Source organism: Podarcis liolepis (genome assembly GCF_965112155.1).
Source record: "Podarcis liolepis genome assembly, chromosome: 1".
Taxonomy (NCBI): domain Eukaryota; kingdom Metazoa; phylum Chordata; class Lepidosauria; order Squamata; family Lacertidae; genus Podarcis; species Podarcis liolepis.
The window spans coordinates 60,171,868-61,298,625 of record NC_139554.1 but is presented as its reverse complement, the minus strand read 5'-3'; the positions used below and the strand labels follow the sequence as shown (position 1 = coordinate 61,298,625).

Genomic DNA, 1,126,758 nt, shown 5'->3' with positions numbered 1-1,126,758 from the left:
TTTCCTAAAAAGATCATTGGGTGAGAGGCGCATCCCACTGAAGTCAGTGGCAAAGTTCCCACTGATTTGAAAACACAATAAAGTGTTGTGGCTGGTTTGCTGTAGCATTAACTTTCATGGGCATTTTCCCCCTTTCCCAGGCATTTGATGAAGTTCAAACCACGTTAATCCACTTACACATTAATTCCACATACACTTTCTCTCTGCTGGCTAAAGACATGTTGGTGTGTGAAGTGGGATGTCCACGTGAAACCCTCCCGCTAATTAACATGGTACAATCTCCTGGATAAGAGTCAATTAAATGAACAGCAAAAAGATTTGCACAAAGCACAGAGCAAAGGGGGGGGGGAGAGATCTGTGGCCCTCCAGATGCGGTTAGACTACAACACTCATCAATGCTGGCTTGTGGTGATGGGAATTGGAGTATATCAATACAGTAGTACCTTGGGTTGCATATGCTTCAGGTTACATATGCTTCAGGTTACAGACTCTGCTAACCCAGAAATAGTACCTCGGGTTAAGAACTTTGCTTCAGGATGAGAACACAAATCGTGCTCTGGTGGCGTGGCAGCAGCAGAAGGCCCCATTAGTTAAAGTGGTGCTTCAGGTTAAAAACAGTTTCAGGTTAAAAATGGACCTCTGGAACGAATTAAGTACATAACCAGAGGTACCACTGTATCTGGAGGACCACAGGCTCCTCATGTGTGTCCTAGCCTTCTTGAGTCAGGCTTGTTTTTGTCCTGCTCTGCCATTCTCACCAGCACTCAAAATCAACAGGCTAAGACCATCACTTCACCTTTCTTCATGGTAGGGCTGCATCTGTAGGTCTCATGCATCTCTGACTCCTAAGGAAGTGCCTTATATGCAGAGAACTGCATCACTTGACTGAATCCCCAGACCAAGACCGGGTTCACACAGAGCATCTGGTTGGTCACTGTGGGAACAGGATGCTGGACTACAGGTCTGCTCCAGCCTATGACTGTCCGGTACCTAAAACTATCCAGTCCAAAATACTGTCAATATATACTTGTGGACTGACAACTGACAGTTTTGTGACATGGTCAGTTCCTGGCAGAGCTGTCTTAAGCATATGCAGCGCAGGGTGCAAAGATCCGTCAAGCACCCCCCCCCCCCAGGTTGCCCAGTCCCAAGCACACAGGAGGGTGGAGCCGGCTGCCCACCTCAGTGTCTCACTGGCTCAGTCGCCCCCGAACTCACAGCGCAGAGCCACCCACAGCAGAAGAGCACAGAGCAGCGCTCCAACTGATGGGCTGGCTCTTCCCCGGACTCAACTCTTTGGCCCCGGACTCTTGGCCTGGCGCCCCTGAGAGCCCGGCGCCTGGGTGTTCCACACCCCTAGCGCCTGTGGGTAAGACAGCCATGGTTCCTGGGCTCCAAATGCTCCAATGTGTAGCTCTTATGCAAATACTTGTAGTTACAATGGACTAATCTCAATGCCTTTGCCTTAACCGGCTGCTTGCTTGAGACATACATTTGCCTTTGGAACAGATGCATCTATGCAACATCCCAGGGCCTTTCCAAGCACATTTTAAACAATGTTGTCCTTCAGAGCATTCTTTTATTTGCACTGGTCCTCTCTAGCACCAGTACAGCCGTAACCAGTCTTCATATACTGTAATGGAAGCTGAGATAGCCTTGCTGCAGAGGGAATTGCCTCGTGGTGATGGGATTTTAAAATACTGGAAATGTTGAGCACATCTTTTAAACACAATGTGATGGACATGCTCTCTGGAACAGAGCCTACAAATTGGCACTGCTGTTATGAAAGAGACCTTTGCATGGCACAACTATATCTCATATGGATTGCAGAGCAGAGTGCCAATGTAACCCAACAATTTCTGATTATACAAGTCCCAACATTACGCAGATCTTCTTTCATAAACAATAGTTTGGTTAGTAAAATGACAGTGTTCTTCCACATTTGGCTCTACTCACTTTTCTTGTGCATGGGTTATATTGCAATTAGTGGAACTGCCCCAGACTTGATGGGCTATAAAGTTGCTGCCATTTAAATAAGGAGCTTGGTGCTCAGTAGGCAGAAAATTTGGGGGCACTTCGGTGGCAGCTGTGGTAGGATATTGCAGGAATAATGACTTTAAAAATTGTGACTTATTATGCAAATAGTGACTCTGCATACAAATTCTTCCATACACTCTAGAAAGGGTGCATGGAGCATATGCAATCATTACAGCATTTCATCTCTTTAACCAGGCAGAGGGCCTTCTCGGTAGTGCCGCCCACCCTGTGGAACCCCTTCCCATCAAATGTCGAGGAAATAAACAACCATCTGACTTTTGGAAGACATCTGAAGTTTTAGGGAAGTTCTTAATGTTTAATGTTTCATCATGTTTTTAATGTTCTGTTGGGAGCCGCCCAGAGTGGCTGGGGAAACCCAGCCAGATGGGTGTGGTATAAATCATCATCATTATCATCATCATCATCATCATCATAGGATTTGTAAACCACTTTCCAACAAATGCTTCCAAAGCATTTGTACAACAGAAATGCCAAAAGTCAACATATATAGCAAAAATGAAATGTACATAACGATTTAAAATACAGGTCTTAAAAGCATAAAATTGCAAAATTACACACAGAGTACAATATAAAGTGGCCAAGCTACTGTTCAGAGAAAGCCCTCTTTACAATATATGTTTTCAATAACTGCCTAAAAACGAAAGGTGTTAGGTGCTTGTCTAAGTTCCATCGGAAGCTGATTCCATACAGCTGCAATTCCAAGAGCATGGCACCAAGCATGCAATTCCAAGTTCAAAATGAACACTTGCCTGTTGAGCACACTTCAGTTTTGGGTGTGAATTGTCCTGTTAATGTTGTAAGTGTAATACTGCACTCTTTGAGGCTTGATCTGCAAACCAGTTTAACCCTAGTCCAGCCAGCAACCCCAGTCTACCTGGCTGCATCACAGCATAGGCCAATACCTTACTATACCTTACTATAAATTCCTATGAAAAGAAATGGTGTTTGAGCTATTCACTTATAGTAGCCATACCTGGTTGATACATAATCTTTCTATAACCTTGTATATTCCTCTTTTGTATCCTGACTCTTAGATTGTAATATATTAATATATTTTAGCAGGAACTCTTTGGACAGCACGTAGTATTTTAAACGTTTTATAATAAGCTATAACTTCCAGCCTTAAGACCATTTTGCTTCTTTAGAGCTGTGTGTCTTCTGCAGCTGATTGGCTTGGCTCCAACGTTTTTACTATCAAATATTCAATGCAAAAAAACATACAACAAACTGCTTTAAACATAGAGGATGTGTTCAGATGTTATGAGGTTGAGTCTAGCCTCTCCACCAGGCTCACATACTCCCTGCTCCTTTCACAAGGCTGTGAGGAGGAGATTAGAACCTCCTGTTTCTATTTAAGAATAAGCAGAGTTCAGCACATCCTCCAAACCCAGAAGTGTACATAATTAATATTAACTAAGGAAAGTGAACATGAATCAGCTTCATGAACTATGGTTTTAAGTTGTCCTGTTTCCAATAACCATAGTTAGGATTAACCATAGTTTGATTTGTGCTTAAACAACACAAGGCAAACTGTAATTAAGCAAAAATCAGAAAAGGCTTCTGAATCGCTTACAGCCTCACCAGATGAGGAAGGGGAAGTATGTGAGCCTGGAGGGAGGTTAGGCTTTTTGTCATAACATTAAACTATGGTTTAGCATTACATCCAAACCACTGTTTTCAGTTAAGAATCGAATACGTGGCTAGATCACAGAATTAATCCATTTTATTTTTAATACATCAGCAACTAAAACCATCTTCTATAACATAAAACAATGGCTGCCCCTAACAAAATCCACCTAATTAGTTTTTTGCAATGGCCCCAATGCATGCAAACAGATTTGAAGTAACCCAGACAGATTGCAGACCCCACCTCCTCTGTTTAATTGTCTCCTTTTTGCTGCACAAGAAGTTTGTTCCTTGCAAGAGATCAGCTTCAGATGATAAACTCCAGCTGTTTTGCACTACAACTCCCATCAGCCCCAGTCAACACAGGAGTTGTAGAGGGCTGATGGGAGTTATAATCCAAAACGTCTGGAGGGCACCACGTTGGCAAAGGCTGCATAAATAAAATAGAGATGGCTTTTTCTACCATACTTCTTCCCTGACGCCTGAAGCCAGATTGATTGAAGCCATTCCTCCAAAATCCACATACAAATAAACCGACAGCTGCCTTGGGGACAGAAACATGGATTGTACCACCTTAGCAGAACTGGAGGAAATTGCTTTTTGTAATAGTTGGAGAAGAACTTAGTCCATCCACTGGCACCAGCCATACTCCTCCTTGCTATCTATATATTGCTGGCAAATGGTCTTTTAAACTTGATTCTGTGCACTTTGAAGTACACAGGATCAAGAAAATCCAAAATTTTCCAGAAAATGCATGACTTCATACTTTGCTCAAGAAAAAGCCTGCATTTGGAATGAATCTCTGAACTTATTCCAGATTCCAGGCTATAAACTAGCCAGTTATGTATATGTGTATTTAACTGTAGAGCACGTTTAAAAAAAGTTGGAAAGGTTGTGCAGCCACATACACACTCCCCCTTAAAATGGTGGATAATGCGTGCCTTAAACAATGGTCCAAGACATATGGCTGGGAGGAGAACATGCCAAATTGTCTATATTTAGTTAGTCTGTACTTTTTTTCTCTCTTGCATGTGATACATTTACTGAGCTTTTATTCTTGCTTTTGCTAGCAGCCATCAAATGCTAATGCATTCTGCAAAATATAGCTTAACAAAGGCTAGTAAATCTGCACAACTCAGAGCAAACCCCATAGAAGAAGTCCTGGTTAGACCCGACTGCCAAACATACAGCTGAAATCTACATTATAAGCTACAAATAATGGAGGGATTTGCACTTCAAACAAAGTTTGCGCCTTTTCTGTTTCTTGTGATTGAATTTTGTCTCCAAGTTTGGCGACTCTTCAAAGGACAGCTTTTAATAAGGTTTGCAGAGGAAATATAAAAAATGTTATTTAAGATGCTAACGTCTTGCCTTACGTTTTCAGGGTCCCTCATGATCAACCCCAACATTTTAAAATTTAAGAATGGGAGAGTTATTGTTACTGAGTTGGTCCTAGAGAGCAACTGATAATACATTGGCCTAGCCTCTAAAAAAGGTAAAGGTAAAGGACCACTGACAGTTAAGTCCAGCCACAGACGGCTCTGGGGTTGCGGCGCTCATCTCTCTTTACAGGCTGAGGGAGCTGGTGTTTGTCCGCAGTTTTTCCCAGTCATGTGGCCAGCATGACTAAGCCACTTCTGGCACAACGGAACACCGAAAGCAGAGCAGCACACGGAAACGCTGTTTACCTTCCCGCTGGAGCAGTACCTATTTATCTACTTGCACTGGCATGCTTTCGAACTGCTAGGTTGGCAGGAGCTGGGACTGAGCAACAGGAACTCACCCCATCGCAGGGATTCGAACCGCCAACCTTCTGATCGGCAAGCCCAAGAGGCTCAGTGGTTTAGACCACAGCGCTACCCGCGTCCCATGGCCTAGCCTCTACCGCACTACAATTCAAGTCCTTTTTTTTTTAAGGCAGAGATTTTTTCTTTCGTTGAAGAGTGTATACTTCCCTGAATTAAGAGACCCTGCAGACAGCAGAACACTGTTCTCAGAGTGGCCAACCAGAATCCACCGGGAAGCTCATAAACAGGACCAGAATGCAACAGCACTCTTCCCCTCCTGCAGCTTCCAGCAGCTGGTATTCAGAAGCACACTTCCTCAGTAGGGGTAGAGCACAGCTCAGGGTTAGTAGCCAGTGATACTAAAAAGAGGTTTGTTATAATGCCAATTGAACATTGTTACGTTCAATAGGGAGCACAAGAAGTACAATTCTCCAATGGGAAGCTGGCTAGCGATGCCTCATTTGTGGCTAGTTCTGCCTTATTTCAGTCCCTTATTTGAAAAGGGAGGGAGCCAGTATAGGTTGAAGCAGTTTATACATCTGTACTTTGGGGGGGTCAGCTGTGCTCATCCATGTGCCTGATATCCTAAAGAAAACCAATATGGATGTACTCCCTAGTGCCACTGGATTGCAGCTTTTCTCTGTCTAGCAGTTCCGTCTTCAACTTTTGTGCCAATGGACCTGTTTACCCATTTAATGAGATGTGAGATGTGATGCCCCCTTGATGTTGTGGACTACAACTCCCAAAAGCCCCAGGCAGGGTGGTCAATAGTCAGAGGTTATGGAAGTTGTAGTCCAAAACATCTAGAGCAGCACCATATTGGCTATCCATGGCTAGACTAGCAATGGTCTAAACCCATAGGATTGCAAGGCTCAGGTTTGAAGAAAACTCTGCTTTTCCACATGAATATTCTGAGGCAACTGGGAAGCCAAAAGAGCAGCTGAGACATTGGAATGGAAAGAGGCTCAAGACTGTCCTTGGATCAGGGCTATTCATGCCTTGTGTGCCCAGGTGCAGAGCAGCCACAGGCAGGGAGGGGGCTGTATATAATATAATAACAATGAGATACAGGACAGTGGTATTGGGACTACCACAACTGTATGGACTACCAATGTCAGCAGGTTTTGGCATAGGCATTGAGTGTGTATCCTGAAATCAAGCAGTCCATCTGCTAGTTGTTGATTGGTGGGGTTGGCCAAGGTTAAGGGGCACGCTATGATGTGTTTCATATCTGGGCTATCCCCAAGTTCACCATTTGGGGTGCTATGGCCCATCAGCCTCCAATCTGGGTGTCTGGACATGAAGCACCTGTCACAGCAGCTGGCCTATAGTTGAACCAATGCAAAATTTAAACCTTCTCACTCACTAAAATTGGGAAGGATGCCATCATAAATCCAAGAGAACAATGTAGGGTTAGCTACAACTCCTATTTTCCATTTTGTGTTGTTGTTGTTTTGCAACTGAATTAATTACTTTTTCCACTTCCCATTAATAAAAGCCTTCCTTGTCTTGTATTTTTCTAAATTTTGCTGCTTATGAGTGATGCATGGAAGTTCTAAGAAGGCATGGGATGCAGAGAAGAGAAAAGAGCTGGAATGAAAGTTGTGGAAATCAAACAAAGGGGCTGTCAGAAAAAGCTCCTATAATATCTCACCCTTACATATAGCAAACCTGCAACAGTGGTACCTCTGCATAGTTTATGATGTTGTACTGATCTGACTGACATTGGATTCCTTTCCAAGAATCTATTTGTTGAATCGGTTGAGTCTGGGCATTGTGTTGTTTTATTTTCATTTATTTTTACTTTATTAGCTCCCATTACAGAGTAAAAAACAACAGCAAAGCACCGTACTCCTACAACCATGTTGACATTCATTTAAACAGTACTTTAAAACAAACAGAAAGCAGAACAGTCATAAAACAGCACAGAATAAAGAAGAAAATATTGTTCTCATGCCAAAAGCAGATGGAAAAAGAAATACTTGCAGCTGGCTACGAAGGGCCTGCAGCAAGGAAGAGTCCAGGTAGATGAGCCTTCAGATGTTTAGGACTACAACTCCCATCAGCCCCAGGCAACATGGTAGTTGTAGCTCAAAATGTCTGGAGGACATGGAGATGCTAAGGTAGATATTTCTAGGAAGGGGGCTGAGGGGGTAGGTACCACCACTGAGAAGGCTCTAACTTATATTCCTGATAATCTAACCAGCAGAGGCTGGTCTGTTAGGTTAAATGGGGCACTGCCCAAGCAACTTCAATCTGCCCCCAGCCAGCCTCCATCTGCCTGCCTTCTTGCAACCTCTTCAAGAAATGGCTCCACCAATCACTGGCTCTGGCTTCACCAGCTGTTGGTCTCCATGTCTTCCACTCTTCTGGTCCCAAGGGACACCAGCCAGCACTGAATTGCATCTGTGTTCTAACATAAGGTCAATGTAATCATTTCTCTTGAACTATCTAGAGAAATGATCACATGATTTATGACAGCCTATGCTACACTTTCTTTCTTTCTTTTTTTTTAAAAAAAGACAGCTCTTTTGCCAACCTTCAATCCCTTTTCATGTGTTCTCCCCTCACAACATGGGAACAGGCACACTGACCAATCTATCATTCTTCTGTGGATTACTGGCATGATGTATATGAAGTGCTTCGAAAACCTGAAATATCCTGCACATAAACAGTAAGTGTGATTCTGTTTCACAATCACATTGTTGCATTATCTAAGACTCAGAGCAACTGCTTTTCTAAGAAAGCAATAAACTACTCCTTTAAAAGCACATGAGAAAGGATACAAAAAAAGAAAGCCTGAAAACGTTACCATTCCAGAAGAATGCAATTTTTAAAAACTTGTAGAAAGCAAAGTAAAGCCCAGTCAGCTTGCCCATCTGCACTTCCTTTATCTATAATCCCACATTTCTGCTTTTTATGTTACTATACAGTCTCTTCCTTGCAGGATACAAATCTAAGTTTCTCATAAACTCATTAATATTTTTGTTTCAGTTTCCTTCCCCAGTAACGTGTTCCAAATGTTTGCTAGCTCTTGTGTGAAATTGACCTTGTATTTGCAGCATTCTAAAGTATTTTTTAAAATGACAAATCTGCTTCTAATGAAGTCAGTGAAAAAAAAGTATTAATTTCAATAGGAGATAGCATCAGGTTCTAATTTTAGATTGTTTCCTTTTGTTTTTGAGCCTTTCACGTGTGTGAGCCAACTTTTTGACCCCATTCCAAATATGGATCCCATTTCCATTACCAGATGAAGTCATCGTCCATTTAAACATTGCAGAGCCTAAAGAGTGCTGGCAGGTCCACCTTCCTCTGGTCCTAAGCCTCTCCTGAAGACTTTGGTGGCAAGTCCAGCCATCTGTAGTCTCAAAGAGAAATTCCAACCCTTGAAAAAGAGCAGGTCAAGTTTCATATCTACGACCAAATATTACTCCACCAATGGCAATGCACCTCTGAGATGCATTTGCAACATCAAGACCCACTAGGTCCTTGCTTTGTCTATATGGACTGAGCAATCACATCTCCCTTATCCCAAATAAGAGGAAACTCAGCAGGTGTATATATTACTTTCAGAGTGAATTCACTACCCGCGATGTATTGAGAAGCTGAATAAATTGGGGCCATCAAAGCTTCCCCACCTTTCACCCACTTGAGTGATCATAGAATCTTAGAGTAGGAAGGGACCCAATGGTCATCTAGTCCAACCCCTTGAAGTGCAGGAATCTAAGCTAAAGCATCCATGACAGATGACCATCCAACTTCTGCTTAAAAACCTCCAAGGAAGCAGAGAACTAGCATTCAGTGTGCTGCAACATCACTGAATTGATGAGCCCAATTCATCTGGTGAGCTCTGCTTCACAATAAAAATAGGGATCAGGAAATTCACCATGGGAATGCCGGTCCTCATGTTGAAGTAAGTTATTGACCAACATCTTTGTGCCTCTCTGAAAGTAGCCAAATCAATATTGGGTTCTGCCAAGAACTCCATTGGATACCATCTCGCAAGATTTGAAAGCTTATTCGAACAGTCCTCCTGGTATTATGCCGCTTGAAAGATGTGCATAATTGCATATTCAAATACTCTTCATATCAAAATACCCCAAGTGGGAAAATCTGAATGTGGAAAGGTAGCACCTCAGTACTGTCATCTCTTTGATATTTTAGCTTTCCATTTCCATGTGTGTGTATTTTTTCATTTTTACATGGAAACCCACACAGACCTGGAAGGACTGGACCAAAATTTCTGATCATTTAGATGTGCTATTACGAATACTGAACAGATTACAACAGCAGCAGCAGAATGAACTGGCCCTGAGACATTTCAGTGAAGCTGCACAGCTGTTATTGAGGATGACTGCAAAGCATCTTCGGTTTCTCTCTCTTTCCTTTCTGGTAAATGAGATTGTTTTTCTATGCATTTAGGACCTGCACTTCAAGCACGTTTTCCTAATTTGCTGTTGGCTGAGATTTTGCTGCTTATTGCTCTTAATCATATTCTGATTTACAAACAATGGGCATGCTGCTTACCCAATGTACATTAATAACACATGCTGCTGAATATAGCAGGTTCAAATTTCAAGCCAGCTCTAAAAGCAGATGTCCAGAGAAGCCAATAATGAAGACAAACGGAAAGCAAGCTACTCATTTAACTCTTGAATGTGATAGGCAGAGTTGAGAATGAGAAGCCATGCTCTCCCATTAGGAATCCTTTAACTGAAACTATTACTTGCTTTTAAGCTATCGAGAATTCAGACACTGGGTCTTCAAATCTGTGATACAAAAAGGAGGAGGAGGAGGAGGAGGAGGAGAAGAAGAAGAAGAAGAAGAAGAAGAAGAAGAAGAAGAGAGGAAAAGGTCTACAATTGCAATTGCAATTCTGGTTCTAAACGCAGCATAAGGGGTCTCTGTAGTATAGTCTATTTTTTAGTATAGTGTATTTTATAGTATAGTATATTTTAGTATAGTATAGTGTTTTTTAAAATGGTCTGAGTCTTGGGGGTATATGAAGCTGTCACATTGCTGAGGCTAAGCAGGGCTTGGTCTGGTCAATGCCTGGATGGGCAGCTACCCGAGAACCCCATGTGGGCTTCCTTCAGTAGTAAAAGTACAATTTTAAAAATGATAAGGATTAGAATCGGGTGTCTTGGGAAGGAGAAATATTTGAAAAGGGAATGTTTCTGGATCATCTCCGGTATTGCTTACTGTAAAGGCAGAAAGAAAATGACTTGTGTCACACACACTTTTTCCTATTAAAACCCAATTTAATACCAATTTCTCCAGGCTTCAAGTCCGAGCATACATTTTTTCTGGAATGCTAAGATTTAGGATCCGTTTTTAAATTCAGCAGAATCAAGCGTCATTACTTTTCATGAGCTATTCTGCTTCAGTTTGCAGATGAGGTTGTTGCAGTTTTTAATATCAGCTCTGACCTATTGTATCATAGTACATGAAATACCCCTTCATGGATCACTGCCTTGTCATGGCAAAGGGACTTGAATAACTTCAAGAAGCCATGAGCTATGCCATGCAGGGCCACCCAAGATGGACAGGTCATAGCTGAGAATTTAGACTAAATGTGATCCACCTGGAGAAGGAACAGGCAAACCACTCCAGTACAGTATTTTGTCAAGAAAACTCCATGGACATAAAAAAGGAGAAGCTCTGAGAAGAAAGTGAGAGTTTCCAAGGCATGCTCTGGTTCATGGGGCCACGGAGAATCGAACATGACTAAAAAGACTAAACAACAACAACATGGAATAATTGTATTTATTTGGTCATTTGAGTACTTCAAGAAAAGAATTATGGAGAGGTCCATAACACTTCGTGTTTGCTGTATTACAAATATAAACACTATGTTTTTATGGTAATGAACAAAGAAATGCTATTCAGAAGTCTGATTCGCTGCGGACAAACACCTGGTATTGCCTTCTGCTTCACATATCTGCAAAGAGGCAAATTAATGAACTGCCCCTTGCTATGATAGGAGGACGTAACCTGCAAAGGGCACATTACATTACAGTCAACAATCCTACCTGCCATTGAGCTCACCTTTGGAGAGTGTTCAGAGGCACAGGGAAAGTGTTCAGTGGCCTTGGGAAGGCGTTTGGAGTTTTGACTATACACGATTTTGGCTTTATGCACTATCCCTGGAACATAACCCCCATGTAAGTTGAAAGTACAGTCATACTTTGGTTTTTGAACAGCTTAGTTCATGAACAGCTTGGAACTTGAACCCGGAAGTTGTTCCAGTTTGCAAACTTTGCCTCGGAGGCCGAACATCAGGCGCTGCTTCCGCGACTTCCGATTGGCTGCAGGACACTCCTGCAGCCAATCGAAAGCCGTGCCTTGGTTTCTGAATGTTTCGGAAGTCGAACGGACTTCAGGAATGCATTCTGTTCTAAAACCAGCCCCCAGCCCCCAGCTCTAGACATGACAGGGGCAGACCCAATCACTGCCCTCCCATGCAATTTTGGCTAAGAATCTCTCTATGCCTATGCCAATCCCAGTATCTGTATTGCTATATTGATTCAAACAGTCTATTCTGTTTCCAAAACTTTCAGGTTTAGAATGATCAAATACACCATTAGATTTTGCAGGAACCTTTCAGCTTCCCTTGAACAGATGAATGTTTTTTTTTTCTTCTTTAAATTGTGCATTAGCTTGATCCTACCATTTGGATGATTTTGCACAGAGCACTCTTCTTGATGTGTGAGGATTTGTGCACATAATACTCTTTTTATGGTTAATGAGATTAACATACAAGCCCTGCCACCAAATTCAGAGTATTCACTTAAGTCATGAAACACACGCCAACTCAAATGATTTCAACCATCCCTTGCTCTGTACATTTGCCCCATAGTGAATGGATGTTAATATGGAAAGTTGAATTCCCCAGCAAACAAGAACCAATGTGCTCCGTAGCAGAGGCTGAAAAACTGATGTATATATTCTGTGGTTTCCATTTCCTTGGCTTTATTGTTTTTATGTAAATTCTCCCAGGACATTTCAGGTTATATGTCTGGAAAGCTTAGCTATCCAGCAGAGGAAAGACTGAGAGAATAATGAGAAATGTGCTGGAAGAATGCACATAAAAAGCTTTGGAGAAATGAAAATGGAAACAACAGACACTTAGAAACTTATTGCAGATTAATAAAGAAAAAAAACCCTGTCTCTTTGTGTCTGTGGGTGGGGTGTGTGAGAGCGCATAAGCACATACACATAACTACAGATTCTATAAGGTAGCTGTGAAGTATCAGGACATTTAGCCTGAAAGAAACTCAAAAGGTATGAGCAGACACAGAAGAAAATCCAAGCAGCTTGTGCCATAAGAATCTTCAGATGCTCCCATCTCCCCCAGGCTAGTAAGAAGTCTAGGGGCAATTCTGCAGCATTTAGCTTCCTTTATAAGAAAGAATGTGGCCACTAGTGGTATCTTTGTAGTGTTCATTTTATGCACAAATACACTAGTGGAAGCAAGCAGACACTTTTAGCTGGCAGCAAAACCACTGATCCTGATTGTACATTAGAGTTCCAAACCAACAGTGTGGATCCCCATAGACCAATCAGGAATCAACTGGGCAAGTTAAATGCACAGCTCTAAACTCTGCTGTCTTTCACTTCCAGTTTCAAACTATCTGTAAATTGCCCCTTGGAGTGGGAGGTGGAGGAGACTGTTCAGTCATTAGTTGCCAATGAATGAACTTCAAACTATCTTCCCCGAAATTTTCTGGCAATAACCAAGCAATCAGCTTTCTGCTGAAGTCACAGTTGCCCTGCACAAAATTTTATACATGTAAAAACACCACACTTTCTAGTGTAAAAATATCACTTTAATACCAAGTCAAACCTCTCCTGTGTAGGAAAAAAGCCTTTTGTCTCACACATTAAAAAAAGGAGTTAAGAACTCCACTCCAAGCCTCTAATCTACAATTTTGTTTCAAGACCATTCTGAATGAATTAATGTTTGGCTGATGGATCAGAACACACTTGTTTACTTTTCCTTATTTCAAATCTACTGAAAAAAAGTGATCACTGGCTCTGAAGCATGCCTTATGTTGCTTATACTAAATGACACTGGAATATACTGAACACCGTGGGACTTGGGCTGTGTAAAAGGTAAAGGGACCCCTGACCATTAAGTCCAGTCGTGGACAACTCTGGGGTTGCTGCGCTCATCTTGCTGTACTGGCTGAGGGAGCCGGCGGTTGTCTGTAGACACCTTCCGGATCATGTGGCCAGCATGACTAAGCCGCTTCTGGTGAACCAGAGCAGCGCACGGAAACACTGTTTACCTTCCTGCCGGAGCAGTACCTATTTATCTACTTGCACTTTGACATGCTTTCGAACTGCTAGGTTGGCAGGTACACGTTGCCAACTTAAAACACAGCTAGGCATTCTTTTTCTCAATTTGGATCAAAGCTGGTTTGGGGGATAACTCATCATTCGGGGAATAAATGTATTCCATAAGAAATGGCAGGATATATTTGGGTTGTGGCTATTGTTGTGTGTTGCATCACTTCCCAAAGCAGATGCACAGTAAATGGAAGTGTGTGCACAGCCCTACTTCCAAGTAAATATTATAGACTCATCTACACATGTTCTTCTGTTTAGTACTTAGAGGGTATGCCAAAAGCAATCCTAAACTGAAAAAGCAGCCGTCTGCACAGCAACAGGGTATATAGATGAAGCGATTCCTTCTTGTTTTCTTAATACAAATATTGTACTGGTCTAGGAGAGGAGAGGTGGAGTTGGGGCTGCTTCATACGTACATATCAAAAGCAGAACAGAGGTCACTTTCCTATCATTTTGCCTAAGTTACGTTGGAATGTTTCAAAACTAGAAAAGGTGGGCAGGGCTGATCACAAGGGTCTCTTGCAGCCTAGTTGTTGCCTGGCTGGGAGAACAATAAATGAGTGAAAATGTGCCGTGTGTCTCGCCATATGGTTTCTGCTTCCAAATATTACCATGGCTGTGTGGGAAGAAGCCACAGTTTCCATGCCACTGCACTCATTTATAAAGAGCCTGTCAGACAAGTTTAAATTCTGGGTGGATTCTGTTGGCTTATGAACACAAGTGATGAGATATATATATGTCCAAAAATAATGTGAATATTTTGTTTGAAACCCGAGTTTAACATAAAGCAGAACTCAAGCAAAATAATGAAGCTATGAAGTTGTGCACAGCAGTCTTCTGCTGTTATAGTTCACTGGAATACTGGAGTGTTTCCTTTTTATAGCTTGGAATTGGTTTTTTGAGGCCTCTAATCCAATGACTCCCTTGAGGGACACACATTATCTAACAAAAGAGTACTTTCCCCTTTATTGATCAAATTTCACACATTTGGCAGGCATTCAAGCAGTTGTGAAGGCAGCACAAACATTTTAAATGGCTGGGTTTTCTCATATTAAACCAGACGTTAGGAGAAAAGGGACAGGATCCCCTTTTCAAATTTCTTGCAGAGGATTCTGTACATCAGGGGTGATGAAACTGTGACCAGAGATAATGGGAGCTGGAGTACAACAACATCTGGAGGGCCAGAAGTTCCCCATGACTATATGTCATTCAGCACAAAACTACACATGTAGTTTGTTGTTTACACTTGAATATTCTCTATGTGTGTTTTGAAAGGAAGGTCAGAATCAACAATGAAACTACAGGGAAGCTGGGGGGGGGAGCTTTTTCATAACTGAAATCAGGAGTGGGTTCATTTCAGAGACTGTAATAGGTCAAAAAAGGATCTGGTGAGTTTGAAGCATTGGCTAGCAAATCTAAAGAGCAGCCTTCACAGTCAGCAGAGCCCTCCAAATGTTTTGGACTACAACTTCCACTTGATGCAGTACCATTAAAACTGGGTTTCAGTTGCACTTTAATAGATGCATCTCATACTAAATTTAAAAAGAGGTGCCGTAAAATGCCCAATTGTTTCACTGCCACAGGGATGGGGAACCTGTGGCCCTCCACATGGGCATAGCCAGGCTTCATGTTAGGGAAGGCAGAACCTCACTTAGTTGCATTTTTTATTTATTTACTTGATTGGGGGGCAGCTGCCTCCCCACCGCTACACCCATGGCCCTCCAGATCTTCCTGGATTGCAACTCGCACCAACACTCTGTTCAATTTTTTTAATGTGTTTTATTTATTGTTCATGACTACTCTTGTAATTACTGTATGTCAATCTTCATGTTGTAAGCCACATAAAATGATGCTAAACCACTGCTGTCCATCTCGATAAAGATGTGGCTACATGGAGCACACATGATAAACAGTGTATACCACTGAACTGACATTTTTAGGGGAAAGTGGAGGGGGGTGAACTTTGTGAAAGGTTGACATTGAGTATGTGCCACACACAGACTTGTTCAGAGGACCATTCGTAAGGCTTGCTGGTGAATAATGTAAGGGCTAATCTGAACGAGTGGCTCTTTGATCCTTATTATTATTATTATTATTATTATTATTATTATTATTATTAAAATCTAACAGCAGGTCGCCCACAGTCAGTAGCTGTCTCCTCCGCAATTTGGGGTTAGTTTTCAAGTGCACTATTCGAGGATGCAGGGACTGTTTTCTGAGCCAGGTAGACAAGCCAAGAACTCAACAGTAGTTCAAACGGGGCTCAGACAGCAGGTCCTTCTACATGGTTCCAGTAGTAGATAGGTAGCCGTGTTGGTCTGCCATAGTCAAAATAAAAAAATTCCTTCCAGTAGCACCTTAAAGACCAACTAAGTTAGTTCTTGGTATGAGCTTTCGTGTGCATGCACACTTCTTCAGATACACTGAAACAGAAGTTGCCAGATCCTTCTATATAGTGAGAAGGTGGGGAGGGGTGTTACTCAGAAGGGTGGTGGGAATGGGAGATAGGCAGATAGCTGGGAGAGCCTCTTGACGACTCTTAACGACTGTAATAGGTCTTACAGGAAAAGGCAAGGGGTGGGAAGGTGAGAAAAGGTTTAGTTATGTATAGTGAGATAAGAATCCAATGTCTTTGTTAAGCCCAGGTCTTTTCATGGTTTTAAGTTTGGTAATGAGTTGTAATTCAGCAGCTTCTCTTTCCAGTCTATTTCTGAAATTCCTTTGTAGTAAAACAGCTACTTTGAGATCTTGTATAGAATGTCCTGAGAAACATGTACAGAAATGTACAGAGAAACCAGTAGGAGAACACTTCAATCTCCCAGGACATTCTATACAAGATCTCAAAGTAGCTGTTTTACTACAAAGGAATTTCAGAAATAGACTGGAAAGAGAAGCTGCTGAATTACAACTCATTACCAAACTTAAAACCATGAAAAGACCTGGGCTTAACAAAGACATTGGATTCTTATCTCACTATACATAACTAAACCTTTTCTCACCTTCCCACCCCTTGCCTTTTCCTGTAAGACCTATTACAGTCGTTAAGAGTCGTCAAGAGGCTCTCCCAGCTATCTGCCTATCTCCCATTCCCACCACCCTTCTGAGTAACACCCCTCCCCACCTTCTCACTATATAGAAGGATCTGGCAACTTCTGTTTCAGTGTATCTGAAGAAGTGTGCATGCACACGAAAGCTCATACCAAGAACTAACTTAGTTGGTCTTTAAGGTGCTACTGGAAGGAATTTTTTTATTTTATTCCTTCTACATGGATTCTGTAGGGACAGAGGACATTTACTGGAACGAGGCTCAAATAATCTATCTCTTGCACAACAACCCTCTAGCTTTGTGCCGTCCTGGAACATCTGGTCTCCGCCACCGTCCTCAAAAAAAGAAAAAAAGACGGAATTGTCCTGTGATCAAAAGTTACAGAGCAGAGAAAGAGGCGTGGCAAACCTTTCAGCCCGCCTGCTTTAAACAGAAAGAGTGGCGTTTCCAACGCCCAATAGCAATCGAGGGAAGAGTTGCCCTCTGATTGGCTAGCCTCACGAACGTAAAGGCGGGCCTCTCCACCGTTCAAACCGGCGGCGCCAAGGAAAGAAGGCGAGAGGAGCTGCTGTTTCCCCTGCTGGGCCCGTCGTCATGGAGACGCTCCTCTCCCAAGCCGAGCTGCTGCCCAGCCTCTTGGCGGCGTCGCGCTCGGGCCTGGTGCGAGGCTGGGACGCGGCGGCCGTGCGCCGGGCCCTGAGCTGGGGCCGCTTCTTCCAGGGGCTGCACGCCCGCCTCCCGCCCGAGCGGGGCATCTGGGCCTCTGTGGAGCGGCGCCTGCGCAGCCGGGGAGCGCCGCTCGGCCTCGGCCACTTGAAGCGCTGCCCGGAGCTGCTGGGCCTGGCGCTGCTGGAGAACCGCGCGCTGCCCTACGACGCCTGCCGCGCCCTCCTGCGCGCCCTGCTGCACGGCGAGGACGGGGAGCGCCGCGCCCACCGCCTGGCGAGGCGAAAGGCGGCCGCCCAGCTCCTCCTCCTCCTCCCTTCGGCGCCTCCTTCTTCTCCTCCTCCTCACGAGGCCCCTCCGGTCAGAGCCCAGGGGCAGCTGCTGCTGGCGCGGCTGCGGGAGGAAGGCGGCGAGGAGGGCGCCCTCCTGGAGCAGCTGCCCCGCGGCCCCGCGCTGCACAGGGCCGTGGCGGCGGCGCTGCTGGAGCCCGGCGGCGAAGCGGAAGCCAGGGCGGCGCTGCTCCCTTGGCTGCTGCAGCAGCAACAACAACAGCCTCGCCTGGCCGCCTTCTTCCGCCTTCTGCCGGCCTCGTGGGCGGCCTCGCTTTGCAGCCGCCACCCTGAGCTGCGCGCCCCTTACTTGAGCCTCTTGGCGGCCTGGGGGAGCCGGCTCCGTTACGACCCGCTGCGCGGGGAGTGGGGGGCCGGCGGCCTAGAAGAAGGCGCGGCGCCTTGGCAGGAGGTGAGGGAGCGTGTCGGCTGCCTCTGCCGAGGGCCGGAGCCTCTACGCAGCGCGGTGCTGGCGCAGCTCAGAGACTTGAAAGCCCAGGATGGGGGCTTTGAAGTACGAGGCCTGAGTGTTTGGACTGATCTCCTGCTGGACGTGCAGGCGTCTGCTTGGAAGGAAAAGCTCCTCGCGCGAAGCCTTCCCCCATCAGCCAAATCAGTTGAAAACCTAGAATGAAAAACAAACACTGTACCTAAAGGAAAGATGACTTTGTATTGATTCTCCATTCAGAACTACTCACTTAAGATCAAGTGGCCTCGAGGTTCCCAGTGTCTTAACACTTTTTTTGTTTTGTTTTCCAGCAGAGGATTGCTTCATGTAAAGGAATGTATTCCTATGTATTCTCAGTTTTAGGTTTTCACTCCCAAGTGTAACAGTGCAATTAAATCACATAGAATAGATCCTCCCTCATGTGCTTTGTCATCTTCAGCCCTTCATTATAGAGTAAAAAGAAAGTTGTTCTATAAGAGTATAAAAAACAAATGCTAGTTGCACCTTACATGCTCAGAAGTGCATGTTGAAAATCACATTATTATGGATGCAATGCTAGTGATTTATGTATGTGTAAATGTTATTAGGAGGAACCAAAGTAATGCAAGAGAGAGTGCAAGCATTTGAGTTCTGCAGAACACTGTTTTGACACTTAGGTTCTTGTCAAACTGAAATGTTCTTAATGGGCCAACATGGCTTCCTGTCCTTTTTGTATGTCTCTGTAATGTGTAGGTGAGACTGCTATGTCTACCAAAAGATTAGAACAAAGATTTGCATCCTGAATTCTGGAGCAGTCACAAATTGTTACAAAATTACCCAGCACTAGACTTCTTTAAAAGCTCACACAAGTAGTACTCTACATGTTGATACAATGTGGACATTGCTATGTAGGCTCTGCTATTGAGCTAAACATAGGGAGGAATATTTACCTGAGGTAGTTGTATTTCCCAGTCAGTTATCAGCAACTTAATCAGTATTCATGACTTAACTGACTCATATTTTGGTTGTCAGCAGTGATATAGGTGAAGAACCTCTTGTAAAACATACTGTGGCAGTGTGAAGTGTGTCTCCTGTCAATGCTCTTCTACAAATACAAAACACTGATTTGTTTTGACATATTGTATTGGATAGGTCCACTTAAGAGATTTCCTCTTACGTCCATAGAGTAGCCACATGTGGGCCCATAGTCTTTTTCACTGTTTTGTTTTTGTTTTGTTTTTTTGGTGACCATAGCCAATTGAGACCAGAACTTCAACATTCAGTAAAGTAAAAATGGGGCTATTGCTACCACATATGTGTGTTCATGTGCATGATTTGCATGATTATTGCCTATATTTAAGTGGTCTTTGTGTAGAAATCGTTATGATCCTTGATTTTCCTTGTATTGTTGATGGCCTGCAGTTGCAATCTTGGAAAATATCCCTGCTTGTTAGGCTGGTCAGGAAGTCTTTCTGCTTGCTTGGTTCTAGTTGCCTGAAATTATAAATACTTGTTCCTAATTATGTCTTTATTATAATACAACTTTGAACTTCCATGTAATAATCTGACTTCTATGGATAGGTCCAGTGCAGTGGTCTCAAACTGATATATGCATTAATTAACACAGCGGAGACTGGTCACATCACTTCAGGTTTTCAAGCTCTATATTAACATTTGCCATGTACATCCAAAATTTGTGGGTGGTATTTGACTCATTTTTACTCAATAGACCCATTGAAATTTGTGAATGTGACTATGTTAGGGTAGGGTTATTAATTTCAAGGGATCTACTCTAAGTAAAATCAGTAGAATACCACCCTGTGTATATAATAGATATTAAGCCAATGCTATTTGAATTGTACTCTCTGTGTGAGGAAAGATGGGTAGAAATTAAAAAAACCTGTATTTTTGAGCTACAAAACAAGGAACCATCTAAGTACAATAAATTATTAGTGTAGAACTGGTTCCAATCAATTTCTTATGTATAGTGGCAAAAGTGCAGAAGTTCTCAAAGCAGAATGTAACCATTTTGTGTCTACTTATCCCCAATGATTTGTTGCCTTTGTTGTATTTGTGCCAATAGAAGGAATACATATGTGTTAACTTGGAATAGACAGAAGTTGACTTTTTTGAATCCAAGTAATGAGATTAGAAATAAATGATGTAAGCCTTATACTATAGTGACATATCTTTTTCCACTATCAGAACATGCCTGGCAGAAGTCTTGGGCTGCCATTGCCTCTTGGGCACTCCACAGAAATACTTTCTTGTTCTTGGGAAACCATATTTTGTTTCAGTGTCCTAGCCAACAAACTACTCTGTCTTGCAGATAAAAAAAGGCTTATCATAGTCACACTTTCATAATCAAATTGTACTCATTAGGGTTTACTTATGAGTAAATATGCATGTTGCTCTGTGGTTCACTGATGCATATCAGTGCTTTACTTTTTGAAAATGTTCCATTATAGCTGCTGTTTCACATTGGATCTATTCAGCATCCCTAAGCATGTTTACATCAAAAGAGAAGAAGTTTCGCTGAGTTCAGTGGGACACAGTCCCCTGGTATAAGTTTGCAGCTTTGGTGCTTTATCAATCTATTGGAGATTTGGTTACAGTTGTGGCAATTTCAGGTATGGCCAGTTTGCTTTCTTTGGCATAAATCCTAGATTTAAAGCTACTCTGATCATTTCATTTAGTGCCGTGTGTGTGTGTGTGTGTGTGTGTGTGTGTGTGTGAGAGAGAGAGAGAGAGAGAGAGATGCTGAGCTTGTAAAGAAGTCTCACTGCAGTTGTAACACTATGGAAAGGTTACGTAGCTATCAACCCACAGAGCTATGAGTTCAATACGGTTGCTAATGTGTTGGCTTCAAAAAAGCACTAATTAAGTATGATGTTATTAAAAATAGTTTTCTAGCCTTGAGTGCAGAATATTAGAGCATTAGCAATGCAATTCTATTCATTGGGTTTACTCCCAGGTAAGTGTAGCCTAAGCCTTTTTATTCTGCCATTTCAGAAGCCATAACATGATCCCTTAAAGAATTATTCTGAAGAACAGGAACCTGCCTCATACCTAATCGGACCGTTGGTCCCTCTAGGTCAGTATTGTATTGTCTACACCAGGAGTCAGGAATCTTTTGCAGCCCAAGGGCTGCATTTCCCTCTACACAACTCTGAGGGACACATGCCAGTGCTGGATGGGGCCAGAGACAAGAGTGGTTAGTTTCTTCACATGCAGTAGGTTAGTTTCTTCACATGTACTCTCTATCCAGGCAAGCAATAGGCATTATTGGAGTTTGATAACATATTCCAGCCACATCAAAACACTTGGCATGCAAAGCAGGGCCCAGAAGGGGTGTAAACTGGGAAGAATTCCAAGGGCCAGTTAGGCAATCCTGGTCTGCACTGGTAGCAGCTCTCCAGGGTTTCAAGTAGGAGACTTTACCAGCTGTGTCTAGAGATGCTGGGGATTGAACCAGGGACCTTCAGATTGCAAAGCAGATGCTCTTACCATGAAGCTACAGCCATTCCAGCTAAATAATTCCATCACTTATTTCTAGCAAAGTGGTATGTTTGGGTTGTGTGTAAAATGCACACATGCATAAATTTTATAGGTTAGTAAATTCATTAATTTCTTATTAATGTAAATGGTTTAGGTTGGAACAATTGATTTCTCTTGGGCTTTAATTGGATATGATCAATCGTGAATCACAAGTGAAACAACAAGGTCATTCATCAGCTGCTTAATGTTGTAATGGGCTATGCTTGCCCTTTCAGCTGAGAAAAGATGGAGAGCCCTAAGGGAATGAGATTTAAATTATCGTGCTGCTGACAATTAAATGTGTGTACTGCTGTCTCTTACAGCCTCATTAGTCTTAATACTGGGGTGAAAGCTGCTGAGTTCAGAACGGGTCCATAATATGTTATGAGAGCTTTGTAATTTTATTCTACGTTTTTAGAATTTGAATCTCCCTTATGCTTATCATGTAACAACTACAGGGAAGATAAAAAGCAAATCTATGATGCACCAAAACAACTGGTGTAAACTGATGGTTTGGGCTGGCTTACTTTTATGGCACCATATCTACTTTGAACCTTGCATGTATGTGCTTTAAACCTACAAACAGAACAGTGAAGAAGTGACATCTCACTATCCTATCCATATTAGAGATAAGAATATATCCATACCAAAGCAAGACTGTTGGGCTGTTTCCACTACAGGACAGAGCAGACAGAATCACATACATTCCTTCTCTGCAGCCATAGATGCAAGCACGTATTATTTCCATTGGTAGGAAAGTTCCTCTTTACCAGATCATTTCTCCCCCTTTGGGGCAAGAATCAGATTCCTGGCAGGGCTAAAGTCTACATACCTCAGAAGCCTCTCCTTTTCTCCACACCTCCCACATTCTGCTTGTGTTTCCTGATGAATCTCTCCCCTGGACTATCATCATAGTTTCAGTTGGCCAAACCATCATGAAGGAAGCTGCTTTGCACATGGCATGGGACATGCGATTTATTTCTAACTAAAGTGCCTAAAATCTAGACTCTGTACAAAAATAGAATGCAATGGAATCTCTCTTAGCAAGCATACAATCTTAAATAAAACCAGACACAGGAGGGTGCAGAAAGCAAAAAGGAATGAAGGAGAACAGGTTGCCAATATGACCACATTAAAACCGCAAAAATAACATTGAGATGTTAACAAACAGCATTCCTTTAGGGAAGTGGCTGGACTGCTGTGTTTTAGGTGTAGGTAAGAGAATCAAGTATGTTCAGCAATGGAACTTAATCCATGACCGTAGTATGAGAGACTGTGACTTGGCCAGTCTACTTCACAGGGTTGTGATGATAAGTGGTTATTGTGGGTCTGCCACCCTCAGTTTGGAGGAAGGGAGAGGTACAAATCTGACAAATAAATGTAGTGCGCTGCAACAGGACAAACCTTTCTACTGCTAGATGGTGTAGAACTTTGTTTTCGCTTCCATATCCTTGTGAACAACTAAAGTGCCCATTTCATTTCAAAATATCTCTGAGGAACCTAAGGATGTTCCAGTGTAACTAGAGAGAGAGAGAGAGAGAGCTGAGGACATTCTCTTGCACATCAAGTGCAAGCAGTGGGAACATGGTATCCATGTGAGAGAACCATTCTGGGTTGCTTATTTTCCAAGTCTGATATGACATACCAATTTGGGAAAATATTTAGTGGATTATTCTAGTGGTATGCAAATAGGGATTCGCAAAGTGTGGTCTGTGGACCACAAGTGGGGCATGTTTTTCATTCAGGTAGTCCACAATGAGAGTTTTGTAGAGGAGCTATGTGCAGGTGAAGGATGGGGAGCACAGCAACTGTTCCATCATTCTTGGATCCAGCAGAATGCCTGGAAGGTGGGTGGAAAAAACTGGAAGTGGCAGAGAGAGGCGGCTCATGCATCCTCAGAGGAATAAAATCACAGCTGGCCGCATAACACTGGAAGGTCTCAAGCAGGAGAAAAAGGCTGACAAGACACTTAAAGAAGAGGAGAAAGTCAATACATACTTAAGCATCTTGCACAGTGCAGGGCAATAGCTAAACAGGCAGAAAATCATCATGTGGTCCACCAAGTCCCTCAGCAATTTTCATGTGGTCAGTTGGGGGGGATCACTGATGTAGAGGATTTCTTTAGCTTATCATTTCTTAAGCTATTCAATGCTATTGTTGGCATCCACCTGTCCCAAGAGACAATAGAATGTTCCTCCAGGGATGAAAGTCAAACCACTGCATTAGCTGCACTGAAATGACCTCCCTGGAGTGCAAGCCTGAGCAGTGTGTATGGAGGTCATGGTAAAGGTAAAGGACCCCTGGATGGTTAAGTCCAGTCAAAGGCGGCTGTGGAGTGGCAGTGTTCATCTCGCTTTTCAGGCCAAGTGAGCCGGCGTTTGTCTACAGACAGTTTTCCGGGTCATGTGGCCAGCATGACTAAACCACTTCTGGCGTAACGGAACACCGTGACGGAAGCCAGAGCTCACGGAAATGCCATTTACCTTCCCTCCGCAGAGGTACCTATTTATCTACTTGCACTGGTGTGCTTTCGAACTGCTAGGTTGGCAGGTGCTGGGACAGAGCAAAGGGAGCTCACCCCATTGTGCAGATTCGAACCACCAACCTTCTGATCAGCAAGCCCAAGAGGCTCAGTGGTTTAGACCACTGCGCCACCTGCTCCCCTGGAGGTGCCACCCACTCCCCAACAACAAGACCCCCCTCTCTGCCTCGCTGATGTGCTCCAAAGGAAAGCAGAGCAATACATTTGGTACCAGCTTGGCTACAGGAGTTGCCAGAAGGAGACGTACAAGGCACCATCCAAGTGTGTTAGGGACTCCACTCTGGATTCGTGTAGGGTTTACTCCCGAGCCTTTTCTTCCCCCCAACGATACCCAACAGGGCAGTGCTATTAACTATTTTAAAATGTTATTGCTTCTTCAAGCCATTGTAGTTTTATGAGGATAGGGGGTAAAGTGAATAACTAAACTTCAATGCAAGACTGCAGCAGCAGCATTTTTATTAAGAACGTAAGAAAATCCCTGCTGGCTCAGGCCAGAGCTCCATCTAGTCCAGCACCCTGTTCTCACTGTGGGCAAGCAGATGCCTGTGCGAAGCCAGCAAGCCAAACCTGACCTCTCCCTGCTTGTGATTCCCAGGAGCTGGTATTTATTCTCTGAGGCTGCAGTCTTAGATCAGTTTTCCTGGGACTAAGGCCCATTTAACTCCATGGGGTTTATTTCTAAGTACCCATGTACAGAACTGCACTGTAATTTGATCATAATCTGGTTGCTGGATTTAAGAGAGGCGGCGTTTCTCCATACTGTGACAGGTATGTGTTAACCTTCTCCCAGAATAAGAACTGATGGCATGGCTTACATCATTAGGAGAATAATGTGACAGGCACCAAGCACACATTGTTGGAATGATGAGATAGGTTTAGGTGTAGGAATGGCTAATTTGCTGGAAGTGCATGAGACATCTTGCAAGTCAGCATAGATAGGGATGCGTCTGGATTTACTATAATAGCCAAAGCAAATGGCAAGCGTGCCCCTTTTATTAATTGCAAGAGACGAACACACTGGATCCTGTGCATGACACCAGCAAATTGGTCCCAGTAGTATCTGTTATTTTACTCTGTCATTATAGCCTCTAGCAAAGACACTATATTTGAGCAGTGTATGGTATCTGCAACCTATTAAGGATGCTGTTCCCTTATTTTATAGTTTAGTTCCATGAATACACTTCTCCAGCAGAAGATCATTTACCGCTGAAACTTTGGAACACAGAATTTTTAAAGTGCAATTACTTTTGGTTTATGAGCCAGCTGTTGTGGGGTGGGGGAAGGGAAAAGATTAGGTTGTTTTTGTTTTTCGGTATACATTAACCCTGCAGTTCATCCTATACGACTTGCTCTTTCAGCACCAAGAGGAATTGAATTTAGATTTACAATGTGTAATCTATTAATATATGTGCAGGGCATAATCTCCTAATGCTCGCATATATTTTTAGTTGTGTATGATGGTTTTAAGAATCTTGACTTTAATGGTAGCAAAGTGTAGTATTAAACCCTTTATTTATGTGAGGCCATGCAATTTATATTTAGGGTTCCCCCCACTCCCCAATCTTTCTTTGCTATGATGGATTGATGTGAATTGCACGCAAAGCCGCAAGGCCTTTATTTAAAATATTTTAATTTAATATCTAAGTGAACCGTGTGCCATGGAATATGAATGCTTTAGTTTAAGGATGATGTGAATCATGAAAAATTACAACCCACTCTATTTATACATATGTAAGTTTAAAAGATACTAAAGTCTCAAAACTATATTTGCTCAGGCCCCAGATGCAGTTAACCATGCAGTATAGCAATATAAATTATGCCTTAGAACCGTAGCTCAGTGGTAGAGCATATGCTTTCCATCTCTGGGTAGCGTTGGGAGAGTCCTACTGGAAACTCTGGAGAATCGCAGCTTGTCAGTGATAACGCTTAGCCAGATGGACTAAATGGCCTGATTCTGTATCAGGTAACAATCTGTGTTCCATTGCTTATGTTGATTCTATGGCATAGTTATTCCTATACATTTTAACCAAATCCTATGTTGATACCATTGCATCATTGTAACTGTACCACTTGTGTATTGCCAGAAGCCATATGGGAACTTTCCTCCAATCAGTAACTTATTTCCAAACAATGATGTGGGACTGCTTGTTTCATAATATTCTGCACCCAACTCAAATTTCCACAGTAGAAGTTGAACGTTTGAAACTTGTATGCATTAAGTGACTGCTTACGATAATTTTTAGGGGTGTGCATCGGCTCTGTGAATACCTCCAAGAATGAAGCAAAGCTTTTTTCACTGCCACCACTGCTATGCAGTAGGCGCAGATATGTTGGGTCTGTGTTTGGGCATATTCATCCTGAGAGATGTTTCGTTGGAGCATTGGAGAGGACACCTGGGAGAGATCCTGTCAAGAGCATAAATAGGAGTATTGACCGTGTCAGGTGAATAATCCCCTAGGGTATTCAAGAATCCATGAGATTCCCTAAATCTCCGAGGGCAGGCCAGCTAAATAGTCCCTCATCCCTGCAGTGGGGTGCCACTATTGTCAAACAAACCTTATCAGGCACTGGTTTATTCTTGACAACAATGGAGTACTGCCTTCACACCCTGTTACAAGAACCAGATCAAAGTTGGGCCTTTGAAACAGCTCCATGGTTGTTATGGAGACACAGGGAGATGTGTCATTGCAAATTGCTTGACCATTTCATTGTGGGGATCCTGGTTACATTTGCCTCTGAGGAATTCTGAGTATAAATGTTGGAGAAGTTCTAGTGTGCACTTCTGGAATTATCTCATCTTTGATCACTATGAGAGGTCCATTCTTTTTTGTTTCCAAGTCTTTTCCTCGTCAACTTAGTCCATTACTTGGGAACAAATGCATCTGGTAGCAAGGTCCATGAGCTTTCTGCTTGAAAGTTAGAGATTTCTCATGTGGAGAAAGCTCTGGAAATTTGGTTTACCCTCAGAAGCAAAATGTCCCCTGTCATCCCACTGATCTGAAAGACAACATTTGGTTTGGACTAGGTGACCCTGAGGGTCCCTTCCAACTCTACAGTTCGTTGATTCTATAAAGCATTTTGTTCAGCATTAGCCTAGAAACAACTGCTCAGATTATCACAGGCCCTGAAGATGCTGTTTCTCAGATGTTTACTTCTAAAGGACGGATGGGCAAACTGTGGCCTTCCACAGTTGAACTACAACTTCCATTAATCCTTGGCAGCATTGCCAATAGTCGAGGTAGTGAGAGTTGTGGTTCAGCATTATCCTCCTCTTAAGGCATATTTCTTGGTCATTATCAATTTAGAAACACGCCCTGAAACCTTGTTTCTGTGGTTAATTCCAGGGGTAACTGTGGAATCATTCAGTTATATCTCTTTGATCTTACTAGATCATGATTTCCTACGCATTAAGTGTTGGTGATTTTACTGTGAATCTTGCAGAATTTGTACAACAAAGTGTTCCTGTACTTCACAGTAGAATTCCCAAAAGCTAGCAATCTCTTGATAATTCAGATGGGAAAACTCCAGCCTGTGGGCAGATGCAGTCCTTGAAGATTCCCACCTTGAGATCTGGCAGGATTCTTCCTGGGAAAAAAGAGTGGGAACACAACATGCTTTACAAAGCTGAAAACTCACCCTGTATCTCAAGTGTTGTTTGTTACCTTGAGCCCCATAATTTCATCCAGTGTTGAATATGAAATGATGGCAGCTTATAACTATTAAAAAGGGGTGGGGAATAGATACCTTATATGTATGTATACATCATTAAAATTACGGGGGAATATGCACAGACCTGTAAATCTCGCCTCAGCCAGGCCCCTATTCTTCTGGCTCCGTTTTGTTGAAAAGTAATTAACTTTACATCACGGCAGTAGAAAATAGTAGCTTTTCAGCTACAATGAAATGTTTAAATCAGAAAGATTTATGAGGCCCTGGGAATTAGTGGCACATTATGGCGCTGAACTGAAAGGGTGACCTGCCCTGAAGGAATATAGAGAAGTAATAATGTTCTGGTCTCATCTGTCAAAGAAGTGTAGCAGACATTTCATATATATATATATATATATATATATATATATATATATATATATATATATATATATATATATATATATATATCTCCTTTATTTAAATTTTCAGAATAGAACAACATATGAATAGCAAAAGATATGCAGTGTGTGATGCTGTTGGCAATATGATACAGCCCTGTTGATGTCATATTACATTTCTGCCTTGTTTTGTGAGTTGCCTGTTACTGTTCCAGATTGGAGAACACAGGAAAAACAGTCTTTGGAAATCTCTACACAGTTCAGATTCCATGGCTTTCCTGTTATTGTTTGACTTATTTATATATACTATGGATACCTACTTGTTGTTAATGTGTCTGCATGTCCTCCCCTGCCTCCTGCCTTCAGTATCCAAAAATTTAGAGCAAGTTTCTCCAATAAGGGCATTTGCCACTACAGTATTTAGCATATCACTGAACTACCGTAGTTTTGCTCCTGTTAAATCCTGCCAAAAGTGACCCGCTTGCAGCCACCAACATATGTCCTCTCAAGATTTTCTGTAGAAAGATCAACAGTGCCTGCTGCAGTGCTTTAACAATATTTTTGCCACCCATATTAAGATAGCTGACAAGGATCACTTTTTACATCTATAGATATTTTGTAGGTCAACAGATCCGAAGTGTAAATCTTCCAGTGTATCTTGAGGCTGCCAAATACTAATAGTGCTCGTCTTCCTGTTGTCATCTTCTGATGGCAGACTTTGTCCAATATCGTTCCTTTTGATCATGATGAAGTTATGAAATGAGCTAGCTGACCAGCCTATCTTAGTAAAGTAAAGCAGTATCATGCGCAGGACTATTTAATGACTGCACTGTTACACATTTCCTGCTATATTTTATTAACTTAAAGGTGCTGCACTTTCTAGTTTGTAAGGTTATGATTCTCAGATTTGTTTTGTTACACTGCATTTGATATTGGTTTTGTAATATAATTATAAACAGATTAGATTTTTTATCTGTCTATTGGTTTTCAGTGCTTTTATTGCTTTTTCTTTACTCCCACTGTGTCACTATTTGAGACAAGTAACAGAATTCCCTCCTCTAGTGTTCCTATGTAGTTTTGTACGCCATCTTGAAAGGGTGTGTGCATGTATGTAATACTTAGGGAGAGGATGAGTGTCTCCAAAAGCCCCCAGGGGTCCCATATACAATCAGTACCAATCATCCCAAATAGATGGCACAACATTGAGAATTGTATCCAGTTAATCAGAGTAGGCCTACTGAAATCAATGAACCAAAGTGAAACATACCAGTAATTCCAATGGGTCTACTCTGAGTAGGATTATCTTTGGATATAACAATTATTTTACTATTACGTATTTAGTGCCAAATTGTTAGAGATTTTGTTTAATCCCTAACAAAATACCACCCATAATCCTTTCCTATCTGTCAAGAGTGTGTGCATATCTTGAGGGAGGCAATTTTTATATTCCTTTTTAAAAAGAAAAATCTTTGGCCTGTTTCACTTGTGCACTCAGCAATTAAGACATTTTCTTTTTGTGGTTATTTGACCATGTATTCCATAGTTGATTACCTTCTGATTAAAAAGCTTAAATTTGGCCTTTGATACATCTGAACAGTTTCAAAGACATGATGATTATGGATTTCAGTGGCAGAGAAAATTACTTTATCATAATGTCTGGAGCTTGAAACTGAGGAAATGTAATTACTTGTGGGAGCTTTAGGGATAACACAGCTTCAACTACCTACAAAACTGCTCACATGCTGTCCTCTGGAGAGAGGGGTTCAGGGAATTGTATATTCTCACAACTCCAGATGGCATAATTTTCCTCTTAAATTGCAGTTTTGTGGATTTGAGGTTTGCTTATGGCTTTCATAACATGGGCGATAATAGCATAAAAGCACTCTTTTCTGGTTGTGTTTACACACACGCACACACACAAATAATGATTGACCATAAGCAACTTGGAGGACCCAGGAGTCACAGTGTTCAGTTCTCCATGTCATCTGTTGGGGGAGCCAGAGAACCCCCCCCCCCAACGCCATGTAATGGCTTAGAGAAATAGGGCAGATCCACACCATACATTTAAATGTGGCTCCCCCACAAAAAATCCTGGGAACTGTAGTTTGCTAAGGATCTTGGAAATTGTAGCTCTGTGAGGGGAAACGTGCTTCAAATGTGCACGGGATGTGCTTTAAATGTATGGTGCCCATACAGTGGGACAAGTCATACAATGTAGCATGACATTTCCTTACCCCATTACCTTTCTTTAACTTGGATTTGTCCTTCATTAGAAGACTACTATGTATTAGAGACCTGTTTTGAATTGGTTTGTTCTTTGACTTGCATAGGCATACTCTTCCCCACACGCTTCCAATTCTTGTTTGAGCATGTTGAATAATGGAATACTTGGATTAGGCCAAGCTACAGAAAATGTTAAGCCTGAAAACCATTTCCAGATTGCTTGATTCCAAGCAATATTCAAGGTAGCACTTTATCTGAAATATAATGAAGGACAATTCTATTCATACTTGATGACTGATTGGAGGTTTGCAATAGTAATACCTTTTCAGCTAGAGAACAAAGAGCCTATCTGTTGAAGGATTTCTTCTCATAAAGAGTTGCATTTTTGAGAGTTTGTATAATATCACCCTCCTAATTGAGTATCATAAACCTGTATGAAGGTTGCTCTTTGCTATCAAGTTCCAAAAGCTTTCATAATCTTGTGCCCCTCTAGCATTTTGCTTACAAGGTCCCCCTAGGCAGAAAATTAAATGTGGGATGCACTCTCTTGTATAACGAAGGTTCTGAACTGCAACTTCTTACACTTAATTTATACAGTACATAGAACTGAAATACCTTCTCACTGTGTCTGCAGTTTTGTATAATGTTACTTTTAAATTCATAATCCATGCTTTGAATATTTGAGACCAATGCTATGCAGTGCTATACTAAACACAGCCATTGTGATTAATGTATACACTAAAACTAAAACAAATCTCTCTATTCTGTACTAAAAAAGAAAAAGTCAAGTTATTTGTATTTTCTTTGTTGGAAGCTGTCTTGTAAAGGTTTAATCTTAAAGGCATCCTCAGAATATGTTAAATAAACAAATAATGCCTTCAAGGTATCACAAATATAATTCTTGTTATATGTGCCCTAATGTCCCATATCCTCAAACAATCAGCAATCCTGGGTTAGCACTATGGGATTGGGTTTCCTTTGAGTGGGAAAGTGATGCATTGAAACATATGGGATCTTTGGAGGGGAGACAAAGGGTTAACGCCCCCCTGCCAGGGTTGCGTTACGGCACCTGCATGTGCTCTTCCCTTTATGCCAATGTCATGGAACTCATATTTATGATACATTTCCTTAATAAATAAAGCAAAACAGGTGCTACAAACCAGTACTTTGATAGTGTGGTTTTATTACTGCTTCGATAATACCAAAAATGTTAGCAAGAAGATGAGCTCCTTTATCTTTATGGAACCGTGAAAGTGATATCGACTGATTTCAAACTGCTGGGAAGAATATATTACCTTGGTCCTCAAAGCAGCTAACTTTTTTATTTCACCAAAGAGACAGCATATGAAAAAATTCTTAAGAAATCTCCAGCCATTAAAAACAACAACCTAACTTGTATATATTGAACTATTACCGTGTCATGTCTGTAAATCATGAGGATGTTATAGCACGTGTGCATTATATTAGCTCATATGTTATCATATTGCTCCCTTCCTTGCTTGTATTTAGGATTATGGGGCCCCTTGCCATCATACTTCAGCAGTGTGGGAGCCCCTTCCCTGTGGTGATCGAATGCCATTGCAATAAGCATCTCTGCATGGGTAGAGCAAATCACACCAGTCCTTCCTTGAAGCTTCATACTCGCCTCTTTTTATATAACAACATGTGGAAATGTAAAGTGTCCTTTGGCAGAGATAAACTTGCAAAGGCTTGCAGGTGGAATTCCTTCCTATTACAGCCTACCAAAGGATTCAGAATTTGCCACTCTAGATGTTTCCATCATTTATAACCTGTGTGTTCAGGTTTTGCTGTAGGTAAGGTCCAGAATGAGATTATGCATTAATCCTGGGAATTTATTCATTTAGACTGGCTTCCCAAAAGTCTCAAAGAGATTTAGAACACATTAAAACATCAAATAAAATAATCTAGAATAAAACAAGACTGTGTTTTAATTTGTGTAAACTGCCTTGAGTCCCAGTCTGGGAAAAAGGCAGTAAGTAAGTAAGTAAGTAAGTAAGTAAAATTTAACACATTTATTTATCATTTGGCAGAATGTAGGCCAAGTAGCGGGATCAAAACAGCATTTAAAATATTCATGGTTGTTTTCCAAGCACACTTTCATGGAACCAAGTTCTGTTGAACTGCATGGGACTTCCTTCTGATTGCAAATATTCCATAAACATTGCACTCAAAGAGGTTCACAACAAAGGCATGATCAAACAAAAGTACATCACTGTCCGTGGCACAGTTCAAAGCAGTTTTGTAATAAAAATGCAGAATCAAATTATATCAATGTATTAAGAAGTCAGAATTCAAAATGAATCAGGGCAGTGGTATGGCAACAGCAGTGTGAAAGCTTTTAAAGAGCTGCAGAGAAAGGTGGGACCAGCGTTACCCTCTAGCCTAACTTTTAAGCGGAAGGTGGCAAAGCACTCTGATTATGATGGTCTCTCTACAGAAGGTGACAATGCTCTGAAGTTCATCCTCATTTGTTGTGGAGTCTCAAGGGGAGTTCTGAGACAGGGCATACTAATGCAGATTGTCTCTGTAATGCAATAAAGCACAGAATGCTGAAATGGAAGAATCACAAAAGGCCAATCAATGCTTAGCAATTCCCTGGAAACCTCCATCATGAATTCCAAATCTAGAGGGTGCTTCACAAATATTGCTGTCTTTAATGGAAACCATAAAAGCTACTTACAGATGATACTGTATGAGAGACATGCTTTCAAAGATCTTCATATATCAGCCATCTATTTTCACTTCTTTGATGCTTAAAGCACAGTTGTACAGCTGTTGCTTACTTAAAGAACAGCCCAGATAGGAACAATGGAAGATTTTTCTATACATGCAATTTCTTTGTAAAGAATTCATTCCCTTTCCAGGTGCACAGACAATAGATGTTGCCAATGAATCATATGAAAAAAAGCAGTGTGCAGGGAACTGATCCTGAACATTGTGCAATGAAAGGGAGAAAAAACTGAGATGGAAAAATTGAGAGCATTCCTGTGTTCTTGCTTTTTGACATTGCCTTTTGAAGAGCATCATGTAGAAGGGCAGGGAATATTAGCAATCAGAACACTGCAAGGGCCTTTTCTAAAGGGTAGTCTCTAGGTCCAAGGCACTGGAGACCAATTCTGAGAGTAATAATAATATTTTTTAAAATTTATACCCTGCCCCTCCTGGTTTAAAAACTGGGCTCAGGATGGCTAATAAAACATTGATTAAAATGTGACTTTAAAACAGCATAGAATACAACATAAAATGCAGCATCAATATCAATAAAATTCAAAAATTCAGGGGTTATTATTAGGAGGAAAAAACCAAAAAAACCCAGTCAGTAGACATCGAACGATCACCAGGACTAACTGGCCAAGTTGGTCCTACAAGGGCCAGCAAGGAGACCAGGAAGAATTTAAATGTGGGGTCCCAGAAAGGGTTTCTTCGTAGAAGAGGGAAGGGAAAAGGGAATAGAGGATCAGGCTAATTCAAATTGAAGGCCAGGCGGAACAGAGTCTGAGGAAAATATGCCAGGCTAATGCTAGTGGATATCAAAAGGACTTCTCATAAGACTGCAAACTTTAGTTGGCTTGGAATAAAACATGCTTTGCATGTATGAAGTCCTGGGTTCAGTCCCTGATAATTTAACCCTTAATAGATCTTGATAAGAAAGCTTAGCAAGGCCTTCCCACATGAGACTTCAGAAATATGCTGTCACCTCTGGCTAGTAATGGACAGTGGATCTTGCCATGGGCTTAGGTGAAGGGATGGATGAAGGCCACAATTAGCATCTGGATGCTGAAGCAAGACTTTAAAGCAGGGATGGAGAGATGCTGACCATCCCATGTGTTCTTTGAGGACTACTTCTCTCATCATCCCTGACCATTTGCCAATCTAATGGGAGTAAGAGACCAACACACTTCAGGAAGACCATGGGTTCTTCATCTCTGTTTGAAGGTCCTGGTTCTAGCAGGGAAAAGTGACCATGTGAGCTCCACTTCAAACTGCAAAATGCCTTTGGCTAGCATAGACTCTTTGCCAGAAGGATTCCCTCTTAAAGAATTGCCCCAAGACAAATTAGATTTCTCCCGTGCCCCTATAATTGTTTTATTTGTAACGTAGGCTGCAGATCAATGTAAAGGTTAAGGGGAGGAGAGGAGAGAAGCCAATAATGTTCTGTACAAAAGCAACTTCTTAGTTCCTGGTGTCCTTAAGGAAGAAAGAGAAAAGAAATTCAAAGTACAGCATTATTATAATAAAAATGATGATGACCAATGAGAAGAATATGAAAAACTGGTGAAAAGAAGCTCTCAGTTCCAAAAGGCACATGGATTCCCTTTGCAATTGGAAAACACATCAGTTAAATATTGAACAAAATATAATAAAGGATTAGAAGCCTTCCGAATAGTAATAATAATGGGTACTAAATTGCAAATGTGTTTGTACTTCGTTTCTCATGTCAAATAACCTTTTTCATATATGCAAGAATGGAAGATATTCAAACATAATATTTGCTTTTCTTTCCTCCTGCCCTCCCACCCTGAAAAAAATTAAAATCTTGTTGGCATAATTGACAATGAAGTCAGAACAGAAGTTATTTCTAGTGTGTAGCTTAACCAAAATAAATGAAGTCATGTATCCTGTTGAAAGGTAAGTGGTTTGCTCCTTTTAAGGCTCCTGAAGTGCCTGCATCCTGCAAACAGAGGTATTTCCCTCTCCCTCTGTTGGGATTTTTCTAGCCTTGCTGCAGAATGGACTAATCTTGGATCTGCTCTATTGCGATCCCTTAGGACCACCTGTCAACTGAAAAAGTGAGTTGGGGGAGGGGTACATGACATATGCATTTTCCCAAAGTGACCTTTACTTAGTGGACAAATACCTGCTATGCCACTGAGCAACTGCTATGAGAGGGCTCTGATTGTTCTTTTCCCTTCATCCTATTAAAAGGTGGCTTAACTTTTGAAGCTTTGGTCCCTTGAGTTTTCACTGTCAAACTGAAGTGATGTTTACTCTGAGCACAATGCCCCACTCCCTAGCCCATTAAAAAAAGAAAAAAATTACCAACATGGGAATCAGGGGCCCACACCAGCAATTTGCATTGTGGGGGGTGGGGGGGGGGAGAGCTCCCATTCACTTCACTTGCAATTTGCAGGCATGGGTGGCCCAATCTCAGTTGGGACCTATGGTATTCCCCCTATGCTAAGGTCCTGACCTAGGCTAGCCCTATTCACTATTTTTTAGGGGGAAGAAATTATTTTTTATTACTAACTTTTTATTATTACTATTATTACTACTATTATTATAAATTTTATTTATGCTTTTCAGGTTTAGACATTTCACCAATTTTACATTAATCTGAACATTTCAAACCTTGACTTCCACCCCCCTCTTTCTGCAGTTCCTTAACTTTATTTTTAATATCTTCTGTATATCCAAATTAACTTAATTTGCTCATTTATCCATCTACTTTAAATATATACTGTTATAAAGCTGCAGGTTATTACAATAATCCTGCCAATGTTCTTATCTGTTTACAATTTATCTGTAAATATTCAATAAACCATTTCCATTCTTTATAAATGTTTGTTGTTGTTGTTATTTGTTAACCACATAGAAGTTCTATTTACAACAACATGTTACATAGATTTTGTTAAGTTAATAATAGTAAAAATAAATAAATAAAGAAATGCCACATGTAGTTTGGCCTTGTGGCTAATCTATCCAGAGATGTTGGGTTCAATTCTTAGTGTGTAATGTTTGGATAACCATCATTCATTCTGCCCTACTGATATATTTGTTTGGGACATACACATACATGCCTGATATAACGCTTGGCGTACTACGTCCTGTATCACCCCACTACAGTGTGCAATGGTCCCTTTAAGGTACTGTTTTTAGAGGGCTAAAGGATACATCAACTACTGGAGAAAATGAAGATGTCAACAGGTGATGTTTGTGGATTTTGTTAAGGGTCCCCTGCAGTTTCTCCACATAATTTGTCTACCACGCCTTACGGACATACCCACAAGAACAGGTACATCTGAAGAAAACAGATGGATTGGCCGCAAAGCTTGGGGTAGTCCCTTAGAGGCACATGCCAAAAGAACACTCAGTCCTCACATCATTACGTAGAAACAAAATGTTGCCGTTATGTTCACTACTTCAGTGTAGCTTTGTTTTTCATGACTGTAACAAAGGTGGGGGGAGTGTTTTGCATTGTCTGAAATGTAAAATGACCACTCCACACCCTCCGCAGCCCTTTCAGGAAATCCTGACTAAGACTGGTATCCACCACCTTAACAGTTTTCTCTCGTTTAACTGGAAATTATACAGTTTGCAGTACAATGTTGTGCTAAGTTGGGAACCTATGCAGTGGTCTTTTTCTTTTTCCTCTAGGGGCCAGTTTTCCTAGCCTCAGCCTTAGCTGGCTTTAAGCTTGTCAAAAAAGAAAGAGAGAGAGAGAGAGAGAGAGAGAGAGAGAGAGAGAGAGAGGTTATTAAAAATGTTCCTGCCTTTCAGTAACTGGGCTTGCTAGGCACAACAGTGCAATACTATAGGGACCCTTTCCCCTATTTAGTCATGTCATTTGGCACATTGCCTATAGCTAAGAATGAGATACCATCTGTTATGTGTTCAGAATGGTAGTCTAGCGAATTTCAGCTCCTTGCTTTTTACAGCCTAAAACAAAAATGGATTATACCACCTTGTTCAACATTCACATTCATTTGTTTCTCTCTGTTAATCCTCATTTAAATGGTTTATCATTTTACTTAATTTTTACAATCATTTAGAAGATCATTTAGAATGGCAGAGGGCTGAGGTGCTTATGGTGACTGGGCTATTCTAATCCTTGTTGAATTCCCTTGATATTTTGTTTCATTGCCTGTTGAATAAAAAGCCAACCCCCCCCCCCAAAAAAAAACCAGGGAAGGGGAAGGGAGGGGGGAATCCCCTGAAATGAGTGACAGGGTGCTAATGTGCAATAGTTATGGATACAGTGAGACTACCAGACCGCTTTCAATTTCAGATTTTAATAATTTTTACATTAGACAAAATCGGCATATTAATTTGCTACAAAAGATTGTAATATAATAAAATGCACTCCGAGCAGTCAGAAAACTCTTGGCCAATTCCTTAAAGACTTGAAATGGATATTGTGTGTGTAATATAATTGCTTCATAACGATGTGCTCAGAGATGGGTTGTGCCACAGCGAGAGGGTCTGAATTTCGTTCCCCCAGGGCTTTTCATAAACCAGATGAAAACTACTCTTAACAATCCTATGCATGTCTATTTTGAAGCAAGACCCCTTGAATTGAATGTGATTTATTTCCATGTAAGTGTGTATAGGATTATGCACATAGTATGTTCAAAGGTGTGTGAGAGCATTTGCATTTTGTGCATGTAGCAGCTCTCCCCCTGGAACCCCCTTATACCCTCCCCTTTTCTTCCTCTTCCAACCATGGAGATGTTCAGAGGTATTCTAACTACATTCAGTTAAACACGGCTAGAATTGAAGCACTGGGTCTTATCTTTAAAGCCATCAGTGATTTAGGACCTGGATATCTGAAGGCCCTGCTTGTATGTTACGGCCATCTGAAGAGATCCTGTTAAGACTATAAGATGAACCTTGCACAATCAGACTGATGTCCAGCATTCTCTTCTCACAACAACCAACCAGGCACGAGTGCAATTGGCCTTTCCCACTTGTGATCCACAACAACTGGCATGCAGAGGTACCGTATTTTATGCTCTATAAGATGAACCAGACAATAAGACGCACCTAGTTTTTGGAGGAGGAAAACAATACAAAAATATTCTGAATCCCAGAAGCCAGAACAGCAAGAGGGATCTCGCTTCTGGGATAGCCTCTTGCTGTTCTGGCTTCTGGGAAAGCCGCCGAAGCCTCTCCCGGGCAGTGGGATGAAGGCTCCCCCTGCCCGGAAGAGGCTGCGCACGGCTAAGCTGCCCTCTGTCCCTTCCCACAAAAGCCAACCAAGAGCCGCACGCTCTTTAAAGGGAGCGTGGCTCTTGCGGGCTTTTCTACGAGGTGGGAGAAGCCCTATCAGCATGCCTGTCAGCATTCGCTCCATAAGATGCATGCACATTTTCCCTTACTTTTTAGGAGGGAAAAAGTGTGTCTTATAGAGCCAAAAATACGGTATATTGCCTCTAACACTAGAGTTAGAACATAGCTGCCATGGCAGGTAGTCAATGATAGCCTTGTTCTCTATACATTGGTCTTATCCCTGTTTAAAACCACCCACTATCCCTTGTGGTAGTGAATGCCATAGTTTAACACTGAGGTCCAGCTCTGAGGGCCTTTTGGCGGTTTCCTCACTGAGAGGTGAGGTTATAGGGAACCAGGCAGAGGGTCTTCTCAGTAGTGACACCCACCCTGTGGAACACTCTCCCGTCAGATGTCAAGGAAATAAATAACTAACTGACTTTTAGAAGACATCTGAAGGCAGCCCTGTTTAGGGAAGTTTTTAATGTTTGATGTTGTTTTTTTATGTTGTGTTTTTAATGTTCTGTTGGGAGCCGCCCAGAGTGGCTGGGAAGACCCAGCCAGATAGGCGGGGTATAAATAAATAATCATCTTCATCATCATCATGTTCTGTGTGAAGAAGGAACTCCTTTTGTGTGTCCCAACATTCGGATTCATTGGCTGACCCTGAGTTCTAACCTTATGAGAAAGGGAGAAAAACTCAATATTCACTTTCTCCACACTATGCCTATATGCACTTTGTGTTCCTGCAGAAGATAGGGACCTCACACAGCACAGGCCTTTTCATCTGCAGCACATGGACTGTGGAACTCTTTCCTGCAGGAAAACTAGCTATCTACCACATTGGACACATTTAAGCACTGGGTGAAAATGACATGCAGTTTATGGTATTGCTTGCTGATCTTTTTAAGCTGTTATCTTGTTGGTTTTGCTGTTGGATTGGTTGTGCTGTTTAGTGTTTTGAATATCAGGTTGTCGTTTTAATTGGTTTGGTTTTTGCTATTGATTGTAAGCCACCTTGAATATCCTTTCTGGGTAGAAAATATGGGATATAGGTATTATAAATCAATAATACAGATAATAAATTCTCATTTCTAACATGAAATGCACACTTTATAATTATCTATCTATCCATTGCAAAATATGTAAAGAAAGAACAAGCAATATTTAATTTCTATTAAGTGATTCATATGGTAGAATTCTCATAATGGTAGATTCTAATATAAATAAGTTCCATTAGTATAGTTCCACACTGAAGTATCCCTAGAGCTAAACCATCAGCCTGACCTTCTTATCTGAATGCTAGTTTTTCTGAGAACAACAATGCAAAATCACATATTAGTACTAATTTGGCACTGTCTTTTCCTGTCACAATTGTTTTTACAGCCAGCTCTTTGTTGCCCTTCCAACAGATGCAGTGGGATTTTATAGCAAATGTCTTTTCTGGCTTTCTCTATATCTTTTCCTTTTTTTCCCCTTTCAAAAATCCCTGGATGTTTAGATAAGCTTGACAGTAGCTCATAGGCACTCTGTATATTTGCTTTTATTTTGCTTTCCCTTTCTGATTGTCATTCTTTTCAGAACAATGGGTGTGTATGGGCCTCCTCTCATGCAGGTGCATTTATGTTACATTCTGCAAGCATAGTTACATGCTTCTAGCTGCTACTTTACCTGATAGAAATTGCATTGGCACACAAAGGCAAATCTTTGCAAATGAAAGGTAGTTTTAAGGGAGACCATTCAGTATCAAAACTTGCATGAGCATTATGGGGAATGGAAAGATCCAAATCATTTACTTGTAATGCTGAGTTGTGACTAACCATTGATTTAACTAAACACTTTGAACTATCAGCCTCAAGAACTAAGGGACTGGAAATCTAGATCCCAATTTGATGCTGTGTCTGTATTCTAGCAGTTACTGTTCAATGACTGTTTGCTTATACATTTCTGTTTTCTTTGTATGCACTAACAGAGCACCAATTTGTCAATCAGTATTTTAAGCCACCCTTCCCAGTTCCACTTTTCTAGAAAATTCATTGTAAAATCATTGGGTTTAAATGCAGCTTTGAAACAGCTCATAATTTCTACCACTAGAGAGCACTACAATATTAAAAGCTTCTTTGCCTTTTGTGAACATTTTCTTATTTCCTTATTGAAAACAGAATTGATTGGCTTTATAATTCTGCCCCTAATAAGATTCTAAAATATATAATTGGGATTATCTTGAAGGGTAAAACACCATTCAAAAGATGAAGAGAGTCCCTCTCTCCACTGACTCACACACTTAATTTAATATTCTCCCTGCAGCATTTCCCACTTTTCCATTTAAAAGTGTGTGTTTTTTCTGAGGCATTAGAAACTGCTGCAGCAAACATCAAATGAAGCCCCAGCTGTGCACACCATAAATCACCGCATGCACAAAACCTTGACTTGCACCCTAAAGATTAGGAAGATAAGCATACCTAAAATTTACCGGTAAATATGATCCAGACAGCTTATGAGAACAGTATTTGGTTCCGTTAAGATCTTCAGAAGGCATCATAGCAGACAGAATACCATGACATGCACATTTCCATGTATTCACCTATGCACACTCACAGAATTCTTACTGAACCAATACCGTTCAAGTGTACCATTCTTGGTACAGTGCTATAAAAAGGTAAAGGTACCCCTGACAGTTAGGTCCAGTCGTGGATGACTCCGGGGTTATGTCGCTCATCTCGCTTTACTGAACAAAGCAGTTGGCGTACAGCTTCTGGTTCATGTGGCCAGCATGACTAAGCTGCTTCTGGCGAACCAGAGTAGCGCATGGAAATGCCGTTTACCTTCCCATCGAAGCGGTACCTATTTATCTATTTTCACTTTGACGTGCTTTCGAACTGCTAGGTGGGCAGGAGCTGGGACCGGGCAATGGGAGCTCACCCCATCATGGGGATTCGAACCGCCAACCTTCTGATTGGCAAGCCCTAGGGCTCTGTGGTTTAGACCACAGCGCCACCCGCATCTGTGTTATAACCACTTGTAAAACAGACAAGGGAACTGAATCCCAATAACATACAAACTTTAATTCAAATGGGCTAAATCAGATGGATAAATAGATATTAAAAACAGTTTCTAACATAATTCCCTCCACATCAGAAATGATTGTTGTGGGCACTGATTCAGTTCTAGTGATGTGTAAGTTGTCTCAAATTGTAGCTAGTGATCCAGGATGCCATGGGAATGTCCATGAGCATTGATTATAACAGCTAGTCATCCATCATGAATCCCATCAGCATCCACATCCAAAACACATATCTAGGCAGTTCAATGAGTGCCAGATTAGCACTTCTTTGCTGGATCTTCATGGCAAAACAATAACATGGACCAGATGATTTCAAGCAAGGTAACTAGAAGGCCAAAGCGCTGATGCTGCGAAAAGTAGACTCAATATAATATATGATATTACTAAAAGCGTCTTTTTTATTCTTTCTAGTGCAAGATCAGTGATTTCTTTCTCTCTTTTTTTAATAGTGTTCATACAGTATCGTGGGAGCCTGAACTAAGAAAAGGAATTGCTTTTGGTGCTCCTAATCATATTATTCAAGTCCCCTGCCCAAATCCAATATGTCTCTTGGCTGTGTCTTAATGGTTCACATCTGTGGCAATAAATATCAAATGCATGGAGAAAAATAGTGAAGGAAACTCCATTGTGATAATGAGATTACTCTGGAAATAAAGCGCTGGATTACTGAAATCTAATTTGGAAGTGATAAAGTGCATACGATTGCCAAGTAATTATTTCTGCGGAGTCCTTTTCCATGAGGAAAAGGTCTGTGATTAGACATTACACTATGTTAATGTCACTGGAGCTTGACCTTGGTGCGAATGGGCAGAATATTTTGTGGCAAATAACAAATCAGCATTCAATGCCGTATTAAGACTCAGGGATCTACCCGTGACTGTTGGTTGCTATTTAAATGCGATGTCCCAAAAGTGGGACAGCATATGAACAATCATATATATGCATTTTTGAGACATCCATTCCCCCAGTTACAGACATCATACAGTCTTTAGGATTCAAGATGGCACCATCAACACCATTACTTTTAGTGATGCTTTCATCCAGTCAGAAAAACCATGATGCCAAAATCAGGAAATACAATGGAAATGAGGCCACCAGCAAACTAGCTGCACAGAAGTATCAAGGAGGGAAGTTATTTTCACTGGGTCTACTGGACATGGGGAAAATATTAAACTCCTCCATCCTTGTGTTGTGATTCTGATCCCCGTGCACTTATTTTTAAAATAAGACACATTAAATACACACACATACCCTTAATGTATAGTCTAGTTTTGCCCTCATCTGGATAACAGACTGAACTATGTGAGGGGCATACAAAATTCCCAAGTACTTTTATACTGATTTCTCATATACTGGTAAGCCTGAACTGTAGCAAAAAAACTTGTCTCAGCCTTCCATTTCTCTCATTCTAGCAATCTATCTTTCAAAAAAAGAATTTATTTAATTTTTTTGCTTCTAAAACATTCACCATTTTAAATTAGAGGTTGTACAGTTGATTTAAGCCATATAATAATAATTTAGCTAATATCTGAATTTTAATAGTGCCTAGACAATACAATCAAAACATTCTGTGTTTGGGGTAAGCAGTCGCTGCCCCAAGAACCACACACCTGTTAAGCTGTAGTATTTGGCATAATGGCTGCTACATCTCATTGATATTAATGGAATTATGCTGGCATAAATCCAAGTACTCTGACGTCTGTTTTATGAATTGCTGTAAGAATTTTAAATGCATTAGAAATTAAAGCCAGTAAATCTCTATGTGTCAGTAGACTGAACATTTGATCTATGAAATCAAGATGGCAAATGCAACATGAGCTCTGGTGAACCAGGCCTAGAAGTTTATATTACATTTATTTTATTTTATTTTAAATTGGATCCTTCTATCCAGCTTTTGTAATATTAATTACTATGCATAAAATCATATGACAAAAACTGAAATCTAACATTGATAAGAACATAAATATCAACAAAGCATAGAATTGTAGGATTGGAAGGGACCATGTCCAGTCCAACCCCTTGCAATGCAGGAATCTTTTGCCCAACTTGGGGTTCAAACCCATAACCCTGAGATTATGAGTCCAATGTTCTACAAAGCAGAGTAGCAGCCTAATAAGGAAGCAGTCACTTGGCAGTCACTGTTCATTCCTCACCTGAAACAAAGCCATTTTGAGCTTCGTGGTAGGAAGAACCCACCACCTCCTTACTTGGCATTCTAGATCAACGGAAGTTTCTTAACAGTTCTTCAAGTGCAGCCCCATATACAGCACATAAATGTAATCCAAAAGAAATGAAATAAAAATGTGACTGCCTAAACAAAATAGATGCACCTTACCTAGTTTTAAGTATTAAAAAAACACAAACACTAACCCCACTTTTTTTAGGTGCTTTTGGCTGCAATCCCATATGTTCTTACCTAGCAGAAAGTCACACCAAATTCACTGAGGTTTACTTCCGAGTGTAAGTTTGTAGGATTGCATAATTAATACTATTTCAGATGCGATCCTATAATGTTTCTTGGGAGCAATTTTGAATTGAAATCAGCAAGTCTTACTTTTGAATAAGCACATACCAAATTAGTCTGTTATGGTATTATTACAGGGCACTCTAAATGCAAAGCACTATGGCACTGAGTTGGTTGCCATATTTAAAAAAGTGAAAATCTGGGCTTTCAACTGCAGTATCCCACCTATGTTTTATGGTGGAAAGTCAGTCTACAAAACTGATTTAGTTTTTTTTTAATGCTACCATTTGCTTTTAAATGAAAGAAGTAGATGACCTTATTATTCTGTATGTTCAAAATTTGTAACAACCCTTTTTCAGTGTGATCTGTATGTCCATGACATCAGCATAAGTGGCTATTGCTAGTTGGGTTCAGCTGAAGAACCTCTCTGTGAAGTAAGCCCCATTGAGATGAAGAGACCTTGCTTCCAATAAATGTGTCTATGGTCAAGGTGTCAGTGCCATAAAAACTAAAGGGACAAGCTAGGGAGACTCATGCTATTATCTTATACATGCTTACCTGAGAATAAGCCTTATTTTACTTAATGGGACCTACCTTTAGGTAGGTATGCACAGGACTGTGCTGTAAAAATACTTTCACAAAAACTATATGCTTGTCAGAATATTAGGTAGCTCTGGGACTTGGCAGTGAGGCTTGGACTGGGGTCTCTGCTTGGAACCAGTTCAATGTCCAGTGAAGCTAGTCCTGGGCAGAAATTTGTTTTCATGCCTACCTAATTCTTCCTGAACGGAAGACATAAAGCTTTGGGGCTGAATTATGCTTTGAAAACCCATGCTCCCTATTCTCCAAACATGGGGGGAGGATGGAGAATCATGATCATCGTAACATTATTAAGCTGTGCACAGTTAAACTATGAAACTCACTCCCAGAGGAGGCAGTGATGACCACCATCTTAGATGGCTTTAAAAGTGGATTAGACAAATCCACAGAGGAGTCGGCCTAGCTATGTTCTGCTTCCACAGTCGGAAGCAGCAATGCTTCTGCATTCTAGTTGCTGGAAACCACAAGAGGCTGAACCCTCTCATTCCTGTTGGCTCTAGGATTCAGCCAACTGAGACCGGATTCAAAATTAAGCCCAGAGGCTAATGAGGAATCTTATTAATTTAAGAAAACGTTGTGAAGTATCCAGAGGGGGAGAGCTGTTTGTGGCATTTGTGGGCCAGAGCTTTTGGTGATTCTTGTGACCCAAGTTGGAGGGATGTGGGGTGGGTTTATTATTGTCCCAGGCTTTTGAACTCGGTATTTCTCTCTCTTAAAAAACGTCAGATGCAGAACGTCTATTTCTGCGTCTTGGCTGTAAGGATTTATTAATGCTTTTACAGATTTCAATCTGCCAGCCGCAGATACATATGAAAGATTTTCTCAAGGCAGTTATGAGACTCTAATGGGTTAAATTAACCAGGCAGTATAAATGTAAGCTGAACATATGGTCCAGGCCCTTGGAGGGTTTTGGAGAAATGTCTGGTAAAACAAGTAAAGCGGATCCTTGGAGAACACGGTGTCAGTGTGAAAATGCCCCCTCCCCTCCCCACTTGTTTTTTTTTTTTTTACCACCGAGAAAAGATCAGGTTGTCCACCATAATTTCACCTGTCTGCCTGTTCACAATGATACAGGAGGATAAATTCTGCTTAAGAGAGACAAAGAGGAGGAGAAGTGCAAAGCCTACTGGGGATACTGGCATGAGGCAGAGGAAGGTGAGAAGCCTTGCACAGCTCTCTAACTCAAATGGAAACAAAAGAAAATGTGAGGTGAAGCAAAAGGGAGGGGGACACAGTTCCCGTGAGCATCCTTTTTTCCTTCTCTTTGTCCTTAATTGTAACACTTCAGACCTAATGAGTTCAGTAAATGAGATATATTGAGTTCCTTAAATGAAATGCCCCACCACTGTAAGACTTGTCAGACTGAAATCCTTTCTGGGAGTTTTGTACTTTAAAAAAAAAATAGCCAAGGAAGCAGGTCTTTTTTTTAAAATGCCACTTGGAAAAAAAGAATCGTGAAATGCAAGTATATGTTTAGAAAAGCAAGGAGTTCCAAAGCTTTAGGAAGGCTCAGGTGGCCTGCTGAAATCCTAACCTCACTTACCTGGGAGCAGGGATGAGAGAAAAAATTGATTCATTTCTAATTTACAGCAGAATTTGTCAAATTTCAGAAACAATATGGAAACCAAAACACAACTGTGCTTTGAGATTTGCACATATCCAAAATTTAAGATGCAGTTCTCCAACCAAAGAATGTTTACAAAATGCATATATTAGGGGGAAATGTGCAGAACAATTAATATATTAGTGAAAATAACATACAGAAATACATTATATTCAGAGAAATTGCTTTCAAAAAAATACGTACAATAGTCAAAACTGCATACAAAAATGTGTTTAGCATTCTAGAGAATTTTCATGAAGATTCTTTTTTTTTTTACAAAAATCACAAAATGCTGCAAGCTAATGTGGTTTGATTATATCTGATATTTCTTCAGCATTTATTCTTATATGTTTGCAGGGAGGTTATATGACAATGAGCATTTATCCTGCCTGTGGGTAGATTTGTTGTTCCCAGGTGGTTGTTTTTCAGTTACAAGAACCAATTGCTGAAGGACCAAGTGTATTGCAGCAGAAGAGTGCTATTTAATTAGCTAATTACAAACATGGATGGGGGGAACTATGCTTTTATACCAGAGTATAACATGGTAAGAAAATACACTATTATAAAATATGGCAATAAAATGACCCCAAATACATCATTGTGAAAACAGTTACACCAGCCTTTGCCAAATTGATTCCCTCCAGATGTTTTGAACTACAACTCCCATCAGCTCCAGATTCCACAGTATAGACTGAATTGCATTGGGGGGGGGAATGTGGTGGCTCATAGCTAATCCCTTTGACAAGTCTTACAGTTTTGACAAGAGCATGCATCAATATGGGAAGCATTCTTAATACTCCAAAGGGACATTGAGAAACAGCCAGCATCTGACTTGGAGGAGAGAAATGTCATCCTTGAGACTCCTTATTTAGGGCTTGGAAACTACAGATCAGGTGTGTTAATGGGATAATAACGCTGGCTTAACATCTCTCATGCCAAGTGTTTGTGTCTGCCCAGTAAAGAATACAACTGCACAGAAAAATTATGAGTGTGAATGCATATTGGAATATCTACAGAGAGGGGCTTACCTCTCCTAGGTTTTCTTAAATCAAATATATAAAAAGGAAAAAAGGGGGGAATCTATTTTCAATACTAAACCAACAAAAAAAAATCATTTTCAATGGGAAAAAACCCCTATCTTCATATCTTCTCATATTGTGAAATCAGTTACACGTGGTTTTTGATTTGTAGACAATAAAACACTTAAATACCTCATTGCTTTCAAATAAAGTTCTTTAACTGGCTGTTGGAAAACACCCAGAGACAAATAGGCTGTAAAATGCACTGGACTCAACCACTTTATTTCTAGTGTCAAGTCATGCTGTTCCATTCATGCTTTAGATTAGAAGCAATCAGTGACCATGAACCCCTCAGGCTGAGTCCTGCTCTCTTGCAGGGATTAGGAATCTGAGACCTGTCAGCCAAATCAAGCCATCACCCCATTCTCCACCTCGACCATAGAGATATATTTTATGAGCATCTCTAGCCCAAGGGCAGCTGGACATAGCCCTCCAGGCATCTGTCTAACTTCCACCTCTGGATAATCCAAGGTGGGCTGGATTCCCACCCCACAGCAAAACCAAAGTAAGTTTCCTGAAATGGCATGATCGTTCCAGAGAAAATTATTAAGGTTTCCTGCTGCTCAAGCCTTAGTTCGTCAGGGCTGTATGAGGGCTCTGGTACTGCGGCAATACATCATGATAACACAAACCCAACAAGGATGTAAAAGAATATTCAGAATAAGAGGGTATGGAGTTTGGGGTGTGTGCATGTGCACACACAGGAGTCTTGGTGTCACCAAGCACATTCGAAATGGAAAAAGACCAGCAATTGAGACCCTGCTGAGGTAAGAGTCACATTTTTCCTAGGTAAAAAATATACTGCTAGGAAAGAATCACTGGAATAGAAGGGAGACCTTCATACATGGACTTCATGAGGCATTTGTTCTGAAAAAACAAAACAGGATCCTTTAAAATAAAACAATTAGTTCAATAAGTGGGCCTTTATTTTATGCACTATAACTGATAATCGAAAAAATGCTTCAATTCTTCTATCTTTTTTAAAATAAAAAATTTAACATGATTGAGCATTTAGGTCATAAGGGAGCATGGGAAATGTTAATAGTTGATAAGCAATAGACGAGTACAAATGAGATAAATGTTATTTTCAGATCAGAGTGTGTTTTCAATGAGACCTCTAAATTGCCTCCTTAGACGTGCCCAGTGCTTTACAATTTCTGGCTCTAAGCCACTTGCATGCAGTCAATTCATATGTTAACATGCAGGCTTATGCATTCTTATTTTTCTCTAATGGGGTTTCATAGTATATTCTGATTTGTTGATGTTTACAGAGAATTAAAAAAAAATTGATTGGTTACTTCCCTTCCCAGCAATTCTGCACTTTGATTGGCCCTTGGCTGGTGGCTAAGCAACCAAGCTGAGAGTCTCTGGAACAAGTGGCAGCCCTCAGAACAGCAGGGCCTGCGAGGAAAGAGGCTCTGGGATCAATTAAAATGCCATGCTTTTCCAGGCTGGTTTCCAGAGCATCTGTACATGATTCCACATAAATTTAGGGAATTAAAGATCAGACAAAGGTAAACAGTTCTGTGCTATGGTTAGCATGGAATTAAAATGAAGGGATGAAATATGACAAGGCTATTCAGCCTGGGGCCAGACTTACACCATTTGTTTGAATTTTTAATTTTACATCCAATTTCTCTATTATTTTAAATACAGTCATGAGCTGTTTTTAAAAATCTTAAGTGAGCAGGGATAGATTGAACCTGACTTTTTTTTTTTTTAAGAGACTTTTCCAATACAGCCAAACTGGAGAACATGAAAATGTGGGAGGTTTTCAAATGCAGTAGATGCACATTATTGAAATAAAAGCTAAATATATTTTACAAATATTTTTTCCAGTCATGACAAGAGGGGGATATATAGATATATATAGAGAGAGATCATTGAGGTTACAGCATTTTGGCTCACATCTTCCTATACGAAAAGCCTATTTGTAGTTTTGCTCAGTTCTAATTCATAATAGTTGTACAACACAAAAAAATGCAATGAAATAAACTGCACTCCTTCCCACTTGAGAGAGTAAAGAACCTGCCTGTCCTCTCTTCTGTCTGTTATACTTAATGAGCAAAATGTTGATTATTATGATGAGCAGCAAAAGGGAGAGACTTGACTTTGCAAAGTTCTGGTCACCTACACTATGATACAGCTCTGCTGTAGGGGGCTGTTTATCGCTGTGGCTGAAAAGACATGCATTTTGCACAAAAGGATTCACTGAATCCTGCGTAAGATGATTCTGTGAGTGGAATATGCGCCACCAAGCAATAGATGGCATGACAAAGGTATCCCCAAAGTTTACTTCTCCATTTTACTTCCCCACCCCCAGTAAAGAGAGAAGAAATAGTGGAATATAGGTCAGAGAGAGACATTGAATCCGAATTTAATACAGTAACACAGATGCCCATCTTGTGTACAGAGCATCTCTTGCACATTAGTTCCCTGGAACAGAGCACTCATATTGTGTCATATCTTGGCTGAAGGCAGTTTTTATACCATATGCCAACTTTCTAAGCATTAGGATGCTTGTAAAAGTTGGTTTTATCTGGCCAGTTATAGAGTGTGTGCTTTGTGGGAGGGTATATACTGACTACCCTTTGAGCAATTGCATCTAATTTCAGAAGGTCAAGATTTGCACGCATAACCAGACATATCTTTCTTTTGGATCCTATTTGCCAATTAGATTATCAAATCTATCACAGCAAATATAGTGATATTAAAATAGACCTAACTAATCAGTTGTCATATGGCTGTGAGGTGCCTGGTTTGTTTTTAAAAAGAAAAAATCCTGTGAAGAATGAACCACAATATTCATTGCACTGCAGCATAAGGATGATGCTATATCATTACATAAATGTTCTAAGCCTTGTAACACAACCAATCTCAATGGCTTCCAGAGCAACCTGCTCCATGGACAATTTTGTGTATGTTGTAGAGCAGTTATTGAGGTATGAACAAAGAACTCTCATTTCAGGTTTCTGGTTCAAGCCCAGGTTTTCTTAACAGTTCCAGTCTACTACAGCCTCCGTAGACTGAAGTCCCAACAAACGTTATCACTCTGCAAGGCATTTAAGGTTTATCAAATAAATGTATGAACCTGAGCCATCATAGTTGTCTCGTTTGTTTTACTGGTAGGATTTTTTTTAGTGGAAAGAAATAAAAAGACAAATGATATATAATTGCTGACATTCAAAATATCAAGCTGGTGTAAGGAATGTGCAGTCCTCTACATGTTTTTTTCCCCAGACCACAACTCCCATCATCCCTAACCATGGGCCACGATGACTAGGCCTGGTGGAAGTTGCAATCCAGCAACATCTGGAAGACCATATGTTCCCCTTCCATGCTACAAAGTGATATCACTGAGGCTTCTTGTATCTGAGAGACTGGGGACTCAGCTATGCAGCTGCAAATAAAACATTTTAAGTGTGTTTTAAGTGCAATATACAATGTGACACTAGATGGTGATAGCGAGCCTAATGGAAAATTCAATGTCTTTTTAAAAATGCTTTTTTTAAAAGGCATTTTCAGAACTTTTTTTATATGTGTGTAGATTCCACCTGTGTGTTTACACTATTTGGGAAAGGACCCCGCTCAGTTGTAGAACATCTGCCTTCATACAGAAAATACCATGTTCAATCCCAAACACACAGGTGGTAGGGTTTGGAAGGAACCCAGTCTGAAACCCTGGAGGGCTCTGTCATTCACTTTTTAAAATATTGAGATAGATGGACCAATGGTACAAATCACCATCCTATGTTTCTATGCTTGAAGTGTTTACACACACACACACACACACACACACACACACACACACACACACTTCATCCATGCTCTGGTGACCTTCCATTTTGACTACTACAATGCACGGTCTATGGGATTGCCTTGAAGATAATCCAGAGGTGTGAAATGTGGCTACTAGGCTGGTAAGTGGGGCAGCCTGATGAAAACATCTGTCACTGGTCCTGAAAATGTACTGGCTGTCAGTGAGCTACCAGCTGGAATAAAAGGTGTTGGCGCTAATATTTAAAGGCCTCAGTAGCTTGGTACTCAAGTTCCTAAACAAGTGCTTTACTGATTATCAACCATCTGAGACTATGACAGGCAGGTGAAGCCTTGTTGGTGCTTCTGGTTATCAGGGGCTGCCCAGCTGGTACTTACCTGTGACAAGGTCTTTTCACTGCGAGTTCCATGTTTGTGGAGTGCCCTTTCTATTGAGGTGCATCTGTCTCCCACATTATTGACTCTCAGGATAAATTTAAAAACATTCCTCATTATCCAGGCAACCCTGAAACCAGTAGATGAGATAGTAGTTAACTGTTTTTAACATGTTTTAAAACTGATTTGGATTTTTTAAGTGTTAAATCTGCTGCTGCCCTGTTTAGTGTTAAATCTGCTGCCCTGGGCTCCCTCAGGAAGAAGGCTGTGATATAAATTGGATAAATGAATAAATAGTGATTTGTTTGTTTGTTTTCAAAATTTAAACAAAAATCTTGCAAGTTGGTCTTGGTAAGCATTTTTATAAGCACACTGTTGGCATCAAGATTTTAAGGATCTGTCTGCTACTTAATCTATAAGAAGCTGCAGACTCAGGTGACTGGCTTCTTAATAACAAGCATTTAGATAATCATACTTCTTGTGTTAGTACTTCTCATAAATTTGGGACTGTTCACACCTGAATACAGCAGCTTTGGCATTCAAATGAAATAGTAATTATCACACGCAGCACATAAACTAACTCTGGAAAATGTAGAAGAAATGAAGCAATTATCATGGAAGTGCAACTGCTCTTTCCTCTGTCAAAGGATGACTTCATTTTGGAAAGCAGTATTATGCCTTGGGCCACATTCAACCAATTCTTGTTGCTGCTTAATAAGCTCAACTCTGACCTCAAGAATGGATTTAATTATACATAGAAAGCACAGCCTTCTCTTTTGTATTGTATTCTCCTTTCATATTTTTGAAGGCACTGTGGAGACCGTAGGAACAAAAACAAAAAATATGAAGAAGGGTTCTGTATAAATTATATTCAAGCATTGTTGCCAAAAGTAAATGTAACCAAAATTCCAACCCAAAACTGAGAATTATCTTACCTGGCCAAGGGGCTGAATTATTGTCTGAGACGTATGTCTTTGAATAAGGTCATCTCTGCCAAGCTAGGGTCACAGTTGGTGTATCAGCTTAAAATGACAAAAAGTGCTTCACACCACTGAGATTATATGGGCCTTCAGTGACAAAACTGGATCTGTAAGCACACCTAAACTGTGGAGCTGATCTTCTAAGGCCAGTGAAACTCCATTAGAACAGACTGAGCACCACTCATCTCAGTAGATGAACCATCCACTAAGAGAACCACTATCTTCTCTAGACTGAGTCTCAGTTTATTAACCCTCATCCAGGGAAAACTTTTACCCAGATGTTGCATTCCCAACCACTGAGACTAACCATTATTGATAGACCAGTCCTACATTAATTTGTAATTAGGTATGGGTGAGTTGCATCTGTTCCAGTTCAGCAATAAAACTGTCCTGAGGTCATTAACTCATGTTTGTGACCGTGTCAGCTTTAGGAAACCCTGAGTATCACCATCTCAGCTGCCTATGGGGAAACTGAGGGAGATCTTCATAGGGTGGCAATGACCCTTTGAGTCTGATAGACTATAATGTGAAACCCAGAGAGACTAATTACTGGTTTCTCCATGGGATACATTTAGGGCAACCAAATTAACATACTGTTATGAATAAAAGAGGATTATAATGTTTTGTCCAAGGCTTTTCACTCAATAAATCAATGCTTCAGACAGATCAGGATCTCTGCAGAGCCTTGTCTGCTTAAAGGGGCCTATTCGACATCTCATACTGGAGACAAACTGCAGTCATGAAACACAAAGTCCATTGCTTATGGAGAAACTCAACAAGGAGTATGTTTATTCATGTATGAAACCCCCAAGTCTCTACATTTACCATATGATAATGGTTAAGAATTGACAAGGCTAGATTTTTTCATTGAACATTTCACATACTGCAGTGAAAAACTCCAGATTCAGTTCAATGAAATAGATTGTGCAAATCATACAGATTTGTATACCATTACATATTGTGTATTACATTCACAGTATCCTATGGAGAGGTATGTGCAGAGGGTTGTATCCAACAAAGCTGTTCAGTTTGTGCAAAGACTTCCACTGGTACAAGAGAATTGCCCCTCTCGCTCCTCCTCTGCCACAAATCTGTTATTTGGGGATGAGGGAAACCACATAACACTTGGGGGGCATAGCAGGGTGAAGGTGCACAATTTGCATTGCATAAGTAGACATCTTTGAGTAAACAGGATGGCTTGGGATGCAACTCCAAATATTTTGGTAAGCAGAGGAACAGGAAAAGAGAAAAGGCTATATGGAACATTGCATAGCTATGTGGGGGCAGATGGCAAGGAGGTGGAAGCCACAAGGAAGAAGTACAAGGTGTACGAAGAGCTTTGATCATTGTCAAGACTCTGAAGACCCCTGCAGGTGAAAAGGTCACCAGACATCATTGCATGGGGAGGGGAAAGAGAACAATCTGGCCCACCAGCCAAACCCAGTTCCTCACCCTTGCAAGTGTGGGTATTATTCAGATTCAGTAGAGGAGTGCCTGTAGAAAATACTTGGGAAAGCAACAGAGACAAGCCCAGAGCTTTCCCCAAAATGGAGTTTTATTAAGAAAGTATAACAAGATGGCCATGTTAAGTGCAAAGCTTTCCCAAATAATGGAGAAGGAGAGATGGAGGGTGAGCAAACAACACATCTGACTTACTCCCTAAAAGCAGGAGCTGTGGTTACATGTCACTATCAAAAACATCAATCCTGGTGTTCATAAATACTGGAGACTCCTTTCATGGAGAATTGCCATAGACACACTAGAAAAACTCATGACATGAGCAAGGTGGGCCTCAGTCACTGCACAGCAAGCTATCACAGATCATTAGCACTTTCAACTTTAGGCAAACAAGGCAAAATGGGAACCAAACTGAGAGGTGGTAAAAATTAGGTAGTGACTCACCACATGATGATTGATGCTAGCCACCAGTAAGGTGTGAATTAACTATGAAAACTTTTTATGCTCTGTGCACATGACATGCAATATTCTTATCACCCTGACCTTTATTATATATCTGAGCTGTGCAGAAGGATGTATTTATGACATTATATTGCCACTCAGTATTTCCTTTAATTATTCACCTGGAATACTTTAACAGAAACTGTCAGGCTGGAGTTCTAGCTCTCCTAACTGAAATTCAGAGAAGCACTGCTCTTGTTACTGAACACAGCAGCCTTCTGCAGCAATGCACCAGATGTGGGCCAACCTACGCTACCTGAACTTCTTTTTTTAATTAAATAATATATATTAAGTGCTAGCCTTCAGTCATATTCCTGGGATGATTTACAACAGGGGTTGGGAACAAGAGCCAGCTGGCTTGCTAGATCCTCAGCAATCCACCATGGGCCACATTGACCTTACATCATTTGACACTGCCATGACATCAGGTGACTCAGCTTCAAAGGAAAGAATCGGGAGCACTCCCCATTCTTCCTTTCCTCCTTTGTAGGCACAGCTTGAGTTCAAGTTCCTGGTTCTTCCTTTGCACCATGTTGGTACTTACTGAATTTTGCACCTTTTTCTGTCACTATACGGAAAATCCTGAAGGAGAGGGAGGGAGGGGGAGGGAGGTCTACGCCTGGTGTTAAAAAGACCATGAGGTAGGCACCAGGTAATCCTCTCTCAGGAGTGTTCCACAACTGAGGTGCCACCACTGAGCTGGCCCATCCTCTGATATCCATATACCTCACTTCATTTATTGGGGCATCCATAGCAGGCCTCTCGTTGAGGATCTTAACGTATGGGTTGGTACACGTGGAGAAAGGCAGTGCTTCATCATTCATTGGTATGAGCCCAAAAGGCACCACCAGCTTTTCAAATAGAGCAGTAGAAAGGCATAACTCTGCCTCCCTCAGAGTTAAGAGCCGCTGTGAGAGCAGCAACCAGGCCCCACTCTCTGCCATCTCTCATTTCCTATTTTTAACAATTCCAAGCTTTCAATAAGAAGCCCTTTACAAAAAAATTGTTGGCCATCACATTAAATATATGCGGCAATAAGTGTCTTTGCTAGCTCTTTTATATTCAATAAAAAGGGGAAATGAAAAAAACATTAATAGCTATGTCTAGGTGCTAGGAATAAATATGGGGTTTTTTCCACTTCTAGTATCTACAAAGGAAAGTGATTGTTTGTCTCTGAGTCCTGGTACAGCTGATTGTTTGAAGCTTGGCATCCTTTTTAAAATTGTTGCTTCTGCAGACATCTGATGGCAACGCAGCACCATCTGTCCCACCCCCTGAAAGGCTTTGGATTTGTAATCATCGCACCTTCCAGTAATGCTCCACAAGCAAAGCAGAAACATGCTAACAAGATGAGTAATCTCTGCAAGTTGCATGGATGCCCTGGCCTACACTGTATGCTCTGGAGAGAGAAACAGGTAGTTCTTCCACTGAGTCATGGATGGCTAATTAATCCTGCAGGGATTTCAAAAGCAGATTCTGAAACACTGGGATGAAAACACACACACACCCCTTGATAGCTAAATCTGCAGGAGGATTTTGAGAGCACACATAGGAAAGGAAGAGCCACTGACTTTGCAGAAGCGCATATGCAGTATTTTCATATTTCATTACTCATAGTTGCGGTACCAAGTCACAGTGCCACCCTCCCCTATGCAGCGAGTACTCAAACAGCCAACCATCTGGGTTAAAAATGGCCATAGCTTTACTGATTACAGGTGTAGGTGAAATTTTGGCTCAGGACTTGGGTGTACAGTGATACTATCCATTTGACTCCCGAAACCGTTCAAAAAACAAGGCACGGCTTCCAATCGGCTGCAGGAGCTTCCTGCACTCAAGTGGAAGCCATGTTGGACGTTTGGCTTCCGAAATACATTTTTAAAAGGGGAACACTTAGTCCTGGGTTTTCTGGGAGCCAAAACATATGAGAACCAAGGCATGACTGTATATCCATTTCAGTCTCCTGCCGGAGGGCTGAAACCACTTCAGGGTTGTGCCAAGGATTATGACTGGAAGGTATATGGCCTGTCTGCCCCACACTTCTGGACAGAGACTTTCACCAGGATTCCTCTAACAGGGTACCCTGATCACGCAGCTGGTTTAGGACAGGGTGATGCAGGCTAGGATTCTGCCCAATGCCTTAACTGCCAAAAGTTGTGGCAATTTGCTATGGGGCAGGCAAAAACCTCCAGACCGGCCAGTTCGTCTACATACAAATTCCTTCTCAGCTCCGAATACGGCAACCATTAGCAACCATAGCAAGGTCAGGACGCACAAAGAATGAAAACTGAATAAATGGAGTAAATCTAGGGAATAAAGAGAGGTTAAAGCAGCAACCTGAAAGAAAAATTATGATAAGAATGCATAATACAGGATAGACCTAAAAAGGTAACAAACAATTAATAAAGGGAGGGTGAGTGGGAAGGTTTGCTCTTCAGCTGACTGTGATACAGAGGGCAGGTACAGCCAACTTTTCTGCATTGCTAGCGGACACAGCCCACAGCCAATGGCCAGCCAGCCGGCAAGGGACTGCCTATCTGGCGGAGCCTCTTATTGGCCCATTTTAAGCTGGATTTTGGCATGGCATCCCCGCTCCTTGATTCTGCCAGCCAGGGAATTAATTCCCCTAAGTGCCGACAAGACACATAGGTCCTAGTTGCTGAGGTTGGTGGACAGAGGTGAGGTCCGCAACCGCTGCCCACCTGAGAAGGGGTGAGCGGCCATTCTTGCAAACTAGCAGAGTACCTGTCTCCAAAGAAAAAGGTAAAACTGATGACAAATGATGCTCATCTTCTTCTAGAAGCCCTTTCTAAACCCAGGGTCTGTGAGTATTCCAAAAAAGCTTTCAAGAAGCACACTAGAGTTTTGTCAACACGCAGCACTGTGACTAATGAAGCATTCAGTACTATAAGAGGCCACTTTCTCATTTGAGTTAGATCACTTGTATGATTTCCTCCAATTTTTGGAGGGGAAATAGCTCAGTTTAATCGGAGCCAATCTGAATTGAGTATAGAGGAGTCTGTCTACCCACTACTTTCAAATATTGTTCTAATGTCCTTCAATCTGTTCTTTTCGCTCAGTGAGAGCCCCTTGTTCGGCTTTGGTTATTTTAAATTTTTACAAGAGGACCCAATTTTAGTGCTTTTCTCTGAAAAGCTTTTCAGAGACCCTTTGCCCTTGAGATCGATGATGCCTTTGCTCCAAAGGGGCAGGTGTGCTTGTAGTTTCTTCTCTAGCTACCAGAAGCATCCACGCTTATGAAATATCCTTTGTATTGATGTACGTATGTTGATTTCTTCCATCTAGTGCTTTCTTTCCCATTGTCCCTTGAGCTACTTTGTAATAATACTGTGTTCTGTGGTTTTACATTCACCTGGAATGAGGCTACCAAGAGCATAATGGTGTCATTCACAGGTGGGATTCTGCTTTAGTTCTTGAGAACAAACTGTTTTGTGGCTTCATTTCCCGCAATTGCAGCAAACCATTCCTTTTTCTTTGCAGAATTTTACTATATGTCTTATTCCCAAACTTGAAAAACATCTGTCTAGCTTCTTCATAGTTTCCTTTCAACACATTTACCTACAATTTTATGTGTTTGGGGAAAATTGAATTTAGCTAGCCAGGAGAGGTATCTAAAGACGTTCGGAGGATTACTTTCCAGGGGTTACACATACTTTAGTGACTAAGTAATAGTTCCCAAATTGGCTTCTTCTATTGACTAAAACTTAATCTCCAGATTTGCCTGTATAAGGACTACTCCATTTCTCTTTACTGCTGTTCTCTGTCTCACAAGGACCAGTCAGATCTGAGATAAGTGCTGGCTTTTATATTTTCAAAAGAACAGAGAAGCAGCCATTCTTCTTCCTTTGCATAATAGTCCTTGATGCAACCCAATTCTAATCTGCTAGGTGCAAAACACATTTCAGGCTGCATCAAGGACAACTGGGCAAAGAAAGAAGAAATGCTTTTCCACAATTCTTTTGAAAATAAAAAAAGCCAGACTATAACCCAGGCATAGGCAAACTTGGCCCTCCAGATGTTTTGGGGCTACAATTCCCATCATCCCTGACCACTGGTCCTGTTAGCTAGGTATGATGGGAGTTGTAGTCCCAAAACATCTGGAGGGACGAGTTTGCCTATGCCTGCTCTAAGCTGACTGAATCTGAGTACACTTCCAGCATTCTAGCCCAAGTCTCTTGCATACTTCAGACATCTAGGCTTCCTTGTCATGACTGGTTCTTTCAGTTCTCTTCAGCCACAACACTCACATTATTTTGCTAGGTATACACTCTGTGTAACATTGTAGATGACCATAATAAAGGTATTATCCTACTATGGTTCTTGGATCATTTATTTCTGAAAAAGTTAAAGCACAACTATCACCTACCTTGTGGTTAGGATCACCACAGAATGCCTTGATTTAGATTATCCTTCCCAGTTTCATCAATCATAGTTTATGACTTGGGTCACCTACATAGCACCTGTGGGCACTGTGACACCCACAAACATTGCTGCTGGACCCTTTCAAGGCACCCTGCTCCTTCAAATTTTTAATAATAGATTAGATTTTCATTTTGGGTTTTTGCTTGAGGGAGTTAGGACATTTCACATCTTGATTTCGAGAATCACCAGTTTTTGTTTTGCAAAATGGGTTTGTTGAGTTTTTGGGGAACACCCCCCCCCAAATAAAGTTTTTTAGCTTTGGGGGGATTTTTAAAGCATTTTTAAAGCCCGATTCCCGGATGTGTCTGGGGAAACCCAGACATTTGGCAGCCCTGTATGTGTATTAATGGGGGGGGGGGACAATGCACACCATCTTGAGATCTTTGTAGAAAAGATGGCATATAAATGCAATAAATAAATAGTAAATAAGTGTTGCCACCGTCTTCCAGCATCTTTGGAGTCACCTATCTTTATAGCAGGTGTGGGTAACCTTTGGCCCTCCAGATGCTCCTGAATCACAACTCCCATCATCCCTCTGCCAGGGCTGATGGGAGTTGCAGTTCAACAGTATCCTGAGGGCCAAAAAGTTCCTCACATCGGCTTTATCATATTTAAGTCAATGTTTCCATTTTCTTCTGAACAACACTAGGCAATCCTGCGTTCAGCTGCTGGCTCACTGCCTTTATTTGCCAAATACATTATTCATTGCAAATTACTTTTTCCAATTCTCTCTGTAATCAGCACGACACATATAAAGGAAAGGAAATTTATTAAACAGCAGCTGCAGGTCTGAGGGAAGGTTGTGTCAGGATGAAGAAAAATGGAACCTTGGGTCCCCTCCCTAGCAGTTCCTCATCCAGTCAGTGCAGGGAATCTAACAGGTAGCACACACAGCAATCCCAGGGGTGAAAACAGAGTTATGGATGTTAGTCATAAATTTCTGTTATTGCTGAAGGCAAGAGATATTTCACAAGAGTCATCTTTGTGGGGATTATGCGAGATGACTTGTGGGCTGGATGTGACCCCAGTAAAGCCGCATTCCTAACAAGAACAAATTTTTTACAGCTCTGGTGAAATGAAGCTGGAGCCTGGCTATTAATCATATTCTCATCTCCAGTCACTCCCAGCAGTCAGATATGCTGCTGATTCTCTAGAGAAGATGCCTTTCACCGAAGTAAAGATCCTGACGCAAAACCAACTCTTTCATAATGACTTTGTTTTGAAAACACACAGAACTCTCCAGAGACCTGTTGCTCTCACCCTTGACCCAGCCAATTTCCCAGTGTTCTTTGGAACATACATGCCAAAATATATCACAAATCTGCAAAGGTTTCAAGCGGCATTTACCACAGAATGAGGCAACTGACTCTACTACTGTGCTGAGTGATCAAGAACTGGGCCCTGCACGGCCCCTTGAATAGCAATGAGCAAATTATGACTGTTATGTACGCTTCTCATGCACGACGGGCTGGTGGAAACTAATGAAAATATTTTTCAGCACAATCTGTCATAGGACTCTGGCAAATATTCCCCAAGACCTTCTCTCAAGGATCCCAGGCACCTATGTAAAGCACTCCTTCACACTCCTGCCATTCAGCATCCTAGTTGATGACCAGAAGCAAGATCTGGAACTGAACCTCTGCATAAAATGAGGGATTACTGTTGTTTGTTTGTTCTTTGTTCAATATTATATTATGAATTGTTCTCTAAAATTATGTTCATACGCCAAAATGTTTTGGGGCTTTTTTTTGGAATTTGGTAGCTTTTTAAAAACACCTCAGTAAATTAATGAATGAAGAGGTGGAATTGAGATTATGAGAGTTCCAGAGAAATGTGGTGAAATAATACAGTACTTGATAAAGCAAATGTAGGTCATGGGGGAGTTGTGTGGCCATGCAGGATATAGAAATTTGGAGCATGTTTATCTCATTGATTTTAGCCCCAGATTATTGACTGTGTGCTTTTGTTACTTATCGTGGATATTGTAATAATGTTAATCAGCAAAGAAGACCAGCCCCACAAAGGTTATACCCACTGAACAAACAGCTCAGCAACATGATTCATCCAACAGAGAAAATCCAAGGTCAGGGATGAAGGTTGTTCATGTTATGAATGGAACTTAAATGCATCTGACAATTGTTTCCTTAAAACATTGGCTCTGATACCTAGAATTTCAGACAAGCATCAGTGATCTGTCTTTTTAAAAAAGCATTTACTTGTTCTGCTCATATTTTAAACAATACTTTATCGTCTTTCAGATACACTCAGGTTTGCAAGACAGTATTGGATAAAAGCAATAATATTTTAAGTGGACACACACATACACACACACTCATTTTGTTCGCTATGCAGTCTATTTCTATTACTGCTAAGGTGACCTCCCTCTCCGAAAAATGTGGCTACCCCACCTAATAGGAAAAATCTGGCTGCAGAGCTGGTTCTGGGGAGGGAAAATAGCACAAATGCCCGCAAGTGATTGGGAATGATGATTTAGGATCCAAACAATGGATGTGAAACCCCATTCCTTGTAAATCTGCCGTATCTTCACATTGGTACAAAGCCCATTCACATATGGTGCATTCCATATAACTCAAAGCATAAATACTTGTTTGAGTTTATTACTAGAGTTTATTGTTTGGTTATCTGATTTCATAGGCTTTCCCCATGATGGGTAGCAGGTACCTGTTGCTGAGTTTGCACCCCCAAACATGTGATTAGCAGTGTGGGTTGAGAGAGTGGATAATTCATCCGCAATTGAGACCTACCCCGCGATCCTTGATAAGAGTGGTGTTTGTTGGTGGGTTATTGATGAGCCAGGGACACGGGTGGCCTAGGGCTTGCCGATCAGAAGGTCAGCGGTTCGAATCCCCGCAACGGGGTGAGCTCCTGTTATTCAGTCCCTGCTCCTGCCAACCTAGCAGTTTGAAAGCACGTCAAAGTGCAAGTAGATAAATAGGCACCGCTCCAGTGGGAAGGTAAATGGCGTTTCCTTGCACTGCTCTGGTTCACCAGAAGCGGCTTTGTCATGCTGGCCAAATGACCCGGAAGCTGTCTGCGGACAAAATGCCGGCTCCCTCAGCCAGTAAAGCGAGATGAGCGCCGCAACCCCAGAGTTGTCCGTGACTGGACTTAACGGTGAGGGGTCCCTTTACCTTTACTTTATTGATGAGTCATAACCCTGTGGATTCACTGACATAAGGGTTTGCTTCACCTGACACAACAACTCTACTCTCTTGTTCAGTGTTTCTTGTTCACGCAATCAATTGTTGAGCGGCTACAGGAGGACCATTTGAGTGGGTGCAGTCAATTGATTCAGGTACTAGATAGTGCTGTTGTAGAATTGAGAACTCAGATGAGAACCAGCATGTTGAATAAAGAAACATTCCTTCTTGAAAATGTACTGGGTGGAATGTAGTTAATCTCTGAACCAGAAGACAGCGTGTTTATATTCTGCTACAACAGAACTTACAGTCACTCGACCCAACAAGAACTCAATTAAGTAACTGCAGTTCTGTATCTACAGCTTACTCCAGTGTTTACCAGGTGATAGAGTATATGGTGGAAGGTTTAAAACTGGACAAGCCCTAGTCTAATACAGAGTGTACCTTTAGTTATTATCTGCAAATAAACCTTAGTAATGAGGTTTTTAGATCTATTGGTTGAGCGCTGATAATAAATTCTCTGCAGAATTGACTTCAACCTATTAAGCAAGCTGGCTCCTGCCATCGTAGTTGTTAATTTGACAGGACTGTGTCACATTAAGTAGAACAAACATGTTTTCACCCAGTCAGCCATCCAGAACAGACATGGCTGTTACTCTAACAACTGGATATTGATTGGAATCATTCACCCTTCCTGACCCAGGGCTGGTCTATGAAAGCAGAACCAAGGATGATTAAGAAATGGGCATGTGTTTTCTGCACATGTGCGCAGAGTGGATGTTGTCCATCAATCTCCAGCCATTTGACTACCTGTCATGTTAATACTTTGAGCACTGAATCTGTCACTCACTTCCCAAAGGGGCAGGGAAGCCTCATTTATCCTGAATTATTTATTTATTGCAAATATCTATGTACCCATCTGGCCAGACAATGCTTGTGAAGGTTCACTGCCCTACAGATCCAATAAACAGCTTACAATCGGCAGCTGTAATAAAATTTCAGTGTGATTGCTAGCATGGTCCCAACAGGAAGCTCTAATCAACCTATTAGAATGTATGAGAGATGCATTTCTCAAGTTAATCTGAGAGGGGTGGGTGGAAACCAGCTGGTAGTGGGAATACATTTGTACAAGAAAAAGAAAATATATTCCCCTCCTTTTTTAAAAACAAGTGAAAATAAAGGCTGTGGTTTGAAAATTTTGGATTCTGCACTGATGGAAATATTCATGTTGCAGTGGAAACAATCTCATAAGATATGAAAAAAGAAAGAAAATCCTGTTCCACCGAAATAATACTTGTTTTCTTTTCACTGAACCCAGACTGTCATTTCTATCATATACACTATTACAGAATTTGACACACCATATACTAAGGGGTACATTATACACCGTTCTACAGAAACCCCAGCTTTGTTGCTGAATCATGTTCAGCCAGGTATCCCAGCCAATTCTGACTTTCTGACTGCCATGCAAGCATGAAAAAGCCCAGAGTATGATCTGAAGGCACATGAAGCTACTACTTTGCTAAAGCTAAGCTGGTCTAAACCTGGTCAGTGCCTGGATAAGTGATCATTTGGGAAGCACATGGATGTTGCCTTGGGTTCCAAGATGGATGAAAGAAAGGCAGGATACAAATGTAGGAATTATTTGTATGTGTTATTGTTGTCTCTCCTGGAAGACTGGGGGAAAGCCCTTGCTAAGTACAATGCGCTTGCGTCATGTACATATGTCTAGGAGAGGAATATTTAGAACTGTTTTGTTTACTTGCTTATCTTACTCTTATCTTACTCCCTTATACTGATATTAAAACAAATCTGGGTTTTGCGGTTGGCTGGGTCTTTTGCCTATTTCACATGCCTAGTTTGTTGGTTCTGGACACAGGCAAAGAAGGAATTCATAGATTACGTCATCGCTGGTGGTGACCAGAAGCGCTTGCTGAGAATATCATTGTCTCAGGTGAATTTATAAAATAATCCAGTCATGGGTTTCTTCCTCATATAGACTTATGTGTTTTTAAAGAAGAAGAAGCACTCCAGACAGCTCCATCTCACAGGAAAGGATGGAATAGCCTTTATGACAATGGGAATTCTAAGAGCTTGATTTATTTTAAGTCAACCTGACGTGCTATATTTTTCTATACCTATACCTATATCTATATCATGAAATGAAATAAAGGCTCTTTAGCTGCATGCTGCCTATGGAGAAATAAAATAAAATAGAAAGAGGCCAACTCCAACTGGAGAATAATTTCAAATAATTTTTTACCTACGTTTCCAAGCCAGCCCTAGCCCTAGGCAGTGAGGCATTGGAGAAGACAGCAATGTGTCATGGGGCCTGCCTAGGAGCAGTGCCAGATTTACATATAAGCTAAACAAGCTATAGCTTAGGGCCCCACTCTCTTGGGGCCCCCCAAAAAATTTAAAGGGTAAAAAAACTGGATGTACATTTCCAAATATAAGATAAAAAACAAATAAAACAAAACCTACATACAGCCAGTGGCGTAGCGTGGGGGGTGCAGGGGGGCCGGCCGCACCGGGCGCAACATCTGGGGGTTAGGGTTAGGGGGCGCAAATCCACGGGTTAGGGGGCACAAATTACTTGCCTTGCCCCGGGTGCTGACAACCCACGCTACGCCACTGCATACAGCAACAGTGTTTTGTGTTGTGTAGGCTCCTATGATGTAAGTAATGGGCCCCACCTGCTAGCCTGCTCCCTAAAATAACACTGGTTTGCTCATTTCTATACATAGGGTGCCAACATTCTGCATGGACTGGTTGGATGGCAACATGTGCAAATGTCTTTAGATACCTATTAGGTCCATAAATTACCATATAGCATATATTCAACACACAAAAGCAGTGACAATTTGTTGTTGACAAAGGACAGCTGGACATATAAAGGGCCTCATTACTTTCAGTAGCTTAGGGCCTCATCAGACCTAAATCCGGCCCTGACTAGGAGTGAAGGACACTGCCCATTGCCAATGTTGCAGTAAAGTTTAACCACTGCTCTAATCTTTTCCTCACTCATAAAGAATGTGGGGGCGTTATCTTGCCTCAAGCTGCAAAATGTATTGGGCCAGCGAGCCCTGTGTAAGGTCCTTGATACTGGCCAGAGAACAGAGCATCTTACATCACACAGTTGTTTTATCAGAATTTGCCCATCCCTCACTGTGTCTTCCAGTTATGCAGTCAGTCAGCTTCAGAATGGAGATTTTGCAGTGGGGAGTCTCTCAAGATATACATGTGGGTGTTCTGATGAAAAGTGACTTTGGCATCACGGGGCTACAATGGAATTAAGGATTCATGAGAACGCAGCAGAGGGAGAGAGGGAGGAACCTGACAGAATGCAGAATTAGTCACAAGGGAAATATAGGCAATGTTGTGAATTTAAAATAAGCAATGCCTTGCCTTCTGATGTTGCTGAGCTATAAATATCCCCACCTAGGAAAAATAAGGATTCCTGTTGAAAAGAAAGATCAGAGCAGAAGGCCAGTGCTAAGATATATATATATATACAGCTATTATGCATGTAAATGAAGGCAGCCTCCTAAAATGCTGAGCCACTTCAATTACCGATGTTTTTTTCATTTGCTGTAATTCCGATTGGAGTTAGAATTGCAGTCGCCATGCCACGAGGCCGTAGGTTCATCCAGAAAAGCTCCAGCATTTATGCAGCTGCTCATTTGTGGATTTTAATATTTTACTTGGATGAGGGTCTCAAAATAGTCATTACCGTTTTTCAGTATAATAAATTTTCACATTAACATGGTTCAGCAGAAAGCACAGCCTGAAGAAAGGCAAAGGGCTTGTCAATGGAGCTTTGATACGTTTTTGCAAGCAAAATAGACCAAATCATTAGCCTATGTTCTGTAACTGATCACAAGGCAATCATGCCAGTGGGTGGGAATGTAGGCAACCTCCCAGGAAATATATGATATAAATAAAATGCTGGAAGTATAAACTTCTTTTTTATATAAACAGCTGGAAATACTTTATTTTAAATCTGATGAAACTGGGTGGGTGGGGTTTTGATAAATCAATCCAATAAACTGGTTCAACAAAGCCAGCACTGCTATGTTGTTCTTCAAATCGATTAATAATTATATTTTATTTATTCATAAAAATATTCAGAATTATATTTTGCATACCACCAACTGCAAGTCCTAAAAACTGAACTACTTAAAGACACCTGAGCTGTCCAAGTCAGGCCTGATACAGGGACTGTATGATCTGCCAAGGGCAATGGAAAGTCCAGTATACATGCCCTTCTAGTCCATCTTTTACAATGTCCATGAGAATAGCTAAGGTGTACAGCATCTTGTACATTACATAACTCAAACTGGCCTTCACAAAGCAGGAAATTTCCCAGCAGGAAATTACCTTAGGAGCCATTTGTTTTCTGACAGAAAGGCCATTTTCTGTTGGTAAAATGTCTGGAATTTTCTTTAGCATCCATCATTCATAGTCACCCAACCATTTTACATAGGAAATGAAGCATTAGTTAACTCTCATTACAGCTGGTGAAAGTAATTCTCCTCCAGTGTTTTACTCCCCGCCCCCCGAGTTACATAGCAAGGCATGAAAGAAATTAAAGTCCAATCCAAAGTCTCTCTTGCCTTCCTAGAATCGTTTTAGTTTCTTTGCCGCGCTGAATTTAACTGGATATAATCACCCCAGCAGAGGGAACCCATTGAACCTGACCAGCAAGCCATTTCTACTGATTGCTGCCAGGCCTGGTCAATCCTAGACTGAGTGGCATTTTTGCATTCACTCACATGGTATTGGTCCATAATGGCAACATTATCCCATTGTGTGTGAGGCCTGCTTGCAGGCAGAAATGAAGTTATTTCTCTGAAATGGTGCCAGAAATCCCAAACTATAGGCTCTGTGTGGAGCATTAAAGGTCATCAAGGGAGTAGCAGATGAAACTCCACACACACACACACACACGCCATATTACAGCATGCCAATCATCCCTGACTGCCTGGGGCTGATGGGAGTTGGAATCCTATAACATCTTGAGGGCCACAGGTCCCCCACCTCTGGGCTTCCAGTTCTTATTCTGACTCTCAGAAGTGTTTGTTGGGTGATTTTGTGCTGTCTTTCCCCCCTGGTAATAATAAGTTCATTTGCTCAGTGATTTATTTGTGAGAACCCATTCAACCATTGCATGTGCCTATGAATCCTTGACCCTAGTGATTGTCCCCCTTCCTTATCTTACACAACTTCTTCTATGTCAGGTCTAATTCCTGTGCAACCACTGTAGTACCCCCAAGGAAAGCAGTTCTAAACAACACTCGCATGGCCTGATTTAATGAAAACAAATTATAGAACTGAAAGCTGGCTCAAGCAGTCTGTCTTTGACTCATCTTCCTTAGCCCAATTAAGTCAAAGTCAGGCAGAGAATTACCAGCAAAGTGAATGGCATCTGATTAAAGGGGAACAAATTCAAAAAAAGGAAAGAAATCGTTTTTCCTTCTGTATCATGTCACGCCTTCTTATTTTTTTCACATTTTGCTAATTCAATTTTACCAAGCTGCAAAACCACAATTTATGCTGATTCTCTGTTTTCTTCTTTGGCCTGCATCCTTCCAGGAAGGCCAGTCTAACCTTGTGAAACCTTCACAACCAAAAAGAGATTCTATGGTAATCCATAGCTGAAATTAAGTCCTGCAGGCACAAAAATAAACTCTCTTGGGCTGCAATCCTATGCTCATTTGCCTGGGAGTAAGTTCCATTCAATTCAGTCAGGCTTAACTCTGTAGAAACCTCTATAGGATTGCACTACCTTTATTTTGCCTAGTTTTTTCCAGATTTCTCACTCCCTTTGGAACAAAATTCCAGACCAATTGCTCATGCAGGAATGAAACTCAGAATTAAAGTTCTGTCCCCACTGATGCAGCCATACAGATGACTAAGACAGTGAAGCAAGAAACCAACTAGGAGATTTGAAGGCAACTTGGATCAAATTGTCGAATAGTGAAGGTTAAGAATATGACTCACTACTGGGATAGTGTTTTTATTGCAAAACTTAATTATCTAGTGCAGTGCTTCTAAAGCTATCTGATGTGGGGGACTGGAAATGACACACACACACACACACACACACACACACACGTGCCAGGAACTAGTTTCATATTTGGTCCCTGAAGCATCCCATCCTGGCTTGGCTTTGCTGGAGTCTCTGTGAACTGGTAGCTGATGGCACCAGTCTGCAGACCAACCTAGTCCAAATGGTGGCACAGTCTGACCTTGTGCACTGATTCAGAACAACTGGAAATTTTGTTTATAGGTACATTGTACTCTCCCTGACCTATCCCTACAGCTCCTAATGTTCAGCTTCAATGTTTATACTGGTGCAAGGATGGGACCCTCAATCCTGAGTTCTTGTACAACACTCTTAAAGATCAGAGGTTCCTTAGAAGTCTGAATATACACTTGTACCCAAATTAAACTACACCTGGAATTCTAATGAAAGCCAGTGTGGTGTATTGGTTAGAGTGTCAAATTACGAGTGGGGAAACTCAAATTCAAATCCCCACTCAGTGATGAAATTCACTGCACAAGTCTCTTATCTCCTACCTTGCAGAGTTCTTAGGATGATAATATGGAGGTCGGGAGAGATAACTTTGAGCTCTTTAGAGGAAAGGTAGGATAGAAATGTCATAAACAAACAAATGAATAGATAATGCAGCTCAGTTTGATGTGATATCAGCTTGGAAAATGTTCCAATTCTGAGAAATCCTGAATACTATTGACATTTTGTTCTGGGAGAAATCATGACCTGTTCTATCTCAAGGCTTAACACAGCTCTCCTTATCACTGCAGGAAGGAAGCAACAAATGAATTAGTTGGTAACTTGATTGTTCAATGTGCTATCTCCCCAGCTACCCGCTATACCCTCAGAAAATGTGATGAAATATATGTTTATCAGTACAAGGCACAAAATGTTCCTGCTTACTCTGCACCATTCTCACAAAACTGTGTAATAAACCAGGAGAATAATGGACTCCAGAAGGTTCCAAAGTTGGTTTATGCATGAGAAATCTGCACAAAATCCCTGCATAAAACAAGCATTCTTCATGCTCAGTTGGGTGGTGTACTGGGAACGCCGTGTGCTCCTGTGCAGAGGTGCTGCAAGTTAGTAAGATTGCCCTGTAGGAATTAGGTTCTGAATTGGGGCTATCTGTATAAACAGATAAATCTAATTGCATTATTTATTTTATTTTCCCACCCAAACAAATTCATATTTTTAGATAGCTTCCATGGGCCGCATAAACTGGAAGACGCATAGTGTGCAAGATAAACAACAGAACATTTGTGAACCTCAAAGACAAAATGTAAAAAAGATTGAGAGAGACTTGAGACATATACCATCAGAAATGATTTGCTCAACAGCTAATGTCTCCTTCAAACATTAGCAGCGTTTTTGTTGTCGTTGTCATTGTCATTGTTGTTTTGGGGAAGATAGCATTTCCTCCAAACATTTTTTTCCCCTGTACTTGCATATGGCACAACATGATATATCCTCCTAATTAGTTCCCTGATTTCCCCATATGCTTAAGCAAAATGTGCTTTTCTTTATTGATGAGGAAATAAAACTAAAATGCCATTGAAAGACAAGAGCAAAAGGGAAAGGACTTGCGGTATTATACATTATTAACATAGCCTGTGTAAACAACACTGATTTTTATAGATGCTAGTCAGTATTGCCTTTCAGAAAGTAAATTTTTCTGTTTACTCAGAACCTGTGGGCACATAAATTAACCTGTCAGTCTTCAGCTGTAACATGTGCTGATTCTTTTATTCTGTTTGTTATGTTATGTAACTTCACATCTACCCTGATGGGATCTAGGATAAATCACAACTTGATTGTGGCTCAGGGCTCTTGGTGCTGTGGTGGATAGCTGAAGGAAAAGGTCAAGGCAATCGGCAGCAATTGAGAGAAAGTCGGATTCCATTTTGGGGGTCATTAGGAACGGAATTGAAAATAAAGCTGCCAATATCATAATGCCTTCTTACAAATCTGTGGTGCAGTCACACTTGGAAAACTGTGTACAGTTCTGGTCATTGTATCTCAGCAGTGCAGGAAAGATGCCCCAAAAAAGGAATCAAAATGAGCAAGGGCCTGGAGCAATTCCCTGATGAGGACAGGTTACAAAGTTTGGAGTTTGTTTGTAGTCAAGGAAAAAGGTGAGTTTGTGGAGGGCATGGCAAAGGTATATAAACATGCAGGATGTGAAAAAAGTGGATAGGGAAATGTTGTTGGCATTGCCCAGCAGAATGGATGGGGGAGGACATAATCTGGTACTGCACAATACTGTACTGCCTCTTTAAGAGCTGGAAGGCATATATTCCTTTTGGAACCTGACTATCAGAGCTGAAACTTTTTGATTGATATCTTGCTAATGAGTCCTGCTGTTTGACCATCATTTTGGCCCATTACTAATTCACAAACCTTTCCCATTTACAATGTTGTCAGTATTGAACCCTGTGTAAGCGCATTTCAGAATGTTCCCATATTTAGCTCTTGATGACTAGTCCCGGCTAAGCAATAAATCAACGAAGAGCGTACGCGACTGTGATGAAATTACCACCACCAAGGCCGGTGTAGACATAAGAAACACCGTCGGCTGAATGGCTCTAGTCCAGCCTTCTCAAATCTGTTGCCCTCCAGATGTTTTGAACCAGCACTCCAATCATCCCAGACCATTGCCCATGCCAAAACATCCCTAGGACCCTCCTGACATATTTTTTTTAATTGCTGCATTTAAGAAAATAATTTAAGGTTAGAAATACCAGCCTTCAGAACATTAAATTATGGTGAATTTTAGAGATCTTAAGAAGATTACTGTAGTTGTAGCCATACTGAGTCTTCAAAAGATTTTATGGAGTTAAACAGTATAGCCTGAAAGCATTTATGAAGTTGCACAAACTTTGAATGTACATTTTATTCTCTGAGTAGGGTTCCATTATATATATATTTACTAAAATCTATTGTTTGTTTGTTATGAAGATTCTGTGTGTCAAGCCTGCCTGGAAGCCCCACACTGACTGTAACACAGAAGCCCTTTCTCCTAATCCAAGAAGTATGGGTGCTGATCGTATCTACAATGGTCCACCATGGGCTATACCTACCTTGTCGTAAAGTTCAGAGCCCTGCAGCCTATAACCCTCACCATATTCCCATCTAGAGAGTGACAGATGATGGAGACAACAGCAAACAGGCCTGGCTTCAGTTCCTGGGCTTGCATGGCCATTCTGGGGCTCACCAGAGCTGATGTTCATCACTGCAACATTCCCTTTTCTTCTTTTTAAAAACATTTTATAGTTAGCAGGTGGGCAAATGCAGGATTGCAGATGCTTGTTTTATTGTGTGGTTTTTTTACTTTAAAATGTATAATATTTTATTATCTGGTAAATGTGCTTAGCATTGGGGCATCAGAGGCAAGCCTCATTTTATCCCATGTCGTCATGATGATGAAGCTATAGTTCAAGTGAGTTTTAAACAACTGCACATGCTCATTGTATTTCATATTCAGATCATAGAATCATAGAATAGAATCATAGAGTTGGAATAGACCACAAGGGCCATCGAGTCCAACCCCCTGCCAAGCAGCAAACACCATCAGAGCACTCCTGACATATGGTTGTCAAGCCTCTGCTTAAAGACCTCCAAAGTAGGAGACTCCACCACACTCCTTGGCAGCAATTTCCACTGTCGAACAGCTCTTACTGTCAGGAAGTTCTTCCTAATGTTTAGGTGGAATCTTCTTTCTTGTAGTTTGGATCCATTGCTCCGTGTCCGCTTCTCTGGAGCGGCAGAAAACAACCTTTCTCCCTCCTCTATATGATATCCTTTTATATATTTGAACATGGCTATCATATCACCCCTTAACCTCCATTTCTCCAGGCTAAACATGCCCAGCTCCCTTAGCCGTTCCTCATAAGGCATCATTTCCAGGCCTTTGACCATTTTGGTTGCCCTCCTCTGGACACGTTCCAGTTTGTCAGTGTCCTTCTTGAACTGTGGTGCCCAGAACTGGACACAGTACTCCAGGTGAGGTCTGACCAGAGCAGAATACAGATGGGGTTGGGAAACTTTTTGCTTGGCTTGGGGGGTTGGCTGTACTAAAATAACAGGAATGTGGAAGCAGCTGTAAAACCTGGAATGGCAAGGGGATGCACAGAGAAGTGTTAACTGTCGCTTCACAACTGAAGAAATACACATTACTATCTTAAGGGGGGGTGGGGTTGTAAGACCATTGTAAGCCCAGATTCTAAAATTGCCTAACAGTGCCACTGACTGAGTAGCAAGAGAAAAACAGATTGCACATGCTTACCAATAGTCTCTTGTACTGTTATTTGATTTCTGTGTTCCAAAACTGAGCCCAGCTGCTCAGAAGGATCCTGGAGGTTGGTGAACACTGGCTGTTTTTCTAAGGGTCAGATAGGTGTCTGGATGCATTTGTAACCATGGAAGCTATCAACAGTTGCATATGTTTCACCGGTTTTCATAAAGAGGACACAAAGATGCAAGGAATGGATGTTTGTCAAAATAAGAACGATTAGCAGACCAACCTACACATTCTCAAACTTAATCCATTCCAGAAGTCTGTGCCAAAACCAAAGCGTTCCAAAACCAAAGTACACTTTTCCATAGAAAGTAATGCAAAAAGGATTATAACACGCACCCAACCATAACATGCACGTAGTTTTTAGAAGAGGAAAACAAGAAAAAAAATATTCTAAACGAAGCAGTGGATGTATGATTTTTGTGGTTCATGCTGTGGCCACAGACATGCGATCTGACAGTGCGTTTGGAGTAGCCCAATGCAAAAATCCTGAGGATCCACGTGGATCCATGCTTTGTAACCACATTTTTGCACCACTGCGACCCCAGGCAACAGTGGGTGCATGCTTTTTTTTTGGTGCAAGATGTGGCCATGGACATGCTATGTGATCTGATGGTGAACTTGGGGTGACCCAGTGCAAAACTCCTGAGGATCCATGTGGATCCGTGCTTTGTAACCACGTTTTAAGTGGGGAGGGAAGGAAAAGCACTCAAGGGACAAGGAGCATGCGTGGGGTGTGTGGAGAAGGATGCTGCTAATAATGCAGAAGAGGGGTTTAAGGGGAGAAGTCTCCTCTCCCACTTTGCTCCTTTAAAGCAAGCAGGCTCTGCTTTTCTCCCTCCTCCCCGCTCCTCCCCGGCTTAGCGAGCTGAAAAACTTTGCTGCTATGTAGCGAGCTGAGTGGGGAGGAGAGAGGGACAGAGAGCCTGCTTGCTTTAAAGGAGCCAACCGGACAGGAGCCGCTTACACTCGTGTAAGCGGCTCCTCTCCTCTCCCGCTTTGCTCTTTTAAAGAAGCAGGCACTTTGTCCCTCTCTCCTCCCCACTCAGCGGCTCTTCTCCCGCTTTGCTGTTTCAAAGCGAGCCACGGAGGAGGGAAGGAAGGGGAACCATGGATCCTCTGCTCACGACTGCAGCAGATCCCCCCGCCATCCGTAGGCATTCCCTCCATAACACGCACAGACATTTCCCCTTACTTTCTAGGAGGAAAAAAGTGAGTGTTGTGGTGCAAAAAATACGGTAATCCATTCCAGACTTTTAAAAACAACCCCTAAAACAGCAATTTAACATGAATTGTACTATCTAACAAGACCATTGATCCATAAAATGAAAGCAATAATCAATGTACTGTACTATAAAATAAATAAAACAGTATTGTAGATGATAAAAGTTAAAATTAAAAAATTTTCTTACCTGCACTGATGGTAGTCATTGTTTGGATGGGGGGCTTTTCTCCATTTCCTTTATCACACAATCAATCAATCAATCAATCAATCAGTAGCAGAACTGGGATCCACACAGTCACAAAAACAAATTAACTGAAAAAGCCTCAAAACAAAAAACGCAAAATAAATAGCAAAAACAAAGCACCAAATATAAGCTCCAAATATCATGTTAGAACACTGCAATTGGAAATGGAAGGCTTGAATTACAATGGGGGGTGTGTGTGCAAATTAGCAGTGCAGCAGGAAACACAGGGGGACAGAAAATGGAGCACGCTCGGCTTCCAAAAATGGTTCAAAAACCGGAGCACCTACTTCCAGTTCTGTAGAGTTTGGGTTCCAAGTTGTTCATGAACTAAGCTGTTCGAAAACCAAGGTACCACTGTACTTTAAAAGTAAGTCCCACTGAGTTCAAGGGAGTTTACTTCAGATGAATGGGTACAACAACATTGCAGTCTTATACTTTTAAAAATAAAAACTAGATTCTGAAATAACCTGATATTTTGAACCTTTGCATACATGCATAGAGATGCATGCACACATGTGTGTATACTTGTGAGGTATACATGTTTTGTCTAAATACGGCAAGCGGTCAGGACCTGCATATGAATAGAACCAAAACACGCCTTTCAAAACAGGGGGTACACTACTGAATAGGTAGATGCCAGATATGATTAAAGACTCATTAGCATCTAGAAAATGTTAGACTCACTCCTTTTCAAAGGCTTAGAGTTTTGTGAAACCTGTAAATGAGTTAAAGGTCTAGGGAGCTGGCAGAGCCTAGATGAGAAGAGGCTTTTTAATTATAATCATAATAGCAGCAGCAGCAATCCTACTATAAAATTAAATTTGGAACTGTGGACTAAAGGCATAGCAGGGTTATACTGCGTGTTATCATAAATATACCTTTGTTTAGCTTGGAGCTGTTTCTGTAGAGACTGATTGAAGCATCCATTGAGCTCAGTCATGAAGCCTACAAGGATGGAATATAAATTATAAATTGAGTGATGCTCTTGAAAAAAATAATCAATAAGGACGCAGGCAGAGAAATCTAACATGTTGCCTTTTTGTGCAAACTATGAATTTCATTCATATTGGCTATATCAAAATAACTTACAAACCATACAAACAGGGACTAGTTTTGGTGGTTCAAAACAGTGTGTTTTTGATGTATTATTCTTTCTTAGAATAAGGTTGCTGGCCATAAGTATATCATTTCTTTTCTTTCTTTCTTCCTTAAAAAAAAAAGGTTCATTGGGAAGCATTTCCTGACCTTATTTTTTGTGTGTCTCCAACAAATGGAATTGAGATTTCCAAAGTTCCACTCTCCCTCTTTAAAATAAAATAAAATAAATGATGAACTGTAATTAAAATATAAATTATTTAAAGCCCGTCTGCCGGCATAAAACCTGGCAGGCAATTCAATTCAGGGCGTACTCCAGGGACTTTGGGTGGAAAGCGGTGGAAGCAAGAATTTTATGAAACCTGAAAACAAGCTTGAGGGCTCAGAAGTTGGTGGTGCCTGGATGAGAAGAGGCAATTTTCAGCTTAATGATCTGTGCAGGGAATCATGTTACACAGCTGTGTGTTTCTCTTATGGGTTAGAGGTGAACCCACTGCTTCTGATAGAGAGCTGCAGACAGTCAGGAGTCACCTAGCTACTGTTCCATTTCCATGCATACAAATAGTTGTTGTTGGTTTGGTTAAAGACTAAAAGGAGAATTCCCTGGATACCTAGATCAAGGTTTGGGGCAAGCACTCTTTGCTGAGAGAGCCCCAGTAGAGATCTAAAATCACAAAACATGCAGCAAAGTAAAGCACTGGAAATGTAGCCTGTGGAAGCTTTGAAATATCCCCTTCTAAGTTCTTTCCAAACTTTCCTACTTCCATTAGCACAGAAAGCCACCACACATTCGGTAAGTTAAAAATGGTTTACTTACAAACCCTTCAAAGATCAGATTCAGGTGCTTTTCCATAAAGCAGCAAGAAAAGACAGGCAATACAACTTAGTTTCAAAAAGTGGTAATGTTTCTAAATTATTTGCATAGAAACACAAAGATGGCTTGCTAAAGCCATGCAGTGTAGCCTTAGAGCAAGCAGCCCAGACATCCTTCTTGCTAGGTTCACATGGTGGAAGAAAAAGAACAAAGGGTTTGGTAACCCTTACTGCCTTAGCTAGGAGTATGACAGCTGACTTTATGGTCAGGACAGCTGACTTTATGGTCTTAACCCTTTCATGTATTAATTAGAGTTAAGCATGTTGGTTATATGCGGTTAGTTATTTCACACAGTTGTTTCTTGCGGGTTGTGGAATAGAGCCCTGCAAGCATTCTGTGAAAGAGTGAGAATAGTGGGGAGGATTCCTAGGTACTCTTTTATTCTCCTACTGCCAAGGAGAGGGAGAGAGCAGGACCAAAGCTTAAGGGGAGGACAGTTTACCCACACTCAAAAAACATCCAGGGGTGCCTGGCTTAAGCTGCAAGCCAATTACCATGACAGGGAAAATGGCGTCAAATTGCAAACCACGCTTGAGAATATTTATGTAAAGTTATTTAGATGATAACTTTCTGTAAGTAAACGTACTGCTGCAGGCAGGAGCAGAGAGTGTTAAAAAAGTATAGAGAGAACAAGAAGATCCCCACTGGATCAGACCAATGTTATCCTTACCCCATAATCCCACTATACCTCTGGTGAGCTGTGAATGTTGTGGGTGCATCTGTCCCACCACAGTGACAGCAAATGTGGAAGTTGTCCCACCAAATCTTCCTGAAGAATGGAGGTTCTAGCTTAGGTAAAGGTAAGGTAAAGGACCCCTGGATGGTTAAGTTGACTATGGGATGTGGCGCTCATCTTGCTTTCATGCCGAGGGAGCCAGCATTTGTCCACAGACAGCTTTCTGGGTCATGTGGCCAGCATGACTAAACTGCTTCTGGCACAACGGGACACTGTGATGGAAATCAGAGTGCATGGAAACACCATTTACCTTCCTGCCACAGTGGTACCTATTTATCTACTTGCACTGGCGTGCTTTCGAACTTCTAGGTTGGCAGGAGCAGGGACAGAGCAAAGGGAGCTCACCCCATCACACGGATTTGAACTGCTGACCTTCTGATCGGCAAGCCCAAGAGGCTCAGTGGTTTAGACCACAGTGCCACCTGCTTAGCAGTTTCTCAATGGCATGGAGTGCCTTTTATCAGCCCAGCTATTAGCCCAGCTGCCATCCTTTCTGGACAGGGATGGCCTAGCTTTACTTGTCTATGCTCTGGTAACCTCCAGGTTCAACTGTTGCAATGTTTTGTACATGCAGCTGCCTTTGAAGATGGTTTGGAAGTTACAGCTAGTAGCTGAGGTGGCTGGGGTACTGTTTCAAAACAAAAAATTATAATTTTGTTTTGTCAGCACACTTCTTTTTATAACTAACAAGTTTCTAAACCCATTTGGAGGCTGAAAAATCTGGCTGTAGAACTGATAATTATTTTAGGACCTCAGGGAATTTGTGTGCACTGTAATTAAAGCTGTTTTCTGTTTTTAATTAATGACTATTCCTGGATAAATGGTAATATTAATAATAAGTGATATATATTAAACAAACCCAATAAAACCCACTCTTGCATTAATTATGCTGTAAATTTCCGTTGAAAACCAATGTTAGGTATAATTTAACTTGCCCAGCACAGTTTTGCCTTAAAACACAACAGACAAATGAGATAATGAGATTTAAAATATTTTCATGTTCACATATATTTATTGGAAAATGCAGTTAAATATATGAGTGTCACCTGATGTACTATGAAGCAGCCCTTAATTCTAAGAACTGGTTTTCTGACCCCACGCTCATCCATGAAACCTCTAAAACAGGCTTCCTCAAACTTGGCTCTCCAGATGTTTTGAGACTACAATTCCCATCACCCCTGACCAGTGACCACTGATCCTGCTAGCTAGGGATCATGGGAGTTGTAGGCCAAAAACAGCTGGAGGGCCAAGTTTGAGGAAGCTTGCTCTAAAACCTACCTCCACAGTATGGATGTCGCTGGAAACCGCATGAGCAGCAAGTGCTGTTGTCCTTATGGGCTTTCCGTAGATATCTATTTGGCCACTGTGAGAAAAGGATGATGGGCTAGATAAGCCATTGGCCTGATCCGACCAGCTCTTCTTATGTTCTTAAATGTTTATGTAAGGGTAAAGGGGACCCCTGACCATTAGGTCCAGTCGTGACCGACTCTAGGGTTGTGGCGCTCATCTTGCTTTACTGGCTGAGGGAGCCGGCATACAGCTTCCAGGTCATGGGGCCAGCATGACTAAGCTGCTTCTGCCAAACCAGAGCTGCGCACGGAAACGCCGTTTACCTTCCCGCTGGAGCGGTACCTATTTATCTACTTGTACTTTGACATGCTTTCAAACTGCTAGGTTGGCAGGAGCAGGGACCAAGCAACAGGAGCTCACCCCGTCTAAGGGATTCGAACCGCTGACTTTCTTATCGGCAAGCCCAAGGCTCAGTGGTTTAACCCACAGTGCCACCCGTGTCCCTAAATGTTTATGTATTAGATGCTAATTGCTGGGTGCCACCCACATGTGCAGAGTGCATTTTCCTCTCAATAGGTAACTACTATTCTATCCTGTTAGATTTGAGGGAAAGGTTTCTTGTAAATTTATATTCATATGTTATATGAGTGCATATGACTGAAGCCCAAGACAGTCACAGAAGAATGAACATCACCATTTGGCATTTTATAAATTAATGGATAGCTCTTGCTATCTTATTCCAGACAAATTGTAAACAAAGAGGTTGGTGTTCAGAAATTCTATCAAGTATTTAAGGGAAGATAAGGGAACGCAGACTGATCCGACAGCATCCGTGTTCCTACAAGAACTTTTCAGCAGTTCTTGTAGCTTCAGTTGCATCTACAGAGGAAGTGCCTAAAAAATGCATTTTATTCTGTACGCAGAGGACAATGACAAGAAGACTTTTGAAATATGTGCTGTGTTACTTGTCTACACCTAGCTTAATCGTAACCCTGCCTTGTTCTCATGACAGCATAGATTCTGTCCCAGGAGCTCAACTAAAGTTTGCGGCAGTTGTTTCAGCCAGCCTATCATGCACAAGCATTTTCTTCTTCTATTGCACATTTTTTTCTTCTATTGCACCTTTCCCCACTCTTAGCCATTTCAGCTCAAATGTTTGGCTATGGGGCACGTGCTAGCTGATTTACAGTGTGGGACTGGAATGCCACTAGGATATCTGATCTTTAAATATAAGATGGAAACATAACTATGGAAATTGTGATTTCCTGTGGCAGGTCTTTTTGGCTCGTTCCAGCAGACTTTTCAGAGGTGAAGGAAAGGAAAGGAGCAAATTCTCGGGGGAATACTGCTGGTGGTTTGGTACACCATAGCTATTTTTCCAGCTTGTCAATTAAGTTTGATGTTAGGCAGTTCTTTAGGAGGCATTTTTGGGAGGATAAATAATACCTCTGTGTGGCCCAAGCCAGAGCACGATGGCAAGTAACAGAAACTGCTAAGATGGCAGCAATAGAAGAACTTGAATAACCTGAGAGAAAAGAGCCCAGAAGAGAAACTGCTTGCTCTCACTCCCTCTTTCTCCTTGATTTGATTTTGTTTTGATTTTGTTTTGTTTTGTTTTTGCCTTTTTTCAAGACTGAGAGTTCTTTGGGGGGGGGGGGAATCCTGTAAGTAGCTTATGGAAGAAAGAAGTAAAATTTCAGTGTACTACAGAACAAAATGCTTTTTTAAAATGACATTCCAAAGCAAATCATTGATGTATTCTTGTTCAAATAAACAAATCTCTTTGTTGCCTGCTGACTTTTTATTATATTTAACAATTATATCTTACGATTTATGTAATACAGTTGCTATTGTATTTGATATGATAAATTATATTTAGTTATCTGTTGCATTGATACCTACCCAAGGAGAATTTCAAAAGGGCATATGAAGAACCCTGCTGAATTAGGCCAGAGCTCATCTAGCCCTGCCTTCTGTTTCCAAAAAAGATACAGCGGTACCTCTGGTTAAGTACTTAATTCGTTCCGGACGTCTGTACTTAACCTGAAACTGTTCTTAACCTGAAGCACCACTTTAGCTAATGGGGCCTCCTGCTGCTGGCGCACCGCTGGAGCACGATTTCTGTTCTCATCCTGAAGCAAAGTTCTTAACCTGAAGCACTATTTCTGGGCTAGTGGAGTATGTAACCTGAAGCATATGTAACCTGAAGCATATGTAACCCGAGGTACCACTAGGAGACCTACCAGCTGGGCCATCCTTTTGTATACCCCATCAACTGGCCTTCAGACACATACTGCAACACATTTCAAAGAAGCCAAATCACAAGCGCCACATTTCTTATATACGATTGGGTGCGGTAATTCTTGCAGGAATGATTATCGCAATGATCACATTTATTATTTGTTTTGGCTAATAATTGTGATAGTCGTGCTAATCACTCCTGCAGTCATGTTGCTTTTAGTATTATAATGTACAGTGGTACCTTGATTCTCAAACTTTATTCATTTCGAAAGTCCGTTCCAAAACCAAAGCGTTCCAAAACCAAAGTGCACTTTCCCATAGAAAGTAATACAAAAAGGATTAATCCGTTCCAGACTTTTAAAAACAACCCCTAAAACAGCAATTTAACATGAATTATACTATCTGACGAGACCATTGATCCATAAAATGAAAGCAATAATCGATGTACTGTACTATAAAATAAATAAGACCGTATTGTAGATGATAAAAATTTAAATTACTGTTTTTTTCTTACCTGCACTGATGATAGTCATTGTTTGGATGGGAGGCTTTTCCAGCCACACAATCAATCAATCAGTAGCTGAACTGGGTTCCACATAGTCACAAAAACAAATTAACTAAAAAAAGCCACAAAAACAAAAATGCAAAATAAATAGCAAAAACATAAGCGCCAAATGCAGTGGTATACCTTTGTTATCAAACTTAATCCATTCCGGAAGTCCATTTGACTTCCGAAATGTTCGAAAACCAAGGCGCAGCTTCTGATTGGTGCAGGCGCCCTGGAAACAATAGCCAACAGTCACATTGGATGTGCGGCTTCCGAAAAATGTTCGAAAACCAGAACACTTACTTCTGGGTTTTCGGTGTTTGGGAACCAAGGCGTTTGAGAACCAAAGTACCACTGTATACATTGTTGTCTGCTTATAACAAAGGAGGCATCAAATTGTAGAACATTCCAATCATTCAACTGTTGTCTTTACCAAGCCTTTCCTAAAGGGACATGGAAATGTTGCGGTTGGAACTACCAATACATGTGTTAAGATCACTGACCTGTGTGCACATGTGCACAGGTTGTACATGCATTGAATGTCATGAACAGCCCTTACATCATTTTATTTAATGAAAAGGAGGAGGACATTTGGATAAAGGTCATAGTGTTTAGGTAGAGGTGTACCCGCCTGCATCTATTCTCCAATTAAATCACTCCTGAAGATCCTATTCTCTACAGAAGGGACAACTTACAAACTTAAGTTTTTAACTCCACGGGTAGTGAGATCTGGTGGGGATGGTTTGGGAAAGGATTGCAGAGGTTTAGACTCTTCTCTCCTTTTTTGTTGGAATTATGGGGAAAGTATGATTCATTGAATTATTGGTAGAAACTCTTCATCTGCTCCTCCTCCAGAAATAATTTCACAATTTCTGCAAAAAAGCCCTGAGGCCCTAACATTATATCTCTCTCGACATTATATCTCTCTAACAGAGTCAGCCATAATTGGGCTTGGGCTTGGGTTGTTGTTGTTTTAATTGCATGTTGAAAAGTTCAGACTTCACACATCTAAACTCTAGAACAAAGTGCTAAGAAAACATAGCTGACAGTACATGTTAGTGATAAACTCCTATCCTGTACTGTGCCATAAGCAGGAACGCAATTTATGGAGAAGGGATGTCATTTCTGATATTCCACAGGAACACCTGAGGAGAAAGACATATTGCTATCATGAAGTATAACCACAAAACATAATGGGTGATATCCATTGTCAGCCATACTCAGAGTGGATCCATTTAAATCAATTGACTTAAGCTCATTGATTTTAATGTGTCTGCTCGGAGTATACTTTACTTGGGTATCACTCAACAAATGCTTTAAAACAGGATAGCCAACATGGTGCCCTCCAGCTGTTTTGAATTACAAATCTCATCAGCCAATGGCCAATGGTCAAAGATGATGGGAATTGTTTTCCACAACATCTGGACTACATCACATTGGCTCCTCGAAAACACTGGTGTTTGTAATGAGAGTAGACCTGTGAACTTTCCTACACAGCCATCCATATTTCTAATCTATTTGATTCATCACTGAAACTGATGCAATCTTGTAAAGGAGGATATAGAGGTAAACCTCAAGATTAGTTTGTGCTATAAGTTTTTGTTTATTTTTTTTCCTATTGCTGGCTGTATCAGATTTGAGAAAGAAAAACTTTGAAAGAAATAATCGCCGCAGCAGGTTCTCAATGGCAGGAGAAGAAATGAAAAATAATGGCATTGTCTCTAATGTGCAGAGAATGCAGATGATGCTACCAAATTTCCTCTGGACCACCCATTGCTATTAATTGTGTTGTGGGGGGAACGGGACGTCAGATCAGCCCAACAAGCTCAGTGATAATCTTTAAAAAAATGACTCTCAAGGTTGGACTCCCAAGTCCCATCAATCCTAGGCAGCATATTCTGTAGTCAGGGATAATGGGAGCTGAAATCCAAAAGTATCTGGAGGATTACAAGTTCCCCATCCCTGCCCTACATATTTGGAGTAGGGAGGGGAAATCCAACTTGTATGAAAAACCAAATGCTGGGAAAGGGGCAGATTGGCTAGAATTTATGCACAGTTTAAGTCTTGTATTTCCTTGGTGAAGAATGATGGGGTAAGTGAAAGAGTGAACCTAACTATCTCCATTATTCATCCTATACCATGATTAAGGAATTGCCATGGTAACAACTTGTATGCATCAGTCCTCATAGTGACTAAGCCAGCAACAGCCACCTGCACAAGTTACAGTTCCCCTTGAATTTTATTATCCTAAATTGAAATCTCTTTCCTTCTCCTAAAAATGAAATCATATGCTTGTTTGTTTTAATGTGCCCTCCCCCTACCAAGCTGTTTTCCCATTGAGATATCTGAAGTAACCATGCAAGGGCAAACAAACAAACAAGAAACCCTACAATCATTCTTACCCAGGGGTCAGCAAACTTTTCCAACAGGGGGTCCCTCAGGACTTGTGGGGGGCTGGACTATATTTTTTTGGGGGGGAAACATGAACGAATTCCTATGCTCCACAAATAACCCAGAGATGCATTTTAAATAAAAACACACATTCTACTCATGTAAAAACATGCTGATTCCTGGACTGTCCACGGGCTGGATTGAGAAGGCGATTGGGCTGGATCTGGCCCCTGGGCCTTAGTTTGCCTACCCATGTTGCTACCCTTCAGTAACTAGTGAACTTTTTAGAAGGAGATAGTTATAAAGCTTATTTCTCCTGGGAAAGAAACTCACTCTTTCTCTCCCACCGCACCCCACGACCAGATGTTTGAAAAAATCACTTCCAAATTCAGAGTGTTTCTCCTTTGTACTAAACCCTTTTGCAGTGCTGTACTTTTAAAATGGCTGCTGAAACAATATACTATCCTTAGAGGGGAAACTGGCCTTCTCCATTGGGTTTTTAAAATAATGAAATTATACTTCATTCAGAAATACCTCTGTAAACTTGGAAAAGGGAAATTAAACTTTTCCTTTAGGATTACTCTGTCCATGATTCTTTCTAATTATATGATACAGTGAAAGGGTATGTGTGTGTGTGTGGAGAACTGCAGAAGTGATATCCAGGGATCAGCAGTGAACTTTGATCCCACTGAAATCCTTCTCAGAATTGCCAAAGGCTTTAATGAGATCTGGATTTCAAATTAACATGGTCAGGCCATAATATAACCCTTCAGAGGCCTCCTATGTAATTTGGATACTTCACCCCAGGAACCTGCTGCATCAGGAGGCTCGATATCATCTCATTTGTGGGTGATTATTTTGATACTTCAAGGAAAATGTGCCATTCATTCAAAGGACATAAAGTCTGGCAGCAAGCTCTAAGAGGTATAGTGAAGTGCCTCCAAAATATTTTGTTCCAGTTCAATGTAGAAAATAGAACCACAGCTCAACTTCATGTTCCCTCCAGAGAATATAAAAATGAACTAGAAAAAAGACATTGTGTCCATAATAAAATTCACAATGTCTGACGGTTCAGGGGGGGGGGGCATACGTACATGTACATGTTTGGTTTACTAATGCATACCCTCCAAAATTTCTCCAATGAAAATAGGGTGCCGCACCACCACCCATTGAGTCTCCACAAAGAATAACCAGTCAAGACATGTTTGAGGTGAAATAAGACCACAACTTTATTGATTATAGATGTAGAGGTTGACATAGGCATTGGGTATAACCATTGACCTCCAGCCCACCTGATGGAATGATTTCTGGCAGGGTCAACCTGGAAGCAGGGGAGTCCTATGACATACATCAAATAGGAACACCCCTGTGGGATTGCCGCCTTGAGGAGTGCTATGGCCATAGTTCCTGCCTGGGCTTTGGACAGAAGCAACACCTCCTGGATCTCTTTAATGGGATACCATTCTCTTTGGAAGGGCAAGTGGAGGTTACAACCTCTTCTCCAACCAAACCTAAGGCTTACCCATTGCCTAAACCATCAAAAGTTGTGACGATTGCTATGTGGTAGGCAAACCAACAGGCAAGAGCCAGCTGACCTGGAGGGAAATACAGTGACAAACAATGTCCATTGCAAGGTCAAGAACAAAGCAAGCCTAACACATAGGGAGGGAAGGAGGGAGATCTGGCGACAAACTGAATGTTCAGCCACTGGCACAGGGCAGGGTCTCTCAACTCATAGGCATGCCTGTGGGGAGCTGCAGAAATGAAATTATGGGGAACCTAGTTGCACAGGTGGAACTCTGCATGAGATTCTCTGGATACAAGCCAATGTCTTGAACTGCAATCTAGGGCAAACATTTCAGTCAAACTTTAAATCAATTCATACATAGATAGATAAATAAATAAATAAATATGCAGAGGATTGTATCAGCATTGCTGTCCAACCAGCTCAGTAACTAAATATACCTGAATTTAATGACTGCTGAGAGATACATGCTAAAAATGCTACGTAAACCATTACTTTTTGTTTGAATGGTCTAGCATTACCCAGCTGGAAGGGATTTTGAGAGGGGAAGGATAATATAGCAGTGAAAAGGCAATTCACAGATTATTTTAATGTTCCAGTACCAGAATGAGGACACTGACTTGCATTTTTTTAATGTAGTCTTTTCCTTAGCACTGAAGCATTTTTCTGCCCGCCTGACTAATCCATAAGACTACAATAGCTTCCAGCTCACAGACAGAGTCTGGCGTCAATTGTTACATAAGGGCTCAATTAACTGAATTTTGTGGAGCTGGTGCTAATAGGAAATTAGTGATAACAACGGCAGTGTCTGCATCTATCATTGGCAAAGAAGGCTTTCCCACAACCATTTGGTGTCATACATTTAATGTTTGCCATTTCCCTGACCAGTATATTTCAGCTGATATAGAATCATAGAACTGTAGAGCTGGAAGGTATCCTGAGGGTCATCTAATCTATCCCCTTGCAATACAGGAATCTCAACTAGATCATCCATGACAGATGTCCATCCAGCCTCTGCTTAAAAACCTCCAAGGAAGGAGAGCCCACCACCTTCCGAGGGAGACTGCTCCACTGTTGAACAGCTCTTACCACCAGAAAGTTCTCCCTGGTGTTTAGTTGGAATCTCCTTTCTTTGTAACTCAAAACCATCTGTGCACATGCTTATTTCCTCCTGCACTTTCAGATAAGAGGATTTTGGACTTGATATCCCACCTTTCACTCCCCTTAAGGAGTCTCAAAGCGGATCACAATCTCCTTTTCCTTCCTCCCCCACAACAAACACTCTGTGAGGTAAGTGAGGCTGAGAGACTTCAGAGAAGTGTGACTCACCCAAGGTCACCCAGCAGCTGCAAGTGGAGGAGCGGGGAATCCAACCCGGTTCACCAGATTACGAGTCATGTCAGTCAGAAAAACATTATGGGAAATCTGTTTTGGACACTATATAATACAGGACAAAATTTGCGCTAGAATAGGGAATTAGGGCATTGCTTGATGCTGCCAAACGCTGATTACTTTCTGTGTGTAGTTATTGGCTCAGTGGTAGCAGGGGGGAAGTTAGAGGTGATGCAATTCTATTTTCAAGAGGAAAAGCACACACAAGCTATTAAAATTTTAACAGACAATAACATTATGAACGTTTTATTATTGTTGTTGTTCTTATTTTGCCACCATTGTGTTAATCCTTGAGCCAGCCTCAGCCAGCCCTTGAGTCATCTCCTTGGGGATGTATGAGATCCCTGGCCGGCAAGAGTTTTTCTATTCTCTTGAGTGAAGAAGCAGATCCACCCACTACATAGCAGCAGGCGGCATGGTGGTGCTGCGCTGCTCACCTGACCTGACCTCCTTTTTGTTTTGCTGCTATATATCAGGGTGGCGACAGGCATGGAGCAAGTGAGGTCAGCATGATGCCACTGCATTCGAAACATTCTCTTATATTATTTAGTGACAGCCTTTCCCAGAACCCTAATCTGACTGTCCCTGGGTTTTGGGATTTATTCTTGAAGAGTCTGGAGTGGGGGAAACAATCAAAACGTCTGGAGAAGGAATGATGCTAAAGCAGCTGCCCCAGGAGAGGAGGCCTTCTGAAACACTACTTATTAATAAAATCTGGGACCTAAGAAGATGTAGGAATGTGAAGCAATGAACCTGAAGTAAAGCCTTACTTGCAGAAGCTCACTAGATGTCTGCTAGCACCTTATTCAACCTCTTAAGCATGACATGCATTGAAGATACAAAACATGCCTCCTTTGATAACACCCCTTCCCCTTTGTTACAGTGCAGCAGTTTGCAGTGGTACCTCGGGTTACATACAGTTCAGGTTACGTACGCTTCAAGTTACATATGCCGCTAACCCAGAAATATTACCTCAGGTTAAGAACTTTGCTTCAGGATGAGAACAGAAATCATGCTTTAGTGGCGCTGCGGCAGCGGGAGGCCCCATTAGCTAAAGTGGTGCTTCAGGTTAAGAACAGTTTCAGGTTAAGAACGGACCTCTGGAATGAATTACGTACTTAACCTGAGGTACCACTGTATATCAAATCTTCTTAAGCCTAGTTAAAACACTTTCCTGGGCCAATGACTATATTCCTATGGCAACGTAGGGAAGACACCTCCATCTATCATGCTGATAAATGAACATATGATGTGGACGTTCCACATAGAGGCTAGAACCAGGCATTTCTACTGCTTCCTCTTCTGAGGGTGGTTTACATATACAGTGGTACCTCTGTTCGACAGTGGAATTTGCTGCCAAGGAGTGTGGTGGAGTCTCCTTCTTTGGAGGTCTTTAAGCAGAGGCTTGACAACCATATGTCAGGAGTGCTCTGATGGTGTTCCCTGCTTGGCAGGGGGTTGGACTCGATGGTCCTTGTGGTCTCTTCCAACTCTATGATTCTATGATTCTATGAAATGCTTCGGGTTACGAATTCCGCTAACCCGGAAGTAGCTGCTCCTGGTTGCAAACCTTGCCCCAGGATGTGAATGGAAATTGCGTGCTGGAGGTGCATGCGCCGTGGGAGACCCCTTTAGCAAAAGCGCACCTCAGGATGAGAACAGTTTCAGCTTAAGAACGGATCTCCAGAACAAATTAAGTTCGTAACCAGAGGTACCACTGTGTGTCTATGCAGCCTACACCTTTGCTGTTCTCAAAGACACTCAGTTGTTTGATTATAGTGGTACCTCGGGTTAAGTACTTAATTCGTTCCGGAGGTGCGTACTTAACCTGAAACTGTTCTTAACCTTAAGCACCACTTTAGCTAATGGGGCCTCCTGCTGCCGCCGCACTGCTACTGCACGATTTCTGTTCTCATCCTGAAGCAAAGTTCTTAACCTGAAGGACTATTTCTGGGTTAGTGGAGTCTGTAACCTGAAGTGTATGTAACCCGAGGTACCACTGTACTTAGAAGTGTAGCCAGTCCATAAAAGCAACAATCCTATGGGTCAACCAATTGCTTTCTGATATTTTCATAAGGCAACAGGATGAAAGAAATGGCACACACCAACATCCCCAAGGATTAAATAACTATAGCAGAACCCCAAAGACAGCTCTCAGTGTTGCAGCTAAGCTACTGCACACAAGGGAATGTCTCATCAAGGGGAATAATAATATGGATGTATTATAGTCACAATTGATACTATATCAAATTAAAATAATTGTACGTTTTGTGCATTGCCACAAGAACTCTCCATTCACATAATCATGCCAGCGGGGGGGGGGGGGGGATACACTGACAATCACTATTACATTTGATTGCCTTTTCTGGGTACACACTATCTAATTGCTTTTTTCCCCCTTTTCCTTTTTACTATTGCTTATGTAATCAGGAAGGAGAGAAGAGAATTGCAAAACCTTGCAAGCTCATATATATGTGAATTGTTATGGATGCTGGGCTGAGATCCTTATTATGAGCCCAATAAATCACAAAATCAAAGAATATGTAAACAAGATTTTTTATTAAAAAAAACCTTCAATAAAATATGTCAATAGCAGGCAGAAAATGCTTCTACTTTCATTGCCTACAAAAAAAAATTAAAGGGCTGCTGTTTTTCAAAAGATGAGCTGCAAATATATTCCAATCACTCACCCCTAGTGGGAATCAATAATTCATCCATCTGCATCTTCTTGCACTTTGCTGACAGTCCCTGACTAAATTAATGGCTGCACATGACAGAATGACTCCAGCAGAGTCCCACAGGAGAGAGACTGCATTGCTGCACAAATGGCAAGCTGCTGGTGGCTCAGGTGCTACTGGTCACAGGAAAGGAGAAAATTCATACTTAGCATAAGCAAAAGTGTTGAGGAGTACTCTTATAGTTTCTAATACTGCAGAGTCAGGCATCTAGTTCAGTATTTGGTCCATTTAGCTCAGTATTGTCTATGCTGACTGATAGTAATTAAGGATTTAGGGTGCTGTATTACCAAAAATTACCAAAGTCTGCCCCTGCTGGTGGCAGCTAGGGATTGAACCCAGGTCCTTTGGGTGCCTAATATTCAGGATTTCACTTAGACCATGGACTAGCCCTGGTACCTAAAGTTAGTCCTGTAAATAAGGGCACTCATTGCATTAGACCCATGACAAAGGTGCACTGACTTCTATATCAGTGGTATAATGTTACGCATATTTTGCATTTCCACTACAGTGGTACCTCGGGTTACAGACGCTTCAGGTTACAGATGCTTCATTTTACAGACTCTGATAACCCAGAAATAATACCTCGGGTTAAGAACTTTGCTTCAAGATGAGAACAGAAATCGTGCAGTGGCAGCGGGAGGCCCCATTAGCTAAAGTGGTACCTCAGGTTAAGAACTGTTTCAGGTTAAGAACAGACCTCCAGAATGAATTAAGTTCTTAACCCGAGGTACCACTGTACTTATGTCCCTAAAAAAAAAGATAATATAGATCCTTGACAGCATTGTATTCCATCTCTTCAGCATTCTTTGAAGAATAAGCAACTCATAACAAGGCTCAAAGGATTTTGTTCTAAATAAAGAGCAGTGTAATTAAATTAGCTAGTGAAAGACACAGAATCTGACAGAAGAAAGCTGTATCTAACATGTGCATGAACAAACTTACTGTCTAGACAAAGAAGCAGATTCTGAGAGGTTTTTTGGTGTCTTTTTTTAAAGGGTGGGTTTTTTAATTCAGAGAGAGAGAGAAGAGAAGAAGAAGAAACTCTTCATTTTAAATTTTAATTTCCATCTCTGTGGGATATGATTGATCTCTGAAAATGATTGTGTGTGTAAGGCTATTGATTCAAGGTCAGATTTCAAGATTATCAGTGTGGCTTGAAGTTGTAGACTGGATTTCACTCTGATTTTTAAGAGCTCAGCTTTATTACGAAGACTAGCCTGCATCTCTGGAAACGTAAGGAGGAGGCAGTGTTTTCCAAATTTTAGTTTGACACCCTCTAGTAAATTGTAGCTGCTTTACAGAAGTAGGTTCCTACATCTGTGGTGGTGGAGATAATACATAAAAGGTTCTCCTTTGAGCAATGGCACATCATCAGCGTATCCTGCCTCGGTCTGGTCCCGGCTCTAGAGTTGAGGGCTAGATCTCCAGGGCAGGGGGCTTGCCAGACGCTAGTGGGTTAAGGTAGCAGTCAGATATTAGGGCAATTCAGTGTGGGTCAGTGTTAAAGAATGTCCTCACCAAAAAGGGAAATGGAAAAACTTGGCAAAGTGGCTTAGGCATGTCGTTTCCTGTGCAGGAGCTAAAGACCAGGTACTCATGAAGAATTCACTATACAGTTAACTCACAATACAATGGTATACATGTCTATTCAGAAGTAAGTCCTTTTGTGTTTAATAAGGCAGCCTACACTTTGGTTTAGGGTTGGCATTAGAGGAAAAACAGAGATCTTGTGCCTTCAAGAAGCTTAATGGCAGGGAGAAATTCATCAGGTGAAGACTTTTCTAGTTTAGAAACACACCATGTGTACACCATGACTGTGCCATCTAATTTTGTGTTATGCCATGCCCTGCCCCCATGTCAGCCATTTTGTGACTGGCACTAGGAACACGGTCTCAAAACTCAAAATGTGCCCACTGGCCCAAAAAGGTTGGCAATCCCTGTCACCAGGGAAACTTTAGCTGTCAGTTAAGTAGTTCTGGGGCAAGGGAGAAAGAAACTTTAAAAAAACAAACGTTTGGGGGTGATATGAACTCAGCTTGATGGTTATAGGATAGTTCTTGCCAGAGCAGAACTCTGACATGCCTTACAGGGGCCTGCAGTGAAACATATATTGGTGCAGTTCCGAGATGTGATTTTGAGTTATCAAAAATATCCTGATACATAGTAAACAAAACTAAGGTACAATACTAAGCATCTGCTCTTGAGCAGTTAATAGTAGTTATATTACTGGATTTTTTATTTTTATTTTCATCTCTCTCTGGGGCTAACCCAATAAGGAACAAAACCATTTTTATCTCTCCATGGCAGTGACTTGAAATGTCAATTTGCTCTTTTCATTCTTGCAGCTTTCAGCTGTGACATTTCTCCCACGACCAGCATTTCCTCCCATTCTTTATTTCCCGCTGAAAGAGAATTCCGATGCACAGATATTCTTTTGTGACTATTATTCAACTGTTATCATAAAAAAGATTTTCCCCCTTGGAATTTGCTGTATTTTTACAATTCATAACTCGGAGTTCTTGAAAATGCACCAGAGATTCTTGGAGCCCATCATAGGTTTTTGGAGCTGCTGGGTTCATTAGTAAACTCTGTGCTTTATCACAATTGTTTTTGTGATAAGTCTCCACAGAACCAAAACAATGACCATCTCCATTTTTAACGCTCTCACTGGAAAGCAACATGAGAATGTAAGAGCCCTCCTAGATCAGATCATAGGTCCATCTAATCCAGACCTGTTTCCTTACAGAGGCCTACCAGAAGCCTGTGGAAACCTAGAAACAGGATAGCAATAGGTCTCTGCCAGTTATACTTCCAGATAACTGGTACTGAGAAGCATATTATCTCTGAAACCTGAATCTGAATATGTAAATGTAATAGTAGGCACATTATCCTTCTGATACTCTTATATTTCTTGCATTATGTTAACCAATGAGAGAAGGAACTTGCTGCTGTGGAAAATACAATTGTTTGAATCCATGAATGGAAAAGAAAGGACTAGGGTCCACATAAGAGTCCTGCTGGAAGATTTATTTTCCTTGCCCCCTGATACCCCCTGAGCTAACTCTCACACTTTTCCAGAGGGTTCTCCAACCTTCCAGAGCAGCTTTGCAGGGAGCTGCAGGGGCAAGGAAGCCCTGGCCCAAAAAAATAAAAATAAAAGCCTCTCCACTGGCAGAAATATCCTATTCTGAAGCTCTGCTCAGGTGAATTCTGGATCCCAACCATTAATTGCTGACACTTAGAAATGGAAGAAGGTGGTATATATAAAGAATGGAGAATGTCCAGAAGGGACGTTTGGCTTGGATCGCATGCTGTGCAGTTTTGCCTAAAGAAGTCCATGTGAGAGAAGATGTTGCTGTATCTGGCTGATCCAATCTCTGCCATAACCCTGCTATACCTTCAGGATTGATTTAGGAGTTGCTCTAGTGTCCAAATGGGACGTGGGTGGCGCTGTGGGTTAAACCACTGAGCCTTGGGCTTGCTGATAAGAAAGTCAGCGGTTCAAATCCCTTAGACGGGGTGAGCTCCTGTTGCTCGGTCCCTGCTCCTGCCAACTTAGCAGCTCGAAAGCACAAAGTGCAAGTAGATAAATAGGTACCGCTCCAGCGGGAAGGTAAATGGTGTTTCCGTGCACTGTTCTGGTTCACCAGAAGCAGCTTAGTCATGCTGGCCACATGACCCAGAAGCTGTACGCCAGCTCCCTCGGCCAATAAAGTGAGATGAGTGCCACAACCCTAGAGTCATCTGTGACTGGACCTAAGGGTTAGGGGTTCTTTTACCTTTACCTAGGGTCCAATAGCTGTGGGCCAGTGATATAATGGCAAACCTCGAGCATCCAGGCTGTTCATGTGTGCAGTCAATGCTCATTGCAAAGAGGTAAGAGAAGCTGGTCCATACAAGTCATGCCAGAAGAAATCACACAGGTGCTTCTTTTATATATAAAAGGATAAATAGAGCATTTATTAACACTTTTTGCAGCAACAAAAGTGACACAGTCCACATCTTTTCACAGCAAAAGCTATGGCCACATTTTACATCACTTTGAGGCACAAAGCAAAATATATAATTGGTATTTCCCCCCCTCCGGATCAAAGTATGGTTCACTTTATTTTATTCTTGTTTAATAATAATAATAAAAAGAAGAAGAAGAACAATCCTCAAGTTGTATATTGCAGTAGCAGGGCCTTAAAATACTAGCACAATACAAGGAGCAGATCAAAAAACCCAGAATGGCTTTTTTAAACATACAATGATAGTTGTTTCATTGGAGTTGGGAAATGGATACTTGTAAGAGCAGTAAGTGGTCTGGCATTCTAATGTAGTCCATTGTTGATTGGTCTGGCCTTTTATTTAGTTATTTATTTATTATCCCAACTGTCTGAAGGACCTACAAGCTCAGCAGTCACAGTAACAAAGAGATTAAAAGAGCATGCACTTCATAGTGCATGGCACTTATTGCTTGGTACACTTACATTACAAATCTTGCGAATAACGCTTTAAAAAATAATAATGCAAGGCCCTGATCTGGAACTCTGTGTTCATGAAGCACATACAGAGCTCCCGCTTTCTCAGGTTTCCCTATTCACTTCAGCAAGGTCAGATCCCTTGGGCACAAAAAGATGCACATGCTCTGAATTGCCCCTCTGGAAAGCCTGTGGGAGTTCAATGTGCTCACTGAAGCTCCTGAATTGCACAAGGCTCTCCTATCAAGGCAAAGACCTGTAGCCCGCAGTCCACTGAAGCCAGTGGCAAACCTTCCATTGATTGCAATGGATCTGAATTGCACTTGAGCATTGCAAAAGTAGAAGTTACACTCTTCCTAAGCCCAACCCCAGTTCCACTTTTAACTCACCACGAAGATTGTTGCTCATATTCAGGGTCCATTATAGTTCTATTTATTTGAAAGGCAAATACATTTTTTCTTAAAATTCAGAAATCTTTAAAATAGTACTATTTTCTATAATTATACAGCATCTTCAATAAACTATGACTTTATTTATATAATTGTGGCACAGCATCTGAAAATATGAAAAACTATCCAGGATTAAACAAATAGCTAATTTCTTCTCCCTTTCTTGCATTTATTTCAAAAGAGGCTTCAAAAGAAATACATCCGATTTGTTCTAGGGCTACTTGTCTGTGGTACATTTTTTCTTTGGATCTGTTTGGGTTATGCTCTCTCTTTCTAATGAGCCTGCAGACAATGAGTACGCCAAATACTCCTTTGCCTTGCTTCAGTTATTTAACATTCTGCACAGTAGACTACATGTGACTTTATACTGGCTGGTACATGTAAGGAAGAACATGACACATACAAAGACTGCATGAGTCTGTAAAGAAGAGAAATAAAACATTTGTGCCTAAACATTCAGTAAAAACAATTCCTTTATCACAGAGTAGCCTGCAGCATATTAATCACAATAAATATACATTATATAGTAGATTGTTCTACAAAGTCCCAATTCACTTCTCTCGAAAGGGAACTGGATTGGAGCTTTATTGTATAATCTAAAACAGAAGCCTTATTCTCTAAGAAATCCATGTCTTAGACCAACCATACATTTCCTACATCGTACCAAGTAAACATGTGGTTAAATTCACACAATCAATTTTATGATCTCTTTCAAGACAGTGTAACAAATATGTAAGTGCATTTTTAAAAAATCAAGTAGTTTTGGCTTTCTAAACAGAAGAGTTGATGTACCGACTTGGTTGGTAGTTGTGCTTTAATCCTTAGCTATGAGCTTAACACTCATTTTACTGCAAGTACCTAGTTTCCTTTGTAGTTTTGACCAGATAACCCTTAAAACTCTAGTGAATGGAGACACCCAAATGGAACTGATGAGATGTCACAAACTCATACAGATTGCACTTAAATGGGTTTTTGTTTTTTCATTTTACAGTAAGACCTTCTTGCCTGATATGTGTTTACATTATACCACATTTTGTGTGTGTGCAAACAATCACAATGAATAAATCACGAACACTACAAAATATATCCAACATAGGTCTGTTATGAATAATCTTCTCTTTCCTTATAGCTATATGAGTCTTGTGCTTCTTCTTGTACAAATTCTTCTTTCTTCTCCCAACCATTTGGCCAGCCACCATTGACCTGGGCCAATTGGGTCGTAGCACCGTAAGATTTAGTGGTACCGTAATTTACATAATTCTGAGTAATGTCTCCCGTTTCTTCATCAAGTTCATCTTCATGAATGAAGCCACATTTTTCTTCACTTGTTTGTTCTGGGTCTGCCCATGGTTGTTTCTCTCCTGAAGCAAATATGCCATAGAAAATGACTCCCCCGTAGTGCACCAAAGCAGCAATAAGGAAGACATACTGCCACTCCTCGCGTGTCTGTGAGGAAGAAGATTGGAGTGTCAGAATAGCTGTGTGTGGCTCTTCTGGTCCTGAATTAGTCTTTATTGAAATCATGGGTGGTTGATACAAATCCTGCAGCAAATGGGGCTCATCTTTGGCCCTCCAGATGTTGCTGGAGGCTTATGAGAGGTTGCAGTCCTACAACATCTGGAGGGTCACAGGTCAGCTACTACTGCCCTATGGAGTGGCTTCAGTTGCATAGGTAGTTAAAGCAGCATATGCATGGTATGTAGAGAATATCTGCTGTATACTGCTCTGCTTACAACTCATGAACATCTGAAGCCATATTATACTGTGAGATTCCTGAGTCTGGCTGCCAATTGCTTTCCAAAATCTCAAGGATTCAGCCATGCCCAGACCTGGAACCTGAGGAACAGCAGGGGAAGAGCAGCAGATCTCCATAGTGTCAGCAACCCAAGACACCAAAGGATCCAGAGATTGGGACATGCCAGATACTCTACAACTGAGCCTCAGCCCTTCACCATATACAATCCCAATGATAAGGAACCTGCAGCCCTCCAGATGTTATTGGACGCCATCTCCCATCAGTCCCAGCCACCATAGCCAATAGTCACTGGTGATGGGAACTGGAGTCCAACAACATGTGGAGGACCCCAGGGTGGTGAAGGCAGTTGTAGGAGCATCAATTTATGTAATCATGTCCCACGTGCTCCCAACAGGATTGTGAATCTACAGCCCATTGCATGCTCCTGTAACACTAGATTCAATCTTCCTAAAATATGAGACTTTCACAGAAGGTACAGCACACAGTTTGGGTGAGTTTTCACTTTCAGCTATGTTGTGAAAAGTGTAGCCAATCAATGTTACACTGTTTCCCATGATTTTTCCAGGATCGGCTCACTTTACCATTGTGAGGTGAGGAAACTACTATGAATTGACTTTTTGGTGCAACAGAATGACAATATAGTCTCATGAGACTGTTCTTTCTTTCCTCAATGGTTCAGGCAGAGTTAACAAAAACTATTTTGGAAACTTACTTTGTTCTTTGTCATTGCTCCAACAATTATAGGACACACCATGCCAGACAATGTCCCGACTCCATTTGAAATCCCCATTAAGATACTGGCATATCTTGGTGCGATATCTAAGTGGTTAACATTGAATCCTGTAAAATAAAGGCCAAAGGGGGGGGGGGGAAACCCTCATCAACAGAGAAGACTGCACTGAATAAGGTTTTGCTTATATTTATCCATTATTGAAAACCTTACCATATTCACAGGAAACCTTGCAATTTACATAATGATTTTAGATCCCATTTTTGTTCAATGTTATTTAATGTATTCTTCTGGGAGAGAAGTTCACTTACCAGATATAGCAAATCCACTGAAGCCCACAGCAAGCACTAAGAAGGAAATGGCCACACCTTTACTATGCGAATAACCAACTACCAAGAGAAGAGTTGCTTCCATTCCAAAACCTTGGGAAATTAAAAGAAAAAGTCATTGATGCTACACATTGTACTGAGCAATCTAGGAAGTAGGCTGGTGGACAGACAGCATTTCAGTGTGCTTCTCCTTAACTGTAAGCTTTAAGCTGGAATGTTTCCATATTCTACTACTATGAAACATTTGACAAAGATCTACTTAGTTCTTTTTAGCTGATGGTAGTCTCTGGGAGCTTGTAAACAGGGGGTTTGTGAGAGCATTTAGCAGGGGAATTTACAAATAATAAATCATCCTTAAGAGATAAACAGTTATACGACCTTCTGTAGATATCTAACATCAGCCCTGTAATGGGAATCTTTTAACGTCTGACGTTTTGTTGTGTTTTTCTTCTATTCTTCTCAGGGTGTACTTAGGACCGAGAGACATAGACTGTGAGAAAGCTGCTGCAGTGACCTACAGCACCTGGTTGTCTTCCTGCCTGGTTCACTGTAGCTTCACTTCTCGCAGTGAGGGAACTGCCAGAGGGCCCTCGGCGCTGGACCTCAGTGTCAGGGCTGAACAATGGGAGTGGAGATGCTCCTTCAGGTATACTGGACCGAGGCCGTTTAGGGCCTTAAAGGTCAACACCAACACTTTGAAATGTACTGGGAGCCAATGTAGGTCTTTCAGGACCAGTGTTATATGGTCCTCTGCACTTAGGAAGTGTGAGAACTGCCTCATGTGCTTCATGAAGGGGAGTGCACATGTCTGTTCTGTTACATGATCATACATGAATCAGCACATTATAAACATTTTAATCATGTAGCTTTATCAAAGTAACTACAATGAAAGCTTTAGTGTGGCTGTGAAAGTGCTGCCAACTGGGTATTATTCACTATACTGTGCTCAAAGCCTTTTAATAAGGTGTAATGACTTACCTCCACAGTTCATTATCTTCCTGACAGTAGTGGTTGAAAGAATTTGTCTGCTTCTCAGAAAGTCTGCAATTTGTCCCCCAATAGGCACGATAATAGTCATCACTAAATGTGGCACAGCGGATAACATCCCCACCTAAGGTTAGAATAACAAGCAGAGTTCTAATCAAATGTATTGATTGGGCATTATGTGGGAGGAAAAAATCAGCAGCATTTCTCTGTAAGCACAAGAAAACTTTTAAAGAGAATATCTCTTTGAAGAAGAATGTCACCAGCATGGGGTGTGGGGGGAGGCATTTGGGTTTCTGAGTCAAGGAGTTAAATCTGCAAACAGCCCATAAATAACTTTTATTTCCTGCTGTAAATATCTTAATGACAGTGAATATAGGGAATATATTAGCCTCTTTGAGCTTCCTATAGCAGCTAAAGTTGGGAACTAGAATTCACCCGTTCTGAATTTTGCTACCACCAGAACTGTGTACTTAACTTTTGTTAAGATCTTACTCAGTCCTTTCATGAGCACCTGAAGATCAGTTAACATGAACATTCCAACATGTAGTGATTGCAGCATAAATCTGAGTTTGTGCTGATTTCTGCAATCATGCCTAACCAAACTGCTACCAGCTGAATTCAGCCAGAGTTCAATATCTGAGATACTGCCATGAGAAAAGACGGAACAATGTGAAATGGTGGTGTTGGGTTTCTTGAAAAGGAGGCTTGGATGAAGGCAAATGGAGGGGGGAGCTCTCTGCAGCTAGTTTCACCCCTTCCCCATTTTACAATGTAAGTTTGCAAAAGAGGGAAAAGTAAAACCAGCTGCAGGAAGGCTAGAACATCAGGAAGCCCAGATACAGACATTTGGATTTGGCCAGATCTTTGTGAGTTTTCAGAGAACTCTTGGGGAAAGCCCAAGCTTTCCGAAGAATTCTCAGGAGGAGGGTAAATATTTGGGTCCGTTCCAAGTTGAGATGCAGCTGGTCCATCCATCTGTAACACAGGTGTGAATGGAAAAGCAGCCCTTTCTGAGTGCTGAAACAATGTGTCTGATGTTGAGAGAATGTGGCTCTGTTCTTGGGTTTAAATTGGATTTGTCAGCATTCATGGACATTTCCTGTGTAACTAACAGGATGATATCCAGACGCTTAAAATGCTGAATTAATACAAGTACAAGACAGTCTGTTGACAGAGTTGTTGGAATGCTAGAATTCCATCTCTGGAATGCAAAATAGATATCTCAATGCAGTATTATTTTTATTGTTGATATCCACCTCTTCCATGCAGTTTTCTTTCCATCACCGGGGAAGATGTCAATGGAAGATGAGAAACAGATCACCCTTACCAGAAGGAAGATGTGAGTATAGCATGTAGACAGGCAGATACTGAAGGCTCTATGCTCCTATTTCTTCTAGATGTGGAATGCACTAGAACTCAAACTGTGCTATACTACAGCAACAGCAACTATTTTTTATTTATCTTCTAATTTTTGTCTATTAATAAACAAAATATAAAGAGCATAAAGAAATACTGTTGCATCAGACTGAAAGCAGCATAAGGTAGGACATGTTACTGAACTTGTGATTCTAGAACATTAGAAAAAAATACGCCCCCCCCCCTTTCCCGGAAATAGCAATTGTTTTGATAAGGGTTTTCTAGAGGTCATAATATGAGCATTTGCCTCTTTAACAGATTCTAAGCATTTAATCCTTCCTATAATGAATGTGATATGCATATTGTGCTGCTATCTTCACGAGTTTATTCATGGTAGGTGCATACCGTATTGGCCTGAATATAAGCTGCACCTGAATATAAGCCGCACCTTTAAAATTGGAGGGGGCAAAGGAAAAAAAAGGGAAAAAAATACCTGAATATAAGCCGCTCCATTCCTCACTGCTCCTGGCTGCATATTGGGAGGTGGGGGGGGGGTGCATGCTGCATTGCCAACAGCCTTTCCCCTTCATCGCTATCTCCCTTCCCAGTCTTGGGGGAGAGGACAGGGACTATGTGCAGGGCAGGCACTGCTTTGCCATGCTCCTGGCACTGTTTGCCCTGCGCTCCTGGCTGCATACCGTAAGGTCATGAATATAAGTCGCACTTAAAGTTTTCACAGTTGGAATTTGCGGGGAAAGTGAGGCTTATATTCAGGCCAATACAGTATGTGAAGGTGAAATTGGAGTTATTTGCTCGTTGCTTTGAACAATTAAAAGAACGTGGCGTTTTGCTCAACAGATCATCTTAAGGCATTTCTAACCATTTCTCGTCTTTGGGGCACACACATAGGCAGCACTGAGAATCTTATATTTTAAGCTAAATTAGGAAAACACATATTCAGAGTTACGAGGGGCTATCTTTGGGGGTGGGGATAAGGAACATTTTTGTTCTGCAAAGCAGCATTTAGGCTGTTTGATCTCCATTCATTCTGGTACCACTTTGAAAGGTGTTCCATAGACTCCACTGAAGCTGGGTAAGAAAGTGTCTCCCTGTTAATTCACAAACAACTTCCACCTTCACCAGGCAGCTGGGAGCTGGAAACACCCCTGTATGAAGTTATACAACCAATCAATAATAATACCATACCTTGCTTATTTCAAATCCAAACACCTCTTCAAAGTAAGCAGGCTGACTAATGAGCAGTAGGTAAAAAGTCCAGCTTCTACAGAAGTTTGCAACAATGATTGCATAGACAGGCATAGAAGTAAAAAATTTTCTCCATGGAGTCTTGAATTTCTGGGGGGGAAAGCAGGGTATTTTCATGGATGTAATCTCACATTTCGAGTCTGCTAACTGGTCTGACTATGCACACACGCACATTTATGTTGCTACACAGTACTTGCTCATGTAAAAACAAGCAGGAAGTCCATACATATTTGGAAGATTAGCAGAGATTAGCAGCAGGAACACAGAGTCATGCATAAATGCTTAAAATCCATATCTCAAATATGTTCAAAAATCCTTGTTCTTTTTTATTTCACTTGTTGTGATAATAAAATAGCATTCTGGATTGCAGAGTTTTATTATTACTGCACTGACATTCCTCTCTCACACTGAGCAGTGTGGGATTCCCAAATACCATGTTTAATTCCACCCCTTTCAACGTGAAAATGGACTAAGAAAATGGGCATCACTCCAGAGCTGCATCTGTGTGTGTTGGCTACAACAGTCCTTTAAAATTCAACACCAGCCTAAGCTAGAAGCACATTATCTCCGAATGTCAGGGTAGAAACATACATGATAGCAGAGCCCTTACTTCCATTGCTCCTAAAAGATTGGCACTCTCTCCAATACTCTCTTCTATGTATCTGCGCTCTTCATCTGTAATTGTGGGATGCGTTGCAGGGCTCTCGTATGAGACCAAAAGCCAAAACATGTACCAGACCATGCCAAAACTACCTGCATAACATATAAAGGGAAAAAAATGAATGTAAATAATAGCATTCTGAACAATATCACCCAAGCAGCAAAAATGTACCTGCCTGCAATTTGGCAGTCTATTTAGCTCTATATCTTTATGTATATATTTATATATTTGAGTTCTGGCTCCTTAATAAGATTGACAACATAATTAGGTTCTCTTGGAAGAGTCACAAAAGATGTTTCTATAATTGTCCACAGGAGCATGCAGGGCCCAGCAGATTCACAATCCTGCTTGGATCATGTGAGAGCATCATTGCATAAACTGATTCGCTTCTGCCTGACTCTGATAGTCTGAAAAGGCCTGCCTAGAGGCCCTCCATCCCATCCCTACAGGCAGCTGGGCTGTGAATGGGGAGATGAGAGTATCTAGGTAGGCCATGGTAGATTCTACAGAAACGCATGTTCTGAAAGACACTGTAACATTTTGCTGTCCTCGTTCTATTTGGCTACGAAAGAAGCATTCCCTTTATTGTAACCTTAAAGGGTTTTACTATACTAAAAATATTCACCCCGTCTCTGCAGAGTTGTGGCACTCTGTCTGACACAATCACACAGTTTTGTGCTAATTTCTCCTCAGAGCAAGATTCAAACAGGTGCACTTGGCATCTTCTTCCAGTGACAACTCCCAGACAACATGTTGGGGTTTTATTCTGTGCCATTGAAGAGGTGGTATGCAAAATGAGCAGTGTTAATTAGTGCAGTGTGAATAGCCTACATTTCCCCCTATTATTAACTGCAGTGTACATTTAGATTTTTTTTTTAATGTTTTAAAAAAGAATTAAAATAGAGCTATGAAGCATATTGACTGCTGTCTCCAAAACCCATCTACAGAGCGACCATTTTCTTTGGATATTGAAGCAAGGCAACTCAGTTGTTAAGTTTGTAAACATTTTTGGAAGCCCCTCATTTTAAAGCTACTCTGCAGATTTTCACCAAACCAATAAAGCCGTCTCGTGGAATATCAGCCTGCCTCTGAATAACAACTGCTACAGCAAGAGAAGAGTTATTTCCCTCATGTCCTGCTTCTGCGCCTTATTTCTAGAGGCGTCTCCCATACCTTCTCATGTGTGAAGCAGAAACCAGCAGCTGCTTCAGATGTCTTGTAAAGACTTATCTTTCTGGCCAGCCTTTCCCTGATCCATAAGACTGGAGCCTGTTTTATGTGTCTGAATTCTTGTTTTATTTGTTTGTATATGCTTTTATATTACCTTCTGCATTTCTGTTTAAATGACATTGTTTGTTTTCTGTATTGTACATCACTTTAATATTTTTTTAAAATATTAAATAGCTTATTAAGGTAAAGGTAAAGGGCCCCTGACAGTTAAGTCCAGTCGCAGACGACTCTGAGATTGCGGCACTCATCTCGCTTTACAGGCCGAGGGAGCCGGCGTTTGTCCGCAGACAGTTTTTCCGGGTCATGTGGCCAGCATGACTAAGCTGCTTCTGGCGCAACGGAACACGAGCAGCGCACAGAAACGCTGTTTACCTTCCTGCCTATTTATCTACTTGCACTTTTTGGCGTGCTTTCGATCTACTAGGTTGGCAGGAGCTGGGACCAAGCAACAGGAGCTCACCGCATCACAGGGATTCGAACCACCGACCTTCTGATCGGCAGTCCGAAGAGGCTCAGTGGTTTAGACCACACCACAGCGCCACCCGAGTCCCTGATAAATGGCTTATAAATGCTTTTAAATAAATAGAATGCATGTAGGCCTTGGGCCTGATCTTGCACTACGCTTCTTAGGTTCTTATGTTTTCAGCCTTGTAGGTGTGACTGTCTTGTGCAAATCTGCACAGCTTTGTGCCATTTCAAATAATTCCATGGCACAAGCCAATTTCGCACATATTTCTAAGGAGCAATTCCACACCTTCTGCCCCGGCCTCATTTCCACCCTAAGAGCTGCACAGCAGGCAAAAATTCAACTGTGGGAAATGGTGTCTAATTCATTTGTACCTGTATGCAACTGTTAAAGATATGGGGGTGGAGGAGTGAAAATGCTAGGAGAAATAATACTGAAATTGTGCAGCTAATCTGTTGAAAACCTGCTTTGCAGAGACAATAAAAAGGACATTCCAAAAAGGACCTTTTCCGTATTCCACTCAGTCACTAACTGAGACCTTTCTACACTGCCCACTGTAATTAAATCAATTCAATATAGCTTTATTTTAGCTGACAATCTAGTTCATGGACTTTAATTCAGTTTCTCCACTTTTGCACTGAGGTAAGTGCAATGTGACTGAGTCACAGCTCTCATTTAAGGCCTAATTTGGCAGTTTGAAGATTTCTGCTGCTCTGGGAATTATAAAGCATCTTCATGTGACCTATTTTTGCTCTGCTCAAAATAACATTTTGAATTCTATTCCCTTAAAATCCTCTCAGAGCATTCCCACCCCCACTTTTTTTCAACATAGCTGCATGCAGACCAAGATTATAGATGGAGGAAGGGAGCCATATTCTGAACGAAATTCCATATTCAGTGGTCCTAAAGCTTTCTGTTCTTACATATCCACAGAAATAATGGCTTTCATTCCCCCCAAATTCAGAATGCTTTGCGTGTCACAGGATAATGGCATACTGAGTTGTTTCAAAGGGCTCAAGCATTTCATATCTCCACCAAAATTTGGCCAGATATATGCTGTGATGGTGTTTCTACTTCATTAAGGAACTAAATCCAACGTCTGGGTATGATGTTGAATGGCTTCAGTAACTAAAGGGATATTTTACCAACTCTGTCTGATCCAATGACCATGGACCAGTATTCGCCATATTCGGAATAATTTGGCTCATTAATGTCAATGAGTCTATGTTGAGAAGAATTTAATTGGCTACCACCAACTGAAGAGATGGGATTTTACAATCTCCTTCTTGTAACTATAATGCTTGCATAGTATATACTGTAGAGCATTCCAAAGATACAGGTACTGTAGTTGAGACAGTGGCTGCCCATTTTAACTTTGATGGAGAAAACTGGGAACATATAATAGCAATCCTGCATAAATGACACATCAGGAACAGTTTTAAGATGTTGATTTGAACCTTTACAGCAGGCATGTCCAAAGTCCATGTCAAGGGCCTAATCTGGCCCGCTGGTCAATTTAATCCAGCCCCTGTGGCAGTATATGTCCTGGGGTAAAATCCTAACAACTGCAATCCTAAAGAAAGCTCAACAACTTTGGGCAGCCCTCATGCATGTTCACTTCATCAAATCCGACCCCCTTTGAAAAAAGTTTGGGCACCCCTGCTTTACAGCATTACATAACCAGACGACCTTAGGAAGCATCTCTCTCTTGCCCAACAATCACTGAGATCAGCAATGAAAGACCTATGGACTGTAAGGGTGAGCCCAAGGCATTTTCTATACTTGCATGGGGGTTGGTGTGTGTGCATGTGTATATCATGGAACTTTGAAGTGTCAGGCATAGCCCTACTGGCTTTAGCCCAAACGTAGCAGAGTTTTCCTGCACAGCGAAGAAGCTAGTTGCGGTGGTAATGACTAGTCAGCTAGACTCAGAATAACTATTTACAGGATTTATTAAAAGGAAAAAATAAAACCAGCAGAGTTTCTGCATACAAATAAAAGCAAAATAAATCCTCTCTTTCTCTCTCTCAAAACCATACACAGCACTTCTAACTCCTAACACACCTCACACCAAACTGTGCTAGCAATCCCTAGATAACAGAGTTGAGTGCTGGTCGTTAACCAATCAGAGTGAGTAGTTTCTAGGTCAAGCAGACCTGGGCTTTCTGCCAAGAGTAAATTGACACCAGCTTGAGTTAATTGGTGAAGCTAGAATCTGCAAGTTTCCCACGAGAACCAATTAACAGAAACTGAACACCCCCTCACAGATTCTGCTGAACAATTAACACCAAATACACCTATGTAGGAGATTATTTTTCCAGCAAACCTAAACCCTTGCACATTCGCTTGTTCTTTATCTTTGCCAATGGTTTAGTTAACACATCTGCTACATTTTCTTCACTTGATACATAAGTACAGGTGATTACATTGTCTTGTACACAGCAACGTACATTTTGGTATTTTACAGAGATATGTTTGGAACGCGATTTGAAACCCTCTGTTTTACTTAAGGTTATACAAGCTTGATTATCAATGTAAACTTGTACTGGTTCTCCACAATTTACATTTAAATCTGCCAACAAATGCTTGAAATAAATCACCTCGTTGCACAATTCACTCAATGCGGCGTACTCTGATTCCGTTGATGACACACTTACAACGTCTTGCTTGCGTGACCGCCAGCTGATTAAAGCTCCACCGACCATTATGACTAGTCCTGTGACAGATTTTCTATCTGGCAAATTTCCCCAGTCACTATCACAGTAGCAACTCAACATTTCATCCTCTGAAGAATTTAATTGTAACATATAGCCAATTGTCTGTTTGAGATACCTCAGAACTTGTTTTACCCCTTTCCAGGCATTTAGTGTGGGTTTTGAGACCAATCTACTTAATATGCCTACTGCATAGCTAATATCAGGTCTGGACCACTGTGCTAGATACAATAAACTTCCAATTACAGAATGATATACATCAGGATGTTCAAATTCAGGACTCTCATCTATATGAAGTGTTTTTATGAAACCTGGATCCATAGGCACCGCTGCCCCTTTGCAATCCTGCATCCTGTATGTAGTCAGTAGTTGTTTAACTTTGTTCTGCTGACTAATTAGGCAGCTGCCATCTTGGGCCCAGCACACTTCCAACCCTAGATATGTCCTAACCGGGCCTAAGTCCTTCACTTTGAACTTACTGGACAATTGCTTGGCAAACCTTTTAGTTTGTTTATCTGTTTTGCAGGCATACAATACATCATCTACATAAATCAGACAAAACTCTTGATCACTGCCTGTACCACGTACATAAACACAATTGTCAGCTGTACTCTGCTTGAAACCAAATGACACTAAGGCCTCATGGAAACATTTGTTCCAAGATCTTGCAGCCTGTTTAAGACCATATAAAGCTTTGTTTAATTTCAACACTCTATTGGAACCTGTCTCATAACCAGGCGGTTCGGCTAGATACAGGTCTTCTGATATTGATGCATGTAAATATGCAGTCTGGATATCAAAATGGTTTAACAGGAGTTTTCTCTTTGCTCCAAGTGTTAAAATCAGCCTTACACTGTCCCCCTTAGCAGTAGGGGAAAAAGTCTCATCATAATCTTTTCCAGGCCTCTGAGAGTATCCTTGAGCCACTAAACGAGCTTTGTATTTGTACTCTCCTGTCACCAGAGGTTTAAGTTTGTACACCCACCTGCAGCCTACAATCTTTGCCCCCTCAGGCGCTGCTACTGGTGTAAAAACCTTGTGCTCATTTAGAGAGGACATCTCTTCCTCCATTGCCTGTTTCCAGCGCTCTGCCTCCTCCTTTGGTAACTTTAACACCTCCTGAAAACTCTTGGGCTCTGCAATTACACTAAACACATTTGCAGTATCTGGAGAAAAACGCACCGGAGGCACTCCTTTGTTTTGTCTTTTAGATCTTCTGGGAGAAAATTTTTCTTCTGACCCACTTTCCTCCTCAGAACTACGACCTCTCTTTTGTTGCTTAGCAACTGGTCTCTGGCTAACTCCACTTTCTTGAGATCTCTTATCTGAACTTTCCTCCCCCTCAGACTCTGATTCTCTGTGTCTACCTTCAGAGTCAAGGAGCTCCTGGGAAGGTTCAAACCAAACCTCAGTATTGGCATGTAGTCTCTCCCAGCCACTATGTTCACAAAAACTGGCATTCCTGGAGATCACAATGCCATTTGTCCCTTCAGCAAAGCGGAAACCTTTTCCCAGCTCCTGGTAACCCACAAACACTAGCTGTTTGGTCTTAGGATCTCCCTTCTTTCTCATTTGTTTTGGAATTAATACCCAGGCTTTTGATCCAAACACATGCAAGTGGTCAATTTTAGGTTTTTTCTGAAACAATTTAAAGTACGGGGTTGTACCTATTGTTTGATGAAAGAGCCTATTTTGGAGATAACACGCGGTGAGCATGCTCTCCCCCCAATAAGACATGGGCAAATCAGCATCATCAAGCATGGCAAACATCATACCTTGTAAAGATCTATTTTTTCGCTCTGCAACGCCATTCTCCTCTGGGGAAAAAGCGTTCGTTTTTCTATGCCCAATGCCACGCTTTTGTAACCAATCTCTAAAGGCATTTGACATAAATTCGCCACCTCTGTCCGTCTGAATCCTCTTGAGTTTAATGGACAGAAATCTTTCCACAGATGCCACCCAGCCTTTAAACTTAGTGAACACGTCACCCTTATTCTTCATGGGAAAAACCCAAGAATAACGCGTGGCGTCATCCACAATTGTTAGTGAAAAGCGCGATCCACCCCTGCTTACAGCAAATGGACCAATTACGTCCATGTGAACCAGCTGTAGCGGTGACTCACTAACTCTGTCACTTCTGGGGTAAGAGACTCTGTGGGTTTTAACCTTTTTACAAACATTACAATCAAGGTACTTGTTACAACTCTTTAAATTACCCCCATCAGCCAATTCAGACATTTTTAGTACACTTTTCCAGCAAGCATGCCCCATTTTCCTATGCAATAAGTGCACACAGTTGTCATGTATAGCTTTGTTATTCACTGCAGGCTGAGATTTACTGACTACTGCTGCAACTTGAGATCCTGCTTTAAGCCAAAACAAGCCTCCCTCTGACTTAGCAGTGCCTAAAATCTCACCAGCCTTCTTAATAATGCAACTGTCTCCTTCAAAATACACTTTAAACCCAGCTTTTAGCAAACAATCTACAGACATCAGATTGCTCCTTAATGACGGCACACAAAATACATTTTGCAGGCATTCACGCAGACAAGGAACAAAAACTGCACCCCCCGAAATCACTTCGGAAGTACTTCCGTCTGCTAGAGCCACCTGGCTGCGCTGTGCTGAGTTCTTGGAAACAAACAATTCATCTGAATTTACGATGTGGCGAGACGCTCCTGAATCGACCACCCAGACAGCTTGTTTCTCATCAGCAATCTTGACCTCGCCGGTCACCAGCTGAGCCGACTGTTTTCGTTTGAAGAATTTCTTTTTACGCTGCTGCTGCTGCTGCTGCTGCTGATCTCGTCTCTGCTCCTGCACCGGCAACTGAGACTTGACCAACTCCGGACATTGTCGTTTTAGATGCACTGAAGACCCACATCGGAAACAACGCCTAACAGCAAACGCTGACTCCTCACCAGTACGCTGCTTTTGCTTCACCTCTGGCACGGCATGAGAACTCCTTCCAAACCGCCCGCCAGTAGAAGTCTCTGCAGCCAACGACCTTTCTTGCCTCTTCTGCCATTCTTCAATCAAACGCCCAGTAACGTAACTGACTGATAAATCATGCTCCTGTATGCCTTCTAGAGACAAAACTAAATTATCCCAGCTTTCCGGGAGAGAACTCAAAATAATAGCCACCTTCTCCTGCTGGTCTAATGCACAGTCTCTTTCCTGTAGCGCAGCAAACTTTAACTGTAAACTGTGTAGGTGTTCTTGCATTGTAACCCCAGGCTGTAACATTGCCTTGTACAATGCCTTGCGAATGAACAGCTTGGAAACCGCTGTCTCACGCACATGGAGTTCTTTAAGTGCTTGCCACACACCTCTAGCTGTCTTGATTCCCCTCACATACGGCAACTGGGAATCTTCCAGCCCCAAGACAATTGTGGCCCTTGCTCTTTGGTCTTTATCGAGGTCTTCATCATCAGGCTTCGTAGGAAACTTACTCACCACTTGCCAGAGACGATCCCTCTGCAGCACTGCCTGCATGCGTTCCGACCACAGCAAGTAATTGGAGTCATTCAGACGCTCAAAAGCCATCTGACCTGGTTGTGAGGCCATCTTGAGAGCGATGTCCCTGGAACCCGGAACCAGCTACTCACGACCACCGAGAGAGAAAACAGGAACCACAGCACCCAGCACTCACACGCTGCAGCTGTTGTCCTTGTGTCCACTGCGTCACCAGCTCACCACAGTCAGGAACCAGCCAGTGTCCATCTGCTGCACCAACAGGAACAACAACTTCTGGAACTACTGGAACCAACACCGTTGATGCTGACACCACCGCAACTCAGGCTGGCAGCACAATGCCCATAACCTCATGGAACTTTGAAGTGTCAGGCATAGCCCTACTGGCTTTAGCCCAAACGTAGCAGAGTTTTCCTGCACAGCGAAGAAGCTAGTTGCGGTGGTAATGACTAGTCAGCTAGACTCAGAATAACTATTTACAGGATTTATTAAAAGGAAAAAATAAAACCAGCAGAGTTTCTGCATACAAATAAAAGCAAAATAAATCCTCTCTTTCTCTCTCTCAAAACCATACACAGCACTTCTAACTCCTAACACACCTCACACCAAACTGTGCTAGCAATCCCTAGATAACAGAGTTGAGTGCTGGTCGTTAACCAATCAGAGTGAGTAGTTTCTAGGTCAAGCAGACCTGGGCTTTCTGCCAAGAGTAAATTGACACCAGCTTGAGTTAATTGGTGAAGCTAGAATCTGCAAGTTTCCCACGAGAACCAATTAACAGAAACTGAACAGTATAACCCTCCCTTACTTAACTCTACACAACCATTAGGGCAGGGATGGAAAACCTGTGGCTCTCTAGATGTTGTTGTGCTCCAACTCCTGCCAACCGCAGCCTCTGTAATCAACAGTTTAGGGTTGACGGGAGTTGCAGTCCAGGAAGTTCTGGAGTCACAGGTTCCCTATCTCTGCACTAGCACATTCCAGAATATCTTCCCTTTGGGTGGCAGTTTTGATATATCTGCTCTTTCAAAGTTGTTTTATTATTCTGTTGAATATTAGCATCTATATCTTTTAATTATCATGTTTTGTTGGGTTTTAAGTAGCATATTGTAAAGTGGCATAGAAAGCAAGGTGAACAGAGAATATCATACCATACACATAGAACACAGAAGACCATCCAGTATATTGCACTAAAATCCCAGCCAATGGCATTGCAATTACTGCACCTGCATAAGAACCTGGAAAAGAAGACAGCAATTAACAAAATGGAAATGCTTACTGAGGGGACAGGTCAGAAATGAATATTCATAAGAAGCCATGTTTCTGTCTGTCAAATGTTCAGTTTCTACAAGTTCAAAGTAGAAAGACATCTTTGTTTATGCAGGCTTCTGAAGAAAAGCTTCCATTGATGTTTTCTGGACAAAATGATCAAGTGAAGTAGACCAAATGGACAACATTACCATTTTTATTTGGCCAACATCATCACATGGCTAGTTCATCCCACAATACTAAAATAATGAAACAGTCAACTTCCACAATTATTTTTGAGTCTTATTTTTGATCCATTTGGCTTTTTTGAGGGGGAGGTGTCATATATCAGATGTGATAAAATGGACACCTAAACACATTAGCCACGAATCAGATGCTTGATTCAGTGCCAATTTAAATGCCTTAAAAATACTCCTTTCCGGTGCACCTGTCATTTGTTATGTGAATACTGAGGAATTCCAAATGATTGTTTCACCATCTCAGTGTTTCATTCAGGTTGACAAAGAAATCCAGTTGTACTGTGTGAATCAAAGCTGCAACACTCAGAGTTACATTCTTAAATTCCTAATTTTTGTTCACAGACTGAGAGGTGTGAGCTTGCTATTCCAAACTCTTACATAGGTGGAAGAAAATCCAATGGCAGTCAATAGGCGTGAACCTTGTTGATGAATGGGGGGGGGGAGAGAAATATCAGTTTATTTCAGAGAATGCTGGAGAAAGGAGAGGGGGAACACATTTGAGAAATTAAGGTGCTACTTACCACAGAAAGAAGTAGTTGCTAGTCTACTTCTCTCTAAAGGAGGTGCCCATTTGCTCCATATCCCATGGCAAGCTGGATAAGTGACGCCCTGTGGAATAGATGATCTAGTTTATGATACCTGCTTCAGCATAATATAATTTGAGTAGTACCAGGAGTAATCAGTTACATGGAGCAAATCTGAGTTGTGAATATTCATAGGTCACTGAGGAGCTGGCAGATTTATGACTATCTGTGACAAGTAATACTGGAAATGCAATACTCATTTTCAGTGAAACATCTACATATATTGTGCCTGATCCGATGTTTTCTAAGTTTGATTCATTCATTTATTTTAGTGGGGCAGAAATTAAACACCATAGCACCCTATGGCTGTGTATGTTTTGGTGGCATTTTTCATTTTAAGGTAAAGAGACCCCTGACCGTTAGGTCCAGTCGTGGCTGACTCTGGGGTTGCGGCGCTCATCTCGCTTTATTGACCCAGGGAACCGGCGTACAGCTTCCAGGTCATGTGGCCAGCATGACTAATCCACTTCTGGTGAACCAGAGCAGCGCACGGAAACGCCGTTTACCTTCCCACTGGAGCGGTACCTATTTATCTACTTGCACTTTGGTGTGCCTTCGAACTGCTAGGTTCGCAGGAGCAGGGACCGAGCAATGGGAGCTTGCCCCGTTGCGGGGATCTGAATCGCCGATCTTCTGATCAGCAAGTCCTAGACTCTGTGGTTTAACCCACAGCGCCACCAGTGTCCCCTTTTTTTTTCTTTTCATTTTACCCGCTTTTAATTAGTCATATGTCTGATCAGACTCAGGGGTGAATTGGCTGATAAGCTAATGCATTCAGATCCAACTGTTAGTCATTTAAAACACATGCTGCGGATGGTGAAGAAGGTCCATTGAAGCTAATGGGGCACTGCCCTGTCAGCTTCTGTCTGCCCCCAGGCAGTCCCACCTGCCAGCCTTCTTTCAACCATTCTAGGGGCTGGCATTGCATGCCAGCTTCCTCCTCCATAAACTCAGTGTTGCACTTGTGGAACTCAGCAAGGAGAAGGCAAGCAGCAATTTGGATGCAAAGCTGAAGGATACAGAGGTACCAGCTAAGGAGCTGGACCAGATTCAGGGCTCTGAGCCTGCTGCTGGAGTTCAAGAGACGACTGGGCCAGCAGATGACTGACAGCCCACAAAACCTGGGCCTATAGAGCCACAGCCAGGACCCTTATTGCCATTGTCCTTTGAGCCACCTAATGCTTCCCATAGTATCTCAGTGACCCAGGGAGCACACCAGGCAGGAGGTCAAGGAACACAGGAAGATCCGTGTCTTTTAAGAATCTAAGCTTCCCACAAGGGGGTGGAGCCTGAGTGAAGTGACCTGGGGGCAGAGGCTTATAAAGGCTTAATGTACTATCAGCCTCTGCTTTCTTTGGGAGCTGCCCTTCAAGAAAAAATATTGGGGGCACAGTGTTAGAGACACTGTTGAAGGGTTCTTAAAAATAAAAAATCAGGGGGTAGGCAGAGATGAGGTTTTAGGAAAGATTGCAAGTGAGGTGTAATAACACAACAGTTGGTAAGTGGTGGTGATCAGGTTTTTCCTCTGGCCTTGTGACACCATTAATTTCCAAGGAGGAGGAGAATCTCCGTTGGAGGGAGTTGCTCATTTGGAGCTATCCATGGTACTTCAGCTCATGCTCTGCCTCACTGGATCCAACACCAAGGTGCTTGTGTCACCTGCCTATACAGTGGTACCTCTGGTTACAAACTTAATTCGTTCCGGAGGTCCATTCTTAACCTGAAACTGTTCTTAACCTGAGGTACCACTTTAGCTAATGGGGCCTCCTCCTGCTGCTGCTGCCGCGCCACTGCTGTGCGATTTCTGTTCTCATCCTGAAGCAAAGTTTTTAACCCGAGGTACTATTTCTGGGTTAGCGGAGTCTGTAACCTGAAGCGTCTGTAACCCAAAGTGTTTGTAACTTGAGATGTTTGTAACATCTAATCCTGTGGGCTGTTTCTTTCTCCCCACTTTCCTCATGCCTAGCTTACATTTCTTCTCTGCTCTATCCTGACATTATCTTCTCTTCTGCTCAGCTCTTTCATAGCTTCAGAATGAATTTCCTTCAAAGCATTCACATGCAGCCATTGTGCCTACTCCTCCAGGAGCCCCTGTAGGTCATTCATGTTGGAGCAAAGAAATATGTCATGTCAAGGTTACATCATGAGGATCAATCTTTCTCCTATTCGAGTTGGCCATGGTGGTAGAGAAGCACACGTTAAAGAGTTTGTATTTCTTATCCATACCTCTACAAGACCTTGCAAGATTCTGACAAAGATAACACATCCATAGTGCACTCGAGCTGCGGACGGTATTAGCATATTGAGAGTGGACGTCAATAGGATAGCTGCACCAAAAACCCTGTAAAAGAAGAGGAAGGCAATGGAATGGTGCTGTTTAAACCTATGCCAAGAATTCAAACACACTGATCTATCTTTTTATATTTAAGCTTTCTGTGAAACATATGTGCTGACTTAGATATCTGTGTTATTCATTCCATGCATGCCAAAATATCTATTTTAGTAGAGGAATATTGTGATTTCATAAAGGGTTATTTTAAATGCACTCCACATACAGGATCCATCTCTTTGGGGAAATATTTTCCCAGTACTTTTTCACAATCAATCCACATTTCCCAGAGTGGGAAGAAGTTTCGGGTTCAGTGTAACAAGGTGTAGTGTCCTTTGCATGAGAGTGCACTGGTGTTGTATGGTGCTTTGCAACACCTTTTAAACAAAATATACAAGCGCAGGCTAATCAAAACAAGCAGGCTCCTAAAAACAGGGATGCAGATTCTCCAAGAGAGATTCTCTGCAACCAACTGCCTTCAGCCAGTTCACATCTCTCTCCAATTTCAAAGAGCAAAACTTTATTATTTTCTGAAACACACTGCAGAACACTCGTTTGACTTCAACCTTGGCAGGTTGATTGCCTATTCAGGAAAATGTCTCCTGACTATTCGCTCCCATTAATGGAATGTCAACCAACCATTATGGCATTACAAAGCAATCAACTAAACAAAAGATGGTCACTTTCAATCACAATGCTAGTACTGGACTTTGCATAAAATCATTCAAAATACACCATCAATGACATCACTTGAGGAAGGTCAGTAGGTGAATATGAAAACTGTCCCAACTAAAATGTATTGTGTTTAATTTATGTTAAGCACTATAAAAGTGCTGCTTCTTCTTTGATGTTGGATATTAATGCAAGTAATCACTTGATGTTGCATTCATTGAGTAGTAAAGAATGCATGTGTGAACGCACACTTAAAGGAATGGGTAGAGAAAACTAATGTCAACACTGACCATACAGGGAGCTCCATGAACAGTGTTGATTTTGAACTACAATGACATATGTCCAAAACCAATTTCCTACTAAGAACCAAGAACTTACTGCATTACCTTGAACAGGTCATCTACTTCTCCTAGCTGCTGTTAAGGATAAATGAAATAAGGAAAGTGTGTTGCCTTGAACAGGAAATGGGAGTTGCATGGTGATCATCAACAAAACAGTCAGGAAAATGTGGGTTGTCTTTAATTCATTACAAACAAAGCAGGAAATAGGGCCATATTGCAAAGCATAGAGCACACTTCCAGTACATGCTTTCTATGCATCTGTTTATAAAAAGAGAGAGAAATTCTGGAACTGGAAACAGGATTGATTTTGTTTGAAAAGACAGAAAAATGACTTAAGGCAGCTGTGCAGGAAAAGGTCACTTGGTCCACAGAGGATGCTCCACTGAGATAGGTCTCCACTTCACTCTCTTATTATTAATACATCCCACCAAACCTCTTTCTGTATAAACAATCTCTCTCTCTCTTGAGAAAGAAAAAGCCTGAGTGTGTGACCGAGTACATATACCTATGTTTGACAGCTTTTCTTCACCAGTTTCCTGTATTTCCTCCCTCCCTAGATTAACTATACTAGTTTGAATTCAGTGTTTACTTTAACATACAGTTTGTATTTCCTAGATGATGAACTCTATTAAACGTATGAGTGGCTCATTTCCTAGTATTTTATTTTAATCCATTCACTCCAGTGCATTTAACGTACATGAAAATCTGCCCTTTCATATGAAAGTACCAAGATCCCAATGAAGCCAAGTAGTTAAATATATACGATAAGGGTATATTTCCTATTTTGGTTAAAAAAAAAAAACATTTTAAGAAACTGTCATCTATATGCCATGTTTCTTTTTTGTGGTCACTTTTGTATCGTACTTCATTGTCCTTTCTATTGTACTTCTGTAGTCTCCCTTTTGATTATTTTACCATAGGTTTCACATATTCTTTCATTGCTAGAGTTGTTATATTTTATATGAATAAATGTATCTTGCTCTATATCTGGTGAGAACCAAATTACACAGTGAATTGGAATGATTCGGGGTCTTTCCACCCCTCACATGTGATGTCAATAACCCATCCCAGAGTCAGATTAGGGACCCTACATAGCTTTGTGTTGCTATGCTGTTTCTGTTCCTTCTGTACCATACGGATAGATAGATATATCTCTGTCCATGGGCTTTGCAAAAAATGAGGTTGTCCAAAATGTTGCCTGCAGAGCAATGAAGAGCTGGAGGTGGGTGATGGCTTTTGTTGTTAAAACACAGCAGCAGAGGGTTAAAATTAATTCAATGTAGCTCTGCTTTAACAGCAGCAACAACAACAAAACCACAGCCCTTCAGAACTCCACAGGCAGCCTAACTCTGTGACAACCAAAATGAAAAGGCGGGTGTGAAGCTACAAAGTTTTTTAAAAATACAAATACCCCAAAAACAAATACCCCATTCGGCCACCTGCTAATTCTTGTATGGTAAGAAACAAAAAAACCTGCCCCTACCATAAAGGATTACAGAAGAAAGTGGATCCCTTTTATTTCCCTCACAAAAAGCCCCTTGACCTACTTGTTGGCAATTTGGCATACTTAATTCACTACAGTAGGATTTTCCTGTGCCTGTGAATTTCACCCACTTTGGCAAAAAGGGGGAAAGTTGTTTACATTCTTCATTATGGTGAATGGGAAACACAAGGCTTTGGTTTATACCAAGTGGCTAAGGACCTGAAACACAGATCAACACAGAGAGAACACTAAATGGCTAGAAACAGATCAGATTTTTTTTTAATGCACATGTACAGATGCAAGGCAAATCTTGGGGCATGTGCACACTCCTAGCATGAAATACCATTAGGATCTACCTGACTTGCTGCCTGATTTTACAAATACTATACTGCAAAAACCCAGCAGCTCATAAGACTAGACCTTCAGGGATTTAGTGTTGCACGAGTAAACAGCTGGTTTTGTTTATCCAAAGTTCAGATTATTTCTGATTTCAGAAATTTGGATAATCATTATTCAAACATATCTGTTTTCCTTTGGATTTCTTAGGCTAGCATATCTGGCCTGAATGCTCCTACTTGAGCCTCACTATTTTCCTCGCCTATCTTTGTGCTTTTTCTGTTTCAGGAGCCATTTTCTTTACTGAATTAAAGCAGAAATCAGAGTGTTTCATTTTCTATTATTTTCTGTCCCTTTAATGGCACAGCCTATATTTCTATTTATGCAACCTTGTACTGCAACGTACAAGGAATTTCATCCAAAATCTCACAATGGTATTTCTAAAGCTGACATCAAAATAAGAAGAAAGCTAATGTCTGAAGAATAAGGATAAAAGAAAGCTGAACAACAAATGCTAGGTTTGACCTCTGCTGTAATAAGGCTAAGCCTTCTAGGTGACCTTTTCATATTCACTGGCACTCACTGCTCCCATCTGTATTGTATAACATTTGCATTGATACATCTCCTTAAATTGCTAGAATATCTGGAACTGAGGTGTCTAAATTTGCAAACTTTATATTATCACAGGGACTTTTTAACAAATGCCTTAAATGCAACATTGCTCTTAATTTATTGATATAAAATATCTTATAATGCCTTTACTTAAAAGCACTAGGGTATGTGCAGTAATAACACTGAAATTCCAAGACAGCAATGAAACAGCAATGTACACTGTGTATAAAGCAGCAACATATACAAGCTAGGGCAATTGTAAAGTTAAAACAAATTCAAACCCAACAGATACAGCCTGCCAGCAAAGGCAGTTTAAGCAAGTGCTTTTATTTTTCCCTATCAAAAATAGCTCCACTTTCCAGAGTCACTCTGGTTATTTGGGTTCCATTCTGTACTGCAACATTTATACCACAGTCATTTCATGGCTTGCTACCCTTTTCACCTTTTCAGACACCATTAAACAGTAGCACTTGCTTTAATATGAGTCTAGCAGCACAGTCCTATCTCAGAAGTCCTACAGTCCTACAGTGGGGTTTAATCCCAGAAAAGCATGAGTCTTAATGCAGTCTTAATGCAGGTGATGGGAGGGGGAAACCAGAAGTATGTCTGCAATATCCAAAAAAGAATCATTTAAGGACATTAAAGCACATTGTGTGGTTATCTGTCAGCAGATGGAGCAATTGCTTCACTAAATTCTACTTTCAGGAAAGTATTTCCTTACCCAAAGTAAATCACATTTTTAACTGGACTGTCAGTTAAATATAAATGTTACTTTCAACTCCCTACACCACGTTCACTCCTCCTTCCATTATGAGATAATATATAGTAATACAGCACTGACACTGAAACAGTCCTAGCAAACATTTAACATTTTTTTAGGGGAAAAGGATTGCTTTTATTGTCAGAAAAGCCTTTGTGCTGTCCCAGTTCCTTTGTTTTACATCCATCCTTCTTCCAGAAATGCTTGTACCCTACCATAGCTGTCAACTTTTCCCTTTTCTTGCGAGGAATCCTATTCGGAATAAGGGAATTTCCCTTAAAAAGGGGAAAACGTTGACAGCTATGTACACTACACTTTGTCTACAGAGGGCCAAACTACGCTTGACATTAGTCATGTCATTTGCCCAGGATTTCTCTTTGCAGAAATAGCCAGCAGGATTTGAGCCAATCTAGGTCAAGGCCCTGGTGGGGAGCTACAAATGCTTTAGCCCTTTTGCCTGTGCTATGGTCCCAATCCAAACATCCCTGAGGTCCTTAAGCCTTTAATTTGTGGGTGGGAGGAACTGCTGTTGAAGCTCTTTGGGGGGATAAGCTCAGAAGTCCACTGGAAGCACTACTTTTGGGGATTCCTTTAGAAGCCTCCCCCTCTTAACCACATAGTGCCTGTCTCCTGTTCCTCACTTGCTGGTTCTCTCCAGATCCCATGAGCAGGCATAGTGTGATTTGTGTCTGGGGCCCCTACAGCACCATGGTATGCATATTTACTGAGAAGTAAATCCAGCTTTGCAATGGAGCTTCCTCTCAGGAAGGTGTGCTTAGGATTAGAACCCCAGTTTCAAGTTCCTGCTCAGCTATCAACCCCTGCAGAATTACGACACAGCCCCAGTTCACAGCTTTACATTTCCATCTGTAACAGGCGAACATGATCCAGCTGAAAAATGACTGTGAAATGCTAAATGCTAAGAGTGCTACACTACTATTGATTTTGATAATGTTTTGTCATTTTTAGCATTTCTGATGCTTTAAAGGACTTCTTAGACCAAGGGTAGGCAAATTAAGGCCCGGGGGCTGGATCCGGCCCAATCGCCTTCTAAATCCAGCCCGCGGACAGTCTGGGAATCAGCGTGTTTTTACATGAGTAGAATGTGTGCTTTTATTTAAAATGCATCTCTGTGTTATTTGTAAGGCATAGGAATTTGTTCATATTTTTTATCAAAATATAGTCCGGCCCACCACATGGTCAGAGGAATGGTGCATCAGCCCACGGCTAAAAAAGGTTGCTGACCCCTGTTTTAGACTGTTTACTTCCCATCCAAATTTGTCTTGACAGTGGCAGACTTTGGGGTCTCAAATTTCAGCAGTGCCCTGTGCAACACCAAAATTTTGCACCCCCACCTCTCATCTTCCATTCTACATCATAGTTTCAGTGCCCCCCAGGCTCCGCATCCAAGTGCAACTGATTTATATCACACTCCTGTAAATCCACTTCTGGTCTTGGTTAGAAATTGTTTTGTTGTTGGCTTTTACACTACAGTGAGCTTCTTTGAAAATGTTTTCTAGAAAGGAGATATGGGAATGTTTTAAATAAACAAAGGTTACTGTTACTACTAATTTTGCCCTATAAAGCACCATGCAGTGTCAGGATGCTATATAAATCATTTGCAGTAACACTGCTCCTATTAAATGGCCCTCGGTGTCAGGAGTCCCTTCCAAACCACTAGGCTGTCACGTTTAAACCTGGCTAAATGTCATGTTTGCGCCCAGACCTGACGGTCAGAACAGGACTCATAGGCTTCGATGCAGCATGGTCCTTCCATGATCAGAAGGACCTTTGATTCAATAGGAACTCCACCTGATTGGAGGAATGGGAAACTATGCCTGCCAATCCCCGCCCCTTCTCCCTACCCATTCCAGCACCATCTCTCACACTGTTTCATAGGTCCTGCAACCCTCAGAGCAGATTTTCTGAGGGACAAGAAAAGGGGTAAGGAGAAAGTTGATGAAGATGATTGGATGATTGGACACCTCTCCCTTCCATCACTGTGAGCAGAGCTCCACTCAGGTGATCTGATCCAGACTGTGTCTACCTTGCCCCATGAAGTACAGTTGCTCCCCTTTGCTTTCTGTTTTTCACCAGCTGATAAACATTTTTTTTTGCTCTAGCCAGTTTTTATTTTATGAGACAAGCATTGCATTTATGATTTAGTTTTAACAGCTGACCCTGTCTCTTTTATGGCCTGTTTTATGAGAATATTTTAAAATAAAAGATAGTGGATTCGCATTAGAATTCTTGAATAAACAACATTTAAAAATTTTAAAAAATGCAGTATACTGCGCTGAAGGCTGACAGATCCATTGGATTCACAGTTTTCCTTGTCACATTAAACCAGTGATGAGACAGGCTATTTCTATTCATTTAAAAATATATACTCCTTTCTACATGACAAGGGGGTGGAGGCATCTGTGTGTGTTTCTCTAACTAAATCCTATTTTAAGCCTTTCATGAAGGATTAATATGGATAAACTGATTCTCTGCCACCACCTCTAATCTAATAAAAGCTTGGATGCATTATTAATTTTTGCCACACATCTGAGACCCACTTTTTTTTTGTCAAGCAAATCCCCCAGCCGCCCCCTCCCCAAATCCCTCAGTGCATCATTAAGTTGTGAACACGGCTTCATCACCTATGACAGAAAAATGGAAGACCCTCGAGCCATATGGCAGAGGGAGAGATCACTCGATGTTTCATTAGCCCCCTCTGTGGGGAAACCGATGTAAAAAGGCACGGCAGGGTGGTGGGAGATCAGAACCTTTCAATGAGGCTTCTGCAGCACCGGCTGATCTGCGTGGAAAACAAAGAAGCCCATGCTGGTGTCTGGGATCGTCTCCCAAGTCAAATATGTGAAGTACTGACTTCAACAAGATGTCAAGCTGGCACACTACACCCCAGGCAAGCACAGGCAAGCCAGGTGCTACATAAGCTGGTTTTTATTCCCCTTTGCCTTCTTCACACAACACATAAATTATGGGATTTGGGCAGGAATTCTGCAACGCAGAGGGTTGGACTAGATGGCTGTCAGAGTCCCTTCCCCTCCATAATTCTATGATCCTATGAATTTGCATCCCCAAGATGTCTTGATGGCCACCAATTTTGATAGCTTTAAAAGTGAATTGGACAAACTCATAGAAGATTAGGCTATCTCCCATCTCCCCTATCAGAGATAGTGTGCCTCTAAACCGCAGCTGCTAAGAATCACAAGTGGAGGAAGCGCTGTTGCACTTAGCTCCTGCTTCCCATAGGCATAGCAAACCATTGTGAGAAGAGGATGCTTGGTGAAGCAGGGCTGTTCTTGTCCCCTAAAGACATCTGCAGCAACCATGCAGCAACAGAGTAATAACTTGACATAAATTAGGTCAACAGTAAGTCTAGAATCACATATTATCCTCCAATGTGTGATTTTTTGGTTGTGATTGCTGCTGGTAAGGGAAGGTTTAAACTTCTCTCCTCTCTCTCCCTACATGCCTGGTCCATGATGGAACCCCTCAGCACCACCACATAGGACTGGATTATTAAAACCTCATGGCAGAGCTGTAAGCCGCACAATTAATTTTCATGCATATGGGGTTGGCTCATGAGTGACTTTTCAGGAAATGGGTTGCAATCCAGTGGAGACTTCCCCTGGATGAAGGGAGGGAGGCAACTTTTGTATATTCCCCTTGGAGTTCCCTGTTCCCATGGGTGGGGGCAGGAGGGGCAAACTCTTACACACACACACACACACACACACACACACACACACACACACAGAAACAAGGAGCTTGCCCCCTCCATTGCTGGACTCCTTGTCAATAAGATATAGTGTTATTTTTCTTTCAGAGATCTGAGCATGTGGAACACAACAAAGCCACCTAGAAATATACTTTGCCTCTACTGTGCCCACCCCCATTTTGCCCCAGTGTCACCACTGACTGTTCCCATTCTGTCTTAGAAGGTCTTGGACAGTCCCCATTCCTGCAAAGCAGATTTTCAGAGGCACAGTCTAGTATAAGCAGGTTCTTACTAGACTTATCTATGGGTGACCTACACTCAAACCTTGTGTCAGAACATAGCCATGAGTTTCATTCTTGCAGGCAAAGAGAATTATGGGCAGGGAAAGCATCATTATTACAGTTCTGTAAAGATGAGTATGCCTGACAACATCTCTTTTTAATGAGGTGTTAATTTCACAATGAGTACATGAAATCACAGGATCTTATGGGACGTCTCTAATGCTTGCATTGCTGAAAGTGTGTGGTGGAACTAATTAGAATGCCATTATTTTTCTAGGTTAATATCTAACAGTGGACAATTAATTCACAAAACTCTAGCTTTCGTTCTTGTTCTCCTAGCACACAGACATGTGTGTAGCAATTCATGCCTCCTTCGCCCATTTAAAAAGAAAAACCTTCCTGCATTTCACATTCTATCAACACACATCAAAACATGTTCATATACCCAGTCAGCTGCAAAAGCTTTACGGGATCCATTACTTTATCATAAGAAAGGTGTGAAGTAGAAGAAATCCCCTCAGGGCAAAATCATTATAGATACCATCGTATTGCTAGGGGAAAGGGTAACAACGTTCAGATTTTTGGGCATTGAATTACAAGAGGATCTGTCCTGGAGTGTCAACACAAGGGGGCTTGTGAAGAAGGCGCAGCAGAGACTGTACTTTTTGAGAATACTAAGGAAAAACCATCTTCCGCAGAAACTGCTGCTTGCCTTCTATCACTGTGCCATTGAGAGCGTGCTCACTTATGGCTTATGTGTGTGGTACGGAAGCTGTACTGCCCAGGACAGGATGGGGTTGTGCAGGGTTGTTAAGGCAGCAGAGAGCATTGTTGGCTGCCCACTCTCCACCTTAGAGCAGATTTATGCCACAAGGTGCCATAGGAAGGCACTGGACATAGTAAAAGATCCATCGCATCCTGGTCACTGTCTCTTCGAGCTCTTGCCGTCGGGACGGAGATACAGGTCGATGAAGACAAGAACGAGTCGTCTTAAGAACAGCTTCTTCTCCAGAGCGATCTCGGCCCTGAATGGGAAGCCTGGACTTTGAAAGTCATCTAATCTTCCTTGCTGTATTTAATTAGTGTTTTTATAGTTGTTTTGATTTTGTGTGGAGTGCCCTACCTGGGTGGATGGAGCAGCCAAGTAATTTCGTTGTCCCCGAGAGGGGGCAATGACAATAAAGATATTATTATTATTATTATTATTATTATTATTATTATTATTATTATTATTATGGAAAGGCTTCCCCATTAAACAGACTTAGGCTGATGCACAACATACAAACTGTTGCAGTTTGTAGAGACAGATAAGAGGCAGGAGGTGGGGGAGGAGTTTCAGAAACAACAGTGATGCTCTTGTCAGTGCCAGTGTTATTTTGCCACTGCTGCTTAAAAAAAACAACCCAAGAGGGGTCCAAGGGAGCCAGTGGAAAGCAAGGAAGAACCAGGCTTCAAGCAAAGATTCCAAACAACAGAGAAAGAAGCTGAAGTCAGTTTAGTGGACTTCACTATAAAAGAATCTGTTAACTACTACACTAGAATTACAAAAGCAAGCTGCACCTAGTATGTGGACTAGTTTAAAACAAAATGAGACATTACAGAAATTGTTTGGTTAACAACAAGTATATGTTGTATTATTATAGACGCTGATATTTTAATAATCTGGCTCTTTGTATTTAAACTTTATCCCACCTTTTTTCAAAGGAGTGAAGGTGGCATAGCATTGCTCCTCAATGCATGTTATTCTCACAACCATTATATAAAGGAAGTTTATGGTGGTATCGATAGTGATTGGCCAGCGTCACTCAGTGATTTTCATGACAGCAAAGACTAATATGGACCTGATTCTCCTCAGTTCTAATCTACCATTTTAACTACCATACCAGTATGTTTGCTGATATTTCTATGTTTTTTAATTTGAATGTAATGCATTTTTAATTTGTGTGTGTGTGTATGCAACCTCTGTGCCACTCTCATGCTGCCTCTGAGGTTCCCAAAGCAGATTTCCAGAAGCACAGTGGGAGGGGGCACAGAAAAAAAGGTAATCCATCTGCTTTCAGCCAATGGGAGAATCCCCTGAGTAGCATTCCACTCGGAATGTACAACACAGTTTGAATATACATGGTCCTTTTTGCGTGTCTTGGAATACAACAAATCAGCACTGTAAGAATCAAAAGAACGATGCTCAAGATAGTAACAGCAGAAGCATAGTAGTAACAGTCCAACGACCCATACTTTTAATTGTTCCATGGTGGTGAAGCATTCTTGTCTTCCAATTACACACATGTGACTATTCTATTTTAACTGGGAGTCAAGTTTTAATTGGACTCATTATCACCTGCTGGACTGGAAAAATAAATTAAATTCTCTTGAATTCTGCTGTCACAAATCTAAGCTCAAGGAGAATAGCTCAAGGGCACTTGTTTACTGTGTGACCATGATCACTCTGAATTACAGAATCTCACTTCCCATAGAGAATCTGGTTAATCTGTTTGTGTTTTATCTCCAGACAACCACTTTGTTTAATACAGTTGCTTTGTCAGACAGCTTGCAGTAAATAATCCAGCAGAACTAGATAGCATGAAGATTTGTTTATGGCCCACTACAGTCTGTGGAATCAAACAAGAGGGTCCTGTGAATAATGCTATCTGAGCCTCAAGTCTGAACATCTAAGACACACTAATACATATGATCAACATTTATGGAACTTTATTTTCCTGGAGATTAACCAGAGAACTATTCTTCTGGACACGTTTCAGAACCAGTGCAAGCTCTTCCTGTTTGAGATTAAGTGGGTGTAGGGATACTTAAATGTGTGTTATTTTTCTTTTGGCTGTTTCAATACACAGAGTACACAGTTTCAAGTTACCGCATCTAGAAAAAGCAGCGATCTATCTTGAAGACTTTTATGGCAGTCCGGTGTGTGTCATGGACAGAGATTTATTTATTTATTTATTTTTGTCAATTTACTTGTGTTTCCCCAGTGAGAGAAAAAGAGGCAGAATACGTATTATGTTTTCCAAGAAGATGTGGGACCACATCCATCCAGTGCTACACCAGCTGCACTGGCTCCCAGTGGAGTACAGGTCAAGTTTAAGGTGCTGGTTCTAACCTTGAAAGCCCTCTACGACCTGGGACCCTTGTACTTACTGGACAGCCTCTCCTGCTATACCCCATGTCTGGTGGAACGCTCTCCCACAAGAGACCAGGGCCCTGTGGGACTTGACATCTTTCCGCAGGGCCTGCAAGACGGAGCCTTTGGTTGGGGCCCAGTCTGACCCCCCTCCTCTTAAAAGACCCTGCATATAAGTGGCCTCTCTAACTCTTCTCACTGGCTCATACAAATAGCTGAGCTTGGTGAGTACTTAAGGTTCCCAACCCCTATAGTTATAATTTGTGGGTAGCCATCTGATCTTATTTTGATTTTAATCCAATTTTAAGCTGTATTTCAGCCGATTGCTGAACTTTATGTTTTAATGTATTATATATTTTGATGTTAGCCACCCTGAGCCCGGCTCTGGCCGGGGAGGGCAGGATATAAATAAAATTGTTGTTGTTGTTGTTGTTGTTGCTTCATCATGGTGAATGGTTGCCTTTTGCTGCCATTTACCATGATGAACTGGGGCCATCACATTGTGTGTTCTGGTATTCTCCACCATGACCACTGGGAACATAGAGAAGAAGTTGGAGAGTCCCAGTATGATGGCTCCAGTTCACTTGATGAACAGTACACCCAACTATTATTGTATGAATGGCATCAGTCTCCATGAAAAGGTGGTTATTTTTAGCAGCAAATGGTCTGGTCTGCTTCTTCTTATGTGTACATCACCCAGTTGATTCAACGTGCCCTTCCTTTATGTGCACATCTAAATCCTCATGTGCACATTTTCCAGTTGCATCACTGCTTTTATACCTTAAAATGTCAAGTTATGGCTATCAGAGTCAAAGACAATAATAGACCCAGAATAAGGCGAAGTTCCTATTACAATAACTATGGAGTTTCTGTGGGCTAAAATCAGCATGAGAAATGAATTTGGCTTTCCTGAGCCTTATATGATGAACTTACATATTTTTCAATACATCTGTCCCACCGCCAGCTAATTATTTCCTTTGTGAGTACGCTGATGATGTTGATATAAATCTAAAGTTACTAGGACCAAACACCAGCTATAATAGCAAGAACATACGAACAGTCTCAGCAAGACTGAAAAAGAATTTTGGATAAGAAATATGAAGACACAACTGTTCTGTTCCTGTCTGGTACAATGGCTGTGTGGGACAACTCATGCAATCAGAATTAATTCTTACAAGCAGTGAATGATTAATTTCTTTTTTAAAAAAAATACTACAAATACCCCATTGTTTAAATAATTCATATATTTAGCAAAAAAAAAAAAAAACCCTAACAAACCAATATGCCGATTTGAAATATCACATCATCAAACAAGCCCATTACAATTATATTTCTCAGATAAATTATTAACTCTGTGATGATGTGAAATGACATCTTTTGGGCTTTCAAAGGAAAGTAAGTTAGCTCAATTAAGACTCCAAAATGAAGATCAAATGGAGTGCTGGAACTGTACTATAGAGGGTCACCTGCTCACACAAGAGGTCCTGCTAATGCACAGGCTCCTTAGACACTGGCCACTTTAAGAGGAGCAACTATAATAGTGACATTCAAGACTGCTCCTTAAAAGCAAATGAGATGCTTCAATTGCCATTAGCTGCCTTTAAAGAAAATGTATAATTTGACTGAGTAATTGCAGATATGTGATACTAATGAACCTACATGTTAATGTTCCTATCAGTTATTTGTGGTAATCTGAGGAAGATGGTGTGAATAAAACTCAGACCTAAGATGGCAGAGTCACTTTGGTCCTTCAGAAATACTGGATGCTATCTGTGGTTGGCAGGGAGTGGAGTATGATATCATTCCAGAAACCCCAAGTAGTCTTGTTTGTTTGTTTGTTTGTTTGTTTGTTTGTTTGTTTGTTTGTCTGAAGTAAATCTCAGAAATGAATGTATGGATAACAATTGTTCTGAAGGGTCAAAAGCATATTTTTGTTTTTAGATTATTCACAATGTGCATGTCACTCTACAGGTACCATTTAAATTAGGCATCTCCTCTGATATGACAAGGGGTGCCTCTCTTAAACTGGTACCAGCTGGGCTCCCCCACCCCCTTTTGCATATTTGTATTTTTAAAATCATTATTTTTTATATAAAAAACCTCCTGTCTAATTCAGAGCATGCTGTTAATAGATCAAAATGTTTTGATCAGTCATTCTGATGATCTATTTAAAGTTACCATACCAATATTTTTATTATAAAAAACTGGTCCCTATCCAAAGAAATTCAAGAGTAGCAGAAGACTACTGGTCTGTTCAAGCTCATTACATACTAGGAAGTGGGTAGAACATCATGTTTCCAGAGTCTAAAGAAGGAGCAGACTACAGTAGTCTAATGCACAGATGAAGTGTTGAATTTAGATTTGGACTGTCAAAATCAGTTCAAATGCCATTCAGCCCCAAAACTCTCTGGGTGGGCTCTTCGATAAATCACTGCCTTGGCATCATGGTGTTGTGGGGAAAGGGTGAGATTCAAGTGCAGTGAAAGAAGGAAAAGTAGGTCTTGGTATGTTGCCTTTTTCTCGGCTAGATCAGTTAATGGTCCTGAACTCATGTTCATATGAGTTTTGCTGGCAAATCTGTTACAGTAGTGAATAATTGCCCATAAAAGCTATAGAAAAGTCCTATGCAATGGATTTCTTAATATTTAATCAATGGAAAGTTGATCCCAGGCTTCTAAATTTTCATTGAGAATTTCCCTGAAAGGAAAGGAGTGACTGTGCTAAATTAAACCCTCATGACTCCACAGCGGACACCTTTTTGTTCCTATTGTCTGCCCTTAGAGCATTCATGGTGATGTCATAATTATGTTCTTCCAATGGCAGATCTCTATACACCTCATGAGAGAAGAGATGCCTCTGGAATGAATAGACTAATGAAACTCTGTTCCATTTTTAGATGCTACACAGGGAGATGTTGTTTTGTTCAAGCCAAGTGCTGTGCAAAAGTCTTATCTTCCACACCTGATCATCTATTTTCTGTGTTTAGGGAATTTACTGAACTGTCTTGTGGTCAAAAGACGGAATAAAAATTTTAAGATAAGTAAATACATTTAGTACCAGTCAGCATTATGCAGATTTTTTATTTCCAAATAATAAGATGCATTGACTTTAACAGCCTATGGTTCCAAACACAGTATTTAGGATGAGAAGGTTACATCTTTAATATTGTACTTGGAAATATTACTATATGAAAACAATGGATCTTATTTCCATTAAAAGTGTTTAAGGTTGGAAATCACTGGGTGTAAGGTAAAGTACTGTATGAAAGTTGAATTCCATTTGAACTGGAAGATTAGGGACATTTTGTGTCTTCAGCAGCTCAAGCATTCTGCAATCTCATACTCTAGTCTGGAACACATATAGTTAGAAGTAGTGGAACAGAATAGTAATACAGTGGTACCTCGGGTTAAGTACTTAATTCGTTCCAGAGGTCTGTTCTTAACCTGAAGCTGTTCTTAACCTGAAGCACCACTTTAGCTAATGGGGCCTCCTGCTGCCTCCACGCCGCTGAAGAACGATTTATGTTCTCATCCTGAAACAAAGTTCTTAACCTGAAGCATATGTAACCTGGGTTAGCGGAGTCTGTAACCTGAAGCGTATGTAACCTGAAGTGTATGTAACCTGAGGTGCCACTGTATAGTGGAACAGAAACTTACTTCTTGAAAGTTTAGGAACTTATTTCCAGGTAAAATGTTTAATTCATTACAGAATTACAAATGCATTGTAACTAATCCAGAATTCTAACCAGATTTGGAAATTCTGCCAGTTAATAACCTGCTATGGATTTTCATTGTTTATTTCATATTCATATTATGTTCATATTATGTTGTGGGTTCTATCTAGGTTCATAGGATTCTCAGCTCCTAGAAATTTCTCCAAAGGCTTCAATATGTACATCATGGCAGCATGATTGTTCATAGTAAGAATTTCATCATCTACAACAGGCATAGGCAAACTCCGGCCCTCCAGATGTTTGGGACTACAATTCCCATCATCCCTGACCACTGGTCCTGTTAATTTGGGATGATGGGAACTGTAGTCCCAAACATCTGGAGGGCCAGAGTTTGCCTATGCCTGATCTACATATCACACAATGGAAACAGGAAGAATGGACAATCGCTTTATCTGAGAAACTAAGAGAGTGCATGCCCTGAATGATGCAACTGATACAGGCAATTTTACTGAAGTATGACATCCCTTTATAAAGTATTCACATGGACACTCTGATGACTGGCACCCGCCAGCTATGCATACAGATCTATGGGAAATGTCTTCTGATCTGGGGGAGGGGGGGAAACCAATTGTTTTGATAATGATATGCCCATACTTATATCCTGTTTCATGAAAATTTAAAAAATTTAAAATATGAAATGGCAGTGACAAATATGCCCTGGGGGAGGGGCATTCCTGAGTCAGAGTGCTATGACAAAAACAAAAGCATGTACATCATGGATTAGCAGCTCCCTGCACTCCAGTGTTGGAGCACATTTTTTGTATACCTGGCATATCAAGGTACAGCTGAGAAGTTCCCTGTCTGAAACCCTGGAGAGCCACCACTGCTCAAGTTACATGGGCCAGTGGTCTAAATCATTATAAGGCAACATCCTATGTTTCTATGGTAGAGTCATCTGAAGGAGTAGAGTGAAGTTCCAACCATAAACTTTAGGCCAAATCCTGAATAATGTCTCTGAATAGTCTTGTGCATTTTCTGTGTAATTAGAATTATCCTAGGGATGGGAACCACGGTTCTAGTGCAGTTGCAGCCAATGGAAGCTTGGAAGCTATGATGTGGAGCCTAGAACTAGCTCCAGAAGGCCCACCACTAGGGAAAACTTTCAGAAGCCAGTTAGCTCTTCCACAACCTGTTCAACAGATAATCTAGTTGAGACTGGACAGAAAATCTACTGAAATGTGTGCCCTGAATTTAGATAGACAAACCGTTTCCATAGAACTTCCATAGTCCATTCTCCCATCCAGGTAAGACACCCAAAACTTATGACACCATTGTTCTCAAAAGTCACCTACAAAGTTTTAGCCACCCACAACATTTCTACAATTTCATAATTATAGAAATAATAATTACTGTTATAATTCACTGTTGGAGGCAATATGCTTCTGGAAACCAGTTGCTGGGAACTGCAGGAGGGAAGCACACTGTTGCACTCAGGTGCTACTTGTGGGCTTCCCATAGGCATCTGGGTGGCCACTATAAGAACAGGATGGTGGACTAGATGGGGCCAGGGGCGTCTTACCCATAGAGGCTAGTGGCATGGGGCGCCAGGGCGCCAAGTTCTGGAGGGCGCCAGGGAAGAGGCGGAGGCTGGACGTGGTGCCTCCCAGCATCAGCTTGCTGCCCTTGCCTGCCTCCACCATGCCGCGCCGAAGCAGCCAGCTGAGCCTCTATCTCTTCCCCGCCAGAGGAGCCGTCCTCCAGCCGCTGCCCACCTCCTCCAGCCCCACCAGCAGCACCGTCCTTCCTAAAAAATTCTGGGAAACTGGGGGGGGGGGGTGCTGGAGAAAGCTTTGCACCACACACAGGATATGCTCAAGACAGCCCTGGATGGGCCTTGGCTGATCCAGCAGGTGTCTTCTTATACTCTGATGTTTCTGCATGCCAATCTTCTCTCTCTCTCTTTTCAGTCAAATAGGTGCATGCACCTGAAAATGGAGTCTGCGGATGCATGACATTTATATAAATATAAAGGTCATTGTCATCAATCTGGGCAGCTCTGAGCAATTTTTTTAAAAATTAAAACACCACTATGTTGTCAGCATTGAAAGGATGAAGTGTATTTATTAAAGTATGTATGTATTATTATCTTTGGTCATTTTAGTTCAGTCATGATAAAAAGATCTGCTGCACAAGACACATCCATGTATTTGATTACATATCCATGTAATTTTCCTTGCTAGAGCTGATTCGTAAGAGTACTTTTAGTACCGTGCGGTGTGCATGACAACAGCTTGTTAATGGTGTCGTTGATTTAAATTGGTGTAATTGATTTTATTAATTAATCTCAGATTAATGTTGGGGTTTTTAATCAGGTTTTAATTAGAGCTGTCCCTCGCAATAAAGTGTTCATCCTTTGCAATGGGAGGGGGGGGCAATTTATTTGTATTTCTAGCTTTTTTATTTATAGAGTTTTTCAGTTTTGATCATGGATTTCAGATTGTTTGTTTTCAGGTTTTTTCCCCTTCAAACTGACCCTGTTAGAGTCTTCTGAAACCCTGAAAGCATCACCTGTATTCTATACCTACCCTTTTAATCAGTTCATTTATTGATTACACTGTTAAAAAACAACAATCAAGAAAGTTAATCACCTTAGAAATCGCTGAATGACGAATTGACTGTTTGACGGTTCTGCTGATGTGAGTTAACTGGATCTGAGAAAACACTGGATTAAAATATTGCACTCTTTACAAACGTTCCCCGTGTAGTATAACTTGTGAAGGGATCGCGCCCTGCTCCTAATTAACAGCACGACACCATTCATTCACTCTCCGTTCATCGCACGTCTTGAAACTAGGCATAAGGGGTAAAGCGGGCTGCACGCAACTGTGATGGATTTGACTGGACAGAAAATGAAAAGTCAATGGTGGGGGGGAGGACGGCACCAGGGAAGACTGGCGACGTCGTCGGCTCCTTTAAAGGCTCGGCTAATAAGATAAAAGTGCAATCGTTATTTCCTCTTTAACTCGAGACTAAATGGACTTGGTAAGAAGACCTCTCTGATGGGCACCTGAATGTGTGTTAACTGGGGCTTTCATTCCCCCTTTGTATTGGGGAAATGCATGGCATTATACGAAAATGGCTACAATTACGGTTTAGTAAATAATCCCTGATTGCTGATGCGGAGACCAGCGAGCCTGGCGCTTCCTGGCCAGAAACAAATAGCCACATATCCTCCGCAGTCTGAAATCATGCCGCCCTCTCCCTATCTCCCCAAAGAGACTGTCTGCCTGCCTCGCTCCTCTCGCCCAGCGGAAACCCCTTGTAATGTGATGGAGCCATTCTACAGTATTGCACCGTGGAGCGCGCAGACCAGTCGGGAAAGCGCAGCCCTGCCTCCTCATTCTTCCAAGTTTCCAGATTTACCCATAATCATGGGCGTAGCCGGGGAGGAGGCAGGGGGGCAACTGCCCCCTAGGTCAAGTAAAACAATAGAAATACTTAACTAACTGACCAATCAATGCCGTTCTGTCCCCCCTAACCAAAGTCCTGCTCCTCCTAGCAAAAATCCTGGCTATGCCCATGCCCATAAGGCTCACCGTAAAAACAACAACTCAGTGCCCTTTTCTGCCGCAAGGGTAGCTAACGCGATGCCCTCCCCTGCAGCTCTCTCATCCCTGAACATTGCTTGTGCTAGCGGCGCTGATAAATGGTTGTAGGTCAAAGATTCGCAACCGCACCATGTTGACTGTCTTTGCAATATTGCTGGCTTTGGACAGCTACCCCGAGATTACATAGGTACCATCTCGCAGCGAAGATTGTGGGTGCCCGCAACAAAGGGCTTCAACTTTGCCCATTGACTTTGAGGGGCTCCAGCCCCCACAAATATATTATTGTGGGTACCGAAGCACCCACAGATCCCTAGAGATGGCTCCAGTGCGAGATTACACTTATTCCAGTAATGTGGAACACAATCGCCCCAGTCCTTTTCCCCAGCTCCATCCAAGTGAATGGAGAAGAAATAGTCGGTCACTCATATGGAGGAGATAACCATTCACTCCTATGGAAGAAATGGCCATGCACTGGTATGGGGAAACTGTCCGTTTATTCATATGGAGGAACCATCCATTCATTCGTTTGGATGAAATGTCCACTCACTCGTATTGTCTCAACTGTGGATTGTGGTTGGTGGTGGAACACGCAATGACTTCCCCAATATGGGCGGAGCCCGGCTGGTAGGTCTGGAAGGAGACACTAGCCCAGCTGCTCCAAAGCAGGATGTCCCAGTCGCCACGCCACCCATATTTGCCTATAGAAGAAAATTTCATTGTTGTAAAGCCAAATCCAGGCCTATGAACAGAATATGAGCCACCTAAGGAAACCTCGGGCCCTCCGTCCAGAAGAGACAAATGAGAGTACTGTAAATAAAAACTCCCAGCTTTCGTATGTATGTATGTATGTATGTATGTATGTATGTATTACAAGGCTCCCTCCCGCCCCGAAATATAACTGGACTTTTTATCCAAAACGGTTGATAGAATGCCTATTGCATTGATTTAGAACCTAGCAGATGATCTGATTTCAATGCGCCTTTAAGCATACAGGTTTGATTTATAATATCGGCCACGGTCGGTTCTATGGAGAATTGCCCTTGTTTTGGCATCTAAACCTACAGTACACGCTCACAGATTGACTGTCGTGAGTCGCCATTTCCCCGGTTTCCATCTTGTCGCTGTCTGCCTTTACGCATTCCGAATTAGTTACGTGCCATTCCTCTCCCTCCACATCTACCAGTTCGTACAACTATAATCTCAAAACTATAAATTCGGAGAGAATTAGGGCTAAAGAAGAACTCGCACGACTTCGGGGAGGCTCAAGTAGCAATCCAGGAGCTGGTTAGAGGGAAAGTGGATTAGGTCTTACTGCTGTCTTTCCAAACCTGTATATTCCTGTTAATCTGGATTGGGAGTCCTATGCACGTCTACTCAGAAGAAAGGTCCACCGAGTACAACGGAGCTTACTCCCAGGTAAGTGGGTATAAGAGTCCAGCCTTAAATCAGCGCAGATTCTAGATCAGGTGGTGCTTTCCCATCCGACGTAAAATTCAGTTTAATAGAGTCGCATTGAGGATGTTTAGGGAAAGCAAGCTTTCCTGCAGGACTTTTCCCTGCGTCCGATTCCACCCCCACCCGCTTTCCCTTTGGAAATTCAATCTACAGCTAGGTTACCCCGTTTCCCATTTGTGCAGATAAAGACCCGGGGTAGTTTGAAGCGCTCCGATGGGGGTTGGTAGCGGTGGAGATTAAATCCCTGATTCCTTTTTTACTCAAGCCAAACAACTGGTGGAAATTTTGCCCAGGGCAAGAAATGACGGTCGGGTTGTCGTCCCAGAGAGCTAGGCAAGTGAGATGCGCGCGCGTGTGTGTGAACACAGTTACTTTGATTCATGACTGCGGACTAGGAGAGGGAGGGGTTTTGTAATAGCACAAACATTCCCCATTCAGAGCTGCAAGCGCGGGATCGGAGCAGTCGGCGTGGGTGGAAAGGCGATCGATTCGGGGGGCGATCAGCACTTCTGCATTGGCTGATGGATTGGTCTAAAGGGCCTCTACGCGCGGAGACTTTGTTCTTTGGAACATCCAGTCCCTGCCCGGGGCCGGCTGCTTCCGGGTTGGAGAGAACGCGGCGCTAGGACCCCCCTTGCTCCTCCCAGAGAGGATGGCTCTGAATGCCTCCTGCGCCCGGGAATCCTCCGAGGATCTAATTAACAGGTAGAATCGCCCCCCGGGTGCCTGAAACCTCCTTGGCAGGCGCCATAGAAACGGAACCTTAAGACCCCGCGCCATCTGCACTCCCCTTTCATTGTGCAAAGCTCTCTTGGAAAGCACTTTCTCTCCTGCTTCGTGCAGCGGGCGCCTCATTCAGCTCCCCTTCGGCTGCCCATTAATAAGGACTCCCACCTTTCATCTGAGGGATACGCAGAGTCTTTTTGTTTAAATAAATAAATAAAAGGGGGGGATAATTAAAAATAACGCACTCGACTCCCCATCGACGGCTTCCCAAAAAGCTCTGCGGGTTATATATAACCTGAGCGATTCAAATGGATTTGTCTCTACTTGAAGCAGACGGTATGAACAGAGAGCCCAGCCAGACCGCATGAAATAGTTTCGAACCGTCGAGCAAGCAAGCGAACAAGTATACTGCGTTTCAGTGATGTGCAAAAAACAAAAAACAACAACAGGGCTTTCATATATGAATAATATCTTAATGCCTGAATAATAAGATCTGGAAACAACGCCAGGAACAAGACATATCATAAAGTGTAACATTAAAACCAATAATAACAATGTAAAAACAGGAGATTCGTGTTTTGCTAACACGAACCCGTGGGTTTCGGTCGGACGAAAATGTGTACAATTATTAATCTGCTAACTGAATAGTAAGTACTACTAGTAGAGTATGATTATTATAATCAATAATCAATTTAGTTAAGCTGAAGCATTTAACTGAAAGTCAGTGTTGTGTTTTTTATTACTTCAGCTATCAAAATACTTCGTTTCAACTGGGCTTGGAAGGGAGCATGGACTCCCCGCCCCCTTTTTTGGTTGTCATTGTTATGAGCAGCCTTAGGCGCTGTATGTTGAAACTGAAAGACGCGACATGAACCGAAATGATCGTTAATAAACCATGACTGTTTAAAGAATAATCTCAGATTTCGGGTCAAAATGGCAGTGATTTCAGCTAGAACAGAGTCACACACCCAGCAAAACAGCGTTTAGGCTGTAATCCCATAGCCAGGCATGGCCAAACTTGCCCCTCCAGATGTTTAGGGACTACAATTCCCATCATCCCTGACCACTGGTCCTGTTAGCTAGGGATGATTGGAGTTGTAGTCCCAAAACATCTGGAGGGCCAAGTTTAGCCATGCCTGCCATAGACCCTTCTTTGGGAGCAAGTCTCATGGGACTTAGTTGCACAGAACCGGTGGTGGGTTTTATTCCGGACTGAACTGAAATGTATTCATTTGGAAACTTGCGGCAAAAGACCAGAAATCCTTGGTAGAGAGAGCGAGAGACTCTGCCAGGGATGGTGTGTCCAGTAGTGCCCTCAAAGCAGGACTTTGGAGCAGAAATGCCAGAAGCTACACAGAATCCCATCTAAAGATGGGCTGGAGGAAAGGCGTAAAAGCAGAGTCCTGACTGTATGTACCACTGGAGGTGCCCTGCCTTGTCTCCTAAGCGTGAGAGAATCCCCCTTCTGTTCAGTTCGTCTAACACAAAAACAGTCTGTCGCTCCACCAACAAAGATTGGCTGCAAAGCCAAACTATTCTGGCCTCTGAGTCTGCGCCCACGTACTGGCGGATGGGGAGCACCACTCCGCACTGCGCTGCTACGCTTTGCACCATAGCGGGGTGGGGGTTGAGCTCCGCAGTGTGGCTCATCGAAGTTTCCCCCAGACAGGAGGCTGTTTCTTTCCAACAGCCCATGCAGGAAAAGAAGCAGCCCTGAGCCAACAACAGGTCCCCGCGGCTCTCTGCCTCTTCCCTTGTCAGCAGAAACACCAACCATAGAATAACCCAACACCATGCGGAGCAGACGGCTCGCTCTTTGTTTACTTACTTCGCACGTGGAAGAGGGGAGAGATCGGGTTGCCATTACCTGTTAGCTGCCAGCCTGGATGAAATATATCCCCCGGGGATCTGCGTGATTATATAGCCCCAGAAAAAAGAACCGTGGATCATGCCAACCGTCTCCGGATCCCAGTTAAACTTCGCTTTCTTCCGAAAGCGACCAAGCCAAGGAAAGGAAAGACAGAGGGAAGAAAAGAAGATGCGTTGTAAGCAGTCATTTAGAAAGGACAGGTCGGTGCTAAGCCAAGGTCCACGGAGGGTACCTGCAGCTGTCAGCCACAGAATATGAATGTGGTTTCCCTTGATGCTGCTAAATTCAACAATTAGCCCAAACAAACACATTGGGGTTTTTAAAGGATGGGGATTGCTAACGTCTCTGTAACCTATATATTCTTAATTGCTTTTCATTATTATTAGTAGTATTTATATTATTGTACTAGGAGGATACTGTACTCTGGGACGTCTTGATTCCAGGTTAGCATATTGGGGAGTAGAGGGGGTCGAATATATTTGAAAAGGGTTACAAGTGGATTGATGAATCTCCTGGGCGATCGCCAGGTTCAAATCAAACATAATGTTCAAAAGCTTCCGAACACAACAGTGTTTGAAACGGATCCGTCCAGCAATTTATTTCACTGTATAAATAAGATACCTTTGCCACTTGGTTACTTTGTGTTAGTCTGTTTTTTCCCCTGGGAGAAATGGTTGGGGACGGGGGTGGGGCGTTATTTTGTGAACCATTTCACGTTCTCGATTACTATGTGGTGATTTGTTTGTTTTTCTATTGGACACAAACACCTTGCTATTTTTCTCACCAAAGAAAACGATTATTAAGGAGAAAATCTTGCTGAAGCGACGTACATTTATCCGCCTATAAACTAAGCTTCACCTTCCCTCCGAATTAGGGGTTTGATACAGATTTGCTTCGCTTTCTTCATATTCTTAATAAAGATTCCCTCCCTCGCTTTTTAAAAACCAAGACGGACCTGATTTGACAATCGCGATGTAAAAAACGATTGATGGACCGTCATCTCCTTAATTCCGAAGTTTCCAGAGAGCCAGGGGGGAAACAAACCTCTTTCGTCCTTTTTGGCCGCTTGGTGTAATCATCATTATTTATTAACCATATAAGTATGTTTAAGGGTCTAAAATAGCAGTTGTCCAGAGGGGCCACCTCTGCCCTGTTCCCTATCGATTTTGGCAAGTGCGGAGCGCAGACGCTGCCATGTAACGGCTGAAGTCTGATCTTGGGACCAGCTCTGGATTTGAACTGAAGAAGCGAAAGCAGGAAGCGGAGCATCATGATCCGACTCGGGGTGGGGTACGGGCTCCTGGACTCCTTTCACCCCCATTCGCAGCTGAATAATTTAGGATTTTCAATCGACTGCGGTTGTGGTCCTCCTGGCCACACCTAATTGGAAGTAAGTTCAATTGAACTCAATGGGACCTGCTTCCAGGTGCGCCTTGGGCTGCGAGTTCCTTGCAGCTGGTCGTCGTCTAAAATATAATTGTGTATAAGAAAGTGGGGGAGCTACATTTTTTTATTTATGGGTGGGGTACCCTAGGTTCAAAGCCCCACTCAGCCAGGAAGCTCATGGGATGATCTCGGGCCAACTACGTTCTTTCTCGACCTCGTAGGGTTGTGAATATAAAATGCTTGGGGAGCGAACCATGTAAGCCGTTCCGAGCTCCAGGGAAAGAAAGCAGTAGGAAAAGCCAACAGGTGCACCAAATTCTCATACCAACGACAACAAAACTGAGTCTGGTTTTAAACGGGGGAAGAAAAAAGAAACAGGAAATGAGGCGGGTGAATGAATTGGAACGAGAGAAAGAGGAGGAAAAAATGGATCAAAACCAAATGAATGGATTCATCTCTCCTTGCAATGTTTTTTTCAGTTCTGCTTAAAGAACCTTTCCCTAAACATTGAAGTCAGACGATGACATACAGGCCACCTCTCTTAGAGTCTAGCCCATGTTCTTAAAATGGACGCCTGAAGGGCGTTTGGGAGTCGTGATGGTGCAGGTGGAAGAGGAGAACTGTCTCAACGTCTCTCTCTCTCACCTCTTTGATGACTTTCCCTCCTCGGTGTATAGTGCTGTTATTGACCATGTCCACGATGGCTACTCCCAGGTTACAGCGGATCCCAAAAGAGATGCAGAAGCCCAGTCCGCTCATGATGGCGATGATGTATCTCCGCGGGAGCCCGAAGCAGGTGCAGTCGCACAGGGGCGCCTTCTTCTCGGGCTGCTCCAAGGGTTTCCCATCTTCTGTCAGCTCGATGGTGTCGCCGGTCTTCTGCTTCTTCTCGAGGACTCTGCCCAAACCAAAGAGGACATGATCTCAGTCAAGGGATTCCAATCCAGTGGCGTAGCGTGGGGGTGCAGGGGGGGCCGGCCGCACCGGGCGCAACATCTGGGGGTTAGGGTTAGGGGGCGCAAATTACTTGCCTTGCCCCCGGTGCTGACAACCCATGCTAGGCCACTGCTCCAATCCCCTGGCCTCGTTTATCTTCGGGTTTTATTTTTGCCCGGGGTGGGTGGCAGAGGTTAAAGCAAGGGCAGGTAGATTCAGGGCTTAGTCTGAACCAGGAGTGTGCCTTAAAAATCAATTTAGCGAGTGCTAAACCTCGCTGGGGATATGTAGAAACACAGTGTACTGCTTTCCACTTAGCCAGATCCTTGGTCCGCCTAGTTCAGGAAGTACTGTCTACCCTCAGGGAGAGTGACTTTCCAGCGCTTCAGGCCCAAGAATGAACCAGGGCCCTTCTGTTGCAGATGAGATCTGCCCTACATTAAAGTTTGGAAAGGGCAAGCGGGCTTCGGCACACATTTATTTCCCTCACCACTGACAAATATCCCGCCACAACACCCGAGAGGTTGGCAGGCGTGATTTAGGAAACGTTTCCATCTCCTGCGTGGGTTTCACAAAGCAATTCAATGAGGCGCCCCTGCCAGGCTTCTTGATTCCTTCCCCCTCCTGGTGTATGGGAGGCGTTCGACTGCGGAGACGCCATGTTGGGCTACTTTGCAACCAGAAACATATCCTGGAAAGGGGGGCCCGAAACCCACGTCTGCTTGCCTTTTAGAGAGAGGGCTTTAACTCTCTTATAAAGCAGGGGTTGGGGGTTGGAGTGTGCAAGCCCATGAGGCCCGGTGAGGCCTATTGAGAAGGGAAAGGGCGTCTTTTTTCTTTCTTTCAGAGGCGACGGCCAGTTGTCTGGTTTTTCTGCCAGCACTCAAAATGGCCGCCTGGCGCTTTTTCAGTCAGCCGGGCCTGCACTCCAGCTACATCCCAAGGCGGCCGCGAATGAAGGCCTTCCTTGTCGGGCAGCCCGCGCTTGGAGGCTTAAAAGACACCGAGGAACGTGTCATGGGCGCAGCGGCTCCCTCGGTGTGGAAAACTGAGCGCTCCCAAGCAAGGCTTCCCTGCTTTTGAGGACCTCAGAGGGTCGGTGGGTGGGAATAAGCAGGCAGTGCATTGGCGAGGCGAGCGCCCTTTCTCTCACTGCTGTTATGGCAAATGGGGAGGGATCTGAATGGCCACCCCAACGTTCCTTAGCAATATTGAATTCCCATTGATTCCAGGCACGCTGCTGTTTCTCACCCTTCCAGTTGCGCGCCTGCCTTAATTTCCCTTAGTTTTTCCATCGGGGGAAACGTTTTCCTTTCACAAAAGGAAGGCTTGGAAATGGGATCGAAATATTCCGTTTGTCTTTCGGTTTGCAAATCCGATCTTCCATTGCAGGGATTTCCACCCCACCCCCCGTACTACTTTTAGAAATTTCGGACAGGAGTGCAGCAGTGACCTTCACTCCTTCGAGATCTAGGTCAGTAAAGACAGATTGGTTAAGATCTAGGAACAGGACCGGCTGATTTTAGGATCAAAAGTGTTTTTCTCTACATCACGGGGATCCGAGCTGGATCCTGTGCCAGTTGAGCGAATTAACAGCGCAGTCCTATACATGCCCACCCAGAAGTAAATCTTATTGAGTTCAATGGGGATTACTCAGAAGTACGTGGGTATGGGGTTTAATTTTATTCACATATTCCTTTATTGGCTAGTTTGAGGAGAGGGATGCAAGTTGTTTTTCCCGTTAGAATCAACGATTGTCTACTATCTATTATTTTGCCTGGATGAGGGGAGATTGGGATTGGGTTTTGGATGGTATGATATGGTCTATTTTACTATGCTCTGTGTGTACACATACTATGCATATATCGAGTTTCAAGGAATTCAGTCCTTGACCTTAATTGCATAACACAATATAATATAACATCAAATAACCGATCCTAATCTCATCCAGGCAATATCAGAAATAACACGTAATAGCTGATGTTTACATTGCCTCCTCATACAATCATACAAATATTCCTTCCCAACACTTATTATTGTATGCCTAGAAAAGAAAGAAAAAGGAAAAAAGACTTGTAGAAACAGAACGGTAAAGAGGCAATTCTAAGACCAAGAGGAGAAAACTAGATCCTGTTTTTCCCGCGAAGCCTAATGCGAAATTAAGCATTCCTAGAGTTAATTCGACATTTTAATACAATATTTGTTTTTAAAAACCATGAAAAAATGCACAGTTTGTATATCTCTTTATTCTCGAAGACGGCTTTGTAAAATTATTTAAGACTATAGCGGGAGTATTAGATTGTCATACAAATCAGCATTTTGCTTTTATTATGTTTCGTTGCTGTCCTCTTCCTCTCTAGTAAAAATAAGGCGATATTTACGTGGATGGGCATGACAGCAAATACGTGGGATGGTGTGTGTGTGTGTGTGTGTGTGTGTGTGTTTGGGGTTGTACAGCCAGCTCTTAAAATAAAATTACTGCATACCTTTTGGCTTATAAAATAGTACAGCCCTCGTTTTCTAGATGTTACCCTAAAGTAGCCTAATATTCTCCAATAAAACAATGCTTCGATTGCCGCAATGGTGGCTTTACTCAACCAAAGGTGACCTTCCTATTCAGGTATTAACCTGCCACTCTGAATGTGCATAAGGGGAAATAGTAATTATTATTTTTTAAGATTAATAAATTAATCAATTTGGCATTATCTTTTCATTCTCAAATGCTATTATTTTAACTACCAATTAGTTTCGTTTTGGTTTTGGTTTAATTAAGAGGGAGGCTGCAGTATTTTCACGAACCATTGATATCGAATTCAGATGTATTTTTGTAACTAAGGTTTGCTGCGGTACTTTTTCAAACAGTTTCTTTTGTAGTAGATTTCTGTGTAAGGATAAAGGGGTGGTTCGGTAGGAGGACACACGTTTCCCTCAGTGTATCTTTCCTATGGTCTACCTTTTATGTGTGTTCCAGAAAGAAGACATTAGATTATCAATTATTTATGCATCTCCATGTTTTTCTTCGTCTGAAGGGCGAATACACTGGGGAATGGGGAATCCAAATCGAAAACCCTGCTAATTCTTCCTTGGGGGGAGGGGGAAAACTTTCTTATAAATAAATTGTAAACTAAAACCCAAATACAGTGCAAAGGTGTGTGTCCCCCCCCATAAAAGAAAGCATTTTCTACATTGCTCATTGTGAGGTTCTAAATACACAGAACAAAATGAATAAATTAGCCAACACTGGTATGATTTTTCTGACTTTGTTTCTAAGATAATGTCTGGAAACAAATATATTGAAACCACTGGTGCTTGCTTCCCAAATAGAAGGGTGTTAAATGCTTAAATATCAAAACCATTTGGATACCATTTTGTTGAAGTAAAAGCCCAAGCTAGCAAAACCCAAAGAGCACAAAAATACCCACATTTGGCCAGAGCTGTATGTGAAATTATCCTCGTATCAGAAGTGAAGTCAGGAGCCACAGTTTAAGAAGCTCCACAATGGTAAATATGCTTACCCACCAAAGACAATCCCGTCCCTTACCTGTAGAGTTGACCCAGCGATTTCCCAGCTAAATTTTTCAGCCCCTCCTTGCCAGGGGTCAGGATCCTTTGTTTTACGGACTCCATTCCTGCAAAGGTTTTAACTGGCGTTCACTTGGTTGGCTAGGGCACCCTTATAAACAGTGATGATGGCTCATATTGGTTCCATGTCTAACTTTTCTCCATAAAATGGCTATTGGTGTGCATCCAAATAAAGAGGGGTGTGTGTGTGTGTGTGTGTGTGTGTGTGTGAGAGAGAGAGAGAGAGAGAGAGAGAGAGAGAGAGAGAGAGAGAGAGAGATTCTCTGTATGCGTGTATGTGTGTAACTGTGGGCGAGGAGGAAAGGAGTAGAGCCAGCGCCAGAAAGAGGAGACGATTGAGTGTCTACATACAGCCCACAGATTTCTGAATAGAACAGAAGTTGTGAGACACAACTAGAAGGTCTTCCTGGAGGTGAAGGATCCACTAGCAAAAGGTGCAGGAGGAGCCATGGCGAGTTTGAAAAAAGAGAACCGCCTGGATTCAAAGTCCAATTTGTAAGTAAAATCCTGGATTGGTGCTGATTAGTTTACTGCATTTGGGATAGGTAGAGGTAGTGAGTCGTCAGACGATGTAGACTTCAGAAGAGGATGAATACAAACCTTCCCAGTGCCTACTTCATGCCAATTTGGGTGAATCCCTGATGATTGTGTTACAAACTCTGGCACTGGTGTGCAACACATCAACCAGTTGCTCCAGTGCTGGAAAGAGTGGTCTAAAGCAGAGTTGCAGGGGTCACACCTTCAGACGTAGTTGGCAATTCTTCGCCACCTTCCTTCACTGCCGCGCCTCCCAGAGAGATTTCAGCACCATGGATAGCGCACAAGGAACAGAGCGTGCTCCGAAATGTTTTCAGCACCACGGAGAGAGCAATCGGAAGCTTTCCTCCACCATCAATGTTCCAGGGGAATTGGGCGGGCTCATTACAATGAAGTCAATGAAGAGCGGATGCCATGGAAACCAAAGAGGAGCCGAGTCAAGGTCTCTCCGTCTCCAGGTTTTCCAGAGAGCAGTGTACTTCTCAAAGAAAACGGGGGTTTACGAGACGCTGACAATTAACTTTCGGATTCCCATGTTTGACTCCCTTTCCTGACGCATTGACTGACCCAGTTGCGCAGTACAAGCACTAGAGCACATTTCAGCAGCTTTTGCTGCAGTATAGCAAAATAAACTGAACACTTCCTCCCTAAAAAGACACCATTTTAAGCAGTGATCTGCAAACAAAGCAGCAAATCATCTGAGATTTAGTGAAAGCTATAATAAATAGAGGAGTAAGGCCACCTCTCAGATTGTATAATTAGGAAACCATTGAATCTTTATTTTATGGGCATAATATTTTATGACATTTCTTTACTATGGACTGGTTGTCGATAGTATCTATCTTTGATGTGTGTGTGTTTCCTTAATATGTATAGATAGTTCATTTTAATATTTTATCTATTCTTCCTAAACAATAGGCCCAAACTGCCATGCTCAGATTTGGCTTCTCCTGATCAAAATATAGTCCAATAATTTATATTATGGTAGAAATCTCTTATCCTGGTGAGATGTCAGGAATGTGAAAGGGACAGAATATCTGACTATGCAGGGGCTTCTCATACTCCAGTAGTGACTCCGACAAGTTTCATATTATTGAAAAGCACTATTCAGTTCTTATTTATTTTGATGGCAATAGTATAGTTTTATGAAAGGCAAAACATCTACCTATAAATGTGCACATTTTGAATTTGAACCTTGATCATTTGATTCATAAAAAATATATGGTACCAACACACTTAATTACTTGATAAAAATGTGTCCCTGTTCCTGTGCTCTAAATACACTGATGTTGCTGTGATTAAAATGTTTTTACTAAGGATGCCCTCTGGTGGAAGGACAATGGTGTTCGACAAGACTTCCATTAATTACTCCTGTGGTGTTCAGTTTCACTGGCCATTCATAATCAGTTCCTCCTGCTTTGTAAAATGCTGCATTAATATGTGAGCAGAAAATATGTCTAATAAAATTATGATATTTTACATATTACCATTTCTAAGTAAAAGGTTTTGTTTGTCTTTATTTTTTTCCAGACTTGTGTATGTTACCTTGATTCATGTCACTTCAGAGTTTATTTTAGGAAAATAAATTTCTTGGTGCTGAAAGGGAAAGTGCACAATTTTGTAGCTTTTATCTAAATTCTAATGCTATCACCAGATTAAATAAATCTGTATTTTTAATTAGATGATTATTACTTTTCTAATCTGCATGCATGTGTGCATTAATAGAACAACTGTTCTAAATAAAAATACACAAACACATCACAATAGCCAAAGTTATAGAAGATACATTCTCCTTTGAGTGACAGAGAGCTGAAAATGCCTCTTCTAAGTAGCTTTTGTCATCTGCAGTTTTTTGGGTCACAGTCATATAGCCAGAAATCCTCTGGCCTTCAATAATCTAAAGCAGTGGTTCCCAATTAGCTAATTACTGAGGACCTCATATTTTTCAAAAGCTAAGCCACAGACCCCCTACATTTGAACATTTTGATAAATCAGAATTTACCCATGCAGAGCATTTTTTGGGGGGAAATGTGTGATGGTCCCTAATAAGCAAAGGATTATAGGTATACTAAAAAAATACCATAAAATTTGTGATATTACCACAAATTGCCTATCCCCAGACAGTAGGAAAAGGTTGTCTCCATTGGTCCACTACAACTAAATAATAAAAAACCCACAACTGTATCCCTAACCTGCAAGTGTTCTATATGAAGAAGGCTATTTATCTGAGGCTATTTATTTAAACATGCTATTCCTTACTTGTAATCTAAGATGGTAAAGGGACCCCTGACTGTTAGGTCCAGTTGCAAACGATTCATCTCGCCTTATTGGCCAAGGGAGCTGGCGTACAGCTTCTGGGTCATGTGGCCAGCATGACTAAGCCACTTCTGGTGAACCAGAGCAGCACATGGAAACGCCATTTACCTTCCCACTGGAGCAGTACCTATTTATCTACTTGCACTTTGATGTGCTTTCCAACTGCTAGGTTGGCAGGAGCAGGGACTGAGCAACAGGAGCTCACCCCACTGCAGGGATTCAAACCGTGACCTTCTGATCGGCAAGCCCAAGAAGGCTCAGTGGTTTAGACCACAGCACTACCCACGTCCCTAATCTAAGATGGTACATTTTAGCAAAACTTTGCAGCATATGATTCTGCTAACTGAGGGATCGTGCACCTTCAAAGGCATAGGTGAAGGCTTGCTAAAGTATTGGCGAAGACTGAGTAGAAAGCAGGTGGAATTTTCTAATGGTGGTAATAGTAGTAGTAGTAGTAGTAGTAGTAGTAGTAGTAGTAATTTATTATCCTGTGCCCAAGTTTCTTTGCTGGCTTGAATACAGTACTTATTTGGACTGAGGTTTCTATTCTTGCTGGTTACCCAATAGGAACAACCAACTTTTGTATTTATTAGGATTCTGCTGTACATCTGTTTCCTCCAACCCCAAAATGTAGCTAAATAGCTTCTCACAGAAAAGAAGAAAAGAAAATCCACACAGACTGCCTTTTGCACTAAATAAGCCTGGGTGATGTATTGATACTTTGCCCAGGACAAGTATGAGGGGCAGACTGCGATGGCAGCCTCACTCTGCAGTATATTGCACTTGACTCCTTCCGGCTGGCGTTGGTAGCAGAGAGACTCAGGAGCAGTGGTTTCACCAGTGATATACTGCAGAGTGAAGTCACCATCCCACTCTGCCTTCTTACTGGCGCAGAGGGAGAAACAAGTTGCATTGGTGAGGCCCTGATACAGATTTTTCCTTCCTCTGCTTCATTAAACTGCTCCACTGAGGAGCACACAGCTGTCTGTGATCGGGTTGGGGCTCTGTTAAAGTGCTCCCGCACCCCCTCTCAGCTATAGGGAGCCCTGATGCTTCTCCTGCTCAAGGGGGGTGGCGGCAGGACACACAGAAGTAACCCTCCATTTTGCCTTTCTGAGATTTACTCCCAGCAGGTTCTGTCCTCCTGCCACTGTGGTGTGCAATGGACTAAGGAATCAGTGTAGGGATACACCTCCCCTGTGGCATGTCCAACATACAACCCATTCTTGGCTGCTTCAGTGCCAGGATTTGGTCAGTGAATCCTTTCAGCTGGCAGAGCCTTCCACAAGCATCCCAAGACATCTCATTGTTCCATCAAAGCTCACTGTCCACTGGCAAAGCAACAACAGCACCACTTTCAATGATGACTCAGCTGGAGGATTTCAGGGATAGGAATGCATGCTAATAGTTTTATCAAAAAATATTTAATTTTTAAAAATTTGCTGCTCAAAAGGTATTCATTTGAGTGATTAAAAAGATTCTTAATGCATTACTCTAACTGGTTGATTGACTAAACATTATTGTTCCAACACAGGGGTAGCCAACCTGGTGCCCTCCATATATTGTTGAGCTCCAGCTCCCATCATTCCTGACCATTGGCCATGGTGGCCAAGGATGATGGGAACTGGAGTTCAACACCATGTACCTAACAAATGTGAACAATATCTTGCAAGCATTACTATTTTATTTCTGTGCAGTACACCATCAGTGTGCATGCTGCTTTGCAGAGTCCAGGTAGCTTACAATCTAACTTTAGATGGGAGGGGAAGAGAAAAGAGTATGTTATTTGAATATCTTTCATATTCATTCATAAACAAATAGCACAACCAGAAAACATTTAATTGTCTTTACTAGCCTTGGTTGTGTGATTGTAGCAGCTAGGACAGTCAAATTAAGTAGCTGAATTACTCATTACTTTATCTCCTGTTATATTGTGGTGTGCCAGGAACAGAAAGAAACAACTTGGCCACCTACTGGCAACATAATTGAAACATCTATGACACTGAATTTGCCCCATTAGGAAAACAGATATGGGTTTTATACATTGTTACGTTAACAAGAATACCTTCACCCAATTCGGGAAAAGTAGCTGAAGACCAAGTAAAACAGAGTTAATAAAGAAAATGTGGGAACAAAGAGAAATTATTAGAGTTTACAGCACTCACAAGGACTCCACAAAAATATAAAGTAATTCTGAAAAGCTGGAAATCTTTAATGCAATATATAAAAGGGAATGATCATATATGCTATAAAATAAACAGTTGTAATAGATTTCTTTGGCTGCAGTCTATACCCTGGGATTAAGCTCCACTGAACTTATGTGACTTAATAGTAGATATGTATGGGATGTTTGCAGTAGATCAATTAATACTTCAGGTTTTATATTCCATCCCTGTTTTTTGATGCATTAAGATAATGTACAATATTGTAGCTAAACTCTATTGTACATTTTGCATTTTCACGAGAAAAGGTATATGATGCTTTCATAAACTGGTTATGTCTTTACATCGTATGGTGCCATTTTCCAGGGATACAGATTTAGTGGAAGAAGAACCTGATTGGTCTTTGCTGCAGCTGCAGCTTTGGATAAGGCCATCGTGCAATAACAAATCACGATGTTTTCAGGCATTGGCTGGAAGCAGACAAATCTGCCTGAGCAGCAGCCAACAGGACTGCAGTTACCAAGAAAGCCCCCCCCCCCTTACTGCATTCTGATATGACAATGGAGAGCCAAGCATGATGCTGAAAAGCACTGCAGCTTGTCTTATGGGTGGCATCACTTTTCAGCTGAATGCTCTGCCTATCCATGATGGATTCTGACTGCAGGATCATTGAGGCAAAATATCCATTCCTAGCAAGAGTGTGGATTTCATGTACTATGAGATGTCTGGGAGTGTGTATGCTTACTTCTTTGAAGTCCCACTGCTTTGGGGATTTCTGAATGAGGGCATTTCTATGACTTTAGGAATAAACTCTGGAAGCAATTATTGGTCAGGAAGAAATTTTTGTCTAGGTTAGGATGGTGAATGGCTGTGTTTTAGCATGATCACTGGTTCTGTTAGCAGCCCAATATATGGAAATTGATATTCTTTCTCTCTCTCTCTCTCTCTCTCTCTCTCTCTCTCTCTCTCTCTGTGTGTGTGTGTGTGTGTGTGAGGAAAGTTTCACTTACTCAAATTCTCAATGCCCTTAAAAGAAAAAGAGTGATTAGAAAAAAGAGAAAGGGGGAGGGAGAAGTTGCAACGCTACATAGACATGTCACAGCCTGACAGACAGTGGGACATTTCTGCAGGATAAATGAGCACTACCTTTCCAATGGACTCAGTCATGAATGCTTCTCATCCCCCACCTTGCTGACCTTATGTGGCTGGCTGGGGAAAGGGGTCTTTCATGGATATGATCGCACCTCAGTCATTTCTCAGGTTTTCTCCACTGCCCTATAGAGGTAAATTCAGAAGAAGCTGGGGGCTTATGAGGCCTCTTCAGGAGGCCTTTGTAATTAGTTTTATATAGGAGCAGCGTTTATCTTCAGGTTCCCAAGCAGAGCCATCTTGGCCTAATGAGCTTGAGAGTTGTGATCTGAGCCTCGTCCTGAGATTTGACAGTAGGTTGCTACACATAAATTAAGCAGGGGGTGAAGATAACTGATGGGGAACGGTTTTGTTTCTTTGTCCATCTGTATCGTACTTGTACTGCAAGCTCCTTTCCTGGCTCAGTTATCTGCCCTTAGTCATGCATTTCAACAGGCTGCTAATACACTGAGCTGGAATGCAGGCTCCTACAACAGACCATTGGCCACCCTTGCTATATGCCGGTAATGAGATCCTTATGCTTGAATATCTTCAGATTCCAGGTATATTGTTTAAGCTGAGTGAGTTAGCTTAATCAATATTATATTATATTATATTATAATAGAATGACAACAAATGACTGCTAATTCCTGAACAATAGATAAAAATTAAAAAATTGCTTTGCCTGCAAGCTTATGATGTCTGCAAATGAAAACTCTCCATAAATCTAGAATTTCTCAGGACACACCACCCCTGCCATGTCAGACACTCCCAAACTTAAAATAACTCCGGAATTTATATGGGGGAAATAGGTCATAATGAAGTATAACTGATAATCACTCAGAAAGCATTTTTCTGTTCTGTTCTTTGTCTTTAACCTTAGTATTACATCAAGCAGAAGTATTTTGATTAATCTTCTCCCTAAAGAATGAATTCATTTAATCCATCTTTCCCCACCCCTTTTGTGTATTTTTTGTGTGAACCCTTAAATGGGTCAGCACTAGTGCACATTTTTCTCTAGCAAAAGGGATTGATATTGTATATGAAGGAACAGAAATGATCCAGTGCTATTTTGTCTCCACAAGAGATAAAGTAACAAGAACTAACAATTTTAAAAGGACTGGACAGAGCCTTTGCAAGATAATGGCTATGGCTGCTGCTTTGTAATATAGCTACCTAGAGCATTTCTTTTATCTCCCCAAGGAGAACCTTTGAACAACACATTGTTAAATGTGGGCAGAGGAAAGATTTCACTTTATTTTAGGTCATCACTAATGAGTGTGCCAGTAGCCATGCATTGTGCAACAGCACACGAGATCAGGGTGTTCAGTTTTTGCTAGTCCTCAGCTGTGGTACAGCAGATACCTGGTTTTGAAACAGGTTGAAGGCTGACATTTTTCATTGGCATCCTTTAGTTTCTTCTAATACTATGCTTCTTCTCTGGATTCTTCCAATATCATAGTTCTTCCCACCTTTTCTTTGATCTTAGAAGAAACAGAAGAACCCCAATGAAACCAAACCACGCATCTAAATCTGAGAAGATACTTTATCAGATGCTATTACACCAAAGTGCAACATAAATCTACTCATCCTATATTTCTTTTTATACCAGTATGCTCTGCTTACGAGATGGGGGGGGGGATAATATTGTGTCTGCTAGATTCATTTAGATGGCTAGTTCAGAGAGCCACTCCCTTTGTGACCATCTGTGTTATTGTCCAATGGCATTTTAAAGAGGGAACACATGGTGACTAATTCATCTGACTTGTATGTAATGTGGCAAGTATTATCAGGTTTTTGTGATAAAAAGCGGTCACTGGGTATGGAATAAGAGGAGAAAACAGGTGATTTCTTTCTCTGGGTGTGGAACTTCTTCCATATTGAGGTGATGGGAGGAAGGCAATGTATGTTTATGAGAATGTAAGTCTTTGGAGCATTCTCCTGCTTAACATTTCCACCCATCAGATCCACTTTTTTTGTTCTGCTTCCATACACTGATTTTCACAGCATTGCAGTCTACTTCCTGCTTGTGGAGTATTTATGACAACAATTATTAATAGCCTTTTGCACTTTGCTGGTCACATTGTCAATGCATGTCATAAATCATATGCTCTTACCTTCACATCAGCTCCCAAGCCTTGAGTCCCAGGAGACCAAACACGATTACTCACCTTTTCTTGCCATGCTAACTTTTGCTCAGCTGGTTCTTCCTGTTCCTATAAATCAGCCACTTGTTATCCAAAGATCAACTTCTCCCCCTCCCCTTTTTTGGTATTTTTCCCCAGCTGATCCTGGCATGACTAAAAGATACCTAGTGGAATTTAACTCCCCCTCATTCAGGTTTAAAAGAACTGTACTGCGTGCCCTGACCTCTGCATCTGTAGTGACACATGCAGTCACTATGCATGTCTGCCAACAGATATACATGCTTTTGTTTGGTCTGCAAATGGAGGAAGCATTGCCTTTGTCTAAACTGCTCTGAGAAAATATTGAGAAGTAGGCTTTACCAGCCTTCTCCAACCTGGTGCCCTCCATATGTTTTGGACTACAACTCCCATCAGAATTGTTCTGGCTGATGCTGATGGAAACTCTAGTCCAAAACAGCTGGATCTGCATGATTGTGTAACAGTTCATGCTCAAAATCTAGCAAATGTTAGTAAATGTTTATAATCTCAGACACATTTGGCAAGAGTAACTTTACTCTCTGGGGAAGGAGTGAGTGATTTATACAATTGCCGGGCTTAACTGCAAATACCTCCATAAGTTTGAACGCTCTTCTAGAAGTAGTGGTTATTTTACTAACAAATCTATACATGAGTCAGTCCTTTGATTTCAACGGGACATGACTGTTATTGGTAGATGTATTTAGGCTTTTGGGCCTCATTCTTGGAAGAGTGACTGAAAATGAGCAGGGAATGGTACAAAACCAGTGAGTCAACTCTACAGCAGATATGTATGCATAATATTTCTAGATCACGCATAATTAAAAGAAATCCCAGGGTGAGGTACTTAATACAACAGCAAAACATAACAAAGAATTAAAAGTGATATAAAAAATCCAATATTATAGTACAACCCATCGACAAATGCAATAAACCAAAACATCAATGAGAGCAAGCTATTGCCCTCCATAAGTAAGTTAACCAAATGCCTGCATGAACAGATGTGGTGTGTTTTGGAAGAATTTACTTCTTTATAAGTTGTCCATGAGGATTTTATCAGCTATGGGCCAGAAACAGCCCAGAGCAAGTTTGTAGTAGTCAGTGAAGGCCTGTAGTATTGACAAGTGAAAACAATCTAGTTCCTTGACCATAACAAGTGAGCTTTAGTTTAGCACAGAATTGGCACCTTTAAGAACATTGTTTCGAATGAGTATCAGCATAACTAAACTCTGTATTGTATTGCGGCATTTGATACATTGGTCTCAATTACTGTAGCAGGTTTCAGTTGAAAGGAAAGCGTTGAGATCTAGGACATACACAATGCTTTTAAAACAACTGTAGTGGTTGCTGGGTCCCTTGCACACAAAGATCCATAGACATAGCTAGAGTAATTTTTGGAAAGATGGTATGGCTTACTTGAAAATTAAATGGCTGAAGTATATGCAAAAGACACAGTCCAAACTTTGCTCCTTACTAGCAGGACTTCACAGAGTGGAGGGACCACTGCCACATCTGTAGCCCCTGGAAGGGAGGGAGACAAAGATTGCTGTACCAGCCTGGAACTGGCACAGCAACCAGGTCCCATGCTGCTGCATCATGAGTGTGAAACTGCTTTGGGATATGAGACTTGGCTTAGCTTCACTTTATCCCCATCTCCAGAATGCCCTTCTGAGGGCCTTCCAGGGCACTCCCAGACGTCCAGGCATTTGGCAGCCAGCAGGATGACAGCTTAGCTGGGCAAGCTAGGCAGAGGGACAGCTCTGCTCATCCAAACCCTCCCTGCTTCCAGCGTTGTGCAATGGACTTGTTCTGTAAAAATGGATAGGATAGGCACTGGACCATCTTTGCAGTGAGTGCTGAGAAAATAGCTGCCATGTGGCCTCTCATGAGCTTCTCCCCACCCCACACCTCACCAGAAGACCCTGCTTCTGGCATGTTGTAACCTGTTCTGAAGGGAAAGGAGGAAATCTGGTTGATAAGGAATGTTTGTCCACACTCTCCCTCCCAGCGGCTCCCCCCTGGGTGTGTGTCAGTGTTTCGACAATTTATTTTAAATGCACAATTAGCCTTTTGACACACTAGTTCAAGCGCAGGGGCTCGCTGCACAACTGTATTAAAATGTAAATCGTAAAACAATTGCGTTTTTTAAAAGAGTGGTAAGACTTTTTTAAAAAAAGAATTTAAATGCAGCAGCAGTAGAGAGAGCTAAAAATAATTTAACCCAGAACCCCAAGAAGCCTGTGGAATAAAAAGGCCTTAGCAACTCTTCTGAAAATCTGGAAAGAACAAGCCCTGGCAGGTGGGATGGGGTCACTGAACCTGTTGAGAAGGGTTTCGTTCTTGCTTGTTTGAGACCTAGTAGCACAGAATAGTCTTCCCTCTTGATAACAAAGAGATTATTTTTGGTCAGCGATACATAAAGGTGCCCCCCCACCCCACCCCCGTGCCTGCCTGGCTTCATTCCTACTGCACCTTTAGAAATGAGGATACAAAACAGAGAATGGGTGACTTCTCAGCCCTTATGCAGGATGACCTTGTAAAAATCACTAAGCAGCACATAGACAGAATGGTTCTGCAGCAGAAGTCTTTCATCCTACAATCCATGTCTTCAACTCTTTGGCCATTGGGTCAGATTATATTTAGGGAAGGTAGCAGGGGCTCATTACTCCTGTTCAGTGTTTCAAACCACATATTATTCTTAACAAACTTACAAGAAGAGGTTGTTAGGACTATAGAAAATCCTCATTTAGGAAGGGCAGAGGTTGCCCTCTTCAGTTGCTTCTCAGGGTCATCTAAGTACTAGGTGTGCATACCAAAGGCACTGCTCTGCATTGCTTAAGCCAAGGATGGAGAACCTGTGGTCCTTTGGAGGTTGTTGGACTTTCAACTCCTATCAGCTGCCTCTGCCAGCAAGGGCAATGATCAGGGATGGTGGAGTCCTTGTCCAACAGTGTCTGGAAAGCAACATGGTGGCTGTTCCTCCTCTATATCTCTCCCCCCCCCCCAATTTAATTGTGAATAAGGTATGAAACCTCATGGGAAACTTTGCCCCATCATTCCTCCTAACACTACTTCACTGAAATCTCCTTGCTTCCACTTGTCTAATTCTGCATAGTTCATTAATTTTGTCTGCCTTTCTTCTTTCGTCGGTAATTCTTCTTGTTTCCATTTCTGTGCTAACAGTACAATTGCTGCTGTTGTTGCATATAAAAACAGTTTTTTGTCCTGTCTGTTAATATCATCACTTACAATACCAAGTAAAAATGCTTCTGGTTTTTTAAAAAATGTATATTTCAACATTTTTTTCATCTCATTATATATCATTTCCCAGAAGCTTTTTACCTTTTTACATTCCCACCACATATGGTAAAAGGTTCCTTCTTTTTCTTTACATTTCCAACATTTATTATTTCTCTTATACATTTTAGCTAACTTCACTGGTGTAATATACCATCTACACATCATTTTCATCACATTTTCTTTCAGGGCATTACATGCTGTAAATTTTATTCCTTCTTTCCACAATCTCTCCCAATCTTCTAACTGTATATTATATCCAAAATCTTTGGCCCAATGTATCATAACCAACTTTATTTCTTCATCTTTCAAATGCCATTCCAAAGTAGTTTATACATTTCAGACAATATTTTACAGTCATTGTTTCTAAGACTTAAAAGAAAATGGATTTGATGATAAAATTAGAAAGCTATTTCACACTCATAGCTTCTAATGGGGATAACCACCATGGTGTTTTACATTCTAATAGGTTTTTATACCTATCCCATGTTTCAAATAGAGATCTTTGGAATATATGCTTACCAAATCCTTTATGGACTTTTGATTTATTATACCATAAATATGTGTGCCAACCAAATCTATTATCATAACCCTCCAAATCCAACAACTCTGTATCTTCTAACAACATCCATTCCTTTAACCAACAGAGGCATGCCGCTTCATAATACAACTTCAAGTCTGGCAGGGCGAAGCCCCCTCTTTCTTTAACATCTGTTAACAACTTATATTGAATTCTTGGTTTCTTCCCCTGCCAGATATATCTTGAAATTGTCTTCTGCCGTTTCTTGAAAATTGCTGCCCCCTTGATTATTGGAATTGATTGAAATAAAAATAACATCTTTGGTAGCACATTCATTTTATTCACAGAAATCCTTCCCCAAAATGACAATTTCATCCTCTCCCATACTTCCAGATCTCTTTTAATTCCATTCCACACCAGTGTATAATTATTTTGAAATAAGTCTTTATTCTTTGATGTCAACCATATTCCTAAATATTTGACTTTTTAAACAACTTCTATACCGAACTGTTGCTGCAACATATCTACCAAATCTTGTTTCATATTTTTGACTAACATTTTAGTCTTCTTTTTATTCATTTTAAAACCTGCTACTTGCCCAAATTGTTCTATCTCCTCAATAACCTCTTTGGCACTGGTTAGCAGTTCCTCTAATGTTAATACCAAGTCTTCTGCAAAGGCTTAAGACTGAGCAACATCTAATTACATTCACCAAGCTGCATTAGTTGTTCCTGTAATGAGGGGGTATAAAATGGATTGCACCACCCATAATGAAACATAGTATATGTGCTGTCTTCATAACGTATTGCAGGTTACCTTAGAGCACCTTGAATTTTCTAAACTTTAAGCAGAAATTTGATCAAGGCAGGTGATTCCTTTTCTAAGTAAATGGAGAAGTCTTTGAAGGTGAGGGGGGGAGTGTCATGTGAGCACTGGAGCTCTCTTGCCTGAAAATAATTGGTGGGGCAGAACTAGCGGTTTGTCCAAAAATTATCGAATTCTCCATCCATTAACTTGCATCCAAAAATTATCAAATGGGAAAGATAATTTCAGTGAGATTCTCATGGGTGGATGGTAGGCTTTCTGATGCACTTACCTTACATGTGAGGTGGCCAAAGGGTGTTTAGCCAACAGTCCCCCACCCTCTTATTTCTCTACTCCCAATTAGACTTTGTGAACCCAGCCACCAGGTCATTTTAGGAAATTAACAGTAGATTATTTCTCTATCACCAGCACAGGTATTGAATTTTTAGCTGTACAGTACAGAAATAATTAAAGCTACCACCAGTTTTGAATAATAAATGCTTTGCGGTGTTTATACTGAAAAAATGAGCTTTGGAACTGACTAGATTTCCAATTTACTTTGAGTGCTCAGGATTTTGATATGCAGGTCCTTACTGATGGAGAGAGTTTTAGATTTTTGTTGCTACTTTTATTGCTAACTATCATGCACACACTCAGAGCAATTGATGGTCACTCAGTCGCTCATTGCAAGTGATTTGTTTCAGTCAAGGAGACCCTTGTTTTGGAGAAGATCTATATGGGATAAACACATGCCACTTGCTGTCGATTCCTCCAGCGTTTGATGATACAGAAGGAGGATGCTAATTTGCAGATCTCCTCTCGAAAGTCTCCCCCGGCCAGGAAACAGAAGAGAGGGTTGACGCAGGTGTTCAGGCTGCAGATAGCCATCTCCACAAGGAACAAGGTGTCGGCATGCTGAATAGACTGGGTGGCAGAAGGCCGTACAGCTCTCAGTAAGATGCAAGTGTTTCGTGAGACGTGGTAGGGGAAGTAGAGAAGAGCAAAAACGACCAAGGCTGAATACATGAGCTTGGTGAGTTTCTCCCTTTTCTGAAAGCGCTGGAGGCCAGTATCTTGGAGTTTCCTAACGCTGCTGCAATAGCAGTAACAAATAGCAGTGAAAGGAAGTAAGCACCCTGCAACTGAGCAGCTCACAGACAGGGGGAGGGTTATATAGGTAGAGCTGGAAAATACATAGAGGGAGCAAATTGTTTTGTTGTTTGGGCATGCCTGGGTGCCTGCAACATAAACAACTGGCAGGCTAACCAGTCCTGTAACTGTCCAGATGGAAGAAGAAATCAGCAGGGAGTGTTGTTTGTTTAATACCCACAGGGACTTCAGAGGGTGGACAATGGCCAAGTACCTGTCCATGCCCAGGCAGGTGACAAAATGGATGCTGCAGTAATAGCACAGGTGATAGGCAGTCCGTATAATCTTGCAGAAGCTCTCTCCAAAGGTCCAGTGCAGCTGGTTTAGGTGATAGTAGATCAGGAAGGGAAGGGTTAAGATCCACATGATATCAGCAAACACCAAGTTGCAGAGGAAAACTGTGCTCCTGTTCCAGCGCTTCATGCGGAAAGCAAGGATCCAAATGATGGGGACGTTGAGCAGCAATCCCACAACCAGGATAAAAATGAAGGTTCCAGGGATTAGAGTCCTTTGGATGGTGTCTAAGAGGGTGTCAGTACTTCCACAAAAGTCTGCTTCTGGTTTCTGCCAAAAGTAAACATGGGGAAAATGACTCCCATTTTGCTCAGAAGAATCTCTCAGTATTGTAAGAGGAAAATGGCTACAGTCCTAACTACCTTACTAGGGACTTAAAAACATTTAAGCAAGCACTGTATTAGGCACTCATTTTCATCAGTTGTTGAATGTACTACCAGTTGCCAATCTGCATGTGTGAATGAATTTTCACAGATCAAAATTTCATATTACTTATTTCCAGAGGGGTAGCTGTGCTAAGTCTCTCACAGCAAAAGCAACCAAGAATCTTGTGGCACCTTAAAAATTAACAAATCTACTACAGCTTTGGTGGACTTAAGATGCAGCTGACAGTCTTGAGTCCATGAAAGTTTATGCTACAACAATTATGCTAATCTTTCAGATGCCACAAGATTCTTTGTCATATTACTCAGTAAGTCACATTTAAAAAATAATAATTCAGTGATGTTTACACATCCAGCTACCAGTTATCAAGTGTTGAGTAATCAAGAGTAATGAAGCGATGTACATGCAAGTAAGCGTAAATTGCCTAATGTCTAGGAAATTGAATGTGAAGCTGGAAGATCAAGGAGATCCAGTGTGTGAAATAAGCAGCATCAATCCACAGCATGGAAAACAGTACGAAAAATGACAGTGTTTATAAATTTCTCATCACTGATAGTTCTCCCTGGGCTAGAAATTATGATCAAACATAGTTATAATCAATAACGTAAGTCTCAGAAATCTCTGTTATTCTAAGAACTACAACACCAAGTCCAGCAAAACAACAACACTAAAAATAGTCCTACCTGGCTAGATGTCTGTTCCATAATCCTTACATGTATTATGCTGATTTCATAATGCTCTCTGTGCAGTTAATTATTCATTTACCAGAATGATTGGCCAACTTCCTGAAATGACAGATGTGCAAGGGATGTTGCTGCTGTTATAGCTCTATGCCTGGGTAGGAGTAGACGAGAGACAGGAGGGGAGTATTTGATTATGCGGTGTGCAAATTTAAAGCTGTTTTGCTTTCCCAAAGGTAGCGAATCTCATATATTGGGGAGTCAGGACTTCTCTGGATTTCTTCAGCTTCTTGACTGATGCAGAAAAAATATCAAAGGACGAAAGAAGTGGTGGGAAGGGAGCATTTTAAAACAATAAACCAGTTGCACATTCTGGTTCTCCTTTTAAATACTTATATGGTTGGCTACTTTCTCATATATTACTGTAGCCAATACTGTCTTTTATTTTTTTTATTTTTATTAGCGCTTTTGAAAGAACAGATATATTTAGCATAATAATATAGGAGTCCATTATGTGTTATTTATGTTTGGAATGGGGCTTTAAAAAAAAATCATGATTTATTTATTTATTCATTTCATTTATCTCCTGCCTTCCAAGGAGCTCCAATACATGGTTCCCCTGTTTTTCATCATCACAACTCTGGGAGGTAGGTCAGTCTGAGAGATAATGACTGGCTCAAGGTTATTCAGTTAATTTCATGGCTGAGCAGGGATTTGAACCTGAGTCTTTCAAGTCTTAGTCCAAAATTTGAATCGCTACATCCACTGACTCCTGGATTCCATCTCTTCATCACCGTCTTGGTATTGTAAGGTAAAAGTAAAGGGACCCCGATCATTAGGTCCAGTCGTGGCCGACTCTGGGGTTGCGGCACTCACCTCACTTTATTGGCCGAGGGAGCCGGTGTACAGCTTCCGGGTCATGTGGCCAGCATGACTAAGCCGCTTCTGGAGAACCAGAGCAGCGCATGGAAACACTGTTTACCTTCCCGCTGGAGCGGTACCTATTTATCTACTTGCACTTTGACGTGCTTTCGAACTGCTAGGTTGGCAGGAGCAGGGACCGAGCAACGGGAGCTCACCCCATCGTGGGGATTTGAACCACCGACCTTACGATCGGCAAGCCCTAGGCTCTCTGGTTTAACCCACAGTGCCACCCATGTCCCTCTTGGTATTGTACTGTACCATAATTGTACTGAACCCAGAATGGAGCTATGCAGAGAGGCAAGACAGCAGCTTTGTTTTCAGAGGCTTTCGCAGAGTTTATGAGACCAAGTAAATGGCGTTCAACCTGGGATATAGGTGAGGACCAAACCAACGTCGTGTCTCTTTGCTGTGATTGAGGAACAGAGGCAGGATTTTCCTGGCTCTAATAGTGTTCCTGTGTGGGTACCATAGAAAGTTGCCATTCACTTCAATGGAGACAAAGTCCCTGCTGTTATACAGGTACAACCTGAGCTGCCCCCAACAGAAGTCCCATTGAAAGTGAAATACACAGACTGCAAAGAGAGATACTGTGGTCTCCCAAAGACATCTTCAGCACATAGTCCCATTCTCTCTCTCTCAGTCGCTATACTGACTTCCACTAGTTACTGAAGATTCAAGTTCCTGTGTCTGATTAATTCTTCCCTTGCTGACATGGAACACTGCTGGCCTGAATGTCACAAGATGTCAGCGGCATCCCATTGCTGACAGAGGGGGAGAGCTTGGAGAGACAGGAGGAGGTAATTAGGCAGGAATGTAGAACGAGGAGCCAAGTTGCAGTAGATGCCTGAGTTCTGAGAACTAGGGGAAGGAAGGGGGGAGCTCCAGGGAGAAGACACAGACTGACAGTTGAAGCTTGGACTCAGAGGGAGGGCCACCGGAAATAGCCTATCCCAAGACGCGTAGGCTCGCAAGAATTAACGAGAGGCGTGAACCGGAAAGGAAGTGTAAGTGGGGCTTTGAAAGTGGGAAGAGGAAGGGGCAGGACTCAGACTCGGCAACAGCTAATTTGGAAGCAGACGCTGAGAGACTGAGCTCCAAAGTGATTTGTGTGTTTTGAGCAATAAACCCGAGATAATTGCTGCCGGAGTTGTCTCGCTTCTGTGGGAGAGACCCAACCATTACACAAGAACTACATCACTTTTGGTTTGCTTGCCCTCGTCCCGTTTTTTCACATTGCCCACGAACATATCTCGTCATAGTGGCGTCACAGGGGGACCAGCGTGCGCTAATGGTTTTTGCAAAAGGGGAACTTGTGTAAGGCGGAACACCGAGACCAAAAGTGGGTGTTTTGTTTGAAAAGCATGACGGCTTTTAATAATTTCCAAGTGATGTTGGCAGACTAGGTTGTGTCCACATAGGATAACAAATCTGCTGTTTTACTCATGAACGGGCAACAACAAAACATGTGCCTCTGAAAGAATATATTGTGCAGTGATGGAAAGCACACAGTACCAGTTTCCTTGTTCTATTGAAAGTTCCAACAAGTGGGGTGTTTTGATTTGTTTTAATTCAGTTGCATGTTGCATGACAGCTGCCTGCCTACACAGCTGAACTAAATGAGGTGAAAGGAATTAGTGATTTCCACCACTCCGCCACATGCATGTTCATTTCATGGAAATTTGTGATACACAGTTATCCATGCCATGCTTGACACAGTGCGGTAAATAATAAAAAATCCTCTTGCCTTATGGGTTGCTTAGGATAAATGCCTTTGTGCCTGTGCATGATGCAACCAAAAATTATAACTCTGTATTGAGTCCTCTCCCCCACTCCCTCAATCAATGGTGCTGGTAAGTAATGGGACTTAATAGTCCTATAGCCCCGTGTGTGTGTGTGTGTGTGTGTGTGTAATTTTTATTAAATCTTTTATTTTACAATTTAAAATATTCATTAAACAACCTTAAAATGTCAGTGACTTCCCTTCTTCTCCTTCCATGGTTATGTTTGCATATCATAAATCCCTGCATATTTTACATAAACTAAACCCATTCCGTACTCCATGAATACGTATATCAAAACTTGTTTACACTGTAGAATTTATCTCAAAGCTGCAAACATTTTCAAGTGTAGAGTTTGCTCCCATATATTCAAGAAACATTTCCCAATCTTCTTTAAACGTATGTTCTTCTTGTTCTCTTATTCTATATGTTAGGTCAGCAAGCTGCACATATTCCATCAGTTTAAACTGCCATTTTTCTTTAGTTGGGACCTCGCTCGTTTTCCATTTTGGGGCTAACAAAACATGGGCCACAGTACAGTGGTACCTCGGGTTACATCTGCTTCAGTTTACATACGCTTCAGGTTACAGACTCCACTAACCCAGAAATAGCCTTTTTTTGACACATTGGAATTTCTATCTGAATTATCCTCAACAAAAAGGCAAGTACTTTTCAACATTTTTTTCAATTCATTATAAATTATTTCTCAATACTCTTTTACCCTTTTACCGGCCCACCACATATGAAAGAACATACCCTCAACCTCATTGCATCTCCAACACTTATCTGATTCAGTCTTATACATCTTAGCAAGTCTAAACGTAAAGGGACCCCATACCATTAGGTCCAGTCGCAGACGACTCGGGGGTTACGGCGCTGATCTCGCTTTATTGGCCGAGGGAGCCGGCGTACAGCTTCCGGGTCATGTGGCCAGCATGACTAAGCCGCTTCTGGCGAACCTTAGAGTTAAATACCATCTGTAAATCATTTTCAAATAATTCTCCTTCAAAGAATAACATGCTGTAAACTTCAGATTGTTCAGTTCCCTTCCCCCCTTTAAATAATGATGTGCATTACTTCATTCACTTCAAAATGTGGTAGGACAGCCTTGCTCATTTTCCTGAGAGGAGCCCTGGCCATCTGCCCCAAAGTCCTGCCCTGACACACACAAAAAGAAACGCCTTCTTCACACAGCATGTAAACTATGGAATTTTCTCCAACAAGTAGTGATGGCAAACAGCTTGGAGGGCTTCAAAATAAGTGTAGACAAATTCATGGAGGATAAGGCTATCAATGGTCATGTTCTATCTCCCCTATCAGAGGCCGCATGATTTTGAGTGCCAGTTGCTAGGACTCACAACCGGGGACTGTTTTTCAGAGCTCAGGTCCTGCTTGCAGGCTTCTCAGAAGCCATCTCATTGGCCATTGTGAGAAAAGATGCAATTTTCATACTTTATCCACTATGTCACCTTCTTACTTGTCTTAACCCGATGGTGCTGACTCCATTTAGAGTCAGATGCCATATCTTCCACTACAATTTTATTTCGACCACTATACCTATAGTTATGGCCTTCATCAAAGGCTTCTGAGCTCGGTGATATTAAGAAATTGGCATTCAAGATCCCCATAGCTCGGAGTTCCTGAAGCTTTCTGAAGGCCAAACTGTCAATGTCCCCCCCCCCCCCGAAATCTAGGCATGTGGAGCTACAAATCAACTAAGACCAGCAAGGTGGAGGGTAAAGGTAAAGGGACCCCTGACCATTAGGTCCAGTCGTGACCAACTCTGGGGTTGCGGTGCTTATCTTGCTTTACTGGCCGAAGGAGCCGGCGTACAGCTTCTGGGTCATGTGGCCAGCATGACTAAGCCGCTTCTGGAGAGCCAGAGCAGCGCATGGAAACGCTGTTTACCTTCCCGCCGGAGCGGTACCTATTGATCTACTTGCACTTTGACATGCTTTCGAACTGCTAGGTTGGCAGGAGCAGGGACCGAGCAATGGGAGCTCACCCTGTCATGGGGATTCGAACCGCCGACCTTCTGATCGGCAAGTCCTAGGCTCTGTGGTTTAACCCACAGCGCCACTTGCATCCCTAAGGTGGAGGGTGGGGGGTTACAAATCAACTAAGAGCAGTAACTTTCCCCTTGGGCTACCTTCCCAATCAAAATTGCTCCTCCAAACGTTCTCCTGCCTATTGACCAAATAATACATTTGTCAGTGCCAGTTCTAAATTTTGGGGATCCTTGGGTAAATGGTCTCAGGGGGCTCATCCCCTCCTCCTCCTCCTCATTGTTGCCACTGTCTATTCACTTTTTTTTTGCTCCATCACATCAGAGAGAAAGAGAGATGGGGGACAAGGTCTGCAGTGAACAGGTAAGAACTGCAAGGAGGAACAGCAGCACAGCCAGGAGGCTCCATGGATTTTAGGCATAGGTCAGCAGCACAAACAGCAAATCACTTGAGGACAGTGAAGTAAAATCTTTATTCAAGGAAACAAACCACAGTTCTGCTTCTTTCTCAGCTATGTGAAGACTATGGACATGGTCCCATGAACCAAACCACATGTGATGCTCTTAATGCTTTAAAAAAATCAGCCACTTTGGAAAAATAAAACCATTTGGAAAAATAAAAATAAAACAGTGGGGCCACAAGGTAGCTTGTGTTCCCATGAGAATTTCAAGCTGAAAATCACCTTTCCCTGGCTGCTATTGGCTTCAAATCTGCTTGCTGCAGTAAACTGCAGATTTGAGGGCAAAGAGCAGCATATGCTCAGGTTTTATCTTTCACATCTGGAAATAAATCCATCTGTTGCTTCCAGTGGGCTTGGTCCTGGAAAAAATAGCTGAATATTATTAAGCAGATTTTTAAAAATGCGAAGGACATATCCCAAGATACCCCCCCCCCCGCCGCTGTAAACACACACCTGCCCATTTTTATAACACTGAAAGGTTTACATAGCACAGGAATACTATGTTCATTGTTCTTATTCTCTGATCTTCTTAGCTAATGCTATACACAGAGAGTCTGCAATGCAGATAGCAACACTTGAAACCAACACTGGGTAGCTAAAGCACTACAGTGTTTATTGATCTTTTCCCTAATGGGCCAATATCAAATGTTTATTCAAAGGCTACTGATAAAAGCCTAAAACGGTGGAAACACAGCACAGGGCTATCTCTTGTTCATCATGTTTTCCTTGTTAATGCTGCCCTAATGGGGTACTCTTAATTCATTTCCAACAGAACTGCGTAAAAACAGTCAGTTCTTATTTAAAGACTATCCTCCCAGAACATTCTCCCTGCTTGGTGTAGCTCAGCACAGCAGAGTGATTCATCGGCAAAGGCTAATGCAACGAGAGCTAAGTGGGATTTTTTTTTTTTTTTAGAAAAAAATCTTCTTTTGAGGATGTTCAACCCAAGACTCTGTTGCCAATAGCAAAGGGTATATGGCTGTACTCTATCCATTTAGAAAAGGCCATAATGGCAGAGTTCTAGGGATCTCACAATATTACAGTGGTGCTTCAGGTTACAGACTCCGCTAACCCAGAAATAGTACCTTGGGTTAAGAACTTTGCTTCAGGATGAGAACAGAAATTGCATGGCAGCGGCGCGGCGGCAGCAGAAGGCCCCATTAGCTAAAGTGGTACCTGAGGTTAAGAACAGTTTCAGGTTAAGAATGGACCTCTGGAACAAATGGTAAGTTCTTAAGCCAATGTACCACTGTACTGCTAGGTACTCAAAATAAGCCAGACATACCCAACTATTTAGTGAAGAAATGCTTGTTAATTTTTATAAGAGACAGTATGCTTGCTTTGAAAAAAGGTGCGATACTTCTAGAGACATGAACCAGAGAAGTGCTTCTTGGAATTTTACTCATTGCACCGAGATTAAGTAGCAACAAGAGATCCTTCAGGGACCTGATGCTGTTTTTTCTTAGACAGACTTCCATCTGTCTGTCACCCTCTTTCTCATGTACACACATAACCAGCAGCACTCATGTGTGGAAGTAGTAAGCACTGGAGGTGTGCAGGAACTCATGCTGAGATTTTAATAATAGGGTTTTATTTTACCCAAACTCTCCAGCGTCAGTATTTTGGGGGAGGAATGTTTAAGGAAATCAATAGTCTTTGTTTCAAGTGCTTCTTGCTTTTTCTCAAGTTCTGTCTTGGAGGACCAGGAACATTATTAAAGGTGTGGTGGTGGTGCAGTTAGGTTTGCTGCAGCTGTGTAAAGCAAATACATTCAGAGCAGCATTCCTGAGCACTCAGAGGGCGTGTGCCGAGGGACAGTGGCCAATAGAGCTTTCTAGAGTTAAGAATCCTTTGTGGGCAACTGTGAAGTCCCTTGAAGAAAAACACCATATAAGACTTCATGAACTCCCCTGTGGTGGCAAGACAATTCAAATGCTTCCTGCTTTTGTCCTAGGGAAAGTCATCACCATTCTTTATCATGGATGAGGTAAGTTGTGACAGACAGCCTCTGGGATTCCGGAAAAGAACAGTGGGAGTGAACAGGTAACAAGCATTAAGATACCTATGATCTTGTTTTGTTTTCTAATTCTTATTTGTGGAATCTGCCAGTATACAGTGATAAAGTTTATGACAGAAATGAAACCAGGAAATGAAAATGTGAAAATTCCTGATTATGGACATTCTACAATGAACCTTGCTTGTAAAGGGAATAAAATGAAATACAACATAGAGATAATCTGGTCCAGGAATTGCGTATTAAAGAATAAAAACAGAATCAACCTCTGCACCATATAAAAATTCAGTGTTTTGCTGTAAATGCAATTTGCAGTTCTCGTTAAGCACCACATACTTAATCTCTTTCACTAATTGAAGGACCATTACTTTAATTCATCTAATATTGATTCAACATCTTTTAAACTACATCAACTTCACCTACAGGTCCTGTATAAGTCTTTGATCAAATTTCATTAGCATTTATTTAAAGTAACATCCATGTTGTGCAATTCATTTAGATCATTTCTTATATTCCTTGAATCATGGGGAAATGGAAGGCTTAAAAAAAAAGCTTGCCTTGATGATCTTAACAATAAATTGAAATCCACACAGGCCTAACAGTACTTTCTTTGTAGGTTTTCAGCCCTTAAAGTGCTACATTGTTGATTTTTGTTCTTTTTCTGATGCATATAGATTCTGAAATACTAGCACAGCACCTGCCATTTCTCAAAGGTACTACAGGTAAGCTGCAAGTGGCAATTTTTCCCTTCCAGCTCACTCTGCCTTTTATTCCAGATACAGGGCTGTCATTCAGTTATGGTTCCTCAGTAGAACAGAGTGGCCTTTCTCCATTTTCCTTCTCTCTGGCATTAACTGATTTCCCCGGCTCTTTAAATGGAAGCTGATGCTGGAGAGAACAATGAAAGAAAACCACCCGAGTACACTGTGATGCAGTAACCCTGTGCTACCACAAGTAGAAATAAGGCAATTTGCTGTTATGAAGGTGAACTGCAGAGGCCACAATGCCTGTATCATAGGGCAAGGTTTGGGATGGAAGGGAAATCTCTGGGCATGGTGCCCATAGTAGGTTTTGGGAAAGGAGTTGAAGGAAACTTATTTCCTACATGGTGCTGTAAATATATTAATTGGCATAAAATATAGAGACGTCAATTGTCAGCCTTTATACAGCTTTGGTTCCTGTATAGGACATATTTCTTTCCTTTGATGAAGACAAGTTTTCCCCATTTCTGGACTGGTGTGGAATTCAGTTTCATCTACCCTTTGAGACAAGGCATTGAAGTGCCTAACTTCCATCTCCCAATATTCCAACCCCCACAGCAGTAACAATGGTCTTGCATGCAACACAGCTGATAGGGTAAACTGCACAGAACTATGGATGTAAACAAAACCTTTTATTAACAGTCAACTTTTCACAGAATCAGTTGAATACATGTAACAATGTATTTACAAAACAAGCAACACACTATTTGCAGACACCTTTTAAATGCCATCATCAGTTAGCTGATTTTTTTTAAGATCCCAGTATTGCACATATCAGCTTGATGATCAACCATCTAACCATAGATATCAGTTTATGAGACACAATTTGAATAAGCTTAGACTACCAGGCAAACATCCCAGATCCCCAAATTTAGCATAAAATTGGCAACATCAACAAATTGCACTGAAAGCCCAATAAAAACCATCTAGTAAATGTTCACTTAGAAACTTAAAGCAGACTAATTCTCTGTAATAAGCAAAGTAGGGAGTGGGGGGGGGGGTGTCAACCACCAGCACTGAAAATCCTCTCATTACGAACAATAAGAGTGAAAGGATATGGTACTCTTCATTTCACCCAATTTTGACATTATGGGAGGCATGCTGATATGCCTTTTGCACTACCAGAGCCTTGATGGGTTAAAAAATGGAGTTAGATCTCTGCTCTGCTAAGTTAAGGTTGGTATGTATTATAGCGCAACTGACTGTTTGATTCAATGTTTGCAGGTATGTCTGTTTGGAATGGGACCATTGTCCACAAAAGGGTACTGCATTAAGCAGAACACTCTCTACATAGTTGTGGTTAGAGATTTGGGACTGTACTGCGTAAGACAAACATGAAGCAAGTTTAATACCAATTACTTGTTTAGGAGTGTGGGAGAATTGAATCTCAAATTCTTCACCTTTCTAGCCTCCTCCTGAAAGCACCAACTATTCAGAGGATGCAGGCAGGCAGATGCTTTTACTTTCAAGCTTGAATTCAACCCACTGATGTGCATATCTGGAGTGGGGCTTAAGGCTGCAATTCTGTATGTGTTTCTTAAAAGAGAGATTTTTTTTTAATTGAAATCAAAGGGACTTACTTCTGAGTACAGAACTGCACAGCACAGAATCGGGAAAGAAACTTGAATGTTTGTTGTCACAAGAAAATTTAAAGCAATTTTTGATATCACAACTTCTACTTTAAAAGCATAAATAAAAGTTTGTAGCCCTTAAAGGCATCACAGGACATTTATATACCATGATTCAGTATGCATAAACCAACAATTTACAAATATAATCATTGGATTCATCCACCAGTATACACAAGACGGCATATAATCCATATGCAACAGAAGACTAGCGCTCACACAATGATAAGACAGGGATACGGAAAGGTTAAAAAAAATTACACAGGTAAACAGATGCACAATACATGATGCACAATTCAAAAACTCTAAGACAGGAGTGTTATGCACAATTCAGAAACTCAGATGGGGTAGTGCTAGACCACTTACAGTTCTCTGTCAGAAGCAAGGGCATATAGGCAAACATGCACAACACCATTCCTTAGTAAGTGTTGTTACAAGGCACAAGGGTCCAGTGCTTGCATATGAATTAACTGAAAATATAACACCACAGCAGTACTTGGTAACTTGGCTCTTTCAGTGGACCAGTATAAAAATATCTTTCTAGAAAAGGTTGCTAGAAAGCAAAAAGCACTGCTGCCACCCAGACCACAACTGATATAATTCTCTTTGAGTGAGAGCTCAGTTTGTACAAGTTTAACAAACTGTGACTCAAAATGTATCATGCATGGGCACTTAAAGCTGCAGTCCTTTGCATATTTTTAAGAATAAGTCCCACTGAGCAAAATGAGGTTTCCTTACAGATTGAGCTAAGCACAAAGAGGTTCTTTCTACATATTTTTGCCTAGAAGTCATAGCCTACAAATTAAAATGTCTGGAATTTATTCCAACAATACTAAAACAATACTCGGAATTGGTTAAAAGGGAATTGCATATAAATACAGAACAGAGGATGTCATCCCAATGTTCCAGATTTACAAATAAAACCTTCCATGGGTACAGTTGCCCACCAGGGGCTTAAAATATCTTGTGTTTTTGCTCCCTGCCAGGGACTACAAAATCATAGACTCAATGCAGTTGTAAAGATGGCTGGTCGCCTGTGTACCAGAAGTTGCCAGAAGTTCTGTTCTGTTGATATCCTTGCACTTTCAGGGCTTGCCCCACAGCCTCCTCAAAAGACAGGTCAGAGTTACATAAGTAAACATGCCACTTCTTAAAAATTTAACCCCTCTCATTGCTCTGGCTGCAATAATTATGGGTAGAGTGCATAATAACAGCAGACAAAGCTGTTTGTGTAATCTTCATCTCAACTGGACTTGACAAAACGCAACCCAAGGTACTGTGCAACTACAGCCACTTATTTCATTTACATCTGTGCCAAGTCACTCTGCAGCTCAGTGGTCATTTTTTAAAAAAAAAAAAATGATTCTACACAATTTAAAATAACTAGTATGGCAAGCTAAAAAAACCACACATTTAATTTGTTAATACATTTAAGTTTGACACGGATGGCATTTTTTGTCAAGCAGAACTGTGATTTGTTGGACTTGATTTGCACTGTTTGCTGCCTGTTTTACAACCACTGCAGTTCATTATACACTAACACAAACATATTTTAAATATGAATCTATCGTAAATCCTCCATTTATATTTACAAGAACACTTATAAATAAGCAGCAGAGTGTTTATGCTCAAACGATGAGAAAGTGTTTTTGGCTAAATATGTAGATTTTTTTGGTGACTGCAATGTATCTTTGGCATATCTAATATACACTATATAATATTATTTGTCTTAACTGTACATCATTTCGGGGGGGGGGGGTTACAGTATCTTAGCAGACTGAGCACATCACAAATAGAAAGAAAGAAAATGTAAGTCAGACCGTTTCAAGATGTCAGAAAGGTTTTGATTCAAAATTTGAGGAGGATTCTAAATTCAGTCTGGTGCTGAATACTTTTTGTCACACCACTCTGCAAACTCTCTTCAAAACCCCATAGGTTATGCACAGACCCCTATAATATATGAACAAAGCAGAGAATGGGCAGTAGGGCAATGGTGACCGAAACCCTGTCTCTGAGCATGGAAACCTTTGAAATTAGGTTCAATAAATAGAAATTGGGCTAACAACTTACATTCTACAGACAGCACCCTTGGCACCTTGTTTTTTCCTGCAGACCTCTCTGCTGGAACAGCCCATTAAATATGGGGTGTGCATAGGCTCTAAGATTTGCTTTGTATCTGTACATTTTAAAAACTTACAATCTGCTTCTAAGTCATTCTGTGCTCTGTTTGCTTCAATCTGGTTTGTTTTCCCCCCGGTTCAGAGCTGCTCTGTATAAAATGAAGCTGTGTGCTCCTGATTTACTATAATGGGGAATCTAAAGTGAATCTAAAAACCTTCCTCCCACCTTTGACCAAAATGGATGAAATTTACACGCCCAGGAGCTCCATCAGAGAGATTAAATCTGCCAAATTGCAGACAAAGAGGTCCAGGGACTTTTATTGTGGGAGAATTAAAGGACTTCACTTTCCTCCATAATGCTCTACTGGATAAGCACAGGGAAATGGGAGTTTGTCTCTTTCTTACCATAAAACAATTAAGTGATAGCCAAGTGGTGCATATTCTTAGCTGAACATTATTTTAACATTTGCAGCTTCACAACAGCCTTTCTTTCTGGCTGAGCAAAGAAGACAATTGAGGAGCAAAGTGGCTGCAAGTTCCTCTCTAGGGGTCTGCATAGTTTTGGCTTACTGTGTTATGCAAACCATGCTATTATAAATGCAAACATTGAATTATACAGCACAGAAAAGCAAAGAAACAGAGCAACAGAACCCCAGGAGAGGGCCCTATCTGATTTGGGGGAAGTTACTGATATCATGTGTCAATGTAAAAAAGGAGGAAACCCCCAAACCCTGCAATTCTCATTGTTCTATTCCTGGAGCCAGTGCACACCCCTAGTATCTGCATAACCTTCTTGTTTGTTACCCAATATCTGTATAAGTTTCTTATTTGCTATAAGCACCATTCTTTTCTTGTTTCGTTTTTTCGAGACAGATACTATGAATCTAATCTGGGTATTTTGCACATTAATCTAGCTCTTTTCTTTGCCAAGGATATGAGTACTGTTCCTTCATTGATTGGGATCTTTTACCATAGTGTTTCAAAGTAGATAATTTGCTCTTTTGCCATAAGAAATTAAACCGAAGCACACAAATATATAAAACAGCATAATCTTTAGCTCACATGCTAGACACAGCCTGGGATATTTGTTCCAATACTTAACAGTCAAGAATAAGCTTCAAAGTGCAAGTACTTTATGTCCAACATGCTTCATGTTTAGTGAATTCAGAATTCAGCAAATGTTTGTTTCTCAAGGTTCGTATTGCATTGAGCAAAACACCTTGGAAGTTTGCAAAACTTGCTCCTGACCAGCTACTAATGCACAAGACTGAGTTTGAAAGCTGATACTTTCATAATACCCGTGAATTCACTGATAAGATACATTATGCTACATAACTTACACTACTAGCATTTTCACATCTTTTTTTCCTTCACAAGTGCATGTAAATAAGGCACTATGCAGTGTGGGGCAAACTCGGGTATAAAAATGTAGCAAAACTTCAAAAATACTTGTAAGAACTTAAAATTATATAACAAAACACTGCCTGTAACACCTTCTAGCTAAGTCTACATGCACAGTTTACACTAAATAAACTTTATAAATTTGCAAAATTGTCTCAAGACAAAAAAAAAGGAACCGTTTCTCTTCTTAGCAACATTTAAAAAAACCATTATTTCTAAGCATTGTGGATTTGGCTACATTAATGTACATAACCTTTCATTCATTAAATATTATGAATAGATATTCTGTACAAACACAGAGATCTAGTATTAAGGCATATTCACAACAAATGGCTTTGTTTACAATTTATCCCTGTAGATAATTTACTCAGGGGTTTTGAAAAATATGAAATCATTTTTTTAAAATTTCAGAAATAATGACTTCAGATCCCAAATAATACTACTACAATCACAGGTAAAACTCCAGATTACCTCAGTGGATCTGGTCTTGATAAAGTATATTTCCAATTCAATATCATACTAATTTTAGGAAGAATCTGGTCATCTTTCTAACTCTCACTAATCATGTAGGAATAGAAAATTATTTTATTTTATTTTAGGAACTCTGAGGTATAATTCCTTAAACTTCCCTTACTATTTTGGAGAAAATATGGCTGATGAAAATTATTAAGCATAGAAATTACTTATGAAAAAGTAACTGTGGGTTTTAATTTTTGTTAGGTCACTATAGTTACTGAACTGTTAAATCTACAAATATGTTATCTGTGCCTTAAAAATAACCTACAAAACAACCCACCTCAAAAGGTACTGAAAGGTACAGGTTTGTGCGGCAGAAATGCACACGTGATATGTGAAAGATTTTCCAAGTAATGTTCCAAAGTAATGCATGATCAAGGCCAATGTGTAAAAAGTACATACTTTTGAATAGCCAGTGCTACCTATCAGACAAATACAGATTAGTACTTCTCTAAGTAAGGCATCCAATTTAGTTTTTTGTTTGTCTGATGTTAGCATCTTACAGTAAAGGCTCCCCAAACATTTGTGTACATGCTGCACTAAGCCCCTTCTGCCTTAACAAGGTTAACTATGACTAGCATATTGGCAGTTCAGATCCCAGTTTCCCCAACTCTGAGAACAGGCAAACAAAAATAGGATTGAACTATAGAGCCATAGGTTGGAAGGGGCCTTGAAGCTTGGTTAGTCCTACCAAGATGATGCATGAAATCCACAGCCACAGCATCCCCACCGGAGTCTGTGGAGTGCTTTAATATCACTTGAAGAGCATGATGAAAAGATACAGAATTCCGTTTAGGCTCTAGCATCATCAGTTGACAGTGCAACAACTGAAGGACAACACACCAAACTCCTGGCCTTATCAACTAATAATGATACTAGTTAAATATAGGCTGGGTGAGGGAGGAACTTCCTGAGCTTCATTCAGGATGCCATTGCCACACTTACCAAGAACTCTGACTGCAAATGTGGAACATTATGAACTTTTCGCTATAACACACTTAAGACAATTCTAGTAATGAGAAACATACAGTCTTTGAAAGGCAAGGCATTTCAGCAGTGTCACGAGCAGATTCATTTTTCAAGGTTCCACAGCAGCAAAGGTACGTAGCTTGTTGATTGGCCAACAGGAAATCCATGTTGATTCTCTCCACTTGCTTCAGTAAAATTGTTAGAACCAAAAGAGACGCTTTCACGCATATTGAACTGCTCATCTCAGATTGGACAACCAATTTTCACAGGCTGGAATTTCACAGTCAGCTGTTCCTCAGGTTACATGACTTCTGATAACTCCACTCTCCCTTCGGTGGCAATGACTTCCTTTTCCATGCTGGCGGTGGTCCTGTTTTCACACAGCTTCTGCTTGAGTTTATTGAGTTCATACTCATGCAAGATTTTCTGAGTTAAGTATTTCTCACGCTTTATTTTGGCTTTCACTTCAGCCGGGACATCAGGAATCATCCAAGCCACAAAGAATTTGACAATGAAAACAACATGCTGCAAGGCAGGGGAACAATGCAAAAATAGGAGGATGTATGCAAAGAACTATGGAGGCAAGGTATTTCATCAAACAGTTGTTATTCCCTGTCCTAAACATTTGCAATGCAGACTTTCTAGGCTTGAGCTCTGAGAAAGATGGTTTTGCAAAGTGATGATATCTTCCTATACCAGGATTCCTCAACCTTGGCCCTCCAGATGTTTTGAGACTACAATTCCCATCATCCCTGACCACTGGTCCTGCTAGCTAGGGATCATGGGAGTTGTAGACCAAAAACATCTGGAGGGCCGAGGTTGAGGAAGCCTGTCCTACACCTTAAAGTTGTGGCTACAAAGAGGGGGGGGGTTTGGAGGGGGATCAACAATAGCATGCACACTAATTTCATCAGCTTGGGATGCATTTAGATAAATAGCACAAACTTTTGGGAGGCAAAACAACAGAGGGTTGTTTGCAGTAAAGCTTGCAAAATTCTGCAATTCTTTTATAATCTGCATATATGCAAATTGTATTCGATTCTGGATTTCTGTTTGCAACTTGTAAATCCTTTGTGTTTTGTTGTTACCTTTCTTTTAAAGCTACAATTCCATGAATCACAACAAGATAATTTTGTACCCTCATCAAAACTGCAGTAACTCTACACTGACACTCTACACTGAATCAATTACAAGAGGCAAGGGAACAACTTACCTCCATAATAATGATAAAAGCCATCTTGGCAGCCAGGATGTGCCAGAACTGCATTGTGTGTGCATATTTCCTCTCATGGTCTGGTGGATATCGATAGTCCCTGTACCTGTTGAATACAAACATGTAAAGGTGAAGGGCCACATTCAAAGGCAGACAGATTACAAGCTCAGTGGCATTTACATTCAAATACACCTGTCACTTAAGAAGCCTTTTGATCCTGATCTTAATGTTTTGCTTTATTTATTTCTTTTCAGGACATGGCTCTTGAAACTGGTTCAGTGTCCCTCGTTTGCTCTTTCATAGCAAAAGCAAACTGTAGAGCACATGCTAGCAGAGCTTTCAGCTATCATAAGGTGATGTTTGGGCTAGGTGGATCATGGAAGAGCATAAATCAGGGAACAGAAACGTAAAACAAGACGTGATGTAGGAAAGTTGTTCAAACAAAGCACTAAAGCTTAAATGGTACATACAGAAGCCTTGGGCTTTAAGGGGAACATGTCCTTCACTTCTACTGTAGATTTCCATGGCTCATTTATAGCCAACAGAAACAGTGCTCTTCACATGCAACTCACACAAATGAATAGCACAGATATAAAGAGAGCTGCGTGTATAGCCCCACCCCTGAGGCAATGTGAGTCCTCCTGGTCCCCCTTGAGCAACACCTTCCATTGACAAAAAAGGCTCCCTCTTCCAGAAGGTATCTGTAAGCACACTAGGGGCCAGGAGGAATTACATGAGCTCCAGGGTAAAGCTAAATGTGTGGTCTTTTACAGCCATGATGCCCCTTTGCATGAGAAACATGCAAAGAAGGCTAATGCTAGAAATGATTCTGTAGGCACCTTGTTGTGAAAAACCATGTGGAATCTTGTGTGTTATAGTAGCCCCATTCCAAGAGATGCACTCAACAGGGAATAGGGTTATCAGGAATGTCATAGGGGTAGCACTGGTTAAAAACAAAATGTTGAATCCATTCCTAGCCAATTACATATGAGTCTTCTTTTAAAGGAGACTGTAAAAAGTCTCCATGTGATACAACTCCCCTTTCTCCAAACTCTGATATATGCATTTTAGGTCACCTCTCCAGGTGAGACAATCACAGAGCTACTACTGAAAACTGTAGTTCTGTGTTGTGGGCCCCCTCTTCCCCTAGTGACATGTTAGAGAAGCAGGTGACATTACATCATTTATTTATTTATAATAAAAAAATTCCTTCCAGTAGCACCTTAAAGACCAACTAAGTTAGTTCTTGGTATGAGCTTTCGTGTGCATGCACACGAAAGCTCATACCAAGAACTAACTTAGTTGGTCTTTAAGGTGCTACTGGAAGGAATTTTTTTATTTTGACTATGGCAGACCAACACGGCTACCTATCTGTAACTTATTTATTTATTTTAGCTTTTCCTGACCCGCATAACATGTTACTGAGAAAGGTGGCAGGGGGGTTGCCAATATGGGGTTGCAGAGACACCATGATCAGCATCACATCTACTTCTAGAGTGAAATTACTTTAAATTTAAAAGTGAGAATAAGGCAATGAAAGGTTGTAGTCTTTACACTTCCTTACTTCTGTCCTTTGGGCTACATTTGTTCTTTTTTTCCTACTACCGTACTGGTAATATTGCCACAATTACATCTTGCCTTCAAGATGACATCAAATTACATTCCCTAAAACTCCTATAATAAAGCAAATGTCTTATTCTGATGGCTAAAGGGCCCCCTCATTTCATCTTATAGAAGGCAACAGTAAGGAGAAGAATTTAATGATCAAGACCAATATAACTGATTTATTACACAAATCTACTGCAAAAAACACACACAAACAGACACGTAAAAGGGGTTAATTGCAACTAACCTGCAAGTGGAAAAGTTTTCTGGGTTTATGTCAGGCCTGTTTTTATCAGGAAAATCTGAGGTTTGAAATATGGAGAGGCTGTCATTAATGTATCCAGACATGGGTGAAGAAGGATCCATAGAGTAGGCATAATAATATACCAATCGAGGGATCATATCAGATGTGAAGGCAACAATAAATGCCTGCAGGAAAGAAGTTGGATTGTATGTTAAATGTTTCATTCACAGGAAATGCAAAGGAATGAACAATGTATCTACCTTTGAATACTAATCCACGCACAGATACGAAGGTCACCAGCTGACCTTAAGCCACTCTTTCTCAGCCTAAGCTACTTCACAAGAATGTTGTGAGGATATCAGAGAAGAAGAAAAACCAGGTATGCCACTTCGAGCTCCATTGAAACAGGGATTGAAAAGTGTCTATTTATTGATATATGTAAAAACATAAGAACAATGGTGATTTATCAGATGAAAACCCTACCTAGTCCAGCAACCCATTTCCCACAGTGGTCTATCAGATGGCTATGTGAAGGCCACAAGTAAGACAAGAGCACTTGCCTGTTCCTATTCCACAGCAACTAGCATTCAGAGCCTCTGATGCTGAAGAAAACCTGGATGTACAACTGGTAAACTTAACTGGAACCATTATTGATCTGCCAGTGCTCTATGATCCTCTGCCAAGGCTCTCTTCCATGTACCTCTTCCATCTGGAGTATGACAATACCTTCAGAGGAGAGGGCTTTCTTGGCAGTGGTTATAAAGCATCCTTCCCAAAGAGGAAGGTGCAATCATTTAAATGCCAGGCAATAGCACATTTTAATTGATTTAATTGAGCAATCATTTAATAGTTCATTTTAAAGCTTTCATCTGCTGCTTTTATCTTTGTTTTTGTATTTCATTACATTGATCTTTTATGTTTAGTGCTGCCCTGAAATCTAACCTGACAAAGCATGGTCCACAATGAAGGCACCACTATGGATGCTTTGCCATTCACACTTCTGCGAAGGTCAGGACGAAAACCAACAATTTATTCCACTAATTTTAATGAAACTAACTTTAGCTGAATTGGGGTCCTGTGCTTTACATTTTATAATTTCCCTTAGAAAAAAAGTGATTATGTTGAAGTGCACCAATTAGCACCTTCTTAGAGCTTCGGTTCCCAGGATCCCTGAAGTAAGACATGAGCTTTAAAACAATGTGTACTACCATACACCTTCCAATCGGCTTAAAATTTTTTACGTACACCCAAGCCTCAGCAGAATGCAGGACCAGCTGTATGGACTCTAATACAATAGCAATTCAAAGAGGCACAAAACAAGGATGCCCACTGTCTCCCTTCCTATTAATCTTGGCTCTGGAACCTCTAGCAAACCGAATCCAAGCAGCCACAGACATCAAGGGAGTGGAAATAAAAGACAGAACCTATAAATTAGGGCACTTTGCAGAAGACCTGATGGTCACAACACCAGACCCCATAAACACAGCAACCACCCTAACCAAAGAACTCAACACATTTGCAATGGTGTCGGGCCAACAATTAAACATTGCAAAATCTGAGGCCATGTGTTTCAACATCCCCCTCATATCCAAAAAGAATTCCCCCTAATCTCTCTCACCACCAAGGAAATATAACAGGCGAATAGAAAGCGAACCCACACAAGTGACACTGACACAAAACCCCACACATACACTGAGTACAAGAATAGAAGCATTACCAAACCACTCTACTCACTGTCCCCCTCTTTTCTTCCCAACCTAATACTGCATGCAACACTAATGTCTCACAACAAATGAAACGGAGCTGTAGAAAACACAACTTGAAAAAAGAGACAATGCACATATTTTTGTAAACTAAGAAATCATTCATATATCTCACACTACTTACATTTGTGACAACAGACAAGATAGCCATCCCATTCAGAATTTCTTGCCAGACTCCTATGCTATGGGCTTTGGCTGCCACCGGCCTTCTAAACTGCGTTGTAAGCTTCCAAGAATCAACTCGAATTTCCAGGATATTGTTCATCAGAGCAAGTAGTGGAGCCAAAGGAAAAGAGGCCACAAATAAGGTGATAAATCCAAACTGGATAACTACATGAAAAGGAGAGAGAAAAATAAAGGAAAACATCTGAATGAAACCTTAGAGAATTTACATTTGAATTAATTGTGAATAGTAAACATACATATCAGAATATTTGTGTGCAGCTGTGGATGCAAGTACATGGTATGAATCAAAACAAAGGTAGCAAGTATTCCTGGGGGGGGGGAGTAAGCCTGTTTTTACATTTAAGGACTTAATTCAGAAAAAATGGCAGTTCTTTATTAAGAAAAATAATACAGAGACTGAAGATGAAGAGATCAATTCCAGAATAAGACTGAAAATCTTTTCCCTGAAGAAGAAAATACCCTAACACAGAAAAGGAAATTCTATCTCTTCCTTCAAGTCTTTCACTCAAAGGCAGGGAGTCAACAACCTTCCAGATGTTGCTGGACTACAGCTCCCATCATACTTGACCATAGGCCACACTGACTGGGGTTTATGGGAGCTGGAGTCCAACAACATCTGGAAGAGCACATGTTCCCCACTCCTTAGTTCTCATGACCCACCATAGTCTGCAGTCAAACTTAAGCATGCATGATCAAAGCAATGGCATACTCTTTCTCTCCGCCTCCACTTTCTTCCCTTTTCTTGGTTGATTTCCCTTGACTGAATTTTAGATTGTAAGCTCCTCAGGGCAGGGTCTCTGTAAGCACCATGCATACTGTTGGCATGGTAATCATGCTAAATGATAAACCAAGAGCTTGGGTGACTTTAGCTTTGTTCCATCCCTGGCCTAAAAGCCTTCATGGCAGTAGTGGCTGGTGTGGCAGCCATCAATGCTCTCCCAGCTTCCAAACACAGCATGTTGCTGGCACTTACAGGACAGAAAGATGCTAGGACCATGGTGCTATGAGCGGACCCAATCCACTGCTGTTGCCATTATGTGCCTGCACAGTGCCTAGTTTGGTGCCGGGAGGACAGTGGTGCCCCACCTAAGCCACCACACTGGCCGCTACTGCTTCACTGAGACTTTATTTCCTTGCAAGTCACTGCCTCTCCATGGCTGTCAAAGTGAGCATGGGTGGGAGAGAAGGGCGTTTTACGAGGTAATAAAATTATAAATGGGGAAGAAGGGGCTACGATTTGACAAGCTGCCCAGTGAGAATAGGGTAGGGTCTAAAAACAGAATAATAGAATGCATATTTGCCTTTACACTATAATATTCTCTGCCCCCCAGCTTTAAATTTTCATTTGGTAATACAGGTGTATTACCACTTATGCAGGGGTTACGTTCTGGGCACCATGCACATAAGTGAAATTGCATAAAGCGGGAAGCACCTGTTGCGTTTGCAAAGTAAAGGAAGGATTGAACTCTGATTAATAAGAATACACACAGAGGCTTGAACCAGCACGACTCTGGGAAGGGTGCGTATAATCGTGCCTCTCTGTGTCTGTCCGAGTCTGCAGCCCCCTGGCCCAGGTAGTTTTATTCACAAAAGAGCTTTTTACAGAGTGTTCGTAAGAACCAATCAGATTTCTTCTGAACAAACCCACGTGGGGACAAGTTAAACTACAAAAACTAATTAAGCACAAATATTTCTGGGGTAAACAAAGAACATTACTACAAAGAAGAGCATCTGGCAACCCCAGAGGTAATAAACAAGCAATACATATGATAAGAAGGATGGCCAGGAAGACAGTGACCATTATCCCCTTCATGTGAGATCTGTTTCCTGGCCCTAAGATTAACATCCTAAGATTAATATACATCAAAGAAACTTGCCCACTATTTTTATGGCCCAGGATGCCTGCCTGGCGAAGCAACTGCTGTGTACGTGACTTATGAAGAGAGAGAAATGGGCAGCAGAGGGAAAAGGTCATGAATGTAGAATCTTATGGGATTTAATCAGAAATTATCGTCAATATATCAAACCCAGTCAACACAATGTCTTCATCGTGGACACGATGGCTTGATGTATATTCTATAATTCCTCATGGTAATCCCATCTGACCCCTACAAGCACCCTCTAGAAAGCCTTGAAATGCTCATTTTTTCATGCTCTCCAGCTCCCTCTCATGCTCTCTCTCAATACAACTCTCTCTTTAACTAGTGTAGAAGCTCTGGGGCCAGCTGGAGGCTGGAAGATGCGTGGGGAGGCTCAGCAGCCTAAACAAAACCCAGCTGTGTCTCAAGTCTCTTTGGGACTTCCTCCACCCTCACTGATGACCTCTTTGGGCTCTGTGGGGGTCTCCTCATGAGCTATGAGGACTCTCTCCCGCCATTTCCTGGTATGATTCTATTTAGAACATGCGAAAGTGGGGAGATGCCTGTATGGTCCACAACAAATAAAAAAAATATTTCGCTCTATGGTGCTTTCAGATAAAGAGCAAACCCAAAACATACTTTATTCATTACCGCAATGAATACCAACTCAAATCAGCATGTGTGCTTTTAGTTTCTTAAAGGCTAGCACACAAAACACAATGTAGCAGCCATAACAGCACTATTTTAGAACAGATTTTCTTGCTAGCTACCATATGCCATCTGTTGGCTGCTCTGTGAAATCACAACAGCTGTTGGCTTCTTATTTTCTGCTCTCGGTAGTCATGCTCTGTTTATGTGGTAGCACATTGTGACAGCAGAAAGTTCATGTCTTTCACTGTACAGCATGGGTCAAACTGCTCTGTTCAGATAAGGCAGGGGTATAAGCCACATGAAGTCTGTGCTGAATGCTCACTAAAAGCAACATAATGATTGTTGTGAGGCACAGCACTGCAGCAAAATTTTAGAATTTTTTTAAAATGGATATTCCCCATTTTGTACCTAAGAAGTTGATTCACATAGCCTTTCAGTCAAGAGACATGAGCTGAGGAATATGTATTAGCTCCATTCAATTGCACGGAAGAAAAGCAGCTGTCAGAAACTTAAAAAGCTCTATACAGAGGTATTTTATAACCATTCCTTGTGCTTACCCATTTCCAGGTACTCATAGAATAGGCCCAAGGCTCCAAAGTTCTGCAGATCATGGTCCTGCTCCCATCGACTGTATAAATTCTCAGGACTGCTACTGGCTTTCCGACGGCCCCACCAATTCCGGATCCAGCTGTGGGTATGGATAACAGAAAACACAGGATGGGGCAGGTTGCATAAAAGGTACAGCATTGAAGTCAGAATCATGTCCCATATGGTATAACACCAAAAGTGTTTTTCAAGTATCTCTCCCATAAAGAAGACTATACAGGGCGGAAAAAGTCCAGATTACAGGGCCACTGTAGTCCTATTTGGGTGTTCTAAATCACACAACACACACACAATGCATCTCTGCCTGATGCCCCATCCCCAGTCAAATCACCTACCACCATCACCCCTACTGTTCGCACACTGGGGTGAAAGTCTGAAAAGAGGAGCTTGGCTCTTTGTGTGTACAACAGTGCCATGATTTGCAACCCTGATCTCACAGTGCTCCAAATCAAAGAAAGACCATGTGTGTGCAGACCAGGCTTCTCTCTTCAGACACTCCCTCCTATAGCACTGATTCTGGTGCCTAGGAATGCTCCCTCTTTTCCAGTTCCATAACCATTGCCTACATTTTAAATAATTTTATCTCATCCTGCAGTAAGAAGTTTCTACAACCAAAATTAATATCGTTATGCCTTTATGCGCTTACTGCGTTCACTGTTGAGACGCATAACGCAACCTATTCCTCTCTCTTAAAAATGAAACTTACTCAACATGAAGGCATCACTTACGGTACAATAGCCTCTTGGATGTTGCCCCATATCTGTTTGCCAGCCATGATAATGGTAAGCTGTGTTGTCAGCTCTATCAGGCATCCTGCAGGATCACACTAATGAAACAAGGGTGGGGAGAGGAAGAAGCAACACGTAATTGGTCTTTCCCTTGGAAACCACAGTGTTAAAGTGGAAGACAGGAACTTTTTACTAAGCAGTAAAAAAAGAAAGCAAAAAGAAAGAAAGCAAAACCACATGGGTTTAACCCTAAAACTGCTTACCTACAGAGCAACTGTTCTTGATTATGCCGAGAAATTAAACTGACTACAGCATTCACTATACTCCTCAACCTTACCCCCAAGTTGACACCAAAAGCCAACAGAAAGTTTCTGCCAGAAAAAGAGAACAGCAGGACCAAAAAAGAAGCTTTCCAGTGCTGGGCTTGTCATCTTTTGTTTTAGGAAAACTAAGGCAATGAGAATTGGTTAGAGAACTGGGTCAAGGGTGAGAGGTTGAATTATGTGTATACCAAGTATTGATGTAAAGCACCTATTTTTAATATTAAAAAGCCAGCAGCCAAACATCTGACTGGCTGTTTCAAATCAACAGGCGACCCCTCGTTTCTGTTCCTGGGATGTGCAGCTTTTTTTCTGTGCCCAGCCTCCCAATTTTACTTCTGTCAGGTTCCTCATTCTTGCCTTCTCTTCTTGCCCACAATCCTCTGGACAGCTCAACCCAGGGAAGTAACCTGTTCCAACCTTCATTTTCTAAAGTTCCATGGATTCTCTAGGGCAGCAATCCTTCTTCTCAAGTTCTTGGCTCCTGCCTTCTTCTGCCCTCCCTCCCATGGTCTCTCTGACTTCTCTGTCCCTTTCTAAGATCTGAACACCTCAACTAATGGCAGCCAGAGACTCAGAGGAAGGGAGCTAGGCTGACTTGCTTCCTTTGCCTCAGACCCGGTTAGCTGTACAGAGGATTCTTACGCAGAGAAGGTATATCCCACTATTTACCTAAGGTCATCTTCTGAGGAAGCCCCCTGAAAATTTACCCATCACATTTTGTAGGGGCAATTTCACTGATAGGGAACAACAGATTTCAGCCTATCAAACCCAGAAGCTCTTTCTACTACCCCACCCTGTCATTAGAGTAGCTTAGTCTGTCGGTGGCACTGTCAGCACCATCACAAAATCCCTTAATACTATATAAATTTATGATTTGGGAAGAAAGGGAGAGGCAAAGCCTTAATGCCAGAGTGAGACACGACTATTGTTCTCAGAGAGCCAGTCTGTTTCAGCAGTTTACTCTTGAGTTATATAATGCAAGGACCTTTGTTTGCAGATAGCACATTCCAAAACATACACTGAGAAACACATAGACAGGCATCTTCTGCTGCATCTTATGTACATTTGTGACATTTTCCTGGCTTTTTATTCAGAATATTGTGTTGTTTTATTGGCTTGTCTTTACAAAAATGAGGATGGTTAGCAATTACTTCCTCAATTCACTGAAAAATGACCCCATACCTCTTCATTTCTCCAGCGATCAAACATGTATGTGTAGTGACCCGGGTACCCCACAAATTTCCCTTTGAAGAAAGCCACGTAGAAACATGAAGAATAATAGTTGACAAACTGAAACAGGAACATCTTCATGGTGAGTCTGTTCTCATATTCAAGGTGGGTTCTTGGGATCTCTACAAGGTCAACAAAATAAACAAGGGGTGTTTTTTTCTGCACCATGCACAGCAAACAAGGCTACAGCAAACACTGACAATTTTGAATTTGGCTGAAGCACTGCAGAGCTATTAGGTATGAAAAAGAACAGGGTTTCCAAAATAATACTGCAAGACCATTCACTGCATTTTTATGCCAGCAGAGGGCAGCAGCTATAGAACAGTGAGTCAAGTCTATAGCCTCTCTATGAAAGTGGCAGGACTACTGCAGAATTATTCCTACAGGTGAACAATTAAATTCTTCCAAATTTAAAACACATTATATAATTATTATTTCCACTGTGGAAAAATGAATGCAGATTAAAACATTGCCATTTGCCAGCTATAATTGGGGACCATCATCTTAGCTCAGGAAGCACTTATTTTAGGATTATTCTAAATGCTTCATTATCCCATTATTTACTGAAAAATTTATCTGAACAACAAACATCACTCTAGTGTGGTAGTTAATGACACAAATGGAATTCGTGGTCGAAATCTTAATTGTAAGGTTTGCAAATTGTAATAAATGCTCACATAAGCAGCCTACTCATATGAAAAATGTAAAATCTGGAGAGGTGCGTCAAGAAAAATGTCAGTTGTGGATGGTATATTATTATGGAAGGGGAGAAACGCTCTTCCATGAGTTCCCTACAGTGATGTTACACTCCTAATAAGTAGTTATTAGCATGGTCAAGCCAGCTGCAATAGTGTACAAGCTCTTCCTCATAAAATCACAGAGCTAGGATGCAGCTGTGGATAATCTAGGAACAAAGCTACATGATACAGAGGGAGGTCTCAAAAACAGTTTCCCAGGAATGCTAGCCAACTTGGCCAGATGGAAAAATTGTATAAATATTCAGCATTTCCACCACAGGGACAGAAACATATCACTGACAGTTCTGTCTTTATGCAACATACCTACCCATATCTGTGATCCAGATGGCTATCCTCTCATACAAGAAATTCAGTATCATAATGATGACAAAATTCAGGCATGAAGCAGTGACCGATGTTGCCAGTTGTGGTGTCAGGATACCTTGAATAGGCTGCAAGGTTTGTGCATTCTCCATGATGCTGGCAAAAGCAGCATAGACGGCAAGGCGGTAAACTATCACAGCTATCATACTAGCTATGATCAAAAAGATCTGAGAGAAACCACAGAGGTTTAAGAACAATGGCATCATATCAGAAACAGCCTTTAATGTTTTATACTATATAGCAAGCATGGGGAATCCATGGCCCTCCAGCTGTTGATGGACTCCAAGTCCCATCAGCCCTAGCCAGAATGTCCAATGGAAATGATGGGAGTTGTAGTTCAGCAACATCTGGAGGACCACCAGTTCCCTAACTGTACCATATAGGACTCTAAGGGCCAAACTACACATTGAGAATAATAGTGTAGTATGGCCCCATCGGGACTGTATCACTTCAGACTGCAAGAGGGAGGATGTGTGTCTATGTGAAGGCTGATCTGATGTTCATCCAATGTATTCTTCTTGCAAGTAAAACCCAAGTACATCAGGGTGAGAGCCAAGCCAGACCCTATCCACCTGATGCACTGTTATTTTTGTGTCTTTCAGTTGATATTTGCTACCAACAGTTGTGTGTAATGGATGCAATGCTGTGATAGTTCTGCATCTACCTCCAGGGTCAGTTTCAGAAAGCTGAAGTGGGGAGCTTCTGCTCAACCACCATGGCACTTGTGTCGTAGAGTCCTACATGGCTCTGTTTTATGCCCCCATGCTCTTTCTCAAACTGCTCGGTAAGGTAATCTAACCTAGATCTATTTCTCTATGTCATGTGAGTCAAGTGAGGCTCAGCCAATGCCTGGATTTGGAAATGGACAGATGAGGGTCAAGACTGAAGCTGAATCCTGACAAGACAGAAGGACTGTGAGCAGGTGATTCTTGGGTCTGAGAGACAGGTGTTCAGTGTGTTCTGGATGGCACTGCACTCCCCCTAAAATAGCACACATGGAACTTGAGTGTACTCCTTGATTTAACATTGCCACCTGATGCCTTAGCGGCTTTGTCTTTTAACATTTTTGCCTGGTTCTCCAGCTGCATCTGTTCCTGGCCAGAACCTCTGGTAATATCCTGGATGGATTAGACACATTATACATGGGGCAACCCCTCAGTGTTATACACAGGGCTGCCCTTTAAGACTATATAGAAGCTTCAATTAGTGAAGAACTCAGCTGACACAATTTTAACTGGCTCAGCCAAGTTGATTCACAGTACTCTGATTCAGAAAGAATTGTCTCGGCTACATGGTCACAACTGGGACCAGTATTCAAGATGGTGATATGTACTTGTAAAGTCTGAAATGGTTTGGGTCCTTTTCTGTAGTGGTACTCCAACTCTGGAACACCCTCTTCAATGCTGGTAATATTTCTGGTGCCTCTTGTATTTGGCCAAGCATTTCAAAGGGCTATGTTTGCTTTTGCTTTTCGTAGCTTTTCCTGCCTATTTGTTTTCAAGGTTGGTTGTTTTTAATTGTGTTTGTGTTTCATATAAGTAATTGTTTATGCTTATTGTACATTGCCCTGGAAACCACTAGATGAAGGGAAATTTAGAAATAAGTAGAATAAATGTAATCATGTCTTCAGTCTAAAGTGGTATAGTCCCAACAGAGCAGTAATATTGTCTTTTTCTGCTTAGCTTGTCTGTTAGTACACCAAGCAAAATCATGCAAAGCACACTAGTGGCATGCTGTTTCAAAATCCACCAATATCATGTTACAATTTCATTGCATAGATATGGTAGCATTATAGACATTTGTGTTTATAACACATTATCCACATACTAAATATCTCTCAATTTTTTCTGTATTGAAATAGAGAAAGTTGAATTGATTCAGACGTAAATGATGCAATCCAGAACCCAATTTCTTCTGAGTGTTTTGGTCAATAATAAATGACTACAGGTTATAGGGAAATTTTATAATCAAGCATTTGAACAATTCAAAATAGGGCAAAATTCCCTTGGTCTACAGATAACTACAGAGACTGATTATCTAGATCTGGTTTCAAGCCTAGTTATGGAACAGAGGCTCTGTGCAAGGAACTGTGCAAGGACAGTGTGTCCCTGTTGGCTCTGCTAGACATCTTGACAGCTTTCAGTCCATCAAACATGGTATTCCTCTGGGCCACCTTGCAGGGAGGTACTATTTTACAATGGCTCTGCTCCTTCCTGGAGGGACTCCTGTTTGACACCTTGGACATTGGCCTGCAGAGTCCCTCAGTGTTCTCTTCTGTCCCTTGTGCTATTTAACATTTACATGAAACCACTAAGAAAGGTTGTCTGGAGTTTTGGGGTTCATTGTCACCAGTATGCTGATGACCCAGCTCTATTTCTCCTTTCCACCAAAATCCAAGAAAGCAGTCTCAGATGCAAACCAGCGTGTGTCATCTGTAATGGACTGGATGAGGGCGAACAAATTGGAACTTAATCTAGACAAGACAGAAGCGCTCTTGGTCAGTCAGAAGGCAGAACACGGAATAGGGATTCAGCCTGTGCTTGATGAGGTAACACTTCCTACGAAGACACAGTTTGGATGTGCTCCTGGACTCCAGACTGAGCATGAATGCCCAGGTTTCCACAGTGGCCAGGAGTGCATTTGCACTGTGCCAACTGCACCCATTCTTGAGATATCTCAAATGGCCACAGTGACACATGCCTTAGTTACCTCCTGTTTGGATTACTGTAAAGCGCTCTAGATGGGGCTGCCTTTGAAAAGTGCTTAGAAACATCAACTGGCTCAAAGAGATATGATCAGATTATTGACCAGAGATTATAGGGAGCATAACCCTTTAGGGAGCAGTGGAACAGCTCCACTGTCTAACAGTCTGTTTCTAGGCACAATTCAAAGTGGTGGTTATGACCTTTAGACGCTACATGGCTTAGGTCCAAGCTACCTGAAATAATGTATTCCCTCATACAAACCTGCTCAGGTTTTGAAATCTTCAGGAAAGGTCCTTCTCTTGGTCATGCCACACTCATATGCACGGTTGGTGGGGACACAGTAAAGGGCCTTCTCAGTAGCTGCTCCCAGACTCTAAAACTCCCTCCCAGGAGAAGCTAGACTGGCTCCCTGCTTGTTCTTCCTTCATCAGATGGTAAAAACTGTCTTGTTCCAACAGGCTTTTGGGAACTGCTTTGAATGATAGGGCTGGTGACATACCATTTTTACTGTAACTATTTGCTTGTTGTAAACATATTTAATACGCATATATGGTTCAATTCTATCAGTGTTTAATTGTTTTTTAATTATTGTTTTTCTATGTTTTTAGTGATTCTTGTTTTTATCTGCATGCTGCCCTGAATCCCATCAGGAGAACAGGTGGGGTATAAATAAATAATAACAACAACACAGTCAGTGGCATCTCATAGATGTCATCTTAAAAATAGGTTCCATTGAATTCAACAGAGGTTATTCCCAGGTATCTGGGTATAAAACTGTAACCTAAGTCACTATATTCATCATCATGAATAATGGACACCTAAATAAAGTCAAATGGATTGATTTGGCAGAAGAGAGAGTTATGGATTGTATGCTATACGATTCAGTGTGTACTTTGCATGACACTAAGAAAGCAGAATGTTAGTTACAACCCCTTGTAGCCAGAAGCACAGAGAGAAAGATACCGACAGCAAAAGCATTAAGGCATGTTAAAATTCAAGCTTAAAAAGTGATGCGTTGCTTGTTATGCATTACAGTGATGATTCAAAAGGATGCTCACCCAGAACAACACTGTCGTTCCCGAGATGCAGAATCGTATAGCCTGGCTAGTTAAAGGCAAGTAAGGCTCCAACTCCTGAAACAGTCAAGCAAGCACAGCACATTTCACCTCCGCAGACATATTCTTACACTGAACACTGCAGAAAGCAACCTCAACCACTGTGAGAAAGCAAACACACCCCAAGAAAATAGTTTTTACACTCCCAAGGAATGCATGATGTAGCACATTTCATCTTATGGGAGAAAGACAGAAATGGAGGAGTCCATATGTAGATGAGAAGCCAGTCATCCAGAGCTTTTAAGACTTTGCCAAATTTACAAGATGGCCAGAAGGCCATTTTTGTTTTCCTTCTCTGTGATCTTCTGAACAGAAGGGAGTGAATGCAGTTCAGTTTCCAATATGCCCAAATTACATGACAGGGAAAAAATATGTATGTTTGGACTGGAGTAGCTATTGCTGTTAAGTGTTGTCCTCCATTCTCTCAGGTCTTTTCATTGCTTTCCCACTTGAAGAAATGGCTCTTTCATTAGTTGCCACTCTAAGCTGCTGAGTTCACGCAGCCCTGTCTTACCCAAAACAAAATTCCAAAGTACAACAAGCTCAGTTTCCCATAGTCATGTATGCTCTTCCTCTTAACCAATTCTAATTCCTAGAATACCAGACCAGACAATTTAAAAAGCAGTAATTAAAGAACGGAAAATATTTCACTGTACCACCATCACCTGATACTAGTGCAACTCATGTCTGCAGCTATCTAACCAGGAAGCATCCAATTAACCAGAGTTTCTCATTTCATCCAAGCCAGGAAACTAGGGTCACCACCATCAGTTTAAATGCAATGAGAAACTATGGTTAATTGGAGACTTCCTGGCTTGATGGTTGCACAACACAAAGGGAAGAAGGGAAGCAATGTATAACAAAGGTAAATGGTTATGTCCAGGCCTTAAGGCTAAGGCCTATGCTGCTGTAAGCCCTTTGCTGCCTCTCACCTGTGAAAGCCAGAAGGAGGAGAGCAAATAGGTGGAGGGGATGACAACAGAGAACTGAGCACATTTCAAACCTGGCATCACCTCTGGAGATGTCTGAGCTCAGTTCAAAATTGGCTTAAGATGTCCTCCAGAAAAGTGTTGTTCAACCGCACACACTCCTCCCCCATTTTGAAGTTCAGTACCATCATAAGTAATAATATCCATGAGAGCAGATCATAACCCACTGTGACCCAGCTTAATGCTTTAAGATTGATTACAATGTTGCTAGACCTGTGGGTTAATAAAGAGGGCACAATTCTGATATAAGTCTATGGAAGTGCAAAACGACCAGTGACCAGCAAAAGTCTCAAATTAGTGTAAGTAACAATGAAATGTAGTTGTACAGTTGAAGAATATCAGTGTTCTTTTCAATCTGCAGATATAATCTTTAGAGCCTCAGGTCCTTCACATTTTCATTGTCTAATGTCACACAGCAAGAACATTCAACTATAATTTGGTTAACCATTGATTTCTTTCATATCTGGACTGCTGACAGGATGTTTACAAATTTCTGTAACCTAAAACCTTGACAAATAGATAATAGATCATTTAAAGGAGAGGGAACAAGGTTTTAGCTTTCTTTTAAAAAACTGTAACTAGGAATTAAAGCAAGTGACTTCTAATGATCAAACGCATATTTAAGAATGTCAACACATTTAGACTTCTCATTCTTCATGAGCTTCATGTACAAAAGCAAATATCTAAGCTAGGATAGATAATAATATGTAATATAAATCAGGATTGCTCTAACTTGAAGCTGCACTCAGAAGATACCTTCATTTTGTCCCAAAACATTTTGCCAATCCATTGTAAAGATACTGCAAAATCATCAACTTGCTGATTCTAACTGATATGTTTTATTTCCCTTGCTTTAATTTTTTTTTTTTTACTTTCTATTTTCCTGCAGTTGAGCAGCTTTGACGGAAAGGCAGGATAGAATTTAACAAATAAATAGATACATTAATATTACTTACATCCAATGTAATCACATTAACACCAGAGAATTGTTCCTTAAAGCCCCAGAGTTCCATCATAAGGATCAGGCTTAGTGAAACAGACATTTACTGCATCTGAAGTAGAATTGCAGCCATTTTGTCTGTTATTTTTCCCCTTTGATTTAGCTGCCCAGAAACTCACGGCATGCAGACAAAAGCTTATCAGCAATTCAAACACTCAGAAGAAGCACATGCTGTAGGGCCCTAGGACTGTGTTGCTCCAGAATGCAGGTGTGAAAACTGCATATTTTAATGCCTCCACATCAAAAACTACCTATACTTAGAGACCTACTGTTTCAGGGAAAAGGCTAGGTAGAAGCTTTCCATGTTCAGCATTTTTGGGGGTATGGGATAGCATTCAAACATGCAACTGTTAAGCTGCATTCTGAACCAATATAGTCTCAAGGAGAGCAACATAAGCTTTTTTCCTCAATGGCTGAACCAATTCCTAGAGAAGAACAAATCAGTTAAATTTGCCCTCTTGAGCTCCTGCCTTTCCTTACTGGAATGATATATCTTCTTCTTCTTTGGCGATCACTTGTAGCCGAGTAAGATTGTCTTCCACAAACACGGTTTTAACAATGAGTCCGTAAGTGACTGTGGATAACAGCATTTGGAGAAAGCCTGATTCTTTTAAAATCCATTTTATATCTGTCATTGGATCCCAGATATTAACCCTAAGCACCGGCAGTTGATTTGTCACCTTGTTCTGAAACATTTACAGAATTATAACTTTCTGGATCCTGTCAGAACAACATGCTTGTGTAATGTTCTGGCATAATTCCTTCATAAGCACTTAAGAGATGGCATAAAAGGTAAAGGGACCCCTGACCATTAGGTCCGGTCGTGGCCGACTGTGGGGTTGCGGCACTCATCTTGCTTTACTGGCCTAGGGAGCCAGCGTGCAGCTTCCAGGTCATGTGGCCAGCATGACTAAGCCACTTCTGGTGAACCAGAGCAGCGCACGGAAACGTCTTTTACCTTCCCGCTGTAGCGGTACCTATTTATCTACTTGCACTTTGACGTGCTTTCGAGTTCACCCTGTCGCGGGGATTCGAACCGCCGACCTTCTGATCGGCAAGCCCTAGGCTCAGTGATTTAGACCACAGAGCCGCCCGCGTCCCACAAGAGATGGCTTACTTGGTCTTAAATACGCAATGGATAACTGGATCTTATGTATCCCCCAACCTCCATGTGATTTTTGTCTTCTAATGCTCAGGTTACCTGCGTTACTGGATTCTTCCTCTTTTGAGTACATTTTGCTTCATACTCTGGCCTCAGTTGGAGTTGTTGCTGTTCCTCCTCAAAATCAACTAGATCCCATTCATATTCAAGTCGAGCTTGCCGACGCTTCCAGAACTCCAAGAAAAGTGTGACTGCAATGAATAGAGTATGGTGCAAACAAAAATAAGAATAAGAAATGTCTAGTAGCAACTGAGCAAAACCAACATTCCCAGATGATACTTTCACTATTACAGTGGTGCCTCGCAAGACGAAATTAATCCGTTCCGCGAGTCTCTTCGTCTTGCGTTTTTTTCGTCTTGCGAAGCACGACTTTTAGCGGCTTAGCGGCTATTAGCGGCTTAGTGGCTATTAATGGCTTAGCGGCTATTAACGGCTTAGCGGCTTTAAGAACTAGGAAACAAACTCACAAGAACTCGCAAGACGTTTCATCTTGCGAAGCAAGCCCATAGGGAAATTCGTCTTGACTAAAAAAACGGAAAACTCTTTTGTCTTGCGTGTTTTTCGTCTTGTGAGGCATTCGTCTTGCGAGGTACCACTGTATCTTTGTGATGGATTTGATGTCTATACAGTACATCAGTTACATAAAAAACTACTGCAGATTCCCTGGAGAAGCCATTTCTCATTTTGATGGAATTTCTGGAGCTGTGACAAAGTTAGTCAGATTCATTACTGTCTGCATATTTTTGCACATTGAGGGTTGTACCACTCCATGGGATTTGGTGTGCTTAAGAATATGGAAACGCTGTTCAGTTCCATTGAAACCAATAGGACCCAAGTTATCTAAAACATGCTTAACTTTCTCTGGATCAAACCCAGTGAATTATTGCACATTTACATATATCATTACAGAATGATATTTATAGCATTCATACTATACTTACAGAGGTTGAGATCTAGAGTTGCTCATCCAAGGATAAAAGCAACTCCAATCCAGCAAAGGTAATATCTGCCAATTCCCCCCCCCCCCTTTCCCCTGCAATTCCCTCATGTCACCTCCCACATAGTTCAGAGCTGAACACTTGGGGGGGGGGCATGTGGCGCTGTGGTCTAAACTACTGAGCCTCTTGGGCTTGCTGACTGGAAGGTCAGCAGTTTGAATCTGCATCACGGGGTGAGCTCCCATTGCTCTGTCCCAGCTTCTGCCAACCTAGCAGTTTGAAAGAATACCGGTGCAAGCAGATAAATAGGTACCACTACAGATGGAAAGTTTTCCATTGTGTCAAAAGTGGTTTAGTCATGTTGGCCACATGACCCAGAATGCTGTAGACAAATGCCGGCTCCCTCGGCCTGAAGCAAGATGAGCGCCACACCCCATAGTCACCTTTGACTAGACTTAACCATCCAGGGATCATGTACCTTTACCTTTTACTTTAAGTTTACAGAGGGATTCATGAGTCGTGAGCTCTCCCTCTTTCCCTTTCTACCAGTAGGAGCATCCCATGAGTGAACATTCACTCACAGGACCAAGTCATAGTCTTGTTGTCAAAAGTGCCATTGACTTGCATGCACTAGGAGACAAAGCTAAAGCTGACCCACATGGCTTGAGTGTTATTTAAGTAGCACTAACAAATATACTCACCCCAGATCCCCATAAAGATTGCAAAAAAGAGGGTCGCCACATTATCAAACAAATGGGAGTACTGGGGAAAAAACACAAATTAATAATTTGAATGAAAACAACCATGGAAAAGCTATTTTTTAAAAACAAAAATTGCAGCAATGACTACAGACCTCTGAAGACTCACACGTGGAGTTCAATCTCCAGTAATCACATTTTTGATCACATAGTGGGCACATGATAATCTTTCCCCCAATTTCGGAGTCACATATTTCTTGGCTGAAGGGGACAGATAAAAGTATTTAATTAAGCAATAGACAGATAAATTGTGTTTTTGTGCAGATGCTGATATTTGACTTTGCAAAAGGAATATAGCGAACCCGTTCCCTCTCTTTCAGTGCGCAATATTCAGAAGGCCATACTCACAATAATGCAGTGGCACATAGTTCTACATCTGGATCATACGTTTAAGCTAATGTTTCTGTACAGTGGCTCACAGGATCAGTGCACACAATGTTACAGAAGGCAAGGGGACTCAAGCTTTTCAAAGAAAAAATTGAACCACAACAATTAGCAGTGAAGTGGACAGGACAGCTGTCATCAGTCAACTCGTCATGATTCAATCTAACCAACACGACCATGTTAATTACTCTTACCTACTCATATTTTCATTCATTGTGAATGCACCATACAGGAAACAGATTAATCCAACGATAGCGGCAAAGAACAGCATCTCAGTGTAGAACCCCAGCCAGGCAAAGTAGATTCCAATCCTCTCCCCATAATACTTCCTGCGGGAAAGTAACGTGGAATGGAAAGTAAGGGAATGCAAGAAACAATAATCATCTTAAAAAGGGGGAGGAAAGGAGAGAAAAGCTTGGAAGACTAATTGCAAATAAAGATAAAGATAAAGGAATGCTACTGAGTTGATTGTAAAACAATTCTCAGAATTTCTTGTTCTTATTTGTGCCCTAATTACATGGATAGCTAAAATAAAAAAATTCCTTCCAGTAGCACCTTAACTTAGTTGGTCTTTAAGGTGCTACTGGAAGGAATTTTTTTATTTTGACTATGGCAGACCAACACGGCTACCTACCTGTAAATGGATAGCTAGTTTTTGCTCATGTGTTGCCCCAGCAACCAGATATGATTCTCTCTCCCCTTTTAAAGCTGCTTTAGACCCTGGCATGAAGCCACGGAAGTGATGATATGAACACGGCCAGTGACAGCACCTTTAACATCCACAGAAAGTTGTTTAGCATAATTGGCCAAACAGCCAGTTGGGAATATGCATATAGAAGCTGAACACCAGAGAAAAGGAATCTAACAGTTCAAAGTACATCCTTTTACAGCTATACATTGACATTGTACCCTCACCTAAAACAAACCTAAAACAAACTGAAGCATTTGGGGGGTGGGGAGAGTTACTTGGAAAACAAATCTGATTCTAGCATAGGAGGACACTCACTGCAACCAGAAAAGAGGGCTTTACGGTGTGATGTAAAGAGAAACAATATTGACACCTGTACTGGAATGGGTCAAAAATCTCATGCAAAACATTTTTCATTCTTTCTGCTTTTGAACGTTCCAGTGATGATCTTGGTACATACAGGTCTCCCAGCTATCTAGCTATATATCTTCATTTCCATTATTAGAAATTATATCCCGTTGGAAACCCTCCCAAAGGAGCCCGAGGCAGCAAACAACAAGGCACTAAAATAACACAGTAGGTTAAAATATATATATATGAAAACAACTAAAAACCATTATATGTTTCAAGGTTGTTGGGAACCATTTCTTTCAGCCATTAAATGCCTGGTTGAGCAGAAACATTTTAAGATTCCTCTAGAGTGTTGACAACGAGGGAGACAACACACCCCACCAGGGAGGAAAGTCCACAAATGGAGAATGGCCAGTGAGAAGGTCCTGCCATGGGTCAGCAACAACAGGGCAGCGTGAAGGGGCACCACCACCAACAGGGTCTCCCCTGTGAATTGTAGTGCCTGAGATAGTGGGCCTTGGGAAAGGTGTTCTTTTAGGCACATGCCCCCCAAGCCATTTAGGGCATAGCTGTCAACTTTTCCCTTTTCTTGCGAGGAATCCTATTCAGAATAAGGGAATTTCTCTTTAGAAAAGGGAAACGTTGACAGCTATGATTTAGGGCACTGGTACTAATACCTTGAATTGGGCCAAAGAGCTCACTGGCAGCCAGTGCAGCACTTTCAGGATTGACGGCACATGGTCCTATCAGGATGCCCCTCAACAATCTAGCATTCTGCGTTAGCTGCAGCTGCCTGGCCACTTTCAAGGTCAGTCCCATGTAGAGCACACTGCAGCAGTCCAAGCAGGAGGTCATTAGATTGTGGACCACTAAGGCCATTTTACAATTTTTGAGGTTTCCTTGAACTATGGAATAATCTACAAATTAAAGTAGGTATATATTGCAAGGCAATGCAAAAGCTGGCGCTTCCATTAAGAGAAGCGTACCCAATTGCTCACCTGATAAGATCCAAGGGCTGTTCTTTGAAAAAACGAGGAAACCTTGCCCATTCTCTGTAGAGGGTGTACCTTTCATTTTCACACTTTGGGTCATTCGCCCTCTTCCAGTACTGGCACTGTGTCAGCGTAGACAATGAAATAAAGCAGACATAAAAACAGATCAGTAAACGGCAGCATGTGTTCTGCAACACTGGTTCCCTCTAAATATGTACCAGGATAATATATGTAGAAATTGGTATAATCTATGTATATGACAGGCTGAGGGCGGGTGGCAACAAATAGCTATTTATAGTATTAAGACCAACAACATGGGCATTCCTTAAGAACAAGCACACTTAATCTGAAACTTGGGGACTCTATCTCTGCCAGGTCTAAATAATACATACTTTAAAACTTAACTGACTGTGGGGCAACAACAAGCAGGAGTGGATGGTAGGGAACTAACTACGCTGGCACCCCTGTGGCTTACCAGGAAGGAGAAGGGAAGGAGCAGTGCAACAAAGAAACTGGAATTGTGCAGATGTACTCCTCCAGCGTTTCCGTGTGCTGCACTGGCTCGCCAGATGCGGCTTTGTCACGCTGGCCACGTGACCCGGAAGTGTCTCCGGACAGCGCTGGCCCTCAGCCTCTTGAGTGAGATGGGCGCACAACCCCAGAGTCTGTCAAGACTGGCCCGTACGGGCAGGGGTACCTTTACCTTTTACTCCTCCGGCCAGCGTGTCATCAGAGCGCAGACCTTCCTGCTGCCTGCCTTCCCTAGGAAGTTGCAGTGATTCTAGTGCCAGGTACACATTGTGCTTACTCTCCCAGCAATTAAGCCCCTAATTATTTTTCAAATTCTCAAACTATTTAGGTATAGAGGTTCAGGAGTCTTGCAATATAATATGCAAGCCCAACTTTCAATTCTGTTGTGTGAATATATAGAGTGCTGATCAACTTGTATTCAGGAAACCCTATATCCCATCTTGATCACTGAGATCATCAGGAGCCAAGCCCATCTTACAGAGGCCCAACTGGCCTCTACCAGATGCCAGGCTGGTAGCAAGCAGTGAAAACAGTCTTCTAGCAAAGTCTTGTCCTTGCTTTTGATTCTGATGTTTCACTTGAAGGAATCTCTACCTTGTTATGCAGGCAGGTCCATGCAACTGCTTAATTTTTTTTGAGCAATTAGGAATTAAAACGACCGTTTTGTACTATTTTATATTACATTGCATATATTGTTGCATTGTATATATTGCTGTCCTTGTTATATCACATGAACCGGCACTGTGCAAGTATTTTTATGAATACATAAAAGGCCACAATTTCCTAACATAGTTTCTAAAAACAATTATGTGCCCCATTCATATATAAACTGCTAAAAAGAAAATCCAAAAATGGGCTCCAGTGAAGCACTTGTTGTATGCCACCAGAGGGCGCTTTGACACTAAACTTTAACCCTGCAATAACCATCCCAGTTTGACAGCACAGTTGTAATTAACCTTCTTCCCCTCCTCGCTCTTTCCCCGGGGCTTGCACAGGTGTTATGTTACGTTATGTTATGTTGTAAGCAGTTTCCCATAGCAGTAGTCACAATTACAGTGAATCACACATATTATGTCTTCCCTAGGAGGTGTTACTTAAAAACAGATAAAGTGAGGTTTGGAAAACAGGGAAGTACTCTGAAATGAATGAATGAATGACAAAAAAAAAAATACCTACATCATGAAGAGGATAAGCAGCAGTGTAGGTGCCATTATTTAAGAGCCGTTTGATTCCAAACTTCTTTTTCCCTTCTTCTGTTCCATATGGACACCTTGTTAAAATATAGAAAACCTAAGAGGGAGAGAGAAACCAACCCCGCAGTTTAAAATGACTATACTATGATTATCAGGTAATCTAATTTTCCTTCACAACTGTTCTTCACCGCAGTGCGTAAATACAAAACATTTTCCACACTCAAAAAATAGATATGTTAGTCAAATAAAATTACATTTGACCTTTACACTAATTTATTAACCCATTACCTTTACAGACTAAAATACTTCAATATAAGGTTCCAGAACGTTGAATTGCACCTCATGTGTGCTGATGTGTCGGAAGTACTCACAATTCTGTTCCTGACAGACGGGGAGAAAAATGTATTCTCGTCTTCAATGAGGTAGAGTTCCTGCCGTTCTTTGCTGAATGGGGCTGTGAAGTAATCTGGTTCTGGGTGCATCACAATTTCAGGCAGTCTAAATGGCCAAGATATCCAATCCAAAGGGTTTTCCGTAGTACAAGGGATATCATTTTCTTTGATGGGCATTTTTATGCTCAGCACTTCAGCATATGTGATCAGAACTTCCCATGGCGCATGAATCTTCACGAAGTAAGTTTTGCCATTGTCAGATTCCTACAAAGGAAATGATACGGTTTGAGGTTAAAACAGGCAATACTTTCATATTGATACATCTATAAAGAAGCTTCACATTAAATACAGATATCATCTATGGGAGCTAGGGCCACTGCATCCACATGGTAAGCAAAAACAAGAATACTTTGGGTGGTACTGAACTCCTGTGACCTGCCAGTGCAAAGATTTCCACATGGGTAATAAGACTTTCTCTCCTTTTTTGCACCCTCCACTATGAGCATCCTATGCCCTCACTAAATCTGCTCCAGAAGGTGAGGGAACCCCTGGAACAGATTTTTTTGGAGGGTGCAGAGTGAAGAGAAAGGGAGAACATTTCATTACCCTTCGAGAAATCATTCCTCTGATGAAATGAGAGACTTAGTGCTACATTGGACACTAGCATAAATATTTATCTAGCCTTTACCACCATTTTTAATCCACCATTACAAGTGTTTCTGGGCGATATACATTTCTTAAAAAACAAAACACCATAAAATATAAACATGCAAAATAAACCTTTAAAATATTTTTTAAACTTCAGACCAGAAACAAGCTCTAAAAGGCATATTTTGAACATAATGAGAAAGTACAGTTTAGAAAGCATGTGCTTCTATTCTATGTCAAGCCACTCTGTTTGCTATTCACTTCATTACTCTTCTAGGTATTTGATAGTATTTCTTTTGGACTATGATGTATAAAATGTTAAGTTACATTTAAATCTCGCTGAAACCAATAGTGCTAACTTGTTCTATTAATCCCAGTGGGAGTCAATCATGACTAATCATCTACAGGCAAAATGGGAGGATAATCAAGACCAAGAGAAGTTAGTTGTGCTCATCAGAAGTGGTCCGTATTCTGTCTCCATACAAAACCTTTATTTAGACCACATGCCTGAAGATTTTCTGCATGTACAACTTAATGCTCTTCTAGCCCTTCTTTTTCCTTTATTGTGGGCCTTTAACAAACCTCCCACTGATGATAGCCGAAGGATTACAGCTTATCAACAAGATCTACAAAGAGGCTCTATTTCAATGGGGCGACCCTTCTCATCTCCCCGTACCCCCGCACAACAAAGGATAATGGGCCCAAACAAACGCTAGGCACACCTGGAATCAGAAGATCTCATAATCAGAGCAATTGCCATACTTTGAGTTAAGAAAGTGACATTCCTCGGCCTTGAAACTACTTGCTGAGACTTCTCCTATAGAAGCATTGTTGTTGCAGCTGGACTGTGCAGTCTCCTGATCCCAGGTATGTCTTGGGCTTGCCAGGCAGAGGGGCACGGATATCACTGTAGCACCTCTCCATGTTGTTAGGCACTGCAGGGTTTTGGATGACACCTAAAGTTCACAGAACCTCTCCAGGAATGGAATGCATCACTATTATTTTCTGATCAGCATCTAGCATGCTGTTAACAAACAAATCTTAAACATGCTGCTGGCAGGGAGGTGAAAGATGCCACAATTCATTAGACATTCTATTTCCTTGTAATTTCCAAGCAGAGTTCTTCATCCCCCATCTAGTTTAAGCATATGTTCAAGAAGTAAGAAGGCATAATAATGCTTCGTTACCTTCTTGTCTTCAGTTTCTAGTTCCAGGCCAGCCTTCTCTAGATTGTTCTCAAATTCTCGTCTCCGTTCCTGAAGGAAAACAAAAAGCTCTTTACTTCTTATTAAAATAGTAGGTGCATTTAAATCGATAAATACCTGTTATGTGTCAAAGAAATGTTCTCAAGGGCAGCCCAATACAAAGCACAGTGCAATAGTCTAAAAATGATATTACCATTCTCTTGGTGACAGTAACCACATCTTGGGTGAAAAAGAAGAGAGATCATAGCCAGGAGCAGAAAAGGCATATCATTTAAAGTGATTTTTTTCTAGCTAGATGAAAATGTCCCTGCCTTAGGTGACCATTTTGCATTGTTTTCAGTTTTATAGTAGGACTATAAATCACACCAACACGTGTAAAAAGCAGTAACTAAACAAACAAAAATAATATTTATCAGCACCTATTTAGAATGACTTGACAGACTTAACAGACTTCCTGTTTTATATTGTAGACCCATCCCAAGTTCACCCTCAGGGTAACAGTTGAAGGCAGACTTCAATTTCCCATGATACATTTTATGAAGATAAAAAATAGGCACCAAAGTCCAGTGATTAAAGTTAATGATTCTGAAAGAAGTTTAATATAATGAACAGATAATACATGTTATCTAAAAGAAAAGTTGTGCTATCAATGTAAAAAGAAGTTCACTTTCAGATAACAGTGCTGTTTGTTCCTAACCTTCAAACAGTCAGCAAAGTGATAACATGTTTACAGTGCATGTATTATAATTCAGGGGTTCTCATGCAAGGCTTTCGTTTTGTTACAACTCTTTGGAGGGCATCATCAGTAGTCTCCCTTTCACATCTCTCAGATGTCCTACATTGTAAAGAATAAAAAATATCTGAAGAAGTGTGCATGCACACGAAAGCTCATACCAAGAACTAACTTAGTTGGTCTTTAAGGTGCTACTGGAAGGATTTTTTTTATTTTGACTATGGCAAACCAACACGGCTACCTATCTGTAATTGTAAAGAATGTTTTGCATTTGCATTTGTGATTACTGCCTACAAGATGGCACAGTCCACATGGGGGGGGGGGGGAGACAAACAGAACAGGGCCTTTTATTTTAGGCAAATGATTACTACCATTTTGGTTCTTTAGTAAAATCAACAAGACTAGCACCAGGAAAATCTACTAGGTGGACAAACAATAAGTGAAAATGATATGTGCAACAGTGGATAAATTCCCAATAAATGCCAAATAAATATGCTTAGGCATGCACTAGGGCGTGTTGGCATGCAGCATTGAACCAACTCTTTCTATTAGACAGCATTTCAGCTCCTCATTGATACATTTTAAGGGTCTGCTGAAAATGGAAGTGATTTTTAAAAGTTTTCGTTGTATGAAAAATTAAGTGCTCCACTAGCATATGTCTGCAAAACAAAGCAAGCATACAGACTTCCAGACTGTGCAGCTCTCAGATGTTTTCCCAAGAATGCTTCTATTCTTAGCCCACAGAACATTGCCAAGTCACTGTGCTGTAGAAAGAGCAATGCATGAGATTTCCTAGCAGTTACTGTGCAGTATGACACTGCATGCATTTTCCCCCCCAATCCTTAACAAAGTATCAAGCCCAAATCCATTATAACAGAAAAATAAAATAAAAATCCATGGTTAGAGTTCACTGCTTAAACGGGAGATGTTGCTAAATAAACCTTTACATCTGACAACGCCTTCAGCTTTGCTGGTCCCAAAGACATATAATTGGACTGAATGTATTCAGGCAGTGGGCAGATTTTAAAACTAATATCTCTAGTTTTAGCCTGGTGGAACGCTCTTCCTCATGAGACCAGGGCCCTGCAGAATCTGATTTCTTTCTGCAGGGCCTGTAAGACAGAGTTGTTCCGCCTGGCCTTTGGCTTGGAGCTAATTCTCTTTCTTTTTTCTTTTCCTTCTCCTCCTGCGAGGAGGCTACATTTTAATATTTTAATGTTTCAATATTTTAATGTTGTATTTTAATTTTGTTTTTAAGTTGTAATCATTTCAACTTGTTTTTATTATTGCTTGTAAGCCGCTCTGAGCCTGGCCTTGGCTGGGGAGGGCGGGGTATAAATAAAAATTATTATTATTAATTATTATTATTATTATTATTATTATTATTATTATTATTATTATTAAGATTAGTCAACCTTCTAGTTTATTTCCATAGAGTAACCCTCACAGATATTCCAGATGATCTTCAGTCTGAGAGTTTTTAATGCAGCAAAAAGAAAATCACTTGCTACAGTTCCATGGTTTGGGCTTTTTAAACCAACAAGAAGTCAAGCTGGGGTCGACACAAACTGGGACAGGAAAGCAGTCTCTCCATAATTTTTTCTTTGAGGACTAGTCTGCTATCAGCAATGGCCTTGATGCTGTACTAAACTCTCAATTCTTCAGAAAGGAAGGCCTCACACAGTCTCAAAAGGAAAGGAACACAATAAACAACTCCCCAAGGAAAAAGACAGTGAAACTTGAGCAGTGTGGCAAAAGCCCAGTCTTGCTGTCTGAATGCAACTGAAAGATTTAACTATGGATCTGCAAACTATCTTGGGTGCATAGGCCTCATGTACAAATGGTTCCTACCAGTGGCGTAGCGTGGGGGGTGCCATGGGTGCCGGCCGCACCGGGCGCAACATCTGGGGGGGGGGCGCGCTCGCTGCCTCCGGAGTCGCCGAAGAGCCTCGGGCGCAGGCTGTAGCGGAGCCGCATGTCTCGCGGAACCGCCGAGCTGTGCGCGCGTCCGGGCTGAAGGCGCCCGGCAGGCAGCGGCTCTCAGCGCTCGCAGCGGAGGACGCGCCAGGCAGCCCCTCTTCACAGCCCCGCCTCCGCCGGTGCTGCTGCAGCTGCTGGGCAGTTGCATTTTCCTCGCCTCTCTGCCCCCCTCCTCCTCCGGGCAAGCGGCGTCGTTTGGGCGGCAGCGCCAGCGGCAACTCGCGGGTTGGGGGGGGCGCAAATTACTTGCCTTGCCCCGGGTTAGGGGGCGCAAATTACTTGCGTTGCCCCGGGTGCTGAGAACTCACGCTACGCCGCTGGTTCCTACCAGAGGTGAGACCACAGGATGATCTCTTTTCTAAGGGTCACATACAGAATATGTGTATGTTATCTATGTATTTTTTTAAACCGAGTAATCCTGTGCAGTAAAGATTCTAATTAGCAAACTTAAGGATAACATGCCATGTATTATCTCATCTCTTTACATTGCATTCTGAAAGCCATGGAACAATTGAGATGCAAAAATAATATGGTACATATGTAGTGCTTTAAAAAAACACCTATAATAGAACAGTTATCATCAAAATGCACAAGAACAGAAATATGACAGTGCTCAGTCTGTGGCATTAGTGATATGCTACACTGGATAAGGGCATCCAAATTACTCACAGTCTAATCTTCAAACTGCCATCAGAAAACATCCAGAACAAGTCAATATAAAAAAGCAAAGGCAATCTAAAAAGCCAAAAACTTTCTAGTGCTGCATATTACAATGAGACTTAAGGTCATGTAAGCAAACTCCAGGAAACTGCCAAATGATTCAGTGAATGATCCAGTTATTCAGTCACTGGGGCCTGCAAGTCTTCTGCATTATTGCCTAAGACCATACAGACTTGTATGTTTAGCAACAGATATTAGTCACATTGTGGGATTCATACATTGCTCACCTGATTCTACATAAGCCAGGGTTATAGCCAACTCAGTTTAAACTCACTGAAATTAATGGACAAGACTAATTTAGGCCCATTAATTTCAATAATTAGAACGTAGTTGGATATAATCCCCTGGTCTCCAAGGGACAATAATATTATCAGTACAGGATGGTAGCTGGGATCTCTGAAGTACTGTTGTCCCAAGAAAATCATGTAGGGTTACACCACCAGAAAAGAAACCCTGACCAGGAAACCAATTTAGTGTACAATCCCCTCTATTCATTGCCAAGTGATTGATTAGCAGCAGGCAAAGCTGTCTCTGCTTTCTCTGTAGTGCAGAGGTAGCCAGTGTTGTCCCCTATAGATGTTGCTGATAACTGCATGGCCAAGGGTCAGGGATGATAGAAACTGTAGTCTAAGCATCTGGAGAGCTCCACATTGGCTATCCCTGCTGTTGTGTATAACAGCTATATATGGAACAAGATGTGGTACAAAGTACCGAGGACAAAGTTCCCACCCCATCTTAGAAGATAAGATTATTTCTATGCTTTTGTGGATAAGGAAATCTAAATTGCTTACAGCCTGGTTCTCAAACTACTCTGGCAGCATTGCGAGTCACTAGATGGGTAAACAAAAAACGTTTGCTGAAATGCTGTTGCTTATGATTAGTGTACTGGACCCCTGAAAATATATAGTATCTTATGTAAGCTATGCAACAACATATGTTTCCAATACATTTGGAAATAAATTGTTTTGATTATAAAGGCAAGTCACATTGAGATGGAGGTCTATTTAATTTTTTCCTAACAGAGTTTCAGGGCTCCATGACCTTGTGTTTTCTTGCAAAAAGTCAGTGTCTAAGCATACATTCCTCTCCTACATTGAGAGAGGAATCCAACATTGCAGTGAGGCAATCCTTCTGTCAAGTCAAGCATTTTGGCTTGCCAAACAAAACAATTCTCCCTCTTCTACCCACACATGCTGTTTCAGTGTTTCTCCCAAAATCCCCCAGAACCAATTTCAGGGGGCACACGGAAATGGGAGTAGATGTCCTTGCACAGAGCTTCTGCTGATAGGATTCATCAGTTGAATCCCTCCCAGAGACTTTTCTACCAGCAAGGGAATGAGGGATAGACCAAGAACACTACAGCGTTCCCATTTGTGCAATGAAGGACCAGTTGGCTAATTTCATACAATTAAGGGAAGCACATGTGCTTGATATGACTGCAATCTCCAACATCAGGAGGAACTGCAAACAATCTTAATCTTGAGTCATTCCCTATGTCTGTTGTTGTTTCACTGAATATTTGAAGGGCAACACAAACTATGATTCTATGAACTGTCCAATTACACAAAATAGTGCTCAGACCTGCAGTCAAAATGGTGCTATCGTCATCAGAGAAATGAAGCTGCTGCTCCCCACCCTTCCTTTTAGGATAACCACACAATTGCTGCAGCTCAACTGGCACTACTCAGCACATCTATACTTTAAAAGCTATATTATGATTATTTAGAAGATATATACAGGCATTAACAGAACTTTACATGGATAATATTAAACGTATAGAGCAGAATCATTAACAGTGAAGAATGCAACACTTAGAATGGCATCCTGACACTTCTGAAGAAGTAGATGCCAACTTAGAACAGAAATTCAGACAGAACTACAGTGGTGCCTCGCAAGACGAAATTAATTCGTTCCGCAAGTTTCTTCTTCTTGCGAGTTTTTTGTCTTGCGATGCACGGTTTCCCATAGGAATGCATTGAAAATCAATTAATGCGTTCCTAGGGAAACCGACTTCAGACCAGGTCCGGGGACAGTCTGTCCCCCGACCTCTTCTGAAGGCTGGGGGGGGGGACAAGGGCTTTTCTTCCCACCCCCAGCATTTTAAAAAAACCCGGGACAGCGGAGGACTTCTCCGCTGTCCGGGCAATCTTAAAATGCTGGCGGGCGGCATTTTAAAATCGCCCCGGGACAGCAGAGGACTTCTCCGCTATCCGGGGCGATTTAAAAGCCCCTGGGAAGGCAGGCAGGGGGGACAAAGACTTTTGCCCCTCGCCAGCCTTCAGAAGGTGTTCCCGCCCCCCGCCCCGCTTTGGAGCACCGTTCCGAAGCGGGGCGGTGGGGGATGGTGTTCCCACCCCCCCGCCCCGCTTCGGAGCATCGTTCCAAAGCCGGGCGGTGGGGGAAGGTGTTCCCACCCCCCCGCCCCGCTTCGGAGCACCGTTCCGAAGCGGGGCGGTGGGGGAAGGTGTTCCCGCCCCCCGCCCCGCTTCGGAGCACCGGGAGACGCGATCTCCCCGCAGCCCCTTGCTTCAAAAGAGGTCCGGGGGCAGCGCGGGAGGACTTGTCCGCTGTCCGGGGCGATTTAAAAGCCCCTGGGAAGGCAGGCAGGGGGGACAAAGACTTTTGCCCCCCGCCAGCCTTCAGAAGAGGTCCTGGACCTCTTCTGAAGGCTGGCGGGGGCGAAAGTCTTTGCTCCCCCCGCCTGCCTTCAAAAGCTGTCCGGCCAAGGCTTCGCGGACCTCTGCCGGCATGCCGAAGCCTGCGCGCGCTGACATTAGCGCGCCCAGGCTTCGCGGAGCGCTCCGCCAGCAGCGGCAGCGCTGCCGCTGCTGGCGGAGACTTGCCCGCATGCCGAAGCCTGCGCGCGCTCACATTAGCACGCCCAGGCTTCACGGAGCGCTCCGCCAGCAGCGGCAGCGCTGCCGCTGCTGGCGGAGACTTGCCGGCATGCCTCTCCTGCCTTCAAAAGCCGTCCGGGATAGCGGGAAGCGCTTCCCTGCTATCCCGGACTGCTTTTAAAATGCTGGCGCTGGGGAGCAAAGCCTTTCGGCCCCCGCCAGCCTTCCTGGACCTCTTCTGAAGGCCGGGGGGGGGGGAAGGCTTTGCTCCCCACCGCTAGCATTTAAAAGAGGTCCCCGGAGATTTCCCTATGGGCTTTCGTCTTGCGAAGCAAGCCCATAGGGAAATTCGTTTTGCGAAGCACCTCCAAAACGGAAAACCCTTTCGTCTAGCGGGTTTTCCGTCTTGCGAGGCGTTCGTCTTGCGGGGTACCACTGTACATCATGCCTCAGTAAATTGCTTGGAGCTGGTATTTTCTGGTCATACAAGAGGCAAAAACAGGAAGCAACCATTTGTTTCCTAAGTTGCTCCATCAGAAAATGTCATAAAAGAAACTTACCACTTTTTTTTCTCCTTCTATTTTTGGATCATCTACATATGCAAGTACGAAGTCTATTCGCCGGACACCATCCCTGAAGAAAACAGAGTCCTTGCTTTGATGTCGTTTATCAATCTATATAGAATATAATGTACACTATTAATATTTGTGGCTGCTTATAAACATGGCAGAAAACCGCACATCTTCCAGTTTGTTTCAAGCACTCAGTCTCCTATTTCCAAAAGAAGTATGAGATTTATGAAATAACTTGAGGGAAATGCTTCATAATTTATGGATGTAATGTGTGTGGGGGGGGGCACACGCGCACGCGCACACACACACACACACACACACACTCTTCCCCTTTACATTTCCTCGCATTTGCCCTCTTCTATTAATCACTAATTTCCAGACAGTCACTCACACTACTGACCCCTCTCCATGCATGAACAAGTTCACACACTCCCATACATCACAGATGTTTTCAAGTCACACATTTGACTGAATGAAATATATGAAAACGAACATCTGAAGCCCATTGCACATAAATGTTATTCACCTGCCATACATCAGACGTGTTAAATGCAACATACAATGACAAAAGACAACAATCTTTAAATTCTTTTTACATTTTGTCTAAATGTCTGCTTTTAGAAGCAACTGCAAACACTGAAAAGGTTATTTTAGTCCTAGCATAATTTTGTACTGTAAAATAATAACACTCTGCTGTTAAAACAACACACTTGCAATATGTGAAAGCAGGAAGCACAGCAGTGGTTCTGAAAGTAAAGAAAATCTGTCATTGTTTTTTAAATAAATATTTAAGAAGGCAACAGACGCTTAGCAACAAAATCTAGTTGACTTTGGATTCTGCAGTAACAAATGTGGGAACAAATTTGGTACATAAGTAATGTTATAGAGGTACTTGCTTCCATAAAGACTCCATAAATCTGGGAGCAGTGTCTTTTTCAGCTAGTTTTAATTTTATTTTATGCACTTAGACGATTACTATTAATCACATAGCTGTAAAGTAAGTTTCCTTCTGATTTGCTTCATAATTGGCTTGACTATTCTGAATTTCATTAGTGAAGTCTCAGGGCTTACCCATGAATTCTCCAACAAAACTTGGAAAGACCAAGTCAAGGAAAACTCCCTGTCAGTAGCCTTCTATTGCCAACCCTCCAGTACTGTGTCTCCCTACCCTTCTCAAATTTACTGTGCAAGGAAATAGTGAGGGGAAACAGTTTGCGAGAAATTGGTGATTATATACCCTGGACAGCAGTGGGTGCCTTAAGCTAGAGGCTTCCTTTACTGCAAGGCCTTCTTAAAGCTATCTCATTACCAGAGTAAATTTGAGATTTTTTTTGCACCATGTCAAGTCCCTTATGAGTTAGGCTAAACTTCAGTAGGGACCTTGGATGGCATTGCAGGCAGGCAAAAAAATATTTTTATTTAACCAGACATTGGCCTTCTGAGTCATTCTTCTGGGCTGCTCTGTGTTTTAAACTGAATTATGTTTTTAACTGGCTTCCGCTGTTTGGATTTCTTATCTGATTTTACTGTACTATTGTTTATGGTGTGTGCAGTCAAGCCAATTGATTTTGTGGACTTTAGTGCTATCTGCCTTTGTAATTTTTTTATGGATAGGTGGAGAACAAATGCAACAAACAATAAAATCCTAAGTTTACCTTTCTGAATTCCACTAGACTTGGTGCCATCAGCAGTAGCAGCAGCAACCGTATATAGAAATTTAGGCTATATGCAATGCCAAATGCTTTGCAGCACTGGTTTTATTCATTCTCACAATTATGCAAGGTAGCTCTTCATTTTCATTCTACTACGAAGCCCATATTATTTATTCATTCTGCTAGCTGAATTTTGGGTGTGTGTGAGAGACAGAGTTTCAAGTGTCATTTGCACCTTTTCATAATTTTGCTACAATGTCATATGTTGCTTTTATCACACTGTTGAACTGACTCTTAATTGTGCTTTTTGTTCCATTTTATCTTATGGGATATCCCTGAGCACTTTATTTCTGTGCGGAAAGCAGACTCATAAATCACAGCAGCTGCTATGCAAATGTTCATCTAATGCATGGTGGTTGGGTGTTTGAAGGAAATTTGGTCCAATACAGCAATTGCAGTTTCTCCCAACATATGCACGCAAAACAGAGCTTAATTTAATCTACAATTAGGTTTGTATTCAGTACCTTGCAGTTGATACTCAGTACCTTGCAATGATTAGAATGAGTCTCTAGTAATATCAAGTTCACCCTAATACAAAGTTTTTCAGTGCTGAAGAAACCCCATCAGAAATTAAATATCATATAATGTCCAATTGTCAAATAATTGGATAAGGTTTGCAGTCAGGTAGGCAGAGCTTTGATGCTATCATCAAATTTAACATGAAATTATGTTAGGGTGGCTGTGGGTTTGTTTTGTTTTAAGAAACAAGCTAAAAATCGCTGATCATTATTGGGGGGTTTTCTGGTCTAAATTCTGTTCTTGTTTATATTATGCAAACAACTATTCTTTATTTAAAGACTATTGAGGCTACAAATTTAATTCCCAATTAACCAGAGACATCACATAGTGAAGCTTGTTATCACTGAAGCCATCCAAGCTATTAGCAGTATCAGCTCTCTATGGTTTACCCTGAGACGTTGCTTCAGGAACAGATTGTATCTCCTTCCAGCCTTCTGGAACAACCAACAGGGAATTAGCATGTCACCACACTATTTTTTAAAAAACCTAAATCTACAATTGCGTAAAGTCAGGAACAAGGCTCATTTTTCCAGATCAGAAAGTTATGGCTGCAGTAATAAAACCTGCCATTATAAAGAATACTTATTTCAAAGACAATATATGCTTACATAGACCTTAAGTTCTAATATGTATATCATACATTCAAGATATCATTTTTGGAGATCTGGTTCTTAAATTCTCCATGGCACATTCACAAAAAGAAAACAATGTGCTCCAAGAGACACCCATGGACATATACAGACTGAGCATTTTGCATTCATTTCCTGTTATCGCAAGAGCTGGAAGTTTACAATCAAGGTAATTTGATGCCAGGAAGCTATAGCTATACCTGCAGACACCCCAAGTTGCATTTATGTGTCCACACTGAAATATATGTGATGAAAGGGAATTGAACTTGCCCATCGTATGACTAGTCTGTCCACATACGTAAAAAAGAAAAAAAAGGTAAAGGACCCCTGGATGGTTAAGTCCAGTCAAAGGCAACTATGGGGTTGTGGTGCTCACCTCGCTTTCAGGCCGAGGGAGCAGGTGTTTGTCCACAGACAGCTTTCCAGGTCATGTGGCCAGCATGACTAAACCACTTCTGGTGCAATGGGACACCATGATGAGTGCCAGTGTGCATGAAACACCATTTACCTTCCTGCCACAGCAGTATCTATTTATCTACTTGCACTGGTATACTTTCAAACTGCTAGCTTGGCAGAAGCTGGGACAGAGCAACGGGTATTCACCCCGTCGTGGGGACTTGAACTGCTGACCTTCTGATTGGCAAGCCCAAGAGGCTCAGTGGTTTAGACCATAGTGCCACCCGCGTCCCTTTCTGTCCACATAGCAGTAAAGGAAAACTTTCAGAGCTATGTAGTGGGCACTGCAGTTATTGCTATCAGAAGTATTTTTCGAAGGAAAAGGAGGCATTCCATGCAGGGGCGAGAGTTTTCTCTGAGGCAGTTTCCCATGCTTCTAGTTACATGCTCCAAAGCAAAATTGGAAGAATGGATATGCCCTCCAGTTCACAAAGCTAAGAACAGATAAAAGCCTCACATTTTATTTCTGTCCTGAGGCTTTTACCACAATATGATTAAAACCAGTTTCAGTGCCCTCTTATTTAAAAAGTCAAAGCAAGATCCAAGTTGTCTGTACCCTAACAGCTAAGTAGGTTGTGTACAAGCTTTTAGCACTTCATTCCCTAAAGGTAGCTGCTAACTCCAAAACAAATAAGAGGTCAGCCACCAGTAACATAGCTAAGAAAAGCAATTTTTGGTTACGGCCTCCACCACCAAATTATATTAACAGAAGAGTTCTTGGTGTTTCTTTTTTTAATAATACTTGCTTATACATTTATTATATCAGATGAATACTGTAAGAATTATTTGCTGCATATGCCACTGGCTCCCAAACCCTTTTCCCTGTGGACAACTTAAAAATTGCTGAAGTCTTGGCAGATCATTTATTGATTTTTTTGCCTGTTGTAGCAATTGTGATGCACTGTGCTAGATGCTGGATGATTTTTAATTGCTTTTTTATTGCTTCATTTATTTCTTATCATGTATTTTATTGCATTACAGTTTGCATGCCATAAATTTCAAATTGTAATGCAATAAAATACATAAAAAAGAAGCAATAAAATACAATTAAAAATAAATATGAGTGTTTGATGCAGACATGCTGTGGATCACCTGGATAAAAGCTCATGGAGTACTAGGGTCCACAGACCACAGTTTGGCAATCTGCACATGTACAGTACAACAAATCACTTTAAAAATAAAATCAGTGCACAAAAATGAGATGATGTTTATGATGCATATGCACTGTATTGTAAGATAACCAAGATATCACCAAAGTCTGCTAACATGATTCTGGGATGGAAGTGTGAGCCATCAACTGACCAGAAATACCAAGGAAGAATATATGGTCATAAAAAGCAGTAAAAAGTCGCGGAGATATTTTTTCAAATCTTCAAATTCGCAACACACGGTGTTGGAGTTATATTTCACAATTACAAACTTTATATTGCTTAATTGTACAAAATATTATATAACATATTAATTAAAACCTGTGCTTTTTTAAAAAAACAAAGTTTAGGGGTACTCTCATTTTCCTACACATATTGAAACACTGCCCCTCAATGAGGCCAAACTTAGATTCACAAAATGTTTAGGGGTATGCGTACCCCAGCGTCCCCCTAGGGAAAAAAGCACTGATTAAAACCATACCAAAAGACAAACATTCATGGAAGTTATTAGGTAAGAAAAAAATCTAAAATAGGCCTACTTCACTTAAGCACGTCAAATAAATAAATGTAAATCCAGAGTTATAACTTTCTCTTGGCTCAGAATAAGAGGAACAGTACAGTAAATAATGATAAAGATTTATCAATAGGGCACCACAAACCAGATAGATAAATAAATGGAAAAGTAACACCAGTATTAGTAACACCAATGTACAATGATAGTAAGAAGTCAGCGGCCACCTCATATAATTTCGTCCATGAAGCTGAAAGGCAGACTGCCTCAACTCCATTCAAAATTCATTGGATAAAAAGCAAGATACCATGTTAAGAATGTTAACAGATACCATTTTTATCCTGCTTTCACTAGCTGCATGTTGTTACAGTAATTAATAAAGCAAAGCATTACACTTTCTTGGACTTCATTTTTCAAACTGATCCATTAGGGATGCCCCACTGCCCAACATTTATGCTTGCTTCAGTACAAGACAAGGGGGTGTTGAAAGTCCATTTATTCAGAAGGGGCATGCAGACTCCCACTGACAGATGAATGAGCAAGGTGGTAGAAAATAAACCCAAAGTCCTGTTAAAACAGCAGAAAAGATCCAAACACATAATAGCAACTCATTCCACAGCAAACCCAAGAAATTAAAAAAAAAACAACTTTCCAGTTTTCAGCACTGTGTGGAAATTTTATGCAGATTTGTCACTTCATATTTGGTGTACACTCTGTCCTTGATACCACTGTCCATTTTAATGATTAAAACGAATGCCAGCAAAATGAGAACACTAGGCAATTACAGAGACAATAATTGCTTTATTTTTGGATGGACAGAGCCTCCATATCTAAAGGTTAATCGCTTATTCTAAAGTGTCATTCCAGGAACAGACATTACCCTTACTTCTGAAATCTTCATACTGTAACTCAAAGGAAGAAAATCAAGGGTCAGCATTGCATTTGCAGAATGGCTTTTCTTCTAGTAGAGGTGTCTACTAATATAAGAGAAAGGGGGGGGGGTCATTGTTGAAGATTTCTCATGCAGTCTCCCATTTTACCTTCCACACTGTTCTGGAGAGTCTATTGCACTCATTGTTGAAGGGATATCCAAAATATCTTAAGAAAACTGGAAAATATTTTTTTTGCTGTTGTTGCATTTTGACATACAGTAAGAGACAACACTATTCATGCAGGGATGCATAACCACTGCCACTGATTGCTGCTTACCCCTTGAAGATCAGAGATGAGTAATGTAGTCTCAGTGGTACTTAGGCCCTGCCAGTGGCATCATGAGAAAAATATAATGGGATTAGTGTTGATGCAAAAGCTGCAGGGTGCTTAAAACAAAAAACCAAAAAACCCAGCAGTAACCATGAAGCCTTGCAGGGTTTGTATGTGTTTTTAAAGCTGCAGTGAGTAATTTCCAGTTTAATTCTCAAGGAAACAATAGACTGCCATAGCCACCTGTCAGCTTTATTTCCTGTGAGGAAATAAAGTGAGGAAACTTAAACCACAGTAATTTATGTTTTACATGGTTATTATCTTCCTGTTTGCAAACAGGAATAAAAGTTTCTATCTAATAATATTTGGTTATTCTGCTGTAAAAAAATAAAAATAGAAAAAGGCTATGGTTTTGATAAGAGTTTTATACCACATTTGGAAATGATGGGGAAAGGAAGATTTCTTTACATTTTTATCATAATAAATTTCCTGTCGGTCACTAAAAGCTTTTGGAAATTTCTATAATCTAGCGGTCTCTTGAATACAATCAAATTTACTATGTAAATTAGAAGTTTGCTGTATACCTCAAGAAGTGAGTAAATTTGGTATGAAAAATGATCTAACATTTTATGTAATAACAAACAAATGCTTAGGACAAGGTTTTCCAACAGTGATCTCAAAATATGAGTTTAAACTGGCAGTCGAGCAGGGTGTATTAGTGGTGATGCATGAAGATATGTAAAGACAAATGTTTGATGCATTAGTTTCAAATACAGGCAGGGAATATGAAACAAGATGTGCAAATTTTTCTAGGTTAATTTCAGTCCAGTGCATATGAGTGCATGAGTAAGTTATAGTATTAGACAATAAAAGCCAGATGGTGATATTCATCCACAAATTAAACTGGATTCAAGTTTGTCACCGAGCATCTAGCACAAAAATTCAAAGAAGTGATCACCTTTGTATTTAAATTAGATAAAGATGTACAACAGAATATATTGGGCAGTAACTGTTGCAGCAAGCAAAGTGGATAAGGTATTTATTATGTGAAAGTATGGCAGCCAAGCAGAACTAATTTTAGGCTAACATTCATCACAATAAATATTACTCAAAATGCATACTCATAAAACATTTTGGTAATGGCTTATCCATAACTCATCTTGTATACTATGCATTGCATGTAAATTATTGTAAAGAAATCAGAATTTAAAATGCTGAAAAAACTCACTTGAAGTTGCAAATATCTGCCCTTTTATTATTAAGCTACCATATTTATCATAAATATGTGTAGCCTCGATGCAGCTACTGAATTTACATTTGCTTTGCAACCAGAAGCCAAAAAATACAATTTTAGTATCAGATTTACACACAGGCTTTACCCAATAAAGCAAAATACATTTGCCTTGAAATATAATTGCAAAAGTGAGCAGAATCATATTGCCCTCCCCATTCCTCTACAGTGTGTCTTGAACTTGCACCTCATTTTCCAGCTCTATGCCATTGGGCAATATTGCTGTCAATATGTGGCTATTATGGTTAAAAATAAACAGTACCCATGCACAGTTTATGGTACAAAGGGAAATAAACTTCTATGTGCAGGGATACATACACTGGCCTCTTCGTGCTTGTTCTATGGTGGTTCACACACTGGAAGATGCTGCGACATCATTATATCTGGCAGGCTTGTATTTTGTGAGAGAACAGAGATTGACTCCTCCTACATCTGGTTAACATGGGGACATCTCTGCAACCTCAACCTCAAATCCATACCATTGCCTCACTCCACTGCTATGGACAATGGGGTGTGGCGGTTGCTGTTACTCTATTTTGGAGCAGAGTGTTTTTCTGGGATGGTGAGTCTAGAATATGGCAGATGTTGTACCAGTGTAGTGAAAGCACAGCTCTTCTCCTGGTGTATGGGAATAAAGGATTGTTCTTTCCACATAGTACCGGTATATGCCCTCAAATACTACCACGTGTTTAAACTCATTAAACTTATGATAGGTATGCGATTCGCAACCTGAACAATTTCACTAAAGTAATGAAGAGAATATATATTTACAAGAGCAAGTACATGCAGTATCCAAAGTATACAACAAGTGGGCTACCAATATCAAATCAAGACTTTCTAATACAGTGGTACCTCGCAAGACGAATGCCTCGCAAGACGAAAAATGCGCAAGACGAAAGAGTTTTCCGTTTTTTGAGTCGTTCCGCAAGACGAATTTCCCTATGGGCTTGCTTCGCAAGATGAAACATCTTGCGAGTTCTTGCGAGTTTGTTTCCTTTTGCTTAAAGCCGCTAAGCCGTTAATAGCTGCTAAGCCGCTAAACCTCTAATAGCCGCACTTCGCAAGACGAAAAAACCGCAAGACGAAGAGACTCGCGGAACGGATTAATTTCGTCTTGCGAGGCACCACTGTAATCAGCCTAAAGTAATAAATAAATAAATACAGCGCTAAATATATATAAAATAAATACAGTTTAAGTTGGGTTGTTAAAAAAACACTTTACATTAAAATATAGGAAGCTGCCTTGAACTAGATTAGACTATTTGTCCAGCTATGCAAAGAAATGGCTAGCATTAACTACAATGAGAACTGTGAATTAATACTTTTACTATTATATCACATGGGAATACAAACAAAAGGCATAGATGGCTTTCTCATATCAAAATCACATAACATTATTTGATTTCATGTAGCATTCATCAGCTTAATCATTTAACCAATTCACACATGTAACTAGGCTTCTATATGCAGTGTCCTAGATTAGGGGGCACTTGCACAAATCTGCTGCGCAATGGAATTTAGGGTGGACAAACTTTCCTGGCTCCATTTTGCTTGTCTTCTGTAGACTGGCAAGGCCCTGCATTCCACTCTTTTTGTCTTCCGCTTTCCCCTGAGAATTCTATAATTGATTCCTTAGAAGCCAATTTCTAAATATTAAGGTGTATGCCTTCCCTGAGAGATTAATGGTAATCTAATGAGGTTTTGACTTACCCACAGCATTACTTCCCTTTCAGTATCAAAAATCACATTTTATAAAACGAACTGTGCCCACAGTTAAACCTTACCTCAGAGTTGCAAGGCAGTTCTGAATCTGTGTTTGATAAATTTTCAAATAAAGGTCCATTACTTTCTTCACCTAAAGAATACAGGAATAAAATTCATATTTACCTCAAATGTATGCTTCCCTAAAAAAATAACAATTCATGTTTGAAGTTAAAAAAAAATATTTAGAGCCCAATCTTATATATGTTTACTCAGAGCTAAGGCTTTCTGAGTTTAATGAGGCTTACTCTTTCTGTTCACATGTACTAACCAATAGGTGCCCTTGGCAGTCACATAACAACACAGACAATTCTGGCAGTGTAGCCATGCTTGCAATTCTGGGATACTGATTTCATATTTTAGTAGCTACATCCTGAGAGGCCACGATCATCCACAATAAGTAGAGCATCATGTACAGCAAAGGGAGGACAAGCGTGTTTTGCATCATAGGAAGCTGCCTTCTACTGAGTTATTGGTCAGCTAGCTGATTTGTGATGGCTCTCCACCCCTGCCTGGAGATGCCAGGGACCTTTCACACATAAAGCATGTGTTCTGCTAAAGTTACAGCCCTTCCTCACATCTGCGCAAACATACTGAATTGAGGCAAAAGTTAGGACAAAGGTAGGAGAGTGGGGGAGAGGGCGGGGGAAGGTGGGCGAGGAAGGGCTTGGCCTCCTCCATCCCTTCAAGATGGGGGGAGCTCAGCCCCATCCCAAAATACATTGGGGGGGCTGCAGGCACCTCAGCCCTATAAAGTTGGCACCTATGTGTACCAGCAACTCTGTTCAACACTCCACATAATCCACGAAGGTTTATGCCATAATAAATGGGTCAGTCTTTGAGATGCCACAATATTTTTTTTTGCTGTTTTTGCTGCAACAGACTAACATGTCAATCATCTCTAAATACATTGTTGTGCTTGTTTTGTAACCATTTCCTGAAAATGCAACTGGCCTTTCATTGTTAACGATTCAATGAAGAATCCTTTTTTTTGTGCTTCTCCAAGCAATGGGATCTTGTCTTTTGTACACTGAAAGAAGTATGAACCTTCAAGCAAAGATTATCCTGTATTCTGGCCACACTTGTACCCTACATAAAGTTTGTACATCTGAATCATTACATGAAGAAAAGCCACAGAACAACATGCATCCTAATAACTAACAGCAATGCAGGAATTCACATGAAGAACTTTCTTGTAAATGGGCTTTTCTCTGTTCACACTTTGTCCTGAGCTCAATAAAAGCTGTTTATTTTACCTGCAAGCATACAATGTCTAACAAATGGTTTTTAATGATACCAGCTGATGCCCTGATATCAGATTATATAATTTGCATGAGGTAAATAATCTTTCAAAAGTGATAATATGCATGAGAATATTTTATATCCTTATACCTTGCTGCTGTTCATTTAACTGTTTGCCAGCGAGAAAGAAAACAATTGAAACATCTATGTCTAGTATTCAATGAACTTCTTGCATACCAGTATGAAACACTGACCACAATTTACCTATTTCATATGGTCATGAAAGCTTTAAAATATGCATCAAGACCCCCACCTACTAGGAGTTTCCTGCTCAGTTTAACGAAGAAATTCTATTTCTACTGAAATCAATGGAGAAACTCAGACCTGTTCTTTGGAACTTCCTCCTTTTGCAAAACTGGTTGTTTTCCATGGCTTCAAAATTTCCATAAATTTTACATAAAGAAGAGCTTTATGTGCACAGTGGAGAGTCCAACAGCTTTGGATCATAGACCATTCATTTATGAGCCCAAATTATTTCACCATAATCCACCCCCCAAGTGTGCTTAGAATGGCAGCTTTGAATTTTTTTATTCCACTATGTTAAGCTTGTATTCATGAATCTAGTAGTATATGTAAATTGAAAGTTGTATGTTGAACATGCAATGTTATTTGCATACCTTGTTGAGTCATTGTGTAAACTGCCTTTGAAGTACCATCACATGGAACTGATTCTAATTCTCACATGCAACCTACACTTGATGCTTCCGTCACCAACTACCAAATATGCATGTGTGAACTCATGCTTAGGCTTTTGTCTTAAGCCCATTTATATGGAAGGCAATTCTGTGAAGTCAGTCTGTGAAACACTAAAAAAATATTAAATTTGGCTAAAGAAGAAACTTAATATCTTCTTGACTTACATCTCATTAGATAGAAAGGAGGGGGAAACTCAATTAAATTTCCTTTGAAATGTGTCTGAAACATATTGAGGTACTCTCTCAAGCACTCTCTCTAGCACATACTCACTTTATTTAATAAACTTTACATTTCACTTGGCTATAGTGAAACCGCTATATGGTTTACAAGAAATATTGTAATTATCAACAAAAACAGTTTATATTAAACATGTCAACATGTCTGGATAGGCTTGCCTGAACAAAAATGCTTTAAGCAGGCACTGAAACGTGTACAGCAAAGGTGCCTATGCAATGTCAAAACGCAAGGAACAGACATAGCACAAAGGAATTGAGTTTCCATTGTGCAATATCTGTTGCAGAACAAATCCTTAAAGAAATTATTTGTGTTCCTAAAGCAGAATGAAATCTACTTTCTGGCAAAGGAATTAAAACTGCCTGGAGAGAACACATAATAAATCTGATTCAAACCAGCTCTACCAAGAGACTTGTATCATTCTGTTGCTCTGAACATGTTGTTCTGTACCTACAGACCTCCCTGCCTTTGAGTGTAATGAACACTCTAAACTGGACGAATCTGAGTACAGTGGTACCTTGGTTGTCAAATGGCTTGGCTCCTGAACAAATCAGCTCGCGAACCCTGCAAACCTGGAAGTGAGTGTACCGGTTTGCGAACGTTTTTTGGAAGCCAAATGTCTTGATGCGACTTCTGCAGCTTCCAATTGAGTGCAGGAAGCACTCAAACTTGTTTGCTGAGCCACATTTGAACCCAACTTTGGTTTGGTTTGTACTTTGGTTCCCCTTGTTAGTGACAAAGACTTGCATAATTAAAGTCTTTCCTCAGGCCAAAACATGAGGTGAGAGGCTTTCAAATAGATCATCCCAGCAGAAGTTCTGTCATGTGGATATGGTTTAAGTGCCCTCTGTTTCTCCAATTTCTGATTTAGTCACTGTATCTCTTTGCTTGATATTTGTTCCTGTTCCTCATTTGGTTTTCAACATCCTGATTCAGAGCAAATCTCTTAATATCCTCTCCTAGTTCAACATACTGTGTGGAATCTTGTGCACACAGAAGCACTGCTGAAGCAACAGAAGTATCCACTAATGCAAGAAGAGGGGAGGTGATTTTTGCTGATGCCTCTTCTTCTGCACAATTTAAATTTTTGTGTGTTTCAAAATTCTTGATATATGCAAGCTACTTTAAAATAAACAAAATGGTGGTATATAACACCAGCGAAATTAGCTAAAATGTATAAAACAGTTAATAAATGCTAGAAATGTAAAGAAAAAGAGGGTACCTTTTAGCATAAGTGGTGAGAATGCAAGAAAGTGAAGGACTTCTAGGAAATGATTTATAATGAGATTAAAAAATGTTGAAATACACATTTGTTAAAAAACCAGAAGCCCTTCTGTTGGGTATGGTGGATACAGAAATTCATAAGAATGATTAAAAAAAATGTTTTTATGTGATAACTGCAGCAAGGATACTATTAGCCCAAAGATAGAAACAAGAAGAAATACCAACTAAAGAAGAGTAGCAAGAGAGATGGCGAGACTAACAGGGGAAATTCAGGACCAGACTTTCCTAAAGGAATGGAATAAGTTTTTGATATATTTGGAAAGCAATTGTAATCAATTGACATCACTTGTAGGGTTAAAAGAAGTTTTGTAAGGAGTGATTTATAAATTATTGTGAAAAGAATTAAGAATAGATGTACTGGAAATTTGAGTTTATAGCAATAATTATAGTAACAAATTGCATAATTAGAAAGGCTTTAGAAAACCATCAGTCGAGGTTGAAGGAAGTCTTAGGCTGTGATAGCCCAAAACTTTGAAATGATGTTTAAAAGGATGTTATGCTGTGTAAAAACCAATAAAAAAATTAAACAAAACAAAATAAAATAAACAAAATGAATTTGAAAATTCTATCTGAGATAATCTTGGGGACTAAGCGGAATAAAAATGAGATAATGAGTTACTGTATCTAATGCAATACAGTTTTGAAACTTTCAAAAGTGTAAATCCATAGATCCTTGTAGCAAATGTTTAATCTTTCACTCATATTATAGTTTCGGGTTACACTCAAAATAAAGTAAGAGCTGGCTACTGGCTGCTGGCTTTACTGTGGCCTTGCAAAGGTCTTTTTCTTCTTCTAAGTATCCATTTTCAGTTTGTAATTGTCAGCAGAATACATGTCAGGCTTGCTCCAAAGATGCTAAGTCTGGTCTTTCACATATCCTAACTTATAGTTAAGAAGAAGTTTTTGAATAGCAAACCACATTTCACTGTGTAATTTCAAAGTAAAGCTATGGAAAAATTAGAGGCCCAAAGAAGTTAAATTTAGGAGAGCTGCTTTTTAGCATGTGCCCCACCAAGCGTTTTCATGCCGCAGGGGCATTTGCCATCTCGCCACATTCTTGGTCGTTCTAAAAATCCCTAGGTATCACAAGAATCCTGTTGAGAGAAGCTATATCATCACTTGGAATGTCAAGCTATAAAACTGGACCACACCTAAAGTATTGTGGCTTCTGGAGAGTGTGTTCTCTGCAACTATTTTATCAGCAATAGATAACAAGAAGAAAATACTGACCCCATCAAGAATTTCAGATAACAAAATAAGCATGTGATTTCTTTAAATATCAAGCTTCTTTGTGCTCATGAGGTGAAATGGGGTGGGGAGAGGTGATATTCACAGATTCCCACTTTGCTATGTACTGCTTTTCTTTGCACAACCTACCACTTTGTTGCAAAGGTCCATCACACTTCTTTAGCAGATTGGCTCGGTACATAGGGCTTCAGAGGGAAAAAGAATTACCAAAAACCATTCCTCCTCTTTACACTAATGGAAGTATCCATTAGTGATGCGGGTGGCACTGTGGGTTAAACCACAGAGACTAGGACTTGCCGATCAGAAGGTCAGCAGTTCGAATCCCCACGACGGGGTGAGCTCCCGTTGCTTGGTCCCTGCTCCTGCCAACCTAGCAGCTCGAAAGCACAAAGTGCAAGTAGATAAATAGGTATCACTCCAGTGGGAAGGTAAACAGCGTTTCCGTGTGCTGCTCTGGTTCGCCAGAAGCAGCTTAGTCATGCTGGCCACATGACCCAGAAGCTGTCTGCGGACAAACGCCGGCTCCCTCGGCCAATAAAGCGAGATGAGCGCCGCAACCCCAGAGTCGGTCACGACTGGACCTAATGGTCAGGGGTCCCTTTACCTTTAAGTATCCATTGGATCAAAAAGCTTTTTGCAAGTGGAGTGATACAATCCATAAAATGGCAACCTGAGACTAGTGGGAATTAATTTATTCAACTGTATCTGTTTTCAGCCAGTAACTCTAAATATGTATAAGAAAGCCAAAGAAGCTAGTATTTCAAAGGCTGCAAAGTGTAAGAATATACACAAATTCCAGACCAGACAGCCAGACTGTCCCTTTCAGATTTCAGTGAAAGTTTAAGTCCTCAAAGTGTAAAGGAAGGTTCAATCCAATATTTATTGTAGTAGCATCTCTTGCAACTATGTCTTCACCACCTTGCATTATGTCTTTGCATTAGTTACTTTAATTATTATAGATCACAAATATTTCATATACAGTAAAAAAGTAATACTGAATTGTTTATTATTTTAAGTGTGCTTTACAGCCTTGACCTTGTTTCCCCTTATAGCAACTCTGCAGCATGCACCACTTATAGCAAAATATTGATTGAAAATATAAAAGCACTTTAATTCCTTGCCATTTGCAAGTGAATTGTGAGAGCAGGTCTTGCTATAGTTTCCAAGATCATGAATGACATCAGTTTGTAAAATAATGGCTAGCACTCTATGATATAAACCAATTCAAATCTCCCCTCTACTATAAATTCACTAGCAGGCCTTGCACAAGGTTTTATCTCTCAAATTCAGTCCCTAATCACAAATATGGTTACAGTATTTCTGACCTAAACTACAGGATAGTTGTAAAAGTTAGTGAGATAATGTATATGAAGTGCTATGATTATGCTGAAGTAGTGTATAATGACAATTGTATTGTTGAATACTGTGTACAGTAGGGTATACTTACAAATGTTAAATACATCTGGTGTTGACATCTATTGTCATCAGAGTGATATGTTCTTCATATACAGCCTATGTCTAAGTGACAAATGTATTTAAACAATGTCTGTCACAATGTTTAAGCAGCTGTTATAGTATCAATGAAAGTGGAACAGCCAAAAAAATTGACAAATGACCTCTCTTTTCAAACTCCGCAGTTAATATTCTTGTTTCAAAACTGAGAGTTTGTTTTTGTTTTTATGTTCTGTAACAAATGATGACAAAACAGGGTAGGAATAGTCCCTTCTTTTGGGACAATTTAAAAGCCGTGTGCAATAGCTAATCAGATCCCTAACTGGGTCATTCCTTCGTCTTGGTCACTTGATAGGAAAGTTGTTAACTGTTTCTTTATTTGACATCTTCAACATGTACATGTGGAGATTTGTGGCTATGAGCTAGAGACATCATATGCATAAAAAAACAAGGTCATCCTTGTTTAGTCATCATCCCAAGAGAACGTTAATTATTTCACGAGAGATGCTCAACAAACTGAAAATACATTTTCCTAAGTACTGGTCTGGGAATACACATACTATCCTATCTCTCAGTGTTGTTAGGAGGAGTATTGAGGGGTTAGCTACACGTTACAGGCAAACAATCCTGACACCCCAACACCCTTGAGAACTCTCTTCGTCTAATCAGACCCGGCTCCAGATTTTTTCAGTGTGTGAGATATGAATACCATATGAATATGTTGCTCCAAGGAGAGCTGTAAAATGACTTCAAGTCATGAGGAGGGACTGACCTGCTCCGCATTATTTTAATAAAGGCTTTAAAAACTTTGGCTTTTGATTCCATGCTATCCCAAGGGACTTTGATGATTTTTTACCCGTTTGTTAAGTTTATAGTGGTACAGTCAAACCTTGGTTGTTGAACAGTTCCATTTTTGAACATTTCGGCTCCTGAATGCTGAAAACCCGGAAGTACCGTATTTTTCGCTCTATAACACGCACCCGGCCATAACACGCACGTAGCTTTTAGAGGAGGAAAATCCATAGGCATGCCACCCGTAGGCATTCCTTCCATAACAAGCACAGACATTTCCCCTTACTTTTTAGGAGGAAAAAAAGTGAGTGTTATGGTGCAAAAAATACGGTAAATGCTCTGGTTTTCGAACATTTTTCAGAAGCCAAACGTCCAACACGACTTCCGCTTGAGTGCAATAAGCTCTTGCAACCAATCAGAAGCCATGCCTTGGCTGTCGAACATTTTGGAAGCCGCATTACATTCAACAAGTGAGGTTTGACTGTATGTTTATTGTTGATTTTTGGATTAGAATTTTATTCTTTACATTATAGCTGATTTGAACATTTTTAAAAATATGGTTCAACTATTGGTCTAGGACTGGGGGGACCAAGGTTCAAACACACACACACAGCCATGGCCCTTTCTTAAAAAAGAAAAGAAAAAACTAGAGAAGTAATTGGAATGCATCTTACTCTTTTCTGCTTGCCATTTCTCTATTCCAAATACAGTGGTACCTTGGGTTAAGAACTTAATTCATTCCGGAGGTCCGTTCTTAACCTGAAACTGTTCTTAACCTGAAGCACCACTTTAGCTAATGGGGCCTCCCACTGTTGCTGCTGAGTGATTTCTGTTCTCATCCTGAAGCAAATTTTTTAACCAGAGGTACTATTTCTGGGTTAGCAGAGTCTGTAACCTGAAGCGTCTGTAACCCAAGGTACCACTGTAGTGAACAACAGTTTCCCCCATTAAAACAAGCTATTTCTGAAGTAGAAGGAAAGCATCCATCTATTTCTGAGGTAGAAGGAAAGCATCCATCAATGCTTCCTTTCTGCCCCTACATATGGCTACAGGGCTGTTATATGCATTAGTATATAAATAACAGTTAGCCCCAGAGATACTATCAGTGCTTCCAGATGTGGACAATCAGCAGCACCCAATCATTCCTGGTCTACTTAAAGCTGCAAATGAAATAGCAACTCTGTTTCCAGACTTATGGAATCCAAGAAATATTCTGCATCCATGTGGGTAGTTCCCCTTTCCCCAGTCCCAAATTTCTGGGAATGTTACATGGACCACAGTGCAGGTGAAAAGTCAAATGCTCCCGCCCCATTTGCTGCACTCGCAATAAGTATATGCCTTCTGCTGCAATTTGGGGCTGGGTAAAAGAAATAGATATTGTCAGGGGTTCAGGAGCAGAGGCAAGGGCAAGGGAGGAAACAGAGAGCGAAGGGGAGGAGGCAGAAGAAAAGATGAGTGATGACGACGACCCGAGATCTCCGAGTCTTTCCAGTGAATCAGAGGATTCACAGAAAGGAGCACCAGTGGCCAGGGCAAGGGGGGAGTCTGGGGGGGCACCCCAGGAAGATAGAGCCAGAGGGGACTCAGAGGAGAGCAGTTGGAAATCGGGACCAGCGTCACCGCCAGAGAACAGGGAAGAGGAAGGGAGCCAGGGGGCAAGCGCTGGCAGCTCACAACAGGAGGGAGGGCACGAGTCAGGAGTGGCCACACCTCCATCGGGGAGCGAAGAGACGGTTAGATGGAAGGTGGAAGGTTGGGCGCGCGCGCCAAGTTCAAATGCACAGGAAGGCGGCGCAGTAGGCAGCCCGGAAAGGGAGCCAGGTCCTAAAGCCCGGCGCAAGGAGACAGGAGGGTCCGGGGGGTCAGCGTCAGAAGAATCCCGGAGGGAGGAGACCCCGGGGGGCAGAGGGACCCAGAGGAGAGCAGTCAGGCGGAAAAGGTGGAGCAGGGCGAGGATATTAAGTTGGTGTACAAGGGGCGGAGATTCAGACGGAGCTTCGCCGATCTAGCTACTAGACGTAGAGTTGCACACAGCAGCTTGAGAATGGAAACTGTAACTCAATAAAGAATGACCGCTGGCTAGCGTGATCCTCTGTGAGCTAGGATCTTGAAGCAACTCTGACAGATATGAAGGCAATATTATTTGGAAAGGGGATGGTGAAAACGATAGAAATGATTGTTAGAAAAGAGACGAAGCATATGAAAGGAAATGGCTACAGCAAGCTATGAAAGACCACAGCTGGCTCCAACAGTTGCACCATAAACCATCTATCCCTAGGGAAATTCAATACAGTGTTAAAGGAGGCATAATTTCTGAACATGGGGGGAGGGAAGGAAGCTAAGCAGGGGAAATATAGGAGCAGGGCATTTTGTTGACAATACCAAGCTAATGCTCTGTAAAAATGAATGAAAACAGTTGACTATTTCACAGTAAAAGCCCAGTGTGGAAACAGTTTATATGTGAAACACTCTGAACTTGTACAAAAATAAAATCTATAAAACATTAGTAATTATGGCTATGGCTTATGCCTACCTTCCATTCTTTGCCTCCTTTCCCCCTCTGCACTCCTAGCCTGCTCTCTCTCTCCTGCATGCATGTCAGCTGATCAGTGAAAATTTGAAGCCTTTGAAGCTGAGGCCACACCCTCCTCTTTACAGGCTACTTTCAGAGAGTCAGGCTGATTCTATTCCCCCCTCCCACAGCCAATGACTCAGTGTTCCATGGCTATTGGAGATGCTCTGTCCTCACTGGGTTTGAGGGTGGGAGGAATAGTTTCTCCTTGTGGTCTATCTATATCTATAGCTATATGGAGGGGGGGAGGAGAATTGTACTTCTGCATCTCTTTAGATTCCCCCAAGTATGCTTGTGAGATGAGAGTGCTTTTTTATTATTGCTTAAGGGTTGGAGCTCATCCAAAAATATTGCTTCAATATTGCTCAACTAGAGCACAGCTAGAGCCTTCATAGCTCACAATATTATCATGGATAATTTCAAATATAGGTATGTCACAATTGCAACTGAAATTGTAATTATTCTGGCTCATCTGCAAGAACATTAGTTGCCAATACAGGTATGTCATAATTGCAACTGAAATTGTAATTATTCTGGCTCATCTGCAAGAACATTAGTTTGATAAACAATAAACCAGAAACATGGACTTCTGGATTACCATGGAATGGCAGTGGATGGTGAGCTGTTTTCTCCATGAATGGGGAGCTTGTCAGGAGAGCCTTGGGGGAAGCACGAAGATGGCGTGCACCCCCCAAATAAACCCCATAAGGCATGAGAATTAGTAATTGATTGGTTGCAATATCACCAAATTAATGAAGTGTTTAAGATGGATAAAAACAAAACCTCCCAGTTCGAAAGGGAACTGTTAGAAAATAAAACTAAGTTAATTTCTAAAATGTATAAACTTTTATTAGATTGGCAAACAAAAGATGGAACAGGTCAAATTGGTTATGATTCACTAGGTGAAGGATTTTGGTTATAATATTGAATTAGTAGCATGGGAGAGATTATGGACAATAGGATTAAAATTGACAGCCTGTTTGAAAGAAAACTATATGAAAATGATGTATCGTTGGTACTTAACTCCTAGTAAATTAGCTAAAATGTATAAATCAAAGTCTAAAACCTGCTGGAAATGTAAAGAGAAAGAGGGCACATTTTATCACATGTGGTGGTCATGTAAGATGATAATAGACTTCTGGGAAATGATAAACAACGAATTGAAAAAAATGCTAAAAATAAGGTTTGTTTAAAAAAACCCAGAAGCTCTTCTTTTAGGTATTTTAGGTCCAAGGATCCTGAAGGACCACACAAAATTATTCATACATGCAACCATGGCTGCATGGATGATGTTAGACCAGAGATGGAAAGAAGGCACAACTCTGACCAAGGAAGGGTGGCAGATAAAACTGATGAATTATGCCAAGATGGCAAAACACAGGAAGAATTAGAAACCAGGAAGAACCTGACTTTAATAAAGAATGGGGGAAGTTTATTATTTATTTTTTAAAAATACTGTAAACAATTATCTCATTGGTAGGATTGACAGAAAACTTGTAGTAAAAATTCGAACTATGGAGTGATAAAGGATTTATAAAAATAGAGCTACAGAAGAGATGCAGAGGGGGAAATTATTATATGAAGATCCATGAAGGTGGGGAGGTACCGTATTTTTTGCTCTATAAGACTCACTTTTTCCCTCCTAAAAAGTAAGGGGAAGTGTGTGTGCATCTTATGGAGTGAATGCAGGCTGTGCAGCTATCACAGAAGCCAGAACAGCAGGAGGGGTTGCTACTTTCACTGCACAGCGATCCTTCTTGCTGTTCTGGCTTCTGAGGTTCAGAATATTTCTTTTCTTGTTTTCCTCCTCCAAAAACTAGGTGCGTCTTGTGGTCTGGTGCGTCTTATAGAGCGAAAAATACAGTAAGTCAAAGGGGATTTTATGTTTGTAGGGTTTTTTTAGTCTGTTTGTAAAATTGAAAATGCAAAAAATAAAATTTTAAGCTGCTGAATAAAATGAAGAAGAAACCAGAAACTTGAGAACCGTATGAAGGAGACAAAACAAAACTAAGAGCTGACAGAGTTAAAGAATTTCTGGACAAATGCATGTTTCCAAACTTGCATTTGGCAAGAAAACAATTATACAGATAAATATAAATAGTGTTTGGGATGGTTACACTAGTTTAGAACAAAATCACTCAGATTATTTGTCTGTCCTCACCATGTCCCTGTACTAGCTTTCAAAACAGCAGGCAAAGAGCACGACTACCAAGTTTTTGATCTAATATCTGCACTAATCCTAAAATCATCTGTACCATAAGGCTGAGATGTCCCTGACTCAGTTTCATTCACTGCAACTGAAAACCTTGCCCAAAAGGCTTAACAGTGAATGTGCAGTTCTACTTGATGTGAGTCAGCACCACAGCAAGGCTATATTTGGTCAGAACTAGCAACAAAAGTTTCCCTCCCCTTTCCCTGTAGGAAGTTGCTACTTTAGAACTAATGATTTTACATCAATATTGTGTCCATGAACTAAAGACCTCATTCTCAAATTTGTATGGGTAGGGTAAAACAGACTTCAATATATATAATGCCAGTGCCTTAAATATGTCCCCGTTTTCACAAAACTAATCCAGATGCAAATACATTTCTTTCAGACTAGAATACTGACAGACTGACTCAGTTTTAAAACTCAGTATTTTTCTACAGCAGAACAAACATGTATTTTGAATAACATGGAAGCAGTACTGTTTATTTGAAGGAATAGTAGTCAGTGGAAACTTGTCTGTTCCAGGTTCCTGTTCCCCCCCCCCCCTTTTCATGATGCCCACTGGATGATGACATCATAATAATATATAGGGTTGGCTGACATGGTACCAAATTGGAAATTTCATGTGCCAAATCCACATCAAAGAACAGGCATTGAGAGACCTTACCCCTTTTGTGCTATTGTTGGACTCTCCCCAAAATGACAGAACAGGGTTGAGTGTGTCTAGACTGTACAGCATGCTAATCTTAATAGATACAGATATAGCTGATGGTCTAAGGCAGATGTGGGAAACTGACAAATTACTATCAGTAGAGATGACTGGACCTCAACATGGGGGAAATTTGTTCTGAAATCTGCCTTGGCCTCAACAGAAGAGGTAGCACTTAAAACATTGTAAAAATGCCATCTCACACCTATACATTTGGCTCATATTACTTCCTGACATTCTGCTGAAGAGGCTGCAGAGCATTATGCTTGAATCAACATATTATGGGGTGTGTGGAGGGGGGGGTGAGAATGGTTCGATTCTGTGAGGAAGTATTTGTTGAAATAAAAGCAGTTATTGGACAAAACACATTGAAATGTCCAGAGCTAATCCTGCTCAATTTTTTGCTATGGGAGACAACATTAACTTACATTTCCAACCCCTAATAAGTCATCTTTTACTAGCAGCCAGGCTGATAATAAAAAGATACTGGAAAAAATCAGATGGTGCTTCTTTGACAAACTGGTACAATAAAGTACGATAAAAAGCACTAATGGAAAAAGTGACTAATAAAATAAAAATGTTACAAGGTTCAAAGCATAAAGATTCTTTTGCAACTGATTGGTACAAATTTATTATGTATACAGCTAAAAATGAAAACAGAGGACGCCCTTCATGTTATAAGACTTTTTGGTTAGAAGAGCTGTATGTTGCCTTTGATGCAAATAAATGGGACAGGAAGTGATAGCAACACGCAGTGTTACAAACTCAGATATATAATCTAGGTGCCAAGTGGCTCCTTAAACCAAGGTTACAGTCACGAAAATGGAATGTCTAATTGCCATTTTTGGGTAAAAGAGCTCTAAAATCTTATTTTTCAAATGATGGATTGACTATGTGGCTAGTTAAGAACTTTGAGAACTTGAAGAAAAGTCACTTGATCCAGGTCCAGTCCATGAATATATTGGCCTTTTCCGACCACCTTTTTTTTCTTAAAGGTGACTGAACCTGTGTAGGCTGCACAGAAAAAGCATTTTGGTTCCAGAAATTCATTCCGATTTGTGCATTTGAAATATAGCTGATAGAATTCTACAGGATGGGGTATTATTATGTGAAAACAAGCCAGATCCAATGATTCCCAGGCATGCACCTCCAGATGGTGGAGATGTCAGGCACCATCCTGGCACTCAGGCATCTTCACTTGGTTGCAAGTGGTCAAAAACCAGGTGCAAAGTGAGCCTGGCATCTGGCTAATTTCAAACACTGCTTTCACAATGCAGAACCATGAGACCTATTTTGTGATTGTTTATCCTGGCCCTTCAATGGTCTCTGCTCGGAATATGACTCCTGTGGAACTTTTATAGCCACATTTCTGGGCCTTGAAGGAATCAGAAAGCTATTGAAGTATAGCCATATCTCCTAGCCTTAAAGAGATATAAGAAGCAGGTAAAACAGCATTCCAGGGCATCTTTGGAGGCAAGGAAAGAGGCAATGGATGAATAAGTTAGGGAAGGGGGTGACTTTGGACCTAGGAAGTTGACAGTAGAATGAAAGCTAGAAGTAGGGGAAGAGTAGATAGGGAGTAGAGGCATCATTTGCTCACTTTGCTGAAAACCTCCTTGAGGCCCTTATTACTTTGCTCTTTTCAATTGCTTTCAGGCTCATACTATATCAGTTTTTAAGGTATGTGGTTGAGGTCTGCCTTTCCAGGCTTTTCCTGGAAATTAGCATAGTCAACTGAAGTGTTCCACTAGCACAAAGACACATGACTTAGAATTTGAACCCCTTTGCCTTCTCCTCTCCCCATGCATCCTGTGCGTGCCCCATAAATCTGTTCTAGAAGATTGTGGGAGCCCCCAGAAAAAAATAGGGGTTGCACAGGGAGTGAATAAGCTCCATTGCACAACTAAAAGTAATTGCTCTAGTGAAACTGTTTAATTGAATACCACACATGGTCTCAGTTTCCACAAGAGTGCCTTTTCTGCTTCATTCTTTCACTACCTAACAGAGGGGAACTTATACTTCTGTGCAGTGCATGACTGAGAGAACACACCTGCATGTAAGTGATTATGTGTATGTGCAAGTGTTGTGTGTAAGTGTACACGACAGAAAAATCACACATGAAGTATGCTGGCAATTACAAAAGACAGGATGTCAGAGCTGCTAGAACTCTGACTTCAGTTTTATTCAAAGATGACACCTATCCCAAACACAGTCTGGGATGCCATGGAATGCTTTAAAAAACTTTCAAGTCAACGGCCAGTGAGACAGAAAGTTCAGTGTGTTAGTGATTGGAATGGAACCAGTGAACATCAGTACATTTCTAGCTTGCATTATACTTTAATAATGGGTTCCTTTAATGATTAAGTAATGATGGAGGAAAGATGCTAGGCAAAAATTGATGCAATGGATTTTTTTCCTGGCTTAGTAACTGCTTTGGGAATGGCATCAACTATGCACTTTGTAAATATTCACTTTAGCTTAGTCATAGCAGTAACTTCATCTCAGACACTTACGAGAAAAATACTCCAATTTGGAAGTCATTATGAAAGTGCTTAGTAAGTCTATTTTAGGCAGTATTTAATTTACAAAATAATGTTTTCCAGCATGATGATAACACCACACTCTGACCTTCACATTATGTTGGTTCACTTGATCTATCTTATAAAAGGGAATGAAAACTAAGTATCTTGAAAGAAGGGATGATGCGTTCCCTCCCCCAACCCTAGATTTTACTGTCATTTTTTAAGTTGACTAGTAGTATACACATACACACACCAGAACTTCACACATACAAAAATACATTATTCACTTCTCTACTGCTATGACCCGGTTGCCATAGCTACCACCAAACAACAACAAAACAACACGGCTTTCCACTTCCACACTCAGTTTTTCTCCTTCCTCACCCCAGCCAATTTCGTTATTTCCATATTTTAGCCTAGCCTACAGAATGACCTGCCAGGCATACTATCCTATTCTCTTCTTTGTCACCACTCTGGGATAACGAAGATGGTACCTGCAGCAGCATTGTTCTTTGTTGCTTTGCTGAATGATGCCACCCTCCATTGTCACTGCAACCCAGCCAGGCAAGCATATGAGGATTGGGGGAGGCTGAAGCCAAGGAAGGAACAGGTGGCAGCAACCAGTCCAGAGCTCAACAGCAAAGCACTAAAGAAGTACCTGCAGGAGGTGCTATTATTTTCATTTCCCTCCTGAAGCCACCAGAGTTGTTTGGGGAGGAGGCAAAGGTGCCCTCTAGCCTTGAGAAGGACCTGCATCCATTCCCCAGTGCCATGTCTAGCTTAGCTATACAGTGGTGCCTCGCAAGACGAAAAGAATCCGTTCTGTGATTCTCTTCGTCTAGCGGTTTTTTCGTCTTGCGAAGCAAGCCCATTGACGGATTAGTGGATTAGCGCTATTAGCGCCTTATCTGCTGATCGGATCAGCTGATAAGCGGCTTAGCGGCTTAGAAAAAGGGGGGAGGGGGAAAAAACCAGCAGGAACTCGCAAGACATTGTCATCTTGCGAAGCAAGCCCATAGGAAATTCGTTTTGCGAAGCACCTCCAAAACAGAAAACTCTTTCGTCTAGCGAGTTTTCCGTCTTGCGAGGCATTCGTCTTGCGGGGCACCACTGTAGTATCCATTCCATTTCACCTCGAGGTGAAAGTCCTGAAAGTATCAGTTCAAAGGCAGTGACATAATTTTCAATTTGCATTTAATGGAGGCAAGAACTACCAGGCAAATAATCATAGCATCTGGTAGAGTGGGAGCTGAGCTTCCTCTCCAATACTGGCATCACTGCAGCTTACCGGGGCAGGGCTGGGTGGTATCAAGGTTGGGCTGCGACAGACTCCATCAGTGGCCACAAACACCCAATGTCATCACTATCCTGCCCTGTCCAACCAAGCACTGGTGTCAGGAGGGTGTCTCCAAGCTATACCATACCAGTCACTACTGGGAGTAGTTTTACAGCATGTAGAAGGCGAGTAACATCCAGACCCCTACTTTCTAACTTGTGTTTAAAACTTTTGTAGTAAAAAGGCCCAAAGCTTAGTATCGGTGAAAGACAATTTGCTCATATGTCCTCTATTGTTGCACCACTGGGAAACCAACTCCTGCCTTCATCTATAGCTTCGTAATGAAGCAGGTTTCTTTCTCATGCTGGGTCAACCATGTCAAAGGTGCTTTTAGGGTCATGTATGAAAATGTTTTTTGCCTCTATTTCTTCTCCTTTACAGGTCTACTTTTCACAGGTTATGTGCTGTGTTTAACAAAGGTGGCCTTGTGAGAACCAAATCATGTTTTGAAGAGGCTCTCAATTTCACAGAGCTGAGCCGTTTCTTTTAAATTACAATGCAATGCTCAAAACGCTGCAGGAAAATAAGTTCATTTGCAAAGCTAACAAATAGTATAATCCACATTAGGGCAATACCTGTGTTAGGCTAACCCCAATGCCAAAACCAGTGTGCAAACTTTCAACTCAAAAGCTTGCACACTATTTAGGGATATTTTGGCTGGCATGCTCAAAGTATTGCCTTAAGATAGGCTGTTATTTTTTCCTTATGGGCCACCTTTATTTTATTTTTGTTTAGAACAGAGATCACCAAACTAGGTGGCCCTAAGGTATTTTTGCAAAATCACTAGTTCTTGCATTTTGCAGGGGGAGATATTTTATTTTATTTTTGCAATGGTAGGCACTTCCTTCACTCATGAAGGGCCTTTTCTGAATGTGTGTGTGAGGGTTCTCAACTATGCTCTCTGTATGACTGAGAGACATACACTTGGGCAGACAGAGTGGGAAATGTGTGTGAGAGAGATAGTTAGTTATGCATGTCTGTCTGTGGTCTATATGTATGTGCTGTGTGTGTGGCCAGCTTGTATATTTTTCCTGGTACAGGGGCATGCTCCCTGTTCTTAGCGTGAGTGTGTTCAGTGGGTGGGTGTGATCTGCACAATCAGGGCCAGCAGGACATATATGACTACCCACAGCAAGAATGGAGGGAAGGGAGCAGCTATTATTTTGTGTTATGCCATGCTCCCTATGGCAACCACTTTAAGAATGGCACCCATAAAGGTAAAGGTAAAGGGACCCCTGACCATTAGGTCCAGTCGTGACCGACTCTGGGGTTGCGCCGTTGATCTGGCTTTATTTGCCAAGGGAGCCAGCGTACAGCTTCCGGGTCATGTAGCTAGCATGACTAAGCCGCTTCTGGAGAACCAAAGCAGTGCACAGAAATGAATGGCACCCACAGAACTTTGAAATGTGTCTGCTGGTCCAAAAAGGTTAGCAGCTTCTGGTGAAATAATAGCAGCTTTCAGAAAATGATATGAAGGCCTTGGCATGGGCTGGTCAGACGTTCCACCTTTTTTTTTTTTTTTTTAAGAAGGGGAAAGTTCAATCATGGCCATCAGCCTTAGCTTCATTATCTCTGATGCACCCTGGTGAATTGGCAGTTGGAACAGCCTTGGGAGCCCCATGATCTCAACAAGGCCTCACTCTCTCACCTTTCCGCAACGGTGCCACATGGAAAACACCGCACCTTCCCATGTTTCTGGTCAAAGCTTTGGGTGACATAGGCTTATAATGCGGCCGTCCTACGATCTGCTGAAGGAAGAACCCTCCCGTAGAAATCTACTGGCGACAGAGCCCTTCGGTTTGGTTCAACCCCTGGGAACGGCTTGAAGAGGCCTCTGGAGCCGGAGTGAACTGTGGAGCCGCTTCCCTCTGAGGAAAGGGGGGAGCCGCCCTCCCTCCTTGCACGGCCGCCTGGGAATTCCGCTAGCCTCGCTCCTTCTCGCCCACCCGAGGCGCGCCTTTTTCTCCGGGCTCACCCTTCCTCCCCACACCGCAGGTGCCCACATGGAAAAAGTGAGCCTGAGGCGACGCATTTCAGCCAAACACCGGGCGGCGGAATGAATAGCCGCGGCCAGCCCCGCCCGCCAAGAACCAGGCCGGGATCCTCCACCTCCCAGCTGCACCCGGCCCGGTTTTGTCGGTCTCTGGGTGGGGGGTGGGGAGAAGCTGCGCCTTCAGCACCGGACAGGGAGCGCGAGCGGGGCAAGGGAAGCCCCGGGATTCCCAGGCATTGGCCCAAGCGCCGCCTCAGGAGCCGGAGTGGAGAAAGGGAAGTTTCCCCCCGGCAAACTGGCGAGCGACCAAGACCCCCCCCCGCGCGCGCCCCGCTTCCCTCCCGGTGGCTTTACTCACCGTCATTGGCCAGACCCATCTCGATGAGGGTCTCATCCTTCTTGCCCACTCGGTTCATGGCTGCTCGGGAGAGGCGGGCGCGCAGGCTAGCCAAGCAGCCTTGCCCGCTAGAGAGAGCCAGTGTGTGGGAAGAAGGGGGGGGGGGGGAGGCGGGCGGGCAGAGCGCGAGCGCGAGCGCGCCGCCCCCAGCCTTTCCTCTCTCGCGCGCTCTCTCCACCCTCGCCCGCCCACCGCTTATCTCTTCGCCCTGGAATCCCAGAGGGGCAGCGGACGACCTAATTAGTGTTCGCCGGCAGAGCTCAAGGAACGGGTGGGAGGGAGGGCGCGCGCGGAGATGGGGGGGGGAGGTTAAATTGCTTCAAGGGGAGGTGCCTCGTGCGGCCCTGGAAGCTGAGCAGGGGAGGAAAGGGAGGGGGCGAGAACGCGTGAGTCGGGGTCTGCGCGCGCTGCCAAGGTTCGGACTCGGGTTACTCCTGCGGATTGCGTCATGGGGGAGGGGGGGAGGCGCCGAGGCTTTGCTCCTTGCGCTCTCTCACTCTCTCGAGCTCCACACCCTTTTCCTGTTGAGTCTTTCGGCGCTGATGCTGCTGGCTGTTCTCTTCTCTCTCTCTGAGCAAGCTCACACCCACGTGCTGCATTAGGAGAGAGGCATTCTCAAGAGTATAGTCACCCGTCCTCCACCCCCTCCTCTTTCACAAAGGCGAATATTTTTCACTTCCACTTGAGTGTTATTATATTTTTATTTTTACGGCCATCTTCAAATATCTCAAAGGCCAGATGGAGCAAGCTTGTTTTCTCCTGCTCCGGGGGGTAGGACCCAAACCAATGGATGCAAGTTACAAGAAAGGAGATTCCAACTAAACACCAGGAATAACTTTGTGGCAGTAGGAGCAGTTTGGCAGTGGAAGGGACTCCCAGGAGAGGTGCTGGAGTCTTCTTCCCTGGAGGGTTTTAGGCAGAGGTTGGAGGACCATAATAATTTAATAATAATAATAGTAATAATAGTTGTACTTTGCCCATCTGGCTGGGTTTCCCCAACCACCAACCATCTGTCATGGATGGTTCCTGCATTGCAGGGGATTAGACTAGATACCCCTTGGGGTCCCTTTGTTGTTGTTGTTTAGTCATTTAGTCGTGTCTGACTCTTTGTGACCCCATGGACCAGAGCACACTAGTCTTCCACTGCCTCCCACAGTTTGGTCAGACTCATGTTTGTAGCTTCGAGAACACTGTCCAACCATCTCGTCCTCTGTCGTCCCCTTCTCCTTGTGCCCTCCATCTTTCCCAACATCAGGGTCTTTTCCAGGGAGTCTTCTCTTCTCATGAGGTGACCAAAGTATTGGAGCCTCAGCTTCAGGATCTGTCCTTCCAGTGAGCACTCAGGGCTGATTTCCTTAAGAATGGATGCGCTTGATCTTCTTGCAGTCCATGGGACTCTCAAGAGTCTCCTCCAGCACCATAATTCAAAAGCACCAATTCTTCGGCGATCAGCCTTCTTTACAATTCTGGGGTCCCTTACAATTCTGTTATCCTGTTACCAACACCACAAACAGGAGGCTGTCAACTTCAAAGGAGTGGAGAGGGAGGGAGAAGAAAGTCACCATAAGAGCATAAAAGCCCTGCTGGATCAGGCCCAAGGCCATCTTGTCCAGCATCCTCTTCTCACAGTGGCCAATCAGATGCCTGTGGGAAACCAAGCTGGAAATGAACACAAAAGCCCTCTTCTCTCCCATGGTTTCCAGCAACTGGTATTCAGAGGCATGATGCCCCTGATTCAGTTTTCTCACACCAGTCAGCTAGAATATGTGAGGACCATGTGTGCCATCCTGGGAAAGGATAAGAAAAAGAAAAAGAAAGGATCTGCATCTCCTTTCCCCCCTCTTTACAGTCCCCCTCCCCTCAGAATTTGCCTCCACCCTGAAGCTGCATTTCCATCACTGGTTCAACACTTTTATAAGTTTTATGGGGATACAATTACGGTATATAGCAAGCTAGTTCCGTAATAAAAGTTTTGGATGCGTTTAACAAGAGAGCCAGAATAATTTGTGCATGGTTTCAAACAATAAAATGATCTAATCAGGAATAAGAAGGGGAGAGGAAGTACTATCACAGTAATTTCTTAAGTCGAATAAATTCCAGTGAAGTCCACTTGACATATAGTAAATTTCTATTAATGTCTTCCCCACATTGGTCTCTACAGCAGACACTGCAACCGTCCAACAGTTTGACCTCACCCCCAAATGTACACTCCTCCATCGTCTCCCAAGACAGACAGATGCCAACAATTGTTATGTATGTATGATTGGCCTTGATATTATCAGCACATGTATGCAGCAGCAACACATGTGTATGTTGGATTGTCACAAGTAGTCTACAAAATGATTTATAATATATTAAATCACCTATAAAATTACTCTCTTGTTCACATACCTGTTCCATTTTATAGGACCACCTCTCTCCATATGAACCTATCTGGACCCTGAAATCATCCTCTGAGGCCCTTCTTTGTGTATCTCCTCCATTAGAGGTTTGGAGGCTGGCAACTTGAGAATGGGCCTTTTCTTCTGTGTCTCCCCATTTGTGGAATGCTCTCCCTAGGGAAGTTTATCTGATGCCTTCATTATACATCTTTAGGTGCCAGGCAAAAATGTTCCTCTTCACCCAGGCCTTGGGCTGATTGACATCCAATGCCCTTTCAAATGTGTTGTGGGAGGGTGAATTATTGGTTTATTTTTGTCTATATTTTCATTATGTATTGTATGTGTGGTTTTTTATATTGTGCTTTTATGTTGTGAACCATCCTGAGATCTATGGATGAAGAGCAGTATATTAATTTACCATATTTTTCGCTCTATAAGACGCACCAGACCACAAGACGCACCTAGTTTTTGGAGGAGAAAAACAAGAAAAAATATATTCTGAATCTCAGAAGCCAGAACAGCAAGAGAGATCGCTGCGTAGTGAAAGCAGCAATCCCTCTTGCTGTTCTGGCTTCTGGGATAGCTGCGCAGCCTGCATTGGCTCCATAAGACGCACACACATTTCCCCTTACTTTTTAGGAGGGAAAAAGTGAGTCTTATAGAGCAAAAAATACGGTAATTAATAACAACAACAACAACTTTCTTGGGCTCCATGATCAGTGCAGATGGTGACAGCAGTCACGAAATTAAGATACCTGCTTCTTGAGAGAAAAGCAATGACAAACCTAGACAGCATCTTAAAAAGCAAAGACATCACCTTGCCGACAAAGGTCCATATAGTTAAAGCGATGGTTTTCCCAGTAGTGATGTATGGAAGTGAGAGTTGGACCATAAAGAAGGCTGACCGCCGAAGAATTGATGCTTTTGAATTATGGTGCTAGAGGAGACTCTTGAGAGTCCCATGGACTGCAAGAAGATCAAACCTATCCATTCTTAAGGAAATCAGCCCTGAGTGCTCACTGGAAGGACAGATCGTGAGGCTGAGGCTCCAATACTTTGGCCACCTCACGAGAAGAGAAGACTCCCTGGAAAAGACCCTGATGTTGGGAAAGATTGAGGGCACAAGGAGAAGGGGATGACAGAAGACGAGGTGGCTGGACAGTGTTCTCGAATCTACGAACATGAGTTTGACCAAACTGTGGAAGGCAGTGGAAGACAGGAGTGCCTGGCGTGCTCTGGTCCACAGCGTCACGAAGAGTCAGACACGACTAAACGACTAAACAACAGCAATCTATATTTATGAGTTTCTAGTATTGTAAGCCACCCAGAGTGGCTGGGGAAACCCAGCCAGATGGGTATGGTACAAATAACATCATCATCATATTAATTATTACTAGAATATATTGCTTGCATATATTTTTATATGTAACTTGCAACTGATGTGCATAAAGCACATTCAGCCTTATGTGCGTGGCAAAAAAAAGTGGGGGTGGAAAGGGGGTGGACATCCAAGAAAAAAGACTTTGGCAAATCCCACTTGCCATTGAACCATGTTTGTTTTGACTATATATGGTTTTGGTTCTATGCGCCACCCCTGGAATGTAACCCTTGCATAAGTTGAGAGTTGCCTGTATACTAGTGCACTTGGTATTCCCTTGGCAAGCAAAGGGTTTAAAGGTCTGAGGATCAGCTGATATGATTTATAAGTGAATAGGCCTGGTTGTGACAGGTCTTGTTTATGTTTCCTAGATAGGTATCAAATATAGTTACTTGAAACAAAAAGAAAAGTGAGGCAACAGGCAGGCACACAAGGTTGCTTGTCAGCTTCAGTTCAAAAGAGGCTGAAATACGTCTGGACTCTCAAAATGTTACCCATTACCAAGTGAAGTAATAAAACACTGTGGACCATTATATGTGCTGTACAAGTGTGAAAGATCATTTATAACTCTGGAACCGTCTGTTAGAGTTATGAGAAAATTGTGTAGCCTTTTTCTTAGTACTGGTTCCAACGAGCACATAAGAGCACATGACAACTTCAGGAAAAGCTCAGAGAAGATAAAGATCAAGTCACTTGGCTGATCTTCTGAGACAAAAATTTCCCCACATTGTGGCTGATTCTTTCTTAGAATAAAATGTTGAATGTCTACAGCCAAGGCATTTCAGTTTAATTAGTGCCAGTAGAATTTTTTTAACAGCCTATTGCTCGTGAACTTTGTTCATGATTAGTGTGTAATATATAGTAGTGTGCAATATATACAATCCCTGCAACGGGGTGAGCTCCCGTTGCTCGGTCCCTGCTCCTGCCAACCTAGCAGTTCGAAAGCACGTCAAAGTGTAAGTAGATAAATAGGTACCGCTCCGGCGGAAAGGTAAACGGTGTTTCTATGCACTGGTCTGGGTCGCCAGAAGCAGCTTAGTCATGCTGGCCACATGACCCAGAAGCTGTACGCCGGCTCCCTCAGCCAATAAAGCGAGATGAGCGCCACAACCCTAGAGTCGGCCACGACCGGACCTTTACTTTACATGCCTTCCCAGATCAAACTGAGGTCTGCCTAGCGACCATCACTGTGTTTCTAGTAGAATCCAACCAGATGCATCTATCAACCTCACAAGCAGCATACAGTAGCAATGTCTGTTATCCTTTTGTGCCCCTCTTCCAGTGCTCTAGTCTAGAGTTACTGAACACACACACACACACACACACACACACACACACACATCATTAAACTCATTATGGCTAGCCTTCCCTTCATCTAATTCCTTCTTATAAGGTATGATCATCACACCAAAAGTCATAACATTGTATGAAAATTCATAAGAACATATAACACAAATGATGCCTCATATCAGGAAAGCAACCAAGCAACACCATTTGGATTTAAAACTTGGCATAAAGGCAGGATAAAGGGTACCAACTCAATTTTACCTTCATATAAAACAAAATGCTCTGGAATATCCATGCCCCACCCCCAGATGCATCTTTTCCAGCTGCCTGAGCTGCTGATTGAGCATTTTTATTACCGATTGTGACAGTGATGCGGAAGGGAAGCAATGGATACATATGAAGAACTGGTAAAATGTATCACTAAGCCTAACACTGGTGTGGCATTATGCGAGTCTCTGAAAAATACAGACTCTTACTTTCCTCATTATCTAGTATATAACTTGAAATGAATGACCTTGAAAAGGCAGGTACTGTTTTTGCTGGGTTGCCAGCTGAGACCTGCTAAGAATGTTGCACATCTCCATTAGCAGTGCTAGCAAGGATAGGCAGGGACTGGCATTGGCTGAAGTCCCTCTGCACTGCAAAGGTAAGTGATAAGTAGATATCCAAGTCCTACAGCCCAGTCAGAGTTGCAACAAGTTAATTTTGATTGTATTGAGTGTTCCGGCTATTTCCCATGAATCTTTAACATGCAGCTATCCACTTACAACCAATATACGGTATCTGAATCTATTTTTGAAGGTTCTGTATGCTATGGGGGGTGGAAAGTAGTTGGACTTGCTGGTAGACCTCCAGGTGAATTATAATAGATCAGGGGTCAGCAAGGTTTATCAGCCATGGGCTGGATCACTCCCATAGAGATCATCCATGGGCCGGACCAGTGCAGTGCGACACTGGAAATCACTCATGTCCGCAGAGCTGGAATTTGCTTCTGTGCATGCCCAGACACCAAAAATCGTATCTGCGCAGAAGCGATTTTCAGCGTCTGGACATGCACAGACACGATTTCTGGTATCTGCACGTGTGCAGACGTGATTTCCAGCACTGCTTGACAAGTCCCCGCGCCACGCTGCGCCGGTCTAGCACAGCGCATGGGGGACTCACCAAGTGGACAGCTCAGTTCGAAGGTGGCTCGGGGGCCAGTAAAATGGTCTTTGTGGGCCACATCTGGCCCATGGACCGCATGTTGTCGACCCCTGTAATAGATTGTCAATAATTTCTTTTTTATTATTAAAGAATTCTTGTTTTACAGAAGTATGTGTAATGTCTCTCATATTTTTTCCATGTAACATTTTTACAAATCCGTTTCAATTGTTGAGACATTAGGGAAAGGAAAAAAAGGGGGTGGAGGGGGGAAGATGGGTGGTTGTGGGGTCGGGTGGTGATGTTTCTATTATGCTTAATGTATGTAGGGTTTGGTGTCAGCGTTGCTTGTGCTGTTCATTTGTGTTCCTTTGGTGGTGAGAGAGGTTGGGGTTGGCCTAGGGTGTGGTTGTTTGTTTGTGATTGGCTGTGGTGATCTTTGTTTTCGTGTGTGATTGTCAATAATTTTTTATTCCCCCAAACAGCAACAGCAAGAAAAATGGCAAGGGTCTCCTTATCTCTTAGGGTGTGTTCACAGTCAATTTTTAGTTTTTGTTTATTGGGGTGTGGTGCATATCACAGCTGTTTCCCTCCTGGCTGTTCACATCAGCATAGCTTCAATAGGGTCAGATTTGTTTCTGTTTGCATAGACAACAAAGAGGCATTGCCGGAGGGATGATGTCTACCATATGCAAAGGTGCTCACGCCTTGGCTAGAGGCAAATTAGGAATGGCTAAAAGCTTCCAGTAGTTGAAATATTATCTTGGATTATACTGAATGACACCAATAAAGGGGTTCCAGTTACAGATAGGTAGCCGTGTTGGTCTGCCATAGTCAAAATAAAAAAATTCCTTCCAGTAGCACCTTAAAGACCAACTAAGTTAGTTCTTGGTATGAGCTTTCGTGTGCATGCACACTTCTTCAGATACCGAAGAAGTGTGCATGCACACGAAAGCTCATACCAAGAACTAACTTAGTTGGTCTTTAAGGTGCTACTGGAAGGAATTTTTTTATTTTGACCAATAAAGGGGGTCTGACACAAAATGATGCCTGTGATTTTGAATCTATTCTGGGTGTTAAATATATGTGTGTGTGTTTTGTTGATAGAGGGTCTAATTAGAATGTTAGGACTTCACAAAAAGCAAGACAAGAATGCCAGTGGCTGTATCTTATTGACTAATTACAGACCACTTGTGACTCCACCCAATATGTTGTGCAAGGAAGCTGAACAGTTACTCTGCAGAAATCTAGAATCCAAAGAATGTCTGGTATATTTTTCTAGCCAAGTGGGTTACTGAGACGTTTGTGGTTTACTGACATATATGATTAGACTGTCCTAATTTCAGAGTGGCTCAGGATACAACCCCAAGGAAGCTGTAGAGAGCTACAGGTGTGTGTGTGTGTGTGTGTGTGTGTGCGCGCGCGCACCCACCCACCCGGGGATGCCAATTTGAATAAAATATTGTGTGGGCCCAGGTAACCGATCACATGATGCAGTGCACACACACCATTTGAATGGGGGCCTGGTCCCCTCAAATATTTTACTTCGTTGCTCCTATGCACCTACCCATGCATGCACAGCAATGTTTTCAAAAGATTGCCCCCACCCATTCAGTTAAGGCCAACTAAGCAGAGAGCAACAGTGAGTCTCCTTCTATAATAAATATCTATTTTTTGTTCAGCATTTTGCATTTATTTTTTGAATTGGGGAATTGGGAGGGGAAGAGTGGGTGGTGTCTGTATGTATTGCAACAAACTCTGCAATGATAGTTTCCCTGCATTTGCTCGTTAAAACCTGCAGCTGCTGCTCCTGGGTAGGGCAGGACAGGTAAGATAGATCTCAGACATGTACAATTCCAGTGTTTCCCCCCAAAGTATTTTCAGAAAAAGGTGTGCAGATCTGCTTCCAACAAGCTAGATATATCCAAAATGCAAAGGAATGGAGTCAAATGCTGCCACAATTATTATTTTTTCCTTTATCTTTATTGACTTTGTCAGTGAACAGAATAATGATGATAATGATAGTGATGACGACGACGATGATAATTAACTTGCCTTTTGGCTTACAGATAAAAAGAAGAATTTCTAAAAGCATAGAAAAAACAATCATTAAAAAAATGAAACATTAATTGAATTAAAATCATATACATAAATCTGTTTAAAACATACCACTAATTACAATAAAAACAGCATGGCACCTGAACTTTCATTAAAAGCAGTCAGTTCCCAAAAGCATGTTAGAACAACGTCTTCACCTGCTGGTAGGAGGACAAGACTGAGAGAACCAGTCTAGCTTCTCCAGGGAGGCAGCCAAGGCTTAGAGTCAGTAAAAAGATTTACATGCTCTCCAATATCTTCTCTGATTAGAATTTACAGGGTTTTTTTGATGCATGGTGCCCTCTCCTGGGCAAAATGGATACTTTAAGCATTTATATTTTACTTCGGTTTGTTGCTGTGCGCTGATTTGCAATAAATTCATGGATAGATCAGATGGAAGTTAAGGCTTTTGTTTAGATTTATACCCCTGCAGGCTTTACACCCTGAGGTCACCCTGTAGAGCTCAGGGCTGATAACCACTGTTTTTTATTCAGCTTCACAGAATTTGGTCACAAAACCCATTTTCACATGAAAAATTGATGCTGGGGAGCAATTTGTTCAGTGCCAAGGAAGACTCTACAGCTAAGACTATGCTGGAGCTGGAATTTTAACACAAGGTTTCCTGTGGATTTATTGAGTGGTCTCTGCTATCAATTGTCAACCAAATCAAACCTTAGTTGTTTAATTATTTGTTCCGAAGATGAAGCAAAAGTGACTATTGACTGCATCAACATTGTGTTTGTTTTATAAACACGATATAAAAGTGTAGAAATAGTATTTCTGCCCCAAAAGGAGGTGACCTGAAAAAGCCCCTCTCTGTGTATCCATGTAGGCAGCAAGTGTGTGAAAAGTGCATTCTCAGAAAAAAGTGGATTATAACCATTCCAGCAGAAAGTGCTTGTTGTTTTCTGCTAGCTAACACATGAGTATTTAAGCTTAGATCACCTGAGAAGTCTTGAATTGCAAATTCACCATCTTGGAAGCATGGTGGCTGGTGTTCTTTGTTCTCAGACTCTGTGAGAGCAAGGATGTACATGATACTCTCCAGGTAAACTGCCTAAGGCAGGATGTAGGCTGGAATACAGGCCCTGGGGAGAGACAGACCTCTGCTTCGAGGTCTGTTGGAATTATTTCAGATTTTGTAAGATGTTGAGCCTATGCCTTGGACTGCCATATATCTTATGCAACTGTTTGGATGTATCAGCTGATGTTCATGTTCTGTTTTAAAGAAAATTTTGCAAGTAAAGTTTTGAATAATATCTAATGGGTCTGGACAATGCTTCATTTCCAAAGGGAGTCAGTTTTTACGCATCCAGTCACTTCAAACTGTGCGACATTAATGTCTGCAATAATGTGTACTGCACCCCCAAAAGGCGCTTGTTTCCAACACCAAATGCATATTATCAGTGTTTAAATGACCTTCATTTCATCTCGCTTTATGTGAACATGACCCATATTGGCCCTGTATCTGACTGCTTACTTTGAGCAACATGCCTCTCCAATTTATGATAGTTAAAGAGTGGAGTAGTAGTATGACAGCAAGTTCTTTTACACTAAGAACTAAAACTAAGGGGCAATGTTGCCAACACTTATTTTCTGACAGCCATACAGTAAAAGCCGTGATCTCCTCCTAAATTGCTGGAATAATTTGGAAGCGGGGAAAAGTGGTTGGGTCACATAAAATAGTGCATGTCACAAAACAGACAGCAGGGTGACATATGACCTCTAATTATTTAGTTTACAAGGAAGTCCAAATAGCTCAGACTGAAATGCTGTAAATGAATAGGACTGCAGACTAAATAAATGTATCGACATCTCAGTCACCACTGAAATAAATGATTTTTTCTTGTTCACCATTCATTAAGTTTCAGATTAATTTAAAAACAGCACATATGAATTTAGAGAGCTGCATATTAATTAACAGCCTCGCTAATTGTATGGATTAAAACTGAGTTAACAGCTCAGTGTTATGCATTTGTTAACTCAGTTAATGACCTTGATATGTTCTTTTCTAATTCATTTGGGTGGGAAGGTTGAAGATAACTAGCCAGCTGGATGCACTGAATGTTAATTTTGGACTGTTAGTTGTACAATCCTTCTGCTTTTCTTGTAACCCAAACAACAAATATAGCCAGAATCCAAGAAAGGACATGGCAGATGTTTATGGAATTATCCATGATGTGGGAAAAGTGGATAGACAGAACTCACTGTCTCATAATTCTAGAACCCAGAATCATCCAACAAAAGCTGAATCTTGGGAGATTTGGGACAGATAAAAGGAGCTATTGCTTCACACAGCACATAGTTTGCCAGCCACTAGCTTGAACTACTTTAAAAGGTTAACATACACATTCAGAAGGGGATAAGAGGATAAAGCTTTCATAGTTACGAGCAACAATGGCTATATACAACCTCCATGATCAGAAGTGCACACATCTGAATACCAGTTGTTGGGGAACAACAGCAGAGAAGTGTTAGCCTGGTTGGCCACTGTGGGTAGCAGGATACTAGAGTAGACACTTGGGGTGTGCATCGTGTTTGGACAGATTCCAGATCCCAAGCTGAGATGTGATTGGGACATGTCCAAAGTGAAGGAGGATCTGTACAAGGCTGCATGGGTGTAATCAGAGACTCATGAATTGCATCCTGATTCCTTAGTGATCCAGAGAAAAAAGAAAAGAAAAGAAAGAAAAAACTAAGCCTGTAAACTTATTGTAGAAAGAAGGTGCCAAGTCGGGGGATGGAGAGAAGCTTTACAAAAACGAAACTTAAGTGTCTATCATAAATAATGGAGCAAGATCAAGAGGGATGAGAGGGAGCTCCTTCTTGATTGACAGTCTAGTACGTCTAGTATATTCAGTCTAGTATGCCTGCAAATTTAATCCACTTCTGCTAAAATAAAAGTGTTGTAGCTGTTTTTTGATCACCCAATATTGAAAAGAAGTGGTAATGAGAGGAAAATAGTTGTAGATGTTTCCTTTTAAAAAAGAACCCCACAAAAAAAGGTGTCCAGCACAAAAGTCCTATTTGCCTGTAATCTGGTGTGCTTTATCCACCCTGGAGGGGCTAGTATGCCTGTAAATATCACCCATTTCTGTCAGAAAGGGGAAAAAAGTTATAGTAATTTGTAAAATTTCCCAATAGTGAAATGGAGGGAGGAGAGAAAGAAAAGCAAAGACCCTGAGCCAAATCAGACAGCCCAAAGAGCACCATAGACTGTGGCAGGCTGTTTCTCAGAGCACTGAATCATGATCCAAACCTAATCTTGTGATCAACACTAGATAGGCTTTTGGCCCAGTCCAGCAAAATTCTGCTTATCTGCTTTTGCTCTCAAGCCATCACCTTTGTAATACCTTCATTAGAATCAACCCAAGTGCCACGAAGTTGTGAGCAAACTTTTGAGTTCTCCAGAAATCTTCATCAAGCACGATATTGAACAAAACAGATGGCTAAAGGAGAGGGGAAGAGAAAGTGGGAAATTACCATATTGGCCTGAATATAAGCCTCACTTTTCTTCCAAATTCTGAATGTGAAAAGTTAAAGTGCTGCTTTAATTTGCAACCTTACAAAAATGGGCTTCTGTGCTATTGCTACTGTAACAGACGTATGGTAAAATGGAACTGGTGTGCAGTGGCGAAGCTGCATGCTCTGGCACTGGGGGCGGAGAGCAGACGGGGGCGTGGTGCACGTCCCGGGAGTGTGGCGCGCATCCTGGGGGCATAACATGTCGCCCATGGGGGCATGGTGTGCATTCCGGGGGCGTGGTACGCTGCCCACGGGGGCATGATGCCCAGCATGGTGGGGGGTGCGCGGCACATTCCATGATGGTACCCCCTCCCCGATGGTGCCAGGGGCAGTACACTCCCCCACCCTGACCCTCATTCATCTGTTAGTGCGGGTGTGAGTGCCTGCAGAATTTTAAGGGAGCAGCTTATATTTGGGTATTGTCTCTTCCCCCCTTGAATTTTAAAGGTGCAGCTTATATTTGGGTGCGGCTCATATTCGGGCCAATACAGTATGTGGGCTTTGGATTCTGCCCCCCCCCCCTTATGTACCTATACTGCTGTCTTCTATGTTTGTGTGTAAAATGTAGCCACGTTTTTGACTATTTCTGCTCTAGTGAGATTCTGTGAACCACCTTGAGACCTTCAGGTATAGGGCGGTATATAAATTCAATAAATAATAATCAGAATACATTTGGGCCAGTTATTTTGCAGTGGGCATTTCTGTGGTTCCCAAACCAAAAATTGAACCAGGCAGGAAGCACACTTTTCCATTCCACAAATAATGGAACATTCACTTCCTATGAGAACTCACGTCTGAGACCATTGAGCAGGCAGAAGAGCAAGTTGTCACCAAGTGCTCTGCCGTGCGATGCTACAGAATTTCATCCATTCATTCATTAAACACTGTAATGTTGGTGAATGAAAGAGATAGGCAGCAAATCTTTCACGAAAGGCATCTTGCAAACAAGCGGGAGAGAAGGGCACCCTTTATGATACAAAACAAATCGAACCAGCATGTTCAGAGACCTACCTGCAGATGACTGAGCCTTTTCAATTGGGCAGCTGTATTAAAGAAACCTTTACTCATTACATGGGTATCAAAAAGCATGAAGCATTCTGAAATCAAGGAGCTAGTGCCTAAGTTCAAGTTTATTGAAAGAATGATTGATCGCTTGCAGAGCGGCTAGAAATTACATGGTGCAGCTCTTACTGCAAACAGCTCTCTTACTTGCGCTTTTATTCCTTAGCTAAAAGATGTTGTGAAATGCTAGTTACAGGAAATTGATCCCCTTCTATTCTGAAACACAAATATCCTACACTTAAGACTACTTTACTATTCAGTACAATGCAGGATTTTCTAAATTTTCTTTTGTTGTTGTTGTTGGTGATTACTCTATATTTGGTTGTGGTGATGATTACTCTATATTTACAAGAGATGTATTATTTCCGACCTAAAATATATATACTTTTGTGCATTCATACAGTCTGCCATACCATTTTTCAGCCTGGGTAAGAACAGACTCCAAAGGGACCGGGTTATAACATTCATAATTGGGCTGAAATAATTCCAGAGAAAGATTTGTAATAATCAATATTTCCTGTACACCAAAACAAACCCTTCTTGTTGTAAGCCAGCAGACTTGACTAGGTGTTAATTCTTAACTTGCTTTCAAAGACAGCAGGTGTAGCATGGTTTATGTATTACTAATATATATTATATTTAATGGGCACTCTCTTCCAGTGTATTTGTATCAAAGATGACATCTTAAACCAAAAAAATCCAAAAACAAATAAAATAGTAATATAAACAATAAAACAAAGGCAGGTGGAACAGATAATATTAGGACTGATGGTTCATCACATAAAAATACTCAGTCCAGCTGGTTAAATGCCTACTGGAATAAGGTTTCATAATCAGCAAGTGTCATGGAAAAAACAGGACATCCCATTTTTTTCTTGTGAGAGGACAGTGGCCGTTTTGGGTGCTGTGATGTAATTCACTTTTGTGCACTGAGCTCCCCCTGAAAAAAACATTATTGTGCTTTATTTCACAGTGCCCCAAAATGCATGTTTTTGGGCACAGTGCCTGGGAAAGCACCTTTTACAGGCGGGCACTACAGTGTGAAATCACACGAAATCACAGCACCCAAAATGTCCTCTTGTGGCAGGCAGTGAAAACTAATAAAAGAAGAAGGTTACAAAAATACCCCCAAATCTGTGTGCAACAACAAATAAGGAAGGGGGCATACTGGTATGGGAGGAAATGGTTCCTTAGAGATATTGGACTCAAGCTAGTTAGGGCTCTAAAGCAGGGTTGGGGAACTTCTGGCCCATGGGCCAAACTTGGCCTGACAGGCTTTCTTAGTTGGTCTGTGAGGCTGTTTTGAGCAAGCCATGTCCACCTGTCCTACACCTGATGTGCTGGTCCCGTGGGCTAACCAAGAGGCGAGGTCCGAGTCCAGTCTGAGGTCGAGTCCAGTCTGAGTATGGAGGCCGTCTGTAAAAGTTGAAGCTGGATGCAGGGCAGGTAGCCGGGTGAGGTCAGGAGCTCCGGCAGGACAGGGTTCAGGCAGGAACTGACAACCAACGAAGTTGCTCCCACAACTTGGGACTGAGGCTGGCTGGCTTTTATCTGCCCTGAGGTACAGGGTGGCCCCGATCCTCAGGTGACTTGCCTCTCCTGGCCTGGAAGCGAGCACTTCTCCTGCGGGAACTTAGTTCCCTCCGCCTCTCTGCCCTTAGCCTCTTCAGCTCAGGAGAAGCTGGAGGGTTACCGGACCCAGAGGCAACCTCAGCTTCCTCTGACGGGGCTGAGAGTGGAGCACCTGCAGGCAATGGGTCTTCCACCCCCTCAGGAGCCAGAGCAGACTCAGCTGGTGCCTGCACCTGAGGATCCAGCACAGGTGAGGACCCTTCAGGCTCATGCCCCAGGCCCGACTCAGCTGGTTCTGGAGGCGGGGAATCCTGTGCAGGCTGGGATTCCTCAGGTTCAGCACCCGAATCCGAATCTTAGGCCATCACACCTGATATCATATAGATCAGGGTAGGGCTTGACCTAATAGCTGGGCTTGACTGAAGCTGCTTTGTGCATCTCCCAGAGTGACCTACAACTAGGGGTACAAAGTGGGGACACAGAACTAAGTAGGATCGCTCTGCCCTCACATCAGCTGATGCACAAGGACAGTGATCATTCTGATTTAGGGTTCAGGGAGCTATCTAGCATGTCCAAACTTAGAGGTAAGTTTTGGAGAGGGGGCAATTCTGTTTACTGCTGGGCTCAGGAGGATCCTGACTCCTTGTTCATCTCAGCTGCCTTTGGCTCAGACCTAACAATGGCACCCCAGAAAAAAATTAGAATAATAAAAAATGGTGCTTCCAAGGGCCATCTCACCCAACCAACCCAGGATGATGAATGCTGCTGAGATGCTCAGCAGAATTAATATGGACATTCTCCTTATCCAATTGCTAGTGTAGGCCATTCACCATAATGACCAAAGAAAACATCCCAGTTTCCAAAACAGGCCTGGAATGGGTCTAGTTAATCCATTTCATTCATGACCCACTCCCCCAAGTAGAGTTGGTGTGCTTCAGCATCTTGTCAGAATGAAACATTTGAGATTGGTTGGAAATTATCTAGTGGGCTCCAGAGTGGGTTTTTATAATAGTAATAAAAAGTAGAGGAGGAACCCGCAATGCACAAACACTAAAACTGCACTGCACTCCTGTAATTTGGGCTTAATAAGGGCATAAAAAGCATTAATGATAACATACAACATAAGAAATAGAACAGTTATACATGCTGTGCCATGGAGTGGAGATTAAGAGAATGTATCTGAATGTGAGCAGAGAAGGGAGTGTGGCTTGCAGGTCATATTGTTGTTGTGGGGTTGCCGAATATGCATTAACATATATGGCCTCAATGACCATAAGTGCTTTGAGCAGGCTATTGCAAGAGATGAGGAAAGGAAGATATTCAATGCAATAACCTGTAACACGAGATCCAATCTGCTGTGAAAGGCATCTTCCTTCAATTTGTCTCCATTCATTGATCTTGCAGCATGCACCTGAGCCTTATTCCCCAAAGACAATCATTTTCCATGCAAGAACTCAATTTACTCATCTTATATTCTGACATTTCCAGAAAATCATAGTATTTCATTTCTCTGGAAGGGAAATGCGTTCAGCATGCAAATTAGACCACAGTAAATGTCGGGAAAGTTTTAAAAGAGAGAAGCCAAGATGGTGAATGATTTGCAAAGTATAACATACAAGGACAGGCTGACAAAATCTTGATCCAGTCTGGGTTCGTACCTGGTTTTGGGACAAAACTGGCTATGGTTGCCCTAATGGAGGACCTTTTCTGGAAGAGAGACAGAGGAAATGGCACCTGTTTAATTCTCTTGGACCTTTATTGACTGATCTTCCTGAACCATCACGATGAGTTGAGGGTTGGGGCACCATTTTACTGGGTTCACTCCTATTCACATGGTCAGTTGCATTGCATGCCTGTGCTTTGAGCGCACTGATAACAGTGTGGAATGGGCCTTCTTGTTTATAGCAACTGCGGTCTAGAACACCCTCACCTCAGTTATTCATGAGGCAACTGGGTGAAAGCCAAATCGATTTTATCTGTAAATGTGCCTTGATGCTTTCTGAAGTCCTTCTATAAAACAGTTTGTTCTTGAGATGTGAAATGCAAGCTGCCCAACATGTTAATAATAAAGATACAGCTCAACATAACAAAAGAGCAATAAATATAATACCTGGGGAAACTTTTTTTTTTAAAAAAAGAAAACTGGCTAATAGAGAAATAATAATTTTGTCATTCTTGCTGGGTAGTTTTGTGGGGGAAATCTGATTTTTCTACTGGGAAAGCTGTGTGATGCTTGTAAACAGGCCTGTGAAATATGTCTGTTCTACTGTGATATACCAACAACTTACTGTATCTTCTCTCTCTCTCTCTCTCTCTCTCTCTCATTTCTTTTTACCAGCCTGAGCTTTATGGTTATAATAATACCCTTACAAAAAGCGATGTAAAAGATCTGAAAGTACCAATCAACTGTCCTATTCATACATGACTATGTATGAATAGAATATATGCATTTACCTGAACAGATGTGCTGACTCCATAATTTACCCAGTTTATTCTGGTCCACAAAAGTAACCGGAATTAGTAGCAATAGCAGAGCTCAGTAACAAGAAGAGAGAAATTTATTGCACATATTTACCCATTGAGAACAGGTCTGGAGTAAATTATACAGTTTCGTTTTAGCAGTCATATAATTTTTACACCACTATTCAAGTCCAATTGCTCGTTCTTGTTGTTGCTCTATTCTTGGTTGACATGTTATTCTCATTATTTCCTCTGTTCACACAGAGTGAGTGAAGGTCTGCATCAGGAACAAGGAGGGAATAAATACCTACATAAGGACAAGGGTGGGAGGAGACCAGCAGCGCCTCCTATTTGCCAACAGGCCAATGTAGAGGCAGCATTGGAGAGGAAGGGCTGCTGAGGAGAAGTCACATTTGGCCTCGAAGAAGTGTGCCGCTGCAGGTGATGCATTTCTTGAAGCCTGAATCTGCTGCCCCTGTGGATCCTGCCACCTGAGGCAGTTGCCTCACCTTGCTTCATGGGAGGGCCGACCCTGCATGCAGACATTGCACACTTGAACTTTATATGTTTTCATTTTAGAATGTGAAAGTCATTCTGCCATATTTGAGACAGAGCTCTAAAACGTGAGTTGTATCAAGGACATCCTGTTCCCCGTAGTAGTTCTTCAGATAACACCCAAGTTCTGAAATGCACTTTGTAGTCATGTTATATTTAATAGGTGCTCTCCCCCTTATCAGCACAGCAGAAATAAATGTGGCTGGTAAAACATACATCTCTGCTTAGTCTCTGAGAGATTAAAGTGATGTAGCATTCTGTGGGCCAAACATTAATTTATTGGGGTTTAACTTCAGGCCAGAATAAAATATTGTATTGTGCCAGGAGTCAGGTTTGCTTCTGCCTTGCTTTGATTCTTACATTTGCCCAAAACCTTTATTCATTCAGTTCTGCTACCAATTGTGGTTTTCATTGGTGGATCAGGCCATACCAAGATAATCTGGGACATAAACAAGGTTTAATTTGAGCCTGTGTTCATCTGGGCTGAGCTCTGCAATTTCCCTATGAACATATGCATAATGATACTTTTCTCACCACTTAAATACCACAAACATCTATGAATTGGGTGGATTTCCCTGATCAGAGTTTATTAGGAAATCTTGAATTTAGCATATAGCTTTTTAGAAATTAAGCGCATAACACCATTCTGCACATCAAGTTAGTGAGTAAACTACCAGAGAAAACTGTTGTTGAACAAATTGTATTCGTTCCAGTTTGGCTTCTACAACAAATGTCACCTGACAAAACATCACTAGGCAACCTCCACTTAAGTGGCAACCTCCGCTTAACTGTAAAACCTGAGAGGTTTTCTACTGGAAACCCTCCCCTCCCCCCACCCCCATCTCCCCCCCACACACACTTCTAATTGTTTCCTAATTGACACGGGTGGCACTGTGGGTTAAACCACAGAGCCTAGGACTTGCTGATCAGAAGGTCGGCGGTTCAAATCCCCTTGATGGGGTCAGCTCCCATTGTTCGGTCCCTGCTCCTGTCAACCTAGCAGTTCGAAAGCACATCAAAGTGCAAGTAGATAAATAGGTACCACTCTGGTGGGAAGGTAAACAGCATTTCCGTGCGCTGCTCTGGTTTGCCAGAAGCGGCTTAGTCATGCTGGCCACATACCCAGAAGCTGTACGCCGGCTCCCTCAGCCAGTAAAGCGAGATGAGCGCCGCAACCCAGAGTTGTCCACAACTGGACCTAATGGTCTGGGGTCCCTTTACCTTTATGTTCAACATTACAGGTAGTTCTGGTATAGGAAGCAATAAATACATGGATGCTTTAAAATAATTGATAGATAGGAACTATATGCAGCAGAGCCTATGCACAGACTGAATATCTCAAGGACCGCCTCTCCTAATATGAACTGACCCAGACCTTGTGATCATATCTGAGGACCTGCTTTGTGTGCCTCCTCTGCAAGAGGTCCAGAAAGTAGCAATATGAGAACAAGCCTTTTTTGTGGCACTCCCCGCTTACAGAATGCTCTTCCCAGGGAGTCTCAGCTGTCGCATTTGTTAAATATCTTTAGGCGCCAGTCAAAAACATTCCCCTTCTCCTAGGCCTGTGACTAATTAGTAAACAATCTATGATGTTTTAAATCAGGGTTTCCCAAATCCCCATCATCCCTGACCACTAGTCCTGCTAGCTAGGGATGATGGGAGTTGTAGTCCAAAAACAGCTGAAGACCCAAGTTTGGGAAACCCTGTTTTAAACTGTGTGTGGGTTAGTGCTTTTGTTTGTTATTATGGTATGTATTTTTGTGTTTTTATGTTGTGAACTGTCCTGTGATATTTGGACGAAGAGTGGTATAGAACTGTAATATAATAATAATAATGTGCATCTTAGTTTATCCAATATATAATATAGATTCCATCCAAAGAATCAACAGTCTGGCAACCAAACAAGCAAATCCACATAAAATATATTAATAATTCATACAGCATTAAACATATTCCTAAAAGTGATAATGAAGGCCAAGCAGAAGACAAACCTATTCTCCAAATGCCTGTCAGCAACCTCATAATCTGAAAGTGTTCAGCCCCATAGGAGATAATATGCTGCAAATAGGGTCTTACCACTGAAAAGGCCTTGCTGCTTATAGATTCCAAATTCAGCTCTTCCAAGGAAGGCACCTGGACAAGAACCCCACCAGAAGATCTCCGTTCCCCAGGAGATTCATAGGAGGAGGGCTCTGTCTAAGGCGCCTGGTCCATAGCTGTGCAAAGGTGTAAGATTCAACAGCAGCATCTTGAACCTGGTCTGAAAACAAACTGATGGCCAACAAACTGATAGTTCTCTTAATACCACCATACTGACCATTACATAGCCACATCTTGAAGTTTCAGAACTTTAATGCACTTCAGTTATATTCCCATGTATAATTACACAGAACTAATATTCATCTGTCCCTGATCTATGAATCTAATAATCCCCAAATGTTTTTAAAAGGCTTATTCTTTCTATGAGCCAAGTGTCATTGGCCACTTATGCACAGCTTTAATAGCACAATATATTAGGGGAAATGCTCACTTGGAGCCAGCAGGGGGCGCTCACAGATTGGTTTGCTTATTTGGTAAAAGAGGAGCTAATCCCAGTTCTGGAAAAAAACTCAAAACGCTATTCATCCCCTCGAAACTGTGGCCAGAATATTGGAGCAACTTTGAAGGAGGAAGGAATCTTAACATTCCTCTCCTGTCTCCCTCCATCACTTCGTCATTCTTTGCTCTATGGTGAAGTATAAGGTTTATTTGCTGATATATTGTAAATCATAAATCTGATAATAATCACAGGGTCAATAGCTACATTTCTGATTTTAGGCTCAAGTGTCTACACAGACTTTTACCCCTGTCATACTCTGCCATCATCTCTCTTGTGCCGACTGTGAAGAGCAATTGCCACACCAGTTCTGTCATCCCCTCCAAATCCTTGGCTCTTTCTAAAGACAGGCTCTTTTGTCTTCCTGATCGGAAACCCCTATGTGAGCCTTGATATCCGTGAAAGAATTTTGGAACGGGAGGAGGGCGATGGCTCCATTTGCTCAGTGGCTTCGTCTCACTGTGGAAGTGTGTCATTGTCTGACACCAGATTGACTTTGCATCGTATCGCCCTTAGGCAGTAATTCTCTCTTTACTGCCAGTGATGGAAGGCACTTTGCCTGTACAGGCTCTTTATGATTTTATTATTGGATGTTTACTTTATGGCTTTCTAGGAAGTTCAAATCTCTTTTGTCTAAACGAAAAGAGGGGGAAGCAAGCTTGGCTGGCAGAGCTTAGGAGAAGGAAACCAGCCATCTCAGCAGCCAGAGGCCTCCAAACTTTTTGGGTTTCTCTCTCTCTCTCTCTCTCTCTCTCTCTCTCTCTCTTACACACACACACACACACACACACACACACACACACACTGCAACCAAGCATGGGCATAGCCAGATTTTTGTTGGGGAGGGGCAGACCTTTGGTTGGGGGGCAGGACTTTTGTTAGGGGTGGGGCAGAACCTCACTTTGCTATGTATTTTTATTTTTTTTGATTTAGGAGAGGGGGGCAGCTGCTGTCAGGAATTCAGCCTACACTCGAGTAGGACCCTGGCAGAGACACATGCCTGACTGGCATGTTCCCTCCCTCCTGGTCGATCGTTCAGGAGGTTCATAAGCTTTCTTCTGCCCGAACATCACAGTGACTGATGCCAACCGACACTGGCACACTTAGGTATCCGCAGAGTCTTCGCAGCTCATGCGTGACAGACCTCAGCAACTCAGCATTTTGGCTAATCTACTTTATTTACATATAAACACACACGGAGCACTGCAACATGGCTCCCTCTCTCTCTAGCATCAGACAGCAAAGAGAAAGAAGAACAAAGGACAATAGTCCCACTTCACGGAACACAGTAACACAAACATCCTGTCTCCGTCACTTCCCACTCTGTGGAGTCAAAACATATACCATCATGTGAAAGACAACAATCCCATGACTGCAATCATAGATCAGGAATTCTAACCGCTGCCTCTCCCTGCTCCCCCTTTGGCTATGCCCATGCAACCAAGCACACATCACAAACTATTTTATTCGCTTTCAAGCTTAATTTCAGTGGGGAGAGGACCCTGTAGGTGCCAGAACTGATGTGTGTGTCCCAGTGGATGCACCTTGGTGGCGCTTCAGCAATAGGAAGTTTGTAATAACTGATAACCAGGCCAGTTGAAGGTGCAGCATACTGTCTGTATGACATAAGTCTTCATTCAGGAAGTGGAAGAATGCCTCGATTGGGAGTGAGAGATGCTGCTTGTATGAGCATAGCTACATTTGTAAATGCCCACTTTTGGCTGATCCCACTTTCAGAAGAGAAGGCATGACTACAGGTAGAAAAAAATTAACAACTAAGTGTGCCCTGTGATGTATGCAGGCAGGCCCCCTAAGCAACAAAGCCTGCCAGCTAGTGTTGTAAAACCTTGGGAATGTCTCCTTGGTCTTGGCACATGTGTTCTCTCTGTGCATTTGCTTTCTCTCACATACACACACTGCGACAAAAGGAGGGGGGAAACAGAGGGGAGTGGGGGAAAGCAAAAGAGAGAAAAGAGAAAGAACAAGAACAAGGAGAAAGACAGAAAATCACAAAGAATGTCAGAAAAACACACAGAGAGAACCAAAGGGGGGACAAGAGAGAAAAAGAGGAAGGAAGGAAGGAAGGAAGGAAGGAAGGAAGGAAGGAAGGAAGGAAGGAAGGAAGGCCAACACAGGAATGGTGTTTAGGGGGACAGGAGAGAGAAACCCAGCCATGGAAGGGAGGAAAGAAAGGGGGGAAAAACAAGGCTCAGGGATGGTGGAGGAGGGAAGGAGAGAGAGAGAGAGAAGCTAGGGAGACTGTCTTCTTTGCCTTTGCTCTGTTTCTCTGCACTTCTCTACTCAACACAGGAAGCAGAAGGAAAGAAGTCACTTGTCCTGTGCTTTTGCTCCTTTTATTACAGAACCTCCATCCAGTGCCAATGATGCAGTACAAAAGCAAATCAGAAAACTATAAGAAAGGGGGAGGAATAAAAAATAAAAGCCATGCAAACTTCGGGAGAGAGGACAAGTGGAGACTCTCATGTGGGCGCAATGAAACACTTCCAGGGTGCCATGGCACCCCTAGGACTGCAATGATGAACAGTGCCCTATGCCAGCCACTAAAGTAGTTTTGAACCTCAGCTTGTATAGTTAGAGCTGTATGACACTTTTACATTACCTTCCACTTCTACTCCCTTACAAAAGGGAAATAGCAGAAGGGTCCATCTCATCCACTTGACCTCTGTGTCAATACAGTGATTTCTTATGTAGTTATTCCTGATTTACATGGGCATAAATGGAAGAAGAACTCAGCCAAATATTTCTAATCGAGGTCAGCTTGGAGCAATAGCCTACTGTAGATCAATATGCACTGGATATTCTGAAATGTGGCTAGCTTGCTTTGCAGATAGTATGATAGAGTGACCCTCATTTGGGGGGAAGGGATGGAGGTGTTAGAAGGTAGCTCCAAACAAAGTGTATTTTCCAATCTGTTAATATGCAGATTTCCAACCACATTTATGGCCTTGTGGATATCTTTTCTTGGTATGTGCCGCTCGTAATGAGTCAGGTGAAGTGTTATTAATGGCAAAAGATTACTCTGTAAAGTTTATGGTAGCAGTCCTGCTGATACAAGCAAATACCTTCCATTATATTAATGTCCCATTTAAATAACACATTGCCAACAGCTGAGTTTATGTATAATTTCACCATATGTGAGAGGAGGAGCGGGTGGGATTTATAGTTCAGCAGTCAACACACTGTTAATAAAAGGTCATCTGGCGTTTAAGGCTCACAACTCAATGCTGGCCCCCTTTATAAGTGATGTTTATCAATTTCCTTTCAGTGCAGTAATGAAGTCAGAAATTACATGGGCTGGAGGCTGAATGCTCTGGGGGATAACGGAGAAGGAAAAATTAAAGTGAATTAAAGTGAGGAAACCTTTCTAGACATCGAGCAGAATGCTGTATGCCAGCGTGACATTTCATCCCGCCCGGGCTGCCGAAATTTATCAGCCAAGCAGATGAGCTGCTTCTGCTGAAAAGCACAGGTGCAGAACTAGTCAAATTCCCTTCCAAGCAGGTCACCTCATCACAATCTGTTTGACAAAATACCTAATCAAGGCTGCTGATTTCCCACGATCCCAGAAAAATGGAAAAAACCACACAGAGAGAAATTGGTTGTCAGGACTTTGCATACTGTGTGGAGGCGCAAAGCAGAAATCACCTGTACTGCAGTCTTTGTTCTGAGATTTCTGTTGAGTGCAGATTTCCTTTCCCATCCCAGCCTTTGTGCAGGAAGCAGTCTGGGCTGAGGAGTGAGGGAACAGCATTTGGGGCTGTTGCGTTTAGAGAAAATCGAGTAAGAGGAGACACGTTTGCCGTGTATAAACTCATGCATGGAACGGAGAAAATGAACACAGAAAAGTTTTTCTCTGTCTTTCATAACACTCTGACTTGTGGACAACCAATGACACTGAATGGTGGAGGATTCAAGACAAACAAAAGCACTTCTTCACAGAGTGCGTAAACTATAGCATTTTGTCCCACAGGAGGCAGTGATAGCCACCAATTTGACTGGCTTTAGCTGGTGATTAGATAAATTCATGGCCTTAAAGGCTATCAATGGCTACTGGTCATGATGGCTACATTCTGCTTCCATGGTCAGGGGAAGTATGCTGCTGAATACCAGTTGCTGGAAACTACAGGAAAGGAAAGGGCTCTTATCAAATCCTGCTTGCTTGTTTCCCATAGGAAACTGGTTGACCACTGTGCAAAGAGGATACTGGATTAGATGGGTCATTGCCCTGACCCAGCAGGCTCTTCTTATGTTCTCAAGAGGTGACAGGGAGAAATATCAAGCCAGTGTTTAAATTTCCATAACCAGGATGAATATATAGCATTGTCGGCCAATTGGTGACAAAGAAGGATAGAACTTTTTTCATGTACGCTACAACAGCAGCAAGAATACTCATCGCAAAGTATTGGAAGACACAAGACTTACCCACTCTGGAAGAATGGCAGATGAAAGTGATGGACTATATGACATTGGCCGAGATGACAGGCAGAATCCGTGACCAACGAAAAGAGACGGTGGAAGAAGAATGGAGAAAATTTAAAAGTTACCTTAAGGACTACTACAAACTTAATGAATGCTAAAATGTTGTGGTTTCCAGAAACAAAGGGGTACAGGGATATAAGGTTAGAATATAAAAGAGGACTAAGATGACAGAGATTTGAAAGCAACAATTGGGAGTTGCTAGTTGAAGTATGGACATTGGGATGCAGAGAGGGGGGGTATGGGGAAGTCCAAGAAAAGAGGTTTATGAAAATATGTTTGAAACTATACGTGTATGTTTGTCATTTTTAGTGTTTGTTTGTCTTTTTAAAATTTTGTAAAACCAATAAAAATTTTATATATATAAAAAAATGAATATATAGCAGTTTTAAAGACAAGGCCAATAATTTTCCCGATGTTGTGTGAGAACTCCGGCTTTCCTTGTGATGGAGGGCATTAAAAAAATAATCATTCACCCAATAGATTTATGATCTTCTTTGGACCTCACTCAAATCAGCTCTGAGCAGAAAGATATTCTTCTATTCTAAAGGATCACTCTTCCTTTCAGTTTGATGAAGAAACTAGATGCCAACCCATTGGCTACAGGTGTTTTGTTTCTAGACTATCCAACTCCAGTGGTGGCATTTCTTTTAAGTGGGACATTGCCCCACCAACCTCAGCCTGTCCACTTGATGGATTCCAACAGTTTTTATGCCCTCTCCTATGAAGTGAAAGGCAGCATATTCCCAAATTCTGATGAGTGTTTCCCCCACCCCAAGGCTGGAGAGGGATTTCCAACAATCAAAGAGCACTGATGTTGTTTTGCTTTGTTATAGCAATCAAGATGGCCCAACTAACAATGTCAAGTATTCCCCACAATGCTTCATATGTTAGGTAGATGCTCATAACAGGTGCTGGAAACACCACTGGCTTTCTAAATACAGCCAGTGGTGCATTTCTGCCTACAGTTAAAATTAGTTAAAGTAATTCTGGGGGGGACGGGACACTTTTTGCAATAGATTGATCATCTATAGAAGGAAATGGCCACTGTGGAAGACTGAAGACTGAACTAGATGGTCCTTTGATCTGATCCAGCAGGTCTCATCTTAGGTTCTGTTGGGAAATTTCCAGTACTGTACAGGAAAATGTTCCACATGGACCACAAGGTTTCAAGTACAGACTGACTGGAAAACAAAATGTCAGCAGGAGCTCAGATTGCCTAAGGAAGCTACCACACTTACTATAAATGTCTCTGCTCTGGAAAAGAAAGTGTTGTTAAAAAAAATAAAAATAAAAATTCCTTCCAGTAGCACCTTAAAGACCAACTAAGTTAGTTCTTGGTATGAGCTTTCGTGTGCATGCACACTTCTTCAGATACACTGAAACAGAAGTTGCCAGATCCTTCTGTATAGTGAGAAGGTGGGGAGGGGTATTACTCAGAAGGGTGGTGGGAATGGGTGATTGGCAAATAGCTGAGATGAGCCTGTAGACGACTCTTAACGACTGCAATAGGTCTTACAGGAAAAGGCAAGGGGTGAGAAGGTGAAAAATGGCAAAGTCATGTATAATGAGATAAGAATCCAATGTCTCTGTTCAGACCAGGTCTCTCCATGGTTTTAAGTTTGGTAATGAGTTGCAATTCAGCAGCTTCTCTTTCCAGTCTATTTCTGAAATTCCTTTGTAGTAAAACAGCTACTTTGAGATCTTGTATAGAATGTCCTGGGAGATTGAAGTGTTCTCCTACTGGTTTCTCTGTTTTGTGATTCTTGATGTCTGATTTATGTCCGTTTATTCTTTGGCGTAAGGTTTGGCCTGTTTGTCCAATATAGAGAGCTGAAGGACACTGTTGGCATTTGATGGCATACACAATGTTAGATGATGAGCAATTAAATAGTCCCGAGATGGTATGTGTGATGTTGTTGGGGCCAGTAATGGTGTTGTCCGGGTGTATGTGGCAGCAAAGTTGGCATCTGGGTTTATTGCAGGCTCTGGTGCCAGTGTCCGTGTTAAGTCTGGTTGTAGTATTATTGTGGGTTAGGAGTTGTTTAAGATTGGGTGGCTGTCTGTAGGCAATGAAAGGTCTTCCTCCCAGAGCTTGAGAAAGAGAACTGTCATTGTCCAGGAGAGGTGAACGGCACACTGAAACACACATCTGTCTGGGAGTAAGTCCAGTTGAACACAATTGGATTTGTTTCTGAGAAAACATGTATAGGTTTGCACTGAATATAATCCCAAACCAATTCCAGTATTCTCATCAACACTACTCTGGAAACAAAAGAGCTTAAAAGGCTGTATTTGCTCCAAAAACACAATCAAAATCACAACAAATGAAGACAATAATGTCAGTTTTATTTTTCTCATGCTAATATTCTCCATGTGCAGCAGCCTGATACATAGTATTATTCTAGTTTGGATAACTATTGAGCTGACCACAAACTAACACATTATTGCCTAAATCCTGACTGAATTCAACTTTGGTTTACCTTCCTCTAAATCCCAGGTATTGCCAGATAATGTCAAATAACTAAAACTGAGCATTAAATGTGAAACAAAGTGTTATCAGTGCATAGCTGGCACCCTACTCTAAATCCCTATGCATTCATAGCCCCTAGCCTCATGAACTGATTGGCATATGGAAGAAGACATTTTACAATTCCAGAGAAGTGATGGGCAAGAATAACTATCTTCCTTTCAATTCTGCCTTCTAGAATGAGCAGAACAATGCAAAAACAATAATGTCAATGTCTGTGAGGTCCATTTGTCATGTTGCCAACACTATGCAATCAGAGTATTAAAAGTTACTTGACTATCTAATAAAATCAATGAGGGACAATTTCCTCTGTCAGTGACCAGGTACAGACCATCAAGCAAAGAAAAGAGTCAAGCCATTGTATCGAATGTAGGATGGAATAACACACTAAGCAAACACAGTTGTTGTTTTAATTCTCATTTATACTGTTGATGTCTTTCTCTGCCACTTCTTGTATTATTGGAAGAAACAAATAAAACTGTGTTTGACTTTGCTATCTAATCCACTCTTCAAGATACCTTTATTATGTCCCTCTTCATCAGCTTGCCTTCAAACTCTCAATCATTTCAATGTGTCTTCTTTGTGAAAGCCATGTTTTTAATAACTTGTCCTGCCCATCATGAAGTCTCTATTTTCATGGATTCTTCCCTGTTAGCTGAAGTGGGTCAAACACTGTTGATCAGGCATATCTCAATTATTCCTGTACTAGCTTTCCTCCTGAAGGCATTGTTTCAATTTAACTAAACACAGAGATATGCATACTTTTCCAAATAGGAATTTCTCTGACAGCAAACTGAATGAAGACTGAACAAAAGGATATTGGTTATTATATGAATTCTACAAAAATAGAAATTTCTGTTCCTGTAGTACAGACATTACCATAGCTGGCTAACTTCTGTAAATAATGTCTCATGAAAGTGGCTTATTCATGTGAACAGTGTAACACCTAAAAGGGGGCTGCATGGAATAGTATAACAACTATTTTTGTGATTAGAAACTACAAAATATGCTCCCCCTCCCAAAAAAAAAGACATGGAGTTGTTAAATAGTTATGATCTTCTATGTATCCCCAGTTCAGGCATTAATCTATATGTGAAAAAAAGAAGTGGAAAGTCTTTTGAAAGGTGATTTGAGCATCAACATTTTCAGCACAAACTTGTTGGACAACTCCCAAGTAGCAAGATGAAAATCTGAAGCCACAGCATTGTCCAGTCTCCACATAAGCACACCCAGTAATGTAATTTTGTTATGTATATTTCTTTTAAATTCTGTTGATTTTAGCCATGCTTTTGAAAAAATGTATTATGTACACTTTTTATTATGATTAAGTGATATGTAAATTTTGTTTTTAAAATAATATGTAATATTGTATTTGCATGCAGGGGAAGTCCCTAACTCAGCAAGTTGGAGACTCATTGGCTACCCTCACCTGGTTTAGCCAGCCAGTCAAAGCCATTTGTGGAGTGTGGCAGCTGTCACATGCTGAGAACTTCTAGGAGGCACAGGTGAAAGCTCCAGCAGTTTGAGCAGATGAGACCAATAGTTGGTCCAATGGTCAAGAAGGCAATTTCTGCACAAGCTGTAGAGGGAAATGAGGGGTAGATGGGTCTCATCAACCTGGGAAGCAGGTTCCTTCATCTAGGAGAAGGAAAACTCTGGTCCTAAACCTCCACTGCCTTATGGGATATCTTTCAGAGAAGAAAAGGCTAAGAAGTAAACTGCACAAATCCAGAGTGGAGTCCCTAAAATGATGCCTTTTACACCTCTTTCCAGAAACTCCTGCAGCCAAGCTGGCGTGAAACATTTTGCTCTGCTTTCCTTTGGACCACATCAAGGAGGTCTTGTCATCTGGCAGCCCAGGATCTCCATACACACTGCCCAGGATTGCATCCTGAGGAGATCACTTTGGTGCTGCTAACACAGCGGTTTGACTTCACCCTCAGAGACACACTACATTGCCTCTTGAGACAGACAGATGCCAACAACAACATAATGTTAGATCAGGGCTGCTGGGCATCAACCTGTCTGAGATTTTTCCAAAGAACTATTGTATATCCTATGAGACTTCCAGTTTCCATTTTTAAAAAAGAAGTTATATACTTCAAGTTTGTAGAAATGTATTTTTAAAGGAGTCTTGTTTTTGGAGAAATTATGTTTTTATTTACTCAACTTTGACAAAAACTTGTTAAAACCTTCCAGCTGCATGACAGGATGTTTATAGTAGAGGCTAGATGAAGAGGTTCTGGAAAAATTAGACGGGACAGATTGGTAATCCCTTTAAAGACACATAGCCCTTGCTAAAAGCCTCATTTGAAGGGCATAGAAGGCATGATTTCACCTCAGCAGATATCCTTAGTGGCCATGGAAAAACTAAAAACCACAAAGCAGTTAACTATCATTCAGGATTCATAGGATCTGCTTGTAGAGGGCTTGGTGGCAATCACAGGAACATTGGAAGATGATATAGATAGATAGATAAACTTTATTCGCGTTAGCCAACGGCCATAGCAACATAAAACAAGCAATATATACAGTTAAAAAGACAACAGTGGGTAAAAAGGGTAATCAAATGACCAAGATTATCGTTCAGATAGTTTGGAAGATGCTTTATACCCTGAAATGATTGGCCAGGTGGGGTAGAGCCACAACACTAGTTCCACAACAAATGTCACTATTTCTTACTGGGAGGGAAGGAGAAAGCAGAAAGGCAGTGGGAAGGATGATGATGAAGACAATGGTGATGGTGTAAATTATTTTCATTTATTACCTGACCTTCACCCTAAGGTCCCAGGGCGCTTTACAACAATCTAAAAATACAGTTTAGAACAGTTAAGAAACTTAGAATTAAAAACACAATCACAAAAAATAGTGTGCGACCTAGAAATATACATCTCAACAATGAATCCATTGTTATGGTTATGGAAGTTGCTTGCTACAGCACCTGAGAAAGGTAAGATGGAGTACCCATGCTATACTACAACCATTTGGAGATAGCATTTGGAGTCTGGGGTGTAGCATTAACATCCATTGTTTGCACCAATTGTGCCAGAGAACTCAGAATTCCATTGTTATAGTCTTGAATGGCTATAGTTGCAAAGCACCCTGGAATAGCTAGGCTATGCTTTCTTCAGATGATAGAACATACCGGTATCTTGTGTGAAAATTGTAGGCAGTTTCCAGCTATGCAGCTATACAGTTATGTTAGTGCAAATATTTCTGGCTGCACAATGGAAATTCCCCTCCTCTCTTCTTCATGCAGGACCCCTAAATCTGTTCAGGGTTCTCCCCCCCCCAAAAAAAAAATCTTCTGGAGCAGATTTAAGAAGGCTGTTGGGGAGATTTTGTTGTGCAAATGAAGATCTTTGAGCTCATGGAACTAATTTGTTGGATACCACCCTGCATTTTCTCAGATTTAATATTTATTACATTTAACATTTATCCTATTTATTCAAATTAGGGCTTTCTTTAGTAATCAGCTTCTTTGGACAAAGGCCCTGAAGATATGAGCTACTGAAAATAATATTTCAGGAATATTATTACAAGATTCCATACCGTCATGAATTCTTGGAGAAGAATGGAAGCCCTGCTCCAGGTGTATCCCCCCCCCCCCGACTCTGCACCTTGAAAATTAAATTGTACAAAGGAAAGAGCAAGGCTTTCTCAGTAATTTGCCCAGTTTTGTAGAATTTCTATCCAATAGTTCATCAGTGTTCTTCACTTTGAAGGGAACATTACGTGGGTCCACCAAGTGCTGAACTTGGTGCCACAATTGGTTCAGGGTTCCTGGAGGTTCCAGGAGCATTGTTGAATGACAGAGTGTGGAATTGGTTTCAGTTGCTGCAGCCTGAGAGTGTAAACAAGATTCTTGCAGTGGTGAGGCTGACTACCTACCCTCTTGATCCCTGCCCATAATAGTTGATAAAGCCTAGTGGGAGGGGGGGTTTGACTAGATGGGTCGAGGGAGTGGTGAATGCATCACAGGGGAAGGGAGTTAAGTCCGCCCTTGTTGGACTTGGGGCTGATGAAAGCTGTAGTTCAACAGCATCTGTAGGGCTACAGGTTTCCCATACTTGTTCTGATGTTTACAGTTTACTTCAGTTAGTTACATTGCATGGAGTTCTTTATAAATGGTCCTTGTGGGATGCCTTGAGCAACTTTGGTGGGGTATAAATGGGTTCTGTTAAATAAACAAATGAATAAACACAGAAGCTTGTAGTACCAAGGGGATAGTAATGGAGCCCATTAGCGTACCCGCCTTGCCTCTATATACTACACCACTTCCTCCTCCTCTTTGAAAGATCAATTTATTACCTCTCTGCTTCTCTGATAGCTCCTTCTCACAGATTATTTCTGATTATCCGTGTGTGTTCTTGATTGTCATCCGTAGCTTCCCTCCCTCAAGCTAAGAAAAAAGACAGTTGCTTTATCCTATCAAATGTTACACACTCCTGTCTTGTCTCAGAGTATAAAACAACTATCTGTTTTTGGAAGCTTCTCCACAGATTCATCTTCTATCACATCCCACACTTTTCTCTAAAGTTTAAGGTCTGTGCTGCTCCCATTCATATGTCGGCAATGGGATGCCCAACGAGACAGTCCATGGCCTTGCTTCCTGTGATTATTCTCTTAGATTTCTCAGTCACAAAAATACCCATGTTGTCTGCATCATATAGTCCCATGCTAATTAAAGCTGTGACTTTTAAGCTGCAGGAAAAAGTTTTTCTTTTCCAAGCTTGTGTTTGGCACTGTCCATTTCACTCTCAATTACTTAGGTCTGCACATTGCATTACTACTTCTGAATGAGAAAATCGGAGGAAAAGAACAATGAACAAATTTAGTAAAGAATTCCTGTTCAGCCGTGTGTGTGTGTTTGCTGCAAACAGAAGAAGAAGAAGCAGCAGAAGAAGAATCCATTTTCATTTCAAATCCCCTTTCCATTTCGAGATCGAAAAGATGAAATATTGAATATGGCATTTGGATAACCCTGACAGTAATCAATGCATCCTCCTTTTCTAAGAAGACCTTTTAAAAGCCACCTTCATGGCACGACAATGGCTAATGTTTATTGCCCCCTACAGAATTTTAGTCAAGAATTTATTTAACTTATTGGCCACTAAAGCAGGACAATGGATAATTGCTGCTTTTCTGGCCCTGAACATACTTATTTAATGAGGCACTTAGAGAGATCCATAAACATTAATCATAAGGATGACATATATTTTGCGTCTGCCTATTGAAGCTGTACTCTTATACCTATTTACTTGGGGATAAGCCATATGAAACTCAATGGGGTGTACCTCTGAGTAGACATGTACTGTATATGTGGTAGGGCTGTCTAGGCAGCTACAGCTTTTAGCCCTATTTGCCTAGTTGCTGGCGATGGGTAGCTTTCAACAAATGACTGTGCAAAATAGCCTGCATAAGGGTTTCTTTCTCATCTGTCCTCTGCCTTCCATGCCCCAGCTGGTGATTCCACATGTTGCCATCATCTCGCCACTTTTCACTTAATGGTGTCATTCTAGGGTTAAGGTTCAGACTCAAGAAGCAAAGATGCCGGTCCCACTCTCTCATGTCTACTGCCATTAGGCTCCTCCGTGTATGGTATTAGGCAAATCCATTATCTCCTTGTGCTTTTATCTATATAATGACACCCTGCCTACTTAGCTAGCCTTCATTAGCCATTCCTCAGAGGAGGAAGAAATATTGTATGGCTGGTGAGAACAACATACAGCCTGGAGGCTGAATAGTGAATACAGTCTCTGGAATGGATTTCTGCAGCCTGTCTCCCCATCTGGCAAAAGCAACGTAATGTGGAGTGATCACAGTCCATCAATACCACTGCCAGATGGGGTAACAAGTCACGGGGAAACCCCCAGAGGCCAGAAAAATCAATGGATGTTTCCACTCTTAAGAGCGCTTTGCCTTAGTTACAGACCCCCTCCCCAAAAGTTTTATTTCTTGATTTCAGGCATTATTTTTCTCTCTAAGATGACCCTTGCACCATTTAAGTGTTTGGGGGCTTTTCTCCACAGGCTTTTCTGAAGGGCTCAGAAATAATAATATCATTTTTGGGGTGTGGGTGTGTATTTTATTCATTTAATTAATTTGCAGCTTGTAGGTACTGCCCAATAACTTTACATTCTCTAGGTGGCAAATGATATAGCAAGGGGAGGTATTTGAATGTGGTCATTTTTGCCCTAGCTTAAATGTAAACTGAAGACACCCTTTATCCCAGTTACCAGCCACAGGCTGTACTCCAATGCCCTGAGACCCATTGACTTCTTATCAAATTCACTTTTGAGTACACATGAATAGAATTGTACTGTTAGCCTCTATGCTGTATCAGCTCTTTATATACCATATTGTCTAACCCAGGGCAGGGGTGAGAGTCAAACTAAAGTAGACAGAATAAAGGTGATTTTTTGAAAAATGCCCGTCAATACATACACATAAGCACTCTTCACTGAAATGTGTTTCTTTATTTATTTGTTTGCTTCAGTTATGAATTGCTTCCCATAATGCATCCCAAAGTGATTTTAACCATAAATCAATCAACAATACAAACAGATATTAAAAACACAATTTCAAGTCCAATAAAGATAAGACAGACTGGGATAAAAATCTCAGTTGAAAAGAATTGTTGGAAAATGAAGGTTTTCAACAGGTGTTGAAAAGATAATACAAGATGCTTGGCTGGTGTGTAACTGGAGTGTTGTTCCAAGGTGGTTCTGCTGGCATCAGCTGGAGTCTTAACTGGAGTTGAAAGAATCATATTTGAGAAAGCTGGATGGAGAGCGACACTTTTTCACATGCATGAATCCAATCATTCCATAAGGACCTAATTACTACAGCTGTGCACTGGAGCTATTCAAAGCCCAGAAGCTGAACCAAATCTGTCAATTTGGGGCCATCAGGGCTTTGGCCAGATGGGGTTGATGCAGCACTGGATCACCTCAGGTAAAAAGGAGGGGAACAAGGAGAGGCAGGCCGCAATCTCGGCCAAGAGCAGAACAGGGCTATTTGCAAAATGGCTTTCAAACAACCCTGCACTGTGTTTTGACTGCACATGCCTGTTCCCAGCAGGGGAACACACAGTCATGGCTACACTGAGAAAGATGGAACCCTCAGTGGAAGATTCCATCTTGCTGACCACAGGGAATGTGCTGGCGGAGCAGCACCCAGCAGGGTGGAACTCTCCACTCCCCTGCTGGTGAGCAGGAAGTTCAGTCCTGTTCTCCGTAGCTGCAAGGAGGAAAGGAGATGCAGTGTATCCTTCTTCCCCTGCCTCAAGTAGTGGCTGGTACCACTGAAACTTGCAGGGCAAAAGGCCAGCAAAAGGTGGAACCAGGGCCAATGAGTGGCAGAGGCACCCCATGACTGGTTGTAAGTAAGAAAGAAATATACAACCCTAATTAAACACCAGGCCCAGCTCCCAAATCAATTCAGGGCCCAATCCAGGTCGGAGCTGATCCAAATTACAGGTTGTGCCCAGGATTGGATTGGATTGGATTGGTGTGTGTGTGTGTGTGTGCAGCCCTTCTATTTACATGTGATCCTCTTTGTCTTGCTTGCAGTTGCAATGTTGTTTTTTCTTTCCTTCATTAGAACTGCATGGGTTTTTTTTATTGGGACTCCAGCATGCAAGGAGAAGCCATTTCCCCCTGCCACAGTTTCAGTGTAAACCACTGCTTTTCCCTGCCCCCTGGTGCTTAGGAGAAAAGACCCTATTGGCATTCCATATATGCAACCTATTGAGCTGGAAGCGTTCTAACCATTCTTTCCCTACAGATTACACTGGGCAACAATTTTTTACTTTTTGAATGTTGTCTAGATTTCTACAACTGATTTAGGGTATTTTTGCACTGCTGAATCAGGAAATGGCATCCGTTTCTCTCCATCAGGTCAGGTTTACTGTAAACTGAATGGTGGGCATTGATAAAGGTAAGTACACATAAATTGCATGTTGCTTCACCATTTTTCAAACTTCAGGGCTTGAACTTCCATTTCTTGGAACTCCTGGAATGCTCAGTGGCAGGGAGGTCTCTCTTCAGAGTCCAACAGTAGTCAGCCATCATGACTGCGTCCCAGCGACCCTGATACCTGGTCTCCATCTCTTTCATGTCCTGATGGAATCTCTCCCCCTGCTCATCACTCATTGAACCCAGGTTCTCAGGAAACCGGTCCATATGTGAAAATAGGTAGTGCATCTTGACGCTCATGTTGCAGCCCAGGTTTCTGAAAGCAGTCAGCATGTTGTTGACAAGTTCTGCGTAGTTTCTGGCCTTATTGTTGCCAAGAAAGTTCTTCACTACCAGAACAAATGCCTTCCACGCTTCCAGTTCCACTTCGTTCATTGGTTTCCGAACTCTGGATCTCTGATGAGCTGATGGATCTGAGGACCGTCAAAGATGCCAGTTTTCAACTTCTCCATGGTCAATCTTGGAAAAGCCTGGCACAGGTAAGTGAAGCAGTCACCATCCTTGTCCAGAGCCTTGGTGAACTGCTTGATTAAGCCGAGCTTGATGTGCAGCGGTGGGAAGAGTATTCTGTCTCTGTCCACCAGAGGGTCGTTGATGACATTCCTTTCTTTGCAAGGCACCAATTCCTCCTGCACAGGCCAGTCCTTCTTCGTGTAATGCTGAGCACGGTCCCTACTATCCCACATGCACAGAAAACATGGGTACTTGGTGAAGCCAGACTGTTGTCCACCAATTTATGGAAGATTTCGAGGTTTTATGACTTCAAACTGATCCCTTTTCGACATAATCACCCAGAACTATCGGACCTGAATACTTCTTGTCATTAAAATAATCATTTCCAATCAAAACAATTATTCAACATGGCATTTTAGCCCCACCAACTTCTTCTAAAATGCTCCACACAAGCGTACATGTGAACAAAAATGTAAAAAAATGACATGTGGCCATAGCTCAAAAACTTGACCTGATTGAGCAAAATCAATGTGATTTTTGGATTCAGCGCAACAGATTCGTCCTAAATCAACTGAAAAAACGCAGACAACAAATTTGTTGTTTACTAGTGTTATCAATCTATCACCAGGCAAAATGAGCAATTTAATAAAGCACACGAGTTTATGCCCACCATTGTCAGAGCTTTTGGAATAGTCCAGTTGATTTGAACTTCTCACATCTCTGAATTGTCTACTGCAGCATTAAACGCTGACTGCTTAATGAACTCCTATATTTACTTCTCACCCTATCTGAAAACAGTCTTTAACATTCACCTCTCCTTTGGGCGAGAGAAGCTTGCATTTGCAGGTGAAGAACTGAAGCAAAAATATGAAGCTCTAGATAGAGAATTTGCCCTTTAAAAGCCTATACTTGATTTGGCAAGGAAAGCTCAAGGGGAGTATGGAATGGAATTTCAATCACCCATGTTCCACATCAGATCACCTGATTGTTTTGACCCACAGGATGTTGTCTGAAGTAAAACCAAGATGATCTAAAGTCTACACAAAATATTTTGCATTCTACCTGAATCCATCATTTCCTAACTTCAGCTTGCTTCCAACCAATGTCCCGGCCAAACTCATCTCTAGATGTGGCTGTTTTTAATCAATTAATAGATGTTGACCATGTTTCAAAGTTTTCTGGCAAGAACAAAAATGGCTACAAAAGCTTGGTTTGTTTTAACATAATGAAAACAGAGATCTATAAGTCACCCAATTGTCCAGCAGATCCAAAACTTCCTCTGTTTATCACCAGCCCTTTCAAAGAGACACAAACCTGCCAACATAGGTTTTGTTATTGTGTAAATGTGACCTTAGGGTTGTAGATTCCTTTGGCAGCTGCCATTCCTCCATAATGGAACAAAGTTGGCCTGCTCCTCTGCCCTGACATTTAGCCACCTAGAAAAAAAGACTTGGAGCACCATTGCATGTTAATAAAAACGAGGATGTAGAGCCTGTCTTCTATATTAAAGCCTGGTATTAATCAGCAAACAACCATTGCAGACTTTTGTCTTCAGCAGAATACTTCCTTTCCCTGCATCTGAAGGGCTTCTGCTGGAAGTGGGCTGTGAAAATTTCTCAAGTGAAGTCAGAACTGCTTTTTCTTTATGGCCTCTACACAAGCTCCTTTTCTAGGCATATGTGTTCTGAGTTTTTGAATTGTGGATGACCTTTTTGTGTAGGGCCCACAAGTACTTTCCCCTGCTTGTCCCCAGTGCAAAACAAGCAGAGACCTGTATTATATCAGCTCAAGAATTCAATTTCTTGCTGTCAAGTGTAATAGATGCACTAAACTCCGAAGTGAGCTATTCTCCGAACATAGGTACTCTGTTCTGTAAACATAAACATATGTGCTTCCCTTGTGCCTAGAGATTCAATCTACACAAGTATCTCCTTTCAAAGGAAACAGGGTCATGGCTATCAGGTCTAAAGCTCCATTAACCACTGCACTTCCTGGGTGTCTTATTTAAGTTGGCTTTCACCACCTGATGTCAGTCAAGTGCCATCAATGATACTCACCTTTGGCTTGGGCCTTTGGCGCTTCTTATTGAGGTCAAGTGGCTTTGGTTCGTACATGTTTTGAATGAAATATATAGATAGATAGATCCAGTTTGTTTGTGAGTGAGTCTGCCTGCTGTTTGTGAGTGAGTTTGCCTTCTGCTCCTGCACCGCTTCACTGGGTGAAGGAGGGACTATTGGATAGCTGGCAGAAAGGGAGAAAGCTCTCATCTCAAAGAAAGGCCTCCCATCCTGGAACTGCAGGTTTGAACCCTGTCATTACTTTATCAGACCCTTTAGACCAATTCTGTCCCTCTGCTCACACCCGTCTGAACACCTAGAGATGGGTTCTCTCAAAGTATTATGGATGGAAAGAGAAAAGAAAAGAAAAGCAGGGCAGGAATACAGAAAATACAGCAGATGGGGAAAGCTAGAATGGAGGGAGCATAAGAAATGAGTTGTGGAGGAAGCAAGTGCCAAGTGAAGGTAATCTAGTATAGGAAAGGAAAAAGGGAAAGAAATCTAAGTAAAGGCTTGAAGGAAGGGCCAGATCAGTCCAGGGGCAAGTGAAGGAAGGATGGAGGAGGCAGGACTGGAGGATGATAGAATTGCTATCAATATTTTATTGGGCCAACTGGCTATACCTGGTAAGCAGTATTGGGATCTGAAATGGAAGCTGAAGTGAAGGACCAGGACAGGTGTTGATCATCATGTGAGCTGTGCACAGGTGGGCTGAAGCGAGCTGCTGCCATTCCTGTGGAGCCTCCTTTTATTGAGACAAATATGCAAGCCAGGCAGATACATTTTGGGCTGCGACCTTTACACATCTTCCGTCCCGAGATCATGGGGTGGTGCAAAGCTATTTTGGCACCTGTTTCCACAGTGTCATTTTCCTCTTGCACAGTGTATGACGAAGGAGACAAAAGGTCTCAGGGACAAAAGGTTACAGACAGGACACCGCTGACTGCTGAGACTGCAAAAGGTCAGACACAGGGGACGATGTTCTAGACAGCTTGTGGCTTGTCTGAGGGGGGGTTTTCCCTGCACCCCAGGGTCACGCGTGCAGGCAGACTGTGGCTGCCTGCTGGTGGGGAAGTGTGCTCCCTCCGGACCCCACTCCCCACTCCGCGATATCCCGACAGGAAGCAAATCACAGATTTGACTTAGCCTCATCCATAATTTCCTGGATTCTGCCAGGATGGTAACCTAACCTGCCAAATTCTGCTTTAGTCCCACCCCGGATCTAATCAAGAGTGCCCTGACTTTACCTATGAGCCATCAGGTTCTGAGTTAGGTCTACTAGCCTCCATTTTATGCTTTGAGGTTTCTTCCTGGGAGGGGGACATATTTTTGAAATACTCCAGTCCAGGCTGGGGCCAATATGAAGCAAAGCTGGGTGGGAACAGGACAGATATGTTGGGCCAACCACAGGCATGGGGAACCTGTGGCCCACACGCTCACCAGGGGATCAAATTTAGCCCATGACGCCAATCAGTCAGCTGGCATCAGTGGGTTTAGCTGCACTTGCGTGTAACCAAAGCAACAGGATTTAATCACCCATTCGCCATTGATGAGGAAGCAGTTGAATCCTGCTCGCATCCTCCAGAGAACAGGACTGAAGTCTCTGCTCACCAGAGTTTCATTCTGCTGAGTGCTGCTTTGGCATTGCATTCCTTGTGGGGAACTTACTGGCAAAATAGTACCCCTACAGAGAGCAGGAGGGAACCCTCCACTCATATGATGAACAGAGAGTTTAGGGCTGCTGGGTGCTGCTTCAGCAATGCATTTCCTGCAGGGAATGTGTCAAGGAAGCAGACTTCCACCCATCCATATGGGTCAACTTTGAGACTACCCATCATATGAGAGACAGGTGGTTGGACCAAGCCACCTGTCAAAATTGGCACACATGGTGCAGAGAGAAGGTTCCCCACACCTGGCCTAGCACTACCATATTCTCTTCAGCCCTTGCCTCACTTTATGGCCACATTTCCAAGTACATTCTCATAATTTTTCAGGACACCTCAGTAGCAATAAGAAGAAAAAATCTCTGTCTGCTGTAGCAAGAGATAGCAGTATCTCAGGAAATAAGACTTTACACAGATTTATTGGAACCAATAAGCTAAAATATACCTTAAATAAGCAGATAATATCAGTTTCATTGACCATGGTGGGTGATTTGTTTCTTTACTTTTATTACTAAGCACAGCCTCTGTCTCAGCTGTAATTTAGTTTCTACAATTAATACTGTCCTTATAGTTAAAGCATTTTATTTCTTTTTTTCTAGATTCTAAACACTTTATAAATAAAAGTGTACAGGAGGGGGAGACACCATTGTTTTATGTCCATCTCTGTGGAAACAAAGAGTGCAAGTCCTATGTTGTGAGAAATAAACCACCCCATTTCCTACCAATGGGTAAGGAACAAAACCAGGGCAAATGTGTGGTGAAAGTAAATCTTAAGGTAGCTTCATTAATTTTAATATTTATCCATGGCATTTATATGCCACTGGTCAGGCAGACCTTACAAAGTAGTTTACATGATACGATTGGAACACTATGCACCAGTAACAATAAAACAAAACAAGATAAAACAGGGGAAATAAAACTTTTTTTAAAGACTGTTTTTGCTTCTCCCTCCCATAAGGGCAAGATGCTTGCTCAGGATCTCCTGTGGGTGACGGTTAGAAAAGGGAGGAGCCACTACTGAGAGCTAGATAGCGATAGCACAACAAGATGCTTCTCTTTCTTCTCTCCTTGTCTCCAGGCAGGGTGGTTTTTCAGAAGACCCTGTGGTGGCAGTTAGTGAATGGTTTCTTAAGATTACTACCCTTTGAAAAATCCAGACAGGATGTTGTGACCACTGTGGTCACACACACCCCTGACCCCTGCTCTGTTTTTGTCCCTGCAGTGTTGTTAAAACACCCAGAGCAGGCTCAGAGACTCTGGCAGGAAATTTCTGAGGCTGGGCTGAGTTAGCTGCTTTAGCAGTCAGAGATTACAGTACATACTCTGGCAGAGTTGTCAGTGCACTAGATTTCTGGGCTGCCCAAGCCCCTGTGATCCTTGGCTGACGATGACTTCGCTCTGCTAGAAGACAGATATTTCGTTGCAGGGCAAAGTATTTATCAGCTGGCAATTGTTCCTCAGTTCAGATTGCCATTTGAGCCAGAGAAGAAGTCAGGAGCTTTTCAAGCTCCCATCTGCTTTGAATCAGGCTTTTGTGAGTCTCAAATGTTCTCCTCAGAGCCATCCTGAGAGGTCTCTAATGACAGGGACTAGGTGAGAAAGCACTGGATTGGAGTGGATAGGGTTCAAGGTTTGAATCTCCTATGCAGGGAACTCAAAATACAGAGTTATCTTCAAGATTTTGGAACCCCTTAGGCAAGAGACCACATGTGTCCCCCTGTTGAAGGGTGAGATCCCACAAACTCTGAGATTGTCTCAGGAATCACTTTACATCAGACAGAAGCTTTCCTCCAGAATTCACCTGGTCATCTGTCTTCATTCCCCTACAGTGCTTTGATGCCCTTTATTGACTTCTGGCCCTTGGTCTCACCTTGAATATTTTTTTTAAAAAAATCTTCAGGTACATAAGATGTAGACTTGTCTCTGTTTCTTACCATTGGTATTATTATCATGTCAGCATTCTTATGTCCATTTTTCATAGCTTTTCTACAAAAATGGTTTCACACTAGAAATAACTGCTCATCTTCTCTCTAAGTTAACTACCAAAATAGAAACTGCATGTTACTTCTTATCAGTGTGGTATATATAGTAATATCCCCCTTAAGTGTTCAGCCCCATCTGTTTCCTTTTTAGCTGCCTGGTTAGAGGGAAAGGTATGAGAGTTAAATACGTTTACATTTTTTTTTTCTAGCATAGCTCTCACAATGGCAACAGTTCATCTCCTAATCCAGATGGCAGATAGGTTCAGATGGTGATAGCAGAACAACTTGGTTTTCTTTTGATTATTGGACTGCAGGGTGTTTGTCCAAACTCCAGAGGTTAATGTGACCTGACCCTGAAAGTCAGTGAAAGGACTTCCATTGACTTTGACAGGATTTGACTCAACAAGGTCTAATATTTCTGCCAGGGAATATGCTGTGCAAGCAATCAGGTAGGCATAAAACTATGGGTTTATACTTATTGATCTTGAGTCCTGAGATACTGGAAGGCCGGTAATCAATACAAGGCTATACGCCGGTCACATAATATTTTTCCAATATCTTCCAACATTCATCTGATTAATTTTGTCACAGGTGTAGCCTTGGCTCATTTATTAAAAGTGTTCTCAAAGCTGATGTAAATTAGCATGATAACAAAGAGAGTGGCTGCCTGAGCGAAGGCAAAATTGTACAACAAACGCAGGCAGTTTATAGATGTCTGAAAAAATGTACATAGCTAATGTATACAGCAGCCCCTAAACTACAAGGGACAAACCAATCTGATAAGTAGTTCCACTAAAACCAATAGGTCGTCCCTTTGCAAGTTTGCCAGAAATGATTTCTACTGTATCCAGTGGGAATTAAGTACCATGCAGAGTTAGATGTGTCTAAGCAGTGCTCAAAGTATAGGGGGCCAAGGGGGCAAAGGGGGGCATATTATTTTATTCATTAGATTTTTATATTGCCATTTATCACAATATCTCAGGGCGGTTCGTAGGATAAAATACAAGGTAAAAAGACAAGTAAATAGTTGAAACGAAAACAACAATACAATAGATAGTTAGCTAGTTTTTTTTAAGAAACCTAAAGGCCATGATTTGGCTAAAACTAGAGGGAGCCACAAATTGGAATTTATGGATTGCATAAAGGATCACCCTATTTCCACTATCCACAAATACTTCTCTCTCTCTCTCTCTCTCTCTCTCTCTCTCTCTCTCTCACACACACACACACACACACACACACACACACTTGAGAAATGGTTGGGGAAATATCACAGTGGATACCCTGAAAGCACCTCTCAGCAAATGAAACTGACCTGTAGAAAATGTAACTTGAAAAAAGAGACATTGCACATACCTTTGTAAACCAAGAAATTTTAATAAAAAATACATTTAAAAAGGTGTCCTAGGCTTGATGCAGACATTGGATTTTGCAGCATTAAAACGTATCCCTTAAAAAAAAAAGAAACTATCCCTAACTTTAATTAGGAATGACATACTAGCTGAACCTTAGCTTGCTAAGCAAAGTCAAACAGCCGCCACTGCATTTTTGGCTAGGAATCAGGTGCTCAATGCCTGCGCCTGATGCCCAGACATAGCTGTTTGGCTACTTACACTCATGTCCATCTGTTGAAATGGCAAGGTGCCTTCACAGAAGTCACTTGGACTCATGCCTTCAGGGCAGAGAAACCAGTCATTGACAGACAGCCTGTGTTACAATGCCTACATCATATCTTCTGGAGGTGCATCTCCTTTGAGCCTTTCCTATAGATCTGTTAATTGCAGACATCCTAAGGCCTTGTTACAGCTGATGGGAATGGCGAGCCAAGGGAGGAAAATATGTGAACTGTGCAGGAGGGCATTTCTGAGTTGCCAGCGAGACAGGTTGCGCTTGCAATAGGTGCAGGAAAACTCAGCTGTACTACCTGGAGTGGCAAAATAAAAATATGCAATGTACAACCATGGCCTTTTGGTTTGTTAGGAAGAAAATGAGACAGAAAGAGCACATTTACAAAATGGGTAGAATAATAGACCAACACTGTGTACTACATTTCCTTGCCCCTTGATGCATGAAATTCACATGAAAATAGTGAATCTGTGTAGAACAACTAAATGACTCAGGTCTCCAATACCTGAATTACTGTCTTGTTACCTACAGGTACCATCTCAGGTGCCGTCTCAATCTACAGAGGGTGCCCTCTTAGTTTTTCCTTTGCCCTCAGAGGCTCAGGGTGATGGCAGCCCAGGAAAGGGCATTCTCTGCAACAACCAGCATTCTTGACCTTGTCTTGTCTGCAGACCCTAGAAGAGGGTGTTAAAGCAATGGGTAATAGGATACAGAATGGCAAAGGGTGTTTTGTTTTTGGATCTATGCCAGGGCATTGGTGCACATTTGGTAAATGGGCTATCTACCTTGCACTGTGTCTTCACAAGGAAGAGGGATGAAGAGAAAAGTAGTGAAGCTCCCAAGGAATACCAGAAATCCCACATGTCTCCAGACAGTGTGGTGTAGTGGTTAAGAGCAGTAGACTCGTAATCTGGGGAACCGGGTTCGTGTCTCCGCTCCTCCACATGCAGCTGCTGGGTGACCTTGGGCCAGTCACACTTCTCTGAAGTCTCTCAGCCCTACTCACCTCACAGAGTGTTTGTTGTGGGGGAGGAAGGGAAAGGGGAATGTTAGCCGCTTTGAGACTCCTTCGGGTAGTGATAAAGCGGGATATCAAATCCAAACTCCTCCTCCTCCTCCTCCTCCTGTTCTTCTTCTCTTCTCCAATTTCTTTCTTCTTTTTTATTACAGTAAGAAGTGGCTTGCCTTGATTCAGATCACCATGGGAGCACTGGCAGGCCACGTGCATGTTTGCAGAGAAACAGTGCTTAAGGATCTACAATTAGGACAATTGCATAGTGGTTCCCCAGGGAACTCTGCCTGGTGCCTTCATTATACACCTTTAGGCGCCAGACAAAACTGTTCCTTTTTAACCAGGCCTTTGGTTGACCAGATCAACATCCTATACCATTTCAAAATGCGGCTTTTGGGGGGGGGTGTTATTGGGTTATTGTTTTAATTTTGATTTTATATATTGCAATCTTTTCTGTGAACTGCCCTGAGACCTCTGGGTATAGGGCGGTATATAAATTCAATAAATAAAATAAAATTTAAAAATCTGCGTGCAGCAATGGATGAGCTGCTGGGTATATTCTGTGTCTCTTCTTCAGCATTTACCACACTTGGCTGCATATCCTTTGGAGCACATATAGATTGCATTTGCTGACTCCGGTCAGCTAAGTTATTGGATCAGAGTATGAGCTCAGTTTGTTTTAGATTTTGAGATGTAAACATTTGCATGACAGCTATTCATTATGGTCAGGGTTTCCTTTTTTGCCTAGGATCAATAGAATGTCTCCTTGTATTCTCAAAGGATGTTCTATACCCTGTAGTGGCTGTTATATTTTTACTTATATGGTCTTTTCACAAGGGCAGAACCAGTGTAAATGCGTTTTAAAGTACAATATAGAAAAGAACTAAAACCGTTCGTTTGCCTCTGTCTATGACAATGGTCTCAGGAAGAAAATTTTGCCCCACACCCAGAATTTATTTTGTGGATTAAAGGGAACAGCCAAAATGTACCATGAACATCTGGTAAGTAATTATGTGGAGCAAAAGTGGTGTAATAAAATAAGCAGAAGGGTCATTGCTGCCCTTCAAGTCACTTCTAAAAATGACTATCTTTTATGCAGTATAGTATGCAGAATTTAAGAGCAAGAATTAAGCGCTATATACTGACCCCAAGAAACCTCAGAAAAGTCTTCATTTCAACTAGAGTTTGTTCTGTGATGACCTCTGCTACCATTTGACTACGTAAAATTACCTCATATTAGAAAAGGAAGTCAAGTTGATCCACTCTCAGATGGCCTTTGAATTTTTATCTCTTAGGCCTTGATCTCTGTTATTGGGACTGAAGCCATTATCAGGCGTGGCTGACTCCAGAGGCCAGACAAAGTTCTCAGCTCAGGTTGTCGCCTGCAGAATTTCTCTTCCATTCACCACAGCCCAAAGTAGACTCTGCCGATGTACACCTTACGCTTTACTCCAGCTCCATTGCATTCCCCTTGCTGGAGTACACAAGGTGTTAGCCATAATCCTTACAAATCCTGTACCTTGGTTTTCGAGCAGCTTAGTTCCTGAACGTTTTGGCCCCCGAATGTCGCAACCCCAGAAGTGACTGTTCTGGTTTGCGAACTATTTTTAGAAGCCGAACGTTCGACTGGAGCTTCCTGCAGCCAATCAGAAGCCACAATTTGGTTTTTGAAAGTTTTGGAAGTTGAAAGGACTTGTTGAACGGATTCCATTTGACTTCCACAGTACAACTGTAGTTTCTTGAGAAATACTGCTGCTAGATGGGTTTCCCCTCAAACCAGCTCCCATCCAATTTGAAAAAGTAGGTGTTAAAGTGATGTGCATACATTTTAGACGTCTGTTATCTATGAGCACATGCAGCAGGGGATACGACCTCATTGCATTTTAAGCCGCTAATGTGAACATATCCTCTCTGACACCACTCAACTCTCTCTTTTGACCTTTCTGTTTGTTGTGAATGTATTTCTATGTCAGGAACAGTGATTCTAAATGATGTTTGGGTTGGTGAAAATAGAATACAACAGTGGTAGTTGCTCCATATCAATTAACAAACATAGGAACCCGCCTTATCAGCACTTTGGTCCAACCCAGTACTGATTGGCAGCTGCTCCCCAGGGTCTCTGACAGAGATCTCTCCCAATCCTACTACCCCAAATGATTTTAACTAGAAACAAATTAACCAGATTGAATTTGGGGGTCTCCTGATAAAAGGCACATTACTTGCATTGAATTGTAGCACTTCTATAATCTTCATGTGTCTAATCCCAGATGTCCTACTCAGCAAAACTAATATCAGAAAGATGCAACTGGTATTGATTAGCTTGCAAATGATTTGGGTTGTGAATGCTGATGTGCTTAAGGTGAGCACAAACTGATTGTAATATTAGCTCACTGACTTTGCAATAGAAAAAGCCACAGCGAATCCTGAATACTTGCACCTAAAACTAGTCATATAACCAAAACACAAACTTTACATTTTTCGCTGTTGTTTTTTCCTGTTACCTGAGGGACGGGGGCACCAAATCTCCTATCCCAGAAGCTCAGTTCCAGTTCTGAATACCAAGTCTCAGGAATGAAGAAATAAGAAAAAAAGGGGGGAGGGATTTGAGCACACCGAGAAAAATAATATTCAAAGACCATGGTTTTCTAGGTGTGGTTTGGGTTTTCATGAGTTACCTGTAACTTTCCACATGTGATGATGATGATTTTATTATTTATATGCTTCCCATCTGACTGGGTCACCCCAGCCACTCTGGGCAGCTTCCAGCAAAATATAAAAACATAATAAAACATCAAAAATTTAAAATTTCCCAGAACAGGACTGTTTGGATGTATCATTTACTGTTTTTTCGTTAAAAAGTTCTTCAATTTTGAATTTAACTTGTGGGCCTTGGGCATGTTTTTATTCAAAAAGGACTCAATTTTTATGCATCCAGTTGCTTCAAACTCCACGGTTTTAATATCTGCAGTGAGCCCCACATAGAGTGCATTGCAGTAGCCCAAGCGGGAGATAACCAGAGCATGTACCACTTTGGTGAGACAGTGCACAGGCAGGAATCCCATGATTCCTGACTATTGGCCATGCTTGCTGGGGCTGATGGGAGTTTGAGTCCAAGAACATCTGGAAGTCGCAGATGCCCCCCCCCACCCTAGTGCATTTGATTGTATGAAATTTTGGAAATAAAGAATTAACAATTAGCCCCCAGGCAGTCTTGAGTCCCCAGCACCTCTTTCCTTTTTTTTTCTTTTGTGAACTATTCACTGCTGAACCATAACTTCGAGCTATTCCAAACAATAAGTTTCTGGCATGTAATGTACTAACTGTATGTTTATTAAAGTACTGTTTCTGAATGTTTTTAGGTTAAAGAAGCAACGGAACGGCTTTTAAAAGAAAAAAGAAAAATACCCTCCTCACTCCTGCCAAGTAATCTTGAGTTCTCAAACCCTGCTGATGTTATGCTTCTTTCCTTCAGACATTTTTTAATTCCAGTTTTACTGTACAAAACTCTGAGGCATTAATTCTCAAGCTAATCTTTCTCCTTAGAAAATTCCCCGCCATTAAAAAGAATAGCTAATCACCATAAACACTGCTTAGACTCTCTCATGTTTCCCAGACTCTTTCAATAATTAATGAGTTTGCATTAACACTTTAAAAAAATATACGATATCAGAGCAATTTGTTTGGCTGAAGATCTGAACTTCAAAGAGTCTGTCAGTCTTATTATTCACTAGGGACCAAAGCGCACATTGGCCCAGTTGCTACAGCTGCCCCAATCTCCTTGGAGAAAGGGTGAGATTCATGTAATAAATAAAATACCAATATTTTTGCATGTCATCGCTCAGCTCATATTGCAGCAGGTTGCAGAGGAATTCAAAATTGATATTTTCTATGGGAAGCAAGTTAGAAGGCCTGTTTGCCACAATTTGGCTGCAAAGAGAAGCAGGGGAAAGCAATTGTCATACGTAGAATGGCCTTGCACCCTTAGTTGGGCAAAGTGTTCCAGAAGTCATCCTGAATTGCTCAGGTGTGCATAGTAGAATCTTGAAAGGAAAAGGAAATCTCCATGTGGGGTTGAGAGAGGGTTTGTTAACATTTTCCTGATAGAAAAATCAAACTTGGGGTCGGAGGGTGGAAAGAGACGTTCAGCTTGAATATTGCAATTCCAGGAATTCAGAAACCTTCTGTGAAAATTCTAGATGCTATTCTGATATGCTTTCAAGGAGTCCACTGCACTTTTGAATATTCTTCTGGGAGCTGCCCAGAGTGGCTGGGGAAACACAGCCAGATGGGTGGGGTATAAATAAAATGGGTCAGGGTTCAGTCTGACTCATTTTTTTTCTTTGTATAAGAACAAGCACAAAGGTGGTTTCTCAGCCCACTCACAGGTCCTTATAATATTAGTGGGAACCGTTGGTCCTGGCGAGTATTAACCACTTTCAGTTTTAACCTGAGGATTGTCATTTGTCCAGTTTTAACTTTAACTTTAATTTATTTGAATTAATTTTGGGATGCATTTTAATCGATTGATTGATTGCTTTAGCCCCTCTTAGCCTGGCTCTGGCCGGGGAGGGTGGGGTACAAATAAAAATCATTTATTATTATTATTCACTCTGTAACCTGCTGTGATTACAGCAGTGCAGACTATGTACATTTGTTGCCATCTACATTTTCACAGAGTTTTAACTCTCTCCTCTGAAACCATCTCTGCTCAAGACATATTTCGCCTCTTTCTTACCCTGCATGTTCTGCACGCTGCCATGCAGCGCACCTGTGAACAGAAACAGGTTGTGTGTGTTGGATCCAGAACCTTGGATTGAAACAAACCACTCACACAAAGGGGAGGGAAGTGCAACCAGAATTAAATGAAATGCAAGTAAGCTGATGGATTCTATAAAACATGCTGCCTAGGTTAAGGAAACTGCATCAATTTTGTATATTGCCACCTAATTAATTGTACTTTTATTCTGCTCATTGCTCAGTTTTCTATAAATTGTATGGAAAGCTTCTGCTCTAAATTTTTGACCTTGGATATTTGAACAAAATCAGCAGGATGTGTACCAAGGACAATGTATTTTCACTGATTTTGGTAGCCCAGAAAATTGAATATCCTGATCACGTACGGACAGGGATCCTCTTGCGGACAATAGTGCTGAAAGACAATAGTGCTGCCATGGTTGAAGACAGAAATGCTTCTGAATACCAGTTGCTGGAAACATCTGGAGGGTAAAGGGCTCTTGTGCTCAGATCCTGCATGTGGGTTTCCCACAGGCATCTGATTGGCCACTGTGAAAACAAGAGGCTGGATGGGCCATTGGCCAGATCCAGCAGGCTCTTCTTAGGTGCAGAGTTAGGACAGAGCAAACACTTGTGACACAATGTTGGGGGTGGGGAGCACAGGCACATTCCTGATACGGAAAGTGCTCTACATATAAGTAGTGCATGAACAGAGCTAGGGTGACAATAAAATATGGTTTTCAAGCTTGAGGAATCCTAGCGTCCGGCTTTGAATAAACAAAGGTGCCTGATTTTCAAGAGTGTTACATACCAGAAAACCTGGCGTGCCTGAAAACCTGGCAATTATAGGGAAAAATGAAGGGAGGAAGTAGTAATGTGAGCTGTCTCCTGATTTGGCAAAGCACAGGTCAGCTGGCTGTTCATATAGACTCTCTCTGAAGACTTTAGCACTGCAATCAATGCAGTATTTTTCATTTATTTACTTTCTGCTGACACATATCGGGAAAAGTGCAATGCAGTCCATGACAAGCAGGAAGCCTGTCTTTTCAACCCACTCTCGGAGTGCATTTTACGGAACTCTTCCACCATCACAGGGTGCTCTCAGCAAATCATTCTTTGACAGGAAGCACTAGATAGTGAGATACCATCTTAGGTCTTCTGCCTTCTGTGAATTCTTCCTTTCAGAAGGCCTTGGAGGTCAGGATTGTGGCTGTAAAGGGAAATGGCAGAAGGCATTGTTGCAACACCAGACTACCTTATGTGTCCTGTCATGATCTGCATGGTCATGAGAAACTGAAATGTTGTGTTTCAAAATAGTAAGTGAGTTGTCACACATGTGAAATATAAACAACACAGAGTTTCATAGGCCCTGTAGAACCTTAAGCATCTGACCTGAATTCTGCCGAAACCACAACAAGCTTCTAGTCCTGTAGATGACAGCTTAAAACCATTGATAAATAAAGATGACCATCTACCAAGTGATAATTAACTACCGTGTGCATGTAACCACCCGGTAAGCCTTATGGTACCGCCATGTGGTCAGGAGAACATTTGCTTATGTTTCTGCACCTGTTCCGAAATAAGGGGAGCAAAGGGAATGTAAAATTCTCATCTGTATTTGTCTGGATGGTGTGGACAACTGGCTTACCAAGTGATCACTCCAAACACTGAGATTAATCTCGGTGTTGGAAAAAGTAGCACAAGAAGCAGCTCATAGTGCTTTAAACTTTTGATTGCTTATATGAGCAACAATATATGAATCCATGGCTTTTGGCTGCTGTATTACCCACTGCAGTAGTAAACTGCATATAATTTGATCACATTGGAACTTCCTCTTTTAATTTGCACATGGCTAGATAGTTTTCTTCCCCCTCTTTTGCAGCTCCCTTTGAATTTTATATCCTTTTAATGAGGAGCTAAAATGGGTGCAGTCTTTGTGAGCTTCTGCCAGATGTTGTTTAATAATTTCATCCCAGTCAATCCTTTTGGAGACTCGATGGTGGGAATTGCACTTGGCTGTCTGCTGTAGCATCTCTTTAAAATGGAACCATTTTCTTAGCTCCTCTTCTGCATGCACTGAAGAAAATCATCCTTAAATGCTCCTGTTTCCTTCTGATCCTGTAGTCTCCAAGTGTGGCCATACAACAACGGTTCCTCTATAGAAAATGGTTGTAATACTCATATAACTTTTTTTGGGTGTTGTGGCTTTATTATAGAAATAATGCCTCTGAGTATGAGCAGAGGGGTTCTCTTTCATCACTGCAGGTGACATTGGGAGGAATTCAGCATTGCACTAAGGTGATCATTCTGTCAGGGTGAGCATTTCTGCTTGTCCAACAGAATTATCCTCCCTCTTCTATCCATAGAATTCTCTGGACCCCACAAACCAATTTGGGAGTGGGCACATAGGGGGAGGAGAGGGGAAAGTCACATTACATAAGTGGAAGTCTTTGTGCACTCACGGAACTCATTAGTTGAATCCCTCCTAAAGTTTCTCACGTATTCTGGCTCAGGGCAATGTAAACCAGGAGGAGGAAGGGTTACATCATTTTTTTCACCAGACCCACACTTCAGGTTGGTTATGCTGAGAATGGGTTATTGGTACTGAGTCACCCAGTGAATATTGGAGCAAGGATTCTTCTAACCCAGTTCTATCCAGTCCAAGTCCAACTCTCTAGCCATTACTCTACAACAGTGGTGGATAACCTGTGGGCCTCTGGATGTTAACTGAAAGATATAGAGACTCCAGAGAGATGGGAGAAAAATTCAGAGGCAAGCAGGCATGTATTTGTTTTTTTAAGAAGCTGGTCTCAGGAGCTATCAACATGAATGCTATTCAAGCAATCTATTTCTCCATGTGCAAGGCAACAGAAAGCTAGCAGCCTTGACAAACTGCTTCTTGCATAACTGAACATGATCACACTCACTCTTTTTCATTCAGAGAAATCTAATAAACACCAGGAGACAAATCCCAGGCCAACAGTTCAGCTGTCCAGTTGATTGACTGGGTTGCATCCTATCTGTCCACTAAGGGCAACGGCGTGAAGGGAAGGGATTGAAGATCAAAGGCAATTTTGTGAACCTTCCAGGTTCCTGGGGCTGAGAAAGAACCAGGAACAATGAAGCTGCCTGTAAAAGGAAAGAAGTCCTGTCATGTCGTTTCAGCTTGCAATGGAAAAACAAAACAATTGTTAGTGCAGTGAGTGACATAGTACTCTTTAATTGCATTTTCCCTTTGTCGTTAGAGTGAGAGAAAGCCCCATAGTTCATAACAGATTATGCTCCCCTGGCCATAGATATGGCAATCATGTTGTTGCCGTAATGTAATGCCAGGCCCTTTATAACCTTCTATAACACAAAGAAGGGGTTCTATTTGAGGGACAAGTTACAAGAAATCCTGCCTCTGCTTAGCTCCCCAGACATGTGAAGCTATTGTTCATGGTGCACTAGGCCCAACCAGAATGAGCTTATTTCTGTACTTTTGGCGTATTTATTACTCTAGTTTGCTTATTAAACAGGGATCAACATGGAAAAGTTCTGTCCCACAAATGCTTCCCTTTTGGGAACCTGAGTCTCTTCACTTTGTTCTCTCACCCAACCATCCTTCCATTCTAGGAAGTTTTGAATCAAGCTACTACCTAAACAGATTAAAATAAACTCAGCTTTTGGAAGGGATCCCAAGGGTCATCGAGTCCAACCTCCTCTAATGCAAGAATCATAGCTGTCAACTTTTCCCTTTTCTTGCGAGGAATCCTATTCAGAATAAGGGAATTTCCCTTTAAAAAAGGGAAACGTTGACAGCTATGGCAAGAATTCCAGCTAAAGAATCAGTGACAGATGGCCATTCAATTCATTGTCTTGTTGTGAACCACCCTGAGACCTTTGTGTATAGGGCAGTATATAAGTTGAATGAATGAATGAATGAATGAATGAATGAATAAATAAATAAATAATAACCTCCAATGAAGGACAACACCACCTTTCAAGGTAGCACATTCCATTGTCAAACAGTTCCTACTGTCAGAAAGTTTTTCCTAACATACAGTTGGAATCTCTTTTCTTGCAATTTGAATCCATTGATCTAGGTCCTAACCTCTGGAACAGGAGAAAACAGGCTTGCTCTGTCTTCCACGTGACAGCTCTTCAGATACTTGGAGGGGTTTCCTTTGTCAAGCAACCTTTCCCAACTTCAAACCCTAAAGACACCAGAAGTAGACCCACTGAAATCAGAAGGATTTAAAGTAGTTTGGATCTAACTTAATCTCCTTCCTTCCTTTTACCTTCTTTCCAATAAAAAGAAAGGATGGCTAATATTAAAAGCTGTTGGAAACACTATTGCAGCATCTGTCAAAGTCATTGGTGACAAAGCTGGGTATTGAATTTAGCCACTTGCATTTCTAATTTCAGTCCGGTAGAGGGCAATTGTGCTCAGAACAGCAGTGAAAAAGCATCTCCTCTGCAGCTTTGAATACTGATTAGTGATGCCTGTTGAAAGAAAGCAGTCAAAAGTTTGGCCTTGATATTTGATCCTGAATCACTGATCTAGTACACCACACAATGTGTCTATAGTTTAACGATATAATGCATTTTCAGGTGGAAAATAAAGCTGCACTTCTGCCTGGAAATTAGAGGTGCTTCTTCTTCTTCTTTGGCGATCACTCATAGCCGAGTAAGATTGTCTTCCATAAACACGGTTTTAACAATGAGTCTGTAAGTGACTGTGGAGGCCAATTCTGGACCCACACATCCTTCCACAGTGGGGATATTGATTCCTGGGTGGGAGTTGATCACAGTATGGATTTGCCAAGCGTGCCTTCCTCTTAGCACGTTTGAGCATCTAGCACACCTTACAGCCCATGGGAATGCTAAATTAAATGCAGAACGCAACCCAGGCTTCTTCATCTCATCTACATAGCACATGTGATAGTTTACATTATGTAATTTTTTTGTCTCTTTTGAGGACTAAGCAAGAAAATAGCAATGAATAAATACTCTGTTCTTCTTAATCTTAACATTGGTTCTACCATTATGACAGTAGCATCACACACACACACACACACACACACACACACACAATGTTTCCATGTAATCAGGTCAGACATGGCTGCTATAACTTAAGGAATTGGCATCTGACCTTTATTGGTTGACTTGAACCATTAATCTTCCTGGGCTCCTGGCTCCAGGACTGACACAGAGGCTTACCATGTGATTTATTGTTTTTTATTTATCACATTGTCCCCTGCTCTTCCTCCAAGCAGCTGAGAGCAGCATACAAGGTGTTCCCCCAATTTTTATCTTTACCCTGTGGGTCAAGCTGAGAGGTAGTGACTAGCTCAAGGTTACCCAAGAAGAACCAGATCGGGGGGGGGGGAAATAGCCTATGTAATCTAGCATTTGCTACAGTGGCCAAACAGGTAGGAATATAGGAAGCTGCCTTATAATGAGTCATACCACTGCCCATCTAGCTCACTATTATCTATACTGACTGGGGAAGGGTAGTACTTCTGGTGGGGGGACACATCGTGTTTCTTCTGGTGTAGTTTGGCCACCTTTGTCCCCACTCAGCTCTCACTTGAGGCTCCTAGAAGCTGTAAAATGGGACAGCATCCACACCCTGGGAATGGCTTCCCCTGGCTGGCTAAACCAGGTGAGGGTAGCTGCATGTGAAGACGGGCTCTGGCGCGTTTAGCAGATGAGACCAATAGTGAGCCCAACGGTCAAGAAGCCAATTTTTTTTGCCTTGTCAGGTAGGGAAGGTAGCCCATCTAGGAGAAGGAAAACTCTGAATCTAAACCTCCTCTGCCCTGAGGGATATCTTTGGGAGAAGAAAAGTCTGGGTAGTAAACCCTACACAAATCCAGTGGAGTCCCTAAGATGGCTGGATGGCACCTTGTACTCCTTCTTCTGGCAACTCCTGAAGCCAAGTTGGTGCCAGGTGTAGAGCTCTGCTTTCCTTTGGACCACATCAACAAGGCTGAGGTAGGGGTCTTGTCGTCTGGCCAGCTCAGGACCTCCATACACACTGCCCAGGTTTGCGCCCCAGGGAGGTCACTTTGCTGCTGCCTAACACTGTGGTTTAGCTTCATTCCTGGAGGCGCACTCTATTGTCTCTCAAGACAGATGGATGCCAACAACAACAACAACAACAACAACAACAACAACAACAACAACAAGACCACTGAGCTCATAAGAGGAAAGCCTATGAGAAATCTGCATGCAAGACAGGAAGGCTATAGCTCTTTCCTGCTGTGGTTCCCCATCAGCTGGTATTTCTGTGGTATAGTGCCTCTGATGCTGGAAGTCGCACATAGAAATAATGGGTAGCCTATGAGAAATCTGCATGCAAGACAGGAAGGCTATAGCTCTTTCCTGCTGTGGTTCCCCATCAGCTGGTATTTCTGTGGTATAGTGCCTCTGATGCTGGAAGTCGCACATAGAAATAATGGGTAGTATCCATTGACAGAAAAATTCATGCAGGATAAGTGAATGCCACAGTTTACTTAGGTACTGGGAGATAAAGTATTTTCTTTGTCCCGAATCTCCTACAATTCAGCTTCACTGGGTGACCCCCTGCTTGGGGCTCTGGGTATATTCATTTTTCAGGTTGAGGCCACACAAAAAACAAGATGGACTATCCAAACTTTACCCTGGTTTGGCAGTTCCAAACTAAAGGCACCATGTGTTTAAAGTTTCCCAGCACACATTTAAAGCACATTACTCCCCCCTACTAAAAATCCTGAGAATTCTACTTAGTTAAGGGTGCTGGGAAAACTACAGTTCCCAGGATTCTTGGGAGGAAGTCTTGTGCTTTAAATGTGTGTTGGGTGTGCTTTAAGTGGCCAAAGTAATGAATAGAGAAAACCAAGCTGACCTCCAGGGACACAGGACAGCAAGTCCCTTGTTCTATTTTCATAATCACTTGAAACAGATTAAAATAATTGGGAGTAAACATTAACAAGCTTGTAATGTTTAAATACCCTTTTCTCGCCCTACTTTCATCAAGAAAAGCACCATCTTTTACATCTTCTAAGTTAATCTGAAGCTGCCAGTGTTACCACAAAACTGTAATTGCTTTTACCTGTCAATATATTTGGGCGGTGCGTGTGTTTGTTTTCCTGGAGATCCCAGTTGCTGATTTTGGATTTCCAAAGAAACAAAGCAAGGTACTTATCTACAAATTCTCTAAAGGATGCAGAGGTGACTGCAAGAGTACAAAACTCTCCTTCTGTGTCCAGCATGCCAATATGCTGAAAATCTGTGGAATAGTTTTTTTGGGGCTGTTTCCACCCACCCACCCACCCCAGTAAACCCCTAGTAAAATTCCAAAGTTATGCATTCTGGCACTCAAGAGTATCATGCTGCCAGTGTACTTAATTACTCAGTCAGCTACTGCAGAGCTCCTGTAAGTGATAGGTCACTTTGCCGTTTTAGCAACTGGTAGCCTGCATATAGAGCAGCCAGCAAAACGGCTTTGGATTTTGTAGACACATTAGAAATCATTATTTTACCCTCCCAACGACCCTGGGCCATGGTCAGCCAAATAAAACCTTGCTGCCTTCAGTGAAATGCAGAAGCAGCTTTGGCTCAATACAATGCAGAAGCCACAGTGGAGTGGAGATTCCATTAATACACATACAGACCCCAAAGTCTGTGATCTCTCATATCCACCCTGCAGAGTGTCCTCACATCAGATGTCAAAGAAATAAACAACTATCTGACATTTAGAAGACATCTGAAGGCAGCCCTGTTTAGGGAAGTTTTTAATGACTGGTGTTTTAATGTATTACTGTATTTACCGTATTTTTCGCCCTATAGGACACACTTTTTCCCCTCCAAAAATGAAGGGGAAATGTGTGTGCGTCCTATGAGGCGAATGCAGGCTTTCACTGAAGCCTGGAGAGCGAGAGGGGTCAGTGCGCACCAACCCCTCTCACTCTCCAGGCTTCAGGAGAGCCCCAGCGCCAGCCCCACAAGGTCGGGGGACAGAGGGATGCGGAACGCCACCATCCAGCTGTCTCCCGAAGTGGTTTGGAGGCTGACGGCGGGGAGACCCCGCCGCCAGCCCCGCAAGCTCCAGGGACAGTGGGGAGGCACAGCGCGTCTCCCCGCTGTCCCCGGACCTGATCTTAAGGCGGGCGGCAGGGAGAAGAGCGCTTCTCCCCACTGCCTGCCCCACAAGCGCCTGGGGGGGGGAAAATAATTTTTCCCCCTTTATTTCCCCCCAAAAAAACTTGATGTGTCCTATGGGCCGGTGCGTTCTATGGGGCGAAAAATATGGTATCTTTTGTTGGAAGCTGCCCAGAGTGGCTGGGGAAACCCAGCCAGATAGGCAGGGTAGAAATAATAAATCATCATCACCATCCCAAACCCCTCTGCACAGCTTTCTTGGATTGCGTACACTCAATGCCATTTTTGTCAATCCAAAATCGTTTATTCTCTACCAACTCAACATGCTGCTTTCAGTCTAGATTGCTGTCCGCAAAGGTGGGAGTGCTTACTTGATACATTTGAAAAGCCTCCTTTTGATTAGGTTATGCTTCTTCTCTGCACATGTCCCAAGTTAAGGATGAAGGAAGCAGCAATTGCAATGTCAGTGGGCAGGCGTGTGGATACACCACCGGTGCCAGCACCCCCTGCACATGTTTTCAAAGGGACACACTACAACCTAATGAAGAATCAGTGCAGTCCCTGATTTGTAATCATAACACGCATCTAATACTAGTTGCATGTAGCTAAGACATACATCCAAGATTCCTGGAATTTCACTCCAGATTGGGAGTTATGTTTTTATCTGAAACTAAAATGCCATGTTGTTGGAAGAACCAGGATAATGCAGTAAGCTTTAACTAGAGGGCTGGGGGAGTTAAGGTGGATCAGTGTAGGATTCAGCAATAATTGGAGACAAGGGTGGTGCTGTGGTCCAAATCACTGAGCCTCTTGGGCTTGCCAATCAGAAGGTTGGTGGTTCGAATCCCTGTGACGGGGTGAGCTCCCGTTGCTCTGTCCCAGGTCCTGCCAACCTAGCAGTTCAAAAGAACGCCAATGCAAGTAGATAAATAGGTACCACTGTGGTGGGAAGGTAAACGGCATTTCTGTGCGCTTTGGTTTCCGTCACAGTGCTCCATTGCACCAGAAGCAGTTTAGTCATGCTGGCCACATGACCTGGAAAGCTGTCTGTGGACAAACAGCGGCTCCCTTGGCTTGAAAGCAAGATGAGCGATGCAACCCCATAGTTGCCTTTGACTGGACTTAACCATCAAGGGGTCCTTTACCTTTTCAGCAATAATTAATAGTTAAAGATTCTGATCTTGCATGTTGTTCTTCTGAGTAAAGTTTAATAGTTGCTTACTCATATTCTACTTTATACATAGTATACATTGCATACATTGTTCCTTATTCCTCCCTTCCCTGGGATTCATTCCTATATTTCTGCTGCTGATTTCTTTTTGATGCAACCCTGCTTATATCTTTTCTAAACTGAAATGCATTCACTGGTCTTCTGCTGGTGTGTTTAAAATATTTGCCCTCTTGAATCCTGTCTGGTAACTACCCTCTTGCCCATTGGGACAATTTAAGAACCTCCTTTTTCACAAGAAGCCATCAACAGCAGTGGCAGTAGCAGGGGCCCCAGCCACTGATTTAGGCTAGATGTCATTTTGCCACTGGCTGGATGTGGTCATATTCCAAGGATTCATTACCCATGTCCCAGAGTGTCTGTTATTTCCTCAACCCTCCGAGGTATCCTTCCCCCAACCTGGAGTCCTCCAAATGTTCTGGATCACAACTCCCATCAGCTCCTGGGGCTGAAGTGATAAAACCACAGGCGGGCACCAGGTTGGGGAACGATGCTCTGAAGATCAAGAAGGTGTTTCAGATATTTTACAACTTCTGGATGTGCAGATTACAATGGTTCAAAGCCTTAATGATTGAATATAAATGAAATGTGTGGGTGTTTAATGGTGCCAAAGTAACATTATAAATAAATATTCAAGTAGCAGCAAAAGAAATAATTGTGAATTAAATAAACAAGAATTATCAAGTTAACCATGAAGGCTATTGACAGACTTAATCTTAACAAAGAGACTAACAGTTCCTGCTAGACTAAAGATTTAGAATAAATTCCTATTCCTTATAAATAAGTTCCTTATACATTTCATATCAACCTGTCCAAGGTTGCTATAGTTACCAGATGTGTAGCTGCTGATGTTTCTCCAGGGTGGTCATTCCATTAATTGGTTCAGAAGTTAATCTTACTTTGAATTTGAAGTTCTCCTAACAAGCCCAAACCAGGCTTGTAGATTTGATTGATTGTCTCCTATAGCTGCTTCGGTAACCATGACAACCTTTATCCAAACTGGAGAGTAAAGGCTGTTTCCCCCAGTCTGTGGATGCCCATCCTTATATTGGCCATTGACGTCTTTAGCATTACTTGTCTTTTCTGCCACATGCCTGCCATTAAAAGGAGGAAGAGGTTTTGCCTTAAGCTCACATAAGATGTGGGGAAATCAGCTGTTGATCTTTAGCCATCAGCGCATCTGAAACTGCTTCACTGTTGTGCGAGAGCTGGACAAAGAATTATAATGCCACATTAGCTTTGCTTTGGCGTCCATTTCGGAAGGCCTGCCTCTACCCCTCGCAGCAAGAGCAAGGCAGTCAGGGAGAATGAATGGCTATTCCATAGGGGATCGAAGTTAGTGTCTCAGTCAACAGTTGCACTGCTGCTCCTTGCTCTGTGGCTGTTCAGCAGCCCATAGTACTGCATGATTTAAGGAGTCTGCCAGACTCTCCTGACTTCCTGCCTTGCTTGAATTAGATCTATGCTCAGCAGGCCTGAGCTACACAAGAGGAAGGGGGAAATCACTGGGCAAGGTCCCCAGCACCTGTGCAAAGAGCAGAATTGCCTTAAGGCACCTTTAGATGCCATATATTATTTACTGAATATTTATCCTGATTTGTTTGCACAAAACATAGATGATGTCTGTTGTTCTTTGACTGGGCATTCTGATTTGTTTATACAATTTCCCATCAGCTGATTCTTATTCCACACTTCCGAGTGCATTTCCCCATCACACAAAAAATCCAGTTTATTTACTTATTAATTTTTTTAAAAAAGTGGGTTTGTTGTGCCAGAGAACTTTAATGCACTGTAATTGTGGAAACCTACATATGCTGGTATATAATTAGATCCAATTGTGTATTGGAGGTTAGGGGAGGGGTGCTATCCCTGCTGCGGGACACATTTTACTGCTTCTAGGGTAGTTTGTCCACCTCTGATCCCCACCCTGCACAGAGTTCTTGCCTGTAGCTCCTAGAAACTGTCGGTATGCAGCAGCGGCCACAGCCCAGGAATGGCTTCGACTGTCTGGTTAAACCCAGTGAGGATAGACAATGGGTCTCAGACCCTCAGTGAGTTAATGACTTCCCCCTGCATGTGAAGACAGGCTCCAGTAGATTGAGTGAAAGAGACCAATAGTGGGTCCAACGTTCAAGAAGGCAGTTTTTGCTTGTGGTGTAGAGAGCTGTTAGGGGCAGATGGGGCTCATCAACCTGGAAAGGTAGCCCATCTAGGAAAAGGAAAACTCTGATCCTATACCTCTGCTGACCTACAGGATATCTTTGGGAGAAGAAAATGCTTTGGAGTGGAGCAGTGTGTATGGAAGTCCTGGCCTGCCCAACTGACAAGACCTCCCTCTTGGCCTTGCTGATGTGGTCCAAAGGAAAGCAGAGCAATACAGTTGGCACCAGCTTGGCTGCAGGCATTGCCAGAAGGAATCATAGAACCATAGAATCATAGAGTTGGAATAGACCACAAGGGCCATCGAGTCCAACCCCCTGCCAAGCAGGAAACACCACCAGAGCATATGTCAGGAGTGGAGGTCTTGTCAGTTGGGCAGGCCAGGACTTCCATACACACTGCTTGTGCCCCAGGGAGGTCACTTTGGTGCAGGGATTTGCCTTCACCTCCAGAGCTGCACTCCATTGTCTCTCGAGACAGATGGATGCCAACAACTGAATCCTTCCTACAAATTAGTGACAGTCTCTTCTGTGTAATTCACAGAATGAGGCTTGCTGATATTAGTACACCAGCCTCAGTACACTAGCTCATGTAATAGGAATGTTAGTGGCACATGGGGAAACCAAAGATGAAGTGAGAGAGCTCAGCTAGACTTTGTTTCATTCTAGTATCCAATTTCCCTTTCTGACATTTAACAACCTGACAGAGCTTACCCAATGTCATAAACACGGTTTCCTACAGGAGCCTTGAGACGCTCTCATAGTTTGGCACCTTAGCAGCTATTAGCAAGGCACTTAAAAAGTCAATATGTCTGTACACAAGGAAAATAAGCTCTGCTTCTTACATTTCACACTCGTGTCTAAAAATCTGGATGCTCTGTAATGTGAAAATGGTCGTGCAGGTGTTTTTTATACAGTGCAACTGGAAGCCAATTCTGGCAACCAGACATCTGGCAAAACAAAGTTGCTTGTTTAACCCTTCACATGTTGCATGCACAAGTGTGACTCCGTATCTGAGAAGCAGCCCTTGGGTGATTGGCACTCTGTCACAGATGCAGCCATGCACTCCATTTGACCTGCATTACAAACGCAAGCAGACAGGATCCATTGTTGTATGAAAAATAGCACAGATGGACAGAGACCTTTTAAGCCCATTTTCTCAGGCATTTGAAGCTTCGCCATTTGATTCCTCCTCCCTAGCTATCACTCAAGCTCCATGTTTCTATTACAGATGCCTTAAAAGAAACCTCCTTTTTCACTTTCTCGTTTGCGCCCCTGCATCACGTCAATCTCCACACAGTTCAAAGATTAGTATTTATTAGCAAACTGCTGCTTTTGTGTCAGCAGGGAACGTGTACACAAGTTCGCTGGTAATTGTGACTTTATGTATGCCTTTGGTGACATAGTAAAGTGAATTAAACAAGGATAAAAAGGACAAGACGTTTACACAGGATACACAAGAAAGCAGTTTCTATATTAGCCTCTTTTTTGGAAGCCAGCCTTCCCAGAAACCCCTTGTGAATCAGAATTAGGACAGAGTAACTCGCATTTATATTGCAACTCTCATTCATTCCAATCTATGGGCCATATGGTTTTCAAGCGTGTGTGTGTTTGCATTCCCAGTTCCAGTGCCACCCTCCACTAGACAGTGGCTAAGTGAGATGTGATAGAACAAGCTCAAGCAGACAACAATCAGGATTGAAAATGGCCACAACTTTATTGATTACAGATGTAGGTGGAATTTTGGCTCAGCCATTGCATGTATATCCTCCTGCCAGACTGGAACTGCTTCAGGGTCTTGCCAAGGATTATGGCCTCCCCAAGAAGGCCAATCTACAATGTTCCCTGACTGGGCAAGGCAGCCACCAATGCCTAGCCAGCCAGCAAGGCACTGCCCAACTGGTGGGGCCTCTGATTGGGCCATTTGAAGCTAGCTTTCTGGCAGGAGTCTTGCCCTCTGATCCTGCTGGTTGAGGGAATTCCCAAAAGGCTGGCAAACACATGTGATCTAGCTGCTAGGGATGGTGGTGGAGAGTGAGAGGCTGCAATCGCTGCCCACCTGGAAAAGTCATGGCTATAATCATCCTGGTTCTTTCCTAGTTGTGATTAGAATAGGTAAAAAAGGTAAAGGACCTCTGGGCGGTTAAGTCCAGTCAAAGGTAACTATGGGATTGCAGTGCTCATCTCCCTTTCAGGCCTAGGGAGCTGGTGTTTGTCCACAGACAGCTTTCTGGGTCATGTGGCTAGCATGACTAAACCACTACTGGCACAACGGAACACTGTGATGGAAGCCAGAGTGCATGAAAATGCTGTTTACTTTCCCACCACAGCGATATCTATTTATCTACTTGCACTGGTGTGTCTTCGAACTGCTAGGTTGGCAGGAGCTGGGACAGAGCAACGGGAATTCACACCTTTGCGGGCATTCTGATCAGCAAGCCCAAGAGGCTCAGTGGTTTAGACCGCAGTGCCACCCGCGTCCCCTAGGATTAGAATACCACACCCATGACAAAGGGGTGGTTTTCATTTGTGCTTCGTTGTTCAGCTTGTTCAGCTTTATTTCCATTACCTCCTCCCCTCCCATGGCTCAGCTGTTTTCTTATTTCTGGCCTCCTTTGCAGTATAAAATCATACATTTCCTTTTTCCTTTTTGTGCTGCGTTGTTATTGCCTGTTGGCTTTGCTTTAATTGGATATGAGAAAACAACATAGGTGCAGCAAGAAGTTCACAGAGATAGGAGATTAGATTTACCTGTTTTCATGGGAATAATATTTTACTCTTTTATTTCCTCCCTTCCACTATAATCACCAATATCTCTCATTTTTTCTCTTTCACCTTCCCCCCTCCATCTTGTTTACATTCCTTTTCTTTTATTTAATTTTTAGAACAGTTTGCCCTTATTGTCATAGAGCATGCTATTAGAAAACTCAGGGAAAGAAAGTAGGAAGCTACAGGTTAGGCTAATTGGCAGCACCTGCATGGCAGGATGCTATGAATTACAAAACAACATCTCACTCTGAAGGATACAGAGCTGTGAATTGAGGAGCTACAAAAATGAGGAATGTTTTCTGACATTTTTCAATTCTCAGAAACTGGCTTAAAAGGAAAGAGCACTTAGAGAAGAAGTTTGAGGTACTTTCTGATTTCACACGAGGCAAGATCAAGTTTTCCTTTCTTGAAAGAAGGTTCTGAAAAAACATTTAGTGAGTAAAGAGAATGGCCAAACTTTAAGCCTGTCCTATTGAACTGACTGCGCTGGATTATGGAGAAAGCTAGAGAGTTCCAGAAAGACATCTACTTCTGCTTCATTGACTATGCAAAAGCCTTTGACTGTGTCAACCAGAGCAACCTATGGCAAGTTCTTAAAGAAATGGGAGTGCCTGATCACCTCATCTGTCTCCTGAGAAATCTCTATGTGGGACAAGAAGCTACAGTTAGAACTGGATATGGAACAACTGATTGGTTCAAAATTGCGAAAGGAGTATGGCAAGGCTGTATATTGTCTCCCTGCTTATTTAACTTATATGCAGAATTCATCATGTGAAAGGCTGGGCTGGATGAATCCCAAGCCGGAATTAAGATCGCTGGAAGAAATATCAACAACCTCAGATATGCAGATGACACAACCTTGATGGCAGAAAGTGAGGAGGAATTAAAGAACCTTTTAATGAGGGTGAAAGGGGAGAGTGCAAAATATGGTCTGAAGTTCAACATCAAAAAAACGAAGATCATGGCCACTGGTCCCATCACCTGCTGGCAAATAGAAGGGGAAGAAATGGAGGCAGTGAGAGATTTTACTTTATTGGGCTCCATGATCACTGCAGATGGTGACAGCAGTCACGAAATTAAAAGATGCCTGCTCCTTGGGAGAAAGGCGATGGCAAACCTAGACAGCATCTTAAAAAGCAGACATCACCTTGCCAACAAAGGTCCGTTTGGTTAAAGCCATGGTTTTCCCAGTAGTGATGTAGGGAAGTGAGAGCTGGACCATAAATTCTTCGCCGAAGAATTGATGCTTTTGAATTATGGTGCTGGAGGAGACTCTTGAGAGTCCCATGGACTGCAAGAAGATCAAACCTATCCATTCTTAAGGAAATCAGCCCTGAGTGCTCACTGGAAGGACAGATCGTGAAGCCGAGGCTCCAATACTTTGGCCACCTCATGAGAAGAGAAGACTCCCTGGAAAAGACCCTGATGTTGGAAAAGAATGAGGGCACAAGGAGAAGGGGACGACAGAGGATGGGATGGTTGGACAGTGTTCTCGAAGCTACAAAGATGAGTCTGACCAAACTGTGGGAGGCAGTGGAAGACAGGAGTGCCTGGCATGCTCTGGTCCATGGGGTCACGAAGAGTCGGACACGACTAAATGACTAAACAACAACAATTGAACTGAAAGGGGTTTTTCTCTCCCTTTCTCTTCCTTATTTTGAAAAAAGCCAAACCACTGCTAATTTGTATTTCTATTAGTTTCATCAGAAACCTTCTCTTGCTTTTTTCTTGATTATCAATAGGTTTTGTCAGGAAAGACATAAAGCTATTATCTATTATTATTTTCAGATTCTCTCATTCAATTATAATCTGTTGACACACTGGCAAGAATTCTTCATTGGAAACTGCTGTATTATAGTTCTCATAGTCAATAAAATGTTAAAATTCACTCGTGGAGTGTGCCCACATTACAAATTAAGTAGCATGGTAGTAAACCCCATTGAATTCAATGGGGCTTTTGAGCAGACATGTATAGGATTGCACTGCTAAACCAGTTTCAAACTAGTTTAGCCAGCATGTCTTGTAGAATCTCCAGGATCTGTAGTTTCCTGTAAACCTTCAACAGAGGAAAATCTAGACTCTCACGAAACTGCTATTCTCAAAATTCTTGGTAGAAAGCAGGCCAGATTTAAACAAGTTTAAAATTGTAATGTAGGTGCATGTATGCTATCAAACTATTTTCTGGAACAACATTTTAAACAAATCACTCTCTCTTTTCCTGAACAATACTCTGCTTTTTCAGCTTATGTTCACTGTCTCCTTAGAACTATGCATCTGTTTTCATCAATCATTTGAATTGCATGGCCTGTCAGTGATCTCTTGACATTCATTAATACCTGACATCATGCACCATGATGTCAGGTGCATACCCGTCCATTAGCTACATGGTATTGGATTGTCTGAACAACATGATCTTATCAATGGAAGTCATTCCAACCCGTGGAATGAGAAGACCCTTTATAGAAAATAACTTTGAATTATTTTTATTTGGAAGACAGGCATGGAGTTAACCAAGGAAAACATTCTGCATGCTCAAAAATTCAGCATATGCAAAATGAAAAAGAAAGGTCACCAAATTCTAACCTTTCCACATATTAGAATAATGTGGCTAGAATCATTCTAGTCCCCAAAGCCGATGCACTTTTGTTTAATTTACTCTTCTTATGGTATCTTTTCAACCAGTATATAAAATGTGCCTTTACTGATTTTTACCTTATGTGATCTACATCTCACAAAGAATATAAAGACAAATATATGAAAATATGAGTTAGTTTTGCTCTCATTGATTCAGTCTTATGACCTCTTGTCTCTGCCTTTTTCATCCTGTCCTCTTTAGCTTGCTATTTTCTATCACCTCAGTGTTTGCAAGTCAGGGACAAGCAAGACTGCCCAGTTGAATTCAAGAGAAATAACAATGGATCAAATAAGGAGTTTAAGGCTGCAATCCTAACCCCATTTAGCTAGGAGTATGATGTTCCACTGAACTCAGTAGAACTTACTTTTGAGTAGACATTATTAAGATTGCACGGCTAATTCAGAACAATCATTTTTTGGTTGGTTGTGCCCATAACAGTGACTGAAGATGAGATGATGGAAGGGGGGGGAGGAGTAAATGAGGTTAATAATGAAACTATCCCAAGAACAGTGGGATCAAAGGAGGAAAGCTCAAATATAATGTAAGTTCAAGAGTCTTATTTGTAGAACTTAAGAGATCATTATTATTTGGAAATACTGGCAAAAAAAGAGAACTTATAGAAGCAAAGTAGGGGCAGAGAATTTCAAAGGGAAGGAAATCAGTATTATTCCTAGGTCTAAAGTCCACTATTAAAAAGTGTTGATCAGAAATTCTTTCAAAGTGAGATCACCGAGAGAGAACTGTTTTTCAAAATAAGCTAATAAAGGAAAATATGGAATATAAGCCCCCTGCATGCTAATTAGATATAAAGACCTGTTAAAACAAGATTTTGAGTCACATACCAGAGACTGACAGATTGATAAGATGAAGATGGACAATCAGAATTTTGAAATTGGAACCAACAAGCAAGAGAGCAGAACATAAATAAAAGGCATTTCCTCTAGAACCAGAACACGGGGAGTCCCTGGAAATTAATTAAATTTAATTTGGAATATATAATTGGTGATAGTGTATATGATTTGATATGATTTGATTTGTTAATAATTGAAATATTTTTATTGGAAATTGAATAAAACTTATTTATAAAAAAAGAAATTCTTTCAAAATTAGTGTTTACCCGCAAGGCTGTGAAAATTTATTTATTTACTATTTCAGCGGCTAGCCTTTCTTTCATGAAATGAGTATCAGGATGAACTACAATATAAAACACAACAAAAATAAAATAAAATCACACATCATTTAATTGAGAGAGAAAAATTACAACCACTATTAAAACCACACATTTTTAACAACAAAGTTGGTAGATAATTAAAGAATTAAGTTTGCAACTGGTCCCAGTTACATCCATGAGTCCACCAAAAATTCCCAATCAAATATGTGTGCAAGTTGGATCTCAGAGGGGAGGGTATTCTGCCACCACAGAAACAGCTTTATCCCATGTTCCTGCACAGTGTACTTTGATGGATTGCATGTATATATCACATGTTTCTCCAAGGAACTCAAGGTGTCATATATGGTTCTCCACTTCCACATATAATTCCCACAACAACCCTATGAAGTAGGTTAGGCTGAGAGGCAGTGACTGGCCCAAGGATGGCTCCACAGAGAGCACATTACAACCACTCAGCTGAGAGGTTACCAGAACAGGGATTACAGTGACAATGACATCTCTGTCCAGGAACAGCCATGGCTGGTGAACCAACAGGAACTAGGAAGAGGTGCCTAGGTGCATAGGAGACTTTAGTGCCTATTGAGGTAGGAATATACTAATTGCTCTTCATCTTGTCCTTTGGGACAGCTTAGAAAAACCGGCTGAGTAAAATTCTTGACATGCTCCTTAAAATCATTAGAAAGCTTTTGAAATATCTTTCTCCTTGTTACCATTGTGTTTTTTCTGTGTTATGTGCTCATATCACATTCTGTGTCATATTAATATTCTCTTTGATTTTTTTCTTTTGAGAGGTTCTTTTTTTATATACATAAATGCCTCCTACCAAGCACTTTTTATGCTGGACCCAAAACAAAAGTTAAATAAGTAGGACTCTCTTCAAGAGAGAGTTCTAATTGCCTAGTTGGTCCGAAAAAATCTGCAACCTTTTTTCACGGAGGAATCATTCCATTCCCTTGCCTTGTTCATGTTGGTTGCCCTTGATCATTGATGGAAGTTGTAGTTCAACAACATCTGGAGAGCCAAAGGTTGCCCACACCTGCTATGGGTGAATGAACCTTCCAGATGAACTACAGGGTATGAAAGTTTCTCCTGAAGGAGTGAGGGAAAATGTGATATGATGCTGCTTGAAAATAAACCTAGCATATTTACTTATCGGGACGCGGGTGGAGCTGTGGGTTAAACCACAGAGCCTAGGACTTGCCGATCAGAAGGTCGACGGTTTGGATCCCCGCGACGGGGTGTGTTCCCATTGCTCAGTCCCTGTTCCTGCCAACCTAGCAGTTTGAAAGCACACAAGTGCAAGTAGATAAAGAGGTAGCACTCCGGCGGGAAGGTAAACAGTGTTTCCATTTGCTGCTCTGGTTTGCCGGAAGCGGCTTAGTCATGCAGGCCACATGACCCAGAAGCTGTACGCCGGCTCCCTTGGCCAATAAAGCGAGATGAGCGCCGCAACCCCTGAGTCAGTCACGACTGGACCTAATGGTCAGGGGTCCCTTTACCTTTTTATTTACTCATAGTGAATGAGTTCTCTGAGTACCAATTCTTAGGTAGCTCAAGCAACACCATCCATGGACAAGAGAAAGGTATCAATAGATCTGGATGATACGCCCTTCCCCCAGTTTTTCAAAAGTACTCCCCTAAAATGAAAATAAACGTGGTGGGGAGGAATGCATAAGCAAAAGGGAGGGAAGTGCTGAGTATCTGGGAATGGGAAACAGTGGATGGAGGTGTGAGAGGGCATGGAATGTAGTATCGTGAAAGAAAACATGGCTAACTAGCTGAATAGGAGCACTTCATGCAGCAACACTCCATTGCAAGTCTTACTTGTAAAAAAGGTCAAACGAATCTTGTGCATGCAGACATACAGTGATTCCAAATGGACAGAGGAATAGCCTACTCTTGCAGTTGCAGGAATATCATCCCCAGCAGAGGACAGTGAGGAGGCATTAGCCCTGATTGGAGGTAGAAAGAATGTGCTTCTGGCAGCAGACACACTTTACGTGATGCACTTGATGCACTTTCTCCTCCTCAAAGAATTCTGGGCACTGCAGTTTGTTAAGGGTAGCTGGGAATTGTAACTTTGTGAGGCAAAAACTACAGTGCCCGGAAGTCTTTGAGGGGGGCAAATGTGCTTTGAATGTGCTTTAAAAATATTGTCCCTAAGCTGTTGTGTCATTTTGGGGTGGGAGCTGAGCCTATGGGCCCCTCCAAAGTGGCCTGGGGGAAAGGGAAGAGAAGAAATTTTGCTTAGACACAGCTTCCCACAATTACTTTGGTAGAGATCCCAGTGCTAGTTACAGCAGCAGAATATGCAGTTGTAACAACAAATAGATCCATTCCAAATGGAATGAAGCTGTATATGTTCAGCTAAAGAGGTGGGTCCCACAAAACAAATTATCTTAACTGCCAAAGACCTTGAAGTCACCAGGGGTTCATTGCTACTGTAAATTTTCTGGGGTTTCCAAGCTTGTGGGTTGAAGTACAGAAATGTAGCATTCAACTTCAATGGAAGGCAACTATTGAGAATGGAGGGCATTAGAGACATGAAGACAATATTCTCACATTGCCCTGCTACACCCAGCCTCGTGGCCCTTAATTCTTGAAGCTGTAAAATGCATAAAATGAAGGACTTTGCTTGTAGGTAGCTGTGGAGGTAGGTGCTTATAGCAAACATCTGTGGGTCCTGACCGCTTTAATATTTGAGAACACAACACAGTTTTGCACCAGCTCTGCTGATGATTAAGAACCTTTGAAAGGGATAGAGCAGCAGAGCAGTGCAAAAATCATTTTGTAATTATAGAACTTTCCTGTAACTTTGAAGTTTGATTATCTGCACAGTTTGCTGGTTTGCACCATTTGCTAATTTGCACAGTCTGCTTATTTGTGCAATTTGCTTATTCATATTGATTTGCATGTCATAATTTTAACCTGTTGAGTATGTGCGGTTCTTGTGGAGATGTGCTGGTTCCAGCTCTCCAGCAGCTCTGTGACACCGATGGCCTGAGTCTGAGATTGGATGAAGATTATCATGCCATCCCAGAGAAATTTGAGTGTGTCACATGGGACAGGCCTTTTAAAAACCACCACCAATTTCATTACAGTCCAAAGAAGATAATGGCATCATGGAATCCACAGAATTCGGTTCCAGAGAGCATTCCAGGCGATCTTATCACTTGTCACTTGAACTGAGTTTATTTGAACCCATTTATCATTTTCATTAGAATCATTGTAATGAGAAAGGAACACTGGTCCATTTTTTAATCTTGCCAGCATGTAATATACAGCCTGGATGTAAGAAAGCAGCAGCAGACACTATCAAACTCATTTTCATTTTGCTTTGCTTGCAGCAATCTTCAAATATAGGGGACATAGAGGGTAAATGAAGATGCAGAAGGGGGACTGTGTCAGAACACTTCCGGGTGGAAATGTAAGCATCTTTCTGAACTGTAATGTGTTTCAGGAATCCCAAGGAGATCATGTTCAAAAACCCAAGGCTGGATGGTCTTACAATATGTCCCTATCTGTATGTAAGTTTGTGTGTGTGTGTGTGTATTGATCAAGCTAAAAATCTGCAACTGCTTTGAGGTCTTCTTGGCTCATTACACTTTCTCACAGTGTGGTTCTGGCTGAATGTGCCAGAGATTCTAGTGAATGCAATTCCCTCTTTGCGCACACACAGAGAAGTTCTATTACCAAAGAGGGATTGTAAGCCTCTGGATTTTGATCAATGTACTTACAAAACTGAGTTAGAAGAGAATAGCAAGAGATAAGACATAAAACTCTTACTGTCGTTTCCCTCATCTTTTACTTGTGATTTCAAGTCTTCATCTCCAGCACTATTTTTTTTCAAGGAGAAAATTGACAGTACGTAGTGTGAAGCTTCATATACTACCAAGAATCGTTTTCCTCTTGCCCTTTTGCCCCTTCTCTTTTACTTTCTTGAAATTTCTCTCTGCATTATCCCAGGCTCTGACTATGCTCAGGGTTCTCTTTCCTCCATTTCCAATTCCACAACCTGACATTATCAACATGAAGTTGCTTTGTTCTGAGTCAAACCACTGCTACACCTCACCCTGCTGCTGCTGTCTCAAGCTGACTGGCTGCATCTTTAATATATCCTCTAATTCAAGGATGGGGGCCTAGATTCAGCGCACCAGGCCTTTTAGATCAGCTTGTGGGCCTCCTCAGCAACTGTCCAAATGGGACACCATCTTCTGGGAGTGCCGCTTCAAGTTGTAACTGGTGGGTGAAGGTGGGTGAAGCACCACAATGATAATAAGAGCCATGCTGAATCAGGCCAAAGGCCTATCTAGTCCAGCATCCTGTTCTAGAGTGGCCAACCAGAAGCCCATAAACAGGACCTGAGTGCAACGGCCCAGTCCCATCCTGCAATTCCCAACAACTGGTATTCAGAGTCATACTGCTTCCGACAATTGCTCCCTTCAGGGCTTGCAATGTTATGCTAACGTTCCCTTCCAGCTGCCACTCAGAGTGGTGGCTCTCACCTTTCCCATTGGGAAAGGTTAGAGGGGAGGGGAGCCAGCTATATCAAGACTCCGCATTTCACGGCCCCTAGAGCCCCTAGAGCCCCTAGAGTTACAAATAGCTCCCTTCCCCCTCACTTTTCGCATGTGGAAATACAGAAAAGGAAACCATATAATTGCATTGTACGAACAGGAGTATTTTTCTGTACTCCTATCAGAAATGCCATGCCAACAAAAATGTCTTAGATTTGCACTTTCCTTTATGTGGCCATATTTTATTTGTGGCTTATAGGCATCTTGCGATCAACCGGGATCGACAGTTCCCTTTCTTTTTCTATGATTCCCTACAGATAAGTCCAAGCAGCTACTGAAGTGCTCATTATTGATTCCCGAGTGTATGACCTTATAGTCACAACTATTGAACGGAATCCCATTTCTGTAACTCATGAGGTTCATCCTGTAATTTTTTGATGCTTATCTCTTCTGACAAAGCCTCCCAATCTGTAGTCATCAGCAAACACAGAAGAAAATGGGTCTCAGAATGACCTCTAAGGAACTCTTAGGTTTTGCTTCTCTGACTTGGTTTTTCAGCCCTTTTTGTTTTCTTATATGATTGTTTTCTTATTAGTAATTCCATTTTTAGACCACTTTCCACCAATGTTCTCAGAGCCATATACAAAGAATACAGTAAAATGCAACATGAAATATTCAATAAAGTTATCCAGGCATCACAATGAATAGGAACAGGACAGTCTCCAGGTGGTGCCTCTAATGAAGGGGTTGCCAACATGGTGCCCATGAGTTCCATTGTGCCCTCAAGCACATCCCCTCAAAAATCTACAGTGCATAAGGTAGTGATTGTTCTCCCTGCTCAGTTCCATGGAAGTGAATGAGAAAGTATGGACACACTGAAACTTCATTAGCATATGGCTGTCTCTGTGCTCACAAGGGATTGTTTGAAGAAATCAGTCTAAAGCAGACTTTCCTTCCATAATTTAACAGTAGAAAGCAGTACAAGGCAGTAGCAACCACATCACGAATTTTAAAAGGGTCCTTGAAACAAAACAAAACAAAAAAACCAGGTAAAAGCTTAATGGTGAAAAGTTTTGACCATTTTGCATGTATGTTTTGCTGTGGTTAGTGTCTCAGGAAATGCTCACATATGTGTTTGTGTCCACAAGCCAGAAATTCTCTTGGTGCCATGGTAACAATCTCTTCTCCTTACTGTATATAAGCATGGAAGTCTTGGTAACACTCCCTCCCCACACCTTGTGAAATAATTTTATCTCTTTCATAGCTACCCATCTTTAGGTGGTCCCCCCACACCTCCCTCCCTGATTCTTGACACCTCTGTTTTCTTTATGTGTCACATAGGCCCACATAGCTGGTAAGTGTTAGTGTTGGTGGAGTGGGAGAAGAAACAAACGCATGAAGACTCTGTGGAATGTAGGATTTGTTTGTACAGAAGGCTCACAGGCAAAATAACTTAATGCTTCTTCAGATAATCACTGTCAGTGTTTGAAAAGGCATTTGCACAAAGCTTCAACGGGGGATAAAAAATCTGATTAGAATGTAGACTAAAACCTAGATAGGTGCTATCTGATACCAACGTTATATTGCTCATCGGGTGTAAATTATGGTTTGTGCGTATTATTTTCTCCATCGATAGAAAACTGCTGCATAAAGGGCAATTCTAAAACGGAGAAAATAAGAAATTACCAGTTGCCAAAACTGAAGCTCTATTTAGATGGGTCCCCTACTTCCCTCCATTATCAATTTTCCCATATTGGGTAGGTCTGAAGTGAGACTGTAAATTCATTTTGCTGAATCTCTGCAATCTGGGCCCCTGATCATGCAATGTTCCTGATAATAGGAAGGACTTTACATGCATTCAGCTGAACATGTTTACAACCCCCCTTCAAATCAGTGTGCTCAATGTGAGGATGTCAAGGGTGGAGGCAGCAGAGCCAATGCTCTCCCCCTCCCCACCCTTCCGAAAATAGAATTAGGAATGAATAGGTATTGTGCACTCCCAACAGATGCAACTGGCAATGCCCTGGGTGCAACAAGCCTGCTTAGTGATTTTACCACTGAAGTGAATATTTTCACTTCTTTTATGACTGATCAGGTCACACACGTTTCCATTTGTTCAAAGTCAAACAGTAGGTTGCACACATGAAAAATCTGGTGGCATTTAATTTGCTTCCATGCTTCTGCTTCCCTTTCTTTAAAGGTTCCAGACTACATTGACATGGTAGTCTTAGAAATTTAGTGGAGATATAATAATTTATCATGCAGAGTCTGAAGGGCTCAGAGAACTAGACCTTTTGAATGAGCCTTTTAATGTTTCCATGACTGCACCTCACTTCTGCTTCTGAACCTATCCATCATTTTTATTTTAGACTATAAAGTTTGAAGGCAAAGACTTTTGTTAATTAGCACTCATCATCTCTTTACAGAAGACACTTGAGTAGTGATGGGAGAAATCTGCCCATTTCAGTTTGGAATGGGCTGGTTCTTTCCAAACTTTTTTGGAGAATTCATAGACAGAACTCAGCTTCTTCCCCCCACTCCTAATTATTTCAATGCTTGGAAAGACCAGCTTCAAGAGCTCCTTCACTGGCATTCATTCTTTTGTCTGCCAGTTATTTTCTCTGTTAAATTTCCACACTATAAACACTATAAATTTCCCACAATAAACACTTGTCTAGTCTCACAATTCCCTGTGAAGAAGAATTGATTGCTAAACCATTTTCGGGGGGAATGGGGTCTCCTAAAAACTCTCAGCAAACTCAAGAAGTTATAGCTCTCATAATTATTTGAGGGAAGCCACGACTGTTTGAAGTGACACCAGAGAACTTTAAATGTATGGTCTGAATGTGGTCATAGCGTGGAATTTTTGGATGTAATGGCAGGCAGGGTGAGAGGTACGTAAAACGTTTTGTTACTTTAATAAGGACATACTTGCTATATTGATGGATACACTCAATTTGTACCCCACTTTACCACCAAATGGTGCTCAACTATGAGAATGAAATTATTTAAGATCTTCATTTTTGAGGACAATGGGTCGTCACAAACATTAAGTTAAAGAAACAAGAGCAAATGAGTGTATGTTAATCCGTCTCACTCAAGGAGCTGGTCTGCAAGGCAAACTAGAGGAGTCATATATTCTCAAGGGACCCTTCAGCAGCAAAAGGAGTGCTAGATAAAGGATAATATTTCTTCAAATCCTTCACATTCCTGCCAGCTCTTTTGAAGGCACATAATGCAGAGATTAGCCTACATATAGAGACAAAGCCAGTGGGAACTAGAACAAGAAAGAACTTGGGTACTGAAAACTAAGTCTGAATAATGAAGGCCACATTGCTTTATTTTGCTGTGGAGTCCAGTGTGGTGCCTCTTTTGATGAATTAATCTGTTTCAGAAGGACACTTTCTTGGCATGTCTTCAGCACAGTTTTCCTTTTTTAGTGAACGCTTGAGCTATACAGTGTACCTAAACTCAGAAATAGGGCATCATTGCAGACCCTCTGTGTGGGAGGAAGATAGGTCAGACAGACTGGTCAGAAAATAGCAGTGTAGTTAAGAAATCGGTGAAATATTGCTGATTTGTATAAAATAAATCTGTTCCATATTCTGTTCCATAAGCGTTGGGTGCTTAGTGTAAAGTCCAGCCCCTCATTAAAGCAGAACACTGTTAGATTAAAATGTTTTTGTTCTGTTGTGGGGGGTTGCACATAGACAAAGTCCAGCATTGCACTTTGGGAGACCTACAAATCAATCAAATATCAGAGAGTGGGAAGAATGACTGTAGTTTAGAAAAAAGAAAATTAACCACAGGTCCCTATTTTTAAGCACAGTCTTCCATTGATAAGATAGCAGGGTGAAATCCAATTGTGTCAGCCCCCACCAGAACATGCACTGTTTGCAGAATGGACTCATCTCTCCCTGCGACCCCCTACATGCCCTCAAAATCTGCTTTAGGGGTTTGCCAGGGTGAGGACTGCTTGCATGAAGGCGTTATCTTATTTCTCCTCATAATGATCATGGGAGATTGATGAGGTTGATAGCAACTCACTGGTGCTAGTGTATTATTATTATTATTATTATTATTATTATTATTATTATTATTAATTATTATTCTTATTTATGATTCACTTTTCACCAGGCATTCTATAACCTGAGTGCTTCATGGCTGAGTAAAGACTTGAGCAGAGATTTCCTCAGCGTCCAACTTTCTGCCCGCCACATCATATTTGCTGTGTGGACAATTGCCGTGTACGAATGGAGAGCAAAACGTGCACCAACTGCAAGACAGAAGTTCCCTGCTGTATTCAACTTCTTCTGGTAAAGCTCTGCAATATATAAATCTATGGAAAGCTATGGAAGAGTAGAGATTTGCCACCACGCTGTGAAGATTTTATGTGATAATCCCACCTGCCGCTCTCTGGCAACACTTAGCATGGCCCACCTGTGTGGACACCAAAGATAAACATTTTTGAAAACATTTATAAAATGCAGATGCCTTGAGGCACGAGGGAGCTGGATATTGGTAAATCTGACTCCCTGTCTTACTCATGCATTTAAATTAACCTTTATTAGGCTACTGCATGGAACTTGAGCATATTTGCTGCCTAAACACCTGGCTGATTTGTGAGCAACCATCAGACCTAGAAAAGCAAACCTCAACAGAAAGCCTGCAGTTTAAGTGACAGAAGCAGGCACAAAATAAGTAGAAGTTTTCTTGAGAACTAAACTGAGCATTTGGCTTTTGGGCTGGCAAGGAGCACTGCATGGATATAAGGCCATAGACAATTCTCATTATCCTATAGACCTGATCATAAAGTAGCTTAGGGCCAGTTCACACAAAGCTTTATCTTCTGCATGCCATCAGTCATGGCTATGTCCCCAAATGGACCCTGGAGGCTTCGGGGATGTTGGGCTAGATGGCCATTGGTCTGCTCCAACAGGCTGTTCCTGTGTTCTTATGACCTGAGTGTAGTGGTATGGCTGCTACATGCTTCCCTCTTCTTTAAAGGAAAAGAATCATCCGAAGTGGACAACCATTATCTGAATGGTAGAGTAGACCTTTCCTTCCACAACTGACCAGTGATTTTCATTATCACATAGGAAAATCACTGCCACAACAATAGACATCAGTGCTGGCTCTGAATTAGCTGAGCACAATTCACATATCTATTTTTCCAAGGATTCATGGGTGCATGAATCGTAGAAGCGGGGCCAGATGGGTCACATGGAGAATGAAGAAGAGAACATAATGTGTGCAATCTGCCCAACATAAAATGACAAAATCTCAAGCACAAGAAAGACTCGGAGTGGAATGAAATGCATCCCTTGTTTTGTTCATCAGGTAACTTCTAGAAAGGGCTATCCTTACCATAAGTGATGACTTTTGCACAACCTGCAGTAGGGTTGCGATTCGGGTTGTCGGAGAACACCTGCAAATTCACATTTATGGATTCTTATTATTTATTACATTTGTTAGTTGCTTTTTACAACAAAACCCAACAAGATAAAGTACAAGCGATAAAAACACTTAAAGCTAGATCCTTTAGAACAATGTGTAAAAAAAAAAATGGCCAGCCATGTTTTCTGCAAAGCTAAAAATACTCTATTATGCCTTACAGGAAAGGTTTGATAGAATTTATTATGTTTGCTCTCTAGTACCATTCTCAATGCAGAACATTCAAAAATGCATTTCCTGGTTTGTTCTTGACCTCATGAGTGAGTCAAATGCATTGAAATTTAGCAAACACTGCAGGCTCAATCATAGAAATGGCAGTGGGTCCACTGAAAATAGTCTGAGCCTGATGCTCCTTTGAACTTAGCATTATTTCAGTAAAATACCTCAATCTGCATTATCCAGTGTATCCAAGGTACCTCTTTGGCCTGAAAGCATGTGCATGATGATTTATAGGAAGGTTCAATAAAAGCTATTACATTATCAACATTGTGCATGCTTTTTCTCCTGGGAAATGCATAATGACATTTATTGCCATGAGACATTTAAAGTGCTTCAGTGTATGATCTATTGTGCTCAGATGCAACATTTTTATTACTTAAATGCAGAAAACCTTGTAATAATAGTTGAGAACTTAACTATTTCTTTGACATTGTATTTTACCAAATACTGCTGCCAGTTCAGTAGCTGTTATACAACGTGTAACACAAGAATATGTTAGTTATGAAATAATTTGAAGCAGCAGTGATGGCAGCAATATGGAGCGAAGGCAAGAAAATGACACAGATAAGTGTGACTAAACTTCAAGGAGGGGGGAGAATTCAATGGAGCAGCATTTTCAGTGTTAGCATCATATTCCATGGCAGTGTTCTGTTTGATAACACTTCCTTCTAGAGATGGCGGGGGAATTCAGCTTGCATTTTAATGTGAACTTACATAATTCACACTTCCCAAAACATTACGTGGGCTAAACGCAGCTATCCTTCAAAATTCCCACTTCTCCAAATATCATGACTCAGTTCTCCATCCAAAATATGTGTATGAAAATGTGTTGGTTAGAAGAAAGTGTGAATAAAAAGACAAACTGAACTGAATATTGGTGAAAATAACATTTTAAAAAGCATTGCAATGGGAGAAAATACTTGTCAACCAGTATATTGTGCAAAACCTATTTATTAAAAGAAATGTGCACTAAAATGCTGATGAATTTTTCAGAGGAAAGTTTGCAAACTGAACTGAATTTAAGATTGGAAAAGTGAGAAACCACTCCATTTATGATGCTGAAATCTGTCCCTGGAAAAAAAGTGAACCAGGAGTTGGGAATCTCCTGCCTGGGAGTCAGTTTGTGATTCAAGTTGGCCCATGAGGCCATTTCCCTCAAACCATGCCCACCTGTTACTGGGCCACATCATCTGATGGGTGGGTTTGGCTCCTGAATGTTGCTTTGACAGCATGCTCCCTGTGAAGAATGTGCTGGCAAAGCAGACCACTTCAGAAGCTGTGGTTGTGCCTCCCCCACCAGCTGGTGAGCGGAGGGCTCAGTCCTGCTGAGTACAATTTTGTCATCATGTTTCCTGGTGGAGCAAAGCCTGGCAGCCAGCAGGATTGATGAGGAGAGAGTGCAATCCTTCTGGCGTCTGCTTCACTAGTATGTTCCTCTCCCCGCTCATGGGGGGAAGGTGGGCAGGATAACCCGCAGGCAGAACCAGGAGGAAGAGGAAGTCGCTGCTGCTTTCCATAGCAGGGTCTCCATAGCTGCTGTGTGAAGTGGCAGCAGGGCAGTGGCTTCTCTTCCTTTCCTCCTGCTCCAAGTGCCACCTCTCTCTAGGCAGCCTCAGCAAATAGCATTTCTTCTCTCTTTGCTTATTTATTTATTTATTTATTTATTTATTTATTTATTTATTTATTTATTTATACCCCACCCTCCCCAGGGCCAGGCTCAGGGTGGCTAACACCGAATATAAATTACAATAAAACGTAATAGAAAACAACAGCCAAACAGTTAATTAATATATGGCTTAAAATAAAGCTTAAAACACAGCCTCATTTTAGTAGTAGCCCATAAATCAAGACCATAAAGGGAGGAAACATCAGATATTCTCCCGAGCCAGCTATCCATGCTGGTCCTACATGGGCCAGCAAAAAAGCCAAGGAGAAATTTATATACCAAATCCCATATAAGAGCAGGAAACTTATTCACCGAGTGCCCGGAGAGCAGCAAGCCTATAGGAGAGCAGTAAGCTACTGCCCCATTGCTACTGCTACTTTACACAGCAGCAACGGCAATGCAACCCCGCCGTGTAAAGGATTGAATAATAAAATCATAAATTCAGCAGCGGGGCAGCAGCTTTCTCTTACGCCTTGCCACCTCCTCCTCCTCCCTTGCTTAACCATTCCCTCACTCGCTTGCCTTCCTTCTGCCTCCACCCACCCACCCATTCCACTTCATGTTTCAAATGCAAGGAATATTAAAGGGCCTTCTATCCTGAGAAGATTTTATCAGATTTTATCCTGAGTAGAATATTTCCAGTTTGGTGTAAACTCAGGCCCACAACTTCCGATTGAGCTCATGTGCATTACACTGCAGCGGCTGGACTTTTGGAGTTTTGCTCTGTTACAGTTTCCGCTGGCATTTGCTAAAATTGTTCCTATGCCAAGGTTTTATTTGGCCCAATATATTTTTATACTTCCCATTGTTGAGCTTGCATTTGCATTTTAACTTATCCTCTGTCCTGTGCCAAGGGTATTTAGTGTGGTATCCAACTCTGCCGCCAGATCCTACTCCTGCTCAATGCTTTGAAGCATATGGCCATTAAAGATATATTTCCTAGTCTTGCTCTAATCCCGAGGCTCATTACCTTGCACTTCTCTGCGCTGAATTGCTTCATCTGCCCATGCTCCAAGTCAATGCAAGTCATTCCAAATTTGATTGCCTTCCTGCTTTGTATTGACTTCTCCTACCATATTCTCAGCAGTCAATTTAATCTCCTTTATTTCCATTTGTAAAGATAACCATTTTGAGGCAAACACTGTTTTCCTAAGCTCCTCAATAGCCATCTTCGCTCCATTCATTCCCAGCGACTAGACCTTTTCAGGTGGTTGTCCCACTTTATTAGTGTTGGTGGCAAGGAAAGATACATGTAAAAAGAGAATTTCCTGAATGCCAAGGTCCAGGTTTGGAGCAAGTACTCTTTAGTGAGAGAATGCTAGCAGGGATTTAAAATCACAAAACATGTAGCAAAGTAAAGCATGGAAATATAGGCTGTTAGACCTTTAAAATACAGTATGTGTCCTTCTAAATCCCTTCCAAAATAGTTCCCTCTTCCCTCAGCACAGGAAAAGATTACACATTTGGTAAGTTAAAAAGGGTTTACATACAAACTCTCCCAAGGTCAGGTTCATGTGCTTTTCCATACAGCAGTTGGAAAACACAGGCAGTGCTACTTGGCTTCATTACAGGGGTAAATGTTCTTAAATTGTTGATATAGGAACACAAGAATGGCTTGTAAATGTCATGCGGTCTGAGCTTGGAGCAACCAACTCAGATTCTCTTCACTCACTGAGCTTCTCTAGTCGTCTGAAGGGGAACTACAGGCTCGATGGCCTTCCTCCTAAGGTGAGGGAGAGTGACCTAAGCCTGGCAGGACAGCTTACTCTATGGCATTAAGCTCTTTATGCATTAATTAGACTTAAGCATGCTGGTTATATGAGGTTGGTTATCCCACAATTAGCTCACGTCCAATCAGTCTCTTGTTTATCTCTTGTTACTATGGTTAGTCTATGTGTTCTCCTCTCTTACTGCTCTGTGTATTTCTTTTCAGTCATGCTGTATTAGCTTTTGTTCAGCAGAATCTTATCATTTGCCCCATGCAGCTTTTACTTAATTAAATCATATTTTTCTTAAGTGTTCACTGAATGCCATCACACTTAATGTCCTCAAAATGATCACTGCAGAAAATGAAGTGTGCATGCAGGATATGTATTTGATCTCCTAAATAAACTCATCAATGAAATGAGTTAGAGAGAAACAGTAAGTGACGATTCAATACATGCAGTCTTCTTATGTGATCCATTAGCAGAGGCTTTCTCATAATTTATTTAAGAAGTTTAGGGTGTGACATGAAGCAATTAAAAACGTGATCTAATCTATACAAATCTAAGTAAAGTGCTATGTTCCGTAAGATCCCTGACAAGCATTTAATTTTGACATACACTTCAGTCAGCCCTCTTTCTATTGATATTCTCACAGACGTCAAGGGAATGAGAACTGCACCACGAGTGACCCTCATAAATCCTATTTAACAGGGTGGGGTACTTCCATCCTACATGCAAAATGCAGCCCCCCAGGCTTCCTCATCTGACCCTCTAGAGTTTAGACTCTCCCCAGATCACACCAATCTGTATCACACATTTGTAACCACAACAGTCCTGATGATATCTCAGTTATTCAGTTGGGGAATTGAAGCAGAAAGTGTAACTTACACTGCATGGAGCCAACTGAGTAGTTTATGGCACAGTAGTGACTTAAATACCTATGTCTCAAGGTCAGACTGAACCTTCTGTCTGCATAACTACGATGGAGCTCTGGCTAACAACCATCAAGAAGAGACCTTTTCCTCAGTTCTTTTGAACACAGCCGGCTTTCAGGCAGCTGCCTTGTACATGCCGGCATAGCAAACTGTTTGGTAATGGAACAGAAATTGCTGCATTTCATGCTAACCCCAGCAGGATTTTACCATGTACAGTCATACCTCGGGTTACAGACGTTTTGGGTTGTGTGATTTCAGGATGCTCACTGCGCTGAACCCAGAAGTACTGGAACTGGTTACTTCCAGGTTTCGGCACTTGCACATGTGCAGAAGAGCCAAATCGCAACCTGTGTGTTCGTACACGTGGCGCTGCAGGTTGCGAACGTGCTTCCTGCACGGATCACGTTTGCAACCCGAGCGTCCACTGTAGTATCATTGTGTGTTTTCTAAACTAAAACACAGATGTGTGCCGAAGTCAAATTAGCATCCTGGTCCTCAGCCTCTGGCATGGAAGTCAGCTCCATGGGAATGAATGGGACTGAACAGTGCAATCCGAGCCATGTCTGCTCAGAAGGAAGACCCGCTGAGTTTAATGGGTCTTCCTCCCGGGTAAGCGTGCAGGTTTTTGTAGGATCAGGAGGGTACGAAAACCTACTTTGTGAAGTTGAGAGATTGTGCATTGTGAGATTACAAAGTGTGGCCCCCTTGAACTTTTAATCCTCAGATTCAATGGCCAAGCAATCTGAGACATAGGAGATCTGAGATTGAATCACCCAACAGTTATTTCAGTGTTTAAAAGCAGCTGCAGCCTCATATTGGGTTGGGGTTTCACCACTGAGGGAAAGAGGAGTTAAACCATTTCCCTTGCATGCTTTTCCAGTAAAAATTCCTCGTCTCTCCTGTGACACAAACACTCCTTGTAGGGGAGGAGAAAAGACAAGGGCAGTGCAGACACCTCCAAAAGCAGGACTATTAGTCACCCTCCACGGGCTGTTTTTATGTTTCGAAAAAGACACCAGGAGATCTGATCAGGACACTCAGCAGCTATGCTTTTGCAGTGAAACTTATACAGATTTGGGGTAGCACTTTAAATCTCTCAGATGAAAATCCCCAGCTACTTCTCACGCTGCCATCCCTCTGGATAGAGGGAGATGAGACACAGGAACCCATTTTCTTTCAACAGCCATGAGTAAGCTATGAGAGGGGCAATGACACCGTGCATTAAAAAAATAAAGGCCAGTGACATCTTGGCTGCAATATTGAGAGGAAACATGTATGATATCACTTGCATTTAGAAATACAAAAGATAAATAAATTTATTCATGAGAGTCCGCTCGTGACTGTTTATCCCTGTAAATAGCATTTTCTGGAAGTAGCAGTAAGTTCACTATTCATTTAGAGTCAGCAATTGCTTTCATAGCTATACACATAACTGGAGTGCACTCAGCATAATGCAATACGTATTAAATGCACTTTTAAAGGATTGGCCTGATGATAAGTTGCATAATATTAAAATAGGCTCCCTCAGAACACTTTACATCACACTTGGCTAAAACGAGGTACCATGCAGAATGTATAACGAGGATTGTGAATGGTTTTTAATGTAGAATGAGACACAACAACTGGAGAACCCAGGGTCAAATCCATATGGCAATCCATCCATATGACCACACAGAGAAGCAGCCTTCCACATGCACAGCCTATGCAGATGCACATCTGGAGAGACACTCCATTTGCCTTATGAAGGTTGTCTGCACCCAGACTAGTGATGGGCCCAGATGTAGCCCCATTATGATGTCAAGGCAGAAAGGCTGCTCCTGGCAACTTGGATGCAGTGGCATTTGGCATACTTCAAGAGTATGAGGCCACCCAGCACAGAAGAACTGCCAGCTGCAGGGTCAAAGCCATAACACTGGTATTTCTGTCTGTCTTGTTTGGACTGAATTTCAGTTTGTTTTCTTTCATCCAGTTGCTGTTTAGTCAAAAGCTTCTACCAGGTAGAAGCAGAACCACTGAAAAGTAGTGCCTCCAGCTCCCCATTTACCCAGGTGATTGAGAAAAATGTCTTGGATAATGGCATCAAAAGCCACTCAGAGATCAAGAAGAATCCGCAGGGTCACACTCCCTCCACCATTTCTCAGTGTAGGCCATCCACAACAGTCCTCAATACATGGGACTGTTGTTTGGGATGGAGTGGAGAGAGATTACACTTCCCAGCAGTTTCTCCACTATACAAGCGGCACCTTAAGAGAAGACAACTGGATTTAGATCCCACATGGCAAATGAATTGCTATATATTTATCACATCAAATATATGTCTACCTAAGTAAGAAACAGCCATCTGACACACTCCTATTCCACCACGGACAGTGGGCTAATCGAGAAGTACGACAGATCCAGATTAGTCCCTCAAGCATTTTGTGAACACAAGCCTCACTGAAATGAACGGGGGTTGTGCCAGCAAACCTGTTTTGAGAACGAGGCAATCTTTTTGGCTTAGCTCTTTAGGAAAGCTTGGGTCTTTCTTGGCACATTTATGCCTGTTTGTTCCATCCTGAGGCCACTGCATCCAGGCCAAGATTATCCCATGGCCTGGAAACTGGCGAATAGCCGTTCTGCTTTGGAACATGATCAAAGGCCTTCCAAGCTTCCCTTCATTTTCTTTCTTCTCTCACTGAAAAACAAAACTTAGATCAAAACTTAGCAAGCAATAGCCTTTTCACTTAAGACATACAGATGCCAGCTTCCTATACACAGTCTAGGCAGGTAGGGTCCGTTCCCCCTGTGGCCAGGAAGCCATATAGTTTCTGTCAGCTACATGGACCAACATCAAACAAGTCTAGTCTGAAGTGATATGTGGGGAATCGGCTCTCTCCATTCCCCAAATGAGAACAGTTTGGACATGCCCTTATCAAATCCTATCAGCAATCATTTGTGAAGAGGGAAAAATGGTTCCAGGTAAAATGCAACTCCAAAGATTGCTCTAAGGATGGCAAGAAAGAAAACTTAAGTACACGGTGACTTTCATTGGTGCCAAGGGAATGCAGAGACATGGACATATTTCTTTTCCTTTAACAGCTTTTTTTTAAAGCCAGATGCCTACTGGCAGCGACCAGCTGACAGAGCTTATCAGCTTGCAGACCAGAGATAGGACAAGCAGTAACAATATCCACAACGATACATCTGCAGAATCTGTCAAACGCTGTTTCTTGATTTGGAGAGACTATCTGTAAATGGCTCTTTGTACGACCAATATTTTTAAAATCCTGGCATGCTAATATCCTGCTCCTTTTCTCAGATGCACTTAAAACTAACCTTGGTTCACATTCAGCCCCCAGCCTACCGACTGACTGCAAGAAAGTTTCCTCCAATATGACTCATGGTTTGAATTTTTGCTTGATATTTGTGGCTGAATGCATTCTAAAGCTGGCCAGTTATGCTGTGTAGGGGTTGCCAACCCTTTGGGGCTTGTGGGTACATTTGCAAAACAGATAAACTGTTGTGGGCATCACACACTCCCCTGAAGCCAAACACACGTCACAACCTATTCTGTTATCTACAACAGAATGATGCTTTCAAGCAGAACTTTCAAGCACTGAGGAGAGGGTGAAGGAACCCTTGTGGGCATCAGGGAAGTCCTCTGTGGATGCATGTGACCCATGGGTACCATATTGCCAACCTCAATATATATATGAAAGCTCCTTTTTAGCAGTGCACTTAATGTTTAACAAGGGAATTCTTAAACTGAGGTCCCCCTTGAGCAACCCCTGATGACACTGCCCCTCATCTGATCTAAGGCTGAAACTTAACACCCCCAAGTGACAGGCAGGCAGACCTTTTTCAGAATCTCCAGGCAAAAGTAGCTTGTCATGCAGGGTTGAGAAAATCTGGTTCTGCTTTGATTCCTTCTTCTGCCCACGAGCCCTGTCCTCGTGTTCAACTGTGCAGCTAGCTAACATAAGCCTCAACAAAGCAGGGTAAAATAAATCATGACTGTCTCCTGACTGGTGCTGGAGTTTGGAATATTTCCTTCCTAAAAGCTGCTTAACATTCTAGTGTGTGAATGGATCTAGCACTTTGGAAAAGCTTTAATTAGCTGCACCTGGTTCCTTTTCTGAGCTGTTGTCTGTTCTGTCCCTGTGAGCCTCCACTTGTTTATTTTCAGGACCTTTATCCCTTCACCTGTTTGCTTCGGCATATGTTCTGTCTTGAAGGTTGCCTTTTGATGGCTTGCCATGGACTGTTTCCCTTGTAAACCAGAGTTCTTCTTTTCTCTTACGCCCGTGAGTCTCATCCTGATCCTGCCAAGGACTGCTGGGTCTGGACCAGGCTCACAGCCGAGTTGACTAACTTCTTACAATGTAATCCCATGGCAGGAGGCCCGATTCTACTGACTTCTGAAGATACACAGAGTGTTCCCATTTCATTTATGAATCACTTCCCATGAAACATCTAGAAGTGGTTAAAAACATCAACAATAAAAACATAAAAAACCCACCAAAAACTGTTTCAGATCCAATACAGAGGCGAGGATAAAAACAGCAAGGTGGAGTCTAATGTCCATTAATTCGAGAGGTGGTCAACCTGCAGCTTTTGAGGTTCACATGAGGTCAGCATTCTGGCAAGTATGAAGTGTCCCTCCTATGAGAAAGAAAGAGAGGGAGGGAGGTATGGTCTAACCTACCTTCTGCTCTGGCTCTGCCCATTGTTGGCTTCCATTTCCCCTTTCCTATCGCCACCACATGGCCCCCCTGAGAGATAAGCCTCAGGGGACTGCAGCTCTCAACAGAACAAAGGTTCCCACTCTGGCTTTATTCAACTGTGTGATCAGCTCACACACCCTTTGATAAAGTGAATAGCATTGCTCGTATTTTAGGAGGGAAGGAGCCATTGAGTTCAATCGCTGCTGAGCTCTTAATACTTCAGAGGTCCTTTGCTACCTTCTTTTTTTTATTCCACCTGCTGTTTTTTCTTTTTAATTCAGAAAACCCACCATTTTCCAGTTCTGTGAATCTGTATTTAAGTCATCACTCCATCATTGTCAATTTTCTTTTACAAGATCCTGCTTCACAAAGCACTGCAGCAGAAGCACTATGATTTCCGGAAAGCAAAGGTTGATGTGCGTTACTGAACAAAAGTAAGCTGCCCTATGTGCTTTGAACTATACGGAATATAAAAAGGCAGTTAAGGAACAACTGATTTCGTGTTAAGCCTTGAGGATGTAACTGATTCACCAGCCGAATCTCCTGTGGTGTATCTCCTAGGGCATTTCCTCTAGGAAAGTTGACCTTGCTGCTTACTCTTCCCCTAATGAAGAGTCCACAGTCTTATTGCTAGGAAGGGGCATTGCAAAATTCAGCTTTCCACTAGGTGGCAAAGACAGGCAATGATTTGGTTACACTTCCCTAGGGATACACAAATCTGTCAGTTTTTATTTCTTTCAATTTCTCATTTTCCCCATTTTAAGCATGGTTTCCCACATTTCCTCATCGGTTTGCATTTTTTAAAAGGCCTCATGAAAATTTACCAGCATTTTAATGCATATTTCTCCGAATACATACATTTTTCAATGCAATTTTTCTAATATACACAGTTTTAACCAGCATTCCCCCTAACACATTGCAGTTTTATATGATGTTTTCATTAAATGTTCATTTTTTTATGCACACTTTCCGTAACACGTACATTTTTGGCTGGAGAATTGCACTGCAAAATTTGGAGAGGCATGAAGTTCGAAAGATAGTTGTATTTCTGTTAAAGATAGCAGACTGTTTTGGGAAGCATGAATTAGGTTTCCATTAAAATACGAACCAAACCAAATTTCTTTCTCATCTCCCTACCACCACCCAGCAAGGTGTGGAAGTGCAAAGCTATAGAAGGCACTCTACAAAATTCAGTGCTATTCTGCAGGAACAAATATAACTTTTTACTTTAGATCACAACAGATTTGAAAGTCTCGAGATCGCAGAATGACGGAGAGAAAGACAGAGCAACACAGATTATGAAAATTCAAAGCAATGCTTCACAGATAACCAGATGTCTACTAGTTAAATATCAGCAACCCTGATTGTGCCAATAATGTTGTACTGTCAGGCGTGGCCATTAAAGAGGAGTGGTGGTGATACTGTATGATGATGCAGCCCTATATCCACAGGTCACAGGGCAGTTCACAACATAAAAACACAAAATACATAATAAAAACAAGAACAACTCATCTCCACCCTGAGCCTCTTCCTGCCCCCCAAACTTCCTTCCAAACTCAAAACCCCCGAAGGCTCCTGCCTCTCGCCACATGGGCTCCCCACCAATGCTAAGAGGCAAGCTACCCCCAAGTCATCCCCACCCCAAAATGGGGGCCTCGACTTATGTCGCACCCCCCACCAAGCTTCCCCCCCTCAGGCAAGCTGACCCAATCTCCACACACACACACCTGGCCAGGACCCCCACTCTCTCCTTGACTATGTCGTGTGACCCATTGGGCTCAACACCACCTTTCCATGGGGGGATTTAGGTGAGAACTCAGCCACAAACCTGCGTCACGTCACACACACCTTCGTGCACATCTGGCTTCCCACCAGCCACATCACTGTGCTTACCATGAGAGAGAGGGTTGACGTGGCATTCTGAAGGTGCAGCAGTGGAGCCAATCTGCACCATGCCTCACTCTTTGCCACCTCACTCTTCCCCCTCTCCCTCCCAGGTAGCATAGTTAGGGTTGCCATGTGTCCGGAAAATCCCAAACCTGTCCTATTTTTGGGGTCCTACATCCCCATCCTCTTCCCCTTCTTTCTTGGAGCCCAAAGTTTGTGAGTAGCGGTGGGGCTGAGAGTGCTAGAGGTGGCAGCAGCAGGGTCTCCTGATGAGAGACCCAGGTGGAATTTGGGAGTCATAGTGCCACTGTAGCTGCCAGAGCCTGCCAAGCACCTGAAGCTGCCCCTCTGCCGCCCCTCTGCCACAGCCGCCTCTTCTCTTTTCTGGTGATTTCCCCCCAAAGGCCCAATGATTTTTGTTGAACCGCCAATCATCCGGATTTTAACTTCATGAAATATGGCCACCCTAGATGACTGACAGGAAAACATGTGCATGGTGTTCCCCTACCGCTCTGGCCCTGTGTACTGATGATTAAAGTTATAGACATTTTAGGGAGATGTGTTGTGTTCTGATGCATTGCAGTCAACATTAAAAGCCCTTTTGTATTATTGAGTTTAAATGACTGGGGCGGTATTCAACTAACCAGCCCCATCAGCAGAAGCCCTGTGCAAGGTGACAGAGATTTCCTCCTCTTCTCCACCCTCGCATGCTGCTGCGACCCCAAAAATGGTTTCTTGGGGGATTGGGAAAACTTATAGAACGGTGCACAGGGGGGGGAGAGGGGGAACATTCCATCTGGAAAGCTGAAATGTTTGCTCAGGCAGACTGATTGTAAGAGCGCCATGTTGTATTCTGCCCAAAGTAACTATCTGATTGACCACCATCCAGAAATACTTCTAGGACCCCAATAACCCACTCTTTCATCTAGAATTCTCTAAAACTCTTGTGGCCTGGAAGGTTCTATCTAAAATACAAACATACTGGCTCTGCCAGAATGGAAGGCTGTAATAGCTACAAGTCACACAGCGTGCAAGAATAAAGCAAAAGAAAGTTCATCAGAATGCAAAGTGTGTTGCTGGATGGTGTCATAGCTACCCCTGTCCACCTTGGAAAGCAATGGCGGTGGCTGGAAAATAGGGTTAACTGCTGCAGTGGAGCTGGCCTTTGCATACCTGCAAAAACTTATACACTTGTTGAAGCCCCTTTCCACAAACAGAGAGCTGTCGCTGCACGAGACAGGTGATATACTTGGAAGTAAGTTGCATTGCTTTCAGTGGAATGGTCTTCAAATTAGTTATGCTTCAGTTTGCATCCTTCATCTGACAGAAAGGAATTGTGGAGCATGCCATGGCATGCCACAATTTTATCCAAAAGTCAAGAAATGCCTCAGTTTCTTTGAAGAGCAGTGTTATTTTCCCACCCTAGGATCATTTGATACCAGAGGAGAAAGCTCTGCTATCTTTACTCATGAGTAACAGGAAGCAGTCCTTTAAATGGCCTCGGAACAAATTGCAGAGCAAGATAACTTAGAAAGAAATAGTTTAACAACAAGCTTTGTAAGTTAAGTGACTTTGTACTTGATATGCCCATACACATATATAAATCTGTCAGTTTGATAGCAGTGTAATTAATTTAATTTGAATAGCAATATTTTCACGGCACAGAAATCTGATTTAAACCAAAGCTTTCAAAGACAAGAGAGAGGCTAGTTTTTAATTAAACCAACAGTTTATCGGCATACCCACTGCTCCTAGTGAGGGAGACGGGAAATATTTTTTCATACGGAAGAAATACAGGAGATAACTATGATTCTCTTCAGAAAAGTAACTATATTTTTAATGAATTTTGCTGGACTTAGATAAAATGTGCACACACCAGTGTCTAATTTCTGAAATGAATGTTGCACTGCAAGGTCCGCAGGGCTATCTGGCCCACCAAATCCTTACCCCATGTAACTCACATCTGGCAAAGAAGTAGTTGCATATTGCTCAGTCCATCTGTTCAGGACTGTTCCACATTACGGCACAACAACTCACCTCCTAGAGTTTGCTGTTGACTCTACTTTCAACAGAGAACTGCAGCCAATTCAGGGGCCCAAAGAAGCATGCCTGTATGAGGCACATCTGTCCAAAGACCTGTCCATTTAAATTACATATTCAGGCACTGAATAATGTGCACATTTTCAAACAGTTATACCTTCCATTCTTTTCCATTCTGAACCTGACACTGAAAACTAATCCCAGGAAAAAGTCATGGTGAGCCCTAGCAAAATAAACACACAATCACACTTGAATTTTACAGTATACAGTATTTCATTCTCATGTTATATATGTACATGTTTCTGTGGGCAATGGCATAAAAAAGAAAAAAAGAAGCACAACTTGTCTCTTATATTCTGCAGGCAGATATGTCAGATTAAGCAAAGTATGGCATTTAAGAAAACATTATACCTGTATATTTGTCCTCTCAATGCAGCCAGTTTGAGCTATATGCACTGAGGGAGAATCAGTATGGAAGCCTATATTACCTTTCATGAAAATATCATTTTTCTGAGTATAAACACACTTTAAGAATGACATTTTATACTCCGCTAGACCTGCAGTGATGAAGCATAACTGCATTACACATGATACCAAGCTGTTTCAGAATTCTTATACCAACGAGTGGCATGCAACAATAGTTACAAATCTTCAGAACTGTCACTGCTATCTAACACTGAACAACAAGGGGTAGGGTGAATGTTCCCTTTGGAAAGTAAATCCTAAACTCCTTGCTCTTTAATATTTCTAGAGCAGGAAAGCCTCCCCAGCAGTTGGACAGCCTAGAGGTTTATTCAGGCTGCGGTGGCAGCCTATGAAAGCACTTTTTTTTTGTTATATAGAAAGTGAGTTTCTAGTACAGAAAACCCCACTCTCCCCCAATCCACAATACTTTCATGAGTGAATAGCAGCATCTGGGGGTGAGAAGATTTTCACCAGGATCGTGACTTAGGAGGAACAGATTAAGAACTTCTCCCTGTGTGCTGTAGTCAGAATTCTGATATGCTTCTTGAAAACTCCTTTTTAAAGAGGAAAACACACACACACACACACACACACACACGGTATGCATTTAACATTGTGTGCAGTTGGGTCCTAGGTGTCAGTGCTATCAATTCTGCAGCTTTTTACCAGCAGGGGGACTTTAACTTCAAGATTTTCCATTTCCTGGTGGTTTTCTTTTTCAACACAACTATATAGTCTGAAATGCCCAATGACAGGGCCGGCCCGCCCCATGAGAGCCCGCCCCATGAGACAGGCTGAAGCAGCTACTTTGAGTAGCTGAATCCAGCAAGGCAGTGTTCCTACAGGCACTCCACCAACCCCTGCCGCTGGGGTTGCCTGTCAGCAGCTTCTTCTGGCAACAAGAATTCCACAAGATGTCACCAGAAAGCACAGATACTCAACCCTGGTAAGCAAGGCTTTGGTGAGGAGTGAGGAGAGGGGGGAATGGCACCTACCTCTTTCACCTCAGGAAGTAAGTCACCTCTAGCGCTAAACAATGTGTGCATGGTTTCTCCCTTGGATTCTAACTTGGTTTCAATGTGTACATCAGAAGGAATAAATTTGCTTTCTGAAATGATGCAACAGCTGTGTCATGCCCTTCTGCAGGGAATAAGGTTCATACCATCACTGTTTAAATGTTGACATCAGGCCAAGGTCCACCTGTTTGCCTAGGCTTTTATCAATTCTACTGCATTTCTGGGCTTCTGTTATATATGATGCTTCATAGCTGAACTTAAAATGAGGTGAATTATAGATTGTTGTGATATTTTACTGGTTTTAAGTTTGCACTGTTGTTTAACTTTGAAATAACACAATGAAGGGTGGGATAGAAGAAATAAATAATAAATTGCTCCTTTCGATCACCATAAAGAAGTCAAAGGGGAAGTTGTGATGCTGCAATATTCAGCCAACCTACAATTCACTGTGCAGGGAGAGATTTACTGGCGGTGATTACTATATGTAGGACCTCATCTATTGGTTTGTCAAGAATTCTGCTCATATTGATCCAGAGCACATTCCAGCGTATAGTTAGCAGAGTAGAAAAAGACTCAGCACATTGCAGGATTCCCCAAAAATAGACCAGAGGCAATTAATATTTCATCCAGCAGAGTTTTACTGCTACTGAAGGAAAATGAGCATAAAAGTTGCAAATCCAATACATTCAGGACTGGCACTTTCCATAAGAAAATCCAGTTGCAGCAGACTTAACTTAAACTTACAGTAACTTACAATAGGACTAAAACCTTAACACTAAGCATACTATGTACAGAACACCACACCAGGAGGAAAAAGAGACAGAAAATGAAACTCAGGCTCCTTCTGGCCTATTATTATAGTCAGCATGACCTTGAGTGAAAGAGATAACAGAACCAGTTTAAACCATCTGTTCAGTTTCTCTGAAGGAATAACCCAAACATCAGAAATTTTATGCCTGTTTCTAGGCAGAATTGAAACTTATGTGTCAGCTAGAAACTTCCAGCTTGCACCAACTTGTATCACACACAGAAGCTTCCAGAACCCTCTTGAATCAATTAGAATAGGAAAGATCTTTACACATCAGATCAATATTTCCTGTTCTAAGAAAATGCAAACTGACATTGTTGACCAGATACAGGGGTGGTTTATGTACTGAACTTAGAAATGCCTCAATATGGAAGAGGAGTATATTTGTTGAGTTTAGTTTTATTTCGCGCTGTTTCATCAAAGTATGCCTCATCCAGGAAATGTCCAACCTGCAACATCATTAACATCATGCTACTAAAATAATAGGGAAGGTCAATGCCCAGTAAAGGCTGGTCCATTAGGGTGAATAGGGCAACGCCCCATCAAGTCTGAGTCTACCGTCAGCCAGGCCCTTCCTGCTTCTCATTGTCTGGCATCAGCTACTAGTGGTCTCCCTGCTTTCTGCCCCAATGGCCCAATGGTCACCCATCACCACTGACTCAATGTACTCAGCGGAAGTGTACATTCTTCCCATGCGGAAGATCACAGCTGCTGTCACCTGTTGAAAGGATAAGGTAGCAGATGATGGGGAAATTCTGCAACCTGGAAAACCACATTCAGTCAGTGTACAGGCAATACCGGGCTAGATGGAGAAATAATGTGTTCTGCTCTAAAGCAGCTTATTCTGTTCTTGGTCCTGGCTCATTCTGGCTGATATCAATGGCAATTTCCTCATATCAAGCTCTGAGGGAGTTTGTTAATGCTGTGAAAAGCATACGATTTCTTATCAGTGTTGTTCCTTTATTATCTCCTTCCATTGGACAAAAGGTTATATTGCAACCACCATCTTAATGGAGAGATTCTGAACTGAGATGGAGCTGGATAAAACTGCAGGAAACCAGTTTGGTAAATCGCTTTCCTTCTCTCCACCTTTGTTTCCCCTCCAACTTTCACCTCAATTCTCTAATTAGATTGCTGGGTGCGTTTGGGTTTGTTTGTTTTTTGTAAATACGTTATCAGCTGTGTTTGCCTAGCTCTTCCTCTAGCAAAGTCTTGATTACTAGAGTTGGCAATAGACTTCAGTTTTACAGCTCTGGCTCTCAAAGGTTCGGATTCCCCAATGAGGCACAGAGAAATGAAGGCAGGCAGAGGCAGAAAATAAATGCAGGAAGTGGAGGGAGGCTACATCTGGCTTTGCAAACATAGTGCCTACAGATGCCATGGTGCCTAGAGGTGTCTGCCAAAGCACCCACCAAGCTCCCCTGCACCGTTCAAGATTCAAAGTCTAAGCTGCTCCAGTTTATTGTACCTGACACCTTCACTGACACATTTTTGACATCAGGTGTAAACTTTATCACTCCCCCCTGCAACTTTTGATGGACTATGATGATGTTTTTGCTGCTAATGGGCTGCCCAAGCTTTCTGTAGCTGTTATGATGACGGAGACATTGTATCGTGTATTTATTAGTTGCATGTGCTTTGTATGTATTAATTTTATAACATATTTTAATTTTTCTCAAGTTTTAAGATATGATGTAAGAAGCAATTAATAAGTCAAATATATAGTAGTAGTGGTGGTAACACGAATAATAATGAAATAAAAATTTTAAAATAGTCACTTTTTTTTGCCCACTTTTGCCTCTGGCTTTGGCCTTTTGGTGCCACCCACTACTAGCAGACAGCTCCCAGAAAGCTGCCCAAAGGCTGAAAAGGCTCTTCACCACTGGCTTAGCATTACGTCATCATCATCATCATCATTACTGAATTTAAGAAGAAGAAAAAGGAAAACATGATAAACATGAAATAAAAATTAAAGAAGAAAAATGGAGAAGAGAAAGTGTGTGTGTGTGTGTGTGTATTTGTCTTCTTAAATTATAATAATAATAATAATAATAGACCACCACCAGTTCACATTGCAGATACAGTGACCAACAATGAATAGACTTTTAATTAAGCAAATGTGTTAATATAGACCTTGGCTGAGCATTCGATCTGATTGAGGCCAATGTATCAAGGAGGGAGTGGGATTGTTCCCAGTGGGTTTTCCCTGACCCTAATGCATTGCTCAAGACTGGCTTTGTAGAAGAGCACACCAGTGCATGGAGATCAGGCTGGGATCTGTCACTACAAAGCCACTTTCCTGCTTTCCCCACACATTGATTCATCTGCCCTGTTTGCGTTCCATCCTTTCAGCTTCCCAGTTTTCTTCATGAACAGAGTGCTTGAAAGCAGAATCATACACCCCTGGTTGTTGTTTTTTCCTTGAGGAAAAAAATGGTTGCAAAAGGACCTGATAACCTATATAGTATATAGGGTTCTATTTTTTTATAATTGCTTTCCAGTCGCTAAGTGCGCTGCAATTTGAGCAGCTAAGAAGCAACTCGTAAAAGCTCTCATTTAAAAATCTACCACATCATAATGAACATTGCAAGATCCTCTGCAGCCACTTGGTATAATGGAAAGGACCATAACATTAGCATATAAAACATAGCTGCACAGCATAAAAACATTTAAGATGAATTTGTGTTACTGAATGAGGCTGGTATTATTATAGATTACTAAATAAATAGCCTACTATTAATTACTTAGAGGGTGACTAATTTATTTAGTCTGAAATGCTGTGATTGTTACCAAGCAATGGATGAATGCCAGCTTGTAGGGTTATTATTACTTACAGTCCTTGAAAACTCAATACCTAGAGGAGAACGAGTCCTTATGTAAATCGACTCCTTTCGTGGTGTCATATAACAACAATGGCATTAGATGGATGTTAACATGCTACCTCATAATGGCTCTACAGGAAGTTAATTCAAACGGAAAATTCTTCATCATTATTGTTCTCCTGCTTCTAGGAGATCCATGCCTGATGGGAGAGCAAAATTAAATCCATCAGGCACACAATGGCGAAATTCACTTCACTACATTGTTCTCATAATGACTTTTCACATGAAAAAAATCCATAGCGTGGGCAGAGTGTTTTTATCTAGTGAACTCCGCAGACCCCAGAGCAGAGGGGCCCAGCCATTAGCCTTAAACATAATTGCTCCCATCCAAAAAGGATGATTAGCATTTGAAAAGCAGACAGATACATCTAAGAAATCAGAGAAACATTTGACACACACAGTCTGTAAGTAGCTGGCACTGATCAGGGAGTGGGAGAGCCAAAACTTTAGATGGACTAGCCCTACAACCCCTTTGATTACCGTCCTATTCAAGGAGTTCATTGAGCTCAGGGGAAGTATCTGCTCTGTAGTCCCAAGCACTCTGAAACAATGTTATGAAAGTATTTTAATTACTTTTTTTATTGCTACTTCTCATCTGTATCCCACCCTTTCTTCAAGGAGCCCAGAGTAACATACCATATTTTTTGCTCTATAAGACTCACTTTTTCCCTCCTAAAAAGTAAGGGGGAATGTGTGTGCGTCTTATGGAGCGAATGTAGGCTGCGCAGCTATCCCAGAAGCCAGAACAGCAAGAGGGATTGCTGCTTTCACTGCGCAGCGATCCCTCTTGCTGTTCTGGCTTCTGAGATTCAGAATATATTTTTTCTTGTTTTCCTCCTCCAAAAACTAGGCGCGTCTTGTGGTCTGGTGCGTCTTATAGAGCGAAAAATATGGTACATAGGGTTGCCTTAACTGTATCTTCACATCAGTCCTGTGACTTCTGGTTGGCTCAGGGTGACCCTTTGAATGCCATGCCTGTGCAGGGACTTGAAACCAAGGGCAGATCCACGCAATGCATTTAAAGCCCATCCAAGTACATGAATGAGGAAACCCTGACAAAAGATCAGTGGCAAGAGAAATCGATGAACTATGCAGGACTGGGTAAACTGGCATACAAACTGCGAGACAAGGACAACTGTGACTTCAAAGAAGAATGGGAACTTTTTACAAATTACTTAAAAAGACAACAAAATGAACTGGACTCCTTGGCAGGTTTTGAATAAACATACACAAATTTATTGATGGTTAGTATAGTAGACAGATAATATAAGGATTTATACAATTTTACAGTATGCAGAGAATAATATGTCTTGAGATCTCAGAGAGATGAGCTGAGGGAAGTCTTGGGGGGAGGGAGGGTTCGATGCAGAGGTGGGGGGGAAAGGGGGAAAATAATGAATATGATATGATTTGATATTTTGTTATGTTGAAAATGTTAATAAAAAAACTTTGAAAGAAAGAAAGAAAGAAAGAAAGAAAGAAAGAAAGAAAGAAAGAAAGAAAGAAAGAAAGAACATGTCTTCCCCCAAATAATTATGGGGACTATAGTTTAAGAGAGCTAGGGACTGTAGCTGTAGGAAGGGAAACTGCAGGATTCTTTGCTTTAAATGTTCACTGGATATACTTTGAATATATGTTGTGGAGCTGCCCCAAGTGTATCTACTGACCCCATGCACACGATAGTGAACACACCCATCTTTCTTGGGTATGCATAGTTCTATGCCGGGCTCCGACAAAGTCCATCTTGTTGTTAGTAAGGGCTGCAACTCTCTCTAAAAAGTCTTTGGAGGAAATTCATTCTAATGTACACTGCGTCTGAAAAAAGCATTAACCTCCCAGATGCTGGAGTGAATTCACAGGCAGGGAATGTAATCCATTATGTTCCTATAAGTTTTATCAAGCATGTCCATCTGGCCACTGCAGGTAGCTGGCTGTTGTTGGATCTGCCCCAGTCCTGATAGTCATATCATTGGATCACCTTGCTCAGCATTGCCGACTTCTTGTGCTGAGCACACGCACCCAAGGAGGACAAACGGACAAAGGCATACACTTACAGCAGTTCCTAAGGTGCACAGAATATACAGACACACACGTGCTTCTGGTAACTACATAGGTGTCATTCACTTTCCCAGGCTTGTTCCCTGGCTGAACAATTGGAGCAACAGTGGGAACAAGTTCCTGCGCTGCTGACTTAAGTTTCCTTATTGGATGGAGCGAGCACAAGCAACTGGCAACTTTTCCTACACTGTGCTTGCCTCTTCAAGACCCTCCTGGTCCTAGGAGATAGTTGGGCAGGAGATTGTGGAGATTTGACTGGCCCATCCCTCACCGGAACAGCCTCTTTCTCTGCTTCCAACACATCCTGTGCCCACTCCCCTAACTGCTTGGAGTGTTTACATGAAATTTAGTCATTACCATAGTTCATTTTTAACCAGCATTCAGCGTTCAGTCAGTCAAAAGTACAGTCTTTGCTGGGTCTTGAATTGTCAGCAATCGATACTTTATCCAAAATTCACATATCCGATTCTGGGCCTGGTTACATGTTAAATTGCTTTCATTTCAACAGAACTCAAACTCGTAAAATCAGATTTTCAGTAAGCTGGGGCTTGTGCCCAATTTGGAGGGGGGGAGGGAATGTTTCTGAGAAATGGAAACATCTGTGCTTTCTGAAACACCACAAAAAAAAATCTGACAAAAGAACAGCTTGCTTCAGGCCATGTTGAGCTGAAGTGATCAGAAATGATAAAGAATTCTTAAATCTCTAACAACGAAACCTTCTACATGTTGACTCAAATAAATTCTCATTGATTTCATTTGCCCTTAGTCCAGATAAATGGGGCTGCAATTTAAAACTCTGAATCCATAAAGAAAATACTCACATATATTTGAGTACAGCAGGGCAGACAGAAAGCATTTTGCTATCTTGGGGTTACATCAGGTCTTATCAAACCTTAATCGAGAGAGAAGTGTCAGCTTTAATACATTCATACAGATGAAAAGTCAGCAAGTGCATCATTTGGGTCTTCTTAATTTTTCAAAGCAATCATGTTAATATTAATTTCTGAGCAATCACTGTCTTTTTGACAATGTTATTTATCCTTTATAAACTGATGTCAGAGTGCATCTTTTGTATATTAATGGATGACAAGCAATGAACTATTTCCAGGATATTTAGCAGGATATTAAACCTAAATGAAGAAGAACAACTTAATCATCAAAGAATCACTTCATGCTTTTAATTTTTTGGCTTTTGCCTTCTTTGTCAGAAATACTAACAATGTATGAATCTGATATTCCATGAAAGGGGGGGGGGTTAGTGCATGCTATTGATCTGTATGATACTTGTAAATGATAAATAAACAGGTGTTGTTGTTTTTAAAAGAAATGCTAACACAATCAGTATGAGTTTGATTAATATTTTAGGACACATTGCCTTTGAAACATGCCATACAAAGCTTGCAAGAGTTTAGATTACACATGCAAATGGAGGATGGAAATGAAAATGTCACAGTAGCCCACAGTAGAGTCACTTGGAGTGTTTTTACCTTGACAAGTTGGACAATGGATTGTCCAAGATGGAGCTGGCCATTTTATTTAAATGATGTTTATAGTAGTGTAGTCCCTTAACACTGATTGGCTGAATTAGTTATTGGTGGCATGGGATGTTGCTCAAAGAACTAAATTGTTTGTAGTTCAGATTCTGTGGGGGAAGGAAAGTTGCCAGTTGACAACAGAATTAAAACCTTACACAGAGAGAGAGGTTGATGACTGAGAAACAGTCTCACACACAAAAAAGGAAACTTGCATACGGAAACTTACACCCAGGACCTACTTAGTTGGTCTCTAAGGTGCTTCTGGACATTTTTTTTATTTTATTTTGATGGCGTCAGACCAACACGGCTACCTACCTGAAACAAAGAAAAGGAAGTTAAGGAAGAGGGAGGCCTCTCTTCATCCTTGGTTTCAGGCACAGAGTGCACCAGAGTAATCCTCGAGATTAAACTTGTCAATACGTTTACACTGCAGGGAAAATTCTTGTATAAAACCATGTATAAGCACGATAATTTGTACAATTGATTATTTACACAGATCCCTCTTAAGGAAGGGAATATGCATGAGTTCTGCAGGGTTGCCAACTGGTAATTTTCTTCCCCTCCCAAATGGTTTTTCATCCTTTGCCAAGGAAGTGGGTATGATGGCAATATCCATTGCTCTGCAATACCATTTCCTCTTGATGTGGCAGTTTCTTTCTGTTCAGCAGAGCTTCTGAAGGAAGCCACAAAGGAAATATAGATGGCTCAGCACTACATGGAGCAGTGAGCAAAATGGAACCACCTGGTGCCATATAACATATACAAGGGCTAAACAACTTAAGCATGCTGAGAGTAGAAATGCTGTGGGTACTTTTTGTACCATTAGTTTCAAGCTTTAATTATGAGACAACTAGAGACTTCTTTGATCCCTTATGAAGGGACTTTGGAATGAAATCTGGAATATATTTTGGCTGATACAATCAAGTTAATAACAGAGTAGTGCCCAGCTACCTCTTCTCAAACATCTCACAATATACTCTGCTGCACTGCCCCACCACACTGGCTACTCCTGGTGGTTTAGTAGGCAAACCCTAGTTTAATAGCAATGTTTAATAGCAATGCCATATGACTGACCAAAACAGAAAAGCTCCAACCTTGGCAAAATAGTGAATTCATGCATTACTACTGCCATTAGAGTAGTTTTTACGACATCAGGCTATGTGTGGAAAACACACAGAATGTATGTTTCCCATTTCTTGGATCCCTGTTGTAGTTTGCTCAAGAGGGGTAGCCACATTACAGCAAAAATGATAAAGAATCCATTGGCACTATAAAGGCGAACAGATTTATTGTGGCATAAGCTTTAGCGAGCCAAAAGACACTACGTCAGACACATGAAATGTTATCCTCAGTTGGCAGATATTGCACACGCACAGTTGCCTGGGTGCCCCAGGACTCTTGTATTTTGAAGTCTGTATCATCATTTGTCCAACTGTAATGCTTATTAATATAGCTGGTTAAGAGAAATGTGACAAAAAGGAAACATTATTTGTAACAAAAGAGGTTTCAAAGATACTAAAAAGTTTAGGACTTTGCGAGAGCAAGTTGACAGTTCTCAAAATGGTGCTGCAAATTCTTGCCCAGAGTTGGTGAAATTATTGTTTACTTGCATCTTCACCGCTATTTCTTGTTCTGTTAATTTAAGATTGGGGAATTAATTGCTAGGGGGGAAATTATAAACAATTTTAAGCCAGAAATAGGACTGAAAGGTCCATCTGTAAATTCTTGTAACATATTTTTGGTTAACAATTATTCTTGGTCTATCAAGCACCAGAGGTCAATAATTATATAATGCAATTGTTTTAATCAGACTAATTCCCTCTAGTTTGCAAAGTTGGCCTATATAAAATCGTCTAACACTGGGCAACATTGACCTAATGAACTCTGTCAGCAGAATCCCTGAACAAAGGCTTCCACTTACACAATGGGGCTTCCCCCCCTTCTCCCACAGCACACCTTCTGAAATTTACTGAGGGTGGAGGTCTGGAGAACTCCCTAACAGTGCCCGGAGGGGAGGAGTTTGTTCCAACTGACAAGGCAGTATATGCTTGTGCAGACAGAACATCTGTACTGGTGTGATGTTGAATCCCACCCATTGTTTCTGGAGGATGCTCAGATCGGATTAATCTCCTATTGTGACGCTGTGGGGGATCCATGAAGAGAAAATACATATTTACATGCTCTTCTAGTACAAACTTGGAATACAAAGAGTAAGGTGCATTCATGCCTGGTCTTCTAGATTGTAGTAAGAAATACAAGGGGTCATAGGGTTCCTTACTTCAGATTTCAATAATGCTGTCCCTTGGGTGGGCTAAGTCATGAGGAGTGATGGTCAAGGTCAGCAGAAAGCAAATCTAGGTAGACAAGTAAGAGATGTAGGATAGAACCTTGTTTTCAGTAAAGGAGTCTGATGTAAATAATGGGTGGAGCCTGATAGTGCATGTAGGGCCAACAGCAGGCCAACCATGAGGTTTTACCAGTTTTTTATTATTATCCCAAACCAACTGTTTTTGCCAGAAAGTAGATTTTAGTGTTTGGACCAATAAAATCATGGATGTTTGGAAACCCAGGGAGAAGTTGGAGGAAGCAATTTCTTAGTTGCATTGGACCTGAGTTAGGATATGATATGAATGACTACTTTTCATAGAATGAGGCATGAAATTGGTTCTTCATGGAAGTGTAGACTTCAAGGGACCTGAAAATTACCTAGATTGGCTTCCTACAGTTAAACATGTGTTCACATACCTTACAGAGACATCCTGATGACAGAAGAAGACTTACGATTTTTATCCATTATGTGCTTAATTATAATGGACTGCTACAACAAGTCATGACTAGGGAGGCTGATTAACTTTATATGGGCTTTTAAATGTGTTTGTGGGAGGGGTTATTGGTTGGTTTTTGTTTTTGTTTTAATATGTATTTTGCGTTCTTGTTTTTTATTTTTATATTGTGACCTGCCATGTGATCTTCAGATGTTGGGTGACATACCAATTAAAAAAATAAAAATAACACCCCACTTTTTGAGGTTAAAAGCATTCACAAACTGACTTACAAAACTGCAAAGCATATCATTTTAAAAAATCAATAGAAAACAACACTCTTAGTCTTTTTTCAGTTCTTTCTAAGATTTTAGTACATGAACCAAAATATCAGTAAAGTGTAGGAGATGGGGGATCCTGGCCAAACCAAAACAAATTGGATGAATTATCTCTGAGATTTCTTGAAGGAATTTACCACAGTCTTGTCTGAATGGAGAATGTGGTCTCCGTAGATAATACCACAGTTCTTATCTTTCATGATGATGTAACCATTGGGTGGTATTCTACTGAATAGTCCCATCAGCACAAGGGTTTCTGCTAGCGCAAAGGGACTTTCCTCCTCTTCTCCTCCTGTACATGCCCCCCCCCCCGGTGCTCTGGCGGGTTGGGGAAAACTCCAGAACAGATTTAGGGGGCACATGGGGGAGGAGAGGAGGGTAACATTCCACAGAACCGATAGTTATCCAGTATGTGGACCAGGAGTTCAGTGACGTTCTCTGTGGAGAGTACCACAACACACAGTCAGAACTTGGTGGTCCTCTTTTGGCCATACTTGGACTCAAAGCAGATGCAGCCAGAGTTGGAGGGAAAGGTTCTGTGAGAGGCATGAATGCTGATGGACATGGCTTAAACTTTTATGTGTTCGACAATGTGTTGTTGTTGTTGTTGTTTAGTCGTTTAGTCGTGTCCGACTCTTCATGACCCCATGGACCAGAGCACGCCAGGCACTTCTGTCTTCCACTGCCTCCCGCAGTTTGGTCAAACTCATGCTGGTAGCTTCGAAGACACTATCCAACCATCCGACAATGTATTATGTAGTGTCAAAGAGACACCTTAGCTTTTAATGCATGTTACCGCAAAAAGCTCATATTTTAGCCTCTCAAACACAGGGCTAATCTGAGCAGGAAAGGGTGTAATATTCTTTATTAGGAGCAGTAAACCCCAACTGGTTCTATCAGTAATTGTGATTGCTCACTGCCAAGTGATACTGACATGGGATGGCCAGAAGGGCTATGTGTCACGTTAAATAATTCAATGCTTTACATGTTTAATCTTTTATTTGCCCAGAAGCATGTAGACATATACATAACAATGCAACGATGTAAGGGTCACACAACCTTAAGGAAGTAGACAAAAAACATCAGTCCAGCAAAGAAACCTCAAACAATTTCTCCCCAGTCTCCCAAACTGCCCTCCTTCCCTTCCCTTGTGGGCATGCTCTCACACCCAATATTGTATCAAAGATGCAGAAATCTAAGGGATGCCAACTGAAGTTTAGCTGCTGAGGAAGAATGGCAGGAGTTGTTCATGTCCTGCTTATGGACTTGCCAGAGGCATCTGTTTGGCCACCGTAAGGAATATCCACACAGTTAAACACTGTTTACTGTGTTTACTGATACCCCGATTTCCCAATCGATACTGTGAAAGGGTTAGAAAAAGGGCAGGTAGAACTGTAACTCTTTCTTTAAATATGAAGAATCAACTGCATTCACTTGTTCCATATTCACTGGGGTTTCAATTTTTTTTTAAAAAAAAAAATCAGCATATTTTGTGGTCTCCCATTAGCATATATGTATCTGGTTGCTGAAATTGGGGTGAAATTGGGGTCAATGCACATTTTAAAGCATAAACTCCTTTAATATAATTTTGGTGAGACTGAATAGAATAAAAGCAGGAGGAAAGAAGTCCTTCTCATTGTTACAAGGATAATATGAGATAATGAAGAGTTTAATAGAATATGTATTTTAACACTCTTTTATAACACTTAGGTGCCCTTTAGACTTACTTGGAGATACGTGAGAGCTGCTTATTCACGAGCTGCTTCTGCATGGGTTGGCTGCAGGACTCAACCATGCAGGTGGCCATATGTATCATTCTTATAATATTGACAATAGACTGATTCCATGGGAAAGACCTACCGGCATGATTTGCCATTTAAGCAAATATCCATGGGTGAATAGAATCATAGAACTGAATAGCTCACACATGGCTGGGGAAATGTCTAAATAATGCTTTTGTTTGTGTGTAAAATGAAACTATTATTTGATAATGACTTATATATAGGAAAAAATACTGAACAAAAGAAGAGTCAGAATTGCTTAGTGACTCCCCCAGCTGGAACCATAATGCGGCTATGCTGCTCATATCCCACTAAATTCCTGACAAGGTGTTGTAAGATCACAGTTGTGATATCATTTTCCTTTGTTGGTATTTTGGATGGGAAGAAAATAGAACAGTCCAGTATTTTTAAGAAGCAGAAATAGTCAGATGTGAAGCAACAAGGGGCTTCAGTTATATCCGCATATCTGACTCACGCCTGATCACTCACATATTATAAAGAATCACATCTCACCTCTCTATACCCCAGGCATGTTCTTGCTGGATGCATGGAGAAATAAGGATATGAAGGTCATTGTTTGCTTCATATGCTATCTTGGCCAATTGTCCAGTTCTTCAGCAATTCTTGGAGAGCTTCCAATAATTCTTGGAGATCCAGTCGCCTAATGGCAAATTCAGGTTGCGCAATTATAGTTGACTGGGAGGTCTTGCATAACAAACCCTCTTTCCCGTAGGATCAGACTTTTTGCAATATTGAAAGTGATGGGAAAATGCACTAGAAAGTGGAGGATAAAACTTGCTTTGGGTCAATGTCATCTAACCTCCCTCCAAACAAATCAAAAGAATGCTCATTAAATTGCCAACATCATCTATTCTCCCTGCAAACAAATCAGGATGAATGCTCAGTAAACAGGTCATCTGAAAGTGCCCTTAGTGTCTCTGCAGAGTAGGAGAAATGACACAATGAATCTCTCAGTGGTCATGAGTCCAGGCATAAAGTGGTCCAAGCAATGCAGATAGCTTCCTATAACTCCATGAAAGTCAAATCACACAGTTTGTTGCCATAGATCCTGCCAAATAATTCTGCACCATATTTAGAGAGGATAGAAATGTCCCGCTGAAGTCATTACAGTTGCAGTACTGTAGTATGCACAGTATTGGAGAGGTGCCTATTATAACTTAGAGTTGTAGTAAAGTTACATAACATTATTGTCACCAAATTAATGCAGGTTCCATGGTGAAGCTGGGAGGGTAATAGGTGCACAGTCCTTCCTCTGCTTTTCCCATTGGTGGTATTCTTGCTCCCGTCTTATCAAATCACCAGGATGGGATGCATAGAAAGGATTAGCCAAAGCAACAGATGAGAGCATGATGATGTTAGTTCTGGACCAAGCTGTAGGCATGCCAAACTGGAATGGTTTATAAGCTGCAGATGTGCCAAATCTCATTGGTACATGTCTATAGAAAAAAAATTACACTAGTTTTAAAACACACACACACACACACACACACATTCATGAAGTTTCTGAGCTGCCACAGAAAGTAGACTCCACCAACAAAGGTTGTACCATAAACATATATTCCTTTCTCTATTATCTAATTTAACCAAATAATGTTCTGCTCTCTCTTTTTGAGATTATCTAAAAACGTGTATGCCATCCCAATACACAATCCCTGCTGGAGAAAAAAAATGCATAGATGCCCCACATTTAGTTTTGGCTCCTGTCCTGGACAGCATTTAGGCTTTCCAAGAGTGTGTTGTGCTATGTGTATTTTATGAGGCTGGCTGCATGTCAAATTGTAAGACTACAGCTGCATAACTAAAAAGCAGATAATGACGCTGAATCTCCAGCCTTCACCTAAGCAAATCCTCTTTATATGTCCCATTGAAAACTAACATTAAACTAGGCATTGTGAAGTGCTCTGCTCATAAGGAATGCTTTAGACGAGCTTAACAGTGAATGCAGATTATCTCCTCAAGCAGATTCAAGCCCAGCATTCCTCCCACCTTCCTAACAGAGTTCATAATTTATGCTTTTGACTTAACTCGTGTTGCAGTTTCTATTCCTTCTAGTGTGTCACTACTACTAGTAGAGAGAGCCAGCGATGTGTAGTGGACAGCATGTTGGGACAAAAACTCTGCTAAGCCATTATGCTCACCTGGTATTCTCTCTTGGCCCAGCCTATATCACAGCAATATTGTGGAGATAAAAAGAAAAATCCCTGAGTATTTTAGAAGAAATGTGGGCAATATTTTTCCGAACAGAAAACAGATGATATATAGATAGATGATAGATAGATGACAGATAGATAAGATAGATAAGATAGATAAGACTGTAATGTTTGTCTATCAAAATCCTTTCTATTCAAAAATCCAAACATAGGTTTTCTGCATAGTAATCATGACTACAATCAAAGAACTTGAAAACTTGTTAAGCTGTACTTTTCCATTACAGTGCAGGCCCAGAAAAGTAGTTAGCAAAATAAGTATGTGGATGTATAAGATAAGCACAGGCACATATCACTTTATTGGCTCATCCAGATGAATATTCGTACTGCCCAGATTCTAATCTTAAAGTGTACTGGTATATGTGTGATTGTATCATGCTGATTATCATTTTTATGCTTTTGTGAGCAAAAATGACCACCTTTGGCATAATCTTCACTTGTTTTATTAGTCTGAAGATGGTGAAGAAGCCCAAATCTTCTACAAATTGGATAGATAAAAGTGGAAGTATTAAATGGCTCAGATCTTTCATGAATATATATTTCCTTTGCTGGCACATGCAAACTGTTGAAATGGTTCCAGCATAGATTACTTGCCTTGCTAATTTCTAATTTTGTGCCTGTTGTTCCCAGTGCTGCTTGCTGCTGCTTCATATCTTTAATAGTGTCTTTTTCTATGTACCAATTCTGTTTCAGAGTCAAATGTTCTGGCATGACCAGGGCAATTGAGTATTCAAAACTGTGGCTCCCATGCTTGGCAACTTGGTCTTAGTGTAAACACTGGTAATGAGAATTTCCCCCTGCCATTTAATAATCATTCATTTTCTCAAGCTGCCCAGATGAAAGTAGCTCAATTTCTTAACATGCCAATTGTGTTCTTCTAACTTGACAGGAACGAATAAAGAAAGTCAGTGTCAAACTTTAATATTTTCCAAAGAAAGGTATCTCCTCATCTCATCGGAACAGAGGAAGCTGCCTTACACCAGGTAAGACTATTTTGTCCATCTAGCCACATTTTCTCTGGCATATGTCTTCCCCATCCCTGCCTACCTGATTGTTAAACGGGATATGTGAGAGGTATATCCTGGGACCTTCTTCATGCAAATTATGTGTTCTACAACTGATCTATAGTTTTTCATGTTGAGATGCTAACGAAGCCTGCAAAACCTGCACTAGATTTGTTTGGTGAATTTGGGTTTTCATTATTGACTGATATATGAGTTTGTGGATTTATCTACCATTAAAAGAAGCTGGTTTCAGAAGAACATCTAAGGAAGACAAATCTTTCTGCACCTGGTTGTTATCAGACCTGTTGTTTTGTCATGCTAATGATTTGATCCAAATATGGACATGTTGCTGTTAAGAGTGAACTATAATTATATGTTCTCCTGAAAGTTAAATATAATTGCCTGCAAATAAGAGTTTGTGAACGCATTTATTTCTATTTAATCATTATTCCCACATCAATATCTGTCCAGTCCTAGCGAGGCTGAGTCCATAACTAGGTTGGGAGAAAGATAAGAAATGTCATCTGGGTGATGGGGAGAAAAGGAAACAAACAGTCAGACAGAGACCAAACCAAACTCCAGACCCAAGAGAACAAGCACAGTCCAATATTAGATGTTCAGAACCTTGGACAAGTCAAAAAGAGCTGAAACATTATTCTAACAACTGTGACCTTATATATGCTAAGGCTAGACTGGCCCTCACAATCTGTGCCCTCTTGCAGAAGAGGGGTGAGCCAGCTTCTGGTCTACAGCCTAGCACTCCTGGACATCTCTGATTCTTACTAGACACACTGCCTACATTGGTGAGCAGGTCTTTGAGTGCATGAGTCTAAATGATAAACAATGGACCCTTTGTGAACCCTAGCTTGATTGCTGCCTTCTCTAGGGGTTCTCTGGCTTGGGAGTGAGATTGATGATTGTTGTTGTCCTCAGACTCGGTGTCAGAGCCCAGCTATTATGTCTGTTAGGCAACATTGCAGTATTTGCAAAAAAGAAAAGGAAAAAAGCATTCAGAAGCATAACAGAAAACAAATATCATTGCTTAGATTTCCCACTCAAAGTTTGCCAAAATTGAAATCTTAAGTGAATGTAGGAATTGTATCCCAGGAATTTCAAAACAAAACAAAAAAGCTTCAAACAGGACTCACAATTTTTTCAAAGATAACTGTGATGGTAGCAGTTTTCACATAGTTGCACTGACTAACTCCAAAAGTCATATGGAGGTCTTTAGAAACATCCTCTTCCCTTAGCCCACTGTAGCTCACTGTAGCCCTCAGCCCATCAAGCAGTTGCGTTACCACAGAACTAAATTGTTTAGGCAGCCAACCCAAGCAAAACATTTCCAAGGGCCATTTATATGGACAGTCTCAGAAGCGCCTAAGAGATCAACAAACAGCATGCCAATATTACTGTTCTGTTCTCTGTGCTTCTTTTGTAATTCACTGTGCTAAATTTTTTTAAAAAAACAATCCCAAACCCTCACCTGTGATTCCTCCCTAAAAACATATGTAAAACTTTCTTAGCAACATTGTCAAACAGTGGCCAAGCATAATTCTGTCATGAGTTTTTCTAGATATAGCTGATATGCAGATACATACAATCCTGTTTTGTACATAATAGTGACATTTTTATTCTCTGGAGGTATCTTTTTAAAGCCCACATATATTGGAAAAGTCCAGACAAAAAACACCATCCTTTCCCATGAGTAATGTTACAGGTAGTCTTAAGCTACCATAAGGCAGAATACTCCAACAGAACACACCATTTTCTATTATTCATTACTAACTTCTCTCAGATCAAGATTCATGAATGCCCAAAGTATCACGGTGCATGTACAAATAGAAGGGAAGATGCCTGCCCTGAGTGATTTAAGGATTAAAATTAGCATTTTCCAGAACTGTTCAGCCACACACACACATTATGTTTTTCCCCAGGCCCAAACTTGGAAAAATGTTGGAAACCACCTTCAAAAGATGCTTTCGCATTTCGTGGCTGCAGCATGTACCTGATAGATTTAAAACTACAGCTGCCGTGGGCTGACATGATCATATGCTCTCATTGTCTCTTAGGGCTTCTTCCTAGCATACATGATATAAGCAATATGGTGGCTGATTCCATATGGCAAGGGCTTCAACCAGAGCCAATAATATTCATAAATGGATCAACACAGGGATGTTCTGCTCTCATGAAAAGTCCCTAGACAAGTGCTATATCTTCCTGGGCAATACTAGAACTGGTATGGATACTTACTTTCCATACAATTCAGTTATTACTATGGAGAGCTGCTTAAAACGGATTGTGGCCGCATGTGAAGCAGCTTTGGGCAGCAACCACTATGTTGCCAAAGACAGTTGGTGCTGCTGAATGTTGCCTGGTCACATCCAGGTGTCTGGATTCTTCTATATGATAGACAGGGAAGGATACAAATAATGTACCTAGTGTAAAGAAAGTGGTAGCTGCTGAAGAATGGCACTCCTGTGAATGCCACAGCAAATGGTCTAACACTGCAATCCTATGCACATCTGCTCAGAAGAAAGTCCCATTGGGTTCCCAGGCAAGTGGGCATAGGATTGCAGGATAAGCGATTCAGCTGAAAACTGGAATTGCTCGTGCTAAAATTATTTTTATTTAGATCAGAGCCTCCCTCCTGCCTGCTGGCTCTCTTTCACACATTCTGTGTGCTTCCTGCTAGCACATCCAAGGGGATGTTAATGTATCTTTAATATGCCAGATGTAGGGTTGCCAGATAGATGTAGCATATTGAAGCCACAGGAGAAGAACTGCAAGCTTTGTTAATAAGAGAAAACACTCTCCCTGCGATCTGCTGCATGTCTAGGCTTCGTGGAAGTAGGTTATGAAATCTTCCCCCTGACACACTGACAAAGCAATATTGCAGCATGTGCCTTTCCTTTCCAAGCATTCCACTGCTTCCAAGGCTCCTGAGTTCAGCTTGAATGTCATTTCCTACCATGGCAGCAATATTGCTCTCCGTGGTGACTTCAGATTCATTTTTGCCACATAGTGAACAAATGGCAGCGGAAGGATCATCCTCATATTATCGCTGTCGCTTTCAAGTTGCCGTTTCAAATGGAGGAACTAAACTGACAATCCAGTTCTAGTGAGTAGCAAGAAGCAGCAACATCTGCCTTTTTGATCTGCCACTTGCCAATGTGCTGCACCATGTATGAGTTCTTGCTGTTGTTGTTTGCCATAAAAACTCTGAACCGTGTAGAACGTGGAGATCCAATGTACTGTTTCGGCTGATGTTTTAAATTTGAAGCTTTTGGTTTACAGCTCGAGTATTTTCCTCTCTCTTTTAGGATTCATTGCAGCAGTGTTTTTCATAAACACTTTTTCTTTAGCAACCTACAGCGCATGTATATTGAACGGAGCAGTATTGAACAATTTCTAATAGCATTTACGTCATGAAATATATGTGGCATAGGGCATTATTGTGTGCTGTGCAGGCTGCACTGAACAATTTGCTGGCAAATGCACAGATAGATATGGTCGGATACGGCTCCCGTGACTCCCGCTGTGTCCTTAACACCCTCGTTTTTATTTTTATTTTGTATGGGATTTGAGAGACAGAAAAACTTCGAAAGAGGAAATGGAAGTGACTAAGGTAGTAAATGAACTCGTGCTGGGCACAGTTTGACCAGTTTGATGTGCTTTCTGTCATTTTGTATAGTATTCCCAGTCTAATCCACAGAAGGGTTAAGCTTCTAGCTGATTTCTTATCCCTTTGACTTGAAGTGAACTTGAATCTAAGCACTCAAGTAGTTTGTGAATGGACTGATGATCTAGTAATCTCTCTCTCTCTCTCCCTCTCTCCCTGACCTGCTCTTATAGAATCATAGAATCATAGAGTTGGAAGAGACCACAAGGGCCATCGAGTCCAACCCCCTGCCAAGCAGGAAACACCATCAGAGCACTCCTGACATATGGTTGTCAAGCCTCTGCTTAAAGACCTCCAAAGAAAGAGACTCCACCACACTCCTTGGCAGCAAATTCAAAAGCATCAATTCTTTGGCAATCAGCCTTCTTTATGGTCTAGCTCTCACTTCCATACATCACTACTGGGAAAACCATATTAACCACATTACTTATTGTTAATTTATTTTCTTCACCAAATCACTCCCACCGGTGCGAGTTCATTGCAAGACATGTAGAACTGCAACCAAAAGGAAGGTGGAAAGCTCAAAATGTATTGTACATAAGGAAGGCTTAAGGGGATGAGGAAGACTGAGGAAGCTAAGAGACTCACCTCATTCACACAGGATTCAGTAGTGGTGCATGTGGTGAGGAAGAGCTCCCCACCTGGCACTAGTGTCATTCCTATTTACCTGCACAACACTGCAGTGACAAGGTCAGTGAAACTCACTGCCACCCCTCCCCGGTCCTGTCCAGGTAAGCAGAAGCAACATTCATGCTTGGGTGGTGGCTTCAATCCTCCTCACAGACCCCTGCTTGTAGGATTTTGTCCTGGGTATAAAAAACCAGGAATCCAGTGTAAATAAATAAACGTCATACTCAGTGCTATTTTTCTAGAAAAAGAGGTGCCAGAACTCACCATGAATGCCTACCTCATTCTCTTAGAAGGGCAATGGCACCCACCTGAGAGGTGCAGGAACTGGGTTCCGGCGAGTTCCGGCTGAAAAATGTCCTGGTCATACCTTCCTTCTCCCATTATAGGAAAACTCTTGGAAAGTTGATCAAATGGGGGGGACGGGACTTGTACAGGCTGAAACTTTGATCTTCCCCTGTAGGAGAACTGTGCAGTTAATGAAAGAAAAGCTGCAGTTTTCTAGGGAAGTCAACAGCAAAGTAGTCAAATGTAGCTGGAGTGCCTTGTGTTTGTATTTGCATGTCATTAAAGCTGAATTAAGATTGCCGGAAGAAATATCAACAACCTCAGATATGCAGATGACACAACCTTGATGGCAGAAAGTGAGGAGGAATTAAAGAACCTTTTATTGAGGGTGAAAGAGGAGAGCGCAAAATATGGTCTGAAGCTCAACATCAAAAAAACGAAGATCATGGCCACTGGTCCCATCACCTCCTGGCAAATAGAAGGGGAAGAAATGGAGGCAGTGAGAGATTTTACTTTCTTGGGCTCCATGATCACTGCAGAATTTGACAGCAGCCACGAAATTAAAAGACGCCTACTTCTTGGGAGAAAAGCAATGACAAATCTAGACAGCATCTTAAAAAGTAGAGACATCACCTTGCCAACAAAGGTCCGTATAGTAAAAGCTATGGTTTCCCCAGTAGTGATGTATGGAAGTGAGAGCTGGACCATAAAGAAGGCTGATTGCCGAAGAATTGATGCTTTTCAATTATGGTGCTGGAGGAGACTCTTGAGAGTCCCATGGACTGCAAGAAAATCAAACCTATCCATTCTTAAGGAAATCAGCCCTGAGTGCTTACTGGAAGAACAGATCGTGAAGCTGAGGCTCCAATACTTTGGCCACCCATGAGAAGAGAAGACTCCCTGGAAAAGACCCTGATGTTGGGAAAGATGGAGGGCACAAGGAGAAGGGGAGGACAGAGGATGAGATGGTCGGACAGTGTTCTCGAAGCTACAAACATGAGTCTGACCAAACTGTGGGAGGCAGTGGAAGACAGGAGTGCCTGGCGTGCTCTGGTCCATGGGGTCACAAAGAGTTGGACACGACTAAATGACTAAACAACAACAACAAAGCAGAACACTCTACATTAGTGTAGATCAGGGGTTCTCAAGCTATGTTCTGTAATCTTTCTTCAGGTGGTCTGTGGATTTGTGATTGAAGACAAGAGATGACATATCCTTCACTTTAAATATTCATATCGATTTTTTAATTGTATTTTTATTGCTTCTTTTATTGTATAAGAAATAAACAACCCAATAAAAATACAATTAAAAACCATTCAGCATTTAGTGCAGTGCAGTGTAATTGCTACAGCAGAGAGAAAAATCATTATGTGGTCTGCCATGACCCTTAGCAATTTTCAAGTGGACCATGGGGGGGAAATGTTGGGAACTACATAGATGACAGATGATAGGTAGGTAGGTACGTAGGTAGATAGACAAATAGATAGATATAGATCTGATATTTATTTAGCAATCATAAGCCCCCCTTGTGAAACCAATTCTTCACTTGCCATATGGGCCTTAGAACAGGGAGCATCTGCATCCCTTCTCCTTCCAGGAGCCTAGGCCTAGACTTGTAGCTATGACCAGGTTCCTCATTAAGGCTGACTGATTTTACAGTTGTAGATAGGTAGCCGTGTTGGTCTGCCATAGTCAAAATAAAAAAAATCCTTCCAGTAGCACCTTAAAGACCAACTAAGTTAGTTCTTGGTATGAGCTTTCGTGTGCATGCACACTTCTTCAGATAAGTGTATCTTAGTTGGTCTTTAAGGTGCTACTGGAAGGATTTTTTTTATTTTGATTTTACAGTGTGGCTTTCTTTCTTATTTAGCATGCCCCATGAGGCAGCACCCAAAGAGCATTTCATCATGGTTCACCTCTTTTGATATGTGCTCGCATGCAGATTAGTTCTTTCCCCCTGGGTACATCCCTGAAATATTATGGTTTAGTTACATCTGGAAGTAGGCTAAACACAGCCTGCATGTACCTGCTGGCTCACCACCTGTCTACATTGTATATTTGTAAAGAAACAGCTACTGCAACAGACGCCCTAAATCTCCAGCTCTTTCTTGTGTCAAAGGAAATTGGCTCTACTAAAGGATGCACTGGAATGTCCCACCATTGTGGAAAGCGAGCGAAGTGAAACTGTATGATATGCTCATCAGTGATAGACGGAGGAGAAGATGTGCTTTTTCAGTGGTCTTCCATCAAAAATATATTCAGATTTCGTCATGCATGACTTTGCCGTGCATTAACTGTACTTAGGTAACAAACATAACAAACATACAAACAGAACATTTTATTTAATGATGTTGACAGAGTAACTAACAGTGGAACACATACAATGAGCAACATACATGAGTATTTCTACTTCGTTTCAAGTCATGCTTTGCTGCTTGGTAAAAAATAATTTGGGGAAGTGTTAAAAATTAAACAGCAATATAGGCAGATGGCTAAAGGCAGAGGAATTGCTACTATCATCAAAGTTACTTGTGTGTTATGATACGAGTAAGGGGCTATATCAGATAATATTGTCCTTAGTGGTAATACAGAGAGACATTGCAATCATGGATCATTGCATTCTTGGGAGAAACAGTTAACCAAAGTTCCAGTCAAGAAGTCAAAGATGTAAAAATCTACTTAGAACATTCTTTTGTCTAAAGGCAAATTAACTTTCTCTCCTGCACATAACAGTCAATCACTTCATGACCTTTCTTTACAGATTCATAATGCCCTGAGACTGCAGTAGTCAGAATCAGCAATTAACTTTAAATGATAAATAATTGCATTAGTGAGGAAAAGATGATGAGTTATGAGATATATTTAGTAAACCATACAGAACTGCACATTGCATATATTTATGATTTAACCCACTCTTCTACTGCTAAACAATGTCATCCAGCTTTTCTAAAATTTGGGACACTAATTTCATTCAGTCCCCATAACAGCCTCTTGTGGTTTTTGTTTTCTACCCTCATCCCACAGCACATGTACTAACAGCTCTACTTATGAGTTTTGTGTGCTTTATAGAATATCAAATGTAGCTGCCCAGGAGAGAGATCCTAAAACTGGAGGAAGATGACCTTCTACCACCTGAAATCTGTATTTTCAGTTTTTAATAGCTTTAGCAGAGCAATTCAAAATCCCCTTACACTGAGTCTGCTCAGTTTTGCAGGCTGAACCCACCGCCCAAAAAAACATGCATTGAAAACCGTAAAACGGAGTAGGGCTAAACAAGCCTAGGATCCACTCTGGAACAGCATCCAGCCCAATCTGAAATCAATTATTGTGACATTCTAAAACTGGTACAAGGCTCAAGACCAATCTTCTTACCCACCCAGCCCACATACACAGCTGCCATGAGTGAGCCACCCAGAGAATTTACATTATATTGCAGCAATATAAATTCAGTACATACATAAATGAAATAATAAACATGGGATTCAGCATGGAGGAGCTACATGCCTTCCAACCACTTCTTCTTCATTGGTGATCACTCGTGTTCCATGAACACGGTCTTAGCAGTGAGTCTGTAAGTGACTGTGGAGGCCAATTCTGGATCCACATGTCCTTCCACAGTAGGGACATAGGTTTCCACATGGGAGTTGATCACAGTGAGGGTTTGACAAACGTGCACGTTTCTCCCTTTCATCCTGAGTTTGAGCGTCTTCAAGGGCCAATCCCTACACAATTCTACCCAATTAACTTGTTGTGACATTCTGCTTAGTGCAGCACCATAAATTAATCTCCAGTTTGGAGAATATAATGCCTACCATATTTTTCTTTACTTCCACTCTCTGTCTCACGCAGAATATATGGGGGTCCTAATTAGTACTGAAAACAGAGTGGCATAACTACAAGTTTGTATATCCCCCCCCAAAAAGGGGGAAACAGCAATTGTTGAGTTGTTGTTTGTTGTAGTCTTGGGGGCACCTAGGTTTTATTCCAGGCCTTCTCTGCTATGACACCCCAGATGTAGAATTCCTTTTTTTTTTATAATAGTTTTTTTTATTGCTTTTTTTCCAAGGTCAGAATACATCATCAATAAGACAACAAAAGCGATTTTACAGAAAAAAGAAGAAATTATAAAGAAAAAATTCACTTTTTCAAGTCTATTTTCATAGTCAACTGGACTTCCCCACGTCTTCCATCCCCTGTTTTCTTCACAATAAAAATAAACAGCAAATTGATACCTTATTTTATGTGTTTTTGTACTTTCATTTAGTTATATAATCTATAATTTATACTTTTCAAAATTTTAATTTTCATCATTTACAAATCTCAATACCGAAGTATGTTTTTTCCCGAAAACTTAGCAAATTCTCAACATTCATATAACTTATAATGTTTTTGTAGATAGTCCTTAAATTTTTTCCAATCCTCTTCCACAGATGTAGAATTCCCTCTCTACAGGAATTTGGTTATGCCCTACCTGAATTACTTTTAGTTGTCAGCTCAAGACAAACCTGCTTTTTCAGGCCAATGGTATTTGAGGCAGAGCAGAGGTGCATGCTCAGCAACAGCTAATGAGTCACAGCAGCTTTTACATTCAGGTGACAGGAAAGGCGAGACTAGCTGGGGAAGGGAGTTCAGAACTGTGTGGAAGCAATGGAGTTGTCCCAATGGGCTGTCATGACCACCCGCCAAGTTTTCAAGGCGAGGCGGGGCAAGCTTCCCCCACAAGACTCCTGTGTCTTGGGAGACTGTTGGGGGGGGGGTGGGTCTATTTCCAGGGACAGGAGTGCCCTCAGGTCCCTAGTAACCAGGCTGTGCTCTCCCTTTCTGACTCTGGTTTCTTCACTCCAGCAGTTGGTTGAGGCACTCCTCAGATTCTACTGCTTCTCCACCAGGAGCAAAGAGCAGTCATGTTCTGGGAGAAGAAAGTACCCCTCTCCTTCAGCTTCTGTTCCCCTAGCTCAACTCCCATGTCATTCTCCTGTTCCCCCTCTTCATCTGTCTCAGCTTGCTTCTCCACGCATGAGCCTGGTGATGCCTCAGGATTCATGACTACCTTTGGCTGAAGGGTGAAATATAAGTATAATGAATCATCACTATCACTTACTTAAATGTTCAGTACATCTCTTGGACACTGTCTTTACACTTACAAACAGCAGACTTTGGGGCTTCTTCATCATACCCAGCTTTTTCTGTTCCCTACACGCACCCCTTCTCTGAAGAAGGGTTCTGGGGGAGTGAAAAGCTTGCTCAATACTTTGTGACATTTTAGTTTGTCTTATTACTCAGCTGTGGCTTCTGAATATTTTCTAATGGACCACAGCTAACTATGGTTGGGTTGGGGTTATTTTTGGTAATCCATGGATTATATTGCTTCTTGTGACCTAGAGTTGTTGCAAAGCTACCATGCAAGATCTGATTGTATGTTGGCTGAGGGAATATGTACAGAACAGCCGTCCGGAAACATACTGTAAGTCTTCTTTTAGCATTAGGATGACCTTCACAGTTATGCAGATTGCTTCACAGTTATGTAGACTCTAAAAGTGCATGACAGAAATTACCGCAAAACCCCCTTTTTCACTGTTGGGGAGGGGGCTTTCTGTGTCCTTCTCCTTCCACCCCAACTCAAAGTGTGTTGCTTTCCTAACTGCAGTTTAGACTGTCTAATTTTAATATACAACACTGGAAGAAAAAGTTATTTTTATATTGCTTAGTTTGTGATTTATCTTGTCTTTTTGTATTGATTTATGTGGCTGCTCTTGTGCCAATGGCTTATGCAATTAAGAATTCTAATCTGATCCCTATTTTTTGCCCTTCTCATTCTCTAGGTGCTCCATTAGGAGACCAACTCTATCTGTGCAGTGATTCATCTACATATTGAAATGTTCAAACAGGAATGCTGTGATGTTGTTGAAAGATGGTACCTGGAAGGGTCTTGTCAATCATGATGTCCAGCTGGCAATCACAAAGCATAAGCTTAGTGAGCACAAACCTTGTGAGGAATGCCCGTCCATGGGAGATTTTGGGGAGTGGTGGCTTTCCAGGGTGCAATGTATACTGGATAGCACATGACCCACTTCTGTCAAAATGCAACTGTGACTGCTCCAATTCTGGACCACCTTGTTCAGTCCATTGTTTCTTTGTAGACTAATTTTCCTCCTGATCAAGGCAGGTAGGTTTTGTTTCTGAGATGTCTTGTGGCAGTACCTCCTGCCTCCTAGAAAGAGCAAGAGAGTGCTTCTTTTTTTCAGCACATAGTTAAGACAACTTACATAAAATTGAGATTTTTTAATTTTTTGTCTCTGGAGAAAAAGGCATGGAGAGAGCAAGTGGCAATAATTAGATGGTAGCAGTAATTAACTATTGGTGTTTGCTGATGAATGAAGGGGAGGGGCTGAACTGCTGAACTTGTTCTTTAAGTGCAATCAGGGTTGCAGGATGAAAACTATCTGGGTCTTGTCCCAATAGAATAGTGCCCTAACTCTAATTTCCAAGGGCTACCAATGAAGTTTGCCATTTATGAGGCTTATTTGAAATAGTATGTGGCTGCTATCCTTCTGAATATGAAAATCCAAGTGATGAAAATAAAAGCTAACACATTCAGAAGTGTTCAATGACAGTCTGTTTCACACATGGTGTAATTAACCTATTGATCTCATTGCCACAGGGTAAGGCTAAAGTCAAACCTAATTATGTTTTTACTATTTAAAGTTTTTAGTTTTTTCAAAGGATTATGCTGAATATGTAAGGTCAGTTGTAGTTACCCAAAATTATCTAGAACATTATCCCATCTACAGTGCCCCCCCAACTCTAAGCTCCTAGGTGTTTGCAATGGAGCTCTGTCTTAGATAGGTTATGGATTTGATCCAATATAGCAACTCTATTTGGTCTTTTCCCCCTCTTCCAAGCAGAGTACTAATTTTGCTTTCATATCATCTGCTGATGTGGTAGAGAACTATTAATTTTACATCCTGAGAACCAAATTACATAAATGATCGACCTTAAATAAAGAACCTGGAATTAGTCAAGTGCAGTAACTGTGAAATGCAAAGCTTTTGTTTTTAAATTAAATTACAGTTCTGTTAGTTTGATATCTACCCATACATTAGTTTATACTTCTATTTTTTTCCGAAAAAAATTGATGGCTAATTTTACCCAGCAGTACAACCTTTAGTCTAATATTTTCAAATGGCACAAATCACTGGTGGGTGGTGGGTCGGATCCTCAACTCTACCATTCCCAATGCACCTGTTTGGCAAGTGGGTGGACCTAACCATGCAGTGTGCACGAAGCCCTGACAATCAGCCAGCAATTGGGACTTCAAAGTTCATGCACAGCTCTCTGCAGGAACCAACAATCAGCTGGTTGTTAGGGCTTGCAAAGAGCCACACAGGATGCACAGGACTTTGCTGATGCAGCTACTGGCAGTGCATGCAACCCTATTTTTGGCCCAGCTGTGTCTTTGCCTGCCCACTCTTAATGTCATATATTATGTCAAGTACATGTTGGGGGGAATGGCTTAGCCAAAATAGCCTTGTAGGCCAGCTGGGGAGGCCTGGAAGGCCAAATTAGGCTTTTGGACTGGAGGTTCCCCAACAGTGCATTATTTGGACAGCAAAGCATTGAAAGGCAATCATTCCTTTAACACCTATATTTCAGCTATGCTGCTGAAGATATTGCCTCTTCCATGAGTAATAACCAAAGTGATCTATTGGGCCCATTTGGAAATTTCAGATGTAGACAAAAATTAGTAAATGATATGCTTTGTTTTCTAGTCAAATTCTACTGTAGTTGATTCTGATCTGGAGCCACCACCGGAAAATTTTGAAGCAGTACTTTAAATTGAGCCTGAAAACAACTAGGCAGCCGGTTAAGTTTCTGTAAGAATGCAGTGATGTGGTTAGAATTCTGGCCAACATCCTGGAGCTACTTTATGAATCATTTTTCAAGGCAGCCCTACCCAGAGAAGTGCAGGTATATCAAAGATAATGTCGATGTAGCTCATGGTCCACGATGGCTGTTGCTCATTTCGAAGTACCTAAAGATAAAATAAGGTATTGTTCAAGCAGCAGCTTCTTTTGCTCTTAGTTTTTGATTGTGCAGCCCACAAATAGATGTGAGGGAAGTATACTGGGAGAAAAGCAAGAGTTTCCCTTCATAGGGAACCCCCAAGGTCCAATGATTCTTCATTCCTGAGATAAACATTATTCTAACACCCACCACTATATGGCTACCACTGTGTCCTGTCATTCTCTCCAATAGCTTCTGAATTGTCCTGTGTGTCTCACAGTCTTTGTTAACAACACTAAGTGGAGACCTTGCTTCAGCTCGGCCATCAGCCCCATGCTTCTGAAGCAGGAATATCTGTTCCCTAGTTTCAGAAGTGCTTTTAAAGTTCTGACCGACCATCGCTTGCACCATCATTCAATCTTGCTGAGCATGGCTTTCTTGTAATATTCTCTCTCAGTCAATGATTGAAACATTGCAGCAGATGATAGGAAACATATTGCTCAGCAGTTAAATTCCCTTTATAGGTAGCTGTGATAAGAACACAATAGCAAAATAGTATTGTCTCCTGTGCTGAATGTGGCTTTCTATAACTTTCTTTGCTTTTAAGAGAGGAGAATACTTGTAGGCTGAAATTCCGTGATTTGGCTGTTGAGTGTTTTAAGTTTGATTGGAGTCATGGATTATATAATATGATTATGATTATGATTATGTTGTTGATGTTGATGTTGATGTTGATGTTGATGTTGATGTTGATGATATGATCACAGTCCATCCATTCCTGGGCACACATAGAAAGGGATTCTTACACAGGATATAGTAGAGTCCTTCCCCATTTTGCCAAACTTGAATTGTGCCAAATGCACCATGATGTGTTCTTTTCCCATAACTATGTTGCGTACACACAATCTATCCCCCAAAGAATCCTAGGAACTGTAGTTTACCCCCTCACAGAGCTAGTGTCCCAAGCATGTTTAGCAAACTACAGTTCCCAGAATTTATTGTGGGGAAGTTGTGTGCTTTTAACGTATGGTGTGTTACACAACTATGGATTTCACATGTACCAGATACAGGTTGGCAGGGAAGGAGGAAGGGGAGCAAAGGTCTCCATCATGTCCAATGATAATCCTTACCCAGCTCTTTGGGATGCATAAATGGGAGATTATGGGTTGCATTGTATACATAACCAGCCTCCCATATTTGCTTTTAGTTTCAAAGACAATTCTGAAGTATGCCAGAAGCAATGCATTCTGTGAGCATATTGCACATTTCTTTGGGGCTGAACCCCTGAAGAAATATTTTCACAGGTTTTATGCTGTCCTTGGGTCTGTTGCAATCTCAACTGCCGAAGCTGCATAATGCACATTGATTTCTGTTTGATATTCCAAGAGGGAGAAAGCTGTTTAATCATTTGCCTTCTGACTTGTTAATAAAGAATCTGTCTCATTTAATAAGTTTATCTGAGATAAAACTACAGTCTTTGCCACAATATGACATCCCCTTTTCTGTGTTTCTCTAAGGTAATAAATGATGCTGGGAATGAAACAATGCCATTGCAATTTCATATCCATACAGCCTCTCAAAAGCCTCTGTAGTTTGCAGAGCTGTTTAACGGCTAGCAGAGAGCTACTTAATTCACTTGCTGTATGAATTTAAGCTGAAACAAGAAAGGTATACAATGGCCCCACATGTCAGAATGGCAGGCAGCACTACTCCCCACAAGAAAACCTTTTGCTACCGTGCGGAATGACACGCCCGCACATAAAAGGCAAACATCTTTTCCATCACCAGTAATTTTCCACCCCATCCCACCTCATTAGTATTCTGTACCTCCAAAACCACAGAGCAGAACAGCCATTTGTAAGCAAAGGGCCTTTTGTATTGTGCTGGGAACAACAGCAAATTTAAATAGATAGTATGATGTTTATATAACGGAAAGCCTCTAATTTCATTAGATAATTCCAAAAACATAAATAAATAGAAAAACTGCCTGAGAAAGTCTGTGATGCAAGGTAATCTGGTGGGTTAAGTTAGTTACGGAGGGGGGTGGAGGGGGGTTGAAGGCAAAGATTACTTTCTTTGGGTCAAATTAGATGGGTACATAAATAGGTAAAAGGTAAAAAGGTAAAGGAGGGTGGATGGTTAAGTCCAGTCAAAGGTGACTATGGGGTGTACCACTCATCTCGTTTCAGGGAGAGGGAGCTAGCATTTGTCCACAAACAGCTTTCCGGGTCCTGTGGCCAGCATGACTAAACAGCTTCTGGCACAACGGAACACTGTGATGGAAACCAGAGCGCATGGAAACACCGTTTACCTTCCCGCCACAGCAGTACCTATTATCTACTTGCACTAGTGTACTTTTAAACTGCTAGATTGGCAGGAGCTGGTTCAGAGCAGCGGGAGCTCACCCCATCGTGCAGATTCGAACTACTGACCTTCCGATAGGCAAGCCCAAGAGGCTCAGTGTTTTAGACCACAATGCCACCCGCCTCCCCTTACATAAATACAGAGCAGGCAGCTACATAGCTTGTTTTTCCTCAGCTTACTAGGGGGGCAGTGAGCCCTATTCTCACTGTGAAGGCAGCATATAAGAAGGGGAGATTACATCTTCACTCTGCTCTTGAAACAGTAATGGAGATCAATCTCCCATTCTGGGGTTGGCAACTTTGGAATCCAGCAGGGCTTACGTCTGAGGAGGGGCGTATGTAGTGTTAGGGGAGGGGTAGTACGTCTGTGGGAGACATGTCATGTTCCTTCTGGGGTAGTTTATCCACCTTTGGTCCCCACCCTGCACTCAGCTGTCACCTGTGGCTCCTAGAAGCTGTCAGCATGTGACAGCAGCTACACACCTGTAACAGCTTTGACTAGCCAGCTAAACCAGGTTAGGATAGCCATTGGGTCTCAAACCCTCATGCAAAGACAGGCTCTGGCAGAAAGAGAGAATGAGACACAGCAGTTTGACATCACCCCTAGATGTGTACTCCATTGTCTCTTGAGACAGACGGATGCCAACAACTAGTACTACTACTATCTCTGAGTAATATACAACTTTGGCATGAACCCACACTAGAATTTGTGGCAGCAGTTTGTAGGGACAGAAAAGTTTGTTTTGCTGGGCAGGTTGGTTCAACAAGTGTTTTCTTTTTCCCTGCCAGCAAATGGTTAACAAACAACAGCTTATGATTGGCCGGGGTTCCAGGAGAGACAGTTATTAGGTTGGGATAAAGGTTGGGAGAATAGGTTGGGTGATAAGTAGGGAAATAGGGAGGGAGAGGAGAGAGAACTGGTTCTGGGTAGAAACATCCACTCTGAGGAATATATCACAAGCTGGAGAAAGGAGTCTCTGAGCTTAGTGCAAAGGACAGTGTGTGGTGTTCTGTAAGAGTTATAGGCCAGGAATTAACTGGGAGGCTGAGCCAGGAGAAGTAGAAGCTGTGAGGATACAATCTACTTAGGACTCATTCCAGTCAGGAAGGGAGAGATTCTTCTACAAAAAGAGAAGACTCCCAAACCAGTTAAGAGGGGTGTCGTGATCCCTTGGGTCTGTTACTTGGAGTACCCCAGGAGTAGGGTTGTCAAAGGCGTGTGTAACTGACAGAAAATACCACCTTGTTGAAGAACCAAAGTATTAAGTGGCAACAGCTGTGAACATCTGAGAAAGAACTGAAGTGAAATAACATTAGAATCTGAAGTATCCTATGTTTTACCCACTTTGTGTCATAAACTTCCTATGTTTAATAAAAAAATTCTTGTTTGTTTGATCAAATTCTGCCTGAGACTCCAAATTATTAAGTTTCCCCTCACACAAGTCCCCCACAAAATAATCTGGGGTAGTTTGTAGGAATTCAGGTAACTGGTGTTCTGTGAGGTGGGTGCACTATATTTAACTGAGGGCGGGCCCTACAGAGCCAGGGATGAAAGTGCCGTTGCACCGTCACACAGTTCTTAACCAAAGTAAAATGCTTAGGGTACAATCCTGAGCCAAGATCCACCAGGCTGAGCAGCTTAGGGTATAGAAGTTATCTGGCTGAGATAACTGGTTCCCAACTTAGCCGTGCACATGTCTCCAACCCTGATGCAACATGAGCTCAGAAAAAGGGGCATTCTAGAGGATCTTAAGCTGTATCCTAAACCCATTCAGCTCATTCACTTGACCTTCCAATCATGGTTAAGTTCTGCTGCCAAAAAGGGTGTGTGTGTAATTCAGTTCCTAAGATTAGCTAGTGAGTTAGTGCCTGAGGCGAAATATGAATCCTGGACTTACTAGTTCAGTTCAATTAAGATGATTTGCAGCTAAAACAAATATCTGGTGCTGAATTGAAGCTATTCTCAGATACAAAGCATCTGAGAAGGACGTAGATCACAGAGTTATGTTTTATTTGCTCACAAGGGAATTAGTGGCTCATTCAGTAGAGCGTGAGACTCTTAACCTCAGGGTTGTGCGTTCAAGCCCCACATTGGGCAAAAGTTTCCTGTATTTCATGCCGTTGGACTAGATGACCCTCTTGGTCCTTTCCAACTCTATGATTTTATGCTTTGGAATAGGTACAAATTAGGGTGTTGTTCAGTCAGGAGATGACAGCTGCCTACAACTTCTAATCTTGCCATTTCCTTGACTGCTGAGCATTCTCTGGCGTACAACAATAATCTGAAATCCTAGCAACTCACAGCATGCCTCCTAATAACTCCCTGAAGGTCCCGTATGCTCTGCTGCTTTGCACATGGCATGAATGTATAACTGGTGTGATCGAAACTTTTTTCTTTCTTTTTTGATGTCTCATGGGGAGTAAATTTTGACTGCAAATTTCCTGCCAGAGACAAAGTGTTTGCTCAGAAATGTCCGTGCACATTTCATATTTATGGCTTAGGTAAGATGCTATCTGACGTCCAGGAAACGTATTTGTGTTTCTCAGCAGGATATTTATAACACAGTATGCCTGATGTTGAAGAAAATTGTCAGATATATGTGTAGAAGTTTATGAAGGAGACCAATTAAAGGAGCATGAGGCTCCAAAGTATGTCTGAGGAGCAGATCACAAAGATGGGAATTAGCAGGAGAATAGAAGACAAAACCAAAGGTCAGAATAACATAGCTAGACAAGAAATATGGGAGAGTTTTAAAAGACCAGATAAGCAAAATTCTCCATTTGATGAGAACTTCAACTTACAACTTGCTGTCACCACAGCAGATGAAGAGCAACTGCACCAAGATCAATGGCATTTCATCTTAAGTCAGACAGGTCAGAGTCAGAGTCATACTGCTTTGCAATTTGTGGAGTCTGAAAATCAGGAAAACAAAGTGAAGCCTCCAAAGCTATAGTCATTGGGGAAAATTTCAGAAATGTAAACTGAACAAACTTCTGGGGAGGATCATGGTGGACTGACCATCTTCTAACGGAGATAATCACATGGTGATTGATGTTAGCCAAGGCAATCCTGGCTATCAAAATTCACTCTGGAGATAAGAGTGAATGGGGCTTTAACCTCTAACACTCTGAAAAAGCCACTACCTAAGTTGAAGGACTGAGAAGCTGCCAGCTCCTGGGAACCCAGACGAGGGTGGGTGACTTAAGAGCAAGGAACCAACATTTTGCCTAACAACCATGTAAGAGCCCTAATTGGAAAACAGGGCCTGCAAGCTTCCCTTTCTCTAATTACCTCTAACTATCCCTGAAACAGATATAATTTATGACTTCAAGAGGTTTTTCCTGCCTGCCGGTGGAAATTTACAACTGGTGTGTGAGCTACTTTCTGATTTTGAGAAGAGTCCATTGTAAAAGGCTAAAGGCAATTTCTTTTCTCTTTATGTTTTTGTTTCCATCTTGATTAGTTTCTTTTATCTTACTGTATTACCAAAAAAAAAAAAACCCATTTAATAAAATCTTATTTTAAAAAAATGTAAACTGAACATGTAATTAATAGCTCCTTCTCCATCTGTATTATTCTGCACCTTCTTTGGGTTTCACTTAGTGTACTGAAATCCTCAGTCTGTTTTGGAGTGATTTCTGGATATGTACAGTGTATGTGCTGTGGGGAAACAGGATCATAATTTCGATTAACTTCTCTGTGTACGGAGGCTATGTACCATGGCTTGTTTCTCCAAAGTGGTTTGTTTACCAGCTGTCCATGCCTTTGTAGTTTTAAGACCTGCTGGGATGGGGTGGTCAAACAAGCCATGGTAAAAGAAGGGTTCTGGCTTCACATGTAACACCAAGCCAAAGTATGTAAGCCAGAAACAAACAATGGCTTCAGATCCCAGTTTGCTGGCAGCAAATAAACCATAGTTGCGCTGCTAGTCAGGATTCACAAATCTCTAAACCATGTGTCAGGGAACTGACATCGGAGCTAGAGGCGGAGGGAAGGCTCTCAAATGATGCTGGAGAAGGGCCCAGCAGGGAGAGAGGCAGCTCCGCAGATGGGGAAGCAAATCAGCGCAACACCAGGGATATAGAGGGGCTGATGGGGGAATCGGCGAGAGGGCTCCAGGACTCTTCACCGGACACCAGCGGGGAGAGCACGGGTCCTCCGCTACCCATGCCCACCCTGCGCAGAAGACTTCCGCGCAGAGAGAGTAGGAGGAGACTGGGTGTCAAACAACTTTTATGTTGGAAAAGATTTAAGAAACACCCACTGACGGATTCTGCTAGCGACTGAGGCAGCCACGAAGTGAAGGGCTGTCCAGACTGAAAGGTTTAGCAAGGCAACAAAGCCTGGAGAGGCGGCAACTTACGCACGAGCAACCCATACACATTACACCATGGCTTAATAAACCATAGTTTAGCATTATGCAGAAACCAAGACAAAATCAGAGCTGTATAAAGAAAAAGAAAAAGAAATCACAATTTTTATTTCTTTCTCAATGAGTCACTGGGCAAAATGGTGTATTCCAGGGACATCTCTCTTTTCATATTCTAAAAAGTATAATTATTTTTATTGCTATTATTATTATTACTTACCGGGTATTTGCATTTTTTTAATATAAATAATATTTATTACTTTTATAGATTACAAAGAAAGATAAAAAAGTAAGAAAAGAAAAACAGCAGAGAAAAAAAAGAAAAAGAAAGAGAAAGAAAAAAACACACAATACAATGCAATATATAAACAATACAAAACACAACCTAAACTCAAAACTAAACTCATTAAGCTAAACTAAACAAACCCCACTCCCAAAACAAAAACAATTTGAAAACATACATCATTTCTTTTCCATACTCTATCATTCATTCCCTTGTTTCCTTGACCTCCTCACACCTCCCTTTTTGTGTTCCACTTCTATTAATTGTTTCAGCAAATCCTTTCCATCTTTCTCCATTTTCTGTGATATTGTAAATAACGTATTATTTTAACCTTATTTTCCATTAAAACTAAATTACTTATATATACTTAACTCCTTATAACATTTCTGTTAAGCCCATAAAAAATAAAAAAAATAAAAAATCATTCTACCATTTTTCTATCACTCATTAGTTTTACCATAAGTCTATATATAAACATTAAATTTTCCAATCTTCTTCCACCATCTCCTCTCCCAGGTTTCGGATTCTGCCAGTCCTTTCCATCAATTCCATATAGTCCATCAACCTGGTGATCTAATGTCCGAGGCTCTTAACTCTTTTCCAAGTCCCTTCTGCGGGTCTTCTTCCTTTTCTTTAATGCTAAAGAGCCAATCTCGGGGAAATTCCAACCTGTCAATCCTTTCCTTCCTTCTGAACAAATCAGCTGAATTTCCATAGTTAAGACTACAGTCCATAAAGTATTTCCGGGTATATTTCAAAATTCCTCCAATTCCAAAGGCCCCCAAAACTTCAATCTCCTCCAGGCCCGAGTCCATGTCCCAAAAGTCAGTTAACCCCTGCATAGAGGACTCTTTCCAACTTTCCTTCTTTAATCCAAACCGGGATCCATTCCTCAGAGTCTGGCTTTTTCTAAATTCAATCATAGAAGGCCTCAACTTATAGTCTCCAATTTGCTTCTGTAAATCCACAGATCTCACTTGTGTTATTTTATGTTCAACAACAGCTGCATTCTCCTTCTCCTCCTTCTCCTCCACCATTTGTCCTGCCAAAATGGGTTCCTGTACCAAGTCCTGAATTATTTCTGTGTTAGTATTCGCTTTTTGACTCAAGTTGGTCACTTTCTGTTCCAAATTATCAACTTTGAGAGTCATATCATCCATCTTCTTGTGAAGCTGTCCCAGCGAACAGCTTATCTTACATAGAACAGTCACAATGGCCTCTCCTATCAACCTTTTTAAAAAGTCCAAGGTCGCTCTCTGGTTCCCAAACTCCTTTTCTGCAGCTGGAAATCCCCAGTTACAGTCCTGTTACAGTTTCAAAAGCTCCCTCTAGAGGGAAACAGTTTTCACTTGTATCAGTTCTTTCAAGCACAATTTCAAACATTAAAGATAAAATTTCAGTTACTTTCCCTCTTTTTTTTTTAAACGCAGAAAGGGACAATGGAAACAGTATCTTACTCTTGTTTAGCTAGCTGTCAAATCCGTTCTGTCAAAAGCACTCTCTCCAAACGTCATCTGGCAGCCCGTTCCCAGGTTCAGAGCAGTGGTAATTTGCTTTTTTCACTCTCTCCTGCAGGCTCACTAGATCCAAAATTTTCCCCTCTTCTCCTGCTTCCAAAGGGGGTTTTGTATCTTTAAACCGGTGGAAATTTGATTCTTTTCCAAAAGCTTTCAAAGGCTTTACTTATAACGTCTCTGCTTCAGTCTATTTACAAAAACGGGAGGCGGACTTCCTGTTTATAACCTTCCCGTTTCAGTGCCAAATTGAAGTATTTAAGAATCCAATTTTCCATTTTACTCACAAGTAGTTGTTTAAAGTCCAATTGTCCACAGGAAAAAGTCAGCGCTCTCCGGCAACAGCAATGCGGCTTCACTTCGTGAAAGAAGCAGTCGATTCAAAGCACCGCACCACTCACCCCACATTGCTCCGGATCCCCAAAACAGGGTTTCCCCGTGAGTAGGGGAGGCACAAAGGTGCCAGCCAAATCCCACATCCACAGGCTTCTCCCGCCTGTGGTTTTTGATGGGTCTCCGCCTCGCCGTGGCGGTTCAGACCCTGTTTTTCACGGAGCGGGTTCCTCCCGAGGAAATCTGCCATTGCCAGAGGCGCCAACCCAGAAGTGACGGGGTATTTGCATTCTTGCACTGAAGTGCCTCTAAGTGATTTAAGCAGTGAAAATAAAATAACGAAGACATTAAAATAAGAGAGAACCAGTAACAACCCCCACCCAATAAAATACGCATCCAACTATATATTTAAAAGGTACAAGGTCCCACTTAAAGGATGAGCACCATAAAGGCCACTGGGTAAATAAAAAACACCAGCCTGGGTAAATAAGTAAATTTTTGCCTGGCACCCCAAAGCAGACAGCATTGGTTTACGGTGGAACCTTGGTTTTCAATTATCTCGGAAGTTGAATATTTCAGCTTTCGAACACTGAAAACCCAGAAGTAACTGCTTCGATTCTCGAATGATTTTCAGAAGCTGAACATGCCATGCGGCTTCCGTTTTGAGTTTCCCTATTGTATTGAAGCTTCCATATTGAGTTTTTGGTTTTCAAACATTTCGGAAGTCAAACGGTCTTCCAGAACGGATTACATTCGAAAACCAAGGCTCCACTGTACTAGTTTACGGCCACCATTGAAAAGCCTTCACACTCCCAGATTTTCAATTCTTTAAGGGAAGCACCAAAACAAGGGACAGACATCCCAAAAACGTAGGGTGTGTGTGTGTTTTGGAGGTTGTTGTCTGGTGTGGTTGTGTGTGGTGTTTGATTTATAGCAAAGCAACACAAAAATATCATTCACAGTTGACCAATAATATAGGTTGCAATCTTAATGCTATTTACTCTGGATGAATCCCTACTGAATTAAATAGGTTTTACTTCTGAGTAGACCTGGTTAGGATTATGCTGTAAATCTGTGCTGCACTCTTGAGACTCAACTTCTGAGTAAAAATGCTTAAGATTGCAATGTAAAATTGTTGTCTCCGGAATTATTAGATGTTTGTAAAACCTGACATGAGCCAATCCCCATTAAACATCTGTCTGCTCCTGGATCATGCTGTTGGCTATCCAAAGCTGTTCACGGGCAGAGCAGTTTTCCATTGCTATTCTTTCCATGCCGTCCTCTTGACACTAGCCACGCAGGAATGCTGTAGATTTGCAAAAATCCAAATAATGAAAAGCTTTTCCTTAAACTGATTCTGACCCTGCTGTGTCAAGACTTGATTTCAGTTAAGTGATTCTTCAGGCTTCCTGAGCACAACTCAGGCGTAACAGGCATCCAAACAAAAACAAGGACTAAAAAGCGGCATTTCTCCTGCCATTTGGGCACTTCATCTCTCAGGTTCAGATCCATGGAAAACAACTTGACACGGTTGTTATCAGCAGACCTTCTGCAATAAAACAATTTGTATTTTGAAGGTTACAGCTCACAGGTTCCTGCTGTCAGTTCTGTAGATGGATGATGAAAGTGTTCCAGAAAAGCTATCAATGTATTAAATCTTGAACCAAAAATAAGTTAGTGTGGCGGAATAGAGGCAGCCTTCTCTGCATAGGAACCTCCTTCAGTGTTAATAAGGCTCTGTTGCAAGTGGTACAAAATAGGTGTCATCCTCATTTCATAATGACTTGCCACCTTCCTTGTCCTTTGCTGTTGCCTTCAGGCAACTGCTACTCAAAGGTTGGATACTAGAAGACTAAGCCCTAAGGAATGGCTGGGTTTGGCAGGGAAAACCTAAAGGCTCTGTGTGTGGGCCTAGAGCTAGGAAGGACTAACTGGAATGTGTCCTTATCTGAGAAGGGAAATAATGTTATGAGTTTGTGGGCGTCAGACCACTATAATCTCTAGATCAGGCTAATGTTAGAATTTAGTAAAAGCTTGAGTGTTAAAACTGGGTGCCAAACCAGGAGGCATGAAGTTATGTGCTAGACACCTCAAATCCCCTGGAATCAGCAAGTTTTAAAAGCTAATTAAGCTAGGCTAGCCTCCTGTGTTGTGGTAATAGGCCACTAAGACTCGGTGTGAAATGGCAAATGGTTGGGACCACTCTCCCTCAATAGATAAAGCCAGAGTTTAGAATAGGAGAGTTAGGGGTAATGTGACAGAGCAACAAAGTGGCAGAGCAGGAAGACTGGTGGTTGTTTGAATTCAAGGCTGTAGCTGTGGTAAAAGCAAGACCCTCTAGTGGTGATTATACTGCGAACTCCTCCATAGGCTCAGGTTGTATATATGTGTAAATGAACCATATAGCATGAAGACCCCACAGTCTCCACTGTGCCTCATTCTCAAAAGGAGACCCTGGTTAAGCTGTCTGGAATCCCTGAAATCTTGCACCACTCGGATATCGGGGTGACATGCAACAATACATATGCAACCCAGGGCTTCCACTATCAGGGGACAGGAAAATACTGGACACAATACATGAAATATACAGTGGTACCTCGGGTTACATACGCTTCAGGTTACATACACTTCAGGTTACAGACTCCACTAACCCAGAAATAGTACCTCAGGTTAAGAACTTTGCTTCAGGATGAGAACAGAAATCGTGCTCCGGCAACACGGCAGCAGCAGGAGGCAACATTAGCTAAAGTGGTGCTTCAGGTTACGAACAGTTTCAGGTTAAGAACGTACCTCCAGAATGAATTAAGTACTTAACCCAAGGTACCACTGTATACATGAAGAGGCATCATGCAAATAAAGGCTGTGTGGTTCACAAAAAGAGAGCGAAGCCTAGAAGAGAGAAATGGAGGCAAAGACTCAAAAGGCCTCAGTCCACTTTTAACCTTGTCAGAGCAAGTGTATGGGCCTCACTGCTGCCCCCCTCAGCTTACTGGAAGGAAATGCATTTTTCACATACAGTGTACAGCTGAATCATAAACTGGGAATTAAAATAAGACTGCAATTCAAAATTTACTCTATATGCTCTTACCTGCAAGTGAACACAATTAAACTCAGTAGGGCTTACTAGACATGCCCTTGATTGCACTATTAGGCAGCCAGGAATGTCCGTGTCAATTTAGCTCAATGCATGCAGTGCATTACAGAAAGCTGGATGACAAAGAGGCTTAGGGTGACTGTAATTTCAGCTAGTCCACAAAAGCTTATGCCATAACAAATGTGTTTCTCTTTAGCTATAAAGTAGTTAACATCTGCTTTCTAAGCTGCATTAACAACACTCTGATATAGGACAAATAGCATGAGCAAACCTCCAGTGTGGTCTTTGTCTTTAATATGACTCACTTTTCAATTCACAAATTAATTCTGCTTATATCAATTCTTCTTGTTCGCTGCTGTAACCTGGTCAGATCAAGTGATACCATATCGCAATTTACCAGAAACAAAGACAAGACAAAATGAAAAAGCCAATTCAAGGCCAGCTTTTCAAGTTCTTTCAGAATACCAATTATTTTTAAGGGTACTAAAAAAACCACAGAGTTTACTAGTCTTTTTGTTTTTTAAAAAATCCAAATCTTGCAGTGCTTACCCAAATAAAGTACTATGGGCATGACTTCATCACGTGCAATCATTGCACGAATTTCATTTACTGGGGTTTAAGGCAAAATAATATTATTCTATGAATAATATCCGTTGTATTTGACCAGCTTTACAGCTGAACAATATTAGCTGAATAATTTATTCATTGAGTGGTGCTGTATATTTCTTAACAGCAAGCTATTGCTTATTCATCATAAAAATGTACATTCTTAATAACTCAGTGCCCCCAAAATATATATCATGATTAAACATAAAATATGTATTAGTGTCAGACAATAGATTTCAGACATTGGGTGGATTTTCTAGAGGCCCAGGGTGACTATGGGGGAATATTTAGCATTAAAATGAATAATGAGTAATTCCTGTAAATAATCTCTGTATTGAAATACCTAAACAACAATCATGCTGTATATAATGTTTTACAATGCAGATCCTATTGCTTCTGTTGAGGTCTTTACCCATTTACACCATTAGCATAATAACACAATGGGCCACAGAGAAGCATGTGCATTTCTATCACACAAAGGGTGAATAAAACATAAGAAAATGGTGCCAGTCAGACAACAAGAAATAGGCCAATGAGGAAATGTTCAAAAAGTTTGGGAGAAAATGTTTCCCCTCATCCATCGTCCTTTCTGGTGAGTGGATTTGCTGATGAATTTAACTCTTGGCAATACAACCATGGCTTAGCTTATAAGAACCTAAGAAGAGCCTGCTGGATCAAGCCAGCATCCTGTTCTCACAGTGGCCAACCAGATGCCTGTGAGAAACTCACAAGCAGGACCCAAGCACAAGGACACTTTCCCCTCCTGCAGTTTCCAGCAAAGGGCATTCAGAAACATGGAGGCAGAGCACAGCCATCATAGCTAGTAGCCATTGCTAGCCTTCTCCATGAATTTGTCTAATCCAAGTTGGTGGCTATCACTGTCTCTTGTGGGAGCAAGTGCCACAGTTTAACTATGCTCTGGATGAAGACTTGATTTCATTTAACAAACAAGTGCAGGCACTTACCTGGAAAGTAATTCATGGGATTCTTCCCCTTCAAATCAAAGGGGGAACCACAGGTAAATGGGACTCCATGTAGTGTGTTCACCTGAAGTGATACTGCATGTTCAAGGTGGAGAGGGGAGTGCCCACTACTTATCTGCCAGATAAGTCTAACTGCTATCTAAGTATATGAACTGAGTTTATGTCTTGTATGTGTAAGTATGTATTGAGCCATGCTCACTTAAAAGCTAGTCGTACAGGAGAACTTGCAATGATGCGTAAGTGTCATACTTTGAATGCGTAAGTGTCAGACTGCTGCCAGAGACTCTTGGCTGGTTACCCAAGAACGTACAAAGACAAGGAAATGTTTCTTACCGTCCACTTTCTATTCAGTATTTACAGAGAGAGGCTATAGAACCCAGCATCTTGGATAATGGTGTTGTCCCTAGTGAATCTCTCCCACTTCCTCATTCGTCATTCACATCATCTCTCCTATGGGTGCTGCTACATGCCCCCTGTCTTTGAGCAATTTGCTCTCCTACCTTCAACGCTCACCGGGTTCTGGGAGGGGGGGGTCTGGAGTGCTTTCTAAAGACACTGTGTCCATCTGCTGTCGCCCCCCTGGTGCTTCCTCTTCCTCCTCATCTCCCATTATTTCCCAACTTTTCCCCTCATCTGATTCTGAGTTGTGACCTCCCTCAAAGGCCTGCTGTAAATCTAAACTGTCTTCCTCTTCCTCCTCCCTGGTCAAGCTGGGGAGGGAGCCTCCTCCCTTCCTCTTCTGCCCAGTTTCTGACAATAAGGACTCATGTTTGATCTCTGGCCTCTCCAGTTAAAAGAGTTCAACAGAAAAGACTGTGCAGTGTAGTGCTTAATGTGCAGGGAGACTAATAGATCTGGATCAAATCCCTGCCTATCCATGAAGCTCTCTGAGAAACCTTGGGCCAATTACCTCTAATCTACCTCACAGGGTTCTTGTGAAGATAAAAGGTGGGTGAAGAGTGCTGTATGCTGCCTTGAGCTCATGTGGAGATATAAATGTAATAAATAAAGAAGATTGGGGGGGGGGGAATAAAGAAGGCTGTGAAGAACACCTGTGTGTTCACTCTGATCCAGTAATTCCTTCTACATCCAAGAACTTGCATGGATCTCTATCTCTAGATTGGAACAAATGAGACTATGCTGTCTTGAATGGAAGTTTTGGGGTTAGCTGAGTTCTGGATCAGGTTGATAAGGTCATTAAGTTCAACTGGTGTTATTTCAATGCAGTTTCACTTAAATAAATTTACAACAGAAAGAAGAGCATTCTTATAAAGGCACCTGATAAAATAAGAAAGATATTGTTTGCTTGTCAACTGTATGCTTCATTATGCGAAATCATTATTCTGCTCTCACTTGGTTAAACCTGACAGCTGTGAATGTTATACTCTATAAGAGTAAATCAATTTAAAAATACAACATTTGGACCAAATTCACTTCTCAGTTGTAAATTCTGCTATTGACTGCCTTAGACTTTTGGTGAATTTACTTCAAATTCTGAACATGTGCAAACTTGGAAAACACTGAGTGCACTCATTTTTTCTGGCATAATGAAAGCAACATAGAAATATTAGCTAAAAGCCCTCTTGAGTAATATGCTGGCTTGTTGCACTGGCAATGGTAGACAATCATTCTTCACCTCAAGGCCAACAGTTCAAAATCCATCGTAGCATGATCGGAAATGAACACTGATACCATCTGTTGACTGTAATATTTTGAATATGAGTATATATCACAGTCCAATTCCCAGTGTGCAGGTGGCTGTAATAGAGAAAGCAATTACAGCTTCAATGGGTTAATTGTTACCTCCATTACTCCCTAATTAAGGAAAGCTACCTAAGAATCTATGGGATAAAAAAAGTCATGTGTTCATGCAGGTGGACTTCTAGTGATTCCATATATTGGCAAGAGTGACAGTGTTCTATACTTGAAATAATGGATTGTAACAATGCTGTACTTTGACCATGAGAAAACTCCTGAGAAGATTTGGCAATACTAAGTAATTGGGATTTAGGAAAGTGTTGTTATGGTTTGTTTTTCAATTGCTGACATCCATCGAAGCTGAATGTTTTGAGATTTGGTACAGATGAAAGAAAGTATGTTCTTAAAGCACCTGCTGAATCTCTATTGGCAGAGATTTCCCAAATAATAGGCTGATGACGCAAAAGGCTTGGTTTCTTGTTGTTGTCCAATGAGCCTCAGCAACACAAGGAACAATGATAGTCTCAGTGATCAAGCTGGTATATAAGGGTTGATCCTGGACCTAAGAGGCACCTAAGTTGTTTAGGGCTTTGTAAGTTAGGACATCTGTCTCCTGAGAAATCTCTATGTGGGACAAGAAGCTACAGTTAGAACTGGATATGGAACAACTGATTGGTTCAAAATTGGGAAAAGAGTACGACAAGGCTGTATATTGTCTCCCTGCTTATTTAACGTATATGCAGAATTCATCCGAAAGGCTGGGCTGGATGAATCCCAAGCCAGAATTAAGATTGCCGGAAGTAATATCAACAACCTCAGATATGCAGATGACACAATCTTGACAGCAGAAAGTGAGGAGTAATTAAAGAACCTTTTAATAAGGGTGAAAGAGGAGAGCGCAAAATATGGTCTGAAGCTCAACATAAAAACCCCCCAAAGATCATGGCCACTGGGCCCATCACCTCCTGGCAAATAGAAGGGGAAGAAATAGAGGCAGTGAGAGATTTTACTTTCTTGAGCTCCATGATCATTGCAGATGGTGACTACAGTCACGAAATTAAAAGACGCCTGCTTCTTGGGGGAAAAGCAATGACAAACCTAGACAGCATCTTAAAAAGCAGAGACATCACCTTGCCAACAAAGGTCCGTATAGTTAAAGCTATAGTGATGTATGGAAGTGAGAGCTGGACCATAAAGAAGGCTGATTGCTGAAGAATTGATGCTTTTGAATTATGGTGCTAGAGGAGACTCTTGAGAGTCCCATGGACTGTAAGAAGATCAAACCTAACCATTCTTAAGGAAATCAGCCCTGAGTGCTCACTGGAAGGACAGATCGTGAAGCTGAGGCTCCAATACTTTGGCCACCTCATGAGAAGAGAAGACTTCCTGGAAAAGACGCCGATGTTGGAAAAGAATGAGGGCACAAGGAGAAGGGGACGACAGAGGACGAGATGGTTGGACAGTGTTCTTGAAGCTACAAACATGAGTTTAACCAAGCTGCGGGAGGCAGTGGAAGACAGGAGTGCCTGGAGTGCTCTGGTCCATGGGGTCACAAAGAGTTGGACATGACTAAACAATAAAATTAGGAGAAGGACCTTGAACAGGACTTGATACCACATTGAAGGAACTAAAACTCACCAGTATGAACCAAATCTGCTCCGCAGCCTGGAATCCAGGTCCAAAGCTGTGAAAAATAAACATTCTTGCATTCAGATAAAGAGAGCTAAAGGTTGGAGTGGCTTATACTTGTATCCCATGCTGGAACCTAGTTCAGAGGCACATCCAAAAGTAGATATTGTCCATCAATGATACTGCTTTCAAATGCATGTACATTCCAATGTATTGAGAAGCCAATCCACATTCTAGCACAATTAGTCACATGTAACTGTGTGACTAGAGCTGAACTGGAGCAGTTATCCAGTCCACAATCCCATTCAGAATCATAGACTATTTCCTCACTATGCTTCAGTCTTTATTTATTATATCTTCCTTATCTTGCATTCTCACAGAATTCATACTGATAATAAACTGTGTTTATTACAATTAAACTTGGCCCTGTTATCCACAGGGGCAAAACGGATTCTGTGATTTCCTCCCCTTTTTGATTTTTACATTCCTGCAGGAATTTTTAGAAATAATTGCTGAACAATAAAGACCAGTGTTAAATCTAAGGCGCACCGAATGCAAAACAGTAATTGCATAGGTGATGTATCCACAGAGACAGCAATGATATATTGTATTGTCTGCTTTGACATAAAACACACACTATAAAGGGCTTGCAAAATGGCCTGGAATATGCAAGTTCATGAGCGGGAGGAAATGAAGCATAACTATAGACGCGAAAGAGGATATCAAAAATATCTCTAGCGAAAAACAGCAACAACAAACAGTAATTGCATATATTAGTTATACCTAAAAGTCAGGAGCATGATAAATAGTACTTGTGGAGCATTTACTCCAGAGTGCTATTCTAAATGAATGTCTGAACTTAGTATATTGCTTTTAAGGGCGAAGGGGGAAGGATAATATTGATGCAGTGCGCCTGCCTCTAAGGACAAATATGCAAAGTCAATGTGGCAGTTCTACTAATATTGGCCGATCTTCCTTTAAGACTAACAAAAATCATTTTTCTAGTTAGCAAGATCAGTTTCCGTGTCCCACCAGGACATGGTGATCTGGTTAGAATCATTCCATGGCTAGAACATTCTCCTCTTCTGTTAATTGGGTCACCTAGCAAAATAATGGCCTAGGTTCCTTAAGGGTAGGTTTACACCAGGGCTAGGATTCTATGGCTCTCCAGATCCCAAACTAAAGTTCCCACCTTCCCATGGGCAATGCTGATGGCGGGGGCTGCTGGGACATCAATGGCATCCATTTTCTAAATTAATTGCTGGAGACATGTGCTGTTGTTTCGATGGCAACTGGAGCCCCCTGTGCCCCAGACATGCAGCAAGCCACACAATTAATGTAATGTGTCATAGAGTAGGAGAAGGTGTAGATATGCCAGAAATCCCACCTGCATTTTTCAAAAGGAGATAGCTTTCTTTATTTCTTTCTCTTAATATCTTATATCTGCAACTACACCCTGAAGGGGACACGGTTCGCAGCTACCGGTAAAAGCAGGATGGGTCCAGGCATAACTGGATAAATAGCTTTCTCTCTATGAATTTCAACACATGTGCAGTTGAGAGACTCCACAGTGCCTGCAGTTAGCAGTATTGATTTCTAGAGCATTTGTAATTTCCAAGTTTTTCTTTTTTCCTGGCAGTGCCTAATTGCTCCGAAGCCAGAGGAGAATTTCATTGGAGTTGGGTTTTTGACTTACCTGTCGAACTTAACTGCTAAAGTTATGTAAATGAGATGCTGGCATGGCATTTCCCACCCCACCCCCAAAAAAACCTGTCCATCAAACATGAAAACTAGTGAACATGACAATCACTTTTGGGGGTCATTCCTTCCCTTGTATCTGTGTCAGCTATTGGTACTGAACCCACAATGAGGAAGTTTGCAGTGACATATAAGATGGACATTCTACTGTTCAAAGTGACTAAAGGTACAGTTCTGTCCATGCTTATCTTCTGTGCCTATGGAATATAATGACACTTGGCATATAAAAGATTGCAGGCTGAGTCATACACCCATGGTTTGTTTCATCAGCAGTAAGTCTGGTTCTTTGGCAGGGGAGGGGTAGTGCTGTGAGTTTTTGGGTACCAGACCCCTATAATTTCTTTATCAAGCTAGTGTTAGAATTTAATTAAGGCTTGGAGTGTTAAAATTAGGCCAGATCTCTGTGCATTAAGGTGTGTGCTAGACACGTCTAATCTCCTAGAATCAGCAAGTTTTTAAAAGCTAATTAAGCTAGGCTAGCCTCCTGTGTTGAGGTGATAGCCTCGGTGATGGGCCATTTAGAGAACAAAGCATTCAACCATGGAGACAGGGCATAGCCATCTAGCAATTGTGCTCTGGAAAAGCCAAGGCTTCCAGATCCTAATTTCCTCATTCTTGGGATGTTTCTAATTATCGAGGGATCCTGCTGTGCACTATGAAAGGAAGGCCACTTTGGTGTGCCGAGTTTTAATGTGACAAGATGCGTCATCGCTTTGCATGTTTACTCACTCCAGCTACTGACAGCACAGCTTGGCTCCCATTTCTCCCTGCTGCTAAAGTTGCAGAGGTCCACTCTCTGCACAGAATCGGAGAATTAGATCCTTTCTGCAGTCCTTGCAGTGGCTTCTGCTGTGTGGGCTGGAGAAGTTGTGACTTTGGAAGGGCATGAGACGTGGTCTTCCAGCCCTTCAGTAAGCATACAGAAGATTGAGTGTACAATTTAGCAAAGTTATATCCATTTAGTGTGGGAGCTCAAACAACTTCCAATCACAGGAAGAACATCCAGGTTTTGCTGGGTGGGGGCAGATAAAATTCCACTAGAATGTTCATGAAAATACTTGCCAAGTTGAGGGAACCAAATGTTTTAAAAACCCTGCACATAACGGTTTGTGTCAGTGCTGACATATAAAATTGATCTATTTATTTTTTGCATATGCGACATCCTTCTCCTGGGAAAACTGATCTTATCTTAACATGACATTTCAAACAAAACAAAACAAACAAGCATCTATAGGGGAGTACAATACAAAAATTTACACATGGGCTGACCTGCTGTTCAGGTAAGCTTTCCAAAACAAATCACTCTAATACCATAAGATGCAGATCTTTTGATATGCATCAAAATCTGCAAACTCCTTCAAAATGACACAGTCTACACTTTTCAGGCAGGAGATATTGCAGATAAGAGGCAGAAGTTCATTGCAGTACATGAAATCACTCCCCCAGAGCAAAAAGCATACTTCTCTCCAGGTTCTGTGGCACTCCAGATGTTGTTGAACTACAAGGCCTATAATTCCCAGTCATTTGCAATACAGGCTGAAGCTGATAAGAGCTGGAGTCCAGCAACATCTGGATGGCCACAGATCCCCCCAATGCAACTCTAAGATGTAAATCACCAGTTTTCATTTATAAGCAAGATACATGCCCCTGTTGCCATTTAGAGATGGCACGTGAGAACTGCAACAAAATGTAATACGCCATGATGTTGCTCAAGATTTAAGTAATTCCTATCCCCATCTGAAGCAGTTGGCATTTTGGGCTACTAAACACGCATGTCCCAAACTGGATTGTTTGGGGGGGGTCCCCCTAAATATTTAATATTTTGTAAACATAGCAGTCCCCCTCCAAGTTAGCTGAGTGGTACAGATTTGGCACTCACAATATGAGCACTGGAAATGAGGTATGATAGGAAGTCAGGGTAGATTGTACCAGTGGATGACTATAAATGTCTGCTTAGGGCTGTGCTACAGATTCTGTGCAACAGACAGCCATTTTATTTTATTTTATTTTGCAAAATATTCAACAGAAAATACTTCATAAAACACTTCTCCTGTTCTAAAATATTTGCAAGTAGCAACTAAAATGTTTCTATGAAAAGGTGGAGAGGGTTTGAATGTATAAAGTTCCCATTAACAGTATATCTATACACAGATCAAGTCCTCCCTAGTCCTGGCATATTTATTTTATTTTAATAAAAAACAGCCACTGTGTGTAATAATTCAGAGAGAGCAAACACCTCTTGATGACTCCCTGGGTCCTGCTTATCAGCTTTTTCAACATGATGAGCTGCATCGTTAAAATCTATAGACACCAGCCATTGCTACCTTAAGCAGCGGGGGAGTTCCTGCCATGTGACTGTTTTCCACACCTCTCAGTCACAGCCTGAGGTCATGCGGGATCATTCAGGTCCTCTGGTTGGGTCAAGACGACATGGGGTTGGGGGGTAAACTCCCATCGCTTGCGGGGGCGCAATTAGTGCCAGCACCTTGTGTAACCCTCGATGCTTCCCTATCTATGGAGATGCAGGTTACAGCTACAGCAAAGGCGGCATTTCCCCATCTCCGCCGTGTTAAGCAGTTGGTTCCTTATCTTTCTCACCCTGATCTAGCCACTGTGATCCATGTGATGGTCACCTCCAGGCTTGATTACTATAATTGGCTCTACGTGGGGCTGCCCATGAAGCTGACCCAGAAACTCCAGCAGGTGCAGAATGCCGTGGCGAGACTACTTTTGGGGACCACATCCAACCAGTGCTATATCAGTTGTACTGGCTCCCGGTGGAATGCAGGGTCAGCTTTAAGGTGCTGGTTCTAACCTTTAAAGCCCTATTTGATCTGGGACCCTTGTACCTAAGGGACTGCCACTTCTGGTATGCCCCATGGAGGACTTTACGGTCCGCAAACAATAACATCTTGGAGGTACCAGGCCTCAAGAAGGTTAGACTGATCTCAAGCAGAACCAGGGCCTTTTTGGCCCTGGCCCCAGTCTGGTGGAACGCTTTGTCGCAAGAGACCAGGGCCCTGCAGGATTTGACATCTTTCCGCAGGGCCTGCAAGATGGAGCTGTTCCGCCAGGCCCTTGGTTGGGGCTCTGTCTGACCCCTCTCCTTTTGCAAGACCCTGCATATAAGTGGCCACTCTAACTCTTCTCACCGGCTCATACAAATAGCTGAGCCAGTTGAGTACTTAAGTTTCCAAACCCCTTTAGTTATAGTTATAATATAGTTATAAAGGTAGCCATCTGATCTTATTTTGATTTTAATCCAATTTTAAGCTGTATTTCAGCCGATTGCTGAATTTTATGTCTTAATGTATTATATATATATTTTGATGTTAGCCGCTCTGAGCCTGGTTCTGGCCGGGGAGGGTGGGATATAAATAATTTGTTCTCAGCCTTTTGGGGGGTCATGGACCACTTTGAGAATCTGATGGGAGCTATGGACACATCCCCAGAAAAATACACATAAACACATACACACAAAATCTTGCATACCATTTATTTCATTTCATTGCTAGGGGAGGGGAGGACATTTTTTGTGCCCAGTTCACAGACTTCCATGGACCCCAGGACCAGTAGACTGCCATCCTGCGATAGCTTTCTCCACAGTGGCACTGACCCTCTGGAATACCCTCTCCTGTATCACCCAGGAAGCACCAACTGTGGCATGTTTGAAACACTCTTTTAAAACTTACTTGTTTATTCAAGCTTTCCTTGATTATTTGAAAGGGTTTTTATTTTCCCTGATTGCACTGCTGAATGTTATAATTTAGTATTTTACTGCATTTTGATATTGTGTATCTCTCATGTGGGTTTTTGTTTTAGCTTTCTGTTTTTATGATTGTATTCCTTCTTGTAAACCAATTAGATATTTTTATGTTAAGCCATATAGAAGGTGTATAAATAGAGATTGATCGATGGGTAGTGGTTCTCCAGGATCTCATGCCCTGGTCCTTTTAACTTAGGATTCCAAGGATCAAACCAGAGACCTTCTGCATTCAGCCTGTGCCCTGCTGATGAGCTATGCTCTTCCCATGACATCAATAGAGCACAGATTCACACAACCATTTCCCATCCAGTTCTGAAGACCTCTACAGTTCAGAAAAACCACTCTCTACTTAAACAGCCCACCATCCAACTAAAGGGCTTAAGAAACCTGGGCACATGCCCTGACAAGAAGTCTGCAACCCAAAGCCCCATTAATGCCCTGGACAATGAAAGTCTCTCTCTCTCTCTCTCTCTCTCTCTCTCTCTCTCGTATATGTAATTACATTTAGAGCTTTTTTTTCAGCCAGAACTCACCAGAACTCAGTTCTGACACCTCTTAGGTGAGCAACGTTGCCATTATAAGATAACAAGGGAGGTGTTCATGGTGAGTTTCAGCACCTCTTTTTCTAGAAAATTAATGTATTTTAATATTTTGTTGGAAGCCGCCCAGAGTGGCTGGGGAAGCCCAGTCAGATGGGCGGGGTATAAATAATAATAAATAATAAATAAACAACAACAACAACAACAACAACACTGCTTATATCACTATAATACAATATATCAGGAGAAGACAATGTGGTCCCTTCTAGATGCTGGGTGGATTCTAACTCCCACCAGTCTCAGAGAACATGGCCAGAGTCACTTATGTGAATGGTACTCCATTCTGTTTTGTGCCCAGTCCTTTGGGGTCCTGTATCTGCTGCAGGTGTGCCTACACAAATTGTACTTTAACCCCTATGGCCTCACTTAATCACAGATACAGAGAGCGACTTTTCAAAGTAGAAGCTGTTTTAAAAAAGAAGCCTGTGCAGATCGAATCTTTCCTCCGGTTTCTCCCTATGAAATATTGATGGTTCACATCTCACAATGACGTTACGGTGATGAGGTTTTGTAACACTAAATAGTGTTATTCCAAATGGTTGTCGATATTATGGAAAGCAGAATTTGGCCTGTCGAATTTGCTTTCCTGGGTAGATGTAAGTAAGACACCAATGTGGATCTATAGCAGCTAACTATTTTCAGCACGTCCAATGAATCAATGCAGGGTGAAATCGTTCATATAGTACATGTCTTCTTGCCCTGAGCTTCCTTTTCTTACAATAGCTGAGCCTGCTGGAATGTTTTGGCAATTTGGATTTTTAAAATTTATTTTACATTTGCTAATCTTGTCCAACAGGTCCGGCCCACTGATGAGGCAGGGTGAGGCAGCCGCCTCAAGCAGTGGAAGCCCAGGAGGCAGAGCCTGCCTCACCACTGCAAGCAGTGGAGAAGAAGGAGCAGCAGCAGTTTCTAGTGCGATCCTGCAAAAACCTTGCAAGATCTCACTGAGTGCATGAGATCTACATTTTTCACACTGCCTCCATTCCTCTTTAAGTAAGAGTTTTTGAAACTTTGCTTTAAAAAAAATAATTACAAAACAAGAACCTGGTTGTGTACATTTAAAGCATGTCCCCAAGGATACTGGGAACTGTATTTTGTTAAGGGTGCTTGGAATTGTAGCTCTGTGAGGGGTAACTACTGTTCTCAGAATCTTTTGGAGTGAGGATGTGGTTTACCTGTATGATGTACACAGCACCTGTCCACCAAGGGTAACTGCATGTTTTTTCTGTTGCTATATATGCATTTCCCACCTCCAGCATTATCCCTCTGACATCCAAAGAAGCTGAGACAAGCCTTGAAGTGGAAGGATAGCGTCTGGCATAGAGAGAGTGAGAACCTTTTACAAAGTTTGTTTACAGAGTCATGCAGTCTACTGTTGGAAAGGACAAACATAATTTCTTAAAGAGGAAGGAGGAAATAAAGGCAGAACAAAAATATATCACTAGTAAGCTCTAAGAATAACAGAGGTAATAATGCAACCAACAGGAATCTCACTTTAACATCTTTGCAACAAGGGGATGAAATGGCCACACTTTGGGGGATTGCAATGCATTATTTACCAGTATCCTGGATTAGCACAATGAAATAAAGAGCTAATGTGAACCATAATAGGAGTTCTTCTGGGGCAATATCATCCAGCTAGTTGTATTACTATAGCCTTCAGGCAGCACTTCTTCACTTCTTAAGTTTTAGCTGACTCCATCTAACTCTACATTCTCCCACTTCCACTACTAAATTTTATCACTCCAATCCCTCAGTAGCATCCTGACAAGTGTAGTAGCCAGCCTTGCCCACAGTGGCTGAACTGACCTGTGCTATGAGCAGCCACAGCTGCCAAAACTCAACAGCATAAACTGAGTTGACTACAGAGGAAGATCGGGTAGGACTTTTCCCACCTAGCCCAGGGTACAACCTTTTCCAAGACACAGGAAGAAGGTACAGTGTGAAGAGTTCTATCTTGGGTGTTGGCCAGCCAGAGCCAAGCACCAGTAATCAACCGCAGCAGCTGCCACTCTTGCCCATATGAGACTTGAAGCTGGGAACTCAGGAAGAAGGAATGGAGGTCCTTCCCTCCCTGTTGTGAAAGGGATGGTGGATTGACCTGAAGTTTCCTCCATTTGAGATAGGACTTTGCTCATTGAAGTGGCAGAGGCTTCACTCAATGCTTAAAGCCAGCAAGTCTTCACCACTAAGGCTTTCTGATGGAACCCCAATAGGTCCTGCTTCCTTATACCACCCGGGTGGCATGGTTCTTCCAGATGCAGTCCTACTCCATGGATCACACCTTCAGTCCCTGGCACACTGCTGTGTTGACAGTCAAAGACAGATGGTGAACCTCCTAGTACCGACCAATTCATATGCTTGATGCTGTCTGTCCTTGAAGAAGAATGTGAAGCCTGAATACAAGCAGTCCATAATAGTTCTCTTGTTGTTGTTTAGTCGTTTAGTCGTGTCCGACTCTTCGTGACCCCATGGACCAGAGCACGCCATGCACTTCTGTCTTCCACTGCCTCCCACAGTTTGGTCAAACTCATGCTGGTAGCTTTGAAAACACTATCCAACCATCTCATCCTCTGTTGTCCCCTTCTCCTTGTGCCCTCCATCTTTCCCAGCATCAGGGTCTTTTCCAGGGAGTCTTCTCTTCTCATGAGGTGGCCAAAGTACTGGAGCCTCAGCTTCACGATCTGTCCTTCCAGTGAGCACTCAGGGCTGATTTCCTTAAGAATGGAGAGGTTTGATCTTCTTGCAGTCCATGGGACTCTCAAGAGTCTCCTCCAGCACCATAATTCAAAAATAGTAGTTCTCTAGAGGAGGTCAAATCCTAAGACCGTAAAGCTTTTAGTCCTATGTGAGTGATAAGCAAAATATCATCAAAGACTTCCTTGTATAATTTGGTAGAGCCTCTTTCATCAACAGTATTCAACTTTGAAAGAGCTTCTTTTTTTATAGCACAAGACAAATACGTAACTTATGGCCTGGTTTGCACAAACTTGAACTAACAGCATACTGGTGCTCAATCATGCCCACTTCATTTTCTCCCTTTCCAGAGCCAAGAAACAAATCATGGTTTTGTATTATAAGCAAATAAACAGTCAGTTTGTTTCTCTCTTTCTCAAAAAAGAAAAAAGCCAGGAGCGCAAGCCAAGGTTTGTTTTTGGCTTACCAGCCATGGTTTGTTTGAGACAAACCACGAGTCCTGGGCTACATGTAACATTAAGCCAGAGGGTAAGGCAGAGTAGGCAAGGCTGAATATTTCCAGCTGTGACTTAATATTACATGTGAAAGCAGCCACCTTACACTCTTTTGCCCAATAATAATAATAAATTTTATTTATACCCCACCCTCCCTGGCCAGAGCTGGGCTCAGGGTGGCTAACACCAGTAAAATTACAGTAAGAACATAATAGGGAGGGGGAAAACCAATTTAAAATACAGGTTAAAATGCAATTTAAAATGCAGTCTCATTTTAAAAGTAGCCCATAGATCAAAACCATAAGCGGAGGGAAACATAACAGACCATTTTCTGTTTTTATGGGTCACTAGAAACTGCAGCAAAGATAGCTTTTAATACACAATTCAAATGGGAGCAAATCGGGTTAGCACAGCAACTGGCCAATGTGGGGAAGCTTAAAGTTACCCACCACAAACATTTTGCTAAGTTTCCAGCAGTGACCCAGCAACTTTCTTTCATACTTTCTTTTAAATACTCTTTTATTGTGCACCCTAAGAGTTTGCCGGTTGAACTACATGAGCACTGTATTCACAGAGCTCTGCAGACGGATCAGCTATTAGGAAAGTTCAGTGGTTGCATTTTATCATGAGACCTAGCAATGGCTTCTTTGTGGTAGTTAGCTTAAGAAGATGCTCACCAGGGGATCCTTATGTTCTTGCTCACAGACTTTAGAGGAAAGCTATCTGCTATCTGTGCCCAAAAAATCCAGCAGCTTTGCTAAGTGTGAGTAGAATATTGAAGCAGCTCAGGTTATTTTCCATAGTTATATTTCCACATTGCTGTGTACTATTGCCAGGATGCATACCCATTATTGAGATTATTTTCAATTTTTAGGTCACTAGCTTTGCTCTCTTGATCCTGCCAATTTGCTAAAAATATTATATTTTGTCTTGCTTTTGTAAACCATCCTGGAAGTATTGCTGAATGAATAAACAAGGCTGTAATCCTATACCCTCTTACTTGGAGGTGAGCATCACTGAACTTGCATATATATCTACTCTGACTTATTTATGGACAGACTTGTTTTATATATATATTTTATTAAATTTTCTGTTTTACAATTTCAATTACTCATTTTACATCGTTAAAATGACTTCCCTTCTCTTTCCATGGTTCATTTTACATATCTTAAATCCCTCCATATTTTACAAACACTATAACAATCAGTATTCCATTAGTGCATCCATCAAAACTTATTTACACTGTTGAATTTCTCTTAACGCTGCCAGTGTTTTCATCTATACACAATTATTTTCCGTATATTCAATAAATGTTTTCCAATCTTCTTTAAACGTATGTTCTTCTTGTTAAGTTATTCTATATGTTAAGTCTGCAAGTTGTGCATATTCTGTCAACTTAAGTTGCCATTCTTTGGTTGGGACCTTGCTTGTTTTCCATTTTTGGGCTAACAAAACATGTGCTGCAGTTGGTGCATACATAAATAACCCTTTCTGACACCTGGAGATTTCATTCTGAATTATCCCCAACAGAAAGGACTCAGGGGGGGGGGTTGGGGGGGAGTACTTTTAAACATTTTTTTCAATTCATTATTAATCATTTCCCAATACTCTTTTACCCTTTTACATGTCCACCACATGTAACGTTCCCTCTGTCTCTTTACACCTCCACCACTTATCTGATTCTGTCTTGTTCATCTTAGCAAGCCTACTCGGATTTAAATACCATCTTTGAATCATTTTCAGGTAGTTCTCCTTCAAAGAATAACGTGCTGTAAATTTCAAGTCACTTTCCCAGAGTTTTCCCCAGAGGTTAAAGTCTATTTTGTGTCCTATATCTATTGCTCAGTGTGTCACTGAGGCTTTAACAAGCTCGTCTTTTGTTTCCCATTCTAATAACAAAACATACATTTTAGACAAAAGTTTATCTTATTTCTGGACAGACTTGTTATACAGTTGTATACAATGCATATAAATCCTGGATCTCTCAGAAACTAGCAGCAAGTTCCTTGCACACAACTGTTAAACCAATGCATTAAGAGCTAGTGTGGGACAGTGGTCAGAGTATGGGGCTAGGACCTGGAAGACCAGGGTTCAAATCCCTGCTCAGTCCTGAAACTCAGTTGGACGAGTCCGTTTCTCAACCTAACAGAGTTGTTGTGGGGAATGAAAAGGGGCAGAAGAGAGCCATGTACCACATTGGAGAAAAAGTGTGCTGTGACTGCAATAAATAAAGCAAAGCAACAAAACCTAAAATAGCAGTCAGTTCAACAGGACTCACTCCTTGTAACTGTGTTTAGGATTTGCAGTCTGCACTTTGCTATATAGAAGAAGTATCTGGCATGTTGCACAAACGCCACCTGCATTTCAGGAATGTCCCCATGCTGTGTTGGACTTCACCTTGGATGGAGTATTTTTACTCCATTGGCTGCTGAAAACAGATGATGGTTGTGGAAAATGACAAAGCTGTTTCCTTCAGCACACAGCAGCAGAAGAAACTCAGGGCAGAGCTTTCCGGAGTAGTTGGAAAGGGAGGTCAAAGCTTAGGATATTCTAAGCAAAACTGAGAGGGGGAAAACAAATTCTGCAGAAAGTAGGAGCAAAACTTGAGATGTGTGTAAAAGACATCATCTGTTGTTGTATTGCCACCAGACCTTTAACACCTCTCCTTTTCTTTTGGATAAAATCATAAAAAGAGTGTGCAGGCAGCAATGCTTTACTGCCAACTAAGATAACAAAAGCCAATCAGAAAGAAGTGATAGGGAAACATTTAATCTTGCCTGCTGAAAAATAACACCCTGCTCTTAACAGAAAAACAAATTGGCATAAAAATAATTCATGTCAACGTTACCTGCTCTTGAGGCACTCAGACAAGTAAAAATTCACAAGCCTGTTTTCAAACTTTTCTCCATAATAGAAATTTCCTTGGGATTTTTTAAAACAAAACAAAAAAAAATCTGCCACCCTAACAATTTTTATCTTAAGCTCTGAATGCTTTTCAAAACTCCTCAAACAACATGACTTGTGAAATGTGACATTTTAAAACCCAGACCCTCTATGCTCCTTCCAACGTGTGGGTAGTTAAGAAATCAGACAATGTGCTATGTCTCTCAGCCTGTTGTGAAGCTGTCAAAAACAAAACAAAACAGACTACTTCACATAGAAGAGGGCTGGGATGCAATCCTGATCTCTGTTTGCAGGAAAGGTTTTGGGGCTTTGCATGCGGAAAAGCAAGGGCAGTAGATGTTATGCTGGTTTGCCCTTCTTCCTACTGTGACACAGGGTAAAAATCTTAGGGACATAGGTACAAGTATCTAAGAAAATGGAATGTGTGGAAGCAGGAACACTCATAGCAACAGGTGCTAGGGAACAGTTGCTAGGGAGGAGAATTCAGTTAGGGAAAAGATGGTTGGAAGAGGAGATGGGGGGACGCAAGTACCTGACAAAAAGGAAAAGAGTTTTGTCTTTCTGAAGTGGGTGTCCAACCAGCCTTACAGCTGATAGTACTGGCTCTGAAACCCCCCGATCACAGAAAATTTTAAGGTTTTAGTGCAAGAGAATTCTATAGTTGTGAGAGAACGCTTAACACATCTCCCCATGGCTTTTTATTGTCTAAGCATGTTGAAGATGGATTAATGTAATTAAGAGGGTATTCTCCATAAATCAAAGAGGACACAGCAGGATATGGATAAGGAGGTGGTCTTCTAAGCACTGATGATACTGTAAATGGGACAAAACAGAAAATAAATGTATATATATATTTACCTCCAGCAGGATCCAAGCATTAGAAAATGGTGACTTTCTCCCTGAATTGAGTCATTTTCCAATTTTTTAATGAGTATTTTCAAATTGGTTTCATAAGAAATACTATTAAAACCATATTATCAATGGTGCATCCTTATCATTTCTCCTCAAATTGAACACGGCTTCACATAAATATTCATGGGGGGAAAGGCTTTCATTTGCACATTCTAAATCCTTGCTGGATGGTCTAGCGCTCAGCTCCCAGCACTGTTCAATGTCAAGGGCAATGCATCTTTCTCTGAGCAAAACCTTCACGTTCCACTAAAAATATGTAGCTGTCACCTTTTCATTTTTCAAATAAATAAAATGAAGTTTTGGGTGTGTGCTGTTTGTGTGTGTACACACTCTCTCTCTCTCTCTCTCTCTCACACACACACACACACACACACACACACACTAGCAGAAGCCACTACCTCTTTCTCAAATTTTTGAGATGTAGTTCTCAGACATTCTAGTTTTTAAATCAGCCTTGCAAATTTATCCATCTTAGTTTCTAGCCCATGATATTTCTAACTAGTCTACTTGCCTATATACATTAATTTAAGGCACACTGATAGCCTGAAAACAATATTTCATTATTTAACTCAGTCTAAACGTTAGTGCTTCCATTTACATACTTTATGGTCTGAGAAATTTCTTCCATAAAACCATTCTATCCCCTGCCTCCCAAGGGCTTCCTAATAAACCATGGAATTCCCTCTGCAGAAAAGCACACAAGACACATTTCAAGCACATTTGAAGCACATGTCCTCCTTCAGAGAATTCTGGGATGTGTAGTTTACCCTTCACAGAATTACAATTCTCAGCAACCCCTATCAAGCCACAGTGCCCAGAATTCTTTGAGGGGGAAGAATGGGCTTTAAATGGGCTTTAGGGGTACAGTGTGTACATATCCAATTTACTCTATGCTTTAATATATATCTCTGGATCACTGCTTCCCTAAATGTCAATCAAAGTGGTGGCTATTTTCATTACAGTGGTACCTCGAGTTACATACGCTTCAGGTTACATACACTTCAGGTTACAGACTCCGCTAACCCAGAAATACTACCTCGGGTTAAGAACTTTGCTTCAGGATGAGAACAGAAATTGTGCTCCAGCAACGCAGCGTCAGCAGGAGGCCCCATTAGCTAAAGTGGTGCTTCAGGTTAAGAACAGTTTCAGGTTAAGTACGGACCTCCGGAAAGAATTAAGTACTTAACCCGAGGTACCACTGTAACTAAAAACACTGAAAGGTGTGGCTGGGCTTATTTATCGCAAAACAAATGGGCAGGAGAGTGCCTACACAGTTTGTCTCCTATCTTTGAATCTACAAGGACTAGAGATTAGTTGTTTCTTAAAAGGAAGATTGAGGATTTGGGCCAGCAGCAGGGACCCTACCCAGCGAGGGCCCTGGATCAATGGCTCCAACCATTATAATCTGGCTTTCAGCAAGAGCCCTTTAAACAATGGAGAATGGCGTAGGAGAAAAGATCACCGACAGGAGTGTACCAAGCTCTAAGAGTAGAGAAAGAACCATTCTCTGTTTGTATGTCTGTTATAAACATTTTTGTATAGTTCTCTGCTTCTGCCCCAGATGCAGCACCCATTACTTCTGGTCTGATTAAGCGGAACTGCTTAATTGGGGAGGAGGGTGGCAGAATGGACTGTTACAGCACTGAGGCACTCCTTGTATATTAGAACGTGTTGTTGCCTTGTGTATATTTTGTTCACATTTATTAACGTCTATGAAATTAAGCACTACCCTCCATATCCTTGAACATATTTGCTAGATCTCAAGTTATCTGCACATCCACACAATGTAGAACTATAAATAAGAAAGGCAAAACAGTTTCAGAAGCTAAAATATATTAGGCAAAGTGACACATCTGTTATGCTGATTGACACTTCATTATCTAAATGCCTAACATCCTTTTTGCTTTTCAATAATGAGTTGTCAGTGTGCTAAGCCAATTACATTTTAAATGTTGCCATAGTTATTGAAAGGACAAGGAAAACTTTCTTTGCCTTTTCTCGCAGCCGAATTGGTGTTCACATCTCAGCAAAATATATTGCACTCCGAGGGATATGCACTAGCAAACAAGAGCAATGCCTAGAAACCGTTCACGTCTCTCGGACAAAGGAAAGATAAATAACGTTTTCAGAATCAAGTTAGCACATGCTACCATGCTGAGTACAAAGTAATTCTTCAAATGGAATTACTTTGCCTAACCTTGTACTATAGAAGCAGACCATTTGTTTATCTTAGGTGCCTGGCCTTGTATGCAGGCTGTGTCTGGTTCAAGCCCAGTTCATTGGGGCTAATAATTGATTTGAAAGCTCACAGGAAAGGTGGAGGGAATTACAATTTGGATTATATTCAACAGCAAAAGAAAAAGAAATCAAAAAGTCTCTAATGGTTGTGCTAAGAAGTAAGATTTAGACCATTTAAATGCCAAAAAATCTAGCAAAGGCAAACTCGTACTTGACATTGCATTTCTATCCTAACCTAACGCTTCACTTGGTGATTAAGTAAGGTTGGTTTTTTTTGTTCCACTGAACCGCTTTGTGTTTTTGAAGGGTCAGTTACTAATGACACAAGTGCACACTAGAAGAAAATGTTGCCAGGAGATGCAAGCTATTAAGTGAGGGATATTATCCTGGGCAGGAGCTGTCAATCAAGAAGACATTTCCCTCCTTTCTTGTGATATTTGCATCTCTTCCCAGTGCCAGATTTAGGGTGGCATGAACAGTTCCTCTGCACAGGGTGCCGAGTCGAGGGGGTACAAAATTGAGAATATCCATAACTGAGAAGATCCATTTGGGAGGTGCCAAATTTTGGCCTCGCACAAAGCGCTATATTGTGAAAGATGACCAAAGTCTGCCACTGTTTGTCACACCATAAACGAAAGTCTGGCCCACATTCTTTAGCCTTCCATCTAGCTCAATAGGGGCCTTCATCACATATTAGTGATGTGAAGGGGACACCATGTAATGGAGGAGGGTCTATGCTTCTTTCCCTAGTGTTGGGCATGCTGTTGGTCTATGGTTGCTGACAGTGAGCTCATCTGCAGGAAGGAGCCTTTGCATGAGAAGGTGAAGGTTCCATGCAATCAGAACACTCAATCACTCCTAGTAATCCCATGATGCCTCATTCACAAGAATAACATGTGAAGCGATGGGAAAGTTGCTCCTTTATTGACAGGACCAGCCTATTTAAATCAAAGTTTGTCTTCTTAGCTCAGTTGGTGAGAGCGTGGTGCTGATAACACCAAGGTTGCAGGTTTGATCCCCATATGGGACAACTTGTGGGAGGTTGGGCTAGATGATCATCAGGGTCCCTTTCAACTGTACAATTATTTTATTCTTTTTAAAACAACAACAACAAACAAACGCCAAAGCAAGAATGTCATTGAAAGAAATGGGAACTGTTTTTGCAGTGCAATTTACAAGCGCAGGAGTGGGATAGATTTAGATTGGAATCACAGCAGGGGACAAAGGGCTAAAGCCCATCTAAAGCCACATTAGGGTATCAATCCAAATCTCACCCTATGCTGGCATTGTGTGGATTGTGGGGAAAACCACACTCAAAGATAGAACCACATCATTAAGGAAGGTCTTATGTAATTTGTCTCTTATTCAGTCTTACATCAGCTTCTCCTATTCCGTGAAAAGATCTGGAGAGGGGAGTTACAGTACCTAACCAGAAAAAAATGCCCCCAGAAATGATACAAGTCTAACAGCCCTACTAATCAAAATTAGCTTCAGTTAATCTGCCAGTTAAAGCTAGCAAGTTTAAGGACACTACTCATTGACCAGAAACAAGAGCCTTTTGTTGCCGTTGTAGGAGAAAAGTAGATGGGCTAACAATTCATACCAAATAACTAAGGTTTGGTGAGGACCCAATACAGAATCATTGGTTCAAGCAGTTAGTCACAGAAGCAGATGTGAATATTAACCTGGAAAAGGGTGGGCAAGAATAGAAACAGAAAGTCAAACAATTTGACAAAGTGTAAGAGGAACCATTGCTTAGCTTGTCCAAAGCAGGCAGTGAACCCAGTTAAAGACTATCACCAAAGGGGAGATAGAATTGAGAGACTCAGTAGGATAGAGACACCCCAAATTTGATTGCAGATAGAAAAGAGGGTATAAGCTATGATCTGAGTCATGAAGAAAGAACTATAGGGTAAATAAGTAAGTGCAGGAGGAAGATCTGGACCTTTGAGTCAGATGAGTTGTTGAGGCAAGCGGAGGGCACCTCTGCTTGCAAGTTAAGAGAACATTGGGCAAAGGAACTTAGTGTGTAGCTTCGCAGGCCCAAGCACAAGCAGCACATTGCCCAGCGGTGGGGGCCCCACCCCCCAAGTATTGGGATGAGAAAGGCCACAACTTTATTGAATACAGATGTAAACCAGTTTTGGCAAAGGCATTGGATATGTATCCATTATTAACCAGCTCACCTGCTGGTGAGCCTAAATGTTAAAGATCCAGACACAATGCCTTAACCATCCTTTGATGGTTCACCACCCAATTGATCACATCTGCAACCAATCCCTAAGGCCCTTTACCACATCCTGGAGCCAGAATTTGTTATCCAAATCACTGTGGGGAAACGTCTCTCTCTCTCTCTCTCTCTCTCTCTCTCTCTCTCTCTCTCTGTGTGTGTGTGTGTGTGTTGTAGCTATAGCTTTAAAAAAAAAACCTTCAAAAACATTTGAACTTTTCCGATCTATCACTGCTCAGTTCAGAGGGTGGGAAGACTACAATGGACTATAGGTAGCTATGGAAAAAAATATCAGTTTTGGTTTTTCTCTAGGAAAGCATAGGCATAATATTACATTTTAGTTTCTAATCATTTTCCTAAATCAACCCTCAAAAACTCAGTCTGGCTTTAAGTATTCAGAAGATGTTGCTGCACAGCCATTTGGGGTTGCAGGATGACATTCAGAGCGTGTTATTGTCATGAAGGGTTGCAACCTGCCCAGCTTTCAATTGACCCGACTGGTTCCCAGTGTTAAGACAACTGGCAGATGTGCATATGCAAATTAACCACCACAGGCAAATATGCCCTGACCTTTTCCTTCCCTCTGGAATATGTGAAAACATTGCAATTTTATTTTTACATGGAATCATAGAATCACAGAATGGTAGAGTTGGAAGGGTCCCCAAGAGTAATCTAGTCCAATGCCATGTAATGCAGCAATCTCAGCTAAAGCATCCATGACAGATACCCACCCAGTCCACCCTCTGCTTAAAAATCTGCAATGAAGGGGAGTCCACCACCTTCTGAAGGAGTAGCAGTAGCTCTCAATGATATAAGTCTGATTTCTATGAAAATAAGAGCTGGTATGCTTCATTGAGAAGGTCAGAAGCTTATTACATAAAGATGTTTCTTTGGTGTGCTTTTCTTTGAGGGGGTTGTTTGTTCAGTTCACAAAGGGTTTGGTAGGCATGGTTTGCTCATAGCATGTGGTCTTAAATCAACACACAGTCTAGATATGGGCCAAGTTATAATTGTGTCCATGCTCCGGAGAAATTTCTCATAATGGCAGTTGAAAGGACAGAAAGATGAATTGGCGCTGCAGGTTTTGGTATTCAAATGCATCCTTTCTGTGCAGAAGTAACTAAATAACCACAGCCCCCTAAGGAGCGTTCAGTCCACTGACAGACTCTGCTAATAAAGGAGAACGCAAGGCTCAAATGTGCAAAGTTTCTCTATTGCAGAAAAGCCGCCACATCTCCTGCTACAGGAAAGCAGTCACATCAAACATGACACAGCTTACTTTCACAAATGCCACCTGAAATTGCAGGATCTGAAAAACACAGACCGCTTTTCATCTAAGCTTCTCACAATATCACAGAGCTCTGCACTTAAGGTTTATTCTGTGCCTGTTAAACAGCCTCTCTCCCTCTCCCCCCCCCCCCCACCCTCACCTCCTTTTACAAAATAAACTCACGTTACTTATTCATTGCATAGAAGCCCCTAGATGAAGTCTCTGAAGATAAAGCTCCTGTGGTGAGTTTGCTTTATTGTCCCAATGCTCAGATTGTACTAGAGATACGTGCATTCATTTTGGGACAAATGGAAAAACAAACCAGATGTGCTCCATTTGGTTTAATCTTTGTTTGTCCTGCGCTGATTGCTGAGGGGGGATGAATGGACACAAATGTCCATTTCATCAGGTGTGGGGAGCTTCTCTAGAAGTGGAAGTACAGTGGTATCTCAGGTTAAGAACTTCATTCGTTCCGGAGGTCCGTTCTTAACCTGAAACTGTTCTTAACCTGAGGTACCACTTTAGCTAATGGGGCCTCCCACAGCTACCGCACAATTTCTGTTCTCATTCTGAAGCAAAGTTCTTAACCCGAGGTACTATTTCTGGGTTAGTGGAGTCTGTAACCTGAAGTGTCTGTAACCTGAAGCGCCTGTAACCCGAGGTATCACTGTAGCTATATTTGGCTTCTTTTTACTTCTCTCTTTGCTTTACTATGTTTTGTTGCTATATCTGACAGCACAATGGAGGCTCATTCTACAGCTTCTCCTGGCAGCCACCATTTTGTTTTTCCTACAATGTCTGAGATCAGGCATGACCAAACCTGGCCCTCCAGTTGTTTTGGGATTACAACTCCCATCATCCCTAGCTAACAGGACTGGTGGTCAGGGGTGATGGGAATTGTAGTCCCAAAACAGCTGGAGGGCCAAGTTTCGCCATGCCTCCTTCAGATGATGCATTGTTTCGTGGTCTGCCAGGAAAAATATAATGCCCACTAGTGGAGGAGCTATCATTTCAGTAGTAGCCACCATATTGTTTTCCCCACAATACCATGGAATGAAGAGACCTGCAGGACCTTGTCGGAAAAAGTAAATATGGGCTGCCTGGATCGATTAGAAAAGCCAACTCCTCCACTTCTACTACCATGGCCAGCTGCAAAAAACAAAACAAAACAAAAAACAAAAAAAGCGAAAGGAGCAGGGTGGGGAGTATGCTAGCAAATGCCTGCCAAAATTAATTGAATGTTGCCTAATGAGATTAGAATTTCAGTAACCTAAATTTAACAGTAACTCCCTCCCTTCAGTTCTCACACATTCCTAAACTGTAACATTTTGACAGTGGAAAAACAGAGTTCTCCCAGGCTACAGCAACTATTTTCAATGCCTTATCATACACAGCTCAGATCACAAGCGCCATTATACACCATTCATTAATCATCTGCGATTTATTTATTTACTTGAAATATTCATATACAGCCTTTCTGCCTGACAACAGGGCTCCAAGACAGCTGACAGTAAGTGAAAATGAATTCCTAGGAACACATAATATGATTATTTTACAAGGCTTTGGTGTCTTATGAGGGCTCTGAGGGGATGGTAATGGAAAATGTCCACTCCTCAGGTCTTAGATATTGCTGCTGCTCTGTCTGTTTACTCCACATTCTTATACAAGTCATTGATTAATTATATGATTAAATCTAAATAATGTATATGCTGCCAACTTTGCAATAGAGGGGTCTTTCTAAGATAGTGAGCTTACAATTTACAAGCGCTCGTTCTACAAGGCCGCCTGTAATATTGTCTTCCATTGCTTCCACAGACAGGGAAAACCTTTTTATTTAAACAGGCATTTGGACTAGTGGCTGTTTTCTTTTGTTCTGCTGCTCTATAGTTCTAATTTGATTATGTTTTTTCAACTGGCCGTCTTTTCTTTTTTATCTGCTTTTATCACTATGTGTGTGATATTAATTACTTGTTTGTGGATTGCTTGGTTTTATAATTGAGTTCATTGTTGTTTGTTTGCCACCTTCATAATTTTTAATGGAAAGATGGGGTAATAATGTTTGTACTTTTTATTTTAGAAATATATTATTGGGATACATTTTATTGTGTAGTTCATATTTTTATGGTCATGATCACTCCAGGCTCCCATGAAAGGAAGGGTAATATAGAAATAAAATGAAATAATAAAACAATTATATTTCTATAACCAAAATAACTGGGGGGGAAATAGGCAACTGTGCCTCTAATTCAGTAGGGTCCATCAGTAAAGACTAATTAACAAAATGTTAAGTTGATTAATCTACTGGCTAAAAGTTGCAGGCTTTCTCACTTTTCTTAAACATTCTCCCGGCCTTGCATCCCACACATAACTGCTGTTCTCTCCCAACTGATAAATCACTTCAGATACTTTTACTAGATACAGTGGTACCGCGGATCACATACGCTTCAAGTTACATACGCTTCAGGTTACAGACTCCACTAACCCAGAAATAGTACCTTGGGTTAAGAACTTTGCTTCAGGATGAGAACAGAAATCGTGCTCCGGCGGCGCGGCAGCAGCGGGAGGCCCCATTAGCTAAAGTGGTGCTTCAGGTTAAGAACAGTTTCAGGTTAAGAACGGACCTCCGGAACGAATTAAGTACTTAACCCGAGGTACCACTGTATTTTTAATCTTCTTCCCAGAGTACCTGTCCTTCCCTTTGACTGACTAACAGAACAGACTAAGGGGCAGATCCACACTGTACATTTAAAAAATATTCAAAACTATTTAAAGCAAATTACTTTATTCAAAGATTCATAGGAACTATAGTTTTCTGCTCAAAGAGCTAGCCTTTCTAGCACCCTTAACAAACTAGAATTCCCAGGATTTGGGGAAGGGAGTCATGTGTGTTAAATGTGCTTTAAATGTATACTGTAGATCTGCCCTAATAGACACTTATGTGCTGAATAGAAGGCTTATCTTCCATTATGTAAACATGAGATACTACAGCATCAACACTGGAGAATGTTGGAAAAATGCCCAGGAAGGGTGCTACCTTCCCAAGACACTGAGGCGTCTCTCCGGTAGTCACTCTCTGGATGGAAACTGCCCTGAGTCGAGAGAGACCGGTAATAAGCGACCCCTCCATCCTTAGAGGAGCACACTCGACTTCTGGTATCCCATCACAGAAGAAAGAGACAGTCAGTAGTCAGTCTACTCACTACTTTATTTACAGACTGTATGTGGAGCTCTCATCCTACATGTCTGCTCTCCTGAGCAGCTAGCACAGAAGTACGAATCGACACTTACTTCACTCAGAAGTGAAAGTAACTCTCCAGTTACTGAAAACAAGCAGAGACTTCCTGTCTCACGCTCCCAGACATCATTTGATGTCAACAACCATTGTGCTGCTTCTCGCAGCTGGTGAGATATAAAAATCCCAACAGAGAGATCCACTGAGGTGGGTGGGGCAGACTTCCTTGCCATTATATGTCAGGTGCCATTTTGAATCAAGATGGCAGATCAAAACATGACTTCAATGTCACTTCACCCATTTTTGGGCATAGGTTTGGTCTCCTCTTGAGAGAGCCCCAAACTTGGCAAGAAGGTTCCTGATGTGGATCAGGAAACTTCATTGTCATTTGGACACTGGGATCCATTTTAAATCAAGATGGTGGTCCGAAATATCACCTGAGCATGACTTCACCCATTTTTTACATAGCCATCTCTCACAATACCATTGCCAAACTCTGCATGAGCATCCCTGAGGTGGGTTGGCACTCTCTGTCAACGTTTAGCTGCCAGTCACTATTTTGAATCAAGATGATGGACTAAAATGTGATTTTGGCATGATTTTACCTGCTTTTTGGCATGACAGGTCCCAACTCACAAATTGCACTATCCATTTAAAAATCACACTTTTTGTGTGTTTCTAAAAATTACCAGGCAGTGCCAGACACTCCGTGTTGGTTGTTCACAGAGTATAGAAGCTGGGCATAAGCCGGGAAACATTAGAGTAGGAAGCAAAATGGTTAAGAATACCACTCTCCTTTCCCTCATTTTCTCTGGTCTATTTAGCAACTAGTTAGCTATAAGTTGCTAAAATTACACAGAGTGCATCTTATTCACCAAATTAACACAATTAATTTGCATAATATGCAAATTTTCTTGGCCTGAGCTGGGAGTTTTACATATGGCAACCTGCTTAGAAAGCATTCATAACTGTGTGTGGATTATGCATGCATGTTCTTAGCTAATGAAAATATCAGATGGCGTGCCCCAGGAAACAATAGCAACCCTATACATCAAAACCTGTTCGTTTTCATACGATTCATGGTGTTAAGTGTAAATTCTTGGAATAAATGTACCAGCAATGTATACACCGATGAAATTTTTGTTTTTAAAAAAGGAGAAATCAGTCTTAATATCCTATTGCATCCTACTGCAAGTAATGAATCCTTATGTATATGCATATACAGTGGTACCTTGGGTTACAGACGCTTCAGGTTACAGACGCTTCAGGTTACAGACTCTGCTAAGCCAGAAATAGTACCTCGGGTTAAGAACTTTGCTTCAGGATGAGAACAGAAATCGCGTGGTGGTAGCGCGGCGGCAGCGGGAGGCTCCATTAGCTAAAGTGGTACCTCAGGTTAAGAACAGTTTCAGGTTAAGAACAGACCTCCAGAGCGAATTAAGTTCTTAACCTGAAGTACCAGTGTACTGTAGAATACCATACCCAAATACCAGGATGCAGTGTGTGCCTCACAGATTAGGTTTCTGAATTGAGGTCTCAAGACAACAAAACTTACTCAGCAGATCCTTATATCGCTTGTGTCATATCTGCATACGAGTCAATTGGAGCAGCAAGGTTAAGCTTCAGTATAATTATTGCACAAATGCAGCCATTATTCAAACGAAAGAATGCAAAACAAAGTCACAGCAAGGGGGAAACTAGCCAATAAGTGCTGCATCAGACATCTTCTCTTTTTTACCTGCATAGAGATAATCCTGTGTATCATGTCTTGTGTGTATAATGTGTACAGTGTCTTGTGTGTGTATCTGTGCATGTTACATACCCTGCAACTGCTCTTTTTAGTCAACTACACGGCTCATAAAAAAGTGCGAGATCACAGTGCTAAAAAATGCACATGTATAAATTTTATGGGATAAATAAGAAATACGTAAGAAGGGGGTGGTGCGACAACTGAGAAGGCCCTCTCCCTGGTTCCCTGTGACCTCTAAGGGAAGGAAGGAAGGATGCTGTTTGTAGTTTCCTGGGAATTGTACCCCCACCCCCACCCAGTCCACTGCAATACCACAAAGCCAGGTAAGGGAACTTGTGTAACAGCACTAAGAATAAAGCTGTACAAGATATGGAGAGCTAATTTCAAAACCTGCTGGAAGTGAGGTTGTCCTTGGTTTAACTCAATAGAAATTGGCGAGGAGTGGAGCAGCACAGCTTTACCTCTTGATAACCTGTGTTGTTTTGCAGTGGTCTGTCCTTTGAGTATGATTCCATTAACTTTGAAGTGACTTTGATAGCAAGACTCTTTAATGCAAAGGGAATCCAAACTTGCTCAGTTTATGAGAACTGATGAGCAATGAGCCAGAGGTGATATGAAAGTAGGCAAACATTTAGCTGCTCTTAATTACTATTTATAGTTCTTCTGGCAGTAGCTATCTTCTCACTTTATAAATGACTTGCATAATTGCATTAAGCAGGGTTGCACATAACACTTGTTGGTCAATTACTTCTTAAATTATGTATGTTTACTAGATTAGAAAACATTATTTTTTCCTTTCACATGTAAGCCTCCAGTTCTAAATATACACTTAATGTATCCACAATAGTGTTGGCCATTTGTACTTAGAGACAGTATGTGGATGGGTGTTTTGCTAGCAGGGTAAGCTCTTGTATATAAACACCTGCCTTTATTTCTCCAGGTATGAAAGAGGTTTTAACTCAAATACGGACAAATCGATGGGTGCCTCATTCCGGCCTCCAAATTGTCTGTGAGACAAATGTGTTCGCTCCACCAGGGCAAGAAATCTGCATATTAATTAAAAGAGTAACAATACCAAATGATGCTGCGAAGTTAATGTTGTCCTGGGGCTTAATTGTCAGAAAGTTTAGAAGTTAACTCTAATAAAGTCAAATCATTTGTGATGTTATTAGAATTAACTTTTGAACTTCCTTACAAGAATGTTGAATCATTTCGGTTATGTGTACGCTAATATTCGCAAATCACATGCACATACACGTTGTAGCTCAGTGACTGAGCTGGTTAAACAGGAAGCAATGGAGTCCAAGGATTGGTGATGCAGCCAGTGGAGATGAGTCCATTAGGGCTAATGGGTCACTGCTGTAGCAGCCTCACCCTGTCCCCAGCCAGCCCCCACTTGCTTGGCCTTTCATTTACAACTTATCCAGGCAGTGGCATAGGCTGTTATCTTCCTGCTCCTCCTTAGTCTCAATGTTGCACTTGTACAAATCAGCAGGGAGGACAATGCAAACAAAACTAGAATTGGCTCTGTCTGTCATTGGCTCTTGCTCCACCTACTTTTGATATCCACCTGCCTTACGTTCTACTGGCCTGCCTCCACCCCTAGGGAAGAAATGGCAGGAGCTGTCCTCTGGGGTCTCCTGGCCTCTGTAATTCAGAGCACCCCTCCCCATACAACAGCCTTTGATTCCCACTTCAACCACCCAGTTAGCTTGATTTGCCCCCCCCCCCGCCCTGTTCCTGATGTAAACTTCACTCCCCCCTTCTTTCCTGGCTGGGGTGTGTGTGCCATTTTGTGGTTCACCTCAGGAGCCAAAATATCTTGGGTCAGCCCTGCCTGTTGGGCAGAAGCTACGAAATTTTTCTGCACACGTGACCACATTCAGATGGGTGAACTAGTGTGTTCACTGAGTGGATGCTATCTGCATACCTGGTTATACATTATTGCTATCAGAGGTGCCATCTTCACAAGTTGATTGAAGGGGTCCATCCTGACGTTGCACACGCCTCTTCATGCAGCATTGTGAGGAGCCAGGGGGCAGAGGAGCTGAACACCCTCCGAGCGCCCAGTCCCTTAAAAAAAACAAAAAAAAATGGGGGTGGCGGAACTGTCTCAGCCCCTAGGAGAGTATGCTATAATTTCCAAAATCGTGATAGATCTTTGAAGGATAAACTCAGCAATCACTTGTAGACTAATGTCACTATGGCAGAGTGTACAAACACAAAAGAGAGAGTTGCCAAATTGTACAAAACCCACATAGTACATAAAAACACATGAGAAGTATACAAATATTATACAATTTGTGATACAGAATCACTTTACAGCCCCTCAAATCGCTAAATAGATTAAAAATACAAATGTCCTCGTGAAGAAGTATCTAAGAATGGATTGCAGATACATTGTTGTATTGTAGATTGCAGATACATTGTTGGACTCCCAACTTCTGGACTTCCATAATCTCTAATCATTGGCCACTCTGACTGGGACAGGTGGGAATTGGAGTCTAATGGCGCCTGGAGAGCACCAAATTGGCTATCCCTGAACTAGATCAAGGTGGGCAGAATGTTCTACAGTATCTCTTCCCCACCAATCCTACCATTTTATCTATTGTATCTTGTTCTAAACTTGGGGCCTGCCCTTTTTCACCGCAAACCAATCTCAGCCTCTAAGCACTTCCAAGAAGGGAAGAATACTGAGACAAATTGCCTGCCTTCCTGCTTGGACATCATTCCTGAGATTTTTTTGGGACTGGGGGAATATAGTTGTCTCCCTCACAAACCTGCAGTTATTTTCAGTTAGGGATGAAGCACATTGCTCCAAGGGAGGTCCATTAGCTCGAACAATTTATTCTTTTAGACATCTGGCAAAGCCTCAACTGTTGCAAAAGGCTTTTAATTGATTGTTCTCTTGACGTTTGCCTCCATGATTGATGTTTTATTTGATGTTGTTTGATGTTGTTGTACTTTTATATTGTATTTTTACTTATTGCATGATGTGTTCTTATGTAAGATCCCTTTATTGCACTCTGGGAAAGAAAAATGGGATATAAGCACCTAGGAAACAGCTTCCTACCAGTGTGATACAGGCAGTGGCTTTCTCTCTGTCTCTCTCCCTCTCTCCCTCCACACACACTGATTTATATCATACACTTGCATGCACACACAGAAAGACTTGTGTATTTCCATTGTTTGTTGTTGTGGAGGTGGGGGATGACTAACAAAATCAATCTTCCTGGCAAACTAGGAATATCCCCTCATGGACTCAAGTTTAGGATATTCCACCATTCTTCAGCAGAGTTTCTTTTTCTTTGAGAAAAATAAGTGGCTCATGTAAATGTGAACTAAGCTTCAATAATGAAGAAAAGGGTAACAAAATAACATGATGAGAGAAACTAAATACAACAACATGAGGCAAGTCTGAGGCAAGAAAACAAGGAGAGGCAGGAGAGGGGCTGATTCCGGAGCAAAACACACAAGCCCCGCCCAGCAGATAACAAGCACTCTACTATTCAAATTAGGCCCCAGTGTTTTTCTTACACGTGTGATATAAATTGGTATTACTGTTGGGGGTGTGGTTTGTCTGTCAAAAGACATTCAAGAAGGCTGGAACACCATAAACCAAGAGTGAAGGGCAAATTTTGCCACCACTGCAGGAGTGTCTTCCAGGACACCGTATTCAGTCTTGTGAGGAAAAATACTGGGTACACTGTTCTTTCTCCTTTATTTCTTTGAGGCACTACTGCTCTTGCCATTGGTGACCCTAACTGAGAAACAAGCCCATCCCTTCATTTGTATAGCACCATCCTATGGTTTCTTGGTCACACCCATATGTGATGAATAGTCACAGATTAAGACAGAATGTTGAGAGGTGGGAGAAAAAAGAGACATCCCAAACTCCAGGGAATGCAGCAAAGCTTCAGAAATGCATTGTGGAACTATAGCTATGGATACAGGGACAGATCTGTGGCAAAAAGTGGCAAAAATTAATTTTACATATCATACAATGTTTTTAAAGAGAGTTATGATTTTATATCACATTTATAATAAATGGATAGAAAAGGCTTGGAATAAAACTGGAAACAGATTAGGCTGTCTTCATCCTCCCGGCAAAGGGAGGCCTGCCATATCAATTGTCTACTTTAGTTCCCTAATCCTGTCTCAAACACCTTCTTTGCAGCCCTTCAATCACATCTCAGACACACATGGACTTTTTGCCACCTAATTCATTCGCCAATCTATCAACATTCGGGCTACTATATGATTCCTCTGAGCATCATCCAGCACTACCTGTTCTCTCTCACAATGTTGGGCACACTGGATGCATCAGCACAGATTCTGACAACTGGTCAAAGCTATATTCACAGTAAGCTATATTTGAAATCTTCTACATTGTATTTCTTTCTCTTCTTTTGTATTCTGTCTCCTTTATTCTGCTGGGAGAACAGAGTCCATTAATTCAGAGATCATAGACAAGAGAATGCTGCTTCTTTTCATATTCATTCTAATGTTAATACACAGGAGGCTGTATAATTCCATAGGAAAAAATTCTACAGTATCTTATAATTTATCCTTTGTCTGTTTCACTTGTCTTAATGTTCTTTGACAACAAGAGCCCAAATATTTTTAATTAGCAGTATCAGCCTTTCTAGTTTTTTATTATTTTTGCTTAACTTTATTTAAATTCTTAAAGCTCTATTATAATTCTCCAGCCAATTTTATTCCACAGTAATTGCAAAAGTTTGATGTGCAGCCAAGAGGTGTGGACACTGGTGACATTACTGAGAGCTGTGGATTAGAATTTTGCAGTGTGTCACACAAATATGGTGGCCTTAAACACAGAAAACTACAGATATTCAATGTGGAATCTGGACCAGAGGCAGAATTTGACTTCCCAATGAATCCAGCTACCATTATGAACCAAACACATCACTACACCTTGTCTGAGGATCTGCGTCAGTTGGCAACCAGATGAAATCAGTGAGATTGATTTCAACTTCCCTAGTATCACAGGTCAGCAGTGTCTGGGATCCTAACAGAGGAGTAAGTAGCAGCACTGACTATAGCCCCTGATATATGTGATATATTTGTGCTGTGACTCAGACATCAAATCTGTTAATAACATGTTGGGTGAGCAAACTGTAGCTATCTCTTTGAATAATGTTGCTCCTCATACTTTGTGTTGCTGATTTTTTTATTTCCATCATGTTGTATTTCAAGGGTGGGAAAAATTTACAGACTGAGGGCTACATTCCATTCTGGGAAAACTTTTGGGTGGGAGGGTGGGATTAAACTACTGTACTTTACTGTACTTAGTATTGGAAGCATTAGAATTGCAACAGCAGGGACCATTTAAGGGGTTGGTTTTGTTATTGGTCTGAATGACAGCAGTCTCTACTTAGCTGGAGGTTTTAGTCAGTGGGGGATATCAGCCATTTGGGAAAATGGTTGAGATTTAACAGCAGAGTTGGGTGGGGGGAGTCTGAAGGAGTTTTTCGACTCTGCAGCCTTATATATGTCTACTCAACATATTGTTCTTGTTCAGGTTACCTCAGTAAAGTAGGATCAGATCCTTTTTTCTTCTGAACTCCATCTGCTGTATCCCAGTCATTCTGCTAATGCAAAGGATACCATTTTCCCTTGGGAACAAATTAGCATGACTGTGTTTTCAACTTGACAGTCCTCTGTTTGAAGGGATCCTCTATTTGAAGGCCTGCTCGGTCCAAGCCTGGATGAAAAATAAGTAATCTTAAGAGGGGAAAGCAGGAGCCTTCAAGCTGTCCATCAGCAACTTGGTCCTCAACGTCAGCCTGAACAGAGATATTCAGGTCAGCTGGTCACAATCTTCACACTGTCATAAGCGGTGCTGTATTTCTATTGAAGATAGCAATTATTTCTAAATTTGCACCTATACAAATAAATTAGCACATGCAATTTTCTGCAAATCTGTATTTTGTGTTGCATTTCTTCTTCTTCTTTTGCAATGTGTAAGTGCTTACCCTGGAACAAATCAGTTTTGTGAGTTTACCAGCTCCAGTGACCAGTAGGTCTTGAGGCTAATCTGATCTGCATACTGCCTTACTCCTTAATGGTTGCCACAACAGATGTTCCAGGTTAGGTCTCTATTTGCCCTCTTCCAGCGTAAAAATCACACAGAGCACTTCCTATGAAACAAGATGAACAGCCTAGAAAGAAAGACAGGTCTTTAACGCATTTCTGCTTACGCCAGAGCAGAGACAGGAATACCTGACCCAGACAAGCCACTTCCAAAAGGAAGAAGAGAACAGAGGCTGGAGGTCTTGCAGTGAGGAGTGTTTTGAGGTGAGGCGAGAGTGGGGAGGTTACAAATGACAGCCAGCAGGAATTAGAGTGCCGTCATTCCATCTCCTAAAAAGCATTAGTGGACAATGATGCCTGTCTCTGTGGAGATGAGACATGCATTTCAGAGAGTGAGAGCATAAGAAAGAAAGCCAAGAGATCTCTTGTCTTGTCTGAGGTGCAAAGGGAATCTTTCCCCTGAAAATGCTTGGCAAGAGGTGACTGTGGAGGCCAATATCATTCTCTTTCAGATGAGGGCCTTTGTGTAAGGACACGTTGGCCATTTTTGCTCTCTTCTTTAGGTGGACAGCATCAGTGTGAGGGTGCATAGGCCAAATGTTCTTCTGGCAAGCAGCATCAGAAAGAAGGTGTGAAGCAGTGATCCTTTTCTAACCCCGCCCCCACCCCCACTTTACAACTCCAGTTTAACCCATGGAACCTCCACAAATAGCAAAGTCTCCCCTGCTTCACAAGTTTACTCTCTACAACAGAGCTTTCCAAACTTTTCATATTGGTGACACACTTTTTAGGCATGCATCATTTTGCGACACAGTGATTCAGTTTTACTAGCAAACCAGAGGTAAAACTAACCCATTTCCAGCCCCAGGAGGAGCACAGGGAGCATTCATATGACACATATACAAACTGCAGCTGACACACTAACAAGTTACGATACATAGTTTGGAAAGCTCTGCTTGAAGAGTGCCAGGAGTAGCAGTGAAGGGTGGAACTAGTGTGTATCCCTGCTGCTCCCTCCCTCATGTATCAGTGAGCTCTTTTAATAATGCTTGAAAAGGGATAAGATTAATTGACAATGTCTCAATTTGGAAAACAAATCTGAAAGCTAAGATTTAATTCCCTCCTGGAAACTTAATTATATCTGTCAGAATGGCAAAGTCAGGTAGAGAAGACTGGTAATTTCACTAAATGTGGCTAAAACTTATACCCATAGCTACATGCAGTTGAGTCCAGCTTGTATTCAACAGTTCACATTTCTTGCACATTCCAGAAGCAAGAAAATGTTGATGTAGCAAAATGATGTAGCCACAGATCATCTCATATTATTCCCTAGATTCTGGTATATGACGTTTCATAACCGTGGCAGTATCATGCCAACAAATATACTGAACCTAACAATTCATTAGTAGGGTATGAATCTCTGCCCAAATAGTGCCTGGTTATTGACCCAAATATGAAAGAAAGGCCTCCCTGGTGAAACAGATTGTAAGATGCAAATATAGCATCAGGCTTGTGTATAGTTTTGTGAGGTGTTTTTTTCTGGGGGTGGGGTAGGCTGTATGCTTGAGCCCCTTCTAATTTCTGGATCCAGCAAGGATTCAATGGTCAGAACAGCCAGGCCAGCTTCTTGGTGAATTAATGGCCCCAAAGTAACAAAGGAATAAGTATCTAAGTATCAAGAGATAAAAGGAACAACCGGCAAGTTTGGCCTTGGAGATCAAAACGAAGCAGGGCAAAGGCTAGTAGAGTTCTGTCAAGAGAACAAGCTGGTCATCACAAACACGCTTTTCCAACAACACAAGAGATGACTCAACACATGGACATCACCAGAAGGGCAACATCGAAATCAGATTGATTATATTCTCTGCAGCCAAAGTTGGAGAAGCTCTATACAGTCAGCAAAAACAAGACCTGGAGCTGACTGCGGCTCAGATCATCAGCTTCTTATAGCAAAATTCAAGCTTAAACTGAAGAAAGTAGGAAAAACCACTGGGCCGGTAAGATACAATCTAAACCAAATCCCTTATGAATACACAGTGGAAGTGAGGAGCAGGTTTAAGGATTTAGATTTGCTGGACAGAGTGCCTGAAGAACTATGGGTGGAGGCTCACAACATTATACAGGAGGCAGGAACTAAAACCATCCCAATGAAAAAGAAATGCAAGAAAGCAAAGTGGCTGTCCAACGAGGCCTTACAAATAGCAGGGGAGAGAAGGCAAGCAAAATGCGAGGGAGATAGTGAAAGATACAGGAAATTGAATGCAGATTTCCAAAGAATAGCAAGGAGAGACAAGAAGGCCTTCTTAAACGAGCAATGCAAAGAAATAGAGGAAAACAACAGAATGGGAAGAACCAGAGATCTGTTCAAGAAAATCGAAATATGAAAGGAACATTTCGTACAAAGATTACCATAATAAAGGACAAAAGTGGTAAGGACCTAACAGAAGCAGAAGACATCAAGAAGAGGTGGCAAGAATACACAGAGGAATTATACCAGAAAGATATGGATGTCTCGTACACCCCAGGTAGTGTAGTTGCTGACCTTGAGCCAGACATCCTGGAGAGTGAAGTCAAATGGGCCTTAGAAAGCACTGCAAATAACAAGGCCAGTGGAAGTGATGGTATTCCAGCTGAACTATTTAAAATTTTAAAAGATGATGCTGTTAAGGTGCTACACTCAATATGCCAGCAAGTTTGGAAAACTCAGCAGTGGCCAGAGGATTGGAGAAGATCAGTCTACATCCCAATCCCAAAGAAGGGCAGTGCCAAAGAATGCTCCAACTACCGCACAATTTCACTCATTTCACACGCTAGCAAGGTTATGCTTAAAATTCTACAAGGAAGGCTCAAGCAGTATGTGGACCGAGAACTCCCAGAAGTGCAAGCTGGATTTAGAAGAGGCAGAGGAACCAGAGACCAAATTGCAAACATGCGCTGGATTATGGAGAAAGCTAGAGAGTTCCAGAAAGACATCTACTTCTGCTTCATTGACTATGCAAAATGGCAAGAAATGGGAGTGCCTGATCACCTCATCTGTCTCCTGAGAAATATCTATGTGGGACAAGAAGCTACAGTTAGAACTGGATATGGAACAACTGATTGGTTCAAAATTGGGAAAGGAGTACGACAAGGCTGTATATTGTCTCCCTGCTTATTTAATTTACTGGTATATGCAGAATTCATCATGCGAAAGGCTGGGCTGGATGAATCCGAAGCCGGAATTAAGATTGCCAGAAGAAATATCAACAACCTCAGATATGCAGATGACACAACCTTGATGGCAGAAAGTGAGGAGGAATTAAAGAACCTTTTATTGAGGGTGAAAGGGGAGAGCGCAAAATATGGTCTGAAGCTCAACATCAAAAAAACAAAGATCATGGCCACTGGTCCCATCACCTCCTGGCAAATACAAGGGGAAGAAATGGAGGCAGTAAGAGATTTTACTTTCTTGGGCTCCATGATCACTGCAGATGGTGACAGCAGTCACGAAATTAAAAGACGCCTGCTTCTTGGGAGAAAAGCAATGACAAACCTAGACAGCATCTTAAAAAGTAGAGACATCACCTTGCCAACAAAGGTCCGTATAGTAAAAGCTATGGTTTTCCCAGTAGTGATGTATGGAAGTGAGAGCTGGACCATAAAGAAGGCTGATCATTGAAGAATTGATGCTTTTGAATTATGGTGCTGGAGGAGACTCTTGAGAGTCCCATGGACCGCAAGAAGATCAAACGTATCCATTCTTAAGGAAATCAGCCCTGAGTGCTCACTGGAAGCACAGATTGTGAAGCTGAGGCTCCAATACTTTGGCCACCTCATGAGAAGAGAAGACTCCCTGGAAAAGACCCTGATGTTGGGAAAGATGGAGGGCACAAGGAGAAGGGGACGACAGAGGATGAGATGGTTGGATGGTATTCTTGAAGCTTCCAGCATGAGTTTGATCAAACTGCGGGAGGCAGTGAAGGACAGAAGTGCCTGGCGTGCTCTGGTCCATGGGGTCACGAAGAGTCGGACACGACTAAACAACAACAACAAAGTAACAAAGGAAGTAGCTTTGTGCCAGAGGGAAAATAGGTGGAACCCCTCCTTCACCTGGCTGATGGTAAGAAGGACAAGGGCAAAGGTGTGAGAGAGAGGTGGGCTACAAGCAGCCTGTAAGCAGAAGCTGGAGAGGGAGAGACATGCTTGATTTCTGCTTGAACCCAAGGCTGTGACTGGCAGAAGCAAGACCTTCTTGAGGTGTTAATGTTGCAAGTCCCTCTCTCATAGGCTCATGTTGTATATATGTGTAAATAAACTATATATAATAAAGATACCATAGTCTCTACTGTCCAAGGAGACTGAACCCTGGGTAAACACTCCAAAAAGATAAACATTATTTAAATTCACGTGCCCTATTTAAATTTACTTGCCCACAAGGTCGCTAAATATCCTACCTGATTTCACAGGGGCCAAATGTTTCCACACTGAAAGGGGGACAGGATGTTCAGCACAACTTTATTAAAAGTCTTGAAATAAATCCATAACATCAACTCAGCTATTCATGTTAGCCATATGTGACCCAAAAGAAGATGAGAACCAACTTTGGTAAAACTTTGCACACAACTCCAATCTCTGAGTGTGAGATTTATCTCTCTTTTAACATCCCTACCCCCTGCAAATCCTAAAACATTCTTGACAGTGATTTGGTTACTCTTGACTGCACTGTGTTTCTTGAACAGAATACCTCTTCAAATTATTTTGCATTATGATGTAATATTGTTTGGGGGTGGAGACAGCATCCTCATTGCCAAGAATAAATTTAAATTGATAGATTAAAAAAATCATTTGTTTTAAAAGTTACTAATAAAAGCTATCAAGAAGTTTCAAAGAAAAGGAGAAAACCTAAACGGTGGAGGGAAGCAAACAATCACTACAGTATCATCCCATACAGGTGTGTGTCATATTAAATGAACAATAACAATTAACATACAAATTACAGTGGTACCTCAGGTTACAGACACCTCAGGTTACAGACGCTTCAGGTTACAGACTCTGCTAACCCAGAAAAAGTACCTCAGGTTAAGAACTTTGCTTCAGGATGAGAATAGAAATTGTGCAGCGGCGGTGCAGTGGCAGCGTGAGGCCCCATGAGCTAAAGTGGTACCTCAGGTTAAGAACAGTTTCAGGTTAAGAACGGACCACCCAAACAAATTAAGTTCTTAACTCGAGGTACCACTGTATATCTACTCTTCATATCATCTATAAAAGGATGACATAAATCATGAAAGGTTTGGTTACACTTACTGCACACAAATTAATATATTTGGACATTTCTGCTGTAAGCCATATTTTAGTTAACCAATTTTAATAATGAAACACTACTCTTCTCCCCGTTAGTGGGGACATGTATAATGATCCTGGCAACGAGCCAGTTGACCAGCAGTAGGAAGACTACCATCAGTTCAAGATAGTTTTATTTACAGAAACAAACAAACAGAGTGGAGCTTCGCACTCCCTGTCAGCAATGATAGATGCTCTAGTCTGAATCCTCTAGTCTGACCCTGCCCCCAACAGGAACTATGGAAGAACCTCGTCTTTCTACCCCTCCTCTCCCACTCTTCTTTGAGCCTTTCCCATTGCTGGAACTGAGGACCGAGAACCTGGATTGGCCCTTCCCCACTGTCAGTGGACAGAGTTTCTGAGCCTATCTTATCTGTTTGCAGCCCGGCTTCACCTTGGCCACCTTCCAACTCTCCCTCTTCATCTGAGCTAGCAGTGTCTGGCCTGGAAAGGAGGGGCTGTGGACTGTCAGCTCTGAAACGTAACACTTCTCCCTCACCTGCAGAGGCAGCCTCTTGCTCACTTACCGAGGTTGCCTCCGCTGCCAGGTCCTGGGGGCCCACATTCCTGACAACATGTTTACCTAATGGTAATAAATTCCAGCCTAGCCCTTGGTGTTCCCTATGCACAGTCCCCTCGACCCATCACAACAGTATAATGAATGGGTTCAGAAGTTCTTCAAACTGTCACTATGTCGTCACTATTCAGTCGCATAGCAGACACTTAGGTTTGTGCAATTAATGTGGATTTTAAAATGTGCAACAGATCCACATATATTTTTTAAAGGATACTTTTGTGGCGAGATAATTGATGGAGAAATGTACTAAAAGGTTTAAGATGGATGGAAATACATACAACTGCACAAACAAATAAAGGTGGATGCTCATTGTAGTATGACCTCCTCACAAACCAAACAGAATGAGTGCTTAGTAAAAAGTGGGCATTGTATAACCACTGCATAAGCTTTATGCAAGCAAATTAGAATTAATATTCAGTCAACAGGTCATGTGGAAGAACCCTGAGTGCCCACTAATTATTATTATTATTATTATTATTATTATTATTATTATTATTATTATTAAATTAAATGTGTATACCGCCATATACCCACAGGTCTTAGGACAGTTCACACAAAAAAACCTGACCTTTTGCCAAAAACAAAGTTATCTGGAGACACATTGTCCATTAACCTGCTTCACCAGTATTTCTTGTGTCTCCTGTTCTCTGTGTGCCAAAGAAGCCCAGAGGTACACTATGGCTCTTCTAGAGTCACCCCAATTTTTTTTACCAGAGTTGAATAATGTTTCAAGTCATTAATGAATTCTAGAGGCGATGAAAGAGCCAATGATCTCTTCTGCTATTTCACACAGAGGAATAAAAAATAGATTAACTGTCTACATAGCACTGCCTGCTGATAATAGCTAGACAGGTGGAAAGCTGGGAGAACTGCAGGAGATAGGCTTATTTGTCTCCATTAAGAAATATAAAATACTCTTTTTAGATACTGTGCACACAGGTGCTGATGAGGAAATATGCTGCTGTCAACTGCTGCAGTTCCATCATCCATATTCCCTCCCATGTAACAGTAGTTTCAGCCGAGTGTTATGCCTTCCATGAAGGTTTCACAGTCATCCATGATAAGGACTGGGCTATGATCAGTGCTGGCACTGAAATATATAATGACCTGCTCTATGAGTTTGTGAAGTTTGTGAAAACATGAGTTTGTGAAACATGTAACTGATGTAATGTGTCTGGCCCACATATATTAGGTTTTGTGGATAAGTGAAAGAAAGTGCAATGCCAGGGGGTGGAAGAAAGCCAAAAACAGCAACTCACCTATGACAACGAAGGACATGATTTACAAATCTCTGACATCAGCACAAATTATCTGAAAATATGGTTATGCCAGGAGAATGAAATAAATGCCATCCCTCATGTAAATGGTCCTTTCCCATACAGAAGAAAGAGGCTCCTATTTTTGCAATCTAGGATCCCCCTGAATAAAGGACAACCCTGTTGACATCACATGATGCACCTATCTGTGGGAAAGAAGAATTTCCCAGGACGTTCACAGGCTGTGAAGAGTGTAATTTGAAACCTTCCATTTGCACATGTTCAGGAAGTTTGTCAGACTTGCTATAAGAACTGAACTGAAAGGACGTGTTTTTCTCTAGTGTTGTAATGTCAGAAATAAACATAATGTAAATAGATTTCTGACTTATTTTCTTTCCCCTGCGGAAGCAGGAGGGAGGGGTTGTGCATTTTACCCACGCTTGGGAAAATGTCGCCTATCAAAATCTCCCTGGTCTGTCTGGATATCAGCCAGAGGAGGTTACCGGTAAGCAAGCTCCGAGGACAGTGAGAGGGGCCAGCCTCTATGGAGGGGGCTTGCGAACCAACAAACCCTGGCCTCTACCTCCTCACCCTGTTATGACTATTCACTTAAGAAAAGAGAAGGCCTTGCAGCCACTTATAAGTAAGTACAGTTACACTTAGCCAGTCTTTTATCAGCCCAGGCCTGAGGTCTTGCGTTGCCTCTGTCATGTTAAAATCTTATATTTCAAGCAATGCAAAACAGATTCACGAAAGGATGAAACCTGAGAAAACCTATTCCAATAAAAACTCCTAGCTGGATATAAGTTATTGAAATGCAAACAGTTAATCAAATAAATTCTTTCCCAAGAATTATTTGTTCAGCTGTGTTCATTACAGAGACAATTCCACAGCAGAATGAAAGTTATCTGCTGTATTTTTTATTTCATTTCATTCTTTCATCTCCTGGTTTATTCGCAGGCCACAGGCATTATTCCTGTTTATCAGCATCTCATCTCTCTAGCTTCTTTTCATTTTCCTTTAAAAAAAGAAGAAGAAATATCTCCATTAGCTATAGAATTATCTTCTTGTTAGGGCAGATGCTTACAAAACTGGGAAGAACAGCTGGCTTCCCAGTCTAGTTTTGCTTCCCAAGCTTTCATGTGGCTCTCAAAATAACACAGTAGCTGAAATGATGTCTAATGTTGTACTTAGAATAATAAAATTATAGTGTTGGAAAGGACATCAAGTGTCATCCAGTCTAACACCGTGCAATGCAGGAATCTCAACTAAAGCATCCATTACAGAGGGCCATCTAACCTCTGCTTAAAAATTTCCAAGGAAGGAGAGTCCACCACCTCCTGAGGGAGTCCATTGAACACTGTTGAATAGCTCTTACCAGCAGAAATTTCTTCCTGATCTTTAGTTGGAATTTCTTTTCTTGCAACTTGAAGCCATTGGTTCGGGTCCTAGCCTCTGGAACAGGAGAAAACAAGCTTGTTACATCTTCCAAGTGGCAATCCTTTAGATATTTGAAGATGGCTATCGTAGCTCTTCTCAGTCTCTTCTTTGAATTCTCAGCTCTTCTCAGTCTCCTCTTGGATGAATTTGTTCATCCAAGTTGTTTATAGAGATGATGAACAACTGGTCCAAGGGAGAACCCTGTAGCAACCCACTTGCCCCTTTTTCCCAGGATGTTGAGGAACCATTACTGAGCCCTCTTTGGGTTCAGTTAGTCAACCAGCTACAAATCTACCTAACAGTTGCCTTGTTCAGGCTTCCTGTTTCCAGGCCATATGATGGCGGAGGCTCTCTACATTGGAGAGAGGTGCAGGCGGCAGAGAGGTGAGCAAATGGGGCTCAAATTGGTCTCTGAAACCTCCTGGCAGTACAGGAGGACTAAGGGGCCCACTGATGCCTTGATGCTCCCTTTCTGAGCAGATTGCAGCGGGGGTGGGTGGGAGGGAAGTGCTGAGTGCTAAGTCCACCGCCATGACGCAAGCCCCCTGGGTCTGCCGTCGAAAGCAGGGGATGACCCTTGTAATTTTTGAACTCAATTGGCATTAAGGGCCCTTGCCAGAGAAGATGCTTGACATCGGAACTGCGGACTAAACAGCTGTAAAGGATTGATATTTGAGATTGGAAGTGGAAAATGGAGAGGGGAGCTTCTTTGTTATATTTTGTATTTTGAAGTCTCTTGGGTAATTTGTCAACCGTCTCCTGAAATAATGATTATTGAAATAATGATTAATGACTACAAGTGAGAATCTGAATCTGTGTATGGAATGCTTAAAGAACAGAAGAGGGGGTGAGCCATTCCATTTTGATTGGAGGATGTTTGAGAACTTGGGTCTATCCCCCTGAAAAGTCTGTGGAAATTTGGATCTGGAAAATTTGAGATAAACTCTTGTTATTCTCGATAAGGCCATTGGCTAGAGTAAAATCTTGGTGTGGTGGCGCAAAGAGAATAGACTGTGAACAACATGGAGAGATTCGGCAAGTCGCAAGTAAGAGGCGGTCCCTTGAGAAGGATGCTGGAAGAAAGCAGGAAGGGAAGGCGGTCCCAAACTGTGGGATGGTACTAAGAGAAATACCTTCCCCCCTCTGCACTGATGAGATTTAAAGGAGATGAGAATGGAGAGATCTTGGAACTTGTTGAGAACAAAGGCAAGGACTGTCTTTTTGGACAACAATGGACTTCTTGGAGTATTATGGGATGGAAGTGCCCAGCTTAGCAGGAGGAGGGGCAGAGTTAACATTGAGATACCAGCTATGCCCTGAACAACAACCATAATAGCACTGCAGGCACCCAGAAGGAATGCTGCTGAAGGTCATCTTTGGAAATGGAGATGTTTGATATAAATGGCAGAGGATAAGGCCAATGAAGATTATATATGAAGGTTATATATCAAAACTGTCATATACAGAATGAAAGGAAAAGAAGTATTATATTCTCATTTGAAGTTTTACAAAAGTATGTAAATGCTTTAAATAATGTTTCAGCACGAATGAAAATGGCTAAGAATACAACTGACAATTAGGGAATAATTTTGGGTAATGGATTGTAACTGGAGACCATGTAAAATACTTAATGCGGTAATATTAGAAAGTAAGGTCATGTCAACAATGGTGAGTGGGAAGTCATTTAATTAAAATTGTATTAATTCGGTATTGATTTGTAATAATCTGTGAAGATTGGGCTGAAATTTGGAAAATCAATTAAAAAAAAATTGGCAAAAAAGTTACCTCGTCCAGCCCACATTTTACCACCTCCTCAAGAATATCATGGGTGACTTTGTCAAAAGCCTTACTGAAATCAAGATGCAGTACATCCACAGTATTTCCGATCCACCAAAAGAAAGAAAGAAATGAGATTATTCTGGTGTGACTTGTTTTTGTGAAACCCATGCTGGGTCTTAGTAATCACAGCATTATTTTCTAAGTGCTCAAAGACCAAGACCAACCATTTAATTCTCTGTTCTAAGAACTTCTTTTTTCCCTCTTCTGAAGATGGGGACAACATTTGCCCGCCTCCAGTCTGCAGGGACTTCATCTGTTCTCCAAAAATTATGAAAGATTATAGACAGAGGTTCTGAGATTACATACACAACTCCTTTAGCACCCATAAGTGCAGCTCATCAGGCCCTGGAGATTTGAATTCAAATAGGTGTTCCCTTACCACCTCTTTTCCTATCTTGGGCTGCAGCTGCCTCCTTACACCATTTATTGTGTTATCATCAGGTTGGGCACTGCTTTTCTTTTGAGTGAAGATAGAAGCAAAGTAGGTGTTAAGCGGCTGCACCTTCTCTCTGTCACCTAATAGCATTAACCATCTTCTCCATGTAGAAGACCCTACCACTTGCTTGTTCTTCTTCTTGCTTCAAACCTAGCCAAAGAAACCTTTTATTATTATTTTTAACGTCTCTTGCAAGCCTTAGCTCATTCTGAGCTTTAGTCCACCTGACATTCACCCTGCCAACAATTGTTGGCTACTCATGTATACACCTCCTTTACGATTCCCCCTTTCTTCCATTTCTTATACATGTACTACATAAATCTCAGCTCATCTGCAAGCTCCTTATGCAGCCACACTGGTTTCCTTAGATGCCTCCCCCTTTTTTTCTTGTTGGAATTGTCTGCATTTGTGTCCCCAATACAACACAGAGCAAGTTTACTCAGCAACCCACACCATGTTGCTTGTTGCTATATGCACAATCACTGAGAGTTATTTCTTATGATGAAAAGATTGAGAGACACAAATTAGTGCTGGATCTCCCTAGCCTAAAGTAAGATTAGTTGGATCAACATCTCCCTACCTGCCAAATCCTAGATGAACACAGCTATCCATAATTCCATTTCCCAGCATTAAAGCATCAGCTCCCCATGGAGGGCTCAAGTCAACACACAACTTTCTTCTTATAAATAAAAGTAAATATTCAGTCACTAGAGAATTAGAGAATAACTCACAGGGAGACAAATATCCCATTCGGTTCCTTTGAATAGGCAGTAAAAAAGAAAGCATAATATTTTGTTGAGTCCTTAATCTAGTAATATTGTCACTTAGGTACCACTTTTGCAACAAGGTTAGGAGTGCGTATAATAAGAAAATGGCCACCAATATTGCATTGACTCCATTCTAGACATATGTGAATGCAAACACACAAGATCAATGCAAATATATTGAAATATGATGAAATAGGTTTTAAAAATGGTTGTCTTGGAATCTAAAAGAAGAAGCCGGGGGGGGGAGGGGAATGGGAAGGAACAGAAGCGTTGTGCACCAAGATGAAATGAAAATGGTCATGCTCAGGCATAATCTGGACAGTGGTGCAAAATGGCCACGTGACACATTTACAGAGTTTATTCCTGTTGTGGAGATTTTAATTGTACTTGTGGATATTAAAATAGTACTTTTGACAGAGGAGATTCTAGCGTGTACTGTGTGGAGTGGGCAGCAGTTTCTTTTTTTCAAGATTACAACTTCTGTGCTGACTCATTACTGTGTAGCCTGGTGAGTAGTCGACATAGGCGCTGACTCCATGGGGCCTGAGGGGGCCCGAGCCCCCTCAAAAATTCAATTGGGGGGACGGAGCCCCCCCCAATAATTTAAGAAAATTATTAGTGCGCGAACCTTCGTGTAAAATCTGGCGGGCCAGCGCTGCGGCCGCGGCGACATCAAAAGGACTGGAGAGTCCCGAGGAGATTGCACGGCGGGGGAGAGAGAGAGGGAGAGAGAGGCAGGAGGTGCACTCGCTCGCCGCGCGCACGCACATGCAAATACAAACACACCGAGGGAGAGGGGAAAGTGTTTTGCAGGAGGAGCTGCTGCCGCCGCCACCGCTGCTGCCAGGACGCGCCAGAGGAGCCGCCGGGTGGGAGGGGGAATCCGAACGGAACAACAACAAGAGAGAGAGAGAGAGAGAGAGAGAGAGAGAGAGAGAGAGAGAGAGAAGCAGCAGCGTCTCTGAATGGGCTGGATATTCCTCCTCAGGCGGCGCTGGCTCTGTGGCTCCCGGGGCCTGGGCAGCAGCAAGCAAAGGAGCCGCCGACCGAACAGCAGCAGCAGCCGCCTGCCTGCCTGCCTGCCTGCCTGCCTGCCTGCCTGCCTGCCTTCTATACCAAGGTCCAGGTTCTTACCCGGTCTACCTGGAAGAAGGCAGGCAGGCAGGCAGGCATGGGACGTCCACGCACCCTGGCCTGCTGCCTTCCTGCCTGCCTGCAGCCGCCTGGCGCTTCTATACGAAGGTACAGGTTCTTACCCGGTCTACCTGGAAGCAGGCAGGCAGGCAGGGGACGGCCATGCTGCCTGCCTGCCTGCCTGCCGCCCGCCTGTTGCTTCTATACAAAGGGCCAGGTTCCTACCCGGTCTACCTGGAGGGAGGCGGGCAGGCACGGGGGTCCTGCTCAAGCAAGGAACCGACGCCTACCCGGCCAACCCGCTGCCTTGAGGCAGGAGCAGCAGCTGCGCGGGGTCTCGCGTTCTCTCAGAGGCTCGTGCTGCTTCTCGCGTTCTCCCTCCCCCAGGACCCCGGTATGGGCCCCCCCAATATTTTTTATAAGTCGGCGCCCCTGGTAGTCGATAGCCATAGTTAGAAGTTAGCATGTTGAACTAGGAGTAGAGAGATGTGGGTTCAAATACCCACTCAGCCATGAAACCTGCTAGATGGCCTTGGGCCAGTCACAATCTCTCAGTCTAACCCACTTTACTGAGTTCTGGCAGGAAGAAGAGCCATGGACATCTCTCCTTCAAGGAAGGGTGGGGTATACATATTGTTGCACACCACCCCAATCTCTGAGCAGTGTGAAATTCCAGGGATTCCAGGCACTTACTCAGGGTTCACTTTCCTTGGAATGAGGGCCAGCAGAGATTGTGATGCCTTTATAATAAATGGTTTATTTACACATATATACAATCTGAGCCTACGGTGGAAGGGCTGACAGCATTAACACACCAAGAGGGTCTTGTTTCTCCATAGTCACAGCCTTGGATTCCAGTAGAAATGGCCCTAACTCTGTGGCTTCAGCCTGCTTCTTGACCAGCTCTCACACACTCAACTGTCCAGGCCTTTGTATTTCTCACTACCAGGCAGGTGAGGGAGGGGGCCCATCCATTTGCCCTCTGGCACAGAGCAGCTTCCTTTGTTGGACTAACAACCAAATTTAGGACCCTCAACTCACCAATAATCTTGCCTGGCTAGTTCACCAATAGAATCCTCCTGGCATCCAGAACACCTGCTGGGTCCAGGACCCCAGGAATTAGAAGGGACTCAGGCATCATACAGGCTAACCCCTCCCTTCAACCTCACAACAATGTGGACCACTTTGTGAACTTTTCTGATGAAAAACAGTATATAACTACTAGAAATAAAAAAGAAATAAAAATCGTAATAGTTAGTGAACAATAGAAGTAAAAAAAAGTTATATTCAGTAAAGATGGGGGTGGCCTTACCCAAGAATAAATCACATGGAACAGAGGCTAGTGTTTTTTGTCCATTTTCACTGAAGTTCATGAAAATCATTCCAGTTAGTCCTTGAAATCAAATTAAGTTCAGTGCCACATCCAGACGCTGCTGGGAATTGGATGCTTTCATCTTAATCCCTTTCCTAATACTTCTACCTCCCGCCTGAGTTAGGAAGACTGTTGACACCAATCCAAATTTCACCTGCAGTAGAATTCTGGTGGTTTTCTCTGTTGTTCGAGCAACGTATAGGCAGCTGATATTTTCCTTCCATGTTATTCCCACCCTTAGGGAATGTAAGTGTTCACAAGGCTGACAAGTATACTACAACTGAGATAGCCAAAGTGTCTTTTTTATTTATTTCCTCCCCTTCATTCAATTCCTCTCCTTGCCTGTGGAAAAAAGAGTTAGAAAGCCAGCAGAATTTAGTGAACACTGTTAAGTCAAGGACTGTCAAGAGCATCTTGATAGACAGATGAGCTGTCGCTTGCATTGGGAGTTCAACTCAGAGCAAAAGATATCAGTATTTGGCCATAACAGAACCTTGAGAGATCTCCTTGGAACTTGTATAGTAAGTTATTTCCCTCAAATGTGCTTCTTCACATGTATTGTGCAAACTTGTGGGATCTTCCCTGATATCTTACTGACACTTTTCAGAATGTACACATCTGTAAAACTCCATCACACTATCACCCCTTTCTCCCCTGAATAACCTTTTCTAATCTATTGAATTTCAGTGAATTTCCTACTTAAGACACCGATGATTCCATACATATAGGAGTTTGGCTGATAAATCTTTCTGATATCAGTGGAGGAATATTAGCAGTCTGTGTGCTACATAAGGGAAGAAGCAATATTTCTTCACATACTAAAGAGTTTTATAGCAGTTGAATGGGCAATACTGTATTTTAAAAAGCTCAACCCATTTCCTGTTAAGAATTATCTTATTCTTTTCTGGAGGCATATTGATGAAATGGAAATAAATAAAGAATAAATAAAATAATAAATCTGCCAGAAATAATGTTCCCTTTCGGCCCATCTTTCCCACTACATTTACATATTAAAGCATGCCCTGGACAGATATTAATATTAATCACTGTAATGGGTTTGACAAATATACCTCCTACAGCCACATATTGTTGAATACCCAACACTACTGAAGAGTAGCACAGCTTTGCTGAAGTAGATTTTCTTCAGAAGACCAAAAATTGGGATGCTGTGAATCTTTTTCATTGCTATTATTATTTAAGCATCTATATTGGTTGAGAAGAACTGGCGAAATAAACAAAAAGCAAGCCAGGTTGTTTCCAAGAGAGCCAGGCAGGGTCTCCAGGTTCCAGGAAGGACAGAGCTTGAAGGGAACTTCCAGTCTGTTTACAGCTAATCTCATGGTCTATTAAGACGAGAGCCTAAACGTTTTGCTGCCCTGGGAGAAATATTAAGATGCCACGTCCACACTGAAATCCACAGCTCTTGATTTTGGCAATGAATTATTGACTCTTGTTGGTTTCCTTTCCTGCTTCATTCTCCCAGCCTACTTGTCTGTGGACTGTGGCTTGCCATCTCTGTCCAGTTTCCCAGTGAGTCGTAGAGCTAAGGTTGGATGGGACTATTTACACACTCAGGACCATGTAAACACTGCAAAAGATGTAGGTGTCATGTGCAAAAATGTTATGTCTAGCTTTACATCTGCAAAGTGCCTGTTTCGCAGAGAACTATAGCAGATGCAAAGGGTTCTTGTCCAGCTAAAGCTGCAAAAACAGATGGAGTCTTTGTTTCAGTGTTGTTAATTGACTTGTCCCTAGGAGTCTGGGTCTCACTTATACAGTGGTACCTCAGGATGCGAACGGGATCTGTTCCGGAGCCCTGTTCGCATCCCGAACGGAATGCAAGACGCGATAGCGCGTCTGCGCGTGTTGCGTTTCGTTGCTTCTGCGTATGATGTCATTTTGAGCGTCTGCGCATACGCGAGTGGCGAAACCCGGAAGTAATGCACTCCGTTACTTCCAGGTTGCCGCGGAGCGCAACCCGAACTCGCTGAACCTGAAGCACATTCAACCCAAGGTATGACTGTATTGAAGAAGCAACTTGTTTATCTGAGTCTCTCTGGGACCAGAAAGAGAATACAGTGGTACCTCAGGTTAAGTACTTAATTCGTTCCGGAGGTCCGTTCTTAACCTGAAACTGTTCTTAACCTGAAGCACCACTTTAGCTAATGGGGCCTCCTGCTGCTGCTGTGCCGCCGCAGCGCAATTTCTGTTCTCATCCTGAAGCAAAGTTCTTAACCTGAAGCACTATTTCTGGGTTAGCAGAGTCTGTAACCTGAAGCGTATGTAACCTGAAGTGTATGTAACCTGAGGTACCACTGTAGTTCTTTGAAAACTGGACTGCATTGCTAGCTGTTTAAGAGCAGTGTGTAGATTTGTATTTTCAGTGCTTTAGTAACAAGTTTAAAGTCAATTTGCAGTGAAACTTTGGAACTCTTTCTTGTGGCGGAGAGCTTACCAATTCATACTCTGCACAAGGTCGCTCCCCCCCCCCCTTTCAGGTTCGGTGGCCTGAAATCCCAAGAGGAATGAGCTCAGGCCTGAGTGAGGAAGAGGAGATAGTCTCCCCCTTCACCACCACCACCCAGTCTCAAGGCACATCTCTTGCCTCAGATACATGTTAAATGTAATTATGCCCTTGTACTTGCTGGTTATGAGAAGCAGTGTGTGTGTGTGTGTGTGTGTGTGTGTGTGTGTGTGTGTGTGTGTGGTAGCCCCCCTTGTCCCCCCAGCCTGCTTCAGCCAGAGCCCCTACCTCTTGGGACTTCAGGCTACTGGTATTGAAGTGAGGGGAAGGGAGATGTTTAAAGCAGCTGACAGAGCTGAAGTGGCTGATAATCTGGTTTGTGATGGGGAGAATGCTGCATTCTGTTAACTATAACTCTGTCAAACAGAGGCTGCATGAGGATCCCTAACAGCAGGTAGGCAGTGGAAGGTAGGAAGTGCTGACATCTGAGATTGAATTCTGGGATCAATTTTGCAAAGGCATAGCAACCTATTCTTAGCGAATGCTGAGATGGTGGCTCTTAGTGAGCTTGTGGGACTCACTGAGGACAGCAGAGGACAAATTACACACCTGTGTTTCCTTCCTAGTCGCTATACCAAAACCTTTATACCGTAAACACTGCACTTGCAAAACACTTCCGCCCCACAACCCTCTCCTGTTCTCATCCAAAGCTCTCCGTTGAAAAATGTTGAACTGAAACAATTATAGTTCATTTTCTTGATTATGGATGTTATTTAAAAGTGAATAGGCACCAATTAGAAACCACATGCACATGCATCCATCTGCCACCCACCACCACCAAACGAAACATTTTTGGGGATTTCTTAAGAAAAAAAATAGTTTGGATTTAAAATGAACCCCATAATCACATAAGAGGGGCCCTGCTGGGTGGACCAAGAAACCATCTAATCCAGGATTCTGCTTCTGAGAAGCTTACATGCAGGATATAATGTTTTAGACATTCACTCCGTATTTTCCTAGAAGTTCTAATATAGTATCATAAATTTTATAAAGGACCCAAGCTCTCTCTCACGCAAACCTGAACTGGTTGGGCGGCCAATTTAAGAGGTTGCTTGCTTGGTTCAGCATGATGAACTTTAACTAGTGTAGTTATCTCCTCATTGGACTACAGCTGCCTTCACCTCTGACCATTAGCCATGCTGGCTGTGTCTGAAGGAAGTTAGAACACAGCAGTATCTGGAGGGCACCATGTTTGTTACCCTACCTAAACAGTTATTGTAATAAAGCCATACTCCGGTTATATCACTTTCCTGCATTTTCCTACATCCCTGAAGAATCTTTCAAAGGGCATAGACAATATATCAGCTGTGTTGCTTTCCCTCAGCATCTGACAGCTGGAGGTGTACTGCATCCCAGTATGGGGGTTCCATTTAGCTATTATGGTTAAAACTCAATGATAGGCCTACCCTCCATGAATAAATTATGGAGGACCTATTCTCCTTAATCTTCCATGAAAATGAACTTTGCACAGATTTTTCCCCCCAGACTTGCTTCCTGATTGAATTTTGCTGTACCTGGTTTATTAGATTTTGACCTAGAGAGAACAGCAATACTCTACTCAGTAAGCAAATTTCCAGATAATTCTGTCTGATAAATATTCTAATAGGCTGGACAGTGGCATAACAAAATGAAAAATACAACAGTGTTCCTTGCTGGTGCGCGAGCTATTTTGCTGGCTATGCAAGGTTGGAAGCAAGAATAAATAAAATGCACATAATTACTGACAGGCAAATCTAAGAGAAATAGGATTTGTTTCTGAGATCACTGTGCATAGGTTACAACTAAACTGCTGGCCTTTGCAGGAAAAAAATTGCCTGCAGATGAAAATATTAATTTTGGGAGCTCTTAATATGCTATAAGAGCCCATGCAGCAATCTTCTAGGTCAATTGTGTATTAGAATTCACTGGCTGATGCTCCAGAGTAATGTACCAACATTTCCCAGTAAAGCAAACAAGATTTCTTCATCAAGATGGTAGTGAAGCTGAAGTCTTGCTAGTTTGTCTGCAGCCAGCATTAATACACTCTGCTCTCTTTGTGGACTGCTGATGAATAAATCAACAAATATAAGCCAGCCTCAATTTACTCTGAATGTCATCGTGTTTTTTGGTTCGATCGTAAAGGACAGTGCATCAAGACACCGCCCTCTTTCAAACAGGAAAATTAATTGCATCGTACATTAATATAACTGCAGTACGGAACATTACAACTAACCATAATAAGCTGAGTTTTGCATAGCTTTGTGCAGAAAGGTGGTTAGCTCATAACATAAGCGTACTGTCAAGAAAATAAATTGCTTTTCTCACTTTTGGTCGCGGAGTGAAGCTACTGCAACAATTTAGCCAAAACGAGGCCCTTAATTATAGCACCTGTGCAGTGTAAAGGGACTAATGTTGACAAAAGCCTTGGCAGATTGCAACAGAAATTCAATAGAACGAAAAGTTTAATCACCAGTGAAATGTGAATGAAATAGATTCCACACATGATGGACCTGTCACAGGCAAAAGGTTATTAACGATTGTTAGAGCGGGTGCTTGTCCTTGTGTTCTTACTAAACCAATGACAAATAGATCTGAGGGAAACACCCACCAGCCCCGGAGAATACAAAGCAAGTGTGACTGAATAGCTTAGTCCTGCTCCCGACACCAGCAGAAGTAGCAGTCCAAAATCTGTAGGAAACAGATGATATCTTATTAGCATACAATGCAGCAAGTAACTTTTATGTTGGCCCCTTTGTACTGAAGCACAATAAACAAACAGTTTTCTTCCCCTTTGATTTGCCCTGTTGACAAGAGAAGACCATAAGGCTGCTTCCAATCCAGGGACCACATAATGCTTGCCCATCGCGTTGGTTGAAGCTGAGCATCCACAGTCCCTTCAGTGCCTGAATTTGGATTCGGAGTCTGTGTGAGTTTTCTAAGTGGTCCTAGTCTCCAATCACGAGGCTCCTGATTCAAGACTACAGAACAGGCTCTTTCAACATTTGCCATACTCTGCTCATCCAGGAAAAACTTAGACAAGCTGTTTTATTATGGAATGTATTCCTCGGGGGCAGTTTTGCACTTCCATTTAACTTACCTTCTTCCTTGCTTTCTGTATCCTTTTATCCTAACTTAGGTGTACATGGCCCCAGTATTATCAGACTGCTGGCCAATATTTCCTTCCAGAGCACAAAGCCCAATGTGGATGTCGTCCTTTTTTCTATGGATACATGAAGAATGTGTTCAATTTTTCATTCACCCCCACAAAAGAAAAAAATCCCCGCAGCCAGATAATAAGATTGGAAAGTTACATGGCAAAACAGTAAATCTTAGTAGCATTTTGAACCTTTGAGCTAAAGTTTCAACCAGTGTTATAAATTCTCAGCATATTACAGCGTTAAAAGGATTGGAGTATTGTTAAAACGCTATAGCTGAGAGTTTGGACTGGGGCTTCAGAATTATAATTTAAGTTTTATGCCATTAATTACAATCACTGGCAGCACAGTCCATGAACCAGTTAAGCCGGAATGATTATATCTAAGCTGCTTGCCTTCATATCATCTTACTTTTAATTGACTTCCATAGGGCTAAATTGGATTAGATCCAAGTACTCTAGATTAACTGGTCTGCAGAATAGACTGGCACTGACCTTAATTAATGGTGAAGAGCCCGAGTTGTATTTCAGTAGTTTCTGGAGTCCTGTTTCAAATTCACAGACCTACATCCGAAGCTGATGGAATTCTACTAGTTTTAAGGGACTGAAGATCAGGGTGTCAGTTACCCTGCTCATTGAGGTGGCACCAGCATGAATTGGTTGAGCGACTAGTAGAATAGACACGTGTTACCTGCCATAGGGCCCACACTCTTCTTGGGAGTGTAGTAAGTTTTAAACTGTTTTTAACATTATGTTTAAATGTTGCAACCCACCCTGGGATCTTAGAGTGATGGGTGGGTAATAAATTATTTGGTTGTAAGCAGGGCCGTCTTTAGCATATGCGCCACCAGGGTACAACGATCCACCCAGCGCCTCCAAATTTAGTTTAGCCACCCCCAAATTTTTTTTGGGGGGGCGCGAACTCAAAGTTGTTGAGCTTTTTTGGGGGGGGGGGAATCACTCTCACCTATAACTGAAATTGGCACCCGGGTAAAGTACTGCTTATAATAAAGACAGCCCTGGTTGTAAGTCATTTTGGGTTGCCTTGGGTAAGATAAAGTGACTGACAAATTTAATGAAGAGTTGTGCATTCAGACCCAAAAACCTCCCCCCCCCCCAAATAAATTCACCCTTGACTCAAATTTTGGTTTTGGTTTTTGGCAGAATTTAGGCCAGAACTTTATTGATTACAGAAAGTCATAGGCTCTGGTTCGACTAGCTCCCTGCCATGCAGGTAGCGCTGACCCAGGGTTCCAGTATAGGTCAGCCAAGGGTGAACACCTGGCTAAGGCTATCTCCACCACCCAAATGTTCCCCTGGACTCAGGCATGGGCACAACCCCCTCTCAGGGGTTGACCAAACCATCAAGTCCCTGGATTCCTTTAATGGAATACCCTTCACATAGGGGCGGCAAGAGCGTTCTCCCATCCCTATCACCTAAACCAGACTCTATCCGCAACCTTACAAGTTGTGACGATTTGCTACGCAACAGGTAAAACCCAAATGGCACCAGCCAATCAGCCAAGTAGGGAAATTCCTGCCGTGCCCCTGTCTCAACGACAGACGACACACAATGGCATAGCAAGGTCAAGTGCACAAACTCTAAAAGTAGGGAGAAGTGGGCGGGTGTTCTGAATGCATGTGCTGAAAGAGGAAGCTCTGAGTCACGTGCATGGGCATAAATAGGTTTGGACTGCGTCCTATTGGCCAGATTGCACCCAGCTACGAGAGACCTACCAACCAGGTGTTGTGGCTGACCAATCGTACCTACCCACAACACAGGGTGTCGGTTTCCAGGTCTCACCACAATACGCGCCCTCTTTAAAGGAGGACCCGATTAACAATAAATTATTATGATAATATTTAAGAATACAACATGACTAATAATGACTGTGATATAATATCAACCACATAATAGTTATAATCAGTTTTCTTGGGGGATACTCAAATGTGTTTTTTTCAAATGTTAAAAGTGTGGCGCTTACTGTAACAGCTTCATGGTTTTTCCTGAAAAAGTACTGCTTATAATAAAGCCAATTTCCATTTGCTTGGCTCAAACACTAATGTTAGAAGCAGCAACTTGTTCAGCAAGCCACATTATAGTTAAAGAGCACCTGAAACTTGAACCTGAATTGCCTCTAACATTTTACAAACACTGAGCTGACCTTTGAACTTTGCAGAGTAGCCTGGCATTTGGGAGGAGGAAATTATGTTGGAAAGGTCCACAGGACTCCTGCTTTTGTTGCTGATTTAGGACTGCTTTGCTTTCCTGCCAATGGAGCCTTCCCATCTTCACAACATTGGGCTGGGCGAACCAGCACTCAACCAAAGGTCGCAAACCAAAAGCAGGAACAAATGAAACAAAGTGCAAGTAATAAGTTTAACTGGAAAATGTTTAGGACTCCTAGGACTCTTTATGCAGTTAGAGCTAACTGGGATACTGTTCACTGTGGATGAGATAATATCAGCATTGCAGCAAATAAGCCAATCACTGAATCCATATAATTATATTTACACAATCATTCCACTCATTCCATTTTTTTAAAAAGAGATGTTCTTTTCTATATAATGTACATTCATATTACAGTTGTGTGAGGGTAATTATAACTGATCTCACAGCTTTCCTGGCGCTTTTCTCTGGCCTATCCTTTCATCTTTTTGTTGTTCTTTAGTCTTTTTGTTGTGTGTCCGCCCCCAGCCCCAAATTAAGTAGAGCTGGCTGTGTGGAACGTGGTAAAATTATCACCACAGCTTTTCTTTAATGGTTGGTATCTGTTCCATGGACCTCATTCCAAAGACTCACCTTTTCTGAACTCCACAATAGATCACAGCTGTTTTACACTGGCAGTTTCTTATTAACATCCAATTTAAGAAAGATCCACACATGGAGAGCTCATCTTTTCCTTTATGGCATAATTAGACATAAACTGCTTAGTGCTGAGAAGAGCCTACATCTTCCCCATCCAGATAGGACTGCTTTTTTCTCTTTCTCATACTGAAGAGAAAAGCTGAATCTCCAAATGTTGTCACTACCTAGTAAAGGGAAGGGGAGGAAATGGGATCCGGCAGATGATGATGTGTTGACAGCGATACTACAAAGTCAGTCTGGATATAAAGCTTTATCCTATCAATTGAAGCTTTCTCTTTATCAATAGAATTTCATTTTCCAACTCCTTACTGTTCCGATGGTAAAGAGAGAAGAAACGATAAGTAGTGGTAGACTATAGGGGAACAAATTTGCAATAAAACACACACACACAGAGGTTGATCGCACAATGATAGTAATGACTAGATGGTTATGTGATGCATTTTTCAAATGCCTTTTAAACAGGGTTCCATGGCAATGAGAGTTCTCATTGCTTCATGTCGATTCATTGGGAAGGAGTATTTTGCATCAGAACCATTCACACAACACATTTGCACATGTATCCTGTTGCTGGAACCATCACAGATACCCTGTGTCTGAAAAAGCAAGGTAAATGGAGTGCAAAAATATGAAACAGAGGGAGGGCAATCTGTGAAAGAAAGGGCTTTGTACTCAAAGGAGTTAATTGTGTGTGCTTCTGTATTTAATTATTTAAAGTTAACCCTGCCCTTGAACAACAACAACAACAAAAACCTCCCAGAGTGGCTTGCACAGGTAAGCAGTAATGCAATCCGCACCCTTAGGCTTGCAATCTAAAATGCATGATGCAAGAAGAAGTGAGAAGATGGGGAAGGAGGAGGCACAAAGCAAGCTTAGGTATCACTTCTGACAAGTCCACTCACCCTCTCAATGCGGTGGCTTCGCAGGATGGTGGCACCTCCTCCAGAGGCCCCTAGATGAGGGCTCAGGTTTGGAATCCAACTTGGACAGGCAGTGCGGGCGTAAGCCTCTGCTGCCTATCAGGAGCTGGATCCAAGCTTGCTTGCTGGATTGGCCAAAGGGGGGCAGTCTTGGATGCTGGGCTGAGCCAGGGGGTGGAGCTGATTGAGCAGGAGGACTTCCCTCAGGTCTTCTCCCGGGCCTTTAAACAGCCCGTACCCGGAGCCTGCGCCTGGGTTTCCCCCCTCATCAAATCCCCCCATGCACCCACCCAACAGGTTTGCTGTTCCTTGACCTTGCTATGGCTTGCTATAATTGCTATGGCTTGCTCTGATTGGCAGGAATTTGTCCACCAGGCAAATTGACTCTGGCCTGGTGGTTTTGCCTACCTCATGGCAATAATCAAAAGTGGCTTTGGGGATTGGGGCAATCCTAGTTCCGGATGGAGGGGAGCCTGTAGTTACTGTCTGCTGCTCCAAATGCTGAGGTATCCCGTTAAAGGGATCCGTGGGAGGGGGAGCTGCCAGGGGGCCAGGGCCAATGGGGCTCCCCCAGACGGCGATCCCTGCTGGGGTCACCCTATATGAAGAAAGTCTTAGGAACCCAAGGAACCCAAGTCAACTGACTCACCTATGGCATCACTTTTGGCAGGCGAGCCGGAAGTATTCGATTGTCCCATGCCCAAGACAAACCTCTTTCATCTGTATTCAATTGTGGCCTGTTTTGATCCAAATCAATCTATGTTGTCCTTCAATTATTCTGGGGGGTTGGGGATGGAGGTGCGCGATGCCTGGGCCTTCAATGACCACCTGAGTTAGAAAGCAATGATGTAATGGCTACCACCAGCTGACAGTGGCTGGCATCTCAGGAGAGGCAATAGAATAGCCCTGCTAGTCTCTGTCTACTCTGTAGCTGGAATGGCTGGTGTTAGGTAAGAGTTGGGAAGACTGCATCCAGGCATGGAAACATATACTGGTGACCAAATTTCCTTTTAGGCAACCTGCCGGGGGTCCAAGTTAGTGGTGGTTGGGGCCAGAGGCAAATGTGAGTGAATCAATAAATGTGAATTTCACCTTTGTACAGTAGGCTAGTTTCTTAACATTCACATGGCCCTCTCTGTACTCTACCCTGACAAGCAAGAAGCAATGACACATTCCACCCAGGTAAAAGCATTCAGAGACGATGCTAAGCAGGGCTGCGAAAGGGTGTGGCTCATGTGTGTGTGTGTGACTTGGAGAATCCTGAGGATCAGACAGAGGGTTGGAGGGCTGCCTTTGTCCCTGGGGCCTGAGGGTCCCCACCCATTAATTAGTGCAAAAACACTCATCTCTGCCCCGCATTTTGATCATTGAGGGCCTGGGCTTCAGCTGAAGGGGTTGTGGATATCTCTGATCTGGAGAAAGAAGGAACCATGCAGTTTTAAATGTCTTGTACAGTGGTACCTCGGGTTACATACACTTCAGGTTACAGACTCCGCTAACCCAGAAATATTACCTCAGGTTAAGAACTTTGCTTCAGGATGAGAACAGAAATCATGCTCTGGCAGCACGGCAGCAATGGGAGGCCTCATAGGCTAAAGTGGTGCCTCAGGTTAAGAACAGTTTCAGGTTAAGAACGGAACTCCGGAACGAATTAAGTACTTAACCCGAGGTACCACTGTACTAGCAATTGAATGTCTCGTTTCACCACATGTTACTCAAGCACTGGTTCAAACTCTGCATTGGTGTTGGTCTGGGTAAAGTCGAGATTATTAGAGAACTGAGGTTGTATCTGGGTTGAATGTTTGCAGATTCCTAGGATAAGATTCCCGTACTTTTCTCTAGGAGATGGGGCAGAACTTCACTCTTTTAATCAGCAGGTTCTATAGCTTGCATTAGCCAAAGGACTTGCAGGAGATATTCAGCAGTTTTCTCATTAAATAACAGACATCCAAATCTTTGTCTACAGAAGACCCAGTATCTTTCTTCCTTATTTATCAGATCTCTTGGATCAATGCACTGTGTTTCAGAGCCTTTGTCGGGGAAGACAGAGTCTGATATTCAGCAAAGTGCAAAGACACGCAAGCCTTGTGTCATGCCAGGATCCAACAAAGGATTCTGCTCCAATTCATATGAGGACTCTTATTCTCCAATTGTCCTCTTCTACAAGAGGAGAGATCTTCAAATGAATACTGAAAGCATCATTACACTGTTCACTGTCATGATCTGAGCTGTATAAGGTGGTTAGAGAAGTGGCCTTGTACCAGCACAAATGTGATCTTTTCCATGCACTAGGGAAGACAGAACCGCCCCCTGAAGTAGACCAAGTAACTTGAGAATCAATCAAACTGGGCATTGCATGAATTTAAAGTAGGAAGATAAGGGGCACTGCAAGGCATAGACATAGGAAAAAAAGGTAGCAGTACTGTGTGCAAGATCAAGACTGTCAAGGGTTTTAAAGCATAGGAAGCAGCAGGGCAAGGGTAGGGGAACGGAAACAACATCCTTTGCACCCTCTCTGCAGGCAGAGCACCCTTCAGAGGCAGTCTTGTCACTAGTTATGCGCTCTGCATGTGCTCAGGAGTGCTGCTGCCTTGAGGCGGTCGCAAAAAAACCTGGCACCTTCCCTTGGTGGGCCTCTCACCCCCATGTTGATGGCCAAGGACCAGCACTGGCTCCTAGCACAGATCTCCACAAGGGGCCAGGCACACTCCCACAGCAGAATATCTTGGAAGAGAACATGGCAGGCTATCTGGAATCCTCCACACTGAAACATTTCGACACAGGTCTCACTTGCCCCTATGATTGCCCATCCTCTCTTTAATGGAAACATCTTGAAGAGCAGATCCCAATGTGTCTGTCAGTCTTTTTCTTCATTGCTGCTAATTCTGTCCTGCAGGCACAAACTTGTACAAGAAGGCACTTAACTGTGTTAATTAAAGATGCCAACCAAGCACGATGCTTAAAAATGATGCTGCCAATGGGATGCTCTCCTTTAAAGAGAGAGATTGATTTAAGGCCCTCAGCCAACTGCTCTTTAAATCTCATTGCCACTAGCTATTGAGTTACAAAAAAACCAGAAGAATCAAGTCTCCTTTGACATATCTGGACTGTAGCCATGCAGTGGAACCAGATGGAGACACTGACAGTTACTCTTCATTTTGGGGGAAGGAAATGAATTGTTTCAATTAGACATGGCTTCTTGTTGTTTTTCTTTTGTTAATGTGCTCCAACACCCCTCAACCTTCCCATCTGCCTTTAGATGCCAAGTCAAAATATTATTATTTCAATGTGCTTTTGACTTGGGTGAACCTGGCTATTGTGGTTGTTTGCGTGGGGGTGGTTTTGCTCCTGCTGAATTGTGCAAAAATTTGCCAATTGGGGTTTAATTTATAAATGCTGATCAACCTTGTTTTTTTAAAAGCACATTTATGTCTGACTAATTGCCGTGAGGATCCTATACAAAGCAGAGCAAATATGTTTTAATTACCATATAAATAAAATCTTAATAATGATCAGTATGCCTTTTCCTATCCCCACGTTTTGCCCATAAGTGAAAACCGAAAGACTCACAAAGTTCAACTGGCAGGATTGCCACTGTTCCCTCTGCTTTATTCACATTGTGCTCCTGCTCTGCAGTGCTACCCTGGCCATGTTTTCTGAGAAGTAAACCCCACTGTGCTCAGTGGGGCTTACTCGCTAGTAAGTGCACTTAGAATTGCAGCCTGAAAATATTATCATCATCTCAAGCGGACCTAGAGCATCTGATTCCCTACTTGCTTTTAATACCAAGGAAGTTGTATTAATAGGATTCCGTGGGAGGACATTTTAGGCTTTCCTCACTTGCACCGGGGAAGCTGATTTATTGAATTTCCTGCAATTGTGTATTTGGTTGATTTTTCCAAACCATTCAGAGGAGTTTGATCAATGGGTGGTCTAGAAATGGCAGTGATGATGTTGATTGTAGGAGAAAAGGCCTAAAGTAGGCAATCTCTTCCCTGAGCACATGCCTTTGAATTCAGGATTCTTACAGCACCACATTAGACTGTCAAGATTTAGCTACTTAATCTAAAGGGGCTGACATTCACTGGGGTTGTTAACACGGCAGCCTTATCTTGAGACAGCACTCGGCTTCTCTAAGGTTATACCAGGGCATTCTCATTCTCCTGCACACAGCCTATTCCAGCCTGTGCTTTAAAATTAAAAAAAAAAACTAGCATTTAAAGTATACGAAAAGTAGCCATTACTCAAGTCAAACATTCTTAACTCCAAATGGGGCAGAAAAGGAAATGATTCCCTTAGAGGAAGCATATGCAAATGAAATGCACGAACAGCTGCTGGGATTTCTCTTTGCACGTCAAGGGATGTCAGTGCTGTGCCATTAATGGGAATGAAACTGGTATGCCCCCTACCTCCACAAGGATGCCTAATAATAGAGATTCACCGTGTTAAAACAAAGAGTACTGTAGTTTGTTTGGGATGGACTGGACTGTTCCTTCCGATTCAGAGGCTTTCCAGAGCTAGTTTCTGTGGCAACAGAAAGCCAACGCCACAGCAAGATTAAAAATACGCTCATGCATGAAACATCAGTTCTAGTCATCTCTAATTCTGTTATGTAGTCGTGCAGGCTGATAATACAGCGGCAAGAAGTCGAGTGTCCCCACTCTTATGAATCCTTCAGCAAAGGGCATATCTAGAGCACAGCTTTAGAAAGGTTTAATGGCCTTTTCATAAACCCTGGGAATTGTAGTTCTGTTAAGGCTAACAATGTAATTCTGTCATTCTAACCATGAATTCTCCTAGCCGAACTGCCGCATTCTTTTTTCAAAGCCATGTCAGTTAAGCTGGTGGAAAACCGGAATGTATGCATATATTTGATTTATATCCACATCTATCCTATGGCTCAGAGTGGCTTACATCAGTTCCACTTCTCCCCCCACGAATAGTTCTGTCCCCCACAGGCTCACAATCTAAGGCAATCAAAATATTTGAGAGACAAGAGACAAATGAAATAAAAACGACAGTGTAGACATAAAATCTATTCTTCAAAAAAGAAAGGAAAAACAGTTACCGATCCAAATAATAAGTAACCAATCCAAAAAATGTTCTTCATTCTTCTTTCTTTCTTTCTTTCTTTCTTTCTTTCTTTCTTTCTTTCTTTCTTTCTTTCTTTTTTGAGGCAGCCACCCGTCAGATGTTTTGTTTGTACAAGAGGAGCTACAAAGTTGGAAGAGTGTAATGGCTATGGTCTGCCTTTACAGTCGGAGGGAGTGCTGTTTCGCAATACCAGTTGCTGGAAGCCACAGGAGAGGAGAATGCTCTTGTGCTTGAATCTTGCTTGCGGGTTTCCCAGAGGCATCTAGCTGGCCACTGTGGGAACAGGGATGCTGAACTAGGCTGAGCCAGCAGGCTCTTCTTAACATTCTTACAGGTTTGCTGTCTCTGAAGCAATGCGCAGGAAGTAGGTAGATTTTCACTTCCGGAAGAGAAAGAAGAGTCATGCTGGATCAGGGTAAAGGCCTATCTGCTGCTTGCTAAAGAGATAAGTTTAATGCACATAACCTGTTGTGCTTGAATATATTGTGTTTAAAATGCTATAATGGGAAGCCTACTGCAAAAAACTGGGTTTTCCATTGAGGGTGGGGTAAGCAACCTCATGACTAGTCTCATGACTTGTCACAGGTTAATCATAAGACACAAGATGTAACCTGGGAATCTGCGTATTTACCTGTAGGCTGCTTGCAACACACAGAAGCCGAGGAAGGCAAGCAGGCAGGTGCAGTTAGTGTTAATTGTGTTTTGGTGAAGATGCTCACTTTGGGAGCAGAGTGAAGCGTTTACAGGACTGAGACATGCCACTGACACATTTATGGTGATTTCGAGGCAGACTTATACTGGACCACCTGCTCTCTGTGCCGTTGCATGACTTGTTTCACGATGCTTCCTCAGTGTGGTGCTTCCCTTTTCACTGTCAGCATGCCAAGAATCACTCACATCATAGCTGCCTACTGTCCCCAACTTCTTTTCAACCCCATCAAAAGCACAAATCACCCTGAATGAACATTAAAAGTCCCACCTGGAGAGGCCCATGGGGCCAACGTGCTTACGGGAGGCCTGCAAGTAGATTCCAAGCAACTGTTATTCAGAGGCATGCTGCCTCCAACAGGGGAGGTAGTCCAGGTCCTGAATGGTTCTTTTCCAGTAGCAGCAGTGATTGTGTAAATTAAAGAAGGAATATACATGATAAAAGTCTACCATGTAGAGCTTTGAAATACCACATTATGCCTTTAAATACGCATTCACATGGGTTTTTTTATTACCAGCCGGGAGGCATACAAGCCAGAAGACATGATGCTCTTTAAAGGACAACAAAATGCATACACGAGGAGACGGGGGTGGGGAGTGAAAAATCAGTAATTTGCTCAATGGTGCTGCAAATGAAGCATTTCTTCTTCACTCTGCCAACTTCCATTTGTTTACCAGAATCTAATTTGTAGAGTTATCGACAGTACCAAATAATAGTGGTGTTGTTCTATTAAGCGGAGGAGACTATAGTCCATTTCAGTGCCGCTGTATGATTTGTATGTAGTGCTGTTGGCTGTTGCACAGTCTATTATGAACAGTAACGGGCATTAACACCAATTGCCATACAGACATATACTATTAACTTTTAAATAATAAAGCAGTGGTGTTAAGCAAGCAGCTTGGGTGTATTTGTCCCCACAATGAAACAGATAGATTGTTCGTCTTTGGCTCGCAGAGGCAGTGAAAAGTATTTCATTACAGAGACAAGGCACCTTCCATATTAAACACATCCCTTCCTCCCAAGCTGCATTGGGTTAGGTTACCTGTTCAGGTTAGGCTACTGTATCTAATCACTCTACATAGGCAGTCCTTGAAGAATCTTCAGAAACTAAAGGTGATGCAGATTGCCACTGCCTATCTGTTATTAGTTATCGGTAAGGACACTTAAACCCGTTCTTATAAACCTCATTGGTTACCGCTTTGTTTCTGAGCCCATGTTGTTTGCTCAGAGATAAGTGCAAACACTTTAATTCCACTGGATATTTGATCAGTAGTGGTTTTCACAATTAGATGTATCTTTAAGGTTTCATGGTACAGCCAGAAGCCCTTGGGTCAATGAAACCACTTCGCTGGATACCTCCCATGTCATTTTTACTTGTGTTTTTAAAATTTCTTTCTAACTGCCTTGTGTAGTTTTATGTTGGCAGATGGCCTATAAATAGTGTAAGTAATTCTAAATATTTTTTCAGAACAGCTAAAAATATCATCTTATACAAATCCTTAAACCCAACTAAAAAAACCACCCCAAAACTATGTAATGACTTTTAACCAGCAGAACAGCAGATAGCCTTAAAAGCAGAGCCAAGCAAGATTAAAACAATATCTAAAGGGATTGGGTTTGGCTGGCAGAAGCAGGATAAAAATAGGCAAACCCCTCTAGAGAAGGAATACCAAGAGACAGAGCAACTCCGCTGAAAGGCCCTTTGTCAGTTTACCACTTGTCCCACTTCCAATTCAGAAGGCCTGTAGAAGGGCACCTGAAGGTTTCAACATCCAAGCAGGATTGTCATTGGGGTCTTACGCCCTAAAGGGCTTTAAAGACAATGCACCACTGAAACCCCATGCACATGTTCCCTCCATGCATGATCTGGGAACAGAAAGCAGGATCATGCTCACAGACCCACCACACAACTAATGTCCACGCATTATCAGGATGCCTGAAATGGTGTATGCAGTGGGAGTGCAGCCCTGCTTCTCCCTCCATGTGTAGATTTAGAGGGGAAACCCTGAAAAGGACTTGAGTGTTAACCCTATGTAATTCTCTCACATTCATAGTTCAGTAATAGATAAGGCTGCAAAGCAACAATGAGCAAGCAAGCTTATGCTTTATTCTCTCTTTTTAGTTCTGGGACTTCTGCCCTTGATGGCCCCTGATCCAGCAGTTGGCAAGGTAGTGGAAACAAGAAACCCCTTCCCTCCATTGGCTAAGCACAGCCAACTCATAGGTCTTTCAAGAGTTGGCAACTGGTATGGAAGCAGGGCTCACTGGAAGGACAGATCCTGAAGCTGAGGCTCCAATACTTTGGCCACCTCATGAGAAGAGAAGACTCCCTGGAAAAGACCCTGATGTTGGGAAAGATTGAGGGCAGAAGGAGAAGGGGACGACAGAGGACGAGATGGTTGGACAGTGTTCTCAAAGCTACCAGCATGAGTTTGACCAAACTGCAGGAGGCAGTAGAAGACAGGAGTGTCTGGCGTGCTCTGGTTCATGGGGTCACGAAGAGTTGGACATGACTAAACGACTAAACAACAACAACAACATGGAAGCAGGGTGACATCCTCTGTGGTGGAGTGGAACCAGAGTGGGCCTAGGGCCCAAACTATGAGGCAGATGATGGTCTCTATGCCCTAGATTCAGAGTTGGCAGGTATCAAAAAGAGCAAGCGGTAGGCACCAAATACAGGGAAAGAAGGGACAGTCTCCAGGTGCACAGGAATATGTTTATTGATCCCAACAATTTTCAGATATCCCTTTTTAGAGACACTGTTGGGTGCACCAAGTTTAGACTTGGCTTGCAAAAACTACTGCAAATGGGTCTTGCAACAGAGTTGTAGGCCCAAGCCTCAAGTTGATTGTACCTAAATGTGCCCCAGAAGACAATAATTCAAATGCACTGGGCTCAGTAGACGTATTTCCATACCCTGAAAGAGAAGACCCTAACTGAATTGAGTCTGACAGATTCAGATGGCCAGTACCAAAACAACAGTGATTTGCTATCTTTAAATAAGAAGTCTTCAGACAAAAATCTGGCTGCTTAAGTATGATTTTTAATTACATAAGAATTTGTTCATAGAAAATCCCCTTATTTACACATTTGTATGCAACACACATCTCCTTGCTGGTTTTCCAATTAATGTTAAGCATTCAGAACTGGACTGTTTGACCAGTCTGTATCTTCCAATTAAGATTAAGCATTCAGAACTGGACTATTTCATTAACATGTATTACTGTTTCCATGTGTTGGTTGGGGTGATTTCTGGACCATTAGTGGCTCTATGGATGAGAGCAATGGTATTACAAGAATAGAGTCCTGGGTCATTTCACTGCAGCCACTGCTTTAAATAATCCACTGAGCTCCTTCGAGAAATGCCTCTGCATGTGATTTAAGGAAGATAGGGTTTTTTTGCTATTAGCCTTTTAAATTCTCTCAGCGCCTTGAGGTTACTACTGTTAAGATTATACGAGAAACCAAAATAATGTGAAACCTGGTAACAACACTCACGCATACACACACTTTGGGGAAATGCTGAGGAGATAGGACAGGGGGAAGGGTAGAAAGCATCTGCAGGAGAAAGCGAGCTCAGAGGAAATATGGGTCACCCAAGAGGAAGGGCAGAGCACGCTTGTACATCTGTCACTTTAGTAGCCGGGTTCCCCATGAACTTTTATTGAGATCCGATTAGCTCCACAGGGAGCATCCAAATGGGAAAGCATTAGAAGTGACTGAACTTGTGATAAATCCTTTTCTCACCCAAGCATTAGTCAGTTTATTCAGCACCCCTTGAAGTATATTAGGGTATATACTGATCTAATAAAAAAAAGTGATGATGAGGTTTTTAATACTGAGTGCTACTTTCAGAATTATAGATAAAATGGATCATTTAGCGTTGACTTTTATAATTCCCAGGGGTAACTAACAGAAATTTTCAATTTGAGGCTGGCATTATATGAACTGAATGGTTTTTAAGGGACTATCGATACTACAAAACAGAACAAGATGGGAGTCATAGCAGGCCAAATTTAGAAATTTAGCAGGTTTCGAAAACTGCTTAGAATAATAAAGCCTCTATCGCTTCACAGGGATTTTAAACTTTGTGTTTATGGCATCAAAGAGACGGCTGCTTTGATTTGTCTGGATTTATAAAGTTTGGTTCAGTTTCCTTTTTAGGATCTAAATGCTATGCTGACATTTATGCAGCCTAAAATTTTGTTTGCTTTTTTTAACAGCTGCGTCACACTGCAGGCTTGACTTTAGCCTGTGATAAATTAAGACACTGGAATCCTTTTTACATATACCATATCTCACCTCTTGTATACCTGCACCCTTGTCCCTAAATGCGGAACTTTACATCTTGCTGACTTCCTCTGGCATATACATTGCCACATTGCTCCATGGGGATCATAGTTCAGCCACTGCATATTGGTTGCTGCATACGTGTTGTAGCCCAGTCACAGAATCATAGAATCATAGAATCATAGAGTTGGAAGAGACCACAAGGGCCATCAAGTCCAACCCCCTGCCAAGCAGGAAACACCATCAGAGCACTCCTGACATATGGTTGTCAAGCCTCTGCTTAAAGATCTCCAAAGAAGGAGACTCCACCACACTCCTTGGCAGCAAATTCCACTGTCGAACAGCTCTTACTGTCAGGAAGTTCTTCCTAATGTTTAGGTGGAATCTTCTTTCAGTCTATCTATTGCAATGCCACTATGAGTTTCTTTGTGATCAGCTAAATGTTTGCTTCATGGCAGCTGTTCTAATCAATTCAAGTGAACTGAGGAAGATATCACAGTCAGTAGAGCATGAGACTCTTAATCTCAGGTGGTGGCGTGTTGAGCCCAACATTGGTCACATTGCATCACAGGGGTTGGGCTAGATGACCCTCATGGTTCCTTCTAGCTCTACATTTCTAAGAATAAAAAGTTGTAGCAATTAATTATATTCAGTCCTCAGCTTGTGGTTGAATACTCAAGCCCATGTCCTTTTCCTTAAAATGAGAAGCATTCCGTCCCTATGAAATGAAACCTTGCTTTCTCTTTGCCATGGCTGGTCATTCAGCCATAGCAGGGTGTGCACTTCTCAAGGCTGCAGGCCACTAGCTGCTACTGCTTCTTTTCAGTAGAAGTTTCACCACATAAGTGGTGGCTGGGAGATTTACATTTTCCACACTTGATCACAGGATATGCACATTTCCTCCCGAAGGACTCAAGTAGCCCAAAGGGTGGACTCCCCTACCCACCTCTCTTGGAGTAACTGATCGAAAAACCAGCAAGATGAGATCAGCCTTCTCCAACCCAGTGTCGGATGTTGCTGCACTCCAACTCTCATCAGCTTCAGCGATTATGGGAGCTGTAATCCAACAATATCTTGAGGGCCACATTGGGGCAGACTGGGGTGGGTTTTTGTAGTTGCAGAAACCCTTGGATGCAACCAATGGGAGGATAATAATAGCAACATATCCCCACCTCATTGTTCAGGTGTTAAATAGGGTTTTGTTTGATTGTGAAGTAATTTTATCAGGAGCCACTTTAAGGCAGCAGTGCACCCAAATGTGGCTTCAGACAAGGACAGCTAATGAAATAGAGCATCTTGAAGGGAGCTGAGTAAGTGCTACCCAGAGCAGTAGAACTTTCCAGGGTCTCAAAATGCTACCCAGATGCTAAAGTGATACCCAAAATGCTAAAGTGCTACCCAGAGCAGTAGAACTTTCCAGAGTCTCAAAATGTGCAGGACCCTCCATGAGTACAGAAGGCTCCATTGCTGCCATTTATCACCCAGGAACACATGGAGGGTGATGGGAATGGAGGAAGAGCTTGGGCACTCATGCACACTCTCCCATCCTCACTTGTTCAGAATGCCCACACATAGCTCTATAGTGCCCTTTATTTACACCAGATAGATGTGTATACAGAACCTAACAGGTAACACAGTAGGTTTGGCGTAGGTTGCTATTCCCAGACTTACTGTTTATAGAGTTTATATCTTGTAGGAAGAGAGATGGCTTCACAACAACACATTGTAATGTTATAAGCTTGACAGCGCAGTCTTTTCATTTGTATAAGGCTTTGAAAATATAATTTAGCTTCTATTTGGGAAGCACATCAGTGTGGAGTTATCTAAATCCTGTTGATGGCTGTGAGATGGCTGCAGAGTAAACTGTTTGAGGATACAGCCCAGCTGTTTAAACCAAACAGCAATGTAATTGAAATCCTAACCATTGTGTACATTTTCATGCATCTCCTATTCATCTGACTCCTTTAGTTTTCTCCTTTTCCTCTTTATTTTGCTTCCCTGCTTTATGGTACATCTGCTCCCATTCACTTTGCTTGTTTACTTATTGCCTCACCTTCCAGGATACAATCTAGCCTGATTTCATAGACTCAGAGACTCACAGAATTATAGATTTGAATGTATTTCTATCAATTTGTCACCTGGATGTACTACATTGCCCTGACATCCTCCTTTTATTTGGGCCCATTACAACTATATTGACTTCAGGACGGTGCATGGATTGCTCACATACCCTGCTAATATTTTCATGAGTATGACTAGCAAAGGCAGCTTTTCTATCGCTTGTTCATATTCCTGCTATTTAACTTGATCCTTATCAAAGGTTTTATTCCAAAATTCACTGCATGGCCTAAACATAGATCAGGTTATGGGAGAAGGTAGATGGATGAATTTAAAGACATTGCTAGGGTAGAGACTAAAACAGTCACTGACTTTTGGTCACCCCTGTTACATGGAGTGCATCTTCCCTCATCATCCCAACAGTGTATTTAAATGCATCCTTCTACTTTATCCCATGTGAATGTATGGCTAACATATCAACAACTGAATTCTTGCCAAGGTGGATTGGAGATGTGGTTTAGCCTAAATACATGACCATTCCCCCTTAGACAGCTGATAACCTAGATCTCTCTTTTTAATGCCACCCATCGGGAAATCAAGTCTCAATAATAAGATTATAGATTTTCAGCTTTTTAGACTTGGGGATGGGTGGCTGGGTTCCTATGTTTGACAATAGGCCCCAAAAAATTTAATTTAGACCACCCTTTTATACCCCTGCTCAAAACTGTTGTAGGATCTACTCCTTTTCCCTACTTCAATCCTGTTAATGACACGTCAACAACACAACTTTGATATAAAGAATACAAATGGAATCTGCTCTTAGCAGGGCTTACTGCTGGCCTGCTTATCTCTGCTCTTCTCGAGAATACTGAAAGTTGTATGGAGCTCAACAGGCTATTCCAGCTCCCTGAAACCATTTTCCATCTTCCTTTTCCAAATGACACTCGGTGGGCACCACTATGTGGCTACTGAGCATGCTCAACCTTCATTGGGGTATAAGGTAAAGACCCCTGGGTGGTTAAGTCCAGCCAAAGGTGACTATGGGGTGCGGCGTTCATCACGCTTTCAGGCTGAGGGAGCCAGTGTTTGTCCATAGACAGCTTTCTGGGTCATGTGCCCAGCATGACTAAACCGCTTCTGGCTCAACGGAACACTGTGAGGTAAACCAGAGTACACGGAAATGCCGTTTACCATCCCACCACCTATTTATCTACTTGCACTGGCATGCTTTCGAACTGCTAGGTTGGCAGGAACTGGAACAGAGCAACGGGAGCTCACCCCATCAAGGGGATTTGAACCGCTGACCTTCCAATTGGCAAGCCCAAGAGGCTCAGTGGTTTAGACCACAGCGCCACTCACATCCCACTCATTGGGGTATGGGGGGGGAGGTTGCCCCCTGAGATTTGGACAACCCTTGGGTTCTGCCAAGCATGCCAATACTCCATTTTGTTTCTCAGTTGCTTTATTTTGGCACTCATTGCTCAAATTTGCTATGGGAGAGAGGGAAGAGTAACCTTTAATTTTAAAAAAGAAAATAGGCATGTCTGGTTGTTAATGGCAGGTCAGAGACTAAGAATTATGCTAATTTGAAAACATAATTAGATATTCTTAATTGGTTCTTTACTTATATTTGATTATGCAAAACACTTCTACACACACACACACACACACACACACACACACACACACAGCATTCGATTGAGCATTTGCCTTATATCTGTACCTAATCCAAAGCAGAGGGAGCTTAGCTAAATCAGTCTGCTCTCATCAATATCTTAGTTTGGCACTTTTGTGCAACAACAGCTTTGACAGTAGCTATAGACGCACATACATACACCCCATTAAAAATGCAGTGCGGAATAGTCTGAAATATTATTACACCTTTCAATAAGCCTTCAGAAAATTAACAAAAAGGTGTGTGAAAATATATGCAATCACATTAATGAGGTGAATATTGCATTCCGTTTAAATAACTTTGACAAGCACAGTTTCTAAACCAATGGATTGTTGTGGATTCCTTAGAGTCCCAAGATGTCAGGATGCTGTCAGCTGCTCCTGGCTGGTTGCCCAGGAACATATAAAGACAAGGAAAAGTTTATTACAGTCCTTTTTTATTTCAAACTTTACAGAGAGATGCTATAGAACCCAGCCCTTTGGATACAGTGGTACCTCGGGATGCGAACGGGATCCATTCGGGAGCCCTGTTCACATCATGAGCAGAATGCAACCTGCGTCTGCGGGTCATGATCCGCCATGTCTTTGTATGCACGTGACATCTTTCTGAGCGTCTGCGCATTCACGAGCGGCAAGACCCGGAAGTAACCCATTCTGTTACTTCCGGGTCGCCGCAGGACGCAACCCAAAAAAATTCAACCTGAAGCAAATGTAACAAGAAATATGGCTGTAATGGTATTGTCCTGAGTGAATCTCTACCCCACACCCCAGTCTCTCCCACTGCTTTATTCTCCATCATCATCACCTCCTCTACGGGGGCCGCTAAGTGCCCTCTGTCTTTGAGCTCTTTGCTCCCCTACTTTTAAGGCTCGCTGGGTTCTGGGAGATAGAGGGTCTGGAAAGCTTTCTAGTGACAACGTGTCAGCTGGGTGCTGTTCTGGCTCTCCCATAATTTCCCAGCTTTCCCCCTCATCTGCCTCTGAGGTGCTACCTCCCACAAACCCCTGTTGTAAATCTATACTGTCTTCCTTTCCCTCCTACCTGGAAAGGTCAGGATGGGGAGGCAGTCTCCACCGTTCCTCCTCCTCTGCCCAGTCCCTGACACAAGAAATCAAAATATCCCAAAGTGTCAAGGAATTACTTGTTTCCTACTCCCCCTTTTCAAAGTGGCTCTCCCCCTCCAAGACTTCATTTAAGGTTTTAAGTACTAAGTTCCCAGCTAGTTAGCTAGTTGGTTCATTTGACATACTATGAGAAATGTTGGAGTATATTGTATTATTTATTTTAAGAAAGAAAAACAACAATCTAGGAGTACCTTAAAAATAAATATATTATTGCATAAGCGTTCATGGAACATGCTGACATTTAAAATCTGATAACATGTGTACTTTGTAGTTCTGTTCCTGAAAGAGTTCTATTATACTAAAAAAGATTGAGTAGGTGGTATATTAGAATTCAATATAGTGTTGTTAGCCACTATTGATTAACCTCATCCTCTATCTAAAACGTGGAACTCACAGAATGGCTGTAATGTCCACTCTACTCTTTAATATGGGAATGGTAACAATATTCTACATTACAGGGCTATTGTAATCCACCCTCTCTCGATCTCACACCCACCAACAATGTATGGATACTAACAGTGGACTGCTTTATAATTACTCATGTGCAAATTTACACAAATATAACCCACCAGAAAGGGACATTGAGCCTCTTGGGCTTGCCAATCAGAAGGTCAGCGGTTCGAATCCTTGTGACGGGGTGAGCTCCCGTTGCTCGGTCCCAGCTCCTGCTAACCTAGCAGTTTGAAAGCACACCCAAAAATGCAAGTAGATAAATAGGTACCGACGTTTCCGTGCGCTGCTCTGGTTTTGCCAGAAGTGCCTTAGTCATGCTGGCCACATGACCCGGAAAAACTGTCTGCGGACAAACACCGGCTCCTTCGGCCAGTAAAGCGAGATAAGTGACGCAACCCGAGTCGTCCGCAACTGGACTTAACTGTCAGGGGTCCTCTACCTTTTTTTAACCCACCAGAGTAATCAACTAAAACTTTCTGAGTAATTGTAGACTTGTTTTCCATAAACCTGCGACTGCTGTAAAATGTGAATTCATTAGGGAGAGAATATGAGAGAGCTTTCTTCTTTCCTGAAAACATGTTCAAAATTTTATGACATGAGCAGCTACAACATTCATTTTAATGATGTCACTGAGACTTGTAGTGCCAGGTTGGGGAATATGAGTCTCAGGTCTTCTAATGCTCACCTCAAATGTGATGCAAGTATTACAACCTCTGGATTCTTTTACAGATTTGATACATATCTGAACCAGAGAAGAATCCCCCTTCTGACCTATCCATTTCCCAAATCCACTTCTGTCCTTCTATCCACTGATTTTTCAATCCCACTTTCCTTGTTTACAAGGCTAGTGCTCCTATAAGCAAGTGGGGAGAGGGAGGGAAATAATGGAAGTTTTCTCCTGAGTCCAAGCATGATGGAGGGAAAGGTAACACTTTTCTTGAGCCTTTAGATACATGGGGCCTCAGCACGGGTTGAAAAGCCATCACCATGAGGAAAACGTTGAGACTAAACTTCACATTATTTTCCTGTTTCTATATGAGAAGTCTATATATCTTGTAAGATTTTGTTAGATTTGCTGGAGCTAAATGGAAGCAATGTTAGACTAGAGACTGATCTTGTGAGGAAATCTAGGACTTGTAATTTGAAAGTCAGAGGGACATGACCCTCTTTGGGTCATCACCCTTCAAGATACGCCTATCTATAAATGCAAATCAGGCAGCCTTAAATGCAAGGAGCTAAAACAAAGAGATCTACAGATGCTAAAGGGCCCCAATCAGTTTTCCAGTTTTTCAAAACAGACAAGACTGTGTGGGAAGGGGAAGGGAGTGTATGTTACAAGTGTATAGCAGGCCCAGAGAAATTATGCTTGGAAAGGTTTTTTTTGTTTTGGTTTTTAAGGAAATATCTTGACACTTGTCTGTCATGGATTACTGTAGGGAAAGGCATATCCAATATCTGATACCAACTGTCTCATTAGAAGCAAATGAAGTGTCTTCAACTCATATGTTCAAAATCATTATAATCTGAAAGGCAGTTGTTTGGCTGCTAAATTCCTTCTCTTGCTATGAAAATCCAGCTCATTAAAAATTAAGCACATTGCTATTTCTGTTTGGGAGAAAGTGTTTTTATTACATTCCCAAGCCTACTGCAATAGTCACTTAAATGTAATCACCTTTTACTTTGTAAGGTTGGGGAAATCACAGCTTTTCCCCCTGTATTATCCACGCAAGTTAACCTGAATGACTTATATAGTTTTAATTGTGCACAAGAGATACTTAACCAAGCCCTTATGCTTTTGAGTTTTATTCTTACAGGGCTCTCTAAAGTGATAGCCTCATCTTTTAGGGAGGAAAAGTAGCGAAACTGCACACTGAGGATTTAAACATTGACTTTTCACCTAATTTGTCCTCGTTAAGCAGCCCAAATTCTAAATGCAAATCAACTCCCCTTTAATAACGGTGACACTCCTGACAAACCTGGGCTTTGCCCCTAGCCTAGTGGTAGAGGATGACTTGTGCATGAAGATGCAGAAGGTCCAGTCCTGGAGATTTTAAGTGATGTGAGAAAGCTCTGCCACAGATCCTGGAAAGCCACTACCATTCAGTATAGACAATGATGGGTTAGATGGACAAATCACCTGACCTCGTATACGGCAACTTCCTAAGCATTCATTCATAAGAAGATGAGAAGAGCCTACTGGAGCAGCCCAATGGTCCATCATCTTCTTCTGCTATTGGCCACCCAGATGCCTTTGAGAAGGCCACAAGCAAGACCTGAATCCATACTGCTTTTGACAGTGGAGATAGAAGATAGCCATTGTGGCCAGTAGCCATTGAGTCCTATGCCATCTTTGCTCCATTCATTCTTGGGAAGATCAAAATAATTTCATTTTATATATGGACCTGGATCTGGTATCTGGTAAACTTTGTGTTCCGGGGGGGGGGGGCATTTTTAGACCACTAGGTATTGCAGCTGCCTTCAGGTACAAAGCCCTGAAACAGAAGATCCATTCTCCTTATTTCATCACCATTTTCACTGTGAGTGTGTAGTGTGTATGTTGGCATGCCATTTTTCAAGTCTTCTCACTTTGCAGTGTCAAAAAACATCTATGTGAAGGTGATTATAAACAGAAAGAATCTAACAACGCTTGAGCAGAAGGAACTCCCACTGAACTGAATGAAGCTGACTCCCAGATAAGTGTGTTTAGAGGAGGTGATTACTTTGTGGCCCTCCAGATGTTGTTGCACTCTAACTCCCATGAGCCCCAGCTAGCATGACAAATGGTTAGGAATTATGGGAGATAATCTGGTTAAAAACAACTCATTCTTCCAATTATTTATTTTTCATTAGCTTATTTCCCGGACCTCCTCACGTATTTTGTATTTTTGTATTTTTGTATTTTTACTTTGTAATACTTTGGAAATCTTAATAAATATCTTATTTTTTTAAAAAAGGAATTATGGGAGATAATCTGGAGGGTCACAGGTTAGCCACCCCTGGTGTTTAGAATGCCAGTCTGCAGGAACAGCTCTCCTATGTAGGGTTCTGTGGATGAATCCCACTTAGGAGGATCACTAATTGATGTATCCTCTGCATTTACCTGAATCCTTGTTATCGATCACAAATCTTATTTTCCCCCAAAAGCATTTTGATTTCCCAAATTGAGAACTATGTTGATCAGGTTTCCAAATGTAAAAGTGAGTGGCATGCTTAAATACTTTTCTCGGGAATGCATTGTATTAAATCGCTAGAGTAGCTTGAATCTTTTCTGAGTTTAATGCAATGTAGGAAGTCAATGATTAAAGTCATATATTGTTTCTGTGATTACTCTCAAGTCAAACCCTCCGATACGATTCCACGTGATACAGCACAGGTGAGGGGAGTTTACTATACAGTGGTACCTCGGGTTACATAAACTTCAGGTTACATACGCTTCAAGTTACAGACTTCACTAACCCAGAAATAGTGCTTCAGGTTAAGAACTTTGCTTCAGGATGAGAACAGAAATTGTGCTCCGGCGGCGCGGCAGCAGCAGGAGGCCCCATTAGCTAAAGTGGTGCTTCAGGTTAAGAACTGTTTCAGGTTAAGTACAGACCTCCGGAACAAATTAAGTACTTAACCTGAGGTACCACTGTACAGTAGACCTGAAACTTTGTCCAATTTACTTCTGCGATCACAGTCTTGCATGCTTTGCCAAATGAATGAATGAATCAAAGGAAGACAGGAGAGCCAGAGAGGTAACACTGGAAGGGGTTTTGCAAGATCTCAAAAGAGTTTCCAGAGCATAGCTGTCAACTTTTCCCTTTTCTTGCGAGGAATCCTATTCAGAATAAGAGAATTTCCCTTTAAAAAAGGGAAACGTTGACAGCTATGTTCCAGAGCCATGGGAAGCAAGGTGGAGGGCTTTAAAAGTTCTTTCAGTGACAGAAAAACCTGATGCAGAAATAATTTTTAAGCCCTCCGCCTCACTTACCAGCCTCTAGGAAGGTTGCAGGGGGACTCTGGAAGTTCCTTTGAGGCTTCAAAGATCTCTCCTGCTAAGTGCATCTGGTTGCGCAGGGGGTGAAGGGTGGTTTCAGGGCTCTTCCTGATTTTTCACGTTTTTGCCTTTGCACACAGACCCCTGGAACATAACCCCGACTTACGTTTTGGGTCTACTGGAATTTAAATTGCATTTCCTGGTCTGGAGTAGTCCCATTCACATTAATAGCAGTTTTACAAGAAATTGTATAGTTTATGGACAGCAGCATACACTATACAGACTAGACTTCAGACATCATAACTCATGATTACACTTGAAAGAGAAATTCAATATAGCTGTACTTTCCAGTACATGTACAAATGTGGGTAATCCCACAAAATTTAATTGGTTTTCCTGCAGGTTTAAACCAACCCCATTTGTATATTTCTTAATGGATCTTGTCCTATAAAACCATGTATTGCTTTGAATGTTTTAGAAATGCTTGCATCTTGGCATTTGTCCCCTTTATTAACTCTCTAGTAAGGGAGAGATAGGAAAAAGAAAGAGGGGATAAAATTAATTAAACACAGTAATTTGTTTCGCAAAGCACTGAAGTGATTGAAGAAAGTTAAAATTGTTTTTAGAAGCAAAAGGGAGGAAACCCATTTTAGAAGCCGGTGGAGGGACATATTATCACATAATTGGTTTTACTAAAATAAATCACATAATTGATTTCCCTAAACTAAATCAAAGTATGAGAAATCTTAAAATGGGATTATTTTAAAGAATTGGGTTTTTTTTAAGGCTTATGAAGAAACACTGAAGAAAGAAACACAAGCTTTTCTGCCTAGTTCTCTTTTTAAAAAAAGAAAAGTACATTCAGCTTCTCTGAGCACCTGACTTGAAACACTCCAACTACATCTGATAAAATCAAAGCGGTAAAAATGATTTGCTGGAGCTTATATGGAGATGTTAGGCTCTTCTCATTTACAAACTCTTCTCAGATGTGGTACTTCAAACTCAACTTTCCACATTTGATTTGGTGTGCTGACATCAAATGTAGAAACAGAAGGCTTCTGGTTTATATATAAGGTCCTATTATACCTCTTAGGCCACTGTCAGTAAACAAGAGGAATGAATGATCTATCGCTGCACAACAGACTAAAAATGTAAAAAGGTAAAGGACCCCGGTGCTCATCTCACTTTCAGGCCGAGGAAGCCGGCGTTTGTCCACAGACAGCTTTCTGGGTCATGTGGCCAGCATGACTAAACCACTATTGGCACAATGGAACACTGTGACGGAAGCCAGAGAACACAGAAACACTGTTTATCTTCCCGCCACAGCAGTACCTATTTATCTACTTGCACTAGTATGCTTTTTAACTGCTAGGTTGCCAGGAGCTGGGACAGAGCAGCGGGAGCTCACTCCGTAGCATGGATTTGAACCACCAACCTTCTGATCAGCAAGCCCAAGAAGCTCAGTGGTTTAGACCACAGCACCATCCATATATACCATGATTGGTATATACAGACCATATAAGGGAGCAGGAGAGGGAGCTAGAGTCCCCTATAAGATTGGCTGTGTGGTCACACACACACACACACACACACACGATGACAAGTCCAAAATGCCATTGCTGAAGTTGAGAATAATTGGTGAAGAAAGGAGAGGTGTGCAGTGCTTTTCCCAGGACCCAGTAACCAACTGCACCTCACCTTTTGCTATGCCTTGGCTGGGAAAGACAGCTTTGCTGTGAAGGGAGGAGCCAAGCAGAACTGAGGTGAGTTTGGTGGAGAAAGAGAGGGAGGGGGATAGAGTTGTTGTTTTGTTAAAATTTGTATAGCACCATTCATCCTAAGATCTCAGTGCACTTCACAGCAAAATACAAAAGTATTACCTGGAGAGAGAGAGAGAGAGAGAGAGAGAGAGAGAGTCACCTATTCAGATATCCTGACAAAACTTCAGACAGGAAACTAGTCAGAGTGAAGAGGCTAAGCCCTAAGAAGCCCAGTGGCAAGCACAGAGTTGTTTTTAAATCCAACCTCCTAAACGTGGCCTCTCACCTGTTAAAATATTCAGTAGTCATTAAGTGCCTTCAATTCTTACCCAAATTTCTGTCCAGATGTTAGAGTTTCGAATAACCCAGTTATTTGTTTCTGAAGTGGAACTGATGCTTCATAAGTCCCCAACTAAAAAAAATAAAAATAATGATAATCTGAATCTTGCACACAGTGGTGTGCGCACACAGTTTGTTGGCTCTTTTAGTTCTGGACTACATAAGCAATCGGTCTTGATGTGCTTGCAGTGTTTGGCAGCTTCAGTCTTATTTTTGCCTGCTGTTTTACTAATGCTCAGGACTATTAGTGAACATCAATAAAATGCAGCACAAAAAAGAAGCTTGATGCAACCACCCATACATAAAATCACATCAAAGTGGATTTTTGGCAGCATTTTTATTGGCCAGTTATGCACTGCTAAACAGAGAGCACACATTACCCAAAAAGAGAACACGGTTGGTAATCTATATGTATGCATGCATTTTGAGAAATATTTTTTATAATTCAAATAGAAATACAATACAACTCTCCATAGCAGGAAGCAAGTTTATGAGCAGGTGGGCTTGTGTGCCTGCCTGCTCAGTCTGCTGTCTAGGTGCTCACTGTGGGTAGGCAGCTTCAAGATTCCTAATCTCCCTTTTTCATGATTCTTTAAAGTAGCCTTGGAATGGACAGGCCTTCAGATAGAAGATGCCTGAAAACAGAGGACTGTACTCAGCTCCGGCAGTGCTTCAAATAAAGGACTATCATCTGTATTTGGGACATGTGCCAACTCTATACATGTGTCTCAATAACAAGAAAGGCAGTGAGCCTGCTCTACATGCATACGCTCCCCACATGATCTTGAATCCTGATCATGCCAGGGTTTTAAAACTGGCCTCCACCAACTCTCCATTTTCTCTCCCTCACCTAATCCTAACATGGCAGGGCTACTATGCTGCCTGCATGCTCCTTTTCATAATGAAAAGCTTCCTGAGAGTGGAGTGGTGAGTTTCAGCTGCAGAAATGCTTTCCAAGCCCAGTTAATAATAGCCCTATGAAGGCAGTCTTTAGCATGGAAATAAAGAGACTTTTTAAAAAAAACCTCGCTAGGTATTGGCAAGAACCACCCAAGAGGCGGCAAGAAACGTTGGAAGTATACTTAAAATACTAGCATGCTACCAGTCTTTTAATCACAGGTTTGCTTCTTCAATGGCCCTCAAAATGCCTCAAACCTCCTAATTACCATAAATATTTACTAACTGGATAATCATCTGTAAATTAATATCCTCTTTACATAGTGTAATTAAAAATCCGAATCAATAAAAATGCAATTGTGGGTGGTTATTTTATTGCTTTAAAAGGCAGCTTAATTGCAAATGAATGAAAGCAGTAATTTTAATGCATTTAATATCATTGCAAACCTCCCATTAATTTCTGTGGAACACCGAAAAAGCCTGATCAAACAGCTATATCTATAGAATTTTTCTCAACAAGAGTTCAAGGCATTGATATTAACTTGGTGGTAACAATAGTGGTGAACAGTAACAGACCTCACTGTGTAGCTATATAATCTGAGGTTTCTATAAAAGCAGTGGTACATTAGCAGACCTCACTATGTAGCTGTTTAATCCAAGGTTTATATAAAAGTAAATAAAATTATTTTCATTTGGCTCAGTTTTTAAAAGGAGAAAAAGGGCTTAAAAAAAAAGAACAGAAAAAGAAATTTGTTCGTGTTAGGCAGATCCCTTTGTATTGCTGTGCTCTCTTCAAGGAGTGAGAAGCTTCAGGGATGCAGCACTTACCCGAATTCAGTTTCCTTTGAAGGAGGTCACTGGTTTTATAAGATAGTGCTTTGCAGCATTTGGGTTTATTTACAAATGTCCAAGTTGAGCACAGGTGGAGCCTCAGCTTAGCTGTAAATGACAACCAAATCTACTGTACCACATCAGATTTTAGGAAACAGGCAACCAGCATTCCAAAACACTATTGGGTTACAGAGCTCCAAAACTCAGCGGAGGTGGATCTAAGGCAGTGTGGCCGCACAGGGCACCAAGCAAAAAGGGGGCACACCGAAGGGAAAAGAGGAGGCACTGCCAAGGGGAGGAGAGAGGAGCGGTGAACAGACAGCCCTCCTGCTTGCCCCTGGGCTCTCCTTTGGAAAATCTTATTTCTTTGGGACCTTTGAATAGCAGATTGCACAGAGTGAGGTTGAGCATTCTGCAGCCCCACACAATGACTTCTGGGCTGAGAGGTTCCTGCCTCAGCTTGCTAGACATCAGGGCTTCCAGCCTTCACCCAGTAGGGCAGCACCTCAGTTCCTTCCTTTAGACTGTCACCTCCCGATTAGGGGGAAAGGCACTTCAGATTAGAGGCAGCTTAAGGCTCCCCAGATATTCCCTGTGTGGGAAAAAGACCTCACAAACAAAATCTAAAGGGCCAATGAACCACTGCCTTCTCTAGACAAAGCCTGACTTGGTTAATTCCAAGGAGTGTTTCACATACAACATGAACGTGTGTCTGTGTGTGTGTGATCCTGCTCCCCATAAGAACAACCCAAAAACTAAAGCTATGTGATTTGGTTTACAAAGCCAGCACCCTCATCCCTTTGACTAGATTTATTTTTATTTTAATAAATTATCTCCTTAGATGTCATACATGAGAACAGTAAGGCAGGTTTGGAGACTGGAAGCCAAAGGTTTGTGCTTGAATTATTTTTTTTTTTGTGTGTGTGTGTGTGTGAATGGTGGTTTTGTTTTGTTTTTGTTTTGTTTTTTGAGAAAAGGGGAAAGGAAAAAAAGTGGGGAGTTCTGAAGCTTTGACTATTGCTTTCTGCTTGAGAAGGATAGAAAGGAAGGAAGGAGGGAATCCAGAGAGATCCCTCTGATTGACTTCAAGGCAGGAGAAGGCAGGGAGAGCAAGACAGTGCAGCTCTGTCTTCCTCAGCCAAGCTCGCTCTTTCTCAGCCTTAAAGTAGCAAACCTGCTCTTTACATGCTTGTTCCGCCATTGCCGGGGGGGGGGGTTGTCCTCACACAGGATACTATATTGCCTGAACTCAACTATGAGTCTCTCCCAAAAACAGTCTGCTCCCCTTTCCAGCCACTCACACAGTCCCAGGTTACACCAGCAGTCAGAGGCGCCAGCTTGAATAAAATATGGGGAAGAGGCAGGTAAGCCCCTGTCTGCATAATCAATCACAAGATGTGGCACACCCACACTATTTGAATGGGAAGTGCCCATCAATTTTGGCAATGGACCCAGCCCCCTCCACACTGGGCTCCAAAGAGCCCTGGGAGTTTCTTTTCCCCTCTATATCCTACCCCTTTACCCACTCATATCACCCTTCAACCCCTTTACCCACTCATATCATCCTTCAACTTGTCTCATCACTTTTATGCAGCCAGTCTGTAACCATATCTTCCCGTCATTCTTTTTCTGAATTGATACCATTCATTTTCCATTTTCTTTTTCTCCGTAGACACCCTCCCATTTTTTTCAGATTTCACCAAAATATGTAATTGCTTGTTGCTGTTTCTCTCCACGACAGTCTCTCTCTCAATCTGTTTCTCTGAACTGTGCTGATCTCACTATCCATCCTTCTGCCCTGGCACATTCTTGGGATGAATTCGCGACTCCTTTGTTCCCCAGATCCAATCTGTTTCCAAAATCTGTTATTTATTTTCTCTTTCATAGTACATCTTCTTTGTCTATTGATATTTTTTTCTTATTTCCCCCCTTCTTGTTATTCGTCATCTCAGTTACTACAATATTCCTTTTAGTGATTCATCTACCTCTCCCTTTCAGCCATTTATCTCTTGTTCTGAATGCTTTCACTCAGCTAGTTATTTCTGCTGGCAACCTTTTCTTCCCTTTTTTCTTTACCTGGGTACAGGCAACCATTTCTGTAAGCTACTGGTTTCCCTATAAGTGCTACCATGATACACATTCTGACCCAGCAGTAGTAGCCTAGAGGAACCTCAGCAGAAATGGCATAACTTTGCATAATGTGGCATCCAAATCTGTATCCAGTGCTAACCTGCCAGAAACTGCACTGAGTCTGCTCCCCCACAAAAATGGAGGGGGCTGACAGAAACCCAGGACTGACTTCCAAAAATTTCATTTTCCCCTTAGAAATTTCATAGCATAAGTATTTGTTTTTTGGGGGTAGGTGGGCAAGGGGCTTTCACCATTGCCAAGGTGCTGATTTTCCTCTCATGTGTTGGAAGCTGCTGAGCATTAGTGCTGCTTTAACTGCAGCAGGGCACCTGAAGATGTTCTCCTCACCTAGCTGTGGGCATCATCACCCATGATCACATTCTGGCATAGAATTTATGGATAGCCAATGGCCTTTGATGGTAAACAATTCAATCAAAACCAAGGATATTAATAGCCTTTAAAGTATTCAGAGCATGCATTTTCATGTGGCAAAGTGCATGATCTAGCCCAAGTTAAGCCTTTTTAATAGGGAAGTTCTGAACGTGTCTTAACTCTCATACTGAAATCAATGGGACTGAAGAATGCTTGGCTTTGGCTGAATCATGCCCAGTTAGTTTCTGAATACTTTAGACCGTTGGAGGCTTGAAACCAATAATAAGAAATGAAGTGCTGTGTTTTTGTGGATGGGCTATAAAATGCTTTTGCTGAAGCACCTGGAACTAACCTCTTATTAAAGGCTGAAATTCTAAGAGAACTTACTTGGAAGTGAGTGCCACTGCTAGCAGTATGACATACCTTCAATTAAACAAATGGATAGAAATGGAGCCAAGCCTGCTGTGGTATTTTGGATCTGCTTTCAGGATGCAGCACATCCCTTTTACTCTGTGCTTTTTTTATTGCAAGAGAGAAACTGACATTTGAATGGATGTTACTTTCTTCCCATTTCCCCCTGTATAGACAGTGGGAAGTGAAATTGTGCTTTCCCACTAGAAACATGGGCATAACATTTCATGAAAAGTTCAAGACACATAAGCCTAGTGGCACTGTTGATTTCACAAATATATGAATCATGCCCATTGGATAATGGCCGCATCAACCCTGCTCATATGTTATGTTATGCCCATGCATGGCTGGTATGCAGGATGGCATAGAGCAAGTACATCCTGGCCAAGTGGTTTGTTTGATCTCAGTGCTAGAAACAGTCTTCATTCTTATGGGTCATAGAATCATAGAATCATAGAATCATAGAGTTGGAAGAGACCACAAGGGCCATCGAGTCCAACCCCCTGCCAAGCAGGAAACACCATCAGAGCACTCCTGACATATGGTTGTCAAGCCTCTGCTTAAAGACCTCCAAAGAAGGAGACTCCACCACACTCCTTGGCAGCAAATTCCACTGTCGAACAGCTCTTACTGTCAGGAAGTTCTTCCTAATGTTTAGGTGGAATCTAAGTTCTTCTTCTTCCTTTCATGGTTCTAATAATGGCTTTATATAACTATAATGCTATATATAGTTACAGTTGCATAACAATGAAAGGTTTAAATGTCTTGCACAACAATTAATTTGAGTATATGTAATATTTCTCCACACTGACTCAACATATGCTATGAAGATCTGGTTACACTTGCATAAGCTTTTTTTGGTTACATAAGCTTTTCTAAGTCATCTCAACTCAGAAATAGAACTTGATGGGAAGGTGGAGGGAGAGAAGCAGATGCTGGAACTAATTTTGTAGTGGTCAAGGGGTAGGCAGAGGCATGCTTCTGGAATGTTTTCTGTCAAATGCACTATCCAGCGCAAAGGGGCACCCAGTGAGATTCTTGTTATGTTGTTTGTGGAGCCCATGAAGAAGGAGAAGAAGGCTTGATAGAATCCCACTCCTTTCTTGGGAGATGGGGTGAAGATGCACAACCCTGAAGATATTGATCAATCGATAGGTGCCCTCACTCCACACTGGACTTTCTTATGGAGATGCAGTTGGGAGTTAAGGACTTTGGAGGACATTGGTGGGAAGCACTCTTGGCCAGTTGCACCTTGATAGTACAGGGTAAAGTTCTGACTATTTTACAAGGGCCTAACACCAAGTCAGACCATCTAATATGGTCAGAACCACAACCATTTCCATTGTGCAGAATTAAATAATGCACAGTCGGTGTTCATGTCACACCTGCAGCAAATTTTGTTACTCCAGTTATTGAGCTTCTCAAAAGCATCTTGAAAGCTAGCTTAGGTTTAGACAGAGTTAGGATAAGGCAGGCTAGTTGGGATAATGAGAATGTGTCAAAAAGGTCAGGCTCTGAAGGAAATAAATATCATAAGCAGTCATGGTGTGATAGCGTACAATTAGGAAACTTACCTATTCATTTCTCATAGCTACTGGAAAACAAAGTGATGAGAGGAGAGGCAGGCAAAGACACTGCAAGCAGCACCTCTGGCTTTGAGAAATCTCAACAGATTCAGTAAGAAAGTATATCGCTTACATAAGACATATAAACTCTCAACATGTGGACAGGGGCAAAAGTGTGCACGCAGCATCCTCAGATGCCTCACGCCCCGTATCCCTGACCATCCTCATGTTGCAAGGGCTGCAAAAGGTTTCCACTTGCATTCATTTGAATTCTTTGTCAGGCTCCCCAGCTGCAAGGAGCGTTCTACTTGCACTCAAGCAAGCCCAAGTAGAATGCCTCTGCAGATTTTCCTCACTCAGTGTGGGGATGGTTGGGGACCAAGCGCATTGAGGAATGTGCTCAGAGACATTGGGGATGAGGGTTGCCTGTATGCCTTTCCGCATACCACCACCATTATTCATAGATGCAGAGTTCACCTGTTCAGACAAATGCCTCAACATGACTAAAGGAGATGGTGATTAAAAAAGTTGTATGACTTCTTCAGAGAAGCTCTGCAGACATGTTAATAGTTTTTGTTGCCAATGAAGTCACAACAGTCAGCAATCAAGCTTCCTGATGCTGAGACTAAAGTTATCATCTCACCTGCTACTGGAAGTGTGTGACAGCATCATCAGTTTCTTTCAAGGCAGCACGGTGGCTCAAAGAGGAGTTTATGAACCTTTATCAATCAACATCTGCCACTCAGCCAACTGCATTGCGACCACTTTTTTCCAGTAGTTCTGACGTTGGAACCTAGTTAGGAACAGGTGTGTTCCTAATGCATATCCTGCTAAAACAAGCACATTTCTGTGGATGGCTGGCAGGGGACAAACAGCAAGTGGGTCTTCAAGGCTGAGTCTCTCCTTGGCTTCACCCAGCACTTTTGATGCCTCTTTCAATGTACTGTTGAAAGCAATTAGGATATCATTGATTTCAATTGTCACAATTACATTAGGGTTTTGCAAGGGTTTGTCAAAGTGCTGGCAAAACTCTCAAGCTATTGTAAGCATTCAAAGGACACTCTTCAAACCCCTATTCATTTTGGAGCCTGTAATTGAGATATTAATCCATTCCTCATGCCATAGCATTAGAGAGGAACATGTATTTGAAGCTATGGGTGCTTTTGTTGAGCATCCTGCAATGAAGAAGGAAGACATTTGTTTAATTAAGGAGATACACAAGAAATGCATGGTGTGGTTGTCTAGAATCTATAAATGCAGTTTTGAAGGTACAATGTACACATATAATTTAGCTTTTGTAACATTTTGGTGATAGACTGATGAAGAATGGAAGCAACCAAAGAAGAGGTAACATTATTTTGAAGAAATTGGAAACAGCTGTACAGGAAATGTCCAATGGAAAGAACATGTGCTGCAGCATTTGTTCTATATAACGAAATTCTAAAAGTTTCCAAGTTAACTTTAACATAAAACCCTAAAAAGAAAATATATCAGTAAAAGAGGAGAAAGTGCTTCTGAACTTGCTGGACACACTTATGTAAATATTAGGGTGTGCATCAGATTCAGATGAGTCCAGAATCAAAATGGCATGTTGGACAGATCCATGCTTAAAATAAAAAAAATCCTTCCAGTAGCATCTTAAAGACCAACTAAGTTAGTTCTTGGTATGAGCTTTCGTGTGCATGCACACTTCTTCAGATACACTGAAACAGAAGTTGCCAGATCCTTCTATATAGTGAGAAGGTGGGGAGGGGTATTACTCAGAAGGGTGGTGAGAATGGGTGATTGGCAGATAGCTGAGATGAGCCTGTTACCTATCCGTAACTAGATCCATGCTTGTTTGAGCCAAAGCAGGCTCTTTCCAAAACACCCCAAACTGCAGCAAAAACCCCAAAGTAGGCACTTTGAAGAGTTGGATTAAAAATAACCCTGAAAACATGAAACATTCCTCTCCTTGTCTGCCATATAAATAAAACACCAAGGTGGGGACAGAAAGGATAGTTCTCTTGTGACAGACAGGTCTGGCTTCCAATGAGAGGGAATAATTACAAGAGAACACTCACAGTGTTCTCAGGAAGGGATAATAAAGCAATGCATTACCTTGTTCCTGCCTGTTCTGCATTCTTGGCCAGTTCTGCTAGTGGTAGTTGTTTGTTCAAGCCCTACTGCCTCTGGGACACATGCCTACACATCCACTCAAGTCAAATCATCATTGCACTTACTTTCTGTGACTTTGGTGTCAATTGAACAGAGCACAAGCCTGAAGGTGTTTTTTTCATTCATCATAATTCCATGGCTCCTGACCTCATCCTTCCGAATTTTACCAGACTACTTGCAAAATTTGAAGCCTAGGGGGACCTCTATGATGTATGTTTTATGCCATTTTCAGAATAAAACCATTGCCCAAAAACCACAGGAAGGAAAGGACATTTTAATGCTTCCCCAAAACCCTTTAACGGTGCCTAGCACACACACAAAAACTCCTGTGTCTATTTGTCTGCAATTTGACTATTTTCTTACCTAGGGGTATACCACTTTGGTGTATGCAGTTTTCATTACAAATTGCCCATAAACCATAGACGAGATTAAGCAAATCTTTTGTAACTAACTCAAAACTTTAAAGCATGTCATTTCAGGAAAACCACCACAACTGTCCTTCTGAAATTCAGTAGAATTGTTTGTATTTGGACGTATGAGGCTTTATCCATGCAGGACTTCAGTGACTGCAATGTCTTCCCAATTCTGTCAAAAAAAGAAGCTGTATCTGATTTTTAAAAAATATGTTACTTTATTTCCCTGTGATAGTGATTGGGGAATGTATGAAGTTTTGTTTTTCTGAATGAGTATCCAGATTTGGACCCAAAGCCCTCAAAGTGCTTCCAACATAATTGTGCTTTTTTCCCTGAAGCTCCAAATCAGAGTCTAAACTGAATCTTCCATTGCTGGTGCAAGACATTTTGCTGCTTGAAGCAGAGAAGCAAATGTTCCCCCTTTCCATTCACAATAGGCAGCAACTGAGGCTAACAAAGTTACAATAGTAATTAACATCGCAATCCAAACTATAGGAAGTCAGCCCAATTTAGGCTAACATGGCGCTGTGGTCTAAACCACAGAGCCTAGGGCTTGCCGATCGGAAGGTCAGCAGTTCGAATCCCTGCGACGGGGTGAGCTCCCGTTGCTTGATCCCAGCTCCTGCCTACCTAGCAGTTCGAAAGCACATCAAGTGCAAGTAGATAAATAGGTACCGCTCCGGCGGGAAGGTAAACGGCATTTCCATGCGCTGCTCTGATTTGCCAGAAGCAGCTTAGTCATGCTGGCCACATAACCCAGAAGCTCTCTGCGGACAAACACTGACTCCCTCGACCTATAGAGAGAGATGAGCGCCGCAACCCCAGAGTCATCCGCGACTGGACCTAATGGTCAGGGATACCTTTAACTTTTTAATTTACACTTGCATAAATTATCCCTATTCCAAACTCTGTTCAGGAGCCTCTGGAAGGAGCTACTGCCAGCTGAGTATGGGCCTGAGTTTTGAGGATTGGTCCCTAGGTGATCTTCTTCTTTGGAGATCACTCATAGCCGAGTAAGATTGGCTTCCATAAACACAGTTTTAACAATGAGTCCATAAGTGACTGTGGAGGCCAATTCTGGACCCACACATCCTTCCACAGTGGGGGCATTGGTTTCCGGGCAGGAGTTTGATCATGGTGTGGATTTGCCAAGCGTGCCTTCCTCCTAGCATGTTTCTCCCTTGCATCCTGAGTTTGAGTGTCCTCAAACCCATGACACCTTTGGTAAAGACTATTTTCCAACTGGAGCGCTCGCAGGCCAGTGTTTCCCAGTTGTCAGTGTTTATACTATATTTTTTAAGATTTGCCTTGAGACAGTCTTTAAACCTCTTTTGTTGACCACCAGCATTACGCTTTCCATTTTTAAGTTCGGAATAGAGTAGTTGCTTTGGAAGACGATCATCAGGCATCCGCACAACATGACCAGTCCAACGAAGTTGATGTTGAAGAATCATTGCTTCAACACTGGTGATCTTACTGCCAGCTGAGTATGGGCCAGAGTTTTGAGGGTTGATGCCTAGGTGATTTAACAAGATGAACAGGGTTTGGAGTCCTTACCCTGCCATACTTCTTTTAGGGATTTACATCAGATGAGTGGGAGATTTATGCTAGCATATCTCCAGTTTGGCTAGGGTGAGGGACTTAATCAGTGTGAAAACTCAACATCTGCATCCAAACTGTCTCATCCCAGTGGATATTGGCTTTGGATTGCACTTTTAAGAAGCCCTTTCAAGACACCAAAAATTAGCTTTCTGAGGCAGCTGCCACACTTTGCATAATGATAGGTCCAGCCCTATTCGTGTGAGTAATGTGGCAATGCCTGAATGGGGCCTTCTGTTTCTATCACATTGAATTGTCTCCTCTTTCCCGCACTCCCAGTAATATATATTACAGTGTTTTCCATGGTGAACATCCATCTGAAATCTGATTGTGAACACTTCTGAAAATTGACATAGCTCTTCAGTGAAATGAGTTCTTTATTCAAACAATGAGTGAGTCTTTGGGAATCAGTCTGAAAAGTCCAGCTATATATTCTCCTGACAATATCTTTTAGCAATTCTCCATGAAGTGAAAATGAAAGATGGTTAGTTGATCATATCTATTCAAATTCAGTTAGTAAATGGTATGTGCTAGAAGTACAACCTGTCAAAAATATATCGTGTATAGGCAGCTCTGAATATGAATATGGAAGGCAAAGATGTGTGTGCCTGCTGCAAGAGAAAACATGTATAAAGTCATCTCCAATGCTTCTAGCAAAGGTTTAGAGTTCACCATCATGCTACTGAAAGTGGGGCTGTGGGCTTTAGATGTTGAAAATGCACTATTAAACTTAATTCTGTTACCAAAAAAACCAATATCCCATTTTCCTAATATTAATAATATAGTAGCTTTATCATAATGGGAGGTTTAACTTCTCCTGGACTGACAGGAAATCTGACGGGATCCTCCTCCCACATAGTCTTCAAATTGTATTGTAATGGCCTTGGGGATTATTGCAGTTCTCCTGAGGGATTGTGCATGATGTACAGCTTCAATAGGATCAATGAGATGAAGTCCTCTATAAAAAGCAAGCACTGCCATTCTAAGGGGTTAGATATTACTCTGAGTTTTAAACAGAGAAGCAGCAGGTAGGGGGAACACAACTCCAAATTGCCCCTCCCAAGGCTGCTTTTCCTACACAGCCATTAGGGCTTCGTTACAAATGTTTATATGTAATGTGTGGTTCCTGCATCTCCTTCCCCTTTGGGCATACAGACTTAAAGTGGTTTAACTATCGTCTCTTTCTTGAGAACCCAGGGGGGGTGTAGCTTTACGAGAGAGATTAGGGATCTGCAGAGTAAATATACTCTTAAATTAATAATGTTACACAAGTCAACAATATATGTTATATAACAGCTTTTTACAGAATTCCCTGTGCCAAACATTACTTGGGAAAATATTTACTTGGATATTTTTAAAATCAATTAGCACCCAAAGATGATTCATCCTCAGAATTTAGTTGAAGGGTAATATATTAAAGCCCATAATTAAGTATATGAAGCATAGTTATTTCTGAGAGTTGTAGAAAGTTTTCTGCAGGATTAGCTGTTTCATGCACCTAGATCACAAATATTTGGGTTTGGTGAAATATATGTCTAGGAAGGTGCAATTTAATCCCTCAGAAATAATCCCCACTATGTTCAATGGAACTTGTTCCGAGGGTAACTCTGTATAAAAAGGCAAAGGACCCCTGACATTTAAGTCCAGTCGTGGACGACTCTGGGGTTGCAGCACTCATCTCGCTTTACAGGCTGAGGGAGCTGGTGTTTGTCTGCAGACAGTTTTTCCGGCTCATGTGGCCAGCATGACTAAGCCTCTTCTGGCATAACCAGAGCAGTGCGCGGAAACGGCGTTTACCTTCCCACCGGAGCAGCACCTACGATATTTATCTACTTGCACTTTTTGGCATGCTTTCGAACTGCTATAGAAGTCCTAAAATACAAAATTTAACAGCAGGGACTATCCTGATAAAGTGACCTGCATGTTCTCAACACATATAAACTTCAGGAGAATCGTGCATTTTTTATGCTCAGCCCAAATAAGATCAATGAAGTAATGTTCCTCAGAGGTAAGTGCCATGGATCTTTCACAGAAGGATATGCATGACTCTGAAGCAAAATCAGGAATGAAAAATGTAACAATTAATTATGACCCTACTTTTAAAAAGTGGGAAGGAGACCTGAGTGCAGAAATAATCTGGTAAAACTGCTGGTTGAAAGACTAAAGAAACTTAAGGTTTATTACTCCTGGCAAACAAAGCCACTCAAGTACAGGCTTACTTCAGGTAAGCCACTGATCAGTTAGTGTTAGGGTATAAAATGCTGCCTTTCTGTCTATTGCTTGCCCCATTGTAACTCATTGCAAATGTTGTTGCTTTACTCCCAAATGTATGAATAGCTGGAAACTTTGTTGTTGACAAGGTTGGAATCCCCTGAAAGCCTTTCAAGCATTTACCAAGCATTTCACATGGAATTAATTAGGCTTTTCTTACATTCCCTTTCCAGTGATCATGGCTGGTTTGGCTCCACATTTGAATTGGTTCCTCACACCCTCAATGGCACTGACTTGCTTACTACTGCAAATTTAAATCCCCCAAGAAAGCTTAATTGCCTCTAATGAGTATCAAGGGATACACTGGTTGGTGATATCTCCTTTGACATGTTCCTTCACAGATGCCTGGGTTAACTTGAAAAACATTTGATATGTGGCAAATCTGTTGACTGCTTCAGTCTCTCTCAATTCCCAAACTTCTACAAAGCCTTTTGAAATTACTTGCTATCTCTCAGAAGCAATATGTGCTACAGATTTGAAGGTTACCATTCTAATGGAGGACAGGGGGTGGGCAGGTATGGAGGACTCCCTGGTCCTGGTCTTGAATGGGGCAACTGTGCCCCTGAAAGACCAGGGGCGCAGCCTGGGGGTCATTTGGACTCACAGCAATCCATGGAGGTGCAGGTCAATTCTGTGCCCAGGGCAGCTGTCTACCAGCTCTATCTGGTACTCAGGCTGAGACCCTACATGCCCACAGACTGTCTTGCCAGAGTGGTTCATGCACTAGTTATCTCCCGCTTGGACTACTGCAATGCAATCTATGTGAGGCTACCTTTGAAGGTGACCCGGAAGCTACAATTAACCCAAAATGCGGCAGCTAGACTTATGACTGGGAGTGGCCGCCGAGACCACATAACACTGGGACTGAAAGACCTACATTGGCTCCCAGTACATTTCTGAGCACAATTCAAAGTGTTAGTGCTGACCTTTAAGGCCCTAAATGGCCTCAGCCCAGTATACCCGAAGGAGCGTCTCCACCCCCATTGTTCAGCCTGGATACTGAGGTCCAGCTTTGAGGGCTTTCTGGAGGTTCCCTCACTGCTAGAAGTGAGGTTCAGGGAACCAGGCAGAGGGCCTTCTTGGTAGCGGTGGTTGCCCTGTGGAACACTGTCCCATCAGATGTCAGCTAGTTGTTTATTTCTTTGACATTTAGAAGACATCTGAAGGTGACTCTGTTTAGGGAAGCTTTTAATGTTTGATGTTTTATAGTGTTTTTAATATTCTATTAGGAGCAGCCCAGAGTGGCTGGAGAAACACAGCCAGATGGGCGGGGTATAAATAATAAATTGTTGTTGTTGTTTGTTAGTTCTCTCAGGCACATACCTGTTGCTATTAAATAAATAAATAAGATGCTGTTGGTAACACTATAGCACCCTAGAGACTGGGAAAGGGAAAGGGAAACCACCAGTTGTCAAGGCTGAGTCATGGGAAGCAATCTGAGGTGAGGCAGGACAGAAAGTCAGGAATCGACACCAAAGAGAAAACCAGGACCAAAGGACAAATCAGGAGGCAGGTGTGAAGAACAAATAAGAAGCCAGGCCTGGCAGTTAACCAAAAGACACAGGAAAAAGATACAGGGTTCCATTAGGCCTGGGATGAGAACCATCCTGAGGATCACATTATCCCATAATGGGGCCATATGCCAGCAGTGGGTGGAATCAGTGATAACAAGTGGATGGAACAACAGAAGTGACTATTAATCTTTGTCCAGTAAGCTATCATCCAGCCACGCAAATATAGAGGTTTCCTTCTAGATATACATGCCCCACTTCACCCCATCCTCTCTCTGAACCAAATGGCAATGGTGCCCACCTGAGAAGTGCTGGAGCGGATGCAAATAAGACTACAGACCAATTCAGGTAGTTGCCTGAATTTGCATAGATTCAAAGTAGGGATGGGCCAGGTGAGTGCTTTCAAGTCTCATGCCCAGCATACCCAAGCACTGGGGCCTCTTTCAGACCTTGTTGGGTTTAGTGAGAATGTCTGCATAGAGTTTCTAAGTGCATTCCCTCTGGGTTAAACATGCAAAGGTCTAAAAAGGAGTCTACACACCCGGGGACATTGGGACAGAGTTTGTGGGTGCTCTTCTGCATTGTATCCACTTTAAGCCTATGCACAGTGCTTTTTTCTGGGGGGACACATACCCCTAAACATTTTGTGAATTTTAAGTTTGGCCTCATTGAGGGGCAGTATTTCAATATGAGTAGGAAAATGAGAATTCCCCTAAACGTTTTCTTAGGAAAAAAAGCACTGCCTGTGCATATTCAAACCCCAGAATGGGGCTTATGGCATGCATCAAACATTGATTAGTACAACATGGTCATTGGTCCAATCCAGTTAGTTGTGGGTGACTTTGTGGATTGGAACCATTGCATAAGAGTGGAAATAATTATTGCATCAAGTGCTGCCATCATATACCCGCTTGATTGGGGAGAAATTCAATTCAGTTTAGGACTTTCTTCTGAGCATACATAAAATTAGGCTGAAGTTACTTATTGTAAATGCTTTTTCATCTAGCCACATTTAAAAGCATACAATCCTTTAAAGAGAGGCTGTTTACTCCAAAATGGACTGGGGTTTTGATTACTCAGTTAGATTAATACATTTTCTGTGGACTTTAGAGTCTCTTTTGCACCATAATACCTGTAGGTCAACAGAGTAAATTATGCTGGCTTGAGGTTATAAGAAGCTAATAAATTTGCAACTGATGCTCAGTTCATTATGCTCTTACCCTGTCTGTCATTATCAGGTCAAAAATTTTGAACATGGAGGTAGAGGAGAAATTAGACATTCCACCAAAATGAACCTCTATTCTAGAGTTTTTCCCATTAATAAATCTGTCATATATCAAAAGGCAGTCTTTCCCAACTAAGAGCAAAACAGATGGCAAAAAGTGACGCTGTTGCTAAATTAAACAAGTTGCTTTCTGGTTAAAATGTCCTGAACATCTCTAAACCAAACTTTTCCAAATGCTAAAATAATAAGTATCTGGGTCAGGTTTTTTGCATATCCAGGAGAGTGTCAGTACTTTCAACTGAATAATTCAGTTGCCTTGTAGCAGTGGTTCTTGGTGGAGTTTTTGTGCTTTTTTAAAGTTACAGCATAACAAAATGGAAGTTCTTGAAGTTCTAAACAGCCTAAAATCCCTTTAACTTTAACTGATAATTGTAGTTTCCCATAAATCTCTTGAAATTCCACATAATGTTGATATATTAGCTCACTTAAGAAAGCATTTTTAGCAGCTGATTGCTTATATAATCTTTCTGGCAATTTTCTACATTTTACTTGCCCTGATTTTGTGGCAAGGAAAGATTTTTTACTTTAATTTGGGCCATTAATTTCCCTAAGTCATTTGGACAGTGAGGTACTTAGCCAGCCTCCTACACACTTGGAATGAGATACTATTTCTAAAGCACTTCAGCTGAGTGCTTATTCTAAGGTTTAAGACTTTCATTAGGAATAGACTAGACTATCCGTGAAAGATTTATACTCTATGAATAGGGGTGTAATGTAACCAGAAATAGAGGCTCTATCTTCATATAAAAGATTGGGCTTTCCAAAAACCATGCTTGAAAGGATTAAAGCTTTCTACACCATCCACCTTCTCTTATTTTTTTAATATCACCATTAGCGATGAATTAAAAGTAATTATCTGCTAATCACCATACGAGTCAGGTCAGATGTTCCATTCCAAATCTATGATTGCTATAAAAGCCAATGTGAGCAAAGGGAATATTCTTTGGCCATGCATGGGGTGGAAGATGTGATTGGCGACCTCTCAGAATGCTGTGCCTTTTAGATTTTTGCTTGCCTTTGGGGCTTTGCAGCTGATGAGCAAAGTAGGAAGATTTATACTGTTTTTTTTCCTCCCTGAGCTCAAGCCGTTTGGTTCGGAAACTGTTTTAGCAATTTGTTGATACAGACAGAATCTTAACTAGACTCTTTGAGGTACTGATTAAGCAAAGCCCATCTCTCTGAATTACTGTGCAGTTAATAAATAGGTGAACAAGGACCCTGTTATCTGTGCCACTTTCTTGTCAATGCTCACTAATGTTAGGCATGGAAATAGAAATGCAATCAAAACAGCAGAGGGCAAAACCAAAAAATATAAAACCTGGATCCCAGTTCATTGCAATGGGCAGAGGTGGGGGTTCTTCCAAAAGAGTTTAATTCAAAATAATAGCTGTGCACTTTTGGTAGGAACCCTCATCCATGTAAGTGATTGCATATATATCTCTATATCTGTACAGATATGTGAAATAATTTAGTATCACTTTCATATTCTGATCATTGATACTATGTTGCCAAGTAATATAAGTAGCTCAGATCATATCAAATTGTGCCAGTTATTCTAAAATCCACAGCATCCTCCAATCAATTAATTCTCTGTGTTAGCCAACATATCTTGATGAAACTATGTGCAGAAAACCCAGCTCTCCAATTTATTTGAACATGGGGTGGTCTTTTAATTTACAGCTATCCCCTTGAGCTATTAGGATAGGCAAGGTGGAACTGTAATGAAAGTTTCTTTATTGAGTGCTCTAGGTACATATGAATACACAAAAGTTTGGTCACATGGTTTATGGCTGGGGAGCAGAGCAGAAATCCAGTGTCTCTGCTGCAACACAATTATTTTTTACTCTTTCAAAATGACACAGAAACTGACTACTCTTTGAGGTCTGCTGGGGATACACAAATTCCATGTCCCATCAGAGTCTACCAGTGTGTTGGTACATGGGCAATCTTGCCCCTTTCCCTTTCTCTCCTGATAAGAAGTGACACATGATTGACCACAGCTCAGGTGAGTACCACTGCCCTGCCTTGCCATCCACAACTGTAGGATGTGAACCTGGTTCTTCAGGGAGAACACAACCCATCCAAATCAAGTTTCAGTTGTTTCATCCATCTGTCTAATTGGGGTGTCTTAATTTTTGGAACCTAGTGAAGCCCATATTGTTTAGATAGGCTTTTGATTTGAGGCTAATTTTCCTGCTTCCCTGGGTAGTTGGTTTTAATATGGTTCTCTTATGGGTTGTGCCAAGATGAGATATCTGTGCTATTATGTTTGTTTATCTTTTATATTGAATTTTTAATTTAATTGTGCAGTGCTTTGGGGGCCTTGTTGGCTGAAAAGTGGTCTGTAAATTTTGTGTGTGTGTGTGTGTGTGTGTGTGTGTGTGTGTGTGTGTTTGTACAGACACACACATACACACACACACAGCCTGCTGGAAGATAATTTCTATCTCGCCTTTTTCTTTTCCTCAAAAGAAAACATCTCTTGCACATGCCACACTCTGAATGACACTATTCAGAGTTCTAGTTACAGGTAGGTAGCCGTGTTGGTCTGCTGTAGTCAAAACAAAATTAAAAAATTCCTTCCAGTAGGACGTTAGAGTCCAACTAAGTTTGTTATTGGTATGAGCTTTTGTGTGCATGCACACTTCTTCAGATAGCAGCATGCACACGAAAGCTCATACCAATAACAAACTTAGTTGGTCTCTAACGTCCTACTGGAAGGAATTTTTTAATTTTTAATTTTTTTTCCGACTATTCAGAGTGTTCTTAAAATTGAATCTCACAGTTTCACCTATCTATCTATCTCTCTGTGGCTGTGTCACCATTCACTTATTTTTCTCTGCTGAATTATGGTCATAATGCTTCAGCCTGACTGAACTTGCAACATAGGAAGCTGCCTTCAAGCAAGTCAAGACCATTGCACCATCTAACTCAGTATTCTCTACCTGGAGAAGGCAGGGCTTGAACATGGCACCTTTTGCATGCAGAATGTGTGCTCTACTACTGAGTTATGGCTCTTTTCCTCAGATGTATAGTTGCATTAGCTGAATGCTTAGTTATTGTTTTTTCTTATTAGGCACTAGATCTTATTGTATCCATATAAGAATTATGAAAAGGAAGTCAGTGCAAGCACCAGGCTCACTCCATGAGAACTTTGGTTTTGTAAAGCAAAATAGAAAGAGGCAATATACAAAGAAATATAAAATGGGCTAAATGGGCTTTTGAAGCATTCCAGTAAAATGCATAAACATCCCCAAATATGCACCCCATCATCCCTGTCCTACCCGTTTTCTCCAAGCAAAACCTGACTTTCTGTGGGGAACTACAAGGCACAGGAAAGGGTTTTACTTAGGGAGAAATGTTGCTCTGTACAGATTGTCGTCTCCTAATGGAACATGCATAGGAACATAGTCTTAAACTAAGTCATACCACTGTCCCATCTTCCCCAATATGCTCAATGCCAATTGGTAGCAGCTCTTTAGGGATTCAGACAGAAGTCTCCCCAACCCAACATGGAGTCACCAGGGACTGAACCTGGACCTTTTTGCATGCAATGCAATGCAATGCAATGCAATGCAATGCACATGCTCTAGCACTGAGCTATTGCCCTTTTCCTAATGGAGAGTATGGGACTTGTAGTTCTTTCCAGGTAGAAAATGACATTCCATTGTTTCTTGCAACCAAGATTGCTTTGTCTTAGAAATTACATGAAGGTGGGGGTACGTAGCTGCAAGGTTGAATAGCACCAGGGGCAGGCTGAAAATCCAATTTTCAAGGAGGTCCATCTTGAAAGGCTCTGTACTTGACTCAAAATAGAGTCAGATATGCATTTCAAGTCCCCACCCCCCATGAAGTATCATGCAATGTCTAGTCAGTGTTATCATCCCCATATTGAGTAAATGGTTTTAAGGTAAGTCTTGTCCTGATAATGAAGGGATAAAGCAGCATATTGAATTCATGACAGAAACAAGTGTTGAACTGAGGCCTTCCTCCTTCATAGCTCAGCTTCCCAGTCACTATCCTAGATCACCAAGTTTTTGCTTGATGACAGATGTGTGACACACTAAAAATATTGTGTTTGAATTACAACTGGGTGGGTGAAAAGTTTAGTCTGCAGTGATTAATCTATGGCGGCTGCTTCAGTCATGCTTGTACACAAGATCAGCAGGCTGGATCCGAAGAACCATGAACAGAAGGTAAATAACTGCTGGCACCATCCTACAAGTTGTTTCACATGTGTAATTATGGCCAGCGCTATAATACATAGATTCTGTGGCAGTGCTGCTTGAACAAAGGGTTGTGCATGCTCTTGTTCAATCATTTACAGAAGCAGTAGAACTTTTCTGGATTTTGTTTCCCCCTTTTTCATGCTCTTCTGCTCTACTGTACACAATTTACTCTACTGAGAACCAGTGTGGTGTAGTGGTTAAGAGCGGTAGAATCGTAATCTGGTGAACCGGGTTTGTGTCTCCACTCCTCCACATGCAGCTGCTGGGTGACCATGGGCTAGTCACACTTCTTTGAAGTCTCTCAGCCTCACTCACCTCACAGAGTGTTTGTTGTGGGGGAGGAAGGGAAAGGAGAATGTTAGCTGCTTTGAGACTCCTTAGGGTAGTGATAAAGCAGGATATCAAATCCAAACTCTTCTTCTTCTCTTCTACTGTGAATTTCCAGTGTAGTTGTTTTGTGATCTTGTGCATACAGAAAGACGCCTGAGAATGATGCTCAGTGAGTGCTCATTTGAACCAGTGAGGATGAGTGGCCTGGTGAGCTGCTGTTGGGAAAAGAAGAAGAAGAAGAAGATCTCAGGAGGCCACTGAGAGGTGGCATAAACTAGATTTTTTATCATCCAAAGCCACCCTCTCTCAAGGAGATAGTAACTTATAGCCAAGTCATTAATGCTATTTCCTCACCCAATTGTACCAAATGAAGCTTAACACGAGACCAGAGAGTTGCCCAGAATATTGGCCTCCTTTTTAAAATGCCTGTATAATGCTGTATTCAGCCTCGGCAACACTTCATTAACTTTTATTTCCTTATTGATCTATAAAATATGGAGGTTTGTGTTTGGCTTTAAACCTTTAATGTACAATTTCAGGGACAGTGACTCCTAACTTTGTAGCAGAACTATCTGTAACCATGCAGATAGATATACAGAAACTGAAAGGGGTTAATAAAATTTATATGTTTATGCTCTGAAGAGCATAACTCCTTGTGTCCATGAATATTTACTAGATAGATAAAGGAACTTTGATCTAAATCAGCCTCCCCATTTTCTTAATGTGTTTTGCTGAGACCACAGTGTTTTACCATCCCCAAAATTGGATTTTGCTGGCCAGGAAACCAATGGTACACATAAAGTATTTCCCAGCACTGGAATAATATCACATAACTTTGACAAATTAGGCTTGTGGAGAAAGTTCTAACAGAAAGTACAGAAGGCCATGCCAAATGGCAATATCATAAAAAACAGAATGAAATGGGGGGGGGGGGACACCAAACCCTCCTCCTTTGTAATTTCCTTACATAATGGCCACTTGTGTTTGGAAACACTTCAGTTTTGCCTTGTTGGCCACATTTGGATCTTTTATTAGAAGGATTTGTGGTCATATTCCAAAAGACTCTAGTTTGATCTATCCCTTCTCATGCCATGCCTAGATGGGTCTTTGGCCTGATCCAACAGGACTGCTCTTGGGTCCTGCTGTACTTTTGTAATTTTGATTTTTCTTCTCAAAAATACAATGGAATTCCATTAACCGTGCAACTAAAAGAAAAAGGCAGCAAAGCCTGACAGTTTTTTTAAAAGGGTTATCTAATATGGATAAAAAGCAAAAACAATCATTACAGGGATGAAACTCAGGTAATTATGCAAGTAATTAATACAATTACCCATCCCACAAGGTGCCCCAAATGCCCCTGTTCCGTGGTTATTGCACTTGTCTTTGTCTCTGAAATAGCAAACAGTACTTATAATTAAGACACTTGATTTACTGAATCAAAACTTATAATAATTCCCAGTTCTGCAATCCTTAGTCAGGTGATTTGTTAACACAACAACAAGAAAGCTCCATAATATCCTTGCAAGCCCCAGTATGTAAAAGACAAAATTTGAAACAGATATGGCAGACATTTAGAGTAGAAAGGCAATAGAGAATAAAGAAATCTACAAGAACAAATGAAAGATTCTAGTTTTGAGTATCAGGACTATAAATGCAATGACAATAAATATAAATGACTAAGAAATCCATTTTCTTCTTGGTTGGTTTTCTCCCAGAGCACAGCAGAGGCACAAAGGTACTCAGTACCAATCACATTCACTCAGAGACGCGGTGCGGGTTCATGGCTTGTGAATACAGCATGGAGTTTATAAATCAGGCTTCTAGTCTGATCCCCATCTATTCATGCTTTACAAACAAATTCTGAAATCAAATGCCTGCTCTAAATTGCATCTTTAGGACTGCCGCCCTTTGAAATGACATGAGTTTTGTCAACAGAAATAAAATGGCTGATCTGTTGGATTGATATGCCTGTTCATGCTTAACTTCAAAGAGCCATCATCTTTTTGGCTCATCTTTATGAAAATTATCAGCCCAGCTTTTGTATGAGATGGCCTTTGAGTGAAGGGCAGCATATAAATTCTCTGTGTGTGAGAGTGAGAGAATGTAAAGATTCTGCATGTGTAAACCATTTCAAGTAGAAGACTAGCTCTCTGCCAGTAATGTAAATTTATACACCAACACATCCAAACCTTGAGGAGATCACGTAACATTTTACACTCACTTGTAGCATCAGACATACCTATAAATATGTATTTATTTACTTATTTATTAAAATGATTTTAATTTCACCTTTCATTTCAAAGACATACCACAGCTGGCAGGGGTCAGAAAACTTTTTCAGCAGAGGGCCGGTCCACCGTCCCTCAGACCTTGTGGGGGGCCGGACTATATTTTGAAGGGGGGGGAGAACGAATTCCTATGCCCCACAAATAACCCAGAGATGCATTTTAAATAAAAGCACACATTCTACTCATGTGAAAACTGTCAGGAGCGCAGCCTACACTCGAGTAGGACCCTAGCAGAGACACATGCCCAACTGGCATGTTCTCTCCCTCCTGGTCTTTCTTCTGGGAGCTTCAAAAGCTTTCTTCAGCCCGGACATCACAGCGACTGATGCCAACCGACACCGGCACACTTAGGGATCCACAGAGTCTTCACAACTTGTGTGACAGACCTCAGCAACTCAGCATTTTGGCTAATCTATTTTTATTTACATATAAACACACATGGAGCACTGCAACATGGCTCCCTCTCTCTCTAGCATCAGACAGCAAAGAGAAAAATGAAACAAAGGACAATAGTCCCACTTCAGGAAACACAGTAACACAAACATCCTGTTTCCGTCACTTCCCACTCTGTGGAGTCAAAACATATAAAGTCATGTGATAGCCAAAAATCCCATGACTGCAATCATGGAGCAGTAATTCTAACAAAAACACCAGGCAGGCCCCACAAATAACCCAGAGATGCATTTTAAATAAAAGGGCACGTTCTACTCATGTAAAAACATACTGATTCTCGGACCACCCGCGGGCCAGATTTAGAAGGCGATTGGGCCGGATCCAGCCCCCAGGCCTTCGTTTGCCTACCCATGCCATAGCGGTTTACAGAAACAGTAGAACAGCAGCATATAAGAATAAAGTTGAACTAAAACATCAGTGTCAATTACAGGAGCCAGAGTTGCAAGGAGGAGCTTGGGTAATGTTTTAAATTACTGGCAGAAACTTAAAGCTTTACTTTTAGTGTTCTGCAGCAGGATGAAACTTTCAGTTGTTTTCAAATACAATCCCATGGAAAGATCCTTAATTATACTTACAGTTTGAGCTCTATAGGATATATGTTTTAAGAATTGCATACAGCTGGGAATTTCAAGTGGTGCTTTCACCCATCTCAGAGATGGGAGGAGAAAACACAACTGGCCAAACACACTCACCCTGCAATAAATCCATTTTGTGGATTTAAATCTAGTGATCTTTAAAAAATATATATTAATTACATTATCAGTATTAAAATTAAAATGCATCAAGAACAGCTGGAATCATATGCCTGCCTTCTGGGGAACTCATGGAAGTTTTTCCTTAGTCAATATGTAAAAAAAATGAGCTGCACAATTATTTCATAACATTAAAGCTATAAGGATCATCAACAGCAGCAGGGCTTATTTCTGATTAGAAATTCATTGGATTGCATTGTAAATGTTATAAAAAGCTTGTATTGACTTCTTGGCTCTTTCGCATTATTTGAGATCCTGCCACCCACTAGCACCACAAAATATCTTGCTTTAAGTGTGTTTTCACAAGCCTGGGATCAAAAATACTGCATGGGGTCAAGCTTTCCTATTTGTGAAGAAATGGGTAATAAAATTGTTGGAAAAGGAAAGGATAAAGTCAAAGCAGGCTGAGGTTTGTGTTGTGGGAGGTTGAAGAAGAGTGAGATTAGAAAGGGCACAAAGAGAAAAGGAGGCTTAAAATAATGGAGACTTTCACCCTGATCCAACCGTGCCAAAGCTGCTCATGTAGCCCTTTAAATGAAAATTATATGGATCAAGGGTTTGGTGGAGAATCAGAAAGACACAATAAAGTCTCCTTTTTCCCCTTATGAACAGCTGAGCTGTAGGACTGTACAGTAGTTTCCTTTAAAGAGTTGTGAATATATAACCCTAGCTGTTGAATCAGGTTAGAAAATCATATGTAGGACAGAGCCACTCATTTAGGCGGAACTCAAGGTGTGCATAGATAAAAAGCTGCTCTTACATTATTATGACGTTAATCAAAGTGGCTGGCTGTTAATGTCTTTATTTCTGGATGTCTGCAGTTCCAAGAACCATGACTTTGTTGATTCATCCATCAATTTTCCCTCAGTTATTTATGTGATCCAGGTTAACATAAGTGAGGGTCAACAAAAGTGAAATTACCACGAGGCTTAGGCTGGCAAAAATAAAAGGAAAAATAATTACAATATTACAATATTTTACAATATTACAATATTTTAAATACTGCTGTATTCATTAGTTATCCGTGCATCTTTTTAACGTGCACCTAACAAAGCATGCACAGCTGCTCACACAAGAAAATGAGCAGGCATTTTCAATTTTCGAATGGTCCCATTAAATATTTTGCAAGAGTTGTACATTAAACAGAAGAAGATATTATTGAACAGCAAGTAAGGCATCTCACTCTTTTACCACCTCGGAGAAAGTGTAATTAAAGTTTATTCATTTTTCCCATGTGTTATTTGTGAGCTAATTGAATTTTTACTAATCGTAACTTTAATTCAAATAAACATTAAGTGAACCGTTTCATTTCTAAATCTTAAGAGAACTCGGAAACTTGGGGCACAATCTGTCTCCTAGATTGCTTTATGAGAGGGTCAGGCATGCCAAAAGTATTTCTCGTGGTGGGGAAGCAAAGGGAAGAGATACAGAGCTCTCTGAAGCCCTTCTTCTAAGTGTGTGGAAGAACAAGCAGGAAAGAAATATTCTTTATTTGATTTGATTAGCTAAAGGAATTCTTAGTGCAAAAACAACAACCCCTAGCGCTGTGCTGCAAATTTATTCTGTGCTCCCCACCCCACTGCAACCATTCTCCATCAATTAATGAAAAAAGGAATTGCGTTCAGAAATTATCAAAGTGGACAGAACATTTCCATGAAATTTTTATGGGTGAGATGCCGGGATTTTGTCATTCCAAGGAGTGTTTCTGAGTGGCCTTTCTTTCATTTGACAAATCATCACACCAAGTGGTCTGCACTCTGCAGCATTCCTGGCTACCCACACTTCAATTAGAGCCCAAGGAAAGGCAACAGAAGAGCGTCTTTAAAATGCACGTTTAGCCATGCTTTCCTCGACTCATACTCTCAATTTTTAATTCTCTGTTTTGCACTCTGCTCGGTTTTAGTTATGAGATGTAGTTTTGTTCTATTTGCATCCTGTTTTTCCAGAAAAGTGTATGGGGTGTTAGGGAAGGGCTAGTACTTCTGCTGGGGGACATGTCAAACCCTCAGTGAGTTAGAGACTCCCCCTTCATGCAAGGACAGGCTCTGGCGGATTGAGCAGACAAGACCAATAGTGGATCCAGTGGTCAAGAAGGCGGTTTCTGCTCATGCTGTGGGGGGAAATGAGGGGCAGATGGGGCTCATCAACCTGTGAAGGCAGCTCAGCTAGGAGAAGTAAACTCTGATCCTAAACTTTGCCTTGTGGGATATCTTTGGGGAAGAAAAGGCTACGGAGTAAAGCTTATACAAATCAAAAGTGGAGTCTCTAAGACAGTTGGATGGCGCCTTATATGCCTCCTTCTGGCAACTCCTGCATCCAAGCTGGTACCAAATGAATTGCTCTGCCTTCCTTTGGACCACACCAGCAGGGCCAAGAGGGTGATTTTGTCATCTGGGCAGCCCATGACCTCCATACACACTGCCCAGGCTTTCACCCCAGGGAGGTCACTTCAGTGCTGATAATGCAGTAGTGTGACTTTGCCCCCAGGAGGCACACTCCATTGTCTCTTGAGACAGATGGAGGACAACATTATATTATTAAGATTTAATTTCTTATAATTTCTAATTTAATACTTGCATTGAAAGCAGCACATTCCACACACAAAATCAGCATGCCAAACATTGTCACTGTTCAAAGCCCTTTTGCTCCTCTGACTCAGGGGTAGCCAGCATGGACCTCTCCAGATATTGTTGGACTCCAACTCCCATCAGCCCCAATGGCAAGGGATAACAGGAATATGAGTTGAAGGACATATGGACAGCAATACACTAGATGCCCCTGCTCTAGCTACTGACTCTTCTTTGTGCTATTTCTTCTTCTTTGCTCTCACTTTGCTCAGACCAGTCCTTTGACCAACGCAGCTGTTCAGTTTGATTGGCCATCGTGACCCACATGGTTTTGTTTATGAACATCTGCAGGATTATGCCATGAGTTGTAGTGACATGACATCACCAATATGAGCAGCTAGTTGCCAGCATCATTAGGATTAAACAGCAGTGTGAGCAAATGTTGTGAGGACAAAGGTAGAGAAAGAGAATGTGGTAGGCAGAGGAACAGTCTTGACAGAGCAGGAATGGAACAAGTACTGTATTGGAACAAATACTGAAAACTGCCAACATTGAGGGGTGAAAAAGACTACTAAATGAAGTATGTTGCTTTGCTGTAATTCTGCTTTAAAGTCTCGCATATTTAACTAGGAGTTAAGCAATTTTGAAGTGCTCCCATTGAACTCAATGGGACACAAGTGCTTAATTTTGGCTGTATCCTGTTGGTGTTCTAGAATCAATCCCCCATTCTCTGTTTTCAAACAATTAAATTGCTAATTGCACTGATTATTAGCACCATGGTGGCTAATGCTCTTCAACACCTTTCTGCTTTTTCATTATCATCCCCTCAACAAACACCTGATAACAGAGAATCACTGCACTTCTAGACATAAAAAGTGAATGGATGGAAAACTCTTGACTTCTGTAGCTTGCTTATTTCCACGGCACTTTCCAAAATTACCCACTTTGAATCCATTACAAGTATGGCATCAACAGAATCTGAATGCAAGCAACCGTTATTCCTTGGCAGTAGGGTTGCCTCAACAATCTTAAGTGGACAGTTATTGACTTCCTGTCTAAATGGGTTATTTCATACAGTAGTTACCAGGCTCATCTCTTTATTCTCCCCATAGGAATAACAGAAGGCACCTGCTCGACTTGATAAGAACCAAATTATGCAGAAGAGGGAACTATTTTTTTTATAGGAACACTAGTATAAAAGGGGGGCAAGTATAAAATATTTAAAATGTGCTCTTTTGTGTGTGCCTGTATATATAATACCTCTTCTATATTTAATCAAAGTGTTTTTCCATTTCCCTGGGCTATAAACCAGGAAATCATCAAATCTTACAGGAATCCACGTTAGCTCATGATAGCTTGTGAGTTTTTATGTACCTCAGCTCCCAAGATGTACATGAAAGTCTGCAAGTATGAAGCCTAATTTGCCCAGATTTTCCTTACCTACAATAGATTCATACACAGATACATACACAGTACCTTTGTCATATCTGTCTGCTAAGGTGGCTGGTAACTGGACAGTGGCTACTAATGGTATTACTGGTATTATTGTTGTTGTTTCTTTCTTTCATTCAATTTATATACTGCCCTTTATCCAAAGTTCTCAGGATGGTGTACAACATTAGAAACATAATTTACATAGCATAATAATAAAAGACAATAAAGCAATAACCATGGGGGGGATCTTATTAAATGCAGGTGGAACACTGTGGCCCACCAAATGTTCCTGGTCTACAATTCCCATCATCCCTGGCCTTTGCAATCTTTTTGACTAGCACAAACTATTATGACCTCCACATGGAACTGCTGTCAATTGGAAGGATGTTGGCAGGTTACACTGAAGGGAACTTAAATACGGACCCATCTTCCAGAATTTGCTTGTTTTCCAAGTCTCCCCCCACAGTCTCATGGCAGACTTCACAGAGATCTTGATTACAGTAGATTAGAGTATGTTTTCGTAGGCTATATTTATGGGGGTGACAATGTATTTCATCTCCTTCATGGTGGCATGTATGCTCTTATGGGTGAATAATGCAAAGATGGTCAAGATGTTTGTAACAGCCTTGTCCATTATATATTGCAAAAGAAAAAGATATCTAATACACAGGAAATGCATAGCATAACTGCATTGCAAAATTCAGATATGTGCAATTTCCCAAGAAAATCTGTTTTGTTTCAGAAAGTACAAATTTGATAGACTTACCTTTAAACGGGAACTGATTTGGATTTCCCCCCCATCCCTATTTCAGGCAGATGGGTTTCAACACTAAGAACCTTAAAGTTTAAAACCGATAGTCTAAAATGTTGAGGTGAAATGGATTCACTTACTCTGTAATGCTTTTTAGGGAAGGCACTTTGTAAGAAAGTGTAATACATCATAGATGCGCCCTTAGGTAAGTAACCTGCAAAATATTAGAGGGGTAGATATTAGAGGGGTAGAATGAAAGATAATCTGAGGCTTTTCTTCTTGTTTTCTACTCAATTGAAGCATTGTGATTGGAAGTAAAAAGTACAGCTGTCATTCAAAATGCTACCTGCTCCATAATTAAAAGGTTATAGAGATGGAAAGTCCAAGACTGTCTCTGTGGGATTTCTCAGCTTCAAAGTTGCCTTCCACACTATATTCTGTTCTGCTCTTTGTTTCTCTGAATTTCTCTGTGCTATTTTAGTCTGATCACAGTTGTATTCTGCCTCAGAAGAGAAAAGCTATCTTCCGTCTGATGTGGATGACCCATCAAGTTTTCCTCTGAGATGGCACTGGAGCTTTGGGAGCAACACAGTTCAGTTCAGGTTGCCACAGATGACATCTACTTTGCCTCAGAAGACCATTTGAATAACTCTGAAGCTGCCCATTATCAATATGGTTACTGTATCAAGAGATCTCTTGATGCAAAACCTAATTGAGCTGTATTCAAAGTGGCACTAAACAGCTCTTTGCATGTGTGAAACAGTTTCTGTTGGAATTGGGGACAGATTTGGGGATAGCACTGGTCATACATTGGGGAAGCAAGGCGGAGTCCCATTGCTTTCCTGAGGAAAGCGGAAGTCCTTTTGCTCACTCTGTTGAAAACCACCCATAGTGGCTAAACAGATCTAACCCTATAGCAGAGATCTTCATGAGAGAGGTTATGTTGAAACTATATTGGAAAAGAAATGAGAAGGAAGTTAAGGTTACCTTTTTTCAAATGTTTCAAAATCTAACTTCCAGTTTTATGCTTGCTCAATACAGCTGCCACATATATAAGCACACTATTTTAAAAATGGATGATTATGATTAATAATAATTTATGAATCACCTTTTGCATATACAGTGGTACCTCGCAAGACGAATGCCTCGCAAGATGGAAAACTCGCAAAAGAAAGGGTTTTTGTTTTTTTGAGTTGCTTCGCAAGACAATTCTCCCTATGGGCTTGCTTCGCAAGACGGAAACGTCTTGCAAGTTTGTTTCCTTTTTCTTAAAACCGTTAATACAGTTGTGACTTGACTTCGAGGAGCAACTCATAGCATGCGGTGTGGTAGCCTTTTTTGAGGTTTTTGAAGACTTTGGTGATTTTTGAAGCTTTTCCAAAACTTTTCCGACACCGTGCTTCGCAAGACGAAAAAAACCGCAAGACGAAAAAACTCGCAGAACGAATTAATTTCGTCTTGCGAGGCACCACTGTATGTCACAGGGCAATTTACAGCCATATCATAAAAACAGTGAAAATAGTTTAAAAACAGTTATAAAACAACGGAACATAGGCTAAAAATACTACAAAATGAATGCCTAAGGTGCAGACCTTTTCATCCAGCTGGGAATGCTTTCCAAAACAAAATTCACTGCAAGTGAATGTGGAGCAGGCTTCTGTTGTTTGGGGGATTTTAAGGATAAAATTGACAACAGAACACAGTGACCTACTGGATATATAATGGATAAGGCAGTCTCTCTGGTCCTGAAATGTATAGGGCCTTCTGTCTCACACATATATGCCAACATGAATATGCTTCAATTAATAGAGATAATGATATTTTAAAGTACCAGTAGAATTTTTGCTGTAGTTGATGATATAGGACTTCATACTTTGGATTTGAGAACCGGGTGAAATCTACATGGGGGGATTCCTGACCTGTATATGGTGTCCGGGAGGACTGCAGTACCAAAATGCCTTAATTTGTGGGCTAGGGATTTAAACAGGGGTCTGAACAGCGCACGAAAAACAAAACAAAAAAAATCTGTCAATTATCCTATTAATGTTAGAGCTAGCCTTAATATTCAGAGTTCAGAAGGCAGATGAGTGAATTTCACAGACTGTAGTAACATCTCTTGCAAGCCCGGCAATGAAAATCAGGCTCTTTCATATCAATCTGTTCTCCTAGAAATGGAACTAATTTGATTGTTATTTTTATATACTTTTGTTGAAAGGAGATGAAGGCTTTTAATCATATATGGTAAAAACTCATTAGCGCTGATGCCGTCTGCCTTTAGCCCTTCTGCTGGAAAGAAGGCTCTACTCACTGGCTCTCACACCTGTAAGAGTATTTTCTAACTCGTCATTTTCTTCTCTAATTACTTCTTGATTGTGGGGTAAACTCTGAGCTGCTGGTGGAAAGGAAATCATTGTCTTTTTATCCTCTCTGTGGGGAATTGATTCCACTTGTTTACTGATGTGTATGGCAGACTGAATGAAATGATTCCTAATTAGCATATATGAAATAATCATTGGTCTATCTGGAGTCATAATTAATGCATTAGAAGAAATTTACCGAATGTCAAGGAGAAAGACATTAGCATAAATGAGCTTATTTTAGATAGGCTGTGATGGAGAGAATACTTTTCAGCAAGAATGTTTACTAAAATTAAGCAATAACAACATATCAATTTACTAAGAGCCATTACCACGCATGATTGGAAACATTAACTTTTGAAGCTGATCTCCATTTCCTCCTCTTCGCCACTGTGCTTCGTCTAAGCATCTTCATGACATTTGAAAACAGTTAATATACATCCATCACAGTGTGGGGGCAGGGGAGGGCTAAGGCAGGGAGTACCTTGTCAATGTAACTATTTCTTTAAACCTTTTTATTTCACATATTCACAGATGTGTGGAAAAGGGTTGGGGGAGCGCAGAGCTCTGCGAGATAAATCTGAGCTTCAATTGTTTAAACTACTTCCTCCTGCTAGAAGTATGACACACCGAAGAGCAAAATAGTGTAATTATCCACCCACAAATTAATGTGAGTAAATCATGTTAATTTCAGCGATGTTGCTGTTTGTTAGGTAAAGTGACAAGCCGTGATTACACATTCTGAATGTTATCTCTTTCCGATGAGTCACTTATCTGCAGATCTGAACTTCGGTCTGAAAATGAGCTGATATCATGAAACTAGATGCTCATTTTGAGATAAAGTTTTGAAACTAGCTTTTGTGTTCTACGACTAATAAATCAGAATCCCAAGTGACTATACAGTGCTGAAATAGACCACACTTCAAGCATCATATCTATCTCGCTATCGACATATGCACATGCACACACACAAACGGGGTTGGATCAAAAGGTTTCATTTTCTCCTGTTAAAAGAGCTTCTTCTGAGGGAAGGAATGTTCTGTTCCTTGGAAGAAGATGCCTTCCTTTGGAGCTTCTGGATTCAACCTGATAACTATTTGATGAGCAAATTAGGTGGCTGTTAGGTGGTTTTGTAGCTGGTTGACTGACTGAACCGCAAGAGTGCTCACTAATGGTCCTCATCATCCTGGGAAAAAGGGACAAGTGGAGTGTCTCTTGCTCAAAATCTTTATAAATGTCTTGGATGAAGGAATTGAGGGGATGCTAATCAAACTTGAAGGTGACATAAAACTGAGAGCGGTAGCTAATGCCACAGAAGACAGAATTGAGATTCAAGATGACCTTAACAGATTGGAGAACTGGGCTAAAACTACCAAAATGAATTTCAGTAGGGACGAAGAAGAAGAAGAAGAGTTTGGATTTGATATCCCGCCTTTCACTCCCTTTAAGGAGTCTCAAAGCGGCTAACATTCTCCTTTCCCTTCCTCCCCCACAACAAACACTCTGTGAGGTGAGTGGGGCTGAGAGACTTCACAGAAGTGTGACTGGCCCAAGGTCACCCAGCAGCTGCATGTGGAGGAGCGGGGAATCGAACCCGGTTTCCCAGATTACGAGACTACTGCTCTTAACCACTACACCACACTGGCTCTCACAAATGTAAGGTTCTGCACTTGGGCAGGAAAAACCAGCTGCACACATATAAGATGGGGGACAGTTGGCTTGTCAGTTGTAGATGTGAAAATGATCTAGGGGTTGTAGTAGACACCCAGCTTAACGTGAGTCCACAGTGTGATGCAGCAGCAAAAAAAAGCTCCAGAGATACTATAGCCAAATATTTAAAGGTCTGTCACATGGAAGATGTAGCAAGCTTGTTTTTCCCTGCCCTGGAGGGTAGGACCCAAACCAATTGATTCAAGTTACAAGAAAGTAGATTTTGACTAAACATCAGGAAGAACGTTCTGATGGTACTGTTCAATAGTGGAACAGGCTCCCTTGGGAGGTTGTGGACACACCTTCCTTGGAGGTCTTCAAGCAGGGGTTGGATAGCCATCTATCATGGATACTTTAGTTGAGAATCCTGCATTGAAGGGGGTTTTACTAGATTACCTTAGAAGTCCCTTCCAATTCTATGATTCTATACTCTAATTTTTTTCTGTCTTACTTTGGCTCAAAAACACTCAAGTTTTGCTTCAGAAAATAGAAGCTATCTACATTTCCCTCCAAGGTCTTCAGGAGAAATATGTTCAGTCCAGGACACAGCAGATGACATCTGCTTCACCTTGAAAGAGCACTGAATCTATACAAAACTGCCCAGGATTGATACATAATTAATCTGGTGTTTAAAGTGGAGAGATCTCTTGATACACAAACTAATTAAGCTGAACTAATACTGTTTAAATAATCTAACCATATAATAAAGTTGCTCATAACAGTGATTATGTTGAAACTATATTGGAAAAATATTTGGGCAGGAGTAGAGGATGCCTATTTTCAACTGTTTGTACACCTAAGTTCCAGTTTGATGTGTGCTCATTTTAACCGCATACTTTTTTTTAAAGCTAGGGAAAAGCTTTCCCTAGAAAGTTGCAACATCCATTGTGTGAAAGCAATAAAAGCATAATCATCCTCATCCTCATCTTAATCTTTATCATGTCTCCTACCTTAACTTGTACACCATGTAAGAATATAAGGTAAAGGTAAAGGGACCCCTGACCATTAGGTCCCATCGTGACCGACTCTGGGGTTGCGGAGCTCATCACGCTTTATTGGCTGAGGGAGCTGGCGTACAGCTTCCGGGTCATGTGGCCAGCATGACTAAGCCGCTTCTGGCAAACCAGAGCAGCACACGGAAATGCCGTTTACCTTCCCGCCAGAATACCTTACCTATTTATCTACTTGCACTTTGACGTGCTTTCGAACTGCTAGGTTGGCAGGAGCAGGGACCGAGCAACGGGAGCTCACCCCGTTGCGGGGATTCGAACCGCTGACCTTCTGATCAGCAAGTCCTAGGCTCTGTGGTTCAAGCCACAGTGCCACCAGCGTCCCTGTAAGAACATAAGAATAGCCTATTGAATCAGGCCAGTGGCCCACCTAGACCAGCATCCTATTTTCACAGTGTACAACCATATGTCTGTGGGAAGCCCATAACAGGACATGGCTGCAGTAGCATTTTCTGAACTTGTGACCCCATTGGCATTATACATTTAAAGCTGTATCAGACTACTTTATACAGTTAGATCTTCCCCCACAAGAATCCTGTATACTGTCATTTGTTAAATGTGCTGAGCATTGTTAGGAGACCCCTCCTCTTCTCCCAGAGTTACAATTCCCAGAGTTCCCTGGAAAAAGGATTGATTATTAAACCAAACAAAGAAAAATTCCAGTTTAGGTGCCCAACAAACAGCCGCTGACACTTCCTTGGTGCAGAGCTATACCACTACTGCCATATAAGATATAATTCATAATAGGCGTCATGAAAGAATATTTTAAATGGTCTCAGATACGCGCAACAGAATTTCCTTTTGGAAGATAAAACTGCAAATAGGAAATGACAAGAAATACAGTGCACGTGGGGGGAGGCTTTTATAGTACTTTTTATTATTATTTCTGTGTTGGATGTTATTCTGGAGGGTCTTTCTCCTGCTTCATTTTAAACTGTTAAATTAGAGTAGTTTATTCATATTGTTTCATACAGTGCTTCATGGATTGATCTTTTTAAACGATTCTTTTACTTATTGACATTATGATGATTTGTAATGATTCTTATTATTTTTAGAAATCATTATTGCTCTTCATTTGATGTTTTACAAGCTGCTTTGGGTGCAAAGTTGTGGGAGAGTGGTATAGAACTTAGGATGACCTAATCATGAACATGATTAGGAAGGACCAGTTGGTTAAAGGTGTACAGGTCGGAGCGAAATATTATAAACTGAAAGCATTTGCAGATGACCTAGTACTTACTTTGCAAGAGCCTGAATCTAGTACAAAAAGAGTTTTAGAGTTAATTCAAGACTTTGATCAGGTTGCAGGATTTAAGCTGAATAAATCAAAAACGAAAGTATTGGGGGAAAATCTAACATCATTGGAAAAAGAGAGGTTTCAGAATGAGACAGGGTTAACTGTGGTTAAGAAAGTGAAATATTTGGGTGTTAATATGACTTCAAGAAATTTGAATTTGTTTAAAGATAATTATGAGAAATGTTGGAATGAAGTCAAAAAAGACTTAGAAATTTGGTCAAATATGAAGCTTTCCTTGTTGGGTCGAATAGCAGTTATAAAGATGAATGTGTTGCCTAGAATGTTGTTTCTGTTTCAAACTTTGCAAATATTGGACAAGATGGATTGTTTCAAGAAGTGGCAGAAAGATATTGCTAAATTTGTCTGGCAGGGAAAAAAGCCAAGAATAAAATTCAAGATACTAACTGATATAAAAGAAAGGGGCGGATTTGCCCTGCCAGACTTAAAACTTTACTATGAATCAGCAGCTTTTTGCTGGTTGAAAGAATGGCTGCTTCTTGAGAACACTGACATTTTGGATCTGGAAGGGTACAACAATATGTTTGGGTGGCATGCATATCTTTGGTACGACAAGGTCAAAGCTCATAAAGGGTTTAAAAACCACATTGTCAGGAAAGCACTGTATAATGTTTGGACTAGATACAAAGATTTGTTGGAAAGTAAAACTCCAAGGTGGTTGTCACCAGAGGAGGCAAAGGCCATTAAAAAACTTAATATGGAGGCCAAATGGCCAAGATATGGAGAAATTTTGGAACAAGAAGGGGATAGATGGAAACTGCAAAGTTTCGGAAAAACTAAAAGGGAAAGTGAGAGACTGGTTTCATTATTGTCAAATAATGGAAGTGTTTAAAACAGACAGAAAAATTGGCTTCCAGGTGGAAAAATCAAAATTAGAGACTGATTTGTTAGAATCCAGCACTAAGAATTTGTCAAGAATGTATAGCTTGCTGTTGGAATGGAATACACAAGATGAAGTGGTTAAGTCTGCAATGATTAAGTGGGCACAGGATATTGGTCATAATATTTTGTTCGCTGACTGGGAAAGGTTGTGGACCACAGGTATGAAATTCACGGCATGTAATGCCTTAAGAGAGAATATTATGAAAATGATATACAGGTGGTACATGACCCCAGTCAAGCTTGCAAAAATTTATCACTTGCCCGATAATAAATGTTGGAAATGTAAAGAAATTGAAGGAACATTCTTTCACCTTTGGTGGACGTGCCCAAAGATCAAGGCTTTCTGGGAAACGATCTATAATGAATTGAAAAAGGTACTTAGGTACACTTTCCCTAAGAAACCAGAGGCCTTCCTCCTGGGCATTGTCGGCCAATTGGTGTTAAAGAAGGACAGAACATTTTTCATGTATGCCACAACAGCAGCAAGAATACTCATCGCAAAGTACTGGAAGACGCAAGAATTACCCACCGTGGAAGAATGGCAACTGAAGGTGATAGACTATATGGGACTGGCGGAAATGACGAGCAGAATCCGTGACCAGGGAAGAGATACGGCGCAGGAAGACTGGAAGAAATTTAAAGAGTATTTAAAGAAATATTGTAAAATTAATGAAGGTTAGAAAAATGCTGGATTGGTTATTAAGGGGTTAAAAGCGGCAAGAGATAATTAGAAGAAAATAATTTTTTTAAAAAAAACTAATTTAAAAGTAGGGTAAGGATTTGCTGACAATTGAATTTGAAATTGGAATACAGAAAGGGAAGGTATGAGGAAGTCGTGAAAGTAAGCTAAAAGAAAGTAAAAATTGGAGTTATACGTGGGTTTTTGTGTGTGTGTGTGTGTGTTTGTTAGTATGTTATTGTTATGGTGTTGTTATTGTATTGTGGTGATTTGTTAAAACTTCAATAAAAATTTAATTTAAAAAAAAAAAGAACTTAGGATGACCATGCAGTATCATCTGTTGTAAGCTATCCTGGAGGATCTTCAGATCGAAAGGCAGGCTATAAATATTTAAAGCAAAATAGGCAAATACTAATAAAATTACATGTAAAGCTGAGTAGACATTTCAGTTCAGCCATATTTTTCATGTTATTTCTGCAATGAATCCCCATTAAGGGTGGATAAATACATGTACTAAAATGCTGCTGCTATTGTTCCTGCTATTAAACAGTACTAGTTATTTCTGCACAAGCCTCATCTATAGCCCAGTAGTCACATAAATGTCTCCCATACATTTTTATAGGATTTGGATCAAGTTTATCATTGTGCTCTTTGTAATAAGCTGTGCAAATCACATTTTGCAGTATATGAAGCAAAGCATTTTACTAGCTAAGTTTGAACTAATAATTGTTTAGTCAGTCAAAACGCCATTTGTGATTATTCCATAACTGTACAGGATCAATGGTAGCATAAAATGAAAAGATATATTGATTTACAAGTTCTCTTATTTTATGGTTCTTTATAGCTTTAAAAAACCCCTTTTTAAAAAAAAAGCTAAAATATGGCATTTTATGTTGACTAGGTAATCACACTGAGTGTGATTTATACACTGTTATGTCCTATTTGCTGTTTTGTCTTCCAAAATGGCATTGTGTTGTGTATATTTGAGACCATTAATGTAAGCTTTCATTACACCTACTACTACTGCCATATGAAATATAATTTGTAATATCATTCTGAACCAAGGGAGTGTCAGAAACTGCTGGTCTGTAACACAAAACTGGGAATTTTTGTTGTTTGGGTGTTGCTGCTCCATATGGTTTCAGTCTCTGTATAGGCCAGAAGTCACCAACTTTCTTGAGTCTGCTAGGGACAAAATGACTACCACCTCTAAAAGAGCAGGAAAAGAGAGAGGTTCATAAAATGATGTGAGCATGTCTTCCATTGACTCCCATCAGTGGGGAAAACGTACCTACATCAGCCACCACTGCACTCACAGAAACAAGCTATTTTTACCTCCCCTGTCATGAATGAGCCAGTTCCCAGGGAAGGGTTGCTGCTAACTGAAGAAAGCAGCCAAGAACAGAGAGGGTTAACTGCCATTCAGAATGAGCATCAACTAGTGCCAACTCACCCGCCCCTTGGAATGCCGACTGATAAGGGAATGGTGGAGAGCAAGCTAGAACGCAGTCAAATGAGAGCCAGTGTGGTGTAGTGGTTAAGAGCGGTAGATTCGTAATCTGGGGAACCGGGTTCGCGTCTCCACTCCTCCACATGCAGCTGCTGGGTGACCTTGGGCCAGTCATACTTCTCTGAAGTCTCTCATCCTCACTCTCCTCACAGAGTGTTTGTTGTGGAGGAGGAAGGGAAAGAAGAATGTTAGCCGCTTTGAGACTCCTTCGGGTAGTGATAAAGCGGGATATCAAATCCAAACTCTTCTTCCAAAGCTCGCCGGAAGCACAAACAGGTGGGAAAGAGTTAAGAGATAGCCTCTCAGAGAATGGGGAAGAGGCGGGAGCTGACCCACTCAGTCCGAGGTCTCGATGAATGGGAGGGCTGCAAGATAGGAAGCAAAACAAAAGGCGTATGAAGCGAAAGTTCAGTTGCTCCTGGTCATGCCGGAAGCAGTCTTCAGAAGGGTCATATTGATTGATGAGAGTGGAGGCTGTGTAAAAGCCGTCCGGAGCTACCTCTTTGTTTCACAATAAATCATCCTTTTTAATTAACTACGCTCACTGTGTTATCAAGCCAGGGACTGGACTCCTGAAACCCCCTCTGTTGAGAACAGAACTGAACATAGGCATGTTTAAGGGGCCATGTTCAACGTAGGACCGAGAGAGCCAGTGCAAACTGGAACTGAGCAAGAAGAGGAGATACCCATAACTGCTCACAGTATTCCAAGTGTGGCTGCACCACATATTTATATGAAGGTTCTCTAATGAATGACAGAGACTTCAGCATTTTAACCAACTCTGTTATTGTCTAATGATGACAACAGAACAGTCCTAATAAACTCACTAACTCATACCATCTTTGCATTTCAGTCATTCCGTTCTAGGCTCACTTTCCATTCCACACACTCTATAAAACCTTGCCTATACAGTGGTACCTCGGGTTAAGAACTTAATTTGTTTCGGAGGTCCGTTCTTAACCTGAAACTGTTCTTAACCTGAGGTACCACTTTAGCTAAGGGGGCCTCCCGCTGCCGCCGCACAATTTCTTTTCTCATCCGGAAGCAAAGTTCTTAACCCGAAGTACTGTTTTTGGGTTAGCAGAGTCTGTAACCCGAAGCATTTGTAACCTGAGGTACCACTGCAGTGCATAAGCTACTGTGGTCTGTTCATGATCACATTTCACTACAGGCATTTTATTTTTGATCCATTTCTTAATGATCCCCAACATAGAGTTCCACTTTTTCACAGCTTCTAAAAATGTAATACAATAAAATGTGATACAAATGTAAAAAAAAAAAAAAGCAAGTGAAGCTTTTCCTGCTATTTTATTGGAAAGAACTTCCTTGCCAAGTTAATCTGAAGATTTCTGCACATTCAGCTGCTGTTATAGGCAGAAGCGGGGCCATTAAAAATATGGGAACTTGGGCAGTTTTTGTGGGTCCAAACCCAAGATTTGTTATATTTAATTGACCCCCAAATGTGTGTATTGTGGCTATATTTTCTTTGGAAGGAGCTGCTGTATAAACAAAGTGTCCCTGTCTACAAGTCACCTATTCTGGGCTTCTGTCCTCCTGTGTCTGGATGTAATTTTCATGGAGCGTGAAGTAAATTCTAAGTAAATGTGTTTAGAATTGAGTACCCATTTGTGGAAAGTGCCCTGAATGCCAGGGGTGCTATTTTAGATGAAAACAATTACCGTATTTTTCGCCCCATAAGACGCACTTTTTCCCCTCCAAAAATGAAGGGGAAATGTGCCTGCGTCTTATGGGGCGAATGCAGGCTTTCGCTGAAGCCTGGAGAGCGAGGGGGGTCGGTGCGTACCGACCCCTCTCGCTCTCCAGGCTTCAGGAAGCTCTGCGCAACCCTCGGGAGACCGGCTCGAGGGTTGCGCAGAGCTGCCTGCAATCCCGGGACCAGCGCAGCTCTGCGCGGCCACCGGGAGCCGGGGGAGAAGCTCCGCCCCGCTCCCGGTGGCCGCGCAGAGCTGCCTGCGGTCCTGGGACCAGCGCAGCTCTGCGCTGCCATCCGGAGCGGAGCGCTAAACTCCGCCCCGCTCCCGGTGGCCGGGCAGAGCTGCGTGCGGTCCTGGGACCAGCGCAGCTCTGCCCGGCCACCGGGAGCCGGGGGAGAAGCTCCGCCCCACTCCCGGTGGCCGCGCAGAGCTGCGTGCGGTCCTGGGACCAGCGCAGCTCTGCCCGGCCACCGGGAGCCGGGGGAGAAGCTCCGCCCCACTCCCGGTGGCCGCGCAGAGCTGCCTGCCGTCGCGGGACCAGCGCAGCTCTGCCCGGCCACCGGGAGCCGGGGGAGAAGCTCCGCCCCGCTCCCGGTGGCCGCGCAGAGCTGCCTGCCGTCGCGGGACCAGCGCAGCTCTGCCCGGCCACCGGGAGCCGGGGGAGAAGCTCCGCCCCACTCCCGGTGGCCGCGCAGAGCTGCGTGCGGTCCTGGGACCAGCGCAGCTCTGCCCGGCCACCGGGAGCCGGGGGAGAAGCTCCGCCCCGCTCCCGGTGGCCCTGCAGAGCTGCGTGCGGTCCTGGGACCAGCGCAGCTCTGCCCGGCCACCGGGAGCCGGGGGAGAAGCTCCGCCCCGCTCCCGGTGGCCCTGCAGAGCTGCGTGCGGTCCTGGGACCAGCGCAGCTCTGCCCGGCCACCGGGAGCCGGGGGCGAAGCTCCGCCCCGCTCCCGGTGGCCCTGCAGAGCTGCGTGCGGTCCTGGGACCAGCGCAGCTCTGCGCCGCCATCCCGAGCGGGGCGCTAAGTCCCGCCCCGCTCGGGATGGCGGCACAGAGCTGCCTGCCGTCGCGGGACTGCAGGCAGGTCTACGCCGCCATCCCGAGCGGGGCGCTAAGTCCCGCCCCGCTCGGGATGGCGGCACAGAGCTGCCTGCCGTCGCGGGACGGCAGGCAGGTCTACGCCGCCATCCCGAGCGGGGCGCTAAGTCCCGCCCCGCTCGGGATGGCGGCACAGAGCTGCCTGCCGTCGCGGGACGGCAGGCAGGTCTACGCCGCCATCCCGAGCGGGGCGCTAAGTCCCGCCCCGCTCGGGATGGCGGCATAGAGCTGCCCTCCCCATCGCCAGCCCCACAAGCTCGGGGGACAGCGGGGAGGCAGAGCGTGCCTTCCCACTGTTCCCCGACCTGGTTCTTCCAGCCCCGCACCTGGGGGGGGGAATAAAAAATTTTTTCTTTATTTCCCCCCCAAAAAACTAGGTGCGTCTTATGGGCCGGAGCGTCTTATGGGGCGCAAAATACGGTAAGCATTTATCCAAGTGTTTATAATTGTTTGACTGGCTCAGTTCATTGGCAGGACAGGAACAAACAGCCAAGAAACTTTGCACCTTTTTAAGAGTCGTTTGCATTTGCTTGAATAAAGAGCTTATTTTAGCCTTTCCTGCTACTTTCTTATTGCCTTTATAGATAATATATTTTGCAATAGTTTTCCCCCTGACATTTTCTAATCAGGTTGCCTGCCTTTATACAGAGGAAACAATGGCTAAGAAATCAGCTCCTAGCCTATTTCTATTTGTTCCTGTCCGAGGAGATCTTTATGGGGGCATCAGCAAAGGTGATATTTCCAGAAATATATGCAAACTGCTGTAAGTGCTGCTACCCTGTTCTTCACTGACATTTTGGCCCAGTGATAAATGCTGTAGCAAAATAAGGCCATTCCGAAAAGGTCAACGGCAGAGAACCGATTAACGTGGCAGCTGCTTATGGAGGCATGTTAGTGTGATGGAATATACTATTTGCTTCATTTTTCTTTGGGGCTTCCATGCCATTAAATAAGTAGAAGGGGAGGGGAAAGAGAGGGAAGCCACTGTAGTTGTCTGCTTGAATATGTAACTTGGCAATAGCAGAAAAAGGAAAGATCTAACAAGGTTGATGGAAGCTCAAATGGCCTTCAAAAACAGGTCGTTCCATTCACTAGCTTAGGCTGATATGCCTTCTAGCCTTTCTTGGATAGGGATTGCTTGGCTACAGTGATCCATTAATTTATTTTGTTATTATTAAATTTATATCTCACTTTTCCTCCCAAAGGAGCCGATGTCATGGCTGCCTCAAGACTGAATTATTGCAGTGCTATTTACCTGTGGCTGTTCTTCTACTTGGTTCAGAAGCTGCCTAGTTCCAGTGCATTCATTTCAATGTACACTATTGCAATGTATTCTATTTGTACTAGGATCTGAAAACCACATACACTCTAGATTCTGCAAGGCTGGGTCAAGGGCAGGAAGAGCCACAGTTCAATGGTTCTACTCCTGGTTTGCATGGAAAAGGGCCCAGGCACAACCCCCAACATTTCCCCAATGGGGTTGAGAAAGACTTCTCTGAAACCCTGGGGATTTGCTGTCATTAAGAGCAGAAAGTTCTGTGCTAGCTGAACCAATGGTATGACGTAGTATGAGAAATCTCCCTATGGAGAAGGGATGTCACCTACAGGCATCACAGGGGCACTTCCATCAATCACATTTTAAACCAGCCCTCAGGCTCAGAGAGTAAGATGAATAAGTACATGAGCCGTACTGTGGATCAGGTGATATGGTGTTTGTTTGTTTGTTTGTTTGTTTGTTTGTTTGTTTGTTTGTTTGTTAATGAAATAGCACAACTCCTTTTCAGTTTTTGGTAGGCACACCCCAGAAACTTTTAAATACTTCCATGGAGCGTCTTGGTTTTAGAGGGGGGGAATCATTTAACTTAATGGCTGTGGAACATGCAAATAACTTAATAACTAGAGGTTTATATAGCAGTGCTATTTACACAGGCTAATTAGATGGGAGACACATGGTAGATTCAGATAATCAGCCATTTCTGAGATGCGAGGTTCACATAATGTAGGTAATATTTTATAACATTTACATTTTTCAAATACATCATTTAGCATTTAGACTTGTTCATTTTCCTAACACATGGCTTTCATGCACGGATGGCTCTGGCAAATTTCTTTACATATTCATACTGTTTTAATTTTTCCCCTTTGCTGACTTAGGAAGACCAGGTGTGCAGAAGTATCTTTGGAAGAAGAAAATTCTCATCTTTTAAAAAGCATTTCCATTTCGAAGTCAATGTTAAATATGCAAATTTAGGCAATAATGACATTAACAAACATCTTAACATCTTTTTAGAAGGCTGAAGTTTGACATGTAAAGATCTTCCAATCAGAGAGAAGAATCACAGAGAATATTTTCAACTCTCCGGCCGGCGTTCTCAGTCTCTACTTTTTGTATTTGAGTATTGATAGTTGGTTACAAAATACCGCAGGCCCACTGGGGTTCTGTCCATCCACTTGTGGAAGAATCTTTAGCTCAGCAGAAGCTTCCATAAGCCAAACAAAGCATGGGGGAGGTGCTCTTTGTAAATTCTCCCTTCCTTCTGCACTCCTCTGTGCTACCTGCCACACTCTTCCAAATCTTTAGAGCAAATCTAGGGGGCTGCATGGGAAAGGGAGAACCAGTGAAAATTGGTTCCACCCTTTCCCACCAACTGAAGCTTCCACTAATTCAAAGAGCTTCAGTGGTGGGTACAATGGGACCCAACCCATTGGGCCAAGCCATGTAGAGTTACGTATCTCCTCAAGGACTTCACATAGCTCTTCTGTTACTGTTCATGCAGGGCCATCCTACCATTAAGTAGAGTGAAGCAGCCATTGCAGGTGGCCGATGCTGGGGGGTGGGAATGGCAGCAGCATCAGTCTCCTGGCCATTCCTTCCGAGTCACCTGAGCATTCCCTCTGTTGGAGGACAGAGCAGTGTGGCCAGCAATGTGCTCCTTAATAGCCGACTGCCCTCAGGTGTGACAGAGGATGCTGCCCCGGATGCTGCTGAAATAAGATTCAGCTGCCAGTCTGGTTGACTTCTTTATATGGAATGGAGTGAAGGTGCCATTTTTTCCTTTGCCTCAGGCATCAAAATGTCTTGTGCTGGCCCTGTATGCAACCAAAGAGATAAAACCTAAAATGGCTTCTTATGTTTTGCTGGCAAAGAAAGCACAATTATGTTGTTTCGTGTGCCATTTTGTTGTCATTTATATGCTGCAAGAAATAAGGAAGCCACTTGTCTTTTCTATGCAGACAGCAAGTATAGCATATTTTCTATGCTGGAGCCCCCTATAACCTATAATAAAGGCCCAAATCTCGATAAAGCCTTACAAACCTAGACAGAACCTGGCACTGTTAAATACTTAGGAAGGTGGTTCATCCAACCCTGGAAACAGCAGGTATCTATGTACATTTGTGATCATTTGAGACAATTAAATATTGATTGTGTCCTTATACAGTATATACACATGTTGATATTTCTTCTGGCCTCCCTTTGAACCTCATTTTCCTTATGAGATTTTTCATTTGCTGTATAATTGCAACTGAGGAATTATAATGCCTTTTTGCAATGTAATTCATAAAGTCACTTACGGCCTTGCATAATTAAAATGGCCATATTGCACAGCTCACTGCACTTTGAAATGCATACTTTCGCTAAGAAAGTGTGTTTCATACAAGGCCCTAACAATGTGTGAAATGCTAGATACTTCGACAAACAAAATTATTCCAACATAAACTTTTACAATAATACTCAGAAGGTGGATGCAGAGTTAGCTAAAGATGTTTTGCTGGATAATGCAGAAAATTCAAATACCTGTTGCAGGAGAAGATAAATGAATAAAATAGCTGGTAGTTTGCTGCCTTTGCATGATACCCTGCAAAATATGCCACCTGAATCAGGTCTCACTGCTGTACCTTGCCTAATAGTAGGGCTCGGCCTGAAAACATCACTTCCATTCCCGGCATGGAACAATGTAGATAGATTAGGGAGCTTGGTGTAACATGCCTGTTGTAGGCCTAACCTTTACAGAGCTGAATAAATATTTGCCTGCAGAATAACTAATCAACTCTTTTGTTTTTAGAAGCTATACAGCTTTTGATTTTGAGTAAGCCAGTAAATCTACAGGATAAAGATAACAAAAAACAAAAACTTTCAACTCTTCTAACAACTGCTTTCACCTCTGTAAGGAGGCCTGCCTAACAGATCCATCACTGCCAAAGCACTTCTTCATTTGATTAATGATATGAAAAAAAAGAATCTATAGTCAATTTAGTTTTCCCCAAGCCAGTGAGATGCCTTGTGCAGTCTAATCTTAGCCATGCTTACCTGGAAGCAAGTCCCAATGGATTTACGTAATGGGGTTTACTCCCAGAAAGGTATTCACAGGCTTGCAGCCTAACAGAGCACTCTGACAAGGGAAGAAGAGATATACTGGCAAAGCAACAGCTGCGCCTTGTGCCCTGCCATTTTGTTGTGGGCAGGGTGGGAGGGCAGCTTTCTCTTTTACCTTCCATTGACTACATTCCGATAGAGCACTATGATGCACAACCTATGCTTGCTTGTTTGTCAGAGAAAGTCATACCACGCCCTTTAATAAAATCCCTCATGCAGCTTATGTGATTTTAAAAGACACTAATATTTATTGTGGGGGAAAGACTTAAACAGTAAAATCACTAAGACCTGAGAACCAGAATATATTCTGTTTAGAATGGAATTTTTATTTATGCACCTGGTTCCGCTAGCAAGAACCAGCAGAAGGACTGCCACTCATGCAATAGGGCTTTCATCTACCCACACCCATATTTGCCCCCCCCCAACATACACTCTAAAGGAGAACCCCCAGAACAGCATATGAGTGGTGGAAAGGGCCGCTATTTCACAAGACAGCCAGAAATCCTTTCACCGACAGAATAATCTCCTTAGTACTACATTAAATTCCATCCTAAGTCTACGACCATTCAAAAGAAACAATGGTGATGTAATGCATGAAGAATTAATATTCTCGCCAGTTCTGTTTGAAAACAGAACCTTTGAGAAGCGAAACACGCAATGGTGTTAGTGTGCTGACTTTGACAAAGTTTTACTCTCTTTCAGATCTCCTGCTCTTTGCCATTTCCTTTAATTGAGGAAGACTCCAGCGTTCCAGATGAGGCTGTTGTAATCCTCATTTCCCAGGTGAGCCAATGGAAACTCAAGAAGATCAAGCTGTGTTTCAGCGAGCTGGTGTGATATTTATTCCCATTTCTCACTCCTCGCTCTTAATGCGCGCACACCGGCTCTGTTCATCGCTGCCATTCCCACAAAGATGCTGTCCTGCCGCTTCATAATTCATTATGAGGAGTGTGTGTAAAATGCACGCTGACACATAACAGTTCTCCATAGTCTAATACCACCGCAGGGCTGCTTGTGAGCCAACCCACCCAGGACCGATCTACAGTGAGCTCCAGATTGAGAAATCAAATCCCAGGCTGATGTCTGTGTTGCCTTTCTGGCGTTTGCAACCAGCTGCATTAGCATTTCCTAAAATACAGAGAGCAGTTGTGCTTTTGGAAGCTGCCCCAACAGGGACTCTCTGTTACTTCTCTCCTGTTTCTCAGTTTCCCAATAATATCTTGAGAAAAGATGTAGGGGAAACATTTATTGATTTATATATTTTTGTAAAAAATAGTTAGCAATTCTTGCCAGAAAATAAAACAAGGATGGGGAATCTATGGCCCTCCAGATGTTTTCCACTACAATTCCAATCAGCCCCAAAACACCTGGAGGCCACTAGGCTGGGGAAAGCATCTGATATCAATTGCATCTGATAGTGTGATGCCGAGTTTACAGACAAAACAGTGCAGCCAGCCCAAGACAATTTGCTGCCCAAGGAGAAGGGCAAGATTACGCTCGTTCTCCCATTTCATGTACTGAAACTGATAGAACTGGTGGTTGGTGCTAGTTCATGGGTACAAGACAAGCTGCACGCAGGGGCGAAGGAAGGGGAACTGGCACTCGGTGCGGGGTGTTGGGGGGCAGGACATGCGTGCGCACCGTATGTAGTGCGCATGCGCATGCGCAGCACAGTAAGTAGCACTGCCGTGCATGCGCTGCTGGGCAGTTTTCTGACAGTTCTGCTTGAGTGCTGCGCGGACGGTGGCAGAGGATTCTCTGCATGCGGCTGCAATGGAGCAATGGCAGTGGTTCATGCCAACACACCCAGGAGGGGCAGGGCGAGCCCCTGGTGGGGTGCCTTCTTGTCACCCCCATCAGAGATGGCACCCGGGGCGGACTGTCCCCCACCCCCTTCCTCTGCCACCGGCTGCACAGCCCCACAGCTCAGTGCTTCCAAACCTCATCACAACCCACCAGTATCTACTAATGGTAGGGGCAGCACTGCCTTTTCCAGATATGTGCCTTTTCTAATTATCCTGTTTCTAAATTATTCACATTGATTCAGTAAACTAGAAATAGAAAACTAGGAGGAAGTGGCGTCAATAAAAATGCCACCATTGTTCACAAGGAATTCAACCCATCCTCTTTTGTTCACAATAATTTGTGGCTCAAAGGTTTTTTTATTATCTTGACTGTATTTTCTTTTCATATTCATGAACACCTCCTAGCTGTAAGCCATAGCAAATGAGTCTACTGCTTAAAAATATATATCTTGCTTTGCTTTTCTATTTCTATTTTTATTTATTTCACCCACCCACCCATTTATTTCTGTAAGTCTTTCCCTATGAAGAAAGCTACCTTCTTATCAAGAGCATTCTGAAATCTTGTTCTGTAAATGGGCAAAATATTTTGCTGGCAAATCCCAGAAAAACTTATCCACCTCTTTCTCTTTCTCTTTCTCTTTCTCTTTCTCTTTCTCTCCTTCTCCATCCACCCTTTTTGATATTTTGCTAGGTGAAGCCAGCTCACAGCAATGTTCTCTGCAAGTAGGGGTACTGTGAGGTGCCCTAAAAGAAACATGTCAATTGTATAGTGAAAGGGACGTTAGCCTGGAACAACGTTGTTGACATGAAGTATTGCATTAAACATGAAACAAAGGTAAGTATCCTGAAATTTTGTCTGATATGAAAGCACTCTTGGGGGGAAATGAATAGCCAGACAGGGGTTCTTTCACAGAGGTCAATGCCTTGCAGAATTCACAGCTTTGGGTGTGCACTTGATCATTACAAATATTAGATTTTTCAAAAAGAATTCCTTGAATATACTATTAATATATGGGGAAGTACTTTAATCTATAGGAAAGTACCTTCAGGGGCTAGAGGCTCAAAGTCTGGGAACAGAATGCTGCATTGTTGTACATTGCTTTGGCTACTTTAAGGGACTGAATGGGCAAGTGGTCTTACCAGCAGGATACATTTTCATGTATTATGTGATCACTGGCAACGGATTGCTCTGCACAGGGGAAACATATCTTTTGGAGGCACTATTCACTCTTAATCCTGATTAAAGACAGCTGGAGTTTCAGCAGTTTAGTATCTGTGAACATCAGCCCCATACTGTACAGCCTCATTTTGGAGATAAATTAAGATGAGCAAAAATAGAGAAAAAATATATATTCAAATTAGGATTACTGCAGATGACAATGGATAATGCCCTGGGGTACAGGCTCAATATCATTTGTATCTCGGGCTCATTTAAATGTATGCAAAATTTATGTCGTATGAATGTCCGTATTAAGATTTTATAGCATACATTTTGTATGTCATTATTTCTTGGCATATTAAAAAGACTTATGGCTGCTAATGTTGCTTTTGCTTGTAACATAAAGCTGGTGAGAGCACTGAAGTGCATGGATACCAGTATCATAGCCATCTCTTTGTTGCATGTGTAAGACTTTCAAAGGCATCATGATGAAATGAACTTTTAGAAGTTTTTTATTATGTTAATTCTCTCTGTCCCACCACCTCCTCTGTCTAACCACTGCTTGCCCTATAACCCCTTTGGTCACTTTCAGCAAAGTCTGGACTCATTATTAGCATCATTCATCATCGGTTTGTTTGTATGCTGCTAATTTTTAACACACACACAAACAGAGAGAGAGAGAGAGAGAGAGAGAGAGAGAGAGAGAGAGAGAGATACCCTGCTTTGTGCAACTCCAAATCTTGTCTACCATGTTGCAGACTTTTAATAAGTTTCTTGGGGTTGTATCCAACTAAGTCCTATTCAGAGCAAACCCATTCAAATTACTGGATCTAAGTTAGCAATTTCTATTAATTTCAATAGGCCTTCTCTGAAGAGATCAAACACTGGATACAATGCTTAGCATGTAAAGGTGAAATTAGGCATTGTGCTCTTCCAGTTCTTCCATCTGCACAAACTTGCCAGACGGAACAACCCCCCTGCTTCCCCTGTGTGCTGTTCTGGGGACTTGCCACACACACACACACACACACACACACACACACCATTTGGAGGGGTACAAAAGGAGGAGTCAAGGAAAAGCCCGGTTGCCCAAGCAGAAGTTCTTATGCATGGTATCTACTTACAGGGCTCATTAGGTGAATCCAGCCCCCAACCCCCCATTATTTTCATTATTTTCTTGCAATGAAGGCTAATTTGCCATTTTTCCATCCAGGAAGGAGTTGGCAAGGAAGTTGCAGCATTATTATACTGTGAATAGCAAAGGAAGGCACGGGGTTCTTCTCTTGACGCCCTGGGCAAGCTAGCAGTCAGAGGAAAAGATGGGGCAGTTTGGTTCAGTATTTGGGAGTATCCCCACACATTGTGTGATGCCGGAGAGCAGGGCAGAATAAACCTTCATATCCTTGAACCAGCCCTTTATCAATGCAGGGGGAGAGCCTCCCAAATGTGCATTTTTCGTTTATGTGAAGAGCCAATGCATGTTCAAGAAGCAGCCCCAATACAGGCATACCATCAACACATGGATAGAATTGCAGAGGGGCCAACAGGGGACGAATGGTGGGTAGAGTTGCACAGCCCACAATGACAGTTATGTGTGACTGAATAATAATAATAATAACAATAACAATAATAATAATTTATGATTTATACCCCTGAATAGGGCTTTTTAGAGTTAGGCGGAAGGGCAGCATGGCGCCCATGTCAGCAAGATATGAGAAAGAGTTGTTACTGTTCTTTTTACTCAATGTAGGCACTGCAGAGAGTGGTATAGGAACACTGACAAATATTTAGAGATAAGAAAGTATACAAAATGAGAAATGATAGCCGATGGTGGCTCCAATGCAGGAATAAATAAGAATTTCCACAAGCTGCTGAGTCTAAGAAGATGTCTAGGTCTGGAGTATCTGTTAAAGTAGAAAAGGCCTCTCCCTTTCCTACACTAAAGATAAGAAAAATTATCTCCCCTTTCTGCTGTTTCTTCCATTTGTCCATAACTTAGATGAGCTAGTTAAAAATAAAAGTCATAGAAAAGAAGTTTGGGGAAAGAATAGCAACCATGAATTCCGGGATGCTACCAAATGGAACCTATTTGGTTTATTTTTAGGCATTTCTGAAATGAATAAATAAATAAACATATATATTTTGACATCATCAGCACTTTATACCAGATCAGATCATTGTAAGAATGAGTTACCTGGTCCCCATGACGCTGCAAGTCAAACTATCACTTGCCAAGCCCACACTGCCGCATTGAGCTAAACCAAGGTTCGGCTTAGTGTGTCATCTCAATCTGGGCTTATGGTTAAGCTCTCTGCTACCTAACCATGACCAATCTAGGAGCTGCTAGCTTTGCATGGCCCAGGTGGCTTGGTTGGTTTGGCATGCAAAGCTAGGCCAATGGAAAATATAACATGATAATTTAATTTGGAAACAAAGAATGAGATCCAACTTTGAGGGCCACTGCCTTTTGTTTTAGTGAGAGGGTTGCAGGCAACAACTTATGTTTGTGCAACAGGACTCCCCCCCCCTTTTCCATTCTATGCACCCCTAAACCTGTTCTAGGGAATTGCCCCAACACCCTGGAACAGATGTGGGGGTGGTGTGGGGCACGCATGAGAAAGGGGAGAGGCCTGCTGCACCGTTATCCCACTGGGGCAATTATTCTGCTGAAAACCACCCAAAGTTTTTAAAGGCATAGGTTTAGTTTAATAAGAGGCCCATAACAAGTTATGCATTTAAATGATAATGACACAAATGTGCAGCTGTTGAGGATATAAAGCACATTTTCAAAGCTTTTATTTTGGAGTCAATATTTCCAGAACATTTCCAGATCTATTTTGAGTCTCATTTTTGTATCTTCTACAACTGACTGTCAATACACATCCTATAGATGTCTGCTCAAAAGTAAGCCCAACTGAGTTTGATGGGATTCATTTCCCAGAAAGTGGGTATAAAATTGAAGTCTAAATCTCTCTTGCACTGTATGTTTTCCTTTGAGAATGTAAACCGCTCACCACATTTCATCACAGCTGGTAAAAACTAGGTCATTAATATTTCTAATCGGAGCTGAATCCTGGAAGGGAAATACTTTTAAAACGCAGAGTCCATCTTGCTTAGCAGTATTATTTTAAACATCCCTAAACTGTATTGACAACATGTTGCAATACAGAACATTGCACCCACAGTTATTCCTTCATTCTGGTGCTGCTTGCGTTAAAGTGTAAATTGCGCTGTTTGTTCTTTCCCCAAAAGAATGAGTGATCAACACTGTAAATGACATGCAGTAATTATCTTTGATTAGCAACTATGCTAACTTTAAGGAAATAAAGTAGATGTTGATTACCAATCACTAATGTAGTGCTTTCATGAACATCCATAATTCCACTCATGAATATACATTAATCTTATGCATGAGCTGTTATCTTTATCTGGAAATGAAAGGCACTAACAATTTCATTTTATTTTTCAACAGGAACATTTTTTTTAATGGGGAGGCGGGTAAAAATGGGTATTACCTAAAATTTCAATGGCTCATTGCTCATACTTCACCTGAAACTGTACCTGTGCTCTTTATCTACTAAAAAAAAATGCAGCACTTTATTAAGCTGGCTGATAAGCATGAATAATTGCTCACACGTGAGCTGTGTAGCGTCAAAGAAGGTACTTGTGGCAAATTGGAGAAAAAGGGAATTTCTGCTTTCCATCATGCCCTTTTCGCCGAAGAAGCTGCTGCGCTTTTTCTTCAACATTACTCATGCGAGGAGCCCTCTGCGCTTATCAGCCAGCTCTTACGAGAACAAGTTCTAAAGCAGGAAAAGGCAACAAAGCAAAAACCCATAGGTATTTTTTCATTTAAAACTTTCCTCCCTCACTTTTCTTTATAGATTAATTTCAGGCAGCTTACGGAATGAGTAAAACACATCCCAAAAATAAAAACAAGAACAACATCCAAAAATTGCTTTAAAATGGTATTGTAAGTTCAGAGCAGATTAAAATGAGTTGGGAGCTTGGGAAACATCTTCAGATGAACAGTGCAGTCCTATGCATATTTACTTGAAAATAAGTATTGTGTTCAATGGAGCTTACTCCCAGGTAAATGTGCATAGGTTTGCAGCCTAACCACATTAAAAGTTTGATGGAATAAAAAAATCGTAGCTTAAAAGAGAGGAAGTCAACTGCAACTCTCAACAGAGAGAGTTCTGTAACCTGAGCACCAGAACAGAAAAGATACTGTCTCTCATTCAAACTAACCATGCTTCTCAATGTGGTAGAACATATTGCAGGGCTCCAACATGGTGGGTAGAAACAATCATATGGCAGAAGAAAGTGCTTCAGGCAGGATCAATGAGGATGCTTACCAAATGGGGAATCCCATAATAAAAATGGTTTCCTATCTGTTTACAAGACCAACCAAGGTCATTGCCAAAAGTCTTCAGCACAGATACACAAGTACACATGCCAATATTGCTTCAGTAAATCCACACTTCCAAGGCAAAGGCTCTCTTCAAAGCAAGCATCTAAAGAAAAGAAAAAGCACATCCAGGAGAGGGATGGTCAACAACTCATCTCTTGAGAGTTTAGGTTCTAGGGTGTAATGCTTTTTCATAGTTCCTTCATTTTTGGAGTCATCCTTCAAACAACTTTAGTTAGTCGACACCTGTGCATTGAAACTCCCATTGCATAGCAGACAAGCACTATCTTACTTCCTTTTTGGTACTTATTGAAGACCTCTCTCTTCCAACAAATATTTTAAGTGGAATGTTTTATCCCAGTCCTTATCTGTGTTGGCCTAGAAATTGTATTTCTCTGTGTTTTTATTGCTGGTGTTTTTATTGTGAAATTGCTTTGGGATGTTTCATGGGAAGTGATTCATAAATGAAATGAATTAAAATAAATAAATCTTCATGGTCTATTCCCTTTATTCTCATTTGATTGTCATTTATCCCCTCTGGGAAAAGACTTATTATGTATTGATGTGATCATAGCCTTTGTGCAGAATTTTACCAAGGCAAATGGCACATGCACTGGGGGGGGGGGCCAGCTTAAATGCAAACTTGATGTGATTAAACAAACAGTTGTAGCATTATTATTTTTTGTGGTGTTTTGCCAATGTGCCAGAGTGTGGTAGCACAATACTGCTACATCTGTGGTCACATCATCATTGTTGCAAAGGAAATGAAAGCTGAGACAAACAAGCTCCAATTGTGGAATTAATTTTAGACATTGTTTCAGTTAAACAGAAATTTAGAACGAGAACAGCAGGAACAAGGGTGGAGCAAACCAGAGGAACAGTAAAAGAATGAATGGAAGGAAAGCCTTTCATGTGCACCTTGTTCTTATTTAGGCCAGCCTATGCTGTTTATTTGTTGCATCACCAGACAAGGATCTGGAAGTGCTGCCAGTAGACAAATGATATTTCAGTCAGACACATAATACCAGGCTTCACCTCATTCAGCCTGTCGGTCATACTCCAATATGGAAGGAGGCAGAGAATTCTGAGAGAGAACTCAAGAGACTGAAACCCAAAATGTGGCTATGAAAATAAAAGGCCACTCAAAATAAGAAGCTGAGCTGCCAGTAGAACAGTGCGGTGTAAGTGTTTGAAAGGTGAAAGGAGACGACTGATTGCTCCCAAACTAACTTCACCTTAGCGAGCCAGTGGAAGTCTGTACTTTTACAGTACATGTACAACTGCTTGCCTTCAGAAGCAACTGGCAGGATGGGGTGGCATTGCCTCCCTGGTATCATAAGCAGAGGTTGCTGCCGGTAACTGAGAGGGTGAGAAGGAGATAGTGGAGCAGTTGGCATGGTGCCAACAGAGCAGCAGAGACAATCTTTTGCTCCCAATGCTGTACCTGTACCCCACCTCTTTACCTCTGCTTCCCTTCCACTCAGTTATCAGCACCAATGGATTATGAGCCTGCTTAGCCATGCTTTTTTCAGTTTTCAATGTAAGACTTGTAGCCTTCTCCTCCGTTAAGCCATTCTTGACAATTTTTCATTTGGTTTTACTGATGGTTGCTTCTACCCACACCCTAGCTTCAGGGGTGGTGGGCTCACCGTGTCTGGGCTTGCAACAACTTGGATATTCTAAAACTCTTCTATGAAAAGCATTTTCCTAATGCTCTTGAAATTTGTCTCTGGAAACAAATAAATTCAGAAATAATAGAAGTAGCCTTCCAGTGAACCAGAAATCTGAGACTTGCAGTTACAGGAGAAAACAGAAATTGGAGCATGTTGATTATGGAGATATGATGGATTCAATTTTATATGCAGCAACATATTAAAAATATTCAAATTACACAAGAGTGAAGCATACTATAAACCCAGCCAAGGAGATGAAATATTCTGGTTGCTGCAGCAGCATTTTGTAGACAGTAGTATTGTATCCATTTATTGCATTTTTATGTCCCTATCTGAAGACCTATATTCCACAATGGGATGGATCTCATACTGTGAGATCTAATGCAAATCTCAACCAGAAGTGTACAGGTCATACATATATTACATGGCTCAGCTTAAGTTTTTCAATGTCATTAAATCAATGTATTGTCCATCCTAGTGTGTTTGAAAGAATGTACAGAACCAGCTGTGATGCCATCTCCAGTTATTCTAGGGGATGTGGCATGTTTCTATCCTACCCCATCCCAGAAGTTATGTGTTGATATTCATGGACAAGAAAGCAAATGTGGTATCAGTAGCAAATACAAAATACTTATTCTTTGCTTGCTGGTCATTTAGAAAAAAGCTATAACAGCTGGGTCCCCCAAAGCTCTGTGAAAGCATAATTTATGACCCTCAAAGTGGCAAGAAGCTGTTGGAACAATCTCAGCCATGAGTAATATCAACATAGTGCAAGGACCATGAATAACTGCAAAGGGGAAGCAGGAGTTGGCCTATAAATTGTAGATTTTGATAGAAAACCAAACTTGTTCAAACGCAGTCCAGAGAATATGGCTGTGGAGGGTAACTGGAATGGCTATGGAGATCTCATGGGCAGTGGTGCTCTGGAGCATCTTGGAGTCACAAGGATGGAGAGAAATTCATTTGGTTTGCATTTTAATGAGAACCTAATATGCACTTTCTGAACCAGTAAGGCAAACTGAAATATAGCTATGCCTTTAAAATTTCTTCAAATACTTCTTCAAATTTTGCAGTGCAGTGCTCCAAGCAAAAATGTATACCAAATTCCATAATTCAGAAGAAAGTGCACACTAAAATTCATGTATTAATGAAAAATGTGTATATTGGGCAAAGTGCATACAAAAGCACTTGCATTTGTAGTGTATCTGAATCCCAGATTTGGGAATGGGTTGAAACATATACTCAATTACTACTAAATTTATGTACTGTAGCTCATTGCCCCTAGTCTGAGTCTGAACAGATGTGTTTCCTGTATTGAGAAAAAAATACAAAAATGTGTATACAAGGAAAAATTAGCAGTAAAATACTGATGGATTTCCTTGAGTATTTTAAAAAATAAATCAGAAACTGATGTGGAGAACTGAATTTAAGATTGGAAAAAAATAAGAAACAGAGAAAAACCAAAACTGACAAATTTGCCCATCCCAACATGGAAATATGATGGCTTACCTGTAAATAAGTCAGTGGGAATTACTTCTGTGTAAACAGGCATAGGATTGGGCTGCAAATCATGCAACTAACAGTGTGTGAAGCTGCTGTTCAAAGAAGTCAGCCTTGAGAAGGCTTGGATTATTTCCCCTCCTTGATTGAAGAAAGCTCAGTAATCACAAATTCTGTACTCTGCAGTATTACACTTCAACCATTATTGCTAGTCTCTGTTGTCCATAAGAACTGTTGAGAATGCAGCTTGCCCCTACTTCAGAGCTATTCAATTTGTGCCATTCCCAGCTCCCCCTGAATTGTATAATAGTGTAAGATGAAAGCAAGACTTCACTGCTCTCACTTGGTTCCACAGCCTCTCCTTGGCCTTTTGTATTCCTCCTAGATTCCCTCTTGGGCTACCATTCCATGCCAGGGACTGAAGCAAGTAAAATGTCAATTTCATTGAGTTCAGCTAATTTTCACTATAAATTACCACACACCACATACGCTGTCAGACTTTCATTAGGCGCACAGCCAGCCTGAACAAAGCCCTTAACCTTTTGAAGATTTTTTTGGAGCCTAGCAAAGACTACTTCCAATTTCTTCTTTTCACATAGATATTGATATCCTAATCTTGACACATATCCTGAGACCAGCCAGTAAAATGTAGCTGAATCTTTGCAAGGGAGAAAAATAGCAACTGTGGTTTGCATCTGAAGATGTGTCCACTATCTGTAATATCAGTTTATTGAAATTTCTACAGTTTTAACAATAAGCTGTGATTGTGGCATGGACCCTAAGTTTGGGGCTGTTAACCATTTTCAGAGAAGAGCAACTTGACCCCCATTAGAAAGAATTAACCACTTTTCTTCTTTTGGCAGCATGCATACTAATACTACAGAACTGGAAATTCGGATGGCTTTATTGAAATTTGGAATCCACTTATAAAATATTCCATTGATAATCTTAAAGAATTACATCCACTGGACTCACAAACTGGACTTCAGCAAAACTTTATAGGCTGATCTGTCCTGGAGAAGGGAGGGGATATGGCAGGAGACTGTGCCACACATTGCATGTCTCACGCACATGTGGCAGACAGCAGAAGAGCCAGTAATGTTTTAGCATGAAACAAAGCTAGATTTATTTTGTTTTGTTTTGTTTTGTTTTATTGACAGCCACCCAATAACACTGTTCTCCAGGTGACCTGCAGCACAAAATGATAAAATACAATTAAAACCACAATATCATAAAATAACAATTTCCAAAATAAACACAGCAATAAAACCTTGCAGCACAGGGAAGAATAAAAGCCAATAAATAAAAATGAAAAGCAAAACCCACTGGATTGTTTTTTGTTGGTTAGTTGGTTGAAGGCCTGGATAAATGAGCATGTATTCACCTGCTGGTACCAATAGGACCATAAAATATCAGGTGGGAGGGCATTCCACAACTAGATTGGTTAACACCTGACACACTGAAAGCTTCAACTTGAATGTGATGCCCAGAAACCAGAGTCCTACTTATTTAGCACATTTGGTATGCCACTATTCCTTTAGGAATCTTGGGGCAGATGATCCTATTTTATTTTCACACCCACTTGTCAGGTGGTTTAGGCTGAGAGATCATGCCTGGCCAATGGTCACCCACTGAACTTTATTGCTAAGTTAATCAATGTCCAAGTAAGTTATGCTACCCATTCAGGTACACTGGCTTCAGTGGCAGCTCTGATCCATTGACAAAGTTCCCACACCAGTGGAATTCCCCATTAAGTTGAGTGGAGGGGGAGATCCAGACGTGGTTGGGTGGAAGATTTCAGTGCTATATTGCTGTATGCACTTTGAATAATAAGAAAAAAGCTTCCTTGCTGCATTTGATCAAAAGCACGCTTACTGTATCTGACTGGCAGAATTCAATACACTAACATGACATTTATGAATCAATCTCATGCACCAAACAAAAAAAAGTGTAATTCATTAATGGAAAATCAATTTGCATGGCTGCTTAGAAAACGAATTCCTATATTAATTCTGTCGGGTAATTGTATGCAAAAGGAGCATCTGCCTCAAGGAGATGCCTCTATTCTGTATGTTGTAGAAAGGGGTAGCCTAGCAGAATCCCACCCCCTTGGTGAACGTCACAGAAGATCACTGGCCTGAAAGCGGGTCATGATTGAGGGAGGCCTGGAAAGATGATCTGCTGTGGCTGGCAGAAAAAAAAGGCCAGTATAGCTTCATGCCCAGCTACCTTATTCTGGCTGCCACCTACCTGTCAAACCCCACCCTCCTTTCAGTGAATTAAATTTGTGTGTGTGTGTTCACGAGTGTTACTATGGACCAAAGTATGCTGCAACTTGGTTGGGGCAGGAAAGTTTCTCCCCCGCCCCCAGAGCACACAACTGGACTTGGTGGCCTGGTTTTCCCCTTCCTCATTCAGATTTCTGAATTTTACTGCTCTGTCTGTGCCATCATAGTTGGAAAGTCTGGCACCAGACAGGGAACATAAGACGGGGTAAGGCTAGAGAAAGTTGAGAGAGGCACAGAACAAATTCTTTGAGGGACCACCTTGAGAAGTCTCCAGGCTTCCAGCCCATAAATCAAACCCAATGCGTTATGCATTATTGTATGTTTCTCTCCATTCAGCTTCCCTTGGTTTTTATCTGTCAGACAGCCTGGATATGGTTTACTGAGGCGTATAGACTGGCAAGCACCAGTCTAGGAAATGGTTGAAGTAGCTTATTCAATAAAGTTGTGGCCGGCTTTCATCCCAGATCAGTGTGTTGCTCTCTGCTACCCTGACTTACATCACACAGTAGGCACTGAGAGAAAATGACCTATATATTAAAAAAGATATATTAACATCAGATCCTTGAAATAAGAAAGTACGTTTTTCTTTTAAGGCTAGATGGGGAATTTTCACCAGACTATAAAGGAAGAAAAATAGGCAGCTGACTAGATACACAACCCTGTTAAATTATTTAGGTAATAGAATCTAAGCTAATTTCAGTGGAAATTCAGTGGGACTTACTTCTTCATAATTAACTAGCATAGGTTCCTTTTCATGTTTCCAGATATGTGAGAGCCATTCTTTCATGAGCTGATCCTATGTGGCTGGAATTTGAATCTGAATGAGGGCTGGTCACAACCAGCATCTTCCTCCTCCTAGGAGGGTGCTGATACATAGGATCTACCCCAGCAGCTGGCCCTCTCCATATGGTTGCATCATTCAGACACCACCCTTAACCACAGACAAGCCACTCACAGAACAGCAGCTCCTTTGCAACTGGAGAACATCTAAAGTGAATCTCAGGGAAAGGAGAAAGAGCCAGAAGTCATCACAACCATCCCTTTGTTGCTCTGAGGTAAGTATGAGGAAACAGGAAATGGAGTTCTGCCTCAAAGTAAAAACAGAATGGCCAGTATTACACATGAGTGGCTGGGGAAACCCAGCCAGTTGGGTGGGGTATAAATAGTAAATTGTTGTTGTTGTTGTTGTTGTTGTTGTTGTTGTTGTTGTTGTTGTTATCATTATCATTATCATTGTGTGAGTACTGAACTACAGTCTTGTTGCTTAGGGAGGTCTCTGGTGGAATAAATATCTCAGTTGGATGGAGGGATATACTAGTTTGTGGAATTTCTTTATCAGGGTAGCATACTGGCGTTTGGTCTGCCTTCTTTGAAATACTTAGTTGATGAACTCTAGATGACTCTGTGTTAAAACACATAAATAAATAAGCAGCACTCTTCTCCACACATTTCTCTGCGCTTCTGCTTTAACCGGTTAGCACTGCAGCTACACAAGTGATCTATGTTATAGTCATAGTTTTCTTATTTTCCCGTGAATAACCTTAACCAACTTTTCAAAATGCATCTGCATTTCATAATTGTAAGCAAAAATATGCACACACAAACATAACTTTGATAGGATAAGATAAAGCAATATATGAATGCAATTTTAAAAAATTGGCTTCTGTTTGGGGGGGGTTTAGGCCTTAAAATAGCTTTCTTTTTTGCTAAGAGGCTTTCATTTTAGCACATAATGTATTTTAGTCTATAATTTACAAAATGCAATTAGTATATAACTGACTTAAAAATCAGAGGGAGAGAAGAAATAGCTGGCAAGAGTATGAAACTGCAGTAAATCTGATGTGTGTGTGTGTGTGTGTGTGTGTGTGTACCACAAAGATTGGGTAATAGAATGGCCAAAAGAATAAGTGGGAAACTTTAATGATAATCTGTGATTCAGTACACAAAGAAAAGTGCTCTAGATTCACTACTGTCTCTCATCTAACAGTACAAACCTATATGCAATTCAGTGGAATTTATTCCTAGGTGTTACAAATTCCCAGCCTAAAAGTGCATCCCTATGCCTGCTTAGTCAGAAGTAAGTTCAATTGTTTCTAATGGAGCTTACTGTCTTGTAAAGTTGCGGCCTAAATGTATTTTGTGCTACCGTTAGCGCTCCATTGCAAATTGTAGATTCACTGAATGACACCCTCATGCCTTAACCCAGCACTCTAGAATTAGAGATGAAGAAGAAATCCAATTCAGCTCACATTTAAAGGGAAAAGCATCTAATTCACACTTTCCCAAACAAGATGTGCACTGAAATGTAGCCATCCTTTGAAATTCACATTTTGCAGTGCCATTCTCCAGTAATGTATACAAAAGTGCATATATAAAGTGTGAATAAAAATGCATGTATTGGGGAAAATAATATACAGAATTACATTCTGTTTCTAAAATGTAATTTGTTTTAAACTGCTTTTAATGTTGTATTTTACATTGGCTAGACTAAGGCAGTCTGGTTTCTGCTAGTTTGAGGAACCTTTGGCTCTCCGGATGTTGGCTAAAAGTTCATCACACCTATAGAAAGGGCTAGGACTGTTCTAGTCTAGTCATAGACTCTGGCCACTAAATTTATATTCTACTCTGATAATGTTAACAAATACAGTGGTACCTCGGGTTTAGAACTTAATTCGTTCTGGAGGTCCGTTCTTAACCTGAAACTGTTCTTAACCTGAGGTACCACTTTAGCTAATGGGGCCTCCCGCTGCCACACGATTTCTGTTCTCATCCTGAAGCAAAGTTCTTAACCCGAGGTACTATAAACACAGCCTGCACTTATTATGCAAGGATACTTACTTCTGTGCCCGGCATCAGCATATAGTGGTACCATGGTTCTCGAACTTAATCCATTCCAGGAGTCTGTTCGACTTCCAAAACTGTTCAAAAACCAAGGTGTGGCTTCCGATTGGCTGCAGGAGCTTCCTGCACTCAATTAGAAGCCGCAGAAGCCGCAATACATCTGCGTAGCCAGCCATTGTCCTCCTATTCTATTGTCCAAGTCTATTACCTTTATACCTGAGGACCAGAAAGAAGATTTCGGGACATTGTCCAAAAGCCCAGGTTGCAGAAAGCACTTAGACAAGCAGAAATGTGCTAAAAGCATTCCTCTGCTGCTGCCCTTTATGGGTCATAGTCTTTGATCCCTCTGTGTTATAACTTTCAATAAATAGTGACTTTTTAATTATCACTATCCATTGTGGAAAGCAGGAAGACAAATGAGTGTATAGTTGTGGAGGTCATCTTATCCATTTCCGAATGGTATTCTCCTCCTGAGAAAGTGTCAGCAGCTTAACAAAGGCATATACATTTCATCAGGTTAAGAAATGTATCCAATGGCAATTGAAGAGTGCATTGAAGAAGACTAAAAGCTACAGTTGCTTACGCGGGATTAAGATGAAGGTTCAGTTTATACCAGGGCTGTGCATGCCCCCATCCTATCTAATTTGGGGCCTGTTTTGGCTATCCTGAATGGACCTGATCTGCGCCTGTTTTATCCAGGGCTAACCTGCATCTAGACCCCAAATCACTGGCCTTACATGGCGTTTAATTGGGGCTTTTAAAATGTTTTAACCCTAATTAAACCTGTAGCTGGGAGGCTGGGGCTGCATGTTTAACAGATTTGATCAGGGTTTTTTACATGTGACTGTGGGAGGGCAAGAAGAAGATGTAGGCAGGTTTGCTCCTCCTTTCCCCTCTCTTTGCTCACCCAACCACAACCACCCCTTTTCATAGCCCCAGATTGCTCTAAATGGGCCTAACCTGACGCAGAGTGATCTGAGGCTGCCTTATTTGAGCTTGAGATCTGGGAGTTGACCAAAATGGTTCCACAGCCTTAGTTAATCCATCATTCAGGGGTGTGTGTGTGGGTGTTTTAATGGTTTTCCGGAAACTGCACTTGTTGGATTCTTACCCATAGTGAAATTATCATGTGTGAATGCAACCATGCCAACAATTCAGACCTTTTTTTAGTCCAATCTGAACCTCAGCTATAAGAAGCGCTATCCAGTATATGCAAACTGTTAATTGGTAAATGAATGGGAGGTACTGAAAGTTTTAGGTGTGCACTGGAGGTCCATATAGACAGTTTAAACTGGGATTGAATTTGGGTGAAATCCCCTCTGGAATTCAAGAGTTGACCCTAAAATTGCTCCTCCAGTGGCAATGGAAAGCAGGAAGCCTCTCACATATTAATCGACTCTGTTAAAGACACAAGTTTAATATTCACAGGTTGTGGAAACATGTCAGAATATTCCCCGTTTGTGAAACTAACACACACAAATGCATTGTTTTAGGGGAAATGCCTTCACAAAAAATGTGCATATTAAGAAAAACTGCATACAAACATGTGTACATTAAGAGGAAGTCACAGGAAATGCTGCTGGGTTTTCATGTACACTTTTTAAAAATACTGATGTGGAAAAGAGAGAAAGTAAAATAAAATGAGATAAACTAAAATAAGAAGATTTCCCCATCCCTAATTCACTCAACCTATATAGTGCCTGCATGTTTTAGAAGCAATTAGCACTTGTGAAGTTCTCCCAACGCATTCTGTGATCATAGCAATCTTGATGTCTGCTTAGCTGTCAAGTTGCTGCTTTGATTTAGAGTGTCTTTTCAGGAGGAATCATTTTCTGGAAAGATTTTTTTCCCCCTTCCTCATTTGTAACAAGGCTTGGAGTTTCACAGCCATCAGACAACATTATTTCAGCAGGGCCATAAGAAGCTGGCATTCAAGCAGTCTGATAGATAGCTACATAGAATCCGACAGGACCTCAACAGCCAAGTCAATAATTAATTTTCCCTGTCCAAGATTTTAATTGTTTGCTGTATCAAAGAGTCAGGGGTCATCTAGAGAGCATGTTTTAAATACCCATCAAAAACACAAGAACAAGAGTAATAAAATCTAATTTTCATGCTGAGTTTATTACTCTTTTCTATTTTATACTCTAATATGGTAATAGGGGTTAAGCAAGTTACATAGTTTCATATCTCTGGTGCCAAACTAATAAACTACTTTTCTTTAAATGACGCTGTGAACATTTTTACTTTGATCTTCATTTATTGAAAGGTTAACCCCGAGACTGTGATTGATTAATCTAAAATGGGGAATTTACGTCCCTCTTCATTCCCATTCCCAGGCTGCTGGTCTCTTTGCAACTGCTGCTTTTAACCTTTAAAACCCTAAATATCTTAAACCCAGGTATGGCTACCTCCTCCCATATAAACCTGCCTGATTAATAAGGTCATCTTCTGAAGCCATTCTGAGTGCCCTCACTGCAATGAGTCATATGGTGACTAAGGATATAGCCTTTTTCATTGTGGTGCTTCACTTTCAGAGTGCTTTCCTGCTACTGAGTCTTAAGAGCCAAGACTTTATTTTTATTCACCCAGGCCTTTTAGGTGTGCGTGTGTATTAGTCTTTTAAATTAAAAAAATGGTTTTGATGCTGCACTAAAAGCATGCAGTAAAAAATTCCCTATTGGATGTTTGCCCCATGTATTCAGTGCATGGAAGCAGTGAATTGGCTGTGCATGCTGTCATTGCCCACAATGTTGCCACTCCAACTGGACCCACCCCCTTTAGACTGTTAAGGAAAGTGGCAAAAATGTTAATTATCCATGAGTTGACAGAAATTGCCTCTCCCTCCCCCACCCCATGTAGCTGCAGGCTGAGTACTACTGGATAGACAAAGGCTCAAGTTACAGCTGTCATTAGGAGAATTTGTTTATGATGTGGAGACTGTTGGAACCATCCTGAGAAAATGTGAAAGACGTTGTCTGAGGGAAGTTGGACAGCTTGCAAGACTTCTGAACTCTGAAAATTGCAGAATGTTGTTAGCAATTTCCCCCTAGTGCCTAAAGGCATATAATGATGGCACCATGGTGGATAGCCAAGGGACGCCAGGCCTTTCTCGCAATGGTGCCTCAACTGTGGAACTCCCCTCCTAGGGGGAGATCTGCAAGGCTTTCAGTGCTAAGGTGGGCACTTAAACATTGTTTTACAGTGGTACCTCGGGTTAAGTACTTAATTCGTTCCGGAGGTCCGTACTTAACCTGAAACTGTTCTTAACCTGAAGCACCACTTTAGCTAATGGGGCCTCCTGCTGCCGCCGCGCTGCCGGAGCCCGATTTCTGTTCTCATCCTGAAGCAAAGTTCTTAACCTGAAGCACTATTTCTGGGTTAGCGGAGTCTGTAACCTGAAGCGTATGTAACCCGAGGTACCACTGTAGCTGTATTTTGACAGTTGATTCATTGGATCTTATTGATGCTGCTTTTGAACCAGTTTTCATTATAGCTTTATCACGTTTTAATTGTTGGATTGTCTTGATTTTGTTGTTGTTGTTCTCTTGTGTTTTGCAATATTAGCCACAACTGATTGGATAATTGGAATGGACTCTTGAGCCAATCCACCAAATGCAGCTTTCCAGACTCTTACCTGCTGTTGGGACTCTCCAAAGGCCATAACTCCTCCCGAGGCCACACCCATCTTCCCAGGCCACACCCTTCAGTGTTCCTGTTCTTTGTCCTTGTTGATTGATTTTGCCTGGCTGGAACATGTCCTCGGAGTGTCATAATGCCTCTTGCTTGCCTGGATGAATACTATACGTACTTACATGCAGAAAGCTCTGTGTGGCTGTAAAGTAGCCTGCTGTGCAAAGGTAAGAATCACATCTGTTGCTACACCCACTTTTTGCCTCTGCCGTACGTCCCCCGGCATGTGGCTCCTGGAAGCCTGACCATGAGGAAATGCAGCCCTTGTGTTTAAAGGGTTCTTCAGTCCTATAAATAATAGAAAAGTGGGGTGTACATCTTTCTAAATTAACCAGACACATCTCTTGGACTATCCCTTTGCACATCCTTTTGCTTATTTTCAAACATGCCCATTCCATCCATTATTTACACTCTTCCATGGTTTACTGTAGCCAAGAATAATCTGGCAAGGATGCTAAAAGAATACAGTGGTACCTCGGGTTACATACGCTTCAGGTTACAGACTCCGCTAACCCAGAAATAGTACCTCAGGTTAAGAACTTAGCTTCAGGATGAGAACAGAAATCGTGCACCAGCGGTACGGCAGCAGCAGAAAGCCCCATTAGCTAAAGTGGTGCTTCAGGTTAAGAACAGTTTCAGGTTAAGAACGGACCTCCAGAACGAATTAAGTACTTAACCTGAGGTACCACTGTATTTCTGTATTTTCCAAAGTTCAACTGCTCAGCTATATTCGGCTTCTCTGTTTTTTTGTAGAGGTTTGACAAATCATTTGTGTTCTGCAGGCTTTATGCTATTCTAGGCCTTTACAAAAGGAACCACCACGGTGTGTGCATGAAGAAATGGGTGAGATTTGCATCTTCTAGTTGCGGCTAATTTCGGTCTTTCTAAAATGCTTTTGCATCCCAGGAAGAAATTTGTGACACGGACATCCCAAAGATTATCATCCTTGCTTAATAATATTTGAATGCCATCTTTCCAGAGTAAACCGTGCTCAAGGTAGCTCACAGCACCAAAGAGTGTAAATTCAATGATGTGCTCTTCCAGTCACTCCATCTGTGCAAGCATTGAAGCCTTGCCAAATGGAAATATCCCTTCTCGCCTCCCACTGCACTCTGGGGGTTCTGCCAACCTACTCTCTGAGCCAATTTCAGGGGGCACCAGGGGGAGAGAGTGGGGGAGCCCAATTGCATAAGCAGATATTTCTGTCCAGGACTTCCACAGATGGGGCTGGATAGATGAATCCCACCCACAAACTTTACATAATTCACTAAGGGGACTTCCAGATGGCCTGTTTATTGCGAATTCATCCTGATTTGTCTGCAGGGTGATTAGATGACGTTAGTTAATTAATGAGCATCCATTCTGATTTGCTTCCAAGGAGGTTAGATGATGCTGTATCACAACAAATGTTATCCACACTTTGCTGTGCATTTCCCCCATCAATTTCCTTATCACTGAAGTCTGATCTTTCAAGGAAGCAGGTTTGTTGCAGAAAACCTTCCAATTAACTATAATTGTGCAACTGCAGTTTGCCAGTATGTGGTTGAATCCCACCCAAAAATCCTGACACCCTGTAAGCACTCTTAACAGTTATATTACGCAACAAAATGTAGATAGGCATAAACAATAGTTAAATGGCACTGTCTCATATTAATAAACATACACTAGAAATAATAAATCTGCTCAGAATCCATAGTAATGTCTAACAAAAAAATAATAATACAATAACATGGTCCAGATAACAATATTTTAAAAATCCATCTCCAAAAAAGTCTCCTACTTTGGAGGTCTTTAAGCAGAGGCTTGACAACCATATGTCAGGAGTGCTCTGATGGTGTTTCCTGCTTGGCAGGGGGTTGGACTCGATGGTCCTTGTGGTCTCTTCCAACTCTATGATTCTATGATTCTATGATTCTATGAAAACTAAATTTTGACCCCAGCAACAAGCCCTAAACAAGCCCTCCATCCTGATGGTCTCTAGGAATCCTGAGCAGTAGAAGCAGCACCTGTAGCTGATGTTATCAGGTTCCTACTCCCAGGCCAGGTGGAAATAGACTGGACAAAGCCAAGAGAGGGTCTTGCAGGACTCGCAGCAAAATGGATATTGCTACAACAGAACAAGCTCCACCAATATGTTTGAACCATTGCCCAGATGGGCCAGCTGCTATAGGTGAAAGAGGCAGTTGAGATTTACCGTTTTAATTTAATCCTTTCCCTGGCATCCCTTCCAGGACTGGCAGCAGTGTCCAGACTTTTTCTTTGCAATGTGAATCTGGGCTGACCACTGCAAATGACTACATAATGGAGCTGCAAACCACTTCCCAGCCATTATAGGCATATGTGTTCTGGTCATAGCCATATTGGGCTGAAATGAAATGTTCTTCTCCTCTTGCAGAGGAGTTTGTTTCCCACTCCAAAGGAGCATAACATAACTTGTGGAGCAGAAAGAAGAGGAAAAAAGAGAGCAGTAATGTATTCTCTTAGTCCAGCTCCGGACCGTTTTGAGAAAATCAAAGCTGGCAAGAATTTGGCGACGGACAAATTTCTTTTGTTGAAATGTTGTCAGGCAGCCAGAGAGCATCACTTAGCTGACAAATTAGGAATGGAATATTGACAACCAAGTAAATGAAATGGCTGTGCACCTTAACCTTAGATTCTTCAATGCCTCTATTTAGTGACCACAATGGGCTAGAAATGGATGCTGCCCTGCTTTGTGCAGAAAGCTAAGGGAAAGCAATGACTTCATTATGAGAGCTACTCCTGAGACTTCAAGAGGGGCTGAAATAGCCAGTCTAATGATTCATGGGAACTTCTGGCTCAGATGCAGCAGCTTCTTGGCATATCGGCTGTGTTCTTATTGCACCTGCATGTTCAAATGAAGTCTCCAAGGGAAGCTGGGCCTTAAAAACATATGAGATTTATCTTTACCTCTCAGGTAGGTGCAATGGGCATTATTCATTTTACATTCTTTAGGGCAATTTCATACCATTAGAGCCAGTCGGGAAAATATATCACAATACACCTATGGGGCATTTCTTTATTAGGAGCATATTTCTCAGGAGCGGGTTTTGTAATTTACTAGAGATGCAAGCACAGAAAGGAGACTAAAGCACAGATGGAAGCAAGCCTGGTGCTGTCACAGAAAGCGATAATAAAGAACGTATTTCAAACACACAGGGAGCGGCATCCTTCCTCTTACATACAATGGTGACATCCAGGACTTTTGGTGAGAAGAGCGTTTAACTTACACCCTCTCTTCAGACAACCGTGTGGCGCTCTTCATGAACCAAAACAATCATGTGGTGCTCTATGAAAGAAGGGAAAGACATTTGGTGGCATTGTGAATGGGGTCTGCTGCCGCCTGTAATGCAAAGGACGGACAGATGGTGATAATGTAGCCGATTGCGATGGGTCTGGTGGAATAATAAACAGGCTTGCCAAGCCATTCTTCAGAAGAAAGGGTTATGTGGTTTGTTGAAATGAATCGAAAAGTAGATTTCTATTCCTTGGCAGGAATAGTTGTAGTCATAAACAAGGCTGTTGTGCTGGCTTTATGGGGTTCAGCCATGTAGCAGCCTTCCACAGTAGTTCTCTTTACAGCTATTAGTGCTATAAATACTGGCAAGGTGACTTAACAATAACATCTTCAGATTTCTGGTACGGCATCCAAGCATGTAATGATTTTTCCTGAAACACAGCAACAACCATACATTCTATCTCTAGACCAGAACCACAGCCAGCTAGCCTCACTAAGGTGAAACTGCCATAGTTTTTGTTATTTACCCCAACAATAAAAAAAACCTTACATAACCTTCACTCCAAGGCCAAGTGCCCATACTCATTCAAGTGTCTTGCATTTTTAGGGCCATGGGCAGAAGCTTTCATATAATGAACACCTGCTTTGAATAAATAATGCCCTTTACGCTGCAAGTCTAAGACATGGCAGAGATGAAGACAACGACAACAACAACAACAACAGCAACAACAACAAACTTAAGGCATGGGGATTTAGCTGCCTTATCCAATGTCTTGAGTGCCAGTGTGATGTAGTGGTTAATCTGGTGAACTGAGTTCGCGTCCCCGCTCCTCCACATGCAGCTGCTGGGTGACCTTGGGCCAGTCACACTTCTCTGAAGTCTCTCAGCCTCACTTACTTCACAGAGTGTTTGTTGTGGGGGAGGAAAGGAAAGGAGAATGTTAGCCGCTTTGAGACTCCTTCGGGTAGTGATAAAGCAGGATATCAAATCCAAACTCTTCTTCTCTTGCGTTGAAAAAAATGGAAGGGAAATTCATGGAACAGATTTAACCCAGCTTGTGAGCCAGTTTCAACTTTCCTCCAGTTTAGAGGCATTTCTTATCAATTGTATAAGAAGAGGAACCTACTGGATCAGGCCAGCGGCCCATCTTTTGCAACATCCTGTTCTCACAGTGACCAGCCTGATGCCCATGGGAAGCCTCATAAGCACAATAGCACTCTGCCCACCTGTGATTGCCAGCAGCTGGCATTCAGAGGCATAGAGTTGCGGCCTGGCACCGTGTCATGTGGAAGCAGATCACATATCTGTTTTCAGACTGAGTGCCACTATGCGGTTAAAATGGCCTTACCCACACACACATGGAAGTTATCTGTAGACTTGTGGGAACTGGAAGGCCTGAAGAACTAAAACAAAACAAAACCCCAACCTTTGTGGGGGGAAGCCCTCTAAGGCAGAGTTGGCTAACCTGTGGCCCTCCACAACCAGTCCACCTTAGTCAACAGGACCAATGGTCAGGGATAGTGACAGAGATTAGCCCCCTCCTCCTGCGGTTGGACGTCAGAGCACTATCACCTTGCAAGAGGGCAGAAACTAATGACATGCACACAGAAAAGTTGAAGTTCTTGCTATTAAAAAGTGAATGTCATGAACAGAGAACTGCATTGCAAAATTCTGTGAAGTGGGAATTAGAAAGGATTGCTGTGTTTCACTTATCATATGGTTTCATAAAGTGTGAATTATGTAGGTTCACCTTTAAATGTGAACAGAATCAAATTTCTCCCCCATCTCTAAGCAGAGGCAGAACCTGTTGATGGGCCCTTTCCCATGGATTCCCCCACCATATGCTAGGTATAATCATTTGCAGGAAAAACTGTTAAAATCCACGGGACCTACTTCCAGAGTTCTCTCCTGGCTCTAGTCTACTTTTTATTCAGTTCAGCTAATTAAGAGCATGCCTGTTAGACAAATAGGCAGAGGAATCAGAACCTAAGGAAAGAGGGTGGTTGTATTGCAGAGCCTGTGAAAATGGCCATTTTGAGGAGATGTTTCATTCTCACAAGAAATATAGCATATAATGACTACATTGTATAGTGAGTGTAGACTGCAGTCTGCAAAAGCTCGTGCCACAATAAACCTGCTAGTGTTTTAAGGTGCTACGGCAGTTGTTTTTGTTTCTGATCCAAAGACTGACACTGCTACTCTTGTAGGAACTATACGTTATATTAGCAGTAGAAACAGAAGTGGTGACAAACAGAAACTGACATAACAACAGGCTGAACTGCAAGGAGACTATGCACAGAAATACCTCTAAATAAACATAGCATATGTCTTCTCACTGCCGCAAGCATTTGAATGTGTTGTGTTCCACTAACTGTTGTTTTTTTTTAAAGTCTTGATTCTCCCTGCTCCATTTGCAGCAAAGACTGTTATGCTTAGCCTGAACACACACACATGAAAACTGCAGTCAGCAATCACCATCTTTAAAATGGTAGGTCTTTTCTTTCCAAACAGGAGGAAATGCTTTTGTTTGTATGCCACCTTTCCACAGTTCAAACCATGCTCAAGGTGGCTTACAAAGCATGTTCTCCTTCATGGAGAGCACGTGTTGTGGTGGGGCCTAGCAAGACATCCCTGTTGCTGGGCGGGTAAGTGTAGATGGCCACGTTTGCGACTGGGCTCCTCTGTGTTGTTGGGGTGATTTTAATGTTGCTGTTTCTGATTGACAGCCTAGTAGCTTTATATTCCCTGCACACAGTGTTGAACTTCCTCTTTTCGCTGCGCTAATCGGATCACCCGCCCAGCCTCCCTAAGTTAGGGCTTGTGCGTTTGACCTTGCTATGCCTGTCATGGAGTCATCTGCTTTTGGGGCAGGGGCCTGGTAGGAATTTTGTCCATTTGGCTGATTGGCTGCTGGTATTTGGCTTTTGCCTACTGTGTAGCAAATCGTCACAACTTGTAAGATTGCAGTTAGGCATTGGTTTTATGAATTAGTTGGTGGAGGGGCATGGATTGGCTGTGCCAATGCTGCTGCTGCAAGGGTATTCTGTTAAAGGAATCCAGGGGCTCGCCATGCTTTTGTCCTAACCCCTGTCAAGGGGCTAGGGCCATGCAAGAGCCCCTGGGAGCATTTGGGGAGAGGTGAGGGCCTGGCACCCAGCTCCATTTTTCTCCCCCAAAGGTTTTCCCTTTCTGACTTTCACAGGCTTGTGGATGTCAGTCTGTCCCTGGGCAGGGACAGATAGCCGCAACCAATGCCTAAGCAACCACTCACATTTTTTTGTATTTTAATAAAGTTGTGGCCAAAATTATGCCACAAACCTTAAACAAAAAATTCTGCGTGAATGTATTTATTTTGGGGTGGCTTGGGGACCTTGACACACGACATGAAAAAATCCCTAACTACAACATAACAAAAGTAACCATAAACAATAAATGAAAGATTAAAAATAGAGAACCAAACTGAGCAATTTCCACATAAATCGCAAGATACAAAAAAAAAACTAACAGCAACAATCCTCCCAAACAACCCCTCCCTGCAACAACCTCAATCATCTAACAATGAAAATGTGTGCTTTTACCTTCAGAACTATGGTTTGGACTCATATGCAAAATTATGTTGGGGGAATGCCATAGCTCAGCAGTAGAGCAATTGCTTTGTTTACAGAAGGTCCCAGGTTCAATCTCTGGTTATCTCCAGGTAGAGCACGGAGACTCCAGCCTGATGGCCTGGAAAGCCCCTGCTAGTCTGTATAGACATTACTGAGCTAGATGGACCAATTGTCTGACTCAGTACAGTGTACCTCAGGTTAAGTACTTAATTCGTTCCGGAGGTCCGTACTTAACCTGAAACTGTTCTTAACCTGAAGCACCACTTTAGCTAATGGGGCCTCCCGTCGCCGCCGCGCCGCCGGAGCACGATTTCTGTTCTCATCCTGAAGCAAAGTTCTTAACCCGAGGTAATATTTCTGGGTTAGTGGAGTCTGTAACCTGAAGCGTATGTAACCTGAGGTACCACTGTATAAGGCAGCTTCCTATAGTCCTACGCAGATTTAATTCATTGATTAATCAGTCACTTGACTAATTAATTGGCTCACATTTAGCAAAACTTGCCTACTCAACTCAACCCTTTGAAGATTTTTTATTTTTTTATTTACTATACTTCTTTGCCTCATAATAATCAAAGTTGTCTGGGCAATTTAACTATAGAGCCGTAGCTAAAGGGGTTGGGCTTTGGTCTCATTCCCCATGCTCTTTTAAAGTTAAAAGTAAAAAAAAACCACCCCGTTTTATGGCCTGACCAGGGACTATATGTTTAGTAAATGCTTGCTCTCCTCTTCACAAGGCAAGCTAGTGATTTCAGTGTTGAAATCAATGGGTTTATCAATCTGGGTTTGGCATTGCAGATGCTTCCAGTGCATGCTATCAGACAAGCAGGCACTTTGAAAGTACTTTGCTGTCAAATTCGAAACCTTAAACCACTTTGCAGTACTGTAATGTACTTTAAAATCAGTACATCAATTCGCTTTGGAAGCAGCAAACGCCACCCGGCACAATCCTTCAAGAAAAAATATTAATGGCCATGGCATATATAACATGGTTTTCTTATTGAGAGCACCCTCAACAAGGAGCTGCAGCCAATCATGGCTCCCTGATGTACGTTCCTGTCTTTGCAATATTTGGTTGCATTCAAATTTTATATTTAGAAAAACAAAAATATGTATGATGACCCTTGGGGTTGTGACTATATATAACAGATTGTTTAAAGAAATGAAATTAGTAATAAGAGATAGATTTCTTTCTTGCCCTGTGCTTAGATCCAGACAGTCAAAGGTATTAGACCCATTGAAGTGAGCTAGCTGAATAAAAGTCCAATTGATTTCCAATCTGGATTGAGCCAAATATATCTGCCTTCAAGTATAGACAATGAAAATCCATGTCATTCATCCTAAGTTGCTGCAGCTTGAGTTCTGCAAGAGCTTTAATTTTGTGCTACTGAATTTAGTGCAGGTGTGATTAGGCTTCCAGTATCCATTCAGTTTTTTACACCTACCTATTTAGGGAGAGGAAGATTGAAGCCCTTCCAGTATGGACCCCCAAAGGTCCCTTGAAGCATGCATTTTAATTGCCCACATCTTGGCTTATATAGCTGTAAATGTTATTAGTATCATACAATTATGTGCATCTGTCAGCTCCAGGAGCTGAAATTCAATATTCCACATCTCCAAATGCTTGTTATATTAGTCTCGAGCACACAGTCTCTCATTTCCCGAGCACTTAAAATACAAAATCGCTCAAAAAGCAGAAAACAAGTGCATTAATGTTCAACATTTTTGGTGTGTGGTATTTCCCCCCAAAGAGGTTTTATAACCTATCCTGTCTAAATGGGCTTACAACAGGTAACAACCTTCTGAAACCAAGGTCAGTACTACAGCAAACTAGGAAATGAATACAAAACAATACATTTAAATGGAAATGGTTCCAGTCCACAGATATACACATTCCTACCCAGTTATCAGTACAGGCAGTTTTGACAGCACCAATTACCTCTGTGGAATGTGAGGGTTCTGAACTGGGTCTCTTTTCACACACACAAAAATGTGGCCAACACTGTAAAAGCTAAGGACTCCAGAAGGACCTAACTCAACATGGCAATTCAAGCCCATGGGCACAACACCTTTTTATGTTTGCCTGACCAAGTCCAGAAACAGGGTGGAAGGCCACCACCATTGCAGGATCACAAAGCATATTGAAAAGCACACATGCATCCTTCTATGTCCATTTGTCTTGAGTAATGTGATTACATCTGTTACTGTGCTTTTCATCTAAACTGCTGCTGGATGAAGGTTTGGGGTTCGACAAGCAAAGTCCTGAGTCAACCACATGTTATTTCAACTCTTGCTCCTTGTGGTTTCTAAGAGGAACTGATCAAGCGGGTTCTGGAGGTGTTAATGCCTGTGAGAGGCTGTCATCGTGTCAGCTGCCTTAAAAGAGCCAGGGCACCCCACACAGGGCCATAGGGGGAGGGTGGAAGAGGAAATAGCTTAAATGTGGAATCTGAATTGCGGTGTAGTTCCGTAATGGCAGCTCCCAAATTAATTTTCCTCTTCGAAAGGCAACTGCAGGGGATAGGGTGTTAATCATTTGCTTTGATACCTAATTCCTCAACTTAAATCCCCACCCTAACAGTTAGCACTGCCCATGGAGTGAGAATTATGGTGCTGGAGGAGACTCTTGAGAGTCCCATGGACTGCAAGAAGATCAAACCCATCCATTCTTAAGGAAATCAGCCCTGAGTGCTCACTGGAAGGACAGATCCTGAAGCTGAGGCTCCAATACTTTGGCCACCTCATGAGAAGAGAAGACTCACTGGAAAAGACCCTGGTGTTGGGAAAGATTGAGGGCACAAGGAGAAGGGGACGACAGAGGACGAGATGGTTGGACAGCGTTCTTGAAGCTACCAACATGAGTTTGACCAAACTGCAGGAGGCAGTGGAAGACAGGAGTGCCTGGCGTGCTCTGGTCCATGGGGTCACGAAGAGTGACTAAACAACAACAACATGGAGTGAGAAGTATGCAGGCATAATTTTATGTCTGTATGTTTTCCCCTCTTTGGCTAATAGCAGCTCCAGATTAGGGAGATTTGGATCAAGGCGGTTGTACACAGAGAATTGGACTCTCTACTGTCTCCAAAGCTCATATCCAAATCAGGCGTGTCACTGCCACCCATTACATTTTGAATAAGAAAAGTGTGTTGGGAATTCAGTGGCAGAATTCCAGTGAAATGCATAGGCTGGTCCACCAGGATAATTTTTAGTGAAGCACTTCGAGGTGCAAGTTTCCATGTGATTTCTTACAGAGAAAACCAATTAAACTCTGTATTACTACCACAGGAATTTCTGACTGCCTGTGGAAGTAGGAGGCACTTAACAATGTGCCTTCAAACAACTTAGGCAGAAACTGACCATATTCATCGTTTGGCATTTGTATGAATTTTTTCTGTTATCAAACATAAAACGGGTTAATTCAGCCATGCTTCTTGTCAATTTGGACGTTTAAAATATGTATTTTTACTGTTTTATTGTTTATTATCTATATGGCTTCTTGTACATCCCTTTGACATTTTTGGCTATACATTTTGTAAATAAATTTTAAGCTATTAGCCACTAGATTTCTGCTGTTTCCAAAGGTCCTCCCAAGGCTCTGAGTAAAAATAAAAAATAAATGATAGAAAGACATTACGAATAAAATATCAAACCTGTGATAAAGGTAAATGAAATTTAGAACACATTAAAATACAATAAATATTAAAACATAAACCTTCAGAAACAGCTGAAAGAAGCTGCTATTTAATCATAGAAAATGCATTCCTCTTTGCTGGTAAAGGAAATATCTACCTATTAAAATATCAAGATGAAAGTATTAATATTAACCTTGGTCCTGTTCTGCTTGTTATGAATATTACCCATATCAGAAGTGGGAAGCCCTGTGCCTGCAATCTGGATGCAGCACTCAGCTTTGCTCAGTACAGCTCTTAATGCCCCTTAGCATCCTCCATACCTTGCATTTGATCAAGCAGTGCTGCTATTATGAGAATCAGCAGAAAATACACTGGCCACCAGTCATGGGCATGCAGACTTGCAGATCTCAAATGAATAAGATGGATCAATGGGGTATAGGTTTGTGTGAATGAATGGGTAGTGTGTGAGAGAGGGGGGGAGGGGGAGAGAGAAGGGTTGTTCCTGCCCATTTTGGCACCACACACATTTGGCTTTGGCTCCTCTCATTGCCAACCACTTACTCTTGAGAGAATGTCACCATTGAAAAAACTTGTTCACCTTTGAACTGAATGATCAAAACTGATCATCTTTCTGGTATGCTTCTTCTCATTCATTCCCATGAGACATTTGACAACCATATGTCAGGAGTGCTCTGATGGTGTTTCCTGCTTGGCATGGGGTTGGACTCGATGGCCCTTGTGGTCTCTTCCAACTCTATGATTCTATGATTTAAGGAAGAATTTTGGAGCAGGGAGGATATTTCAGTTGTAGAATCTATTTAATCCTCCTCATAAAACCCATGGAATCTCCTTTACTGTATTTCAAAAGAAGAGCCGTGCTAGATCGGGTCAAATTTGGCCTACTTTATTATGCTGCTTTCCACAGTGTCCAATCCAATGGGATATTCATAAACAAGGCTTGAAGTCACTAGCCTTCTCCTGCTTCTCACAGCAAGTGGAATACAGCTTCTAATTCTGGAAGAAGCAATATGGCTCCCATGATAAACCTATCCTCCATTAACTTGTCTTATGATCCCTTTTGGAAAAAAAGTCATTTACTATAATAGCCATCACCCTGTGTTTGGGTAGCATTCACCATGAATTAATGATGTTTTGTTTTGTTTGGGTATGTCATAAATCTCCTAACAACAAATAGGCCTTCCAGTGAAACTAATTGTGTGGGATAAAACCATATCTCAATCCACATTCCCATGCCATGCATCATTTTATAAACCGCTATCATTTATCTCCTTAGCCATCATTTTCCCAAATAAAAAAAAAAAGTCCCATACCCTTCACTGTGTCCATTTGCTGTGGTTATGTAAAGTTCTCTCTTCTGCGCTCCTAATAATCGACAACAGATCCTCCTTGCAGTTATACTTGAAAACTCATTAAGATAAATTTAGTCTGAATTCCGTTTCAGAGGACTGATTAGTTTGCTCACCCAGTCGTGCACTGAAGTCTCCTGCAAGAAGCAGTGTTGCCATAGGGTAAGTACCTAGGAGCATTTCAACAGCATTTGTTAATTGGTCCCACAGCTGCATATGATTAAAAGGTGATATAACATGCGATTGTGTGTATGTTTGTGTTGGTGGTGATGGGAGGGATATAAAGGTTCTTTAGGCTAATGAATCTGTTGTTAATACAAACTCTTTATTTCCTCAGTTGCTAGCCCAAATAGAAATGTTTTCCTGCTGCTTGAGACCATGGCCTGGTTCGGATGATCATTTGAAGCTACATTAACCTTTAAGAACCCACGAACAAGCGTTGGAACCAATACTTCCTCCCTTCTTCTGCTTTGGCTTCAGCATGAACATCCTGGCAAAAAGCTGATCCTAGGAAGCCTGGCTCAGTTTCTGTTAACAAACCAAGAAACTTAGCCAGAATGTGATCATGGCTTATTTTCCTAATGTGACAGCCAACATTAAGCCTGAGTATCCCAGTTTGGACTTGAGGAGGAACTCTGGCGTAGTACAAGCCAGGATCATTGTGCTCAAGACTGGCATGTAAATGGAGAAGGGGGAGAGAAGGGAAGGGAATGAACACACGGTAGCAGAGAGAGATGAAAGCTTCATAAATCATGGTTTATGAAACCTCCAACATTAATCCTAACTGAGCCATTACTTTCCACTGTTTTTTATCATTTTATTTAAGGGTCACCTATATGCATTATGTAATGTGGGTCTTATTTATAGCAAAAAGTGTGATCATGGTGTTGCATTTCAGCACTCGAGGGTCTTTCTGTGCAAAATAGCTTTTAGCACAATACATGTATGATGGTTAGGGAAGGGCAAATCTAAGTTTCTTTCAGTTTCTCTGAAAACACCATAGTATTTTGTTACTATAATGATGCAGTTCTTTCCCCAAGTAGCTTGGACGCTAGAAGCTGTGAGGTGGAATATGGTTGTTCATACATATTGAATAGCGCTTACAGTCACTATTCACACAATCCCTTTCCCCTAACCCCCATTGCATTTTTCTTTTACAACATTCAACTATTCTTCTATTTCAGCAAGCCTACCCTAATATATGTTAGTAACCTATACAGTACTTGCTTTTAAATTGTTGTTGGTTTTATCTGTGTTATAATTATTTTATGTATATCTGCTTTTAATTGTTTTGTTGGTTAGTGCTTAAAGAGCTCTTTGATTAAGCAGTTCACAAATCTTTCTAAGCAAAATAAAATGTTATTTTTTTGCAGGCAAGCACAAACCATAGTTTGCCTGTTTGGATGAAGCAACATACAATGGCCTGCCACAGACAAGGAATTGTTTATTTCATAAAATATGCTTGTTGTTGTTTAGTTGTTTAGTCGTGTCCGACTCTTCGTGACCCCATGGACCAGAGCACGCCAGGCACCTCTGTCTTCCACTGCCTCCCGCAGTTTAGTCAAACTCATGCTGGTAGCTTCGAGAACACTATCCAACCATCTCGTCCTCTGTCGTCCCCTTCTCCTTGTCTTTCCCAACATCAGGGTCTTTTCCAGGGAGTCTTCTCTACTCATGAGGTGGCCAAAGTATTGGAGTCTCAGCTTCAGAATCTGTCCTTCCAGTGAGCATTCAGGGATGATTTCCTTCAGAATGGATAGGTTTGATCTTCTTGCAGTCCATGGGACTCTCAAGAGCTTACTTACTACTTAATACTAATTATAAAAAAGCAATATTTCAAAGCAGTTTACCAAAAAATAAAATAAAAACAGAACAATAAAATTATAAATGAAAAGGATTAAAACAGTTATCTAAAACTTTCAGAGAATACTTAAATGTTGCACAACTTGGTGCAAGACCAAGTTTGTGGGGGGGATATGAAATTGATCGTTCAAGTTGAGCCACCTGATGTAATCGTGGCATCATGTGATGGGCCAATGGGCAGGCACCCTTGTGCAAATGGCCCATGGCAGTGGAGGAAGTTTATGCCATATCTTTTTGTCATAATTTCCACAAATTTTAAAAGCAGAAATACATGGTTTGGTTCCCCCCTACCCCTTTTAAAAGATATATATGTCTGTACGGTTTCCCTTTCCAATGTTTCTAAACTAGTTTTCCCTTTGGTGTTCAAAAAGTTTGCTCAGGTGTTCAATCTCTAGTCTCAGCTGTGGCCACAGTGCTTCCATTACTCTGGCAAACACCCATTCTAATTATCCTTAACACCTTTTCTAAGTATAAATATAGAACACAGCTCCAAATTCATAAGAGGATAATTATTACCACTGAATCATCATCACCTTTATCTTTTTTAAAAAATCTCAAGTACTGACTTAAGTGTGAATATTAAAATGTTTGTATATCACCTTAAAAATAACAGGCCACCTTCACTTCAGAAGAATGAATGCTTCTTTTTGGCTCGTGCTGTTCATATATTAGAGAAATACTGTTACATGTGGTTAATTTATCTTCCTAAGTGTCATTTGCTGGTTATAGTATAGAAATATTGCTATTAAATCTAACACTGGCTTTTTTGATGCAGAGGACAAAAATGGCAAGCCATAAAAACTGCCTGGTTGCATCTTCCTTCCTTCCTTCCTTCCTTCCTTCCTTCCTTCCTTCCTTCCTTCCTTCCTTCCTCCCTCCCTCCCTCCCTCTTTCTTGCAATGGAGGTGATGCTTCCTCTTATGAATGCAGTTTAACCTTTTTCTCAGATACAAAACTGCAAGAGTAAATCACACTGGAATACATTTGAGCTTCAAAACCTTAGGGTCTCCCAAAATCTAATCCTGTAACTGTAATATAGTGTTGGAAACAAATGCCCAATTCACACATGATGATTGCAAGATGAAAGATGCATCCATGTAGTCTATATATAAATGCAACACCTTTATACCAGGATCGCAGGGGATGAGGGGGTGGTGTGGCTGCTTTTATAGGTTGTTATTGTGGTTCATCTTTGCAGAACTCAGAACACCTACGAAGAGCCCTGATGGATCAAGTTCAGCATCCTATTCTGACAGCGGCCTACCAGATGCCTGTGGAAAGCCTGAAAGCAGGGCATGAATGCAACAGCACTCTGCCCACCAGTGAGTCCCAACAACTGGTGTTTCTGGGTACTTCTATTGGTAAAACTAAGAGGAGCAGGTAGGCGAAGCATGGCTGGGTAGAGATGAGATAAGGTGTGATAGGAACGGCTTGCCAGAATGAGTTAGACTTGTATTATCACCATGTATTCTTTTTGGAAGCACCAGTCACTCTTGGGCATTTCTTCCTAGGGCAAATGTGCAGAAGGGGAAGGTGTGAGCCGTTCATACTTTGTTTTCTCCCCTCAATACTGCCCTAACAGCTCAGTTTCATAAAACAGTAGCAGTAGCCAAAACAGTGATTTGCACCAGTGTAGCAACCACTTTAAGGTCTGTTTCTCAGCTCTTTCTGCCAGGAAACCCTAGCTAAACTTCTTTTATACTTTTGAGATCTTGCCCAGCGTTACATTGGCTCTTCTGCATGCCTTGGTGTCCACAGGCACAGCTTCTTTTAACAGCCCCACTGCTGGCAACTTGGCTGATGTCTGATGTAGGCGTACAGGAGCTCAAGTACATAGAGGTCTACTGCTTTGAGCAGAGGCTAAGACCCTTAAGGTCTATAGAGAACAGAAGTCCAGTCCTCAGATATCAACAATAAAGAAAAGAAGCCGTATAAACACCAGTGAAGCTGCTTAAAGTCTCCCAAGTTCTCTGTTACTTAAGGAGTCGCACTCTTAATAGTGTTGTGTCTGAGGAAGAGCATCCCACAATTTATGAGAACAAAAATACAATAAAAATGGAAATTGAATAAAAATAAGATTGCATCTTTTAAATAAATGAAATCCTGTATTCCTCCTCCTCTGTCTTTTGCTCAGGAGCCATTGTAAGGCTAGAGGAAGGCTGGTCCATTCAATTATTCATAGCTACACAGCAGAGCAAGCAATTATTGCCTTTGGTTATAAGGATGGGGCTGGCACTGAACAATGGAACCAGATGCCTCTATGCAAAACTGGCAAAATGTTAATATGTAGACCTAATTACATCTCCCCATTGTATTGAAACTGACAGCCTAGGAGGACATTATTGCAGGTTAAAATAAAATGTAATGAATCATGATCTCCCCAAAATGTGTATGTAGCTCACATTTATCTGTCCTATCATTTAATCTTCCTTTCATTGCATCAAGGTTCAATCAAGACCCATTTAAAGGAATCTTCCATTTACTGAGGCCCCCACCAGGCTGTACAGATTATGTTCTCTTTCACAGAACTCCATAATCTTAAAAAGACTAATGATTTGGCAAGATGAAAAGAAACAAGGAAGTGTCTGAAAATTGCCAGACATTCTACCTTGGAGATAAGTAGAAGGAGAAAAACACAGCAATATATGCCAACTTCTCTGCCTACATAGTAGGAAAACAAAGAAATTAGATCCCTTTAGTCTTTCAAGAACTCCAAAATGTCTCATGTAGTCACACTAGATATTCATAAGAGATTTGCATTCATTCGTGTCTTAGAAATGATTCTCTTCCATATCTGTCTCTCTAGACACTATGATTCCTCCTCATTCCTGCTTCGGTTATCTTGTTGGAGTACACTGTGACATCCCTTTTCATTTAAAAATGCAAAACACTGAATTAATGAATGAGATGAAGGCTTAATTTTGTGGAATGCACCTGTCTTGTCTTAATGTCAAGCTTCCTTCCAAGATACAATCAAGGCGGGTAAAACTGTAGGTGCCTGTGCACCTAGATACTGGCAGAAGAAATCCTTGTCAGGTAACATGACTTTGCATACCCACGTCACTTGGGTGCATATGACCACATCTATGGCTGTCCGGGGTCTTAGCCAGGGGTCTCCCTCTGGCATACATCACCTTCTCCATGGCCCTTAAAAACCCTAAGATATCCCATGCATTGAAGCAGGATCCTTCTGCATGCAAAACACATGCAACATTACTGAGCTATGTCTCCTCTACAAATCATACACTGGTGATTACTGTTTCATAAATGACCACCAATGGATCTTATTAGGAAAAAAATAATAATCTTTGAGTTTTTCCGCAACAGATTTGGTAGCAAATATAATAGGAATGATCACAGGGCAGAATTTACTGACTGAATGCCTTTCACCAGTTTAAATACCAGCATGAAGTTGCAAATAATCTCAGGTTTAAACTGCACATGGCGCAAATCACATCATTTGCCCTGAAATGCAGGGGATTTTTTTCTTGCAAAAACAACCAGTGCAGAGAGTAGGTGAGGAGGGATGACAGTGTTGAATGGGCCCCTGGTATGATGGTCATGGAGGTCCTATACTATAATAAGGGATGGGAGAGAAATTTGATTCACTTCAATTTAAAGGCAAACCTATGCAATTTTCACATCCTGAAACCATACAGGAATTTGAAACACAACCACCCTCTGAACGACGCATTTCTCCAAATATTGTAATGGAGTTCTTTGGTCAAGTAATGTTTACAAAAATGTGTATACTAGTGTGCACATATTAAGAAAATAGCATACAAAAATGAGTATCAGAGGAAATTGCTTAGTATTTTATTGAATACTAATCTGAATTCCACAGAATTCATAAAAATTGATAGAAACAATAAAAATACAATTAAAAATCAATATCAATATTTAATGTAATAGGCGTGCCACCTCCCCTCTTCAGCAACAAATCCACAGACATGCCACAGACCATCTGAATGAAGCTCCTACTGAATGAAGTTCAGTAACCTTCACAATTTCTTCAGGTGTTATGAGACCTTCCACGGATGAGGTACCTCCAGGGTCCAGATCAGAATGGCTCCCGATATCGGCAGCCCCTAGCTGCACCAACTCTGGAAGAAAAATCCTGCACTTGAGGGCAAATGGCAATGCCATTAGGTTAATTTTTGCCAGACCTTTTTGTATTATGATTTCCGAGTCAACGTTCAACAGAGTCTGTCACCAGCTGTGGAAGACAACTGTCAAGACAGCCAGAGCCTCTCAGGATAAAACTGAAAATCTCAAAGTACTTTGTCAAAAGATAAAGTCACAGCAAACTTTTCATTATGACATCAAGGGAAAACTGAAGAGGAAGGAACACAATGATAAAATGGGTTGTGTGGGTTGAGAGAACACCTAAGAAGGAAGATTGGCAGCAGGGAGGGGGAAGCAGAATGTTGGCAGGTTTTAGAGCAAGATGAGAAAGAGAAAGCTGGGGAAAATCATTTTTACAAGCAGTAAATGTATTTACAATGATGGGAGATGGCAGTAAAAGGAATGTACTATATACTATGTAATCAAGACAGTATTCCTAGGAAGCATTAATTCACAGCTCCTATTGTTAAAATATGCAGATTGGCTGCAGGTATTATTTATTTTATTTCAGACAAGCAGCAATACCCATAAAAAATTATTGTGATTGATTTGACTTTGTAACTTATTCAAATGTAAGAGAGCGTCTTAACCCCTTCTCTGAAGTATGTTAGGCTTTGGAAGTATTAGCTTGCTGCCACACACCCACACCCCACCATAAGCCAGTTAGGAGTTAACCACCAAGGGGTTAACTCGTTCTTCTCTTCATTGTTACACACTTTCCAGATCCTTGGATTTTGTACAGCATCATTGTGTGGTTCCCATCAAAACCTGCAAGCATTTTTTGCTGAATGAAACATTTTAATGGTTAGCACACCTGATGTATCATGTGCTGACAGACTGTCCTCAGCAGAAAGGAAGATTTAGTTGGTTGTTATTTGGCAGAGGGAAGGGGCCAGAAAAGTGGGCAGGGTCTGGGAGGCCTGGGAGGCAGATGGGGAGGCTGTGGGGGCTGCATCTAGCCTCAGACTGGAGTCCTTCCATCCTTGGTGAATAGCACTTTGAACTGTGCCTGGAAAATGAGAAACAACAACAGCTTCTTCTTCACTGTCCCCCTCTTCCTCACCCATCTCACTGATGATAAGGGTAGGTTACATCTCTTTGCCCCCCCCTTCACTGACACATCACAAAGTCAGGTGGGTGAGCAGATGGTGCTGGAAGAAGCAACAGCAGTTGTCTTTTCTGGGGGTCTGAAAGTGGCAAGCCAGCCCTGCCAAAGCAGGCAAGCCGGACTTTCGGAAGCTATGCATGGTGAATAACAAAATATGAATGGAGATAGGTTGTGCTAGATAATGATTCACAAGTTCTACACTGCCAAACCTCTTTGAGAACTCTTCCTACAAAACCTGCCCTGCACATTCAGATATACACCTTACCTGGGAAATGCATCAGATTTCATGTTGGCTGTGAAAATTCAGTGCTAATTAACGAGATGTACAACCTAGCAAATGTGGTAAAGGTTATACCACAGGCCTATTTTTGAATCTGCTCTTCCCGCTTTCTCAGTCCATTTCCAGACATTTCAATTACTATCATAATGGACACCCAAAGCCTGCCCACTGCTATTAATGCTTGTTATTCGTGACATAGAAAGCTTAGATATTCCTGTGGAAGAGGTATGTGGCACTAATTCACAGCCGAGAGACCATCAAGAGCACTAGACATGCTATTACATCAAATCCCTTTTTAAAAAGATGATTTTATCAATCATCAAGAACCAGTGGGGGAAAAATTCCTTTCAGTAACTTTGGATAGGAATCTCTCAAAAGAAACGGTGCCCCTTCAGGTTAATAACATATATATCTCCAAGTATATTATATTTGCTCACTCAACTCTAAAAGAAATAGAAATGAGCTACTAATAACTCCCTCATTTCCCTTGATTTTTTTTCTCCCTCTCTCCTCGTTTCCACACACATTCAGACATATCTGCAAGGATCTTTTGAGCTGTGTCTCCTTGTTTTTCTGTTCTGCACCAAGGTTAAAAGCATTTTATGCCGTCCCAAGACTGAAAACGAAGTGGCAAGGCAGGTTGCGGAGTTTGCAATAGGGCTGGATGAGCAGTTCTGATAATGGCTGGTCTATCCGACCAAATAATCGTTTTGATAATGATCGTCACCTTGAAGGATTTTTATACGGTACAGAATTGAAAGGATGGGGGAAATTCAAAAGAAATTTCCTTTAAATGCATGGCTTTCATGGCTGAGAGCTGCCAACACATAGCCAAATGCAAATGCATGTTTGCTAAAACAAAGAGACAATCAAATAGGCTTCATTATTTAGGATTAGTCCTTCATAATTATTATTTTAAACATTGCTTTCCTAAATCCCCAGTGAAGAGCTGTGTAGAAATAACTGCACAGACAAACTGTTTGCATTATCCAAAACCTAACTGTATTGATTACACAAAACCTAAGGAGACGGGCAATATATTGAGTGGAATGAATGACCTTTTCAGTCCATAACTAACTGTCTCTTTAAATGTAGACATTCATTGAGATGCTCTAGCACGCAGACGGAGGTGTGGTAAACCAGGAAAAGTAAAAGGGAGCAGGGATGTAATTTGGAAAAAGATTTCAAAACTGCAACATTCACTCTAGTGTACACTTTATCACTTCAGGTGCTACACACACCTGTCTGTTAAGGCATACCCTCCAACACCTCGGTGACAAAATCCAGGACACAATCTTTCAGGACACCATCTTCCTGTTATTTTCTTATGAGAGAATGGTGGCCATGATTTTGGTCATGATCTCATGCGATCTCATGCTGCTATCCCCTGCCCACCCAAGGTGCATTTGGGGGCACGGGCAAGCTCATGGCTTCCCAAAAACATTTTTTTTCTGGGGAGAAATTGTGGCATGAAATCACACGAAACTATGGCATCCAAAATGGTTGCTGTTCTCTCATGAGAAAAAAACGGGATGTCCCTGTTTTTGGGGGGACACTTGTGGGGTATGTTAAGGTTGAAGAGGCAGCTGCTAGTTCTCTTCTGACCCCTACAAACCACCCCTTTCTTCATTCTGCAGGCCTATTCACCATGAGCACTGTGTAGATACCCTCACCCATCAGCCCATCACACAATGCATCACAATTTTGTTGGTGGGACCTAGCAGGTGCCACCTCCATTTGTCAGGGTCTTAATCCTGAGATTGCTGCTCTGGTTGCAATTTACCTTCCTTTCTACTTCAGTAATGGGACATACTTAATACTTTTGTGAGCCCAGCAAAAATAAGTATGTACTATTTCCCTAGCTGTCATGGAAAACTCTCTCATCTTTCCTTGCATCAGACCATGCCATGGTGTTAATCCTACCACAAAACCAGGAATAAAAGGTTGCTGCAGACTAGAACTTTCCTTTGCATTTCTCTGTTTGCTCTGAAAAGGCAGAGGCATTTCAAGTGAAAAGGGCTTCTGCCTTCATAGATCTCTGCAATTTGTAAAGCACTTGGGCAACCACAGAGCTACAAGCCCAACATTATTTTGTTATCTTTGTAGGAATTTGAGCTTTTGCTGAAAATTGTTGTCCTGTCTCTCAGTGTCAAGCACTCTGTACTTTGGAAACAAATTATAAATTGTTCCTGTGCCTTTCACACCGAGGAAGTAATATCATCAGTGTTTAAGATAAGACTGCCAAGAATCCTCCTGGATTATTTTTCATTTTCCTTCAAAATCTCTTGTCAGTGCAAAGTGAGTGGTCTCAAGGCATGCTGCTGAGATGCCATTTCCCAACAGAGAGAAAGGAAAGGAGAAGGCGAAAGGAGAATTGCATTTCAGTCCCCGTGACCTTGTTGTGCTGATAGATGTCTCCAAACTGAGAGAAGTATGGCCTTTGGTTTTGCTTGATGGTTCAACCAAGACTGACAACCCTTATTCCTCTCTGTCAGACATTTCACAGCCCTCTGGTAGTATAAGAACTTTGTCCTCTGCCAGTAATGCCACACTGGGTCCTTTCATTTTCCTGCTGTTTCCACCTCCCCCAGTTCAAAATTCCTTCTGGAAATATAAATAGATATGTGTCCTTTGGCAAAGTGTGCACCACATACATTATCTTCAGTGACAATGTGTTGAATGTGATTGTCTCAGACAATTGCAAAAGCACAACCAATCTGTTAATTAAATTTCAATGACTCATCAATCAATAGTCTCCAGGAGGCACCCAGTTATAACCCTTAATATGCACTGAAATTACTTTATGCTCATTCAAGGCAGTTGTCACTATAATTCAAAGTCAAAGTCTATTTTTAACAATCTTGCTGCTTGGCCATCATTAGATATCAAACATAAGTAGTGAAAAGCTAGCGGCATGGAAATGGCGAGTTGTTGGAGGCAGCGCATAGTTAAACTATGGCATTCACTCCCCCAGGAGATAGTGATGGGCCACCAACTTGCATGGCTTTAAAAAAGGATTAGACAAATTCATGGAGGAGAGTGCTGTCAATGTCTACTAGCCACGATGGCCATTGCTCTACCCAGAACCCACCCATGTGGCAAGGTGAGGCGATTTTACTAAGTGACATTGCTCTGCCCACTTTTGCCTCTAGTTGCACTAACTTGCAGCAGAAGGAGGCCCTCTGGCTTAGAAGGATACAAGCTCCCAACTTATTAGACAGCATTAGATCAACACTTCTAGTTAGCTGCAACAGCGTGTCAGCTTCTGGCCAAAATTTACTCATCTGAGACATCTCATAAATTGGATATTCAATTATAAAATTTTGCTCCCATTTCTATCCTCTTCCAAATTAGGAGTAGGCTATATGCCAAGACCCTTCTAACCCTGGGATCCAGAAAGTGTTAAAATATAAACCAGGTTAGCTTTCTGAAGAGGTGATCGCCTGGGTGATGGGCCATTAAGGGGTACAAAGGAAGTGGATCTGTGTGAGACAGCAAATGACTGGTAGTTAGAAAAAGACAAAGGCATGAGCGGAGAGTTCAGTGATGTGAGCTAGAAGCAAAGAAGCAAAAAGGCAAAGATTCAGAGCAATGTTTGATTTTGGTTTGAATCGTATGGGAAAAACAAGATTCTTTGAGGTTGTTAATGCTGTGAAGCCCTCCATCATTGATTCAGGTTGTAGATATGTGTAAATAAACCATATATCATTTTTTTAAAAAACCAGCAGTCTTCGCTGTGCCTTATTCCAAAAGGAATCACGAACCCTGGGTAAGCGCCTGGAACCCTTGGAATCTTATACCGCTTGGAGATTGGGACGGTGTGCAACAAACATGAGCACATAAATCTGTTTAATTCAAATGCGTATATGTTTGCTTTTCCCACTCTGCTTCAACGTATCTGTAAGCCTACATGGCAGGTTCCAGCTTTGACAGGGTGGTAGTGGTTTTGGGGTAGCAGCAACTCTTGAAACAGCACATAGCACAGGTGAGCCACTTTTTCACAATAACTCTGCTCAACACAACATCTGGTGAACTTAAACAGCGGCTGGGTCCAGTGATTGGAGTGCCAGGAAAGGGGTGGCAATGGGATGTGTGTGGCCCGTCCATTAGCAGTGGGCCCGACCATGATATTGGGACTCTACCACCTGCCCAAGGATACTGACTGTTGACGCCAACTGCTGATATGGATTCACATGTCTGTGTAGTCTACTTGATTGAGCTCTTGATTGAGACAGTGTAGGCAAAAACAAAACTACTGGAATCATATGCCTTTCTATTCAGAAAGAAGCCCTGTTTCATTCACTCTCAAATATGTGCTTATAGGATTGCTATCTATATCAGTCAAGCATTTCATATCTTAAGTTGAGCAAACAGATATTCCGTTTGGATGCTGTCATTTGGGGGTGGGGAGGAATGGAGGAAATGTTCTCAGAATGCTTTTAATTATCAACTCCCAGAAGACAACATAAAACTGAACGCTGCAGAAAAACAGAGCATTTATAATTCAAGTGCAAATAATAATGTTGCTTGAGGGGCAAAACAAAATAACTTGAAAGTTATTAACGTCTGGAGCAATGTCTTTGATTAGATGCTTAGAATGGTAATGAGAAGTCACCTGCAAAGTAAATGAAAAATGAAATACTACTTTAAATAAGACCTGCTTTCAAATTGGAGCCAGGAGGAATATTATGGGATTTATTGGAGTTTTACCAAATGCACTCCCGCTTAACTGTGGGCTGAATCAAATTGCAGCCTTTAGCAGTATTTACCTAAGAGATGTTCATCATCTTCATTTATTGAATGAACACAGGCCGTAGATATCCTTTTCCATGTAGCATAAATTTTCCAAATTAAGTAAAATTCATAGCACACTGCTAAGTATCAGAAGAGGGTTGCACATATAATGGCTCAGTCCAAATGATGATGTTGGTGGGTGGTTCACTTGCCCAGGTTAGTGAGGTTTCACACATGCTAGGCAGTATTCTGCTCCCCTTGAAGGACCAGGTTTGCAGCTTGGTGGCACGCCCAGATCCATCTTTGTCACTGGGAGCCTAGGTTGCCTCTGTGCCACAGAACACCTTTTCTCAGATCACAGCAGCTGTGACCTTATCTGTACAGGGACAGCCTGGCTTCAGTTAACAATGACAACACAGGTAGATTGTTCAGAATATGTGCGTTCTGATGACGCTTTCTTTTGGTATGCACATTTCACAATTTATTGTTCCCCGGAGGTAACTTTAACATTCAGCTTTCCCTCAGTCCCTCATTTCTGTTGATAATAACCATTAATATTTATTGACCTCATGCTGCGCAGTAAGCTATTTCTAATTGTCTTACAGAGAAAAATTATTATCCTAGACCAAGTGTTTTGGACAGAGCCAAGATTTAAAAACTTATGGCTTCTCTTTCCTAGGTTTCAATAACGTCCTGCACAGTAATGCTGAGCATATTATGATGATGTTTGCTTTTAATGCAATTATGCCATTGACCAGGACAAAATAACCCTGTGCTGATCATTACCTCCTGGCCAGGGGGGTGGGGGTGAGTGGCGGCAGCTGCTAAGTAAGCAAATACTGTTTCTGAAATCTTCTGCAAAGACTGTAAAGGGTTTTCCACTCCTTTTCCCTAGGCTGCATCCAATGCCGTCCTTCCGCTCATGAAGGGCTCTTTGATTCAGTGCAGGCTTCTGTCAGTGGGAGAGGGAGGGAGGGAATTTTAGTGGGTTCTCCATCCCCCAGCAGCCTCTCCCTCTCCAAAATCTTCTCTGGGTGCTAGGGGAAGGGTTGTTTAGAAAAGGATGGGAGGTGGTACTGGACTACTGTGGGAGGAGTAATTGGCAACCCCCCCCCCCTGAAGTCTTCATTGGTTCAAAAAGCCTTCCATCGGCATGAGGGATATTTGGTGCACAATCCACTGTATTAAGCTTGATTTGGCAGTTGTGTAGGTGGAAGATTTCACATTGACTTCAGAGAGGCCTTTCTGCAGTCATTTAATGGAGGACTTCTAAACACTGAAGGGCAATCATGTATTGTCTTGCAGACTATCCCATCAGATCAGCTAGAATATAAGTCTACAAAAGCATGTTGTTGTTTAACAGTATTGAATAATGTTCTTGACACAGGAAGCTGCCTTATACGGAATCAGATCACTGGTCTATCTACCTCAATATTATCTATTGTGACTGGAAGCTTCTCTAAGGTTTCAGGAAGAGGTCTTTTCTGGCCCTACCTAGAGATGCTGGGGACTGAACTTGGGACCTTCTACAGACAAAGCTGAACCTCTCTCGCTGAGCTACAGTCCTTCCTATTTTAATATAGGAATCATTTATGAAAGAGAAACTTCTCTGGTGAGGTGAGACAAAAATTGTTTGGAAACATAATCTTTTTGCTAGTTTTACCTTTCAATGGGCTCCCCCAATCCCAAATGTAAAGCCATTGTCTAGGTTTTCTTCTAAAATATTCACAGTCTTTTTTTATGCCTTGCTAAGCTAAATTAGTATAATAAATTTCCCGTGTATTATGTCTGCTATTTCCCCTCATATCTTGATGACAGTACTTCATTTCCCTTTTTTGTCAATTTAATAGTTCCCTGATATATCCCAACCTTTTGTTTCGGTTTTTCGTTTTCGTGCCCCTTTCCCATTGCTATATAATTTTTAGCTAGACACATCTAGTGAGATTCACCTCTGGGATTATCACACAATTTGTGACATGCTTTCAGTGATCCTGAAGAAAGGCCCACATTCTTTTTAGTGAGAAAAGATAGAGCAGAGCGGAAGACAATTTCTATGCACCCTCCCTAGTCTCTTTGCAGGCAATAATAGAAGTCACTTCAACAAGATACTATTTTGCTTGCTCTATTTCTTTTCCCCTCTGTATGAGCTGCGAGTCCTTTAATGCATGCTTGAGATCCTCCTGTAGCTTTGCGGTGGGGTGAGGGTGGCTATTCTTCTGATTTCGCTAGTCCATTTTATCATGCACATCTCACTTTCATCCCATCCTTTTATTCAGATTCATCACTCAATATGAAGGAAATATGAAAAATAGATTTTATAGAATGCAGGCTTCTGTGCACTAATAAAATTAAGCATCTGATCCCCTGACCATATAACAATTAAATCTCTCTCCTCCACCACCGCCTATCCCTCGCTAATTCCCACCTTCCACCAACCTGCCATGGATAACAAATTGAAGGGGGGGGGGAAATCTATTAATGTTTCCCTTTCAAAACTGAAGTGTTCCTAATAAGAGAATCTAGCTGTTGCTGCTAATTCCCACCTTCTGCAAATTTGCAAGGGACAGTGGCTTGAAAAAGGATTAATGTTCCCTTTTCAAAACTAGTTGTAAGAAGAGAATTGATTTGGATGTTGTTCAGTGTAGGCTACTACTTTCATCCAAATGTTGAATCATGCTACATCAGTCTCTAAATTCACTATTAATGAGCTGAGCTTTCTCTATGGCAATGTGATTTATGTATTATTCAGATGTGTACTCTGTCTTTACAATAAAATATTAAGAACCCCATAAAACAAGCACATAAAAATCAGCTGAAAACTGCAAATCGATAACATGTTTTATATATATATATATATACATATATATATATATATATATATATATATATATATATCAGTGAAACAGATCGACAGAAATTTGAAAGCCTGAGGAAACAAAAATGCCTATTTCGCTTTTCCAGAAAGACACCAGAGAAGGCACCCGGTGAGCATCTCTGAGGAGAGTATGTTGAAGTTAGGATGTTACCACTGAAAAAGTCCTTTTCTCCTCCAGCTGTATCTCAAATTTATTTATTGTGTTGATATCCCAGCTTTCCTCCAAGGAGCTCAAAATAGTGTACATGGTTCTCTTTCTCCTCATTTTATCCTCACAACAAGTAGGTTAAAATGAAAGACTGTTACTAGCCCAAGGTTCTATGGTTAAGCAGAGATTTGAACCCTGATCTCCTAGGTCCAACACTCTACCACTACACCAGGTAAAGGAACCTGGAAATGACATCTGACTGAGTGCCAAAGAAATTACTAGAACAGCATAGTTGTAACTAACTCAAATTTCATTGCTTTCATTAGAACCTACAAATGAATACCTTCAGTATAATGGTTGTCGGAAATCAAGCCTTTATCAGGAGAAACTGGCAGCTCTCCCAGGCACCCGGCTTGGTCTCCTGTTGACCTCCCTGTCTGCTTTCCCGGCAGGATCCAGGCAGAGGTCGCGATAGGCGATCCTTCTCAGCGTGAGAAGAACACACCGCACTTTCCTGCCCCCCCCCCCCCGGGCAGGGGAAAGACATAGACAGAAACGTATTTACATGCCTTTATTTCTGTCCAGTAGTCGAGAGAGAACAAACACTTCCTGTCCAGCTCATATTACACTCTGAGCTAATTCCGGTGCCCTCTGCACTGTGAATTGACTGTCCCTCTGTTTCCCACGGAACAGTCCCAACATTCCCATTATGTTTTGTTTTCAAGCTACCAGCAGCTCGCGGCTGCATTGCTTCAATATCGTAACAGTAAGCACTCTTCCTTTTCAATCTCTCTCTCACACAGTCCAGGAACCAATGTTATTGAATAGACATCTTGTGAAAAATGGGATCTTCCAAACCTGCAATTACAGCACAAGCAAAACACGAACCTGGAATATTTCCCTATGGTCACCCCCACACCATCAATATTTTGCAGGAGGGAGCAAATTAATTACTGTAAAGTGTAGATTTACACAATTAAAATAAAGTGCTCTCGTGGAACAAATACACCAACTTTTTGCAGTTAGGAAAGTGATAAGGAAATGCACTAAAAAGTGTGGGATGACAATTGATTGATGGGAAGTTGTATAATCTCCCTGCAAACAAATCAAGTTGAATGCTCAATAGGGAGCAGATATCATATTATTCTATTACCTCCATGCAAGTTTTGCACAAGCAAATCAGGATAAATGATTAATAAACACATCATCTAGAGCAGGGGTGCCCAAACTTTTTCCAAAGAGGGCCAGATTTGATGAAGTGAACATGCATGTGGGCCGACCAAAGTTGTTGAGCTTTTATTAGGATTGAAGTTGTTGAGCCTTTTTTAGGATTTTACCCCATGACATGTACTGCCACGGGGGCCGGATTAAATCGACCAGCAGTCTGGATTAGGCCCCTGAAATGGACTTTGGACATGCCTGATCTAGAGGATCCCCTTTTTTGGCGTATGTAGCGTATTAAATGTGGAAACGTTGTTAACATAGAAGTTGGGAATCTAGTGTCATTGGAACCAAATGCTCTATTACATTTGTTATCATATACGTATACAGTGGTACCTCGGGTTACATACGCTTCAGGTTACAGACTCCACTAACCCAGAAATAGTGCTTCAGGTTAAGAATTTTGCTTCAGGATAAGAACAGAAATCGTGCTCTGGCGGTACAGCAGCAGCAGAAGGCCCCATTAGCTAAAGTGGTGCTTCAGGTTAAGAACAGTTTCAGGTTAAGAACGGACCTCCGGAACGAATTAAGTACTTAACCCGAGGTATACGTTTATGGAAGTCACACCTAGAAAAGCCTTGTCAAAACAGGAGCTCTTTATGCACACATGAAGCTCCATTGATTGCAAGAGTTTTCCCAATTGTTTCCCTGGAGGGCCAGTTCCGCTCAGAGCTGCTCTTTCCACTGAAATGAATGGGAAAGCCTTCTGGGATCATACTGATACTCCATATATACATCAGAGTTAATGTGGGGCTCTGGACTGGGGTTTTGTTTCTTAAAGATACTTGATTTGTGCTGAGATTTGTAACAAATTTATTTAAGAACAGTCCTATTAATGTTAACTAGGTTTTGTGCCTTATAGTCTTTGGTAGCAAAGCAAATTACATGACTGCTTGAAGCTACAGTTTATTGTATAAAATGTGAGTATGTATGCAAAAATGCAAATCAAGCTTCATTGCTTTTTATAATTCATTCCAATGATTGTTCTGTCACTCACTGAAAATTAGCCTAGCAATTGCAACCATTAATGTTCTTTTAATACAAAGGAAATGTGTAGTTGAATGTTCTAATAATAGTAAGCATCAATTGTATAGACTGATTGCCTTAATAAAGATATTCTTTATTATACCTTTGGCACCCCTGGGACCTCTTATAATTAAATCTGATTTTACTCTCTTACCAATGTAAGCACGACTGGAGGTGTTATAATTAGTTCCAATTATTCTTCCTAAAAATGTACTCTGTTTTGAATGATACTGCAGCTTTCTCATAAAAAGGCAGATCTTGTTGCTATTACTCTTTTTAACTGTACACATACCCTATAATCTGTTGACACCTATGTGCCATCAAATGGCCTGAGGCAACAAAGTAATTTACTGTATATGGAACGCAGGATTTAACAGCAACTTTAACACAACAACACAACATCGGAAGCTATGCATCCTGTCAACAGCCTATTCCTTCTTTATCAACAGAATTAAGAAGTTCTCAAAGTGTTAACATTTCAGAGCTATTTTTAATTGTGGGACAAACAATCATATAGAAGCCAACTCTTTATTTGTTTTGGGAATGAACTATTCACCTATAGGCATAACTGTGAGGGGGGTCAGTATCGGTCTTGATGGTAGTGGTTGTTGGTAGATGGTAGTTGACCAGTAGTGGTCAACATGGCAGGGTAGCACTGCTCACCTGACTTCTGGTTTGCTGAGTTGCTGCTGCTTACCAGGTGATAGAGGGGAGAACTGGTGGTGAGTTTGGTGCAGTGCAAATGCACCAGCAGGCACACCAGATCAGATCAGCTGTTGCATTTGCACTGTGCTGACCTTGCTGCCTCACTACCCCTCAACTCCTAGTAAGTAGGAGTAGTATGACTGAGCAGAATTCAGGTGAGTACTGCTGCCCTGCTAGGTTGACCACCCAATGACATCATCTACTACTGGATGGAACTTTCTGACCAATATTCCCCTTTCTGTTTGACACATGCAGTGGGGCTGGGGGCATGCACTCACAACATGCTATCCATTACTTTCCACAGGGGTATAACACATACCTAATAATCAACAACAACAAACAATAGTTGTTGTTGATATATATATATATACACACACAGTGGTACGTCGGGCTAAGAACTTAATTCGTTCTGGAGGTCCGTTCTTAACCTGAAACTGTTCTTAACCTGAGGTAGCACTTTAGCTAATGGGGCCTCCTGCTACTGCCATGCTGCCGCCGCACGACTTCTGTTCTCATCCTGAAGCAAAGTTCTTAACCCGAGGTACTATTTCTGGGTTAGCGGAGTCTGTAACCTGAAGCATCTGTAACCTGAAGCGTCTGTTACCCGAGGTACCACTGTAAAGGTAAGGATACCCATGACCGTTAGGTATAGTTGCGGATGACTCTGGGGTTGTGCACTCATCTCGCTCTATAGGCCAAGGGAGCGGGCGTTTGTCCGCAGACAGCTTCCAGGTCATGTGGCCAGCATGACTAAGCCACTTCAGCACACGGAATCGCCATTTACCTTCCCACCGGAGCGGTACCTATTTATCTATTTGCACTTTGACTTGCTTTTGAACTGCTAGGTGGGCAGGAGCTGGGACCGAGCAACGGGAGCTCACCCCATCGTGGGGATTCTAACCAGCAACCTTCTGATCGGCAAGCCCTAGGCTCTGTGGTTTAGACTCACAGCGCCACCCGCATATATATATATATGCACCCACAGGCCCTCTCATCCAGCTATGGGCCTCTCATTCCCCAGGGCTCCACACACAGAACCTTAATAATTCAAGTTAAAAAACAAAACACAACTTCCGTCAAAAGAGTTATGGCTCAGGCTGTCTGAAGGACCATATTCTCCCTTACGAATCTGCCCGGGCTCTGAGATTGTCGAGGAAGGCCCTTCTCTCCATCCATCCACCCTCACAGGTACATATGATGGAAACTTGTGAGGAGACCTTCATGGTGGCTGTTCCCAGAGTTTGGAACTCCCTTCCTAGAGAGGCCAGATCCAAGTGCAGAGTCCAACTCCATGCTGGCAAGAGCCATTGCAAAGTTTGTTGCATACCCACCCAGACACTGGCTGGAAACTTAACAAACAAGCAAACAAACACCAGGCAAAATACTTGTTCCAAAGTAAATTGGTTTGTAATTTTTTGTTGGTGGTGGTGTTGGTGTTGGATGCAACCACTTGGAGGGAGATCTCTCCTGTTTATCAGAAAGATTTGTGTTCAAAATAGAAAGCTTTCTGTTCTAGGTCACTGAAAATAACCCTCTGCTGTAAATCAGTAATTAGCCATATAGTTAAAATACTATTTTCTCCTTTGTGCGCTAAGGATGATTTCTTACCCTGTTCTCTTTATCTGTTTATATTAAGTGCAGCTGCTTCATTATTGATGTAAAGAAGCAATTCAGAATTGTATGATTAATTTTAATGTAGATCTTTCTTATCTGAATAATTGATGGGACATGATCATAGACATTCTGAGTCAGTAGCTGTTACTCCTCTTGTCTCTTCTTATCTTTGTATTTGTACTTATTGCTTAATCCCAGAGGGAAATGTGCATTTTGTTGGGAAATATTTTTAATTCCCTAGCCTCCTGTCATTTTAATTCAGGCTTTATCCGGGCATAAGACTCCACTTTGTTCTATGGAATCTAGAAATCCACCCTGCTTTACATACCGGAAAAGGCACTTGATCTTGCACCAAACACCCAACACCTTCAGGCTTACAGAAGGTATGCATTAAAAATGTAGCAAGCAAGGCATTTTTCATGCTATTATAAAACAAAATCACCCCTTGGTAAGAAGGGGGGAATCCTGACTGAGGACCCAGAACTATCTAGCTTGGCTGTTGGGAAAAATAATTTTGCTGCCTTCCAGTAAGCACTGAATTCAGCAAACAATTGCACCTGTAATGTCTGCCAATGTTGGCATACAGCTAGCTCTCTCTCCTATTCACACGCACACATCTCATTAATCGTAAGAGTGGCAGCAGTGCATTGCACAGCTGGATCGGTTACTTCTAGTATTGAGAAAGGGGAGCCATAGATGCAGAAGGATATTTGTGTGTGCTGTAATGTGAGCATGCAGCTCTAAACTAGGAGGCAAATTTAGAAAGCAATGCACCACTTATGGCATGCATAGGATTGGGCCTAGAGATCCACAGGGTCATGCACAGGGATAGCCTTCTGTCCTACCCCATCACATTGCACCATAATAGGAAGCCAAAACATGCATTGCTAAAGATCTGTTGTTCTGATGTAGATAATGTCCTCCATTCTTGAATCAGTGGCTTGCAGAAGGTTCTGTAAGTATTTCAGTACATAACATATTTCGCTGTTTTCTTGCTTAACGCAAAGGAATCTGCCTTGTTGGCTGCGATGAGGCTCTTTTGTGAATTATTAGGGGTTTCGTACTTCCTTCTCGGTCTCCCTGGAAACGGATCATCAATTGTTGATCAGTCACAAGAAAACACCGTTTCCAAAATCGAGAGCTTCGTGTGATACATGGGGTCCAGGAGGCCTTCCCATTCACTTTACTGGAAAGAGCAGCTCTGTACAGAACTGACCCCAATTCTCTGGAGTATTGGGAAATCCCTTGCAATCACCCATGTGTGCACAGGAATCCCTGTTCGGACAAGGCTCCTCCCCCAGGTGTGAACGAGCCCTGCCACACTAATTTGAATAAATGTAGTGGGATATTGGTTCAAATTAAGTTAATGGCAAGATCTCTTCCTTTCTCTTTCTCAGGGTGTGTCTGAGAACAAGAGTTCAGTCCCTGTGGAATCTCTTAGCTTGACCTTTCCACTAATCTACTGGAAGTTCTGGCGATGCTGCTAAAGTTTACCTGAGTCTGGCTCAAAAATGTGGTTTTTAACAGGGCAACTCCCCAACTATTCACAGGCTTGGATCAAAATAGCAGCAGGCCTTGGGGAGACGTCCCAGGAGCCAGCACCATAGAACCCCTGCTTTGTAGCATATGAAGATGGCCAAGGGCGATGGAGAAGATGAGGTGTGGAAATGGCCGCTTACCGTCTTCCCAGTGAGCAGTGGTTGCAGCCTGATGCGGCGCCTCCATTCTCGTCCACACATGCCGCACCATTTTTGCTGATTTTCCCATCCTTTTCAGCCGCCGCGGAGGCTCACATTGTTTTAAATGTAAAGAACAATCTTTATCCATACCAGCCAATGAAGTGGAGATGTGTAGCTCAATGGTAGAGCATTTGCTTTGCATGCAGAAGGTTCCAGATTTAATCCCTGGCACCTCCAGGTAGGGCTGGGAGAGACTCTCTTACTGAAACAGCAGAGAGCCACTGTCAGTCAGTGAAGAGAATACTGAGCTAGACGGACCAATGGTCTGAGTCGATATATGTAAGGCAGTTTCCTATGTTGGCCAGCATTAGGGAGGCCTTTTTAGGATAGTATATGCATACATCAGGAGCATAAATGCCAGAAACCACTGACTTACTGGGTTGCCAAAGTTAGCTGTGGTGCTTCTGCTTTATTAGAGTTGCCAACTTACTGGAACCATGTCTAAATAGTACAAGATATATGTTTAATCTTGACACCCACACTAACAGCTCAATTTTTTACAAGTGCAGAATGATTATTATGGGGCACCTGTAAGAGTGCCAGTTTCACAGATCAAAGTAGTCAGATGTGCACTTATGGGATAAGGTATTTCTCGCATGTAAACTGGTCCCAAGCTGTCAACAACTTCAGATACCAATGGTAACACCTCAACCATTGCCTGATAACAATTTGGCAACCAGTGCATATCTCTGAGCAGAGGTGTTATATGTTGACAGGGACTCATACCTGTCAGCGGTCATGCTGTAGCATTCTGTACTAACTGCAGTTTGTGGGTCAAATGTAAGGGAAGCCACACAAAGAATGAATAGCGGTAGTCCAACTTTGAAGTCACCAGTGCCTGAGCTACTGCGGTCAAGCTCTACATAAATCAACTGGTCATGGTGGTGTGTCCAGTTTGCTTGATCATATACTCTGTAGGAATCAAAGTATGCAACAAGAGGGGAAAGTATTAAAGAGCTGCTGCCATTTACATGATAAGAGTTTGTGTGTGTGTGTGTGTGTGTGTGTGTGTGTGTGTGTGTGTTTCTTTTTAAAGTATTATTAAATTAGCCATGCTTTTATGTTTGAGGGCATTTCTCCCCTCTCAGAAGCCACTTTTTAATCTGATGTAAATCCAATTAAGTCTTAACATTCTGAAATGAAAGACCCACTCTTTGAATTTATGTATAACTGATTTAAAGCAACTGCCAACTTCATGCTAAGCAAATAAACTATTAAAGGGAATGTGTGAAATTAGACGCAAATCAGAGACAGATTGGTTTTGTTTTTATTTCAATAAATTAATAATATAAGGCTGAGGTAAAGCATGGATTTTGTTTCAAAACTAGAAAGTTAAGATTTAATTAATCAACCTTTTTTTTTTTTTTAAAAAAGTCCCCATTCATGTGGAAAACAGAGTTTAATTCCCTAGGGGCCTTACATACCCTCCAACATTTCTCTGATGAAAATAGGGATGTCCCATTCCATAATGATAATTTTATTATTTATACCTCACATATCTTACTGGGTTGCCCCAGCCACTCTCAGCAGTTTCCAACATATATAAAACCATAACAAAACATTAAATATTGTTAAAAACCTTCCCTATACAGGATTTCCTTCAGATGGCTCGGGGGTCAGATAACTCCATACCTTCTATCATTTCTCCAATAAAAATAGGGACATCCTAAGGAAAAGTGGGACATTCTGGGATCAAATCAGAAACCAGGACGGCTTCTCTACATCAGGGATGTCCCTCGAAAGCAGGGACACTTGGGGGGTCTGACCCTACTCTTTCTGTCCTTGCACTTGGAATAAAAAGTGGTGAGGATTTGTTTAGCATATTTCAGACACACAATCATGGAATCATAAGGCCATAAAGTATATAACAGAATCCTATCCAAGCTTCTGGTTCCAGTCCTGATGCCCGAGCACAATTTCTCTGGAGCTGATACAAAACTTCTACTGTGGCCTCCCTTCTCCCTGTGCCCCATAAAAGACACTGCCTGCTTTGGAAAATTGGAAGAGTGATTGGTGCCTTTCAGCTTCTTGGTTTCAGCTCTCCCCCCCCCCCCCCCGCCCGGCTGCCTGATTTGTACTTATAGTGGACACAACAGTATGATATGCACGCATATTCTTTAGGCGTGCAACAAATGCCATTTAAAAACTGCTCCATATCCTGGGATACAGTGTCAGATCTTGCAGGCACTCACAAGGCCCAAGGCCTGACTCATTTATTGACATAAATGACATATCTAACACACATCTACTCCAGTCGCATATTGACCATCAATTTGCTCACCATCAACTTCATGGTACATTTGTTGCAGTTTAGAAAAGAAGAAAAGGAAAGGAAAAACTCAGAGATCTGCTCCTGTTTGCTGAGGGGTGTACTAGTATTAAAAAAGAAATGGAAAGTAATCATGCCTCTAATCCTAGGGCCCCATCCACTATAAGCCTCTCTCAATCCAACACATTTTGCTGTTGCAAACCCTGAAGACATGAGAACCTATTGGCCTGATTTCTCAGACTCTGATTTATAGTCTGAACTGAACCACAGCTAGATCAAAAGACCATAAAGAATAATATAACTCTTACTGAACGCCTCCCGGGTATGTCTTTGAAAGGACAAAAAGTGTAGAAGTGAATATAATATTATTTTTAAGTTTGTGGTGAACAGTACGAACACTTTTAAAAATCCAGTGTCCATTAAACCACCTAGTGCAAATGACGATGCTATAGAACTGTAAAGGACCTGTAGTACAAACTGACACAAAACAGATGGTGCGTTGTGGTACTGCTTTTTGGCAGTTGCCCAAAGCAGGCCTCTTGGGGTTGAAGGCTGCTTAAGTAGTCTGGCTGGTTGATGGCTTCGCCTTCTCTGTTTAGCTGCAGATACAAGCCTATTAGGACCAAACTAGCCGTGATACAGCTGAGCCACCTTTCCCCTTCCTCTGAACTAAAAGCAACTGAACTGGTCCCAAATTTGGCACAAAGGCTAACCTTTCCTCTCCTGAACTTGTTCACCTCCTGAAGATACAGGATGGAGGATTAGGAGCCAACTGGTGAGGACAAACCAGTAACAGATGGAATTGTGTCCTTGGAGGAGCAGGGCACTGTGGATGCTGATTCCCTGAAGCCACCAGAAGAAGGCCCTGTGAAAGAGGCATTGGCTACATCTTCATGAAAGCCATTATACAATCATCCTAAAACTATTTTTAGAATTAGACATTAAACAACATACCTATATATCTTAAGAAGCATGCAGATATACAGTTTAAAGTGAAACACTCATTTTCTAGAAGAGAAGTCTGAAAAATGCAGACACATCAAGAAAGCCGAACAGCTTTTCAGAGTCTGATTGCCTACTAAACAAATTAGAAGTGTTTGTGTGCGTTTAATAATAATAATAATAATTATTATTATTATTATTATTATTATTATTATTATTATTATTTATACCCCGCCCATCTGGCTGAGTTTCCCCAGCCACTCTGGGCGGCTCCCAATCAGTGTTAAAAACAGTACAGCGTTACATATTAAAAACTTCCCTGAACAGGGCTGCCTTAAGATGTCTTCTGAATGTCAGGTAATTATTTATCTCTTTGACATCTGATCATGTATTTTCAACATAGACTAGGAGGCTGTCCTTGGATGTAGACATGACATTGTTTTTAGGGAACATGCACTAGTTGCCCTAGCATTCCTAAAGAGTTTTATTTGGGCAAACTGAGATCAGCTGACTATGCATCTTGGCTACAGATGCCGTGGCTGTTTCTTTGTAGGAGCTCAGGGGTTGTTTACACATGAAGCTGCAGAAATACTGAAGACTGAAAGGTGTCTTTGATTGGCACACAACCCCATCCTCAAATAAGTGTTTGTGCAAACCTGTCTGTTTTGAGAAGTTGATGTTTCTTTCCCCCATGCCTCTACTTCCATTTTAAAAATGCATCCAGAATAGGATTTTAGGAATGCTTGGTGCAAGTTACTTAAATTAGTCTCAGGGAACCAGCATCAGTTTTGTGAAGAGGAAAAGAAGTACTTCCTTGACTCCTCGTAACTCAGAGGGTAGCTGTTAAGCCACATTCTTTTTTTTCCAAATATGTACATATGTATGGATGCCTATTTTAAGCAATTCTGCACCCCACCACTCCCTAGGAAAGACAATCCCTGGGGTTCCTTCCAACTCTACAATTCTGTGGTTCTATGGAAATGCTTTCAAAAGGGGATTTATTAGAGAGGTGAAGCCTTAAAGGGCAGCTAGGGAAAAAAGTGATCTCTCCCTGTTTCCCTTTTATCTCCTCTGCTGCTGCTGCTGTTTGTTTCAGTTCTTCATCTTGCCCTAGCGCTGCCTGTGAATGCTAATCAGGACCTTTTCCAAGCCTCAGGCAGCCATTTCCAGGTAATTGGTCCAGATACCCGAAACCTGACCCACTCGTTTATACACCAAAGAGGTTTGGTAATCCATGGCTATTTTAAGAATGCCTGTGGCCAACCCAGCCCACGACTAATCTGTATGCTTAAGAAAGAGTAAATTACAATAATCACAACCGTATCATGTTTTTATGATAGAGTATCATAGTGATTTTATAACTACAAAGCAGATAATAGCGATGGAGCTTTTAAAATCCTTACCATAAAATGCTTTCCATTAGAACAGCTACATGTCTCTAGTCTGGGCACCGACAGTTAATAGGTAAAAGCGTGTTTACTTATTGGCTGCTCGTCTTTCCTGGAAGTCTGAGGGTTGCTTCAGCTAGGCAAGTTCTTTACCAGGCCCCACTTGTATTGCTCTTGGATATGCGAGTGCAATGTGTGAGACAGGTGATGTACGCGGGTCAACAGTAACTTTTATGGTTGTGGTTACTCAGTTCACATTGTAATACTGGAGGGGGGGACAGGAGATGTGGTGGTGGGGACTACCTTCAGGGTCTGTGTAATGCCCCTTGGTCTTGGCTGATATGGGTGGTGGTGGTGGTAAAAGTTGCCAGGCACAACTTTTGTTAGGTAGTCTGCAGGAAAAAGTCAGTGGGTGATTTCTGATTCTGAATGGCTAAGAAACTCTGGGAATGCATGGACAGGAGGGTGGGCATGCCTTCCCCACCCACTCTCATCCAGTGGCGTAGCGTGGGTTGTCAGCACCCGGGGGTGAGTGTATGCTGAGGATGGCCATGCCAGCCCAAGCCCTCACCACCTACCAAGCAGTGGCAGCCTAAGCCAGTGACGAGTGAGGCAAACCAAGGGGAAGAAGAAAGAGGATCAAAGCCGCCCTGTGAGGAGGGCGGACCTGAGTGCAGTGGTGCCCCGTTGCAAAGGAGGAGGCAGCTACCAAAGCCTCTCACCTCTGCTCGGTGGGCAACGGCTGCAGCATCCTCCCCTGCCCTTCCAGCCAGCCCAGGGGCAGGGAACATGTGGATGTTCCTTCGCAGGCTACGAGGAGGAGGTGCCAGCGCCGCCCTAGCCCTGAAGGTGTGGCTGAGGTGTGGCTTGGCTCCTCATGGCTCCAGCCATGATAAGAGAGCTTGTTGTGGGGGCACCTGGTTGCACATCCTTGCACCCCTTCAAAAATCTGCACCTAGGGCCAAGGCCCCCCTAGCCCTCCCCACGCTACACTCCTGCTCTCATCTAAACCTGGTGTGATCTAGGTTTGTGTGCATGTGAAAGAGAAGAAAGGGGAACCTACAACTGCCACCATCCCTGACTATAGGCTACACTTCTTGGTCTGATGGGAGCTGGGAGTGCAATAACATCTAGGAGGTCACAAGTTTGCCACCCCTGGTTTAAGATGTACTGTAGATCTGCCTCAATCTATGTTCTATTTACATATATGAAAATGTACTAAAATATTATAAACACTCTGAACTCCTTCCAATCCAAACCTAGGTAAACCCCTGCAATGTTTCAGCACTTCAAGCTCATATAGGCCCTTTCCATCTAGGAAATATGCATATGTAAACCCTTAGGTGGCAGGTAAATTGGCATGCACTCTGCAAATATCTAGAGCAAATTATCAATCCTGCCTTCCTCCAACCAGTTCGTTAATTAAACAACAACAATCTGCTGCATCCCCCAGTTTGCTACTGCTGTCAGGCTGGAATGTCCTGCTCTGGCTGAAGGCAAGCCAGAAAGTAAAGACAGAGAGAAGCAGCCTGAATTTCTGAGCAACAGGAAATCAAGGAAGCAGGGTGTGGGGAGATGGAAACAAGGGCAGCACCTTGGTATCATAAGAAAAGGTAGAAGTGAGACCTTTTGATCAGGTGGTGTTTAATCAGAACTGGGTTAATTTCTACCACCTGGTCTATCTGCTCTAAAAAAGCGACTACCCAACACACAGACAGATTTGCTTTGCAGGTTTCATCCAGATGCACACACCTTTCAGCCATTAGTAATCAAAAGCACCCTTTCCTTCCCAGCCTAGTTGAATACTGTTAGTACTGAAGGACAAACTGCATCCTGCCACGTCCAAAACAGAATGAAGCCCCGCCCCCTGGTTTTTAAGACCACCCCATGGATGGTACTGGAGCAATTAACCCAATGTGTGTGGGGGGGGGGGCGGTTCGAGATCTGGGAAGCTTACAGAGATAAAGTGGCAGTTTTGCATTTAACACCAGCATTTAGCACTAGCTCAGGGTATTGAGAGCTGCTTGATTAGAGGGTGGGGTGGGGGCAATTGGCAAGTGCCTCCTTCAGCTTCCCCCCTATCTAGTTGGTATGATCCTTTCCCTCGAAAAGAGAACTTCGGGACCTCTTTCTGCAGTTCAAGCGAAGCAAGAAAAATGGCGTCGTGCATCTTTTCCTTGAGGTAATAGCGTGGTTATTTTCCTTCTGTGCGTAAGAATGAGGTGTGCGCTTAGGAAGAAAACCCAGTCTTTGGAATGGCTCAGAATACGAGTTGTGGGATAGGAAGCTTCCTTTTCAAACCTAAAATCTGGGAGGAACTCATAAAACGGCCTTAGCCAAGCTGCTTGCCTCCCGCTTTCAGTTTCCTCTGTGGAAAATGAGGACAGTTACTCAGTCGTGTCTTAATAGGATTCCTGTAGAGTTGACAGGACCCAGGAGTGGGTCACAACAGGAACACTGTCATGCAAATATATGGTAAATGGTTAAGAAATGGGTCCCCAAATTCATGTTTGGGTTAAAAGTGGGTCCTGGGGTCTGAAAAGGGACATACTACAAAGCCAGTAGTAATTATTCCGAGTTGCTCAGGTCTTAACATGCTTTCAGGTGGAGCCACACCCTTGTCCTGGTATTGCCTTTATGGTGGTGCTTTGAATACAGTACCTGATTGATAATGGGATCCTCCTATCCCTCTTTGTTCTTCACATGGTGCTAGTCCCTTTTAAGTGTGATTTACTGTATGTTCTTTTTATAAGAATTTAAAGTCTCAAATATATAAATTAAATGTTAATAAATTTACAAGGCAAACACATACATAAGTATCATCTTCTTTGGCGATCACTCATAGCCAAGTAAGATTGTCTTCCACTAACACAGTTTTAACAATGAGTCCAAAAGTGACTGTGGAGGCCAATTCTGGATCCAGACATCCTTCCACAGTGGGGACATTGGTTTCCGGGTGGGAGTTGATCACGGTGTGCATTTGCCAAGTGTGCCTTTCTCTTAGTACGTTTCTCCCTTGTGTCCTGAGTTCGAGTGTCTTCAAAACCCATGACACCTTTGGTAAAGGCTGTCCTCCAACTGGAGCGCTCGCAGGCCAGTGTTTCCCAGTTGTCAGTGTTTATACTACATTTTTAAAGATTTGCCTTGAGACAGTCTTTAAACCTCTTTTGTTGACCACCAGCATTACGCTTTCCATTTTTAAGTTCGGAATAGAGTAGTTGCTTTGGAAGACGATCATCAGGCATTCACACAACAAAGTTGATGTTGAAGAATCATTGCTTCAACACTGGTGATCCTTACTTCTTTCTAGTACACTGATATTAGTTCACCTGTCATCCTAAGTGATGTGTAAAATTTTCGGAGACACTGTTAATGGAATATTTCGAGGAGTTGGAGATGGCGTTTATAAGTGGTTCATGTTTCACAAGCATATAGTAAGGCTGGTATTACAGTAGCTTTGTAAACAAGCATTTTGGTTTCCTTGCGAATGTCCTGGTCCTCAAACATTCTGCACTTCAATCGGGAGAAAGCCACACTTGCAGAGCTCAGGCGATGCTGGATTTTGGCATCAATGTTGGCCCTTGTGGAAAGAAAACTGCCTAGGTAGAAGTGATCAACATTTTCCAACGTTACATCATTGAGTTGGATTTGTGGCGCTGCAGAGGGGTTATTTTGTACTTGTTGGTGCAGCACTTTGGTTTTTTGGATGTTGAGTGATAGGCAAAGCTTTTCGTAAGCTTCGGCAAAGATATTTAGGATGGTTTGGAGGTCATCCTCTGAGCATGCACACACTATGTTGTCATCAGGATACTGAAGCTCTTTGACGGAAGTTACGGTAACCTTACTCTTTGCTTTCAGCCTGCTCAGATTGAAGAGCTTTCCATCTGTTTAATGTATGATTTCTACTTCGCTGGGGAGTTTCCCTTCGACAAAGTGTAGTATCATGGCAATGAAAATAATGAATAGAGTTGGGTCTGAAACAGTGTAGGAAAGCAGTCCTGAAGCCATTTTGACTTTCCCTGTGACTTCAAGTGTTCCTCTGCAGTGAGGGAGGCAAATGAGGAAAGCCTCCCCATGGTCTCTTTGCTCACAAATCCTGTCTTAAGGGTGTATCTGCGTATGAATAGAGTGAGCCTGTGACCTGGATTCAGGAACTAAAGTATTCACCATCACAAAAGAGTAGCCGGACTGCCCAGGTAATGCAATCAGAGACCATTATCAAGCAATCAGTGACCATGATCAGGTATCCTGGCTTTAGGATTCTGCTGTAGACCGCCCCTTCTGTGATGTCTGTATGATGTATTGGGGGGTGGCCTTAAGCTTACAGGATGGCAATTTCAAAAAGTATAAAAGGGCTTGCACACCATTGTTCGGAGTTCCTCCTCCCTCCCGCATGTGGTGAGTGAGGACCCTGTTGCAACAGTTTAATAAAGATCAGGCTTACTAGCTGCTTTGCTTCTCAATATTCTCTGGTAGGCCTCTGTTATTTTCTCCTACCGATAGGGAACCCACTTTAGGACTCTATACAGGCTCTTCGATACCCTATAAGGGGGAAAAAGAGCAGATTTTGTTTACAACTATGCTGTTTGGCTCGTGTGTGATGTTAGCTTGCTAGTTGTGCACCTGTCCAACCTATCCATCACTGATGCTGTGGAGCACTGTATCTTGTGGGAATGTGCCGTATTAAATTATAAAACCAGCACGAAAAGCTTAATCCAGTAAAATAGGTTGTCAGATTTTTATAGGACTTCCCTTCCTTCGTTTTGTTGTTATGACTGGGATCCAAACTGATTAATAAATAGGAGTTTTGCCATTTTATTTCAACGGCATGATTGCACCTTTAAGCATTTTCTGTTAAGCAAACTGATATTTTTTAAAAAATTGATATTTTCCCACCAACCATCCTCTACTGAGTATTAGTAATAGTTTATTCTTTATTTAATAATACACAATTTACAGCTGTTTGCTTTCATTTATTAATAGCCCTTTCCACTGAACAGGATTAAGAGAAATAATTATTTTTACACACCATAGGGTCCCTGTCAAGTATTAGGTGGATGTCATTAACGTCTCAACAATTGGGAGTCAGAACTGCAAGCATCCAAGTAGGTATATAAAGCTAACAGCGTTCAAAGTTTTCTTCATCTTTCAAAAACAGTTTTGCTAGCCCACAAACTTTTGTCCATATAAAGCTGGGATTAAAAGATAAAGAGTCAGTGGAATAATGCAAGACCTACGCTAATATGTGTTAGCTCAATATGAGTTAGCAGTACAAAGGAGAAATACAGAGAAAAGTAGCATGTACAGAAGACGCAGGCTTCAGTGATTCAGCATTGCTTGGAAGATTCTGTATGCCATGAATATATGCAATTTTCTACTACCAATTAAAAATACTCTCATTGAGTTTTTGCAGATAATTATTGTAGGAATATAATAGGCTGAGGGGTAGGGGATATAGAACCGATCCAACGTTTCAGCTAAAATTTGGAACATTTCAAGTTCTTGAATAGTTGAGAAATTTCCCTTTTCTGCTGAAGAACCTTCTGCAAACTGGTCAAGTAACTGAATGGGGTAGAGAATTTCAGCCACAACTGTAGATCTGTAGATCTGGTTTTAATATTATTGGGTTTTGTTTGACTGTTTTTGAAGAAGGCAATTGGCCTGGGCCCTAATTTTTTCAGTCCTCCTTTTCATAGCTCATCATCCATCAGCATGTATTAACAATAGAGCTTAATTCAACAGTAAGTGACTGGAAATGTCTTGTCCAGATTTAACCTTTAGAAATATTCAGTGAAATGCCCCCCTGTGTTTTTCTGCCTATGATAGCAGGGCAGATTTGGGGATGTAATTTTCATTTGGGAAAGAACAAGTAACTGAAGTCCAAAATAATACACGTTAAAACTAATTGCCTGTGATGTATAAGAAGGACTGCACTCTGCATTCTGTTGCTTAGGGCAAAACAGTACATCAATCTGGATTGGGGCATTGTGCCACTTTCCTGCTGCCATTTGCCCCCAAGGGTACAGCTTGTAGTAAACATAGCCTTCAGAGGAAAATACTGGTGGTGGGATCTTTGGTATGGAGCCTCAGTCCAGATTGGGACCACATTCCAGAATAGGGTCTCTATGGCTGCTTTTCCTAAAAATTATTATTTATTAACTTTCTCTTTATTAAATTATTATTTATTGCATTTCATCAGATGATCACAGGGCAGTTTACAATATAAACACACACACACAAAAGTAGATAACAAGCAAACACATACACCCACCCCGTCCCATGGTCAGCCAAATATGTTTTAAAAGATTCATAACTAATGTAATGTGTAGTTTGGCTGAAGGAGAGATGGGGAATACGATGTTCACTTTACACTATTCAGGATGATGATAATAATAATGCATAACAGGTGCAACAGTGATGCTGATCTTCTACTTCAGTGGAATAGTGTTCAAAATATTCAGTGACAGTTTGTGGAATAGCAGGTGAATGAAGCAGAAAATGAAGCAACAGGTTTTCCCAATTCTTACCAAAAATGGTGGAGATTGTGAAACCGAGTAGTTAGCTCTACTAAGCACAATGGGGCTTATGTCTGGCTAAATATGTATACAACAGCACTGAATGGTTTTGTAATGAACATCTATTTTTACCATAAAATTCTATGCATCTATTGTGGGATTTTGGATATATTGTATATATATGCGGGAGAACATGTCTTGATTCTTCCTCCTAGAGTGAGATGGCTTAATAAGGAAAATAATAGAAGGATTTGTATTTAAAAAATAAATAACACGTAAGGAGGTAGTTGAAAACACTTCTGATGCATTTATAAAAGTAAGTTGTACTAAAATAAATCCCAGTACATTTAAAAAAAACACATTTCATACTTTAAAAAGCTACTTTTAAGATGGGAATTAAGCATTTTAATTGCACAGGGATTTATCAAAGCATTATCAGTACAAAAGAAATTCTTTTTCTCGTGCATTAGTTGCATACTAATTAACACAGTTTGATCTTCTCTAGATGAGCATGTTCTGAATTATTACAAATGGGAGAAAAGCGGTCTGTATACACAATATTATTTTATAGCATTTATTAAGAAATTGGAGTTTTTAATTGCTCCTTCAGATGTCTCAGAAACAGATGAAAAAGGACTCTAGCAATAAACACACTTCATGAGGTTGCATGTACTATTTCCCACAATATTATTGAAGTTAGGTGTGTTACACGCTATCAGTTTCAATTAAGTCATGCTTTCCACTTCTAAAGATTCAACCTCAGAGAACTTTACCTGGGGAAAAGCCCAGTGGGGCTTACTTATGTGAACTAACTAAAGTAAAGACCTCTTGAATTGAGGTGTTATTCAGAAAGGCCTTGACCCTGGGAAGGTGTATGTGTGTAATCTATCATCTCAAACACACAGTTTGCCATATGTGTAGTTCATGTGGCTGCCAACAGATCTGTGAACTGCTGTGTGACAAGAGACCACTTCAAGTAAGTTCATCCACGCAAATATATACCTATCATGAGAGCCACAGCAATTCCTACATAGTTTAATGACCGCTGTATGCTGTGCGCATATAAAGAAAAAACCTTCAAACATTCTGGACTGTAAGCCACAGCTATTTAAATACTCATAAAATTCTTTTTTAAAAAAAATCCCTGCTCTGTTATTACCCAATCAGTAAGTATATTATAGTTTAATCATTTGTATGAGCTCTGACTAATATATGAGCAAGGTGCATGTAACTATGCCTTTCTCTTAGTCAAGTTCCATCAGAAAAATGCACCATTTTAAACTAGTTAATAAATTATGCAATAATTATAAGCAAATAGAAAGCTGGGGGAGGCGGGTTTCTCCTGAACGCTTAGCATCAAAAGATTCAACCCTCACCCCCCCCCCATTTTTTTGCTTTTTCAAATACAAATTTTCTATAGTCTCCCGAGTCCATTCAGCACCACATTAAAGCTTCGAAAATGTGTGCACTACTAGGAACAAACCATTAACCTCAAGGAATCATAGGTCACAGCATGAATGGCAATCACCGGCATACTATGAGTTCCTAGCACTGAGAGTCAATGGTTTAATTAAACAAGATTTGCATGCTGCATGTAGATCACACACTGTGAAACACCTTGAGGCCAAGGCTGTCAGTATAATGTTTCATGGGACTGTGCTTAGCCTTCTGGCTGTTAGCGATGGCCATGGGAAAACAAAAGGTGCTGGCTCAGAGCAGAGAGTCGATTCAAACAGGAACAGCAGCACACAACACGCAGACAATCCTCTCGAGGTTTGATTGTGTATTTTGAAAGGAACTTAACATACTGAAGTAGTCAGGAGAACATGCCCTATAACAATTTTGAATTGTCGCTGAACTGAGGCGCAGCTCATGCACACAACCGCAGTGCTTAATTTCCTCCAAACAATACACCTCAGGATTGCACTTCGGTGACTGACTAGTGCTGGAAGGATACCCATGTCAGCACAGGATTGCAAGGATTTCTACAATTGTACCTTCCCTTTTGGGAAACAATGAGAACAGGGCGATCACTGCAACTTCATCTAGTCAAAAAGGTCTATCTTCAGGTAAAAATATGTCAGTTCAGCACCATAGGTGGTATTATTTTCAAGACCAATGTGTCAACCATTGCCATCTAGGTCCAGTGGTTGCTGGCTTTTATGCAGATTAAGAAGCTGTCCACAATAAGCCATTATTATAGAAACAGATGGGTAGTATGGCCTTGATATTCTCGCCTTCATTTAATAGATGACTTTGCTAAAACTTGTCTTTTGCCCCAATTCAGCAAAAGATTTATCTGTGTTGCTTATGCACACGGCTTCCTCTCTGTGTGCTTCAGGATTAGGAGATGAACAATTTTTGAAATTTATCTTAGTCCATAGTTCTGCATGTGTAGCGGTAGGCTGTGTGCAACTGGTATTCAACTTCTGAAGATTCCCCAGTGATACCTGTTAGGATTCTTGCCCCGTGTTTGCAGTCATGGGATTGTTATCTGTCACATGACAGTGTATGTTTTCATTCCACAGTGTGGGAAGTGACAGAGACAGGATGTTTTGTGTTACTGTGTTCCGTAATGTAGGATTATTGTCCTTTGTTCTTTCTCTTTGCTGACTGAAGAGAAAGAGGAAGGAGCTAAGTCAGAATGCTTCAAGTGTATTATATGTAAATAAAGTGGATTAGCCAAGATGCTGTGCTATTGGGTCTGTTACATGAACCGCCAATACTCTGCAGGTTCCTAAGTCTGCTGATGCTTCTTGGTATTGGTCGCTGTGATGTTTGGATTGGAGAAAGCTTTTGAAGCTCCCGAATGAACAACCAGGAGGGAGAGAACATGCCAGTCAGCCTACAGAGTAAAGAGTGGAGTGGGATGGATGACCTTTTTTGACTTGATGGCCACATTGAGAGTCAGGTCTCTGAGGGTTAGATGGTTGGACACAAGCACACTCTCAGAGTACATAGACACTTAGTGGGGGGGGGGGAGAGATTTATACAGATAGGCAGATGCGTAGACATTGCCACATGTAGTCAAGAAGGTGCATGCACACACCTTCAGCAGAGGAAGATATACAGGCCAGCAGATACACACATTAAGCCAGGTGGGGAGACACACACACACACACACACACACACACACACACACATTCAAGGACTTTTCCATCACCCTCTCCTTACTTACAGACATAGGGGGAAGGGGCGATCTGCTATTGCGCTTCATGTAGTTTTGCACCAATGCCTGATGAAGAAATACAATCTCCAAGCAGGGTTTTCATGACCTGGCTAAATGCTTTGTGTGCATTCTGTTAGCTTTATACTTCGGCTGCGCTTGAGAATAATAGCCAACATTAGCAGATGGCTGCCAAGAGCATCTGCAACGAAGAAGACTAAGTAGAACTTTTGGGGTTTCTAACAAGTCCCAGTTGACAGAAAAGTGTGCACAAGCACCTGAGGGCACATGGGGAAGCCAAATGAAGGTAACAGAATACTTAAATAGGCTTTGGCGTCTTTTTCTTTTTAGAGGAGAGATCATTGGAGATGTGGCATTTTGTAACATTTGGGTTTATTTATAAATATGGGAAGAGAACATAGGTGGAGGCAAACAACATAAGCACTCCTTCAAGCAGCAGGTCCCCTGCCCTGGGTCAGGTCCCCAGAAAGAGGCTTCTGCATCCAAGTAGGTGACTTCAGCTCACAAGCCCTCTCTTTTTCCTTCCTTCTCCCTGCCTACTTCTGTTTCTGATTCCAAAAAATATGTCTATTTTTCCTACGTACAATTCTTTGGTTAGGGTGTGTATGTTGAGGGTGGATGAGTCATCTTCTCTGGGATCAGATGGATTTCTCTGTTCCATGAATAGGGAACCTGTAGCCCCCCCCCCCCAATTCCCATCATCCTTCACTATTGGCTATGCTGGCTGGGGCCGATCGGCGTCGGGGTCTCACAACACCTGGAGAGCCACAGGTCTCCCCATCCCTGCTCTTACTTGGAATATTCCACAAAGCCTCCCATTTTATAGGATTTAGCTTCCTTAAGGAGCCATTACAAAGCTATAGGCATTCTTTTGCTTGACAAAGGATGTAAACAGGCTGGTTTTCATAATGATATGCTCTGAGCTTTGTCAATTCTATCAGCAGGACTGGCTCCTGTTGATCCCAGGATCTCAGTTTGCTGTTGCTTGTCCCTCCCTTCTGTTGCTGGTTTCTCCTGTCTACTCATAAGAAATGCCAACATCAGGCTTTTTCAAACTCAGCCCTCCAGATGTTTTTTGCCTACAACTCCCATGATCCCTAGCTAGCAGGACCAGTGGTCAGAGATGATGGGAATTGTGTTGGTTTCTGCTTCCTTCACTGTGCAGCGAAGTGCTTGTCACAAGACAATGTTTACATTCCACAGTCAGAGTACTGTTGGGTTTTCCCACGGGAATGGGAGGCTGGATGTGACGTACACTGGTTTCCTGTTTTTCACTGTTCTCTCGGTGTTCTTCGGTCCGAGGAGAAGGACGGTTGCTTCTCTGCTCCCGCAGAGGCAAGATGCATGTTTGTAATTTCTCAACTTTGAACTGAAAATAAAGCAACATTAAGCATGTGGCACGTACTGCTCATCATTCTGTTGTGCACAGGACTCTGCAATTACAACATATTTTAGTCTCAAAACATCTGGAGGGCCGACGTTGGGGAAGCCTGGCCAACATCGTCTAAGGAATTTTGGGTCTTGTGGCACTTGAGAAAGCCTTCTTGCACAAGCTCTCTCTCTTTCTCCTAACAACTGTTTTTCAGAATATTGCTTTTTTGGCTGCAGCAGGTTTCACAAAATCTTATTAGACATGGATACCCTATATAGATAAAGGGAAATAAGTTAGCATAAACAGCCACGAGCATTATTTACAATTTAGACTCCGTTTTTCTTCTTCATGGTAGTGCTTGTAATTCAGGCTGTGGAAATAAAAGTGAGTCCATTTCTCCCATTTATTTAAAGCAAAACTCAACAAACCTGCTGCACCTGGGACTGGGTGTGGAGAGTACAGCTGAATGGGACACAGCTGTGGGCATCCACCTTGGGATTGCCCTTAAAAAACAAGCCTAGAGACAGCAGACTAGAAAGATGGCTGCTGTTTCCCGGAACTCTTCTCATTGTGAGATGTTTGCAGGTGAGCTGAGAGTTTGTTTGGACCCTGAGTGAGATCCCAGAGAATAAGAGGAAGGATGTGTCAGAAGGAAATTGAATTGATACTGATTTTTATATATAAGTAACTTTGCACTAATGCAACTTCCCTTCCATATCCTCTCCCTTGTGCACTCCATAAATTTGCATTGAACCCCCAGAACATTTTTAGGGGGCGTGCAGGGAGATGAGAGGGGAAGTTAGTTCCATTGTTTACCCCTAAGTGCTGAACTGTTCAGTTGGATGCCCTTTTGTAAGCCAAGGTTACCCCCTGCTTCCATCCTTGACCCACAAATTGTGATGGGTGCTGCAATTGATGACATCTCAGAGTGTTTACCCAGTTACTTGATCCCAGGAGGGAAGTGTGGTGATGAGAGATTAGTAAGCACTATTATGCATAAGGCTGTCTGGACTGTTTCAGTTTGCATCAGGTTTTTGTACAGACGTGTTCTTTCAGGCAGTGTTTGTTCCCCTCTTCAAATGTAGCCCAGTTTCATTCTAAACTACTTTGCTGACAGGAAAAATGACTGAAATTAAATGAAATGACTTGTGAAGACTCTGCAACAAAGGAAACACTTGTTCGTCATGAGGCATATCTAGTGCATAAATCATAGAGAAATGTCATCCTGAAAGCCTGTATTCTTTCTGAAAAGCTTCATTACAATGAAGACAATATACAAAGCAGAAGCAAAGAAAAGCTGCTAAATAACAGGTAATAGTAATAAAATCTCAATAAAATCCCATTATCCAGATGCTGATTATCTGAGGGTGCAATCCACTGAAGAAACCCCAAGTGTTAAGGAAATTAAAGGAAGTACACATAACAGCTTAATTTGCATGGAAGTGGCTATGGTGATTGGCTTGGTTGGTTGTGGCATTTGGAATATTTTAGCTGGCTGGGCTGATGCTCACTAATAATGGTCTCGTAATACAGATTTTTGCTATTCAGAATAATCATTTTTATTACGACTTAAGTCACCCTTACCCTGACCTTCGCACTCTCTTCGTAATTAATAATGAGACATATATTGAGCTAATGCCCACTTTTGCATTTGCAAGGCCAGCATTCACCATACTGGGCTAGTGAGGCTCATAGCTGCTGTTTGATTATGCTCGGAACATTTTTTATCTGTGCTTTGGGCAAGTCCACATATGGGCAGCATCTCAAGTTAGCCTCACTCCTAAATAAGATTTGTGGTCCCTCTTTGCATCCAGCTTGTCTCCAAGGCTGGATGAGGAAGGGCCTTTGCTCTGGAGGATCCCTGCCCCCCCATTTCCTTCCTCTCTTGGAAACCATCTCATTTGCTTCATTTAACCTTTTGTGGGCCAACGAGCAAGCTCTCACTGAGAATCCAAGGGCTGCAATCCTATACATCCACATCTGTGGAAATAGTTGGGTGGGGGTACCTACCTTTCAGTAAGCAGGAATGAGTTTGTGCATTCACAGCAGGTTCCAATTAATGTAATAATTACACCGGGCAGCCAGAAGTTGATGCAACACTGCAGAAGTGAGATGAAAAGAATTGAGAAGCCAGGGAATGCAGGAAGCATTGATGGCTAGGGGTATGTAATTAGGTAAGGGAATGCAAAATGCAAGTGTGTATTTCAGGCATAGGTAAACTTGACCCTCCAGATGTTTTGGGACAATAACTCCCATCACCCTGGGAGTTGTAGTCCCAAAACATCTGGAGGGCCAAGTTTGCCTATGCCTGGTGTATTTGGTAAGCATCTAACTGTAAATTAGGGTTTGATCTCTTTGAATTTTCCCAGGATCAGGGAAATCTAATTTGACTGTAAAATCAACTGTGAGGTGGATGCTTCATGAGGGAAACATGTGGATGACACCTCGAACTGGCCTCAAATATGCAGTAAATACACAATAGAACTTGGTGTGGATGAGCAATTGGTCTCATAGCCCTTTTGTTCCTCAAAGCTGCAATGTAGTTTAGTCTTAGCATCCCTAGTGCATGTGTTGTTGCTGTTGCTGTTGCTGTTGCTGTTGCTGTTGCTGTTGCTGTTGCTGTTGCTGTTGCTGTTGCTGTTGCTGTTGTTGTTTTAAGTATTTTTTTATCCCTCAGAAAGGTAAGAACTAAAATTAAAACCATGGAATAGCCTGGTGCATGTGTTTGCCTCTCCAATCATAATCCAAGGCCTGCCCCTGTAATTTCTACCATGAGCCCATGGTGTCACGGATTTATGCTGCACTTCCATGGGGAAGTGTAGAAGCTGAGGATGTGCACTGCTGGAACAATACCACCATCATATGCAATTGCACAGTGTCTCAGTAGCTTATGGAGGGTAATAATTGTCTGGACTGACTCAGGTCAGATAGAACAGAAGCAATTCCCACCACCCAAGAGCCAGAAGAGGAGGTAGGCTGCAAAAACTCCAGAACACATCAGTGGAGGACAAAGCTCCTCTGACAAGAGCTCAAAACAGTCTGGCTCATTAAAGCCACCCTTTGCAGTGTCAGGAGTTCTGCATTCTATGATGCACTGAACGGCAAGTTCATTGATGATGATGGGCATTAAATTCTACCTCCTCAGAAGTTGTTAGACTAGCCTTCCCATCATCGCTGACCACTGACTATGCTGGGTATGGCTAATGGGAGTGGTAGTCCCCATAAATGCTGTCCGCAGCTTTTCACCAGACACTGCAAAGCTGCGAATGACCACAAAGGAGGCAGAATCTACCAGTTTCTAATCCCTCTGAAGGACAATTGGCGGTTCTTTTTAGCCATAAGGATTAGCTGTCAGGAGCTTAAAGGAAGCCAATTCACTTCTTACTCCCCCCCCCCTTTCTGTTTTTTCTTTTCCAACTGATACTCATCGTTCCGTAGCTCCTGGAGACTGCTGAGCATGGGGATATTTTTCTATTGAACTTGGCTCCTTATACCTCCCTTGTGTATGTAGAAACTAACATCGTATTTGGTGGCGATTTGTTTTGCTTCCAACTTGATAGGTGCTCAATCATTGTGAGTTTGCAGTTATTATGTAATAAGTGAGACATACAACAACAACAACAACAACATGCTACAAATAATCAGAGGGTGCTTTAAAAGTTCTAGTTTAGGATTGCCCAACATGGTTGTCAGGAGAACTCCAATCATGGGTCTTTGAGAATTATGTAACCACTTTCAAATTTCTGCAGTAGCATAGAATCATAGAATTGTAGAGTTGGAAGGGACCACAAGGGTCATCTAGTCCAACCCCCTGCAATGCAGGGATCTTTTTGCCCAGTGTGGGGCTTGAACCCAGAACTTGAGATTAAGAGTCTTATGCTCTACTCACAGTGCCATCACACAGTATGTTAACTTTATGTGTACATTACAAGCTGGAAGAGAGATGTGTTTATAGTGCCGCCTCCCAATATCAAATCCTCTTTCTTTAACAACTCCATGTTGTGTACAAAAAGCCCATAGCAAAATGGTGCATGTGTGTAGAAGCTCCTGCTCACATATAGGGTTCGTGTGTGATGGTCCTGCAGGACTCCTATACAAGGGCAGGAGTTTGCATATTGGGCTTTGCATATAGACACCCATGTGCAGCTGCTAAAGAAGATCTGATGGGGGCAGAGCGAAAAGCATGGCTCCAGCTCTGGTTTGGACATGGTTATGCCACAGACACAAGCAACATATACAGAGGGCTTGTGTCTTTCAAATTTCCACAGGGCTTGTCTTAGCGTTTTAAAAGATGACATCTGTATGGTATAGAACAGGCACGTCCAACTCCCAAGAGATTGCGATCTACTCCCAGTATAAAAAAACTTGCAGTGATCTACCCAAGGTGGCAACTAACTGGGGGGAGATTTGCCCAGAGTTGTTGAGCTTTTTTGGGAGGAGAGGCAAGAGGTGTTGAGCTTTTTGGGGGAAGCAAAGATAGAGGACCTGCTTTTCCATGATCACTTTCTCTCATCCCGCGATCTACCTGGGGCATCCCGGCAATCTACCGGTAGATCACAATCTACCCGTTGGACATCCCTGGTATAGAATGTTGAATAGGACTAGGGAGAATCAGCTTCTAATGCCCACTTAGCCACAAAAGTTACTGGGTAAACCTGCGCTAGTCAGGGATTTTTTTTTCCAGGAGGAACTCACCCAAACTCAGTTCCAGCACCTCTCAGGTGGGTGCCATTGCCATTCTAGCAGGAAAAAGGGAGGCGTTCATGGTGAGTTCTGGCTCCAGTCATTCTTAGCCTGGCCCACCTCCCAGCACTTTTCTGAAAAATTAGGAAGACAACATGCACTTCCCTGAGCTCCTTTCAGGAAAAGCAAGATAAAAATGTAAACAATATAAAAAGAAAAATCTGGGAGCAATAATTTAATCAGTGCCTTGTACAGTAGGGGAGAATTTTGATTCAGATCACAGCCATCCTTCACATTCTGAATTGTGCAAGGGAGTTCTTCAAACAATACTACAAAAACACATATTAGTGGAAACTGCACATTAAAATTAATAGTGAAAACAACATACAAAAACTCATTATATTAGGGGAAATTGCTAGAAACAATGTCTTACATTACTCAAGCTGCATAAAAATGTGTTTATTAGAAGAAATTTGCATTAAAATGCTGGAGATTTTTTTGAGACGATTTTAAAAAAACACGCAAATTGCTGCGGAAGTGTGGAGAACTAAATTTACGATTGGAAAAATGAGAAACAGAGAACCTTATATCCCTAACATGGACTCACAGAAGGACTTTTGATCTGGTTGAAGTGTCTGCTAACAGAAGGAAAGGGGAGGCAATTTTTGCTTTCAGTCCTACTTCCTATGCACCACCCTCCAAATATGTCCAGATTATTGGACCCGCCAGAAGGGGATGGCAGGTCGTGCGAGGAATTGTAGGGGAAGAGTGAATTGGCAAAGAAAGCCACCTCCTGGATCAAAATTCCTTTCTTGCGTAGTGGCACCAATTGGATTCCATCTAATAGCTATATTTTAACCAGAATCTGTAAGGCCACAGTTCCCATAATTAAGCATTCTTGAATAATAATAGCAGCCATTCTGAGTTTGTTTATAACAAACTAGATAATCTCCCGCAAAACAATAGCATGCAGACACAAATTGGAGAACAAGAGGGCATTGTCTATGCTGTGCAACTGGAGGATTAGAATTCTCAAGCTTTTGATTTGGAGTTTATGGGAAAAGCTCGAATTTTAAACACCAGCAACAATGTTTCTGTGCTTTGCTGGCATTCTCTGAATGCAGTTTGTGTACTGCTTCAAGATACTCAGATGGCTGTATATTTTGCTTTCCCTGCGAGCAGCCAATTTGCAAGAAAGGGTCTAATATAAAAATTGCTATTTACTCTGAAGCAAGTGGTACAGTACATTATCACTTGACACTGATGTTGTTAGGAGGATAGCAAATCAATAATCAGTTCTCATTCAGTGACTTCGTAAACCATCAGCTTCCATCATTGTGAAGCTTGTTTCCATTTCTGCACAACCCTTATTGCCAGGCTTGCAACTGATTATTTTACAACAGACAGGACTGATAGATGATCGAATGTATTTTTAATTACCTTTCTTGAAAATAAAACCAAGTGGTGAAAGGATTGAAACTTTGGACACTAACAGATGCATCGCAAATTTTTATAACTAAAGAAAAGTCGCCAGAAGTGATAGTTTCTCAACTTTGTAGAACAAGACAAGGATTTAGAATTCAGTAGCTGTGATCTTGGTTGCTATTACCAAATGGCCTAGATGTGTGTATGTGCACTGAGATCCTTGGCATGTAAACTCTTCCATTCATCTCAATGGAGGGAGATGGCTTGAATGCAAGTGGAGAAAAACTCTAGGCCAGGGGTAGTCAACCTTTTTATACCTACCGCCCACTAATGCTGCTTTCTTAATGGTAAAATTTCCTTACCGTGAACCAGTGCTTGATGGAAGGAGGATTCAGCTTGTGCCGTTGAACCCCCTACCGCCCACCTAGAATCCTGAAACGCCCACTAGTGGGCGCTAGGGACCAGGTTGACAACTCCTGCTCTAGACCAGGCATAGGCAGACTGCGGCCCGCCAGATGTTTGGGACTACAATTCTCATTATCCCTGACCACTGGTCCTGTTAGCTAGGGATGATGGGAATTGTAGTCCCAAACATCTGGAGGGCTGGAGTTGGCCTATGCCTGCTCTAGACAAATGCAAACACACACTAGTGAGAGCTTATTATTGAGCCTACTTAGAAGGCATACCTTGCTGCCTTCATGCATTCTCACTATGCCACACAGCAGAGCTTTTCCATGTAGTGAGCGGCCTCTTGCAGTCTACCCTGAAGGAGGTAGTAGTTTGCTGTGACTTGTTTACAAAGCATTTTGAGGATAAAATCACTTCCATCTTGATTCTGTTATTATAGCAGATTAATCTCATGGGGTGTCCTGAGCACTGTCTAGTCCTGTTGTGTTGGATGATTTTCATTTGGTAAGGCTCAAAGATCTGGACAAGGTGCTTGGATCGGACAGGGTGACCACTGGTTCTCTGGACCCTTGCCCCTCTTGGCTGATAAAATCTCTCAAGGAGGGGACAGCTGGCTGGGCCAGGGAGGTGATTAATGCCTCCCTACAAGAGGGGGTGGTCCCTGCCTGCTTGAAGGAGGCAGTGGTAAAGTCACTCCTTAAGAAACCCTACCTGGATTTGGAAAATCTAAGTGATTAATGGGCGGTTGCCAACCTCCCTTTCTTGGGCAAGGTTTTTGAGTTGGCAGTTGCAGACTGGATGCAGGCACTCTTGGAGGAAGCTGATTCTTGATCTATTTCAGACAGAGGTTAGGTCACCCTGTTTGATGACCTCTGTTGGAAGAGAGACAGGAAAAATGTGTCCCTGTCAGTTTTCCTTGACCTCTCAGTGGCTTTTGATACCATTGACAAGGCATCCTTCTGGATGTCTGTGTTAGAGGTGGGCAGCACCACTTTGTAGTGGTTCTGGTCCTACTTGGACGGTCATTTTCAGAGGATGCTGCTTGCGGAGTGCTGTTCAGCCCCGTGGAGCTTTCAGAGTCTATTCCTCGGGGTTCACTTTTATCTCCCATTCTGTTTAACATCTGTATGAAACCACCGAGTGGGGTTATCCGGAGGTTTGGAATACGTTGCCAGCAATATGCTGATGACACACAGCTCTCCTTTACATCTGCAGGTCAGGCAGTGAATGGGCTGGACTGTTGTCTTGCCTCGGTAATGGACTGGAAGAGAAGCAACAAAGTGAAGCTCAATCCAAATAAGACTGAGGCACTGTTACTAGGTGGTTCCCTAGACCAGATGAATGAGGGGTTGTCTGCTTTTGATGAGGTTACACTGCCTCTGAAGGAGCAGGTATGTAGCTGGATCCATTGCTGTTGCTTGAGGCTCAGGTGGTCTGGGTGGTGCAGAGTGCCTTCCTTCAGCTTTGGACCCTGATCCTTCATCATCTGAGGCTCTTCATCATGTACCCACTTCACAAGAGGTCTGGAGAGCGGCATTTTCTGCAGTGGCTCCCTATTTGGGGAATGCTCTCCTCAGAGATGCTTGCCTGGCACCATCATTATATATCCCTGTAGGTGCCAGGCAAAAACCTATCTTTATAGTCAGGCCTTTGGCTTTAATCTATCTCTGGCCTTTTAGAAGTGGGCGGGATGGTTTTAAGATACAGTCGTACCTTGGTTGTCGAACGCCCTGGAACTCGTATGTTTTGACTCCTGAATGCCACAAACCTGGAAGTGAGTGTTCCGGTTTGTGAACGTTCTTTTGGAACCTGAATGTCCGATAGGGCTTCAGCGGCTTCTAATTAGCTGCAGGACCTTCCTGCAGCCAATCAGAAACTGTGATTAGGTTTTCGAACGTTTTAGAAATTGAACGGACTTCCGGAATGGATTCCGTTCAAATTACAAGGTACGACTGTATTTCTTTTTCCTCTTGGTTTTAATTATCTTGTTGGCTGCTTTGGGTTGCCCTGTGGAAGATAAGTAAAGGTAAAGGGACCCTGACCGTTAAGTCCAGTTGCGGACGACTCTGGGGTTGTGGCTCTCATCTTGCTTTACTGGCCGAGGGAGCCGGCGTTTGTCCACAGACAGCTTCTGCGTCATGTGGCCAGCTTGACTAAGCTGCTTCTGGCGAACCAGAGCAGCGCACAGAAATGCTGTTTCCTTTCCCGCTGGAGCGGTACCTATGTACAGTGGTACTTCTGGTTACATACTTAATTTGTTCTGGAGGTCCGTTCTTAACCTGAAACTGTTCTTAACCTGAAGCACCACTTTAGCTAATGCCCCCCCCCCGTTGCCGCACTGCCACCATGCGATTTCTATTCTCATCCTGAAGCAAAGTTCTTAACCCGAGGTACTATTTCTGGGTTAGCGGTGTCTGTAACCTCAAGCGTCTGTAACCTGAAGCGCCTGTAACCCGAGGTACCACTGTATCTACTTGCACTTTGACGTGCTTTCAAACTGCTCGGTTGGCAGGAGCAGGGACCGAGCAACAGGAGCTCACTCAGTCGAACCGCTGACCTTCTGATCGGCAAGCCCTAGGCTCTGTGGGCAAGATAAAGCAGCTAACAAATTCAGTAAATAAAATAATAGTCTACAGTGAAAACCCATTTTGCAAACACAGCTTGCTCAATAGCTGCTCCTTTTGCTGCAGAGGAACAAGATAATCAAGGAAGATTCATGTCAGCAGTAGTTCTGAACATGGATTCACTTGTGGCGCATTAGTATGACAGCTGCTTATACTATATTTTCATTATTTTTTATTAAATTTTATATTAAAAGGCAGCTGCTCATACCTTTGGTTAGGTATTGTGTAGCTGGCACACAGGAGATAATCCTGGGAGAAAGGCAGTAATTGTTTTCTTAGTGTTCACGCATGTTTGGATAGTGGGGGCTGAACACGTTGAAACATTATTCTTCATCCCTGACATTAGATCCACCACCTAGATATGCTTTTGGCTTTCTGCCATTTGTAAACTGGGACTTGCAATGGCCTATCAGATGCTGGTGTCAGGAGAAACAAAATAAACCCTGTTCTGCATCCAAAAAGCATTAAGAATTGCTGCAGCCCAGGCCTCCATTGACTTTATCAAACAAATGATTTATTGCTAGCTAATTTATTTTTAGAACCTGCTGTGATTTTTTTATTGCATTATCTATACAATTCTTAAGTGGAGAGATGCTTTCGTGGACAGCTCTAGTTTGCAGGAAAATGGCATTACCTCTAAAGCTGCTAAATGGTTGGTTTGGGGTCTTCAGCAATCATTGGTGAAAGGAGAGAGAATGGAGGTTTGAAAGCAGGTTGATTTCGCTCTGCATGCGACTGTGTGCATTTCACATTGAACAATAGCTTGTCCATGCTAAAGATTTTCAGCTAGTGGCAGTCATGCTGACTCCTTGTTCTATTTTTCTAACACAGCTGCCCATTATTAGCTCTTCCCAGCGGGTCACTCAGTATGTGTATCTTAAGTAAACCTGGATGAAAAATTGGCCAGAAAAGTAATTTAATCCCCAAATAATAAGTTTAGGGCTCCATAAAAATTAATGTTGAAAATGCCTTTTTTATGTCCTCAAATTAAATGTTTTCTTGGAGACTTTCTAACTTTTCCTTCCCTTTATTCTGAAATATTTATCTATTTCCATGTTTTTATTTTTCCATGCTTATATTTTATTTTCCATGTTTGTTATTATCTTTTATTTTTAGAAAAGAGACCAAAATGATGTAAGAATTTTGTTTTAGATGTGGCATGAAAATTATAACTTTGAATCTGATTAACTTTTTAATTTTAAGCCCTTTACCAACTGAATGGTAATTCCTGGGCCCTGTTCTCCCACTGCTTTGCCCCACGGAAAACTGCTCTTTAGCGCTCAGTCAAAGCAAGTGGCAATTCAGGTTTCCCCTGAAATCCAATTTGTTCTGACCTCTTGCTAAAGAGAAGGTTTTCCCTTGGAAAGGATCAGGGCAAGGAGAAAATCTCTCTGACTTGTGCCTAGAATGCATGGGTCAATTTGTTCCCCCAACAGATATCACAGCTGGAGAGAGACCTGTTGGAATGCAATGTAAAAGTACTGTCTAAAATGTATAAAATATTGGAATGGGAGAGAAAAGATGAGCAAGTAAAATCTCAATGATACATTGGGCAATAGATATTGGTCATAATATAGACATGAAAGCATGGGAACAATTGGGGAATAAGGATATAAATTTTACAGCATGTTATGGTCTAAGAGAAAATTATATGAAAATGATATATCGATGTTATCTAACACCAAGTAAATTGGCAAAAATATAAATTAAATAAGTGTTTTCCATTTTTCTGCTCAGTAATAAGTGAGCATTGCATGCTTACTAAGCATGCTCAGTCCTCATGGACTCTTTTGAAGTTTCCCCTAAATACATTCTGTAGCTGTTGTTGTTTATTAAATTTCTATACTGCCCTTCATCCAAAGGATCACAAAGTAGTCTGTAAAAAAAAATAGTAATGAACAAAAGCAATACCCTCACAGTTTAAAAGACCACCGATTGTTCAGTTAGCCATTGGCCTGGGAGATGAGGAATGTGTTTGCCTGGCGCCTTGTTCAAACTCTGGGGTTCCTTCAGTCTTGCTTATTCCTCCTCGTCGTGTGTGTCTGTAGTGCTGTTTTGACTACGTAGGAATCAATACTCAGAATGTTTGTTATAGGTGTATTGTAAATATAATAGTACTTTATATTAGGTACAAAAGAGTACATAAAGAGTTCTGGAATTGCTTTTCTGTTTTAGAGTAGAAGGGTGGTCACCTGACTCAAATTACATTGAAAGTATAGCTTCATTTGTAATCTGATATTACCAGTACCTTATAAAATTATAGGAATATGGAATTTATTTTTATCAATGTACTTTTACTTCTGCATTATTAATTTTTAATAATATTTATTTTCAGGAATAACTCATTAGTAAGAAAAGAATAACCTGTCATCATGACTACAATAGTAAACTCACTATAGGAATTTTGAATAAACATGCATAAGATTGAACTGAATGGTGAATTGAAAGTGATAGAGCAGGACTTAGTTGCAGCTAATCTAAATTCCATTGGTTTGACCTGTAATTCTGTTGTGTGGTTCTTAGCTGTGGTCCGATTAACAAGGTGTTGCAAAGAGAGGGGAGGGAAACACATTCCATGTAGAATCTCTGTATCATAGCAGTGATTAAGACCAGATTATAGCCCTCAGTTGAATACCAATAAGTAGGAATGTGTGGGGTTTTTTTCCCTGAATAGTAACCAATATGCTATTATACAAAAACTGTGACGGTATGGCAGGTTCGCTGAAGAGAATTGTGCTGTAAGCAGATTCTTGCACTAACTCAGATGACTAGACAATAGCATAATACATTGTGCTTCCCTGCACTTGATGTGAACCAGGCATACATATTCATACCAATGTTGGCATGCACAGCAAAAGGAATTTGCATATGTAGCTCCAGAAAGTGAAGAAAAAAGAAAATCTGTCTTCTTTTCTCACCACCACAATAATACAAATAGGAGCAACATTAAAATGGATGTGTCTGATTGCTAGAGTCTGGTGAATTGAAAAACCGGCTTTCCTTACCAGAATTGCAAATGACTGCATTATTTGAAAGAGGATTTTGCTTGTGTTTTTGAATGTTACAGTTAAAAATGTTCCCCCCACCCATAGTTTCAGTTCTTCTTCACTGCTTTTCTGGGAGTAATGAGGCCACAGAATGTTCTGTGTTCTAATGGCTTGTGGAGTCTCTTAAAGTCTTATTTATATGCAAGTATAAGTGAGGAAATGATGACCCAACATATGCAACCATCTGAAAACTCTTTAGGTAACCTTTGTGAAATTTCCTGGTTGAAACAGTGAAGTTCTTTCCAAGCAGGTATCCATAAGATAAAGACATAGCATGGAATGTTAATGTTCAGATGAAGACATGAAAAGGAAAGTTAACAAAAACCTCTGTGGAATAACCAGCCTCCTATAACCAGCATGCTTAAGTCTAATTATAGAGCAAGCTGTCCTGCCGGGCTTAGCTCACCTTGGGAGGAACTGGCCATTCCATGGTAGGCAGCTGTTGTGACCTGCCATGGTGTCTCCAGATACCCCATGGAGCCTCGCCATTTTGTGTCACTTGATCTATCTGAGAAGCTCAACATGTGAGGAACTCTGATCTGGTTGCTGCAGCTCAGACCATATGGCTCTTGCAAGCCACTCTTGAGCTCCTATACCAATAATTTAAGAACTTTCACCAGTGTAACTATGCCAAGTTTTAATATGCAGCTTTTTTTGAATGCTGTATGGAAAAGCACATGAATCTGTGCTTTGAAGAATTTGTAAGTTAGCCAATTTTACCTTGCCAAACATGTGCTCTCTTTCTATGATAAGGGAAGTGGGGAGCATTGGAAGCAACTTAAAATGGGATATTTTAAAGGTCTCTCAACCTATATTCCCATGCTTTGCTTTGCTACATGTTTTGTGTTTTTTAAATCTTTGCTGGGGTTCCCTTACCCAAAGAGTTCTTGCCCCAAACTTGGATCTTGGCATCCCATCCAGGAATTCTCCTTTAGATATCTATTCTTTTTCCATGCCACTGACAAAGTCAACTTTTTGATAGAAGTTTGATTCAGATTTTCTCCATTGTGGCTGTTCCAGGTCAAGGCTCTGAGGAGTGGGGAACTTTGGACTTCTATAGCCCTGTGTTGCACCTAGTAGGCTGACACATAGTACTTACAAAAGCCCTCTTGCTATCAGTACTAGGGGACAACACATTACAAAGGGATAAACATGGCTAACGTATGAATTAGTGTGGTAACACCTCCGCTTTGGACCTCCGTTCTGGGTCCCAGACAACCGCCTTCTATTAGCTTTTCAGTGCCTTCTAAAGATGTTCAGTTTCAATTAGCCTTCCAGATCAATATCACATCTGTTATCAGTCCTGGATATGAACTTATTTTAAGCATGTGTTCTAGTTTTAAACTATTTCTATATTTATAGTTTTTTTCAAAATGGCTTTGAAATGCAAGTGTTTTTAACTGCCATTATATATGTAACATTATAAATATCATTACACTGTAAAAAAAATCATCAAGATGCCTCGTGGGAACTGATTCATAAATGAAATGATTGGTATAGGTCTTGGGTGCTGGCGTTTGTGGGTGAAAGTCACCCATAATTCTGATAATTAATCAAGGTTTTATTAAACGGCACCAAACCTGGAAATTCCTGGGTTTAGCTTATGCTAACAAGTCATGCTACCCTGGCAGGGCTAGGTGAGTGTAAGCCATTGGGCAATGGCCCATCAAGGAAACCATCAAGAGACAGCGAACACTGCCAGACAAGAAGGGGAGGGACTCCTCCGGCAGCTGTGTGTTGGTGGGCAGAGACCCAAAGGATTTGGGATTTCAGGGTGGATGACGTAAGCGAACAGGAAGTCATTTTGCAATCTGCTTGGCAAGCAGAGAATGGGGGTGGCCAGAACATGTTGTGGCTGGGAGAAACTGCATCAAAGAGACAGAGTGGATGGCTTTTTGCTGTTCTTTGATTCTAATGGTGTGCTTATGGAGGAGGACAGACCCTCTTGGGGTGTTGATGCTGTGAGCCCCTCCATCATAGTCTCAGTTTGTATATATGTGTAAATAAACCGTATATCATAAAGACACCAGAGTCTCTACTGTGCCTCGTTATCCCAAAAAGGAACACAGGCCCTAATGAGCATGCCTGCAACCCCTGGAATCTCACACAATTCGTGGATATTGGGGTGGCGTATAATATTCTGATATTTATTAAGGCAAGCCTGTTGATACAGCTCCTCTTTGATTACCAAAACCCCCACAAAGCTCTTCTTCTAGGATGTTGTCAGACACTTGTATGATTGTTTTAAGATATCTGCTAGTTGGTTATGAGCACTGCTGAAACTGGTAACAGGCCATAATAAAAACTGAGAAATGAGGCCACAGCTCAGAATTCTCAACAATGGATCAAAGGATTTCTAAAATGGAGCACTGATGTAATCACTGATTTAGAACTGTTCTGTTTAAGATGAATCTCGTACAACATTTAAATTACAGTCAGATGTATCTTCCTTCGCCAAAAAGGAGCTATATTTTATTCTTGTCAAAGTTGATCTCTGCCCTAGTCCAGCAATGTGGAAAAAGCTGGTTTCACAAATGTATCCTAACTTTGCATCAAAGTTATGCAGTATGCATGGTTCCTAGTTCTGTCCAGCAACCAGGGCTTTAAGTGCATAGCCAGAGTCAGAAAATTGGCAATTATAGCTGTGTGGGGAGGGTGAATTTAGTCTCTTCTTTTTGAACGCTGCAAGTGATAGAGGTATCATACACTTTGATGTTGCATCTCATATGCTAAGATGAAGAGTAGTGCTCCTTTAGCAGACCTTTACTCTCCATTTAATCCTCCCTCCTTTTATCCGTTCTCCTGATCAGCAGTATTATATGAGCATGGTCCATGCATATTTGCAGGTAAATCAAGCTGTGTGTCATTTGATATACATTTATGTACAATAATATTTAAATACATCACAAACTTGTTTACCTAGATTTCTGAAACTGCTTTCTGTTGAAGTTGTTTATAATAAACTTTCCAGATGGCTTTATCAATCATTTCTTGAGAATGACTTTTGCTTAAGTTTCATAGTCCCCCAAGTAATTATTTGTCTCAGAAATCAAAATATTTTAGCTCACTTTCTTCCTATACTCAAAACAAAACTTGGCAGTTTAATCAGCAATAAACCCTGGAGAAATGCAATCATAGGTTCCCCCCCCCCCCTGTTCTTGAAAAAAAATATTTTTGACTACTTTCACTTAAAAGTGCTTTTATCCCAGCAATGGCTCAGTTTACTTCAGGAGACTTGCTCCTCATTTTTGTGTTAATGAACTGCTAATCACATATCTTATTAAACTTGACTCACTCATTGATGCACCTGGTTCTCCCACAGCTCTCTGCTTGTGGCACATTACGATTTAGGCTGATCAAGGCAGCAATCTTTGGTTGTATGTGCTAATCTAGGCATGCCCAACTGGGGGCCAGATGTGGCTTGCAAAGCAAATTTTTATGGTTCCTAGAGGTTCTATCAAAATTTAATCGAAGAGTGGTAAATGCTTTACTTTCACTTTAACTCCTAAACATATTTTTTCCTTGGGCATTGCAAGAGATACAGATATTATTCTACACTTAAATGTTACATCCCTTGCAGCTCATTTATTTATCACATTTATATTACACAAATACTATACCAGTTGTATTGGTTTATGGTCCATTTCTGGGCTCAGTTGAAAATTTTAATGCCTTTTCCTCTCTAGGACCGGAATGCTTGAAAGGCAGCTTGTCTCCCTATCTTATGGGTGGCTAACCCTTTTCAGCCCGAAGATCACGTTGCCTGGTTAAAAACCCGTTGGGTGCTGTGTGGCAACAGTGGGCGAGGTCAAAATGAATACACACAAGAGTCACAAGATGCCAGTCAGGTGCCTAAAGAAAAGCTATGCTATTCACCTTCAGAATATACTAAGCTCAGTCTTTGCTGATTCAGGATCGTATACAGTGGTGCCTCGCAAGACGAAATTAATCCGTTCCGCGAGTCTCTTCGTCTAGCGGTTTTTTCGTCTTGCGAAGCAACCCTAGTAGCGGCTTAGCGGATTAGCAGTTTAGCGGCTATTAAAGGCTTAGCGGCTATTAAAGAATTAGCGGATTAGCGGCTAAAAGGCTATTAGCGGCTTAGAAAAAGGGGCTGGAGCGGAAAAAAATCGGAACACTTGCAAGACGTTTTCGTCTTGCAAAGCAAGCCCATAGGGAAAATCGTCTTGCGAAGCAGCTCAAAAACGGAAAACCCTTTCGTCTAGCGGGTTTTCCATCTTGCGAGGCATTCGTCTTGCGGGGCACCACTGTACTCAAAAAACCCTGCTCCATAAACTCCCATAGTAGCCATTGTTAGACTTTCCAAATGAGACTATGTTGTGACCAACACACGCTGATCATGTGCACATCCTGAGCCTATTTATCCACTACCATATCTTTTTGGGAGAGATGAGATTGCTGGCAGGTGGACCAGGCATTGCTGACATCCCTCCTTGCCAAAAATCCTTTCCCTCTTCTTCTTTGCGTGGTCAGGTAACAAGAAGTGCTCTGATCTACTCCAGTTTTTCCTAAATGATGCTGGTGCTGATCTGAGCCTGAGCTCCTGTTTCCAGAGTGGTTGGCAAAGAAGAGTTCCCACTGGTTTTCTGTTTCGTTTTTCAGTACTGCAGCTGATGCAACCAGTGAAAATAAATTGAATTGGGCTGGCAGTCTGTGAGGATATGTTTGGTGGGCTAGATCAGGCCTGTGGACCAGTGGTTCACCATCTCTGGTGTGTGCCCCTACTAAGGGGGGGGGGGGGAGACCAGGGAGATGGTAATCTCTATAGTGGCTCCCCAGTTATAGAATGTACTCCCTGGAGAGGTCTGTCTGGAACTATTTTACTGCTGTTTGGTTGCCAGGCAAAGATCTTTGTATTTTCCCACAAGCGCTCTCTGCCTCCAAATTGGAAATATCCAAGGAAATGTCAATAGTCATTCTGAGTGGAACAAGCTTGTTTTCTCCTGCTCTGGAGGGTAGGACTTGAACCAATGGCTTCAAGTTACAAGAAAGGAGATTCAAACTGAACATACAGAAAAAACTTTCTGATAGTGAGAACTGTTTAGCATTGGGACAGTCTCCCTCAGGAGGTTGTGGACTCTCCTTCATTGGAGCTATTTAAGCAGAGGTTGGATGGCCATCTGTCGTGGATTCCTTAGCAGAGATTCCTGTGTTGTAGGGGGTTGGGCTAGATGGCCCTCGGAGTCCCTTCCAACTCTACAATTCTATGAGTAGTCCTAGCAAATACTTTCATAAGGGCCAGTGCTCTCTGCTCTGATGAGTTGCAGAGTTGGTAAAGAGGGAGAAAGAGGGGAATGGAGGAAAAAACTTCCCTTTTTTGTAGCATTACTAATTTTAGTAATTGATTGATTTTTTAAAAATTGGCTTCTTCGATGTTTTGTTTTTTCTTATCGTTTGGATTTTCAGCATTTGTATTTATTTATTTTTTAGTTTCTCATGTAAAACTGCAATAGCATTTTTTTTAATGAACTGTTTTTTAAAATCTGTAATAAAATTAATAAAATAATAAAATAAAATAGCACAGGTGAGATTAGCAATCTATTCTAAATTTCTGTCTTGCTCAACCTGAGAAAGGGGGACATACGTGTGTTTTGATAAGCCTGCTTAAGCATACAGCCTAAAAAATCAGATTTTAGCTAGATGCGTCAGGTAGTCTAGAAGGCGGCAGGGTATGAATAGAACAAATGAGTGATGATGAGCTACATCCAATATTATAGCCGTACTATAGCAAATTGACAGTTCCAGAGCTGCAGAGAGACCCTTGAAAATGCTTGCCTGTAATGCCTTGTTTGTTTGCATATATTTGGTCATCAAGGCAAACTTAAGATGTTGCTCAGAACACTTTCATGCAGGGCAAATTCTTATATGGAAGAGAGCCACATGGGGAAGTCTTATATACAACACACCCTGTGAGAAATGCAACATGTTAAATTTTAGTTACAGATAGGTAGCCGTGTTGGTCTGCCATAGTCAAAATAAAAAATTCCTTCCAGTAGCACCTTAAAGACCAACTAAGTTAGTTCTTGGTATGAGCTTTCGTGTGCATGCACACGAAAGCTCATACCAAGAACTAACTTAGTTGGTCTTTAAGGTGCTACTGGAAGGAATTTTTTATGTTAAATTTTGTTTTGTTTACATGTACAATGCCCATGTGTGTATGTATTATGTTACACTGTAAACACACCCTTCACCCACAGAACTGATTTCTATGTAGGAAAATCAGCTTTCATGAAGCAGCCGTTCATATCTGATTTTAGAAATTAGAGTGGGACGTAGAGATTGATGTAGTCTCAAGGCTTAACAGCCTCAGTCACTAAGGACATCTGTGGCAAAATTAGAAACCTTAAATTGTATCCAGAAGGTTAACGGAAGCCCAAAGTGCTGGAGCTCTTTCATAATATATTCTTGGCAAGAGTAAAGAAGGCACATTTTCTTGTACAGACTCTGCCACCCCCGTCCTATTTTTCAGGGGGGAGGCAGTTTTGTGGCACTTCCTACCATTTAGTTTTTGGCCCTTGAAAGTTCAGAAAGCCAAAGATACAGGTTCCTCAAAGGATTTCTTCGAACAGTAAGTGCCTTGTTCATTTTAAACACAATTTTACATTAGAGGCAACATCTGTGTAGTCCTGTATTCTGCAAAGTATAGTCTATCAGATCTCTGAGTGACAGAGATGCTTCACTAGAAAGACCCCCCCCCCCTTTTAAGAGACCCTTTGAATACTAGCAGTGTTCTCTTCTCTGTTATGGTTCATTGGAAATCATTGTACTTTATGCTCTTCTTTTATCCAGTGAGCTTCTTGGCATGGAAGAAAAGGGTGACAATCCAGATTTGTAGCTGGAGCATCTAGACAGGTAAGTCTGAGGTTCTTTCCTTGTTTCAACAGCCCTTTAAATTATGCCCACTATGAAAGAAATGAAACTATTTTTGTATCAGAGTGAAAAAACAGTTAGTGAAGAAACTGTTCTGACCAATGTACAGTAAAGTGAGTGGTCCAGCTACAATGATAGATTCAATAGAGCTCCAATTATGTATTTTCCTATTCCACCCCACCCCCACCATCACTTGCCAATGTTTCAAATACAGCTAATGATCTTTTCAACATTTTCTGGCTTCAGCATTCCCTGAGCACAATCACATACTCCTAATAACAAATTGCCTCAGTAGCATTCCAACTCATAAAAGGCATGCAAATTATTGTTTGAATCTCCTAATTAATTATGACATATAAATTCTGCAATTTCTCACACTTCTCCTAGAGGTTGAAATTTAAGTCTTTCAGTGTAGCTCACCCTTCCTTTCATTATACTTGACATTTTACCTGTTGCTTTAGGAAATAACTCAATCGGACCTACAAAAAAGCAACTAATTTATTTTCTATGAAAAAATCATAATAGGATTGGGAAGTTAATGCAAATTAAGTTACATGTGTTAACTATTTACACATTTGTTTGTTCTATTTAAAACATTTTTAGGCTGCTTGTCTAAATGCCCCTCGAAAGCAGCTTACAGCCAAAAACATTTAAAGGTACAAAGAATATTACAAAATTTTACAACTCAGCAACAGTCCACATAAGTAATTTTTTTAACAGAGCTGGAAAAAAGCAATTCAACCAGATTATCACTCAGCTAATAAACATCACAAACTAAAAACGCCTTCATAGAAATTTGGCACACGTCAAATGGAAGGCAATTCTGTAACAGTCTTTCATGCGTGAAGTTTAGAAATGTACTAATATTTGCTAATTGGAAATATTGGTCACGTTTCATTAGTTCTTGATGTAAGTTAGTTCCTTATTTGAACACGTGATGCTGGTGTTTGAAAGCTTGGGTGTTCATGTGTTGCTGGGCCAGGTCTTAACTTCCTGCATTTATTTACAAGATGCCTAACAACTTGGGCCTGGGACCCCTTATATCCTTGTCTAGTCATTGAGCTTGAGTCTGTTGGGGGTCACCCATGGTTTATATGTGTGGCTTTTAACGATTGAAATTTGTTTGTTCAGTGTCGTGGACCCAAGCCTGTGGAACACCCTCTCGAGAAATCTTCAGGTTGTAGTGAATAGGTCAGTGAAAATGTAGATCCCAGTGTAGTGTGAAAAGGATAATTCCATGTCAAATATTAGGAAAATGATAAAAAATAATAATTTGAGAAGATTATTATGCCTTTATACAAGTCACACTTGGGATACTATGTACAGTTCTTGTTGCACTGTACTAGAAAACTGGAAACTGCAGAAAAGAGCAACCAAAATGATGTGGGTGAGTAGAATGGCTCCCCTATGAGAGAAGGTTAGAATATTTGAGGCTATTTAAATTATTGGAAAAGGATTTGATAAGATGAACACAAAGGTTTGCATTGTATGGAGAATGTGGACAGAGATGCACTTTTCTCGCTCTCTTGTAATACTCGAACCCAAAATCATCCGGTGAAGCTTGAAAGGTGGGAGATTAAGAGCAAAGGAAGTAGTCATTCACACAGAGCCCATGTTAAACCACGGAATTCGCTTTCATAAGATGTACTGAAGGCTGTCAATTTAGATGGCTTTCATGGAGGGTAAGGCTATACGCTACCTCTAAGATCAAAGACAGCATGGCTTGAATGTGAGCTGCTGGGGGGAGATTACTGTTGCATTCAGGTCCTGCTTGTGGACTTCCCATTGGCATCTGCCTGGTCTATGGGGGATCCAGCAGGATTCTTCTGTCTTTGTCTGTTCATCATCATGAAATGGTACACCAGGTGTGCCCTTTTTGATGCTGGACTGCTACAGCTTGTTCAGTCTAGGACTGCATTTGAAAAAGTATTTAGAAGCTTCACATGACATAGAATGCAGTGGTGATAATTTTAAACTGGAATCCACTACCTACAAATAAGACCATAGTGGAGGTATTGTCCTTTAATTATTATGATTATTTATTGTTTTACCAATTACATTTCTATCCCACCCTATCAGGATGATGTGCTTTGTAAACACACACACCTTTCATTCTCACAATAGCTGTATGAGAGAGAGAGTGAGCGGCCAAAGTTCACCTACAGGCATTGTGGCTGAGTAAGAGTTTTGCCTTAGCTCTTGGTTAGCTTTCAAAAAGTCAAGAAATCAGTGCAAGGGGGTTAAGCTGCTGAAAATCCAAAGGTCAGAAGAGATTAATAAGTAGTCAGGAGCAAGCAATGAATAAAAATGGAAAATGTCCAAGTATAAACAAACTGTCTTCTTGTTAGAAGAACAGTACATACATCTCTGAAGGGATGTTTGCAGAAAATCTGTGTTTTCAGATGTGAAAGACAGATTGGTGAACATACTGTGAGATGCATTTGCATTGGTAGAGATTCATAGCAATTAGGCAATGGGGAAGTCATTAGCATTAATTGAGTAATCTGGGAATTGTCAAAATTTATTGTATGTGTGAATGTGGTTGAATCATGAAAGAGAAGTACCACCATTCTTTCAAAATTGTACTTTCCCTCCTTATTTGCATGAGAGGCTTGAGCATTATATACACTTACACTTCTAATCAAGCTTAGAGAGAGAGGGAGAGAGAGAGAGAGAGAGAGAAGAGCAACTAAAATGTTTAAGGGGCTGGAGAAACTCTCCCATGGGAAAAAGCAACTGAGGCTTTTGGTTTAGGAAAAGAGTGAAGGTGGCATCTGAGAGTGCGGTTTCAATTCATGTGTGGTGTGGAGTAGCGGACAGAGAAAACTACCCACTTTTCTCATAGTACCAGGACTTAGGGGCATCCAAAGAACATGAATTGTTAGAAAATTCAGGACAGACAAATAGGAAGTGGGTCTCCATAAAACGCAGTTTAAATATGGAACTCTCTCCTACAAGCTGTAGTGATGGTCTTTAAAAAGTTAGACAAGATAAGGCTAGTAATGGCTGTGCGCTGCCTCTGACATCTGAGGAAGTATGCCCCAGAATGCTCCTTGTGTAGAAACACAGGTAGGGGGGAGAAGTGCTTGTGGGTTTTCCATAGGCTTCTGGCCACCATAAGAATGGATGCTGGGCTAGAAGGGCCTGATCCAGCATCCCTCTCTTCATATTATTAACATGTTTGCAATGCATGCACAGTTTCAAAGAAAAAAAGGCTGAGGCCAGGAAATCTGTACATAGGAGTTTATTTAGATGCCACAAGTTTTAAATCACTCCCTTTTACATCCCAAACCACTGCATCATCTCCTTCAGTTGAATTACCATTGGGGTTTACAACATGATTTACAAAATGGATTAATGATGCGATTTACAAATGTCCTTTGTGGATCCTATAAAACACAACTTTATAATACCATCATTAAAACAATGAAAATCAACACATAACGGATGCTAAAAAGGGGGCAACTGATAGAAAGAAAGACAGACTCTGCTGGCATGGAGTCCCATACAAATAGGGTCTTCTTTGTTGTCTTCAGGGTTGAGGAATCCTTTTTGCATAAAGGAATTCTCGGACATTAGAGGAAAACGAAAGCAGGGCCTGCACCATTAACCAGTAGACCCACCTGTGTACCAGAACAACTGGCCTGAAGGGTTTATTTTTATGTTGGATGCTAAAAATATACTGTGATAGAGCATGAATGTGTTGTCATATTCATTTTTAAAAATCCATTCCTATAATAGGCTTCAAAAAGTTCACATGACTGCAGACCTTCCATACTGTTCTGTAATACGCCTTTAGTAGAATGCTCTGTGCACAATATAACACAGAACAATGTCCACTATTCTTTCATTGCAGATACTCTACCATGGCTTTTAGAAATCAGTTTTACAGTTCCTGATTAAAACAGTTGTTCCACAAATGTAATGTGTACTTGCTAAGCTTACCACCAGACTCTGGTTCTGGCCAAGCAGTTAGATATAAACAGTAAAAATGAAGAGTATCTCACACAGCAAAAGCAGAATGAGAACAAGAAGCACTTTAAAAACACGGTGACCTCGGTTCTAAGTTCTAGGGGTGCAGGAGTGTTTGCATGTCCCTTCCCCCTCTGTTTAGCAGGTGTAGTGAAAAGCAAACAAGGTTGGTTTTTGTTTTTGGTAGATCAATAAACAAGCAAACATATCCTGTTGTTGCACTCATAGATTCAAATATCAAGGTTGACATTGTATGCAACTAGCCTATCTGGAAAGGGGGGGGGGGTTAACCTTCCCAATTCCCACTCAGCAGTCTGGTGTACCTGCTATGCTGTGGGAGGCAATCTGTGCATGGGAACTAGTTGGATAGGACTGAATCTATTGAAGTTTTAAGCTGAGACAGATTTTGCTTTAGCGCTATCGACATCTTAGCCTTGCAAAATCAAAGCAGCTACCTATCATTCAAACTTAACCTTTGTGCACATTTCAAAGTTTTAATTACAATTCTGCTTAAGTTTAGGATTTTAAACAGCGTTTACAGATGGCTAACTTAATAAATTAGATCTTTTTTGAATGTCAGATGTGGGAAATGGGGACAAGGTTGTTTGGTGAATATATTACATTTAATGAAAACTGGAACGTGGAGTGGTCCACCTTTCTTCCAAGGCTAGCATACTGCCAAGGTGATGTATGCTGAAATTATAGTTAAATGCAGTGACATTTACACTGTTCCTTGTAAGTACAAGTACAAGTACAAATAGAGATGAACTTGTTCGTTATGGCATACATAATGGAGGATGGCAGACTTTATTATGCTAAAGCAACTACATGGGGGAGAGATTATAAACATATACCAGTTTAACAGATATCAAAATCTCACCCATTCACTTAAAATCTAGAAGTAAAAAGCCCTTTGATTGCTTTATTGAATGCTGCACAACCCTAACTGAATTACACCCACATCCAATATTTGTTGTTTGACTTGCAAACTACAACATTCTGCTAAGCCTAATGTTGATAAATGCCATGGTGTTCTGGAGCACTACTGATGAAAACTGCGTCATCCTCTCTTTCCCCCTCCACACAGGAATTTTGCTGTTAGCTCTTTTATCTGCAAAAAAAATATGCTTTTTTGCCACTTCATTAAACTTGTGACATTATCCCTTTTTATATATTTGTGTGTTTCTTTCATAAAGATAGGCTGAGGTTTGATTACTTCCAGCCTGTACAAGTCAAATGTACCTTGGAATGTTTTACAATGTTTGACAGCTATGAAATATAAGTACTATGCAATTTGACTGTACATACATACATATTTTCATAAATACATCCGAACAGGGACCTCAGAACTAAATAGGCAATAGTATGGGACGAAACCACAACAGGCAGCCTTATTTTGTAGGACCTTGATCTAACCTAAAATAAAATGGGAGTTTCCGTAATGTTGGTTTTGTACACAAAGTAAACAAATCAATACATTGTATTTTACCGATGAAATAATTTCAATGCATTTGCAAATGATTTGACAGGAAACGGGTGTAATTTACAACACTCAAAACTTTTAAACAACCATTGATTTATATGTATTGTACTGTAAAAGTCACCCGAGAGAAGCCTAGCAAGGTTGAGCATGTAGTGGTAGGTCCCAAAGGCAACTCCCAAATATCTTCCTCAGACGGAGACTTTGGTAATTGTCTATTGTATAAAACTCCCATCTCTTACAACTGCATTCATTTTGCAAGTGGGAAGTTGCATCCGTTTGCCTCGCGAAAAGAGTAGTCCCAGCTTTATACTTCAGTTATTGTGAAGACATTCTAAATCCACAGAGCAACACACATTTCCATTCTGTGAGGAAAAAGAAAACAAAGCAGCCGTTCATATCTGATTTTAGAAATTAGAGTGGGACGTAGAGATTGATGTAGTCTCAAGGCTTAACAGCCTCAGTCACTAAGGACATCTGTGGCAAAATTAGAAACCTTAAATTGTATCCAGAAGGTTAACGGAAGCCCAAAGTGCTGGAGCTCTTTCATAATATATTCTTGGCAAGAGTAAAGAAGGCACATTTTCTTGTACAGACTCTGCCACCCCCGTCCTATTTTTCAGGGGGGAGGCAGTTTTGTGGCACTTCCTACCATTTAGTTTTTGGCCCTTGAAAGTTCAGAAAGCCAAAGATACAGGTTCCTCAAAGGATTTCTTCGAACAGTAAGTGCCTTGTTCATTTTAAACACAATTTTACATTAGAGGCAACATCTGTGTAGTCCTGTATTCTGCAAAGTATAGTCTATCAGATCTCTGAGTGACAGAGATGCTTCACTAGAAAGACCCCCCCCCCCTTTTAAGAGACCCTTTGAATACTAGCAGTGTTCTCTTCTCTGTTATGGTTCATTGGAAATCATTGTACTTTATGCTCTTCTTTTATCCAGTGAGCTTCTTGGCATGGAAGAAAAGGGTGACAATCCAGATTTGTAGCTGGAGCATCTAGACAGGTAAGTCTGAGGTTCTTTCCTTGTTTCAACAGCCCTTTAAATTATGCCCACTATGAAAGAAATGAAACTATTTTTGTATCAGAGTGAAAAAACAGTTAGTGAAGAAACTGTTCTGACCAATGTACAGTAAAGTGAGTGGTCCAGCTACAATGATAGATTCAATAGAGCTCCAATTATGTATTTTCCTATTCCACCCCACCCCCACCATCACTTGCCAATGTTTCAAATACAGCTAATGATCTTTTCAACATTTTCTGGCTTCAGCATTCCCTGAGCACAATCACATACTCCTAATAACAAATTGCCTCAGTAGCATTCCAACTCATAAAAGGCATGCAAATTATTGTTTGAATCTCCTAATTAATTATGACATATAAATTCTGCAATTTCTCACACTTCTCCTAGAGGTTGAAATTTAAGTCTTTCAGTGTAGCTCACCCTTCCTTTCATTATACTTGACATTTTACCTGTTGCTTTAGGAAATAACTCAATCGGACCTACAAAAAAGCAACTAATTTATTTTCTATGAAAAAATCATAATAGGATTGGGAAGTTAATGCAAATTAAGTTACATGTGTTAACTATTTACACATTTGTTTGTTCTATTTAAAACATTTTTAGGCTGCTTGTCTAAATGCCCCTCGAAAGCAGCTTACAGCCAAAAACATTTAAAGGTACAAAGAATATTACAAAATTTTACAACTCAGCAACAGTCCACATAAGTAATTTTTTTAACAGAGCTGGAAAAAAGCAATTCAACCAGATTATCACTCAGCTAATAAACATCACAAACTAAAAACGCCTTCATAGAAATTTGGCACACGTCAAATGGAAGGCAATTCTGTAACAGTCTTTCATGCGTGAAGTTTAGAAATGTACTAATATTTGCTAATTGGAAATATTGGTCACGTTTCATTAGTTCTTGATGTAAGTTAGTTCCTTATTTGAACACGTGATGCTGGTGTTTGAAAGCTTGGGTGTTCATGTGTTGCTGGGCCAGGTCTTAACTTCCTGCATTTATTTACAAGATGCCTAACAACTTGGGCCTGGGACCCCTTATATCCTTGTCTAGTCATTGAGCTTGAGTCTGTTGGGGGTCACCCATGGTTTATATGTGTGGCTTTTAACGATTGAAATTTGTTTGTTCAGTGTCGTGGACCCAAGCCTGTGGAACACCCTCTCGAGAAATCTTCAGGTTGTAGTGAATAGGTCAGTGAAAATGTAGATCCCAGTGTAGTGTGAAAAGGATAATTCCATGTCAAATATTAGGAAAATGATAAAAAATAATAATTTGAGAAGATTATTATGCCTTTATACAAGTCACACTTGGGATACTATGTACAGTTCTTGTTGCACTGTACTAGAAAACTGGAAACTGCAGAAAAGAGCAACCAAAATGATGTGGGTGAGTAGAATGGCTCCCCTATGAGAGAAGGTTAGAATATTTGAGGCTATTTAAATTATTGGAAAAGGATTTGATAAGATGAACACAAAGGTTTGCATTGTATGGAGAATGTGGACAGAGATGCACTTTTCTCGCTCTCTTGTAATACTCGAACCCAAAATCATCCGGTGAAGCTTGAAAGGTGGGAGATTAAGAGCAAAGGAAGTAGTCATTCACACAGAGCCCATGTTAAACCACGGAATTCGCTTTCATAAGATGTACTGAAGGCTGTCAATTTAGATGGCTTTCATGGAGGGTAAGGCTATACGCTACCTCTAAGATCAAAGACAGCATGGCTTGAATGTGAGCTGCTGGGGGGAGATTACTGTTGCATTCAGGTCCTGCTTGTGGACTTCCCATTGGCATCTGCCTGGTCTATGGGGGATCCAGCAGGATTCTTCTGTCTTTGTCTGTTCATCATCATGAAATGGTACACCAGGTGTGCCCTTTTTGATGCTGGACTGCTACAGCTTGTTCAGTCTAGGACTGCATTTGAAAAAGTATTTAGAAGCTTCACATGACATAGAATGCAGTGGTGATAATTTTAAACTGGAATCCACTACCTACAAATAAGACCATAGTGGAGGTATTGTCCTTTAATTATTATGATTATTTATTGTTTTACCAATTACATTTCTATCCCACCCTATCAGGATGATGTGCTTTGTAAACACACACACCTTTCATTCTCACAATAGCTGTATGAGAGAGAGAGTGAGCGGCCAAAGTTCACCTACAGGCATTGTGGCTGAGTAAGAGTTTTGCCTTAGCTCTTGGTTAGCTTTCAAAAAGTCAAGAAATCAGTGCAAGGGGGTTAAGCTGCTGAAAATCCAAAGGTCAGAAGAGATTAATAAGTAGTCAGGAGCAAGCAATGAATAAAAATGGAAAATGTCCAAGTATAAACAAACTGTCTTCTTGTTAGAAGAACAGTACATACATCTCTGAAGGGATGTTTGCAGAAAATCTGTGTTTTCAGATGTGAAAGACAGATTGGTGAACATACTGTGAGATGCATTTGCATTGGTAGAGATTCATAGCAATTAGGCAATGGGGAAGTCATTAGCATTAATTGAGTAATCTGGGAATTGTCAAAATTTATTGTATGTGTGAATGTGGTTGAATCATGAAAGAGAAGTACCACCATTCTTTCAAAATTGTACTTTCCCTCCTTATTTGCATGAGAGGCTTGAGCATTATATACACTTACACTTCTAATCAAGCTTAGAGAGAGAGGGAGAGAGAGAGAGAGAGAGAGAAGAGCAACTAAAATGTTTAAGGGGCTGGAGAAACTCCCATGGGAAAAAGCAACTGAGGCTTTTGGTTTAGGAAAAGAGTGAAGGTGGCATCTGAGAGTGCGGTTTCAATTCATGTGTGGTGTGGAGTAGCGGACAGAGAAAACTACCCACTTTTCTCATAGTACCAGGACTTAGGGGCATCCAAAGAACATGAATTGTTAGAAAATTCAGGACAGACAAATAGGAAGTGGGTCTCCATAAAACGCAGTTTAAATATGGAACTCTCTCCTACAAGCTGTAGTGATGGTCTTTAAAAAGTTAGACAAGATAAGGCTAGTAATGGCTGTGCGCTGCCTCTGACATCTGAGGAAGTATGCCCCAGAATGCTCCTTGTGTAGAAACACAGGTAGGGGGGAGAAGTGCTTGTGGGTTTTCCATAGGCTTCTGGCCACCATAAGAATGGATGCTGGGCTAGAAGGGCCTGATCCAGCATCCCTCTCTTCATATTATTAACATGTTTGCAATGCATGCACAGTTTCAAAGAAAAAAAGGCTGAGGCCAGGAAATCTGTACATAGGAGTTTATTTAGATGCCACAAGTTTTAAATCACTCCCTTTTACATCCCAAACCACTGCATCATCTCCTTCAGTTGAATTACCATTGGGGTTTACAACATGATTTACAAAATGGATTAATGATGCGATTTACAAATGTCCTTTGTGGATCCTATAAAACACAACTTTATAATACCATCATTAAAACAATGAAAATCAACACATAACGGATGCTAAAAAGGGGGCAACTGATAGAAAGAAAGACAGACTCTGCTGGCATGGAGTCCCATACAAATAGGGTCTTCTTTGTTGTCTTCAGGGTTGAGGAATCCTTTTTGCATAAAGGAATTCTCGGACATTAGAGGAAAACGAAAGCAGGGCCTGCACCATTAACCAGTAGACCCACCTGTGTACCAGAACAACTGGCCTGAAGGGTTTATTTTTATGTTGGATGCTAAAAATATACTGTGATAGAGCATGAATGTGTTGTCATATTCATTTTTAAAAATCCATTCCTATAATAGGCTTCAAAAAGTTCACATGACTGCAGACCTTCCATACTGTTCTGTAATACGCCTTTAGTAGAATGCTCTGTGCACAATATAACACAGAACAATGTCCACTATTCTTTCATTGCAGATACTCTACCATGGCTTTTAGAAATCAGTTTTACAGTTCCTGATTAAAACAGTTGTTCCACAAATGTAATGTGTACTTGCTAAGCTTACCACCAGACTCTGGTTCTGGCCAAGCAGTTAGATATAAACAGTAAAAATGAAGAGTATCTCACACAGCAAAAGCAGAATGAGAACAAGAAGCACTTTAAAAACACGGTGACCTCGGTTCTAAGTTCTAGGGGTGCAGGAGTGTTTGCATGTCCCTTCCCCCTCTGTTTAGCAGGTGTAGTGAAAAGCAAACAAGGTTGGTTTTTGTTTTTGGTAGATCAATAAACAAGCAAACATATCCTGTTGTTGCACTCATAGATTCAAATATCAAGGTTGACATTGTATGCAACTAGCCTATCTGGAAAGGGGGGGGGGTTAACCTTCCCAATTCCCACTCAGCAGTCTGGTGTACCTGCTATGCTGTGGGAGGCAATCTGTGCATGGGAACTAGTTGGATAGGACTGAATCTATTGAAGTTTTAAGCTGAGACAGATTTTGCTTTAGCGCTATCGACATCTTAGCCTTGCAAAATCAAAGCAGCTACCTATCATTCAAACTTAACCTTTGTGCACATTTCAAAGTTTTAATTACAATTCTGCTTAAGTTTAGGATTTTAAACAGCGTTTACAGATGGCTAACTTAATAAATTAGATCTTTTTTGAATGTCAGATGTGGGAAATGGGGACAAGGTTGTTTGGTGAATATATTACATTTAATGAAAACTGGAACGTGGAGTGGTCCACCTTTCTTCCAAGGCTAGCATACTGCCAAGGTGATGTATGCTGAAATTATAGTTAAATGCAGTGACATTTACACTGTTCCTTGTAAGTACAAGTACAAGTACAAATAGAGATGAACTTGTTCGTTATGGCATACATAATGGAGGATGGCAGACTTTATTATGCTAAAGCAACTACATGGGGGAGAGATTATAAACATATACCAGTTTAACAGATATCAAAATCTCACCCATTCACTTAAAATCTAGAAGTAAAAAGCCCTTTGATTGCTTTATTGAATGCTGCACAACCCTAACTGAATTACACCCACATCCAATATTTGTTGTTTGACTTGCAAACTACAACATTCTGCTAAGCCTAATGTTGATAAATGCCATGGTGTTCTGGAGCACTACTGATGAAAACTGCGTCATCCTCTCTTTCCCCCTCCACACAGGAATTTTGCTGTTAGCTCTTTTATCTGCAAAAAAAATATGCTTTTTTGCCACTTCATTAAACTTGTGACATTATCCCTTTTTATATATTTGTGTGTTTCTTTCATAAAGATAGGCTGAGGTTTGATTACTTCCAGCCTGTACAAGTCAAATGTACCTTGGAATGTTTTACAATGTTTGACAGCTATGAAATATAAGTACTATGCAATTTGACTGTACATACATACATATTTTCATAAATACATCCGAACAGGGACCTCAGAACTAAATAGGCAATAGTATGGGACGAAACCACAACAGGCAGCCTTATTTTGTAGGACCTTGATCTAACCTAAAATAAAATGGGAGTTTCCGTAATGTTGGTTTTGTACACAAAGTAAACAAATCAATACATTGTATTTTACCGATGAAATAATTTCAATGCATTTGCAAATGATTTGACAGGAAACGGGTGTAATTTACAACACTCAAAACTTTTAAACAACCATTGATTTATATGTATTGTACTGTAAAAGTCACCCGAGAGAAGCCTAGCAAGGTTGAGCATGTAGTGGTAGGTCCCAAAGGCAACTCCCAAATATCTTCCTCAGACGGAGACTTTGGTAATTGTCTATTGTATAAAACTCCCATCTCTTACAACTGCATTCATTTTGCAAGTGGGAAGTTGCATCCGTTTGCCTCGCGAAAAGAGTAGTCCCAGCTTTATACTTCAGTTATTGTGAAGACATTCTAAATCCACAGAGCAACACACATTTCCATTCTGTGAGGAAAAAGAAAACAAAGAAAATAAGATGCATTAATGCTATTAGCACAACCAGTGAATATGGCTACTATTATGACGGGCTCTAAAAACGTAGACTCAGGAAATGAGCATTTTGCAATTCAGTCCCCCAAAGATGAGACAACCAAGACTTTTTTTTATTGTCAACAGTCCTGCTTTGTGCGCTTACCAGGGACTAGTGCTTCAGTAATATAGTGGAGGGATGGCAGAACTCCTCCATCACATAGATGGGGTTGCACTCTCTCTGTAGGAACAGCTGTGCAGTTTGAGGGGTGCAACACCATCTCTGTTGCTGGAGTCTCAGGTGATCTCTGGGTCGAGGAGGACCTATTATTAGCTTGTGCGGGTATGTTAGCTACGCCCTTTCCTGGACAGAGATCACTTAGTCGCTGTGATTCATGTGTTGATAACCTCACGATTGGACTACTGCAGTGTGCTCTACGTAGGACTTTCCTTGAGATTGGGCTAGAAGCTGCAGCTAGTGCAGAATGCTATGGCCATATTACACCTGAGTTGAGGGAACTGCAGTGGCTGCCAATCAGCGGCCATGCATTCAAGGTCTTCTTGTTAACATACAACTTGGGACTAGGTTACCTGAAAGACCACCTGCCCCTGTCTAGACCTGAAAGTTACTCAGATCATCTCAGGAAATTCTACCTGTGGCACTGTATCCTGCACCATAGGGTATGTTTTTCTATGTCTGTTTCAGTGGCTTTTAGGGGGTTTTGTGCTTGTTCTTGATTTAATGATGCATGTTTTAGACGATACACCACTAAGATTTTTAAAAAACATTAACCAGTTTATAAATGCTGCTCAATAAATAGATCACGTGTCTCTTGGCTCTCATATACAAAATCTATTTCCACAAAGGTTCTGTTCACATTACCCTTCAAAAAAAGGAGGGCGGGGAGAACAGATCATATGAAGTGAACTTCTGCACAAGCAGCCATTTTCACAGAGCTGCTTCACTTTAACTGGAGGCTATTTGCATGATGGGAAGACCTATGCCATTCTATAGACTAGCCCATGATAATGTATAAAGTTGACTGTTCTAAGGAGTGTGGGTGATTTACTTTGATGCCCAAAAATGTTGATTCAGATTCTGTTGGTTAGATGGCAACAATTCTGTTGGTTAGATGGCAGCTATACAGAATCTTCCTATACTTCTTCCTCCAACTCTCTTCTTTGCTCAGAGATAGTTTGCAGTATTTTCTTGGCATGAGTACTAATATTACTTTTCTTTGAAACATAGATATATTTCCTGAGAGATGATTCTTTCTCACATGTGCAGCCTCTTAGCTGTTCTCTGATGGAAAATGGGAATTATTTTCTCAGGCTAAATGGTCAGTTCCAAAAAGGCTTGTTTGCTTACTTCCAACTAGTTAGATTCATTCTACTAAACATATTCTTAGGCACATTCTTGTGAAATTGAATTACCACACTGAAAGCTTAGCAAACCAAAAGTTTGGCATTCTAACATAGGAATACTGAAGTGGTTTAAAGAGAAGCAGGTAACTCCCCACCCCCCACCCCCTTAAGAATCAGTGCAGTTTTAACCTTGTCTATTCAGCTGTAAGTGCTACCAAATGCCATGGGGTAAGTGGGGTTAGGCTTGCAGCCTAGGACACTTGCCCCTTTAGTTACTACTGATTGGGATAGCCTCTTGTGCAGACTGAACCATTTGGACCAGTGGGATTATATATATCCGGAGTTTTGAATTATGGGATGATCTTGTTTGGTACTTCTTGTGGTGAGGTACAGTCACAAAAATTTTCAGGAATCATTGACTAAGAGCTACAACTATAGCTGGAATTCACAAGCTACAGATTCTCAATGACTTAACTGATGTGTACATTTGGTTTGCAATCATGGAGTTACTTATATCTGCTCATCATGTTGAGTTTGATTTTATTAAGCTTGTACAGGTAACTTGGGACAGTATGTTCTGTTAAGAAGGAACTAACAAAGATGCCTCTTCAAGTGTCTGATATACAGAGCAGCTTCCTGCCTGCTTTCACCAGGTGCATGGAACTCTTAATCCACATGGCAAACAGAGCAAATCCAATACCATACTAATCCTATCTTTGCTGCCATATGATTTGAGTCTGTGACATCTGAACCTCAGAGATACACAAATGGAAGCAACTATGTTCCCCTGCCACAGCTCAGCGCAGTGCCTCGGGGAAAGAGCCCCAAGGGCAAGAAAGCAAATCAAATGAATTAAAGCTGAAATACTCCAGCCATGGCTTATTGCTGCACTGTGCATGAGAAAATGGCGAAGAATACCCTGTTACAGTATTTTATACAGCATTTCATAAAACAGCATTTGGTACTTTCAGTGATCTAGAAAGGATCAAAGGAAAGCAATTCCGTCCAGGAAGATGGTGTAAAAAGAACAAGAAATCATTATTTGATTAACATGCATTGCTCAAGTGCTGCATGTTAGTCACTGTAAAAAGTTACTATTTTGGTACACTTTCATTTTCTCCTCATTTTAAATAAAAAGCATAACCTTGGGTGATAACGGATGCTAATTGCACTAAGTGCATTACAGTATTTCTGAAAGCTAAGTGGATGAAGTGATAAATATGATTTCTCAAAAGGATGTCATTCTGGTATCAGTTACATTCACAGTGAAATCTTCTTGCCCTAAACTATAATGGCTTTAGAAAGTTGCATATAGGACAATGCCACAAAACTGTGATAGACAGCACAATTTTTTATGAGGCCTGGAGCTCTTGCATGCCACTGACGTTCATCTTTTGGAGGAGTGGAGGGCTTCTTTAAGTGGCCAAGGACTTTCCAGGTTTTATGTGCCAACAGACGATGAGTCAGGGAGGTTTTCTGTATCTTGGGAAGCACTGCTAGAATGAATAGAGTGTTGGGCTAGAACCTGGGAGATCAGATATTACTCAACCATGAAGGTCATTGTGTGACCTTACGCCACAGCCTAACCTATTTCATAGTGCTGTGTGAATAAAATGGGGAGAAGGAAGACCATGTATGCCACTTTAAGGTCTATGGAAGAAAGTTGAAATATAAATAAATAATATAAATAAATGTGGCAAGACACCCCACACACCCTCAAAAAAGTATCCTGGACCACCTCTAATAGTGAATTCAGAGTAATTCTAGATTCTGTTGGCAGTGATTATGACTATAGTGACAATTCTGAAACCCCACAACTTCAAATGGGCCATTTCTGCACTAATCTAAAATGTGTGGCTTGAGGGTTGTCCTCTCCATTGTTTAATATTCCATTTTTATTCATTCCACCATGAATAGTGAATTATACTCCAGAAAGTTTATAAAACCAAGCTACAAAATAGGATTTGTGTTTCTCTTGATTTTCCTGCTTTAGAGAATAAATATATATTTCTACCCTTTACCTTCAATTTTTGCCCATCTCTGTAAGGAAATAGAGCAAGAAGCAAAAGGGATTCAAAATGAATGCAACATAAATATATTGCACCCTGCAATTGGTATTACTGTAACTGCCTTGCTAACAGGCAGGTTATTTTTGAAAATACATATTTATAAATGTCTAAAATGTTTACTAGTTATTAACATCACTATTCTACATGCATATTAAGAATACCTGCAGGGCTTTAAGAGAGACTATTTTAAAGTTGTAGAAGAAGCCTACTGAATATTTCTGGCCCTATCTCCCTGGATAATCATCACACAATTACCATTACACAAATTGCATAATTTTTGTTACTGCATTCTCATTCTTCCGTTGCAGCTCACTGCTGTCAGTGGCAGCTAAAAGCAACCTTCCTGGGTAAAGAGTCTGACTCCTACACACAAATTCTGTGTACCGCCCTCCCTTCCTCCATCTTTTACTATCAAATACCTTGCATTTGCAAGTTGTACAAGGAGACCCGAGCATTGTCCATACGGAGCCACTAAGTCGTGCTATTCCATAGCCATCTTGACAAGTTTTTCTGATATCGTAGGTTATGTTATCAGCCAAACAAGGATCACTGACACAACGAGGGCAACATTCGCCTTCTGATATTGCTGTGAAGTCACAGGTGAGAGTGGGGCATGCAAGTGGCCAGCAATCTACTTCACCTTCCTGTGAAAACAGAGAAAGACCCACAGTAAGTTACGTCAGACTATGAAACAAAACACCAATAGCAACTACTTCTTTGATCAACTTTTACTGAGTCATTACTTAAAACTGGGATGGAATAGGACTCCCCCTATTCCATTGTTGCCCATAATAGCAGAGGCTGGTGAGAGTTTGGGTACCTCAGTCTCTCGAAGGGTACAAGTTCTCCATTCTTGACTAAAATTCACTTACAAAATAGGCATATTCTGATCTGGCAGTAGTCTAAACAGTGCAGTGCTGCTGGGCACCACATTTACAGCAGATTAAGGACCATGCACACATCTCTGATGGATAAATGCAGACCTCCAACCAGGAATGTGGATACGCCATGCTGCTGTACAGTCGTACCTTGGAAGTCAAATGGAATCCGTTCCGGAAGTCCGTTTGACTTCCAAAACCAAAGTGTTTGACTTCCAAATCACAGCTTCTGGTTGGCTGCAGGAAGCTCCTGCAGCCAATCAGAAGCCAAGGAAGCCCAGTTGGACGTTCGCGTTCCAAAAGAACATTCGCAAACTGAAACAATCACTTCTGGGTTTGTGGCATTTGGGAGCCAAAACGTCCGAGTTCCAGGGCATTTGACAACCAAGGTACGACTGTATATGAAACTCATTTACTGAACTGGGTGATGTGATAATATAGAGCTTCTGAATGAAAAGCCACAAATGGTTGAATTCTGAAGCACATTTTTGTTTTGATTCCATAGCCCTGTTATGCAGATGTGCATCTTCATCACCAATTGCTTGCTGGTTTCCCACAGGCATCTGGTTGGCCACTGATGCTGGCCAAGTTGGGCCATAGGCCTGATCCAGCAGGCTCTTCTTATGTTCTTTAAGCAATTTACGAGGCTATGTAAACTACTCATTTTAACAAAAGGAAACCATGAAGCATATTACCGTATTTTTCGCTCTATAACACGCACCTGACCATAACACGCACATCGTTTTTAGAGGAGGAAAACAAGGGAAAAAATATTCTGAATGAAACAGTGGACGTATCATTTTTGTGCTTCATGCTGTGGCCACAGACATGTGATCTGATGGTGAATTTGGGGTGACCCAATGCAAAAATCCTGAGAATCCCTGTGGATCCATGCTTTGTAACCATGTTTTTGCACCATTGCAGCCCCAGGCAACAGTGGGTGCGTGATTTTTTTGGGGGGGCAGGCTGTAGCCATGGACATGCTATGTGCTCTGATGGTGAATTTTGGCTGACCCAATGCAAAGATCCTGAGGATCCATGTGGATCCATGCTTTGTAACCACGTTTTTGCACCATTGCAGCCCCAGGCAACAATGGGTGTGTGATTTTGGGGGGGCAGGCTGTAGCCATGGACATGCTGTGTGCTCTGATGGTGAATTTGGGGTGACCCAATGCAAAGATCCTGAGGATCCATGTGGATCCATGCTTTGTAACCACATTTTAAGTGGGGAGGGAAGGAAAAACACAGAAGGCTAAGAATGCAGGAGAGGGCTATAACGTGAGGAAAGGAAGGCAAAAGTTTCCCCCCACCCACCCACACAAGCCAGCCAGCGTGCGCTCTCTCTCTCTCTCTCTCTCTCTCTCTCTCTCTCTCCCTCTCCCTCTCCCTCTCCCTCTCCCTCTCCCTCTCCCTCCCACCAGCATGACAGAAGAAAGCATTTTAACTGCATTAAGAACTATTTAGCAGCGAAACCTAAGCTTTGCCATCCCTTAAGAGGTACAGACACTGTAATCTTCCAGATCGCATGAATTTACAGGCAAAACACTGTTTAAGGATTTCATCCTTTTAAATGGAAGAAAGCATATTTGAATGCTGTGTGTCTCCAAAAACAAAAAGCAGGAAGTCAAATCAGAATTTTAAGCCGAACCTGTAATCTCTCTTCCCTTCACAAACATTGTTCCCTCCGGAGCAGGGAGAGGAATTAGAAAGACGCTCTGCTCTCCTCTCTTCTTGCCTGGAGGGGAGGGGCTTTCCCTGCTCTTTGTTCCGTTTGAGCAAACACAGCAACGAAACAGAGCAGGGTGGGCAGTAAGACCCTGAGGCAGAATGCAGGAAAGCAACAGCTTCCTCTCTCACGGAGCTCCCTTCTCCCTGAAGCGCGGTTTGATTTTTGCCTCATTTTTCGGCTCCAGGGACCGCACATTCGCTGCATAACACGCACAGACATTTCCCCTTCCTTTTTAGGAGAAAAAATCTGCGTGTTATAGAGCGAAAAATACGGTATCACATCAGTACTGCAGTACTGCCACTGGCTATTTACAGTATTAAGGCTAAATGCTATGTAGTAGTTTACAGACACTAAGAGATAATGACACAGTAGTTAACTCATCCAGAAATCATATGATAACTGACACCTCAGGATACAATGATAAATAATTCATTGCATTACTCTGCAGCATTTGCAACCAAAAATGCCATGAAATTCAGATTAGACAAAGTCACTGGTGAGAAAGGTAAGGTGATTCAACCTATTCTGGATGGGGTTGCACTCCTCTTGGAGGAACAGGAACATTCCTTATTATTATTTCAGAAGTCTTTTAAAGTCGAACACCTAGTTTTATTACTGCCAGTTTAAACATGTAGCATATTGTGCATTTGCTACTGTTAGGATTTTGTTTTGCTTTTAAGTGTTAGATTATATGTTCTTTGTCCAAAAGAAGTCCAGGAGCTTTCTTTTGAGTAAGCAAGCATGGAATCACACTGTCAAGTTCTCACAACATGAGAACAGTAGTAATGCATCCTATGGTATCAGGATCTGATAAACTGTATTAGGCAACATACACACTATACCGTTAAAGCACTTTGCCCCTCTCAAAGAATTATAGGCACTGTAGTTTGTTAAAAGGTTGCTCTGTGAAGGGTAAACTATAGTTCCTAGAATTCTTTGGAGAAAAAAAATGTGCTTTGCCGGTGACGTCCACTGGAAGTTTTAACATTCTTTAGTTATTTATGCTGTGCATCACCAGTTGTTTTTGAAGCTCTGAAATCTTTAGTGAATTGCTGTGTGGCACTGAAAAGCCCTGTTCTTTGGACCCTAGTGATTCCCCCCCCCCCCCATTTCCAAGCATTATATTACTACTACAACAACAACAACAAAGCATGTATATAGTTCTTTACAGAGTTGTTATAGTATTTTAATTTTTTTTTATTGATTTTCTTTTCTCACGACAAATATACAATATCATTACTAAACATTCATTTTTCAACTCCCCCCTCCCTGTTCACTTCCCTCAGCTTCTATTTCTGGTTTATTACATTAAATGATCCATTCTATCTTATCACGTTGTTATATTTCTTGTTCTCTGTGAGTTGCAAAATTGTAAATGTTTATTTAAATCCTGCCAGTGAGCCCATTTTTTGTTGTTGTTTCTGCAGATATATTGTAAAAGGTTCCAATATCATAATAGTGATTTTGATATTACATAGTATTAGTAATCTTTACAGTTGCTTTGGGTAGTATTATTTCCATATTACATGACAAAGACTGCAGAGGGGATGAGTTGCCAAAAGTAACAGAACGAATTAACAGCAGAGGCAAGATTTCCTGTAGTGATTTCCTTGTTCACAGTCAGGCTCTTAGCTGCTGCACTACACAGATTTTGACAGAGAAGCCCCATTTTCTGGCCTTAATTTCTAAATACTGATAATGACATATTGGGAGAATCTCCATCCCTCTGTTGACACAGGGATTCCACATGGCATCGCTAATGGATAGCCATCCAGTCTCTCCTTAAATGCCTCTAATGAAGAAGCGTCCACCAACTAAAAATGTTGAATTCAGTTGTTCCCCCAAACAAATATTTGGAGTACCTGGTTGAGGCTTTTCAGCTCAGCCTAAGAATGTGCATGAGCAGCACACATTTGCATGTATATATGTTTGTGCAATCATCCCTAGGAAGCCCCAGCTGGATCAGGGCACAGTAACTGAACTAGACAGCAAAGCCCTCTCACAGTTTTCAATTTAGAAATACAGCTATCTGTTTCCTCAGTAAAACCTGCTATTACCTCCAAACTTGTTTCAGCAGCAATAGGCATTTTCTTTTTAAAACCGCCAGGCTTTCCTGGACAATTTGGTATGCAAATGTTTCCCCTAGGCTAAAGTAAAATACAGCTCTGCTTCTTAGAGTCTTAACATGTATGTATTCTGTAAGGTGAAGAGATCAATCCTTTGTGTGCATAAATCTTGATGGTCTTTAATTCATGATGACCCCTCTAACCTCTACCTTTGGTGAAATGTTCAGAATAATACGTTGCAGAGGAAGAGACACAAAATAAAGCTGATGGAAGCTTTAAATTTTTTCCTCATGCCCAGACCAAAATGGTGAACATCGTAATGCCTTTGAAGATGCTGCATTTATGTTGAAGAAGTAAGTCAAATAAGCACCTTTTAAAAACTTGCTACTTCAGATCATGTTATGCATCTTAGAATATATGTACAGTGGTACCTTTGTTCTCGAACGTGTCTGTTGATAATAATAATAATAATAATAATAATAATAATAAATTTTATTTATATCCCGCCCTCCCCAGCCGAAGCCGGGCTCAGGGCGGCTAACAACAATAAAACAGTATAAAAGTATAACATAAGCAACACTCTAAAATCATTCATTGTAAAATTAATTAATTCAGGCCACTGGCAACCATTGGGCCAGAGCTCCGCGAAGATTGCCGAGGGAGGGAGTCAGGCTGTGCCCTGGCCAAAGGCCTGGCGGAACAACTCTGTCTTGCAGGCCCTGCGGAAAGATGTCAAGTCCCGCAGGGCCCTGGTCTCTTGTGACAGAGTGTTCCACCAGATCGGAGCCACAGCCGAAAAAGCCCTGGCTCTAGTTGAGGCCAGCCTAACTTCTCTGTGGCCTGGGACCTTCAAGATGTTTTTATTTGAAGACCGTAAGTTTCTCTGTGGGGCATAGATGAATGTGATGAATGTTTCAGAACCCAAATGCTGAAAACCCAGAAGTAAATGCTTCTGCTGCGTGTTTCTGAACTGAATTTGCAGACAGCCCTTTGCACCTCGGTTTTCGAATGTTTTGGAACTCAAATAGGCCTCCGGAACAGATTACATTTGAGAACCGAGGTACCGCTGTATAGAGCTTTCCGTACTGTATTTTGTGTCATGAGAAGAGAAGAAGGTTAACAGTATGCATTTTTTATTTTTCAATATGGCGTGTCCATCAATCTTTTACTACTCTTGCATCTCTTAAGAAAAATATTTTATTGCCTTACATACCAGACAGCGGCACTGTTGACAGCTGTATGTCCAATTGTCTCCACTTCGGTACAGCTTGTGCCCACTCTGATCTAAACATTGACTGGTGACTCTGGTATCACATTCTGGGCAGCAGAAGAAATCAACACTGGGATTCTGACAATCACACGTAGTTCGTCGACAGAATATTTTGCCATCCTGTCAAGAAACAATAATCATTAGTATTAAGTGTTTCTAAATAACGGATAGATCAAATTGGGCAGTGCCTAGCAATGCGTGTTAGCAATTTGCATTTTATAGTGTTACTCATTATACTGTACAGTTCACAAATACAAGTGATTGGGAAGTTCAATGGTCACATTTCAGAAACTCATACCATTCTCATTGTTCTATAACAGGCAAGAGGTGATGCAGTATTATTAAAAAAAATTCTTCTATAGCAATTCTCATAGTTCTGCTTGTGAATGAGGTTACACAGACTCTTGCATAAATGGAAGAATTCCTGTGGATTTAGTTTCACTTTTGCCTTCCAAATGTGATGGAGCACCTTTGGAAACAATCCCAAATTTAGTGTTTGAATGTATTGCAATGCTATTTATTCAAAGAAGCAAGAATATTTGTTCATAAACATTCATGTACTTTTCGTTACTTCCAACTGATTCATTAGCAGTAAACACCCAAGTAAGAATTCATATTGGACCCAGTGCCACGTGGACTTAAGAGTGAAAACTGGCAAGGATTCTGATGGCAACTGTTCTATGATGGCACCAACTGTTGGGTGAAATGCAGTGTATGTGGCTCCACTTACAGACGACATTGCATCCATTGCTGGAATGGGGAGGAAGCAATATCAGCAACTCTTCTTCCCACCCCTCCGTCCCCTAAATATACTCCAGCAGACCTCTCAGCTGTAAACTGCCTCTCTCTACTTTCTATTGATGGATGACTTTCACCAGCAGAGTGACACCCATTGAATATCCAGATTCACCTTGATCATAGTTCTGGGTTGCCTTAAATAAATACTATGAGTATTCTCACAGACTTCAAAGACAAGATTATTTCTATTCCAAGGAGCAGCCAAAAACGTATCAAAAAGCACCTATTTTCTACATTTTTGGTGCTTTCTAGCCAATATTGGGGTTTCTGTTTTATCCTGCTTAGTTTAGCATATTGTAAATGTTTTCAAACTGAGGTTTGGATACTCTTTCCACTTATACAAGAAATATGCTCTCAAATTTCATCTTTGGAAGCTATGTGTGAATGGAAAAGTTCTCAACTTTACCACTTTAAACCATTGCCCTTGCAAATAGTTTCTTGGGTGCATTCTGAATGAATAAACGTTTCTATTAGTCACATAATGAGTATCATGAAGCAACAATTTTCTTCACAAATTTTTGAATAACCATGTAATTGTAGAGATAATATCTTCAATAATTTTGTGGCTGAACAGGTGGCACCATTAATTTAACAAAAATGCATTACACTGCAAAACCAGGCCTGTCAGAGGAATTTAATACAGCAAGTTAATGGAGGAACCTATCATCCTTTCACCTTCAGTTATATCTAGTTATGTTGTTGTTGGGTTTTTTACAGCTTGACTTACAGTCCAACAGAGGAAGTAGTAGGAGACTATGTCACCATATCTAACAACTCAGCACAATTTCACATTCCTTTCTCGCTGAAATCAGGATGTAAAAGTGCTTCACTCTAGATTGGCTCATGCTCTCAGACTCATTTTTGAAAAACTTTTTATTTATACCTCTCGGAAATAAAGCTTTAATACCACAACTGCTAAATATTTACTCCTTGCATAGGATCCTGCACATTTCAGTGGCTACAGATTAAATTACAATCCTTGTGATAACTAGAGCATCAATATTGTTTTAAAATGTAAAAAAAGAAGTATGCGTTGGCTTGATGGAAAAGGGAAAATGAGTTTATTCAAATTGTGAGGATGATAATTATAGGAATTATTGTGCTGGAAACTCTACCTGTTATTATAGGTGAATAAATAATTTCAATGCTTTTACATGCATAGCATTGAACTGAAATCTAGAATACTAATGAATTGTTTCAAATTAGGTAGTGGGTTCTTCGTTTGCTGAACGGTTAATTCAAGCAAAACAAAAAAAACCTACCCCCACCCAACTGCTTTTAAGAACAGGGTTTTCAGCCCAACTACTCATAGGTAATACTATCTCTCGAAGTTGTGCTTCCTACAGTAGGGTGAAGAAAAGAGACAGCTAGACCCGAGAAGTAGCTGGCACAGCAGCTGCTGAAACTCACTGTGCTTCTGAACTTCTGAAGAGAAAACCATTATCTCCAGGTGAGAATACAGTAACTTTGCAGTTCAAATGTGAAAATGTACATCAGTTATCAGTGGCATAGTAAATGTCAAGCTACGTTGTCAAACAGCTACTTCACCCTGAGCTCAAACGTTGCCCATGTTTCAAAGAGCAAGAATGCTGGTTTTCAGGTATGAAAGAAGCTTATCACCCAGTGCTTTTTTTTTCCCCTAGGGGTACTCAAGCGTATGCAGTACAGGCACCTTTTCTTTTAGAAGAAAAGCACTGCTTACACCAGTGCAGATAAACAAATTGAAGCAATCAGGAACCATTTCATAAAAGGTTGCAACTGGTTTTATTAATAAGAAAAGTATTTCTAGCCTTCATAGCTGTGGAACCCTGGAATATTAGAGGCAGCCTAGCAAAGATTTAGTGCCTAGTGAAAATTCAGGGGCACATCCAGACATCTGAGAAAGGGGTGCTTCCAGTTCTCATCAATCAAATTTCTGTCCACATTTTGGAGTTTGGAATAGCCTTGTTTTGTTTCAAAAGTGGAATTAGAATTAGGAATTTTGCATTATTTCTTTAAAAACAAAAATAAAACAGCAACCCTGAGTTCTATGCAGAACAATGTGCCTGAACATTACAGTGTGTCTCCCCACACAAAAACAAATCAAGCAAACAAACAAAAAGCCACTTTCAAGATGCTTATAGTTAGCCAAAGGCTAGTTCCTTTCATGTCTCGCAGTGGGTGGTTGTTATTATTATTATTATTTAAGTGTTTCACTTCATGTTTTATTTGCATCTGTTTCATTTTGGTATTCATTTTTCTCTGGGCATTTTCCCTTTTTAAAAAGACATTTTTGCTACCACCTGTGAGGGCAATGCAGCAGAGTTCAGCATCACTCAAGTTTTGCAATGGTTCATTAGTGATACGGAAATTAAATTATTCAAATTAAATATGTAGTGCAACCTAGTCCATATACTTGATGTAACTGGTATTTGGACTTAATTAGAATTTCATATTTTTCCAACACAGTTTTCAGTATCATTGGAATTATTATGCCTCTCGTAGTATTCTATGTTTTTTGTATACAGACCTGTTCACTCTGCACTCTACAGAGAGCAATTTGACCCCAATATTTCAGTGTCACAAATATGTAGCCTTTTCCGCTGCACAAAGTCTCTTGTTGCTTTGGAGTGTCAAATATCCATCTCTTAAAATAACCTCAGCAATTTCTAAATAATTCTTCCACTATGTGCACAGACTGAACAAGTGGGAAATCTAGTCTCTTTTCATCTGATAAAATAAGGAAAAGCGAGCCGCAGTGACCAACATCACTATGACCACTACCAAACACCACTACACCTGTACTTCAACTAATTACACCAAGAGAATTTACAAAAAGAATGTCATTTGAGCCCAGTGACAAGAAAGCAGCTAATACTTTGGAATAATCAGAGGTTTAGATAAAGGAAAAACTGGTGGTGAATTTGTGTAACAAGTTATTTTAAAAGTTAGATGAATAATAGAATTGTAGAATTGGAATGGACCCCAAGGGACATCTAGTCCAACCCCCTATAATGCAGGAATCTCAACCAAAGCATCCATGACAGGTGGCTATCTAATCTCTGCTTAAAAACCTCCAAGGGAGGAGAGTCCAGAACTTTCCAAAGGAGACTATTTTTCTAGTTTAAAATCATGGAGCTATAGTTTACCCTCACAGAGATACCACCCCAGCACTCTTAACAAACTACAGATCCCAGGATCCTTTCCAAAACTAAATTTCTATGAATTATAAGCACAGGTTCAAGGAATCAATTAAAATCACAAGTGCACTTCCATTCATTACTAGTAGGGTGGGTTTATATCAATAAATGAGACCTGTTAAGTATTGCTTGTATGCTCATGCCCAAGTCTGGAAAGGGGGACTCTTAATGGTGAACTTAACTACTTCCTCCTCAAGTGATTAAAACCCAAGCTTGAAGAGCAATTAAATTTAAACCCAGATCAGAATTGGTTTCTCAGTTCCATTGTCAGGATCACTGCCACTAGAGTGGATCACCTTCTTCTCAATTAACTGGTGGTGGATCACAGTGGAGAGTTGTTGCTGGTGAGGCCCCCCTTCCTTTCTCCCTAGCATGATGAGCATTAAACAGTAACATTCCAGGTGCCAAGGACCCTTGGAAATGTGGTTACCCATGGTGCCCAAGTCTTTGGAGATGGTGCTGAAGTTCCCCTGAGTCAGGCTTGGAAAAGAACTCTGGAGCTCATTAAGCCTGCCGCAGAAAATCCAAGCAGAAGAACTGCTTGCTCACTTTACACCTACTGAATAAAACGGAGCTCTGTTTCTTCTTTACATCCAGTAAAGAGTGCTGAAGCCACTGTAGGGGCAAAGAACAAATGTGAGGGAGAAGCCAAGAGCCCCATGAGGCATGGGATCCTCATTACCACTTTTGTATTTTGTCCCTGCAGGGTCTTTCATCACTCCCATATGGAATAATGGCTCAATTTATTTATACAGGGGCAGGCAGAAGACACTGTAGAAGAAGATGTAATGCTGAAAGATGACTCACAGAGTTGGCTTCTTCCCCAACCTCGCTGGTGCACCTTGATTCTTGCCCAATTCAATATAATGCAAGCTACTATGTCTAATGAGGCCATAATAAAGAGGTGCAAGCATGATAAATTGTGGTGGTAGAAGGAATACAACCTCTCATATTTCCACCCTTGAATTGACTTGGAAAGCTTTTCCTGGTTTTGCAGGGGGAGGGGAGAACCTCAAATATTTTCCAAGTGAATCCAAAGCAAATTTTCCACAGTTCACCCATCTCAAGTTCATGGTGTAGACATTGTGCTCCATAATCTAGGATATGTATTTTCCAGGATGCTTAACAGACATATGAAGGCCTCGGGTGCCTGAAGAATGATAAATCCCAGAATCCCTGGCACATGATGCACTGCATTAAAGACATCAAGAGGGAGAGAGGAAGAAACAGAGGCCTCAAGAGAGGACCTCCCATTACCACAACTGCTTGGTATGTTGAAAAAGACAGACAAGGTATTACGGGGGAGGTTCACAGGTAGGAGTGTGAGGGAATGTTTAGACTCTTGTTCTGCTGCTTGTCATGGGGCCAGAATTTGCAACTGGGTTCGGAAAATAAACACATGGTACGTTTCCAAATATTCAGAGTGGAATCCAGTTTGCCTGTTATATTAAAGGAAGAGTTTTTGATGCAGTGGATACCACCGCTAACAGAAGGAAGGGAATTTTGGCTGATTCCTTCTTTGCCCCCTTCAGCCATCTTGGCCCTCTGAAAATCTGCTCCTGAGGGCTGGGGAACACCCCAGAACTGCCCAGAGGGTGATATGGGAGGCTACAAAACGAAGGAAGAATCTGAAGATTACCTTTCCTTCTTTCCATCAGCAGACCAAAGACTCTTCTGCAAATGGAAGGGGCTCCTTCTATTTGCATATAGTTATATTTGCACCAGTTATTTTTTTTATACAAAGGTAAGACATACAGTGGCCAAGCAATTTGGTTTGTTGAGCTCCACTTTGAATCAAGCAGATGAAAATATGTACATCACTATTTAAATCATGTTTTCACCCACACACTGTCTATCTTGGGAATCTCTTTTCAGCGAACACTAGCTTCCATACTAGTAAGTCAGTAAAGCTGCTTTATTTGTGGGGAGGGGGGGACAGAAAGAAAACAGGATTAAGACAACACAGCTCTGCCAATGCTATTATAATTCACATAAGGCTTGAGGGATGTACTCTGAGAAAGCAGAGAAAATCTACTTCAGGCTACTTTGGGTAATGAATGCACTCAACTAATTAAGCTGTTAGAATTTTAATGTTTTAGCAAATTCTGCCCTCATTCATAGGAACAAAAACCAGTATGTTTAGAGAGGATTAGATGAAATATTATGTCTGGTGGATTGCTGCAGTAATCCCTTCCTCACTTATCTGTGAAATATTATTATTATTTAAAAAGGTGTCTTCACATGGTCCAAACCTGGGCACATTATGCCAGAATTGGATATCATTGGCCATGGGGTGGACGATCTAATTCCACATTCACATATGAAGCAGTGTTGGGACAATTAGGATTTTGTTAGCTATTTCAGCGAGCTAAGAGTACATTCAACAGAACATTTTATGGAAAGAGGTTTTATTTTATGTGAAAGATACCAGACTCTGTTTCAATTAAGGCACTGTAGAAAAATTCATACATAATTTACTAGAGTCAATTGTTAGAGAATATTAAAATAACTTTTAATAAATAGTCCTGACTAACTAGCAATAAACTGTATTAAGACCCATAAACAGTATATGCTGGCCTTGCATAGTCATATTATACCTTCACTAGGACTTGGAATGCTCAGAAAAGTTGAAATACTCCCACCAAATGATGATATTGTAGCTCTTTATGGTGGTATTATCCCTATTTTGTTCCTCAAAAGATATTCTCAAGAACTTCTTCCTGACTGTGAAGCAGTCCTTCTGGAGATGTGCACACAAGTTGAGGTAATTTTAATATGTTTTAGTATTTTGACTGTTGTATGTTTTAAAGTATGGTTGTGATTTCTTCTTGATTTTACTGTTTTTTCTTTTGTAAACCACTTTGAAGTTTTCAAGTGGTGTATAAATTTTATGAAATAAATAAGTTTACTGAGCCATTTTTGCCACCAGCAGTTCCTTTTGCAAGAATGCAAGGTTCCTCCTAAATTTTCAGGTAATCCTTTTGGAAAGAGGAAAAGTAGTCTTATAAAACCATATTTTGCATGCATGATTGCATCATAAATATTCTTAAAATGTTGCTTGAGGATGGGGTCCTATTATCCCCAGTGCTCCAAACTGCAGTACAACAGGAGAGTAGTGGAGATTGCTTCTGTTGTAAATATTTCTGATACAAATATTCCAAGTAAATTTCATATTTCACAAATTCACCACATTTGACATTTATAGAGTCTCAAACATAATTCTCTATGAGTGCTAATGTAGCGCAATTATGAACTATGAAATTCCCAGTCCAAATTCCATCTCTACAACAAGCTCACTGAGTGATTTTTGTGATTATAATAATAATAATAACCCTTACAGGGTTTTATGGATTCCTGCAACAATGCCCTGAATGCTAAATGCTGTGTGTGTTGCTGCCACCATACAAACCTCTGGTGGTGAGGCCACTTTTGTTTGAAAGGTATGAGTGAGGGCTATCTATCATACAGGGAAAGGTTTCCCTTAAATGTAATTTTTAGCATCCAGCAGTGTTCATCTTTTCAGTTACCTACAACTGTCCCAGGACACTGAAGTTTCTTCTCACAGTTTCATAAATAGAAGAGTTGTATAGACCAGGAAGTTTACTTGTTGTTTTCTCATACCAGTTTTGCGTGGATGCAAACCTACTTGCTAGAGTGAATTTGCTTTTTTTTTTTTAAAGGAACCAAGAAAAGATTAATTCAGATTACAACTCTCCAGGGGGAGCCCAGGTGATTTTGGAAGAATTCAGCCTGCCGTCTGACATGGATTTAATTCTTTTAAAATGGGTTTCTTATTTTTAAAAATACTCAAGGAAAAGAAGAAATTGGATTATTAAAAGAGTAAAAAAAACCAAACAGGAACTTACCTTACAAGAGCAAACAGAACACCTGTCTTTCTTTAGTGTCCATACCTGGCCATTCCGTTTCAAGCCTCCTTCATGTGTGCAGTCACCAGTGCAGGATGGTCCAGATGGACAGAGGCAATCAAATCCTCCTGCCAGGTTTACACAGGCGGAGTCATTCCAGCAAGTGTGAGTCCTCAAGGCACATTCATCAATATCTGCACAATACAGAAGAGTTTATTGGGCTTCAGCAAGTTGTGTGAGCCATAGTTCTTTGGGAACATCAAGTAGTTACTTAAGACTGGATTTGTAGGCCTGCTTTGCTAGGAGGATATATACTTTCTACACCCACACTCTTAAAATGATTTCTTTAAAAAGGTTATTTCTCAAGTTGAATCATAACCAAGTAAAAGAAATAAGAAACAACTTTTAGAAACTTCTGTTCTTGCATTATTATAACTCTTCCTAGATGCTTAATGGTTAAGAGATTATGTTGCTTCTCGAGGGCATAAAACAATGATTTAAAAAAAAAAAAAAACAGAAGGGGACCAGTAGTTGTCTTTTTAAAAAAACATACTGAGTAGGAGTAAATTGCTCCTAAGTAGCAGGCTATTCTTGGATTTGTACAGGAAAAGGAAGTAGTAAGGACATAAGTAAGCTTTTGCATGAGCAAATACACTTCCACGCTAACAGCAGTCATAGGGTTTTCCCATGTTAGAAGCAGGGCATGAAAAAATAAAAGCCAGACATACACTCTGGAGGAAAGGGAAAGTGCCATGAATAAACCTTTAGGCAATTTGGCCTTAAGTGTTTTGGTTTTTTTTTTAAAAAAAAAAATTAAGGGTTATATTATTTTATCACAAATAATCTAATTTCAGAGACTTCTTTCCTCCAATACTGTACTGCTGACACAAGGAAACCACTCACATGAGCAATTAAATATGCCTACTTGGTCTCTTATGTGTTTTACTCCAATGCTATACTGTTCATATGTAAGAGACACAGCTAAGATAATATATGAACCAGTTACTATTACAGATGAAATAAAACACCTGTCTTTAGCAGAAATAAGACAGTCCTCTCAAGCTGAAATTTAGGGTAGTAGCAATAAAAGTGAAACAGAAAATCCACCTCATATTTCTTGGTTAGAAGACGCACTTATTCTAACCCCAAAGGAATCCAGAGCAAAACGTATTTCTAATGTCTCTCTATTCTGGGCTTGTATTCAAGTGGCACGGACAAATTAGTGTGGATCTAATTACAGAGCATTAGCAAAGTAGCACTTGCTCTCTAGACAAGAGTCACTCACAATAATAATTCTACAACAACAGCCCTGTTTACAACTTTCACAGCTAGTGTGCTTTGCAGGCCAATTGAGGAAATGAGCAGAGATGATCTTGTCTCTTTATATGATGAGAAGAATTCGTGAAGTTGAAAAGATTCAGTTCAGGGATCATCCAGTCATTCACACACACATATTTTAGCTGAGGAAGTGCAAACTACACCAACAATGGAGAAGCAAAATAATAAGATACAACAATATATTTAACTGAACGCTGCATAGAAGACAGAATTGTGACCCTACCTGTAAGGTTAAAAAAAGAGCCTTTGAGGATGGGGGATTCAGAAGCTCAACAATATCACTTACACTGTGTCCTTTTTTAGCTCACAATTTGTTTTGTCTTAGATTGCAGGCATATCGTCCCTGAGACCCTAGGACCCATCAGATCTCCCCAAGGGAAGGAGGAGAGAAAAGTCCACCTTTGGAGAGGAAGGTGTTGAAGGTTGTGGAAAGGTTCCTGCAGAAGGTTCCTTTCCAACACTGAACAGTGAAAAGGAGGTGCTCACAAGGGGTGTTCTAGGCAAGGTTGCAGATCTGTCCTAAGCTGGCATAATTTATTCCACTCCCATTAAATTCTTTGTGAGGGAAACGTTTCTCAAAAACAAAGAAACCCCCAGAAACAAAAAAAAATAGCAACAGCCACTTAGAACAGGAAAATAGGAAAGCACCACCCCACCTTCTGCCCTATCTGGAAGGACACAGGAAAAGGGAGTTAGTCCCCCTTTGTTCCCCTCTGCCTACCCTTTTGGATTGTCCTATTTGTTTCACTGGTGCTCAATGAGCAGCTCAAAAGTTTGCATGTAGACATTTCAGCAGCAAACAAAAATTACTGGTTCATTTCCTCTTAGAGATGTGGCAATGTTAATTAAATACCGCAGAAAAGCAGCAAAACATATGAGCCCCATTTGCACAATTCTATTTTTAGCTACAATGCTAATGACACAATTAGACTTCCTATTCTGTTATATATATATATATATATATATATATATATATATATATATATATATGAATGATATGATATGATATGAAAAATGATCTTACCATATATTAGCATAGCAAAAGATTTTCTTTCAGCTGTGATTTAAAAGATTACATGCAGTATGGAATGTGCAATTTACAACACAAGTGGCAAGCAGCGATTCTATCGTCCATTAGAATGTTGTTGAATTGTGCACTCCGGGCATCAATAATAGGGTTAAATCTACTCCTTCACTGCAAGCTCCTTAAGTGCTTCTCCCTTAATTATGTTTCATGTCCCTCCCCGCCCCTGGAAAAGAAAAAGAGCCACAAGGGAAGGTCTATTTCTGGTTGGGAAAAGGGTTAAAAAAAGCCTCTCTGTGTCTAGTTTTCTATTTAAACGCAACCTTCCCCAGGCTGCACACACATATACCGGTACATCACAATGCTCTGCTTAATGTGTAGTTGAGTCTCAGTTTACAATAATGTTCCATTAGACACTTCTCCTTCCCTAGAAGACCTCTCTTGCAATGATCATTTTGCTGCTTCATTCTACCAAAATAAATAACCATAATGTGGCCATCTTCAAGGACTATTAATGTGCACATTATTTATTAGTTTTTTTCTTGATTTTCCATATAATAAGGAATGCAACTTTAAAGGAGCACTTGGCCTGGTACCTTCAAACCAAATACCATGTACTGTGTTCCAGCTGCAAGAGAATCATGAAAAGGAAAGCTATATACTTGTAATAAAACTAAGGCCATGAATAAATTGATAGAGAAGTAATTGTTTCAATGGGAAAATACAAACTAGTTACCTTAACTTTCTTCGCATTGTTTCTCTTTTCAGTAGGCTTTCACTTACACCTCTGGTTAAAAATGTCACTACAGCCATGCTTGGGTGTTTTTGCATGGAAAAAATGCAAAATAATGTTTTCCTTTGCTGTGTTAAGGTTTCATTCTACACCATGCGTAACATATGAATCTGGGCTAAAGAATAGATTAGAGGCATAGATTTTACAGTTCAAAACTAAAAGAATTTCACAGATGAGCATGGGGCCATATTGCCTACGAAGTTCCATGTAATTGCTTTACTTGCAACACAGACTCTAATTCTACTTCCGTGCAATTTAACAGATTTATGAGAAGCCAGATGTTGGCAATTATGGAAACCAACATTATTCATATTCTCAGTACAACAGACCTGTTTGCACTGCAAAACCCAACGTAATCTATTATACATATAACCAAAGGAGAAGAGGCATCCTATTTACATACCCCCAAATACTTCATGCTGAGAGCTCATAAACAGCACTGCCAAAAGCAGCAAACCTTGCCAATGAACAAATAATAAAGCAAAAAGCCCAACACCTTGTCATAACTCCATTTAGGAGCCTAATGCAAATTATAGTTTATTATGTTCTTGTGTTTGTTATTTAATATCAGCCAGTAATCAAAATATCAGGCTCAAAAAAGTGGCATCCATTCCAAGTTCAACTTGGAACACAATTAAGACTACTAAACAAGGCAAATGTTTTAAACCTATACATGAAGCATTTTTAGTGCTTCATGACACAATTTAAGGAGCTAGTTTTGAAGCAGAAAGTCCAAAATGAACTGGGTCTGGTCTACATGAGGATTTTCTTGCCTACAAGCCTTCTCTTCTTTCCTTACAGTCTCACCCTTCCATTGTAGTCCTTAAATGGGGCCCTGCTTTTAATCCTTCTCAATTCAGAAACATTAACATGGTAAGGATCCCCAACACCACCACAAAGCTTGGTCATTTACCCCATAATGCAAGTTAAGTAATGCATTTCCCTAGCTCGTGACAGGAGCCAGTAACCAGAGGCAAGCAGAGCCTTTGCCTAGCTTGCCTTACTGCTGAAGTGGAAATGAAGGTTTTAAAATATGCTCAAATGCATCAGAATCATAGGAACTGTAGTTGACCCTAATCTCCTCCTCTTCAAACTGGTGGAGTGATTGCATTTGTGAGCCATTTAAACTACTTGTGATTCCCAGAAACTGGCGTTCAGAGATATATTAGATGGGCCTAAGTACTATCAGGGAGGGAGAAAAGCTTGTTCTTTTCTTCTTTATCTACCCCTGCATAACCCTATACACATCTATCAAGTCCCTCCACTTTGCCTTTTCCCTAAACTAAAAAGCCTCAAATGTAACCTTTCCCCAAAGGAGAGTTGCTCCACACCACTGATCATTTTGGTTGCCCTTTCTGAATGCTTTCCAGCTCTTAACCCTCTTTAGGTTATGAGGCTAGAACTGTACACAATAGTCGAAGTACGATTACACCATAGATTTGCAGAATGACGTGAAATATAGGCCGTTCTATTTTCAGTTAAGGGACACAGGTGGCTCTGTGGGTTAAACCACAGAGCCTAGGACTTGCCGATCAGAAGGTCGGCAGTTCGAATCCCTGCAACGGGGTGAGCGCCCGTTGCTCGGTCCCAGCTCCTGCCAACCTAGCAGTTCAAAAGCACATCAAAGTGCAAGTAGATAAATAGGTACTGCTCCAGCGGGAAGGTAAATGGCATTTCCGTGCACTGTTCTGGTTCACCAGAAGCGGCTTAGTCATGCTGGCCACATGACCCGGAAGCTGTCTGCAGACAAACACCGGCTCCCTCGGCCAATAAAGTGAGATGAGCGCCGCAACCCCAGAGTCGGTCACGACTGGACCTAATGGTCAGGGGTCTCTTTACTTTTGCCTATTTTCAGTTGCTCTTTTTTCTTGGGTGTTCTGGTTCCCACCCCAAACACCACAACCGAGGCGCCTAACGTGTGAAAGGGAAGAAAGCTTTATTCAAGGCTAACAATGGTACAGGTCAGGCTACAGGGGCAGATCAACAAAGGCACACCTAGACAATTCAAGAACAGCATCAGGACAGTGCCAGATTTCAGGTGGATTCCCTGCACAGGGGGTACAAAATAACAACACCACCTGTATTGATACGGGTTCCTACTCAAAGTTAGGGCCCAGTCAGGCAGGTGATTGAGTTGCTGCAACTATGATACCGTGCACTTGAGAGCATGCACAGAATGGAAGGCAAGAGAGAGGAGGGCATGAAAATAAATATTTAGGGGGCACAACGAAATATGTCCTCGGGACACCATATTACCAAAGTCTGGCCCTGATCAGGAGTCAAAGACTGGATGGAAGCTGCAAAGATGTCTCAACAAATGGCCATGCCCCACCCACCAGCTTTTAACAAGAGGCTTCTCTAAGGGGTGCCAACCAGTTCTCAGTGATGGAGGTTTTATTTGGGGGGGGGGTTGTTGCTGCATTTTGATTACATTTTATCATATGCTTCCTTAAATCTCTGAAAATCATACTTTTAATTTTTTAAAAATAGTTTTTTTTAATATAAAAACTCTGCTACGTTTATTTTTACTTACTGCATTTATCGGAGAACCAGAACAAACAGAAAGAGCCATGCCTTACTCAGTTGCATAAAAAAACCAGGCTCTGAAAAAGGGAGAGGCCTTATGAAAGATTGTATTACTTGGAGGTAAGTATTATTGTGTTTGTTGGGGCTTCTTCCCAATGAAGTGCACATAGTCTGTGCGGTACCAAAATGGCTTTAGAACAGAGAGAGACTCATTTAAACTGAAAAATTCTTCCATTTTTCAGATTGTAAACGAGGAGTAAGAAAAGCACATAATGTTAATTGCACTTGTAATTAGGAAAAATTGATATAAACTTATCTTAGGTAAACTGAATATTTTTCTTCCTCTTCTTGGCATGAATCTTAAATCAATTTATTCATGAGAAGAGCTCTACTGAAATCACCTGAACAAGCAAAGTGTGTTCAGCATCACAATGGATAATTTCTACTGACATGTAGCTTGATTAAAGATTGTGTCCAGGACTTGGTGTCCAAGACATGGATGAAAAGTAATGAAATACTTCTGATTTTGATGTAATTTGCATCTCTATTCAGACAGTTTCTTGCTTGTCAAAAATGCAAATATCCTCATGAAAACTGAAATGCACAAAATTCAGCTCAGCTCCAGTTTAGATTACTGACAACACAATCCTATGCATGTCTACCAAGATGAAAGTTCTCTTTAGTTCAATGAGACATACCGGTACACCCATGTTAGTTTCTGAATGGCTGAAGGATTAATCACATGGAAGAGATGCGAGGGCTTGGGTATTTCTAAATAGTCCTGGAAAACCCATGTGTGATTCAGTCATTCAAATGTAAGCAGAGTGGTTCGGGATCCAGCCATAAGAAACCAGCAATCATATACTGGTATGTGCAGAAATGGGCAACAAGCCTTCACTGAGTTACTGCTCATTGGGGTTGGTAGTGGGTTCAGGCACTTCGCTGGCCCCAATCTGGCCAGCTACCCCTCACATGCTCCTACTGCTCAGAATCTATCTCTACCCTGTGCATTTGAGAATGTAGTCATAATGGATCGAAGTAAAGTTGTTGCAGAATTTCACATATCTGCCAGGGATGAGAGGACATAAGATATTCCAAGTTATATATATATATATATATATATACACACACACACACACACACACACACACACACACACACACACACACCACTTTTAAATGCTTAAAATAGCTGTTTAAAACTATTTACTGGTAATCTTACTGTTTTACTGTAAGCTACTGTGAGGTTGTAGTTGTTTTTACAGCCAAGTGGTGTATGAATTTTATGAGGTAAAATAAATAAACCCAATAAAAATTCAAAACATCCTGGTGTTGTAAGAACTATCATTTCCAGCATCTGTTTAAGAATACGTATTTTTCATTTGTCCTAAACTGTTCCACTGTAGCATAGTTTGTTACCTTCATCATCCAGTCATTAGAAAGCAGCAATCATATATGTGCAAAATGGATAACAAGCCTTCACTCAGTTACATCACCATCATCAAAACTATTTCTTTTAAATCTAAATAATATGCCTTTCCATCTAAACCCAATCTACCAATCTCTCTTCCCATTATTCTGTCTTCTAAACCTCTGCAACTGTCTCAGTTTTCAACTCTTATCAGCAACTGGTCCCTCCCCTCCCCAAGATCCCCAAAGTAGTTCCTCAATCTATGGCATAACCAAAAATATATGCTTATAATAAACATGTAGTTTTGTAATATATTCAGTACCTATTACACAGTTGATATTGCCACAATACCATTCAAAAATCTGACCAATAGTGGGCAGAAGTAGTGGACAATAGGCAGGAAGATCTTCAGTTTGGTCTTTCTCATATCTTCTGAATACTTTGTTTTTAACTGATTTCTACTGAGAATTTTAGTATTTTATTATATATTTTTTAAACATCTTAAGAGGGTTTTTTCAATTAAGAGGTATATAAAATATGTTAAATGACTGCTGCAGAAGTGCAAATTATATGGAGTGCCAGGCAGTTTCCCCTATAACACCGTAGGTGGCATCAGTTGCAAGAGAGAATTCCCTTCTTAGATTTCATGACTATATATTGATAAATTGATTATATCAAGATTATGCCAAGGAATGACATCTGCAGACTTGATTGTCAATGAATTTGTTATTTATTGTGTAAACAGTATGTTATATTTAAAATTCTTTTTTTGGCAGATTCATGATCACTCATGAAAGAAATAGCTCTCAAACTAGCCTGATTTCTCAAGTAGAAATACTACATTTTGATGCGAAGATTTAACGATATCAACTATATGAAATCCAGCAAAGCTGCACGATAAATATGACCCTTGCATTTCTTTTCTGGGAATACAATATGTACATCCATCTGTAGAAAACTATTCTGATTCATTTACCTTAACATTTCTAGCTTCTTTTAGACAGACTGGACATTTGCTCTTAGTATTTGATGGGAAAGTACCAGTTGCTATTTTTTATTGCTATTTATTTGGTGTTATTACTGTATTATTTCATTTTGTTTATATATTTTTAAGAGATGCAGCCACGTCAACTTCAATGCAAAGAAAAAGCAGTAGGCAAGCAGAGGAAACAGGGAGGTAGGCAAGTCATAGAATCAAACGTTTTGAAAGGTACCTCAAGGGTCTTCTAGTCCAACACTCTTGCAATGCAGGAATCTTAACTAAAACATCCATGGCAGATGGCCATCCAACCTCTGCTAAAAAACCTCCAATGAAGGAGAGCAAGTGCCCACTGAGTGATGGGCTCAGATGAACAGCCAGGAAGGGCCAGGACAGCTCCCAGCAGCTGTACTGCTCAGCTGCTACTGTGCACCTGCCCCTGAGGCTGCTGTTTTGGCTTCAGCCGTGTCAGAGGCTATGGAGGAAGAAGCGTCAGCAAAGTAGGACTGTGGCTGGGAGCTGCCTCAGCAGGGAAGGGGCCTCCTTCATTGACCACCACTCCTTTTAATTCTCCTCTCCATAGCCACTGATGACAGTAACACAGAGCTCTTGGGACCGGGGTGAGCTGTGAAGGGATTGGAACTGACCCCAGGGTGTAGAGTTTGGAGGGTAGGAGAGCTGTGAAGGGGTGGTGTGTTTGGCAATTTATAAAGAGAGGGGTTTGGAACTTGGGTTGATGGGTAGGCAAGCAATGTAAGCCAGGGCAGGAGCCCCTGGTTATTTTACAATATTTATATGCTGCCTTTCCAGTGAATTGTTTGAGTTGTGCATGACTGCGCAATGTGGTATGTATTGCATTTCACAGAGTTTGGTAAATAAACGAAACTGAGTGGGAAGAGGAGTGAGAGGTGGGTAGCAAGGGATGGATGCTAACAGAGTTGGCTTGTAGTTGGGGCTACAAAGATTAAGCTGTGTTCATGTGCACATCCTTGTGCATTGCAAGTCAGGGGTGTAGAAACTGGTCACCCAGATGTTGATGGACTACAACTCCTATCATCTCTTACCATTGGTAAGAAGTTGATAGACGTCCGAGCCCAAATCCTATTTACACGTTTTTGTTTATACTGTATCATTTTGTAAAACTGACTCATTAAAATGCCAGAAGCAGAACACAGTTTTTCAGAGGTGCCACTTTCTCCCCTCCCCTTTGCTTAATTACTTCTCTGAGTAATTTACCTCTGTGCTTCATTATAATTGCAGCAGAAGGCAGAGAAACAATGAAAGCAACTACTGCAAGTTCATTTACTTTGTTTCCCCGACACTTAAAATGTTCCTGTGGCACCAAACTTCATCAAGAGTAATTCTGCATTTAGTGGGCATCTATTTTTGCAGGACTTTTCACACATAACACAGTTCTAAGAGTTATCCTGTCAGGGTGAGAAAACATGATAACTGTCACAAAGAAGAAGAAATAACTACAAGAGTGCTAATTTCAACTTCAATGGTACATTAAGCCATTACAATATAATCAGATATAACAAATGTATGCTAGGCTTGCAACCAACATATGCACAAGTTGAAGCTATAAACATTGCTTTGACAAATCATTCTTCACAGGCAACTTGCCATTTAACATGCAATTTATTTCCTAGTTTTTAAAATGAAAGCTAGTAGCACATCTAAAAAGAAATAGCGTGGTTTTAGTGAGACCGTGAAACATGTACTATGTTAACTTTTAATACTGTTGAACTTTAGAATATCCAAAGCCATAAGATAATTTTTGAAATATGGTTAGTACACTGTTTCTTTCAAGCTGTTTTTTTTTTAAAGAACAGAACTGTATTTTTAAAGAATTGGATGCATTTTTATGAGTTCCCTTCTCTGTTTACTTACAGTTGATATTTTGCAGTGCATTAAAGATAAAAAATTTAAAAAAGAAAAAGATTCCAATCAGAAAGCTAGCAAAATGTGTTTGGATTTTGCCACCTCAGATTGTTAATACATAGAATACAGAATATAAATAGTATAAAGTAGCACATACACACAATGCAATGGAAAACCATTGAGATTGTTTACCTTGTACCTTATAAAGTCTGGCAAATTGGTCACTTGTACTTTATGGCCAATCAAGCTGAGGCATCCACCATTATGAAGGGAAAGGAAGATAATGCTGGCCAGTTTCTCCTTCTGATGCAGCCCCTCCCCCAATTCTGTGTGAGAGGATTGTGGAACTTAAATGGGTCAGGATGGCAATACCTCAAGGGCCACCTCTCCCCTGATAAACTAACCTGGACCTTGCAATCAGCATCTGAGGCCCTCCTTCATGTGTCCCCCTCCCCCAAAAGGTGCCAACATGAGAACGGGCCTTTTCTGCAGTGGCTCCCTATTTGTGGAATGCCTTCCCCAGGGAGGCTTGCCTGTCACCATCATTATATATCTTTAGCCACCAGGCAAAATCTTTCCTTTATATCCAGGTCTTTGGCCTTTAATGATCTCTGGCCTTTCAGAAGTAGTTTGGATGTTTTTAATGTATTTCGCTTTCCTCTTGGTTTAATTGTACTTTTATGTGGGTTTATTGTCTGTTTGGTTGTAAGTTGCTTTGGGTTGCCCTGGACAAGATAAAGCAACTGACAAATTTAATGACAACAACAACTATAACTACTACAACAACCACAACTTTCCAGAACATCATGGATAGAGGCAAAGTGTGCAGGGGGACAGGTGGGATCTGTGCTAGACTTACTCTCATGCACACAGTGCAAAACTGCTCTGTTGAATTGCAGGGTGAGAGGTGTTTGCTCCTGATTTCTTTGGATGCTGGCAAGGAACAGAGTGGGAATACTTGCTACCCATTCTTATCACTCTTAAAGAGTTGTATGTCTTCATTCCAAACACATATGCATAGAGCTGCATAGAGTTGGCACTAAATCCAAAGGTTGGAGTCATCATATAATTACCAACACTTACAAAAATACAATCCCCCAGGGCTGGGGATTGTGGGTGGCACTAGCTTAGTCCAGGAGCAGACCCTAGCTAAGCTAAAACATAACCAATAGGCCAGGTAAGGGGGGATCATGCCCCCTTCCTAGTAAAATTAAACTAAAATACCCAGGTCATTTTCCTCCTGGTTAATTAGCAATCCTGAATCATTAAATCACATATTGTATTAGAGTTCTTTTATAAAGTAGGGTCTGAAATATGAAAACCTCAGCTGCTGCGCTGCATCAATGATGCCACTGATCATTGATAAAACATAAGATGTTTTTATACTTTTGGGAGCACAACCAAGTGGTTCTATTGGTGCAGATCAAGTTACTGTTTTCTGTCATACTGTTCAAATTGAATTGCAGTAAACTACTAATCCGGATAAAGGCTTGATATGCAACTCATTATGATTTTGCTCCACAATGTATTCCTCATGTATGATTATGAAGTACTCTGGAGCCTCTGTGGAACCCTCCAAGCACCTGAATGCTAACATCCCATTCATTTTTATGAGCCTTCAATCAGCTGATAATTTTCAGAATTGTAAAGTTATATATGATTAGACAAGATCTGTTCACTGTATTCATATTTTACTTCTATAGTTATTTCTGAAGCCAGTGGAACTATTACAAGCAATCAGTGAGCAATCCCTTTAGTCACATTTAAAAAGAAATTGACTGAAGTACTTTTAAAACATTACAATCTGCTTCAGTATTACATAGCTGCAACTGTTTCTAAAAATTAAAGCCTGTTGGAGACCAGTTTATATAGAAAGTAAAAACTGGTCTAATCTTTTGGCACCAGACTGCAACAGCAGATGGCTCAGCAATGCTATTTAATTAAAATAACCCCATTAATTTCATATTCCATTTACATCTTACACCTGGACAACAGTGTCTAACCTTGTGAACTTCCACATCGGTTGGCAGGTCAAAATGAGGGCAGTGGGGTTTGAAAAATAATAAAACAACAATAAAATGTTGCTGTGTGTGTTGTTCCTGTTCAGAGTTCCAGCCACCCAAACATGATCTCTTCCAGAATTTTCAACTATTTTCCTCCTCCCACTCAGTTTTTCAGATAGCAGTCCATGACCACTTAGCATGTTCAGTACTCACTGGACTCTTTTTGGCTTCCTCTGTTAGGTTTTTGTTCCCCCTTTACAAAAATGTACTTATACAAAACTTGGACCTTCCTGAAGCCTGCCAAGACTTCCCTGTTCATAGGAATGGCACCATTTTGACTACATATGAACCAGCATTCAGAGAAAGAATTGTTTTTAGTATATCAGGAATGGCTATTTTATAAGCCTGAGAGCTGCAATCCTTCCCAGCATACTACAGGGAGAGTAGCCAAAAGAAATAGACATGCTTATCCGATGGCCTTGTGCACAAATCACACAAATGAAGTACACATTGCACACACACATCAGATCACATGATTGCACATCCGCCCACACACACGACACATAGAGCCCCTATGGATGCAGCAGAATACCACAGAAAACAGCACAAACTTTGCTGGAAAGGGAGGTAGAAGACAGATGGAAAGAGATGTGATTTTCCTCCTCATCAGTGCGTTCTATAGGAGGGGTAATGATTTTCCTTCACATCTATCAGTGTTGTGATAGAGAGGAAAATCACCTTCCTGTCAGGATGCATCAGATCCCATCAGGGCACTCCCATCTCCTAACAATTGTGGCAGGAACAAGAGAAGAGATGTGTCATTCACCACCAGCAGTAAAATGGGCTGAGGACTAGTGGGCTGGAAGAAAGGCTTGTAGGGCTAGGCTGGGGGTTTGCCACCCATATGATATTGAAAAGTACCCTTTTCACATATGAACCAAAGCTCAATAGGAACATATTCTACATATTGTGAAGGATATTAAGGCTTGTCTGGAGCATTTTTTAAAAAAGATAAAAAGTACCCACTCTAATGACTACATTGTCCTAGATATATCCGCATAAAGGTCTTCTGCTTTCAGTAGTTCGAGGGCACCCTGAGGTGGAAAACTTACTTTTTTATATATACAATTCTTACCCCACCTTTTCTCCCTTAGGAGCCAAAGGTGGCTTACAATGATAAAACAGATTAATATTCAAATACCATTCTAATGTTTAAAAAATTTTAAGAGCGGCAAAACAACTAAACAGACCACAGGGTGCATAACACTAGCTCTTCTGCAAATCATCATCTAAGGGCCTGAATGAGCAAATAAATCATCAATTTAAATTTAAGCAATCCAACCATGGGTGCATTTTCAATGTTCCTAGATGAGAGTTCCACAAGAAGAAGAAGAGGAGGCATTTGGACTTGATATCCTGCCTTTCACTCCCCTTAAGGACTCTCAAAGCGGCTGACAATCTTCCTTCCTCCTCCACAACAAACACTCTGAGGTAAGTGAGGCTGAGAGACTTCAGAAAAAAGTGACTAGCCCAAGGTCACCCAGCAGCTGCATGTGGAAGAGCGGGGACATGTACTCGGTTCACCAGATTACGAGTCCACTGCTCTTAACCACTATACCACGCTGGCTTCCACAAGTGGGAAGCCACCACAGGAAAAGATCTCCCTCAGGTCCACACTCTCCTCACCTCAGCCAAAGGTGTAACTATGATTTGATTGTCTGTTGCACAGCGTAGAACCCTGGGTGATTGGTACTGGGGGAAGATGCTGTACTTGGGTCCCAAACTGTTTAGGGCTAGACCCAGAATTGAAACCAGTACCATACTGGCAGACACTGCAAGGTGATCCCTCCCTCTTAGTGCATAAGAATTCTTTCACAATATCACTTTACCGTGATAAACAACAATAATAAGGGGGTGAAATCACTGGTGCCAACTTTAGCACCACAGAAATGAATGAAACAAGTTGTTCCTGAGTCTGCATATATGTATATTAAATCTGTGACTGCTATTTTTGAACAGTAGTAGTTTTTTGGTTTTTTTTAGTAATCCTGATAAGGGTAGAAGTAATGGTGGATCCATTATAAACTCCAAACCCTTAGGGTCCTTATTGGGTTATTTCCATTACTGTGATTTGCAACATAATAACCTGGCAAAATTTGAAACATCCAATAATGACTTTAAGTATGAATGACTTTCATGTGGAGTATTATCTATTAAAGCCATGAAATACTGTGAAATTCATCGTTTTTGACATAATCATGCCTGTGAAATCCACTGCTGAGGATTTATTGGGCATACATTGCCTCATAGCAACCATCACGTCAAGCCAGAAAACTACACAAAAAAATTAGTGGTGTTGGTTACTAAGCCTTCTAAAATCCTATTTTAACATGCCAGTTGTAGCCCTTTTCTTTGCATTTGAGAGAATCCCGCACTGCATTCCTACCAATATTTTTAAAAGTACAGTGACTGACTGATAGTGACTGATAGTGGCACTCCAAAGTTTCAGACAGGACGCCTTTCCAGCCATATCTGGACATATTTTTACATGTTCTGACAGGAGCAAAGCTGATTTCTGGTTTTGTTTTTCCTCATAGCAACCACAGACTGTTAACACTCAATTTACCTGAATCCACTTAAAGCCTCAATGTATACACCATGTACAGTACACAGCAGACATCTCGCCTTAACCAAGATCTTTCTGCATCTCTCTCAAAGCAGGAGCCAAAAAGGAAACGCCCGCTACACAAACAAGTGGGGGCAGCTCAGTGACACTTGAGGTTCCCAAATGAAACTGGCAATGAAAGACGAAGAAGCAACGCAAACACTGGGCTGGAACCTAGGTTTCGACACAGAACAGACCCTCCCCATCAGCTTTTAAGAGCGTGCAAACAAGAATCCAAAGTAGGTTACTGCTTCTCTCTTTCCCTGGCCAGGTGATGGAGGGAGCAAGGGATGTAAAGGTGGAGAAATATTTGAGGTTTTTTGAGGGTGCGGGGGAGGAAAGGCTTGTGGTGGGAAATTCGGGACTGCATGGCAAAGTGAGAAGCCATGATGGCTTAAGGGTTTTTGTGAAGGTCCCGGCATTTTTGTGGCAATTGGAGACTATTTATCCAGCCTCTTACCCTAGAAACGGCCTAGAGGAAAACAACACCCTCCTCCAGAGAAAAAGACAAACAATAATACACACAAAACCATGCCCAATAAAAGAGGGTGAGAACTCACCTTCATTGAACCCTGAATACAACCCCTCCCCCAAGCAAAACAACCTTATAGACTCCCCTCTCCAGCACCATAGGCAGGCTGGTTTGGGGCATGTCCTGAGCAGCTACTATCACAGTCTGGTTCACGGGCGATCGAAGTCCCGGCAGGGGACATCAGGACCAGGGGCAAGATGGCGGGGTGGGAGCAGGAACGGGGGTCCAGAAGCCAGGAGTCAAGAAGCCAAGAGTCCGAAAGCAAGGAGTCAAGAAGCCAAGGTTCAAGGATCAGGAAGCAAGAAGCCAAACACAGCAAGGCAGGAAGCGTGTTGCTGTGGCAAAGAGCTGAAGGGAAATGCTGACCTTATATCCCTTCCCAGCTCTTGCCACCAGGTGCTGTGAGTTACCAATCGGCCTCACCTGTGAGGCTGTGCGTTGCCTCTTCAGAACAAACTTAGGAAGACCCCAGTCCTGCAAAGTCCTATTGGTCACAGGGCCTGGCTCCTACACGCACACCTGACAGCTACAGCCACTCAGGCAGATTGCTGACAGCCTCAGCAGGGCCTAACCCAGTTGTAAATACCTGCTGGAAACAACAAGCTCTTAGAGAAAGCATTCTTCTACAAGAGGGCAGAGAAGCGGTTGTTAGTCAATACCTCTCCCTTTGAGCCAGCTGCCTCGCCCCTTTTTACCTCCTTTTGCTGTTTAAATGACTTTGCTAACAGTCCTGAGCAAAACCTAACAAGAATGTTGTTCTTCCTCCATTACCTCCTCGGTCTTCACAAAGACAGGTGGCACATAGCCCTGTCAGCATTTGCCTGCTTGGTGTGCAAATGTGCTGTGAACAAAAAGTTCAGGAAATAACTTACATGCAGGGAGGTTAAGAAAAATCAAGCTCAGCCACAGATAAATATAAGAACCACACAACAACACACATGGAATCCAATCACCTTCCTGTATACAGCACAGCTACCCACTATATCCCCACCTCTCTCTCTCTCTCTCTCTCTCTCTCTCTCTCTCTCTCTCACACACACACACACACACACACACACACCACATATTACACAATCTATCTCACTCACACATTATCAGCACACATGATTGACAACCTCACAACTCAGTTATAACAACATGCTCTATGTGGTGCTGTCCTTGGGCTTGCTCTGAAAGCTCCAGCTGATGCAAAATGCTGTGGCAAGACTGTTGAGGGAGACAGGCTCTGGCCACCACATAACCTTAAAACTTATATCCATATGCTCCCACACCACACCATATGCTCCCCCACACAAGGCTTTTAACAGCTTGGGTCTAGAACACATTAAAGACCGCCCAGTTCCTTATATCCCTGCCTGATTACTGACGTCCTTGGGAGGGGGGAGCCACGGTCACCAGTCCCCCGTGGCTCTGATGCATGGCTCATATCCACCAGTATTGTGGGCCCAACTTTGTGGAACTCCCTTCCAGGTGAGATCAGACACAGTTGGACATCCAGAGCCTAGTGAAGAGCTTTTTATTTCAGCAGGCGTCATTTCTGTTCTTATAGTTAGTTTTCAGCCAATTTTGCCTCTATTGCATTGGGTCCGCCTACTGTACACCACTTAGGAACAACTGTAATGGAGTAATATAGAAATAGCTTAAATAAATAAAACTCATACTGCATATACAACATGTGTCGTCGTCGTCCCCCAATTCTCTCTCCAATATGCACAGAAGAAATGCAGATACTAACTGGAGTAGTGAACCTTTTCCAAACTCTTCATAATTAAATTTGAGCTATTGGCACCAGCAGCCAACTCTGTTCTGTTGTTCGCTGACCTCTAACACTAGCAGACACCTAAACTTCTGTAAACAAGCCCAGCCTTAGGAGCCTGGCGGGCGGGGGGGGGGTTGCCTCTCTCTGCGTCCATCACTGCCCATTAGTTCAACACACCTATCTGCTTCTGGCTGGGCCTCATTTTTGTTCCATATCCACACAAGCACCCATTTTTCTTAATTATTTTTTCCTCACAAAGGCAACAGAAGAATCAAGTGTTCTCTGTTAACTGAAAGAAAAGGTAACTGTGCTTTTGGTCACTTTACGATAAACTACACAAAACGTGTTGAGAGTTAACAAATAATGGTAAAATTAAACAAAATTCCAAATGTGGTCAATGGAGGGAGGGGGGAATGCTGACTTACAATGTGTCGCAAAATCATTGTGCAGGAAATGTTAAAAGATTTGTAAGTTAATGCTTTACATCCTATAGATTTTGCAGCATAAAGAAACATAGATAGGGCCTGTTTTGTCTTAAGTGACCTACCGAGTATAGCTAAGGGAGGCAAATCACCAATATGACCTCTAAATGCACATTTTCTGTATTACATTCAGAGATTTGATGGTTCATCTCTCTTGTAATAATATTTAAATTATATTACACAGAACAGTGCTGAGCTTAAACAAATGGTTGGTTACATCCTAAGTTTAGCGTTAAATGTTGTCTTTGGACATGATAGGCTGTTCCTAGTAGTAAGGATATGATACCATGCAGAACAATAACATAACTTCTCTGCTGTTCTTTGCTTACCAACACAGGACTCCCCGGAAAGTGAATAGGTTCCATTGTCATGGAAACCGCTTCTGCATTCACAGTGGTACCACCCTGGGAGGTTAACACAACGTGAATGGTTGTGACATTCAATGATGCCCTCTGCACACTCATCAATATCTGCCTCAGAGAAAAACACAAGCCAGCCAGGATATTAATTTCCTTTGACAACAACATTTGCGATACTTAAACACACACACTCTTCTAGAGATAAACAAATATAATACATATTTTAATGAATGGGTGGGCAATCTATCAGCAGCACACTGGAATTTTACCATTCCTTACCCTAAGTTCACTCTCTGCAATCCTGAGGACTAAACATTTACATTCTTTAAAACAAATGCAGGGAAGTTCCAGAGGGTTTTAATCAAGACCCCCCACCCCAAGCTTTGGTGACAGCTAGTTGCCAATCTCTTTTAACACAGCAGAAAAAGAAACACCTTGTTTTAAACTCTTTAATCCCCTTATCTACATATATTGTTAATTACTATAAGGATTTGGAAGTGCAATTAAACGTTTAAGTAGGAATTTTTTTTAAAAAAAATCAACTAGAAAACTGCTCCTTAGTTTTGTGTAGAAACAGTTGGTTCATAGGTTGAATAATTAGATTACATATATACCAAAACGGAAAGCTATGATTATGGTAATGATTGAAAAGAATGTGCAAACTCTGTGAATTTAAAGTCAGACCTTTGTTAGAATATGCAGATTTGCAGGGGGGAAGTTAATTGCTGCTTATCTCCCCACCCCACCCCCTCAATGAAAAAGGGGACCTTCTGAGCGTGTGTGCATGTGTTTTGTTTTCTCCCACCAGTTTTTCCTGGGTTCAGCCATTTAAGTCTCTTCTGCAATTCTCATGCTGCAAAATGGAACTATTAGACTGAACCGAGGAATTTAAACAGATTGATGGGGAGAGCTTCCTGTATCACACGCGAGATCTTCAGGAGAGACAGTCCTCTCCAAGGGTGGTCTGGCACCTTCCCACCTCCTTTTTTTTTTTAGTTCCAACTGACAAAGCATGCCTGGGATCATGGGAGAGTCGCAAAGTCCCTTGGTCCCTGGCCCCTTGGTCTCTTTATAGATTTGGCCATGCAAAAGTGCCATTTGGAGGTTTTAATGCTCAGTAGTTGAGATAGCGTGAAGCTAGGAATTCTTGTCTGGCTCAGATTTTACTTCGTCTATGAGGTACCGGTAAATATTATGAGACCCTGAATTGAGTCTGGAGAATGATAGGTATCACTTTGAATTTCTGCACCTAAATGGAAAAAGGGGGCAGTGGAGAGAGAGAAAAAGAGAAGCAGGAGGCATCATTAGGGAAAGCGCGCCTCGGTTTAAGAACGGTTTTGGTTTAAAAATGGACTTCTGGAACGGATTAAGTTCTTAAACCAAGGTGCCACTGTACTAGCAAGCACTAATACAACATTCACCCAATCAGTATACGATCACCTTCCTTTCACATTCTCTACCATCAACAGGTAATCATTCCATCATCTCAGATCTGACAGTGCTCATTCATTCAGCAGGTTTTGTGTTTGCTGGGTCCATAAAATGTAAATACAAAATGTTAATCGTCCCTTATCAACTTCAACCCTGGCATTAAAGCTAATGAAGTTCTAACAAAGATGCCAGGCTAAGAGCAACCTTGGATTTTCAAAGGAAGTGGCAAGAGGGGATAGTGAAGTGACTCCCTCTTCCTACAGTTCCAAATCTCACCCAGAGGGAGGAAATGCACATCTTCCAACATAAAGAACGCAATAATCAGAACCAAAACCTATCAAATAGCATACAAAATCATGAAAAATCCATTTAACAGTAAAATGCAAAAAAGCCCTGCTATTTTTAATATTTTATTTTGTAAACTATTTAGAGATGTGATAAAGCAGCATAAAATATCTTAAATAAGAAAAAATGAATTACAAATTTAGATGTGATGGGATCCTGTAGGATCCAAAAATGCATTTATGTGTCCTCTTCTTCCTGCTTGGTGTCTAAAGGATTCCCCCAAACTCTGGCAAACATGCACAAAAAGGGAATTCTATAGTTGTCTGTTAGCTGCACATCTCTAAATACTTTCAACATAGACATGAGCCACATTTTAATGGTTGAAAATATCAGATTTCCTGCTTTCTTGATAACTCATGTTTCTACTCTGCCTTATAGCTTGTAATTTCAAAAACATTGTATCAGGACAAGTTAGAGAATATGACAAAAGAGGCAAATATATTTTAACAGCAGGTATGTGAGCAGCTGTAGATGCAATGAAGCAAATAAGAGCATACTTTTTATTTTTAAATTGGCAAGTCAGATCTCCCAAAGTACTCCAATAAACATGTGTTGCCTTTACAAAGGTTCCCACCCTCCAGTTCTTCTGCAATGTGGTGCTGATACAGAGCTCATAATCTATAATAAACTTGGCAGATTATTATTGCACCTGGAAGATAGTCTCCTCTGAGATTTTATGCTGTATGTTTTGGAAGGCAATGTTTAAAATTATCAAATTAATTTTATGTTAACCTTCAAGTAATTAAGAGGCTGTAAAATTTTTGAGGCTGTTCACAGGGAAAAATGGCTGAATCTTCTGTTTAGATAGAACTATTACAAAATCCTCACTTGGATGATTTGCAGGATCACTGCAGGGGGTATCACCAATAATAAATTAGTGTCTTTCATTAAAAAAAAGAGCTGTTTTCATTCACTGGGAATTACTTCTATCCAAAGAGGCAAGATTAAGAGCAATCTGAAAATAAATTCCTTCTCTTCAGATTAAGTACCGGTTTACACATGGCCGGGGCATGTGATTTTGTTCATATGTTGCTTTATCCACAGACCACAGGAATGAGTCTTGGATTCAAGGACCTTTAGTTGCAACAGAAACTAGAGCTTATTGGTGCAATCTGTGCAGCAGCACCACAGTTCTCATTGCAGGCTCATATGCAACAGCAGTGAGCACACAAGATAAAGACTCCAGATGAATGACATTTGGTCCGTTTTTAGCTTGTGGTGGTGGTGGTGGTGGGGATTGAGCTCTGTTGTCAGGGACCGGTGTGGTGTGTGGTGGAGGCAGAGGACCAGGGGAGTGAACCAGGAGAGAAGACCAGTGATATATGGGTGTAACACCACCCAAAATGCAGGAGCCAGGGGAGGAGGGAGATTCAAGGTAGTCAAAGGTGGAGGAAGGTGTGCAGAATGTGGCAGAAGAAGAAGGGATGATTCAGGTGAGGGACGGTTCAGTAGTTTCCCCACCTTCCCGCACTCCAATGTTTCCTAGAACCAGAAGGGACTTGAAAAGGAAAGAGCAGCAGCAACTTCTGTGCAGGAGAAGTCTCAAGTTTCAGGCACACAACCCATCAGAGGAGGGTATATAAACTGGAGGAGGGGAGGGGCTGCAACTGCGATAGGGCCCAGACCTGTGGACAGCTGCCTAGAGACTGGAAGCATATGAGTGTGTATCTGGAGCACGGTGGAAGTTGCTGTGTTTCTCTTGCCAATAAAGAGTTAACTATCAGATGTGTGTCTTCCTTATCTGGGATGGGCCATGACATCTGTTGATGGGTTAATTGAACTGGTTGTTATGTGTTTGCTATGGATTTTTACTACTGCTAGATGGGATTTTATTGTTGCTAGGTGGGTTTCATTATTTTATTTGTTCAGGGTCAAACTTTGATTTATATTCTCATTGTTTTGTATGTCACCTAGACACCCACTCTGAAGCTCACTGCACAAATAAATTAATTGTTAGGATAGCTGTAAACCTCAGAAAAGAGGGCTTGTAATATTATAAATGGAAACAGATTTCAGGTAAGGTTGATGATGGCACCCACATTCCATTTAATACAACCCCTGTTCAACTATAACATTAATATGTGAGTGAAGAACAGGAGAAAAGGAGCAGAAATCATATACCATGTCAGCATTTTTTCAGCAGGAACTTGCTGGAACTCAGTTCTGGCACCTCTCAGGTGGGTGCCATTGTCATTATAAGAGAACAAAGGAGGTGTTCATGGTGAGTTCCAGCACCTCTTTTTCTAGAGAAATAGCCCTGACAGTGTTCATTGCCGAAACCTGTTTTAAACTGTGCTATTGTCTGTTTTACATCACTTCATCTCAATGTGTACAAGTTGCAAAAATCAAACAAGTGTCAGAATGCTTTATAAATCCTAGTTCTATGGGAATTTCATTGTGCATTGACAAGAAAAAGAATTGTGGGTAGGGCAATAATTAAAAATGTGCACTTTAAAAACACCTTGCATGATTTCTAAATATTAGGTGAGCTTTTAAGGAGTTTGTTTGTAGACTTCAGTGCTGCCATGGGTGCTGCTGTGTGCTTGCCTTTGGATAATCTTGTAACGTTACCTTTTATAGCACCAGTAGGGCCAAGATATATCTGGATCACCAGCTCTAAGTCTTATTATTTATTTCTGTATATTTATTTCTGCTTTGCAGATTAGCCACCAGCTTCATTCAGATCACATTTATATTACAAAATGCCCTAATAAAAGGAAAACCCTTCTGTTATTTAGCGCCAATTCATTGTTATTTTTAATCTTGCCATAGTAACAAAATGTAAAAATGGTCACTTGGTATTCACTCTAGAATAGTCCAATATGATAATTTGACATAGCAAGCAAGCAGCCACACTGTAATCTCATGATTTATCATTTTGCCTTATGATATATTTAGCCTGGTGATGCTTTCAATTCTGCTCTTGCAGCCTCTACTGCTGCTCTTCCTGTTAGCTGGAGAAGTTAATTTCAGCTTACGAATGCAGCACAAAGCTAGCTGCCCATTACTATGGTTTGTGTGGCTTAAAATATTAAGCCTTCTCCAAGACAGTTTTCCTAGAAGTGGAATTTATCATGATCTATTCATGTGCTGCCGCTGATAGAACAAGTTAAATCCTATTGAGTAAGTCCAGCTGCAGACCATTTACACACAAACTCCCCTTTTTCTTTCTTCCTTTTGTATTATAATTCCCTAGCATTCTGATGTAAAGATTGCTTCCATGGATCAGTCTCCATCTGACCTCTCTAAATTCAATTTTCATTTTTTCATTTGCAAAAATCAATAGAATTTTCCTGCAGTTCACTCTTGTGGCCCAGTAACATTGAAAATATATTTGATTTAGATTTATGGAGATAGATGTTAACTGCTTGGTAGATTGCTCCCACAACATTTAAAACATGAGGAACTCTGGGTCCTTGTTAACTTCTCTGAATTATGGAGAAAAGGGTCAAACAGTGCAATGTTATGTAAATTATTTTAGGAAAGTGAAGTATAGGACTGGATTACTTTTAAAGTAGATCACTGTCACATGTCAGAATTGCAACATTATCTATCTGATGAAAGAGCTGAGGTTAGAATTGAAAACTTAATATCTATTTGGAAGATACAAGAAGGGTTGTTAATGTACCCTTCATGTCAAACTCCAGCACTTACACAAAAGCTAAAGGGGGGAGGATCAATGAAAAGGGCCTCAAGCTAGGCATATTTTCATTCTGACTAAACCAAATACAGACAATATGTCACTGCTGAGCTGACACATAGTGGAGGGTGATATGAATGGATTCCTTGCTTCATCAAACACTGGATAAGAGTGATTCAAAGAACACAATAATAATAATCCTCTACAAACTGGAATGAGCAACACAGTGATTATTTATGAATAATACTTTTGATACTTGTACATACCACTTTCAGTATTCAAAGCACAACACATACAGCATTACTGTATCCATTACAACAACTTTGTAATGTAGATTCATATAATAACCACGATTTTCTCTTTTGATTGGTCCAAAATACTACTGTTGAACTGAATCATGACTAGATGAAAGGAACATATCTTGCCAGTCCTAGCTTGACTGGCTGCCATTTTTTTCTATGCACAAACCAAAATGTTGGTGCTTACCTTTAAACCTGCATATGGATTGAGAGACAAATACATGAAAGATGGCCTTTGCCCACATGGAGGTGCCTGCATGGCAGGGTTAGCTGAATAAATGGTTCTGTCAGTTGTGACACCTTACCTATGGAACACTGTTTTCTTAATGTCTTCTGGGTGCCAAACGAAATCTTTCTATTTATCCAGGCCAAACTAAATGATATGTGAAATGCATGATCATACATGGACTGCAGTACATGAGAAAAATATCAATTAACCATTCTTTCTAGCTGCAGTAATGATGAAAATCACAGCATTGGGAGAAAGGTTTGCCACTTCACTGCACAACAAAAACCCCATCCTGATCATCCATCCCATCGGCAACTTAAAGTGTGCAAATGAAAGAAGAAAGAATTTTACGTGAAATGTTGTCATTTAAGTCTGGCCCTTAAATATTACTTGAACTGATCCATAATCCAATCAATCAATCAATCAATCAATCAATCTAATCTCTGCTGTGGGTTAAACCACAGAGCCTAGGACTTGCCAATCAGAAGGTTGGCGGTTCGAATCCCCACAACGGGGTGAGCTCCCGTTGCTTGGTCCCTGCTCCTGCCAACCTAGCAGTTTGAAAGCACGTCAAAGTGCAAGTAGATAAATAGGTACCGCTCCAGCGGGAAGGTAAACTGTGTTTCTGTGCGCTGCTCTGGTTCACCAGAAGTGGCTTAGTCATGGCTGGCCACATGACCCAGAAGCTGTACGCCGGCTCCCTCAGCCAATAAAGTGAGATGAGCGCCGCAACCCCAGAGTAGGTCATGACTGGATGTAATGGTCAGGGGTCCCTTTACCTTTACCTTTACTTGTACTTCCAGTTTACTTGGTAACCCCCCTCCCCGGGAAAAGCTAATGTTTGAATAGCAGCTGGTTAAGGAACAACATTGAGCAGATGCCATGATTTGATTTTATCTGGACTGTGTGTTGATATGGCAGCTAGCTGCAGTGGAAGGCTCCTGGACTGATTCGGCAGAAACACCAGTTTGTGAAGAGAGGATGTGAATTTACAAAGGGGAATCTTGGACTACAGATTTGGACTATAAAGAAGAAGAGTAAGACATAAAATCCACACAGAAACATTTTATTTGGACTTAAACTCACTTGCAGAATGAACGCAGAGGCTGTTGGAAATAATGAAGTATTAACATCAGAATGTATTAAGGGAATTATTGTAATATTTTGAAATGCAGTAGAACTATGAGATGATTAGGATTCCCTCCGATCTCAAAGCATGGGAAGTCAACTAAAAAATAATAATTTATAATTAGGCATAACATTGGGATTTGTTTGATTATTGGATAATTTGTATAATTTGGAATATATAGTTTGGTTTGATTGGAAAATTTTAATAAATATTATTTTTAAAATTCAATCAATCCACTTAATATGCTTTCAATGCTCTGCTGTTTTAAAATGTTTTCAACAGTTGATTATATTGTTTTGTTTTGATTGTTTCATATTTCTGTCAACAGAGTGGTACTGAAGGATAGGATTTAAATATTCTAAAGATTAAAAAGATTGAAAGTGTTGCAGACAGGATGCAGCGGCTGAATGGAAGTAGCTTGCCTAAGATCACACGGTAAGTTCATAGCACTACCTGAGTTGTGGTGCGGTCTCTTACAGAGAAATGCAGGCTCTGCCTATTATGAGCATCCCAAACAGCAGGCAGTAGCCACCAACCGGTGGCATCCTCACCAATGGTAGCCAGCAAAAATTCCTCAAAATGAAGTGTTGGATCCTGTGCCAACCGTGTGGCTGACATTTGACAGCAAAGGACCTGATCCAGGCCTCTCTGCTGCTTCAGCCTGGGAGAAGTTAGGGGGTTGGACTGGATGAACCTTGGGGACCTTTTGAAATCTACAATTCTATGAAGAAGTATTTCCCCCTGTTCCTGTCTTCTAGCTTGGCTGGTGTGAATGGTGGGGCTGTGCAACTGCCACTCTATCAAGCCCCACGGCTGCTGGCCAAGGGCTTGGATTGACGCCTTTGCCACAATGCTCATTGACATCAGTTTACTTCAGAGGCCCTTTTCTACTCACGTGGGCTCCACAAACATTTTCCACGTTTCTAAATCACATATGGGGCCTACATTAGTAGAACAGCTTTTTCATTTGATATCTCTCTGACTCATGAATGGCAACAGAGATGGCAATGTGGGATAGGAATGGAGCTAGTGCACTCATTATGCCACAGCCACCCCATCACACAAGGTATTTAGCATGCCTGAAAACAGGGCTCATTTGCTGTATTAAGTTTTGGATTTGATATCCCACCTTTCACTCCCTTTAAAGCGGCTAACATTCTCCTTTCTCTTCCTCCCCCACAACAAACACTCTGTGAGGTGAGTGGGGCTGAGAGACTTCAGAGAAGTGTGAGTAGCCCAAGGTCACCCAGCAGCTGCATGTGGAGAGCGGAGACGCGAACCCGGTTCCCCAGATTACGAGACTACCGCTCTTAACCACTACACCACACTGGCTCTCAACACAGAATTCATCTCTAGTCCTTTACTGTTCCCCATGATTCCTGTTCAGGTGCTTTATGAATAAGGCAGCTATTCACAGATTCTATTGCATGTTAAATACTTTTTCTATCATGAACATAGCTTTGCTAACAGGTTGAACAACGTCACCCTGTAGTGACTTTTTAAGTACTTTTTTAGTCAAGTGCAATATTGTTTTGTTTTGTTACGAAATAGGAGAAGAACTGAATTTTGAGGAGGCTGCATCAAGATGCCAACCCTGTCCTTTGAGAACAGGCCCATTCTGCTAAAAAAAAAACCCAAGCACTTTAGCAGTTTGCATTATTTATAAAGTTATTTATGCAGGCATGATAGGACAATTTGCCTCAAAAAATAAAACATGATGGTTTCAGAACCTAGTAAAAAACAAAGAATTAAAACAAGTCATTCTTTTAAAATGCTTCATCATCTTCCTGCCACACTAAATATACTGAAGGAATGTTCTGTTAGGTTGTATAATACCAAGAAAATATAAAGTTTTAATGAGACAGAAGTGGGTTTTTCAAAATCACAGCCTTTGTTCATAAAAATCTTAAAGAGGGTTGCTGCTTGCATTAAAATAAATCGTATGTCATTTCTCTCTGGCTTTCGGTTGAATAATTAATTAAATCATAGGACCAGCAGTAGCAGGTGATCAGATCCCAGCCAGGCTAGGATTCTACAAACATCAGCTCCAGAATAATGTAACCAAACTGAATAGAGGAGAAGGGAAAACTCAATCACATAGAAATGCTTTGGCTGCTAATATGCAAAGAATGGAATGGCTCTGATTATTTGGCTCAATAGCTTTCCAAAGACTTATTAGAATACCTCAAGCCATTACCAAGAGACAACACTAATATTTCCTAACATTTCACAAATAAAAAAAGAGGCACTCTTGTGCGCTTAAGGTGCTTCCTTCCTGCGCTGCTCCTTTTGCCAGGCCAACTCTTTGTCCTCCTTGATAGTGGCCTGAGGTGGAAAGAGGAAGGGCTAAGGGTTTAGTAGGGTTGGCAAGGGGTAGAGGGTTTGGTTCTTAAGGAAATCAGCCCTGAGTGCTCACTGGAAGGACAGATCGTGAAGCTGAGGCTCCAATACTTTGGCCACCTCATGAGAAGAGAAGACTCCCTGGAAAAGACCCTGATGTTAGGAAAGATTGAGGGCACAAGGAGAAGGGGACGGCAGAGGACGAGATGGTTGGATAGTGTTCTCGAAGCTACCAGCATGAGTTTGACCAAACTGCAGGAGGCAGTGGAAGACAGGAGTGCCTGGCATGCTCTGGTCCATGGGGTCACGAAGAGTCGGACACGACTAAACGACTAAACAACACCAACAACAAGAGGGTTTGGTGAGGTGAGGTAGGGAGTCACTGAAGGGGATAAGCAGGTTTGGCAAGATTAGCGAAGGATTGGAGTTTTGGGTAAGGTGTATGTGGGGGTTTGACAGGGTCAATGAGTTAAGCAAGCAGGGACGCAGCCCCTAGTATTTAAATATTAATTTAAGTCGTTCTCATATTTGATGGCCACCAGGACACATTCTGCATTCCTTAATGGACCTTTAAAGATTATGCTAAATTAAACAGTAACTTCAGGATACAAAAAAGCTTCACCCTGATTTTGCTATCCAGTTCCTAAGGTTGCTAAAGCTTCCAGTTTATCCCCCCTGCATTTTGCTATGCATGCTGATATAGAAACAGTGGATATTGGCAGATATCCCACATACATAATAAAGAATCCTAACACTCTCCGTATTAAGTTTCTCTATTTTTTAAAAAATGAAACATTTCTTGCTCTTTAAAGAGCTGAAATTAAAGAACAAAGGGACAGATATATATTTTTGACAAAGGCAAGCAGGCTGGCACTGAAGAATTAAGGGAAAGTTTGTCAAGAAGGAAACTAACTGTTTTAGAAACAGAACAATCTCCTTAAGTGGGACATGGCAGGCATCCAAAATCTTAACAACTCCAGGTTACAAAAACATGACTATTATATATGTTTGGACCAACGTTGGGGTCCACATTCAATTTCTTATTCAATAATCTGCTGCCCCCAAAGTTACAAAAATGTATGTGTGGTTGTTCAACTCTTATCCCCCTTCCCCACTTCCCTTCCTTCCTTTCCTTTTTTCTTTTTAAATAGAGTCAAGCCCCAACCCATTTCATTAAACCATTCTGAGTTGGTCGACTTTGAACAGAAAGCAATTCTCCCAATTGGGTGCTGCTTCAGACATCAATAATTCCAATTAAGCCAATACAGAGATATGACTACATCCTTTTGCTAAGCAATTTTAAAAAGACACAACTGAAATAAATGGAAAATCCTGCAAGAGAAGCTAAGGGACTTGTCAAGTTTTATTATTAATAATAATAAAGCTTTTCAAATATATGACACGTGTTCAAAGAAATGTACTTTAGTTATAATAGATTGTTGTGAAAGAAGTAAAAAGATACAGCTATATTTTATTTATCTTGTTGTTAAGCCTCCTCTTGTTGTTGTTCAGTTTAACAAACCCTTAATATTCCTGCTTCGTTGAAACTGAGGCCTGATTCCTATATAAATGGACACCACAATTTCTTACGGCTTCATGCATGAACACACTATTACTTTCAGCACACCCTGTAAATATTTCTATTAAAAAGGCTGTGTCTGGGGCGATGGGTCACCTCTGATTTTTTATTTATTTTGTGATGTCTATGTCACATATACTAGTCATAACTTGATCTCATAGTTTCTGAGCAATGAAGTAATGAACAAATGTGTATCATTATATACATACCCTCAGGAATGAATTAAAAGTGAGGAGGGAACAAAGTTCTCTTTAAGGAGCCTACACCTATGAATGATTTGTACTGTGAATTTTACCGGAGTGTGAACATCCATTTCCTGAACATTTTTGTCTGTCATAGAAAGGATTAATACACCCTCTCCACAAAGTAGATATGCTAGCAAGAATTCACTGAAAGTATTTTGTGCAATATTCTCCTTTTGAAAAACAGACTTGGGAGTAAGGCACACCTTCTTGAATGTCATCCACAGAACTTTCTAATGCTGTTTGCTTGTTGCTTCCTATGTAAATGCAGCCAATGTTTGTTCACATCTCCTTCTCTTACCTGCAAGCAACACCCCTCTAATCAAAATTAGCATTGTGTCCTATGATTTATTTGTGTCCTATAATTTACTTGAGCAAACATCTACAAAGTGATAAGAACCCAAAGCATATGCCAGTTTGGGACACTGCTTGTTTTTGTTCGCTTGTTTGTTTTTACTTAAAAAATTATTTTAATACTGCTTTTTGGTCCCAAAATTGTTTACCCAGAAGATGGAAACAAACAAACAAAATAAAAAATCAAAGCCTTTTAAAAAATTAATAAAAAGAACAGTGTGTGATAGGGATGGCTAGAGACCGTCCCACTGTATTTTTCTGTATTTTTCACCTGCTTAGAGACTCCAGTCAACAGGGCCTGTTGGTAGAGGATGGCTGTGAAGGGACAACACAAGCAGCTTCCCCTCCCTGTGCAGCGACCTGATAAAGCAGATAGGAAATAGCTAGGATGAAATGTAGCTTTGGGGCTTGAGGCTTTAGAACTTCTTATAACACGTGAGGGAGCAGGAGCAAAAGACAAGCAGGGAGAAAATGCTTGGAGAAGGTTGCAATGGTTGGCTGGCAAAAGGGAGGGGAACAAAACTACAGCAGGGGCAGTGGATTTTGTTTCACCACCTGAGATGAAATGGGATGTACTGCCATGCCGCTGAAGCATCCCTTACCTAGGTTGCGCAGCAGTGCCTGCAAAGCTCTTGAGAGATTTTAGGAGATTTCCCTGTTTGTCTAAACACTAGCAGCGAAGGGCTGAGCTTCATCTGCCTTGGGAGTAAATTCCACAACCAGGGTGTTTCCACAGAAAAGACTCTGTGTTTTTCTCCAACCAACCAAGCAAACCTTTCTTGGTGGAGAGATTTAACAGTCCTCTAAATTTGATCTCAACCTACATGCATTTTCTCCCTGCTTGTCTTTGTCTGCAGGTAGGTTACCTAGCAAGGAGTGCATTGTAAGCTGCTGATCATATTTCAGTTATTAGTTCCAAGCTTTCATGTTTCTGAAAGGTTCAGTGCAGCAGCAGATGATGTGTTGGGGCTGCGCTGCTCACCTGACCTCCTTCCTGTTGTGTCACTGCTGTATACCAAGATGGAGAGGGAAAGGGCTAAGGCAAGGGCACTATAGTGCAAATGTACAGGAAGGAACAGTGGATTGCCTCCACCAGCACTTTTGCATCACATTGACCTCACCACTGCCTCATCCTTCCTTGTCATTACCCTACAGCTAGATGGAGGTCAGGTGAGTGGCAAAGCCCAAGACACTGCCCATTGCTGGTTTGATGGCCACATTTCAAAGTACACACACACACTCCAATAACAGTGAGTTGCTGGATTAGATTAGATGCAGTACCATTTTTCTATCTGCCTGATAGAATTATATAAACTTAGGACTGCTAAAGTTTGGTTCCAGCCCCAAAAGTTCTTCAACCAAAACATTTTGGAAACTGAAAAAACAACAACAATCTAGCACTTGAAGTACAATCACTTGGCAATAAATACAAACACACATCTTAATTATATAGATAGCTCTAATGCCACTGATCCATGGCTGCTGGGAGAAGGTCACAGACATTAAGATTTTGCCTTCAACTAAGTATAAATCAGTGATGTCTTCCTGTAATTTAATAACCAATCCACAATTCCCCTTAGTCTGCAGTACGCTCTGTGTAATTGGTGGCTAAGAAGCTGATGCATCACTGTAGGGTTAAGGGGTTGAGCAAATATGGGAGAATACTAGTTTATTTCTACTTATATTGTAGCTATGCTGAAATGAATAGAGAACTGAATCCTGATAGAATTAATGCTACAAGTGTTTTCTCAATGAAGGAACTGCTAAGCTTACACTGCATTACCTTTTGGGTTTTGTCTTGACTCTATGCTTAAACCAGGGAGTCTCTCCCTCCCTCCCTCTCTGTTGAATACTTTTGTATTTAACTGCAGCATAAATAATTACACTGATGTATGCTACTAAAGGACCAGTCCACTGGTGCGGCTGAAAGCCTAGCAACTTTTGGTGCTGCCTCCTTGAAATTTCCCTCTCCATGTAATCATGAGAATTGGTGCTCATCACTTTCCTGGTTAGTGTCTGATGTGGATCCTCACTCTCCACCTCCTTCTCGGCCAGCCAGACCCACATGGTTGCTGGCAAATGCCCCTCAGCTGTAGCAACCATGGGGGCACTACCTCCCAGCCAGTAAGCCAGGTTCAAATGTACAAATTAGGGCCCAGGTCTCGCAGAATTCTTTTGCTGGCTGGCCGGACATTGGTCACAGCCATGACCAGCAGGATTTTGCTGATTTCCTTCTTCCTTCCAGTGTGTTTTCCTTTTGTGTTACATCTTTTTAGATTGTAAGCAATTTCAAGTTATTTGTAAACTTCTCTGGAGCCCTTTTTGTTGGAAGACAGGAACAATTAAAAAATCCCCAAATAAGTAAGACATATCCTTAGACTCAAGCATGTTGTCAGTTGAGACATGTCTTTCTATTCATTCTTTCCTGTCGTTTCTAAAATACTGCTTATCCCTATTTTGTCTTGCCTCATTCACTCACTTTCCATTGTTATCCAGGAAACTATTCATTTGCCAACACACAGAAATTTTAATCAAATGTTTGCAGGAATTGTCAGGTTTTATTTTGAAGTATTTATATACGACCCTTCATAATATTGGTCAGGGCTACATATCTATACAGGTAACTTTTTCTGTCTACATGTTGAGAAGCCTGAATATTCCTAACCCTGCTGTGCCACTGAAGGGGGAAGGGGGGGGGGAGAGCGGCTGACAATGAAGATTCTGCTCAGCAGCCTCTTCCAGCTACCCTTAAGCTTTCCTATGGACCATGAAGCTCTTCTTTCTTTTGTATGGTGTGCTTGAGTATGCTGCTTCAGTTGACTCCCCTTGATTGATTTTGTCTGGGTGGTTGCCTAGTCCCTGGCCACCGCTGGTGTTTTAAAGGCCTGTTTCACGCTTCCTTTGTTTTCCCTTCAGCTTGTTACACTATAGATGCTGAGTTCATATGGGAGGCACAGATGAGCACTTTGGAGTCACCATGTTGTGAGCTTGTCAGCTGATGGGCTTCCATTGTGCTGGCAGCAATAATAATCTTAATGCTCTGCATCCGATATGATGAAGGCTTCTGCAGTGCTTATGTGAGGTTATTTGCCCAGAAAAGCTGAAGATGAATGAGGAGAGATCATCTTGAGGGAGGCATTGTTTGGCTGACTTACATGCAAGTAAGCTACTGGGGCTGTTTTAGCCTCTTTAATGTGCCAGTGGGAGATATTGGATCAAGAGAGCAGTAGGAAAGATATGAACAAGTCTGCCTCTAACAATGCTTTAAGGGAGATATATTTCACAATAAGCCTTTGCTTGGTTTTTATTGCTCATTTACCCATTTTTATACTTTCCTGTTCTCATTCTCTCTCTTCCCCCTTCAATATTCTACTGTTCCAAATGTAGATGCTAGTAAAAAATAAAATAGAGTGGTTTATACACACAGGAAAGGAGTATTTCTGTGGAACTAATTTCTTATATTTCAGGGTTTTAATATGTCTTTCTCTTAAGAATCAAATTCAAAGATCAATGTATGGTAAGCTCCAAAGCTTGTAGCAAACAAGCTGCATTCTTTAGGGTATATGCTCACGGGCATCTACGCTTTATTCCAATGCCTTGTTAAAAATGATTCCTTTGCAAATCTTGCCAGTCAGTAATAAATAATAAGGAACTAATAACATATTTATAAAGAAAAAAAAAAAAGTAAAAGCAAGGGTAGAATGCCACTGCCCACTTATTGCAATGTCAAACCATGGGGCTTATGTCTATGTTTATCTGAGTGAGCTGCACTGCGCTATTAAGCTTCTGGGCTTAATTCAGTGCTTCTTAGTTAAAACACCCCTGGTCCAACAAGAAGCAGGGGTTTTCCAATCTTGGTCTTGAATTATGTCCCTACCTGCAGCTAGATGGTTTTAAAAAAATGGTTAGGGCTGACCAAAACTATGTTTCATCTGGCAATAAAATAAAACAAAAATAGAGTGTCAAAAAGCAATACCCCTTCCCAATGATTTTTCAACCTCTTTGCAAATATATTTGTCTATTCATTTACATTGCCCCCCACTCCCATTTTCAATTGCCTTCACAATGGTATCATGTGATTCATTATCATTTTAGATTACACATGTGATTAATCCAGGAAAGAGAATGTAGCTATCCAAGGATACAAGATTCTGATATTCAGGGGGAAAGCAACACAATGTGAATGTTTATACTAAGTGTTGTCTACGAAAACCAATGTTAAATACATGAATTCACTGAATGTGTCTTTCCCCCACCTTTACAAAGAATAGCAGCAAGGTGCCCTGATCAGTTTTTGAATGATTGATGTCAATGTTACCTTCTCTCCCAGTGGGAACAGCAGCTTGGGGAGTGGTGATCACTGACACCATGACAAGGGGAAAATAGTTAACAAAACTTTCCTGCAATCCTGATCCAGGATGTTAAGTGCATCCACTTATTTTATGCAGCATCCAGTTTGGCCCCCCATTATTAATCCTTATCATCTTCTGAATAGGAAGCATTATTATAAGGTAATAGGTCTTGTGCTGATCAAGGTTCTGCCCATCTGCCCATCTTTAAGGTATGTTTGCAAAATTCAAAACACTTTCTCAAACACTTCTTCCCTTTTAATATTCTAGTATGTATGTAATGGTTTCAACATTTTATTTAAAGCAAAAGAAAGTATGTTGCAAAGTTATTCAGTTTTATATATCCAGTGGCTCTGTAAACCCATCATCACTGAGAAGTTTCTGGCAACTTGATCTAATATTGGAAAATTAAACAATATATTAGAATGACAAGGGGGAAAATACTCCTTTTCATTTCTGAAGGCTAAAATAACATCTTGAGTGAAAATGTAATTGCCTAAAAGAGAAGTTTCCCTGGGTTTACTAATCTTACCCTTGAAATACTGGTACAGATGAAGGCAGAAGGGGAAAATAGATGGGTGGGTTTTTTCCCCTTTCAAATTATTAATGAGGATGCTTCTAGCTGCTTCTAGAGCCAACTTTGGGGTGGGTGGGTGGGTGGGTGCAGAAGTAAAGAAGCCCCATTGCACAAGGGGCAGATCCTCTGCACCCCTAGTTTGAATTCAAGATAACAACTCAAAGTAAGCATCAGGAGTGCACTGCTAATCCTTTTGCATTTTAATAGCAGCTTGAAGAATCCCAGATCTGATGCAATATATGTTCACAGGCAAGGGAAAGGTGGGCATGGTTTGCCCAAAATGGCCTTACAGAATGATTTCATCCCCACTATCTCATTTTCAGAATACAGTGGTACCGCGGGTTAAGTATTTAATTCGTTCCGGAGGTCCGTAATTAACCTGAAACTGTTCTTAACCTGAAGCACCACTTTAGCTAATGGGGCCTCCCGCTGCTGCCGCACCACCAGAGCACGATTTCTGTTCTCATCCTGAAGCAAAATTCTTAACCTGAAGCACTATTTCTGGGTTAGCGGAGTCTGTAACCTGAAGCGTATGTAACCTGAAGCATATGTAACCTGAGGTACCACTGTATATATTTGCCTGAGGCAGAAGAATAAGCAACTGTATAAAGAAATCAACCACCACCACCACCACCAAAGATATACAACCACCACCACCACCACAAAAGATATGCTATCCCATCAATACTGTCTTTGTGGGGCAATGTGATGTGACGCCCTTTGGATCTCTGTGAATAGTGTAGTATGGACTCATACTATGGGGTAGGAAATGCCTAATCTTATTCTAACCTTAAGGAAATTATATTGTTTCTGCGAAGTATACTAAACGTGCAATACCTTTGTGAAGCTGTTCTTTTCACATGCAGCGTGTGCAAAAGCCATAAGGAGGCTAGCATTTCTGTTAATTTGGTTTTGAAATCAGTGTGGTAATCTGTTTCGTGGCTTTTTGTTTCCTTCTTTACAGTTTAAGGGAAGTGAATATAAGAGAAGCAGTGCAGTATGCATAATTGGCTTACTGCTACAATGGAGGCCATACCCCTGACACCGAGAACAATTGCTAGCTGTGCTGGTTGATGGTTTTAAATTGAAAACAGTGTTTATCATTTCCAGGAAGAGCGCAACTATTTCTATGTGCAGTTAACAACTTGGAACCCATTTATTGCCTTCTTTATAATTTAAATTTGCTACTATTTTATTAATTAAATTTAGGGAGTTTTTTTTTATTTCTCTGCGAGTTCAAAGTGCTGTAAAAACAATAACCTGCCATGCTCATGGAACAAGATTACAGATTCTGACTATGCTACCAGTCACTTAAAAATACTAAAGGGGATTATTCCTCACCAAATACATGTGCTGGGTATAGTATTGTTAGTACAAAATTTGAAACTTCAGGTGAATCAAGGTCAATAAAACTGTGACACATGATAAAATAGTCCTGTTTCTTTATTTCAGTCATTGGCAATAACATTTATTAAAATATTTATAATACAGTACAAAGGCAGCAGAATTATCAGCAATATATGTTCAACTAACAGTGCAAGACTATGCACATCTACTCAGAAGCAGTTCTTTTTTCCAAGAAAAACAGGTGCTGGAACTCACTATGAAGTTGTTACAGTAAGTTGCCAGGCGCCTCTGGGAAGCCCTGAACAGATGCAGGTGCCCTTGGTTCTGACACAGGTCAGTTAAATGCGCCTGCACCTCCCTTGTATAGGCCTGGCTGGAAAGCTTAAAGCATGCCACTGCTATACAGGTGACGGATTGAAGAAAAGGAAATATGGATTGGCCCCACCCCATAGCTTGACCAATAGCAGCTAAGAGCAGCTAGGAGCTCAGTGGAGTCATAGATCGAAAAAAGTGTAGACTCACACATGCTGACCAGCTTCCATTTTGACTTGAAATGTTCATTTTGGGCTTCTCAGAAGTATGTAAAGGCAAAAAGTAGGCGAAAGGAGCACTGGCCTACAATGGAAACCACCTGAGAGGTGCCAGAACTGTGCTCAAAAGTAAGTCCCTGTGAATTCCATTGTCATTACTCCTAGGTAAGTCTGTATGTACAATTGATGTGAGCTATAGTCCTCATTGGCCTCCCCTGCTTTAATACAATCAGAATTCCTCCGAACTATTTCTCATAGGCATTTTTTTAGAGTTAAAATTACAGCATGAAGTATTTACTGTGTTCAGTGTTTCAAAGGTTAGCTACATCAGGTGTAGACATTAGGATTCTGAGGTATTATTTCGAAAGCACATAATCCTCTCCTCCATTTTTTAAAAAGTTTGTGTGCCTTGCCTTTCTGATCAACTCAGTGAAGACGTTATATTTTGAACATTTGAATATAAGTAACTTTGCACTTGTAAGTAATTTTAAAAGATAACTTATTTTATGGGGAGCTGCACTGCCATGGAGAAAGGGCTGTAGATCAGTGGTACTCCCTTGCATGCAGAATATCCTAAGTTCAATCCCTGACATCTCCAGGTAGGGCTGGCAGAGACTTCCATCTGAAACCTTGGAGAGCTATTGCCAGGAAGCTAGCTGGACCAATGGTCTGACTTGATATAAGGCAGCTTCCTATGTTCCACCACATTTATTGTTGTTGTTTAGTTGTTTAGTCATGTTACCATGGACCAGAGCATGCCAGGCCCTCCTATCTTTCACTGCCTCCCGCAGTTTGGTCAAACTCATGCTGGTAGCTTCGAGAACACTGTCCAACCATCTCATCCTCTGTCGCCCCCTTCTCCTTGTGCCCTCCATCTTTCCCAACATCACGGTCTTTTCCAGGGAGTCTTCTCTTCTCATGAGGTGGCCAAAGTATTGGAGCCTCAGCTTCAGGATCTGTCCTTCCAGTGAGCACTCAGGGCTGATTTCCTTAAGAATGGATAGGTTTGATCTTCTTGCAGTCCATGGGACTCTCAAGAGTCTCCTCCAGCACCATAATTCAAAAGCATCAATATTTTGGCGATCAGCCTTCTTTATAGTCCAGCTCTCACTTCCTCCACCACATTAGCAATGGCAAAATATTAAAAGTAAAGGAAGTGGGGAAGAGGAATGGAGGCAGATGAGGTACGTGAACAGAGGCCCAAAGCTGCTAATTGCCTTATATTTCCTATATTTTTTTATGTACACTGAAGCCCTTTCATATATTTTTATTGTAGTTCACATGATTAACAGTGCATCCCCTGCCATGCTCTACACACCAACTACACATTGGGAGAAAGTGGGCCATGGGGTAGCCTACCCTATGAGTTATCTGCTCCCGCCAGGATCCCAAACCCTATATAATCATGGTTCCAGATCACAAGGAGAGCCTAGCCTGTTGCAGACATTCCAGAGCATGGCTCGCATGAGATGCGGAGGTGGGGCCAGCTGTCACAACCAGTTAACAGCTCTTCACAGGACTTTTAGACAGATGGGAGGGAGTGCCTGGAGGCAGCTTGAATCTGTGCAACAAATGGCGGGGGATCAACCATTCTTCTTTACTCGTAGTGGAGCCCTCATCTCTCCCTGTCATCTGGCCATCTGATTCTAGACATATTGAGTACACAAGGGACGCAAAAAATAATTATAAAGAATCTTTTGAGCTAAAGTGGAAGATTATTTCGTGAGTATGGAAAAAAGAACCTAAATTAATCATTTACTGCCCTCTTTTCTGCTAAATTGGAAGCTAATTAGAATCTAGCCTTATAAATAATTATTTTACCTATATTTGTATGCAGCAGCTGTTATATATGATCTTGACATCTGTGTACACTCATTCAAGAGGGGATATTCTTTATATACTATAAGAGAAAAGGATCGCATAAGTAGGCAGTGATTATAGGCCAATTATACATCTCTTGATTATAGTAAATCGGGTTTTGCCATATTTTAGTTACTTTATTCAGCTACCAGCATTCTCTCGATAAGAATGAAGATTGAGTACTATAATGACAAAAGAGCTCATGTAATTTTAAGCCAAGATTACACTGAATTTCAAATGATAAGTGAATGACAAGGAAACATTTCCCATATTATTGACAACCTCAAACACTCAGATGTGTTTGGGATCAGGCTCTTGAATAGTTTCTATGGGAAGAAAGTAATGCTGAGAGCTATTTCCAGACAGGGAAAACACAAATCTGTTCCATAACATCTTCCAGATTATTAAAAAGTGTCTGTGAAATCTTCCTAAATACTCTGCGGATCTGCTGGTAGAGTATAAAAGATTCTATTATTTGTTGTAAAGAGATTGGAGGTTCTGAGGCAAGTCTCAAATAAAGAGGGGCAGCAAGCAAAAAAAAAGCTTGGGAAATCTAAGTTCCTTAAGGATAGTTTTGTACCAAAATTGCTAAAGCAAAATAGCTTACGTTTCCTCAAAAAAGAATGCCTAGACATTAATGACATACCTTGATAAGAGAAATGGTTATGGAAGATGAAGCAAAATGACTTTTCTCTGAACATTCATTTCCGTTTAATAAATGGTCAGGCAATCCATTTTCTTTTTATTTATCTTTGAAGGCAAACACACTATAGGTTCAATTTCCAAATAAGGGCTTCTCACCAGGAGGAACAAATCATTGATTTGAATGTTTAGCTAGACAGTTAGATATACTGCATGACCAAGGAACTGCCAAAATGCCAGTTGGAATTTTGACAAGAAAGCTTTTGACATGCTATTGAAGTCTCTATCTTTTGAAAACCACTTCTTCACAATGTGTGCTTAGCTGCTCATGCACAAAGGAACAACAGACAAAAATTCATTCAGCAAACTTAGTGCCATAGCCTGACTAGAAGTCAGGTAATTATGATTGTTTTGTGCATCTCCAGCTTCACTTTTCAGGAGAAATTTAGTTCATTCAAGAGAAACTTAGTTCATGTGCAAGGCTATTTTCCAGCACAGCAGTGTGTTGTTTCTGTTGCATTATGATGACACTAGTACTTCTAAGTGACTATGGCCCTATGTTTTGTTAATCACTATTTATGCTTCTCACATGCCTTCTTGATGCATGTGTCATTCGGGGACAACAACAATTCAATTCAACCTTTTGAGTGAAATGCATTCACATTCTTCTAGTGTAGGTACAAGATCTTCTAGACACATCACTGTCAATATTTTTTAAAATGTGTTGTCAGGGAAACAGAGGCATTTATTCAGGACCTTGCAGTAAGTATAGAAGATTCTTGCTTTCAGCTAATTTATTTCAAGATATGTACGTATATATAAAAAAATTCCTTCCAGTAGCACCTTAAAGACCAACTAAGTTAGTTCTTGGTATGAGCTTTCGTGTGCATGCACACTTCTTCGTATACACTGAAACAGAAGTTGCCAGATCCTTCTATATAGTGAGAAGGTGGGGAGGGGTGTTACTGAGAAGGGTGGTGGGAATGGGAGATAGGCAGATAGCTGAGAGAGCCTCTTGACGACTCTTAACGACTGTAATAGGTCTTACAGGAAAAGGCAAGGGGTGGGAAGGTGAGAAATGGTTTAGTTATGTATAGTGAGATAAGAATCCAATGTCTTTGTTCAGCCCAGGTCTTTTCATGGTTTTAAGTTTGGTAATGAGTTGTAATTCAGCAGCTTCTCTTTCCAGTCTATTTCTGAAATTCCTTTGTAGTAAAACAGCTACTTTGAGATCTTGTATAGAATGTCCTGGGAGATTGAAGTGTTCTCCTACTGGTTTCTCTGTTCTGTGATTCTTGATGTCAGATTTATGTCCGTTTATTCTTTGGCGTAAGGTTTGGCCTGTTTGTCCAATATAGAGAGCTGAAGGACACTGTTGGCATTTGATGGCATACACAATGTTAGACGATGAGCAATTAAATAGTCCCGAGATGGTATGTGTGATGTTGTTGGGGCCAGTAATGGTGTTGTCCGGGTGTATGTGGCAGCAAAGTTGGCATCTGGGTTTATTGCAGGCTCTGGTGCCAGTGTCTGTGTTAAGTCTGGTTGTAGTATTATTGTGGGTTAGGAGTTGTTTAAGATTGGGTGGTTGTCTGTAAGCAATGAAAGGTCTTCCTCCCAGAGCTTGAGAAAGAGAACTGTCATTGTCCAGGAGAGGTTGTAGATCTCTGATGATGCGTTGTACTGTTTTAACTTGGGAGCTGTATGTGATGACTAGAGGTGTTCTGTTATTTTCTTTTTTGGGTCTGTCTTGCAGCAAGTTCTCTCTGGGTATCAGTCTGGCTCTGTTGATCTGTTGTCTAACTTCATCTGCTGGGTATTTTAGTTCTGAGAAGGTTTGCTGTAGATCCCTTAGGTGAGAGTCTCTGTCTGTAGAATTGGAACAGATGCGGCTGTAACGTAGTGCCTGGCTATATACAATGGACTGTTTGGTATGTTTGGGATGGTAGCTAGAGGCATGTAGATATGTTTGTCGGTCAGTTGGTTTGCGGTATAAGGTGGTGTCTATGCGCCCATCCTGTATTTTTATAGTAGTGTCCAAAAAATGTATTTCTTGCATAGATTGATTCATTGTAAGGTTGATTGTGGGGTGAAAATCATTAAATTTCTGGTGAAAGGTGTCCAGGGTCTGTTGACCATGTGTCCAGATGATAAAAATATCGTCAATGTATCGCAGGTACAAGAGAGGTTTGAGTGGGTAGGAGTTCAGGAAACGTTGTTCTAAATCTGCCATGAAGATGTTGGCATACTGTGGGGCCATGCGGGTGCCCATTGCTGTGCCGCTGATCTGAAGAAACAGGTCATCACCGAATTTGAAGTTGTTGTGGGTAAGGACAAATTGGCAGAGTTTGGTGGCAAGGTCCGCTGTGGTTTTATCTGATATGGTGTTCCTTATGGCTTGTAAACCATCGTTGTGTGGGATGTTGGTATACAGAGATTCCACATCCATAGTAGCTAGTATAGTATTGTTGGGAAGATTATTTAAAGATTGTATTTTCCTCAGAAAATCTGTGGTGTCACGTACATAGCTGGGAGCATTGATGGCATATGGTTTCAGAACAGAGTCCATATAACCGGAGACACCCACTGTAACAGTGCCAATACCTGAAATGATGGGGCGTCCTGGATTTCCTGGTTTGTGTATTTTGGGTAGAAGATAGAAAGTTCCTGGTCGAGGTTCTGTTGGTGTGTTGGTGAGGATCTGTTCTTGGATGTGTGGGGGTAGCTCCTTAACAATCTTGTTTAGTTCTTTCTTGTATTCTTGTATTCTTGTGTGGGGTCTACTACGTATATATAGTTAAATATATAGGTGTTCCTCAAAAAAAAAAAAAAAAAACCAATAGAAACAACTAGCCTGTTTAACTTAGCATCAGAACAGGTAGCATAATATTCTATCCCATGATGTTTTGTCATGAAGAACCTCACAAATATCAGGGTTTTCCTATTTAATTTTGGGGTGGGGGCATGTGCATTATGTTGCTGGAGGAGGGCATTTAAAAAGCCCAGGATTGGGGGGGGGGGCTTAAAAAGGCAATCACAACCCAAAAGGGAAAAGGGCCCATGATTGTCAAGTATTGCACACACACATACAGCTCCTCCTAAATAACTGTGGTATGCACTTTCAAAACTAAATTAGAAAAAGAAAAATGATGCCCACAGTAGTACCCAAAATACTACCCAAAATTTGTTGTCTTAGGTGAGCAACTGCCTCATTTGATCTCAGTGATGTGCAAACAGTCTGGGCCCCTGAAAATCAATATGATCCTTCATTACTTCTTGCCAAATTCTCAAAATGTCTCAGGAGAGTTTAGAGAATGCAAAAGAAAATCTCAAAGGGATCAACTGTTGGAATACCCCCCTCACCTAGTTCCACTTTACCCTCTGCTAAGGAAAAGTACTCACCTTGGGAAAGTGAGTAGCAGGTGGTAAAGCACAACCTTGCAGACACCTCCTCCTTCCAAAATGAAATCCTGGCTGCACCTTTTTCCATTGGGAATAATGGGTCTGAACTACAAACCCCAGAAAATAAAACTGGCCAGGAATCATGGGGTGTGGTCCCTGACAGCAGAAAACACCCCCAGCATAACATCTTGAGCTTGTTCTATTTTCTTTGAAGACCTATGCCACCTGCTATCCTACACCCTCCCTTAAAGTTAGGGTTTTGTTTTGATGAAAGAGTGTGGCAGTGCAACAGTTGGCCACAGGTAAGGAGGATGGAAGCAAAACTGAGGTTGGCGGTCTATTTGTAGCAGGCTGTGTCTGCCTCAATTACTCTACTAGTCTAAAAATGTCAGGAACAATAAAACTGCAGCATGTAAGGCCTGAAGTCTGAAAAGTGCTCCATATTTTAACAAACCTTTAAACATTTGTAGTCCCAGATACTACATAATATTAACATTACAGGACACAAGTGTCACCTTCCTTATTTTTCATTTTACAAATCAATATACTTACTTACAGGACTCTACTGTATTCTGTTAAATGCCTTCCTTAGACTAGAATCTATGATATTTAAACAAAATTTAGAGCATATCAAATCAGAGAAATTCACTGCTAAAATCTAAGACTGTAGGTCTGTCAGTTCAATGACAGAGGTTTTAATTTTCTATGTATATTGCAATAGAGTTACAACTAAATCATTCCCTAAGCTAGTAAGTAGACATCATGATTTGAGGACTGCAGACTTTACTGATTTTGATCCCATGTGTCATGGAGAAAATCAACACCAGCTCTATAAAACTAGGCAGTAATAACAAATTATGCTTTCTACCTTGGAAACCACAATGAATTTAACATTTCTATCAGGTTCGCTATTTATTTTTTCAACCAAATATTGTGACCTTCCATTAAAAATTTAGCTTTCAAGGTCACCTATGAGCTCCATGTTACAACACAACCATAAACAAGAATAAAAGAGCAAACAAATCAATTAACAGCAGATATATCAATAAAACAACTTGAGTCAACTAATATCAGTTACTGTTAAAGGCTTGGGCAAACAAAATGGATGCAGTCTGGCATCTAGAATATAGAAAAGTGAATCTTCCACAAATAAGGATGGCAACACATAGAAGGTCCTCTCCCCTGTAGCCACCTGCCTAAGCTTCAAGAGTGGAGGCATCCAGAAAAAGGTTTCAGAAGATTGTTTTAATTTTATATGAGAAATTATATTGTATATACATTGGTCCTAAGACAATAGCTGCTGTAGCACTTCTTAACCCTTAAATTCGGGGATGGAAGCAAGATTTTTTTGAAAAAGATCACACAAGATACATTTCAATAACATACAAAAAGTGAATATGAGATTCTATTAAAATAAGCATCTAAAACTTAAAAAGAATCAGGTCAGCATTGATCTCGCTAGAATTGTTTTGTTCAGATTTAGATATCCTAGTTCAAAAAGTATTCCAAATCTGAAAGGATTCAGAAAGCAATTATGAATATAGTAAGTGATGGAAGACAAAACATGCTCAATGCCAAGAAAAGTGTGAGAGAGAGGAAGGGACATCAGAGGCTATATATTAAGAACAATAATTTTTCATTCTTATGAGTAATAGAACAAGAAACCATTGTTTCAATGTTAAGACGATAGGATAAAGTGCCTTCCTAATTACAACAGTAGTTCACAGTAGAATCAGAAGCCTAGGAATGCTAATAGGAGGTGAATAAGTTTCCAGCTGCCAAACTGGATAGCTCTTTCAGCATACAGACCTCAATGACCTGTACTGTTTAGGAAAGGCTTGGCTGCTTTTCTTTGCAATTCACTTTATAATCACGTTAGATGGCTCCCACATCAGTTACTGTCTACATCTACTTGAGTGAAAGACAGATTTTTCCAGACTGGATAGCAATGTTCCTGAGCCTTCAAAGTGTATGATTATCCAGTGCATGTGGAGTTACTTCCCAGCTAATATGTCAACTTTAAAATTTGACTCTCCCTCCTGTTTGCTCTTGTTTGCCAGATGCTATCAGCCTCTTGGGAATGACTAGAAAACTTTTAGTAATAGTAATTGCTATTTGCACTGGCAAATAGTAATCTTGCAAAGACTGAGCAGGACAAATACAAAATTAATTAATTAATTACATAAGGATGAAGTAGGCCCAGTTCATTCTTCTGATACATGGCAAGATGGCAAGGTGTCCCAGATTTAATTATCATTCACTTTGGTGTCAGGATAACAATGGCCAGGATGGGAATTCATCATTTAGACGCAGTGGGAGAATTACAATGCTGCTGTGCCACTTCAACTCCCTGCACCCTAAAAAAAAAATCTGTTCTAGAGGACTGGTGGGCCCTCCAGGACACTGTGGTAGATAGCTTGGGGGATGCAGAGGAAAGGGGGAACTGGCAAAAATTGGGGGCCCTTCTCTCATGTTGGGAAATGTGCCTCTGAGGGATCAAACGTCATTGCAAATATATTAGATTAAACCCAGGATGATTTACATCATACACTGGAAATGTGCCATGGATTAGGATGCTGTGATGTGACATGCTGCAACATCAGGTATGTCACACAATTTCCCCTGTGAGAGTGTGTTGGCCCCCCATGAGAACTGATATTTGGGTTATTTCTGCACGTAGCACCATCATCCAGGGACAGGTAAATCAATTCTATTTTTAAAGGAGGTATTGGAAGATGGCCTGATCCTTCTACCTCACCCCTCACCCCTAATCGATTTCCTGTTTAAAGCAAGCAAACAAAACCCCCTGAACATGTTATCTACCCACAAAATCATTGGTAGTGTGAATTTGAATGAGTGAAGATGTGACATCTTTCTGCATTGCATCCTCGGAATCTATCTCCAGATGATGGCCACCTCAAGGATTCTCTCAGATATCCCTTCAAGGAATACGACATTTAAGCATGCAATGATTAAAGTCTCTTGTTAGCATTATGTAGTAGTGAGGAAGCTACACTAAAGTGGAAATAGAAAGACTGGCCTTTGTTCCTCTACTGTAATGTGTTGCTAACCTGAGACCTGGATCCAGTCCCCACCCCTGCAAATTTGCAGTTTGAAAAGTGGAATGACCTCTCCTTCAGAACAGGCAGCCATCCTGAAGTAGAAAATGCCCACTTGGAACCTTTTATAAACAGAAATTCATGAACATTTCCTATTTTATTCAGGCACCTAGTGTTAATAATGTGGCAGCCTAAGATTAAATCCAAGTAATGAATTTCATATATTTAAGTCAAAGCTCGTGTGGAAATACAACACTGTTCCCATTTTTAAAGTAAACATATAATAGTAGGAAGCTGGTACGCACACATTTTTAAGAGTCACAGCAACTAACATGAATTCTCTGTATAGAATATATATTCCACTTTATAAATGTTTCTCAGGACAATAGATTTCTCTGCTGCTGTTGTTTTTGGTCTTGACTGTCATATGGGAATATTTAATCATTTGCAAATTGGATATAGTTCTTTTCTCCCACTGCTAACACCCATTATCCTAAACTATAAACTGTGTCAAATCAGCTATGAAAGGCAGTCATGATTCCTTCAAGATTATGAAAGACTAATAACTCATATACCCCATAAATATGAATACATTATTGAGGGGTTTTTTTCCCAACACAAAGGAAGATAATCATTGCCTTTCAACTGTGATGCATTTTACTAGAAAAGTACTTATGTGAAATAACTGAGCATTTGCATGAATTAAGGTCAAATCCTACCCCCCAACTACTCAAAGAAAAGGCTCTTTGACTACCATTTTGCTTAAAGGGTATATTTAGTGGTTCTTTGAATATTATAGCAGTTACAAATGGCTTTAATTTCATATCCTTCAATTTAAGGGCAAGCACAAACAAAAGGAGGATATAAAGGTGATCTGTCTGGCTTTGTTCTACATAGTGGCTTTAGGTTTTAGCTAAATATAAGGTGCTGTTAACTAATGCAGAATAGAAAACATGACATTGTGAAAATGTATGGGGCTATAATTTATTTTTCAGCAGTTATTTAGCTCCCACAAATGTTGCATGTCTATTATATAAGGATCAAGCAGTACAGCAGCATACTGGGTTTCACCCATATTTTTAGGGCAGAAAGTGGTTGCCTGATGCTTGACAGCTGACAGATTACATAACACCAATGCAATGCAATGCAATGACTGCCTCCATGCTTCTAAGCCCAATTCAAAGTGCTAGCATTCACCTATAAGGCTCTTTACAAGTCAGAGGGTGATGAGCAGGGAGAGGGCCTTTTTAAATTGTGGCTCCCCATCTGTCTCTCTCCAGCGAGGTTTCCCTGATGCTTTTGCTGACATCTTTTTGGTGCTCGGTTAAAACTTACTTCCCCTCCTCTACTTTTGATGAACTAAGATGATGTTGTTTTGCTATTAGTATGCTGCCAAAGCTTCCTGTGGCTGTTATGGTGTGGATTTTGTGTGCATTACCATATAAATACATACCATAATTAAAAACAAAAGCAATACCCCACCCCACAGTTTAAAAGGCCACAGATAAAGATAAGTAGCGAAGATGTGTAACAAATATAAAGACCAACAGACACAGATATCTATCTATCTTATGTTTATGTTTTGCAAGTTGCTTGGATAGTAAGTCGAATAAATATTCATAATTTTATTTATCAAGAATTATATATCAATTAAAATATATCTAAGCAGTTTACATGAAATATCACAAACTATTCGTTAAAAATAGCAATAGAAATAGACTTTCAAAACAGTATATAAATTTATCCACAGATAAAAGCAACAGTTTTAAAAACATATGCAATCAAATTACCTCTCTGGCTAGGCTTGTCTAAAACACTATTTTAACAGGTGTTGAGAACAGTACAATGAAGTTGCTTCCCTAATATTAATATGCAGGGAGTTCAAGAGCACAGGAGGTGTCACACTAAAAGGTAAGATTTCTTGCAAAATGAACATTACATGGCACTTTGTAGATCAAAGTAGTCTAGTGGGCACATATGGTGTAAGGCAAGACTTCAAGTAAACTGGCCCCAAGTTGTTGAAGGCTTTATATACTAGTAGTAACATCTTGAATTTGGCCCAGTAACCTACTGGCAAACGGTGCAGATCTTTGAGCCAAAGTGTAATAAACAACAGTGTCTCACTCCTCTCAGGAATCATGCCGCACTGCACTGCAGCATTTTGCACTAATAGTGGTTTCCAGAATAAGCACAAGGGAAGACCCAAGACAGAGTGCATTACAGTAATCCAATCTTGATGCTACCAATGCCTGAACTACAGGGCTAAGCTACCTTAGTTCAGGAACAGCCACAGTTGTCATGCAAGCCAAAGTTAATGGAAGGTGCTCCAAGCTACTGGAGCCACCTGGGCCTCCAGTGACAAAAAAAATGTTTTGTAATTATAGCCAATTATATCTGTGTGCATAAACACAAAGCTAGGTTTTCCATAAATATTCATTCCATTCAGGTATTTGTTTTCCAGCCTTTTCATCTCCACTTTTTTCATGCTCTGGCATGTCTTAGACTACGTAAGTGTTCATCAAGCTAAATGCAGCTTTAACTTTTGACTTCTGCCACCACCCCACCATGCTGCCCACTATTGCCTCAGTCTCCTCTTCATGCATTAACACTTCCACGCTACTCAAGAAGGGAGCAGGGATATGCGGAGAACAATGCCACTATCTGTGGCAATGGATCATTTGTGCACACAGTTGTATGCACAAAGGCTCCATTTCTAGACAGCTGCACAGGTACCAATGAGCTATTTGCACACACACCAAGGCAGGGTTCCTTGGTGCATCTTGCAAAGGAGCATTTTTACCTGAAGAGGGCTCATGTGTTACAGACCAAAACTAGCAACTTAAATCGCACGTCAAGATAGAAGCCAGTGAAGCCCTGGAAACAATATGCTGTTCACGTGAAAGTTGTGCCAATAGTTTGAACTGCAATCTAGATTAAACTGTGCTCACGTAAGTACAGCAGGTTTGCTGGGTAACTTCATTTATTTAAGAACAAAGCTATAGATGCTACGAACTCACTTTGTAGTAAATCTCTTTTTTCTTCAAAATATTTCACTGTATCTTTATTTTGCTGCCTTTTGGAGTGCGAACTGTAGTTCGCATAGAAACAGTTGTTACAGCTTTGTGCACAGTGAATAGCTTGTGTGAAGACTCCCAGAACTATTATCACCCTTGGATGACACATTCTTTAACATCATCGAAATGGGCTTTGGACCTGGGGCACAATCTTCCCTTGAAAGAAGAAAAATATATCACTGAATTTTTTTTTTTTGGAATCCAAACTGTGTTAAATATTTTCCTTTGTACAACCTGTCCTTGGATCATAGCCTATATAAAGAAGGACAGTTATGAATAAAAAAGCACCCCTTATATATAATGCTGACTACCTACAGAGGGAAATATGAGGAAGGAAAAATGTTTTTTGTTTTGTTTTAGTGGCACAAACTGTCCCTTTTCTTTCATCAGTTCTCCATAACATGCTCTGAAGACAGATTGAGATATCTCAGTGGCTGACCTCAGGGAGGCTGGAAAACAGACAATAATCTTGTTTTCAGCTGGAGATCAAAACAGTCTTTGAAGAAATGAACTCCAAGCTTTATTTTCTTACTGGAGAAATGCAGTTGTTACCCAGTATGTCAGAACAGCAAAATATCTATGCAAGATCAAAAGAATGGATACCTCACACACCACTGAGTATCAACTGTATACCGGAAGCCCACAACGTATGCGGGGATTACATTCTGGGGATCACGCCTAAAGCCAAAATCATGTATAGTCAAAACAAATTGGTTCAATTGTCCTTTTTTCTGGATGTCCACCCCCTTCTTCTTCTTTTTTTTTTTTGCTGAACGCAAAATACTTTACACATATACTAGTTAGTAAGCCTTATTGAACACCGCAAGACTAACTTCTGAGCAAGTGTGCATAGCATTGTGTTGTTAGCATCATTTGGTCACACAACATTAGGAGAAAGTTGCATAACATACTCCTCCTCAAGATGTAAACAAACACTCAATGGATTTTATGAAGCATCAAATTGTAAATAGAGTGGCACCTCAGGTTAAGAACTTAATTTGTTCTGGAGGTCTGTTCTTAACCTGAAACTGTTCTTAACCTGAAGCACCACTTTAGCTAATGGGGCCTCCTCCTGCTGCTGCTGCCGCGCCGCCACCGTGTGATTTCTGTTCTCATCCTGAGGCAAATTTCTAAACCCGAGGTACTATTTCTGGGTTAGCGGACTCTGTAACCTGAAGCGTCTGTAACCTGAAGCGTCAGTAACCAGAGGTACCACTGTATATAGTAGTGTTATATCCAAGTAGAAACTCAAGAACTGAGTTGTGCACCGAACTGTCTGGGCATCGTAAACTATCCTAACCATGCAGTTTGTTCTCCTGTTTAGACTTCCAAACTTAAAAATCAGTGTCTTTTTTTTTCTTTCTTTCTTTTTTGGCCAACCAATTTACAAAACTGCCACTAAGGACTCATAAAGTGCTTATTATTGGTCATAAAAATAAAAAGTCTAAAACAATCCAAAGAAAATTATAAAGGGACTCTGAAACAAATTATAAAACACACAAGCAAAGAAGAAGCAGCAACATTCACACATGTTTAGGATTTCTACTTAAGACCCTAAGAAAGAGATAAACCAAAAGGAAAGCTTAAGACTAACATGGCAGCAGTTGTCAGCATGTGTTGTATTATTTGTGGCATAGAATTGTTCACCCCTCAATCCTGTTCACAAAAAAACGTCAACAAAATAGTCACATATATTTATCATGGAACTCAGTTTCAAAATTACAAATAAATCATTCATTCACTCACTGTATTTCTCTAGTAGTAGAGATTTCATTGGCACAAGATATGCACTTTTCTAATTATCAGCTTCTAAGTCAGGTTACTTTTAAGTTTATTGCCTCTACCACATAGGTACTGCTTAACCATTAGCTTTTTATAAGATAGAAAGATACATTAGATCAGTTTTATTCAACATTCTCAGATCCATAACACATTCTCAACAGTACCTGCAACATGGGACCCCCTTTTAGTTTCAATTTATTTCTATTTTATTTTTCCATTTACATTCCTAGTCTACCTCATCCCCATGTCCGTTACAGTACAATAAGAAGATACAAAGCACACTTGTAAGCATTTGTAATAGGATACTTTCAGAATACAAGTGAGGTAACCTTGATACTTAATTAAAGTCAGAAAGCGATGTATCAGTCATTTAAGACATCGCCACTTATCATTCTGATATAGTTGTAAGAATATGTCTGAGCACAAGTGCATGATTGACTAGAGCCAGCTAGGCAATAAATAATACTAGAGATTCTGACACTGATAAGGCTATCACACAGTCATGATTTTAGCTTAAAACACAAGGCTGTAGAACAAAGGAGACAAAAATTAAAAAGGTAAAATTGCCTGTAATGTATTATCTCCTCTGGACCATATTAAGCTGTCTATGACAAAAGGTGATAGCAGAAGAAACATAATTATATTAATCACTGGGTTGCTACATACTGAGCTTTTGACACTGGAAGAAAGGAAAATGACATTTGTGTGAACAGTTTTTGTCAATATAGAATCACTGAACTGTACAGTTGGAAGAGACCACGAGGGTCATGTAGTCCAATCCCCTGCAATGAAAGAATCTCTTGCAGCCCAATGTGGGGCTCAAACCCACAATCCTGAAACAATTTAACATCACATTTTACTTTCAAATGCTACTTAGAAACAATGCTAACTTGTGTTGTACCAAATTGTGAACAATTTCCCCAAATTCTTAATCCCCACAACATTTTGGTTACATTTTTAGGCTTCATTTTCCTTTATAAGGTGACTGAAAATATAATAATAATAATAATAATAATAATAATAATAATAATAAAATTATACCCCGCCCCATCTGGCTGGGTTTTCCCAGCCACTCTGGGCAGCTTCCAACAAAATATTAAAATACAATCTGTCAAACATTAAAAGCTTCCCTAAACAAGATTATTGTTCTTGGCTTTTAAAGAAACAAAGCATTTTCATACCACTACCCCTCCCCCCCCCCCCACATGCACACACACACTGGTTGGAATGCTTCCTGGGATACGTGTGGAAGGACTTCATCATGAGCAGCTTCCACAGGCATTCCAAGAAGTGTACCAGCAAGACTTCCCATGGAGCTGCAGACAGTGGTGCAAGGATTTCTGTTTCCTTGTTTTCTAATCTAAAAGGTCCCTGCAAGTCAGATATATTACTTTGAAGGAGGAAGAGAAAAAGAGACAGGACAATCTTACGCAAGTTATGTTCAATGACTCTTAGTCTCAAGTAAGTGTGCAGAGGATTGAATTATTACTCTTGCAACCATATTCTGTACCAACTGGGTTGGGTTTCAGAGTTACAAAGTTACAAAATTATTTACTATTCATTTCTGTCAACCAGAAACAGTGGTGTCTTCAGGAGGGGTCTTTGTGACATAATGAACAGAAAGGCCCTCAAAATGCAGCAGAACTGACTCACCCCATTTTGAGGTGAAGTATACACATGACCACCTCAAAGAGAGAACTGGATGTAATATCATTACAGTTGGTATCTTAAATAGCCTAACTGTGCCATTGGGTTGGCTTTTTTTTTTTAAAAAAAAAATGCACTTTACTTTGGAAATGTCAATAGTTTCAGAATATGGCTGTCAGAGTTCAGCCTTATACCAGGAGGCAATATCATAGTATGGCACTCAGATACTAGCTTCCCTGGTACAAATTTGCTGTCAGGTTTAATTCAAGCTGCTTGTTTTGACCTTTGAATGGACTGGGTCCAGAGTAGCTTAAGAATCGTCTTGTCCCTCACTTCTGAGAGAATTGTTTTATTTCATGAGGCAAACAAATCCTGGAGGGGATGGAAGGAAATTGGGAACTTCTGTCATATGTGATGGGAGTGCTCCCATGTGTAGGTTTACTTGGAGATGAAAGGAAATACCACAAACACTGTCTCAAACTGTAAATCATAATTCATTACTTTCCCAATGAACAAAATAATTTGCTTCATAAGAACTTAACTGTATTTCTCCTGCTGACAACTTGCATATAGAAACGAAGCATGGCTAACACCACAAAATGTGGCAACTGGAGCTATCTAGTCAGTTAACAAAGCAGTTTTGGGAGGGATGTCATGACTACTGAACCGGACTCGGCGATCATCACCTGAGGCCCTTCTTCATGTGCCTCCTCCATGGGAGGTCCAGAGGGTGGCAACATGAGAACAGGCCTTTTCTGCAGTGGCTCCCCATTTGTGGAATGTTGTCCCCAGGAAGGCTCGCCTGACGCCTTCATTACATACCTTTAGGTGCCAGACTAAATGTTTCTCTTCAACCAGGTGTTTGGCTGATTAACATTCTATGGCTTTGTTTGTGGGAAGTGGGGGTTATTGGTTTGTTTCTGCTTTTGTTTTATTATGTATCTTGTGTTCTTATTTTGTTTCTTTCTGTGAACCGCCCTGCGATCTTCAGGTGAAGGGTGGTATACTACTACTACTACTACCACCACTACCACTACCACCACTACTACTATTAACATAGTGACACCTAGCTTCACTTCATACTCAATGTGAACATGGACTCATGGAAAGAAGATCCATCCAAGTCCTACAGAATTTGAAAGCAGAGGTCAGCATTGTGCATGTGGGTGGGTGGTGGTGTATGTTTGTAATATCTGATAGACATTTTAAGGATTATGTGTGCTATACAGCGTATTGGCCTGAATATAAACTGCACTTTTTTTTCCAGATTCCAACCGTGAAAAGTGTGGCTTAAATTTGCGACCTTACAAAGACTGGCTTTTACGATATCACTGCTGAAACAGACATATGGTAAAACGGAATGGGTGTGAGTGCCTGTGGAATTTATATTCGGGTATTCCCCCCCCCCCGAATTTTAAAGGTGTGACTTATTTGCGGGTGCGGCTTGTATTTTGCTTGTTAGTGTTTTATGTTATTGTTTACTGGAAAGCAATAAAAATAGTGCAGGTGGTGTGTGTGTGTGTGTTTTTTAACTGCTTATAGATGGAAACCAAATGTGGTTTTGCAAGACAGGGCACCTGATTTTTGCCAACCTCCCTATGCTATGCAGCCCCCCCGATGCCCCTTAAAGCATCTCTTGAGGTTTGGAGAACCTTCTGGAACAGTATGGAACAGTATGGAATGTGGCACAGATGTCTGCCTCAAGCTAGCAAAAGCACCTCTCTTGCATAAAGTCACCTTTAGATACAATCCATTTGCTGTAATCCTGGATGAGAGACCACAAACAATAGTGGGGTAGAACTTTTGGTATATATCAGTAAACATTATTACGGTTCTACAATGTTACATGCACTACTAAAATTTCTATCATAATCATATTAAATAGTAAAAATTTATTTCCACTGAAATCAATGGTATGTTGTTCCAAGTAAATGTACCCTATTTAGGATTGGTGTGACAACGCTTCAGAATTCATTGCAACTACCTTCCCATTATAGCACTGTAAGTGGATTCAGAATAAGAACCAATCATTCACCAGTGACTGAAATGCAGCCACCTCTGGGGTGAAATTGTTTCTATCATTCTGTGCCAGCAGCAGTGTACAACACTTTAAGAGGAAAAGTGAATACTGAAATTGTGAGAGAAGGCACACAAAGTAATTACCAAAGCTGGAATTGGATCTAAGTTCTATTGGATCTTTAATGACCACAAGTGTTCAGGGCCTCCATTTTATGTCTCATTCAAAAGATGGATGAGTATCATTCCCAAAGTGCACAAAGGCTAGGTTGGCAGTGTACAAAGAAGAGCTCTTCAATACGATCAAATAAGAAAGGGAATTTCACTCTTTCACATGAAAGCCCCTACAAGATATATTTAATACATATTTCATGCTGTAAGAAAAAAATAATTCACTATTGAAGACTATTTAAGATGTTGCACTTCTTAAATAGTAAAGAACTCATGATATTTGACTGCACAGGTTACTAAATTAGATAGTCCATTTCCAAAGAAGAAATGATTGCTGTGCTTAAGTGAGCTCTCTGTTCAGGCGAAGATCAAGGTCTGGAGAGATTTTGTAACAATATAAAAAAAAATCTCAAAAATCTCTTTGATGCTCACTTCCTTGTGGTAAGGAAGTTTGTTACATTTAAGTGATATCAAAAAACGAAGTGGCTAGAAGAAGAATCAGTCTAGATAAATTCAACTTCTTTTACTCTTACTGCATTAGAAAATAGCAAATTAATATTTGATGTTTCCTAGTTTATGAGACAAATGGTTTATTGAATACAATTGTCTCATGATTTCAACACTTTGATAGTGCCTAATTTGTACTTGTCAAGATAAGGATATATATATATTTATGGAGCTTAGATATATGAGTATGTCCAGATTTTATATGAAAGATTTGTTATTCCTTTTTGTGCATCTCACAACCTTATGAAGCTGAAGAACTTTAATGCCTAATTATCCTATATGGACATAGAAAACTTCAAAATTAGTTAACTGTCACAGAACTAACTCTACATATCTCACTGTTACAGACATCATTATCATTATGATAGACAGAAGTATACTATTAAGCAAAATGTTGACTGTGAGCCTACAGATACTAACATGCTTTCAAATGCTATGTTTCGCAAAACACCAAGGCAGAAGTAGTTTTTAAAAAGTCAGTGCCAGAACTACTAGCATTTTTAGAGCTAAACCAAACCAACAAACAAAAAGAAAGAAAAGTCTGTTTTTTTCACCACAGTTTTAAATCCCTCAAACAGTGTCCTCCCCTTCTAAGCATAAAATGTTTGTTTCCCAGTGCTGCTTGATTAGCTGAAATGAAACTGTCACAGCAAAACTGGGGCACAATTAGAAGTGGAAGTCCAGTTGCTCCCATCCAGAAACAGTGAGAGAAAATGACTGGCTTTGCCTTCACTGATGTCATCATGCAGCTAAAGATAATTAGATATAAACTGTCATTACATTAAGACTTTTGTGGTCCCTGATTGGCTCCGGGGTAACGTGATAAAGAAAAGAGAAAAATTTTGGTTGCAAATAGGGGGTGGGGGGAGGGAACAAAAAAATTAATGGTAGGACGTGTCCCCTATGCCTTGGCCCAGAACCTCTTCAACCCCTCAAAAACATGTTTTTCGGTCCTAAAATTGTTCATAGTGAAACACTACAGAGCATCATAAGGAACTAGATGTCTCAGTTAAAAAGCAGCTAGGTAAAATTTGCAATCAGGGCCAGCCCAAGACATTTTGGCACCTGGGGTGAACCACAAATGGGATCCCTCCCTGGCTTGAGAAGAAAGAGATCTGCTCCAGGAACAAGGAAGATATACATCGAGAACAAGATGGGAGGAGACCAACAGTTACTCTTACTCATTAAGAGGCCACTGTGGAGGCATGGTGGGGATAGCTTCCAAAGAGGGGTCAGAGCTAGCCTCCACGGAGCACGCCACAGCCATCACTTCTACCATGGCAGTGGCAGTGAGCAAGGCAATCATTGAAGACTGGATCTGCTGTCCCTGTGGATCCTGCTGCCTGAAGCAGTCACCTTACCTTGTTTCATGGGTGGGCCAACCCTCAGCAATCTTGCCTCAGCTGCTGTATACAAAGGCAAGTCCACAGCTGCACTGTAATGTTTAATTAAATCGGATCTAAATTGCAAAGGCCACCATTAGTAGTAAAGTCTTCTTAGCAATATGCTACATTATGCATTTGCACAATTGACTTAAAGCTCCAATATCATCTTCACTTTGTGTTCTGCACATGCCATCAACATAAATCCTGAGCATTCGACAATCACTAAATCTGCATTGAGCCTAATATCATCACTTCTGTGGGGGGTGGCTAATGAATTACTGATCATTCTTACTAGAAAATAAAACTACTTGCATTTTGGTAATGGTTTTTAACTGTCACAAGCTTGTCTTACACATTTCTAGATGCTAAAACAGATTTAGACTATTACAAGTTGAGCCAGTAGAAAATGTTCTGTTCTTGCAGATAATGTATAAAAAATTGTCCTGTCCCACCGCAAAGGACATATCTGAATGCAGCATAATGAACAAGAGGTCAGTGAAAACAAATTGTTTCACTATAGGTATTTGTCCATTCACTATGCATTTCTGTAGGATAATAGATGCCTGGGTGCATTCCAGCCATGGATGAGAATACAGTTAACATCATTTTATTCTCTTTGGATAATTCTACAGCATGAAGAGTATGCCACTATGGGTTAAAGTGTAAAGTTTCATCTATTTTTAGTTCATATTAAGCCGACAGATTTCACCTGAGATGCACTGTAAAAAGAGTTCATAGTGGATATAAAATGTGCCCAATTTAAGCCATCTTCTTTAATCACATAAGCCAATATAGCCATCTGAACAACAGAAAGAAGGGAACATAAAAGAAAAGAAAAGAAAGTAAAAGGACTGTAAGCCAAAGCTCCAGTTCGCCCCTTGGAATTGCTCACCAGAAGTGTTGTAATGAAAAAATTAGTATGCATTTGAGCCTGGTTATCAGTCAGGCCCACCTGGTTTCTTTTCTGTGGTCTTTTTGGTAAAGTGACCTTTTTATTATTTCTTCAGGCTTTTTAAATATATTTAATTTGAGATATCTAATTTTTTTATTTTTTCTGCAGTTAGAAAACAAAGGGTTTAGCTTGTATTTTCATGGTTTTAGTTTTGCATTTTAATTCTATTATATGTTAATATTGCATCTTACTCCCTGTTCTTTAAGCTGTCCAGAGAATGTGTATTGATAGGTGGCTATATAAATATGGTAAAGAAATAGAAGTTGGGCACATGCTAAAGGTATGCATTCCCACAATTAAATCTACAAGTAAACTATGTTGATCAACTAGCAGTCTTTCAAATGATATAGCACATTTTCTAGCATATATTAAATGCAAACCGGTCCTTTTATAGCATAATCCAGTAGCATCAGACAAAGGATGTGGAATAAATAACTAAAACAGTCCCAATTTTCTCTCTTTCAATAATTTAATTGCATAGTTCATATAAGGAGATTATCACTTTTCTGTAGCCCAGGTACTCCTTAAAGATAACCATCTATTTCAGGGGGTGGGGATCTGTTTCCCACCCAGAGATATTGCAATTGTTGCTATTATCTCCACAGAGTTTTCTTCATTTCTACCCTATCTTTGAAGATATCCATGTAGTATGTGCAAAGTATCTCTAAGCAACTTCTGTGCAGGTATGTAAAAACAAATAAATGCTGAAAGAGGAATAATCAAAGCTCTCAAGTAAGCAGCAGCGGTTCCCTCTGTAGATAGGTCATCTGGGATTGAGGGGAGGCAGTTGGCCTCTGAAGCCTCCCCTCTTGTAGATTTCCTTTTCTGCTGGGGGGGGGGAGGTGGGGAAAGGGAGGCAGCGGGAGAGAGAGAAGCAGAGCCACATTCTGTCAGCTGTCTGCTGGGAAGCACCACCCTGAAGGACTTCAGTAGCCCCTTGGAGACCCACCATAGGCAACACATCATCTCTAGGGAGGGACTCCTCTTAGAATAAGAGTCTATTACTTTCTTTCGAATGGCCTCATGATAAGGTTCAAGTGAGAGGGCGTGTTTGGCTTGGCTTGTGGTTTTGTTTTCTTTTGAATATGTTCATTATTTTGTGCTTTTAACTAAAACCATTGTTTTATGTTTTAACTACAGGCATTTGGATTATGCATTCTGTGTTTTTATATCGTAATTTTCTCCTGTGAACCGTCCTGAGACCTGCAGGTATAGGGCGGTATATATATATATATATATAAAATAAATAATTTAGTAGTAGTAGTTGTTGTTGTTATACTAATTCTAATGAGAACAATTCCATGTCATATATATTTTCAGCATCTTGCTTGACTTATGAGAGAGGAGGCCTCGTTTTTTAAAATGTTAATTTTTCTGTGTGACCTATGGGCGTTTACTGTGGGTGTTCATCTGTTTTGGAAAGCTGCCTGTGGGAGTAGGTTTATTAAGGTATTAAGCATTTTAATAAATAAGTCTATCAACCAGACACTGCTATGAGGCACTGGACTGGTGCTCAGTTGCATGTTTATTATTTGGTTTAAGGACCTTGTGATTACTGATAGCTTATACTGCATCTATTTAAAGGGTCGTTATTACTTATGAAATATTTTGTTCATAGTATTGAAATGCTTTGGTAGGTTGTATTTTGTAGTAGTCTGTTATTCCTGGTATAATTTAATGGCTTATTGCTATTCTGCTATTGCGAACTGCAATACATTTATGGAAAAACAACAGACAAGTACACCTGATGAGGATGATGACTATGTGTTTATCCCTTGCTCTCCAGCATCTGGACAAGCCCTTCTACTGTAGAGAATCTCAAAAGCAGTTTCACTATTGTTGCTTGCAGCCTTTGAAAACACTTCTCTACATTGTGCACAATTATCCAAGCTTACTCTCTGACAAGCATGCACGAGAGTTTGCACATCCAAGTTCCTGCATTTTTCCTCTCATCAGCACATGAAAACATTTGTGCATCTATCAGCTGATCATTCCTCCCCCCCCCCCCCTCTCACCGATTGAATTTCTGTCAGCCAGAATTGGACATAAGAAGCTTCTGGCCATCTATAATATTTGCCCACATTCATGCAACTACAATATATACATATATATATATTTGAAATCCAACCCGGCAGAATATTTTGCTATTAGACATGGGGAAGTTTTCAAAGTATGCTACATAAACCATGTCCTGATAGAAGCACTCAGTTATAGACTAACCAATAAAAATAAATATCAACAAATAAATCTGTATATTGATTGGAAAAGAAAAGCAGCATTTTATGAGCCAGGATAAGTCACTGATAAGAATTTGGAATGTTACCTTTTTCACAATGATTTCCCGTGAATCCAGAAGGGCAGGCACACTTATTAGGGGCTACACATGTCCCACCATATCTGCACCCTTCCTCACAGAATGCTGGAAAAAAACAACAACCAGTGATTACATATGCAGACTTTTTCTCTTTTTATGCACTTGTGAAACAATAAACGAAGAAAAACAGAATTCCTTATGGCAAAATAGCCCAAGTCCAATCTGCTGCAAGCCAGCCAGCAAAACGTTACTGCTACAAGGGAGAAAACTGAAAGCCTCAAGGCAAATTGACAACAAAATTTTAATGATTATCTGGCATGGACGCTTAAAGAATAATACATACCATTTTGGAGCAGCACTAAACCCAAAGCGATATCTGCCTTTGGGTGCTCTTAGTAACCTTTAGAGGATGTGGTGAAGAGCAAAGGAATTCCATGTTTCATTTTGATGATTTAAGAGTCAGCTACAAGTGTGATATTTAATCTTCTATGTAGTAATTCACTAGCAGAAATGTTCAATGGAATAATGTATTCATGGACCACAATCCAGAGAGCTGTGAGATTAACGCCATACAGGTTTTTTGACATCTACTTTGAAAATGTGGGAGACTTTCAGAAATTGGTTGCAGTATTGCATAGGATGGGACTGTCTGGAGAGGGGGAAAGAAAAGAGCCCCCCACTGGAAACCTCACAGAGTATTTTTCAATGAACACTACAAAACTGTGGTTCATGCTGTGGAACACTGTGTGTGAACATTATATTTTTGACCTTCTAAACAAAATTATGCTTGGGCTTTTTTATTTAAAAAAACCTCTATAATATATTTGTGGAACACTAAACCAATTAACAAATTATAGTTGACACATGACAGAGTACTGAGGCAGGAAGGAGAAGTGAACAGGATATAGAGAAAATGTAAAAGAAATTAGCTTTTGAATACATTCCTTACATTGTTTGTGCAACTAGTGCAAATAAATTTATGCCTGATTCCAATGTTATGCAGTTACTTCTCCATGGCTAAATTCCACATAGCTCTGGTAAAATTTGAGTAATGAAACCACACGGGATGGGTGGATCACAAAATGTCCAGATAAGTAATCCCACAATTTCATTATTCAAAGGTTATTTGATCAACAGGGATTTAGCCATGAGAAAGTGGCAACTACATTGACAAGAAACATTGGGCCATAGTCATGTATCCTATTATACTACAAAGAAGAGAACAGTTAAGTCTATGGATTTGTATGCAAAACTGCCCCCTTTCCCCATGGATGCCACTGGAGATCTTGTAAATGATTTTGGTTGAGGCACCCAGAGTATTGAACCCTCATAAGGAATATAAATCAAAGTCCTATGCACAGTGGTTCTCAAGGCAAACAGAAGATAAACCACAGTTAATATTTAAAGTGTAGCTTCTGCCTCAGAGTTAACAGCAGAGCCACCAAGCCATATTGTAAGACGCAGTCACAGATGGAGTGTTGCTAAAGAAAAGCTTCTACTGGTCTGACAAGGGATATAGAGACATGAAACAGAATAGGTGCTTCAGATTTACTGTGTGATATACCACAACCAAGAGGGCACAACTGAAGGAGTGGGTTTCTGTGTAGTAAGTTCAGTGGCGTAGCGTGGGGGGTGCAAGGGGGGCAAGCCGCACCGGGCGCAACATCTGGGGGGGCGTGCTCGCTGCCTCCGGAGTCGCCGAAGAGCCTCGGGCGCAGGCTGTAGCAGAGCCGACGAGCTGTGCGCGCGTCCGGGCTGAAGGCGCCCGGCAGGCAGCGGCTCTCAGTGCTTGCCGCGTAGGACGCACCAGGCAGCCCCTCCTCACAGCCCCGCCTCCGCCGCTGCTGCTGCAGCTGCTGGACCATTGCATTTTTCTTGCCTCTCTGCCCCCCTCCTCCTCCGGGCAAGTGGCGTCGTTTGGGCGGCAGCGCCAGCGGCAACTCGCAGGTTAGGGGTTAGGGGGGGCGCAAATTACGTGCCTTGCCCCGGGTTAGGGGGCGCAAATTACTTGCGTTGCCCCGGGTGCTGACAACTCACGCTACGCCGCTGAGTAAGTTTAAAAACTGACTCAACCCCCCTTTTTTGTTCTTTCAAAAGAGAGCACTTTTAAATGCGTAAAACTTGAACTGTTGAGCAAAACCATAATAAGGACACAACTGCATAAACAGTTCTCTCCTTTATCAGTCACGGCAAGGGATGGCCTTGACTCTCCAGGGGAACAAAGGAAACACGTCAGAACTTTCTCTTATGTGCTGACCACAAAATATGCGCAAGACCAATGTCCGGGGAAAACGCCAAAAGCGTGTTCCCAGAGATTATGACGTCTTCCCAGATAAGAGGAGGAAGAGGAATATCCTTTTATGGTCAGAAGTACAGGAAGGAAGATCCTTTTATGCTTGAGAGTACCAGAGCAGGAACATATGTGATGTCAACCTGCGTATACAAGTTGACGTGGCTGAGGAAGGGGGAGAGGATGTCTGGAGGATATAAATACTGCATGAAACTTGTCATTTCTTTGGACTTGCTGGGGACTAATCACACAAGTGCCTTCTGCTATCCGGAGAGCAGAATAAACTCTTTCTTTGAACCAACTCGGTGTCATTTTGACTTCCTTCCTCCTGTCCCGGAGCAACACAGACCCAATCGGTGAACTCCAATAAGGCTACACAACCAGAAGGGCACAATATTGGCCATTAGGATTTTAATTATTATGTGTAACTGCTCAATGGTGAACAGAGCAAATGAGAGTACCAGCTCCTCTTTCAGTTAAGATTGCTTAACTGGTCCATGCTGTTCCAATGCTATACATCATGGGTCTCTTTGTGGACCACTATACAGAATAAAGAATAAAAATGACAGTTAACTGAATAAGAAACCTTAATTTGAGATGAAATTCTATACTTTAAATATATCACAAACAACAAAACTATTAAATGATGGTTATCCTGCTTGCTGACCCACATAAAAAGACAATGCATGGATCAGTTGGCATGGCAACAGGTAGAGTTAAAGCTACAACAGTTAATGAAACAGCACAAGGCAGCCATCTTCCACTTACGCAACATGATCATTTTGACAGCAACCAAAGCCAGAGTAGTCATGACAGCCAGCTATATAACTTTTCATAACATTACACCCAAGCTCAGTGTAGTTTTGTAGATAAATTACAACTGGCTAAGCTAAAATAGAAGAATGCCATTTTCTAAAGATAGTCATCTTTTTGATGCTTCAGACATACTATAGGAAGTCAGGATAGCAAGGCCACGCACACCTGAGATGCCTTTAAGAAGACTGTATCTGGACTCTGAAAGTGCTCTCAGGCTTTTTAGGTTTTTCTAATGTGGAACTAGTACTTTAGTCTTCTCTGTTTAGTTTTTCTAATGCTTTGGTGTGTACTAGTGTTTTTAATAAGTTGAGTGATAGCCAGATACTTCGTACTTGAAGCACTGAAACTTCTGGCTTTTGCATAGGTGGAATGGAGCTTACTGTGCTGATAAGAGTCAAATCGGCTGCTCCACTTCCCTCTGCCTCTGACCCTACCCACCACTGACATGCAGCCCCTAAGAGGGGGGAGGTTCCCCTACAGAGGAATATGGCCCTTGAGTTGAAAAAGGTCTCCCCAACAGTTTTATGGTATGCCCCTCCCTGGTTATCAGTTCAGATGAAGGTTGGTCTAGAAAGATCTTTAATAATAAGCAAGCACACAAATCACATTTGTCAAGTCTGCAGTGATTATGATGATGCATCCCTAGTTGTTGTCGTTGGCTACAGACAACCTGTGAAATCACAAAAGTATGTGGCAGCTGAGTGGATATAAAGGTGGGCCTTTCTTCTTCCCCAATAGAACACAACAGGTGGCAACTGCTACGATATTCAGCATTGCCCATTCTCCTTCCACTTGGAGGAGACGGATTGACAGATGGATGAAGGCGATCAGATCTTTTCTTTTTTCTTTTTTTGAACAAGCAAGAATGCATTCTGACACCTTGAAGAGTAACAAACTGTATAATGGCACGAGAGTTGTTGCTGCTGCTGCTGCATGTAGATAGTGAAGCCAGAAGGAAATTACGGTAAATGCATAGAGTACTGACTGGCAATTGCATCATTAACACCAACTGTTCACAAGAGCAGTTCACAGCAAGCTTAGTTTGCTTAGAACTTTTGCCAGAGGTGCTAAGGCAACTTGTCTTAGGTCAGAATGGTCCAGTATAATGAAGAGTAGAAGAGAAAGTTTCCGTATACTGAAACCTAAATTATATTACAGAATAACTCCCACCCTCCCCACACCGACAGCTAATTCCGATCAAATTATTCCTTTCTAGGGAAAATGAAATTGCTTAGTACTTGACAAAATTCAAGTTGAAACAATGAAATCTTTATTAGCCTCAGAGATATCACTAAGTAGAAATGATATTGAATTAACATTAAAATGCAATACTGTATGGAGGGAATTAGTATTCCCAGCACAAGAGCTGTTGAGAGCAACTGCTATGTACAAAGAAGGAAAGAGAAATGAATTGTCGGTCTTTTCATCAAATCATGATGAACTTATCTCTGGCATATATTTCAAGATAACAGTACATCTCAAGTGTCAGGTGTCATTTAATGTGTGTGGTAAGCACATGGCATACATATAGTGTTATATTTAATGCTGTATTTCCTGTCAGAAGGCTTTTTGATATAGCAAGTAGATGGTTATACGAATTGAAGAGGAGGGGGTTGTTTTATCTGATCCTGCTTTCCCTCCATATCTGTGCCCCTCCAAATCTGCTCCAGGGAGTAAGGAAAGAGTTGTGCAGAAGAAAGGGCAAACTTGCAAAAAATAGCCTCCCTTCCCCTTCCATTCACATTCCACTGGATCAAAGAGCCACCCACAAACAAAGTAACAGTATTGGATACAACACATCATGAAATAGAGCAGATGTGAATCTGGGGTTAGGGAAATAAGAGTTCCCTATACGTAGAAATCTTTTTTGCTGTTCTTTTATCTAAGTGTGATGCAATTTCCTGTGATCCTGTAAAATAAGAAAGACACCTTTGAGGGTGTGACTGCTATAAGATACTGTAAATTCAATGCGATACTGGGTTGTTGTTTTATTGAATGGGTTACAGTGCTTGGGATTATGCAGCATGATAACTTCATGAAGCCATGGCATTGTATTGACCGTGCATTTTAACCCTTTGCAATAACTGAATGTGAAATATATGCTCCTACAAAACAGTGGTTCTGGCTAAAAAAATATACCTTTATATAATCTTTGTAATGTTTTCATTCGGGTTAGCTATTTTGTCCACACAGAAACCACCTTCTGCCAGCACTGAAAGGGTGAGGTGGGGAATAGAAATCAGCTCACTCAATACACAGTTAATTGAGAAAAAACATGTTTGTATCAACTGAAGCTCTAAGTCTCTAATGCAATAGCCTATCTTTGTGCTTACACTTCTTAATAAGTCTCATAGCTGTTTGCGTCAAAAGACGTCTGCTGTGTTTCAAACCCTTCAATAACACAGTTTTCTTAGGGAACAACATAATACTTCAGAACAACACAGAGGATTTTCAGTCCCTCATAGCAGGTTCCTGGTAATCTGAGAAGGCTAAACTAAACTTGATAAATCCCTATAGAGTCGTGTACTGCTAATATGCCTCCATTAATACATTTTATCCTTGTGCCTGTTTACAGGTAGAAATGCTTTGTTAGAATAGTGCTTACTGAATCTGCAATAAATCACTTTATTGAGTAAATTAAATGTGAACATTAGTAAAATAAAATCCCCAGGAAATCTGAATATGCCAATGCTGTAACACCATAATCTTCAAAATGATTTCCACATAATTTTATCCATGAAGAACAGAATCACCACCACTATTTTCAATGTGGATTAACCAATGATAAACAAAATGCAATTTTACAGCCATATTTCATCCTTCCCCGTTCTTTCAAACATCTTTCAAGAGTTGAGTGTGAAATGTTGTTTCTTCCTCTGCCTCCTGGCTCCTTGGTACAGACCGTAAAGGTATCATGACTGAAATTGCTCAGGATATTGCTCCTGTTTGGATGACCAGGCAATGGAATATAAGTGGGATGAGGTGGTCATTTAGATAACATATAAAGCCCTCAACAACTTTTGACTAAGTTAATGCCACCATTGGCTTCATGGTATATTCCTGAGCGTAGGGTGAGAAAACAAGCTGAAAGATGGCTTGGGCGCTAATGGAGGAAATTTCTGGTCAAATGCAACTGAACACTGGTGAATGCTCATCATTGAGCCTACCTAGTGGCAGTGAAGGCAGCGAAGAAGGCATACGTGCTGCTTCCATTGCAGCCTATGTCGTCCAGTAGAGCTTTTCTGGGTAGTGCCAGGCCTCTTACAGTTGGGCCCAAAGGAAGTGATGGAATTGTGTTCTCCTCCCCTTCAGAACCTTCTCAAAATCATATAAGATACAGTAGACGATAAAGATCAATAAAATACATTTCATTGAATTAACTGTTTCACACCTGAGATTCCAGACTGTATACATCTATATTCGTCAAGGGATTAGATAAATTACCTAATAACAACCTATATTGCCACATTTTACTTATGGCTAGTGTAACACCATGCCCCTATCTCTTTAAAACTATTTGCCCATCCTTACTTGTGCAGTGAAGTTAAACCATAAACAGAAGTCTCTTCATTTTCATCTTTCAGCTCTTTTGGAGCCAACAAACATATTCTGTCAGAGGCTTCTGACAGGAATTATTTCAAGTAGACTGACTTTTCTCTCCTCCCCCTTCTCCAGATGTCACAATGAAGAAAGCACAAGTAGCAGTCAGCGAACTATGCTTCATTTAAAAAAGGCTTTTAGATATATATACACACTTCACAAAGCCACTGACCTGTTCAATTTGGCAGAACACTGAGCTGCAAGCAGGCCATAATTATATTTGGTTGTGCTAAAGGCTTTTCTACCTGTACTTATGTTTATAGATTTATTTTATATATAGGAAGGGTGGAGACATTGAACCACACACCATTAGCAGAAATGTGCCTTGTTTTTTTCAAAATGTACCAATATATGTCCTGAGGACTCTCTTTAGAGATCTAGCTGACTGCACAGAAGCTGCAGGTAAGGGCTGTGTCTGTAATCCCACTGCTTTAAGTTTCCACAGTGCACCATGTTCTTCCCCTGAACAGGTAAACATTATCAAATAAAACAAAGGAACATGAATTTCTCCACTGAGTGCAATTCTGTAAGAAATTAATCTGTTAACCTAGCCCTCTAGATGGCTAGCAAAAAATATTATTAAATAAAACAGAACTCCTATCAAGTTGTACAATAAAATATCAAGTACAAAGCTGGTTATGTTTTAATATGTGTGCAACTCTTATCTGAGAAGTTCTAAATTCTTCCTCGATATAATGGGAAAGGTAACTGCTAAATTAATATTGTTGCTGATCAGATTTCATTTGTATCTACATATACCGTAATCCTTGACAAGCAAAAAGAAGGCAAGGCTATACATTCAACCCTGAAATGTCACTTCAACAGACCACTAATGTAGCTGTCCACTGGAGGTGGAGTTGGTTCCTCCATCTTGAACTGCCACTACTGCAAAGGTCCCTTTGCAGCATTTCAGAAGAAAAGATGCAACTGAGTAAAAAGAAAGTGGCACTTGTATCCCAGGCAACCAGAAAAGGAAGAATTGTGTCTGTAGAAATAGTATAGTATATGATTTCCTGAAGCTTACTCGCGTCTCTCACCCCCAGGTCCATGAAGGTTTGGAGCTAACTCACCCAAATTACTGCCAGAAACAACATGGAAATGGCACAACTATACACCATAATGAGCAGAAATGATTTAGTTTGGGTGTTCCCAAGGACTGCGTTTAATCTGACAGATAATTAAATTAACTCAAGTTCATTATTTGACAAGCACACCTTAAAACCATTCAGATTTAATAGGAGATTGATGGTAAGAACATAAAGAAGCACAGGTGGATCAGGCCAGTGACCCATCTAGTCCAACAACCTGTTCTCATGTTGGCCAATCAGTTGCCCATGAGAAGCCCACCAACTGAGTTGGTTTCTGAGCCTAAAATCTGAGCTGAAATTACTCACATCACTACAAGTTACAGTAGAGGGTGAATATATCTTCTGCAACCTCTGCGCACATTCACATAAAGCGCAGAATTGAGTATTAAAGTTAGCAATACCCACCAATCCAACGCCAGGATCTTAGTCTCTTGCAATTATGTGTTTGTTTCTCACTGTAGAGCTGTGTCTAATGCACAGTGAGGACATCTACAGAATGCTTTCAAACCACATGTGTGGCAAATGATGTTTTTCCAAACACAAGAAACATGAGAACATATTACCAGTGATTATAAGAATCACACATAGTTTGGTTATCTACAGCAATAAAAAACTAATTATTTTGCTTGGCTTCTAGCAAGGGAGTTAATTTCCAGAGTCAGAATTTATCTCTTTGATTAATACTGTTGTGGTGGTGGTGGTGGTGGTTGTTGTTCCAGCAGCAATCCCCTCAAATTCCAGGGAGCAGGCAAATATCTAAGCATATTTTATTGCATAAATTATCTAAGTACATAAGAAGATAAAATATGTAAATATTTGTGATCTCACAAGGGTTTTGCTCATGAGCAAAATATACAGATAAAAATATGTCTAAATGTCTGTTGCTTTATGTTTATCATGAGAATCACATTACATCAATTTGCTAAAATGTATATAAGTATAATTAAAATTAATTGAAACAATAAAGCACAGAAATAGCTCAATAAAGTACTTACTGTGATAAATTTCTTTTTTTGAAAACACCCCCTTTCCCCTACATCTTTCAAAAAACTGTATCCTAAAACTGTATCATGTACTGTGATGCTCTTCAATTTTAGCAGGATTTCTTTTACTTCAGGTGACAGAAATACACACTCCGCACTTTACATCCATTGCAACAGATGGCAGTGTACACACACACACACACACACACACACACACACACAGCAATCCATGTATACCACTAATCACTGAAATGTACAAATACAAAAGCAAATAAAATTTTAATCCTATCAAGGTTATAATGCAGATATCTTATATCAACATTATGAACTCTAAAGTAAAGGTAAAGGGACCCCTGACCATTAGTTGCGGATGACTCTGGGGTTGCAGCGCTCATCTCGCTTTATTGGCCGAGGGAGCCGGCGTACAGCTTCCGGCTCATGTGGCCAGCAAGACTAAGCCACTTCTGGCGAACCAGAGCAGCGCACGGAAATGCCGTTTACCTTCCCGCCGGAGCGGTACCTATTCATCTACTTACACTTTGATGTGCTTTCGAACTGCTAGGTTGGCAGGAGCAGGGACCGAGCAACGGGAGCTCACCCCGTCGTGGGGATTCAAACCGCTGACCTTCTGATCGGCAAGCCCTAGGATCTCTATAACTGTATAATACCTCATCTTGTATGATAAACATGAAAAGCATTAAAAGGCATGTTATCAGGATAATTGTCTACACAGTTTAAATAAATAAACGAGTCCTCCCTCAGCATAGATAATTTTTTAGAATCAACCAAAACTGTATTTCATGTTAAGTTTATATATAAACCATCACATTAAAACATATGTATGACCCATTCATTAAAGATTAATAGAAGCATTAAAATTATGTTAACATGATGAGAACTTGCAATGATATATATAATGGAATTATATTATAGTCCTAAAATCACTTCCATTAAATGCTACATAGTCTTAAAATTTTGATTATTTTTTTTGCTGCTAAGTAACAGCAATGTCCACTGAGAGACAACACTCTCTCTGAGATATTTACTGTGTTATTGTTTTAATGAAAACTTCATGACATCCTCAAATAATAATGTTTTATTAAACGCTGAATGAACGCTGAATAGCCTCAGTGCTTTAAAAGTATGCCCAGGATTTCAATAAAATAAAATTTTATGTAAAAAATTTAATTGCCTCTATATATAGAGAACCCTGGCATCTCCACACCACAAAGAAGTAGGAAGGAATTTTCCAAGACTGGTGTAAAGAAAGGATATTCCAAAGGATTGTACAATCCAATGTACAATGGATGGAGTCTTCCTGTGGCTTTGAGATATGCAAGTGTGTCTTGCATTCAAATTCAGCTGGAGATTTGTCATTAAATTTAGACAGTAAACCGATTAGGGAGGGTGATCTTTTCCTACACAGCATTTATTATTTGCTCTAGTCTGCTAGGACAGTGCAGCCTACCAAGTCAAGAAATATAATATCTCTAAGGCTCCATCTGCACTATATGTTTAAAGCAGTAAAATACCTCTTTAAACAAAGAATCTTGTTCACCCCCTGTACAATGGGGGGCCCTGGCTCCCTCCAAAAGAATAAATAAATTGGGGGGGCAAAGTGCTTTGGTCCCTAGTAGTCTGCACCTATGGTTCTATGGGTTGTATTCAATGTAGCATGAGCAGAAAGCTCACTCAGCTGATCTTTACCTTCCCTCCCTAATAATAATAATAATAATAATTAATAATAATAATAATAATTTATTATTTATACCCCGCCCATCTGGCTGGGCCTCCCCAGCCACTCTGGGCGGCTTCCATAAAAACCCTTCCCCTTCCCCTGCAGCCCCTAGGGGTACCTATGCAATATTGAGGGCTATGTATTATGGGGGTCCAGTGGGAAGGGTGAGTCACCCAAAATCAGTTTCAGAGCACAAGATTCCTCCACTCAATTTCCCCCTCCCAAAGCAGCCCTCCAAGACATTCAGAATCTGATTTTGACAATGAAACTTAGAGAAGTTCAGAACTAAGAATTAGTTTCCACAGAAGTATCTGGATTAAATGGAATATAGCATTTTATCCATATAGCCACTTCTAAACTTCTCTCACACTATAAAGAAAATGAAAATTGGTACTTACTGTAAATTTCTATTTACGGATTGAGCTGGAGGACATTCTGTCAACAGAAGCCAGGAACTTTAAAGTCTTTTGACTCCCACTCTCCAGAACAAACGAGCAGAGCATAAACTCCCACCCACCCCCCAACTCAGCTACACACACACACACACACACACACACACGGGGGAAAAACACTGGGGGCGGATTCAGAATAAAGGGCAACACTGAATACAAACTGGACCAACACATCTGACACTAAACAGAATGTACAGTATGTGTGATGTAGACCACAGCCGTAACTCAAACCACCACTCCTCCAGAAAGAAGAAGAAAAAGAAGAGGAGGAGGAGGAGGAGTTTGGATTTGATATCCCGCTTTATCACTATCCTAAGGAGTCTCAAAGCGGCTAACAATCTCCTTTCCCTTCCTCCCCCACAACCAACACTCTGTGAGGTGAGTGGGGATGAGAGACTTCAGAGAAGTGTGACTGGCCCAAGGTCACCCAGCAGCTGCATGTGGAGGAGCGGAGACGCGAACCCGGTTCCCCAGATTACGTGTCTACCGCTCTTAACCACTACACCACACTGGCTGGTCCCAGAGCAAGGAGAGGTGGGTGGAAGGTCCTCCAGCTCAATTCGCAAATATAAATTTCCATTTTTACCAATGTTGTGGAGACCTCAGACCAAGAACTATACAGAAAGGCATCAAATGAAGCATCAGCCACAAGGGTGAAATAAATATTTTTGAGACCATCTTTAACAGCCTTCGGTAAAACATCTCTCAACTCCCTACAGCCATATATAAGCAGATTGTGAGAAAACAATTGAAGTTGTTGCTGCCCTTTTATTGAAGGCGCTTGTATACTTGCACTAGGAAGTTTAACTCTGATTCTACGAGGGCCACCAAAATGGCTTTTAGGATCAGGTCCTAAGTACATTTGTCTGTACATCATAATCGTATTCTGGAGATCAGCCTTCATCAAATAAAAACAGCATAGAACCTTTGGGACTCTTGCATAAATTACATAATTTTATTATTATGTAAGCTTTCATGGACTCACTAGCCCATGAAAGCTTATGTCTGGATAAAATGTCTTAGTCTTTAAGGTGACACAATCTTCTGTTACCTTTGCTGCAGCACACTGCAGCAAACTAACACAGTTCCCATCATTCCAGAGCAGTTCTTCTGACAGCAAAGAGAAAAACCCCAGAAAATGCAAGTATCATGCTCTTTATCAGCTGCCCTTCAGTTCAGTGTGGTTTAAGCAGGATGACCCCTCAATGGATTATGATTTTCAATCAAGATTAAATGCTTCTAAAACCATAAATGGGATTTTAGAGAAAGAGTATTTCTAAAAGTAATCTTTACAAACAGAATGAAGCCACAAACCTATGACTCTTAGAAACTATTTCTAAATTTGCTGATTTAGCTGTGGGATCTCCCTACATCAGTTCTGCTTTGCCATAGGAAGATGCTCAATAGATAGGTAGATAGATATTGCTTCAGTATGCTTAATGCGGACCATCAAATCCTTCTCAACAGGGAGTAAAGCAACAAGTACCCAGCGTCAGGTCAGCCTCAAGTGCCAACTCTAGCCACACACAAAATTCAATTGAGTCACCAGTGATTAATTTCAAAGAAAACCTACTACCAATTCTGGGAAGAGGGCAAGAATCAATAATATTCTGTTCAATTTCCGGCTGAAGTAGATTCATGTTTTCGGAGCCAAATCAAGCCCTGTAAGAAGTGTGATAAGTGGAAATGTTCAAGACAGAATCAGATTGTTCTCACTTCCCTTTAAAGTAACACATTATATAAGTCGGAAAGTTGGTATGTGTGCACTGGTCCCAATTTACGCCTAGTATATAAACAGGATCAGTATAATAGTTTCCCTAAGAGAAATTCAGTATTTATAATATTTCAGTGGTTATGAAAGATTGCCTTGCATGCTCATTTACAGATCTCAGTGGTTATGAAAGATTGTCTTGCATGCTCATTTACAGATTTCTAGACTTCCACTTTTATACACTTTCACATTAAGGTCTAAAGCTCATGGACTGTCATGCTGTCACAACTCTGGCTTAGCTCAGACCAAGGAGGAGCAAATAAACTATGACATCTCCAGAAGCCCACATGTTAGAACAAAACCAAGGGTTGACTTAGCATGATGTCTGAACAAGACTATTATATTGTGAGAGAGAAACTTAAAAGATTGTTTCAACTTCACAAATGAAAACAGTCTCTCTCTCTTTAATAACTGTGGTCTAGTTTTGTGTGACAAACGGTAGATGAAAAGACTTAGAGGAAGTTACAGATTGCTTTCATTCCTGCTCTTGAGAAGAAGTCCTAGAGGAACCAAAATATAACATAGAACAAAGGAACTGTTGATAGACGTGGCCATTTCTATGTATCATGTGGCATCTTGTAAATTCTGAGTGAATTTGGAAGAGTACTTAAGTCATAAGAATTAGCCTCAAGTATTATTCAGCTAAATGCTTATTTTATTTTTATTTATTCCTTGTCAGACTGATGCTCAGACTTATCTCTGTCCACTGGCAGATGCTGTTATACTTTGTTTGATTTGTGTTCCATTTTTTTTAAAGTTAGCATATTTTATACTTTGTGTTGATCACTTGACTAGAAGAGCAGTAAATACATTTTAGAAATAAACAGAATGAAACACGTATTCTGCTCACTTCCTAGCTGACAATGTAAATATATCTTTAACATAATGGGAGACATTATAAGTCCACACTGGCAGTCCCATCTGAAGCTGCAATAAGCATAGACAGCTTGTTCATTAAAACCAACCCACAGCTGCTGGGTAATGAACTGTGCCCAAAATATCTAAAATATTTTTGTGCTAATTAACTCTTTAATTTGTCAGGAGATGGCTTTTTGCAAGTAGCACATGTTGAGCTTACTATGTAGTGATAAGGAACTCAAGCAAACTGCAACAGGCCTTAAACAAAACAGGTTACTTTGGATCGATGGTTCTTTCACATAGCAGTTGATGTCTGTTTCCAACTGTTCCACCATATGAGTTCTTTCCATTTCACCCTGTCCCAGGGCTTAAACCTACTGAATGTCACAATGCCGATGTCTCTAGTCCTATCTTTTCCATCTCTCATATGACTTCCTAAATATGGAGAGGAAAACTCTGAGAATTCTTAAGTGCAGTTAGAAAAACCTGCCTGGTGTAAGAAACTAATCCATTAAGCATAACTTTACAATCACGGTTCTATTCCTGTCTGTTATCCAATAATTTCTGCATAATTATGTGATACTGATAAAATCCTATATTTTAAATGTAAATACACATGCACAACGTGTGTCCCATCAAGCCCAATACAGCCCATCTACAGTTACCTGTCAGACAATCAAACCACTTATTATTATTAACTGGCTAAGACTGTAAGATCAAGATAGTTATTGTTAAATGACTCATATATAGCTGGTGGGGAGCGCTCAGCTTTGCGCATCACACACTATGAAGACCTGGTTTAGAAAGTGTCTATTTAAAAGATTACTCATAAAAATAGAAGTTATCTCTCTCCCTTACAAACACACACACACACACACACACACACACACACACACACTGAATGACCCATATTCAAATAGGACACAAACTCTTAAGTCTGCTAAACAACAGCAGCAGCAGCTGTTTAATAGGTTTTGCCTTGTGGGCCCCAGCTAACTGCATCCACAGTGCCAAGTGTTTGCTAGTTTAACTTAGTGATTCTACCACAATACCTTACTAATAATTGATGCCTATCTAAAAGCAAGAAAAATTAAATCTACTGAAAGCAATAAAAGTGAAGAATCTTATTTCCCAAGTACATTTTCAAAAAGCAAGGAATCACAAGTACAATTATCACTTTCTCACACAAGCAGAAAAAGTTGAACCACTGGTTTACCAGTGGGGATTTCAAGTTTTAATTATCACATTTACATGGGAAAGGACTTCCTTTGTGTCTTTAGTGCTACAAAAGAGAATAGATTTTTGTTTTGGCAGATAGTCTCAAAATATAGGCTACAATCCAGAAAATGTTAACTGCTGATTGGTTCAATTAAGTTTCTGCACATCCAGCTTTCCCAGGATTGTGATCATAATTCCCAGAAACCTGTATTATTGTATGCAAAGAGAAAGCACAGCTCGGTTTGTTTGCCATACTAAGGACAGGTCACAATTTGGGGAGCTCTGAGCATGGCAGTTTACTTGAAGCTGAATGAAAATATTTGTTGCCAGTTCACTATCTATCCATTTCCATGTGATCTGTTAAATACAAAATATTGAGAAGATGAAACTGTCACCTATGAATAATTTAAAATTGTGTATCCTCATAGACATCCTATTATGATGGCAATCATATGCATACTCCATCTGCCCAAATAAATTTATCAAGACAGATGATAGCTTATTCCAAAGTAATTTATCTGACTCTTGAACTTATTCCAAGTACCCTAGCTTATACACGTGTCAGTTGGCGGAAGAGTAAAGAGAGAGAAAGTGATCATTTAGGCAATTCTTTTTAAAACCTGTAATGTCACCAGCAACAGCATTAATTTCTGTATCTGTTCTCAAAGAGTGAAATTAAGTATTATTACAAAAAAGGAAAACTGAGAATAAGTTAAATCCATAGTCAGAAGGCTGACATGACTTTGTTCAATCTGTTGTGACAGCAGGTATGTTATGTTTCAGCATCATCACTATAATCACCAGAGTGCTTCTCAGTTATATAACTACTTTCATCTCAGAACACTGATGCATATTAAAAATCATTAAACTTTAAACAGCTCTTCTGTGCGGTACATACACATTAAAGGACTGAGCTTTTTACTATATATGCAAATATGTTATTAACTCTAAGAGTAGGTTACTTATTTTTTTCAAAGCTGTCATTCAATTAGAAACACTAAGGGCTTTTCCGGATTAGTGTTTTACTGCAGGTGTATTTTGCAAAATATTCTTGACACAATAAAAGTGTATTAGTGGTGGATGTATTCTGTTTTATTAGTTGTGCCATGCTTCTGGAAAGCTACATTATACTTGTCCATATCACAGTGCAGTGCAGTGCAACAAAGCAAAATCAATTTTAAAAGCCAGCAATTTTGTGGTATGAAAAGTTACGAGATTTCAGCAAAGAATTACAGAGTACTGTGTGCACTACTGGAAATTGAGCAGCATGAACACACCAAAACTTTTGTGAGTGCAACTGGTATTCAAAACAGAATCACATATGACTGCCCTGATAGCATCGTGAGCACAAATGTGCAATAAAAATTATTTGGGGGTGGCGGAGGGTTATGTATGCTAATTAGTGGTTATTTATGCTAACTTTTTCATGAGTGCCAAGCTCTTGAGAATCAATTCTCTCTCTCTCAATAAAATAGCTGTTGCTGATTCTGCTTTCTCACTATTTCCATTCTAGGTGGAAATAGATGGATGAAGTTATTTTAAACTTTTTTTAACATTGTGTTTTAATGTTGTAGCCCACCCTGGGAGCTTAAGGTGAAGAGTGGGTAACAGAATAATAATAAATTTACGTTTTTCTAGTGAAGTTGTTCTTACTAATCCAACACTGAAAGCCAGTGGTTGAGCACTATAAACTGTAGAAATCATCTAAATATCAGTAGCAGTGCTATTGACAAGTTTCTAATTCCTTTCTTGCATCTGAAGTCCACTCCCCACATGTTTATATTTATATGCTCTGAATATATTGCAAATTATGTGTTGTCTTAAGCAATGATTGACTTTCTCAAAAATACTGTGGTGACTACCACACACACCATTTTCTCTTACAGTATTACTTGGCAACATAAAATAAAATGTGAGAAATCTGTCTTAGGTCTAATCCTTAAAAAACTGATATATAAAAAGAAAGCACTTTGCATGTACACTTTATGATTTATATTTTGGTCAATTAGTATCAGATGCAGATAACAGCCAATTTATATATGGCATTCAGAGGTAGAACAATGCAATGAATATTTCAGTGTTTCTGCCTCATAGCACCAAAGCAAGCATTTATCTGAAATGACACCCATATGAAAATCATAAAATTAACCATGCCACAGTGTCAGCTAGAAATCTAGGCTTATCTTTGATGCTGGCAAATTCCACAACTGCACTACCTCTGAACTATTATATTATTAATCTATGTGGTTCATTTCAAGTGATATAACAGCCCCCTATGCAAAATACGCCACATGCAAAACTTTTGGCACCACGCAGCTACATATGGCAGTGGGCAGGGAAGCCATATGTCTACAGCACAGCTCAATCATCCATAAGGAATTGGTGGATCAGAGCAAATGGCCAAAACACACGAGGTAAAATCAGAGAAAATAATTTGTTAATACACAGCAGCCCTATTCAAAGTTTTAAAAGAATGTCCAGGGGCACAAATGGTATATGGGTCATGAGTCTGTATGTGCCAGCCCCATCCTCGTTCCCCCCAGCTTACTGGCCCCACTTACTCCACCCCTAACCTTCCTACATTGAGCAGGAAAATCTGATGGATGGATGTGTGTGAAGCATTCTCAACTGAACAGACTCAGGACACTGAAAACACTGTAGAAGGGACCCCTGATTATGCATAGTTCCCAGTTGTGGACATAACTCTAACCATGTTCATCTCAATGCGATTCTCCTTTCAAACCTTGCATTCAATGTGCAGATGTCAGGAAGAAAGGGGAGAGGGACAGAACACATAGGGACGATGTGGGTGGTGTGCATGACCCTGCGGTCCCTACATAGTTTGTTTCCTTGCAGTTTGACTTCAGCCCCAAGGCACACTCCTGCAACCAAGATCTTTTGAACATCAATATTGGGTCTATACTTTACAATATTGGGCCTAAACTTTCAGAAGGGTGTTCCATCTGAAATTTATCATTTGTCTCTCTAATTCAATTCTGAATTCTTTTCTGAGTACTTGTATACAATAAAATGAGCAAAGTTAAGATATTTGTGCGTCTATCTGATTTTCTCCTCTAGACATGCAGTAAAAAGGACAGCAAAGCACTCTGTATCTGCAGAGCTATAACAGCTTGCAAAAGAATGAGAACAAGCTGACCTCATAAAATGGAAAATCAATCCTCTTATGAAAATACGCTACTTCATATGCATCTAAGCATTCCTTCTATCATCATAAAGAGACTCTTAACATAGGCAATGCCAAGTTATAGAACCATGCAAAAGTTAATAGAAATATCCTCATTCAAGCCAATTTTATTAAGATCAGGTACAAATGGCTACTGTAGATCATCTGGAAGCTTCTCCAGTTGTTTATTTAGATAATATGAGAATTAGCTGGTTATTGTGTTAGACTGCTGCCAAAATGAAAGCTAATTTGTTGGACCAGGTATGTTGGTGATAAGCCAGGGGGACCTGGGTTCAAATCTTCAGTAAATCATGAAGTCACTGCTGACTTTGCTCCAACAGCAATCTCTCCACCCTTCCCTGGGCTTTGTGGACTAAGAACAAAAGAGAAATACAATGGACAGGATGAAAGCTGCTATTTGAGATTTGGCAAGGATTTGGGTATATCCAGTGAAGTTCTTTTTTGTCTCTATATTTAATTATCAACCCACACGCATGCCTAGTGAGCGAGGGACTCACCTGCTGCTGAGGGCCTTAAGGGCCTTGCCTGCCTCCTTCCATGTAGGCAGAGAGGGCTCCATTTTTGTTTTTGCTTTTTAAATTACTTTTTAAAAAATCTATTTCATTTTAAATTGTAATTGTTATTAATGCTGTATTCTTTGTTTTAGATTTTATGATTTGTGTGGAAATCATTTTCCATTTGATTGTGTACTTTTTGATGTGTTTTATTGATTGCTTATTACTTTTGTTACATTGGTAATTATGTAAATCTTGTCATGTTGTAAACCGTCTTGAGCATTGTTTTAACTATGGAAAGGCAGCATACAAATAAAATGATGATGATGATTATGATGCTATATTAGTAGTGTAGTTCTTCAGATTCCAAACAACAACGAAGTTTAAATAATGGAATATAAACAAGAAAGCTACAGCCTTGTCTTCTGTGTGATGAGCACTGCAAACTCTTACTCTTTTTTTAACTAGCCACCCTCCATTGTGTGGCAGATTATTTTCGTAACTTATTGTGATACAGTATGGAGGATTTGAGTTCAAAGAAATAAACAAACACAAAGTCCTATATGGCATTTCCAAACTCTTGAGAATGCCTATAGAAGCAATCCGAATCATAGCTATGACAGTATTTTTCTCTATGAGGTTCTATTTCAACAGCAAGGTATTATGTAACAGTGTATGTGCTCCCTAAAAGCAAGCAATATATTTTTGATCCATAAATGAAAATAAAAAACATTTTATTAGATACAGTCTATGTTAAATGAATGAAGTTTTAGAAGGAAGGAAAAATAGGTTTTCTATAGATTTGCATAATCCCTTTGCTTCAATGTAGTTTTGCTACATTTAGTTTGGAAATATTGACTAAAACATACCTCATACATTGCTTTGAAATGCTACATTTACTTTTATGGCACAGATAATGCATTTCTGTTTACAAATATATCAGTACCCTGATAACATCAATAAACTACTTTACAGCCATTAAACACTACATGGGTAACAAACAAAGCTGTGGTGTTTATTTCCTGTTACTGAACTATGCAGATTAATTTACAGCTTGTAAAATGATGCTTCCCACACACTGTAGCACAACAAGCATCATCCTTTAGCCTCTGAAGTAGAATCATTACCCATGTGATTAAAATGAAAAATAAATATACACACAAAATTGCATATAAATATATATGGTGGCTCTTAATGCTTTTGGTATCAACTCTGGAGATAATTAACATTAAAATTTGGAGAATATGACGTAATAGCAGTTGTAATCAGCTTCTAAACACCTCTGCTCTCTGATTAACAGATCATCAGTTTGTTTCTTCAGCATTTAACGTTGAAGTAGGATAATTATCCTAGGCACAATTCACAAATGTTTGCACTATGCTTTACTCCTCCAGCACCAGTACAAGTAATACAGCCCATCATATAAGGTATTTCACACTCTCATACACAAATATACAAACAAACACCCAGGCTTGCAGTGCCAATTATTTCTGGGAGACCATGACATTGTTGGCATGGGTCTCGATAAAAATAAGTTGATGAGTGATTGGAGAAAAAGTGGGACTTCTGTGGTGTCCCACAAAATGAGGTATCTTACCGTGCTAAAGTCTCCTTCCCCTGGAGTAACATCACTTATATCAGGCATAGGCAAACTCGGCCCTCCATAAGTTTTGGGACTACAACTCCCATCATCCCTAGCTAACATGACCAGTGGTCAGGGATGATGGGAGCTGTAGTCTCAAAACATCTGGAGGGCCGAGTTTGCCTATGCCTGACCTATATCAACCACAGCAGAGGGTGCACTTTAAATTTCATAGCTGAATGATGGGCTGGTCCACTCCAGCAGCAACACAGGTTATATGGAAATGGTTGAGGTAATGTGCAACAGAGAAGGGGAAATCCCTGCATCCCTTTAAGCTAGGTTCAGTGTGAGAAAACAGGGTGTATGCCTTGGTTCACTGCTGCATTGGTGAGAAGAACATTTTGCTGAGGGACATGGTAGATGTGCTCCTTCCAGCACTTCTTAAGGTGAAGACAGAGAGGAGTGTCCCAGGGAAGTCTCTGGTAGGCATTCCCTCTATCCTCCTTGCATAAGATTTCCTAAGCAAAAAGTGAGAAATTCAAGTTTCTGAGATAAAAATTCAGATTTGGCAGTATGTAAACAGTACCTGGCCTTAGGAAGCGTTACTGCGATATGGAAACTTCTCTTGAAGATCAAGAGTAGGGAAGAGGGTTTGGGGGGGGGGGTTAAACCCACTTACTTATGATCATAACTTTACATGCTAACGAGGCTGCACCTAAATTAAGTATTGGAACTAAATGAGGTTTTGGCACCTTAAATTTTGCATATGTGGAGTTTCTAACTTTAAGAAGCGCTATGCAATTATTTGAGAATTAGTTACCCATGTAACAGATTTCAGTATAAATCAGGCTTTAAATAAGGGAATATGTCATTAAAACATTGGGAGGAAATGATCTTAGAAATTCCACTGAAGAAGGCCAGCAGGCAAATCTGTTCATACCTTCCCCCCCTCTCTAATTGTCCTAGAGAACTTTTTATGGGGCAGCTTACAGAAAATGTTAATAAATAATATGAACCCTTGAAGCCCTAAGAGAAATTTTGGACACTTTGGGTGGTATTCAATGAAGTAACTGTGTGAGTGGAATGACTTCCATTTGTGTAACTAGACTTCCCTTCCTCGTCTCCCACTGCACACATCGACTCCAGAGGCTTGGGGAACCCCTAGAACACATTTGTGGGGTGTGGAGAAAGAAGAGGACAGAAAGTTCCATTGTGTGAGTGGATGTTGTTCTGCTTGCGCAAGGTCCTACATAGCTCTGCTTTGAATACCACTATTTTTTCCAATCCAAAAATTATTATAGTGATCCTCTTTTCCAAAATAAGCAGCTAATCATAATCATGGTCTTTATAAGTAAACAAAAATAATGGTCTTGTAAGTGCTGGAAATATTAAGCACAGTATTCTTTCTGAAGCTAAAACTAATACAGCGTTGTTGTTTTTAAAGTGGTTTCAATGAGGCTGGCATATTTAATCCTGCTTAAATACATATCTTTGCATAAACTAATCAACCCAGCAGGATTCCCACTACAGAAGCATTTTTCTTCTTACATGTCTCTTAACATAGCAGTCCCTGAAGTTCAGCAAGTCTGTAAAAATAGCTGCCAAGCTTGATAAAATTGTAACTATGGAAAAATGATGCTAATATCTGGAGAGGATGTGTATTGGAGAGCTATAGTCCAAATTCAATTGAAAACCTTCCACCTAAAAGAAATGGAAGATTTAATGTCCCTAGGTTGTGAGTTACTAGACACAAAAGGAATGCCTGAAGAATCAATCCTCATTGCAGAGATTTCCCTTCACAAAGAGAACGCGGGGGTCCTTGGCTGGCAAAGTGCAGAGATTCCATCTTTCTCCTCTATCACTGAAAAGAACCAATCGTTATCAGCAAGAGAGTACAATGAGAGAGACTAAATGGATCTCTTCCCTGGAACTATGTTCTAAATAGGATATAAGGAAGAGGACAAAGCAGAAATGACTGCTGGCCAGTATGAGCAGAATTTCAAATATGACCTTCCTGGGACATTTAGGTGAAGTTGGTATTAAAAACAGTAGGACATCTGCTAACAAACTAAGTTACAGAGCAGAAAAGAAAACACACACACACACAGACATTTTTTGTGGAGTGGGACAAAGCAATATAACAAAGTAGAAAATGGAAAACAAAAATATAGCAAAGAAAAAAACACTGCTAGAATATGCTGATAATCTATTTCAATGCAGGCTATTTGCACCTTAAAATCAAAACTAACATCATTCACCTGAGTTAAGAAGTCATAGAAAGAATTGAATAAATTTCTAGTGTTTCCATCTATTTAAAAGGAACTACAGAATAAAAGACATTGCAGATAAATATTTATATTTATAATTTATATTTATCAAAAGATTTCAGGGTAGTGCACAACATCAGAAACACATTACAAAACATCAACGATAAAAACAGGAAAAACATAGTAAAAAGCAACTGACAGACAGCCTTATAGTAAAATAACCATAACAATAGCAGTACTCTCCCCCATACTTTCACAGGCCATAGATTATAATAGCCAAAGGCCTAGGTCAAGAGGAATGCTGTTGTCTGGCATCTAAAGACATGTAATGATGGTGCCAGGCAAGGCTATCTGGGGAGAGCATTCCACAATTGGGGAGCCACCACAGAAAAGGCCTGTTCTCTTGTCGCCATTCTCTGAACCTCTCTGAGAGTGGGGAGATAGAGAAGGGCCTCAGATGACAAGCAAGGAGTCTGGGTCGGTTTGTATAGGGAGAGCTGGTCCTTAAGGTATTGAGGTCCTGAGTCATGTAAGGCTTTATAGGTCAACACCAGCATTCTGAATTGGGCCCAGAAACTAATCAGCAGCCTGTGCAGTTGCTGTTATATGCTCAAACCATAGTATTCTGGTGAGCAATCTGGCCATTGCATTTTACACCAGCTGAAGTTTCTGAACCATTTTCAGAGGCAGCCCCACCTATAACACAATGCAGTAATCGAACCTAGATGTTACCAGAGCATAGGCCACAGAAGTTAGACTATCGCTGTCATGACAGACACCATATTGGAGGCCCCATGGTGCTGAAAAACAATCTCCAAGCATCCCCCACTGAAAACTGGACTGGAACCACAGCAGAGCAGTGTCACCCACCCCACAACTCAGATAGCCTCTCCAGGAGCATACAGTGGTCAATGATATCAAAAGCTGCCCAAAGTACACCAAAGGAGTGATGTTCCATCTGCACCTCTTTAATCATGTACACAGGAACTTTTAGGACAAATCCCCAAAGAGTATTATGTTTGTGTTCCATGATTTGCATTTTCAAACTGGATATATTTATAATTCAGCTCACAAGTCCTTAAGAAAGTTGTTTTCAGCATTTGAAATAAAAGTAACATAGTGTCCTAAATACTGCAATAGTTTTACTGCTGTCTTTAGTTAACAGCTGCACTTAACAGTTGGCTTTAGGGGTGCTTCTTTAATAACTCTCGGCACATCTCTCAGATGTTAAATCCCACTGAGTTCAATGGGACTTGCTCCTAAGAAAATCTTCATAGGATTCCCTTGAAATTTTGCAGCAAGGCTATTCTACCATTTAGCATATATTAACCTGCCAATTGTACTTCGTATTTTGAAGCACATTCATTTATATCTCTTTGGCAAAAATGAAATCTGGTATGAACTGTAGCAGACCAAATGCTTAGCGTTCCAAAACTGACAACAGTACTCCTTTTAAATTTTTACTTTTGCTTTCATGATGTTGATTTCTAAACATTTTCTAATATGATTATAGATTCTGAGCTTCTTTGTTTCAGTGTTTCTTCATTCAAGTCTGTTGCCATTTAAGTGTAGCTCTCTACTGAGTGTGTGATAGGTATATTTGAGGACATACATGGCTATCTCAAAGGAAACTATAGTTTTATTATGCTGGGCCAGAATATCTGTTGGGATGGCCTTAATTACTGTTCTCTTTTATTCTTATCCTGAAATTTCAACCACACACAGCATTCTTCTTTATTTAATGTCAAAAACCATTGGCAGTATTACTCTGCTGCTGGCTGTAGCACATAAAGTGAAGATTTTATTATTATTTAAATATTTCTATTATTTTACTTATTAAATTTAATTATTACTTCTATTACTTATTAGATTTCTATGCCATCATTCATCCAAATAGCAAAAGGTGATTTACAATATAAAAAACCACAAATACACACCATAATAGCAAACAAATCACACCCCACACTGTTTAAAAGGCTGTAAAAGGTAAAGGTACCCCTGCCCGTACAGGCTAGTCTTGACAGACTCTAGGGTTGTGCGCTCATCTCACTTAAAAGGCTCATCTCACTTAAAAGGCTGTAGATTGTTTAATTAGCCAAAGGCCTGGGAGAAGAGGAATGTTTTTGCCTGATGCCTAAAGATATGTAACGAATGTACCAGCTGAGTCTCCCTGTTTAGTCTATAAAGAGCTTCAGGTACTTTGGAATGAAAAAGCTGCTATACATTTGAGCTATGCCTTTTCCTCTTCTTTATGCTGAAGTATAATCAGAGACAAGAAGAATGCAAAAACAGGGGCCCAGTACAGGAGTATGGTAAAAAAGGTAAAGGACCCCTGGACAATTAAGTCCAGTCAAAAGTGACTATGGGGTTGCGGCGCTCGTCTCGCTTCAGGCTGAGGGAGTAGGTGTTTGTCCACAAACAGCTTTTGGGTCATGTGGCCAGCATGACTACACCACTAGTGGTGCAACGGAACACTGTGACGGAAGCCAGAGAGCACAGAAACGTCGTTTACCTTCCCGCCGCACTGGTACCTATTTATCTACCTGCACTGGCATGCTTTAAAGGAACTCCTAGGTTGGCAGGAGCTGGGACAGAGGAACGGACGCTCACCCTGTTGTGTGGATTTGAACCGCCAACTTTCCAATCAGCAAGCCCAAGAAGCTCAGATGTTTAGACCACAGCACCACCCGCTCCCATTACAGGAGTATAGGATTCTGTCTTACACCATTGCACTATCTAGCACAGTACTGTGTGTCATTATTAGCAGTAGCACTACAGGGTGTCAGGCACAATATTTCCATTACCTGATGCTTCATCTTTTTTAAACAGAGATGCTAGATATTGAACCTGGGACCTCCTGCATGCAAAGCATGTTCTCTGAGTTATGATCCCTTCTCCTGTGGTCTAAAACATGAAGCAGAATAAAGTGGTATAATTCTGATATATTAAAGATATATATCACGTCTCTCTGTGCTTAGGGATAAAGTTAAAAATGTCACTACTAGAAAAACTACAGCAGCAGAAGCAACAACAGCAGCTAATCATCATAGTCACCACCATCATCAGGGAGAAAGATTCTAGTTCTGCTTCCTGGTTCCCCCTTACGTTTTCATGTAACGAAGCATTCAGAATTGTGTTTCACAACCTGTAGCCCCTTGCACCTCACTCCTGAATATGTAGATCAGGCCATATTTATTCTCTTCTCCTCCAGCCAGTCCAAGTACATTCATTCAATTAACAACCTCAGATACATGTTTTTAACTACAATGAAATTTTCTCACAATCTGAGTAGAAAGAGATAACACAAATATAAAGGAATCTATCTGAGAAACATAGGGTTGCATGCAACAAAGTTGCCATGTTTGTGCAAGGGCTTCCACTTGCGTGATCAAACTTGCCCTATCCCTGCATGTCCCCACACGTCTCATATGCTCCAGAGGGTTGGGTGGACCCCCAGCGAGCAGATAAGGGAAATGCACAGGGGATGGAGAAGGTGTTCTGTTGTTGTGCAAATGAAAGTTATTGAGGGAATGGGATGCCTTCATTGGATGCAAACCATGCATTTCTAATGAGAAACACAGAGTTTGGAGAAGTTGTGAATTATGACTAATAGAAAGGACAGGACTCCAACTTTGACAGGCCACGTAATTCATGGAGGGATACAATGAAGTGTTTGAGAAATAAACAATTAATGCTACAGCTGATGCTGCTGATATAAGCATTATATAAACTTTTATAAATTTATTTTTATGTGTAACATAATTTACTGACTGCAAATGAAACACATTTGCTGTGAATGCCAACATTTTACAGATTTGCATAGCTAGAATATGACTGTTAATTTGAACATTAAAAGGGCCTTGTGAATCTGATTCCCACGCACATCCAACTCACTAAACAACTGGTTTTGTCTCTCCAAGAAAATACCAAGAAAGCTCAGGAATACCCCAAGAAAACACCCTGCTAACTCTCTGCTGTTACCAGTTCTCTGTCATCACTAGTTTTTCGTTTTCTTCGTCAAGTTATTTTATGATGACTGCAATATAGAAACTGAGGGCAAGGACGGCTGGAAATGGTGAAGCCCTCATTCTTAAGTTCCCAGGCAGTAATGTAGATTCCTAACCATGCCCACAAGGATCCACTGGTATATCTCATTCACAGAGCACATGATTTCCATGCAGAAGGTTCCAGGATCAATCCCCAGCATGTCTAGGTAGGGCTAGGAAAGACTCTTGTCTATTTCCATAACAGAGCTGGGAAAGACACTGCCAAACAACACACACAACTCCAATCTAGATAAACAAATACAGGTATGGGGAAGAAATTTAATTAAGTTCACATTTAAAGGTGAACCTACCAAATTTGCAGATTTTAAAACCATGCAAAAACCGGAAAACAGCCATCCTTCAAAATTCACATTACTCCAAAATTTGCAGTGCAGTTCTCTGGCTAAGAAATGTGTACAAAAATGCACATGCTAGGATAACATGTTGTGCTCCCATTGTTATTGGAATGTGTCAAGGGGGTTTGTGGGATATTGGAGCAGTATTTTGTATCTTTGCTATATCCCTCTGCTGTCAGGAGAAGGTTTTTGAAGGTAGACAAGGGCCTAGTGACTGCTAGAAGGTGTGCAGTTGATGATGGGTTAGTCAAGGTATTTAGGTATCCCCTAGTTTGTCTTGTATTTCTTATGTTGGTATGGGTTTTTTGTTTTTGTAGAAGTTTTTTAGACAGTGTAGGTTTTTGGCTTGCCAGGTTTTTACCTGGAGGTTTTGTAGTGCGTGTTGGAATAGTGGGTGTAGATAAGGGCCAAAACATGACCCAGATTCATTTTTTTAAAACCCCACAAAACATTTCCCAGTGTGAAGTTATTCCACAAAATATATCATTGGACATAATGTATTTCACAACCCTTTAACTTTTTTTTTAAGTTCTCCTTCCAGCTGCTCATTTATAGTCTTTATCTTCAGCACAATGCACAATATATATTTCACTCTTTTTGCTTTTTATTTTCATACAGTAGTATTCATACAGTAGTATTTTATATAAAAAATACTAGCTCTTTTTAATTCTGAACACTTTAATTAAAGTAAAAATGTGAAATACCAGATTTCCAGACACAATTAATCATAATATGCAGTTCCAGATCAGAAGGTATAATTAACTTCTCAGTATCTCCTATTGCTAATAATCACCCAGTCTGTAACTGTAACCAGAAATCCCCCCTGCAGGCATCTCATTCCTGATCCTTAATTGGAAATCAAACAGTTCCTTAAATGTAAACTACCCAAGCATCTACTTGTATTTAAATTTCACATTCACCAAAGCTTTTAGTGTTGAAAAAGACATTAATTATCACAAAGGAAATACAATTTGTTTTCAATATACAAAGCTGACATTTTAGCAATGTCAGTTATAAGCAGCGAAAGATTAATTTCTTACTCAATTTGCTTGACATGTAACACTCATATTTGGCAGATTGTAGTCAGGAGAAGAACTGAGTAGGGGAGAACAATTCATAAAAGGTCACTGGGATCTGAATTAAAGAAGCAAATAAACAGTGCAAATTGCCACCATTTTTGCTTTCCCTTATAAAGCGGTGTGCATAGGTGAGTTGACTATGACCAATGGAAGCTAATTTTTCAGCCAGAAACAAAATACCACTGTTCACGCAATCACTGGGCAGGTAGGAGCCACATAAACTTGCAACCTGCCACACAGTTCCTAACCCATGGCCAGATGGGTCATGTGCAGAATAAGACTCTCTGCACTCCCACCTCAGCATTATGCTTACCATTCATATAGCACATTTCAATGGTACAAAGAGCCAGGGGCGTAGGAAGGGGTGTGGTCTACCCCGGGTGTCACCCTTGAGGGGGGTGGCACTTAACTCGGGGCCTGGCCTGCAGCACGCCCGAGCCACGCATCTCTCCTGGGAGTGACATGGTGGCTTAGGGCCCCCGCTGCCCAAAACAGATCACCGCCGCACCCCTGGGTGCTGGAGCAGCTAGCTACACCCCTGCAAAGCGCTCCACAAACATCTCATCAGCTTTTGCAAAAGTCCTGTAAAGTGGGCTGGTATTATAATCTGCATATTGTTTGTACAGTGGTACCTCGGGTTACAGACACTTCGGGTTACAGACTCCGCTAACCCATAAACAGTACCTCAGGTTAAGAACTTTGCTTCAAGATGAGAACAGAAATTGCGCGGTGGTAGAGGGGTGGCAGCGGGAGGCCCCATTAGCTAAAGTGGTATGTCAGGTTAAGAACAGTTTCAGGTTAAGAACGGACCTCCAGAACGAATCACCATATTTTTCGCTCTATAAGACGCACCAGACCACAAGACGCACCTAGTTTTTGGAGGAGGAAAACAAGAAAAAAAAATATTCTGAATCTCAGAAGCCAGAACAGCAAGAGGGATTGCTGCGCAATGAAAGCAGCAATCCCTCTCACTGTTCTGGCTTCTGGGATAGCTGCGCAGCCTGCATTCGTTCCATAAGATGCACACACATTTCCCCTTACTTTTTAGGAGGGAAAAAGTGAGTCTTATAGAGCAAAAAATACGGTAAGTTCTGTATGTGGGCCGGTAGAGCCAGGGACAGACTAGCAAAGGGTTTATTGCTGAGGTGAAATCTGAATGTGCCACTACACTGCATCTAATACGATAGTTTTGCAAGACATTGAAAGCAGTCTAATTCTGTGTGGCAATGGCTATCATGGGTGACTGGCTCCAGCCAGAAAACTGACATGCTCAATGGTTACAAATGGCTGCAAAGCATCCTGAGTGCTTGTGAACTGGTCCTCAAAGTTTGCTGGATCAGCAGTTTGGGAAAGAGTTCGCTTCTAACTGTTAATTGATAAAATTGTCAATTTCACACCTGCTAACTTAATGTAATGTAGCATTCAGAAATACTACTCTGAAGCAATAGAGTTCTGTAGAACGGGAACCATTATGCTGTCTTTGTGGAGAATACTAAAGTATAAAATCCTTAGGGATAACAGTTACAGTTCACATAATGTTTGGTTAGCCACAGCATTTAAAAATCAATAAACTGAAAGTGCTCAAGTTGTTTCCCATCTAGCATGGAGGGAAAGCATATTTACCTTCAGAATCACATCATGCTGCAATGAAGGCTACCATGGTGATGAAGCAGCAGCAGTTTATCTATTGTCATCTGGAGACTGGGGACAGGAGTGACCTTTGCATGCTCTCATAACTGAGGCTGCAGAAAATAAATTCATTCATACAGATAATTTGCTTTATCTTATGGGACAGGAAAGGCTGTATCCTAATACTACAACCCAATTAACTCACTGCTCTATGAAGCAGTACTGATAATGCGCATGGGGGGTGGTATAGGCCCTGTCCTTTCAACAAAACACCTGGAACATGATAGCTGCAACAGAGAAGATGGAGAGGAATGAAAGGGAAGTTGAAATGTAAATGATGTTCAAATAGCACCCACTTTAAATTTCAGTATCCTGCAAAGCAAAATAATAAAAATTAATACAACATACAACTTGACACCCCCCCAAAAAATCCTAGGAACTGTAATGTAATTCTCTAAAACTACACTTCCCAGGACATCATCCAAATATATTTTCAGAATACGAATCCCAAGGGTTACTGTAGAAACATTGTTTGTTTGTAATGTTATGTATGAATGAATGAAAGGTAGCAGGGCAAATAAACGGAACCTTTATGCTGCTTACAGAAATTGTATACTGTTTTTAGTCTCCACGCTTTCCTCAATATATATATAGAGAGAGAGAATGAAAAAGATCACATGGAAGGTCCATTTAAGTCTCCTCAATAACTAGTGGTCAACGATAGTGACAGTAATATTAACAAACTAAAGTATCAGTTCAAATCATTCTACAGAAGTGAAATTAATAAGTCTGACATTCAAGAACACCCCTCCCCTCCGTCTATATTCTGCAAACTACTCATTATGGGAACAACTTTAGCACCATCTCATTGGATTTCTCAGGGTTGGCATCACCTCAGATTTAAAGGCCATGCTGGAGACACTCGGGCCCAAATGACCCAGAACTGGTCACTGTAACAGAAGCCAAAGAACATGGAAATCTGACAGTTTTTCTTTTTAAGAATCCCAGGAGCACAAGTCAAGGATGTCACTCTGGGAAAACAGTCAGATGGATGATATTCCAGTGCTTCAAAAAGAATAAATTGGCAGAGAAGCAGATTAGGAAGGTAAGGCTGACAGGAAGTTCAAAGAGCAGGGAGGAGTCCAGTATACAGGTGTGCATGGACAGCCTGGATACATAGGTCGACAGTAACAGAACCTTGTCCCTACTAGATTTTATTCCTTACTAAATAAACCAGCAACCCATCAGGCTGCAATTGCTCAAAGCAATTGGAAGTGAGAGACTACAATGAACAGAGCCAGAAAGTCCATCGACCCTGACAACAAAGGCTTTAAAAAATTTTTAGACATCATGTGTTTAGTGCTGTGGGTGTATCAGGCAGAAATGTTCCTGAAATTTTCACTACACTTAAAATGTCCATATCCTGGTCCTAAACAGGTACTGTTCATATACTTCAGACTTTACTAAGGTTTTTCACAGAAACACCTAGCTTCTAACACTCTTTATAGCCTGATGTACTTTAAAATAGAATAGTAACTGTGAACAATTGCCTGAGTCCATACCTCTACACAATCTTTCTTCTTGAATAAAGCCTCAGGCACTGGTTGCTAACAGGCTGATCCTTGACAGATCATCTGATTGTACCCTACAGTGGAAACTACATCCCCAAACCTGTAAAGCATCTCAAAATTCTCTTCCCAATCGCAGAAGGATGCTCCTTGCCAGCCCTGAGGCCTCAGCCCTAAAGACTTCATGCTCTGATATTCCTGGGCCTGATTCTGATACAGATTATGTTGGTACCCAGTCAAATAAAGATTGTGTGCTGCAGATCCATTTGTACATTAGGCTTCCTGGACCTATATCAGTTCACAGGCTATACAAAATGTTCAACCGGAATAAAACAGACACGGTACAATAATACACATCTGCAGTTTGCAAATATGTGTAAAATATCTCCAATTCGCAATAAACATAGCAGTATTGCGATTTCTTTCATGACAGCTGCAAAAAAATTAAAAATTGAACACCCCTCCCACATCATAACGAGAAATAAATATATCCAACATAATTACCTTTGATTCATAAGAATCTCTCATAAAAACACTGGCAGACATTCCAAAACATATAATTACTAAAGTTTAATGAGCAGCATCTACATGACTGAATAGAGCTGATTAGTGAACTACGGACTTGCAATGAAGAGATGGTAATGCAGGATTTCAATAACTTCTCTGATTACATAACATTTACAGCCTCTACCCCCGATTATAAAAAATAATGATTTCAGCAAACACAAGAAAAATTATTAGTGTACTAGTCAATGAAAATGGGGGAAAATCAATTCATATTTGCAAGCTTTCCTAGTTCTACTTTATAAATCATGCTGAAAGAAACCACTTTTACACAACTGGAACTTTTCCATTTACTTGCATACCAAGTTTGTCTAATTTTGGGACATGTCTATACCCATAACCTCATTAAATATGCCAAAGGGGCATTGAAAAAGCATGGATTAAAACATTCCAGAACAAATCTTTTCCAAATGAGGCATGACCACAAACTTTAAAATGTGTGTTTAAACTGCTGTGCTACTAGCTGGGAGGTGCACATAATTCTGTTTAAATAAGAAGTTTTTCCTCAACCTTGTGCAGCCATCACAAATCACATAAATGGATGAAAGAAAGTGCTTAAACGTCTCAGCTAAATAATGGTTGTGCTATATATTGGAACAGACAACTTCTAAGTTCTAAGAATAAATATAACAAACTTTCGAGCACTGAGTCATAGGAAACATTTCAGCTGTACAATGCATTATAAAGACATGAAAAATGTGCAAAAATGTACATATTCTTTATCATAAATGAATAAAATGCCGTTTGCTTGTCCTGTCTTTATAGGAATCATGTAGAAAACTGAAAGGGGAGGAGTTCTGAGGTATGTTAAAAAAACTGCCTTTGCTTATTGTGGTAAAAATGTCAGCGAAATATATTAAGTGATAAGAATGTAATAGGTATATTGGGTAATATTCTGAGGCGGCTATAACATGCCAGGTGTCCTGAAATTAAATGCAGTCATGTTCTTTAGCATATTTTATTAGCAATGAAACTCAACATTTTTATATGTGGTTTGAATTAGGTCTTTCTTAAAAATAAATAAATCACAATTTGGAGCTCAGGCACAGTCCATAAAATATTCACATTAAATCTCTTGCCTTTTTAATGTGTAATTATTTTATTTTCAGTTTTAAGCACCAAATATGAGTAACTCCAACTCTCAAATTTGCAACAGAACATGAGAGGTTTGTTGCATTTCTTCAACATTGTAGGTAAAATTTACAAGTGTTATTGACATAGCTCCACCAATGATAAATAGACCACTTCTTGCCATCATTAAGCAACAGCAACATAAAACAATACATAGTGAAAATATATTTAATCTAGGAAGCATTTCAAAATTCTGACATCCCTGCAGGGATACTAGTGCAGCAAGGGGGAAACTTGCTAAGACAGGGATTTGCTAGGATTTGCTAACAGGAATCCTGCAAGTCTTCTTGTCTTCCTGCAAATGCCTGTCACAGTTATAAGGCTGCTTCTTACCCCTTTCACTGTTCATTTGAATATTCATTTTTTTCCACCCTATTTTCACTGGCTGTTTTCCATTGTTCCAAAGGCAAGGGAAAGAGGAGGGGGCAGGAAGAAAAGGAGGCGACTCATGTCTGTAATAAATGATGGGGGGGGGGCTTAAGGGAATGCGTTGGTGAGGGGAAGAAGGGTCTCTCTGTGGTTGGTTTAGTCCTTTTGCTAGTGGAGGTGGAATTGGGGAAGGGGCAGGCAGAATTGGATGGCATGTGGAAGAATGAAGGGGGAATAAGGGAGGAAGGTATGTGCATGAGAGAGACAGTTTAGGTCTCTAGTGACCAGGAGGAGAAAACTGGAGAGAAGTAATTGCAAAGGGAGCAAATGGAAGTGGATTGAGTTAAAGGGGCATTTGCAGTGTTGTAGAGAAGCAAGAAGAGGGAACTGGGAGAAATGAAAGGGAACGTGTCAGTGTCCCTCCCTTCTTGCTGTACTCAAACTACTCCCTTTCCTCAAATGACTCATACGAGAGAGATAAAGGATGTAGAGCCCTCAAATATTCCATCGTACCTTCAATACAATGTCTTTCATTCCAGGGTATCACGTGATGTCTTCAGCATGAATACCAAGCCACAATGAAGTAATTTAGAGCTGATATTTCAGTAACAAGCCCCTCCCCCCATGCTTGTACTATATCCAACAACTGAATATAATTTACTCTAATTGAACAAGCTAACTGACAGGCTTGCTCTTAACATTCTATTTACCATATAGAACATATACCATAACGCGTGCACGCAAAATGGCCTGAAGAATAGGAGACTGGAGGAACCATGGAAATGGAGTGGTCTGTGTGCAAAGGAGAGTTGAAAAAAGGAGGAAGGAGGAGGTAGGAAAATGGGGTGTCAATGGAGGGGGAAAATGGGGTTGGAAAAACATGGAGGAGTAGGAGGCATGGTAATGGGGTGAAAATGAAATCAGGGGTACAGGGGAGGGAGGCATGCAGATGAAGTGAAGGTGAAAACGGGGGTGCAAAGTGAGAAGCACCAGTTCCTAAAGTTATAGATGTGTTATAACAACGGGCTTCAGAAACAGGGTTAGGATGGTGAAAAGGAGGTTTAGTAGTTGCATGGAGTGGGAGGAAACTCTAGGGGGTTAATGTGTGACAGGGAGCAGTGGCGTAGCGTGGGTTGTCAGCGCCCGGGGCAAGGCAAGTAATTTGCGCCCCCTAACCCGTGGATTTGCGCCCCCTAACCTGTGGATTTGCGCCCCCTAACCCTAACCCCCAGATGTTGCGCCCGGTGCGGCCGGCCCCCCTGCACCCCCCCACGCTACGCCACTGACAGGGAGTGGAGGTTGCTGAGTGGAGCAAACAGGAGTCAGAGCTCCCCAGTATAGTGATAAGGGTGGGGCTGGCACTCCTATTTCCTTCTTGCCACCATGGCAGGCAATTTCCAGACAGGCCATGTTTACATTTGGCTGTGTTGAGGCCAAAGAAGGCTGAAGAGTGCAGTCACCTGTTTACAGCCCCTGACATTTGGTATATTTTAAATAAATACAAAAATAAAACAAGGAATAAAAAGTCAGAAAATGAAAAGAAGAAAAAAATGCCCACTAAGCAATAAGATATTTGTATTGATTTCTGCAAACCATAAGCCATAAATATAATATTACTAAGAAAATTCCAGGAACATGAAACGCAACATTCTATAACCATAAAAAGCATTCACTGACATGTACAATGCATGTACATCTGAAACTTTAAAATGAAAGGAGCCTCCTTTTCGTTACAGCAATTGCATGGTGGAGCAGAAATGCAAGTTTTGCAAGTTTGACCAATAGGCTGTTCCCATGGAAATGCAGTACAGTGGTACCTCTGGTTACGTACTTAATTTGTTCCGGAGGTCTGTTCTTAACCTGAAGCTGTTCTTAACCTGAAGCACCACTTTAGCTAATGGGGCCTTTTGCTGCTGCTGCGCCGCCACCACATGATTTCTGTTCTCATCCTGAAGCAAAGTTCTTAACCCGAGGTACTATTTCTGGGTTAGCGGAGTGTGTAACCTGAAGCGTATGTAACCCGAGGTACCACTGTACGTAGCTCTTTATATTATGTACACGGGCCTGGATAATGTGGCTATTGCTATTTTAAAAATATATGCCAACTTATATAGTATTTCAAAGTTCTGAATTGAAGCTGGAATGTATTGGATGAAAAAAAGAATCAAATCTTTCCTAACTGAATATTTCACAAGAGCATAGAAATTTGAGAATGTTTAATCATATAATACTGGGGGGTGGGGTGGGAGGTGACTTTCACACAATTAAATTTTGACTTGTCAAGTTAACACTCAATTTTTATATTGGACTTTTGCCTCTGCAAACTCATTGCTACAAAAGTATTCATGAGAATCCATAGGAATGAGCTTTACTAAAAGTCCTGTGATACCAAAATATCCCAGTTGAAGTCTGCTTCAAATATTGAACTAAATCTAAGCAAACCTGAAGCCAAAAGTGTTATCCAATAACTAAATATGTAAACATGAGATTCCACTTCAGTTTCCAACCTAAGCAACTGGGATGGGGGTGGGAGAATCGATCAAATGATAATATTTGTGTTGTTCCTAAAATGCATAGGATCCCCACATTTCTGCTCTAAAAGAGATTTAAGAATGCAATTTGGTCAGTAAGATTTTTAAGACAGGAAATACTCACCTGTCCCCATCTTGTCTCCAGAACATTACAATTGCATTAATTGACTGTTCTGGCTTCCATCTAACAGTATGAAAATGTTCACACCATCTGTTTGTGTCTGACAACAAAATCCCCAGGAAACAGCAAGATATAACTTGTTCTACAATTCAGCAATTAATTCTCCATACTTTTTTTGTTTTTTGTTCTCCTACTGAAAAAGGGAAGTTTCTTACAATGAATTTCTCCTCTCTGAAGTTGCTTCCACGACTTGTTTATAGAACACTCATCACAATTTGCTTGCACAGAGTTTTCTGGGAGGTTCAACAACATTTACTGTTTACAAAGCATTTGTTCCAATTTTGCAGGAAGGTTATACAATGTGACATCAAGCACTTGTTATCCCACACTCTCCAGTGCATTTCCCCATCACAAGTGGCAAATCCACTTTAATTGTTCAATTATTGCTGGTATGTGACTGAATCCCATCCATAGAACAGCAACAGTTAGGAAGCACCCTGAGTTTCTCAGAGGGCATTCTAAGTCTTTAGACTATCCACTCCCTCTGAAAGACCTCTCAACGGGAAGAGATGCCTTAGCCTTTCTAGATTAGACTGGAAAAGCCAAGAAACACCCCTCTGCCCCTAGCAGAAAAACTATTAAAAAATGAAACCTCTCTAAAAAGTTTACCATGGGAACTAATAAACCTGAGTTCCACTACATAATTAGAGAACTAACAACTTCAGTTCCAACATGTGAGGAGACTGAAGGACAAGGAAGAATGAAACCCAGGGCACCCAAATTGTCTTCCCCACATGTATGGCAAGACAGAAGTCTTTAAAGAGGATCATGGTTTGCTGAAGGACCAGGGAAGGCAAAATACCCTCTGGGAACACAGAGAAGTGGAATTCCAAGTCCTCTGAGGTATAAAAATATCACACAAACCCCAGGAAGGCCCACAGTGGACCACAGTCATTGCAAATGTATCCTCTGCAACACCCTTCTACTAAAGGTTGTGTCTACAGAAAACAAAGCATCCACATTGTCGTATTTCACAAAAGTGTGGAAGCCAAAAGTGCACATTGAGGACTGGGCTGTGATCCCTGCAGGTGAATTCCCAAGATTGATGTTTCTAGGATTTGAAACAAACCCTTCAATTTAGCAGAAGAGTTGGAGTTATGAAAATTGTACCTTAAACCTTTGCTTTAACCTGTGTATCATGTAAACGATAAAGATATTGCATAGTTTTACACGTGGTGAGAGTAGATGCTGTCCTACAGCTGATGCCTACCCTGTTGTCCTGGAACCGGGAGCAGAAAGGAAGCACCCTTCCACCTCAGACAGGGGACCCACATCACTGCAAGGGAAGACCAGCCTGGCCCCACCCTCTGATCTGTGAAGTTTGCATCTCCACTCCCTGACAGAAAGAATACTATCTTCAATCTTCCATTTGTTTTAGGACTTCAGAACTGAAAGTAAGCATATTCTGGTCCCATCCATCAGCTAATGTACTATGAGCTATTGCATACGTATGCAAACTAAGGTCCAGGGGCCGGATCTGGCCCAATAGTCTTCTAAATCCGGCCAGCGGACGGTCCGGGAATCAATGTGTTTTTACATGAGTAGAATGTGTCCATTTATTTAAAATGCATCTCTGGGTTATTTGTGGGGCATAGAAATTCATTCATTTTTTTTCTTCAAAATATAGTCCGGCCCCCCACAAGGTATGAGGGACAGTGGACCAGGCCCCTGCTGAAAAAGTTTGCTGACCCCTGAGCTATTAGATTGTGTCTATGAATTTGGAGGGGGTATCACATTACTACATGTTTCTTTGTAAGCTGCCTTTAAAATCATTTGAATGAAAGTCAGGGTTTAAGAAATCTTACAAATTAATAAATAATAGTAGATGACATGATGTGGCGAGGGAAAACTGGGAAGGACATAGAATCTGATTTAAAATGCACCCATCAGAAAAGGCAGCTTCTATCAGCTTTGCTGAGAAACAAGCTCTTTGTTTTTTTCTTTGCCCTAGCATTACATTGCTAGGATAGGAGAGGGAGATGCTATGAACCAGAGCCACTCTATCAGCTCTGCTGAGAGACCATATGCTTTGGATTCTCCTATCCATGAGCATTTTGTATCCCAGCCTTTTGTTACAGCAAATTTATAACTTTAAGAACCAGTGCCTGATATTTTCCCCTCTTCCTCCCTCCTCTGTTGTTATTGCATCATGTTTTTTTAGATCGTAAGCTGAAGGAACTGCCTTGCTTTTTATTGACCTGTAAGCCATTCTAGGAACCTTTACAGCTAAAGAATGGGGTAAAATGCTTTAAATGAATGAATAAGGACTGATGTTTTCATATTAAATACAGAATTAAACCAACCAAGTTTTGAGGATTTGCCAGCGGTGCTTTACTGGCCTGGTCTGATGAACGCTGACTATGCAGTTCCCTAAGCAGGACGTTAACTAGCAATACAGTCATACCTCATGTTACGTTTGCTTCAGGTCACGTTCTTTCAGGTTATGTCCTGCGGTGACCTAGAAGTACTGAAAAGGGTTACTTCCGTGTTTCGACGCTCGCACATGCGCACAAGCGCCAAATCACAACCCGCGCATGCGCAGATGCACCACTGTGAGTTGCGCTCTTTTCATGTTGCGAACGGGCCTCTGGAATGGATCCCGTTCGCAACCAGAGGTACCACTGTACTTTCCTCCATCCTGGGCTGAGCAAGTTCCAGCTGCTCAGTCCCACTCTCTTATCCACAGAATTCCTCTGTCAGAACTGTTGCCTCAGCCTGAGAACTGCTAAGTGTCAGCAAAGAAATACTGGGCTCCATCACAGACTGAGAACGTTCTAGCTGTTCAGTCAGACTTCTTTGCCTCAGAGGTACTTACAGCAGGAGGGGTTGGCTTGTGCCTACTGACTCCAAGGAAAACCAAGCATGAGGGCAAATAAAAAAATAAAAAATAAAAAGCTGCCTGAATAAACCTGCCATAATTAACATTATAAGCCTGCCCTGCACTTAGATACACATGAGCCCTACACTGGATAAAAGCTTCCTGCATTGTAGGGGCTTGGACTTAGATGATCCTTGTGGTCCCTTCCAACTCTACAATTTTATGATTCTATGTGCATTATAATTCTGTGCATTATCACATAAAACACTGGTTCCCAGAGGTATACAAAAATGGTAAGAGTGTCAAGCTGCTTAGACATTTTGATGATTATATTATATAATTCATGTTGGAAATAAAATAAATGAAAGACTGGGCAAGCACAAGTCCAAAAGGCATGAGCAGTGCCCTGTCTCTGGAACCGTAGTGAACTTGGCCAAAGGCAAATGGATGGGGAACTAGAATGCTAACACCAAAATCTTTAAAATGTGCAATTCAGGTAAGGTGCAGTGGGAAGCTTCCATGGACTTTAAGGCATGTTAATTTATTGCTGTGTGTTTTGGGGATCAGGGACTTATGCCTGCAATTGTGTTGCTAAATGGTGTGTTTCTATCTAATGACTGCATAGGTTGAACAGACCATATATTGGTCACAGTAGAATAAAATGCTGCGTGATGCAGTCATGCAATTTCTCCTCTTCAGTATTGGGTGACTTTTGGATGTCTGAAACAGGGTCAGCAAAAAAGTAGGACAACTGCTGTAAAAGATATAGCATACTGTCTATTGTCATATTGTTGAAACTCTATCATAAGAGCCTATAAATCCTAGCCAGTATGACATGAAGTGGAATTACAAGTTTCAATAGAAGATATGAGCTAAGCAGGCACATTTCAAGTGAACATCTTCATAAGGATGACAAATCCACACAAATTTTACACCAGCTACAGTTGTTGTTCCCAACACCTTCAGAATGACACAAGTAGAAAGCAGGAGCATCCAAGGTCACTAAACTGAAGATACCTTTAGCAGAAGAAATAAGCTGAGTAAATAAATAAATAAATAAATAAATAAATAAATAAAATAAATACTTTCTGGAAATTAATATACAAAACTCACTTAAATTTAGCCTTGCTACAATCAGAAAAGAAAACCCATCAAGGTCACTGCCTGACACTGATGATAATTCACTTCTAACAATAAATAAGACAGCTAAATCTTGAACAGGAAAAAGTTCAAAGTACTATATTTGTACAGTCTATTCTTGCAGTCTCTTTTATTAGGGCAAGCATATTTTTGAGTTCATGAAATAAGTCTTGACTTGCTGCCATTTGTGATGGTTCCCTTTGTGTTGTGCCACAGCATGAAGCAAAGAAGCACACTCGCTCCATGGCTGGACGGTGATGTTGCACTGCAACCTGGACAGGTAACACCCCTGGAGGTAATTAGCAGATCTCATAAAGGTACTTGTATGTCTCCTTCTCCCCCCTCTCTCTGTGAAACTAATAAAACAATACTCGTCCACCCATCTCTGATGGAGGTGCTTCAGGGAAAAATGGTCACCTCCCATATTTGTGTCATTTTCACATTCTTCAGTACAACTGTGCTCATGTTATCTGAAGATCCTCATCATGGATATTCCAGATCACATCTACTTTATTTCTTCAGCAGGATGGAAACAACAAAAAGAGAGATGGAGGGCAAAGGTAAGAAGGGATTGGTGTGAGCAAATGTAGTTGCATGTCCCTAAGCTTCATTTCAGCTAGAGATGAGGCATCAAGTCAACATGGGCAAGATTAAGTAATATCAGAAGAGGAGCCAAGAAGTATCAGCCCCTTTTCATCTCTATCAGGCATAACTTGCCCATTTCGTTTACTTTCTATGCAATTGTAAAGTGCTTTTTCCCCAACGCATTTTACTTTTTTAATATCCCTTGGGTCTATTCTGTGTTCATTTTTCAAACACAGTTTTATAACAGTCTCCTTACTGATAATTCATATGTCCCGTCTCACAGAGTCTTTTCCTTAATCATGTTGTGAAAAGCTTTAGTGTGCAGTATTCATGGAAAACTATACAATATTTTTGTACATTAATTTGTTCTTTTCACTGGGGAAATATTATGGCTTGTTACTGTTCAAGTTTTCTGAATAGGTTTATTCTCAGTTTTATCCTTTTTATTTAATCACAGCATTGTTACTACTACCTAGGGGCACAACACAGCTAATGTTGAGCACCTTAAAGTCCAACTGATTTCAGTGATGGAGTTAAGCATGTGCTTAAAGCATGGGTAGGCAAACTAAGACCCAGGGGCCGAATTCGGCCCTGGTTGCCTTCTGGATCCAGCCCGTGAATGGTCTGAGAATCGCCATGTGGATCAGATTGTTCAGGCTGCGCCAGCGCGTGTGTTCGGCAGTGCCTCCTCCCTCCCTTCTCCTGGCTTCTCCCTGCCCTGCCTAGAGCCAAGAGGAAGGGGGCTGGGCTTTGTTGGTGCCAACAGCAGCAGCATTAACACTCGAGTGACCGCCATTGTAAGCAGGCTCAATTTGGGCTTTGTTGCTGCCAGCCCCTCTCCGGAGCCCTTTCATGCGCCACTCATCGTCCTGCCACCATCAGCCCCTGACGCTCGCAAGACACAGGTAAGCAGCCACCGGGGCTCATCCGGTGCTGTGGAGAAGGGAGGGGAGAGTCGGGGGTGTGTGGCTTACCTGAGTAGAATGTGTCCTTTTATTTAAAATGCACCTTTGGGTTATTTGTGGGGCCTGCCTGGTGCTTTTGCATAGAATGCAGTGTCCTTTTATTTAAAATGCATCTCTGGGTTATTTGTGGGAATTCGTTCATTTATTTATTTTTTCAAATTATAGCCTGGCCCCCTACAAGGTCTGAGGGACAGTGGACTGGCCTCCTGCTGAAAAAGTTTGCCAACCCCTAGCTTAAAGCTTACCCTCTGAAATACATGAAGATTGCAATCCTATACACACTTACTTAAGAGTAAGTCCCACTAACCTCAATGCAATGTTCACATATTCATGAATAGGACTGTGCTGCAAGTGCTTAACTCTGTCTAGATTGTTCCCTAGAACAATGACCTAAAATGAAGGTCTTATTTGAGAGGGGTGTGTACATGCTGAATTTAAACCATAAAGCACATTAATATACCTTTGTGGGTAAAATGTTTCTTCGCATATGCACTATCTTTGTAATTCTGAATCCTATTATCTCTCATAGAAATAATCTCTAAATATTGTCTAAGTACATACAGTAGCACAATGGCCCCAATCTTGCTAGCTTCCATTCTAGTCAAGTTGGCTAAATCTTAGAATCCTTCTATCACAGTCAATGGTTGAGACCCATTGGAAAAATGGCTTTTTAATGATTGCACCCATAGGCAAATGGCACGCACAAGTCCAACTCTTTCATTTAAACACAGTCTAGGCCAGGGGTCAGCAACCTTTTTCAGCTGTGGGCCAGTCCAGCGTTCCTCAGACCATGTGGTGGGCTGGACTGTATTTTGAAAAAAATAATGTACAAATTCCTATGCCCCACAAATAACCCAGAGATGCATTTTAAATAAAAGGAAACATTCTACTCATGTAAAAACACGTTGATTCCCGGACCGTCCGTGAGCCAGATTTAGAAGGTGATTAGGCCAGATCTGGCCCCTGGGCCTTAGGTTGCCTACCCCTGGTCTAGGCCACCATTTCAGCACTGTAGATACTTTGACTTAGATTGTGCCACACAAATGCATAACCTTCCTTAATTGTCTACCCACCAAATGTGGTGACATTTGAAAACTTATCTACAACAACTTCTCTTGAAATAAACTAGATTTTGCACAAATGGTCACCACAAAAATGGTGTTTGACAATTTATATGAACTCACAATAAGTAAAACAGGAAATTTCCCCATTAGTGGAAGCCCTGTCTTATCAGGTTCTTCAACTGCAATAAGAGTTTCTAAGCGTGCTCAGACAAATGCATTTTAAACTCCTCTTCAAACCTTCATACAAATTGCACAACGGTCAGATGACTAGCTATGTGATTGGGGACTCTTGCACATATGCCCCTTCCCCAGCACTTAGTTTCACTTTTTTTGTATACTCAAGTAAATGCTTGAAAACAACTTTGTGGTAATCATTTGTGCAAAATCTAGTTTCATTTCAAGAGTGGTTGGTTATCTATGTTGCCTTCAAATGTGACCATATTCGACGGAGTATGGACCAATTCCTGTACCTTTCTAAAAATTTCTGCCCGATCAAGTTTCTGCTTTTTTTGGTGGAGAGGGGGGGATAAAGCCAGTTGATAACCATCTAGGTAAACCTTTCCACCTGGAATCTTAATTGTGTCAGTTGTCCTAAATGACTCATTATGAAAGCAAGTAATTTACAGCAGGTCATCCAATGGTTTTAAAGCCAGGAAATAGCGACTGCCTCCATGGTATTTTACCAGCACAATCCGATAAATGTCTATTCAGAAGTAACTCCCACTGAGTAAGGAAGGTAAGGTGAGTTGGTATGGAACTGCAATCTAAGAATTCTTTTTAGGTGCAGTGTTCTTAATAATAATAGTAAGCAAAAGAATAAATTCCACAATGAATAACTTTTGAGTATTGTAGTAATTTCCCAGCTACTGGATCAGTGAGTGGTGCCATCTTCCTTGAAGAGTCTCATCTTTATTTAATAATCCTCCACAAACTACCATGTTATTGTATACAAACTGATGTTGAATAATGTATATTTTATAGTCTACTCAGAACCTACAATAGCAGTGGTATCTCAGAAATGCAGACAAGTTTATTAATGCACCATAAAGCAAACTGCATCAAGAACAAAAATCATATCTGTCTACCACTCCACATATTCAGTGGTTCTTGGCAGCTTACTCTACTATAAAAGAAAATTATGGTCACAGTTTAAAAGCCACATGGATCTTGTTTAAAAGACAGTTATTCTAGCTTAAAATCCACATGTACCTACCCCAAAAGATAACTGTGGGATCCATTACACTGTATAGTTCAAAATGCAGTTTATACCACAATGAAAAGAGTTAAAACCTATGTAAATAATCATATTCATGAGCAGTAAACCAAAAGGTATTTTAAGTGCCTCAGAATACCTTTCCTGAGTAGTAAATTATGCAAAAATCAATTCTCATAATGTCTGTGCATGCAATAGTTGCCAGATGATAAATCAGACAGTGAATTCCTAACACAGCCCAGCATCTTGTGCAGGCTGAACTTAGGCAACTGTCAAGGAATATTAATAGTGTATACTCATTTTATCAAGTTGTTGGAGAAACAGACCCACCTCGGCAGATGGTCCCATTCCCCACATATCCAGGCTTGCAGGTGCAGCTATGTCCCCTGACTGTGTTAGTACAGATTGCATTCTCATCACAGTTGTGCTGTCCGCTGTCACATTCATCACGTTCTACAAGAAAACAATGCAAGAGAAAGTGAGCAAGGGGAGGGAGGGAAAATAAATTTTCAGCTTGCTGATCTGACATTTGAAAAGCTAGTTATAACTAATGAATGGTTACTACAATGGCTGAACACAGCAGAAGAGACATTAGATGCAGAAGCCTGACATGGACCACTTCCATTTCAGGTTTTGATTCATGGCAGACAGCCTACAAATTTTAGACAGAAAAAACCCCTATATAGTTAAAAAAAGGATAGAATCAGAATAGAGTAGAACAAAAATGCTATCTAGGGATGAATATGAATATTATCTCTACAGGAGCATGCAGCTTAAATACTAGCTCTGTTATACATTTCTCCCTAGATTTCTCGAGTTATTACCCTCAATACATCCTTTTGCAGAGCATCTGCCCCCTTTTTGTAGAGTATGGATGCTAAAAAATCAGCAGATTTACCTCCTTTTGAGATACATGGATTAGAGGCAATTAGAGGTGGTAGGATCAATAAACAGGCATGTAAAAAAAAATGCAAATATAGTTGAAAGGACAGAAAGGCAAGCAGAAAGTTGGAGGTTTCTCTTCCTGCTCCATCAAAAGTTAACTCTTCCTCTTCCCAGCAAGCTGCCAATTTGCTTAGACAGGCTGTAGGAAGACATGTTTCCTATTGGCTTCAAGCAATCTGAACTGAAGAAGGATTAACTTTCGAAGGGAGAGTAAAGCAGGGAAGGAATAGAAGTCAATATGTGGTGGTGACCAAGTCTCCCAAAAGTCTATTCACCACAACACATTGGCCTTCATTTACAATAGTGAATGGATCAATGGTTTTATTTATATCTGGAAGAAAGTTACAACATGGGTTTCAGAGAGAATCTCTTCTAAGTTCCCCATTTCCCCTGTTATTCAGTTTTCCCTGACTATATACAGTTCTGATTACTTAGTTCACTGCTGAAAAGAAACCATGAGAAGAGGACAGAACTTACCAAAAGCCACATACTTATCAACTCTAATGTTCATATAATGGCCACAACCATTTCAAAGTGCATCTGCAGAACAACTGTATCTCCAAGCTACAGATAGTTATTACTGACTTGCTATTCAGACAAGGGAAGGCTTCCTTTAGAGCATCACATCGCTTCGACTTTGATTTAGAATGTGAATATCCATTTATTATGTGAATGCTGTCAGCACGGTGAGGATCCAGAGAATAGCAGCAGAGGTTTTGGAATATGTGCTATACAAGGACAATAATGAATGGACTAGGCATTCTTAGCTTGGGGAAAGAAGATTAAGTGGAGCTAGTAGAACAGGTTTAAAACTGTATATATCAAATGTTTGTCATGAAGAAGATGGAACTTTTCCCCATTGTCATTGTGAGAAAAGCGGGGCACAACTGAATTGAGCACCAGCAGCATGCAGACAGGCTGGCTGTGAGGGAACAAGGTTTGCAATGTGCCAGATGGACTAAGGATCAAACAGCTGTGAGAAATTATGGAACTTTTATCACTAGAGATTATTAAAGAGAGGCCAGAGATGTATCTGCCAAGGATGCTCTAGGTAAGAATTTCAGCACGTAGTAAAGCACTGGAGCAGATGTCTAATGGTATCTCTTCCAAGTGTGTGTTACTATTGCTCTATTGATATAGGAAACTTGGAAGAGGGTATTTTGAGATAACAACAGTATTTATTTCCACATCTTTAATGCCAAGCTCCCGCTATAGGCATTCTGCAAATTTTGATTCACCTGGACACCTTAGCACCAAACTTAGAATCATAGAGTTGGAAGGGATCCCAAGGGCCATCTAGCCCAATCTCCTGCAACACAGGAATCTCAGCTAAAGCATCCATGACAGATGGCCATTCAACCTCTGCTTAAAAATCTCCCAAGCCACTGGTTTGGGTCCTACCCTCCAGAACAGGAGAAAACAAGCTTGCTCCATCATCCAGGTGACAGCCCTGGATGGCTATCATATCTCCTCTCTGTCTTTTCTTTTCCATGCTAAACATACCCAGCTCCCTCAACAGTTCCCCATAAGGCTTGGTTTCCAGACCCTTGATCACCTTAGTCACCCTCCTCTGCACATGTTCCAGCTTTTTAAATTGTGGTGCCCAGAACTGGACACAGTGCTTCCGGTGTAGTTTGACCAAGGCAGAATAGAGAGGTACTATTACTTCCCTTGATCTGGACACTTTGCTTCTGTTGATGCAGCCTAGAATAGCATTAGCTTCTTCTTTTTTTACTGCTGCATCACACTGTTGACTCATGTTAAACTTGTAGTCTACTAAGATCCTTAGGTCTTTTCCACATGTACTCAGTTTAGATTTATGCAGCTAGTTATTGCTGTCTAAGAATAGAACCTTACATTTGCCCCTATTGAAATTCATTCTGTTAATTTTGGTCCAGTTATCCAATCTGTTAAGGTCATATTAAATCCTGATTCTGTCTTCTGCAGCATTAGCTACCCATCCCAGTTTGGTGTCATCTGCAGACAGAATGAGTAGATCATCCAAGTCATTTATAAAGATGTTGAACAACAATGGGCCAGGGACACAGCCCTGCAGCACCCCACTTATCACGTTTTTCCAGGATGATGAAGAACTATTAGTGAGCACTCTTTAGATTCAGTCAGTCAACCAACTACAAATCCACCTAACAGTTAGCTTGTCCAGCTCACGTTTTACTAGCTTCTCTGCAAGAATATCATGGGTGACTTTGTCAAAAGCCTTACTGAGCTCAAGATACACTACATCCACAGCATTCCCCTGATCCACTAAGCTTGTAATTCTCTCTATAAAACTTCATCTGCTTCCCTCCCAAACTCTTTTCTCTTTTTATGAAGAGGAGCTTGAAGAAATTCTATCATCTGTCAACACAGTGCAAATAGCTTCTGTAGAGGTGAAGCTCTCACACTCTCTTTTTATATTCTTAAAGGGATAAGATTGGAGAACCAATGACATGCATGTATCTGCCATGGCACTGTAGTATGCATCAAATGCAGGATAGAGTAATAAAAACTTCTCTTGTGGTTGTCTGATTCTCTTAATCCAAAATGAGTAGTGGGTCTTTAAGGCAATAGAAAAAAAGACAAGAGCAACATCTTCAGTACCATAGCATGGGGCCTGAATGTGCAATAACACAGCTTTCACCATTCCTGCTGCTCATTCACCCCTTGCCTCTGACACAGTCAAAGCCAGAAGACACTGAACAATCACAGCAGAGCAGGTGAAAGGAAGCAGCAGAAGCATTGCAAAATTACATGGAGGGTGGTAGCACAACTGAGTAGTAATTTGTGAGTTGCACATTTATTTTTGAAAGCATCACATTTTGTGTTTTGATGCAGCTGTCAAAGACCACACAAAATATGTGAACTTTTCTTATTTACGACAGATGTTCATCCATTCATAAAAATGGAAGCTCATTGAAATAATGACTAATAAATGCTTAAATTCTAATCTTAAATGCTTCCCTACGAGAAACTAATATTTACATTAATTAAGTTTACTTATAAGAAATTGCTGTAGATAATTGTCAAAGTTAATATGATAGCTGTGGCAAAGCATGATGTAATTTATAGATTTTCCGTGTGTTTAGATACATTTAAAGGGACAGGGTGGCGCTGTGGGTTAAACCACAGAGCCTAGGATTTGCCGATCAGAAGGTCGGCGGTTCGAATCCCCGCAATGGGGTGAGCTCCCGTTGCTCGATCCCTGCTCCTGCCAACCTAGCAGTTCGAAAGCATCTCAAAGTGCAAGTAGATAAATAGGTACCGCTCCGGCGGGAAGGTAAACAGTGTTTCCGTGTGCTGCTCTGGTCACGGCTGGACCTAATGGTCAGGGGTACCTTTACCTTTACTAAAGAAACTATTCTCATCCCATTCTAATTCCATTGTCTGTATCAGACAAATTTTCATATCAAAGCCTTGGATATTATTTTAAGAATGTACAGTTACAAAGAAAGAGATGTAGCCTTGAAAATTGGATAATTCTACTAAATCTCTCAGTAGTGGTCTACAGATTAATTAGTAACTGCAAGGTGTTTTTATCTTTTCATATAGAAGGCAGTACAGGAGATCAAAGTAGCAAAGTAGTTATCAAGTAGTTGGTGAACTGCACTCTGCTTCTTTAATTCCAGCTATAGCATTTGACAACAGGAAGATTTTTGCTCACCTTACCATCGACCTTGCTGAACAGCAAGAGATACAGTGCTTTTACTGAGGGTAGATATACATGAAAAGAGAAACTGGCTTTTCACAATGGAGGGAAATAACCAAATGAACTCTGTTGTGCTCTGTACTAATTCATATATTCATAAGAGATTTGAATACTGAGATGTACAATGAGGTATCCATGTTCAAGGATAAGAACTCAGAATGGGGATTTTTTTACATATTCAATTCTGCATACAATTGAGCATGTGGGAGAAAAAGAAACATCATATCAAGTGGCCCTTAATACACACAAGGGACTTCTATATTATTGCTATCACTACTGCTACCATTATCACTACTGCATTGGCCCGAATATAAGCCGCACCTTTAAAATTTGGGGGGGGGGGGGAGAGACAATACCCGAATATAAGCCGCTCCCTTAAAATTCCGCAGGCACTCACACCTGTTCCATTTTACTGTTTTGGCAGCGATATCGTAAAAGCCTATTTTTGTAAGGTCATGAATTTAAGCCACACTTTAACTTTTCACGGTCAGAATTTGAGGGGGGGGGAGGAGTGAGGCTAATATTCAGGCCAATGCGGTATGTCACTCTCCTCACAAAAGTGACCCACAAAAGCAAACTTACATTAAGACCAATTAAAATAAACAGAGTCAGTAAAACACCCCCCCCCATCAGAGGCAGGAGAGGAGCAGCCAGTCAGTAAAACTTAAACCAACTTGCTGCCCTGCTTTTGCTGCTGCTTCCCGTGAAAGAAAGAGGAGGGCCATCCCTGGATAACCCACCCACATCCCTGGAACATCCCTGGAGGACCCAACCACAGCAGCTGGCCTTGACGCCAGACTTCTTGGTGGGCTGGGCAGATTTTAAAAAACAACAGTAGGTTGGTGTGAATAGTTTTGGGAAAGGGCATCAATGGTGCTAGTACATGGGAGTATTGTTTTTGTTTATTCTTTGTGTACTGCTATTGTTTTCCCCTCAATATGTTGCATGGAATATTATTGTGTTGCATGATTCCCCCACCCCATTCTTCTATGGTATAATGCATTTGTGCATCTTTTCAACTTAAGTCACTTGGGGACGCTCTGGATGACAAGCAACTATTAAGTTTAATAAATAAGAAATCATAAAAACCTCAAAGCACCTCTATACAGATAAGAGACAGGTCTTACAGATCCTGCCCCACTAAAATAGGCCATAGATGCTCGAAACCCTTCAAATTAAGGTCCAAAAGTCTGGGCAAAAAAGTATAGGTGGAAAAATGGCAAAGACAGCTTGTTTACTGGAAGCCAAAGCACAGGGCAAACCAATGCAGTGACTTTTGGGAACTGTGTGATGACAGCTTCTCCCAGGACCTGATGGGAACCATCAACAGTTGCAGGAATAAAGGATACCACACCATATATTGACGGAAAAGTATTATGGAAAAAACTGTCACACGCAGGAAAGAATAAGGATTGCAGCTAAAGTTTCTCACTTGAAACTTTATCAATTACCTATTATACCAACAAAGACGCGGGTGGCGCTGTAGGTTAAACCACTGAGCCTAGGACTTGCCGATCAGAAGGTTGGCGGTTCGAATCCCCACGATGGGGTGAGCTCCCGTTGCTTGGTCCCTGCTCCTGCCAACCTAGCAGTTCGAAAGCATGTCAAAGTGCAAGTAGATAAATAGGTACTGCTCCGACGGGAAGGTAAACAGCATTTCCGTGCACTGCTCTGGTTTGCCAGAAGTGGCTTAGTCATGCTGGCCACATGACCTGGAAGCTGTACGCCGGCTCCCTTGGCCAATAAAGCGAGATGAGTGTTGCAACCCCAGAGTTGGTCACGACTGGACCTAATGGTCAGGGGTCCCTTTACCTTTACCTTTATTATAGCAACATGAATAGAAATCACAAGATTATAGCTTAGAAGAATGTACTCAACTCTAGCATGCGAGGGGGCCAGTTTAATTAAATTGTATAATTTGAAATTTGTATTAAGAATTGTATTAATTGGATAAAATTGGTATTCTTATAATGAGGCTGTTATTGGAATGATATTGGAAAATCAATAAAAATGTTTTTTAAAAAACAAAAGTTTGGGCTTTTTTCCTTTTTTCTTTTGCCTAAAATAGATAGACATGATTCCCTGGGGAGAACATTCCACAAGTGGTGGGCCACCACAGAAAAGGCCCGTTCTAATGCTGCTACCTTCTGGACCTTCTGTAGTGAGAGCATAAGAAGGGGGGCCTCAGATGATGGCTCACATGCTCTGAGTTGATTCATGTGGAGAGATGTGGTCTTTGAGGCACTGGGATCCTGAGCCCTTAAAACCAGCCCTTTGAATTGAGCCCCAAACCTAACCGGTAGCCGCTAATTGGTAGTCATGCCAGAATTTGTGTTATATGTCCAGGCTGACTTGTCATCAATCTAGCTGCTTAATTTCGTACCAGGTGCAGTTCCTGAATCAGCTTCAAAGGCAGTCCCACATATAGCACATTGCTATAATCCTATCTAGAGTTCACCAAAGCTCAGAAAGTCAATCTATTCCTGCCCAGTTCCCATCAACTCTGGTTACTAGCCATGCTGGCTGAGGCTGATGGAAATCCAATATCTGAAGGGCCACAAGTCCCCTATCTCTGTTGCAGGCTGCAAGAATGATGCTAATATTCAAATCATGGCAGTCTATATTTCCCCATAATGTTCCTTTTCATCATCTCCAGGAGACGGCACAACTGAATTTGTTTAAGAACTATTCTAATTCAAATTTAATTTTTAAAAAAAGATTGAAAAGATGTCAAAAAGCATGTTTATTTTTACATTTCCATAATAGGCCATTTCATTATTCAGTGTAATATAAATTGTTGGTACTATTTTTGCCCCTAGACAAATGAATATACATTTCTTTCCATTTTCCAATCTAGAAAGCTCATACAAAATGAATCACAGATTGGAAATAAAACTTTAAAAACACAAGTGGGTTTTGTTTTGTTTTTAAGTTTTCCTATTTGAATTCTGCTGGATATGTAAAGAAATGTGAAGTAGAAACATCTTGCCAAAGTAAACATAGCTAATTATCTCATTTAAAATATTTCCATTAGTGACCTTAAATTATTTTGGCCTCAACACTTCACTGTGCAGGCTTTTAAATATGCAGTAGAGTAGCACCTATCCCTCCTTTCCTCCCTACTGTGTGCCAAAATTTTAAATTAGTCTGTACCCTGAGATTTCTGCTGCTGCACTATTTTATAAAGATCAGTAAAGGTCAGTGCCCTAGTTGAATTTGCATTCCCAGACCCCACTTCATCTATTCCTATATTTTGAAGTACTGGTTATGTATTACTCAGTAGATTTCTTTTTCAAGTAGTTATTTGAATTTCTTTCTTTAGAATATATTTATAGCATGATGACAGTCTCCATACATTTATTATCGTTAATTAAATTTTGACCTTCTGACTGGGGCCATGCAGAGAAAAAGCAGCCTATGACTGCCAAGGAGCTGAAGCAGTAATGAACAGTAATGACAAGTGTTTTGTAAAGTCTTGGATCCACACCTACAGAGCCACAAGACAGAGGGGAAGAAGCTGAAGTTCATTGTCTTTATATATCCAAGTAGTGTTGGTGCTGTCTTGAAAGTCTGAATATGACCTAGGTGTGATCAATGGACAGCATAACTACTGCTTGCTAAGGTTTTCACGTAGTTCTCTGATCTACTCATTCTGTTTGCTCTGTTTAATACGGATATATTGAAATACCTGTGAAATTGCCAGATTTGCTAAATTGCTTCTGCAGCACTTGGATGACTTCCTTGGCCTCTTAAAAACTGGCTTCATGTCTGCAAAATCTAGAAAAGGGGATGGGATGTGGAATGTATTTGTGTTTGCTATACTAAGCACTACTATTGCCTGCTTAGGGTTTTGGGGATGTTTTCGCACCACACTTGTGGTCATCCTTAGACAATACATTTGAGTGCATTCAAATGAGAGTACATTCAAGTCTTTTGAACTGCTGAATATGTCTTGTGTAGCTGAGATCCAAAAATATGCATGAATACAAAAGAAATGTAGTCACTGCCAAATATTTTAGATTTCAACTGCTGAAGAGGCAGGTTACTTCCTTGTACACATTTTTTTTATTAAAAAAAATCAAACTGAAAAATAGGCTGCCTCTTTATCTGTTATAAAACTTCAAAGCAACGTCTTATTCCTTTATAATATGTATCCCTATGCAATACATAAAAATGCACAGACCACTGAAGCAGACCCTCCAAGTGTCCCTATTTTCCATCCCTGATTTAAAGAAGCCATCCCAGTTTCTGATTTGATACCAGAATGTCCCACTTTTCCTTAGGATGTCCCTGTTTTCATTGGAGAAATGTTGGAGGGTATGGAGTTTTCTGACCCCTGAGCCATCTGAAGGCAATCCTGTGTAGGGAAGTTTTTTGAAAATGTTTAATGTTTTATTATATTTTTATATATGTTGGAAGCTGACCAGAGTGGCTAGGGCAACTCAGTAGGATGTGTGGGGTAAAATTATCATTATGGAATGGGACATCCCTATTTTCATCGGAGAAATGTTGGAGGGTATGCTGATTATCCCCAGACCACTACTGATTGACAGCATAGAGAAGTAATACTTTTGCTCTCAGCTTATGTACCAATAATATGGGTTGCTATGCACACCATAAACTAAACCAAATATGAATACGGATTTGATAGATTAAGTGAGGGCATATTCAAGTCTCTTTTCTTACTAAATAGTAATCTCCCATTTCCCTGTGCTCACACACATTTTGACTGATGTACCTAGCCTTTATTATTTTGACTGCAAAGCTATACGACACATATTTTCACACCATTCTATGTGTGTTGTCTATATGGAAATGGTACCCATAGAAAGAAAGACATATTTAGCTACATTATAAATGGACCTTTCTTTTCTTAGCAGAAAGCAGATAAAATTTTGCTGTCAAAAACATGCAAAATGGAGGCGGTATCCATGCATTCTATACTGCAGATACAGCTGCAATTTGCAAACCGCCCTCAAGTGCATTTTAATTTGGGAAAACAAACTGTTGGAATATTTATCTGCAAAGACAAACAATGCTTCATTCTGAGTAGCACCAAGAGCTGACAGAATAATGTTCATCTTTCATGTGCTAATGGATAAAGAAATTGATAAAAAAAAGACTATGCATACCTATCATGCAGTAAAACGAAGCAAACCCTGGAACTCTAATGAGCACAACTGTGTCTGTAAAACTATTGGTGAGGATCATCTCATAAATTTGCACAGGGAAAGCTGCTTTTGGTTCACTATAGCTGTATGTCAAAACTTGGCAGGACCTTTTCTATGAAATCTCTAGAATTTTGGAGTAAAGTTTCATTCCTTCATAATGTCTCTTTCCTAAAATTCATGTCATCTCATGAGGAATGCCCATATTTAAAGAAAGCAGAAATATGAATCCAAATTTTCCCAGTGGCTCCAAGTTTAGCTTACTACACAAGCAACACCTCTTATTGTATTTAGCATACTGCTGAAGTATAGCAATTCCTAAGGTACCTGGACCTTAAGGTGCATGCAAACTACACAGTTCTTGATTACTGGGGGACACTTGTCACAGAATTCTATGTCTCATAGAATATGTCTCAAAGCACAAAAATCACTGATGTTAGAGACTGGAAGGCACTTGTCTACCTTAATGATGTGGTATGGAGCCAAATGTCCACTTAGTGCAACCTGATTTTGTTCCTTTTCCTAGTCTTTGAGTTCTACCTTTGCATACTATGAAGACACTATAATCTTGATTCCCGTATTTCTACTGATGTCTGCTCCAGTCCTTCCATGTCTGCACTGTATTCTATACGCATGTTCCTAGATTTTATTATTTCAGTGTAACTTTAGAAATATTGGAGTCATAGACTTATAGAGTTGGAAGGGACCCCGAGGATCACCTAGTCCAACCCCCTGCACTGCAGGAATATGTTGTAGCTGGGCTATACAGAGATCGAACCTGCAACCTTGGCATTATCTGCATCACGCTCTAACAGGCAAGTTGTGTTGCTTTAAATGTATTTTTATTTTTATCCTATGCACTGTTTTTGCATGTTTCTCTTAAATATTTTGCCTTGCAGTTCTCTGTATATATTAGCATTTTCTTTACACTGGAGTATCCACTATTTATTGTTCTGCCTACAGCTGAGAATATTTTTGGTAGAACTTTGTGACTCGGATATTTTGATGTTGCACCCAGTCATCAAATGACCGCCACCCAAGCTCCCAGAAGATTTCTGACTTGAATACCTGATGAACTTGTGTAACACTTACAGTTTTCAGTTATTGCTCTCTGTTTGATATTTCAAGTTATTGCTTCTATCCCTCCTAAGCTCTGTGCCTTGCTGAAAAGACACTTATCTTACTACTCCTGTCTTCCTGCATAATCCTGCACTTAAATTCTTATTTTTCTTGGATAGTAATATGGTTTAGCACTTCCCCATTGCCTCATGCATTCAGAGTATAAATTCAGTAGAAATGAATTTCCTCTTAGGCTTAACATCAATCAACCATGTATTTTCCTATCTACAGTATCATCTATTTAGATATTTGTTGTTCTTATTTATTTTGAAATAGATAGGTTTATGAAACAGAGCTGTATTATTGTTAGCTAGCAGTGAATTCAAATAACAGAGGACAAAGAAGCACAAGATCACAGGGGCAACTACTGCACCATTCAAGTCTTAGGGCAGATGTGGGACACCTTTAGTTCTCCAGATGTTGCTGAACTTAAACTTCTTTCATCCCTGGTCATTGGCTACACTTGTTGGGGGAGTTATAGTTGAGCAACATCTAGAAGGCCAAAGATTCCCCACACCTGCCTTAGGACATAGGAGCATCTATATGGATTGCCCACATCTCGGTGGTCTCACTTGTTCTACTTTTAAGCCTTTCCACTCCATCTTAACTGCTGTAGCTCATGCTATTTTTCAGCTTATCATTATTCAGTTCAAGTAATTCATTTTATACTGCTCTTAGCTGCTGCCCTCCTCCTTGACAGCACCTTAAGCTTCTTGCACTTTACTTTGAAATGTCTACAGGGTCTTGGTCATGCATCTTATTTTTGCCCTCTATGTGCTTTTCCTTGGAAATTACATAAAGACATGTAAACTTGTTCTAGCGAAGCCCAAGCTCTATTCCCTTAACACTTCAGACTTGCGTTTTCCCTCAAACATTGTGTGCCAGGATACAAAGTGGCATATACGGTGTCCATTTTTTGCTCACTCTTCCTAAAGCGTGCCCGCCACCTTACCAAAACTATTCTATTTGGTGTAACATCGGACACAGCAAGAGATGGTGGGGGGAATTCCTGTGCATGTACCTATGGTAGTGCTATCCATACAAGTATCTATGAGGAGATGCTTTGCATTTTATAAAAGCATTGTGACTGCTATCACCTATCATTTTTACTTTGGTATTGAATTCTTTATTAGCTGTCTATTCATACAACAGAAAAAGAAACACGAAACGTCTGTTCTGATGTAATTGGAGCAAACTATTTCCCGAAAACTGAACTGAGCAGTGATGATGGCTAAGGCAAGAATCAGTATTCTTAATTGTTTATACATGGGATTTACCAATTCCATCTGAGTCTGCTCACTATGTAAATGTCCTATATGGTTGACATAATTTTCATCAAAGCATTTGCTTTTTCTCATGCTAGAAGCTTGCAGCTGCAATGAGAAATAAGAATTTTATGTTGCAGATTTCTGTGATTAAAGAGAGAGGAATCTTCACAGCCTCTTCTTTTCTTTTGATGAATACAATTCCTTTAGTTCTTGGTGGGTACAGGAGACTGACTGCTGACCTATGTAGCAATGTGCAGTGTCACAGCTTCTGAGTTTCTGAACTCACTTTGAAGATTCAGATAGTCTTTTCCCTTCCTCACATTTTAGCAGAAAAATACCGCAACAATAATTGCTTTGGAGGATGCAGATGGACTACTCTGGGGGAGGATGGGTGCATATCAATAGGTTGCAAGCTTCTCTTTTACATTTGCTTTGGTAAGATCATCCTTTATCTCATTGAAGTTATTTGACAGAAGGAGGTTATCCTCAAGCTAGCTTGCCTTATTTATTTACTAACTAGCTGGCTTGCAGAGAAGAGTGTGATTTAAATATCTCTTTCCAAGACAAAATATTAAATACTTTGCTAAACTCATGCCTATACATTTTAGATAAGTATTGGCATTATATTAACAATGAAAATAAAATGATTATAAATGACCCTGTTGTCAAAAGTCAACAACAAAACAAAAACAAAAAACAAAAGTCAACTTTTGTTGTTGTTTAGTCATATGGTCGTGTCCGACTCTTTGTGACCCCTGGACCAGAGCACGCCAGGCACTCCTGTCTTCCACTGCCTCCCGCAGTTTCATCAGACTCATGCTGGTAGCTTCGAGGACACTATCCAACCATCTCGTCCTCTGTCTTCCCCTTCTCTTTGTGCCCTCCATCTTTCCCAACATCAGGGTCTTTTCCAGGGAGTCTTCTCTTCTCATGAGGTGGCCAAAGTTTTGGAGTCTCAGCTTCAGGCTCTGTCCTTCCAGTGAGCACTCAGGGATGATTTCCTTCAGAATGGATAGGTTTGATCTCCTTGCAGTCCATGGGACTCTCAAGAGTCTACTCCAGTACAATAATTCAAAAGCATCAATTCTTCAGCGATCAGCCTTCTTTATGGTCCAGCTCTCACTTCCATACATCACTACTGGGAAAACCATAGCTTTAACTATACGGACCTTTGTTGGCAAGGTGATGTCTCTGCTTTTTAAGATGCTGTCTAGGTTTGTCATTGCTTTTCTCCCAAGAAGCAGGCGTCTTTTAATTTTGTGGCTGCTGTCACCATCTGCAGTGATCATGGAGCCCAAGAAAGTAAAATCTCTCACTGCCTCCATTTCTTCCCCTTCTATTTGCCTGGAGGTGATGGGCCCAGTGGCCATGACAATCAACTTTAGGAAGGCTCAATTTTGACATTAGGAATTTGTACACTGCATTTTGGTTTAAATCTTTTGAGCTGGTTGCTGGTTTTGAATTAGTTTTAAGGATATTTATTTCATACAAGTCTATATTTTTATAGATATATTCTGTAGCCTATTTTTTATCCCTTGTTTGTGCAGTCTTTAATCACTAAGAATACACAAGCAAGGGGTCAAAATTGAGGCTTCCTAAAGTTGACTGATCCCTTGCTTGTCTATTCTTAGTGATTAATGACTGCACAAACAAGGGATAAAAAATAGGCTACAGAATATATCTATAAAAATATAGACTTATATGAAATAAATATCCTTAAAATTAATTCAAAACCAGCAACCAGCTCAAAAGATTTAAACCAAAATGCAGTGTACAAATTCCTAATAGATTTGTGAGAATGACTATAGGCAACGATCAGCCTAACCTGATTTAGGAACAGAACACCTTAGAAGGGCTGCTGATTTGCATGTTCCCTCTTTGTGGTTCAAGCAATCTCATGAAGTTGGAAATGCAAACATTTTTGCTTCTTTCACAAAGCTTGGAATATGAATTATAGCTATCATCCGTCCCAGCCATCAGGAATGCTTGGACTTGTAGCCCAATAACATATGGAGGGCCACAGATTAGCCACCCTTGCTGCAAGCCAGTCTTTCTCTCAATAACCACTTGTGTGAAAAGGAATAGTTATGGCTTTGCAGCCAGCAGATGTTGCTGAACTAATGTTATTATGCTGAAATGAAATGCTCTCCCATAAGCAAATCAATTGGGACAAGGAAGGAGAAATTTCAGAATGCAACAGAGGTAATTCAAAGAGGAAACAGTATGTGAAATGTAAAGGAATTGTGTTGAATGATACACAGGCAGAGTTTAGCAGTTTTCCCCTGTGATGTATAATTCTAGGCAACAAACCAAGAATGGCTAAAGCAAATTAAGAAGACGCCTGCTAAGAAAGTTGTTAATAAAATTCCTGTGGGATAGAACATTTCTCCTCAGCATCACCTTCTGCAAGTTTTCTGACAGAAACAAAACTACCACAATGTAATATTATCCAGTTCCTACCCCTGCCAGGCAGCACTTAAGGATACCATAATCCACGGAACTGAAAACCATCCAGAGACCCTGGAGAATTAGTAAGTTTACATTATCCATCTATCCTGTGGAAAAGATAATCCTGAAGGTCATTTTGGTCCCAAAATGTGAAACTGGACTGAAATTGGGGCAAATAATAACAATCCATTTCATCCAAAAGTGCCTGCAGCTGAACAGTCACAATCTACTCAGCTATCTTGCCCAAGTATGATATATGAGCTACTGGCTTATAATTACCCAAATGAGTTGGATGTAACAATTTAGTAATGCCACAGCCAAGAGGAGAAGGAAGAAGAAGAGGAGGAGGAGAGACTAGATCAGGCTTCCTCAACCTTGGCTCTCCAAGATGTTTTTGGCCTACATCTCCCATGATCTCTAGCTACCAGGACCAGTGGTCAGGGATGATGGGAATTGTAGTCTCAAAACATCTGGAGGGCAAAGGTTGAGGAAGCCTGGGCTAGATTTATATAGGGATTTTATTTCTGAATAACAAAATGCATGTGTGAAGTATTTTGATTTATATAAAGGCTTTTGCTATCTGAAGACCATCTGTAATGCTGATGATATTTTAAAGTGGAACACTGTTCCAGTAAGAAAAACAACGTGGTTTAGCCCTGCTACCAGGGGGTTCCAAATTCTAGAAAAGCTGGTTAATTTATAACTGTTAACAATGCAAAGCGAGGGCAGCCAAAAACTTAATTAGCAATATCTGCTGCAGCGAGGCTCCTCACGGGGTCTCTGCCATGGGAGCATATTCACCCAGTGCTTTTCAAGCTGCACTGGCTCCCGGTGGAGTACAGGGTCAGATTTAAGGTGCTGCTTTTGACCTTTAAAGCCCTTCACGGCCTAGGACCCTCGTACCTACGGGACCGCCTCTCCTGGTATGCCCCACGGAGAGCCTCAAGGTCCATAAATAACAACACCCTAGTGGTCCCAGGCCCTAAGGAAGTTAGATTGGCTTCAACCAGAACCAGGGCCTTTTCAACTCCGGCTCCGGTCTGGTGGAACACTCTGCCTCATGAGACCAGGGCCCTGCAGGATCTGATTTCTTTCCGCAGGGCCTGTAAGACAGAGTTGTTCCGCCTGGCCTTTGGCTTGGAGCCAATTTGATTCCCTCCCTCCCTCTCTTTCTTTTTTCTTTTCCTTCTCCTCCTGCGATGAGGCTACATTTTAATATTTTAATGTTCCATTATTTTAATGTTGTATTTTATTTTTGTTTTTAAGCTGTAATCATTCATCTTGTTTTTATTATTGCTTGTAAGCCGCTCTGAGCCCGGCCTTGGCTGGGGAGAGCGGGGTATAAATAAAAAATTATTATTATTATTAGTCTCTGTTAGTCTTCTATCCCAGCTTCAACATTAGGGAGCAAAATTACCTTACAGTGTTTTGTAGCTGAATGAAACACTGGGTAACTAAAGACAGGCCTATCGATACAAGAGATCATAAAGGACCAAGTCCCATCAGCAAAGTAACACCATGAGTTGCAGCAGCTAATATAAGAAGGATGAGATAAAGAAATGAGAGTTTTAACTCCTGGTCCATCCCAGAAGACCAGAACTATTTTTCCAACACAAGTAGAAGGAGCTCATGACTATAACAATATGTTCACGATCCAAATGCAGTTTTAATTGTGTTAAAAGATCCTAAGGAAGCACCTTTGATGGAAGTACAGGTTTTCTATTTTTAAAAAGATAGACTATGAAAGGCTTAAGTAAGCTTCCCTTTGAGACAGAAATTTAAATAGGTCATTGTTTTCAACTCTAAGGATTTCTGTTCTGTTAGGCAGACAACATGTTTGTTTTGCTTTAGTCTTGATTCTATCAAATTATTTTGACTTCCCTTGGAATTCCATATTATTATTATTATTATTTTGTTGTTGTTGTCAATTTTCAGCTTAGGAGAATACTAGTGTCAATGGGGAAGGGTCATAGCTCAGTAGCGGCACACCTGTTTTGCCTGCAGGAGGTCTCTTTTCCAATCCCTAGCACCTCCTAAAAGAGGTGAGAAGGACTCCTGTCTGAAAACCTGGGGAAGCTGGTACAAGTCAGCTTAGACAACACAAAGCTAGATGGACAAATGGTCTGACTTGGTATAAAGCAGCTTTCTGTGTTGTAAGAATTTTTTTACGATTCTTATTGAAACATGTCTGGATTCTCTCTATGAATTCCTTAGGTATTCTGCCTGATGATAAGCCCCTGAATTAATGTAAGGAAATTTCAACAGCAGTTTTAGAGAACATTTAAACATAGTCCAAGACAGGCAGTTAAGAAAATGTATAATGATACTGCATTCTGTAACAAAGCATCTAAAAACATCTAAACAAATACTGCCAAATAACAATAACAATTGTGTAGCTGAGCAATAAAAATTCTATAATCTGCAATATTCCCAAGTGCTTGCAGTTGGTCACACTATGTTTCTTATTAGGTTTACAGGATCATTTTGTCAGGTGCTATGTAATGCAAGGGATAAAGAGAAACCTAAATTCTTCACTGGCATAGGCCTATGAAATATCCAAGAACTCAAGTTTGTCCCAACTCTAAACAGTTGCAGTTAATACTATCACTAGTAGCCTTCTATTGGTTCAATGCTCTCACTTTTTTCCTGAAATGTTTCCTGAAATATTGATTTAAATCAAGCCTACAGTGTCCTAGCTAATTTATTTTAAAAATTCCCAGTGTTCTGCCCATAATCAGATGCTGCTTCTTTTTTAAAAAGATATGTTAAGAATCACATTTTCATGTTAAGTGGTTAAAATGAAGAACGTCTGAAATGCAGCACTGTGTCCTATTGAAACTATATCAACACACATAATGGGAAGGATTTATACAAATAGCAGCAATTATCAATTTTCTCAGCTGAGCGGAATGAAAATCAGAAAAATGATTATGGCTTGAAGATTACTGCAATATTCATGTATCTGCTTAACTGGCTGCTTTTGATGGTCTCATTTGTTTTCGTTGAACAAACGAGTAAAGAGATTTCAAAAGATTATGATTGTTTAGGATTCTAAAAGTAGATGGATAAGATATGTGACAAAGGTACTTTAAATAAAGAACAGAATCACAGAATCCAGAAGGCATTTTCTACTCTTTTTGCATAATATCAGATATCACAAAATGATATACTGCACTATTAACAGCACAAAGCAAAGATTGCTAAATGTTCTTTGTTACATGTAAGTGGTAACCACTGATTAAGCCTTTTAATGCTTAAAATGAGTGCAGTAACTGATGTTAGAGGTCTTGATTATTAAAATGTATTGATCTACAACAGGTGGATTACAGAGAGTGTAAGACATTACTAGACATTTCTAAGTCTAATAAAAGGATTAGCTCCAGAGATAAGAGAATAAACTTGCATGGGAAGTTCTGCTGACAAAGAGTAAGGAAAGCAGGCATTCTGTCTCTATATGTTAAAGAAACATACACAATGGAAGTGAAGCCTCATTTCCCCCCTCTCAGCTGTCACACATCTTTTCCTACTGCTTTCCTGCTGCTGTTACCCCTGTGACACTTGATCACAGCACTTGATGGGAAAATCATGTCTAACAGATAGTGGACAAGTCAAATTGGCAATACACTGCCGCAGATCTTGAAACTGATCCTTCATTCACCAAACTCTCAACTGGAGAGCATCTTACGTCACTGAGTGACAATGTCATAAAGGATCTGTCTACTGATCAAGCATACAAGTATCAGATCACACAGGCCATAGGGACACAAAAATGTCCCACAGATCTGGGCCCCCTTCATTGCATATGGGTTTCAAAACATGGTCCTAAAGGCAAAACCCTCAACAACTGATAGCAGAACATATCATTTGCGTGTACCCCAAACGGAAATTGGCTTGGGCCTCCCCAGGCCCACGCTCCCTTAATTTTATAATTATAGATTTATCTATCTACAAACACAAGTACACACCATGCATTATGCAACGACACATTCTACAGTACTCAAAAACTGACTGAAGCTTTTGGTACAATTCTACAAACAATAAAAAAATTCCTTCCAGTAGCACCTTAGAGACCAACTAAGTTTGTTATTGGTATGAGCTTTCGTACAAATAACAAACTTAGTTGGTCTCTAAGATGCTACTGCTACTGGAAGGATTTTTTTTATTTTGTTTCGACTACAGCAGACCAACATGGCTACCTACCTATAACTAATTCTACACACAGTTAGGTACTGACTTCACTGGTTTTAAATAGCCAAGAAGTGCAGCTTTCATTGCAATCTGGACATTAATTTTGTCAGCAAATTAATTGGTATCTTTCCTTCTGTGTAAAAGTAAACCCCACACAGGGTAATAATAACTTTTAGTCCCCAGTCAAATTTATTATAGTTAATCTAATGGTGTAGATTGGTGATTTATTAAGTATAGTCTCATTGCAACAGATCAAATATAAAATATAATTTCAAACAGCTTAGTCCCAGGAGTTCATCAGGGGTGGGGGCACAGTGCAATGAGCTTAAGTTTTCTGCTAAAGAGCAAGGCAACACTTGTTTTTGCAATATTACTGACTTTACCCAGTTCTTCAGCAGCATAATTATCAACTTAGCTGTTTAGCACAATAAAAACAACCATAGGACCGAGCAGAGTCCTTTCCATAGCTGCTTCAGGGCTACAGAATTCAGCCTCCATATGATTGATCATAAAACAACAACAAAACCACCACCTATCATTCACCAACAGGTCTCAGGGTTGGTTATAACAATTTAAAATACAGAAAAGACCACAATCAAAGGAAAAGTGTGGGCCCTGAAAGCACTTGTCTCAGATGTGTCATCAGATGTGTATCTAAATATGCATCTTTGCTGGCTTTGAATAAAATACTGCTTTGTTACAGAATGCTCCAAGAAGTTAATGAGTTGGCTGTCATTTCATTGCCAGTATATGACTGATGGATTTTAAATTTTAATTGATGCTGTTTAATTGGTTGAGACCTTATCAATATGATATTGGAAAAGTTCTTGGGTGCCATGTTGTGACCTTGAATTATGGAAAAGTGAGCTATGCAACAGTATTATTTATTAGAGCCATGGGTAAAGCAAGGCTTTACTTACATTTCCCTCAGATTTGACACATGCCCATAGGGTTGGGTAACTTTTCCTACTACATCAGAGAGGAGGAAAAGATCTTTCGGGCTTGACCTCTTGAAAATCTAAATACAATCCTTCTGCCTCCCCTGTGATGCAGGATTAAACTTGTATTTCATATTTCAGTGATATTTGTTTTTCTTAACACACTTGACTTCCGGCGTCAACAGGTGACTTTTCTATAATCCTATTGTCTCATCCTGCTATTTCAGTGCCCTTGGATTTAATCATTTCTCAGAGCTGTCACAACCATGCAAAAGCCATGGTCTACAGCTCTAAAAGAATAGACTTGTGCCACATTGTTGTGCAATTTTCAATTAAAAAGAAAAGCGAGGGACAAACATATAAATTACAGCAATTCTAATGCCTATAAAAGATCATCAATTTACAGGTTGCCCATGTTTTTATTTTAAATCTTTACTCCTTTCATTTAGGATGCCTTCCAAAACAAACAAACAAACCTACATATTTTTACCTAAATCACAGCTAGAAATGTGGAATGTATATATATATAAACTTTAGAGGGAAATCAAATTGCACAACGTATCAGTGATGATCAATTAACTGAACATTAACAAGAAACCAAACAGCTATAATATGTAACATTTACTTTTTGTGACTTTCCCCGTTTACACAAATTTGGAAGACTGTCATTAACCCACAACATGTGGGATATTATAAATATGATTTACTTATAATTACAGCTATTTTTGTACTCAATGGTACGAAGAACCAACGCCCTTCTTTCCTTCCTTCTGGCACTCATTTTCTGCTGGCACCCACAACACTTTTTCAATGCTGAGTACCTCCTTTTTCTTTAAGACATAACCGCAAAAGTTGTGATTACTGATACAGGGAAGACAAAACCAATCTGTTTGCATAAAATTCCTTCCCAGATCCAAACACGGCAACATTAGAAAACCACAGCAAAGCCCATGAATGAAGAGCCCTAGAGAGGGAATAAAGGTTAGCATATCAGAATCCTGAAGAACAACTAACTGAAGGTGGGATAGAAGGGTTTTTCTCCCCAGCCAAAAGTAGTGCCGAGGACAGTCACAGACGGCTTTTAAGGGTTGGGAGTAGACCAGAGTGAAGGCTGCTAGAAGGCTCCACTCCCAGGTCCTGCCCCCAGGCCTGGCCGGATTGGCCAGAGTTCAAATTGGTGGCTGGCAGGAACTCCCAGTGCACCACGCGGCTAGCCCGAGGATTTCCCAACTGCCAGCCACCTGAATTGTTTCTAGGGGTCTTGGAGCCCAATGCGATGAGCCACAACCACCGCCCACTGATGACTGAGTAAGCAGCCCTTCTCCAGTTTAGATGACAAGTGAAGATGTCATAGTATAAGTGTTCTTCTTCTCTCCCCCCCCCACCCCTTATTTTAATGCCTGTGTTGCTTTACATTATTATCTGCAAAGCTGCTGCTGAATTAGTTTTCTTGTCTTATTGCCTGTATATTGTTTTAATAAGATTTAATGTTTTCATATGGCTGAAGGACATAAATAAGGAAATACAATTAGAAATAATCAAAACAACTAACCAGATCTAGTCATATATATATATTGCAGAAAGCCAATGGCTAAATGATTCGGATTCTTCAAGCATATATGAAATTTGTTTGATATTCCTTTAAAGACAAACATTCTTTGAAAACTTAATAAAATGCATTTGTTATTTCAGTGTTCAGTAATTTTTTTCTGCTGGTTGCAATAGATAATGAATTATTGTATTGTCACAAGATTGCTTAGAAACATCTGTGACAATGTAAATGCACTTAAAATATTGTTGCCTTTTGCATAGTCACATACATGACATTAACAAAATACAGTGATCCATTAAGAAATTGGTTTAGGCATTATTCATGGAAATTTTATATATATATATATATATATATATATATATATATATATATATATATATATATATATTATTTCTAGGTTAGAAAATAAATACTAAGGTGAAAAAACTCCATCCCCCTCCTCTCCTCCTACAACCCTTCACACCCTTCCAGTTTTTTTAGAAGTGTGGATTTCTATCAGACTTAGAGCATCAAAATAGTAAGTTAGTTCAGGACTGAGTAAGCAGATGACAAATATATGTGGTAAAATACACCCCTGTATAATATGATGTGCTACAGAGGACTAAAGTTAAGTATTGTACTCTATTTGGCTTTTTGATGATTTTAAAGCATTTTTAAAAGATTATTTTTGGCACTGCTTGATTTCTACATTAAAATTCCAGTCTCGTCTACTTTTTCTTTCCTGAACAATTCAACAGATGACTGAAGAAGATGCAAGAACAAGCAAGTACATTATCCACTAAGAAGAAAGGTGATTTCTTTAATAAATAATAATAATCTAAGCCCAGTTGGATTTACTGACATCTACTAAAATATATGAGAAAACTTGCCACAATTCAGTGATGCTACTCCATCTGTAGAAAAGACAAAAACCAAAGCCCACACAATGCCTATCCCTATGGGTCTTCTATCAAATTGGGCCCAAGGCCCATATTCAAATTATATATGAATTCATTAGACGTTGCCTTCCTCAAGGTCTGACTGCTTTGTTCATAGACCTAGTGTTGTCTACTATGAAAAGCAGCCATTCTCATGCAGCAGCAGCTGCATCCCACTAAACCTGCTAACACACCTTGAAGTGCCAGGGATTGAATTTGGGACCTCTGCCACTGAGCTATTCTTCACTCCCCAAAGTTTATCTGTGCAGTCTCAAATCAGTCTTGGAGAGATATATGCAATCTTACAAATTACTATTCAGTGTCACCGAGTTCAAGAGTTCAGCTGTAATGTGCTGAAGGCCAGAGTGCAGATTCTCTGTGTTATATCTTGTAGATAAGAAGCTGTGTACAAGGAAGGCTATGAGACATCCGGCTAAAATCTCTATTTCGTCTCCCTTCTTCAGGTCGGTCCAAGTACATTGGTGAAGAGGCTGGTGAAGGAATCTTAATCCCTCCCCTTCCACCCCAGCCACTGTGCATAGCACGACTGTGGATGCTGTGTGGGGAAAGTCTAGAGAACTGTGTAAGTCTTTCCAACACAGCAGCTGAAGACATGTCACAACAACTGAAGTTTGATGTCATATTGCATTATTTACTTATTTATATACCACTTGAAGCCAAAACAGGGATCTAAACGATTTGCAAATCCTATAAAGCAAATAAATGTGAATAGATAAGTCACTAAGAATGTAAGCGATTCCTCCCCTCTAGCTCAGGCGTCTGACCTATAGTCATTGATCTAGCACCTAGCTGATACAAAGGAAATCTGTCCCTCTTACAGCTCCAGGAATAAACCTGTTTCGTTCCAACTCAGTAATTACTCCGTAAAATATATTTTTTACTGTACTCTTTTAGTATACACATCTGCTCAATACCAAGCTAGACTATTCATTATCAAGCTGAGGACTGTTTTCTCTGATTAGCACTGGCTCAAGCAGAAATTTTTCTCATCAATTTACCTCCCAAAGAACAATACACTGGTGGGGGAGGTTCCCCAGCAAATACTGTACCGGTACACCAACTTTTGCAGCCCACATTTCTTCTGCTGGCACCACAAAATGTGAAGTGATCCGTGATTGTTGTTTAGTTGTTTAGTCGTGTCCGACTCTTCATGACCCCATGGATCAGAGCATACCAGACACTCCTGTCTTCCACTGCCTCCCACAGTTTGGCCAAACTCATGCTGGTAGCTTCAAGAACACTCTCCAACCATCTCATCCTCTGTCGTCCCCTTCTCCTTGTGCCCTCTATCTTTCCCAACATCAGGGTCTTTTCCAGGGAGTCTTCTCTTCTCATGAAGTGGCAAAAGTATTGGAGCCTCAGATTGGTACCATCCAGTTAAACTTATGTAACTTGTTTCCAATATCATGTTTTAATTGGTCTTCCCTCCTCTCACAAACAAACTCTGTACACATGTTATAATGAGGCACTACAGGATAGGGAGATTGGAGTCTCACCCAATGAAACTCCCCTCTCTCTCACTGTATGGATATTTTAGGTAATGCTTAATGATTTAATAGTTACAAGTTCCATATTTTACAGTTACAATATGTTGATTTTTAGATCTCTGAGTTGTTTGCACATGAGATCAATAATCACCTATTTGGTTGTTTAGAATGCTAAATCTAAATAAATAAGTCATTCTAAATAAGCATTCATTCTAAAGAAGAAAAGTCAAATGCAAAAGCTCACAACAGAGTATCAAAAGACTTTAGACTTCCCCAGAAAACTAATCTATTCAGCATTTATCCTGAATTGCTTGCAGAATGTTTACATAGTTGTTAGTCTATGCCCAGACTTTATTGAGCATTCATTCTGATTTATTTATGGATGGGAAGATTACAGCAATAAGTATTTATCCTGCATTCACCCTAATTTTAGTTAAGGCAACATAAAAAAAAATCCAGAGGGTCTATGACCACACTTCACAGTTCACAGTGGTTGGTGAATTTTTCATCCTTGTGGCAGCTATGGGTGCTGCTCCTCAGTATCCTGATATTGAGGAGGAAGGATATTGGGGACATAGGGGCTTTTTTTGTATGCATACTGAACATGCATGTAGTATTTCAGATCTCAACAGAGGTGCCTGTGTATTTCAGTATTTCCATTACAGCACTTAACCTTCAACAGGAGATAGCAACATCCCTCACCTTATGAGTATGTCAAAAGAATTGAAATAAATACTTTCTACTGGCAAGATAGACAGTGGAGTATATTGCAAGCCAGGGGTAGCAACAGATATGTGTCCTAAGCTATGAGTTGTTCCATTTTGTGACAAACTTTGGGAATGTGGATTAAGGCCAAAAATCTTCTAAAATGCATGATTAGGAATTATAAAGTTTCTTTCTAGCTGAATGCACTTCATGATTAGCTCATATCCTCAAGCAGTGCTAGGAGGCATAAAAGTCTCCTGTTCCAAAACTACAGACAGGGTACCTACAACATGACACAATCCCTCTTCCTGTTTTTTGCCTAAAGCAGTTGGTTGGGCCCCAAGCAAGCACGTCTGTTAGTTAAAGCCCTTCTGCGTTTAAAGTGAATGGAGTGACTTTGCATTTTCAAAACATTTCATTTTGAGACTGATGTCTAAACCAGACTTTCTCAACCTTGGGTCCCCAGATATTGTTGAACAACAATTCCCATCATCCCTAGCTAGCAAGGCCAGGGCTCAGAGATGATGGGAGTTGTAGTCCAACATCTGGGGACCCAATGTACCTAAACTATTTTTAAAAATCTATATTCACTGTGATATTGTTGTTATTGTTAAATTAAAATTGCACATCAATACAGACAAATCTTCACAGGCAGGTAAATTTGGGAGTTATTTGCACAGCAGCATCAGAGACCTTATTTTGCTAAGTGTGTGGTCAGAACAGTGCCAACCTAGATGATAGAACATAAAAAAAATGCTTCCAATCTGGATTACCAGTGCAATTTTCAGATAAGACAGCCAATGATGCAAAGTATCCTGGCATCAGGAAGAAGTGCCTGATTTCTCAGGGCTTCTTGATCCTTTAAAGAGTTTGTAAGAGTACCAGGGCTTGCAAAGCTTCACCAATGTAGATGGGGTCACCATATCCCAAACAACAAAAACATCAACTTCCTGTTGCTCTGCTTCTGCCATCTGCTGCTGAACACCCACTGTCAGCTACTGGACTTTAGGTTGGACTTGGGAAGGCTCATCTGGTGAATCTTCAACCAAGTCATGAAAATGTATGTCATCAACCAACTCGCCTAAAGCTTTGACAGCGAAGTACTGAAAATTCCTGTAGGAGCTGCTACCCCCTTTATAAAGTAAAATAAGTAATGCTTTCACACACCTTAAGCAAAAAGGCATAGGTATTCTTTCTTAGTTCTATTGTAATGCTGAAAAAACCTGAAACACACTAGGAATTGTAGTCAGGGGTGGGGGGGGCTGGGGACTTGATCCCGATGAAGCATCAAACTAGGAGCTACTGTTGTTCATCGCTATGTTTTTCACAAGGCTTCCTCAATCTCAGCCCTCCAGATGTTTTGAGACTACAATTCCCATCATCTCTAACCACTGGTCCTGCTAGCGAGGGATCATGGGAGTTGTAGGCGAAAAACATCTGGAGGGCCAAGGTTGAGGAAGCCTGTTTTTCACAATGGGTTGTTTCTCCTCTGTTGGGAGCTTTGCTCTTCAAACAGGAACTTGAACATTTTAAAAAAATCAAATACCACAAAAATCCAGTACCCCACTAAGACACAATTACAGAATGTCCAGCAAAGACCATCTTGATCATCCTTGGTCCAGCGGACTCCGTTTCATTTCTGTATCAATCTAAGGATGCTCAGAAATATGTACTTGGAACAACAGTACAGTAATTGAAACTCAAGAGTCAATAATGGTTAAAAAATCATTAGGTTTGCCTCAGTCAATACACCGTCTATGAAATATTCAGCCCACACACATAGACAAAAATGAAATTATAAGCAATACACTTTGATTCATAAAAAGTTTTGAAATATGCTTTCATTAAAAATAGAACTACAATCTGAAAGCACTTACTACCCTGTATATACCACATATAGTATCTTCCTATGAGTGCTGTTCCAAAACCCCTTGAAGTAGAAGCAAAGGTATTCACTAAATTCAACAGGTACCATAGTAAATCTGCAGCATACAATAACAATGCTGGGGGGGTTTCTTGTGCTGTGGGAAAAGAATGCCTTTAGATTAATGAAGAAGAGTTTTGATTTGATATCCCGCTTTATCACTACCCTAAGGAGTCTCAAAGCGGCTAACAATCTCCTTTCCCTTCCTCCCCCACAACAAACACTCTGTGAGGTGAGTGAGGCTGAGAGACTTCAGAGAAGTGTGACTAGCCCAAGGTGCATGTGGAGGAGCGGGGAATCGAACCCGGTTCACCAGATTGCGAGTCCACCGCTCTTAACCACTACACTACGCTGGCTCTCCCTGTGTTCCAAAAAGGTATGAATTTTAAACTCTACTGAAATTAAAGTCTTGACCCAGGCTTAAAATTACCTCATTCTACAATCAATTACACCCTAAATTTCTTGTGTTAGTATGTAAATGGTAACAAGTTTCAAACTGTTCATACCAGGCATAGGCAAACTCGGCCCTCTAGACGTTTTGGCGGTCAGGGATGGTGGGAGTTGTAGTCCCAAAACATCTGGAGGGCCAAGTTTACCTATGCCTGGTTTATACAGTTTCTTGCTTTCTTCAGACATCTAGCAAGACAATCCATTTTCCTTGCATAGTTCCAGGAAAGACTTGAAAGGTTCACCCATCACTACGAATCAAGTCTTGATATGGGGAAGAAAGCATCTCTAGTCATTCTCCTAATTGTGCAAACCTCACATAATATGTAGCTACTTTCCCTAGACTAATCAAAATCCATGGAGTGATAAACCAATTTATATCTAATCAATTTCACAACTTTTTTGTCAAGGAATTATATGAATAAACTGTAGTTATGCACTCAAATAAATTTTCTGCTTGGGCAAAACTTCCAACTAATTTTGAGTAATGATCAACAGAATCAACAGAATTTTGACCAGACAAGTCAAATTTCACAGTGGAATTTCACACATGGTAGATCAGAAAGCATGAACATACCACCATTAATGTCAGCCATACAATAGTGTCTGAACTGAAACACCACACAGAGCCTACTAGATATTATAACTAGTTAGAAGTGTTACCAGACTCTCTGAACACCATATAGTTTTTTTGTTCAGGGCATGGATAAAAAGGAAGGCAAACATTTAAAGCAATATTACACTTCCAGAGCAGGTACTATTGTGACTCCAGTTGTCACTTACAGTTCCCAGCTAACACTATACCAGCAACTCATCAATCAGGCCCATCGTGACCGTTGAGTCTGGTGGCGCAAGGCACCAGAGCGCTGGGTTCTTAGGGGCGCAGAGCATTGGAGTCTGGGGCCAAGCGTTTGAGTCTGGGGCAGAGCTGAGTTCACCCCCAAACTTGCGCAGAGCCGCCCACAGCAGAAGAGCTCTGCATTCTTAGGGGCGTCAGGCACCCTCTGCTGAAACCACTGCGCTCCCCAGCTGTGGGGAGGAATGGCGCGAGCCGTCAATGCGTCCCCTTCCCTGCTCTGCCTTCCCTGCTTTCCCTTGCCATCCATGTCCCACCCTGGAAGCTGGAGATTCTGTGCTGCGATTGGGTGTTAGTGTATTGGATGCGGCAAAGGCTGTTGTTGATTGGCTCAGTCTGTGTCAGTTGGGCGTTTGTTTTGCTGCTGCCTGCGGGGGTCAATGTGTGCCTCTTAATAAGGAGTAATAAAGAGGTGGGTTTGTCTGAGAAGAAATGCCAGTTAAACAACTATTACATAGGTAAATAGCCCCTTTGGGGGCAAAGCACTAGAAAGGGTGGCAACAGTCCAGGTTCAGGCTTGCTTGCTTGGAGGCAACTTGGATATGTTCTAGTCTGGCTTCAGGGCTGGCCATGCCACTGAACCTGCTTTAGTAGCCATGGTTGATGACAGTTGTTGGGAGAAAGATAGGTGGAATGTGACCCTGCTTGTTCCCCTTGATTGACTGTTTTCAGTACCATGGTATCCTTTTGGAGCATCTCAGGGAGGTGGGGGTTGGGAACCCTGTGCTTCATTGGCTCTGCTCCTACCTCCAGGGCCATTTCCAGAAAGTAGTTATGTAGGCTGAGCACCGTGGGAGTTGTCCTGTTGTGCTCAGAAGGGTTTCATCTTGTTCACTAAAGCAGCGGGTGGCAGTGGCAGTCTAAATTACCAATATCTGAAAAGGGTTGTGATTTTTTGCTGGGTGGGTGGAGGGAAATAGTTTATTGTTATGAAAAAGTGACCCTCCAAAATTAATAATTTGGAAATGAGTCACTAGGTGCAGACCAGTACTCTAGCAGTTTTTACTTCTGGGTATAGATAGTCCTATAGTCCTTTAAATATCTCCACAATACTCTGCTGATGATGGAATCACAGATCATGATGGTAATACAGTATACAAATACAGTAATCAAAATTTATTTGCTTAACCCATCAATCACCTAAATGGCACCACCTGACCTTAGTACGCCACTGAGTATGGCACACTCCTGATTTCTCTTTGGGAGAGGGCAAAAGTGTGTGTCACCACCTCTTCCTGCAGGTTTATTGTTCAACAACTCAACTTTTTTTCGGGGGGCGCCAGGCAGAACTTTGCACCATGGCGCTGCATGTGCTAAGGATGGCCCTGTCATCAATTATCTACAGCCCATCCTTGACAATTATATTTACCTGTCATAGCCTCAAGTTGTAGGCCTGTCTCTGCTTATAGACAGCACACTAATCTAAAACAGCTGCTCATCAGCAATGATGAGCCAGATAACAAAGATACAGAGAGACCATACCCTGCAACAAACTCAGATGCCAACTCTGACAACATTATTAAAGGTAAAGGGACCCCTGACCATTAGGTCCCGTCGCGGACGACTCTGGCGTTGCGGCGCTCATCTCGCTTTATTGGCCGAGGGAGCCAGCATACAGCTTCTGGGTCATGTGGCCAGCATGACTAAGTCGCTTCTAGCAAACCAGAGCAGCACACGGAAATGCCGTTTACCTCCCCGCCGGAGCGGTACCTATTTATCTACTTGCACTTGACATGCTTTCGAACTGCTAGGTTGGCAGGACCTAATATCAACCACAATAAGAAAATTATTGCTCGTGTTCCAACATCTGCTCATGTTCCAACATCTTCTAGAAATTCTCTTTTGCTTTCCACATGCAACAAACAGTTAAATCGCTATGTGAAAAAATAAATGGGCACAAATCTAACATCAGAAATGGCACCATTCAAAACCCATTTTGGTCTGAAAGACATTTTCGAAAAGAGCTGGATCTGGCTTGATAGTTTTATACTGTACTTTTTCTTTTACCATTTATTGATAGCCACATACAATACAATGTGAGCAGTTATATTTCTTCAGAAGAAAGAGAAATTTGTATAAATGCCAAATAAAAAATGGTGACAGAAAAGCTATTAAGTTCAATTATCTCTATGCACTATAAATAATAACAGCAATAACATGCATGCTGTCCAAAAATAACATTTGAATTGAAGAAGCTGTTTCTTAAATAAAACATTCCACTGATAAATCTATACTTCTCCAGAATGAAATGGACTAGCCTAAATGGTACATCATGAAAATAATCTACTATACCCTATCTACAAATTTTCTTTTTGCTTCCAATATGTATTTCACATATTGAGACTGTAAACCTTGAGGAAATAATAAGTAACACAAACAAAACAAGCCAAAATTAAGATAGACAGGTTGTTTGGAATGATTCACATATTTCCCTCTAGCAATTCAGTCACACAATTCCCAACTGTGAGGCATGGCCCTGTATTGCAGTGCCTCTGATATGAACATAGGGAATCAGAAATGTACATGGAGTTGCATGCACATAGGACCTTATCTGTTCTCTTTTTTATGAGTACAGGAATGCTAATAAGATCCCTGAGCATATCTGTGGAACTTTTTCTCAAAGGAAAGAACAAAAAGAATATGTGTGCACAGAATCTGGAATGTGTTCATGTTACACACAAATACTTTAGACTTTAAGGGGTAATGTATTCCCGCCCCCCAACACAGTAGCTTTAGGTGTCATATACTGATTCTTTAAGTAAATAAATAAAAACTGCACTAAAACTAGGAGCCACAAATGCTAACACAAAACTACTAAATGTCTTGCTACCAATCCATTAGGCTGGATTCTTGTGAGAATTGTAAGCAGCAAAAGAAAATGCATTAGTACTGTTAGGTTACCTTTTGCATTACAGCTGGTGGAAGACTTACTAGAGTGCTGTGTCACGATGTATCAGGTGTGCATAACAATACAAAAACCAGTGCCATATACATTCAATTGGATATTTTTTTTAAAAGGTCATGAGAATGAGTTTGCGGACTCTTGCAGAAGAATTTAAGAAAACAGAGGAATTTTTATTGGATTTGCAATTACATTTCACACTCAGTGCTCTTCCCCTAAAATAGTAACAGCTGCTTCTGTGAAAGAGAGTAACAACTTTGGATACAGCTAATGAGTTTCTGAAAATTTCATTCTTGTTGCATTATTGCAGCCTACTACTATGCCTACGTAAAGAACGGAATAGCAGAATAAAACCGCCACATGCAAGACATTTAATACTTTAATAAAAGTGCTTACCTAGAAGAGTTTATTTGCTTTTTTCTGCTGTAGGATGAGAACACCTTTGGGTCTGTAATTATGCACATACCTAGTTCCAGTGTTGAGGAAGTCAGGCTTTAGACTACTTTAAAAAAATGTTTTAGGATGCCTTATACATTTTCCCACTTAAATGCTTATTCAGCTCTTCTTTTAAAAAGCAAAGAATTCACTGCTCTGAGTAGGGAGACGGGAAGTGGCTTTGGGGTTCTCAAAAGGACCGACAGTCAGGACCCTGTACAGTCCGCTGGGGAGAGGAAAGGGATAAATGAGGGCTGCTAAAGAAGGTGTCTAAAAGATATTTTTGTTAAAATTATATAATTTAGTTTTGCTTGGTAAATAAAATCGCACAGACGTCATTAAAAATGAATGCCAAATACTTGCAGTTACATTATATATTAATATTATTTTTATTCATTATTATTATCATTATCATTATCAGAAGGTAAAATTAAAATTCTTTGGTTTTCCAAAAGCAGTTTATCTGCTTCTTCAACAAACTTAGATCACCAAGCTAAATGTTGTCCAGTAATAGATTTGAATTCCTTACATGCAAAAACATACTTTTAAAGTCCTTCACCAAATTAATTTGCAAAAATTAAGTTTCAGCCCCTAAAATGGTCTATGATCTACCTGTTTTCAGCAGAAGCAATCTGTGCAGACTATTTTTGGAATTTGAAAGTTGAAAAATTCAGTGTGCCCTAAACAGGAAGGTTGTATGCAACCTGAAGGCTGAATAGAGTCAAATGCACATGCTGAGTTGAATTAAGGCCACTTTATTTAAGTTTAAACCAATGAAAACACCTGCAGAGGGAAACAACTATCAGTTGGGAGCAAACTCTAATTTAAGGTAAAACTGCAGCCATTAAGCAACCAAACCCCTGTGTAGCATTCACGCGAGCTATCCGCCCCGCCCCCCCAACCAGTCATCCAAGCTTCGGCAAGACCTGGCAGGGAGAGGGGTAGGCAGGCAAAGGGGTTGCAAAACATGAGCCAAACACTAGTAAGCTGCCACCACCTCTTTTTCCGGGAACAGTCCCCAGAAGGGATCCAAGGAGGAGGATCACCTTTCCTTATTTACTGGACTGCCCCACTCTATGACACTTTACCGTGACACAGACAGAAAGCCAACAGGTAAACTGGTAGGTTATTACGGGGTCAGGCACTGGTTCAGCTTCCCAGCAAAAGGCACAAAATACAAGAAAGGCAAAAGTCCTTTTCCAAATTTATTGAAAAAAGGTCATTCAGAAAGTAAAAGCTTGCACTACACCCTGTCTGAAGGAAATGAAGGTAAGGCTGTACCAGCTAACACTTTCCGTGGGCTATGCTGTGAAGGTGTGTAGGTAGGTAGGTATCACACAGGCACACAACTGCCCAAGGCCCCATAGGTGGATGGCCAATCCCATCCCAGGACTCCACCACACAGATTGCAAGCCTCAGGGCCAGCCCATCACCCTGACAGGTGCCTAAACAGGTCACCTGGCTGAAACTCCATTGTTCCCTCTTTCTGCACCAAACCACCACAAAGGGGATACATCTCTACTTAGTAACGCTTTTCCCCAACTGAGAACAGTGGATAAATACATACCCACAATGAATTTCTTAAATTACACTGCAGTCTTAGGTGAATTATAATCAATTGCATTCTGACAAAACACAAAGGACTCAATTAGAAAATTTCGGTCTTTTCCAAATTAGAGAAAATGTACATACTTGAAACGAAGAAAAGCCTTTATTGTGTGATCAGGTTGAGACAAACTGAGAACATATCAGTTTGAATAAATAGCCCTTTCCCACTATACAAAGACAGTTCACAAAAGCATGAAAGGGTTTTAATACCCACTATTGGATCTGTACTGAAAATGCAATTATATAAAGCTTTCAGATGTCTTTGTAGCTCCAGGGAGAACTTTGGCAAATCACTGTTTATTTTTTCACAGACCATTTGTTAAAATTGTGCCAGGTCAGTCTACACTTGCTCTACTCTCCATATGAAACTCATTCTTTTATAGATATGAGAATCTAGAGATTTCTTTATTGCCTACCAAATACAATCTAGCGAATTCATATAACAGATGCAACAGGGAAATGAAGGTTAGAAGCAATTCACTGTAGCACAAAAGCACACCAAAATACACTTGAATGATGAGCTATAAAATTAATCTCTAAAGACAGATGTAGTTCTTCAAAAATGAAAAGTCAATAGTAAAAAAATATTTAGGAATAAAAATAGACTGCATGTACATGAAAGTTCTGATACAACAGAAACACACACACACAAAAACACACACACACACACACACACACACACACACACACGTGTGTATATATTTATATATAATACTTTAAGGATGCCCCTTGTGAAAAGTTCTGAAGAAAGCTTAGTTACCAAGGGTCAAGGAGTAAAAGTCATAATATAAATTGGTAACTGTTAGAAAGCAGTAGGCCGGAATAAAGAAGCAAGCTTTTGCAGTGGATGGAAGCCATTATGTCTCTCAAACTTATTCTCATAAATCCTGAATACACATTGCAGAGAGGTTGGTCAGATCAGGAAAGGGCTGGGAGGGAATTCAGAGGAGCTGCTTGTTGATGACCCTGGAGAGGCCAAGTGGGTTGGGATGGGCTGTGTTTGGACCTCGGGGCAGGGGGAGCAAAGTTACAGATGAGGAGTTCTATCCCAGAGACGGTCTCAGTGCTGTCACCTCCCAGCATTCCTCTTCAACCCCTCCTACATCACCCGGGTACACTGCACCAGCCTCACTGGCTTAAGAAAAGTAGGGAAGGCAATACACAATTTCAGCTTTACAGTACATGCAATCCCCAGAACATAATCCCCGTGTAAGTTGTGAGTCATCTGTACATATTTGTAATCCTGAATCGATCCAAGGTTGGAATATATCCAATTCTGGAGGGAAGACAAATGGCAATGCAACTAAAGGAATGCGTATTGAAGGGTAAAAATGGATGATTACCAGAGAAGTTGAAGGAAGTCAAAATTTGTATTTTGTTAAAATTAGGTAAAATTTGGATAAAATTGTATGATTATATTTAAAACTAATAAAAATGTATGATAAAAAAGGAATATATCCAATTCTGCTGCGCACCTTAATCCTATCCCTTGAAGACACAATTTTTTATGTTTATTTTTTTGTTCCATACCAAGCCCCTAATTATTCTCTAAGACCTTGCCCTATGGATTGTATATATTCACAACATGACAAATTCTGGAATAATCACTCACATATTGTTTTTTGTATTGACCATATTTTCAGGTGAAAAGAGAGGCAGCCCTTTAAAATGCTAATTTTATTTCAGAAACAGTGCCTTTCACTGCCCCAAAACAAAAGAAATAAAACTTAAAAGTTCTCCATGCCTTCCTAAGACAACCGTTAGGAGTTATCTTCTCAGGTACTGGCAAGAACAATGTTTTCTCAAATTCTAGGGGAATTATTTGTCTTCCTAATCTTCCAACAAACCACCTGCAGATATTAGTTTAAAACACTAATGCTCTCCTAAGACTTCTCATTACTGCTTTTTACTGATAGATTAAAAAAAACTGACTTTTATGTCTAAAGCTATTGTATTTGTTTCCTATTGTTCAATTCTTCTTTAAGAATTAAGCAAATATTAATTCTCAACAATTAACAAGCAAAATTATTCCCTTAATGGCTATTCAAACAAAATCTTAGGTCAGTTTTACAGTACATGCAAATAAATAATCACATGACATATACTCCATGTGCCAACCACCTCCATCACAAATGAAAAAGGCTTCTGTACCCCACACCAGGACCTGGTACCCCATAACATATTCCTCTGCTCCTGTTCTCTACTGGAGGGTGGGATGAGAAGCAGCAGCAGAAACTGACTCAGCCCAAGCACTCTCTTCCCCATCTTCCCTGACAGTAAATTTAGCATTTACGAAGAAGAGAAATAACCTGTGTATATACTGCAGAACCATGTAATGAGGTGTCACCACTATAGAAAAGTCTAAACAATTGGATTTTAAATTATTACCTTTTTCTATAAACATAGGAAAACTTTCCCCCCGCTCTCAGAAAACATTTCTTCAACTTTCAAGGATGTATTTTCCCTTAAGGAATAAATCTATTGCCTTCATACAACATGAAGAATATTTCATTGCTTCCAAATGAACACCATTAGATATTAATAAAGTCTCATGGTGCTACTGCGATCATATTAAGAGCTTACCTGTACATGAGAAATCATCAACGCGGATATATCCTGGGACACAATCACAGCGATATGATCCAGGCAGGTTAACACACACTGTGTTGGCATGACAATAATGCATCTTAGCAGCACACTCATCAATATCTGAGGGGGGAAAAACACCCCATGAGATTGCAATCAGCTGCACAGTTGCACATCTTCAGCAATAGAACACTGAAATATGAAAGAACTATATAAAAATATCCAACATATATCCACAAAAAGCAGAACATTTACAATTCTGCCATTAACATTGTGGGCATTCCTCCTGACCACCACTCCTAAAAGTAATTACTCATCAATTGGAGTATTCCAAAATTGTGAAGAGTTAAAGAGAAAGGTTAAATTAGTCAATTACAAATTAGACATGTATTCTTTCAGCACATTGATTTCAATAAAAGGCCTGTGAACTTATTTCCTCAAGAAGTTGATATTTAACATCACCTTTTATAAGGTTGGCCTACTTTGGAGGACAGCCTTGGGGACAAGTATCCTGAGTAATAACCTGAGTTAGTACAATTAGTACTTTTTATGTTTCTGCAAACTACTTCTCCATTTTTAATGAATAATCCCTTTCAGAACATGATTGGAGGAAATGTAGCTCACGTGTGCTGGGGAAACCCTTTCTCACTATGGCCCTAGCTCTATTCTGTCAGAGGAGAGATTACTTTCTGTATCATAGAGGTGGCCTCTTGCTAGATCCATCCAGTCAAGCTGTGAAAGCATTGTGACCCAAGACACTTATGAAGGCAGATGGCGCTTTCTTGATACACCTGGTTATATGCGTAGGTAGAATAGAGACACCAAAACAATGCAGCTAGAACCCAAGCCAGCTCTCTAATCAAGCTTCAAAACCTTCAAACTGCCTCCTCCTTCAGTTCCTTTTGACACACAGTAGATTCAGACAAAACTATCAAAGAGCTTCTGTCCCAGTTCCAATCTGGGTGGATGCACATGATTCACATGCTAGATACTCATCACTCCCCATTAAGCACTTACCTATTCACCATTCACAATACAAAATCCCAGAAAGTTTTATGGTACACAACAAAACAAAGTGCCTGTAACAGTACAGTATCATTCTGAGTTGTCAAATAAATTTCACTTACATCAAAATATGAGACAACCTTTAAGAATCCTCATCAGACAAAATGTTGTCTGGATTGATTCTTATATCAGCTGAAGGACTCTAGAAAAAAATCCAAGGGGAGTTTTACTTATCCCTCTTATCAGTCATAAGCCCTACGTCTCATTCCAAATATAATAGGTTTTGCAGCAAACAAAATACAAAGTCTCCCTTTTCTTAATTATATGCACACGTGACCTCATTCAAATTACTGAAGAAGATAAAGTTGCCAAAGTTGGGAGTAGGTATGATATAGTCTAAAAATGCAGAGCATTGTTACAATTATGGGAAAAATTCTATTATTCACAGGTGTTTTTCTTCTTCTCTTGGATCCCTTTCCCATAGGTGCCTTAAAGCATATTGTGGGTAGACCAGCTCTTACTATTCTCCTTTGATCTGCTCACCCCATCAGGGACAAAACTGTTATGTGCAAGGTGCACCATCTGCCTCCGTTTTATTTCAGTTACACTTGGGGCAGGTTTGGACAGGTGGCGATGAAGCTTAAGAACCCCTGCATTAAGATTTACCTAAAGGCAATATTTGGGATGCAGATGGCTTTTGCTTTAAAAATGAGTTTATTGTCCAGCTGTGCTTGATCTTCCTGGTACATAAACTGCATTTGCATGAGTCATTTTGGTTTTACATTTCTTATTATTCCAGTATCGGTGTTAAGGAAATACTGTTCTGTTACATACCTTTTTCTAGTTGGTTAGAGTGAATACAGATATCCCTGAAAGTCTGACAGAGTTCATGTGAGTCTGAATAGGTAAAACAAGGACAACAGAACTAGCTTCATTGTTCATTGTTCTTTGTTCTACTACATGTCAGTAGAAATGATGAAAGGGGCTTTGCCTCCATGCTGATGCAATCCTGTATTTGTGTGCTGAGTGCCAAGTAGACCAGCTGTCATGAGCACTACTATCCTAGAGACATCAATACAGTAAGTAGGAAGCTTGAGCAACTAACGAAATCACTTTGCACTGGTCACCAAGCAGCTGTCAACTGACAGGGACTTTTGATCAGTGAGTGGTCTGGACTGAATCTGAAATGATGGCTTGAAGGCAAAAGATGGGATACAAATACCTTGAGCGATCAAGTCCCCTTGCTTTTGCTATTTCTGAATGATAATCCCCTTGAAAAATGGGGGGACTGTCAAAGCCTGAAAGACAAATGGCAAGGAAAAAGAGTCACTCTCTTTATCAAACCATAGTGCTCTGCAGCCATACGAGGCCCACTTGCCTTTAAGTACAGGCTTATTAACACTCCTCTGCTTGCTATCTTTTGAAAAACAATGCAGGCTTTTATTTCATTCCTTTGAAAAGGTTTGTTTAATCATGTATAATACTGAATTATAAATGTAAAGGAAGAGAGATAGGAAGTATGTCAGAACTAGTAAGATATCCATCTAAAAATTAACCTGACAAGGTTCCATGTTTGTCTGAAGCTTCAACAATGAATTTGAAAGACATGAGTCATGTCAGTAAAAAGGGGGGAGTGCTGAAAAAACATTGAATGTTACAGATTTAACTAGCATTTTCTTTTAGTAAAAAAGGGAAAGTTTCTTAGTTTATTTTTATTCATAAAATATTCACATACCATTACTCATTAAAAATATTAGTGAAGTTTACATTAAACTTTTGATAGCAATAAGGGTAAAAATCTACAGCTTTGAATAGTTTCTGTGTGGCATTGTTTTCCTTTAATTATGTACACCTCTGATTTCAAACGAGGTCCACTGCCATGGGAGCATGTATGACACTGTCTTCTAGCTCCTTGCAGTTGCTAACTCCCATCTCAGGTTCCTTGCTTTCCTCCCTACAGGAATGGGACAGGAAGAGCTACAGGCAAATTTACAGGCTGCTTAAAGGTAAAAAATGGTGGTCCATAAAAGTAGGCTTTTGTCAATATATAGGCTTTTTTGCCCGCTGGATTTTGGTGACATAGTCCAGGCTAGCATCAGACAGCACCATTCTATCCAAGCCACTGCAGCATCCTGGGATGGGGAAGAGCAAGGCAGGTATATCAGTGAAGTGCACACAAACAAGCAGGAGCCCCGGATTGGCTCTGCTGGTGCCACTGCACCAACCTCCCACTTTCCATTCTGGTATGCAGCAATGACTCAGCCGGAAGGAGGTCACGTGAGTAGCACAACCCCACCATACTGTGGGGCAGAATGAGATGCAGACAAATACAGTGAATGGCTAGTACTAACGGTGACAACCTGCTGAAGCAATTCTTCCACTGAGCTGCAGATGCCCATTCTTTAAAAAAATTGTGCAGAATCTGAAGCATGGTTACTATAATGCAAGTTCCATTGACCATGGCAAGGAAGTATTGGGCTAAATGGAATACAAAGGTATAAATCAATGTTTCCCAAACATGGGTCTCCAGCTGTTTTGGGACTACAACTCCCATCATCCCTAGCCAGCAGGACCAGTGGTCAGGGGTTATGGGAACAATTGTGCAAAAACAGTGGTCTAAATCCATGTGCTGCTTGGATCTAAAATTTTCAGCTTCAATTCTTCACACATTCTTCTCCTTCATCATCATGCCCTTTCAATGGTATTTTATCACTGGCTCTTTGGGTGAACCATTTCCAGGTCAGAGAAACAGGTCAGTTTCCTAAAAAGTAAGGGGAAATGTCTGTGCGTGTTATGGAGCGAATGCCTACGGATGGTGGGGGGATCTGCTGCAGTCGTGAGCAGAGAATCCATGGTTCCCCTTCCTTCCCTCCTCCATGGCTCTCTTTGAAACAGCAAAGTGGGAGAAGAGCCACTGAGTGGAGAGGAGAGAGGGACAGAGACCCTGCTTGCTTTAAAGGAGCAAAGCGGGAGAGGAGAGGAGCCGCTTACACTCGTGTAAGCGGCTCCTGTCCTGTTGGCTCCTTTAAAGCAAGCAGGGTCTCTGTCCCTCTCTCCTCCCCACTCAGCTGGCTGAATAGCAGCAAAGTTTTTCAGCGAGCTGGGGAGGAGGGAGAGAAGCAGAACCTGCTTGCTTTAAAGGAGCAAAGCAGGAGAGGAGAGCCGCCTTCTCCTCTCTGCATTATTAACAGCATCCTTCTCCACCCACCCCACGCGTGTTCCTTGTCCCTTGAGTGCTTTTCCTTCCCTCCCCACTTAAAACGTGGTTACAAAGCACGGATCCACATGGATCCTCAGGATTTTTGCATTGGGCTACCCCAAACTCACCGTCAGATCACATGTCTGTGGCCACAGCATGAACCACAAAAATCATACATCCACTGTTTCGTTTAGAATATTTTTTTTCTTGTTTTCCTCCTCTAAAAACTATGTGCATGTTATGGTCGGGTGCGTGTTATAGAGCGAAAAATACGGTAGTTACGACAGTCCGAGCACTAGTAATCTCTACAATGGATTACTGCAGTGCACTTTATATAGAGATTGGCTGGTTTGGAATGGGGTTCACCAACCAAGCATCTGGGTGCCATGATGCCTGCAAAGTCCCTCATCATATAACCCACTTTAAAACAGCTGCATTAGTTGCTAGTTCTTTTCCAAGTCCAGTTCAATGCACTCACAATAGTGTTTAAAGCCCTAAACAACTTAGGCCCCAAATATCTGAAAGACCATCTTCTTCCAACTCAGGTGTTAATATCAGCTCTCGACGTTTATCTTCTGTTTATCAAGATCAGGGCTTCAAGTGTGGTGGCACCAGCGCTTTGGAACGCACTTCCCATGAACATGAGGCAGGCATCTATTTGGGTGCTTGCTTGAAACTGAGCTCTTTAAACAGGCTTTCCAAGAGGGGTGATCCAGCTATGTTGATATATTAATCTGACTCGCTGTTTTTTGGTGTGTGTTTTTAATAAATGTTGTGAATGTAATTTAATTGTTGATTTTAGGTTGTATAGAATTGGTTTCCAAATAAATAAATAAAAGTATAACTTTTAAAACAAACATCATTTCCTTTCCCCTAATACTTTCTGCTAGTAAAATAATTTTGCTAAGATATGTTCAGATCAAAGAATGTAAAGTAATGGTTGCTATTTCATTTATCTGTAAAAATACACAAGTTTAAATGCCCAGGAATTTTTTTAAAAAAACTGCAACATTGTAACAGCACTATCCATAAACCACAATGTGGTACACATCACTTTGGCTATAATGGAACTCAAATTGTGATTCATGTGAGTAGATTGCTTGTCGCATTTGAAATATTAGAGCTTGTCTTCTGGTGGTCTTTTGAGGTGATAAAAATACATGATTTATGTCTTTCCCTGCAATGGTGATGTAGTTTGCTTTTCTTATAAAAAATGTTCTACTTATGGTCTTTAAAATGAAACTTGACACAGCATAATGATCCTTCACATATCACTAACTTCCATCTGCATAAGCTAGTTTGCTGTAAAGACAAGGAGTCACTGGGGCTAAAGCTTTTCAGTGAGAATCACTGCATCATAGTACATAGCTTAGTATGGCATAGTAGATGACGGCATTCATCTGATGTGGAGGTACTTCATTAATATTTGCATTCTGGCAGCTTTCATTCTCTTGACATTTTGTTCTTTACTGCAACAATAACTGGAAACCAGCCATCCAAAGAGAGCTATATTCCCCATGCATCTGAAATACTATAAGGCCAATTCAAACAACCATGTTTATCGCAGGATAACTGAATGAAATGGCTATCATGTCTCTGCTGTCCCAGACAGCCTTATCAGCACATCAATGAAAGTATGCTTATCAAGTGTTCAGCTTATCATTTGATAGCTATCACTCACACAAACCTGACCTTCCCATAAAAAAAGGAAGCAGATGTTAACAGAAATAGAAAGACAATACTGGAGCATCAGTATTCAGTGTTGCATGCTGGCATAGCTCCACTGATCTATTGGGAAGCTCATACTGTCTGTTAATTTCTTTCATCTTGTCAAATATCAATAAAAAGAGCCATTACAGAAGGCAATGAGTGTTGAACACTGCAGGTACCCAAAACACCACCTTTCAGTTCCAGCAACAGCTAAGTCACTTGAAGTACAGTGGTGCCTTGCAAGACGAAATTAATCCGTTCTGCGAGTCTCTTCGTCTTGCGTTTTTTTCATCTTGCGAAGCACGGCTATTAGCGGCTTAGCGGCTATTAACGGCTTAAAGAAAAAGGAAACAAACTCACAAGAACTCGCAAGACGTTTCGTCTTGCGAAGCAAGCCCATAGAGAAATTCGTCTTGCGGAACGACTCAAAAAACGGAAAACTCTTTTGTCTTGCGTGTTCTTCGTCTTGCGAGGCATTCGTCTTGCGAGGTACCACTGACCTAGGTGCTTCAGCCGAAGGCTTCTTCCTTCTTGCCAGTTATCACCTAATGCCCTTCTAAGAATCTGAAATTCTCGGTTGCCCAGGCAGCACTTCAATAAGCAGAGCACTGTGCTTTCACAGCCAAACCATGGTCTCTACTTCCCAATCATGGATGCTTCCCATTTCCCTTTCAGACTCCTTGACTGTGACATCAGCTCAGTATCAGTTGCTGTATCTGGGATGGCCTTCCTGATTACCGACTGTGGCCATCATCTTCACAATTCTCTACCTTATTAGCTGCCATGGGGCTTGCATGGGGCTTTAAATCACCCGAGGCTTCAGGTCTACCACTCATCACCTGATAGTAGAGCCAAAGCCTGATTTTCCCTTGCCAGTGAACAATTGGGAGTACAGTTTAAGGTTCCTGATTACGCATTGACAGCTTTGTCTTTACCTGCCCCACACCAGATGTCACAGGTGTTGGGAAGGTGAGCATGCTTTGAGGAAAATCTGAATCACTGATGGGTGAAGGATGGCCTGCAGGTTAGTGGTTTCCCACCCCACCCCTGCCCTGGTCCCTTTGTCTCCTAAGACCCACCCGTCAGGTAACCAAAGATACCTCTTTTCTGAAAGGAACTGTACACATACTCTGAATACTCTGCTCAAAGAGGTTAAAGGTAAATAGTTAAGTAAGATTATCTCTCTTTTATTATATTGAAGTCCATGTGCATGATTCTTTCTTTTCCTAAAGAAACTTTGGATATACTTTGACATTTGAGTTCTTTGGTCAGAAAGGACATTTCTCCGGAATTTGTCATTAAAATATTCCCCATGCACTAAGACCATATAGTCATTAAGCTATTGATCACGTTCTAAAGATCCTTCCCAAGCTTCTTTAGGTTTTGTAACTTTGGGAAAGTAAATCTAAATTTCATTCTCCCCCCCCCCGCCCCCCAGGGCTAGGCTTGAGGGAAGATCTATGTCAGTAAGGCTTAGAACATCTTCACCCAACTTGCTGAACAGTTTAGGGGTTTTCAGTCATTTCAACCAAACCAGTATAGTACTTTTCAGGGGAACCCTTACAAAATGGAGGTACACCAATAAGGAAAGACTTCCCATAATGATCTGTCACAATTACAAATTGCACAGGAAAGAAAAGAAAACTGGCTGCTCTGACAGTTAGAGGACCTCTTCTTGCAACGGACAGGTGGAAGTTCTGCTCTAGCTATAAGGCTGCATAGGAGCTTTATTTCAGGCACTGGGAAATTTCTGTACGGCTAGTACCGCAGTACTGCCTCAAAATGCAATTTCCGTGAGAAAATTAAAATATCCACTTGACTGAGAGAGAGAAATCTTACACAAAGCCCAGAAATGACATATTATTGGCAGGATGTAAGACAGAGTCCCAGGGTCTGGGAAAATAGCATGCTTAGAAATTGAGCTAAAACAACCACCAAGAATTACAGAAGCAAAGGGGCAGGGCTTTTAAAGGAAAGAAGACAGAGCAGGCATAAGGGAAGAAGTGGTGCGGCAAAGATTAAGAGAGACTGGAGGTGGGGGGAAATCTCACATTAGTCTTATGGATAAGAAAGATTTCTGTTATCAGAAAAATTAAAAAGAATAAACTGTGGAGATGAAGCAAGTGTAGTCCAGTTCAGCAGAACAAGGAAGCAGGAGGCTGAATTTCATATGTGTGGCACGTTAAGTCAAATCTGAAGTTGAAGCTCTTTGCTTATTCAATATTTATGTATGAACACCTCTTTCTTTAAAAGGCTCTTAGCAATAGACAGAGATATACAAAATCAAGTAATTAACATTTGTTGGAATTCAGCTATTTAAAAAATATCAAGAAATAAATATACACTTCACATTCTCAACAGAAAGGAGATTTTCTTAACCCAGAGTGAATAGCTGCAGAATTTTGATAAATGCATTAATGGAAAACATGCCACTTTTACTTAAACTAGGATACTTGATAATATATTCATAAGGCATCTGAAACAAATTATTTTTCAAACACATTTAGAATTTGCATATATGATAATGCTTTTAGTAAACAGAGTGTGTAAACAATATGAAAACCTTAGAACAGGGTATTTAAGAAGAGCAGTTTTTGCCTTATGGCAGAATCTCACTCTGACTCATACATTCTACATCAACAAGGGATGTGGTTGCTTCTCTCTTTGGCTGCCCTTCCTGCTTTCCCAAATCCTTTAACACAAACATCACCCACTTGCCCTTTCCTGCCCCCACTGCTGCTGGTCCCTCCTACAAACATGGCAAGCCTCAGATCATTGAAGCAGACAGTGGGGGAGAAGAAGAAGGAGCAGAGCTTAAGCCAAAGTGACACCGTGTGCCCTGCAGCTGCAACGGCACCCAAAGCCCAGAATAAGAGCTTCAGAAGCAATCTTAGTGAACTGGTAACATACCTGAATAAGAGTCTGGTTTTAGTAACAGACCATTGGATGAGGAAATGCCCTGAGGCTGCTCTCAACAACAGTCCCAATGGAGACTCAGGTCATCAAGCCTGAGCTTCCATAGCCGCTGCCCACCATTAACCACCATTGGCAGAACTGGGAGCAACACCAGCAGCTATGTTCTATGCTTACAATAATACTTTATTCTCTTGCTAATTACAATGTTTTAAATGTGCATTTTATATTTTACTTCCCTTTTTTAGTCAACTTTGCTGCATTAAATGTAGATTCTGTAGTTGACCTCCTTTGTAATGCCTTATTTTGAAATCTTGAAGGTAATATTTTAGTTTCCTGTTAATTATGTTATTTTTAATATATACGAATAACAATAATAATAATAATAATAATAATAATAATAATAATAATAATAATAATTTATTTATACCCCGCCCATCTGGCTGGGTTTTCCCAGCCACTCTGGGCGGCTTCCAAAAGAATATTAAAATACTGTGATACATCAAACATTAAAAGCTTCCTGTCTTCAGTAATGTTTTATTCTGGGTTGTTTTATTTGATGTTTTAATGTGGGTTGAGATTTGAGATTTTTTCCCTTAAAAATATAAATCAGTATAGAAATGAAAGTAATGATGATAATAATAATAACTAGGTCCAATGACTAACACCTGGCATGTTCATTATATGGCTTTTGGCAAAATGTTGAAGACATACCACTTTACTTTGGCCTCTGACATTTGAGATGTATATTCTTAAGACCCACCTTATTATGTGACTATAAACTGTTTTGAACTGTTTGTAATATTGTGTTTTAATTGATATAACCAACCCTGGGGCCTTAGGGTGAAGGGCAGAGAATTAACAATCACAACAAGTGGTTTTCCATTGATACAGGCAACTATCCTCAAACTTTCCTTTTTATCCAATTTCATCTGGTTTATTTTCTGCTGGTGGAAATATTGGCAGCTGGATGTACAAACTTTTGCAGCTTAGGAGAGTTGGAGAAAAGTAGCAGAGCGCACATTGTAAGATGTATCAAAGCATGGTTGTCTGTCACCACTACAGTACTCACAATGGGATATGCATTCTGATACACAATCTTATCCACAAGTAGTGAACATGAGAAGTACCCTGCTGGAACAAGCCGAAGGACCATCTATTCCAGCACTCTGTTCTCACAGTGGCCACCAGATATCCACAGGAAGTCTGCAAGCCAGACCCAAGTACAACTACTCAACCATAACTACGTATAACTAAGTTTGTTATTGGTATGAGCTTTTGTCTGCATGCACACTTCTTCAGATACACTGAAACAGAAGTCACCAGACCCATATACCGTATTTTTCGCTCTATAGGACACACTTTTTCCCCTTCAAAAATGAAGGGGAAATGTGTGTGCGTCCTATGGAGCGAAGACGCCATAGCCCTGCGACCCTCACCCGGCTGGAGAGGTGATGCGCGGATATGGCAGGAGCCTCTATAGCCGCGCGTCATCTCTCCAGCCGGGAGAGCGCGCGCGGGGCTAAAGAAGCCCCCCCCCCCGCGACCCTCTCCCGGCTGGGGAGGTGACGCGTGGCTAAAGAAGGCATCTCAGCTGCGCCTTTCCGCTGCTCCCTGACCTGCTCTTTGGGGCTGCTGGTGGGCTCCCCCCCACCAGCCCCAAAGAGCAGGTCGAAAGGAACCTGAAGCCTGGAGAGCGAGAGGGGTCTGTGCACACTGACCCCTCTTGCTCTCCAGGCTTCCAAGGTAGCCGCCTGAACGCACCTTAAATGGCACCTTGTTTTAGAGCAGGAAAACAAGAGGGGGGAAATTCTCCCCCTCTCTGCGCAGCACCTCCTGCCGCTTCGCTGAAGGGGTGCTGGGCAGAGAGGGGGAGAATATTTTTTTTCTTGTTCTCCCCCCTCTAAAACAAGGTGCGTCCTATTGTCCGGTGTGTCCTATGGTGCGAAAAATACGGTATATAGTGAGAGGGTGTGGAGGGGTATTACTCAGAAGGGTGGTGGGAATGGGTGATTGGCTGATAGCTGTGGTAAACCTGTTGACGACTGTTCACGACTGCAATTGGTCTTACAGGAAAAAGCAAGGGGTGAGATGGCTAAAAATAGCTTTATCATGTATAATGAGATAAGAATCCAATAGTTTCTCTGTCAGTTGGAGAACACTTCAATCTCCCAGGACATTCTATACAAGATCTCAAAGTAGCTGTCTTATTACAAAAAATAATTAAGAAATAGACAGGAAAGAAAAGTTGCTGAATTGCAACTTATTACCAAACTTAAAACCATGGCAAGACCTTGTCTGAATAGAGACATTGGATTCTTATCTCATTACAGGTAGGCAGCCGTGTTCGTCTGCCATAGTTGAAACAAAATTTTAAAATTCCTTCCAGTAGCACCTTAGAGACCAACTAAGTTTGTTATTGGTATGAGCTTTCGTGTGCACTTTGTGAAGAAGTGTGCACGGACACGAAAGCTCATACCACTAACAAACTTCGTTGGTCTCTCAGGTGCTACTAGAAGGAATTATCTTATCAGAGTATGAGGAGGCAACACTGAAAAATCCATGGAAATAAAGTGGCTGTATTAGGTTTCATATATTTCTAACATACTCTTTGAACATCTAGTATGCTTGATGCTTGTAACCATACTGAAACACCAGTTGTTGGTTTTCCCTGTTCTTATTGAATTATTTATTTTGCTTCTATATGTCAGGAACTCTAAGGTATTGCTATGCAATAGTCTGGGGATCTCAAGAGGAGCCACTGATAGAAATTTGGACCACAGGCACCTAGGCTGAAATTCCTGCTGAGCCTGAGTTACCATCCCTTAGCCAAATTTACCTTGCATGATTGTTGTGAGGATATAATGGCAAAAGCTCACATTAGTTGCCTTAAGCTCCTTAGAGGAAGGTTAGCATGCAGGTGTCATAAGCTCTACTTCTCCAAGGCAACAATTCAATTAAATAATTATAAAACCACAAGTCATATTGATCTCCAGAGCTATGAACCTTATTAGGTTTATATGGAAATGCATTGGCCATTCTAATCTCATTTTCCTAAGGCCTTTAACAGAAAAATGTTTAGCTCCTCTTCTCCAAAACACTTTTACAGTATTCAGAACTGAAGTAGCTTCAGTAGTATCACAGTTACAGATTCTGCAGTGACACAATTAGATGTGTCTGCTGTCCATCATACTCAAAGGCAGAGACCCTTTAATACATTTCTCTATTGCTTCTTCCTTGAAAGCCTTGAATTAGCTACATATTCTCACCTTTATTTTTGATAAGATATAAGAATAAAAAAAAGCAAGCAAAACATGCACACTCCAAATACCTATACGCATACTGAACATAAACAGTAAGGACACATTGAAAGATGGTCTTTGTGGAATTCCCTTATAAGTTTATTCAAGTCCAATCTTGTGTCGTTCCATGAAATGTTTTAATACATTTCTGTTTGGGCTGGCTTTTAAGACATGCTAAGTTTATTTTAGCTTTAATTAATTTTGTTTTAAAGGTAAAGGACCCCTGGACAGTTAAGTCCAGTCAAAGGCGACTATGGGATTGCGGCGCTCATCTTGCTTTCAGGCCGAGGGAGCCGGTGTTTGTCCACAGACAGCTTTCCAGGTCATGTGGGCAGCATGACTAAACTGCTTCTAGCACAATGGAACACTGTGACTGAAACCAGAGCACATGGAAACACCATTTACCTCCCTGCCGCAGTGGTACCTATTTACTTACGCTGGCATGCTTTCAAACTGCTAGGTTGTCAGGAGCTGAGACAGAGCAACAGGAGCTCACCCCATCGTGGGGATTCAAACCGGCAACCTTCTGATCGGCAAGCCCAAGAGGCTCTGTGGTTTAGAGCACAGTGCCACCCGTGTCCCTATAGCTTTAATTATATACAGTATAATAGTTGGATATTTTACTTTGTTAGGGAGTTTTTTTATTGTTTTTAAACTACTTGCTCATCCCAAACCCTAGGAATAGCAACAAAAAATAAATTGATAACTCTATAATACCTTTCAGATAGATTTCAAGGGATACCTTATTTTAACTTTTTTTGTTCACCTATCTTCTTAAGATATCCAGTAATACACATTAAAATAATTATAGCAATTTCCATGCTTGCTATGGAATTTTTTTCTTTACTAATGGATCAGAAGGAACAATGGAGTATTGTATTCAAAATGAATTATTTGTTCCTAACATAGCTATAGTCAAGAGCAATTATGCTAAAGTACTTATTTCTATCAGCATTTATCAAAACAACACTCACTCTACTGCTTTATTTTTATGTCTAATATTTGTACCTTGCCTTTGGCCCCCTTACATCCTCTGTATCGACTAACTTGCTCTTTCAAATCTACACAGACAGAATTTCCAAATGATAAAATTGTTGCTGGATAATTGATGTTGAATCCCTATGTCCTAAGCAATCTTTTATGATAGCATTCTGAAAGACTTGGCCTCTGAAAAATTAAATGAAGATGAAGCCTGCAGTTTGCTTACCTTTCCAAATAAAAGGGCATCCATTGTCCCCAATCATGGCAATTGCATTCCATGGCTATTTCTAATGCATACATATACATGAAAATGAACAAGTGGTACGGTGCATTAGAACCCATTTTTATTGACAGAGAAACCATTGCATTCTCTGCTCTCTAGTTCCCAGCTGGCTCAGTGCTGGTGAAAGGTAGAATAAGTGTGTGGGCATTCTTTGCCCCTGTGCCTGTGCCTGTGTTGGGTAGTTGAAGTTCCAATAACCTGGTCATGACAAACACAAATAAATTAATACCCAAATACATATGATAACAGTTGTGTGTTAAGGTTCCCAAACCGTCCTTGAAATAATTCACAATAGACACAGAATTATGGTTTAAGGTTTTTGGCATAATGTTGGCCACAACATTATTGATTACTGCATGTGAGTGGTTGCTTAGGCATTGGTTCCCAACTAGCTGCACCTGACCTTGGCAGGGCAGCACTGATGCCTGGACTCCGGCAGACATCAGTAAGGAAAAACAATCTGGGGGAAGTCTGAGCTGGACACCAGTCTCTAACCTCACCCCAAATGCTCCCAGGAGCTCTGGCGTGGCCCTAGCCCCTTGACTGGGGCTCAAACAAAAGCAAAGTGAGCCCCTGGATTCCTTTAACGAAATACCCTTGCAGCAGCAACTTGGAGGGAGAGACACAGCCAACCACATCCCCTCCACCAACCAATTGAACCAATGCCTAGCTGCCAACCTTACAAAGTTGTGACAATTAGCTACGCAGTAGGCAAAACCCAAAAGGCACCAGCCAACCAGCCTATGGCAAATTTCTACCAGGCCCCTGCTCCAAAGCAGACAACCCCATGACAGGCATAGCAAGGTCAATAAGCACCCTAAATATAGGGAGGGCGGGTGATCCTGTGCACGCAGTGAAAAGAGGAAGCTCAACAACACGTGCAGAGATATAAATAGCCCCTCGGCTGCCAATCACGAGCTCCCTGAGCCAAATTCCTTCCCCAGTAACCGAGGGGAGACCAATCTGGAGTTGAGGCCATCCAATCGTACCCACCCCAGCAAGAACAGGGCAGTTTGGGTGACCTCACCGCAACACATGCTCTCCATGATGGAGGACACGATTTACCAGAAGAGCCATTTTGCTTCTCAAATCACAGCGCTGAATTCCTTAGGCATAACTAGAAGTGAGCTAAACTAGAAAAGCTATGCAACTCAAGGAGAATAGCAAACACTTTGCCATCCAACATATGATCATAAAAGCCTCCCTTTCCCCACCCTTATTCATCCTCCAAATTCAGTAAGTGATAATAATTGCTTTGCTTTTGGCTACGAAATGAACCAGCAATTTCGTTCTTTTCTCTTCAATAACATTGTTAGAAATTTGTTCTAGTAAAGCATGATGCTGGGCACCCTCAGCTGTGTTGCATTTTCCATTCACTGAAATATAATTTTGCTTCTCTAACTAGCTGGAAGCATAAATCTACTTTAGGGCTGCTGTGTGTTGCAGCAGCAAACAGCGGGCCCTTGAATTTAGTTGACCACATTTTTTCTACAATACCTGAAGGGCATTCACATTCCTGAAAACAAGCATAAACAGATTCTTCAAAACAAGCATGAACACCATCAGCCAATCACAACTCCTGGATAGCATGTTTACCATCTGTTTTCAGACATCTGAGTATCTGTCAAACAATGCAGGAAAGCTGTGGTCAGCCTGCATTAAAAAAATACAGGGACTATTCATTGCAGTAGACTTGGTATTGTTAATCATACTGACTGGTACTAGTATTTTTTATTTTATTTTTGAAAGACAATGACATACTGCCAATTGGATGCTGCAGTGCCCAGCTAGAAGCATGGAAAACTAGCCTGTGTAGGAAGTTATTTAATGTCACACTAGGACAGTAAAATTTAGTTGAAACGCATAAAACACAAACATGCAAAAATATTCTAAACTTCAGAATACAGATTATCAAGCCTAAAGACACAATGTATCCTGACACTAAAACCTGACACATTTAGCTCTTCATACCAGTAACTCTCTAAAACAGTTCAATCAAAAACTAAGCTTCTAGGTCTCAAAATCAATTGAAAACTAACTTTTCAGAATTAAAATCCACTTGAATTAAGTCCCTATAACATTCATGGCACATGTGTATCCTTCCCATTCTCCTGACACTTCACAAATCCTTCAGCGCTCTTTCATTTCATTGTTTCATTTCCTTTTGCTATATTCCTCCTGCCCTGTGATGTTTTCGGTAACAAGAATATTTAAAAGGCCAGAAATGCTGGGTACCTAGGTTGTTCGAAGCAGTACACAAACCCAGGACTAACACAAAAATTTGTATACCAGTAGTATATAAAATCCAAGAGTCTCAAGGTAAGCCCAACATAGAAGATGTTACAGTAGTCCAATAGTGTAGTCTGTGTTGCATGAATCATGGTGACCAGAACATCCAAACTGAAGTCTCCCATTACTGCATTTCCTCCTTTGATGTCTTCTTGATTTCATTCTCTATCTCAGCTTTATTTGCATAAGTATGTCTGAAGTTTTCTTAAAGTATACCTTATGTGCAAAGCAGTTATTTACTTCTTTATTAAAATATTTCTATCCTGGCAATCTGCCCAGAATAGCATTCAAGGTGGGTCAGAAAATGTGTAACAATGCAATCCTAAACATGTCTACTCAGAAGAAAACCCTACTGAATTCAATGGGGTTCAGCCCCAGGTAAGTGGTGTTGCAGCTTAACTATAATAAAAAATACAGTATCAATCAACAGCAATAATCAATATAAGAGATGGGGTTTAGAAATGAAATGCAAAACATTGGTAATAAACAGAAGACCAGTGAAAGAAGGGTTTTTCGCTGCCACCTAGGACAAACAAGATGACATGGCACCTAAATATAAGCAACTAGGGATTCCTTTCCAGGGCATAAAAATTCCAGTTATTGTGTAAAGAGATAATCTAATCTTTCCTATTTTGTTTGATTGGGTAAGGACTGGACTAGAGGTTTATGGCTTTCAAATAAATTGAAACCATTACATCTTTTTATCCCTTCAGCATCTACATGCTGTTAGCTTTCAACCTCTTCTAAATCAATCCCTCGCCCCTTAGTAATGTGAAGGCTTTTCTCCGAGTACCTTTCAATAAATTAATTTTCAATCTTCTGATTGCATGATATGCTTTTGTCTGCAATGTGCTCTGAGCTCGGCATTAAATAACAATTTATAAAAAATATATACCAATTTGAAAGTGTTTCCAAATCTGACCTTTAAAATGTAACAAATCACAAAAATTAACAACACAATTTTGCAGTATATACACCAACTTCAGAAGAACTGTACAAAATAAATCCAAACAGCATAGAGATATTGCAGTCAGATGTTCAGGAACACTGTAAAGTGCACATGGTAGCATGTAATCTCTTAATCAAAGGAAAGCTGATTTGAATTTCTCATAATTAAAGTTATGTAATGTGTAATTTCCGACCACCTGCAATTCTGGGTCATAAAAACCTTTTGCTGTTTTAGAATGAGGTTAAAAGCATTCTACAATGTGCTAGTGTCGTAAAATTACTTTAAAGTCAGTATTAGCATCAACTTGAGAGAAACGCATTTTTCAACAAAGGAAAAAGGGGGGAGGGGGGACTACTTTTGCTATAGGAAGGGAAATGAAGTTCACAAACTGAGCCTGAATTGCATAAAGAATAAGGAAGCATCCTATAAAACAGTGGAGGCTTGTTTGGTGGGGATAATTGTAGTGTGATGCCACTATTGCTGACAAGTGGAAAAACCAAGGGAGAGGCAGCTCCATGCCCTCACCAGGGTGCAGCTTGGGAATGTCAGCTATGTCCAGGAGGGCCTTGCCATTCAGTAGCAACATTAGCAGCCTGTGAAGCTGCACCAGCTTCACAGGCTGCTAAGTAATGCCTATTCATAAAGGCGTGAAGTGCTCCTTCATTTTGGCTGTTGCTCAGCAGCAACAGGCAACACATAGCACCACTGCTGACAAATATGCTGTAGTGAAATTTGTTTTAAAATAATAATTAAGTTTCTCAGCCTTCAACCCTTGCCGATTCAAGCCCATCCCAAATGAAAATTTCCCAGAGTACTTTCATTTACGTAAACAATTTATATCTTTCCCATGGGTAGGATGCCTTAGATCTGCCTTTTACATGTACAGATGCGCTGTAACATTCTCATTCTGTTTTGGTTTCATACAGGCGGTAATCTTCGTAGTGTTTTTTAAGTCGCTTTTGCTTCCTTTTTGTAAAAAATAAAACAAAAAAATGACTATTGTAGGTAACAAATTGTAGTAGTGGTAGTAGTAGTAATTATTTCACAATTTAGCATTGTGACTTCAGCCTTCTATGCACAAATACCAGGCAGTAAATGTAAATTGATTTAATTGGGTTGAGTAGACAGGTATAAAATTGTACTATCAGACACTGATCCATCAGTGTGACAGGCACCTTACTGGTTGTTCTTCTGCACTGTACTCAAGTGTGATAACATTATGGCACCCTCACGCAATGACATCTAGCTCTATCTTTCTGTTCCATCTGAACTAGGAGAGGCAGCTGAGGTGTGAGACTGGTGCATGGAGGTGGAGATGTTAGGATTTTTATGCACCCGATGCTGCTGGTGTGATTAATATAAACCACATGAGATGTGTGAGAAGAGTGTGGGAATGGAGGACTGTTTAATTTCTTCCGTCTGAGCGTGTTATTGTAACTGTACTTTCACTTTTGCAGTATGCAACAGTTGGTTGTCTGCCAGAGCTTGGAGAACACAGACGTGATTATGGATCGTCTGTATAGAATCTAAATAAAATGTAGTTTAGATCTACAGATTTTTCTTTCTTCTTGCTGTGTGATGCTAGAAGACCTGTGTGCACTTTTCAGATGAAAAGTGTCGCGGAAAGGCACTCTGGAGATGAAGGGACATGCCATTCCAGAGACGTGTCTACCAGGAGACGCTCAGATGTGCGGGGGGGGGGTGTCACCGTTTCCCCCAGAGCGTTTTTCCAACAGGGGATGGGCTGGATATGGGCCAATTAACTGAAGGAGAATCCTGAAAAGACAGTGATGTTGGAGACACCAAGTTCTCAGGTCTGTTCTCAGCCTGCCATGGACAGGGTTTCACTCTCCTGGAAGGAGTAAGTTTGCAGCTTGGAGGTACTATTCAACACTGTCACTGGAGGCTCAGGTGGCCTTGGTGGCTACGACTGCCTTTTTTTCAGCACCGGCTGGTTCAATAGCTATGGCCCTAGGTAGTTCACCAGATTAGGTCACAGATTCAGATTCTTCCTGGTTCAAGCCTCAGATCCTCTTAAAACTTGCTTTGTTTTCTGCAATGCTTTGTTTACCTTTCAGTGTAGTTCACAAGAATGCATTGAGATGCTGAAATATGCCAAGAGAAAAAATACACACAGAACTTGTTTACAAGTTGCTAGAGGTATGAAATTCGCCACTATGGCTATTGTTAACTTTCTTTTGAAAAATTCAAAACAGGTCAGTAAATGAATAAAATGAAGTCACCTCAAAAGCTTTGCTTAATTCTGAATAAATTATTAGTAGCTAATAAGTGGAGCACATTTCACTGACAAATATTAAAACCTAAAATTACTAATGAACCATTTTTTTGTTTTTAAGAAAGAGACAAGACCTTAAATATACAGTGATAGAAGGATATTTTGTTTTTTGGGGCAACCCAAGTAAAATGTTTTATTCTGGGCTGAATGAATTTCCCTTAAGAGTAACCTCATTACAGCCTTGAAACAAATTCTTTCCCTTCCCTTTCCACACCCCTAAGGCACCTATTTCTCTAGGGTTTTTTTTTAAAGCTCTTTTGTTTTGTTTTTATTCTGAAAGGAAAATAACTTCCCTTTTTTCCATATGAATCCATTCAGTACCTTATGTTGTCTCTGTATGCATGTGCACGACTGCAATGTAACAACATAAGTTAAACCTGTCATTTTTAAAAATCTTCTGTCCATATGAATGAATAGAAATTGCTCATGCATTCCATTCTATATTGAAAGCTCCAAATGCCTCAAAGGCATAAACAAAGATATTGCACAATACGTTGTTGTTGTTGTAAGGAATGTGTCCAAGACTGAGGATAGCTCTGTTAAAACAACAGAGTGTCCTTGATGGCTGAGCTTCCACATGACAATCTAAATGCTTAAAAAAGCCATATCAGTCTTCCATCAGTTTCAACAGGGATAGGCCCTGTTATGCAACATTTGAGATATCAGGGACTTTTCTCCTCAACAAATATAACTGAGGAACATTCTGGAGCTTAACATCTGGTCATTTTAAAATATAAATAGCAGCATTTCTATTACACCTAGCGAAAATCCTTCAGTTTAAATAGTATTTCCGAATCCTGTCAATACATTCCTTTGATAATTAAAAGTGCTAACGAGTCCTAGTAACCTAACTGACAGAGTCATGTGGTCTGATAAACAAATTAGAAGAAATCTTAAATATACTTCCCTGCACAACAGTGACAACTTCCATGTTACCAGGAACTAACATAATTACATTCTCTTGATAATGGAGGTGCTGTCACTTCTAATAGCTGCTGCTTCTCTAAGAGTTAGCACCAGCCAATGTGTCCTGAAGAAGCAAATTCACATGTCATGTCAACACATTGCAGTGCTTCCAGATGAGACAAGCGGCATTAGCAGAAGACAGCCCTGAAAGTAGTGATGGAAAGATGCCTTGATAAGTCGTGATTTCAGAGGCTTCAGAGAATGTTGTTGCAAAACGTATACAAACTCTTAGTGATTTTTGTAAAACTTACACTGCACATTCAGATGCCATGCAAATAAATAGCAATCATAACAAAGTATATCACAGAATACTTTGTAATATTCCCATAGTACTTGCTCATTCCCATAGTATCCCTTGTTGTGTACTGGTCAGCAATGGCATTTTACAGAAAGGAAACTGAAACTGAGAGATACTGAGTACCAATATACCAGTAAGTCATATGCCTGTAAGAAAATCTGAACTCAGGACAAAATTCAACATACTGAATTGCAGTGTCTTCTGAAGGCCTAAAGGAGATGTTGTAAGTAACTGACACTACAACCCCACACAATTTTTACTCAACAGTAAGTAACTGATCCAAACAGATTCCAACCCATTGTCAGTCTTACACAGATACTCACACCTTGGACTATGGTGGATACCCTGATGAAGATGCTGACCCTGTGAAAAAGGTCAACCATGGGAAGCTGTGAAAAAAGCATCCCCTATCATTCTTCATCTTGCCAACATCACCTTGCCAACAAAGGTCCGTATAGTAATAGCTATGGTTTTCCCAGTAGTGATGTATGGAAGTGAGAGCTGGACCATAAAGAAGGCTGATCGCCGAAGAATTGATGCTTTTGAATTATGGTGCTGGAGGAGACTCTTGAGAGTCCCATGGACTGCAAGAAGAACAAACCTATCCATTCTTAAGGAAATCAGCCCTGAGTGCTCACTGGAAGGGCAGATCCTGAAGCTGAGGCTCCAATACTTTGGCTACTTCATGAGAAGAGAAGACTCCCTGGAAAAGACCCTGATATTGGGAAAGATGGAGGGCACAAGGAGAAGGGGATGACAGAGGACGAGATGGTTGGACAGTGTTTTCGAAGCTACCAACATGAGTCTGACCAAACTGCGGGAGGCAGTGGAAGACAGAAGTCCCTGGCATGCTCTGGTCCATGGGGTCACGAAGAGTCGGACACGACTAAACGACTAAACAACAACAATCATTCTTCAATGCTGTGGAAGGCAATGGTGCTCCAGCCACTACTACCAAAATGCAGGATAGTGATAATACTACATATTGGCTATTTATACACATTGGTGTAGCCAAGCGGGTCCAGGGAGGCAGCTGCCTCCCCCCATCAATAAAAATACATACAAATTAATACAAATCTGAAGTCCCCGGCCTAATAAAAGCCTGTGCCCTGATAAAAGCCTCCCCCCCCCACAAAAATCCTGGCTACACCCACGTTTATACATGTTATTCAATTTCTCTTGTTTTATTCTTTTGCTGCTACAGACTACATTAAAAATTTGTCTGTAATGATGTACAGCCGTGGATACTCACATTTAAACTGAGAAAATATAAAACAAATAAATCCCTTCTCTAATGACTTGATGCTGTAACAGATGTAGAATAATGGATTTTTTCCCCCTGCTAGAAACTCTGCACTTTGTATCAGTTTATGAGCTGCAGTTTAACAGAAAGGTGAAAGGCAAGGGGATACAAATGTGAAAATGACTGATATGAAAAAAAGATATTATTTATCTTCCAAATGCTCAGATTAAAAAGCTATTATTTTTATTACTCAAAATTATTCCAAAGCAAACATGCAAACAATTAAATTTGATACATCACATTCAAAGAGCTACACCTTCTGAGAAGTTATCAATAGAAATTCTTTTCTTAGAATTTTAATAGGAATGTTTCAATCTTACATGCATTCCTCAAGCAAAACTTGCTTAAAATCTAATTCTCAAAAGTAAAAGCCAATATAAGATAAACCCACATTATTAAGCAAATGTACTTGCTTTGAGGATATGGATTCAGCCCTTTTTTGCATATAGATTAATGCCACTAAGACCTTTCTCACAAGGGCTACTTCTTGAAAGCAATTTGTTTTCTTGGAGGGTAAGGCTATCAACAGCCACCAGTCACAATAACTATGTTCTACCCTCTACTGTCAGAAGCATGCCTCTGAAGACCACTTGCTGAGATTCAGAAGTGGACAAAATGTTGTACACTGGTCCTGCTTGCAGGCTTCCCACATCTGATTGGCCAGTATAAGAACAGGATGCTGGACCAGATGGGCCATTGACCTGATCCAGCAGGCTCATCTTACGTTTTGAGGTGCATATACATCACAATTATTTCAAAATATCGTACATATTAAGGTTGTAACCATATGTCTAAAAAAAAGATAAAAGACCCATGACAGTTAAGTCCAGTTGCGAACAACTCTGGGGTTGCGGTGCTCATCTCGCTTTACCGGCCGAGGGAGCAGATGTTTTTCTGCAGACAGTTTTTCCGGGTCATGTGGCCAGCATGACTAAGCCACTTCTGGCGAAACCAGAGCAGTGCACGGAAACGCCGTTTACCTTCCCACCGGAGTGGTACCTATTTATATACTTGCACTTTTTTGGCGTGCTTTCGAACTGCTAGGTTGGCAGGAGCTGGGACCGAGCAACAGGAGCTCACCCCGCCATGGGGATTTGAACCATGGACCTTCCAATCGGCAAGCCCAAGGCTCAGTGGTTTACACCACAGCGCCACCCGTGTCCTTAGGCCTTATGCCTACTTACCTGCAAACATACCACCATTGAAGACAGTGAACCTTAACTGCTCACTGAGCTGTAAAAATCAAATCATGCAAGTCACTAAAGGGGTGGGGAAGAACGTGTATCTGATCCCTCTGTTGTTATCAATTGCATGTACTTTAAAGATGGAAACCTTAATATATACATGTTTGTGCACCCTTCCTGACATATTTTTTGTGCTTTTAATACATGGTATCTGTACTTGGACACAAAACAATTTGAAAGAACTGGCCTTTTAAGATGAGTGTGAAAGAAGATACTGTCATTCAATTTCAAGCACTTTCAGGATACTGAAAAAGAGCTACTGTCTTACTACTTTATTATTCAACATTGCTCAAATTTTTAGGCTACCTTTATTTATACAACTGCTAACACAGATCTATCATCTCACTATTTTTAAGTGCCCCTTTTTATCACAGTGAAGAACTTAATAGGATTGCCATATTTTTTGAGTAAACCTAACCCCCCAAAAGTGATTTTAAGCTTTTTGAGCTGTTTCCACTGCTTTTTCCATCGCATTGCCATACAAGTTTCCCCTGACATTTTGCCAGTTCAGCAAAATTTCCCCGGATGCCATTTTTACACCCGAAAACCAGGACAAGTCAGGAATTTTCCTGATGTATGGTAACCCTAGAACTTATGATTTGTCAATAATGAAATTCAATCTTGTGCCCCCTTTACAAGGGGTGTGCCCCCTTTACAAGGAATACTTTACCATCACAAACAGTCAGGCATCACAGCTCAAAACCAAACTGATTTGACAATGGCAACAAGTAAGCAGTGATTCAAATCAAACTATTGTGGTGGGTCCATGGCTTGATTGGAGAAGGAGCTTTTTAGTGCTGTTCAGGACTTGTAGCGTGGTGGGAAAATGAAAGAGTGCATTGTTATATGTGTTCCAATTCCCCATGCAATTAGAAATAGCAGGGTGCTATGCTTACCTGGCTTTCCTTTGCTTTGGAAGTTGGTCCCAGGAAACTTATGACACTTTGCAATATTTGTGCTTATTTACAAATATACAGCTAAGAATAGGTGATATACAGCTTTAGACACTGATACTAACAGATGTCCCAGAATCCGGTGTCCCACCATTAGATCTCCAGGGTAATAGCCAATACTCCCAAAATACTCCCAAAATGTTGTTAGCTTTTTCCAGATGCCTAAAATCCAGTATTCTGGAATCTAGACTGCCTCTAAATATCTAGACTGCCTCTAAATCTGTCAGTCCATTGTCCTTTTCACACAGAGATTCCTTCCTCACATTGCCTCTATGGGTATTATTGGGTAATTGTTATAGTTTTTATTTTATATATTATGATCTTTTCTGTGAACTGCCCTGAGACCTCCGGGTATAGAGTGGTATATAAAAAAATGAATGAATGAATGAACGAATGAATGAATGAATGCTTAAATAAAAAGGGGAAAGAGCCATCATTGCTTCAGATTCTTCCTCAGGCATTGTTAAAGCCAACATCCCAGTCTTCAGAATGAAGAGAATTGCCAGGCTAAACTTATCCAACCAGTTTGACCCACTTTATCAGTCCTCCTTTTACAATCACAATCACTGAATCCAACCAATTCTCTTTCTCTTACCTACCGGAATCAGGTAGGTGTCTGGAAGAGGTAACAAACTAGATTGTGGGTTGTTGGTTCTTGGATCTGGGAATTGAGCAGATACCTATTCTGGATGGGGTTGCACTCCTCTAGAAGGAACACTTGGATCTGGCAGAAGTACAGGTAGATAGATTTGAGGTATTGCTTGGTCCGGTATTGATACTGGAGATTCAGGTGGCCTCAATGGCTCAGAGTGTCTATTTCTAGCTCTAGCTGGTTAAAACTATGGCCATTCCTGGATCATGACAGACTGGCCACTGTAATCTATGCTTATGTAACCTTATGGTTAGATTACTGTAACTTGTTTTACACAGGGCATGAAGGCTGTTCAGATGCATAATGCAGCTCTGAGGACATTAGGAGATCCTGTTTGGTGAGCGCATTTACACCAATCTAGAAGAACTTGAATTGGCTTTCTGTAGTCTACTGAGCCAAATTTAAAGTGTTATAAATCCCTAGACTACTTGGAGTCCAGTTATCTAAAGGAATGTCTATCAGTCTCTCTACCAGCCTCTCCTGTATCCCTGTGTGTAAATACAGCTTTTCTCAAAAAGTGAAGTCACTTAGGTACAAAATTTGTTATTATTATTTATTAGATTTGTATACCACCCTTCACCCAAAGATCACAGGGCAGCTCATAACAACAACAACAAAAAAATGAGAACACAAAATACATAATAAAACAAAAACAAAACAATAACCCCTCTCCCACAAAAACATTTAAAAAGCCATAGAATGCTCGATTAGCCAAAGGTCTGTGGAGATTACAATGTTCTGTGACATTTGCATAAACACTGAACAATTTGGCTCTAAGCACATAGTATGCTGGCATTTTATGAGGAAATCTGCATACTTTAGATATTTAATTGGACATTATTTACACCTTTTCAAAATACGTTAGTTATGTTATTTATTTAAATTATTTATTTATAAGCCACTCTTAATTGTTTGCGCAATTCCAAAGCGAATTATACCTTTGTTAATGCAAGTCTTTTCTTTGGTATTATTGCTAAAACTTTTTTTTACCTTTCTAAAACACATTCTAGCACTTTATCAATACCTTACATTTCAGCCAACCAGCAGCACATAAAGATGAATATCTGGCCCTAAGGATAGCACCATTTTAAGAATATCAAGGACAGCTTGCATTTTAAATTCCATGTGTGTGATCACAAACAGAGATCTTCTTCCACAGAAAGAAACAAATCAAAGAACTAAGAATCCATTGCCAAGGGCTAAAATCAATAATTGCACCCTCATTCTCTTTAAAAAAAATTGTTTCTCAGTCACTGTTTCAAAACAGAAGCTAGATGCAAAAGATAGACTATACCCAAGTACACCCATGCAACTTTCTAATGATATCATTAAGATAATCTGTGAATAGAAATGGACAAAACAAACAAATATTTTAATTTTTCTTCATAACAAACATTATGGTCCCTGCACTGCATCTTTAGCAGACACACTACAGGACAATGAAACTCACTATGTGAAGGTCAACACAAGAGTAAACACCCTGAGTAGTGATGAAGTATGGGGGCAGGGTGGTGGGGAGAGAGGTGATGCCACTGGAGTGCCAATCCCAACTGGGAGTATAACATACAGCTCAGACCACAAACTATATATATTTCCTTTCTTTATTAGTGTGATGAAAAGCTCCACTCTTCTGCTGCTTAAACTACTGCTATGTCTGCCAGAGCTTCTCTCTTCCCATACAGCCTGGATACATACATGAGTATCTGGCACAAAAAAGTATCTCCTCAGAATTAGTTCTCTTAATGCTTTCCCCCTGGGTAAACAGGGTGTTAAGTACTGTTGTCTTGCTACCTGCAGTTGCATGTCGAGACCCCGAGACCCCCGCAGCCACCCCCTCATTGGGAATAACTCACACAAGGACACAGATACTAGGTTTATGTTATTGGGCAAATTTTGGCCACAAATTTATTGAAATTACAGAATGTGAGCGGTACTGGCTTAGGCATTGATTGGACCTGACTATATCTGACTCCTGCCCCATTGTGCAGGAAGTCCCAGTAAGGGTAGAGGGAGCCCTGTCAATGTGAACCAACTCAAGCTCCCCCTGGTGTTCCCGTCGGGGTCGTGTCAAGGCCTTAGCCCCCAGCCGGCCTTCAGACTAGATCAACACCCCCGGATTCCTTTAATGGAATACACTTAAGCATGGAGGAGCAGGTGATGGCCACACCTCCCCTCCCCCCCCACAAGGTCAAACAATGCCTAACCGCCACAAGAGCCCCAAAGGCTCGCAGCCAATTACCCTCACATCTGTAACCAATGCCTCAGGCCACAAGGTCCACCACAACTCCTCCCCACTGGGAAGTGGAGCGGATTACCAGAACACCAAGATCCTTTCTGATTGGCTGCTTTCCCTCCCACCTGTTAATCATAGCCATTCACGGGATCTGCAGCACTCACATGCCTAGTTATATACAAAGTAATCTAGAATTTCAAAGCATTTTTGAATCTATTAGCACTTATCATTAAATCAGAAATAACAGATCATTAAGTGACCAAAATGAGACTTAATGTCACAGCATTATTCTAAAATTGGTCACTTACATCAGATCTATTATGTCAGATCCAATGAGAAAATATGCACACACTTCATATAATTGCTTAAGTATGCAGTTTTACACAGAAAGGTAAGTCCTTAGTGCCTATTCAGGTCTACTTACCTTTTCTTTTACAACTGCTAGGGTTAATAATGGCCATAAAATTATCCAGGCATTTAAAAAAAATAAAAATATCCAGCCAGGCTGCTTGATTTGATTATTTTCTTTAGCATCAGATCTTGTAGGTCTACTGTGAAATCTACACTGATTCAATAATTTGCAATACCTTAACTGTCTTCAGCGTACAGCTGTATAGATGCATATATGTGGAGAAGGAGTTCTACAATTTAAGGGCTGCTACAAAGGAAGCCCTCTCCTGGGCCATTATTCTCCACACTTCTGAGGGTGGCAGATCAACCAAGAGAGTCCTTTCTGTCAAGCTGAATACCCTAGGGTCTGTAGGAGTAGACATTTGGGGCCTAAGTCGTTTAGGGCTTTAAACACCATGTGAGCACCTGGAATCGGTCCTGGGAACTATCTGGCAACCATCTATATGAAACCATTGGGAGCAGTCATTGTGGGGTTATGAGTTGAAGTGTTACCGGTATTCTGAAGACACCTGACTCAATATCTCATTTACATCAAGATAAGGTGAGGCTGTGCAGGTGCTTAACTGTCAGGAATCAGCAATGGGCTGATGGCATCCAGTTGAACAGAAGCTGAATCCAGGCAAGAGGAGCTGTGGATTGCTGGATCCTGGCCTCCAGAATTAGGGGAATCGTCTATTCTGAGTAGTTTTGCACTTCTTTTTAAGAATCAGGAGTGTGTTTGATGCTGGGCTCTACTTTGTTGCTGGAGACCCAAGTGGACACGGTGGCAGAGAGTTGCTTATTCCCAGCTAGTATACCAGCTGCTGGACAAGGAAGTCTACCAGCCACAGCAATCCATGCCTTAGAACCTCTCAGTTAGAATACTAAATACACTCTATGTGGGGCTTCCCTTCAAGACAGTTTGGAGATTGCAGATGGAAGGTATGCTCTGGCCACCTATTCATTACAACATGAAATGCAAAGTGATATCTTTGACATATAAATCCCTATATGGCTTAGGACGCAGCTATCTGAAGGCACATCTCAGATAGCAGTACTGTCTCTGATGGAACCACCAGAGAGGCCCTGTGAGTTGCAATGAAGTCTAGCTTCTGATAGGGCATTCCTATTTCATCTCTCTCTCACACAAAAACACACACGGTGGTGCTCTGCACATGTGTAATGATGCACTTTCCTAAATAACTGCTGATCAAGTCCTGTTCTGATAAAAACAGCAAGGATAAAAACTGCAGCCCTACCAAGTGAATATGTTACCAGATGCCACTACAGCCAAGATATATATGGTGGTGAACATGTCATTGTAACATGCCTACCTTCCTTCTTAAAAAAACAACAACCTGTGTACAGTGGTACATCGGGTTACATACGCTTCAGGTTACATACGCTTCAGGTTACAGACTCCGCTAACCCAGAAATAGTACCTCGGGTTAAGTACTTTGCTTCAGGATGAGAACAGAAATCGTGCTCTGGCGGCATGGCGGCAGCAGGAGGCCCCATTAGCTAAAGTGGTGCTTCAGGTTAAGAACAGTTTCAGGTTAGGAACGGACCTCCGGAACGAATTTAATACTTAACCCGAGGTACCACTGTATTCAGAATCATGCTGCATTATAAAGCCAGTGTGTACTACCTCCCTTTGCAGCCTGTACGATATGCTTAGGAAAGAGCAGGATTCTGTTTCTAGGCAGATTAGAAGTAGAAATGAAATTCAGGAATTTTAATCACTCTTGAGAAAAAGCTGCTTTTAAAAAATAGAGAGACTCTTTTTCTCAAAAGACTATTTTAAAGCCAGGGTGCCTTCTTGGATTCCACATCCAGCATTCTACCTCTGGCTCAGCACTGTGCCTAAAGGTATAATCTACCACTATATCACCTCATTCACAGGCAGTAATCCTATTTTTCTGGTGACTTGGGATTTGAGATAGCAAGTATTTTAACAAAACAAGTTTATTTTCTGTCAAACAGCTGTTTACATTAACTCAGATGTCAGCTTGAGGGGAAAATAATATTTAGGTAGCTATTTTAAAAACTTTTTTAAAAAGTAACGTATAATTTAATACTATTCAAGAGCAATTCCTCACTCTCCTATAGACCACATTCAAAGGTCTTGTGTTTTCGTTGTTTTTTTTTTTGTATATGTATCAACAACAAATTAAGAAAAGGGGCACAATACTTTAAAAATTGAGTTATTTGTTTTTTCAAGAAATGCTTTCAGCAAATTAATATAAAAAAGGAAGCCTGTGATTTTGCACTGCCTGTGCAACTTTATTGTGGCCACAGGCATATGATGTCTGCGGCCAGTGCAGGGAGAACGGATAAAATAAACATAGGATATTGGTATTGGGTTGAATTAGGCCACAACTTTATTGATTACAGGTAAGAGTAGTTTTGGCTAAGGCACTGAGCGTGTACTCAGCATTAGGCAGCCCACTTGCTGCCCAATAGATAGGAACCCAGTGGGGTTGACCCTGTGCTGGGGAGATACCCCTGACATGGATTGGGGCCCATGACCTCACACAAGGCGCCATTGGGAGAGGTGTTTTGGCCCTTCAGTCCCTGTGTGGACTCCTGGACAGAGTCACTCCTCCTGGACTCCTTTAATAGGATACCCACGTGACTAAGGATCCAGCCCAATGCCTTATCTGCTGAAGTTGTGAGAGTTGCTATGAAGTAGGCAAAAACCTGCAAGCTAGCCAATTTGCTTGCAGGAGCAAATTCCTCACTGGTTTCAAATACAGCACCATGTAAACCATAGCAAGGTCCTTACGCCAACCTAAATAGCTTGGCTCCAGTTCCCATGAATGGAATCCTGCTTATTCCAACTGGAAAAAGTGGGCGGTCGTATTTGCTGGCTCCTCCTTTCCCCTGCAGCCCCCTGTGCCCCCTGAAAATCAGCTCCAGAAGGTTACAGGATTCCCCAGGACACTGCGGGAGGTGGCCCAAAAGGCTGCAGGGAGAACCACCTTCCTCATTGTTTCTTCAGCAGGAGTCTCCATTGGATTGCAGATATTTCTGTAAACATAAGAAAGCTTTCTGTTTACGGAAATGCAGCTCTGGATCCAGCCTAATGTTATCTATAGTCTTAAAATATGTTAATGAACCAAGTGTATATTCATAGTAATATCACTTTTAATTTAATCATTGCATATTGCATTTCATATTTGTTTCTAACAGAAAGAAAAAAGGAAAATAAAGGTGAAATAGTGCTGAAAGATTACATCAGGCATAGGCAAACTTGGCCCTCCAGACGTTTTTGGGACTACAATTCCCATCATCCCTAGCTAACAGGATCAGTGGTTAGGGATGATGGGAATTGTGGTCTCAAAACATCTGGAGGGCCGAGTTTGCCTATGCCTGGATTACATAATACTTGTTTGTTAACTGGACAGTCATTCCCATCAACTGCCAAAACCTTAGTCAGCAAAAAGCTACTGGTACAGTTTAAATAAATGGATACATTTCAATCTCAGATTCAAATGTGGACTGATTTAAATTCAGTTTGATAATATGAAATGTTATAGTTATAAGCAATCCCTACAAAAAAAGAATTTTACAATGAGGTAGGAGGCTCTCTGTAGGACAGGAAACAAAAAAATTGAGAACTTTTGCTGCATAGTCTGCTGACATACAAAGACATTTCGATTCTCTCTCTCTCTCTTTTTTTTACACTGGCCTACTCATATTTTTCCAAAGTAAGGGCCTTGCCTACTGACTCCGAAAGTAATATCTAATGCAATTTCGAAGTTCAATTCACAAGCTAACATTCAATGAATCTGTCACCTCTTGCAGATATTCATGCTCCTGTTATGGAAAGTATCATAATAAGTCTTAGGTAACTTAATTTGATTTAACTGTGTCCTAGTGACTCAGCCTTGCACCCTGAGGTTTATTTTTTTATTATTAAAAAATCCTACCAATTAGATTTGATTCCAAAGCTTATATTTAATGCTTTGTGTGGGGGAAATGTATTCTTTAGTGCCCAATTATATTTTAAATGTATTCTTTTGTGAGAATTTCTCATGCCTACAGCAGATTTTGCACTACTGAAAATAGCTAAGTTTTGTGTTGAGTACAATCAAGCTGAAGTCGCGCACTCTGATATCCCACTGAGAGTTAAACATGTACCGGTACTTCACTTCTCAGTGAAATCGACGGAACTAAAAAATGCTCAGCTTTGGCTGGATTATGCTCATTGTGTTCTCAATTTAATCTTCAATTACTGTAGTTAGGGCTCTCATATGTTCACTTAAGATATCGTAGGATACCTGAACCTTGAAGAAGAGCATAAAGGTCTCAGAACAGCTGGAACTAATTCTGACTAATGACAAGCTGACACTTAAAACAAGGAAGAAACTTCAAAGGTTTGTGTATGCCAAACTCTGGAATATACACTGTATAGCTGCCAATTACACAGAATAAACTTGGGGGGGAGAGAATTGTTATAAAATGTACCTGCAGAGAATTATACTATACATCAACAACTTCTGAACTGGGATGGCAAATATGGCCATACCCCATATTATTATTTTAATATTTTGTATAATATAATACAGTATGTAAATAGAAAATATTATTTACTACAAAATATTGCTTTTTAGTCTATTATCAGGACTTTACCTAGAACCAAGTTTGTTTGTTATTTCAAAGTTTGTGCGGTAACTGAGAGTTTTCTCCTATGAATATGTTTTATGTTATTTAATGTTACTTGATTCATGGAATGAATTTTGGTTCCTAAAACAGGAAGGAAACACAGGCAATTATGCCCAAAGATTGCAATCTCAAAATAACAAGCCACTTATGCAGCTCATAATACTTTGATTCATTTGGGGTTTTGGTGAACCCCGATTCCACTATGGAATTGTTCTGAAGTTGGACAGGAAGGAGGGCCTTCCCAGTGCCATCCTATAACCTGGACAAAAGAGAATGAAGAAAGGCCCTGAATGAGCCTTTTCAAGTATTGGGGTGACATACTGGGAGGAATTCAACGTCACACTAACGTAACTGTTCTATTGGCACAAGCATTTCAGCTCCTTCCCTCCCCACACCTGTTGTTCTGGGGTTTCTCCTAACACCCAACCCTGAGCTATTTTGGGGGTACATGGGGCATGCATGGGGGGCAGGCCCAGGGGAGAACTCCCTGACAGAGCTTGTTAGTTGAATCCAGTACAGAAGGCATTATTTGTAAAAAAGTGCAAATAACATAGGAAATTTTGGTTATTCCATCCATATCCAACAATCAGTAAAAATAATAAGCTAGTCAAGTGATGTTTAAGAATGAATAGGAACCATGTGAGAAGGGGGAATTTCAGAATTGCATGATTATAACAGGAAGTAAGTTGCTTGTCTGGTTTGCTTGTTTGCAGGGGATCTTCAGGTCTGTTTTTGACTGTAATTTTACATCATTTAGTAACAATTTAGTAATAATTTTGGGGAATCTTTTTTATATTTTTAAAAAATATACCTTTGAAGATACTCAGAAGAGGGCCCCTTAAGGAATGCAAAATGATATTGATGATGATGCCAGGCATCTTCAGGGATGCTCTGGGGTGGCACTTGGCTTTGCAAGTTCCAGAAAAAGTAATACTGGGTAAGTGTGCTGCACCAGTATCCTTAATTACAAGCTAGTCAAGAACTACTTTTGGTGGTCATGGTATGGAAGAAACACAGATATCCTATGGCAGTCTAGGCCACTCTTCAAAAATATAAAAGATTATTCCTGTGTGCCTTTCAGTTGTTGACCCATCACTGCAATAAGAACTGGCATCAGGATAGTGATGTATTAATTAACTGGTAATTTATCATTACAGGTCATTGAACAAAGCTTTGTACTTAATTTTTCCAACTGTTCGTCACACCATCTTCTTAAACTGGATTGAAAGCTTTATGCATGACTTTCAGCAGCATTTGCAACTTTTAATTTACATTTCTTCTCTCACACACATAAATAAATAATATCTTATAAATGCATTAGATTAACATGTGTTGAGTTTGGTATTTTGTTTTGTTTCACGGATGATTAAATTATCGCAATGAAATTACAGCACACCACACAACAGCCTGGAGGTGTAATTCATGAAGCTGAGATCTATCATTATGCTAAATCGCAAATGAATTACATTGTACATTTTTGCTATGGACTGTGTATATTCTGCAAAGAATGCACAAATTATATTCTCACGTAAACTGAACAGTATATTTTCACTTTTGTACATGAAGGTTCTTTTAATGTTTTATAATTATCAAGTAATATAATACATTTTAACAAAGTCAAATGTAGATACTATGTCATGCCTCCTTTATACCATATTAATATACATATATGCAACAATTTATGCATTTTGCAGACTTCAGTTTCTGAAATATAGCTCTGCACACAGATATCCACATCTGTATTAAGGGCACACACAAAAACACAAGGAGGAAAACAGACTATATGCACCAAGCTAGAAGCTACTAACATGAGTAATAATTGCTTCACAATTATTACTTCTCAAATTCAAACTTTTTCAAACACTTTGCAGTTTTACATTAACAGTGTGGTTTCTTGCTATCCAAGCACATGTAATCTCTCCCCCCGCCTGCTCCCCCCAAACCCTGCTATATCTTAGGCTAATATTAAAATCATCCTTACTTCCTTGAACTTGCACACTGCCATGAAGGTCAACCACAGTATTTAAATATTAAAAGGCCTAAAACTAGAACGCACAGGAATTGGAATGAACATTTAATCCATAATTAATCTAAACTCTTTAAGCAATATTAATTCATGACTGGGCAACTCTAGTAGATGCCAGTGTAATTCCCATCTTGCCATTTAATTTATTTAAAATATTTTTATATGGTCTTCCATACAAATCCCAATGAAGTTTACAACAACTTTGTAAGGTAGATCACTCATAATGGGCAGTATCCAATCAAGTACTGTATCTCTGCTAATGCAAGGACTTTCAGCTGTGCAATGGAATTTCCCTTCCCTATCCTCTCACTGCATGGTCCCTGAATCAGTTCTGGGATTTTCCCCCAACTCTCTGAAGCAGATTTGGGGAAGGCGTGGGGTGCACTGCAAGAGGAGAGGGAGGTCTTGTTCCATTGTTGTTGTTGTTTAGTCGTATCCGACTCTTCGTGACCCCACGGACCAGAGCACACCAAGCACTCCTGTCTTCCACTACCTCCCGCAGTTGGGTCAAACTCATGTTAGTAGCTTCAAGAACACTGTCCAACCATCTCGTCCTCTGTTGCCCCCTTCTCCTTGTGCCCTCAATCTTTCCCAGCATCAGGGTCTTTTCCAGGGAGTCTCCTCTTCTCATGAGGTGGCCAAAGTATTAGAGCCTCAGCTTCAGGATCTGTCCTTCCAGTGAGCACTCAGGGCTGATTTCCTTAAGAATGGATATATTTGATCTTCTTGCAGTCTATGGAACTCTCGTTCCATAGTGCAAGCAAAAAAGTGTTGCACTACCAGAATCACTTTGTTGGATACTGTTGGATACATGAAGTATTTAAATTAAAGGTAAAGGTAAAGGATCCCTGACAGTTAAGTCCAGTGGCGAACGACTCTGAGGTTGCGGCGCTCATCTCACTTTACTGGCCGAGGGAGCAGATGTTTGTCCGCAGACAGTTTTTCGAGGTCATGTGGCCAGCATGACTAAGCCACTTCTGGCGAAACCAGAGCAGCGCACAAAAATGCCATTTACCTTCCCGCCAGCACGGTCCCTATTTATCTACATGCACTGGTGTGCTTTTGAACTGCTAGGTTGGAGCTGGGACCGAGGATCGGGAACTCACCCCATCGCGGGAATTTGAACCGCCAACCTTCTGATCGGCAAGCCCAAGAAGCTCAGTGGTTTAGACCACAGCGCCACCTGCATCTCTTAAGTGGACAGTACATCCACACAAACCATCACATGCCATTCTGGAGTGCCATCTAACCTTTAAGAATGGTGGGAAGGTAAAGGCCTAGAGAAACAAATGGGGCCATGGTATTCCACTTGCTATTTAGATCTCAGGTTGACTATAGTAAAGAATTAAAGATGGCATGGAAAGGAATAAAGCGGAATAAGGGGGAATGAAAAAAGTTCTACTTTTCTGCCACACCATGACAGCTTGTGGTAGTTTATCAGGGATCAGCAGCATGCTATGTACACTGACCAATTACTCTTGCTTTGTTTCTCTCTTGGTACAAGCAGGATAAACAAACTAGGGACCCTTGACTTCCCATTACATCCAATCAGAGGTCGTGGGGTTGTTGTTTTTGCTGCCCAACAAGCTGCAATTATTAAGCCAAAAACAAACCATTGGTTAAAGTTAGCTAGTGGTCATAGTTTGGTAGGGAGAAGAAACCATAATCCTTGGTTTGGATGTAACCAGCTTTCCTGGTTTGTTTATTCCACTCATACCAGGGGAAGAGTGAAGCAGGAGCAATTCGGCAGTAGGCACTAGCACACTGTTTATTCCCAATAAACCACATCAGAAAAGCTGGTTCATTGTTATGTGTAGCCAATATGTTTTGGCAGTTAAGAGAGGTAGATCCTGACCAAAAACAATAATAACGATTATGTCATTTTAAATAAATGCAGCCTGCTGCTGCACTGATCCAGAATGCCACAGCCTAAGTCCCAACAATTAACATTCATAATGGAGCAACCAAAAATGGGAAGAAGAGAAAAAAGCCTAAAACCTGGTCTGCACCATTTGTGAGATACTAAATAAACAGCAGCCCACTGGGATTGTTGTTGATGATGTTCCAGTTTTAACAATCGTGCTGTATTTGCAAGGCCAAGCAGAGAGCAGAAACAGAAGATTAACCAAGCTCCTGGTGGGCTGCCATATAAAACTAATGGGGTCAAATTGTGGAAGTCTGTCCAGGACTCTACCGAGGTAACAGCTGCCTGCAAAACACATTCTGCCACAGTGAGAAGAAAACAGAATCATGTATGATTTGCCTCTGGGCAAGTTGATGGTTTACCTAACTTAACAGAGCATTCTACACCTTTGCCTATTGCATGCTGCTTCCACTTGCCAGAGTACCTTAACATCTCACTATTAGCAATGACATCTTAAAAGCCACCATGAGTACTATTCATAAATATGTTCCAGTTTCAGCTCCTGTTTTTAGTGCATCTCACACATTTACCTATTTAAATTCATTTTCTTGAGTATGAACAAAATAACAGAGACTTAAGTTAGATCATTAAATTAAGTAGAATGTTTTTCAGTGTGCAGTGCTTCCAAAATAAAATATATGAAGGATACAACTGATGCAAATAACAAGGCTAAAATTAACTCCAGTTTTATGTGCACTCATACTGATATAAATACAAATAGTACATTGTGTGTACTTTGTGCAAGTACAAATTTATTTATACAAACAGTCTAGGAAAACACATGCAAAACAATCAGAGCAGAGATTCACTAAAAGGAAGTGCTATTTTCTTGCAGTTACAATAATGGAATAGTCTGCAAATTAATAATAAAAAAACAGAATATGCTATACCATAGCAGAATAAGCTGTGAATTAATAAGAAATAGAACTTTACACAGCTATGGTTTAGAAAATGGGGATTCTAATGTATGTTGGTTGGGAGGTTGTATATCTTGTCTGATGAGGGATATATATGGCTGATAAATAGAAATACCTCCACAGTTAATCAACACATTTACTTACAAAGAAATGTGGTTCCATATTTTCTTATATTCATTAAGATCATATTGGAAAGAAGCCATAAAAATAGCCTGAGATATATAACTGGCACACAGCAAAACAAAACACCCCCCAAGGTTTAAAAAGTGTAGCATTAAACAAAAATATCAAATACAAGCATCTGACTTCAGTGTGGTTCTAACAGCATTAGCACAGTTTGTCCCCTGAAGCACCAAATGGCTTAACAGATGATAACTCGCTTGCCTTCTGGCCAAAGCATTTCACACAGCTATGTAAGTATTTCTGGCAAAGATAGCACTAACTCTCAGACTAGTTAGTAGATGAACATACGTATGTCTGTAAGTATGATTTAGTACATAAATGGTCAGAAATTAAACAATGCAATAATACCTCACAAATAAAAACAAAAGCCAGACAACTAATTTTTGAGTCTCAGAAAGCCTGGAGAGGAGCCTGGGCAAATATGAAAGCTGAGGGAAGGCTGTGACATTTCCAAATTACACAGCTAGATCTTTGAAATTTCAAATAAAATGCAATTTCATTTATTTATCACTAAGCACAACAACACGATACTGTTCAGTCAATGTTAAGCACTTTAAATCTCAAAATAATCAAAAGCACTTTTAATACCAAAATCAGATAAAAATGCTCAATACAAAACATGGGTGGATGCATGGATCCATACAGCGCATGGATGAAAGAAGGACTGAGGTACAGAACTTCACAAAAACAATAGCCAAATACCTCGCAAGCTATGTGAAATTCCCATAACCCATTCCAAAACACATTCACTTAAAATATGGCCCACAGCTTGAATATAGCTCACTTTCCCACATGTGTCCTGAATTAACTACCCCTGGTTCTGCACTTCTCCCCCTGCAGGGGCCTATTTCCAACACTGCAAAATGAAAGAGAGTTTAGGGACCCCAGGTTCATGACATCTATTATAATGGAAAATTGAATAAAAATGTTTTACAAAAAAAAGTTAATAAAATTTTAAACTGAATATGAAAAGAACGTTATAGCTAATAAAGAGAAACATCAGAGGGTGACACCATCAAATTTATCCTTAACACATATAAAATGATGAGCATGCACAATTTATCCTGCATATCAATTTTGTTTAAAAAATATGGAAGAGCCATTCCGTTTGCCTTCACACAAATTCCTGTGTACTTGAAAACTTACTGTAAGAGGGTGATTCATTATTCCTACTCAGGAATTATCCCATGATAATTAATGAATACCTAGTATGTCAGCATAGATGCAGCAGAGCAAAGAAAAATACCGTATTTTTCGCTCTATAACACGCACCCGACCATAACACGCACGTAGTTTTTAGAGGAGGAAAATCCGTAGGCATGCCACCCGTAGGCATTCCCTCCATAACACGCACAGACATTTCCCCTTACTTTTTAGGAGGAAAAAAGTGAGTGTTATGGTGCAAAAAATACGGTATCTCCAATCAAGTTCCCCTTCCCCCAAGGGAAATATTTAGGTCTGTAATCACTAAAACTTCACACAGGCCCTTTTCATTCATTTCTTCCTGTATGGGCCTTTTATGCAGAATAACATCAACAACAAAACCAAAATGCAACAACATGCTGATTACTTTAAAGGGTAAATTTGGATACTGTTGTCAAGCAATGAGTTTCTTATCAGAAAAAAAAGATGTGCTGTAGTTCACACAAATTTGATATTAACAGAAAAATCATTAGAGGAAAACCACACATCCACGTCAGTAAGGGGCTTCAAATTGATTCTTGTGTGAAATAAAGCTTGCAAGCTCTGCATTGCATTCCATTACAAAGTGAAGGCTCTTCAAAATGTGGCTGACCTTTTCACAATAGCATTGATTCAGCTGGAGAGGCTGCAAAACCAAGAAGCAAATAAAGTTACCTAAAGGGTAACAGGTTAACGTAAGCTGCACAACATTGTGGCGAGCCTGACCTTCAGAATCTGAGGTATCATCAGTGCCCCCAAACCAAATGGAGGGGAGAATGCATTGCCGCAGTAACAAGTAGTCTTACTCCAAATGACTGTAGACAGATTCCAATGGTTTTCAAAGGTTATCTAAAGAAGGATAGTCAGAAAAGGTGCAATCTTTAACATCTCCCTTAAGCTCACTTTTAAAATCACCAAAGTAACAAGGCCTGAAGGAGCACTGTGTGCTTTTCTTCATTTGTCTTGTTGGCAGATGGTGTTAGGAATGCATAAGGTTTTCCACATTTTTCACTGATGTTTTTACTTCCTTGAGTGCATAGTTCAAGGGCCTTAAGGGATTCTTTGGGTCTGTGCAACTGCAGACAAGGTGAAAGTTATCAACAATTTCTAAAAAAGCTGTAATACGTTTTCCTCCTTGGTTTAAGATATGGGGGGGGGGGGAGAGAACTTGCTTTCTACACAATTCCACATCTGCTTAAAACATCTGTGAAAGACAAAAACAAGTTTGAAAACTTATTCTATTTCCACGCATTCTTTAGCATCTATCAGACTCATTCTCCTTGACCATTTCACCCATAAAGTTGCATCCCATGACCAATTTTTCTAAATTTTAATTTAAACAGAAATTATTATATTCATTTTGAATGCCCCCTCCCACATTCACCAATGCTTTATATTGTTTGATTGGTAACATAAGAGGAAAAATGACTATTACTCATATTTAATCTAAGCACAACCACAGATTAGGCATTTGACTAAACTTTAGAAATTATTTCTACTGCTTAATGACAGCACAACTTCAGAAATGTCTACACTGCAGCATGACTGAATATTCACCTGGTCATCACTTTAGTGTAAGAGAGTTCTGGTTAATAATAATAATAATAATAATAATAATAATAATAATAATAATAATAATATATTTATACCCCGCCCATCTGGATGAGTTTCCCCAGCCACTCTGGGCAGCTTCCAATCAAGTGTTAAAAACAATACAGCATTAATATCAAAAACTTTCCTAAGCAGGGCTGCTTCACAACTGAATGGCTTATTGCACTACTGCTGGATACAGCATAGTGAAATCATTCAAAGTTGTTACACTGAACAGAAAGAGCTGCAGATGTGGAATGGACATACTGAATATAACATACTATGTTAAAGTCATGTTTTACTCACCACACCACTAACAACACCATCCACACCATTGCTGATAATAAGGGAATTGCAATTAGCCAACTTGCTCTGCACTGTGCAGATAAGATATGCCTGTAGTTTAAGACACTCTGTGCACTGTTGCCATTCATATCATTAGAATTGGGTTGTAAAACTATGTGATTTCTCAATATGTGAATTAAGAGACTACATTTACAAATGTTCAGGTTGTCCTTACATTTGCAGATGCAGTTGCATATTCATGCCTTATACCCCTGTTTCAGCAATAAATACAATGAAGGCACCCAATTGCAATCTCTGTGTTAAAGCCTGGGGGGCAAAAATGACAAAGATGTATGAGACAGACACAGTAATCAAAATGAAGATATGAAGGGAAATTGGCAAATGTTTTGCATAGAGGGACTGTGATTGTGAGAAAGAAAGAAAGAAAGAAAGAAAGAAAGAAAGAAAGAAAGAAAGAAAAGCTCATACTTGTTTGCGTGGACAGGCGGAGTCCCCAGATCCCGAGCGGTCCCCCCGTCATGTGTAATAACGACTCAAGACAACGTGCTATGGGATTAAATTGGCCACAACTTTATTAAATTTCAAATGTGGGTAGACCTTGGCTCAGGCATTGGGCGTTCTCCCTCCCCAGTCCCCAGCCAGGGACCTAGGGAGGTTCAGGGTTATCCAGTGTGTATGTGGGGGGATGGGCCGGCTCTGGAGAACATATGTTCAAGCAGAGATAGCCGCCCCCGTTACGCCGCTGCCGCAGGGGAGAGCAATGACGACCTTTCGGCGTACGGTCAAAGCCTCCCTTCAGAAACCCCTTTAACGGGGAACCCTGGTATCGCCGCCGCAAAGAGGAAGATGGACTAAAGGATTCCACCCAAGGCCTGATACCGCCAAAGTTGTGACGTTTTGCTACGGGAAAGGCGAAACCTGCCAATGCAGGGAAATTCCTTTCCGGCCCTTTAACAGCGACCTTATCGTAGCAGCGCCCACATACCTGTGAAGAAAAGTTAACCTGCAAAACCTATGAATAAAAGTTAACCTGCAACGGAAGACATTAACTGAGGGTGGGTAGGGTGGGAGAAGCTCTGGAGCCAAGTGAGGATTCCCAGTTAAGATCCTCCCTCTATTGAGTGGGCAGGTAATCCCTCCCCCTACCTGGCCTGGTCTCCTTGGCAACGCTTCCCCCAGGTGGGATTGGACAACTGACTGAGGTAGGCGGGGACCTCCAGGTATCCCACCTGAGGGAAGGCAAAGCCAAGCCTATGCTGAGGGCCGCTCCAGATCCAGGGCTGCGCGCGTCCACGCAAAGGGCGCCCCCCATTTTAAGCGGGGAGCGGTCAATCTCAAAGCATTATATCAAGGACTGAGAACATATGCATCTGCTATTTATGAAGCATTTTAATTGAAGACAATTGTAAAGCTCTCTAGAAAATCACATTTTCTTACCACCACTGAAGCGGAATGACCTTGAAAGCGCATTATAGGAACTGGGTAACACCCACAACAAAATTGCAAGAATTATTAGGTCAGAAAAGGAAGATGGCATTCCTGCCAGCTAACCTTTCAGTCTGACAAGATGTAATTCTACACCTCTGGATATGTCTAAACATTGAAGATTAATGCCATCACATTTGTTTATCAGATTCTATAAATGGGAACAAAATGCTGTTGTGCAAGAAAGAAAGAAAGAAAGAAAGAAAGAAAGAAAGAAAGAAAGAAAGAAAGAAAGAAAAGGAAGGCCTGAAATAGGTATAAGGAGGCCAAAGTAGAAAATAAAAAGAACCTAGTACAAAAGAGTTATTTTTTAAATATCAATAGCTTAAAAATTACAAATCAAATTATAAATGGGGAAATTGGAAATTTAAATGTGATAGTGATAGTTGGGTAGGCTCAGTACTTTTTTGTTTTGTTTTTTAAAAAAGAGGTGCTGGTAGTCATATCTTGATAAAAGTATGATAGGCCAGCACAAAATGGCTGTCTTGCATAGCAAAAACAGAAGTGGTGGTACTCTGTACCAGTGAGTACAATCACAAAAAGCACTGGGCAGACCCATATCTCTTTCTTAATGTTTGTACAAATGTGCTGATACAATAAAAACATTTATAAATGCACAAAATCCCTCTGTGTGGTCTCCAGAGTTACAAAATGAGAATGTTGAGCCATTTCTTCCATTATTCTGGTTTTGGATAGAAGTGACCTGTAACTAAAATATTTATGATTACCCAGTTTTAGACCCCAAGGAAGGTTCATCCACTACACTGAAAGACAGTTGCTGGGCAGTCTGCCCCTGTGATGAACTTTTAATAAGGTTAAACATATAAATTGCCTTTTGTGGTTCAACTCCACTGCTACTTTGTCCTAACTTCTGTGAAAAGAGTTGAACCACAGTTCCACTTTTCAAATCGTGAAAACTATCAACATATTCCCATCCTTTTATCAAGATAAGTATGTCAAACTCTTTCAACCTTGAAGCAATTGTTTTATAACCAAGCCTTACTGTGAAGTCCTTAACAATAGTTTCAACGGTAATATGAAACTAAGTGCTGGACTCTGGTTTATTTTGCTGCTTGCATGAAGGGAGGAGCAAAATGGCAAGAATGGAGCTGGCTGCAATTGCGTACAACTCAAACATATCTTGCTTTATGGAAATGTTGGTTTAGTGGTATGTGCAGGCACTGACTTGCTGTGGCATGGTCCTCTAACAGGATTTGTATTTTTGGATGGAGGTTGCTTGCTTTAAATTATTCCCATGTGTCCTGATCAAACCACTGATCAGAAAGATAACATTATTTTTCAGAGATTTAAAACACACAGGTGCCCACTTGAAAAAGGCATTATTACTATTATTATTATTATTATTATTATTATTATTATTATTATTATTATTATTATTCCCTGCCTCTGCCAGTTTCCCTGAAATGGACTCAAGGCAGCTTACAGATAAAAATAACAAAAGCTAAAAACATGGCCCAGGTTCATTAATCATTGCTAGAATTAAAACTATATATCTATACCTCTATCTATCTATCTATCTATCTATCTATCTATCTATCTATCTAATCTATTTGGATTAACAGAAAAATGGATATGTTAAGAGTTTGATAAAATTAAGAACAAATAATACAGGGGAGAAAGTCATTCATTTCTGTACTAACAAACATACTGGGAATTCTCCTTAAGCTAAAAAATTCAGATTGAAGGAGAACCAAAGCAGGTAAAATTTCTGCCACACTATCTAAAATGTTACAAAACAGAACATAATGGAAAGCAGACACTACACTTTATTCTGTTTTATAAAATTTGATTCTGCCTCTCCATTGGCTTCAGACATCCATCAGAATAATACCATCACATGTAGTAATGAAAAGCACCAGAATCTTGTATGTGATGCTACTCCTCTATACAGTTAGTACAAAACTGTGCTCAGTTTTGTTGTGCCATATTCCAAGGAGATGCACAGGACAGGGAATAAGATGTCTCCATTTTAAAATCCCTAAAGCCTAGGGCTGGCAGTAACTTTTATTCCAACTGCTTTTGCAATCTGATACATCTGTTACACTCAAAACACTATAAATTTGTCACATGTTATTTAGCTTTGTGAGAGAATGTGTCACTAGAACTGGCACGTCATAGCTTTACAAGTTGTTGCATTCTCAAATTGATTTTGTTGTTTATGAATTGCATAAATAAAAGAAATCTCTCTCCCTTGGCATATTAAGTGTTTGATAAAAGATACCCATGCAAACATAACCTCAACAACTAGAAAATATTAATACAGGTAGAATAATAGAGTCTTTGTTCTTATTCTTACAGACATGCAAATGTTTTTGTTGAAATTATACAATTCAACCTGAAATGTACACGGTATGTGTAGTTTTTCATCCACAGTAACTAAAATATTCTAAGAGTGAACATCAATAGAAGAAGATCACACAATTGTTTATTATTTATTAAAATTATACCCCATTCTTCCTTCCAAAGAACCCTAGGGTATTAAACAACAGGAAATAAAGCAGTAAAACAAAAAACATAATCTTAAAAACAATTTGGATACGGATGCAGACTGGGAAAGATCTCTTGCTAAATGACTTGTTGGAAAAGGAAGATTTTCAGCAGATGCTGACAAGGCAACAGAGAGTGCACCTGTCTAATATTCAGGGGAGGGGATTCCAAAGGGTTGATACACAAAACTAAAGGCCCAATAAAGAATGGACCTTCTGGTAAGATGGCATCTGCAGAAGGACCTCACCTGCAGAGTGCAGTAATTTGTTGGATATATAATGGATGAGAAAATATCTCAGGTATCCTGGTCCAAGCCCAGCACCTTGAACTTAGTCAGCCAGCTAAATGGTGATAAAACACACTCCTGGTCACTCAGGTCACCAGGGCTTCTAGAGTCAAAGATAGATCCAAAAGCATCTCCAAGAGCAATTGACCAATTATACAGGCTTAGGAACCACCCGCCCATAATGTGTCTGAGCACAATGCCCTTAATGGCTTTGACCCTGTATACCTGAAGGAGTGTTTCAGCCCCTATCATTCAGCCCAGACACTGAAGTCCAGCTCCAAGGGCCTTCTAGTGGTTCCTTCATTGCGAGAAGTTACAGGGAACCAGATGAAGGGCCTTCTCAGTAGTGATGCCTGTGCTGTGGAATGCCATCCCGTCAGATGTCAAAGAGATAAATAATTATATTATTTCAGATGTAGACATCTGAAGGCAGTCCAGTATTGGAAAGCTTTTAATGTGTGACGTTCAGCTGTGTTTTTGTATATTCTGTTGGAAGCCACCCAAAGCATCTGAAGCAACCCAGTTAGATGGGCAGGGTACAATAACAATGATAATTTCTGTTGTTGTTGATATCACCATTATCTCCACCTTGTTGTTGTTGTTGTTTAGTGGTTTAGTCGTGTCCGACTCTTCGTGACCCCATGGACCAGAGCACGCCAGGCACTCCTGTCTTCCACTGCCTCCCGCAGTTTGGTCAGACTCATGTTTGTAGCTTCGAGAACGCGGCCTAACCATCTTGTCCTCTGTCATCCCCTTCTTCTTGTGCCCTCAATCTTTCCCAACATCAGGGTCTTTTCCAGGGAGTCTTCTTTTCTCATGAGGTGGCCAAAATATTGGAGCCTCAGCTTCACGATCTGTCCTTCCAGTGAGCACTCAGGGGTGATTTCCTTAAGAATGGATACGTTTGATCTTCTTGCAGTCCATGGGACTCTCAAGAGTCTCCTCCAGCACCATAATTCAAAAGCATCAATTCTTCGGTGATCAGCCTTCTTTATGGTCCAGCTCTCACTTCCATACATCACTACTGGGAAAACCATGGCTTTTACTATATGGACCTTTGTTGGCAAGGTGATGTCTCTGCTTTTTAAGATGTTGTCTAGGTTTGCCATCGCCTTTCTCCCAAGGAGCAGGCGTCTTTTAATTTCGTGACTGCTGTCACCATCTGCAGTGATCATGGAGCCCAATAAAGTAAAATCTCTCACTGCCTCCATTTCTTCCCCTTCTATTTGCCAGGAGGTGATGGGCCCAGTGGCCATGATCTTCGTTTTTTTGATGCTGAGCTTCAGACCATATTTTGCGCTCTCCTCTTTCACCCTCATTAAAAGGTTCTTTAATTCCTCCTCACTTTCTGCCATCAAGGTTGTGTCATCTGCATATCTGAGGTTGTTGATATTTCTTCTGGCAATCTTAATTCCGGCTTGGGATTCATCCAGCCCAGCCTTTCGCATGATGAATTCTGCATATAAGTTAAATAAGCAGGGAGACAATATACAGCCTTGCCGTACTCCTTTCCCAATTTTGAACCAATCAGTTGTTCCATATCCAGTTCTAACTGTAGCTTCTTGTCCCACACAGAGATTTCTCAGGAGACAGATGAGGTGATCAGGCACTCCCATTTCTTTAAGAACTTGCCATAGTTTGCTGTGGTCAACACAGTCAAAGGCTTTTGCATAGTCAATGAAGCAGAAGTAGATGTCTTTCTGGAACTCTCTATTTTTCTCCATAATCCAGCGCATGTTTGCAATTTGGTCTCTGGTTCCTCTGCCTCTTCTAAATCCAGCTTGCACTTCTGGGAGTTCTCGGTCCACATACTGCTTAAGCCTGCCTTGTAGAATTTTAAGCATAACCTTGCTAGCATGTGAAATGAGTGCAATTGTGCGGTAGTTGGAGCATTCTTTGGCACTTCCCTTCTTTGGGATTGGGATGTAGACTGATCTTCTCCAATCCTCTGGCCACTGCTAAGTTTTCCAAATTTGCTGGCATATTGAGTGTAGCACTTTAACAGTGTCATCTTTTAAAATTTCAAATAGTTCAGCTGGAATACCATCACTTCCACTGGCCTTGTTATTAGCAGTGCTTTCTAAGGCCCATTTGACTTCACTCTCCAGGATGTCTGGCTCAAGGTCAGCAACCACACTATCTGGGGTATACAAGACATCCATTTCTTTCTGGTATAGTTCCTCAGTGTATTCTTGCCACCTCTACTTGATGTCTTCTGCTTCTGTTAGGTCCTTTCCACTTTTGTCTTTTATTATGGAAATCTTTGTACGAAATGTTCCTTTCATATCTCCAATTTTCTTCAACAGATCTCTGGTTTTTCCCATTCTATTGTTTTCCTCTATTTCTTTGAATTGCTCGTTTAAGAAGGCCTTCTTGTCTCTCCTTGCTATTTTTTGGAAATCTGCATTCAATTTCCTGTATCTTTCACTATCTCCCTCGCATTTTGCTTGCCTTCTCTCCTCCGCTATTTGTAAGGCCTCGTTGGACAGCCACTTTGCTTTCTTGCATTTCCTTTTCATTGGGATGGTTTTAGTTGCTGCCTCCTGTATAATGTTACGAGCCTCCACCCATAGTTCTTCAGGCACTCTGTCCACCAAATCTAAATCCTTAAACCTGTTCCTCACTTCCACTGTGTATTCATAAGGGATTTGACTTAGATTGTATCTTACCGGCCCAGTGGTTTTTCCTACTTTCTTCAGTTTAAGCTTGAATTTTGCTATAAGAAGCTGATGATCGGAGCCACAGTCAGCTCCAGGTCTTGTTTTTGCTGACTGTATACAGCTTCTCCATCTTTGGCTGCTGAAAATATAATCAATCTGATTTCAATGCTGCCCATCTGGTGATGTCCATGTGTAGAGTCGTCTCTTGTGTTGTTGGAAAAGAGTGTTTGTGAGGACCAGCTTGTTATCTTGGCAGAACTCTATTAGCCTTTGCCCTGCTTCGTTTTGAACTCCAAGGCCAAACTTGCCAGTTGTTCCTTTTATCTCTTGACTCCCTACTTTAGCATTCCAATCCCCTATAATGAGAAGAACATCCTTCTTTGGTGTCACTTCTATAAGGTGTTGTAAGTCTTCATAGAATTTGGTCAATTTCAATTGGTTTCTTCAGCACCATCTCCACCTTACCAGGATTCAAAGTCAGTTCCTTGGCCTTCATCCAGCCCACCACCAAGTCCAGGCAGTTGGTAGCTATCATAAACTAACAAGCCTGAGATGTATATTTCTAGGAGTGATTGGATCATTGCCTCTTTCAGGACAGCTGGGACTACTCCCTCCCACAAGTGAATCCATGAATGTGGATATGGCATCAAGACTACTACAGAGGTGAGCAACAAGTTGATCACATAGCTTAGTTGTAAATTCCAATCAGATCTACTCATACATAGCTGATGGTTGTATTGCACCTACTTCAGTTCACTTTGAGGTTATACGTCAGTTGAAAACTTATGCCAGAATGTCCAAAACAGTGATCTTCAAAATCCTGACAAACCTGAACTTATTTTTAATTATCTAGAGGGTTGTAGTAAGTAATATGTTCAGGAATGAATACTGCATGCAACTCAAAGCATGTAAATTCCATTTTTGGTAGTTTCAGAACACCTATCACAGGAAGCATCTATTACTATTAATTAAATTATGTTCTTGTTATGAAAATACAGTGGAAACGAGATGATTTAATCAGAGGAGCACAGTTAGTGTTAAAAATTGAAACATCATTGCAAATTAATGAGACATAAGAAAGCTTTTAACCTCAGGGTTGCAAAAGTGTGGGGGCACTATAGGAGCAGATAAAAACTATCTATGCAGAGTAGGAAATGAAGTGAAAATTAGACACTTGTAAAAGGGAAGAACATAAGCCAAACATTCTTTTTATCAAAATTTTATAGGCTGCCTTCTACCCACCAAAACAGGGGGCCTTCAAGGCAGTGTACAACAAAAAGATGTCATAATGCAAATAAATAAATAATGGTCCAATGTTTGACTCAGTATACAGCAGCTTCCTATGATCCTATGAATAAATCACCAAAAGCAATGAACAGTAGATGTAAGGTATGAAAGCAGTACATGAGCAGGAACAAAGGTAGTAATTTCACTTACCTTCAGTGGTTATGTGGTTTTGTGGCATGTCAACATCCCGCCAGTAGGATTCCCTAGATGACGGGAGCTACTAACAACCTGTCCCACCAGCTTGGGAACTTTTGAATTTGGTCCACTGCAGATTGGCCAATAGCAGCTGGACCAAGGGGCAAGCACAATTGGGGTGTGCACTGGGCCCATAACTCAGAGGTTGATCGATTGGAACCATCCTCTGCTACCAAGGCAGTGGCATGACATCCTTGACCCAGCTCATATCAACTGGGCAAGAAAGAAAGTGAATCAGACTGTGAGGCAGAGGGTGGAGCAGTTAGGTGGCTGGGAGATTCAGCACCCTGAAATCACGTTTGATAAAAAGACCCTCTGGGTGACATCCAGTTCTCAGCATCAGGGAATGATGTCTGATTGAAAGATATTGTGGTTGGGCTAAAGTGTTGGCTGCAGATGTGAGTGATTTGGCAGTGAGCTGGTATTTGGGTTGGCTTGGATAGCGGACAAGGCATTGGGTAAAAGCTTTAGTCAGGGTTGGAGGGGAGGTTGTACGCCTTTGTCTGCCCTTCCAAGGGAATGGGGTATCCCATTAAAGGGATCCAGGAGGAGGTCTTCTGCTCCCAGACGGGGGCACTCAGACAAATATATTTGATATATGTCATAAGATTCCCTCACCACTGGTTCAACCCATTGGTGAATTAACCAGCAGATGGGTTGGTTGGATAAGCAGATGCCTAATCCAAAAAACACATTTGTAATCAATAAAGTTGATGCCTAATTTGAGCCACACAAAAAGTATGCTGTCACAAGTGGTCATTCATTTCCATACACGGTATGGGATGGCAGGTCACAGCGCCTGGGCATGCAGCTAATCATGCCTATCAGTCAACAAATATAAATATGACATATTTATGAATATTGTGGATATCTTAATTTCTGAATGTTGTGAATATCTTAAAGTCGTGCTGCCCTGAGTTCCTTCCAGAGGAAGGGCAGGATATAAATTGAATAATAAAAATAGTAATAGTAATAATTCAAAATGGAGCATAAAATGATGTCTGTCGTTACTCTGTGTGTAGCTGGAACTTTATTGCTGATTACAGTTGCAGCACTGGTCAATGTGAAGTTTCTTTAGCCATGCCCAGATTCAGCAGTTTCATTTAGAAGGGGAAAGTGATGGCAATCTACGCAAATCATTCTTTGCAATCAGCAATGCATCATCTACCACATCCAACCATATCACAAAGCCCTCCAGGTTTTCCTCTTTACAACACATCTCTCATCTTCATGTTGGATGCATGTAACTGGTTGGACTCTATTCTACTTTACAGTCCAGCACACCAATCCTACACTTCAGCAGCGGGCTTATTTCCAAGAAACTGCATCAAGGGCTGCAGACTATGAAGGTTGCTACACTGGCACCTTTCCCCAATCTGAAAACACACATGTCTTAAACATACTGTTGTGTACTGAGTTGAATAGGATCCAAAAGGCAGCAGTCTGATTGGTCCTAGAACAATAGGATTCAGAATGCAGCAGTCTGATTAGTCCTAGAACAATAGGGTCCAAAATGCAGCAGTCTTATTGGTCCTAGAACAATGCAGCAGTATGATTGGTCCACAGGAGCCACCCAATCCAGCTCCAGATGGAAGTGAATCTGCAACCTGATTGGCCTACATGAGAATCCCAGAATTAGCCAATCACGTGCGGTCCATTGTGTAAATAATGTATATAAATCAGATATTTTGGGGAAACTTTCATTCCTCACTACTATGAGCTGAATAAAGAGCATGAAATCCACACTCGACTCCGAGTATATTTCACATACAGAAATAACCAACCTTTGTTTCAAAGGTGGTCATTAACGGAAGAGTTCACAATTCAGGGGTGGTTGTGAGTGTGGGGGATGCTACCATCAACATATTTTTTGCCCTCACCAACACAGCAGTATATAAATCCTACTTAAGTTAGTGGGACGAATATGTGGGTAATTGAGCACAGGACTGTAGGAATAGCAGTTAAAGCATATTAATATCTAAATTCATCACCATAATTATGTGTTTAGCTTAATGTCTTCTTAAGTTCAAACTAGAAAAATATAACTGTGAGGTAAAAAATTCTGCCTATCTTCTACTAGGCCGATATTTTTGTTCTCTATATTTGCATTTACTGAACTGTATCCTACAACTTCCATCTTTTCCCTCGCTTATCAGACCTTTCTTCTTTTCAGATCTTGCCAAAGGTAACCTTCGCAAACCCCGAGCTTTCAGGAAGGGAAGAATGCACACTAGCTCACAGTTTGTGATTGCTTTACAGTGTTACCTTATGCTGTATATTACCTTGTCAATTTAAACAGCCACAAAACGTTAGCATTTTATAAGGAATGACCTTTCATGCTGTGAAATGCAATTAGCAATGCACTCTGGGGTAACAATGTCCTCTGCAAACAGGTGGTGGACTAGCAGCTGCAACTTTGATACTATAATGAAAGAGAAGGACAACTTGAAGCAATGCTGCATTGTGTTGACATTTCCATTCTCAAGATTTAAAAAGAAATTTGAAAATATATATTTGTTGCGCTCAGAACCAATTAATACTGTATGGATTTTGCTGTACTACAGGACCTAACCTACTATTCACACTTATAAGCTATCATCTACCAAGGATGTATTACTGCAAAATTACTATTTCAATTAAGGTTATACAGGAAGTGGAAGAGTGATTATGCCAAAGACTTTATCACGTGGTACAGTTAGGAAAACATAGGAGCATAAAGAAATTAAGTCCCTGACAAAAGTGAGTCTCTCTCTCTCGGCTTGTTCACAACAAAGCAAAATGTGAATTCTCACCAGCCTATTTCCCCATTAATGTAGGGACATATGCATGATGTCCTCCCTATCCCAGTATTGTCCTGGACCTTTCCTCCTTTAAATGTGGAGTTTTAAATCATTGGAAAGTCCGAAGTGGGAAGAATATATAAATAAAAACATTTAAAGGGGGAAAGGTCTGGGACAATTCTGGGAAGGGGTCCACTTTACTCTGGTGTGGACAAGCCCTTTGTCACTTTTTCTCCATTCTCTTTCATGTGTGGCCTATAACATTTTGTTCAGCCAAGGTAAACATGAAGCCACACAAAGTCTGAAGCTAAGCAAGTTTGGTTCTAGTCATACACACACACACACACACACACACACACACACACACACACACACACCCTACTATTAATACCCTCCTGTCCTAAATTTGAATATATCAGTCCCAATAAAAGAATCACTCCCTAGTTCATGTCCTATTATTCCAATAGGAATATTATTCCAATAACATTGTCCCTTTCACACATGAAGTTTAAATTGCCTTTTAATCTTCCTTCCCTTATTTATGTGAATGTCTAATCATGGTTAATGCAGAACAGGTATTTGTAATGGAAATGAGCATTCTGGCTAGTATTGATTTTACATTGGTGTTATAAACCCATTGAAGCAAAAAGTGCTTTGAGCTTTGTGTGTGAAAACATCATTATTCTCTTTCACTCTATATACTTTCTCTCAGCGATTCTATTCAGGCCCTCAGCTTTAACTTTTCACCGTTACAAACATTACTCTTTATCCACCTTACACCTTCTCACTTTTTGTTTAGTCTTCTACTGTTGCTTTTATTCTGATATGTGTGTAAACTTATTTAACATATTTATTACCTGTTCTTCATTGTTACATACTTTCACAGAGTAAACAAACAACAACAACAACATAAACAGAACACCTACCCCTCCTCATACAAAAATGTATTATTCACAATCTCAAGAACCAGTAAAACAATGGATCATAACAATCATCATTATCTCTGACATAGCACTTGGATAACTATTTCCTTGTTTTCCCACTTAATATAATAAAATATCAAAATGAGCATTCCGTTTAAGTTAATTCAAAGTAGAATCAACAACTGATTCTATGCTACTTCCCAGCAGATTAACCAACACTGAGGGTCAAGAGGCTTGGACACAAGCCTGGACACCAAACATAGTATTCTGTGGCTCTGAAAAGGCAAGGCTTTATCTGACCATGAAGCCATGGTGCTGGAGATGGTTGATGTGGTTGTAAGCAAATGAAGGTTACATAAAAGTGGGAGAATCCATCCTAACCTTTTTTAAAAAAAAAACACCACAGAGGTGTGTTCATGGGTCCCTTAGATCAAACAACATGCCTACTGTTTTTTCACTTTTTAAAAGACAGTCCTCAGGACACATCTTAGAATTCAGAGGTCTGCAGATTCCAGAGCACAACCCTGTTCCAATCTGCAACTTGATTCAAGAGCTGGTCAGATGAGTTTTCTCTGGAATGTGGACCCCCTGAATTCCTGAAGAATCCACCTAATGAAAGCTTGTGCCACAGTAGATTTGCTGCCCTTTAAATTGCTACAGGATTCTTAGCTGTCTAGCTGCAAAATGAACAATTTCACCTACATTTATTTTAAATACAAACAAAGTGAAACTGGTTTTTTTAAAAAGCAGCTTATTCTGTGGAATAGATGGGGAGATAACTGATTTGTTAATCAAACAAATCTGGATACTCTTCTAGACGCCACACTAGTGTTTCTGTCCATAGTCCACAATGCTCACAATTACCATAAATTCTGATGCACTGGCACCACAGTTATAACCTATCCTCAACATTTATTTCCTACTACAGATAGCGTTAGAATTAGGTCATAAAATACGAAAGTCAATGCCAAGGCTTCACTTGACTTTAATGGGGACTAGATTAATATATTCATTCACCTAGCACCAAACAAGAGATAAATTTCTACATGCTAATTATTAACACATGGAAAGTAATGGTAGATCTTCAGGACATCCAACTACCCATGGCAGCACATAAATTCTAAAGCTCAGGTACATTTACTGAATAAGGGGGGAAAGACTGCATAGCTCAAGTGTATTTTTATTGCAAATCTGAGTATTTTCAGAAGATAAATCATACCGTGATGGTTGCAATCTGTTTCACAAGTGAGCTGTTAAACATAAGAACTGATGACTGCAAGGTTGAATTTGCTTGGAACAATAATTATTTATGACACTTTATTACAGCATAACTCATAAACATATGGTTACCTTATTAGAAATTAAAATTCATTTTCATATAACTCTCAGCATGATATTACACCAGCATAACTGAAGCAACTCCAGGGGACAACAAATAATTCCAGTTCAACTGTTCCAGGGCTTGACAGTTGCAATATGCAATTTCAACTAATTCTCTTGTAAATACATAGGCAGGTTTTGATAACACAAATCCATCCACAGGCAAGTACAGGCATAAATGTTATTATTTTCCTACCAGCTTTGGAGACTGCATAATTTATTTCTTTGACACCAAGTACCATTAATTTGTTTGACATTTGCTGCTTTTTAAAAAAAGTGCTTTCTACTGTTTTGGCCTTATAGTTCCTCCACTTCCAGATGTGTAATTGTGCCTTGTAAAAAAACAACAGCAGCAACAACATCCTGACAGCATATACAAATTAATTAATTAAATGAATAAAATAAACAGTCAGATAAACTTGGTATAGTCTGGATTATGCTTCCTCCCTGCCAAAATTGTGGGGAGGGGGAATACATGGAAGGGCCAAAAGTTCCTTCATAGACTCACCAGTAAGTTCCTTCGTATCAAGTTCTCAGACCACATCAACTCCTAAATCCTGCTTTCAAAATCACAGCTAAAATTCAACACTAGGCCATCCCATCACCTCTAAAACCTTTTGATTGTTGTTGTTACTCACTCTTGCTTCCTCCCCCAACTTCTTTTATCATGCAGGGGTAAGAGAATAACAAGGAGGCAACATTAGGAAACCAAAAATCCCTTCCATCCTCTGCTGATGTAAGCTTACTATTCTCCATAGTAAGTGTTAAGTCTTCAAGTGATAACACCACACCAAGCCTGGCAATAATGCTCTGTAATAGCAGAGGAGAAAATGACACCGAAACTCAAGAGCTCTTCTGCATTATTAAAAAATACATGCTTGGCTATGTTGAGAAGACAACTAGCTCCCTGCCACATGCCCACTCAAACAAATCCTGACAGCATCCTAAAGATCGTATTCTAAGGACTAATAACAAACAGGGTGTGCATTCCACTTGGCTATAACTATGCTTTCCCCGGCTTCCCACTCAGGGGGCACATCTAAAAAGCAAACTTCCTCCCACTCAGGGTCTCACCCTAGATCACGCCTTTGGGCCTCTTCTCTTCTAGGACCCAGCCAGAAACACAATTTAGGAACAGTTTTACCATTATTATCCATATGTCCCGTGCTTTGCATGTGACAAGTGCTTGTATGTGATATACTTGGCAATACATTCTGTTTGCTCCATTATATACCTAGCAATCTCTTTTTGAGAATCTTTTCTTTTTATGTGCTTTTGGGTGGAGATTTTATGTCAATGTTCAAAAGATTGATTTTAATGCTAGATGCAAAGAAGATTCAAACAAATAGTTTTTTTGTACAGTTTGGTAATGACAGAATTTTGACTTTCATAAAACACATTCCGTGGTAGGTGAGAACTCTTGGAGGAGGTTTAGTATGTAATAAAGTGTGAATTAGATACAGAAAATTCCAATTTATTTTTTGAAGTGCTTTTTGGGAGTGAAGACGGACAAGCAGAAGGATGGTCATTAAAATAAAAATAGATGGGGAAAACCCAGCCAAAACTCCACACATCACCACTACAAATACTGTATGTACAAATATATCATACATCACCAATACAAATATGTGATGCCATAGAACATTTACTTTTACCTCTAGAACCGTAAAATGATATTGTATTGGTAACAATGAAAGCACTGTGCCAAAAATGGAAGGGGAAGTAGACTGTGGAAATTAATTAATTCATTACTTTAATTAATTAATAAGAGACTACCTATTTCACTATAGCTCCTTCCCTTTACGGTCTTCTCATTCAGCACCCTTTATCTGAAGACATATTTGACTAAATGCACAAATCACAACACACGGTTATCAACTAAGTTGATCAAAGACTTTAAACATTGCTCTATTTTTTTATTGAGTGGTAACACAAGCCATTTTGGGTACAAGTGATGGTTAAAACATTCCCACTTGAAATGTAATTACTGAAGTTCTCTTTAAACTAAAATGTAAATAGGCATTTTAATAGTATTCTAAACTGTATTTGATTTACTTCCCATTGATTGCATTATTGCCTTAGTAATTAGACATCACAATATCCTTTCTGTGCTGATTTTCCTCCACCCTAGGTGTTACTTTCTGTTTTAAGCTATAAAGTGTGTTGGCATAGCATTTGGGAGAAAGTGGGTGGTATTCAACGTCATACATTTTCAATTGTTCTGTCTGCACAAGCATTTCAGCTCCTCTCCTCCTGTGCACTGTTCTGGGCTTCTCCTAACCCTCCCCCTCCACAATACAATTTTGGGGGGTGCAAGTAGGAGGAAAGGAGGAAAAACCCCTTACGCAAGCAGAAGTCCTTTCGCTGGACTTCTGCTGATGGGGCTGGTTAGGTGAATCCTGCCCAGAGAGTCTAAAACTCTATTTTTTTATTGGTACATAGTCACATTTGCCTGGCTTTGAGAATTATAAAATGCTCTTTAATGAAAATTTACAAGCATGCCCAACCCAACCAAACAGAAAAAAATCCAAAATGGGGGGCAAAACTAAAATGGGTGGGGGTAAACGTTTGAATGAGACTGGGCATCTTCACTGGGCACAGGATGCCGACAGAGTCTTGGATGGTGAGGAAAACTGGTGGGATGGATTGGGATAGATTGATGAGTAGCACTCCATTTGTTGGAGTTCCCCATCTGCTTTATATTAAGGGCCATTTCAAAATGATCACTATTGGGCCACCTCAGTGGTAAGAAAAGGAGTGTGATGCCTTAGATAACTCATTTATTGGCCCTTTGATAAGTTGACTGTCAATTAGTGCTAAAAGATAGAGAAAGGTAGTATTTCATTGTCAACAGAATACTCGGCTAAGAGCACATAATTCTTTTACATGCTCATTCGGAGCTATAACCAAAGGAACATATTTTTTAGTCAGTTTGAAATGATTAATCAAGAGGTGAAAAGATCTTAGTTAATGCCAACCATTTTTTCCTCAGCCACTCAATTCCCAAGAACAGAATATAATCAAAATCATTACCAATTAAATGTGCAATTTAGCAGAATGAAGCAGGACTGTTTAGGAACAAAAATAGTACAAAACACTATTAATTCTATATTACTTGACTGTGATTATTTTTCTAAATGTCAATTAGATGTTTTTACCAAAGATTAACAGACAAGCTATTGAATATGATTTTATGCTCATAATCCAGCAGTCTATTTAATGAAAGGGGGACTAAGAAGTAAATAAACAGGAAATGTTGCTTTTACCTCTGCACAGCACCAAAGATAACTGAATAAGTAATTGACCTTTCAAAACAAGGACTCCGATCCAGTCATCCAGAAACCAAGTGCACCTAAGAGGTTTCCAATTAATCCTCTAATTTAAGTCCTATGTCTCTTTTCTATCAAATATAGATAAAAGGTTGGAAATCACTCCAACTGAAGCAGCACCCTCTGCAGAGTGCTAAGAGGGCCAGCCTCCTTATTAGGAACTAAAGGTCAATAAAAGAAAAAAGTCTCTGTAATATCTACTTTTATTTACTTCTTGCCTTTCTCATCTATTAAGACATGGAAGAGCTGAAATGAGAATGAAAAATGATAACACTGGCAGACTTCAGCAACAAGGCTTACTCAAAAATTCATTGGGAAGCTTCAGAAACTCTAGAAACTTTAAAACTTTGGTTAGATCAAAAAGGGATTGGCAAATAAGCAGTAAAATAGCAGAGCTGATTCAATGTAAGTAAGTGTAGAATGGTACAAAATGGGGCAAATATATGTATATATATAGAGAGAGAGAGAGTGTTTCACATATACGTTCAAGAGGCCTGAATTGTTGGTGACTGACCAGGAACAGAACCTTGGGATCATGGCTCAATGAAGATATCCGCTCAGATGTGAAATGGGTAAATACCATGCCAAGGATCATTAGGAAAGGGATTGAATATAAAATTGCCAATATCATCATGTTGTTATACAGTCATGTGGCATGACTGCACTTGGAATACTGTATACTGTTCTGGTCATCTAACCCCAAAAAAGGAAGTTGTAGAGCTGGAAAAGGTTCAGAAAAGGGCAACCCAAGTGATCAAGGTGTTGGAGAAACTCCCTATGAGGAAAGGTTACAACTGTAAGACCCTCCTGGGGAACTGGCACACAGACTGTCCCTTGATCCATGCATTTCATGGGGAATAGGCCCAACTATGAGTAGCAACTGCCACCACAATCAAGAAGCAATCAATAATTTTGACTTAATTGACATTTTAGCCCTTGTTACAAGTTCCCACTCCTTTCCCCCAGGCAATTCCGGTCCTAATCCCCACACACAGGGTCACAAAAACAAGGCCTTCTGCACTTTACTGTGGTTCTCCACTGACATGGCTGCTGTAAATGCTCTCTGTTTAGTGTGGTCCCAGCAATCCTGATGGGTTGGACTTCTGAGCGGGCTCCCAGCAGCACCCTTCTGCAGGCTCTGAGACCTGAGGAGACATATGTCCAGCTGCCTTCTGGTTGGCAGTCTTCTGAGCCCAAGGGTCACAGCCGGTGGGGTAATTCCCCAGTTGCTTCTCCCCCCTCCCCCAAAGGACAAGGTGGCAGGTGATGCCTTTTCCCAAGACTCCATGTCCCTTCCTGGAGACAGAGATAGCTGTAGGAGAGCTACAAGCTTCTTCGTGTTGCTGTTTTTCTTTTGCTTGTCAATCAGTCAACTCCCTCTGACTCCTGTCTCTAGCAGGAACTCCAAGAAACCTCATTAGTCTTAGCTGGTGGTAGCTGTTCCTTGTTCTACTCCTATCTTGGTTGGTTTGACTGAGGTGCAGAAGACTGGAGACTTCTTGAAGGGACAGTCACAGGATGGCCACTGTGCCCAAGACTCTCCACAACATTTGGGGCCTTTTAGTTTAAAGAAAATGAGAGGGGAGGAGAGGGGAGGGTAGAGGAGCATAAAATTATGCACAGTATGGAGAAAGACGTTTCCCTCCCTCTCATATTACAGTAAAACTCTGAGGCACCTAATGAACCATATTGGAAGATTCAGGACAGCCAAAAGAAAGTCCTCCTTCACACAATGCACAGTTAAAACTGTGGAATTTGCTCATACAAGATGCAGTGATGACCACCAACACAGATGGATTTCTGTTTTTAAGATTTTTCCACTGGAGAAAAATTAAAAACTAGTTTTGAAATTAAAATCCATTCTCACAAGTGAGGCCGCAAACACATAGTCTGGATGCAGTTCCTATGATGCACATTGCAGCACACAATTCCCTGGTTTACATTCTTAGAAGTCTAAACAAGTTAGGAGACAATATAGCAGGGTGTACAGCAGTTTTGATTCATTTCTTATATTGTAATTTTGTTCTGACATGGATACCAAAACCTGAGTTTTAGAACACTTCTCCAGAATATATTGAGTAACAATGCATATGTGGCTAAGAATCTTTCATAATTTGTCTGTCTGGATACTACTGATATCCTACTGTGCAATATCGGGAGGGGAACAGACAATTGTTATGAAAAAAGCAGCATGAGATGTATCCCTTAGGGGCAAATAGAGAATTAGGGCAGACAGACGATGTAGAGAAACCTACAGTAGTCTACAAGTCAATTGATTCAGGAGACATGGATGCAACATCCAGCAGTTACTGCAGTGGGAGAATATGCAATTAGAGGAAAGGAGAGCAGAAGCCACCCAAGCTACTGGTGCCTTCAAAGGCATCCGTGATACAGTCTGAAACTCTGTGATCCATGGAGGATGGACTGCAGATCAGAGGAAAGCACACCACTTGGACAGAGATATGTGCAATAGCACTGTCAGCAACCTGCACTCAAGGGGAGCTGAGGACTGATGCCTGTTCAAGACACAGATAATATGTCTGGATAGAAAAGAAAATGTGCTTTCTACAACTTGAAGAGGATGGGAACATAGTGAAATTATTCTAAGTGGCTGAGTCGGAATCATGCTAGATTCCCAAATGGATAGCCAATTCGAGAGAATAGGGAACAACAGATATAGAAACAGATACATAGATATGCATGCATATAACAAAACAACCAGGGGAAATCTGAGAGGAAAAGAGTTTTAATTAAAAGTTCTGGTAACGAGCATTTTAAAATGATTATTAAAAGCTTGTAGTCATGAACATGTTATTTGAAGGATACCTGAAAATTACCACCCTCCATTTTATGAATAATCTGGTATGTTTTAAAACCTTGCAATCTGAAATTCAGTCATAGGACATGCACTGGATGTTTAACCCTTCCCCTGTGCTATTTTACAAACTACACAGAGAAGGGGCAGGATATGGGGGATAAATGTGTTCTGTTCACATGCAAAGCTAACTTGCACTTTCTGAACAAATACCCCTGCAGAGCTAACCTGTGAAATTTGCACTTTTCCACATGTTGTGATGCATACAAAAATCATGCCCTGAAGTGTGTGCAAACATGCATGTATCAGTAAAAATAAAAAAAAGAAATAAATGAGGGAAAATGCTTGTAAAATTTGAATATGTAAATAAAATGAATTAAAAATGAATTTATTGGAGGAAATGTGACTGCAAAAGTATGGTTGCCATTTGGGAGGAAGGGCGATCTGAATCCCCCACCGCCCAGAGGGGATCCTGTGCTCTGCTTGGGGTGAATAGCCAGCTGGCCTCTTGCTATGATATGGGAAGAGCCGGGGTGGGTTTTACCAGGTCTCACAAAAGGTGTGTGCCTCTAGTCTGAATTTATTTGCTTCTTGCTGCAGTGCTGAAGCCTCTAAGGCAGGATCCACATTTCCCCCTTTCCATTTACCCTTGCTTGAAGGAGTGGAAGAGCAGAGGCTGTGGCCACAACCGATACCAGGCTTTGCTGTTCCAGTGACATCAATGGAGAGGAGAGCAAAAGGACAGAAGAGAGTGCTCAATACATGTGCTTGAAAGGAGGGTGCAGTGGCTGCTATATAAAGGTCAGGAGCGTGGGGCCAAAAGACAGTGGACTCCAGCAATTGTTTGGCGGGAAGAAAGAAATAGCCTTGTAGGGGCTGAATACGGATCCCTGCCTGCCGAAAATCAGTCAAGGAGGGGAAGAAAAGTAGTAGAAAGAAAATGTTTAGTTTTGTTAAAAATATTAATGCATTAATGGGAGCAGCCTTTCCAGGAGGAAGGGAGCTACCATAAGGCAACAGAATTTATGAGGAGAGCAAGAAAGACAGAAAGCGTTGAACTGATTGTTAGGAGTAGAAAATGCAGGAGTGAACAGCGAGGTGTCTGCTTCGTAGAGGCAGGAGCAAGAAACTGATCAAGAGCCTCCCCACTTTCTGAACACCTTTTTGCCTCTGCCTTTGTCACCAGAACAGAATTGGAGCCCAACCCAGTGACTGCATAATGCCTGAAATAAATTGAATTTTCATGCAGACTTTTAAAGGGGAAAAAAATATGCAGATAGACACAAAAATGGAAGTGAACTGAAGAATGGAAAATAAAGGTGCAACATAAATAAAGAATTCAAATATGTCCATCCATGATGATGAGTACACTGATCAGTATGTAATTAATTTCTTATTGCAACAAATAGATAATAGGTGGCAGTTCACTACTTTCTCTTTTTCTCTCATTCATTCTTTAGGTTTCCCACTTAACAACATGCCACTGCTGGAAAAATAAATGGAGTTGAGTAGACCATTGTTCTACTGTAGAATGCTATTTCTTAAATTCTACCATTTATTTCATATGTATATGTAAAGCTACGTTTGATAAAAAATGAAGGCTTTCAGTATTGAAAATGAATATTTGCAAACATGTAGTCCCACTTCCATGTTTGCTAAATTAGGGTGTTTCTGTGGTGGGGCACTTGCAAGAAAGGATCACTTGTGTATGGGAAAGGTACTTAAGCTGTCCCAAACCCAATGATTATCCCATGTAAACACCCCTACTATTCCAATTATATTTTTGTGAAATATCAGTGTAACGAATGGCATGGTTTGCATGGGCCTAAAAGATGACCTGTGGTCAGCATGTCCACAACTCAGAAACATCAGTGCCTCGATAGAAAGTGCTTTCTGCAGCCTGAGAGAGAACCTACTGAAATATTTTCCAGTGGATAATTCTGAACCATGCTAGAATCCTATCTGTGTAAAAGGTTGATAGTTCACTGTGAACATGAAGGACTAAACATTTTTTTTGCCTTGCTAAGGAAAGGGAAAAGCTTATTTTTAATTAAAACCTCTGGGAAAAGGCAGCTATCCAAAAATATTTTTGATGTGAACTTGTTTGTTTTTCTGAACCACTCAGAGAAGTTCCGTTATGGGGTAGCTATATAACCTTAGTTAATGAATGAATGAATGAATGAATGAATGAATATGAGCACTCTGCTTAAAGTGCGGTTCCGTCTATTAGCAAACCCAAATAGTCCAGTGCCTATCAGCTTGAAAATGAAACAGGGCCAATAGAACATGTGAGCTTCAGGTACAGAATACTGATTGCCGTTGATCCAACAGAGAGATGTCCTACCTTCCTCACTACGTAACTATAAAAAGTTTGTATTTGAGACTAGCAGCCCTCTAATGCAGTAGTTTTGAACCCCTAGCCACCATTCTGAATCAGGCCAACAGAATGTTTTCTCAAGGGCTCTAGCCCTTCCTCCAAGGTCCAACCATTCTTTTAAGAAAGCAGATGTTCAGTGTAATTCAGCTGGCGAGTCACAGCAGGCACTCTTGGTTCTCAGGACCCCCCCCCCCCTTTCCCATGTGCGTATGTGTGTGTAAAAAGGGTGTGTGTGTTGATAATTACAAAATAGTGAACCCAGGAGAAAGAAAACAGGCTTGGAGAAGGGAGGGGACCTGAAGAAAAATACATCTGGTATGATCGCTCCCCATCACCTGCCTCTGTGCAAATGCAACGTGTGAGGAGGGTAGCCTTGAAGTTTATTAAAAGTGCAAGGCTTCTTAAAGGGCAATACCACTGCTGCACTATAGAAGATCTGGGGTGGTTAATGGGGAGAAGAGAGAAGATGGGTGGACAGATGGAGGGGCACGAGACTGCTTATTATCATTGCTATTAGTATTATCATTGATCCAGCACATTCTGAACTAGGATACAATTCAGATCAGCTGAAGAGACAGGAAACCTTGGATCTCAAAAGAAGCAGTATGAAACACGACTTCTATTTCAATTCCTTTGAAACAATGGAATGAAATTCAGACCATTATCACAGCAATATTTATACTAATTATCTCTAGCTCTAGCTGTCTCTATGACCACTTATGAATACATTTGTGTGTTTTAAGTAAATGTGACATGAGAGCAGTACCATGCTAAAGACTGCTCTCAAATGAATCCCTAATATAGCAGCAAAAAGGGAGCATTTTCACAGCAACTTCCTATGTCATTGGTTCTAGGTGAAAAGCAAATAAAAATCCCAAAGTATGTGTATTTGGGGCTATAACACAACATCTGGCCCAACGGATGAATTTTAAACACTCCAGGACAGCAAGACATAATGGAGAATTTATATTTGATGTCCCGGTGATACTGCAATCTATTCTTTCTCTCTTCTCTCGCACCCACCATCTGTGAAGTGGAATTGTGGTCTTTCTAGATACAGAAGAACCCTGCATACAAAGACATAACAGGTCCTGATGCATACATTCACAATAAAATGGTGCTGAAATAGCATGGTGGAATAACAGGAATGCTTGAGCATTTGGAAGCCCAGTTTACCTGAAGAAGCGTCTCCACCCCTACCATTCTGCCTGGACAATGAGGTTCAATGCCGAGGGCCTTCTGGCAGTTCTCTCGCTGCGAAAAGCAAAGTTACAGGGAACCAGGCAGAGGGCCTTCTCGGTAGTGGCATCCGCCCTGTGGAACGCCTTCCCGCCAGATGTCAAAGAGAACAACAACTACCAGACTTTTAGAAGACATCTGAAGGCAGCCCTGTTTAGGGAAGCTTTTAATGTTTGATGGACTACTGTATTTTAATATTTTGTTGGAAGCCACCCAGAATGGCTGGGGAAACCCAGCCAGATGGGCAGGGTATAAATAATAAATAAATTATTATTATTATTATTATTATTATTATTATTATTATTATTATTATTATTATTATCATCATCATCATCACCACCACCACCACCACCATCATCATCATGTGAATCAGTCTATTTATAAAATAAGTGCAATCATGTTGGCTCATTAGATAAAAAAAATAACCTTTATTGGGGCTAACCAAAGCTTTACAAAATTGTCAGCAGTCTTTGTAGTTGTCTTCTTCAGGTCAGATATCATGTTAAACAAAAACAGGAAAAGGTCCATATGTACGTTTTGGAACATGCAATTTCAGATTACAGTAGAAACTTTGTTTTCATGATTCACCAGATGATATATGGGATGGGATCACTATGCTTTCACATGGGTTGATTCACAGAATCATTGAATCACAAAATGGCAGAGTTGGAAGAGACCCTGAGGATCATCTAATACAATTCCTCTGCAATACAGGAATATGTAGCTGTCCCATACGAGGATCAAACCTGCAACCTTAGCATTGTCAGCACCAAACTCTAACCAACTGATCTATCCTGGCAGATTGAGCCAGAAATACTGTAATAAATACAATATTTTTTTTGTAATTTGAGATTTGTTTCTTATAGCTCAACGCTAGCCCTCTTCAACCATGCATGTATGGGGAAGAATACTAGTAGCTTTTCAGATCAGCTAAGCAGAGCTGATACCCACAAATCTCTTTCTGCTGAACACTCCTTAGTCTTATCTCCCTGTTCCAGCAATATATTTTAACAGCTTGTCAAGGGTGTCATCTCTTCTCCATTTCAAATATAGATGGATGGAAGCCAGCTCAACAATAATTCTAAAGAAAGCACTTTTTAAAAATGGAAAAGATCCATGAAGGCCAAGCTCATAAACACTAATGCCATAAATAGAGAAAACCAAAAAATAGTACAAGCCAAAGTGAATGCCAGTTTATCACATTAATATATGTACAATACAAAACATTCAGAAGTCTTCCTAGAAAACTGAACCATATAGAGAGGGGAGAGCAAAAAGGAAAGGGGGGGGGCAGGAAGACAGATGTTCAGCCAGGACAATTTAAGGCTGTTCTTCAGCAGTGACAGAAGCAGCAGCAGATTACATCTCTCCTCATCCCCAAACAGCACAGGAAAACACATTCTGCCCATTATCTGATATTCTACCTTTGGACATTACCTAGAGCAGCCATGGCCAAACTTGGCTTTCCAGCTGTTTTGGAACTACAACTCCCATCATCCCTAGCTAATGGGAATTGTAGTCCCAAAATAGCTGGAGGGCCTAGTTTGGTCATGTCTGACTTGGAGGAATGGTGTCCTATTCTGGTGATGAGTGGAAGCCTTCAAGGCAAGAGGGGATTCTGGGGGAGAGGGAGAAGAACCCAACCTTGTAGTGTCAGTTTATCAGGTCATCAGACAGCATATCAAACTGGAGTTGTAGGACCTTTGATATTTCCGGGCAGAAAACTCTGACATGGTGTATTGCTCAGATGAGATGCAACATCCCTCCTTGGGCCGAAAGCCTTATAGTGTAGCCCTTGGGCTTGGAACCTATCACAGTAAATTCCCATTCCATGTCTTGCCTTTGCTTGAGCAGGTATAGTTTAGCATGAAGCCCATGGTCTAAAAAGAGGGCCAATTCTCATGGAGTGCTGTCTCCAGGGGAACTGATGTAGGGCTCTCAAGCTCAATCTCGGGGTCCAGCTTGGTGTTAGTGGCACTGGTCCTCCTGATCCAGCTAGCTTCTCCTCCGCCGTGTCAGAGGACTAGCTAGTGCCCTGTGATCATGGTCATGAAAGCACGAGTTATTCATGCTTCTTTTTCCAAACATGTCCAGCGAATGTCTTAAGCACCCCAAAGTGCTAGAGAATGAAGATAAGAGAAGATACATTTCAGACCTCCTCGTACTTTGAGTCCTGTGCTGGTGCCTTATCTCTTTTTCTTTCAAAACAACAATTTTAATCCAAGTTTGAAAGTTTAAAAAAATGACTTTAATCCAAAACATGGAATTTTACAACACCAAAAGCTTTGGGTCCCTTTAGGGATGTCTCATTGTTGTTTTAAGCTGCAGGCTAAGAAATTAACAGTGGGAACTTTTAATCAATTAAATTGAGACTGGACAAAGAAGATTCACAATGGGAGGAAAAAAAATCTATTCTGTTCGAGGCACTTGCCTCAACCAAACCAGGGTTAGGTACAACAAAAACTGGGTCTTTCTAAATTCACTGCACTCCTCATGCATTAACATTGACACCAAGTGAGGCCTTTCTATTTCATTACCAACAATAGGTCTCAAAAAGCCATTTATGAAACTCAACAGTTTCCGATCAAGACAAGGGAAACAAACAAAGACATGTTTCATTACATGTTTCATTACATGCTTGAAACTTCAGCACTGAAGGATCATGATGGATGGTATTCTTATGCATGTTCAGCAACGCAAACAATTTCTGAATGGCAAGTGAGCTAGCTTGTCCACGGAAACCCAGGAAAGGGGGAGACATTGACAAAATTTTCCTGTATGTAATAAACAGGGTTGCTTTGTAATGAGTATCCACAGGAGCACCCCAGCCACAGAGACAGGTTTTTCACCAAGTTCATACTATGGGGTAAACAGTATTTGCAGCTCATCACACCTCACAAGATGCTATCTACAGTCACAACATCTTATTGATTTATGTTTAAAATGTACCAGTATATTCTGCTCTTGAACGGAATACCTCAGAGCAGTCCACGTCATTAAAAGAAGGCCATAAAACTACTTCTAAAAAGCCTACTATCTGTAGATACAGTGATTCATGGGTCACATTTTTACCTCAGTCGAAAGGCATGATGAAAACAATCGTTGCTTGTTCCTAAATATACTATTATCAACTGTTCTCAATTTGTGACACAGATTATTCATGTCTGGAACAACATACTTGCCATCAGCCTAAGCAGCAGTATTACTGGAATTTATATATTGCAAAGACAATCACAAACAGAAGGGTGACATTTTAACATGCTAGGAAGTCAGGCAGTCACTTGGGAACTTCACAATGAAGTTTCCATCTGTCTGGGTCATCTGAACTTTCTACATATAGAATCAAATGAGGATATTATCATTTATACTACCATGAAGATTGAACTTGATAATGAGATGCTCTGTTCTGCTTTTGTTTTAACAGCACATTTCTCACCAGACCACAATGAAGTTACTTTGCGGAACACATTATTTACCTTCACAATAGGCAGAATCCCCTTGGACGGAGACATAACCACTTTTGCATTCACAAGTAGCTCGCGTGTTCCAGTTCCTGCACTCTGAGTTTTCACCACATCTGTGACCTTGTGCACAAAAATTATGACCTGAAAAATAAAGCACATTCAACAATGTATCAGAGTAAGTGAAAACAATAAAAAGCTTAATCCTAAATCAGCAATTATACTATTTAATTTAGATAGGAATCCTAGCAGTAATACAATATCATTTAACTTCCACGCTAACATAATGTACTTTACCCTTTCATAGAATTTTAGAATTGGAGGGAACCACAAGGGTCATCTAGTCCAACCCTCCGCAATGCAATGCAGGAATATTTTGCCCAACATGGGGATTGAACCCACAACTCTTATGATTAAAAGTGTCATGCTCTACCGACTGAACTATCAAGGGCCTCACACTATCAAGGGCCTGTGTGCTTAATTGTCTATATTTACACTGATCTTCTACTGAAACTAATCACACCACTTTTAAGAATGCTGTCATAACAGATGCAAAATTCCATAGCATGAGAATCTTCTGTTAAGGGACACATTTTCTTAATGGTACTCCACTGAGAGGCCATATGCTGTAGCGGGGCACAGCCACAGCTAGCAATGATGAGAGCTCAAAACAAAAGTGTTCTAGATTAATTAATCTTAAATAAAGAACACCCTGCTTAAATTTTCATCAATAGATTAGAATTCTCAGTCATATGCAGGTACACTCAGCAGTAAGTCTCACTGGAGCTTTATAAGGTGGGCTCTCAAATAAATATATAGGGCAGGGGACTTAGCTAATGTCCCATCAATGGAACCCCTGTGCAAGGACTTCCACTCGAGAAATGGGATGTTCCATCCTCTCCTCCACCCACATAGTCCTACCCTTGAAATTGGCTCGGGGGGGGGGCGGGCGTTTCATGCCGGGAAAACATGGTGCAAAAAGAGCTTTTAAGCTCTCTGCCTTGCCTGCATTTAACGTGCAGATTTTCAACCAGCCGGCCTTCAATCACATATGGTTGAAATCACACAAGTTAAATGTGCACACAATGTGATTTATACTAATATAACAGGTCAGGACACGTTGTTCCAGAATGCAAGGGGAAGCAATTCCTGAATACTTTTGTGCACTACACACAAACATAGAAGCCTACCAACTGATTCTCAAAGAGATGTTGGGGAGATGGGGACGGACTTCTGTTCCCCAATGCATACAACCAGGAAAAAGCTTTTTTAAAAAAATAAAATAAAACCAACAATGTATATTTATCAAATAAAATGCTGCCCCTTCAAATTATTCTGAAACCACACAGAAATGGGAAGACAAACACTTCCAAAAGCCAGCAAAAATATGGAGGAAACTACCAGGAAAGAAGGCATTCTGAAGCAAATCTTCAAGATGCATTGGGGGTGCATAAAATGTGGTCGATTCAACATCCATGATCCTCTAAAGCTACCTGTGTAATTATTTTTATATTAATTTATTATCTACCCTTCACCCTAAGGTCTCAGGGCACGTTGCAACAATTAAAACACAATATTATAATCTAAGCTAAAAACAAAGCTAAAACAATTTTCAATCACAAAACAGAGTGGATCCTAAAAATATGCAGGTGTCAAAAATATACTCAGGTGTCAAAAGCCAGGAGAAAGGTGTGTGATCAGAATTCACTAACTGCTGTATAATGAAGATGCCTAACAGACCTCTGTGGAACACAATTGTATATGGAGATGTTATTTATCAGATTTTTGAGCCCAGCTTTTTTTCCAGAATGAATCCAAGCATATCACAAATCCACAAAAAAGCAAAAACAAAACAAAAGCAAATGATAGGTTTCTGCTCCTTAAAATCCTATTATTAATAATAATAATAATAATAATAATAATATCACCATCATCATCATCAACAACAACCAGGATTCAGGGTATTGCTCCTTCTAAAGACAGCCTACATTACGTTTCCATCTTTCAATCTTTGTTTCAATGTAAAGGGACCAATAGTTAAACCATTAAGGATTTCAATAATATTTTTCAAACTGAAGAAAATGCTTATGTGTACTTAACCTACAGTGTTACTGGCTGATCTCACACTAATAGTATACCAACCGCTCCAATTTTGCTCCAACAAGTCAAGCTCAAAGGAAATGGTGACAGACAGCACAACAAATATGTTAATGGTTATACTGAATCAAAGTCTTATTTAGATGACAGTGGGGTGAAAGTGACTTAACATCAAAACAAAAAGCACTGTGAAATATTACAGTAATGCTGCATGTCATTCTAAAATAATGCCAACTTTAAAAAAAACACTGTCTGTAATATGTTATTTCTTTTATTCTTTTTCCATTATGTGCAGGGTGAGTCCCTCCCCCTATTAACTTGGTTATAGGAACTCTAGTCTGTTATTTCTTTTTAGAAAATATCCCAGTGAAATCTTTTTCAACGCAGCTTAGCTGTCAAAAAGTATGAATTCTTAGAATCTAAGAACTCCATATAGGTGATTTGTGAATCACCTTCAAGATTTACCTTTTTTAAACAAAAATAATGGATAGAATTACACTTTGCATTATGATTTCCAAAGAAGGATTTACAGGAAATGAACTTCACACATCGCAGGCTGTATATATTCATACTCCATTGCTGAGAATCCAAGTATTTGGTACAGTTTCCATCATATTATTTGCTGAAGTTATCTATGAAGAGTTTTCAGGACCAATTTTTAAGCCATTTCTTTCTCTCTTTTCCAAGGAAACAGTGGAAGCTGTGCCTGAACGGAGTGATAGACTGGATGAAGGCCTCCTTTTGGAGGAAGGGCAAGATATACCGTATTTTTCGCCCTATAGGACGCACCGTCCCATAAGGCGCACCTAGTTTTTTGGGGGGGAAATCAAGGGGGGAAATTATTTTCCCCCCCCCCAGGGGCTGGAGCGGGGGAGGCCCGAGCTTCCCCCGACCCCAGCCCCCAAACAGGCAGCTCTTTGCAAGCCGTGGGAGCCCAGCGCTGGCTCCCGCTGCTTGCGGAGAGGTCCGCGAAGCCTGGACGCACTGAGCTCAGCACGCGCAGGCTTCAGTGTGCGGGCAACTCTCCGCAAGCAGCGGGAGCGCTCCTGCTGCTTGCGGAGAGGTCCGCAAAGCCTGGACGTGCTGAGCTCAGCGCGCGCAGGCTTCAGCGTTCAGGCAACTCTCCGCAAGTAGCGGGAGCCCAGCACCGGGCTCCCGCTGCTTGCGGAGAGGTGCACGAAGCCTGGAGAGCGAGAGGGGTTGGTGCGCACCGACCCCTCTCGCTCTCCAGGCTTCAGTGAAAGCCTGCATTCGCCCCATAGGACATACACACATTTCCCCTTTATTTTTGGAGGGGGGAAAGTGCATCCTATAGGGCGAAAAATACGGTACGTTTAAGAAATAATGATGACATTAATAACTAATCCAAACGACATAGGGCTTTTGTTGATTGAGAAGACAGATTACTGCCTAGAAAAGTATGCCACCTGCACACTTTCCTAGGCAGTATGAAACTGACTACCATTGCTTATGCTCTGGTTGCACACACATTAGCTTACTATAACATGCTTTGTGTATGGCTACCTCTGAAGACTGCTCAGAAGTGACTACTGGTCCAGAATGCAGCATTAGGGTGTTATTAAGGATGGGCCACTCTGAGCGTGTTAATTCAATTTTGCACTGACTTCATTGACCCAATTCAAGGTGCTGGTTTTGACCTTTAAAGTCCTACATAGTCGGAAGCCAAGATGCCTGAAGCACTGCTTCTTCCTGTCCGAGCCTGCCCAAACGTCAGTTCTCCAGAGGCCCCGCTGTATGCTCTTCCACCACATTACTTTGTATGATGTCACTCAGTTACCCACTGAAATGAAAGCTAGAAAACCTTCAATAGAAAGAGAGCTCACTTCTTGCATGCATCAGAGCAGCCATGCAGATTGCTGGAGAGGAGTGATGAGTTCTAAATATCACAGAATATGACATTAATGGCAGTGCTATTTTTCTAGAAAAAGAGGTGCTGGAACTCACCATGAGCACCTCCCTCATTCTCTCAGAATAGCAATGGCGCCCACCTAAGAGGTGCTGGAACTGAGTTCCAGTGAGTTCTGGCTGGGGAAAAAAGCCCTGGTTATCAGTAAGCACCGTCCCTCATATCCAACTCTCTTGTGGCTACTCTGCTGCCAAAATTTATATTATAAGGTGCTCGAGACAGTTTAGAGAGCTTATGCATGTACACAGATGGCACTGCATAAATAATAAATGGTCTTCCTTTTTTAAATGATTCCATTTGGGTGCCACTTGATTTATACTAATGCTTTCTAAATTTTGTGAATGCTAATAAAGAATATATTTAGCTCACTATCTGAGTAGTTAAGACAATTAGTGTGGGCCAGTGGTCTGGGGTGAAAACAACAATCCACATGTGTCCACTCTCTGGTGACTTGGAATTTCAAATCCTAGTGTCCTGTGGAAATTATGATGATGTTGAATAGATTCCAAGGAGATTGGACCTGAAATCTAGTGAATGTTAAGTGTGACCAAGTCTCATTGAAAAGAAGGATACTTAAGTTAGCCATGCCCATTGGTTTCAATATTCCATAATTATGACTAGCTTTGGCTAGATTAGAACATAATAAAACAATGTCCCCTTCTGAATTTTAGATCTGACACATTTGTTTTAATTTTTTCATATGGCCTACTGTTAAAACCTTACTGTCTCAAGTTTTAAAAATGAAGGGGGTGGGGATCTTTATATGACTACTTCTCATTTCAGTCCAGCATAGATGACAAGGCAATCGAGCATTAGCTACTACAACAAACAATTTAGAACAAATGTGCAAAACATTCCCCCATACACATAGATGTATGTAATAAATGCATGTAATACCTTAACAACATCTGAAAAAGAAATAGACTTCCAAAAGGGAATCACATTGAAAAAAGCATATACTCTAGATCTTTGACAAACGAGGTGACCTCTATTCCTTCTTCAAACATTTCAGGTGAATGTTCTTCCAGCATTTAGAGCAATTTTTCTACCCTTGGCTTTCCTTTGATGAGGGCATTCTTATGTCTTTATTACAACTGCTTCCACAAGATTAAGTTTTGCTTTTTAAGTTATTTGATTGTGCAATGACCCATTTATCATTTTAAGCTAATTATAATAGTAATCAAATTCTACGCTTCAGGGAATAGGTAGACAAGCTCATTTCATGTTGTTGAATAATTGTACAATTGGCTTGGCACATATCCTTTCAAATGTGTTCCTCCAATTAGTTATAGGTTACAATTCTCAAAAAGTCAAATAACTTAGCAACCTCAGACCTGCTCCCAAGCTACTTAGTTTGAAAATCTATGCACACTCACTTGTAAGTCCCCATGAACTCAAGCAAATAAAAATATGGTTGGAATTGACATGATTTTTCTCATAAATGAAACACAACTGCTTTATTCCATATGCAATTTCTTCTGATTATCCCAAGACACAGGATCACATTAAGAAATAGGTGTATGGCCTAAGTAACAGTGGATCATTGTTACGTGGCACTTTATATGACCACGTCAAACTGAAAAAATTCTATCATGTTAACAGAGCTTATCAGGCGCACTTTGAGTTTACATGTACATGTTACTTTTCTTGAAAAGCTCATGCCTGTGATCAGTCAGGAGACATCCGGAGAGCATAAGTGGGTGGCTTTTACCTGTGAGCTGGCTATTAAGATGCCAATGGGATGGGGAACCATTGTTGTATGTGGTCCACTGTCTTCAGAATTAGCCTGATTCATTGACCTCACTTCAGTATAGCAATTAGGGGTTTTTGGGGGGGGGGTTAAAGGGAGCTTTCTCCTAACCTCATTTATTATCTGAGGAGGAGGTACAGGGAGAGAGAGAAAGGAGGGACAGAATGGACAGTGAGTATGTGTGTGAGAGAGATCAAGGATTTGAATGAGTGTGTGTGTGTACGCACGTATTAATTGATGGGGTGAGATAAAGAATGTTGGGGGGGGGATTAAAAATGTAAAAGGAAGCCAAAAGTGCATACTCATCTGTGGTCAGGAACAGAAATTGGCCTGGTGAATATGACTGGTATTCATTTACATCATTACTGTTTTTAAGGCCACACATTATAGGCAATTAATAATTTTTTAACATTGTTTTGCCATTTCATTTACACTGAGATTAAAGTAAGTTGCAGAAATAGTTACATGTAGTATTTGGCAGAAGCCAAACTGCAGTGGAACAGAAACAGTGCTGATTGTGACAAATACAGGTTAGAACAGAAATCACTGCCCTCTTACATCCCTAGGTGGGAATACCAAAGAAAGAGTGTTTGGTGGCTCTGCCCATGTATGAGAAATGGTATGGGGTGATATTGACCTTTACTTAAGATTATCATCATTTCATTATCTCTTTAAATCACCACCACCCCATGTCTCCCTCCATCTCTCTCTCTTAAGATCATCACCTGTCACCCTGCCACTCTCTAAGAGAGAATGGGGTAGTGAGGAGCTTAAGATATACAGAGTATGGGGCAGCTCTGGCCCCACCTTGCACGAAAACACTACCCTGAGTTATGTGGCACTCAGTGGGAGACTCCATGTAGTATCAATGTTACTTGAGAAGTATTGAAAAAGTATCATTTTTAATTTGCAGTTGTTTGTAAATTTGTTTGCACTTGTATCCAGAACTATTTAGCTATTTATTTAGGCAACAGAATGGTCAAAACAGGCAGGATAGCAACAATAGTCTTTACTAAGACTAACACTACTAAGTCGGGCTGCTACATTTAATTTATCTGTTAAGATTGATTTAAAAGATTTTTAATTAATTAAAAATATGTAACATATCTGTGAAAAAAAATACTAGTTTAATAAAAGTGCCAAAGTGCAAAGCTTTAAGGTTGTAAATCAATCAAAATCCCTGGAGAAAAAGAAGTTGAAATATGCATATAGGCACAAGGCACTATGTTGCACTAATATGTTGCCACTGAATTGCAATAGACGAGCACAGAAATAATTAAACAGAGGACAGCGGAACTGTATTTATTTTCTCAGAATAAGATCATTTCATGGCTGCTCTCACATATATTCTAAGTAACACAATGACTCTACATGCATGTATTTTGTACTCAATAAGCTGCTCCCAAGTACACAAAGAAGCCTTAGTAAAGTTGAGAGCCCTGTTGCTACAATTCTGAATGCAGCAGACCTGTTAAATTTATACTTATCAGCATCTTTCTGGGACTTAATAAAACTGAATTCTAGAGGTGTCTCAGAGTCCCACAGCAATGCATGAGAAATGTCTGATTTTTGCATCTGAGGAAACAGAACTCCTTCCATTCCCTTTACGCAAAATTGTCTCAAGTCCAGTCTTGGGGCTAGACAGGAAGAGATGGAAAATATGCTAATTGAAGAGCCTCCTGAAGGTGCTACTGAAAGATATTATAAACCTCTTTTATATAAATAGTAAATGTAAAGGTTAGCAGAGCTACATTATTAATAAAATATTTGCTGCATTTCAACCTCCTCCAACACACACACAAACACGGAAGTTGAAGTAAAAGGGGCTTGCTTCTGAACAGACATGCATAGAATTGCACTGCAAAGTACTCATTTAAGCACAAGGAGTGACTTCTAACCTGATTGCCACCAATTTAAAAACCACACAACCTATTTAACATATAGTGACTAAAAATTATGTTATTCAAAAATGTTTAACCATATGCTTTTTTAAAAAAACTCTTTTTCATTTTCAAAGGTTAAGGACATAGAGACATAAGGAGCTACTTTATACTGAGTCAAGCCCAGGGCTTTTTTTCAGCTGGAACTCACTGGAACTCAGTTTCAGCACCTCTCTCATTGCCATTCTAAGAGAATGGGGGGGGGGGTTGTTCATGGTGAGTTCCGGCACCTCTTTTTCTAGAAAAATAGCACTGAGCCAGACCAGTCCATCTAGTTGAATACTCCCTACACTGACGGAAAATGATTCCCCAGGATTTCAGACAGCCCTACCTGGAGACACGGCCATGCAAAGTTGGCAAGAGGTCCAGGTCAGATGAAAAATGTAGGCTGCATTTCAATAATCTTTACCAAAAGGTTCCCCTTTGCTTCTATCATGGGGAGCTTAGAGTAGGCCCCCTCAAAGTCACAGGCTGATTCCAATTGGCCCCCCTGCCCCCCCTTTCTGACTTGCCTGGAGGTGCTGGGGATTAGCCCTGCAAGCAAAGCAACAGCCCATGTTTGTAATCCAAGAAACTGAGTAGCAGCAAAAAAAAAATCAACGATTTTGATTTGACACCTAATGGAAAAAATACACAATCACATCTGTGACTCCAAGTTACATAATCATAATCTATGATAGTACAGTAAATTTCACCAAGGATGGGGGGGGAATAACAAAAGCACGATTAAACTGCAGTCAAGAAATTGCTCCACCGTTATATAGTCTTTGATGACTACACTATAAACAACAACAAAAATGTTAACTGCAACAATAATTACATATGAATTCATCATGACTGTGGGTGGTCAGGGAAATAAACAGCTTTCAAGGAGAAAGATAATTTTTGGCAGCTGTGCTGTTTGAGGCTTAAAGACATGGGAAGGGAGTAGGAGCAGGAAAATTCAGGAAGAAACCCACAAGGCCACAACACAGCACTTGTGAATTTAGCTTTGCACTGGTGGCATTGTTTGGGTTGTAACTCTAACTTTAATGTGAACATTAAATATAAACTTTTTAAAAAAAATTAAAATGTTACCATCAGAACTCAGTATTGCTCAAATACTGGGGTTTTTTTGTTTTTAATAATGGGGAGAAGGGATGTTATTTAAATGGGTTTATATAATGGTATCAATGTGTAGGAAGTTATACATGCTTCGCAGACTGTATCTATACAAATTGGAAAAAAGTATATTAACTTCCCTGATTTCAAAACGCTCTACAATATCCCCAAGGAGCTTTGATGTCTGACTAATATTAAAGGTCTTTTATGAACTCCAGTTAATGCATAAAAGGCAACCAAGACAACACCACAAGCCTTACAGTAGGCTTTTCAGATCCAAATCAAACATTCTTTTAAGGAAGACACAATAACTATTAACAATACCTGCCAACATCCTACTTACCTTTGCAAACACTGCAGCACTGATTCTCTGGGAGGATGTAATCTTTTTCCGAGCAGTTCAATGGAGGACAGGTCTCTGTTACTTTTACTAAAATTCCATTCTGGAAATAACAATGTTTTAAAGAGTTACACTGATGAAAATTCCACAGTTGCTTCTACTTTCTGTAATCTGTAATCAGAGACTGACATAAACAAAGGCTGCATACATACGAGACATTTAAAGCACAATCTTCTTCAAAAGAATCCTGGGATCTGTAGCTTGTTAACGGTGCTGGGAACTGCAAGTCTACGGGGTAAACTACAGTTTCCAGGATTGGACGGGGTTGCACAGTAAGGTCTGTATACAGCCAGACTATGACAAAGAAAAGTAAGAATGGTACTGGTCTGATCAGCAAGGACCTTGTTGTACTCAACAACGCCCAACATGCCCAGACTAACTATCTGTTCTCTTTGCAGAACGTTGTTGCCTTAGTATCAAACTAGTGTGGAAGTTTTGATGAGTGAAAGATTAAGCATACCAATTTGAGAGAGAACTGTTTTCCCTCTAAAGTTCAGTAATACCTGGTTGTCATGAGATGTTCACAAAAGAAAAGCATGGGAAACGCACTGACAGCAGACACCCATGATACTTCCATGCAAAATGGGCAAGGAAACAAAAAGGAAGGCAGCTCTGAAAACTAGCTCTATGATTTCCACAGCTTGGAAGCAATTAAAAAGCTATTCATGCCTTCACTAGTCAAAAGCAGAAAACATGTAATAATGATGGGTTGCCCACAATATTGCCTACTGTTATGTACTGAGTTGAATAGGATCCAAACTGAAGCAGTCTGATTGGTCCTAGAACAATAGGATCCAAATTGCAGCAGTCTGATTAGTCCTAGAACAATAGGATTCAGAATGCAGCAGTCTGATTGGTCCTAGAACAATGCAGCAGTATGATTGGTTGGCAGGAACCACCCAATCCTGCTCCAGATAGAAGTGAATCCACAACCTGATTGGCTTACAGTAGAATTCCGGAATTAGCCAATCATGTGCAGCCCATTGTGTAAATAATGTATATAAAGCTGATACTGTGAGGGGACTTTCATTCATTTCTCCTCACCACTATGAGCTGAATAAAGAGCATGAAATCACTTTGCGACTCTGAGTATATTTCACTGGCGACGAAGGTGGGATCCCGCTGAGCTGACTGCCACACGCAGCACCGCCACCTGCCGCACCGCTGCCTCGCACCGTGTATCCAGGCTTCAGCTCCGGGACACAAGGAACTCAGAATGGCAACCGACAGCAGCTTCTCACCGTTCAACCCAGCATCTGGAGACTGGGAAGCGTACGCCTCCCGTTTCACCTTCCTCCTAGAAGCCAAAGGGGTCACCGACGAAGAAGACGCCAAGAAGAGGGCGATATTCTTCAGCGTCTGCGGAGAGGAGACGTTTGAAATTGCCCGGGCTCTACTTGCGCCTGAAGACGTCGCTACTGTTCCATACAAAACAATAATGGAACAGCTGAAGGGGCACTTTTCGCCACAGCCCTCAGTGGTGGCTCGTCGAAATGCCTTCTACGCAAAGCGACAAGCCCCTGGGGAAACCATAACTGGGTTTGTGACCTCTCTCCGCCAAGCCGCCCGGTTCTGCAACTTCTCAGAGCTGGAGAACATGCTTCGTGACCGCCTCGTCGGTGGCCTGAAGGATGAGAAGCTGCAACGACGCCTCTACGCTAAGAAGGACCTAACGTTCCAGGTCGCTCTGGAGGAGGCCCTGGCAACGGAAGCTGCCGAGAGGTCGACGCAAGAGGCACGGCCGAGCCTGCCATCCCAACCGAGGGTCCACCACGAAGACCTCACCGACGACTCAGGATCCGACAGGGAGGAGGTGCACCGAGTACAGCAGCGCACTCAAGCAGCGCACAGACCACAGCTGCCTCGACGAGAAGGAGGAAACTGCGCAAGCTGCGGGGAGAGTCACGAGAGGAGGACCTGCCGTTTCCGCAACGCAGAGTGCAGGCAGTGCAGAAAATCGGGACACATCGCCCGGGTGTGTCGGGCTCGGCTCACCCGACACCAGGCATCAGATGACCAACCCAAGAGCCCCAGGTCCCGGGGCCCAACGCACCAAGGCAACTCGACGGAGCTCACGGACTGCCAGGTATACCAGTTGCCCCACCCCAACGTAGAGAAAATTTATGTAGAGGTACAGATAGAGGGGGCCCCATGCCGCATGGAGCTTGACACGGGTTCAACTCTATCCATAATCTCGGCAAGGACCTTAAGGAAACTGTGTCCTACTGGGGGTCCCAAACTCAGGCCGGCCCCATTCACCCTACGGGACTTCCAGAAACGTAAGGTCCCCACAATGGGGGTGGGGACCTTCAGGGTGCAATACCGAGGGCGGACGCGGCAACTGGACTTGCTTGTGGTCAAGGGCCCCTACATTAGCTTACTGGGATTGGCATGGTTTGGACCACTGGGGCTAGCTGTCACCGGGGTGAACCACACTAGCTTACAAGTGGACGTGGACGCCATATGCAAGGAATTTCCAGGGGTTTTCGACGGGAAATTGGGACAGTATACGGGCCCCCCCATTGCGCTACAGCTTGACCCCGCAGTACGACCGGTCAGGCTCAAAGCCCGCCGGGTCCCGTTCGCCTTGAAACCCCGTATAGACGAGGAATTGGACCGACTCGTGGAGCAAGGAGTGTTGGAGCCGGTGCCTAATGCCCCCTGGGAAACCCCAATCGTCACTCCCGTCAAGCCTAATGGTTCGGTCCGTATCTGCGCAGACTACAAATGTACCATAAACAAGGCCCTCACGGCCCACGCATACCCAGTGCCAGTGGTCAGCCATGTCCTTGCCACCCTGGCTGGGTCGAAAATTTTTGGCAAGCTGGACTTGGCCCAAGCATATCAACAGCTGCCAGTAGATGAGGCCACAGCAGAGGCACAGACGATTGTGACGCACAGAGGAGCGTTCAGGGTAAAGCGGCTGCAATTCGGGGTCAGCGTGGCACCAGGCATATTCCAGAATCTAATGGACTCTCTCCTTAAAGGGATTCCTGGCGTCACCCCCTTCTTCGATGATGTGTTGATTGCCGGGCCCACACCAGAGGAGTTTGAGGACCGCCTCCGCACCGTTCTGCACCGTTTCCAGACGGCGGGTCTCAAGGTGAAGCGGGAAAAAATGTCTACTAGGAGTGCCTCAGGTGGACTTTCTGGGATTTATGGTGGACGCAGAAGGGGTCCACCCGACTGGGGACAAGGTACGGGACATTTGTGATGCCCCAGCGCCCAAGAGCAAGACTGAACTTCAGGCCTTCTTGGGACTATTGAACTTTTACCATTCCTTCCTTCCCCATAAGGCGGCGGTAGCGGAGCCCCTACACAGACTCCTGGACAAGCGGGCCCCTTGGGTGTGGGGCCAGCGCCAGGAGGCCGCATTCCAGGCAGTCAAGGACTTGCTTGTCTCAAACTCTGTCTTGGCACACTTTGACGAGAGGCTGCCGGTGGTGCTAGCATGCGACGCCTCACCCTATGGCATTGGCGCTGTCCTGGGGCACCAACTCCCGGATGGAAGAGAGGTACCGGTGGCGTACTTTTCCCAGACACTCAACGCAACCGAGCGGAACTACTCGCAAATCGACAAGGAGGGTCTGGCAATCGTGAAGGGAGTAAAAAAATTCCATGATTTCTTGTACGGGCGGCCCTTCACCGTGGTGACTGACCACAAGCCGTTGCTTGGCTTGTTTGCTCCCGAAAAGCAGACCCCCCAAGTGCTGTCTCCTCGCGTCCTCAGGTGGTCAATTTTCCTTGCCAGCTACCAGTATGCACTGATTCACCGACCTGGGAAGGCGATGGGCCATGCGGACGCCCTCAGCAGGCTACCACTACCGGAAACAGGCCCCGACCCAGCACCTGCACAAGAGGTTATGAGCCTGGAGCTGCTTCCCGACCGCCCCATTCAGGCACAAGAAGTTGCACACCATTCCAAGAAAGATAGGGTCATCTCCCGGGTCCTGGACTGGGTGTGGAGGGGATGGCCCAGCAACAGCCCCGGGCCAGAATTCGCCGGCTACACAACCCGCAAACATGAACTGTCAGCCCACAAGGGGTGCCTGTTATGGGGAAGCAGAGTCGTTGTTCCCCAGCCCCTCCGCAAAAGGGTCCTCACAGCCCTACACGAGACACATCCAGGGGTAGTAAGAATGAAGGCCCTTGCCAGGAGTTATGTGTGGTGGCCGGGGATCGATGGAGAGATAGAGGCCTGGGTCAAACACTGCCAGGCCTGCCAAGAATCCCGCCCAGATCCCCCAAGGGCCCCAGTCCAGTCCTGGGAGTCCGCCCGAGCACCATGGTCACGCCTGCATGTGGATTTCGCTGGCCCCTTTCAGGGGAAAACATTCTTCATAGTGGTGGACTCCTACACCAAATGGCTGGAAGTCGCACTGGTACCGTCCACTTCCACGTCCGCAGCCATCCGGGTACTACGCAGGCTGTTTGCAACCCATGGGCTCCCTGACACTCTCGTCTCAGACAACGGGACTGCATTTACGTCAGGAGAATTCCAAACCTTCACAGCGCAGAACGCCATCCGCCACATCCGTTCGGCGCCATTCCACCCTGCCACCAATGGCCAAGCAGAACGCATGGTGCGGACCACCAAGGACACCCTCCGCCGCATGACGCAAGGGGACTGGGAGTACCGCCTTGCCACATTCCTTCTAGCACAGCACAGCACCCCCAGCTCAACAACTGGCCGGAGCCCCGCTGAACTACTAATGGGTCGGCGCCTTGCAATCAGATTGGACCGCCTTCACCCCGATAGAGCTCAGGATGAGGTAGTGGTGGGGGAAGGCAGGAACCCCCGGACCTTCGAGGCCCAGGACCCAGTGTACGCAAAGAATTTTGGGGCAGGCCCAGCATGGGTACCCGCCACAGTCACCAGGGTCACTGGCCCAGTGTCGTACGAGGTGCTAACGGATGGAGGGCAATGCTGGCGTCGCCACTGCGACCAGATACGGCGACGATTCCCGGGAGAAACCCAGGAGGAGGACAGGTCAGAGGAGTCCCAAGGGAACAGCGGGGCAGTGAGGCCCATAGAGCAGGAGGGGCCAGCAGGAGAGGCAGAATCAGTAAATACAGAGAGGACCCGTGAGGCCGAAAGGACACCGGAACCAGAACCACGCCTGAGCGAGCCGGTTGCACCAGACCAAACAGCCCCATCACAGCCAGCATCCTTGGAACATGAGCCAGAACCTGGAGCCCGGACCAGGGAACACCCCAGGCCGCAACGCACACGTAGGCCGCCGGCATACCTTGAGGACTATGAATGCGACCTCCCGGGCAGGACTGGAACTTAGAGGGGAGGGGTGTTATGTACTGAGTTGAATAGGATCCAAACTGAAGCAGTCTGATTGGTCCTAGAACAATAGGATCCAAATTGCAGCAGTCTGATTAGTCCTAGAACAATAGGATTCAGAATGCAGCAGTCTGATTGGTCCTAGAACAATGCAGCAGTATGATTGGTTGGCAGGAACCACCCAATCCTGCTCCAGATAGAAGTGAATCCACAACCTGATTGGCTTACAGTAGAATTCCGGAATTAGCCAATCATGTGCAGCCCATTGTGTAAATAATGTATATAAAGCTGATACTGTGAGGGGACTTTCATTCATTTCTCCTCACCACTATGAGCTGAATAAAGAGCATGAAATCACTTTGCGACTCTGAGTATATTTCACCTACTATGGTACAATTGATACTTTGTTCTACAGCAACTGAAATGAAAACCTGACTTACCAAGTTACTTCAAAAACGCATTGCTACTCTAGGCTCGCAGGCTGAGAATCAGTTAAGCACAAGGAACCATTGTTATCCTTACCTCTTCCTCACTTACAGCAAATACATATGAGTCTTTTGCATATGATAGATAGATACGCCAAGGGCAATACCAACACAACAAATAAAATGGCAGCTGCTGTGCCAGTATTGAAGCAATGGCAGGGTTAGATACTTCATATACTATGTGATAAAATCACAATTAGCACTAAAGTGAAGATCAGATACTCTTATCACCAGAACACAGTAGCTCATATCTGGTTTTCTGCTAAGCCTAGAGGCTTTTTGGAGTTTCTTATAATTCCTTTCTGCACATTTGCCCTGATTTGCGCCAGGGACTCAGCTGCCCTCCATGCCTAGTCAGCAGCCGAGAGACAGATCTCAAGTGTTTCCTGAACCTCACAGTAACCCAGGGGAAAAGCTAACAAATAGCAGCCAGGCAAACAAAGCAGAGGCCCTCTGGGTGCCATGGAGGATCCAGATATTATTGTTTTGAGAAGTAACAGAGAGGAGAATCTGATGCAGATGAAAACTCTTCTAGATGTCTGATATAGTAGCCCTTTCAGGCTACTGTTGCTGTTTACTGTTATCATGAAGGTATGGGCTGTAGGAACAAGCATGCTAGGTTCCAAGCATGCTAGGTTCCCCTGCCCTGTGGTCATTCTCATGGCCCTCCATGAATTGCTTTGTGAGTGAAGGAATGACCACCGGGTGTGGAGCACACTTCCACCCACAGACAAGCCACTGCTGTCTGTACATCATGCCCTCTATCTTACCTTTGCTCTCTTGGTAGTCTGCCGTGCCCTGTCTGTGACTTTTGTCTCTTTCGATTAAACATTGTACAGGGGGAAAGTGACGCGATGGAAACAGGTGCCAAAATAACTTTGTACCACCCCCCGATCTCGCGATTGGAAGGTGTGTAAAGGGCACCATCCAAAATGTATCTGACTGGTTTTGCATATTGTGCTAATAAAAAGAGCCTCGGCAGAGCTAGCTAGGAGCTTGCTTATGCACAGCTCACCTGATGACCAACACCTGTCTCGTGTCCTTCACTTCAGTGAGAAGCAGGGATCCTCCTGTATATCTGAAAATTCTCCACATATTTAGATACTTGATTTTCACATTTCACACAGCAACCCTCCAAGGAGAGCTAGTGCACTTACTACTGAACCACCAGCGTCAAAACATTGAAGAGGACAGTGTCAAAACAGTAATATATTTCAGTTATTTTTTAAAAAAATCATGATAAAAGTTATTGTTTAAGGTGAACTGAAAAAGTAAAATGTAGTATGAAATAGCTTTAATTAACCACATGGGGCTGGTTCCCATGGTCTGAAATAATCATCCACTGCTGTCAAGAAAACCCTCTTGAGCTCAATTCAGGATTGGGCTCAGAAAACCAAGCTATTTTCCCCAAAGACAGAGAAAATCACTTGGTTTTTCTGGCCTCATTTCTGAGCACAACAGGACTTCTGAGTATCCCCTTCCCTAAATGCCCCCGCAGCATTTAAAAGTATTAAACGCTTTATAGCCCAAGCTGGAGAAGATTACTTTTGTTTCAGATACAGACTAGCGCTATTGGCTAGGCAAATTTACATTTCTCATTCTTTCTGTAAGTTCAATAAGATATTCCCCACTTTATGAATGGCCATGTTCTATTATGTCCCTCTTTGAACGTCATGTCAAGGAGCAGAACCTGCTCAGTATTGACAATCACCTTCTTTACTGCTCATCCAGGTGAGATCTGTCAAGCCCCAAAACTCAATGCTTTTAAATGCTTGGTGAAGAACTTAGATAAAGGCTTTAAGCTGACTTAAAAATAATAATTTGTTGCTCCCCCACTTTGCAGTGCATTTTCCTGTCACTTTCCCACCTGAAAAAGTCTTCTTTTTTTGTGGATCTGTTGTGCTATCCAACAGAGCACTTTAATCCTACTCTAGTTGTGCAAAGCTAAATTTCTGGTATGCGCTTGAATCCCTTTCACAATAGTGACAGCCTGTAAGCTCTGAAAGTAAAAATGTATTAGAATTTATGACTCATTCTCAAAATGTTTTTTCTGTCAAAAGCATTTGATGCAGAGAAAGTAATATTGCACACACTTTGCTGTACCATCCAGGGCATGCAATAAAGGAGATACCACACATGTTTAAAAGTGAAAGAGTGAACAATTCCAATGTAAGTCCTACAGCAGTCGTAATGCTTGAGACTGCAGTCTTAGAAGGTTAAAAAACTTACACGACATTCTTTGCAGTTCTTGGTTAAAATCCTCTGACCTTCTGCCAACACTTTTCCTCCATAGATGCATTTGGCTAGAATTTTCAAAATAAATAAAAACATCAGTATTTAGTAGTAAGTGCAGATAAATTATACAGTTTGGTACAAACAATATTGCTTTAAGTCAATCTAGATGCACTGTGGTAAATATGATGTACTGATTTTGCTTTCAGGAGCAGCCAGTGTTAATTGCTCACATTTATTTTGACTATAATAGTAAATTCATTACAAAAACTATTATCTTGAACCATTTCACAACTCACTCTGACAAACTAGGCTACTTAGTGACCTGAAGTAATAGGAGAAGCAGAACAGATATTGAACTTGATTCATTAACAGAATTAGTCATGGCAGTGACATTTTGTGGAGCAGGCACAGTATATTTGTATTAAGATATGCCTGTATGGGCAAAGTATTGACAACCTGGATGGACTTACTGGATCACAATGTATAGATTCTGATTTATCTACACCATATCAAGACAGGTGAAAACAGAACTGTGCCCCTGTGTAACTGGAACAGTGTCTCAAGTGAGCCACAGGTATTCATTAACTATCATAATCACTGCTGGAAATACAGGGCTAACAAACACATAGAAAAAGGAAGACACCATAGAAAGATCCACACTGATGACTATCTGTAACATTAAAATTAGCTTATGGGGCATATGGATCTAACTTTTCTTTGCTGATTGTCTTTTAGAAACTTTTACAAATGAACTAAAACTCAAATATTGTATTTCTTAAAAGGTAACGGTAAAGGACCCCTGACAGTTAAGTCCAGTCGTGAACGATTCTGGGGTTGCGGCACTCATCTCACTTTACTGGCTGAGAGACCCGACGTTTATCCACAGACAATTTTTCCGGGTCATGTGGTCAGCATGACTAAGCCGCTTCTGGCGAAACCAGAGCAGGGCACGGAAATGCCGTTTACCTTCCTGCCGGAGCGGTACCTATTTATCTACTTGCACTAGACGTGCTTTCGAACTGCTAGGTTGGCAGGAGCTGGGACCGAGCAACGGTAGCTCACCCGTCGCGGGGATTTGAACTGCCGACCTTCTGATTGGCAAGCCCTAGGTTCAGTGGTTTAGACCACAGCGCCACCCACGTCCCATTGTATTTCTTACATACTTTTAATTTCAGAAAGGAATGCATATATACAACAGACTTTATAATTGTCTGTTATGCTATCCTTTCCCAAGCAGAGGCCCCTTGAGCCATGCCAGATACATCTCCATGAATGAGGAAATATAATTCCTTTAAGGATAGGTAAATTTTTTTTAAAAAAATCTTAGTTCAGGGAGAAAAACCTGGAACAACTCAAAAGGCCTCTGTTTGCACAATATGGGTTGGAAATATGCTGTAAAAAAGTCAGTCATGCCAGATATAGCTCCATGATACCTGACTTCTGAGGAACTACAGATCTGTATTTTGGTATAGTAGTACTGGTGCCAGAGACAAAAATATATATAGTGTGACCAAAGTACAGATCTCTACTTAAGACGACAGGCACTCAATTCTTAAACGGACCCTCAGTATCCTTGAGATTATGGGTACTTTCAAGCAAGTATCATTTCTGACAATGGATTGAATATTAGCTCCAAAATCTTTGTTTGGTTAGAAAATAAATTGGCTTAGACACTGTTACTTCACGGGGCACATATGTAATAAGGTGCCCAGTGCTCCAAATTATTAAAGCTAGAAAAACTAAATTCCCCCAGGTTGTGTCATTAATACAGATAAATGAAATCTTCAAATATGTTGTTGTTGTTGTTGTTGTTGTTGTTGTTGTTGTTGTTGTTGTTGTTGTTACAATTATGTAATTTATTATCTGCCCTCCACCCTAAGGTCCCAGGGCAGGGTACATTAAAACACATTACAACACAATATTAAAAGCAGTTTAAAATAACTTACAATTTATACCCAAATGTTGCTTCCTAATAGCACAATGTATTAGAAACTCTAGTTATGACTTCCTGACACATTTGCATTACTGTAGCCATAATAAAAAGGAATGTCCTCTTTAACTCCAGTAAAAGAGGAATACTAAATAACGTTGCTCTTTAAATCAGTTCCCCTTCAAGGACCTCAAACACTGCAGAATGGGACAACACCTTACTTTTCAACCTTTCAAATTATATCTATAATTTTCCTTGGTAACAGTCATGCAACTAGGTCTGAGGTAAAAAACGAGAAATAGGAAAGGTGGTAATAGGCCCAGGGCAGGCAGAGGAACTAGAAATATTACACCATACTGAAATTTTATCCTCAGCAGTTGCACTTTACTTCTACAAATTCTCCCCATATACTGTCCATCAACTTCTAAATGTTACACCACAGTGTATGCTAGCAACAAAGGGTGTGTGTGAAAATCCTATAAAATATCTTCTTTGAAATCCATCTATACCACCACATTTTGACAATCAAAGTTTCACTTATGTGATTTCATCACTATTCTAATGATTGTTGAATGTTACTTTTTTGATGTAGGTCGCCTATTTTAAAGGTACTGTATGTTTTATTATCACATTTTTGTATTGCATTAGATTGTTATAAGATGTACATTTTTTGTTTCTTCAGCTTGTAAACCACTTTGAGTATTGTAAGATAGAAAGACGGCATACAAATTAAAAATGAAGATGACGATGATCTTTGAAGAATACAGCATGTCAAGAGTATATAATGATGACCTGCCTCCCAGCTAGACATAGCATGCAGCCCAAAAGGTTTAACAAACTACACTTTTCAGATTGTTCAACTGGCAGGTAAATAGGGCAACATTGATAATGGAATAAAGTACCAAAGATTTAACATTCCTAGCTGGGGTGCAGCCATATCAAAGTGACAAAACTATATCATGCACGATGAGGAAATTCTCTGGACTAACATCAACAAGCAGAAGTCTGCAATACCTTTAATGTATTGCTTCCATTATATATGATTCTGTATTTAGGCCGTTCCACCATGATGCCATAGAATTAGTTTCAGAAGACCTGTCAACATGGGTATGATGCAATTCAATAGCAGATAGTGTGGTTAGGCAGTGGTGCTCACCTGATCTCCCATTATCTGTTGCTGCTGCTTACCAGGAATGAGGGAGGAACACTCAACAGATTGGCTCTGATGGTACATTTGCATGGCACCAGGCTCTTCACTGTCACACCCTCTATCAAGCAGCAGCAAATCAGCAGGAGGCTAAATGAGCACCAACAACCAACAGTACTCTACTGATGTGATTAAGTCATACCCTTCTATATTAATATATAGATATAGTTGTGTCTCTTAGCCTATCATTTTTTTAAACAATTGGTTTTATTGAGACTCCCTATTTTCTGTTTGGAACTTTGCATTTTGTCTTACTCATCTGTTGACTGTAATAAACACCTGACTAACTTTTGTGTGGTAAATGGGGCATTTTTGCAGCTACGGCTTGTAAATCATCATCTTATAAAATATAAAACCTAGATTTTGTCTTTCTGATGGGCACAGGGCTGGTGGAGGTATTTTTCAGCTTCAAATGTGACAGCCTATATAACAAGGCTGGATGTAGACTAAAAGGGAAGAAAAATCTGAATAATAGTCAGACTTTGCCAGAAAGTCAGTTTTGATCTCAAAAAGCATGTTCTGTACTGGAGGGATTAACTAAAGATAACTGAGAAAAAAGAATCCACCTGCATTTTTCAGGTAAGAAATGCTAGTTGCTTTAACTCATTTTTTTTAAAAAAATGGCTAATTATCTGCTCAATAAGCCCTAAGGAAAGATAATTATAGTTGATCATACTGTCAATGACTGTATGGACAAAGGGCAGAGAAATCAATCCACACAGTATCATCAGTACAGACAGCTTCCGTGTCTGGAACAACATGGACCCCAAAAACTGTCCCAAGTATATCATTCTGTCAAGATTTGCAATCAATTTTAATCAATGTTTACATCTATTTCTTCTAACAGATTTCCAAGTACACCAACAAGTTGAGATGGGTGTCAACCAGAAAAAACACAAAAGAGTAGGTTTGTTCATTCATTCATATTTTAATTAGAGGACATGAAACAAAAGAAAAGATTATTGTGACTATGTGGTTAAATTCAGTTCTAATGCTAAACCATGGTCTCCTTCTGGGCCCACGTGTTCCCTCTCCCCTTGCCTCCTGAACAGAAAGAGTTCAGAAGCCTTTGCCCCCCTTTCAACGTGGCTTATCACTTCATCTGAGCCAGGAATCATAGTTTGATGCTAACCATGGTTAGTTTCAACAAACCAGCTCCACAACCCATGATCTGACGTTGGCTTATTTTGAAACTTACTATTAATCATGTTAAACCGCAATCCCTGATTCAGATGAAATGACGAGCGGAAGAACCTGGGAGATGGCCAGGCTTATTCACATTGCACAAAGCCATAGTTTACCATCCCTTTCAAACATGACCCTTATGTGGTCTGAATCATGTGTAAAAGCAAAATTTTACTAATTGTGAATTTTAAGTCCATTACATGGTATGAGCATATTTTTTAACTCCAGGATATCTCTCCCCCAGAAAATGCAAGGCAGAGTCAAATTTCAAATTACTTCCCAGGGAGTAGGGGCTTTCCGAATTGAAGTGACATCACTCCACAACTTTACTACATAACTAACTAACAACAACAACAACAACAACAACAAAGAGCATGTAAAATCAGTATGACTGAGAAAAAGAAGAGAGCACAATACCTATACTTACACTTGCACAATTTGCAGCACTGGCCTGTTAAATGGACTGGAAGGCGATCTGGCGAACAGTTCAATGGTGGGCAGGCCATTCGCCGGCACTCCACTACTCCACTCTGTAAAATAATAGAAAAATAGGATTAAAACACCTGTATAAAGCAGGGTTAGCCAACATGGTGCTCTCTCTACAACTCCCATCATCTTTGGCCATTGACCACGCTGGCTAGAGCTGATGGGAGCTAGAAGTTCAAAAAGCTCTGCAGGGTACCACATTGGCTATCTTTGGTATAAAGTAATGTATATTTTAGGGGGCGGAAAACATTCTAAACTTGTGGAAAAAATAATTAGCTTAGATATGAATATTTGGATAAGATATACTGCAACTACAATTTCACCATTCTGAAGCAACCATAATCATATCCAGCTGCTACCTATGTGAACATCTATTAAATTTCAGATATAAATTATTTCCCTTATTCCACCAATCACTAGGTGGGTTAGACAATAGAAGCTATCTACCCATTTTTACAAATACAAAATAACACCTTCACAGTCTCTGTCAATCATCTTCATTTTAACAAACAGTTTTCTATTTTCTTGGGCAAACAAAACCTCTCTTCTGATAGTTATCAAATAATTTCAACAGTACAAGATTTACATACTAATCAACTTTTGTTCCTCTGATGTTGAAAATAATAAATACCACGATCACAATATACATGTCGTTGTCATGCAAAATGCAACTCGTGCATACAATTAAGATAATGTCTCCTTTCCCACAAACTTCAGTAATACAATTCTAAATTGTACACAGGAAACACCAAAATGTTCAGTAAAAAACATAGCCGTCTAAATACAGGAAAGAAACTGCTTTTAGGCAGGTATCATTTTTGATTGCCTCCCCATACTCTGTACATAATGCTATGCATAATGCCAATAACTAACCCTCCAAGTTGACATTATGTACTCAACAAACTTATACTGAATTGTAATGAGCCATCTTACCCCCATATATAAGTTAGAAGTTTCTTACTTTGCAAGTACAATTCCTGCAGTGATCATCTTCAACCCATGAGTCTTTGTCTCGATAGATCACTCCATTTACTTGACAAGTCTTCTCACAGTGACAGTTTTCCAACTGACTAAGCCTCATTTCTGCATAATTTAGCTATAAATGAAAGTTACTTGATTTAATTCCTAGAATTCATGCACATGGGTTCATACAAAGGAAAATAAAAGCACAGCTTAGTGATCTTCAGAGGAATTAGGTTTTATCATACTGACAAAATCACATGAAAACAGCATGACTTTAAGCTGGTATAAATCAGCCCAGATCCATAGAAGGCAATCGCATATGCTTTGCTAGTGTATTTATTTCAGTCCAAATTAAAGAAACCTATGTATATGGGATGATGATCTCAGGGCAATTGTCTAATCTGTTAACTGGCAACCAAAGTAACACCATGTCTGCAGCACATAATTATTAACTTTTTAAATAATAACTACTATGTCTATAAATAACAACTTATCCATTTAGAACTTTAGTGTCCAATTATTGGCTCTCTATTCTGGAAAATGTTAAGAACTGGAAAATGTTCAAAATGATCTGTATTCCAAATCCACTAGTCAAACCCGAAACATGAAGCTCATAGATGTAGCTCTTTCCCTGGTTCCCATCTGGCTTCCTGGAATTTATCAATATGCAGGATATGCAGCAGAATAAGCTTTGAATAGAATGCCATGGAGAGATGGACTGGGGAAGTCCCAAGGGAAGTGACTTATAATGGATAATACATGATATATAAAATTATGCATGTCATGGAGTAAATGGATAGCAAAAAGTTTTTCGCCCTCTCTTATACTGCTGGAACTCCAGGGCATACAATGCAGCTGAGTGTTCGAAGATTTAGCACAGACAAAATGAAGCACCTTTTCATACAGCATATAGTGACTAAAGAATTCGCTCCATCAAGCTGCAGTAATGGTAACTGACTCAGATGGCATTAAAAGAAGATTAGACAAATTCATGGAGAATAAGGTTTTCAATGGCTACTAGGGATGATGGCTATGTTCCACTGCCAGAGGCAGTATGCTGCTGAATACCAGTTGCTGAGAATTGCAAACAGTGTTCTCAGGTCCTGTTTGTGGGTTTTGCATAGGTATTTGAGAACGGCAAATTGGACTAGATGGGACTCTGGCCTGATCCATTGCATTTCTAATGTTAAAACACTTACCCAACCCCTTCCTGTCTGAAGCGTATTATTCAGGCAAACTCTGCATTCATTCACAACATACCACACATCCAACAGTAAATACATATACTCCTGATAGGAGCCATAATTCAGACCAGATGCAGGGTCTTTCCACTTCCAGCGTATGTTTTGAACATTTACAGCACATAAAGGGACATAATGGATATTACATAGAAAGGGTATTTTGTGCAAGAAGATTGCACACTGCATAAGCAGCTTGGCCTCTGGATAAATATAGGAAGAGCACACTGCTAACACCTGTGCTCTCAGAACCATTACAAGTATTCTAGAAATACTTCCAAAATTCCAGAAATAAATGAAACAACACCTACCCCTATAAAAGCAAACACAAGGATAAAGTCCAGCACACTTTTGCTTTCAATTAGAAGGTTTGTCCAGGATGTTGGTGGGAGAAAATTTTGGTGGATTTTGGATATGTTGCTTAGCTAACTTTTAACAATGTTATGAAATAATAAATATTTGTGTTCGAATTATGTATAAGTTATATTTTATCTATACTGGAGGCTCATGGTTGCTGGGCTGTCACTGGCTATAACCCAATGGTGTGGGGTCTTTGCGTGTAGCAGATTATGCTTTCTGTCATGTAGGATAGAATGGTTTTATACGTGAATTAATTAAATTAATTGTCAAAAGGAGAGGTGGTAGTCATTAGGACATGCAACATTAGAAAAAACAAGATAATTCATGGAGGAAAGACTTATCATGTATTTGATCTCATGTTTGGAAACCAATTGCATTTGAAACTGAACAGCAGGTACTTCTGTTGCAGATGCAGAATTCATACATGGGACAACAGGCTTGGCCAACTCTTCAGTCTCTGTCTTCCTACTTGCCATGGTGGCAAGGGGAGGTGCAGTGCAAATTCCATAGTAATCAATCATAGTAGTCTTCCTTATTGAAATAATTTGATCCTAAACACTCCAGGAAGAAGCAATCTTTAGGCCTTTAATCAGATTGAGTACTCAATTGCTGAAAGACCAAATCTATGTCAATAAAAGTAATCTGAGGCTATTTGTACTTATGGGTACAGAAAGAGGGGCTTCTTCACCTTTTTTATATTCTTAAAAAGAAAAAAGGTCTACTTAAAGGGGGTAAAAGGGGCATTTAAGGGTGAAAGCGAGCAGGCAAACCACATAATTTCATCATTAAATACATAATCTAGTAGCAATGTACAAGAGTGATTTGTTTTGTGCCAGGACTTCAGCATCACATCTCAGCCTTGAAAAATAACCAGCAAATATCAAAAAATGAGACACTGAGCATGAGACACTCATCATAAAGTCACAACAACCTGATCACACAGGTGTGCAATTAGGGACGAAGGCTTCAAGCTTAGACATGACAACTGATATGTGTCGTTTTAGAACTGAACCACTAAGTTTCTATTTAGCAATAAATAAAATGAGCAATTTTGCATTCTGCTTGCATTTCTCTGACAATTAAACAAACAAGTGTGACATGTTCTCACTGGTCTATGAATGCAACAAAATACTAAATTTATGTACTGCAAAAGGCAATGAAACAGCAGTTCCTGGGAATATGGAATAAGAAGGTAAAGAGCATTCCACTTGTAGGGGTGCTTGTAACCTTCAGAATGTTAATTATGTATTATCTAGAATAAAAAAATATCAGCAAGAAAAATATAATTAACTGCAGCAAGGACAAGTCACTCAATGCACTATGTAATTGGCACCTACTAAGACCACCAGCATGTCTCAGAATAATTATCTCACTTTCCAGAAGTAAAATGAACTGAAATTTAATATTTTTCTTTCTCCAAGTGATCAAGTCCAAAGCATGCTGATTAAGACAGTAGAATTAAAACATGAAGATGGAAGATCAGAAAGGAAAGCATAAAGAGTTTGGGGACATTAAATAGGGGTATACTCGGGGGGGGGGAGGAATCACTGTAGAATGTACTGTCTTGTGCAGTTTTCATACAAACCAAAACCAAAAATAAATAATGCAATGGCACTTTTAAGTTCCATTAATTTAAAAAGGTCAAAAGTGCATGCTTACTCAGAAGTAAGTTTCATTTTGTTCAACAGGACTTACTCCCAGGAAAGGCATTATAGGACTGTAGCCTATAAGCACTGGTCCACTGAAATCAGCAGGGCTTAAGAGGGCTTATCTTTGGCTGATTTATGTGCCAGATTTCAAACCATCAGCTTTGTAAAGATTTGAAACAGACAGTGGCCATGATTGCATGTCCTGCTAACCAGTGGTGAGCAGGAAGAAGCCATAGCAAGCCTTGGGTACAAAACTGGGAGGACTTCAGAGGCTTTTAGTTTGACTTTCACTTAAAATAGGCTTGTCATGTCATCTAGACTAGGGATCATACTTTATGCCTGGTTAGTTTAAACAACCTAGATTTGTGGCACATGGTTTAAAGTTGATTTGGTTTTGACCCTGGCCACAGTTATGAACCATGATCTCTGATCCATATGACACAACAAGCGGGCTTCAATACAGTGGTCCTCAAACCATGTGGTGCACCAGGAGAGGATGGCAAGTGTGGCAGGAAGATTCAAGAACAATCAAATATAAACATTTAAACATTTCAGTGTAGTTTAGTGCAGTGTAGTGTAGTGTAGTGTAGTGTAGTGTGTGTATATATGCGCAGAATTTGGATAGATATCGTTTCTAAATGAAAGCAAGAGTATCAAGTGTGATTGAGGACAATCCTAGCTGTGATCCAGAATTGCTGTTTGAACAGAGTACAGTGGTACCTCAGGTTAAGAACTTAATTCATTCTGGTGGTCCATTCTTAACCTGAAACTGTTCTTAACCTGAGGTACCACTTTAGCTAATGGGGCCTCCCGCTGCCACCGCGCCGCTGCTGCGTGATTTCTGTTCTCACCCTGAAGCAAAGTTCTTAACCCGAGATACTATTTCTGGGTTACCAGAGTCTGTAACCTGAAGCGTCTGTAACCCGAGGTACCACTGTATGGGAGAAGACTCGTTTATAATTTTTATTTTGGACGTGTAGCCCAAATAAAACTGCTTTAAGAGAAAGCGGGGGGGGGGGGGGAGGAATGCTGAAGGCATCCTAGCCTTGTGGGAAGATAACGGGAGAGCACTTACATTTGAGGTTTGTTCCTGCTCATGATGTAAAAACAGAGCCAGTATGTATACACAATGTTTTGTTTTATAATTGGCATTTTAATGCTATGAAAGTGTGTTATTATAAACAAGATAAGCACATGGAACAAGAACAAGTGAAGGCAGCTCAGAAACAAAATAGGATTTAGACAGCATCTGATGAGCAGCCACTGCTGCCTGACTACTGTTAAAACTCCAATCCCAATGACCTCCATTTCTCATCATCCTGCTATCCCATGCAAAAAAAAACCCCAATATTATGTAAGGGTTAGATATAGAACACGTTATTAACAATAACTGGAAGGGTACAGATTTTTATGTGTTTTATTTCTATGAAGGGAAACGAATGACATAGGAAACAACCATGTTTGACAACTTTGCATCAGGTTAAATAAATACTTGTTTTCTTATTCCATTAGGCAACCCTCAGCATCAGCATTCAACCACAATTCAAACAAAAAGGAAAAATGCATTCTGTGTGGATCAGTAACTTATTCTTCCATTTATAGCATGAAATAAGTCCTTGACATAATGATACATAAACTGGGGGGGGGGGATGAGAAATGTGTACATGGTTGCCCAAATATTGGAAGCAAATGACAACTTGGATGTAAAACTGGGAACAAAGTTCAGGTACCTACTTTTGCTGTCATTTTAGCCAGAAGCTCTTGCAAATCCATAATTCCTTGAACCAGGCTTAAGAAGTCACTGCAGGTTGGACAGGCTCAATAAAGGAAGGAAGGAAAACAGCAGATAAAAACCATATTATACAAAAAAAACTACCATATGCTTAACTCGCTAGCTATTGATTCTAGCATTTGTAATACAACTATTACAAAGATTATAAGAAAATGAAAACATATGGACATTTTAATAGAAAATAAAATTAATAATTTAAATTGGGTTGTCTCGCACATATATGACATATTATTGGAAATATTGGAAGTAACAGAAAAGCATGGGCAGAAGTGTGGTATCCCACAGTCTGCAATTCAGTCCAGTTTTCTCTGGCTTATAAGCAATGAAGCCATCAGAATGCTGAACAGACAAATCTGAACTGATCTGGTGTGATGATAGTAATGTGTAGCCTAGTTCAATGCAAACTGGAAAATGGGGGTCCAGAATTTGTTGGCTTTCCCAATGAAACTGTCATCTAGGTCACTTATAAGATCAGTTTAAATGAACAGGAAATAAATATGTGCAGTCAAACATATGAAGGAGTAAAACATTTATATCTATAACTCCCCAGCCTGCTTTTACTGAGAAAAGTTGGCAAAACATAGTCTTAGTTGTTCAACTACAAAGTGGTACTTCTCAGGAAGAATGCAACATTGTTGTGCAACAAATTGAATAGGCACTACAAAACACTCATTTTTGTTTAAAGTATTTTTGTAAACTTAATTTTAAATATATATACTTAAAAGTGCTACTTACTGCGATTCAGATTAGGGCATTGTGTTATATATCCATTAGGCATGAAGATGACTTTCACATCTTGAATGATACCCTTTGTAACAGAAGAGATAGCTGGTAATATAGATTATAGTCATACAATTAAAATTGTACAAAATAATTCACAATTTATGTCTTGATAAGGCATAACAAATTAATACAATCATACTCATTTACAAATTAAAATCACATGAACTTTTTAAAAAGATACCACTGAATTGGTAAATGTATAATTTTTTTCTTCAATTAAAAAAACCATAGCTTTTGATTTTTTAAAAAATTATTGGGTAGGTTTTTATGATTCATGAGTAAGTGAAGTTAAGTACTCTCATAGGCCAGAAGATAACATTTAACGTCAGCTAACCAAATTTATGCACTTTTAAGAACCAAGTGTTCTGGTCACTTTACACACTAGCTTAAATATTTCCTGTTCATTCACTATTTATCAATTTCATATTAAAAAATGAGAACAAAATACAACAATATTGTAGGTTCATACTGCTTGATCTAACAAAACTAGTTGACAAAATATTTACAGATTTTAAAAATAGAAATTTTAATATTATTGATTTGGGGAATAAAGTTTTAGAGCCCACTCTGGAACCTGATGGTAAAACATAATAAGTAATAACTGTTCTGGCAAGTAAAAAATTCTGAACACAAAGCCTGGTCAGCCATAGACCTTATGATTTTCACTTTATATGAAAAGTTTAATAAATTTATATTTCACTTAACTATTTTTACCATGCCCTTCAAATAATATTCCTATGGCATTAAGTAAAGATCCAAACTCAACACCACAGTCCAGAGTGTGGCTAAGAATGCTTAAGTCTCACTATTTTCAATGACACATAAACTAAAATCATATGGTGAATTGCAGTCAGTCACACACAAACACAGACACAAAGACGAGCAATGAAAACCCTATGAACGAAAACCTTTGAAAGGTCTATTAGAGAGCAAATGCCAATGGAACTATTCTAGTCTGAAGCCACTTTCACAAGGTGACTCATTCATAGTACAATGATTCCACAGAAAGGTTTCTCCACCCCTCTTCCACTGATTAGCCTCAGTGTGATGTGATGCTTTATTCAGATTAAATCTGCACCTTAAAATGAAATGCTGAGGTCTTCAGTCCTTGGACATGTCAACATATGTGAACTGGATAACAAAAAAGGCTAAGACACTTAGCATTCAAATAAATTTTGATAGACATGCATGCTGTAACGATGAACTGGATCTAGGAGAGGCACATAAAGTGTACTGAAAACACCCACCCACATACCACTTTATGTGGAAAAGTAAGTTTACAGTCAAGGTTATCCTTTGATAATCAAAATATTGGTTTCATCAGAAATTGAAGCCATTATTTCAGCTGGAGTACAACAGAAAAATGGATGCTACTGAGCAGATAGAAGACATCATATCCTGCTCAGACTAGTGAGCTCCTGCTATAAATAAAATATAGTGCTCCAAGATTTGCAGATGCAGCAACATTTAACATTTATGCACTCGTTGTCTCAGATAGCAAAAAGGCAATCAGCAAGCAGCTCTTCCTGCTTGTTATTTCAAGATCAAATATTAATTGAAAATATTAATGAAAATAACTATCCAGAACATTTATTAACTTTTTCATCTATTAGAATAATGAAGTCATATGAGTAATGATAGGAGACATTGTCAGTTGATAGGGATAACCTCCAAAGCAATCTTTAAAAGGATTTTGAAAATGAATGCTAGTGAACAATGCATTAAAACTACAGACACATGGATGTCTAAGGGCAATGTTTAAATACATATAAATAAACCCCAAACCCTTGCACTAATACAGCATGGATATCTGTGTATGTAGCTTATGTAAAGTCATATCTGGGTGTGCATCTCAATCTACACTGAAATGCTCATCTAGGCAGGATGTACAAGGCTTCACTGACATCGTGCCCTGAGGAGTCCAAGCTAAAGCAAGCCTAATTAATAACCACTGAGCATACCAGGCGTGCATCACAACCAAACTGTTTCACCTTACTTTAGTAAGATTTATTCTGCCTTTGCTTAACATTAAGCACCTGTTGACTTGTTCCACGGGTGTATAGCCTTACTCAGTGCTATTTTTCTGGAAAAAGGTGTTGAAACCCACCGTGAAACTTCCTTGTTCTCTTATAATGGCAATGGTGCCCACCTGAGAGGTGCTGGAACAGAGTTCCAGCAAGTTCTGGCTGAAAAAAAGCCCTATTTGCTACATAAATGAATACAGTGGACGCTCAGGTTGCAAACATGATCCACGCAGGATGCACGTTTGCAACCCACAGCATTCGCAACCCACAGCAGTATGTCTGCGCATGCGCAAAGCGCAATTTAGTGCTTCTGTGCATGTGCGACCGCCAAAAGCCAGAAGTAACCCATTCCGGTACTTCCGGGTTTCAGCGGGTCCGTAACCTGAAAAAACACAACCTGAAGCATCTGTAACCTGAGGTATGACTGTAAATGTTAAAAATATACATATCACAAATGCTCCCCCCACGATTTGTTAAGCATTAATCTTGAATTTATTTAGCACTTTCAGCTGGGAGAGGGTGGTAGCAACACGCAGCCTAGCTAATGTCAGTTTTTTGTACACTGTTTCTAAGCCTTGAACTATATGCTTTAAAAGGTGTGCTCTTTTCATTATGCATGCCAATAGCTTATTTATACACATGTATCATTTTCATTCACTTCCAGGCTTTAGATGCCGCCATGGTAATAATAATAATAATAATAATAATAATAATAATAATAATAATACCATGCCCATCTGGCTGGGTTTTCCCAGCCACTCTGGGTGGTTTCCAGCAAAATATCAAAATACAATAATTCATCAAATATTAAAAGCTTCCGTAAACAGGTATACAACTACCAGAATCTGTTTTCAAGATGACTGGTCAAATATAAATAAAGGGCTTTTTTGTCAGGAAACATCAAGCTGCAGTGTATACTCTGCCTTTGACTTCAATGGATTATGACAGCGACAGCTATAGCACTACCTCCAGTTATATCCACTGACATGACCAGCTAGCATCCTATATTGCAACAGCTGCTGTGTCAGGGCCTTATGTCAGAGAACGTACTGCACAGATTATAGGAATTGTGGATATTGTCTTGTATTTGCAATAATATTACGTATCATTGTAAAAATCTTTTTTAATGAAAATTCACCTCCATAAAATGAGAAGAGCATTTTCGGGGGGCAAGAGTAAGGTTGACAGAAATGACATACTGCTAGAGAGAAGCACGGACATACGAGAAAAGACATGGTGAGCGTTAAGCGAGGGGGAAGTGTCAGGTCCCTTGACTTTTTGTGCTTTAGTACAGAATTATGATTTGCCATATGCCAGCCCACTTGTGGAAGCAGCTGAGTGACACACAACAATTCCCTTCTGCTACTGTGGCATCTAAGGGTCAGTAATATGGCATTCCATTGCATGACTGTTTTTGTTAACAGTTGCTGTTGCTGTTTTTGACCAAAGCAGCTAAGGGAAGCTGCCACATTAAGTGGAAAATCATGAAGAGGAGACTTCTGCCCCCTCATCTCTGCTTCCAACACCTGAGGTCAATCAATCATTATATGCCCTCCACTCTAAGGTCCCAAGGCATGTTACAGCACTAAATCTCAATACTGGAAATAGTTTAAAATAACTTGCAACTTATTTCTACTTGTTCATTATCACCAGCATTGCTAGGTGGACCCTTATAATAAAACAGTTAAAAATACAGTAAGATCCATAATTAATATATTTCATATAATCAGTGACAAAACTATTGATGCAGGCTCAGAAATATCCCAGTTTATAAATATGTACTCAGGATGGATAACTAAAAACAATACAGGTATCTCTAGTGCTCTAATGCAAAGAGTGTGTCATACAGGTTTGGACCTAACATGCACAGTGAGTATAGCTTCAGAGAGAAAGGCAAGGCTGAAGATATGACAACTGGAACAGAATCATAAGCCTTCTTGGTTACATTTCTCCCTTGCTTCTTTTAAGTAAGGTTCTTCAACTGTTTTTATCATGCTATATGATTTATCTTTGGGGTGCCTCTTTACTCTAATTCAGTCTTTCTCAAACTTGGCTCCCCTGCTGTTGTTGGACTACAACTCCCATCATCCCTTGTTAGCATGACCAGTGGTCAGGGATGATGGGAATTGTAGTCCAACAACATCTGGGGACCTAAGTTTGAGAAACACTGCTCTAATTTCTTTGTTTTCCTACTATGGCATGGGAGTACTGTACTACTACTCTGCAATACTCAAAAAGATATCCTATTAAAAAAAATATCCTCCTCATCTACAAGAATCATAAGATTGTGTTGTGGAAGAGGCAAAAACAGAATGCTCATATTTCATGGAATTGTAGAGTTGGAAGGGACCCCAAGGGTCATTTAGTTGAACCCCTTGAAAAGTAGGAATCCTGCCCACAGTCATCCATGGGTGGGCTCAAACCACCAACCTTCTGGTTAACAGCCAAATACACTGACTTATTTCACCAACTTCCTTTACGCTTTCCTAACTCATTTTACCATTCGTCTTCCTAAAATGCTCTACAACATGCGGAACAATCTCACCTCCCCCTAAGTTGAACCACATTAATGTTACCTTGGCATTTGCTGGACCTGTTTTGGGGATGCAGAGCTCTATCAAATATGAGGGGTAGCTGTGAGATTTTCCTTTAGTGTGTCAGATTTTTTTTCTTTTTAACAAAAAGCACTGAAAATTAAAAGGAATAAGACAGGAGGTAACCATCATATGGGGTGGGGTGTCCCCTAAGAACACAGGAGTTACATTCAGACATGAGGGGAGATGGCTTTTCCACCTGCCTTGCCCCAGCCCCAGGAGTCTTTATAAGAGACCTGCTCTCCTCCAGAGGAAGAACTGAGGGGAGAGAGACTTTTTGCAGGCAATGGCTTTTCCACCTGCCTTGCCCCACCCTCCAATCTCAGGAGCCTTTCCCAGACCATGACTTTGAGAACAGCAGAAGCAGCTGGGAAAAGAGGACTTCAGAGATAGTTTGTAAAAATAATTTTGTAAGCTGTGTGTCCTTGTTTCTCAATTCGATCCTTTCAAATGGTTTTGTACGTTTTGTGGTATTTTATGCATTGTGCTTTGCTGCTATTTTATTGGTTATAGATTAGTAATGCTTGATTGCAATTGATGACCATAAACTGCTTAAATTATTATTCGCTGGTGTTTAATTTTACTGTTTATTATTGGATTCTAATGGAATATTGGATATTGCTTCATTTGATATAAGCTGTTTATTTTAAAGTTATTGTGACTTTTGATATAGGATCTGATTGTTACTTTTAATGTTTTATGGTTTATTATTTTTACGGGTGATGGAAGCCACCCAGTGTGGCTGGGGCAACCCAGCCAGATAGGTGGGGTATAAATAAAAAATTGTTGTTGTTGTTAGTTTATTGGGTTAGCTTTAATGCTTATAATGCTAACACTTCTGTTCCAATATCTAGTGTTCCTTTTACACTACAGTACCTGTTGCATTATGGCACTGTGGCTTTTTGATCAATATACTGCCATGTCGCACTAAATTTTAAACAGCAGGAAAGAACTGTATGCCAGGATACTGCCCCAAATTTCATCAAATGGAATTACAGTGCAAAACTCCCATGATTTTCCAAGCTAAGGTGCTTGGAAAAGTTTTTCTGGAACATGGAAACAAGCACTAGATTTCCACTAGATTTCCAAAATTGATTTTTACACTGTGTGAAAGACAATATAAAATGAAGATCTTATCAGGTAAGGCTACATCAGGAAAACATAGTAGGTGTGAAAGGAAAGAGAAGATTGTGTCTCCAAGTGTGTCTTAATGCTACAATTTTAGAGTTTTCCCATTAAGAACAAAAGCAGATGAACTGAAAACATATTAGCGAAGTATGCTGTTACACTCCTAATAGATTTGAAACAGCTATTATCAGTATAATGCTGATAATAATATTCGGTGCTTTTTAGACACAATTGCTAGCACAATTCCTCTGCAGATACAAAAGAAAAATACAATTCTTTTTATAACATTCTTATTTCCCTGCAGATCTCTGTTTACACTGAGAAAAAAGGGTTTGTATATGCTAAAACACTGAAACAAATTGCTTTCAAAAGAAAAAGGGGGTCCTGCTGAGTATGTAAATATAAGGACAAGGGATATGTGTGCTTATAAACTATCAAAATCATAGGCTTTTGCATTGGGTAACAACAAGAATAAAGTGTAAAGCTTGTAAAACTCACAAGCAAGCTTAAAAATACAGCCAATTATGTAGTTTTGCCCTGCAGACAGTTAGTAAAATATTCAGGCATCCATAGAGCAAAGAAAGGCACATGTCGACTTACATTATGATCAATAAAAACTGGCAGCTCATTATCATATCATTAGCTATCCTGCTGTTTCCAAAGCGTTAATGTGTAGAAATATTAATTTATAAATGCATAATATCCCTCAGTTCTTAGACTCTGGCTGTCTGTATCAAAAAAGAATTAAAGATGGGCAAAACCAATATAACTATTACTACTCCCCCTGTTCCTTTTTTGCTATATACCCATAAACATATGTTTACCATCTGCAGAATTATGGGAAGCAGCTGAGGTTAAAAAACCAACAGCTGTAGAATAAAATAATGCCATCAATTTCACTTCACGGTGACAGCTCAGCTGTTAGATGGAGAAATAAAAGTCCAGGTAAGAAGGCATTTCTCCACCTTAATTTAAATGGGGAGTGTGGGGACAAAAGAGATACAAAAATTATCTGCATTATATTAAAAGCTGCTGCAGTAGTCTTACCCATTGCAACCTCCCTTGCACCCCATACCAGTTGGGTAATGTGGGTGGGGGGTCTTCACACATACAGCTGGATGAGAAAGGCATTGGCATCTGCTTCAAATGCAATGCTGGTGGCACATTTGCTGGTGCCTGGGAGTGGGAGCCATAGATGCATGAGTGCCAGAATTCATTATTAGCCAGTGGGCTCAACAAGCCAAACAGTGCACAAGTTTGCAGGAGCATTAGCTGGAGAAAATAGGAGGATGGTGAGAGGGGCTTCCTAATGTTTTGTTTTACATATGACCCTCTGTTCTTTGGTCCACTGCATGGGAGGGTAAAGGCTCCAGCAGAGTTCAGCCAGGATCAGACTTTAGGAAAGCTTCCTGTATCCACAGAAGGCTACAAGTCCCACTCCCATCCCAAAAACACCTACTTATCTCTTATTTGTTAGAAGAGTACATTGAGATTGATGTTAATGCCCTCCTAGTTCTGTTGGAAGCTGTGGAAAAGGAAGGGGGAATTTAGAGAGTAGGGGAGCAAAGAAACTGAGGATGTTTTTGATTTTGCAACTTGTCTTTCTGTTGTAGAGAAGATTTTGGCCAAACCTAGGTTAGCAACAGAACCAACACCAGTTGAGAAGACCAGCTAGGATGACCAATGCTATGGGATAGGGTAGTAAACCCCAAAGTTTTGGATCCCATGCAGAGAACTAGACAGCACCATTCTGGATTTCACTCCCCAAAGTTTTGGACTGAATGTCAGTTCCAGTACAGTAGTTCACTGTCCATGAGCCAGCAGCAAGCATGTATTTCCTCCTATGCCAGGTTCAGCTGAGTAGGCCATGAAGCTATCCACCAGATGCACTAGAATAAACCTGATAAGGGAAATAATTCAGTTCCCTTGTTGACTCGTCCATATGTGGAGACAGCCAAGCTGGTAAGAGATCATCTCCTTCTAGCCAGGAAGGATTTTTTTGGGAAAGGGCCATAAGTTTACATATTTTGATTGTTTCAGGAGTTAGAGACTAAAGATAAGGAAAAACTGAATGAGAAGAATAAGCAAAAGGTCAGGAAGTAGCAAGTGGGATGAAAGGTTATCAGGTCTGCCCACACATATGAGAATAGTAAGTAGTTCAGGTGCAGTCGTGTGAACTCCAGCCCAAACCCAATATATAGAAAGCAAGGCAGCGTGGTACATAACCTATACATCTTTTTATGACAACAATACACCTCTGATTACAGAGAGCATATGATGTATCATTATTTGACTCCATGCTCTGACATAAAGATTCACATTTCTTATTCCCTTTAAGTTGATCCAAAACAAGTTACAAAGGAAAAGTTGCACAGAATGAGTGTAAAGTGAATTCATGTGTTCAGAAATTTTCACTCCATGTAGCTCATCCACATGCATGTTGAACTATGAAATGGCAGTGTTGCTATGAAAACACCAATGATCGGATGTTGTAAAAGGCAAAGGATGAATGTATCACCATATTGCTGTTAGCTCATTTGGTTCCATTTTTCAGGCTTACCTTAAAGAAGCCATGTTTCCTGTTACGTTGTCCAAGCCACAGATTGCTTCCTGGAGTCAAATTTGTTTCTGGAGGGTCTATAACACGTTCATAAATCCTATGAAGTAAAGTGCTACTATTAGCCAAATTCTTTTTGATTAGAATTTTAACAAAAATTAAAAATTAAAACTCATTGATAAACTGCACACAGTGAGACTTATACAAGCTGCTATCTAAGGCTCAACATAACAACATATATCACATTTTTAAATTTTTAACTGAAAAAAGAGAAAAATAGAGTTTTCAGATATAGATAAAATAAAGCATCACGACATGAGAATTACAGATACTGTACATGCAAGTAAGCAGAGATAGCCCATAACCAATGCATTCATTTACAAGGAAACTGGGCCATAACAACTATTACAATATATTTAATAATATTTTTTTAAAAAAATTATACCCTGCCCATCTGGATGGGTTGCCCCAGCCACTATGGCAGGCTTCCAACACATCATCATTATCATCAAGAAACATCAAACATTAATAGTAACAATCAGATCCTATATAAAAAGTTACAATAACTTTAAAATAAACAACTTATATCAAATAAAGCAATATTCAATAATCCTTTAGAATCCAATAGTAAACAGTAAAATTAAACATCAGCAAATAATAATTAAAAAGTTTACACTTATCAATTACAGTAAAGAATTACTAATCTATAATCAATAAAATGCATATATATTTAATATATTCATAGCAATTGTAGAAAGCTATTCATCAAAGAGTGGTTGTTAGAGAAAGGATAATGATTGTCATACACAATACTTGACAAAGTAGGTTTTTCTGAACATTTCAAAACACCAAGAGTAGGGAAGAGTGGTTATTATATTTGCAATTGGAGGAACTTCGAATATAGTGACTTGAATCTTTAATCTCAAACCATGGCTTCTGCTAGCATCATACAATATGATTTGGCCTTCCAAATGTACACAAGCATCCATAATCTGGCAATGCTTGTCTACCTGTCTTACATCTATTCAACATTCAGTTTTTTAATTTCATAAATTTACACACAACTCCAAAGTTCAGCAGCCTTTTGAGGTGGAGCAAAAGCCACAGATGTGTTTTTCCAATGGTTTATAAATTTAGCAGATAAACAGCAATCCACAGTGAACACAACTTTAATTCATAGTTTGGCAGCTTTGCAAGCTCCAGTTTGTAAATTGTCATAGTCTCAGACATTAAAGAAAAAATGCCTTGGCTTTACAAACCAGGGGTTACCATACCATCTGAAAGATTTAAAATCATGGGGGTAGGAAGCATGTGTATATGAATTCAACAGTGTTTGGTTTAGTTTATGATTGCCATTTTGTTGTTAATGGTGTTAATATTGTTTTATAGATGATGTTGTAGTACTTCATGAATTGTATCATATGGCTTTTGTTGTAATTGTGCTGTTTAGCTTATTGTTAGTTGTTTTGTTAATAGTGTTTTATAAACTGTAATTGTTTTGCTGATGTGTTGTTAATTATTCTGTATAATTTATGTTGTATTTGTGATGTTCTATTATGTTATTGTTTGTAATCTGCTTTGCTATTCATTTGAATGAAAAGTGGCATAAAAATAAAACAATCAATCAAATCACCAAGGTCATTTGAGACTCCAGTGACAAGCCTGGATCCAGGAGCTTCCCCAAGCTATGGACCTCTTCCTTCCAGGGGAGTGCAATACCATCCAGAACAGGCTATTTTCCCTACACTCCCCTATATTCCACTACAAATCTCATGACAGTTACCTGTGGCTTCATATAGTTGTTAAATAGCATGGGGATAACTCTGCAGGACACTACAAGACAATTGCCATGGTGCAAACAACAGCACCCCATAACTACATTCTGGAAACGGTCCTGGACATAGGATCAGAACCACTGAAGTAGTAGTAGTAGTAGTAGAAGTAGAAGTAGTAGAAGTAATGTACCACCATTCATTCGAAGTAATGTACCACCATTCATTTGAAGATCACAGATACCATGGTCAACAGTATTGAAAGGTACAAAGAGATCAAGGAGAATGAACAGAATCACTCCCCCCCCCCACGTTTCCCCCAACAAATGTCATCAACCAGGGTAAACAAGGAAGTTTTATGCCATGATGGGGTCTGAAACCAACCTGGATCCTCCAAGTGTGCCTCAAGTTTTACCACCACCACCCACTCAAGCACCTGGCCCAGAAAGGAATAACTGCCTCTCAGCAATAGTTGTTTAATGCTTCTCGGTCCATGAATACAGGTATTAAGTTTACAGCTTGTAATGCATTAAGAGAGAATATAATGAAAATGATCTATAGGTGGTACATGACACCAGTCAAACTTGCAAAAATTTATCATTTGCCCAGTAACAAATGTTGGAAATGCAATGAGACTGAAGGTACTTTCTATCACCTTTGGTGGACCTGCCCGAAGGTAAAGGCCTACTGGGAAATGATCTATAATGAAATGAAAAAGGTCCTTAAATGGACATTTTTGAAAAAGCCAGAGGCCTTTCTTTTGGGTATGGTAGGCCAGTTGGTGCCAAGGAAGGACAAAACTTTTTTTATGTATGCTACCACAGCGGCAAGAATTCTTCTGGCAAAGTATTGGAAGACGCAGCAGCTACCTACTCTGGAAGAATGGCAAGCGAAGGTGACTGAGTATATGGGTATGGCAGTGATGACCGGCAGAATCCGTGACTAGGGGAGAGAGACGGTGGAAGAAGACTGGAAGAAATTTAAAAAATATCTTAAAGACTGTTGTAAAATTGATGATGGCTGAGATGTTATGGTTATAAGAAATAGAGAATTGCAGCTGTAAATCTTAATCTTAAAGAATGCATAACGAAAATGAGCGAATTAACTGATACGAAGGGTTGCTGAGAAAGGGTTAACATAAGGATGCAGAAAAAGGGAGGTATGGGAAAGTCCGGGAAAGAAGGTTTATGAAAATAAGTTTAAGAAATTATACATGTTTATTTGTTTGTATGTTTTGTATGGTTTTGTTTTGTTATTTGTTTTATTATATGTTTGGAAAATTAATAAAAATTATTATAAAAAAATAAATAATGCTTCTCGGTCCATGTAGGTCTTCTTAAGGGGGGGGGATGCCACACCATCTCCTTCAAAATGGAGGGTATTTCCCTCTCCTCCAGTGAAACTAATCACATCCTGGACTTACCCAGTCAACCCCCATGGGTAGCTCTAAGAAGTCAAGATGGGCAAGTGTCAAGAGGGTAGGTGGTTGGTGACACTTCTTCAAGCAGCTTCTCCACATCCTCAGGCCATAATCCAGTACAGATGGATCAGACAGTGCTCAGGATACCTCCCTTGAACTTGATCCAACTGTAGCAGATTCCAACTTTGTCCGAATCTGAGCAATATTGTCCTTAAAGTGCTTCACAGAATTGTTACAGGAGGTCAGCAAGGGTATTGAAGCAATGCTCTTAGATAACAAAAACCCATTTACCATTCAGTAAAGCTCTGTCAGACATCGGCATTTTTCACTGATAATGTGTACACGTATAAGAAATTGATGAAAGGCACTGCAATCATATTTTTAAATTAACATGAGATACAGTCTCCAAAACAAAATGTGAGCCAACACAATCCATTTCAGCTTTATGAATTTACACTCAAACTAGCTTTCCAACCTGCTCAAGCCTGGCCTTACTAAATGTAATCACTGGGTTTGTGTTGTAGCTTGCTATTTGTCTGGAAATACATATATTTCAAGAAACATAAATTACCTATAATTTTTATGAAACCTTAAAAAGAAAATCAACACATAGCTGTGACAAGCCAAGTATACAGCAGTATATAGTCTTCCAAACTGATATTGACCAGGGCAAATAAAAGCAGATACAGTACTGTATGGTATAATTTTTAAAAAATCATTTAAACTTTTGGCTTAGGAGCATTCAATGAACTCAAGAGTGTAATTCATATAATTATGGGGAGTAACAGCTTACCTGCATTGTAATTACAATCAATTCTAATTCAATTCTCAGAATACTGAGGCAAAAAGCATATTCAAAGTTGGAATCATTAATACTGCAGTAATTTTCTTTTCTTTTGCTAGATAATACCCTTTCATAGGTCCCCTTGAACTAATTTACCTCTTTGAGCAATAAAACATTTTTCCATTCTCCAAGCATATATTTTGGAGATCACTGACACTGTGGAAGTATTATTTATTATCCCTATCAACATTTTAAAGAATAAACACCTCCACTCTTCAGCATCAAAATTAAACCTCTACTCAAATACTATTTTAGGAAACCAGGGCTCTCATCTTCTATGCATTTACGTAGGGGTAAGTTCCTTTGAATTCAACAATTCATAAAACCTTTGACATACTCATTAAGAAAGCAAATCACTGAATAACACACTCACATTAGAGATTTTTCTTTACCTATATGGTATTAGTAGAAAATATGTAGCCTTTTAAAAACATTGGTCATTATTCAATGAGGAATTCCATCTTTTGTTAACCACTAAAAGCCCCAAAGCTTAAAACAAAGGAATGTACCGCTATCCACAACACTCCTTACAAGGGAGTATTGGATTTTTATTTATTTGACCGAGTAGGGCTCTGAAGGGACTGCACAATATCTGTCTTCAATGACACAAAAGAATGATTTTTTCAATGTAAAAGCACACAAATCGACATGTATTATACTGCAGCTCAATAGTACAATATAAGGAAGACAAATGAGATACAGGCCCAAATGGTTTGTTTCAGGCTTTGGTGGGAATTTAACGAAGAACTACCCTTTATGGAAGAAGGTTGTAACAACCCCTCTTTCCTGCATATTTTGAGAATACTGCATTCATTAGATAGGGGGTAAATGGCAAAGGACTCTCTTCATTTTTCTTCAATTGTTATCCTGGTCTAATTACACTTGTGAAGCCTCTATTTACCTTCTCCTTCAGTCATCCATTCAGATTAAATACAGAGGGCTTACTGTGCCTTTTCTCCATATAAGTGGTTTTTAGGATGCTTGCATGTCCACCCCCACACCACACATTACTAGAGTGCATGTTCTGATATTAAAAAGTTCTGTCATTAAACTAGTTTTGGCTAGTCAGTTTCTAGTCAGATATTTTGTTGATTGTAACAGGGTTCCTGGTTCAGTATGTTGATTTGCTAATAATAAAACAGCCTACTGAAAACAACAGAATGTCTTCACACTCCATAAATGGGATATGTAAAAGTTACACAATAAAAAGTATGTACTCATGTGCATCAAAAAGTAATGTACGACTGAATAACCATCCATTGGTTGGTTGGTTGGTTGGTTGACAAAAGGTATATGCCACTTTGTTGTAATCAAATCTCTATGTGATTTACAAGAAATATTAAAATTATCAATAAAACCAGTTTAAAACAAAATAATTAAAATTAACAGTGAAAGAGATTAAAACACATCAACAATATTTTTGATCTGGATTGGAGAGAGAGCATTTAAATGATGCTTAGAGGGTCCTCCCCACTTACGCAATTTTCACTTGTGCATGTGGAGTGCCAGAACGTAAACTCAAATAAGTGGGGAGTCACCTGTAATTGTAGCAGCACTTTACCCAGTTGTTACAGTCAAAGGTTTTCTTGCAGACAATCACCTAGTTCAATTCCATAAAATGTCATACTTCAGCAGGCGAGCTCATCGTTTGTGTTGAAGAGAACCCAAATTCAAACTCTATGATATCTTTTCTCTCTGTGTGTATCCTTTTTTTAAAAAAGGATAATGGGTAAAAAAAGTTGGGGGAAATCTCTGCCAGGATCTGTCAGAGCTGGGAAAGATTTTTGCAGTGGTCTGTCTACTTCAATATAAAGAAGCTTCATAAGTAATATTTGTCCACACAAATTCATATACAGAAGTAGTGGGAACTGACCATGTGCACAAATTATTTATGGATTTTAAAAACTGCCATATCAAAATATAATTGATCTTCAAGTTTTACGTGTGCACACAGAGAGACATTCAGTGTGTAAAAAAGAAAGAAAAGAAGTTCCAGAAGTTAACATTTCCAGAATCCCTTGACTTTTTATGCAAATATTACTTTGTGAGAGATTAAAACTTTGGTCTAGAAGTAGCAGGCAGCCCTGTTCAGGGAAGTTTTTAATGTGTGATATTTTAGTGTGTTTTTTTTCTGTGGAAGCCACCCAGAGTGGCTGGGGAAACCCAGCCAGATGGGCGGGGTACAAATAATAAAATTATTATTATTATTATTATTATTATTATTATTATTATTATTATTATAACAGATTGCCTCACTCAAGTTGTTTGAGTTAGCAGTTGATGGATGCAATCCTTATTTGCATAGAAACTCTTCCAAACTGTGACAGTATATGGCAGTATTTCTTCTGCCACATATATATAATTAATGTAAGGTGGGGGTTCACAATGAGGTATATTTTTTCTATATGGCATATTGTATTATTATTCCATATTATACATGTGCTGATGGCGGAACCTGGACTAAACAGGAAGAACACAGAGTTAGAGGTTTGACAAGTATCTCTTCTCATTCTCACTCCCATACACTGGTCCCATACACTCCAAACAGTGGTCACTTGTCTCAGATGGGATAATCACCATGATTATGGCACACACTTCTCATGCATAGCAGATTATCTGCTCTGACAAGTCTAATAGCATCTGTCAGGAAAAGATCCTGGCTTTTGATTTATCCACTTATGGACAGGACTAGAAATATACAAATAACAACTAGAAAAATAACAAACAGATTACAACAGAGATTCATGCACCACAGAGATTCTTATAGAATTCCAGCTTCAATATGGTTATAATCCTAATAAAAAGTTTCTAATGAAAGACTTTCAAAACTACTGACCAGTCAGGTTAACATTGGTACCAGGAAAGGTCCTAGAACAGAGAATTAAACAGTTTGTCAGTGAACACTTAGAATAGGATGAAGTGATTATTAAAACCCAGCATGTTTTCTCAAAAACAAGTCATGGCAAACGAATCTCATTTCTTCTTTTGATGCTGTTGCAAGCTTGGTGGATCAGCTGAATGCTGTAGGCAAAGTGTATATTGATTTCAGTAAGACTTTTGACAAAGTCTGCCATGATATTCTTGCAGAGAAGCTGGTAAAATGTGATCTGGATGAGGCAACTGTTATGTGGATTTGTAGTTGTCTGGCTGACCAAATCCAAAGAGTGCTGCAGGGCTCTGTCCTGGGCCCATTGTTGTTAAACATCTTTATAAACAACTTGAATGAAGGATTTGAGGGGATGCTCATCAGATTTGCAGATGACACCAAACTGGGAGGGGTAGGTAATGCCACAGAAGACAGAATCAGGATTCAAAATGACCATGACAGATTTGAGCACTGGGCCAAAACTAACAAAATGACTTTCAATAGAGACAAATGTAAAGTTGGGCACTTAGGCAGGAATAACCAGCTACACAAATATAAAAGGTTATATGATCACCTGTCATTTGTGCTTTAGCTGTGCTGAGCATTGCAGAGGCTAAGACTAGATTACTCTCAGGGTCCCTTCCAACTCTACAATTCCATGATTCTGCGTATGAATGAAATCCTGAAGAATGCCTTCCAAAACAGAGGCTAAAAATATAGTAACGTTGCTTGAATCTGAAAAAATGGCTCAAAGAAATATTAACTCCTTTGGGTTGTAATTCTCCCCTATTCAGTTCTAAGGATGTGGTTTTAATTGTGTTACTGACCATTTTAGCAGACTTTATGGGAAGAATAGCAGAAGATGACAGATAGTGCCTGAGATTTACTTTAAGAAAGGGAATGCATCCAATAAAGCAAAAGAGAGTCCCAAAGACATGAAAATAGCAGGGGGAAAGGCGTAAGATAAGAAAAACAAAAAAGCCAGAAACCAACCGGCCAACAATTAATGGTCCCCTTTTGTTTGCCGGCTGCTAGTTTCTGTACTGGTAATTTAAACTATTGTTTCAAGAAGGGGGGGAAGCAGCAAAAATAAAATTAAAAAAGCTGCCCTGAAATATATGGTGAACATGACAAACTATCAAGAAACAGGAGCTAAAAAATTATTTTCCCAGAAAGAGCAGTGCTTGACAGGCCTGTGTAGAACTTGTCTAAGGCCCAGGGCAGAAGTCATTAGAATAAAATTATAAACAAAAAAGCTTAACCCTCTGAGGCCCAGGGCAAATGTACCCGGCTGCCTCGTCTTGGCACAGGCCTGGTCCTTAATATGTCATTGGCACAAATGGGCATTTCGTTACATGTTACAGATAGAAAAGAAGTCTATCTGTGAAGTGCTGCCCAACCAGGGGTGGGCATTTTACATTATACCAAAGCATGGGGAAAGAGGGTTGGGTATTGGGTACAGACTTCAGTGGGTTTGTGTTCATATCACTTTATAACCACAGTTAGGCTTAACTACTGTTTAAAGGTAAAGGTGAGGCATGTTTGTGCAGGTGGTCTGCTCCTCACTTACTCCAGATGTGCTCCTGTTGTAGCTAAGGCATGGTTTTGCTTAGTGTTACATCCAAACATAGCTTCAAGGTTTGCTCCTCTCCAAACAAACCATGACCTGTAATTTAGGTTTATGGTTTCTTTGCAGGATTATTTATTTATTTATTTATTTTTAAAGCTCATGTATTAGACCAGGCGTGGCCAAACTTGTCCCTCCAGCTGTTTTGGGACCAGTGTTCAGGGATAATGGGAATTGTAGTCCCAAAACAGCTGGAGGGCCAAGTTTGGCCATGCCTGTTAATTAGACTAATGCCTAGTCTAAATGTGATAAAAATGGAGTAAATGTAACTATAATTGGTGTCACTGTACAAAAGCAGAGGCAGGTGGCATTCTGCCTTTGCAGTTACACTGTAATAGTGCACTGCCTTGTTGCTACACAGTTTCCAGCAGCAGGCAAAACTGGAGAACAAGAACGATATACTGTAACGTATAATACGAAGTTGAAAGACCAATTTTTTCCCCCATAACCAGAATCTGAAAAACAAGATTTACTCCACACATCTTATTTTGCACCACTGGTTCTGCATCTTTGCTATGATGGTTCCATAAATTATTTCTAACCATCATGCATGACTACTCCAGCCCTTATATAGATGAAATTTATTTATCAATAACAGAAACATACAACTAAAGAAAACACATACAGGAAACAAAACAGGATTAATGTCCATAATATATATGGCAAGCAAAGCAGTTTGGACCATATTCCATCTACATATTCCAAGTACATGTGCCAAATACGCAAGAACTGTATCTGATTTGGCCAAGCCTCTAGAAACCTGTACATTCATCACACCTCTACAGTCTGTACAAAGTTCTAATAATAAGTCATGTCTGCCTTTCCCCTATAGCAGGCAGCCATAATTTAATATTTATTTTTATTTATTCATCACATTACATAAAATTTTCTGGGTTGCATACAATTAAAAAAACAAAGACCACTGTGGTATTAAGGTGGTATATCAATACAGCCTTGAAGGTTTAGGCAAGGTTTTGCTAAGCTCTGCTACCCAAAGCCCTTCTTAATTGGAGAGGTTAAGGCTCAGTGCATAAGAACTGTCCAATTCAAGCTAACCTCCCTAAAAGTTTTTTTTAAAAAAAATAGGAAACTTTTGCTTGTGGTATATGATCTTGTCCCTAAGTTATGGGCAAGCAAATCAGTATAAAGCAGGAGGAAGCAAAGCAGAAGGGAAAGTGACAGTAAACCTCATGGATAGGATATTGTTTCCAGGTACAATTAGTAGAACTTTAGGAAGGAGGTGATCAGGGTACAACCTGAACTTCCAGCATTATAAACACCCATGCTCTGATTCTAGATTCATTTATTGCAATGCTCTATGCGTTTAAAACAAAATTACAAATATTTCAGAGCCCCTGTGCTAAGACTATTAGCTTGCTGCTTCTTTCAACCACTTGTTTTATCTTGATTCCATATAAAATGTGTTAATACCCAGCATGATTGCTTTTTTTTTTAATGGTGTTTACAGACTGTGCTGGCTTTTTTTAGAAGAAAAAGACCTCACTTCAATTTTATTTTAGCTGAATTATTCATTCGGCTTCCTATCTCTCGAAAAAGAAGGCATCTAGTTGGTAAAAAGAAAAATCCTTTTTTTTCACATGTCCAGCTCTTGTCATACTGCAGGAGTTCCCAATCATCTAACAAGAAGAAAGCTATTTAGATAAACATTTCAGATCTTGAAGGAAATGTTTTCTTATTGAATTTGGAGAGCACAATAGTGCCTGACAACTATTTAATCAAGAAGTTATTGTTTGGCTCAGAGGGAGAAAGAAAGGGATGAAAAATAATACCAGGCCTAATTTTTAAAATGTTGAACCAAGTGCTTGTTCACATTTAAAGCTTTTTTAAAACAAAAAACACAAATCTCAGCTATAACAACAATAGCAATAGCAGCATATTTTTGGTAAAATGGTGAGCACAGTTGGCTCTCTCTCTCTCTCTTACACACAGACACACACACATAGAGAGAGAGAGGAAAAAACAGAGAGATTAGCAGAACCTTTTTTAAAAAAAACAAACCCAAAACGTAAAGATTCTCAGTTAAACAACTGATCAGAGTTGGATAAGTGCTAAATAGTCCAGAATTGCTTTCTTTTTTTAAATTAAAAAATGTTTTTAATGAATTACCTGTGCTTCTGGAAAATACATTGAAAACCACAGAAAACTGTCCATACTCAGAGTAGTATAAATCACAGATAATGAAAAAACCCAAAAACCAAAGGAACTTCTTCATCATGACCTGCATGTAAATATTCCAGAGTCATCTGGGCTTCTATTTTTGAATATAATCTGAGCTGCACTGCCTTCTTAGTCTATTGCATCATGATAATTACATTCTTATACATGATACTTTCTTTTTAAAGAAATCTTTGTGCTATAATGTACTTAAATTCAGGCTGAAGTTCTGTTAGAAAAAAGCAAATAGTATACGTGTTTCATCCATATAATGGCTATACTCCAATGACTCACTTAGTATGCTTGTCATTTTTGTATTTTTTGTATGTATTTTTTGCCAAGACTCAGTGAGATAAAAGGCAAATGATGTGGTCCGGGGGAGACATAGGTTAGGTCCAAAAGCCTAGCCAGAGCCAGGCAATGGTAGAGTTTGGGGGGACAAGAGACATGAGATATGGTGTCCTGAGCCCACCCAGCCAAGGAAAGCAGATAGTTATTTTTTTATTGACAAGAGCATGCACTTACAGCAGCTCCTAAGGATACACATGTGCATACACGCTTCTCGTGTCTAGGCAGTTATTCCCAGGTCTGTGCCCTATGAAGCAGTTGTAGTAATAGGGGTACCACACCCCCCCCCACCAGCTTATATACCCTCCTCTAATAGGGTGTGCACATGTAATCTGAGGCCTCTCCTACATGGAAGCTGTCGCTGCTCTTATATAATAATAATAATAATAATAATAATAATAATAATAATAATAATAATAATAATAATTTATTATTTATACCCCGCCCATCTGGCTGGGTTTCCCCAGCCACTCTGGGCGGCTTCCAAAAGAATATTAAAATACTATGATACATAAAACATTAAAAGCTTCCCTAAACAGGGCTGCCTTCAGATGTTTTCTAAAAGTTTGGTAGTTGTTGTTCTCTCTGACATCTGGTGGGAGGGCATTCCACAGGGAGGGCGCCACTACCGAGAAGGCCCTCTGCCTGGTTCCCTGTAACTTAGCTTCTCGCAGGGAGAGAACCGCCAGAAGGCCCTCGGTGCTGGACCTCAGAGTCCGGGTAGAACGATGGAGGTGGAGACGCTCCTTCAGGTATACTGGACCAAGGCCGTTTAGGGCTTTAAAGGTCAGCACCAACACTTTGAATTGTGCTCGGAAACGTACTGGGAGCCAATGTAGGTCTTTCAAGACCGGTGTTATATGGTCTCGGCGGCCGTTCCCAGTCACCAGTCTGGCTGCTGCATTCTGGATTAGTTGTAGTTTCCGGGTCACCTTCAAAGGTAGCCCCACGTAGAGCGCATTGCAGTAGTCCAAGCGGGAGATAACCAGAGCATGCACCACTCTGTCGAGGCAGTCCGCGGGCAGATAGGGTCTCAGCCTACGTACCAGATGGAGCTGGTACACAGCTGCCCTGGACACGGATTTAACCTGTGCCTCCATGGACAGCTGTGAGTCCAAAATGACTCCCAGGCTGCGCACCTGGTCCTTCAGGGGCACGGTTACCCCATTCAGGACCAGGGAATCCCCCACACCTGCCCGCCTCCTGTCCCCCAGAAACAGTACTTCTGTCTTGTCAGGATTCAATCTCAATCTGTTTGCCGCCATCCATCCTCCAACCGCCTCCAGACACTCACACAGGACTGTCACCGCCTTCACTGGTTCTGATTTGAAAGAAAGGTAGAGCTGGGTATCATCTGCATACTGATGAACACCCAGCCCAAACCCCCTGATGATCTCTCCCAGCGGCTGCATGTAGATGTTGAAAAGCATGGGGGAGAGGACAGAACCCTGAGGCACCCCACGAGTGAGAGCCCAGGGGTCTGAACACTCATCCCCCACCACCACTTTCTGAACACGGCCCAGGAGGAAGGAGCGGAACCACCGTATAACAGTGCCCCCAGCTCCCAGCCCCTCAAGACGGTCCAGAAGGATGTTATGGTCGATGGTATCAAACGCCGCTGAGAGATCCAGCAGAACTAGGAAACAGCTCTCACCTTTGTCCCTAGCCCGCCGGAGATCATCAACCAGTGCGACCAAGGCAGTTTCCGTCCCGTGATGAGGCCTGAATCCCGATTGGAAGGGATCCAAATGGTCCGCTTCTTCCAGGCGTGCCTGGAGTTGTTCAGCAACCACTCGCTCAATCACCTTGCCCAAGAATGGAAGATTTGAGACTGGGCGATAGTTGGCCATCGTGGCCGCATCTAAAGATGGTTTTTTAAGAAGTGGTTTAATAACCGCCTCTTTCAGCGGGTCTGGGAAGGCTCCCTCACGGAGGGAAGCATTCACCATCCCACGAAGCCCATCGCCCAGCCCTTCCCGGCTAACTTTTATAAGCCAGGATGGGCAAGGATCAAGGAGACAGGTGGTTGGTTTCACTCGTCCAAGCAGCCTGTCCACATCCTCGGAGGTAACAGATTGGAACTGATCCCACGCAATTTGACTAGACAGGACTCTAGCACTCTCCCGCCCCGGCCCTGCTCCCACGGTGGCGTCTACCTCTTCCCGAATCTGAGCGACTTTATCTGCAAAAAACTTTGCAAAATCATTGCAGGAGATCATGTGGCCCGTACTGGGCCCCGATGTAGCAGGTGGTTCCGCTAAATTGCGGACCACCTGAAAAAGTCTCCTGCTGCTGTTTTCCGCAGATGCAATAGAGGCGGTGAAGAAAGCCTTCTTCGCCGTCGCTACCGCCACTTGGTAGGCTCGACACTGAGCTCTAACCTGTGTCCGGTCAGCTTCAGAATGGGTCATCCGCCACCGGCGCTCTAGCCGTCTCAACGATTGTTTCATTGCCCTCAGATCCATGGAAAACCACGGGGCTGTCCGGGCTCCATGCAATCGGAGAGGGCGCTTCCCTCTTTAAGCCCTTCTTGGCTAGGAGACAGCAGAACAGGGAATGGTGGGGATTTAGCTGATTCCCCCTTCACCTGGGCAGCCTCTTCCTCTACTTCTGATGCATCCTGTGTCCACCCCTCAGGCCCTGACCAATTCAACCTGTCCTCCTTCTCCTTCCATGGCTCCTGCCTTGTGAGGGACACCAAATCCCAAAAATCACTGGTCTATTCTCCTGGATCAGCCCCTGACTGCCTTACCTCCACCACACACTCGTGAAAGCCCTGCCAGGTCCCTGACATCTGGTCCAAAAAAGACAGGTAGTCAATTCTAGAGGCAATAGAGGTGAAGCAGACAGGATTGAGTTTTACAGACATCAGAGCCAGGCTAGGACAGTTATTACCGGTACATAAGACCAGAGTGCCCCTATTGGTTTTCCTGATTCCTCTGGGCTGATCAAGTCTCATGCTTATTAGACTTGAACTCCAGAGCAGCAAAATTCAGGTCATCAGTTTCCTCTATCTTCAAACTGTCCTAATGGCATAAAGAGTGACAAGCTTCCCTCCCCGCCCCCCCCCCCATACCCACAGTTGGGGTGGGTGGGAGAAAGACCTGCATTTCCAGATATTTTGAACCATACATCACTCCTCTCTCCCTAAACTGTGGTGCTAACTCAATGAGACAAAGTTCAGCAAAGTTCCAACCCTGGTTTATTTGAAGACACAAAAACAGCATATTGCACATAGCAAATTGAGCAGCACTTCCCAAAAAGCTCTTCCCCGCGGTAATCAGTATACTCCCTGAAGCTTGAAATTTGATTAACCATGAAATTTGTTTCATCGTAAAATTCACAAATTAGTGAAGAGCTCATGATACAACTTTTAATATGGATTTCCGTGAAACTGATATTTCTATCCTATTTGAAACTGTTTTTATCCACCTAATTCTATGCAATATTTCAGCATCCTTCTCCATTTGTTATGACAACTTAACAGAAACTTAACCTGTGCTTGTTTCTAGCAGTGTGATGAGGATAGAACTACTTCACATTTTTTTACTGATTTTTAATTTCAAGTAACAAAACACACCCATACAAGGAATACATACAGTAGTTTAGTGTTGCAGAGAAGAGAGAGAAATAGTGGCTGATGGTTGTAGTTTTAGATATTTCAAGAAAAGCAATAAAAGGAATGTGTTTCTCCATAACATTCCATTGAGTCAATGAAGGGTGAAAACCATGCTTATTGTCTTAACAAAGGCAATACAGTGGTACCTTGGTAGTCAAACGGCTTGGCTCCCAAACAAATCGGCTCCTGAATGCCGCAAACCCAGAAATGAGATTTAAATCGAGGCCCTCATTAGACAGAAAGATTCAGCCATTGCCTAAAGCAAACATATCACTTTAAAGCTGTTATTGATCATGATGAAACTAAACCACCCATTTTCCCCTCCGGTATTGGACTATATGACCTCCTGTGTCAATGAATCCTAACCCCAGGCTATATATAATTTCAAACATCTTTCCCTCCTGCCCTCCCTCAATCAGTTCTAATTTTTAGACTGCAAACCTTAACAACTTACCAGGGTGTCCTATTGAACTATATGGGTTTTAGTTTTTAAGTGGACGTGTAAAAGGACTGCACTGTTAAAACAGCGAAATGTATCCTGAAGTCTATTTGCATTTTTCTCAAATCATATTTTGTGTTTATTGCTTCTCTGTTTCTGGGACATCAAAGAAACACAAAGGGGAATCTGTAATATGAATTTCCTTGAAGGAAATAATCATTTTAGTGCTTTGCTATCCGTTTGCTAAAACCTCAGCATCAACCATTAAAAAGCATCCTGTGTTTTGAGAATTCATTACCACTTTAGTCTAACATCTAAATTTATGCTGTTACAGTGTAAAAGCCAAATACATAATATTTGAGGGTGGGATAATGCATCTACTTCCACACTTTAGTAAGTGACTGAATTGCTCGTGTGAGCCTTGCTAGGTTTGATTCAAAATTATTCTTTCTGTCATTATGCATGCTTTCTTCCTCTGCCACATTAGCAGCATACTAATAAGATGAATACAAAACATCACAAGTAAAGCATAATGCAATATTATCTCTGTTCCGTCGAAGGCATAAACCTGTCCATCAGTATCTTTTCTGCTCCACACTGAAAAGCTTTGCAACATCCTGCATCTTAAACTACAGCCATCGGGTCTGTATCAAGAGGAAACTACAGGCACTGTCTGTCAGCTCTGAACAAAGAAAGCTGCCTTACACCAAATCTGACCAATGGTCCATCTAGCACAGTATTGTATACACTGACAGGAAGTGGCTCTCCAGGCTCTCAGACAACTGTCTTTCTCAGCTGTACCTGGACAGGCTGAGGATAGAACCTGTGATCTTGTGCATGCAAAGCATGTGCTCTACAATCGAGCTACTGAGTATCCAGTAAGCAAAGCACAAGTCCCTCTCTAATAAATTGGATTAAATGTCAGAGCGGATCCATAGGAGCCTCGGTCGGAATCACAGAATTGTAGAGTTGGAAAGGACCACAAGGGTCATCTAGTCCAACCCCCTGCAATGCAGGAATCTTTTGCCCAGTGTGGGGCTTGAACTCATGACCCTGATATTAAGAGTCTCGTGCTCTACTGACTGAGGTAACGAGGAGATTGCAGTCCAGAATCTCAGTCTGTACGTGTAGGACAGAATGCAGGAAACTAGAAAGAAGGCTCCCATATCATGAACATAAGGTCCTAGCACCATTCTACACAATTACATTACTGGGGTGTGTATATTAAAGGTAAAGGGATCCCTGACCATAAGGTCCAGTCATGGCCAACTCTGGGGTTGTGGCACTTATCTCACTTTATTGGCCGAGGGAGCCGGTGTACAGCTTCCAGGTCATGGCCAGCATGACTAAGCCGCTTCTAGCAAACCAGAGCAGCGCACGGAAACGCCGTTTACCTTCCCGCTGGAATGGTACCTATTTATCTACTTGCACTCTGACGTGCTTTCGAACTGCTAAATTGGCAGGAGCAGGGACTGAGCAACGGGAGCTCATCCCATCGCGGGGATTCGAACTGCCGACCTTCTGATCGGCAAGTCCTAGACTCTGTGGTTTAACCCACAGCGCCACCCTCATCCCTGGTGTGCATATTAAATTTCTGGAATTCAAGAAAAGGCTTTCCCCCATGTTTAAAATCCCCTACGTGTAGTGAGCAGCTTCAGCATAGCCTCCCACTCCCCTATTTTGCCACCCTGCAATACTCATTTCCAATATACTTGGAGCTTTTTTTAGGGTTAGGGTTAGGGTGCTACATTTCAGACTATCAAGTATTTATTTATTTATTAAATTTCTATACTGCCCTTCATCTGAGGATCACAGGGTGGTTTACAGTACAAAAACACGAAAATAACTTAACATAGCAACAAAGACAGCAATAACACATACACCCAAGTAGATATGCATTGGATGTCAAATGTTTATCATTATTTACCATCTGAGGGAGTACCCTGCAACTAAGCACAAGCTTTAGAAAGCTTAGCAAGGAGAAATCTACAACAGGCAAACATTTGGCAGTTTGCTCAAATGTATCAAATTCATTGTGCTTGCTCATCCCGAAATCTATCATCTTAACTGCCTAGAACAATTCATTCCATTACACAATGCTGCAAATGTATCACACAGGGAGCCAACAATCACCACGACAATAGAGGCAACCATTATGATATCCCAGTCTTGTAAATCAGTTGACTGCAATATACAACTCTCCATTCACACACAGAATGCCTGTGACAAAACAAGGAATCTAGTCACACACAGCATGTAAGCCATATCCTAGCCTTCTTTCAACCACTGAGCTTCATAATCAAGCTACATCAAGGCATGACTTGTTTACTGCATCACTGTTATTCTGCAGAAATACAATGGTTACAAAACATATTAACAAACAATGGCAGTAATTTCACATAGCCAAGGACCTAACCTAAATAGCATTAATCCAAGCAGCATCCAAATGGCAAAACTACTGTAAGTCTTAAGTACCACTTCTTTCCTTCCGGTGTGGTTAGGTGCTAAGTATTTATAAAATTGAAATGTCCAAGTGTCTACAGTATCTCTGCAAGCAAGGAGGATGAGGGCAACCTGGCCACACCCTTCTGACCACATTGGCAATGCCCTTGTGACCTCCTAGTGGCCCTTTCAGGTGTCATGGGCACCAGCTGTCTCTGGCTAGGGGCCTCAAAAGATGGAAGTGGGTCCTCTGAATATATCAATGATGACTGAGAGATTTCACAGATAGCCAGGGCTAATATAGACACTTTGGGTGTTTCAAAGCAGGTGAACAATGCTATGATACATAATACTATGAAACAACAAGGGACTTCTTAATGAATTTCAATTACGTTTTTCTATAGGTTATATATCTTCAAATGCTATGCAATTTCCTATATATATTTTTCCCTTTTAAAAACTATTTTACAGTTCCAGTAACTGAGCTGAATTTGATATGCAGTATTACGTCCCAAAGCACTAAGCAGAGGTTTTACTTACATATATAAACATGAACATCTATATAACTTCCTAATCTAAAATTTTGTGGAAGCATTACAATACTAGTGTGTTCAAGTCCCAAAGAATTTGTCACACGTTTCTTGGAGAATTTTATTTTACTGAATGTAAGATTATCTGCATTTAGCTGAACATTTCCCCCTCCTGTTACTCTTCAGACATCAACTGGACATTTGTTAATGCCAATAATAATAATATCATTGCTTTTGGTTTTTAATCAAGAACACTTATTGATGTTGGTCATCTTTGAGTTACACCTGAAATTATTTAACTAAGACTTTTGAATTGCCATCGGGAAGAGCAATTTTAGGACATAGAAGAACAGATGTTAAAGTGACTAACATATGGACAAATGCATTTCCTTGGATACATTTTATTGAACCCCACGCCTTTGTTAGTCACATCTCATTACTGCATAGTTAAATTATGACAACATGTTCAAGAAGCCTCATTTTTTTAGCCTAGAATGCCACTAATCTTTCAAGTAGCTTCTCTTTGCATATTTAAGCATTAAAATTACAATTTTACACCACATTTGAATGCCTGAGGTCAATGACTAATCAGCATTCAGGTGTCGAAAGTGATACTACGAATTAGTATACTGCATATGGAAGAGTTTGGAAAGCATAAATATGGATTGGGGCATTTGGTTGGCCAGTTTCTAGTCATTGTGACTTTTGTATTACTGATGTTTTGTAATTCAGCTGTGACTTTACTAATTGTATTATTTTATTGTTGATTTTATATTATATTAAAAGGGAATATTAATTATTAATTAAATATTAATTAAAAGGGAAAGCAGTGAACACCACTAAAGGATGCAAAACCCACAAGTCTACCAACTAAAACAGCATTTCTTTCTCCTGTGACTTAATTTGCTCAAAGAAGCTCAGAAAACCACTGCCTTTCATTAAGCATTCATTAAGCAACTCATCTCCAAGCCTAAGATGCTACTAAGCCATCGTAAAATGGCAAAATTGATATGTGAAATCTGCCCTCCCTAATACTGGATTCCACATGTGCTTTCAAGTGCAGCCTTCCACCCACTGAAGATTAGGAAAGCTCAGAAACTTTGGCAGCTCTTGACAGTACTCCTGGTTGCCATGCCCTTTGTAAGGCACTGCTAATCACTTTCACAGCCTTAAGAAATTGACTGAAGTGTCAGCAGAAGAGTTGGGTGGAAAAAAATAAGAAAATGTTCAGTTCTCTTTTGTATACAAAAGTTTAGGTAAGAAGTTATTTTTTAAAAAAGCAGTATATTAGCAGAATGTGCTATTTAACTGGCTCAGGGTGGCAATTGATATAACTATCATGATTAGTGCAGGTACATTTGCTGCTTCAGTCCTTTCTGCATCACTTAAACAGCTGACCACTTTGATATTTGATCTTGCTTCACTTTGACTTCAAAGTATGTTTCATTCTCTGTCCCCTGAACTTAGAAACTGGGTCAAAGCAGCCAAACTCCTAGACTGACCTGCCCTTGGCCTGAAATGTGGTTGCACAAATGTATCTACTACAGAGTGCCTGTGACATTATTAGTCAACTCACACACATACACTCCACAGCTGTCATGCTGCTTTGCTTTGCTTTGCATTGCTTACAAGTTAGGGGTTGGTTCAAGGCAGAGCACCGCTCAAGCATTTGGACAGAATATTTCAACATTGTCTTCAGAACTAGTATTGCAGAAGAGGATCAGGTAGAAGGGAATCGAGCCTGAAAATATCATTCGGTAAGGACCTCTATTTCCTTTAATCTGAATCATTTGTTCTGCACTGAACCCAATATCCAGTGCTTTTAATCTGGTAAACATCCTGAAGGAATCCCCTTAGCCTAAGCTATTAGCAAATTGCAATCACCTATCTGGCATTTACCAACAGCCATATTGTGGTTATAACTTTAAAAGCCTAATTAGTCCATGAGCTAGTCACCACAGAATAAGTTATTTGAAATTATTTTATTGAACTTTCTTATCGGAGGGGTATAAGCTTGAGCAAATAAAAAAAAATGCAGAAACCCTGTCTTTCACACAGAACAAAGGCACTGAAAAAACTACTGGACATAAGCATGTCAAAGAGGCTAAGACAACTGAGCTATCAATCAGCATTAGGAAAGAAGCAGTTCAGTTAATTATAGTCAAGACTCTAAGGAGGAAGGATCAAGTTCATTATCTTTTTTTTTCAGTGCCTCACATACAGCCCTTCAAGAAGTGTTTACAAGATGTCAGGATTTCTTTGAACCTGCCTTTCAGGTGTTTGCTACTGCATCTAGAAACACAAAGAGAAGGAAATTAAACCGGGAGGCTGGAGGGACCTTTGCTTCAAAAGCTGTAATAGTAGTTTGGCACCAGAGGGCAAGCACCCTTCCTTCACTCCATGGAACTACCAAGTGTTATCAAGGGAGACAGCTTATAAGTAAAGGAAGTGCTAAGTACATGGTTCTAGCATGAAAAAGTGTTATGAGGCACCCATATACATATATTAACTATCAACTAGAGCAGGTGTGCACAATCTGCAGCCCTCCAGATGTTTCTGGACTACAACTCTCATCAGCCCCAGCCAGCATAGCCAGTGATCAGGGATGATGGGAGGTATAGCCCAACAACATCTGGAGGGCTGCAGGTTGTGCACCCCTGTGCATGCTCTAATTGGTGTTTAGTACCTGCCAGAAATTTCACTATCCTAGTCTAGAAAGGAGACTGCCAGGTCTCGGCTGGAGCCAAAAGCAATCCACAAACAAGTCAAAACCTGAAAGGTGTATTCTTCTGCTCAGTGTCACTGATGCCAGAAGGCTGAGCTACAAGGTCTTCCCCCCTTCTCCCACACCCCCAAAAAATCGGCTTGCAGGGGGGTTTGGGAATTCCCCTTGAAGAGCATGTGTGGGAGAAAAGGGATTGTTCCATCTGGCAAGCCTAAATGCTTGTCCTGATGGGAGGATTGCCTTAGTGTGATATTGAACTCCTCCCAATATGTTAAGGTTGAAATCCTCTACCCACTTACTTGTGAGCAAGCTCCATTGAAATCAATGGGACTTACTTTAAAGTAGAAACATAAAGACTGAACTGTAATTTAATTATCTACATTAATTCTTTGTGCTTTCTATGATATAAGAAAGAGTAAGTGGATATAATTTTAAATAATTCTAGGATTCACTCAACAGAAGGCCATGCTAACTGTTGCTTTCTTCACTCTTCAAAAGGTAAAGGTACCCCTGACAATTAAGTCCAGTCACAAATGACTCTAGGGTTGCGGCACTCATCTTGCTTTACAGGCTGAGGGAGCCTGCACCTGTCTGCTTTCGCAGACAATATTTTCGGGTCATGTGGCCAGCATGATCTTATTGTGAATCAGATTCTGTGATGTTTAACTTGAGAACAACTCAAATTTAGCAGGCATCAACACTGAATCCCCCCCCCCAATATTTTGCTTCAAACTGTTCTGTTTAACCAGACTTTCCCTCAATTGTACCATTGGTATTTGAATTTATTAATCAGATGTTTTATTTGAACTTTTTAATATATATTTTTGTCAACCACTTTTTATGATAAACAGTATACAAATGTATACAAATAAACAACTCCTTGTAAACCAATACGTACACATTTTAGGGCAAGAAAGGCATTCTAGGAAATGCCACTGAGAACAGCATATGCTTAAGTGCCCATTAGCAATCCTTTAAGCTCTTCAGCCAGAGAAAACAAGTGGAAATGTGTTTTTTTTAAATGCATGCTCTTCAAGCATATACCATATTTCAATGAAAATGCCCTTTGAATGTGTATTTTAGAGACATTGATGTTGTCCCGTTACGTAAAGTAACTCTTAGGAGATGTGATGCATATTGGTCATGGAAAACGAATTTCTCATATATTATGGGCAAACAGTGCAGCACATCCTCTCTGGATTGTCAGCTACTGGGGGTGGGGGGGTGAGGAATCCAAAAGGAAGCCATGCTAGTCTGCTACAGCGAGAACAGCAGAATCCCCCTGCACTTGGGCTAAGTGGGCTCCAGTTCAGGAATGTCCCTGTAAAAATGGTGTGCTGTCAGAAAGTAACTCAAGTCATAGTCCCCTGTATGATTACTGCCTAAAACAAGCTTACATGCAGAGCATTTGACAAAGAAAAATGCTGTAGGCAGCTGAGTTTGCAGGCTGGCTCTTTTGCCATTTATCTGTTGTGAGGTTACTGTATACATAAAAACAAAAATTTTGTACAATGAAATAAAAATTACGTTCAATATAAATATTGAATGTATGATGTTATCTACACTATACAATACTTTTTTTCAAATAATGCGCATTTCAAGCATGTAACCAAAATAAACAAATTCTATAATTTCCTATAACAATAAATGATTATATGTTCCTTGGTGCAGATATTTTCCCCAAATGTTTTTTCAGTTAAAAATATTGTACCGCCTAGTGCTGGATCATATAGGCGTGTAAAGGAAACTATATTTTTACACAATTCATGACACAGAGAGAAAATATGAAAATGATAAATGAATATCCAGCACCTGTAAGGTTTACCCTCAATCACATAACAAAATCACCTGATACAAACCATTCCTAAATACCTTAAATAAATTTCAAATGTGATAAATGTCATGTCATGGTCACAGGCCAGCCAATCCAACTAAAAACAGGCAACCCATGACAAATAAAAAATGCCAAATATCCCCATATGTTTCCCCCCAGATATTGTAGGCATTTCATGATGTATGAGTTATGCTAGTTCAACCAAGATTCTAAGAGGATGTAGTAAGTGTAACATAATGCTTTTTAAGTCTTTAATAGCTAATGCTTCAGTGTTATTCTCTGTTTTTGTTATGTCAGAATTATGATTTTAGGTGAGTTAAAAGACACTGGAAGCAAAGTTGCTTTATACCTAACATCATTTAGAATCTTGTAGCCTTTACAAGTTAGTTTCTAGTGAGGTTTTGGTTTATAGATCTGGAACTGCCTGTGTGCTTCCTTCTGCACCCTTAACATCTGTTCTAGCCTACACATTAATAAATGAATAAATGTTACAATATCACAACGAGTCCCCATTCCCCCCCAATAAAGTAGGCCTGTATCTACTGTGAACTTCTTACAGAACAAATTGATGCAGAGAATTAGTAGGAGTTCTAAGCAATTAAGGTATATCGCTCTTTCAGAAGTTTATGTTTAGAAAAGATTTTAAAGATTCCCCTCCCAAAGCACTTGATTACATTCAAAGAATTTTTTTAAAACAACAACACATAACACCTTCAAGCGATGGAGGTATACTGAGAAGCCTTTCTCACTCGGAAAGCTATGGACAGTTCAGTGCAGTGCATTATATGTAATCAAGGCAAACATTGCTTGAGCACATATCTACAGAACATGGAGATATATTCAATATCCTACCCCCTACCCCAAAATCAGCAATCAGCCTTTTGTTCATAATCGCAGGCTTACTGTTTCATTCTAATGCTGTCTTCTGTCACATTCACTTTTCTCTGCAATTTTTTTTAATATTTTTTTGGGCACATACAGAACTTTATGGCAGATTTCATCAAATAATTAGTTTTAGTCTGAAGAGCAGGCAGTTATTCAAGAGAAACATTACAGAGAAGTAACTTTACCTATTGCAGTCGACATGAAGCAGGAGGTGGGATGCACTAAGTGATAACGCAATCTTATGCCACTGTCCATCTGCCAGCCGATACGGAAATACTTCTGTTCTTGACTTTCCATTAAATCTGTAGTGATATCTTATTTCATCTCTCAGGCCACTGCTTTCCAGTTCAAAGTAACTGCGTTTAAAAAGAAGAAGAATCAATTTCATTTTACATGCCGTGCACTATTCAGTCATGTGTTCTGCGAATTAATGAAAACAATAGCTCTTGAAAATTACATTTATTATGATGCCTGTGTGTTTAATGAACATGCATGTGTAGGTGTGCTAGCCACCCACCCAAATACAGGCTCCAAATATAACATCTTGCCAGAATTAAGGCTAGGAATCAATCATGCGCCATTCTCATTACAGTCCAGAAATCTTATGCACCTGACAGTCTGCTTCCAGATTTGAGATGGCCCACAGAAGAGTGCTCCCTAGTGGTCACACAATTTCCCCTCTCCCTCCCTTTCTCATTCAAACTGCCCCCTCCGCTGACACACCAGTTAGATATTTAAAAAGATGCCACTGGTTCAAAAATAAGTTGATTTTTCTAAGCATAATTGCTGCATGGGGGTCACAGCTAAGCAGCAGAAGCTGTGAGTCAGTAGTTTCTCATCCTTGGTTTACTTAAATCTGTGCCTGTAGCCAATGTCTCAGAGAGATAGGCATTCTGGGAAATGCGCGTAGCAGTTAGAGACAGGTATTTAGAGCTGCTCAGAATGACAAGTTGAGATTGAGTTAAAAAGGGCTGAGGGAAGATGCCAGTACTGGGACCTTGGTAAGTACAAGGACCTTGGCCCACGGATTCCAGCAGTTGAAACATGCCATGGCACCTAGGTACTGAAGATTTTCCTTGGCAGCTATTAAAATACAGGGGGAGAGACCTTTAAAAGTTAACATTGGCAGCTTTGAAGGTGAGTTTTTGTTCATTTCCCCCTCTTATCTTTCTGACTTCAGTCTGCTTTCTTTATAACAAAAGTCTGGTAAACTTTTGACAAGGGAAAAACACATGGAATGCTGTGCAATATATATCAGTTACCATTTTTTCCACAAGAAAAAAATATTGACCCACACTGTGAAATGGAAAAGCCTGACAGACTCGCTCATGCAATAAATTACTGACTAGGAATTTGTGCACAAATGCACGTCTGGCAAAAGAGAAAGAAAGGATAAAAAATGAGTTTGCATCATCTAACACACATCACGTTTTAACTGCCATTAAATGTATCTAAGCAGCAAAACAAAGTATTTTAATATTAAATTAAATGTTTAAATTAAATATTTCAACTTGAAAATGAACTTGAAGAGAAGGCAAAAATAACCTAGAAACTCATGGCAGGAGCATGCCAGCATTAAATTGCTGGAGTAAGTGAAGTTAACTCTTTATTAGAAGAAATAGGATCTGTTCAGGACTGCCAGGCCTAGTGAGCACAGCAACCCTTCTTCGGCAGGCCTTTCCCCTATGAGGAAGTTGTAGAGACTAAGGGTCCCCGCCCCCTTCCCACAGCTACCTACCTAAGTCTCCTCCTCTACCAGGTTCTTCCCAAGCAATCTGAGACTATGACAGCATGCCTGTCTTTGCTCCTCCCACGTATACCCCTCCTAGTCCTGGGAGACCATGGAATAGGGGAGCATATCAAAGCAGGAGGGGGAGACACCTTTGCTTCCTCACTTGGCTGACTCTTCTTTGTATCTTGGCCTCCCTCCTCTCCTGCTTCCGCTTCTGGGATTCTCTCTGCCACAGGCTCTCCCTGCTCTCTAAAACCTGTTATGTCGTCAGCTTCTGACACTTCCTCTTTCTAGTCTTTTCCCTCTTCTCGCTCTGACCACTCATTATTATCCCACTGCCAATCACTGGGCTCTGAGCCTTCTTCCCATGGGGGTTTCCCATCAGGTGCCTCCCACCATTCCTCTGTGTCCAGCCAGGCCATGGCACTCATCAAAACAAACCCAAACACAGTAATCCTACTACTACCCAAGTCATAGAAATGCATGCACCAAAAAAATGAAGATGCATATCTGGAAAAGGTTCCGTTTTCTTGTTTAAGCAGAACACATCACTAATGGGAAAAACAAACTGGGCTCTTAAGAGTAGCCAATGGTTTTCTGTCTAAAGATGCCCTCTGTTTTAAAGAACACCCAGTCGAAGTCTGGTTTGATGATAACAAGGAAGATCAGGAGCCTTGAAGTTATCCATCAATAGTTAGGACCCATACAACAGAGAAGGCATACATGTCACCTGGACACAGACTTCCCCACTCAATTGAGATGTATTGTATTTTTATTTAAACTACAGTAATCAAAACTCAGTAGTGGCCAGAAGATTGGAGAAGATCAGTCTACATCCCAATCCCAAAGAAGGGCAGTGCCAAAGAATGCTCCAACTACCGCACAATTGCACTCATTTCACATGCTAGCAAGGTTATGCTTAAAATTCTACAAGGAAAGCTCAAGCAGTATGTGGACCGAGAACTCCCAGAAGTGCAAGCTGGATTTTGAAGGGGCAGGTGAACCAGAGACCAAATTGCAAACATGCGCTGGATTATGGAGAAAGCTAGAGAGTTCCAGAAAAACATCTACTTCTGCTTCATTTACTACGCAAAAGCCTTTGACTGTGTCAACCACAGCAAACTATGGCAAGTTCTTAAAGAAATGGGAGTGCCTGATCACCTCATCTGTCTCTTGAGAAATCTCTATGTGGGACAAGAAGCTACAGTTAGAACTGGATATAGAACAACTGATTGGTTCAAAATTGGGAAAGGAGTACGGCAAGGCTGTATATTGTCTCCCTACTTATTTAACTTATATGCAGAATTCATCATGCGAAAGGCTGGGCTGGATGAATCCCAAGCCGGAATTAAGATCGCCGGAAGAAATATCAACAACCTCAGATATGCAGATGACGCAACGTTGATGGCAGAAAGTGAGGAGGAATTAAAGAACCTTTTAATGAGGGTGAAAGAGGAGAGCGCAAAATATGGTTTGAAGTTCAACATCAAAAAAACGAAGATCATGGCCACTGGTCCCATCACCTCCTGGCAAATAGAAGGGGAAGAAATGGAGGCAGTGAGAGACTTTACTTTCTTGGGTTTCATGATCACTGCAGATGGTAACAGCAGTCACAAAATTAAAAGACGCCTGCTTCTTAGTAGAAAAGCAATGACAAACCCAGACAGCATCTTAAAAAGCAGAGACATCGCCTTGCCGACAAAGGTCCCTATAGTTAAAGCTACGGTTTTCCCAGTAGTGATGTATGGAAGAGAGAGCTGGACCATAAAGAAGGCTGATTGCTGAAGAACTGGTGCTTTTGAATTATGGTGCTGGAGGAGACTTGAGAGTCCCATGGACTGCAAGAAGATCAAACCTATCCATTCTTAAGGAAATCAGCCCTGAGTGCTCACTGGAAGGACAGATCGTGAAGCTGAGGCTCCAATACTTTGGCCACCTCATAAGACCCTGGAAAAGACCCTGATTTTGGGAAAGATTGAGGGCACAAGGAGAAGGGGATGACAGAGGACGAGATGGTTGGACAATGTTCTCAAAGGCTACCAACATAAGTTTGACCAAACTAGGGGAGGCAGTGGAAAACAGGAGTGCCTGGCGTGCTCTGGTCCATGGGGTCACGAAGAGTCAGACACGACTAAATGACTAAACAACAACAATCCCTTCCAAATTTGCATGTATGCATATAAATTAGCAGATGCAAAATTTATGCATATTGATGTTCTCTGTTTACCATTTTTTTGTGAGGAGACATACAAATCCTTCCCACCCCCGAAGCGTAAGTAGCCATCCTATGGGCTTTCAATAAAGGAGGGGGAAAGCTTTGATCAAGGGAGTTATAACTACAGTATACACCTTAAAACTCATTTTATGATTACAATTTATTTTAGTTTTGCTGTCACTCAGCAACAAGTACTGTCAGTCTTAGGAAGCTAGAAGCTGCTTCCAGCACTTTGCTGTCAAAGAAATCAGTGAGACAAGTACTGTCAGGGAAGCTCCATTCAGAACTTAAATGGTTCATAATTGCCTTCTCTTGTCAAAGAACAAAAAGATCCCTTGTTGGGCTCTTTCCCCTTTTCTCTTCCGAAATGCTGTACAGAAGACAAATTAAGAAAAGAGCCTAAAGTAGCTCATAGAGAAAAGCAAGTTTTCATAGTCTGGGAGCCACATATTGTTCAAAGGTATTTGTAATCCAAAACCACCTGGAGTTGAAAAACCACTACCTTTTCTAACATTTTACTCAAAAAAATGGAACATTAGATACTAGGTGATAATTATCCAGAATTATCTAAGTCTCCATATTTTGTTTTAGTGTTTTAAGCAGGGTTCAAGCACTGCCTATGACTGTCCACCCCACCCCAAAAGGCATTACGCAACTCTAAAGTCCAAATGGCAAGTCCAGCCCTGACAGATTTTAATATTCAGGAAGTACAAGTAATTTGCCCACTTCATCAGACTACACAAGCTGAAATCTATCAAGGATGAAATACCGTATTTTTCCATGTACAGTGGTGCCCCGCAAGACGAATGCCTCGCAAGACGGAAAACTCGCTAGACGAAAGAGTTTTCCGTTTTGGAGGTGCTTCACAAAACGAATCTCCTATGGGCTTGCTTCGCAAGACGAAAATGTCTTGCAAGTTCCTGCAGGGGGGTTTTCCTCCCCCCTTTTTCTAAGCCGCTAAGCCGCTTATCAGCTGATCCGATAAGCCGTTAAGCTGCTAAAAGCCGCTAATAGCGCTAATCCGCTAATCCGTCAATGGGCTTGCTTCGCAAGACGAAAAAACCGCTAGACGAAGAGAATCACAGAACGGATTCTTTTCGTCTTGCGAGGCACCACTGCATAAGACGTCCCCATGTATAAGATGCCCCCTATTTTGGGGGGCTCCAAACACCCCTCACTACAACCCGTGTATTAGAAGAACCCAAATTTTAAACCTAATTATTTGGTAAAAAAAAAACCCTAGTCTTATACACGGAAAAATACGGTAACTAGATGGAACCCTGGCTGCATCCATCTCTGACTGTTAAAATGATGGCAGTCAAGTAAGAACAAATGCAAGTGGTTTTGTCTGCATAGTATCTGTGCAGTATAATGCAAATAAGTCACAATGAGTCTTTGAGGGTTCCATCAGATCTCCTAAAGCCTACATACAGCAGGCCTCTTATTACTTCAGAAAGCTCCACTAGCCAGCACTGTGCAGATGCAATGGCAGCAGAGAATAGTCATTCCTTTTAATAAAACAAAAAACCTTTTTCTGTTTTCAGAGTTAATTATAATGTAGTGTATAAGTGTGTCTGTGCAACTATCTCCTGCATGCTGCCCTTGCTATGTTGCTGTTGGTTTTTGTTGCCTGGTTAATAACATTCTGTGATTAATAATAATAATAATATTTTTTTAAAATTTAGATCCCACCCATCTGGCTGGGTTTCCCCAGCCACTCGGGGTAGCTTACAGAACATATAAAAACACAACAAACATTAAAAAAACCAGACTATCCTATACAGACAACAAACAAACCAATAAATCAATAGAAACCAATAATGACAATAACAGCAACAATAACAATAGTTTACAGCTATACCCAAATTAAATTAACCGCCAACCCCAACTAAACATTTAACCAACACCCACCTGACAAAATCAAAACAGAGGAACCACTTAAAACATGGTGAAACATTTTAGCCAGTTGCTCCAACCCAAGATTTGTTCCAGCAATGTACCTCCAGCCTCCCAGGAGCCTCCTTTGGCTGTTCAGAGTGAGTCTGAGCCCTGCCTCCTAGGCCAGGTGGAAATGGACCTTGCAGCAAGGACTCACAACAGCAGCAAGGGTGGGGGGAGGAATCAGAGTCTGTTTCTGAGACCAGATTAACCCCTAGTCCCTAGAGATCTCCTGCAAAACTATTGCAACTCAATGCTCATTTGCTTGGAAATGTGTTCCAGTGAACTAAATGTGGCATTACCATGCTTAGGATGGGGCATTAAAGTCTCATTTATTTTTATATTCCAAGAGTACCATCTTTTGCATGTTTACTTACTCTGTAAACTATGGCAACAGCTCAAAGCTCAATTACTAGGGAGCAAGAACTGCAGCATTTGTGGGACTTGTTTTTGAGTTACATGTACAGGCAACATGCATCTGATCAGGGCCTCACGCCTTTGTTTCACACTAGGTCAGGTAGCAAGGTGTTGGATGGACAGAGTGGAATTGGTCAGATCTTTAAATAAAAATGACTGGGGTCTTTTGTCAGTAGAAACACACCTATCCAGTTTGGGCTTTATTGTTTCTTGCTTTTTTATGTCTGAGTTAACAAGCAAGCATGAGGCAAGGTGAGCAGAAGTCACCAAACTGGTAATGCACAAAAGGGAAGAACCTTTATCTCTTAACCTTCATTTCTTCTTTCAAGTTCTTATAGCTATTTTAGGCAAAGCAAGGAACAAGCATTTAAGATACTCTACAGGGACCACAGCAAAAAATGAAAACAAGTTAGGTCTTGCAGCATTCAACATTTCCAAAAAGGGATTTCCTGCTGATGAACACAGTCAGTAAGGCTAAATGGAAGCTGGCTATTACAGACAATATATGCAATGCTATTCTCCAGAAAAACAACACCTCAACAGCTAAATATCAACCAAAAAAGACCAAATTGTTTAATTCTTTCTCCTTTTTTCTTGGTTGTACTGTTCTACAGACTTTACTTAAACCATGTCTAAAATGTTTTTTGGCAAAGATTCTGCTTGCCATGGTGACTGTTTGAAGTTGTAGGTCATGACTTAATAACAATCCCAAAGAGGTGCTTTGCCCAGATAGTGTTTATCTATGTACACTCTTTTTTTACAATTATATATAGGATATCAGAGTACAAAAATACATACTGTATTTCTTCAGAGTAGGCTGCAAAATAACTAGGTGCTTTTGTTATAGGTGGCAGGTAGATGGATTCAGCACACTAGCTCATCATTTGAAAAACTGCTTCGTTGGGATAGGATAACACAAGCAGCTGCCTAGACAGTGGAATCATTATGTCTTCAGGCAATATCTATCTATGTCCAACAAAATCCTCCCAGCTTACTGTATTCCACCCAATGCAATTCTGGCAGGCTAGATGTAAGAGGTGCTTCTACCTAGCAATCATAGTAAGCATTATTTTTTGAGAACACCACAATTCTATGTTGCAAAGGCTTCTAAGGAGACACAACTATAATTTATCTGTGCATATTCAGCTGAACCTACCAATCTAAACACAACCGAAGTGGTTCAGAGTTTAAGATATGGTTTTCACATAACTTTATGAATGAGCTAAAATAATAGTTTTGCTACACATTATTTTATCTAGTGCTGAAGCACCAACTCCTTTATGCATTTTTTCCCTACTGGATTGTTAACATAGCTGTCAGCAGTGGTCTTCATTCTTATTTTTTCAGAGCAATCCTTGCCTACATATCTGGCTGAAAGTGGTTAAGATGGGGTGAAGGTGTCTCTGCTGGCTGGGAGCAACTTCGTGAATGTGGCGGAACATCTACTATGGAGCCCCCACCCTGTTCCTGTGAGTTAATGCCAGCAGGAAGCTATGCAGGTTTAGATCTACAGTTGATAGCATATCTGCCAGCATTAAGCCCCCAAAACAGGGCATTTCAAGGGTGAAGAGGAGGCAGCCTCACTCCTTCAAGAAAGTTCTCCCAAGATCAGGCTTGTCAACTATGTCAGCTTGGAGCTTGCATAGTTAGTCGCGCCCAAACCCCCAAAGTCAATTGGGACACTGCATGCATATTTTAAAACACAACTACATGATAGAGTAAAGAAGAAACAGGAGATCTAAAAACATGAATACATCATGTGGCAAAGGTACTGTATTTGAGAGCAGAAGCCATAAAGGGAAACAGTAAAGCAGTCTAGAAATGTTGAGAAATGCTGTAAAGCTGCACAATCTGTATGCTGAATCACTGTGACTCATCCTGAGGATGAGTCATTCTCTGTATAAATGTATTGCATCTACTTGCAGGCAGACAGTTTGAATCCTGTTAGTTTGGAGACAGTTTTGAGCCTGTGAGCTGTGGAGCCATGAGTGAGGGTGGAGTCAGTGTGTGTATGGAGCCTGACTCAGAAGTGAAGCCGGTACTCTGTGTATGCTCTGAAGCTAGTTTAAATCTTCTGTTCACTATGCTGTGTTATTTGCAAACAAGTTTTAACTCAGTAAAGCTTTTATCCTTTTAAAAAAGAAGACTCTGCGTTACTAATTTACACTGCGCATCAGAAAAATCTTCCTATAAAAAAACCCACCAATTTCTATATAAAAAGCCAACCTGCAGTCAGCATCAGCAGTAATTTAATAAACCATTCCAACTCTAACTACCAAAGGTCTTTCCATTTGCTACCCACTGGTCAAAACAGATAATTGTAGACCTTCATCATTTCAGAAGTTTCATAACTTCCAGGCTATAAAAATAAAGGACTTCTCTGTTTGCTAAAGACACTACTCACACAGTAAGGGAACACAAAGCAGCTGCCCATCAGACGATCTTTAAACGCTTACAGAGCATCAATTTGCCTGTTCGCACTACCCAAGTTGCCAATTATTTTCTGCTAATTTCTTTTTGGCAAGGGTTGCTAGTCATCTTAAAACATTCACTGAATCCCATCTTCAGCTTACCCTACTTTGTTTTCAGAATCCTGCTCCTTTTCTTAAAATAAAAAAAAATGCAGCAGATTTTGCATTATTTTACAAACTGTCATTACTCCCGCTACCCACCCCGATCCAGACAGAAGGGAGAATTGACTTTTATGGGAAATATTGTGTAAATTACCACAGGACGACAAAAAATGATATGTAATCCAATTAATGTCACTGGAAACAATGGTGCAGGAATATGTTCCTGAAGTAATATGCTGTACATTTGCCAAGTCAGAGACACTCAGAACTACAAGGCTGTTGAGATCTTCCCAGTGGTACTACTACTATATATGGCTTAAATGGTTCAGCATATAAATATTAATGAAGCTTGTGGCTTCTGTCATGCAACATAAAGGTTAATGGGTACATTTCTGATTTTCCATTTCTTGAATACTGTACATTCTGGAATCTGATCTGCATATATACAAGTGTTACAAAAAGTCACCGAATCCTTTAGGTTTCCTATTAGTGTTTGAAGTAATTTGTGAAGAATCATTTTTTCTTAATTAAGTTTTTCATTTTTTATTCATTACATTGTTACATGTAAACCTGGCATGCACTAGCTCTGCTTCAATACATTTTATCATTTATCCCCTCTTTGTGAAGTCAGAGGGGGAAAGAATGCAGCACTGTATGTAGGAAAGATTGTTCTTTGGAGAGCCCAATTCCCACAGTTCCTGGAAGAACCAATTGTCAATTCTAAATGGAACTCAATCTTGTGACAGCAGACATTTCATAAAATTTACATACCTTTTGCAAAAATAAAAACAAACCTCAAAGCAGTTTACAATTACCAGTAAAATAGTTAAAAACAACTATTTAAAATATTTTTAAAAAATAATTAAAACTGACTGTAAACTAAAATAGAAACACTGTTTGCCTACACTGCCTTAAAGGTAAAGGACCCCTGACAGTTAAGTCCAGTCGCAGATGACTCTGGGGTTGTGGCACTCATCTTGCTTTACAGGCTGAGGGAGCTGGCGTTTGTCCACAGACAGTTTTTCCAGGTCACGTGGCCAGCATGACTAAGCCGCTTCTGGAAAAACGGAAACACCGTTTACCTTCCCGCTGGAGCGGTACCTATTTATCTACTTGCACTTTTTGGCATGCTTTTGAACTGCTAGTTTGGCAGGAGCTGGGACTGAGCAACGGGATTCGAGCATCGTGAGGATTCGAACCGCCAACCTTCTGATCGGCAAGCCCAAGGGGCTCAGCAGTTTAGACCACAGCGCCACCCGCGTCCCTTATTGGGAGGCATTTTTAAAGTTTTTGAATGAGAACCTGTAGCCCTCTAGATGTTGTTACGACTATAACTCCCATCATCCCTGGGCACTGCCTATGCTAGTTAGTACTGAGAGGACTTAGTGCTGAGCAAAACATATACATCTGATATATGTAATACTTTATTAGCAATACTTTTTCGATTTCACAAGTGTTCTGAATGTTAAGTTATACCAATGCAGAATTTGCCATCTTTTTATGAAAAGATGCCAAATTCTGAACTTACACTGTCAGTGGAGATAACTCCCACTGTTGGCCCCAAGTGTTAATAGCTACAAAATCCACAGTTGCACACTGTGGTCCTAATAAAGATACTTTGGAGCTTTTCCTTATGGGACAAAATGGCCACTCTCAGGGACAGTCATTCAAACACTAAAAAGACAAAGCGGTAGGAAGTCAGGAAACCCTAAAAGGCAGTAGAGGCCAAGAAATATTCATTTAATATAATTACGTACACAGACTCCTGGATGTGTGAAATCAATCAAACATTAGGAGGAGAAATATTAACTCAGCAATGAAAACACACTATAGCATTGAAGTTAAACAGACGTCACAGTACTGTATAGCTCTAGTCAAATTAAAGTCCCCTTTATAGTATAATAAACACTGGAGTAGCCATTTTGTGTGTGTGCGTACAATTCTCCCTAACAGCAACATGACATTATCAAGCCCCATTGCTCCCAAGTGCCTTGCTGTATTTGCAATCAAAACACACAGCGACAAGGTGCCGTGCTGCTCCAGGCAGTGGGTGACTGGATTACCAATTTTTAAAAGTTTAAAAGACAGGAACATATTTTACAGGGATGGAGGGAGCAATGCAGTCCTTGGGCTGCCTCATAAAGGAATCTCTGGGACTGCTCACAGATCAGACACCTGTGTGCCTTCCCATTCCACTTAGTCTAGCCTTGAAATATAAGGGTTTGTGATGGATCAGTCTCTAAGTGGACTGAAAACTGGAACCAATGTCCATGTGACATTTCTTTCTACACTGAGGAATTTTCTATGCAGATTAAAATCGGTACCCCTCGATATATTATGAAGCCCCATACCCACACATTGCTTGAAAGGTCTAAGAAATAAAAAAAGCAAAATAAGGGGGGTTGGGGGAGATTTTGAAATTGCTGGTTAAAATCAGTGCAGCTTTGAAAGGTTCAGTCCATTTTGATTTAAAATGGTATCCAACTGTAGCCAAACATAGATGAAAACCTGTTCCTTGATCTCAGGAACCAGCACAGAAACTATGATGGTGATATTTTAAGAGGGATCCAAATGTGTATCAAAGAAACAAAACTTTTCAAAATATATAGTAGATAGTGCAGTTGAAATATGGCATATTTATTTTGCTGCAATTACACTGGAAAGATGGTACTTCAATGTATGTAGTCATGACAAAATAAAAAATTGTCCCATGATGTGCTTCTCACAAGTGTTCTACAACACTGAAATTCTCTAGGTAGGAAAAATGCCATGTGTGAGTCACCTCAGTTAAGCTGCATATGAAAGTTCAAAGGCAATTATGTGTACCAGATCTCTACAAATCCACGGATGCCCCAGGGAATTGAAGTTAGGAGGAAAGGGAATCAGAGATACTCCCAAGAGTTCAGTACACTGAAAAGAAAAGAAAGGACCACAGTCTAAGATATGCATAAGTAGGTATACTAATCCAGAGATCTGAGAGTAAAGGCAGGGCGAAAGTGGAGCTGGCACTGCATTAGCCATTCTAGGCATTTTTAACAATTAAGCATCGTGAATATAAGTGTTACTAAGGTAAGTAACAGGCAATTTTCTATATCAAAAGTCTCTGCCCTGCTCTTTAAACAAAAAAAATAGCTTGATGATGTAGTCCACCAATCCTTCTCCATCTTGCCTAGAGGACCAAACTCTGAGTTGTATTAAATAGCATTTCCTTTTGCTGCCATTCATAGCAGCTCATTTAGATCAGAAAAGAAACACATAAAAAACCTTAAATCAGCTAAAATTAATATTGTTACTGTCTTATAAAGCCCACCCACAATACAGATTGCAGCAATAACAATTAGCTAAGTGACATAAAATATCAGCTGAACAAATAGACTACATTCCTCTTGCTTTGTTAGATTCAGATTTCAGAAGCTGCCTGCTTGTAAGCCAATTAAGTTTGTTTAATTTTGTGCTCTGGTTATTTGTAAATTCTTTAGGATTGTCTTTCATCTCTCTCTCTAGCCATTTGTAAAACCTGAAAATAATTTGCAGCAGTCACAGATTTGTAGCTCGTGGGTGAGGTGGGAATAATACACACCAGACAATGGTCTTGGATGAGCACAGATCACAACTGAATTGATCATAAAGCAGGTAAGCAAGGTTGGCATGGGATGGTGACGTCACCTAGACAAGACTGTGTTTTGATTCTATGAGTCTTTGGTCTGCTGCACCTTCCTTTCCCAGAAGCAAAATAGCCTAGCTTGCCCCAAAACAAAGTCTTGCTCAATCTTTTAACAGCCCCAAGTGGACTATGAGCTGCAGAATCACAAAGCAGCACTCTGGACGACTGTTTTTAGCCTCCATTGCAGATCATCAGAGAATCACAAGCCCAGGCCATAGCCATTTCCATAATGTCTGCCAGGGCTCAATGCAGTGAAGCAAAACTCTTACAACTTTCATCAGCATGTGCCATCCACTAGACATAATGCAACAACTTCAAGTCCCCTAGCTTTCTGCTGTGTTGGCAGTCCTAAAAAACAAATAAATCCAAAACTGACAGATATCAAGGTGCTCTTTCAGTAGGTTCGAAAATATAGTGACACCTGTCTTGTTGAAAGTCAATTAAATTTCCCATCCCAATGTCGATACCCAGCTACCAAAGAAATCAAGATTAACAAGGTCATTTTGCACACTTTCCTCCATAGCAGTGCACTTTTCCATCAGGTTATTTTGTAAAGGAAGACAAAAAGAAAGAAAAGCAGCTCAAATATGCTACAAAATCCATAGGCAATCAAAATAGAACCACAATAATAATGACTCAAGTTCAGCAAAAAGTGGCACTTTAAAGCAACAATCTTTGGGAATGTCAGGGTCTAATATCTGGCTCAGTAATCATGTATCAAATCAGCTCACCTGCAAAGCTAAAGGCTAGTAGTGTGGTCTGAATTATGATGCGGCATCTTTTTTATGTCCTGCTGCAAGAACTGCTTTTGCAGTCAATGCTGACCTGACCTATAGGTTCAAGTTAATCACAAAACTTCACTCTTCCTGAATCCACCTCCCAAAAACCCACAAAAGAACCCTGAAGTCCGTCCACCATTCAATATTCTCAAACTTTGGCTACTATCTATTTATGCACTGGTGTTAAGACAACCTTAAAAAGAAGACAAGGCTTTCATATTTTTAACAGTTCTAAACATAGTGAAATATGACCAGTGCATTTTGTCATGCAATGGTGGCAAAATGCCCTCTTATTTTCTGATATTCCCTTTTCTACTGTTATTGTATGTATTCCCAGATCAGATATGGCCAGTAGGTGATGCTTCCTGGTTTCAACGTTTATTGTAGCTTTAAATCTTTATACAGTGGTGCCTCGCAAGACGAAAAGAATCCGTTCTGTGATTCTCTTCGTCTAGCGGTTTTTTCGTCTTGTGAAGCAAGCCCATTGACGGATTAGTGGATTAGCGCTATTAGCGGCTTTTAGCGGCTTATCTGCTGATCGGATCAGCTGATAAGTGGCTTAGCAGCTTAGAAAAAGGGGGGGAGGAAAAAAACCCGCAGGAACTCGCAAGGCATTGTCATCTTGCGAAGCAAGCCCATAGGAAATTCGTTTTTCCTAAGCACCTCCAAAACGGAAAACCCTTTCGTCTAGCGGGTTTTCCGTCTTGTGAGGCATTCGTCTTGTGGGGCACCACTGTATATTTATTTGTATAATGAGGGCCTCATCATATAGCCAACTTATAATGAGGACGTCGCTGTCTTTAAATATAATCAGGACTACATATCTAGATGATAAGGGCTTGTTCCTCACTTCGTTATTTAATTAGAATTTGGCCAACTGCCAGATACCTGCTTAGTTTGACAAGTTACCATGCCCAAGACATGAACTGTACTTAGCTCAGCCAGAAGGACTGCCTATGTCGTGAACTTTCTGTTGGCCTTGATCCATGCCAACAGGAGAAATAAGGCCCACACATGCACCCACTCCCATGCCCCATTAGAGGAGGGCACCTGCTGATCTTGGCAGCTTCTTCTTCTTCTTCTCTGGCAATCACTCGTAGCCGAGTAAGATTGTCTTCCATAAACACGGTTTTAACAATGAGCGCATAACTGACCGTGGAGGCTAATTCTGGATCCACACGTCCTTCCACAGTGGGGACATTGGTTTCTGGGCAGAAGTTGATGCCAGTGTGGATTTGCCAAGCGTGCCCTCCTCTTAGCACGTTTCTCCCTTGCATCCTGAGTTCGAGTGTCTTCAAAGCCCATGACACCTTTGGTAAAGGCTGTTCTCCAACTGGAGTGCTCGCAGGCCAGTGTTTCCCAGTTTATACTACTTTTTTTAGATTTGCCTTTAGACAGTCTTTAAACCTCTTTTGTTGACCACCAGCATTACGCTTGCCATTTTTAAGTTCGGAATAGAGTAGTTGCTTTGGAAGACAATCATCAGGCATCTGCACAACATGACCAGTCCAACAAAGTTGATGTTGAAGAATCATTGCTTCAACACTGGTGATCTTTGCTTCTTCCAGTACACTGTAAAAATTTCCAGAGACACCGTTGATGGAATCTTTCGAGATGGCGTTTATAAGTGGTCCATGTTTCACAAGCATACAGTAAGGTTTGTAGTACTATAACTTTGTAAACAAGCATTTTGGTTTCCCTGTGAACGTCCCAGCCCTCAAACACTCTGCACTTCAGTCGGGAAGAAAGCTGCACTCGCAGAGCTCAGGCGATGCTGGATTTCGGCATCAGTGTTGGCCCTTGTGGAAAGATAATTGCCTAGGTAGGAGAAGTGATCGACGTTTTCCAATGTTACACCATTGAGTTGGATTTGTGGCACGACAGAGGAGTTATTTTGTATTTGTTGGTGCAGCACTTTGGTGTTTTGGATGTTGAATGACAGGCCAAGCTTTTCGTAAGCTTCTGCAAAGATATTTAGGATGGTTTGGGGGTCATCCTCTGAGCGTGCACACACTATGTTGTCGTCAGCATACTGAAGCTCTATAACGGAATTTACGGTAACCTTACTCTTTGCTTTCAGCCTGCTCAGATTGAAGAGCTATCCATCTGTTCAATATATGATTTCTATTCCGGTGGGGAGTTTCCCTTCAACAAAGTGTAGGATCATGGCAATGAAAATAATGAATAGTTGGGGCAATAACACAACCCTGTATAAGAAGGCTGCGCTTGGTGCAGACCAATGGGATCTGGACCTGATTAGGAAACCATCTCATCAGGTTGCCTGCTTGCTGCTTAAGAAATCCCCAGCAGCTGTGGGAAGTATTGAGACTTATCAGGAAGCTGCTTCAGCCAGCTGTTAATTGGAAGCCGAAGGAGCGAACTACTGAGCTTCATTCTGTAAATTTAACTACTTTGCTCATCTTAGCTGTTACTCTACTGATTACATGTTACTTAGTGTTAAGTCTTTGCTCATTGTAAGTCTTTGCTTATTTACTGTTAGGTTTTGGCTTATTGTAAGTCTTTATATTGTACAGCTTTATATTTCATATTTATGATTAGACTCTGTTATCAACTAATAAACAGAAGTCTTTCTGGCATCCAGTAGCTTGTCTGCTCTTCTATTCGCTAACATCCAAAGAACTCTCCTGCTTTCTTGGTGGTTTCCATGGCCGGGTAATCACTAGGAACTCCCCAAGATAGGGGAGGCAAAACACTGTGAAATTGATACCATATCCTTCTTCTGGTGGCACTAACTTCACCTCTGCATGGCAGACCTGTGCTGCCTGAAGGGAACAGTGTTGTTCTGACATATGTTGTGATGGAGGTGACAAGGTCCTTTACCATTCCTCTTTCATAACATTTTATTTGTACAGAATGAACCTGCAAGTGTCAGAGTCACTCCTGGGCAGCTTAATTTGCATCATGTGCATATTATATCTGTAATTTGAATATTAAAGGTAAAGGGACCCCTGACTATTAGGTCCAGTCGTGACCGACTCTGGGGTTGCGGCACTCATCTCGCTTTACTGGCCAAGGGAGCCGGCATACAGCCGGCATGACTAAGCCGCTTCTGGCGAACCAGGGCAGCGCACGGAAATGCTGTTTACCTTCCTGCCCGAGCGGTACCTATTTATATACTTGCACTTTGACGTGCTTTCGAACTGCTAGGTTGGCAGGAGCAGGGACCGAGCAACGGGAGCGCACCCCGTCGCGGGGATTCAAATTGCCGACCTTCTGATTGGCAAGTCCTAGGCTCTGTGGTTTAACCCACAGCGCCACCCGCATCCTTAATTTGAATATTAGACACATGCAAATCAAGCAAATTCACTTTAACATTTTCTCCTTGCAAATGCTATAGTTGTTTCTGCCCAAGCTATCAGTACATGGTATACAGATATAGATATAATATAGATATAGGTATGAGAAGAAATGGGCCTGACTGTTGGACTTTGGATGTGGCTTACTGTATCAAATCTGGTGTTTTTCTTGACCTGTTGGACTGCCAAACTACTCACTGGCATTCACCCTTGGGACTTTGCATACCAGCGGGACTTGACGCCACATGCACCGGGGTTCAGGACAATTGTATGTTAGTGATTATTTTATGTCTTATATTGAATTTTATTTTATTACAATTTGAATAGCCAGGAATTCAACTTGTTTAATGTTCTTCAAAAACATATTTCAAGCCACCTGAAAGAAGCTTGTGGACCACCTGTACTAGAGAAGATAACAATCTCCCATCTATACTGAAGCCATGGATGAGGCTCCCCAATGCCAGGAAACAAATACAAAATTCACTGACTTCAGTGGGTGTATCTGTATTATGCCTTTAAAACTGGCTCAGCAGTCATTCCTTCAGCTCTTGGAACTCCAGTTCTGTGAACGGGGAGCCAGTGATCAACAGAGGATTCTGATGCACTACAAATGCAAGATACCTGACATAATAAAAATTGCATACTGATATTCTGTGCGGAATTTTGGCAAAGTGTATTGTTATTTTTATGGAATACAATGAAACCTGTTTTTTTTTTAATGTAAGCTTTCCTAGATCCCAGCAGGCATTTCTAAAAAAGCCACATATGGCTGGAGAAAGGCAAATATTAGATTATGAGATTGGTGAATTTTATTACTTTTAATAAAAAGCTCATTGCTTAACTTGCTAGTAACTTCCAGCTGTTGTGGTTTTACAAAATAACATAAATATATTATTTTAAAATAATAGAATCCGTAACACTGGAAACCAAATCAATCAAATTGCCTTAGATAAGTTATTTGTCCTTTTGAGCTAAACTATCAATGAAAATGTGTGACATAAAATATACAGAGCAATGGATGGGAAGAGGTAGACAAAGTAGCTGACAAAGAAATGTGGGGTGTGGGTGTGTGTAAAAATATGGAGAATTTATTCCTAACTAATAGTGGCATAATTCTAGAGGTGTGCTCTACAGGACTCTCTGGGTGGTATTCAACTATGCTTTACTCAGAGTAAGCCAACTGAAATTAGTGAACATTACTAAGTTAGGTCCATGAATGTTAAACCCCGCTTTTCTATGAAAATGAATGAACAGAGCCAAAAAAATATTTGAGATTAAGCATGATAAGTATAGCTGAACAGGTCATGCTATTTATTTATGCAAACTCTGAATAATGAGAGTGTGCCACAAACTGTACATACGCTTTACCTTCTGTCTCTTACTTTCACACCCATCTGCTTAGGAAAGTTCTGCCTAGTTAGTTGCTTTCATTGCTTTCAAAAACCTGAGGTAAGTTTTAATCTTCAAGTAAGAGCCCCTACATACAATCCTTGCTTGTATAAAGAAAACCAAGAATAAAATTCAATTTTATCATATGAGCTGTCACTCACAGGTTGTGTTTATTGGACATCACAATAAACCATGGAAATGAATCTGAGCCTCCCTCGGTGTTATATCTGAACCTTATATTGCGGTTAATCTTAACCCTGTTTCGTTGAAACAAGATGCTTTGTAAACCACATGGCTCGTTTCAAACAAACCATAGTTAAACACAGCTTGTCAGGTTTGGCTGACACAACCTGTAGCTAATCAAAAATAGAAGTGCTTCTGAACTCCTGCACCAGAGGAGAAGAAGTTTGGAGGTGAGTATGTAAGTCTGAGAGAAGGCTGGGTTCATTCCCATCATACATCAGGGTTTACTGTAACATCCAAACACAGCCACTGCTTAAAGTGGTATAGCCCATAATAGATTTACCATGTCTTCTGTTGTACAATAACTGGACCCAAATCCCATGATTTCAATCAGTTCATTATCAAATGTGCACTTAGAATAATTGCCTGATGTAACATGACCTCATTAATTTAATTAATGGAAACAGCCAGGCACAGTGAACAAAGTTACACTCCCATCATGATAAAAATGGTTCACAGCAAGAGCTGCTGCTCAGACTGCAGAATCCACATTTCCAGCACCTTTGGTCTATTTGACGTTATGCTTCCTTTGCAAGCTTCAGGCATAAACCAACAGAAAAAAAAGCTGCATCATTTGATAATTTCCAATTTCCCGTTGGTAAATGACTCCTGCTAGCTGCTAGCAAAATAACTGATAAAACCAAAGTATTCTTTTCTTCCTTTGCTAAGATATTAAGGTGACCTTTTAAAATGCATATAATATTTATGTGATAGAAGGATGCAATTAAGCAGGCCACTATTATATACAAGTCACTTAAGGTATACTGAATTTAGTGAAGACCTAATTGTTGGCTCTTAAGAACTACAGAGCCTATTTTAAAATGAAATAAAACATAGTGAAGCAGGAAATAGAGAACTATTCAATCTTTATAAATTTAACATCCATGCTGAAGTAAACCACAATACATGCATGATAAACTAAGGAAGAGGAAGAAGACACAAGGGTTGTAACTTCTGGCTAAGGTTACAAGAATTTAAGAGAAGGAAAACAATGGCTGAAAAAAAATCACTTGAGTAATTGAACTTAAGCAAACTCCTCAGACCAGAACTGCTCTAATAAGAACAAGCAAGTAGCACAAGACTCCAAAACAACAAGAAGATTAAATCAAAAGGAATAAATGAAAAGGAACTGTGGCATTTGAAAGAAAGGGACTGGGTTAGACTTCAGTAAAAGAAAAACCTTGTGTAACTTTTTAAAGAATATTCTTACTCCACAGAGACAGAATACGCAAAAGAGCATAAGGCATGCAAGCTTTGAATAACCCTTTCCTAAAGCACTGGGGTTGGAAAGCCCTAATGCAATAATTCTCTCTGATTACAAACTTGGCCTATTAAGTTACAACACAGCTAACCCTCCTTCCCCTCCCCAATCCAGCATTAGGTGTCAGGGTCCTTGTACGTTTACCTTTAACCCCACCCTGGCATGTTCTGCGTACAGCTCACTTAGAAAGATTGGTTTCACCTTTAACAGTCAAGTTGTCTGCAGCTTTCTTTTGACATCTAAGTAGTCAAAGCAACACAAGGCACTCTAGATTGGGGCACCTCATACAGATAATGCTTTTCACTGGACAAGCCCAGAATCTCTCTGAAGCACCCCGCTTTGGATTGAGATTCAGCTGAATCCACTGCACACCACTAACAGAGCTGTCATAACTTTTTCTGTCATCATACTTCAGCCTAAGTAGTCTGAGGCTATTTTATCAGTGGAAATGACTGGTCTCTTTTATCTGTTTTTAATATTGTATTTTAAATTGCTGTAAATTGCCCTGGGTGAGTTGGCATCTTTCAGGGAGGGTAAGAAAGCTAATAAACAATAACACCAATACTGCTACTAATGATGATGATGATGAAAATTATAGTATAATTTTATTGTATACTAATGTTTTAGTATCTGTGAAGTGCTTGGCAATTTTGAAATGTTAAGGAGTATATAAATGATAATAAATAACAGCTGCTCAGATGTTACTAGCCCGGAGATGGAAAGAAGATTAAGTCCTACCAGAGAAGAATGGCAAACTAAGCTGTTGGAGTATGCTGAAATGGCAAAACTGACCAGGAAGCTCAGGAACCAAGAAGACCAAAACTTTAATAAAGAATGGGGGAAATTTAGAATTTACTTGGGAGACCACTGCAAGCAGATGAAAACATTAGCAGGATTGTAATAACACTTTTAATGTACCAAATCTTATGGACAAAATGGAGAGATATAAAATATGGATTACTGAATAATATGAAGTTGAAAAGGTTGACAATAAAACCCATGGAGAGGCAGGTGGAAAGTCCAGAGATTTGAAGAAATCTTTAAATATGGATATGTATTTTGTATTGTTATAATTCTATACATGTAAAATCAAATAAAAAACATTTCTAAATAAATAAATAAAGGGATGCATTCAATTACAGAAATACCCATAGAAATTCATAGAATAGAAATTCACCAAAAATATTGGTTAATAATAATAATTTTATTATTTATACCGCACCCATCTGGCTTGGTTTCCCCAGCTACTCTGGATGGCTTACATATGTACAGTATATAGTTCCATATATTCTGTGTATTTGGGAAATATGTTCAGTTAGCATGCAGGCAATGCTATTCAAAGTCTTGGGAACATCACCTGCCTCTTAAGGAACTCTTTCCCTCTTTCTTTCTCAATCTCTATATTAAACCTATGGCACTGGCTAAATTAATAAATTTGATCTGCTTCTCTTTTGACTCTTGCTGTACCTATTTTGTACTTTACAGGACTTCTGGTGTTCTGCTGTCATTGCTATTATTAGAGGGTTTTATTCATTAACAACACAGTGGCTTTACTTCAGGGGAAGTACCTAGAATTAAATGGTGTTTTGTTTTTTGTTTTTGAAAAGTGGCTAATAAATTGGAGAACAGACAAAATAAATAAAAATGACAGACTACCAGACAAGCAGTTCTTTTCTCTTTTTGCATGCTCCTCTCTTTGGCAGGGAGTGTCATGTGGAGATAACAGCAGCTCAAATGTGCTTGTGAGGAGTCATTCTAAGGTAGGGATGGGGAATCTCTTCATCCCAGCAGGCCAGAATTTTATCTCCCCAACCCTGGTGGGCCACATTTGACACCCACAAATCACCTGGCATCACTGTGACACCAGGTGATTGACAGGTAAGGGAGATAAAGATCTGCTGCATGTCAGGAATTCAAAGCACTGTGCTATTGTTACAGGTAGCCCTGCTTGGTGCTTTGAAGTACCACTGAGGCTGAGTATAACTCCAAGCCTAATTTCTGCAGGGATTGGGGAGCTCACTGGATTGGCGTCGTGCCAATCCAGTGGGTTTTGAGTTACTGCCTATCAGGTGAGAGGCAGCAGCTCAAAACCTGCTGTTCCAAGGAAAGAAAAAATGCTCCTTTTTAAAACTGGGCATTTTTTTCTTTACAAAGAAACCCCCTTGGGAAGTGCTGTGCAAAGAGACTTTCAAACTCTGTGCTTTGCACCAACTGATTGGTGTTTAGGAAGCACTGCAGAAGCAGCTTTGCAGGCACTGCCAGCTGAGAGTGCAAAGCCCCATTCAGCTCAGTCCCACCTTTTCCTGCCCCTCATCTGGTGTCATCTATGGCATCAGGTGTAGGGCAGGTGGGTTTGGCTTGCCCCAAATGACCTTGTGGGCTAAAGAAGGCTGGAGGTTCCCCACACCACTGTTCAAAGGCATAGCATTGCTGCCTCTTTGTATAACAAAAACGAAGAATCTAAAATCAATTAAAACAATATACTTAATTTCCTCACTGGCTTGGTGCCTTAATACAATATCACCATAAAGCATTAAATGGACAATGTATTTTTATTGGTTTTCAGCAATGATTTACATAAGCCACAGGTTTCCCCTTACCTGTGCTCCAACTCTCGGATGGACAGAATGACTCCCGAAGTCGACGCCTGCTGCTGTAGGGTGGCCAGAAATGTGAACTCACTTTTATTCCGGAAGAGCTGAATTAACTTCTCACTAGAATGGGGTGCTGCATGGATTTCTCTGTCTACAGCTAAAAAAAAAAGTTGGGGGAGAGGAAGAGGAGGGGAAGAAGCATACTGTAAAAATGTTTACATCTGTAAAAGTAAGAAAATGCTTTTCATTTTTGTCTCCTGTAGATACACTCTTCACTCTGGGGGGCTTGTGCCCTATGTGTGCTACTGCAGCAATCATGTATAAAAACAGAAAACATCATCTTTATCAGTGTGCCCCATTTATCACACTGACAAGTTCACAATCAGACATGCACTGATTTTCTGACAAAGTTTCTGACAGGGGACGCTGAGCCATTCAGGTCTGCTGTGAGCAGATTACATTGCTGATTCATGAGGTGTGCCGAAACAAGATAATAAGCTCCCAAATTCAGAGGGTCTGGCTGGTCCCCGAGTCACTTGCTAAGCTCAAATTTCAATTTCACTACTGTCTCAGTTACTCTCTTTCCATAATACATCTAGAGAATCTGTCCTTGTAACATATGCGGGTGGAAATGCATTATTGGTAGCAATACTCCATCGACATACTTTTGACTCCCAAATGTATTTATTTTACTACACTGGCACACATAATATACTTACAGGAATAAGCATCATTTCTGGAACATCGCAGTTTAAACAAGCAATATGTAGATGTTCATGCAATATTTATTAGACCACATTCTGATGTTTAGAGATGCATCCCTATCCAAGCAGGAATAAGGCAACACTCCAGCATTCAACTTAAAGCCACATTTCCTTCAGGTCTTGTTAGTTAGAGATAGGAAAGGAGTAATGAAAGCAACATATGACTATATTAAAGAGAATGAATCACCCACCCTCCAACCTACATTTCTATTTTGCTACCTTTCAGATTAACAACTCTGTCACATATTTTGAGGACTAGGGTCCATTAATTCCATTACTTGTTTTTAAAGCCACATGACATGACACAACAATCCAGATTTTTAAGTGTTATTATTATTATTATTAGGTTGCCCCAGCCACATAACTAGATTTCTAATAAGGGTTTTCTAATAAGTTAAGTCCAGTCAGAGGCGACTATGGGGTGCAGTGCTCATCTTGCTTTTCAGGATGAGGGAGCCAACATTTGTTCACAGCTTTCCAGGTCATGTAGCCAGCATGACTAAACCACTACTGACACACAGAGGACTGTGACATGTGCCAGAGTGTACGGAAATGCCGTATTCCTTCCTGCCGCACCGGTACCTATTTATTTCCCTGCCCTGGTATGCTTTCGAACTGCTATGTTAGCAGAAGCTGGGGCAGAACAACAGGAGCTCACCCCATTGTGCAGATTCAAACTGCTGACCTTCTGATCAGCAAGCCCAAGAGGCTCAGTGGTTTAGACCACAGCACCACCTGTGTACCAGATCCTTTACCTTTACAGTCCTAAAGACAAACTAGGGGTAGCCTATGTGCTGTCCTCCAGATGTTGTGGACTATAATTCCTGGCCATTAGCCATGAAGGGCACTATGTTGGCTATTTCCACATATCAGGAATATCACATGCCCCTAAATTCAACAGAAAACTTTGAACTACAACTGCTAACAGCAGTTTAAGGGCCAAACTAGATGTGCTATTAAATGGAGGGTTTCCTTTCAATGCAAGCAATAGCGCCCAAAGAACTTGTTTTGTTAGGACCACAGAAGGGAAGGGAAGGGCTAAACACCCTCTCCAACACTTGCTACAATCCTGATGATTATCACCAAACTCCAGCAGCTGCTAATTTTTTATTAAACACTTTTAGGTACAAGATGCCCTAATCAAGGCCATTTAAAATACTGAGCTCATCCTAAGAAGCAAAAATGGAGAGTTGTACAGTGGCTACTCCCTTGGCTCCCAGATGTCACCAAATGCCATGCAAAGGGTCTCTGTTATATCTGGTACGGTGCTGGCTGGGGCTGATGGAAGCTGTGGTCCAATACATCTGGAAGGCGCCAAGTTGGCCAAGTCTGCTTTAAATACACTGCTCAGAGATTTCTAAAACAGTAAGTGATTAATAAATGCTTTGAAATAAAGAAAGAAGCCTTCAACGAGCTAGGGGAAAAATAGGTGCCACCAAAAGTGCTCCATTCTTGAAATTCTGCATCTTCAGTTATCTATAATTTAGTTAGTCTCCAAGTCTCATTTCTCATGGAAAAATGAAATTCATTATGCCATAGCAGCCAAATTTCACGTATATATCAATGATTCCATTTCCAACACAAAATTATACTAAGTAATAGAAAAAAGGGGAGAATCCTCATCTCCCTATTCCTTTCCTTGTAAATGATTGATGTATGTCCCTTAGCCATCAGATTTGATTACCCGCATTTTGAAGCATAGCATGAATGTTATGAATGACATAAAATTACCTAATTCTTTCTAAACCCTAGCCTTGGGAGATGTCAATGCTTACATCAAAAAGTGTCAATTAGTATTCAAATATATCCTTAAAAACACAAGAACTTCTTATTGAAAATCTTTCCCCACTATCAACCATGTTTTAGCTTTTGCACAACACATACACAGGTACATTTGTTTCAATTTCAATTATGCAATATCCATATATAACTCACAGAGAGGTGGGGAAGAAGTCATGCAGATAAGAGCTGAAGGGTGGGGAAATGACAACAAGACAGCAGGCAGCCTGGTTGGGGTGGTAGGCAGATTAACCGTGGCAGTTAGCCTGTTTATGACACCATGGCAGCTAGCCCATACCATACCACATACTAGCATTGTTCCAAATATGAGATAATTCTTTCATCAGAAACTTGTTTCCACTAGTGCAAAAAGAACACCTCCCCCCCCGAACCTAGCTCTTCTCATTGGATCAACCCAGCCACTCCTTCAGCATTGCATTACACATATTGATTGGCCTTGCTATGGCAACAGTGGTCACTGTATTCAGGGCTGGGTAGGAATTTGCCTATCAGGTGAATTGGCTATGGCCTGAGGGTTTTGCCTACCTCATAGCAATTGCCACAACTTGGGTGGTTTAGGCATTGGGTGACCTGAGTCTTGGATGGAGCCGGGGGGGGGGGGTCATACCTTCCCCTTCCCCTCTAGAAATAATGTATTCCATTAAAGGGATCCGTGAAGGAGTCACTTCTGTCCATATGCCCATATAGGGGCTTGGGTTTCAGTGCTCCTGTAGGTGGCAATCCCTGCAGGGATACCCCTACTTGATGTAAGTCAGTAACCTAAGGCCCAAGGGCCAGAAGCGGCCTACAGAGGCCATTTAACTGGCCCATGAGCCGCCCCCGAACCGAGCAGCCCGCTCAGTGAGTCCCTGCGCACTATGCTAAACTGGTGCAGCACAGTGCAGGGACTCTCTTCCGCTGCTCCAGAAATTGCTTCTGCGCATGCCCAGACACCAGAAATCGCTCCTGTGCAGGTGCAACTTTCGGCATCTGGGCATGTGCAGAGGCGATTACCAGAGACTCAATTTCCGGTGTCGCGCTGCACTGGTCCAGTCCACGGAAGATCTCTGTGGGAATGATCCAGCCTTGCCGACCCCTGGTGTAAGTCATAGGAATCTCCACTGCCGGGTTGACTGTTCATGTCATTTTTGGCAGGTGGGCCAGAAATAAATGGTTACCCATTGCCTATGCTAAACCTCTTCAGCTATTGTCAATAAAGTTGTGGCCTGATTTGATCACATCTGATGGTGTGGTGTCATTTATTGATGGAGGAAGGGGGAGCACACTGCCTGGGCCTGCAAGAAAGATGGAAGTGACAAACACTCCAAAATCCTCGAATCACCAATGGATGAATTAAGGACAATGAAGCAACCCAGAACAAGTTACAACTCTGGCTAATCTAGGCTAATCTGCCAATGGCCTTTCCTCACACATGCTGTCATTTCAGATGCTACTTTCCAAGCAGTTCAGCCACAGCTGCTTCCAGGCATCCATAACTATCAGGGACACAACTCATCAGAAAGGTCTGCTATGCAGGTTTCGTTGAAATGCACAGAAATGTATTACCGTACTGGTGTGCAGCACCCATTCATTTTAAATAGGACTTTAAAAACTCTCCTGAAGATTGTGCCCTAAAGCAATGTTTTTGACAATGTACAGTAGTGGCACTTTATCCTACATATTTCAAAATTATATAGATAAAGCACAGTAATATAATATTACAACATAAAAGATTAGAGTTCCAACTCACTAGAGCATATGTAGTACTATTTCTCTGCCATTCTGAGCCACTGCCATGCAATGCACTTTGCAAGAGAACACATATTTGAAAGAGCTATTTCCAGGAAACACTGTGGTATTTCAGTGCATATGCCAAAGAATAACAAGCTTAGCACTTGTTATGTTTACTAATCCAAGGCTTGTATTAACAAACTGTGCCTGCCAGCGCACAAAAGGGAAATGAGAACTCCTCTTTTTTCTTTAACTGAAACACAAAAATGAGCTATGCAACACAGAACTGCTGAACTTCAGCGATGCTCCCTCTAGATTAAAGGTGCCCTTTCATTTACGGTGCAATCCAATCAAAGTTAATTCTAAAGTCTCATTATTTCAATAGAGAGTTAATCATATGCCTAATGCTTTCCAATTGCAGTAAATGAAACTTAAGACCTTTTCGACTTTGGCTGGATTATGTCCTCACATAAGTATTTTCAAACATATGATTAAATCTAAATATCAGGCCTCATATGCTTCAGGAGCCACTGTTGCTCTGGTCGTTAACATAGTCTATAGCTGATGGTGGCTGTTATGCTCTGAAACCGATAATCATTAAAAATAAATAAATACTGTGTGCACACATTTCTAACACAAATACAGTTTAGCAGGACCACAAGGTTGTTTGGTTTGTCCTCATCCACTAACAAGACAGGGCCATCTAGTCTCCCTATCATGACCAGGCTACATGATGCCATTGCAAAATCCAGGATATTGCAGGACAATTAGCCCCAGATTATTCAAGCAAGTCAAAGGCTGCTGTCATATTTGCATATGCCTAAAACCATGGGTATCTGTAGAAGGGGGGCGGCAAACTGCTCCACCCCAAATAAGCATAAAACCCAATTCCCAGCTTTCAGGGTTTTTTTTGTTTTTGTTTTTTAAATAATTTTTATTAACTGGCCAATCACATCAAATTAAATCATATCACATAAATTCCGAATTACAAAGCCGAATTTTAAATTTTGTTGGGGGGACCCATATTTCAAGATCCGAAGGGGGATTCTGATCATCTTCTTGCTGCTGCGTTAATGTCCCAATCAGTCCAAACAAAGTTCATAGTTCTATCCCATCTTATCTTGCTGTTTCCACATCACATCTTGTTCATATATTTTCTCTTTTTTCTTTATGATCTCTTCTGATAGTCTCCTTAAGCCGATAAACACCAATAGTAATAATAGTCCTGTGTGAATTTTCCGTTCTTCCAATCCTCAAATCAAGATGGTTTCCATATATCATCTCCTTCATAGATAACATCACTCTTTCCATCATAGTCTCGTAAAACTGTCGCTCTTAAGTCCCACTGAGGAGTTTAACCCACACTATATAAACAGCTCTATTTCTCTCTTTCTCCTCCCAGACTCAAGATCTCCGACAGAACTTCCCAATATGGCAACGGCATTTTTAACTGCGTCATTCCCAAGCTCTTACACATTCCACGCTCTTCTTAAAACGTGCTTTGGTTCGAACATTTATCTCCACACAGCCTTAAATCCACAGCTTAAGTCCTTAAAACGACATTTCTGACTCATGAGGGGAGGGGATTCTTGTTTAATCACATAGGGAAAGAAGGAAGAGGTTTTTCCCCTCCCCCATCAGTCATTTGCTGTACCTTGTCTTGGCGTATCTTCTCATGTTTTATTCTTATCTTGTTTTGTCAGAGATCTCTTCTGTTAGCAGTCTTTACTCCCCCTTCTTTCTTGAAACATGTGCATTCCTTTCATTCAAATTGTTTCCTTTGAAGTTCTGCATCTAGTGGCGCGAATCAGGGACGGCGTTCAGGAGTGCCGAAATCCCACAGGAGGGCTTTGTGCCTAGTGCCCCCACCCCCACAAATTCGGGGGTGGTATAGGGCACAGCAGGCAAGGGCCGTCCCCCCCCCCAACCCTGGGGGGGTTAAGGAGGCTAATTACCCCCATCATAGCCTCCAAATTACCTCGTGTGGGTCGGAGAGATGTTATTGTCAGCCATCTTCCTAGTGTTTTTGTTTTTTTTCCAAATGATAATTTTTCAATGTTCTGAGTCTTCTTTGAAGGCTTACATTCAGTAAAAACATTCACTCAGATTACAGTTAAGTATTCACAACGAAAACATAGTGAGGAAAATTAGCAAAATAAATCATAGCACTCAGGATGGTTTTCAAAGATATTTCTAGCCCTTGTAAAATCTTAAATGCAAGGCAAAATTTTGCAGAAACTCAAAAGCTCATTCCGCTTCTGAGAAACTAGCCTGCTCCTGCCTTTTAGTGTTTTTAATCAATAAATGGAATAATATCAGTAATTGATATTTAGGAAAGCAGAGCTAGCTGATTAGGCAAAAGGGCTTAGAGCAGGTATGGCATACCTGTGGCCTTCCAGATGTTGTTGATTTCCGGATTCCATCAGTCTCAACCAGCATGGTCAATGGTCAGAGCTTATGGAAGTTGGAGTCCATCTCATCAGGTTAAGACAAGCATTATCTGGAGAAGGAGCCTCCCAATTCATTTTTAATTTTAAAACTTTTTTGTCTGTGTGAGTTCACTGCTGACAGATTGGTAGAAAACAATTCAGAAATCCAGTACTTTCGTGGGCAGAAATATAACAGAAAACCCATTATCTTTCTAACTTGGGGCTTATTTCATATTAAAAATGTGAGTTAGTCCTTTTTTTTAAAAAAAAAAAGCTTCCCTATAAATGTAGTTAAAGTACATCATTACTATACACATAGTGCAGGACTGTGGCTGAGATAGCATGGACTACATAAGCCCTGCAAAAGTACTCTAGTATTATTATACCCATTCTGATGGGAGAAGTGTGTGTGTTAGAGCAGTATCTGGTGCAGTATTGTTACGCAGTTGGTTTTTAGAGAAATGGAAGGGGTGGAGCTTCGAAATTGATTCAAGCTGCAGTGCCGTTAATTAATTGAAGTCTGAAGTGGGTGAAGGGAGCCAAGGAAATAAAATAGTTTCAGCTGTGGGGAAAGACAGGGTCAAATGGTCCAGATGTCAGATCTACTTGTAGATGGACAGTAGTTCTACCAATTGAGTAACAACAGAGAAATACAAGTTTCTCAGAAACAAGGTCTACCCAAGCCTTGTCGCCAGTTGTGCAGTAGTTGTGGACCTGCTCTCTGATGTTAGTTGTGTATGTCAGTGTTTCCCAACACACTAGTGTGCCGCGAGATGTTGCCTGGTGTGCCGCGGGAAAAATTAAAAAATTCGAAAGATTTTTTTTTTAAGTCAAATTTTCGATTGGGGCGCCGTCACTAGATGACCCCTGGGGTTCCCTCCCTCCCGCTCTGCGCCTCCCCCCTCCTCCTCCTCCGGGGAGGCCCTTCCTGGCTCTCGGCCAAGGCTTGGCGGCTGCCACTCACTCACTCGCTCGCCCACCCGTCCCTCCATCCCTGCACCCGGCCTCTCCCCCTCCATCCCCGGTGCGGGGGCTGCCGGGATCCGTAGTCCCCTCGCCCTTGGGCTCCGCGCGGGGTGCGCGAACTACGTTTCCCAGCATGGCCTGGCAGGCCGGGCGTTTTGTTTGAAGCGCTCTTCTCCCGGCCATGGAATGAGCGCAGCGGCAGCGGCTGGGCGGGCAGGGGCTCTTCCGCGCAGACCCCGCGCAGCCTCTCCCCGCGGAGATCGGGTGGCAGGATGGAGCCCGGGGATCCCCGCGGAGGCGGAGCGGCGGAGGCGGAGGCTGCCCCCCAGGTAGGGCTGCGTCGGGGTTTTTTTATTTTTGCAATGCTGCATCCGCGCCGGAGGGGACGCATCGGACCGCGGGGAGACCCCTTGGCAGGCGTGCAAGGCAATGCATGCGTGCAGGCGTTGCATGGAGTGCAGTGCAATGCAATGGCAACGCGGCGCCCTGCATGCATGCATGCAACTTCCACCGGCGCTCCGGACTTGGCAGGTGAGGGGGGTCCCCAGTGGGCGGCAGAGAGAGCCGGGAGGGCGAAGGGGAGCCGGGGGGAGCAGCGCTGCTCCCCGAGCCGAGCCTGGGGGGAAACTTCGGCGTCGTTGCGCCGGGTGTTGGAAGCGGAGGCTGGCGGGGGCCCCTCACCAGCAAAACCTGGTCGCCTCTCATATATTTCGTGCATTGCATTCATCACCCGCTTTCTCCTCCAAGGAGCTCCCGGGGGCGCGCGTAGTTCTCCCCGTGTTATCCTCGCAACAACAGCCCTGCGAGGTGGGTCAGGCGAGTGGCCCAAGGGAGCACCCAGGGATTGTCCTGGCCAGGTGGGGTGATTTGAACCCTGCTCTCTGCCCGGTCTTCGTCCTCATTTAGCCCCCACATGTGCATGACTGTGCATGACTGAGGTTTCCCCCCCTCGTCTTGGCTATGGTGTGAGTCTGTGCTGTTAATTAATGGGGTTCTGCCTTCGGAGAAGATGAGCCAGCCCTCAAGGAGGTGATTATGTAATTTGCTAGCAATTCATGTCCCTCCCGGCGTGACGGACGTCACGGTGCTGTAATGGTGGTGTGCCTCGAGATTTTTTTCATGAAACAAGTGTGCCTTTGCCCAAAAAAGGTTGGGAAACACTGGTGTATGTAATGGGCATCTGTAGGAATTTTTCAGGGAGTGGAGGAGCAACAGAAATATATATGATGTGATTATGGACAAAGTGACTATGACCAAAGAGGTGCAAGCCTTAAAGTACAGTGGTGCCTCGCAAGACGAAATTAATCCGTTCCGAGAGTCTCTTCGTCTAGCGGTTTTTTTGTCTTGCGAAGCAACCCTATTAGCGGCTTAGCGGCTTAGCGCTATTAGCGGTTTAGCGGCTATTAAAGGCTTAGCGGCTATTAAAGGCTTAGGGGATTAGCGGCTAAAAGGCTATTAGCGGCTTAGCGGCTTAGAAAAGGGGGGGAGCAGAAAAAAATCAGAACACTCGCAAGACGTTTTCGTCTTGCAAAGCAAGCCCATAGGGAAAATCGTCTTGCGAAGCAGCTCAAAAACGGAAAACGCTTTCGTCTAGCGGGTTTTCCGTCTTGCGAGGCATTCGTCTTGCGGGGCACCACTGTATTGAATTCCACAAACCATAGCCTCATATTTAACTTTGGTAGAGCTGAGGTACACATTTTTTGCAATGTTATTTTTTTAAGAAATGGAGAGGAAAAAGAGCATGGATGGGTACAGATCCTTTCAGTTTTATGCACACAGAGTTTTAAAGCACTAAAAAGTTACTAACAAGACAATCCAGACCCAAGATCCACTGGGATGAGTGAGTTTGGAACAGGTGGACCTTGGGCTGTTCTGCCAGGATTCACTCCAATATCCAGGCTCAGTTGGAGATACGGTGGTGTAACTCCCACATCCCAGTTCAACCAAGGATATGACAGCACAGCTTCAACATTCTGGCTCAGCCAACACAGGCCCCCAAAAGCGGGGATTCTGTAGGTGGAACAAGGAAAGACTTGCATCTGTTCCAAACATCTTTCAGCTCTTGTGGAAAGTATATTATCAAATCTTCTGCCCTAAAGCAATTGCCCAAATAGGTAGCCATGTCATACTTCCATCATCTTCACTTCTCACTTCTCATTGATGAAACAGGCTCATGCATACAAAAGAATGATCGCAATAAATCTGTATTTATGTATCACCCTCTCTAAGTGCTGGTTCCTGTACTCCAGGGCAAGCAATGAAGGCCTGAGTATGTCAGGCAGGCCCTGTCATATAATGTCAGATATTATAACATTACCATAATAGTGTGAGAACCAACTCTATGGGAGAAACAATCCCTATGCCTGTTATTGACATCAGAACCAGTTCCATATTTACAAGAGTAGGGCTACATGTGTAGCTCAGTAAAAATGCTTAAAATCCCACTACTCAGTTTGAATGGAAAGCAATGCAGAGAGACTGAACTTCATCACTCAGTCTCCTTTATAAACAGCTGATAGGTGGTAATTTCAAGCTTTGCTTACTGATCAAATAAGCTCCACCTCAGATGCTGGATTAGGCTGGAATAATTATGTACAAGATAATATGCATGGGATTCTGGTTAAGAGAAAACTGTATGCTTATATGATGCCTCCACTGACCGCCCCCCTGCCATATTAACTCCCTAGAACTTCACCTTCCCATTCCATGCAACTACTAAGCTTACTTTAAAACATCCCAACCCCAATTCTGAAGCCATTTCTGTGCTCTTCTGTGCTGCAGACCTGCTTCGCACCCATTTTCACCTTCATATCCATGTCCATGCCTACGCCTCCTTTTGTGAAGCTCACAGCCACCATACACTACCCCCCCCCATGGTAACTTCCTGCATTTTCATCCTCCCACACATTGCAACAACTAAGCTCCCTTTTACCTTCTGCTCAGTTATGAACCATTCCCTCCTATTCTTCAGATGCTGCTGTGCCCCTGGCTTTGCTCTTCAACCCCATTCCCATGCCTTCTACTCCCTCCTTTTTTGCCATCCCCTTTGCACTCCCATTTTCACCTTCAGTCCTTCTCCCTCCACCTCACTTTTCTTAACTCTCCCTTGCCCACAGATCCTCCCCATTTCCCTTCCTCCGCCTCTCTCCTATCTGCAGCATCCTTTGCACAAACACCATGGTGATACATGTTACTGTATACAATGGTACCTTGGTTTACAATCATAATCTGTTCCGGAGGTCTGGTTGTAACCCAAGGTGTACTTTTGCCAATGGGGCCTCCCAAAAAAATGGGTTGTAATAAAAAAAAGGGTTCTAATAAAAAAAAATGGACTTCCGGGTTTGACATGGTTGTAATCCAAAATGGTAGTAATCCAAAGCAGTTGCAAACCAAGGTACCACTGTATTTAAGATGAAAAGTGTGCTAGTACCATTAACTTGTGAATGAAGGTTAAGTTTAGCTGCTGTGTGCTGTACATACATGAGTGTTTGCTTGTTAATAAAATATCTCTTCTAAATTACTACACTGCATCTGGAACTTCATGATGAATACAATACACGGTACCAGGAGCAAAATACATGGCTGTGGGAAAGTACTATGGAATATTTGAAGCTAACACAAGCAGTGGGATAGCTAGCTGCTCGGGTGCCCGGGAGGTAAGCACACCCAGCGCCCAGGGGCTGGCTGCCCATGGGGCGGGGCAAGCCGGGCAGGGTGCTCTGTGCGGCACCTGCATGGAGTCCACCCACCACTTCAGCTGCAGAGCGTCGGAGGGGGAGGCAGTGGGCAGATGCGAGCCACATGTTGCCTTTTTGAGTGAAGCGGTGGATGCAGGCACCCTAGCCACTGTGTCACTCCCAAGATGTGTGGCTTGGGTGTGCTGTAGGCTCCACAGTAAGTGCCACCTCCTGGGTGAGTGGCCCCCAGTGGGCCCCCCATGCTGAACACAATAGCCTTTCCCAATTTCCTTCTTGCTGTACCCACACCTTGTTTTGAACTGCCACTTTCCACCCTCTCTCATGCATCTCAGACCTCTGTCATGGTTCAAAATTGCAATCCCTCCTGCTTGGTTTCCTCTATGCAAACCTCTACTTTAGTCAAACTTCTGCAAAGATTTAATATGGGTAATTGTATTCTTGCTAGGATATAACCACCCCCTTTTATTCCTTTAATTTCTCTCCAAAATATTTCTTAACATTTTGCAAAATCTGATCTGTTTGATTTGAGGCTTTTGTTCACATTTGCACTGAACTGCTTGTAATGTGAAGAAAAACATATTTTGGGGGAAGGTGTTAAGCATCATAAAATCCAGCTGTCATACATATATGCTTTCATTCTTATGTTTCACCCGGGCAATGGAAAAGAGCAAATATAACGTCAATTCAGTATGTTGGGGTGCAATTCCATGGCAACTTGAACAATTTCATTTGCACTGACTTTGGTAGGAATACACAGTTCAAGTGGCATTTGAATAATGCTCCGGGACTTGGAGAACTGTAAGCCTCAACTGAAGAAAAAAAAAAGAATAAAAATAAAGACAGGAGTATGCAGGGAAATCACTGCTTCTATTATCAGTTGAAAATGACTGTCTCCTTGTAATAGAATGCTGCTTTCGTGGATAATATAGAGCAATACTTTATCCAGTCATCTTCAACAAAATATTACTTTTCAGTTGAATGATAATGCAAGCTCAGCAAAATACACAAAGAAATAAAGACATGACTTTCACAAGCCCAGCTAAGGTAGCTGATTCCCTCACACCCACCTCCCCCTTTAATCTGAAATGCAGGGGTTATTTTAATCAAATCATTGTGTTTCTGAAATCAGAATCAGGTGGGTACTAAGTAGCTTAGTGTACTCATTTGAGCAAGCAGTGTGATCACATTCTCCACATCAAAGAGAGGCTATTCGAGAAAGGTCCAGCTTAAGAGGGGTTTATATTTACATCAGCAAAAACTTTCATGAGGCAACTGTTTCTTTAATAATCTTGCCACCATTTTCTGTCAACATCAGCACAATAGATAAATTACAGCTGCCATGGAACACTAAGTCACCTCCACAAAGCTGAAAAAAATCTGTTGTTTTTTCAAAGGAGATATTTTGCTACTGTTTGGCTCTTTTCCAACACAGCCCTTTAAACTGACAGCTAATTCATGAGGTGATAGCAGTTGTATTTTGCTCCTGCCCGCAGCCGCCTGCCCAAGGTAGCAAGAAAGACTGCGCTGATTAACAAATCACAGACATGCAGCTGCATGGCATGTTCAACATGTCAGAAAATAGGACAACTGTCTTAAGTAAACCTTGAAGATTGCTAGACTCACAATTAGATCTAATCAGACATGAATGAACGGACATGAGGTGGTGAGGTAGGAGGAGGGTATGCAATGTCATCCCCTTCCCCACCCAACCCCACAACTTAAAAAGGCATTCCATAAACTGAACCAATCCTATACTGTCTGAGTGATTTGGGACATTGCATTTTCCTCCACTATTCCTGATCAGATACACAGAACATACTGTAAATGCAAATTACAGAAACCTATTAAATAATATTCATATACTGGATCTGAGGTTGGGGCCAACCACCTCAACCCATTTCCTCCCTGCCTCTGCCATCCATAATATGTTCACTCACTCGGTGTATGTTGCCAAAATAGGGCTAATATTGAAAAATGATTATGAGCAGGAACAACTGATTTCGGTATCAGAACACTCTCAATTTGGCTATTTAAACTCTGATCTCTCCATTTCTCTCTTGAAAAGGAACTTCTGCAATATGCACTGAGGCATAGCTGGGAAATTATCCAATAACTTTGCAATGCATACCCACTCATATGCTTAGCAAAGCCTAGTTCCCTTCCTGCTGTTCTTCCCCATCACCCAAGAAAAAGAACCCATGACGATGGCCTACCCCTGGGGTCAACATGGTGTCTGCACTCACAAAGGCCTTGCCTGGCACACACTGATATTAGGCTTGAAAAAACATCCTGTTGCAGTGAGTAGAATAAGTTGTGGTGTGTCCTTGACTGCAGTGTGTGTGTGTGTGTGTGTGTGTGTGTGTGTGTGTGGTGTCCACAAAAGGTTCTCTAATTTTCAAAAGTGTCTGCAGACCCAAAAAGTTAGGCAACTCCTGGGCTAATCAGGTTACCAAACCTTATTATAAAAATAGTCTGGCACTGAATGTAGTATTGCCAAGCTAAAATCAGTTGATGAAAGACCTATAGTAACCTAATTGGTGTTCAACTCATGATACTTGATTCTTTGCTTGTTTTAGAGGAGGCACTGGGGACAAGGCTCTTGAATTTCTGTCTGCCACAAAGCTGTTAAAGGTTTTTCTAGTATGGAAATGCAAACATGGGGAAAGCTTCACCTGTTGTCATTCTTTTTGCCAGACATCTTATTGCTTCTGTGTCTGTGGCCCCTGTTTTATATTTGAGTCCTCTACCCACTACAGAAAATGTAAGTTTATATATGACACAAAGTATCAAAATTTGTGCAAATTTGTGTCACCTTCTGCAAATGGGGCAGAGCACTGAATTCATATATAGTGCATTGGACCCCGAATAAACTACTATAAACTGATACCCAAAATAAATGAATCACAGTACAACCATCTACCCCGCATGATAATTCTGCTGGCTGAACTTTGCACCAGCAGAATTTTCCAGACTGTTTTCAAAGGCAGCCCTATGTAATGAACACTACAGTAGTCTGTTCTGGATGTCACCAGAATATGTGTTTAATGAGGAACATCTGAAAAGGGCTTATAAATTTGCACAGAACAAGTACTGAACTGAAATATGAGGCCAAAGTTATGAGTGCTGCCAAAAATCCAAGGTAATGTTAAGATTAAAGCAAATTAACAGAAGAGAACCTGGAACCTCAAACATTTTGTGATTGAACAAACCTAGTCCCATCTGCTCTGAAGTGTACAATAAAATTTCCCATGGTTATAGTGGAGCTCAACTACACTCCAAAGCTCCTGTCATAAGACTGAGGAACTCACTTAGCATACAAGTGAGTAGCATTGAGACAATAATGCTTCTGATATGTGCACTGGTATGAGCCCAGGATACAAAATACTTGTTCTGCCGGTCTCATCTGAACTGTACATGTATATTTTCAGGTGCTAACCTTTGAGAAATACACAGGGGCCTTATCACTCCTTGTATTTCAAAGGAACTAGTGTCTGAATGTGTGAGTGTAGTTCAAATGATTTTTACTTGGATACAAAAAAAAGGTATTGTTGAAGCAACTCTAGGTTAAGGGCAGTTTTCCTCAAATGCTTTATGGGTTTGGCAGTGCTATCTCTACAAAGATTTGTTCAATAACAAATGCAAGGCATCCTGTTGTTGAACAGCACTGCTTTATCATTCATAGCTATTTGTAATAAATCACTTTTTATATATGTTGCTTCAAACACTGATTTCAAAGTATAAGATTTGCCAGTACTGAAATGCTCTGTGATTTTAATATGCAAGCCTCCTACAGAGATGATGTCTCATTTTAATTATTGTTTCGGTTTAATGGGTTTTCATTAAATTAGAGGATAGAGCAATTACCAGGGTGAACAGCTAATGTTTCAAAGGTAAGATCTCATGGCTCTGCAACAAAGACAGAGTTGAAAAAGAGAGGAGAATGAAGCATATTGCAATATGCTCTTTTAGCCTGGATATGCAAAATTTTCTGGCACTTTTTCTTACTAGACTTAAGCATTACTGTCACGCTGATATGCAAACTTGTATAAACCAGTTTACAACAGGCCATCTTTTAACCAAACTAACCAGTCATTGGGAATTATGCTGTTTATTCTGTATGATTTCCAGATTAGAAGGAAACAGACTTGGGACTAAGAAACCAGAAGAATGTCTTATGAAATGGGGTGTTATTGCTTCTCATTTTCACCTTCAGCAGCACTTCCCACTCCCAGTAATTTGGGCTGCAATGCCATACCATTGTTTTATTTAAAAACATATATATATCACCTTCCGTACTAATTCCAAGCTGACATACAACCTTAAAAGTCAACCAAGGAACAAAATGTGAAATCAATAACCACACATTACAACAAATTCATAAATTCAGTAACAGAACTGTTCTCTATTGGGCATTGAAACATGTCGCAGAGTGCATGCAGAGTGGACCACACAGATGGAAACACTGAAGAGATGCAAATATATCTTTGCAAGGTTTAATAACAACTTCCCAAACATACATCTTACATAGTGTCTATAATTGTCACCCATCCATCCACCAGGGAAGAGTAAGGTACATGTTGCACATTATGTATCATTCACATTTGCTGACACAGCTAATTACAGTGACTTATCAGCACCTGCTATACTGCTACGCAGCTGTAAAAACTAGGTCAGGATATGCACCTTGGCTTTTAAAGTGGTACACATCCTGTGAAACAATAATGAACCCTAACATTTAAACAAACTATTCAACCAGGCCAGGTATCAGTACCCCCCAAAGGGGTGAATCAATGTGTTATCGGGAGGCACCAAACAATCAATAAGGTTGGTGCCCACCTTATTTTTTAGCCCCATCTGTTTAGATGTCTGCACCAGAACAAACAAAAATAAAATAACTTTGCGGCAAATGAGACATCTAGTAATTATGTGCATTAAGTTTTAGTATGGATGAGTAAACAAATGCTGAAGTAGGGCACTAGGACGATAATGGCCTGCATATGCACACATTACTGTATTACAGTACATTTTAGAAAGCATATCTTTAGGGAGCTATTTTTTTCAAAGTGGTACAGTTTCAACTGTTCACAGCACATCTATAGCATCAAAAAGCATACTCAATTCTATAACCTATCAGTGCAGATAATTTGTATTATTTACAAAGCATTGCATTATTTCCTGGTGCTACAGAAACATTTTATTAATCAGAATTGTTTTTAAAAGTAGTAAACGCTATGAGATTCTCATTTCTCTTGTAACACTACACAATTTTTCATATATAGGAAACAGTAGAATTAAGATGATCTAGAAGTGAATCAACTTGTTGATCTCTTATGTTTACTCCTCCGCCAGCTGAAATGCTTGAGAAGGCATAGTACCACTAAAAGCACATAATCTGCTCTTAAATCATGTGAGCTAATCAAATTACATGCCTTGTTAACTAATTAGTTCAGGAGTCACTGATTGCAAGGTCTTTCCCCACACTTTATTGTTATTGCCCACAAGGTGTTGTAATTTTATCACTCCCTGAATAATGTTGCAGTTCTTGTTTTCCAACTTCTTGCAAGAATGATTTAAAAACATTTAATAGTACACAGCAATGAAACGAAGTCAGCAGATCCAATGGCTTTGTGCAGAGAGCACTGGGAGAAGAAAATGATTTGCAAGCCTCATTACAGATTTACTATCCTTCCTGCAGAACCACTGTCCATTTTAGAGATCTAATTTCGATTATGATAAACATTAATGTCACACTAAATAATGAGATACTGAAATTTTTGCCAAGGCCAGCCTAACAGATATTTTCATCTATAAAGGGCATTTTCAGATGAAGCTGAAGTTAAAGCTCTATAAAAGTGAAGATTTTAAGATTATCCTCCTAAAAATGTGATTCAACATATTGCATTTGGAAGTACATTTATGAGGAACTCTGAGATAAGGCTGCTTAGATTTTAGCATTACTGGCAGTTTATGCCTTTTAAAAAGCACTGGTGGAGTAGATGAAATATATCCTCAGATTTCACAAGTATAACAAACTTCCATACTACGTAGCATACACATTACCTAGGTTCACCTATTTTCTTCTGTAACATGCAATCAATTAACACACAATACTATATATATATATATATATATATATATATATATATATATATATGCAGGTTTTGGTGTCTTCGGGTGTCTTCCCGTGTAAGAGTTGGGGTGTCTAGGCGACGTTTCGACGAGGTCTCACTCGTCATCTTCAGGCTGGTGCTTTCGGCTTCTTGTTACTGGAACAGAGCAGGATCTCAGTGTTTGAGTTCCTATAAATACTGTTGAGGGGGTGTGGTATATAGCCTCCAACGTTCTGGGCAGAGGGGAAGTTCCCAGGTTATATATACCATGTGATGGGCACCAGGTAGGTTTGTTTTACAATGTCTCTGGTCCTACCTGCATGGCCAGTTCCAGAGTGTATTGTTGGGGAGTGCTCTTTGGCATTTTGCTTGACAGTGTCACAAGCCATTAATTTGCCCCCAGTGCTATTTAACATCCAGATAAAGCCGTTGCGAATGGTCATTAGGTCCTTTGAAGCAAAGTGTCAGCAGTGCTCTCTTTCCCCTGCAACATCTGGAGTGACCGTGCAGCCTCTGGATCAGTGTCTGACCACAGTGGTAGGCTGAATGAGGGCCAATAAACTGAGTTTAAATCTTGGCATGAAGGCCCCTGATGGGCAAGTGGCTCCTGCGCCCATGAGCTAGGTCAGTTACCTGTTCTGAACAGGGTTGCCCCCCCCTCCGGAGGAACGGGTACATAGTCTGGGGGTGTTCCTTGATCCACTTCAGTCATTCAGTAGATAGCAAGGGCTCCTGGGGGTTGAGGTACTGTGGGTCCCCCCGACATCGCATTGGGAGCCTTCAGTTTTCCAGAAAAGGTGATGCTTCTGGTGGTTTGGACTACCATTTATCAGTTTTGTGTGGTAAGATAGCTGTAGCTGTTTCTGGACCAACATTATTTAGCCACTATGGCATTGATAACCTCAAGACTGGATTACTGCAATGCATTCTATGTGGGTCTTCTTTTGGGCTTAGTCCAGATTCTGAAACTGAATGCAGCAGCTAAGATGTGGACTGGGACATCACATAGACACCATATATCACCTCTGTTGACTGTCAGTATGTTACAGGGTACATTTCAAGGGTTTGCATTTATCTTTCATAAAGCCCTAAACTTGGGACCAGGTTACTTAACGGACTGCTTCACCCCAGTGAAAACTGATCCACTTGGTCTAGTAGGGCATTGCCATGCCAAGTACCAAGCAAAAGTTTTCCCTAAAATCTCAAAGCCACACTGTTCCTGACCCACATTAACTGATTTTCTTCTGTTTATACTTAAGAGAGGATCCTGGAGATATTTCTGCCAATTTCCTGTTCTCTGGCAAATCAACTCTCTGGACCACTCACAGCCAATCCCAAGTCAATTGAAGAGAGCTCATACCAATAGACAATCCTTTATCTAAGCTTCTGACAAATTTTTAAAAAGTATATTTTCCCTTCAACCATTTACTTGGAAATGGTACAAAGCGTTTATTTCTTCGCAGTTATTCTAGAAAGACCATTAGCAGCCATTTTAAAATAGACTGTAGATATTTTGCAACACCAAAGCTTCTAGATTAAGCCATTGCTTAGGCCTCTAGAACATTATGTAACAGACATAAATTTTACAAAAAGATAACTTGCAATCAATTCATATTTTAACTGAAGATAAATGCATGGCTCACTTAAAACTAAAGCAGGCTAAATTGTCTTAATATTTTGCTTTGGCAACATATAGATTTAGGAATATGTGCAAAATGAATTCTGTACGAATGCAAACATGAAACCTGAACTCATTTTATCGGCTTTGCTTCTTTTCTGTTGATATATGCTTCTGAGTTCAATGGATATAAGGAAGAACCTGAGGATGGAGCTCAGGGTGAAAAACCTATATTCACAGGAACAGGTATGGATTTTCTTTAGTTACTGTAAATTTACTGCTGGACATATACCATAAATATGCTCCTTTCCAATGGTATCGTTACACATTATATTAGTAGCAATAACAGTAGCACAAATCAGTAAATAAAATCATGGACTGGTTCACTTTATTTACTACCTAATTGTGCTGCAGTTAAAAAGCGTGAAGGTCCCCCCATTGTATAACAACTGCCCTTGGTCAACACAGGAAGCTGCTTTATACATAGACCCCCTGGGTCCATCCAGCTCTGTATTTCCTGCAATGATTCAGTATCATATGTCCATGCATTACTTTTGTTCTTGGGAGAACACTTTTCTAAGACATGGTATGTCCTATAATGCTGCTGCACACCCCCCAATATATGAGTGGTGTGAGATTCCAGGGGTTCCAGGCGCTTACCCAGGGTTCATGTTTCCTTCAGAACGAGGCACAGCAGAGACTGTGGTGTCTTTATGATACGTGGTTTATTCACACATATACACAATCTGAGCTTATGAGGCTGTATTAATACCCTAAGAGGGTCTTGCTTCTTCCATCTTGCGGCCTTGGATTCAAACAGAAATCACACATTGCTCCAACTCTCTTTCTAGATTGCTGCTTTTCTTCTGGCTCATACCACAGCAACTCTCACCCCTTTAAACTCTGGCTCTGGCTTTCTGACTGCCCACAAGTTGAGGAAGGGGGCCCACCCATTTACCATCTTGCACAGAGACCCTTTCCCGTTGTTTCCTTTAATGGGCCATCACCCAGGCGCAGTGGCGTAGCGTGGAGGGTGCAGGGGGGGCCGGCCGCACCGGGCGCAACATCGGGGGGGGGGCGCTCACACTAGTGGAAGAGACTCAAGTGCTAAAATCAACGGGTTAGGAGGCGCAAATTACTTGCCTTGCCCCGGGTGCTGACAACCCATGCTACGCCACTGCCCAGGCGATCGTCTCAGCAGGAAACTAGCCTGGCTTATATTTTGACATTTGCTGGATCCAGGGGTTAGAAGCCTCTAGGCATAGTCTACTCTCCTCCTCCCAAACTCAAAACACTATAATACGCATTTGCTTCTGCAAATGGACATACAGGCAACATGTTGTTCATCTTTCCCCTTGCAGATAGATCTACAAAGGAAAAGAATCTTCAATCATTTCCAGGAATTTTTTATATAAATATTTGAGAAATTCAAATTTCCAAAAAAAAAAAAAAGGATCATACTAAAATCTGTTCCTTTTTTTCTTTTAACACAATCATGACGATGATGTTTCACCCAGGCACAATACTTTTTCTTATGTCACCCAAGCACACCACAAATTCATGAATAAAATATGGCAAGTTTTATGGTATCCACTGCTGTAGGTTCATCTGTAACAGTAAAACGTGATCTGTGTACTAACTGCTCTTTTGCGTCATAAAGGCCTTTGTTTCTGAGTACAGGCTCTCATTTAAATAGGCCCAATGCATTTGCCCTCTCCTGCTATTTCTTGCCTTTGGCAATAATGCAAGAAATAATGTTTACTTGTCTTTCCCCCTCAATAAGTGCATTTGCAAATAGTGACAGTGGTAAAATATCATAAAGACCCACTGTCCCATCAAAAGTCCCATATTAGAAAACACAAAGGATCTAAACTCCACTGAAGAGCGAGAAAAAATAAAAAGACCGCACAATTTCAACGTACAGTAATTCTTGTTGCAAAAAAACAAACAGAATCGTAAATGAATGTGCTCTATATTGCCAAAGACAACTAAAATATAAATCCGGGCAACATTTTCTTGCAAGGAGGTGTATGAATAAATACAGTGCAAAAATGTATGCCTTTAATATGGGCACAAAATGCCAATTATCTGTCAAGTGTTACTGTAGCCACCTACTAGGAATGGTAGCAAAGATGAATTGTAGGAGTTAAGTCACATCTGCGCCTCACAGAAGGCAATGGGGAAATCCCAGTACCTGTGTACCCTAGCAAAGAAAAATAAGCAAGGACCAAAATACCGCTTCAGTGTCCCATAATGGGAAAGGGAGAGAAAACAGATACTGTCTGACTGAATGAATTAAGCAGCCTGACTGAAGTAGCATATGACTGAGCTGAAAACAAACATTGATGGCAAGTGCTATAACTTGCTGGGAGTCAGTGAAACAGCAGAGTCACTCAACAGACTCAGTGAAACTGCAGAAAAGCAACAGTGCACAGAGCAAGCCACTCTTGGCACAGACTGGCTCACTCACTGAAAACAAATTAACTGTACTCCTGCAATTGAGAGGTGTGAAAGCTCCGGATGCATGCTAATCCAACTAAATGCCAACAAAAGCAGCAACCTCTATTTCAGTGTTTCCCAACCGGTGTTCCGCGGCACACTAGTGTGCCGTGAGACACCGGCTGGTGTGCCGTGGGAGGGAGGCGGGCGAGAGGCGGCGGCGGCGAGGATCCGCGTCGAGCCGGGGGCGGCTCCGCGGTGCTGGTGCCAAGCGGCGGGGCAGCGCGCGCAAAAGGGAGGAGCGCGAGACAGCGGAGGAGGAGGAGGCCGGCATGTCCGGGCAGCAGCAGCAACAGCAGCAGCAGCAACTCCCGGCGACGGCTCCTCCTCCGCCCGCTATCGCCGCCACCACCACAACAGCCGCCGCCGCCTCAGCTGCCGCCGTCCTTCAATCCCTCGCTCTGCTGCCTCCTCCCACCCTGGCAAGGGGAAGGGAAAAAACTTTCACTTTTGTGCGTCCCTCCCGGCGTGACGCTGCGCGCTGACGTCACGGGGCGGGGCTTTAATGGTGGTGTGCCGCGAGATTTTTTCCCGGTAAACAGGTGTGCCGTTGCCCAAAAACGTTTGGGAAACACTGCTCTATTTGGTCTTCATTAGTCTTGAGAACAATAGCCTCCTCCCAACTGCCCTCCCCTAATTTAGATAAATAAGCTATTTGTAAGCCATGCATGGGTGTAGCCAGTTGCTGAGTGGGGGTGGGGGCAGGCATCTGCTGGAGGGGGGGCAGAACCTCAATTAATTGAGTACTTTCAATGTTTTTCAATACTTTTTGTGGATCTGGGCGGCAGCTGTCGCCCCTGCTCTTCCATGGCTATGCCCATGAACCCATGGTTCAGACTTTATCCTGTCATCTACAATAATTGAAATACATTTCCAGTGACTGAGAAGCTTCTGTCCAGCTAAACAGTTAGAAAAACCACTAACAGATCCTTCCTCTGTCTTCAAGGAGAGGAAACAGTTAAGAAAAAGCCCAAGCAACTCTCTCCCAGAAAAAGAGCTTGGTAGGTAGAGAGGGCAGGGTGATTCTTGTCACATTGTCTCTGCTTTTCCCTCTCTCTCTCTCTCTCTCTCTCTCTCTATCAAAAGCCACATCTGGAGGCTAAAAGCTTATGCTCTAAGCACCATAAGGATGTAATGGGGTGGTTCTTGCTGGTCAGGTTTTTTAGGTTTTTTAAAGGAGGGATACATGAGTTCGTTTAAAAACACAAGCCCATTTCCTATACAGTAATTCAGTTCCCCCATAAAAAAATAAAATTGGACAGCAAACAACAAACACACCCACCTAACTTAACGGTCACATTACTGTAGTTCTAAGTAGTATTGTTTCCACTATAGTACATAGGAGCGGGGAGAAAGCAAATTTGAGAAATAATTAACATATCTGATACAAGTAATTAATGGGAAAGAATATTTGTAATATATACAGTATATAACACTAGATACAATATAATGCACTATACTATACTATATAGTGACTTCAAATACCATTTTATTATTATTATGATGATGCTGACATTCATATCCACGTTTTGAGAAGGAGGAAATGTGTTGTTTGTCAAATCATTAAGAAAAGTGATAAAATTAAACCATTCCCCTGCAAAGTAACTCCACTTCAAATGGCCCCTGATCACCTTCAGCTTGTAAGTAATCTTCTCTATCGAGGCTAATTTCCAAACTCTCTTATACCAGTATTTCACAGGGATTCTGCTCAAGTCTTCCTGAAATCTAGCGATCAATAAGCAGGAAGATATATACAGTTGTCTGATTGATTCCTTGCCCTGTAGATTTTTATTATTACCATCAAAGATATTTAGTAATGCCAATTGTGGAGACCTGTCCAGAGGATAGCAAATTATTTTTTGGGTTTTTTCAAATTTCATTGTTGAAAACCTACAAACCATGTGCAGAATCACCACATATGGAAGTAGGTTCCAAACTCCCAGCATCTGTGCCAGCAAGAAATGCCAAAGATGACTCAGATTTTTTTAAAAAGCTTCACAGTCATCATATGCAACCGGTAGGCTAATTTTAACATATGCTATTTGACTTGCATTGCAGGAGTTTGCAACACAGGCCTGACTCATAGCCTAGACAAATCCTGATCTTCTATTTCTGTACCAAAGTCCGTTTAAATCATCAAAAACTTTCTCCAACAAAAAAGTAGGTCTGGGGGATTAAACCCTTCAATGCTGAACTTGCAGATTCAATTAGCTTTTCAAAAAAGGTAAGCTGCCATCAAGCCTGCTCTTGTATGTCTCTCCCCCCCCCCTTAGAAATGTACTCACTTGTCTCTACTGAAACCAGTCTTTTCCCTATGTGTGACCTGCATCCTCCCCAAATCAGCAACAGTAGGAGGGAAGGAATCCCCAGAACAGATTCAGGGACGCAGGGCAAAGACCAGGGAGAGGAAGTTCCATTCCACATTCAAAAGTATTTGGGCTGATGGAACGAGTTCATTGAATACAGTACCACCAAAGTTCAGAAGCAGCTTCCCAAAGCATCGCTCTGACACAAAGGGTGGTCTCATTAAAGACAAAGCTTGATGGAAAAAACACTGAATAACAAGGGATGCAGATAATGAAATGCCATTAGATAAAACAATATGATTTTCCTATTAGAGAGTAGAAGAGAGGTTACAAGAGACCTCTGGCCAATCAGAACTCACAGGAAGTGAAGTGCCCCTTGTGAGGAAAGGTGGAGACATTTCCCAGGATATGTACATTTACATTAATCCAGTTACTGGTGGATAATGCCTTGCTGTCCAGATACTTGGTAGCAGTTCCAGAGACTAATTAGGCTGGCACTCACACAATCCATTATGAATATTGGTTACTGTATAGAAAGTCACCTGTACAGTTGCTGCAATGAAGAGATACTTGGTAAGAACCGCTTAGGCTTCCCATGGGAAGCCTATGAAGGAAATACTGTGGTTTACTCAAATTCCTTGCAATGATGCTACAATAATCACTCTGGGCAAAGCCAAAATGCACACATTCTCAGGGCACATGTATAGTTCAAACTGAACCAATCTCAGTAAGAACTCAGCAATCAAGGACTTCTGGCCTCCTCTGGATTTACTACTTAGCCTTTTCTTCTCTCAAAGATGTCCCACAAGTAAAGGTACAGTGCCGTATACCTTGTGATAGGCAACAAGTTCCAAATTAAGGAGTCCAAATATCACACCTCGGTGGTTGTGTGTGTAATTCAAGAACTGACATAACATGTAAATGGGGACAAGCATAGACTGGGAAACAAGCCTACACACACACACACACACACACACACACACACACACACACACAACATGGCTCTCCTTGTATGATGGGCAGCCTTGCATTTTGTAGGGTTCCTAATCACATGTATATAGCCTATAAACATACGCTTGTACTCCTGTCTTCTAGAAAGTGGTATAATGCAATAGCACTATGCACACCTTTCATGCATAAAGTACCAGGCTAAGTCTCTGATATCTCCACATAGGGCTAGAAAGCACTTCTATCTGAAACCTTGGACAGCTTCTGCTAGTTATCATAGACAATGCTAAGCTAAATGGACCAATGGTCAGACTTGGTGAAGGGCAGCTTCCTCTGTTTGCAATCCAAATCCTGCACTCACTATACCGCATTCAGTTACATTATATCTTAATGGTTCCCAGCACACTACTGAGAATTTGACATAACACAATAAGTAGGCATATAGCAGAAGTGAAAAATGGAAAAGGCCATTTTCCTCTGCACTACAGATAGAGCTTCAGGTGGCAAATTAATCAGAATTTTTAGCAGATAAGAAGCAGGTTGAAGCCTCACAAGAAGCATTTAATTTTTATTCTCTCTGAGAAGTTCAAGTCAGTACTTTATTTTCACCACAGGAAATTGCCAGGCTTTAGTTACTACATTATGCCTTGATTATATATGTCTGCAACTTGTAATACTGCATAATGCCTTCTAACTATTTTTATTCATATTATTTAAAAGGGATGCTGTCAGCTAGGAGATATTTGAAAGTCAGCTTCCTTTAAAAGTGACTAACAAAAATGTGAAATACTCTGTACTTGCTAAGGAAATGCTTGTTTCCAGAGAATGTACTGCAAAAGACTATATATTTGCAAATTTTAAAATCCTCAAAAGATATACTCAGTACCAGTAATGGATTTTCTATCCCCACATTAACATAAGCCTGAAAAAACATTTCCTATATAAAAAGGTTTTATTCTAAACTACTTCCAAGATTCTTGGGACCAGCCTTTGTCAACATATGGAGAAAGCAGATTTATGGCCTTAAGATAGATAAAGGAGTCCATTTGGCGACAAGGTTATTGGCCAAATAAAAATACTGGCCTAATGCGCATTTTGTAATTCTTATTTTAGAACGATGCAACTGCCTTTGCTTTTTGAGGGGTGTGTGTGACTTGGTAAACACAAATTTAGCTGTTCAAAAGTGGGATCTTGTTCTGGAGCAATACCTGAAGGTGGGAATCTATCCTGGTTCTGTGTGAATTATTTTATTTTATTCATTTGGAGAAATCTTTTTTTAAAAAAAGAATCTGCATGGAGCAACAGAATTACTACTACTACTACTACTACTACTACTACTATTACTATTATTTTAATGTAGGCACAATTTACACAGGATGGCCTGAAGGCTGATTTCTTACTCAGTATTGTAAAAGCTGCTAGGAGGAGCTTCAAAGCCTGTCACCTGCACACTATGGCAAATAAAAATGCTCCAGAAGTTTAACTGTACATGCAATGGTATACAATGTGTGATAAAACTGTGGCTGCCCTTATGTGTTGTGGACTAAAGAACTGGTGAATATTTCATTCTGAGTACTGGTTTGAGGGGTACAAGCTGGGAGAGTTCACTTCAAATTGTGGAGTGAACAAAATCCTCCCCACACGAACATCTCTCTTTCCAAACTACAACCCAGCAGACTACACAGACACTTTATTTCTTATTCCTGCATTGCAGGGGGTTGGCCCAGATTATCCTTGTGATCCCTTCCAACTCCACAGTTCTATGATTCTATGGGCAAGGCCCTCCCCAGCAATGGCACCTTCAGAATACAGAACAGCCCTTGAAAGCCCAAGCAGTTTTCCTCTGAGGCACCAAAGCCTGAGACCACTGGATTACTTAAATTCAATGTTTTATTCATTTATTCCATTTTTATCTTACCCTTCTTCCATTTCTCCATTCACTCCTTTTATTCTCACAATGATCATGTGAAGCAGTGTCAAAGATAAAGACTAGCCTACGGGCACCCACTGATGTTACTGAGTGGGAATCTGAATCTGAGTAATCCTAGTCTGAGACTGTGTTCATACTCCTGCTTACTGTGCACTAGCTGCATTTCCAGTGCTGGTTGTTTTTTACTCCAATTCACACAAAGTTATCCAATATGCATATGCATTCTACACTTCCTTGCAGAATACTTTTACCTGATGTGTTGTTTCTCAAACCAGCTTCAATCAGAGTCCTTAAACCTCCTCTAATCTGTCTCTAGCCAAGGTGTAAACACATAATGACATTCCTATCCCATTTTATGTCCCCTGGTGTGAACAAGAAATGAATGAAGCCATGCTGATATGAGCAGCCAAGGAGGTAAGAGCTGCGAAAGGCCAAAAAATGCAACAACTTCACTATATTCTAAGGTGATGTGAACACACCCTGAGACACGAACTACTCCTGTAGACTTTGAGTTCTCACCTTTGGCACTGTTTGCCACCAAGCCCTTTACAGGTGTCTGCAGGCGAACCTGACCCAATTGAAGGAAAAAATGAATTTTTCAGCCCTCCATCTTCAGAGCAATTCCCCCTCACTCACTCATCTCTCCACGAAGAGAAAGAGAGAGAGAGAGAGAGAGACCAATTGGATGCCTTCTGTCTCTTCTCAATAACAGCCAGAGGAGAGGAGACAGTGAGTGGCAATAGAAAACACAGGTGGTTTGTGGAAAGTTTTTGTGCCACAGTCCATTATGACAAGAGAAACTGAACCAAGGTTTGCTATATAAACCAAAAGTATAATGGGGAAGTACACATACATTGGTAGTGGCTAAAAGTTCAATATTATGTCAGCATTCTCCAATCACTAGAAGTTTTACATGAGCATGAAATATCTCAGAACTACTGGGCTGACTTTCAGATGTGATTCAATTTACACTTGATTAAATAGGAAGAGAGGTGAAGTGTCCTTCACAGAAAAGCAGCAAGCATTTCTCCTTGGGTTAGAAGCCAGCTTGGATTTGGAAAAATTTAATGAAACATTTTTGTCTCCAACAGAGAACCTGTGAGAGCACAGCTGAATCTTTACACATCTATTTTAACCCCAATAATTTGTCCTTTATGTTACTGAGCCCTTGTTTAAAGATAGAAAGATATACCTCTGTCTTTTCTCCCCCACACCCATAAAATTTATACACTGCTTGACTGTAAAAAACAAAAACAAACCTCAAAGCAGTTTGTCTTGGATTATTATGTAATACACTTCCACAAAGCGCTGCCAATTAATGTTTGTTGCATATCATTTTAACTGTCTCATAAGTCAGCTGGAAGTAACTTGAATGTCAAGGGTTAACCCTTGGAACAAATTCCTGCCTAGAAATAAGAGCTCTGCTGCTATTTGGCAGTTTCATGGATGCCCGTCAGCCTGCCTCAGATATTGGGGGGCGGGGCAGAAAATGAGAGCTCAGGATTTGGTATATTCATTAAAATCAGAAGTGCCAATTAACCCATCAAAATGCAATTTTTAATACTACATCCAATATACAAAAGCACAGTAATTATTCCACCCAGGGCACCCAAATGCATGACAGTATTCAAGACATGTATGAGCATATTGGGAGGACTCCTACTGCAATGCAATCCCTTTGATTGGAAAATAGCTGTGCCGGTTTAGGAAACTCTTTGAATTCTTCACAATCATTTTGGGATTCAATCTGCTCCTGAACACTGTAAAACATATACATATAGTTGCTAGTTAAAGGGGTTTCAGGAGTATTATCTACCCCCAGGGGTAGTCAACATGGTACCTTCCAAATGTCACCAATGACCAGGCTTGATAGGAGTTATAGATATACAATTGTATAAACATGTTCTAGAAAATAAGGATGACAGATGTGGAAGACTCAATTAAGCATTGGTGCCCTCCAAGTTTTAAACGACGGAAGCCAGAACAACACAGTATTTGCTCACTCAGGTAGAACCACCACTGGGCAATAGGAAACAGACTCTTATTGTATAATTAATGATACAGCAAATCAAAACCAGGCACTATACGGTGGAGCCTAAGTGGTTAATTCCTGTCTCCCCTAGCAGTCCCAGGATGCATCCTAAGGGGCTGAATGAGAAGATAATCAAGCATAATGTTCAAGTCAGTCAACAGGTCTACTGTAGAAGTGTGACAGTCAAGAGAGATGACCTCAGAGAAGACATGGGACAGTCACTGACTGGGGGCCCTTGGATATCTACTTATATTTCAAACCAGGGCAACTAAACCACAACAAGTGAATGGGAAAATCAAAAGTGCCCAGTGACCCAAAACCTCACAGTCTCAATTGGATCATAGTGACAGGTGGTAAAGATGAACATGCCACTTCTCAAGATAGGAGAAAGGTATCACAAGAGCCTGTGTTAGATGCATGAAGCCTCCTGTGTCAAATCCATGTCTCTCCGAAACAAGCTGAACATTATAAGATTGTGACACTGTACTAGCACAACAAAATTAGGGCATAAATGTTTCACAAAATGCTTCAAATAAACTTGAATTCTAGTATTAAAGAAAAACAAAGAAAACACACGCTGTCCAAAGCTGATCCAGGCATGCAAGAGAGAAAAAGCATTTCCAAGCCAATTTATTGGATTTATTTGGAAAGCAGATCCATGTATTCTATTTAAACTCATAAACAAACACATACTAAATAACAAAGCTTGCATTCCATCTTGGGATTTCAGCAATTCAGACTTCATTCAGTTGATTTATAGTGTCATTAGAATCACTCAATAGAGTCACAGCCCTATAATTCACTGAGCCTCTGTTTGTGTGTGCTTCTGTCTGTCTGTGTGTATTTATATATATGACACACACACAGTGTTTGCGAGTCAGCAAAAGAAAGATGCATCACATAAACGATGGTGGTAACTATGTAATATATTGCTGAAACGTGTGCTAATTCCACAAGCCAATGAGCCTGGTGCAGACTAACCTGTACAATGCCCACATATTTACCTTGTTGGTAACACCTTTCGATCTTTAATATGAAATAACCGCTGTTCATTTTTTACATATATAAAAAAACCCTAACAAAGAGTTAAGTACTGTAATAATATCCCATTTTTGCAATTCCCTTAAGGCAATTTACAAAACACAGAAATACAGCCTAAAAACAAAAAAATGATGCTACAAATATTTGGGTCTTTTTAGTTTAGAAAAAAGTGAGTAAGAGAAAACATGATGGAGGTGTATACAGTGATGTGTGGTGTGGAGAAAGTGGACAGAGACTTTTTCTAACCTTTTTCAGAATACTAGAACTCGGGTTCAAAGAAATACTTCTGCACATAGTGCGCAATTAAACTATGGAATTTTGCTCCTACAAGGGCAGCAATGGCAAGCAACCTGAATGGCTCACACAAGAGCACGGCGCCCAGAAATGCAACATGGAAACCCAACAAAGATATTTGGGGGTACTATAATTTGGGAACCATTTGTTAGCTATTTGCCTAACACAGGGTGGTCCAACATGCGGCCCCCAAGGTCTTTTTGGCAGCCCTCAGAAACAATTGACAGGCCCTGAGCCCCCACACTGCCTTCCCAAAGCCAGGTAAGCAAGGTGCTGGGCTTTGGGAAGAAGGCATGAGAGTTCTGGCAGGGTCTTGGAGTCCTCCCGCCTCTTTCCCAAATTAGTGCTTTCCCAGCTTTGGGAAGGAGGTGGGACCCTTCCAGAGCCTCAGTGCCTTCCTTAGCCACCAAATTCCCTTCCCTGCTGCCACATACAACAAGGCAGTGTGTGGCCTGCAGGTTCTGTGTCAAAGTATTCTTGCTGCCCACTTGGTATGAAAAGTTGGGCCACCCTGGCCTAATCTCTAACCCAGACAACGGCAAACTTAATTGATAACCAGTTTCATGTGGGAGAAGAGGATCTTCCAGGTACAACTTATCACTCTTTTCTTGATATGTCAAATATATGTCTGACGTACTGAATCTGAACACATTATCAACATCATCATCATCATCATCATTACTATTTACCATGCGTACTTAGAACATGTGTCTCTAAACATATCAAAAATTATTTCCATGTACAAGGCACAAGCTCCTCGGGAACAACGGATAATTAAAGGAATTTTAGTCTGGTGCTAGGGGGCATGGCAGAGCTTATGCAGTAACTAGTGCATTTGCCAAATCGACAGGATAACTTTATAACATATCATGCCATAAAGTTTGCAGGAAATAAAGGCAGAGCTATGACTTCAGGACTTCCCAGAAAACGGTTCTTCTGAACTAAGGGTCTTAGCTGAAAAGGTGTTTTCTACAGGGGCAAAATGGAGAGGAGACTGGGACAATGTTCTGGAAGAGTAGATTATTAGGTGCTTGATGGAAGTTTTTGATGCTAGCTAGATGGTCATAAAAGTTTAGAGCTGATACCTTACAAAGTTTGTGTGAAAGAAAAATGGACTATTAATTTTCAGTTTAGAATTAATTTTCAGGTCAAAGTTGTTGAGCTTTTTTTAAGAAGGAAAGCCCTGTTTCTTAAAGGTTGTTGAGCTTTTTGGGGGAGAACCTAATTTGTGGAGCAGAAAAACTGTGCACAGGCTGACAAAACATGTTATATTTGGGCAGCATTACAAGCATGTAAGATTTTGCTGCCCATGAGAAAATAACTAGAAAAATGCATTGGGCATTTCACACACCACAGTAAGGGGCTATTTTTTTAGCATCAGGTTAAGATTTTGCCTTTGGAGGGTGAGGTTGGTTAAGCAAAGGCTACCTTTCAGTGCTGAAAAGTCCAACGGCAGTATGGAGATACAGTCTTCCATTATCTAGATTCACTAGCATGGTTAAGGAGAAATCTTGCAACTGATCTTTCATAGAGAGCTACTATAAGAAAAACACTGCACCCAAGAGAAAAGAGAAGCATGAAAGCCAGGAAGGCTTAATTCCACTAGAAAAAGACTTTCCCGTAAAGTCCTTGGTAAGTCAAGGAATAGGACTTACTGTTGTTGTTATATATGAAAAACCTTTTGCAATCGTTTTCAAAGGCTCCTAAAATACATTGGCTGGAATTCAAACACATTTTGTTGTGGGAAAGTATTGCTGTAAAAGTCTGAGTACAGCCACAATATTCCTTTAAAAAAAACAACTTATACAAGTAATATCAAGCACTTCTACCAAATCATGTGGCAATAAGCAGGCTTCCACAGCAGCTATAGGCAGATGATGCTTCAAGTTGGTCTAGGAACCTCAGGTACTGAGTCACTTCAAAGTAAAATGGGATCTATGTGTTAAATAGGTGTTGCAGCTATATTAATAACATTGTTATAGGCCAATAGGTTAGCCCAAACATTTAATACTTGGTGCCAGAACACAGATCCCTGAAATTTTCTTTAGCACAGTTTTAAAGCTACCAGTAACTAAGATATCGACAAAAGCACAAAAATGCCCTAAAGTAACATAAAAGTATACTTCAAACATAATATAAACTGTGGTTTGGCATTATGTGAATGAGCAGAGCTTTGGGGTTATGTACTTCCTTCCTTCTTCATGTCTTGTGATTCACTTTTTAGAATCCTATTTATAGCAAACAATTTTGCCTAGTCCATTTCTACTATTAATTTTTGTGAACCACCCAGAGGACTCTGCTGATGGGTGAGATGAAAATATCATAATCCATTTTAATAATAAACAAACTGACAAGGTATATGCCTAAAAACCAGGATTTTAAAAGTATGAGAGGAGAGTAACAGATTGTGTTCAGGAGATCTATCATCTTTCATCTAGAAGACAGCTACCAAATGTCTCATCCCCATAGGAAAAACTTTTCCAATGCAGAGTAAAGAGCGTTGTGGCATCAGCAATTAACAGACAAATCCTTTCACTTTGCCCTGTCCCCTATCTGAATATGTGAAAATTCCAAGTTCTGAATGAACAGTGTTTATTATGGGAAGGCAAGATTACATAGTTTGTTCCGGGGGGGGGGGGCTCACTAATATTAAGCAAAGACAAGCCATCCAATAGCTCACATTTCAATAATATATTCCTATGATTTGATGGACATACTGCTACATATGGTATCACTTCCTTATAATGCTTTTATTGTCCTTTTCTAAAAAAGTAAAAAATTAATTCAACAAGTATACTTCTTTAAAAAAGAAAAGAAAAATACGCATGGACATGGTAGGTATACAAAAGGGGAAAACACAGTATGAATATAAATTTTAAATATTGAATATATATCGCCTTTATATTAAAAGAAAGAAAGTGCATTGACATCTAATTGTAAGGGGAGAAGTATTGGGGGAAATAGACAAATGAAGTAAGTTCTGGATGAGGAAAACAAATGGACAGAATACTAGTTAAAGCTGCTTCCAAATGAATTCATCCTTTGCAGAGACTATGTTGACACAGAATCATTAAGATACGTCATAAAGGTCCACCAAATATCCACGTGATCTTTAAGCTCTGCAGTTCCCCACAGCAGATACAGATGAGTGAATTTTTTCATGACTGCAATATGCACAGCCTTTTCAAACCAGTTGTCAATAGTGAAATTTTAACCATCTTTCCATTCCTGGGCTACAAGGCTGGCTGTCGCTACAGGACAAGTTGTTTTAATGTTACAGAGGAGTTGGCGCCTTTCAATATAGAGCCAGATCTGGCTGGATTAAGTTACCAGTAAAGTTGCTGACTGTAACTGCAGTCCAAAAAGCATGGATCAATGGGCAGGTCCACCACAGATGCCAATAAGTACCGCTGGCTCCACAGCATGACTTTTTTTCTTTTCTTTTTTGCCTTTTAAATTCCTTGCCCTGGAATAGCTTGTCAATGAAGAACTGACTGAAAATATTCATATAGAGCCAGAGCAGAGTGAAAAAAATGCATGTAGTCAAAGAGTATAATGTATAATTGTCCATAATTATACAATTCGATATAAGTTTCATTTGAACATAAGGACTTGTGTGTGTGTATTTTTCTGTGTTTCCCTCATATGGTTACTACTAAATCACATGCAATTTCTTCTGACTGGAACACACAGGCCCATGGATTCAGGGGGAAAGTAAGAGTGCTAATTAAGAATATTATGACCACTGGATTTCTTACATGCCCTTCACTGGGGATGGTTGCGGTTGAGATATCAATCAAAAGATGTCACTCATATAATACAGGTCTCCTCAGGATATTCACCTGAACATAATAATAATAATAATAATAATAATAATAATAATAATAATGGCCCTGTTTAAAATATATAGAAAGGGCTAAGTGAGTGTCCTGACACAATAAATCCAGTCAGCCATACAGCTAGGCACAACAGAGTTAAGCTACAGAACATGTGCTGAGAAGAAAGGCTGAGCGGAAAAGACTAAGCATTAGACTCTTGTGTAGATAGCAGGCAAAGCAGAGAAAGCAGACTTTAAACAGTGATGCACAACAATCAGTGATCAAAGCACTGCTTTGCAGAAAGAAGGGATCACCTCTCAGAGAATAAAGGGAAGAGGAAAGCAGGCTATGCAGTGGATTAATGGCATACCCTAGTAATACACAGTGATTTCAGAAATCTTGCTGCTTATTTTCTGAATGCCTTCCTGAGAATGGGGTGGGTATTTTTGGCTCTCCACAGAAAGAAGTGTGCTATAGAAGGATTGCTGCCAAAGCCAAGAAAAGCTAGAAAAGTTTCAGAAATGCATGTCCCCGAGTTTTCTCTTCAGTTGGGTGTTCGCTCATGTGTTGTCATTCAGGATCAAACTCTTGGAGGATAGAAAGCCTTATAGCACCAATCTCAGGGCTGCAATGCACACATAAAGGAAAACCTATACAAAATCAGGCACCACCTTATTATATTATTCAGTTTAAACAGTCCCTTCAACAGGCTGAGCAGGGATAGTTAGAGTACATTATAAAACTAATGTGACCCACACATTTTGGCAGTCACAAAGTAAAGAGATAAAATGAGCGGAAAGACAAGATCTATACAGGCTTACAAAAAAAACCACACCTTTAAATGAAGTCCTTCCCACTTCAAATAGTACTTATTTCAATGTAATGAGACTAATAATGTCTCAATATTTTGGTAGCAAGCTCCACTCAATTATGTGGTATTAACTTTGAAGTAAATATGCATAGGATTAGCCCCTTATCTTCTGAAGAGATGAGCAGCCATTGTATATAAATCTGTACAGCAAATCTGTATGACTGCTGGTGCACTGACAGTGTATCTACAATACATCAGGACAGTGGTTTCAGTAGCTACTAAGAATGTCCATCATTTCTCTTGGGATTCCATTTGTATAATGGCAGAATAATGTGAAGATCTTCCTCCTCTGCTATCAGCAAACGATGGGCAAGAGAGACATGTTTGGATAAACATTAAAGCGAGGAAGACTTCATTCTACTAGGAAACAAGCTTTCCATAAAGCTTGTATTTGAAAGGGATGGCAAGTCAAAAGCCACAGTGTTACTGCTTTGTTTGAGAACAGACAGGTTAGGGTGGGAATGAATGCAAGCACCACCATGGATACATGAGTCTGCTGCACTTTTATATCTCTGTCTGGATCTGGAGCGGCAAGCTGGCCTGCTAGACATGGGGCAAAGGGTCATCTCTCACCAAAGCAGCCACAGCATTTGCAAATGCTGTGAATTGTGCACAGGGATCTGTTGTTGCATGCAAGTCATCCTTCACTAAACTAGAGCTAAACCAGCTTATGAAATTAACAGTTCATATATAAATGAGATACACACATCAGTATACATCTGTATACATTTGTATATGACGGATTTTGTGGCACAGTGGCTGCTAGGAATAATGTAATTCTTCTGAACTTCTGAAATACTGGTTTTAGTGATCAATGCATTTTTATGTAGATGTTGATAGTCTGCTTGTTAGAAATCATAAGGCACTTTGGAGTTTTCGAAGGTGAACTGCATTAAAGAACTGTCAAATCATTCAATAACCTCCCAATTTATATTTGACACTCATGGATGAGAAAGACACATGCATATTGCTTTGGGTTATTCAAGGAGCAGTTTAACAATGTCAGCCCATTTGTGAAAATCTGCAGATTCTGAACTCGCTGAAACCAACTCCTTGACAGAATTTGCCTTCTCATTTAAGCCCAATTGGCCACCACAGCGTGCTGAAGATTGAAAGTACTTTAGTAACAGGCCATATCAATTACTTCATTAATGCAGTAGTTTTGTAAAAAGAAAGAAAGAGGGAGACACCATTTCTTGGCATACTATCAAAGACAAGAAAGTCATGAAGTTACCAGAATATGAAAAGGTACCATATAAAAATTTAGATGATTCAGCAAACCTTCAGCAAACACTGAGGTACTAATCAAGTGTTTGGAGTTCAACCACTTCAGATTTTAGGGGGAAAGCACATGAATGAGAGTGCTTCCATGTGCCTCTCCCCAAAAAATCTTCCACAGAAACAGCTAGCATTTCAGGGGAAATCATGATTTATGGGGGGGGGGGGGTAGAATAGAAAATATTTCAGAAATATCAGTCTGCAGCAGTCAAACCCAGGCACAGTTTTTCCATCTCAATGAAAAGTAGGTTAGAGAAGTCCATTCGACTTCCAACATGTTTGGAAACCAAGGCGCAGCTTCTGATTGGCTGCAGGAAGCTCTGTCGGAAGCACCGTCAGACATTCGGGTTCCAAAGAACATTTGAAAGTGGAAGACTCACTTCTAGGTTTGCGGTGTTTGGGAGTCAAAACATTCAAATTGCAAGGCGTTTGGGATCCAAGGTACAGTAAGCCTGCAACTTGCACACACTTAACTTGTGCACATTCAGCTTTATGTGCTTGGTAATAATAATAATAATAAATTAAAAGGGCAATCCCATTGCCACTGCACCCAATGTGTCTTGACCATGCATTGTTTTGGCTTTAAGCACAATCCCCGGAATGTAACCACCACAAAAGTTGTTGGCTTACTATACTGCAAAATATGGGTTAAGCTACATTGATTTTGAGGTCCTTTACAAGACCATATAGATACATAGACAGACAACAGACAGGCATGCTATGCCATCTAGATAGACATATGCCACAGGAACTAAAAAAATTGGTCGGACTACAGGTTTATAATGAGAACATATCTCTGTTAATATTCAGAGAAAGAATCTACATAAAGGTAAACTGTCAAATAGTTTTCAAACCAAATCCTGTCTCTATTTGTTCAAAGCCATTAACACATTTCAGACTACATTTCCAGCATGTATTGACAACTCTTTGAAATCTGAATGCTCCTAGCTAAGCATCCCATGAAGCTGGGCCCCTGCTGCACTATAATTATGCAATACTACCTCCGGACAGAGAGTGCAACTACAGGGCTCCCTATTTGGAGTTACTATTAAAATGACATGAAAAGAGTTGATATGTTCTTAGTTGTCAGAATATTTAAAATGCAGACAAGCAGTTCAGTTTCAGGAATCAGCCTGGATTTGAAGAAATAGGGAAAGGTTAGTTTCTCCCCCACCCCGTGTCTCTCCTCCTGCCTCCATATACGACAGAGATGAGAGCAGCATCTGTCAGAGAGCTGTGGAGTCTCACAGTTCAACAAAAGGCTCCCATTACTTTTGTCTTCAATTTCCCAGGACATGGTGCCATGCAGATGAAACAGACAAAACAGTACATGCAAGAGAAGGAACAGCAAGGAAGATAGCATTAACTGTCATGCTAAATTGGGTCTGCCGACTAAGGCGCAGCTTAGACATACAGTTCTTGTCTAACTGTGTCATCTAAAAGCTAGAAGCTAAGGCAAGAGACTGAGCTGTAACATGATGCCTATTGTTTGAAAGTCACCCCATCAATCATGGCCCTAAGGATGAAGAGGATGAAGTTGAGGAGTCAGGAGGGTAACTGCACACAGGTCCAGCTCCAGAAGCACTTCTGCCAAGACAAGCCTGTGGTGTCAGGGCTCTAATAGCACTATATATATACACTAAGTATTACATTATCGCCACTGCTGCCACTATCCAGACATAACATGAGCACTGTGAAATCAGTGGTGCTGTTTGGAAGCAACCTCTAACAGGGCCACTTTTTCACAAGTTTAAACACCAACCTGAAATAGAAGAAAAAGGAAAGCGATGGCCCTGAATACTGCCTAGGTTTGTACAGTTAATTATGCCTGTAGAGATTATTTCCCCTTCATGGTTCTGCAAAGAACAGACCAAAGCTGCAATTAATTCCTTATTTCTGGTCCTGCAATCCTAACCAATTCTGCTTTCCTACTAGGGAAAAGACTATGAAGTGCTGCCACCTCCTGTTACAGATAAGGCAACATAAATATTGCATAACATTAAACTTAAGACCTAGAACCCAGGGCACCGCCATGGTATTTTACCTATTCATTAAACTGCCATATTTTTCTGTCTATAAGATGCCCCCATGTATAAGACACCCCCTATTTTTGGGGACTCAGATTTAAGAAAATGGCCCAAAGTATAAGATGCCCCCTAATTTTTGACATTATTTTAATGGAAAAAACCCTAGTCTTACATACAGAAAAATACGGTAACTGCTCAAAAGTCACTACACAGCTGTTTGCCATCTGTGAATTCATCCTAAAAGTCTCTAGAAATGCTAGAAACTGTCCAAAAAAACAGACACAATGATGCCTAATGTAAAAATATCTGCTCTATTAAAGAAAACTGAAATCCTAACCCACTTACCTGGGAGCAAGCCCCACTGAATTTAGTAGGATTTACTTCTGAATAGATGTGGCTAGGATTCTGCTGTAAGCTGGGTGAAAAACGCCTCCTTGCTTATACTATAGCATACTCATCTAACAGCATCTCACAACTCATTTCTTCAACCACCTAAGGCTTAGCACAAAGACATCTCTCTCAAATAACTTCCTTAACAGGGTTGCAGAATACTGTAATGGAATCCTGATTATTTAAGCAGTGTTCTAAATGATATTGTGTAATGTAGTCTGTCCTTCGAATAATAATTTACTTTATAGTGTGTTTGATGGGGGAAGTCTTCCATCCTGGTCAGATGACTGCAGGTTTAACTGTCACTGGGGGACTTTAGACAGGTGATTAGGGTTTGGAAAGAGAACCCTCAGTATGCAAAAGAATGGCATACTATATGCATGTTCTGGTTGGAAGTTGCAGGTTTAGGAGGTGGGCAGGTGTTGGGGGCTGTGCCCCTAAAGGATCAGGTGTACAGCCTGGGGGTCATTTTGAACTCTCAACAGTCTATGGAGATGCAGGTCAACGCTGCATCCAAGGCAGCTGTCTGACCTGAGAGGAAGGCAGAAAGTGGTGTGGTGGTTGAAGACTTACTGGGGAAGCTGAACCACTTAGCCTAGGCTGAAGAGACTTGTCCACAGTGCTGAGAGAAAAGAATCAGGTAGGTAGCTGTGTTGGTCTGACACAGTCGAAATAAATATATTTATAAATTTATAAATAAATTGTCCAGTAGCACCTTAGAGACCAACTAAGTTTGTTCTGGGTATAAGCTTTCGTGTGCATGCTGGTATCTGAAGAAGTGTGCATGCACACGAAAGCTTATACCCAGAACAAACTTAGTTGGTCTCTAAGGTGCTACTGGACAATTTTTTTATTTATTTCGAGGGTAAAGAAGTGAGGCAATTGGGAATGCTAGGTCTGTTAGGAGAGTCTGTGAACGATTCCAGGAGAGCATGGCAAAAAAACAGACTTGCACTTCAATTACATCAGTAGGGAATGAAACAGAGACTTCAACAAAGGCCCTCAGTTTTGGTATGGTTTAACTGGGATGAAGTCAATTACAAGGGCAATCTGGCAAAAGAGTTTAAACAGGGGCAACTATTGCTCGGAGCTTTCCTGGTTTAGAAAAAAAGCAGCTGGTATTTAAAGTGGCATCAATAAGTTAAAGAGTTAACTGTACCCATTTAAAAAATACATTCCTATATTAAAATCACCACATTCTTTATTACAAGAATATGCAGTGCACAAACTTATGTGGTTAATTAATATCTTTGTTAAATATAGTAACTACCAGGGGCTGCACTTCTGCTTGCCCCAATCACAAACACCCCACCATTCCTCCCAAATTAACCCCTTGCCCCCTCTAGAACTACTGAGCTCACTTTTCACCTTCCCACCCCCGTTCCTGAAGCCCTTTTTGTATTCTTCTCACCACACATTACAACTACTCACTATCCTTTTCAACTTCCACCCAATTATGAAACCACCCCTCCTTCTATTTTGCAGGCCCTTTCATGCCCCTTTCATCCTCACCCTGGCCTTCCCTAGTTCAACTAGGATAAGCACCTGTATCCTACAGGTACTCTAGTCAGAGCAATGATTGTCTACAATTGTACTTTTACAGAACAAATATGTCTGCAACAAATTCCCAACACCAACTTCATCCAAGGAAATTCAACTTCAAATAAAGAGATTTAGCATGGCAAAGCACCCTTAAACCTATCCACACCCACCATTTTTATACTGCTGCTAGTTCCTCCTCCTACCCATCCTAGCAACTCTTCTCATTCAGTACAGGATTCTGTGTCACTGGACATAAATTGCATTGAAGTTTGGGGAAAATTAGGCAGATACGTGCATTCATGTCTAATGGGCATGTAAAAGGGTGTTTTGGCAGGAAACTGAAATGGTTGTTCAATCCATTTTTGGCCTTTTTGTTACCTCAGCTTGTGCTACTGAACGGAAGATGGAAGGAAGTAGGATTTCCAACTCATAAGAAATTAATTATGCAGATGCTATCTGCAGCAAAACAATGGAAAGTCTCAACAGATTCTACAGTGAAACAATGGCTTTTACTTTTTTAAAAAATGCTGCCATTATATATAATCTTATTAAGCATGATAAAACTGAACAGAACTATTAAGAAAAATCAATTCTAAACATCTTGAGTGCCTTTCTTTTCGCATGCAGATAATGCTGATATAGATAAAGTGGAAATGTATAGGAATTTTTACATTGATTAAGTTATGGATCACAGTGCTTTAACACATGCAGTGATGGGGCAATGACAACAGAGGTTTCTCTTCTTTTTTGTTAATTTAGCTATTTCATTGAAATTGATGGTTTCCTGCTGGGTCAAGCATTACACTTGTAATATTTTTACATTTTGACATTTTGATGTTTTACATTTTGAAATTTTGATTGCAAGAAAGGCTTGCAATAGTGCTGTGCTGTTTTTATTATCTGTAGATTTTTAAAAATTCTATTAGGGTTTAATTACTTTAATGATTACTTTTTATTTATTTTTTAGATTTGTGTATTTTAACTGTTGTTTTAGTTTCTGTCAGCATCCTTGCATCCTGTTTAAATATAATAGTAATAATAATGATAATGATAAAATGATACAATGATAAAATTTGATACATACTGAAAAAAATCACTTTATTCTCTTTTAAATTTGCATTTAAGAGACACACACATAGAGATATCCTTGTATCTTGAATATTGTTTGTTTGTTTGTTTGTTTGTTTGTTTATGTATTTCATAGGAGGCATGGGTCACAAACTAACCCATCATCACAGACTTTTATTGCGCTAGCCATAGGCCATGGCATCATTCAGAAAAATAACAAAAAGAAAAACAGCAATAACCATAAACATCATCAGGCACCACACATACAATATAAACCACAGTCACAACTACTAAGATTGTTTGTTGCATAAAACAGAATAGCAGAAGATTCTCTAGTAAAATGTGCCAAATTAAATATCTGAATCCCCTTTGCAGTTGACCACTATTTTACCTAGTTCTTTCCTCCTGATCTTCTTAGCTGCCAATGCATAGAGTGCTACTTTATAAGTTACAAAGTCATCAGTATTGCTCAGCAGCCATTTCACCCTTTCCACCCTATTCAAGTGAGTTCCATTCGGAAACAGGGGTTTTATGAATCAGTCTCTTAGGTCTATATATAACGGGCACTGCGGACTTCCGGAGGCGGCGCGAAACTGTAATGGCGGTCCTCTTCGTTCTCTGAAGAGGGGCTCCGCGGAAAAGGGTCGTTCGCTGCGGCATAGCGACGACCCATTAAGATAAACCACGGGTAGAGTGAGCCCGTGGCCGTGGGACTCGGCGGGCACCAGAAGCTGCCCTGAAAACACAGAAGGGACCCCGTAAGGAGACCCGGAGTGAAGGAGGGGTAGCGGTGCTGTGAGTTCATCGCTCTTTCCGCGGAAGTGAAGCCGCGCGGCTGTTGCAGATGAGCGCTGACCTTTCTTCCTAAAACCAACACTAAACTGCAAGCAACATACCCGTGAGTAAAGGGATTTAAATTTGGTAAAGAATTTGTTGGATTTGGCTGAAATCGGGAGATGAGAAAAGGGAAGTCCGTCTCCCGACATTGCTGACAAGATCAAAGCAAAGTCTTAAGAAGCGGAAGCGCTTGAAACGGGACTTTGGGAAGTTTTAACTTTCTTGCGCTACTAGATCTATTCTTTATTTTACGGAAGGAAGGAATGGATATTGACTAAATTAAGTTGTAAATGTGGACTTTCCTCCTATTTCCTGCCTCTTTTGGTTTGTACTTCTAAAGAGTCAGACGTCGGACTGCCGGGGAGAGAGGTTGCGATAACTGCGGAAACAGTTGCAAAAACTTTTTTGGAGTGCAACTGATACATTTGAGCAGAAAAGACTGTATGAGACTTTGTTGCAAGCACCGTTGATGGAACTTTGCTGAACTTTAAGAGGTGCTTTGGGGAATTTTTTGGCCGGTGAAGGGACTGTTGGATTATTGGATTTACTGAGCAGAAACAACTTGGAACTTTAATGGCGGAATACTTCCTTCTTTGTCTTTGAAACTTGGTGGCACTCCCCCTACAGGGCTTTCGGATTATAAAATCCTGGGAACTGATCTTTGTTTTGGCTTTCATTCTACTGATTGTTTATAACTGGTTCTGTCTTTCCCATGGAACAATAGACAATTTGACCTTGAACACTGACAGATGTGTAATGAGTGGTGCAGGGAGAACAAGAGCATCTAAAGCTAAGGAAACTAAAGAGGCCAAGGAAAAAGAAAAAGAAAAGGAAAGAAAACCAGTACAATTTGTACAAACAACACTGACCCAAGGACGTCGATCGTCGGTTCCAGCTGTACTGGTGACACAGAGGGAGCAAGCTGAAATAACAGAGAAGCCCACTGAGGAAGATATGGCAGCAGGTGGGTCAGACACACTATTAAAACAAATATTGGAGCAGTTATCAAGCTTAAACCAGAAGGTGGATGACCAGTCTCTGAAAATAGACAAAGCGACTTCTTCGATACAAAAATTGACTGATCAAGTTTCCCAGCATACGCAAGCAATAGAGAACTTGCAAGGAGCAACAGCGGAAAACCGTGAACTAGCTGGAGAAGCAATTCAAAAAGTGGGAGCCTTACAAAAAGAAGTTGAAGAAATAAAAGGAGAAGTCAAGCCTCTGCACAAACAGGTGGGTGAACAACAAACCTACCTGTCAATGGTGGAATTGAAAAATCGTGAGAACAACATCAAATTGAGAGGCATTCCAGAACTTGAGCAAGGAGACCTGATTGGATATCTGACACAAGAATTTTCAAAGTTCTGGGGCATAACAGAAGATACAGACTTTAAAATTGTCTCGGCATACAGATTGGGAAGACTGGTAAGGAAAGACAGATCCAGGGACTGTTTGATAATTCTAAGATCAAGGGAAGAGAGAGACAAGATCCTAGGCCTCCATTTCAAAAAAGCAATTCAAATACAAGACAAAAGGGTGGAAATTTATAGAGATATCCCAAGACAGCTGTTGGACCTTAGAGCCACCTATACAGAACTAGCAAAATTACTGAGACACAACGCAATTCCCTACAGGTGGGAGTTCCCACAAGGATTATCCTTTACATACAAAGAAAGGAAGGTTAAAATTAGAACACCTGAAGACAACCAAAAGTTCCTTCACGATCACGGTGAAGATCTCCAAAAAGGAGCAGATTGGCTTCCACCTTTACCAACACCAATTCTGCCTGGAAGCGGGCCAACGCCTGCCCCCTCGGGATCGGAGCAAAAGGAAGACACCTCATCTTAAGAACATCTCAACTAGAACAGGATGTCCCTGCAGCTACTTAGTTGGAATATAAATGGCGGGAATTCTCCGGAAAAAAGAAGGAGGATATTTCATATCCTAAAAAAAGAACAATTGGACTTAATATGTCTTCAAGAAACACATGTGACCAGGCTCCACAGGAAAGTATTAATCAATAAAAGATTAGGCCAAGAATTTATCTCATCAGACAAAGTTAAAAAGAGAGGCGTTGTAATATATGCAAAGGAGAATCTGACACCAAAATTCTTATTCAAAGATGACCATGGAAGAATTCTCGCAATTGAAATTCAAACACAAGGGGAGAAGATTCTGATACTAGGAATTTATGCACCAAATGATGGAAAATCAGAATTTTATAAGAAGCTGCATGAGACACTGCTCGACTACCTGGACTATTCTAATATTATCGTGATGGGAGACATGAATGGGGTGGTCTCAACAAATATGGATAAATCCCAAAATCAAAATTTAACAACAGACGGCAGACTCCCCAAAACGTTTTTTGAAATGACAGACAATATGGACTTGATTGACATCTGGAGGACAAGGAACCCCTTGGGTAAAGAAGGAACCTTCTTTTCTGAGGCCCATTTGTCATGGACACGAATCGACCAAATTTGGATATCTAGAGGGCTGGCACCTAAAACAAGAAAGGTGGAAATCTGCCCAAAAACCTGCTCCGACCATAATGCCTTAAAAATGGAATTGAGACTTATCCCAACCGGATCCTTTAGATGGAGGATGAATGACACCTTGCTAAGAGATCAAGAGATCGTTAAGAAGGCCCAAAAAACTTTAAAGGACTATTTTGAAATAAATTTGAACACTACGGTCGAGAAGAGAACAGTCTGGGACGCAAGTAAAGCTGTAATGAGAGGGTTTCTGATACAACAGAACACAATAAAAAGAAAATTTTGGAATGGAAAAAAGGAAAAAATCTTAGAGAAAATAAGTGAAGGAGAGAAAAAGCTGAGGACCAAACCAAAATCAAAAGAGGTATTAAGAGAAATCAAATTCCACCAAGCACAATATTCGAAATTGATTAATCAAGAAATTGAATGGAAAATTAAACAAATGAAGCAGAGATCGTTTGAATCAGCAAATAAATGTGGAAAATTGTTAGCTTGGCAGTTGAAAAAAAGACAAAAGTTAAATACAGTTACAAATTTAGAGATTCAAGGAAAAATAGTGCAGAAACCAGAAGAAATAAGGAAGTGCTTCCACAGATACTTTAAAGATCTTTATGCACAGGGGCCTCAGCAAGAATCGGAAATAGACCAATTTTTGAGAATAAATGGTCTAACTAAAATAAGTCAAGACCAAAGAGTAATTCTCAACAGTAAAATAACCCAACAGGAAATTGAAGGTGCCATTCGAAATATGCAACTCGGCAAATCCCCAGGCCCGGACGGGCTCACCTCCAAATATTATAAGACTTTGAAGGACTTTTTGATACAACCATTATTGGAGGTTTGCAACCAGATTATGGAGGGGAAGAGGGCACCGGAAACGTGGAAAGAAGCATTCATCACATTGATTCCAAAGTCGGAAATGGAAAAGACCCAGCTTAAGAACTATCGTCCCATCTCACTCCTGAATGTGGATTACAAAATATTTGCAGACATTTTAGCAAATAGATTTAAAAAAGTATTAAATGAAGTAATTCATAAGGACCAAGCAGGTTTTCTCCCTAGCAGACATATGTCGGACAATACCAGGAACATTATTGACATATTGGAGCTTTTGAGAATTAGGAACACAAGGGCCGCATTAATTTTTATTGATGCGGAGAAAGCATTTGACAACATTTCTTGGAGGTTTATGAAGAAAAACCTGAAAGGGATGGGAGTGGGAAGGGGGTTTGAAAATGGAGTAGAAGCAATCTACTCAGAACAAAAAGCCAAACTGATAGTGAACAATGTGGTGTCGGAGGAACTCAAAATTGAAAAAGGGACACGACAGGGGTGCCCCCTGTCTCCTCTGTTATTTATTTCTGTCCTGGAGGTATTGCTGAATATGATCAGAGAGGACCGGTTGGTGCAGGGTATAGTGGTCGGAGCGAAACAATACAAACTGAAAGCTTTCGCAGATGACCTAGTCTTGACATTACAGGAGCCAGAATCTAGCACAAAAAAAGTTCTTGAACTTATCTCGGAGTTTGGTCGGGTGGCGGGATTCAAGCTTAATAAACAAAAAACCAAGGTTTTGGTTAAAAATCTGACACCTACAGAGACAGAGGGGTATCAGAAAGAAACAGAGTTAAGTGTGGTGAAAAAAGTGAAGTACCTGGGGGTATTTTTGTCCACCAAAAATTTAAATTTATTTAAAGATAATTATGAAAAATGCTGGTTGGAAATCAAAAAGGATTTGGATATATGGGCAAGATTGAAACTTACCTTGTCAGGCCGAATCGCAGCTATAAAGATGTGTGTTTTGCCAAAAATGTTATTTTTATTTCAAACCCTACAGGTCGTGGACAGAATGGAATGTTTTGGAAAGTGGCAGAAGGATATATCTAAGTTTGTCTGGCAGGGCAAAAAGCCCCGAATAAAATTTAAAATACTAACTGACTCAAAAGAAAGAGGGGGGTTTGCCCTGCCGGATTTAAGGTTGTACTATGAAGCTGCAGCCTTCTGCTGGTTGAAGGATTGGTTCTTGTTGGAAAACACTGATGTCCTAGACCTGGAAGGGTTTGACAATGTTTATGGTTGGCATGCATACTTGTGGTATGACAAGGCAAAGGTTCATAAATTGTTCAAAAACCATATTGTCAGAAAATCAATATTTGCTGTATGGATGAAGTACAAGGATTTACTAGAAAGTAAAACCCCGAGGTGGTTATCACCAGTGGAAGCCAAAGTTTCCAAAAAAAGGCCCAATATGGAGGCCTACTGGCCAAAATATTGGGAATTAATTGAAAGAGTTGGAGACAACTGGAAGCTCCAAAGCCAAGACAAATTAAAAAATAAGGTGCGAGACTGGCTACATTATGCTCAAATGCAAGAGGTTTTCAAAATGGATAAAAAAGTTGGTTTCCAGGTGGAGAAATCGAAACTAGAGACGGAGTTATTAGAACCCAAAACTAAGGTACTTTCGAGAATGTATAACTTGCTGCTTAAATGGAATACACAGGATGAGACAGTTAAATCGGCTATGATAAAATGGGCACAGGATGTAGGACATAACATTATGTCTGAGGACTGGGAAAGGTTATGGAACACCGGTATGAAATTCACGGCATGTAGTGCCTTGAAAGAGAACATTATGAAAATGGTATACCGGTGGTACATGACCCCAGTCAAGTTGGCTAAAATATACCACCTGTCTGATAATAAGTGTTGGAAATGTAAGGAGGAAGAAGGGACATTCTTTCACCTCTGGTGGACCTGCCCGAAAGTAAAGGCCTTCTGGGAAATGATATACAATGAGTTGAAAAAGGTATTTAAATATACCTTTCTTAAGAAACCAGAGGCCTTTCTGCTGGGCATGGTGGACCGGAAGGTGCCAAAGAAGGACAGAACTCTGTTTATGTATGCGACAACAGCAGCAAGGATTCTTATCGCAAAGTACTGGAAGACACCAGATTTACCCACACTGGAGGACTGGCAGACACAGTTGTTGGACTACATGGAGCTGGCAGAAATGACTGGCAGAATTCGAGATCTGACCGAAGAAACAATAGAGGAGGACTGGAAAAAATTCAAGGATTATTTGCAAAAATATTATAAGTTGTTTGAATGTTAAGATTGTGCATGATTAGGAAACGTCACGCTTCCGCAACCTATTTAAGCAAAGGATAAAATAAGCGTAGATAAAAAAGAAAAGGAAACAAATTTGAAACAATATATTATGTTTATTGTGAAGGTACCAAAAGTAAACTACAAACTTTCGAAATTGGTAACATAATAAAGTCAAAGATACAATAAGTTGTGAAACAAGGTAACAAATTGCTGATCAGGTTAGAACAATGAATGCAATGTTGGGAAGATGTGGGGAGGTCCAAAAGAAAGTAAATTTATGAAACATGATGTGTAACATATTCAATTTTTTTTTTTTTCTTTTTTTATTTTTCTTTATATATAAAAAAAAAATGTTTCTTGTATGTTGCTATGTAAACTAATTTGTGAACCTATGAAAAGGAACGCAATAAAAAATTTTATAAAAAAAAAAAATATATATAACGGGCACTGCAATAAATAGTGGCACAGGTCCTCCACACAGGGTTGCCCACATAGACAAAGTTTCTCTTCATAATGTACTTTGCCATAGCATCCATCCAACACCGCCAAGGGCATCGATTGGAATCGTAATTCTGTGAAAGCGATTGTAAGCACGGCAAGTGGGAGATCTGACAGGTAACAGGCCCAGGTATGCTCCATTTTAATAAGTGGGAACCATGGCGAACTCTTGGTAGAAGCCATCATGGTTAGATCCCTTTCTGCATCGGACCTAAAGAGACAATCTCTTAAGTGCCTCTTGTTCATCTTCATAGTCACCTGAAAATCTTGTATTTGGTATTGGGATAAGAGGCGTTGGATACCGTCCTTCCAACATTTGGTCTGTTTCTGTTCTGTGTGTGATATAGCGGGGAATCTCTCCTCCAAAAGAAATTGAAGTCTTTTCACATAATTTAAGCACAGGTAATCAATTCTAGCCTGTATTGCTGTCATGTCAGCTTCAATGCGGAAAAGAGCAGCTGGAGTCCCGTTGGGGAGCAAGAGCATTTTCCTGATGAATTTGTTCTGCACTATTTCTTAGGCTTTGTTGGCATTTGGGTCCTGCCCCATATTGCTACTCCATGAAGCATCTGGGAGACCACTTTAACAGCAAAGATTTTTAACGCAGGTTCCAATAGCTGACCACCCACTGTAAAATAGAATTTCATTAATGCCCCACAAGCTTTCTGCGCTTTGAGTTTCGTAGCCTCGATGTGCCCCTTCCATGATAGTGTCTCAGTGAAAAGGATTCCCAGATATCTGAAGGAGTGTATTTGCTCCAAGTTCTGCTGATCCATTTTCCATTTGAATCTGGGACCACGCTTCCCAAAGACCATAATTTTGGTCTTGAAGTAATTCACAACAAGCTCTTCCCGCTTGCAATACCTGCTGAAAGCTGTAAGCAGATTGTTAAAACCTAATCGGGAGAGTGATAGGAGCACCATATCATCGGCGTACAGCAGGCAATATATCTTCCTATTACTAATTGATGGGGCGGGGGATTGCACCTGTGTTAGCTGTGGCACCATATCATTTATATAAAAGTTAAAAAGTGTGGGAGCCAATATGCAGCTTTGTTTCATGCCTCGATGTCATGAATGCTTCTGAGAGACCTCCCTTTAAGCCCACTCTGACTTGTGTTTCTGTACCACTATACAGTTCACGAATTAATAATAATAGTTGTGGGTCTATATTAGCATTTGAGAATTTCTCCCACAGTCTGTTAATGATTGATTGAGTCGAAAGCAGCAGATAGGTCAATGAAAGCAGCGAACAGATTACATCACAAACTAACCCAGAGTGGGTTCATATAACCATTCGTTGCTCCCTTACAATGCTGCAACTTTTCTAGTTCACTTTACAGATTTGCATGGAACTTCACATTGTGAATAGGCTAACTACACAGCCTGATCACGAAGCACAACACTATTAAAATGTTTATTCTCTAGCTTTGCTAGGAATGAGATCAGGACACCAGTTCAGTGTCCCTACACTTCAGTATGAACAGTTAATTGAGACCGTGAGAAATGCCAAAGATCAAGAAGATTGGTAAGAAATGTCTCTGATTCCAGAGAAATAGCAGCAGGTTGCTGTTGGGTTGCTATTTATGAAGGAAAGGTACTTGCCACGTGCTCAAATATATTATTCTAGTTTACATAAGCCTTCTGATGTGCGTTTTGGAGCATAGCTCCATGAACAAAGTGGACCATAATGAAGAGAAAATTACCATGTGGCTCCACTATTGATTTGTAAATATTTGTTAGGTTTTTATAGTGTGCAAATAATATCACAGTGGTTGGATTGTACACAATTTGTGTCCCTCCACTGACAGAAGGCTCTTTGAGCCAGTGGAGCCCTCCATCACTATATCAATCAGTGATGCCACTACCCGCTCTAACCCCCATCCTAATAAGAACTGCTTTGGAGGCTTAAGGACCCTTCAAAATAGTGGTACAGGGTGGAAGGGCTACAGAAAGGAGGGGGAAACAAAGGACCTTCCGTAAGCAGGAACACACAATCTGGATACAACCAGAAGCAGCCAATGAGGAGAAGGGCTGCCATTTGCCAGGATAGTGCAGGGAAGGAGCATGATGGTGGTGAGGTTGAGCACTGTGATCAAACTGACCTCACCCTGACTTCTTCCCCATTTAAGACTAACACTCCATATGATGTAGGATAATGGCAATGTGGAGTATAGCTTCACCTAGGCTAGGCGTTTTCTCATATGTACACGATCAATGCTAGGATAACAGTACTGGTCCATGTTACAGAATACCAGGATGATTTATGTGAAGTACTTGGAACATTAAAATGTATATATAAATTTTCATACCACACTGTCTCATACCCAAACACTACTTAACAACAAAAAGATACTTTCAGCCCCCACCTTCTCTAGAAGCCAGTTCTGTCCCCATATCCTGCTTTGGATTACAGACATCTTGAAAATAGCTGCAGATTACACCAGTCAGTTCCTCTCTCCCTCTCCCCAAGCCCAATATACTCTGGAATTACTTTAAGATGTTTCAGAATACAGTGGTACCTCGGGTTACATATGCTTCAGGTTACAGACTCCGCTAACCCAGAAATAGTACCTCAGGTTAAGAACTTTGCTTCAGGATGAGAACAGAAATCGCGCAGCAGTGGCGCGGCGGCAGCAGGAGGCCCCATTAGCTAAAGTGGTGCTTCAGGTTAAAAACAGTTTCAGGTTAAGAACAGACCTCCAGAACGAATTAAGTTCTTAACCCAAGGTACCACTGTACTTTACATATGTCCATATAAACAAATGTACATTTTATATGTAAACAGACATTCATATAGATATGTTTTCTAGGACAAACATTTGGGCGGCTTTAGACATATTACTGATTGGGTGGGGAAAGTTAAGACAAAAATATTGTTTGCTTTTTACCATACCACTGTCTTACACAAAACGCACACACATCCTGCCAGATATAGTTATGCCATGACAACTTCCAATGCGTGAGCCACTCCATCACAGGCACAAAAACACTAGCAACAAAGAGCTATACAGCACACAGAAGTTCAGTTCACCTTATACCACACACTGCTTATGAGTATACCTTTTGATCACAGCACATAAAGAGATGGAAAGATACAGCATTAAGACACAGGACCCAAAAAGCTGGAAGAGACACACACATAGCCCTACTTGGGAGAAGTTCAACTGAGGGAGGAATTAAGTTTCTCTTACCAAGCAGGTAAAAGGAAAGACCAGGCAGGCAACAAGAGAAGCCACAAAACCACACACTTAATAGTAGCAACCAGGAAAAGTCTTGCCAGAGGGACCTCCCTCAACCTCAAATCCACAATGCAGACACCACAGAGCAATTTTTTAACTCCCAATCACACCAGCAGACTGAAAACAAGAAACGCTGTGGGCATTCCCCACCTCATTACCCAGTCATGTGCATAAGGAGCACAATGGCTTGAAGAGTAGCCCTAGCCTGAAGGACCAGCACAGGTTTTATATTTAGGGGGTTTCAGGTTTGAATCCAGGGCTTAACACCACACTGCAAGGAGTGGGGAGCAACTCCCACACTCAATAGTATAGCTCGTATATGGGCCAAATTACCTTTTTAACTGTTCCTTCCTGTCTCACAAACAACTCATGTAACCAATCCTACTACCACCACACACTATATTCTTGTTGTATGTTTCTGACTAGAGTCCCAATGTAAGGTACCTGTTAATGTTTGAAGCAAAGAAGTGTCAGCAATAAGCCCAAGTTTCTGTGAGAGTTGTGAGGCCAAGTTGTTTGTTTATTTATTTATCAACCATATTTATAGACCGCACTTCACCTAAAGTTCCCAGGGTAGTAATACACAGAATTAAAACCAAAGTTATACAAGCCAACATAAATTCCAGGCAAACAAAAGAGCAGCAGCAATAAAAATCCAATCTAATATACCTCACCCTTTCCCAAAAGCCCAAGCAAAGCAGTTTGTCCTGAATGGGTGACAAATGACAGCAATGTCCTAAGTGAGATGCACTTCAGGTTATTCCAAAGGAATGGGGCTGTTACCAAGAAAGCCCACCCACAGGTCCCCACCACACAAATTTCTTTGGTGTGGGGACTACTAACAGAACTTCCCCCTCATTATCTTAACCCAGAGTTCTTTAATGGACACTTAGGCACTCTGCACATTCTCCCTGTTTCTCTTCACCAGGGTTCCCCCATATATGCCCTGTGCTTGCATGACCTAAGACTAGAGAGATATAGTCCCACACTACACACCCTATCATCTCAGTTGTGCTCCTCTTTTCTAGGGTTTTTATCCTGGTGCTGATGTGTTGCATACCTGTCAAGTGTCCCTAATTCCCTGAGACATTCACAGAATTACAGAAGCAATCCTGGCTTCTGATTTCATCTGGGAATGTCCCATTTTCCCCCTCCAGCACCCCCACCAAGCACAGGAGGAGGATTAGCCAGTGTTTGCAGGCAGCGCTTGCACTTAGCAGGGGAACCCTTCATGAAACAGAACCCTTGTGTGCAGGGGAGCATGGCTCTTGTCGGCCCCTCTCTGCCACTGCCAAAGCCACCAACGCTGTCATGGCTGCATGAGGTGCAGCATGGGCAGAGGAAGCAAGCAAAGAAGGAAGAAAGTGAGCAGCTGCCAGGCAGGGGCTGTGGCAGGGCAGGCAGCCAGTTGACTCTCGCATCTTTTGGTGTTGTGCTCTTGCACGAGCCAGCTGACCCGTGTCTCAATTTTCTGCTGAAAAACATTGGCAGGTATGGGGTTGTAATTGGGTACTGACTGGAATCATATACTATATTTCATTGTGGAGACATCAGAAGGAAAGGAGGACAATATTTTATTTTCCTCTTCACATCAGCTCCATTGTCAATATAATGATCCACTATTTGTGTATTTATATATTATTATCGTGGTGTCTACTCTTTATCTGTCCTGGCCACATCCCCACCTTGTTTGGGTTGCTATACCAGGAGAGTTATATAGCAGAAATGTAGGGGGCGCATCTGTGCAGCTGCACTAGTAACGCTCATGTGGCAACAGTACAGCCCCCTCAAACATAAATGTGTTCCAGCAACAAAGCAAAAACTTTTCAAATAAAATTAGTATTAAAGCTATCTAGCATCATTACTAGTGGTTTTGATATACTTTACTTTTAGGATACCAAGACAGAGATTGGTGAGGGAAGGAACATGCTTCATATGCAAGAAATATGTCAGTCTTCCAAATTATTAGTTACTTGCACTTTCATTCCTGTTAAATACATAAAGATATTAGCCTTACCTTGAAATAAAAATGCTTTACTGGCATTATGTAGTCCAGACACCTGTGTAACTCCAATAGTCATGTTGACTAGATCCAGTTCTGTGATGATATCAATTTGTAAGTTGGGGTCCATTCCAAGGCCTACAACTGGTTGAAAAGAAGTCAGGTTTTAATTTTTAGTTCAAGTAAAATAACTACATACGCTGTGCAACCATGAACAGTGCTATAGCCACATTCCATTTTTAAATAGCCTAGTCCTACAAGCAACAAAAATGATCCACTGCATTAACTGAAACTGAACTCCCATCTTTCCAGATCTTTTTTACCGTATGGGACGGGCCACAATAAAGCACCATCATTAATGCAACAGCATGACATGATAAACGAGCCCTGCAATTAAACAAACCTTAAGAACTAGAAAGATGAATAACATGAAGACAGACAGAGATCGGATGGAGAATTTTGTAATGTATTGGGCAAGTAATGGCTGTGTTTAATGAGATATGCTATTATGAAGGACTGAGTCTTATACACACACTTACAACCCACTAAAACACTTTAGTAGCCCATATATTGCTACCTGCGTTAATTCCTTTCATTGGATTATCCAAGTATTTTGAATGCAACTTGGACAAATAACATTGTATATTGCCTTTTCTAGTTCGGGTTTTCACCAAAGGCAAATATGTACTACTGCATTTGGAACATTATCTTAGTGCTCAAGTACAGGATGCAAAAATTCACTGTGGTTTTTCCTGAAAACATCCAAACTGCAGGCTGGTTTCCAAACAAGTCATATTTTAGAGTACACTCATTGGCAGCAATTTACGTTATTATTAAGAAATTCATTGATTTCATACTCTAATTATGACTAACCCAGTACAGTGGTACCTCAGGTTGCAAACACCTCAGGTTACAAATACTTCAGGTTACAAATTCCGCTATCCCAGAAGTAGTACCTCGGGTTAAGAACTTTACCTCAGGATGAGAACAGAAATGGTGCGGCAGCAGCTGGAGGCCCCATTAGCTAAAGTGGTACCTCAGGTTAAGAACAGTTTCAGGTTAAGAACGGGCCTCCAGAACGAATAAAGTTCGTAACCAGAGGTACCACTGTATTTATATCTCCCTCACTTGGGAAATTCAGATTCCTGATACAGCTTCAACTTGTGCATTTTGCAGGTTAAAAAATGCAATGGTTGCCATTCCAGTATGATACTGTTATACAGATCACCCTGCTAGGCAAAGGAGCTAGACCTGCTAGACCTCTCAAAGGAGCCGTGTAAGGTAATAACTGCTTAAAGTAATACGCACCAAGGTGTGTGTGCACAATCCTTCCATAGTGAATGTGCAGTAACAGACTACCAGCAGTGTCAAGTTTTGCTCGAAGATGCGGTTGCATGATGTCAGAGGACTGCAACTTATGTGCTATAACCAGGACTTAATACATTGCCTTATTCAAGCAGGCAATCAGCAGTGCATTAACAAAGCTGACGCCACTCATTACATGTATAGCTGCCACTCACAAACCACCAGAGGCTCAAACTTCTGAAGACATTTTCTTCAGCTACCTAACCCTTAGTCCTGGTTCTTCTATTGCAACTTTCTGACACTGCAATTGTCTCCTTGTGCTCCACATAAGCAAACTACAGAGTTATGATTCCTACCAACAACAAAACAGCAGTTTATAAAGGGGTGAGGTAGCTGTGAAACTGAACTCTACATATTCCCACAGAAAAGTGAAAGGCAACTTAGTAAAACATCCAGAGACAAGAAAGATTGGCTGAAAATATACCAGGAGAAGGAATTAGTAGTACATGTCATGTACAATTCCATAATTTTAAAGGTAAAGGACCCCTGACAGTTAAGTCCAGTCGCAGACGACTCTGAGGTTGCGGCACTCATCTCACTTTACAGGCCAAGGGAGCCGGCGTTTGTCCACAGTCAGTTTTTCTGGGTCATGTGGCCAACATGACTAAGCCGCTTCTGGCGAAACCAGAGCAGCGCACGGAAATGCTGTTTCCTTCCCGCCAGAGCGGTACCTATTTATCTACTTGCACTTTTTGGCGTGCTTTCGAACTGCTAGGTTGGCAGGAGCTGGGACCGAACAACAGGAGCTCACCCCATTGCAGGGATTCGAACCACCAACCTTCTGATCGGCAAGCCCAAGAGGCTCAGTGGTTTAACCCACAGCGCCACCTGCGTCATCCTCCTCCTAATTATTATTAAATTTTTAATTACAACATTTTCCTACAAATGAGAACCAGAGAAGAGGGTGTGCTTAATCCTTTCCCTTTCTGCTGATTGATCACTCTAAAATTGCACACACACCCCAAATTGTGGGATATGCAGTCAAATCTAACAATGCATATTCTTGATAGCAAAACCATACATCTGTACTGCTGATAGGCGAACTCAGACCATAAAAACATAATTGGTAGAGAAGGCTCTGTGTGGTGATATTTTCCCTCCTGTCCTGGAAGGGAAGAAACAAAAAAGTATTTCCTGTTCTTTCTCTTTCTCTTCAACCAGCCATGGAGGGGGACATCTGACTGCTTGCTCCCATATCAAGTCCATGCCTGAAGCTGTTTTTGTTGTAAACACAAGTCTTTTACCTGCATTTATTTTTGCTGCTGCTGCTGCTAAGGGTGAATGCCTGTCTGTGAGTAAACTATATGTTTTAAACTTACTTTTCAGTCTGCAGCTGATAAATGCTGTAACAAAGGAGAAGCTCAGCCTAACAGCTAACACCTATGCTTTCAATTAAACTACATAAAATGGGATTAAAACTTTTCTCAGCCCCACACTTTTAAATGCAAGCAGTAAGCTGATCCTTCTGCCTATTAACCTACATATGTGGGTTCTGTAGGGGAACAAAATATAGTTAATTATATTCCCTCACCTACCTAATAAAACCCATCACAAATTATGTTCCCAATCATAGAGACAAAAGCCACTTGGGGGTTTTAATGGATGAACAGCAGGAAAGTAAAGAGTTAAGCACACACTATTACATTCACCAATTTTCTGTTCCCAATTAGCCTCCTGCAGCTGCTTTTAAAATTTAAAAAAGTGGGGAGGGGGGGAGAGAGACTCACAGAACTGCCAATCACACATATAGTCTGACCCACAGCTCCACCCAATTCAGTATTGTGCTGTCCTTCTATAACACCAGCAGCAGGTATTTATAAAGTACTTTAGAGTTTTCACATGTATACAGACATTTCAGCAAGTATTTCAGCACAGCAATGGTGTAAGACAGGACAGCACTGTTACAATTTTGGGCAATGGGCATTTATGGCTGAAAATCAATGTAAAGGTATCCAATCCAGGAAACTGATGAGCTAAGACTATATTTGTACCATCACAGATTCAACTATCCCATTCTGCTAGAGAAAACCAGCACAATGACTCTCCCTTCTCTTTCACCTGGATTTCCCCCAAGTTCACTCTGTAGGGTTGAGAGAACCCCAAGAAGAGGCAGGGATGAGGAAGGGAAGTTCTACCAGGCAAGCAAAGCTGATCTCCTTAGCTGACAGAACGATCTCCTTGGTACTACGTTGACCTTAGTCTCAAAATGCAATTCTGTACATTTCTTCTCAGAAGCAAGTCTAATTGAATTAAGTGGAGCTTATTACCCGGTAGGACTACAGTCCTGGCCACACAGATGACCCATGCCCTCACTTATTTACAAAGTACAAGGTTTCCTCCTTGGCATTGATGGGGAAGAAGACTACAAAAACTAGACTTGTGGCTGTTGGAAGGGTCAACACACATTAAAATCCATTTTACTGGTGCAGCAAAAGAGCCCCATATACAGTAGCAGGCTTCCACATATGTGGAATAAACTTCTGCAAAATGTGAATAATCTCACACTTAAACAACAACAACAACCTGCCATTTCCGAAATTTTATCAAGAATATGTAATATAAATGTGTGTACAGTGGTACCTCGGGTTACATACGCTTCAGGTTACATACGCTTCAGATTACAGACTCCGCTAACCCAGAAATATTACCTCGGGTTAAGAACTTTGCTTCAGGGTGAGAACAGAAATTGTGCTCTGGCGGCGCAGCAGCAGCAGCAAGCCCCATTAGCTAAAGTGGTGCTTCAGGTTAAGAACACTTTCAGGTTAAGAACGGACCTCCGGAACGAATTAAATATTTAACCCGAGGTACCACTGTATATGAGACTACAAGGGTTCCAGGAGAGCATTCTGGCTACATTCTTAGAGCTACACTTACTTAAGTGCATTGATTTTAATGGTTCTACTTCGAACATGTCTAATGTTGGATATCCCACAGGCTATTTTGTTCATATTTTGGTAGTAGCTGTTTATCTTTCCCATGCAAAAATAAATCAGTTAAGATATGAGTGGGTATTTATGCCCAGAGGTCAGAATGAAAGCTGTTTCTGCATCTACTTAGTCTAGGAAATAAAAGATAGCAGCAGACTCATAAAACTGCTCTGCAGGTGATTATGCACTATTCCAACGAGATCAACAGACTCAGAAACAGATCAGTAAAGCTGAATTTTACAAGGGGGAGCCAACGTAATGAATTATGTAATGTGGCATGTGTCTTGGACGTATTGCAGAAATCACCCCTGTTCCTTCTGAATTTTTCCAGTGATTTAAAATGAAATCAACACAAAGGAATAAATTCCAACCATGAAATGAATAGTAAAACTGCAACTGATCTCAGTGCTTTCAAAGTTGAACCTAGATATTAAAGTTTATGAACGATGTGTGCAGAAGCCTGGGTATCCCTAGTCTCCACAAGGTTATTTTGGTCTTTGAGGATTTGCTCCTGTTGGATTTGTGAATTGGGGACCCTTGTCAGCTAGCTTGCCCAAAATCCATTCTACTATAGAGTACCATACTTTTTACGGCTGCATTTTTGAATACTATACTATTATACAGAATATTATTTTAACAGATGTGTGGCTCATTTAAGACCAACTCACATTTTGATTTTACAATAAGGAAATGATCTCTGTGTCACAAAAATGAAAAAAACAAAGGGTTGTGAAAATGTTTCTTTTCCACAAGGAAAACAAATCTGATGTGTTTTTACAAACTGTGGGCACACAATATATCTCTGCTTTTTTCTTACAGAGATGCACAGATTTTTCTTTGTGCCAGAAAAACAACAGGTGAAGAACTGCATGACTTTTATATTAAAACAAAAAACAAAAGAATAGACTGGTAAATATAATGTGTATGAACATTTAAATTTAGAACCTGTTTTGGAGATTTCAAAATTTCAGAGATTTACCAGCAAGTCAGACCTCCATGCTGCCACTTTCAATATGGTTGTAGAAATTCCTGCATCTGCTTTACACAGATAAAATTTGAGTATGTTCCAAAACCTACAGAAATAAAACATTAAAGGGCTCTTCTTTTACCAGGCAAACATCTCTACTCAGAATTAAGCAACACGGAAATCAACAAGACTTGCTCCCAGGTAAGTACTGTAGGTATAGGATTGCTACCCTTAATCTCATGCATAGTTGGCAGAGATGGCAGGCCCAAGGCCTTTTAGAAAAAAACTAGTTTGCTTTTCTCCTCCTTGGTATAATATTTGGGGGGGGGGGGACAACTGGCAATTTGTGCTCTTTATGAGCATCCAAAATTTGCTGCCTGCCTTGCTCTCTTTAACGATAGGGTCAGTTAGCCCTGTGAAGAACATCTTGAAGAGCTAGATGCAGATAGGTAGCCGTGTTGGTCTGCCATAGTCAAAATAAAAAAAATCCTTCCAGTAGCACCTTAAAGACCAACTAAGTTAGTTCTTGGTATGAGCTTTCGTGTGCATGCACACTTCTGTGTATCTGAAGAAGTGTGCATGCACACGAAAGCTCATACCAAGAACTAACTTAGTTGGTCTTTAAGGTGCTACTGGAAGGATTTTTTTATTATTATTATTATTTTGAAGAGCTAGACATATTATTAAGAACTCAATAGAAGCTATTATAACTAGGTAGCTGAATCCTGATAAAACTGTTCTTAAGCATCTTTACAGGAACACCACATACATTTCTTCACACAACAAAAGCAAGTTTGCGCAACCATTTATTTTTTTAAAAAAATCACTACTGAACCCCTGTCTACATGATGATGTGACATTACACGCTGCCAGTTTAGGCTCAGGCTGCATATTTGGATGCCAAGTGAAAGACAGGCCATGCAAGTTGTTTATGTCACATAAAAGTCAGCTCAGCTTACATAAATGTTTAGGGAAATTTAACACACTAATTCTGCAGTACCCAAGCATAGTGTGAATTTTATCGATATCCCGTATTAACTGGCCTTTAAATCTCCTGCTAGCTTCATTCATAACAGATGTTGAGAAGAGCCACAGAGGTGTATTTGACTTCACTTTCAGGCTGGTACTGCCATCTTCAGTAACTATAACTAAGGTCTATAATGAATGGCAGAACTGAGGAGAAATGCCAGGTCCACCCAGAGACCTGATATTTTTGCAGACCTGGACAATGCTAGCGGTTTTAAATTTATACTGCCAGTAGTGCAGCGAATGCATAGTTGCGGCTCAATGGGTGCACAGGATCTAGACATTTCCTGTCAACTATTCCTTTTATTTCAGAGACTTTCACAACATGCAGCCAGTACTCCTGCTGTAAATAGAGGTGTATAGTCCTAGTTAACAAAGTCATTGTCATTGGAATACAGTTCCAAGTGTGTCACAAGACAATATCTTGTTTTGAGCTTTCCTCTAGTCCTCTTGTCTGTTTCCACTTCATTTCTTCAATTCTTTTTATCTCCATTCTTTCTCCTTCTCCCCACTCACTGCTCTTAGCCCATTTCTGATTCCTTTTTGCCCCTTGGTGGCTGTGCCCCTCAGACCTCTTCTTACTTTCAGATGGGTATTTATAATGGGATGGGTGCTCCTCATGCACACTTTTTTTATTTATGTCATTGTTTGCAGTTATCCACACAAGATCATTGGCATCAAAATTCCATTCCACACTTTTATACCATTTAAGCAAGATTCATCCGGTGGGGGCAATTTGGTATGCTAAAAAAAAGGAGAACTTGTTACTAATCACCCATTTCCAGTATCTAAATATTTACAGTATTAAGCCACTTTCTGGGGCTTAACCTCGAATTCCACTCATGTAAAGCCCCATCAGCAGAGTGAGGTGGTCATTTCAGGCAGATGCCAAATGTCATGAAAGAAAAGCAAACTGATAGTTATTTAACTTATCATTGTTGTATTTTCACTCCCAGGGAAATACCTATGCTTTTGGGGATTTTCTGGCTCAAGTACCAAAATATTCCTGGCCAGCCTTTGGTACTATGTACTGTGGCATGAAGAAGGGTTCTGTTGACAAGTAGATAACAAACTGGCAAGAGACCTTTGAGAAGAGACTGCATTTTATACAGGGATTTCAATTAAAGCCACCAACTTAGGACAGCATTAAAAAGTGGTTAAACAAATTCATGGAGGATAAGGCTATCAATAGCAACTAGCCATAACAGCTCTATTACTTGCAGTATGCCTTAGTTTTCTGGGAATCACAAACAGGAGAGTGCTACTCTACTCATATTTTGCTTGCATTTGGTCACTGTGATGAACAGAATGCCCCTTTTGTTTGACCCAGTAGGGGTCTTCTTATGCTCATATGAACAGCAGCTCCTTAGTGATATGTATCTGCCTGACAGTAATTTTGCTCCAAATAAGAGTAAGTCTGTAGTGTAATATAATCAGTATTGTTGTTGTTTAGTCGTTTAGTCGTGTCCGACTCTTCGTGTCCCCATGGACCAGAGCACGCCAGGCACTCCTGTCTTCCACTGCCTCCCGCAGTTTGGTCAGACTCATGTTTGTAGCTTCGAGAACACTGTCCAACCATCTCGTCCTCTGTCGTCCCCTTCTCCTTGTGCCCTCCATCTTTCCCAACATCAGGGTCTTTTCCAAGGAGTCTTCTCTTCTCATGAGGTGGCCAAAGTATTGGAGCCTCAGCTTCACGATCTTTCCTTCCAGTGAGCACTCAGGGCTAATTTCCTTCAGAATGGATAGGTTTGATCTTCTTGCAGTCCATGGGACTCTCAAGAGTCTCCTCCAGCACCATAATTCAAAAGCATCAATTCTTCGGCGATCAGCTTTCTTTATGGATAATCAGTATAGAAATTAATAAATAACTGGTTTCTATGCTTGTAAATCATTGAAAGCCTATTTTGACATAAAGTGATTTATACTAAAGAAATAAACAATCAACTACATAATTAAAAGGGGTCCTTTAAATGCTTCTCCAACAGCTTTGAAAGCTGCTCTTCTGTGAGTCATGAGCCATATTTAGATAAGACAAACACAAGGGTGGGATTTGTATGCGTCTTTCCCATAGAATTATCACTACTACAATGCTCAGTCCCACACAATCAGCCTCTATCCACATGGCTGTTAATATCCAATCAAAGTATGAGTTGCTCAAACCAAAGGTGGCTCTCATATATATACAGCAATGTTTTGGCCCCATAATTAATTTCTTTCTGCTAAGTTAAATGACAAAGAAAACTCTCCCTCCTTTGCAAATCTGGAAAATGATCATGTCCCAAAAGTATATGCCGCGAAGCAATGGGAGAAGAAACTGTCTCCTTCAAAGATCTTAAGGAAGAGCACAGGTGACTATTTCATTTATATCCAATGCCTTAAGTAGAACAAAGAGACAAGGCAATTCGTTTTTCTTCTTATAAATTAAAAAGAGCCATTAAATGGAAATCATTTTCCATTTTAAAGTAGCACAAATCATTGGGTTTGATTTTTTTTTTCTTAATCCCAGTTGATGGGAATAACCCACATCCTGACTTTCAGTTACATCTTCAATTTGCACCTATGTATTACCGCATTTTTCGCTCTATAACACGCACCAGACCATAACACGCACATAGTTTTTAGAGGAGGAAAACAAGGGGGAAAAATATTCTAAACGAAATAGTGGATATATGATTTTTGTGGTTCATGCTGTGGCCACAGACATGTGATCTGACAGTGAGTTTGAAGTAGCCCAATGCAAAAATCCTGAGGATCCATGTGGATCCATGCTTTGTAACCACGGAGGAGGAAAGGAAGGGGAACCATGGATCCTCTGCTCACGACTGCAGCAGATCCCCCCGCCACCCGCAGGCATTCACTCCACAACACACACAGACATTTTCCCTTACTTTCTAGGAGGAAAAAAGTGAGTGTTATGGTGCAAAAAATACGGTAAATTTTGCAAAGAGAAGGAAAAGAATTTGACCCACTAATGTTAAAGGTCTATTCACAGGATTGTGGAAAGTAATTACTCATGTCAACAGAAAAAGTATCTTTAAAGTAACTAATTTGTACTCAAAACCCTACAGACTTCCCACCTTACTGTGCTTTTATCAGTCTCTTGGCTACCTGGAACATGACCATCATTGAAGAGCTTCACTTGATTGCTGTATGCCTAAGTATCTCATGGATGCACCCCCAGGTCTGAATTCTTTGCTTTCATCTTGGCTATACAGAAGGAACATTCGGTTTAATGCACTTACAGTTAACCATCCTCATGAAATATTTACTGCTCATAACTATTATGAAACTTCTTTCAAAACAAAAAATCTTGTCTGACAAAAATCTAAATAGCAAAGGATGCTCACCACAACTTTCCAAATTATTCACCTCATAACTAAGCCATAACATTTTCCTGTAATTTTATGGATGAGAAAATTTCATCTAACTGCATCATCCACATAACTTATTCACATGAGGATCTACGAGTAAAGACCTGGTTGTTAATTAGATCCTATTTACAGGATTCAAGAATGAGCAAGTTGCATGGATGGCCTATGCAGACAAGGATACAACCATTCAAGGTTAAACATTCAAGTCCCAGTGATTTCCATAAAACAGGGCTAAAGGCTCATGTATCACTCTCCCCTAGGTAAACAAATAGGATTTATAAACTGCATAATATTGGATGACTTATGCCCAAAGAGTTTCCCATTTGTGGACCATACTTATTAATCACTCCAAAGCACATTTGATGTAAAGTGCTTTACAGACTTGTTTTCAATACCCTAGTGAAATAAACTGCTTAATTCCTTTCTGATTAGTGAAATATCCAAGCTGACATAAAGGGGATCATATGTGCAGTTTAAAACAAACGCAAGTCCCAACTACCTAACTACCATAAAAGCTTATTCCAGGAGCCACCTAAGCACAGGTGTTCTAATGGATCTGCCCCCTTAGTCTTAAAACTAGCTATAGCTGAATATCAAATACAAGCTCAAATTATGCAATCTTGGTGATGTATCTGTAGAAGTAAAGATATTTTATTCACAGACATCTCCAAAAGAGTGCCCACCAGACTGACCCTAAAGATGCTTTACTTTAGGAAGTAACAGCACAATCCCTAACCATATTGACTCAAAAGTTCTGTTGAATTCAATGGGGCTTACTCCAAGGTAAGTGGTGTTGGGATTGCAGTCTAAATCATGCTAAATTCAGTGCAACTTACTAAGTATGCCTTATACCTGCAGGGTTTAGACACAGATCAGGATAAGGGGAAATACTGAAATGTTGGATTTTCATTTCAACTAGGGAAGCAATATCTACAAAAAAAACTATTTAGAAATTTAACTTCCTTCAAAATCATATAAAACAAAGAGTCTATTTTAAAAACTCTGTAAACAGGTGGGAAGAGAACAAAAGAAACAAGCAAAAAGCCCAAACTATTCCTGCTTAATTCCTTTTTTAAAAGAAATGTTCCTAATTCTCCTAACTGCACATACAGGATTGACAACCCTAGAGAACTATTCCTATTAAGGCACCCTTTTTAATTAAGATGGCCCCCACTGCAACCAATGTAGCAAGTATTTGTTAAGAGAGAAAGACATAAGGATAGCAGCCCACATGCATCCATTTCTTCCTTCTGCAGGCTTTCAACATTATGATCAGATTGCCCTAAAAAGCAGTTTGCTCCAGTTAAGTCTCAATTAAAGTGTGTTCTAGAAGACAGGAAGCTAAAGGGGGCGGGTAATCAGATGTGCACAGAAGGTTCTTTTTTCCCATCCCTCTTGAACAGGAGTACTCTGACAAATCACTATTATAAATGCCAGAATTAAGCAGATTGCTCCCCACCATGTGAAATGAAAGCATTCTGGAAACCAGCTGTTTGTACTCCCCTCCGTCTCTGTCAAAGAAACCCTTAGGGACCTGATCTCTTGCATTCTCTAAAGTGGTGTGCAGTGGGTTTCCCTAAAGCTCTCCACTGTTAATACTTAAAATCCTCTCCACCTTCTTCGTAAGCAAACAAAAAGAAGGATGGATGTCTAGGAAGATTTCCCAAACTTTTCATTTCCTGAATTTTTGCTAGATTAAAGCCTATAAAATAGAAATAATAATCAAAACAAGCAAGTGAACTCATCTTCGGGAAGCAACAGAAAGTTAATGTCCAGAACGTTTCCGGCACTCAACTGGAAAGAGGAACAGGGAGATTTCTCACTGAGAACTAGACTTGGAAAAGCAAGACCACTTGTCATACACACAGCGCCCTGAACTGTTAGCAGCCGATTAATGGTGGCTGTTTTCTTTCTTTCATCAAGGCCATTGTGATGAGCTAGGATCACTGCATCCGATTTCAATATCTCCAGCTGATCTTATCCTTGAGCGTTTTCCCTCCCTATATTTTATCCTTCTCCTGGATCCGACATAACAGTTTCAGTGAAAAGCCAAGCTAACTGCATGTCCGTGGCTGAGAAGACAATAAAAGAGTGCCACCGATGTGCAAAGCCCAGAAACAGGCACTCCCGCTTTTCTGGGAGGAGAAATCCCTGGTGGAATAACGCTCATCTTAAAACGCACACGCACGCACACACACCCTCGTTGTCTTGCGAGCCTCGACAAGGAGATTATCTACCTCTAGCAGGTAGAAGTCACCTGCTTTTTTCAGCGTGCTCACAGGAAGGGATGAATGAATCCTTAAACTGCTGCTTGCGTTATATGAACACATCAATTTACCAGTCATAAAAGGCTTGAAAAAGGGGGATCATAAGGCTAGGGCGGGGGGGGGGCGTTGTGGGTCTAGGGTTTGCAGTAACGACTGACAAACGTAAGCAGCTTGCTCAGCTGCCTCTCCTTCCACCGCGCGCCGCCGCTGCCACTGAAGCGGTCCGGTGCCTCCTAAAACAGATTGGCTGGGGTGGGGCTTAAGCAGGACTTGCAAGGTCCTGAGAGAGCTACTGCCATTGCAATGCAAAGTTTCCGAGTTCCGCCTCGCAAGCCGCGGCAAAAACGGGGAAAAGGCGGTTGGATGGGGCAGGTGGCGGCGCCCTGGGATCGCGGGTCTCCTTCTGGACCTCCAAGGTAGCCAGCGACACTATCGAGATCTCTTTTCCTCCCACTTTCCAGCCCTTGGGCTTCTGCTCCCTCCTCCCCAAAAGCCACAATCCATAACGGTGGCTTTTCAGCACAAAATCGATTACCTTAAAGATAGAACACCCCACCCCTTTCCCCTCTGTCCCCTTGATCCTCGCCGTCATTCACTCACACGCAGCCCAGTTTCTGCGCTAACTCGCGGCTGGAGGACTAGAGCAGAATAGTCCCCGGTCCCACTTTTCAAAAAGAGAGGAGGAGAGAGAGATAGCCCCTAAGGGGAAGAGATCGGCTCCTCCACAATGCCAACTAGCTATCTATTGTCTTTGCAACAGATACACCGAATGCGTGAGCGAGGATTATTTCCTATTAATATATTCTCCTCCGTAATGACCCCCGTGCCCGTCGAGAGCAGCGCCTTTGCAGCTGCTTCGCACCTCCCTTTCCGTGAAAGGCTGCTGGGGCGGGGATGCCCCTTCCCCCCCAAAAAAATCTCCGTCCGCCACCCCTTCTGCCTTACCTGTTCTCGCAGCTGCCAGGCAAACCCAAACGCCTACAATTACATCCATCTGGGCTGGTCGCGCTGTATTCCCCGTTGAGATCCCGGCGCACGGCAGAGCCTGGCTCTAGCACTCTTCGGAGCTGCGGAGCCTCCAAACTTGAAGCGCTCGTTTTGCCAGGGCTTCGAATAGAAAGAGAGATGGGGAGGGAGGGAGGAAGGAAGGGGGGAGGAAGAAGAGAGAGAGCGAGAGAGAGACAGCGCACACAACCAGCGGCCAGAGCTGCTACCCTGGAAGAGCCCACGTGCTCTCCTCGGGGATGATCCCGGCTCTGGTTGCCTTTCCCCCGCGGGGCTCCGCGGCGCACGCCCAGCCTGACGCTCAATCTTTGTTCAGCTCTTTCTCCTCCGCCGCCCCCGCCGCCTCCAGTTGCCTCCGCCTGCCGCCAGGAGAGTGGCACCGTGAGCTCATCGCTTGAGCGGATCCCCCTCTTGGCGCCTAATGGATCAGTCTGAAGCACTACCAACCCCCTCTAAAGAGGGAGGCAAAGGCATCTTCTGAAAGAACCTGGAGAAGTGAACAGGAAGGGAGGCTGTCCAGAGAGCCGTCCAACTTACTCCGAAAAAGAGAGAGAGGAGTCTGCTGCTGCTGCTGCTATAATTCGCCTTGCGTGATAAATAAGAGCGCTTCGACGGCAGGTGGGGGAGAACAAAACAGTATCGCTTTATTCGGGTTAATTGATAGGGCTCCGAGCCCCACTGTCTCCCTTTCCATCCATGCGTTTATATACCTGCCAAATGAGGACACGCCATACATCTGTTAAAGTAGTAGAATCTGGACTACGAAATGCGATAGTCCAAGACGTTTCGTTTTCCCTGTCTGCCTGCCCCTGGGAATATACCTAAGAACAAACTATCGGAGGACAAGGGGAGGGCGGCTTGAATGTCTGAAACCTCCTGCCAAGTAGCAGGGAAGATTTTACTGCCCATCATCTGCTGCTGAGTGGGAACATAGCTGCCTGTATCCATCCAGCCATTGACACCATTTAGATATATTGATTAATAATAGATAGGCAGTGAAAGACTGCAAACAGCTAACCCAGGCATAGGCAAACTCCAGCCCTCCAGATGTTTTTGAGACTACAATTCCCATCATCCCTGACAACTGGTCCTGTTAGCTAGGGATGATGGGAATTGTAGTTCCAAAATATCTGGAGGGCTGGAGTTTGCCTATGCCTGAGCTTACCTTTTAACCCAGGGATGGGGGGACCTACACCTCCCCAAAGGTGGTTGGATTACAATTCACATCTCCCCAACCATTGGTCATGCTGGCCTGGGGCTGATGAGAATTGGACTCCAGCCACACTTCCCTGCTTTGATCACCTCGGTTTCTTGGCCCTATTCATGTTTATTTAGAAGTAAGCCACACTGGGTTAAATGGGACTTACAGTGGTACCTCGGGTTACATATGCTTCAGGTTACATATGCTTCAGGTTAGACTCCGCTAACCAAGAAATAGTGCTTCAGGATGAGAACAGAAATCATGCTCCGGCGGTGCAGCAGCAGCAGGAAGGCCCATTAGCTAAAGTGGTGCTTCAGGTTAAGAAGAGTTTCAGGTTAAGTACAGACCTCTGGAACGAATTAAGTACTTAACCCAAGGTACCACTGTATTCCCAACCATCCTGCTGTGACTTGTTTTATATAAAAAAAATAATCAAAATTCAGCAAACAGTGCCACAATCAGTTTGGCACAACTGTGTCCCATTGACTTCAGCAATAATTGTGTGCGCACAGAAGTTGTAACCAATAACTTGTAACCAAGGAATATGAAACCCTGCTCAGCAGCAGCAGGGCTGTAAGCAAGCCTTCTGTAGAGGTTCAAATAAGAGAATTCATGCAGTGTGTTCCTAAGCACAGAAGTAAATTCTTTTAAGATCAATTGAGCTTAATGGATCCATTGTTCTTAACAGATCCATTGAACTAAACACCTATTAAGTAAGCTTAGCATTTGCAGTCTTAGGAGGCAAGGAAACCACAATGAAAACACTTCTTCACCATCCAAAACCACCAGCAATTTTGATACAGCTAATCGTTAATTGATTGCATTTGTCATTTTCTTGCATTATTAGCAGCAATTTTGTGTGATTCAGAGTAGATTAAGAATATGTGGAGAATGAAAACAGTTTCAGGAATCTGCAAGCAAATGACACACAATGTAAGCATATTCTTCCTGCTCTCTACCTGTTGGGCTCGTTCTGCAACAGCTGGTTCTGTTTGCATATAGCTGGAATACAGAACATTGCAATCACAACCTTCAAGGTTTTTTGCAGCCTTTGTATTCTGAGGAACTTTTCAGATTTACAAATAAAATAGGAGCATTAGTTTCTTGGCATATATTCCAAATTCTACACCACATAGTTTGACTTTAAATAATTGGTTTGGCAGCCCTAACTAAAAATGACACTTTGCTTCCAATGCAAAGCAAAAGAACTAAAATGAGTTATTTTTTTAAAGGGGGTTGGGGAAGAAACAAAGATTTTATGAAACACAAAAATCCAATTTACAAGCAGTACATTATGTATTCCCCAGCAAAGGCTTGTGAATTCATTAATATCACTGTGAATCCATTAATATCACAGTAACAGGGAGCCCTGCAAACCTAAAGTAAACTTTGCAAACTGAAAGTTGCTGGCAATTGCACTACGCACTGGATAAAATTCGTTATATTCAAAGTTTGCTGCAGATTCTCTTGGGTATGCTAGTAGCAGCAGTATGTTTTCAGTTTCAGAGGATGGACTTGGAATTTATCTTAAGCATTTATATCATATCCGTCAACATTAACATTTCCAATCCAATTAAAAGACTTCTTTGTGTTCCTCGCCCACCTTGCCTCAAATGACAGGGAAACCTGGAGAAGGGCCTCAGAAGAAAATCTTAATTGCGGAAAGACTAGTTGCCCACAGTTCCTAAACTTTCTTTATAGTGCACACCTAAAGTTGGGTCTAAATCATGCTGGGGATGGGCTTTGCATGCACTCTCCTCCACAGTTTGGGTTGAGGTGAATGCCCATGACTATAGCAAAATGGTTACGTGGCAGCAGTTTATACTGTTTCCTGTGCCTGCTTTCCCCTCAGGTTTCTGCCTCTTCTACCTAACCATGAGTCCCTTGGCGTGTGTTCCTCCTCAGACCTTTTCTATTTAGCCATGTACAGAGTATGAAGACAAAGCCAAGCCTAGTGCTTCTGTCCACCGTGGCATGTGGTTTCTGGCCCAAAGTTCACCCTGTCTTTCCCCCCTTCCTCCATAGCAAATTTAGCAGTGAAAATCCACCTCCTTACCTCAGCAGCTCTTTTGAGAGGCCCCTCTTAAAAGAATTTCACCAGGTGTTGCCTTTCTCATCATAGTTTGCAATAATGGGAGAAACTGCACCTGGAGGAATTTTCTTTCCTGAGCTTCTCTTAAAGGCACAGGTGCCTTAGTAAGTTTTGTTCTGTCAGTTGTATGTTCCCCAGGGTTGTCTGGCCCTGAAATCATCCGATCTTGCCACCTTTTCCTGGCCTTCCGCCTGTAGTTTTCAGGACAGGCTGATGTAAAGAAATTAAGAGGGGGAGATGTTTCCCTCACCACCACCAATTTATCTCCTTATTAGGAGAAGCTTCACTAGTTCAATTTCCCCACCCCAAGCCTAGTGTTCAAGGTAGAGGAACAATATTCATCGACTGAGTGGGAAGTCGAGGAACAATACTTGTTCACAGTCCTTCACAATCCTATCCCTGTTGAGGGTTGCCTTATGGAAATCAGTGTTGGGGAAAGCAGCATCTATGTAGTTATACATTTCAGCCAGTCATGAGGCAAAACATCCCTGTCAGGAAAATATGGCAAATAGATCTCTAAGCATCCACCTATTAGGGATGTTGCAGCAGTGGGCTTTCTTCACTAGGTGGTTGGACTAGGTGACTTCTAGAGACCTTCCAACCTTTTGATTCTATCTTTGTACAACATTTGTGGATAGCCTCACCTTCTCCATGTCTCACTGGTTTGGTTTACTTAGGCAATATAGCCCCCATTTTATATTCTCTGTGTGATGGAACTGCTGGTGTGCTGAGCTAGGATTCTACAGAGGCCAGTATCAATTGTATACATTTGAATACATGTTTTTTTCAACAAATTGGGGAAGACTTATGATGTCCACAACTGAAGTCATAATGTGATGGTTTCAAAAGTCACAGTGCAAGGCGGGGAAGAGGAACATAGGAAGCTGCCTTTACCAAGTCAGGCCATTTTATTTATTTTATTTTATAAAATTTATATGCCACTTGATTGTAGAAAAAGCCTCAAAGCCATTGATGAATCCGACCCAATCTTGTCTTCATTGACTGGAAGTGATTGTCCAGGAGTTCAGATGGGAATCTTTGTCAGCCTTAACTCAAGATTCCTTGGGATCTTTTGCATGTAAAGCTCTACACACTTCATTGAGTTAACCAAGTCAGGCCATTGGTCCAACTGGTTGCATATTGTTTACGCTGACATGCAGCACTTTCCAAGGTCTTTGGGGTTTTTTATTTTGGCATGGGGAGAGGGATTAGCCAGGGTCCTTCCTAGCCCTGCCTGTAAATACAAGAGATGGAACCTGGGGTCTTCTGTATGTGCAATACTCTTGAGCTCTGCCCCTCCCCTTAAATCCTTCTTTAAAAGTGTGTTTTTACACTAGTGGGTGGAAGTTGCACTAGTGTTTGATTATACTGACATGAGTGGTAAATCAACCCCTAAGCATTGTGAGGTTTAGCAGGTTAGGGAGGGTTGGACTTCGTTTGGAGAGACCCGGGTTCAAATTTCCATTTGGCCATTAGTTTATTGGGTGACTTTGGTTGTTGTGACTGTGTACAAATTACTAATCTGAAACGCAGCAATGTCATTCCTTTTCCCAATTCAAATCGAAGTTGGTTTTGAGGAAAATGCATCAAAATGCAGTATTTCATAAGAAACGGCAGGATAGTTGTAGGATAGATATATGGATTGTGGCTAATATCATGTGTACACCACTTCTCAAACATATAGTGGGAGCGCACTGGATGCCAAGTAAACAGGAGTGTATACACAGTCTGTGTCTCAGTGTCACCAACACAGTTTTCGTGTAGGTAAACAAAAGGAACAGGTATGCTTTCTAGAACTTTTTGGAGAAATAAGATAGATAGATAGATAGATAGATAGATAGATAGATAGATAGATAGATAGATAGATAGATATGGGTGGCATATATGCTATGGATTATTATTGTCCCCATTCTCTCTCATACCTACCAAAAGGAAACGGTTTTATTATCAGTGAAAGGAACTCTCCAGGGAAAGCCTTTTAACTTGGGATGAAAAAAGGCTGGCTGCAGGAATCATACATGTGTCACTGTCTCCTCACTTGCTGCACTTTTTTGCTGGTTGATATATTTAGCTACTCTTAAGCAGCCATCGTAGCCGTGGACACCTTAATGCTCATTTTAAAAAATCATGAAGAAATTTATCATATATAATAACATCCATTAATCCCTCTCAACTGCCCCCTTCTGATGAAAAAAGTCCTAGACAGTTTAGAGCCACATTTTTCTCCGCCACTCATCAACCAGCTATTTGTCTTCCTTTTATCACTGTCAGTGATTCATAAGAGAAGAAAGTGGGTCTCATTAAAAGAAGTGACAGAGAAAGCTGTTTGTCCTGCTAAATAATCCCATGCGGCATTTACCGGTAATCCTCAGGTGTGTGGTGCTAAGGGGCAAAGAGCTTTAAAGCAAGGACTATAATAAAACACACACATACACAAACTATAGCATTGTACATGGCTCTGGCAAGGGGGAAATTGGCTGCATTAAACTTGTGTTTAGTATTCCAGAATCAGGTAATGTTTTGTAATCCTAGTTGCTTAACTTGGGGTCAGTTCTGACATAAGAATTCTCAAGCATGATAAATGTTTACAACAAAATTAATTAAAAACAACAACAATAGAATGTTCCCTAAGCCTTGTACCTAGTCAACATATTTCTTGTTTCCAAAATTTATGACACTGGGAGTTCTTTCCACATTCAATATATATCACACCTGAAACCAGTTTTAGAAAACAAATACAATTAACTATATTGTTTATATTCTATACTAGAAATAGAAACTGCCTTATCCAAGCATAGATGTATTCTTGGCTGCAATGGAAACTAAAACATTGTTACATGCATGAAGGGATAACTACCATACTCATCCTTTCTATTTACTGTGTTGTTGTGTTGTCTACTGGAATGTTGGTTGCTGTTATAAAATAAATTATGCTTCAAGTTTAAATAGAAAGAAAAATGTCTCATCATCAGACTTTTCTCAGATTATGTGATGTAAAATCCATTCCTTGATCCAGACCAAGATTTCAGAACACTGCAGTTCAAGTACAGGGCCGTCCATCCCAGTACTTACAGCAGCTACATAGGAACATATGAATCGCTTGTTTAATCAGGCCATCACTCTGCCCACCTTCAGTTCCAAGCAACTGGTATTTGGGAGCATAATGGAGGTAGAGCATAGTCATTGTAGCTAGTGATCATTAGAGGTAGACAAAGCAAGGGGAATTCTGAAATGAATGACACTAGTCTAGAAGGAAAAACTATAGCTAAATTTGTTATTTATTTCCAGAATTTATAGGCCAGTTCGACACAAAAATCACAGATAAAAACATAAAATAGACCTAATACAACTTACTTAAAATGCCTTCTAGAACAGAAAGGTCTTCGTCAAGCTCCTCAAATTGAACAGGGAGGGGACCTGTCTGATCTCAGCTGGGAGTTCCACAGAATTTGTGCCCATATTAATGAATGCACAGCTCCTGCTGGGGACAAGCCCAGTGCCTGGGCCATCAAGGACCACTAACAGAGAGTCCCTGAAGATCTGTGATTGGGGAATAATATAAGGAATCAGGTGGTCCTTAGCTCAAGGATACCATGCAGTTGCTGAGGGCGTCACAAATTAATACAAAATCCTGAACTCAGCCCAGTAATGTGTGGGCAGCCAGTGTAGGATGAATAAGAGAAAAGTGCCTCCTTCTTCCAATGGGAGGCTTCATGGACTCTCTGTCCCTTCTCTGAACAGCAGGAGCCCTTCCATTTGCAGAAGGGCCACTCTGGATCCAACCTTCTAAATTTTGCTGAAACCAGAACAATTTTGTCACTATATTAAAGTTTGCACATTAAACTTAGGGTTCATCCATACTTCTGCTTGTCCCACGATTTTGAAGCACAGGTCTGAGAGGTTTTTCTTTTGTCCCATTGCTTTCCCTAGGAAAACCTGCTGTTTCCTGCTGAATCTAAGCAAACATCAATTGGGTTTTCTGTGGATTGATATCTCACCCAAAAAAAGCAGATTAAGCGCTATGGTTTCAATGAGATATTAGTTATGTATGGTCTTGGAATTTGTTCGAATTGGCATGATTGCAGCACTGCTTCAACACTCTTTGACTAACTGAACTGTGCAATTTAGATTATGCTAAGCATGTTTAGTCAGGCAAAAAACATGCTGAGTTCTATAGGTTTCGATCCAAACAAGGTGTGCTTGGTATTGCAGTTTCTCTGCCTCATCCTCCATCAATGGTCCTCCATCCAAAATGTCTTTTCCTTCCTCTATTTTTATTTAATATTCTGTATGATTGATTTAATGCAATAAAAGGATTTAAACAAATCCAATCAGTCGTTTGATAAGTAATTAATTATTCAAAGTGCTGCAGAGCATCCTAATCGTTAAGACTCTAACCATCTAATTGATATTTGCTCCTGCATCTGTGCAATAAATTGTATTCCCCTAAGAGAGCTGGATCATTTTTGGTTTTTTGGTTACCACTTAAGTTTCCTAACAAGCACAAAGAATCATCTAGTAGACATAGCAACAATTCATATTTTTTAAACACTGGACATTTATTTAGGTTCCTTTTTTTCCTGAACTCATACATTAGAGGATAGATTCTAATTTTTAACATCAGAATATAATAAGCAAATATATAATACAGTAAATTGCATTTATACACATAAATACAAAATTTGAGGTAGGGCCTCAAGAATAATGATTTATTAAATGAATAATGTATAGTATATAATCATAGGTGCTATATAAGATAGATAGATAGATATATAAGATATGCATCCTTTGAAACATAATGTATTTTTTTCCCATTAGCTTATACATGGAGAAAATATAGTGTCCTGATTAGGGTACATATCTTTATCCATAGGCAGCAGTACCCCTATAGAATGCCTGTAGTATTTATGACATTACGCAAGTAATTAAGAATTAACCTATTCCATGATAGGTCAACAATAAAGTGCCTAAAAGACACAAAATACACTATATACTCTAGGTGATGGACAACAATATATTCTAGTCAAACACTAATTTTATTCCTAACAATGAAATACACCTATAAGGCAAATGGTTACCTGAAGATGTATTTAAAACATGGCGGGCAAAATCATACTATTGCAAGCAATAAGGTCCAGCCCAGCTTTCACATTTTAAATTCAGCCCATCGAAAGCACACACTCGCTCTCTTTCTTTGGTTATTAGCTGCCTGGTGGTGACACAAAGGCAGAAACCATAACTACCTTAAATGCATTTTTCTCCCCTTCTTCTTAAACCTACAGTGGAATGCTAAGTTCCAGGCAGTTCAATAGGCACAGTTTATTATGTGCCAAAGTTTCGCTACAGGCTAGGAAAACAGAGTCGCATAAACACATTGTGGCTAGTGGCAGCATTTAAGGACTTCTGACTGAAACACTTACTGGGAGGAGCCCAGCAAACACCACCACTGTACATCCTGGGACTTGAGCGGTGGTGAGATCTCATTCAAGTCACTTTTAAAAGGGACAGAGGTAGTACAGCAGGAACAACATCTGCTAAATTAACCTCTCCCTGTAGCAAAGGAACACCTGCCAAGCCTGCAACTGAAAGCATTGACATTCCATTCTCATCTTTCTTCATTTGAGACAGAAAACCTGCTAAAAGCTGCAGTTTAATAGGAAAGAAAAAACAGCATCTGCATGAAATAAGCAGTAATTCTAGTATGAGGCCACTATAAGCCCATAAACCACATAATTGTGCATGTATAGAAAAAGGTGTGAGGGAGGGGAGGAGAGGCTCATTAATGCTAAATGACATTTTATGGCAAAAAGAAACCATAATAAAGAGGTTTTTCCCCCCAGTGCAGACTAGGCATCCAATCAATGGAGCAGAACCTGATAGAAACAATAACTTGGCTCAAATGAAAAGTTGGCCTAAATATATTCTAAGCCTTTTTTTTTTCCTAATTAAAGTTCATTTTGTTAAACCCTCCTTTTAGAAACAAAGTGCTGCTATGTCGAACACACAGGTACTCTTTACAGATGACCCTAAGGAATTTTAAGGTGGAATATTTCAGCTTTAAGCATCATTTTAATGTACAATAGTGCATTTGACTTATTCAAAAGTTTGCTTCATTTGTTAGACAAAATGTGCCACAAAGACAATCTACGAATAGGTTTTTAGTATTTTCATTTGCAAGGTCATCAGTTATATAAATAGATATGTCACTTTTCTGTAAATATGGCTTTCTTTCTTTTTTACTCTTTTACATTTTTTAAAATTACAGTTACTAAAATACTTTAATGTTCAGGAAGTGCTCATAAAATAAGTGCAATAACTACTAGACACTCCACACAGGTATGGCATGTGCTTGATTATCATATAACCAAGTTTTCTTTTGTAGATTAAAAGTGAAATACTGCGCTTGATACATTTAAAAAGGGAACAAATGCTTTTGCTCTAATTGAAACGACTAGATCAGTGAAGACTGATTTTCTTTTTAAAAAATTTATAGATTCCGTACCCTAGGCACTAGGCAGAAACTAAAATTAGACTGCTCATGTTCAGTGCCCTCAACTGAAGCTTTCCTTTCAAGAGGATTTTTGCCATCAGATTCAATGGAAAATTACTACCATTTGTAAAATAGGGTGAATTCAAAAATAGTCATTTCCCACAAGCCAGTACAAAGCAAGCAAGTAATATTTGTATCCTTCGGCATACATGTGCTCCAGATTACGCACACTGCAGTTCTCCAGACCAGCAGAGTATTTCAGGATAGCTGTATGAATTTCTACAGCATTAAGTGCCAATTTATATGACTTATCAGAGTCATAGTGGCCCTTCAAAATCATCTGAAATGTTTGTACATATTGGCTAGCTGCTTGTGGCCTATAAGCTTTTACAACCAGCAAGATTCTATCTCACACACACACACCTGCACATACATATTTTTATAGTGATTGCCAAATGCTGGATCCTGTGTATGTGGTTCTGGTTGTGCACAGCTCACAAAAGCTTTTCAAGTGGCGAGTGCTCAGGTGGTTACATGATTCAGCCCTAACTCTACCAGCCATGTTTTGAGGTCACCAGGTTATTTCAGTTCAGCCAAAAATGTCTTAGCAAAGGGACGCGTGAAAGGGCTTGGTAAGGCTACAAGCCTCCAGGTGCTTGCTCTTGAACAAACGTGCAAGAGGGCTGCAACAGCTTTTCTTTTTTAAATGAACTTTAAGTGGAATATTAAGACACAGTTCAGTTGAAATTGAATGGAAAAAATGTAATCATGTGATTAGGTTTTTCAGTGTAATCAATGGGATGGGGAGGAGGTTAACTTTGGCAGGGCTGTGCCCTATTCATTCTAAATTGTAGGAAACCATGGTTACTTTCCACATCGACTGCTGTGGTTCAGTTTATGAACCCAAAGTATTAGGCAAGAAGGATTACCTACTTTTTTCCATGAAAAGAGTAATACTTGGGCAACGCAATAGAAAATATATTAAGATGAAAAGCTGCCTTATACTGAGTCAGATCATTGGTCCATCTAGCTTTCTGTTGCCTGCTCAGGCAGTGGCTGTCCAAGAGGATCCCCTGTCTGTCAAGGATGCAGCAAGGGACTTCCTGTATTCAAAGCATGTGAAATAGCCCATCCCAAAAGGCTTGGACATATAGGGCATGTTTCCCACTTGCAGGAGAAAATGGGAAGAACTTGTATATTTGGGGTTCTATATCTAAATTACATATCCTATTAGTCTTTTGACTACTATCGCAGTTGTACATATGTTTAATACAATGTAAAGTAGTACATACTTTACTCCAGAAATCTTCAGTTTCCCTCTGCAGAAGGCTTACAGAAGGTTTTCAGCTGATGTTTTCGTTTGATCATTATTTTACTTTGTATGTTGCCTTGAATGCTATTTTAGAAGAGTTCATGATTAGCAAGTTTTTAAAATACTAATAAAATGTTGCAGAAATAAAATCTGTGCACCAACATGCAGTATATGGATTTGGACTGGGTTACAAAAACAAAGTTAACAGAAAGGTAAACATAACACAATATAAAATTATCCTGATATAAACTGGTTTCTTCAAGACAGTACTGGTTGATTTTGTTTCATTTTACCTACCATTCTGTTTCAAACTATTTTGTTTGTAAAAGGCTAATTTCTAACTCCTGTTTATGAAATTTATTTTTGCCAAGAGCAACAGGTGGGTCTCCAAAACACAGCTCAGACAAGAAACGAATGCCAGAATGTAGCAGTTGCCCACTGAATCATCTGGCAACTGGTTCCACCAGCACTGAAATAATCCAGGTAAATTTGTGGAAGGTTCACAGTCAGCTTTTCAAGACAGAAGGGAACCAATGAAGACCTCTCTAAGGGCACACACAACATCTTGAAACATCACCTTTTGGAATTAAAGAGACTTCACACATGCCCTATTATTTCATAGGAGCATTTAAAGAGGTTTTCAGCAGATTGTGCTTATCTAACTAATAAAGGGATGGGGCAGACAGAATATTTAAAAATCTATTTTCCATTCCAATTGATGGCAATTTGTGCTTCATGTTGGCTGCCCAAGGACTCATAGTCATCTTTCAGCAGCGAAGAACTGGCAACACTATTTGCCCCATGGAAGAGAAAGTTCAGCAAAATGATTCTAGGCAACAATCCAGCCACCATTAAGCACACTGTTATAACTGGTTATTTCTGTGGAAACCGTTTAAGCAGGATTTTAAACTGTTCCGTTGAAATCAATGGGAAGTACTTAACTGTGGCTGGATCATGCCCAAAGTTTTGTTTATATATGCATGCTACAATCTGAAACATTTTAAACTTTTGAGTAAGGCCCATTGAACTCCGTGAGGCTTGCTTCTGAGTAGACACATGGGATTGCACTTAAATATTTTAAAACACACGTTAAGGTTTATGTCATTTTAGTTTCCATTTTAAAAACTTCCCCACCCACCCGACAGGATGAAAATGGCACATCTACAAAACACAGCTTTTAACTCAAGATTTACCTGAGACCCTGTAATGTGAAGACAGGCAAAAGGAAAGATATGATATAAACAGTCCCCTGAAAGAAAGTACAATTAGATTGGCTACTACAAACACCAGGAGGGGGAAAGAAACAGGCAAAACTACTCTAAAACTCACCATCTCTACACTGGTTGCTAAGATATTTTATAGGGACATATAACAGCACTAGTACACACTACAGGAACACCAATCACTTTTAAAAACCTCATATATGCATGTATAGGATACAAGAGGATACTAAAGGTTACAGTTTTGCCAATTATTTAAGACATATTTTTCTCCCTCATGTATAGTGCATATACAATACAAACAAGGGTTATTTCTATGGCATTTGTTGAATGTATTCTTACAAGCTCTATTTTCAATCTAGTTGTTAGGTTTAAAATTACTTTAAGATTAATACTTGTACATCACTGCACATGTTGCAGCGTAATGCTATGGGGTGTACTGTGTGCAGTAACACACTTATGGGTGGCATGTCCAAGAAACACAATTCTCGCTCTTTCTCGTTTTAGACTGTCCCTATACCACTGCAACTTGTGGTGGTGGTTAATGGCATATGAGTTTGGAATAACTGTGGATTGGGAGGAGGGGTATAAAAGCAAAGTATGTACACCTCAAGGTGGTTGTTTTGAGGAAGAATTTGTCTTTGAAAAGTTATGCGTTGTATATAGTAATAATTATTTTACAATTATTAATAGCAACAATTTTATAGACTAAATTCAGGGTTCAGGTACTTCACTCACCCTGCTGGCTGAAAGAGAAGAATACATCGAAAGGCTGTATAAAGAACTTTGTAAGAAAATAGCAGGGGCAAAAGACACAGATGATCTACAGAGCTAAACGCTAACAACTGCTTTCTATGTAGAAGCTACGATATACATACTATTGTAAGAATATAAAATTAGGCACAAATTATATGATGGCTTCTTGAGAAGGAGGGAGTGTGAACGGAAGAGTGGAAAGCAAGGAAAACATGTTTGAGACAAACCTAAAATGAGGACTTGCGTTTTCTTCCCTCTCTTCAGTTTGCCAAAATGATTAAGATATTTCAAAATACTGAGAACTGAGGCATTTTGATGAAACAGAAATAAAAACCTAGTAGAGTATTAATTGAAATGCATGAAATTAAGACAGGGGTGCCCATCTGCCTCAGCCTGGCACTCTCTTGCATCAGATTTCAAAACAGAGATACAGCTTTGTCTCCCACAGTATTCAACATCACACTCTTATTTTATTTTTCTCCACACACACACACACCTTTAAAACAGCCTGAAAGGCTCATTAATCTCTCTCCACACCAGTGCCAAGTATCATATTATATTAGTGCACTATATTGAAAGGCTGTCTCCTTGTATGCGTTACAAAGCAGCTCTGCTACTGCCAGTGTAACTAGCAGCCACTGAATGGAAGACATGTTGGCAGAATCAGTGGGCCGTATTCAGCTCCTATGGTGTAAATGCTGGAAGATTCAATTCAAACTCGGGGGAGTCTTTCCACTTTCGTATCTGGCATCACCGAGGTAGGAATCTAGTCCCATATGTTGCATACTAACTCTCAGCTGCATCCTGCAATTTTAAATTCTTTCATACAGCCAATTCCAGCTTGTGTGTGAAGCAGAAAAACTGCAGGATGAGGGAAAAGAGGGCCATAATTTAGAGAGCACATGTTTTTGTGTATGATATTCCAGGTACAAACCTCAGAATGCTCATGAAAAGAGATCTCAGGTTGAGAAAGACTTTGGCCCGACTGGGTCTAAGATAGCAAGTTTCAGGGCTGCCCGCATGTTAGGTTTGGTAAGGAACAGGATCAATAGGCCACTAGGCCTGACTCTTGTCCTAGCTATATATCCAGTTATGGCCACACATTCCATTAAGATATTAGGGTGATTGTAGGCTGGGGCAAATAGATATGAAAAGGATATGCCAAAATGGCAGCCCAACCACTTAGTTGTAGTATTCCAATAATTTTACATATTAAGACACTTGGTCCAGAGATGGTTCCCAGGCCTAATTTAATGTCCTTTAAAATCAATAACCACAGAGCAGGAAAGCAAGTTGTTGTGACTCTGCCACACTCAGGCAAACCTAGTAAATTTGCCCCGCCATTTTAGCCCCTATATTTACCGGGTTTTTGCAGGTCATGAAAGTAGGCTATGGGTACTTCTGTACTAGATGGTTGTTTTGGTAACACATTCACTTTTTTTGTGAAAACCAACAGTAAGATGGTAACCATGGATGTATCTGCCTAGCACAACATATAGTTGCCAACCCACTTGTCTGTCAGCAAAACTAAACCACAGGCAGTGCTCATGGTGTTCCCAGATGGTGCCAGCAACCTGTATCCCACTCATATGACTGCAACGGAACAAAAACTATTTGTGTGAAAGAGTAGGATTGGCCCAGCGCTCACAGAAGCAATTTCCCAAAGCAACTGACTGATTGTCACTGTTTCACAATGAATGCATTTCTTCCTGGGCACCACTGTGTGTAAAAACCCAACCCAGTACTTAAAGTGGTCTATCTAGTTCTTTACTACAAGCATGCAACGGTATATCTTACTTTCTAAGCAACCACTTTCAGGCACTGTGAGGAGGAAAAGGGACAATGAGAAAGAAAGAAAGAAAGAAAGAAAGAAAGAAAGAAAGAAAGAAAGAAAGAAAGAAAGGGCTGTACAACATAGCCACAAGTGGGGGAATTACTAGCACTGGGTCTCCAGTTCAAAATCTTTCGGTGGCAGTTTAAGTCCAAGGGAAGATGTTCCCAGTGGGTCTATCATATTCTGGTATCGTTCACCACGGTGTTTAGCCAAAAATGGTCCCCAATCTGGCTGTGGAGAGCAGACCAACTTGAGCCTCTAGAATTTGCAGGAGGGAGAAGAATTTAAAAAGTTACAGAAAGCAGATCAGGATCAGGTGAAATTAATGATATGTTAATTACACTGCACAGTATTATCACAATACCCTGCCATTCAGTGTTTGTTTTCCACAAGGCTAGTAGAAAAAAGCATTCAGGTTTTAATTATCCGGCCTTCTGCATCTTCTCTCTCTCCTGTGTCCCCAAAATCAGGCACATGAAAACAACTCACAATCACAGACACCCTTCACCAAATTCACACACCAAAGGACATGTGCTAAACTATGTAGCCCAATCATCTAAGCAGTAGGTTGCTGCATGAAAATAATTGGATTTTTGTTTAGCAAATTTCCCCAAAGTATACAGATGACCAAAAAGTAATACAGTGCCAAGACTATGCAAATATTTTAATTATCAGATCACAAATTATTTTAGTACTATGTGTGGAGGGGAAACAATGAGTTAATTCTGCAAAGATGCAGACAATTAAAAACTGAAGTCATTGTTAATGATAAATAATTTGACTGGTGAATTTTATATAGAAAAAAGCAAAGAAAAACATATTTATGATGGTTTAAAAGGGAACAATTATATGTTTATTGCCTATTAAAGGGAATCAAGCCTCCATATCAGTTATTTTAATTTCTGCTTAATTACCAGCTTGCAACCTTTGCCTCCCAAATTGACTGTAATGAACTGGGTAACTCCAGCTACTGTGCTGAAAATGAAATAACTGCTTCAGTGAAATAATTTCCTTTCAGACAAGATGCAATGTTTTGGCACTACTTTGGGTAATATCATTTAAAAGAAGAAGTGGTGGCAGGTTTTTTTGAATACGCAAGCTCTTAAGGTTAGAATTTGATGAACAAAGTTACTGACTTGAGAAAGAAGGGGTGGCAGCCTGAAAAATGCAATAGGTTTTAGTATAGGTTTTAACTCACTTTGCAGGTAGTTCAGAAGAATCAAAACAAAACAATAAACTCTTGTTTTTATTGCTTTGCTGTGTCACTACTTGATAACTCAGAAGCTGTGTTTGCTATACTGTATGCTTATTTTGAAAGAAAAAAAATGATAATCCCCTGAAACTGGGCCTAGTGCAATTATTACTTGCAATTTTATGTATTATTGAACACATAGTACTTTCAAGTATTCAAAGCAGTTTACATACACCATTTCAACAACAGTTCAGACTGTGGAGTGTCTTGCCTCATCCACTAGACCTAAAATCTTTCAACTTGACTCCATTATGTCAATAGAACAGGCCCTTAAATATTGTTGTGAGTTGGGCGGTTAGGCTATATGCCAAACCCTTTCTAATTCCTGGGTCCAGCAAAGATTCAATTGTTGGACTAGCCAGGCCAGCTGCTTGGTGAGCTAATGCCCCTCTAATTATGGGCTGTTAGGGTAAAAAAGGAAGTGGCTTTGTGCCAGAGGACAAACAGCTGGGCCCCTACCTCACCTGGCTGTAAGAAAAAAGGACATGGAGCAGAGTTGAAGTGGGTGTTCATGTGTGTTAGGGGGCTAGAAGCAGGCAGAAACTGGAGAGACAGAGACATGCTTGGTTTCTATTTGAATCCAAGGCTGTGGCTATGGGAGAAGCAAGGCCTTCTGGGGTGTTAATGTTGTGACCCTCTCCATTGTAGGCTCAGGTTGTCTATATGTGTAAATAAACCAAATCCCATAAAGACATCATAATCTCCGCTGTCCCTCATTCCATGGAAACCAAACCCTTGGGTAAGGGCCTGGAACCCCAGGAATCTCACACTGCTTGAAAATTTGTGTGCAACAATATATTCTAAGTCAATGTGTACCATCCCCACTCCATCAGTGCTGAATCATTATTATGTTAATGGGATGTGATTCTTTTCCTTTTCTAAGCATTGTTTTCGAAACTGGTTTAAATATATGAGGTGCCAAACTTATCCTATGTCCTTAAAAATGGAAGAGAAGGTGTAAGACTTACCTCAATAAATCTGCCAGGAGCTATGTGCATTTTTATCACAAACATAACCGGAATCCAGATAACAGAACAAGCTAGCATCAACCATCCGAGCACCATAGACCAGCCTGGGTAGTGGTAGCTGCCATAAGTCATGGGTTCCCACTGGTAGAAGCTGAAGCAAAGGATGAACTAGTAAACAAACAAAAAACACCATCAGCAAACACACTTGGATACAAACTGTACAAAATGTATGAGTACATTATACATACACACACACACACAATTTGATTCATTTGAAACGGTATGAGTGCACATAAACAGTCCATATCATTATACTACAATAAATATACTTCTATAATCAGATCAGAGCCTCTGTTGTACCAGTGTAAACCTAGCATAATTCCACAGACATCAATGGAATCAAGTTATATTTACATGTGGGAATGAGACCAAAACTTTGTACCTACAGTAAAAAACTTTATTATGCAATCTATTGGCAGTGTAACTGAATGTAATTGTATTATTATTTCATTGCACTTACTGTATATAGAGCAATGCGTCTGCTTCTGCTGGTGCATAATTCAGTAACATCTATGAACTGCCTACATTTACCATAATTTAACACAGAAGGTTTATAACACTGTTGCCATTAATGCATATATAAAAAATGACAACTCGTGAGATGTAGATCCATTTAAAAGCAACCTTAACTATTCCTATACAGCAAATGTTAGTTACATCTAATATTAGTCTGAACAAAGACAAAGACAAGAAAGACGCAGGTTGGCTTTCTCCCAGGCTTATGTAAAGCACTATATGCATGTTTATCAGTGTGAAAAACTTCCTCTGTTATAAACAGAACTCCACACATGTTACTGTTGCATACTGTATCTTTCTTCCCTTAGGTAGGACAGTGACCTAGGGGTGATTCGGAGCAGAAAAGGGGTAGATTTTGGCTGGAAGAGAAAGAGTTGGGCAGTGCCTTCTCCACCATTTCCTCAGCTTAAAGACACAGCCTCTCTTTGCTGCTTTGTTGTTGTTTTTTAAAGGTGGGGGTGGGGAGATACATGCAGCTTCATGTCAACAAAAATTAACGAGGCACATTAGGGGATCTGGGAATCTTTCCCTGCTGTTGGACAAGGGTGGAAAAGGCTATTTTGTTTCCTTTGTAATCCCCTCTACCCCCATATTATTATTTCTTTTTCTGATGTTGTTATTCACTTAAACTGCTGAGGACTGCAGGTGGTGAGCAGGCCAGGAGGTAAGGACAAGAAGGCAGGCAGTGGAGAAGGCAAGCTGCCTCTGCTGGTAGCCTCATTCACTGGCACCCACAAGAGGCAATGGTGGCAGGGAGGAGGTAGAGGAGGAGGACGGCGAGGGGAGGAGGTCAGTGCCTAGTGGACACGTGGCAGGCAGCAACTGAGTCAAATGGCAGACACCTCACAGGGCTAGATAGAGGGGGCAGCCCTTTGATAAAGCAAATCCAACCTGCTTGTAGTTTTCAGTTTGCTGCCAGTCTGGCTGCAATGCAACCTATCTCTGCCACCAGAACAGGACTCAGCACCTACTCAGGAATAGAAGAGGTTGGAGGAAGAAGCATTCATCAGCCAGTTACAAAGAAGCAACTAGGACACCAACCACTCCTGGTATAATTAATAGCCATAGCTGTCAACTTTTCCCTTTTTTTTTAAGGGAAATTCCCTTATTCTGAATAGGATTCCTCGCAAGAAAAGGGGAAAGTTGACAGCTATGTTCATCTCTCTCTCTCTCTCTCTCTCTCTCTCTCTCTCTGTGTGTGTGTGTGTGTGTTTCCTACATTACACATAAATCCTGGATCATATGATGTGCACACACAACTTGAACTGTGATATAGCTAACTTTGTGGAGAAATCTGTTCTTTGTGTAGGCCATTCGTTGCTTTCCAGAGAATGTAACCCAGTTGAAATATGGATTGTGATCTGAAAATCTGTGTGGCTGGTATTGCTTAGCGGAAGCATATACAATAGCTGAGCCCCTTATATGAGCAGAACATTTTAAAAGGATCTGCACCTTTTTTTTTTATCAGATTTCTGAGCCATGCATCAAAAGATTTCAGGCTGGTGTACTAAAGCATGAATGAAATTCAGCTATACAACATACAATTTAAAGCAAACAAATAAGCATAACAAAATACAAGAAGGCAAAACGAACAAAAAAAAAAACATAGCTACAAACCAAATAGAACTCAATTGCAAAAACCACATATAATATAAAATGCCTGGGCAAGTGGGAAGGTCTTTTCCTAATGAAGTTTCATCCCTGAACTCTTAGGCTCCACCCTGTGGACCATAGCAAGGTACCAGAATTTTGGTCTTTTTTCAGTAAGAGGTCAATGCAACATCAGATTTGGACCTTACACAGTCACATCTGATAGAACTAAAAGCAGGTTGACAGACCATGCTTCAAACAGCTGCACTTCTTTTCTGCATGTGTGATAGCAACTTTGCTTATTGGAGACGTGTTACAGCTGAGAATAACATATTACAGTTGATGAGATTAGTAATGGGAACCATGAATGGTTTGATTCAGAATAAGCCAGTTTCCTAGGTTCCTAATCTTGAACCACAGTTCACCTGAATCACCTTGCTTAGGGAAGATATAGTGCCATGACCAGCTAGCTTAGTCTTTTGCTTTATCCTCTCACAGGCCAATAACATGCCTGGACTTAGAGATGGGAAGAACCCCTGGCAGATGTGGATTTCTGCAGCTGGAATCTGCCAAAATTTCCAGAATTCATTTGGTGTTAATCACAGTGACCTTCACCACATCACACTGAAGTACTGAACAATGGCATCCCTTGACCTTGCTGAGTTTTGCTGGGTAGTTTTCAACCCCATCTGCCTACCAATATATCATATATAATCTAAAATGACTGGGCAAGTGACGTGTGGTAAAACAGGGTAGCCTAAAACTGAAATATATACTGTAGTTTTGTGGGGCATTATTCTACTCCAAGCCAGTCTTGGAGTGGTAAAATCTCTCAAAACAAAATTATGTGCATTGTGTCATAAAAAGGGCACTTACCTCTTCTCTCCTGGATTGGTTTATGTTTGATAAATCGCACAGGGCCTCTCACCCCACCCCCATTAGCTTGGACAAAAGAGCATCCCAATGATAAGGAGAAGAAGGAAATAGATTTTGTGGAATTTTTTTGTCCGAAAGTTTTTCATTTATAGAACACAATCTGTAAATAGCAAGCGGATGAACTCTGGGAGCATTGCTTGCTGCCGTCCAGGTGGCAATAAATTTGGAGAACAATATTGATGCAATTCTGCAATCGACAATGGCACCAATTTTTTAAAGTAAGTATTTAGTTTTAGTTAGTTAAAAAAAAAAACACAACAGGCAAGATTTCCATGTTGTGATCTCGCAGTCCTGTGCCTGGAGTCCGGGTAATAAGGTCAACATGTCATTTATGTTTAGTGGGAATAGTAAAGTCTTTTTGTACCTCTAAATCATCTCTGCTTTTCCAAAAGGAAGAGAATAAAACTATGCAACAATACTATACAAATTTTAACCATTTCTGGGTCAGGGTGTTCCTTTATGTTAGCTATTTAAATATAGCATCTGAACACACATATTGCCTACCTTTCTGTCTGCTAACATGCATTAATAGATCCTGGATTTTAGTGGGATTTTTCAAAGATAGCATCTTATTACTTTAACTGGTCTTAAATTAACCAACTCATTTACATCCATCACACTTTTTCTTTCTCATAAAAATAATAATCACCTATTGACAGAGACATGCCGTTCCCAATTCATAAGAGAAAGCAAAGAGATGATGAGGTGGGGGGGGGGGAGGAAGAGGTGAGAGACAAAATTCACAACAGTTGTATGCATGTGCGAATATCCTTGCCCATGGTGTCTCTGATTTGTACCACTAACTTTAATCTACAGTAGAAATGCTTAAATGTACTGATTTTTTAAACGAGTGGATTAATTGTTGTAGTTAGGCTTTCAGTCTGGGAAGAAAGGTTCTAACACTTGGACATAAAGGGTTTTAAATCTTCTACCTTCAATAAGCTGTTCAGATGTGGAGAATGGTGATGAAGGATTCTTTTATCTCAGTGCAAATAACAGGTGCTAATAGAATATAATAGTATAGGGTCATGTTCAGAAGGAAGTGTAGGGTGTTCCTTCCTCGGGGATTCAGATTACAGGCAATGTGAACAAACGGCTCTTCCATTCTATCTTTAGAATTCTGAAATTGGTCATTAATCTGTTTTAAAATGCAAAGGTACGCCCATAATACTTCAAAGTATAAACTGCAATAAAATAGGAGAGACGTCAAGAATCATATGTGATTATGGGTGCTTATATAATAAATGCCTTTGTTCAATTCCTCCACCCCAATGATGATAATGTGAGTGCCACACTGTTTAGCAGTTTGCAGATTGACCTTGACGACTATAGAAATATTAATGGATTTCCCCTCCCTTTTTCTGTTAGCACCTCACAACACACACACACACACACAGAGAGAGAGAGAGAGAGAGAGAGAGAGAATATATCTAGCACTGGAAAATTGAAGCTCCTGATGCAGAGTGGCACCTAGTGGCATTAGGAATCATTTGCTGCTAAATTGCACAAAGATTTTTTTAAAAAAATAGTATCTTGTGCTTTGTATTGGAATACATTAGCTGTGCACAGAAAGCAAAGCCGTGTTTACTTAGAAAGGTTTGTCACAATGACTCAATTTCAGTAAGTGAACTTGATTAAGAGAGCAGCCATTGTTCTAGAGAGAAATGTACACTTGGCAACACATTACTCCACCCAGCCTCAAAAACGAGCTCACTTCTTAGAAAGATGGCATCTCTGTTCAACAGAGCATTTAAGCATATGGCTTACTCAAATGCACTCCTCCTATCAACTGCCATGAGACTCATTTCAGTCTGTGAGCGCCTTGGCAAACCTGGAGCTTGAGATTTTAGCCCTTTCCAAACTGACAAATACAATTAGGTTCAGAGTTTCACATTGGTTAGGCTGCATGTGTTCATTCCTCCCAGTGCCACACAGCTGCTTTTCCTGTACTAATACTGTGGGAAATACTTAGGACTTAGGGCTCCCCCTATATTATGTGAGCAGGTGATGGTGTAAGGTGCTTATTCATGGTGAGATTCTGTACACTGGAAACAGCTAGGGCTGGCATGGTACGGTGGAGCTGCCCTAACACCAGCAAAGCTGCAGCTTTCCTTGATGGGATGCCGCAGGGCAGGGCAGGGTGATGCCAAGTCATGGCTGCATGGATGAACCAGCATAGCCATTCTGGTCTCCTGCCAGGGCATCAACACAGCCTTGACCTGGCTCTACCTTGCACCACCCAGGTAAGCTGCAGCATCACCAGTGTTGGGATGACAGCTCTGACCCAGCAAACTGGCTGCTACTGACTGGAACCACCTGGGCGAGGTCAGCTGCCTGGGCCTCTTTGCTTCCTCACCCAGATGATTCTGATATACATATAGTTGCCATTTCAGCATGATAGCTCACTACAAAGCAGCTGTCATACTGTCTAACTTATTAAGTTAAAGTAAGTCATTAACTACAGGCAGGACTGCAGCTACTGCAATATGAAGAGCCTGTCATTTAACCTATGATGAAACTGAAGCTTACAATAGAAAAACAACAACCCTATATTTATATATATACTTCGCATCCTTGTTTGGTTCGTACTTGCACTCAGTATAATTTCATTAATGCATGAGTGAGAACATCGAGCACAACCACTGAAATTTATTTCAAAATAGATAGGCACTATGCAAGAGCAAGTTCCTTCATTTCAGCGCATTTCAATAGGGCTTGTTTTGGAGAATTTATTGGTGCCTCATCATCCCCATCTAGACAAGTTGTACACACACACACACACACACACACACACACACACACACTGTGTGAAATAACAGAAAACAAGGATCAGAAATAAAGGGGAAACAGCCATCTAATGAATAAAGATTATTCTGTGATACTAGAAGCTTGTATAAGTTACACTGCAGTATTTGGCAGAGCAATCCTTACGGAGGAGCAGAATGATGGATCCATCATCAGCTCCAAAGTCTTTCAGCTTGCACTGGCCAGAGTGGAAGATTGTGGTGGTGTTTCCTGTAATTCCAAGCTTGTGTAGAAGAGAGGCCCCAAACACAGGGATCCATGGGTTTTGGATCCAGTGCGTTCAAGGCTACAACACCCTGCTCCACCACACCCAGTGGCTTTCCCATTGGCTACAGCTGGAAGTAGTTTTCCATCTGACTAAATAAAACAAGGACATCTCCCCACCCTGCTATGGTGGAGCTCCCCCCTCCCCAGTTAAAACCCACCTGGTGGCACTTGTCTCCACCTATGCAGGCTGGAAGAGAGCTAAATACATGCAATCCTACCCCCATCAACATTGGTGAATGTGGGTATGATTGTTCTCTAAATACATTGTAGAAGTCTCTTTTTGTTTCATTTGAAAGTAGCAGGTTTAACTAACAGATGTTGCAGCTATTATTGCATGATTAGCAGTGAGGAAGAAGAAAAAGTGTCAGAAAGAAACAGATGTTTCAGGATAGAGTTCCCTTCTCAATCGAAACCCCCTTTTCTGATGCTTACTGTTAAAATAGTTGGGGTCACAAAAGCCCAACAGACTCTCCAGAATTTGCTTGGCTGGAATCCAATCATCATCTCAATGTCTTCACAAAATCTTTGCAAGCCTGTAAAACAAACAAATGTAAATCCAAAATGCAAAAGAGACTTGGCTGCAGCTTACAAAACAGCTATTGTGATCTCCCTTGTGTCTAATTATGGGAACAGACACTCTGACTTGTCAGCCCAACTCTTCAAGAGGCATTCTAACCATATGGTATAATGTGGGTTATTATATGGATAGCCATCCTAATAAATTATTTACACTCACAAAATTGGTACTGTAATAAATATTAAACATACTTCTGGCTTTTCCTCCCATATTTTGAAACACAAAAGATAAAGCCTATGCCATTTTACTTGCTACAGTTCTGCAGGATCATATATTTATTTTTCTCATTTTCTTCCTAAAGAAAATGTGGTGTTCCTTGTTGTGGCAATGAAGATTCATGAAAACTTAATTGAAATGAATGGAAATTACACACAACAGCAATGTTTGTGGAATTGCTCCCTTGAAAGCAAACTTTTAAAAAACACAATCATTCCTCCTCCCAGTCCCTGAAAACACATAGCTCTATTAGTCAGGCTGGTAATGATTCTACTGTAACTGGTGAAATCAGAATAATTGTTGTGTCCAGGTTTAGTTTGTTGTTCTTGGTTGTTAACATCCCCTCTACAGACAAATAGGTGGGGTAGAAGCTTGGAGAAAGGCTTCTAAAACAAAGTTCAGGGTGTGCAAAATAATATTTTATGTATTTATTTAACACAATGCAAATCCTATCAAAGTTCCTGCTCTGAATGGGGTTACAGTGCCCCTGAAGGAGCAGGTTCGTAGCTTGGAGGTACTCCTGGATCCTTTGCTGTCGCTTGAGGCTCAGATCGTCTCAGTGGCCCAAAGTGCCTTCCATCAGCTTCAGCTGGTGACCCAGCTACGCCCCTATCTGGACAGGGATAGCCTAATCACTGTCGTCTATGCTCTGGTAACCTCAAGGTTAGATTACTGCAATGCGTTATACGTAGGGCTGCCTTTGAAGACGGTTCAGAAACTTCAGCAGGTGCAGAATTCAGCAGCCAGGTTGCTCAGTGGAGCAAGATGGTTTGAGCAAATTACACCGATCCTGGTCCGACTGCACTGGCTACCGATTAGTTTTCAGGCCCAATTCAAAGCGCTGGCTTTGACCTATAAAGCCATAAACAGCTCAGGACCACAATACCTCAAGGATCGCCTCTTCCCATATGAACCTACCTGGACCCTGAGATCATCTTCTGAGGCCCTCCTTCATGTCCTTCCTCGAGAGATTTGGAGGGTGGCAACATGAGAACGGGCCTTCTCTGCAGTGGCTCCCTGTCTGTGGAATGTTCTTCCCAGGGAAGTTCGCCTGGTGCCTTCACTATACACCTTTAGGCTCCAGGCAAAAACATTCATTTTTAACCAGGCCATTGCCTGACTTGATCTACAACCTATACCCTTTTTAAAATGCTGGCTCCTTGGGGGGGGTGTTATTGAGTTGTTGTTGTTGTTTTGATTTTATGTATTTGATATTTTATGTGAATTGCCCTGAGACCCTTGGGTATAGGGAGGTAATTTAAAAATGAATGAATGAATGAATGAATATTTTTGTATGTCCCCTGGATCTCCAAACAGTGTGTGATTTCTTTTGGGATGAGGCACAGTGGTGTCTTCATAGGAGCCAACTCCTAGGGGCCAAGGTCACATCAGCCCCCCCATAAAATGTTTGAGCCCCCCCCCATTGGTACACATTGCCATTCAAATAATGTGCATGCATCACATCTTGTGATTGATTATGCAGGGCGGGGTTTACCTGCCCCACCCCCCAAAAAAATTCATTCAAATTGGCACCCCGGGTGGCTTTATGATATATGGTTTACAAATTTATACAAACTGAGCCTATGGCAGAGGTGTTCACAGCATTAACACCCCAAAAGGGTCTTGTTTCTCCCATAGTTGCAGCCTTGAATTCAAACAGAAATCAAATATTCCTCCGCTTCTCTCTCTCTCTCTCTCTCTCTCTCTCTCTCTCTCTCTCTCCCTCTGGATTGCTGCTTTTCTTCTTACCCACATCCCTGCAAGTTCTGGCTTTGCCCTTCTAACTACCACAAGTTGGGGGATTTATCAGTGGCGTAGCGTGGGGGGTGCCAGGGGTGCCAGCCGCACCGGGCGCAACATCTGGGGGGGCGCGAGTCCAGAGGGCCCAGCCCCGTCGTGCCCCTGGCCCGCCCCTATTGTCAGAGCGGCCGGCCAGCCTCCGCCTGCTCCTACCTTGCCCACCCGAGGACTGTGGCAGCGCCCACCCCTGTGGCCACCTACCCCCGCCTCGCCCATTGGCTTGCCTCCCTCGGCCCCTCCTCTCTCCGATGGCCGCGGGGGTGTCCTGCTTGGCGCCGTCGCCTTTTTTCAGGAGGTAGGGAGGCTGGACGGGGAGGTGGGGTTGGAAGCGGGCAGAGAAGGAGGGGAGCTCATAGCCAAAAGGGCTGCACCGGCCGGCAAAGGGCCAGGGAAAGTTTGGAGAGGAGAAACGCATCGTCATGATTTCCTGGTGGAAGCGGCAGGATTAGGGATGGCGAAGCGTAATTACGCACGAATTTCGCTGGGTGAGAGCTTTGGGGATCGATCGGCGGAAATGGGAATCAATTGGAATATGAGAAAGAGAGAGAGAGAGGGACCATCATTCATAGGCATAGATTTGTAGGGTTAGGGGGCGCAAATCCACGGGTTAGGGGGCGCAAATTACTTGCCTTGCCCCGGGTGCTGACAACCCACGCTACGCCGCTGGGATTTATCATCTCACACAGAGCCCCTTTCCCCCCCCCCAAAAAAAACCCTTGTAACACTATCTTGGATATAACATATTGGCTTCACTATTAAAAAGTGGGTGTCAAGGACTGAAATTTAGTTGAATATTAACTAAAATGCCAACAAAAATTACTAGATAAAACACCAACAACAAATTCATCCAGAAAAATATTCCCCAGTATCAATAGAACTGTTTCCCTTGACGTCAGTAATAAAGTCAGAACTGTAATTCTCACATTATTTCAGTCCATTGCCTCTTTTGTTTGCTATGCCTTCACAAGATTGCCACATTATCTAGTTTGTTGCACCAGTTCTATGCACACAGCAGGTGCCTTCTGTCTTAATAAAAAGGGACTAATATTGATTTGGTGCAGCTTTCTTTTCCAACATGCAATACAGCAGCGCAGCACCATTTTGCACTAGATAACAATTGGACAGCGTGATTCCCCGTTCCCTGACTTTTCATAGCTATTCCTCACACTGCTATTCCTTACTACTGCCTGGTAACAGATTTGTCTCATAAAACCCCCCCACAAAACATTGAAAAACTGCCACTGTCATGAAATATTCACTCGTTAAGGAACCCCCACTCTCCCACCTTGAAGCAAAATGAAATGTGTAACTTCTCTGTTTTGGTGTTTAGGTCCCCCTCCAAGTAAAAACAGAACACAAGGCTTTAGCTAGTCACACTGAATATAGTGGGATTTACTTCTGCATAACACCGAACTAGCAGGTTGCAATCCAAGAACTCAGCAAGGCTTTCTTTTGATTAGAAATGTATAGGATTGTACCATTCTATCCAGGCATTCTGTTCCTTCATATGATAGGAGGGGAACATGCTAGCTTCACACACACACACACACACACACACACACACACACACACCATCCCCATCACCTTCCATGCATTGGAGAGATAACCTTTGACGCAAGGAACATTTTCCACCCTGTAGGAACCCCAGATTTTTGGGGGGGTTATAAATTCTGGGCAGAACAGACTCCCTGCTGCAGATATATGCTCTGAATTCAAGGAGGGTGGTGAGAACAGCAGTAAGGGGCTGAACTAGCATATTTCTCTCGTCTCCCCTTTTCTATTCTAATCACAAGAAGGAATAGAATGTCCAAAGAGAGATAGAATCACTTGTGAAACACCTTTAGACATTGCCACAAAGGACATATAAAATGGATGAGAATATGTCATTTCCAATTTCCAGTAGGAGATCAAAATTCCACCTTGGGAACAAGACATTGTGACCAATTCCATTTCCAACACTGGATTTTTTAGGGCCATAAATATCTAAACGTGTCATTCCCCATCTTTGCTTCCTAGAACGCTTTGTTTTCCTTCTCAGCATGGGAAAGAGTACAAGTCCACAAAAAAAGTGAAGGCCAAAAGTAAGAGGTGAAGAAATCAGTCTCCTTCCATCCATGAAGTTGGAAGGATGGCAACGATTGGCGTTTTTGTAGGAGCAATTATGTGACTGGCTTACAAACAGCAGTACACAATATGAGTGTTGGTTAATTGCAGATAAACAATAGACATAGGAACAGGGAGTATTTGTGAGAAATGACTTGGTGAGGAATGACTTTTGGTAGACAGGATCCATCTTGTCTATACTGAACTGCCTTGGCATGCAACGGTTCATAATTTAAACTAAATAAAAGTACAAAATACAGATATAAGAGCAGAAATGAGCAACAGCGCAATTTTACTTCTCTCTCCTGAGGCTATTCTTGCAGAAAGAAACTAACTGAGCATTCATTGTGTCCTTAAGGAAGAATAAAAATAAAGATAGTTTTGATTATTCTGGCAAGGGTGCAGAGAGAAGTGGATGAAAGCAATTTAGTTTAAAAATGATTCTTTTTTTCCACTGGCTTACAGTTCTTTGTGCATTGCCTTGCATTTCACAATAAAGTAAATGAGGATTATGCATGCGATTTATGACATGCAGTGTGAAGCCCTAATAGCGCCTTACTAATCATTCACTCTTAATCTGAGAAAATGGCAAATTAATGTTTTTTGTGTATGCATGTGGAATGCTTGCCAGTTTGGGGTAGGATTACAATACATAACTAATGAAGCAATCCTTAGAAAAGGTTTCCCCCCCTCTTTTCTAATTTAAAAACTGGAGAGCTCAGTGAACAGAACATGTAACTAGAACTAAATACCCAAAGACAACCTGCTTATTGTTGTTATTTTAAAAATAGTAAATACACAGAGAAATATGTTACTCAAGTGGTAAACTGGTGATTGAGTTAAGAGACATAACACATCAAGCTTAAAGCGTATTTGGAGAGAAAAAGAGAAATGGTACTGCAAGTTTAGGTAGCACCTCTGAAGGCTGCAATCTTAACTGCATTTTCCTGGGAGTGTACCTCACTGAATCCAGTAGAAGCTACACCTGAGTAGGCATGGCTCAGAATGCACTGTTAAGGATGCTTATACCAGTTGCTCTAAGAATACCTTTTAACCTGGAATGTATCACTTTAAGAAGTTGTTTATGCACTATTAAAAAGAGAAGAGAAGCGAGCTGGTGAAAAATTGATTTTCAACTAAGCAATGTGGGAGATTTAAAACAACAACAAAACATCCTTTGTGACCTGTACAAGAACGCTTAGCCAACGCCCCCCCCCCCCCCAGTAAATTCAGAAGAAATGTATTAGTACCATACTACATTTTGGTGTTTTTGTTTTGATTTATATTCCACCTTGCTTCAGTTGTGGAGTCCAAGGTGGCATAATCGTGGTTTCCAGGAGGTCTCCTGTCAAGGCACAGACCAGACTCAGGCCTGCTTAGCTTCAGCAAGGTTGTAGTCTTATGTGCCTTCAAGACCATACCCTGGATGGCCATGCTAAGTTACATTTTTACCGTAAGTTAAATGTGTAATTTGACATTGTATGGTTCTTACTTGGAAGTTTTAAATTACAGTCGCCAGTAGGGAGTGGGTGTGTCTGGTCAGAACTGGGACCACAATGACCCTTTCTCCCATATCAAAATTCTAATAAAAATCCTCTCTCTCTCTCTCTCTCTCTCTCTCTCTCTCTCTCTACCCCAAAGCTGCTATTTGACTTGGTCCAAAACACTGATCACCTATGGCTGCTTTTTAAAGTTTAGAATAACAACAACAACAACAACTATGCAATGCCGATTAAGGTGACTGAATAATCAAGGTATTAATTAAATAGCTGCAAAGCCCTGGTGAAATAAAAATGACTTCAAGAAATGGCTAAAAGTCAAAATTGAGGCTGCCTGTCAAATCTCTGCTGGAAGAGAGTGGGAGGAGATTGGAAGAAATTTAAAGACTATTTACAGAAATATTGTAAAATTAATGAATGTTAGAACAATGTTGGATAGAAACTAAGGGGTTTTTTAGCTGCAATACTATAAGGGAATATGAAAAATGGATTACTAATAGGTAAAGATTTAATGTTAAGGATTTGTTGAACCAACAAACTGAACTGGAATACAAAAAAGGGAGGCGTGAGGAGGTCCGGGAAACCAGCTAATGAAAAATAAGTAATGAAAAGATTGAGTTGTTTTTAATTATTCTTATTTTGTATTTTTCTTTTTTCTACTTTTATTTTGTAATATTTTGAAAATCTTAATAAATATCTTATAAAAAAAACCAAATGGCTGAAAGTCAAAATTGAGGCTGCCTGTCAAATCTCTGCTGGAAGAGAGTGGGACTGGTGACACTAAATGCCTGGGCTTCTGTAACACAGGGGACAACTAACAGCTCTCCTATGGATGACCAGGGGAATACATTTATTCAGTCTAAATTGATATCATGGCTTTACTAGTTTAAGGTTTATACTTTGAAGTACAGATATGCCACAAAACTGAGGCAGCTTGTTTCAAGCAGGACACCAGTTATATAGGGGCTGTGTGTGTGTCTGAGCTTGCGCAAGACGCAGCTTCTTTTGTACCACTAAAAAACCTGCGCGTGCACAAGGGTAGAATTAGCATCCAGACATATCAGCTTCCATAGGCAGCATGGAACTGAGAAACTCTAATTCAGCTAAATAGCTGAAAAGGCCTATTTGTATGGAAGAAGAAAGCAGGATAGGGCATACATCCTACCCATCTTAATTTACTGCTACAACGATCAGTCTGAGCATCACCTATTATTGTGACGGACTGTCACATAGGCAGGAGCCAGGTGATAGATTTCACTGAGAACTGACAGACATTTGAAATAATGATTGCTGCTGTTCACGGGGTGTAAACATATCCCAGTTTCACCTCCAGTTAAGCAGGTGGTGCAGGTTTCTGTACAGTTTCAAAAGCCTTTCTGATGGTTAAATGTGGCTGAGTTGTAAAGGCAAGCAACATAAGCATGAAGTATAAATTTATTTACAAAGAAAAGGGCTACTTGGGGATCTCAGCAGAAGAGAAATAAACAAGGAACAGACTTCTGTTTCAAATATATTTACAGTCCAAGGTTGCCAGGTGTTTTATCACAACTCACAACTTTTAGAGCTATTGTTATTTCCTAAACTTGTATCACTGACAATAAAGCAGTAGGCGTGCCAGCTTTCCTTCAAAAATACACATTTCAAGCCCTTTTGGATACTTAGAAAAGGTAACTGCCATAAAGGCTTGGGAATAAATACTGAATAGAAATCCAAATACATTTGCTTAGTTCATGGTTTTAACTCAGTCTCAAAGTTTAGAGCATGGGCTTAAATGGATATGAGAAAAATATGAAGGCATGGGTTTTCTTTCTGTAAATATTAAGTGTTTCACAGTAACAACAGTCAATGTGGAGAGAGTAAGAGTAATCAACAAATGTAAGGATTGACATTTCACTCGCGCCACTCAGTGGTCAAGACATGAATAGCACAGAAATGTTTCTTAGCAGTTTCATATTACAGATACAGAATAGGAATTGTAAGCATTTTTAAGATGTTTTAGAAAGGCTTTCTTCCCCCTACAGACATGCTGTTTTATCTGCTTAGAGGCATGTAAACACATTACACTAAGAGAGCAACACTTGCTTAAAGCATCACTTTTTAAAGGGTGGAAGAACACCTGGTTGTTTTACAAAGCAACAAGTGTACACTTTTACACACACAAACACTTGTACATATGTCAAGACAGCTTGTACCTGTGTTAAGTGTAACTTGTGGACAGACCTCACAATACAGTATTGTTCTATAAGCTTCCTTGTGAGACAAAATTGGAGGGGCCAAACAACACGTGCTGTTGCATCATATTCTATGTATGAGTCTCCCAGAATTATCAGTGGAAAAGAGGCTGCTGAACTAAATAAACCTTTAGTCTTATGCTCTAGAATAGAGATGGGGAACCTAATGCCCTCCAGGTGTTGCTAGATGACAACTCCCACCATCCCTAATCATGGACCATGCTGGCTGGGGCTGAAAGGAGTTGGAACCCATCATCATCTGGAAGGACACAGGTTCTCCATCCCTGCTCTAGGTTTCTTATGTTCCCAGACATTAAAGGGCAGTAAAAGTATTTAGTTTATTACAATATTTTTACCACCATGGGGATACACTATCTGTCTCTGTTGCCTCAGGCCCCAAAATGTCTTGGACTGTTATTCAAAAGCCTATGATGTAAATAACCTGAAGTGCTGTGAATTTAGTCCAAAGCTGTCAGGGGATGGAGAATTCAGATACGCTTCTTACTAATAATTAGTCATCTTAAGATTGCAAGGGATTAGGGTTAATGCAGCTATGGCAATGGCACTTGGAAAAGGCCAGGGCCGGATAGCACAGAAGGTATTGCAAGTCAAAGGCTGGCAGGTGACTTGCAGACTGGTGTGATAGCACAGCAGGTCACCCAATGGCATCAACACAGAGAGGAATATGTTTAAAGATGGTTTGTCCTTCAAATTTCAAATTTAGACAAATCCTTATATATGGCAAACTATGGCAACTGCTCGGTAAAACTAAAATTAACCTAGGTTTTCCTAATATACGTACAATTATGATAGAAATCATATGTGAAGACCAGTGACTGAAGTGCTACAAGAAGTGTCTTATTCTACCTGAGAGACATATACATACATGCGCATGCACAACCCTGAATGCACTTGCAAAGCTATCAGCTGATCCATTGAGGTGGAGGAGGAAGGGCAGCGAGGAAGATAATCTACACTCACACGAACTGTTGAATGCCACTTTGTGCATGTTTTCCCATTATAGTTATTAATCTCATGCTGGAAAACATAACATCAGCACAGACTCTGAAAGGACATACTGAGAGCTAGAAAAGAACAGAACTGTCTGAGCCTATCACTAGGAGACCAAATGTTGTAGAGTAATAATTTGTAAGCACTTTACCAATTAAATGTGCCAAGTTGTAATAATGTGTATGTGAGGGAAAGTAAGGGGTTTGACATACAGTCAAGATTCAGAGGCAGTTCTGGTTCAAGGCATTTTGCAGCCTAAGTGGGGGCCAAATGGCCTAGGATCAATACAAGTGTTGCTGCACCATTCAGACACCAATGCTGCTTTCATCCATTTCCCCTCCACCCAGCCATACTGGCCTCAAGCAGACTTCTCTTCTAGAAAAAAAATCTGTGCTTTTCTTCTAGAAAAAAGGTGCCAGTACTGCATACCCTTGAGTACCCCCAGAAAAAAGCTGTTATCCTGCAGGAATTCCTGTCAACACAAGGAGTGTCAATATATTTCAGGGATTTTGTATTATGGTACCATCACTGTGCTGGGTTGAATTGCATAGACAAAAATAGAGAGATTCCTACCCTCAAGGCACTGTCAATGGAGAACAGTGATGTTGCTGATGGAAATGAAGAGTGATTAAGTGGGAAAGGGATTCAAAGGACACGTTGAGTATGTCATGACAAGAAGATATGGAAGCAGACTTATCAGATGGATTGGGTATACAGGACTGGACAGAGGGACAGTTCTGGGGCAGAGAGGTATAATTAGGTGTCATCGTTATACTGGTGGTTGTAAAATCCATGACATTCACTGTGATGACTCAAGGCAGTGTACAGGGGGCACAGTGAAGACCAAGAGCAAACCCCTGAAGTAGCCAGACAGAGTGGGGTGAAGCAGATGAGCATCCTACAAGTGGCATTATTGAATAAGCAAACTGACAGGAAGAGAACAAAACTGTGAAAACTGAAAGGATGGGTGATAGCTCGGTGGTAGAGCACATGTTGTTGCATGCAAAAAGTCCATAGTCAGTCCCTGGCATCTAGGAAAAACCCTCTCACCCAAGGCTCAGGAGAACCACTGTAGACAATGCTGAGCTATTTACTTCTACATTCCTAAGGTATGAAAGTAGTCAGGGTGAAGGTCAGCTGTATAGAAGGTAGCAGAAAGATCAAGTGGGACAAGGTTAGAATATAGACTTTTGAATCTGATAGCAAGAAAACCACTTGTAATGTTGGTTGGACAGTTTAAGTGGAGGACAATGAGAGAGATGAAGAGTGGGGTTTGGAAAAAGAAAGTGAAGACAGAAAGAGTGAAGAGCAAGAGTGAGACAAAGGGAAGAAGCAAGACTGGTCAGTTTTTTCCAGGGTAAGGATGGGTCAATATTTTTTAGAGAAAGGAAGGATGCACTATTAAGTCTTTCAGATTATTTTGGGTCGATCTCAGCTCTCTTATGCTTAACAGAGCTGTGAAATCCACCAATTCATCCCTGAATCTTGCCTGATAATGTGTCTCAGGATGAAAGAGAGAAGAGTCAGGAACTCCTGATCTTTTGAAACTTTCAGTTTCCAATTTACCAGTTAAACATGTAAGCAAACCAGCTTAGCTGACTCTCAACAATCCCTTAGCAGAGCTGGAGGAAATGGCTAGCCAGGAATGCTCTGCTAGAGGCAGGAATAGCACCCAGTTTGTATTCTCTCTAAGTGCGAGTTTCTTAAAGCTTGTAAGGATGCTGTTTTATGAGAATTCTTTCCACTTCCAGCTAGGTCTGTAATGTGTTTCTATTACAATAAAATAGCACAAAGGGGCAATACAAATCTTATAAGCGGGTCTTAAAGTTGAAACGCCTCGCAATATATCCAGCGAGCATTCAATTCATTTACAGTAAGTCAAACTGGAAGATGTAAAGAGAGATGCCTGACACTTTAATGCTTCCTTCTTGAGACATACAGCAGTACGCAATCACCCATTTCATAAACAACATCTGGTGCAGCGATTTGGGATGTTGCAGTTGCTGTTGTTAAAAGGTACAGGCAGAGAGAGTGAAGAACCTCACTCCATCACAAATCTACAGACTACACAATCCTGTTATGGATATTTCCCACTTCTGACTCAGAGATCTGTCAGCAGCTTATTTTGTTCCAAATTTTATTGGACGAGGACATGTATGGCTTCCGTTGGTTCCCATGGAAACAGGCTGCGAGCATCAATTGGTTTCCAAACATGACTTGGCTCCTTTACCAATAGGAATAGTTGATTGTGAGAAACTGGCAATTTCTTAGAACAGACTTCCCCAAACTAATGTTCTCCAGATGTCCTGGACTACAATTCCTATCATGGAGGAGAAGGCTATCCATGGCTACTTGCCGCAATGGCTATGTTCCACCTCCACTGTCAGAGGCAGTATGCTTCTGGGAATCTCAAGTGGGGACAGTGTGGCTGCACTCAGGTCCTGCTTTCGGGTTTCCCACAGCCAACTGGTTAGCCACTGTAAGTACAGGAAGCTGGACTAGATAGGCCATTGGCCTGATCCTCTTCTTACATTGGTATGCCTGATCATTGGCCATGCTGGCTGGGGCTGTAGACCAACAACATCTGAAGAGCACCAGGTTGGAAAAAGCTGTCTTAAATGGTGAAACCAGATATGTCATACATGATACAGCCTCAGTTATCCAGATCTCTCATTTCTTCTTACGATACCCAGTGCCTGGATTCTGGCAGTGAGACTCAAAGGCTTACTGTCCCTGTGCATATAGCATCTTGCTAAAGGAAGGGTTGTTGCCCTGCTATCTCATACTCTTCAGCACCACTGCTGTGGGTGGCCAGCTACCAACCCAGTAGGGTTCATTTGATGAAAGGCATCAAAAGTACTATAAACAATGGCTTGGGCTACTCAATCACAACAACTTATCACTCAGGCATTGGCTGAGCTGCTCTCAGACTGCCTCTCCCTGCTTGTCACAGTTCAGTTACTAGCTTGCCTTCGGGAATCATTTTACATTCCCAGCAATTTCCTAGATTGCCTGTAATCCAGTCAACACTGCCTGTGTAAACCCAGGACTTTCTTACTGCTGGCTTTGGAATGGAAAATAACCCAAAGCGCTCATAGATCACCATCTGCCATAATTGACATCAAATTATTCAGAGTTATGAAAACTCTTTTAGGCTGCAAAGAGCTCCCAAAAAGGGTGTAACCAAAACGGAAAGCAAAAAAAATGGCAAATGGGATTTCATGTGTGTGTGAAATGATGCACACTGAGACAAAAGATCCCAAATGAACAGGTAGTGACTAGCTAGAAAAGTGCTCTTGTCAGTAAAAAACGTAGTGTACAGTATCAGTGAAAATGATATGCTGCAAATCCTTAAGAAAGGGAGTGAAAATAAAAGGGCCTGTGGAAACAATAGATCAATCAATGGCTACAAGCTGTAAAGGTTATATAGAGCCTTTCAAATCAGAAGCAGTATGCCAATGAATATCAGTCACTGGGAAGCAATGGAGTATTGCCTTCAAGCTTTGCTCGCAGACTTCCAAAATACATAGGGTTGGCTACTGTAGGAAGCAGGACACTGGGATAGCTACCTTTGGTCTGATCCAGCATACCTATTCTTACAATAGTGGGAACTTCATGAATGTGCAGGACTCTGCCCTTCTCTAGAAATCCATCTGGGTTCAAATAGGCACATGAAGATACATGTTAATTCCAATGTAGGCAGCAGATGCACATACACAAAAGAATTCAGTTGCAGTTGTTAGCGTGACTAAATGAACAGAGGTGCCATTGCAGACTTATAGTGCAAGCATGTTTTATGAAGAGGAGTGGGGAAAGTGACAGCAGGACCCATTTGGGAATCCAAGAGTCATAGCCCCTGTTCTCCACATCCGTAACATAGAAGTGCACAAAGAGACAATTCATAGGTTATTTCTCTGCTGGCCATCGTGCTTATTTCTCATGCTGAATAAAGCAGCTGTCATTAGCCGAGAGTTTATGGGAACTGAGCATGAGATCCTCTCTGATATAGACAATGAGTCAGTGAGAAAGGAATCACAGGCAGCACGGATGGTCTTGGGGACATCTGGTGGCATAATGTGAAAGAAGCTGAAAAAGAATTATTCAAAAGCAGCCCCTTCCTTACCTGTAAGGCTCTTGGTTACCACTTTGTGCAGAGATTTGTGCTACTTTTTAATGGATTTGCTGGTTCACCTACCAAAACCTCAACTACCAAATCTCTGATCAGCTTATCAAGATAGTTGACTTTTGTTTAAACCCCACCATGCCAAGATGATAGTAAATATGCTTTATATTCATGTCAACACTTTTCACACTCCACTTCTAAAGTCACGAGCTTTTATTTTTCCTATTTTTAAAAAAATTCAGAAACTGGTGTATTTCTAGAAATGACTTTGTGGAGGTGAAAATTAAATGAATAAGCTCAACTGACTGACAGATTTCCCCCCCCCCCCCAGTTAATCAGACAATCTGTGCCTACAATTTACCAAAGATATCACACACTCAGAAACTCTAGTTTCCCTACAAGATCTGTCACAAAATATTACTTAATTGCACAAAGGAATGTCTTAACTGCAATATCAGTATATATTGTAGAAGAAACAAGATACCCTTGAACAGACTGGGGTGACAGCAGAGTGCTGTATTCTTAGCCTCCTTGCAAGGTTCATGAATGAAAATATAAAATAACTTATTTCGTGTATTCTCTAATCTTCCAACAATGTGAGATAAGACATGTACATTTTCAGAAAAGGAAGAACAGGGCTAACGACAGTGCTTAATTTCTAACATTAAATATGGTAGGCAATGTCATGCCTGCACAGCCATCAACCATGAAAATGCTAATCTCAGATATAGGTGAACTGGTCATGTCATATTTCACATGTACAATCATAAGGGACTGGAGATGTGCAAGCAAGACTCAGACACATGAAGGGACTGCAATTCCCAGATTATATATGAATAGCATTCTTAGTGCCTATGGTGGAATGATTCCTAAGGTGGTTGATTTGAAGATTGCAGCCTTCAGAACTTGGATTCTTCAGAGTCTTCTGACAACATAAACCTGGATATTATACTGTTAAAAAATCATACTTCATGCCACGCTCTGAAAACTGGAGGCAGAAATTTCCATACATCCAAGACATATTATTTTCTTGCAATTCACAGTGTATTGCAAGTTAACTGGTGGGGAGAAGGTGTGTGCTACTGATAAGCTATTATTACAGGTCCTTGCCCTAATTAAGTTATCCAAATTGCTTAAAGCAGGCTTTCAGACAAAAGCAGTGGGTGCTATCTAACTAAGAACAAATTATTTATATTACTTGTGCCTTTCCATACAAACACACTTTGCATTTGTATTGCTTACAAACATTATGTGACTGACTAATTCTATTTATACAAACTAAAAGTGCATGAGTGTACCATCGTTATTAAGCCATTATTAGAACCTGAACCTTGGCTACTGTGAACCTATATTCTTATTTGTGTACCACACAAATTGATCTGGCTGGTATGCTTCACCATTACTTTTATATAGCCTATATTGCTATTAACTGAACATCCACTTTAATTTTAACAAAGTGCTATCTGTAACAAATGACTTGCTTATCTAAGCAGTCCAGCTGTAGCAATATAAAAAAGATTAAAGTTTTCTTACTCTGAGTGACATTCCAGAGAAATGTTTGATTTTCAAACCATTAAATGATAAAAGTCTTTTGTTTCTAAAAGTGGGACTAGTTGTGTGCAACTCAACACATTTTCACATGTACTTATCACTGTGTGATCTAGATATATAGCACATTGTTTTCTTACCATAAATGTATGAAATGCCAACAAGTTCAAAAATGGCTATTATAACCAGAGAGTAGGATGCTGCATAGGTGTCCACAAGCTGCAACATGTACATTCCACCCTAAAAGTAAACAGGTAATTACTAACAGACATGCCAAAAGATATTAGGAGATAATGTATGGCAACTCAACTCACTAAATAATATTCAGACAGGAAAATGTTTAGATTACTGCTGCTTGCCATCATGTAGCCCACCCACACTGGAAACACTCTCTGAATTCCATGAACAAAGAAATTCCATTATATTTCAGTTCCATATGGAATCTGAGCCCACATGCAAGACCATTTTATGCATTCTGTCTCATACATTGGCAGATGCACGGTCCAATTCCTTCTTCCCACCTGATACATACTGGAATGCATTGCATCACAGAACAGATCTGTTCTCAATTAAGATGAAAAATTTTAAAAATGAAGTGGCCTGTGGTATAAAAGGTAATATTCATGATAATAAGATACTGCAAGAATGCAGATATTACCTTCATGCCAAATCATATTTTGTAATCTTGTTAAATCCCACAGTATCACATGTCACACATAAAATGTCACTTTGATCCATGCATTTTGTTTGAAAACCTAATAATCCTATGGACTTCTTCCTACCAATTGTAGGAACAGACCTTGTTGCAATAGGAGAAATCATGGGGTGCAATGTGTACATATTATGGCAACACTTTTACCTGAGTGATCATAGGAAAGCCCATGATGAAAAAGGAAAGACAGCATCCAAGAGTAAACAGAGGCTTGTGAGTACGTAAGTACTTTGGAAACTCATCTGAAACTGATGTCACTATCGTCTCAATAGTGGCAAACTAAGAAATATCAAAAAAGAACAAGTAAGGCAATAGTAATCATACACACAACAACACATTTTGTTTAACATGGCATATGTAATATTGCTGCTAAAACCACTCTGTGAAACAGAGACTGGTATGTAAGCTCTTTGAAGATCATCTACTTGACTCTTCTACTCAGAAAAATGTAGATCTCTACACCAAGCTATTCCTGTAAGATTGCACACAATAATCTGCATTAACTGTGAGTTAAATAGCAAGCATGAATACGAAGTTGCAGATGGGACAACGTGTCTGGCTGTTAACCAGAAGGTTGGTGGTTCGAGCCTACCCTGGGAGAGCTGTGGACAGGATTCCTGCATTGCAGGGTGTTAGACTAGATGACCAGTGGGGTCCCTTCCAACTCATAGAAGTCTATGGTTCTGTGCTGGCCTGCACAATCTAAATAATCTTTAAAACATACAAAACTACTCAGATAGCTCTGAGTAAAGGGTTGATCAGTTCAAATGATCCACTGGAGCAATTTTACTCATACATTTGTGGCAATGGAGATGCAAAACAGTGAAGCAACATGCATTCCACATAATGTTTCTGGCCCTCTTGAACCATATGCCTTAAAATGGCAATACTTGATGATTGAATTGATCTCCAGCGGAGACACCAGACATCTTGAAGTATGCTGAAAAAGGTGTCTACTTCCAAGACCTACCCTGCATTTTCAAATACACCCCAAGCAGTCTTGTTTCCAAACATCATCACTTCCTCCAGCTTCATCACCAACCCACAACTCTACAAAATTGGTTCTCCTTGACCCCTGGTGGCTCTGCATACTTGGAAACATCAGCCTCCTGCTAGGACAATAGTTTACTTCATGCCACTAGGCTTACCTGCCCCTGGTTTGCCTGACACAGCCAAGTTTGAGCCAACTGCCCTCTAGCCCACAGGTTCCCAAACACCATGTTTCCTTCCCTTCTCCTTCCATTTTGTGCACCCCTCTTATTCCCCTCTTTGAAGCAGATGATCTTTCCTGCTCAATAGCCTAGACCTTCTCAATATGGCTGGTATTGTTGAGAGCCACCAGTAAGGAGGAGTAATACTAATTCAGTTTTCTAGGCTGTAAACCACGATCCTTACTTTCAAGTAAGCACCACAGAGAACACTTTTGAGCAGAGGTGCATGAGACCAACCTTCTAAGGCTGCAGTCATATGCATTTTTATCATTAATATTGGTGAGGCTTACTTCTGAGTAAGTATGCATGGAATCAGCTGCATTACACCTCACTCCCCCTCCCTTGAAACAGAAGTCTTCTTTCCTCCTCAGCAGCCTAGATACTCTCAATATGAGTGGTATCATTGAGAGACACCAAGTAAGGATGGGTAAAACCAATACAACAGGGGGGAAATAATTAAGACCCTCAACAATTTTCAGGTGGTCTATGGAATGAAGGGGGTTTGGGAACCACTGTCTAGCCCCTTCCATGAAGTGAAAACCTCCACTTTGATTTTGGCTCAAGTTTGGTCGCAGTATGTGGGTCACTCTCTTTACAGGTCTGCCTAATTAACACCTTTCTGTTTCTTCCTCCATCCCAAAGGCAACTTGAATGTGGTAATTAACTTCTGCATGGCTCCTGCTGTGACATATTTTCACTGAGGTCAATTCTAGTACTGGGGTTTAATCTCAAAATCAGTTTTGGCTCTAATCCTAAACACACTTACCTGGGACTAAGTCCACTGAACTCAGTGGGATTTATTTCTGAGCAGACATGCATACAATTGTACTGCTTGTATGTTTATTTTGCCTTAAAACCTTGGGTATGTGCTAGGCTCCTGCTTGTAACCAGTTACGTTAAAAATTAATCAAAGATGTACTCTTTGGTCCTGTAACAGTCAATAGCAAGGTAAGTGAAAGAAGGCAAGTTTACCATGGTGTCCAAGCCAAGTGTTAGAAGCATCAAGAAGAAAATTATAGCCCAGAAAGGTGAAAGAGGAAGCCTGGTTAAAGCTTCAGGATATACTACAAAGGCAATCCCAGGACCTAGAACACAAGAAATTAATATTTATCTGTTGATTGATAATAATAAAAATTATTATGAAAGACATCCAATGTCCCTCATTAATCCTACTGGTTTTAATTGTGGCACAAACACAATTCCTTTTTCAGTGAAAAGCCTTCTTCACTGTCACTTTGCGTTTTATTTACAGTAGACATATTCCCCTTCCCCGTCAGTTTTTTTGCACTACATTGTAATGCAGTAGGGCTGGTATAATTCAGCAGCAAGAGAGTTAATTTAAATAGGTACTTCACAAAATGTTTGGGAACTATGACAAGCATTAAAAGAATTGTTGGTTGAAGATTATTTTTATTTCTGTGATGTGATGCAAGCAACTCTCTTTAAAACCTGCTGCTAACTGCCAGCTTTTCTGGGCAAGAAGGCTTAGGGGACCTTATATATTCATAAGCATGCTCTTTCATCTCTTGATTAAAGATTTCTTCTTGACTACTATAGATAAGGCGGCTGTTTGCACTAGCTTCTTACATGTGGAAAGTAAATTAAGGAATCAAAATAATGAGTTTCTAAAATTCATCATGCCCTCTGGGAAAATTTAATTGCAGAAAATGAAATTTCAGATCCCCCTTGATTTGGACCTCCTAAATTAATGTCAGGCAAGAGTTATGGCCACTAAGAGTTGGGCACACATGAGAACAACTGCTGAGTTTCAGAAGTAGAACTTGCTTCCAGATGAGGTCAGACAGGTCCCCTCCCTGTACTTACTGAATCCTTTTTATTCCAGCAGACTTTAATTAGGATTCAATTAAAGTTATAAAGGATTTTATAACTTTAACTCATTTTTAGTCTTATTGTATTGGGTCTTTTCTACACTGCTTAGAGATAACTGTGATTAAGACGTATACAAATTGTTTAAGTAAATACAAGGCTCTCCAGTCTTGTTGGGCTCTGGTTTCCATCAGTCTCAGCCAACATGGCCAACAATCAGGGGTGGCAGAAGTGCCAACGCAACATCTGGAGGGTTAAAAGTTCCCCAGCCCTGTTTTAAGGGGAGTGCAGGGACGCGGACTTATAAAAAATATTGGGGGGGGCCCGGGAAAGCTCATGAATAATAAATAAGCTCATGAATATGCAAATAAAGTGGCGCCGCCTCCTCGTGAGCGAATAGGGGAGAGCGTGCTGCGCCTATTAATCAGCTCCAAGGACCTTCTGCTAGGGAGGGAGGGGAGCCCTGGATCGCCCTCTGTTTCTGTCTTGCAAGAAACAAGGAAACAGGAGGAAACATTGTATCCGCTGTTGCTACATTTTGTAGCGCGCTTCTTCCCCGCTTTCTGCTCTCGGTTTCTTGCGCTCTCCTGGCGGATCGCGCGCTCCAGACACGGGGCTGCTGCTTCCTGACTTCGGATTGGCTGCCTCTCACCTTGGACGATGCCCATTGGTCAGCGATGGTTCTTTGAGAAATCCTGATGTTTCATTGAGGGGTTTCGGGACTCTATTGAAGGGTTTACAAGCCTTCAATAATCTCCGGCGCTCTGCTGGAGGGGCGCCGGAGATTATTGGGGGGGCGGAGCCCCCCCAAACAAATTTTTGAGGGGGCTCGGGCCCCCTCAAGCCCCATGGAGTCGGCGCCTATGGGGGAGTGTAACCCCATCCTTAACAAGCTGATACTCTATCCCTGGACAGGTAAGCCTTTGACTAATAGCACCTCGTCTGGATTTAAGTTTAGTTTCCTTACCCTCATCTAGCTCATCACTGGCTCCAGAGCCCAATTCAGAACCTCTATGGCTAGATAGGAAACCTCTGGCCTGTGGGCTAGATGTGCCCCTTGGAGAATTTCCATATGGCCCTTCAGGGCATGTCCTCCTTGGCCCAAACCTGCAATTTACATCTGAAAATAACCTCATGTTGAGAGCTTTTTCCACTCATGCAAATTGTATGCCCAATCCAGAATGGGATCACAGAGGTGAGCAAATTATTAAAACCGTCCTACCTCCTAGTCCAGGGTCTTGATCCAGACTGGGGACCTCCCATATACAATTTGCATTGCAGAAAAATCTCCGAGTTACTCCAATAGGAGTTATTTTCCCCAATATACAAACGGGGGCGCAGTAAACCCAATCCAGACTGGGATCCTGTGGTAGTGCCCCTTCCCCAGTATTCTGAACAATGTACATTTGCAGGCTGACTTGCAAACTAGGAAAAAAAACACCATTACCCTATGCTATACCATTCATAAATTGAAACAAACTCTCATACCTTGGTCGGCAACATCTTCAATGTCTACTTTGAGCTCATTTGCCATAAAACCAATAACGGAGAAGATGACAAAGCCTGCAAATATACTTGTGGCACTGTTGGTACAAGTTACTATCAAGGTGTCCCTGAAGAAAGAAAAAGATGAAAGAAAATATGCACAGTAGAAGTAATATTGGATACATAGATAATAATTTATCCTTTGTGGAACACCAACTCTTAGTAGACACAATACAAAAAAAAATAAAAAATACATATTTTAAGTGAAACAACATCCAAAAGCTTACTACTGATAAAAAGACATTCTACTAATATGAAAATAAAAACTTACACAGTGGTTAGTGGCAATAATTAACTGATTCCATCCCAAAAATATATTTCAAAAACTATGGGAAATGATAACTGTGATCCCACCACACTCTAAAATACCTATTGGTTGAACAAATTGAGTTGCTCATTCTCTCACACATAAATATTCTTAGGATGGCAAACTTCATGACATCTTTTTGAAGGAGAGATAATACATGGTGATTCATAATGAAGTATACAGTTTCCAGATGCTGTAAGACAGTAACAGGCGACAACACGGACCACAATTGCGAACCGTGAGGCAGATGTACTCATAAAATTTGTGTTCTGCTACTGAGGGAAATGACGTAGGCGATAGCGAACGTATCATGTGACTAGCCAGGCAAAATGGCTGCGTTTGCAGTAGAGAAGGTGTTTTGTGTTCTTGAATTGAGAAAAATGGAATCTGTAACTGTTGTGTGATGGCATTTTCTCCAAGCAGAAAATGTACCTACGATTGGCATGAAAAATTTGAAACTTTTTTCTGTGGGGGTACGTAAACGACAAGGTATTCACTCCTCCCCTTCCTGTTGATTTAGCAGAGCTGAAACAGCGTATCACAGCCACTACCACTGCACTTAATTCAGATATCTTACCTCGCATTTGAGCAGAAATGGATTACCGGTTCGATGGGTGCACACACAGAACATCTGTGACTGTTTCTGAAAAAACTTTAAACATTCCACTACAATTCTGCTACAGGTAACATAAGATATATTGCATTCTTCTTCTTCTTTATAGTGCGTTGAAACTGTATACTTCATTATGAATCACCCTGTATTATTACCATATCAGACCAAGATCGTATATGCCTAAATGTGTATCATATATGTGGGTGGAACAGTGTGGTGTAATAACTATTTTTGAATGTTTGAGGCCCAGGTTTGAAGGCGTTGTTGAACAGCTATCAACCTCCCTGAGAGCTTTGATGAAGTCACTGTCTCTTTCATAAGCTAGATTCAAAAACAAAGTGTTCCTCTGAGCAGGAAGAGTGAAAGACAAACAAGGTGATAAAAGTTGGAAGAAATGTGGCATGTTTATACAATTTGTGCACTGTTTTAGGAATGGGGAAAATAAGTGCTTTTTTCTTAAAAAATGTTTAGGGATACTCTCATTTTCCTAGTCATATTGAAATACTGCCCCTCATTGAGGCCAAACTTAGATTCACAACATGTTTAGGGGTATGCGTCCCCCTGTGTCCCCCCAGAAAAAAGCACTGGGGAAAATATATCTGGAAAGACTTTTACATTAGAACAAGACAGTGAGCTATCCTGGAATAACCACTAAGCAACCAAAGTTATACTGTTATGTACCCAGTGGTCTGTGTTGCCTGAGCTTGAGTCTGAACTAAGGATTCTGAGCCCCTGTGTTCTGATTCGATACATGATATCCAATCACAGAACACTTCAGGATTTAGGCCTCTGCCATTGGCCCTTAAACTCTGAGTTACAATTCGCAGCTTGGAAGTTTAGACAGCCAATCATGTTGGGAGTGGGAGTGGCCCAGGCCTTCAGAAATATATATAAGCAGTTGCTTTGCCCCTGTTTGTTTAGTTCTGTTAGTTCAATAAAGGTTCTTGCTGTTATCACTGTGTCTTGCGTCCTGAGAACCCACCTACACTTCATATACCCTGGAGAAAATTGCTACTTTTAAGTCCTTAGTCCTTCTTTTAAGGCTAACACTCTTGCTGTTTATGAGAGATTGACACTTTCAAAAACATTTACTTACACTAACTAACGAGCAAAGTCAATGTTCTAGTGCCCCTTACAAAATTTAGGGTAGTAGATTTCCTCCCTTCCCTTTCACTATTGCAATGAATATTTCCAGGGAACTTGGGGCCAATTTATATTGCAGCCATGTGTTCAATAGCCTCATCAGTGTTGATACAGAGAGGGCTGGAGGAATTGTTCCATGGATGCCTGCAGCAACCAGAGATGAAAGGTGCTACAGGCACTTGTAAGCTTTGGACATGGGAAGGCTCGTTTTCAGGCAGATATATGCATACGTCAATAAATTCATAGCTCAAAAATATAAATGGAGTGATTTCTTCCAAAATAATATCAAATAGTTTTCAGTTTCAATGTCATTTGTTTATCAGATGATGAAAAGAAATCTAGAAACCTGCCATAAAAAGCATCCTGCAGTTCCTGCAGACCTCTAAGGAAGACTTCCCTTAAGTAATCATTTTTTCCTTCTTGCTGAGACTTGATAATGCTAACTATAGAAACAGATTGCTGTGTTCTAACTTTGTTCTAAAGGAAACTTTTTCCCCCTGGCTCTGGATCAGCATCAGACGGAAATACGGCTCACTAAGAAAGCTTATCACTCTCACAGAATTTTAAGCTGGGGTATGTGCTGTAACAGATTGTTACAAATCCAAGATAATTTTTCAGTCTGCACTGAAATGCACTGAAGGGGGAAATATTTAAAATAAAATTTAGCTGTACTGAGGTAAATTATGACATAAAAGCCACTCTACAGTGGCTCTACAGGTCTCCTGCTCCTTTTACTTCAAGATGTTTACTTCACAAACAGGGATAACGGGGGTTGGAGGCTTTCTTTTCCACTAATGTCTTTATTTCTGGGGACCTTAATGTGGCACCTTTGGACACAATTGCAGCCACAGAGACCTACCAGGTTGCCCATCAAGCTCTTTAGCCCCCCCCCCCCGGACCAATTATAAATTATAATGGCCACACAGTCCAAGTTTCTCTTCACTCTCTCCCATGTTGTCTATGGAGGCCCTGCTACCATTTTGATTAGTTAGCACACTTGGAAAGAGGAGAGAAAATAGCTCACTGCTGGTGGCATCCAATTACAACTGCTGACTCTCCCTTTCTCTGCAGGTAGCATCCAATTAGAAGAGGGAGAACGGTTCTAATAGGATGCTACCTGCAGGGGGGCTTTTTGACTCTAAGGAAAAGAGACAGCAAGAAGGTGGGGTTTTTCCTATAGCTGAGTGCAAAAAGGAAACATAGGTGCTGAGAGAAGACTAAAAAAAACCAAAAAAACCCTGAGCACCAGGGGTTGGAGGGGGGAGGTGTCCATGTGTGTATAGGTGATCAGGACACATGGAGAAAAACATATGGGGTAAGGGTAAAGTGTGTGTGTGTGTGAGAGAGAGAGAGAGAGAGAGAGAGAGAGAGAGAGAGAAATCTCGACTTCTCTGAAATTGGTGGTTTGCTTTCTGTAAAAAATGTGTTAGAGAGTAGAAAACTGTGGGTCAAAGTGGACAATTTTGTATTTGGGGGCTCAGACTATGCATCTGTACTCATTTTCATGGGCAAGTTACTTGATCTCAAGTTCATTAGTTTGACATCTGTGGAATGGGTGTTTTCTGACTACTCACACCAACCACAGCAGCTATTTTGTGAGTGGTCGTACCTCTGTGGCAGCCATTTTTATCATGTCAAATACATTCTCAATATTCCAAAAGTGCCCATGGGCCCCAAAAGGTTGCCAAGTTCATACACAACACTAGCAACTGTTCCCATGCTTCTGTAGGAATGCATTCACTGGGCCTAAAACATGGCACATAAAGATGATTTCGTTAGTGTTCTTTAGGTCTCTTCTAGTATACAGCAACACATTTCTGTTTCTGATACTGCTAATTAATGCTCTGGGCTTTCCAAAATCAATGGATAATTGTAATACATTTACCTAATTCTAGGCACCAGTGCACACCCTCCAACATTTCTCCGATGAAACAGGGATGTCCCATTCCATAATGAGAATCTTACTATTTATACCCCACACATCTTACTGGGTTGCCCCAGCTACTCTGTGCAGCTTCCACCATATATAAAAAACATACTAAATCATTTTTTAAAACCTTCCCTATACAGAATTGCCTCCAGACAACTGGGGGGTTGGATAACTCTATACCCCCTAACATTTCCCCATTGAAAATAGGGACATCCTTAGAAAAAGTGGGATATTCTGGGATCAATTCAGAAACCAGGATAGCTTCTCTAAATCAGGGGCATCCCTCAACAATAGGAACACTTGGAAGGTCTGCCAGTGACTTTCCAGAAGGGGGAGAAGAGAAAAAATATTTCACGTTCAGCTCTAGGTCAGGATTGGGGAGTCTGTGTCCCTTTATATGTTGTTGAACTATAACTCCCAAAATCCCTGACTGCTGACCATACTGATTGGGGGCGATGAGAGTCAGAATTCAACCACAAGGACAGCCACAGGTTCCTACTACCAGCTATAGGTCTTCAGCACCATGATACTGGTAGGTAGATTGAAAGTGATGACTGCCAGTTCATATGAAAGCAGGTAAGTGGAGACTGTTTATAATGTAGCATGAGCCTTCTCGACAGCCATGCTTTCCCCCTTGAAATGGCTTCTCCCTGGCAGGGGTTACTTCTTGTCTGGGAACCCCATGTTGAGGGGGGATGTCTGCAGCAGAGCAATTTTATGGGGAAACAAAGGCAGGGGAATAGCTTGGCTCTCTTCTCGCACCCACACATGCTGCACAACCTGGCTCTTACACACAGGTCAGCTGCTATGACATCAAGTTCCATCCTTAGACATCAGAAGGACTTATCTGGCATGGGTTCTAGTAAGTGTAAAAAGCAAGAAGTGTGTGCAAATGTCTAGTTAAATAAAACATAGGCTCAGGATCAAAATATAGACAGGGTGGACCCAAGACATAATGCGGCTATGGTTCCCCTACACAATATGTCCCACTCATATTGTGGACTGTATGCATGGCTGACACTCTTCACTCAGATTCTCTTCAATATGGGTTTGGTATTTTTTTATATATAGAAATGAGAGCATTCAGTACAGTGGTGTCTCGCAAGAGGAAATTAATTCGTTCCGCGAATCTTTTCGTCTAGCGAATTTTTCGTCTTGTGAAGCACGGTGTCGGAAAAGTTTTGGAAAAGCTTCAAAAATCACCAAAAACCTCAAAAAAAGGCTACCACACGGCGTTCTATGAGTTGCTCCTCGAAGTCAAGTCGCAACTGTATTAACGGTGTTAAGAAAAAGGAAACAAACTTGCAAAAAACGCAATACGTTTTTGTCTTGCGAAGCAAGCCCATAGGGAAATTCGTCTTGCAAAGCAGCTCAAAAACCGCAAAACCCTTTCGTCTAGCGAGTTTTTCGTCTTGCAAGGCATTCGTCTTGCGGGGCACCACTGTATAGATAAATTGGTCTGCTTAGACTAGGGAGACTTGAGATGCCTCAGACAAGTCACTGTCTCTCTGCCCAACCTCCCCCACAGGCTTATTATAAAATGAAATAGGATAACCCCCATATATATACCCTGGAGCTTCACACCAGTGAGACTTAAACTAGTTGATACTTAAATTAATCTACAATGAAACCTGCAGCTTAGAATATATCATTGTCTGCATGCTAGTCTTGCATTAAGAGCAGTGGCAAAAAACAGTCACAAGAGAAGCTAAAATGTCATTTGGGGGCTGTAATCCTAAATTCACTTACTGATAAGTAAATGAACTCAATTGCGCTTCCTCTTGTGTTGATATGCATAGGAATGCACGGCTGTATCATGAATGGAAATATTAGAGCCTCAAATTTAGAAGGCTCAAAGCTTTAGATTTTGCTGGCAATAAAACTCTCAGTGATTATTTCATCAACATGCAAGCAGCAGCCAAGATACCATTGATCATGACTCCCCCAAAAACAGAAAAGAAAATGGTTCTAACAGTCATTAGAAAGCAAATCTAATGAGACTTCAAGAACTCTTAAGTACAGCATTAATTACTTACTCCCCAGGGAAGCTCATACAGCCAGTTCCATTGCAGTTTTCAAGAAAAGCATAGCATTTTGGAGTGGGTGGGTTTTAAATTGCTGCGTTGGCTGCTGGTCAAAATTGTTTTTTATATTGTTATGCTGCCTTTGCTACGGCTGTGTTATTTTTCTATTTCATTTAAAGATGATGGGTGTTTAAAGTACCTTACTTATGAAGATTAATTTGATGTCTGAGACTTCTTTTGGGCATAGGGAATAACGTCAAAGAAAACATAATTTACAATTCCCTTGACAGAAAAATGCTGACTGACAGTGAGACCCAAAAAGAAATCATGTTATCAAATGATAGGGAGACAGTCATTCCATAAAATCCAGGTTGTCATAAAAGTGATTCTGAAAGACCAGACTAATTATAGTGATTCCTTCTAACAGCTATGAAGCTAGAATCTGCATACACAAAAGTAAATGTCACTTTAAAAGTAAATGCTTCAAGGAAGGAGAGAGAGGTAGCTGGTTAGGAAGGGAAATCATAAGCTTTTGCAGAGAGATCACTACTCTTCTCTTTAAAATCCTCTGCAAAAGATGACAGAACTAGGGCATGTGTTAAAGAAGAGTGCAAGAAAATCAGATGGTGCAGGCTGGCCCCTAGGCTAAAAAAGCACACAAAAGGGCCTGTCAGTTCTGCTTGAACATGCATGTACTGTATATTAATTCTTTAACCATTTTGATGGTTAAAGCAGCATAGCACCAAGAGTTGTGCCTCCCTTATGAATTATTTGGAAGCACATAATGTGCAGAATATAGGCATCCAGGCCCAATTGGTCACTTGGATAATAAGCCACTCTCCCCTACATCCTTGTGCTTTCTCTGCCCCAATCCAGACCAGCTTGAGAGGTGACACAGGGGGCTCAGAGAATCTGCAAAAACTGCCTCCCTTCTTTTCTTGATAAGGTCATGGAAATGGGAAATGAAACGCTGGGAAAACAGAACGCACTGCCATGTGAATGCAGCCTATGTGACAAGCTTTCTTGAACGACGAGTCCCAACATTCCTTCATTCTTGAGCACATTTTTTATAGCCAAACCCAGCACAGTAGCTGTTAAAGTGTTTTAAATTCGCTTTAGACACATTTCTCTGCCCTGGAATCTAGTACCAGTTATTCTATGCATTCTGGAGACCTGTTGCCTACCATATTTGCTCACATATTTTCTGAAGCCTTTCAGTTCTGTCAGCAGCACTGACATTAGACTGCAACATTCCCAGCATTACGTTTTTTTGTCACCTTCTTAATGCCACACTTTTCTGACTCCTGCTGCCTGTTGTTCAGAGAAAATGCAACCCAAGCAACCAAATGTTCAGCTGTGCCTCTAAAACTCCCTCTTGGGCACACGCTACATCTTTATGAGCTATTGTTGGGGTTGCTGGTTTCTACTGTTCCTTCCTCTTGCATTTTGAAGCTGCTTCAAATAGTGGAACACTTGGAGTAGGAATGTGTTGAATAAATAAAGCAATCAATCAAAACCAAATATGGAATGGGCCTGCATTTATAAGAGAGCAAACTTTTCGGCTCTGTAGGAAGTTACCCACTACCTTTAATCAAAGGTTCCATCTTTAGTTTGAATTTAGAGAGCTTTTCTTAATCTTAACTAGGTGCTAATACAATTTCAGTAATAATCACTGTGCTCAGTGATATAACAACAGCAGAGGTGATACAGCCATTGCCCTTTTGGAAACTGCAGATTACCCTTTCTAATGCAGAGTGCTCAGAGCATAGCTGGATTCTGACCTATTTCTAAATCTCCAGGCTTTCTCCGGTAGAGATTATGCTTGTGTTGTATTTCATGCTGCCAGCCCAGGTTCTTCCTGGCAATTCCCGAGGTTGCTTTTCAACCTGGCCTATTTTTAATTAGGGCAAGCTTTCAATAGAAAGTAGGGCACACCAACCACAGAAGGAGCCCAGTGGGTTTTGAGGACCTGCATCACAGGTGATGGAGTGTTTCCATTCTTGAAAGAAATTGTGCTTTACAAACAATGTCATAGCTTTCAAGGCACAATTTAGCCAAACAACAGAACTTCTGGGTCCTGCAAGGTCCAGAAGTATTGTGTGTTGCTGGCCTTCCTGAACTGTACTGAAGGGAGAGGGACCACATACTGAATGCCTTGCAACTTCCAAGATTCCCTCCCTAATGGAGGGTGGCATATCAGGAAGAAGGGCTCTCCCTGGCATTCTAATTTCTTATGTACAGGAAGTTCCCTCCTTGACCTGCCCCCACATGAGGTAGCATGCAATTCTCTCCACCCATTTGATATAGTTCTGCTATGTGACAGTTTAGAATGCATAGACTGGTTTTATTACTGATTGGGTATATCCAAATCACCCAATTTTCTTCTTTCAGTGGTCTGGCTGTGTCAAATAATTAGGAACCACTAGTAATCCTAATTACGGTTTAAAATTCATAAACAACGCCAAGCTAATTTGTAAGGATCTAAATTATATCCATAAGTTTCTGGAATTAACAGTGCCACTCAGTCGCCATAAAGCCATTGGGTTCATGGAATTATTCTACTTACCTGTACAGGTTGTTATGAAATTTGTTATAGGAAGACAAGGTAATCAGGCCACCCCATGCAGCAGACAAAGAGAAAAATATTTGAGTGGCAGCATCTTTCCACACCTTTAAAAAAAAAAAGTCCCATGAAGAAAATGAGCATCAACTACAACAAACATTTTTCAGCAAGTTATTTTAAAAATCAATAGTGCTGTTGACTATGAGAGCAATCCTATCTCAAGCTAGGAGTGGATTAGGATCCAGAGATCTCCAGCTGAGTCAGGAAGTTCCTGTCACAGTTGGGTTATGGAGGCTTAACTCCCTCATCTTCGACTCTGCTGGAGAGACATTAGTATATTTTCCAACCAGCTGAGCCCACCATGAAGGATCTTAAATTGACATAAACCCCCACAAAGGAGTATGTTGGGATAGGACCAGAGGTCTAGGGTTATTTAGGCTTAATTCTAAACCCATTCTGTTTAGTCACATGACCTGGCAATTTGGGCATAGCCAGGATTTTTATTAGGGAGAAAAGAACCTCAGATTTGCATTGATTTGTATTGATTTGGAGGGGGAGCAGCTGCCGCCCCCCCCCGACTATGCCCTTGCCTGGCAACCTAGTATAGGTTAAACTGGCAAAAAGGATGGTATAACTCAAACTTTGTTTTAAAGGCTTTGTTTCCCTCTGCAGCTACAGGCCAGCTTAGGCAGCAGTAGCCTTGTTGCTGAATGGAGTCTGAATCTAGTGTAACATGACACCAGCTAAACTCACACTGGCTTGGCTTTACACCAGTTTCTTGTGTACAGGATTGCTCCCTACAATTCAAACTGATTGTAAAAGAGCCCATATAAAAGTGGCACAGCTCACGGCACAAGAAGAAGCAGGCTGCTCCAAGCAGTAGAATTTATGGAATTGTAGGAAATACTGTAATACAAATTACTACTGCAAAATGTGATGATGGACACACACACGCACAAAAATGGATTAGCCAAATTTATGGAATTCCTATTGTTGTTGGGACCATTACACTGGAGCAGATATGCCTCGGACTGATCCAACAAGGCAGCCCAAATGTACTCTAAACGTCACTAGATAATGAACAATTTGCACTGTAATCTGATAAGTCACCAGGTGAGCTGTTCTCTGTGAGTGTGTTATTTCATTCCACATAACACATGCAGCATGGCTGTGGATGTGCAGAGCTAGCTCACCTTGCTGATAGCCATGTTTCACTTCCTCACAACCAGAAAAAGTGTGACCCACCAAAACAAATGGAGCGATGTACTGAAGGACACGCAAACGTAACCTTATTAGAATGCCTAATGTAATGGGTGCAATAGATTTAGCCAGATCAGCTTGCACGTAATTGATTCAGCACAGCATAGCATATCTCTGTATGCTTTCTTAATACACAGCAAATAATAAATCTGTATGAATTATTCACCCTATTAGAGTGTTATAACTGGAATAATAAGCCCACCATAGCATCAATCAGTTTCTCCCACTTAGGTGTGATGAAGTACAATATTCCATTCCCAGCTCCTGGCAGAGTTACTCCTCTGATGAGTAAGATGATGAGCACTACATAAGGGAATGTAGCAGTAAAGTACACCACCTAAAGAGACCACACATAGACAAAGAATTACTTATTTGGGCGGATCCTATAAGTAGGCTTGCTGTCCATGACAATTCATTACCCAGGCAGAGTTAGTACACAGGCTCATGGGAATGTGAGCAACCTACAGAGATAATAGGATTATTAAAATGTTGCTATCTATGAAAAACCACAAGCTAATAAAATAGCAAGGTTCTGAGATAACAATAGCAGTATTTATGTGTAGCTGATGTTTTTCCTATTCATGCACCTTATTACTATATATGACCCTTCAAACCAATGAAAATCAAGGTAGTTTTTCATAAAATGCGGTGCTCTGTCAGCAGGCACAGCAGCCATTTATTTAAGATCCCACCTCTCTATATATATACTGATGGTTGTGCTTGATTCTGCTTCCCCAGTTGCTGCCCTTTGGTAAAAGGACCATCTAAAGCAAGGGAGGGGAGCCTCACTCAGATCCAGGGGCCAAAAGGAACCCTCCAGACCTCTCCCTCCAGCCCTTGTAACTTTCTCCAGGCCACACCGCTCTCTGACCTTGAGTGGTTTTGCCTGGCTAGATTTTGTCCTTGAACGCCTGGCTCAGTGGAGGACAGGAAAGGGTGTTTGAGCATGTGTGAAAACTAGCCTGATCTACAAAGATCAAAATGACACTAATTGCTCCAGCGAATTGTGGTTGCCCAGAAGTGAATGTTGCAGTTGGGCTGAAAAATGTTTCTTTTCCCTCTGATCTAAAGTATTTCATCCACGTTAGCTGCTGTTACATCGTGGTTAGCACTCATGCAGGTGAGGTGGGCATTACCTGCATGCTTGTGAAAAAAGGGAGAGATCTAAGCCTGAAGCAGGGACCCTAGTCAGAGGGAACTAGAGCTTACCAAAGATTGGCCAAGGTGTTCTGAGCCCAGCATGGTAAGTCCGCTGTTGAAGTAAAGGGGGATTGAGAAAGGAGAGGGAGAGGTGTATAGATAGCCCTTTCTTTATGACCCAGCAGCTAACTACAGAATCTTGCTTCTTGTGCATTGGGAACAGAGCTTCCCTGCAGAGGGAGCAGTCAAGTGAGCTTGAAAAGAATTACCGTAATGTGTGGGGAGATAAAAAGAGGAGAGGGAGAGGGAGCTGAGGCTGAGGCTGAGAGTAAAGAGGCTGAGCCTTAAACAAGGCTAGTTCTACCATTCTAGGACTCTTTTCCGTACAGTTGGGATATCTTTGAAATCTATTTACTTTTTTCATTTAATGATGTTCCCAACTCATTTGTTATGTGCCCTCACATTTTAAAATAGAGCAGTTTTATAATCAAGCTGCTCAGCCTCATGCATGCTCACGCAGAAGTCATTTTATTAGAGAATTAATCTTTATAAAGTTTGGGGGGGGACACTAATATTTTAATTACCTTTAGGACAATGTTGAAAAAATATATTATCTATCTTCATGAACTGAAGAAAGCTAATAGTATTTAAGAGAACTAAACTCGAAGGCGATATGATATGTTTGTCTTGTTTTCCATACTGTACAAACATTAATTTTATTCCATTGCTATTTTTAGCTTCACAGAACATTGTAAAAACCTGAAAACCCTCCTATGAAGAGGGGATAGTTGAGCAAGTGTATACAGGCTGGGCAATGATGCTTCTGGGGTATTCAGTGAAGTACTTCTGCTAGCACAAGGATTTCCACTTGCACAACATAACTTCCTTCTCTTCTCCCTGCATGCCCCAGATCCTCCCCAAATCTGCTCTGGAGGTTGTGAACTCCCAACATGGGTTTAACAGGGCTTTGGGGAGACATTCAGAGAGAGGAGAAGGAACGGAAGTTCCATTGTGCAGCTAAATGTCCTTGCCCCAGTGTAAGCACTTTGTTGGGTAATCCAGCCAGCTGCTGCATCCCTTGTCTTTGGAATGCATATTTTGATAAAATGAATTAATCATACTTTACAGGACTTTTTCCGTTCACCTTTTAGGATGCAAACCAATACCAATACTGAAAGCACAAGGAATGTAGGCAGCATGCCATGAGGATCCCAAATTTGAAAAATAGAGCAAATACTCCTATCAATGAAACTTTTCTTCAGCTACCATGCAAGAGGATATGTGCTACGCTGCTTTCACATTTATCAACAAACTATTCAGTAGTTTAGTAATACTTAGTTCTTCAGTCATACAATATATCACTGAGTTCTGGCTCTGAACAGTCTAAAGAAAGATGCTCTCTTACTTTTCCTGATGTCTTTATTCCTTTAGCCAGGGAAGCATAAACAATCGCCCAAGCCAGAAAGAGAGAGAGTGCCAAAGGCCACCTGATTTCACCAGGATATTCGATTCCTGCAGAAATCTTCAATACAAAGTACCTGAGAATCAAAATGCCAAAGTGAGTCATTACAGGCCCAATCCCTCCGGCGTTTACTTTTGTAATGTCAAATACACACACACAGCTTTTTTGCGGTCCATAGACCCAAATTACACAGTCTAAAAATGGTATAAATATCAATAGTTATTAAGGCATAAGAGCGTCCTCGCTAGCCAACAGAGGAGCCTTAGGCTATACATACTGATTTCTGATACTTACTGCCTCCAAGAGAAATTTTGCTACACCCAGTGTAATAGTATCAGTCTTATCCTCAAGGAGAACCGTAACATAAAAGGAATAAGCAATTCCAGGTTGTTCTGTTAATATTGGTTGGATTAGATGCTATCTAACCTGTTTATACAGACTACAGTGTAATAAAATGTGTTTCATACATTCAGCATCCTGGGAACTTGGGCACAGCCTATCTTGGTATGGGATGCCAGCCAATCTTCCACGCAACACTTTGGATGGGAAAACTTTTAATCTGGCTTTAGAAAATAGACAGTGATAGTTTGGTACAGTCAGTTTCTTAAAGTAGGGAGCTGACAAAAAAACGAAACCCTGCATATACCGGATTCCTAACACAGATGGGCCACAGGTCACATATGAGCAAGATCGTAAATCACTGAGGGCAACATCCCAAAACCTCTGTCAAATATAACTGTAGTTGTGATAACCACATCCCAGCCCTCCCCATCCTATCTGGTGAAGGGAAGATCTGGTCACAACAGAGTGTACCCCTCTCTTGTGCCCTCCCTTTCCCTGTTTGAGGTACGTGCCAGCATCAAATAAGAGATTAATTATTTAACAGGCTGACGCTTATCAAATAGCCTCAAAAAGTTCCCTAGGGTCTCTCTGAAGTTTCCTTAGGTACTGTGTGGTTAAAACTACAGGTGTGAGAGTATTTGAAATAATCTGAGACAACACAGGGTTTATAAAACAAGAATTGAGTTTACGGAGATAAAAGAGAGACTGCCATAATTTTTGTGGTGCTTTCACTCTGACCACTATCCTATGAGGCACGTCTACCAGGACTTGACATGATGACAGCTTTAGGGAAGAGATACCAAAAGATTATGTGGTGGGACTTGAACCCAGATCCAAATCACATTCAAACCTCAGGACATCTACCTCCTGAATGCCAAAACAATGTACTATTTTCCTGGCACTTGTTTTGAAATGCCATCAAATTGCTTCTGTCTCTGTAGCAGGAGCAGTTAACTCATTAGTCAAGTCCCAATATATGAAAGACATATCTAAATGACTGGCATAAACACTCAACTAATGAACAGCAGAGAAAGAACCTGCACACAGTATAATTACATTTTTTTCATTCCGTTAATAATTTCGTGCATTACCCTGTGACTTTCAGACGGAGGTTTATTTTAAAATTGTTCCAAAATGTGTGTGTGTGTTTTGTTTTTGTTTTTTTAAATCTTACTTGAAGTACTCTTCACTGCCACTGACAAAAGTTTTGTTGACATGGCTGGTATAGTTTACCATTGTCAAGTTTGGATAGGCACTCATACAGAAAGTAGAGTTCTTTATTTGTAATTTGGGGTGGTCACCAATGATGCAGGAATCTGAAAAAACACAAGTCAAAAGAGCAATTACTGAGCTAAAATTCATCTAAAAACTTGGAGAAAACAATTAACAAATAACAGCTTGCATTGAAGTACATTTCATTTGAGCACTGAAAATTAATTAGGTTCCTCTACCTGGTTGAACAAAGGCAAACTATCCTCCTTTCAACATTAATCACATTTGAGCCTTCCTTTTCATTGATGAGTCTAGTCCATGCATCCTCAAACTTGGCCCTCCAGATATTTTGAGACTGCAATTCCCATCATCCCTGACCACTGGTCCTGCTAGCTAGGGATCATGGGAGTTGTAGGCCACAAACATCTGGAGGGCCAAGTTTGAGGAAGCCTGGTCTAGTCCATCTTGGCCTCTTGTTGGGCAGGACTTCTGGCAATTTGTTGTGCCCATGCAAAAGCCCCAAACCCACAGAATGAGCTCATAGCTCCAAATGTGGGTGCAAGTCTCAGTTTTAGAGACAGGTAAATGGGGCTTGCTAGTATTTCCCACACTCAGGCTTGTGTGATCATTGCTGCGATGCAACCTCTGCTTGCAGTCTACTGTGATCTGTAGACTATTAGCTACTCATTTGTGGCTCCCTGAGTGGTTATTTCATACTGTGCATTTAATGAGCTGTTTTGCTCCTACTCAGTTTTTCTAGACATTTAAAAACAACGAACAGCAAAATAAATAGAAGTTCACTAAGTGAAACATTGCTTTTATACATGTTGCTTGCAAGGCTTGTAAATCCGAAGGCAATTTGTAACTTATATTTGACTGCTGCAGATTTGTGCATTTGAACTGAAATTCTGGTTTTAAAGCTATTATTTGATTTTAATAAATGTATACCCCAATTTTCCATCTGAAGATGCTCAAGGCAGGTAACGATAAGATATAATCTATTTTCTATTAAGGAACACTTAAAAATATATATCCAGGGATATTTCCAAAGCCAAGCCAGTATGAACTATGTGCAATCCTACTGTGAAGCAGTGTCTAACGTGAGGAATGGGCAAATGTAGGTGGACATTTTCCATGCTATTGCTTCAGCACTAAACTGGAAGTGTACAAAACACAGTTTGAAAGAAAGAACAAATAATAAGGTCTTGACCCATCAGTACTGACTTGATCTGTCTTGTGGATCAGCAGCATAGTTGACCCAGAGCAAAAGTGAAACCCCCATGTCTGAATCCTTATAGTAGATGCTCCTGGATGCGAACTTTGCCCCGGGATGTGAACAGAAGTCGCACTCCGGCAGCACAGCAGCAGTGGGTGGGAGGCGCCATTAGCAAAAGCACACCTCGGGTTATGAATGATTTCTGGTTATGAACGGACCTCTGGAACGAATTAAGTTCGCAACCGGAGGTAGCACTGTATTAGATTTTTCTATTGAAATGTCACTTCAGGACATATTTCTGAGAGTCTTCAGTCTGAGCAGTATAATATTGTAGATGTCTACTGAGAAGTCAGTTCTACAGAAATTGACTGGGCTTACTGCAAGCCAAGCCTTGTCAAGCCTTGTTCAAGCATGGGAGTTAAATATTAATTTGTCAATGTTTTCAGTAAAACTACTACACCCAGCAATATCCATATGGCGAACACTAATCACATTCCCAAGAAGAACTTAAATTTGCAGCTCTGAAATCAAGTTCTAATGAGGAGAATTGACTTTTGAGTTCAGAAATTTGTTTCAGCTCGAACCTTGGTTGTATGTGGAGGCCAGACTGTGATTAGGCTTGATCCAAAGCTTCTGATTTATGACTAATACATCAGCTATGACTTGCAGCAATATTTCATAGAATCATAGAGTTGGAAGAAACCACAACGGCCATTGAGTCCAACCCCCTGCCAATTATTTATTTAATTATTTATTTATCCTGAACAGAAGTTTTCTGGTTACAAGGTGCATTTTAGGTACATTAGGACAATCCTCATGTGCACCTAAAGACAGCAAAGATCTTGAGAACATAATCAGTGTATTAAGAGAGTGGTATTTAAATTGCTCAGATTTAATTATTATCCACAGAAATGAGTGCAGTCTCCTAACTCTGTCTGCTTAATCTGAAGCCATGCTCTTCTGCTAATTGACAAAAGCACATTGTTGCTTTTGAAATTCTCTCTTAAAAGTCAGTGAAGGCTACTAGTGATGCAAGAAGCATAAAACAGGAAAAGAAATAATTGCTGTCAAACGATCACTTTGTATGTCCCCTTCTTCTATTAATCTTTTAATGTTCTATCAATGTTCTATTAAACTGTGCTATTGCAAGCTTCCAACTTTGTGCAACCCCAGTATTTTTGGAAAGGAAAGAATTATGCCCCACGTCGGCCAGCAGAGGGGGTAGTGGTATGTTATCCACCCATTCTCTCATTTTCTGCACATTTCTAGATTTAGTTGAATATTACTGAGGAGTTGGTACTGTGTGTACCCGGTACCCTGTGTCTCATTGTCTGGTCCTTTCAATCAAATGCTTATGGAAAATAATATAATACACAAATTCTAAGGTCATCACAATCCAATACAGAATTAGTTGTAAAGCCCATTGAAAATGGCTTTAGTGTGTTGCTAACTCTGTGTTTAACTGCAGGATTTGCAATAAGGATTCCACACTAATAAATATAGATATAAGAAAATAGCTTGGGGTTGTTGTTTTTTTAAAAAAGTGGGACATACCCCAAATTTGAAATAACTGTTGCTTTTTAAATACCCTTTTCAATATTGTGTAGCTAGTTATGAAAGCTACTGAAATAAAAGGCACACCCCCCCCGCAAAAAAATGTTATTTCTCCTACAAAAGTCTTTGTGACCTTCCAAATGAATAAATATATGTTACAAATATGTTAGATTGAGACTCCCCCCCCCCTTTTTGCTTCCCAAATGCTCCTATGCTGTGCTGCTGCAAAGACAGAACACACACAAAATCATATTTACATAAGGGTAGTAATATTCCAAATGTATTCAGAAGAACACTCTTGGAAGACTGAATTGTGCAAAAATATTATCGCACATCTTCTCTGCTGAAAAATAAAACCTGCTTATAGTGCAATCCTACGCATGTCTATTCAGAGATAACCTGCACAGAGAATCTTGGATACAGGACTGCAGCCTTAACAATATTGTATTTCTGAGAGCGCATTTAAGAAATAGGCAGTTCTGACACCAGTAGAACAGAACATGTTCACCTGTATATGCTGGGTTGGTTTTGCCTTGTTTAAAGTGTATAGAGGCATGAGTGAGATCAGAGGATGACACGTAAGGTCACTTTTGCTGCACTGCAGCAAGCTTTTTTCTTTTTTTAACAGCTTCGCTTTGTAGAGCTGTTGGTTTCCCTGCACCAGACAATCCTGATCAGCAGAGGGCGCAATCACTTTGCAGCAGAGGACAAACAAATTCTCGCATGCAGTGCTATCCATCAAACCTTGGACGCTAGGCAGAAAATAATAACTACACCGAACCAGAAGGTGCTAGCATGAAATTACATTTACATGGACAATTGCTAATAAGTAAAAGCATCCATTTGTAATCTAGGGGAAAGGACGGCCCAACTGTGCTTGTTTTGAAGGGGGGAAATGTTTACACACATCATTCTAGCCTTCAGATATTTATGAAGACTCCGGGGGAAATCAAAACGTTAACAAGACTGCAATCTCATGTGTCCCATCGAAATCAGTGGATGACAAAATATTTCTGAGTAAGCATGTTCAGAACAGGAGAGCAAATCTGAAAAACAGAACAAGTTGAGCAGCATCTCATCTCACTAGCACAGATCTCCATCTATAGCTTTACATATTTGCCCTATAAGATCTTTTCTTGCCTCTGCAATAAATATAAGAGAATCGAGAAAACTCGATGTGCTCTGCACAAAACCAAACAACCTTTATTCCCTTTGGGCACTGCTTGATCACTCTTGGTTTCAGGCATAGTACGGAGGGGTGGGTGGGTGTGTTTCAACTCCCTGCATATTTCTAGAAATGCCCAAATTGCTAAAAATGAAAAAGGCAGCCAAATCAGCTTTTCTCCCTTTTTCTTTTGCCTGATTATTAAGGAACTCGTGTTTCTTTTGTTAGAGACAGCCAAGCATGCTGAAGGATGGGTAATCACCTGTAACTTACGCATCTTGTCCGCGCTGATAGAGACTCTTTAAATGGATGCCTGTGCAAGCCTGCAGACATCACACCACTGAAGAGCTTGAAAATATCCTATGGCCAATCTAACCCAGTGTCCTGTCCCTGATAGTGGTCAGCATTGGTTTTTGAAGATGAAGTGAAAAACTGCACAGTGAATTGCAAAGCAACGATTCAATTGCGTGCTCTGCAAATGTTACGAAATCAGCTATGCAGACAGATGGCTCATCCATACATTTAAAGTGATCAGTAAACTTCCTGTACCGCCTTTAATTCTTCATTGTCCATATGGCTTTCTCCTTAAAATCACTGCATTCCCACATTTCCCCCTCCCTCCAAATTTTCTCGTACCCTCTCCTTTTCAGAGTATCCCTGGTATGATACAAGCATGGCTGAGTGAAGAGAGTGTGTGTGAAGGCTGTGATTTGGCAAGGAGGTTGTGTGGACAATGGAGAATCAAGGGAGGGACAGGAACCCTACTGTCCACTTTAAACAGTACAGTGGTACCTCGGTTTAAGTACTTAATTCTTTCCGGAGGTCCGTTCTTAACCTGAAACTGTTCTTAACCTGAAGCACCACTTTAGCTAATGGGGCCTCCTGCTGTCACTGGAGCACGATTTCTGTTCTCATCCTGAAGCAAAGTTTTTAACCTGAAGCACTATTTCTGGGTTAGCGGAGTCTGTAACCTGAAGCGTATGTAACCTGAAGTGTATGTAACCTGAGGTACCACTGTACTATGAAGTGCATGAGGAGGAAGATGCACATAGTAAGTAGTTCTATACTGTGTGGCAGGGGGAGCCTTCAGTTGCTGTCAGACTATAACACCCATCACCTCTGACCATTGGTCATTCTGACTGGGGCTGATGGGAATAGTCAACCAAAACATTCTAGGGGTTACCATGTCGAATCCTTATGCTTTACAGCTTGGCCAAGAGCAACTCTCCATGGGGAAACCATTTTCAACAGCATTCCCCTGGCGACTGTTCTCAGGCTCTGAGGAATTAGCTGTGCGTAGTTGACATATTTTGAAGAAGCAGTGATGGGAGAAGATGCACATGTGAGATGTGTTGCCTCTTGCTGCACTTACTTATTTGGAAGGTGTGAATCTTGGGTGCTCAGATAGCTTGTGCTCCCCCCCTTTGTATTTTGCAGAAAGTAACACAGTAAAAACTTACTTTAAAGGTAAAGGGACCCCTGACCATTAGGTCCAGTCGTGACCAACTCTGGGGTTGCGGCGCTCATCTCGCTTTATTGGCCAAGGGAGCCGGCGTACAGCTTCTGGGTCATGTGGCCAGCATAACTAAGCCACTTCTGGCAAACCAGAGCAGTGCACGGAAACGCTGTTTACCTTCCCGCCGGAGCGGTACCTATTTATCTACTTTCACTTTGACGTGCATTTGAACTGCTAGGTTGGCAGGAGCAGGGACTGAGCAACGGGAGCTCACCCTGTTACGGGGATTCGAACCGCCGACCTTCTGAATGGCATGTTCTAGGCTCTGTGGTTTAACCCACAGCGCCAGTGTGGTAAAAAGCCCGTCTCATGCACATTCATTCCCATTGTGCATTTATTTTATGTAGCTGACACCCACAAATTATAGTTGAAAGAGGCCAAACAAACGCCACCCTGGGCATCAGTGGCGACTAGCGGCAGGGATACATTGGAAACTAGCTTTCATAAACAGCCATGTAAAGGCCCCCATTTCTAATTATCATTCCTGTGGTGGGAAATAAATGCGAAGAAGATATATACATACAATAAAAGTAAAGGCAACATAAAAATTGAATGGACTGACGAGTCCATCTTCAATAAGTTGGCTCCCATGGCATATTTTAATGGAAGATATAATAAAAGCTCAGGTAATACAGGTTTGAAGCATATCAACCATTATTTTCGATATGTCGCTTTCCCCCAAGAAAATATTCATTTTATGTGTTTATAATAGATATATTGAAATGTGTGACTTTGGGGGAAAAATAAAAATAAACACTAGATAACTAGGCTAGCTACAAGATGGCCTTATTCACACCAGTAACCTAGAAGCATTTGAACGGCAGGGGGAGATCAGGCATCACAAACTGGGGATTAGCCGCCCCACCCTGCTGCTGTTTTAAATAAGCCATCAATATAACTGGAATTTACTTCCAAGTAAATAGTCTTAGGATCACAACCTCAGACGCTTCGTACTAGCAAAGAAGTTTTTACGGTATAGTATGGTATAGTACGTTGATTAGTTCAGGAGTTAAGAATGCTATCTTAGAATTCCAATTCTGATTCACAAGTTTTATTCCAGTGGAGTGATGGGTCCTGCCATACCCCAGGGATGGGGAACCATTGTCCCTCCAGATGTTACTGAATTTTCAACTCCCATCAACTCCAGCCAGTATTGCTGCCATTGATGAGGATGCCAGTGGTGAGGAATTATGGGTCCCACAACATCTGGAGGACTGCTGAGTTTCTATCCCCGCTATACACAAAAACAAGATGTTGAGTGCCATTGATTGCAAGCCTGTGCTTAAGATAACCACCATACAGGATTGACCTGACAATAAATTTTGCTGCCTGAAGCAAACAAGATTGTGCCTCCTGCCACTTTAATGTACAGTGGTACCTCGGGTTACAGACGCTTCAGGTTACAGACGCTTCAGGTTACAGACTCCGCTAACCCAGAAATAGTACCTCGGGTTAAGAACGTTGCTTCAGGATGAGAACAGAAATTGTGCTCTGGCGGCGCAGCAGCAGCAGGAGGCCCCATTAGCTAAAGTGGTGCTTCAGGTTAAGAACAGTTTCAGGTTAAGAACAGTTTCAGGTTAAGAACGGACCTCCAGAACAAATTAAGTTCTTAACCTGAGGTAACACTGTACTTAAGTCAAGTGGACTGGCAGGAGAAACTTACTTTAATCCTGATTACAGGACAGTGTCCTCCACCATTCCTGAGGTCTGCAAGCTAGCTTTGGGGCACAGAACAGCACCTGTAATACACACAGCTCTGTTCTCCAACACCTCACAACTACCAGCCAGCATCTGCTGCCAGAGTCAATGATCTCACTCTGCTTAATGGTAGAGCTGGTCCTTCTACTAGATGGAGATGCAGAATAGCTGCATCATTAAAAGTTATATTAAAAGACATTTAAAACTTACATCTCATTATGCCAATAGCTGCCTACCTGTTAAAATCCTTTCTACCAGTACTGATGACACAGCCGTGTGTTCATATTGTAGTCATTTTAATTGTAAGAAAAATCCGTATTGAATATAAAATCTGCCACAGATCACTATTCAATCACTCAGACGGCAATCCTCAATACAGTGTTGTACTGAAATCCCCACTAACTTGCAAGTAAATATGCACTGCCAAACTCTGGCAGCCTTTGCTCCTGGAATGTTCACTGAAAACATCACCACCTATTCCCTATCTTATCTTTGAAATCTTATTCTGTGTTTGCCTATCTGGCACTGGAGTCAATATTCATGACAACATTATTAATGAGGTTCTTATCCTGTCGCTCCTCTTCCTAGATCTCTTGCCATTTAAGCAGCATGCTTAAAAATTAGTTCACTGATAAGAATGAAACTTCAGATGAATTGTGGGCAAAGCCCTTAACACCCATGTGGGATCATAATAATGCCCTACATCAAAGGACACCTTCCCACAACAAGAGTCATTGACAAGACAGAGGTTGAAGTTGTTCCGGGAAGGACTGTGCAACCATGACTGGACTGACCGAATGACATTGCCTTAGCTTCATTGAGTGGGAACTGCTACTTATCAGCACTCAAACTGCTAGCTAGAGCTGCTGGTTATAAAATAGCATAACAAAACCCTATTCTTTCCCTTCCAAATGAGACTGCTGTATCATTTGGTGTGGAGAAAGTGTCTTGGCTCACATACTACATAGGAGTTAGATAGGAAAGGGGCATCTGTGGCCCTCCAGATGTTGGGCTATAGTTCCTATGAGTCTCAGCCATCATCCCTCATCTCCATGCTGGTTGGGATTGATAGGAACTATAGTCCAATAACATCTGGAGGGCCACAGGTTGTGGTTCAGAAGCACCTGCAGAGCCACATGTTTCCTTCCCCTGAGTTTAGAGGTGCCTGTGACATCGCTGCAAGTCACTTTCCACTATATATGTTATTTTGAATAGTCATTTGAAAACAATTTTCTTCCATTTTATTTATTTGCATTAGAAATTGAACATCACCATCTTTAGCACACAACTCTTTCTGTTGTTGTTTTAAGGTTCTCTCCCCCTATAACCAAACTTTTCTTTTGTAGGGGATTGCATTCTCTTTCATTACATGAAGATTTAGCTGTTGTGGTCAACAGCTAGCACTGATTCAGGAGTATCAGAAAGCTGACATTGCCACCAAGGGAAAAACCCTCCTTTTTAAAGTGCCAACTAACATCTGCTCTAACATGGACTCTTAAAGTAATAAATAAATAAATAAAAGTTGTCATGTTTTTAGTGAGATTTAATGAGGCTTCTGAGCAATCCTGGGTATCTTTCCCAAAGAAAGAAAGACAGGATTGTAAAGTTTTCATAAACAACTAAATGAAAATATGGAAGTCATATGGAAATATGTCAGACTATGTGACCAAAGCCACACTTTGGAATCTTGAACCTTAATCCAAATTGTTGGCGGCCAAAATGTCCCCCCACTTTTCATTGTGCAACTCACATGTAGACCTACAGGTCACAAATTTCATAAATGTCATACATATTTCAGCCAGTTCCCACTTACTGTTTTCCTCAAAAACAGAATGCTGCACTCTGTGGAATACAGTGTGACACCACTGGTAGTTTGATACTGTACCTGACTTAAATGATAAAGATGCATATATATATATATATATATATATATATATATATATATATATATATATATGCTGCATCCGTTTTATTCCTATTTGTGAGTGAATCCTGCACATCCCCAGTGCACAGTGGTATATCCTGTTTGAGGCTTTGCATGAAATCTAGTTAGCCTTGTTTGCAAGTATTAATGTCACCCCAAGAGAAGACTGAAAGTAAGAAGTGTTTACCAGAACAATCTCTGGTAAACCATGGCCTGATCTATAGAAGTGGAAGATGCATGCAATAAATCTTACTGATTCAATTTCAGCTCTGGGTCAAGGAGGCTGGAATTCTTGACATACTTTCCTGTGAGTAATCCCCACTGAACACAGTGAGACTAATTTCTGAGTAAGCATTGGAATGCACCACTAATTAGATCTATTTAGTGCTGCTGCTTCCAATAAATTAGTTCTGCAATTATTATTATTATTTTAAAGAATAATCCTGCTTCCCAGAAATACTGTACTCCAAAATCAGTTTTCCCAAAAAGCAGTAAAGTTGACAGGCATGTGCTGGGTAAAATCACTGCATTCTCCATTTGTGGAGCACTGTAGTCCTGACTGGGTGAGTTGAATTGTGGAAAATTGATGTAAATGTGGTTTTGCCTTGAGTTGGACTCAGTTGGCCCTTTGGATTCCTTTCTTCTATGGTTTGCAGTATATTGTGAAGTTACTATGGCACTATGTTGGCAGAATCAATAAGCAGATAAGGAAGTCTAAATGAAGGTGTGAAAAGTTGGTGTAATCGCAGAATTCATTTTTACTACAAACATTTACAATAGAGACATACTTGAGAATACTCATTGCTCTGTATTTTAAGGCAGAATGGTCAGATATACAGATTTGAGTGTACAGAATGGTCATATATACAGATTTGAAGGGAAAGCATACTCTAACTTACCTAATAAAAGTTTGTTTTTATCTCTACAATCCGGTGTGTTCCATGGATTGTTACACGAAGCCCAAGGTAACACTTGTACAAGGGATGCAAAAAGGTAGAAAAGTGTGTAGCACAATATAATATTATAATATATGGCTATTAGGACAGAGATAATCAGCATAGCAATGCCACAGCCTGAAAAAAAGAGAGGATCAAGGATCAGGGAGGATCACAATTTAAACTACTAAAAATACATAGGCTTGTATCCAACTAGTTCATACACAGAGTAGAGCAAAAGAAATTAATGGACCTAAACTTGCCACATCCCATAATTTGTGTGGGTTTACTCTGAGTAGGGCTAACATCGAATATAATCCAGAGTGAACTAAAGGATAACATTGAGGCTGCCTAGTCATATACAACATGAACACATTTTAGTTTAAATAGCATCTTATTTTTCAGGCGTTTTCTTTTACTGAAAATAGTTCAACACGCCATGCAGCTCAATCCTATCTATTTTTAAGTCCCACTGAATTCAGCTTGGCTTTCTCCCAAGTAAATGTTGTGCTGGAATGTAATTCATAGTGGTTAACAGAATATTTTTGTCTTGGCACAAAATCCATCTTGGGCTGCCATATAAGAGGGCAGTGGAGCTGTCACCCCATTCTTGAAGACCACATGTGATTTATTACTCTATGGGATCTACATTTAAAGGATCAAAAATAAATGCTTTCTACATTAATATCAGCACTCTTGCTTCCACAAAAATAATATTTCCATTATCTTGATTGATCTTGGATTGGATCTTTCTATGTTCCAAAGTAATATCTAATTCTGCATCATGGGATTATAATGATAAGTCATCACTCAATAAAGTCTCTTTTTTAATGCTTTTAAAATACACTGTTTTGTTGCAATTCCATAAGAGTGACAGAAGAGCCTGCTGGCTCAAGCCAATGACCCATCTAGCTCAGAATCCTGTTTTCACAGGGGACAATCAGATGCGTAAAATGCGTACCTTCAAGCAGGATCTGTACACCAGAGCACTCCATCGTGCATTTTCAGGAAAAACATACTGCCTCTGACCATGGAAGCAGAGCAGAGCCATCAGGCAAGTAACCATCGATAGCCTAATGCCCTCCACCAATTTGTCCAATTATCTTTCAAAGCTTCTTCTCATTTCATGTCAGTACATTTGTCACCACCACACCAGCCAACATGAACCTTGAAACAGCTCTCCCCAGTGCTGCCTATACAAGGGAAGTGGGAAAGTACCATACGGCATGGTATTTGCGAGATATTTAGCACTGAAGGGAAGTGCTATTTTCTTATGAGATGTACGTGACACCATAAAAGTGATGCAGCCGTGGAATGCTCTCCTCCTGCTGGGAAGTGCAGCATGGATCCACTAAAGCAGAAAAGTGCTGCATTACTACTACATCAGTCATTGCAAGGTCACCTCAAGGTCAAAGTCAGACTGCAGCGCATCAGCCACTGTACTTGTAGCAGTGCCACACAGAGGAGAACCCATGTCATCTCTCTTGCTTTGAACTGAAGGAAAACCATGATCTCCGAGTTAAAGACACACACACACACACCATGCACACAAAATGCCACAGGACAAGGCATTGTTTCTGCTCAGCTCACCTTGTAAGGCAGGGATGGCTTTCCAAACAGACACAGGTCCCTGACTAGCAAACTGCCCCAGAGAAACCTCCAGGAAGAAGATGGGGATCCCAGCCAGAGCCAACATTGTCAAATAGGGAATAAGAAATGCACCTAATGGAAGAAGAGAATACAGATCTCAGGGACAGCATAGGTGGGAAAGGGCACAGCCCTGACATTTTGTAGCTGTTCTATTTTGTGCACTGCAAAAGCACTTTACGACCCTTCCCCCCACCCAAAACCCCTGCAGAGCAATACCAAACTTTTTGAAACTAATGTATTTCCTGTTTAGAAACCCTTCGCAGAGATGCTTTGTCGGCAGAAAGCAGGGCTCTCTCCCTTGGGAAAGCTTTGCATGTTGGTCAGATTGGCAGAAGGTATTTTCATGCCCCATAAAACCCACAGTTATAATTACCAGGGCATATTAAAACAAAATTAGGCTGATCCTAACAATCCTTATTTTGAAGGTAAAGAAAGCAGGCTAAAGAAAACACATTGGTGGCCACTCCTAATATCTACCCAGAAGCAGCCCCACTGAACTCTGTACGGGTTACTAAGACTGCATCCACGATACTTCCAGTTCAAGGGGTAATTCTGTGTATACAGATGGTTGTCAGTCCTATTAGATTTAGTGGAACTTAATTTCCTGGCAAATACGTGCCAGATCTCAGCCTGTGCAGGGCTGTTCCCCCTTCTAGCCACCTCGACAAAACCTGCCTTGTTCAGTTCAACCGCTCCTGACCCGCCTTCTCCTTGGGGCATATTATGGATTTGCTTCTGCACCGTGTCAAACAAGGCTGACTGTTTGGAGTGGAAATGGCTGCCAGACTTGCTGCAGGTGGTGCAGCTAATTCAATTACTACTCATAATTTCTCTCATCATCACCTACAACTGCGTCTCAGGGCTTCCTGGAGTGTGTCCTGGAGAGGAAAGTCAGCGTTGTTTTTAAGAGGGGCGGGTGAGGGGGGTGGGGATTGCGCTGGAAACAGCCGGCTCCTAATTTCAAATTTTAAAATAAATCACGTTGGGATGGCATTTATGCATTTGACAATGAAGTCTTCCCAGCAACTGTGTTCGTTACTTGTATAAAATATAGCCCGCAGCCGCTGCTGTGGTGTGGTAGACTCACATTAGGAGGGAAGCTCAGCAAACCTGGACTCCCCACGCTGAGACTGCTGTTCAGAATTCTGTTGTGAAGTCGAAATCAGGAGAGCTTTGCAATGATGCCAAAAAGACAAATCATTTGCGCTGGACCAGGGACTGCGCCTGCGCAAACTTGAGACGCAGCTCCTTAATCTGCCTGTTCTGTTACCCATATTTGGGAGAGATCCTCAATGAACTCGGTAGGATATATTTCTGGGTATACTGGCTTCGGATTAGGTACAATAAGTGCGTCTGTGCGTCCCACTGAATTGGGAGTAAATTTACTGAGATCCCAAAGCACATGTGTTCAGGATTTCAGCCCTAACCCGAATTCAGCAACAGTTTGGCTAAATGGCATGTTGGGTAAATCACATGTATGGAATAATGATGATTAATTAATATATATCGGGTATTGATAAAAAATACACCCTGGAAACCTTGAGGTTTAGAATAACCAGAGTTGAGTCCCCCACCACCACCGTTTGAAATTGAATCATAATAAACAACCACTTCTTGTAGATTTTGAGACAACCACATGTTTTTGTTTTATGTGATGCTGCAAGTTTTCTCCAAAATCCTGTGATTTCACTCAAAACAACAGAAAAAGCTCAGCGGGTGGAGCATCTGCTTCGTATGCAGAGGTCCCACGTTCACGCCTCGGCATCTCCAGGTGGGGCTGGGAGGAAACCCCGCCTGAAATCCTGGGTTGCTGCTGCCAGTCAGTGTAGACAATACTGAGTTAGATGGGCCAGTGGTTTAGACTCAGTATGTGGCAGCTTCCTATGTTCCTAAGAAAGGTGACTTTTGTGGTGTTGGGTGTACTGACTACATACATGAATGACAATGGGTAAGCTAAACAGTGATAGGGGGCTATATATACACAGAGACATACAAACGAGAAAACTATGTTAACATGCAGCGTTCAGCAGAAGGTGAGGAATTGCCGTTTAGTCCAATTAATCAGAGCGGGGAAAATATATGCACTTTTTCGCTCATGAAATTTTAATATCTGTAAGGCTGGTCTTGTTTTCTCTGTATGTAATATACGGGTTGGAAAGGAAATCGCCAAACTCAGATTGTAATTAAAGCAACGTCGAGATTCATGGCAATAATGCACTATGAGAAAGCCAGATTGTTTTAAATGCACATTCTACTATTTTCGTTTGTGATTGTGAGAGGTATGTTACATCTCTTTCATTTCTGAACGGGGGTGGGGATCATTTTGTTTTAGGCATTGTCTAATTCTAATAAATGAAAATATTTTTATCTTTGTGGTTTCCCAGTTTGGATGTTGCCCCCCCCCCTTTACTGTAGTCAAATCTGGTAGGAAAATATTTCCAAAATAGGGGTTTTTTCCCCCATAAAGCAAGAAGGTTCGGTGGACGGGACTGGTAAAAATTCTCACGCAGTTTTTCAGAGCTTGATTGCCGTATCAACTATATTTTGTTTTATTTTTCAGAGAGGTCGATAGAAAGCTTTACTGTCTCTTCACTTTCCAGACTCTAGTCCCTAATCCGTTGCCTGTTTATTTTGAAGTTCCCAAAAGAAGGAAGAAAAGCTGTTTGGGGAGGACAATTTGGAGGGAACAAATAGTCGGAAGGGAAAGGGCTAAGGCAGCAGACACTTCTCCGCCCCCTCCGCTCAAATTGGCAGCCCCCCCCCTTGATGCATTTCCGTTTAAAGGGGGCTTCGGGAGACCTTGCACCTCTAGCGTGCAGTTTGGGCCCCAAAGGGTCCCATTAGTTCAAGAGGGCTGGTTTCTTAATGACTGCGTCGAATTGCAACCATGATCATCTGCATGCAGACTCTTTCCGAAGGATTTGCTGCGAAAATCTGCTCTCGCTTGATTTGCTCTTTGAAATGATTGCCTCGCTCCCTTTACTTCGAGGTAGTCTCCCCGAAACATTTGGAAGAATAAAAGGTTGGGAGATCTCCAACGCTTGTTTACTCAGAAGCAAGTCTCGCTGAGCTCAGCTGGGTGCACAGCTGGAAGATCGCAGCCGATCCTAAGCATGCATATTTGGAAGCAGATGTCATCGTTTCAAAAGAGATCCATCCAGGACTCCTTCAGTCCTTTTATGTTCTGTTTATGTATACTGTACATTCTATTAGGTTTCGCCAAGGTCAGTTTCAGCAGTGGCGGAGCTTCACTGCAGACCTTAAACCAAACGACTTGCTTTTAACTGATAACATAGAATCGCACACTTGTCGTCCGCATCGGGTGGAATAAAGACCTTACTCCGGGTCACTAATGCGGATTAGAATTTACTTCACCCGCAAGCATGCCTTGAAGTCTATTTTGTTCATTCTTCACGCAACGCAGATTATAGGTTAGGGGCGTGATATGGGGTGCTTAATGGGTACTTCTAACATAGGTGAAGTAACCTTTCCTATGAACACCAAGATCAAGGGATAATCACGCTTTTAAACCCAGGGGCATCGATTTCTCTGGCTGCCCCGGTTTTCTAGAACAGGGCTTGCGGGTTTCCGACGATGGACAGCTTCTGACCCCGCCCCCTGCCCCGCCCCTTCCCCCCTCGCCATCAGCAGCACCCACCCCTTTGCTTCTAAGGCACTGGCTGAAAGCCCGATCCAGAAACCAGAGGGAGTGGGGAACTCGAATTTAAGCTGACTGAGGAAGCAGTTTACGTTCAAGCTCAGCGCTCCGTTTAACCCGGCTGGTGGATCAAAGGCCCCAGCGTTACCCCTTTCTGAGCTGCAGGGTGTAAAAAGAGAGGAAAATCCATACCTCCCCCATTCTTAAAGGCCAGGTACGGGAACCTCCAGACATTGCCCAGCCCTACTGCATAACCCACCATGGAGAGGATGAAGTCCAGCTTGCTAGACCAGTTTCCCCGGGCTTTATTTTCGTCCCCTTCATCCTCCTCCTCCGGCTGGAGGGAGACAGAAACAGAAACACAATTACATCGACGCGATAGCACACAACGAGTTCAGAAGCGGAAATGTCTGAGCTGCCATCCCTAGGCAAACTGTACCGCAGTAGTTGCAGTAGTAATTGGTTTGATAATTATATAAATAATAGATTATTATTATTCATCATCATTCCATACCATAAACACAAATTGCAGCGTTAACGTCTATTGGAGCAAGAAAATACAGAGGTCTTGAGTTTAGAGGACCCTTGAAAGCTACAGCATTTAATCGTGGCGTGGGGAAAGAATGAACTGGAAATGTCCTCTAGGAAAGATAGAGGTGATTCACTCACACAGGTGCTTCGCTGGGAATCTCAGGACTCGCTGATCTGCAGTTGGCTCTGTCACAAAACAAGAGAAAGCCCCAGGCACTTTTAAGTCCCATTGGCAGAGTTATGTATGTGTTTAAATCCCTCCTTGTCGAAATCGACGAGAGCTTAATCGACGTGACTTCTGATCACATCCTCCTCCGAGTCTGAGGTCATAAGAAGATCCCTGGCCAGCTTCCCTGCCTGCACCCCCCACGTGTGAATGTGGAAGGCAAACTCCAGTGGCATTTGGAGCAAACATGCCCTGGGCCTGGCGCGCATCATCACCCTTTTAATCGGGGCAGGAATGGGAAGAAGATTAGAACAAAAGCGGAAAACCTGACAGTGCCTAAGGCGAGACCGAGTTGCGCCGAGGGTCCCACTTCAAGGCTTCATGTGGCTGAGTTAAGCAGTAAGCGATTGGGAGAGGCGAGCTGGCGCCCTAATGACTCGCGCCGGCTGTCTGCTGCGCACAGCGCTTTTGGGAACATTTGCCCGGGGCGCGTGAACTGTCCCCCTGGTCGTTTGCCATCCCTCAACCCCCAGTTACCACACGGTCCATTCTCCCTCCAGTCACTGCTTAGGGAAAGAAGAGCAGCGAGGCGGGATGGGGCTCTCTCTCTCTCTCTGTGTGTGTGTGTGTGTGTGTGTGTGTGTGAGAGAGAGAGAGAGAGAGAGAGAGAGAGAGAGAGAGACGCGCTTGAACTTACTGAAGAGCTAAAGAAAGCGGGGAAAGAGGCCTGTGGCGATGAGAAGCGCCGGTTTGGAGCTGGGTTGGAGCCACACAGCTTCAGTCATATACAGGGGGAACGCTTCGGTGGAGGGGCTCGGCCGAGGGGAGGAGGCAAAGCATTTTTCGGGGGGGGGGAATGTCCTCCTGGAGACCACTTGAAGGCACTGGCGACGCTACCAGACCCAACTCGGGGCTTGGTGAACCCGAACGGGAGCGCGCGAGGTGATGGAAGTTCAGCCTAACTAAACTCGCCACACACGCGCGGGCGCGCGCGCCGCTGGGAGGGGTCCCGAAGTCCTAAGAAAAGTCTGTCCTGAGGAGAAGGAGGAGGAGATTCAGGCTTCCTCAGCTTCGCTGGGATACAGCAGCAACCGCGTCATGACGCACGACCTGCGCGCTGGCCTTTGGTTCGACCCGCCAGGGCTGAGTGGCCGCCATTGTCTTCTTCCAGGCCTAGGCCGCCCCAGGGCCTTGGATGTCCCCTGTCCGCAAGGCACAGTCCCTCTGTCACCGAAGGACTGAAAGTTTCCCTTTCTGGACGAATAGGCAACTCCTAAGGGCCGAGGCGAGGGATCTTCGCCCCCGTTAAATATTGGGGGGTGGCGCTGCTTCCCTAAGTTGAGGGGCATTTGCCATTCAAATACTGTGCGCGCACCGTGTCATATGATCGATTATGTGGGGCCGGTCCTAATCCTTCCTCGCCAATATTTTGTTCAAATTCGCGCCTTTGAGCCCAGCGGTTCATCGAGACTGCGGGGAGAAAGGATGAAGGTTCTCTTCCCCACGGACCCGATCCTGCTCCCTCCCACGAGCACAACACCCGCGCGCGGCTTGGCAGATACAGTGTGATCAAGCGGTGCGCCGATTGTCGAAATCAAATAGATCAGATGTAATAAAAGTTGCGCCCGCGACTGAGGGCGAATGAGTCCTTGGCTTGAGGTTAACTGTAGCCGGTGTGGTGTGGTGTAGTGGTTAGAGCAGTGGTTCCCAACCTTTTTGGGCCATGACCCACCTAAGCATCTCTAAAATCTTGATTGCTCCTCCCATATAATTCTTATTATTCAAAAAGTGAACTCCTATTCACGTGGAGGAAGCCATTAACTTGGTCTAAACATTCTCGAATTGCCCCCCCCCTTAAAAATCAAACTGCCCCTCTGTGGAGGGTGTGCCCCATGTTGGGAGCCACGGGGTTAGGGCTTCCGGCTTCGATCTGGGAGACTAGGCTTCGAATCCCTGACCTTGGGCCGAACATATCGCTCCAAACTGACCTCACAGGGTTGCTGTGTGAAGATAAAATGGAGAGAGGAAGAAGCAAATACGCCAACTTGAGGTGCTTGGAGGAAAAGCGGAAGATAAATTTAATTTTAAAAGTGTACGAACTCAGTTCCTTTTTTCTTTAGTTGGACACCAGTTTGCATTGTAGGGAGGGCAAAGAGGACACTGTGCCAAACTGTAGATTATCCGGAAACGGGTTAAAAAAATACCCACTTTCTCGTGGGTAGTAGGAATCAAATCGCAAGAATAAACAAAAAATGCACCGCGGGGACTGAATCTTCAGATTTGCTCGCTACTTAGGCAACGTGGTCCACTACACGCAGCTGAGCCCACAAAGGAACCATCTCGATCTAATTTAGCGGAATTTCTGAAAAGTAACCCAATGTTGTTCCTCTGAGCACTGACACTTAGATCGTTTTAAATCGTAGTGATGAAACTTAATTGTGCTAAGTGGGCGGATATATCTGTCCTTCACTCGAGAACATGTGATAACGGCATTCTGAAAAGTGAACACCTTTGCGTTTGATAGCTTCTCACGCGAAGCTTCCACCGTAACCTTCAGTGGTTATAATGTACAGTCAAATCCGGTTTTGCAAACCACAATAATGTACATGGCCTTAACTGCACATCTTAAGCCCACGGGGAGCCAACCACATAATCTGATGTCTTTGCACTTGTACTGCTCATGAGGGAGCAGTAGGATGCTGTCTTCACGACCAGAAAAGCAGTCAAACGGACACCTTAACCGAGACTATAGATGCGCTGCTCCGGATTGTGTGAATGCGGACGGGAGGGCGCAGCATGCTCTACTCCGCACCAACCCCTTCAGAGCGGAGAAAGACAGCGCTGCCTTTAGCCGTGGACGCCTCTGTTTCTTAGCAGAGGCCACTGTCTTGCCAGGGTACCAGGTGCGCGCTTTCACCAGCCCGGCCCCATTTCTACATCACACCGCAGTGCCCGGGACTTGCTCACTGACCCCAAGTGACGATTGAACTGTCTGAGATGGAATGATTGATCACAGAGCCCGGGCCCGGTGGGGCTTCGAGCAGAGGGCCTGCTACGGTTGGCTCTTTGCTTGGGTGGTTTTTTGTTGTTCGCTTTGATTGCCTTCCCCGTTTGCTCGACAGGCAAGAGCGCTCCCCAAGGGTCCCTTTTGGACAGCGGCGCTGGGGACGCTCAGAGCCGGGAAGGAAGAGTGAACTTTGGCAAACTGGAGTCGCAGCTACAAATGCTCCTCTGAGGGGGAGGGGGACTCTTCTCGCGCACGTGCCAGAGAAAGAGAAAGAGATCGGGTTAATTAGGTTAATCAGCTATGAATAGCGCTCAGACAAAGCGGTGCAAGGTAATGAGTATTTTTCGATTGGAGGTGGCAGGTCCCGCCGCAGCAAACGACAAGAGGCCAATGGGACTTAATCCTTTTTTGTTATGGTTACTCTCTGCCAAGCTAGCTAGAGATACATAATGACAGAAGTACAGTAGGTGGAAATATACATACGCCCGTGTGTATTACAATTGTCATTGCCCACCAAAACCTTAAGAATGGGTCGGCTAAGAAATTAATAAATACTCATATTTGTTTGCTTTTGCGTGTCAGTTTCTCTCCCAGACTCAGGCGAATACTGAATGACTTTTTGCGCAGTTGATTGGAAGGAAATATGTGTGCGTTGAACAGGGTAGTTACGCAGTTAGTCTCAGGATGTTTACTCGGAAGTAAGTCCAGCCTGTTCAATAGACTTACTCAGCAACAGGGAAACGTTTTAGCCAAGTTCTATTTCGCCTTATAGATCGATTTCCCTTTTCGCGCTCCAGTGTCCAATAAGGACCACATTTTATGATCTGTTGGAGGAGATCCACTTCCCTTCTCCTTATTGGTGCCTGAGCCCCAGGAAGGAGAGAGAAGAGTTATTTCAAGTCTTTGTGCTTAAGAGAGAAGAATAACTAGATCATCATTGTCATCATTTCCAGACCCTCGTTTTCCTTCTTTCTACTGCACGCAGGAGGAGGACTATTTTCAAGATCGCTCACTGCCAAGCCTAAATCTGATTTAGTATACCCGAAGTTTCTATTAGGGATGCATTTTACTTGGAAAGTGGCATTGGTGGACATCCGCCTATGTTCGAACCACTTGTGTTAGATCCGAAAAGACGTGGGGTGGGGAAGACAGAGAGAGACAGTCAGAGAGAAAGAGAAGGCAGTAACAGGGGGAAACGACTTACCTCAGTGACCGCACGGCCAGGGAGAACAGACGTGATCCCATCTGTGCCCAAGACCACGGTGCTCTGGCTCATGTTCACCCAAGCGCCCTTGGCATTGTTTTGCTCCAGTGTGCTCTTACCAATACTTTGATTAGCTTCCCCGTCTGTGCTTTGCAACGGGGGGATTTTGCAAGGGGCAATGTGGGCCTGGAGGGTGTTCCCTGCGCTGGGGGCGTTCTTTAGAGGGAAAGCGTCTATAGAGTCTTGCACGGGGGCGAGTTTGCAGATGCCAACTTTGGTCCTCTCGGAATCATTTGCCCTGGCTTCGTCGGGTGGCAAAGTTTTGTTGTCGCTGGAGAGAGCGGTGGCGACTTCGGCCAGCTGGGACGGGACTTGGGAAAGCAGGTTCTGCGGGTGCTCCGTCTCGGGGCTGTTCCTTATCATCCCGGCGCTTTCCAGTGGCCCAGAGGCGGCTGACTCGGGGCTGTTCACCAGCTGTTTGCTCATCTCCTTTTGACTGGCGTAATCCTGAAAGAGCAGAGGCACATTGAAAAGAGTGAAGCAAAAGCGGACCTGCCACAGGACAAGGGGCCCGTCCCTGACATAAAGTGTTTGTATTGTGGTTGCACTGCTAAAGATAATCGCGAAGGCGTCGCAGCAGATCAGGTTTAGGCAGCCCTCCCCTCGCTAATCTTCATACTGTAAGCTAGAACTGCATCGGCGCCCTCAGATTCCAGTATTAGATAGATGCAATATCGCTTCCAGCTCTCTGCTTGCAAACCTCCTTGATTTTCTCATCACGACTGTCGGATGCTCTTTTCTCCTAGCACCATTGTAGAAAGATTCTTTAATTTTACGCCCCATTTCCTTTCTGTCATTCAGCAATGCACACTAGCTTTGGATTGGGGGGGGGTCGGCATTCTGCCTTCGATGCAGCTAGCGAGACATAGCAAAACTCAATAATATTGGTTCCTATATTCCCCCAGTAATGATTTTTCTCAATAATTTAATGGTAGAAAAAAGAAAAGGTCTGCAAGAAGCGTTAAAGGCACATTATCTATTACAACAAATGCTAAACTGTATTTTCTGAAATTCCAATCCTCAGCATGTTACTCAGAAGTAAATGGGATTTATTTCTCATTCAGCACAGGAAAATCTAGAGGTTTATTTTTTAGGCAGCAATTCTATACTATACTATTACTATATCATACTATACTATACTTGGGAGTAAGTCTCAGTTAACACAAAATGGCTGAGTCGGCATGTATAGTATTGCATTGCTAATATTTAAGACGCCTGTACTGTACCAGTATTAAATATTGGCCACATTCTTCCAGCCTGTGTTTTAACTTTTTACATCTCTTAATCCTTTTGAAGGTGTGTGTTATAATAAACAACGGTGCTAACTTAAATCACACAACTTTAGAAAGTCACATTTTGCTGCCCTTAAGAGAATAACCCTTTACGACGCTGAAAAGCAAACACGTAAGCAGTTTCTTGCCCGCATTTGGATTTCAGGGTCGAGAACCCTCAAAACGCGCTTAATTAATAACTGCAGCTGCAGAACTTCAGTAAAGAAAGCAAATTTTACTCTTGCACTGAAATACACCCACGTTTTTGCATGTCCTCCCCACTTTTCCTTCCCACTGCCGCTTTAGTATATAGAGGAATGCGGAGCGCTCTCTACACAGGAATGTGGACGTTCAGGACCCTGGACAGTGCCAACGCCTCCACTCGTCCCCTCCCCACTGCAGTCGACACTTTCCCAAGTCTAACAGTGCGCTGCTTATGTATGTTCCATTGAGAAGCATCTTCCACTTTGTACAGTGGGGCTCACTTTCAAGGAAGTGTATTCAGGACTGCAGGCTGAACCACATCCCCAAACTTAATTTGCAGCCACTTTTCATTTTAAGAGTAAAATGCAATTCCCCTCCAGCCTAAACATTCCCAAAAGAAACAGAAAAGAGAGGGGGAAACCCAGAGCACCGTCACTTACCATGTCTAAAGTAGCATCAGATAGAACCCGCAGAGGTAAAAACAACAGCACAGGCAAAATGGGTAGACTGGGTTTTGCTCCGGCAAGACCAAAGCTTTCTATACCTCCGTGGGAAAGACTATGTTTGCGTCAGTGCATAGCAAGGTGCCCTTCGTATGACATTTTCTTGATAATACGAGCTTGATAAATCATTACCCTTGGATTCGGATTTTAAAGGGACAACAAGAAGCCTGCGCGCCGGCTCGCTGTCACTCAGGCAGCGGTTAGGATTACGTGTTCGGTGTGACTCATTGGGGAGGGGGGATATGCTGAATAAGCCAAGCCCAACGAAAGCAGAACTTTCTTGCTGGTAATTAGAAAAAGAACATGTGAGGAACACGTCCTATTGCACCCAAAGCACAAACGCGAGCCGCGAAAGACCTCCCCGCCTCCGCCTCCCTCCTCCGAGCACCGCTCTACGTCTCCTTACGCTTCAAGCCAGAACCTCTGCAATGGACACACCCCATTCCACCACGTCTTTTGACTTTTTTTTTTTTAGACGCTTCAGCCCGTGCGCCTTCTTCTCTCTGCCTTTCAGCTGCAGGCTGGCCACGGCAGCGTTTTGATTTAATGTAACAGATCTTCAGGAAAGGGGAGGAATCTCCCCTCTCCCGGCTTCTGTCCACAAAACGCAACGGGAGACATAACACAGACGAAATCAACCCAAGCAGCTCAGCAATGTGTTAATATCCATCGAGGTCATCTTTAGGGCAGTGGGGTGAAGAGAAAAAGACATGCCAAGCATATTTGATGCGTTTAAAAAATGCTTGAGGTTGAGCAGGTAAGGAGGAACTGTTGGGTCCAATCTTCATGAGCAAAGTTGAAGCGCCCTTTGGACAACTCTGCGCATCCTAGAGAATTCCCGAGATTCTCTAAGCAGCTCTGGCTCATTGTTTCCCATGTAGCTTCGATGTGTAAGTAAAAGCTTTAGTTACAGAACAACAGCCGTAAAAGGAACACGATTATAATTTTTGCACGCTTCCCAAACTGGACAGTACAGGGTATATGCTGCGGTCCTAAAAAGTCACTCTTATGAGGAAACAATTTCCCTTAAAATCAATGCAAACGCATTTAGGGTCAGAGTGAGTTTTGAACATATATGTATGTATGCATAGTGGCATTGTGCACATTGTGGAAAAGAATATTTCACCCGCCTTTTATGTATCTCTGTGTTTAAAATTATGAAACGCACACTTGCAATTTAAGAATACAAGCAATTTCCTGCTTCGTTCGATGCCCTTCAGATGTCTAGCACGGATTCCAACTGAAGACATTAGCAAACTTCTATTAACCCACATTATCTCAGAGCTGCAGCATCAGGTATGCTACTAAAAAGTTGGGCCGGCAGCTCTCTTGGCCTTTTAGGAGTCAGGCACACTTTAGGAGTTGAGGCACACTTGAGACTCAACCGCACTGAATAGTAGGACTTATTTCCGAAGGCACTGCTGTGTGCTTAAAAGAAAATAAAAATCGTGAATCAAAACATACGATTAAAAAAAAAATTAAGAAAAATGTGGCCCGCTCCCACATATACACCTGTGGTGGTGGGAGTATTTATCAGAACATAAATAAAATAATTTGTATCTTGCTTTGAAATGTTTTCCTTACTGTGTTTCTTACAGCGCAATCCTGTACTCACTCAGAAGTGCGTTCAGTGGGGCTTACTCCTAGGTAAGAGTGTATAGGACTTCAGCTTTCAGCAAGAGTAAGTCCCATTGAATCCAATGTTATTTGCCTCTGAGAGCTTAACTATCCTATTGAAATCAACGCCATTTAAAAGCACCAAGCTGTAGCTGAATCGTGCCCAAGGTTTCAATTTAATTGCAGATACAGCTGTGGGTTACAGAACAGAGGGGTTTTTTTTACTTTTGGTGTCACCCAGACCCCCCCCCCCAATTAGAGTAATCCCTTTAAAATACATGAACTAAATTAAAAGAGACAAACCATCCATCTTAAAAAACTAGTGTTGTTTGTCACGGTTTCACTGTCCGGAGCAGGAGACTTCAATAAATAAGGTAGGGTTCGAACTACAGGAATCTGCTCATAAATTTCTGGCCATTTTAGCGCACTGTTAATTTATTAAATTTGGAAGTGGAACAATAAAGTAGTAACAACAATCTTTGTCTCCAGTGAAAAACACACTAGCAGAATTTTGTTAGCCACGTCGATGAATTGGAAGTGGAAATTCACATAATTGCAAATGGGTGATTAACTAAGTGAACTAGGAAGAGAATTATAGAGTACTTATGCTCATAACATTTAACTTTTCAGAGCTTCCTCCCGCCCCTCTCTCACACACTTTTACCGAAGTCAAACCAGTCCATTAACGTCATTAGAAGTTGGCTGAAGAATAATATAGAGCTAGTTTTCCTATGCAAGAAGATCTCGGTACTGTAGTGGTTAAATTATACCCCCGAGCCTCCCCTCTCTCAGTATTCTCAAAACTAATCTTCGCAGCGCCCAAGCTCACCCAACTACAACGCGCTGGTTCCACAAGAGGACCAAAGCAAGCGGTTGTAGCGCTTAAAGAAATGTAGATGGAAATAGATTCATTTTGTCTCCAATGTAATCTAATTAGCTTTCATTTGTGCGGAGACATCCAGTGTATTATTCATCAGATTATTTTCTACACGAGGAAGAGTTAACAGGGAGTATCCCAAGCCCCTTTCTCCGCACTCTCTAAGGTGGTCCAATGCGCGTCTATTTGCGTCATATTTAATAAAGCGGACATCAGGCGCCAACAATTTCGTACTCATTGATCTTCTTGATTTGAAGGGATGTTATAAATAGCTAAACCTGGTAAGCGCTCCCTCCCCTTCTTTAACTCTCCACAACCTTTGCCCGTTGCTCATCAGCTCCCCCCTCCCTCTTTATTTAAACCTTTCTTCCTTTTGAGGGCAAGAAGGGCGGGCAACTGCGTTGCCGAGGGGGGCCTCGAACTCGCGTCATCCCAGCCCGCTGCAGAGAGGAGCTTCAGAGCAAAGACCGCGGCAAGAAGGACTCTCAGCGCTTGGTCTGTGCTCAAAGCGCCTCCTGCGTCCAGGGAGCCTTTTGTTTCCGCGTTGCTGCAGAGCGAAGAGGGCTGCCTATCTGGGATTTGCCTCTTTCCAGTCAAGTTCACGAGCGGGACTGTCCGCAACGGGAGTTAGAGGAGGAGGAGCAGCAGCAGCAGCAGCAGAGATTTAGGGACTGGCGCATCAGTGACTCAGAATCCTGCGGATTTAAACCGAAGCACTTGAAGTTTGAAGCGCACGGCGTAAATTCCTGCAAACAAAAGCGAGTCAAAGTCGTGCTGTTTTGCTACCACCGAAGGAGGCGTCTAGGTCTGCACGAGCCCATCCGATACACAGGGCAGCAGCAAAACCAGGACTGGAGCCTTTCCCCTTGGCACCCCTCGCCACAGCCGCAGTTGCGCCTCGAAGAGGAGAGAGCAATCTGTACATGCTCTTTGGTGCAGTGGAGGCGGGTAGAAGTGGGAGAAGGGGAGACAGCGGCTAGAGGGCCAATTTCTAGTAAACTCTGCGTCCCAGCTACAAAGTGTCAATTTCCACCTTTTTTAAATTAAATATTTTTTTATTTACAAAAGTGTGCGCAATGTCTCTCTCGTATTTTTTTCCCCATGTAACATTTTTACAAACCAGTTTCATTTGTTGAGACATTAGGAAGAAAAGGGGGAAAGAGGTGGAGGGGGGCTATTATTTTTTTTTTAACCCTCGTGGGATGGACGGTTTTCTTTTTTTATTGCAGGGCTAGATAGATCTCCGTGCCAGCTTGAAAGGGTCCTGGCCTGGAAATGAGTGGGAAGCGGGTGGACTACCTCTCCATATAGTCTACGTCGCTGGCATTTCTTTCCTCTTTGTTAACAGGGAGCAAGAAGGAGCATGGGAAGTTGGCCAACGAAGCAGCAGTGGCTTTGTGCTGTGAAGTACTGCTTATAGAAATTCTGGCTGAAAGTTGGGCACCATGGGAAGCAGCTTGCTGGAAGAGATGGGCGCTTCTTCTGTTTTGATGACATGAAGAGGGTCAGATCCTCCTTAGAAGAAAAGAGGCAGCAAATAATAATAATAAAAATCAATCCCTGCCTTCAATGTCTATTTGGCTGATGTTCAATGTTTTCATTTTTTTGTGCCTTTAGAATTCCCAGAATTTGGGCCCAGAATTGGAACCTTGATGCTGCAGCCTTCCTGAAACTGGGTGAATATGATAATATACCTGGATGGGAAACCACACTGGGAGGCCTATTTAAGAGAACATATTTGAAATAAGAGTAAGAATTTGACCTGGAGACTTGAAATGCATGGAACTCAGACATCACACTTCCTAAAGTTAAATATACAATTCTTTTCCAGCATTCAGGAAGACCCTTTTCCATATACCCTCGTTAGAAAGCACTCCTTCCTTTGACTCTACCTTTTGTTTTTATATTAAAATTCCAGATATCTGCAATTAATTAAGGGGGGGGAGGGAGTGAAGGATGCCAGAGAATGGACTGAGGGCTTCAGTAGTCACAAGGTTGTGAGGATTAAATGAGGGAGGGGAGAACCATGTGCAGTATACCATCTTAAACTCATTGAATAATAAAAAAGGGATATAAACGCAATAAGTGTTAAATATTGTCTGGATGCAAGGGCTACCCACAGATAAACAGCAGTTCTACCTATTGCAAAACAGTGGAAGGATGAATCTGGATTGCAAACTTGTCAGAGGCCAGATCTACCCAGGCCTCTCTACCACTGAATCACCAGATTTCCCATAAATGGCACATCTGTTAGCTGATGCTAGTTATATTTGTTTGTTTCCTTTGCCCTCCCTGGAAACAATCACATGAGTGCCCATGTGCCAGCCCCCCCCCCACTCCATCAGAAACATGTTTCCTGACAAAATAAGTTGCAGACTAAAGGGTCCTTCTTTTTGTGGGATGTAATCCACTGGGAGCAGTCAAATACAACATTCCTTGTTTTCCTAGAGTGGACATGCAAGGGAATGTTTGGTCCAGCCAGTCAAAACTTCCTGTTCCTCCTGGCCTGCAGCATCCTTCCTTGCATGTGACTAGTGGGTGGCCATGATCTTTCCAGACCTGGTAAAAGGCCAAGGCATGCTGCCACTCTCTCGCTTTTCCATTTTCCTTCCATCCTGAGAACTTCCTGGAATGAACTGCTGGCTGCCAGCCAAGCAGTCGCCCAGGTCATCTCCCTTATGGGATAAACCTGTTAGTATAAATTTGTATCTTTAAGCCTAAAGCCTGCCTACAGGGATCACACTGTGCTCTGCCTGATCATGAGTAAATTTTCATTTTATTGCTTATGAATAAGACGGTGTTGTCTTTATTCTTTTAGGAGGGATTTTTAAAGGGGATCTTACCAGGAACATACAATTCAATCTGAGGCAGATTAAATTGCATAATAGTAAGAGGTTCTAACGAGCCTGCAACTAGCTTTCTGCTGTATGTGAGAAGGGGAATGTAAACTCTGCTAAGTAAAGGAACTTTCTATTGCAAGTTAGGAAGGCTATTAATAAACAATATATCCTCTCCTGACACCCTGAACATCTCCACGCCTTTTTTCTCTTGAAAAAAAAGACCCATGACTACCATGTAAGCAAACATCATTTTTTTCTTCAAGTAAGCAGAAAGAATAAACAATACAACATTGACTAAGGGCATAAATTCCCAGCTATACCAAGGTGTTTGTCCAAAAGGAACACGAGCTGGCTGGCTGGCAGGCTGGCTGGATCTGGATTCCTAGGGTTAGAATTAATGTAGGCGCATCCAGCCTTCAGAATAAGTATCCCACTCAATTTCACCCCCAGACAGTTTGCATTGCTGTGTTAATTTGTCAGCCAATGCTAGCTGCCATATCCTGCCACACCGCCTCCCTTTATCAAACTGCCTGTCACTTTCCCCAAAGTGTGCAACTTCCATGAGAGCTGCAACAGGAGGTGAGTTGTCAAAGTTTCAAACAAAACGGCCTTATTCCTCCCACGAAACAAAGATTTAAAAGGCTAGCACTGGATCCATGTTACCATGTTGGCTTCCTGGCTCAGCATACTTGAGCATGTAGCATACACAACCCACCAGAAATCCTGAGACTTCTGATATTCCCATCAAAAATGTATGAAAGCCTTTCTTATTATTGCATCACAAATTTGACCTTGGGGCTACCTTGACATCAGTTAGCTTTGAGAAGTTCCATCTTTGAGGCAGCCCATGCAGTGCACTCGGTCACTGATGTTCCTCAAACTGGTTGCACAGAAATCTGCTGTGTTTTCCTAAGTGTGTGGTACATTGAAAGCTGCCTGATCCAAAGGCGTTTAAAACAGGGTGCCATGGTCTATTTTATTACACAGAGATTATGCAGGAAGTAAAATTTGGAAACAGGCACCCATGCTATCATTCACTGTTTTGATGAAGTACTGGCAAAATGCCCTTTTAAGAAACAGCTGTTTGTATTTGACAAACTTTGTGTAGATTTGCATGACTTCGTGCCACAGTGTAAATTCACATGCTTGACATATAAGCTGAGTAGATCTCTGACAGATTTGCACGCTTTCTGTGGTATTGAGGTTGCTGGACCTGCAGTGAGTTTAGAATATTTCCAGCTCACGGCACAGGGGAATAGTTACTGAAGTAAATCTGCCCCAAATCTGGTTAAACATTCAGAATATATATTATGAACTTATCCTGGTTGAAAAATCACTCCTTCTATAAGACAGTCCTGAGAATTGTATCATGAAAGGGGCAGGGCTAGGGAATTGGGATGGGAACAGAGTCATCAGCACCCTTTCCATACTATGATTCCTAGGGTTCCTTTGGGGAAGCCATGACAATTAAGTGATGTAAAGCCAATATACATTTATAGTGTGAATAAAGCTTAAATGTGTGTTGTGTTCAAGAAGCAGCAAATAACATCACCATTTTACTCTTGGGTAGATAGAATGCTGCACAGACAAACTCAATCTGCCCTCAAGCCTCAACTTGCCAGATTGGCCATATGGATTTGCTCTCTGTAGTAAATGGATCAAGCTTTCATTCTATAAGGAATTTTCTGTATCTCTGCACACTGAGCCCCACCAGTCAGAAGGCTAGTGCTATTGGCTGTGATTGGGATGAGGAGGGGATGAAAGGATGCAGGAGCAAGTCCTGTCAAAGCTGATAGCGTTGACCATCTGTCTGGCATGGCGCACATGGCCCCAATCCAGCACTGGGCGCTGCACACACATCATCTCACATATTGGCTTCAGGGATCCAGTTGTGAGAGCTGTATGCACAGTAATCCTTTGCATATATGGTTTCCAACCCACTGTACATTAAGTATGAATGTGGGTGTTAGAGAAGATGAGGGCATCTGTCTCTCACCCCTCCCTTCATATGTGCTTTTTTCTGCCTCTGTATCGCAGCCTGCAGTCTCTTTAAAAAAGGAAACACGTCCCCCTGGAGTGATTCCCTGCTCTCAGGCCTCCTGTTTGCAGTGGATAATCATTTCCCTACGCTGAAGCAGAACTGATTGTAAATCTGCATCTATCACCACAGCAGCCATTCGGATTGAATTAACAAGTCACTACAGCCTTAATTACTTTGTCAAAGATGAAAAATAGTAATTGATCTTGTCCTGGATCAGCTCGCATCTCCCCCTCCTCTCCCATCGGTACCTTGCCCCTTGCTCCAAGTCCTTGCAGATAAGCAAATAAATAAATAAATGCAGGGGAAAGAATCCTAATCGTATGAATGTTGGAACTATGGAAAGGAAAGCTCAGGTTTCAAAATGCAAAACTGCAGCGGGAGGCCTGATAGTTCAGGAGTGGAGGGAAACAGGGAGAATAATTGATCAATAGCCTTGAGATACTGGGAGGGTGAAAAGTAACCCTATAACTCACACACTCACAAACTTCACTTTATCTCAAGGGTGGGGAACTGACCCTCCTGATGTCAGTCCCAGTCAATTCCAACTCCTGTCAGCCCCAGGGCCCATGGTCAAGAGCTGATGTAGTCAAGTCGCCCTGGAGGACCACACATTCTCCTCCCCCTCCCTGCTTTAGCATATGGCTTGGATCACTGTTTTGGCGCTGTACGGCAGCACACCTGCTCTGTGGTGCTGGCATGCTGTAATCTGGACTGAATGGCATTTGGGAGTGAATAGTAGAAAATGGGATTCTAAAACTAGCTGGTGTTTTGATTCCTTCAAGTTTTATGACGATATGAGAGAACTGCTGAAAAGGCAGAAGCAAAAACAGTTAGGGCATTACCCAACCAGAATTAAACACGGTTAAATGTTAATAAGATCAAGGATTGTACATGTTTAGCTGTCTGCAACTGAAATTAAGAGGACATATAAAAATGTACACTGATAATAACACATATGTATAAAAAGTGATGTGCGTAGGCTACAACAGATTTTTAAAATGTCTACTACCCTGTGATCCTCAGATGAAGGGAAGTACAATGGTACCTCGGGTTATGAACTGAATTCATTCCAGAGGTCCATTCTTAACCCAAAACCGCTCTTAACTTGAGGCATGCTTTTGCTAAGGGGCCTTCTGCTGCTGCCGGGCCGCCAGTGCACAATTTCCATTCTCATCCTGGGGCAAAGTTCACAACCCGAGGTACTACTTCGGGGTTAGCGGAGTTTGTAACCCTGTGTTTGTAACCCGAAGCGTTTGTAACCTGAAGTACCACTGTATAGACATTTTAATGATGAAGATGAGGATGATGTACTAAATCAAATAACCCAGAAATGATTTAATGGATTGACTGCATCAATTGTGTGTGTGCATTTAGAATGGCAAGTCAAACATGCATAAGGGCATTTTAAATATTTGTATAGCCCAAACCTAAACACCCTTTGTAGATGCAGCTGAAGCAGCATCCTAACTATCACAATGCTGAGATCTACAAATCCGATGTTCAAAAACTATTGCAGATTGATCAGCCTCAGTTACTTAGTGAAAACCATGTGCCTCACTGCTTGTTTCAGGTCCCACCATCTGACTCACTTTGTCAGTATTTAGCATACTACACATGATCACCACAAGGGGCTTTTGATAGTGACCCATTAGGCAGTATTTCTGAAACATTGGGCAGTAACAGTAAAGTTCTCCTGGAATTGTTTTCTTGTCTCTTGAAAAGCAGCTTTTCTTTGCATCCAGAAATAAATGATATTGGATTAAACAAACACAACATTATTTGTTAGCTTATTTTCTACAGTTCTTTCTCTTCTTTCTCTCACTCTCTTCTTAGTGCTCTCATTTTATTCATTCCTGAGCATTCTCAAAGGGCAGACTACAGTGAGAACGAGAGCGCGAGCGCGAGCGCGAGCGCGAGCACAGAGATGGGGAACCTGTGGGCCTTCAGATGCTGCAGAACTCCCATAGCCCTTGGCCATTGACTATTGGGGGATGTATCATCACTGAAGCAGTCAAGTACAACATTTTCCTGTTGCCTAGAGAGGACACACAGGGGGATGTGGCCCCAGACAGGGAGGACTTCCTATCATACCTATTCTGGTGCCTCCCCCCCCCTGTGTGTGACCAGGTAGATGGGCATGACCATAGTTGACCATGTAAAAGGGCCACAAAGCCATCTTCCCTTTTTCGTAGCTCAGACTTCTTTTCTCTACAAAAGTAACTGTAACCACAAAATAAAGCCTGCCTTCAGATTACTGCTGTGAACTGAATGTAAGTAAATTTTACTCTTACTTTTAAAGAAGACTGCTGTGTAATTCTTATTTTAAGAGGGAAATAAAGGGGGAATTTACCAGGAACAAGCCAGACTGGACAAGCCAGACTAGATTGCTTAATTTACAGAATTCTAACGAATCATCAACTTGCTTCCAGCAATCTGCAAGGGAATGTGCTCTGCTGCTTGCTCACTAGTGTGAGTGAGGAGGGATAATATTTAATCAATACATCCTCTCCTGCCTTCCTCAACATTCCCACAACTATGCTCACTAAGATTGATAGAAGTTGGAGTCCAATGACAGATTGCCACCCACACCTGTTCTAAAGAATCAAACTTTTCAGTGCAAGCAAGAGAATGAACTGCAGCTCTTAACACACCAGGGTCTTGCATGGTTCTGCTGTGAATGGAGCCAGAACAGTTAGATAAGCCCACAAACGGTGCCTGCTACCATGGAACTTCATTTTCAAGGAAGATGGGTTGCTAGCTAGTTGAATCACTTTGCCCTGCATGCCACACTGACCACATAGCTTCAGCTGCAGCATAATTTGCCCACGAAAATACCGAGTGCATGGTTTTCCTAAGGTTTTGTTAATGGCCCTTCAGAATGCAATGGCACCATCTCTCTCCAATGCCACACAAGTGTCATTGCATGGCTCTTAACAAGCTTGACTGGAGTGAAGGGCAGACAATGGAACCAGCCATGCCAATGGCAGGTGCTGCCGCACCGCAGATGGCGGCTGTGAACAAGGTCCAGCAATGGCACCTGCCAGTCATACAGCTGGGCCATTAGATGATTTCAATACTGCACACCCCAGGAATTAGGAAATATTGCATGGCTGAGGTTACAGCTCATCTCTTGCATTCTCTCTCTCATTCTGGCTGATCATTTTCAGGACTAATCTCAGCCAGTTATATCTTAAGCAAAATCTACTTCTGATGAGCAATAAATTGAATAAATAAAATAATAAACTAACAGAGGTACATGACCATTCCTCCTCTTGCTTGTTTTTACCATTTGGATTATGAAAAGGGAAATAAGGCTAGCATGCAATCAGTCGCGCAAGGCTGTTTCTTGGATTTCAGTAGCTCCTTTTACTGCAGAACAAAGCCATCAAAACATGGGGAGATAAAACAGACTTTGCTAAAGGTGACACATTTCTTTGTACTTTCCCAGCTCTCTCTCTCTTTTAAATGAAAAGCTATATTTTTGAACTTTTCTTAGATATGGAAACAAATCATTAACCTGTTTTTAATGTAATGCTCATATTAAGAAATAATGCACGCTGGCTTATGAAAGTCCATTAATTTACCGGTAATCTTTTTTCCTGAATTACATCAGATTATTATGACCTACCAATTTCCTGTTAAAATTGACTTTCTGCAATTTATTATATGTGATATAAAGTATATAACACATGATTGTGTTGCCTGCCACAGTGAGCTGCGGTGTTAGATTGGCTGAATTTAATTTTGAATTGCTGCTGGTGGTGTTCTAATCGTGGTTTTAAATATGGCTGGCTGGCTTGAATACGAGTGCCCCCTTCTTCTGTAACTGCACAAAATTTCCTAGCATGGGTAATTTCAGTTAATAAAGAGCCAAGTCTCTTGGACAGGGAAATCATTACCTTTATAAGAGCTCTCTGATAAAAGTTCTCTCTCATTTCAGTTGAAATTATCCCCAGATAATGAAGGGTCTGGTAAATCTTTAAAGCATTAATTGCTTGTGTGGTTAGGCTTCTCTGTGGCAGCTTGTGTTAACTCATCAAACGGTGGAAGCAGGATGTGCACCTAGCCTTGTGCTCTTGTCTCCAGTTGCTTTCATTTATTTACACAGCAGCTGCTGGAATGTTCAAATACACATTCTGAATTCTGACACAGCTATGAATCTAGACGGTAAGAAGACTGTGAATAGGGGACTTGGCTTCTGTCAGGGAAGTTTCATTTAATAATACTGGAAGTTGGGAGCTCAAGGGGATCAGGTGCATGGTTGTGAGAGGGACAGACGCATCTGGAGGAAGTTTCTGCATCACTGGCCAGGCAGTCATGCTGCTAGCATCTATTGTCCCCTGACCATGTACCCTCTATGCCACCAAGGATTTCTGCTGGCCACTATACAGTAGCACCTCGGGTTACATACGCTTCAGGTTACATACGCTTCAGGTTACAGACTCCGCTAACCCAGAAATAGTGCTTCAGGTTAAGAACTTTGCTTCAGGATGAGAACAGAAATTGTGCTCTGGCGGTGCGGCAGCAGCAGGAGGCCACATTAGCTAAAGTGGTGCTTCAGGTTAAGAACAGTTTCAGGTTAAGTACGGACCTCTGGAACAAATTAAGTACTTAACCCGAGGTACCACTGTATCATATTTCCAGAATACACGCCCTATAGACATCTATGGTTTCAGCAAAAAATGTCAGTCAGGGTGTCAAACTAAACTGAACCCTTATTCCACCTCTCTCCTGAAGACTGAAACAGAATCTAAATTCAAGTAAAAGCTCAGAATAAGGGTTTATCTAAATAAACAAATCTCAGTAATAAACAGTATTTATGGTGTACTGGTGCACTGAACTGCGGGGCAGTAGAATACAAGGGTTTTTTTTACCCTACATGAAGGCTACGTGACATGAAGGCTGGCATCAACCCCACTGTGTGGGAATTCCTTGCAGATGGCTGCAGAGCCTGGAGACAATCAGTCCAGATGTGCATCCACAGCAGCAACCAGAGGAGGAATGACCGCCGGGAGAAGCACAGAAAGAATAAATGCTGTGGCACACCTACATCAGCACAACCAGACACCTTCATCTGCCCCAGCAGCAACAAAACATGTCTCTCCTATATTGGCCTCTACAGCCATAGCAGGCGCTGTAACTCTCCCTTAGGTGTTGCTGGACTGCAACTCACAACATCCCTGACCATTGGCCGTGCTGACTGGGACTGATGGGACATGGAGTCCAACAACAGTTGGTGGGCCAGAGATTGCTCACCGCTGCTGTAAAACAAGGTGAACCCTTGGAAACAAGCCTCACCTGCAGTTTTCTTGACCAGCTATATGACCACTAAAATCCAGATTCGCCTTGACAAGCAATAATCTCTGCCCCAGAAATTTACTGTGCCCCAGAAATTTACTGAGAACGAAGCTATCTCCAAGTACCAATAAGTTCAGCCTGGTCCTCCTGAGGAAAATGGTTTGCTTGGCTCACTTTGAAGTGTGGTTTATCTTGCAGCAGAACAAGTGCTGACCTATTTTACACTGACAGGTTTCATTCCTCAATTTGTGGAACGTGAAAGAAATAAGTCCTTAAGACTGAAATTCAGTAGGGGACACACACACACACACACACACACACACACACACACACACACACACACACACATTTTCCAACAGAAAGGAGTTTGATTTCTCAACAATGGCTAATAATTTGTAGTGCTGAGCTTTTTGGCTACTGTCAAAATTATTTTGGGCAGGATTTTTTTCCTCCATTGTGCAAGTGCAATTTTTGAAAAAGCGAGCACCAAGGACAAAGGACCCATTATTCTGAAGTTAAAGCAACTGAATACAGATCCTGCAACTGCCATCCACTTCACTAGCATATTTCTCAGACAGCAGCAGGACATTAAAGGTATAATTCTGGAATATCTCAACAATGGACCATTTTCCAAGTAAGAGTGAGGAGGACAGTAGCATTTAGATGAAGAAAGAGCAAGGGATGAATTCAGAGAAGTCACTTCTTGGTGGGTCTGGTTAGTTTCTGTGCAATCCTAAGCATGTCTACTCAGAAGTAAGTCCCATTGAGTTGAATGGGGCTTATATATACCCAGGAAAGTGGGAACAGGACTGCCACCTTAATAGTTGCTTCTCACATATGTGAAAAAGCACAGTAAGAGGGCAGCACCCAATCAACAATGGGCCCAAAGAGTTAAGCAATAAATGCAAAATCTTGGAGTTAATTGATTGAACTGCAATGTTTTTCAAGTTAAAATAGGACCTTTTCTTGGTCCCACCACTCTCACAGGCATGCTTGGTGGGGATGTGGGAGAGGGCCTTCTTGGTGGCTGCTCCCAGACTCTGGAATTTCCTCCCTAGAGAAGCTACACTGGCTCCCTCCTTCCTGTGCTTCCACCAGCAGAGAACGACACTCTTGTTGCAACCAGGCTTTTGGGAGCTGCTTTTAATGGAGGGGCTGGTCCCAGGCTGTTTTTATTGTAATTATTTCTATGTTTTATATAGATATTTCTCTCTCTCTCTCTCTCTCTCTCTCTCTCTCTCTCTCTCTCTCTCTCTCTCTTTCTCTCTCTCTCTCTCTCTCTCTCTCTCACACACACACACACACACAGAGAGATTTAATTCTATCAATGTTTAATAGTTTTTTATGTTGTTGTTTTTCTATGTTTTTATTGATTCTTGTTTTTATCTGTAAGCCACCTTGAGTTCTAACAGGGGGAAAGGCATAATATAAAATATGTCCTTTATCATGGGAGATATAAAATGAAGAACGTACATACAGAAATATAGCATAAGGAGGGTAAGTGCAGACAAAATATAGTTAAGCCTGGAAAATATCATACAACTTTTCAAAAATTGCAACATTTTGAAAGGAAGTATATCAGAATTATAAATATTAAAACCAACTTCTTTCTGTTTCTATTGTGCAGATACCTCAGTAGCCCAACATTCAAGATACTGATCAAATAACATACTATGGTTAAAACAATAAAATGTTAATTAACCAGAATGTTAATTATATATTTCTGTGTGTATGTTCCGACATTTAGGAATCTCTTGATGAAGGCTATCTAGTGATATATACCTGGACTTGCACTCCCATGTCCTTGGCTAAATTAATTTTCATGCATCTTAGTACAAAAGCGGAAGTGTAAACCATAAGCGGGGGGAACCTTCTTAAAAGATGGAAGCTGCTTGCAAAGGTAGAGAAAATGCAGGAAAAAATCTGGACACATGCTCTTCAGTTATTCTCCCCACTAGAGATGCAAACAGCACAGCACAGGCCAAGTGAAAGAAAACAGAATATTTCTCCTCCATTGCATCTACAATACCTAAGCTGTTAAGGCCTCTTATCTTGGTTCTCTCATTCTGCTCTTCCACTGCTTGGCCATCCAGATAAGTCAGTCTGACATAATGCTTAATATGCTGGCAGATTCCCAAGGGACAGATGGTTCACAGGATTGCAATGATGGTGAAATTGATTAAGAGATCATTGGCTACAATACCACATATCCTTTTCGGTTATCTAGATGCTTGCTTTAACCCCCTTAAATATAAAAAAAGCCAACAAGATTATTTCATGAGCATGCTCGCTCTCCACACATCTGGATTTACCTGAGACAGTCCTGTGTATCTGCTACCAATCCTAGATACAGTCTGTCTGGCAAGACTATCTTCTTGTCTGTCCATTGATTCATGCCTGCACAATCGGGGAGTAGCAGAGAATCATTTCAGCAGCAATAGCAGGACTGATGTTTGGGCAGCCAGATGCAAGGGATACTGTCCTCTGCCCTTCCCAAAGCGCTGGATCTGCTCAGAGAGACTTTTAAAACAACCTTCTCTCAGGCAGGTTTAATATTAACTGTTGAATTGTATCACACTTTAGTGGTTTGAAATGCTGAAAGGAAACAGCCTGCCACACCAAGGCTTTTAAAATTTGAACTTCAAGAGGTGATCAGGGAAACCTTTATCAAATAGCGATAGCAGGGAGAAAAGTGCTAGCAGCTTGATTCAGAAGCAGGAAATAAGGTAAATTAGCCTTATGTCTCTGCTTACCCTGGAAAACTGACATTGTGGTATAATAATGGAAAGCATTTCTAAACAATGGAACATAACAACAGGGCCATATGAATGCCAGCATAAAACCTGGGGTTTAAAATATGGGGGAAGAGGAAGAAGCATTGGCGTAGTTAGAGGCGCAAAATTTCAAAAGAAAAAAGAATAAAGTAGTAATAATAAATTTTAAAAATAGCACAGCCTCTCCCTCACACAGAAAATCTCCCAATATCTGCCTGGGTGTACTGCGGAGTGGATTTGGGAGATGGATGGTTGCTAGGGCACCCTCTGCAGGGCTTTAGAAAGATACCCACTCCTGACCAATCCCCCATCCCACTCTCTGCTGTACTCGCCGCTCATGGAGCACAGCAGTTGCCACTCAGGTAGGTTGCTGAGCTATTGCCCCTTTGTTCTAGCCTATCGGTGGACAGTGCCAAGGATACTTGCCTTGCCCCGGGCACTGGCAACCCACACTATGCCACTGGGAATAAGGTGGTTCCAACCAACAGATTTGGATTTTCTAAGAAAGCTTCTGATTTATATGTTCAAGGCTGCAATCCCAAACCCACTTATGTGGAATTAAGTCCTACTGTACTCCACATGGTTAGAAATGGTTAGAATTGTGCCGTAAGAATTGTGCTGTCTAAGAATTTTTGCCTAGCAGGAGCATCACTGAAGAACACTGAGAAAAACAACATCATATTTTAATAGTCTACTGATGAAATAATCAATTCCATCACCTTTGATTTCAATTTGATAATTGATTGTGAAATACTCTTAAAGGTTATATATTTACTCCTTTTTGCACATATCCCACATATATATTGATGGCGGTTTGAATCCCCGCGATGGGGTGAACTCCCGTTGCTCAGTCCCTGCTCCTGCCAACCTAGCAGTTTGAAAGCATGCCAAAAAAGCACAAGTAGATAAATAGGTACCGCTCCAGCAGGAAGGTAAATGCCGTTTCCATGCACTGCTCTGGTTTCGGTGTTCCGTTGCGCCAGAAGCGGCTTAGTCATGTTGGCCACATGACTCAGAAAAACTGTCTGCGGACAAATGTTGGCTCCCTTGGCCAATAAAGTGAGTTGAGCACCGCAACCCCAGAGTCGTTTGCGACTGGACTTAAGTGTCAGGGGTCCTTTGCCTTTTTAAAGGCGCTTAACTGGTTTGAATGAAAAACACTGATTTATGTTTGAAAAGCAGCATCATAAGGGATGATGGGGAGCAAGGTAATAGGGATGGTGGATGCTTAACCCACAACTTGTTTCACTGGGGAAGGGGACATTGGTTGCTCCAGATCAGTTCCTCACTGCTGCTTGAGGAAAGCTCATCTTATAAGGTAATGAATCTGAGGTTTTACAGTTGTTTTGGAAAAATTAGGAGCTATGAATACCTTAGAAAATCTCTCTTTTAAAATTTTGGTTAGGTGGCTTACAGACAAAAGGAGTGAACCACCACTAGTAGTTTCCTTATGTTTCTGTTTCCAATGCAGGAATCAATTCACTCACATGGGGAAAGCATAGCTTTACTACAGTTCCTGAATAGCAGAGAAGTTCCGCCACATGCACTCCCCCAATCCAATTTTCCAGCTGAATGGACAGTGGGTTAAGGCTATCCAGTAATGTGACAAAGGTCAATGCTATTAAGAGATCCTCCCCCACCTAAGTTGCTCATTACTAGTTCATTGCACACTTCATCGAGAGGTTCAATAAAAGCTCAATTGTATATACAACTGAACTTTGTTAAGTTCAATAACCATGATGCAACATTAGCCTTCCCTCCGTTATTCCCAGATGCCAGGAGAGACCCATAATTGGCCTGCCCCACATGATCATATCTTACGGTCCATGTATCTAGCATGTGAGTTTGTCCACCCCCTTTCCTAAAGAGAATCACTGCCACAGAACATCAGAAAGCCGAGATGGAGAAGAAGTTAAGAAATTTGGTTTGGCATTTCAGAGTGAGTGTTCTTCCAAACTGCCAGTCTTTCTGCAGACAGCAATAGGGAAAAATCCATTTAAATGCAGAGTGAAAGATCATTGTTAACCCAAGAACCAGTAGACTTAACCTTTCTTTCTACCCCCTCTCCTGGTTGCCAGCTCTTCAGTTTTTGAACACCTTTACAATTTAGTAGCCATGTTGTGAGTTTTAGGTGCAATCCTAGTAAAAAATACAATTGGCCAATTTCTTTTTTATTTTTTAATATTTTTATTGATTTTACATAAACAAACAAAAGATAAAAACACAACATGTATTCTCAAGTGTAGTCAAATTACTACAATTGTCTTTCAAATATTTCGCATATTTACTCCAGTCTTTCAAGAACTTATGGTCCCGTTGGTTACAAATCCTTCCTGTCACCTTATCCAATTCTGCGGAGTCCATCAGTTTTATCTGCCAGTCCTCCTTTGTCAGCAACTCTTCTTGTTTCCATTTCTGTGCCAACAATATTCTCACAGCCATTATAAAAATAACTTTTTATCTTGTCTATTAATGTCCGTACCTACAATACCTAGTAGAAAAGCTTCTGGTTTTTTAACAAATGTATATTTCAATAATTGGCCAGTTTCTTCTAGATAGTTGAGCTAGAGGAAAGCAGTGCAATGGGACTTCCCCCTTTCACACCTCCTGCCCCTTCTCAAATCTGCTCTGGAGGGATGAGAGAATAGTGGAGATCATTCCACCAGACATGCAGAAATGCTTGTGCTGACAGAACAGTATCCTTAATGCTGAGTTGCACCAACCACATAAAAATGATCAGTGTTAAGCATCTTAAAACAAATGTCAGTGTCTGAATATCGGTGATGCTACTATAAAACACAATGGAAACCATTTTTTGATATATTAGACAACTATCTGGGTGCACCAACTCCATTTTGTTCTCTAGAGCTTTATTCCACTACATTATACACATTTCCATGGGAGTTTGAGTCGTACCCAAGTGGAAAATCAAATTAACTTGTTGAGTAATTTTTATTCCTCTTTAATTTGTATGGGCCCCATTAAGTGGCTTGGGTTTTTTGTATGTGTTTTGCTTTGGTTACCCACTGCCAATAGCAGTAGGCACAGCAGCAGTGGAAAGTCAAAAGCAGCACTGAGCTCATTCCATGGTACTTGCATTTAGTTGCTATAATGGATCATTTCATGTGCTGCCACTGTTACCAGCATCTATCTGAGATGGTTGGAAGTGTTTAGTAAAAACCTTAACAGCATCGCCTTCACTTTCCCCAGCTGCTTAGGCAAGTTTATCTTAGCATGGCAGAATGCCATTAGGTTTTCCAACCCATGGTGCAGATTATCTTGAATAAAGTCCCCAAATCTGGAACTCAATTTATTGCTATTTTCCCTAGGACCAGCTGAGGACATTTTGGGCTGCATCCAATGTTCTCTGCTAGTGCAAAGGTTCTTTAATGTTGCACAACCAAGGAATCCAACACAACAATTCTGCTAACAGAAATGAATTGTGTAACAGATTGCACAAGCTATTGTACAACACAGTTAGCAGCTACTTGCCTATGCATTCTCTTGTGCAACAATGTCCTGATGGCGCAAAATGTTTTGCTATCAGAAAAAGTATATTGCTAAGTGATTTCAGCTTAGCACTACATTGGATACAACCCTTTGTTGCCTAAGATGAAGGGCAAGTTGATTGTCTTCTATTTCATATACAGAAGCAGACTGGGGTAGAAGTTGCCTCTTGCTTCAAAACTGACAGAAGACAATAGCTCAATTGGTAGAGCATGAGACTCTTAGTCTCAGGGCTGTGGGTTTGAGCACCAGGTTGTCTAAAAATTTTCCTGCATCGCAAGGGGTTGGACTAGACCCTTGTGGCCCCTTCCAACTCTACAGTTCTATAATTCTGTGACATCAGCATTTCAGCTCAAGTGGTGCAATGCAAACTAGGGTGCTCAGGAAGAATGGCAGGAAGCAGCAGCACGCACAAAGTAGGGTTTGCTGCCTGAAGCAGATGATCACTCTGCCTATTTGCAGAGGCAGCCTTGCAGTACTCACATGTGAGCGAAGGACCATGTTTGGTGACTATTGCTTTTGCTGGGATTTGACCTAGTCCAAGACACTGACAGGCCCATGGGAGTTTATCAACTTCCTTTTCTGCTTCCCTGTTTTGCTCGATACCTCCTGTAGCAAGGAAAGTAGGCCGAGATGACATGACTTCTCACACTTGATCCCAATTTTCTCATTTAGTAGCCTCTGTAGGTCCTATGTATTTCAAGTGTCCCTTGTTTATGAATGATACTAGAGGCTGCACTTCTAAAGCAGGTCAAAGTCTGCCTAAGGAATACGTATTGGGAGATGGTGTAAGTATTACTCTGCGGGTGGAGGCAGCACTTGTGCTCTTAAGGAGGCCCCAGAAAGCTCAGCAGGTGTAACTGTACCATCAGCAGTTTTTCACAGTGTTAAGAAAGGGTGGATGTGGCAAACACCTTTGATCTGCAGGATCCCAAACCCTTGTTCCCATGACACAATTCTGAAAAGGGGGGCAGAATCCTACACCAGTCCTGGAAAGAGTGTAGTGATTTTCTATCCATTATGTTAATATCAAAGGGAACATTAGCAACAGGGTGGTGGACAGAGCAAACAAGAAAATTCCACCACCTTCCATGCTAGCCAGAGTGAGGCAGCAACGATTAGGAAGTTCTTCAGCTGGGATTCCCCCCCTCCCCACATTTTAGCATTGCCCAGGTAGCCTTGCATTCTTCAGTATGCCCCCCCCCATGCAGTCCAACTTCTCCATCAGTAAGCACTCTTATATAATCATACCACTTTGACATCGTCTGGGAATAAGGATAACCCTCTCTTTTTAAAAGATCTGAATCAGGCGGCTGCAGCGATTGTATGAAATGATCTGTCATGCTTCTCTGCATTCCTTTACCCATTAGAACATTGTCGAGTTTAAGATTAAGCACTCTTCCTGCTGGATCACAGGCCCTGCATCTCATTAAAGTAAACACACTATGTCCTAGAGAATTAAAAACAAAGGACAACCAAGAAAGTGTGAGATGGGGGAAAACCCCCAAATCTATTAAAGGCCCCAATAGGTGGCTCATTTCTTAAGAAAAGACACAGAGCAGCCGCCATATTAATGGCTTTCCCTTGTTCAATGACAAAGCTATGCTCAGTTTTGCAGCTCAGTTGCTGACACACTCCGAAATCATCTAGTGGCGTATTATAAATGGAAAAGTTCCCTTGTGGGGATAATACTGTTTTCTAGTTCCTTAGAAGCGTGTTTTATTTCTTTATATACACTTGACACCCAGAAATAAATCCTATTTTATACTTTAGCAAAAATAACCAGGAAAGGTTGGGTCAAACTCAGTTCTGGATAATACTTCTGAATTTCTGGAAACTCCACATGTATAAAACCGATTCTAATTTATCCAGGAACAACAACTAAAAAGGCATCTGATGAGTAATAGCTTACCTCACAGTCCAATAGTTTTTTCTTGCTTATTCTCTGTGATAGGGCTCCTGTGTTCTCCCCAGTGTAACATAGCTAGCTTTTGGAAAATATGTCCCCAAAAACAGCTTTGAAAATTATTTTTGTATAGCCCATTGCAAAATGGTAGTAGATGCAGATAATAATGGGATTTATGATGATTATACTGGAGTATTTGCCCATTCTGAGTAACTTATAATTATTAGATACAGGAGTTTACCCTATAGCACTCTTCATGATTACCAGACCTGGTGCCTATATATAGCAAACGTTCCATCTTCAATGGCTAGTCATATCATTGCCTTAAATAGTTAAAGGAATCATTAAATATAAAAACAGTCTGCACAAACTGTAGTTACATCAGCTAATGACAAACCTCTTAGCTTTAATAGCCCATGTGGCTTTGCATCATTAATAAACTATTTAGTGATGTGATTAATTTGAGATCTTATTTTTAAGTATTAGCACCACTTGTAAGAATTTATTAAAAGAACAATTTTCTTTAGTAATGAACTGATGGGAAAGAGGTTGGTAAATTAAGGGGCAAAGATTTTGGATGCAAAAGCAAGTTCTAAAAATAGGAGAGTTAGTGACAGTTTGTTAGACAAAAATGTACTGGCCCACACCCTTGAGAGAACAATCTTTGAGGGACATGAAAGGGCAGTTAAGCACTCTTGGTGGAACATCACAAAATTATCCCTGGTGACTGAACTTCATGCAGAATCAGTTTGCAGTGTTAATTCCCAATATGGCCCAGGCCATAGCCTTATGAAGACAGGAGGGAAAGAAGTGTTCTATACAGCTGTTCCTTGAAAGCAAATTTAGCCACCTTTCATATTTCCAGCCAATGATTGCAAATGCATAGAGATGATCCGTAAACTGGAATATATTTAGAGGATGACAACACAGATGGTTTGGGGATAGAGAACAAGGATGTGAAGAGCTGGAGCTGTTTAGCCTGGAGAAGAGATTACCATATTTAAAAGGCAACATGACAGTTTTCTTCCAATATTTGAAGGGCTATTACATAAATGGGCCAAACCAGTTTTCTGTTGCTCCAGAGGGTAGGATCTAAACCAACAGATTCACATTAAAACAGGAAATGATTTAGATTAAACATTAGTAAGAATGTTCCCAACTGCACTGGCTGTGTTGACATTGGAGAAGACTTATCTCTGAAGATTGCAGTGGTGGTCTCTCATTTCTAAGTGGGCATGCAGCAGCCTCTGCTTAAAATCTCTTATTGGGTGTGCTGCAGCAGTGGATTTCCTGCTAAATAAGATGACCTTTGCAGTTCCCTCCATCACAGATAAGAACACTTTAAATGAGGGTGTGTACCCCTTTGGCTAGGATATGGGTGGCGCTGTGGATAAAACCACTGAGCCTTGGGCTTGCCGATCAGAAGGTTGGCGGTTCTAATCCCTGCGAACGGGGTGAGCTCCCATTGCTCGGTCGCTGCTCCTGCCAACCTAGCAGTTCGAAAGCATGTCAAAGCGCAAGTAGATAAATAGGTACCGCTCCGGCGGGAAGGTAAACGGCGTTTCCATGCACTGCTCTGGTTCGCCAGAAGCGGCTTAGTCATTCTGGCCACATGACCCAGCCCTCAGCCAATAAAGCAAGATGAGCGCCACAACCCGAGTAGTCCATGACTGGACCTAATGGTCAGGGGTCCCTTTACCCCTTTGGCTACGACTAGCATTTCCCTGCTTCCCAGTTCTGTGTACATGTCAAGGTGGAGGGCAGGTCACATGCAGATCTTTGAAACAGGAAGAACCTCCAGCCTGCTCTAAAGTTCATCTCAAAACACACTCAAGTACCTCACTTGAATTCTCTGCAATACATAGAGATTGAAGGAGAAAGTGACTAAATGGATAGCCGAGTGTCCTTGAGGTGACAAGGATAATTACCAAAAGGCTAGGGGCAGTCATTCCTTCTGACTGCATGCTGGAGGGCAGGAAATGCATTAGATAAATTCACACTAAACCTATTTAGGTGCCTGTTTCATGCTGCCATCTTGCCCTCTGCACCATTTGTTGTAAAGACACGCACATAGCCTCAAACATCTAGTAGTGAAGAGGAAAAGAATATTTTTCTAAAGAGTTACAGAATGCTCACCTATCTTTCATGGTATTGCAGCAGATTGCACATGACTTTTTTTAAAAAAACTATGTGCCCATTTTTGCTATTCTTTATTTCAGGTAGCCAAAGAATCCAGGTGCATGTTAAAACCAGACTGGTCTTTAACTCAAATCAATGTACCATAAGCAGCAGTACTGATTACGAATGGCAATTGCGGTATTCTGAATCAGTTGGAGTGTCGGCAGAAAGGCAATAGTATGTCATGCGCATTTGTCTTGTTACAGTTTACAGATTTAAAGTATGACAGTCTTAATGGGTGATGGGATTTTATTCTGTATGTAGAAGGGCATATAATATCAAGTGTGACAAGTTAGCAAAACAATGAATTGACAAGACTGATACCTCAAAGTCTCAACAGGTGGCTCAATACAAAAATCTCATAGTCAAGACACATAATAAATTTATAGTGTCAATACAAAAAACTTTATTTTTTCAGTTGTAATATAAAAATACTTGAGGAAAAATAATGTTTTGCCCATCTAAAGGAGGTCAAAACTGGGGGGGGGGGGGGGAATTGCAATAAGTAAATTCCACAAGATTCCTTGTCAAGAACCTTGACTATGTTTCTAAATACTTAATTATCCAAGAACGGTATCCAACAATGCCATGTTCAGAGTAGACCCATTGAAATAATTTATTTCATCAAATCTATTCTGAGTACAACTTAGTATGATTTCATTAACAGGTCAAAAGTATTTTTTAAAGTTGCGCTGCTTACGTCCATGATAGCAGACTTGAAATAAACTTAATTCCCTCATGGTTTCTTCTTCTAACTGCTTTGGATTGTATGAAATGGCCTGCAGAGAAGAACCAACAGTCTATGGGTACACACTTTCTAGCACTATCATTTCCAGAAAAACGTATTTCGAAGTTGTTGATCCAAACAACCATTGTTTTTATTCATTTTATACATTTCAAAGCCAGCTGTGGAGTAGTCCTCACTGAAGACTGTATGTCTGCTTCACATTTTTCAGTGAAAGTGTAATGATGAGGGAACGTGGATCTTTTCTGTTTTTGTGGACTGTTATCTTTCCTTTCAGTTCTTCACCTACAAAACAATGCACAAATGAAGCAACTTTATTAGTTTACCAAGGAAATGGTTACACACAGTGTTACTAAATTTGCATGCACAGTGGCACCTGCTTCATTGAAGGAACTTGTTATAATATGGTAACAAGTCATGACAATTGAGATCACATTTGGGTGGCATGTTTTTGAATATCTGGGTAGCATATTTTTGAAAACTTCACCATCCTATTAATGCAACAGTAGGAAGAAAAGAGTCACCCTTAAAACACTACAGCACTGGAAAAGTCCTTCTGCCTTTTGATTACCAGACTGATACCCACCACTTCCAAAAGATTTCCCTAATGAAAATTCTGCACACACTCACATAAAACCATAAAGTTGGTTCTCTCCTGCTCAGAGATAGGTTTAGGGAATCTACTTAATGCAACACCATTGCTTTGATATCCCTTCAGTTGTTGGAAACTATGACATATTTTGTTTGACAGCTTTCTAATGATTTTAAAACAGAGATGGGGCTAAGGGATGGGCAGAGATAGCAGGTAAGAAGTCAGCTAAGTGGCTACATACTTTTGTGCTGCCTTTGACCTTTAAACATAAACGCATGATATCCAAATTGGCACCTAGCAACCATCCTAAAACCTTTGTCAAGGAAACAAAAAGCAATCACGCTTGATAACCTTCTGTGAAGTCTCTGTCAGGTTATCTAATGGGAGATGGAGGCACAGGTACTTTAACAAACTGAAGATTTTAACAACCATACAACCATGCTTTAAAAAAACAAAACAAAAAAACCAAACCACAGCCAAAACATCACAGCATTAGATAGGCAAATCCATCTGTTTGCAGTAGTCTGTCCTATGCTTTGTAATTGCATGAGTACCTAGAAATGAACTTTATAGGATTTGGCTAAAGGGTATTTTGAAGAACTGCCTGTATTTAAGGAAGAACCAAATGTATTTATTTTATATTACAAAGGAAATTGTTGACTGTTTTTGTTTAAGATTTGCCAGCTCTTTCAGTAGGTGTTTAGTGCAGATATTTTGGCAATGTACCAAAAATATCCTGCTTATTTAAATATTATCCCTGGATGTTTCAGCCGAATTTGTTTGTCCCAATCCTTCGAAGTGTGTTTAATTTGCTATTAAGCAGTTGCTTATATTCCACCCCAGAGACAAATGTGCTTCAGCAGTGAGCAAAATCATCATTACCACCTTTTATGTATCTTTAGAGGTTTTCAATTGTTTTATTAATTTAGGGGATGAACATAAAGCTGCTAGTATAAAAAAGAAAGAGAAGTAGTTTAGTATAAATTTTGAAGACAGCACCAGCACATTTTATGTAAGAGCAAGTGTTTACTTGGCGTTAAGAGGAACTATAGCAGACTGTACAAAATGGAGAGCCACTGTACCTTCAAGGGATGAGGGAAACTTGTTTTTATAACCAAACACATTAATTCTACAACATGTATGACAGAAGTCTAGATGAGCAATGAAATGAAAGGTTTTATCTGATGAAGACGATAGCATTAAGAGAATTTTGGAGCCTTGGGCTGTAACTTAACTGGGAGCAAGCTCCATTCAACTCAGCAGAAATTAATTCTGAAATGACATATGTATGGGACTGTATAGATATATTCTATGGAATGGTGGCACTAAGCTTAAAGCAGCCTGAATTAAGGCACATTTTGGCGTCCCCCCAAAGTGGCTTTCCTATTCACTCTTCAAACGAGGAAGTGCAACTTCCTGCATATTTTATGCCTCTCCTTGTACAGAAAAATTAGCAAAGTCTTATCTGTGCTCAGGCACTGAAGACTGTCAGAAATGACTAATTTATTTGTCCTATTTATTTTTCTTCTAATAGTGTAGCAGTTCGATCTGTTCCCTTTATATAAAGCAACACCCCTCCTTGTATCTTTTTTTTAAATTGCGTTTTTAAATTTGAAATATAAATGCAATAAAAGAACGTATTCTAGAACTTTTACTCCAAAACATTTGGTCCATAGGAAATCCTGTTTTTTCCTTCTGCAGCCAATCCAGCCCTTTCTCATAACTCTTTCCATCTTCTGAGAGAGCAGGTAGAGAAATGAATCTTTGTGTCTCCTTATGTCACAAAACATAATTTTGCAAATTGAGCCTGGAGATTTCGTGAATACATTCATGCATACTCAGTTACCTTTATAACATTGCTATTTGTATGTGGTTCAAAACTGCATGAATGCATGAATCCTTGGGAAAGGTGAACCTTTACTAAAATCACTGCAGGGCAAATGATTACTGATGGCTATTTTAAATAAGCAGACCTTAAAATATCCCATCCAGATGCCTCATGCGTCTTCATAAGGGACAAATGCATGAAAAAATCAGCATGCTGGCAAAGTATAATCAATAGTTTCATAATTTATGCCAGATTAACTAACGCAGCAGACATGGTTTGATTTTTTTAATTCTGTTCACAAGTAGTCCAGTAATTTGTTATGAAAATAGGTAATGTACATTTGGCATAAAAACATACGGTATGTGCTCTCCATTTTTGAGTGACTGGAGAAAGCCTACGTAAATCATGGCTTGATCTGAATTGTTAGTGTAAAACAAAAATATGCATACATGTAATGGGTGGGAGTATCCCCTTAGAAGAGCTATCCCTATTCTGGAACCGGGTGACTCTTTCATGTATTAAAATATCAGCTCCTAAGTAAAGATCTTCTATTAATGTCATGTGAACAGGACTAGAGATTGGTTTGATGAGAAAAAGTAAGAAGAAGGGGAAAAGCCTATTTGGTACCACATGTGATGTTTTCCAGCCCCCCCTCCCCCCGCCTTTTAAAATAATTGCCTTTAAAGTTGCAGGACTGCTTTATTATAGTATTATCTTGAGTAGCAGGCACTCTTTGTACTTGGGAGTCTTCATAAATTCAAGAATATAACTAATCTGACCTTTTTAGCTCTATGGAGCACCATTGTTTCCTTTGTCAGAAGCTCTGAGAAGCACATTCAATAACTGCATAAATACAGAATTAAATCTCTGTGCTAGTTAATATTGCTGACAGGGGCCTTTTGTGAAGTCATCATAAGCATTCAAGAACAGCAAGACCATACATGCGTCGGAATGCAAGGCACATCTGAACCCATTGAGCTGATGGGATTAATCTTATTCATTGTTGTGTATGACCAGTTATGCAACAGTGAAGAACTGAGGCCTTTTAAAAAAAAACAATTCCAAAAGAAAAGAGCAGCAGAAGAATTGAGGCCCTAAAAAAAACAACCCTTTCAATCCCCCACACCCCAAAGGCAGCAGAAAACTAATGATAGCTGAGAACTGAAGGTGTACCAGTTCATAAAAAATTAATTTGAATGATGCAAAATCTAACTCAAAATAATTTTGACAGTATTGACAAGATTTCACAATCATTTGGCATATACATAAAAGAGGCTGGTCTAAAACACACACACACACATGTATAGAATTAATATGCCCAATATGCGCCAATCTGCTCACAAAAATATCCTATGTCTGACAGCAGCACACAAAAGCCAGCCAAAATGTCCCTAAAAAGGTGGACAACCAGATCCTACTGTAGTTATAATTCTACCCCCTGGGAGTTTTTATCAGAACACACAGCCTAAGTTTAATTGCATAAAAATGAATTAAATTTGCTATTTAAGCAGCTCTAGTGATGCATACCTTGAGGCAAGCTGTAAGAGGCAACATTTCTATAACAACCTACCACAGCTTTCATTAAAGGCAGCCCCCAGTTATTTATAACCATGTTAATTGCATTAAGCAACCCAGACAATCAGTTTAATTCATTGTCATGAGGAAGATCTTCTCCTTTTCCTCGCCCCAACAGGCCACGTTAAATCTTTTGTGCCCAGCCATTTCCGTTGCTAAACTAAAGCAATGGCTGTGTAATCATAACAGAGAGGAAGATCAGACCAATTAATCAATGCCATATAGATATAAAATGACTGATGTGCTTTCAACAGCTCTACTGCTCTTATGCCCTGCAGAAAACGCTTCCAGAGACTGAGCTGCATCACCTATGCTCAATAAGATGCAAGGAAGGCACAAGTCATGTCATGGTTTGATCAAGACTGAATGCATTATCTTTCTACTGCAGTACTGTCATTCTTCCCTTGGAGAACACTTAAGTTGGCTTTGCATAGTAAAAAGTACAGCAAACAGGAACGGAACAAGAAGTGTGCTGTTTCTGCACCATACAAAATTAGTAGGTTTTTTTCCTCTTAAAAAGGCACTGCTCTATGGCTGAGCATGTTTTAGCATTTCTGCTCATGTATTGTTGAGCCTCTTGCTTAAACCGAAGGGCGACTCAGTGACACTACAACATACTTATGGGACAAACTATTCATATGATGTGATATTATTTGTTTATAATATTTATTAGACACCCAATTAACAGACTCTCTGGGGATGCACAAGATGATTCAACCATTCCCAGTGCAAACAAAGGGGGAAAGAGAAGACCATCTCCAATTACAACAATTAGGACTCAATTACAGCTCTCAGACAAGACAGAAAGTTTGTGGGATTATCATGCAAGTACAGAAACAGTACTCAAATGGAGAAAATAGATTGGCATGACTACATTTCACTGCACCCAACAATAAAAGGCTAGAAAATGCCATTGGGGATCCAGAGGAGCTCCTCTGCCTTGAGCAGAAAAGATTGGTTATAGTAGCCTTTTCAAATGTTATGGCCTGTGAAATCCAAGGGATCATGGAAACGGCCCCAACGTGAAGCACACAGTAGCAAAAAACCAATGGGACAACAGTAAAGGTAAAGGGACCCCTGACCATTAGGTCCAGTCGTGACCGACTCTGGGGTGGCGGCGCTCATCTCGCTTTATTGGCCGAGGGAGCCGGTGTACAGCTTCCGGGTCATGTGGCCAGCATGACTAAGCTGCTCCTGGCGAACAAGAGCAGTGCACGGAAACGCCGTTTACCTTCCTGCCGGAGTGGTACCTATTTATCTACTTGCACTTTGACGTGCTTTTGAACTGCTAGGTTGGCAGGAGCAGGGACTGAGCAATGGGAGCTCACCCTGTCGCGGGGATTCGAACCGCCGACCTTCTGATCGGCAAGTCCTAGGTTCTGTGGTTTAACCCACAGCGCCACCCGCGTCCCTTCTAAGTACAGCTGCTATAGAAATCTTCAAAGGTGCTTATCAGTGAAGCAGAATCAAATGAAAAAAGGCACATCCAAATACTGCAAAAAACAAACTATAACCGATTTGAACTTCAAAATGTATGAGGACCAGTGAAGAAAAATAAACAAATGGTTGTCTCACCCCAAAATAGGAGGTAAAAAGTATGCTTAATAGGTGCAATGTGCAGGAGGAGAAGGAAGAGGATATAGGAGGTTTCTAGGGAGTGGTTAGTAAGTAAGGTGGAGTGGCACAAAAGGTGGGGGAGGCAGTGGCAAGGACATGAGGATGAAGGTGAAAATGGGTGCAAAGTGGGGCTGCAGACTAGAAGAGAGAAGTGGCTCCAGAAATGGGGTTGAGAAACTTGGTGGCATGGGATGGGAAGGGGGTTAATGGAGGAATGGTAGGGGAGCTGACAAGCAAAGGAGAAGCTTCTAGTATTGTACATTACATATTATCTTTGCTGGGGTGTGTGTGTTAAGTTGAAAAGGCATCTCTTGCACATTACGGAAGCCATGACCTTAAGGGGGGGGGGGGAGTTTTGTCCAGAAAGGATGCAAGTCCCAATGAACTTCATTAAAGCAGCCAAGATTTGGTCTGCATAGTGCAAAGTAAGATTTGCAAAGTAAGAACTGGTAGGAACTGATATGAATGAGTGATGTTCCAGAATATGATGGCGATTCACAGTGAGGTACAACAGAATGCTGTCACCATGCTCCATTTGTTCGTAATACCTTGCTGCATAGCTAAATGACAGAAGAAAGGGCAGCCTTAATATGTTATAGACAAGGGGAGCTATCCACTTTGAAGGGCATTTTTTGAAGTACATTCTTGACTGACATAGATATGCCCCATAGATTTCACAAGGCTACCTCATGAATGCTCAATGGTGTTTTTATGCAAGAACTGTCTTTAGCTTTGAAGCCTACCACAAATTAGAAGTCTTCCAGCTCTTAAAAGTTTTTTATTTCTCGCCAAAATAGAAAGGATATGCTTGAGAGCATCTCTGACTTACCAGGCTGCGATCTCAACCTAATGTTTAATATAACTTTTCTTGAAATCTTTTTTTTAAAAAAAGGATTTTGCACTGACTTACTCTGAACGGGAGAAAAACCATTAACTTGAACCAAAAAAAGAGGGGGGAAAACCACACAAAACCCATTAGCAATAAAACAGCACATGGTTGCATTTTATGTTCTTGATAATGCCTTGCAGTGAAAATAAAATGTTTGTTGTTTTCCACAGCAATTTAAAAGGTTGTACACAGCAGAGCAGTGCAGCCAAAACTCGTCAGAGGAAAACACTTTTCTGAAGACCAGTTCAGCCTTGGTAGTTTAATATTCTAGGTAGGAGAAAATATGTACACACGGATGGACATTTCGAATGTATATGTCACCTGATTTATTCTGTCAAATGGGCAACTACTGCAAAAGTCATATGTGAAGTAGCCTTGACACTCTTCTTCCCTATGGGTTGTGTTCAACTAAGTTCTAAGTTCTGAGTAGACCCACTGAAATTAATGAATGCCACCCACTGTTTTTAAATTATAAAGACATATACACTTTACTGATGAATGGGCTGGTAATGAAGTGTGCTGCTTACATGCAAGCCTGCAATATGAGGGAGCTTTTGACATTGAGATTTGGACATATCCCCATGTTTGGCACCCCAAGAGGGACCAGAGAGATAAATCAGAGAGATAAATCAGAATTATTTTTTAATAATATTTGAGACTAGCTTACTGTCTCAAAAGGAAATTAGCACGTTTACTGAAAAGTATTAAAATCTATAAACAGCACACTAACACCAGTTTGAGCTTAGGAACGCTAAAACCAGTACACAAATTGTTCTTAGAAGCATTCCTAGGAACCAAGAGGAAAACTAGGATGTGAAAAAGAGAGGCTTTGGGTTAATTGGGTAAGGACATTGGGTTGAAGAGTGAAAGTGGTATCACAGTGCAAAAATGAATGAAGTTGCTTGTTTGCAGAAGGAAAAGGGGAGGTTATCAGGGAAGTTTGGCTAGTGAGGTTTTTGGAATGTTTTTAGGTGAAAATCAGAAGAAATTAGACTTTGAGGAAATGGCTGCTTTCATCTTCAATCCCTTTTCTCCTACACCCACTTTTTTGCAACCCTCTTTGTACCCCCGTTTCCCCCTTCACTCCCTTTTTAACTCCACCCTGAAGGGTTAAACAAAAGCAGAAGTTCTGGTGGAGAGTAAATTATGTATGGATTCTGGAACACATGACAAGGAAATACTGATAACCAGATTTACTGTGATCACTGGCATAGAAAGATCATGCACTTATTAGGTCCATATGCTCAGGGTCTAAGATTGTTCTTAAAGTCACTGGACCTTAGTCAACAGAGTTCTTATAGTAGATTAGACACCTATTTTTTAATGTTAAGCGTGTTCTGACAAATGCCACTGCACATTTATTAATGTAGAACAAGCAAGAAAGGTCAGCTAAAATGACCTGTGGAAAAAAGCTAGTTAGGAGCCTAACACCGCCACATCCAACTCAAGCACACATTTGGAGTTGTGGCACTGGGCAAAGAAAGTTCCATGTATGCCTGCCTCAATACATGAAAGTGCATCTTCCTGGACTGTTTGCTCCATTTCAGGAGCCCAAGAGACTACACTCAAAGGGAGTCTTGTGTTCTTCAGGTTAGATCAGGTACCCTCCAGGTGTTGTTGGATTCAGACTCCCATTTGCCCCAACCAGCATGGCAAATGGTCAGGCATCATGGGAGCTGTGGTCCAGGTACATCTGGAGGGTACCATGTTGTCTACCCCTGGACTACACATAGATCAAAAGCAACTAAGGCCTGCTTCACTAAGAGGCTACAGTGGCCTTATTAATTCTTTCTTCATGCACGGCTTCTACATGTGGACAAGTGGGCAGTGGATGTCTACCACTGGCCCTGCTCCTGACCCTGGATACTGCACTGGTCATGCCACATTTGGTTGCAGTGCTCTCTGCAGGAAGGGAGGGGAAATTTAATAAAATAGACAAGTCTACATATGAACAGCTGCTCCTACGCTGCTTTCCCAGCCGTGCAACCAGTACCATCAGGGGCGTGGCCAGAAGCACAGTTCCACTGCAGAAGCTACACATGGAGAACAACTGTGTGTGCATATTGTGTATTTCACCACCCCTGAAACCACTGCATATGAATGCATTTTCCTTCTCTCCCTTGGTAGGTTATGGCCCAACACACTCTTCCTTGTGTGTGAATGTGGGTAGACTCTGTAAATATACACTACTTGTACATGAAGTGTATGCTCAACCAAGAAACAAGTTAAGTAATATGGCCAAGTCGATATTCTGGTCAAATTTGATTTAAGCAAACAGTGACCTGCTCTGCACATGTAATGCGAACAAGTCATTATAAAATGGTATGTAAACATCACTACTCATTGGGGAAATAAGGTACCAAAATCTTTCTTGGACTCTTACAACTCCTGGCTAGATGACAGGGGTTGCAGTTTTGATTGCTGTCATGTAAAAAGTCCCTGCATGTAGAAAGCTAGTATATGAGGGAGAAATATTTTTACCTAGTCCTCTTTCTTTTGTTCTACTTGCCTATGTGCAGAGTATGTGTATTCATCTATCTAGTGAAAGAGCATTCATAATGCAATGCTGCATGAGGCAAAGTCCTTGTAAGCCTCTAGTCACATTATTTTGGTGAACTAAAAGCAAGAACTTTCACATATAGTATAAGGCAGGAGGGAAATTATTATTGGATGTTGTGCAGGAAATTCCCAAGTGTTTACTATCAGCATTTGAAACAAATCTGAAAGCGTGTCAAGAAGAATCTAGTATTATAGAAATTATATTAAGCTAGGGGAAAAAATACTGTACCTTCTTCCACAGAAATTGGGTTCTCCAAAAAAAATGCTGTTTGCTTCCAGTGTGTTTTGGTACAGCAGGGACTAGTTGAGAACAACACCTGCAGTGACAGAGTTCAAAAATCTGTGATGACATACAAGACTTAATATCATGCTACATTAATCTAGCACACATACATTAAATGCTTGCAACAGCAAAACAGACTTATTCCAAAACACCTTAAGGCAAAAAGCTGACAAAATATATATCTTTAAATTAATTTTGAACATGTACTCACTGTTTTACTGCAATTCTTCTCAAAATATATATCAAAATATCCAGCAACTGCCTGCAATTTAGAAATAAACAAACATCAGCAATCTTCACATTCATTATCCTTGAAGTGTTTCTTGATATCATCAATATAATTGCTGGAAATAATATATTGAGTAATACCAAGTTCTTGCTTGGGCACGGGCATTCAAAACAAACTGAAAACTCAACCACCTTGATGTCATTCAGCAAATACAACGGCTCCTTAGCATGTTGTTTAAGGCCAGCAAGTATCAAGGGTTAAAGCTGTGGCATTTATTCAGTTAAGGTTTGTCCTTCCATTTTCATTACTGTAATAGAAGCAATATTGTTGTGTTTCCGGGGTATGGAGAATGGGGAGCTACTGCAAATACACTGCTCAGAATCAAAGTAGAAATGAAAAGACTACCAAAGCCAACCAAAACTGTCCCAAAAATGCATTCATTTGTCTGGTTACTTTAAGAGAGCCCTTGCCTCTGGTGCATCAAACTGTGTTGCAGAAAATGCATCAGATCATCAGAAGGAAGTAAGAAGAGCTTCTGGATATGGTCAGGCCAAAGGCCCTTCTAGTCCAACAACCAGATGCCCATGGGAAGTCCCCAAGCAGAACTTGAGTGCAACAGAGCTCTCGTCACTTGTGATCCCAGCAACTGGCTTTCAGAGGAACACAGCCATCAGGGTTAGTAGTCACTGATGGCCTTATCTTCCAGGAATTGGTCTAATCCTCTTCTAAAGGCCTCACTACCTCTTGTGACACCACACTCCCTAGTTTTTGCTACATGCCTAAACCACAAGAGGGAAATGCTACATACAAGTCCATTTAAGACCACCTTCCAGTTGCAAGAACAATGGAAAGCGGCCTACATATTGCTAAACACCACAAAGCCTAATTATGCTCTCAATCCCACCCCAGTCAATAAGCATGGATTCAGTAGATATAAACTCTAAAATAGATACAAACTCTAAAATGTTCCCTCAAGTAACCATGGCTAGTGAGCACCTCATGGTTCCTTTCCCCACTGTCTGCTGCTGACTGATGCAACTTTCAAACAGAAATCTGTATCTGCATGTGGGCAGCACTCTCTGTACAAGAACATGGATGAAAGGCTGCTCGTGAAGGACATCTGTCAAACACCCCACCGCCACCAAGAATGAAGCATCGTTCACAAGTTTTCCTCAGTAACTGGGAAGTTTTAAATTGCAATTGGTATTGATAAGCACCAAACGGTGACAAGGTCCTTCAAGAATACACCAATAAGTGAATACAACAATCTGGAATGGTTCTAGTGTTCAGTCATGTTCTAGCACTACCCAGTCCAAAGCACTAAAATGATGCACCTATTTCAGAGCACAAGGGGACTCCTACTTCACAGGACTTTAGCCAGTACTTTACCTTACCTAACAGAATGCTAAATCCTGACGAAGCAACTGCAATGCTTCTATATTCCACAGGCTGGATCCACAGTGTGTCCCTCCCATGAAGTGAAAGAGGCCCAGATTCAGCAGAGCCTCCCACTGGAGAAAGGGTAGGGAGACAATTTTCCCCTGTTTTCCCCTTCCCTTTCCATCTCCCTACCCTACCCAGCTCATGGCCCTAGAGGGTTCCTCAGCCTTGCACTGTAGTTTTTCAGGGGGCTGCAGACTCCTCCCTTTTCTCCATCCAGCAGGGGCATCGTGTGAATGGAGAAATACTGAATAAGCAAGTTATGCTTTTTACCTATTTGGGTTTCTTTCCTCATCACCCCAGGCAATGGAACAAACACATTCCCCTCCTTTGCATTATTAGCAAAGTGCTCTCTACTGTCATACAGGAAGCTGGGAAGCTGCCTTATATCACATCATGCAACAGATCTTTCCCTCTCCCCGCCACCCCTAAAAAGCCTCTCCAGAGAGTCACCCCACATTGTGGGCTGTGTTCCATAGGGCTGCGGGGGGCAAGGGAATTCCCCCAAATCTGGCACAGAGGTCTTGCACTTTGCACATCACCGTCAGCAATGTTTCTTAGGTCTTCCCAAGTCTCTGGAAAGGCTGGGAGGGGACTCTAGGGGAAAATATACATTGTGCAAGCTGTCTTCTGTTCATGAAACGCTGCATACACTCCTGTGTTTTAATTTTCCTACCACATGAGTGGGCAATTTTAAAACACACTGAGAGTTATTCAACTATATTTTACTTAGAGTAGACACACTGAAAATAATGAACATGACTAAGTTAGGCCCACTAATTTCAACAGGTCTACTCTGAGTAAAACTTGGTTGAATGTCTGCTATTCAAGTTTCCTCTTTCTGTGCAAATTGCTGGATTCTATGGTATTTTATATTCTGTTTCTTTCCCGGTTGTGGAACTGTCTGATGTATGTCAAAGCCACAGTCGGAGACACAAATATCTTTCGGGGGTTTTTTATTAAAGGGGAAGGCTTGCTTGAACAACTAATGTTACGCCATTCCTCCCACTTTAGTTTTCTGTCTTCCTTCTTAAAAGTTGCATATATCTTTTATCTCTTAATATTACAGACTGGCTGTCGGAACGAAAGACCAGTGTACTTCCCCACAGTTCATCTTCTGCAGAACCATTCTAATTGAGACTTGCTATATACATTTGAGAGATTAGGTAGCTTCGTAATTTAGCAGAGCAATCATTTTTATTTATTTGACCTTTTATCCAACATTATACGAACAGCTTTGAGACAAGATACAAAATATATTTTTTAAAGTTAAAGCAGAAAGGTCAGCGTAGAAAATAGAATATAAAGAGAATATATATAGAGAGAGATATATATAAAGAGAAAATAGAATATAAAGATAAAAACTGCAATAAAACTGAAAATGGTGTTGACTCTTAGAAACAGTTACTTCAGGTATTATTTTGTTTTACATGCAAGTGACTTATGCTTGCTTTTACCTCCTTCCCCACCACAGCACTTCGTCTGACAACAGATATATAGGCCCCCAGAGAAATAATCACAATAGACTCCAGCATCTCCACTAGAGTCATTCAAACACTATTCTCTGAACAGTAACCAGTAGGAAATTGAAAGCAAACACAATGGGATTGGCCGTATATAACTGAAGATCTGGCCTATTGAGCACTGCGAAAGGATGCTTTTTGTTAAAGATACACCGCAGTAGAGTAATTATTCAGCCTTCTGTTCTCAACATCCCATCAACAGACAGAACTGCTCTGCATGTTGAGGGGAAGGCGGTTGTTTTGAAAAGTAGGCAAGCAAAAAAGAGCAAAGAGGTTAATGAGATGTAGAAATTCACCAAAAAACAACAACAACCCCACACCAAATTTCTCCTGCTCATAAACCAAGTCAGCTATGCAGAGGGGAAAAGGAGGAGCACCAGAGCTGCAAATGTGATCATTAAGCCTGTATGCAGACCTGTGAAATCAATTCACAGACCAAGCTGACATTGAAATATAAGCCAGGCTAGTTTGCCTTAATGTAGAAATTCTCCCAAATATATTACTGGGAACATGTAAATAATCAGACATCAGTAGCCATAATGTAACCAATCTGGGAACTGCAAGTACAAGGTGTCTCTCTCTCTCTGTGTGCATGATTTCTCACACAAATCAAATATATTGCAGCTCTGTGCCTTAATTATTTGTTCTGTTGCCACAGCGGGGCACAATTTTATTCACAGAAACCACAAAATAAGCAGTCTCTCTCTCTCTCTAAAAAAAATAAAAATCAGTGTCTGTTGAAGATGGTTAAACACCCACAGTTTACTCATTCGTTATCCTGTATTTCAGGCTCATTTTTATTTTTTTAAGAACAAAGCAAAGCGCAGATTTGAGCAAATGTCAAATCTGCTTCTTCATTTACCTGCGCCGCTTCTCTAGGAAAACACTTCTGTTCCCAATTGTAAATCCCTGTCTGATTTATACAAACCCCTGTGAAACCAGTTAAAAGCAATTTGACCAATTCACTTAGGAGAGAGGAAATTAAAAGTTACCATCATCGCTATCAGCTGCAGGGAGTAATTTATCATTTTTGTTCCTCGTCAGTATCGTGTTCCAACAGCATGCAGCTAGAGCAGATACAATTAGGCAGCTGGCCACAGAAGTAGGAGGATAATGTGCTTTTGATGGAGTTTATCCAAGCATGGAGATGAAATGCTTGTAAGCCATGCAGCAGAGAGGGAGAGGGAGACAGACAATCACTATGTTCTTGGTGCAGAAATACCACTTTTGTTTTTAAAATGATATTTCTTAAATGAAAACAACTCAGTACCTCAAGATTACTGAATGATTCTTACTCTTCAAAGGGGGAGGGGGGTACTGAAGAAAATTTACTTCGTTTATTGTACCCTGTACAAAGCCTCATTCAATCTCAAAAGTAGAATAACTGAGCATATTAGGTATTATTCAAGTAGTCTTTGTACCATACTATTCAAAGTTTGATACTGTCTGAAAATTAAATCATCTTCAGCCTTGTATAACTGCTTCTCATATGGAAAAGCGTTAGATTTTATTCCTTGATGAAAACAGTTCCTCTTTCAATTCATCACTTCCAAGTTGGGGTCTGCAAAGATCATGGAGGGGAAATAAATGGCGGAGAAATTCTCTCCACCCTCGTATAGTAGTGAATTGCTGAACTTTGCAGCCAGATAACTAGATTCCTGCTCACCTAGCTCTAAATCTCAGCAGTCTATTGCTATAACCTAATTGACCTATAGTGGTGATACCTGAGATTTGGGTCTAATAGTAGCTGCCTGGCTTGCACAATTTCAACAATACAGATTGAGGTAGGAGGGTATTTTCCCTCCCACTGGAGAGTATATGAGAGTTTCGGTGTAAAAGGGGCCAACATAAGTATGTGCCATGCACCCCTGACGTCAATAATAATAATAATAATAATAAATTTTATTTATATCCCGCCCTCCCCAGCCGAAGCCGGGCTCAGGGCGGCTAACAACAATAAAACAGTATAAAAGTATAACATAAACAACACTCTAAAATCATTCATTGTAAAATTAATTAATTCAGGCCACTGGCAACCATTGGGCCAGAGCTCCGCGAAGATTGCCGAGGGAGGGAGTCAGGCTGTGCCCTGGCCAAAGGCCTGGCGGAACAACTCTGTCTTGCAGGCCCTGCGGAAAGATGTCAACACTCCACCCCCAGGATAACGTTAAGTTGTCGGGGTGAACAAGGTCAATATATGCTTAATCCTGTTTTCTTCAAACCACCACCACCATTTCCCTCTAGCTAACACAACAACATTTAATGCATCCAAGACAGCAATGAGCATGGCAGTCCTTAGCTTTTAAAATTACAAGCAAATAAGTTCCTGCATATCTGTGGAGTTATCCAATCTACCACCTCCTCTGTGGGTGAGCTGGAAGTTATGTGTGGAGCAACCTGAGTTTGAATCAGAAGAGAAAGCAGGGTTAAAATTTGCATTGCCTATCCTTACTACTCCCAACCCTGAAACGAGCCAATCATGTGGCAGAACTCTCAGCAGTCTTTAAAGGGCCCTCAAAGACAGATTCCATGCTTTTAGGGTGAACCCTACATGTTCACTCAGAAGTAAGTCTCATCATATTCAACAGGGCTTACTGCCAGGTAAGTGGGTGGAGGACTGAAGCCTTAGCCATATAGCAAAACTTAATAAGTAACATTTTAGATCACTGCTAACACCACCAAAAACCTATCAACAGCAATTGATACTGAACTTAATAAAGGTAAAGGTAAAGGTACCCCTGCCCGTACGGGCCAGTCGTGTCCGACTCTGGGGTTGTGCGCCCATCTCACTTAAGAGGCCGAGGGCCAGCGCTGTCCGAAGACACTTCTGGGTCACGTGGCCAGCATGACAAGCTGCATCTGACGAGCCAGCGCAGCACATGAAAACGGCGTTTACCTTCCCGCTAGTAAGCGCTCCCTATTTATCTACTTGCACCCGGGGGTGCTTTCGAACTGCTAGGTTGGCAGGCACTGGGACCGAACACCGGAGTGCACCCCGCTGCGGGGATTCGAACTGCCGACCTGATTGGCAAGTCCTAGGCGCTGAGGTTTTACCCACAGCGCCACCCGCGTCCCTAACTGAACTTAATAACTGATATTAACTAAAAGCTTCTCACAATACCTGTTTTGTGCTAGGGAGGAAACCATCTATCAAGCACATTAATTTTAGTATGTATACTGTGATTTCAATCAAGTAAACTTGGGCAATTTAATTTAGTTTTTTAGCCTGCTTAATCCCAAAAGCTCTGTGAATGTAGCAATATATTAAAGCTTGATTATCAGACATTTTAAGAGTACCTATGGGGGGGGGCAGATATCCATGCACATGATGCGCTTCTATTTCTGCTCTTTGCTTACAGAGCCCATGAGGTTGGGTAAAGTGGTGGAAGCTGCCTGTTCAACTGCTTGCAGAATGCTCCCTCTTGCCGGGAGCATTCCAGCGCATGACAGTGCCGCTCATCTTCTCTGCCCCGGGGCAAAGAAGATGAGTATTAAAGCATTGAGGAATGCTCCTCCTCTCATGTGAGGCGTGGTGTGGCAGGGGGGCAGGGAGAGGCACATTCCCGTTTCACCTCAGGTGGTGAAATGGGATGGGCTGCACGTTTCCTTATATATGTGAAATTTCAAATTGGCCTATGGTGAGAACATGCAAACACATGGTCAGCTTGGTCCGAAATGAATTGCCAAAAAGACACTGAAGAATAAAATGGTTGTATGGCTCGAACAGCCAAAATACAATTATTTACGGAAATCTGAAATGGTTATTTTGAGTAAAATTGTTCACAGGCTTCACAACCCACTTTGCCTAAACACACACCTTACACTTTGCTTGTATCTATGATAGAGATGGGAAGTTGACATATAAGGATTGGGGAATGGCACAGAGGATCAGGCCCGCAATAATGGCGGCCTAGAGTTCCATTGCACATGGCAGGTGTTTGGGTCATGAGAAAGCAGGGGGTAGAGGAGAACAGGCAGATTTAAGAAGAGGGAGGGAGTGTTAAAATGTTAATAGCTGCCTGTTCCAAGATGGGTAGGAATTTCACAGTGACCTGCAAACCTGGGTCAGTGACTGTATATTAAAGTTCTAAGAGTGGCTGAACATGAATCTCTAGATATATGCCAAAGTCTACTTTCCAGTGTTGTAGACTGTGCCTGACCCATAAATATCCCGAATTTATAGTTGCAATATGGATTGATTGGAACTCTCCCCAAATGGTTCTAAAAATAGAAATATTGCCTTGAAGAGCAACGCTCAACTTCCTCTTCCCTTAAGTTTCTGGACTAAATCAAATAGAAAACACACATTGTGGTGTCAGTAACTAGACACAGTATTCCAAGTGTGGACTGAGCAAGGCATAATAGAGTGGAACTATTACTTCGCTTGATCTGGACACTATACTTCTGTTGATGTAGTTTGACTCTGAACTGAGACTCTAACCCATCTTTCTTCAAAGGGGAAAAACAGCCACATTAGTTTTAAGACCAAAAATGTTATGACATTAAACCTTTATTCTTGTATCTTAACCCAAACTAAAATTCTACATACAGAAAATCAAGGGTGAATATTTGTCCAGCTGAAGAAATACACTTTTAAAGCATCTTCAAAATCTCCAATACATATAATGGATTTATTGTTCATTTACTGCAAGGTTAGGCAGCCTGATGTGATGGATGGACTGTCAGCCTCTAACTAAACTGCTATACTCCATCACAAAAGGAGTAGAAATTCTGGTCATAAGATGTCAATAATCTTACATGATGAAGTACGCAATACTTGACAAAGTGTTTTGTTTTTTGCGCAACACCACAAATCTCTGATCCAAAACTAGAAACTTCCAAACCAAACATTTCACCTGTATCACTATATTTTTAAGGCTGGAGAACGCAAGTGTATATAAAAAGCAACAAATACATGCTTTGGTTCGAAAATGAAGTTACAACCCATATCCCAAACCCACACAAATAAACAGGAAGATACAAGCAATGATATATGTGAAGGCAACATGCAGAAATCGCTTTACTGGAAAAGTGGGTGTAAAAATTACAATTCATAGTGAGAAAGGGAGAAACTCCATATGAAAGGGGTCACAAAGAGTTCAGAAGGTGGGTGGAGGATAAATTGTTAAAATGAGATAGCAGATAAGCTTGTGACAAGTGGAAAGGAAGGAATGGTGAAACAAGCTTACGCAGGAAAAAGAGTAAAAAAGTATTAGAATGTAAAAAAAATAAGGAAGATGAAAGAGAAACAGGGACAACCCAAGACACTTTGGTACCTGAGGCGACCACAAATTGGTGCCCCTCTTCTGCCAGCGCAGAAGGGCTGAGTGAAGATCTACATCAGGAATAAAGGGGGAATAACGTTCTACATGGCTGGCCCCGAAGAGAGAGGACTTAAGAGGAATGGCATAGCTGCTGGTGTAAGGAACACATTATACAGCTTGACAAGATTGTAACATACCAAAGGCTACCAGGTAATGCCAACATTTAATCCCGTAGCCATGGTCGATAGCTAGCTAGTTTGCAAATGAAGGCTTTGACCGAAGGTTTCAAAAGCACGGCAATCAAACCCCAAGAAATGCTGAAATAAAATATTTACCGTACACACTGAAGTCTTGGTTACTCTCAGAGTGAAGTCTGATGAAAAATTCAGTTCTGAAACCGATGCAACATGGCAATCTATCCGCTGCAAGAAAGTGCAAAGACTTGTGTGAGAACAAAGCAGGATCCTAGTATCTGAGTGGAATCTATGGAGACTGTTTTAATCATCTCTGCATAATAGACCTGAAATAAAGCTTATTCTCAAAAGCAACCTACATGGAAACTAGTTGCCTACCAGGTGTATATGGCAAAAAACTGGAAAGTTTAGCCTCTAAGTGCAAGCTCAGGACTCCCACTGGCTTTATAACTGCAGTCTTCTAAAAGCACATGATAAATGAAACTCTTAAGGTTCAAAGGTTGCTTGCAATGCTGTTGGCAGAAGATGAACTGGGGGTAGGACTCTGAAGTCTCACTAGGATGCAGTTAGACTCTATGTTCTTCAGCCTACGACCAGAAAGTTAAAATTGTCAGGATGCTTTCTTTTACAGATATGTTTCTCATAGGGATAATGCTTCCATTCAGAAAAAAATGGGCTTATATGTGAAGCGGCAGAAAAATGAGCTCTCTATGTCAAGTACATACAAGTTCCTAGATAAAACTGATATTTATTGAAGATATATCACATGTAAAGCAATTCTAAGCTGAAGGTGGATTAGCATATTTCATGGCTTGATGAGTCTTATATATGGCATCATCAGAGTCCTAATAATAGGGCACATGAAAATCAAATCAAGGTGAGGCACAATCCTCAGATTTACTACAGCAGTCTAGCTTTAATCCCTACAAATTCCCACATAGTGTTTTCACACATATTTGTTGGCTAGGTAAAGGTAAAGGGACCCCTAACCATTAGGTCCAGTCGTGGCCGACTGGGGTTGTGGTGCTCATCTCACTTTATTGGCCAAGGGAGCCACTGTACAGCTTCTGGGTCATGTGGCCAGCATGACTAAGCCGCTTCTGGCAAACCAGAGCAGCGCACAGAAATGCCATTTACCTTCCCACCAGAGCGGTACCTATTTATCTACTTGCACTTTGATGTGCTTTCGAACTGCTAGGTTGACAGGAGCAGGGACTGAGCAACGGCAGCTCACCACATCGCAGGGATTTGAACCACCGACCTTCTGATCAGCAAGTCCTAGGCTCTGTGGTTTAACCCACAGCGCCACCTGCGTCCCCTATTTGTTGGATACCCATCCTTTTATTTGGATACTTGTTTTATTTGAAAAAGACTCGTGAACAGCAACTGGGCTCCCAGCAGGACTCACAAGTCCTTTTATGACTGGAATCTCTCTCTCTCACACACACTCACACACACACACCTTCTTTTGTTAAAAATAAAAATTGGTACATTTGTCTGCAATTTCTTTAACCCTTCTTGGCCAACTGAATAATATGCAAATATGATGTATGTTCCATATCCTGGATAATGGTAGGGATATGAAAGGCAACTCCATCATTTTACTAACCTTGGAAATGGCAAACAAAGGAATACTGCAGAGCTATGGTGTCATAATCATGTCAGCCAATGAGGGACATTTAAACACCTTCTGTTGCTCAGCCATTCTTGTTTGTCCACCATCAGGAGTGGTGAAATCCAGTGGCTACAAAGCTGAGAGCATTCTCCGTGGCAGCCCCACAGCTATGGAATTCATTGCCAACTGGACTGTCAGGTCACAACACTACAGAGTTCTTGGAAATGTCTGAAGGCTTGCATATTTTTTAAAAGAAAGGCTCATATATGGGCTTGTTTCCTACTATTGACTACCTTAGTAATTTTGGGCTAGCTGTATGTTTTATCAGTTGCTGGTTCACACTATTACATCTATGCCTATTTTGCATGATTTTCTGTGTTACTCTGGAACATTTAATACATTACTGCTATATGTTCGCTCAACTTTATATTATTTTTGATGCCTTATGAGAAATTCTTGAAACTGGGATGCGATTTTTCTAAACAAAGAGGTTACTGAATAGGACTATTAGTAACTGCTCGTCTTACAGAAAAGAAATCCCTTTAAAATACACAAAAGTCAAAATCTGACACAGAAGCTGTCAGATTTTCATGAGGCTGAGTGGAATATGACAAAACCATTACTCAGGGTAATAAATGCCAGATTCAGAGGTGAAACATATACATTCTTAGTCATCATATGATTAACTAGGTACATTTTTATAATTTCCTCAATATCTGAAAATCATCAGCTTTATGGAACAATTATTGATTTTGGTTGTTTACTCAGGATGACATTCTTGGTGAATTCATTAATTTTACTACATGTTATACAGAAAAATGGATAGTCAACATTTAAAGACTTATTTGGAAGTTTTATCTATCAATTCCACTCAAGCAATTATTTTCCAGCCTGTTATGTAAAAGTAGGTTGTTAAGCAACAGCAGCATCTCAAAGTAGTCATAACCAAAACAGGCTTGTCACTCTTTTAAATCTGTTAAAGATGCACAGGGAGCCTGAACTACAGGATCCCTATTTTTCTCCAGGAACAAATCTAAGGCAATGAGGGCTACTATACAGTGGTACCTTGGTTCTCAAACACCTTGATACTCAAACAACTTGGAACCCAAACACTGCAAACCCGGAAGTAAGTGTTCCGGTTTGCGAACCTTTTTCAGAAGCTGAATGTGCTCTGTTTTGAGTGCCACACTTCCGTTTTGAGTATTACACTGAGGTATTGAGTATTACGTTTTGAGTATTACGCTGTCTGTTTTTCCTATTTATTTTGCATTTTTGTTTTTGCAGCTTTTTTGTTTCGTTTTTGTGACCGTGTGGAAGCCAGTTCAGCTACTGATTGATTGATTGTGTGACTGCAGTACATTGTTTACTGCTTTCATTTTATGGATCAATTGTGTCGTTAGATAGCAAAATTCATGTTAAATTGCTGTTTTAGGGGCTGTTTTTAAAAGTCTGGAACGGATTAATCCATTTTGCATTACTTTCTGTGGGAAAGTGCACCTTGGTTTTGGAACGGACTTCCAGAATGGATTAAGTTTGAGAACCCAGGTACCACTGTACAACATTTAGAGGGAGGTGTTACAAATTAAAATTGTGGTTGAATAATTTTGTGTAATAAATATTCTCTCTTTTTAAGAGGAATGTAGCCTATTGTGCTCTAGATGGGAGGGGGAAACTTGAGGCTGTTAGTCAGGGTTGTACATTATCAGAGAATTGAATGCATTCAATTTCACACAGCAACAATGCTGTTCTTATGAAAATATAAGATTGCCTTTTCAGATAATAGTTAGAAAGGGGAGGGGATTAGAAAGGAACTTTCCCCAATTGCTTCAGTTAAGCACACCTAAGTGGTACATGCAGCAATGTTTGTGTGATTTTCTCTAATATTTATCTACAGAGGTGCTACAATATATGTTTACATGGAAAGCAATATACTTCTTAACCAATCACCTCGTTTCTTCTACCATTAATGGTGTAGTGTACTTGTTAGTGTTGCACTAGGACCTGAAGACCAGGGTTCAGATCACTCAGTCATTGTCTCTCAGCCCAGTCCAACTCTCAGGGTATTGTGAGGAAAAATTATGTATGTCACTCTGAAGTCCTTTGAGGAAAGGTGTAATAAATGAAATGAAAATACTCTTTAGCACTCAGACTTCGTTCATAACATTGAATATGCAAATATTCAAGGATTTTAGCAAACAATGTAACTAATAATTATAGCATACTTAATTACAATATAATTAATGCAGCTCCAAAGCCTATAATTAAGCATACCAGAGACAGAGCATAACCAGGTGGAGAAAATAAAAGATGGGGAGACAAACAGAAATTGGAGTTAAGTTTTAAAGACAGCCTCTTGAGACATTTAACAGGTTCCAGATGGAACCAACAGAGAACTGCACATCACTTTTGATGTATAGATGTTGAATGAACAATGGGCAGGGAGCCATTACACCTCCTTATTATATTTCTGTCTTTATTAGTTTTGTGGTGGGAAAGAAGAGAGAAAAACTACTACAAGAAGGCTGCAAAATCCATAAAGATGTGCACAAATTCCAAAATATTAGTATCACGGACTCCATATTTTATTAACACTGAACGGCCAGTGGGAAACAAAACATATTCTATGTAAGAAAAGCTTACATATTGCACTGGGCTAATAATTATACATTCCTTTCTAGAAATTTAGATTATTTGTTACAGTACCTTGATGACACAAGCTTCAGATATAAGCGTGCCTGAATCTAACACTTCCACAACAGCTTCTGGAATGACAGCCTTCTTCATGCAGGACATGTTGAAGCCATACACATCATCCCAGAAAGCTAATCTGTCTGCATGCTTCTTGAGGTCACTGACAGCCACCAGGCTGATGGTGCAGATGTCAGGATACACTGCAAAGAGACGTTGCAAATAATTTATTGACAACAAACAATGGTACAAGCTCCCTTTTATATTAGATTTGACTTTAATTTAAAATATACGAGAATATTTACCACAAGCAAAAACAGACAAATCTACTGTTTTGAGGAAAAACCTATTTTTAAAAAATCCATTTCATGGGATTCATTGTTGCTGTCTTGGTAGAAACAAAGGCATGGCAACAACTGGGGTAAGTGGTGATAAGCAGAACCTGAGACAGATCAATGGCTCTGCATACATGACAGCTGTCACACAAATGGGCACATGGAGTATACAGTGACTGCTGTTTCAGTCAATATTCCTGATTATTTTTTTTAGATCTTCCCTTGCTATATATTAGGCTTGTTCCTGGACTATCAGCAGTAGCTCTGTGCTACAGTAGACAAAGCACTGTTAAGTCAAGAATCTCTTTCCAAAATGACGGTGCTGTATTTGGTAAGCAGGGGAACACAGGAAAACTCGCTAAGTAGCACCAGAAATGTGCTACCACATTAGCAGAGGAAGGTAATGGAGTGATGCATTTTATCTGATTTATATTGTAAGCTTCCTAGCAATGAAAAATGCCTATATCATCCAAAATGCAGGGCAATGTCTAACAAATATACCACCCTTTTATAACATCCATATTTTAGATAACATAATGACCAAACAAATGAGGCCTATCAGATGATGTGCTGCTTTGTATGTGTAAAAACCCGACCTAGGATGAGTTTAATTCTGTTGTTCCTTGTATATCCAGCTTTAAGAGAGACATGAAAGTGAAGGCTAGCTACAAAAATTAAAATGCAACAGGCAAGTGGAGTGGACCAAAAGGTATGCAAGCACCAATTAAACCTATGCACCAGAATTTCTTTGTGTTTCTTGTTCAGGAGCTACACTAAACAATTTTATTCAGATGGAAGGCTACTTAAATAGCAGTTGTTCAAAAGGAAAGCAACCAAACTCTGCTCCAATACATGCCCACTGCTGCCAACACGTCCCTGGGTCACAAAACCAAACAGAGTGTTAAGGGTACAAATCAGACCACAATAAGCATGCTCAGAAGCTGTGATCTGGCCTGTGCCCTTAATGCTCCTGACCAAGAAGCACATTAGCCACAGAAAACTTACATCAGCACTTCTTGTTTTGAATTGTGCAGCTTATTAAATTAAATCCAAGAAGCACTCCTTTAAAGTAAGTACTTTGCAAGCATGAAGTGAAGAAAAACATAACACTGTGAAATTAACATCCGATAGAAACTGTAGATTTTTCCATTTATTTATGTGAGCTGAGGCAGTTGTATTAGCACAACATGGGAGATATCTCACCTTTTCCCAATTCCACCCTTTTAAGTGCAGCCCAGTATGCCCCATTTCATAAGAGGTTGGGATCCTGCTTTAACACTACCACTAGGTCCACCCATTCATCAACTCACGTCTTGCTTGACAGCCAACTTTCAGAATTCAGTTCAGCAGAAGGCATGGAGCTTTCTTTGCTTGTGGCTTATGGCATTCAGGCCATTATTTAGATCAGTGTTTCCCAACCTTTTTTGGGCAAAGGCACACTTGTTTCATGAAAAAAATCTCGAGGCACACCACCATTACAGCCCCGTGACGTCAGCGCGCAGCGTCACGCCGGGAGGGACATGAATTGCTAGCAAATTACATAATCACCTCCTTGAGGGCTGGCTCATCTTCTCCGAAGGCAGAACCCCATTAATTAACAGCACAGACTCACACCATAGCCAAGACGAGGGGGGAAAACCTCAGTCATGCACAGTCATGCACATGTGGGGGCTAAATGAGGACGAAGACCGGGCAGAGAGCAGGGTTCAAATCACCCCACCTGGCCAGGACAATCCCTGGGTGCTCCCTTGGCCACTCGCCTGACCCACCTCGCAGGGCTGTTGTTGCGAGGATAACACGGGGAGAACCACGCGCGCCCCCGGGAGCTCCTTGGAGGAGAAAGCGGGCGATGAATGCAATGCACGAAATATATGAGAGGCGACCAGGTTTTGCAGGTGAGGGGCCCCCGCCAGCCTCCGCTTCCAACACCCGGCGCAACGACGCCGAAGTTTCCCCCCGGGCTCGGCTCGGGGAGCAGCGCTGCTCCCCCCGGCTCCCCTTCGCCCTCCCGGCTCTCTCTGCCGCCCACTGGGGACCCCCCTCACCTGCCAAGTCCGGAGCGCCGGTGGAAGTTGCATGCATGCATGCAGGGCGCCGCGTTGCCATTGCATTGCACTGCACTCCATGCAACGCCTGCACGCATGCATTGCCTTGCACGCCCGCCAAGGGGTCTCCCCACGGTCCGATGCGTCCCCTCCGGCGCGGATGCAGCATTGCAAAAATAAAAAAACCCCGACGCAGCCCTACCTGGGGGGCAGCCTCCGCCTCCGCCGCTCCGCCTCCGCAGGGATCCCCGGGCTCCATCCTGCCGCCCGATCTCCGCGGGGGCGCAGGCAGGCTGCGCGGGGTCTGCGCGGAAGAGCCCCTGCCCGCCCGGCCGCCGCCGCCGCGCTCATTCCATGGCCGGGAGAAGAGCGCTTCAAACAAAACGCCCGGCCCGCCAGGCCACGCTGGGAAACGTAGTTTGTGCACCCCGCGCGGGCGCGGAGCCCAAGGGCGAGGGGACTACGGATCCCGGCAGCCCCCGCGCCGGGGACGGAGGGGGAGAGGCCGGGTGCAGGGATGGAGGGACGGGTGGGCGAGCGAGTGAGTGAGTGGCAGCCGCCAAGCCTTGGCCGAGAGCCAGGAAGGGCCTCCCCGGAGGAGGAGGAGGAGGAGGGAGGCACAGAGCGGGAGGGAGGGAGGGAACCCCAGGGGTCATCTAGTGACGGCGCCCCAATCGAAAATTTGACTTAAAAAAAAATAATCTTTCGGATTTTTTAATTTTTCCCGCGGCACACCAGGCAACATCTCGCGGCACACTAGTGTGCCGCGGAACAGTGGTTGGGAAACACTGATTTAGATGCTCGTTACGGTTTTACAATGCTTCCATGAAAAGCTTGCTTTTTAAAAAATTGTCTTTAGCAGAAAAGTTCCAGCCCAAGAAGTATTAAAATTATTATTTACCTTACCCATCTAAAATCACAATGGGAAAGGGAGCCAACATATTTTGAATAACCCACTTCCGTGATGGGTCATTTTGATTTCTTTAAACCCCATGCTACTTACAAAAGTAAAACCACTCCTATGCAAGAACCTTTTATTTCATACATATTCCATTACTTAGTTTTTAATCTGATTGAATTATTTCTCACCACACGTAATATTAAACTGCTGATCAGACATCTCTTAGAGAAGCGCACTTTAGAAATTCATAGGTTTGTCATCTGTGTCCTTCTCGACTCACTGCCCCCAAATCATTTGTCATTAGTAACAGCTCACACGGGGAGCAAAGCAAGATGGGAAATCTTTTATCCCTCAGCAATGCCTCACAAATGTAAGGACATTAAAAGGGTAAGATCGTAGTAACTGCAGGGCTAGAGGCATAGTTGTAAATGATTATCATTTGAAGGTGGAAAAGCAAATATAACCACCTTTCTCATAAAATACTTTTAGCTCCAGCCTGGAAGCCCCCTATTTTAGGGATCAGGCTTTTGGAAAGCTTGAGGTAGAAGATGACACAGCAACCAACCCTTAGCCCAAACTGTGACAACAAAGTTAAGTCAAATGAAACTATGGCTGGAATAAATGATTAGCACTTGGCTAAGTTAAAGCGGTAACGAAAAGATGATCACAGAAACACAGGTGGGAAGTATTGATACTTTTCTTTCTTTGTTCTGGGGCCTTAATAAAGTTGCACACATCTGCTGTACCTTCCAAGCATAAATGAAACCTAAATATTCTTCAGACAGCACAGCTTGTACACTAAAGTTGCAGTATCTATTTTACCTCAAAGGTGCAATGTAAACTTTTAACTTCTCTGGAATATATGAAACACTATAATGAAAGGTACTGTGAACAACTGTTTTAAACTAGTTGGCAAAATAGCTCATGAGCTACAACTGCCCAAAGGAGGAAGTGTCCTATTTAAAATTCTGCTAAATGAGCTATACAGTTAAGCTAGTGGCATTGTATTGAACAAGGAAAGTTGATAAATGCATGTATATCTGACAGCCAGTTAATTTTGAGTATCATGTTCCCCAGCCCCAACATATTCTGTTTTGGCAGAACTTTCACCATTTTGGACACATTTACCATTTGAGAAGTTTCTAGGCATTTCTTCCTTTTTTTTCAGTTTGAAGGCAGCCTATGCTTATGTCTTGGAGAACAGAAATTAAAGGGCAATGAAGAAAAGCCTTTTTTTGTGTGATACACCTTTTTGTGTTTTCCTTGCTTTTAGTTTTTATTATATTTTGTACATGCCCTAGATATATGGAAGGCCATTAATAACTAACAATAACAAAAATAAAAAGAAGCCATGCCAGTACCACTCCTATTAATCAGGTTACACACACACACATACACTGTTGTCATGTCAAATCCCATGGATTATAATAACCTGCACTAGACTATATCAAAGCATATTCCTTAGAAATCTCCATCTTTCCTTCCATCAGGCAAGGAGGTTACTGGACCTCTAGTCTAACTCTTGAAAAAGTTCCACCGTAAAATTAATGTAGCATATTTTTATCTCAATGGTGTCTGACAGAATTATCGGTCTGTTGCTACACATGATGCAAAAGTAAATTGCATCTACTGTGGACGTTCTGCTGTTTCAACCCCACCTGCTGGCTGATTTATAGAGGAACAAATGAAACCATCTATAAAGCCTCCATTAACCTTCTAAACTAGTTGGCATTAGAGCATCAGATACAAGTGCCTGAAGGTGTAAGAGCTCTGTTTAAAATACTGCTAAATGAACTGGACTATCAGGCTAGAGAACTATTAGTGTATTTTACTGAGAGTGAGAAAGGAGTATAAATATTAAGCGCTTAACATCTATTTTCACTCATCAATCTTTTCTGTCCCCAAAGTGAAGAACTGTTTTCTTTCCAAAATAATTTTTATTACATTTTCAGATTATGCATTTCAAAATGAAGATCTTTCATTATAACAATACATTCAGTGACTTCCCTCCCTCTCCTTCCACGGTTCTTTTAATTTACCCACCGTTCCTGCATATATTGTATATCCATCTAATTAAGTTCTCCAATCTTATATCCCACTGCAATATATTATACTGTTGAATTTACTGTAATACTGTGAACGTTTTCAACTGTGTACTTATTTTCTACATACTCAGCAAAAAATTCCACTCCTCTTTAAATATCTGTTCTTCTTGCTCCCTTATTTCACTTGTTAGACTTGATAACTCTGCATATTCTAACATCTAAAGTTGCCAATCTTTCTTACTAGGAACCTCCCTCACCTTCCATTTTGGGACTAAAAGGATCTGAGCCGCCATTGCTGCATATATAACTAAGTTTTTCTGAGACCTGGGCACCTCTGTCTGCACCATTCCTAACAAGAATGTCTCTGGTTTTGGGGAAAACCTTGTTTTAAACATTTTCCCCGATCTCATTATATATCATTTCCCAATATTCTTATTTTGCATGCCCACCACATATGAAAAAAAGTTCCTTCTATTGCTTTACATTTCCAACACAAATCTGATTCCAATTTATACATATTAGCTAGTCTACGTGTGGTTGGATACCATCTATGAATCATTTTCTTGTAGTTCTCTTTCAACATATAGCATGCTGTGAATTTCAACTCTTTCTGCCAAAGATTCTCCCAGAGGTTTAGTTCTATATTATACCCTATATCAATTGCCCAGTGGGTCATTGAGGCTTTAACCAGCTCGTCTTTTGTTTCCCATTCCAATAAAAGTTTGTACATTTTAGAGAATAGTTTTTCCTAATTCTGCAATAACTCTTTCAAATTGTGAGCTTTGGTCTAAAAAATTTTTTCTTATCTAATTTAAACATATAAAGTTGATACTACTGTAACCAATCAGTAACATGGCTCCTTAGTTCTTCCATAGGTTTCAATCTGGGTTCATTCCCTGTGAAATCTAGCAAGTATCTATAGGATGCCCACTGTCTATCCATGTTGATGCTCTTGATTGTAATTGCTTCAGTTGGCAATAACCATAGGAGTGTTTTTCCTTCTAACAGGTTTTAATATTTTACCCACTCTGTACAAATTCCTCCTAATAATATGGTTCACATAACTCTTATAGATTTTAGCTTTCCCATACCAAAGACATGCATACCTGCTGAATTTAATATCATGGCCTTCCAGATCTAAAATGTGACCATTTTTCAATACAATCCATTTCCTTAGCCAACACAAACAAACAGCCACATAATAAAATTGAAGGTCTGGCAGCGAATAACTGTTTTCTAGCCATACCTGAATGTCATTTGATTTTTTTATGTCAACATTAGTATTCAGTTCAAGCCACTGGTTCAAAAGTACTGGGATATTACGCATCTATTACATTATCAATCCATAGTGTATTTACTTATCCTTTCCCAAAAGATCTGCTACCATTTCCCTCTTCGCTACAGGAAACTACTTCAACTCAAGTGACTTCCTAAAACCAGTCAACCGCTTTCTTAGTAACTTAGGATAATGGATTTCTTGGAAGTCCTGCTTTAGGCCTTCTTTCCTGTTTTTTGACATCTCTAACAAATTCTATTAAATCTATTAATTCCCTGTATAGAAATTCTGTTAACTCATATCACACTATGCATCACAAGCATTTGTATAATCCAAAAATGCAGTCATAAAATTTGTTGCATCAAATACTGAGACATCGGCAATATCATTTCTAATTAACCTATATCAGTAACAGCTCACAAATAACCTGCCAGACAATCAGTAATACCCAGACTATACTCAAAAGAGACAGCTCCTCTGTCAAGTGAATCCATGGTAGTAAATTCTCATCCATTCCACTATTCTTAGATTTCTACTGAACAGAAAAACCAACAGTTTTTCAGCTCATTAGAAGAGGGAAAATAGTTCTTACCAACCAATTTACATCATTCTACACTGCATTGGCAGCTAACTACGAAGAAGGGGACAGAGATAACCTTCATTATGCTGGCCCAGCAATATTCCCCTCCCTAAAGCTATACTTATCACTTGCTTGCTTGAAAAGTAGAACAGAGAGAGGACACATAGAACAGCAGCACCCACTCAATCTAAGTCCTCTGTGAATGCAACTTGATGTCTACCACCTCCTCCTCCTACAGCTCCACTGACAGACAAACAGGAACAGCCCATTGGGGCTGTGAAATGACACCACTACTACAAAATGCCAGATTTGCTTCTTAAGCGGCCAGTTGCCTAATCCTGTCTTAGACAATATGTTAATTTCCTGGCTGCACTGGCTTAGTGCTTAGTGCTAAGAACTGGAGGTGGAAAAACTTAAAAATGCACAGCTGTACCATTTGCAACTTGAGTAAGGATTGTTTTCTTCAGGTTCTGCAAAACTATATATTCAAACTATATATTCACCCAAGAGGAAAAGCAAGCAGGCTGTAGAAAATAATTCAATGTTATTGAACCTCAACCTGTTGTACCATCCGTGTTTCTCTCAAGCAACTCAAATTACTATTTCCCCTCTGCGCTTAGTTACAGACACAGTGCTTTCCCCACTAATATTTCCCATGGTTTGACAGTAGAGTAAAAGAGCAACTCTCTTATTATTTTGGACAGAGACATGCCAAATATAAAACATGAAGCAGCAATATTTGGCAGCTTTATAATGGGTTGGACTCGATGGCCCTTGTGGTCTCTTCCAACTCTATGATTCTACAAGATGGGCAAAGGTCCAAATTCCGAGGATGCTTTAAATGCTGCAGTCTGCCTTGAAAATATTTCCCCTGGCTAAGCACCATTTTTAATTAAGCCATCCAGCTGTGCATATTGCTAGTAGGTGGATCAGTGAGCACAGATGACTCAACAATTCCTATTGCAGAAAGTCAGAATTAGATGTTCCACAATCTAACTCTGTAAGCAGGAAGAAGGAATGAAAATACATATGAAGCGGGTTTTGGTTTGGGCCAAACTATATCCAAGTGCTTAAAAAGGTAAAGGGACCCCTGACCATTAGGTCCAGTCGTGGCCGACTCTGGGGTTGTGGCGCTCATCTCGCTTTATTGGTTGAGGGAGCCGGCATACAGCTTCCGGGTCATGTGGCCAGCATGACTAAGCCGCTTCTGGCAAACCAGAGCAGCGCACGGAAACGGTGTTTACCTTCCCGCCGGAGCAGTACCTATTTATCTACTTGCACTTTGATGTGCTTTTGAACTGCTAGGTTGGCAGGAGCAGGGACTGAGCAACGGGAGCTCACCCCGTTGTGGGGATTCGAACCGCTGACCTTCTGATTGGCAAGTCCTAGGCTCTGTGGTTTAACCCACAGTGCCAACAAACAGTTTTTTGGAGTTCTAGAGAAGTGTACAGGAAAAAAGAACAAAATCTAAAATATACTCAGATTTCAATTTCATAAAAGCCTGCGTATTAGGCACTGAAAAAGGACTAGTGTAAAATAAAATGTGATGAATGCATGGGACTCTAAAAATTAGAAGGGAAGAAATATATTAGAACACCCATAGACTACTATTGCTATGGAATGGCATGCCTAGGTTTCTACAATTTATCAAATTTATTATATGACTACGGCAGGTGATTCTGTAGCAATGTGCAATTTAGAACAAAAACCCTGCATACGTATGTATTAATTCATCTTTCCATTTCCAGGGTGGCATGAAAAGGTAAACACAAACCCAGAATTAAAGAGATACATAAAACAGCAACACCACATCATACAATCTTCTCTGGTTCCCACTTCCTTGAATACACCACAGAAGGAAAATCGGGTCTTTATTCAAACAAGTGAACTTCCAGAGGGGTCACAGTGTTAGCCTCTCACAGCAAGAGCAACAAGAGTATTATGTGGCACTTTTAAGGCACACAAGACTGTTTTATGAATGGAAAAGATAACCAAAGCAGATTACCAGGCATGAGATCCCTAGTACTCCTCTAATTCTTTCTTAACCCAGGCAACTAGTCAACATGGTAAATGGTGTCATCCTTTCAAGGGCAAAGTGGGCTTCTGTAGTCATACAGTAGCTGCATCTACATGCAATGCCAAAAGCACAGTTTAGTGTCCTGTGGATGAGCTGCTATGAGCACAACCTAAGTATAGAGATTGCATACATTATACTCCTGACACTCTCTCTCATGTGTTCGGAAGACTAGGCTTTGTATGAGTTTAGTTTCACTTGTTATGCTTGAACCAGGGGTCCTAGTTTAGAATGAACTCTGGCAAATTTAACATGGCAGCTTCATAAACCATGGTTTGAAGTTACTAGAGTTGGTTTTTGAAATAAAACCAGGCTGGATCAGGCCAAAGTTTCTTCTAGTCCAGCACTTTGTGCAACAGAGCTCTCCCTACCCACAACTGGTATTCAGCGGTATACTGCTTCAGACAATCACAAGCCAAGCTTCAGTAAAAGTGAAACAAACACTGCCAAACTCCTCCTCCCAAATGTATGGGAGGAGTGCTAAACCAGGGTTTAACATTACATGCTCAGAATAGCCAGTATATTAATGAACCTTTAGAAATTAGCCAGATTAGTCAGCTACCCCGATGAGTTAGATAAATGCAGCTATTTCAATGCTCACATTTCTGAATACCTTATTGCCGTGCTATTTACTGATTTTTAAAGATAAACTTTCAAGGTTTATACTTCAATATCTTGAAGAAGTCAAAGTGCTCTTGAAAACACTATTTCGTTTAAGGCCCAAGTATCCCATTAATGCTTTTGTATTACCCATACTATGAGATGAATGCCTTGGAGCTTCCACTAATGGAAACATTTTTCATCGCAGGTAAGAACTTTCTTAGTCATGCATAGCAGAATCTAAATCTTTTAGGTTTCCCCAGAGCTTGATTATTTATTAGAATTCTAGAACTAACCTGAGCCTCCTTTTGCCAGGTACTTGTCCCTTGCATAAATGACAGAATCCAGCATTGACTCAAAGAGAAGGAAATAACCCTGGGAAAATGAGAGGAAGGAGAGAAAAAAGGACCACAATGAAAAGGAGATAGTGCTACATATCAGTTTAATCAGGTTCCATGTTTGAATACATTTTTCAGTTTAAAATTTGTTTTTCAAAGCACAAGTACTGGAGGATCCTTTGAAAGTTGTTCTGTTCTCCACTCTATTGCAGATGCCTGCTGTAATTTAACAATTACTTCCAGAAGCACTTTAACAGTTAGTGCTGTGCAATACACAGTGTTGTGAAATAAATTCCCACTACTATTGCCATTAGTGTAGGTTTCCCCATCCACATTCCAAATTGCAATAAAATTGTAGGTCTCTGAAGAGATTCCCTGCCTTTGCAGAACAGAGGCTCAGTATATGTTCCTCTTGTTCCCCCCAAAGTGGCAAGTCAGAGGACTGTGAGTGTGCACGATGTTTATGCTGTCAGAAAGTATTACCTGCTACATAGAGGAAACACTAGCCCTCAGCTAGTGTAAGAACAGCCCGGCTGGATGAGACCAAAGGCTCATCTACTCCAGCATTCTGTTCTTACAGTGGCCAACCAGATCGCCTGTGGGAAGCCTGGAAGCAGGACCTGTGTGCAACGGTGCTCTTCCCACAAGTTATTCCAGACAACTGAGCTAGCATTCAGAGGCATAGCGGCTCTAAAAGTGGAGACAGAACACAGCCATTAGTAGGCATGAATTTGTCTAATCCTCTTTTAAAGCCATTGGGCAACCACTGCCTCTCGTGGAAGCAAACTCCATAGTTTAACTACACACTGAATATTCAGATAATCAGCATCATTGAATGTCCCAGAGTTCTAGGACCATGGGAGAGAAAGAAAAAGTTATCCCTATCTACTTTCTCTATGCCAGGCATCATCTTAAATTCCTCTGATCATGTCTCCTCTGTCTCCTCCCCCCCCCAACATTTTTTCTTTAAACGAAAGAGCCCCGAATGTTGTAGGGGAGTTATTCAAACTTCTTCTTGATCATTTTGGTTGCCCTTTTCTAAACCCTTTTCAGCTCTACAGTACTCACCCGGTGCAGCAATAAAACTGCTTGCACACTGGCAAGGCTAAGCAGGGGTTGGTATGGTATTATATTGGATGGGAGATGGCGTGTTGAGATTCCTGCATTGCAGGGAGTTGGACTAGATGACCCCCAAGATCCCTGCCAATTCTATTATTCTATGATTTTCAGGTGAGGTGATCAGAACTTATTTACACCATAGGTTTGTGTAATGGCATTGGTCTTGGCTATTTTATTTTCAATTCCTTTCCTAATGATCCAGATCTACATCTTCATGAAGCTATCCTCTTCATTTCCAAGGTCTCATTCCTGGTCAGTCACCATCAGTTCATACTATGTGAGCATATATGCAAAATTAGGATTTTTGACCAAATGTGCATCACTTTATCCAACCCAGCAAGAATGTACACAAGCGCAAATGATCTTTAATTGGTTAAATGACTGTTTATGGCTATTGCATTGAGAGATCTTTTGTTGCTCATTTGTTTTGGGGTTTTGTTTTTTTAATTGATTCTGACTTTTATTGTTATAATCTATGGCAGGGGTAATGAACCGCCAGCTCTCCCAACACATATATTTTTGGCCTCTCAGATCACCTACTGATCTTCTTTACCCACTAGCCTAAAACCACTACTGGCTGCAACACAATGTTTTTATGCTGTCAGGTGCTGCATGAAAAGGTGAGTCAAACTACAGCTATTCTGGTTTTCAATAAACATTGTGTTCTCTCACTGGCATTTGGTCCTGCAAGTTTTACTTCTCATGAAATATCACATCCTTGCATCTCACTAACAAACTATCCCTCATATTGAATCAAGTCATTTATTACTAATCTCTGAATGCATTGCTCTATGTGTGGTGCTCATCTCTGGTATAATTTAGAATGTAATTTCACAGGCTGCTGCCTCACCTGTAGGGGTGCCATCTGGAAAGAGAATTATACCTGACATTTTCTCCTATGATACTCAGGCACTCTCCTGCTTCTACACTGACAAGGTTCAGGATTTAAAAAAAAATAAAAACCTCGCATTAGCACCTTCAAAATTAATTACAGGAAAGGGTTCTGTACTGAACAGATATGTGAGCAGAATATTAATGACTTAGGTGAGCAGCAAAACCATGGCATGCAATTGACATGTTCACTCTGGGTGATATTCAACTCATTCCTATTCCAGTAGAGCCAATGAAATCTATGGATGTAAGTTATGAAGTATGACTTAGCAGAATATCATCCAATCAGATGAACTAAAAGGAGGAAATCATTTTCTCTTTATAGAAGCACACTATTGTAAGCAATAAAAAGGATTGTTTGAGGCGTATTCCTGTAGTTATAAATTGTTCTACATCAAGAAGCAGGAAAATTTAAATCAAATTAGACTGTCCTGGCTGGTGGAAAAAAGGTTACTGTGCCCAATTTGACTTTTAAATAGAATTGGGAGGGGGTCTTTTTGTCAAGGAAGGAAAGCCTCTTGCTTCAAATGAAAGCTCATGTCATAAAAGACACAATAGGCAAAATTGAAGTAGGCTATAACAATTTACAAGAAATCACATCTCTCAAAAGAAACTGGTTACACCTGACATTATCAGAAGCTGAAATATATTGAAGGTCATCATTTTAACATTGTCTATATAAGAAATCCACATCCCAAGGACTGTTTAGTTCAAATCAGTTTCAATTAGTTTTAACCTACTCCTCCTGCTTATCTGTTCCACGTTCAGGGATGGGGAACCCATGGCCCTCTAGGTAGTTACTGGAAACCAACTCCCTTAATTCCTGACCACTGATATACTGGGTTGGGGCTGATGGGAGTTGGAGTCCAACAACTTTAGGTTCCCCACCTCCATCCTAGTTGAAACAATGCTGTAGTGATAACAAAAGCCATGGGGGAAACATATGCCACTCTTAAAGCAAGGGTGGTCGTCCTGCGCCCATCCAGATGATGTTGAACTAATTCCCATCTGCCCTGGCTATTAGCTGAAGGGATAGGTTAGTCACCTCCATCTTAAAAGACAGCAACTGCCTCAAAGGCCACATACACCCTGAGGAAACAAAGATGCAGTTGGTGGCTATTTGGACCTCCAGGACCAGAGGTATAAAGTTTTTGAATGCTTGGTTGCTGGGAGTAACAGTGGTAGAGCCCTATTTGCCCTTCTCCTTGTGAGCTTCCCACTGGCATCTGTTTGGACTTTGTGGGAAATAGGATGCTGGATAGCTATCATTTCATCTGATCCAGCAGCCCTTTGGTTATGTTCTTATGTCTTGTACAGTAGTTCTTGTTGTCAGGCTGGACTGAAGGTGTACCAAGAGGATGGAGAAGTGCCACTGCCCATCCCTGTTGCTGCCTGGCACTGCCTACCCCTTTGCCATGGGAGAACTTGCTTGAGGAGGTCTACCTCAAATATGACAAAAGTCCTGGACTCTGCCAACTCTATGCCCTCCTGCATCAAACATAGGTGCAAACTGTCCTAGATTCTACAACATGCTTCCAAAGGTAAAGTCTCCCCTTTCAAGACTAGCATGATAAAAAAAAAATGGGGGGGGGGCGGTAGAATCAGCCCATTACCCTAAGGCATTCTGCTTGTTCTGCTATCTGCACTCATCATTTCCAGTAGGAATGTTTAAGGAATCTAGACATGGGGTGAAATGTGAAGCCTGTGCTGAAAAGCTTCCTCCCAGGTGTACATGCACATGGAATCATCTCCCTCAACTGATAAAATGAATGTTCTGAAAAACTAGCACCAGCATATTGCACAGCCGTTCTCATTTCAGTTAACTACTGAATGTAGAATTACCCTAATTACTGTAAAACAGCATTACCTCTTAAAATTCTGTACCTCGAGGGAACAGAAGCACAATTCTGACTGCATACAAAGCAGCCTTGTTCACAAAGCCTGCTCACCTAAGATATATAGTCCACTGCTCCTGCAATATGAACGATACCCAAGACACATTTCTTAGCTTCCAACTAGCACAAAAATATACGCATTGTGTGTAAACACTGACACATGCTTCTAAGCGCTCCTAAATGCCATTCTAGTGCACGAGTAAAGCCTTTGAAACTATTGCTACAATATTAGCCCCAATTATTTCATATCTGTTTTCCTAACAGTATTGTTGCCGTGTATTCTAAAAGCAGCAGATTTTTAACATTATTGTTCATTTGCTAACATAGCTGCTTAACAGTACAATCCTTTGCGTGTAAAAAGTCCTATTTCCAACAGGACTAATTCCCAAATAATTGTGGAAAGGATTTCATCCAAAAAAGTTCATGTTGTATAGATTCTCACATACAGTACAAGCAACTTAAGATAATTAAAATACCTCTGTTAGCACTAAGATAGACAAAAAAACTATACCATAGTTTAGTGCTATGCAAGTCTTTCTTCCTTTCAAGGTTCCTGCACTCTTGCCAGTACAGTTCGGAAAAGTTCAGATTTTGCTTAGCTATGTCTTGTTGCTTCCTTCAAACCAGAAAACAAAGTTCAAAACCAACTGTGGTCAATTTCTGAAGAAGCCTGCTTCAAACCATGGGTTATGAGACCAATCACAGTTTTAAACAACGTTTTCTGGTTTGGAGGTAACAGGCTGTGGTTAGCTAAAAGTAATAGCAAAAGCTTCCAAGCTTCTCCTTTCGGCCATGAGGGTAGAGAGAGTGCATGAACTAGAGAGGAGGATAGCACTAAACCAACATTTAGCAGTACATCTGAACACAATCACTGAGATCTCGCCAGCAAACAAAGGATTTGTATTCAGGTACAAGTGTGCAACGGGAGTATTTAAGTAAAACAGAAAAGCTAGAATAGCACAGAAGTGAAACAGTTAATAATCAAATACATAAGCAGGTGTCTATTCCAGTCTAATGTTGTTACGACACAGAATCTTATGTTCAAAAAGCAGCCTATTCCCTAAATTTCTGCAGGAAAGCTCTACTTTAAAACCTAACATCTTTTGAAGACACTGTGGAGTATATCAACACAGTGTCTTCAAAAGATGTTAGGTTTTAAAGTAGGTCACGTATGTTTTTATTAGACTTCCATAAATTATGTATGGTATGAAAAATGGAATCAGCCTACAATATTTATCATCACAGGGCTGCTAGCCATCCAAGAAACATAAATACATTTGCTGGCAAGTGATTATTCATTCATTCACTTTTAAGTTTGAAGAAGGAAGCAAGTAGATCTTCTCCACCACCCCCCAAAAAATACTTCTGACCTTTTCATTATGATGCACCACTTCATTCCACTGTTTTGAAGGAGCATCTTCCTCAAATAAATGGATCAGAACATTGCCTGCTACCACAAGTCTCTCTATTTTTCCAAGGATATTTGGCTTTATGCAAGTCTCAAATTTCTATGCTGAAATACCATTAGAGAAGCTGATCTGATGCCCAAATATATCTATAAAAATAGCAAGACTTCCTTTCTAACACTCACCAACTATTTCTATTTCTGAAAAGTTTTTCCAGAGGTATATGCCATCACAATTATAATTATCAGGCTGTTCAAACAAGAAAGTTATATGAAACAACTATGAATGCAATTTGGTATCGATCTCACCCCAATCACAGCGCTTCTGTCCTGGTTTCTAGTGTTCCTTTTACACTGCATTACCCATTGTGTTATGGAAATGCAGCATGTCATGTTAATAGAAAGCTCTAGAACATGAATTTGTGTGTGGGTCCACAAAGCCACACTTCCTGGATTGTTTACACACACAAAATCACGCATAATTTGCATCAGTTTCTCAGGCTAATTTGTATAAGTAGAAGCTGAACACATATGAACAGACAATTAAAATATTGGCTGTTCATTAAGAACATAAGGCTATTTCGCTGGATGAAGCCAGTGGCTTATCTGGTCCTGCATCCTAATTTCACAGTGACCAGGCAGGAGAAGAGCAGAAGAGTACTCTTGCTTCCTGGCATTCAGAAGCATTACTGCCTCCACAGTAATGCCCTCCCCTTGGCATATCCAGACATAATGCCAAAACATCTGACAATATATATAATTTAAACGCACAGTGACAAAGTTCACTAAAATCAGATCAAGTATTGCTGATAAAATCTAAGAGAACATATTTGTGCACTCACCATCCACTCGGATATGACAACATCCACTTTGTCAACGGGCAAATCAACTTCTTCAATTCTTCCTTTGATCAAAGAAATAGTATCTCCCAATCCATTGAGTCTGCAAGCACAACGTTGAGAATGTTACACGCCTTCTGGTCAAGATTCCCAAGTGCTCCAACAATAGCATTACCCTAACAGACCCACAAAAGAACGATAAGGGGGGAAAACGGCAGTGATGATGCTCAGGAATTTAGCAATGGACTTTTTACCACGTGAGATAGCAAAATGATTTATTTTACACATAGCCAATGACACAGGGCATCGCAGAAGTGAACAATGATACAGCACCTAGGGGGACTGTACATGCAAAACTATGAACCCAGTCTCTGCCCTCCATGTAAATTAAAGTACATTCATGGCGGCACTCAAGGCACTTTGGCCTCTGGTGACTGATTACTGATCAATGGGGATTGACCAACCTTCACTGCCAATCACTTCTCAGCTTAGGCAGACATTCCAGGAAATCCTCAGTTTGAACAAGAAAATCATGGCCAACAGCCCTGGAACAAGCCAGGATATGAAAACAATTTAACAATGGCTTCATATCATGGCTTGCTCTGAAGCCATTAACCATAGTTTCCCTGTATGGATTGAATACTTCCGGGCTTGTTCACTCACGAACACAATAGGGAAAGTGTGGTGATTCAATGGGGGCATGGAAGGTGCACTCATATATCTCAACTTAAGCCAAGATAAGATCTTCTGAATGCATACTATGTATTCAAAATGGGTGGCTGTGACAGCTACTCTGAAAGTCTGTAACAAGACTCTTACAAATTGTTTTAATGTGAATTAGAGACAAATGAAACAATTTTACGATCAGCAGATGTAACCTTAGAGCAACTGTTCACTGGGTACTCCTAGAAATCATTCATCACTGTCATAAGATTAGTTCTTTTAATCCCACTTTTGCCCCTACCATGGCATGCAAATCAAACAACTCCAAAACTGTTGCGCTGACAGGTATTTTCATAATTATCTCAGATACAAAGTGTAGCAAGGTCTTCCTGTACTCCGTAATGAAGGAATAAAAAATTAGTCCAAATGGCAGTTTCTTAATGCAACAGCTGCCTGCAGCACCTCAGAAAAAGGATAAGCCTAGATAACTGCTCTTTGTAAAAACTGCAGTTCCATGATAGAGGTATTGCACACATCATGTAACGTGCTCAAACCCACCAATTTGAACAGGATCTGAAAAATTTAATTGCCTTAACTGCAATAGTAGTACTTTCTACATCTTGCACCTTAAGAGCTAGAAATACATGCAATCAGATGTCCATATATGAGCTTATTTGCCAAGGTATTTATAATATCCCAAAGTGGGTATAGAATACAAGCAATATAAAAAACAGGGTTGAAATCTAATTGCAATGTTGTGAAAGGCAGCTGTTTTGCCACTTTAGGTGCAAATGTTGTTTTCCTTTCCTCATTAAGTGAGGAAAGGTACTAGAGTGAGCGCTAGAGGCACCTAAACATTGGGCCATGTCCCTGGATCCCATAATTTGCCGCCCATGACTTAGTGGCGAATTTAAATAAAGGCTTTGCTGACAGTACAGAAAGTGAACTACGCAACAGCATCCCTTGCCAGTAAGCCAGGCAATGTACAGGGGACAGTTAGTGTTACTTAAAAATATAAAGTGCTACACTCTTAAATGCAGATGGGCACCCAAAAATGGGTGCGTACATAGTGAAGAATATTAACGCAGGGAATTCAAGTTTCTAAAATTCTCTTACCTAATGATGTCCATAGCTTGATAGATAATTTCAGACTGGTCTACTCCTATCACCTTCTTTGCACCTGCTTTGGCAGCAAACATGGAAAGGATTCCAGTTCCACAACCAACATCCAGGACAATCTAACAATAAAAAAGAAAGAAAGAATTAGTGTGACAATACTTGGCAATGCTACAAAGCCATTATAATGGAGCCCCAAATCCTATTTGTGAAAGTGTGCAAGTTTCCAGTAAAAAGTAAATAAGAAACACAATGGATTAAATTCTCAGGAGAGCAAAGAATACAGTCATACCTTGAGTTACAGATGCTCCAGATTGTGTAGTTTTGGGTTGCGCACCGCGTCAAACCCGGAAGTAATGGAATGGGCTACTTCCGGGTTTCGGCGCTCGCGCAGAAGCGCTAATTCGTGCTTTGCGCATGTGTAGAAGCGCCGAATTGCGACCTGCACGTGCGCAGACGTGAGCTGCGGGTTGTGAACGTGCCTCCCGTCCGGATCACGTTCGCAACCCGAGCATCCACTGTACACCTCATAGCAGATATAGAGAACCTGTACTCGTCCAAGTGGACTCCCAACTCCCATCAGTCCCAACCAGCATGGACAGCAGTCAGGGATAATGGGAATTTTAGTCTCGCAACATTCAGACATCTACAGGTTCTTCACTTCCTGCCACACAGGTCGCATGCAGCTATTGAAACAGGTCGCAAGCTATACTGAGAAATCTGAACAACTTGGCATCAAACAATATTCAAAAAACACATCTCAAGTCTCACAGGTTGAACCCACACAACCCCCAGGCAAATAATATACTTATGGTGCCTCTGAAATCTCGCTGCAATTCCAAAACATTCAAAATCAGCAATACCAGCACCACAGTGCAGCTAGGTAAGAATGTTACTTGTCCAACATACTGGGACAGTACAATAAAGCATATCATTTCTATGATAAATTCAAGCCATCTATGTAGAATATGTGGTCCAATACTGAGTTAACATGACTGTGTATAATACATACGTATGTGCGTGTCCACACACAGGCCTAAATTCAACTAACCTGGCACATTAGGAGAAACCAGTGTAAGGGCTCCTGCTAGTGCAATGGGGTTTACTCCCTCCCATGTGCCTCCCCCAAATATGCTCTGGAGAGCCAGAAGAACCCCCAGAATAACATGTAGGAGAGGGAGGATTGTTCTGCCTGGCAAAGGAGAAATGCTTGCGCTGATGAAACGATTAGAAGAGTGCAACACTAAATTCCTCCCACAGAACACCCACCTATATTCATTTGAAAACAAGTTGAGCTGGCGAGCATGGGGGAAGGGGGAATACAAGACAGATGACCAGATAACCGGACACACAAGTGTTCAGCTACCAGATAATTATTCAGACTGCCAACATCTGATGGAGGGCTCTGACTGTATTCCAGTGGTGCCATTTACAGGTCTGTAATTAAAGGCCTGTCAGCTTTTTTTCATTATAGACCCTTCAGTGATTTTTTTCACCAGAGAGATTTCCAAGCTGAATAGCAAACGCTATGATGAGGTGTTTTGTTTTGTTTTGTTTTTTATAATCACAAAAAATCAGAGAGGAAGATCATTTGGGTTAGGCATAAAGCAGCAGTTTGCTTACAGCAGTGAACTTCCAAGTGTAGATTAAAGATCTGAAGAAGTACCTAGATATTTAGGTTAGGTATTATGACTGCAGCACTCTTAACTGTCTGGCTAGTTTATCTTCCTGCTTATATACTGCTTTGTTCTTTACACACTCCATTATAAATATAAATACAACATGTATCAATATACAGTGGTACCTCGGGTTACATACGCTTCAGGTTACAGCTTCCACTAACCCAGAAATAGTACCTCAGGTTAAGAACTTTGCTTCAGGATGAGAACAGAAATCGTGCTCCGGTGGCGCAGCAGCAGCGGGAGGCCTCATTAGCTAAAGTGGTACCTCAGGTTAAGAACAGTTTCAGGTTAAGAACAGACCTCCGGAACAAATTAAGTTCTTAACCTGAGGTACCACTGTATAGCACGGTATCTCATTCAATCCTTTATGTTTGTTTTTTTACAACAGCTAATGGTAGCTGATGATACACTGCATGAAGAATCATGAGAATGATACTGCAACTGGATGCATCACCATGTAAAATGTAAAGCAACCCATTTCACCTTGTCATCTGTCAGTCAAGTATATAAAGACTGGCTTTGGGGAGAAGTTTGTTGTTGAAAAGTTCAAAATTACATTCAATTTCATCCTATTAAATGCATGAAATCCCTGAACATTTAGCCTCACATTTCTGAATGCAAGGCTACCCTCAAATATGGTAATGTTAATCATTATTTACGTAGGGTCAGTGACAAAACATCAACAGGGTCTTGACAGAGAAACTGGTGTTCCAGGTTTTTGTTCTGACAGGTATCAAAAAAACCTCTCTCACCCCCCCCCCAAAAAAAGGACAGTCCTTAAACCAATGGGTAGGCAAGCTGTTCTTCACACCTTTGGTCAGCCCCAAGATAGCTGCCACTGCTACTTCTATGTTTCTTAATTCACCAGAAATATATTCAGACTTACTCAGTATATTTTTTTTTAATTATGGAAGTGGCAGATAAAGTAGAATGGGTGGTGCTGGAACTGGTCTGCTTACTTCCTTCTGCCAATTTTACAACACTGGCAAAATTAAAATGCTTGCAGTTGGAGAAGGAAACATGAGATTGTCACTAGAAACCCACACAACTATGAGGATGAACCTTGCTCCCTCTCCAGCTCCGAGGCAGAGGACAGGAGTGGACTTCTCAAAGAGGCAAAGCACAAGACTGAGGACAACAAACTGCTCCCCATCCAAGGACTCTGGTTGCTTAACAAGGCCAGGCAAAAACTGTGAACGCAGAATAAATATCTTGTTGAAATCTTCCCAAATAAATTAACTTGCATTATGGGGGGAAAAAATCAGGAATCTGTTCTTTAACGTATTTTAACCAGGGCATAGAAGTGTAGTGCCAATATGTGTCTGTATGGAATATATGGACAGGCGTTTCATTGAGGGCACGTCACTGACATTATATATGCTCTGCCAAGGGCCAATGAAGGAGACAATGGAAAAGGCCCAGCAGTGGGTCCCTGCTGTATGTGTTTAGGGGGAACAGATTGTGCCACGTATTTAGAGCATTCTTCTCTTTCATGCACTTATCCTTGTTCCTTGGTAGCACCATATAACAGCAGAATACAGTCCCCAGCAAAGACAGATAACAGCAACAATGGATTTTTATACACTGCCCAGGAAAGCCTAATTTATGTGGGTATCAGTCGTAAGAAAACAATGGAATCTGAACTATTTCCAGAACCCAATTCCTTAGGGACGGCCATGACGCCTTTATCATGCAAGATACAGGTTAGAAATTACCTTGAATTACTGTAAATAAGTGTATATGTGGCCTATTTCAGATGCCACTTAAAGAACAGTAGACGAGGAAAGGTTTAACAAAACGATGCCATCATAATTAATGAACACTCAAAGACAGCACACTGAACAATGACAATGCTGATCAGCAATTTCTCTTATCAGTGTTCTGCACCCTCCAGCAGTATAATAATACGCTCTGTGTAATAGAACCCAAGTACATTGAATCAAAGCCCTGTCAAAGCATCAGTCTCCCAATTCTAGAAAGAATGCAATCCAAGAGGCTTTTATTACCGCAGAGAGTCCCATACCGCAAGAACATTAAGAGCTTTAAAGCTGGCCCACTTACCTTATCTCTAAAGATGTGGGCGTTTTGATATATGAAGTCACGATAGCTTTCTGTGCGTACTTTATCCTATTTAAAATAAAAAAGATGTGTTCAGAGCACACATACAGTTTACTACAGTGGAATAAAATGCTTTTGTCACCTTTCCAGTGTCCCCTACCGTATTCCACTTATAAAAAACAAACAGACCAAGTTTTGGAATTTTCTAAGCAGAGACATGTTTAACGGTCCTTTTTAAAAAATAAATAAATCAGGAAGTAGCAAATTCATGTCTACCCTGTTATGACAACATTGGCAAAGTTAGTGGGTATAAATGAAATACTGAAGTTTTGTTGTACCAAGATATAACCCGTCCCGTTTACTCATAAGGAAATATTAAATGTATGGTTCATATATATCTTCCCCCACATTGCTCCTTGAGTGCAGTCCAACACAAATCTTATTGAATATTAGTACCTGGGGTATGAATGATTGAAGTCATATTAAATGAGAAAAGTAATATACGGCTTCTATTTGTAAATAAGGCCACTGGTCAGCTCTAGGTATCAAAGCACGCTGTCCTAGGAGAAATCTTGTTTTCAGCAAATGCATATAAACCAAGAAAGGTACATAGCCAAGTGAATCTCAGAAGCTGTGCAAGTCACTCTACAAAATGCCAAGCTCAGAAAAAGCCTCCAGTGCCCACTCAGCGTGACTAGAGATATACTGGTGTTTTTCCAGTTCGCGCACCTGAATTGATGTAGTACATCAGTACGTGATCTGGCTATGTAGCTTGTCTCTGCAACCAACTAACATCACTCCTTTTAATATGCGTAGGCAGGGAGAAAGACTGCCAGCAAGCCATATGCTTTACTATCCCTGCAAATGGCTAGAGAACCAATCAGCCAAGCAAAGGTTTTTATTTTTAGCTCCTTATGACAGCGGTCAAAAAAAGAAGAGAAGGGAGTATGAAGTGCGCAGAGAACAGCTAAAAAAAGGCAAGAACCTTTGCTTGCATACAAATTGGACACTGCAGCACTGGATGCAATGCTAAAACGCTGAAAGTACAATTCTCTGCAGCAACCAATATTCCAGAGCTTGAGCTTGTAAAAGCAAAATAACAACTACAGCTAGACTACCATATCTGTAAGCTTCTGTAAATTTATAAATAAGAATTTGAGAATGCAACATGAAATGGTTGTTTATAAAGATTTTAACATATTGAAAAAACAAGCAACCTTTAGGTTACAAATCTTCTATGGCAGGTGTGGAGAACTCTTGTCCTTCCAAAAGTTGCTGAACTACAACTCCCATCATCACTGACCATTGGCCAGGGTTGCTAGAGCTCATGGAAGTTGTAGTTCCGCAACATCTGGAGAGCCACAGGTTCCCAACACCCTATATAGGGCTTTAGATATCTAAAAGGACCACCTCTTGCATGAACCCAGGTGCTGTCAAGAGCTGCAGCCATCAGGAAAGGCCATGCTATGCATCTCTGTGCCATGTGAAATGAAGAATGGAAACGTGGGACTGGTCCTTCCCATCAGCAGTGCAAGGTTTATGGAACTTACTGCCCTATAATATCTATCTCACTAGGCATATGCAGATAGCAAGTAAAAAGAACCTTGGTTGAATGTGCATTTTATAGCGCATTGTGGTGTTCTTGATGCTGTGTACTTTATACTATTGCTGGAAAACTGACCAGTTGCCTGACCTGGTATAAGGCAATCTAGTTCAAGAGTCTATGCTGCCTGGCAGCAGCTCCCCAAGGACCGGGTAAGACATTTCCCCAGTCTAACCTGCAGAAGCCAGGTACTGTGTGCAAACAGTCCCATAACTAAGCTATGCCACTTAGTTATGGTCCTTGCCAATTTCAAATTGTTGTTTAATTATTGTTTCGTATCACTGATTGTAAGACATCTTGAGGATTCAACTTGGGTGGAAGGTGCAAGTTATAAACAAAACAAAACAGAGCATTTCTGTATTGCTTACTGCAAACATCTGAAGTGAAGTGATTCATTTGGGTCTCTTTTAATGCTCATTTTTGAGAATTAGGAGCTATTTACTTATTTGCATCCACTACTTGGACACTCTATTACGTGAGACTGCCTAAGATTAAAATTCTCTTTGTCTGTCACAAGAGCAGTCAACTGTGAATCTCTCAGACTTCCACCCTCACTACTTTTTGCTACCTGAACTTAATCAATAGATTTCCAACTGCTGTCTTCACTACATGCACGGCTGCCCATGAAACCTCTAGTCATTTATTTTGGGGCACTGTTAACTCCTCTTTCCCCCCTCCATCAACCACTGCTCCCTGTACTTCTGTGAAGGAATAATATTCCTACACAGTAAAAAGCGGGAAGGGGAAAGACAGGGAATCCATTATATATGTTAAAGCCCAAATTCAAGTAGAAAATCAGACTATTTACAATGCTGCAACAGCAAAAAAAACTGGCAAACCTGGGTCCTTGTGCAGAACAAATAGGGAAGTGCTTAAAACATAAGCAATATTTTCCATTTCAAACATATAAACGATAGTCTTACAAATCCAGTGTTAACAAGTCTGCCCTCCCAAACAATGGAAAAGGCATGTATAAACATTTAATCCTGCTTTCCCCTCCAAGATATATATAAAAAATTAACACTGAGTTAACACATCTAAATTAACACATCTGAGACCATGTGGAGCTTAATCACCCCTTAATTGCACATGAAAGGCTGTAGCTCAATGGCAGACCACATGCTTTGCATGAAAAAGGTCTTACGCTCAGTCCTCAGAAGCTTTATAAAGGGCTATATAGAATGGATATTTTGAATCGCCTTTCAGGCTAAGTCATCTTCGTAAGGTGGTTTACATATTATTTATTAGATTTATATACTGCATTTTATCAAAAGATCTCAAGGTTTTTCACAAGATAAAAACACAAGTAATTAAAACAAAAACAATAACTTCCCCTTCCCACACACATGTAAAAAGACTGTAGAGTATTAATCAGCCAAAGGCATGGACGAGGAGGAACATTTTCGCCTGGCACATAACGATATATCATGAAAGCACCAGGCGAACCTCCCTGGGAACAGCATTCCAAAAATGGGGAGCACTGCAGAAAAGGCCAGTTCCCGTGTTATTGGACCTCACATGGAGGAGGCACATGAAGAACGGCCTCAGAGGATGAACACAGAGTTTAGGCAGGTTTATATGGGGAGAGGCGGTTCTTGAGGTATTATATATAGTCAATTTTTTAAAAAACCCAGTAAGATTACAAAACACTAAAACATAATAAACAAAATGGAAGTAGCAAAAATAACCATTAGATAAACCAACAGATTAATACTTCAACACCAAACTGAACAGTTTTTAAAAGATGGCAACATAAAGTTATCTATATGCAGACTGTAATAAATACAGTGGTACCTCAGGTTACAGACACTTCAGGTTACAGACTCCGCTAACCCAGAAATAGTACCTCGGGTTAAGAACTTTGCTTCAGGATGAGAACAGAAATCGCACGGCAGCAGCACAGCAGCAGGCCCCATTAGCTAAAGTGGTACCTCAGGTTAAGAACAGTTTACGGTTAAGAACGGACCTCCGGAATGAATTAAGTTCTTAACCTGAGGTACCACTGTAGGACTTCAGAGCTCTTCCAAAGACTTGCAAGTAAGGGTACTGAACATGTTTCTCAGGAAGGATATTTCAGAGTTGCAGGGACAGCCTAGCAGCTCTCACCGATGGATCTGATATTGGGGCCTCTGATGCCAGCCTTAAGGCTTGGGCAGGTATGTGAGTACAGGTGGTCTGTCAAATAGCCTTCCAGGTTATGTACGTTAGCCCTTTAGGAGGACCGCAAGCCTGTCCAGGATCACTTCTGTTCTACCACCCAGATCAGCAGATTTCTTGACCCACGATGTCTTTGTCTTGTACATTTGTTTACCACCATCTATCTCCAAGGTGCCCGAAACATCTGCTCAGGGCTTCTTTCACTGTCTTGGAACTGACAGATGCAAAAGAGCTGCATGTCATCCAGATACTGATGACAACCTCAGCTCAGACTTCTGGAATGTTGATCCCATGCTAACTTGCCTTCAAGCATTCCCTGATCTACAATAATAATAAGCCGGGAACCTGGGTCCTCCAGATGTTGCTGCTCTGCACTCCTCATCACCCCTGACCATGGGCAATGTTGACTGGGAGTGATGGAAGATCGAGTTCAACAGCACCTAGAGAGTGACAGGCTCCACTACCCCAATCTTTTTCGTATATATTGAAGATCTAAACCTACAATAGGCCCTGCACATAAATGAACTGTGTAAGCAGGGATCTGCAAGACCCAGAAGGAAGAGGTGGGATATTTTCCATTGTAACAACTGAGTAGCATAAGAGCAAAGAATAACATAGATCAGAATCTAGAGTTCCAGTGACTTAACAGAACCTAGCATGTTAAGTGCTTTCAGTTTTGTGGGAATGTTCAGGGTGGCAGGAGAGGATATATTGCTTATTAATATCCTTCCTAACTTGCACTAGCAAGTTCCTTTACTTAGCAGAGTGAATTCCCCTTTATGGATCAGAAAACTAGTTGCAAACTCACGCACGTTTCTTAAGACAATTCGCAATTCAATCTGGCTTGTCCAGATTGAAATGTGTTCTAATTTCCTGGTAAGAGCCCTTGAATCCCTCCTAAAAGAATAAAGACACCACAGTCTTGTTCATAAGCAATAAAAAGAAAACTTACTCACGATCAGGCAGAGCACAGTGTGATCCCTGAAGGCAGGCTTAAAGTTACAAGCATATACAAAGAGGTTTACCCCATATGTGGGTTGACCTAATGACTGCAGTTAGCAGCCCAGGATGTTTGCAGGACAAAAGGAAGATGGTAAAGAGGAGAGAGATTGGCAGCATGCCTTGGCCTTTTACCAGGTCTGGAAACGTCACAGCCACCCACTAGTCACATGCAAGGAAGGGTGCTCCAGGCCGGGAGGAATAGGAAGTTTCGACTGGCTGGACGAAAAATTCCCTTGCATGTCCACTCTAGGAAAACAAGGAATGTTGTACTTGACTGGTCTCAGGGGATTACGTCCCACAAGTTTCACCTGCTGCCTAATCCTACGTGGATTTTTCTATATTACAATTATAGAGAATAGATATGTTGTTGCATCTTATTGTAAAACCCCCACGAAATAAAATTCTGATAACGGGGTAGCATAACACACACACAGGGTATTTTTTCTAATCTCTTGAACAAAAACATTTCTGACAAAGTTATGGATTGTTCTCATGAACAAAGTATATTTCAGGCCATCAGTAATTTCATCTTTCCGTTTCAACCATCTACTTTTATAGCCACACGGACCTACCATATCCAAATGAGCCAAAAGTAATTATATCCAAAGTATCTTCCATTATGGAGATAAACAGAGTTGACTGTTTTCATTCCTGGCCAAATTGTTTTGGTGCTGCACTGCATCCCTCTGCAGGGAATCCACAAACCTTTACAACTGGCTTTCTGGAGAGTGTAAAGGAAGGCTAGACTGTGCATGCCCCTTTGCATCTGGAGCCTGGGTGCTTATTCTTCCGTAGTGTTCCCCCCTTCATGCTTTTATTGTGAGTTTTTAATTTTATTTTTTACCTTTGCTTTGACCAGAGCAACAACCAGGAAGTACAGTCAGGGTTAAAAATGCAGCTAACTATGCTGCAGTGTACTTATGGACAAACCCCCATGGCTTCCATCTTTATGGCGATAAAGACATGCTTCTACTGGTTTGTTGACCTTTATCATCTCTTCATGGATCCCGTAGTGGCCATATGAGCTGAAGTAAACATCTTCCTCATCCTCTTTTAGGTCCGCAATGGCGCCACTTCTGACTTCTGTGTTCATCACGAAATCCTGGGCAAATTGTCTGTAATCAATTTGGAACATACCCTTGAGACACGTTAAGGAGACCATAAAAAGGAATGCGGGGAGGGTGTGTGAAGAGAGAAAGCATGCAAGTTTCACGGGGCTATCGTGGATCTGAAGCATGCTGAAGCTCCCCCTGCTGGCTGCTGTGCAAGACGCTGCAGCGTACAAAATTTGTATTCTCTTTGCATGCTAGCCTCAGTATTTTTCCACATTTCAGATACCCTAGAACTCATGATTTGGAATCCTGACTTGCTATTTTCACAAGATACCTTCAAGATAAAAAGCCTTCCACATCAAGCCATTTAAAGTAGATGCTATCGTTAACCTTAAAAGCCACAACTATACCAAGGAGGACGCACTTTTGAAGGTGTTCTTAAAAGGCAGGCAAACAAGCGGAGAAGCCAGGGATACAGATCCCCCAATTACCCAAATGGTATAGTACAAGATGTCCTTATTACGTATAATTGAAAATAATTAGCAATAAAACAGAAAATGATCTTTCAAGGACAAGCAATCGGCTATGGGAAAAGAAAAGGCAGCCATAAAAAGTACCATGTTTTCAAAGCGACTGTAGTATGCAGCTGGAAGAACAGCTCACTCACTTTAACAGCGCAATCCTACAGCAGCAGGGGACAAAGGATCTGTGGCAGAAAAAGTGCCAAATTCAAAGCCCTGCTGATTTTATGCAGCTACGACAGATGAAGGCAAGGGGGCTGGACTGGCATACCCCCACCCCAAGAGAATGTTGCCCGAGGTCTTTGGATCCAAAGAACACTGGAGGGCTTGGGGTCCCCAATGCCCCCCTGATCTATTCCAAGACACCTTTTTGCTGTCACTACCACTGGAGAACTAATGACAGTATGGTGGCCATTTCCATGCCCACCACGTGAAGGCGTGTAAAAGTGAATCTCATTCACCATCCATGGACCTCCCTCTCCGTAGGGAGAGAGAAGGTCCACATTTTAGGGATGGACAGTCCATCACTCTAAATGCTTATTTGCTTTTTCATTGTTCATTTTTCTATAATACATTTAGACATTACTGCAGCAGTCCAGATTCTGTAAAGCCATTCTGAACCTGATGTGGCAATACTCCCCTTGCCCCCCAATTTATTTGCTGAACAAATCTGAAAGCAGTGAGAAGATCTGCTACCACTTCCAAATCAATGCCTAAAATGAAAGGTTTTAAATAACCTAATAGAACTTTTTTAGGTTGTGGAAATAATAAATATCTACTACTTTTCCTGATTAGATTCTGGGATGTGTTCTAAATGATCAGATATTTCCTATATATGTGTATAAAGTCTGCCAGTGGAGCGCTAAATCTCCAACAATTCCTCTGTGTTGGTGAATATAATTCCTTTGTAGAATTAATTTCTCCATTAAGTTCCAGGTTTTTTTGCAAGAGAAGGGGGCAATAAGTTGAAGAAGAGACTAGAGTAGCTGTGATCAGTGCATTATGAATTGAAACCATGGATTGTAGAAACAGCAACTACACCTTTCACTAAGAAATACCTCATCAAAACACTTAATTTTGGAGTTTCAAGTAGAACGTTTTTAAACAGCTTCTTCCAGTGCTGTAAAGCAGACATGCTGGTTTAGAATCCGGTTAACCACAGAGGTGGGAGGCCAATTAAAATGGTCAACCCCTAGAGACTGATGGATTGAAAGGGATTTCTGATGCCTCTGAGGGATTATAGCTGGCCATTCTGCTGATGGCCTGATCACTTCTGTGCTTCACGGATTAATGCAGGCGCTCCTAAGGCCTCCCCCCCCCAAATGATTCCCAAAAGTTCCTTGGCTGACTGACGAGCTATGTTTATGGTGCCTGGCTGATGTTGCTCAGTGCCATCTAGCAGAGCCTTTCACATCATGGTCCTCAGAAAGTTACAAGAAGCCATGGAAGCCCACTGTGATCTGTTTGTGAAGAACTTTGCAGATAAAATTGTTCAGATCCATTTTGACTTGGACTCCAGTTTGCCAGTAGAGTAAGGAATCTGTCTGGTGGGCCTGGTGTTACAAATCCAGAGATTTGGGTTGCAAAATCCTCAGCATATACCCAACTCGCCCTCTCATTTTCATCTGATCCTAGGGAAGGAGCTGCAAGGCTGAATTGTGCTGTAACTCTGGAGGACTGGATAGGCTGCAAAGAAGTTGAAACTTAATGCAGACAAAACAGAACTATTTGTAGGTTGACTGTGTGACTCGGCACTAAGTTCACAGCCAATTCTGCATGAAGTTTTTTCTCTGAATGACCAGGTATGCATATTTGGAAGATAGGGAGGTATTCCTCAATCCAGATCTCACATTTGTTGCACATGGAGTTGTTTACTAAGGGTGTCCTTTTTCAAGCTTTGGCTGCTGTGCCAGGCACAGTCCTTCCAGACAAAACAGGCTTTGCCTTCATGGTTCATGCTCTAGTGACCAGCAGTTTAGACACATGTAATTCTGACAGTCTATGCGGGGCTATTCTTGAAAAAGCATTTGGACACTTCAATTACTGCAAAATCACAAAAGTCAAAATGCTGGCATGAGCTAGGTGTTTTGATTCTATCATGCCATTTCTATAGGCTTAGTTAAAAGCACTGGTCTAAATATTTAAACCCCGTAACAACTTGGGAACTGCCTTCTACTGTATGTTCTTTCCCGCATGTTCCAATTGCCATCTGGGGTCCCGCTGCAAATCCCTCAAACTTGGAAGACAAGGCTGGTAGGCCAGCTAAAGGTAGAGACTGTTGTGGCTCCTACCCTATGGAACACCTTGCCAAGGAAATCCATCAGGCCCCATCACTATACTGCTTCAGGCAGCGGGTGAAGGCCTGGTCTTTTTTTACAAAAAAGGTATTTCCCTACTTGTGTTAATTTTGCTGAATCGGCTTTTAGGGATTATACCTGTTGCTCCATTTCTTCTACTTTATCTTAGCTGCCTTGGCTCTCCCTTGGATAAACAGGAGAGGTAGATCTTTTAAAAACTAAAAATAAAGTAAAATGCATCTTTCCCCTCCACATAACACCTCAGGAAACATGATGTGCAAATCCCCCATTTATTTATTTATATTTTATTTTAAATTTCGTGCAAGCGCTTTCACTCTTCTTCTTCTCTAACAGTAAGCACCGAACGTTACTTCCAAATCCCCCACTTATAAGAATTTTTAACTTTCAAAATAGAAAGAGTACTGCAGGAACTGCCATGTCTGTGACATCCCTACACTGTGGAATAGGAATGGCAGCTGTACTACAGTATTTGTTTGCAGAAGCCTGCTTCTCAACAACTTAGCCAGAGACTCGGTTTCTCTGTCAACACATCCATTCAGATGAAGCATCATCCTGCTGAGTTTCTAGTGGCCTAAGCGCTAAAAGATGCTTCAGTCTAATAGATACTAGAGTAAAAGGCTCTCTGGCCATACCTCATTTTTTGAAGATCTTCTTGGGCTCTGGCCAATGCTGCTTCTGCCAGCTCTGCTTTGTGCTCTGCATGTTTCAAACGCTCAATGGGAGACGAAGTCTCAGTTAGTCCATTAGAACAAAAGATGTCAGTGGAGTCAAGGAGATCTTCTATATCTGGAAATGAACCAAGAGAATTTATCACACAGTGGGCAAATATTAAGAGTTACTGAGTGTTTGGGATCCAAATAACTGCATGACTTGTTCTGTACACCAATAAGGCTATATTTATTACTACATTTTGTAAGTCTATTTATATCCCATCTTTCCTCTAAGGTGCTCAATCTAAACACAGAATGCCATCTGTGTTCATCTGAAGATATGAGAGGTTTTTCTTGGCCTAGAATATATCCGCCCTTTAAACCATCAGTATATAAAGTTGCACATTTTCATCATCTATAAGTATACACATTTAAAATTAAAAAGAACCCTACCAAACTGGAGTAAGAGGTCATCTTCCAGGACAGGCTTCAGATATTTTTCTTCCTCCCAAGGAAATGGGGTACTGATAGAACTAAAATACTCTACAGTTGGTTTCTGAAATAAAAAATGAATATTCTGTATAACGTTCTTAACATGTTTAAACTATACTTAATGTTGTAAAAATATCCTTATAGTCACCGCAGAAGGAAAATAATGAAAAAGTCTGGTATCAAACCTTAACTGAAAGCTTGGGCAAGTAACTGTAGTGTTCCAAAATGCTGAATCTTTCTTGCTATTTGTACGCTAGACCAGCCCAATCCATTTTGGCACCCACCTGAGGTGGATCCCAAAATGGTGCCCCCCATTTTGGTGAGGGAAGAACTACAGCAGGAATAAGGGGATTTGTGGAAATTGACATCAGAATCTGCTGTCCCTGAGGGTTCTTAAAACTGTATTCAAGCCCTACCAGTAGCATAAAATGACAAAAAACAGTATATATGATACACATTTGCCATACATTCTACAGCTTAACAGACCCTTTCTCTCTTCCCACAGCACATCTTACCATACCCAAATCTGGAGCCTTAATATATTTTACATATACAAATTTAACTAGACAAATTGTAAATATGGGAACAATGGATAGTAATAGCATGTTTAGAAAAAAGTGCACCGTTTCCTCATAAACCTATTACTAAACTTTAAACCAATGCTGACTAGCATGGCTTTGAAGAGACATAAAGGTAAAGGGACCCCCGACCATTAGGTCTAGTCATGGGGTTGCGGCGCTCATCTCGCTTTATTGCCAAGGGAGCCAGCGTACAGCTTCCGGGTCATGTGGCCAGCATGACTAAGCCGCTTCTGGCGAACCAGAGCAGTGCAAGGAAACGCCGTTTACCTTCCCCCCCCCGGAGCGGTACTTTTTTATCTACTTGCACTTTGACGTGCTTTCAAACTGCTAGGTTGGCAGGAGCAGGGACCAAGCAACGGGAGCTCACCCAGTCACGGGGATTCGAACCGCCAACCTTCTGATCGGCAAGTCCTAGGCTCTGTGGTTTAACCCACAGTGCCACCCGCGTCCCCTTGAAGAGACATAGCATAGTATAACTTAACTTTAGTCAGATAATACTCGGTAACTTACTTCCAGCCTAATGAAGTTCACTAGCTTGATGTAACCATAGAAATCGAGTCCTAGAAAAGAGAGAGGAAAACAGAAGTAGTGTGTTTGGTCAAGCTGAAATGTCGGTCAACATTTTAATCTATTTACCACTGGAATTCAAACATGGTTGTTTCTTTCTGCTGAACTATTTTATTCCATATTATGACCTCTAGACTTTTTTTAATATCACCCTATAGAAGACTGCCAAGTCTCTCTTACTGGCTCACACTTACAATACATTTGAGTGTTTTTCTGTTGTAATAGCAGGCAGTTTGCCACCACACAAAAGGTATTTCATAGCTCACAGATACCATTTACAATAGTATTAAGCAATTTTCTTGTAGTCCAGATCCAGACATCTCTCTCAGGCTCAAAAGTTCCAGTATGTATACAGAGCTAATCCACATAGACTTGATGACAAACCCATTTGTGTACATGGAACTGTAGACTGCTCATCTTTAGCCTCCAAGATCTGTTGAATGTCTAACACCAACAATCTTGCTTGTCACACCCAACATGGTAGATTTTGCATGTTTCTGTGTTTGGCAACTTATACTGTAGTGCTAATGAACCAATCTTTTATTTAGATTAAGATGCTTCAAATAATGCTATTCAGCTTCCCTTATTCTCTCTTTCTGCTTCACTGGATAGAATTATTTCAATCATACTGAAACAGAAAACAGTAAGACATTCATTCAAGCACTTAAAACAGTTTAACTAAGGACACTTAAAGTACAGTGGTACCTCGGGTTACATACGCTTCAGGTTACAGACTCCGCTAACCCAGAAATAGTGCTTCAGGTTAAGAATTTTGCTTCAGGATGAGAACACAAATCGTGCTCCGGCGGCGCAGCAGCAGCAGGAGGCCCCATTAGCTAAAGTGGTGCTTCAGGTTAAGAACAGTTTCAGGTTAAGTACGGACCTCAGGAATGAATTAAGTACTTAACCTGAGGTACCACTGTATACGTAAAATCGTTTCCCAGTGCTCTGAAATCTGGGTTTTATTTCACAGGTTAAGACCCATTCATCAATTTGTAAAATGTAAACTTGCAGCAAAACACAAAATAAACTTACTGTGTTTATGAGCCAGATTTCCAATATTGAACCCATGATCTGATGTACAATGGCAAAAAGTATCTTCAGCTGAACTGAAAGATCTTGGAAAACACAGTTCAAATGTTGTAGAAATTGTCCAAATGTTATGTTAAGCTTTTTAAATACGACTTTGACAGCAACAGAAAACAAACTACAAGCTCCCGAAAAGTGGGAAAAAATCTAGCTGCGTAGACAATTTGGACAATTATCAGTAGATTGAGCCCAGGAGTATAAAAGTGAATAATAAATGCTTAATAGAAACTGGAAACATATTATTGTATTGCAGTAAAAACTTCAAAAATTAACAGGAAAAAGCAAGGAGAGATGGATGGAAACTAGTGGCATTTAAGAAGGATACAGTTAAGCAGGTGGCTGCTGCCTGTGCTCCTTTCTTGCTTGACAAACCCTTCCCAGAGTAATCATTATTCCCATTTTTACTGTTAAACAGCTATTCCCCTGCACAAACCCATCCAACTTTGTGGAAGTCATTAGAGTTATAATGCTGGCAGTTACCACGAAAGTGAACAGAGAAGCTGACCAGTTTGCCTTTACATGGGATGGAGGTACCTGTGCCCCTTCAGATGTTACTGCAGTGTAACTCCCATCATCCCCAACAACTTCAGCCCCTCATCTACATTATAGCAACAAGTATAAAACTTAGATCTTTGCACTCCTTGGATTCTTTTGTATTGACTTAGACAGCACCAGCACCTCTCTACTAAAAAGGGGGGGGGGCTTAAAAAATACAACAGGATGCTTTGACATCTATTATATCTCCGGGAGCCGAAGGCGTTTTGTAAGACGACGTCTTGCTTTGATAAGACTTCTTCCTTGCAAGTTTAACAACTACAGGTATTCATTCGGATTTGCAAGGGATGTCACTTCTTGGCAGAGCACCTGCTTTGCATGCACAAGATCCCGGATTCCACCCAATGGATCTCCAGGCAGGGCTGGGGGAACGACTCCTGCACGAAACCCTGGAGAACTGCTGCCGATCAGTGCAGACAAAGCTGGATGGGCCAATGGTCCGAGCAAGGGCAGCTTGCTCCGTAACCTATATAATTACTGTTGTTGGAAGCTCCTGCGGGGGAGGGGGAATGAGAAAAAGATGTAGAGCTGCTGGAGCCACTGCTGAGATCAAAGCAAGAGCTGAGAGGCTTGTCGGGGTGGAGAGGCGGAGACTCCCCTCCGACCCGGGGGCACGAGGCAAACGGAACCGAACCTGTCGCAGAAGAGGCACGAGGCCAGCGCGGGTGCCTTCGACTCGTCGTCTTCCTCCCAGGCGCCGTCGCTGCCGCCGCCGTCGTCAGACGAGCAAGGCTCGCTGTCCGGACCATCCCCTGCCTGCATCTCGCCTGCGAGGAAACGAGAAGAGGGATGAGCCGCGGGGCTTGGAGGTTCAGCCCCGCCGGGACCTTCGGACGGAGGAAAGAAGGAACCTACCAATCACCACAGCTGCCCGGGAGCTCATGGCCGGCCGGGAGGATCCTTGGAACTCCGCCCCTCTTCCCGGCGAGGCGGACTGGAGCACGTGCGGCTACCGAGAGCACCCAAACTTCCGGGTTGGCACTTCCGGCACCTAGAAGGCGGGGCGTGTGCGAAGCGGGGGGAGGAAAGGGGGAGTCTACGGCGGGCCTAGTGAGCCAAACTTGATAAGTGCGCGAGTGTTTGCTTTGTTTTTGTACCCGCGGTGGGATTTGAGGGGAGGCCCCGATAAACTGCCCTGCATCCCTAACTCTTGAGGATTATGAAGTCAGGCGGGCAGCGGAGGGGGTTGTTTCCATGGTTTAAGTCCACGACGAGAGAGATGACCGTTGAAAGGAAGGCCTGAGGCGGCCAATCTCACGCATAAATTGCTAAAATTTAGCGGTTTAATAAACAATTTCCCCGCTCCAAGCCTTTTAACTAGCTTGCGGTTAAATAACATTGAACCGCAAAAAGCGGCTTGAAAGAGCTCGTCCAATGAACGACGTCGGCTTTTCGACTGGTAAACATGACAAAAAAAAAAATCCCTTATATACTCTATATAAATTTACTACGACTTCATTTTAAAACTGTGTGGCAGAAACAAATACCTTAGGGTTTTCTGTTGCTGTTAATAACATAGGTGTCAACTTTTCCCTTTTCTTGCGCGGAATCCTATTCGAAATAAGGGAATTTCCCTTAAAAAAAGGGAAACGTTGACAGCTATGGTTAATCGGTGTTAATCTGCAGTGCTGGTTCGTGTGACTTTTTTGGTGTTTTATGATTGGTTTGTGGCACACAGCAAAACTAGAAACATAATGAATTGAAAGAAAATGTTTAAAATAACTTTTGTAAAAACAAACAAACCCAGAAGCCTTTTATTAGGAATTGTAGGTACCGACATTCCAAAGGAACAGAAAAGACTTTGCATGTATGTGACAACAGCAATGCGGATGCTACTAGGCCAGAGATGGAAAGAAGACAAAGTCCCTACCAGAGAGGCGTGGCAAGCCAAGCTGTTGGACTATGCCGAAATGACAAAACTGACCGGAAGGCTCAGAAACCAAGAAGAACCAAACTTCAATGAAGAATGGGAAAAAATTATAATTTATCTAGGAGACCATTGTAAGCAGATGAAAACCTGAGCAGGATTTTAATAACACTTGTAATGTAGCGAATATTATGGATAATATGGAAAGATATGAAATATAGACTATGAAATATTATGCAGTTGAGAAGGTGGACAGTAGGATCCATGGAGGGGAAGGTGGGAAGTCCAGAGATTTGGAGAAATCTCTAGATAGGGATATGTAATTTGGATTGTTATAATTCTATATTTGTAAAATAAAATAAAAATTAATATCTGTAAAAAGGGATGCTTGAGTTGGGGCGGCACCTTCCCATTCATATCGGGTGACGAAACAGGATGGCACTGTCTTTGCCCATCCCTCAAAAATGCCATCTAAGAAGAGGAAAGGAATTCCTGCACCAGGGCACTTCCCCTCCCCTCCCCTTCTTGAATGTACACTCTAAAATGGAAGACCCACAGTATGAGACCAGGCTTATAGCACACAGTCAACTCAAGTGAAGGTGACAATCTTCTTGTCATTGCCCCAGTCCCATCCTTGAAACTACAGTCTGTAAAGAGGAAAGAAGGAGACACTCTAAGTAGAACAGGAGGAGAGAACTGCCTTCTACTGAGCTCATTCACAGGACTGTCTTAAGCATATGCAGCGCTGGGGTGCAAAGATCCATCCGGCGCCCCTAGGTTGCCCAGAGTTGTTGACCTTTCTTTAGGGGAGGGGGACCCCAAAGTCGTTGGCTTTTTTAAAAGAAAATAGTTGTTTACCTTTAGAACGGTTGTGGGACACAGGGACTCACAGTGCCAACCGAAAGGGGTGCCAGCACCCCACGCACAGGGTCGTACGAAGGGTGCGGTTCCATGCTGGGGGGGGGACAAAATGTCGGGCAGCATACACAGTCGCTGTGCTGTCCGCCCGCTGCCTCCCCCCCACATGGCAGTTAATTGTTTTGGCTGCGCGCACATTACATGTAGCGCCGTGTAACATCATGGCCACTGTGCGACGCATCCTGTTGCATGTGCCAAGCTGCGGGTTCCTTTGCTAGCTTTTCTGCTGTCGGCACACACTCCCAGCGCCGTCCAACGTGGGGTGCCAGTGCAGAACGATGGGGAATGCAAGCGGCATCGGAGGCAACATCTCTGGACAGGATCCGTGTGCTCCTATTCGTTGGGTTTTGTTGCTGCCTTCGGTGCTGTCGGTGTGCAGCGGATCCCACCACAACATTACACGGCGCTCTGGGCGTGGCACCAAAACAGTTAGCTGCCATGCAGCTGGGGCAAGAGCCAACAGCCGAGCGGATCCGAGTCTGTTGGAGCACCATGGGCTCTTCTGCTGCTGTGGCTTGGTGCGAGTTTGGGGGCGAGTGTTAGAGTCTGGGGAAGAGCCGCTTGCAGCAGAAGAGCCTGCAACGCTCCGACGGGCTCTGCTTCGCTTGACTGTCGGTGGCTCTTCCCCAGAATCCAACACTCGGCCCCAGACTCTCGGCCTGGTGTCCCTCAAAGCCTGGCACCCTGGTGCTGTGCACCCCTAGTGCCAGCGGTTAAGACGGCCCTGTTCCTGTATAGGATATAGCCAGTGCCAGATTTATGTATAGGCTAAGTAGGCTGGATCCTAGGGCCTCTAAATCTAGGGGGGCCCGCCAACCTGCCCACTCCCTAGCAGGCAACCTCCCCTCTCCCAAAATTGCAAACCCAATACTTCATGCGAGGGCAGGGCAACTTGGGCCTCTAAATCTAGGGGGCCTGCCATCTCCCCAGTGCCGCAGTCTCCCCTCTCCCAAAATTGGAAACCCAAGACTTCATGCAAGGGCAGGGAAACTCAGGCCCAGCAACTATGAGACTCAGGGCTAGCCAGTGGGGGCCCAATTTGAAGAAGTGGGGCCCAACTTTAGTTTTTTTTATAGGGCCCCAGTTCACAGCCAAAGTCTGCAAAATCTCATAGATATAAATAAAATCCATCTAAATTGCCCTAGTGTGTGGGGGGTCTCTTAGGAGCGGCCCACAGGGCCCAATTTGGCCCAGTTGTTCCAATTGCCTTAAGGTCAGCCCTGATGAGTCTGTACAGGGGTTGGACTGACAAGCCCTGCACCTTCTAGGTCCCTGGTGTCACTATTCAGAGTACAGACTCAAGGACTTGTAATGGAAATAAAGGGGGGGCACTTATGGGAAATCAGTTTTGTCACCTCCCCCCACCCCAAACCCCGGGACGATGAGCCCAGCCACCTTTTATTCACAGTTGTATATGCACTACACTGCAGCATGGCCATAAAGCTGTATGTTCAACTGCTGAAATACCCAATATGTAGCAATTGAGATTTATGTTACTGCTTTATGGATGAATACTGTGTTTTTTTAATGGACTCTGTATTTTTGGAATTACCTAAGAGCCACCAATAGGGAGCTCTAGAATCTGACAGCTAACCAATTGGGTACTACCAAACAGCGACCCCTATTGCTGAAAGTGGTGGCCTGCCCAGTTGAGGATTGTGTTGCAAGCATGCAAGAATGTGATTATCCTGCCATTGCCATCACAGGGTTTGTTGTTGATGGTATCCTTATGTCTCAAGAGACAATGGAGTACCTCTCCAGGGGTGAAGCCAAACCACTGTGTTAGCAGTACTGAATTGACCTCCCTGGGTGCAAGCCTGGGCAGTGGATATGGACGTTCTGGGCTGCTAAGATCCCACTCTCAACCTCGCTGGTATGGTCCAAAGGAAAGCAGAGCAATATGTTTGGCACCAGCTAGGCTTCAGGAGTTGCAGAAAGGAGGTGTTCAAGACGCCATCCAACCATCTTAGGGAGTTCACTCCAGATTTTTGTAGGGTTTACTCTGTAGCCTTTTCTTCTCCCAAAGATATCCCAGAAAGCAGCAGAGGTATAGGATCAGAGTTTTCCTTCTCTTAGATGGGCTACCTTCCCAGGTTGACGAGTCCCATCTGCCCCTCACTTTCCTCTCTACAGCATGTGCAGAAACCGCCTTCTTGACTGTTGGGTCCACTATTGGTCTCATCCTCTCAATCCTCTGGAGCCTGTCTTCACATGCAGGGGAAGTCCCTAACGCACCAAGGGTTTGAGACCCATCGGCTACTTTCACCTGGTTTAACTGACCAGTCAAAACTGTTCTCAGGATGGCCGCTGTTGCATGCTGACAGCTTCTAGGAGTCACGGGTGAGAGCTGAGTGCAGGGTGGGGACCAAAGGTGGACAAACTACCTCAGAAGGAGCATGGCGTGTCCCCTGCTAGACGTACTACCCCTCCCCTAACACCCTATACACAATTACCGGTACCTTCTAGGAATTTACCTACATTTCAAGCCAACACAGAGTTCATATTAATCACAGAGAGGAGAATCACGATAGTTGTGTGCATTTGAGTACATTGCACTCCCATCTCTTTGGGAAGGGAGAGGTTGAAGGAAGAACGGAGAAGGTGCCTGGATCCTATTCTGAAATGTCACTCGCCCCTGCTAGCCAATAATTTTTCTTCCATTACTTGCTGCGGGCGGGAGTGCAGCACCAGTTACAACAGTGATGATCAAGTTCCTAGTGGATACTGGTCCTGTCGTGCTGGGAAGACAAGTGTTAATTGTCTGCCTGTTGATTTGTGTAGATTGATTGGGTTCTCTTTTGCAGTTGATTAGTTGTGCCAAATGTTTTGTTGTTTGCTATATTATTCCAAATTCATATTCATGGTGTAATATATATGTTTGGAGGTGTGCAATTATTAACTTGTTTTAGCATTTTGAGTTAGTTTTAATGTCTAATTATAGGTGCCATCCATTGCCTGGGGTTGACTGTGGAGCAATTTACATCTAACATTTAATTGCTACTTTGAGACTTTTCTTACCTATCTCCTGAATATTGTAGTGTGTTATATAGGCATATGGGCATAGAAAGAATATCTCAGATAGAGAACTCTATATAAATGATGGTTTGAAATGCAACCCTATATAAATTTTAATGAGTGCAAGACCCATGGATCTCAGTGGAGCGTAGTTCTGACTAGAGATGTATAGGATTGCACTGTCACTGTAGTATCTAGCAAGCATGGCTCTTAAAACCCAGAATGAATGATCATCTTAAAGCAAAACTTACAGTAAAAGGAACTATGAAAACACCGACAACATTTAGTTTCGATCTCTTGTGGTTACTTTTTGTTTTCTTAATCATACTACACTTTAAATGTAAAAGAGCCTTCTGTAAAGATAAGAGAAAGTTTCACCAGACTTTTGTTACAGTCTTGGGATTGTGGCAGTCTGGATACATTTTATGAATTCCTGTTGCGTTAATGGGAAAGCAACAGCTCCTTACAAAAAGTGGGGAAAGCTATAGCTTAAGCTTATTTAATTCAACTAAATTGAATTAATTCAAGCAAATTATACTTTAGAAAAAGCTGAAGCCTCTCTCTTCCTTACAAAAATACTAATTCTCTTTACACATGCATTATTTCCAGTTTTTAAAAGAAAAAGTAGGGGACTGTTTGAAGTATTATATGTAGTAGTTGTGTGTAAAATCTCTCATTCTTCATATTGGCTTCTTAAAAATTAGCCAGCCAATCAAAAGTCCCTAGACCGACGCTGTCTTTCTGAGTTAATCCAAGGCCAGTAAAAGGATAATTTGATTAAACTGAGACCCTAATTTATTTAGCTTTAGTTCTGGATCAAGCTTTCCTTAATAGAGTGCTGTCGTCTTCAATTGTTTGAAGCAAATTAAAGTGACATAAATACCATGGGACTTTTTCAATCTGATTAGTCAGCTAACTTGCATCAATACTACCCCAGCCATCAGATGCTGGCGTCCTTCTTTTCATTAGTCTTACTAACAACTGACAAGCTCTCCTTGAAGAATGGGCACCCACGCTGCCACGTCGACCCCCACACTTAACCCATCATCCTTCCTCAATGGGTCCCGTTTGACAAGGTGCCCACACCTTTCTCCACTGCTGTTCCCCAGACAAAGC

At 41.2% G+C, this 1,126,758-nt stretch overlaps 7 protein-coding genes and 5 long non-coding RNA genes across 27 annotated transcripts; 6 read left to right on the top strand and 6 right to left on the bottom strand.

Moving 5' to 3' along the window:
• The first annotated feature begins 17,086 nt into the window (after window positions 1-17,086).
• Window positions 17,087-20,464, top strand: FANCF (FA complementation group F). Its single transcript, XM_083508349.1, has one exon. It carries the CDS (start codon window positions 17,464-17,466, stop codon window positions 18,496-18,498), a length of 1,035 nt encoding a protein of 344 aa, XP_083364475.1. The 5' UTR covers window positions 17,087-17,463; the 3' UTR covers window positions 18,499-20,464.
• A 72,279-nt stretch (window positions 20,465-92,743) lies between these two features.
• Window positions 92,744-142,747, bottom strand: SLC17A6 (solute carrier family 17 member 6). The gene is made up of 12 exons (XM_083464258.1): window positions 141,650-142,747; window positions 137,818-138,070; window positions 135,784-135,902; window positions 113,004-113,118; window positions 110,715-110,802; window positions 109,837-109,923; window positions 100,751-100,893; window positions 100,081-100,230; window positions 97,510-97,642; window positions 96,514-96,624; window positions 96,185-96,312; window positions 92,744-95,162 (listed from the first exon to the last, which is right to left on the bottom strand). Exons 1-12 carry the CDS (start codon window positions 141,733-141,735, stop codon window positions 94,818-94,820), a joined length of 1,758 nt encoding a protein of 585 aa, XP_083320384.1. The 5' UTR covers window positions 141,736-142,747; the 3' UTR covers window positions 92,744-94,817.
• A 10,350-nt stretch (window positions 142,748-153,097) lies between these two features.
• On the bottom strand, window positions 153,098-157,389 carry LOC310693696 (P2Y purinoceptor 1-like). The gene is made up of 2 exons (XM_083476074.1): window positions 157,127-157,389; window positions 153,098-156,329 (listed from the first exon to the last, which is right to left on the bottom strand). The coding sequence occupies exons 1-2, from the start codon at window positions 157,145-157,147 to the stop codon at window positions 155,349-155,351; spliced, it is 1,002 nt and encodes a 333-aa protein (XP_083332200.1). The 5' UTR covers window positions 157,148-157,389; the 3' UTR covers window positions 153,098-155,348.
• An 8,288-nt stretch (window positions 157,390-165,677) lies between these two features.
• Window positions 165,678-233,596, bottom strand: ANO5 (anoctamin 5). 11 transcript variants are annotated; one of them, XM_083463550.1, is made up of 22 exons: window positions 233,060-233,375; window positions 214,376-214,446; window positions 211,307-211,354; window positions 207,743-207,787; window positions 205,111-205,224; window positions 198,263-198,331; window positions 196,407-196,691; window positions 196,019-196,132; window positions 194,318-194,433; window positions 192,475-192,609; window positions 191,992-192,097; window positions 191,840-191,900; window positions 190,240-190,391; window positions 187,564-187,641; window positions 183,174-183,396; window positions 182,061-182,230; window positions 180,556-180,653; window positions 179,779-179,909; window positions 176,650-176,855; window positions 174,766-174,947; window positions 172,914-173,019; window positions 165,678-172,225 (listed from the first exon to the last, which is right to left on the bottom strand). In XM_083463550.1, the coding sequence occupies exons 1-22, from the start codon at window positions 233,115-233,117 to the stop codon at window positions 172,001-172,003; spliced, it is 2,793 nt and encodes a 930-aa protein (XP_083319676.1). In that variant the 5' UTR covers window positions 233,118-233,375; the 3' UTR covers window positions 165,678-172,000. The 11 variants fall into 11 exon arrangements, with proteins under 11 accessions (XP_083319676.1, XP_083319679.1, XP_083319680.1 ...); XM_083463553.1 differs by lacking the exon at window positions 187,564-187,641 and adding an exon at window positions 186,993-187,067; XM_083463554.1 differs by having other exon boundaries at window positions 207,743-207,784.
• Window positions 233,597-272,938: 39,342 nt separating this feature from the next.
• On the top strand, window positions 272,939-310,232 carry LOC310689193. The gene is made up of 4 exons (XR_014517391.1): window positions 272,939-273,062; window positions 274,631-274,765; window positions 303,125-303,204; window positions 308,432-310,232. It is a non-coding gene; the product is annotated as an uncharacterized lncRNA (long non-coding RNA).
• A 79,244-nt stretch (window positions 310,233-389,476) lies between these two features.
• On the top strand, window positions 389,477-496,929 carry LOC310689184. Its single transcript, XR_014517385.1, has 5 exons — window positions 389,477-389,630; window positions 397,280-397,465; window positions 489,819-489,899; window positions 491,613-491,756; window positions 495,674-496,929. It is a non-coding gene; the product is annotated as an uncharacterized lncRNA (long non-coding RNA).
• A 51,496-nt stretch (window positions 496,930-548,425) lies between these two features.
• Window positions 548,426-606,060, top strand: LOC310689082. Of its 3 annotated transcripts, none has more exons than XR_014517290.1 (6): window positions 548,426-548,566; window positions 582,929-582,991; window positions 600,369-600,472; window positions 603,319-603,470; window positions 604,902-604,965; window positions 605,882-606,060. It is a non-coding gene; the product is annotated as an uncharacterized lncRNA (long non-coding RNA). The 3 variants fall into 3 exon arrangements; XR_014517291.1 differs by having other exon boundaries at window positions 603,734-604,965; XR_014517289.1 differs by lacking the exon at window positions 604,902-604,965.
• Window positions 556,505-576,517, top strand: LOC310689210. Its single transcript, XR_014517404.1, has 3 exons — window positions 556,505-556,572; window positions 558,576-558,769; window positions 576,453-576,517. It is a non-coding gene; the product is annotated as an uncharacterized lncRNA (long non-coding RNA).
• Window positions 586,236-959,685, bottom strand: NELL1 (neural EGFL like 1). Of its 4 annotated transcripts, XM_083463722.1 has the most exons (20): window positions 959,295-959,681; window positions 946,442-946,570; window positions 893,110-893,260; window positions 871,167-871,337; window positions 847,459-847,555; window positions 839,105-839,177; window positions 838,312-838,394; window positions 833,329-833,463; window positions 832,309-832,411; window positions 827,554-827,627; window positions 819,490-819,589; window positions 810,347-810,475; window positions 743,842-743,967; window positions 708,955-709,077; window positions 665,033-665,128; window positions 623,792-623,932; window positions 606,068-606,261; window positions 598,168-598,344; window positions 592,701-592,925; window positions 586,236-588,823 (listed from the first exon to the last, which is right to left on the bottom strand). In XM_083463722.1, the coding sequence occupies exons 1-20, from the start codon at window positions 959,341-959,343 to the stop codon at window positions 588,773-588,775; spliced, it is 2,427 nt and encodes an 808-aa protein (XP_083319848.1). In that variant the 5' UTR covers window positions 959,344-959,681; the 3' UTR covers window positions 586,236-588,772. The 4 variants fall into 4 exon arrangements, with proteins under 4 accessions (XP_083319848.1, XP_083319849.1, XP_083319850.1 ...); XM_083463723.1 differs by lacking the exon at window positions 743,842-743,967 and having other exon boundaries at window positions 959,295-959,685; XM_083463724.1 differs by lacking the exon at window positions 623,792-623,932 and having other exon boundaries at window positions 959,295-959,679.
• On the top strand, window positions 791,034-794,560 carry LOC310696772. Its single transcript, XR_014520724.1, has 2 exons — window positions 791,034-791,208; window positions 794,201-794,560. It is a non-coding gene; the product is annotated as an uncharacterized lncRNA (long non-coding RNA).
• A 7,502-nt stretch (window positions 959,686-967,187) lies between the features above and the next one.
• On the bottom strand, window positions 967,188-1,054,487 carry SLC6A5 (solute carrier family 6 member 5). The gene is made up of 16 exons (XM_083463701.1): window positions 1,054,300-1,054,487; window positions 1,037,277-1,037,783; window positions 1,032,561-1,032,705; window positions 1,028,651-1,028,782; window positions 1,027,025-1,027,198; window positions 1,017,015-1,017,156; window positions 1,015,442-1,015,574; window positions 1,013,099-1,013,233; window positions 1,011,640-1,011,743; window positions 1,003,000-1,003,124; window positions 1,000,657-1,000,769; window positions 998,621-998,752; window positions 997,902-998,001; window positions 983,086-983,186; window positions 976,480-976,647; window positions 967,188-974,517 (listed from the first exon to the last, which is right to left on the bottom strand). The coding sequence occupies exons 1-16, from the start codon at window positions 1,054,372-1,054,374 to the stop codon at window positions 974,362-974,364; spliced, it is 2,442 nt and encodes an 813-aa protein (XP_083319827.1). The 5' UTR covers window positions 1,054,375-1,054,487; the 3' UTR covers window positions 967,188-974,361.
• An 8,096-nt stretch (window positions 1,054,488-1,062,583) lies between these two features.
• On the bottom strand, window positions 1,062,584-1,121,488 carry PRMT3 (protein arginine methyltransferase 3). The gene is made up of 16 exons (XM_083464562.1): window positions 1,120,698-1,121,488; window positions 1,120,477-1,120,609; window positions 1,119,234-1,119,316; window positions 1,118,142-1,118,191; window positions 1,117,012-1,117,114; window positions 1,116,541-1,116,694; window positions 1,113,003-1,113,132; window positions 1,107,259-1,107,324; window positions 1,103,516-1,103,637; window positions 1,101,740-1,101,839; window positions 1,095,546-1,095,624; window positions 1,085,409-1,085,596; window positions 1,081,232-1,081,318; window positions 1,072,652-1,072,702; window positions 1,072,387-1,072,474; window positions 1,062,584-1,063,382 (listed from the first exon to the last, which is right to left on the bottom strand). The coding sequence occupies exons 1-16, from the start codon at window positions 1,120,723-1,120,725 to the stop codon at window positions 1,063,273-1,063,275; spliced, it is 1,572 nt and encodes a 523-aa protein (XP_083320688.1). The 5' UTR covers window positions 1,120,726-1,121,488; the 3' UTR covers window positions 1,062,584-1,063,272.
• Between the last annotated feature and the right edge of the window lie 5,270 nt (window positions 1,121,489-1,126,758).

What these genes read in the sequence shown, in the direction of transcription:
- LOC310693696 (XM_083476074.1), bottom strand. Translation starts at nt 157,147, where the DNA reads ATGGAACAGACATCTAGCCAG. An exon ending in TGGAACAGACATCTAGCCAG is followed by an intron (nt 156,330 to 157,126) that starts GTAGGACTATTT and finishes TACTTTTGGCAG; the next exon opens with AAACCAGAAGCAGACTTTTG.
- ANO5 (XM_083463550.1), bottom strand. Translation starts at nt 233,117, where the DNA reads ATGAACCGAGTGGGCAAGAAGGATGAGACCCTCATCGAGATGGGTCTG. An exon ending in CGTCTGTCAGGAACAGAATT is followed by an intron (nt 196,133 to 196,406) that starts GTGAGTACTTCC and finishes TCTCCCTCTTAG; the next exon opens with GTTTTCTATATTTTAACAAG. An exon ending in ATCGCTGGAGAAATGAAGAG is followed by an intron (nt 180,654 to 182,060) that starts GTATGGGGTCAT and finishes TTGTTTCATTAG; the next exon opens with TGTGATCCTGCAGGATGCCT.
- NELL1 (XM_083463722.1), bottom strand. Translation starts at nt 959,343, where the DNA reads ATGGATGTAATTGTAGGCGTTTGGGTTTGCCTGGCAGCTGCGAGAACA. An exon ending in TGGCTAAAATGACAGCAAAA is followed by an intron (nt 833,464 to 838,311) that starts GTAGGTACCTGA and finishes TTTCATTTATAG; the next exon opens with CTAAATTATGCAGAAATGAG. An exon ending in GTCAACAGTGCCGCTGTCTG is followed by an intron (nt 592,926 to 598,167) that starts GTATGTAAGGCA and finishes CTGTTTTCACAG; the next exon opens with GAAGGTGAAGTAGATTGCTG.
- FANCF (XM_083508349.1), top strand. Translation starts at nt 17,464, where the DNA reads ATGGAGACGCTCCTCTCCCAAGCCGAGCTGCTGCCCAGCCTCTTGGCG.
- SLC17A6 (XM_083464258.1), bottom strand. Translation starts at nt 141,735, where the DNA reads ATGGAGTCCGTAAAACAAAGGATCCTGACCCCTGGCAAGGAGGGGCTG. An exon ending in GAAGATAATGAACTGTGGAG is followed by an intron (nt 96,625 to 97,509) that starts GTAAGTCATTAC and finishes TAATTTCCCAAG; the next exon opens with GTTTTGGAATGGAAGCAACT. An exon ending in GAGCAATGACAAAGAACAAA is followed by an intron (nt 95,163 to 96,184) that starts GTAAGTTTCCAA and finishes TCTTCCTCACAG; the next exon opens with ACACGCGAGGAGTGGCAGTA.
- PRMT3 (XM_083464562.1), bottom strand. Translation starts at nt 1,120,725, where the DNA reads ATGAGCTCCCGGGCAGCTGTGGTGATTG. An exon ending in TCGTGCCTCTTCTGCGACAG is followed by an intron (nt 1,119,317 to 1,120,476) that starts GTTCGGTTCCGT and finishes GTGTTTTCCAAG; the next exon opens with ATCTTTCAGTTCAGCTGAAG. An exon ending in AAATCTGGCTCATAAACACA is followed by an intron (nt 1,118,192 to 1,119,233) that starts GTAAGTTTATTT and finishes TCTCTTTTCTAG; the next exon opens with GACTCGATTTCTATGGTTAC.
- SLC6A5 (XM_083463701.1), bottom strand. Translation starts at nt 1,054,374, where the DNA reads ATGGACAGACAAGAAGATAGTCTTGCCAGACAGACTGTATCTAGGATT. An exon ending in CTGGCCGTGCGGTCACTGAG is followed by an intron (nt 1,032,706 to 1,037,276) that starts GTAAGTCGTTTC and finishes GTCTCCCTCCAG; the next exon opens with CCGGAGGAGGAGGATGAAGG. An exon ending in TGAAGATGTTGCCGACCAAG is followed by an intron (nt 1,000,770 to 1,002,999) that starts GTATGAGAGTTT and finishes CTTGTGTTCTAG; the next exon opens with GTCCTGGGATTGCCTTTGTA.